This window comes from Ambystoma mexicanum, chromosome 3q, assembly GCF_040938575.1.
Source record: "Ambystoma mexicanum isolate Mex_15411 chromosome 3q, UKY_AmexF1_1, whole genome shotgun sequence".
Classification (NCBI taxonomy): domain Eukaryota; kingdom Metazoa; phylum Chordata; class Amphibia; order Caudata; family Ambystomatidae; genus Ambystoma; species Ambystoma mexicanum.
This window is the reverse complement of record NC_090926.1, coordinates 699,467,192-700,620,624: the sequence shown is the minus strand read 5'-3', so window position 1 is coordinate 700,620,624 and position 1,153,433 is coordinate 699,467,192.

Genomic DNA, 1,153,433 nt, shown 5'->3' with positions numbered 1-1,153,433 from the left:
TGTCATCTCCTCGCCCAAATTCCCTAAAAAGGTTAAATGGAACGAGGAGTGCAATCAGGCTTTTGAAAACCTGAAAAAGGCTCTTTGCCAAGCCCCAGTACTCAGAGCTCCTGATTACAGCCAACACTTCATTGTGCAGACAGATGCTTCAAATGTAGGAATAGGTGCCGTACTCAGTCAACTGGATGGCAAAGGTAGGGAGCAGCCCGTTTGCTTCATCAGCCGCAAGCTGAAGGATCCTGAAACAAGGTGGGCAACAATCGAAAGAGAGTGCTTTGCTATTGTGTGGGCTCTGAAGAAGTTTAGGCCGTACTTGTATGGTTCTACTTTCGTCATTCAGACTGACCACCAACCCTTGAGATGGTTAATGCAATCGAAAGGGGAAAACCCAAAACTATTGAGATGGTCGATCTGCCTGCAAGGGTTTGATTTCACCATTGATCACAGGTCAGGATGTCACCACCAAAATGCTGATTGTCTCTCTAGGATGTATGTCATCGACTAGAGGTATGAGATTCATCCAGGAGTGGATTAAATCCTCCTGTCCCTTAGTCTGGGGGGGCGAGTGTTAGGGAGAATTCTCTGTTTAGGCTGAATTTCCTAACCTAGTGAGTCCCCCAGCAGCTTTGCTGGATTTCTGGAGTTTGTTTTTTTTCCATCCTGCCAAGAGTGAGACTCTTTTTCTCCCACTCTTGGACATGTATGTGTGTGTAATTCCTTTGAATGTCAATGTGTTCTATGGGCTATGGGGTCTTTTACTCCATAGGGTCTCATATGTTTTTCTATGTGTGTTACACCGCACCCTACGTGCCGTTACACTGGGGCGTCCTAGCGGACCTCCACCATAGACTCCATACCCGGGGACTGACTACTATCTCCCCGGGCATGTAAAGTCACCATTGGCTTTACTAGGCCTAAATTTACTAACAGGACTAGTACAAACCATCTTATTGTGGACGTACTAGTAGGGGTAATTCGATTACTCCTGGACCTGTTACTCGAGGGGGCACTGTCCCGTCCCCCCTCGTCGAGTTTTGGCTGGTGGCAGTGGAAACTACTTGTTATGTTCGACCCCGAACATAACCCTATAGGATTCGTCCCATTGTTGGAGATTGATACTTTTTCTCGTTAATCTCTAATGTACCACCGATCTACTTATCTTAAATAGGTTTATCGGATGGTATTTTCTGCCAGAACTCGGTTTGTAAAATGGCGTCTGTGTTCGTCTCTGTGACTCCTAAACCAAAGGTTGAGCCCTTTGTTCCACTTTTGGCGGGCTCTAACAGAGACCCTCCAAAGTGGTGCCATTCTGTCTGGGTTACCACAGGGGTGTGCGAGGGGGTTTAGGCACCCTGGACCGAGTTGCCTTGCCAACTCAGGTCGCACTCTGGAGTGATTGGCCCAAGTGGTGAGCCTTCCCGCTCACCACATAGCATGTGTTGATTGACAGCTAGGCTGAATGAATGGGGGTTTTCTGCATAAAAGCAGGGCTTTTGGGACTGGATCTTCAGAAGTCGCCACAGGACCTAAGAATCCGACGAGGGTAACGCTGAGCCGACCTGCACGACGACATCTCCGGCGGAGCCCTGCGGAACCAACTCACCACTTCCCGACGACAGAGGAGATCTCCCTGCCGGAGAGTCTCTTCCCCTGGCTGGTGGGAACAACCAGCCCCCTTTGCTTTTTATTCGCCTCAGGACGCAGTGGTCGAATTGCCCGTGCAGAGCACCTCGGCAACCGGATAGCCACCACCCCTGTACCGCGACCAAAATGTGATGCCTTGTGACGGAGCACTCCGCGGCTGGTCTCTTCCCTGGTGGTGCACCGGACTTCCTTTTTCTTCGACGACGAGAACCTCTCTACTCTTGGCAAAGACCCGACGTGCATCCACCACCAGGAACATCTGTCCCCGCCGGAGCTGCCCTCCACAATAAGGTACCGTGTCTGCCTGGCTTCCCTTTCGATCGGATTGAGCGAGGTGTCGTTGGGTGGCCTCCAAGCTTTTCTCATTTATAGTTCTGAACTGGTTCAACCTGCCGATAACAATTTGCTACAAAGACTTGAATGCATCTCCACTAGAGACTTTTTGGGACATCGCGCCTTGCCTCTCTCCGAGTGGGCCTGGCCTCTGAACTTCATGATCTATTGTGATTCTTGCCTTCCTGCCTTGCATTTTATTCGCGAAGGATTGAACTGTGTTGATTTCATGACCTGCCTATCTTTTTCTCTCCCGTCCTAACTAATGTTCGAGTGTCATCTAGGTGGAGGTATACACCTCTGTCTGAAAATAAGTGATACCGGTAGAACCTAGAGTTGTCGAAATATTGCTAGGGGGATTGATCGTTTTCTTCTTCGTAGAGTAATTGTGTTTGATTTGTTTGCCGTGATAGTGCCATAGTGTTTTTCATAGATGTTCTGTTATAAATAAATACCTTAATATCTTTACACTAAGCCTCGTTGCGTTTTTGCTTGTCTTGCTGTGAAGAATTGCCCTATTTTGTATACTCCACATACTGCTCAACTTTTCTTGAGAGAAGTCTGACTGCTCAGCCACAGCTACCAAGTGAATCTGTGTGGTGCAGACTGCTACAAAGTGGGTTCACCGCCAAACGCCTGTAGTCCTAAATCTTTTGCAGTGGTCCCAGAGGGAACTGCACAGGTTTCCGCCTAACAACAAGCATCAGGGTACTGTACAATAGTCCCCTAGACAGGAAGCAATAGCACATGAGTGGCACTGTCAAACGTCACTTCCATCATGTCCCTCCACAACACATGGGTCAGTGCAGGCAACACACATGCGGAAACAGGCATGGGGCATGCAATCAACATTTGCATCCATGTCCAAGGAACTGTTGAAACATACAATGGTGGGTTGAAACTCACATGCATCATGCTTCATACTGATCACATGCATGCACATCGCCGTAGTTTCATGCATCTGGCCTCGTACAACCCAGACACAGTGGATACAAGGATGACTAGGCTGCATCAGTGAATCAACACATCGTCACAGACATGTGTCATGCATCCATGGCATTTACAAGTCACACACATGCTACTCAGACACACAGACATGTACACTATACATGTCCATGACAGCAGCACCCATCTCTCACACCCCAAATATGTCCAAGGACAGAGACAGGCATGCATTCAGGTTTGCATTCCAAAGGGGTGGGAGTTTAGGTGAAAAATGTGGCCATAAGCTGGGTCCGGGCTGCCTCGCCACTTGCCCTTTCCCATCCCATGGGCAGCGCCTGTGCCTGAGGTTGGGGATGTGGGGGCACCACCATGTCCACCGATACGCCATGCCGTATTGCAACATTGTGCAGGACACATGCTGCCACAATGATCCTGCACACTACTGGGGGTGCATATAGTAGCTGGCCGCCAAGGGAGCGGAAGCGTGACTTAAGCACTCCGAATGTGCGCTCCACTATGGCCCTGGTTGCAATATGGGCAGCGTTGGATCTTACCTGGGGTGGTGTGATGGGGTTCCGGATTGGCGTCATCATGTGGTTGCTCAGAGGGTAGGCAATGTCCCCTGGGGAGGTCGTAATGGTTGTGATTAGTTGGGTTTGTGTATTTGTCTGTGTGTGACATGCATGCATGTGCACAGGAATTTGTACTCACCTAGGAGCAAGGTGTCACCATGCTTCCCAGCTTCCAGGGCCCAGCTCAGAGCGGACATTCTGTATATGAAACTGTCATGGGTTGAGCCAGGGTAGTTTGCATAGACAGAGGTGATGATTCCCTTTGCATCGCATACAACCTTAACGTTGATGGAATGCCAGTGCTTGCGGGTTCGATAGATGTGCTCAGTGGCCCTAGGTGGACGTAGGGCCACATGGGTGCAATCTATGTCACCGAGCACTTTGGGGAAGTGTGCTACCCTGTAGAGGTCCTGGACCAGGGCCTGCCTTTCTGCGGGTGTTCTGGGCATGTATATGTGCCTGCGGATTGAGGGGCGCACAGTCATGATTTCCAACACCTGGTGTAGGCAGTGTGACTCCGTAGCCTGTGAGACCCCACCACTATGGCAGTTGTCTGCGTCGTGTACAGCGTTCGGGATGTTGGAATGACGTGTGCGCCCGTGGGCGCCACGCAAGGATTTGACGCACATCCTGCAGTAAACACGCGCAGGCACTTCCATGAATCACACGCACGCGCTTGCTTTTTCACGCTTGCGCCAAGATTTTCGGCGCACATTTTTTCCATGAATCGTCCCCTTAGTTACACTCCACTGCATTTTCGTGTTTTTAGATTGTGAAGGGGTGCATGGAACTGGTATTAGGTTTCCTCTTCCCTGTTTCTCCTCGCCTACAATACCCACTTCTCTTTAAGTCATCCTAGCATTTACATACAGGTGCAAAATCAATGCATTCCAATGGAATCTGACGTTTTCATACATCAGAAAAAATCTGGCAGATTCCACAGATATCCATTTTAAAAGACGCCTGACAATGTGCGCTGTGTATTGCAAAACGGAGTTTAGTCAATTCGCCAGGATTTTACACCCCTCTTTTGCGCTCAGCATCCTAAATGACAAAAGTGCTTAGAATGAACATGTTTGCACATAAGTGCAAATATAACTGGTCTCCTCTCGGCAATGTACGTCCAGAAGCAACATGAGCACCATTTAATTTTCATGCGAGAAGATATGATTAAAACAGCATGGAATTGCAACAGACTTTGTAGATGCAAAAACTGGGCAGAATCCATTGGAATTCATGTAAATGTTGTCTGTCATGAATAGACCTGGAAAAAACCCATTCAATGCGTGTGGTGCATAATTTTTACCAATTTACAGAACAATCAAAGCAGCATGGCGATTATTACTTACTTGTAAGCGTTAGCATAAGCAGTATTATGCCGTCCTATGCATACCATTGTGCACATTTTTTAAACTTAACATTTAGTTAAATTAACCGCCCTCCCACCTCCAAATGCATCTAAAATGTTTACCAATAAGTATACAATAGTCCTACAATCTGGCTACTAAGACCTAAATGTACAATTGTAACCTGTTTTACTGAGATTGGAGCATGTAGACTGCACTAGAAATATCCCCAACAAGTACATATATTCACCAACTTGAGCCCTGCAGGTCACACACCAATCTCGGTGATAAGTACATTACCCCCTATGATGTTTTTGTAGTATGTGCTTCACACAGAAAGGGTAATTGTCATCATCTGTTGAATCCATTCCGTTCTTGCATATTGGCATTAGATGTGCTTCAATTGGCTTACCCCCAAACAAATAGCTTAAATATAAGCCCTCTCCCTCTTCCCGCTCTTGTATTCAAAACAATGGATTAGGTGACCGAAGGAATCAGTATTACAAATAATATTATCATGGTGTCTGCCCCAGGTTAATAGGTAATAGGTTCAACATATGTGCCACACATGTTTTAAAATGATGCAATCCTTTTGCTTAATAATTGGTGCTCATCCATGTGTGCCCACATACTGTCTGGTTAATACACCGACAATTTGTATTCCTTTTTTAAATGCAGCAAGTGAGAAATATGTACTCAAATGAACTCTAAACTAAATGCACATTTTAAACTCAAAAACAAATTACAGAAACTGCAAAATTATTCTTGCTGGAATAATAATCACTAATATGTATGCTTTCGGCTGCTGATACCCTTAATTGGTGACTAGACAAACCCACCCATAAAATGTTATTGTGCTAAAGAGAACAGTCTTTCAAGCAGGATTCTTCCTGATATTAAATGCTGGAATGACATGTGTTGCTATTACCTAATTGAATGGCATTTTCATTATGGATCTCAGAAGGATTAAGGCCTCTGTGGGTCCTGGTGCAGAATTCAAACTCGTGAGGTCTAGGCTGGTCTCATATCTGAGGATGCCACTTAACTCGTGAGTTATTTACCTGGACTATGGAAGCTGGTCATTGGGCATTCTACTTCAGTATTCCCTTGATATTGCAGATGTAATGCAACCATACATAAACATGAAGTTGTGAACACCGTGATTTACAATATGCTTGTAACTATATATGCTAACAGGGTGAACCTTAACCCTACTACTCATCAGGGGGCAATTCTGTAGCACACCAATTATATGTAAACTTTGAAATACACAGATTGTCTGAATGCAGCACTGTCTTGATACCATGATAACCATAACTTTACAACCCTCTGAAGAATCCTAAACAGAGACTGCCTAGGACAGAGGTTATCCTTGAAGGATGGAAGCCACCTTGGGAACATGCTATCCCTCTGTTGACAATAAAAGAGTGTGGCAAGATAAAAAAAAGTAAACATTGATAGTTGAGTTGGAATGTTCTTCAAATTGTTGCCAATCCTTAGAAGTTGGAATTTACCATCACTATTTAAAAATCCATCCATGTCAAGGGCTAGCCCTCTGTGTTGCCCAAGTCATAGATAACCAGGTCCTGGCTCCACCCCTATACTCGTGGAAGCAGTAAAGTAGTTTGATTTTGATTTAATTTGATTTAAATTGCTTTGAACTGCGCTAGAGACCAGAATACAATATAAAACAATAGTCTACGTTGAATGGACGCAGGCAACAGGCTGCAGTTTAAAAGAGAAATTTATTTTTTTCTTCTGAAGCAGTAATAATTCTCAATATGTCGTATGCCCGCAGGTAACAAGTTCCTATGTTTTGCCATACGAACGTTGAAATAATAATTGCCCCATGCATTTTGTCTTCAATGGAAGGGCCCTGGCCAGCCAATTCAAATGATAGCACTGCAAATAATAATAATAATACGAAGAAGAAGAATTATTACTATTATTATTATTATTATTATTATTATTATTATTATTATTATTATTATTATTATTATTATTATTACAGTATTTACTGAGCACAAACCTAGCTTTAGGAAGCAACAAGCGTTTTCCAATCAAATATAATAATATAGCAATAATCACCTGTTCTGGGGGCTTCACCAGGTGGTAACGGCCGTTGGTTCCAAGGTATAGGTGCGAGTGAAGTGAGGGTCTTAACGCCGGACACTCATGACATTACTAGCCAGAGAAGCCACCAGAACGGATGCTCATTGCTCTCAGCAACTCAGGTTGTCAATTATGAAACCCAGAGAGCTAACAGCAATGTATTTTGTTTGAATTAACGGGTTGCCTCGCGGCTTCCCATACTTTCAAACAAAATACTTACCCAAGATGGCCAATGTGGAGCTGGAAGACAGTGCACCATAGGAATCCCTTACTAAATTCCCTTGGTGACCAGTGAAGACAAGGAGCAGTGGTGACTGCTGGGCAACACCACTGAAGGAATCAAGTAAGAGTGTCAGGGGGTGGGAAGGGATCTAAAAAACTAAGGGGAAGTGGGGCAGAATGGGGGAAGATGGCAGGGTGGGGGAGCAGCCATCAGATTTCTCATAACACGGGCTGAGATCATGGGATTGAACCTGATATTCAAGCAACCTAATTGGTTGGCTCCCCCAACCTGTATGCTAATGAAAAGTACATGCTAGTATGCAAAAAGGAAAATAGTAGGGATGATGCAGGGTAAAATGTTAACGGGGTTACTTATGTTTGATTTTTAAATGCAAAATGCATTATGTTTGGTAAAGGTAGTGTTAAGGGAAAGCATAATATTCACACTAATATTAGCTAAATTCCTAATAAATGCAGGCTGAAATCATTCTTCTTCTTCTTCTTCTTCTTCTTCTTCTTCTTCTTCTTCTTCTTCTTCTTATTATTATTATTATTATTTCAAACACAAACCCATCATGCGTGACCTATAATTGAAGAACACTGTCGATTCATTAGCAACAAACACAGATAGGACACCTGTCTAACTCCTTACATGTATCCCCAGACCCAAGACACCACACAAGGCCAAATATAAAGAGATTGCCCTGGCTAATGGCCTAGAAATGAGGGATGGTATCTTCTTTAATTGAAAGGAAAGCAGTCCATGGACCTCTATCCACCTACTCCTGATGGGTTTATGTCTTGATGACCTGTCTGTTGTGCAAAGTTGGTAATAAGCCAACCAATACAAATCTCCAATGTTGTGCCACCCACGAAGCAAGGTGCCAGCCAATTACATATTGTAGAGATTATGGGCCTCATTACACGGATGGCGGTAAGGATTTACCGGTACCGGTATTTTACCGGTACCGGTAAATCCTTACCGCCTTACTACGAGGTTCCTTTGCGGGTTGGGGAATTTAACGTCTGCTTTTTGCAGGCATTAAAAACCAACCCGCAAAGGGAACCAGGGAGCTAATTACGGTACTGCAATTTGCGGTACCGTAATTAGCGCCTTCTCCATTCCCATTATGCCCTATGGGGCAAAAATGGGAATGGGGAAGGGCAATGGTTGAAGGGGGAATTACCGCCCCGCCGACCTTGGAATGGGGCGGTAATTCCCCTTTCCACCAAGGCGGTGCCGGTATTTTACCGGCATGAACCATAGCGCTAATAGCGCCATGGTTCTCCGCCATCCGTGTAATGAGGCCCTATGTCTTTTTACTGTTATGAATTTAGAGGTGGTCTCAGGAAGAGCCATCAGACAAATGTTACCCAATCAAAACGTTAATCCCTATAGAATCTATATGTAGTCACCACTATTAGACACCATGTAGGTTTTCGTAACTAAGATTACAGATTGATGTCATTTATGAAATATGTTGAATATATAAACCATTGTTTTTGATATGAATGTTGAGGGCTTGAAGAATGATGTACTTGTATTTATTTATTTTAATTATTTATTTATTTAGCAATTTATATATCATGCTGAACCTGGGGCCATCTAGACACTGAGCTTTCCATATGATGACAGTACATGAATCTCGAGGCAGTGTAACAAATATACCATATACAGCGAATATAGAGGGTATGATATATACATTACATTTATGGGATACATCAACATTGATGGTAGAGGCAAACCTAGAGGGTGGAAGGCAGGTTGCTGAGTAAGTTAGGCGTGGTAAGTCACATCAGTATAGTGAATGCGAGCATGGGGCATACTTTAATTACTGGATGCTGTAAGAAGAGGTATGTTTTCAGTTGTTTTCTGAAGGTCCAGAATCAGTGTTCAGACCTTAGTCTAGCTAGTAGTGTATTCCAGTGTTTTGCAGCTATTGTGGGAAAGCTACTGCCTTCTGCTTTCTGAAGCTTGAATCTAGGTGTGACTATCACGTGTCTGTGTGCGGTGCGTGTGGGCCTGATCGCTTGGGATCTGATGATTTTGACAGCCAGATAGGAAGATGCTTGGTTATTTAGACATTTGTGTGTCAGTGTGAGAGTTTTTAATGAGATATTGTGCTCTTGGACAGGGAGCCAATGGGCATTTATTCTTATCTTGGAGATGTGAGATGTTTTTGGTATATTCATGGCTGCTCTGAGGGCATTGTTTTATAGGACCTGAAATGTTTTGATGTTTTGATTCTTTGTACCCGCATATAGTGCATTCCAATAGTCCAATCTGGACAGAATGAGAGCTCTAGCCAGTGTGGGGCAGCTGTCAGGTGATAGGAAGGGTCTGCATGCTTTAATCAGCTTACAGGTGTGGGCTGATGCTGAGGAAGTTGCATTAAGTTGTTTGGATAGTGACAAGGAAGCATCTAGGTAAAAACCCAAGGTTTTTACTTCTTTCGAGACCTTTATGATGTTGCCATCTATGTTAAAGGCCTTGAAGGAGTCATCAAGTTTTTGTAGGAGGAGTTGAGATTGTAGGAGGAGGAGTTCAGTCTTATCATCATTTAAGCCCAGACCGTGGTGTGCCATTCAAGTTTGGATAGTTTGATAGATGATGTTGAAGTTGGCTGAGTCAAGGTCATGAGAGCCAGTGATGGGAATGAGGATTTTGGTGTTGTCTGCATAATTAGTGTAATTGACACCCAAGTCTTCAAGGCAGTCGAATAGAGGTTTGGTAAAAATGTTGTAGAGCACTGGGGAGACACAGGAGTCTTGTGGCATGCCACAAGTGACAGGACTGGGTTGGGCTACTGCTCTCGGGGAAAAGACTCTCGTAGCTCTGTCGGAGAGGAATGATTGAATCCAATGAATAGCTTTAGATGAGAAATGCACGGCTGATTCCAAATTACTACATAGTATTTTATTATTGACCAAGTCAAAAGTTGCACATAGGTCGAGTAGGAGGAGTAAGGCTAGTTTGCCTTTGTCAATGCACTCATCCATCTGCATTTTCAGATCCAGGAGTGCAGTTTCCGTCCGTTGTCTTGGGCGGAAACCCGATTGGTGAAGGCCGAGGAGTTTGTTATCTTCCAGATAGTTTTGGATCTGGAGATAAGCTACTCCATCCAGTATTTTGAGTAGGAAGGGCAGTGTGGTGATATGCTGATAGTTGGTTGGTATATTGGGGTCAAGTGATGGCTTTTTTAATAGCGTGAGTACCCACCCACTTTTTTAGATCAGTGGGAACAGTGCTGCTCTCAAATGAGGCATTGATACGGCTAGTAATGGAGGGAGTAAATTTTGAGGCACAGTCCTGATGGCCATTGCCGTGCAGGGGTCACCTTGGCAGTTTGAAGGTGTGAGGTTGGTGATGATTTTTTAGTACTTCTGATGCCGAGACAGGGGAGAATTCCAATTGTTGCATGGTATTGCTGCCCAGGGGAGTCGGGATTTGATGTGGTGGTTGGTCAGGTTGGTTATTGTTTTTTTTTAGATTCGATTTTGGCTTGCAGTAGTGTGATTTTATCAGAGAGATCTTTCTTAATCTTGGTGCACCAGCTTGTGTCTTTAATGCAGACATCTACTGGAGGTACCGGGGACTCTATTTCTTTCAGGATGGCAAAGCGTTCTTTGGTGCCTGATTGGTTATTTGCATTGGTTATTCTATCATTGAAGGAGCAACTTTTTGTTTGGAGGATAGCCTGTTTGTAATGGTGAGCTGCATTGACAAATTTAGTTTTGTTGTGTTTGCTAGGGTATTTTTTCCAGATGGCCTTGGCTGTTCTCTTAGCACTGTGCAGTGCTTTGAGTGTTGGCGTGAACCATGAATTGATGTGCGCTGCTGGTTTGGCTTTGCCCAGGGAGAGAGGGGCTATTTTGTCAATTGCAGCAACCACAGTTTTATTGTAGAGTTCAGCCATCGTGGAGGGGTCATTGGTTCTTGAATCTAGGTCTGTCAGGATAGTGTGCAACAGGTGTAGTATATTATTTACCATGATGTTTCTTTTATTTCTGGAGAGGGCTGCTGGTGCAACCAGCGGGGGGTTGTAGGGCTCAGCGCTCTTGGTGATGTTGAAGGTGATGGTGGGACCATGGAAACTGGGTGTTGGAGGTGATTTCGGTGTTAGGGTTCAGGCCGGCTAGCCAGTCGAGGATCCGTCCTTTGGTGTGTGTGGGGTTCTGTATGCGGTGTGAGAAGCCAGAGGGTGAGATGGTGTTGGCCAGGGAGAGCGCATTTTTGTCCAGCGGATCATTGAGACCTAGGTTGAAGTTGCCCAGAAGTAGGGTTTGGGAACTGGTTTTGATGTTGAATGAGAGGAGTTGTGACATATCCTCCTCGAAAGATAGTATGTTGCTGGGTGGTCTGTAAATACAGTGGATGGAAAGAGTGGTGGTGGGGGAGATGGCCAGTTTCACTAAGAGTGGTTCGCCAGATGGTAGGGTAATGTTTGGAGTCTCTCTAATGCTAAAGGAGATTTTTTCGATGATAGATACTCCTCCTCCTTTTGCTGTAGGTCTGTTGGTCCTGAGGATCATGTAGTTTTCTGGGACTGCAAGCGAATGCTCAGGGCCTGACGCTGCATGGAGCCAGGTTTCCGTAATCGTCATGAAGTCAAGGTTATGTGTAGAGATGATGTCAGCAATGTCGAGGGCATGGGCATGGAGTAATCTTGCATTGATTAGGGCTCCTTTGGTCTGATTTTGCTTGCTGATAGTGTTAGGTGCAGGGGCTTTGGTAGAGTGTAATGAGGACTTATGTTTGAAGGCGGTACACATGTTAGGTTCTGTGGTCAGGCTGATGCAGTCTGAAGTTTGTGGGGTCCAGTTCTTGGTGGCGCTATTGTACTTTGTGGTCCTGGCAAGGCTGTAAGCAGTTCTGTAGGTGAGGAGTGCATTCCTTCTAGTGGTCAGTGGGGTGGATGACTGGAGGGAGTCCCTATTGCTCTTGGCTCTTATGGCTAGTCTCTGGTATCTGGCCATAGTTAGACATGGGAGGCTAGCTTTGGTGGCCTGATACACGTGGGTAGATGATCTCTAACCAAATTTTCACAGTGCACTCCTGATGATAATTGAAATTTACCAAATATATAGAATTAGTAGTGGGGTGCCGGGGAGAAAATCAACCATGACACTGGGTTGTATATAATATGAAATAAACAACGGATAACCACAAACTTGTGGATTTCTCCCGTCCCCTGCCCACTTGTTGGCTGGATAGGTTGGGGTGCACCTTAGCTGTGATAGAGCGGGGTGGTGAGTGTAGCTAGGTGGGAGGAAGTGAGTAGGTGGGAGGGTACTGGAGTCAGTGAGGTGGCTGGGTGTGGAGAGCATTATATAGCGCATGGTCAAGGTGGAGTGTAGTTTTGGTGACACAGATCTTAGTGTGGAGTGTCAGGTGAGAGTTCTAATGCCAGAAACTGGTGAGGTCAGGTGGGTCTGACACAAACTAAGGCTTGCCCAATAGAACTTAGGTATATCAGCTGGTCAGTAAGGTGTTGTGCAAGGATGATAACAAAAGTCTGCGGGTGTGGCAAGGTTGTAATAGTGAGATGCTTCTGAGTCGGAGAAGGTAAAAAGGGTGCATGCACACTTGTTCAGGAAGGGCAAGTCACAACTAGGTGGCAGCGCAGTAGCTTACTGAGGGATTCCTGGATGCCGGTTGTAGCATTCGGTCTGGTCGCTTCGCCAGGCTCGGACAGGCTCGGACAGGAGCCTTTGTGGTCATGCCTTAGTGGAGAGAGTTAGGGATTATCTAATACAGGTGTTGCTGCCCAATCAGCTGGAGTGGGGCAGAGCCAATGAAGATAGTAGATTGAGGCAAGTCGAATCTTATGTTGTCCCTGCTTTATTTGGAAGATAATAAAGCTGGCTTTTGCCTTGAAATGTGCCTATTTCCGTTATTAAGTCCAGTTTGAACTGGCTCCAGAACACTGTGCAGTTTGGGACTTTTCAGGCTGTTTTAACACTAGCAATTCTACTTTTTATTTATTTGATATTCTTCGAAAGTGCAACCCAGGCACACATGCATCAGAGTGGTTTACATATTCAAAACATATATAACAAATTCATAAAAACACAGGACACACAACAATTAAAAATTTACAAAATGTCATACAATGTACAATTAAAAGAGATTAATTAATAGAACCAATAAAAAAACAGATTGCCATAACCAGGCTTTCAATGTTTTCCGATCCTAATTTCTAGAGGAAACTAGGATCGGCATAATGTGGTGCAATTTCTGCGCTCCCACCATCAATCGAACTACTGAATTGAAGGCAGCAATTAGAGGAGTTAGTAAAGAATGTGGAATACCACTGAGAATAGAATTCCCATAGTCAATGCACAATAATGCTAAAGATGCACTAAAGAGCGCAAATGACATGGTGAAATGAAAAGTTTCACTGACCAAAGTGCATCAAGGTGAAAGTTAGCAGATCTCACTGCAGCATTATTATGTGGAATTAAAGAGAATCGAAAAACTAGCATAAACTCAGTGACTAGACCAACTGGGAAAATCCTGATTGTGTGCCTTGAATTTTTGCATTTAAAAAACAATTAACAAAAAAAAACAGATTATGAGAACATGACACTGAAAGAAATTCAGTCTAAGACTGATATAGTTTTAAAAAGTGATCTGACATCCAAGGTTCAATCTTGACAAACCAGATTGAAAGGGTGCCAAGAGGTATCCACTCGTTCAATTGGTCTGACACTGTTCTGTAATGAAGACTCAAGTCTGTAATTGGCCATGTCCTCCACATCTAGATTGATTTTTTTTAACAATGATAACATGCACAATTTTTAAATAATCAAAAAAACAACCAAACTCAAATGAAAGGTGAACTAATTGCTTAACGTTTGAAAGAAAGATCGAGAGGTTGTCTTGTATCTCAAATGTTGGTCAAGAATCATGCAGGAAAAATGTGGCTTTAGCTTTCATCAATAATGCATTTAGAATAAAGTCCTGCCAGCAACTGCTGGTTTTACAACTAAAACACAAAAGTTTCACGGAAGATTGATGAATGTCTTTCTGAATTGATAATATATTTTCTGAAAAAAATGAAGCATAGTGTTGACATTTATCGTTTGAAGTGTTCACTTGTTCACTTGTAAGCGTGTTCTTCATTATGTTCAGCAGGGAAACCAAGGCTGTTGGATGATTTACCACCATTTCAAAGGCCAAAATTATAATAAAGACGTTTGGGATCAACTATCATCGTTGCATAATCGAGGAACCCTTGTCTTAAAGCACTTACATGTTCTGCTGATGGAGGAGAATGCCAATAACATTCATAACGATGAACCAGTTGCATTTTTTTAATTTAACACATCAGAAAACCAAGTGGCTGATGGTTTAGGTCTTAAAGTGTTCGCCTGAATAGGAACAATACCTCCCATACATTCTTCAGATCATCACTAAACTTTCTAACTAAATCATCATTTTTAAAAGACCATCTCGTCACTTTTTCAGGAATCAATGAAATGTGAGGGAGGTCTGATTGCCTAATTTAAGATCACGTTTTGAATAATTGTTTTGTTCTCTTGTCCTGAGAGAGAACTTCAGTTATGTCCGAAGGAAAAAACATTAAAAGGTGGTTTGTCCATTTTACTTTAACATACTCAAAGTCTAACTTACTCACCAATCCAAAATATTTCCTTAACATGTGTGGGAGAACAACAGTTCTGGTGGAAACCACAATGTGTTCCCCAATGAACATTAAAATCCCCCATGAAAAAACATTGTTGAGAAAGAAAGCGAGCATTTGTAACATACATTCTGATGTAAACAGCACATAGCTGATTTGGCCCTCAGTTTAAAACTGCACAGATATGAAAGTGCTTGCAAGGTTTATCTTTAAAAAGCATGCTTATTTCGGCTGTTCTAGAAGACGTGGAAACATTGGCTGAGGATTGCGAAGAGCCCACTGGTAGGCAGCCCATAACTTCCACCCAATATAATCAGACAACAAGAAGGAGTAGTAGCTCAGCTACATTCCAAATGTTCGAAAGTACTCCACATCAGATGCAACTAATCGAAGAAACTGTACAGGCTAACAAAACCTTTTGGGACAAGCTAATCATTTCCACAGATGATGACACTATGCTTGTGTCAATGGAGCACTCTATAAAGTAAACTGTTGAAGGCAGAGCCCCTAAAACGCACACACTGGAGTAACTACAACCCACTAGGGAAAGAAGCCAAGAGATAGCTTTGCAAAAAATACAAATATCAGCAATGGACTCTGCTGCTCAAGAGAGCTCTGGTCTTACATCAAAAAACTTGGGGTTATAAGCACAAAACACGTCATCGCTATATGAGACATTGTGGTGCTCCTGATTGGAGGCACCCTACACATGAGGATGTCAAGCACTAATTGGCTGGTTCTTCTCCGTCGATCTGGCTCCACGTGAGTTAGCTGGGCTCACCCTTGCGCTGAAGGTCAGCGCACGAATTAAATACACTGTTTCCTATCTAAACTAAACAACTAAGACCTTCTATTCATTCATTTTGGCAGGCTCATGGGCAGCAGAGGAAAGCAGTACCAGGGAGATGGGAGGATAAGATATGGTTATGCGGTTATGCTGACCCATACATTGAGGGCTCCATTGATCCAACAGTCCCTGCACCTAATATCTCCCCTCTGGGGATTGATCTTTGATTTACCCTTCTCTGCTTCCCATGTTGCTTAGACGTGTGTTGCTGCTAGGGAGAAATACAATCCTGTGGGCTTTGGATCTTTGGTGGGCGTTTTATGGAGGTTAGGACCTTGGGGTGGAATGCTTATCAGATATCCAGGGGAGTGGCGGTTGAGGTAGTGATGTGCGACCAGCTCTGGACTGGCTGGGTGGGGGTTGTTGGCAGTTTAGTTGAGAAGAATAGTCACATCCTGGGGCCTGGTGCTGTCTCACCTCTGTGTTGGGCACATTCCTGAAGGCGATACTGATTATTCGCAACACTGCAGAGGGAAATGGACTTCTGTGGGAACGAGGCTCAAGCGGAGCCAGCATGCTATGTGTAAATTGGGCACTATAAATGTGGAACATGAGCAGCATGGGTCTGCGGCCTGTCTCATTTAGGGCCTATTAAAAAATGGCATTGCAGAGTGTGGGCATTTCTAGTGTTAGCATTCACTTCTATGTGCTACAAGGTTTCTGTATGGTGCCAGCGAGTGTAGGCTGTTCCCCCTTGTATTTTAGATTGCTTCGTATGGATTTCACCTTATGTGGAAGCGCCTAGGTGGGTGGGATAGGCTCTTTTCCATCCCAACAATCCCCCCTATTGTTAATTCTACAGTAATGAATTCACCCCCCCATATTTTTTTTCATTTGCCCCTCTTCTGGCTTTGTCCCATGCGGGTATTGCTTGTTTGGGCATCCATGCTCTACAAACATGTCTTAGGCTCTCTACACCCTGCGCATATTGTTCAGCTACGCAGGTCATATAGATATATCCCCATCCCCTGCTAAGCTCATCCAGACTTCCTTATAATTTTCGGGGTCTAGTGGGGGTGCAATAGTAGTGTGATATAGGGTGTCCACCTGTTCCCCGTGTTCCTGATAAACAGCAACCATACTATATTTAGGGTCATTGTTTTCTTCCGTTTGGATTTTTACTCCTTGAGTACCATGAGCGGATTTGTAATCTTTCCCAAATGTCACCATCATCCTTGCACCATTAGGTACAGCTTTGGCACTACAATGGAGACCCAATTGGCACGTGCAGATAATCACCAAAATATACACAGGGATAGGGACCAAAATCTTCATTGTTGTCCCAAGCCAGGATGGTAACTAGCCGAATGCCATGTTCTTCTTAGATCCCTGCTTCTTTCTTCATCCCTACCCCAAGTTCATGTACTGCTGCAATGACATGTGATAGTATACCATTTTTGGTGTCAGCAGATGGTACGAACGTGCAACATGAACTCCTGATCTTTTTGCAGACCCCCACACTCCATGGGTTATTAGGAGGTTGAGGATGTAGTGGTTTTGCATTGTCATTAGTTTGAGTGCTCTTAGTTCATCCAACCATTTAGCAGTGGCTCAAGTCTGTTTGCTAGGCACAAGGGATGCAAACAATGTCTCTGCGGAAATGTACAGTCTGTATACGTTGGGTATTTGTGCAGGTAGGTCTGATGATTCTTGAGACAAATAGAGGATCGCTTCTTTCTTCGCAAGCGGACATGGCGTTCCTTTTCTGGTAGAACACGGAAATTGGGAGGTGTATTGGTGGGGCTATTGCTGTGGTTTCGGGCGCCCCTTGATCTTCATCTGGGAAGGTTCCCCCTTTAGGTGTTTGAACTGGATAACTCAGCCCTTTAAGACAAGTAGCAATTACCCTGGAGATGGACGGGGATGCAGATGTTTATTCATACATCAATAATCAAGATGACTTCGGTAGTTGGCAAAAGGAAGACTGTTTTAATATCAATTATTTAACACAAGGAGCATAACGAACATCAACAGATTTGCTTGATCCTCTTACTCAATGCATTCTAGAAAAAACTGAGATCTTATACACAAAACTCTTCATCAATGAAGTTAACCTACGTGTTTACTAATGTCATCCTACATTGCAAACTACAAAAACCTATGAGTATGGGTGATTGGCTCTGAGTGAACGTCTAAGTATACAATCCATTCTAGTCTAAAAAAGTGTGAATATGTGATTGGTTACTTAAAATCAGGTGGGGCAACTAAGCCCTCGCCTAAAAATGACCGCTATGAAAATCACTAAATACACAACGTCCCATTAGTTTACAGAACCATAGGACCCTTAATTAAGCAGTCCTCTACAATTGGTTGGCACTCTAGCCTCTGTCAGTACTTTTCCATCTATGTCTAGCTGGATGCAGGCTGGCCATCCAGGTGCTGGTGAGCTCGCTTTAACCATTGCTTCCCACCAATTAGCATATTAATCCATCATCATCTCCGTGGTCTACTGTCAATTAGGCTTTGAAGCTCGGCCTTGAGAGTCTTCTTAGCTCTGAGAAATTCAAGGAGTGAAAGCACGCTCTGTCCTCATGCGTAGGTGTGACCATCTCGTTTGTCCAACTTCATCCTTCCATCAGTTTGATAAGACCTTGACTTCTTTGGCTTATCCAGCCTTGTCTGGATAAGCCAAATTGTAATTCAATTTGCTTCTTAACTGTGTCACTCTGGAAATGAGGCTTTATCTGCTGTTTTTGCTAAAGTCCAGCACTGCTATAATGCGTAGTGGAAACATCCATCCTTTACTTGTCCATATGTATAAATATATTCAGTAAAAAACATTGTTAAAGGGACGTTATGGTTAAATTGTGCTACTAAAAACCTATGAAATTCAGTAAAAAAGCTTTGGGAAGTTATGGGGCAAAGTAAATCCAAAAAAACCCTGAAATTAGCCAGTTATGGTCATCTAAGCAACCATAACTCGAACCACCACCGTGCATTGCTAAAACTAACACCCAGGACATCAAAGATGACATCAAAAATGTCATTGATGGCATCACTGATGACATCACATGTGCATTTACTTTTCATGAAAAGTCTGTACAAGGGATTCTTATTATAATGTTGACAAAAAAGTGTTAAAGATCATTGCAATAGATGTCATGAGCTAATTAGTGTATTAAGCAATGCATTGATACAAATAGCATTCTATTATGAAGTTCTATCAAGTATACTAAGCTACTCATGTAGAAACATAGGCATTGTGAGCACCATACATGATGGATGTGCAATATTGTGTGTACTGTGAAACATGTAATAAGTAGCTAATAAAACCCACTTACTACATAATTTCATTATTACAGTAAACACACAGAGACAACAACACATAAAAATATGAGTATATACAAGGAAATTGAAGTAAGCAAAAAAGCAGCCGTTGTAGCAGGCGTGTTCATAAACTAATTGATTATCCTTATGCAGAGAAATGATTTCTCTCTTTCAAAGCTGCTACTTACCCTATGTATATGTATCACATGATGTGACTGGACCCTAAGCAAAGTAGTGTGAGTACAATGTATACAAATATGAGCATATACAGGAAAAGTACAGTAATAAAAAAAACAACAGAACTATTAGAAAGTGCTGATAACCCTACTGTTTATCTTCATTCACTGAAAGGATTGCTGTCTTTTAAGCCTGTGTCTTCCCCTATGTATATGTTTCATATGATGTGACTGGACCCTAAGGGAATTACTGTAAGAATATACTTGAAGGATAATTCTACAAATATAGTACCTTTTCAATTTTTAGTTCCTGACTGTTCCTGAAGAAAACCATGTGGCATAGATATGTCAGTAAAGGAAAAAAGGGGGAGCCAGACATGGGATGTCATCAGTGATGACATCAATGGCATTTGTGATGTCATCTTTGATGTCCTGGGTGTTAGTTTTAGCAGTGCACGGTGGTGGCTCAAGTTATGGTTGCTTAGCTGACCGTAACGGGCGAATTTCAGGGGGTTTTCGGTTTTTCTTTGACCCATAACATCCCTTTAACAAAGTTTTTTTTACTGAATTTCATAGGTTTTTAGTAGCGCAACGTAACCATAACGTCCCTTTAACAAAGTTTTTTTTTTTTACTGAATATACATGTTCATAGTGTGAATTTGATATATGTTTACTAGGATTCCCTTACTTTATATACATATAACATAGAACATACTGAACCCCCTGCCAATGATTTTGATGTCCGCGGACTGTGCGTATGTCCGCGAACGGTCGGGGACGACATCAACACTACCCAAACACTCAGGGGGTATCTTAAATTGTTCTATCATACCATATAAACACTGTGCAAGTTAAAAAGCAACAAATAAACACATTATATGTAATAATAAATAACCAGTGGAACCTATATATCCAACACATCAACCATCCATTTAAATACCATATGCACTACAATGGAATATACCAAAACAAAAAAGATGTGCCTCCAACATAATTACCTCACAGAAACTGCAGAGCTAGAAGCAACAGTAGACCTACACAACACTACGAATACAACTTGCCAGAAACTAGTAAGTAAACTTCATTTTTCTTATATATTTCTAAACGTTTTGTATTTTTGTATTAGGTACACTACAATTAATATATTTTTGTTTTTCACACAGAAATGTGAAGTACTTTGGAATAGCTTGAGGATAATTTTCCACGTGAGTAAATGTCTGAAGACAGTGATAATAATGTTAGACTCTTCTCTATTTAAGCACATTAATAATCATTACTTTATGTGTACTTAACATATATATATGTATATATACACACAATGGAAAAGACTCTGCAATGCATGAAACAGAAAATGGACATGTTCAAGGAAAATTTCAATGTTTTGAAACAGTTTGTGGAGGACCACATAAAAGAAAAAAATAAATACCATTGTCCCACATGTACCTGTTCCCCCATTCCATGTCCCAGTTAACTATCCCCAAACCCTCAACACCAAGAAAAACGTTTTGATGAGACTTCCATCCCTTCCTCTCCTCCCATCCATCCTCTCCAAACCCCTCATTCCCTTGTATTTGTATCAGTTTCTGCTTTCCCCTCTCTTTCATAAATTGTGTATATGTATATAATAAAAAAAATATTATGTTTCTTTTAATAAATTCTTTGTGTCTTATTTTTTTTTAAAAAAGCAGTTAAAATGTCCGTGGACAGCACGCCTGTCTGGGCTGTCCGTAATTAACAAAATGGGGATATCCTAAGGACACTATACCTGTACGTACCATTTGCAGTAAAGATGGAACTGTTCTTAGAACACACCCGGTGTCTGGGATGTCCATAAATGAACAAAATGGGGGTGTCCTAAGGACACTATACATATCCGTACCATTCGCAACCAAGATGGAATTTTTCTTAGAACACACCCGGTGTCCGGGATGTCCATAACTGAACAAAATGGAGGAATCCTAAGGACACTATACCTGTCGGTACCGTCTGGACCCAAGTTGAAACTGCCCTAAGAACATGCGCGGTGTCTGGGATGTCCGTAGTCAAACAAAATGGAGGTGTTCAAAGGGGTTGCCAGACATTTGGTCGAAAAAAATTGGTCGACCAGACAAATGGTCGAACCAATTTGGTCGAAAACCGAATGGTCGAATTTTTTATTTTTTTTATTTTAACCCTTTTTTAAATTTTTTTGGGGGGGTCCAAGTCCAGCCACTTAATTCCATGCCAGTGCACATCCACATGAGGGAATCCAAGATCTGCAGCTACTCCACAGCGTTCTGCATGCACCTCCAACCAATGTATCCATGAGTCTCCCAAAATCCAGATAATCTATTTTCGGAAACACACAGCCATGGCTATCTGTTCTTCTCTCAGGAAAAAGACGTTCTGACAAAATCTCTCCTTACACAACACACCCAGTAAACGTTACGGACCAATACCTTGCTCTGCTCATTCTCATTTGCATGCCTCTCCACTCCAGAATCCCTGCATGTAATATCCGCTGTCCACGGACTACCGCCATGTCTGCGGACATATCGAAAATCTGAGCATGCTGAATGTAAATTTAAATAGTGTGCCCCATTTCCCCTTTGAGGTTGGCTCTGAAAAGAGACTTTTTTTTTTTTTTTTGCAGATGCCTGACAGACACCTGTTATTTTGTATTTTTGGGGGTTTTCTTCTTCTTACTTTACTACTAAAATCTTCACATACCCTTCTCCAAAGCAACCCTTACATTCCAAAACAGCATGGCATTTCCCAAAAAAGATAAGGAAATGCCATCTTCTTCAAAATAAACAGCATTACTCGAATCAATATTCTCATTATTACAGAAAAACATACCAGCTCTAAGCATGAAAGCACACATCCCTCGGTTGATTGCACACCTAGCAATGTTTTGCTGAGGACAAAAAACAGAACTATTGTCCCATATTGCCCTAGGTAGTAATCCAGAAAAAAGTACTTTCGCATTTGGAAGGAAGTTCAGTACTGCTTGAACCAACTATTCCTAATCTGCCAACAAAGTAGGGGCACTGACGTAGCCCAAATGAAAGCAACATAGTGCAAAACTACCAGATGGTGACTGTTCATCCTGCGCATATCTCCACAAACATGTAGAATTCCCTCTACATTCCAATCAGGCACAGCGCTCCACACCACTGCCACTCTTTTAACATCGAAATTGTTCGCAACATGTCTGCATTGAGCCTACAGCTGCAATCTATGCACAAACATATCTCCGAGCACCAACACCCTGACTTTATCCACCTCTGCCATCTTCACTACACACACTCTCTTTCTACACAAATCTACAACGTCAACATCTGATTGGCTGATCCCTACAGTCCCCTTTCCTTACTGGATTTGCTGGAAAACCCCAGATGTGGCACACCCTATCCACGGACAGCCGCGGTGTCCGCGCAGCACGTAACTCTTAGCCAGGCCTTCTACGATTTCCACCTCACTCTCGGTGCCATTCCCTCATTGGATACAGCTAAGCAGTCACACAACCATCCACCAATCACATCCAAGACCTCTGCATGTAACTCCATCATCAGAGTTGCGCACTTCAAATGTACTGTTGATCACTCTGAGTACAAGTCTCATATCATTGGAAAGCACCTACAACAAAAACTACTCTATAAGTCTCCAAGACTTCTACTTACAACTGCATTCATATCCACATGCATGAATACAAACTACAGGTATGCATATTTTATTCACAGTACATGTACAAATCTTATGAATCCATATAAACAGAGTAATGCGACTAAACCTGCATAGCCTATACATACATGCCAACCCTCCCGATTTAGGTGCGACACTCCCGATTTTTCATTGAAAAATCGCACTATTTTTTACTGTCTCCCACCTAAATTAATGCTAATCCCAATGCATTCCTATAGGAAAAATAAATGTTCCCGATTGCGGTCGTGAAATCTCCCTCTCAGAGGCTCCCGATTGTTGGCATGTCTAGCTATAAAGTGAACTTATTGACATTTTTCCCATCTACTATAATCAACTGTCACTTCCAAACCTGTCTGTTATCTACAACACAGATTTAAAAACCAACTGAAATTCATGCACTTAAAATTCTACTCATTTGCAAACCATGTTGAACTAACATATTGTAAATAAAATATAAAGGCTGCACGTAGACAAATGAAATGTATGCATACACTATGTCCAGATATCAAACAAGAATACTACCACAAAAACATAAACATCAACGTCTACATTAACATCAGTGCTATAAACACACAAAATTACTATCTTATTTCTTTTACAATTGCAGTGAAGACCACTCTCCTGAAAATCAGCAGCATCTGAACTACAAACAACATATCCAAAGAAACCTGCTCATTCCGCAAAAAAAGAGTACGTACAATACTACCTTAATATTCTTACTGTTCCTCAAACACACTGTGTGGTTCATTCATGTAATTTGCGCACCACAATAAACAGCAATTTCTGAACCATTCTGCCCACAAATCCCTATTTATTAAACAGGGATTAGCAGGCATAATGGCACACAAATCCCCGTTTTTTTGGAACACAAATAACATACTCAACCCTTAGAATGTTAGTACTATAAAACAAAGAACTGTTTTAATTTGATACCATTAGGTTTACTATGAATGCTTCTCCTCACCACTAGCTCACTTACTACTCCCATCTTAACTACAGTTTATTAACACACAAATAGAAGAATAGCCTTCCCAACTAATTGTAGCTGCCCAATGCACAATCACACACCACCACATACATCTTTCCCATCATACTCAGACACTCATGCACACAGCACACATACATTGCAGAACAACCCAACCCATACCTTCTTTTTTTCAACAGACCCCAAAGAATGCTTACCAAAAAGCAAGTACGTAGAAAGCAACGCAGAAATAGTGCAAATGACAATAAAAGTGTCCAAAATAAGCATCCATCTCTACCAGAGTTTGTACAAAAAGTTCAAACTGAACAGCTAATACAGTGATTTAGTGAAACAAAACAAGCTTCCAGTACACAAATTTTGCCTCCTCTATCAAAATGTAAAACGAAACAGAAAATGATTAACAAGAATTTGGCTACCACTACTGCTTAAACTGCTCTTATAAATCTTGATATACTAGCAAGTAACCAAACAGGAGACAAAACATGCACAACCCTTCAAACCTACCATAGAAAATTAATCTTAGAAGCTTTGATAGACAGTGCAATCCTTTTCAAAAGAAAGTTATTCATTTTAGTGTTAAACAGAATGAAAGCACTAACAAAACTAACTACTAAATTACTAAATAAGCTTAATATAAATGGAATATCAACAAAAATAACTTCTTAAATATCTGTGGAGGTGAATGGAGTCACACCATGAGCACACAACCATATTTTAATGAAGAAGCAAAATCAAACAAACACAACTGACATCCATAGCAGTGGACGAGGTTATGAAAATATTAATAATACCATAATGGACCAAGAAATACTGCTTACAAATATATCCCCAGAAAACTCTGAATTACCTCTCCATTCGACTGAACCAGAACATCCAGTATACAAATGGCCATGCACGTCAATGTGTAACATTCCCAAAAAATCTTTCAAATCTTTACACCAGTTCCCCAATCAGTATGTGAAAGGCAAAGACAAAATCAAAATGAAAGTGCTGCAAAATATGGATACCTGTCCAGTGCGCAAATACACAGGACTACAAGGACATTCATTAGCCTGCATTTTAGGACCTATTTGCAAAAGTACCTTCCATCATATCAAAATGATAGCAATACATCATTCAACTATAAGAAATCTAGTCTATAAACTGTACTATGCTAAAAGTCCTGCTTTAGCACTCGCCAATTTAAATAACACTCTTCTACATGGTACACCCAAAGACCTACTCAAAGAAATCGGCCATATCCAGAGAAAATATTTTGGAAGTGAAAGACACTTACAAAATGCAATAGCTTTACAACAGACTAGGAACAATTGTACAAATGGCAATCTTCTACTACACACATACCAAAAAGAAATACTAAAATTTAAAAGTACATCCGCTGAAGTACCAAACCATGTGTGTGTATGTTGCACCAGAACTTTTTATAAAAGTAGCACAAAAACTGTAGACATAACTTACAAAATAAAAGACAATGAAGATTACAAATGGTTTTACTTAGCTCTCTACCTTATAGCAGACAATAAATATGAAATAACTGACCCCATAATACTTTGCAGTTACTTCAATGCAAAACTTGACAACAACCAAACTCCTTCACGCGCTTATACAAATAACTTGGAATTATTCCCACTACCAAAACCCCTGCAACAACTCAATTTATATGAGAGCATCATAATTCAAACAGTGCACCCATTTCAAGCAATAATACGCCTTCAACCAAAAACAGCAAAATTACCTCCCTCTGAATTGGTGAAAGGCATTTGTGGCAAAGTAGTTTATTTACCATTAGATCTATAAGAAAATGTGCACACTCTGGGAGTACATGGTCCAATATAGCAATCTTTAATTGTCTTAGTAAATGGTGTACCTACAAAAGACAAAAAAATTGGCAACAACTCGTAGACTTACATAAAGTTAGACAAGCCTTGCAATATCTAAAAGACAATAATGAATACTACAAAGAAATACATATTGAAGAAAACGTAAGGAAAACAACTGAAATAATTCAAAAGTCACCAGAAACTGGTCAATTTGAACTTCTAGATCCTGCTACAGTATCCAAAATTTTAGACCATTATACAATTCATCCATTACACTTTAATCACACAATAGATGATGCACTAGAAACGTACCAAATGCGACAAACCAAAGGATCACCAATCAGCATATGGGAAAAAAGTATAGAAGGACGTACGTTTCCTCTACTCCTTCCTAATGGCAAAGGAGGAAGGTACGATGATAGAGACTCTCAGATCAGAATACTGCTCGTTACCAATGTATTCTGAAGATCCCAGATTTAGACAAAATGTGGAATACATATTCCACCTACTCTTTGAAAGTGAACTAGCAACTCTATGTTACGGAGTTGCACACATATTGAAATCAGGAACCCACTTTCAAAATATGTCAGCTACGCAATTAGTACAAAAAGTGCAAGAAAAAGATGAGGTTTTACTATCAAGCATTACAAATCTGTTAGCAAACATGCGTGGTACGAAAGAGTACTGGTTCCGACGTCACAGAGATGTACGTTGTATGATAAGAAACCTTGGCCTACCCACTTGGTTTGTTACATTAAGTTGTGCAGAATATGCATGGGAAGATTTACATGATTTCCTATGCATATCAAACAAAAACAAAACAAATCTAGATATACCAACACCTGGAGAACTTTGCTCTCTAGATCCTGTTAATGTTTCAAGTTATTTCCATCATCGTTTCATTGCTATGCTACACTTTATTTGTAAAAAAACTGTTCCTCTCCTCCGAGAAGTGCAACACTTCTTTTGGAGAGAAGAATACCAAGCCAGAGGAGCACCACATATCCACCTGCTTTTATGGATTAAAGATGTTCCTAAATTTGGTCAAGACAGTGATGCCACTGTTTTACAGTTTATTGAAAAATATGTCACTTGTGAAATTCCATCAAAAGCAATAAAAAGTGATCTTCATGCACAAATTGTACAATTTCAAAGACACAAATGTGGCAAACATTGTCATTGCAAATACAAAGGGAAATACTACACCAAATGCCACTTTGGTTTCCCTAGACCAGTTACAGAAACAGGTGAAGTGAACAACTTCATGTCTTCAGGTAGACATAGTGTTAAAGATAAATCACCTAAGAACACGTATTACATAAAAAGAACAGAAGAATCAAAATATATCAATGATTACAATGCAATCATTGCCCTCTTATGGAATGCAAACATAGATATGCAGTACATTGCAGACAATTCCACTGCAGTTGCACACTATGTTACAGCCTACTTAACAAAAGCAGAAAAAACATAGCTTCAAGACCTCTGGAATGACCTATCATCGGACAAAACACTATCTCAGAAATTGTACAGTTTAGGCATAAAACTGCTCTCTCATAGAGAATGTGGCTCCTATGAAGCTGCAGATCATTTAACCGGTACTGCTTTGTATGGACAATCTGAAAGTATAGTATGGCTAAGTCTTGCTTCTGCTAAATCTAGAAAAAGAGTTCTCAAAGCATACGACGAAATAGAAACAATAGCCAAAAATGATCCCAACATCCAAGACATTTTGAAAAACGATTTACTAGACACATACTACCTGAACAGGAGTACCACTTTGGAAACCATGTGTCTATACCACATAGCCCAAAAGTTCACATACAAAAATAATATAAAACCTGATGAACAAAAGGTAGATATAGAGTGACAGATTGTGAAGGCAGCTTAGTGAAACTTAGCAAACAAAGCTTAATGAAGCATATCAAATTGTCATTAAAAACTCCTCAACATAAAGAACTATATTACATGTCCCTTCTACAACTTTCTAAACCCTGGAGAAAAGAAGAAGAGATACTAGCAAACTATGACTCCTATGAAGACCCTTTCAAAGCAAATGATCAATCACCGATATAAACTTTACACAGTACAAAACAATGTTGCACAATGAACAGCAACACGAAGAAGAACTCCAGGCCCAACTAGATAAGGACTCTCCCGTCAGTAGTCAACCTTCTGTAACAGGAAGTCAAGAACCACTGGGACAGCCACTAATAGCATATGAGGCAGAATTAGCTGTGACAGAAGTAGAGAACACCATGTGTCACTATGAAGAAGATACAGAAGACTTAACTGTACTACAATCAAAACTGAACAAAAAGCAGCGTACCATTTTTCAAGAAGTAACAAAAGAAATTGCACATGTACCTGCCAAAATTACAATCCTATACTACTATACATCAGTGGTGAAGCTGGTTCAGATAAAACATTCTTAATCAAAATCATCAGCAAGTTCCTTCAACAACGGACAAACAACAAACTGTCAGCTTTTGTAACTGCCCCCACAGGTTTAGCTGCCTACAACATTGGCAGTGTCACTTTACACTGATTACTACTCCTTCCAGTAGAACACCAAAACAAATTAGAATATTACAAACTTTCTACATGGAACTACGCAGAGTGTTAAAACAAATGAAAATGTTACTAATAGAGGAAGTGAGCATGGTCCCCAACCCAATGTTGGCTTTGATTCACCTCAGATTGCAAGAAGTACTTTAAACAAACTACGAAGAGCTCTTTGGAGGAAAACACATTATTGTTTAAGGAGATCTTCTTCACTTGACACCAGTGAAAGGTGAACCAATTTTTAAAATCTTAGGACACAAACTCTGCCGGAAAACTGTTGGCAGCATAGGAAATGTCTACCTTTGGCAACATTTCCAATACAGAGAATTAACAGAAAACATGCATACCTCACTTACACCAACATTTTAAAAAGTATTAGATTTGGTGTACTATCTCAAGAAGCACAAGCAATATTAACAATCTAGCACATCCATGCACGTTATGGCCATAACTCATGTGCTACTGATGTTATGGAACAATTAGTACACAAAAATGTCAATTGTATGTCCTTAATGCCAACTCTTGCAAGCTGTTCCAAATTCAATAAAACAATGTTGAAAAAAGAAATGCAACCAATAATTGAAATTTGCTTCACAGACAAACTGGATGTACATGGTATGGCACTACCCATGTGTCAACAAGCCACAACAAGACTATGGGGGTAATTTATAGAATTCAGCGCACAAGTGGCGCACGCGGCTGGCGCACAGTGTGCGCGTGCGAATCCCTGCGCCAGCCACGTGCGCTGAAATCCATTTCCGCGCACAGCGTATTCATGGATTCCAGCCACCAAAACCAGCCGTGGCGCACAGTGGCGCAGCGACCCTGCAGCAGCGCCAGTTATGCCCCCAAGAACGCCTCCCGCGCAGCGAAAAGCAATCAACATACCCAATCCAGCGCAAAGGGCTGCGCTAACCCTGTACCAGCACAGCAAGCGGGCTACGTGTATCACTGGGGTGCACGGGAATGACCTCACGCGATTGGCCCCGTGCGAGCAGGGTACGCGTATTTCAGGGGTGCGCGGGAAGTTCCACACGCGATTCCATCAGGGTACGTGTATTTTGGGGTGCGCGTGAAGTTCCACACGCGAAATCAGCAGGGTACGTGTATTTCAGGGTGCGCGTGAAGTTCCACACGCGATATCAGCAGGGTACGTGTATTTCAGGGGTGCGCGGGAAGTTCCACACGCGATTGGCCTGGGCGCGTGTATTTCAGGGGTGCGCGGGAAGTTCCACATGCGAATAGCATGGGCGCGTGTATTTCAGGGGTGCACGGGAAGTTCCACACGCGATTGGCCTGGGCGCGTGTATTTCAGGATGCGCGTGAAGTTCCACACGCGATTGGCCTGTGCGCGTGTATTTCAGGGGTGCGCGGGAAGTTCCACACGTGATTGGCCTGGGCACGTGTATTTCAGGGTCTCGCGGGTGGTTTCACACGCGATCGGCCCTGGGGGAGCGTGTGCGTGTATTTCAGGGGTGCGTGAGAAGTTCCACACGCGATTGGCCTGGGCGCGTGTATTTCAGGGGTGCGCGGGAAGTTCCACACACGATTGGCCTGGGCGCGTGTATTTCAGGGGTGCGTGGGAAGTTCCACACGCGATTGGCCTCGGCGCGTGTATTTCAGGGGTGCGCGGGAAGTTCCACACGCGATTGGGCTGCGTTTGGGTATTAGGGGTGCGCGCAAAGTTTTACACGCGATTGGGCTGCGTGCGGGTATTACAGGGGTGCACGCACATTTTCACACGCGATTGGGCTGCGTGCGGGTATGAAAGGGGTGTGCGCTAAGTTTTACACGCGATTGGGCTGCGTGCGGGTATTACAGGGGTGCGCACAAAGTTTTACACGCGATTTCAGCAGGGCACGTGTATTTCAGGGGTGCCGGGGAGTCCTACATGTGATTTGCCAGTGTGGGTCCTCCCAGGTGTTCCCTGTACACCCTCCACGGCCCCTGCAGGCAGCCCACACCACAGGGGACTACCCTGCATCCCTGGTCATGTCTCGCAGGCAGCCCACCCAACATGGGCATGCCCCCCAGCAAAGGCACATGTCTCCTTGCACCAATGATCACCAACTCATGTCCCCTTGCACCCCCACCCCCAGCATTGCGGGGCACCTGCCAGCAGGCCCCCACCCATGTCTCCCAGCACCCCCACCCCCCCCAGTCACCAGGGGCAGCCTCCACCAGGCCCCCACCCATGACTCCCAGCACCCCCACCCCCCCAGTCACCAGGGGCAGCCTCCACCAGGCCCCCACCCATGTCTCCCACCACCCCCACCCCCCCAGTCACCAGGGGCAGCCTCCACCAGGCCCCCACCCATGTCTCCCACCACCCCCACCCCCCCAGTCACCAGGGGCAGCCTCCACCAGGCCCCCACCCATGTCTCCCACCACCCCCACCCCCCCAGTCACCAGGGGCAGCCTCCACCAGGCCACCACCCATGTCTCCCAGCAACCCCACCCCCCCAGTCACCAAGGGCAGCCTCCACCAGGCCCCCACCCATGTCTCCCAGCACCCCCACCCCCAGCAGTGCAGGGGCACCCATCACCAGGCCCCCACCCATGTCTCCTACCACCCCCACCCGCCCAGCAGTGCAGGGGCACCCACCACCAGGCCCCCACCCATGTCTCCCACCACCCCCACCCCCCCAGTCACCAGGGGCAGCCTCCACCAGGCCCCCACCCATGTCTCCCAGCACCCCCAACCCCCCGTCACCAGGGGCAGCCTCCACCAGGCCCCCACCCATGTCTCCCAGCACCCCCACCCCCCAGCAGTGCAGGGGCACCCACCACCAGGCCCCCACCCATGTCTCCCACCACCCCCACCCCCCGGCAGTGCAGGGGCACCCACCACCAGGCCCCCACCCATGTCTCCCACCACCCCCACCCCCCAGCAGTGCAGGGGGACCCACCACCAGGCCCCCACCCATGTCTCCCAGCACCCCCACCCCCCCAGTCACCAGGGGCAGCCTCCACCAGGCCCCCACCCATGTCCAACTCATGTCTCCTACCACCCCCACCCCCCAGCAGTGTGGGGCACCTGCCAGCAGGCCCCCACCCATGTCCAACTCATGTTCCCCACCACCCCCACCCCCTAGCACTGTGGGGCACCTGCCAGCAGGCCCCGACCCATTTCCAACTCATGTTCCCCACCACCCCCACCCCCCAGCACTGTGGGGCACCTGCCAGCAGGCCCCCACTCATGTCCCACTCATGTCCCCTTGCACCCCCACCCCCCAGCACTGTGGGGCACCTGCCAGCAGGCCCCCAACCATGTCCCCCTGCCCCCAGGTCCTGACGATACACAATCCTGGCAGTAATGGGCAGCATACCCAGCACAAACACCCAGCCAAGGATTGCATCCACCAACATAGCAAATGCGATTACATGATACAACCCCAATGGCAAGTATGTAAATGAACACATGTCCGTCACACGCACATACACAATGGGTGCAAGTGAATGTCAAAACCCATATCATGACATGCATGAACCCAATGAGAAAATACCACAAAAGAAAGTTATAAAAACATGTATTCTCGAAGAAAATGAAGTAAACTAATCAAACATACAACAATGGGGATAACAAAATAAATTGTCCATGTCCGATAAGTAATGTAAAAATCCAAAAAACAAAGGAATCCAAAAACTAATGTTGTCCAAAGCAAAATCATGGTGAAAAAAAATAAGGAAAAACCATTGCCTCATGGTGAACACAAATATAAATAAAAAAAAAGTATTTTAAAAAATCCAACTATACACAAGAATATTCCAGGGTCCATGAGCCCAACACTATAAATGAAACCTACTACTACCTAATAAAAAAACTATATACAGAAAAGTGGCCATTGTCCGAGCGGTCCAAAAAAATCTCAAAAAATAAAGGAAACCTAACACTAACTAACTAAAGAACTATATACAATGGCAGCGGGCAAGTCCTGTGGCTCACTCTGTGATGTTGCCGGCCAGGGCATCATCGAACTCCATGTCGATGTCCTGGAGGCGGGACTCTGTCCTGGCCCCGAGGTCTCGCAGGGATAACCCCATGTTCACCTCAAACTCCCTGCGAGCTTCCTCGAGGCACTCAGCCCGCCTCAACGCCCGACGCATGGAGAACTCCGCCCTGACCATGGTGAGGCGCTCCTCTTCCGCCCGCTGCCGCTCCGCACCTATCCGCTAGACCAACTGCTCCCACACGGAAGACACTACCATCCCAGGGTTCTCCTGCCCTCCGGCCGATGCCTGCCCCTCTGATCTTGATGGCCCCGAGCCATGATGCCTCCCACGTCGAGCCTGCTGCTGCCTCCGACGCCACTGCCTCTGCCAGCACGACGGCATCCAGGATGATGGAAACCACCGACGCCGTCGTGCACGTGCCCTGCCCGATGATGCCGTCACATCCTCCATCTGCTGGGGTCCAGTTGCTGTGTTGTCCACCCCTGCTGGACCTCTGACTCCCGACTGTGGCAGGGATGGGATCCCCACCGAGCTGGCTGCATTGGTCAGGGCAGGTCCACAGGGGGCCCTGGTGGCATCTGGGCCGGAAGACGGCAAGGAGAACGACTGGCGTATAGTCTCCACAGAGGAGGAGAGGGCCGCCAGATTGGCCGACACATGCAGGAAACCCCCGAACATGGCCGATCCCAATTGGGCCACGTCGGCACGGTGCTCTTCGTGATGACGTGCGTGCTCCTCCTGGGAAGCACGCACGGCATCACGAATCACAGCCGTGCGCATCGCGACCCCAATCAGGACCTTCTCCACACGGCCAGGGGTCCCCTCGTCCGCAGGTGGAGGAGAGTCAGATGACATGGACATCCCCTCTACCTGCGGACGGGCCTGGGACGGGGCATCCCTGCTGGTGCAAGGTGGTGCACCCACAGGTTCAGGGACAGCGACATGCACAGGCCCCTCCACGGTGACCTGTGCTGCCTCCTGCCCCTGCCCCTGGACTGCACCACTTGCACCAGCAGGGATGCCCCCACCAGGCCCCGTGTGCGCCTCAGTGGCGGCCTCCTCCTCCTCTGTGGAAACCACCAACCTGGATGGCTCCTCGCCGTCTACCGCCGTAGCAGGCCCCTGTGGGGGCTCACCCACCCCTTCCGCTGCAGCCGTGGGGGCATCCCCGCCGCCTTGCTCCACAGCGCCGTCTCCGCCCTCTCCTTCACTAGCCGCTGCGTAGAGGGAGACATAGAACACAAGCATCAGGGTACTGTACAATGGTCCCCTAGACAGGAAGCAATAGCAGATGAGTGCCACTGTCAAAGTACACTTCCATCATGTCACACCACAACACATGTGTCAGTCCAGGCAAAACACACACAGTGACAGTCATGGTGCGTGCCATGGACATTTGAATGCATGTCCAATGGACTCTCGAATCATACAATGTAATGGGACTCACGTGCATCATGGGTCATGCCTATCACATGCACACACTTCACCTCAGTCACATCCATCTGGCCCCGTACACCCCAATCACAGTGCATACAAGGATGACTAGGCTGCATCAGTGAATCTGTACATTGTCACAGACATGTGTAATGCATCCATGGCACTCACAAGTCACAGACACGCAGGTCAGGCACACAGACATGGATACCACATATGTATCTGGCATCAGCACCCATCCCTCACCCCCACCCATGTCCAGGAACAGAGACTGCCATGCTCTCATGTGTGCAATCTGCACAGGGCTCCCCATGTCGCATTCAAACACATGCAACAACCGTGCGGTTCACACATTACAGGTCGCACATGCATTCCCATGATGTCCCTGCACACATACATGCGTACATGGCCTATGTCACACATGCAGGCAAGTATCAGACAACCAGCACACTGCAACATGCCCTGTCTCACACAGCAATGCTTGGCCACTTACCGCTCAACTCCAGACGGGTTTCCCTCTCAAGGACCTGGGCGTGAAGCGCTGGGTGTGCGCGTTCCAGGACCCTCAACTGGATGGAACTCATGCGGCCCCGGCCCCCCTCCACGAGGCGCCCGGCCTTCATGAGGGTCCTGGACCTCAAGTCTTCCCAGCGCTTCTTGACCTTCTGGATGGTGCGGGTTGCCACCCCCTCCGCGTTGATGGCAACCACACAGTCGGCCCAGATCCTCTCCCGTCCTTCCTTGTTGGCGCGGGACGATACGAAGAGGGCATCATACTGCCCCAGGACTTGCTCCACCAGGACACCAACTTCGGTGGCAGTGAAGCTGGTGCCCCTCTGCCCCTCTGGCCGGGGGTTGCCACTGGTGCCAGATGTTGATGTGCCCGACATGGCAACCCCAGGGGCAGGAGTGGGTGGGCAACTGGGTCCTGGGGCTGGGCTGTGGAGCGATGTTATCCGAGTCGGGAGTCTTCTGTTCCAGCAGGGGTGGACACAGCAACTGGACACCTGCAGATGGCTGATGTGCAGGCACCAAATGGCAGGGCACGGTGGCAGCAGGCAGGCAGGCAGGCAGGCAGCAGCAGATGGCACGTGGGAGGCTGCTCGGGGCACTGGGGGGCAGTAATTCGGCCTTCTGGGCAGGAGCGTGGTGTTCCGTGTGTTTTCGTGTGGCCAGCTTGATACGGAGTGATTTGGCACGTGAAAATCCTGCACGTCAGCGTGAAAATCGAGGAAAGGCCCTTAGCGCGTAAGCGCGTCAGCACGCGTACGCGATTTCATTGGACCAAAGGCCCTTACAGCATAAGCGCGTCTGTGACGTTTTGCGCACGGGCGTTGCCCTGGCAGGGCTTGGTGATCCCGCGTGCCTTTATGTTCTGTACGTGCTTTTCGTGCGGTGCGTGTGTTTTCCATCCGTTGGGGTTCACACGCTGTTACTTCACAGCGGGTGTTGGCAACGCGTTCTTCTACACGCAAGGCAGACGGTGAGTGGTACCCCGCTCCCCCAGGCCCGATCGCGTGAAAAACTTCACGCGAACCCCTGTAATACACGTAGCCCGCTCCCCCAGGCCCGATCGCGTGAAAAACTTCACGCGAACCCCTGAAATACACGTAGCACGCTCCCCCAGGCCCGATCGCGTGAAAAACTTCACGCGAACCCCTGTAATACACGTAGCCCGCTCCCCCAGGCCCGATCGCGTGAAAAACTTCACGCGAACCCCTGAAATACACGTAGCCCGCTCCCCCAGGCCCGATCGCGTGAGAAAGTTGTAGCCCGCTCCCCCAGGCCCGATCGCGTGAAAAACTTCACGCGAACCCCTGAAATACACGTAGCACGCTCCCCCAGGCCCGATCGCGTGAAAAACTTCACGCGAACCCCTGTAATACACGTAGCCCGCTCCCCCAGGCCCGATCGCGTGAAAAACTTCACGCGAACCCCTGAAATACACGTAGCCCGCTCCCCCAGGCCCGATCGCGTGAGAAAATTCACGCGAACCCCTGTAATACACGTAGCCCGCTCCCACAGGCCCGATCGCGTGAAAAACTTCACGCGAACCCCTGTAATACACGTAGCCCGCTCCCCCAGGCCCGATCGCGTGAAAAACTTCACGCGAACCCCTGTAATACACGTAGCCCGCTCCCCCAGGCCCGATCGCGTGAGAAACTTCACGCAAACCCCTGAAATACACGTAGCCCGCTCCCCCAGGCCCGATCGCGTGAGAAAGTTCACGCGAACCCCTGAAATACATGTAGCCCGCTCCCCCAGGCCAGATCGCGTGTGTGACTTCCCGCGAACCGCTGGAATACACGTACCCCGCTCAATTGCGTGTGTAACTTCCCGCGCAACCCCGAAATACACGTGCCCCGCTCGCACAATTGCTGTATGTTGCCACTTTTGTAATGCGCAGGGACGCTACCGCCTGCCTTCGTGTGGCGGACGTGTATCGGCTTGTGCGTGTCTTTCGCTGTGCGTGGCTTTGCCCTATTCGATTCCATGAATACGTGTGGTTCGGGAGCGTGTGGGCGTTCCGTCTGCTTCCCTGCAGTACATCCCCAGTTACGCCCTTGTTTTCGCGAGTTGTTCCCCATTCCGCGCGTTACGCCCCGTGTTCCGCCCACTTTCTGGTGTATGCGCCGAGGTTGTGCGCTTTCACTCTGCGCGTCGCGCACGTCTTTTGGGATGTTGCAGTGACGTGTGCGCCATGCACAGGTTTGGCGCACATCCCGAGGTAAACACGCGCAGGGACTTCCATGAATCGCCTGTTTTTTTCCGCTTGCGCCTGCTTGCGCCTGCTTGCGCGGAGATTTTCGGTGCACGTTTGTTCCATGAATCGGCCCCTATATACCTTAGAAAATTCTATCTCCAACACAGCTGGTTTGGAGAAAATATTAAAATTATCCTTAAACTGTAGAGTAATGCTTAAATGTAACCTTGACGTGGAGCAAGGACTAGTTAATGGAGCACTGGGTACAGTTGTTGGCTTTCAAACATACCCACGTGACAACAACATTCAGTTTGTCATTATTCTCTTTGACAAACTTTCAGAAGTAAACAGGATAGGGTGCTCAACAGCTCGATTCCTTCTCTTCAAAGACATGTATGTACGCAGAGAACACTTTTCTCTAACTCTATTGCATACGCAATCACCATTCACAAATCACAAGGTCTTACCCTAGACAAAGCATTGATAGATATTGGTAACACAGTCTTTAAAGAAGGCATGATCTACGTAACACTATCACGCTTACGTACACTTGACAGTCTATTTCTAATCAACTTTGATGCAAGTAACGTAAACGTTGATATTCCTTGCATTTTAGAATACAATAGACTACGTTCACTATACATCCCGCATCGAAATACATATCCTGTTCCACAAAAAGGAAAACATTGTAAAATAAAACTAATTCAAACAGAAATGCAACAGGATCTCACTGCAAATCCTCCAAAGAGAGTAAAAGAAGCTAATACTTAATCAATTACCACAACCAAATAAGAACCTATTATTCAAAGTAACTCAGGTACTTCTTCACAGAAGCAACACCCACTCGGAGAAAATGACTTGGGCACAGAACTATCTGGTCCATTCAAATTTTTCAAATATAACTGGTGTAAGTTGCTACGCAAATGTAGCAATGAATATTCTATTTCAATTACCACCAATTGTTGACAACATTTAGTTACACAGTACAGACCAATTGTGTTTGCAAATGTTAGTTCTTAAAAGAAACGCAACAAACAATCCTGATAACACGTATACAGGCCGATTCATGGAATTAATGTGCGCTGAAAAAACGGCGCACGCGTGCGAAAACGTGCGATTCGCAGAGAAATAGCGAAAATCGCAGTGCAAGTGTGATTATCGCACAGAAAACATCGCACATCAATTCATGGAAGTCCGTGCATGCGCGAAATGTGGGATGTGCGCTGAGAAAGTGTGCGGCGCACGCTGGAGCACAGGTCATCGAACGCCGTGCGATAAGGCCACAGCGAATTCGCACATAGCGCGGCGCACATAACAAAAGTAGGCGTAACACGGGGCGTCACACGCAGAATGGGGAACAACTCGTGAAAATGTGGGCGTCACGGGGGAAGTACAGGAGGCAAGTGCGCAGAACGCCCACACATTCTCCTACAACACGTATTCATGGAATCGAATAGGGAAAAACACCGCACGGCCAAAGACGCGCACAGGCCCATACATGTCCGCCACACGAAAGCAGGCGGTAGCGTCCCGGCGCATGAAAAAAATGTGCGCCAAAGTCCTACACACGCGAGAAGGCCCACACGCGATCGGGCCTGGGGGAGCATGTGAGTGTATTTCAGGGGTGCGCGAGAAGTGTCTCACACGCGATTGGGCTGCGTGCGGGCATTTCAGGGGTGCGCGTGGAGTTTCACACGCTATTGGGCTGCGTGCGGGTATTTCAGGGGTGCAAGCAAAGTTTTACACGCGATCTGGCCTGGGGGAGCGTGTGCGTGTATTACAGGGGTGCGCGTGAAGTTCCACACACGATTGGCCTGGGCGCGTGTATTTCAGGGGCTCGCGGGTGTTTTCACACGCTATCGGGCCTGGGGGGGTGGGGTACGTGTATTTCAGGGGCTCGCGAGTGTTTACACACGCGATCGGGCCTGGGGGAGCGTGCTACGTGTATTCCAGGGGTTCGTGTGAAGTTTTTCACGCGATCGGGCCTAGGGGGGAGCGGGGTACCACTCAACGTCTGCCTTGCGTGTAGAAGAACGCGTAGCCAACACCCGCTGTGAAGTAATAGCGTGTGAACCCCAACGGATGGAAAACACACGCACCGCACGAAAAGCATGTACAGAGCAGTGTAAAGGCACGTGGGATCTCCAAGCCCTGCCAGGGCAACGCCCGTGCGCGAAACACCACAGACGCCCTTACGCTGTAAGGGCCTTTGGTCCAATGAAATCGCGTACGCGTGCTGACGCGCTTATGCGCTAAGGCCCTTTCCTCGAATTTCACGCTGACGTGCAGTATTTTCACGTGCCAAATCACTCCGCATCAAGCTGGCCACGCGAAAACACACGGAAGACCACGCTCCTGTCCAGAAGGCCGAATTACTGCCCCCCAGTGCCCCGAGCAGCCTCCCACGTGCCATCTGCTGCTGCCTGCCTGCCTGCCTGCTGCCACCGTGCCCTGCCATTTGGTGCCTGCACATCAGCCATCTGCAGGGGTCCAGTTGCTGTGTCCACCCCTGCTGGAACAGAAGACCCCCGACTTGGATAACATCGCTCCACAGCCCAGCCCCAGGACCCAGTTGCCCACCCACTCCTGCCCCTGGGGTTGCCATGTTGGGCACATCAACATCTGGCACCAATGGTAACCCCTGGCCAGAGGGGCACCAGCTTCACTGCCACCGAAGTTGGTGTCCTGGTGGAGCAAGTCCTGGGGCAGTATGATGCCCTCTTCGGATTGTCCCGCGCCAACAAGGAAGGACGGGAGAGGATCTGGGCCGACTGTGTGGTTGCCATCAACGTGGAGGGGGTGGCAACCCGCACCATCCAGAAGGTCAAGAAGCGCTGGGAGGACTTGAGGTCCAGGACCCTCATAAAGGCCTGGCGCCTCGTGGAGGGGGGCCGGGGCCGCATGAGTTCCATCCAGATCTGGGTCCTGGAACGCGTACACCCAGCACTCCACGCCCAGGTCCTTGAGAGGGAGACCCGTCTGGAGTTGAGCGGTAAGTGGCCAAGCATTGCTGTGTGAGACAGGGCATGTTGCAGTGTGCTGGTTGTCTGATACTTGCCTGTATGTGTGACATAGGCCATGTACGCATGTATGTGTGCAGGGACATCATGGTAATGCATGTGCGACCAGTAATGTGTGAACCGCACGGTTGTTGCATGTGTTTAAATGCGCCATGGGGAGCCCATGCAGATTGCACACATGAGAGCGTGGCAGTCTCTGTTCCTGGACATGGGTGGGGGTGAGGGATGGGTGCTGATGCCAGGTACATATATGGTATCCATATGTGTGTGCCTGACCTGTGTGTCTGTGACTTGTGAATGCCATGGATGCATGACACATGTCTGTGACAATTTACAGATTTACTGATGCAGCCTAGTCATCCTTGTATCCACTGTGATTGGGGTGTACGGGGCCAGATGGATGTGACTGAGGTGAAGTGTGTGCATGTGATAGGCATGACCCATGATGCATGTGAGTACCGTTACATTGTATGTTTCGAGAGTCCATTGGACATGTATGGAAATGTCCATGGCATGCACCATGACTGTCACTGTGTGTGTATTGCCAGCGGGGATGCCCCCACGGCTGCAGCAGAATGGGTGGGTGAGCCCCCACAGGGGCCTGCTACGGCGGAAGACGGTGAGGAGCCATCCAGGTTGGTGGTTTCCACAGAGGAGGAGGAGGCCGCCACTGAGGCGCACATGGGGCCTGGTGGGGGCATCCCTGCTGTTGCAAGTAGTGCAGTCCAGGGGCAGGAGGCAGCACAGGTCACCGTGGAAGGGCCTGTGCATGTCGCTGTCCCTGACCCTGTGGGTGCACCACCATGCACCAGCAGGGATGCCCCGTCCCAGGCCCGTCCGCAGGTAGAGGGGATGTCCATGTCATCTGACTCCCCTCCACCTGCGGACGAGGGGACCCCTGGCCGTATGGAGAAGGTCCTGATTGGGGTCGCGATGCGCACGGCTGTGATTCGTGATGCTGTGCGTGCTTCCCAGGAGGAGCACGCACGTCATCACGAAGAGCACCGTGCCTACGTGGCCCAATTGGGATCGTCCATGTTCAGGGGTTCCTGCATGTGTCGGCCAATCTGGCGGCCCTCTCCTCCTCTGTGGAGACTATACGCCAGTCGTTCTCCTTGCCGTCTTCCAGCCCAGATGCCACCAGGGCCCCCTGTGGACCTGCCCTGACCAATGCAGCCAGCTCGGTGGGGATCCCATCCCTGCCACAGTCGGGAGTCAGAGGTCCAGCAGGGGTGGACACCACAGCAACTGTACCCCAGCAGATGGAGGATGTGCCGGCATCATCAGGCAGGGCACGTGCACTACGGCGTCGGTGGATTCCATCAGCCTGGATGCTGTCATGCTGGCAGAGGCAGTGGCGTCGGAGGCAGCAGCGGAGTCAACGTGGGAGGCATCATGGCTCGGGGCCATCAACATCGGAGGGGCAGGCATCGGCCGGAGGGCAGGAGGACCCAGGACGGGAATTGTCTTCCGTGTGGCAGCGGTTGGGCCAGAATATAGGTGCGGAGCGGCGGCGGGTGGAAGAGGCGTGGCTCACAATGGTCAGGGCGGAGAACTCCATGCGGAGGGCCCTGAGGCGGGCCGAGTGCCTCGAGGCAATCCCGCAGGGGGTTGGAGGAGGAGACGGCGTCGTCCCTGCGGACCCTCGGGGCCATGGAACAGGACCGCCTCCGGGACATCGAACAGGATTTCGATGATGCCCTGTCCCGGAACACCACGGAGTGAGCCGCTGGACTTGCCCTCCGCCTTTGTATATAGGTTTATAGTTAGTGTTAGGTTTCCTTTCATTTTTTTTTATTTGGTTGCGATTGGACAATGCGCCACATTTTTGTATATAGTTCAGTTTTTAGTTAGTTGTCATAGTTAGGTTTCATTTGGTTGGGCTCATGGACCCGGGATTATCTTGTAAATAGTTCTTCAATGGATTCTTTTATTTTTTGGTTTTTCTTCATCGCCATGGAGCAATGGTTTTTGTTTTACATTTACACTTGGATTACTTTTCTGACTGTGACTTTGGACACCATTCATTTTGATTGTGCTGTGTGTTTTTGATTTTTTTCATGGACAGTCACCTTCTTTTGGTTGTTTTGCTTTGCGGTTTTTCTCATTTCATTTCCATTCAAGTTGATTTTCAATACATTTTTATTTTCATCCTTCAATGTGTCGTATCATCTCATTGCTTTCATGCATGTCATGTTGGGTGTTTTAACATTCACTTGCAGCCATTGTGTGTGACAGACATGTGTTCATTTGCATTATTTACATTGGGTGTGTAACATGTAATTGCCTTTGATATGTGGGTGGATGTGATAGTTGGTTGGGCCTTTTGGCAGGGGAGGATGGCCATTACGGACATGATTGGGGATTGTTGGGACCCAGGTGCAGGGGGGCATGGATGGGACATGGGCGAGGGCCTGGTGGAGGGTACCCCTGCACTGCTGGGGGGTGGGGGGGTGGGGAACATGAGTTGGACATGGGTGGGGGCCTGCTGGTAGGTGCCCCGCAGTGCTGGGGGCTCGGGGGGTGGGAGACATGGGTGGGGGCCTGGTGGAGGGTGCCCCTGGTGGCTGGGGGTGCAGGGGGACATGCGTTGGTGGGCAGTAGTGCAAGTTGACATGTGGGTTGGCCGGGGGGCATGGCCATGGTGGATGGGGTGCCTGCAGGACATGTGCAGGCCCCTGTGGTGTGAGCCACCTGCAGGGGCCGTGGAGGGTGTAGAGGGAACACCTGGGAGGACCCACACATGCAATTCACGTGTGGTGCTCCCCGCGCACCCCTGTAATACACGTACCCTGATGAAATCGCGTGTGAAACTTCCCGCACACCCCTGAAATACACGCACACGCTCCCCCAGGCCCGATCGCGTGTGAAACCACTCGCGAGCCCCTGAAATACACGCACGCAGCTCAATCGCGTGTGAAACTTCCCGTGCACCCCTGTAATACATGCGCCCAGGGCAATCACGTGTGAAACTTCCCGCGCACCCCTGAAATACACGCACCCAGCCCAATCGCATGTGAAACTTCCCGCGCACCCCTGTAATACAAGCGCCCACGGCAATCGCGTGTGAAACCACCCGCGAGCCCCTGAAATACATGCATGCAGCCCAATCACGTGTGAAACTTCCCGCGCACCCCGGTAATACACGCGCCCAGGGCAATCACGTGTGAAACTTCCCGCGCACCCCTGTAATACACGCGCCCAGGGCAATCGCGTGTGAAACTTCCCGCGCACCCCTGAAATACACGCACGCAGCCCAATCGCATGTGAAACTTCCCGCGCACCCCTGAAATACACGCACACGCTCCCCCAGGCCCGATCGCGTGTGAAACCACCCGCAAGCCCCTGAAATACACGCGCCCAGGCCAATCGCGTGTGGAACTTCTCGCGCACCCCTGAAATACACGTACACGCTCCCCCAGGCCCGATCAAGTGTGAAACCACCCGCGAGCCCCTGAAATACACGTGCCCAGGCCAATCGCGTGTGGAACTTCTCGCGCACCCCTGAAATACACGCACACGCCCCCCCAGGCCTGATTGCATGTGAAACCACCCGCGAGCCCCTGAAATACACGCGCCCAGGCCAATCGCGTGTGGAACTTCTCGCGCACACCTGAATTACACGCACACGCTCCCCCAGGCCCGATCGCGTGTGAAACCACCCGCGAGCCCCTGAAATACACGCGCCCAGGCCAATCGCGTGTGGAACTTCTCGCGCACCCCTGAAATTCACGCACCCAGGCCATTCGCGTGTAATACTTCTCGCGCACCCCTGAAATACACGCACACGCTCCCCCAGGCCAGGTCGCGTGTGAAACTGATCGCGCACGCGTGTTCCCGACACCCGAAATACGCGTTCCCCGCTTTGCACTTGCTGTTTGCCAGTCCGGTAAACTGGTACAGGGTTGGCGCAGCCCTTTGCGATAGTTTTGCGATCTTGATGGCTTTTTCTTGTGCAAGGGCGTTCTTGGGGGCGTAACTAGCGCTGCTGCAGGGTCGCTGCGCCACTCTGCGCCACGTCTGCTTTTGGAGGTGGGAATCCAGGAATACGCTGTGCGCGGAAATTGATTTTATCGCACGCGGCTGGCGCAGACATTCGCATGGGCACGCTGTGCGCCAGCCGCGTGCGACACTTTTGAGAGGAATTACATGAATCGGCCTAATAGTATTCATGGAATAAGACAAGAATAGGACTACTGTGCTGGAATGATGAAATTCACTATAAACTCACAAGAAAATCCACAAGAATTTCTAATGTACTTACTACAAGTACTGGAAAACATAAACATACCTATAAATGAAATCTTCCAGATTTCATACATGTGGAAACATACATGCACTCTCTGCAACAATGTGGCACAGGAACAAATCCCTAATGAGCGCTTCATGTATGTATCAATACCTAATTGTGAATCCGTTCCATTTCAGCAACTTGTACAAAATGCAAACCATGATAGATTATGTACTACCTGCAATTCAGATAATCGCTCCACCTTACCAATACAAACACATAGTAAATACGTAAAACTAATGCTTCTACGTTACAATGCAGATGGTACAGAAAACAACTGCAAGCTGACTGGATTCACACATGGTCAAGTATCACTTGGTAAGAAAACCTTCACAACACTAGGTATAATCTACCACGCAGGAGCCACAACCAATGCAGGTCACTACACTGCATATATAAAAAAAGAAATGTGGATGGTTCGAATGTAATGATAGTACCATTACTCTAAAGCAGAGATTACGAGCAAACCTTACATAGCACTTATTTAATTTTGTTAAAACCAAAATACAACAACTAACCTGTACTTAAACATTAACAAAACTTCAATTAAAAAACTATAAACTGTTAGAATACGGCAACAGGTATCTAACTGCCCCAAGATTTTGCAACAACCAAACAGATAAATCAATACCACTAAATTATAACAAAAAATAGACAGTTAGAATACGCCAACAGGTATCTAACTTCTCCAAAAATCTGCAACAACCCAACAGATAGAACATTAGCCAGAAACAACAAGTGAACACTGAAAACAAACTAACAAATAGACTGTAGCATAACAAGAAAAGTTTTTTTTTTAATCCGACATGGATTTTATTTCCCACGGACCCAACGATTTGAAAAACAAACACAGCAACTGAGCAAATTGCACAGTACACTGGTTTGTAAACTACTAAATATGAGGGTCGAAAAAAAGCTGAAATGTCTATTATGCAATATAATAAGTTGTTATAAAATACATACACTAACACGCTCTTTTCTTTTATCACAGAAATTGAAAAAGAATATGTGCTCCAGTTACCCAACTCATGAAAGAAATATATCCAATCTCAAAAAATCAAACAGTAAGTATATTCTAATAAAACACATTAATACAGCTGCATAACAGAACCATTGAAGCAAACATCTAACCATACACCACAATACAAAATGTTTACATCCATGCATATGTTATAGTACAGTGCTTGTTACCAAACTCTACAATCTAAATGACATGAAATAGCCAAAACTTCACATACAAACTATACAAATCAAACAGTACACAATCTGTATAGTTGCAAATATTTGATAGATATTCGATTCTATGGGTGTGATCTATGGGTGTAATATGCTGTGTGATGCTTGTGGCCAGGGCCTAGAGTCTTGGGTGTATGGCCTACGGCCTACGGCCTGCGGCCAGGCACCCAAGACTCTAGGCCCTGGCCACAACCACCACAGCATATCACACCCATAGATCACACCCATAGAATCAAACATTTTAATTGTCTATATGGGCCCACCCATATCAGACTTTTTACAAAGTTTACTGACGAGTCATCCAGGGAGAGCAAAGTTATAAACCGACCATGGTGGCTTATAACTTCAGTGCTTATAACTTCGGTCTAGGGTGCATGGCCTTTGGCCATGTACCCAAGACTCTAGGCCCTGGCCACAACCACCGCAGCATATCACACCCATGGTGGCTTATAACTTCAGTGCTTATAACTTTGGCCAAGACTCTAGGCCCTGGCCACAACCACCGCAGCATATCAAACCCATGGTGGCTTATAACTTCAGTGCTTATAACTTTGGTCTTGGGTGCATGGCCTTTGGCCATGCACCCAAGACTCTAGGCCCTTGTCTGCTTGTGTTTCTTTTGCATCTGTACACATGAAAAATATCTTGATATCTTCATCTATTTCTATGGCATAAGTTTCTTCACCTTGATCCCAAGATGTCACTTATCCTTGATACTTTCTTGAAGCCTTATAGAATATCTGCATTCTCTGGTCTCTGCATCTCTTCTAGGTGCGTCAGTTCAACTCTGTGTGACATCACCATTCTTCCTTACCATTTATTTGCTCTGCTTCTTCAGGAATCTTATTTAAACAGCCACCATATTTCCTCATATGCAGATATGGTTTACTCAATGGGAATCTTGCCTCTAGGATTCCCTTTGGCCTGTTTTAACTGCTCCATGTATGTCACATACTCTGGCTTCCAACATACAGGTAATCGGGGTGGAACAGTTGAGGTGGGGGTACTTGGATCCTCCTCTACATGTTCTTCAAGTACTACAAGCAGGGCCGAATGAGGTGTTGCAAGCAACGAATAGCACCTCCATGATGATGGGAGGTTTAAGTACGCTTTCTAGCCATATGCCCTGTATTAGTCCATCAGCACGACTGTACCTTTTTTTTCTGGATATCTGAAATAAGCAGTATTGCATCATTTCTTTGATCCTATTGAGACAGTTCCTTTGGTGTAAAACAAAGCTCATAGCTTTCTTCCTGGTGCACCTTCACCGGTTTTTAAATCGCTGTGACCCAGTCAGTTTTGCAACATGTTCTGTCCATATTTGTGCACATGCTTGCGCAACGAGCAGTGGCGTCGCTAGGAGGGGCTGGGGGGGGCTGGGTCCCCCCCTGTTAAACGCTGTACCCCCCCTAGCCCCCCCCCATCTCAGACAAGCAGTAACCATGTTCTCTCCTTACTTTTGTCTGTGCCCCACTACTTTTGTTTTTTACCCCTCTGTGCCCCTCCTCAATTTGATTCCGGGCGACGCCACTGGCAACGAGGGCTAGTATTTCTCCTGAGTAACTGACAAGTCCTTCTGCTTTGCACATGAACGTTGCTTCTCGGCACTTATCATCCATGTGTTTTGTCCTTTGAATAGAAAGAAACGCTTCTTTGAAACAGTTTGGGTTGGTGGAGCTGGACTTGCATTTTCGGGAATCTGGGTCAAGAAATTGTAAGTGAACACTGCGTGCCTGAAAACTGCCCTTTATCCTAGGTGCAAGATGAATCAGAGAGTGGGCCTGATTACAAGTTTGACGGTAGCCTTGCCGGTAAAACAGGCAGGCTGCCGCCACACTTGCAAATTATTCCAGCACACGCGAACAGGTAATTACCGGGTCATTACAGCCACGCCGGACCTGGTAATTACCCATTCACGGGTGCCGTAATGAAATGCTACCCATTCCCTGTTGAACCCAATACGGATCAATGGGAATGGGGAGGTCAGATGCACCGGCACCAATCTTGAATGGTGCCGGTGCATCTGACATGCTCTTCTCACGTGTGCCGGTATGCCCGCCAGGTCAGACCTTGCAGGCAGGAAGGCACCCGCGAGCTGAACTCGTAGTTTGCTGGTCCGGTAACAACGGTACCGACAAGCTTACCAGTACCGTTGTTACCGGACCGGCAAACTTATAATGAGGCCCATTGTGTTTCATTTAATGGTACCTCTCGTGGTATTAAGACTTTGGGTGCCCCAGATGCATGTGGTATCAGAGAACAGACATAGCAACTCCCATTTATCGTTTGGCTTCCCATCACACACATATCCAAGTACCAAAGGTTTGAATGTTCGGGATGTCGAAGGTCTTTCACTGTGTCTAATCCTAAACCATGATAGGCATCATACTTATATGGGCGCGTTTGACGTTTTCTTCTGTCACTACTCAAGGGAAACTTTTCCCCACCCCCCGCACTGCTCTGTGAGGCGTAAACACTAAATTATTGCATGGTGTGGATTGAGAGTTGCTACATGTGTTATTTATGGTATCATACATTTTATGTATTTTTTGTTGCTCCAACAACTGGTTCAATTCTCATTGCCTGGGTGCTTTCATTGACTCTTTCACTCAGGGTCAAGAAGCGGGAAAGGCATATAACCATATTAGGGGCTGGTATGGACAACATGTTAAATACTGAGGTTGATGATTGGGTGTAAGTGCTAAAGAGGGAATAGACGTGACAATTGTGGCATCTGGTCACCTATCAGTTACATTTTAGTAGACACAATAACACTTGGTGCCTATCTTGTCATATTTCTATGCAACGTTGTAAGGTTTATAGGTAAGTTCTCATTCCAGGTCCACGTATATCCATCCCATGTCCATTTGCCCCCACCCCTCCTTCTTTTATATGGTCCCCCAAGATAAAAGACACTGTGCAGTAAATCCCCAATGCTAGCATTATTATAGTAATCAGAATCGCTACAAAATGCAAACCGCAAGTATAACTGTACATTCCCAAAAAACACATTCTACTCCCACTGCTATCTAAATTTGATGAATCTCGCAGCGGTGTCATTTCCATAATTGTTGCACTTATGGAGAGGGAACGAACGGGGTGGGTTTGAGATAGAGACAGAGAGAGAGAGGGAGAGAGAGAGAGAGAGAGAGAGAGAGAGAGAGAGTTTAATTTGAGGTGGCCCGTGATCTAGCTGCAAGGCATGTTCTTTTTCACATAGGGACAATTTTACGCCGGCATAAACATCGCCGACCCTTACCGCCTGAGTACGAGTTCCCTTAGCGCCATGGCGGATTTAACACCTGCTTTTAGCAGGTGTTAAAATCCATGGCGCTAAGGGACCTTGTTGTTAATTACGCCACCGTAATTTACGGTGGCGTAATTAACGCCTTCCCCACTCCCATTATGCCCTATGGGGCAAAAATGGGAATGGGGAAGGGTAAAATGGGGATTGGGGACTTACCGCCCCACCAAGGTCGGAATGGGGCGGTAAGTCCGCCAACCACCGTGGCGGAATTGCACCCTTAGTGCCATGGACCATGGTGCTAATAGCACCATGGTCCTCCGCCAAGGTCGTAATGAGGGCCAGTGTGTTTTGCAAGGTGCTGTCTGGTGCTTTACGTACATCTGAGAGATGTATTTGGTATTGCAGCCCTTTTACTTTTACTGCAAGTGGGGTGGAAAACACCACCTCATAGGGTCCATAGAATCGGGGTGTGTTCCACTTCCTAACAAAACACCTAACATAAATCCACTCCCCTGGTAACAAGGGTTGGGTCAGGGCAATATCATTCAGAGTAGTTGTAGTTTCTCGCGTTTCTCTGAAGGGGCGCAATTTGTTTTGGAATGTATCTTAATGCAGATGTAAGTTAATGTTTGAATTATTTACCTAGAATGGTGGCAGCTCTATGGGCATCAGATGCTCTCCGTACTGGCGAAAGTGGCATTTGCATGCGTCTATCAGTCACTATTTTGTGAGGGGAAAGCTGGCAGTCCTTACTGGGCTCGGTGCGCAATTGGAACAGTGCCAGGGGCAGGCAGTACACCCAATTTTTCTTGAGGGTGTTGCATAGTTTAGACAGTCTACCTTTGAGGTGGAATTTATTCTACCATCCCATTCTCTCGTGGGTGTTAAATAGAGCACATTTTGTGTTTGATCCCTAATAACGTTGTCACTTTCGTGAACAATTCATTGAAAAGGTGTGTCCCATTGTCTGATTTCAGGATATTACACACCATTGGGGGAAACTTCTCTAACTTCACAGCACACTTTGCAATCTCGGTGGGCACATGGGCCTGCTTCCACCCATCAGGAAAATTGACACACCATCATGATCAAATATCTTGCTCCATTGCATCTTTCTCCCATGTATACATAGTCAATGGGCCTCATTACACGGATGGCGGTGGACCAAGGTGCTATTAGCACCTTGGTCCATGCCGGTAAAATACCGGCACCGACTTGGTGGAAAGGGGAATTACCGCCCTATTCCAAGGTTGGTGGGGTGGTAACTCCCCCTTCCCCCATTGCCCTTCCCCATTCCCATTTTTGTCCCATAGGGCATGATGGGAATGGGGAAGGTGCTAATTACGGCACCGCGAATTTCGGTACCGTAATTAGCTCCCTGGTCCCTTTGCGGGTTGGTTTTTAACGCCTGCAAAAAGCAGGCGTTAAATTCCCCAACCCGCAAAGGGACCTTGTAGTAAGGCGGTAAGGATTTACCGGTACCAGTAAAATACCGGTACCGGCAAAGCCTTACCGCCTACCGTGTAATGAGGCCCAATGTGTAGTTCTCGGAAAGGGCCCACAGGGTGGGGAAATGTAACCTTTAAAGTTCCCAATGTCATCCCTGTGCTGAAAGCTTGACGCATGGTACATTGGACCCCCATTTTTGTCTGGTCCTCCAGTCGATTTGGAATGAGCCAATCTGCCTGGAGATTGGCTGCAATGTGTTGTTTGGAACTGTGGGATGGGAAGTGCAGCTGTTCAAATGCTGTGTAAAGTAATTTGATGGGCATTACAGCCTTTCCTGTTGCTTACTGCCACCAGAGGAGATCCGTGGGTGATTGAACACACCCACATTTGAGCCAGAGTTCCTACTCTTCTTTGGGTGCTCCACACTTTAATTCGATTATCTGTGCTATGGGCAGTGTGATGTACGCATCCATGGTTGGGGGCGCTGCTGCACTTGCTAAGGCACATTCTGCACTCGGGTGTACTGGAAGATATGCTGCTTTTTTGTTGCAGCATCTGCGGCGGTGTTCCCTAAAGATATTTTGTCTGTGTTTTGAGTGTGAGCTAAGCACTTAACCACTGCAACCACTGAGGGCTCTGCAAGGGCAGTCATCAGTGTGTTCAGTAATTCTGCGTGTTGCACTGGGGACCCATATGCCCTCCTGTACCCCCTTCTTCTCCATTGGGACAGACCTGCGTGCACCGTGATAGTGACTTATGCTGAAACCAAATAAATTGGAACACAACGTCCCTTTGATGCACGTAGGGCCTCGATCAGCACTACACGTTCTGCCGCTTGTGCAGACAAATGTCTTGGAGATCTTTTCAGAATGAGCGTTTCGTACTACCCTTCCTCCAATCTCACTACAGCCGCCCCAGCATGTTTTTTATCCTGTCTCTGGATCTATTCGAGGGCACTTTCCTTTGCTTTGGGAATGTCATCCTCTTACCCTTCATATTTTGCTAAATCATGCAGTTGCATTTCTTCAGCGGTCTTCAGCGGTGCAAGGTTCTGTCAGAAATGTGGCTGGGTTTACTGTTCTGCATTGCAATACATGGATATTTGGGTTTGATAAAATTATCTCATAGGCAGATGCTCTTTGTGTGGTTAAAGTGGATTCAGAACATTTCAATATTGCAAACAGTGAGTGGTCAACGTACAGTGTTATTGAGCATCCCATTATGATAGAAACTTTTTTCAATGGCGAAGGCTGCTGCAGCAAGTGATTGTTCGCAGGCAAACTGTCCGTGCATTACAGAATCAAGGTTACTGCTGTAGTAGGCCAAAGGCTTGTGTCCCATGGAGCTTTTCAGTGTCAGTACTGCGGTCATCAGGATCCTGTTAGAGTGTGAAAACAGATAAAACTCTTGGCCATAACTTGGGGTCGCTATAACTGGGGCTGTTAAAATTACATCTTTTAGGTCATTAAAAGCAGTCACCATTTCTGCTGTTCATTGTATAATCGTCCCTTCTTTTTGTGCCTCCTTGAGGCCTTGCAGTAGTGGTCACGTGTATGCTGCATAGTCCAAAATCCATGCTTGACAATAACTGTTGTTGGTTTGGGAGTTGCACGTACTGTGGCAGCCCTGTCAGGTATTATTCTCTTACCATCTGCACTTTGGATAAACGGTACTGGAGTTTGTTTGTATCTACCTTATGTCCTTTCCGAGCTAACAAATGGAGTAAGGCAATGGAGTCCCTGTGACAGCTGTGCTTGCTGTTGCTGCAGACCAGTAGGTCGTCTACATATTGAATAATGGTGCTGGGCACCTGATTGTTGCCAAGGTCTTCGTGGAGTATTCTGTTGAAGATGATGGGGATTTCACAGTAGTCCTGGTGCAAGCAATGGTGTTCATATTGCTTCCCTCTCAGGGTAAACGCTGTAAGGTACTGTGATTCTGGGGCGAGTTCCCCTGAGAAACATTCTGTGAAATGGGTGGCCTGCTTTGGGATGCTACACAGGATAGAGGACAGGGTAGGAACAAGAGGAAACTCCTTCTGTACAATATCATTTAGGGGGTGGAGGATCATACTCCAACTGCCCCTGTGGCTTTTTTGATCAGATAGATAGCGGTGTTGCATGGTGGCGTGGAGGGCCCTATTATTGGCTGTTGTAGCATAGAATGAGGGAGGACCAATAACATTTGCCATAAGGGGACTCTGTACCTTTCTGTATTGTACCATGATGTCACATGGAATACAAATCTACAGTATTATCTCTCCATCCTTGTGGCCAGCCTCAATCAGCTCCTCAACTGTTAGTTTTCTCAAGGGTATATTGGGGTCAATACATAACACTATATGCCATTGGCACCCATGAATGTCAGTTCCCAGTACTGCAATTCTGTGTGCAGACACCTCTAACCCCTCTAAGTCTAGGGACAAGATAGTACAAGCTACTACTTCAGGCACTGCTACAGGTCGGAAAACAAAATCAGCAGGTACCCTCCACTATTTTCAGGTATTCTGGGGTACTGCTCGGGCAAGCACTCTAATGACTTAAATGAACATATCTGGCTTCACAGGTATCCCTCTCACTACCATATCATTGGCCACTGCGTGTATCACTAACATCGCCCAGAGGGAGCACATGCCCGGTGTTGTGCAGACAATTCCTCTATATGTGCACGATATTGTCATGTTTAATTTGGTGAGCAAATCTCGACCCAGTAAGTTGACAGGGGAGCTGTGGTAGTAAAGGAGTGGTGCCCTGACAAATTCTACATCAATGTTGACATCTAAATCTTCAGTATAAGGAACCATTACTACAGCGCCAGAGAATCCCTGCATGTCAAGAGTCTTTCCTGATAACGGGAAGTCACCTTTGTTTATGCATGACTTTTCCATACCTGAGTCCACCATGAAAATGAATTGCGTATGTCCTATCTCTGCCCTCACCAGTGGTTCCTCTTCTGGATGTAAGGTCATTGATAGTACTGGACACATAAGTTCTCCCTGTGGGCTATCCTAGTCAGGATAGGTGTCTGTACCAGGAAATGAGAATGGATGCCCTCCCACAAGTGTTATTCCTTGGTAGATGGCTGCAGCACTGTTGGGTGCAGTGGCAAAAGGGTGCCAGCTTCCCTCTGCCTCTGCATTGGGGCAGCACTGGTGGTGTTGCATGGCTTGTGGTTGTTGTAGAAGATGGCAAAATGGGCCAGGGATCTGGGGAGGTAATTGAGTGTATGCCTGGTGTATTTCATATTTCCTAGTAGTAATGGCCCCATGTTGGCTCCCGCTGTGAGGGCCCCCATAGGGTGGTTGATTATAGCTCTAGTTCCCTCCCTGTCTACTACAGCATTCTCTAGCAAAGTGACCCCACCTTCCGCGTGACCAGCACTGTCCCTGGCCACCCCCTCGCTGTCCTTGTCCCCTGAAAACTCCTTCTCTTTGCCCCCAGAACCCACCTCGTCCTCTGGATTGCAATGGGGGTCCCGCGTATTGTGGATTTCCTCCCCACTGTCTTTGCCCATTGTCTGCCCACACCGCTCCCATCTTTGTCTGTGTGGCGACTGTGGTACACCCCTCCCCTCCCATCTGTTCTGGGGGCGGTGCTATTGACACCACGGCTACTTTTACTAGTTTATTCTGAACCAGTTTTGCTTCTTCTGCCTGTCGTCTTTGAATAGTTTCTTTTTCATGTTCGTTGATCCTCCTACAATGATGCACTATGATGCTTTGAATCTCAGGCCAGCCCTTTGCTTCCACGCCCGCTATCTTATCCAGGGCATTCTGCACTTCCTTTGGGATCCCCTGCTTCCCAATAAATTAAAACAAAGACGTTGATTGGTCCAAGACGCTGCCCGTCCTTGCCCTCCACATCTCCTGAACCCAAAGAGTGTACTGTGCAGCATCTTACTCATCCTCCACAGTGCATTGTATTATTGATTGCAAGTCAGGGGTACTGGGGAAGGCCCTTCGCAGTGCAACCCAGACATGCGCCCTAATATTGTTAAATGATGCCCCATCATGCCCACCTTCACTCACACTCATTCTGCCTGGTCTCCCACTGCTGATACCAACAGGCTTTTGATGTCTCCTATTGCAAGGGGCACCACTGCAGTATGTCTTTTGAATGTATATATCCATTTCCCTGTGCCCGCCATGAGTGGGGGGAAGGACATAAAAAGGTTGTTTTTATGGATCTGTGCCCAAGGGACATAATGTGGGCGGCCTGTGCCTTTGTGAATCAGGGGCATTTGCCATCCTCCAAAACTGTGCTCTTAACCTCCCATCCCACAAACTTTCCACTCTTTGTGTTGTCAGAGGTACCTGTTCTACTCCTCCCACTGCCCCTTATTCGGTATCCTCAAAATCACTCCAGTATTCCTCATCCCCTCTTCTTGATGCTTCATTCGCATTCCCCAGGCTATCCGTCTTCCCTTCCCTTTCCACATGCACAGTCCGTATGGGTGTACTATCAATTCTGAACAAGAAATCCCCAGATTTCCATTCATTCCCAGGTGGTAAGGGTGGCATGCCTGGGGGCAGTAATTGTGCTGCCATTACACTGGTTGTCTCAAATGCTGCCCATCGCCTTACTAATTCAGTATGTGTGGTGGATAATGCCACCTCAAGCTCTCTATCGCTTGCCCCTGTATGAGTGGATACGGTGGAGGGGTGCAACATAAGGCGGGGGCAGGGCTGTACCGGTGATGGCTACCATCGTTCCCACAGGGTCATAGGTTGGGTTTCTGCATCGCTCCGCTGGTCTAGTCAGTAATGGATAGAGCTTCTTTGGCGGTTCTCCCCCTTCTCACTCTCCCCCGTGTCCATCTCCTTCTCCTTGTTTGGTGTCACCCCTCCCACCTCTGGGGTTTTTGTTTCCTCAAACATCCTCCACAAATCCAATATCGCCTGTCGTTTCTGTAATGGTCTCCATTTGTATTTGGCAGTCAAGTGCGTTGACCTATGGTCTAACACACATTTATCGAACGACCCATCCTCTGGCCCGGAGTGGGGCATTCCTTCCCTTTTAGTTTCTGTCACCCATTAGCTGTGGGATTTTTTGATTTTGTCACTATATAGTGTTAAGGCTTTTCATATGTGAGTTGGGCGTGTGTCTGTCCCCATGGGCATTGTCTGTCTAAAGTGCATGTCACCACTATGTTTGCACTGTGTTCTCTCCTTCAGCCCACACCTTTAAGTCATGTAGTGTCAATCAATACCCCTTGTTACATGCATATTACAATTATCTCTGTACTGTCAACTAATATTGTCACAATTGTATTTATATCAAAGAACGTATACGTTAAAAACATTTAACTTTTTCTTCCCCTTTAGAGCATCCCCATTGTCTCTCTACTCACTTCTCATTCACACCATAAACGCCCCCAGAAACGTCCCCCCTGGGCCTACTCCAGACATATGAAAAAGTACACTAAAACAACAAACTAAAATAAGCTAAAACAACAAATGCTACTTTTTCCCGAGCCCTCTGCTTATACGGGGCTCCTAAATTTCTCCTTATTCTTGTTTTCCTGCACTGGTCAGGGCAGTGCACTCTGGCCGCCATCTTCTCTCCTCAGATGGAGCGGTCCCTTTCCTCCCAGTTGTATAGTTTCTGTATAGCTCAAAAACTAAAGAAAATGAATGAAAAGGGTCATAAAAACTTCAACAATCACAAAACTCAATCTACTCATTGACTTTCATTCATCGCGTGTTCCCCTCTATTATACTGCTCAATACCCAAACCCAGAAATTGTTATCCCTTGCAACCTTAACTCACGTGTCCATGTTCTTCCAAAACCCTCAGTTTGCAGGTAATCCACAACAGGTCTGGGCCTCTCCTTGGGGTGTCAACCGGCTCCAAGGAGCAGGCAGGACATCTACAAAGATAGTGCCAACAAGGACCATTTCGGCTGCATATGGGTTTTGGGGACTGGTCACCTTAGGTGTGCACGGCCCACCCGGAGAGGCTACCTGGATATCGCCACAAGTACGGGGGCTGAGGAACCCACTAGGGAAAGAAGCCAAGAGATAGCTTTGCAAGGATCACAAGGTTTACTCATACAATATACAAATTTCATTAAAGGACTCTGCTACTCAAGAGTGCTCTACTCTTACATCAAAGAAACACGGGGTTATAAGCACAACACGTGTCATCGCTATATGAGACATTTTGGTGTTCCCGATTGGAGGCACACTACACATGGGCTTGCTCCATAGGGGATGCCAAGCACTAATTGGCTGGTTCTTCTCCGTCGACCTGGCTCCACGTGGGTCAGCTGGGCTCATCCTCCATGTGAATGTCAGGGCATGCATGAAATACACTGTTTTCTATCTAAACTAAACAACTAAGACATGCTATTCATTCATTATGGCAGGGTCCTGGGTGGTACAGGCAAGGGGTGCCAGGGATAGGGGAAGGATAAGATATGGTCATGCTGACCAATACATTCAGGAGTCCATTACGCCCACAGTCCCTGTACCTAATGTCTCCCCTCTGGGGATTGATCTTTGATTTACCCATCTTTACTTCTCATGTTGCTTGGACGTGTGTTGCTGCTAGGGAGAAATACAGTCAAGTGGGCTTTGGATATTTGGTGGGCACTTTATGGAGGTTAGGACCTGGGAATCGAATGCTTATCAGAGAGAAAGGGGAGCGGCGGTTGAAATAGTGATGTGTGACCAAAACCAGACTGGCTGGGTGGGGTTCGGAGCTCGATGGCAGTTTAGTGGAGATGAATCAACATATCCCGGGGTGTGGTATTGTCTCACGCTCTGTGTCGGGCACATTCCAGAAGGCGATACTGATTATTCGCAACACTGCAGGGAAAAGAGAGAAATGGACTTGTGGGAACAAGGCTCAAGCAGAGCCAGCATTCTATGTAGAAATTGGGCTAGGTGAACGTGGAACGCGAGCAGCATGGGTCAGCAGCCTGTTTCGTTTAGGACCTTTTAAAAAAAGGCGTCACGGAGTGTGGACATTTCTACTCTTAGCATTTGCTTCTTTGCACTATGAGGTTTCTGTATGGTGCCCTGGAGCGTAGGCTGTTCCCCCCTTGTATGTTAGATTGATTTGTATGGGTTTCCCCTTATGTGGAAGCGGCTAGGGGGTGGGATAGGCTCATTTCCATCCCAACACTGTTGACAGTGTACTCAGGAGACCCCCGACCAGCCCATATAGCCGAGGTTTGCTCCGACAGTACTTTAAGACGAGATAGCTGCACCTTGAGATGGATGGGGTGCAGATTTATTACTCCAACACCAATCAATAAGGACAACTCAATGGTTTGGCAAAGGGAGACTGTTTAATGACAAGTACAAAAAACGGGGAGTCATGGCAATCAGCAGTGATGTGATAGTCTGTCTCGCTTCAACTCCAATGAACTTCATAAAAAACACATCATGTATACTGAAAATGTGTCATAAGTGACAAATAATACTCAAAAGTTAATAAGAATTTCTATTGGTTTGGAAAAGGTAACTTTAAAATAAGTGCTATATCTGTATATGGTAACAGAGTCAGAGGATTGGGTAAACACTGTCAGGTGGGCATCTAAGCCATTCCTTCAAAATGACTACTGTAGATGTCACTAAAAGTACAACATCCCATTGGTTCTATTAATTATAGGACCCTAGATTATTTGGTCCATTGTGATTGGGTTGGCAACAACCCCATGCATAAATTTCCACTTTACTTAACAGCAGGCAAAATGGTCAGCCAGGTGCAGGGTGCCCCCCTCAGCTACCTGGCCTTCCTCCAATTAGGTTACAATCAATCATCACTTCAACAACAATGTGTCAATTATGTTACTGTGGCTGGCCTCGAAACTGCATCTTCTGCTTGGGAAAGTTCTGCTATCTTCTCCTGGGTGGATGCCACACGTAGGTATGAACTCATGCTTCTCCTCCCTCGGATGGTCTCGGATGCAGACACCGTGAATTTGCCTAGTTACTCTCGATTTGTGCATTTAATTTTTATTCGGTTTGCCACCTGCCTACACTTCCTGATCTTGACCTTTCAGAGACAGGATATTCTGTTCTTAAGTTTCAATTAGATGTAGCTACTGTTCGTTCCTTCTATTGGTATGAACTTGGCTCTCTTGGCATGTGTTGCATCTGCTGAGTTTCAATTCAGCTGTCTCTTCTCATGTTGCTAGAATGTGAATCTTGTCTTGTTTGGCCTTTAGTAACCTGAGTTGATTCTGCTTTTCGCGTAAAGTTTAATCGCACTTATAATACTGTACTTCGTTTTGAGGTAGATTATGTACAATGGCGCTTGCCGCGCTATTCTTCTACTTAGCGTAGCAAGCCGTACGGCTTTCTTAGCCTTTTTGCAGTTTCAAGCATATGTACAGGTGTAAACTGATCGAATGTAGTCATTTTGCTTACAGCTTAACTTTCTTACATTTTGATCGCTTTCTATGGGTTTAAGCTCATGATTTCTTTTTTCATGGCGTTGCGTCTACTTGTGTCATTCTTGGTTCATCATTTGTTATATCTGTGAGTCAGTTCGGGCTCTTGTGACGTCACCATTCATCTTCCAGTAAGACCTTTTTAGTTTCTTCCGGGACAGTACTTAGGCAATCTTCATTTCGTCTCATTTGTTGGTATGGTTTTCTCAATGGATCCCTTACTGCCCATGGTTGTCTGGTTATTGGTACTTAAATAGGTGTTGCTCTTCTGATGGGTACTGGCAGAGCCCAACTGCGGCTCTCTGCTGGTTTATTTGCTCATCATACATCACATATTTTGGTGTGAATGTTCCTGGTACTTCAAAATAGGCGATGGGAGTGCAGGCTTTATTTGGGACCTCCTCTACAACAGCTATCTCAGTGAAGATGTCTCACCATTTGACACTGATTTATTAACGTACCGGAGAGTAAAGAAGCAGCCCTAGCCCAGCCTTTCCATATGAGCCTGTAAGATGGCCAGTTGCCAGCCAACCAGTATTTACTGTGATTGTGAAGTCAGTTGGAAATATAGGGCCTCATTACATGGTAGGCGGTAAGGGTTAATTGTCACCGGTAAGGGTACCGGTGACCGTTAACCCTTACCGCCTTATTACGAGGTCCCTTTGCGGGTTGGTACTTTTGCTTTTAGCAGGCGTTTAAAAACGAACCCGCAAAGGGACCTTGGTGCTAATTACGGTACCGCAATTTGTGGTACCGTAATTAGCGCCTTCCCCATTCCCATTATGCCCTATGTGGGCAAAAATGGGAATGGGGAAGGGCCTTGGTGAATGGGGAATTACCGCCCCCGCTCACCTTGGAGTAGGGTGGTAATTCCGCATCCACCAAGGCGGACACGATAAAATACCGGCGGCAACCATGGCGCTAATAGCGCCATGGTTACCGCCTACCGTGTAATGAGGCCCATAGTGTCTGAAATATGTACAAAGCTGAGTGCTGAAACTATTGAATAATTTTCTTTTATGAAAAGCAATCTAAAGTCTACCCCCAGCCTTATAGGAAATTAATTTGACAAATATGCAGATTTGGGCAACACGGCCTTAAATGTATTTTAGGCCAGCTATTCTAAAACAAGGACAATTTTTTAGCCTGTGGCATGTGATCAAGGGAGAGCCAGAACAATGTATCCAAATGCAGCCTTTTCTGTGAGGCAGAACTATAATACACACGTGTAATTCCACTCAAAACAGTCATTGCAATTTCCTTCCATAAAGAGAAACAACTTAGACACATATTTTTCTCACTCCAGCCAGTCAAATGTACTTTATGAACACCTGGAATAATTTCACTTCACTTACATGTATTATTCAGCAAGATAGAGATTGCATATAACAGCAAACTTGCCAGCAGAATGTTGGGAAAATTCAGACCAACTGGGGCCACAAGATTTCTTGGATCTACTTTTGAATGTAACGGATGACCATGAACCATTTTTCAAAACATAACTTTTGTACAAGGGATGACCCATAACAATGTTAAAGTTGTTTCTTTCATACAAGGTATACCATTTAGAATTAATGCAAGGTGTCCCTTTTTTACAAGGGATAACCATTAATTTTTCAAGGTGAGTTTTTCATTCAAGGGATGACACAAAAGAGATAATTCATAGAATTCAGCGCACAAGTGGCACACGCGCCTGCCGCACAGTGTGCGTGTGCGGCAGTCTGCGCCAGCCGCGTGCGCCAAAACCCATTTCAGCGCACAGCGTATTCATGGATTTTAACATCCAAAACCAGCCATGGCGCAGAGTGGTGCAGCAACCCTGCAGCCGTGCCAGTTGCGCCCCCAACCCTGCCCGTGCACCATGAGCAGTGCACACATCCAGTACATGGCGCAAAGGCCAGTAGATCAGCATACAGCCCCCCAAACACGAAAACATGTGGCAAACTCCCCGCGCACCCCTCAGAATACACACACCCCTCTCGCGCTAGCGTAATCACGTGTAAAACTCCCCGGGCACTCCTCAGAATACACGTACCCCTCTTGCATTAGAGAAATCGCATGTAAAACTCCACCCTGTGTTGTGGGCAGCCAGTGGGGCATGCACTGGGGTGATGGCCTGCCTGTGGGGAATGTTGAGGGTGGATGGGCTGCATGCGTGTATTCCTGGGGTGCGCGGGGAGTTTCACATGCGATTTTGCTGGGCGAGCAGGGTACGTTTATTTCTGGGGGTGCGCGGGGAGTTTCACATGCGATTTCGCTGGGCGAGTGGGGTACGTGTATTTCTGGGGGTGCGCGGGGAGTTTCACACACGATTGCACTGGGCGAGCGCGATACGTGTATTTCTGGGGATGCACGGGGAGTTTCACATGCGTTTTCGCTGGGCGAGTGGGGTATGTGTATTTCTAGGGATGCGTGGGGAGTTTCACACGCGATTTTGCTGGGCGAGTGGGTTACGTATTTTTCTGGGGGTGCACAGGGAGTTTCACACGTGATTTCGCTGGGCGAGCGGGATCCGTGTATTCTGAGGGGTGCGCGCAGATTTTCACACATGATTTCGCTGGGCGAGCGCGGTATGTGTATTTCTGGGGGTGCGCATGGAGTTTCACACGCGATTTCTGTGGGCGAGCGGGGTACGTGTATTCTGAGGGGTGCTCGTGGAGTTTCACGTGCAATTTTGCTGGGCGAGCGGGGTACGTGTATTTCTGGGGGTGCGCGGGGAGTTTCACAAGTGGTTTCTCTAGCGCGAGTGGGGTACATGTATTCTGAGGGGTGCACGGGAGTTTCACACTTGAATTGGCAGTGTGGATCCTCCAAGGTGTGCCCTCTCCCCCCTCCCCAGGCCCTGCAGGCAGCCCACACCACAGGGGACTACCCTGCACCCCTGGCCATGCCCCGTAGGCAGCCCATCCACCCTGGCCATGCCCCGCAGGTAGCCCATCCACCCTGGGCATGCCACCAAGCCAGCCCACATGTCACCATGCACTAGTGAGCACCGACTCATGTCCCCCTGAACCCCCACCCACCCAGCAGTGACAGGCACCTGCCAGCAGGCCCCGACTCATGTCCCCCTGCACCCCCACCCACCCAGCAGTGACAGGCACCTGCCAGCAGACCCTGACTCATGTCCCCTGCACCCCCACCCACCCAGCAGTGACGGGCACCTGCCAGCAGGCCTCGACTCATGTCCCCCCCAACCCGTCATCATGATCCACAATCATGGCCATTATGGCCACCCAAATCCCACCGCACGCCACCCCTGCCCAAAGAACCAACCAAGTATTACATCCACCCCACATTGAAATGCCCTTTACATGATACAACCCAAATGGCAAGTATGTACATCAACACATGTCCGTCACACACACACAATGGGTTCCAGTGAATGTGAAAATCCACATCGTGACATGCATGAAAGCAATGAGAGAATACCACACAGTGAAGTATGAAACAAAAATGTATTGAACACAAAATGAAGGGAATTAAATGAAAACACACAACAATGGAAATAAGAAATAAAATGCAGCATGTCCCAAAATGAATAAAATATATGAAATCAGAATCCAAATAAATCCAAATGAAAATATGTCCAAAGTCTCCGTCCAACAAAGCAAATCCAAAGGGAAAGAAATAAGTAAAATCCATTTCTCCATGGTGAAATAAAAATAAAAAAAATGATGATAAATCCACTGTTCAACTATATACAAATAACAAATCCAGGGTCCATGAGCCCAACTACTGAAATGAAACCTACCAAAAAGACTACCTAATAAATAACTATCTACAAGAAGGTGGGGCATAGTCCAAGTGCCCCAAATGAAAGAAAAACATACATGAAACCTAACACTAACTAACTATATACAATGGCGGCGGGCAAGTCCTACGGCTCACTAGTTGATTTCCCGGGCGAGGGCATCATCGAACTCCTGTTCAACGTCCTGGAGGTGGGCCTGTTCCCTGGCTCTGAGGTCTCGCAGGGATAACGCCATGTCCACCTCCAACTCCCTGGGAATTCCTTCTAGGCACTCAGCCCGCCTCAGCACCCTACGCATGGAGTTCTACGCCCTGACCATAGAGAGCCGTGCCTCCTCCGGCCGCCGCCGCTCCGCATCTATCTGCTGGCCCAACTGCTGCCCCACGGAAGACACTCCCATTCCAGGGTCATCCTGCCCTCCCGCCAATGCCTGCTGTCATGATCTCTGCTTCCAAAAGGTCAGGGTTTTCCCAACTCCCTTGGAAGCAGATCCATAACCCAGGTTCCGAGTGCCAACCAGTCCCAATTGGGACCTATTGGACTCAGTCCTGGCGCCAGTGGCACCAGGCTCATAAATATGCCCAGTCCCAGCGCTGGAAGCGCCGGGCTCATAATGCTTGGGTGGACTTACCTTCAGCAGACCATGCTGCTTACTTGCCTGCCAGTTGAGCCTCTGATCCTCTTCTGTTTGGAACTACTTTTCCTTTTGGGTGGGGCTGGAGCCACTCCCTAGATTCAGAACACTGGAACTCTTCTGGAAGGCAGGAACTCTTTTCTTACCAGGAACTCTTTTCTTACTTAGGCGTGGCTGTGGAAGGAGACACCTAAGCACTACAGGAGGCTATTTAAACCACACCCGGTGGATGAATCTTGCTTTGCGTTATTCTGCAACCTCTGCAGCAGAACGCTCATCGTGTCTTCTGCATCCGGTCCTGGGCCTAAGGGAAAAGGCTTACCATCCTGAATCCAGTCTTCAGCAACACCTATAAAGACAAGAAAGAACAGGTTAGCATTCCGGCATCTGAAAGGCAAAGGCTTACCATCCTGAATCCAGTCTTCAGCAACACCTATAAAGACAAGAAAGAACAGGTCAGCATTCCGGCATCTGAAAGGCAAAGGCTTACCTACTCTTTGTGCGCTCCGGAGGTCTTCGGCGCTGCATCCCGCATCTGAAAGACAAAACAAGGTGTGTTTAAAGACATTGGGGAACTTTAATACTCACGTGCCATTACTCCTTTCCACATCTAATCCAGTGGGTATTCCGGCACCCTGCAGCCGCTCCGAACTCGTACCTGCAAAATAAAAAGACAGTTAGAGCGCATAGTGAAGCAGGCAACAAGCGCTTACTTACGTGCTTCCAGGCGCTTCTATTCATCACACGGGCTCCATCTTCAACTCACTTCAGCCCGTCATCCGCCATCGCCGGAACCCTGCAAAACAAGAGACATCATTACTAAAGACTTTAAAGACATTTGAATGACTCGAAACTTACCGTTCGTGCAGTAAACGACGGACAGCAGTCCTCTGAAGTCAAGAGGCCTGCGCTACCTATCCAGTGAAGAAACTGGTTACAGCACCCTGCCCCGAGGCAGATGGAGAGCTCGGCATTCACTTACCTAAGGTGAGAGCGTTAACCTTTGGGGGTCTACAGGAGAGGAGAAGAGGAAAGAGATAGGGACACCCCAATAACCCCAGTTCATTAACCCCATATTTTCTATCTGCAGACATCTTACTCTACACGTCAGGCATACAGTGCACAGAGGTCCAGCCCAAAGAGCCAACCGGGTGCTACACATCACCTTTGAAGATACGGTAGTCGCCCAGTCAAGACCGGCGCCTCTGCGAGAATCAGGTGAGCGTTACACCTGCCCTCTGATGTTGATGGCCCCGAGCCATGATGCCTCCCACGTTGAGCCTGCCGCTGCCTCTGACGCAACTGTCTCTGCCAGCGCAACGGCATCCAGGCTGATGGAATCCACCGGCGAAGTCATGCACGTGCCCTGCCCGATGCTGCCGGCACATCCTTCAACTGCTGGGGTCCAGTTGCTGGGGTGTCCACCCCTGCTGGACCTCTGACTCCCGACTGTGGCAGGGATGGGATCTCCACCGAGCTGGCTGCGTTGGTCAGGGCAGGTCCACAGGAGGCCCTGGTGGCATCTGGGCCAGAAGACAGCATGGAGAATGACTGGCGCATAGTCTCCACAGAGGAGGAGAGGGCCGCCAGAGTGCTCGACACATGTACATAACCCCCGACCAAGGGCCCTCCCAACTGGGCCACGTTGGCACGCAGCTCTTCGTGATGACTTGTGTGCTCCCCCCAGGAAGCACGCACGTCATCACAAATGTCACGCGTGTGCAATGCAACACCAATCAGGACGGTCTCCATACAGTCACGGGTCCCCTCGTCCGCAGGTAGAGGAGTGTCAGATGACGTGGACCTCTCCCCTACCTGCGGATGGGCCTGGGATGGGGTATCCCTGCTGGTGCATGGTGGAGCAGTCACAGTGTCGGGGACAGTGACATGCACAGGCCCTTCCACGGCGTATGCAAAGAGCATTTGCATTCATGTCCAAAGAACTGTTGAAACATACGATGGTGGTTCATAACTAACATGCATCATGGCTCATACTTATCACATGCACACACATCACAGTAGTTTCATCCACAGTAGGCCTCATACACCCCAGAAACAGCGGAGACAAGGATGACTAGGCTGCCTCAGTGAATCGCAACATAGTCATGGACATTTGTCATGCATTCATGGCATTTACAAGTCACACCCATGCTACTCAGACACATAGACATATACACCATACATGTCCTTGACAGCAGCACCCATCTCTCACACCCCATCCATGTCCAACTACAGAGACAGGCATGCATTCATGTGTGCATTCCGCATGTTGCCCCGCATGTAGCATTGTAACACATGCACCATCCATGTGGTGCACCCATGACTGGTCTCATGTGTAGCACCATGATGTCCCTGCACACACACATCCATACATGGCCAATGTCACACATACAGGCAAGTAGCTGACTACCAGCACACTTCAACATGCCCTGTTTCACACAGCAATGCATGGCCACTTACCGCTCGACTCCAGACGGGCCTGCATCCTGAGGATCTGGTGGCGAAGCACTGGGCGAATGCACTCCAGGACCCTCATCTGCTGGTTGGTAAACTGGCACCTGGGCCCCACTGCATCCTCTGCCTCTAAGAGGCACCAGGTCTTCTTGAGGTTCCTGGACTTGTAGTCCTCCCAGCGCTTCTGGACGTGTTTCAGGTTGCAGGGTACCACCCCCTCTGCGTTGATGGCACCCACTATGTCTGTCCAGATCCTCCTCTGTCCATCCTTGTCAGCGCGCGATGGTGTGAAGAGGGCATCATACTGCCCCAGGACTCACTCTACCAGGATGCCAACTTCTTTGGAAGTGAAGCTTGCAGCCCTCTGCCTCTCTGGCTGGAGGTTGCCACTGGTGCCGGAAGGTGTTCTGTCGGACAAGGCAACCTCCGAGGCAGGTGTGGGTGGGCAACTGGGTCCTGGGGCTGGGCTGTGCAGTGATGGAACACCAGTCGGGAGTCTTCTGTTCCTGCAGGAGTGGTCACTGCAACTGGACCCCTGCAGATGTCAGATGTGCAGGCACCAAATGGCAGGGTACGGTGGCAGCAGGCAGGCAGGCAGCAGCAGATGGCTCGTGGGAGGCTGCTCGGGGATCTGGGGGGCAGGAAAATGGCCTTCTGGGCAGGAGCATGGTCGTCCGTGTGTTGTCGCGTGGCCAGCTTGATACGGAGTATTTGGCAGGTGAAAAAACTTCATGGCAGTGTGTAATTCGAGGAAAGACCCTTAGCGCGTAAGAGCGTCTGTGACGTTACGTGCGCCAGCATTACCCTCGTGACAGGTGCGTAGTGAATCAGCACGTGAAAAAAAGACACGTCCACGTGTGAATGAGTGTGATCCATGGAAAGGGCCTAAGCGCGTAAGAGAAGTGATGCGCGTGCGTGTCCCTCAGCACGAGTTAAAGGTGAGCGTGTCTCGTCAGTTCGCTGTACGTGCCTTTCGTGGAGAAGGATGTGTGTGTTGCTACTTCGCGTTGTTTCACACGCCATCACAACTTCACAGCGGAATAAGGACGTATCTATTCTTTTGGCGGGGGTATTGTCAACGCATGTTTTTCATTATCACGCTAGTCTGACGGTGAGTCACGTGCGTATTTTTCCCACTGCGGGTGCCCCTGTGTATCGTGTACCCGTTTTCGAGGTCATAGTAGCCTGCGTGTCCCACGCGTATGTGTTTTACGTGTCCCTGGGTGCCACTGCGTACTGCAGGAGGTTAATTCCACACACATGGGCTACTGGGGGTTGCGTGCACGGTTTTACAGCAGTTTTGGGGTGCCTGAGCGTTGCGTGACCCGTCACTTCATCACCGGGGTCACAAACAGCCTTGCAGGTGCAGGGGTGCTGTTAACATCTTGTATCCAACCCCTTCACCCAAATTGCCCAGGACAATTGTCGTGTACACCTCCCATTGGCACTACTCCATCTGTGCCGGCACTACTCCATCTGTGCCATGGTAGGGAGGCCACGTAAAGTGAGGGGAATGTCAGCTGGGCGTATTCCACGTGGTGGGCATGGTCAGAGACGGTGTGACCAGGGAGTAGGGGGACTCCAGGGTGGCTGCAGCGGGGGAAGAGGCAGGTGTGCGGCAGCTCGGCATGATGTTGTACCACATGTTGGTGCAGTCATGCCACCAACCCCTGCGACTCCAGGAGATGCAGTTCTTGCATCTGACACTGGTGCCCAAGCTTAAAGGTTGATATGTTGCTTCTAGTCACTAGTACAGCGTAAGGGCATGTGGGCCCTTGGCGATCGCCCCATAATATGGTGATCGTGCTCCAGTTGTTGACACGAAGCTGCAGGTGTCTGCTGAAGAATCCATCCCCCGGTGTCTCAAACAGATGGCAGTGGCAAAAAGGGATCAAATACCTGTTATGAAAACAAAAAAATGATAATTAGTCTCGCTAGCCGAACTTCATTAATATTACTCATTTTATTTATTACGGCCGATCAGAAACTATTTGCTTGCAAGGATTGTTCAATGGAGTATGTTTGTCTCTAAAATCAATGCGAAAAGTAACGAGATAAATCGAGGCCAACACACAATGATAAACGACAGTTAGTCTACATCCGTGAGGAATGATATGATATATGATATGGCATTTGTAACGCGCCTATACTAGTGTTTCTAGGCGTGACGAAGCAGGTGGGGAACAAGGGCAGACAGACAACGATCCTACTAGGCCAGGTGTCTTTCTGATCGCGCATGGGGAAGGGCTGTACATGGTTAGTTGAATACAAATTAAATAATAGGGCCAGCTGGTGGCAAGTGCAAGGAAAATGCCTGGAGAAGGGGCTGAAGGATACAGAGACAGTCCCGTAATGCAGGGAAAAGTGGCTGGGCCAAGGACCGAGTTCGGTGAGACCAGTGGACCTGCATGCCCATGTGCCCACTACGAACAGTTTTACTTGCTTTTCCTAGCTCTTCATTCATTAATTTATTCATGCATCCATTCATTAAATCTTCATTCCGGTATAAAAGTGTGTAAAGATTTACTTACATTATATTTGAAATGTCCATTGTGTCTCTTCGTAATGCAGTCTGTAAAACGGACCGTGCTCTTGACAATGATTTTTCGTATACTGACTGCCTTATCGTCTCTTACGTTATTGCGCACTCCCTTCAAATGTAGTTCTTTCTGCATGGTCCCTGTATCAAGGTCAAAAAACAATAGACCCTTATACTTCCAGTGCGACTTGTGGGCCTCATCTGGGCGCTGTCCTTCTCATTCTTTATTTGCAACATCACGTAGTATAGGCATCTGTGAGAACTTGAAGTTTAGAATCCGTCTATGTAGTGCGCCTCAATGTGCAAATGCGAACTGGCTTCTCTCCCAAATGCCACGGCCCGCTTGGCTGGCGCGTTCTAAGTGCCCCAATTTTGTCCCTGTTGTCTGCGAGCTTTGCAGCCCAAATTGAGACATTTAATTTTTGGCGGAAGGTCAGGGAAAGTATAAAGTACCACAGGAGTTGAGTTAAAAGTGAGATTTATTGTTTGTTTGTTTTATTATTTGCAATACGCAAGCCTCCCCTCCGTTAACAGTGCACAGCATTTACATTTACATGAGATGAGACATGAGAAAAATATATACATACACATATGTGAGGTGAATAGAGAGAATTCAAAGATGACACCCAGCTTGTTCGCCACCCATGATGGCGAAGGTAGGGGTTAGGTTTACAGGTACACTGTACAATAACATTTATTTACAAAAAGACAATCGTATTGCAATTATTTAAACCGGGATCTGTACTTCACAATCAGCTGTGCTTCGGGTGGGCATGGCACAGTCGCAATGTTCGGTGGCAATGGATCACTGCTCTGCACAGAAACGTCCAAAATTCCATATCTGTGCTTCTCTAACACAGCAACAATAAGGCCTTTCACAAAGTCGAACTGCATTTCATCATAGACTGGTTTGATCATCCATTGCTTACTTCGTTTTGAAAACACCTTAGTGTAGGGAGGCATCCTTACTTTACCCCTAGTCCTAGATTGTTCACGTCCGACATTGCTGTTATGGGCCAAGACCGCTAGTAGAGTGCGATGTTTCATGCCCCGAAAGCTAAAATGCAAGCGCTTTGGCCTGTACTTTAGGCACATATTGTAGAACACCTCCAAATCTCCTGTGTGACAGAATTCTGTCAGTCCTCTCAAATCTCTTGATAGAGTTTTGTCGAAAACAATCATCTCAATGGCTTTGTGTGTCGGTGAAGATGGAATCAACCACTTCTTCTTCCGTGTCTCCTCTGGGGACAAAGGGCCATGTTCACATTGATGGAAATGTTCATTTGCTGTCCAGCGGTGAACGTTGGTACAGTGGTGCATCAGTGACCGCCATTTTTCAAGTAGTATTTCCACTGACCCCTCAAAAGTTTTTGAGCTCCACCAAAGATGGTTGGTGATAGAATGGGACCACTGCAAAATACTTTCAAAACCTTTTTTTTTCCCTGCAGCTGAGATTTTCTTATTGATTGATTTAGCAAGATGCCATACGTCAAATTGATGTTTAATATGTGGGAACTGCTCTCTCATTGTCTTGGCAATTGAAACGTGTCTATCCGTGGCTATGAGGTCGATGTGCATTCCCCTTGATTGTAGATATTCCACTGATTTTATAAAACCTAGTTTCTCCATGGCCACTGAGGATGTACATTGTGTTACCTGCACGACCACCGAACTCACAATTTTCTTACTATCCATGTCCTGAAAGTGGTAGGTGCAGTACTTGACGGAAAATCCAGGGCTGTCGCACTGTCCATCGCCGGCTAGCCTGAATCGTTTGCCTTTGAATGTACTTGCTAGAGACAATTGTTCAATTTTCCGAGCATCACTAATGGCCGGAAACAGATAATCACGTTGGTATATGTAGTACAGCGCTTTAGAAATGAAATGGAGTCCCACAAACTGAAAGAAAGCCTCTAACTTTCTAAAACTGGAGCCACTAAAAAGTGATGCAGCTGCACACAGTAGATTGCCTGCTGGCAGTTTCCCCAGCATCGGTTGTGCAGACCATGAGAACCTATGATTTAATCTACAGGCGGCATTTATTTTGACGTTACTGCCTTTTATTTGACGAGTCACATTAATCAATGGCTTCCCACATACTTTCCCTCTAATGGAATGCACACATTTCAGCATACTTATAATTTCCATCAAACAACTGTCGAATACAATGTATTTGCTCTCTTTCATTAGACTGTGTAAGGATATTTGGCATGGTACAGCACAGAGTACAGCACTACTGCACAAGTAGCACATTTTTTTTTGCAGCACCACCACAAGGGTGCGGTGCATTGCTATATGGGTTACCAGATTAACAAGGAAAGACAGGCTATTCAGTCAAAAACGATTTTAACATATAAGATGCAAATCTATTTTTACAGTTAAAAGCACACGTGCTCATTTAAAAATGCACACTATTTTTCACATGAAATGCCTATGGTGCGAGAGACACATTTGAAAATTAACAGCTAACCTATTAACCATTAACCTGACTAATAAAAGCTTATTTAACGTAACCCACTAATGAAATGTGTTCTCCACTGCAGAATTAGGCTTACTCTGAAAACCATTTAAATGTGTGTGCAGATTTTTTTTTCTTCTCTTCTTTGTCTGCTTCTCCGTGTTTTTGTGCACAGTAACTGCAGGAAGAAGGAAGTCAGATTTGCAACAATTGCAAATGTATAAGCGAAGCTATTGTTGAGAGTAGGAGGATGAGAGATGATGGATTTCATTGGGACACGTCATACAGAGGGCTGAGATGAAAGTTTTAGTGGGCAGTATCGGGGGAAAAAGACGGGCAGACATTTTTCTGCACTACTGGGGAGAAGACCTGGCTGTGGGACTCCTGACTGAATGCAGATCCCTGAGTCCTGCTACAGTCAAGATTGTGCAGTCGAGATTGGGGAGAGCTGAAAGAAGGACCTTTCCACTGGCTGAGGCATTCCTATCTGCAAAAGCTGAGAATTCCAGGCAATGACCCCGGTTTGAGAAGGCAAGCGTTCCTTTTTGCTGGAGTTAATCCAAGGGAGCCACATTCACAAAGAGAACAGCCAAAGAGAACAACTAAAAAGATAAGGTAATGAGAAGTGTGGGAGCTGAGTGTGTACGGTAATATGCAGTCAGTGTAGGATTCCTGTGCATGCCTTAATCAAATGCTAATGTTGCAATTTGAGTTCTGTTCTCCGCCACGCTCTTCGCAGTGTGTCATAGACAATGCTTTTACTGTACCATTTTATTTATTTCTGTAAAGAATGAGATTGTGTTTAAATGCAACTTTTATAATACAGAAAAATATTTGAAAACAGACGGGTGGTGTATTTAATATTTACCATTACAATGCCGATGATGTGGGGAGATTTTTAAACAGTGCAATGGTCATTTTAAGACAGATGTGTGCATGTCAGAATCAGTATGAACAGTTGTGAGTGACCGTAGCATAGCTTGTTGGAGGTACATGAGCCAACGGGAAGAGAGACTCTCTGAACATAGCTCCCTACCGTATATAAGGTAGTGGAAATTACCACAAGACTACCATATATAGCTCTCTGTCGTAAATAAGTCAGTGAGTTCGCCCATGGTGGCACACCATCACTATTACTGAAAAATGTGGTCTTCCTAAAATGTAGGTCTGAGGTCTCTCTAGTGATCACACGAAAAATCTAAGCAAAGATAAGGGATTTTGGACATTGGGGCCACAAATAAAACAAGGGAATTATGCTCACCAAAATGCCACCAACCGCGCCTACCAACCACGTATACCAAATATGCAGGTCTGGGTGCTGAAATAATGCATGTCCATTGTATTATTGTTGCACATGGCCAAATCTGAATACAAAGAGTGATTATTGCTAAGTTATTTTTCGGCGGTAATAAAATACCGTCAGGCCCCAAATCTCCACAAAATACCCTACAACTGTCATCCTGCGTCAACATTGTTTCGGCCTGTGACGTTGTGGAGATTTCAACACATTGGAAAGTAATATCGCTGATATCAAGTTCTGATGCGTATATGGATGCTGCGGCTGGTTCATTCTCTGTCATTTCGACATCTATTACTTCAACATTGATGGGAGAACACAACAATATCGACAGGTTTTTTGGTGGCAAATTTTTGGCGGTGTAGATTGTGTAATTTGATATGCAACTACTTCAGAGCTATCTTCAATACATTCAATAACATCTTCTTGTGGTGGTGCGGTCGCACTGTAGCTATGGTCCAATGCAACTTTGCTGTAGTCTCCAAACACAGTTAATTCATGTTCTGGCTTTTGGACATGAGCATCTCGAGCCTGAACACGCCTCGCCTCAATTAATAGTTCCTCCATAGTGTACATGGTCTGGCAAGCCACATCTCTCATTCGCTTCACTGTCTGTGTGTGTATAGTTCTGACACCCACGGGTAACTGGAGGAGAGATTGGAAAAGGGATGTTCAGTTTAAACACAAGATGGAGTGTGGTAGAATTGACTGGAAAATAACATAAAATAGTCCCCAGCACAAACATTTTTTTTAAAGTTATGAACTGTTTGTAACTAACCTTTTTTTTGTTTTTTTTTCTTTGCAACTTTTTTGACTCGACCTTCAACATCTGCACGCTGTAGCTTCGATTCGTTTCCGCATGTCCTCCCTTCCTCTTGCGCTGCAACAACTATATTTTCTGTATCCGCATAGACAGCACGGAATGAGGCTCCATCGTCTCCCTGAAACATAGTACTTTCATTACTATGTATCAAAATATTGTTAGCATAAAACACATGTGAGGACGTCCACACAGGTACATCTCAATAGCCAAACACGATTTAAACATTGTGTGCAACAATCAAACGACAAGTATTCGACCAGTGATGATCTATTTCTATGGAACTGTCAGTATCCATACCTCTGGCTCTGCATGGACTGCCATGAATGGTAGTATTGGAGAGGAGGCATCCGCATCTCCCTGAAACACAGTACTTGCATTAGTATGCTTTTCAATATTGGAAACACAACACACACTTGGGGTCGAACGCACAGGTACATATAAAGAGATAACCGCAAATGATGCATTGTCCAAAAGAATCAAGGAAAATCTAAATATGATCACATTTCATCGACTTATTTCTCCAATGTATTTACATCTGCATCATCTAAATTGGATGTTGTGATTGTAGTGGAAGCTTCGTCGTCTCCCTGAAACACAACACTTGCGTTAATGGGGAAGAAAGTATAGCAAATGGAATCACGTTATATGATCACGCATGATGGAGCTGTCATTATCCATACCTCGTGCTGCTGAAGAATATCTATGGATGTTGCAAATGTAGAGCGCACTTCCGAAAGCTGTTGCGCCGATTCGTATACGCATGGTCCCGCTTCCACTTTCCCTGGAATTACTTGAATGTCAGGCTCTGCACCAAGTGCAGGGGTTGACGCTCCATCAACTGCCTGAAACATAGTACTTGCATTCGTGAGGATTACAATAGTGAAAACATAACACACACCTGGGGTCGACAGCACAGGTACATATCAACGGCTAACCACAAATGAAACATTGTGTAGAACAATCAAACGACAAGAATTCCAGCTCTGATGATGACGCTCGATGGAGCTGTCAGTATCCATACCTCCTGCTGTTGAAGAACATCTAGAAATGTTGTAGATGTGGCGGACGCTTCAGCATCTCCCTGAAAGACAGTACTTGCATTAGTATGGATAACACTAATTCTAACCGAAAACAAACACCAGTGGACGATAACTAAGGTGTATATCAATTGGAAAGCACTAACCAAACATTCGGTAAAATGATTACACGATAAAATAAAAATATTACTTGACATGCATAAAACAGGTCTGTAGCGGATTAGCCTAGTAAGATTACCTGATACGCGCTAGAAGTGGTTGATAACTGCGACCACGTCAAGGATGTAGAATGTTCTTGCTTCAGATTCAAGGGATAGTCAAGAAGTTGTAAAGGTAAATTAATGATTGATAATGAAATGCCAATATTAAAAATAGCCATGTAAGGCGACAGAATACTTGTAAAATGCTCAATACAGCACAGTTCCCTGTTCCCATATATATACATTGCGTTTGTGGGTTATGAAATCGAAAAAGAATATATTGGTAAATGTCATTATTCAAAAAACTATACAATCATATCAATATCGAAATTATTACAAGGGATAGAACACCTACAATATCAATTAATCCGTTCGGATACCTACACACTACCGCAAGGCCTAAAGCTAAATCCGGACACTTGACTCACCGGTGGCGGAATGTGGACGAATAGAGTGTTTTCTAGCAATTTCTGTGTCGTTCGCCGTTTATTCTTCTTTGTTACCCAAGATGTTGTGTACATGTCCAAGGAAAAGTGCCGGCTGCAGATGCGGTATCGATCACCACTCTTGTCCTGTAAGACTTGTTGGACTCTACTTTCCAGCTCATCCAGTGGATATCCGCAATGTCTGACCCATTCTCTTATTCGATCAACAGTTTTCGGGAATACATGCATTGTAGTACCTTCAGATTTAGCATGGGTCTTCGAAGGGCAACCGCTAATCGAACAGGCAGGCATTGTTGATAAATCTGAAAAGTAAATATCGACATTATTATACAATCTTCAAGAATAAAGATTTGATACAAAAGTAAATGAATCATACAATGATCAATGCAAGGTTTGTTTTGGTCGCAGGAACTATACCAGTTCATTATGTGCGGCTTGGTATTTGCACAAATTGCAGAAATGTATAAATGATGTGACTAAAAACTGAACATGTGACTCATCCCTTGGATGTTCTGTATTGCACGAGAAGGAAACATGCTTACATCATAGACTGGACCCCCGAAGGATGCAATTCGATGACAATTGACACAGATGAAAATAAATAGATCTATTGATAGCATAGCAATGGAAATTCAAGTCAATAGCAATGAGACCAATGAACAGAGCACTATTGGGTACTCTACTCGCAAATAGATCAAAATTTAAAAATCTGCGAAATATGACCAGGACACATGGCCTTACCTTGACCAACAAACAGTTGGATTCAGCAAGCAGAGCAGTATGTTGCGGGAGAATAGGTGGATGGCCACAGGTAGCGCACTGATGGGTATGCTCGAAGCGGTCACAGAAGTTCACGAATAGCACGACGACGAGCAGATTAGCATAGATCTCAGTGGTTCCCAGGTAGCACGTTCAGGAGTTGACTTGCAAAGCACAAAGATGTTCTCATGAGACATATCAAGTGGTTTTTAAAGTATTAGAAACTGAGGTGTGTTTGTGAATGAATGACGTATGTATGTCGTGGTTTTAGGGGGGCGGCCTGCTTGAAGGGGAGGCCTGCATGGAGACACGGGGTCTGAGGAGGCCATGTGACCGATGGCCCCTTGGCGTGGGACACCTTTTGAAGTGTACATGTAGTTTGGCACCTTGGCCGTTTGCACCCGTCACAGCCCCCCATGCCAGCGCGCATCCACCGGCGCGAACCGCCTTTGATAAAGGGGGGTGGGATGGATGGCCCTGGGGCGTGCAGATAAGGCACAGGAAGACTGCTGAATGGAGACACACTTATGTGGATTGCAGGGGGGGCGGCCTGCTTCAAGGGGAGGCCTGGCTGGAGACACGGGGTCTGAGGAGGCCATGTGACCGATGGCCCCTTGGCGTGGGACACCTTTTGAAGTGTACATGTAGTTTGGCACCTTGGCCTTTCGCGCCCCTGACAGCCCCCCATGCCAGCGCTCATCCACTGGCGCGAACCGCCTTTATATCAATATATAGTATATCGCCTTTATATCAATGATAGTATATAGTTGCTTATCAATAACAAATGCCACATACCGGAGATTCTTGTGAGCACAGACCCACACTTCAACCGGTGTATTATAGTGGTCAAGACCCTAAGGCCTATATAATCCAATGGTAATTGTTAGTATAGATATATGTGTGACTTTTATAGAGACATAACCTACTGAAAGACTTTGAACAAGTGTTATTTAGTGCATGCATTATCGAGAATATGTTATGTTAGCTTAGATAGATAGTGACCACCCTGCTTCACAGCGACCAGACCTTCACCCATTCGGAGCACAGATGTCTGACGTCCATCCTTGAATGGAGACACACTTGATTCATTTAAAAAATCAAAACAAACGTTGTTAAAATATATGTGGTGTTTTATTTTGTATCTTATTTTCATGACATAAAAATACAAGACTTTAAAGATTATACAGGTCAGGTTGCAGCACAGCGAGAGAAAATCCCCTGTACTGACCGCTGTCACTCGGGAACGTTTCTCTAATGGCACGAACAGCACAGGCAGGTATCACTCTTCGAACGCGGTGTCCAAGCCTCCCGTGGAGCCACCATGTAAAGGAACGATAGGCCACCAGCCTGTACCACCTGTGAAAAGTAATGAAACAAACTGTTTTTAAATGACCAAGATAAGATTAATAAACGTGTGTTGTCAATGACAATTCTTGTAACTAATGGCATTCTGCACGGACAAATGCTATCTAGACAATACACACTATTGAACGACTTACATGCGTTACAATGATATGTAGATGTAATTTTGGATATAGTAGAAGAACATGAAATAGGAGTGGCATGACAAGCAGAGTATACTTACTCGTTACTCGGATTACGAGGACGAACAGTTGCGCGAAGTTTGTGCATAAGCACCATCATTATTCTCAACACGGCCCGTGTGAGGCAGGCTGCCCTGAAGTCTGGCAGCTCGGTGATGCATTGCGGTCGTGGCTAGCCTTCCGAAATGTAGGCCAGGCATCCTGAGTTTTCTCGGCAGCAGCAGTTCTCGTCCTCAGTTGGCATTAGCTTGCACCGATTGCATGTGCACCAGGTGGAGACGCCGTCCATTCGACTAAGCCCAGGCTCTTCATCTGTTGATTCGTCCTGCCAACTGCCGTCCGAATCCCCATCGTTTTCACGTGCTTCCCTTTCCAGTAGTTCCTCCTCGGTATACTCGGGCTCGTACATGTAGGGCATTATTGTAGCCATTGTGTGTTAAACAAACTAAAATAATTTATAGCGGTGGTACTGGTATCTGTTCACACGGGCTACAAGCGGCAAAGGTAGCTGACCAGAGCACTGAAACGAGTCACAGAATACTCAAAGTAACACAGAGAGAGGAATGAAATCGAAAATCTGCTGCTGTGTTTTGTGAAACGGTCTGTTTATACTTATTGAGGAAAGAGGCGTCCTGCCATTTCCATGGCGACACGTCATTAGCTGAAGCGCAGCGAATGTTGACACGAGACGTGCTTTGGCGTTGGGAAATGGGCAGTACGAGTCTGCTGATGACAGGCTCAGGGGCGGGGGAATTGATTTAGTGCCGCAAAAGCAGGTCAGCCAGGGCGATCGGGGAAAAGATAGGATTATCAGAAAATGGTGGCTCCCTGGTGCTTGTTTTCGCGTGCGTTTAATGGACGAAAACTCGGGTAAGGTCCATAGGAAAGTTTACTAAAATCGAGCCACTTAGGCTTAAAAAAACATGGCCGACCCGTAGGGACAATACAATGTTTTACTAGACCATGCCTTTAAGAGCCCCCTTCAAAATTCTCACTGCAGCTCCTTACCTGCATCCTGTGATTGTTCTGCAACTTCAGTGAGATTTATAATGGGACTGCTTTTTTATTCCCCATTTATATATGTTTTCTGTTGGACTAATTCCAGATCAATTTGTGAATTTAAGCACCTTCCTAAGCAAAGGGCACACTGAGCTAAGAGTATGAGTTAATTTCTTTCTCTATATCACTCGTGTTAGCTCAGTCGGCTACACAACAACCACCCACCTGCCACACATAAGCCTCGCCTGTAGCCATAGATATCAAACATAGTGGAGACACAGCCTTAGCACAACTCATACCACACCCTCTTCTCCTCCTCATACATCTCTCCATATTCAACCTATCATGATTTTGTGAATCCTTGGATGCATCACCTTAAACGGTGCAACAAGGCACTTTAGGAACTGGAATGATCTGGAAGTGTGACACTATTTTAAAATATGTGCTGTTTAAGGAAACGACTCCCCTGTTTCTTTCCTCTATCTTTTCACTTCTCTACGGTGTCACTCAGGGTTCCGTCCTTGTCTCCTATTCTCTTCAATAGTTACATCTAGCCTCTTGTGTGTCTCATTCGCTCCTTCAGCGTCAGATGTTACTCGTACACCAACGACACTCAGATCCTGATCCGTTTAGATCTTGATCAGGCTGAGATGTCGTCATGCCTACGGGGATGTCTGGTAGCCGTGGGAGATTGGATGAACCGCAATTGGCTGAAGTTGAATGGGGAAAAGACTGATGTGCTGGTGGTAGGATCCCCTCCTGACTCCACACTTTGGGTTTCTTCTTTCTTGCCTTCTTCTTTGGGTCCCCTTCCTATGTCAATATGGTGAGGAATTTGAGGGTAATTATCTCAGCCTCTCTTTCTATGGAGTTCCAGGTTAACGCGGTTTGTAAAGCAGGGCATGTTCATCTAAGAATTCTCAGGAAGGTCCTTCCACTAATTCCTTCTCATCTCCATCCTCCTGTTGTGGCTTCCCTTGTGCTTAGGCATTTAGACTATTGCAATACCCTTTACTTGTCCCAACCAAAGGGACTCATTCAGCAGCTTCAACGGTTACAGAACATGGCTGCTCAGGTCACCATTGGTTCTCCTTATGGTGCTCACATATCCCTGTTGCTGCTTTCCTTGCACTGGTTACCAGTTACCCAGCGCATTGCTTTTAAACCTTTATGTCTGGTTCATCGTGCTCTGCATGCCCAAGGGGCTGAATATTTGTGAGCTAAATTTACGCGCTGCCTCTCGACACGGTCTCTGCGTCAGGCAACAGCTTGTTTACTTGTCGTTCCTGTGTGTCAGCGTTCGCGCAGTGGTGGGCCTGCTTTTTCTGTTGCCGCACTCCGGCTTTGGAATGGCCGGCCGCTGTATTGGAAACATTTGGAAAACCACCTTGCCTTTAGGGATGGGGGTCCCCATTAAAAAAAAGAATTAAAAAATGCATTTTTTTGATGCATTTTGTTTTTAAACTGTCCTGTTCGAACCCTTGGCATTCTAAACAATCACTAGGAACCTTAAAAACGTATCTGTTCTAGGATTATGGTTGTCAGGTACATTGACCTCTCTCCCTTTCAGTGCCATGATCTATATGGGGCATGTGTGCTTAACAAGTATGCCTAACATAACATAACATAACATAACATAACATAACATGACAATTGTTTTACTGGCAGTAGGTTTTCCTGCACTCCATCTTAAAAAAGTGTGCTAGCTCTGTATGGAAAACCACATTTATACTTCAAAGTATCAACCCCTCACAATGCCATAACCTCAAAAACTGTCTCTACACCATCACCACCTAGATGGCTACCAAAGTCCTCAAATTATATACTGCCAAGATGGAATACCTCCTTATTTTCCCTGCCAGACAAAAACCCAACCTCTCCCTTAGGTTCCAAAATCTCACCCCAAACAACCCACACATATCCCTCTCCACACCCGTCAAATCCCTAGGTATCACCATAGGCCTGCATCTAACCTTGACACACCACTTAGCTGCTGTCACCAAAACATGCAAACTACAATTTCACCTTCTATGGAAGAAAAGGCCTATCTCTTCCCCTGATGACGTCAGCACTAGTACTGTCCAAGCTGCACTACGGAAACACTTTCTTGACAGCACATCCTGCACCTACCCAAATACTCACTCATCACCCCGTCTGCCACCCGGCTCCACTACCTCACTGTACTCCAGAGGTTTGCTTTTAAAGGATTCTGCATTGTATATGAAGTCATCTATCTCAAAAGTAATCAGAAATTGATTCCCATTAAAATGCGTAACTATAACAACAAGTATTACAGTGCTTAGTGGTGGGAGCAATTCAGCAAAAAGTGACGTATAAACCGGGATTGTTTTCATTTTTAACTTGATTTTTGAATGTTCTGTTTATTTTTTAAGAGGAGAAAGAAACCTGTGGAATGTAAAGTAAAAAACAAAAGGAAATTACTGAGACAGCCCAGATGGGTCTGCCATGCGGCAGCCTGGAATTGCTTATTGTGCATCAGCTGTCTCTCACGGTTATTAGTATTATTATCGGGGTATTTATTAAGTGTGGATCTAGCTTTGGGAAGTAACGGCATGCTTTATAATAATAGAGGGAAGAGCCCAAAATGGGCAGCAGAGATTCAAAGAAACAGGGAGTTAACAACAAGAGAGGGGTAGGTCGGGCAATTATTATTTTATTAAAATGTTTTCAGTACACATAGTACTTTTTACATTAAAGGATAGTTCCGGGACTTTTTTTTTATTGTCCCTACGGGTCGGCCATGTGTTTGTAAGCATAAATCGGTAGATCGTAGGAAACTTTCCTATGGACCTTACCCGACTTTTCGCCCATTATCGCACTCGAAATCAGCCTCCATTTTGTGATAATCCTATCATTCCGCCGCATCGACCTGGCTCACCTGCCTTTGCGGCACTAAATCAAATCCCCCGCCCCTGAAACAGACTTTATCAAAACATTCATATTCCCCGCCTCTATCCGTGACGTGACTGAGCTGCGTAGGCAAACGCGCCCAGGCGTCTTCTACGCGACTCCACACAGACCCCGGAAATCAACACAGATCAGCTCACAATACAGCGCACCACAATTCGGAATATGAAACTGTACTTTGAAATCAAACCGCAAGATTGTAAATGTGGTAAAGTACATTTATTTGACATCAAATGTTTAGAGAATATTCAGCGATTTGCATTTTTATTTGCTCATGTTCCAAAAAGTTCGTATTGAGGAACGCGATGGTCCTTTGCTGTACACAGGGTCTTAGAGCATCTCACAATACAGCACCACAATTCGGAATGTGAAACCGTGGTTTAAAAGCAAACGGCAAGATTGTACATTTGGCAAAGTACGTTTATTGGACATCAAATGTTTAGAGAATATTCAGCGATTTGCATTTTTCTTTGCTCTCGATCCAAATTAGTTCGTCTTGAGGGAAGCGATGTTCGTGTGCAGTACACAGGGTGTTGGTTTACGATAAAAATAAGCTCTTCTGTCGCACTGATAATCGCATGGCTGTTCCAACAACGAGGCACTAGGCCACCACAACGGTAGGTATGTTGCATCTAACCGTTAGTACCGCGTAAGGGCATACTTGTACTTGGCGATCGTCCCATAAAATGGTCAGGGTGGTAACGTTGTTCACGCGGAGAAGCAACTGGCGGCTGTAGAAGCCGTCCGCCGGTGTCTGGTACTCGTGACACAGACAGTAGTGAATGATGTACCTAAAAACATAAAAAATGAAATTAGTCTCACCATCAGATCCTTATTAAAATTATTAATTTCATAGCGAGGACAGCGCTACTGGGTGTACACAAGTGTTTAAAGGCGTGGCGAGGCATGGAGGGGGGGGGAGTGGAGTACAAGGTAAGTAGCATAAAATAATAAATAAATAGGGCCAGCTGGTGGCAAGTGCAAGGTAAGTGCAGAACAAGTGCTGGGAAGGGGGGGCTGTAGGATACTGAGACAGTCCCCCAGTGCAGGGGTTGACAGGGAGGCAGTGCAGGTGGAGAGTGGAAGGGCCCAGGACCGAGGTCGCAGACAGTGGACCAGTTGTAGCAGGGGAGAGGGAGAGAGAAAGCAGAAGCAAAGAGGAAGGTTTTGAGGTGCTTCAGTAAAAGCAGATGTTTCTCCTCCAGATAGTGCGCGGTAGAAAACACTATGCCACATAGAACGAACAAGTACAACTGAACCCGTCTTTAAAGCCACTGTATAGTAATGAAATTGCGGTATAAACTCATCAAAAGTTACTTACATTATATTTGCATTTTCCATTGTGTCTCTGTGTAGGGCAGACCCGAAACACCACTCCTTCTTTGCCGACGTTACTTCTTCTAATGAACGTGGCTCATCGTTTCGTTGCTGAAATTTTATTCATTATCTTTTCTTAGTCTTTCAGGATGGTCCCGGCCTGTCAAGGTCAAATCACAATAGAACCTTATATTGGGTCGTGGGCCGTTCCGCCACCCGAGCAAAACATCAAAGCAGCTGACCTTCACTTTGAGCGAGCACACATTTCTAGTTAGCTCCAGTTAGTGTAAGGGCATCTTGTCTGCGTGCCTTTTTTTTTATTGTCCCTATGGGTCGGCCATGTGTTTGTAATACGGAAACATTCTATAATTTTTGTAAAAATGATTTATATTACTGTTTGGTTTAATTGCAATGGGCCTGCAACATGAGGAGACTCGAGAGAACAGACAATCGAATTACAATCATTTAAACCGTGATGTGTATTTCTCAATGAGCTCTGCTTTAGGTGGACATGGAACAGAGGCAATGTTGGGTGGCAATGCAGTTGTCCCCTGCATAGGTTCGTTCACCACTCCATGTATGTGCCTATCGAGGACATCTACGATAAGTCTCTCAATAAACTCATATTGCATATCCTCAAACACTGGTTTGATCACCCATTGTTTACTTCTTTTAGTGAAGGCCTTATTGTAGCGAAGCGTCCCTAAAGTTCCGGTCGTCCTACTTTGTTGACGGCCAACATTATGGTTATGTGCCAAGACCGCTAGAAGAGTCCGATTTATCATGCCTTCCATGCCAAAATGCAATCTTTTGGGCCTGTACTTTAGGCACATATTGTGGAACACCTCCAAATCTCCTGTGTGGCAGAATTCCGTGAGTCCCCTCAAATCTCTTGTTATAGTTTTATCAAATACAATCTTTTCAATGGCCTTGTGAGTGGGTGATGAAGGAATCAACCACTTCTTCTTCCGTGCCTCCTCTGTGGACAAATGGCCATGTTCACATTTGTGGAAATGCTCATTTGTCGACCATCGATGTACGTTGCTACAGTGCAACATTACTGACCGCCATTTTTCCAGTAGAATTTCCAACGACCCTTCACATGTTTTTGAGCTCCACCAAAGATGGTTGCTGATTGACTTGGACCACTGTGAAATACCTTGCATATCTTTTTTTTTTCCTGCAGCCGACAATTTTTTATTGATTGATTTTGCAAGATGCCAAACGTCAAATTGGTGATTTATATTTTTGTACTGTTCTCTCATTGTCTTGGCAATTGAAACGTGTCTGTCCGTGGCTATCAGGTCGATCACCATTCCCCGCGATTGTAGTTCTTGCAATGATGCTACAAAGCCAACTTTCTCCATGGCCACTGAGGATGTACTTTGTGACACCTGCACGACCACCGAACTCACAATTTTCTTACTTTCCATGTCCTGAAAGTGGTAGGTGCAGTACTTGGCTGAAAATCCTGGACTGTCGCATTGTCCATCACCGGCTAGCCTGAAGCGTTTGCCCGCGAATGTACTTTCCATTGACATTTTTTCCATTCTCCAAGCTTCGCTGATGGCTGGAAATAGATAATCGGTTTGGTATTTGTAGAACTGACTTTTCGCAATGAAATGGATTCCCACAAACTGAAAGAAATACTGTAACTTTTTAAAACTTGAACCACTAAAAAGTGCGGCCGCTGCACAAAGTAGATTGCCTGCTGGCAGTTGCCCCAGCATGGGTTGTGCAGACCATGCGAACGGATGATATTGTGTACAGGTGGCATGTATTTTAAGGTTAGTGCCTCGAATTGCACGAGTCACATTAATCAATGGCTCCCCACATACTTCCCCACCAACCCAATGCCCACATTTCATCATCATAATAATATCCATCAAACAGCTATCGAATACAATGAATTTGGCCTCTTTCCTTATACTGTCACTCTGCATCCCAGCTGGTTCGGCCTGTAACGTTGAGGACATGTCACTCGCATGAAAGGTACAATCTCTGATATCGTCTTCCGCTATGCTGAGTGATATTGATGGTGTTTCATTGTCGTCCACTTCATTCTCTTCCATTGCAACATCTGTTCCTTGTCCGGAGATGGGAGAAAAAAACAATGTCTTCAACTTTCGGGTGCTCTTATTTTTTGCGGGTGTGGATTCTGTGAATTGATCTACGACTGCATCCAAACTACCAGGAGGACATTCACTATCAATGGCTGGTGGTGGTATAGCTCCGTTGTCAATCACTTCATATTCTTCCCATTGGCACGATGCATCTCCAGTCTCAAGTCCCTGCCAAAAGGTTTGACAAGCAACATCTCTCGTTCGCTTCACTGTCTGTGTAGATCTAGTTCTTACACCCACTCGCAACTAGAGGACAGATTAGAAAAGGGATGTTCAGTTTAAACACAACTTACAGTATTGAACTATTGACAGTGAAAGACAACATAATATAGTGAACAGGACACTAACCTTCTTTTGCTTTCTTTTCTTTGAAACTTTCTTTCCTCGAACTTCAACATCTGGACGCTGTTGCTCCGACTCGTGTGTGCATGTCTCCACTTCCTCTCGCGCTGCAACGACTATACTTTCATGATAAGCACATCCATCACTCACTGAGGCTCGATCGACTCGCTGAAACATAGAACTTTCATTAGTATGTATAATAATATTGAAAACACAAAATGTACTTGGGGACCAATACCCATACGTACATCTCAATAGCAAAACACGAATGAACGCATTGTGTAGAACATTCAAACGACAATAGTTCACGCATTGTTGATCTAGTTAGATTGAACTGTCAAGATCCATACCTCGGGCTCCGCATAGACTTCCATTGATGATATTATTGAAGATGACGCTTCAGCAACTCCCTGAAACACAGTAATTGCATTAGTATGGTTTTCTATTTTGTTTAAAAGAACATAAACTTTCTGCAGGCGTCAACGGCTCATCTAAATAGACCTGCACAAATGATCAGTTGTCTAAAATAAATAATGGATATCTAAATATGATTCGATTTGCTCCATCGTTGGAAGTGTCACCACCCAGAGATCTGCATCAACTACTAGGGGTGATGTTCTTGTTGAAGAAGCTCCGTCAGCTCCCTGAAACATAGTACTTGCGTTAATAAAGAAGGAAGTATAGCGGATGTAATCACGTCATTTGATCTCGCATGATTGATCTGTCAGTATCCATACCTCGAAATGCATAAGAACATCAAGGGACGCTGTAACTGCGGTGCACACTTCTGCAAGCTGTTGCGCCGACCCGTAACTGCATGCTCCCCCTTCCTCTTGGACTAATGCTCCATCGACTCCCTGAAACATAGGACTTTCATTAGTAATGAACACAATATTGAAAAAAGAAGACACATAGGAGGGCGACGACAGAAGGACATACCAATGGCTAAAAACGAAAGAAACATTGTGTGTAACAATCACGCTACAAGAATGCAAGATCTGATGATCTCCATCGATGGAACTGTCCGGAAACGTACCTCGAGCATCTGAGTGACATCTACGGTTGTCGTCAATGCGTTGGACTCCTCAGCATCTCCCTGAAAGACAGTACTTGCATTATTTTGGATAACAATAATTATAACTGAAAACAAAGACTAGAGGACGAGTACTGTGGTGTACCATTAGGTAAAATAATTACACGATCAATTAAAACTATTGATTTACATGCCTAAAACAAGTCAGTGTCAGAATAGCTAAGTAAGATTACCCGATAGGCGCTTGAAGTGGCTGATGACTGCAATAACGACACGGATGGAGAATCTTCAGCCTTCATATTGAGTGGATACATAAATGGGGAAATTATTGTTAGCTAATGCTACACACTACCGCAATGCCGAGAGATAAATACGTAAACTTGACTCACCAGTGGAGGGATGTGGACGAATAGAGTGGGAATAGCGGTTGAGAGCAATTTTCGCCTCGCTCGCGGTGTTTTCGTCCTTATTAGCAATGATGTGGAGTACATGTCTGGGCTAAAGTGCCTGCTGCAGATGCGGTATCGATCACCCCTCTTGTCCGCAAAGACTTCTAGGACTCTACTTTCTATCTCAGAGGCTGGATATCCGCAATATCGGACCCATTCTCTTATCTGATCTATTGTCTTAGGGAAAACATGCATTATAGTACCTTCAGATTTGTTATGGGTCTTCGAAGGGCAACCGCCAATGGAACAGGCAGGCATTATGGAAAGTTCTGAAAAGTAAAGATCAACAATTCTCTATGAATACCAATGTGTTAAAACATTAAATGACACATAAAAGGTTCAATGCAAGGTCCGTTTTGGTTCTTGGAACTATACACGTTATTCACATGCGGATAAGTATTTCAATAACTTTCAAAAAATAGAAAAAGTAATTTGACTAAACTCAGAACATGTGACTAGTTCCTTGCATGTACTGTCGTGAACGAAAAGAAAACATGGATGCAATTTGATGACTACTAGCAAATAGATATAAATTAAAAAATTGGACTCAAAATGATTATGGTACATGGACTTACCTTGACGAACAAACAGTTAGATGCAGGGATCAGAGTAGTTTCTTGTCGTAGAACAGGGAGCAGTTCACAGGTTGCAAACTGACGAGTTTGCTCAAAGTGGTCACGGAAGTTCACAGAGACGAAGAGCAGATAACCAGCACCTTCACGGGTTGACTAGCAAAGCGCAAAGAAGTTCTCATTAGAAATATGAAGTGGGTTATAAAGAATTCGAAACAGGGGTGTGTTTGTGAATGAATGACGTGTATATGTCGTGGCATTATGCGGTCTGCAGGGGGCCGTCCAGCGTGAGCGGGGATGCTTGGCAGGAGACACGGGGTCTGGAGGTAGACTTAGGAACAACAACCCATGCTCTATAGACCACTTTGAAGTGTACATGGTCTTTGGCACCTCTTGGCCTTTATCGCTCCCTGTCAGCTCCACTTGCCAGCACAAGTACCCCGGTGCGAACTGCCTTTGATAGGGCGGGGGGTGGATCGGGGCGGTGGTCGTGCAGACAAGACACAGGAAGACTCGTGAATGGAGACACACTTATGTGGATTGCAGGGGGCCGTCCAGCGTGAGGGGGGATGCTTGGCAGGAGACACGGGGTCATGAGGTAGACATGGGAACAACAACCCATGCTCTATAGACCACTTTGAAGTGTACATGGTCTTTGGCACCTCTTGGCCTTTATCGCTCCCTGACAGCTCCACTTGCCAGCACAAGTACCCCGGTGCGAACTGCCTTTGATAGGGCGGGGGGTGGATCGGGGCGGTGGTCGTGCAGACAAGACACAGGAAGACTCGTGAATGCAGACACACTTATGTGGATTGCAGGGGGCCGTCCAGCGTGAGGGGGGATGCTTGGCAGGAGACACGGGGTCTGGAGGTAGACATGGGAACAACAACCCATGCTCTATAGACCACTTTGAAGTGTACATGGTCTTTGGCACCTCTTGGCCTTTATCGCTCCCTGACAGCTCCACTTGCCAGCACAAGTACCCCGGTGCGAACTGCCTTTGATAGGGCGGGGGGTGGATCGGGGCGGTGGTCGTGCAGACAAGACCCGTTTGCCGCAGGGCCTCACCAAGGAGAGGCCATCTAACTGAATGTAAGAGGATGGCTGCAGGATCTACTACATGGAATGCAGGGGGGTGAGTTTATAAATACCTCACCCTCCCAGGAGAATATACACTAGATTCATTTAAAAAATCAAAACAACCATTGTTAAAATATATGTTGGGCTTTATTTTAGATTTTAATTAAACATAAATAATAAACATTACACATTGTAAAGTTGAGGTTGCAGCACATCGAGGGAAAATCCGCGGTATTGTCCACTGTCACTGGGGAAATGTTGTCTAATGGCAAGTACCGCACAGGCAGGTATTACTCTCCGAACGCGGTGTCCGAGCCTCCCGTGAAGCCACCAAGTGAAGCAACGATAGGCCACCAGCCTGTACCACCTGTGAAAAAAAAAGATGCAAACTGTATTAAACTGACCAAACTTTCTTATCAATGTCGATTCAGGTAACACATGTCATTTTTCTTAGAAAAAAATTATATCTAGAAAATGCACTATATGGAACAAATTTACATGCGTTCGAATGATATGTAAATGTAATTTTATATGTGGGAGACGACCATGAAATAGTGGTGGCATCACTGACATCACAAACAGAGTATACTTACTCGTTACTCGGATTACGCGGACGAACAGTGCCGCGAAGTTCGTGCATAAGCACCATCATCATCCTCAACACGGTCCGTGAGAGGCAGGCTTCCCTGAACTCTGGCAGCTCGGTGATGCATTGCGGACTTTGCTCGCCTTCCTGCAGACTTTGCTCGCTTTCCGAAATGTAGGCCAAGCACCCGGAATTTTCACGGCAGCAGCAGTTCTCCTCCTCAGTTGGCATTAGCTCGCACCGATTGCACGTGCACCAGGTGGAGACGCCGTCCATGCGACATGGTCCAGGCTCTTCATCCGTTGACTGGTCCTCCCAACTGCCGTCCGAATCCCCATCGTTTTCGCGTGCTTGACTTTCCAGTAGTTCTTCCTCGGTGTACTCGGGCTCGTACATATACGGCATTATTGTGGCCATTGTGCGGTAAAGATAGTAAAATAATTTACAGAGATGGTACAGGTGTTCACACGGGCTACAAGCGGCGAAGGTAGCTGACCAGAGCACTGAAACGAGTCACAGAATACTCAAAGTAACACAGAGAGAGGAATGGAATCGAAAATCTGCTGCTGTGTGTTGTGAAACGGTCTGTTTATACTTATTGGGGAAAGAGGCGTCCTGCCATTTCCATGGCAACACGTCAATAGCTGAGGCGCAGCGATTGTTGACACGAGACGTGCTTGAAATGGGCAGTACGCGTCTGCTGATGTCAGGCTCAGGGGCGGGGGATTTGATTTAGTGCCGCAAAGGCAGGTGAGCCAGGTCGATGCGGCGGAATGATAGGATTATCACAAAATGGAGGCTGATTTCGAGTGCGATAATGGGCGAAAAGTCGGGTAAGGTCCATAGGAAAGTTTCCTACGATCTACCGATTTATGCTTACAAACACATGGCCGACCCGTAGGGACAATAAAAAAAAAGTCCCGGAACTATCCTTTAAATTACATGTCATTACAAATTGTTCCAGTAGAATAACATTAAGTACATACAATAAATAAAAAGAAAATACAATTTACCTCAATCAACACCCCTGCGTTAGCCAATTCATTAATCATTTTCATAAGGAACACAAAATGCCCTACTACCAATCATTTTGTAAAACCATATCATTTTGCAGGGTAAGATTTAGATTAGACCCACCCTCAGTTTCTCCACCTCTGCTACCATCATTACCTCATCAATTCCCTCAAAAATAGCAATACAAATTTTTACCAAGGCGAACGTGAGCGAGAGCTGTGGAATCTGAACCACAGATCCACTGATATGATACCTGCTGTTGAATTTACTAAAGGACCCAAGAAAATAAGCCTTTTGCCCATTAGCTTATGACAATCCATTACTTGGTGTTTTAGTGACTCTAATTCCAACCCGCACAATCTACAAGCTCTCAACACCAGGGGGATTCCCCACTTGGGAAGCATTAGCCTAAACTAGGTACCAATTTTGCAATTTAGCTGAGAGATACTTTTTCACAAATAATCGAGGTCCCCTCGATGGTAGGAACACTGCCTCATATCCCTTATACCTTTTTAGTTTGCTTGTGGATACTTTTTCCATCAGTGCATTTATATAGTAGTCTATCTGCAGATATTCTGATTTTTTGAAGTTGAAGTATATTGTAAGACACTGCTTCATCAATTGCACCCACCAAGACAACGGCCTCAGCTGGAGTCTAATCAGGTTAACTGGGACTGAGGTTGACAGCCCAAGAGCCCTATTCAGGATCCTCCTTCCATAATGTCATAGAATTTTCGATTCCTGCGGTGGATAACTCACACCCATATAGTGCCACTGCAGAGATCTATGCCTAATGGAACTCTATGAAAGGAAGTAGCGAGAATTCACATAGAGTACTCTTGACTCTCTTGACCATGGATAAGCATGCCCCAACCCTTCCTTCCATCTTGCTTTCCTCAATTTTCCTACTATTCTTAAAGCAGATGGAGAATCTAAAGTATTGAAAGCACTCTACCTTCCTGATCGGTGAATCCTTAATTCTCCATATAAGCTGGTTTGATTCTTCTTATGGCTGTATGTCATTACCATGGATTTGGCCGGATTCACCTTGAGGTGGTTGTTCTGCAAATATACTCCAGCCCAGTCACACAGTGCTGCAGCCCCACTGGAGTATAGTCCAGCAAGACCAAATCACCAGCATAGGCTTTACAGCCCACCCCAAAACCCCCAATTTTAGAGCATAGCCCTCCCAGGACAGAGCTTCCTTCCAAAGGTAAGCCATATACAAGTTGAAGAGGGTTGGTGCCACAATACAACCTTGACAAACACCTTTAGTGACATTGATGTCTCTGGAGAGATCACCCCTGCGATTGAGCCTAACTTTAGTCTTACTGCCAATGTAAAACATCTGGATCATTGCCAGTAGACCTGATCGAAGCCCCAGTCTGATCATTTCTTCCACATACGTTTAAGGTCAACTTTATCAAAGGCTGCTGAGAGGGCGACACTAGCTACCTGCAGGTTTGTGTGCAAACCATCACCAACCTCTGAGAGGCGAGGGAAGGTACTGACCTCACAGACTGCGCTCTACCTCCCTGTCATGTTCATTTAACCATTTGTATGATTCATGGAATATTAGTAGCTCAAAATGAAAATGAAAAATGCACTTGAGTCAGGATAAGTATAGGTATTTGTGTATTATTATTATTCATACAGATTAACATTTCCTACTTTCTGTATTATCATTCATACAGGTTGGCATTATATTCCAAAAAGATTTCATGTTCTTTGTTTTTTTGCCCTTCAGCTTGAGCTTAGCAGAGTGCCTAGACTTCACGCCTGTAAGTTTGCTGCCTGCCCTGCTGCTTGGCCTGTAGACTCGGAGTTCAGAGCGATTGACACCAACGGAACTTGGTGGTTATCACCAGAATGTGCCAACAGCTTGGTACACTTCTTAACATGACAGGACTGGCAGCAAACTCCCTCCCCAAGATGCATATTAATCAGTGTCAGGGTAGTAGAGTTGGCTTTGACTTCCATAGCTATTATGTTGTAGAGTCTAATAAAAGCCTGTAGAACAATGTTAAAAGCTGCCAGTGAACTCATCCTTTCCTCCAAAGAGTCTAAGGCCCCCGCCCCATTGGCCCCTCCAGCTGACTATACTTGATTCTTGGTGCCTGTAGGAGAGGTCGTCCTGACCTGATTGTAAGCCAGGGGAACTTAATGTGCCCACCACTTCGACCTCTGGAGTTTTAAATATTCCTAGTGACATACTGAAGTTCTTCGACTAGCCATCCGCCATTCTGATTTCTTTTTTAAGACTGAGACACACATCCATCAAGGGCAAGCTCGCCTCCAGTTCTACTTGGCAGATGTTACGCTCACCTGGTATCCACGGGGATGCTACCCAGCCAGTTGGTCGTTGGTGCCCTGCTCAATGATTCCCTGGTGTGGTTCTCGGTGTCGATGGGATTCCTCCTGGAAATGAAGACTATATTAGGACTGGGCGATCAAGGCAAGTTTTCCCCCACCTCCCTTGTGTTTCCAGCCCCTCCAGGTTCTCTTCTCGCCTGGTTGTCGGAATCGGTGGGCTCTCCGTCCTGCTCTCTGGGCAGGGGCACGTTGTCTTTTGTGGGCGCGGGCGGTCCAGTTACTTCACTGACTGCGGCCCTTGTAGTGTCTTTCAGGTAGGTCTTATTGCGATTGATGGCGTTGTTATTCTTGCATGCCTTTTCTCTGTTCTAAATGTCTCTTTTATCTCCCTAGGAGCGCGGAGTGTCCGCTTGGAGAACTGGGTAGGCTGGTTCTCACCGGTAGATGATGGCGCGCCATAGCGCTATGATGCAGTAACGAGGCGCTTTGCGTAGCGCAGTGATGTCTTGTCCTCACTGACCTGTGCTTTTCTCTTTTTCGTAGGTTGCAGTGAGTTCCCAGCACAGATGGAGTTCCGGAGCTATGCCGACCGAAAAGCAACCAACCAGGTAAGTCTTTAAGCGTTTTGTGATTGTAATGTCTCCACTACCTCCTTTAATTATGTCTTTCTCCTTTTCTCAGGTCCTTCGATCCGGGCGGTGAACTCCTCCAACAGAGCTGCCCAGGAGCTGCGAGCAGGGAAGGATGATGAATGCAGGTAAGATTCTGCTGCTAACGATGTTCTTGGTTTTTCTGCAGGTCCGGAATTCGCCAGGCTCGTGAGAAAGCTGGACACGGTGAGCGTCACGTTGCTAGAAGCAAAGTAACGCGAAGCGTGTTGTCTTGTTCGGGTGTGGTTTAAATAGCCACTGTAAAGGAGTCCAGGTAAAGTAGCCCCTAGGCCACCACACCCAAAACACTAGACCACATAGCTTGGTTCTAGGAATCAAGCTATGTGGATGCCTCCATGATGGCTGAAAGCCTAAATAAAGTAGTTCCTCAAGCAGATGTCTTTCCTTACTTATGAGCCTGGTGCCAAAGGCGCCAGGACTGGCGCCAATAGAGGGCCTGAGGAGTGGATGACAGGCCTTATTAGCGAACCAAGCTCTGATTCCACCTGGCCAATGGGCTTGCCAGTGGGGATCAGGACTGAGGGTCGTGACAGCACTCCCCCACAAGGCCCCTCCCAAGGTGTGTCTCCTGCCTGGTCCAGGTTTAGTTGGGAAGTTCTGATGAAACTTCTTGATCAGATGTGGTGCATGGATGTTCTCACTGGGTTCCCAGGATCTATCTTGAGGCCCAAATCCCTTCCAGTCGACGAGATAGTACAACTTGGCTCTAGAGTACTTACAGTCCAGGATGCCCTTGACTTCGAATTCTGGTTCTCCATCTATTAGTATAGGTTGAGGTGGTGTCTTAATTCGTGTACCGGGTTGCATTGGTTTTAAGAGGGACACATGGAATACCGGATGGATTTGTAGATTAGGTGGTAAGTCCAATTTAACGGCTGCTGGGTTGATAATTGCCTTGATGGTATAGGGTCCCAAATATCGAGGACGGAAGGTCCGGGTCCCTTTGATGGGTACGTATTTGGCGGCTAACCAAACCTGGTCTCCTACTTGATAGTCAGGGGCCTTTTTCCGATGCTGGTCGGCGAAGTGCTTTTGTTTTTCTTTAGCATGAATAAGATGTTCCTTTGCCTTTCTGAACGCCTGAGTGATGGTTGTATGAAGAGTCTTTACTGCAGGCATTTCCAAGCTGGCAGGAAGGTTCAAGTTCTGATGTACGTGGATGTCTGCCATACAAGGTGTAAAAAGGGTTTGGCCCGTGCTAGAATGTACAGAGTTGTTATATGCGTACTCGGCTATCTATTGTAAGTCCTTCCAATCTCTCAATTCATGGTGCAGCATACACCGTAAATACTGCTCGAGGGTTGGGTTGGTCCTCTCAGTTTGGCTGTCTGTCTGGGGGTGGTGACTAGTGCATAGCCAGATGTCAATCTGTGCCATTGTGCAACATTTTCCCCAAAAGTTGGATACAAATTGGCTGCCTCGATCGGAGACCAGAACTGATGAAAAGCCATGCAGCTTTACAATGTTTTCCAGAAATACTTCTGCTAGGGTGGATGCTTCCGGGAGGCCCTTGAGAGGAATAAAATGTGCCATCTTTGAGAACAAATCCACGACTACAAGAATGGTGTTAAAGCCTTGACTCGGTGGCAGATCAGTGATAAAGTCGAGGGAAAGAGTGTGCCATGGAGGCATGTCCAGTGGTTGTAGGAGACCCGATGGTTTCTGTTTCTGTGATTTATTTTGTGCACAGACGCCGCAGCACTGAACATAATGGACAATGGCCCTCATTACGACCCTGGCGGAAATCGAAAAACGATGGCGGAAATGCAATACCGCCATCGAATAGCGCTCGGTGCGACTATGACCCGTCACCGCAAAGTACGAAGCCATTAGCGACACCGTAGTGAACGCCAACGCTAACTGCACCAAGCACGCGCGCGCGCGCCATGCCAAACCGCAAACACCACCATGGTGCAACGGTACGCCAATTCCGACCCTAGCGGACATGTACCTAACGCCATCAGGCATGGCGGAATGTACCATTCCGCCATGGCGAGAAGTACGGCATCGCGAATCAACCGTAAACGGCCCCACTGAGTGCCTGTACACCGCTCCCTGCCCACAAAGTACAACTCCCCGTAGGTGCAATGAAGCCACAATGCAACCATTGAAATGTACAAGTCACCCATGCATGCCAACGAACAAAAGAAACACAACAGGGGCCAATGGGAGCTGCAGGGCACAGATGGCACGAATACAGAAGCCATCCCAATGGACATGACCACAGTCCCCCACCAAGAAACGCACGCAAACACAGGCACCTGTGACCAGCAATATACCGAAAACCACATCATTCAACCAGTCCACCTGGCTGACCGGCATCTGTTACACAAAACCCAATCCCCCGCCCCTGAGCATGACAACATTCAAACTGGCATATTGGCAGCCCCCATCCCTGACCTCACTGGGCTTCGTAGGCAAACGCGCACAGCACAGTACCACGCAACGAAACCCCGAAGCTGGAACCCAATGCAGATCTCCTCACAATACATCGCCCCCCAAATAGGCATATGCCACATCACTTGCAAAGAAAAACGCTACACGGGCCAAATCAGAATAGATATTTATGCACATCAAAATCACCAAGCACATACAGCCATCAGGCCATGAAATCCAAAACACCAATCACCATTGTGGGCTGCTTCCGCAAGAAATGACCAGCCACTACCTGTGTGTCGCCCTGTTCCCCCATGGTACACAGAGCCACATCCACGTCCGAAAAGGCAACATGGAAGCGCACAGAACCGCAGGGCCGTCCCAATGGGGAGGCACTAGTCCAGCTGAAAGGCCGAAATGTTGCTCCGAGCCACCAGTACTGCGTAAGGGCATGTGGGCCATTGGCGATCGTCCCATAAGATCGTAATGCTGCTCCACTGATTAACACGAAGCAGCAGGTGTCGGGAGTAAAATCCATCTGCAGGAGTGGCATACAGATGGCAGTGGCAAAAGGGGAGGAGATACCTGTCAACCAAAAGAAAAGAAAAAGAACAGAATGGCCATCAGAACTACATACCAACAACTCACTTCAATGATCACACGAAATCCACAGCCATATGCATGCTAGCCCACTCCAAAGGAACATCACCACCCCAAAACCACTTGCGACTCATAACCATCTATATCGAGGTGCAAACACCATCGCAAACGAGTGTCTGAGGGCGCCTCGAGACAGGGAGGGCTCAACAAGGCCAGATGGACGATGGTCCCACTATGGCAGCCCTGCATCACATAGCGTAGGGGAGGCGGATAGATCCCAAGAAGCCCTGTACATGGCAAACTCTGTATCAAATCACCTGCCCATGCATCCATCCATCATTCCCTCATCCCGGGATCAAAATGCCTGAATAATTACTCACATGACATTAGAAACATCCATTGAGTCTGTGCGTTATGCAGCCTGCTAAATCCACAGTGCCCCAGCCCGTAATTCCAGTGTTGTGAAGTAACATGTATTTGGGAACGGACGGCCTCATCGCCCACGTAGCAATTGCGCATCCCAAACTATTCATATCAATCATTGCTCCCTCGCCATGGGCCCTGTCTCAAGGACATAGAACAATAGAACGTTACATTTGCAGTCAGACCTGTGGGCATCTCCTCGCCGCTAGCTGGAAACCGAAAGCGCCGCCCTTCGAATTCCTCATTTGCAACATCACGTCGAAAAGGCATCTGTGGCCGTTTGAAATCACTAATCATCCCATCGAGTGCGGCTGTGTGTGAAAATGGCAACTGCCTTCACCCACGAATGGGACGCCCCGCCCGTCGTTGCAACTCGGTACAGTGATGCATGAGGGCCCACCGTTACTCGAGTACTACGTCCCACTGACCCCTCACAAATCTGTTCGCGACTGCACAGATAGTATGTGAAACAATGGGACCACAGCAGAATGAACATTTCAACCAATCTTACACGGCCATCGGGTACTAATACATGATTGCAATAGCAAGATACAATTCCCCTAATTGCAGCGTTGTGCGCGGGACGTGCTCGGCCAAAGGGGAGAGCAGTTTGCACAGGTGGAATCAATCACCACAGGTGGAGGCCATACAGCCTGAAAACACATAAATTGCACAGCCAGTCTCCTCCCACAACCACACCGAAATGCTACCGGCAGGACTCGCGATGTTGGCCCTGGGGGACCTGATAGCACTGCAAGTGCTCCGACTCCAAGAAGTAGACGAACACCAACTAGAACCAGCCGCACGGAGGAGACGCAGGAGGAGGAGGAGGCCAAGGCAGGGCCAGCAAGGCCCACCAGCACAGCCACTACCACCACGCAGGCAGCCCGCAATTCAACGCCTCCGAGCACATCCGTTCAACCTCACTGATGAGCAGATCCACACCCTCTACCGTCTGGACCGGGACACCATAGCCGCCATTGTGGACATGACACAGGCTGACCTTGTCAGCATGATAGATAGCCCAACCGCCATCCCACCCCTACTGAAGGTGGTGTCTGTACTCCACTTCCTGGCCACAGGCACCTACCAGCACACAGTCGGACAGTTGCATGGCATTTCTCAGCCACTGTTCTCACGGACACTATTGCAAGTGCTCGATGCCCTCCTGAAGCACGCAGACGACTACATCTCTCTACCACGCTCGGAGCAGGAAATTACCAACACAAAAGTGGGATTCCATGCACTTGCCGGCATACCGGGTTGCATTGGTGCCATCGACTGCACCCATGTTGAATTGGTCGTCCCACATGCCATGGAGGCCCAGTACCGCAACCGAAAACAATTTCATTCCCTGAATGTACAGATGGTGTGTGACTCCAACAGGATCATTACACATTGTTGTGCCCGATTCCCTGGATCAACCCATGATTCTATGGTCTTGAGGAACTCTACAATACCACGCTACATGGAACGACACGCAGGGAACAGATCCTGGCTACTCGGTGAGTCTCATTACATGCATGATGATGTGGGGTATGTGAATTGTCAATGACCTGCCAGGAAGGGGGGGGGGTGGTGTGCGTACGTATCAATGGCATTCCACATCATACGTTTCTCGTCCACATACAGGTGATGCTGGATATCCACTGAAGAGATGGCTCCTCACACCAGTCCGGAACCCACGGGACCAGCATGAGGAGGACTACAACCATGCCCACTCACGTACCCGTGTAGTCATAGAACAGGCATTCGGCCTACTGAAGACCCGTTTCCGCTGCCTCAGCAGGTCTGGCGGGGCACTCCTGTACCGCCATGAGAAGGTTGCAAAGATGGTCATGGCATGTGTCATGCTCCACAACATGTGCGTACGTAGAAATGTGCCCATGCCCCCTGACGCAGAACTACAAGCACCTGATGATGGTCATGATGAGGGTGGGGATGTGGCAGCACCTCATGGAGTCTGCGAGGCACCGGAGGGCCGTGACATTCGTCAGCATCTCATTGATGTATGCTTCTAGCACTCACGCCTGGTGGCTGATGCATGGACACGGGACTCGTGGCACTGCGTGTGTCTGGGACATGCACAATATGGACTGTACGCCTATGATGGCCTAGTACACAAAGATCAATGTCCACACTTCTCATTGGTTGATCGTGCACTTTTTATGGCATATGTGATATCATGTTGAACACCCTATCGACCCGCCACCCAAGTGAGCCCAACACACCCCCTCCACCCTCCTACCTCCCACCCGAACACCAGTGTCCAAAGATGCTCATTGTCAGTGGGCTGTCGCTATTGCATGCCCCCTCTGCGGGTATCAGGGGCACCCCTGCCTGTGGAGCGCAGGTTCCTTCCAGATCTACGTTGGGGGCTGCCCTGGACAGAACTTGCAACGGATGATGTGTCTGCCTGCTCACGTCCATGCATGTCCCTAAGGGTTTGCGAGAGCTCAGTGAGCACACGGCGCACTGCGGCAAGTTCGGCACATACGTCTTTGGACGTCGCATGCAGTTCCCCCCTCAGGCTATCGGTGCTACTCTCCATTTGGACTCTCAGGCTCTCGGTGCTACTCTCAATTTGTGCCCTTAGCGTCTCTGTACCTCTCTCCATTTCTGCCCTAAGTGTCTCTGTTGATGTTTCTATGTCTGCCTTGGTGCCCCCACATTCATCGGCATGGCCCTTGAGGAGTGTGGCCATTTGCTGCTGTTGGACGATTAACTTGTCGAGGGACTGTTGCCTCTGCTGGGCCATGGCCATTTGCGGTGGTGTCACAGAGGGGCTGTTGTCCTCATGTTGCCTTGCCACAGGGCTTGTGGGGGATGGCCAGTCGTCGTCTTGTGGCTGCACCTGCGTGGTATCCTCATGTTGTACGGGAGGGGACAGACAGGGGGATTGGGACAGGTCATGGATGGATCTGACCTCGACATCCCCGTCTTCTGTGTCCGAGCATGCTGCCATCAATGGGGTGTCACCTATGGTGCTGCTGCCACCAGAGGCAGTGCCTTCTGTGGCATCCATTGGGGGGACCTGTGGTGGTGGTGTTGTGGCCATGCTGGCTGCTGGGGTGCCTGTTGATGTTCCCTCCTCTGTGCTGCCACCTGATTTGTGCTGCTGCCGTGTCTTGATGCGTGCAGCTGAGGTGGAGGGTCTCTGGCCGTTGGTCTTGGCCCTCTTTGCAGGTGTGCTGGTAGGGGTGTCCTGTAGCTCGTCGTTTGGATCGGACCCTGTGGTGGAGTAAAGGAGGGCGAGGGTTATTGATGGGTCAGTGGGAATTGGAATGGCATTGTATCACATGCATTGGGGTGGTACCTGAGGGTGATTTGGGTCGGGGTCTTGGAGGTGCTTTGATTTGTGTGTGGAGTGAGGGTGCAGTTGTTTGGCAGCCTGCAGTTAGGGTGTGCCTGCTGCACGTGTAGTGCGTGTATTAGGGGTTTTTAATTATTTATGTATTTATTGTGGGTTTTGACGTGCGCTTTCAGGCCGATGTGTGTGGACGTTCTCCTGGACATGTGTTTCTGTTGCACTATGTGGACGCATGGTACTTCACATGGTTGGACTTTGTGGATTTGGCATTGTTTTATCTGGCCCACCTACCTGAATCTTCGGATGTCTGCACTCCTTTCTCCATCCCTCCGACTCCCTCTATGCTCTCCATTCCGATGGTGGAGGCACAGATTTCTTCCCAGGGGGTCAACTTGATGGGTGATTCAGGACCTCCCCCGGTGGCTGTGGCAATGTTGCGGTTGGCAGAGAGTATGCTGCGGACGCGTATCCGCAGGTCGTCCCATCGCTTGCGGCATTGCTGTGGGGTGCGGGGTGCGGTCCCCACCGCACTTACCCGCTGTGCCACCAGAGCCCATATGGCCTTCTTGTTTGCAAGTGCCGTCCTGGTCATTTGCGTGGAGAAGACGACGGCTGCATTCTCCTGGAGGGTCTCTGTTAGCACGGTGAGTTCCTCACGGGAGAAGTGGACCTGCCGCTTGCGGTCGCACGCTTTCTTCGCTACTTTTCCCATTTTTCGTGGTTTCGCTAGGGTGGTTGACGGGTTGGGGTGTGTTTCAGGGTAGTGATTTTAGTGGTTGTGTGGTTTTGGTGTTTTTATAGGTGTACGCCGGGATGTTTCCCGTTCCGGGCCCATGTTTTAACTTCCGTTTCCGTATATTTCCGGCCACCGTACTTTCCGGTAGGCGCACACTGCGGTGACCGCTAAGTGGGGTGGCGGTATTGCACCTAGGGCGCCGTACGGCGGCGGTGTGGGCCGTTTTGGGGTCATTTCCGCCATCGCGGACTTTGCACTTCCGCCGTGGCGTGGTGCTCGTGCCCGATGGGTCGGAATGGGCCGCACTTTGCTCCTTCGTACAATGGCGGAAACGCTATTTACGCTGTGGCGCTCCGGTCAGTCGCTTTCCGCCAGGGTCGTAATGAGGGCCAATGTCCTTACGCCAGATAGGCCACCAAAAGTTCTTTTTCACCTTGGCTAATGTTTTAGCAATTCCAGGGTGTCCTTCGATCAGAGAGTCATGATAACCTGAAATGATATGCTGTTGTAACTCCTTCTCGGGTACATATAGCCGGCCCCTAAAATAAGATAACTAATCCTTGATGTAATATTGTTCTCCTTGAGTTTGCCATGTGAGAAAAGCATCCGGGTTCATTGACTGTCGAATTTTGTTTCGTAATTCGGCTTGTGATAAAGTTGTTGTGATACCCAAGAGTTTGTCTTCAGGTATAATGGGTACCGGGTCTGGAGTTGTATACACCGTTTCATCGATGCCTATTCGAGATAAGGCATCAGCTTTCCCATTCTTGACCCCTGGTCGAAAGGTGATCACATAGTCATATTCGGCGAAGAAGAGGGCCCACCGTAACTGGCGTGAAGACTGGGCTTTATCTGTTTTGAGATATTGCAGGTTCCGGTGATCTGTGATCACTGCAATGGTGTGTCTAGCTCCCAGAAGATAGTGTCACCACCACTTGAAAGCGGACTTGATGGCTAGGAGTCTTTGTCCGTAATAGAGTAATTAATTTCTGCGGGTGAGCATTTTTTTGACCAGAAGGCCACACGATGCATCTGGCCAGTTTCTGGGTCCCTCTGTGAAAGGACCGCTCCCATCCCCATACTGGAAGCATCAGTTTCTACGACATAAGGGAGGTCTGGATGAGGGTGCCGCAGGATTGGAGCGGAGGCGAACCTTTGTTTCAGTTCCTGAAAGGCTCTTTCTCCTTCCTCAGTCCAAGCAAACTTTGTATTGCTTTTTCATAGCAGTACTGTGATCGGGTGCACAACCTGAGAGAAGTCTGGGATAAACCGGCGGTAAAAGTTCGCAAAGCCTAGCATGCTCTGTATCCCCTTCAGAGATGTTGGTGATGGCAATTTTAGAATAGCTTCAACCTTATGTACGTCCATTCTGATGCCTTTCGGCGAAAGGATGAAGCCAAGGAATTCTACTTCGGTGACGTGAAAAAAACATTTCTCCAGCTTTGCATACAAACGATGTTGGCGGAGCTTGGTGAGGACTGAACGAACATGCCTGATATGATCTTGTTTTGAGGCTGAGTAGACCAAGATGTCATCAATGTACACTAAGACGCAAACGTCAATCAGTTCTCTCAAGACATCATTCATGAAATATTGAAACGCTGCGGGAGCGTTACATAAGCCAAAAGGCATGACTTGATATTCAAACAAGCCATATTTGGTACGGAAAGCTGTTTTCCACTCATCTCTGCTTCTGACCCAGACCAGGTGGTATGCTCCCCGAAGGTCTAATTTGGTATAGATCTGGGCATCTTTGACTTGGTCTAGCATTTCCGGGATAAGACGCAAGGTGTAGCGGTTCTTCACGGTTATCTGGTATATTGCACGGTAATCAATACAGGTCCTCAAGTCCCCTTCCTTTTTCGGTACGAAGAACAAAGGACTGGCTGCTGGGGACTTAGATGGGCGGATAAATCTGTTTGCAAGGTACTGGTCCATATAGGATTTCAGGTGAAGGTTTTCTGGCTCGGTGAGAGCGTAGATCCTGCCGCAAGGGATTTGTGCCGCAGGAATAAAGTCAATTTGACAATCATAAGGCCTATGCAGCGGCAATGTGTTAGCCTGGTCTTTTTGGAACACGTCCTGAAAGTCACGATATTCATCTGGCAACGTATTAGTTACCCCCAGGATAGAGGCTCTAGTATTGGAAGTCTCAGAGACACAGGAGTCGGGTTCCGGGTCAGGAGAGTAGCAAGCCAGGGAGAAGTTGCTGGAGAAGGTTAATTTCCGTGCCCGCCAGTCTATCAAAGGGTTGTGAGCAACCAACCATGGCATCCCTAGTATCAACCGGAGCTGAGGTGCCTTAATAAGATCGAACGAAATACACGCCCGATGTCCATCCTGGCACAGTAAGGTTACTGCAGCTGTGCATTGGGTTACTGGTCCGGAGGCGATTTCTGTCCCATTCACTGTAGTCACCTTGTCCCTGGTAGACTTAGAACACAAAGGGAGCCCCATCTCTGCTGCCAACTCTTGATCTATATATTTCCCAACTGCTCCACTGTCGATGTAGGCTTCTACGGCGTGCATCTTTGACGATTGTTGGTGACTTATTAAGATCACGGGTATCACAAAGTGTGAGGTCAGTGGCTCTTTTTCATCACTCAACAAACCGACCTCTACAGTTGCCGAGCTTGGTAGGTTTCCGATTCCTTCATTTCATGCTTTTCTGTGGCCCCGACTGTCCCCCTTGGGGGTTTTATTGGGCAGTCTTTCAGAAAATGTCCTGGTTTTCCACAATACAAACAAATTGCTGTTGTCTTTTTTTATTCCGCTCTTGTTTTGTTAATGGAGGTCGTATCCCTCCGATCTGCATGGGTTCTACGGCGTTGTCTGGCACCCATGGTGCATTGTCTCTAGGCCAAACATAAACTACTCAAGAGTCTGCTTTGGACCGGTCTGCTTTTCGGTCCTGCAACCGATGGTCTAGCTGCATGACCAGATTTATGAATTTGGTACAGTCTCTGGGGGGATCAACTACCTGGGCCAAGACATCCTTTAATTAGCCTCATAAGCCTAAAGGAATAATGTGGGTCTTTTGTTTTCTGGCCACCTGGCTTCAGCAACCAGTCTATTGAAAGTTGCAATGTATGTTAACAAGTCTTGGTTCCCCTGCCGGAGGAGGGATAAGAGTTCGTTATCCGCTGCTTGTTCCTGGGTATGGCGAGCAAACAGTTTTTTCCATTTCTCTCTGGAACCCCCCATATTCCTGTAACAATGGATCATTATGGGTCACCAACGGCACCGACCAAACCGCTGCACTTCGACTCAAGTATGATAGGATGAAAGCTACCCGAGCTTGGTCATTTGGAAATGCCCCAGGGCAACAAAGGAAATGAAGGCGACACTGATTTATGAATGCTGCATACTTCCGTGGGTCACCCGAAAACCTTTCTGGTGATGCCAGGGGAACTGTTCCAGGCAGCGTGATCTGTACTGGTGTGGGGGTATAAGATGGTGAGATAGGATTTTGCATCGGTGGATTTCCTCCAGGCAGAGGAGTCTGACCTGCCTGCGATTGCAAAAATTGTCTGCCGATTTCGTCAGTGCGCTCCTTGGTCACTTTTAGGCCTCTCCGGAGTGCATTAGTCTCTTGTTGGGCTGAATGAACCTCAGCACGAAGGTCCCCCAACAATTGGGCCAATTGGTCGATTTATGATGTTTCCATGGCGCCCAGGTGGATTATTTATATGAGGCTTTGCGTTCTGTTACGCTCACCTGGTATCCATGGGGACGGCACCCAGCCAGTTGGTCGTTGGTGTCCTTATCAATGATTCCCTGGTGTGGTTCTCGGTGTCGATGGGATTCCGCCTGGAAATGAAGACTATATTAGGACTGGGCGACCAAGGTAAGTTTTCCCCCACCTCCCTTATGTTTCCAGCCCCTCCAGGTTCTCTTTTCACCTGGTTGTCGGAATCGGTGGGCTCTCCATCCTGCTCTCTGGGCAGGGGCGCGTTGTCTTTTGTGGGCGCAGGCGGTCCAGTTACTTCACTGACTGCGGCCCTTGTAGTGTCTTTCAGGTACGTCTTATTGCGATTGATGGCGTTTTTATTCTTGCATGCCTTTTCTCTGTTCTAAATGTCTCTTTTTTATCTCCCTAGGAGCGCGGAGTGTCCGCTTGGAGAACTGGGTATGCTGGTTCTCACCGGTAGATGATGGCGTGCTATAGCGCTATGATGCGGTAAGGAGGCGCTTTGCGTAGTGCAGCGATGTCTTGTCCTCACTGACCTGTGCTTTTCTCTTTTTCGTTGGTGGCGGTGAGTTCCCAGCACAGATGGAGTTCCGGAGCTATGCCGGCTAAAAAGCAACCAACCAGGTCAGTCTTTAAGCGCTTTGTGGTTGTAATGTCTCCACTACCTCCTTTAATGATGTCTTTCTCCTTTTCTCAGGTCCTTCTATCTGGGCGGTGAACTCCTCCAACAGAGCTGCCCAGGAGCTGCGAGCAGTGAAGGATGATGAATGCAGGTAAGATTCTGCTGCTAACGATGTTCTTGGTTTTTCTGCAGGTCCGGAATTCGCCAGGCTCGTGAGAAAGCTGGACACAGTGAGCGTCACGTTGCTAGAAGCAAAGTAACGCGAAGCGTGTTGTCTTGTTCGGGTGTCGTTTAAATAGCCACTGTAAAGTAGTCAAGGTAAAGTAGTCCCTAGGCCACCCCACCCAAAACACTAGACCGCATAGCTTGTTTCTAGGAATCAAGCTATGTGGATGCCTCCATGTTGGCTGAAAGCCTAAATAAAGTAGTTCCTCAACCAGATGTCTTTCCTTACTTATATGCCTGGCGCCAAAGGTGCCAGGACTGGCCCCAAGAGGGCCTGAGGAGTGGATGCCAGGCCTTATTAGCGATCCGAGCTCTGATTCCACCTGGCCTATGGGCTTGCCAGTGGGGATCAGGGCTGAGGGTCGTGACAGCAGAGCACTGTACCAGAAATATCCCTATCGATCCTCGAGCACTTCAAATCCCTCAGACTGCTCACGGCTATGGGTATAAGTTCAGCAGTGAGAACTTGACTATACATTTCCCACCCCCCCTTTCTGTGGGAAAAATATGTAATTTTCCACTGTGCCATGCTACCCTCTTTTGAGCTATCTCCAGTGACAGCAAAATCAGCGCCCAGTACTAGGAAAATAGTATGTTAGTTGGAGGTCCTAAGATGGTAGCGTTTGGCTGCCGCTTTACACTTTCCGTTCATATTATGATTTCCTTACTAATAGTGCCCTTAGTTACCAGCAGGTCAAAGGGTAACAACCATGCAGTCTCTGCTATCAATCCAAACCAAGAAGCCTCCTCCTAGAAGTCACTGTGAGGTAATGAGCCCTTGAGTGATATACCAGGGACTAGGGGCACATCAATCCACACAATAGTTACACAATGTGAGACATAAAAAAGCAGCCCTGTAGAAGTACTTGTCCATTAGTAAATTGACAGATATAGGATGTTAGACGTACCTTGTCTAGCAGTAATGGCACGCGATGTACAGGTTTCCAGGCGAGCTGGCTACAAAACCATTCCAACTCTGAAACACTCAGCCTCATTCCACCAAGGCTCCGCTGAGCATGGTGGCTTTAAAGTCTGCCTGCCGCCGCAGCAAATAGCTAAACCAGACTCTGCTCTGCAATGTTTGTGCCAGTTACAACAAACACACAGCCTCACTTACTCATGTCGGGCAATTTGGCAGCAAGGGATCTACAAGCAACCATGCGAGGAAACAGTGGGGAACAGTTTAACCAGTCTCTGGTAGGAAGGGGAGTGGAGGCTGTGTGGTTCTTGATGTTAGGAAAGAGCTATTTCTTGAAGACAAGGGATGTGAGATCCTTCCTGAACTGTAGAAGAGAAAGGACCAGTCTGATGTTGACTGGGGGAAGGTTTCCAGAGTCTTGAAGCATAAAATCTGTCTTCTGGTTCTTTCCTTCCTGCCTGGCAGAGTTCAGGTCTGCACATGTCCTTACTTTTGGAGGATCGTAGACCTCCAGAGAGATGCTGAGTTCCTCAGTGAGGTGGCTTGGGAACTTCAGGAAGATAGTCTTGTAGATGGTGCAGCAGGATTTGAAGATAATACAGTGTTGTGGCAGGAGCCAGTGCAGTTCAATCAGGGTCTGGGTGATGTGATCGAATTTGCAGAGTGCTTTGATGAGTCATGCTGCAGCAGGCAGGACACATCACAAGGGTGCCAGAGTAGTCGCCGGAAGGCCTTACAATAGGGTACTACCACCATCCAGGTGGGGATGGACCAAGACTTGAACAGAGATAAGAAGTTGCTTTCTGGGATAAGGGGCTATATTTCCTGCCGAAGACAATGTTGGTACGAAGCAGTGTGTGTCTACCTTGCTTTGTGCTGTTTGATGTACAGGTGTCTGTCAATGTTGAACCCAAGGGAATTGGTGCAGGTGGTCAGCTGGGATCTGAAGCCCTCGTGGTTCATAGTAGACAGACCATTTCGGATGTCAGGGTGTCCAGTGACATTGGTTAGCAGTAGGAATACATTCCTGGAGGGGTTGGGCTTATGGTAAGCACTGTACATTCATGACTGTATCATTGGTAGGCAGCTCCTAAGCCTATGCATGTCTTTCGAGGATATCTTTAGGTAGAGATGCATGGCATCTGCATATTGGTGGATGTGGTGGTGTGTGGAGCAAGAGGATTTCCACATGGCTTCATGGAAAGACTAAAGATCATAGGGGAGAGAATGAATCCTTGCAGGACCCCAGAGGTGATGGGTAGAGTTGGTGACCTGGAGGAATACATTTGCACTAACTGGTGGCAATTAGCAAGGTCCGGTTTGAACCAGCTGAGGAAGATCTTGATGATTCCCCTGAGTGGTTGTCTACTGTATTGAAATTTGCTTAGAGGTCAGAAAGAACCAGGAGGCAAGGATGCCATCATTAAGGATTTTAAGGGCATCATCGTTCAACTAGATAGTAGCCGTTTCTGTGCTGAATCTAGATCTGAAGCCAGATTGGTAGGACTAAAGGAGTTTGTGCACTTCAATGTGCTGGACAAGTTGCCTGGCTACTATGTTCTCAAGGAACTTACCTAGGAAGGTAAGATGGGTAATGGGACAGTAGTTGCTGAGGTCATCAGGGTCCAGTTGTGGCTTCTTGAAAAGTGGGAGGATTTGTCTCATCTTGAGGGTTAAGGGGAAGGGGTCTTGAGTTATGGAGCTTTTGATCATTGTCAGGTACGGGAGGAGTGTTTCAGTCCAAAGCGTCTTGTGTAGAGCAGCAATGAGAATGTTGTCCACATATGATGTGGATTCGAAGGATGCTAGTTTGGCAATGAGGTCCCCCATTTCAAGTGTCTTGAAAGTTGTCCAGGTAGTTGTGGTTTTGCGAGATGGGGTGTGTAGTGCAATGTCACTTTTGGGTTGGAGTCTTTGTGTTAGATCATGTAGATGGTGGATCATGTAGATCTTATTAATGAGGAAAGAGTTAATGTTGGTAAATTTTTCGATTGAGTGCCACACAGGTGGCTTATGAATAGTGTTGATGCAGTGCTTGATGTCTTTGAAAAGGACTCTACTTTTATTGTTGGCCTTATCTATGGGGCTTTGCTTTGGTAGTGGTTGGCCGTGACAGTGGTGATCAGTTGTCAGTATGTAACACTGAGTTCCTTGAGCAGGGCGATGTTGTATGCACTACAGAATATTTGCCAAGTCCTTTCTTGTTTTCTGATGCTTTGTTTATTGAAGTGAGTTCTTGAGTACATCAGGTTGTGGAGCGTGCAGTGTGTCACTAGGGCATGGTGGTTGATATTGTTTGTAAGGGTGGTGTTGAGTTGTTGAAGAAGCAAGTTGCAGTCCTGGGTCATCTGAAGTAGATCAGCCCATGTGAGGTGAAGTTTGGAATACCCTTGTGTGAGAGACTCCACTGGGAAGTTCTTGAATGATCTGAAGGCTTGTTTGCTGGACTTTAAATGGGGTTGCTTAACTGGTGAGGTGTTACTCATGTCAAAGGGGATTACTAGATGGTCTGACACATCAAGTAGGATTGGATAGCTGTGATGGAGGTTGCGAAGGGCAGTGCTGATAAGGTTGAGCACATTACCTTTCCTGTAAGTGGGGCCTTTCATGTGCGGTATGAGGTTGAAAAAGACATCCTTCATTGGCTTGGTTGCCAGGATATTGAAGCCACTGACGAAGATATTGTTGGCATGCGTGAGAGACATGGTGGTGACCAGGTCCATGAAATTTTCTATGAAGGAGGTGTTGGGCTTGGGTGGTCTGTAGATGAAGTGAAACATGACTGTGTCCATTGGGTAGAGCGGGAAGTGGCAGGAAACATTTTCAAATTGGCTAATGTTGGCAGCATGCAGTTGGGTGCGGGCCATGATACCTTGTGAATAATGAGATGGCAAGTCCTCTCCTGCTTTTGTTTGGATGGTCTAATTGTAGAATGCAGTAGCCATTGGAAATGAAGACATCTAGAACATGGGTGGAGGTGGATGTTTTCCCAAGTATCAGTATTGAAGATAGCATCCAAGTCATATGTGGTCATGCGGTCAGCAATGTCTGCTGCATGTTTGTTTGCTGACTAGACATTGGGAAGCATCAGTTTTCATATAGTGGTGGGTGATGGAGTGATGAGTGTTGATGGTGCTATGGTGATCCAGGTGAGGTTGCTGTGATGCGGTGTCCATTATGTTGCTGGTAGCAGCATGGTTAGCGATAAGTGGTGAGGAAAGTTGGGCCTTGGCTGTACAGAGAGCCTCAAGGCTGCCAATATAACCTTGCTTGGCTTCCCATCGTAGCTCATGAAGATACGCATAGCTCTGCCTCTGAAGTTTAAAGTTCCACTCTTGCTTGCCCACTGAAATCCCCCGTCTCCATTTGTTCAAAAATCACAAACAACTAGCTCCTTCTCCATGTATCTGTCTGATCTCTCTCTCTCTCTCTCTCTCTCTCTCTCTGTCCCTCGCTGATCTCTGTCTCTCTCTCACTCCTTCTCTGTCAAGAACTTGCCATAGCTCAAATGAATAGATTCCTATTCCTAAGGCTCAAAAAAGATTATTCAGACTCAAATTAATATGCCTATCCTTTAATGAAAATGTGGTCAATAGATACCTATTGGCTTAAAGTAGATTTAGTCCATTCAAACTGAGTATGAGTCGAATCGGACAACCACAGACTCGCCTTGATTTTACACTTTAGCCATCACTATGGAGGCACGTGTCGCTCGTGTGAGTCAACCCGTCTTTCGCATTGCTCACATCAGCATTCAAGTTGTGCATTTTAAGGCTCACTCATCACTACTTATTATGTAATCACTGAGACAGCTGGGATTCTGGGACTATAGTGAAGGTGACTTAACCTACATTCTGAAAGCCTTGAGTGACTGAGGAGGAATCTCTTGCAGAGGAAAGCGTGAATTCTATTATTCACATTATGTGAACAGCTTATTAAGTTATGTAATCACTGCCAACAACTGTTAGGGAGAATTCTCAGAAATGTGCTAATTCCCTCTACCTTAGATACCCTGAGCAACTTTGCTGGATTTTGAGAACTTGAATTTTTTAACCTGGAGAGAGTGAGACCCTTTTTCCCACTCTCCCGTGTGTTTTAACGTGTTTTTGTACACTGTGTTTCTTTTTGGTTGTGGAGTATGACAAACTCCATAGGCATCATCTTTTACATTGTGTCAGAGAACACCTTCAGTGCAGTGACACAGGGAAGTCTTTCAGATTTCCCAAAGTTTTCAATACCTTCTCTGGGATAAACTATTGTTTCCCAGAGCAGTAAAGTGAAATTGACTTACATTTGTACCTTTCTAGACCCAGCACACACTATCTTACAATAGGGTTTTGGAGGGGTTACTTAGTATCCCCTTTGTCTAGCTTCTAATGTAACATTTTTATGTTACCCTTTCCTCACTTAATGGCTGGTGGCAGTGTTTTACTTTTTACTACCATTATGGGATTTTACCACAGGCTGCGTTCAGAGCCACGACAGAGCACCCATGGGTGCCATTATTGTCAAAATGGCCCCAGTCTTTTTTTTGCCATTTCCTTGTGGAACAGTCCTTCGTGAGATTTACTCAGCGCGCCAAACCAGGTTTGGTCCCTTTTTTCATTTGTCTTTGGAGGGCTTCACAAGTGAAACCCGCCTCTGGCTCCAGGGTGTCTGGCGGGGACAGGAAGCGAGGGAGGTGCCGAAACTCTGTGTGCTTAGTTTCCTAGGAGACAGGAATGCACTCTTAGGTGATTGCCAGCTGGCTGTCCGGCACGGACAACCACCCTGCTGGGTGACTGACAGCTAGGCTGGAATGAATGGGAGCAAGCTGCAGAGAGAGCGAACATTTTACAAGTACATACATTTATATGGTTTCTTCACAGCCCCGGACACATCTTCCAATCCCCCTTCATGAAATGCAAAGCCTAGGGTTCGTGACCTGCCTACAAAACTGATTTATACTTAAACATCATTACTGCATAGTTTGCTGTTTTCCATCAGACAATTTACTGTCTGGGAGTGGGATGGATTTGTATGTGGGGCCGCCATATTATGTTTTTTAGTCCAAGGTATAAGGTAACATTCCTTGTTTTACTCGCTTATGTTATCTACTGTTGTTCTTGGGGTTAAGGTCAGTTAGTTCTAAGAGGAGAGAAAATAAGGATTTCAGTAGAGGAGCACCTTCATTTTTTGTAATTGTTTTTATTTTTTTGGTTGGCTGATAAATCAACCTTTCAAAATTTACAAAATTTACAAAAAAAGAGGCATTTTACACATTACAACATTAATCAACTAATTTTAAATTTTAAATTAGTCAGTACAAGCAACATAAAAAGGAGAAAACACAGATACCAACACGGTTTCCCCTAGTTTCCCAAGTTAGACAAGAACTCCCCTTCATCTCCCCATAATCATCTGATGTTCACTTCAAAAAGCAACCAGTGGGCAGCTCGATTAACTACGAGCGATTGTCCCCTTCAATGCCCCACAATCTTTATCACATCTACAGAGGAGATCAGAAGGCAAAAACCGTGCAACTCAAATTAGCTGAGATGGAATTGTACCAAAGCAATCTGTATAACAGTCTGTGTATTGGTTATTAGGTATGTCCATATTTCCTCGCTAGAGCATAGCGATAGGAACTGACAACACCTATTAAACAATTTATTCCGAATTAATGACAAACCAGGACAGTCAACGACGAAATGGCACAGCGTTTCAGGTTGGAAATGATCCTTACAGTATCTGCAATATGTGTCATCTTTGGGAATGAGGCGTCTCCTGCCTAAGATCTGTCTCGTCAGGCAAAGATTTAGTCGGATCCTTAGCATCTGGGATCTTACAAAAATAGACGGGCATTTAACTAAATAAGGTTCCGGAGTACGTAATCTTTTATGGGAAAGCATTATTGTTCCACCATCCACGTATTCCGAGCATTGAGTACGTGTGTGTATCCAGTCAGCTCGATGAATTTTAAATTTCGCTTTGGTGGGATTCAATAAAAGAAGTTCAAGAGTGATCTCAGCGTTAGTTAATACTTCTAGCACACAATCAGTCAATTTTTTGGGTAAATCAAGACGAGATTTAAGCAAATGTTTTGCAAGAATGCCTAAAACATTTGGAGAAGTTGCGCCCACTAGGCATTTTCTATACAGAGTGCAACATTTCCACATCACTTGGCTGTACATAGAAATGGCTCCTATTTCGTACCGAAGTAATAGTAATGGATTGCATTTGGGAAGGCTTAATACAGCTTTCCAAAAGGAAGTTTCATAGTGGTCCCAAAACGATCTTGGTTTTGGTGGTCTTGTTTCTGCACAATAAATGATAATTGGAACCACTTTCTGTTGATAAAAAGTTATTATGTGTGTTAGCGTAAATCTGCCATATCTGTACAGCAAAATTCTGGCTTGAGATGTTAGTGATCGAATTTTGGTATTCAAAGTTGCTGTGTACATGTGGTCGTTTTGCAACTCTGTAAATGGAAGCCCCAAATATTTATATTGAGGGACTCTGGCTACCACCTGATTTTGTAGAGACCATTGATGGTTTGTTGTGTGCGGTCGGCTGACAGGTTACTATTTGTGTTTTGTCCAGATTTTGAAGTTTGTTCAACAAATTTTGAAGGCCACACGGAGAGCAAGAGAGTAACATGAGGTCATCCGCGTATAGGAGCCAGCTTATTTTTTCCAGGCCTAATTTAGGGGCATCTGAGATGGTCTCTTCAAACTTAATGCCTATATCTAATAGGAAAAGGTTAAAAATAGTTGAAGCTAAAATGCACCCTTGCTTAAGGCCTCTGTTTGTTGGAATGGACGCGGACAGTAAACCATCTAGAGAAAGTCTAACTTGCAGCGAGGAGTTAGAATGCAATATTTTGACTAAAGTAAGAATGGAAACAGGGCAACCATAGTATTCAAGTTTCTTAAATAGCAGCTGTCGATCAATTGAGTTGAAAGCATTGCTGAAATCGACAAAGGCTATGTATAGGTTTTGTTTGAGTTCAGCATACTTACTCTTAATCAAGTTAAGAAGAAGCATGTTAGGTGAAGTGCCCAAACCCCTGACAAAGCCACCCTGAAAAGGATCTCTTTTAGCAATGCGCCTGGTCCAGTCGTTCAGCTCTTGTAATATAATTCGACTGTACAATTTACCAGGGGCATCCAACACGGCAATTGGTCGGTAACTTTGCAGTTTATTACAGTCCTTTTTTGAAGAGTGGAATAATAATTGAATGTTTCCACGATGCTGGGATACTTTGCGTAACGTTAATGTTCTGAAATATTTGAAACAGGATCTCTGTCCAGAGTTCAGGGTTGAGTTTATAGATTTTATTTGATAACCCATCTGGGCTGGGTGCTCTGGATTGACTTATTGTAGAGATGTAATAACGTATATCAGCTCTTAATATATCAAGATGAAACATGGGCAAACACTCCCCTTCCTGTTCTAACACCACTGGTAATGGGGGGGCGTACATTTTGGTAAAATGCTCAATCCAGTCCTGTTCAGAAACATTATGAATCTGTGTCAGCGTTTGAGGTGTATTTGTAGCTTCATTTAGTGTAGCCCATATTTGGGCAGAGTTCTGATTATGCATAAGATTCAACATATGTTTGCCATCTTTTTGCCAAAGTGATGCGCGGTATGTCCGCAACCAGTTTTTATAACCAGTCTTTGCTTTATTAAGGGCAGCTATTTTGAGACCTGCTGGAAGCAAATAGGCTTTACGTCTCAATGAACGATATTCCATTTTTTTGTTTTTCAATTGAATATCAAATGTATGCTTTCTCATCACTATGGGCTTTTTTACATTCCGCATGTTTACTGAATGTCTCTGCATGAGGTCGTAGTAACACACATTAGTACCCGCACCACTGAGTCATGAGTGGGCAAAGGCAGATGTGAGAGAATTTGAAAATTGGGTTAGACTTTCTTCAGTCCACCTTATCCAGTTCCCTTGAGCATTTCCCCGCACACTCCCTGAATACGTGGAAACCGCATTATGTACCATTTTGTGAGGGATGACCCAGGAGCTGGTTAGCATTTGATGGTCACTGTCTACAATCGGCACTATCTGAAAACTTGCTATGTGTGACAATAATGGCTCTGGACTGGCCACTTAGCCATGTATAATTTGGGGGCCTGTCCCCTGCACAGGATCCATTAAGCATAACCAAACCATGTGAGGACATTATGTGGTTCCAGTGGGTTTGTTTAACAATTTGTTGAGCTTTACCAGGTGAAAAGAGATGCAAATTAAGATCCCCGGCTAACACAGAGTGAACAATGTCCAGTAGCATGACGACACAGTCCAACAAACAGGAGAGATCATTAAAAAATGTCTCATCATCAATCCCCTGACAATTCCAATAGATGTTAACTAACGCATACAGAACAGTACGAACTGATATTATAGTTAATTGCATAAATAGGTTTGGTGCATACGAAGAAATCATTTTGATGTCCCCATTGGTTTTAATGCAAGTAATGAGGCCGGCCAAGGGACGCCCTTTACCACCATAAAGTGCAGGCGTGAAATGCATGATGTGATTATTCCAAATTGGCGATGTAATGAGCCAGGTTTCTTGCAACATGATTATATCAAACTGATTTAATGTGAAGTTCCGATTATTGATCAAGTGGGAATGCCCACGCGTGTTCCACAAAACTAATTTTGACAGTTCGTTCACGTGCTGATGCGTTAGTTAGCTTTTAGTCCCACAATTGCAGACACATTTAGATTGCAAAGGTTGTTCCTGAGTGACAAAATTAAATGGAGCTTGCGTTGAGCTTGTTCATTTTGGAGGCTCCTCACCAAAAGATGGCCCCAACAACAATACAAAGCCCATTTCAAATAGATGGTTTTTAGCGGCCCAGATGATATTATGAACCAACCTTGAGCGTAACTTCAGGCAAATAGTGGTTAAAACTTTTTCATTCATGAATTCTACCTGCTCAATGTCAGCGTTCCTATGTCTTCCAATTGTTTAACATCAGAAAAAATTTCAAGTACACTGTGTCTGTTTAGCAGATATTGTGGATGCGGGGCAGGCTGACAGCCAAGGAGTAAAGTGTTGGCATGTGTATTATGATTGGAAGCCTCCGGATGCTTTTTTACTGGTTGGTTGAGAGGTTGTGTGGCAATCACGGAGGGCGACAGAGTTTTTGTTTGAGGTTTAGGAAACAGGGCTTGTAAAAACTTTGCAATCTCAGCCTCCCATCCTTCAAAAACATCTGAAGCAGATGTCAGCAGAGCACTTGAGCCTGTACCAGCAGTCAGATGGCAACTGAGTCGAGCACCATTCGGTACAGCTGCACAGGGGCTCTGCTTCGAGGCTGTTTTCTGCGGACCATTGTCCTTATTTGGACATTCTTTACTCGAATCCTGGCTTATCAACATTTGTCCCTTCTCAAGAGTGGACATATCACTTGACATAATTTGCGGGGCACCAATAATCGGCAGATGGGTAAATCTAGCCATATAGGCATCCATCTCCCTTCTGATTTCTTCCCACCTGTCTCGCGTTACTGAAGGGGTGGTGATGGAAATTGATGCTTTAGGAAATTTGGAATAGCAAAAGATTCAGACTGTCTCTGCAGTGCCTCAACAAGATTGTCCAACAGGGCGTACAGCTCCGTAGTGGGTTTATTTGTGAACCCCTATTTAAGTTTCTTTAATTGATTCAGTTCCACATATTTTTTCACAACTGCCGCAGATGCTACAGTAGAACTTTTTGTTGGGGTTTTCAAAGCTTTAAGAACTTGTTTAGTAGAGCCAGAGGTCATATTTTTCTTAGCTTTTAAATTCTTATATTTTTGCTTTAATGCCTTTACTGGGTTGCCTTTGGCATTATGCAACCCCGTGTTCTTTGTGTTAGAGAGAAAGGGAACCCCTTTTAAAGGTTTAGCAAATATGGTGTAAATTTGCCTTTCCTTTTGAGCAGGCAATTGAGGAAGAGATATAGCCCCTTTGTTGCATAAAGCAAACGGGTCAATAATGATATTTTGAAAGAGTGGTAATCCGGCAGGGACTTCTTCTGAAATTGCGCATGGCCCAATGGCCAGTTTAGCACCGTTCAAAGTTATGGGAGAAGAGGCTCTGTCAGAATCGGACACTCTTAGAGGTGATAAAGCTACAGATTCTCGGCGGCAAATTGGCTTTTTGCCCAGAGGTTTGGGCAAAGCTTGCCATGCCAGGATAGATGCTATCTGAGAGCTCTGAGCATTTATTTTTTCATTTAGTGATTCAAAAAGTTTCACTAGAGTGCTCATGGTCGTATTCATGGCTTCAAGAGCCAATCCCACAACTCTGTTTCCACTAGGTGAGGGTGTAGCACTTTCTCTGGGCACATTTTGCCTTGACATGGGTACTAAAAATGAGGAGGACACAATTGGCCTAGAGGGACTGACATCGGTAAACATGTTTAGAGAAAAGGATAGTTTTTCTGAGGTGATTTGCGCTGAGTAATCAGTATGAATGGAATCAAGATCAATCACTGCAGCATCATCAGAAGCTAGAACAAAACTCTTGCTAACTGTAGAGTCAAAGCTTGTTATCGTGGCCCCTCGCACAACCATACTGTCTGTAAGAGACCAATTACAAGTCAGCTTATGTGTTAACTGGTTTACAGTAACACACTTCACTCCCACTTCCACACTTCCTGCTAGCGCTGAACTCGCTAAACACCCAGTGGGGTAGGGGGGAGTGTCAACCACCCTTTCCAGGTGCACAGGAAAAAGCTGCGTATGTCAGCTATTTGTTGCACCTTCGGAGTTTGTAGCGCAGCATTATTTGCCATTGACAAAGGGCAATTCAAGGTAGAACAGGTTTTAGCTTCAAAGAAACTTTTGTATGAGGTGGTACTTTTCTTTCCGTGCTTCAAGCACGTTTCAGGGACTAATGGCTTAAAAGGCATTCCTGTTCGCAAAGTATAAAAGGGAGGTTTCATGATTGTTTGTGTTGTGAACGTGCAGCACTTACTTAATAAAACAGAATAAGGATTCTGATGTAACTGGCGGCTCGTAGTCCACGGCCACTTTCAGATTCACAGAACAGTCAAGGGGCGAGGTGAAATGATAAGCACCGGTGCCGCACAATGCTGCAGCAAAGCAGCAAAGCGGTGCTTCACCAGTGCTTCCTCCTGGTGCGCGCGCGCTGGTGCGCGCGGTGTCCACCTTTTGTGGAATCAACAAAAAGTGGCGGAGCTTCAATGTTAAAGGAACTGAAAAGAAATATATAAAGTGTATTTTAAATAAAGTGAAAGAATAAAGTAGGAGCACAATGTCCATATAATCCCAAGTTGCAATGTAGTCCAAATACCAGCATAAACGTTTAGCAGCAAAGAAAAAACGAGTGATCCAATGAGCAGGGGTCCGGTGCAAAGCAGTGCTTCACCGGTGCTTCCTCCTGGTGCGCGCACGCTGGTGCGCGCAGCGTCCTCCTTTTGTGGAATCAACAAAAAGGGGAGGAGCTTCAATGTTAAAGGAACAGCATAAACATTTAGTAGCAAAGAAAAAACAAATGATCCAACGAGCAGGTGTCCGTTGCAAAGCGATGCTTCACTATTCATTATTCTATTGTACTGCTTGAACTGCTTGAACAGGGAAGGCACTTTTGGGACAGGATGGCACCTAAATTACTGATTTGCAGAGATCTTGCTTAGCTTCCAGGCCCTTCAGTATAGCATAAACAATCCACTTGAGCAGCTTCAACATTCCCATCTATGTCAGCACCATAAAGCAGCACAAAGTTCATACAGCAGCCTCTTGCCGTGTTAAAGCCGAAAACACAAAATCTGAGCATGGAACAGAAAGCAGGAAGCGACGTAGTCAGCTTATTTCAGGTTCATTCATTGTGATATTACAGTGTGATGTGAATGGCTTAGGCCAACTGTTAGGCAGAAACCTGTGCAGTTCCCTTGGGGAACACTGCAAAAGATTTAAGACTACAGGTATAGCAGTAAACCCACTTGGTAGCAGTCTGCACCACCCAGATTTACCTGGTAGCTGTGGCTGAGCAGTCAGACTTCCCTCAAGAAGAGTTAGGCAGTATGCAAAGTATACACAATATGTACTCAGACACAATAGCACAAGCAAACACTGACCAGAGCTTGGTTTCAAAAGTATATAGTTATTTATTTATAAAACACACATAAGTTGAAATCACTCTAGCGAAATATAGTAAAAACACTTCAAACACAGTTATAATGAAAGCAGTTCCAACCCTTACTCCTATCTAGACAACTCTAAGTTAACACCACATAATTAAAACAGAGGTGAGCACTTAACGTTAGATGACACTCTAGTAGGTTCAAGAAAGGGGTAAAAAGAAACAGGAATGGGTTAAACACACCACTCTAAGGTCCAGCACACTTGCAATAGACTCAAAGAAGCACAAAGTCACAGGTGAGCAAAAGTCACTAGGCAGGGCCCACTCTTAGAGTAGCCGGAGCGAAAATGTGCTCAAGATCACACTGTTGTTAAGGATTCAAAGTCTTGCAAAGAGTTAGAAAGAGTTTAGAGTGGCTTAAAAAGTTTAGCCAGGGTGTCCCAGGCACTCCCAGGTTCGAAAGCCGGGGGCTAAATCTACCCCGTACAGTCGGTGGCAAGGGAAGCCAGGCGGAACACGGTACCTTAAGTGGAAAGGATCCTCCAGCGGTGGCAGTTGTTCCAGGCAGTGGCAGCAAGGCTCGACGTCGGTCAGGGGAGAAGAAGTTCTCGCTGAAGAGCAGAAGAAGGAGGTCGTTGCACTGCCCGGGAAGAAACCAGCCGCGGAGTCCTCCGGTTAAAGGGTTGTACCGACTTTCGTGGTTGGGGTAAAAGGTGGTGGGGTTCTGGTTGCCGGGGTGCTTGGCACTGGCAAGGCGGCCACGAGATACCTCGAGAAGCGAAAAGAAGGCGAAAACTGGTTGTCCCCACCAGTCAAGGGAAGGAGCCACTCCGTTAAGAGTTCTCCTCGGTCGTCGGGAAAAGTGGTGAGACGGTTCAGCAGGGCTCCACCGGGTGGTGTCGTCGAAGCAGGTCGGCTCAGCTCTTCCCTCGTCGGATTCTTGGTCCTGTGGCGACTTCTGAAGTTCCAGTCCCCAAAGCCCTGCTTTTATGCAGCAAACCCCCATTCACCCAGCCTAGCTGTCACTCAAACATGCTAAGTGGTGAGCCGGCCGGCTCACCACTTGGGCCAATCAGGACGGAGTGCGACTTGAGTTACCAAGGTAACTCAGTCCAGGGTGCCTAAACCCCCCTCCACCCCTCCTAAGTACCCCAGACAGAGTGGCACCACTTTGGAGGGCTTCTGTGGAGAAGCCCGCCAAAAGTGGAACAAAGGGCTCCACTTTGGGTCAGAGTTACAGAGGCGAACGCCAACGCCATTTTAGAATCAAGTTTTGGCAAAAAGTCCCAACCGGAGTTATAATAATAAATATATAAACCGGCGGTATGTTTAAGGCTACCGTAAATAAATAATTAAATGTTTTAGCCTAAAACAATGGGAAATCCCATAGGGAAATATTCGCGGTCGAATATAAAAAGTAGTTTCCACTGCCACCAGCCAAAACTCGATCAGGGGGGACGGAGACGTGCCCCCTCGACTAACAGACCCTGGGGCAATCGAATTGCCCCAGCCAGTACGTCCACAATATGATGGTTTGTACTGGTTCTGTTCAGGATTCAAGACTAGCAAAGTCTTTGGTGACTTTACATGCCCTGGGAGACAGTAGTCAGTCCCAGGGTATGGAGTCTATGTTGGGGAGTCCCTAGGACACCCCTGGGTCACGGCACAGAGGGTGCTGTGTAACCCACATCACAAAAATACATGAGGCCCTATGGAGTAAAAGACCCCATAGCCCATTCAACACAAGGTTTAACCAAGAAAACACACGTCAATATGTCCAAGAGTGAGGGTAAAAGAGTCTCACTCTTGGCAGGAGAAAAAAGAAACCCCAGAAATCCAGCAAAGCTGCTGGGGGACTCACTAGGTAGGGAAATTCAGCCCAAACAGAGAATTCTCCCTAACACTCGCCCCCCCCAGACTAAGGGACAGGAGGATTTAATCCACTCCTGGATGAACCTCATACCTCTAGTCGATGATATACATCCTAGAGAGTCCATCAGCATTTTGATGGTGACACCTTGACCTATGTTCAATGGAGAACTCAAAGGTTTTCTTCTGCAAGCTAACGGACCTACAGACCCTTTGAGGAACATCAGTCTTTTTGTTATAGGGGATCTGGTTGACCAGTCCCTCAGAAGTTGGTACAACTTCTGAACCTAGGTTAGGCTTTTTGAAGGGGTCCTTATAAAGGATTCCCTTAGATCTAGAGGGGCCTCCAAGGTTCCTCACCACCTCTCTTGTGGGAGCAGGTTGGGTCTTAGGCCTCTTGGTTGGAGGGGTTGGGGTTAGGCAATGTACCTGCTTCCCCTTCCTCTTAGATCTACCCTTACCTATTTTAGGAGTTTCCCCCCTAATATTAGGATTTGAGTTGGGGTCTTCAGTAGAAGGTCCAACAGTCTGAAGGTTTTTGGCCTTAGACTTTTCTTTTCTGGTTTTCCACCAGCACTGAGAATTACCAGTTCTCTCAGGTCCAGATAGGGGCCTAGTTGGTCTATCCACCTCTTCCTCAGAAGCAGGGGGAGTCAGAGACTCTGAGACTAGGGGAACAATGATGGAGCTTGGTTGGGGCTCCCATGTTCCTAGCATACTATCCTGAAAGGTGCCTGGGTCAGAGGTCAACTTACTAAACCCAAGGCTTGTAGTGGGGTTCTCAGTAGAGGGTCCCACAGGCTTAGAAGGGTCCTTCAAGGTAGCCTTTCTAGCCAATTTGGTTAAGTTCTGCTTCTCCATACTGGGAGGCCTGGGGGTATGTGACACTACTCCTAGAGTTCTTAGGTCATTCCCCAACAGGACCTTCCCAGGTACCTCAGTCTGAACACTGACAGGGATCCTCACTGTCATGTTGTTACACTGAATGAGGGCTGGTAGAATAGGAACCATTTGGACAGGGCCTCCAGACATCTTAGTGAGACCTTTGGGTGCTTTGGCCACATCCTCAGGTTGAAAGAAGCTTTCATCCACTACTGTTCTGCTGGCCCCAGTGTCTCTCCTGGCAGGAGTATCCTGGCCATTGACAAGAACACTGTCCACATAATACACCTTAGAGTTAACAGGTAGGGAGTTATACACAACCCTATTCTGGGGACTAACCAGACCCATAGGCTCTAAGTTTACAGTTGCTTGAAGACCCAAGGGTTCTTCAGCAAAGAGTTCAAAGTGGGCACTAGCCATCTGTACTTCATCCTCAGGAGTGAAGGCTAAGGAGACTGTGCTGATCCCTGCAGGTTTACCCCTGCACTTGGGATCTCCTTTGATATGGTCAGTACCCTGACAGACATAGCATTGTCCAAATGCTCTCTGGAAGGGTGGCTTGTTCTGACCTCCTTCTGGCTTGTGGCCAGAAGGTACAGTAGCCTGAATAGGTTTCCCATGTGGCCTACCCTGGTTATTTTGTGGTTTGGGGCCCTCTTTGGGATAGGAATTATTAGAATTCGCTTTGGAGTCTGTTTTGGGCTGTTTCTCCCCATCCTTCTTCTGAGTGACCCCAGAATCCTTGTGAGTGGCCCTGTTGGCAACCCACAAGTCAGCAGCCTTAGCTAGTTTCCGGGAATCTAATTCCCTGGAATCAGCCAAGTGTTGTCTGAGCTCAGGAGAGCAGGCATCATAAATAGTCTCCAACATAAACAAATTCTTCATACCTTCATAAGTGTTCACCTTGTAACCCTTAATCCATCCCTCTAAGTTTTTCAAACATTCACTCACCCAGGTAGCCCAAGGGGTACCATCATGCTTTTTGAGGCTCCTAAACCTCTTAAGATACTGGGAAGGGGTCTTCCCAAACCTAGCTATCAAAGCTAGTTTCACACATTCATAGTCCTTCCTATCCTCCTCCCCCATCTCCATTACCACATCAGTTGCAACAGGGGGAAGCCTAGAGAACAACCAGGTGAGTAAGTCATTTCCTGTGATGTTCTGGAGCCCATGATTATATTCAAACAGAGACAACCAATCCAACACATCCAATTTAGGCTCATACATACCAACCAATTCTTTAGGCATCCGGGGTCTTTTAGGACTGGAACTTCTAGAGGAGCCAGAGAGAGAAGCATTCTCAACAGATAATTTCTTCATTTCTAAGTCATACTTGAGCTCCATTTCCCTTAGCCTTAGTTCTTTGTCAGTTTGAGCATTAAGTTTCTTATACTCCAATTCTAGTTTCATTTTCTCCAGTTCAAAGTATTGAGGACTAAATGGGGGACCTGGTAAAGGTCCAGTAGGTACAGCAGGTAGAGCAGGCAGAGGCCTAGGGGGGACAGTCACAACAGCCTCACCCTCCTCTTCTGACTCTTCCTCAGAATCATCAACATTTTGCTCCATGTTAATTTCAGTACTGTCATCTACAGTTACTGGAGTGGTAGGTTCCTCTGAACCATCACCCAGACTTTGGTTAGCTAACAATCTTTCAATCAGCTCCATTTTCTTGCCCTTAGTCAGGAGATCCTTATGTTTACAGAGCACTCTTAAACAATCAGCAGTTTTGGCTGCAAGGGACTCTTGACTATAGCTTTCTATAACTGACATGTTAGAGGATTACTTTTACAGTGCTAAGCTTTGTGGTTAGTTGCACTAAGGTATCTAAAGCACAATAAAATGTATACTCAATACAAATCCCACCGCTGTACACCAGTGTTAGGCAGAAACCTGTGCAGTTCCCTTGGGGAACACTGCAAAAGATTTAAGACTACAGGTATAGCAGTAAACCCACTTGGTAGCAGTCTGCACCACCCAGATTTACCTGGTAGCTGTGGCTGAGCAGTCAGACTTCCCTCAAGAAGAGTTAGGCAGTATGCAAAGTATACACAATATGTACTCAGACACAATAGCACAAGCAAACACTGACCAGAGCTTGGTTTCAAAAGTATATAGTTATTTATTTATAAAACACACATAAGTTGAAATCACTCTAGCGAAATATAGTAAAAACACTTCAAACACAGTTATAATGAAAGCAGTTCCAACCCTTACTCCTATCTAGACAACTCTAAGTTAACACCACATAATTAAAACAGAGGTGAGCACTTAACGTTAGATGACACTCTAGTAGGTTCAAGAAAGGGGTAAAAAGAAACAGGAATGGGTTAAACACACCACTCTAAGGTCCAGCACACTTGCAATAGACTCAAAGAAGCACAAAGTCACAGGTGAGCAAAAGTCACTAGGCAGGGCCCACTCTTAGAGTAGCCGGAGCGAAAATGTGCTCAAGATCACACTGTTGTTAAGGATTCAAAGTCTTGCAAAGAGTTAGAAAGAGTTTAGAGTGGCTTAAAAAGTTTAGCCAGGGTGTCCCAGGCACTCCCAGGTTCGAAAGCCGGGGGCTAAATCTACCCCGTACAGTCGGTGGCAAGGGAAGCCAGGCGGAACACGGTACCTTAAGTGGAAAGGATCCTCCAGCGGTGGCAGTTGTTCCAGGCAGTGGCAGCAAGGCTCGACGTCGGTCAGGGGAGAAGAAGTTCTCGCTGAAGAGCAGAAGAAGGAGGTCGTTGCACTGCCCGGGAAGAAACCAGCCGCGGAGTCCTCCGGTTAAAGGGTTGTACCGACTTTCGTGGTTGGGGTAAAAGGTGGTGGGGTTCCGGTTGCCGGGGTGCTTGGCACTGGCAAGGCGGCCACGAGATACCTCGAGAAGCGAAAAGAAGGCGAAAACTGGTTGTCCCCACCAGTCAAGGGAAGGAGCCACTCCGTTAAGAGTTCTCCTCGGTCGTCGGGAAAAGTGGTGAGACGGTTCAGCAGGGCTCCACCGGGTGGTGTCGTCGAAGCAGGTCGGCTCAGCTCTTCCCTCGTCGGATTCTTGGTCCTGTGGCGACTTCTGAAGTTCCAGTCCCCAAAGCCCTGCTTTTATGCAGCAAACCCCCATTCACCCAGCCTAGCTGTCACTCAAACATGCTAAGTGGTGAGCCGGCCGGCTCACCACTTGGGCCAATCAGGACGGAGTGCGACTTGAGTTACCAAGGTAACTCAGTCCAGGGTGCCTAAACCCCCCTCCACCCCTCCTAAGTACCCCAGACAGAGTGGCACCACTTTGGAGGGCTTCTGTGGAGAAGCCCGCCAAAAGTGGAACAAAGGGCTCCACTTTGGGTCAGAGTTACAGAGGCGAACGCCAACGCCATTTTAGAATCAAGTTTTGGCAAAAAGTCCCAACCGGAGTTATAATAATAAATATATAAACCGGCGGTATGTTTAAGGCTACCGTAAATAAATAATTAAATGTTTTAGCCTAAAACAATGGGAAATCCCATAGGGAAATATTCGCGGTCGAATATAAAAAGTAGTTTCCACTGCCACCAGCCAAAACTCGATCAGGGGGGACGGAGACGTGCCCCCTCGACTAACAGACCCTGGGGCAATCGAATTGCCCCAGCCAGTACGTCCACAATATGATGGTTTGTACTGGTTCTGTTCAGGATTCAAGACTAGCAAAGTCTTTGGTGACTTTACATGCCCTGGGAGACAGTAGTCAGTCCCAGGGTATGGAGTCTATGTTGGGGAGTCCCTAGGACACCCCTGGGTCACGGCACAGAGGGTGCTGTGTAACCCACATCACAAAAATACATGAGGCCCTATGGAGTAAAAGACCCCATAGCCCATTCAACACAAGGTTTAACCAAGAAAACACACGTCAATATGTCCAAGAGTGAGGGTAAAAGAGTCTCACTCTTGGCAGGAGAAAAAAGAAACCCCAGAAATCCAGCAAAGCTGCTGGGGGACTCACTAGGTAGGGAAATTCAGCCCAAACAGAGAATTCTCCCTAACACCAACATTTATTATGAGGCGGTATTAGGGCAAATATGTTTTCACAGGTGGGGCCAATCAACTCCAAAGTAAGCCAAATGGACTTATTCTTAAAGCTGGTCGAGTATCCACTGCAGTCGCTGCTGGAACCGGATAGTCAGGGAGAGGAACACCGGTTTGTATTTGTTGTTTTTAAGCTGACCAAGAGCTCCAGGAAGATCCTCTGAACTCAGAGGAAGCAGTACTGACCCAGCCTGAGCCCCCTCAACAAAGTGTGGGACCTCAAATGCAAGGAAAGCCCATCTTGACTACCAGGAACTGCAGTGTTGCTATTTTGGTAGACGCAAGGAGCTGAAACACCGAACAGCCACTTGTTTAAAGTTTGCCGGTTGCGAATGGTGACTGTCCCATTGCAGTGCAGGAGTCCCAAGAAGTCCTCCCTCTTGTCCCCACGGCCCAGGACCAGCGAGATGTGCATTACTGCACAGGAACAGAAGTCATCTGCTGCACTTTTTCTTCAACCAAAAGGTACTGTAAAGTCTAAGAGAACTTACCTCTTGTTGTGTAGCCACTTGTCCTCGTTCGAGACTTGCTTGGTTGCATGTGTAGAGTTGCTGTCAGCTTCTTTACTTCACAAGCCTAATCAGCTTGTGGCCCTACTTTGATCTTCCTCTATTCTACCAAGACTTTTTAAACATTGGAAAAGACTTTCTACGTACCTGCAAGAAGTGCTTCAGTGTACCTTGACTTTTGCTAAAGTAACATTGGCTGGCCTAGGCTCCCTGAATGACTATTCTCTCTGCTACTTATGTGTTTTTTCCTTCCTTCCAGGAAAGGGTTAACTGACTTTGCATTGGGGTGTTGTATTGAAAGTACTTAAGATAGTACTTAAGAATAACTGTATGAATACTTGTTTTATTCTGAATTTTCTTCTCTTTAAAGCTACTCCTAAGCATATTCCAAATGCAACAGTGATATATTAATGTCCACAGCACCCTAGCTATTGAAGTCACCTGAGGGTGTAGGTAGTGCCTGTGTGTCATCCCAAATGGGTATTTTCTGATTTAGATAACTAAGAGTGTGTATTTTTGATGTATACTTGTGTGGTGTTTTATATTGCTCCATTCTGAAGAAGGCTTATTCTAACTGACTGATAAATAAATTAAGAAGTGTTTTATCAAGAAACCTTGCGTCTAAGAGTTTATTTGAATTTGTGTCACTGTGAATCTCTGTGTAACTCCCCTACAGATCACATTGATGCCTCTTGAGATAAGCCTGGCTGTTCCTCACTCTACCAACCTATGCAGTGCAGACTTATACCAAAGGTTGGGATTCTATTTCCAGGAGGTCAGGGTTGTTGTTGTGCACCCAAAGGGTACTGCATACAATCTTGCCTAACACCAATGAAACATTATGATGTCATTACGTGTATGTGCTCCGGCGATGAATGCCACTACACTCTAATGCCATTTTGATAACCAGAAGATAATATGCTACTTTTACCTCTGTAAAAATGATGAAATACTGCTTAACCAATATGTTAGTCTCATTAATTGGGAACATTTTCAGGCATACTAAGACTCGACTTATTTTTAAATATTATTCCTTTAAATTGATATATAACTTATACAATGTTTTGTATTGTGCATATGGTTAATCAAACCTTAAGCACATAAAACAAGCAAAATAAAGGCACATACACATAGTTACAAACATTACACAGACAAATAGGAACATAGAATCAGTGCCTCGCTCCAGACATAGAAGGCCTCAGATGCTATGACTAGAGACTGCTCTGTATATCTCACTCCAGAATATTTCACTCTCTATGAATTATTCGTGCTAAACCCAGCCACAATATCCCATCAAATATTTTGATTTTAACCTGGTACACGTAGTGAGAACATGACGGCTAGTTCAATTGAGCCATGGCAAAGTCGACATAAACGTTCCTCATGGATTTTTTTAGTCCAATGGATTTTCAGTAAATTCAAAAGCGGAGAGCATGTTAAATCCCAAATAAATAATGAACCTTCTCAGGTTCCCTTCACATAGTTTTGACATGTAGGTGCAGGATGAAATCAATTGAAAGACTTGCAAACAATATTCTCAGAATCTCTTTTTCCCATGTAGTTTAGACAAGTTACCCGCCCTGTCCCAATCTCGAGTCCTCTTGTTTAATAGAGACAGAGCATTAGGTAGGGAAATCATCTGTTCCACGGGTAGAACTATGGTATCTAAGTGAGAAAATGTAAAGTGTTGGTGTTCCCCTCTTGCGAGCTGGAAACAATCTGCTCCAGTAGAGTACTTGTATCATCTTTTGGGGTCAGGAGTTCACAACATTGCGCAAGCCACAATGATCTAATGGAGGCGACCCCCAGTTCACACCTAAGTGCTTCGACTGGCACTGTGCTAGGAACACCCAAAATAGACTGCAGCATTTTCGCCTCAGCTCTTTCCAGTCAACTCACAAGTGAGTCAGATAAAACCTCCATACTATAGATAATTCCCGGTATGATACTGGTGTGATAAATGATCAACAGTTCTTCCACATTATTACCGCCCTTTGTGGCAACAAACCTTTAATGACCAGCCATTTCTTATTGCTTTAGAAGTATTATAATCGCTATAAAAGGTTTGCGCCGGATACAATTTAATTGGAGAGCCCAAATATATACATATATATCAATCAAAAATACTTTGTTACAAGTACGTTATGGTTAAGTTGCACTAATAAAAACCAATTAAATTCAATGCCAAAACATTTTAAAGGGACGTTATGGTTACATGTAAAACCGAAAAACCTCAGAAATTCACTAGTTATGGTAAGCTAAGCAACCATAACTCATGCCATTACCGTGCACTGCTAGGACTAACACCCAGGACATCAAAGATGATATCACAAATTTCATTGATGACATCAACGACATCAACTACCTGGACATTACTCCTATGGGACCACCTCCATGTGCTGTCACACCAAATCCAACTACTGCAATGCTCTCAGAAAGATTGTTCCTTTCTTATTCAGTAGTAGGCCATCTTCCTCCACATCATCTTCCTCAACCAATGCTGTAACCACACAGCCTACTTCTGTGGGACACAAAATCCTACCAGCTACCTTGCAAGCAATAAAAGATCCATATATTTGGTAGACAACAGTCCTCTGTATATACTGCAACACACCACTCTGCAGGGTGAAGCAATTTTGACGTAGTTTGAAGCTGTAATCAAGGAGCATGAGAAACACTGTCCACTATCTTAGAAGTAACACCTGTGCAACATCTTCCCCTGTCCACCTGCCCCTCCATATTAGTGCTTGGTGCCTCTTCCCTAATTTCCCTCATTTCCCTCCTCACCTTACGTGCTAACCTCCCCTGCACATTCTTTTTTTAAAAACAACAAAAAAAAGGTTCCTTTAGGAACTACCTTTCACATTAAAAAATAGAACTAAAAAAAATCTTAAGGGGGTAAAGCCATTAGCACCCCTGATTCCCAAAGCAGGAACACAGGGTGCTAAAAACTAGATGTTTCTTCCTGCTGTAGTAAATAAAATCCTTTTCCAAGATGGCCACCATGGAAGAGAAGGCAGGGCTCTGTACATAGCCCCTCTTCCTTTTCCATGGTAGCCTGAAGAAGGCGAAGTCAGAACCCTATAACCATATTACCACAAGCACATTTGTTTTCTCTTTCAAACATATCCTACTTTCGAATAACTTTACAACATAGCCGGTCCCAGCTAGACATGGCCACTATAGCACAATTTCTCATCCCTTGCAGTCATGGCAAGTAGCCAGATTGTCCAGGTTATGACCTTATTCCATGACCTGGACAATCTGGCCACTGGCTATCCTTCAGTCACCAAAGGTATATCACTATGTTTTGTACCTACATTATGACACTTGTAAAAAAATAAAACACTGGCACATTTGCAAAACCATGCTTTAAGGTCCTTGCCTATGCTCCTTACACGAGTTTGCTTGATATCCGCCCATGTTTTATTTTTTCCAAAATGTATGTACATACAATAGTCATATAACTCAGCCCCCACTTGACAAAATAAATCCATTCAGTCTTTACACAAACATTGACGGTTGAGTCTATAAACTTTCTGAAAACCTTTGTCCACATTTGTCAAACGGCAACAAAGTTACAAGCCATCTAAAAATGTTGACACCCCCCTCTAATTTAGCCCCCTCTTGAGAAAATCCCACCAAACTTTACAAAAACATTTATATCTAGATTTAAAATTGATTTGCAAACTTTTGTGCAGAATCCTCAAATGGCACCACATTTATAAGCCTTTAAAATATTTTGGGGCCCACCTCTAAATTTGTTCCCTCTTGACAAAACATCTCCACACTTTCCAAAAACCATTCTGAATCAAGTCTAGAATAAAATTCCAAAATGTCATGCAGTTTCATTGATTGGCGCCAAAGTTGTAAGCCATCCAAGAACTGATTTTCACCAACCCTGTAATGCAGAAATAGGCATAGATGTCCCCGAACATCTGAAGTGTTCGTGAACATCACAGGACTGTCCCCAAACATCCGGACTTTCGTGGACCTCAGGGGTGAAAAACACCAGTTTTTGGCTTCTTATGGCCATATCCCATCCAATCCTCATCACCACTCAGCAGCGGATGTCCGCAAATCCACCATGACGGGCATTTCCAAAAATATGACGCACTTCACGCTTTTCACCATCCAATCAGTGGGCACGTCCGAAGTCTGCAGACATCACAGCACCCTCTGGTCCAATCGGATACCTGTCATTGGACTAAACAGGGACATGGGTGGGCAAGGTGGAGCCAGATATTACTAATTTTTGTTGTACCTACTTTTTGGTCGTTTTAAAAGAAACTACTCGACAGATTTACACCAAATTTACAAAAGCATGCTTTCGGACCAAGCCGCTGCTGCTAGCTTAAATTTGGTGAAAATCCATTCAGCAGTTTGGGCTGCAGGCAAAGTTTGGTAAGGATTCGTCCAGGGGGAGCAAAAGTATATGCCGCCCAAAACATGCTCTTCCTATGAGTTGAGCAAGTTAACCATAACTAAACGGACACTACCACAGGCCGTGTAATTGAAGGAACAAACTTTAGTTGCAGGGACATTAAGGTGAGAACTTAAAGCAACAAAACCCCTGAAATTCAGCTAAAGCCACCATAACTTCGTGCCCCTTATTGCACAGACTATAACCACAATGATGACATCAAAATTCTCATTATTGATGACTTCACAAATTATATGCTGTATGAGAACACTGATGAAATTACACATCACATCACTGATGCCAACACTGTTGACAAAAATAATTACATTTAATATAACGGATTACATTAATAATGGAATTAGACATAACATCATTTATAAGTTAGCTCATTAAACGTTTGACTATCTTAATAACAATTTAGGCTGTGGACATGGCCATGACAAAGGCTGGGGTCAATGGCCAGTACCAAAGGCCATAGCTAGTGGTTGGTTACTGTTTCAAAATACAAATGTGCATGGTTAAAAGCCATACCTAGTAGTCCATCTCTGTTTTAAAATATACAGTGGGCAACATTGAAAGCTGTAGTCAGTGGCTATGGCTAAAGGCCATAGCTAGTGCCCATTAATATGTTTGAATATACAGTCGGCACAGCCAAAGGCCATGGCCACTGGCTAGTTGTCACAGCTTCAGTCTTCAGGCTCAGGAGTGGCACGAACCAATTATCCCCTCCGCAGTGTGGGCGATTGCAAGGCGAATCTTACACAAGCCACCGAGACCCCAGCGGGGAAAGAGGGTTAGGGACTCGATGGTTGGATGGGTTCAGGCAGTAGGATAACCGGTAAGAGGTTTAGGAAAGGGGAAGGGACAGGGAAGGGGACAGAGGATAATACAACAGAACATAAACATTACACCATACATTCTACTATAAGCTTGAGATTTAGAAAGAGACATCTCTGGGGTGAGTGCTGGCCTCCTGCCTGCGCACTGTCAGGTACGGTATCTGGAGTGTATTACCACTGTAAAGAGAGTATGAGTTACTAGTCTATGTGTTTCTTCACACACACAGGGTTTAACAACTGCTAAGCATGCAAATGGGTAATTTCACCCCTCTGCATGCCCCTAAGCAGTGCAGAACACCCCAGGTTAGTGTGCTTGCTATTGTCTGAGGCTGAACCAAGCACATGCAGAATTAAGCCACACGTGGCTCTGCACTTTGTCTGCTATGTTTGCAGGGTCGGGGGCCCTTGAGCGATCTTGCTCCTTCGGAGCATTAATTTGTGCCGTCTGTCACACGTGACGAGTTGCGGCGTAGCCACACTGTACTGAATGCAAGCCTCTACACGTGGCTAATTAGTCATGCAAAATACATGTACTGCTCTCGCGCTCATGCCAAGCGGGGTTATGCACGCTGTTTGCCCTGGCGGGTGCTTGGGTGCCGGGTTATTATCAGATTGACTTAGCTTCCTTGGAGCAGGGGGACGGTAGAACTTGGCGGAGCCCCCCTGCGTGTGCCCCAGGCTGCCTTCAATGGTTGCTCTGGTCTTCTCTCACTGCATTGCAGCCTTGCACACTCTCCCCCATGCTGCTTGTATTCCCCCAATGCGATCGTTACTTATCTGTTTCAGACAAGGTGGAAGATTTCTGGGGCATGGCCCCTCGTGCTGATCCCTGTGCACGGAGCTCCCCGGAACACATCCTCTCCAGTCGAGCGTCCAAACACAAGCCCTGTGCTGTGGATGTTCTTGAGCACATGCACGTGCGAGCCCTGCCCCATATGGGCTTATCTAAGTAGTTCTTGGCCCAGGGAAGTCTGGGTAGTGTAGTCCTCAAGACTGCCTTCCTGCAAGTAGGGCACAGAAGTCTCCTGTAAGGGTGGATTCTGACTATTTTGTCTTTTGTTTGTTTGCCCATTGTTGCTATCAGGCCCGGGCCCCTAACTGGGTCCATTACAGAGAGCCCTGAGTCTTGCCCCATGATTTGCCCCATGACACTAGTATTGTGTTGAAGACCATGGCTAGTGGCTGATTAGTTTATGTAATATACAGTGGGCATGGCCAAAGGCCATTGGTTGTTGCATTTTTTTTATTTTAAAATATACAGTGGACATGGCCAAAAGAGGTGCAAACTGCTCAAGATCAAAGGCCATGGCTAGTGTGCCATTTATATGTTAGAATATATAGTGGGCACAGCCATGACTAGTGCCTAATCAGTGTATATAATATACAGCGGACACGGTTGGAAGCTGTATCCACTGGTAAAGGCCAGCATCTATGGTTGGCAGCCTGTTAGTCTTTTAAAATATTCAGTGCACATGATTGAAGGTTGTGACCACTGTCCGTAACTGAAAGAACATGACTATTACCGATTAATGAATTAAAATAATTTAGCCATGCACATTGACCATGGCTGAAGGTCATGTTTAGTGCTGGATACAGTTGTAATGTAATTAGTGATGTTATCAGTTATGTGATCTGTGATGTTGTCATTTTGGTCATAGGCTGCACAACAGGGGCATGAAGCTTTTATATCTGGTCTATTCACGGCTATGGAAAGCTTTGTGCTGAAGGTCCCTAGACCCACTTCAACTCCAGAATTTCACTTGGTGCCCTCTATCCTACCCCTTTCGTATTTTTGTAACAAATCTTTATGAAACTTTGCAGTCTGAGGGGGCCAACAGACTTTTAATCACTTTCGAAATGTCGGTCAAATCTGTTACTCGAATCTAATATTATTAATCTGTCACTGACTCATCTTGCTTAAAGGGCGGCTATCGCTTTCATATGTTGTCTATTCACGGCTATGGAAATATTTGTGCTGAAGGTCCCTAGACCCCCTTCAACTCCAGATTTTCAATTGGTGACCTCCATCCTACCCCTTTCATATTTTTGTAACAAATCTTTACTAAACATTGCAGTCTGAGGGGGCCAACAGACTTTTAGGCGCTGACTCATGGAATTATTTGCACTGAAAAACGGGAATTTGTGCGCCATTCTGCCTGCAAATCCCTGTTTAATAAATGGGGATTTGCGGGCAGAATGGCGCACAAATCCCAGTTTTTCGGCGCAAATAATTCCATGAATCAGCCCCAATATCACATTCGAAATGTCGGTCAAATATGTTACTCAAATCAAATATTATTAATCTGTCTCTGACTCGCCTTTCTTATAGGGCCGCTATTGCCACCCTATAATATCTATCCATCATTTCCAGAATTGTGTGGGCTAATTTCCGAATTAAGTGGGGGTTTTTAAAGGTCTTTTTCCAATCACCAGTATTTTAGATTTAGAGGTGTTGATCTCCATGTGATTGGTGGCTGCAATTGCAGACACATCATTGATAGATCTTTGGAGTCCAAAAGGGGTATAACCAATGAGCTGAGTCTTGTAGGCATAGCAAAGTCAAGAAGTTGGTTCAAATATGAGAAGGTACATTTCGTACAGCTTTCATTGCATCGTCAAGATCAGAGACATATCGATTGAATGAAAGGGGTTCAAGCACACACCCTTGTTTAAGTCCCGGATTTATGACGATGTGACGAGTAACAGTCCATTTCTGATTAAGGCGAACAACTACAGTGGTGTCACTATATAAAGATTGTAAATTATATAGGAGGGACGGGTCCACACCCAATAGCTTGAGCTTACTCCACACTAGCGGGTGCGATACTGAGTTAAAAGCCTTGATTTAATCAAAAAAGCAAAAGTAAATATTTCTGCTTGCGCATTTGTAGGCTTTTGACATTAGGTAATGAAGAGAACATATATTGTGAGACGTATTGTGTGGCTTCCTAAATCCTGTGTGGAATTTCCTTAAAAGTCCCTTCTCCTCCGCCAATCTGTTGAGTCTTTTCAACATCAACGAAGCAAATGTTTTTGAGCTCGAGTCTGTCATGGCCAGTAGTCTATAGTTTGAAGGGTCCATCCTGCTACCCTGTGTATATACATGGACCAGGATGGACTCCCTCCAAATAGCAGGAATCGCACTACTGTCCATGACCGCTGATCTAGTTTGGGCAAGAGGTCAGCCCAAAAGGTGGGGTTTGCCTTATAGACAATATTAGCGATTGCATTGGGACCGGGGGCCCTAGTACCCTTCCACTTCTTGATGATCTCCAAAATATCAGCTGCCTCAAAACCTGGGACCTTTCCGGCTCCCGCCATAGATGTCTCACACTTAAGGTTTGCAAGTTTGTCATCACAGTAGAGTGAATTCAAATGTCCCAACCATTGCTCCTCCAATATGGGATTATATTTTGAGCCAAATTACCCGCAAGGAAATTATTTATTTATAATTTTTGTAACCTGCTAAATGGCCCATGGTTCTCAAAGCGCACATAAAATATGTAGAGGACAAAGGAAATAAAGAGCAGGAACAGCAGTGGGGAGAGGCAGATCTAGGGTTTAAACAGGTAATTAAAGAGAAAGGTCTTAACACGCTTTTTGAAGAAGTCGAGTGAGTTGTGTTGCCTGAGATGGAGGGGTAACTTGTTCCAGGCTGCTGGTGCTTGTACATCAAATGTTGTACCATCAAATCTTGTAAGCTTGAGTCTTGGTTCTGTACATTTTGTGGTATCAAATGAACGTATGGGACGGCTCAACATAAGAAGAGTCAGCCGATCGCATACATATTTCGCCGAGTTCTTGTTACAACATATATGGGTCAATGGTAGAATATTGTGCATTACTCTGTGTTTAACCGGAAGCCAATGAAGATCCTGTCTCACCTCCGTTACATGATCTTTTTGGAAGAGACAAGAATGGCTTTAAAAGGCACGATTCTGGACAACTTGAAGAACATTGAAGTTGGCTTTAAAGGTTCCTGCCAGAAGACTATTACCATAGTCGAGACGGGAATTTATCAGAGCTGTGGCTGAAAGGGCCCTGATTTTTAGGGAAATGCATGGAAAAATACAATTGAGCAGTTTAATGGTGTATCCACAGGCTGCTCGAACTTGGGCCACTTGTGGCTTCATGGATAATTCGGCATCAAAGATGACACCTAAGGTCTTGACTGACTGGGACATTTTAATAATGTTGCCGGCGATGGTGACATTTTCATATTCTTTATCTTTTTTTCCAGATGCTATTATTAGGAGTTCAGTCTTGTCAGAATTTAATGCTAGGGAATGCTAGGGAATTGGTCACCATCCACAATTATATGGCATGATATATGAAGTTAACACGTACGGTATCTCCAGCGTAGCAGCCTGATAGCTCGATAATGACATGAGTGTCATCAACATAATTTGTATACCAGAAACCCAGGTCATCAAGGAGTGTAGACGGGGCATGTTATAAATGTTAAATAAGGTTGGCTAGAAACAAGACCCCTGGGGCACTCCACATGTGAGTAGTATGGGGTTTGAGCTGGCATCTTTTACAGCCACTCTTGCATTTCTAGGCCCTAAGAAGGAAGAGATCCAGGCTGATGCAGACTTAGAGCATTGCACCTGTTATGCCAGTCGGGTGACAAGCCGTGCATGATCCACCAAGTCAAACGCGGCAGATAGATCAAGTAACATCAGAAGTGCCGCTATCTACCGTCTGGCGATGTTAGATATAAGATCCAGGAGCACAGTCTCAGTCCCGCATTTAGACCTGAAACCAGATTGTCTGTGGTTCAGAAGATTGTTGCTTTCAAGAAAGCCCTGCAGTTGGCCATATGCAATCTGGGCTAAGATCTTCAGCAAGATTGGAACATTTGTAATTGGGCGAAGGTTTTTAGCTATATTGGGATCCAAAGAGTTCTTCTTGAGGGGAAGGGGTGTAATCCATGCCTCCTTCAGGAATGAAGGTACGGTTGCCTCAGAAAATGATAAATTAACAATGTGTTACCCATGGTACTAGGGTACTCATACATTCTTTAATCATATTGGACGGACAACTATCCCCTAAACAGGATGTTGGTTTCATACTTGCCACTGTTTTGTTGATGTGTTCCTCTGAACATGGTTTAAATTGAAAAGCGATTTGCTCATGTTCATTGTTAAGGACGTGGTTATGCAGTTCCGGGTATTGGTTGTAATCGGACGTGGGGGCTGAGCATGGTTTGTTGTAATGCTCTAGATTCTAGAAGTCCTGAGATTTTCTGCCTGAATTTTTTGTGTATTATTTGGCATCATGATGAGTCCTTTTTCAATGTAATTGCATCAAGAGTTTTTCCTTTGAATTCCTTAAGGATTGCAAATCATTCTTGAAAATTTGATTTTGCAGTAGAGATCATGTCATTAAAGCTTTGGGATTTAGCATCAATGATTGCATTCTTTAAGTTAGAAACAGATTGTTTATATGAGGAATGAGAGAGAGGAAAATGCTATTAATGATTGATCGCTTAAGGCTATGTTTAGTTTTGTTAATTGACTACAATGAACCCCCAATTTAGACATAGTCAATGATAGAAGAGGCCTTACTGTTGGACCAAGTACATTCCAGAGATTTTCGACCTCTGGACTTCTTATCAGACACACAAGATAAAATGTATTCAGAAACTGGCCACACCCATTGTGACCTCTTTTCAGGACGGGTTTGGTGTAAGATAATTCTACCTCTAAATCACCATCAGGATTGAGCATTTGCTCAGGGGAGAATATATGTGCATTTTAGTCACTGGCCACAGTAATCCTCCCTGCAGGGTAAAGGTCACACCAGCGGCAGAGGATCTTTTCTGCATTATCCTGAAACGCTTTAGAGGCCACTGCACCTGCTGGAGCATATACATTTACATTCAAAAGCCTGTGCAAAGGGTGAGAAGGGTCATTCGAGTAGCCCACAATACATGGGGAAACGTGGGGCCTGCCCTAAACAACTTCAAATGGAGTTGGGATTCTGATTCTATAGTCAACCCCCCATTCAGTGGTTTCGCTGAATTTGCCTTGCCTGTCAATAGACAGTATTAAAGCTATCAATACAGAACATTTCCCTTAGCCAAATCTCCTGAAGTAAAAGAAATATAATTTGCAAAAAAAACAGAAAAGTCTAAAGGATTATTTAAGAAGGAGCAATGGCCTTGAGTGTTCCAAGATAACTACTTATAGAGCTTCCCAACTTTATGGCTTCAATACTTGTTGGCATTGAATGAGTCCGTTTTTCTACCTCCCTCAAGTAGGTGGGTTTAGGAATGGGTCTAGCACCAGAGGCCAATGAATAGACTATTTAAGTACTGTGTATGTTCAAGTCCATAGGCAATCCTGCACACTACTGAGCCAGAGGTACTTCACTGGCATCTGATATGGTGACCGTGTGCTTTCGGCAAACTGTTAAGTGAAAGCCCCGTTTTTTTAATTCCTCATGGGTAGAGCCCAGCAAGGCTACCACCGCCGGCGAGAATTCAATAATGGACAGTTTGTGGAGCTGTCAATGTCGGCTACATCCACATGGATTAGATCTTCAGTGCCAATATTTTTCAATGGTGGAATTCAGTGCCATAAATCCAAATGAAATCCATAATTCATAAAGGGGCTAGTGAACATTGATTGCAATTCTTCCAACTTTGCCCATTTCCCAAGTGGCCGGCACTTATTTGGAATTAACTGGGGTCGGACTGCTCTGACACTCTTCCCATGGGAGGCTTTGTTGTCCTGAAAATATCAATAGTCTGCGTCCCCGTAGCATGCAGTATTCTGCTGTCCCATGCTCTTTGGCTGGGGCCATAAGACCCTTTGTATCAACCACAATGAAAAGCAGGGCATATTGTCTCCAGAAGGCCATTGTAGTAATGGGATTTCTACAATCTCCGGTAATTCACTGAAGGTCACAGGGGCCACTATAGGCGCTGTACATGTCGTGCTCTTTGGGCCAGCTTGCACCCATTTATCTAGTGATCCTTGCAATTGCACCTGAAGTACCATGCCATCTTCTGATGTTCTAGTGATGGTCAGTAGGTCGACAGTTGCAAGCGACCACAGGATTGATCTTACAAGATGATTCTTTATCAGTCTGTTTAGTCAGGTTAGATGTCTTTATAATGTTGGGCAGCCGTCTCCCATTCAGTCTTCTTTTCTGTGTCACCTTGATAAACTGTGGTGTATCAGGGGTCACAGACCTAGATTTACTTATGGGCGTAGGGGGTGCAGCCTGCTGATGTGCGCCTCTAGGGATTATCGCATATTCATGTGGCTTTCGATGCATATTAAGTTTAGCACTTTCCTCAGCAAAAACAACGGGCACATGGTTGACACTTAGATGCGACACATTTAAACGATTATTACACAATTCCTATTTATATTAACGCATATCCCTCTGCAGCTATCAAGTATAGCATCTACTACTCAAATGAGTTTCAGATCTTGATGCTCGTTAGCAATGTTGGCAAAAAGGGCATCAAACGAGGAGGCCACTGCATTTCACGTAAACGATGAAGGTTCCTCTTCTGGAACAAGGATTGCATATTTTGTAGAGCAATATTATCTGCCTCACTTTCGCTGACCGAGGAGCTGGAAGAGGAACAAATGAGATGCTCCAAGTTGGGTGTGACAAAAAGTTGAGTTCCAATCACATTGTTGTAATTGTCCAAAGGGTTCATGATTAGGCCCGCAACACCCAAAGTATCTTTTTGTAAACCCAGAAAGAGATGAAGTAGAGAGCTGTTGTTGTCTATGGGGGGCGATGATACAGCGCCACTCTCACTTGGCATATCCTTGCCCCAGCAGCATCTGGGCGGGCCACCCCAAAATATCTGGTAATCTTAGCTTGCACATAAGTATTACCATCAATGTTATCCTTTTCTGAAAGGGGGCGCCATTTGGATGTATACTGGAAACAGGCTGCATGCTTTCTTCCCCCCATGCACACTCTCCCTACGCAAACCATATTTTCGGATTTGGCAGTCTTCATTGCAAAAATACACACACAACACTGTATTTGATACTCTGTGCACTCACCGCAAATCAGGAGACTTCTTACACTTGCAAAGAACCTGATGTAGTCAGGAGATCTTAAATATCCTAGGTGAGTCCTTAGCTTTACTTTAATAATTTGAAATGCGGAGGCCATGGACCCGTGGGCTTAAGGGCGCAACAAACATAGAGCAGACAAGAACAAAAGGCAGGAGAGCAAAAAATCAGATTGTGGATAAAAAGCTGTAAGTCTGCTCCACAGTCTAGATGGTTTTGGCGGTCTTTTGCGCACAATGGTAGACCACTTAGTAACCATTTGTCACTGGCGCAGTGATGGGTACTAGACAGGCGTTTAAATAAACTGCAGGCAAAATGTGTTGAGCTGCTCCTCTGTTGACAGCAACTGCAAACAAGCTGTGGGACCAAGGCAGACCACTTAGTAACTACTTGTCATGCATGTGGTGACCCGCACTAGACAGGGGTTTAAATACAATGCACGCAAAGTTTGTTGAGCTCCTCCTCTGTTAACAGCAACTGCAAACAGACTGTGGGACCAAGTCAGACCACTTAGTAACCACTTGTCTAAAATACAAAATGTAGAACAATTAGTACGCACAAATGTGTCTTTATTTCCTATAGAGGTTTTCCTCACACTGTTAATTAATCATCACATTGAATAGGACGTTGATAAAACAATGATATACCTCTGACGTTTTCCATTTGAACAATCATTGATTTGGATTGTTACTCTTTCTAACATGTATGGGTTGTTTTCTTCTCTTTCTTGAAGTCACGGTTATGTCTGTGTACCGAAATACGTTGACATGCTGTAACAAGCAGCTATAATGTTCTGCTTTTGTTTTATATGCCTAAACCAACATGTACATTATACATCATGATTAATCATTACCTTTTCCAACCATGTACAAAATTGGATGACTTAAAGTATATACTTTTTTTTATTGCAGCAAATAATCTTTAAGACATCTTCTATGCTCAATCTCAAATATTGATGATATTGTTGAGTGCTTTTTGTGTGAATTAGGCCCATTTAGCACAGTGCAAAGAGTACCCGGCCTGGTGGAAACTGTTGTCAGTGCAAAGTCACCTTACTCCTCTCTAAACGTTCCATGAATTAGGCCCTTAATGTGTGATTTCTCCAGATCTTTTTTTTGTTTTTTTTCTTTAATATCCTCAATGGAGATATATTTGAATGCGTCATTTGAATGTGTCATCCTTCTGTGTCATCCCAAACCAGCAGGATATGCAATCAAATCATGTCAAATGAAGTATATAAACATACCTTGTTCTTGATGTCACTTAAGACACCCAGGGACATGGTTGATGCAATTTATAGATGAAGGAGAATAACTGTTCAGGCCTGTGAACCGTCTGTGCCATGAGGTGCATGCATTTCACGGCAGCATATGAGGGGGTTGGATGCTATAGGAATGAGTATTGCTGACAGTACACCCAGCTCAGCTCTATTCTGCAGTGAAAAAGGAGAGCAGGGACAAATGGGAGATTGTGGTGCAACGGCAGAATGACATGAAGATGCAATTTCCCTAACTATGCTGCAAGATTCGAGTTAGAAAGTAAAGGGATCTGTCCCACAGTAACAGATAACACACTCACACAATCGCTCCTTCTCTATATGTTCACGAGAATGGCGAAAATATGAAAGGCAAAAGAAATAAAAACTGCATGAATGAAAACAGGGAATTGGCTAAGGGCAGTGAGATCGAAGAGGAAGTTCTCTCATGTGCTGTTGGGTACGTTTATGATTGAGGAACAACTACATGTGCATACATTAAAAGACCAATACGTGAGAGAGTACTGAGCCATTAATACCTGTCATCCCTCCTGCCCTCTAAAATCCTGACTCTAGATGTGGAATACTTTGAGTATTAACCTTTTGTTTTTTTTAATGCTCTACTTAGCAAAGTGCTCTTGAGATGCAAACATACAGGATACAGAGACCCTTCCACATTATTCAAGCAAACCACATGCTCTGCGTGCACTTTCCACACTGTGTTTGAGCTGTCGATGCTCCATTTGTACATGGCACGCTCTAATTGCCCATGCTGAACTATGCTTGTACATATGCTGAACTTTTAATATCTTGTTCAGTGTTTGCATGTGACACATTATGGTTTCTCTTCCAATTTAGACTATCATGTATTCATATATTGGCTCACTGACCATTTCATTGGTGGTGGTAAAGTTCTAAGACCCAATTCATCGAAAAAGCGCGAAGACCCTGCAAAGTATTGTGCACGTAAAATAACTTTTGCACCTATTTGCACACAAAAATAACTTTGCACATGCAGCATATTCAGACAAAAATAACAGCATAGCAAACTGGGGCACAAGTAGCACGTGGAACGCCCCCACGCAAACCAAAACCAGAGACATATACCAACCTTTGCGCTGTGGTAGCTAAGATCGAGCCCTTTCCCAAGAGCCCGCTCGGTTTCCCAGCAGCTTGCTGCAAATAAGGAGATGGGACGCAAACACTGACTGATGGGTAAACCAAGTTTCTTGTACTGGATACAAAATACACAGTATACAGAGTTATCAGCTGATAAGCAGGAAAATACAGAAGGGCAAGGGTCCAGGCAGTCAGCACACAGAGCTATCTCAGAACAGCCCTTTGAGCGCAGGATATATAGAATACCCTATGCAATCAATAATATATTATAGCATTTGCACAATGGGGCTGTTACTTGACATGACATTTGCAGACATGTGGCAATAACTGTCAGCATCTTACTTGTGACCATGTGACCTTGTGATGACGCGCTGTGGGTACATAGTGTTGTAATATGAATAAGGGGTATTCACAGAAATCCTAGTGTTATCTACCATTTATGGTGCTGATGCTACATTTGTAGAGAGCAAACAGAATAGAAGGTTTAACGTGTCCCGTTGCCTTGTTACAGTTCTAATCTGCTCCATGCAGGGTGTGGGCATGTCAGAGGAGTTGGGTGCAGAGAGAGGATATGAGGCCTACATGTACTAATGTAGCATACCATAGCTTAACATAGCATAGCACAACATAGCATCACATAGCATAGCCTCACATCGAATAGCCTAACATAACATAGCATCACATCTTGCCACATCAACCCCCCGTTTGGTCATCCCCGAGACACGGCGTAGACTATAGAGAGCAGGATTGGGGCATAGCATCAATCAAAGATACCCAGGTACACAGTTGACCTAGGGATAGAGCGAATAGGCACAGGGATTGTCGCAAAAGAGATGCTGTTTTAGAGACATTGATTGTCGGCCTCCAAGGTCCCAATTCAAAAATTCATACCATTCGGCATCTGACATTTGTCCCAACACATTTATCATTTCCTGTACATTGGGTGCACCTTTGGAGACGTCCTCCTTAAGTAGCAGTGTCTCTATCTCGAGCGGCAGCAAACTGGCCTCGGCTGGCAAGTGAGACACCTGTTTAGATCAGCATGATAGAAGGCAGAGAATAAGAAAAACGATCATTACAAAGGTGGCAATTATGACAACAATGATTAAAATACCATGTAGAATGGGAGGGACCAGTGAACCAAAAGGGTTTTGAATGCAAGTTAACAGTGATCCGGCATAACCTTTGTTTATACCGTGTAATGTGGTACCAACCCCTTGGAGGTGTTTTATGACGTCCTCACCCTGGGAGGAGTTATGTGGTACGCATTTGCAGCAATCTTGACCTATAACTTTACATGTTCCCCCGTGAACACCTTGTAAATGATCAAGCGCCATTCTATTCTGGAGGACCACAGTTCTGAATGGAACTTGTTTGCTTTTAAGGATCTGTATTCCTTTGGCAGTGTTGTTGGCTACCTATTTAAGGAGGAGTGATAGGGCATGAAAATCAGCCATCTGGTTGTTGTGCTAATGCTCAGGATGAGGAACCCTATGAGGCCTTTGGACCATGTCCGGGCATCGCATTTGGGTCTTCTGGGTGTGTAGTAAGCTTTTGGAAAAAGGGACAAATGGTGGATCGCTGGGTGAATGGACCCAATGGTGCACTGACCAGTCCAGTTAGCTGGTAGCCTTTGGTAGGCGCTAGTCCAACAAAGGAAATATAACCATCTGTGGGTATGGAGTGTTATGGCAGTGCTACTACTATGAAATGTTCCTATCTTACTTACAGCTGTGTTGTTATTTTCTTTTATTTAATATGTTTGGTTTATCTCAAACCTTTCATAGCTAGCTAATCATTACCTTTCATAAAATCCATAAACATTCTTTCCTAACGAACTTCACATTATAAATGTTATCTCTACGAAATCAATAAAATGAGATGAAAATAGGCATAAATATCTGAATCTACCCAAGATTGAGTCAATTTCAGCTAGAACATCGGGAATCACAACAGGATTTGTTCTAGAAATGTCATCATTGCAAAAATCATCGCAAAATGTTCCCCCACTATAAACATAATCACCATTCTTCCGCCGATAAACATTAAACGTTTTTACCAATGGTATCTAGATGACGGGATGTTAAGGATGTTAAGCCTTTACATTCTACCACCAGATGTTTCGCAGATTCAGTCAGTTCCCGCTTACTACAAAAACTAAAGTAGGAGTCTGTCCTATCTATTTGCCTCCGCACATATAGCACCTGTCTGGTAGGCAGGAGATTTAGGTGGATGTTCATGAACAAATCCTGAAAATGGGGACAGGGAAACCTGGTTAGATATAGAGGCAGTTGCTTTATTACTCATCTTTCCTCTATTAAGTCTACAGAAAGTCTATATGTGTGTCTTTTGTCCTGCATGTTTATCCAGTCCTGTCTCAGTATATTTTTCTTTATGTTCTCAGCATTGGTTATTAGTAATTCATCAGAGGAGTTTAAGCTTGCTAATTTTCCGAGTGTCTATGAACCGTTCACTTTTATCGTTATTCCAATGTCTTAGAATTTCGAATGGGGGAGACTATCTTTCATAATACATTTATGGAACAGGGTAAATGTTTGCAAACCAAGGTCATACCCAATAGCTAGCATTGGTAGACTGTTAGGAAGGCAGAGTACTCTTCCCCATAAACCCCCCTCAAGAATTTCCCAAATTTGCCAAGACATGTTCAAGACTACCTGTGCTTCATAAACCAACATGGGGATCCCCTTTTGTCTGGAGAATACTACCACTGGACTCATAGTAAATTTTCGATATTTATTGTGTAACACCAAGCCTTTTGCTGCCAGGTTCTTGCATTTGGATCTTAGTATCAGTACCCATTCTTTCTTGTTTAGGCTACAATTGATGGAGATGGCCAAATAGGTGATTGAATCTGGCTGATCTAGTTTCTCTTCACCCACATACCAATTGATTTTGGGTCTGTGTTTCCCCTGCAGCGTACTTAAAATCAGTACTTTTGTTTTTTATCGTTGATTCTAAGATCATTCTTTTTGATATACAGATCGAGTTGGTTAAGCCTTTGCTGCAATCCTATAGGCGTTTGGTCAATCATGACCACATCATCAGCATATAGGATCCACGGCAGGGAACAACCATACATTTTAGAGGAAAAGGCAGTCACCCCCCTCTGGCTATCCCCTAAGTCTGACAAGTACAGATTAAATAATGCCGGAGCCACAGCGGGGAAACCCTGCTTCAGACATCTAACTGTTTTCATCTTTTCAAAAATACCCCATCCTTCGATAGTCTCACTTGGATGGAAGTTAGAGTGTACCAAACCAAATCCACAGTTCACTTCCAGGTTAACAGTTTACCCCAGAGCATTTCCCTGCTGACCCTTCCAAAAGCCTGCTCCAGATCTATAAATGCCAGATGGATTACGAAGGTCGCCCATAGCCCTATGGGAGTATATCAGTAATAATGGCTTGACCATTAATTTAGAGAAAACTAAAGTGTTAAGATATACTCATAAAAAAGTATCCCGGGTCAACCTGGTGGTGGGTAACACTACCATCCTCTATGCACCGTTTTATTGCTATTTAGGGGTAGAATTGGAACCCCATGGGGATTACAAATCTTGTAGACAAATACGTACTATCAGAGCTGCCCAAATTACGGCTTTAATGGCCAATTTCACTCGTAAACAGGGTGGATTTACGATATGGGCAACACGTCAACTGTACATCAAAGTATTTATCCCTACGATTACCTATGGACTGGAGGCGTTGTTAACTTTTGATTTAAACTGGCTACAAATCATCGAAGGCAAATTCTGGAGACGGATCTTGGGGCTGCCCCCTGGAGTGCCTATGGCCATTATAAAACTGGAACTAGGGCTCACCTCCCTAAAAGCTGTGGTGTTAAAAAAGAGAGCGGTGTTCTTTTTAAAAATGATGAATACTACCTCCAATACCCTTGTATCTGCTGTGCACCAGGAATTAAATAAATAATACAGTAGGGATAGATTATATGCACCCATGATGAAATATCTAGCGGAGATAGGCTGGAATCATACAGGAGCTAGCATTACAAAACCTGTTATTAATGCATTGAGTAAGAAAGTTGATTTGTGGGACTGGCTCGAGAATTTTGCTCACTTAAGCACATTGAAAAACTATCATTTTGTCCAAAACAGAATGTATACTTTTATGCAACCACAGAACTATTTGAACCTCTGCCCAGCTAAAAAACTTAGAAGATTTATCATCCTACTGAGAATGGAACAATTACCAACCATGATGAATCTTGGGAGTAGATCTAAGATGCCTATCCAAGATCGTACTTGCCGGCTCTGCAAACAAATGGACAAACTAGAGACAGCCAGACATCTATTAACGGATTGTCATGAAATGAACAATACGATCCATTTGTTGTTGGGTAAATATGTGCATAACCTGGAATCTCTGAACGAGCTATCTTTCTGGTGCTATTGTATTAACTCAGGGAATATGTGCCTACTAATTGCCATTTATAATGTATGGCTTAAGGCTGAAACCAAGATTGAATTGGGTAAGAGAGATTTTGGCAAGCAGGAGCTGAACCTGAATAGAGCCGAAGATGAGAGTCGACTGAGTGATAAAGCTTGAGCGGTGATGGGAATTATGATTGGAGGTAGGATGTGTATTTAAGTGATAAGCTAGTAGAGTTCGGACTTCTTGTTTTGTTTGTTGGCTTTATTACTCCTCATTTTAAGCTGTATGTCTTCTTAAAGTGATTTATTGTAATTGTAATTATGCAATTACTGCTATATATATTGTATAATTGTGTGAGTTATTTTATATATATTTATATCTTTATAATATTTGTAAAGTTTGAGTTTTCTCTGACTAAATCACATTAAATAAATAAAATAAAATAAATGCCAGATACATTTTCGTTTTGGTCTTAATCGCTCTTAATTTCAGCAGATTCAGGTGTAAAAGGTTGAGATTTGTGCCAACACCTTTGGCAAAACCACCCTGTCTAATATCCAGACGCATTGTTTAATTTGTCCAGGTCATCAAGTGGCGAAGCATGATTGCTGCAAAGATCTTCCCCAGTATGTCCAAAAGGACAATTGGGTAATTGTTTTTTGGATCTTCCCTATCACCCTTCTTAAATATAGGGATGATTAAGGCGCTCTTCCATGAAAAAGGCACATCCCTGGCTAAAGGAACTTGGTCAAACAATAGCACACAAAACTCAGCCAATTAGCTGGATTTTGTTTAAGCATGGAGTTAGTGAGTCCATCAGGTGCCGGGACTCACAAGGAGGTTAGTTTTTGTATAAGATCCCCGATGTTGTTCTTTGCAAAGCCATTCCTGTTATGCTCACCTGGTTCCCACGGGGGTGTCGACCGGAACTGGGCCGCTGTTATTTCCACCAGCGTGACGTGTAGCCCCGAGATGACTGACTGGACTGGCCCGCTCAGCCTAGTTTGTCTGGCTCGCAAGAATATTCTTCTGCAAAGGAGAAGAGGAATTAACCACCCGTGGAATTGAGTGTCAACCCACCTTCCCCACTCCCGTTGTCTTCCCACTGATCACTCTTGATATCCCCTCCTTAGTCTCACCTGATGGTTTGGAAGGATGAGCTCTCTATCCTGCGTCGACCGCAGGGGCGCGTTGATGACCAGTTACTTCACTGGCGTAGAGGAATTGGTGAGTTCCAGTATTGACTCTAAAGTCCAATTGTTCATAAGAGTTCAAATGTCTGCTCTTCACTCTGTCCGATTCCTTGCAGGTTGCCGATTAATCCACTCGAAGATTTCCAAATGGCGCTCGGTAAGATTCAGGTAAGGCTGTTGTGTTTTTCCCCTTAGGGGCCGGGGTACGGCGATGAAGCAGAGTTGACTGTGCCGACCCGAGATGAGGTGAGACCCCCGTGGTAAATCAGGGAAGTTTTGTGGGGGGTAACTGGTATTGTCCTTGCTTTCTCCCCTTAGGGGCCGGGGTACGGCGATGAAGCAGAGTTGACTGCGCCGACCTGAAATGAGGTGAGTACCTCCCGTGGTAAATCAGGTAAGTCCTTGGGGGTAGCTTGTATGGCCTTAGAGAGTCCCCTTGCTCACCTTGCTGTCTTTGTCTCCTTAGGTGTCGGAGGGCGGCCGCGAGATGGAGAGAGCGTGATGGAATGCTGAAGTACCACCAAGCAGGTGAGTTCAGCGCGGCGCCGTAGGAATGCGAAGTGATGCTTCAAAGACTTCTGTCTTTCAGTTGCGTGGAGAAATGGATCAGGATTCAGGTAAGGATTAAAGTTAAAACTCCTGTTCTAACCTTTATCCTTTTTGTCTTCTTGTTTCAGGAGTCCCAGGACTGAAGTGGGCGTGGCTGAAGACTGGAGCTGCTGAAAACACGGTGAGCGTTATGCTGCAGCAAGCAGAATAATGCGAAGCACGTGTAGCTGTCTGGACGTGGTTTAAATAGCCTTGGAAGAAGATCCAGGTAAGTATTCTTCCACAGCCCCACCCAAATAACAAAATAGTCCCTTCAGTAAAATAGTCCCTCCTAAGCCTCATTTGGCTTGAGCTTTCATGCAGCATGGTCTGCCTCAGGTGAGTATGCAGCATGGTCTGCTTCAGGTAAGTTATCAATAATGAGCCTGGCGCCCATGGCGCCAGGACTGACTTTATCTTTATGAACCTGGCGCCATAGGCGCCAGGACTGTACCCAAACAGCCCCTAACTGGGGCTTTCGGGCATGCTCCAAGTGGCATGATGCCTGCTTCCGGGGCTGCTGGGCCTGGTCTGGTCTTCAGGGGGCAGGCATCATGACAGCACTCCCCCTCAAGGCCCCTCCTAAAGTCGTTCTCCCCCTTGGCCGTGGTTTGTCTGGAAATTCCCGATGGAACCTCTTCACTAAACGAGGTGCATGCACGTGGTCACTAGGTTCCCAAGACCTTTCCTGTGGACCATAACCTTTCCAGTCAATTAGGTAAAAGAGTTTTGATCTCACTCTTTTTGAATCCAAAATATTCTTGACTTCGAACTCGTGCTCCCCGTCTATGAGGATAGGTTCAGGTGGAGTGGTTAGCCTTGTTCCTGGTTGCACTGACTTCAAAAGAGACACGTGGAAAACGGGATGGATTTGTATATGCGCAAGTAGGTCCAACTTGACGGCCACTGGGTTAATAATTGCCTTGACGGAAAAAGGTCCCAAATACCTGGGGTTAAAGGTCTGAGTCCCCTTGAGTGGTAAGTGCTTAGTGGCTAACCATACTTGGTCCCCTATTTGGTATTGAGGAGCTTCACTTCTGTGCTGATCCGCATCCTTTTTGTATTTTTCCTTAGCCTTTTGCAAATGGATGGTTGCTTCTTTAAAGGCTTGTGTAATAACAGCGTGGAGATGGTCCACTGCGGGCATCTCTAAATGCTGGGGAGAGTCCAAATCCGAGGTTCGAGGATGGTGCCCATAATTGGTAAAAAAAGGACTTTGTCCTGTTCCTGAGTGCACGGAATTATTGTACGCATACTCTGCGATCTACAGAATGTCTTTCCAATTCCCCTCAGACTGATGTAGCATACAACGGAGGTACTGTTCAAGAGTCTGGTTGGTCCTCTCCGTTTGACCGTCGGTCTGAGGGTGGTGACTGGTCGAAAGCCTAACATCAATTTGTGCCAGTTGGCAGCATTTCCTCCAAAAATGTGAAATGAATTGACTGCCCCGATCTGAAATTAACACTGAAGGAAAGCCATGCAGGCGGACAACATTTTCAAGGAATTCCTTGGCAAGGATTGAAGCTGAAGGTATCCCTTTTAAAGGAATGAAGTGGGCCATTTTAGAAAAAAGATCTACAATAACTAGAATGGTATTGTAACCTTGGTACGGAGGTAAATCCGTGATGAAGTCTAATGATAAGGTATGCCAAGGGGTAGGTGGTATGTGTCATGATGCCTACCCCCGGAGCACCAGGCCAGGCCCAGCACCCCCGGAAGCAGGCATCATGCCCTCGGGTAAAAGCCCAGCGGCCCCTTATAGGGGCTCTTTGGACTCAGTCCTGGCGCCTTTGGCGCCAGGCTCATGTTGGACATCAGTCCTGGCGCCATAGGCGCCAGGCTCATAAAGGGAGGTGTTTTGTGCACTTACCTGATGCAGACCATGCTGCACGCTTCAGGCCTCCCTGAGACCTGAAAGGGACTATTTTTTCATAGGGACTATTTTTTCACTCGGGCGTGGCCAGAGAAGGATACATACTTAGTTGGGGAAGGATACATACCTGGGACTTCTTTGGAGGCTATTTAAGCCACGCCCAGACAGCAGCTCATGCTTCGCGTTGTTCTGCTTCCTGCAGCTTAACGCTCACCGTGTCTGCTCCTGCTCCTGGACTCCAGCCACGCCCGCCTCGAACCTGAAGACCTGCAAGGAAGGAAGAGAAGAGAAAGGTGAAAACCAAGGACTATTTTAAACTTCTTACCTGCATCCGGAATCTTCTCGCCAGCATCCCTGAAGAAAGACTTCCATTTAAAAGCATCGCGTTGCTCGCTGCAGTGCCACGCTTCACTCACCTGTCCTCGAGACATCTCCCGGCTCCATCGCGGCTGTCAGCATCGGACGCCACATCTCTGCACCTAGGAGAGAGAGGAAGAAACAAAAGGTGAGCAGAAGGAACACAGAAGGAAAGCCTGATTAACAGCCATAATACTTACCGGCTTTTCTTCCACATTTCGGGTCGGCGCCGCCCCGTTGGCAGGTACCGTACCCCGGCCCCTATGGGGAAAGGACAAGAGACATTTCTGGGGAATGATAAGGACATTTATAGGGATCGCCCTCATCACTACTCACCTCAGCAGTTTAACCCCTCGACGCATCACCTTCATTCTGCACCTGAAATAAAGGACAGATCACAGGTTAGAAAGACAACATAAAGGGGGCCTCACTTGAACTTTGAACTTTCATACTTATGGTGCATCGCTCAGGAAAGTCAAGTGGATTTTGCCAGTGCCATTCTGAAAACCAGTGAAGTAACTGGACGAACACGCGCCCCTGCACCAGAAGCAAGATGGAGAGTTCATCCTTCCAAACCATAAGGTGAGCTTAAACCGGGGTTTGGAGGAAGTTAGAGAGGAACGAAGGGGGAAGGAGGAAAGGGGGGAGCTAGCACACTATTCTGCAGACTGTTCAAAGCCTTCCTACAAATTCCCACCCAGGCGCTATGGAAACTTCCGAAACTGACCAATTGGCCCAATTACTGGGGGAATTACAGGCCGAAGTACACGCCGCTCATCAAGAGACTAGTGCCCTCAGGAGGGAAGTGATTGTAATAAAGGATAGAGCTGATGACCTGGCTAGATAGCTTTTGCAAGGTCAAGCTGGACAAACTCCTTTACCTGGTTCCGGGGGGAACCCCGCTCCTGTGGTTTCCAGTAACCCGGTGCAGATTAATCTACCTGGAAACATGCCGCTGGCCCCACCTGAACGCTTTGCTGGGGACCCCAAACGATTTGCCGTATTCATGAATCAGTGTCGTTTGCACTTCCTATGCAGACCTGGAGCCTTCCCTAATGATCAGCCCAAGGTAGCCTTTGTGTTGTCATATCTCAGCGGCTGTGCTGCCGATTGGTCAGTCCCACTGGTAACTCAAGATGACCCAATTCTTCGTGATTTTCAAGGATTTCAAACAAGCATGGAAAGGTTATTTGCTCAACACTCCCAGGGACAGGCTCTGGATGACGAACTTCTATCCCTGCGACAGGGCAATCAAGACCTTCTATCCTACATTGCAATCTTCAATAGACTAATTGTGGAAACTGGTTGGCCAGAGGATAAAAGAATCATGTTATTCTATCGAGGTCTACGCGGAGAACTTAAAGATGTCCTGGCACAAGTTGTAAATCCGCCCCAAGAATGCACTGAATATATACACTTAGTGGTCCAATTGGATCACAGGCTGCAAAACAGAAAAGCAGATCGGTCCAAGTTTGAAACCCGGGTGTTGGCCAAGACCCACGCTAACACCAAGGGGGCTGATGCCTCGGAGCCTATGCAAATCGGAGGTGTTAAAGGACCCCTAACTCAAAAAGAACGGGAAAGAAGACGACAGATGCAATTATGCCTTTATTGTGGGTCCTCTGGACACTTTCTATGAGATTGCCCGGTTAAGCCGCCCAAGAAGGTGGTAGGAGCCGCTGATAAAATCCATGGAAACTCTGTATCAGGAAACGACCACGCCCGGCAAGCGTAGGGGTCCGCTTGCCGAGCTTGAAAACTAACTCTCAGACCTCACATTTCATTGTGCCAATGGTCCTCGTAGATCCGGAACAGCCTAAACGATTGCATGCTATAAAGGCATACATCGATAGCGGGGCTATAGGAAACTATGTGGATCGAGAATTGGTCTCTAGGATAAACCTCCCTCTGCGTCCTAAAACCAACAAAGAAGTCATCACCACAGTAGATGGAACCGAAATTGCCTCTGGACCGGTAACACATTCCACAGCTGAGGTGACACTTGTAGGTCCGGATGGCCATCGGGAGGCAGTTGTGTTTGATGTAATCAAGGCTCCACAGTTTCAGCTTATTCTCGGAATCCCTTGGTTAGAGACACATAATCGTCGAATTGATTGGCGAGTGAAGAGAATAACCTTCCCGGATTGTGCACAAACCTGCTACCCAGAAAATCCAAAGATTAATCTAGCATCAGTAACCTCTGACCCTGTGCAACTACCTCCAGAGTACCAAGACTTTCAGGACGTCTTCCAAAAGGAACAGGCCAACACGTTACCTCCCCACAGATCGTACGATTGCCAAATCAATCTGGTGCCCTGTGCACAACCCCCTTGTAGCAGGATTTCGCCCTTACTGAACCAGAGAATCTGCATTTGAGACAATATTTAGATCAATACCTCGCCAATGGTTTCATTCGCCCGTCAAAGTCCCCGGCATCCTCAGCTTTGTTCTTCGTGCCTAAAAAAGAAGGCGACCTTAGAACTTGTATCGATTACCACGCATTGAACCAGATAACTGTTAAAAATCGTTACCCTCTGCCTCTGATCCCTGAACTCCTTGACCAGGTGAAGGACGCTTGCGTATACACCAAGTTAGATCTCCGGGGGGCTTATCATCTGGTACGAGTAAAAGAAGGCGACGAATGGAAAACGGCCTTCCGTACAAAATATGGACTATTCGAATACCAGGTGATGCCTTTCGGGTTGTGCAACGCACCTGCAGCCTTCCAATTCTTCATGAACGATGTCCTTCGGGAACTCATCGATGTCTGTGTTGTCGTGTATATCGATGACATTCTTGTGTACTCCTCTTCGGAATCTGATCACAGAAAGCATGTCAGGGCCGTCCTAGAGAAACTGCGCCAGCACAAACTGTTTGCCAAGCTGGAAAAATGTGTTTTCCATACCACCGAGGTTGAGTTTCTCGGATTCATCCTGACACCTAAAGGGGTCCGAATGGATTCACGGAAAGTGGATGCCATCCTCAAATGGCCATCACCTAGTTCGGTGAAAGGTGTCCAAAGCATGCTTGGTTTTGCCAACTTTTATCGCAGGTTTATCCCGGAGTTTTCACGTGTGGTGCAACCCATCACTGCACTCTTGCGAAAAAATATACGTTTTGAATGGACCGAGGAAGCTGAACAGGCCTTTCAGGAGTTGAAAGCTAAGTTCACGTCCGCACCTGTTTTGAAGCACCCGCGTCCCGATCTCCCATATATAGTCGAAACCGACGCGTCCAGCTTAGCCATGGGAGCTGTCCTGTCTCAGAGAGACCCTGAAACCAACCAGCTGCACCCCGTAGCATTTTGGTCCAGAAAGTTCTCGCCGCCGGAGATAAATTATGCGATCACCGATAAGGAACTATAAGCCATTAAGTCCGCCTTTAAGGCTTGGCGGCATTATCTCCTCGGCGCCCGGCATACCATCACCGTGATCACTGATCACCGAAATTTACAATATTTAAAAACTGCCAAGGCTCAATCGTCTCGACAGCTCCGATGGGCTTTGTTCTTTGCTGAGTTTGATTTTGTAATCACCTACCGCCCCGGCTATAAGAATGGTAAGGTGGACGCTCTATCCCGAATTGGAATGGAAGAAATAGACACAAACTCAGAACCTGTGCCGATAATTCCCAAACAAAGAATTTTGGGGATAACCACTTTACAAACCCTTGAAGACATTCAAGCACAAGTGAAACAATTCCTGGACTTTTCAGCCTTGCAGGATTGGATCAAAAGGGGGTCTAACTTTTCAGTCAAGGATGGCTTACCTTACTTCCAAGGACGCTTATTTTTGCCAGAAAAGGAATTGCAAGAACTGGTTATTTCCCGTCATCATGATACCCTGATGGAAGGACATCCTGGCATTGCCAAAACAGAGGAAAAGGTTAAACGACAATTCTGGTGGCCTTCCTGGCGAAAGGATATTAAATCTTTTGTGATGTCCTGTGGAGTTTGTGCCCAAAACAAAGGTCAAAAGACAAGACCCGCCGGTCTTCTTCAGCCCTTAGACATTCCACCAGCAACTTGGCACACCCTGTCACTAGATTTTATCACGGACCTGCCCTCTTGTAATGGTTACAATACTATTCTGGTCGTGGTGGATTTATTTTCCAAAATGGCCCACTTTATTCCGTTGAAAGGATTACCTTTAGCCTTTGTTCTTGCCAAAGAATTCCTCGAAAATATCATCCGTTTGCATGGATTCCCGTCCATACTAGTCTCCGATCGGGGAAGCCAGTTTATTTCTCATTTTTGGAAAAAGTGTTGTCAACTGGCACAAATCGACGTAAGACTCTCGACCAGCCACCACCCGCAGACCGATGGTCAGATGGAGAGAACGAACAGACCCTTGAACAATATCTACGATGTATGTTGCACCAATCGGAGGGTAATTGGAAGGACATTTTATGGGTGGCAGAATATGCATACAATAACTCGATAAACTCTGCAACTGGTCAGAGCCCCTTTTATACCCTATATGGACATCACCCTCGTACTTCAGACTTGGACTCACCTCTAAGCCTTGAAATGCCCGCAGTGGACCATTTGCATTCTATGATTACTCAAGCCTTCAAGGACGCAACTGCACATTTGCAACATGCGAAAGGGAAATACAAAAAGAATGGGGATCTGCATCGAAGAGAGGCGCCGCCATACCAAATAGGGGATCAAGTATGGTTGGCTACCAAACACCTATCACTCAAGGGGCCTCAAACTTTTAATCCAAGGTATTTAGGCCCTTACTCAATCAAAACTATAATCAACCCAGTGACAGTCAAGCTCGATCTACCAGCTAACATGTGGATTCACCCCGTTTTTCATGTGTCACTTTTGAAACCAGTGCACCCAGGAACCAGATTAACAAAGCCACCAGAACCGATTCAGATAGATGGGGAGCCTGAATTCGAGGTGAAGAACATTTTGGATTCTAAGATCTAAAAATCAAAACTTTTCTATCTAATTGATTGGAAAGGGTACGGGCCTCAGGAAAGGTCTTGGGAACCCAGTGATCATGTACATGCACCTCGGCTGGTAAAAAGGTTGCATCGGAATTTCCCAAACAAACCGAAACCTCCAGAAGGAACGACCTTGGGAGGGGCCTTGGAGGGGAGTGCTGTCATGATGACTACCCCCGGAGCACCAGGCCAGGCCCAGCACCCCTGGAAGCAGGCATCATGCCCTCGGGTAAAAGCCCAGCGGCCCCTTATAGGGGCTCTTTGGACTCAGTCCTGGCGCCTTTGGCGCCAGGCTCATGTTGGACATCAGTCCTGGCGCCATAGGCGCCAGGCTCATTTTTTGGGAGGTGTTTTGTGCACTTACCTGATGCAGACCATGCTGCACGCTTCAGGCCTCCCTGAGACCTGAAAGGGACTATTTTTTCATAGGGACTATTTTTTCACTCGGGCATGGCCAGGGAAGGATACATACTTAGTTGGGGAAGGATACATACCTGGGACTTCTTTGGAGGCTATTTAAGCCACGCCCAGACAGCAGCTCATGCTTCGCGTTGTTCTGCTTCCTGCAGCTTAACGCTCACCGTGTCTGCTCCTGCTCCTGGACTCCAGCCACGCCCTCCTCGAACTTGAAGACCTGCAAGGAAAGAAGAGAAGAGAAAGGTGAAAACCAAGGACTATTTTAAACTTCTTACCTGCATCCGGAATCTTCTCGCCAGCATCCCTGAAGAAAGACTTCCATTTAAAAGCATCGCGTTGCTCGCTGCAGCGCCATGCTTCACTCACCTGTCCTCGAGACATCTCCCGGCTCCATCGTGGCTGTCAGCATCGGACGCCACATCTCTGCACCTAGGGGAGAGAGGAAGAAACAAAAGGTGAGCAGAAGGAACACAGAAGGAAAGCCTGATTAACAGCCATAATACTTACCGGCTTTTCTTCCACTTTTCGGGTCGGCGCCGCCCCGTTGGCAGGTACCGTACCCCGGCCCCTATGGGGAAAGGACAAGAGACATTTCTGGGGAATGATAAGGACATTTAGAGGGATCGCCCTCATCACTACTCACCTCAGCAGTTTAACCCCTCGACGCATCGCCTTCATTCTACACCTAAAATAAAGGACAGATCACAGGTTAGAAAGACAACATAAAGGGGGCCTCACTTCAACTTTGAACTTTCATACTTATGGCGCATCGCTCAGGAAAGTCAAGTGGATTTTGCCAGTGCCATTCTGAAAACCAGTGAAGTAACTGGACGAACACGCGCCCCTGCACCAGAAGCAGGATGGAGAGTTCATCCTTCCAAACCATAAGGTGAGCTTAAACCGGGGTTTGGAGGAAGTAAGAGAGGAACGAAGGGGGGAGGGGGAGAGGGGGGAGCTAGCACACTATTCTGCAGACTGTTAATCCCCTTTCTCATCTGCAGAAGGATGGCACGATTTGGAGGTCCTTTCCAATCAGTGTTCCGGGTCCTGCGCATCACGCTAGAAGAGGCCACAGCAATCCAGACTAGACCAGCGCCCCCGTGGGAACCAGGTGAGCGTTACAGTATGTCTAATGGTTGAAATAATCCAGCAGGTTTTTTCTTTTGCCCTTTATTTTGTGCGCAAATGCCACAAGACATGACAAATGACTTGACATCCTTTCGCCAGGTAGGCCACCAAAATTGCTTCCTAATTTTAGCTTCGGTTTTTGCAATACCCGGATGCCCTTCTATTAAGGTGTCATGGTAATGGGAAATGACAAGTTCCTGTAGTTCCTTTTGCGGTAAAAATAGCTGGCCTTGGTAATAAGGTAAATCATCGATGACAGAGTACTCTGGACCATTCTTTGCCCAGTCCTGTAGGGCAACGGAATCAAAGAGTTGGTGGATCTTGTTTTGAATGTTCTCCAGTGTCTGTATGGAAGTCAGGCCAAGGATTCTCAGTTCCGGAATTATGGGTACGGGTTCTAAAGTTATTTCTGCTTCTCCCATTCCAATCCGGGACAAGGCGTCTGCTTTACAATTCTTACAACCTGGTCGATAGGTTATTACAAAATCAAACTCTGCGAAGAACAATGCCCAACGGAGTTGGCGCGAAGATTGGGCTTTGGCTGTCTTTAGGTATTGTAAGTTGTGGTGATCGGTGATGACCGTGATGGTATGTCTGGCACCCAGTAGATAGTGCCGCCAAGCCTTGAAGGCGGACTTGATGGCCAGCAGCTCCTTGTCGGTTATGGCATAGTTTAATTCAGGGGCTGAACATTTTCTTGCCCAGAACGCCACTGGGTGAAGCTGGTTAGTTTCGGGATCCTTTTGGGAAAGGACTGCTCCCATGGCTGAACTGGATGCATCTGTTTCCACTATTTAGGGAAGCTCGGGGCGCGGGTGTTTTAATATGGGAGCAGATGTGAATTTAGCTTTTAACTCTTGGAAGGCATTCTCGGCTTCCTCTGTCCACACAAAGCGTTTGTTTTTTCGCAATAGTGTTGTGATGGGATGTACAATGTGCGAGAAGTCCGGGATAAACCTACGGTAGAAATTGGCAAAGCCAAGCATGCTTTGAACTCTTTTGATTGAACTTGGCGAAGTCCAATTAAGAATGGCATCCACTTTTCGTGTATCCATCTGGATTCCTCTCGGGGTCAGAATAAATCCAAGGGATTCCACTTCCGTAGTGTGGAAGATGCATTTTTCCAGTTTAGCATATAATTTATGCTGGCGTAACTTCTCTAGGACTGCTCGGACGTGTTTTACATGCTCAGATTCTGATAAAGAGTATACTAAGATGTCGTCGATGTAAACGACCACACAAACGTCGATAAGCTCTCGGAGGACATTGTTCATGAAGAACTGGAAGGCTGCTGGTGCATTGCATAGTCCGAAGGGCATCACCTGGTACTCAAATAGTCCGTACTTGGTGCGAAAAGCAGTCTTCCATTCGTCACCCTCTTTGACACGTACCAGATGATATGCCCCCCGAAGGTCTAGTTTCGTGTATATACAAGCGTCCTTCACCTGGTCTAGTAGTTCTGGGATCAAAGGCAGTGGGTATCGATTCTTGATGGTTATCTGATTCAGTGCGCGGTAGTCTATACATGTTCTAAGGTCGCCTTCCTTTTTCGGTACGAAGAACAAAGCTGAAGATGCAGGGGATTTGGACGGGCGAATGAAGCCATTAGTAAGGTACTGGTCTAGGTACTGGCGCAAATGAAGATTTTCAGGTTCCGTAAGGGCATAGATTCTGCTGCAAGGTGGTTGTGCTCCAGGTAAAAGATCTATTTGACAATCATACGATCTGTGAGGTGGTAAGGTGTTTGCCTTTTCCTTTTGGAAGACATCCTGAAAGTCTTGGTATTCAACAGGTAATTGCATGGCTACTGGAATTACTGGGGCCAGGACTGAGTTTTGAGTTTTCCTTGGGTAGCAGGTGTGAGCACATTCTGGGAAGGTTAGTCTCTTCTCTCGCCAATCAATACAGGGATTATGTTTTTCCAACCAAGGTATCCCCAGTATCAGCTGAAACTGTGGGGCCTTGATTAAGTCAAACATCATAGCCTCTCGATGCCCATCTTGACTCAGCAATGTCATCTCTGCAGTGGAATGAGTTACGGGTCCAGAGGCAATTTCCGTTCCATCTACAGTGGTGACAACATCGGCCGTGGTCTTGCGGGTGAGAGATAGATTCATCCTGGTAGCCAATTCCCAGTCCAAGTAATTTCCTATGGCTCCACTGTCTACGTACGCCTTTACCGTGTGCATGGGTGATGGCTGCTCTGGATCTACAAGGACCATGGGTATGGAGAAATGCGAGGTCAGAGTGTCCTTTTTTAAGCTCGGCAAGCGGACCTCTACGCTTGCCGGGCGTGGTCGTTTCCCGAGTCAGATTTCACATGGTTTTCGTCTGCTGCTCCTATAACTTACTTGGGTGGTTTGACAGGGCAGTTCCGAAGAAAATGACCAGCAGTTCCGCAATATAAACATAATTGCAGTTGCCGTCTTCTATCTCTCTCCTTTTGGGTTAGGGGTCCTTTAACCCCCCCGATTTGCATTGGTTCTGAGACATCTACTCCCTTGGAGCTTACGTGGGTTTTAACCAACACCCTGTTCTCAAACTTGGTTCGGTCAGCCTTCCTGGTTTGAAGTCTGTGATCGAGCTGGACCACTAGATCTATATATTCAGCACAGTCTTGAGGCGGGTTCACGATTTGGGCCAAAACATCTTTGAGTTCTCCTCGAAGTCCTCGATGGAATAATGTGATTCGCTTGGCTTCAGGCCATTCGGTTTCCACTACTAATCTATTGAAAGTTGCAATGTAAGATAGAAGATCCTGGTTACCTTGACGTAGGGATAAAAGTTCGTTGTCCAAAGCCTGTCCTCGGGAGTGTCGGGCGAATAGTCTTTCCATGCTTGTTCGAAAACCCTGGAAATCTCGAAGAATCAGGTCATCCTGGTTAACTAGTGGAATGGACCAATCCGCCGCACTGCCGCTGAGATATGACAGTACAAAGGCTACCTTGGCCTGATCGTTTGGGAAAGCTCCAGGTCTACATAAAAAGTGCAAGCGGCATTGATTCATGAATGTTGCAAACCCTTTTGGGTCTCCGGCAACGCGTTCAGGCGGAGCCAAAGGAACGGCTCCAGGTAAATTTATCTGCACCGGGTTACTCGATGGTACAGGAGCTGGACTTGCCCCAAGTCCTGGTAGAGGTGTTTGTCCAGCCTGGCTCTGTAATAGCTGTCTGGCTAACTCATCAGTTCATTCTTTTGACACTATCAGTTCCCTCCTGAGGGCATTGGTTTCTTGGCAGGCGGAATGCACTTCGGCCCTTAATTCCCCTAATAATTGGGCCAACTGATCAGTTTCCGCGGTCTCCATGACGCCCAGGTGGGTATTTGTTGGTAGTCTTCGTGTTCTGTTACGCTCACCTGGTTCCCACGGGGGCGTCGACCGGAACTGGGCCGCTGTTATTTCCACCAGCGTGACGTGTAGCGGCGAGATGACTGACTGGACTGGCCCGCTCAGCCTAGTTTGTCTGGTTCGCAAGAATATTCTTCTGCAAAGGAGTAGAGGAATTAACCACCCGTGGAATTGAGTGTCAACCCACCTTCCCCACTCCCGTTGTCTTCCCACTGATCACTCTTGATGTCCCCTCCTTAGTCTCACCTGATGGTTTGGAAGGATGAGCTCTCCATCCTGCGTCGACCGCAGGGGCGCGTTGATGACCAGTTACTTCATTGGCGTAGAGGAATTGGTGAGTTCCAGTATTGACTCTAAAGTCCAATTGTTCATAAGAGTTCAAATGTCTGCTCTTCACTCTTTCCGATTCCTTGCAGGTTGCCGATTAATCCACTCGAAGATTTCCAAATGGCACTCGGTAAGATTCAGGTAAGTCTATTGTGTTTTTCCCCTTAGGGGCCGGGGTACGGCGATGAAGTAGAGTTGACTGTGCCGACCCGAGATGAGGTGAGACCCCCGTGGTAAATCAGGTAAGTTTTGTGGGGGGTAACTGGTATTGTCCTTGCTTTCTCACCTTAGGGGCCGGGGTACGGCGATGAAGCAGAGTTGACTGCGCCGACCCGAAATGAGGTGAGTACCTCCCGTGGTAAATCAGGTAAGTCCTTGGGGGTAGCTTGTATGGCCTTCGAGAGTCCCCTTGCTCACCTTGCTGTCTTTGTCTCCTTAGGTGTCAGAGGGCGGCCGCGAGATGGAGAGAGCGTGATGGAATGCTGAAGTACCACCAAGCAGGTGAGTTCAGCGCGGCGCCGTAGGAATGCGAAGCGATGCTTCAAAGACTTCTGTCTTTCAGTTCCGTGGCGAAATGGATCAGGATTCAGCTAAGGATTAAAGTTAAAACTCCTGTTCTAACCTTTATCCTTTTTGTCTTCTTGTTTCAGGAGTCCCAGGACTGAAGCAGGCGTGGCTGAAGACTGGAGCTGCTGAAAACACGGTGAGCGTTACGCTGCAGCAAGCAGAATAACGCGAAGCACGTGTGGCTGTCCGGGCGTGGTTTAAATAGCCTTGGAAGAAGATCCAGGTAAGTATTCTTCTACAGCCCCACCCAAGTAACAAAATAGTCCCTTCAGTCAAATAGTCCCTCCTAAGCCTCATTTGGCTTGAGTTTTCATGCAGCCTGGTCTGCCTCAGGTGAGTATGCAGCATGGTCTGCTTCAGGTAAGTTATCAATAATGAGCCTGGCACCCATGGCGCCAGGACTGACTTTATCTTTATGAGCCTGGCGCCATAGGCGCCAGGAATGTACCCACACCGCCCCTAACTGGTGCTTTTGGGCATGCTCGAAGTGGCATGATGCCTGCTTCCGGGTCTGCTGGGCCTGGTCTGGTCTTCCGGGGGCAGGCATCTTGACAATTCCGCAATTTCTCGCAAGGCTAGCCCTTTATTATAATTCCTCTGAATTCAGGTTCGGCAAATAGTACTGTAAAATAGGCAATCCATCTTTCTTCCAGAACCATTGCTGAGCAATGGCCGTAGGTTGCGCGTGTTATTCTTGCAGCTGATTATCAGCATTTGTTCTGCATCTACTTGCCATCTTTGGGCTTTAGATTACAGCACCCAATTGTTGTATTGTTGTCTTTTTTTTGTCTCATCCCCTTCAATAATTGCTCTAGTTTCTTTAGATCAGTGTGGTAGAATTTCCTGACCACTACTAAATCCTTGTTAAAGGTGTGTAATTGTTTGGATTCCTGCTTCGGACCTTCTCTGGGATTTTCATTGAAGACCAATAATACCCCAGAGTATTCTAGGCCCAGTTACATTAAAGACAGATGTTTTCCATATTTAGATGTGATATGCGTTATGTCACTCGATCTTATTCTTAGTCTGTTCCTCTCCTGGGAGATCTGAAAGATCTTTTCCATTCGCAACACGTGGCAGTTTTGTTTTCATATCCACGTTACAACTAAGAGATGGTGGTCACTGCTTTCCATAGGAGTTCTTCAGAATGACTCAATTTAGTTAATCATGTTCCTGGATATGAAGTAGTATTCTAGATATGCCTTCTGATCACCACGGGTCCAGGTTGTCGCCCTTTGTTTGACCATTTAGAATATTTAATTTCTGTTCTTTTAATTCTCTGAGCCATAAGGATGATTTTTTGTTTGCATATATCATTTGGGAATGATTTCCCTCTGATCATCTAAACCTTTTATGTTGAGGTCCCCACAGATTAAAAAAGTAGTTTGTTTAGTTGAAGGTACGAAGCCACAATTATCGAAGTTAGACTGTCAAAAAAGCACTGTTCCCAGATCTTTGCGTGGCTCCAATACAAATTAAATACTACTGTTGGCTTTACGCCAACCCCGATTCTCTTCTCTCCAGTGAGAACCACCATCTGTACATATTGATTGGAGTTGGTTTCTTCGCTGACCGATAGCCCTCAACCAGTTTTGACCAATGTTAGTAGGCCCGAGTAGATCTACTCATTTGGCCCTTCCTGGCAGGGCTCAGGTGAACCATGAATCCATCAAACAGTGGTTTGGACCACATCCACCTCTCCTGAAAACACAGTAATTTTCCAAGTCCATAATTTCCTTATTGAATGGATGGATAAATCCTTGAGTGTTCCAGGTGCCAATTTGGAAGGAATTGCCTTCCCTTTTCATCTGATTTTTAATTGCCACCAGGTCTCGCCAAAGAACCGGTCAGCCATGACCAGTCTTGGTTTCTGTTCATTGTTTCTCATCTGTTTTTGTAGTTCCACCTCTTTCCTCTCTTGATGATTGACACAATCAAATGTTACCTTTTTCTGGGCTGATAATCTTTCAGAGGTAATTTCCCAACAAGTGCCAGTCATTCTATCCGTGGTGCTTAGGACTTGCTCACGTCCTGACTTCCTTTTATTGTCTTTCATGGGCTGGGGTGCTGCAGCCATTTGCAGTAATTGTTTGGATTCACAGGCAGGATTCTTTAAATATTTTGTGCTCTCTTCGCTTATTTCAAAACAAAGTGGAAGCAGGTCTTCAACTACATCTCGCAGCGCTGATCTCAGCAGCATTGAGTGTAGATGCAGAATGACCCATTCTAGACGACTTTCATTCACATATTTGTATGTCATCTGTTTTAATATACCTAAGTGTGGGGATGAAGTGCAATAGTTTTTAAACATTAGCACAATTCAGAATCAGGCTATCTTTTTGCATGTAATAGCCTACTACCAGTGTGGATATTTGGTGGTTTGCTTTTTGAATATCCACTGATGTTATTTCCTTTGAGACTTTTGTCATCAGCAGAGCTACTTTTGTTGGATTTGGAGCTCACGGGTTTGATTTCTGGATGATTGCCTACCACTTTCCTTCTAAAGTTTGAAAGTTATTGATCCCTGGATCAAGTGGTTTTCCAGTCGCCCCCTGGCTAAATAACCCAAGGTACGATTCCATGTATTTTTCCTGACATTGCTAGACGTTGACTTCAATATCGTGCACAGAAATTTCAGAGAGGTCTACAAATTCCACTTGTTCAAATTCAGGGTAATCTGAGCATGATGATAGATCCACTAAAGCTCCAGAACTAGGTCTTCACCTTTTTCATCTGGTTGGTTGCTTGTTTGGGTTTTGAATGAATTTGCCTGGGGTTCTTTATTTATTTTAGCATTAACAGTTTGCCTTTGTTGCATCTTTTGGTGCAGAGACTGCTCTATGTTTTGCAGTGGATGTGTCTTCAAGTTCTGCAAGAATGCTCTAGATCCATTGGATTTGGGTTTATTGGTCAGCTGCATGTTCATAGTCTTTTTCTGTTGTTTGCCATTTACCTTTGGAAGGGATTGTTTCAATTGGTTTGAGTTCTCAAATATGGAAAAAAGGTTTCTTATTGGGCCATCACTCAACAATTCTTTCTGTTTTACTGCTGACGCCCCCACCCTCTCTTTCTTGGTAGGTTCAATGGAGTTGGCATTCTGTATCGTTAAATCAACCCGCTGTACTTGTTTTTGTAATTTCCCTGTTTCTTTGGCCATTTGGACTGTCTGAACACCACTTAAGATGGCTAGGCCTATGAGCTCTGTCACCTTGTTCAGTTGAGAATGATTGTTCCTTGATTTGGAAGCAATCAACCCATTTGAGACTTTAGAATTTAGGGGGTTTTGAGTTTCGGTCAAGGTCGCTTGGTTGGTCTGACAACTCGATGTTGCTCACGCTGGGTATGTTGGCCTGTGCACCTTTGTCGTGTAGAGTCCTCAACCATTTCATGGCTTGTAGGATAATGTCCAACATGATGTTTCTATCCGCTTCCTCTCCTCCTGCCAAGTCACATAGTCTCCCTTTCCAATTTTGCAGTTAGTTCTGCTTCTCTCTCCAGTCTTGTTTGTACTGATGTCGCAAGTGATTCTTAGCTTTGAATGGATCATGGCCAATAGAGTCGCCTGATCCTTAGTCGCATCATTCATTGATTCATATAACTTTATTAATGGAGCTAGGGCAATCGTTACGGTTGACACCATATTGTTTTGTAGCTGAGCAGCAACTGCAGCAGAAAGGCAGGACTCACAGAGATTTCAATTTGTTTTGAACACCTGTCTATCCTGTGAGGCTTCAGAAGCAGAGGAAGAAGAACTTTGAGTATTTTGCAAACTTCCCTCCAATTGTAGGGAAGGTTCTACTATGGGGTTGTTATGCGAAGAACTTTGGGAAATCCTCGATACTGGTATCAAAAGATTTGCATTGGTCCCCCTCTTAGAGTACTTTTGGGCACAAGCTTAATGCATACCTTAAGGGGAGAATCATCACTCTCCACCATTGCAGGAGTGGAACCTTTGGCGTTGCTTATCCTACTTTGCCATTCCTTTGTGGATTTTATTTCTTCTATATCGCGGGATATCCACGCTGCTGAGATGGAATGGTGCCGTTCCAAGTCTTTAGTACCTGGAACATAATCAAGGATAATTCTCGATTGATTTGAAGTTTGTGCAGGCTTAAATGTTCGTTCAGAGCTGGTGTAATCTAATGAAGCGAACATTCCTTCGATGCCTTCAAGGAAAATGCAAACTTCCTCCAAGTACGGATTTTCAAGTTGTGTCACAATCATTTTCACTTTAAAAGTTCCTAAGGGGTTTCATGCAGGGTACTGTAGAGTCAATACATTGACATTTGTGTGTCATTAGGATTGTTATTGATGTTTCTGCCATGTTAAGCATGGGAGATTTAACTCTATTGGGCCTTGCATGGTCGTCGGAATTGCTGGTGTTAGAGGCTGCTACCCTTCCTTCACATCCTCCCTTCCCTGAGCATGTGAGTCGGCTCCTTTCATCAAAATCAAGTCACTTTGCAAGGGGGGGCAGTGTCTATAGTTACCACACATGAGGTGGAGGAGCCCGGGTTGGAGGGTAGACTCAACTCTAGTAGGTTTGCGGGACCAGGCACTAGAGCTGTCTTGTCCAGGAGTTTCAGCTGCCACCAAGCATGAGGACCACTCAATACCATAGAGGCTGCGGCGGTGTTGGAGATACTTGTCCCAACTCCGTACAAACTCAGACTCAACACCAGCCAACTCACACGCTGGTGCTACGTGCCCAGCTTCTCATTTTATAGCAGGTCACAGATCACAGGTGAAGCGTTGTTAATGGAGCCACAGAGTAGCAGGCTCCCACGCCGATACTCCGACTCAACTCCGGCCAACTCACACATTGGCACTACATGCCCAACGTCTCCTTTTATAGAAGGTCACAGATTACAGGTGAAGTATTGTTAAAGGAGTCACAGAGTAACAGTCTCAAACGTCGATGCTCAGACTCAGCTCCAGCCAACTCACACATTGGCACTACATGCCCAACGTCTCCTTTTATAGAAGGTCACAGATTACAGGTGAAGTATTATTAAAGGAGCCATAGAGTAGCAGGCTCACACGTCGATACTCTGCCTTAACTCGAGCCAACTCACAGGGCCTCATTACCAGTTTGGATGTAGCCATGCCCTTAATAAGGGCATGGTCACCCCCAAACTCGGGTCCGGCTCTGGGTCCAGCGAAAGGGGAATTACCGGGCCATTCCAACCTTTGCGGGCCCAGTAATTTCCCTTTCGCGGGACACAGAACTGGTACGTCCCTATTCTCATTTCAGCATCTGTAGGGCTCAATGGGAATGGGGCGTATGGTAGCAGCGGTACCATTCATAATGTTACCGTTGCTACTATCCTATTCTGCTCGCGGGTGCCGCTCTGCACGCCTGGTGTGACCAGTCGTGCAGATTGGCCCCGCGAGCAGAACTCGTAATGTGGAGGTACAGTGATAACGGCATTGCACCACTACCCGTGCCCTTATCACTGTACCGCCACAGTTAGAATGGGGCCCACTGTGTCATTCTAGGTGGTGGTAGTGGCCCTCCTGTTAAGGACATAGGTTGCTGGTTTGATACCCTTGGAAGCCAGCATGCCTACCATGGTGAAAGAGATCGGAGCGTGTGGAACAAATGTGGTCAGTGTCTTGGGTGGTAAAATATTGGCGTATCTGGGATAGAAGAATCCCTGAGGACCAAAGGGCTGAGGATATCGCTGTTTGCTGCGGCGAGTGTTATTTTCAACCAGGTGGAGAGGAGAGGAAAACTGAGGTGCGTGTGCCTGTACCTTTAATTCACCACCTGACCTGTTCACCTGACCCTGGTCAAACAGGTACTTAAGGCTGCCTCTTCCGCCCTTGTGGCGCTAAGCCCTGGCGACCAAAGGGCTGAGGATATCGCTGTTTGCTGTGGCGAGTGTTATTTTCAACCAGGTGGAGAGGAGAGGAAAACTGAGGTGCGTGTGCCTGTACCTTTAATTCACCAACTGACCTGGTCACCTGACCCTGGTCAAACAGGTACTTAAGGCCTCCTCTTCCGCCCTTGTGGCGCTAAGCCCTGAGGACCAAAGGGCTGAGGATATCGCTGTTTGCTGTTTGGCGAGTGACGCAAAGCGCAAGGCAAATAATCGGACGATATTAGTCTGCAAGAAATGGATCCATCTAATCTCAGAACATCTAATGTGCTGCTAAGAACTAGAGCTCAAGTAAGCTCAAGTAAGACAAACAGCAAACTTAGTACTGCAGGCGAAAAAATTGAAAACCAAAAAAGTAAGTCAATACTTTTCCTGTGGGTCAGCAACTGACAATATTGACTTAGCTGAAGATGCATCTGTAACGCCGCTGGATCTGTAACGCCGCTGGAAGACGTGTTTGAACCCCTGAAAACACTGGATGTTGGCCTATCACCTATTCGTGGCACGTTCATGCCCCTTAGCTTACATGCGCAGGCTATTTCCAGCCTTCCGTCCCCACTGCCCCCTCCCCTTCCTTTGCAAGTAAAACAAGTAGAGGGGGACGGGGCATGGTCTCAACGTTCTCAAACCAAGTGAAGAGGACCAACAAAAAAAACAATATGAAGAACGTAAAGTCAAATGGTATCGAGATTAAAGAGAACAGTAATATCGACCTTGATTCGCGGATTGGCCAGGCCGATATGCTGCTGACGCCGAGTGGAGCGGAGACCGCCGCCTCGACGGGTGTTGTGCCGGTATGTGAGGACGCTACCGAGGAGTGGAGAATGGAGGATGCCACAAAATCCCCTGCCGTGGCGTCCGTTGATAGCGTTGGCGGGCTGGGCCAGGGGGCGTGGCCTGTGGTCGCGGGCGAGCCCGGCGCCGCTGTGGGGATCGTGAGTGAGGCGGGGAACGTGCAGCGCCTGGTGGATTTGGCAGATGCTGCAGTGGGCTCTGCCTCGCTTCCTCCCCCTGAGTGTAATATGAGGCTAACCGCTTCGCCCAGCGGGACAGGTGGCGCGGGCGATGGACACGGAAACACTGTAAGTACAACTACCGATTCTCTCATGTCGCTGAGCAATCCTGTAAATACCTCGCTGTGTGATTCTTTTGCCGCCCTTCAAAACGCTAGGAGCCCCATTTATGCTTCACAGCCCACAGAGACCCCCCTTAAGGATTCTAGCTTGAAGACAACATTGCATAGTGAAAATACACAGATTATTCAAAATGCTACAGGAAATGGTTTACTAAACAATGACAAAGAAACTCGTTAGAGGTAGTCTCTGCAGTCCTACAGAATCTAATAAGTTTAAACAAATCCAGATCTTGTAACCGGTCGGATGTATCTAATCTACCTCATGAGTTATTATCCATAGCCCCACAGAAAAGGACTTGTATGAGTGTCACTAACTCAAATCCAGATATATGGGGAATTGGTTATTATAAAAGAAGTAAACCATGCGTGACAGAGTCTTCTGATAGTTTTGAACCGTCACAAGAGGGAAAGGTGGCTGATTCGCAGAAAAGAGTGCCTATTCCACCCAAGACTGGTCAGTCCAGCAACAAGAGACGTTACATCATTGGAAGTGAAAGCTCAATTTGTGAAGAGACATCTGACGATTCTGATACGTCCGACTCTTCGATTGGTGAACGTCCGTTTCCTAAGATTAGGAGGGAAGGGATATGCTCCAGACGCATTACACATAAGGCAGAGGGGAGAGTGGAATGTGATCGGCCAGCTCCTTGTGTTCATGTGCCCTCCAATGATCTATTACTAGCTCTTACATCGGCAATGTCAATTTCTCTCGCACCCTTCATGAAGTTATATGAAACCTTAAATGATAACGTGAAGGATGTCACAACTTTACTAGCTCTGATGAATTCAAAACTGGTTCACCTAGAATCAATGCAGGGTAGAGATAGACACAAACAAGAAGAGATGACTCATCAAATTATGGCGTGCATCCTAGCAACAAATGAGGCTAAAAAGAATGATATGATTGACAAAAAGCTGTTTGCAGAGGTTGCAAAAGAAGCCTTGTCCTTATTTCATAAATCACACACAGCCATAGTAAAAAAAATAGATGAACTACGGGACGACGGTAACCTGAAAGACTTGGGAAGTAAAGCTTTAGCTGCCAATTCGAATGTCTGCGTAAACTCTTCAAAACTGGCCAAGATGCCTGATCCACATTTACAGCCCGTCCAACCAGACACACAATTTCTCCTGCAAAGTAAGTCACCAGGGAGTTCAATAATAGAAGTGATTGACATCTAGAATGAGGGGCCTAAAGAAAGCGCTGCTCTGTTGGAAATTAAGGTGCGCAAGAAAAAGCTTGTTGATGAATCACATTCCAAAAACGATTGCTTAGGAAAAGCTCTTGATATTTCGTTTAATACAGCTTTTATGCAAGCAAAAAATGCATCTAATCCAGCCTTAGTGGACCCTCAAATGGCCTCCGGTTCATCTCCATTTCAGAAAATTATAGAAGGGGTTTCTGACCCGCAGAATGTGTCGGTGACAACAGAGAAGTCTGCAGGTCTGTTTCCTATTTTTCAAAGTTTAGATCTAGAAGTGCAACCGACTTCAACTGTGGGTTCAAAGAAAAATCATCCTCTAATGAAAAAGCAAAAGAACATGCCTGCTCGAAAAAAATCGCAACAAAAAGGAGCCCGAAAATTCTTACGAAATTTAAATATGTTTCAAATAGTTGACAAGGCTATTTCGACCAGTTTGAAATTAGCGGACACAATAAAGGAGACTCAGATTGTGCACCTTGAAATAGACGATCCAAAGACTAATGAGATGGAGAGTTTGCCCAACAAAGAGGACTTGGCAATACAAGCGGAATTAATGGATCTATCAGTTTATGAAGACAAGATTGAACTCGATGTTGAACCGGTTAAAACTGTTGCGGAAGTACGCATCATTCAAGAAGCTGCATTATCTGCATTGGAAACAAAATCGAGCATCGATAATAAGATTACATCATTCGAGAAACAAAATTGCACCCTGAATGAGTCACAGAAGGGTGAAGCTCCATTAACCTGTCCAAGACGTGTAGTGAAAGACAGACTGTGCGAGATCATTCCGCCAGTTGTAGAGGAGAAGGAAGAGGGTAGAGTGCCAAGGAGTCCTGAATTCATGACACTACAAGCTAAAAGAGAAAGACAAAGGATACAAGGCCAGTTGAAAGCACAACATACTGTCGACTCAAGTCAGTGCAACTTATATGATGGGTACCTTGAGAAAGAATTGGGATCAGACGCGAAAACACCTCTTGATGCCAAAGTAGAAATGTTTCAGAAATCGGACTTATATAAACCCAAAATGTTGGCACAAAATTTGAAAAACAAGAACAGGATGCCTGCCGGACAAACGGCAGAGCCATCGTTGCTGATTAAATTAATGTTAGAGTGACTGGAGGGTTCGGATAAACTTATTCTGAACAGAACTAATATGTTACGGCTACTTCATCATGTACCCCGTCTTCGCTCTTTGGAGTCGAAAGATCTGAAAATGATTGAATTCCCAGAGGAAAGGTGCACCGATAAGGTGATTTTACATCTAAACTCTAATCTAATCGCAAATGTAATTTTGGATGCAAATGAAGAGCTGTTATCAATGGGTTTCGACACTTATAAAGTGATGGACCCGGAACGACGCGAAAAAGAAGAGATGTTAAATCAGCCACGAGAAGCTTGGCCCCCTAATAAGTGTACCTCTAAACCTTTTGAAGTGGCGAGAAAGTTGGATCAAAGTGAGAAAACCTGGCGATCCTCGTTCGACCTGAATGGACTAACTAGCAGTGCGCATTCAGCCGCTTCGCCTCCCCAAAGTTTTGTGGAGGTTGAAGAGGTCATGAGCTTCAGAAGAAGTTCAATGGAAAGAATTAAGATTACTATAGATAACGAGAGACAAACTGAAAAATCATCCTTGATAAAAACAAGCACTCAAAGAGAACATGTCCCCGTAGAAGACTGGAACTGGATGGCCTCGACACTAAATGCAAATTTGAACAGCTAATGCCAGAAGCTTAATGTGGATCAATAATGCTCTTTTGCCTCATGGAATACGCGTGGTTTTTCACATCTTTTAAATAATAACTGGGCACACGAGTTACAATTAATCTGTTTACAAGAAACCTGGATCTGTGAATTACCAGCAATCACAGACTATGAATGTGCAATCAATCCAGCCATAAAGGCAGAAAAGGGCCGCCCAGTAGAAGGTCTCCTGACATTGATTAAAAGGTCATCGGGATACCGGTTGCAGAACTCAACGAACTATACGCCCTACATCCAAGTCTGTGAGTTACGCAAAACTGCCGCTCCCTTCAAACTTTCCGACGTGATCTATATTATCAACTTATATTGGAATCACCAACGGACTGGGTCACTTCCATTTATTGATCAGGTTACCGCAATTCTTGATAACTTGTTGGAATCAAACAGTGGAAGTGCTTTCATAGTTTGTGGTGACTTAAACATTGATTTTTTCAATCCCCAGTGTCCCGCTAAAGGTCATTTGTCAAAATTATGGTTAGAAGAAATGGAAGTACGAGGACTCTCAATGCAAAATGGTTGAATGCAAGGTGACATACCGGGTAAGCCCACGTGGCAGCGGGAAGGTCAAAGTTCCATCATTGATTATATTTTTGTTTCTGACACGCTGCATGGAAAAATTAAGACCATGAAAGTTCGTTCCATGAAGAATAGCGATCATGAAATGCTAGAATTATGATTTCAAGACACACAAAGTCCGCAAATCAAAACGTGGAAAACTAAATTCACAATGGAAACAAATCGTCTTCGCCTAAAATTGGAAGAACACAACGTGGCTAAGATATGTAAACAACTCAAGTCAAAGCCAGACGAGATTGAATATGTGCCAATTTTATCTCAATTTAAAACCAAAAATATTGGTCTGAAAAACTGGTCTTTCGTGAACAAACATAGTTTTGATCTTATGGTAAAACAACGAAAAAGAACGATGCGAGCTGAAAGTCGAAAAAATAATAAAGGCCCAAAGAGTGAAATAGCAATAAAAAACAAAGTAGTCAAACAAACCTATAAAAATTGGATCAAAAGCCATCAATTTATATTACATCAAAACGATGCTGAAGCAATGATGAAGATCCTTACGAATAAAAACAGTGGCGAGTTTTGACGAACTATCAACTGCATGGAAACCTCGCAAGTGGCCCTGCAAGCTTGCCCTATTCCTGAAATAGAGTGGGTAAACCACTTTACAGCTCTATTCTTCAAAGATCTTGCTCCAAATATGTCAACTACCAATCTAACATCATGGAATTTACATTTCACAAAGGACGATATCCGAGATATAATCATGAGAGAAAAAAACACGCGGGCCCCCGGCCCCGATGGGTTGTCTAACTATATGATCAAACAGTTTCCTGATCTATGGACAGACTTGTGTTTTGATCTATTTACGAAAATCAACTTGCAAAAGCAAGTGCCAGCCTCATGGAAGACTGGAATTATCGTGCCAATATTTAAGAAAGGAAAGAGAGCATCACCGGAAAATTATCGTCCAGTGGCCCTGCTCGACGTTCTGGGCAAGATTTTCTCATCCCTGTTGCAAGTAAAACTGATCACTTGGGCTAAATCAGTGAAAAGATAAGATGAAAGACAGGCGGGTTTTGTGAAATTTGTGGGGTGTTCACTAAACCTGCTGGTTCTAAATCTGCTGAAAATGTAAGCTTTGAGAACTAACACGAGAGTGTATCTTGCTTTTGTTGACTTCTCCATGGCCTTTGACATGATTGATCGTGAACTATTGTGGCAAAAGTTGGAACTGTGGGGCTGTCCGGTTGGCTTACTTGCAGCAATACAAGAGCTTCACTCTAATACTTCAATTGCCATTCGGCTGAACACATCGGGGACGTTGTCAGCTCAAATCAAGACATGTAAAGGAGTCAAGCAAGGTTGCCCATTAGCAGCTGTAATCTTCGGCCTGTTTATCTCTGATATTGGGGACGCAATTCAATCGGGGCAATCTTTTCCACCAAAACTCAATTCATCGAAGGTAAGCTGGCTGTTGTATGCTGACGAATTGGTAATTCTAGATTTAACACCGATTGGTCTTCAACGCAAACTCGAAGCTGTTCAAAAATATGTTTGCCAGAATAAATTGAAGATCAACATAACCAAGACAGAAATACTGGTGTTCGAAAATTTAAAAACAAGTCGTAACTCAAGAGACTTAAAATATGTATGGTCTCTAAATCAAATGAAATTGCAGCTCTCAAAAAGAGTAAAATACCTCGGCATGAATCTAAATTCCAGCATTTGTGACGACCCTTGATTGGTCGATTCAAAGCGAAAATGTGGTCAGCTGGCCTGCCAGGGCTCGGTGATACATAGAAAATATGGGCGATTTTCATTGCAACCGCTGCGTAATTTCTATGAACAAAAAGTTGTGCCGATTCTGGCTTACAGCGCGGAAAATGCCTTTGGTTGCCCGGCGACACACTGGAACTCATTAGAACATATGTTCTGGACCAAAACCTTAAACTTACCACCTGGAATTGCATCAGCCTGCATACAATACGAATTAGCTTTAATTTCACTGCACGCTAGGATATGCTGGAACCAACTAGCACTGTTTCGAAAAACTAGAGCAGAGGAAGGAATATTCCAATTCCAGATATTCCACAATGCTCCATCGGGAGGCTCAGATATTCTCTCTCAATGGATAAAAAGATGTGAAGATCTTTTAGCATTTAACAACATTAGCTTGAAAACTCTTCACACAAATCCTACGGCTGCTAAAGTGACCCTATGGTGCGCTGACTGGATAAATACTTGTAACAAGCGTTGAGCCACCAATGCAAAGAAAAATTCTCCTGCTGAATCAAGGGGTTACAACATCCTTCAAAAATATCTGACTCGATTCCCGAATTCGAAAGCCAGAAGACTATACATGCTATTTCGGCTGAATGCAATGAAAACGAAAGAGCGAACCGGCCACTGGGCGTGTAATGTGGGACTAAATTCTATCTGTCGCTTTTGTAATAATGAGTTGGAGTCCCTTAAACACTTAGTCCTCTTTTGCTCAGCGTTGAAAGATGCAAGATCAATTCATCTGGGCAGGTGGTATCACAAAAATCAGTCTGCATGTGCAGACGAGTGGTGGAGGAGAATGTGGAATGGATTAGATATGAAATTAATCTTGCCCTTGACCTCCTTCCTGGCTGTCATAGATGACAAACTAAAAGATCAAACCGGACAATTGTGAGAATGCCATAATGAGTTTAAGTGCTTTCAAGGTTGATCATGGAAAATAAGATCTGGCAATGTGACTTTTCTGTTTGGGCAGCGAGAAGGGAGGAGGTCTAATTGGGCGGGGGGAGATAAAGGTCACTGGACATTGTGGTTTTTACTTCTGTTGATTTTGTTTGTGTAATATTTTAAAGATTTGATTTTAAACCAATAAAATTAAAAAAAAAAAAAGAATCCCTGGGGAAAGGGATGGATCATATTGGGATAAGGAGGTCATAACACCATTCAGCAAGACAGGGATGAAGGGAATCCCCCCACTGGCATACATAGGAGTGTCGGAGCATACATAGCAATCAGTGGCATTCATTAGGTCAGTGTAGGCCCAAGAGAAATTGAGGAAGGCATTGGTGTCTGGCTGTAGGATGGTTGATGTATGGTGAGGAGGAGCAAATACCATGGTAAGGAACACCAACAGGTTGTAAACAATTCAGATTCAATAATGCAATAGCAATGTTATTCTTAGCTTTATCAGTCCAACCCTACGGAGTTCAGGGCCTTATGCCCAAAAGTTCCAAAGAGTGTCAGTCGTTACAGGACCTGGTAGACAGGAGAGACGATGATGCAAAAGTACAAGATCTATGCAAGGATGATGAAGACAGATGCGTAATGCTGGAAGAAATCAGCTGAGGCTTTGAGTGCATTCAGTTGGTATCCAAACCCCCCTTAGGCTGGAGTACTGATGCACCTACACTCCAGGTGAACAGCATTATTGGAGCTACTTGGTGACGAAAACCTTTGAGAGCGATGAGCCACCCATAGGAGACAAGTGTAGCAAATACCATGGCAAGGAACAGCAACATGTTGTAAACAATTCAGATTCAATAATGCAATAGCAGTGTTATTTCTAGCTTTAGTATTTCAACCTTATGGAGATCAAGGCCTTATGCCCAACAACCTTTGAGAACGATGGGTCACCCGTAGGAGACAAGTGGAGCAAATACTCTGGTAAGGAACAGCAACATGTTGTAAACAATTCACATTCAATAATGAAATGGCAGGGCTATTCCTAGCTTTAGCAGTCCAACCATATGGATATTGGGCTAGAGTACTTATGCAACTACACTCCAGGTGCACAGGGTTATTGTAGCTGCTTGGTGTGAGGAATCAGAAGGTGTCTCACCCGCTTGTCCTCAGGGATCTGCCATTCAGGTGGCCAGGATACGGCCATCGCTTTTGGATCCAGTTCCTGGGGGTGTACAAGTGCAGGAAGATTACCTGGGTGAGGGCTCTTTGGGGAGTAGGAGTGGTCACCTGATGGCGAGACGCAGTATACCTCACTTCCCTGCAACACCTTTACCCCATCCTACCCAGTAGGATATATGGAAACTCTAACCCCCTTTTCCTAAGAATTGGTGAGAATTGAAGTACTCCTGCCACGGTTTAGGCAAAACTCCTTTCACACTCGAAAGGTGGATCGAAGGCCCTGAACGAGGGGGATCTGTGATGTGAGCCCAAACGAGGGAGACCAATAGTGAACATTGAGATAAAGGGATCTGAGCCCAAACAAAGGGGATCCGTGGTCCGAGCCCAAATGAGGGAGATCAATTTTGAACCTGTGAAAGTTAAAATCCTGATAAGAAGGGAACTTTGGTGTTTGTTTGTTACGTCAGGCTCTCTGAAATAAGAGACTGTCAATGGAAGAGAGAGTTTGGCAGAAGGTGCTGATACCTGTGCTTTTAACTGTTTCCTCATGGCCAAGAAGCCAGAGTGTGTGGGAATCTCAAACGTGCTGCCTTGTCCCTTGCTGAAAACATGGGAATGGGAAGCCAACTGATCAACTATCCTCTGATATCATTTCTTGAATACTTTTCTTTTGTCTATATTTTTGTCCCACACATTTTGTATTTAGACATAAGGATTGGCAATAGATACTCCAATAGGACTGCGTTATTATTGTTTGATGGTCATTGCTTGCTCTCATCCTTAGAAATAGGATTAGATAGACATTCAACCAACCCATTGAAGTTCAAAAAACACACTTGCACTTTGATCACTTGTGTCTGTCTGCACTGTTTGATACCATGCATTCCTTACATTAGTGATAAAACCTTTGAGAGCGATGTGCCACCCGTAGGAGACAAGTGCAGCAGAAACCTTTGAGAGTGATGGTTCACCCATCGGAGACAAGTGTAGAAAACCTTTGAGGGTGCTATACCACCGGTAGGAGACAAGTGTAGAAAAAATTTGATAGCAATGGGCCACCTGTAGGAGACAAGTGTAGCAAGCTTTTGAGAGCTATGGTTACCTGCTGATGCCAGGTGAGATGGTGGCCCTACTGTGCAAGCTGTACCTCGCGACAGATAGCAGAACCTTGTCGTTGAGGAGTGCTGGATGCAGAGTCACCAAGATTTTAGCTGCTCGGACCCCAGTGGGCAGCTGAATAGGGTCTCTTTCTCCTGCACCTCTGCAGATTGCAGCTTTGCTGTGTCTTTGGTGCTGGGGAACAGTGGGTTGTTTTCATACACTTGCTGTCGTGGACCCAGGAGTCCTGACCTCTACAGGATACTGTGGTGTGGGTTGTCATCAGGACCTGGATTGGAACCATCCAGCGAGGATGGAGGGATGATTTTCACTGATGCACTTTCAGGATCACCCAGTCTCCTGGCAGGAGGCTGTACGCAGCCTTTCAGGTGGTTGAGGCAGAGCTTCTTGGTTTTGTTGGAAGTGAGAACTGACAATGAGCATTTGTCTTTTGAAATATGACAGAAAAAGATGATCATTCAGTTGTAAGTCACAGAGTTCAGGGGAAGGTGGCGGAGTAACTGGTGTTCTCATGGGCCTCCCCATGAGTATCTTGTGGTGGGTGAGGCTGTGTACTCTATTTAAAGAGTTTCTAAGGTCCATGAGGACAAGAGGAAGGGCATCAGGCCACCTTTGCAAGGCAGAGCTTCACGTTGATGATTCAGCGTTCCACTGCCCTTGAGTATCGTTTGTGAAAACTACAATGGAAGTACTGAAGGATCCCCAAGGCAATGCAAATGGTTTGTACAATCTGTCCAGTGAAACGGGTGCCTCTGACCGAGTTTATGGAAACTGGAAGGCCAAAAATTGGGATGAACTCTTTCAGTAGTTTCTTGGGCACTTTAATGGAATCAGCATATTTACAGGGGTGGGCCTCAGTCCATCCAGAAAATGTGTCAATGGTGACCAGGACGTACTCAAAGGAGGCGCACTTCATATGAAGTCTATTTGGATATTCATAAGACACTTTGGGTGCCCCTGGAGTGTTTTTCACTCGCTTTCCAGGGTGAAACATGAGACATGTTGGACAGTGAGCACAGTATTTCTCAGCAATGGAGGAAAAATTAGGCGCAAACCAATATCTCTGGACCTCTGAGGTCATCTTTCCCTTGCTTGAATGGGATGCAGCGTGAGCTACACGTGCGAGATACAGCAATAGAGCTAATTGGGCCACTATTATCACTCCATAGGCGATTGGAGCAACAAACATATTCGTGATTTTATCAACCCTGTTTCTCCGCCTGTGGGGGCCTCCCTCTGGAACTGCCTACCTGCTACCTTGAAACTTGAGGAGAACCATCTACGGTTCCGGAAGCTCCTCAAGACCTTCCTCTTCGCCTCTTCCTGTTATGATGCCTACCCCCGGGGACCCAGACCAAGTCCAGCAACCCCGGAAGCAGGCATCAACTTATCCCAAGCAAGCCCAACAACCCCTGTTAGGGGCTATTTGGGTAGAGTCCTGGCGTCTATGGCACCAGGCTCATATGGAGAGTCAGTCCTGGCGCCATAGGCGCCAGGATCATAGATTAAAACTTACCTGATGCAGACCATGCTGCAAAAGCTCCAAGCCAAAAGAGGCTTGGAAGGGACTACTTTACCTAGAACTATTTTTTTACTCGGGTGGGGCTGGGGAGGAATACTTACCTGGGACTACTTTGGAGGCTATTTAAACCACGCCCGAAGAGCAGCACACGCTTCGTGTTATTCTGCATCCAGCAGCGTAACGCTCACCATGCCTGCAAGTCTGCATCCAGTCTTCTGCCACGCCCGCCTCGAGTCTGGAGCTCCTAGAAAAAGGGAGAAAGAAGGAGAAAAGGTTAGAACAAGAGCAATACCATTGATCCTTACCTGAATTCCCGATCCATCGCGCCTTCGAGCTGGAAGAAAGAAGTTATTTTATGCGCGTCGCCTCGCCTGCTGCAGCGCCGCGCTGATCTCACCGGCCTTCGCAGCATCTTCACATTCCACCGCATCCTCCTGCATGTTCCCGCTGCACTCCGCCACCTAAAGGGAAAACAAGAACAGCAAGGGAATACACAGAGGCAATATTAGTTACCCCCATAGACTTACCTGATTTTACCACCGGGGGTACTATACCTCTTCACGGGTCGGCGCAGCTTCCACAGCATCTTCGCCGAACCCCGGCCCCTAAGGGGAAACAAAAGGACAGCAAGGTGAAAGCAAGGGACAAACAAGGGGAAACCTCCTCACCGCAATACACTTACCTGATTTTACCGCCGGAGGCATTATTCCCCGAGACTTCATACTTTCTCTCAGCGCCTGAATAAGGGAGAAAGCGACAGGTTACATATTGACATTATTTCATCGAACTGAGTTGGATAATGCAAATCCTTACCTGAATATTACCGGTTGCCACGAGGAACTCTTCGCTAGGGTCAAGCTGCAACCTGCAAGGAATCGGACAAGAGTGAAAGTCAGACATTTGAACTCTTACAAACTGCATACTTACAGCGTCTTGCCAGGAATCTCTGAGTCAATATTGTTCTGGAACTCACCAATTCCTTCGAGCCAGTGAAGCAACTGGTTATCTCGCACCCCTGCACTCAATGCAGGATGGAGAGCTCATCTTTCCAAACCATCAGGTAAGACTATAAGAGGGGACGTCAAAGGTGATCAGTGGGGAGAACAGCGGGAGTGGGGGGGGTTGACACTCAACTCCATGGTTGGTTAATTCCCTTTCTCCATTTGGAGAAGAATATTCCTACGGGCCAAGCAAACGAAGCTAGGTGGGCCAGTCCAGTCCGTGATCTCGGCACTACGCGTCACATTGGTGGAGATCGCAGCTGTCCAGTTCAGATCGACGCCCCTGTGGGAGCCAGGTGAGCGTAACACTGCCTTTCCCCCTTTTCTCCCCTGCTGATCTGCTTTCTCTCTCAGCAACGCTACACCTGGCCACCGTCTGCCCTTCGGGCCCAGGTACCTGCTCACCCTGTCACCCTCCTGCACTGCCCCCTGGCCACCCCTTGCACGGGGGCCTGTATCTGTACCCATACAGGCACCACCCCACTCTTTGTCTGCACTGATCAGATACTCCCTATCTGACTAAACTTGCACTTGGCCCGCACAGGCTGCACTACCACTGTTTCTGATCACTGTATTTATTTATTTATTTTACTTATTATTTATCCTGTCCTCTCTTATGCTCTGCACTTTCCAATTTCTCCCCCCTCCCATGCACTTTCCCCCTTTTCCCTTCCCCATGCACTTGCGCGTTCTTAATGTCACTGGGCCTAGTAAGATCGTTGTGTTTGTTCTCTCCACTGTTCCCCTCTCTTTGCCTGGTCGTGCTTTGAAACACCTGTGTATGAGCATGATATAAATAAAATATCATATCATATCATTTTGCAGGTCCACCAGCATGGAGAGAGATGCTAGCGGGTCGTCAAATGAGAGGAGAAACAGCAGTGCATAAGCAGGAGCCTGAGGGCCATGGAAGGCCACATTTCTTGCATGGCCATCAGCCAGCGTGTTACCCTGCGAGGTGCTGTCAGAAAGTCGATTGTGGGCTTTGTATTTCACAATTGCCGACTTGGCGGGTAGCAGAATCACATTATGCAGGGCTTCCACATAGAATAGGAGTACCTTGTCCAGTGAGGTACCCTCCCTGTTTCCAGAGGGTCCAGTAGTCATGTGAGATACCAAAAGCATAACATGAATCAGTGTATATAGTGGCTGTGTGTTGTGTGGTGATCGTGCAAGCCTGTGTGAGGGCAATTACATCAGCAACTTGTGATCATCGTACTGATGGGAGCTGAGCAGCTTCTAATACTTCAAAGGGGGTGCAAATGGCAACACTTGCCCATAGATTACCTGTTGAATCTCTAAGTCAAGACCTGTGAACAAAGAGAATGAGGTTTGCATTGGGGAAGAGGATAGCCTTGAGGTCTGTTCTTGGTGATGATACAACATCAATCACTGCAAGTCAGTCATGCGGGTGACCATCATCAGGTGTGGGTAGGAGGGAGGTTGGGTTGAGTGGGGTGCATCTGATGAGAGTGATGTTGATGGCAGAGAGGAGCAGTTTTTCATATTTGGTGAGACGGGCCTCATTATAATAGGGCCGATCCGCAAACAACAGTGCCGGTAAGCCTACCAGCACTGTTGTTTCCAGACCGGCACACTACAACTCTGCAGGTGGGTGCCGTCCCACCTCCTGCCAGTGTCAGACCTGCTGGGCGGGACAACACCAGCTTGCAGAGTTCTCATGGGAGCACCTGCAGCACTGTTAACGGTGCCAGAGCTCCCGTGTCCCCACTCCCATGGAATCCTATTGGACTCCATGGGAATGGGGACTAACAAAAATTACCGGCACCTGACTTCCCATGCAGTGGACTTGGAATAGCCTGATGGCACCAGGAATTCAGGCACTGGTAATTATTTACAGATCCGTTGGCAACCCGCCAGTATCACCAGCAGGGTTACCACCGGACCTGTAATAAAGTAGAGTGCGTGGTACTGCTATTTTTATGTGGTGTGCTAGGGTGATGTTGTCAGCTTTGGTAAGGAGAAGGGCAGTGGCAGCTACCGCTCTGAGACATTTGTGAAATGCGGAAGCAACAGGGTCTAACTGTGAGCGAAAATAGGCTATGGGGCGTTGTAGGTCTCTGTGATTCTGAGTGATTATACCTAAGGCATACCCCTATTTCTCATCACAGAACAGGGTAAATGATTTAGCATAGTCAGGGAGAGCGAGGGTGGGAGCAATGGAGAGAGCAATCTTGATCTTGGCGAAGGCTGTGGAAGCATCAGGACACCATGCAAGTTTGCGTCAGGATGGGAGTCATGCAGCATCTTTTACGTAGATGCAACCGTGCAGGCATAATCAAGGATCCAGGGGTGACATAAATTGCTAATTCCTAAAAAGGAGCATAGCTGCCTTTTTAGTGGTGGCGTGGGCCATTGTAAGATGCAGTACACTGGAGAGGGGGCAAGGCCCCTAGCACCATGGGAAATGCCATGTCCTAGGCAGCGGACTGTAGGTAGGCAGATCTGCAATTTTGCTTTGTTCACTTTGTGAACTTTTTCCGCTAGGGCAGTGAGGACTTCAGAGTCACCGAGGGAGATCAGTAAAGGAAGGTGATGCTATCAGTAGGTCATCAATGTATTGGATAATAGTGGAGCCCCCTGGGAAGGTGACATCCTGGAGGTCTTCCTGCAGAATCTGTGAGAAGAGAGAAATGGAGTCAATGAAACCCTTTGGGAGGGACATGTAGGTGATCTGATGTCCCTTGTAAGTGAATGCAAAGAGATACTGAGAGTAATGGTGGATGGGGACAGAGAAGAATGCAGAGGCAAGGTCAATGCAACTGAAAAATTGGGCTTGGAGTGGGATACAGGAGAGAAGGGTCGAGGGGTCCAGGATCACCGGATGTGAGGGTATAACTACCTTTTTAAGGGCGCACAAAACATGAGCAAAATGGAGTTTGCCTGTGACCATTTGTTCAATCGGGAGCACCAGAGTATTGCAAGAACTGGTGGTGTGGTAGAAGATGCCCTGATCAATGAGGGACAATATGATAGGCTTGATACTTTCCTCTGCTCAAGGGGATATTTTGTACTGGAGCCCCCGTGGGAGTGGGACTTCTGGATTGAGAATGATGCAGACAGGTTTAGCAGAGAAAATGTGTCCTAGCTCATTGGCATGTGCTGCACAGAGGGCAACTGGCACTGGGTCAATAAGGCGTTGTTGCTGTGTAGCTTGTGTGAGTATGAGGAGTGAAGGAGGCTCTGTGGGAGGCCTTGTGTCAGAGGGTTGCTGTAGCACAAACAAGCATTCAGCTTGACTAGATTGTGGAACCTCTAAATGGATGCCATCAGGAGAACAATCAATGGTACAATGGATTTTGCATAGCAGATCAACACTCAGGAGATTTGCAGGTGAGCACAGACTCAACAGAAAGGCATGATGTTCAGTGATGATACAAATAGAAACAGACAATTCATTTGATACCAGCGGTTGAATAGTGGTGCCATATATCCCGACAGCATTGACCATTTCCTATGAAACATCAACATTTGGAAATTCAGCCACTTGCAGCGTTGAGGGCATGGCACCAGTGTCAACCAAACAATTCACCCTTCTCCCTTGGATGTCACATTTGAGAAAGGGACCAGAATGCTCTAGTGGGAGCAAAGCAGCAGACAGCATGACAGGGTCCCTCTGATAATGTAATTGTAGACCATAGGATGAGGCTGAGGGGGTGGGGGTGTAGGGCAGCAATTAGAACCATTAGGATGAATGAAATAATTCCATGCAGTAAGGGGACCATATTTCTGTGGTCTGGCAGGTTTGGTAGATGAGATGGCCTGTCTGCTTACATTATCTGCAGAAAGGTTGCCTTGGCAGGGGCCGCTGTGCAGGCAAAAATGGGGCTGCAAAAGTCTATTGTGGCTGATGGCCCTGGTGAAAAGGTGGCAGAGGATTCTGTTTGACATAGGGCTGGCATGAGATACCCAGGGGACCCATTCCCCCAGAGGCAGTCTTCTGTTGAGCATGATGTTTCTGCATAGCCATGAGGCTGGTAGCACCATCTTGTTCCTGCCATTTGAGCTTGTCAAAGAAATGTTCCGCAGCTTACAATGATTTCTCAATAGATTCAGCTTGCCAACCAATCTGAACATTTTGAATACTCTTTGAAATTTCAGGAAGGAGACCATTCACAAAATGAGAAACTAATGCTGGTTTAGCTTTTTCTCCCGAGGATGCAATACCAAAGTATTTAATGAAACAGTGGGTCAATCTAGATAGGTAGTCAGAGGGATATTCAGACTGGTTTTGCTTGCTAGTGGAGATATTTGACCAGTGAGATTTGACCGGGTATTTTTCCTTGATGAGCGCAGTAAGAGCAGTAATATTAGCAGTAATAGTCTCACCTTCCGCCAGTGTGTCAGGCCATCGTAGTTTGTCCATAATTTGTTTGTATAGAGTGTCTTTGAGCAGAACTTCTAGCAGTTGTTCAAGGTCCTCAATGGTGGTATTATAACAGGCAATCACTGTGTTCAAATGTTCCATGAAAGCAGTGGGGTTGGCAGGCAGCGTGGGGAACTATTGTGCCATATGGTATAAGTCAGTGGAACTCCAGGGAGTGCACATTTTCATAGGTTCAACCTCTGTATTGGCCTGGGGGGTAGGTGCTCATACCCATAAAGGTGGTAGCAGGAGTGGCGGATGATGAATCATCCATAGTGTGCAGTGCTGTGAGTGTAGACATGGAGGCATGTGACAATTAGAATTCTTATCTAGTCAATTCTTGCAATACTTTGTAGAGAGGTGAGCGAGGGTCCGCTGCCACAAAAGATTCATAGTCAGTGGTTCACCTGTATTCCAGCCTGTTACAGTGGTTATGTTGGTTGGGGGCAATGGGGGTGTAGGAAGCTAGAGGTCTGGCCCTGGCACTAGAATGTAAAACGTGAAGTGGCAATTGTGGCACAGGGGGCGGTGCAGGTGATAGGGCATGGTTTTGGGGGTTGGTGCAGGTGGTTGTAGTGGCATGGCAGCTTGCTGTTGCATGGTGGTCCATTTGATGCAGAATAGGTGGTATGGGGCCCTCAGAAGAGAGGAGTATGGTGCTAGTCTGTCTAGCAGGTCCACAGGTGGTGCTGTAGGTGCTTCTAAAAGGGAGTTTTTAATGGTGTCTGCAGAAACACTTGGGTATAGGCCTGTTTTACAAGTGTGTTTACTGCTTGGCGGGATGCTTGTACTGCTCTAATTATTTCTCTAGCTTGGCCTGATATGTCCTCAGTGATCTAGTCTTACTGTCACACAATCTGTCTGTAGACACTTTGTATCAGGTGAAATAAGCTCACCAATGACCATCAGACACCTTACACTTTCTATGTTTCATAGCCTACGCAAGACAACACGTTGATCTGCACACAATGAGCCCTCAAGTGGCCACTGAAGCTCCTTTTAAACTGGAGTAAAACAAATCCACTTTTCCAAATATTTACAGGTGAATGCCCCATATGTTGAAAAGATGAAGAAGGCATTAATCCCTACTGCAGGTGTGAGTTTGTTGTGGATAAGTCTAGGAAGTTAAAAGAGCAGAGAGACACAAAGGCGAGATGGGGCTGCAGTTAGTGCAGGGATTTGAGGGGGGCACAATGAGAGGCAGATTTGCCAAAGAGGAGAGCTAAACAGTAGAAGGGACGAGAGAAGATAAGGGAAGAAATTAAGAGTTTGGTAGCATGGAAGGTGAGGGAGGATCGGATTTTGCAAATGTTGTAGAGATGGAAGCGGCAGGCACGGGAGGTAAGAGAGATATGGAGAGCAAAGGAGAGGTTAGAGTCAAAGTGGAGGCCGACATTGCAGGCAGAGGCAGAGAAGGGGAGATGAGTAGTGGTGAAGAGGATGGAAGGAGTGGGGGGTGTTGGCGGGAAGGAATAAAACTACTTCAGTTTTGTCATTGTTTAGGGTGAGAAAGTAGGAGGACATCCAGGTTTTGATAGCAGTGAGAAAGGAAGAGAGTTTGAGGTGGATGTCAATAGTGAAGGAAGAGAAGGAAAGGAAGAGCTGGGTTTCATCAGCATAGAAGTGGTGAGAGATGCCAAAGAAAGAGATGGTAGGGTGAGAACCTTATTTTGCTGGCCTTGCGGTAGTGGTAGAAGGAAGCCCCCAGAAAACCTCCTGCACAGTTAGGCCAGAGATCACATCACCATTCTGTGGTAGCCAAAATCAAGCCCCTTTGGCCTCCCAGCAGCTTGCCGCAAATAACAAGATGGGACACAGACACCTACTAATGGGTAAACCAAGCTTCTTGTATTAGATAGAAAATACACAGCATACAGAATTATCAGCTGATAAGCAGGAAAATACATCAGTAAAAGTGTCCAGGCAGCTGGCACGCAGAGCTATCTCGGGACATTCTTTGAGCACAGGTTATATAGCATCTCCTATGCAATCAACAATATATTACAGCATTTGCACAATGGGGGTGTTACTTGACATGACATTTGCAGACATTTGGCAATAAATGTCAACATTGTACTTGTGGCCTTGTTACGAAGCTGTGAGGGTACATTGGGCCTCATTACGACCCAGGCGCTGGACCATGGTGCTATTAGCTATTAGCACCATGGTCCATGCCGGTCTCCGGCATGGTGGATGGCGGAATTACCGCCCCCATCACAAGGTTGGCGGGGGCGGTAATTCCCCATTCACCATTTGCCCTTCCCCATTCCCATTTTGCCCCATAGGGCATAATGGGGATGGGGAAGGTGCTAATTACGGCACCGTAAATTATGGTTGCCGTAATTAGCTCCAAGGTCCCTTAGCGGGTTGGATTTTAACGCCTGCAAAAAGCAGGCGTTAAAGCCTCCAACCCGCTAAGGGACCTTGTAATCAGGCGCTAATGGTTTAACGGCGCCGACGCTCTTTACGGCGCCGTTAAACCATTAGCGCCAGGGTCGTAATGAGGCCCCTTGTGTTGTAATATGCATAAGCAGCATTCCCAGAAATCATACTGTTATCTACCATATATGGTGTTGATGATATTTTTGTAGAGCGCAAATGGAAGAGAAGGTCTTAGATGTCCTGTTGCCTTGTTACAGGGTCTAATATGCTATGGCAGGGTGTGGGCATGTCAGAGGAGTTGGAGGCAGAGGGAGGATCTGAGGCCTACATGTACAACAGGGAGCCTAATATAGAATACTGCAGCGTAGCGTGACATAGCATAGGATTGCATAACATAATATGGCATAGCAATCCGTAGCATAGCCTCACATAACATAGCCTAACATAGCATGGCACCACATCCTCCCACATCAGCGCCTACTTTATGCCCACCATCAAGCACCCCAGCAATACTGCGGCCCATCCCCCCGCAACCAAGGCAGCACCCTGGTGACACTGCACACAAGCCCCTCTAACCCAACACTACATCCTGATAATCTGTGTACCATTTTAGATAAACTCAAGCCAGCGGCCTATGAACTTGTATGCGAGCCCCCGTAATTCAAGACTGCACCCCGCTAATCTGCATAAAATCACACCTAACTTCAAGTAGCACCTCAGCTACGTGCCATCATCCATAAATTACAATGTAAACCTTACCTTTGCGCATTGGCTCCTATGCACACATTTCTCTGTGCCTCCGATCATGTGGCGGTGAGTCCACAATGTTTGCATGTAACTTTTCCCAACGTGAAGTTGCGCGTTGGATTCCTTGAGTTTGGTTAGGGCTGCAACTGGCTGGTCATTTGATTTCACTGCGTGGCCTGTCCCTCAACAAACCCACATTAGTCCTCATTTTACTGTCAGAATGTGGAATATGCCTGTTCCGCCACCTATTTATTTCTATGCGTAGAGCTGTACCTTACTTTGCGTGGAGAGTTGCTTAACACGCTTGGCTGCACGCAAAGATGTGAGGGGCTCACGCAAAGGGCCGGAAATACACACAAAGTCCAATCCATTTCTCAAGAAAAGTCACTTTTCAGTGTACAAACATTCCATGAATAAGGCCCCTAGTTTGTAGTCTGTAACATGTTGGACCAAGGGAACAGGGACTTTCAATAGTACCGGATTCAAGTTCTTAGGTGGATCAACGGGGATGGACCAGGCTCTGAGATGCCATAGATGTGGGGATAACTGGGTTTAGATGAAGCCAGTTGCACAGATTTCAAGTGGCGAGGGATACCAGGATTGTTTTGACGATTGAGCATCATTCAAAACAATTGGTACCAATGGTTTGGGTTTTGAGTGATGCGAATTTCCGGTGGTTCGAGTCAAGCTACGCCTGATGGTTTGATCATTATTACGGTTTTTGAACAAAGGGAACAGTCTTTTTTTTTTTTAAATGCTTTATTGTGTTAATCAATAACATGAAGCTGTGTACCATCAATACATCAGCCTGTATCGTCATGAATTGTTCTGGCACTACCATGTCTGCAAATGGACAATCATATATTTAGGTCTAACTGCGTAAAAGCAGGATACAAAAGTTCAGTGGACACACTTTTCAGTGGTAAGAATAAAGTGATAGAACATATAGAACAGAAGTAACAACTAGTAACAGTTCCCGCTCTCAACTGCTTTTTTGTAAATCCCCCATCACACACTTTGTCATATGGGAGCTAGAAGTGAAGTAACATTTGAATCAGCATCTGTACCTTTAGTCACTGAACCCCTAAACGCATCTTTTCTATAAAAGAACAGGATTTACCGATGCATCTGAGTTGTTAGAATTTTCAGGATATGTTAAAGCTAATTTATTGTCTTTTGCCCTGGATAATTTCAACAGTACCTCCTCCCATTATATCATTTTTTTATAAGTGTAGTTTGGGTGAATCTATCTGTATTTTATCACAGCATTGCCACTTGTGCCCTTGCCCATCATTCCAAAGCAGTTACCTAGTTTTTGCGATTTGGGGGGCGTGTCTACTTCTATTTTCCTAAAGGCCAAGACATTAGCTACATGTATGAATTTAGTCAGTACATGTTTATGTCTCGGTTTTGCTTTCAAACCCAGGAGAGAAGCTCTAGGCTTCATGGGGATCTCATCCACACCAGCCTCACCAAGCACATGTAATGTTGCTTCTTAGAGCTTTGTGATATACAGACAGTGCTAAAACATGTGCACTAAATTGGTGTCTTGTTATGTTATGTTGATTTATTCCGAAAACTGCTGCCATTTACATGGTCTCCAGGTGCCAACTAGGCTCTGTAAGAAAGGGGGTGATATTGGTTGGTGTGGGAAGAGGGATAGGATAGAGGTTATGTTTGCAGAACCAGAAGAAACTTGCATCTGAGTGTGTTAGCTTTCTAAGTGTGATTTGATTGTGTGCACTGGCTTGTAGGGTCTGGACGGGTAAGGCCCAGTGTCTGGGTAGTTTATTGTCTGTAGATGTTTGTTGTGGTGGATGTGTGGTTTGTGGTTTGAGTGTAGTGTTGCTGGCCATTTAGGCTGTGTGTGGTACTAGGGAGGTATGCAGGAGAGAAGCAGGAGCAGGGTGGTTAGTAAGGTGGCAAACCTCAGAGTAGGGTACTATGCTTTCAACACAGAGGCAGGATTCAGAGGGAAGAGTACCCTATACAATCTGGTGTCTACACTCAAAAGAACAGCTGGACTAAGGCAGGGTGGCTATGTGCAAAAGTGCACATAGATTCAATACAGTGGCTACACTCAGAGATTTTGCTAAATGAAATACAGTGGATGCACTCAAAATTCAGCAAATGCAATAAAGTGGATACCCAAAAATGCGAGCTAAATGCAATGCAGATTCTACACTCAAACATTCAGCCAAATGGAATACAGTGTCGCCACTCAAAATTCATCTAGATGCAGTACAGTGGCTATAAAAAAAATTCAGCAAATACATTATAGTGGCTACTGAATGGGCTCAGCCCCCAACACAGATCACACATTCGAAATAAATGGACACACCCCAATAGAGAATGAGACCAGGAGATAGATTGCAAGTTGAACACAGTTTTATTTCAGATAAAAGATGCACGCAGAGAACTCTGCTACCTGAGAGCTCTCTGCCAAACCTTACAGGGACAGCACATTATAAGATTGAAATGCGTCTATGCTGACACTTCGGTATAGGTACATAATACTTCAATGTCATAGACTCAATGTGTGATATAGTATGGACACATACGAGACAGTTGTACCGGATTGGCTCGAGGCTTGGGTGTTCGAAGAGCAGCACGTGGGTCAGCTGGGCTCATCTCTGTCGGGGGAAGGTCAGACACATGCGATGAAACATAGCTAACTAATCTGTTTTAGCAAAACAGAAACTGAAGGCATGCAAAAAATAACAATTGAAAAAAGTGGACGGTTATGGGGATGCTGTGGAGTTCATTTTGGTTGATATCTGATGGATTTTGCTCTTTGAACCTTAAAGACTGTTAAACTCTGATTCCCGGGCCCAGGTGCCCCCCTTAGACGTTTTGCTCTGCTTGATGCCTCATGATATAAGCCAACATGTTTTGTGTTTACCAGTGAAATACAACGGTAGGGGATTAGATCTGGGGTGGGTGGTTGGCCTGTTCATAAAATGGGAGTCAGATGTGTATCTGCATCAAGAGAAGTTTGGGGACTGTGGCTTCTCAAGATGGCGGTCGAGGGACCATAGACAGGATTGTGGAGACGGGTGAGCATGCAGGCAGTGGTTCTGCTCTATTCACACACAGGGCAGTGTGCTCAGAGGAAGAAAAAGAATACTGTATCTGTTTGCAACAATTTGCCTACAGGCTTCCGTGAGAAAAGAGCTTGTGCAATGCAGACAGATAGGATGTATTGGGGGCGGCTGGAGTCTTTATTTGTCATCCTCTGTCATCAGCGGACAGAACGTAGGGATGTCTCTCGCAATTGGAAGAGCGTAAGATTCATTCCATACATAAAGTACAGGGGCGGTCAAATGGACTCTTCTTCCCTTACATTACCCCCTTTCATTACTCCTAAAGTAAAGAATACCCCTTATTATTAGTGTGTTTTAGCTCTTCTGCCTCCGTCACTGCTTAATCCCAAGCTGGAGTACCCTTTATTGGCATCCATGTCCTGCATACAGACCTTAGACTCTGACCCCTTCTCGCATATTCCTGAGGCGTGCAGGTCATGTAGATGCACCCACCTTCCCCAGCGAGGTCAACCCAAACCTCCTTATACCACTCCAACTCATGGGGTTCTTTGATAGTTGTGTGCCACAAGTTATCCACTCTATCCCCTGTGTTGTACACTGCTATCATGCAGTATTTGGGCTCAAGGTTGTCACCTGTTTGTACTTGTGCATCCCTCATGTCATGAGGCATCTTTGCTGGATTGCCCACTGTCACCATCATCATTGCACTACTAGGCATGGATTTTGCATAGCATCGAACCCCTACCTGGAAAACATGCAACATTAGTAGAAAGAAAACGAGAATGGGGACCAGCATCTTAATTGTAGTCCTGAACTATGATGGAACCCAGTCAAAAACTGTATCGAACCAGGCACTAGGCTCGATGAACAACTTGAACTGGTCCGGTATCTGTGCTAAGAGAGTGGAGGAGTCTTTGGAGATATAGTTTGATGCTCTCTTTTTACATGACACTCTGTCTTGCAGCTTGTCCTCCGACAGCATATCATACATGGGGGGTTCTTCGGTTGTTGACTTGGGTGCCAAGAATTGTCTGGTGGGCACCCTCTCCCCCTGGACATGGCTCTCCAGAATTAACATCAGGGCCGAATGCAGCGTAGCCAGGGCACATGTACCTCTGCATGACTACAGGAGGTGCAAGTATGCCTGTTTGCCACATAACCAATAAGTGTCCATCCATACAGCTGTTCCTTTTCTCATGTAGGGGAGGTTGCAGTATTTGTTTGAACCTATGGGCACCCTCCCTTCTCCGTGAAAACAAAGTTTGTATTCCACTTCGCGTTAGATCTTGATTGGCTTCACTGACGCCTCTTGCCATTTGTTTTCTGGAAACATTGTCCTTTTGATGATAAAAATGGGTCCTTGATGGAAATGACTCCCTGACGCTTGCTGTGGCAGATCTTCTCGTCCTGAATTAGTTGTAACGTTACTGTGTGTGCCAGGAGGTATTTCAAATTCTGCAAAGTGCAAGATGAACGAGATACTGGGCATCCGCTGTGTTTTTTTGGTGGTATTAGAACTTTAGGGTTCCCTGATGGATGAGGTATCAGGGAACACACAACGCAACTTTCATTTGTTGCTTGATTACCAATGGTGCTCATGTCAGAGTACCACTTATTTGACCACTTATTTGACTGATCTTCTACTGCATCCCATCCTAGGCTATGGTATGCATCATATATGTTTCTTTTTGTTTCCCTTTAACTTCTGTTAGTCCCCCCTAGGCCATGCCTTGTCTGTACAATTCTTTGATAAAGGATAGGAAAAATATCTGTATTCCATTTTTAATTCTGTTCATAATTTTTTTGCCAATACTGTGTATTTGGAGGAGTATTTGGCGTGGTTGCTTGGGACATGATGTTCATACGCTCAACATTCAAGGTAGGTTCAAAGGTTGTCTGAGAGTGAGTGTGTGGCAGCACTGAAACATTGGACATTAGTTGATATTCACTGTATACATAAATTATATTTTCACTGACATTCATTGTGTGGATCCTAGCTGAGAATCTTTCATTGTGCAGTTTTTATACAAGGAGCTAAGATTTGCAGAGGTGTTATGGGCCCATATCAACTTTAACCCCATCCCAAATTAGCTGTGTTCCTTCTTGCACCAGTTTTCCAGTTTTCCCCCATATCTCCTTCTTTTATATCCCCAATAATAAAAGAAAAGATCCAACACAACCCTAAATATAGTAATATTGTTGAAAATACAATGGCCATAAAATAAAGACCACAATCGTAAGAGTATGCCGTAGTGGTGCTAACATTGTCTCTATTGCTATACAAATCTGTTGTGGTCGCCTGCAGGGCCCTTCTTTCTGCCATAGTTGCACCTACATGGTGGAATACAATGGGTTAAGTGCACTTTCAGTTACATATAAAAAAAGCATATCATTTCACTTTGCCAGTTTACTATTGAAGGCGGAGAGAGAGAAAAAGAGAGAAAGTGAGAGAGATCGAGATATATATATATATATAGAGAGAGAGAGAGAGAGAGAGAGAGAGAGAGAAAGAGAGAGAGAGAGAGAGATTCATAAGTGCTTATATGTCACTCATTTTATTTACTATATATAACTTGTGAACTGCACAGAAAGAATTTAATATGGAGTGCTCCATATGGTGAGTTTGTAAGTTTGAGAGGAAATAATAGCATAATGGAGACTTGTGAGCTGGAGAGCAAAATAACAGCTGCAAGATTCAGAAGACAGATTTACCCGAAAAAAATGATCGAAAGGGCATATATTAAAGCAAGACAATTAGACAGACAAAGCCTCCTTTGAGGATCCCGCAAAAAAGCAAAGTTAGATGCAGAAAAGGACAGTACGCCTCTCATTTTCACGTTTGATAACCAAGCACCACAGATCTGACAGATCTTGCAAAGCTTTGGAAGATTCTACTGGCAGACAAAGACCTTTTTAAGAGTTTGAAGAATAACCCAGAAATAAGTTTTAGAAGAAATCGATCCATTAAGGATACATTAGTTCAAAGTTATATTACCAAATAAGATGACACAAACAAAACAAGCTGGCTCACAAATCAAAAGAAGGGTTTCTTCAAATGCACACAATGCAATATTTGTAAATTGGCCAAAAATTGTGGATTGCTTAAACATCTCATTACAGGCCACACTATTCCAATATTGGAGATAATGAAACAGAGTATGTGTTGTATGTTCTCACATGTTCTTGTCACAAATGGTACATAGACAGTACCAACTGCAAACAAAAGATCTGAATTCAACAACATGTACGAGCCATCCTGCACAGCAGTCTAAACTATCCCATGGCCAAGCATTTCACTCAATGCTATAATAACAATATGGAACGTTTTTTTTTGGGGATCCATAAAATCGAAACCAGGCAAAGGGGAGAAGACAGAGAACGTCTGCTATGACAAAAATAAACTCGATGTATTCTTGATTTTGAAAGTAAACATCCAAATGGTCATAATATTGATGAATAACTTTATACATTCCTGGGACATTGAAATATGTTATTTGCTCTGGTCTATTCATTGTATGCTGTCTAACCTCGGGTCATCCTAGCTCTCCTATCACGGGAAATTTTAAACATGTTTGTCTATACCTTACTGTAAAAAATAATGATTTGCGATGTTCTCTAGTTTTAATGGTTAACCTTTTATACTGTTTCTAATTTGGTGGTTATTTCTCTTGCACCTTGCACAATGATATTAATTTGACAAGTGATAGTGATTGTTGAAGTCCAGGTCTAAGTGGGAAAATTGATGAAATGGTCTATTAATTATTGAATAGATACTTTGGAGAATAGGATGATCAGTCATTTTAAAGGGAAAAATAATTGATTTGTGCATATGAAAAGTATAGATTTGTTGTGGTGATAAATGCATTTGGCACTTTTACTAATAACATGCTGTATATTGAATAATAAAGGGTTTTTTTTTTCTGTTAGAGTATTATACTGCTGATGCAATATGCACTTTATTAGTAGCCGCAGTACATATTGGTTACTGTATTGATTAATATGTTATTGATTGACAGGGATGGTTCGCTGTCAACGTGTAATGCTGCTAAAGCACTATGCACTTTACAATGCAGCTGCACCAGGCATTGTTTATTACATGGACCAATAAGCAGCCTACTATAGTATGTATTCTTGGAGTGAAAAAACTCTCAGGGGGTAATTCATAGAATTCAGCGCACAAGTGGCGCACGCGGCTGGCACACAGTGTGCGCGTGCAAATCCCTGCGCCAGCCGCGTGCGCTAAAATCCATTTCCGCGCACAGCGTATTCATGGATTCCAGCCACCAAAACCAGCCGTGGGGCACAGTGGCGCAGTGACCCTGCAGCAGCGCCAGTTACGCCCCCAAGAACGCCTCTCGCGCAGGGTAAAGCCATCAATATACCCAATCCAGCGCAAAGGGCTGTGCTAACCCTGTACCAGCACGGCAAGCGGGCTACGTGTATCACTGGGGTGCGCGGGACGTACCTCACGCGATTGGCCCCGTGCGAGCAGGGTACGCGTATTTCAGGGGTGCGCGGGAAGTTCCACACACGATTTCCGCAGGGTACGCGTATCTCAGGGGTGCGCGGGAAGTTCCACACGCGATTTCAGCAGGGTACGTGTATTTCAGGGGTGCGTGGGAATTTCCACACGCGATTGGGCCCGTGCGAGCAGGGTACGCGTATCTCAGGGGTGCGCGGGAAGTGCCACACGTGATTTCAGCAGGGTACGTGTATTTCGTGGTGCTGGGGAAGTTTCACACGCGACATCAGCAGGGTACGTGTATTCCAGGGGTGCGCGGGAAGTTCCACGCGCGATTTCCGCAGGGTACGCGTATCTCAGGGGTGCGCGGGAAGTGCCACACGCGATTTCAGCAGGGTACGTGTATTTCAGGGGTGCGTGGGAATTTCCACACGCGATTGGGCCCGTGCGAGCAGGGTACGCGTATCTCAGGGGTACGCGGGAAGTGCCACACGCGATTGCAGCAGGGTACGTTTATTTCAGGGGTGCGCGGGAATTTCCACACGCAATTTCATCATGGTACGTGTATTTTGGGGTGCGGGGGAAGTTTCATACGCAACATCAGCAGGGCACGTGTATTTCAGGGGTGCGCGGGAAGTTCCACACGCGATTTCATCAGGGTACGTGTATTTCGTGGTGCGGGGGAAGTTTCACACGCGACATCAGCAGGGTACGTGTATTCCAGGGGTGCGTGGGAAGTTCCACACGCGATTCCATCAGGGTACGTGTATTTCAGGGGTGCGCGGGAAGTTCCACACGCGATTCCATCAGGGTACATGGATTACAGGGGTGCGCGGGGAGCACCACACGTGAATTGCACGTGTGGGTCCTCCCAGGTGTTCCCTCTACACCCTCCACGGCCCCTGCAGGTGGCTCACACCACAGGGGCCTACCCTGCACATGTCCTGCAGGCACACCATCCACCATGGCCATGACTCCCAGCCAACCCAATGTCAACTTGCACTACTGCCCACCAACGCATGTCCCCCTGCACCCCCAGCCACCAGGGGCACCCTCCACCACGCCCCCACCCATGTCTCCCACCACCCCCACCCCGAAGCAGTGCAGGGGCACCCTCCACCAGGCCCCCACCCATGTCTCCCAACACCCCCACCCCCCAGCAGTGTGGGGCACCTGCCAGCAGGCCCCCACCCATGTCCAACTCATGTCTCCCTCCACCCCCACCCCCCAGCACTGTGGGGCACCTGCCAGCAGGCCCCCACCCATGACTCCCACCGCCCCCACCCCCCAGCAGTGCAGGGGCACCCTCCACCAGGCCCCCACCCATGTCTCCCACCACCCCCACCCCCCAGCACTGTGGGGCACCTGCCAGCAGGCCCCCACCCATGTCTCCCACCACCCCCACCCCCCAGCAGTGCAGGGGCACCCTCCACCAGGCCCCCACCCATGTCTCCCACCACCCCCACCCCCCAGCACTGTGGGGCACCCTCCACCAGGCCCCCACCCATGTCTCCCATCACCCCCACCCCCCCAGCAGTACAGGGGCAGCCTCCACCAGGCCCCCACCCATGTCTCCCACCACCCCCACCCTCCCAGCAGTGCAGGGGCAGCCTCCACCAGGCCCCCACCCTTGTCTCCCACCACCCCCACCCCCCCAGCAGTGCAGGGGCACCCTCCACCAGGCCCCTACCCATGTCTCCCACCACCCCCACCCCCCCAGCAGTGCAGGGGCAGCCTCCACCAGGCCCCCACCCTTGTCTCCCACCACCCCCACCCCCCGCAGTGAAGGGGCACCCTCCACCAGGCCCCTACCCATGTCTCCCACCACCAACAACCCCCCAGCAGTGCAGGGGCACCCACCACCAGGCCCCCACCCATGTCTCTCACCACCCCCACCCTCCCCAGCAGTGCAGGGGCAGCCTTCACCAGGCCCCCACCCATGTCTCCCACCACCCCCACCCCCCAGCACTGTGGGGCCCCTGCCAGCAGGCCCCCACCCATGTCCAACTCATGTTCCCCACCACCCCCACCCCCCAGCACTGTGGGGCACCAGCCAGCAGGCCCCCACCCATGTCCAACTCATGTTCCCCACCACCCCACCCCCCAGCACTGTGGGGCACCTGCCAGCAGGCCCCCATCCATGTCCAATGTTAGGGAGAATTCGCTGTTTAGGCTGAATTTCCTAACCTAGTGAGTCCCCCAGCAGCTTTGCTGGATTTCGGGAGTTTGTTTTTTTTCCATCCTGCCAAGAGTGAGACTCTTTTCCTCCCACTCTTGGACATGAATGTGTGTAATTCCTTTGAATGTCAATGTGTTCTATGGGCTATGGGGTAGTTTACTGCATAGGGTCTCATATGTTTTTCTATGTGTGTTACACCGCACCCTACGTGCCGTAACACTGGGGCATCCTAGCGGACCTCCCCCATAGACTCCATACCCGGGGACTGACTACTGTCTCCCCGGGCATGTAAAGTCACCATTGGCTTTACTAGACCTAAATTTCCTAACAGGACTAGTACCAACCATCTTATTGTGGACGTACTAGTAGGAATAATTCGATTACTCCTGGATCTGTTACTCGAGGGGGCACTGTCCCGTCCCCCCTCATCGAGTTTTGGCTGGTGGCAGTGGAAACTACTTGTTATGTTCGACCCCGGACATAACCCTATGGGATTCGTCCCATTGTTGGAGATTGATACTTTTTCTCGTTAATCTCTAACGTACCACCGGTCTACTTATCATAAATAAGTTTATCGGATGGTATTTTCTGTCAGAACTCGGTTTGTAAAATGGCGTCTGTGTTCGTCTCTGTGACTCCTAAACCAAAGGTCGAGCCCTTTGTTCCACTTTTGGCGGGCTCTGTACAGAGACCCTCCAAAGTGGTGCCATTCTGTCTGGGTTACCACAGGGGTGTGGGAGGGGGTTTAGGCACCCTGGACCGAGTTGCCTTGCCAACTCCGGTCGCACTCTGGAGTGATTGGCCCAGGTGGTGAGCCTTCCCGCTCACCACTTAGCGTGTGTTGATTGACATCTAGGCTGATTGAATGGGGGTTTTCTGCATAAAAGCAGGGCTTTTGGGACTGGATCTTGAGAAGTCGCCACAGGACCTAAGAATCCGACGAGGGTAACGCTGAGCCGACCTGCACGACGACACCTCCAGTGAAACCCTGCGGAACCGACTCACCACTTCCCGACGACAGAGGAGATCTCCCTGCCGGAGAGTCTCTTCCCCTGACTGGTGGGAACAACCAGTCCCCTTTGCTTTTAATTCGCCTCAGGATGCAGTGGTCGAATTGCCCGTGCAGCGCACCCCGGCAACCGGATAGCCACTACCCTTGTACCGCGACCAAAAGGTGGTGCCTTGTGACGGAGTTCTCCGTGGCTGGTCTCTTCCCTGGTGGTGCAACCGACTTCACTTTTCTTCGACAACGAGATCATCTCTATTCTTGGCAAAGACCCGACGTGCATCCACCACCAGGAACAACTGCCCCCGCCGGAGCTGCCCTCCACAACAAGGTACTGTGTCCGCCTGGCTTCCCTTTCTATCGGTTCGAGTGAGGTGTCTTAATCCTCTCCGTTCCGTTGGGTCGCCTCCAAGCTTTTCTCATTCTTTGGTCAGAATCGGTTTAATCTGCCGATAACAATTTGCTATAAAGACTTGAATGCATCTCCACTAGAGACTTTTTGGGACATTGCACCTTGCATTTCTCCGAGTGGGCCTGGCCTCTGAACTTTATGATCTATTGTGATTCTTGCCTTCCTGCCTTGCATTTTATCCGCATAGGATTGAACTGTGTTGATCTCATAACCTGCCTATCTTTTTCTCTCCCGTCCTAACTAATGTTCGAGTGTCATCTAGGTTGAGGTATACACCTCTGTCTGAAAATAAGTGATACCGGTAGAACCTAGAGTTGTCGAAATATTGCTAGGGGGATTGAGCATTTTCTACTTCGTAGAGTAATTGTGTTTGATTTGTTTGCCGTGATTTGCCTTAGTGTTTTTCATAGATGTTCTGTTATAAATAAATGCCTTAATATCTTTACACTAAGCCTCGTTACGTGTTTACTTGTCTTGCCGTGAAGGATTGCCCTATTTTGTATACTCCACATACTGCTCAACTCTTCTTGAGGGAAGCCTGACTGGGCAGCCACAGCTACCAAGTGAATCTGTGTGGTACAGACTGCTACCAAGTGGGTTCACCGCCAAACACCTGTAGTCCTAAATCTTTTGCAGTGGTCCCAGAGGGAACTGCACAGGTTTCCGCCTAACACTGGTGTACAGCGGTGGGATGTGTATCGAGTATACAGTTTAGAGTGCTTTTCGACACTGTAGGATAACTAACCACAAAACTTTGCAAAAAAAAAAGCAACTTTCAAAAAACATGTCTACGATGGAAACTTACAGTCAGGAGTCCTTGTCAGGTGAAAATCATGAGAGTTTGCGAGCTCTCTGTAAGCAAGAGAATCTTCCTGTAAGAGGCAAGAAGTTAGAACTAATCGAGGGATTGCTGGAGAACCAAAGTCTGGGTACTGGTTCAGAGGAGCCAATTTCCCCAGCAAATGTAGATAACAGTAATGGTGTTGATCTAAGTCATAATTCTGATGATAGCGATGAAGAGGCTGACGATAATGGTGAGGCTAACGAAACTGTCTCCCTGCTCCTCTACCCGCCTTACCAGCTGTGCCTACGGTGCCCATACCAGGTCCCACAAGTAACCCTGCTTATTTTGAACTAGAAAAAATGAAGCTTGAATTAGAATATAAATGGTTCTTGGCTCAATCTGAACGAAACCAAGAGCTCGAGTTCAGACGGATGAATGCCCAGGCTGAGCAGAAGCAAGCTGAGTTAAGACTCAGGGAATTAGAACTTAATCACGATTTAGAGATGAAAAAGTTGTCTATGGAAAATGCTTCTCTCTCCTCTGGTTCCTCTATGAGCTCCAGTCCCAAAAGACCCCGGATGCCGAAGGAATTAGTGGGTATGTATGAACCGAGATTGGATGTGTTGGATTGGTTAAAACTGTTTGAGTACAATCATGGGCTCCAGGACATCACCGGGAATGCCTTACTTCCCTGGTTGTTCTCTAGGCTCCCTCCTGTTGCGACTGATGTGGTAATGGAGTTGGGGGAGGTGGATAAGACGGATTACGAAAGTGTGAAACTAGCGTTAATAGCTAGATTCGGGAAGACCCCTTCCCAGTATCTTAAGAGGTTTAGAACCCTCAAAAAGCATGATGGTACCCCTTGGGCTACCTGGGTGAGTGAAGGGTTGAAGAACTTAGAGGGATGGATTAAGGGTTACAAAGTGAACACTTATGAGGGTATGAGGAATCTTTTTATGTTGGAGTCTATTTATGATGCCTGTTCTCCTGAGCTCAGACAGCACTTGGCTGATTCGAAGGAATTGGATTCCCGGGCACTAGCTAAGGCTGCTGACTTGTGGGTTGCCAACAGGGCTACTCACAAGGATTCTGGGGCAACTCAGAGAAAGGATGACGGAAAACAGCCTAAAAAAGACTCAAAAGAGAATTCTAACAACTCACATTCCAAAGAGGGCCCCAAACAAAACCAGAAGGGTAAGTCACAAGGAAAACCACTGCAGAATAGTGTGTCTTCTGGTGCCAAACCGGAAGGAGGTCAGAACAAGCCGCCATTCCAGAAAGCATTCGGTAAATGCTTTGTTTGTGGCTCGACTGATCACGTGAAAGGAGATCCCAGATGTAAGGGTAAACCTTCAGGGGTCCAGCTTGTCTCCTTAGCCTTCGCTCCAGAGGAGGAAGTCCAAATGGCAAGTGGAACCTTTCTACTGCTAGCTGACGAACCCATTGGAGTCTCAGCCAGCGTTTCTTTAGTATCTCTGGGGTTGTGGGAACAACAGAATTTAGATGTCTATAATTCTAACCCTGATAATACTAAAGAGTATTATAAGGACAGTGTCCAGGTGAATGGTCAGGAGATTCCTGCCAATAGGGACACTGGGGCCAGCATAACTGTGGTGGATAAATCGTTTTTTCAGGCTGAGGATGTTGCTAAGACACCCAAACGCCTCACCAAGTTAGCTGGAGGGCCTGTACAGATGCTTCCCCAATTACCAGTTCTCATCCAGTGTAACGACATGACTGTGAAGATACGTGTCAGCATACAGAGTGAGGTACCAGGACGCGTACTGTTAGGTAACGATTTGAAAACTCTCGGAGTTGTATCGCATACTCCCAGACCTCCTAGTAAACGGTTACAGGAGCTAACCAGACCTGCAAGAGAGAGGACCATGCGCGGTACTCTCCAGGAAATGATGAAGAAAGAAATCACTCCTGCTCCAATGGAATTGTCAGCCGCTGTCTCCAAGACATCAGAAGCAAAAGGGAAACCTAAGACTTCTATCCCGAAACCAGCAGCCAGCATTCCAGTGCAGCCAACACAGACTTCCCTGCGGTTGTCCAAAGTTACACCCGTAACTCCCCCTCCAGCCAAGGCTGAGAGGGAGGTACAACCCTGTGTGGTAGAATTAGACTCTGAGGAAGAGCTAATGGAAGGCAGGAACTCATTGGGGATCTGGATCCTGTTGACCATCCTGAGCTGCAGTCTTTACTGGCAGAAGGTGGACCCAGCAGGGCAGACTTCAGTAAGGGACAGAGAGAATGTCCAACTCTGGAAGGTCTTCACCACCAGGCAGAAGCTCAGGCTGAAGGGCAAGAGCATGGGAAATACAGGTTGCACTGGGAAGATGGCCTCTTCTACAGTGAACCGACCGAGTCTGCACCTGGAGACTACAAACGACTTGTAGTGCCCCAAGAGAACAGACCACAGTTCTTGCAGTTAGCCCACGAGATTCCTTTGGCTGGTCACTTGAGTTTCAAGAAGACTAAGGAAAGGCTCTCTCTCTACTTCTATTGGCCGAAGATGGGGGCCAAAGTAGAAAAACACTACAGGAGCTGCCACACCTGCCAGATCTCTGGTAAGGTTGGCTCCAAGAATGTGGCACCTTTAGTGCCTCTCCCAGTTGTGGGAGTCCCATTTGAGAGAGTAGGGATTGACATTGTTGGTCCCCTTGATCATCCAACCTCCTCAGGCAACAGGTTTATACTTGTTGTGGTAGACCATGCTACTAGGTATCCTGAGGCAATTCCTATGATGACTGTTACAGCTCTGGCTGTGGCTAAGGCCCTCCTTGGTATTTTTACTAGGGTCGGGTTTCCTAAGGAAGTAATCTCTGACAGGGGGTCAAACTTTATGTCCAGCTACATGAAAGCCATGTGGAAAACCTGTGGAGTTACTTACAAGTTCTCAACAGCTTACCACCCACAAACCAATGGGCTGGTAGAACGGTTCAACCGAACCATGAAGAGCATGATAGGTGCTTTAGAGGAACCCCTTAAGCGAAAGTGGGACCTTCTACTGCCATGCCTTCTCTTTGCTTATAGAGAAGTCCCTCAGGAGGGAGTAGGTTACTCTCCCTTCAAACTACTCTATGGTCATCCCGTCAGAGGTCCATTGGCCCTGATTAAGGAGGGGTTGGAGAGTGCTCCTTCCCCCAAGCCAGTCAGAGTGACTGACTACGTGATAGGTCTCCGGAGGAGAATGTCACACATGATGACGGAAGCAAGCGATAACTTGAAAGCTGGGCAAGCATTGGTCAAGCACTGGCACGATCAAAAGGCTAACATGGTTGAGTTCGCTCAAGACCAGCTCGTTCTCGTTCTGATCCCAACAAGGCAGAGGGCCTTGCAAGATAAGTGGATGGGACCCTTCCGAGTAGTGGGTAAACTCGGAGAGGTTAACTATCTGGTGAACTTGGGCAATCCCAAGGAGGCTCTGACAGTCTTTCACACAAACCGACTTAAAGCGTATGTCTCGCGATCTGATGTAGGAGCGTTGCTTCTAGCGTCATCCGAGGAAGAACAAGAGAGTGAAGCCCTTCCGGATCTCCTCAGAGGCTTACCTTTAGATGGAAAAATTGAAGGAGTAAATCTCTCCTCCAATCTGACACCCGAGCAACAAGAAGAGTGCAAATCTATGTTGAATCAGTTTGCCCCTCTGTTCTCGCTTTCACCAGGCTTGACCCCTTGGGGCCAGCACGACATACTCACTGGTGACTGTCTGCCAGTCAAAAGCAGAGGATACCGCATGTCAGAAAATGTACGAACCCACATCAAAGGTGAGGTCAGCAAGATGCTTGATCTCGGGGTAATAGAGCCCTCTACTAGTCCATGGTCTAGCCCAGTTGTGTTAGTACCGAAGGCCGGATCTAAAGAACGTAGATTCTGCGTGGATTATAGAACTCTTAATGCAGTCACCAAGACTGATGCCCACCCTTTGCCAAGAACAGATGAGTTGGTGGATAAACTTGGCGCCGCCAAGTTCCTCAGCACATTTGACTTGACGTCAGGCTATTGGCAAATAGCCCTGACAGACCATGCCAAGGAGAAAACTGCATTTTCTACCCCCGTTGGCTTATACCAGTTTAAGGTAATGCCTTTCGGATTGAAGAATGCACCTGCTACGTTTCAACGGATGGTAAACCAGGTTCTGAATGGGATGGAGGACTTCTGCATGGCATACTTGGATGACATCGCAGTGTTCAGCAATTCCTGGGAAGAACATGTAACCCACCTGAGAGATGTTTTGCAGGCTCTTGGACGAGCCAATCTGACCATAAAGGCGAGCAAATGGCAAATTGGACAGAGTAAGGTAGTCTATCTTGGGCATGAGGTAGGCGGTGGAGAAATAAGGCCTTTGCTCAGTAAAATTGAAGCTGTGCAAAATTGGACAACACAGACTACTCAAACTCAGGTGAGAGCCTTCTTAGGCCTCACTGGGTATTACAGGAATTTCTTAGAGAACTATGGGACCATAGCTTCTCCACTGAATGTCATCTCCTCGCCCAAATTTCCTAAGAAGGTTAGATGGAACGAGGAATGCAATCAGGCTTTTGAAAACCTGAAAAAGGCTCTTTGCCAAGCCCCAGTACTCAGAGCTCCTGATTACCGCCAACACTTCATTGTGCAGACAGATGCTTCAAATGTAGGAATAGGTGCCGTACTCAGTCAACTGGATGGGAAAGGTAGGGAGCACCCCGTTTGCTTCATCAGCCGCAAGCTGAAGGATCCTGAAACAAGGTGGGCAACAATCGAAAGAGAGTGATTTGCTATCGTGTGGGCGCTGAAGAAGTTTAGGCCGTACTTGTATGGTTCTACTTTTGTCATTCAGACTGACCACCAACCCTTGAGATGGTTAATGCAAATGAAAGGGGAAAACCCAAAACTATTGAGATGGTCGATCTGCCTGCAAGGGTTGGATTTCACCATTGAGCACAGGTCAGGATGTCACCACCAAAATGCTGACGGTCTCTCTAGGATGTATGTCATCGACTAGAGGTATGAGATTCATCCAGGAGTGGATTAAATCCTCCTGTCCCTTAGTCTGGGGGGGCGAGTGTTAGGGAGCAGCTTTGCTGGATTTCGGGAGTTTGTTTTTTTCCATCCTGCCAAGAGTGAGACTCTTTTCCTCCCACTCTTGGACATGAATGTGTGTAATTCCTTTGAATGTCAATGTGTTCTATGGGCTATGGGGTCTTTTACTCCATAGGGTCTCATATGTTTTTCTATGTGTGTTACACCGCACCCTACGTACCGTAACACTGGGGCGCCCTAGCGGACCTCCCCCATAGACTCCATACCCGGGGACTGACTACTGTCTCCCCGGGCATGTAAAGTCACCATTGGCTTTACTAGACCTAAATTTCCTAACAGGACTAGTACCAACCATCTTATTGTGGACGTACTAGTAGGAATAATTTGATTACTCCTGGATCTGTTACTCGAGGGGGCACTGTCCCGTCCCCCCTCATCGAGTTTTGGCTGGTGGCAGTGGAAACTACTTGTTATGTTCGACCCCGGACATAACCCTATGGGATTCGTCCCATTGTTGGAGATTGATACTTTTTCTCGTTAATCTCTAACGTACCACCGGTCTACTTATCATAAATAAGTTTATAAGATGGTATTTTCTGCCAGAACTCGGTTTGTAAAATGGCGTCTGTGTTCGTCTCTGTGACTCCTAAACCAAAGGTCGAGCCCTTTGTTCCACTTTTGGCGGGCTCTGTACAGAGACCCTCCAAAGTGGTGCCATTCTGTCTGGGTTACCACAGGGGCGTGGGAGGGGGTTTAGGCACCCTGGACCGAGTTGCCTTGCCAACTCCGGTCGCACTCTGGAGTGATTGGCCCAGGTGGTGAATGCATCTCCACCAGAGACTTTTTGGGACATTGCGCCTTGCCTCTCTCCAAGTGGGCCTGGCCTCTGAACTTTATGATCTATTGTGATTCTTGCCTTCCTGCCTTGCATTTTATCCACGTAGGATTGAACTGTGTTGATCTCATAACCTGCCTATCTTTTTCTCTCCCGTCCTAACTAATGTTCGAGTGTCATCTAGGTTGAGGTATACACCTCTGTCTGAAAATAAGTGATACTGGTAGAACCTAGAGTTGTCGAAATATTGCTAGGGGGATTGAGCGTTTTCTACTTCGTAGAGTAATTGTGTTTGATTTGTTTGCCGTGATTTGCCTCAGTGTTTTTCATAGATGTTCTGTTATAAATAAATGCCTTAATATCTTTACACTAAGCCTCGTTACGTGTTTACTTGTCTTGCCGTGAAGGATTGCCCTATTTTGTATTCTCCACATCCTGCTCAACTCTTCTTGAGGGAAGTCTGACTGCTCAGCCACAGCTACCAAGTGAATCTGTGTGGTACAGACTGCTACCAAGTGGGTTCACTGCCAAACACCTGTAGTCCTAAATCTTTTGCAGTGGTCCCAGAGGGAACTGCACAGGTTTCCGCCTAACATCCAACTCATGTCTCCCACCACCCCCACCCCCCCAGCACTGTGGGGCACCTGCCAGCAGTCCCCCACCCATGTCCAACTCATGTTCCCCACCACCCCCACCCCCCAGCACTGTGGGGCACCTGCCAGCAGGCCCCCACCCATGTCTCCCAGCACCCCCACCCCCCAGCCACCAGGGGCAGCCTCCACCAGGCCCCCACCCATGTCTCCCACCACCCCCACCCCCCAGCCACCAGGGGCAGCCTCCACCAGGCCCCCACCCATGTCTCCCACCACCCCCATCCCCCAGCAGTGCAGGGGCAGCCTCCACCAGGCCCCCACCCATCTCTCCCACCACCCCCACCCCCCAGGAACCAGGGGCAGCCTCCACCAGGCCCCCACCCATGTCTCCCACCACCCCCACCCCCCCAGCAGTGCAGGGGCAGCCTCCACCAGGCCCCCACCCATGTCTCACACCACCACCACCCCCCAGCTTTGTGGGGCACCTGCCAGCAGGCCCCCACCCATGTCCAACTCATGTTCCCCACCACCCCCACCCCCCAGCACTGTGGGGCACCTGCCAGCAGGCCCCCACCCATGTCTCCAACTCCCCCACCCCCCAGCAGTGCAGGGGCACCCACCACCAGGCCCCCACCCATGTCTCCCACCCCACCACCCCCCAGCAGTGCAGGGGCACCCTCCACCAGGTCCCCACCCATGTCTCCCACCACCCCCACCCCCCAGCACTGTGGGGCACCCTCCACCAGGCCCCCACCCATGTCTCCCACCACCTCCACCCCCCAGCACTGTGGGGCACCCTCCACCAGGCCCCCACCCATGTCTCCCACCACCCCCACCCCCCAGCCACCAGGGGCAGCCTCCATCAGGCTCCCACCCATGTCTCCCACCACCCCCGCCCCCCAGCAGTGCAGTGGCAGCCTCCACCAGGCCCCCACCCATGTCTCCCACCACCGCCACCCCCCTGCAGTGCAGGGGCAGCCTCCACCAGGCCCCCACCCATGTCTCCCACCACCACCACCCCCCAGCAGTGCAGGGGCACCCTCCACCAGGCCCCCACCCATGTCTCCCACCACCCCCACCCCCCCAGCAGTGCAGGGGCACCCACCACCAGGCCCCCACCCATGTCTCCCACCACCCCCAACCCCCAGCACTGTGGGGCACCTGCCAGCAGGCCCCCACCCATGTCCAACTCATGTTCCCCACCATCCCCACCCCCCAGCACTGTGGGGCACCTGCCAGCAGGCCCCCACCCATGTCCAACTCATGTCTCCCACCACCCCCACCCCCCAGCACTGTGGGGCACCTGCCAGCAGGCCCCCACCCATGTCCAACTCATGTTCCCCACCACCCCCACCCCAAGCACTGTGGGGCACCTGCCAGCAGGCCCCCACCCATGTGCAACTCATGTTCCCCAGCCAACATGTCATCACAATCTAGATCCCTGGTCCCTATGGTCAGCCTCCAAATGAAAAACACCCACCCGAGTATTGCATCCACCCACTCATAATTTGCAATTACATCACAGAACACCAATTGCAAGTTCCGAAACAAACACATTTCCCTCACATACACCCAATGGGTGTCAGTGAATCTCAAAACCCATATCATGAAATGCATGGAACCAATGAGATACCACACATTGAAGTTCACCAAAAAAAATATGTATTAAAGGAAACATAAATAGAATCAAAAATAAAGAAACAGAAATGTGAATGTACAAAAATTAAAAGAAGCATGTCCGTGAAAAAAAGCAAAACCAAAAATAAAATTCCAAAGTAATGGTGTCCAAAGTCAATGTCCACAAAACAAAATCCAATGGGAAATAAAAAAGAAAGCCATTGCTCCATGGTTAAAATGTGCAAAAAAAAATACAATCCAACAGTGAACTATGTACATGGGAACAAGCCAGGGTCCATTATCCCAACAAAATAAAGGAAACCTACTAACTACACTAACTAATAAAATAAACTATATACAAAAATGTGGCCAATGTCCGAAAGGTCCAAATAAAATCAAAACAAAAATGAAACCTAACACTACCTACATAACTATGTACAAGGGCAGCGGGCTAGTTTCACGGCTCACTTGTGGATGTCCCGGGCCAGGGCATCATCGAACTCCTGCTCAATGTCCCGGAGGCGGTCCTCCTCCATGGCCCAGAGGGTCCGCAGAGCTAGTTTCACGGCTCACTTGTGGATGTCCCGGGCCAGGGCATCATCAAACTCCTGCTCAATGTCCCGGAGGCGGTCCTCCTCCATGGCCCCGAGGGTCCGCAGGGCCGTCGACGTGTTCACCTCCAAACCCCTACGGATTGCCTCAAGGCACTCGGCCCGCCTCAGGGCCCTCCGCATGGAGTTCTCCGCTCTGACCATTGTGAGCCGTGCCTCTTCCGCCCGCTGCCGCTCCGCATCTATGGCGTGGCCCAACCGCTGCCACACGGAAGACACTCTCTGTCCTGGGTCCTCCTGCCCTCCGGCCGATGCCTGCCCCTCCGATGTTGAAGGCCCCGAGCCTTCATGGCTCCCACCACGTTGCTGCTGCTGCTGTGCCTCTGCCCGTGAACTGCCTCCTGCTGCCTGCACATCCTCCGCCGGCTGGGGTGCAGTCGTAGATGTGGCCACCCCTGCTGGACGTCCGACTCCCGACTGTGGCAGGGATGCCTCCTCCACCAGCCTGGCCGCACCGTCAGAGGCAGCTCCACAGGGCACCCAGGTGACTGATGGGTGGGAAGATGGCAAGGAGGACGACTGGCGCGTAGGGGGTCCAGTTGAGGAGGGGGTCATAGCAAGCCCCATCAGACGGAGGAATCCGGCCTGGGTGACCTGTCCCAGCAGGCTGACGTGGTCAACGAGCCATTCGAGATGACGTGCAGTCTCCTCATGAAAAGACTGCAGGTCACCTCGCATGGCCCGTTGACACAACGCCACACCAGTCAGGACAGGCTCAACCCGGACCCGGATAGCCACGTCCGCAGGCAGAGAAGGGCCAGTTGACGTGAGCTCATACCCTGCCTGAAAACGGGTCTGGACGTAGGCATCCCTGCTGGTGCAAGATGATGCAGGGACAGGATCAGGGACAGGATTGCACACAGGCACCTCCGCGGTGGCCTGTGCTGCCTCCTGTCCCTGGTCCTGCACTGCACCACTAGCACCAGTGGGATCCCCACCTCCAGACCCCGTCTCTGGTGCTTGCACGGCCTCCTCCTCCACCAAACCCCCCACCAACCTGGATGACTCCGTGGCATCTTCCCCTGTTGGGCCCTGTGGGGTCCCAGCTGCCCCTTCTGCTGCCGAGGAGTCCAACTCCAACCTCCGCCTCTTGGACCTCCCCCCGGCAGCTGCGGCCTGGGACGCGGCACAGGACTCCTCACTCCCCGACGAGATGACAACATGGGAGGGGAGCCGGGCCTTGCGTCTCCGGCTGGCGGTGGGATCCCCGCCGCTGTGCTCCACAGCACCTTCTCCGCCCTCTTCATCAGTTGACGCTGCAGACAGGGAGAAACAAAACAAGGGCATCAGGGCACTGTACAATGGACACATACACACATGACAGTTGTACATGAGTGGCATTGGCAAACCTCAGACATGTCATCAGAATCCCCAACACACATGTCATTTCAACTCGCACACATGAGCCATACCACAGCCATATCGCAACTGCCAGCACCATCCATACACATACAACAGCATGAGCAGGCAAAGGTGAGCCAGACATCACATGCAACACAGGAAGTGCACCACACATGTACACACACCACCACACTTGCATGCATGTGTACAGCCCTGCCAAGTGTCGCAGTGTTCAGACAGGCATCCATGTCACATCTGCCAATCAGGCTTCCACATAGCGCTGTCACATGCATCCATGTTGCATCACTGTTGCACCCTTGTCAAATACACACACATGCACATGTACACAGTGCTGATACATGCAGCCGTAAACAACATACATGCGTGACATCGCGGACATGTCTACTTACATACACATTCACCCAAACATGTGTGCCCACACAACTGCATTTGACATGCAAGCCTACACACACAAGCACCATCCATGTCTCACACATTCCAGCCCTCGCATGTGTTAGCCCCACGGCCCTGTACACCCCCACCCATACTCGACCCCATACAAACAGATGTGCAACCTGCACACTACTGAAAAATCACCACATGCACTGCTCACAATCAGGATGCATGTACACTTACCGCTCGACTCCAGACGGGTCTGCCTCTCAAGGACCTGGACGTGGAGCGCTGGGGATATGCGTTCCAGGACCCTCATCTGTTCTTCCGACAAGTGGCCCCGGCGCCCCTTGGCATCCGCTGCCTTCAAGAGGCGCCGGGCCTTGTTCAGGGTCCTGGACCTGAAGTCCTCCCAGCGCTTCTTGACATGTTGTAAGTCGCGGACTGCCACCCCCTCCGCGTTGATGGCAGTCACGATGTCAGTCCAGGTCCGAGTCCGTCCTTCCTTGTCGGTGCGGGAACTTCCGAAGAGGGCATTATACTGCCCCAGGACTTGCTCCACCAGGACACCAACTTCGGTGGCACTGAAGCTTGTGCCCCTCTGCCTCTCTGGCCGGGGGTTGTCAGTGGTCTCAGATGGTGTTTGCCCCGACATGACAACCCCAGAGGCAGGAGTGGGTGGGCAACTGGGTCCTGGGGCTGGGCTGTGGAGCGATGGAATCCCAGTCGGGAGTCTTCGGTTCCAGCAGGGGTGGTCACAGCAACAGCACCCATGGCTGATGTGCAGGCAGCAAATGGCAGGGCACGTGGGCAGCAGGCAGTCAGGCAGCAGCAGATGGCAGGTGGGAGCGTGCTCGGGGCTCTGGGGGGCAGTAGTTTGGCCTTCTGGGCAGGAGCGTGGTCTTCCGTGTGCTTACGCGTGGTCAACTTGATACGGAGTGATTTGGCACGTGAAAAATCAGCATGTCAGCTTGTAATTCGAGGAAAGGCCCTTAGCGCGTAAGCCCGTCTGCACGCATACGCATTTTCATTGGACAGAAGGCCCCTCAAGCGCAAGCGCCCCTGTGACGTGACGCGTACAGACGTGCATGGGCATTTCAGTGCGCGTGAAAAACTGCACGTCCGCGTGTAATACGAGGAAAGGGCCCATGCGCGTAAGCGCGTGTGAAAAACTGCACGTCCGCGTGCAATTCGAAGAAAGGGCCCATGCGCGTAAGCGCGCATGAAAACCTGCACGTCCGCGTGCAATATGAGGAAAGGGCCCATGCGCGTAAGCGCGCGTGCAAAACTGCACGTCCGCGTGTAATACGAGGAAAGGGCCCTTGCGCGTAAGTGACGTGACGCGCGCGTGCGTTTCCCTCAGCACGGGTTAAAGGTGAGCGGGCCCAGCAGTTCGCTGTACGTGCCTTTCGTGGAGACTGACGTGTGTTGCTGCTTCCTGTTGTTTTGCGCGCCATCACAACTTCACAGCTATCAAGGACGTATCTCTTCTTCTGGCGGGGGTATTGGCTACGCATGATTTTCTGCATCGCGCTAGTCAGACGGTAAGTCGCACACGCTCTTTTTCCCACTGCGGGTGCCCCTGTGTATCGCACCCATTTTCGGTGTCATAGTAGCCTGCGTGTCCCACGCGTACGCGTTATTCGTGTTACTGGGTGCCACCGCGTACTGCGGGAGGTTGAATCCACGCACGTAGGCTGCAGGGTTGCGTGCACGGTTTTACTGCAGTTTTGGGGTACCTGAGCGTTGCGTGACCCGTCACCACATCACCGGGGTCACATACAGCCTTGCAGGTGCACGGGGGCTGTTAACATCTTGCTTCCCACCCCCTTCACCCCAATTGCCCAGGTCAATTGTGGTGTACACCTCCCATTGGCACCACTCCATCTGTGCCAGCACTACTATATCTGTGCCATGGTTGGGAGGGCACCAAAGGTGAGGGGTGCCTCAGCTGGGCGTCCTCCTCGTGGCGGGCGTGGTCGGGGACGTGGCCGTGGTGACCAGGGAGTAGGGGGACTCCAGGGTGTCCAGGGCAGCCACAGAGGGGGAAGAGGCAGGGGTGCGCCACTTGAGCACAATGTTGTGCCATGTGTCGGTGCAGCCATGCCACCACCCCCTGTGGTTCCGGGGGATGCAGCTCCTGCATCTGGCACTGGCACCCGTACAACCCGGCAGTCCGTTCCATCGACTGCCACGGGCCCAAGGGTAGTGGTAGCTGCAGGTGCAGCTGTGGACACGGCCACCTTGGCTCAGGGTCTGCCAGCGCAGGCTGCGTTGGCACTTGAAGAGCCCTTGGTAGATCTCCAACAGGCCAGGGGGGAAACCATAGGGGCAGGCCGGGCTGCTCAGACGAAGACACGTGTTCCTGGGGCAGTCATGTCATCTGCTGCCCCGAACAGCCGGGTGTTGGCAAGTGCAGGGGCAGATGCACCCAACAGCACCCCGGTTGTGAGTCTGCCAACCAGGACCGTTGCGGTCAATGACCCTGCCACAGCTGATGTTGCTGCGCAGGGTCCATTAGTGGGCACCCAGCTGCCACTGACACAGGTCAGGCCTTTGGTCATCCCTCCACCTGCCACTCCCTTGGCTCAATCCACCGAACCCACTGGCCATACTGGTCAGGGCGGCATTAGCCAGCCAGGGTCTGCGCCACAGTCCAAGAGGCGGAAGGTTACACCTGCAGCACAGGCTGGGACCCCACACACAGCCACGACCTCCTGCACGTCGAGGAAGAAGCCTTTCTGTAAGCAGGAACTGGACTTCCTCGTGGACTACGTGCGGGGCCACAGCCGTGACATGCTAGTGGGTGCCAATAGTCAGACTACGGCTGCCCAACGTGACACCCACTGGAAGCATGTTGCGGAACATGTCAGTTCATTCGGCCATGAGGTGCGCACGGCACAGGTGTGCAAAAAGCGTTGGAATGACATCAAGCGCAGCACTAAGGCTAAGCGTGCCTCAAATTACAACTTGACTCTGGTGAGTGGCGGTGGGCCTGCACCAGAGGAGGAAGAACTCACTCCGCATGAGGCTCTCGTTGCGGAGTTCATACCACCTGAATTGGTCGAACGAGTGGGAGAGATGCTGGACTTTGATGCCCAGTCCAGTGAGTGTTGATGCGTGTTTGTTGAGGACGTGTGTGTTTCACTTGTGGGATGTGTTGTGCATGATTGCTGCTACATGTGACGTGTACATGGTTCTGATGTGTAAGTAATGCAATGCTTCCGTCATGCATGTCTCCTCTGCCTGCATGCGGGACTCCATGTGGGCATGCTCCCTTGCCCCTCCTCCGCCACTCTGCACCCCAGTTCCACCTTTGCACTGGTCTGCTTCAATCTTGCCAATGTGTAGTTTCTTGTTCATGTGTCCTTTGTAGATGCTAACTTCCAGCGTAGAAACTGCCAGACATATGCAGTGTGGTACAGCCTTAGTACTCGATGCAGGGTATCTCACTTGTACTGTGCATGGGTCAGATGTCCCGCAGGGACATGAGTGCCCATTCATGCTCCATGTGCATTGCACGCATGCCCCTATGTGTCCTTGACTGGATGATCACTGTAATATGAGTCCTTGGTTACATACATTGCCTGCCATCTCATCGGCCTCCCCATGTCAACTGTGGCACAGTCCTGCATTGCACACATGTTTAGGCTCTGACAATCTGTGTGGCTCACAGGCCTCAGCCTGTTCAATGGCCAATGACTCTGTCCAACTCTTGTTGTGTCTTCTTCACACGTGGGCGGCCTCCGGAGTTTTCATCATGTGTCCTGCCCACCGTCCCAGCATTATTTGCAGTGTTGTAATTTGAATCACATTAAGCTGTTGATGCCAGTCAACACTGCCTGTCAATACACAGGTGTATGGTCATCCTTTTGATACCATGCTAGGCATCCCTGCTTTGGTACTGGGGTGGAGGGGTGCTTGGCTTCTAGACATGGTACACATTGAATGCCCAATGCACGTGATGTGTGAATTTGACATTGCACTGCCTTCACATTTCCTGGCACACACCATGGAGTGCTTGTACATGTAGGGAGTGAGTGGCGTACACATTTTCTGCACTGCATAAACCCACTTCCATGGAAACTGCCACCTTTCAACAGGTCTGATCACAGAAGCTATTCAAAGTAGACCCAGCATGCATGCCAGGTCATATGTTGTGTGTCACATGTCTGTTGGATGCCTTTGCTGTCGGTGTGTGTGTGTGTCGTGTGCTTCTGACATGTGTAGTGACCTTTTTTCTCTCTATTTTTCAGGTGATGACGCAATGGAGGCGGAGGATGGTGTTGTCATGCCAGACACAGGGTTGGTAACACCACATCAACCCGGCACTAGTGGGGGTCGTGGGGTGGTAGGCCACGAAATCCCCCAAGTGCTGCAGTCCATCTTGTCTCTGGCTGCCTATGAGTCCAGCCTTGATGACGACTCTGACGTCCATGTTGAGTTGGATGAGCATCAAGTCCATGTGTCAGGGGTGAGTGATTCTGATGTGGACACTCCTCTGTCTGCGACACCTGCACTGAGGGATCGGACAGTGTTGGTTCCTCCGCCCGTGGTGGATCGGGACGCAGGGTCACCCTCCACACCAGTCACTGATGTGCCTGGGACATCACGTCGACGGGGGCATGTAGTCGTGCAGCCGCAGGCGGTGCCAACACAGTGAGGACCCCCGGTCCTTGGGTCCCGCAGGAGTCAAGCACGGCAATGCGGTCGCCGCATGCAAACGCTGTATACTGAGTGGGAGCAAGACATGACTGCCAATTCAGAACGGCAGGGGGCAGCAATGGAGAACATCGCTGAGAGCATGGAGCGTGTGGCCCGATCTGTGCTCCCCCCTGCTAGCAGGTGCTTCTCCAGCAGCAGGCGGCACGGTCCACGGCTCGCTCGCTCAGGCTGGGCATGGCGGCCTCAGACAGGGCACGCCAGGCTGAAATGTCGTCTCTGCATCAAGCAATTGCTGCTCACGCAGAGGCGCACATGGATGCCCTGAGGGAGGAGTATGCTTCCCTCAGATCCACTCTGGGTGTCCTTATGATGTCCCAGAGGCAGCAGGCAGAGGAGAGGTTGGCACAGCTTGAGCTTACCATCTCGGCTGAGCTACAGGCTTGCCGGGAGGTGCAGTGGTTGTCCAGCCAGGCCTTGCAGGAGGAACTCCGTGTTACATGTGCTACCTTGCAAGAGGAAGCACGTGGCTCACGTGAGGTTCTGCATGCAGACCTATGTCACATCGCCACACAGAACCATGCTCACCCGTCCGGCAGACTTGCAGCTGACGAGGGGCAAGCTGCGGCTAGGCGTGGCCAGGCTACTGTGCCACGTCCTCCTTTCCAGGATGAGCCAGACTCGGACGACCATCTATCTCCCACATAGGTCGGGCTGTGCAGGTGTTGAGCCCATGGAGGTTTTTTTTTTGGCTCAGCATCATCGCATGTGGATGTTGAGCAGCACCCTGTACCTCCCCCCTCCTGGGTGCCTCCCCTCCCACCCGGGTCGTATGTGGACATTTTTGATTTTTCTTTTAGTTTAGTTAGTTAAGTTTCTGTTTGATAGTTAGTTTAAATAGGTAATGTAGGTTTTCCATTGTTAGTGCAATTAGTTAATAGTTGATTTAGTTTAAAATTGCTAGTCTATTGTGCTTTCATGTGACGGTGTGGTACTTTGTGGCTTTTGAAGGCATCCACTGTCTGTTCCAGCTGGGCCCTTCATGGTTGTCTTGTGTATGTGTTTGCTGCTTGGGGTCCTTGACTAACATATGCCACTCCTGCCTCCCTTATCCATGGGCTCGCAAGGATGGTTCGGTGTTACAGAATATTACACAAGGGCCTTGGACTATCATATCTGTGGCATGTCTGGTGCTGTGTGATTTGTGTTGACACCCCTAGTGGGGATGATTTTGGTGTCATTGTCCACTGTTTGGCTTTTGCTAGATGGGGTGTGTTATGAATAATGTGTACATTGATTGCTATGCATTGTGTAGTATGTTTCATATCTTTCCTGTACACGTGCTTGTTGCAATTCATGCTGTAGATAGTGTACCACACTTTGGATGTGAAAGACGGACTGATGGTGTGATTTGTGATGTGACTCTCTGACATGGTCAAGTAATGAGATGCCTGATGAGACACACACAGATGACTTTGAAGCATTAATCATGTGTTTCATGCCCTTTCTGCAGGGGGATGAGCCTCCTGAGCACCTTTGCCAGCAGACATGGCCCATTGGACGACGGAAATCTGGACCCGTTTGTTGGTGCCCACATGCACATGTGTGCACAAGCAGAGGCACAGGGATTTCAGACCCACATCCTAGAACTGCTGACATGTTCCAAGGAACTCCAGGCAAGGTGAGCATCACAGGGGGGCCACGACGCAGCAAAGTTTGCACCAGGCGAGTTGCACATGCAGGCTTAGTCACAGCACTGAGGGTGAGCTTAGACGAATATTGGTGTTGAAGCACACAATGCAGCTCAGATGTGTTTGTGGACTGATGGCTGTTGATAGTAAGGTTGTCTGGGACACATGCAGGGGCAGTGGCACATACTCTCCGGTACACCGAGGTCCATTGAGGCACTTGTATCAACCATGTAGCCTTCCGAGACATGGAAAGGGGCAGCTCACAGGGACATACAGCAAGGGCCATACTTGGGTGCAGTGCATTTCATTTCCATGTACTTTATGATAAATGCACTGCCAACTTTGTTTCGGTCATGGTGGTACTCAACTTGCACTGAAGTCATGGCTTGCTATATGGGTCTGTCTGCTTAACCCGGGAACATTGCATGTTGTGTGAATTGTGACACATTGGTGTTCCATTTGCCACGCACCCACCGGCGGCTGACTTACTGCATTGACTGTGTATGACCCGTCACAGGGGTACTGTTATATATGGGTACGAAGCATCTACACCAGATTATCTGTTTGTAGAGTACTGTGTTGCTATGGGGCATGTTTGGTGGTGTGTTTTTGTGTAATTGGCACGTACTGGTTGTTGACTGTGGCTCTCTTTGCAGCATTGCAGTGCTCCTGTAACCAGACCTGAGAGTGCGCAGGCAGGAGGCCAGCACTCAAAACAAGAGCTAAGTGTCTTGTTGTATTTCTTTCAAACTGCTCTGCATAGGCTTGCTGGGGGGGTGCACTAATGCATGGATGTATGTGTGATTCAATTTGGTATGTTTTTTTCCCCCTAATCACCCGGAATCCTATGCAATTTTGAAACCTGTACCCTCTACCCGGTGTTCCTGCTTCCCGTACCTATCCAAGCAACATTCCCTAACCCTCTTTCCCCGCTGGGGTTGCGGATGCCTGTGTAAGCCCCGAACTTGCATGCGCCAAAACCCCAGAGGGGGTGGTTGGTTCGTACCACTCCTAAGCCTGGACTACAGAAGGCCATAACAATGATGTCCAAGTTCGTTTGGATTGTGTATGTGTTCATGCAGGTAGTACATTTTCGTGCATTCCCTACTTTCATGTGTCATTGCTCCTCCCCTCTCCTGCCACTCATTCCAGTTATCCAGTGTGCCAACACCTGTCCCGACTGCATATGCCTGAACCTCCTTCCCCACTAGGGTCTCAGGGGCCTGTGTGAGTTTGACCTTGCAGGCACCCGGGACACGGTGGGGGTGGTTGTTTCATGACACTCCCGCGCCTGTACACGGGACCTGTGACAAAACACATCCGTTCATGATGCATCATCCTATGTTATGTACCACACATGGTTCAAATCCTGTTGTGACATTGTTTTACTGTGCTACCTTGGTTGTTGCATCATTGTGTTAGTACTTGGCCTTTGTGAGGTACTGCTACGTCAAGTCATCTACTGGAGGGTGTTCGGGTTCGTTTTTATGCCTTGGATTTTGTGATTTTGGAAATGAGTGTGGATTCTGAGGGTTCAGGCATCTTTTTACACACAAGGTGGGAGTTGGTGACGAAGGGTAAAGTTGATCCTGTGGCCAGGTGGAATTGAGGGTTGGAGGCTCCATGACCCAGGTGCAGTTGTTCAGTGGGTCATGGCCATTTGTGAGGGAAGGGGGGGGTTGTTGTTGATAGTTGCCTTGCCCTGCAGTGTGATGGGAACCCTGACATTGTAATGGTGGTATCCTATGTACATGTTGTGTTCTGCTGATCAATGCCTGTTCATGTGTTGTGTTTTCCTTTCAGGTGCGAGGGGATAGTTGTTGTTTGACATGCTGGGGTGTACACATGGTGAATGTTCACATGTGATGTGTAGGGAACACTGATGGTCACGTGAGTGCTCATGCATATGTGGAGTGCATGTCCTTGCAGAACCACACACTTGCACTCTGATGCACTACATGTACTCCCACCCTTGCATATCCACGTGTACACTGTTTGCCTTCTGGTGCCCACTGTGTCCCTGCAGCACATGTTCTGTGACCGATTATGGATCCAGTACATGCCTAATCCAGGGACTATTGCAGTGGATGCCATTTTGCAGCACCATTAGGGTTTTGTCTTATTTCCAAGCCCATTGTAGCCCAATTTGCAACATGGCGTTCGCATTGTACAATTTATGAATGTCTATTAATAAAGAACATTTTTCTGAACATGCTAAATGAATATATGTAAAGTTTCTAGTTACTGATTACCCTTTGTTGTACACAAACCAATTTCCTATTGCATTTCCTTTGTCTGTTATCACTGTTTCATTTGCACATTGTTTTTCATGAAAGAATCACAATGTATCTTTCTGTGGACCCTAAAAATGTCCTGACTAGTTTAAGATGTATATATCAAAAATAGTTTAAAAAATACTTGCAGATAAATAATAAAAGCTGTACCAACACTAATCAGTCACACTGTGTTTTTCTACGTTATGCTAAGGTTCTTACTGATACAAAATATACTTGTGGCTAAGTGTTATACAATAAAATCAATATTTGCATAAAAATTGTTGCAAAGTTCAAAGTATTTATGCCAGAACGCCCCCTTGTTTCAAACCTGCTTCTAGAGATCCTGCCATGCAAGATACCCAAGGGTAAAGTGATTCTGCTGCGCAGCATTTCCATAATAGTGGTAACCTGCCCATATTCTATACCAGGCATAGCTGTGAGTTCTGAAGGTGGTCATTCACCAGAATACAAACCCAAAATCAGAATAAAAGGACACACCCCAGTATGGAATGAGACCAGAAGATAGATTTCAAATTAAGTAAAGGTGTATAAGGTAAACCTTATGCATGCAGAGGACTCTGCTGCTCTGAGAGCACTCTGCCAAATGATACATGAACAGTACAATATAAAGCTGAAATGCCTCATAATATACAGTGAAACATAACCTCGTCCATTGGTGGGCACCTATGGCCCAGTATGTAGCAATATACATCATCAGGCTCTGATTGGTTGTTGTGGCTGGGGTGGCCTGCGGGCACGGAGGTCAGCTGGGCTCATCTCTGAAGGGTGAAGGTCAGGTTGGGTCCACTGTCTAAGCTAAACTACACAATAACCATTGACATGCAAAAGAATAACGTAACACATAGGATTTAAGACTGAGGGGTTGCCTATAAATTGTGGGCAAGTATTCACACATTCTTGACCCAGGCCTATGTGGATGATAGGGGGACGGTGGTCTCTCTCCCCAGGTATTTTATCTAAGGGCTCGATCGAGAATGTATTCAGCCTGCTGCCTCATGGTTCAAACGAATGGATTGATAGGTGTTAGTTTAGGAAGAATATATGATCACATAAGATTAGTTATATGGGGGCATTCTAGAGTGGCCAGTGATGGAGGGTCTCACCAGCTGCTACATGAATGGAGAGCTGAGGGGCAAAAGTTTGCACAGGCAATAATTCCTAAAGGTGGGGGCCAAGGAGCAGGAGCAGGTTTGTGGAGATGGATGAATACACGAGTCAAGATCTGCCCTGGTCACACACGGGGCAGTGAGCTCAGCGAAAGAGAAAGAACACAGTGTCAAATTTGCAACAATTGCCGCCTAGGCTTCTGTGAGAACTGGATGGGCGTGGCGTAGACAGGGGAGAAGTTGGTGGGGGCTGTTGGAACTGGCTGTGCGCATCCCTGGGTGAGGGGAGAGGAGGCCTTTTAGAGATCATTGTGTGGCCTAATACGAAAATGGAGTCTGGGGTGGCACAAAATGGAGTCTTTGTGTATCATCCCATGGCTTCTTGCCACTGTCATCAGTAAAAGACAAGGGGGGACGTCTCATTATGATGGGATGAGCAAACAGATTTATTTCATGCGGAATGTATAGTGGGGGCATACAGACCCTTCCTCCCTTACATTCCCCCCTTTCGTTATTCCTAAACTAACAAATAACCTTGGTTGTTAGTACGCCGACATTCTTCTGCTTCCATTACCGCTTCATCCCAATCTGGTGTTCCCTTTATTGGCATCCATGCCCTGCACGCTGATGTCAGGCTTTCACCCCTCCTTGCATATTCATCAGGGTTACAGGTCATGTAGATGCATGTAGGTGCACCCACCATCCCCAGACAGATCCACCCACAACTCCTTATACCACTCTAGTTCACGGGGCTCTTTAATGGTTGAGTGCCACAAATTATCCACTCTATCCGCAGTATTGTACACTGTTGTCCTGCAGAATCTATGCTCCTGGTTGTCCCCTATTTGTACCTGCACATCTTTCACATCATGATTCCATTTTCACCATCATCATTGCACTACTAGGCATAGTTTTTGCACAGCATCAAACTCCTACCTGGCACACACAAAAAATCAGTAGCAAATATACTATGATGGGTACCAGTAACTTCATTGCAGTGCCGAACCAGGATGGAACCCAATCAAAAATCATGTCGAACCAATCACTTGACTGCACCCCTCCTTTCTTCTTCATCCTATCTCCGAGGTTGTGAACTGTGGTTATCATCTGTGATAGTCTCCCATTGTCAGCATCTGCAGAAGGCATGAATGTGTACTCCCTATTTTTCAGCAAACACAGCCTTCCATAGCTGTAAGAAGGTCTAGCACATATCTGTTCTGCATGGTCATCAACCGCAGGGCTCTGAGTTCCACCTTGATGACCTTGAACCCTTCTTTAGTGTCATTTGTTAGCTGGATCAGCTCTCAGCGCACGATCTGCAACCATTTGGCGTTTGCCTGAATGCTTGGTATGAGCGATGCAAAACAAATTTCTGCCGAATTGAAGAGTCTAAACTGGTCTGGTAACTGTGCCAAAAGTTCAGGAGAGTATTTAGAGATATAGTTTGATGCCCTTCTTTTGCGTGACACTCTTTCTTGCAGCTTATCCTGCGACAGCACATCATATTTGGGGGGTTCTTCGGTTGTTGACTGGGGTGCTAGAAGCATCCTGGCAGGCACCCTCTACCCCTGGACATGACTCTGTCCGGAATCACCATTAGGGATGAATGCAGCGTGGCTAGGGCATAAGTACCTCGCCATGGCGGTGAGAGGTGGAAGTACGCCTGTTTGCTGCATACCCAATAAGTGTCCATTAACGTAGCTTTTCCCTTTTTCATGTCTGGTCGTATAAGTGTTTTGTTGCAATGTTTGTTTGCCCCCATGGGCACCTTCCCTTCTCCATGGAAAAAAAGTTTATATTGTACTTCACGTTGGATCTTGATTGGCTTTTCAAGAGCTGGTACCCACGTTAACTTAGCAATGTGCTGAGACCATACTTCAGTGAATGTTTTCTAAACCCATTGTAATTTTTCTTCTGACAGGCCCCGCAGTGCTTCTGCTTTACACATTGTTGTTCTTCTTGCCATTTGTTTTCCACGAATAGTGTCCATTTTATAACAAAAAATGACTCCTTCACGTACAGCACTCCTTGATGCTTGCTGTGACATGTCTCTTCGTTTTGGATCAGTTGTAGTGCTACGGTGTGTGCCTGGAAGGTACTCTGAATTCTACACAGTGCTAGATGAATAAGACACTTGGCTTCCACTATGGGCGTTTCCTGCGGTATTAGAACTGTGGGTGTTCCTGATGCGTGGGTTATTAGGGAACACACATAGCAACTCTCGTTGGTTGCTTGTTTATCCATGGCGCTCATGTCAGAGTACCACTTGTTTGACTGGTTTGGATGGCGGGGGTCTTCTAAAGCATCCAGCCCAAGACCATGATAAGCATCATATTGTGTCCATTCCATTCCCCTTTTCATTCTGACACTCTCCCCTAGACCATTACATAGCTTGGAAAAATGTCGCCAAGACTGTGTATTGGGGTGTATGCATGGGGTAAGAGTCTGGATCCTAAAGTGTGTGTAATCGTCATTGGAGGTAGGTTCAGTGGTTGTGTGTGTGTGCGTGTGCATCTGATGACATTAATACATCAGAGATGGGATTATCTTCATTGTAAGCGCTTGCTACATTCTCATCATAATACATTGCTTCATACGTAAACAATGGGGCTTTCGCTGTACGATTTTTGTGCATGGAGGTTAGGTTTGAGGAGACATTGTGGAACCAAATTAATTTTAACCCATCCCATATTAAGTGGGCCCCTTCTTGTACCAGTTTTGCCTCCTCTGCCCCTTCATTTATGTCACCTAAAATAAAAGAAATAGAGAAATACAGTCCTAAACACAATAAAATAGTTAAACATACTATGGCCATAAAATAAAGGCCACAGTTGTAGGAGTATGCTCTAGTAGCGCTAACATTTCCCCTATTGCTATCTACATTTGTGGCGTTGTCATTGAGAGCCCTCGTTTCGGCCTTGTTTGCACCTATATAAGGGGCTAAGTGCACTATTTATTATATAAAACATACTCTTCTTTTTACAATGAGAGGTATGGAGATAGGATAGAGGTAGGTGAAGGTTAGTGAAAAACGTAAAGAGAGATAGAGTGAGAGAGAGAGAGAGAGAGAGAGAGAGAGAGAGACCATGGAACCATGGATAATTAAACAATCAAAATTTATATTCTGTTCTTTTCATTAATTCACTCATTTATATACATATTTACACATTTGTAGATTGCTGATTTTATTAAGTTTTCCCTCCTTCACTTAGTTAGACCCTTCAGGTTACAGCCGCCTCTCATTAATTTGGCTGCTCCCCTTCTGGTGCTACAATGTCGTGTGCTTTTCTAACATTAGAGAGGTGTATCCAATATTTCAGGCCCTTAACCTTCACTGCAGAAGGGGTGCAGTAGATTACTTCATAAACGCCATGATATCTTGGAGAGTTCCATCTCCGCATAAAACTTCACATGTACACATGTACAGGACTGTCTGTTGCTGCAGTCGTTGTATCAGTTTCATTTTCTTGTGTAATGGGTGGGGAAATTTGCTTAGCTATACTCCTCACCGCCCGCGTGAGCTGAGTTAGATATTCTTTGAATTCCTCACCCAGAACTGTGGCTGTTGTGTGAGCATCTGATGCTCTCCTTATAGGGTACAGTGAAGTCTGCATGCGCCTTCCTGTTACTATTTTGTGCGGTGACAAGTGGTGGTCCTTGCTAGGTTATGTTCATAATTGAAATAATGCTCGGGGCAGGCAATACACCCAATTCTTTTTGAGGGTGTGGAATAAGGTTGACAACCTGCTTTTAAGGAGGCCGTTGATTTTCTCGACCCGTCCATTTGCTTGCAGGTGGTAAATGGAACATAACTTGTGTTTAATTACTAGCAGGGAAGTTACTTCTTTAAACAGGTCGTTGACGAAATGAGTTCCGTTGTCGGAGTGTCTGACATCACAAATGCCCCAACGTGGAGACACGTCTCTCACCAAAAATGTTGACGCGCATTTCGCATCTGGGTGGGCGCAGGGTCCTGCTTCCATCCAACGTGAAAAGGGGCAGAAAAGGGGCAGAACACCACAATTAAATATCAAGCTCCATTCTACCTTTCTCCCATGTATGTGTAGTCTCTATGCAGTTCATGGTAAGGTCCAATAGGGCGGGGCAGCGTTCCTCGCAATCATCTGAGTGTCATTCCAGAATTCTAAGTTTGATACAGTGTTCTTTGTCGGATTAACTTTGCCTGGGTAGTGCTCATTAGATTTTCTAGATACCGAGTTAGGCATCCTCAATGGACTGCGGGTGTGCTCGTTGGACCATACAAACCTTTAGGTTGGTAAGGGGGATGGAGGGATATTGCTGGCATGGTGGGCACACTCTGTCAGGGCAAATACAGTGGGTCAGAATATATTTCAGCAGGATTAGCTAGCAATGAGTACAACTTTTTAGGTTCTTCTCCCGTGCTCTTTTCTTCCCCTCCCTCCTGGGTTGCGGCAACTACAGGTGGTGACTCTTTTTCTTTGTTATTTATGGGAGGCGTTTCTTCGAACATCCTCAAGAGATCCAATACCTCCCGCCTGTTTTGAAGCTGCTTTCCCTTGTATTTGGCCATTAAATATGTCGCTACTTGGTCGAACACCCTTTTATCAAAGGAACCTCCTTCTGTGGGGTTCTATAAGAAAAATCATGGTGGACTATGGAAAAAAGAGAGTGATTGAAGTTTTTTTTTGGGGGGGTCAACTTCTTCGGCCTCCCAAATAATTAGCATTTGGTATATCATTGTCACGTGTGTAAAAAAGGTTCGGAGGAACCATTACCCCACCTCTGTTGTGCATAGATTTGATGTTTTCACACAAAAACAGCGCCACAAGTTTTCTTATGTTCACTTCCCCCGATGGAGAGCCTTTTTTATGATGGCACATGTTTCTGAAATCAGGGCATATATCTGATTCACTTAATTTATACAACAATGAATGTTTACATATTGTGTAATGTGTAAAGACAGAGAGTAGGGAGGGGAGATGGGTTGGGTAATAAGGTTCACAAAAAAGAAAATAAATCACTAACAATGTCAGTGAAAGTAAGTAAAACAATCTCAATTTTTGATTTTAAGTCACAGATTTGATTAATTATGCATTTCTTATTATCTCTTTAGAAGCTTAAATTAGCTTGATAAACACCAATGAAAGTCCTGATACATTGCACCTGATAATGCCATAACCATGGAACTCCATCTTCTACATAAGTAATGTTAATCAGGTTCATGCCCCTTGGTACTAATTACAGCATTAAGTGATTCAATGTCAATAATATTTGCAAAGTGCAGTGTTGTGTATCTGCCAATCCCATGTTCTCCTATTTCAATGATAGGCACATATATAGCGGTGATTAAAATTCATTGGTTTTATCTTACCAAGTGTGCCTTTAGTATTCTTTCATTGTTAAGTGAAGTCTCGATTCCTACAGGTCCCGGGTTAGAATCCCACCTGTAAAGTATTGTTCATTGTCATGTGTACTGCTCATTCTGTGATTCTTAACCTCTGCACTCTTGCATATGCCATTCATCACACCCCGTTCGTTCGACAATGGTATTGGGTTATTTAGTGCCAATGTCATTAAGAAACTGATAAGCCTATTTCTTCATGAAGTAATGATGGTGATGGCATGCTCCAATATTGCTTGTTTCTAATGACATCCTCAATCTCCACTCGCACCATACTTTGGTTTACTCGCAAGCACTTCTCTAACTGAAAATCACATTATTTTGTTTAAGGCAATAATTCTTGGAGTGATATGGTGTATTCTTTGCCTTGACTTATGTGCCATATTAGTTTTTAAACCTTCAGTTGCCATCATCAACTTGACGGCACATCAGGTATAAGAGTTTCCATTTCCTAATTAATAAGAACACTGGTTTGAAAAAAAACCGAATCTCAAGAACAAATCGCATTCACTTACTTCAGTGTGCATACCTCGTACGATCGTTCATTAGCCTAGTTAATACATATCATATTAAGAAGCACCGTCAATCAAACTGTACTGAGATAAGGGCTTATCTCAAAAATCCCTATCTTCGGTCTCTGCACGTCGGCTTCAGTCTTCTGAACGCTGCGGCGGCTGCCACGTATTATGTTGAATTCAGTTACCATGGTTACGGAGGAAGTCCTTCCTCTCTTACCACTTGTCAAAATAATGGGTGCCATCTCTTGGGCTACCTAAAAGACATACTGTTGTATTGTACCGTTATAATACACCCATAGTGACATTAATTAAGGTTTCTGGATAAGCTTCATAATTGCGCACATGTCACATCCAAGAATTAATTGTTTAAGTATGTGCTGATTAGGAATATCTACTTCCCATCTCATAACGTGCGTTGTCTGTGTCTGTTACTGGCATAATGTAAAGTGTTGCAAACATTAAATCGACTGAATTTCAATTTCAATATCCCAATGTCTTGTGATCTTGAAACCTTGTAGTTACTAGTAAATATCGATTGCTCAGCTGCTCTTCTAAGGGCATTAATGACAATCTTTCATTCATTCTTGTATTACTTATTGATTTTAGTGTACATGTGACCAAATAGTGTACCGGGACACCATATAACCAATTACATGCAAGTTCAACGTCCTCTTATGTGTAACACCACAGACTTAGTGCTTATCTGTCTAATTCCCTTAATAAGTCAGTATAGATTAATATCAATTTCTCATGAGCACCATTCATATTATGCTATGTGTGGTTGACAGCCCTCTCAACAATTCCATAGTTTCCTAATCAGAGATCCCTATCAACACTTCCTGTGGTTTTAGGTTATTTCTCACAGGAAATGCACCATCTTGTTGTCTTTGTTTAGTCCATATTCTATTGTTCTGAATTTACAAATTAATCGTGCTTCCGCTTGTCTCAATAGTGCCTCCTGATTTCCTCTTCTTCTCCCCAGTTTGACCTTCTTTAGTCCTATAAACGTCAGGTCTTGTTTGTTCTCCATTTGCTGGGTTTGCAGCCAATGCTGTTCCAGTGGGAGTGACAAGTGTTGGCTCCCTATTGTTGAAATATGTTCCCAAATTTGTGTTCTTACTTCCTGTATAGTGCTTCCAATGTATATGCACTTGCATATACATATTCTTGCATATACTGTGTACTTGGTTCTGCAATTTATGTTCTCCATGATTTTCATTTTAGTTCCTCTTGTGTCTTGGAATGTCATTGTACTCGCATGTGCATATTCACATATATTATATGTTCCACATTTTCTAAATCCTGAGACCTCTGTTTTTAGCAAGGTCTCCGTTGTTTTCTTTAGTGCTTCAGGGAGTAGTGATGGTCTGAGATTCATTTTGAGATTCCCTGCTTTTCTAAAAATTACCCTGGGTTGTTCCTCAATGAACATTGATAGGTGAGGGTCTAATTTGAGAATGTGCCAATTTTTCCTCAAGATTTTTACCAGCTCAAAGTTATTGGAACAGTATATAGTTATAAATCTTACTTTTTCAGTGTCCTCATCATCTCTGTTGACTTTAAGTTTTAGGGTTTGTTCCCTCCTCACTTTGGTCACTTTTTGGCAGGCTGCATCAATACATTCGAGTACCTCCTTTGTTTAAATCTATTCTGTAATAAGTCACACTTTTTAGAAAATATTACTGAGTGATTGCAATTCCTTCTGCTCTGATAAACTCCCCTGTGGGTACATTCCATTGGACAGATTTATGGTGACAGCTTGTGGCGTGCAATGTTGAATATACTTCTGTCTCCTTTCGATAAGTTTGTGTGGCCAACGTTCCTTCAGTTACATAAATTGTTAAATCAAGGAAATTGATCTTAGACTTACTGTTTTGTCCCAAAAACTCTATGCCCAAATTATTTTGATTCATTCTTGATCTGAAATGTTCCAGTTCCTCTGCAGTGCTGTTCCAAATTAGGAGCACATCTACTATGTAACAAGCCCATAGCACTACCTGTGTCCTGAATGCATCATCTTTGTAGACCTGTTCCTCCTCATACATTCCCATAAACAGATTTGCGAGTGATCGGGCATTTTTAGTGCCCATGGCTACCCCTCTTTTTTGGCAATAACACTTGTTGTCGAAGTTGAATATGTCATGTTCCAGTGTTGCCGTAAGCATCTCCCAACATAATGATAATGGGAAGCAGAGTCTTCTCTAAATACATAATCACTGGTTTGTACTGCTGAATCGTGTTTCATTATAGTATAACGTGAACGAACATCCCAGGTGGCTAGAAGATATGTCGGTTTCCAATGCAGTTTCTGAATGGTCCTTACTGTATCTGTTGTGTCTTTAATGTATAATTTCAATGTAGGCATCCTACGGCATAGGATGTTATCAATGAATTCTGATAGTTTCTCAGTGGACCATCCTACTACCATCAATACTGTGTCATGTAATGCAAAAGGAAAGCTGCACAGCTGTCTCATTAAGGGATTTACTTTAAATTAAAATGGCAGGGTTCTAAAAGAAAAATAACGGTGGACTACAGAAAAAGGAGGATACACACGAGCGGCAGACAACTCTTCAGAAACAATCCATTTTTTCCTGTATTCACAAAAGAAAGACTTTCAAAAAATAAAATAACCTCCCTTTATGATCTTGGTTAACCTGTAATGATTTTAAAAAGTGTTGACATTCCATCTACGGTACAGTGGCAGGAACGTTAACGTGTGTATTAGAATGAAATACGCAGCCCTTTATTGGCATGAGAAGGTCGACAGGCACTGCCAAGTAAACACAGGCCTTTGCAAAGCCAACAGTTTGGGCTTTTGTCTAGGGATGAACATAATGTTTTTGCTCTGAGTCGCCGGTTATCCGTGAGTGCCTGAGTGTAAGCTGATGGTGTCCAGGGGTAAAAAGCATGTGAAACAGAGTGAGGAACACTTGGTCGAAGAAAGCAGTGAAGGTTGCTGTGTTTGTGGTTTGATCCTGCTCACCCTCTCCGGCCTGCTCGTGTTTATAACGCTTCCATTCTCAATATGCTTTTGCATACTGATTGTAAAAGAATATGAACGTTCTGTGGGATTTGTTTTGTCCCTAGCCTCAGGGACACAATCACTCTCAACTGTCCATACTGAATATGATCATGCACACATCTGTCTTAAAATGACAATTGCATTGTTTAAAAATCTCCCCTCATCATCAGCACTGTATTGGTAAATAGAAGACACACCACCCGTCTGCTTTCAAATATTTTTCTGTATTTTAACGTGTGATTAAGGCACCGGAATCTCCTTTCCTACTCTGACTGAACATTCTCGTACACACTCAGCTCCCACACTTATGTAATTACCTTATCTGTTCAGAGTTTTCTTCAGCTGTTCTCTTTCTGAATGTGGCTCCCTTGAAGATTAACCCCAGTGAAAACCAACGCCTGCCGTTCTCAAACCGGGGTTATTATCTGGAATTCTCAGCTTTTGCAGATAGGAATGTCTCAGCCAGGAAAAAGGTCCTTCTCCCAGCTCTGCCAAATCTTGACTGTCCTTCTCTCTCCTCAAACTCCCCCCAGCAAAACTCTGATCACTCCCTCTAGCATGATACTTGCTATGACGCTGCTCCAATCAGAATCAATCATGCCATCTCCTCCTTCTCTACACAATGGCTCATTTTTATAGTAATACTTTGTAACCAACTGATTTCCTGTTCTTTCGAGCTCTTTTGCTTCCTGTAATTATGTGGACAGGGCAGCAGAGAAAAAAAAAATGGATGTGCGTTTAAAAGTTCCCTTTCAGAATAGGCCTAATTCTGCAGTGGAGACACATTTTTATTAGTGGATTATGTTTCATTAGTCAGGTTAGTTATAAGTAATGTTAGTTATTATTTTCAAATGTGTCTCTCGCACCATAGGCATTTCAAGTGAAAAATAGTGTGCATTTTTGAATGTGCAAGTGTGCTTTTAACTGTAAAAATAGATTTGCATTTTATATGTTAAAATCGTTTTTGACTGAATAGCCTGTCTTTCCTTGTTAATCTGGTAACACATATAGCAATGCACCGCACCCTTGTGGTGGTGCTGCAAAAAAAAATTGCTACCTGTGCAGTAGTGCTGTACTCTGTGCTGTTTGCTACCTGTGCAGTAGTGCTGTACTCTGTGCTGTAACACGCCAAATATCCTTACATACCCTCCTTTTGTTTTTAGAATCTGGCTACGATCCAAGCCAATTCCTAAAAACAATTTGTTCTTTTTCTTCTTTTCACAATATAGCAATCCAATAAAATGAATATTCATGTTCATCAATGAAAAAGTTGCAATCAATACAGTATTCATCTGAGTTCATTAGTTTACAAAATGTTCTACATTTGCCTTCTCAGTGGAAGTGGCATTACTCTAAGTTTAGATTTTTCAAGTCAATTAAAACAATGAAATAAAACAACTAACCAAAACAAATAATTAATATAACAAATTAAAATAAATATTTAAAATAATAAATACGTGGAACTCCATATGTCAGCACTCTTGTCTGCCTCTGATATGTCCCGAACAGCGATGTTATTTGGTTCATTCGAGTACACTTTCATCTTGGCAATCTTAGATCCATAGGAGTCATCTTTTTTAGCATTCTGGTTATCTTGTCTTCACCTCCACCTGGAGGCATGCATTTTTTGGTCTTCATCCAGGGGACTCCAGGACTCCATCGTCTCCCGTGGCCTCTGATCCCGGAACCTCCGACCAAATAATGTTAATTTTCTAAATCAAATAGAAAATAAACAAATTAAGTACATAGCACAATACTAACTTCACCCTTTTGCCAAAAATAAAACATGCTTGGTAAAAATATTTCGTTTTTTTTTTTCCTGAAATTAAACACAAGTTAAAAGAAAACAAGCACACATAAACAGCATTCAATATTTAATACATTTTCTCTCTGCACACCAACCATGAGCTTCCGTTATATGTGCATTTATTTATTTATTTATTTATTTATTTATTTATTTATTTATTTATTTATTTTATATTATATATTTTTACATATACTACAGTGTTTATGTGCCATCATAACAATCAACTTTTTAACTTCTTTGTCACTGCCTCCTGGTTACACCCATTTATTATCTCTTTTTGTGTTCAAGGGACTTTATCTGTTTCTACATGCTCAAATCCCTCAAAACCACGCTATTCAACTAACTCCACCTTCCCTTCACCCACCTCAGCTCGCTCACATCTGATACGAAAAGTGTTCGATACGAAATGCTTCCTGTAATGAAAATTGCTTTGTAACCATCTTCCTTCCATTGTAACCAGACTATGTATGTATTCATGTAACAGCGCCACGATGCCCCCGGGCTGATGTGCGCTTTAAATAAATCTGAATAAATAAATAAATAAATAAAGCTGCCTGATGTCATGTCTGGGATGGCATGGTTTGATTTGATTTACATGGACAAATTGCTCTATTGCTGTTTCACCTTCATTTTTCAAAATTTTATACACTACAGGAGAGACCTTATCTATAATTCGAAATGGCCCCTGCCAGGCTGCTAGAAATTTAGAATTTTTCTGTTTACTTTTTCCAAAATGAAACTTGTACACCTGATCCCCTACACTGTATTCCTTTACTGATGTCTTTTTATCATAATACGATTTTGCACTGTCAGCAGCTCTTTCCAGATTTCTCTGCACAAAATCAAATGCATGTTGCAAATGCCTCCTCAGTTCATCAATATATTCATGAACTGTGGATGCACTCACAAGGGTTTGCTCATGTGTTTTGTATAGTAGGTGTTGTGGTAACACCATGTTCCTACCTGTTAAGATCTCATGGGGGCTAACACCTGTTGCTTTGGCAGGAGTCGACCTGATTGCCATCAAAACCAACGCTAAACGTAAATCCCAGCTGGAACCTGCTTCTGCCACAAATTTCTTTAAAATATCCACAACAGACCTATTGCTTCTTTCAACTGTACCTGAAGACGTCGCCCGATATGCGATATGTAGTTTCCTTTTCACACCTAGTATTTGCCATACCTTACTCATTAGAGTACTTGTGAAATGACTTCCTCTGTCTGACTCAATTCTTTGTGGCAACCCAAACCTTGAGAACACATGGTTCACCAGCAATGTGGCTGCTGTTTGCGCACTACAATCTGGTGCAGGAATGCATTCAATCCACTTCGACATCAAACATACCACACTCAAAATATAAAGGTGTCCTCTGCTCGACCTTTTTAAAGACCTACATAGTCTATTTGCAAATCTGACCATGGGAGAGTTAGGCCTCTTTTCATCAATGGTGCTCTATGCATTGGTGAAGCAGGTTTAAATTGGGCGCATACTAGACATCCTCTAGTATATAATTCCACATCTTGGGACATATGTGGCCAGTAAGCATAATCTTTTAGTATTTCTAATGTTTTTTGTGAACCTCTATGGCCTGCAGTTATGGCATCATGTGCATGGTGTAGCATTAGTCCTCTGAATGAAAGGGGTACTACCCACTGTATTTGTCCTGTTATGGACTCTCTAATCATGAGTCCATCCTGTAATCTAATTCGTGTTTTGTTCTTTAATAGCACCCTCAACTCTTCTTTTCCCATACAATCATTTTCTGTTAAAGGATTTTGTTCGGGGTCTATCAAATGATTATAATAGATTCCCAAAATTTGATCATTCTTTTGTGCCTCAATCAAATCTTGGTCTGGCGTGTCATGACTCCACTGCACCACCGGTTAATCTACCTCCTTTGGTGCTTTAGAACGTGTGACTGCATCAATTTGTATTTCACCCATTAAATAATCAATAGGTAGCAATTCTCCCATCACAGCCCCAATCTTAGCCAGGTGGTCTGCCTTATCATTTCCCTCCTTATCCTCTCCTGGTGTTTTTAAATGCCCACGAATTTTTCTCCAATATATTGTTAACTCATTCTCTGACACCACTTTGTCTATGGCTTGTATCATTTTTCCATGCTTAAGTGGCTTTTTGTTATATGTAACCATGCCTCTTGCTTTCCAACCAGGCAAATACTCCACACAGCTATTCCGTGCATAGTCAGAATCAGTCACCAGGACAATTTCACTGAACTTTTTATCAACTGCAGTAGCAATTGCTTTATAAATGGCTGCCAATTCCGCCACCTGACTGCTCCTATCTCCAATCCTCATCCCTATACTGGGGACACCTTCACATTTCAACCAGACATTTCCTATTCCTGCCACTAACTGTTTATTACTGTCGTTTTCAATGTGAAAAGCACAACCATCCACATATACAGTTGGCAAATCCTTGCATGTTTTTTCATCAAAAGCTTTGTGTGGTGATTGTTCAAATTCCTGCAAACTAGTTTCTGCTTCCATTTCATTTGGTATTTGTTCATCTGCACAGTCATGTAAGTCAGCTAACCCTTGAGCAATTGGGTTATTTTTATTTTGTCCATATCTCACTTCTACGGGAAAACCTTGTAATGCCAGAGTCCATGAAGTGATTCTGGATTGCGCTAGATTACCTGATCTAATTCTTTTACTCTCTAAAAATTGCAAAGGTTGATGATTTGTTTCAATAATTACCTTTTCTCCCTGAACAATGGGGCGGAAATGTTGTAGCGCCCACACAGTGGTTAATAAGGCCTTTTCACATTCATTAAATTTCATTTCAACTTGGGAAAATGCCTTACTTGCATATGCAATGGTTTTTTGATTCAAATCGTGTTTTTGTGATAACACTGCTGACATACAATGTTCAGAAAAACCTATTTCTATAAAGAAATCCCTGTCCTTTATGGGGTATGCTAAACATGGTGCCTTTACAAGACATTCCTTTAATTTAGCCACTGCATCAGACTGCCCTTTTTCCCATTTCCAGGGAGTATTCAGTTTAAGCAGTTTAGTCAATGGTTGAGTGATTTCTGCATAATTTTATATGAACTTTCTGTTATAGCCTGTCATCCCTAATAAACTTTTTACTCCTTTCACATTTTTAGGATCTTTTAATCTTTGTATGGCCTCTATTTTCTTCTTTTGTGGATTTAGCCCATGTTCAGTCACTTCATGCCCTAGAAAGTTCACTTTTTTCTTGCACCATTGTGCTTTTTGCAAAGATACTTTGGCGCCTGCTTTCTGCAATTGGCCAAGTACATGTCTTATTTCATCAAAATGGCTTTTCAGGCTTTCATTTTTTATCAGGACATCGTCCACATAAACTATTGTTCCTCTTTCCGCTGCATCCGGCATGGCCTTTCTCAAAAATATGCCAAATTCACTCCCACTATTGATGTACCCGAACGGAGCTCTAAGCCAGGCATATTGAGTCCTGTCAAATGTAAAGGAAAATAAATGTTGTATCTCCTCTGCCAATGGCACGCACCAATATCCAGAGGTGAGATCTAATGTGGTAAATACATTTGAACCATGTACCTGAGCTAGGCCCTGATCAATGAATGGCAGTGGCCATCTAGATATTGGTACTCTTTTATTTAACTCTCTCAAGTCTGCACACAGCCGCCATTGACCATTTGGCTTCAATACACCTAAAATAGGTGTATTGGATGTGCTATGAATGGGCCTGATGATTCCCTGTGATTCCAAATTTTTAATAATCTCTGCCAATGATTCTAAACATGCCAGCGGTAGTCTATACTGGCGCACAAACACTGGATTTCTGCTACACCCTTCTGGTAGTGTGGCCACATGTAAATCAGTTAAACCACAATCATAACCATCTTTTGCAAATACATCCTTAAACTCCATAAATATCTCCCTCAAATTGTCCCTTTCTTCATTGCTTTCACATGCATCCGCTAAGGAGATCTGCTCTTCTACCATTTTGGAAAATTCTGGAAAATCTTCTGGTAAGGGCATCTCGGCGCTTTCTTCTAACTGTGTGGCTGTGTCTTTTTGTAAAGCTGCCACTTTTAAATATTTTGGCATATCAGCTTCCACTTCAATGGGCTGATTTTCTGTTTCATTTTCATTTAAGTTAAATATTATGCAATCCTCTTGATGGCAGCACACTGTCTCATTTGAATCATAAGGATACACAGAATGAATTTTAAATATTCCTTTGGGCTGAGAGTCCAGGTGTTCTGGCAACTCGCCCTTGGCATCTACATATTTTTCAGGAATATTCCCAATCACCATGTTATTTAAATCTGCCATATAATGTGATTTTTGTATGGCCATTCCTAATGGGGAGTTTTCCTCTAAATGAATATCCTGACAACCTTTATTATTTACCATGATTTTTACAGATCCCTCACCAATGTCTACCAATGGAATGTATTCATAATCCAGGCCTTGCTGTTTTATGGATTCATTCAGGCATACAAATGCATCAGAACCTTTCATCTGCTGTCCATGTTTGCATTTCAGTGTTATTGCAAACTGTTTTGTAAATGCAGGAATAATAGTATTTTTCCTCATTTGTAATTCGATTGCATAAGGAACCAGTTGTGCACAATGATAAGCCCTTCTTTTGTCTTCAAACTCAGGTGCAGGACCACCTAGGCGTGACCATATTTTTTGATTAAGGAAATCTAACACCATACACATTCTGTGCATGATGTCATTTCCCATGTAAAATTCATTTTGTGCTCCACTCACTATCCATACATTATGGTAAATTGTTTTCTGCCCAATGCTAATTTTAAGCATGCATCTGCCTGCAATTCGGTTTTCAGAGTCTGGACTGTCCAAGCCAGAAACATATTGGTTTTTAATCCTAAATCTCGGGATTTCTTCCCTTTCCATTATTTTTTGCAACAATTTCTCATGAATGAAACTCCTTTCATGTTCAAGCGCTAAAGTGGCTTTTATTGTTTTAAAATAATCATTTATACCAACATGAACCCATGGTTGCTCATCTTCCATGTGTATTTCTGCCAGAGTGGTAATGTGTTTTTCTGAATCTGTTTTAGGAGCAATATTCTGTTTGCACGTTTTCTCTTTTAGATAAAAACATGTGTGCTCATCTATGGCAGTCTGCCAATTTTTCCTTGGGTCCAAGTATATTTGTACAGGTAGTTTTTCATTGTCGCTCTGCATTTCATCTTGACACATTAATATGACAGTGACACTAGGTATGCAGCTTTTCTGGAGATATACCTCCACAGCATCATTTGTTTTGGCAACGGTGTGACATTCATTTATATTGCTTTTTTGTGATTTTAGTTTCTTAGACCTCAATGGTTTTTTGGTTAAGGACCACAGCACTCCATTCACCCCATCTATGAGAGGAGACAATCTTTTCAGGCAATCTGTCCCCATCAGAAATGGAATTTCACAAATAGATGTGATCAATACCTCTTGTTTCATTCTGTGCTTTCCTATTTTTATGTCAACCTCAGTTACACCTATGATGGGCACCTCCTCCCCATTAAAGTTATGCACTGGGCCTTGATTTTCCTTCACTGTAATCTGACTCTGTGGGGGTCTCCCTTCATTGATACTCTTTACCAGCTCCTTGGACATAATTGTGGCCTGTGCGCCAGTGTCAATCATAGCAAAGGTGTGGCATTTTTCTTCTACAGTGAGGGGTGCATAATATCTGTCCTCAACTTCCTCTAATACACATAAGAAATGTGAATTCTTACTGATTTCAGGGCTCACCTTTCTCAGGTCTTTTTCACTTTTGGATAAGCACATTGGTAAATGGAAAGACATTTTTCCCTCCTTTTTACCCATTTCTGCGCGAGATTTTTTATTCATTTCTCCATGATCAGAGGTTTTTTGGAGTGTGGCCACTGTTCGCCCATCCATCTGGGTAACATCAGAGACCACATTACAATCCTCCAACTGAACATGTGTAACAACATCATTCAGCAATTTGTCATTTTTTAATTCTGTGCATTTGTGATCATTTAGTGTAATACCAGCCCTTTCAGCCTCTTAAAAAATATGTGGCTCAAAGAATTCTTCAGGTGATTGACTTGTACCCTCCTTGTGAGTATTTCCTTTTTCTGTCTGTGTTTGGTCATTGTTTTGCTTGCCCAGGGAAGGAGCTATAGCATCCCCCCTTACTCCCTGTTCACTGGTATTCCCCATGCATGAGTCATTTTTCTTAAATCTGTTCCTTTGTTCTTTTGGAATTCCTAATGTTTCTTTTTCAATTGTGCAAATATTTACTGTTTTATTTAGCTCTAAGTTAAACCGTACCTCTTTTTTAGAAGTATTTGCACTTTCTGTCACAATTTCATTTACTGGTACTTTCATTTTTAATCCATTAGGCATCTCAGAGTCGTTATGCAAAATTATATCAGAGCAATCTGTCATTTTGGCACTGCAGTTATCATGAGTACTTAGTCACTTTTCGGAAGCCCCCCGGTCATTGCTATGGCCATCAGCCCCCTCTTTGGAAGGTTATTTTTGCGCTGTATAGAGCTTTCCTATTTGCTCAGCTAACATTTTCACTTGGGCCTCAAGGCACTGGAACCTTTCCATCTCTCTAGGATCCTCTTTCTGTGGCCTAGGTCGATATTGGTTGTTTTCCCCCTGTTTGGATCTATTCTGATACCTCTCAGGTGATTGATGTCGGTTGGGATGGTTTCTGAACTCTTGATTCATTTGTGGAGGGGAGCGGGTTGCACCCATCCTTTGATTATAGTCCCCTGGTGGGGAATCATTGTACTGGCGTGGACTGTAGTTCACATTTTGCCTCATGTCCTGTCTCTCAGATTGTGGGTACTGGCCCCTAGGTTGATTTCCATTATCAGTAAATCGATCCACATATCGGGGCCTATCCTGATTACCATATATCATGGTGCTGGGATCAAATCTGCTCTGTGTCCCCAATGACTGGTAGGGACCCTCATTTCTTTGATCTTGATTTTGTCTCTGGTTATTGTTCATACCTGCCATATCAGGCCGGTATCCTACCCGGGGTCTGTCCCCTAAATACCTAGGGCTGATGTAGCTCTCTCTATTACTAGGATCATGTGATTGGAACATTGGTACAGGAAATGGCGATCTTTGTTGATTACCCCTTTGTTCAGGTGTCACATTATTTTTACCTTGGCTTTGAGCAGACTCAAGGGACATTTTGGCTGACCTGATTTCCATTACTGTGGCTGACGGTTCTTTAGATTTAGGTCTAGTATCTTTCATTTTATCACTTTCTCTACCCTGACAATAGAGTACCTCATATAGTTTTGTGCTTTGATGTACAATCCATTCAAGGGACTTGTCACGGTCAAATTCACGGACCAATTGGGATATGATGTCTTTCTGTAGCCCATAGAAGTATGCAGTTTTAAACTCATTGGAATTTGAGTCAAAAGATACATCAAAGCGAGAAAATGCTCTTGTTAAGTCTTGTAAAAATTGGCGAGGAGATGTATTAGGTCCAGCAGTAATTGTGTACGCGACTTTCTTTGCCTCCTGCAATGACTAAAAAGGAGAAAAATGACGCCTAATTTCTTTTTCAAACTCCAGCCATGTCATATTCTGCTGTTCATTTAATCCCCTTATGATGCTGGCCGTCGGGGCAACTAAAGTTAAATGAAAATATTGTCTATACTGTTCCTTAGGTATCTGGAGTGCTTTAAAAATGTCATGCACCGCTTCTAAGTGATCCTCAATGCAGCATTCACCTCCCCTTTTAAATGGTTTGATCAGGGCTTTAATGGATTTCATTATTTTTATGGGGCTACTTGTTGCAATGCATGGAATTGCACTATTTTGTGATTCACTCCTGTTTTCAGGTGTATGAGATTGGTGGCTGCCCCCAATGGGAGTATCAAATCCCCCAAGGGCGCTGCAACCAAGTTCAGTCACCGGCCCAGTCACTGGAGCACTAGCTCTTTGGGCAGAGCTAGAATTCACCTCCACTCCATTGAATGTGGTACCCTGCCGCCTCTCCTGGGACCTGGGAATGCACATTTGCTGTTCTAAGTCCTTACACTTTTTAAGGAGTCTGTTGGCTTCATCTTGCAAATAGTTGTTTTCAACATTCATTTTATTAATCACCTCCTGCATGTCGCACATTTGCATTTGGCATTCATTGAACTCTTTATTTCTCTTGTCTCTTTCTTGAATCATTTTAATCATTTCTTGTTCTGCACTCTGGAGATCACCTTCTTTTTCACAATGTTCTTTTTGTAAAATCTGCTGTTCTGAAACAACCTCATCTTTATCCTGCCTAATGTGATCCACTAAGGCTTTTAAGTGTGCCAATTCTTGCTCACTATCTTCAAATTGTTTCTTGCTTTTGGATAACTGAGTATCAAAGTCTCTGCATTTTAATTGCATGTCTTTTTGGCATACATCCAATTCTGCTCTCAACATTTCCTGATTTTTACTTGCCCCCTCTAATTCAGTCTTTAACCTGTTAATTAGCTGAGTATCATTCTCTTGCATTCGCAGGGACTTGTTTAAAATAAACCATATTTTGCCGCATAGCCGTATTAAACAGTCTTTCTCTGCACTTTTATCGGCTGCATTCAATAATCTTGTAAGGCAGACCTGACTTATGCTGCCTTCTGCAAAAATATTGTCTAGTTTTTCTTTCTGCACCTCACCCTGAATGCGGTTACTCCATTCTAACGTGCTATTTGACGACCAATTCCCATGTGCAAACAACTTCGCCTCTAAATATTGCACTAGATCTGAGAATGTGGTTTCCCTTTGTGACATTCTGAAATTCGTTTTTAGTGGCACACTGCTATTATAAAATGGGTTCCCTTTGATGTGCAAATGGCAGTGTGAGACACACTTGCCACGCCCAGTAGGTACTCTATGATCACTTTCCCGGCCTGCAACGCACCATAAATATGTAGGGTATTTTGTGGAGATTTGGGGCCTGACGGTATTTTATTACCGCCAAAAAATAATTTAGCAACAATCACTCCTTGTATTCAGATTTGGCCATGTGCAACAATAATACAGTGGACATGCATTATTTCAGCACCCAGACATGCATATTTGGTATGCGTGGTTGGTATGCGTGGTTGGTATATTTTGGTGAGCATAATTCCCTTGTTTTATTTGTGGCCCCAATGTCCAGAATCCCTTATCTTTGCTTAGATTTTTCGTGTAATCACTAGAGAGACCTCAGACCTACATTTTAGGAATACCACATTTTCAGTGTTAGTGTTAGTGTGCCACCATGGGCGATCTCACTGACTTATTTACGACAGAGAGCTATATGTGGTAATTTTGTGGTAATTTCCACTACCTTATATACGGTAGGGAACTATGTTCAGAGAGTCCCTCTTCCCGTTGGCTCATGTACCTCCAACGAGCTATGCTACAAACAATCACTCTCAACTGTCCATACTGAATATGATCATGCACACATCTGTCTTAAAATGACAATTGCATTGTTTAAAAATCTCCCCTCATCATCAGCACTGTATTGGTAAATAGAAGACACACCACCCATCTGCTTTCAAATATTTTTCTGTATTATAAAAGTTGCATTTAAACACGATCTCACTCTTTACAGAAATAAATAAAACAGCACATTAACAGCATTGTCTGTAATACACTGAAAAAAAAATGGCGGAGAACAGAACACAATTTGCAACATTAACGTGTGATTAAGGCACCGGAATCTCCTTTCCTACTCTGACTGAACATTCTCGTACACACTCAGCTCCCACACTTATGTAATTACCTTATCTGTTCAGAGTTTTCTTCAGCTGTTCTCTTTCTGAATGTGGCTCCCTTGAAGATTAACCCCAGTGAAAACCAACGCCTGCCGTTCTCAAACCGGGGTTATTATCTGGAATTCTCAGCTTTTGCAGATAGGAATGTCTCAGCCAGGAAAATGGTCCTTCTCCCAGCTCTGCCAAATCTTGACTGTCCTTCTCTCTCCTCAAACTCCCCCCAGCAAAACTCTGATCACTCCCTCTAGCATGATACTTGCTATGACGCTGCTCCAATCAGAATCAATCATGCCATCTCCTCCTTCTCTACACAATGGCTCATTTTTATAGTAATACTTTGTAACCAACTGATTTCCTGTTCTTTCGAGCTCTTTTGCTTCCTGTAATTATGTGGACAGGGCAGCAGAGAAAAAAAAATGGATGTGCGTTTAAAAGTTCACTTTCAGAATAGGCCTAATTCTGCAGTGGAGACACATTTTTATTAGTGGATTATGTTTCATTAGTCAGGTTAGTTATAAGTAATGTTAGTTATTATTTTCAAATGTGTCTCTTGCACCATAGGCATTTCAAGTGAAAAATAGTGTGCATTTTTGAATGTGCACGTGTGCTTTTAACTGTAAAAATAGATTTGCATCTTATATGTTAAAATCGTTTTTGACTGAATAGCCTGTCTTTCCTTGTTAATCTGGTAACATATATAGCAATGCACCACACCCTTGTGGTGGTGCTGCAAAAAAAAATTGCTACCTGTGCAGTAGTGCTGTACTCTGTGCTGTTTGCTACTTGTGCAGTAGTGCTGTACTCTGTGCTGTAACACGCCAAATATCCTTACATACCCTCCTTTTGTTTTTAGACTCTGGCTAAGATCCAAGCCAATTCCTAAAAACAATTTGTTCTTTTTCTTCTTTTCACAATATAGCAATCCAATAAAATGAATATTCATGTTCATCAATGAAAAAGTTGCAATCAATACAGTATTCATCTGAGTTCATTAGTTTACAAAATGTTCTACATTTGCCTTCTCAGTGGAAGTGGCATTACTCTAAGTTTAGATTTTTCAAGTCAATTAAAACAATGAAATAAAACAACTAACCAAAACAAATAATTAATATAACAAATTAAAATAAATAATTAAAATAATAAATACGTGGAACTCCATATGTCAGCACTCTTGTCTGCCTCTGAAATGTCCCGACGAGCAATGTTATTTGGTTCATTCGAGTACACTTTCATCTTGGCAATCTTAGATCCATAGGAGTCATCTTTTTTAGCATTCTGGTTATCTTGTCTTCACCTCCACCTGGAGGCATGCATTTTTTGGTCTTCATCCAGGGGACTCCAGGACTCCATCGTCTCACGTGGCCTCTGATCCCGGAACCTCCGACCAAATAATGTTAATTTTCTAAATCAAATAGAAGATAAACAAATTAAGTACATAGCACAATACTAACTTCACCCTTTTGCCAAAAATAAAACATGCTTGGTAAAAATATTGCGTTTTTTTTTTTCTGAAATTAAACACAAGTTAAAAGAAAACAAGCACACATAAACAGCATTCAATATTTAATACATTTTCTCTCTGCACACCAACCATGAGCTTCCATTATATGTGCATTTATTTATTTATTTATTTATTTATTTTATATTATATATTTTTACATATACTACAGTGTTTATGTTCCATCATAACAATCAACTTTTTAACTTCTTTGTCACTGCCTCCTGATTACACCCATTTATTTTATTTTTTTGTGTTCAAGGGACTTTATCTGTTTCTACATGCTCAAATCCCTCAAAACCACGCTATTCAACTAACTCCACCTTCCCTTCACCCACCTCAGCTCGCTCACATCTGATACGAAAAGTGTTCGATACAAAATGCTTCCTGTAATGAAAATTGCTTTGTAACCATCTTCCTTCCATTGTAACCAGACTATGTATGTATTCATGTAACAGCGCCACGATGCCCCCGGGCTGATGTGCGCTTTAAATAAATCTGAATAAATAATTAAATAAATAAATAAAGCTGCCTGATGTCATGTCTGGGATGGCATGGTTTGATTTGATTTACATGATCAAACTGCTCTATTGCTGTTTCACCTTCATTTTTCAAAATTTTATACACTACAGGAGAGACCGTATCTATAATTCGAAATGGCCCCTGCCAGGCTGCTAGAAATTTAGAATGTTTCTGTTTACTTTTTCCAAAATGAAACTTGTACACCTGATCCCCTACACTGTATTCCTTTACTGATGTCTTTTTATCATAATACGATTTTGCACTGTCAGCAGCTCTTTCCAGATTTCTCTGCACAAAAGCAAATGCATGTTGCAAATGCCTCCTCAGTTCATCAATATATTCATGAACTGTGGATGCACTCACAAGGGTTTGCTCATGTGTTTTGTATAGTAGGTGTTGTGGTAACACCATGTTCCTACCTGTTAAGACCTCATGGGGGCTAACACCTGTTGCTTTGGCAGGAGTCGACCTGATTGCCATTAAAACCAACGGTAAACGTAAATCCCAGCTGGAACCTGCTTCTGCCACAAATTTCTTTAAAATATCCACAACAGACCTATTGCTTCTTTCAACTGTACCTGAAGACGCCGCCCGATATGCGATATGTAGTTTCCTTTTCACACCTAGTATTTGCAATACCTTACTCATTAGAGTACTTGTGAAATGACTTCCTCTGTCTGACTCAATTCTTTGTGGCAACCCAAACCTTGAGAACACATGGTTCACCAGCAATGTGGCTGCTGTTTGCTTACTACAATCTGGTGCAGGAATGCATTCAATCCACTTCGACATCAAACATACCACACTCAAAATATAACGGTGTCCTCTGCTCGACCTTTTTAAAGGACCTACATAGTCTATTTGCAAATCTGACCATGGGAGAGTTAGGCCTCTTTTCATCAATGGTGCTCTATGCATTGGTGAAGCAGGTTTAAATTGGGCGCATACTAGACATCCTCTAGTATATAATTCCACATCTTGGGACATATGTGGCCAGTAAGCATAATCTTTTAGTATTTCTAATGTTTTTTGTGAACCTCTATGGCCTGCAGTTATGGCATCATGTGCATGGTGTAGCATTAGTCCTCTGAATGAAAGGGGTACTACCCACTGTATTTGTCCTGTTATGGACTCTCTAATCATGAGTCCATCCTGTAATCTAATTCGTGTTTTGTTCTTTAATAGCACCCTCAACTCTTCTTTTCCCATACAATCATTTTCTGTTAAAGGATTTTGTTCGGGGTCTATCAAATGATTATAATAGATTCCCAAAATTTGATCATTCTTTTGTGCCTCAATCAAATCTTGGTCTGGCGTGTCATGACTCCACTGCACCACCGGTTAATCTACCTCCTTTGGTGCTTTAGAACGTGTGACTGCATCAATTTGTATTTCACCCATTAAATAATCAATAGGTAGCAATTCTCCCATCACAGCCCCAATCTTAGCCAGGTGGTCTGCCTTATCATTTCCCTCCTTATCCTCTCCTGGTGTTTTTAAATGCCCACGAATTTTTCTCCAATATATTGTTAACTCATTCTCTGACACCACTTTGTCTATGGCTTGTATCATTTTTCCATGCTTAAGTGGCTTTTTGTTATATGTAACCATGCCTCTTGCTTTCCAACCAGGCAAATACTCCACACAGCTATTCCGTGCATAGTCAGAATCAGTCACCAGGACAATTTCACTGAACTTTTTATCAACTGCAGTAGCAATTGCTTTATAAATGGCTGCCAATTCCGCCACCTGACTGCTCCTATCTCCAATCCTCATCCCTATACTGGGGACACCTTCACATTTCAACCAGACATTTCCTATTCCTGCCACTAACTGTTTATTACTGTCGTTTTCAATGTGAAAAGCACAACCATCCACATATACAGTTGGCAAATCCTTGCATGTTTTTTCATCAAAAGCTTTGTGTGGTGATTGTTCAAATTCCTGCAAACTAGTTTCTGCTTCCATTTCATTTGGTATTTGTTCATCTGCACAGTCATGTAAGTCAGCTAACCCTTGAGCAATTGGGTTATTTTTATTTTGTCCATATCTCACTTCTACGGGAAAACCTTGTAATGCCAGCGTCCATGAAGTGATTCTGGATTGCGCTAGATTACCTGATCTAATTCTTTTACTCTCTAAAAATTGCAAAGGTTGATGATTTGTTTCAATAATTACCTTTTCTCCCTGAACAATGGGGCGGAAATGTTGTAGCGCCCACACAGTGGTTAATAAGGCCTTTTCACATTCATTAAATTTCATTTCAACTTGGGAAAATGCCTTACTTGCATATGCAATGGTTTTTTGATTCAAATCGTGTTTTTGCGATAATACTGCTGACATACAATGTTCAGAAAAACCTATTTCTATAAAGAAATCCCTGTCCTTTATGGGGTATGCTAAACATGGTGCCTTTACAAGACATTCCTTTAATTTAGCCACTGCATCAGACTGCCCTTTTTCCCATTTCCAGGGAGTATTCAGTTTAAGCAGTTTAGTCAATGGTTGAGTGATTTCTGCATAATTTTATATGAACTTTCTGTTATAGCCTGTCATCCCTAATAAACGTTTTACTCCTTTCACATTTTTAGGATCTTTTAATCTTTGTATGGCCTCTATTTTCTTCTTTTGTGGATTTAGCCCATGTTCAGTCACTTCATGCCCTAGAAAGTTCACTTTTTTCTTGCACCATTGTACTTTTTGCAAAGATACTTTGGCGCCTGCTTTCTGCAATTGGCCAAGTACATGTCTTATTTCATCAAAATGGCTTTTCAGGCTTTCATTTTTTATCAGGACATCGTCCACATAAACTATTGTTCCTCTTTCCGCTGCATCCGGCATGGCCTTTCTCAAAAATATGCCAAATTCACTCCCACTATTGATGTACCCGAACGGAGCTCTAAGCCAGGCATATTGAGTCCTGTCAAATGTAAAGGAAAATAAATGTTGTATCTCCTCTGCCAATGGCACGCACCAATATCCAGAGGTGAGATCTAATGTGGTAAATACATTTGAACCATGTACCTGAGCTAGGCCCTGATCAATGAATGGCAGTGGCCATCTAGATATTGGTACTCTTTTATTTAACTCTCTCAAGTCTGCACACAGCCGCCATTGACCATTTGGCTTCAATACACCTAAAATAGGTGTATTGGATGTGCTATGAATGGGCCTGATGATTCCCTGTGATTCCAAATTTTTAATAATCTCTGCCAATGATTCTAAACATGCCAGCGGTAGTCTATACTGGCGCACAAACACTGGATTTCTGCTACACCCTTCTGGTAGTGTGGCCACATGTAAATCAGTTAAACCACAATCATAACCATCTTTTGCAAATACATCCTTAAACTCCATAAATATCTCCCTCAAATTGTCCCTTTCTTCATTGCTTTCACATGCATCCGCTAAGGAGATCTGCTCTTCTACCATTTTGGAAAATTCTGGAAAATCTTCTGGTAAGGGCATCTCGGCGCTTTCTTCTAACTGTGTGGCTGTGTCTTTTTGTAAAGCTGCCACTTTTAAATATTTTGGCATATCAGCTTCCACTTCAATGGGCTGATTTTCTGTTTCATTTTCATTTAAGTTAAATATTATGCAATCCTCTTGATGGCAGCACACTGTCTCATTTGAATCATAAGGATACACAGAATGAATTTTAAATATTCCTTTGGGCTGAGAGTCCAGGTGTTCTGGCAACTCGCCCTTGGCATCTACATATTTTTCAGGAATATTCCCAATCACCATGTTATTTAAATCTGCCATATAATGTGATTTTTGTATGGCCATTCCTAATGGGGAGTTTTCCTCTAAATGAATATCCTGACAACCTTTATTATTTACCATGATTTTTACAGATCCCTCACCAATGTCTACCAATGGAATGTATTCATAATCCAGGCCTTGCTGTTTTATGGATTCATTCAGGCATACAAATGCATCAGAACCTTTCATCTGCTGTCCATTTTTGCATTTCAGTGTTATTGCAAACTGTTTTGTAAATGCAGGAATAATAGTATTTTTCCTCATTTGTAATTCGATTGCATAAGGAACCAGTTGTGCACAATGATAAGCCCTTCTTTTGTCTTCAAACTCAGGTGCCGGACCACCTAGGCGTGACCATATTTTTTGATTAAGGAAATCTAACACCATACACATTCTGTGCATGATGTCATTTCCCATGTAAAATTCATTTTGTGCTCCACTCACTATCCATACATTATGGTAAATTGTTTTCTGCCCAATGCTAATTTTAAGCATGCATCTGCCTGCAATTCGGTTTTCAGAGTCTGGACTGTCCAAGCCAGAAACATATTGGTTTTTAATCCTAAATCTCGGGATTTCTTCCCTTTCCATTATTTTTTGCAACAATTTCTCATGAATGAAACTCCTTTCATGTTCAAGCGCTAAAGTGGCTTTTATTGTTTTAAAATAATCATTTATACCAACATGAACCCATGGTTGCTCATCTTCCATGTGTATTTCTGCCAGAGTGGTAATGTGTTTTTCTGAATCTGTTTTAGGAGCAATATTCTGTTTGCACGTTTTCTCTTTTAGATAAAAACATGTGTGCTCATCTATGGCAGTCTGCCAATTTTTCCTTGGGTCCAAGTATATTTGTACAGGTAGTTTTTCATTGTCGCTCTGCATTTCATCTTGACACATTAATATGACAGTGACACTAGGTATGCAGCTTTTCTGGAGATATACCTCCACAGCATCATTTGTTTTGGCAACGGTGTGACATTCATTTATATTGCTTTTTTGTGATTTTAGTTTCTTAGACCTCAATGGTTTTTTGGTTAAGGACCACAGCACTCCATTCACCCCATCTATGAGAGGAGACAATCTTTTCAGGCAATCTGTCCCCATCAGAAATGGAATTTCACAAATAGATGTGATCAATACCTCTTGTTTCATTCTGTGCTTTCCTATTTTTATGTCAACCTCAGTTACACCTATGATGGGCACCTCCTCCCCATTAAAGTTATGCACTGGGCCTTGATTTTCCTTCACTGTAATCTGACTCTGTGGGGGTCTCCCTTCATTGATACTCTTTACCAGCTCCTTGGACATAATTGTGGCCTGTGCGCCAGTGTCAATCATAGCAAAGGTGTGGCATTTTTCTTCTACAGTGAGGGGTGCATAATATCTGTCCTCAACTTCCTCTAATACACATAAGAAATGTGAATTCTTACTGATTTCAGGGCTCACCTTTCTCAGGTCTTTTTCACTTTTGGATAAGCACATTGGTAAATGGAAAGACATTTTTCCCTCCTTTTTACCCATTTCTGCGCGAGATTTTTTATTCATTTCTCCATGATCAGAGGTTTTTTGGAGTGTGGCCACTGTTCGCCCATCCATCTGGGTAACATCAGAGACCACATTACAATCCTCCAACTGAACATGTGTAACAACATCATTCAGCAATTTGTCATTTTTTAATTCTGTGCATTTGTGATCATTTAGTGTAATACCAGCCCTTTCAGCCTCTTAAAAAATATGTGGCTCAAAGAATTCTTCAGGTGATTGACTTGTACCCTCCTTGTGAGTATTTCCTTTTTCTGTCTGTGTTTGGTCATTGTTTTGCTTGCCCAGGGAAGGAGCTATAGCATCCCCCCTTACTCCCTGTTCACTGGTATTCCCCATGCATGAGTCATTTTTCTTAAATCTGTTCCTTTGTTCTTTTGGAATTCCTAATGTTTCTTTTTCAATTGTGCAAATATTTACTGTTTTATTTAGCTCTAAGTTAAACCGTACCTCTTTTTTAGAAGTATTTGCACTTTCTGTCACAATTTCATTTACTGGTACTTTCATTTTTAATCCATTAGGCATCTCAGAGTCGTTATGCAAAATTATATCAGAGCAATCTGTCATTTTGGCACTGCAGTTATCATGAGTACTTAGTCACTTTTCGGAAGCCCCCCGGTCATTGCTATGGCCATCAGCCCCCTCTTTGGAAGGTTATTTTTGCGCTGTATAGAGCTTTCCTATTTGCTCAGCTAACATTTTCACTTGGGCCTCAAGGCACTGGAACCTTTCCATCTCTCTAGGATCCTCTTTCTGTGGCCTAGGTCGATATTGGTTGTTTTCCCCCTGATTGGATCTATTCTGATACCTCTCAGGTGATTGATGTCGGTTGGGATGGTTTCTGAACTCTTGATTCATTTGTGGAGGGGAGCGGGTTGCACCCATCCTTTGATTATAGTCCCCTGGTGGGGAATCATTGTACTGGCGTGGACTGTAGTTCACATTTTGCCTCATGTCCTGTCTCTCAGATTGTGGGTACTGGCCCCTAGGTTGATTTCCATTATCAGTAAATCGATCCACATATCGGGGCCTATCCTGATTACCATATATCATGGTGCTGGGATCAAATCTGCTCTGTGTCCCCAATGACTGGTAGGGACCCTCATTTCTTTGATCTTGATTTTGTCTCTAGTTATTGTTCATACCTGCCATATCAGGCCGGTATCCTACCCGGGGTCTGTCCCCTAAATACCTAGGGCTGATGTAGCTCTCTCTATTACTAGGATCATGTGATTGGAACATTGGTACAGGAAATGGCGATCTTTGTTGATTACCCCTTTGTTCAGGTGTCACATTATTTTTACCTTGGCTTTGAGCAGACTCAAGGGACATTTTGGCTGACCTGATTTCCATTACTGTGGCTGACGGTTCTTTAGATTTAGGTCTAGTATCTTTCATTTTATCACTTTCTCTACCCTGACAATAGAGTACCTCATATAGTTTTGTGCTTTGATGTACAATCCATTCAAGGGACTTGTCACGGTCAAATTCACGGACCAATTGGGATATGATGTCTTTCTGTAGCCCATAGAAGTATGCAGTTTTAAACTCATTGGAATTTGAGTCAAAAGATACATCAAAGCGAGAAAATGCTCTTGTTAAGTCTTGTAAAAATTGGCGAGGAGATGTATTAGGTCCAGCAGTAATTGTGTACGCGACTTTCTTTGCCTCCTGCAATGACTGCAAAGGAGAAAAATGACGCCTAATTTCTTTTTCAAACTCCAGCCATGTCATATTCTGCTGTTCATTTAATCCCCTTATGATGCTGGCCGTCGGGGCATCTAAAGTTAAATGAAAATATTGTCTATACTGTTCCTTAGGTATCTGGAGTGCTTTAAAAATGTCATGCACCGCTTCTAAGTGATCCTCAATGCAGCATTCACCTCCCCTTTTAAATGGTTTGATCAGGGCTTTAATGGATTTCATTATTTTTATGGGGCTACTTGTTGCAATGCATGGAATTGCACTATTTTGTGATTCACTCCTGTTTTCAGGTGTATGAGATTGGTGGCTGCCCCCAATGGGAGTATCAAATCCCCCAAGGGCGCTGCAACCAAGTTCAGTCACCGGCCCAGTCACTGGAGCACTAGCTCTTTGGGCAGAGCTAGAATTCACCTCCACTCCATTGAATGTGGTACCCTGCCGCCTATCCTGGGACCTGGGAATGCACATTTGCTGTTCTAAGTCCTTACACTTTTTAAGGAGTCTGTTGGCTTCATCTTGCAAATAGTTGTTTTCAACATTCATTTTATTAATCACCTCCTGCATGTCGCACATTTGCATTTGGCATTCATTGAACTCTTTATTTCTCTTGTCTCTTTCTTGAATCATTTTAATCATTTCTTGTTCTGCACTCTGGAGATCACCTTCTTTTTCACAATGTTCTTTTTGTAAAATCTGCTGTTCTGAAACAACCTCATCTTTATCCTGCCTAATGTGATCCACTAAGGCTTTTAAGTGTGCCAATTCTTGCTCACTATCTTCAAATTGTTTCTTGCTTTTGGATAACTGAGTATCAAAGTCTCTGCATTTTAATTGCATGTCTTTTTGGCATACATCCAATTCTGCTCTCAACATTTCCTGATTTTTACTTGCCCCCTCTAATTCAGTCTTTAACCTGTTAATTAGCTGAGTATCATTCTCTTGCATTCGCAGGGACTTGTTTAAAATAAACCATATTTTGCCGCATAGCCGTATTAAACAGTCTTTCTCTGCACTTTTATCGGCTGCATTCAATAATCTTGTAAGGCAGACCTGACTTATGCTGCCTTCTGCAAAAATATTGTCTAGTTTTTCTTTCTGCACCTCACCCTGAATGCGGTTACTCCATTCTAACGTGCTATTTGACGACCAATTCCCATGTGCAAACAACTTCGCCTCTAAATATTGCACTAGATCTGAGAATGTGGTTTCCCTTTGTGACATTCTGAAATTCGTTTTTAGTGGCACACTGCTATTATAAAATGGGTTCCCTTTGATGTGCAAATGGCAGTGTGAGACACACTTGCCACGCCCAGTAGGTACTCTATGATCACTTTCCCGGCCTGCAACGCACCATAAATATGTAGGGTATTTTGTGGAGATTTGGGGCCTGACGGTATTTTATTACCGCCAAAAAATAATTTAGCAACAATCACTCCTTGTATTCAGATTTGGCTTTGTGCAACAATAATACAGTGGACATGCATTATTTCAGCACCCAGACATGCATATTTGGTATGCGTGGTTGGTATGCGTGGTTGGTATATTTTGGTGAGCATAATTCCCTTGTTTTATTTGTGGCCCCAATGTCCAGAATCCCTTATCTTTGCTTAGATTTTTCGTGTAATCACTAGAGAGACCTCAGACCTACATTTTAGGAATACCACATTTTCAGTGTTAGTGTTAGTGTGCCACCATGGGCGATCTCACTGACTTATTTACGACAGAGAGCTATATGTGGTAATTTTGTGGTAATTTCCACTACCTTATATACGGTAGGGAACTATGTTCAGAGAGTCCCTCTTCCCGTTGGCTCATGTACCTCCAACGAGCTATGCTACAAACAATCACTCTCAACTGTCCATACTGAATATGATCATGCACACATCTGTCTTAAAATGACAATTGCATTGTTTAAAAATCTCCCCTCATCATCAGCACTGTATTGGTAAATAGAAGACACACCACCCGTCTGCTTTCAAATATTTTTCTGTATTATAAAAGTTGCATTTAAACACGATCTCACTCTTTACAGAAATAAATAAAACAGCACATTAACAGCATTGTCTGTAATACACTGAAAAAAAAATGGCGGAGAACAGAACACAATTTGCAACATTAACGTGTGATTAAGGCACCGGAATCTCCTTTCCTACTCTGACTGAACATTCTCGTACACACTCAGCTCCCACACTTATGTAATTACCTTATCTGTTCAGAGTTTTCTTCAGCTGTTCTCTTTCTGAATGTGGCTCCCTTGAAGATTAACCCCAGTGAAAACCAACGCCTGCCGTTCTCAAACCGGGGTTATTATCTGGAATTCTCAGCTTTTGCAGATAGGAATGTCTCAGCCAGGAAAATGGTCCTTCTCCCAGCTCTGCCAAATCTTGACTGTCCTTCTCTCTCCTCAAACTCCCCCCAGCAAAACTCTGATCACTCCCTCTAGCATGATACTTGCTATGACGCTGCTCCAATCAGAATCAATCATGCCATCTCCTCCTTCTCTACACAATGGCTCATTTTTATAGTAATACTTTGTAACCAACTGATTTCCTGTTCTTTCGAGCTCTTTTGCTTCCTGTAATTATGTGGACAGGACAACAGAGATAAAAAAATGGATGTGCGTTTAAAAGTTCACTTTCAGAATAGGCCTAATTCTGCAGTGGAGACACATTTTTATTAGTGGATTATGTTTCATTAGTCAGGTTAGTTATAAGTAATGTTAGTTATTATTTTCAAATGTGTCTCTTGCACCATAGGCATTTCAAGTGAAAAATAGTGTGCATTTTTGAATGTGCACGTGTGCTTTTAACTGTAAAAATAGATTTGCATCTTATATGTTAAAATCGTTTTTGACTGAATAGCCTGTCTTTCCTTGTTAATCTGGTAACATATATAGCAATGCACCACACCCTTGTGGTGGTGCTGCAAAAAAAAATTGCTACCTGTGCAGTAGTGCTGTACTCTGTGCTGTTTGCTACTTGTGCAGTAGTGCTGTACTCTGTGCTGTAACACGCCAAATATCCTTACATACCCTCCTTTTGTTTTTAGACTCTGGCTACGATCCAAGCCAATTCCTAAAAACAATTTGTTCTTTTTCTTCTTTTCACAATATAGCAATCCAATAAAATGAATATTCATGTTCATCAATGAAAAAGTTGCAATCAATACAGTATTCATCTGAGTTCATTAGTTTACAAAATGTTCTACATTTGCCTTCTCAGTGGAAGTGGCATTACTCTAAGTTTAGATTTTCCAAGTCAATTAAAACAATGAAATAAAACAACTAACCAAAACAAATAATTAATATAACAAATTAAAATAAATAATTAAAATAATAAATACGTGGAACTCCATATGTCAGCACTCTTGTCTGCCTCTAATATGTCCCGACCAGCGATGTTATTTGGTTCATTCGAGTACACTTTCATCTTGGCAATCTTAGATCCATAGGAGTCATCTTTTTTAGCATTCTGGTTATCTTGTCTTCACCTCCACCTGGAGGCATGCATTTTTTGGTCTTCATCCAGGGGACTCCAGGACTCCATCGTCTCCCGTGGCCTCTGATCCCGGAACCTCCGACCAAATAATGTTAATTTTCTAAATCAAATAGAAAATAAACAAATTAAGTACATAGCACAATACTAACTTCACCCTTTTGCCAAAAATAAAACATGCTTGGTAAAAATATTGCGTTTTTTTTTCTGAAATTAAACACAAGTTAAAAGAAAACAAGCACACATAAACAGCATTCAATATTTAATACATTTTCTCTCTGCACACCAACCATGAGCTTCCGTTATATGTGCATTTATTTATTTATTTATTTATTTATTTTATATTATATATTTTTACATATACTACAGTGTTTATGTTCCATCATAACAATCAACTTTTTAACTTCTTTGTCACTGCCTCCTGATTACACCCATTTATTTTATTTTTTTGTGTTCAAGGGACTTTATCTGTTTCTACATGCTCAAATCCCTCAAAACCACGCTATTCAACTAACTCCACCTTCCCTTCACCCACCTCAGCTCGCTCACATCTGATACGAAAAGTGTTCGATACAAAATGCTTCCTGTAATGAAAATTGCTTTGTAACCATCTTCCTTCCATTGTAACCAGACTATGTATGTATTCATGTAACAGCGCCACGATGCCCCCGGGCTGATGTGCGCTTTAAATAAATCTGAATAAATAAATAAATAAATAAATAAAGCTGCCTGATGTCATGTCTGGGATGGCATGGTTTGATTTGATTTACATGATCAAACTGCTCTATTGCTGTTTCACCTTCATTTTTCAAAATTTTATACACTACAGGAGAGACCGTATCTATAATTCGAAATGGCCCCTGCCAGGCTGCTAGAAATTTAGAATTTTTCTGTTTACTTTTTCCAAAATGAAACTTGTACACCTGATCCCCTACACTGTATTCCTTTACTGATGTCTTTTTATCATAATACGATTTTGCACTGTCAGCAGCTCTTTCCAGATTTCTCTGCACAAAAGCAAATGCATGTTGCAAATGCCTCCTCAGTTCATCAATATATTCATGAACTGTGGATGCACTCACAAGGGTTTGCTCATGTGTTTTGTATAGTAGGTGTTGTGGTAACACCATGTTCCTACCTGTTAAGACCTCATGGGGGCTAACACCTGTTGCTTTGGCAGGAGTCGACCTGATTGCCATTAAAACCAACGGTAAACGTAAATCCCAGCTGGAACCTGCTTCTGCCACAAATTTCTTTAAAATATCCACAACAGACCTATTGCTTCTTTCAACTGTACCTGAAGACGCCGCCCGATATGCGATATGTAGTTTCCTTTTCACACCTAGTATTTGCAATACCTTACTCATTAGAGTACTTGTGAAATGACTTCCTCTGTCTGACTCAATTCTTTGTGGCAACCCAAACCTTGAGAACACATGGTTCACCAGCAATGTGGCTGCTGTTTGCTTACTACAATCTGGTGCAGGAATGCATTCAATCCACTTCGACATCAAACATACCACACTCAAAATATAACGGTGTCCTCTGCTCGACCTTTTTAAAGGACCTACATAGTCTATTTGCAAATCTGACCATGGGAGAGTTAGGCCTCTTTTCATCAATGGTGCTCTATGCATTGGTGAAGCAGGTTTAAATTGGGCGCATACTAGACATCCTCTAGTATATAATTCCACATCTTGGGACATATGTGGCCAGTAAGCATAATCTTTTAGTATTTCTAATGTTTTTTGTGAACCTCTATGGCCTGCAGTTATGGCATCATGTGCATGGTGTAGCATTAGTCCCCTGAATGAAAGGGGTACTACCCACTGTATTTGTCCTGTTATGGACTCTCTAATCATGAGTCCATCCTGTAATCTAATTCGTGTTTTGTTCTTTAATAGCACCCTCAACTCTTCTTTTCCCATACAATCATTTTCTGTTAAAGGATTTTGTTCGGGGTCTATCAAATGATTATAATAGATTCCCAAAATTTGATCATTCTTTTGTGCCTCAATCAAATCTTGGTCTGGCGTGTCATGACTCCACTGCACCACCGGTTAATCTACCTCCTTTGGTGCTTTAGAACGTGTGACTGCATCAATTTGTATTTCACCCATTAAATAATCAATAGGTAGCAATTCTCCCATCACAGCCCCAATCTTAGCCAGGTGGTCTGCCTTATCATTTCCCTCCTTATCCTCTCCTGGTGTTTTTAAATGCCCACGAATTTTTCTCCAATATATTGTTAACTCATTCTCTGACACCACTTTGTCTATGGCTTGTATCATTTTTCCATGCTTAAGTGGCTTTTTGTTATATGTAACCATGCCTCTTGCTTTCCAACCAGGCAAATACTCCACACAGCTATTCCGTGCATAGTCAGAATCAGTCACCAGGACAATTTCACTGAACTTTTTATCAACTGCAGTAGCAATTGCTTTATAAATGGCTGCCAATTCCGCCACCTGACTGCTCCTATCTCCAATCCTCATCCCTATACTGGGGACACCTTCACATTTCAACCAGACATTTCCTATTCCTGCCACTAACTGTTTATTACTGTCGTTTTCAATGTGAAAAGCACAACCATCCACATATACAGTTGGCAAATCCTTGCATGTTTTTTCATCAAAAGCTTTGTGTGGTGATTGTTCAAATTCCTGCAAACTAGTTTCTGCTTCCATTTCATTTGGTATTTGTTCATCTGCACAGTCATGTAAGTCAGCTAACCCTTGAGCAATTGGGTTATTTTTATTTTGTCCATATCTCACTTCTACGGGAAAACCTTGTAATGCCAGCGTCCATGAAGTGATTCTGGATTGCGCTAGATTACCTGATCTAATTCTTTTACTCTCTAAAAATTGCAAAGGTTGATGATTTGTTTCAATAATTACCTTTTCTCCCTGAACAATGGGGCGGAAATGTTGTAGCGCCCACACAGTGGTTAATAAGGCCTTTTCACATTCATTAAATTTCATTTCAACTTGGGAAAATGCCTTACTTGCATATGCAATGGTTTTTTGATTCAAATCGTGTTTTTGTGATAACACTGCTGACATACAATGTTCAGAAAAACCTATTTCTATAAAGAAATCCCTGTCCTTTATGGGGTATGCTAAACATGGTGCCTTTACAAGACATTCCTTTAATTTAGCCACTGCATCAGACTGCCCTTTTTCCCATTTCCAGGGAGTATTCAGTTTAAGCAGTTTAGTCAATGGTTGAGTGATTTCTGCATAATTTTATATGAACTTTCTGTTATAGCCTGTCATCCCTAATAAACTTTTTACTCCTTTCACATTTTTAGGATCTTTTAATCTTTGTATGGCCTCTATTTTCTTCTTTTGTGGATTTAGCCCATGTTCAGTCACTTCATGCCCTAGAAAGTTCACTTTTTTCTTGCACCATTGTGCTTTTTGCAAAGATACTTTGGCGCCTGCTTTCTGCAATTGGCCAAGTACATGTCTTATTTCATCAAAATGGCTTTTCAGGCTTTCATTTTTTATCAGGACATCGTCCACATAAACTATTGTTCCTCTTTCCGTGCATCCGGCATGGCCTTTCTCAAAAATATGCCAAATTCACTCCCACTATTGATGTACCCGAACGGAGCTCTAAGCCAGGCATATTGAGTCCTGTCAAATGTAAAGGAAAATAAATGTTGTATCTCCTCTGCCAATGGCACGCACCAATATCCAGAGGTGAGATCTAATGTAGTAAATACATTTGAACCATTTACCTGAGCTAGGCCCTGATCAATGAATGGCAGTGGCCATCTAGATACTGGTACTCTTTTATTTAACTCTCTCAAGTCTGCACACAGCCGCCATTGACCATTTGGCTTCAATACACCTAAAATAGGTGTATTGGATGTGCTATGAATGGGCCTGATGATTCCCCGTGATTCCAAATTTTTAATAATCTCTGCCAATGATTCTAAACATGCCAGCAGTAGTCTATACTGGCGCACAAACACTGGATTTCTGCTACACCCTTCTGGTAGTGTGGCCACATGTAAATCAGTTAAACCACAATCATAAGTATCTTTTGCAAATACATCCTTAAACTCCATAAATATCTCCCTCAAATTGTCCCTTTCTTCATTGCTTTCACATGCATCCGCTAAGGAGATCTGCTCTTCTGCCATTTTGGAAAATTCTGGAAAATCTTCTGGTAAGGGAATCTCGGCGCTTTCTTCTAACTGTGTGGCTGTGTCTTTTTGTAAAGCTGCCACTTTTAAATATTTTGGCATATCAGCTTCCACTTCAATGGGCTGATTTTCTGTTTCATTTTCATTTAAATTAAATATTATGCAATCCTCTTGATGGCAGCACACTGTCTTATTTGAATCATAAGGATACACAGAATGAATTTTAAATATTCCTTTGGGCTGAGAGTCCAGGTGTTCTGGCAACTCGCCCTTGGCATCTACATATTTTTCAGGAATATTCCCAATCACCATGTTATTTAAATCTGCCTAATAATGTGATTTTTGTATGGCCATTCCTAATGGGGAGTTTTCCTCTAAATGAATATCCTGACAACCTTTATTATTTACCATGATTTTTACAGATCCCTCACCAATGTCTACCAATGGAATGTATTCATAATCCAGGCCTTGCTGTTTTATGGATTCATTCAGGCATACAAATGCATCAGAGCCTTTCATCTGCTGTCCATTTTTGCATTTCAGTGTTATTGCAAACTGTTTTGTAAATGCAGGAATAATAGTATTTTCCTCATTTGTAATTCGATTGCATAAGGAACCAGTTGTGCACAATGATAAGCCCTTCTTTTGTCTTCAAACTCAGGTGCCGGACCACCTAGGCGTGACCATATTTTTTGATTAAGGAAATCTAACACCATACACATTCTGTGCATGATGTCATTTCCCATGTAAAATTCATGTTGTGCTCCACTCACTATCCATACATTATGGTAAATTGTTTTCTGCCCAATGCTAATTTTAAGCATGCATCTGCCTGCAATTCGGTTTTCAGAGTCTGGACTGTCCAAGCCAGAAACATATTGGTTTTTAATCCTAAATCTCGGGATTTCTTCCCTTTCCATTATTTTTTGCAACAATTTCTCATTAATGAAACTCCTTTCATGTTCAAGCGCTAAAGTGGCTTTTATTGTTTTAAAATAATCATTTATACCAACATGAACCCATGGTTTCTCATCTTCCATGTGTATTTCTGCCAGAGTGGTAATGTGTTTTTCTGAATCTGTTTTAGGAGCAATATTCTGTTTGCACGTTTTCTCTTTTAGATAAAAACATAATGTGTGCTCATCTATGGCAGTCTGCCAATTTTTCCTTGGGTCCAAGTATATTTGTACAGGTAGTTTTTCATTGTCGCTCTGCATTTCATCTTGACACATTAATATGACAGTGACACTAGGTATGCAGCTATTCTGGAGATATACCTCCACAGCATCATTTGTTTTGGCAACGGTGTGACATTCATTTATATTGCTTTTTTGTGATTTTAGTTTCTTAGACCTCAATGGTTTTTTGGTTAAGGACCACAGCACTCCATTCACCCCATCTATGAGAGGAGACAATCTTTTCAGGCAATCTGTCCCCATCAGAAATGGAATTTCACAAATAGATGTGATCAATACCTCTTGTTTCATTCTGTGCTTTCCTATTTTTATGTCAACCTCAGTTACACCTATGATGGGCACCTCCTCCCCATTAAAGTTATGCACTGGGACTTGATTTTCCTTCACTGTAATCTGACTCTGTGGGGGTCTCCCTTCATTGCTACTCTTTACCAGCTCCTTGGACATAATTGTGGCCTGTGCGCCAGTGTCAATCATAGCAAAGGTGTGGCATTTTTCTTCTACAGTGATGGGTGCATAATATCTGTCCTCAACTTCCTCTAATACACATAAGAAATGTGAATTCTTACTGATTTCAGGGCTCCCCTTTCTCAGGTCTTTTTCACTTTTGGCTAAGCACATTGGTAAATGGAAAGACATTTTTCCCTCCTTTTTACCCATTTCTGCGCGAGATTTTTTATTAATTTCTCCATGATCAGAGGTTTTTTGGAGTGTGGCCACTGTTCGCCCATCCATCTGGGTAACATCAGAGACCACATTACAATCCTCCAACTGAACATGTGTAACAACATCATTCAGCAATTTGTCATTTTTTAATTCTGTGCATTTGTGATCATTTAGTGTAATACCAGCCCTTTCAGCCTCTTCAAAAATATGTGGCTCAAAGAATTCTTCAGGTGATTGACTTGTACCCTCCTTGTGAGTATTTCCTTTTTCTGTCTGTGTTTGGTCATTGTTTTGCTTGCCCAGGGAAGGAGCTATAGCATCCCCCCTTACTCCCTGTTCACTGGTATTCCCCATGCATGAGTCATTTTTCTTAAATCTGTTCCTTTGTTCTTTTGGAATTCCTAATGTTTCTTTTTCATTTGTGCAAATATTTTTAGAAGTATTTGCACTTTCTGTCACAATTTCATTTACTGGTACTTTCATTTTTAATCCATTAGGCATCTCAGAGTCGTTATGCAAAATTATATCAGAGCAATCTGTCATTTTGGCACTGCAGTTATCATGAGTACTTAGTCACTTTTCGGAAGCCCCCCGGTCATTGCTATGGCCATCAGCCCCCTCTTTGGAAGGTTGTTTTTGCGCTGTATAGAGCTTTCCTATTTGCTCAGCTAACATTTTCACTTGGGCCTCAAGGCACTGGAACCTTTCCATCTCTCTAGGATCCTCTTTCTGTGGCCTAGGTCGATATTGGTTGTTTTCCCCCTGATTGGATCTATTCTGATACCTCTCAGGTGATTGATGTCGGTTGGGATGGTTTCTGAACTCTTGATTCATTTGTGGAGGGGAGCGGGTTGCACCCATCCTTTGATTATAGTCCCCTGGTGGGGAATCATTGTACTGGCGTGGACTGTAGTTCACGTTTTGCCTCATGTCCTGTCTCTCAGATTGTGGGTCCTGGCCCCTAGGTTGATTTCCATTATCAGTAAATCGATCCACATATCGGGGCCTATCCTGATTACCATATATCATGGTGCTGGGATCAAATCTGCTCTGTGTCCCCAATGACTGGTAGGGACCCTCATTTCTTTGATCTTGATTTTGTCTCTGGTTATTGTTCATACCTGCCATATCAGGCCGGTATCCTACCCGGGGTCTGTCCCCTAAATACCTAGGGCTGATGTAGCTCTCTCTATTACTAGGATCATGTGATTGGAACATTGGTACAGGAAATGGCGATCTTTGTTGATTACCCCTTTGTTCAGGTGTCACATTATTTTTACATTGGCTTTGAGCAGACTCAAGGGACATTTTGGCTGACCTGATTTCCATTACTGTGGCTGACGGTTCCTTAGATTTAGGTCTAGTATCTTTCATTTTATCACTTTCTCTACCCTGACAATAGAGTACCGCATATAGTTTTGTGCTTTGATGTACAATCCATTCAAGGGACTTGTCACGGTCAAATTCACGGACCAATTGGGATATGATGTCTTTCTGTAGCCCATAGAAGTATGCAGTTTTAAACTCATTGGAATTTGAGTCAAAAGATACATCAAAGCGAGAAAATGCTCTTTTTAAGTCTTGTAAAAATTGGCGAGGAGATGTATTAGGTCCAGCAGTAATTGTGTACGCAACTTTCTTTGCCTCCTGCAATGACTGAAAAGGAGAAAAATGACGCCTAATTTCTTTTTCAAACTCCAGCCATGTCATATTCTGCTGTTCATTTAATCCCCTTATGATGCTGGCCGTCGGGGCAACTAAAGTTAAATGAAAATATTGTCTATACTGTTCCTTAGGTATCTGGAGTGCTTTAAAAATGTCATGCACCGCTTCTAAGTGATCCTCAATGCAGCATTCACCTCCCCTTTTAAATGGTTTGATCAGGGCTTTAATGGATTTCATTATTTTTATGGGGCTACTTGTTGCAATGCATGGAATTGCACTATTTTGTGATTCACTCCTGTTTTCAGGTGTATGAGATTGGCGGCTGCCCCCAATGGGAGTATCAAATTACCCAAGGGCGCTGCAACCAAGTTCAGTCACTGGCCCAGTCACTGGAGCACTAGCTCTTTGGGCAGAGCTAGAATTCATCTCCACTCCATTGAATGTGGTACCCTGCCGCCTCTCCTGGGACCTGGGAATGCACATTTGCTGTTCTAAGTCCTTACACTTTTTAAGGAGTCTGTTGGCTTCATCTTGCAAATAGTTGTTTTCACCATTCATTTTATTAATCACCTCCTGCATGTCGCACATTTGCATTTGGCATTCATTTATTTCTCTTGTCTCTTTCTTGAATCATTTTAATCATTTCTTGTTCTGCACTCTGGAGATCACCTTCTTTTTCACAATGTTCTTTTTGTAAAATCTGCTGTTCTGAAACAACCTCATCTTTATCCTGCCTAATGTGATCCACTAAGGCTTTTAAGTGTGCCAATTCTTGCTCACTATCTTCAAATTGTTTCTTGCTTTTGGATAACTGAGTATCAAAGTCTCTGCATTTTAATTGCATGTCTTTTTGGCATACATCCAATTCTGCTCTCAACATTTCCTGATTTTTACTTGCCCCCTCTAATTCAGTCTTTAACCTGTTAATTAGCTGAGTATCATTCTCTTGCATTCGCAGGGACTTGTTTAAAATAAACCATATTTTGCCGCATAGCCGTATTAAACAGTCTTTCTCTGCACTTTTATCGGCTGCATTTAATAATCTTGTAAGGCAGACCTGACTTATGCTGCCTTCTGCAAAAATATTGTCTAGTTTTTCTTTCTGCACCTCACCCTGAATGCGGTTACTCCATTCTAACGTGCTATTTGACGACCAATTCCCATGTGCAAACAACTTTGCCTCTAAATATTGCACTAGATCTGAGAATGTGGTTTCCCTTTGTGACATTCTGAAATTCGTTTTTAGTGGCACACTGCTATTATAAAATGGGTTCCCTTTGATGTGCAAATGGCAGTGTGAGACACACTTGCCACGCCCAGTAGGTACTCTATGATCACTTTCCCGGCCTGCAACGCACCATAAATATGTAGGGTATTTTGTGGAGATTTGGGGCCTGACGGTATTTTATTACCGCCAAAAAATAATTTAGCAATAATCACTCCTTGTATTCAGATTTGGCCATGTGCAACAATAATACAGTGGACATGCATTATTTCAGCACCCAGACATGCATATTTGGTATGCGTGGTTGGTATGCGTGGTTGGTATATTTTGGTCAGCATAATTCCCTTGTTTTATTTGTGGCCCCAATGTCCAGAATCCCTTATCTTTGCTTAGATTTTTCGTGTAATCACTAGAGAGACCTCAGACCTACATTTTAGGAATACCACATTTTCAGTGTTAGTGTTAGTGTGCCACCATGGGCGATCTCACTGACTTATTTACGACAGAGAGCTATATGTGGTAATTTTGTGGTAATTTCCACTACCTTATATACAGTAGGGAACTATGTTCAGAGAGTCCCTCTTCCCGTTGGCTCATGTACCTCCAACGAGCTATGCTACAAACAATCACTCTCAACTGTCCATACTGAATATGATCATGCACACATCTGTCTTAAAATGACAATTGCATTGTTTAAAAATCTCCCCTCATCATAAGCACTGTATTGGTAAATAGAAGACACACCACCCGTCTGCTTTCAAATATTTTTCTATATTATAAAAGTTGCATTTAAACACGATCTCACTCTTTACAGAAATAAATAAAACAGCACATTAACAGCATTGTCTGTAATACACTGAAAAAAAAAATGGCGGAGAACAGAACACAATTTGCAACATTAACGTGTGATTAAGGCACCGGAATCTCCTTTCCTACTCTGACTGAACATTCTCGTACACACTCAGCTCCCACACTTATGTAATTACCTTATCTGTTCAGAGTTTTCTTCAGCTGTTCTCTTTCTGAATGTGGCTCCCTTGAAGATTAACCCCAGTGAAAACCAACGCCTGCCGTTCTCAAACCGGGGTTATTATCTGGAATTCTCAGCTTTTGCAGATAGGAATGTCTCAGCCAGGAAAAAGGTCCTTCTCCCAGCTCTGCCAAATCTTGACTGTCCTTCTCTCTCCTCAAACTCCCCCCAGCAAAACTCTGATCACTCCCTCTAGCATGATACTTGCTATGACGCTGCTCCAATCAGAATCAATCATGCCATCTCCTCCTTCTCTACACAATGGCTCATTTTTATAGTAATACTTTGTAACCAACTGATTTCCTGTTCTTTCGAGCTCTTTTGCTTCCTGTAATTATGTGGACAGGGCAGCAGAGAAAAAAAAATGGATGTGCGTTTAAAAGTTCACTTTCAGAATAGGCCTAATTCTGCAGTGGAGACACATTTTTATTAGTGGATTATGTTTCATTAGTCAGGTTAGTTATAAGTAATGTTAGTTATTATTTTCAAATGTGTCTCTCGCACCATAGGCATTTCAGGTGAAAAATAGTGTGCATTTTTGAATGTGCACATGTGCTTTTAACTGTAAAAATAGATTTGCATCTTATATGTTAAAATCGTTTTTGACTGAATAGCCTGTCTTTCCTTGTTAATCTGGTAACACATATAGCAATGCACCGCACCCTTGTGGTGGTGCATCAAAAAAAAATTGCTACCTGTGCAGTAGTGCTGTACTCTGTGCTGTTTGCTACCTGTGCAGTAGTGCTGTACTCTGTGCTGTAACACGCCAAATATCCTTACAGATCCTTAGCCGCCTCCACTTTTCCATGTTCTTCCTTTATCCTAATCTTCCTCTCTTCTATTATCTCCTCTGTGCGGTGGGGTTCCTGTTTTCTCCCGCCTGCCAGGGATGTACAGTGTGTTCTTTGCACCTGCCAACCCGTTTTCTTTAAAATCCAACATTCTGGACTTACTTTATTTGGCCCAAAGAGGGTGGCCCGCAGCCATGCCTCTGTAGTCATGACTGCTTCTTGTTGTGGCGGACTGCCATTGTATCCTGCAGTGTATCCTGCAGTGGAGTCTTTCTGTCTGCCACAGCAGACTTCTTCCATCCCCCGGATGGATGTGGTTGACTGCCGTCTTCTGTCGGAACGGGTACACTGTAAGCAGCGTTTGTTTCCCCTTCGTTGCCAGTTGTTGTGTCCCTAGCCCCAGGCACACAGAGGAATATGGCAGGGGATTAAATAAACACCAGGAGCCACACGTACAGTAAACCTTTTCTTTATTTCCTCTCCAGCCTTCTGATACCCGGGCTCAAGTAGCGCCCCTCGTCCTCCTTCACCCTCGTGCTCCCGGTCCCTGCCTCAGTCCTAAGGCCGTTCTTCTTAAGGGTGTCCGTACATGTTTATGACCGCACCAGTATTTCAACTTGGCCGTATAGTTTCCGGAAAATACAGGCGACCATGGCTGGTCTTCATTCTACTGTGCACAAATACATTTGTGAAGCTGGATCTCAGGACAATTTCCTATGCCACTCCTGCAAAAGAGGCTGTGTAAGAGGCACCTCCACAACTTCACCGAGGACAGGAGATATGACTCCTACAAGAACTGAATGTGTGTGTGTTTGGTCCTGAGGAAGGTGACAGACTTTGAGTCACCAAAACCGGTGGACCTGTACCACGGATATCCTTTTTACTGTGCTTTGGGGATGCCAGATTAAGTGCTTGTATTTATGGACATTGTTGCTTGTGGTTTAAGTCAATCGGGTGATTAAATTGAGGACAAATCACATACATGCACACTTGAGGGTGTGTACAATAAAGTACAAAATCTCCCTTAAAATGTTTGGAGGACTGGTCTGTCAGCAAATAACCCTTGTCTTTTCATTTGGGGTATTAATCTCAATTGTTGTGCCCATTGTTTTTTCTCGCTGGGTAGATTGACCATGGTGTTACTCACTGTTAGTCTGGGTGATAGTGCTAGTTTAGTTGGTTCAGATTGAATAATGTGTTTCCCACCCATTGATAATATTCAGCTATAAGGTGCCAACAGCAGGAACATTATGTGAGTACATGTACATATAATGTCAGAGTCTGGTAAATGCCTATGCAATACCTATATGTAAGCAGAAATGTTGACTTTACCAATGTGTGATTTTAACAGGACTTTGGAGCAAGGAACTGATACAAAAATGATTATAATTCACGTGGCTGAAGGCAGACTTGGTTAAAAAAAGATATTGGGCCAACAACTATAGTAGCAAGTATACTATGAACTTTCATCAGACTGCCCAGAAATAAATAACACTGGATGATGTATACAATACAAAGTGTATGTTACTTCATGATAGGCAACTCAAAGAAATCCCAGGAGATGTGTTTTGACTAAGGAGAGGCACATAGTAGGTGGGAATGGTCATATGGATTAGCAGGACTGTAGGCAGTAAATAGGTGGATAAATAAAAAATAAAAAAACAGTACCACCCACAAGCTTTGTATCCCTCCTCGCATTCTCTCACATTCCCCCCTAGTTGTACTCCAGTACATTCATTTAGGCTAATAGGTGGCACGGTGGCATCACCCAATAGGGAAAACGAAAGAAATACAATTAGAAAACATCATGCAGAGATGTGGGGTTGCAAGGAATGAAAGGCCACAAGTATTTCATTTGGCCTGAAATCATCACTTTCAATAGCCCCGTAGTCAGAATCAAAGTGGTCGCAGAATTATAAGCAACAATATACTTTGCTGAATGATTGTTAATCTCTCCTTTTCAAATATATGTATAGTTTAACCCGTATACCACACCATTGTCAGTTTATCTCTTGATTGATTTGCACAGACTTGCTAGCTTTCAATATCACTAGCAGTTCAAAAAAGGCGCAGCTGGCAAATTACACCAGGCCTATTCGACATATCAAGGTCGGTTTCCAGTAAATCACTTTACTGGCTTCCAGTATATCCACCTAATTTCTAGTTTACACATGGCCGCTTTGCTCAAAAATGCCCATTTCCGTTATGGCCCAATAGCGAAACATGGTTGGGTTAGGTTATGTTCAACGGCCCCTCTCCCGGCAAGTTTTATTCCATGCTGTATAAAGAACCTACAGTGCCCCATGGCTTGCAGGTGGAATGCGCTGTTGGTATGCAGACTGGTTGGGTGGGCTGAGTCATCAAGCCCCAACCTCCCCAGCCATTAAACAATCCAGTTTATGATGATCTCAGTGCCGAAGCAGGGACCTGAATTGCACTCACCGTACTTCTGGAGAAATTCGGAGATTTGGCTTGTTTTCACACTTGCCCAATATCCTGATTTATATGGGTGGCATCCGCTGCACAATGGCCACGTGTACACTAGTGTCAACACTGTAACTAGAAGCCGCACAGTTCAGGAAATTGTGCAATTGGTATTATGTCACGTCACTGATAAAACACTGATAAGACAGCGTACATGGCGTCATTGCACCAGCTTTGGAAGCTGTAGTCCTAGCACAAGGGCTGGTTTTAGGCTCCCTGTATGTCTGCACTGGATGTTATATATTGATGATATAGCTACAAGCTATATCATCTGGGGGATTGTGCACAACAATGATATAATACAATGTTTGTACTCCTGCAATGTTAACATGGGTAGAAGCATTAGAAAGTGCAGACACCTATAGTCATCTATATGCGAGATGTTGCCAACTCTCTTTTAATCAATTGAAATGTATTGTATAATTCATTTGTTTGACACTGTACTGTACATTTTTTCTGTAATATGGAATGCTGAAATAAATTTTGGATTTGTATTTGTTTATTTATAACGCGTACACCATCAGGCCTGGGGGCATCAGGGCGCAATTTATACAAGTTTGCAAGAAAAAAACATATAGGCAAGGAGATTACATTACAAAATTAAACAATACCAACATAATAACAATCTACTAATTACATAAATTACATAGGTTACAGTGCAGCTAGGATTAACAGAGGATGTATCCTAGGGTGAACTAAAATGGTTAGCATATGTAGCAGGCCGGAAATGGTGTCAGGGGATAAGCGGGCAGAGTAAGTAGGACAGAGATGTCGGGCATGTCTTAGTGCTGGTCAAAGAGCCAAGATTTGGTTTTAGTCTTGAAGGTGTGGAAGGAGTCTTCAGCTCAGATGATAGCAGGGAGGGTGTTCCAAAGTTGATAAATTGATTGAGAAGTGTTAGCACTGTACCAAATACAAGCATACGTACGATCATATGTCACTTAATCGTCCAAATTCTTTTATTATCCCTACTAGAATAAGGGCAAATCCGATCATTTTGATGATGCTAAATAGAGCATTGAATGCCTGACAGAAAATACTCCTAGACGTAAACTTCAGACAACACGAAGTTTGCAGAGTTCCATCATGCTCCAACTTTGACATTCCCACTTTACACAATCCACAGTAATCCCATTTTGACAAGTATAGTTCTTGTTTTGACCACCTTATTGAACTCCCAGTTTGACAATCCAATCTTATTTGTAGTTTGGCAATCTCATGTACTTTCAGAATACCAGTGTAATCTCAGGTTGAACATCCCAATATATTCCCAGTGGTTTGAGCCCTATTTTGTGACTGGTTCTCTTAGTTTGACAACCCTATAAAATTCCCAGATTTCCTTAAACTAATATATTGCAATTTTCACAATGCTTGTACTTTTCAGGTTCGCACAATTGAAGCACACTACCAATTAGGCAACTTTTTTGCTAATAAGTGTTATTGTTACCAAAATTGGGGTGGTACTACAGGTATAAACCTCGGACATCTAAAGGGTGAAGTTATCACAGCTGGATTCGGACCTACGGCCTGCAGCATGAGCATGGATGTCCTGTGTGAGCAGTTAAATGGCTGAGCTAGCCTATCTGCTCAGTGTGATTATTGCTGTTATAGACTTGCCTAGAGATTCAATAGATGAGGCAGAGGATATTTCAAAGCAAGCCTTGCTTTTGTTCAGAAAGCCCATAGATAGCGCGTTGTTTGAGATCCGCTAAACCGTGTTATGCCATATGCGCCACTTTGCTGCTTAATTCTGTGCAGTATGGCTTCAAGCAGAAGGGTTCATCATACTGTCACCTATTTGCTTCCGAAATTATGGGCTATATCCCCTTTTAAATACATCCCTATTTTGCACTACATCCTAAAGTCGTGCCTCTGAACATTTTCAAGCGTCTCTCAGCATTGGCTCATTTCCTCTTCTGGTGAATGTATTTTTCTTTGATCATTTGGTATCCCTGCAGAAAGCAAGATGAGGTTCTGTACGTGTGTGTGTGAATGTCTTCCACAAATTTCCTCGGAGGCACATTTGTATATTTTCATCGTTTCACTCCCTTTCTCAAATCTTACAGCAATATTATGAAAGTCACACAGAACCGTTTCTTAGCCCTTACACTCTAATCACTCATGTCCTTTCTACTCACAGTACTCCAACCTCCTCACATATTGCCGAGTCGAGCTGAAGTTCCAGTGGCAACAGTGAGTCACATTCCATCCACACATCCCACGCCCTCCTATGTTGCAAAGCAGTCAGCACAAGGCACAGATGTCTCGGACTTGCTTATCAATTTGTGTTCTAATGTTTCTGGTGAAGCCACATTCAATTGGTATGTAAATGAGTCCCCACGCTTTATTTTTTAGGACAATGACATTGTGATGTCGTCTTTGATGTCCTGGGTGTTAGTCTTAGCAGTTCACGGTGGTTGTGCAAGTTATGGTTGCTTAGCTTACCATATCTAGGGAATTTCTAGGGTTTTTCAATTTTACCTGTAACCATAATATTCTGTCAACACACTTTCTCCACTAGTTTTGATAGGCATTTATTAGTGCAAAGTAACCATAAAGTCCCTTTAACAAAGTTTTTTCACTGAATTTCATCGTTTTTTTATTAGTGCAACATAACCCTAACATCCCTTTAACACATTTCTTTCATTGAATTTCATAGGTTTTTATTAGTGCAACTTAACCATAACGTCCCCTTAACACAGTTTTTCAGTGAATTTTAAAACTTCCCGTTAACAAGGTTTTTTCATAGATTCTTATTAGTGCAACTTAACCAAGAAGTCCCTTTAACAACGTTGTTTTACAGAGAATTCCATGGGTTTTTACCAGTGCATGCTATTTTCCTACAACTTACTAATATCATACTTATCCCAATCTATCAACGTTTTTGTCCAATTTATGTTTCATCTTAAAACTGCCATTTGCCAACTCCTAGCATCATTTTTAACACTTTTATACTTTGCCCACTGTTTTTGCTTCAGTCGACATCAGCGAACATCTGACGTCACTGTAGACCTTCCGGACAGTGCCACGTGACCATATGCTTGCGCGCGATATGATATGATATGATATGATATGGTATTTGTAACGCGCCTATACACAAGTGTTTCAAGGCGCGACGAGGCGGGGGGGGGGAAACAAGGGAAAGACAGACAAACGATCCTACTAGGCCAGGTGTCATTCAGATCGCGCAAGTGCCGAGGTAAGGGGAAAAAGGAGAAAGTGCAAGGGGAGGAGGTGGGGGGGAAAGTGCAGTACAAGGTAAGTAGCGTAAAATAAATAATGAATAAAAAGGGCCAGCTGGTGGCAAGTGCGAGGTAAGTGCAGAGCAAGTGCTGGGAAGGGGGCTGTAGGGATACAGTGACAGTCCCACGGTGCAGGGGGGGCCAAGGGAGGCAGTGCAAGTGGAGAGTGGATGGGCCCTGGACCGAGGTCGCTGAGAGTGGCCCAGATGCAGGTTAAGTGCAGAATTCAGTGGGGAGTTAAGCAGGTTTAGCAGGGGAGAGGGAGAGAGAAGGCAGAAGCGAAGAGGAAGGTTTTGAGGTGCTTCCGGAACCGGAGATGGTTCTCCTCAAGTTTCAGGGAGGCAGGAAGGCTGTTCCAGAGGGAGGCCCCTGCTGCGGAGAGAGATCTACCCCCAGCTCGATGCTTCGAGAAGCGGCTGACCATGAGGGAGTTGGAGACGGATGAGCGAAGGGCTCGTGAAGGAAGATATTTAGGAAGAGAGAGTTGAAGGTATTTAGGCCCCAGGCCCCAGAAGGCCTTGTGGACAATGCAGAGGGTTTTGAACTTAATCCTCGCAGCCACTGGGAGCCAGTGAAGAGATTTCAGTCCTGGAGAGATACGGTCCCTGGGCTTGAGGCCAAGGACAAGTCTCGCAGTTCTGTTCTGGATAAGTTGCAGAGGGCGGAGAGTGGAGGCAGGCAGATTTAGATAGAGGCTGTTACAGTAGTCCAGCCTTGAGAGAACCAGGGCTCGGGAGACAGTGAGCTTCTGGGGGATATGATGACATGTCCATGAACACGTTTGCACTGCGCATTCTGGTCCTTGCTTTGAGGACAGTTCGGAAATGCATTTTCTACTGATCTAGGAACTTTCAAGCTCAAAATGTACCTGTTGCACAGCTCCTACACCTTTTCTTACTCATTATCCCTTAACAATCTAGTACAAAGCACATACTAGAAAGAATATTAGCAAAACTGCTATTTATCTTAAACATTGCATCAGCTATTGCCATCCCTCCTCCACAAGAGCCACCACCATCACGAGCTGGAGGACCCACACAACAAAAAAAGCTCTTTGTATGACATTTCACCTGTACCCTCTGCTGTTCCATCTGTTCTGATCGAAAGTGCCTATGTTACTATCACTCTTACCTGTATGTATCTCTGCATTTGTAACTAGTAACCTGCACTAAGTTTATTTGATGTTGTGCTGCATTCCATGTAACCCTGAATTAAGCCTTCTTAGGCTCCTTGACAGCGCCTCGATGCATGTGGGCTGTAATGCACTCTACAAATCCAAAAAATAAATAAAATAGAAAATACAGTATTTCGAAAGACAATGAAGAGAACCAAGATAATGAGGTAAATGAAGTGCCTACCTCTAGCACCCAGAGAGAATCAAGGGTGAGCAGTTCTTTACCACTGTTGGGAATGTACCAAAGGCTAAAGCTACAAAAGTGAAATGCTCTGAGTTCAACTTTGTACTCAGTTGCGGACTACCTGGTCATTACACCTACGAGACCACCTCCATGGGCCGCCACACCAAATCCAACTACCGCAATGCTCTCAGAAAGATTGTTCCTTTCTTAGCAATTAGTGAGCTGCCTTCCTCCACATCATCTTCCTCAACCAATACTGTAACCACACAGCCTACTTTGTGATACAAAATCCCAACAGCTACCTTGCAAGCAATCAAAGAGGCTTTTGATCCACATCTTTGGAAGACAACAGTCCTCTGTATATACTTGAACACAAAACCCGGCAGGAAGCAGCAATTCCGACATGCATTTGAAGCTGTAATCAAGGAGCATGAGAAACACTGCCCACTACCTTAGAAGTAGCACACGCAAAACATCTTCCCCTGTCCACCTGCCCCTCCATATTAGTGCTTGGTGCCTCTTCCCTCATTTCCGTCCTCACCTTACGTTCTAACCTCTCCTGCAATCATTTTTATTTTTAAAACAACAAAAGAAAGGTTCCTTTAGGTACTACATTTCACAGTTAAAAACTAGAACTAAAAGAAAATTTTATAGAGTCCATCTACTTTACATTTCTCAGTAAAGTACATAGACTCTATACGTTTTTCCAACATTTCAATTAGCATTTTTTGTTATGCTAATGTGAATAATGTGACATTCATCCCCCATTCCATGGACTGGAACAGTGGATAACGGCCTTGCAGCCCAAGTGATCGGCCAAAGCGAAGTGTGTCTGTGTGTGCCATGATGCCTGGAGGCTTTGGTGTTGTAATAAATAAATACGTAATGAGGGCTCCGGATCATTATCCTCCATTGCAGGCCCTGCATTGGGGGATAAAGGCAATTAGCACCCCTGGTTCCCAAAGCGGGAACCCGGGGTGCTAAAAAATAGATCTTTCGTCCTACAGCGGGATGCCACAGGCTTCCCGCTGTAGGAAGGAAAATCCTTTTCCAAGATGGCCACCATGGAAACAGAAGGCAGGGCTCCGTACAGAGTCCCTCTGCCCTTTCCACGGCAGCCTGCAGCACCCTATGACCATATTACCACGAGCACATTTTGTTTCCCTTTCAAACATATCCTGCTTTTGAATAACTTTACTACATAGCAGGTACCAGGTGGACATGTCCACTTTAACACCATTTTTCATCCCTCGCAGTCATGGCCAGTAGCCAGATTGTCTGGGTCATGACCGTATACCATGATCCAGACAATCTGGCCACTGCCCATGGCCACAGGCTATACCTCAGTCACCAAAGTTATATCACAATTTTTTGTACCTAGAAGGTCCTTGGCAATGTTCCTTACACAAGTTAGCTTGAAAAACACACATGTAGTATTTTTTCAAAAGTGTCAAAATGTATGTACATAAAATAGTCATATAACTTAGCCCCCACTTGAAAAAATCCATTCAGTCTTTACACGGACATTGACGTTTGGGTCTATAATCTTTCTCAAAACGTTTGTCTACATTCGTCGAACAGCAACAAAGTTGTGACCCCCCTCTAATTTCGCACCTCTTGAGAAAATCCCACCAAACTTTAGAGAAACACGTATATCTCGTTATAAAATCTTTTTTGCAAACGTGTGTGTAGATTTAGCAAATAGCACCACATTTATAAGCCTTTACATTATTTTGGGACCCTCCCCCCTGTTGACAGAATCCTACCAAACTTTGCAAAACCATTCATATCTAGATCCATAATCGTCTTCTTTAATTTTGCCCTCTCTTGAGAGAATCCCAACAAACTTTGCAAAACTATTCAGAATTAGGTCTAGAATAAAATTCCAGAATTACAGGCTGTTTCCTTGAGTGGCGCCAAAGTCATGAGGCATCCAAAAACTACTTTTCACCAAACCTGTAATGCAGAAATAGGCAAAGTGTCTGTGGACACTACAGGACTGCCCCAGGACATCTGGAGTGTTGGCGGACTCTCAGGGATGGGAGACACCCATTTTTGGGCTTCCTATGGCCATATCCCATCCCATTCTCATCACCCACACTGCCCCAGAGATTGTCCCTTGAGTTTGACAAATGTAATGTTGCGTTTTTATATTTATCTCTACTGCGGTGTCTGCGGAAAACAGCAAAAGTCAGCAAATCCAACATGACAGGCATTTCAAGAAAACAGACGTATTTCACGCTTTTCCCCATCCAATCGGTGGGCGCGCCCGATATCCGAACACAGAAATGGGTTTGCGGACTAAAACCAGATATCACAAATTGTTTTGACTTACGTTTAGCCTGTTTCAAAGAAAACTACTGGACGGATTTGCACCAAAGTTACAAAAGCACGCTTTCGGGACCAAGCTGCCACTAATTGCAACAAATTTGGTCAAAACCTGTCCAGCGGTTTGGGCTGTAGGCGTGAGCAACGTTTTTTCCATTATGTCTATGAAAAAAAAAATATTGGGACTGTCTATAACTTTGCCCCCCCCTTGACAAAACCTCACCAAACTTACCACAAAAATTCAGAGTGGGCCATAAACTTTTTTTTGCAAAGTTTGTTGAGGAGTCGTCCAGGGGGAGCAATGTCATAAGCTGTCCAAAAAGTGCTCTTCCTATGGGTTCAGCAACTTAACCATAACTACTGGGCCTCTACCGTAGGCCCTGTAATATGTTGTTATGATAAAATACAGAGTTGTCATATTTCAAAATGTGATTAATCAAGCCAGAGACATCAGTGATGCCATGCATGATGTAATTAGTGGCACCATCAGTGATGTCATGTATATAATAATTGGTGACGTTACCAGTGAGGTCATGAGTGATGTCACCAGTGATGATATCCGTTATGTCATTATTGCGGTCATACCCTACACAACTGGGGGTGCATAGTTTGGACATACTGGAAATGCGATTGCTGAATTTCAGGGGTTTTGTTGAGTTAAATATTATCACCTAAACTTTCTCTTAACCAAGGTTTTATTTACTGAATTTCAAAATGTTTGCTGCTCTGTATTTTTCACGTTAAATCTGATCACTTTAACCCTCTTCTAAATTAAGGCATTTCACTGAATTTCACAGGTTTTGTTATACTATAGTTTCTTCGGGGGCCCACTAGCCATAGCCTTCGGAAGTGGCCACTGTACATGTTGCACCAATAGGTTTCTTCCACACTCACTAGTCTTGGCCAAAGGCCACAGGTTTCACCCATGGCCAATGGCCACAGCCTTTGACCATGGTCACTGTACATGTTGCACCAATAGGCTTCTTTGGGGCTCAATAGCCAATGCCTTCAGCCATGTCCAGTCCTGTGTACGTTATACCAATGGGTTTCTTCTGAGCCATGGCCTTTGGCCATATCACTGGCCAAGATACACCAATAGGTTTCTTGGGGACCTGTAGCGATGGCTTTTGTCCTTGACACCAGTACATGTTGCACTAATAGGTTTCACAGGGTCCTACTAGCCATAGCCTATGGCCATGGCCTCTGTGAATGTTGAATAGATAGGTTTCTTTGGGGCTCACCAGACATGACCTTCGACAGAGAGACCCATTACCGCTTACCTAGGAAATGTGATCACTGCAGATATAGAATACATTTTTGTATGACTCTTTACCAATTCGCCCAATATTCCCACGATAATGGGAACAAATTAGACATAAATCAGCATTTAACTACCCATGTCAGCAGGATTCACCCGGTATTCCCCTGATAATGTTTGAAAATCCCAGATTTTTCCCAGTCCTCACAGGCATTCAACAAGTGCACCCTTTCCTCTTTCCATGGTGCCTCCCACTCCCCACAATTGTTTTTCCTCCCTGCCCCTCTCCTGGCCATTACCACATGTTAGGCAGAATCATATGCAGTACCCTTTGGGAACACTACAAACAATTAAGACTACAAGTGTAAGTACAATTTCACCTTTGGTACTACACAGTAAAGTGGTAGCAATGGCTGAGCAGCCAAACTTATCTCAAGAGTAAAGTGAGCAGTACAAGAAGTTACACAAAGGACAGCATATGCTATAGTTCAAACAAACTCTGATTCAAGGATTCTGAGTAAAAAGAATATACATTTATTTACACCATCATTTATAAAATAGTTCACTATTATAAAGCAGCAGAAAATCTCACTCTTAATATACTGCAATAACACCCAATAAATTCTGGACAAGTTAAGATCAAAATGAAGTGTGAGAAAAATGGCAATCCACCAACTTAAAAAAGAGAAAGGACAAGGTTATTCAAAATCAACAACACCAACAAGTTATAGGCAGGGCAATCCAGAAAAGGCTACTACAAGTAGGATTCAAGTCAATAGGCCTGGGCCAATATTAATTGTTCAGAGTCTTTGCAGAGGATCACACAGTTCAGAGTAGTTTGCAGTTAAGTCTTTGCCAAGAGTTCAAAACGAAGTTGGTCGGAGGAAAAGTTATTTAAAGGAGAAGAGAAAGACAAGCTTCGGAGAGGCGAAAGATTTCAAGCACTTTCACCGCGGTCTGACGGAAAGAATGACCAGATTTGCACAGTATGGTAAAAGAAGAATGCTGTAGCTGAGGCAGTTGTTCCTGGCTGTTCCTGCAGGCTTGCAGTTCCTGAAGCTTCAGTCGTGGTGACAAGAAAGAGGACAACTGGAGGGCCCTACACTGCGCAGGGAAGAAGCCAGCAGCGGAGGAAAACATTGAATAAAAGGTGTGCTCCGTAAACCCAAACTGGTTCTCTTCCCACTGGCTATCCAATCTACTGCAGCGATGTACAGTAAATTCGACCAGGATGAGGACCGGTGTCTGGCATTTGGCGTGCTGGTTGTTCCCACCAAGCTCAAGGGAAGAAGATTCCTTGCAGATCTCCTCTGTGGTCGAAGTTTCAGGCAATTCGGACCTGCAGCAGGGCTTCACCGGGTGTCCAGTAGTTGCAGCAGTCGTCTTCCTTCAGCTCCTCGTTGGTTTTCTCATTCCAGTGGCAACTCTGCCTTCCAGTCTTAGAGACTGGCTTTTTATGCACCAAATCCCCCATTCACACAGCATGGCTGTCAATCAGACAGCCACCTAGCCAATCAAACTAGAGTGCATCTTGGGTCTACAAGGAGACTCTGTGTAGGGGGCCTCAAACCCCTCCCTCACATCATGTCCACCCAGACACTCAGGCACCTAAGGAGGGCTTCTGTGCATAAGCCTGCCAAAGGATGGCGAACAAAGGAACCAAACCTGGTTTGGCGCGCAGAGTAAAGCATGAGAAAGACCTTTCCAAAAAGAAATGGCGATTAAACCAGACCGGAACCAAATAAAATAAAAGGGGTCCAGCGGGTTAGAGTTTGAGGCTACCACCATAGCCTCTATCGGTACTGAGTCTATTTTCATAGCCCGGGGTAGAATAAAAATGGTAGATACCACTGCACCAGCCAAATCTTAGAGAATGGGGAACATAAAAATGTCCCATGAGAATTAGACAAAAAGGGATAACTATTAACCCTTCCAGTACTCTATTGGAAGATAGGGTGTACTGCGTCTGTAGATTTAAAAAGACTAGTAAAGTCAATGGCAACTTTACATGTTCTGGGCGACAGTAGTCAGTACCAGAAAATCAAGTTTAAAGTGGGATGTCTAAAAAGACAACCCTGTGTCACTGCACTAAACATGCTGTGTGACACACAGTAAAAATATGATGCCTATGGAGTGGGTGAGACTCCATAGTCCATGAGCATACAAATTTACAACACACACAGCAAAACACATGTAAGAGTGGGAACAAAAGGCTCACACTATTACCAGGTAGAAAAATTAAACCCTATGTTACGCTCACCTGGTCTCCACGGGGGCGTCCCACGAAGCTGAACAATGAATGTCTGCGCGTGTCTCTTCTTGTCTCACTACTTCTCTCACACTTGGGCATTCCCCCTAGAATGATAAACGGAGATGTTAACTTGCTGCACAAGGTGGGTAAGACTCTCACCTCCCTTAAACCTCCAACCGCTTCCCTCTGTGCTTATGTCTCAACTTAAGTATTTTAACAATGGCCTCTCCGTCCTGCGTCTGAATGCAGGGGCGCTTTAATGTTCTTAGGCACTTTCACTGGATCTAGTTCTGTCACTGATCCTCTGGCCTGTAGAGGAATCCAGACCAGCTGGGAATCCAGACCAGCTGTGACTCCGTAGGTAAGTCCTTGTACCAATTGGTTCTTGGTAACAAATTTTGTTTAATGTGTTATTATGTTGCCAAAGTTTCACTATTGTGCTTATTCTTTTGCAGGAGCGGTTTTGGAGATGCCAGATGAAGGAATGAACTCCTCACTGCGACGCTGAGCAGTATTTATGCCGGTGAGTGTTAGTGCGAATGTGCAGCGTCGAGATGTATTTTAAAATGGATATTTCTATTGCGCGGCTAACATGGTGTTTCTTTTCCCTTCCTCTGCAGGTGCGGTAAGGCTCCGGAGCTGCAAACACGTGAACCACTTTGATGGAATCCTGAGATGACTGTCACCTCCGGGTAAGTATTCGTTCTCCCTTCTTTGGTTATTTCTGCAGGTGCAGCGGTTCCCACCAGCGGCGGTAGAGAAAGCCATTCGGATGGAGCTGGAAGACTGCTTCTCTCAGATAAGAACTCAACCGCTGTTCTTCTTCTTGTTTTCTCTTTCCTTTCTCCGACAGGTGCTGATGATCCTTGGTTCCCAAGGCGTGGCTGAAGCGCAGGTAAGCAAGAGCTGAGCAGGCACGATGAGCATTACGCTGCAGGAGTGCAGAATAACGTGAAGCGTGTTCTGTTCCTTGGTGTGGTTTATATAGCCCTGGTCAAATAGTCCCAGGTAGTCTCAAGCCCAGACACTCCCTGGAAACTAGACTGCATAGCTCAGTTCCTTAGGACTGGGCTATGTGTGCCTCCATGTTCACTGAATCCTCATCCACATGATCAAATAATATGAGTCTGGCAGCAAAGGCGCCAGAACTGGCTCCAGGAAGGCCTCTGAAAAGGTTTTGTGGCCTTAAAGGTCCCAATGGAAGCCTGCAACTGGGGAAGGCTGGTCTGGCCCTGAAGACTGGAGGCATGCATCAAGACACCCTAGAAATCCAGCAAAGCTGCTGAGGGACTCAACAGGTAAGGGAAATGAGCCATTCTGAAGAATTCTCCCTAACGCCTCCTATAATTGTTTGCTTCGTGTGATGCATTTTCTTCTCAAAGGTGGACTTGCTCGAAATGCTATTGCTGAATTTCATGGGTGTGTTGCATTAAATCCTATCACCTTAACTCTCTCTTAACAAAGATTTTCAAAGGTTTTGTTGCTCTGTACTTTGCACACTAAATCTGATCAACTTAATTCTCACTTGAATAAGTGTCTTCACTGGATTTCAGCAATAGTGTCTTCAGGGCCGACTAAGCCATGACATTCGAAAGTGGCGACTGTACATGTTGAAAAAATAGGTTTTCTTGGGGCCCTCTGGCCATGGCTTTCAGGCATGGCCATTGTCCATGAACTTCAGAATTGGCCACTGTACATGGTACACCTATATGTTTCTTTGGGGCTCACTAGCTATGGCCAAAGGCCATGGGTTTCAGCCATGGCAAGTGACCATGGTCTTCGACCATGAACACTGTACATGTTGCAGCGATGGGTTTCTTTGGGCCCACTAGCCATGGCATTTGTTCGTGGCCACAGTACATGTTGCACCAATAGATTTCCTTGGGGGCCATTAGCCATGGCCTTCAGCCATGGCCAGTGGCCACAGCTGTGTATGTTACACCAATAGGTTTCTTCTGAGCCCACTAGCCATGGCCTTTGACCGCAGCCACTGGCCAAGATTCACCAATAGGTTTCTTGGGGAGCTCTAGCCTTTGGCCATGGCCTCTATACATGTTGAACCAATAGGTTTCTTAGGGGACAACCAATCATGACCTTCCACACAGTAGCCTGTTACTCACTGCCTAGGAAATGTGATCACTGCAGATGTAGGATCACTTTTTCTTTGACTCTCTACCCATTCCCCCATTATTCCCACGATAATGGGAACAAACTACACATAAATTGGCATCGGACTGCCCATGTCTGCAGGATTTCCCTGGTATTCCCCTGATAATGCTTGAAAATCCCAAACTCTTCTCAGTCCTCACAGGCACTCAACAATTGCCCCTCTCCTCTTTCTATGGTGCCTCCCGTTCCCCACAATTGTTTTATCTCCCTGGCCCTCTCCTGGCCATTACCTTATGTATGTGTTTGGTTTGGTTGATACATTTTCTTCTCAAAGGTGGACTTGCTCGAAATTGCGATTGCTGAATTACAGGGGCATTGTTGCGTTAAATCTTATCACCTTAACTCTCTCTTAAACAAGGTTTTCAAATGTTTTGTTGCTCTGTACTTTGCATGCTAACTCTGATCACCTTAACTCTCTCTTAAATAAATCACTGGATTTCAAGGGTTTTGTTTTACTATAGTGTCTTTGGAGCCCACTATCCATGGCCTGCGAAAGTGGCCACTGTATATGTTGAACTAATAGGTTTCTTTGGGGCCCACTAGCCAATGGCTTTCAGGCGTGGCCATTGTCCATGGCCTTGAGAAGGGGCCACTGCACATGTTGAGGCAATAGGTTTCTTTTGGGCCCACTAACCATGTCTTCAGGCGTGACCATTGTCCGTGGCCTTCAGAAGTGGCCACTGTACATATTGCACCAAAAGGTTTATTAGGGGAGCACTAGCCATGGCCTTTGGCAGCTGTACATGTTTTAGCAATAGGTTTCTTTGGGACCACTCGTCCGTGGCCACTGTACATGCTACAATAAAATGTTTCCTTGGGGCCCATTAGTCATGGCCTTCAGCCATGTCCAGTGCCAACAGATGTGCATGTTACACCAATAGGTTTCTTCTGAACTCAATAGCCATGACCTTTAGCTATGGTATCTGGAACCTATGCACCAATAGGTTTATTTGGGAACTTCTAGCCATGGCCTTTGTTATGTCCACTGTACATAGTGCACCAATAGGTTTCATTGAACCATGTCCTTTGACTGTTGCCTCTGAATATGTTGAACCAATAGGTTTCTTTGGGGCCCGCTATCAATGACCGTCAACACAGAGACCCATAACCCCACTGCAGGTGTAAATTTGCTTTGTATTCACTTTCTACTAATTTCTGTGGGATTCCCATGATTTTCCCACAATAATTGCTACAGACTACGCATACAGCGGCATTGAACTACTCATGCGCGTGAGATTCCTCCAGTATTTCCCTGATAACTGTGCCCCCTTCCTCTTTCCATGGTTCCACACACTCCTCTCAATTGTGTTTCCCTCCTTGGCCCTCTCCTTGCCATTACCCAGTATCATTGTTTGGTTCGTGTGATGAATTTTCTTCTACGAGGTGGAAATGCAAGTGCTGAATTTCAGGGGGTTTGTTGCATTAAATTTGATCACCTTAAGTCTCTCTTAACAAATGGGTTATCACTAAAAGCTAGACCATAGTTTCCTCAGGACCCAATAGCCATGACCTTCTGGCATGGGCAATGTACATGTTTACCAATAGTTTTATTTTGGGCCCACTATCTATGGCCTTTAGCCATGGGCAGTGGCCATGGCTGAACATGTTGCATAATGTCTTGAGGTCTCATTAGCCTTTGGCACAGCCTTTGGCTGTGGCCTCTGTACATGTTGCAACAATATCTTTCTTTTGGGCCCCCTAACCATGGCCACTGGCCATGTCACACCATTAATTTATTACCAAACACGCCCCGTACCCAATAGATATAGGCACCAGAGATGTTAGACCTTTTTTCTAACTCCTTATGCCCGCAATAGTTTCACAGTAATCATTTCTAATAACAGAACTTCTTGCGGTAAAATGGTGGTTTGCCGATTCCCGTGATAACCAGGAAAAATCCTCTGAATTCAAAAGTCTTCCACATCCTCACTGGCACTCAACATGTGTCCTTCTTTTTTCCAGGTCCCCACACTCCACTAAATTGCATTTTCCCTCCCTACCCCTCTACCATTACCCCTATCACTCATTGCTTCATGTGATGCAAATTCTTTTCTAAACATATCTTGTGTCGTTTCAGCTGTAATCTCGTGAGATTCACACAGTCTTCCCTTGATAAACCAAATAATTTCTGCCTGTAACTGTCTACCCAACCCACCTCCAAATTCTCAACTTCATACAGTGTTTTATTTCCCACTGCTGTCCTCTAGCCTGATGTGATTACCTTTACTATTGGCATTGATATTGATATTGGTATTGGTATTGGTATTGGTATTGGTATTGGCATTGGTATTGGTATTGGTATTGGGATTGGTACTGGTATTGGTATTGCTATTTTTATAGCACCCACGGCCAGGTCATCAAAGTTATTAGACATTGTACAAAGGTTTTCATGCTATGGCCATTCAGAAACGTTTTCTCTACAGGAAAATGAATGGGAGTGGGCTGAAAAATACATTTTATTTTTATTAAATAACTTTTTCATTTTTTAAAGAAATGTCCAGTTTGTGTGGGTCCTTTACAAACAATTTGTTTAAAAAATGGCATCCAAATTCATATAGCAAGTCAAAAGTTATTAGCCTCTCTCATCCTGTCTGCTGCAAAGCACCAAGAGCGGGGGGAACCCTGTACTTTGTGGAATATTTTAAAAACGAGTTGATGGATTTACCCCGCACCAGTCAAGGAAATTAATTCAATGCTTTTTGCCAAAATTGTTTGTCATTTTGTCCAAATCATCCAAACAGTTTTCAGTCTACGGTCGTTCAAAAACTGCTTTTTTTCTCTATGGTGAAATGCTTGGGAGTTAGCTGAAATCTGTACTTTTATGTTTTCTTAATAACGTTTTCATTATCAACAAATTGTTACAGAGAATTCCAGTTTGATGGGGCTCCCTTGTCAACCATTTTGTTTGGAAAATGTCATCCAAATCCAGCCAGCAAGTCAAAGGTTATTATCCTCACTCAGCCTATCTGCTGCAAAGCACCAAGGCCGATATAAGTAATAGGGTGGGATACCTTTCATCAAGTTTTTCAGTTGACCGGTGGCCCATCCCTTTTCCATATCCCTGAACCCCAATAATTTTGATTGCACCCCAAAAAATGTAATTGAACCCCAACATGCTGTATACAATTAATAAGGACCCTGCTGTAGTGTATAAATAGAAGTATATCCACAACCCTATATATTTAATTGCACCTCAGACATTTTTTATATAAATTTTATATACATTTCATATAGATTGTAAATAAGAGTGATAAGAATTCCAATAAATCTGGTACAGATGTCCAAAACCCTATACATTTAATGGAACCCCAACATTCTTAATATGATTTTAATATAAATTTCATAAGAACTTTAATGGATCGGATATACATAGGTATTTTTCTATGTGAGGCGTTGAAGTTACTATGGGTGTGGTCTCACAACACAGATATACAGCTGTTATTGAAGGCATTGAAAGAATGTGCCCTCTTCAGACTTTTAGGGGATAGCCAGTTTGGTGACAAGGAAACTGTAATTATGAACAGCTACAGTTACGACAAGGAGAAAACAGCCCCCGGCAGCTGCAGCAAATCCAATGATAGTTATGACCTTACTATCATATTAGCGGATACGCAGTCTTGATGCAATGGAGGACTCTCAGGACTGGCAGGCCGTGAAGATGGAACCTCTGCAAGAACATGTCTACACATTCTGTCAGCAGTCAACCACCACCTCTCATCTCCACTGTCATCAAGCAGTCTCTTGGCAAAATTGCTACAGAGGGGGTCTTGACGTTTTAAGGGAAAATGTGAAACTTTCACCTCAGTTGGCGATGTACGACATGCAACATAATTTCTTAGTCGTTAAAGGATATTGGCTTTTTGATGGGGAACTTTATGAATTTCTACCCCCCCCCCATCATACTAAGGAGGTTTGCGTATCGATGCAGCAAATGGCAGTGTGTTTATCAAGTAGTTGCGCATAGTACAGAATTTGTTGCCTGATTGATAACTGTACAGCAGCTGACGACCACAGCTATTCAAATAGAATACAATTCTGTTAGTAAAAATCTGATGGTGTGAATATTAATAAAAATCTGTTCGGTGGAAAATGTAGTTTTATCTATATGTCCAGCAGCTAACAAAGCACTCTCACAATTTCTAAAACCACAAAGCTTTAAATAAAATATCACAAACTGCTCTCCTGAATGCCTGTAAAGATTTGCTCTCTAACCATGACACTAACTCCCCTTCTGTCCTCCTTCTCCTTGACCCCTCCTCTGCTTTTGACATGGTGAAACACAACATTCTGATCACCCATCTCTTAGATACCATGGGCATCACAGATCATGCTCTGGCATTTCTATCCTCTTTCCTCTTGGACCGACCTTCACCAGGTTGAACTTTGTCCCTTCCTCTCCTCCACCACACATGTGGTGTTCCCCAGGTCTTTATCCTCTCCGCCAGATTTTTCAATATCTATCTGGCCCCATTGACCCTCCTTATTTCTACATTTTCCTCTAACTTTCAGTGTTATGCAGATGACACACAACTCTCTTTCCGGATACCCTCGGCGTCGCACTTGTCCTCGCACATCCCTGTCAGTCTACTATTCAGGCATGGTGCGCCTTTAATAATCTCTGCCTTAATGCCAGCAAGATGAAGATCCTTCTCATTAGGGATCCTTGCTCCCGCTTCTCCTCTCTCACTCTGGCCAGCCTCCCTTGGCCCTGTGCCCTCACCCTCTTGTTAGGCAAAAAAAACTAGGGGTCATCATCTTCTCTACTCTCTCCTTTTCTCAACACATCAAGGACATTAACAAAAAGTCAGATTGCCAACTTCAGCTCCTCCGAGGTATTCTTCCTTTTCTCACCTTCCCCCAGAAGCTCACTATCTCCAGAGCCCTGGACCTCTCTAGGCTCGTCTACTGCAACAGCCTCTTTCTCAATCTACCCAACTCTACCCCCCACACTCCTCAACTCATCCAGAACAGGACCGCCAGACCTATCCTTGGCCTCAAACCCAGGGACTGCAAATCCCTCCACAGGTTCCCATTGGCTGCAAGGGTCAAGTTCAAGACCCTCTGCATCATCCACAAGGCTTTCTGGGGCCAAGGCTAAGTGTAGCTTGTAGTGTAGCTCTCCAACTCTCTCTCCCCAAGTACCTCCCTACCAGAGTCCTCTGCTCGTCTTTTTCTGATTCTCTGCAGGTGAGTTGCCTCTCCAAACAGAGACTATGTGTTAGATCTCTTTTCTCTCCAGGTGCCTCCCTCTGGAATGCCCTCCCTGCCTCTCTCCACCTTGAGCTGGATCTCCTTAAGTTCTGTAAACTCCTCAAGACCTTCCTTTTCTCCTCTTCCATCACTCTGTCTGTCCTTTGCTAACCTTTCCCCTTCTCCTTTCTCTTGTCCTCTCCTCTGCTAACCTACCCCTCCTCCTTCATAGTTATGCTGACTGGCTGGCTGGTGCTTCTCTGATTCATACAGGACACCAGGTCCTCTCCCATCCAGTCAACACAGGGCTTGATTACTCCTGTGCAAAGCCAGTCAACAAATTTGCAGTGCTGTTAGAGACACTAAAAGTCTAATGTGCATCAAACTCAGGGCAGCACGAAGTATTAAGCTCCCAGAAATGGAGATATTCTAAAGAGTGAATCAGATTAAAAGGGACTGTAAGTGCTGTCTTAAATTTTGAAAACGCTCTCTACAAAACACACACTGGCAAAGTTTGTTTACGGTGCTATCTAGTGGTAACTCCAAGAATATATGTGTGGCGCTAACAAAGGCTAGGGCAGATTCCAGTGCAAAGATACGTAACCCAATACAGGAAGACAGGTGGATTGATTTTCTAAAGGAAAGAGGAGTTATGCATCTCTGCCCATTTTTATGTTGAAGGGTTGGCAATTGAAAATTGTGGAGAACGATATTGAAAGTGTCATATGAAAACTTAAGAATTCTAGGGCCAATGGGGCAAACAGCCTTGCTAATGTCGTTTTAAAGCACCCTGGTAAGTGTGCTGGAATCCTTAAGATTATATACGATGGAGTATGCAGATAGCAGTAGATTCCAACTTCATTGGACTGGTTCCGTTGTATAAGAAAGGGGACCGGACCATGCCAGATAACTACAAGCTGCTGTCACTCCTGGATATTTCTGGAAAAATATTCTCCATATTTGTACTGAAGGCTCGACAGAGTTGGGTGGCAAGTACACAGCTACTGCACATTACTCAAGCAGGGTTCCACCCTGGATGTTATACTGTACATAACCTGAGGATCATGTGTGTGTTGTTTCTTGAAGCTTCTGCCCCTGGGGGGACTACCCTATATGTCATTTATGTGGACTTTAGGGTGGCCTTTGACAGTGTGAACCAAGGGAAGTTGTGGGCAAAAATGGAAAAATGGGGTGTCCTACATGGTTATTGAATGTACTTAAGGTATTCCACCTAAGCACCCAAGCCAGAGTTTTCTTGGAAGACCAGGGTGCTATGGTACATTTGGTGTAGACCTTTGGGGAGTTAAACAGGGCTGCACCCTGGCCTCTTTCCTGTACATCTTTTATATGGACGACCTCCCCAGGTGCCTTAAGCCAGGGGATGGAAGTTTCCCTAGAATTGGTAATTGCCCTATCCCAACGCATGATATATGCAGATGATTTGGTCATGTTTAATCATAGATTCTCGTTTGCCTGAGCCATGTTTGATACCGTAGTTAGTTATGCAAATGAGAATGAGCTAACAATCAACATGGGGAAGATGAAAGTAATGATAATCTCTAAGAGAGTTCAGCACCCGAGTTCTGGTACTAGCCTAGGGACCCTTGAATATGTGAACTTGTACCCTTAGCTTGCTTTGGAGATGAGTGCCAATAGGGTCTATACAGAAATTAAAGAGGCTAAGATTATGAAGGCTTGGTACTTGACCTCAATAGTAGAAACATTTGCCATTATAACATTAGAAGGAATAATCACCCTTTACACACAGTGCTTCTGCCTGATGGCACTATATGGGGTGGAGGCCCTGAGCATGGGTGATTTCAAGTGGCTGGACCATATAGAGGGATACTTTTGGCAGCACATTTTAAAACTGAGCCTTTCTACTCCCATAAAGTATCGCTGATTGGAATTGGGGCTGAACTCTTTAAAGGGACAATTGATGGTGAGACAAGGTTTATTGTATATAATAGGTTACTCCCACACTCGCTGTCAAATATATGACCACATTAAGGGATACAGATGGACCTCGCTCTAGGCAAAGTGAAGAAGAATATGGTGAATTATGTCCAGGATGTATGAGGGATTGGCTGGTATCCTGATTTTAAACACGCACTCAGATCCATATACTAAACCAATTGTTTAAAAATGAACTGAGGAATTGGGATTGGATTAATAATTGCTCCCACTTGTCTACCCTACATAGCTATAAGTATACAGCCAATGTGACACACACGTACCTACAAACACAAAGATACTTGAGACAATGTCCATGTCCTACAATGCTGTCCTTTCTATTGAGACTGCGGACAAACCAACTGCCTCTGTTAATATTTCTCAGCGCTAGGCTGAGATACCAGAGGCAGACAGGACATTTCACATATGTATGGTACTTGGGGTCTTGGACACGTCTAAGCATGTTTTTACTGAGTGTAAACTATTTGGCCTGGTGTATATGACAATAATGGGCGGTCTTGTGTATGATTATAAGGCAATCAAACAAGATGATTTCTGGAACTACTCTATCAATACTGAATCGGAAAGAGTCAAGATAGCCTTGTATCGCCTGTGGTGTTATATTACAGAAATATGACCTGATGTAAATGCAAAAAGGACTGCTGAAGAACCTCTGCTGCCAGGCACAATGTTAAACTGAGTTATTTTGCATAGGTAATCTGCAATTGAACGGCTAGTAGTTAACTCTTAATTACAGTGCTACAATAAGTTCTTCAATATTGAGTATATACTGCTTGGCTGCTTGAACTATTTTTTGTAATATTTATAGAGTGTCGACTTAAATGAATCCTTGCTGATTTTAATTGTAAACCTGTCATGACCCTTGCCCCTGACCCTCACTGGCAAGTCAGCTTCCCAGCTAGGGACAGGTTCCGGGCCTCTATTGTGGGCTCAAGGCCCTTAGCACCTCATCCAAGACTCTCTTGGAGTCAGTCCTGGCGCCTTTGGCGCCAGGCTCATAATCAATACGTAGATCAACATTAGGATGGGACTATTTACATGGGACTACTTTATTTGGAGACTTCAGCTAACATGGAGGCACTCGCATAGCTCAGGAACAAAGAACTGAGCTATGCGGTATAGTGTTAAGGGTGTGGCTGGGCCTGGGACTACTTTACCTGGACTACTTTACCTGAGACTATTTAAACCGCACCCAAACAGCAGAACACACTTTGCTTTATTCTGCTGGTTGCAGCGTAACGCTCACCGTGTCCAGAATGAGTTTTCAGTGTTCCCTGATGCCGCTTCACCTGACTCCACGAACCTGAAGAGAAAGAGAACATTGTTAACTCAACCTTACCTGTGACCAGCATCCTGTCTTCAACTCATCGCCGGCAGCAGATTTCGCTTACCTGAAGATACTCGAGTCAGTGAACTCCACCGTCCCGGCGCCGTATGCCTTCTGGAATACAACAACCTGGAAAGAAGAGAGAGAAAAACAGCATTAGTCAGCGCTTACTCACGTTTTCTCCCGAACGATGAAAGCCACAAGATTCTTACCTGGTTAGTCGTCTTTTGGTCAGCATTGTTTCTGGACATTACGGCGCTCGGCGAAGTACACAGCGGCCTGCGAAGAAAGGGAAAAGACGCAGGTTAGCAAAATAAAAGGACAAAACAGCACTGTGCACCGCGCATTCACTTACCGGCTCGTGCTCATCACCAATCTGCACGACAATGCCAAAATATCTTTCCATACCTAAAGGGAAAAAGAAAGACATTTTTATTTAAATGAAGAACTGAATACCAAGACTGTAAAGCAGCAAGCCTACCTTGTCAAAACGGAGTGGCAGCAGGCCTGGACTCCAGCAGGGCTCTCACCAGTGAAGTAAATTGGTTGCTGCACACCCCGCATCAATGCGCCCATGCCACGAGGAGCAGGACAGAGAACGCACCTCATAAAGAATTAAGGCCTCACTTCCATCTGAGAAATTACCCAGGGATCGAGGAGAGGGCACGAGGTGCAAGCCATCCAACCAGGGCAGAGTGGCGTCCCCGTAGATACCAGGTGAGCATAACAAAACCATTTGATTTACTAATTTTAAGTTGGGTTTATCAAATTTTAAAGATATTAAACAGGTAGGCAAGTAGTATGGTAAACATATTGGTCTTAAGGCACTGTGAGATGTTGAACTGTGTTGAAATGTGGAACTTGTTATGTAACTAAACTGTGTCTGCACTCGTAATTTTGATTGTAATTGTGGTTTTTGTATATATGTGCATGTTTATTTCTTATTATAAATCAATGTGTTTTGTAAAAGTTCTTTGAACTGTATACAAATAATAAATACAAAATAAATAAATGTATTTATATGTCAGGATGGTGTAATGCCTAACTTCCTTATGCTAAGGTGAGAATTCCCTACCTGAAGAAAACTAAGGATAATCATTGTAAATAAGTTCAAATGAAAAGTCTGTCTGTGTCCTAAACCTATGCTTGCCCACAGAACTAATTCTATACAATGTTTAGGTATGTCAACAACATAAATAGAGTTCAAAAGTAAAATTCCAGAGATTTGGCTTTTTTCTTGGCTTCCCCAAGATCAAAATAGTTCCACAAATAATTTGGGTTTCCATTCCCCAGGAGTTCAGCACAGTTCAACAATTCCTCAAAGCAAAGACCTTAGGATTCTCTTTCCCAAGAGTTCAATACAGTTCAACTCCTTGTTCAATCCCAATGGGCCACTCAGTCTAGGCGCAGCCATCACAGGTCACACAACCGATAGCTGTGCTTTTCTTGGCTCTTGTCAAGTAGGGGTTACTCGCTCTAGGCGCAGTTGTTGGACCACAAGGTCCACCCATCACTGGTCACACAACCGATAACCCTATGCACGCTGCTGTACTTCTGTATTTTTCAGGTTTTTGGCGAGCACAGGTTTCTTCCTCTGTCAACGTGTAGTACTATGGACTGTTGTACTTTGAATCAACATTTAGTGCACCTTTTTTTGGCAGTCTTTTGGCATAGCCACCATTTGTATTTCATACAGTTTATTATGTAGGGGTGTAATCCTTCTCATCACCTTGCTTTCACTTCACTCAGAAATGCTCATAATGTTTTCATCACTGTCTTTGTTTTGTTTTTACATAATTCATAAATGTTAATATGATTAATATCTGGCTTTTCTTTGCCGTCAATTCATTCGAAACATACTCCTATGTGAACTGTTAGTTAGTTCAGTATTCAATAAAGCACTTTGCATCTTTCAAAAGTACTTCATTGGCATTGTAAACAAAATAATTGTTTTTTCAGTTAGTTCGGTATTCAATAATTCTCTTTGCATCTTTCAAACGTACTTCATTAACTTTGCAACTTGTTTGCTATTCACAGTCATCTCATTTGACCTTCCGTAGCATGTGCAATAAGATTCAGTTTGTTCGCTATTCAAGTACCTCTGTTTCCCAGCCCTGAGCTCCCCTGTGTGAGTGTTTTCTTTCTGCACCCACTGGTAAGCGTTCACTCTTACAGGCTTCTCGCTTCCATTCTCTATGTTCCCTCTTCCTGTGGAATGCCTAGTGAGCTGCGTGTGCTGTACTAGGCAATTTTCAGCCCCGTCCTGCTGCCTCGGGTGCTGCTGAGAGCTCTTCTTGCTCTCGTAGCAGCCAGCAGCACCTTGGAGGCTTCGTTACCCCACAGCCTCTGCCCTCGGCAGCGGGGATGAGGGACTGCAGGAGTCTGGACTCTTGCATGACCAGTTGTGGCTCAAGCATCTCCCTCATGCTCCTGCTCAACCCTGCCTTGCTCCAGCCAGTTCCTCTACAGACCGCTCCTGCTTCACAAGTGGCGTCCTTCGCCAGCTCCTTCTCCTCATAATGTCTCAGCTTCCCACTGTTTACACCTGGGGCCCCTTAACAGGCTGCAGTTGTAAGTCCTCTACATTTAGTGTTTGACCTTGGTGAAACTTCTTAGTGGAACATGCCTGTCTATTGTAGTTGAACTCCTCCACAGCCCTCTTCCTCATCCCAGTACCAAAGAGTTGTGAAGGCAGGGAAGTGTGCATAAGTCCTAGTTGTTTGTTCCTCATCCCAGTCTTATGGAAAAAGGACTGTGGGGCATTTTGGTCAGAATAAATAGTCAAAGGCTGACAATAGCCTACAAAGGCAGGGGGAATGTGGGATTCACTCTGGCTAGGGGAAGGGGATACAATGTTTCAACAAAAGACACCCTCTCACCACTCGCCAAGTTCCCTCTACCCAGGTGTTCCTCCCTCTCATATCCAACCCCAGTCAGGATCCAAGAGCGATGGCATTTCCCTGGCCACCTGAAAGGAGTAGGGGAGTAGAAGTGAGGATGCCCTCAGGTTCCTCACAGTATACTCCCCTGCCTGAACAGGATACAGCGTTGCTACAACCTATGACCTGGTGTACTCCCTTGCCAGGCCAGGAAATAATGAACAAGTGCTTCTGTGATTCAGATCAGATTACAACAACTTTGTAATGTCTCTTGCTTCACAAAACCACAAATTTATTCAGGGAAGACAAGATTAATTTATTGCACTTCTGTGATTTTCAAAACCTCTGCATGTTATGCTCCACTCCACTCCTACTGAATTTCTTTTACCAGAAGAGCAGCCTTTCTTGACACGCTTGTTTCCCCATTTCTTCAATAATCAAATACTGATAATAATGTTCGATATCCAAAATTACCTTCTTCCGTGGTTTTCCATCTATGCATTTGCTTTCTGTTGTTAAAGTACCTGTTCTGAGCATGCAAGCGGTTATGGAGCGATCCGTTGTCACCATAGCTTAGTGAACTCACCGGGTATGGTGTGCGCGTCTATTTCCCTTGGTGCTCCCAGGTCTTCTGCATCAGCTGCTTCTTGCCATCTGGCAATCTACCACTTCCAGTCAGCCACTTCCCGTGTCAATTGCAGGCGGCACTTCTGCTACAAAGGCTTGCCTGCCACCGGAGGCAGCCTTGTTGTGGGGGAATCTTACCAATCTTTCACTTCTCTCTGTGCAGCCATTGCAATTAAGGTCCCCAGGGGGCAAGCTTCCCTCTCTGATGCTTTCCACTGTGCAACCTATACAATTTGGGCTTCCAGAGGCGCATACCCTCTCAGGACATGCTACTTACTGCTCAACACTCAGTGGTCCTAGCATCTTCTTTCTCCTCTGCCGTGGAGAGTTCACAACTCCTCACCCTATGACTACTGCTCTGTTCTTTCTTCTTCCTAATGGCCTGCACCTGAGGGGGCCTTTTAAGCCCCCCAGTCTCCCTCAGGTATGGGTCATTCTTATTACCCTCTGCCCTTTCTCCTCTCAGGTGATCCTCCCGCAGAACCCCCCCCCCCTCCCTCTGTCCCCCCAATTCCCATTCAATTTATTTCTCAGGAAGAAAAAGTCAAAATGTCTGCACAGCACAGTGCAAAACCTGCTGGATGGAATTGGTCCAAATAAGAAACAACTTGGTCATGTTGACTCGATTTCAGGAAGGGGACTGAGGTTATTACAGCTAGTAGTTTAAAATGAAATGTTGACTGAGCAAGGGGTAGCTCCTTCTTGCAAAAGGATCCCTTTATCTCCCGTGGTGCATTGCAGCGGAGAGGCTGAGAGTTTTTTTTTTTTTGCAGAAATGGAAAAACAGCATTGGATGGATTACTGGATGGATTTGGATAACATTTTCAGAACCAAAAATGTTTCTGGGAAATGTGGCCAGGGAAACCATCTGCCTTTCCCTGGCCACCTGGGAGCAGACTTAAGGAAGGGTTTTGAGAGGACTTATGCAGGAATAATAGCACTACCCAGCAGCTTTGGCATTACGACTATTCGAAAAATGCACTTTTTCCCTATGGGAAAATGAATGGGCTGAAAACTGTGGTGTTTTATTTTCTTAATAACTTTTTTAATTTCAAGGTATTGTTCGCAAAATGTCCAGTTTGGAAAGGAGGGGGCAGTGGGGCTTTGACACATTTTTTGTTCTGAAAATGTCATCCAAATCCATCCAGCAAATCAAAGGTTATTAGCAATAGAAGATTGGGAGAATTTCTTTTGCTGTTTTTCCATTTCTGTAAAAAAATCCTCTCAGCCTCTCTGCTGCAATGCACCACTGTAGATTAAGAGATCGCAGTATTCTCACGGTAATAATCACGATAATGCTTGATAACGAAAATATCCTCACTGGTGCTCCCCATGTGCCTCCTTCCTTTTCTCTCGGGCCCTCCACCCCAAAAGTTAAGTTTTTACTTCCCTGACCCCCTCCAATTACACCCTTTTGCTCTTTGCTTCATCTGACATATTTGTGTTCCTGAGTGCGTCTTTCGTTATTACTGTGGTAATCTTGCGATATTCCCCTGCTGTTCTTCCGATAATGTGAAACCGTCTGAACTGTTACTGGCTGCCAAGACAACCCCCAACCCCCAAGTTCAAATGATGTCCTCTTTCACCATCCCCACCTCTAGCCTGATGTGATTTCAACCATGTCCCTACTCCAAATAGCTCTTTTTTCACATTCCATTTTCACATTCCACCCATTTTAGTATCGCTTGCATTGACAAAAACAAAAATGGTGTGTTTTCATTTCTGAAAAACATCGCTGCTTCAAAGCACCATGGGAGATATATCTAAATGTTTGGGTGAAGAGGGACCCACATTCCCCTTCAAATAGTAAAAATAAATACTGGACAGAATAACCCATAGCCTGTCCCAGAAATTAAGTCCCCTCTTCATTATTAGTTATTTCTTTTTTGCTCCAATTCCTTCCAGCGGTTTTTGCACTTTGGCTTGATAACATTTTTACTTTTTCTCTATAGGAAAATGAATGGGACTATGCTGGACATTATTTTGCTTTCTTAATTTCTTTTTTTTCATTTTTTAATGTATCTTTTCCATGATTTCCAGTCTGGGTAGGCCCCATGACAATTTATTTTTTTTGAAAATGTCAGCAAAATCTGTCATGCAATTCAAATGTAATTAGCAATATAATTTCCTATGATCATGCTACACAACTTAACTATTTTGTGGCAACTGCCACACTCAGGTTAAGTTGAGAATTGAGATAACTAGGAAACCCGAACAATAAATTGCTAATAGCCTTTGACTCGCATGATGGATTTTTCTGAAATGTGGCATACCAAAATGTGTCACGCACCCAGAAACTGGCATTTTTGGGAAATGTTCCATTAAAAAATAAAAACCTTATTAAGAAAGTAAAAAAAAAACTATTTTGGCCTAGTCCCTATTCATTTTCCCATAGAGAAAAAGGCAGAGTTTTGCTCCAGCGCGCAGTCAAAATCACTGGATGGTATTGGACCAGGTACAAAACAACTTGGGCACCTAGCGTTAAATCGATTTCTGGTCGGCGAATGGAGTTATTTTGTACAGTAGTTGTTAAAATATTTGACAGAGAAAGGGGTGCCCCATTCTCTCACTCACAATTATAGCTCTATCTCTGCCGGTAATTTTCAGAAGAGTGCCTTTTTAGAAATGAAAAATCCGCAAATTTTCATTCACAAACATATATGTTCAGGAATTTTCTAAAACGCAACATTTAAAACATGCCTTTTGGAGGAGGGAAAGGGGGAAATTGTGTTAATTTTGCATATTTGTGGTAATGATAGAAAACGGGATCAGGAATTAAAGTGCATCACACGTATAATAACCGCAAATATTTTAGAAATATTCAGGGTTATTTGTAGGCCATTGCTAATATAACCGTAGATATGGGAATTATTATTTTTATAAAAGAGAGAGTTAAAAAAATGAGATGAATGCATACAAAGTGGAATTTTACAGCTATAGTGAGGTGTGTGGTAACCTATTGGGGCAACAGTTTAAGGGGTACAATATGGCCCTGGCCAGTGAGCATGAAGGGCATGCTCACTGGCCAGGGCCAATGTTCCTGGCTAGTCGGCCCTTAAGACATACATAGTGGCCATGGCCAAAGCACGTGACCACCTAGTGGGTGCAAAAGAAACATATTGGGGAAACGTGCACATTGGACACGGACAAAGGCTGTGGTCACAGGCCATGGACAATGGCCATGTCTAATGGCTCAGTGGTGGCCAGTGGTTCCGAAAGTCATGATCATGCACTTGCACAATCTGAATGACACAGGGCCTAGTAAGATCATTTGTCTTTTACTCCATATGTCTCTCTCCCTTGTCCTGTCACGCCTAGGAACACTTGTGTGCAGGCACGTTATAAATGACATATATCATATCATACATCATATCATGTATAGTGGCCATGGCCAAAGGCTTTGTCACCTAGCGGTTCCAAAAGAATCGTATTGGGGAAAACATGTACAGTGGACATTGCCGAAGACCCGGTAGTGTTATCAATTATACAGAGGACCCGGTGGAAGTCTGTGCTCAATAACCAGGTCTGAAACCTCTATCTAGTGTGCCTAAAAGATATGTACAGTGGCCACATCCGTAGGCCGTGGCCACATAGTGGGTCCAAGAGAAACCTATCGGGGGAAAATGTACATTGGACACGGCCAAATGCAATGGTGACTGGAGACTGACGCGGTATGTTTGAAAATATACAGTATGCAAGGCAGAAGGCTATGCTCACTGGCCAGGGCCCAGGGCCCTGGCTAGTGGCCCCAAAAGACATGTAAAGTGGCTATGTAATGTGTCTAAACTAAACATATTGGGCATCATGTACAGTGGACACGGCCGAAGGCCATCACTAGTGTTCAGTAAAAAAAAAAAATGGTATAACAAAACCCTTGAAATTCACTGAACAAACCTTAGTTAAGGTGCAGTTAAATTGCATTGATTAAAGGATTAAAGACAACAAAACCTGTGAAATTCAGTGGATCTGGGAAGTCATGACCAGCTTAACTCAACACATTCCTGTTGCAAAGCCCATGCGCATATACATATTATAAGGGAAGGGATTTACAATGACATATAAAATGGCATTATGGTGGACATGGAATTATGGGGGACATCAACGGGAACACGCCGAGTTAAGCTGGTCATGACTTCCCACATCTGCTGAATTTCAAGGGTTTTGTTGAGTCAAATCTGCACAAATTAACTGCACCTTAACCAAGTATTTTCATTGAATATATATAAACATATATATGCAGTCAAGTAGAAACTGGACCGCCAATGGTTGCCATTTCAAGAGGCCTTAGTGGCTCAGTCTTACTAAGGAAGGCAATTGCAGCTAGGATAGTATAAATTAGAATTTCTTTCATAATTAGGCGTAGGTCCAATTCCTCAAATAGGATATATTCTTGGGGGGATTTTGGAGTATAAAATTTATGGCTGGGTGTTGATTTGACTACTGGCTGGTGGGGCAATTAAACATACATGCATTAAATAGGTGGGGGTAAGGGTCGACGTAGTGAAAACCCCTTTGTACTTAGTAGGAATAGGAGAAGTCCAAAGCATTGAGAACACCATGTGCATTTTGTAGGTAGAGATAGCTATGAACATTTAGTAGGCTAAGAAGCAGGCAAAAGCAGTGAGAAGCCCACAAGCATGTGTTATGTAATGGAGAAGGCCAGAGTACTGGGAACTCAATGCACATTTTGAGAATCCCTGTGCATCTAGTAGGGGTAGGAGGAGACCAAATCACTCCGAACCTCACATACATTTATTGGGCGTAGTAAGAGGGCAAAGGGCTTATTGAGTAGCTTTGGTGTATTAAATTAACACTAGTTGTACCCAGCATACCATACACAGATCTAAAGCTGGTATATAATGTACAGGTGGAAAGGCACCCCTACCCACAGGTATATTTGTGCAGCCTTTAGGGCCTTAAAAAATAAAGCAAAGAAAAATAAAACAGGAAAAAAGTGAAAACACTCAGAACAGGAGTATTTTCTTAGATTATGCGTATATAGTGAATATTTTCAAAAAGGTAATTCCGAAGTTTGGATACAATGACCATGTTGATCTGTCAAAAAGCTTAAAGAGTCTTTGACAATTAGTGGACATAGTATACTGAAGACCAGATCTTTTTGGTCGAGAAGAGAGGTGCTATTAGAAGCAACGTTTCATATAGGATGGAGCATGGTCATAAAGGGCTGTGTGAGCTAGCGTAAGCAAGTTTAATGAAACCCTACTCGGTTCTGAAAGCCAACAACATTTTTCACAGAACTGGTGAGATAATGATATGTCAATGGTGTTGGGGAAATCACTCCCCCATGGTGTTCGGCAGCACTTGCAGCTGATCGGTAAGTAATTCAGGTGCCCAGGCATGAAGTCAAATACAATAATCCAGTTTCAAGCTAGGAATGCCTCTGGCAATAGTGGCACGGTGGAGCTCAGGGTTTAGATACCTAATTTTCTTGAGTTACATTAGATTATAATTGGTGTTTTTCATCACTTGATTCATCTGAGGGGTCATAGTTAGAGTACAATCCAGGATCGTGGCCAGCCTTTGTAGCTTCATCTGAACTTTAATAGAATGTATTGCAAGACCATTGTTAGGGTATGTTTTTAAGGTCTTAGTGATCGAATACGGAGTGGCTATCAGCAGGATTTCCATATTGCTCGGATTGAGTCCCAACCAGTAGTCTGCCATCCATTGTTTCACAGGGCTGATGATAAATTGAACGCAAGTAAAATAATCAGATTATCACCAGCAAAAAAAAAAAAATAACTTGCCTGCAGTTTTTGATAAATGCTCAGAGGCCCTCTAAAAGCTCATGTAGCAGGTTGATATAAACATTAAAAAGAATAGGGAAAATATAGGAGCCTTGAAGGACTCCACAATCTGATGACTCAATTTTTGAGACATACACATTCATTTGTGAACCTTATGGAGCTGATGGCTTTCAAGGTGGGCCTACATTTGAGTAGTTGATATGCAGTCAAATAATCAAGTTTTTTAAACAACAAGGTACACATGAGATAAAAAAGATATATGATAACTCAAATTTTCCCATCAACAGTTACATCCCAGATCTTCTTCAACACCCCTGATACAGAGTTCCCAAAATCTCCAGCCTTCCCCATCTGCCACCCAATAGAACCTCCCACACTTAGTTTCCTGCAGACCAACTCTATTTCCCTTGTAGAGGAGGAGTCAAGTACCCCCACCAGAAGGCTTGAAACACTGTGATTGTAAAGGGTTTTTCAGTGTGGCACAGTTGGAAAATAACTAAAGGCGATGGAGAAATACAAGACCGGCTTGGCTGGCCAAGCACCTAGAAGTCGATGCCAGTGTGAGCCTGCTTGTCCATCCAGTAGTTACATGAACGTGAGAAAGAAACAAACTTCTGTTTGAGGTGAAATGGAAAAACACTGAAGGTGTCAAGAGTTCATCATTTAATAATATTACATGCTGCAAAGAGCTTGAAAATGTGGTCTCCAAGTCACATGGTCAGATCAAAATACACATTGGGTTGAGCTGCACTGAAACCAAGAAGATACTCCCTTCTATTTCCAGGCACAGAGAGGGTCGGCAAGGCCACGTTCAAAATACTTAATTGACTGGCAGACTGCAAGAGTGATGATAGATGTTGGGCTAATTGGGTAAGGAGGCAGGATCACAGCGACCCGCCCTGCACCTGGTATGGTAGCCTGCATGCTGCTAGCGTGTGAAATATTCCAGAAGGGTACAAGAGTGCCAACCCAATTGAAGAGGGCCACATATCAAAGAGCCCTATAGTTTGTATCACCAATGAAGTGTTGAGTATTAGAGTGATGCGGAAGATGACTTGCACTTGGGATAGGGTTAGTTGCCCACCTGATAGTAGAAACCCAATTACAACCCCTGTGAGTATGGAATGTATACTTAGATGTCACCTGCAAGCCTATCACATCCCCAAGTAGGATTTTGTAGTTTGCCACATAGTGTGATGTCACTTATGACAGGTTTTTACAATAAAAGTTGTGTTTTTTATAATATGCGCTGAGAGAAATCAAGCGAACGTCCCTTGATGTCCGTTGTAACTCACTGTTTTAGACAATTGCAAATAAAACAGACCAAGTTTTGCCAACTTCCCGAGTCGCTTTGGATTATTGATGTTTGAGTAAATTCTGCATCCCCATCTATCTCTAAGTATTGCTACTTCGTCTTAAAGGACCTTAGGGCTATGGGTTCACCCTCCTTCCACCCAGCCCTCAACAAGCCTCCTGCCATTTGTCCCATATTGTATGATGTAACTGGCAACAGCCCGTTTCTCTGTACATCCTTAATTCGAGCTCACAGAAGTGGCCCATTCCCTCTTGCCATATTGCTATGCTTGGGCTTGCCTGGCCTACCCAACCTGCTGCCAAATCTCTTTTTGCTAACATCAATGCTGTTTTGAGAAGGCATTTTTCATTGAGGGGAAAATCTGAATCCCCCAGATATGGAGGAGTCCCATTTTGGGGCAGTCCGGCACTGGGTCCCCCATAATCCCACACATGGCACCCCTTATGGATCACCAATAGGGCTGTATACTGGGGGACTCCGATATGGTATGTAAGAACGTGCCCGCCATACTCCAACACCTCACACAGTTTGGGTCTGCAGCCGGCTCCATGCCTAGTGTAGGATTTCACATGCAGTATTTTGAATTGAATGAGTCACAGCCTACTGTATATGCTGGCCTCCCTAGGGAACCCCAAAAACTCCAGCCAGTCTTCTTCCTCTATAGGTCCCAGGTCCCTTTCACACTTGTAACATAACGTTTTCAGCTGTGATGTTGAGAAGGTACTTATCACCTGATACAGTGTAGTGATCCCTTTCTCCACAATTCTCTCCTCCATCTGGTTGGCTTCTAAGGGGGAGCTCACTGGGATATCCCCCTCATCTGTACCCTTGTGTCTCAATGCATGGTACAGATGCATGTACGTAAAACAATCACTCTCCTGAAAACCATAGGGGTCCAGCAGATTTTGGAAATAGGCAAATTGCTTGTCAACATTAATGTGGTTCAAGTTTCGACCTCCCATTGTTACCCATTTGGCTTGTTACCCCATGGCTCCAACCTCATGGAGATCCTGATTACTCCATATAGGTGTTTCCATCATCACCCACCCATCCCATCTTCCTGAGTGCTTCACACTATGCTTCTGTCATGCGAAGACCGGTCGGCGGCAATTCCATCCTGCAGGGGCTTCCGTAAAATGCTCAGGTAGGGGGGAATCTCCTATCATGAGTTTCTACAACCTGATGTGTGATGCCTGTTTGTCATCAAATATCCATTCATTAACTCCCACCAAATGAAATGGGCAGGCACACTTCCTGACATCCCTGACTCCTAGTCCCCCCTCCCGCACCAACCTAGTCACTGCAGAGAGTGCAATTTGTGAGCGGTTCTCCCCCTATATCCTGTCCCTTTGCAGTCTCTCTAGAACATGGAGCACCCTCTGGGGTACCTTAACTGGGAGGTTCTGAAGAACATAGAGTAAACCACTGAGAGTCATCATCTTACATAGGCTGGCCCTTCATCGCAATAAAATTGTCAAGGTGGCCCGGTGTATGACATCCTCATTGGCTCCTGAGAGAAGGAAGCTGTGTTCCACAATCCCAATTTGTTTCCCCAAGTATTTAACCACCCCTCTAGCCACAGTGAGAGGACAGTCTTCCGGAATTGCTACCAACCCCCCTGCACCAGTAACAGCTTCAATTTGTCCCAGTTGATACACAGCCCACTTTGGTCCCAAAATTCACCAGTCACCTCATTGCCCTTGGTCAGGAGTTCCTCAGATCCCCCAGATATATCAGGATATGGTCTGCATAGACAGCCATGGTGGACAAATCCCATAATTTGAGGGTCCGATCATATCCTTGTGGCCAAAGTCTCAACAACAGGAGTGAAAATGGACACCACTGCCTTATCCCTCTCTGCAGGGAGAACTCTCTGGATTTCACCCAATTAACCTCACTCTCGGATTGGTATAAAGCAACTTCATCCAGCTCTGAAACTTGGGGCCAAAACCCATCCTTCTCAAGACAGCCCAAAGGTACCCTCACCACACGGAATCGAAGGCCTTCTCCAAGTCTCGAGAAACAAGAGCGTGTGGACCCGCTAATCCAGACAGCATCCCATGGACATTATGCACCCTTGCGAGTTTCATTTTGCTGACCCGACCCGGAAGGAACCCGCACTGACTGCTATGAATTACCCTATCTATGACTTTGAGCAGTCTGTTAGCTAACACTTTTCCTAAAATGTTGGCTCCACGGTTCAATAAAGAGATGGGCTTATATGCGCTACAGGTTTCTGGGGGGCTTCCTTTTTTTGTTGATAACCACTATTGTAGTCTGTGTAGGGTAACTCGACAGCAACCAGGCACAGAAAAAACAACCCGCTATGGAAAAAGGATAGGTACACCCTTTTTTGAGGAGTACAAGAGCTTTATTTTGTATATAAAAAAGGAAAAGCCGAAAGGGTATTATGAGTCCTCTGCTGCAGAGCACTCTCTCTAGTCATCAAAATGGTCTTCATCTTATAAACATGAAGATTGTCATTCATGCTGCATTCAATATATACAGTATTAATCTGCCACCCTCATTGGCTGCCTCCTATTCACATGCTAATAGTTACATATAGCCCCTCCACCATCTAACGTTTACATTTTTGAGACATACTCATTTATTTGTGAACCCTAAGGAAATGATGGCTTTCGAGGTGGGCCTGAATTTGATTAGTCGATATGCAGTCAAATAATGTTCAGTAAAAACGTGGTATTTGTGATAGGACGATAAAAGTCGCAGTCTTTAGTGTCAAGGTCGGGCTTTATGTTTTAATACACTATTTATCTTTGTGTTTTTAACAAAAAGGTACTCGAGATAACAAAGATACATGAAAACTCAGATGTTCGTATCAACAGTTACTTCCGAGATCATCTTCAACACTGCTGACACAGAGCCCCCAAAATCTCGAACCCTCCCCATGATATGATATGATATGATACCGCATTTGTAATGTGCCTATAGACAAGTGTTTCAAGACGCGACGAGGCAAGGAAGGGGGAACAGTGAGAGGACAAAGAAAACGATCTTACTTGGCCAAGTGACATTTAGATCATGCAAGTGCAGGAGAGGGGAAAAGTGCAAGGGAAAGGGGAGGGGCAGTGCTGTGCTGCGGATCAAAACAATAACAAGAAGTGTGGCCAGCAGGTGGCAGGTGCAAGGGTAAATGCAGACAGCTGGTCTCCAAAAGGGTTGTATACCAATTGACCTTTTCACAATTTACCTTGGGAGAATTGACCTAATTTAGAAGGTCAATTAGGACATATATGCGGGGGAAACCCCCTGCAACCCCCCACCCAATCCAAAACCCCCCGCAACCCTCCACCCAATCCCCTTATATTATTTATAATCCAAAACTAACCCAATACATATATACAATAACTAAAATAATATAAAGGTCAATTGTGCAGAAGGTCAATTAAGACCATTATAAATAGGTTAATTGTGCAAACGGTCAATTGTAAAAGGTCAATTTGGGTAATACCGTCCAAAAGTGCAGGTAGGAGGACTGTAGGGTTACAGATAGAGACCCAAGTGCAAGGGTTGCCGCAAGGCAGTGCATGTGTGCAACTGGGTGGGCAGGTACCTGGGCCCGAAATCAAAGAGTAACCAGGTGACCAGTGCAGAATCAGACAGGAAATCAGCAGGGGAGAGGAAGAGAGAAGGCAGAAGGAAAGATGAAGATCTTGAGGTACTTCTGGAATTAGAGATGGTTCTCCTCAAATTTCAGAGAAGCAGGGAGGCTGTTCCAGAGGGTGGCCACAGCCGAAGAAAGAGATCTACCACCCACTTGTTGCTTGTAGAAGTGACTGACCCTGAGGGCGTTGGAGGTGGAGGAGCGAAGAGCTCATGTAGGAAGGTATTTACGACGAGTTGGTGGTATTGAGGACCCAGGCCCCAAAAGGCATTGTAGATAATGAAGAGGGTCTTGACCTTAATCCTTGCAGCCACCTGGAGCCAATGCAGAGATTTCAGTGCTGGAGAGATACGATCCCTGGGCTTGAGGCCAAGGACAAGTCTTGCAGTCCTGTTCTTGATGAGCTGCAGGGGCCGGAGAGTAGAAGCAGGCAGATTTAGAAAGAGGCTGTTGCAGTAGTCCAGCCTAGAGAGAACCAGATCTCTAGAGACATTGAGTTTCTGGGGGAAGGAAAGGAAAGGCAGAATACCTCTGAGGAGGTGCAGTTGGTAGTTTGACTTCTTACAGACATCAGGGATGTGAGGAGAAAAGAAGAGTGTGGAGCCGAAGATGAACCAAAGGTTCTTAGCCTCACAGGTGGGAGAAGGTAGAGGTCCAAGGAAGGCCGCCCGAGAGTGACAGGAATGGAAGGTGCAGGCGTGCCAATGAGGAGATTATCCGTCTTAATGGCATTTAGGCATAGAGTGTTGGCGGCACAAAACTCCTGGATAGCAGACAGACAGTCAGAGATGCAAGAAGGAGAAGAGGTGGCAGAGTGGAGCCTGAAAATGAGCTGAATGTCATCCTCATAGCACTGAAAGTTCGAGCAGAGAGCAGCAATGCGGTGGGCGAGAGGTGCCAGGTATTGGTTGAACAGCCAGGGAGAGAGGTTAGACCACTGGGGAACACAACAGGTAGAGAGTGAGATAGAAAGGAAAGACCCAAGTGGACCTGGGAGGGTCGATAAGCGAGGAGCAGTCAGCCAGGCCAGGGCCTGATCAGTCAAACCCAGTTTATCACGGAGACGATTGAGCAGGATGGCATGGTTGACCGTGTCAAAGGCAGAAGAGGGATTGAGTAAAATGAGGACAGATGGGAGATTAGAATCAAGGTTAGAGAGCAGGTCTTCACAGATGTTCAGGAGAGCATCTTCCATGCTTCTGGCTCCTGTGAAGCCAGACTGATGGTCATAGAGGCAACCAACAGATTCAGTGTTAAGATTAATTTTTATTAATTTAATAATGTGAGACAGTTTAAATATAAACTTTACACATATATAAAATAAAACAAGAAAAGGTTATAAAATAAAAATTAAGAAATCATAAATTAAAATTAAGTAAGATCAGGCAGAATTTGGGAAAACAAAGACCTCATTTGCAACTAATTAATAGCTAGCATCAATAGCTCTATTCAATGCATACTGCATGTATATATTTCATTTCGTTTTTCCAGGTCTGTGATTTCCTTTCACCCATCCAGTAAAGTTTAAAGAGAAAGGAAGGAAGGAAGGAAACCCTGTTAGGCAAATTTCACATAGAACAAAAAGGCTAGATGGTAATGCCGAATTGTTTTTCAATATTCAGCCATATACTATATATAGCTATGTGAGTTTTTATAGAGGTCGAATTTAGGCTGCGGTACCAGAACCATGGTTCCTCTATGTGCTCCATATTATGCACCATTTTCCCATAGCACAGTTCATAGGTTTTAAACAAGGTAGGACAGGCTGTTAAAAGATGTAAAGCAGTTTCGTTAGTAGCAGTGTGTTCACACATTGGACAATGCCTTTCTTGCAATGGCATATGGTTATCAATCCATTTGTTGGATAATACTGGTAAACAGTCAAGACGCAGCAAAAGAAGGAAGCGTCTGAGGTTACTAGAGGGACTCAAATTGTGGTACAGCTGAGGTTTCAGGTAAGTATATAATCTGTACCGCACAAACTGATACTTTGTGAGTTTGCTCAAGTGATCGTAGTTCTCGAGCCAGTCCCATAAATCTACTCGTTTGGACAAAGCCTTCTTCATTGCGTCATTAGTGCTCCTCAGCGCAGGAATCCAGCCAATCTCCTTACACAAATTTTCCATATGAGCTTTCAGATGGTAAAATGTCACCTCCCTAGTGACTTCTTGATGTAAAGATCTTAAGAGGGGGTTCGATGGTGTGAAGATTAAGCTGAACGATGTCCAGCTTTTCCAGGAGTTTACCCAGGAAAGGAGTGATGGAGATCGGGTGATAGTTAGCCCTGGAGGAGGGGTTGGCTGAAGGTCTCTTGAGAAGAGGGTGCACAAGAAAGTGCTTCAGGGGTGCAGGGAAGGCTCCAGTGGCAAATGTGTAGTTGCAGAAGTCAGCCAGGGCAGGAGCGAGGGTGTCTATGTAGTCCTTGATGGCTGTGGAAGAACAGGGAAGAACCTGTTTTGACGAGACATTCATAGATAGGACTTGTCTAGAAACCTCATCAGGGAGAACAGAGGAAAGGAAGAGAAAGAGGGAGTAGAGATGTCCATGGGAGGCCACAGGTGGAGTAGAGAGTAGAGGGAGGAGGAGGAAAGGACGAGAGTGTAGATAGGTCATCCTGAATTTTAGAGATTAAATGAGAAGCCAGGGCTGTGCAGAGGGGCTGGGAGGGGACAGGAGAGTTAGAGACTGCAACAGGATTTGGCAGATTTTAAAGAGTTCAGCCGAGTTGTTAGATGGTGCAGAGACATGGGCTTGGATGTGGGCTCTCTTCTTAGTGTGGACAGATAGCCGGTATTGCCTTTGGAGCAGGCTACAGGCCAGTTTGTCAGAGGATGCGCAAGAAGATAGCCATTTCCTCTCAGCCACCCTGCACTTGCGTTTAAAGGTAACGAGGTCAGAGTCATACCACGAGTTGCACTCGGTTTTGGGCTTCAAGCGGATCCTCATGACAGGGGAACAAACATCAGGAGTAACAGAGATACAAGAGTGGAGCATGGAAAGGGCTGTGGCAGGATGTGATTCAGCCAGAGGAGGAGGGGGAGAGAAAGTGGCAGGGAAAGCCTCAAAAGACACAGGCTTCATCAGTCTGATGACTGAGAAGGTAGGTGGCAGTGGTGGATTTGGCTTTGCCTGAGGGGTAACAGGGAGAGATGGAAGTAAATGAGAAAGTGATAACTCCAGGAGAGAGTAGTGGTGAGGGAATATAGAGGGATAGATCTTAGGAGATCACAACATCCAGAGTGTGTCCTGCAGAGTGAGTCAGGCCAGAGGAGGGAATAGAAGGAGAAACAGAGCCACAGCAGAGGTTATAAAAGAGTCCAGAGATTGGACAGGAAGCATCCAGGTGGACGTTAAAGTCTCCAAGAAGGAGGAGTTGAGTGGTCGAGGCCAGGAGGGAGGAGGAGAGTTCCGCCCACTGAGAGAGGAAGGAGCTGATCTGACCACGTGGCTGATAGATAATAGCCACTGTAAGAGAGTGGCCAGGGGAGAGGGAGAGCCTGCAGACAAGGCATTCGAAAGAGGAGTAGGCCTGCATAGGAATGACAGAGGCAGGAATCCACTCCGGGAAGATCAGGGTTACACCTCCTCCGGAATGGTTGGATCTTGTAGTGGAGAGGATCTTGTAGCCATCAGGGATAGAGCTGGCTTTGAACCATGTCTTGGTGAAACCAAGGACATCGAGATCAAGTTCATCTAGGAGGTGGCATATGTCGGATGAGTGTTTGACAGCTGAGCGCGAGTTGAGAGTGCCAATATGGAGAAGGTTGCCAAACTAGAAAGACTTCTGGAGAGAGGTACAAATCAGAGGAACACTGTGGGGAGGTGTAGAAGGAGCCCGGGGGGGGGGCAGAAGAGGAAATAAGAGAGGGCAAGGTAGCCAAGGAGGAGCGGGAGAGGAAAGGAAATTGATAAGGTGCTGGAAACGTCTATCAAAGAGGAGAAGGTTGGCCTGAAGGCCTTGGACCAAGACAGTGCCATTCAAGTAAACATTAATTATTACCTTAGAGGAGTGGAAGGGGGCCAGGCAGGCATCCCACCGGGTGCCACCATTAATGGGAGAAGAAGAGAAAGGAGAGAGCACAGAGACCATATGAAGAGTGTATAGGTCTGGCAAGTGAACAACAAAGAGGATGCCGGTGAGGGTCTGTCTGGAGGAAGCATTACTATAGGTGTCAGCTATAGGGAGGCCTGGGTTGGAGACCAGGATATACTTTTTGAACTTCTTCCTACCAGACTTAGTGAGGAGAGCAGGATAGTCGATAGAGAAGCAGTTTGAAAAGATAGGAGAAACAGAGAGCACCATAGAGTAGGTGAGAGAATAGGAGAGAGAGGAAGATGGGTGGTGGGGAAAGGTGGGGGAGAGACACTAGGGGTGGACCCAAGGAAGGGTGCAAGCAGATGAGACAGAAAGGGACAAGACAATGGTGGACAATTGACTAAGTAGACAAGAGCTCAGATGGAAGAGCAGGCAGAAAAAAAGGCAGTCTGAAAAGCAAATCAGGTTACCAGGGCATCAGGAACAGAGCAGTCATTACAAAGAGAACATACAGAACACTAAAAATATGCAAAAGAACAAAGCAGTCAACACATGTAAACTTAGAAGATGGAAGAATGCAGCAGCAGAATACAAAGCAATACAATGCAACAAAGGGCAGTCAGTGAGGAAAAAACACAAAACAATATACAAAGAGCAGAGCAGTCGACAAATGATAACCTAGACGAGGGAAGAATACAACAGAACAGAGAGCAATACAATGCAAAACAGAGCAGTCCATGAGGAAGCGCAAAGGGAATATGTGGGTGCAGGAGGCTGGAGAAGGGGGGGGGCACGAGGCACACGCAATAGGGAGTTGCGAGGGACCATGCGGTCAGGGATGCGCCGCTGTGAGCAAACCCAGGGTGGAAGTGCTAGGACCATACGATCAGGGATTGCGTGGGTCCACATAGGTCGGACCGAGCGGGAGACAGGTAAGGAGAGGGTGTGGAGGCCCATGTGATCAAAGATTGCGAGGGACCACGCAAGTCAGGGAGGCTAAATGCAAGTGATACAAGGATGGAGGTGGTGAGGGCACGCACGTAGCAAGCAGGGATAGAGGGGCACGGATGGGTACACAATCAATGAATGCGAGGGGCAATGCAAGGAGAGGCAAATCCTCTGGTCCTTGGCCGAGGGGGCTGTCATGGCAGGGGTTACTTGGTTGGTCGATTTAAAGGGCCTGTAACCAAAGGGAGCACAGAGGGATGGATTAGGGGGGAGCGGGAAAACACACACTGCAGCATGAGAATAAAACATTTACAAATGCACAATTTACTGTGCCACGGAGCATCTGTCCTCACCCCAGCATCGGAGAATTTGACGTTGGCATTACCTGATGATGGTGGGGATGGCCTGTGGGGAAAGAGGGAGTAAACTCATATTTGTGCATGCTTACCTGGTGTGTGGGCAGGAGATCGGGTCCTGGGTCCTCCTGGTCCGAACAGGTCCAAACAGGATTTGCCCTTCTCTTCATCTGCCCTTCACTCCAGGCACCCAGACGAAAGACGCCCTTGATCTAAGAGTTAAGAACAGAAAGGAAGAGGCAGGGTTAAGAAGGTGGGCAGGGCTTCGGCCAGGTGACGTAGATCCACATGCACCGGCTCCCCATCTGCAAATGAAAAGAGGCTGGAGGGCTCCTTAAGTGGGGGAAAAAGAGCGGCAAACAGGAAGGCACTAGGTGGGTGGGGCTTATACCAGGTGACCTAGATTCACTTGCACCTGCTCCCCATCTGCAAAGGTAAAGAAGCTGGAGGGCCAACTGCCACCCGATAGAACCTCCCCCACATAGTTTCCCTGATTCTGTCCCTGCCCGGTCGACCAACCATATTCCCCTCCTTCCAACCAGCTGTTAGGCAGAATCAAATGCAGTACTCTTTGGGAACACCACACACAATTAAGACTACAAGTGACAGTACAAATTCACCTTTGATACAGCCTTTACTGCACAGTAAAGTGATAGCAATCGCCGAACAGCCAGACTTATCTCAAGAGTAAAGTGAGCAGTATCAATAGTTACACAAAGGACAGCAATTACTATGGTTCAAACAAACACTGACTCAAGGTTTCTGAGTAAAAGAATATACATTTATTTACAGATCAGTTATAAAACATTTTACTATCATCAAGCAGTTGTAAAATCACAATCACAATCATAATACACTACACCACACCCAATCGATTCTGGACAAGTTAAGCTCAAAATGAAGTGTGAGCAAAATGGCACTCCAGTAATTCAAAAGGAAGGTAAAGACAAAAGTTGAGCAGAACCAACAAGTAAGTAAGCAGGGCAATCTAGAAAAGGTAACTAAAGTGAGGAAATCAAATCAAGAGGCCTGGGCCAAAGTCAATGGAACAAAGTCTTTGCAGAGGATCACACAGTTCAGAGTAGTTCGCGGTTAAGTCTTTGCCAAGAGTTCGGAACGAAGTTTGTCGGACGAAAAGTTACTTTAAAGAATAGAGAAGGACAAGTCCTCGGATTCGCAAAAGATTTCAAGCACTTTTACCGCGGTCGGAAGGAACGAACGGCCGGATTTGAACAGTACCTTAATTGGAGAAGAAGGCTGTAGCTGAGGCGGACGTTCCTTGCAGGTCCTGCAGGCTCACGGTTCCTGAAGTGACTGTCAGACTGACACGAAGTAGGAAGACTGGAGGGCCCTGCACTGCCCAGGGAAGAAACAAGCAGCAGAGCAAAGCAACGAATAAAAGGTGCACTCCTTAAAACCCAAGCAGGGTCCAGTCCTCCTAGCTATCCGGTTCACAGTTGCTGTGCACAGCAAATTCGACCAGAGGAGGGAGGCCTGGCTTGCAGTTTGGCGAACTGGTTGTTCCCACCAGCTTAAGGGGAGAAGATTCCTTGCAGATCTTCCGTGTCATCGAAGTTTGGAGATTCGGACCGACTGCAGGGCTTCACCGGGAAATTCAGTCATGGTAGAGGTCCTCCTCTGTCACCTTCTCTTCGGTTCTCTCGATCCAGTGGTGACTCTTCCTTCTCAGTCCCAGAGACCTGCTTTTTATGCAGTATTCCCCCATTCACACAGCCTAGCTGTCAATCACACAGCAGGGTGGCGGTCCCGGCAGGACAGTCACCACAGCCAATCACGCATAGTGCGACATGGGTCTCCAAGGAGACCCTGTGCAGGGAGTCTCAAACCCCTTCTCACATCCTGTCCCCCTCAGACATTCAGGCGCCTGAGGAGGGCTTCTGTGCAGAAGCTTTCCAAAGGATTGCGAAAAAAGGAACCAAACCTGGTTTTGCGCACAGAGTAAACACGAGAAAGACTTTTACAAAAAGAAATGGCGAATAAACCCAGCCAGAATCAAATAAAAGTAATTGTGGTCCAGCGGGTTTAAGTTCGAGGCTACTAGGATAGCCTAAAACAATACCAAGGCTATTTAAAATGACTGCGGTAGGAAAATAGTGTAAATACCACTGCCACCAGTCAAATCTTAATGAAAAGGGAACAAAATAATGTTCCATGAGAAACAGTCAAAAGGGGATAACTATTAACCCTTTCCAGAACTCTATGTAAGATAATTTGTACTGGGTCTGTGGATTTAAAAAGACTGATAAAGTCAATGGCAACTTCCCATGTTCTGCGAGACAGTAGTCAGTCCCAGCAAATGGAGTTTAAAGTGGTAAGTCTGAAAAAGACAACCCTGTGTCACTGCACTGAAGGTGCTGTGTAACACACAGTAAAACGATGATGCCTATGGAGTAGGTGAGGCTCCACAGTCATGAACACAAAAATGTTAAACACACACAGCAAAACACATGTAAGAGTGGGAAAAAAGGCTCACACTCTTACCAGGTGAAAAAAATAAATCCTAGAAATCCAGCAAAGCTGCTGAGGGATTCAGTAGGTACGGGAAATTAGCCATTCTGGAGAATTCACCCTAACACCAGCCTCAACCAGCCTCCTGCCATTTGTGCCATAGTTCATGATGTATCTGGCAACAGCCACTTTCTCTGTCTATCCTAAATTCGAGCTTGCAGCAGTGGTCCATTCCCTCTTTCCATATTGATATGCTTGGGCTGGCCTGGCCTACTCTCAGTGCTGCCAAGTCCCTTTTTTCCACCATCAATGCTGTTTTGAGAAGGCATTTTTCATTGAGGGTAAAATCTGAATCCCCCCAGATATGGAGGAGTCCCAGTTTGGGGCAGCCCGGCACTGAGGACTCCATAATCCCAGACACGGCAACCCTTACAAATATCCAGTTAGGCTGTATCCTGGGGACTCCCAGATGGTATGTAAGAATGGGTTAAACAGTGTGGGTCTGCGGTCCTCTTCCTGACATGCAAACTATCTCTCTATAGGATGTCCTATGGAGTATTTTGTAATGAATGAGTCACAGCCTACTGGGTGTGCTGGCCTCCCTAGCGGCCCCCAAAGACTCCAAAGACTTCTTCTTCCATAGGTCCCAGGTCCTTTCCTACTTGTCACGTAACCTTTGCAGCAGTAATGTTGAGAACGTACTTAGCACCTGATACAGTGTAGTGATCCCTTTCTCCACAATCCTCTCCTCCATCTGGTTGTCTTCTGAGGGGGGGGTGAACTGGGATATCCTCCTCATCCCATCCCTCATGTCTCAATGCATGGTGCAGGTGCATGTACATAACACAATCACACTGCTGTAAACCGTGGGTGACCAGCAGATGTTGGAAATATGTAAATTGCTTGTCAACAATAATGTGTTTCATGTTCCAGATGCACATTGTTACCCATTTGACTTAGTACCCCATCTTCCAACCTCATGGAGATCCCCATAACTCCAAATAGAGGCTTCCATCATCACACGACCATCTCATCTTCCTGAGAGCTGCACACTATGCTTTTGTCGTGCGAAGACCGGTTGGCGGCAACTCCATCCTGCAGGGGTTTCCGTAAAATGCTTGGGCAGGGGGAAATCTCCCATCATGAGTTTCTCCAACCTAATGTGTGATGCCTGTCTTTCATCAAATATCTATTCATTTACTGCCACCAAATGAGATAGCCAGTCACATTTCCTTACATCCTGGACTCCTAGGTCCCCCTCCCACACCAACCTAGTTACTGCAGGGAATGCAATTCTTAGCAATGCTCAGGTGTTTTTCCACCCATATCACGTCCCTTTGCAATTTCTCTAGAAGCCAGAACACCTTCTGAGGTACCTTAACTAGCAAGTTCTGATGAACATAGAGTGTCCTTGGGAGAGTCATCATCTTTCATAGGCTGGCCCTACATAGCAATGAAATCGCCAAGGTGGCCTGGTGTATGACATCCTCATTGACTCCTGAGAGTGAAGGGTCAAGGTTTTGTTCAAGGAATCTGTAGTCCGCCATCCCTATTTGTTTCCCCAAGTATTCAACCACCCTCTAGCCACAGCGAGAGGACAGTCTTCTGGAATGGCTTCCAACCCCCATGCACCAGAAACAACTCCAATTTGTCCCAGTTTATGTACAGTCCACAGTGGTCCTCAAATTCACCTATAGCCTCCATCGCCCTCAGTCAGGATATCCTCGGATCCCCCAGATATATCAGGATATCATCTGCGTAGACAGCAGGGGGATGTGTGGCCATCCCCCATGGCCACACACATCCCATAATTTCAGGGTCTGATTGTATCCTTGTGGCCAAAGTCTAAATGGCCAACAGAAACAACACGAGGGAAAGTGGACACCACTGCCTCATCCCTCTCTGCAGGGAAAACTCTCTGGATTGCACCAAATTACCCTCACTCTCACTCTTGGATTGATATAAAGCAACTTCATCCAGGTCTGAAACTTGGGGCCGAAAGCCATCCTTCTCAAGACAGCCCAAAGATACCCCACCACAGGGAATCAAAGGCCTTCTCTGAGTCTTGAGAAACAAGAGTGTGTGGGCCCGCTAATCCAGACACCATCCCTACGGCTTTATGCACCCTTGTGAGATCCATTTGGGTGACCCTGCCCCGGAATGATCCTGCACTGATCACTATGAATTAACCTATCTATGAACGTTCAATAAATAGATGGGCTTATATGCGCTACATGTTTCTGGGGCTTCCTTTTTTTGTGGATAACCACTATTGTAGTCTGTGTAGGGTAACTCGACAGCAACCAGAAACAGAATAAAAACAAGCTGCTATGGAAAAAGGCTAGGTGCACCCTTTTTTGAGAAGGACAAGAGCTTTATTTTATATACAAAAAGGAAATAGTGACAGGGGATTATAAAACCACTGCTGCAGAACACTCTCTCTAGTCATCAAAATGGTCTTCAACTTATAAACATAAAGATCATCATTCATGATGCATTCGATATACAGTATTCATCCCCCACCTTCATTGGCTTCTGCCTTTTTACATGCTAATAGTTACATACAGCCCCCCTTCCAATTGGTTGCGTTGTCTCCTCTTCCATCTTCACCACATGTGGGTAACGGTCTCTCCTGCTTGAAGTGTTACAAAGTAATTGGTTAGCCCCCTTAAGTGCCAGGCTATTGTGCAAGTCTATGCAAAAAGGGCGAGCATACTCATCCCTTAAAGTCACCACCCTTTCTTTACTCCTAACCATGTGATGTGCACCTGGTCATCAATATGAACTCGGCAGATAACTTCAAGGTCAGCTTGGTCCTTACAAACAAAGCAACTCTTTTCTCATCCCAGACATGGGATGAGAAATCATCCTATCATGTCTCCCCGCTGCAATCTTTTAAGTATTGGCATCACCTTTTGCTCCCCCGGAACAAATCACATACCTTGTTGTTCTCTGCTCCCCCCAGTATCAGTTACCCCTCCCAAGAAGTAGGCCTGGTGTCCCACTAATCCATCCAATTTGTGAATGATTTAGGAGTATTGTTCCTGTGTATCTGGTAGTACAAATACAATTACAATTATTCTGGGGGGGTCCAAAATCTCAGTTCATGTTTTGGCAACTCAAGACCTCTGCCCTGGCTCCCATGAGTATGGCCTTTGTACTGGGCTGCATCCCTTCACCCATTTATCTGCTCACATTCCTCCCTAATTGTTCAAAGGTCTGGCTTGATATACATATATGTGGGTGTATGTGTGTGCTCCCTTCCATGCCTGGGAAATGGAATGTGATAATCAAGCAAGAGATGAGGACATGTTGTTCTGTGTCTCCAACACGGCCTGTGAGGATGCAATGTATTCTTTGTGACAGTAGCACCAAGCAAATGTTAAATTTTCCCCTGTATACACTTCTAAAATACATGTGTCTCCCATCCATTGCTTCCACCCATAAGGTTCGCCCCTACCCCTACACCAACCTCTACGCATTTTCCATGAGTTCATATATTTTCTGCAATCTAAATCGTTTGGGAGGATTGGTGATTTGAAAATGAATCCCAATATCCCCCCTTCAGTTAATCCTCCATTAACTAACTTCTCAGTTTCTCTCCTTCCATCTATTTCGTCCTTAGGGACTCATGCCCTACACACATGACGCAAACTACCCCCGTCTTGTGCATATTTCTCTGGGTGCACATAAGATATATACTATCCCTATCACCCGCTAAATCCACCCAGTGCTCAGTGTAGTTTTCTGGATCTGGCAGGGGTGATGTTAATGTCCCTGGGGGGGGGGGTGGTATATAGGCCTTTCAATCCTAACCATACAAGGCTTATTTGGGTCCTCAGTTTGAGCCTGCCCATCCTTTGTACCTGGGAGAGGCATTCCTGCCCGATAGTAACTATCATCATTGATTAGTTCGGAATAGTCTTGGCACAACATCGAAGCATCATCTAGCATGTGATGAACACACCAGCAGGAGCACCACGATCGGAACTAGTATCTTCACCACTTCCCCAAGCCAGGATGGTGTCCACGAGAACAATGTGTCGAACCAATCTTCGGCCTTTACACCTGATTCATCACATCTGATTCACTTTCCATACCTGTCTTTAACTTCTGCAAGGCCCCTAATATGTGTTTTAGGAATCCATTCTCTGTCTCAGTTGGGTGTGTGTACGTTCAGCAAGATAACCCTATCTTCTTGCTTACACCCCCTTCCATCGACGCCAGGAGATCCAGGACATACTGGTTTTGGATGGTCCTTAAACGGATTGCCCTTCGCTCACTTTTGATAGCATTTAAGCCTTGTTCAGTTTAATTCACCAACTGGATCACTTCCCACCGAACAATCGGCAACCACTTTGCTCTTGCTGCAGCCTGGATCCATGGCATTAAGAGAGATACGAAGAACACCTCTATCTTGGTGTACAGCTGGTATTTGTCTGGAATTACTTTGAGCAACATAAGTGAATCTTCTGACAGATAATTTGATCTTTTCCTTCTGAACTTCTCTAACCGCTTCTTCTTCCTCATCCCTGGGGGTTGTATAGAGGCTGGAATGGTTTGCTTCCCTCATGCTTAGATGACACTGTTGCTGCTAGCGCACATGTGCCTTATCAGGAAGAAGGAAGATGCAGATATGCTTGTTGACCGCATACCCAGTACAGGTCCATCAGAGCCAATATTTGTTTTGCAAGATCTCAAATGAACATTGTCTTATTGCACTTAGTATTAGTACCTACAGGAACAGCCACATGAAATTGAAAACAAAACTGATATTCATTTGCTTATTGAACTTTTAATGGAGTTTCATATGCTTCAATCCATGTTAGTTTTTGTATCTATGCAGTATATATTGTGAAACAGTTCTTGCTAATGTTTCATATAACTTCTTCTCCAAACCCTGTCAATGCTCCTGCATCATTGCTCACCACTGCCTTCTTCCATCTGTTTCACACAAACAGTACTCCATCTAGTTTTAACTTGGGCCGTGGTTTGCTTTGGTGAGCACTGTCCTATTTGGCACACTTCTCTCCATCGTTGTCCATTAGTACAACTTGTACCTGGAACCGACTAGTACATTGTGCCCCTGGAACAGACTGTGGACCCGACACAGCACTAAATGCACCAAACACGGGGATCCCAAGGACATTATTTCCTCAGCTACTAACAGTTTGGGTGCCCCAGATGCATGGTGATGAGGGAGCAAACATAACAACTCCAATTATATCTCTTTTTCCCTACAGAGTTTATATGACTGTACCACATGTTACTGAATTCTGGGTGATGCATATGAGACATTGTATCAAATACCGCACATTTGTAATGATTGTAATCATTTTCTTCATCTATACCCATTTTAACTTGCATCTTTAAGTTCCATATTATTGTATTGTGTATTCTCATTCATTTGAAATCATTTGAAATCTACTACCGTGGTCATATAATCATCATTTGTTGTTTTAGCATAAAACATTTATTGTTTTCACATTCCCTTTTAATACACACCAACTCCCTTCATATGACCTAACCATATAAGTAGATAGATATAAAACCAAACCAAAGAAGAATCTGTAAATTATTTTTTTATTTTATTTTTTGTCTAGCCAGAGGCAAACAGCAAATGCGCACAACAGAGCAAACATTACATTCAAAGTACACATGGAGTAGGACAGTAATTGCAAAAGCAACATTATTACTGATGAGGGAGGAAACAATCGTGATTTACTACAACATATAGTCCCTTCAATGGGGAACCAGGGAGGAGCCACTTTCGAATGTGTTCTCATCTTGGATGTTGAGGTAACTGTTAAATGCAGTCCACATGTTCTTGGGGCGGGAGTGAGTGGGAAGCATATTGTGGTATTCTTCCTCGCAGTTTCGGGACCAGGTAAATAGGTTTAACCACTTCTGATATGTTGATGGGGAGGGACTCTTCCAGTTTTGTAGAATGCATTTCTTGGCCACCATGCAGCTTACATTTGGCCATGCGCTTAGCATCATCAACCTCCCACACCACAAAGAGCACACCCAGAGCGTCAAGGTTAATAACTGCATCAATGATCTCTGATAACGTCCCTAGGATCCTCTCCCAGAATTCCCCCAGTCCGCAGCATGTCCAGAACATGTGCAAATGGTCTGCATCCTCAGTCCTACAATGGGGGCAGGAGGGCGGGCCAGTACGTGCAAATTTAGATGTCCTGAGAGGGGTGTAATACAGCCTAGGTAACAGTTTATATTGCATGGCACGGTAGCAGAAATTGAGGGAGACTCTGTTGGTGTGCAAGCACATTTTCCCCCACAAGTGGTCCGAGACCTCGGGGCCCATATCGTCTGCCCACTCAATGCGCGATCTAGCTGGCTGGGTAGGGGCACTAGCCAATAGGAGTTTGTATAGCGAAGAGACAACGCTGCAGGCGCCCCCTGAATTAGCTATGTATGTGTTCCCCGGGGAGTCAGGGGGCTGGTTAGGGAAGTCAGGCCATGCGGCACAGAAGGCGGCACGGAGCCTATTATATTACAGGTATTCAAGCGCTGACCCAGAGTGACCCGGCTTCCATGTCTGTAGGTTTATGAACAGCCCATCAGGGTAAAAGTCTGTTAGTGCCTGGTAGCCCAAGGCACTCCAGTTTTGCGCCAGAGCCGTGTCGTGTGTAGGCTCCAGCCAAGGGAATCCCCACATGGGAAGCCACTTATAATAGGGCTGCTGTTCCGCTGTTGCATTGAAGAATCGGCACCAGGCATGCATGGCGGTTCCAACAGGGTCAATGGGCGAGTCTGGCATGTACTGCCGGTGTAATATGAGTGACATTACATTAACATTGGCGGCTGCCATGGTCTCCAATTTGACCTGCGACGGGAGGGGGAGCCTGGATATCAGTAGGAGGCGTATTGAGTCTGCGCTGCTAACCAATGCAGTATCAGGTCAGGGGCGGTGAATCCCCCTCTGTCATATGGGAGTGTCATGTCTACCCATTTCTGGCGTACCGCGCCGGAGTGCCAAAGAAACTGCACGCATAGTAAAGTACTTCCCCGCCAGGCCAGATGGGTATGTTGCTGAATGTGTACAGTAACTTGAGGAGTAATACCATCTTGATGAGTGAAAGTTTCCCAGCGAATGATAATGGGAGAGAGCGCCAACGCGCCATTTTAGATTGCTATGGCCAGGTAGTTGTCCACTAGGAGGGTGTCTTTGGTGAGGGACACCTGGATCCCCAGGTACCTGAATCCCGCCGGGGGACCAGCGGAGTGGGTATTCAATGGATGGTTGCTGGATGGAGCTAGTAAGTGGGAAGATCTCAGATTTGGTGAAATTGATTGTAAATCCCGAGTGAGTGGCTATGCGAGTGATATCTCGTATTATTGGATCAAGATGGGTGGCAGGGTCCCTGATATACAGTAGTAGGTTTTCTGCGTAGAGAGATATAATTTCTGGATCATCTTTCAGCTGTATTCCGCTGTTGGAATGGCACGCTGTAATGTGGTCTGCCATTGGCTCTATCGCCAGTGCAAATAGGATCTGGGAGAATCTGCAGCCCTGCCGGGTGCCTCTGAAAAGAGGGATCAGAGTGGACGTCAAGGAGTTGACACGTACCTTGCCTACTGGAGAGGTATATAATAATTTGATGTATCTGATCACATTGGGGCCAATGCCCATCGTCTCCAGCACCAGCCATAAATATTTCCAGGACACCATGTCAACTGCTTTTTGAGCGCCGAGTGTGACTGCAACTGCTCTCGAGCCCTGATCGATATGTGCCATAACATTGAGAAGCCGCCTAATGTTGTGGGAAGTGGATCTCCCTGCTACGAAGCCCGCTTGATCCTCATGAATCATATATGTCATAACCGGGAGGAAGCGGTTCGCAATTACCTTGGTGAAAATCTTGGTATCCAGGTTCATAAGTGAGAGGGGCCTATATGAGCCACACTCGTCGCTAGGTTTGTCAGGTTTATGCAGCACCGTTATTACAGCCTCGCGCAAGGTAGGGGGGAGGGTCGATATACTGAGAGATTCATCCCATATCTCCAATAGCTTGGGGGCCAATATAGCAATGTGTTCTTGATAAAATTCGGCTGTGAGTCCGTCAGGGCCCGGTGCTTTGCCTTTAAGGAGGTCTGAAATAGCGTTGATAGATTGTCCAATAGGATCGGGGTGTCTAATTGGTCCCTAGTAGCGGATGTAATACATGTCGTGGGTATCTGATCGAGGAGATCCCTCATGTGCCGTTCACTCTGCTCAGGTGGCTGGGAATAGAGGTTTGTGTAAAAATCAGTGAAGGTATCCAGGATCTGCTGGTCCGACCATCGTTTGACGCCCTGTGTGTCTTTGATGCCAGCAATCTGGGCCTGGCCACACTCGCTCCTCATTAAGGTTGCCAATGTTTTACCGGGTCTGTCGCCCTCCCCATACTTCCACGCTGCCAGTGGGCGACTAAAGTATTGGACTTCCCCGGTGGCATGTGCGTTAAACAACAGTAGTTCCTTGCTGATTAGGGCGAGAGTTGCAGGGTCGGCCGACGTCCAACACTCCTGTCCCAGTTCTTGAAGTCTGGACTTGGAATGATCGATGTCTGCCCTTATTGTTTTCAGCACCCCAGCTTCCCTAGAGATGGACATTCCTCTGATATAGGCTTTGAACGCACCCCAAACGGTTACCAATAGTGGTGGCATGAGGGGTATTGTGTTCAAAATAGGACTCCATGTCCGCTAGGATGTCAGCCCTGAACAGAATGTCCTGGAGTGCAGCAGATTTGAATCGCCATCTGCTGAACGTGGGGGTGGGAACCCCCAACTCCACAGACAGGGTGATGGGGGCATGGTCAGAAAGGGTACGGGGCAGTATTTGCGCTCCCGCCACCCTCACCATCACCTCGCCCGACACTAGGAACAGATCAATTCTGAAGGAGCTATCGTGGACAGAAGAGTAATGGGTATATTCACGTAGGTGTGGGTGTAGTATCCTCCAGGCGTCTTGAATGTTAAGTGTCACGGTATGTGCCTGTAGTCTGCGCGCCACGCCAGATAGTGGTCTGGGAGCAGTCCCAGTTCGGTACAACCTAGTGTCAAGGATCAGGTTCATGCCTCTCCCCAGATGATCTGGACTCCCACATAGCCCAGCAATATAATCACCACGGTGTCCACAAAGTCAGGGGTATCCACGTTGGGACCATATGTGTTTACAAGAAGGTATTGTTTATTTGCGATAGAGCAGTGTAATACGATGTATCTACCATTGGGATCGATATAACTCTTGTGTATTGTGGGTTTAATGGATTTATGAATCATTGTCAGCACCGCTCTGGCCCAGGTGGAATAGATGGTAGAATATCTGTAAGGCCCCCAGGATGGGGCCATACTCATCGCTAGTGGACATTTAGAGTGTGTTTCTTGCATGAGTAATATCTTAAAGCCATGTCTGTGGGCATAAACATAATTTTACGAGCCTTGGTGTGATTACTCAGACCTCGGACATTCCAGGACATTATGGTAGTGGGCATTTTAGTTGTCTAGGGTACATCCCAGCTCCATTTTTGTAGTCTGTGTTTGCAGTTAGTGCTGTCATTCTGGGGCCGCCCCCCTGTAGTGCGAGGTGCCGAACTGCCTCCGCCATTTCTAATACAGTCTCCCCCGCCTGCTCCCTCTGCCCTCACCACCTTACATGGCTGGTAGTGGTCCCACCCACCCCCCTCCATGATAACAATTACCGCTGTCAAACAGTCGATAGTGGGCCAGCCAAAACAGTGACCGGCCTTACCGTGGGCCCAACGGGGGCCAAAACCTATGAATTCCACTTCAGTGGCAACAATCAAGGAACCCTCTGATTTAACTGTTGCAACTCCAATGGGGTGCGCTGTTGGCGTGCATTCGACTAAGTAGGAGTATCTAAGTACCAGAGATGGTACATGAATCAGCAGTGTGCATTACCTTTACCCCGTACCCACCCCCACATGGAGACAGACATGGGGTGCAGTTTCAAAACATGACTTAAAATGATGTGATGACATAGATTGCTGTACATATCTGAGGCCATGACCCCAAAGGAGAAACATCTGCGTATTATGCTTAGTGTCAGAATGAGGCATTCTTAGGGGGTGGTGGAGTGTAGTTACAATCGTAGGGTATGTTACACTTGACCAACATGCACATGTTTGTAGCGGAGCCTCAGTATGACAACAATACCATTGGCCCAACAACAAGCAAAGCTTAATAATCAGAACACTGGTTGTACTAAAGGCAGTTCGGCAATAGCTCAGTCACTATTGATGTGGTCCTCAGCAGGCTGGTGGAGTGGTATCTGCACCTCAATGAATTTCACTGCCTCTTCAGGGAAGGTGAAGAAGTAAAGCTTTTCCCTGAAGGTGAGTTTGAGCCGCGCCGGGAACAGCATCACATATGGAATGTTTCGCTCCCTGAGTAATTTTTTCACTCCGAGGAATTGTCGCCTCTCCTGTTGCACACCAACTGAGAAATCAGAGAAAATCCTTATTATTTGCAAGTCTAGGCGGAGCTCACCCTTCTCGTGGGCCAACCGAAGGAGTTGCGAAGCCAGTGCATGATGAGCACGCTCAACCGTGAAGAAGGGGGACAGGTCAGGGTTGTCCAGTAGGACTCTGAGTAGGTTTTCGACTGCAAGTTCCATACGGCCCTTTAGTGCATTTTTTGAACCCTGATGATCCGTATGTTATTCCGGCGTGACCTGGATTCCAAGTCTTCACATTTGGCTTTTACGGACTTCATGTCACGGGTGAGGGAGGCAACATTGTCTTGAAGGGCCTGTAGGCTGTCCTCATTAGCGCCAACCCCGTTTCCACCTCAGTGATCCTACTCCTGGCCTGGTCAATCTGGGACTCAAGCGATGCTACATTGGCATTTATGTCATCTAATTTTTCGTGGAATGAGGCATCATCGTGGTGAGGTCTGGGACCGGCGTGTTGGTGTGGGAATCTGAGTCATCCTGAGCGGATGTCATGATGCCTACCCCCGGAGGACCAGGCCAGGCCCAGCACCCCCGGAAGCAGGCATCATGCCCTCGGGTAAAAGCCCAGCGGCCCCTTATAGGGGCTCTTTGGCCTCAGTCCTGGCGCCTTTGGCGCCAGGCTCATGTTGGACATCAGCCCTGGCGCCATAGGCGCCAGGCTCATAAAGGGAGGTGTTTTGTGCACTTACCTGATGCAGACCATGCTGCACGCTTCAGGCCTTCCTGAGACCTGAAAGGGACTATTTTTTCATAGGGACTATTTTTTCACTCGGGCGTGGCCAGGAAAAGATACATACCTAGTTGGGGAAGGATACATACCTGGGACTTCTTTGGAGGCTATTTAAGCCACGTCCAGACAGCAGCTCATGCTTCGCGTTGTTCTGCTTCCAGCAGTTTAACGCTCACTGTGTCTGCTCCTGCTCCTGGACTCCAGCCACGCCCGCCTCGAACCTGGAAGACCTGCAAGGAAGGAAGAGAAGAGAAAGGTGAAAACCAAGGACTATTTCAAACTTCTTACCTGCATCCGGAATCTTCTCGCCAGCATCCCTGAAGAAAGACTTCCATTTAAAAGCATTGCGTTGCTCGCTGCAGCGCCACGCTTCACTCACCTGTCCTCGAGACATCTCCCGGCTCCATCGCGGCTGTCAGCATCGGACGCCACATCTCTGCACCTAGGGGAGAGAGGAAGAAACAAAAGGTGAGCAGAAGGAACACAGAAGGAAAGCCTGATTAACAGTCATAATACTTACCGGCTTTTCTTCCACATTTCAGGTCGGCGCTGCCCCGTTGGCAGGTACCGTACCCCGGCCCCTATGGGGAACGTACAAGAGACATTTCTGGGGAATGATAAGGACATTTAGAGGGATCGCCCTCATCACTACTCACCTCGGCAGTTTAACCCCTTGACGCATCGCCTTCATTCTGCACCTGAAATAAAGGACAGATCACAGGTTAGAAAGACAACATAAAGGGGGCCTCACTTGAACTTTGAACTTTCATACTTACGGCGCATCGCTCAGGAAAGTCAAGTGGATTTTGCCAGCGCCATTCTGAAAACCAGTGAAGTAACTGGACGAACACGCGCCCCTGCACCAGAAGCAGGATGGAGAGTTCATCCTTCCAAACCATAAGGTGAGCTTAAACCGGGGTTTGGAGGAAGTTAGAGAGGAACGAAGGGGGAAGGGGGAAAAGGGGGGGCTAGCACACTATTCTGCAGACTGTTAATCCCCTTTCTCATCTGCAGAAGGATATTCCTACGGGACAGGCAAGCATGATTTGGAGGTCCTGTCCAATCGGTGTTCCGGGTCCTGCGCATCACGCTAGAAGAGGCCACAGCAATCCAGACTAGACCAGCGCCCCCGTGGGAACCAGGTGAGCGTTACAGAACGCGAAGCATTCCTACAAATTCCCACCCAGGCGCTATGGAAACTTCCGAAACTGACCAGTTGGCCCAATTACTGGGGGAATTACGGACCGAAGTACACCCCGCTCATCAAGAGACTAGTGCCCTCAGGAGGGAAGTGATTGTAATAAAGGATAGAGCTGATGACCTGGCTAGACAGCTTTTGCAAGGTCAAGCTGGGCAAACTCCTTTACCCGGTTCCGTGGGGAAAACCGCTCCTATGGTTTCCAGTAACCAGGTGCAGATTAATCTAAATGGAAACATGGCGCTGCCCCCACCTGAACGCTTTGCTGAGAACCCCAGACGATTCACTGTATTCATGAATCAGTGTTGTTTGCACTTCCTATGCAGACCTGGGGCCTTCCCTAATGATCAGACCAAGGTAGCCTTTGTGTTGTCATATCTCAGCGGCTGTGCTGCCGATTGGTCAGTCCCACTGGTAACTCAAGATGACCCGATTCTTCGTGATTTTCAAGGATTTCAAACAAGCATGGAAAGGTTATTTGCTCAACACTCCCAGGGACAGGCTCTGGATGACGAACTTCTATCTCTGCGACAGGGCAATCAAGACCTTCTATCCTACATTGCAACCTTCAATAGACTAATTGTGGAAACTGGTTGGCCAGAGGATAAAAGAATCACGTTATTCTATCGAGGTCTATGCGGAGAACTTAAAGATGTCCTGGCACAAGTTGTAAATCCGCCCCAAGAATGCACTGAATAGATAGACTTAGTGGTCCAATTGGATCACAGGCTGCAAAACAGAAAAGCAGATCGGTCCAAGTTTGAAACCCGGGTGTTGGCCAAGACCCACGCTAACCCCAAGGGGGCTGATGCCTCGGAGCCTATGCAAATCGGAGGTGTTAAAGGACCCCTAACTCAAAAAGAACAGGAAAGAAGACGACAGATGCAATTATGCCTTTATTGTGGGTCCTCTGGACACTTTCTACGAGATTGCCCGGTTAAGCCGCCCAAGAAGGTGGTAGGAGCCGCTGATAAAATCGATGGAAACTCTGTATCGGGAAACTACCACGCCCGGCAAGCGTAGGGCTCTGCTCGCCGAGCTTGAAAACTAACTCTCAGACCTCGCATTTCATTGTACCAATGGTCCTCGTAGATCCGGAACAGCCTAAACAGTTGCATGCTATAAAGGCATACATCGATAGCGGGGCTATAGGAAACTATGTGGATCGAGAATTGGTCTCTAGGATAAACCTCCCTCTGCGTCCTAAAACCAACAAAGATGTCATCACCACAGTAGATGGAACTGAAATTGCCTCTGGACCGGTAACAGATTCCACAACTGAGGTGACACTTGTAGGTCCGGATGGCCATCGGGAGGCAGTTGTGTTTGATGTAATCAAGGCTCCACAGTTTCAGCTTATTCTCGGAATCCCTTGGTTAGAGACACATAATCCTCGAATTGATTGGCGAGCGAAGAGAATAACCTTCCCGGATTGTGCACAAACCTGCTACCCCGAAAATCCAAAGATTAATCTAGCATCAGTAACCTCTGTCCCCGTGCAACTACCTCCAGAGTACCAAGACTTTCAGGACGTCTTCCAAAAGGAACAGGCCAACACGTTACCTCCCCACAGATAGTACGATTGCCAAATCGATCTGGTGCCCGGTGCACAACCCCCTTGTAGCAGGATTTACGCCCTTACTGAACCAGAGAATCTGCATTTGAGACAATATTTAGATCAATACCTCGCCAATGGTTTCATTCGCCCGTCAAAGTCCCCGGCATCCTCAACTTTGTTCTTCGTGCCTAAAAAAGACGGCGACCTTAGAACTTGTATCGATTACCGCGCATTGAACCAGATAACTGTTAAAAATCCTTACCCTCTGTCTCTGATCCCTGAACTCCTTGACCAGGTGAAGGACGCTTGCGTATACACCAAGTTAGATCTCCGGGGGGCTTATCATCTGGTACGAGTAAAAGAAGGCGACGAATGGAAAACGGCCTTCCGTACAAAATATGGACTATTCGAATACCAGGTGATGCCTTTCAGGTTGTGCAACGCGCCTGCAGCTTTCCAATTCTTCATGAAAGATGTCCTTCGGGAACTCATCGATGTCTGTGTTGTCGTGTATATCGATGACATTCTTGTGTACTCCTCTTCGGAATCTGATCACAGAAAGCATGTCAGGGCCGTCCTAGAGAAACCGCGCCAGCACAAACTGTTTGCCAAGCTGGAAAAATGTGTTTTCCATACCACCGAGGTTGAGTTTCTTGGATTCATCCTGACACCTAAAGGGGTCCGAATGGATTCACGGAAAGTGGATGCCATCCTCAAATGGCCATCACCTAGTTCGGTGAAAGGTGTCCAAAGCATGATTGGTTTTGCCAACTTTTATCGCAGGTTTATCCCGGAGTTTTCACGTGTGGTGCAACCCATCACTGCACTCTTGCGAAAAAATAAACGTTTTCAATGGACCGAGGAAGCCGAACAGGCCTTTCAGGAGTTGAAAGCTAAGTTCACGTCCGCACCTATTTTGAAGCACCCGCGTCCCGATCTCCCATATATAGTCGAAACCGACGCGTCCAGCTTAGCCATGGGAGCTGTCCTGTCTCAGAGAGACCCTGAAACCAACCAACTGCACCCCGTAGCATTTTGGTCCAGAAAGTTCTCGCCGCCGGAGATAAATTATGCGATCACCATTAAGGAACTATTATCCATTAAGTCCGCCTTCAAGGCTTGGCGGCATTATCTCCTTGGCGCCCGGCATACCATCACCGTGATCACTGATCACCGAAATTTACAATATTTAAAAACTGCCAAGGCTCAATCATCTCGACAGCTCCAATGGGCTTTGTTCTTTGTTGAGTTCGATTTTGTAATCACCTACCGCCCCGGCTATAAGAATGGTAAGGCGGACGCTCTATCCCAAATTGGAATGGAAGAAAAAGACACAAACTCAGAACCTGTGCCGATAATTCCCGAACAAAGAATTTTGGGGATAACCACTTTACAAACCCTTGAAGGCATTCAAGCACAAGTGAAACAATTCCTGGACTCTTCAGCCTTGCAGGATTGGATCAAAAGGGGGTCTAACTTTTCAGTCAAGGATGGCTTGCCTTACTTCCAAGGACGCTTATTTTTGCCAGAAAAGGAATTGCAAGAACTGGTTATTTCCCGTCATCATGATACCCTGATGGAAGGACATCCTGGCATTGCCAAAACAGAGGAAAAGGTTAAACGACAATTCTGGTGGCCTTCCTGGTGAAAGGATATTAAATCTTTTGTGATGTCCTGTGGAGTTTGTGCCCAAAACAAAGGTCAAAAGACAAGACGCGATGGTCTTCTTCAGCCCATAGACATTCCACCAGCACCTTGGCACAGCCTGTCACTAGATTTTATCACGGTCCTGCCCTCCTGTAATGGTTACAATACTATTCTGGTCGTGGTGGATTTATTTTCCAAAATGGCCCACTTTATTCCGTTGAAAGGATTACCTTCAGCCTTTGTTCTTGCCAAAGAATTCCTCGAAAATATCATCCGTTTGCATGGATTCCCGTCCATACTAGTCTCCGATCGGGGAAGCCAGTTTATTTCTCATTTTTGGAAAAAGTGTTGTCAACTGGCACAAATCGACGTAAGACTCTCGACCAGCCACCACCCACAGACCGATGGTCAGACGAAGAGAACGAACCAGACCGTTGAACAATATCTACGATGTATGTTGCACCAATCGGAGGGTAATTGGAAGGACATTTTATGGGTGGCAGAATATGCATACAATAACTCGATACACTCTGGAACTGGTCAGAGCCCCTTTTATACCCTATATGGACATCACCCTCGTACTTCAGACTTGGACTCATCTCTGAGCCTTGAAATGCCCGCAGTGGACCATTTGCATTCTACGATTACTCAAGCCTTCAAGGATGCAACTGCACATTTGCAACATGCGAAAGGGAAATACAAAAAGAATGCGGATCTGCATCGAAGAGAGGCACCTCCATACCAAATAGGGGATCAAGTATGGTTGGCTACCAAACACCTATCACTCAAGGGGCCTCGAACTTTTATTCCAAGGTATTTAGGCCCTTACTCGATCAAAGCTATAATCAACCCAGTGGCAGTCAAGCTCGATCTACCAGCTAACATGCGGATTCACCCCGTTTTTCATGTGTCACTTTTGAAACCAGTGCACCCTGGAAACAGATTAACAAAGCCACCAGAACCGATTCAGATAGATGGGGAGCCTGAATTCAAGGTGAAGAACATTTTGGATTCTAAGATCTCAAAATCAAAACTTTTCTATCTAATTGATTGGAAAGGGTACGGGCCTCAGGAAAGGTCTTGGGAACCCAGTGATCACGTACATGCACCTCGGCTGGTAAAAAGGTTCCATCGGAATTTCCCAAACAAACCGAAACCTCCAGAAGGAACGACCTTGGGGGGGAGTGCTGTCATGATGCCTACCCCCGGAGCACCAGGCCAGGCCCAGCACCCCCGGAAGCAGGCATCATGCCCTCGGGTAAAAGCCCAGCGGCCCCTTATAGGGGCTCTTTGGACTCAGTCCTGGCGCCATAGGCGCCAGGCTCATAAAGGGAGGTGTTTTGTGCACTTACCTGATGCAGACCATGCTGCATGCTTCAGGCCTCCCTGAGACCTGAAAGGGACTATTTTTTCACAGGGACTATTTTTTCACTCGGGCGTGGCCAGGGAAGGATACATACCTAGTTGGGGAAGGATACATACCTGGGACTTCTTTGGAGGCTATTTAAGCCACGCCCAGACAGCAGCTCATGCTTCGCGTTGTTCTGCTTCCTGCAGCTTAACGCTCACCATGTCTGCTCCTGCTCCTGGACTCCAGCCACGCCCACCTCAAACCTGGAAGACCTGCAAGGAAGGAAGAGAAGAGAAAGGTGAAAACCAAGGACTATTTCAAACTTCTTACCTGCATCTGGAATCTTCTCGCCAGCATCCCTGAAGAAAGACTTCCATTTAAAAGCATTGCGTTGCTCGCTGCAGTGCCACGCTTCACTCACCTGTCCTCGAGACATCTCCCGGCTCCATCGCGGCTGTCAGCATCGGACGCCACATCTCTGCACCTAGGGGAGAGAGGAAGAAACAAAAGGTGAGCAGAAGGAACACAGAAGGAAAGCCTGATTAACAGCCATAATACTTACCGGCTTTTCTTCCACATTTCGGGTCGGCGCCGCCCCGTTGGCAGGTACCGTACCCCGGCCCCTATGGGGAAAGGACGAGAGACATTTCTGGGGAATGATAAGGACATTTAGAGGGATCGCCCTCATCACTACTCACCTCGGCAGTTTAACCCCTCGACACATCGCCTTCATTCTGCACCTGAAATAAAGGACAGATCACAGGTTAGAAAGACAACATAAAGGGGGCCTCACTTGAACTTTGAACTTTCATACTTACGGCGCATCACTCAGGAAAGTCAAGTGGATTTTGCCAGCGCCATTCTGAAAACCAGTGAAGTAACTGGACGAACACGCGCCCCTGCACCAGAAGCAGGATGGAGAGTTCATGTTTCCAAACCATAAGGTGAGCTTAAACCGTGGTTTGGAGGAAGTTAGAGAGGAACGAATGGGGAAGGGGGAAAGGGGAAAGCTAGCACACTATTTTGCAGACTGTTAATCCCCTTTCTCATCTGCAGAAGGATATTCCTACGGGCCAGGCAAGCACAATTTGGAGGTCCTGTCCAATCAGTGTTCCGGGTCCTGCGCATCATGCTAGAAGAGGCCACAGCAATCCAGACTAGACCAGCGCCCCCGTGGGAACCAGGTGAGCGTTACAGCGGAGGACGTGTGGCCTGGGTCTAGTCCTGGTGCTGCCTTGGTGAACTTGTTTATGGCTCCCACTTTGTTGGTGTTCCGAGACTTGTTTGGCATTATTGTTCCTATAGGTGTGTGGGGATCCTCAGGTGAGCGCAGAGTGAAGCAAGCAGAGGGTGCAAGTGTTTGGACCAAGGGGAGACACATGTTATAATAGCAGAATGGAGTGTAACGCCACTGGATCCAGCTCGGGATACCAGGGCAAAGGTAGCACCACGAGAGATTTGCAGGGTGACCCTCAGTTACCAGATAATGTGGACGTGGAGCAGGCTGTGCTTTTATAGGCAGGTCGGATGATGATGATGGGTTGATCTTTGACAAGCAGTCTTCTACCCACAGCGCACAATCTTTAGAAGTCTCAACAGGTAAGTTGCAGGACAAATCTGTTAGCCAGCGCCGGGAGCAGGGGGGGGACCGGCCACACTGTCTGGGCACTGCAAATTTAGATCCAGTGGTATGCAGGGTTGAAAGGCCTCCAGGTTGTGGGAACAGTCCACTCTAGAGGATATGACCTCAGCTGTATAAGCAACGGAGAGGGGGGCAGTGAGAGGGACCACTGCGATCGCTCCAGGTGCTGCAGTTGAGTGGCGGGGCCTCCCCCAGGCGAAGAGCACACTGAGGCGTGTTGTGGGCCACCAGTGGGGCGACCCCAGTTGGCGTGGGCCGGCCCTTCAAGGGCGTAGAACCACCAGGGGTGCCCCCCCATACCTCCTCCTCACCTGTGGCAACAGCAGTAGTGTCACTTCTGGGGTTCTGGGAGACCCCCGGGGCCCACGGCGTAACAAGAAAAGTGGGGGTCCAGGCATGGTGTTGAGCCGTGGGACCCAGGTCCAAAGTAAGGCCTCTGAGGGCCGTGCGGGCACGTTGAGGAGGAAGACAAGGGGTCACAGCCGCTGGCATGCAGCGCAGAGCTGTGGCAGTGTGGCCATTGCAGCTGCGGTGCGAGTCAGGCAAGGTCAACAGCCACGTCCAGTGCAGGGTAAAATGGCCGCTTGCAGAGATATCCACACAATCAGGTGCCAGGCAGCTGTATCAGGCCTCCGAGAGTCCGATTTTGCCCAGGGCTAGGAAAGATTGTAGCCCAGGGTGTCAGGAGTATGCCAAGGTGTTTGAAATAAGTGAGATCTGGAGCAATCCGCCAATGTATACGGATATGTGTCTGCAAAGCATGGAGCTAGATAGCTAGGCCGCCATTTCCCAGGCTGCTCAAGAGCGCCCCCCCAGAAAAATAATGAGTGGACAAAATATCCTTCTACAAAAATTCTTAAACCATATAATATGAATACCATCAACAAATGCAGAAACACATAAATACACAGTAGAAAATATAATTTCAAAAATCACACACACCACATGTCAATACAGCAATCAATGCTTCTTCAAAATCAATACTGCAAATCGTATTTCCACATAAGAAAGAATTGTCAAATCAAAAACACTCTGAAAAAATAATTGCTTTTGGAAGCAATTTATGTGGTGCCTTCCTAACATCAGACAAATTCAACCAATACCATAATTCATTCACTTTGACCGCAAGCAGCGTAGCATATACCATGATGTAAGGTCCATTGAACCAAGGCTCACTCCACTTGCAGGCACCTTTCTTAACATATACCCGACCACCAGGGAACGATGTAATGGTGGCAAGCTTGCAGATTCTGGTGTAGCAATGTTTTCACCTTCTACCGTTTTGACGTGAAGCAACATGTTGAGACGTATCCCACAAAACTGACAGAGCCCTATGATCATCAGATGCAATAGGCACAGGAGATAATAGTGTTTTCATACGTCTCCCCATCACCATTTCATGCAGGGAGAGGTGATGGTCCTTATATGGCTGGATCCTCAAACTGAACGGAGCCGAAAGAGGGCAATGCGTGCAGTTGTTTTTTAGTGTAGCACAGAGTTTAGACAACTTAGTTTTCAGTAAATCATTCATCCTCTCCACAACACCGTTGGCCTGGGGTGATAAATGGAACACATCTTGAGTATAATTCCTAAAAGAGCTGCAATTTCCTTCAACAGCTCATTAAAGAAGTGGGTGGCATCATCTCTTTTAAGTGTCTTGCACACCCCCCAATGTGGGAACCGTTATTTCACCAAAAACCTGGTGGCTGAATTGGGATCAGGATGAGCACAATGTAACGCTCACCTGATTCCCGCAGAGGCGCCGGTCTTGACTGGGTGAATGCCGTATCTTCAAAGGTGATGTGTAACACACTGTTGGCTCTTTGGGCTGGACCTCTGTGCACTGTATGTCTGACTCGAAGAGTAAGATGTCTTAGGTAAGTGAACGCCGAGCTCTCCATCTGCCTCGGGGCAGGGTGCCGTAACCAGTTTCTTCACTGGATAAGGGTGCAGGCCTCTTGACTTCAGAGGACTGCTGTCCGTCGTTAACTGCACGAACGGTAAGTTCTGGGCACTTCAAATGTCTTAAAAGTCTTTTGTAATGATATCTCTTGTTTTGCAGGGTTCTGGTGATGGCGGATGGCGGGCTGATGAGAGTTGAGGATCGAACCCGAGTGAGGAATAGAAGCGCCTGGAAGCACGTAAGTAAGCGCTTGTAGCCTGCTTCACGATGCGCACTAACTGTCCCTTTTATCTTGCAGGTACAAGTTCGGAGCTTTAGAGAAGCTGAAGGGTGCTGGAATACCCACTGGATTCGGTGTGGGAAGGAGTAATGGCACGTGAGTAATAAAGTTGCCCAATGTCTTTAAACGCACCTTCTTTTGTCTTTCAGATGCGGGATGCAGCGCCGAAGGCCTCCGGAGCGTGCGAAGAGCTGGTAAGCTTTTGTCTTTCAGATGCCGAAATGCAGTGCGAAGACCTCCGGAGCATGCGAAGAGTAGGTAAGCCTTTGTCTTTCAGATGCCGGAATGCAGCGCGAGGCGTTGGTGACAGCCGATGGACCAGGTAAGAGATGCGCTGCCACTGAAGACAGTAGTGCTAACCTGTTCTTTCTTTGTCTTTACAGGTGCTGCTGAAGACTGGATTCCAGGATGGTAAGCCTTTGTTCCCTTAGGCCCAGGATCAGAAGCAGAAGACACGATGAGCGTTCTGCTGCAGAGAATGCAGAATAACACAAAGCAAGATTCATCCATCGGGTGTGGTTTAAATAGCCTCCTGTAGTGCTTAGGTGTCTCCTTCCACAGCCACGCCTAGGTAAGAAAAGAGTTCCTGCTTTCCAGAAGAGTTCCAGTGTTCTGAACCTAGGGAGTGGCTCCTGCCCCAACCTACAGGAAAAGTAGTCCCAAACAGAAGAGGATCAGGGGTTCAACTGGCAGGTAAGTAAGCAGCATGGTCTGCTGCAGGTAAGTCCACCCAAGCATTATGAGCCCGGCGCTTCCAGCGCTGGGACTGGGCATCTTTATGAGCCTGGTGCCACTGGCGCCAGGACAGGGTCCAAAAGGTCCCAATTGGGACTGGCTGGCACTCGGAACCGGGGTTATGGGTCTGCTTCCAAGGGAGTCGGGCAAGTCCTGATCTTTTGGAAGCAGAGATCATGACAGCACCCCCCCTCAAGGCCCCTCCCAAACCGGGCTTCTCCGGGGGTTTGGGCTTGTTAGGAAATGTTCGATGAAATCTTTTAATTAGATGAGGCGCGTGGACATATTCTGCAGGTTCCCAGGATCTTTCTTGGGGACCGTAGCCTTTCCAGCCAATCAGGTAAAATAGTTTAGATTTGGAGATCTTGGAATCCAGGATGCTTTTGACTTCAAACTCGAGTTCTCCATCAACTAGAATAGGTTTTGGAGATGTAGTTAGTCGGGTTTGAGGTTGCACAGGTTTTAATAGAGAGACGTGGAAGACCGGATGTATCTTCATGTGAGGGGGCAAGTCCAACTTGACCGTTACTGGATTTACTATGGTAGTGATGGAATAGGGACCAAGGTATCTTGGGTTGAAGGTGCGTGGTCCTTAAAGAGGTAGATATTTGGTGGATAACCAGACTTGATCTCCTACTTGATATTGGGGGCTTCCTTCCGATGTTGGTCTGCTCCTTTCCTGTATTGTTCTTTAGCCCTTTGAAGGTGAGAAACGGCTTCCTTAAAGGCTTGGGTGATTGTAGAATGCAGGTGGTCTACTGCTGGTGTTCCAAGATCTTGGAGTGGATCCAACTCCGAGGTTCGAGGGTGACTACCGTATAAAAGAAAAAACGAGGTCTTCCCAGTTCCCGAGTGGACAGAGTTATTGTAGGCATATTCGGCTATCCAAAGGATATCTTTCCAAGTTGTTTCAGTTTGTTGTAGCATGCAGCGCAAATACTGTTCCAGAGTTTGATTGGTCCTCTCGGTTTGTCCGTTGGTTTGAGGGTGGTGGCTGGTCGAAAGTCTCACATCAATTTGAGCCGACCGACAGCAACTTCGCCAAAAATGAGAAATAAATTGACTACCTCGATCCGAAATTAGAACTGAAGGCAAACCGTGCAGTCGGACGATGTTTTCGAGAAATTCTCGGGCCAGAGTTGCTGCTGTTGGTAAGCCTTTGAGTGGAATGAAATGTGCCATCTTGGAGAATAGGTCCACGATTACTAGGATCGTATTGTATCCGGAGCATGGAGGTAGATCGGTGATGAAGTCCATAGAAAGCGTATGCCAAGGGCGAGGCGGGATGTCAATAGGGCATAAGAGGCCGGCTGGTTTTTCCTTTTGACTCTTGTTCTGGGCGCATACTCCACAGGACATTATAAAGTCTCTGATATCTTTTTTCCAAGACGGCCACCAGAAGTAGCGCTTGATCTTTTCCGAGGTCTTGGTCATACCGGGATGTCCTTCCATTAAAGAATCGTGATAACAAGAGATTATCTTTTTCTGTAAATCTGTGCTGGGCAGGTATAACCGTTCTTGGAAATATAATAGATTGTCCTTCACTGTAAAGTCCTTTCCCTGCAGATGCCAATTCTGTATGTCTGCTGGAGTTACCAGTAGCCTGGCTTTATCCCTAACTTCCTCTATGGATTGTGTGGCGATTACACCTAGAATTCTTTGTTCGGGAATGATAGGTACAGGTTTAGGATTGATCAAATGTTCTTCCACTCCCATCCGAGAAAGGGCATCAGCTTAACCGTTTTTTGTACCAGGTCGATAGGTAATTATGAAGTCAAACTCGGCAAAGAATAGTGCCCAAAGGAGTTGCCTAGAGGATTGAGCTTTTGCGGTTTTCAAATATTGCAGGTTTCGGTGATCTGTAATCACAGTAACGGTGTGTCGGGCCCCCAGAAGATAATGCAGCCAAGCCTTAAAGGCAGACTTGATAGCTAGAAGTTCCTTATCAGTAATAGTGTAATTGATTTCAGGAGGCGAGAATTTGCGGGACCAAAATGCCACGGGATGCAACTGATTGGTTACTGGGTCGTTTTGTGATAGAACTGCCCCCATGGCAAGGCTCGAAGCATCAGTTTCAACGATGTAGGGGAGTTCTGGGCGAGGATGTTTTAAGATCGGTGCAGAGATAAATCTAGTCTTCAAATTCTTGAACGCTTGTTCCGCCTCGGTAGACCATTCAAAACGTTTGTTTTTCTTTAACAAGGCGGTGATGGGCTGGACTATTCGAGAGAATTCGGGGATAAACCTGCGGTAAAAGTTAGCAAAGCCTAACATGCTTTGAACACCTTTTACGGAGGATGGCGATGGCCATTTGAGAATTGCATCGACCTTCTTTGAATCCATACGCACTCCGCTAGGTGATAATATGAATCCCAAGAATTCAACTTCAGTCACGTTGAAAACACATTTTTCCAACTTAGCGAAAGGTTTGTGTTGATGCAATCTCTCGAGGACCATTTTCACGTGTTTCCGTAGTTCAGTTTCCGATGAAGAATAAAAGAGGATGTCGTCAATGTAAACAACAACACACACATCTATGAGCTCTCTGAGGACATCGTTCATAAAATATTGAAAGGCGGCCGGGGCATTGCAAAGTCCGAAGGGCATGACCTGATATTCAAATAGCCCATACTTGGTGCGGAAGGCCGTCTTCCATTCATCGCCCTCTTTTACTCGTACCAAGTGGTAGGCTCCTCTAAGATCCAGCTTTGTATATATGCATGCTTTTCTGACTTGGTCCAGGAGTTCAGGGATCAAAGGTAACGGATATCTATTCTTAACGGTGATCTGGTTCAGGGCGCGATAATCTATGCAAGTTCTAAGGTCCCCTTCTTTTTTTGGAACGAAGAACAAAGCTGAGGAAGCAGGGGACTTGGAAGGACGAATAAACCCATTCGCTAGGTATTGATCCAGGTATTGTCGGCGGTGAAGATTCTCAGGCTCGGTGAGGGCATAAATTCTACTACAAGGAGGAGTAGATCCAGGTATCAGGTCTATCTGGCAGTCATAAGACCTATGAGGAGGTAGAGAGTTAGCCTGATCCTTCCGGAAAACATCTTGGAATTCTAGGTATTCAGGAGGTAACTGGGGAGCCTCCGAGGAAATTACTGCCAGTGCAACACCAGGTCGAGGGTGACAAGTAGAGACACATTCTGGAAACTGAACCGTTCTTGCTCGACAATCAATCTGAGGATTGTGCTTCTCTAACCAAGGAATTCCTAGAATAATCTGGAACTGAGGGGCCTTGATCACATCGAACACGATCTTCTCATGGTGTCAATCTTGACTTACTAGTGTCACTTCTTGGGTGGTATGCATTACTGGTCCGGAGGCTATCTCCGTACCATCCACCGTAGTAATGACGTCCTTTACAGCCTTTGGACAAAGAGTCAGATTCATCCTCAAAACCATTTCATGATCCACATAATTGCCGATGGCACCGCTGTCGACGTAAGCTTCAATCGCATGTAATCGATCCAGATGTTCAGGGCTAATGAGGACCATAGGTATCACGAAATGCGAGGTCACTGAACTGGTTTTAACGCTCGGCAAGAGGACCTCTATTCTTGTCGGGCAAGGTCGTTTCCCTGCTCAGAGTTTGTGACCCTGGTAACTGCAGCTCCTACTGCCTTCTTGGCTGGTTTCACCGGACAGTCTCGAAGAAAGTGCCCTGAGTTTCCGCAATAGAGGCATAATTGCAGCTGTTTTCTCCTTTCCCGCTCCTTTTGTGTTAGTGGTCCTTTCAGGACCCCTATTTGCATGGGTTCCCCGGAGTCTACTCCTTTGGTAGGAGTTGGTGGTTTGGAAAATACTCGAGCATCAAACTTGGAACGATCGGCCTTCCTGTTCTTCAGTCTGTGGTCAATTTGAACGACTAAGTCAATATAGTCCGAACAGTCTTGCAGGGGATTCACTACTTGGGCTAACACATCATTGAGCTCTCCACGTAGACCTCTATAAAACAGCGTAATCCTTTTGTCCTCAGGCCATCGAGTTTCCACTATCAGTCTGTTGAAAGACGCAATATAAGCCAAAAGGTCTCGATTACCCTGTCGCAATGAAAGGAGCTCATTGTCCAAGGCCTGCCCCTGTGAATGTCTTGCAAACAGTTTTTCCATACTGAGCTGAAAAGCTTGAAAATCATGGAGAACCGGATCATTTTGATTAACTAGAGGGATCGACCAGTCTGCCGCATTGCCACTAAGGTACGAAAGCACGAAAGCTACCTTAGCTTGATCAGTTGGAAAGGCTGCTGGCCGGCATAAGAAGTGCAACCGGCACTGATTAATAAATACTGCAAACCTCTTTGGGTCACCAGAAAATCGTTCGGGCGGAGCCAGAGGTACATTCCCAGGTAGGTTGATCTGCTTTGGGTTCGTAGAGGATGTTGAAGGAAGATTTGCCCCTGATGCAGGTAACGGAGTTTGTCCGGCTTGTGACTGTAGCAATTGTCTAGCGAGATCGTCTGTTCGCTCCTTGGAAATAATCAGTTCCCTTCTTAGAGCATTCGTTTCCTGACGGGCTGCATGCACTTCTGCTCTTAGTTTCCCAAGTAACTGGGCTAGCTGGTCGGTATCCGAGGTTTCCATAGCGCCTGGGTGGGAGTTTTGCGGTAGGCTTTGTGTTCTGTAACGCTCACCTGATTCCCGCAGAGGCGCCGGTCTTGACTGGGTGAATGCCGTATCTTCAAAGGTGATGTGTAACACACGGTTGGCTCTTTGGGCTGGACCTCTGTGCACTGTATGTCTGACTTGAAGAGTAAGATGTCTTAGGTAAGTGAACGCCGAGCTCTCCATCTGCCTCGGGGCAGGGTGCCGTAACCAGTTTCTTCACTGGGTAAGGGTGCAGGCCTCTTGACCTCAGAGGACTGATGTCCGTCGTTAACTGCACGAACGGTAAGTTCTGGGCACTTAAAATGTCTTAAAATTCTTTTGTAATGATATCTCTTGTTTTGCAGGGTTCTGGCGATGGCGGATGGCGGGCTGATGAGAGTTGAGGATCGAACCCGAGTGAGGAATAGAAGCGCCTGGAAGCACGTAAGTAAGCGCTTGTAGCCTGCTTCACGATGCGCACTAACTGTCCCTTTTATCTTGCAGGTACAAGTTCGGAGCTTTAGAGAAGCTGAAGGGTGCTGGAATACCCACTGGATTCCGCGTGGGAAGGAGTAATGGCACGTGAGTAATAAAGTTGCCCAATGTCTTTAAACGCACCTTCTTTTGTCTTTCAGATGCGGGATGCAGCGCCGAAGGCCTCCGGAGCGTGAGAAGAGCTGGTAAGCTATTGTCTTTCAGATGCCGGAATGCAGTGCGAAGACCTCCGGAGCATGCGAAGAGTAGGTAAGCCTTTGTCTTTCAGATGCCGGAATGCAGCGCGAGGCGTTGGTGACAGCCGATGGACCAGGTAAGAGATGCGCTGCCACTGAAGACCGTAGTGCTAACCTGTTCTTTCTTTGTCTTTACAGGTGCTGCTGAAGACTGGATTCCAGGATGGCAAGCCTTTGTTCCCTTTGGCCCAGGATCAGAAGCAGAAGACACGATGAGCGTTCTGCTGCAGAGAATGCAGAATAACACAAAGCAAGATTCATCCATTGGGTGTGGTTTAAATAGCCTCCTGTAGTGCTTAGGTGTCTCGTTCCACAGCCACGCCTAGGTAAGAAAAGAGTTCCTGCTTTCCAGAAGAGTTCCAGTGTTCTGAACCTAGGGAGTGGCTACTGCCCCAACCAACAGGAAAAGTAGTCCCAAACAGAAGAGGATCAGGGGTTCAACTGGCAGGTAAGTAAGCAGCATGGTCTGCTGCAGGTAAGTCCACCCAAGCATTATGAGCCCGGCGCTTCCAGCGCTGGGACTGGGCATCTTTATGAGCCTGGTGCCACTGGCGCCAGGACAGGGTCCAAAAGGTCCCAATTGGGACTGGCTGGCACTCGGAACCGGGGTTATGGGTCTGCTTCCAAGGGAGTCGGGCAAGTCCTGATCTTTTGGAAGCAGAGATCATGACACACAAGGACCAGCCTTAATCCAACGGGAGGAAGGACATTCTACAACTATGAGGTAACAGAAGGTATTGCATGTTTCACCCATATCTGCAAAATATATTTGGAGATCTCAAAAGGGGTCAATTGTGTGAGGTAGTGTTCCTCTCAGAGTTTTTAATGTCTGTTCAGTACTATATGTCTGACAGACAACACAATTGGAGGTAAAAAAAAGACAATTCCTGAATATTGGGCACTTACCAATCTTCTTGTATGTCTGCGGCAATATGCTGTTTAGGCACGTTGGCAGGGTATTGAAGTTGATCAAAGTCCACTAAGGCCAAATCTTGGGGCATCACCACCGTTCCTGTACTAGTCTTCCTCCACACTAGATCAGTTGGGGATGGCGCACACTCCCTATTTTGCAACAACACCTATTCACTTTTCAGCGCCTGTTAGGGAGAATTCCGCAGCAGCTTTGCTGGATTTCTAGGATTTTTTTTTCTTTCACCTGGTAAGAGTGTGAGCCTTTTTTCCCAATCTTACATGTGTTTTGCTGTGTGTTTAACATTTTTCTGTTCATAGACTGTGCAACCTAACCTACTCCATAGGCATAATCTTTTTACTGTGTTTCACACAGCACCTTTAGTGCAGTGACACAGGGTTGTCTTTTTCAGACTTCACACTTTAAACTCCATTTTCTGGGACTGACTAATGTCAAGTAAAGTTGCCATTGACTGTATTAGTCTTTTTAAATTCACAGACCCAGTACAAACTATCTTCCATAGAGTACTGGAAAGGGCTAATAGTTATCCCTTTTTGTCTGTCTCTCATGGAACATTGTTTTGGTCCCCTTTCTTTAAGATTTGGCTGGTGGCACTGGTATCTAACATATTTTTCCTACCGCGGTCTATGAAAATAGCCTTGGTACTTTTTTAGTCTATGTTAGTAGCTTCGAACTTTAATCCGCTGGACCCCATTTACTTTTATTTGGTTCCGGCTGGGTTTATTCACCATTTCCTTTTGTAAAGGTCTTTCTCGTGTTTTACTCTGTGCGCCAAACCAGGTTTGGTTCCTTTGTTTGCCGTCCTTTGGTGGGCTTCTGCACAGAAGCCCTCCTTAGGCGCCTGGGAGTCTGGGAGGACAGGATGTGAGGGAGGGGTTTTAGGCCCCCTGCACAGGGTTCCCTTAGAAGCCCAAGTCACACTTTGGTTTGATTGGCTAGGTGACTGTCCTGCCTTGAAAAGCCACCCTGCTATGTTATTGACAGCCAGGCTGTTTGAATGGGAAAAAAGCAGGTCTCTGGGACTAGGAAGACACAGTCACCACTGGATCGAGAGAACCAAAGAGAAGCTGAAAGAAGAGGACCACTACCACGACTGAACCTCCTGGTGAAGCCTTGCTGCGGGTCCGAATCTCCAAATTTCGATGACAGAGAAGATCTGCAAGGAATCTTCTTCCCTTGAGCTGGTTGGACCAACCAGTTCACCAAACACCAAGCAAGGCCTCCCTCTGGTTGAATTTGCTGTGCATCGCTGCAGTGAACCAGATAGCCAGGAGGCTCGGACCCTGTTTTGGTTTTAAGGAGTGCACCTTTTATTTGTTGCTGTGATCTGCTGCTGGTTTCTTCCCTGGGCAGTGCAGGACCCTCCAGTCTTTCTACTTCATGTCAGTCTGACAGTCGCTTCAGGAAACGTGAGCCTGCAGGACCTGCCAGGAACTTCTGCCTCAGCTACAGCCTTCTTCTCCATTTAAAGTACTGTTCTAACACGGTTGTTCGTTCCGTCCGACTGCGGTGAAAGTGTTTGAAATCTTTTGCCAATCTGAGGGCTTGTCCTTCTCTACTCTTTTAAATAACTTTTCCTTCGACCAACTTTGTTTCAAACTCTTGGCAAAGACTTAACCACAAACTACTCTGAACTTTGTGATCCTCTGCAAAGACTCTGTACCATTTACCTTGGCCCAGGCCTATTGATTTAAATCCTCATTGTAGCAAGCCTTTTCTAGATTGCCCTGCATACTTACTTGTTGGTGCTGCTTAATGTTGTATAACCTTGTCTTTCTCTCCCTTTTAACTTGCTGGAGTGCCATTTTGCTCACACTTCATTTTGAGCTTAACTTGTCCAGAATTCATTGGGTGTTGTGTAGTATAGTAAGAGTGTGATGTGTATGCTGCTTTACTTAGTGAATTGTTTTACAACTGATTTGTAAATAAATGTATATTATTTTACTCAGAAACATTGAGTCAGTGTTTGTTTGAACCATAGTAATTGCTGTCCTTTGTGTAACTTCTGACACTGCTCACTTGACTCTTGAGATAAGTCTGGCTGTTCAGCCATCACTACCACTTTACTGTGTAGTACAGGCTTGTACCAAAGGTGAATTTGTACTTGCATTTGTAATCTTAATTGTATGTGGTGTTCCCAAAGGGTACTGCATATGATATGATATGATATGATATGGTATTTATAACGCACCTATAGACAAGTGTTTCAATATGATTCTGCCTAACAGCGCCTGGCCTTGTATCTATATTATTTCAGTAACAGGAAGTGCAGTATATGGAACCTGCAAATGCTGGATGCTCAGTGATATCTGATACTGGCAAATACGCCGCTAGTTTTTCTGCCGTGTATGCTGCTTCGTTGCAGTGAGAGACGAAGTCTGTGCCACTATTGTGGGTGGAACACTTGATGACTGCGGCAAGTGTGGGCTATGAATGGGCATGCTGCACTGGATACCCATTCACAATCCGAACTTCACTTCTCATCCATCTCAACAACCCTGAATGAACAGTTGTAGTAACATAGGCCAGGTCAGAATAAATTGTAACTTGGCACCCTTACGCTGCCTAAAATGCTTCAATTAGAACAATCAATTCCACTGCCTGTGCTGAATAATGACCTGGTAACATGTGCTGCACAAAAACCTTGTACTCCCTGTCAACTAGTCACATCACTGCTGCCTCAGCATGTCACTGGTCTGTCTCCTTTTCAATGGTTGAGGACCCATCAACAAAGAATGCCTCTCTGTCATCTAAAGCATTGTCACATGCTTTTGGAATATCATCCTCATGGCCCTAATATGTAGCATAGTCATGCACCTCATCATCATCAGTGATGGGTTCAGTCAGTAAGGTAGCCGGATTCACTATTTTACAGCAAACAATGTGAATAGATGGGCTCAAGAGAATCACTTCATATGATGAAGCCCTTTGGATAGTCAATGTGGATTTGGACCTCTACAGTATTCAAATACAGCATGTTCAACGTACAGCATCAATGAACACCCCATAACAATGGTAGCAGACTTCTCAATGGCAAAATCAGCAGCAGCCAATGCTTGTTAGCACAGAAGCAGTCCTTGCATGACAGAGTCCAGCATGTCACTATAATATGCTACGATTTTGTGACCCATAATGCTGTGTTGCATCAGAACTGCGGTCATTGTCTGGCGTTAGAATGTAAACAAGGATAAAACTCTTTAGTGTAGTCAGGAGTTGCCAGTAAAGGAGCAGCAGAGATAATACTTTTCAGTTTTGAGGGACTGGTAACCATCTCATCAGTCCAAATATTAGTGTTTTTCATACGTTGTGCTTTTTTGAGGGCCTGGAGCAATGGTCGCGTTTATGACATGTAATCAAAGATCCATGCTTTAGAGTAATTACACAGACCAAGGAATCTTTCCATGTCCTTAACCGTTACTGGCTGGGGTTAGCGTGCACTGCTGCTGTACATTCTGGAGTCACTCTTTTGCTGTTCACTGAAATCAACTGATACAAATATAGCACCTCATGCTGGCAGTATAGCAAGTTTTCTCTGTCCACCTATGATCTATTGTCAGGCAACAATTGTAACAAAGCAATAGAGTCCTCCTTGCCATGTTGTTTAGTAGTACTGCTCACCAACAAATCATCCACATATTGAATAATGGCACTGTGGACATTCATATTTCCTAAATCCTCATGTAAGATCCTGTTAAAAATACTCTGAGACTCACAGTACGCTTTAGGAACCCTAGTGTGTTGGAATCAGCTCCTGGCAAACATAAACACCATGAGGTATTGTGAGTCTGTATGCAAGGGTACTGATAAAAAAGTATTCTTCAAAATAACCACAGTAAAGTGGGTCACCTCAACAGGTTTATTACACAGTATTTTAGCAGGGCTTGGAACCACTGGGAACTCAATACTACACCAGTGAGATGGTGCAAATACTGAATTATCTTCCAACTCACCCCCTTTGATTTCTTCATGGGGTAAAAGCTGTGTTACACAGTGAATTAGATGGTACTATAATACCCTGATGCAGAAGGGCCATTATGGTGTCATGAATTCCTTCTACCGCTGCCTTTAGTAAGGGATACTGTTTAACTCTAGGCAACACAGCTCCATGTTTCAATGTGATACGTACTGGCGAAATGCTCCGTAAAAACCTTAGGTCAGGTGGATTACAACACCTGGCGCAAACATTCTGACTAGAAGGAGGGGGCATTTCCTACAAATAACATTGACAGGCTACAATCCTATATTGCATCAATATCTCTCAAGGAACTTATACTTCCAAGATGATCTCCCCCTCATTTTCTTTGTTCTCAAAAAGGTACTCATCTGAAACTTCTTTCATTGATATGGTAGGATCAATGCACAAAACTGTGCGCCACTCCCCGTTATCAGAATCTACTGCTATCACCAAAATCCTGTCCATCGACACTAGAACTTCTTCTGTGGCATGCATGATAATTGTTCCTGCAACTACTTCTTGAGGTTGGGCAGTCCTAAACAAAAATTCAGAAGGTACTCACCAATATTTATTAGCCACCTTTGGCACTGCGCTCAATAGTATTGTGATACGGTATATGAACAAATAGGGGGCCACAGTATTCCTCTCACTGCAGATTCAATGTCCAATGCATGTAAGGCCACCATTACCTTCATGGTACAGATACTGAGAGTTGAACATACCACACCACTTTCAGTGAATGAGATGGTCATGTTGAGCTTACTCAGAACGTCCTTTCCCAACAAATTGATTGGTGTTGCAGTGGAGTACAACAGGGGGCCCACACTTCTCTGCCCCCTACCTTAATGTGTATTTTCTTTAATAGAAGGAACCAATTGAATTGCCCCAGAGAAACCCTGCATTTCCATTCCCTCGTCTGACAAAGGGAGCCCTCCCTCGCTAAGGAATGATTTGGTTGCACCTGTGCCCACCATGAAATGAATGGTTTATCACACACATAGAGGATGTCCCTAGGAAGAACACCCTGTCCCTGTCTATGGACTCTTTCCCTAGGCTTGCATTAAAAAACAATAAGTTAGGTCTTGATCATATAGTTTCTCTATACCAGCGTGTGTACCACTGCTGTCTATGTCTTAGTGGTACTGGGCCGTCCTCTCATCTAGGATTTCAATCTGTGTTTTATTCACCATTCAATGGAGGCAGGTCCCTCCACTATAGATACAGTATATGAACAAATAGGGGGCACAGTATTCCTCTCACTGCAGATTCAATGCCCAATGCATGTAAGGCCACCATTACCTTCATGGTACATATACTGAGAGTTGAACATACCACACCACTTTCAGTGAATGAGATGGTCATGTTGAGCTTACTCAGAACGTCCTTTCCCAACAAATTGATTGGTGTTGCAGTGGAGTACAACAGGGGGGCCCACACTTCTCTGCCCCCTACCTTAATGTGTATTTTCTTTAATAGAAGGAACCAATTGAATTGCCCCAGAGAAACCCTGCATTTCCATTCCCTCGTCTGACAAAGGGAGCCCTCCCTCGCTAAGGAATGATTTTGTTACACCTGTGCCCACCATGAAATGAATGGTTTATTACCTATAAAGATACAACGGTGTCCGAAGATTATCTGAATTACAGGTCACACATCCATGTCAATATCTCTAGGAGATCACACACATAGAGGCTGTCCCTAGGAAGAACACCCTGTCCCTGTCTATGGACTCTTTCCCTAGGCTTGCATTAAAAAACAATAAGTTAGGTCTTGATCATATAGTTTCTCTATACCAGCGTGTGTACCACTGCTGTCTATGTCTTAGTGGTACTGGGCTGTCCTCTCATCTAGGATTTCAATCTATGTTTTATTCACCATTCAATGGAGGCAGTTCCCTCCACTATAGACCTAAGTATTGTTAGAGGCTAAAAAAGTACTCTCAACAGAGAGCTAAAAGCAACTAGAGGCTATCTAGTAACAGACAACTCATTTAGTGGACATGTCCAAACACATTTTTGATAAACATTGTCTTCTGCATGAGCTTCCTCATGCTCTTCAGGGTCGACCGGTTTCGATGATAATATTGGTTGTAATCATCTTCTTCAGAACCTATATTTAGATAAGGAAATCTTTCTTCTTCAGATCACAGGGATGATCTGTGTCAGCACTTCCACTACCTGAATTGTAAAAATGAGACAGAGAGCCAGGGATGAGAATCATCCCTAGAAATACGCGAAAGTAACTTTACTACGGGTACATTTATGTGTCATTGATTGCCAAATTGCATCTCACTGTAGAGATAGCTACAAGCTACAGACAGAACAGGAGGACTCAATTGACTCCATATCCGTGCCTACTTATGAGAACATGCAGGGGAAGGGAAAAGGAAGGAACTAGGGTGTTTTGTGTATCTATCTAGGTATGTAAACCTGCTTCTGAATTCACTTGAAAAATGACCCATTCACCCGCCTGTCCAACACTGACCTGCTCCTCCTCCCCAAAGCCCCATTGCTTCAAAACCTGAACCCCCCTCTAACCTGCTGACAACCCCCCTGGAAATCCTCCTTGATACTGTCGATGATATCCACCAGCCCAATCATTTTCACATCCCCGCATAGGTGCGGCTCACACGTCAGCCTGAACTGTCCTGAGCTCTGCCGATCCTTCTGTCTGTATGGTCACGATGGCCCCCACCAACGCAACCTTAACTAACTTCTTTTGAACCAGTTTCTCTTTCTCCGCTTGTGCTCGCTGCACTGCTTCCTTCTCCTTTTTTTCAAACGTTTACAGTGCTGTATAGTATTAGATCAAATTTCCACCCAGCCCTTTGCCTCAATTCCCACTATCATAGTGAGCACTTTCTGTACTTCCATCGGAAGTCCCCTTTTTACAACAACATAAAAGAATGGAATTGCTTGATCCCGTATCTACACTCCACATCTCCTGCAAGTGCACTGTATACTGAGCAGGTTCGTCATCATCTCGCATCATCCTCTGCATGATCAATTAGAGAACAGGCGTATCCAGGTATGTGCACTGTAGCACTGGCCACATTTGGGGCTAATGGCATTGAAATGCACCCCATTGTGACTATTATCACCGATAATCACACCCCTGTACCGAGTTTTAACCCATATGTCATCAGCCTGATCTTCTAATATCAAAACTAGCAGGATTTTCAAATCCCCTCCAGCCATAGTTGTACCGGCTGTTTGCTTCTCAAAAGCATATATACATTTGCCCGCCCCAGCGGTGTGAGACACAAGTTTCTTTATGAGGTTATGTGGGCCCATGGTATATACTGCCCTCTCTTGCTTCCTTGTGTAATAATGGCAACTTTGCCCCTACTGGCTTCGCCATTTTCTTTTTTCCCGTCACCGACCACTTAGCCACTGCCATATGCCCATATATGTTTCGTAAACTAGATCCCAACAAACTTTCTACTCCTGGAGAGATCAGAGGTGGCTGCTCCTCTTCTTGCAACTCATTTACAGTGCCCCACTCCTGTTCATCCCCTCGCGCATGGTCATATTTGTCATCCGACCATACTGTATCATAATCTATACTCTCCTCTTGCCTTCTCATCTCCTCTCTCTCCTTCTCTATGTGCACAGCATTAATAGGTATGCTGTCTATTTGGAACATAATATCCCCCTCTGTCCATTAATCTGTTGCTACAGGTGCACAATGTACATACCTCTTCTCTAATTTTAATTGGGCCAGTTCGCCTTCCACTTTCCTCAGTGCATCTGCCAACTCCTTCTGTGGCTTTGTATTGGTTCCCTCTGGTACCTTGCCCCTCACAGCAGCAGACATTGTGGGGTTAGGGAGATTGTGGTATTGGGTCTGTGTGGGTGGCAGAGGAGCTGTGGTGGGCAAAGGAGCATATGTGGGGTTGATATATCCTGATGCAGCATGCATAGGATAACATCCTAACAGGGAACACTGAACTCCCTCAGTGGGGTTCTCAGGGCACTCGGGACAATACCAGTAGTGGTTGTCGGGTGCAAGGGGTGACCAACTTGTTTATCCTCTTAAGGAACTCTATAGAACCACAGTCCAAATCCTCCACCATTTTTGATAGTTGTAATACCTCCTTTCTATTTTTCAATTTTTCCCCTTATATTTAGACGCCAAAAATGTATTTTATTAATTAATTAATGTAGTTATTTATTGAGCATTTGTATGGTGCCTATAGAGCAGGAAGTGTTTCCAGGCACCACAAGACAAAAAAGGGTGTTGGGGGGACAGGGAAGAAAACAACAATAACAGCCCTACTAGGCCTTGTGACATTCGGATTGTACAAGTGCAGTAACATGAAGTGCAGAGAGAGGGGGAAGGTCAGGGGAAGGGACGGGAGAGGAAAGGGGTTAAGGTTCGAGGCCCCAGGGGATGGGCAAGTACAAGGGGGAAGCTCAAAGGGCAAGTGCCAGGGGAGGAAGGGGTAGGTGTGAATAGTGTGAGGATGCGAATGGACCAGGCACATTGGCTAATAAGAGAAGGGAACACAAGGTCAAGTGCTCATAAAAGGGATGCAGGGGAGGACTGGTCGAAGGAAGTCCAGGCCCTTGTAAAACTGACCATACTTCTCTGTTATTTGAACCCTGTTCTGGCTACACCTTATACATTCATCCTTTTGTTTCAGCTAGCCATTCCTTATGATAAAAAGGAAGGGCCTTGCACATATATTCCAACCACCCCTGTATCACTGTTTTACAATGTTATAGACAACCTCAACCCACCCCAATGCCTCTTACCCTCTTTATCACACTCCCACCGTCAACGTTTACCTCTCCTCTCAATACTCGCTGCCTTTTACACTTCCCTCACACATCGACTCACTCCACACAAATCACCTATTACAGAACACAAAAGGCCCTCCCTCGGCCTCTGCTACTCACAATAAAAAACACAATAACATCTACTTTTTGTTCCAACACCCCCTCTATATTGGGTGCGGAGATCCTAGACCCACAAGGGCCTCTAAGACAACAACTTTTCTTTCTCATGCCCCACTTATACTAGGCTGATAGATTCCAGACCCACTAATTATACAGGGCATTTATCCATGTCTTATTTTTTCTGTTCCAGAGCCCTGTCTTCTTCTCTAATACCATAGGGAAGGGTCCCATTACACCACAATTATTTCTATATATACAAAATCAACTGAACGTATACACACCACATGGTTTTCCAACCTATCAATACAATCATCCCATACCGCATACATATACACACCCTTCATCACACTCTCAACACACTCCAATCCCATTCCCCACTTGTTTTTCTCCAAAGAAGGTGCACTTACATCTACCTGTTCACCTGAAGTCCTCCATCACGGGGTCCGATTAGCGGCCTGCACAATCTGGGGACAGCGCCCTGCTACAATGAACAGATAGGGATTCTGATAACACGGCTCCTGTAAACTTCTCAAAGATGCACACAAAGGGGACTCCTCACTGACTGCAGGAAGGCATGGCACCTGCGGATGTGCTGCTAGGAATCCTCCATCTTCGTGTGGAGTGTGGGATCACATGATGTAGGGTAACTCCACAACAATCAGACACAGAAAAGACAACCCGCTAGGGAAAAAGGCTAGGTGCGCTGTGAGGAATCTGAGGGTGTCCTCACTTCTTTCCCCAAAATATCCTCTGAGGTAGCCAGGGCAAGGCTGTCACTCTGAGATCCAGGCCATGAGAGTGGATATGCATAGGAGGATCACCTGGGTGAAGGAGACTTGGGGAGTGGGGATGAGGCAACCTTGCCTGAGAGAGAGTATCCCCCATTTCCACTTTATTAGGAGTCAAATATTCCCCAGGCTTTTGTAAGGTATTACCAATCCCTTCCCTATTTTTCCAGAAAAACCTCTCTCAATACACACCAGTCAGGTACTGAAATGAGGAAGAGACAACCGAGAGCCATACATCCACTCTTTATTAACTCAGACCATACACAAACAACACTTTGGTACTGGAACAAGGAAGAGGGATGCTGAGTACCGAGACTGTTCTGGAGTGAATAAAAATTGCCTGCACCTGAGTTCCAGTGGACGGTATCCAATTTTCCAACGTTTTCACATTTTCCAAACTGGAGCTTCAACAAGCTCTGAACTTTTATTTGAACACTTCTCATTTTGATGCTGGCATCCCTACACATTATATACAAACAGATGTGAGGGCAAGTATAGGTTATAGACACAGACAGACATTTGCTTTGGACTTTCTGACACAAACTATCATTAGTTTTATTTAAGTTGGGAAATCCCACCTAGGCATAGGGCAAGTTAGGCCTTTTTCCAATCTTCTTTTTATTTTAATAAAAGTTTGTAATACAAGCTTTACTCAGTTGTCTGTGTTTACTTCCTGATGCCTTCACAGCACCCATTTTCGAGAAGAACAAGAGGTTTATTTTGTATACAAAAAGCAAATGTCAACAGAGTATTAAACGACCACTGTCATCAAAATGGTGGCCACCCTCTTAAAAAAGAGTGCAGTTTGCATCCACCCGTGTGTTCCCTCGGCTTGAGCACAAAAGGCGGGATAATGTGAACATGGGAAGTTTCTCTGCTGCTCCCCTTCACCTGTTTGTCCATAATGGATATATGCTAGCACTTCACTTTACTTATGGGACCCCATGTTGCGTTTATTGAGTTACAAACATATTATTAAAATGGAAGGACATATTTGAACCCCGAACAGTGAGGTACTTGCTGCTGTCACTATACACGCAATGGGTATTTTATGTCTTCGAATTGAGCAGGGGAAACGGAATTTCAATTATCGAAGAGTACTGCACACGGTTAACCTTTGTGTTCTGAAATGGTCCGTACCGTGCTCCGCTTTAATCTGCACTCCGACAGCTCATCTTTGAAGCACGTCACTAGCAGTCGCCTTTTCTCGCATAGCTTCTGGGGCCATTCCCTGTTCTCAGTCATGCACATTTCATTTCCTTTTCCCTTTGATATTCAGACATTCAGCAGAGCATAAGAGGAGTGGGCGAATATGTTTGTCCCTAGCCTGTCCCCCAGAGAAAAATATGTATATTTCCAACCCTTTCCGTCCGTCCTCAAATGCCACAGCATAATTAGGATATTCACAGCTCAGGGAAATACTTGCCCTCAGCCTTTTCATCATCCGCCTCCGCTAAGTTTTCACTCCTCCTCGCTGTTTTGCAGAGCAGAGTTAGCCATGCATGTCCCACTTCTCACAAACTGCATCATAGTGTAGGTGGTAATGTCACAGATGGCTCTCATACTTTTGCAAGGTGTAGATCAAATTGCAGTAATGCAGTTTGGTAGCCACCCTGCATGTCCAATAAAAGCTGGGTTGATTCATAAAAAAGTGCACTTTTAGCCTTTTAGCAAAGAGTGACGTGCACACATTTGCACCTGTGACAAATGTCCACATTATTATTGATTCATATATTTGTCATAGTCATCGTGCCCGGGCTGTGCATAGAAATGCTTCTGACTGTGCGTTCTTTAATGTGCAACTTTCTCATTGGAAAGATGCCATGAGTCAGCTTAGCCTGGTACCCTTTGAGCAAGTTGCTGATTGTCAAAATTCCAATGGGTTGTAGGTGGAGGAATTACTGATCTGCATTATTTTCTGGTGGTCCTCTTTAAAAAGACATCCGTGGCTTTCAAAAGGCATGATAAATTATATGGTTCATTTATAATGTGGCTGCGCACAAATGTTTCTAGGCGCAACAAGACAAGAGAGGGAGGACAGAGGGAGGACAAAACAAATGATCTTACAGGCCTTGCGTCATTCAGATTGTGTATGTGCGAAATGCAGAGTACAGGTGCGGAGGAGTGCCAGCGAGACGGGGAGAAGTGCTCTGAATAAGTACAACCAGGCCAGTGTGGCTCTGGGTAAGTGCAAAGGAGGCCGGGGACTGTAGAGTTACAGATATAGCCCGTAAGTGCAAGGTCGGCTGCTTCCAGGACTTCAGGTGGTTCAGCTCAAATTTGAGAGGGGAAGGGAGGCCCTTCCAGAGGGAGACACCTGTAGAGGAGAACACTCTACTCCCCAAGATCTGCCTGGAGAAACATCTGACGCTCAGAGAGTTAGAGGTGGCTGAGCGAAGGGCTCGAGAAAGTAGGTGTTTTTGGAAGAGAGAGTTGGATGTAGTGCAGGACCGAGCCCCAGAATGCCTTGTGGACGATGCAGAGGGTCTTGAACTTGATCCTTGCAACCACTGCAAGCAATTGGAGATATTTCAGGGCTGGAGAGATATGGTCCCTGTGCTTGAGGCCAAAGGGGCTGTTGCAGTAGTCCAGCCTAGAGAGAACCAGGGCTCTGGAAACAGTGAGCTGCTGGGGGAAAGTTAGCCAAGGAAGAATACAAATGAGGAGGTGCAGCTGGTAGTGGGCCTTCTTGGCAAGGTCAATGATGTGAGGAGAGAAGGAGAGAGTGCAGGTTTAGGAGACACCAAGTTTTTAACCTCACAGGAAGGCGAAGGAAGAGGGCCCAAGAAGGGAGGCCAGAGTGAGAGAGGGTGAGCGGGAGCAGGGGTCCCAATGAGAAGGATCTCAGTCTTACTGGCATTAAGGCAGAGATGATTGGATGTGTACCAATCCTGAATTGCGGATAGACAGTGAAGAATGGGCGAGTGAGGAGAGGATGCTGAGGAGAGCCTGAAAGATAGCTGAGTTCAATCTGCATAACACTGAAAGTTAGAGGAGAAGGAAGAGATAAGGTGGGCCAAAGAGACCAAGTAGACATTGAAGAGCCATGGAGAGAGGCATGAGGACTGGGGAACACCACATGTGGAGAGAGGTGGTGGAGAGAAAGGACCCAAGTTGCACAAACACTCAAGGCCTGATCCGTGATACTTAGGTTCTCACAAGTCAATTGATCAGGATGGCGTGATTTATCGTGTCAAAAACTGAGGAAAGGTCAAGCAGGATGAGGACAGAGGTAGGCTTCAATTGAGATTAGTGACTAGATATTTACAGGTGTTCAGGAGACCAGTCTCTGTGCCTCTTGCTGCTCTGAAGCCAGACTGATGGTCATGGAGACAACCACCGGATTCAGTGTGGAGAGTAAGCTGGGAGATGGTCAGCTTTTCCAGTAGTTTGCCCAGGAAAGGAATGATAGAGATTGGATGATAGTTTGCTGGACAGGTAGGAATGGCAGAAGGCTTTTTTAGCAAGAGGTGCACAAGGGAGTTCCTGAGGGGAGAGGGGAAAGTTCCAGTGGCAAAATAGTGACTGCAGAAATCGACCAAGGCTGGAGCTGGAACAACTAGCATATTTGAGCCAAGTACTTTTTGCAGTTTGTTGCATTGTACCGACTTGGAATAATGGCTGGTTAGAACAGAGAAAAGTGGAGCAAATCATGTACTCTTCGTTTGTGAATTGGTAACATTTCTTTCAATCTGGATTGAGTGCGTTGACCCTGCAGAATGACAAAAAGAGCCACCAAATGGCCTCATGATAAATAGTATTTTGGAAGGCCCTTTCTGGCCTTTATCAAGGCAAATTGGATACAAAATAGTGCAAGATGTTTTGGATAGATAACCAATTTAAAAGAGCAATATTTACAAATGCTACTGTTTATTACTTTGAGTATATACAAGTTTCAAAGAAGATTGAAAAACAGAGCTCACCTCACTTAAATTGTTCAATGATCGTTGAGGAGATTTTCCCGAAGACCTGTGCTCAGAGTCTTCAGTTATATCTTCATCACTGCTAGTTATACCCTCCAGCTCACAGGCTCTTCAAGTGGTAGTCGTGACAGAGCAGTTGAAGTACTGTGATTAACATGTAAAATACATACTTTACTTTTATACCCAATGAAAGACTCTCCTCACACTTTATATGTTTTGATAAAAATGGGCCTCATTACAAGTTGGGTGGTATTCCGGCAGTAATTCCACCGGAACACCGCCCAATGGAATTACCTTTACCGCCACTTGGTCCGGTGGAATTACTGCAAGATTACAATTCGCAGTGTAGAATAAATCCCCATTTATTCCGAGTCCATTGAACTCTATGGGGCTTTTTCTGCAGAATTACCACTGGCAGAATTACTGCTGCAGTAATTCCACCTATTTTGCCAATTTTTCAGCTGACAGTGGGAAGAATTACCTACAGCATGATGCTGGAGATACATCCCCCACTCCAGGGCCATACTCTCAGTATGGCAGTGCAATATAGGTATCATTACTTCCACTACTGCCATTTTTTCCCACACAACCATACTTGTAATGAGGCCCTTCGGCAAAGCGAAAAATCAGTAACCTTACAAGCAAGGTAACTTTGCAAAACAAAAGATGCCACAATGTATTTGGTTAGTAGAAACAGTTTGAAGAAGAGGTTTTTAGATTGCAGTTACACTTTTTTCATAGGAAATAAAATGTAGTAACTGGTATGCAGTTTGATTATCTGGGCCGGAAGCCTTTATAGAGACAAAGGGAGACTAGTAGTTCGGTTTTGGATAATTCATTGGCAGGAGCGAGTTACCTTTTTTTATGGATTTTTTTATTTGTGATTTTGTTTACATAACACCTCACACAATTCATGACAACATTTCATGATCAAGCAAATACATTGAAGCAATCTTAATTGAAATACATATCAATTGATTTGTTCTCGTACTCAATTTAAAAAAATGATAAAGTTCAATGATTAAAGAAACATTTTCCCCCCACTTAAGCATTGACCAAAACAGATTAATAGCAAATTCAGAATCTGAACATTCCAACTCTTTAAAAACCTTCTTCTGGCCAAAAGACAATAAGGACAACCAGGGACCCAAAGCCATAGAGTTGCTGTGGAGTCCACAAGAGTACAGAATATACATCTAGTAGATAAACCTGTAGCCTTGAAGGACTCCCAGTGTTTTAGCCGTTCTCTGGTGGGGAGTTGAGTCAGTCTAAAACGCATAGAAAGACTATGTACCTTACTACATGAAAATCGTATAAGGTAGAGAGAAGTTGATTTCTTTTACGAGAAAAGCACACATAATCCACACAGGAAGAGTATAAGATGATGAAGTCGATTGTCGACATCCAGTCGTATCTAAATAATTTAGATATTATAGCACTGCGCCGAATGGTCAATTCTTCCTCTGTTGCACCTACTTCACGCAAAATACTCTGCATCTTTCTCTTAAACAGATTAATTGAAGAAGTAGAGTAGTCCTTTGCCAATTTGACAAATCAGAGTACAGTGAGTTTTCTGGGGGAAGAATAAACTTGACATAGTTCATTAAGTGTCTCCAAGAATAACATGCCTTGAAAGATGTTAAGATCATTTCATGGTGGTGGATTGAGTTAAGTATTGAGAGAGATAAGTCCAATATTTCCTTCCATACTTGACCCTGAAGAACATTCAAGTGTCTCACAGGTCAAAAAGAGACATGTCGAGACAATACCACAAGACCGGTTACATTTTCATCAAATTATATCTCAAAACACGAAGGATAAAAAAACCTATGCAATCTATGGAACAAACACTATGGGCCTCATTACGACCCCAGGGTCCGCCATGGTGAATGTCAGAATTACCGCCCCATTCCAAGGTTGGCGGGGCAGTAATTCCCCATTCACCATGGCCCCTTCTCCATTCCCATTTTTGGCCCACAGGGCTCAATGGGAATGGGGAAGGCGCTATTTACGGCACCGTAAATTACGGTGCCGTAATTAGCTCCTAGGTACCTTTGTGGGTTGGTTTTTTAACGCCTGCTAAAAGCAGGCGTTAAAGTGCAACCCGCAAAGGAACCTCATAATCAGGCGTTAAGGGTTTAACGGCGCCAACACCTTTTACGGCGCTGTTAACCCCTTAACGCCTGGGTTGTAATGAAGCCCTATGTGATGTTAGCAGACAATGTTTAACCTTAAGAGTGGCCTTCCACATTGCAATGGAGGAAGTGTTAGATACGTTATAGCCCAAGTATCTTAATGTGGTACCCACTTTAGTCTCTCCGAGGTGCTATGCTACAATAAATACCACTATTTACCACCATAATCAGCTACCACAGGATTAGGCATTACTTATTCAGAAAATATATCTAACATATTTGGTGCGTTTGCCTTTGGGAACTTTAAAGCAGTTACTGAGTGTGGCATTGCGTTAGGCATATAGCCATCGGGTGCAATTAAAAGGGAATTCATTCTGTGAAGTGATAGTGTAGCGCTGAGTGCAGTGTCACCATGTCCCAAGTAAAGCTGATTTTTCTGACCTGGCGAACTACCTTGAGGAAAAAACTTTTGCCCGGCGGGGGGAGCTTCTTCAGAAAATGTGACCTTATGGACAGACAGGATATGTGGAGAAGTGCAAAATGAGTTAGTACAGGGTATTTTGGAGGAAAGGAGCATAACACAGGTATGCCTTATGAGACTGTTTAAAGCTCCAGACCAAAAGAGGGAGAAGAATTGTATAATATGGCTATGCACTACATTATGGTTTCTCCTACACCAATCTTTGAAAATGCAAGGAGAAGATACTGAGGTAATTACTAAATTGCAGTGCAGTTTGGATTATGCAGTTAATCACATTAAGTGCCTAAACATTTAATTTGAGCAGTCTAATAAAAAATTGCATGCTAAATGCAACAATATGGATACTCAGTTGACTCAGAAGGAAAAACTATTTAATGAGAGCGAGCAGGGGGTCTCAGATGCAATAACACAGGACATAGATAATTTCATTTCAGAATTACAAACACTTAGAAAGTATAACATGGAGAAAGACAAGGAATTATGTGCTATAGAACAAGAAATGGTTAAAGTGTTGGAAGAGAATGACAAGAAAGACAGAGCTTTTGACCAGTGCCAAGTGCAAATAAGCAAACTGCAGGCCGTGATCGATAAAATGAGGGATGAGATTTCTAATCTTTGTCAGGAGGCAGAATGGCTTCATGGACAATGCAAGGAACTAGAACAGCAAACATTTTGTGTTAAATCTCAGGAAAAGCAACAAGGTACTACATTTAATGGAGTTGAGATTAATCCCAGCTCTGTCCAAGAGAACAATGTACCAATGGCCAGACCTGATTATAGCCCGCTGGGGGGGTATGGGTCTCCCGCCGGTGGTTACAATCATTCCTATCAACCAGAGAACAAAAATGAGCGACAGAATGATGCAACCCAAAATGCACACCAAAATGCACAATGTAGCCCTATCAAAATCATGAAGTCAATAAAAACTTTGATTAAACCATTAAAAAAAGGAGGCAATTGTTGCATGGAAGACCATTTAAAAACAGTCCACGATATATTCAAAGCCCTCCTGATACCTAGGGCACAATATAGACAGTACTTCCACCTAACGCTTCACTCAGCAGCTGCTAGTGTTATTCGCGGTCTCAATGAACAGGAAAACTTGTCATGGGCGGACTTTGAGAAAGAGGTTAGACATCAATTTTCACCTTATCAGTTGATACAAGAGACAAAAAAAGCAGCGTATACAATGACTGCAAAGCCAGATATGTGCCCTCGCCAGTTCCTCCAAGATTCAAAAAAGAGCATTTTCGTACTTTGATGTGTTCTTTAATCCAAATTCTGTAGAATTTAAGACTGCATACTTTTATGGCCTCAAAAAAGGTATTGTATCATACTTAATTTGTGAATTTGACAGGGAAACATGATTAGAATGGTTAATAGGCCAGGGGACCAAACTATATGAGGTGATCTATTGTCAGAGAGAGGAAGGGTCTAAGAATAAAGATACAAAACCGAAATCTAAAGAATCCGCATTAGAAATAATGGGGATACAATCTTCAAAAATGACACTTAAATCAGCCCAAACTCAGGTAAGAAACAACATGACACCTAGTCAGAGAGGCATGCCACCACATATGACGCCACCCCAAAACCCTGTATTCCAATCTGTTGAACCAAGCAATAGGGAGTCTTATATAAGCCCTAGATATCTGGGCAATTACCCCAGGGTGGGAATTCCCCTTAATATGTCAAGCATGAATAACAATCAAAATCAAATGTACAATAGCCGGTACCAGACACTAGGGGCGCAGAGCAGGTTTGACCCTACAACAATGATATATGGCACCAAGAAAGACCATGGAACGTTGATACATTAATTGAAAATGGAAATCAGTTCCCACCAAATAAAAGACAAAATATGAATTATGTCCCGCGCCATTATAACCAATCACCACCACCAGTTGACCACAGTCAAAGAATAGTCACACTACTTTCCCCCCTCCTGTGGCCCATGAGTTGAGAAGTAACAAAAATAGAAATCAATCTTTTGAGAGGTACGAATAGGCCCAATCATAGTGAGTTTAATCAATGCCGGCCCAGGCCTCAAAGAGAAGAGTACACGGACATGGACAGGTTTCAATGACTAGAGGCCTAAGTTAAAATGTTGTCTGAACAAAAAGAAAAACTCTGTGCAGCTCAAAAACAGCAGCCAATTGAAGGTGCAGAATGCCAATGGAGTGATCTTGTGTGTTCTGACAACAAGTGACTATTTAATAGCCCCTACACTGATAAAAATACAGAAGGCCATGAATCACCTTTGTATAATGGTCCTGAATTGCAAATGAAAGTGAGACAAGGAATGCCCACACACACAAAAAAGGAGCGTGGTTCAATTTAGAGTTGAATCAGACTATTGAAGTGTGTGCCGATGAAGAACAAAAAGGGAAAAATTAACAAGAAAAACCTAAAGATCAGAGAGACAGATTTGAAAAAAGTATACAATATGAAAATAAAACACCACATGAAAAGGTGGGATTGGTTGTTAGAATATCCTCCCTCGATAGAATACTGTAGAGCTCCAGACAGAAAAAATGGTAGCTCAAAACGAGGGTGCCGCTCAGTCAGCTGAGGAGTATTTTGAACCGCAAATATTCTAAAAGACAGAAATGACAAGCACAATTCAAAATAGTGACAAGGGTCATGCGCCAGAAAACGACAGGAGGTCACGTGACACTTGTGAACATTTTCAGTCAAAAAGCTGCAGTGTGAACGCTGGTAGTCCCAAGTCAGAGGGGCAGTCAGTGGCTACACTCCAGATGCATTCTGAGCCCATAAAAATAGATAAAGAAATCCAAAACTAAGTGGGCAAAAACAAGGGAAAAATATAATGTCACATGCACATGTGTTTAGCAAGGAGTGGAAAGGGGCTAATAAAGGTGAGTCCTGAAATCACCAAAAACTCACACATTTTGTGTGTGCTAGAGGAAGTTGAAGACAAGTACTATGCTCTTATCACTGTAGAAGAAAAATGTAATGCATTTGCAATGATTGAAACAGGTGCCCAGGCAATGATAATGTGCAAGGAGTTGGTAAAAATTATCAATAAAGGGAGATCCCCACAAAATCATATAAAGGTGAGACAAAACGAATGCCCTGTGCACAATTTCAATGGTGAGGAAATACCTATCGAAGGTGTCACTGAGGTTCACATAAAGATAGGGAAGCATTGGATGAGACAGGAAGTATTGATCACATCCATCAGTGAAATACCTTTCCTCATAGGGACACATTGGGCCTCATTCCGAGTTTGGAGGTAGCCATGGTGCTATTAGCACCATGGCTGCCTCCAATACTGGTACCAACTACAGCCTGGTTCAATGGAGACTTACCGGTCCATTCCAACCTTGGAGGGACCGGTAAATCCCCAATGAAAAAGGCAATCCCCATTCCCATTTGAGCCCCCATAGGGCTCAATGGGAATGGGGAGGGAGCTAATAACCGTACCACAATTTGCGGTACTGTTATTTGCTCCCTGGGCCTTTTGCGGCTCCCACTAAGGGTGCCTGGTAAAACAAGGCGCCCATAGCAGGACCCGCTAAGGGACCTCGGAATAGGGCGCAAAGGGATTACCGGCACCTTAACGGTCCTTAAAGGTGCCCGGTATTCCTTTGCGCCCACCTCGGAATGAGGCCCTTTGTCTGAAGAGGTTTTCACCCCTCATTGATGGGGTAAATGGGGTCTAATGGTCCCTAGCCAAAAAAACATTGAGTCCAAAGAAAGTGATGTTACAAAACAACAGTATAATAGAATGCCATGCTGTGGCAAAGTCAGAAAGTGCAGAGGAAGTATATCTCCAGAATGGCTGTGTGCCTACTGTCACTGCCATTCTCATGTGTCAGGGTGAAATGCGATGTGAAAACAAAACAAAAAAAAAGTCTCTGGAGAATTATTTGGATCCCAGGAAAAAATGCCAAACAGAAATAGATGAAAACACATTTCGATTTTATTTAAAAGAAGAAACATGCACGTCAAATATCACTCCAGCGATAAACACAGAAAAACACATTTCAATTCTTTCTGAAATACACATGGAAGATGTGCATCCATGGATCCCTATCCATATAAATGTATATTTTGGAATGACGGAGTTTAACACTTGAACTGGAAAGAAGTTTCATTAATGAGAAAATACTCCAGCAGATAATTGACAAGGAGGAGATCCCAACATTCAGAATAAAGAACAAACACATTTTTGGATTGGATGATCCGGAGTCTGGAAATAAGGTTATAGGGAGATACATGTTAAAGATTACTATTGGTCCTAAGAGTATCCATCACAATGTTTGGATCGTAAGTGGGACACAAATTAAATTGTATTTGGGAAATGACACCATGCACAGAAAGTGTATAGTGTTAGACTTCCTTGATCACAAGCTTTGGAACAGGTTGGTTGGGGCTGTGCCTGAATTTGAGGACAAGAGACAATCTTATCATTGCCCGCAGATGGTCCCATATGCAATTGAATTGCAGGTGAGAAAGGGTATTACCTTCCCCACATTCAACAGACAAGTTACAATAGCACAAAATACAGAAAGGGACAACAGTTAAAAGATGCTGATGCATTTGTGTGCCTAAATGAATCCATGAGACAGCAAGGGCTAGAATGCACATATACACCAGTGATAGAGATTGAGGAGGGACCCATCAGCATTCTAGTGGACAATAAAGGATTCCAGGACATTCATTTAGAGGAAAATTCAGTGATAGGAATGGCAATAGAAAAATCTTATACTGCAGATTTCAGTAATGCAGTGATTGGGAACATTTTTTAAAGGTATGTGACTGCGCAGGATGAGTTGCCAGAATCTTTGGACTCTCAACCTAAAGGAATCTTTAAAGTTCAGTCTGTGTATCCTTATGAGTCAAGTGAAACAATGTGCTGCAATCAAGATGATTGCATCAAATTTGAGTTAAATGAGAATAAAACAGAAAAGCAGCATATTGAAATGGAAGTCAATCTTCCAAAATATTTAAATGTGTTGACTCCCCAAAGAGATACAGCCACACGATTAGAGGGGAGTATGGAGGTTCTTCCATGGGAGGACTTCCCAGAATTCTCTAAAATGGTAGAAGAGCAGATTCAGGCTGCAGATGCGTGCACAAATGAATAAAAAAGGACTAATTGAGAAAAAATATTTATGGAATTTAAAGAGGTTTTTGCCAAAGACACATATTATTGTGAGTTAACAGATTTGCATGTTGCCACATTACCAGAAGAACATGGTAGGGAACCAGTATTTGTGCGACAATATCGGTTGCCTCTGGCATGTTTGGAATCACTAGTTGAAATAATTAATCCAGAGGAATTATTAGGCCAATTCATAGTAGGTGTGTTAAATCCTAATGGACAATGGCATTTGTGTGCAAATTTACGAGAATTAAACAAGAGAGTACCTGTTTCAAGGTGGCCACTCCCATTTATTGATCAAGGTCTTGCCCAGGTTCATGGGTCAAAGGTATTTACCACATTAGTTCTTACAGCTGGATACTGGTGAGTACCACTGGCTGTAGATATCCAAAATGTTTTTGCATTTTCTTTTGACAAATCACAATATGCATGGTCCCGGACACCTTTTGGATATGTTAATAGTGGGAGTGAATTTGGGATATTTCTAAGCAAGGCACTCCTAGATGCAGCAGAAAGGGTGACAATAGTCTACGTGGATGATGTGCTAATTAAAAATGAGAATCTGAAAAATCATTTGAATGAGATTAGACATGTGCTTAGCCAGTTACAGACAGTTGGAGGCAAAGTATCTTTATAGAAAGCACAATGGTGTAACAAGAAAGTAAACTTCTTAGGTCATGAGGTGACTGAAAATGGGTTAGACTGGCAAAAGAAGTAGGTGGAGGCAGTACATAAATTGAAAGATCCTACTAATTTGAAGGGGTTAAGAAGTTTATTAGGCATGACAGGTATAACAGGAAATTTATTGAAAATGATGCAGCGATTACAGAACCTTTAACAAGTTTACTAAAGCGGGGTGTACCCTGGAAATGGGAAAAGAGCAATGTGAAGTGGTTGCCATGCTAAAAGAATGCCTCATGAAGGCACCATGTCTAGCGTATCACATAAAAAAATCAGGATTTCTTTGGTTATAGGCATGCATTGATAGGTTTTACTGATCAATACATGTCAGCAATATTATATCAAACGCATGATGTGAATAACAAAACTATTGCATATGCTAGCAAGGCTTTGTCACAGGTTGAAACTAAGTTCAGTGAATATGAAAACACACTCCTAACCACTGACTAGGCAGTATAGCATTTCCGTCCCATAATTCAAGGGGAAAGAGTAATTATTGAAACAAATCACCAGCCCCTGCAGATTCTGTAAATCAAGAGAATTAGGTCAGGGAATTTGGCTCAACCCAGAATTACATCCTGGACATTGGCACTTCAAGGATTTCCTGTTTAAGTAAGATATGGAAAAAATAAGAAGAGCCTGGTTGCACAAGGGCTAGCTGGTTGTCACGATTTTGCAGCAGAATGTGTGTCTGAGGGCACAGAAATAGAATTAAATTGGGATGAGTTTGAACAGTCCCCACACAAAGCATTCAATGAGGAGGTGTGTAAGGATTTACCAACTGTGTATGTAGATGGTTGTGCACACCATGTGGAAAATAACACAGAAAAATATCTGGTTTAAATGTAAGAACACTCCAAGAGTGACCATGAGTATTGGGCATAGAAGTAGTCAGGTAGCTGAGTTAGCAGCTAGTAGAAACCACAAAGTGGTCTCTACTGCAGTCGAAAACAAACTCAAAGAGAGAGTTCTAGTAACTGATTCTGATCATGGACGGAATAATTTTGTAGAATATTTACCCGGCTGGAAGGTAAAAGGCATGCTCACCTATAACTGAGAACCACTCCAACATGGCAAGATGATTTAAGCCATAGACAAACTTGTATCAGAACATTATTTGGTAATTCATTGAAGAAAGATCTGTGGCCATTTGAAAACACCGGGTGAGGACAAAGAGGGGAATGGCAAGGCAGATCAGTTAGCTAGAATTGGAGCTGCGATGGGAGAAGTGTTTCCTATTGAACTCCTATTCGGTGAAACACAGGTAGATGCGATAATAACACAATCCAAAGCTCCAAAAGTAGTTGATCAGCCTGTGGTGCAATGGAGTTTTGATACTCCAGACCAGGACCTGGTCAAAGTGCAAAAGGAGGATATGATTTTAGGCATATTCTATAATAATCTGTTAAATTCATAGCAAAATCCCCTGAATGAAGACAATTGTAAAGGGAAAGGTGTTGAGGGTGTTGTTAAAAAAGAAAAAGATAATTAGGTTACAAGATGTACTGATGATTAGAGAATTTGTGACAGGTCAAATACAATGGGTAGTGCCCTTGCCATTTCGGGTACTGGTGTTACATCATGACCATGATGCTATAACTGTAGGACACAGGGGTGTCTGGAAACTCTGGACATTTTAAAAGATTATGCTTATTGGCCACACATGTCCCAAGATGTTTAACTATATGCAAAAGGGTATCCTGTAGGTGCACAATTCGAACCTGCATCACCTATGCATAGAGCACTGTTAATGAAAAGGGGTTTGACCCTCCCATGGTCTGATTTGCAAATCAACTATGTCGGGCCTGTTAAAGGATCAGCAAGGGGAAACAAAAATATGTTAACTGTAGTTTGTAATGTTTAAATGGGTGGAGTGCATACCAGTGCCAGATTGCAGTGCACAAACGGCAGCCACATTACTTGTGAATCATATTTCTTCAAGATTTGGCTTATCCCAAAGGATAGAGTCCGACCGGGCAAGTCATTTTAATAGTGCATTGATGACAGAAATATGGCAGATTCTGGGTGTGAAAAGAAAACTACACATCTCATATCGGCCTTCCTCTTCAGGTGGAGTGGAACGGTGTAACATGTCAGTGGTGGAGATGTTAAAGAAATGTGTGGCTGAAGCAGGTTCTAGTTGGGACCTTCATCTCCTGTTGGTATTAATAGCCATTAGGTTGACTCCTGCTAAATTGACAAATGTCAGCCCTCATGAAATACTGACAGGAAGAAAAATTATGTTGCCACAGCATTTACTTTGTAAGACACATGAACTAACACTTGTAAATGCCTCCGCAATTCATTAATATTTGTAAGAGTTGAGGAAGCACTTACAACATACATTTGTATTTCTGCAGCAGAATTTGGAAAAGGCTGCTGACAGTTCAAAAACATATTATGATAGGAAGACATCTGCAAAGGAGTATGAGGTAGGAGATCAGGTTTATAAATTTAACTATGGAAAGAGTAAACATAAAAAGTCTACATTTCTTGCAGCGTGGCAAAGGGCCATATAAAATTACAGACAAGTTATCACCCATAGTGTATAGGATAGCTAAAAAGGCAGTTGAGTTGACAGTGGAACAGTTTGTCCATGTAAACCAAATCAAACCTTTCCACCCAAAACATGAGGTGAAGAGGCTTGAGCAAGTTGAGGCAAGTTAAAAATAAAAATAATAATAATAATAATGAGTGCAAAATGGAAGGTTGTCCTAGCCAGGGAGTCAATATAAATATTACTAGTACATGGAAAGTGCTACGGGGCTCTAATGCAAAGGTGCAATGTGTGGGAGGTGTATATTTTTTGAAATTGTTTTGGTTGCATGACCTGCTCTGTATATCTCTGATTTGTATAATAATACATTTATTTTCAGGTGTTCCAGTGTGGCAGACGGGTGCCTATGGTTGTGCTAAATAACAATCCAATTTAATGTCAGATTTTCCAGCAGAGGAGGGATGAAAAATATATTGTGCTGGGTACTTATTGTGTTTCTCTTTTTTTACTCTAGAAAACTAATTCATAACCTCGTCAGCGCCGGATCCTTGGAGAGCTGGACCCCTGGATGATGCCACTGGATCAGAGGCCGCAGGAAAGCCTCCCGGACCAAAGAAGGGAGGTGAAGATAAAGTCTCCAGAAACCATGAAGATAATGACCAGAGATGAAGACTGGCTGTTGTTTGATTATATCAGTTCTGAGTGTATCAGGTGCAAAGGCACAGGTAGTGATGGAGCCAGGACTGCTATCTGGGATTGCAGTAGAAGAAGCACCAGGTTTTATCTTGGGGAATAGAAGGTTTATGTATCAGAACAGGTATATTAGCCTAAATCTTGTCTTCATCATTGAAAGATTTTTTAATGAAACAGAGATTACGTCAGATCAGGTAAAGGAATGTGTGCAACCCCGCAAAGAGGAAGCTCGGAAGACAAACAAAGCGATCATACTGCAGTTATAAGAGACTTTTGTCAGTTTATCCAGTATAAAGAAAAGGAGAGGGAAGTGGATGATGGGTTTACTTGTGGCATACATTGTGATGACTATCATTGCCGCCGTAGTGGCCATGACACTGTCCACCACCAATGCCGTGTCTGTGGATGCTTTAAGTGGTAAGGCGCAGGAATTAACATACGATTAAAAAATGCTGCAACAAACATTAGATGGAATCAGAGGTGGACAACATGAGGTGATTAGATATGTAAAAATGAGACTATCTTGGTACTGAATGAACAAACCAAAATTGTAGAACACAGTACCAATGTCATTGTTAAACATGATAAATTGCTACATGATATTTTAAATGTAGTAAACCCAATTGAGAGATTGATGGAGAAATATTTACGTGAACTTCAAAGTGCAATGGCTCAATTAATTCATCGAAATATACCTTTTGTGTCATCTGATATCATCTGTCAAATGATAGCACAGATCACACAAAGAGAGGTGGAAATGATACAACAAAAGATTGCGTTTGAGATGGGAAGTGCAATGCCATTATACATGACTATGCAGAGGATGCAAATAGGTTTCCTGTTATGCATTCCATACAGTGCTTCAGAGTTGATTCATAAAACCAAGTTGGTACATAATGTAGGTTTTTGGCAGGGTAAGAAATATGTATAGATTAGAAATCTAATGATGATAGTGTTTCACCCCTGGGAACCTGATGTTTCTCGGATTCCAAATTTGGATACTTGAGTGAAATTCAAAGAACAAAATTATATATGTTCGGGCAAGCCATTTATTCCTGCTGCAGCAGATGCTATTTGTGGGCTGAAATCAGATCCTGGGGTATCCATGGGATATTAGGTGGTCATCAGTAATCCCGAGGTTGAGGAATTGACCCATGCTAAGTTAATTAAGGATAAGTGGTTAGTGAGTGCCTCAATGAAAAATGATACTGTTACCAATCTTAACCTTGGATCTTTTATGTAAAACAGGTGAAGCACAGTGTGTTTTACATGTCTGCCCAAAGGATACAGTGGTATCAGTGGGTGGGCTGACTCTCTTTCATGCTGATGATGATTTGTGGGAGGGGAAGGTAGAAAATATTGAGTTTTTTCAGAAAAATACGTTTCCCATTGATCCAGATGTGGAGTTCTTGCTGAAGCATAAAAATGTACATACAATTAGAATTAATCTGAAGAAGGGTAATATTACTGTGAGCAGACTAGGTTTAATAGAGGCGGATAGGTTCAATTGGGGGACATGGGTTGAAAGAGTTTTAGTGATTTTGGCAGTTCCAATAATACTGACTTTCATATGGTTGATCGTTCTCACCATTAAGATGAAAATGTTGACCCTGGTTTTGATGACAATGGAGAGGGAGAAATTTCAATTGGGAGAAGCACATACATTTTAAGCATTTGATTTTGTTTCTCCTGCAGTGATGTCCCGTCGATCCCAGCAGTAGAAAAAGAAGAGAGGGATCTATGTGATCACTGTGACCACACACAATTGCGACGAATGAAAATGCTGACTTTTCTTTTTTTAAATTAAACCCCTTTACAGCACATAGATATGCAGGGGAAGACCTCCCACAGCCCCACCATATTATTATAATATCCCATACCCTCACATATATATATGTGGTGTAAAGGGTGTGTTTAAAAAAAAGTCAGGCATTTCGACCATCACAATTGTGAGGGTGACATTTTGGGCCATTACCGAATGGGAGTATGTAGGAATAAATATTTAGGGATAACTGGGGGGCTCCAAGGTACAGGAGCTCATGCATATATAGTGTTAGGGGGTTCTTGTAGAAATACAAACATCATAAATACAGCCAGTGCGTGCACCAGATCGAAATGCACAGATTCCAGGAACAAAACAAGAAAAGCACATGTTAAAATTACTTCATTTCTGGATAAAATGCCATTTGACTGAATTTGCACCAAATGTAATAACTAATATACATTAACATACTAACTTAACTGGATCCCGTTTAACAAGCTGAATCCCATATCCTTAAATAAGTTTACATGGAAATAAATGTTCTGAATCCAGATTTGAAATGCATGTGGTTTAAACGTGCAGGCAGTTATGCTGTATGGTTTCATTCTCAAACGTGCAACATGGCATGAGCTGCAAAGATGAAATGTGCCCTGTTGAAAAACATAATTGTGTGCAGGAAGCAATTTTTCATTTTTGAGGGGAAGAATTCTGGGCTGAACCAATGAGGTGACATGTGCTAAGGAAGGGGAATGGTTATTCTTGAATGGCAGCAAGATGTTTTAAAAGAAGTGGGAAGAGGCATGAGTTCAGGCAGACATGCAGGAGTGACTTGGAAAGCAGGGATCCTCAGCCAGGAGCTGGGCTGAGCCAGTGCTGGGAACTGCTAGGATCATGACCTTCCTGTTCAGTGGCGAGCCAAGAGAGAGGGGTTTTCCATGGTCAGCAGTGCAAAGAATCCCATCAATTACTAGGTAATTATGATTTTAAGTGAGACGATGCTGGATGTGCCTGTCCGATAGTCAGTCAGGGGGAGGGCTCATTTCATGTGTAATGTTTCAATGACAAAAGCAAATACGGTTCTGAATTTACAAGATTTGGTTTTTATAGTTGGATATTCATAAAGTGTAACTCCTGCCAAGTCTTGTATTTCAAGGTTGGGTTAACAGCGCTGATTACTGTTCATTCTATTCTTGAGATGTGCCTTTTGCAATTGTTTTTTTTTCTCCCACATTCAAACTAAAAAATGTGTTCATTGCATAACTGTCGATGTGTGTAATTGGTAAGTTTATTTGTGACGATAAATACACAGTATAAAAATTACTTTGTGTCCTGATGCATTTTGTAACCTCTGGTTAGTCTGTTTAACCTACACACAGAGACAAGTTGCAATAGTGAATTCTTTTATGGGGATGATTTGATGTGAATTCTATAGCTAGAAAGTGAGTGTGCGGTATTTCATTTTGCATGTTTACAACTTTGCAGATCTGCCATTGGGGCATTTTTACAGCATCATAGATAAGTTGGTGAACTGTAAATGTACTGCCCAACCCAAGTGTGTTAAGTCCAGTATCTGATATTACAAAAGAACAGGGATGACAGAACCTGGATGAAAGAAGACATTCATTAGAGTATATTCTGAGGAGAGTGCCAACATCATAAAAGGGGATTCTCACAAGAGGTGCTATGCTACAACAAATACCACTATTTATAACCATAATAAGCTGCCACAGTACTAGGCAAAACATCTTAAAAATATATCTAACATATTGTAGAGTGGTGAGTTCCAAAGAAATACATGCACATGGAGAGGAAGCTGGGAAACAGCTTACATGGCTCCTAAACTCTGATAAAATGCATAAACCCATTAACTCTATCTGCCGTGTAACGTCAATCGTATGCACCCGACAACAACATGTAAATTATGCTTTCGAGACATATTTCAGGGTGCTCTATGATTGCCCCGGTCCATAAGATAGACGACACTTAAGCTTGATCACTCTATCAACATGCTAACGTTGCAGGAATTACAAGAAAGAAACACTGACCATGTTACTGGCAGGCAGAACACTTGCCCATATGGCCTGCTGGAATAGTTTTATAGGACCTACAAAACTATTTTACTAGGACCATTGCTGAAAATGTACCAATACACCTAAGAAATATGGGAACTGTCTGCCTCTATGAGAGAGGCACTGATAGTTTGTATGTTAAAGCTGTGCAAAAATACCCTGGATCACAACTTCTACAGACTGCTCTTGATGCTGAACACACACAAATATTTTGGGAAGCTTGATAGCCATTATGCTGAAATTAATTCTTCTGGACCCAGTACACCCAGACCAGGCTAGTTTTATACATGGAAGAAATATATCACATAACATACCTAATGTACCCCCCATCATAAAAGATACATCGAATTGGTATAACAACTATGTTATAGTGTTGGTAGATCCAGCTAAAGCATTCAGCACAGTAGTTTGGATATGGATGTTTGTGGTTCTTAGATGCTTTGGTTTTGGGGATGTCATTGTACGATGGATAAAACATTTGTACTGGCCCCCAAGTGCAAGATTTAAAACGGATTGCCTGATGTTGTATGTGGGGCAAGTTAAGCGAGGAACAAGTGAGGTACAGGACATGGATGCTTCCTCTCTCCTATCCTCTTTTGCACTTGTCATGGAGCCATTAGTGTGTCTACTCTAAGAACAATACTTAGGCATCACAATCAAAGAGGTGAGCCATTATAAAATGCTTCAGTGAATCAGGCACCTAGTGTCATTGTATGCAAGCAATATCTTACTATACTTACGAAACATGATTGTTTCTCTCTCTTGCACATTGGAGCTCTTTGAAAATTCCAGGAGGCTCTCCGGCACAGACAGCAACTGAGTCAAGTCCAGTATGTTTTCTCTGTGGGTGAGGTGTGTGTCAACAGCAGCTGTGAGTAGTGAGAGAACCACTTAAATGGTACCAAGAGACATTCCAATATTTAGGAATAGGTATATATCATAACCTCCCGGATACTTTAAAAAATAAAACTATAAACCACTACATCTGCTTGATAAATCCCTAGAATTCTGGAGTACACACCCTCTCTCCCTGATGGGGAAAATAACAATAGCAAAAACAGTGATATTATCCTTTTTTTTATAACTCTGCAAATACAACATAAAATACTAAGGAGTTTCTTCAAGGAACAAGACGCTAAACATTGTATGTTGTTGCAGGCTAATGTTTCTCGCAAAATAGCCTTGTAGACCCATGGCGGGCACACAGTTAAAGGGGCACTAGGCCTCCCAACTTTGAAAAGTAATAGTGGACATTGCAATTACATACATAGCCAGATGAATATCGGTCGAGGAAACATCTGAATCCAGACTGCTGGGTCGCTCAGTTATTCCTTAAACCATGAATGAAATACTATGGGATCCCATGGAAAATTCTAACACCTCTGCACTAATAAGACTTAGTGTCTGAATTTGGCACTGGACATGCAAAAAACTAGAATTGGGAATACCCTACACCCCGAACATCCCGCTAGGGACTGGACTCAAGTTGCCCTGCACCACATACGCACCTAATGGGGGCCGTGGGGTGTGGCTACATGGGAGGACATGTTCCTAGATGGACAACTCCAAACCCTTGCAGACCTGGGACGCACATATGACATTCATTCTAGATCATTTTTGACATACCCGTCACTGGGCAAAATGGCCAGGAGACACTGGAAAGATTTTCCAGAAGAACGCACACAAGACATGTTATTGCGCACCCTTTATGCAAGATAATAACAGCAATATAGAAGGCCATTCTGGACAAAGCGATTCAAACAGAAATCAAGATTAGAATGCAATGGGAACATTATTTTGAAATCCTGATAGACCCGATGCTCCAGGCCAAACTAATTTCACGTAGCCAGCTGTTTAAATTGATACACTAAGGGCCTCATTACACGGAAGGCGGTGATCCAGGGTGCTATTAGCACCCTGGACCATGCCGGTAAATTACCGGCACCGCCTTGGCGGAAAGGGGATTTACCGCCCCATTCCAAGGTTGGTGGGGCGGTAAATCCCCCTTCCGCCATTGCCCTTCCCCATTCCCATTTCTGCCCCATAGGGCTCTATGGGAATGGGGAAGGCGCTAATTACGGCACCGCAATTTTGCGGTGCCGTAATTAGCCCTGAGGTCCCTTAGCGGGTTGGTTTTTAACGCCTGCAAAAAGCAGGCGTTAAAGCACCAACCCGCTAAGGGACCTCGTAGTAAGGCGGTAATGGTTAACGGTCACCGTTACCATTAACGGTGGCCGTTAACCATTGCCGCCTTCTGTGTAATGAGGCCCTAAACCGTATAGCATAGGCTGTACTTAACCCCTGAATGACTGTTTCCTACCACACTGCATTGTTTTCCTAAATGTTACCTACAGTGGACAAAGCAGCTTTTCTCTGATGCTCCCGTGATTAAGACAGTGGCCCTCATTACGACCCTGGCGGAGAGGGGTTTACGCCAGAGTAATGCATGGCGTACCTCTCCGCCAGATTAGGACTTTCCGTAGCGCCATGGTGATTTTTACGCCCGGATTTTCCGGGCGGAAAAATCCATGGCGCTACGGGACCCCTCGTTAATTACGCCACCGTATTCTACGGTGGCGTAATTAACGCCTTCCCCACTCCCATTATACCCTATGGGGCAAAAATGGGAATGGGGAAGGGTAAATGGGGATTGGGGACTTACCGCCCCGCCAAGGTCAGAATGGGGCGGTAAGTCCGCCAACCCCCATGGCGGAGTTGGCAGCTCTGCGCCATGGTCCATGGTGCAAATTGCACCATGGATCTCCGCCAGGGTCGTAATGAGGGCCAGTGTGTGCACTCTTCATCATGCAAGGTGAGGCCTTGTGATCCTCAGGAAGCATTTCCCACTCGATATACGGCCTAGATGTGTTTATTTATTTATGTATTCCCTGTTTTGTTCGGCCTAGATTTATTTATTGTTGCCCTGTTTGGGGCTGTCTGCCTTCTTCTTCGCCGCATTTGCTTCCTGTGGCCTACCCCTCGCTCCACTCCTCTTCCCCCCATTTTCCTCCCAGCTCCCACTGCCCCCCTCCCTGATTGGCTGCCGGTGCTTCATGGAGGCACTCTTAGCTGAAATTCCCAGGTTAGCAATGCCCGGGCAGCCGGCCCACAGCATGCATAGGGCAAGTCCTTTTGGCAGCTCCCTTTGTCTGTTTGCCTGTTTGCCGCGGTCACCATACAAAGTGGTATACTGCTACAACAGGTAAGGTTGTAGGGATTGAGATCATGACCAGCGGTGTGCTTCCTAAATCTTGCCACTACTTCATTACTTTATAACTACCATGTGACTCTTACCACTTTCTTGAATCTCGCTGCCCTCCAAAGCTAGCTAATATATTAGATTTAGATGAATTCTAGGGTAGCCAATGTATTACACTTAGATGAACTGGGTTACCCAATGTATTGCGCTGACATGAATGTTTGAGGCTAGCCAATAGAGGTTAGCCAATGTATTGAGCTTACATGAATTTTGAGGATAGCCAATGTATTGCATTTTGATGAATTTTTGAGGATTGCCGATGTATTGCACTTAGACGAATATATTGAGCTTAGCCAATGTATAGCACTAAGATGAACTTTAGTGTAGACAAAGTATTGAATTCAGCTGAATTTTATGAGTGTAGGCACTGTGTTGCATCTAGCTGAATTTTGAGTGTAGACACTGTATTGCATTCAGCTGAATTTTCTGCCTATAGCCACTCAATTGAATTTGCTGAATTTTGAGTGCAGCCACTATATTGCATTTAGCTGAAATTTGAGTATAGACACTGCATTGCACACAACAGAATGTTTGAATGTAGAAACTGTATATTGCATGTGGCTGCAGTTCGAGTATAGCTGCTGTATTGCATTTAGCTGAATTTTGAGTGCAGTCACCGTATTGCATTCAGCTGAATTTTAGAGTGTAGTGTAAGGGAGGAAGGGTCCTTTTGACTGCCCTGTACTTTCTATATGGAATTAATCTTATTCTCAACCAATCGTGGAAGACGTCCCTACATACTGTGCCCTGACGACAGAGGACAGGAGCCTTTGGATGGCACATAAAGACTCCATTTTATACTACCCCAAACTCCATCTTTTACTAGGCTGCACAATGATTTCTAAAAGCCACCTCTTCCCCTGTCGAGTGCCGCACACAGCCAGCCCAGCCGCCCCCACTACCTCCTCCTCTGTCTGCATCGCACAAGCTATTTTCTCACCGAAGCCCAGGTGCAAATTGTTGCAGATACAGTATTCTTTCTCTTCCTCTGAGCTCACTGCCCTGTGTGTGACCAGAGCAGAACCACCGCCTGCATGCTCATCCTTCTCCACAAACCTGTATATGGTCCCTCGACCCCCACCTTGTGAAGCCACAGTCCCGCAACCTCTCTTGATGCAGATACACATCTGACTTCCATTTTATGAACAGGCCAACCAACCACCCGAGATCTAATTCCCTACTGTTGTATTTCACTGTTAAACCCAAAACATGTTGGCTTATATCATGAAGCATTAAGCAGAGCAAAACGTCAAAGGTGGGCACCTGGGCCCGGGGATCAGAGTTTAACAGTCCTTTATGTTCAAAGAGCAAAATCAATCAGATATCAACCAAAATGAACTCCACAGCATCCCCATGACTGTCCACTTTTTTCCAATTGTTATTTGTTGCATGCCTTCATTTTCCTGATTTGCTAAGATAGATTAGTTAGCTATGTTTCATCACGTGTGTCTGACCACATCACGGAGATGATCCCAGCGGACCCACGTGCTGCTCGACGAACACCCAAGTCTCAAGTCAATCCGGTGCAACTGTTTCCTATGTTTCCACACTGTTTCTGCACGTTGAGCCTATGACATTCAAGTAGTATGTACCTATACCGAAGCGTCAGCAGTGAAGCGTTTCAATCTTATAATGTGCTGCCCGTGTAATGTTCGGCAGAGCACTCTCGGGCAGCAGAGTTCTCTGCGTGCATCTTTTATCTGATATAAAACTTTGTTCAACTTGCAATATATCTCCTGGTCTCTCATTCCCTACTGGGGTGTGTCCATTTATTCCGAATTTGGGATCTATCTTTGGGGTTGAGTCCATTCATTTGGTGATCCCTTTGGCGTGATTTGATTTCTCCAAGGCGTCCCCATATTGCAGCGTGATCCAGGGCACTCCCATCAAGACCACCCACACCTACGATTGACCAGTATTTTAAAAAGCCTACGCTCCTGAACAGGTTCCATTGATCCCGGCTTTGCTAATACCCAACTGCTCGCTGGAGCCGAGCACGGCTTGATTGGGGGAGGCACCCCGATTGTCGGTAGACTGCATATGGAGGCTTTCGGAACAACGTGGACACGTGAGTATTGATTGCAGGAAAAATTAAAGTGGGATGGATATGGAGTAGAATTAATAAGCAGAAACGGGAGAGACGAAACAAGCATGAATGACTACAGTGAATGTTCAAAACAAACAAATTATTTTTCCATGGCCATTAGGTTTTTTATATTGAAGAGTAAAGGTGATGAAATAAGAGGGAATACAGGAATCTAGCTCCGAACAGTGGTGGAAGGTGGCGCCGCGTAGTACTGTCTCGACCAGTGATGGCAATAAGAGGAAGAGGAAAAATAGGAGCCATATATATTTAGTGGGTTCGGGAAAATAGTAGTCTTGACTTCTCTTTTGCATACTATATATCTTTTTGAAGGACGGCCCACAAGGGGCCAGAGCGAGGTGAATGAGTAGTGTGGTTGAAGGGGAAATATAACATTCTGAAACAGGGCTGAGGGTTTGAAGGGTTATCCTAAAATACATGTTTTATGTGTTATGTTGTCAGTATGGTGCATTGGTCTGTCCTGTTAAACTGTCAGTTGGTTATGTGTCAATGTGATTGTTCTTTTAGTTTCTGACTGTTACTGAAGAAAACCATGTGGCCTAGATATGTCAACAAAAGAAAAAAGAGTGAGCCAGAAGAACACTCGTGGTGTCCTGAAATGTTCGTACATAAAGAAAATGCGGGTGTTCTGAGGACGTTGTCCGTATTGTTTTCTGGCAAGTTGCATGTGTTATAAGAACACTTGCGGTGTCCTGAAATGTTCGAAAATGAACAAAATGGGGGTGTTCTGAGGACGTTCTCCGTATTGTGTGACTGCTTAGCTGTATGCAATGAGGGAATGGCACAGAGAGTGAAGTGGAAATGGTAGAAGGGCTATCCAAGAGTAACGCGGTCCACGGACACCGCGGCTGTCCATGGACAGGGCGTGCTACATCCGGGGTTTTCCAGCAAATCCAGCATGGAAAGAAGACTGTAGGGATAAGCCAATCAGATGTTGAGGTTGTGGATTTGTGTTGAAAGAGACTGTGTGTAGTGAAGAGGGCAGAAGTGGAGAAAGTCAGGGTGTTGGTGCTCGTTTACAACAGTATGCCCAATGCAGGCATGTTGCAAAGAATTTTGATGTAAAAGGAGTGGAGGTCGTGTGGAGCACTATGCCTGATTGCAATGTACAGGGAATTGTACAAGTTTGTGAAGATATGGGCAGGATCAACAGTCCCCATGTGGTAGTTTTGCACTATGGTGCTATCCGTTTGGGCTATGTCAGTGCCCCTTCTTTGTTGCCAGATTTGGAACACTTGGTTCAAGCAGTAATGAACATCCTTCCAAATGCCAAAGTAATTTTTTCTGGATTACTACCTAGGGAAATATGGGACAATAGTTCAGTTTTTTGTCCTCAGCAAAACAATGCTAGGTGTGTAATCAACCGAGGCATGTGTGCCTTCATACTTAGAGCTGGTATGTTCTTCTGTAATAATGAGAATATTGATTCCAGTAATCCTGTTTATTTTAAAGAAGATGGCATTTCCTTATCTTTTATGGGAAATGCCATGCTGTTTTGGAATGTAAGAGTTGCTTTGGAGAAGGTTAAGTAAAGATTTTAGGAGTAAAGTAAGAAAAAAAGAAGAAATAAAATACAAAATAACAGGTGTCTGTCAAGCATCTGCCAAAACCCCCCAAAAAACGGCTCTTTTCAGAGCCAACCACAAAGGGGAAATGGGGCACACTATTTAAATTTACATTCACCACGCTCAGATTTTCGATATGTCTGCGGACATGGCGGTAGTCCGCGGACATCGAAATCACTCCAGTATGTTCTATGTTACATGTATTTAAAGTCAGGGATATTATGGATAAGTTGTGCTACTAAAAACCTATGAAATTCAGTAAATAAACTTTGTTAAAGGGACATTATGGTTACGTTTCGCTGCTAAAAACCTACGAAATTCAGTAAAAAAACTTTGTTAAAGGGACCTTATGGTTCAAAGTAAAACCGAAAAAAACCTGAAATTCGGCAGTTATGGTAAAATGAGCAACCATAACTCGCGCCACCGTGCACTGCTAACACTAACACCCAGGACATCAAAGATGACATCACAAATGGCATTGATGACATCACTGATGACATCACATGTCTGGCTCTCCCTTTTTCCCTTTATTGACATATCTAGGCCACATAGTTTTCTTCAGTAACAGTCAGGAAGTAAAAATTGAAAATGTACTATATTTGTAGACTTAGGGTCAAGTCACATCATATGAAACATATACATAGCGGAAGACACAGGCTTGAAAGAGAGCAATCCTTTCTGTACATGAAGATAATCATTAGGGTTATCAGCACTTTCTCATAGTTTTATTTTTATTACTCTACCTTCCCTGTATATGCTCATATTTGTATACATTATACTCACCCTCCTTTCCTTTGGGTGCAGTCACATCATGTGATACACATACATATGGTAAGTAGCAGCTTTGAAATAAAGCAAGAGTGTCTCTGCATAAAGACAATCAGTTAGGTTATGAACTCTTTCTGCTACTACTTCTGCTTTTTTGTTTACTTCACTGTCCCTGTATTTACTCATATTTGTATGCGTTGTTGTCTCTTTGTGTTTTGTTGTAATACTTATGTATTAAGTGGGTTTTACTATCTACTTATTACATGTTTTACAGTACGCAAAACTCTAATAAGAAATCAGTTATCATTTCACTATTCAACATGGCAAGATTATGAATATGGCACCTTCATCATGTATGCTGCACACACTGCCTATGTTTCTGCATGAGTAGCTTAGTATACTGGATAGAACTTCAAAATAGAATGCTATTTATATCAATGCATTGCTTAATGCACTAATTAGCTCATGATATTTATCCCAATGATCCTTGACAGTTTTTGGTCAGCATTATAAGAATCCCTTGTACAGAGTTTTTATGAAAAGTAAATTAATATGTGATGTCATCAGTGATGTCATCAATGACATTTGTGATGTCATCTTTGATGTCCAAGGTGTTAGTGTTAGCAGTGCACGGTGGCACGAGTTATGGTTGCTTATCTTACCATAACTGCTGAATTTCAGGGGTTTTTCGGTTTTACTTTGGACCATAACGTCCCTTTAACTAAGTTTTTTTACTGAATTTGATAAATTTTTAGTAGCGCAACTTAACCATAACGTCCATTTAACAAAGTTTTTTTACTGAATTTCATAGGTTTTTAGTAGCGAAACATAACCATAACGTCCCTTTAACAAAGTTTTTTTACTGAATTTCATAGATTTTTAGTAGCGCAACTTAACCATAACGTCCCTTTAACAAAGTTTTTTTACTGAATTTCATAGGTTTTTAGTAGCGCAACTTATCCATAACGTCCCTTTAACAAAGTTTTTTTTTAATGAATTTCATAGGTTTTTATTAGTGCAACTTAACCATAAAGTCACTTTAACACATTTTTATTTACTGAATTTCATAGTTTTTTATTAGTGCAACGTAACCATAACGTCCTTTTCAATGGAGGAAGACCACTAGCATCCTAGGTTCTCAAAGTGGGAACCCGGGGTGGTAAAAAAAAGATGTTTCTTCCCAAACCGGGACGCCGCAGGCAGGCGTCCTGGTGTAGGAAGGAAAATCTTTTACCAAGATGGACACCATGGAAAGGGAAGGCAGGGTATATAAAGGAAACACAACAGAGCATTGGCGGGGGGTCGGGAAGACCAGGAGAGAATCATGGGGCATGAGAAGAGGGTGGAAAGAAGGGAGACACGGGGCATGAGTGGAAAAGAAGGGAGACACGGGGCATGAGCCGGGGGTGGGGGGGAAAGGAGACACGGGGCATGAGCGGGAAAGAAGGGAGACACAGGGCATGAGTGGGGGGTAGGAAGAAGGGAGACACGGGTCATGAGCGGGGGGTGGGGGTGAACAGGGGAGACACGGGTCATGAGCGGGGGAAAAGGAGGGAGACAGACACGGAGCATGAGTGGGGGTGGGGGTGAACAGGAGAGACACGGGGCATGAGCGGGGGTAGGGCAAGGTGGGGCCCCCACCCCCGCTCATGCCCCATGTCTGCCCTGTTCTAACAGTGCAGACACGGGGCATGAGCGGGGGGTGGGGGGGAAAGAAGGGAGACACGGGCATGAGCGGGGAGTGGGGGGGAAAGGAAGACACGGGGCATGAGCGGGTTGGGTGGAACAAGAGGTCAACAAGGGGCATCATAGGAGGGGGGGACAAGAGGAAGACACAGGGCATGAGCAGGGGGTGGGAGGGAACAGGAGGAAGACGCAGGGTATCAGCGAGGAGTGGGGGGGACAGGAGGAAGACACGGGGCATGAGCGGGGATGGGGGAACAAGACGTCAACAAGGGCATCATAGGAGGGGGGACAAGAGGAAGACACAGGGCATGAGCGGTGGTGGGGGCAACAGGAGAGAGACACGGGGCATGAGCGTGGGGTGGGGGGTACAGGAGACAGACATGTGGCATGAGCGGGGGGCAACAGGAGAGAGACACGGGGCATGAGCGGGGCGTGGGGGGCAACAGGAGGCACACATGGGGCATGAGCGGGGGTGGGGCCAACAGGAGAGAGACACGGGGCATGAGTGGGGGGTGGGGAGAAGAGGAGACAGACACGGGGCATGAGCGGGGGTGGGGGGAACAGGAGACAGATACGGGGCATGAGCGAGGGATGGGGAGAAGAGGATACAGACACGGGGCATGAGCGGGGGGGTCGGGGGCAACAGGAGACAGACACGGGGCATGAGCGGGGGTGGGGGGCAACAGGAGAGAGACACGGGGCATGAGCGGGGGATAGGGGGTACAGGAGACAGACACGGGGCATGGGTGGGGGGCAACAGGAGACAGAAATGGGGCATGAGGGGGGGTGGGTGGAACAGGAGACAGACACTGGGCATTAGCAGGGGGTGGGGGGAACAGAAGACAGACACGGGGCATGAGCGGAGGGGTGGGGGGAAACAGGAGAGACACAGGGCATGAGCGGGGGTGGGGGGGTACAGGAGACAGACACGGGGCATGAGCAGGGGGTGGGGGGGAAACAGGAGAGAGACATGGGGCATGAGCGGGTGGGGTAACAGGAGACAGACATGGGGCATGAGCGGGGGGAGCAACAGGAGAGAGACACGGGGCATGAGCGGGTGGGGGGAACAGGAGACAGACACGGCGCATGAGCGGGGCGTGGGGGGGTATAGGAGACAGACACGGAGCATGAGTGCGGGGTGGGGGGCAACAGGAGAGAGATGCGGGGGTGGGGTGAACAGGAGACAGACACGGGGCATGAGCGGGGGGTGGTGGGAACAACAGAGACAGACACGGGGCATGAGCGGGGGGTGGGGGCACAGGAGACCGACACGGGGCATGAGCGGGGGGTGGGGGGCAACAGGAGAGAGACACGGGGTTGAGCGGGGGGTGGGGGGGTACAGGAAACAGACACGGGGCATGAGCGGGGGGTAGGGGGCACAGGATACAGACACGGGGCAGGGGGTGGGAGGCAACAGGAGACAGACATGGGGCATGAGTGGGGGGTGGGGGGAACAGGAGACAGACACGGGGCATGAGCAGGGGGTGGGGAGAATAGGAGACAGACACAGGGCATGAGCGGGGGGCGGGGACAACAGGAGACAGACACGGGGCATGAGCGGGGGTGGGGAGAAGAGGAGACAGACACGGGGCATAGGCGGGGGGTGGGGGGAACAGGAGACAGATACGGGGCATGAGCCGGGGGGTGGGGCCAACAGGAGAGAGACACTGGGCATGAGTGGGGGGTGGGGAGAACAGGAGACAGACACGGGGCATGAGCGGGGGGTGGGGAGAACAGGAGACAGGCACGGGGCATAGGCAGGGGGTGGGGGGAACAGGAAACAGATACGGGGCATGAACGAGGGGTGGGGGAACAGGATACAGACATGGGCATGAGCGGGGGTTGGGGGACAACAGGAGACAGACACGGGGCATGAGGGGGGGGTGGGGGGCAACAGGAGAGAGACACGGGGCATGACCCGGGGGTGGGGGGTACAGGAGACAGACACGGGCATGGGTGGGGGGCAACAGGAGACAGACATGGGGCATGAGCGGGGGGAGGGTGGAACAGGAGACAGACACGGGGCATGAGCGGGGGGTGTGGGGAACAGAAGACAGACACGGGGCATGAGCGGAGGGGTGGGGGGAAACAGGAGAGACACGGGGCATGAGCGGTGGTGGGGGGGTACAGGAGACAGACACGGGGCATGAGCGGGGGGTGGGGGGTATAGGAGACAGACACGGAGCATGAGCGCGGGGTGGGGGGCAACAGGAGAGAGATGCGGAAGTGGGGTGAACAGGAGACAGACACAGTGCATGAGCGGGGGTGGGGGGAACAACAGAGACAGAGACAGGGCATGAGCGGGGGGTGGGGGCACAGGAGACCGGCACGGGGCATGAGCCGGGGGATGGGGCCAACAGGAGAGAGACACGGGGCATGAGTGGGGGGTGGGGAGAACAGGAGACAGACACGGGGCATGAGCAGGGGGTGGGGAGAACAGGAGACAGACACGGGGCATAGGCAGGGGGTGGGGGAACAGGAGACAGATACGGGGCATGAGCGAGGGGTGGGGAGAACAGGATACAGACACAGGGCATGAGCGGGAGGGTGGGGGGCAACAGGAGACAGACACAGGGCATGAGCCGGGGTGGGGGGCAACAGGAGAGCGACACGGGGCATGAGAGGGGGTGGGGGGTACAGGAGACAGACACGGGCATGGGTGGGGGGCAACAGGAGACAGACATGGGGCATGAGCGGGGAGTGGGTGGAACAGGAGACAGACACGGGGCATGAGTGGGGGGTGGGGGGAACAGAAGACAGACACGGGGCATGAGCGGAGGGGTGGGGGGAAACAGGAGAGACACGGGGCATGAGCAGGGGTGGGGGGTACAGGAGACAGACACGGGGCATGAGCAGGGGGTGGGGGGCAATAGGAGAGAGACAAGGGGCATGAGCGGGTGGGGGGAACAGGAGACAGACACGGGTCATGAGCGGGGGGAGCAACAGGAGAGTGACACGGGGCATGAGCGGGTGGGGGAACAGGAGACAGACACGGCGCATGAGCGGGGGGTAGGTGGGTATAGGAGACAGACACAGAGCATGAGCGCGGGGTGGGGGGCAACAGGAGAGAGATGCGAGGTGGGGTGAACAGGAGACAGACACGGCGCATGAGCGGGGGGTGGGGGGTATAGGAGACAGACACGGAGCATGAGCGCGGGGTGGGGGCAACAGGAGAGAGATGCGGTGGTGGGGTGAACAGGAGACCGACACGGGGCATGAGCGGGGGGTGAGGACACGGGGCGTGAGCAGGGGGGTGGGGGGCAACAGGAGAGAGACACGGGGCATGAGCGGGGGGTGGGGGGGTACAGGAGACAGACATGGGGCATGAGCAGTGGGTGGGAGGCAACAGGAGACAGACATGGGGCATGAGCGGGGGGTGGGGGGAACAGGAGAGAGACACGGGGCATGAGCAGGGGGTGGGAGGCAACAGGAGACAGACATGGGGCATGAGCGGGGGGTGGGGGGAACAGGAGACAGACACGGGGCATGAGCAGGGGGTGGGGAGAAGAGGAGACAGACACAGGGCATGAGCGGGGGGCGGGGGCAACAGGAGACAGACACGGGGCATGAGCGGGGGGGTCGGGGAACAGGAGACAGACACGGGGCATGAGCGGGGGGTGGGGAGAACAGGAGACAGACACGGGGCATAGGCGGGGGGCGGGGGGAACAGGAGACAGATACGGGGCATGAGCAGGGGGGTGGGGCCAACAGGAGAGAGACACGGGGCGTGAGTGGGGGCTGGGGAGAACAGGAGACAGACACGGTGCATGAGCAGGGGGTGGGGAGAACAGGAGACAGACACGGGGCATAGGCGGGGGTGGGGTGAACAGGAGACAGATACGGGGCATGAGCGAGGGGTGGGGAGAACAGGATACAGACACGGGGCATGAGCCGGGGGGTGGGGGGCAACAGGAGACAGACACGGGGCATGAGCGGGGGTGGGGGGCAACAGGAGAGAGATACGGGCATGAGCGGGGGGTGGGGGGTACAGGAGACAGACACGGGGCATGGGTGGGGGAAACAGGAGACAGACATGGGGCATGAATGGGGGGTGGGGGAACAGGAGACAGACATGGGGCATGAGCGGGGGGTGGGGGGAACAGAAGACAGACACGGGGCATGAGCGGAGGGGTGGGGGGAAACAGGAGAGACATGGGGCATGAGCGGGGGTGGAGGGGTACAGGAGACAGACACGGGGCATGAGCAGGGGGTGGGGGGCAACAGGAGAGAGATACGGGGCATTAGCGGGTGGGGGAACAGGAGACAGACACGGGGCATGAGCAGGGGGAGCAACAGGAGAGAGACACGGGGCATGAGCAGGTGGGGGAACAGGAGACAGACACGGCGCATGAGCGGGGGGTGGGGGGTATAGGAGACAGACACGGAGCATGAGCGCGGGCTGGGGGGCAACAGGAGAGAGATGCAGGGGTGGGGTGAACAGGAGACAGACACGGGGCATGAGCGGGGGGTAGGGGGAACAACAGAGACAGACGCGGGGCATGAGCGGGGGGTGAGGACACGGGGCATGAGCGGGGGGTGGGGGCACAGGATACAGACACTGGGCATGAGCAGGGGGTGGGAGGCAACAGGAGACAGACATGGGGCATGAGCAAGGGGTGGGGGGAACAGAAGACAGACACGCGGCATGAGCGGAGGGGTGGGGGGAAACAGGAGAGACACAGGGCATGAGTGGGGTTGGGGGGGTACAGGAGACAGACACGGGGCATGAGCAGGGGGTGGGGGGGCAACAGGAGAGAGACACGGGGCATGAGCGGGTGGGGGGAACAGGAGACAGACATGGCGCATGAGCGGGGGGTGGGGGGTATAGGAGACAGACACGGAGCATGAGCGCGGGGTGGGGGGGCAACAGGAGAGAGATGCGGGGGTGGGGTGAACAGGAGACAGACACGGGGCATGAGCGGGGGGTGGGGGGAACAACAGAGACAGACACGGGGCATGAGCGGGGGGTGGGGGCACAGGAGACCGACACGGGGCATGAGCGGGGGGTGAGGACACGGGGCATGAGCGGGGGGTGGGGGGCAACAGGAGAGAGACACTGGGTTGAGCAGGGGATAGGGGCAACAGGAGACAGAGATGGGGCATGAGCGGGGGGTGGGGGAACAGGAGACAGACACAGGGCATGAGCAGGGGGTGGGGAGAATAGGAGACAGACACGGGGCATGAGCGGCGGCGGGGACAACAGGAGACAGACACGGGGCATGAGCGGGGGTGGGGAGCAGAGGAGACAGACACGGAGCATAGGCGGGGGCTGGGGGGAACAGGAGACAGATAATGGGGCATGAGCGAGGGGTGGGGAGAACAGGATACAGACACAGGGCATGAGCGGGGGGGTTGGGGACAACAGGAGACAGACACGGGGCATGAGCGGGGGGGTGGGGCCAACAGGAGAGAGACACGGGGCATGAGCGGGGGTGGGGGGTACAGGAGACAGACACGGGGCATGGGTGGGGGGCAACAGGAGACAGACATGGGGCATGAGCGGGGGGTGTGTGGAACAGGAGACAGACACGGGGCATGAGCGGGGGGTGGGGGGAACAGAAGACAGACACGGGGCATGAGCAGAGGGGTGGGGGGAAACAGGAGAGACATGGGGCATGAGCGGGTGGGGGGAACAGGAGACAGACACGGGGCATGAGCGGGGGGGAGCAAGAGGAGAGAGACACGGGGCATGAGCAGGTGGGGGGAACAGGAGACAGACACGGCACATGAGCGGAGGGTGGGGGGGTATAGGAGACAGACACGGAGCATGAGCGCGGGGTGGGGGGCAACAGGAGAGAGATGCGGGGGTGGGGTGAACAGGAGACAGACACGGTGCATGAGCGGGGGGTGGGGGGAACAACAGAGACAGACACAGGGCATGAGCGGGGGGTGGGGACACAGGAGACCGACACAGGGCATGAGACGGGGGTGGGGCCAACAGGAGACAGACACGGGGCATAGGCAGGGGGTGGGGGAACAGGAGACAGATACGGGGCATGAGCAAGGGGTGGGGAGAACAGGATACAGACACGGGGCATGAGCGGGGGGCAACAGGAGACTGACACGGGACACGAGCGGGGGGTGGGGGGCAACAGGAGAGAGACACGGGGCATGAGCGGGGGGTGGGGGTTACAGGAGACAGACACGGGCATGGGTGGGGGCAACAGGAGACAGACATGGGGCATGAGCGGGGGGTGGGTGGAACAGGAGACAGACACGGGGCATGCGTGGGGGGTGGGGGGAACAGAAGACAGACACGGGGCATGAGCGGAGGGGTGGGGGGAAACAGGAGAGACACGGGGCATGAGCGGGGGTGGGGGGTACAGGAGACAGACACGGGCATGAGCAGGGGGTGGGGGGGCAACAGGAGAGAGACATGGGGCATGAGCGGTTGGGGGAACAGGAGACAGACACGGGGCATGAGCGGGGGGAGCAACAGGAGAGAGACACGGGGCATGAGCGGGTGGGGGGAACAGGAGACAGACACGGCGCATGAGCGGGGGGTGGGGGGGGTATAGGAGACAGACACGGAGCATGAGCGCGGGGTGGGGGGCAACAGGAGAGAGATGCGGGGAAAACAGGAGACAGACACGGGGCATGAGCGGGGGGTGGGGGGAACAACAGAGACAGACACGGGCATGAGCGGGGGGTGGGGGCACAGGAGACAGACACGGGGCATGAGCGGGGGGTGGGGACACGGGGCATGAGCGGGGGGTGGGGGGCAACAGGAGAGAGACACGGGGCATGAGCGGGGGTGGGGGCACAGGATACAGACACGGGGCATGAGCAGGGGGTGGGGAGAACAGGAGAGAGGCACGGGGCATGAGCGGGGGGCGGAGGCAACAGGAGACAGACACAGGGCATGAGCGGGGGGTCGGGGAACAGGAGACAGACACGGGGCATAGGCGGGGGTGGGGTGAACAGGAGACAGATACGGGGCATGAGCGAGGGGTGGGGAGAACAGGATACAGACACGGGGCATGAGCCGGGGGGTGGGGGGCAACAGGAGACAGACACGGGGCATGAGCGGGGGTGGGGGGCAACAGGAGAGAGATACGGGGCATGAGCGGGGGGTGGGGGGTACAGGAGACAGAAACAGGGCATGGGTGGGGGAAACAGGAGACAGACATGGGGCATGAATGGGGGGTGGGGGGAACAGGAGACAGACATGGGGCATGAGCGGGGGGTGGGGGGAACAGAAGACAGACACGGGGCATGAGCGGAGGGGTGGGGGAAACAGGAGAGACATGGGGCATGAGCGGGGGTGGAGAGGTACAGGAGACAGACACGGGGCATGAGCAGGGGGTGGGGGGCAACAGGAGAGAGATACGGGGCATTAGCGGGTGGGGCACAGGAGACCGACACGGGGCATGAGCGGGGGGTGAGGACACGGGGCATGAGCGGGGGGTGGGGGGCAACAGGAGAGAGACACTGGGTTGAGCAGGGGGTAGGGGCAACAGGAGACAGAGATGGGGCATGAGCGGGGGGTGGGGGAACAGGAGACAGACACAGGGCATGAGCAGGGGGTGGGGAGAATAGGAGACAGACACGGGGCATGAGCGGGGGCGGGGACAACAGGAGACAGACACGGGGCATGAGCGGGGGTGGGGAGCAGAGGAGACAGACACGGAGCATAGGCGGGGGCTGGGGGGAACAGGAGACAGATAATGGGGCATGAGCGAGGGGTGGGGAGAACAGGATACAGACACGGGGCATGAGCGGGGGGGTTGGGGACAACAGGAGACAGACACGGGGCATGAGCGGGGGGTGGGGCCAACAGGAGAGAGACACGGGGCATGAGCGGGGGTGGGGGGTACAGGAGACAGACACGGGGCATGGGTGGGGGGCAACAGGAGACAGACATGGGGCATGAGCGGGGGGTGTGTGGAACAGGAGACAGACACGGGGCATGAGCGGGGGGTGGGGGGAACAGAAGACAGACACGGGGCATGAGCGGAGGGGTGGGGGGAAACAGGAGAGACACGGGGCATGAGCGGGTGGGGGGAACAGGAGACAGACACGGGCATGAGCGGGGGGGAGCAAGAGGAGAGAGACACGGGGCATGAGCAGGTGGGGGAACAGGAGACAGACACGGCACATGAGCGGAGGGTGGGGGGGTATAGGAGACAGACACGGAGCATGAGCGCGGGGTGGGGGGCAACAGGAGAGAGATGCGGGGGTGGGGTGAACAGGAGACAGACACGGTGCATGAGCGGGGGGTGGGGGGAACAACAGAGACAGACACAGGGCATGAGCGGGGGGTGGGGGCACAGGAGACCGACACAGGGCATGAGACGGGGGTGGGGCCAACAGGAGACAGACACGGGGCATAGGCAGGGGGTGGGGGAACAGGAGACAGATACGGGGCATGAGCAAGGGGTGGGGAGAACAGGATACAGACACGGGGCATGAGCGGGGGGCAACAGGAGACTGACACGGGACACGAGCGGGGGGTGGAGGGCAACAGGAGAGAGACACGGGGCATGAGCGGGGGGTGGGGGTTACAGGAGACAGACACGGGCATGGGTGGGGGCAACAAGAGACAGACATGGGGCATGAGCGGGGGGTGGGTGGAACAGGAGACAGACACGGGGCATGCGTGGGGGGTGGGGGGAACAGAAGACAGAACGGGGCATGAGCGGAGGGGTGGGGGGAAACAGGAGAGACACGGGGCATGAGCGGGGGTGGGGGGTACAGGAGACAGACACGGGCATGAGCAGGGGGTGGGGGGGCAACAGGAGAGAGACATGGGGCATGAGCGGTTGGGGGAACAGGAGACAGACACGGGGCATGAGCGGGGGGAGCAACAGGAGAGAGACACGGGGCATGAGTGGGTGGGGGGAACAGGAGACAGACACGGCGCATGAGCGGGGGGTGGGGGGGTATAGGAGACAGACACGGAGCATGAGCGCGGGGTGGGGGGCAACAGGAGAGAGATGCGGGGAAAACAGGAGACAGACACGGGGCATGAGCGGGGGGTGGGGGGAACAACAGAGACAGACACGGGCATGAGCGGGGGGTGGGGGCACAGGAGACAGACACGGGGCGTGAGCGGGGGGTGGGGACACGGGGCATGAGCGGGGGGTGGGGGGCAACAGGAGAGAGACACGGGGCATGAGCGGGGGGTGGGGGCACAGGATACAGACACGGGGCATGAGCAGGGGGTGGGGAGAACAGGAGAGAGGCACGGGGCATGAGCGGGGGGCGGGGGCAACAGGAGACAGACACAGGGCATGAGCGGGGGGGTCGGGGAACAGGAGACAGACACGGGGCATGAGCGGGGGGTGGGGAGAACAGGAGACAGACACGGGGCATAGGCGGGGGGTGGGGGGAACAGGAGACAGATACGGGGCATGAGCGGGGGGGTGGGGCCAACAGGAGAGAGACACGGGGCATGAGTGGGGGGTGGGGAGAACAGGAGACAGACACGGGGCATGAGCGGGGGGTGGGGAGAACAGGAGACAGACACGGGGCATAGGCGGGGGGTGGGGTGAACAGGAGACAGATACGGGGCATGAGCGAGGGGTGGGGAGAACAGGATACAGACACGGGGCATGAGCCTGGGGGTGGGGGGCAACAGGAGACAGACATGGGGCATGAGTGGGGGCTGGGGGGCAACAGGAGAGGGACACGGGGCATGAGTGGGGTTGGGGGGTACAGGAGACAGACACGGGGCATAGGTGGGGGAAACAGAAGACCGACACGGGGCATGAGCGGAGGGGTGGGGGGAAACAGGAGAGACACGGGGCATGAGCCTGGGGGTGGGGGGTACAGGAGACAGACACGGGGCATGAGCAGGGGGTGGGGGGACAACAGGAGAGAGACACGGGGCATGAGCGGGTGGGGGAACAGGAGACAGACACGGGGCATGAGCAGGGGGTGAGGACACGGGGCGTGAGCAGGGGGGTGGGGGGCAACAGGAGAGAGACACGGGGCATGAGCGGGGGGTGGGGGGGTACAGGAGACAGACATGGGGCATGAGCAGGGGGTGGGAGGCAACAGGAGACAGACATGGGGCATGAGCAGGGGGTGGGGGGAACAGGAGAGAAACACGGGGCATGAGCAGGGAGTGGGAGGCAACAGGAGACAGACATGGGGCATGAGCGTGGGGTGGGGGGAACAGGAGACAGACACGGGGCTTGAGCAGGGGGTGGGGAGAACAGGAGACAGACACAGGGCATGAGCGGGGGGCGGGGGCAACAGGAGACAGACACGGGGCATGAGCGGGGGGGTCGGGGAAAAGGAGACAGACACGGGGCATGAGCGGGGGGTGGGAGAACAGGAGACAGACACGGGGCATAGGCGGGGGTGGGGGGAACAGGAGACAGATACGGGGCATGAGCAGGGGGGTTGGGCCAACAGGAGAGAGACACGGGGCATGAGTGGGGGTGGGGAGAACAGGAGACAGATACGGGGCATGAGCGAGGGGTGGGGAGAACAGGATACAGACACGGGGCATGAGCCGGGGGGTGGGGGGCAACAGGAGACAGACACGGGGCATGAGCGGGGGTGGGGGGCAACAGGAGAGAGATACGGGGCATGAGCGGGGGTGGGGGGTACAGGAGACAGACACGGGGCATGGGTGGGGGGAAACAGGAGACAGACATGGGGCATGAATGGGGGGTGGGGGGAACAGGAGACAGACATGGGGCATGAGCGGGGGGTGGGGGAACAGAAGACAGACACGGGGCATGAGCGGAGGGGTGGGGGGAAACAGGAGAGACACGCGGCATGAGCGGGGGTGGGCGGTACAGGAGACAGACACAGGGCATGAGCAGGGGGTGGGGGGGCAACAGGAGAGAGACATGGGGCATGAGCGGTTGGGGGAACAGGAGACAGACACGGGGCATGAGCGGGGGGAGCAACAGGAGAGAGACACGGGGCATGAGCGGGTGGGGGGAACAGGAGACAGACACGGCGCATGAGCGGGGGTGGGGGGTATAGGAGACAGACACGGAGCATGAGCGCGGGGTGGGGGGCAACAGGAGAGAGATGCGGGGGTGGGGTAAACAGGAGACAGACACGGGGCATGAGCAGGGGGTGGGGGGAACAACAGAGACAGACACGGGCATGAGCGGGGGGTGGTAGCACGGGGCATGAGCGGGGGGTGGGGGGCAACAGGAGAGAGACACGGGGCATGAGCGGGGGGTGGGGGCACAGGATACAGACACGGGGCATGAGCAGGGTGTGGGAGGCAACAGGAGACAGACATGGGGCATGAGCGGGGGGTGGGGGGAACAGGAGACAGACATGGGGCATGAGCAGGGGGTGGGGAGAACAGGAGAGAGACACGGGGCATGAGCGGGGGGCGGGGGCAACAGGAGACAGACACAGGGCATGAGCGGGGGGGTCGGGGAACAGGAGACAGACACAGGGCATGAGCGGGGGTGGGGAGAACAGGAGACAGACACGGGGCATAGGCGGGGGGTGGGGGGAACAGGAGACAGATACGGGGCATGAGCGGGGGGGTGGGGCCAACAGGAGACACGGGGCATGAGTGGGGGGTGGGGAGAACAGGAGACAGACACGGGGCATGAGCAGGGGGTGGGGAGAACAGGAGACAGACACGGGGCATAGGCGGGGGGTGGGGTGAACAGGAGACAGATACGGGGCATGAGCGAGGGGTGGGGAGAACAGGATAGAGACACGGGGCATGAGCCTGGGGGTGGGGGGCAACAGGAGACAGACACGGGGCATGAGCGGGGGGTGGGGGGCAACAGGAGAGAGACACGGGGCATGAGCGGGGTTGGGGGTACAGGAGACAGACACGGGGCATGGGTGGGGGAAACAGAAGACAGACACGGGGCATGAGCGGAGGGGTGGGGGGAAACAGGAGAGACACGGGGCATGAGCGGGGGTGGGGGGGTACAGGAGACAGACACGTGGCATGAGCAGGGGGTGGGGGGGCAACAGGAGAGAGACACGGGGCATGAGTGGGTGGGGGAACAGGAGACAGACACGGGGCATGAGCAGGGGGAGCAACAGGAGAGAGACACGGGGCATGAGCAGGTGGGGGAACAGGAGACAGACACGGCGCATGAGCGGGGGGTGGGGGGTTATAGGAGACAGACACGGAGCATGAGCGCGGGGTGGGGGGCAACAGGAGAGAGATGCAGGGGTGGGGTGAACAGGAGACAGACACAGGGCATGAGCGGGGAGTGGGGGGAACAACAGAGACAGACGCGGGGCATGAGCGGGGGGTGGGGGCACAGGAGACCGACACGGGGCATGAGGACACGGGACATGAGGGGGGGTGGCATGAGGGGGCTGAGGGGCAACAGGAGAGAGACACGGGGCATGAGCGGGGATGGGGGGGTACAGGAGACAGACACGGGGCATGAGCGGGGGTGGGGGCACAGGATACAGACACGGGGCATGAGCAGGGGGTGGGAGGCAACAGGAGACAGACATGGGGCATGAGCGGGGGGTGGGGGTAACATGAGACAGACAAGGAGCATGAGCAGGGGTGGGGAGAACAGGAGACAGACACGGGGCATGAGCGGGGGGTGGGGAGAACAGGAGTCAGACACGGGGCATAGGCTGGGGTTGGGGGGACAGGAGACAGATACGGGGCATGAGCGAGGGGTGGGGAGAACAGGATACAGACACGGGGCATGAGCCGGGGGGTGGGGGGCAACAGGAGACAGACATGGGGCATGAGCGGGAGGTGGGGGGCAACAGGAGAGAGACACGGGGCATGAGCGGAGGGTGGGGGGTACAGGAGACAGACACGGGGCATGGGTGGGGGAAACAGGAGACAGACATGGGGCATGAGCAGGGGGTGGGGGGAACAGAAGACAGACACGGGGCATGAGCGGAGGGGTGGGGGGAAACAGGAGAGACACAGGGCATGAGCGGGGGTGGGGGGTACAGGAGACAGACACGGGGCATGAGCAGGGGGTGGGGGGGCAACAGGAGACAGACACGGGGCATGAGCGGGGGGAGAAACAGGAGAGAGACACGGTGCATGAGCGGGTGGGGGGAACAGGAGACAGACATGGTGAATGAGTGGTGGGTGGTGGGCTACAGGAGACAGACACGGGCATGAGCGGGGGGTGGGGGCAACAGGAGACAGACATGGGGCATGAGCGGGGGGTGGGTGGAACAGGAGACAGACACGGGGCATGCGTGGGGGGTGGGGGGAACAGAAGACAGACACGGGGCATGAGCGGAGGGGTGGGGGAAACAGGAGAGACACGGGGCATGAGCGGGGGTGGGGGGTACAGTAGACAGACACGGGGCATGAGCAGGGGGTGGGGGGGCAACAGGAGAGAGACATGGGGCATGAGCGGTTGGGGGAACAGGAGACAGACACGGGGCATGAGCGGGGGGAGCAACAGGAGAGAGACACGGGGCATGAGCGGGTGGGGGGGAACAGGAGACAGACACGGCGCATGAGCGGGGGGTGGGGGGGTATAGGAGACAGACACGGAGCATGAGCGCGGGGTGGGGGGCAACAGGAGAGAGATGCGGGGGTGGGGAAAACAGGAGACAGACACGGGGCATGAGCATGAGCTGGGGGTGGGGGGGAACAACAGAGACAGACACGGGCATGAGCGGGGGGTGGGGGCACAGGAGACAGACACGGGGCATGAGCGGGGGGTGGGGACACGGGGCATGAGCGGGAGGTGGGGGGCAACAGGAGAGAGACACGGGGCATGAGCGGGGGGTGGGGGCACAGGATACAGACACGGGGCATGAGCAGGGGGTGGGGAGAACAGGAGAGAGACACGGGGCATGAGCGGGGGCGGGGGCAACAGGAGACAGACACAGGGCATGAGCGGGGTGGTCGGGGAACAGGAGACAGACACGGGGCATGAGCGGGGGGTGGGGAGAACAGGAGACAGACACGGGGCATAGGCGGGGGGTGGGGGGAACAGGAGACAGATACGGGGCATGAGCGGGGGGTGGGGCCAACATGAGAGAGACACGGGGCATGAGTGGGGGGTGGGGAGAACAGGAGACAGACACGGGGCATGAGCGGGGGGTGGGGAGAACAGGAGACAGACACGGGGCATAGGCGGGGGGTGGGGTGAACAGGAGACAGATACGGGGCATGAGCGAGGGGTGGGGAGAACAGGATACAGACACGGGGCATGAGCCTGGGGGTGGGGGGCAACATGAGACAGACACGGGGCATGAGTGGGGGGTGGGGGGCAACAGGAGAGAGACACGGGGCATGAGCGGGGTTGGGGGGTACAGGAGACAGACACGGGGCATGAGCAGGGGGTGAGGACACGGGGCGTGAGCAGGGGGGTGGGGGGCAACAGGAGAGAGACACGGGGCATGAGCGGGGGGTGGGGGGGTACAGGAGACAGACATGGGGCATGAACAGGGGGTGGGAGGCAACAGGAGACAGACATGGGGCATGAGCGGGGGGTGGGGGGAACAGGAGAGAGACACGGTGCATGAGCAGGGGGTGGGAGGCAACAGGAGACAGACATGGGGCATGAGCGTGGGCGGTGGGGGGAACAGGAGACAGACACGGGGCATGAGCAGGGGGTGGGGAGAACAGGAGACAGACACAGGGCATGAGCGGGGGGCGGGGGCAACAGGAGACAGACATAGGGCATGAGCGGGGGGGTCGGGGAACAGGAGACAGACACGGGGCATGAGCGGGGGGTGGGGAGAACAGGAGACGGACACGGGGCATAGGCGGGGGGTGGGGGGAACAGGAGACAGATACGGGGCATGAGCAGGGGGGTCGGGCCAACAGGAGAGAGACACGGGGCGTGAGCGGGGGCTGGGGAGAACAGGAGACAGACACGGTGCATGAGTGGGGGGTGGGGAGAACAGGAGACAGACACGGGGCATAGGCGGGTGGTGGGGTGAACAGGAGACAGATACGGGGCATGAGCGAGGGGTGGGGAGAACAGGATACAGACACGGGGCATAAGCCGGGGGGTGGGGGGCAACAGGAGACAGACACGGGGCATGAGCGGGGGTGGGGGGCAACAGGAGAGAGATACGGGGCATGAGCGGGGGTGGGGGGTACAGGAGACAGACACGGGGCATGGGTGGGGGGAAACAGGAGACAGACATGGGGCATGAATGATGGTGGGGGGAACAGGAGACAGACATGGGGCATGAGCGGGGGGTGGGGAGAACAGGAGACAGACACGGGGCATAGGCGGGGGGTGGGGGGAACAGGAGACAGATACGGGGCATGAGCAGGGGGGTCGGGCCAACAGGAGAGAGACACGGGGCGTGAGTGGGGGGAAACAGGAGACAGACATGGGGCATGAATGGGGGGTGGGGGGAACAGGAGACAGACATGGGGCATGAGCGGGGGGTGGGGGGAACAGAAGACAGACACGGGGCATGAGCGGAGGGGTGGGGGGAAACAGGAGAGACATGGGGCATGAGCGGGGGTGGAGGGGTACAGGAGACAGACACGGGGCATGAGCAGGGGGTGGGGGGCAACAGGAGAGAGATACGGGGCATGAGCGGGGGTGGGGGGTACAGGAGACAGACACGGGGCATGGGTGGGGGGAAACAGGAGACAGACATGGGGCATGAATGGGGGGTGGGGGGAACAGGAGACAGACATGGGGCATGAGCGGGGGGTGGGGGGAACAGAAGACAGACACGGGGCATGAGCGGAGGGGTGGGGGGAAACAGGAGAGACATGGGGCATGAGCGGGGGTGGAGGGGTACAGGAGACAGACACGGGGCATGAGCAGGGGTTGGGGGGCAACAGGAGAGAGACACGGGGCATGAGCGGGTGGGGGAACAGGAGACAGACACGGGGCATAAGCAGGGGGAGCAACAGGAGAGAGACACGGGGCATGAGCAGGTGGGGGAACAGGAGACAGACACGGCGCATGAGCGGGGGGTGGGGGGGTATAGGAGACAGACACGGAGCATGAGCGCGGGGTGGGGGGCAACAAGAGAGAGATGCGGGGGTGGGGTGAACAGGAGACAGACACGGGGCATGAGCGGGGGGTGGGGGGAACAACAGAGACAGACGCGGGGCATGAGCGGGGGGTGGGGGCACATGAGACCGACACGGGCCATGAGCGGGGGGTGAGGACACGGGGCATGAGCGGGGGGTGGGGGGCAACAGGAGAGAGACATGGGGCATGAGCGGGGGGTGGGGGGGTACAGGAGACAGACATGGGGCATGAGCGGGGGGTGGGGGCACAGGATACAGACACTGGGCATGAGCAGGGGGTGGGAGGCAACAGGAGACAGACATGGGGCATGAGCAAGGGGTGGGGGGAACAGAAGACAGACACGGGGCATGAGCGGAGGGGTGGGGGGAAACAGGAGAGACACAGGGCATGAGTGGGGGTGGGGGGTACAGGAGACAGACACGGGGCATGAGCAGGGGGTGGGGGGGCAACAGGAGAGAGACACGGGGCATGAGCGGGTGGGGGGAACAGGAGACAGACACGGCGCATGAGCGGGGGGTGGGGGGATATAGGAGACAGACACGGAGCATGAGCGCGGGGTGGGGGGAAAAGGAGAGAGATGCGGGGGTGGGGTGAACAGGAGACAGACACGGGGCATGAGCGGGGGGTGGGGGGAAACAACAGAGACAGACACGGGGCATGAGCGGGGGGTGGGGGCACAGGAGACCGACACGGGGCATGAGCGGGGGGTGAGGACACGGGGCATGAGCGGGGGGTGGGGGGCAACAGGAGAGAGACACTGGGTTGAGCAGGGGGTAGGGGCAACAGGAGACAGAGATGGGGCATGAGCGGGGGGTGGGGGGAACAGGAGACAGACACAGGGCATAAGCGGGGGGCGGGGACAACAGGAGACAGACACGGGGCATGAGATGAGCGGGGGTGGGGAGAAGAGGAGACAGACACGGAGCATAGGCGGGGGCTGGGGGGAACAGGAGACAGATACGGGGCATGAGCGAGGGGTGGGGAGAACAGGATACAGACACGGGGCATGAGCGGGGGGGTTGGGGACAACAGGAGACAGACACGGGGCATGAGCGGGGGGTGGGGCCAACAGGAGAGAGACACGGGGCATGAGCGGGGGGTGGGGGGTACAGGAGACAGACACGGGGAATGGGTGGGGGGCAACAGGAGACAGACATGGGGCATGAGGGGGGGGTGTGTGGAACAGGAGATAGACACGGGGCATGAGCGGGGGGTGGGGGGAACAGAAGACAGACACAGGGCATGAGCGGAGGGGTGGGGGGAAACAGGAGAGACACGGGCATGAGCGGGTGGGGGGAACAGGAGACAGACACGGGGCATGAGCGGGGGGAGCAAGAGGAGAGAGACACGGGGCATGAGCAGGTGGGGGGAACAGGAGACAGACACGGCACATGAGCGGAGGGTGGGGGGGTATAGGAGACAGACACGGAGCATGAGCGCGGGGTGGGGGGCAACAGGAGAGAGATGCGGGGGTGGGGTGAACAGGAGACAGACACGGTGCATGAGCGGGGGGTGGGGGGAACAACAGAGAGACACAGGGCATGAGCGGGGGGTGGGGGCACAGGAGACCGACACGGGGCATGAGACGGGGGTGGGGCCAACAGGAGACAGACACGGGGCATAGGCAGGGGGTGGGGGGAACAGGAGACAGATACGGGGCATGAGCGAGGGGTGGGGAGAACAGGATACAGACACGGGGCATGAGCAGGGGGGTTGGGGGCAACAGGAGACTGACACGGGGCACGAGCAGGGGGTGGGGGGCAACAGGAGAGAGACACGGGGCATGAGCAGGGGGTGGGGGTTACAGGAGACAGACACGGGCATGGGTGGGGGCAACAGGAGGCAGACATGGGGCATGAGCGGGGGGTGGGTGGAACAGGAGACAGACACGGGGCATGCATGGGGGGTGGGGGGAACAGAAGACAGACACGGGGCATGAGCGGAGGGGTGGGGGGAAACATGAGAGACACGGGGCATGAGCGGGGTGGGGGGTACAGGAGACAGACACAGGGCATGAGCAGGGGGTGGGGGGGCAACAGGAGAGAGACATGGGGCATGAGCGGTAGGGGGAACAGGAGACAGACACGGGGCATGAGAGGGGGGAGCTACAGGAGAGAGACACGGGGCATGAGCGGGTGGGGGAACAGGAGACAGACACGGCGCATGAGCGGGGGGTGGGGGGGTATAGGAGACAGACACGGAGCATGAGCGCGGGGTGGGGGGCAACAGGAGAGAGATGCGGGGGTGGGGTAAACAGGAGACAGACACGGGGCATGAGCAGGGGGTGGGGGGAACAACAGAGACAGACACGGGCATGAGCGGGGGGTGGTAGCACGGGGCATGAGCGGGGGGTGGGGGGCAACAGGAGAGAGACACGGGGCATGAGCGGGGGGTGGGGGCACAGGATACAGACACGGGGCATGAGCAGGGTGTGGGAGGCAACAGGAGACAGACATGGGGCATGAGCGGGGGGTGGGGGGAACAGGAGACAGACACGGGGCATGAGCAGGGGGTGGGGAGAACAGGAGAGAGACACGGGGCATGAGCGGGGGGCGGGGGCAACAGGAGACAGACATAGGGCATGAGCGGGGGGGTCGGGGAACAGGAGACAGACACGGGGCATGAGCGGGGGTGGGGAGAACAGGAGACAGACACGGGGCATAGGCGGGGGGTGGGGGGAACAGGAGACAGATACGGGGCATGAGCGAGGGGTGGGGAGAACAGGATACAGACACGGGGCATGAGCCTGGGGGTGGGGGGCAACAGGAGACAGACACGGGGCATGAGCTGGGGGTGGGGGGCAACAGGAGAGAGACACGGGGCATGAGCGGGGTTGGGGGTACAGGAGACAGACACGGGGCATGGGTGGGGGAAACAGAAGACAGACACGGGGCATGAGCGGAGGGGTGGGGGGAAACAGGAGAGACACGGGGCATGAGCGGGGGTTGGGGGTACAGGAGACAGACACGGGGCATGAGCAGGGGGTGGGGGGGCAACAGGAGAGAGACACGGGGCATGAGTGGGTGGGGGAACAGGAGACAGACACGGGGCATGAGCAGGGGGAGCAACAGGAGAGAGACACGGGGCATGAGCAGGTGGGGGAACAGGAGACAGACACGGCGCATGAGCGGGGGGTGAGGGGGTTATAGGAGACAGACACGGAGCATGAGCGCGGGGTGGGGGGCAACAGGAGAGAGATGCAGGGGTGGGGTGAACAGGAGACAGACACAGGGCATTAGCGGGGAGTGGGGGGAACAACAGAGACAGACGCGGGGCATGAGCGGGGGGTGGGGGCACAGGAGACCGACACGGGGCATGAGCGGGGGGTGAGGACACGGGGCATGGGGGGGGTGGGGGGCAACAGGAGAGAGACACGGGGCATGAGCGGGGATGGGGGTACAGGAGACAGACACGGGGCATGAGCGGGGGTGGGGGCACAGGATACAGACACGGGGCATGAGCAGGGGGTGGGAGGCAACAGGAGACAGACATGGGGCATGAGCGGGGGGTGGGGGTAACAGGAGACAGACATGGAGCATGAGCAGGGGTGGGGAGAACAGGAGACAGACACGGGGCATGAGCGGGGGGCGGGGGCAACAGGAGACAGACACGGGGCATGAGCGGGGGGGTCGGGGAACAGGAGACAGACACGGGGCATGAGCGGGGGGTGGGGAGAACAGGAGACAGACACGGGGCTTAGGCGGGGGGTGGGGGGAACAGGAGACAGATACGGGGCATGAGCGGGGGGGTGTGGCCAACAGGAGAGAGACATGGGGCATAAGTGGGGGGGTGGGGAGAACAGGAGACAGACACGGGGCATGAGCGGGGGGTGGGGAGAACAGGAGACAGACACGGGGCTTAGGCGGGGGGTGGGGGGAACAGGAGACAGATACGGGGCATGAGCGGGGGGGTGTGGCCAACAGGAGAGAGACATGGGGCATAAGTGGGGGGGTGGGGAGAACAGGAGACAGACACGGGGCATGAGCGGGGGGTGGGGGAGAACAGGAGACAGACACGGGGCATAGGCGGGGGGGTGGGGGGACAGGAGACAGATACGGGGCATGAGCGAGGGGTGGGGAGAACAGGATACAGACACGGGGCATGAGCCGGGGGGTGGGGGGCAACAGGAGACAGACATGGGGCATGAGCGTGGGGTGGGGGGCAACAGGAGAGAGACACGGGGCATGAGCAGGGGGTGGGGGGAACAGAAGACAGACACGGGGCATGAGCGGAGGGGTGGGGGGAAACAGGAGAGACACAGGGCATGAGCGGGGGTGGGGGGTACAGGAGACAGACACGGGGCATGAGCAGGGGGTGGGGGGAACAGAAGACAGACACGGGGCATGAGCGGAGGGGTGGGGGGAAACAGGAGAGACACAGGGCATGAGCGGGGGTGGGGGGTACAGGAGACAGACACGGGGCATGAGCGGAGGGTGGGGGGTACAGGAGACAGACACGGGGCATGGGTGGGGGAAACAGGAGACAGACATGGGGCATGAGCAGGGGGTGGGGGGAACAGGAGACAGACATGGGGCATGAGCAGGGGGTGGGGGGAACAGAAGACAGACACGGGGCATGAGCGGAGGGGTGGGGGGAAACAGGAGAGACACAGGGCATGAGCGGGGGTGGGGGGTACAGGAGACAGACACGGGGCATGAGCAGGGGTGGGGGGGCAACAGGAGACAGACACGGGGCATGAGCGGGGGGAGAAACAGAGAGACACGGTGCATGAGCGGGTGGGGGGAACAGGAGACAGACATGGTGAATGAGCGGTGGGTGGTGGGCTACAGGAGACAGACACGGGGCATGAGCGGGGGGTGGCGGGCAACAGGAGAGAGATGCGGGGGTGGGGTGAACAGGAGACAGACACATGGCATGAGCGGGGGTGGGGGAAACAACAGAGACAGACACGGGGCATGAGCGCGGGGTGGGGGCAACAGGCGAGAGATGCGGGGGTGGGGTGAACAGGAGACAGACACAGGGCATGAGCGGGGGGTGAAGGGAACAACAGAGACAGACACTGGGCATGAGCGGGGGTGGGGGCACAGGAGACAGACATGGGGCATGAGCGGGGGGTGAGGACACGGGGCATGAGAAGGGGGTGGGGGGCAACAGGAGAGAGACACGGGGCATGAGCGGGGGGTGGGGGGTTACAGGAGACAGACACGGGGCATGAGCGGGGGGTGGGGTCACAGGATACAGACATGGGGCATGAGCAGGGGGTAGGAGGCAACAGGAGACAGACATGGCGCATGAGCGGGGGGTGGGGGGAACAGGAGACAGACACAGGGCATGAGCAGGGGGTGGGGAGAACAGGAGGCAGACACGGGGCATGAGCAGGGGGCGGGGGCAACAGGAGACAGGACACGGGGCATGAGCGGGGGGTTGGGGAACAGGAGACAGACACGGGGCATGAGCGGGGCGTGGGGGAACAACAGACACGGGGCATGAGCGGGGGGTGGGGAGAACAGGAGACAGACACGGGGCATGAGCAGGGGGGTGGGGGGCAACAGGAGACAGACACGGGGCATGAGCGGAGGGTCGGAGGAACAGGAGACAGACACAGGGCATGAGCGGGGGGTGGGGAGAACAGGAGACAGACACAGGGCATGAGCAGGGGGGTGGGGGGCAACAAGAGAGAGACACGGGGCATGAGCGGGTGGGGGAACAGGAGACAGACATGGGGCATGAGCGGGTGGGGGGAACAGGAGACAGACACGGGGCATGAGAGGGGGGTGGGGTGAACAGGGGAGACACGGGCCATGAGCGGGGGGAAAAGGAGGGAGACAGACAAGGAGCATGAGCAGGGGTGAACAGGAGAGACACAGGGCATGAGCGGGGGTAGGGCAAGGTGGGGCCCCCACCCCTGCTCATGCCCCGTGTCTCTTCGCTGTTATAACAGTGCAGACACGGGGCATGAGCGGGGGGTGGGGGGGCAAGAAGGGAGACACGGGGCACGAGCGGGGAGTGGGGGGAAAGGAAGACACGGGGCATGAGCGGGGGGTGGGGGACAAAGGGGAGACACGGGGCATGAGCGGGGGGTGGGTGGAACAAGAGGTCAACAAGGGGCATCATAGGATTGGGGGACAAGATGAAGACACGGGCATGAGCAGGGGGTGGGAGGGAACAGGAGGAAGACACAGGGCATCAGCGAGGAGTGGGGGGACAGGAGGAAGACACGGGGCATGAGCGGGGGGTGGGGGAACAAGAGGTCATCAAGGGGCATCATAGGAGGAGGGACAAGAGGAAGACCCGGTGCATGAGCGGTGCTGGGGGGGACAACAGGAGACAAACACGGGGCATGAGCGGGGGTGGGGAGAAGAGGAGACAGACACGGGGCATAGGCGGGGGGTGGCGCCAACAGGAGAGAGACACGGGGCATGAGTGGGGGGTGGGGGGAACAGGATACAGACACGGGGCATGAGCGGGGGGTGGAGAGAACAGGAGACAGGCAAGGGCATATGCGGGGGGTGGGGGGAACAGGAGACAGATACGGGGCATGAGCGAGGGGTGGGGAGAACAGGATACAGACACGGGGCATGAGCGGGGGTGGGTGGGGGACAACAGGAGACAGACACGGGGCATGAGAGGGGGTGAGGGGCAACAGGAGAGAGACACGGGGCATGAGCAGGGGGGTGGGGGGAACAGGAGACAGACACGGGGCATGGGTGGGGGCAACAGGAGACAGACATGGGGCATGAGCGGGGGGTGGGGGGAACAGAAGACAGACACGGGGCATGAGCGGAGGGGTGGGGGGAAACAGGAGGGACACAGGGCATGAGCGGAGGTGGGGGGTACAGGAGACAGACACGGGGCATGAGCAGGGGGTGGGGGGCAACAGGAGACAGACACGGGGCATGAGCGGGGGAGCAACAGGAGAGAGACACGGTGCATGAGCGGGTGAGGGGAACAGGAGACAGACATGGTGAATGAGCGGGGGGTGGTGGGCTACAGGAGACAGACACGGGGCATGAGCGGGGGGTGGGGGGCAACAGGAGAGAGATGCGGGGGTGGGGTGAACAGGAGACAGACACAGGGCATGAGCGGGGGGTGGGGGGAACAACAGAGACAGACACAGGGCATGAGCGCGGGGTGGGGGCAACAGGAGAGAGATGCGGGGGTCGGGTGAACAGGAGACAGACACAGGGCATGAGCGGGGGGTGGGGGGAACAACAGAGACAGACACTGGGCATGAGCGGGGGTGGGGGCACAGGAGACAGACATGGGGCATGAGCGGGGGGTGAGGACACGGGGCATGCAGGGGGTGGGGGGGCAACAGGAGAGAGACACGGGGCATGAGCGGGGGGTGGGGGGTACAGGAGACAGACCACGGGGCATGAGGCGGAGGGTGGTGGGGTCACAGGATACAGACATGGGGCATGAGCGGGGGGTGGGGGAACAGGAGACAGACAAGGGGCATGAGCGGGGGGTGGGGGCAACAGGAGACAGACACGGGGCATGAGCAGGGGGTCGGGGGAACAGGAGACAGACACGGGGCATGAGCGGAGGGTGGGGAGAACAGGAGACAGACACGGGGCATGAGCAGGGGGGTGGGGGGCAACAGGAGACAGACACGGGGCATGAGCGGAGGGTTGGAGGAACAGGAGACAGACACAGGGCATGAGCGGGGGGTGGGGAGAACAGGAGACAGACACGGGGCATGAGCAGGGGAGTGGGGGGCAACAAGAGAGAGACACGGGGCATGAGCGGGTGGGGGAACAGGAGACAGACATGGGGCATGAGCGGGTGGGGGGAACAGGAGACAGACACGGAGCATGAGAGGGGGGTGGGTGTGAACAGGGGAGACACGGGCCATGAGCGGGGGGGAAAAGGAGGGAGACAGACAAGGAGCATGAGCAGGGGTGACCAGGAGAGACACGGGGCATGAGCGGGGGAAGGGCAAGGTGGGGCCCCCACCCCTGCTCATGCCCCGTGTCTCTTCACTGTTATAACAGTGCAGACACGGGGCATGAGCGGGGGGCGGGGGGCAAGAAGGGAGACACGGGGCACGAGCGGGGAGTGGGGGGGAAAGGAAGACACGGGGCATGAATGGGGGGTGGGGGGACGAAGGGAGACACGGGGCATGAGCGGGGGGTGGGTGGAACAAGAGGTCAACAAGGGGCATCATAGGATTGGGGGACAAGAGGAAGACACGGGGCATGAGCAGGGGGTGGGAGGGAACAGGAGGAAGACACAGGGCATCAGCGAGGAGTGGGGACAGGAGGAAGACACGGGGCATGAGCGGTGGGTGGGGGAACAAGAGGTCATCAAGGGGCATCATAGGAGGAGGGACAAGAGGAAGACCCGGTGCATGAGCGGTGCTGGGGGGGACAACAGGAGACAAACACGGTGCATGAGCGGGGGTTGGGAGAAGAGGAGACAGACATGGGGCATAGGCGGGGGGTGGGGCCAACAGGAGAGAGACACGGGGCATGAGTGGGAGGTGGGGGGAACAGGAGACAGACACGGGGCATGAGCGGGGGTGGGGAGAACAGGAGACAGGCACGGGGCATAGGCGGGGGGGGAACAGGAGACAGATACGGGGCATGAGCGAGGGGTGGGGAGAACAGGATACAGACACGGGGCATGAGCAGGGGCTGGGGGACAACAGGAGACAGACACGGGGCATGAGCGGGGGTTGGGGGCAACAGGGGAGAGACAGGGGGCATGAGCGGGGGGTGGGGGGTACAGGAGACAGACACGGGGCATGAGCAGGGGGTGGGGGCACAGGATACAGACACGGGGCATGAGCAGGGGGTGGGAGGCAACATGAGACAGACATGGGCCATGAGCAGGGGGGTGGGGGGAACAGGAGACAGACACGGGGCATGAGCAGGGGGTGGGGAGAACAGGAGACAGACATGGGCATGAGCGGGGGGTGGGGGCAACAGGAGACAGACACGGGGCATGAGCAGGAGGGTCGGGGAACAGGAGACAGACACGGGGCATGAGCGGGGGTGGGGAGAACAGGAGACAGACACGGGGCATAGGCGAGGTGTGGGGGGAACAGGAGACAGATACGGGGCATGAACGGGGGGGTGGGACCAACAGGAGAGAGACACGGGGCATGAGGTGGGGGGTGGGGAGAACAGGAGACAGACAAGGGGCATGAGCAGGGGGTGGGGAGAACAGGAGACAGACACGGGGCATAGGCGGGGGGTGGGGGGAACAGGAGACAGATACGGGGCATGAGCGAGAGGTGGGGAGAACAGGATACAGACACGGGGCATGAGCCGGGGGCTGGGGGGCAACAGGAAACAGACATGGGGCATGAGCGTGGGGTGGGGTGCAACAGGAGAGAGACACGGGGCATGAGCGGGGGGTGGGGCCAACAGGAGACAGACACGGGTCATGGGTGGGGGGAAACAGGAGACAGACATGGGGCATGAGCCGGGGTCGGGGGAACAGGAGAAAGACATGGGGCATGAGCGGGGGGTGGGGGGAACAGAAGACAGACACGGGGCATGAGCGGAGGGGTGGGGGGAAACAGGAGAGACACAGGGCATGAAGGGGGTGGGGGTACAGGAGACAGACACGGGGCATGAGCAGGGGGTGGGGGGCAACAGGAGACAGACACGGGGCATGAGCGGGGGGAGCAACAGGAGAGAGACACGGTGCATGAGAGGGTGGGGGGAACAGGAGACAGACATAGTGTATGTGCGGGGGGTGGTGGGCTACAGGAGACAGACACGGGGCATGAGCGGGGTGGGGGGCAACAGGAGAGAGATGCGGATGTGGGGTGAACAGGAGACAGACACAGGGCATGAGCGGGCGTGGGGGGAACAACAGAGACAGACACGGGGCATGAGCGCAGGGTGGGGGCAACAGGAGAGAGATGCGGGGGTCGGGTGAACAGGAGACAGACACACGGCTTGAGCGGGGGGTGGGGGGAACAACAGAGACAGACACTGGGCATGAGCGGGGGTGGGGGCACAGGAGACAGACACGGGGCATGAGCGGGGGTGGGGATCAACAGGAGAGAGACACGGGGCATGAGCGGGGGGTGGGGAGAACAGGAGACAGACACGGGGCATAGGCGGGGGGTGGGGGGAACAGGAGAAAGATACGGGGCATGAGCGAGGGGTGGGGAGAACAGGATACAGACACGGGGCATGAGCGGGGGGTGGGGGACAACAGGAGACAGACACGGGGCATGAGCGGGGGTGGGGAGAACAGGAGACAGACACGGGGCATGAGCGGGGGGTGGGGAGAACAGGAGACAGACACGGGGCATAGGCGGGGGGAACAGGAGACAGATACGGGGCATGAACGAGGGGTGGGGAGAACAGGACACAGACACGGGGCATGAGCGGGGGGGTGGGGGACAACAGGAGACAGACACTGGGCATGAGCGGGGGGCAACAGGAGAGAGACATGGGGCATGAGCGGGGGGTGGGGGGTACAGGAGACAGACACGGGGCATGGGTGGGGGGCAACAGGAGACAGACATGGGGCATGAGCGGGGGGTGTGTGGAACAGGAGACAGACACGGGGCATGAGCGGGGGGTGGGGGGAACAGAAGACAGACACGGGGCATGAGCGGAGGGTTGGGGGGAAACAGGAGAGACACGGGGAATGAGCGGGGGTGGGGGGTACAGGAGACAGACACGGGGCATGAGCAGAGGGTGGGGGGGCAACAGGAGACAGACACGGGGCATGAGCGGGTGGCGGGGAACAGGAGACAGACACGGGACATGAGCGGGGGAGCAAGAGGAGAGAGACACAGGGCATGAGCGGGTGGGGGGAACAGGAGACAGACACGGTGCATGAACGGGGTGTGAGGGGGTATAGGAGACAGACACGGAGCATGAGTGCTGGGTGGGGGGCAACAGGAGAGAGATGCGGGGGTGGGGTGATCAGGAGACAGACACGGTGCATGAGCGGTGGGTGGGGGGAACAACAGAGACAGACACAGGGCATGAGCGGGGGGTGGCGGCACAGGAGACCGACACGGGGCATGAGCCGGGGGGTGGGGCCAACAGGAGAGAGACACGGGGCATGAGTGGGGGGTGGGGAGAACAGGAGACTGACACGGGGCATAGGCAGGGGGTGGGGGGAACAGGAGACAGATACGGGGCATGAGCGAGGGGTGGGGAGAACAGGATACAGACACGGGGCATGAGCGGGGGGGTGGGGGCAACAGGAGACAGACATGGGGCATCAGTGGGGGGTGCGGGGCAACAGGAGACAGACACTGGGCATGAGCGGGGGGCAACAGGAGACGGACATGGGGCATGAGCGGGGGGTGGGGAGAACAGGAGACAGACACGGGGCATAGGCGGGGGGTGGGGGGAACAGGAGACAGATACGGGGCATGAGCGGGGGGGTGGGGCCAACAGAAAAGAGACACGGGGCATGAGTGGGGGGTGGGGAGAACAGGAGACGGACACGGGGCATGAGCGGGGGGTGGGGAGAACAGGAGACAGACACAGGGCATAGGCGGGGGGTGGGGGGAACAGGAGACAGATACGGGGCATGAGCGAGGGGTGGGGAGAACAGGATACAGACACGGGGCATGAGCCGGGTGGTGGGGGGCAACAGGAGACAGACATGGGGCATGAGCGGGGGATGGGGGGCAACAGGAGAGAGACATGGGGCATGAGCGGGGGTGGGGGGAACAGGAGACAGACATGGGGCATGAGCGGGGGGTGGGGGGAACAGAAGACAGACACGGGGCATGAGCGTTGGGGTGGGGGACAACAGGAGACAGACACTGGGCATGAGCGGGGGGTGGGGGGCAACAGGAGAGAGACATGGGGCATGAGCGGGGGGTGGGGGGTACAGGAGACAGACACGGGGCATGGGTGGGGGGCAACAGGAGACAGACATGGGGCATGAGCGGGGGGTGTGTGGAACAGGAGACAGACACGGGGCATGAGCGGGGGGTGGGGGGAACAGAAGACAGACACGGGGCATGAGCGGAGTGTTGGGGGGAAACAGGAGAGACACGGGGAATGAGCGGGGGTGGGGGGTACAGGAGACAGACACGGGGCATGAGCAGAGGGTGGGGGGGCAACAGGAGACAGACACGGGGCATGAGCGGGTGGCGGGGAACAGGAGACAGACACGGGACATGAGCGGGGGAGCAAGAGTAGAGAGACACGGGGCATGAGCGGGTGGGGGGAACAGGAGACAGACACGGTGCATGAACGGGGTGTGAGGGGGTATAGGAGACAGACACGGAGCATGAGTGCGGGGTGGGGGGCAACAGGAGAGAGATGCGGGGGTGGGGTGATCAGGAGACAGACACGGTGCATGAGCGGGGGGTGGGGGGAACAACAGAGACAGACACAGGGCATGAGCGGGGGGTGTCGGCACAGGAGACCGACACGGGGCATGAGCCGGGGGGTGGGGCCAACAGGAGAGAGACACGGGGCATGAGTGGGGGGTGGGGAGATCAGGAGACTGACACGGGGCATAGGCAGGGGGTGGGGGGAACAGGAGACAGATACGGGGCATGAGCGAGGGGTGGGGAGAACAGGATACAGACACGGGGCATGAGCGGGGGGGTGGGGGCAACAGGAGACAGACATGGGGCATCAGTGGGGGGTGCGGGGCAACAGGAGACAGACACTGGGCATGAGCGGGGGGTGGGGGGTACAGGAGACAGACACAGGCATGGGTGGGGGGCAACAGGAGACAGACATGGGGCATGAGCGGGGGGTGGGGAGAACAGGAGACAGACACGGGGCATAGGCGGGGGGTGGGGGGAACAGGAGACAGATACGGGGCATGAGCGGGGGGGTGGGGCCAACAGAAAAGAGACACAGGGCATGAGTGGGGGGTGGGGAGAACAGGAGACGGACACGGGGCATGAGCGGGGGGTGGGGAGAACAGGAGACAGACACAGGGCATAGGCGGGGGGTGGGGGGAACAGGAGACAGATACGGGGCATGAGCGAGGGGTGGGGAGAACAGGATACAGACACGGGGCATGAGCCGGGTGGTGGGGGGCAACAGGAGACAGACATGGGGCATGAGCGGGGGGTGGGGGGCAACAGGAGAGAGACATGGGGCATGAGCGGGGGGTGGGGGGAACAGGAGACAGACATGGGGCATGAGCGGGGGGTGGGGGGAACAGAAGACAGACACGGGGCATGAGCGTTGGGGTGGGGGGAAACAGGAGAGACACAGGGCATGAGCGGGGGTGGGGGGTACAGGAGACAGACACGGGGCATGATCAGGGGGTGGGGGGGCAACAGGAGACAGACACGGGGCATGAGCGGGGGGAGCAACAGGAGAGAGACACGGTGCATGAGCGGGTGGGGGGAACAGGAGACAGACATGGTGAATGAGCGGGGGGTGGTGGGCTACAGGAGACACACACGGGGCATGAGCAGGGGGTGGGGGGCAACAGGAGAGAGATGCAGGGGTGGGGTGAACAGGAGACAGACACAGGGCATGAGCGGGGGGTGGGGGGAACAACAGAGACAGACACGGGGCATGAGCGGAGGGGTGATGGGAAACAGGAGAGACACGGGGCATGAGCAGGGGTGGGGGGGTACAGGAGACAGACACGGGGCATGAGCAGGGGGTGGGGGGGCAACAGGAGAGAGACACGGGGCATGAGCGGGTGGGGGGAACAGGAGACAGACACGGGGCATGAGCGGGGGGAGCAACAGGAGAGAGACATGGGGCATGAGGGGGTGGGGGGAACAGGAGACAGACACGGCGCATGAGCGGGGGGTGGGGGGTATAGGAGACAGACACGGAGCATGAGCGCGGGTGGGGGGCAACAGGAGAGAGATGCGGGGGTGGGGTGAACAGGAGATAGACACGGGGCATGAGCAGGGGGTGGGGGAACAACAGAGACAGACACGGGGCATGAGGGGGGGGTGGGGGCACTGGAGACAGACAAGGGGCATGAGCAGGGGGTGAGGACACGGGGCATGAGCGGGGGTGGGGGGCAACAGGAGAGAGACACGGGGCATGAGCGGGGGTGGGGGGGTACAGGAGACAGACACGGGGCATGAGCGTTGGGGTGGGGGGAAACAGGAGAGACACATGGCATGAGCGGGGGTGGGGGGTACAGGAGACAGACACGGGGCATGAGCAGGGGGTGGGGGGGCAACAGGAGACAGACACGGGGCATGAGCGGGGGGAGCAACAGGAGAGAGACACGGTACATGAGCGGGTGGGGGGAACAGGAGACAGACATGGTGAATGAGCGGGGGTGGTGGGCTACAGGAGACACACACGGGGCATGAGCAGGGGGTGGGGGGCAACAGGAGAGAGATGCGGGGGTGGGGTGAACAGGAGACAGACACAGGGCATGATTGTGGGGTGGGGGAACAACAGAGACAGACACGGGGCATGAGCGGAGGGGTGGTGGGAAACAGGAGAGACACGGGGCATGAGCAGGGGTGGGCGGGTACAGGAGAAAGACATGGGGCATGAGCAGGGGGTGGGGGGCAACAGGAGAGAGACACGGGGCATGAGCGGGTGGGGGGAACAGGAGACAGACACGGGGCATGAGCGGGGGGAGCAACAGGAGAGAGACATGGGGCATGAGGGGGTGGGGGGAACAGGAGACAGACACGGCGCATGAGCAGGGGGTGGGGGGGTATAGGAGACAGACACGGAGCATTAGCGCGGGTGGGGGGCAACAGGAGAGAGATGCGGGGGTGGGGTGAACAGGAGATAGACACGGGGCATGAGCAGGGGGTGGGGGGAACAACAGAGACAGACACGGGGCATGAGTGGGGGGTGGGGGCACTGGAGACAGACACGGGGCATGAGCAGGGGGTGAGGACACGGGGCATGAGCGGGGGTGGGGGGCAACAGGAGAGAGACACGGGGCATGAGCGGGGGTGGGGGGGCACAGGAGACAGACACGGGGCATGAGCGGGGGGTGGGGGCACAGGATACAGACACGGGGCATGAGCAGGGTGTGGGAGGCAACAGGAGACAGACATGGGGCATGAGTGGGGGGTGGAGGGAACAGGAGACAGACACGGGGCATGAGCAGGGGGTGGGGAGAACAGGAGACAGACACAGGGCATGAGCGGGGGGCGGGGGCAACAGGAGACAGACATGGGGCATGAGCGGGGGGGTCGGGGAACAAGAGACAGACACGGGGCATGAGCGGGGGGTGGGGAGAACAGGAGACAGACACAGGGCATAGGCGGGGGTGGGGGGAACAGGAGACAGATACGGGGCATGAGCGGGGGGTGGGGCCAACAGGAGAGAGACACGGGGCATGAGTGGGGGGTGGGGAGAACAGGAGACAGACACGGGGCATGAGCGGGGGATGGGGAGAACAGGAGACAGACACGGGGCATAGGCGGGGGTTGGGGTGAACAGGAGACAGATACAGGGCATGAGTGAGGGGTGGGGAGAACAGGATACAGACACGGGGCATGAGCCGGGGGGTGGGGGGCAACAGGAGAGAGACACGGGGCATGAGCGAGGGGTGGGGGGTACAGGAGACAGACACGGGGCATGGGTGGGGGGAAACAGGAGATAGACATGGGGCATGAGCGGGGGGTGGGGGAACAGGAGACAGACATGGGGCATGAGTGGGGGGTGGGGGGAACAGAAGACAGACACGGGGCATGAGCAGGGGGTGGGGGGGCAACAGGAGAGAGACATGGGGCATGAGCGGGTGGGGGAACAGGAGACAGACACGGGGCATGAGCGGGGGGAGCAACAGGAGAGAGACACGGGGCATGAGCAGGTGGGGGAACAGGAGACAGACACGGCGCATGAGCGGGGGGGGGTATAGGAGACAGACACGGAGCATGAGCGCGGGGTGGGGGGCAAAAGGAGAGAGATGCGGGGGTGGGGTGAACAGGAGACAGACACAGGGCATGAGCAAGGTGGGGGGAACAACAGAGACAGACGCGGGGCATGAGCGGGGGGTGGGGGCACAGGATACAGACACGGGGCATGAGCAGGGGGTGGGAGGCAACAGGAGACAGACATGGGGCATGAGCGGGGGGTGGGGGGAACAGGAGACAGACGCGGGGCATGAGTAGGGGGTGGGGAGAACAGGAGACAGACACGGGGCATGAGCAGGGGGTGGGAGGCAACAGGAGACAGACATGGGGCATGAGCGGGGGGTGGGGGGAACAGGAGACAGACGCGGGGCATGAGTAGGGGGTGGGGAGAACAGGAGACAGACACAGGGCATGAGCGAGGGGGTGGGGGGAACAGGAGACAGACACGGGGCATGAGCGGGCGGTGGGGAGAACAGGAGACAGACACGGGGCATAGGCGGGGGGTGGGGGGAACAGGAGAAAGATACGGGGCATGAGTGGGGGGTGGGGAGAACAGGAGACAGACACGGGGCATAGGCGGGGGGTGGGGGGAACAGGAGACAGACATGGGGGATGAGCGGGGGGTGGGGGGCAACAGGAGAGAGACACGGGGCATGAGCAGGGGGTGGGGGGTACAGGAGACAGACAAGGGGCATGGGTGGGGGTGAACAGGAGACAGACATGGGGCATGAATGGGGGGTGGGGGGAACAGGAGACAGACATGGGGCATGAGCGGGGGTGGGGGTACAGGAGACAGACACGGGGCATGAGCAGGGGGTGGGGAGGCAACAGGAGACAGACACGGAGCATGAGCGGGGGGAGCAACAGGAGAGAGACACGGTGCATGAGCGGGTGGGGGGAACAGGAGACAGACATGGTGAATGAGCGGGGGGTGGTGGGCTACAGGAGACAGACACGGGGCATGAGCAGGGGGTGGGGGGCAACAGGAGAGAGATGCGGGGGTGGGGTGAACAGGAGACAGACACAGGGCATGAGCAGGGGGTGGGGGGAACAACAGAGACAGACACGGGGCATGAGTGCGGGGTGGGGGCAACAGGAGAGAGATGCGGGGGTCGGGTGAACAGGAGACAGACACAGGGCATGAGCGGGGGATGGGGGAACAACAGAGACAGACACGGGGCATGAGCGGGGGTTGAGGACACGGCGCATGAGCCTGGGGTGGGGGGCAACAGGAGAGAGACGCGGGGCATGAGCGGGGTGTGGGGGGTACAGGAGACAGACACGGGGCATGAGCGGAGGGTGGGGGCACAGGATACAGACATGGGGCATGAGCAGGGGGTAGGAGGCAACAGGAGACAGACACGGGGCATGAGCAGGGGGTGTGGAGAACAGGAGACAGACACGGGGCATGAGCAGGGGGCGGGGGCAACAGGAGACAGACACGGGGGAAGAGCGGGGGGTCGGGGAACAGGAGACAGACACGGGGCATGAGCAGGGGGATGGGGGGCAACAGGAGACAGACACGGGGCATGAGCGGGGGTGGGAGGAACAGGAGACAGACACGGGGCATGAGCGGGGCGTGGGGGGAACAACAGACACGGGGCATGAACGGGGTGGGGAGAACAGGAGACAGACACGGGGCATGAGCAGGGGGGTGGGGGCAACAGGAGACAGACACGGGGCATGAGCGGGGGGTGGGAGGAACAGGAGACAGACACAGGGCATGAGCGGGGGGTGGGGAGAACAGGAGACAGATAAGGGGCATGAGCAGGGGGTGGGGGGCAACAAGAGAGAGACACGGGGCATGAGCGGGTGGGGGGAACAGGAGACAGACATGGGGCATGAGCGTGTGGGGGGAACAGGAGACAGACACGGGGCATGAGAGGGGGGTGGGGGTGAACAGGGGAGACACGGGCCATGAGCGGGGGAAAAGGAGGAATTAGACAGACAAGGAGCATGAGCAGGGGTGAACAGGAGAGACACGGGGCATGAGCGGGGGTAGGACAAGGTGGGGCCCCCACCCCTGCTCATGCCCCTTGTCTCTTCCCTGTTATAACAGTGCTGACACGGGGCATGAGCGGGGGGTGGGGGGGTAAGAAGGGAGACACGGGGCACGAGCGGGGAGTGGGGGGGAAAGGAAGACACAGGGCATTAGCGGGAGGTGGGGGAAGAAGGGAGACACGGGGCATGAGCGGGGGTGGGTGGAACAAGAGGTCAACAAGGGGCATCATAGGAGTGGGGGACAAGAGGAAGACACGGGGCATGAGCAGGGGGTGGGAGGGAACAGGAGGAAGACACAGGGCATCAGCGAGGAGTGGGGGGACAGGAGGAAGACACGGGGCATGAGCAGGGGGTGGGGGAACAAGAGGTCATCAAGGGGCATCATAGGAGGGGGGACAATAGGAAGACCCGGGGCATGAGTGGTGCTGTGGGGGACAACAGGAGACAGACACGGGACATGAGCGGGGGTGGGGAAAAGAGGAGACAGACACGGGGCATAGGCGGGGGGTGGGGCCAACAGGAGAGAGACACGGGGCATGAGTGGGGGGTGGGGAGAACAGGAGACAGACACAGGGCATGAGCGGGGGGTGGGTAGAACAGGAGACAGGCACGGGGCATAGGCGGGGGGTGGGGGGAACAGGAGACAGATACGGGGCATGAGCAGGGGGGTGGGGGACAACAGGAGACAGACACGGGGCATGAGCGGGGGGTGGGGGCAACAGGAGAGAGACACGGGGCATGAGCAGGTGGGGGAACAGGAGACAGACACGGCACATGAGCGGGGGGCAGGGGGGTATAGGAGACAGACACGGAGCATGAGCGCGGGGTGGGGGGCAAATGGAGAGAGATGCGGGGGTGGGGTGAACAGGAGACAGACACAGGGCATGAGCGAGGTGGGGGGAACAACAGAGACAGACGCGGGGCATTAGCGGGGGGTGGGGGCACAGGAGACCGACACGGGGCATGAGCGGGGGGTGAGGACACGGGGCATGAGAGGGGGGTGGGGGGCAACAGGAGAGAGACACGGGGCATGAGCGGGGGGTGGGGGGTACAGGAGACAGACACGGGGCATGAGCGGGAGGTGGGGGCACAGGATACAGACATGGGGCATGAGCAGGGGGTGGGAGGCAACAGGAGACAGACATGGGGCATGAGCGGGGGGTGGGGGGAACAGGAGACAGACACGGGGCATGAGTAGGGGGTGGGGAGAACAGGAGACAGACACGGGGCATGAGCAGGGGGCGGGGGCAACAGGAGACAGACACGGGGCATGAGCGGAGGGGTGGGGGAACAGGAGACAGACACGGGGCATGAGCGGGCGGTGGGGAGAACAGGAGACAGACACGGGGCATAGGCGGGGGGTGGGGGGAACAGGAGAAAGATACGGGGCATGAGCGTTGGGGTGGGGGGAAACAGGAGAGACACAGGGCATGAGCGGGGGTGGGGGGTACAGGAGACAGACACGGGGCATGATCAGGGGGTGGGGGGCAACAGGAGACAGACACGGGGCATGAGCGGGGGGAGCAACAGGAGAGAGACACGGTGCATGAGCGGGTGGGGGGAACAGGAGACAGACATGGTGAATGAGCGGGGGGTGGTGGGCTACAGGAGACAGACACGGGGCATGAGCAGGTGGTGGGGGGCAACAGGAGAGAGATGCGGGGGTGGGGTGAACAGGAGACAGACACAGGGCATGAGCAGGGGGTGGGGGGAACAACAGAGACAGACACGGGGCATGAGTGCGGGGTGGGGGCAACAGGAGAGAGATGCGGGGGTCGGGTGAACAGGAGACAGACACAGGGCATGAGAGGGGGATGGGGGAACAACAGAGACAGACACGGGGCATGAGCGGGGGTTGAGGACACGGCGCATGAGCGTGGGGTGGGGGGCAACAGGAGAGAGACGCGGGGCATGAGCGGGGGGTGGGGGGTACAGGAGACAGACACGGGGCATGAGCGGGGGGTGGGGACACAGGATACAGACATGGGGCATGAGCAGGGGGTAGGAGGCAACAGGAGACAGACATGGGGCATGAGCGGAGGGTGGGGGGAACAGGAGACAGACACGGGGCATGAGCAGGGGGTGTGGAGAACAGGAGACAGACACGGGGCATGAGCAGGGGGCGGGGGCAACAGGAGACAGACACGGGGGAAGAGCGGGGGGTCGGGGAACAGGAGACAGACACGGGGCATGAGCAGGGGGGTGGGGGGCAACAGGAGACATACACGGGGCATGAGCGGGGGTGGGAGGAACAGGAGACAGACACGGGGCATGAGCGGGGCGTGGGGGGAACAACAGACACGGGGCATGAACGGGGGTGGGGAGAACAGGAGACAGACACGGGGCATGAGCAGGGGGTGGGGGCAACAGGAGACAGACACGGGGCATGAGCGGGGGGTGGGAGGAACAGGAGACAGACACAGGGCATGAGCGGGGGGTGGGGAGAACAGGAGACAGATAAGGGGCATGAGCAGGGGGTGGGGGGCAACAAGAGAGAGACACGGGGCATGAGCGGGTGGGGGGAACAGGAGACAGACATGGGGCATGAGCGGGTGGGGGGAACAGGAGACAGACACGGGGCATGAGAGGGGGGTGGGGGTGAACAGGGGAGACACGGGCCATGAGCGGGGGGAAAAGGAGGGAGACAGACAAGGAGCATGAGCAGGGGTGAACAGGAGAGACACGGGGCATGAGCGGGGGTAGGACAAGGTGGGGCCCCCACCCCTGCTCATGCCCCTTGTCTCTTCCCTGTTATAACAGTGCTGACACGGGGCATGAGCGGGGGGTGGGGGGGTAAGAAGGGAGACACGGGGCACGAGCGGGGAGTGGGGGGGAAAGGAAGACACAGGGCATTAGCGGGGGGTGGGGGGAAGAAGGGAGACACGGGGCATGAGCGGGGGTGGGTGGAACAAGAGGTCAACAAGGGGCATCATAGGAGTGGGGGACAAGAGGAAGACACGGGGCATGAGCAGGGGGTGGGAGGGAACAGGAGGAAGACACAGGGCATCAGCGAGGAGTGGGGGGACAGGAGGAAGACACGGGGCATGAGCAGGGGGTGGGGGAACAAGAGGTCATCAAGGGGCATCATAGGAGGGGGGACAATAGGAAGACCCGGGGCATGAGTGGTGCTGTGGGGGACAACAGGAGACAGACACGGTACATGAGCGGGGGTGGGGAAAAGAGGAGACAGACACGGGGCATAGGCGGGGGGTGGGGCCAACAGGAGAGAGACACGGGGCATGAGTGGGGGGTGGGGAGAACAGGAGACAGACACAGGGCATGAGCGGGGGGTGGGGAGAACAGGAGACAGGCACGGGGCATAGGCGGGGGGTGGGGGGAACAGGAGACAGATACGGGGCATGAGCAGGGGGGTGGGGGACAACAGGAGACAGACACGGGGCATGAGCGGGGGGTGGGGGCAACAGGAGAGAGACATGGGGCATGAGCGGGGGGTGGGGGAACAGGAGACAGACATGGGGCATGAGCGGGGGGTGGGGGGAACAGAAGACAGACACGGGGCATGAGCGGAGGGGTGGGGGGAAACAGGAGAGACACAGGGCATGAACGGGGGTGGGGGGTACAGGAGACAGACACGGGGCATGAGCAGGGGGTGGGGGGGCAACAGGAGACAGACACAGGGCATGAGCGTGGGGAGCAACAGGAGAGAGACACGGTGCATGAGCGGGTGGGGGGAACAGGAGACAGACATGGTGAATGAGCGGGGGTGGTGGGCTACAGGAGACAGACACGGGGCATGAGCGGGGGTGGGGGGCAACAGGAGAGAGATGCGGGGGTGGGGTGAACAGGAGACAGACACAGGGCATGAGCGGGCGTGGGGGGAACAACAGAGACAGACACGGGGCATGAGCGCGGGGTGGGGGCAACAGGAGAGAGATGCGGGGGTCGGGTGAACAGGAGACAGACACAGGGCTTGAGCGGGGGGTGGGGGGAACAACAGAGACAGACACTGGGCATGAGCGGGGGTGGGGGCACAGGAGACAGACACGGGGCATGAGCGGGGGGTGGGGATCAAAAGGAGAGAGACACGGGGCATGAGCGGGGGTTGGGGGGTACAGGAGACAGACACGGGGCATGAACGGGGGGTGGGGGCACAGGATACAGACATGGGGCATGAGCAGGGGGTAGGAGGCAACAGGAGACAGACATGGGGCATGAGCGGGGGGTGGGGGCAACAGGAGACAGACATGGGGCATGAGCGGGGGGTGGAGGGCAACAGGAGAGAGACACGGGGCATGAGCGGGGGGTGGGGGGTACAGGAGACAGACACAGGGCATGGGTGGGGGTAAACAGGAGACAGACATGGGGCATGAGCGGGGGGTGCGGGGAACAGGAGACAGACATGGGGCATGAGCAGGGGGTGGGGGGAACAGAAGACAGACACAGGGCATGAGCTGGGGTGGGGGGTACAGGAGACAGACACGGGGCATGAGCAGGGGGTGGGGGGCAACAGGAGACAGACACGGGGCATGAGCGGGGGGAGCAACAGGAGAGAGACACGGTGCATGAGCGGGTGGGGGAACAGGAGACAGACATGGTGAATGAGCGGGGGGTGGTGGGCTACAGGAGACAGACACGGGGCATGAGCAGGGGGTGGGGGGCAACAGGAGAGAGATGCGGGGGTGGGGTGAACAGGAGACAGACACAGGGCATGAGCGGGGGGTGGGGGGAACAACAGAGACAGACACGTGGCATGAGCGCGGGGTGGAGGCTACAGCAGAGAGATGCGGGGGTCGGGTGAACAGGAGACAGACACAGGGCATGAGCGGGGGATGGGGGAACAACAGAGACAGACACGGGGCATGAGCGGGGGTTGAGGACACGGCGCATGAGCGTGGGGTGGGGGGCAACAGGAGAGAGACACGGGGCATGAGCGGGGGTGGGGGGTACAGGAGACAGACACGGGGCATGAGCGGGGGGTGGGGTCACAGGATACAGACATGGGGCATGAGCAGGGGGTGGGGAGAACAGGAGACAGACACGGGGCATGAGCGGGCGGCGGGGGCAACAGGAGACAGACACAGGGCATGAGCGGGGGGTAGGGGAACTGGAGACAGACACGGGGCATGAGCGGGGCGTGGGGGGAACAACAGACACGGGGCATGAACGGGGGGTGGGGATAACAGGAGAAAGACACGGGGCATGAGCAGGGGGGTGGGGGGCAACAGGAGACAGACACGGGGCATGAGCGGGGGGTGGGAGGAACAGGAGACAGACACAGGGCATGAGCGGGGGGTGGGTAGAACAGGAGACAGATAAGGGGCATGAGCAGGGGGACGGGGGGCAACAAGAGAGAGACACAGGGCATGAGCGGGTGGGGGGAACAGGAGACATACATGGGGCATGAGCGGGTGGGGGGAACAGGAGACAGGCACGGGGCATGAGCGGGGAGTGGAGGGGAAAGGAAGACACGGGGCATGAGCGGGGGGTGGAAGAAGAAGGGAGGCACGGGGCATGAGCGGGGAGTGGGTGGAACAAGAGGTCAACAAGGGGCATCATAGGAGTGGGGGACAAGAGGAAGACACGGGGCATGAGCAGGGGGTGGGTGGAACAAGAGGTCAACAAGGGGCATCATAGGATTGTGGGACAAGAGGAAGACACGGGGCATGAGCAGGGGGTGGGAGGGAACAGGAGGAAGACACAGGGCATCAGCGAGGAGTGGGGGACAGGAGGAAGACACGGGGCATGAGCGGGGGGTGGGGGAACAAGAGGTCATCAAGGGGCATCATAGGAGGGGGACAATAGGAAGACCCGGGGCATGAGTGGTGCTGAGGGGGACAACAGGAGACAGACACGGGGCATGAGCGGGGGTGGGGAGAAGAGGAGACAGACACGGGGCATAGGCGGGGGGTGGGGCCAACAGGAGAGAGACACGGGGCATGAGTGGGGGGTGGGGAGAACAGGAGACAGACACAGGGCATGAGCGGGGGGTGGGGAGAACAGGAGACAGGCACGGGGCATAGGCGGGGGGTGGGGGGAACAGGAGACAGATACGGGGCATGAGCGAGGGGTGGGGAGAACAGGATACAGACATGGGGCATGAGCGGGGTGGTGGGGGACAACAGGAGACAGACACGGGGCATGAGCGGGGGGTGGGGGCATCAGGAGAGAGACACGGGGCATGAGCAGGGGGTGGGGGGTACAGGAGACAGACACGGGGCATGAGCGGGGGGTGGGGGCACAGGATACAGACACAGGGCATGAGCAGGGGCTGGGAGGCAACAGGAGACAGACATGGGGCATGAGCGGGGGGTGGAGGGAACAGGAGACAGACACGGGGCATGAGCAGGGGTTGGGGAGAACAGGAGAAAGACACGGGGCATGAGCGGGGGGCGGGGGCAACAGGAGACAGACACGGGGCATGAGCAGGGGGGTCGGGGAACAGGAGACAGACACGGGGCATGAGCGGGGGGTGGGGAGAACAGGAGACAGACACGGTGCATAGGCGGGGTGTGGGGGGAACAGGAGACAGATACGGGGCATGAGCGGGGGGGTGGGACCAACAGGAGAGAGACACGGTGCATGAGTGGGGGGTGTGGAGAACAGGAGACAGACACGGGGCATGAGCGGGGGGTGGGGAGAAGAGGAGACAGACACGGGGCATAGGCGGGGGGTGGGGGGAACAGGAGACAGATACGGGGCATGAGCGAGGGGTGGGGAGAACAGGATACAGACATGGGGCATGAGCCGGGGGGTGGGGGGCAACAGGAAACAGACATGGGGCATGAGCGTGGGGTGGGGGGCAACAGGAGAGAGACACGGGGCATGAGCGGGGGTGGGTGGTACAGGAGACAGACACGGGGCATGGGTGGGGGGAAACAGGAGACAGACATGGGGCATTAGCGGGGGGTGGGGGGAACAGGAGACAGACATGGGGCATGAGCGGGGGGTGGGGGGAACAGAAGACAGACACGGTGCATGAGCGGAGGTGTGGGGGGAAACAGGAGAGACACAGGGCATGAACGGGGGTGAGGGGTACAGGAGACAGACACGGGGCATGAGCAGGGGGTGGGGGGCAACAGGAGACAGACACGGGGCATGAGCGGGGGGAGCAACAGGAGAGAGACACGGTGCATGAGCGGGTGGGGGGAACAGGAGACAGACATGGTGAATGAGCGGGGGGTGGTGGGCTACAGGAGACAGACACGGGGCATGAGCGGGGGGTGGGGGCAACAGGAGAGAGATGCGGGGGTGGGGTGAACAGGAGACAGACACAGGGCATGAGCGGGCATGGGGGGAACAACAGAGACAGACACGGGGCATGAGCGGGAGGTGGGGAGAACAGGAGACAGGCACGGGGCATAGGCGGGGGGTGGGGGGAACAGGAGACAGATACGGGGCATGAGCGAGGGTTGGGGAGAACAGGATACAGACATGGGGCATAAGCGGGGTGGTGGGGGACAACAGGAGACAGACACGGGGCATGAGCGGGGGGTGGGGGCAACAGGAGAGAGACACGGGGCATGAGCGGGGGGTGTGGGGTACAGGAGACAGACACGGGGCATGAGCGGGGGTTGGGGGCACAGGATACAGACACGGGGCATGAGCAGGGGCTGGGAGGCAACAGGCGACAGACATGGGGCATGAGCGGGGGTGGAGGGAACAGGAGACAGACACGGGGCATGAGCAGGGGGTGGGGAGAACAGGAGACAGACACGGGGCATGAGCGGGGGGCGGGGGCAACAGGAGACAGACACGGGGCATGAGCAGGGGGGTCGGGGAACAGGAGACAGACACGGAGCATGAGCAGGGGGTGGGGAGAACAGGAGACAGACACGGGGCATAGGCGGGATGTGGGGGAACAGGAGACAGATACGGGGCATGAGCGGGGGGGTGGGACCAACAGGAGAGAGACACGGGGCATGAGTGGGGGGTGGGGAGAACAGGAGACAGACACGGGGCATGAGCGGGGGGTGGGGAGAACAGGAGACAGACACGGGGCATAGGCGGGGGGTGGGGGGAACAGGAGACAGATACGGGGCATGAGCGAGGGGTGGGGAGAACAGGATACAGACACGGGGCATGAGCCGGGGGGTGGGGGGCAACAGGAAACAGACATGGGGCATGAGCGTGGGGTGGGGGGCAACAAGAGAGAGACACGGGGCATGAGCGGGGGGTGGGTGGTACAGGAGACAGACACGGGGCATGGGTGGGGGGAAACAGGAGACAGACATGGGGCATGAGCGGGGGGTGGGGGGAACAGGAGACAGACATGGGGCATGAGCAGGGGGTGGGGGGAACAGAAGATAGACACGGGGCATGAGCGGAGGGGTGGGGGGAAACAGGAGAGACACAGGGCATGAACAGGGGTGGGGGGTACAGGAGACAGACACGGGGCATGAGCAGGGGGTGGGGGGGCAACAGGAGAGAGACACGGTGCGTGAGCGGGTGGAGGTAACAGGAGACAGACATGGTGAATGAGCGAGGGGTGGTGGGCTACAGGAGACAGACACGGGGCATGAGCGGGGGGTGGGGGCAACAGGAGAGAGATGCGGGGGTGGGGTGAACAGGAGACAGACACAGGGCATGAGCGGGCATGGGGGGAACAACAGAGACAGACACGGGGCATGAGCGCGGGGTGGGGGCAACAGGAGAAAGATGCGGGGGTCGGGTGAACAGGAGACAGACACAGGGCTTGAGCGGGGGGTGGGGGGAACAACAGAGACAGACACTGGGCATGAGCGGGGGTGGGGGCACAGGAGACAGACACGGGGCATGAGCGGGGGGTGGGGATCAACAGGAGAGAGACACGGGGCATGAGCGGGGGATGGGGGGGTACAGGAGACAGACACGGGCATGAGCGGGGGGTGGGGGCACAGGATACAGACATGGGGCATGAGCAGGGGGTAGGAGGCAACAGGAGACAGACATGGGGCATGAGCGGGGGTTGGGGGGAACAGGAGACAGACACGGGGCATGAGCAGGGGGTGGGGAGAACAGGGGACAGACACGGGGCATGAGCGGGGGGCGTAGGCAACAGGAGACAGACACGGGGCATGAGCGCGGGGTCGGGGAACAGGAGACAGACACGGGGCATGAGCGGGGCGTGGGGGGAACAACAGACACGGGGCATGAGCGGGGGGTGGGGAGAACAGGAGACAGACACGGGGCATGAGCGGGGGGTTCGAGGAACAGGAGACAGAATCAGGGCATGAGTGGGGGTGGGGAGAACAGGAGACGGACACGGGGCATGAGCAGGGGGTTGGGGGGCAACAAGAGAGAGACACGGGGCATGAGCGGGTGGGGGGAACAGGAGACAGACATGGGGCATGAGCGGGTGGGGGGACCAGGAGACAGACACGGGGCATGAGAGGGGGTGGGGGTGAACAGGGGAGACACGGGCCATGAGCGGGGGGAAAAGGAGGGAGACAGACAAGGAGCATGAACAGGGGTGAACAGGAGAGACACGGGGCATGAGCGGGGGGAGGGCAAGGTGGGGCCCCCACCCCTGCTCATGCCCCGTGTCTCTTCCCTGTTATAACAGTGCAGACACGGGGCATGAGCGGGGGGTGGGGGGGTAAGAATGGATGGAGACACGGGGCACGAGCGGGGAGTTGGGGGGAAAGGAAGACACAGGGCATGAGCGTGGGGTGGGGGGAAGAAGGGAGACACGGGGCATGAGCGGGGGGTGGGTGGAACAAGAGGTCAACAAGGGGCATCATAGGAGTGGGGGACAAGAGGAAGACAGGGGGCATGAGCAGGGGGTGGGAGGGAACAGGAGGAAGACACAGGGCATCAGCGAGGAGTGGGGGGACAAGAAGAAGACACGGGGCATGAGCGGGGGGGTGAGAGAACAAGAGGTCATCAAGGGGCATCATAGGAGGGGGGACAAGAGGAAGACCCGGGGCATGAGCGGTGCTGGGGGGCAACAGGAGAGAGACACGGGGCATGAGCAGGGGTGGGGGGTACAGGAGTGTTAAGGAGAATTCTCTGTTTAGGCTGAATTTCCTAACCTAGTGAGTCCCCCAGCAGCTTTGCTGGATTTCGGGAGTTTGTTTTTTTCCATCCTGCCAAGAGTGAGACTCTTCTTCTCCCACTCTTGGACATGTATGTGTGTAATTCCTTCAAATGTCAATGTGTTCTATGGGCTATGGGGTCTTTTCCTCCATAGGGTCTCATATGTTTTTCTATGTGTGTTACACTGCACCCTACGTGCCGTAACACTGGGGCGTCCTAGCGGACCTCCGCCATAGACTCCATACCCGGGGACTGACTACTGTCTCCCCGGGCATGTAAAGTCACATTGGCTTTACTAGACCTAAATTCACTAACAGGACTAGTACAAACCATCTTATTGTGGACGTACGGGTAGTACGGGTAATTCGATTACTCCTGGACCTGTTACTCGAGGGGGCACTGTCCCGTCCCCCCTCATCGAGTTTTGGCTGGTGGCAGTGGAAACTACTTGTTATGTTCGACCCCGAACATAACCCTATGGGATTCGTCCCATTGTTGGAGATTGATGCTTTTTCTCGTTAATCTCTAACGTACCACCGGTCTACTTATCTTAAATCAGTTTATCGGATGGTATTTTCTGCCAGAACTCGGTTTGTAAAATGGCGTCTGTGTTCGTCTCTGTGACTCCTAAACCAAAGGTTGAGCCCTTTGTTCCACTTTTGGCGGGCTCTGTACAGAAACCCTCCAAAGTGGTGCCATTCTGTCTGGGTTACCACAGGGGTGTGGGAGGGGGTTTAGGCACCCTGGACCGAGTTGCCTTGCCAACTCTGGTCGCACTCTGGAGTGATTGGCCCAAGTAGTGAGCCTTCCCGCTCACCACTTAGCATGTGTTGATTGACAGCTAGGCTGAATGAATGGGGGTTTTCTGCATAAAAGAAGGGCTTTTGGGACTGGATCTTCAGAAGACGCCACAGGACCTAAGAATCCGACGAGGGTAACGCTGAGCTGACCTGCACGACAACACCTCCGGTGGAGCCCTGCGGAACCGACTTACCACTTCCCGACGACAGAGGAGATCTCCCTGCCGGAGAGTCTCTTCCCCTGACTGGTGGGAACAACCAGTCCCCTTTGCTTTTTATTCGCCTCAGGACGCAGTGGTCGAATTGCCCGTGCAGCGCACCCCGGCAACCGGATAGCCACTACCCCTGAACCGCGACCAAAAGGTGGTGCCGTGTGACGGAGCACTCCGCGGCTGGTCTCTTCCCTGGTGATGCACCGGACTTCACTTTTCTTCGACGACGAGATCAACTCTACTCTTGGCAAAGACCCGACGTGCATCCACCACCAGGAACAACTGCCCCCGCCGGAGCTACCCTCCACAACAAGGTACCGTGTCCGCCTGGCTTCCCTTTCGCTCGGATTGAGTGAGGTGTCTTAATCCTCTCCTTTCCGTTGGGTCGCCTCCAAGCTTTTCTCATTCATTGTTCTGAACTGGTTCAATCTGCCGATAACAATTTGCTACAAAGACTTGAAGGCATCTAAGCAAGAGACGTTTTGGGACATAGCGCCTTGCCTCTCCCCGAGTGGGCCTGGCCTCTGAACTTCATGATCTATTGTGATTCTTGCCTTCCTGCCTTGCATTTTATCCGCGAAATATTGAACTACGTTGACTTCGTAACCTGCCTATCTTTTTCTCTCCCGTCCTAACTAATATTCGAGTGTCATCTAGGTTGAGGTATACACCTCTGTCTGAAAATAAGTGGTGCCGGTAGAACCTAGAGTTGTCGACATATTGCTAGGGGGATTGATCGTTTTCTGCTTCGTAGAGTAATTGTTTTTTGATTTGTTTGCCTTGATAGTGCTACAGTGTTTTTCATAGATATTCCGTTATAAATAAATTCCTTAATATCTTTACACTAAGCCTTGTTGCGTGTTTGCTTGTCTTGCTGTGAAGAATTGCCCTATTTTGTATACTCCACATACTGCTCAACTCTTCTTGAGGGAAGTCTGACTGGTCAGCCACAGCTACCAAGTGAATCTGTGTGGTACAGACGGCTACCAAGTGGGTTCACCGCCAAACACCTGTAGTCCTAAATCTTTTGCAGTGGTCCCAGAGGGAACTGCACAGGTTTCCGCCTAACACTGGTGTACAGCGGTGGGATTTGTATCGAGTATACAGTTTAGAGTGCTTTTTGACACTGTAGGATAACTAACCACAAAATGTTGCACAAAAAGCAACTTTCAAAAAACATGTCTACGATGGAAACTTACAGTCAAGAGTCCTTGTCAGGTGAAAATACTGAGAGTCTGCGAGCTCTCTGTAGGCAAGCGAATCTTTCTGTAAGAGGCAAGAAGTTAGAACTAATCGAGAGATTGCTGGCGAACCAAAGTCTGGGTACTGGTTCAGAGGAACCAAGCTCCCCAGCAAATGTAGATAACAGTAATGGTGTTGATCTAAGTCATAACTCTGATGATAGCGATGAAGAGGCTGACGAGGACGGTGAGTCTAACGAAACTGTCTCCCCGGCTCCTCTACCTGCCTTACCAGCTGTGCCTACGGGGCCCATACCAGGTCCCACAAGTAACCCTGCTTATTTTGAACTTGAAAAAATGAAGCTCGAACTAGAATACAAACGGTTCTTGGCTCAATCCGAACGAAACCAAGAGCTCGAGTTCAGATGGATGAATGCCCAGGCTGAGCAGAAGCAAGCTGAGTTAAGACTCAGAGAAATAGAACTTAATCACGAGTTAGAGATGAAAAAGTTGTCTATGGAAAATGCTTCTCTCTCGTCTGGTTCCTATAGGAGCTCCAGTCCCAAAAGACCCCGGATGCCGAAGGAATTAGTGGGTATGTATGAACCAAGATTGGATGTATTGGATTGGTTGAAACTGTTTGAATACAATCATGGGCTCCATGACATCACCGGGAATGCTTTGCTTCCCTGGTTGTTCTCTAGACTCCCTCCGGTTGCGACTGATGTGGTAATGGAGTTGGGGGAGGCGGATAAGACGGATTACGAAAGTGTGAAACTAGCTTTAATAGCTATATTCGGGAAGACCCCTTCCCAGTATCTTAAGAGGTTTAGAACCCTCAAAAAGCATGATGGTACCCCTTGGGCTACCTGGGTGAGTGAAGGGTTGAAAAACTTAGTGGGATGGATTAAGGGTTACAAAGTGAACACTTATGAGGGTATGAGGAATCTTTTTATGTTGGAGTCTATTTATGATGCCTGTTCTCCTGAGCTCAGACATCAATTGGCTGATTCGAAGGAATTGGATTCCAGGGAGCTAGCTAAGGCTGCTGACTTGTGGGTTGCCAACAGGGCTACTCATAAGGATTCTGTGGCAACTCAGAAAAAGGATGGGGGAAAACAGCCTAAGAAAGACTCAAAAGAGAATTCGAATAACTCACATTCCAAAGAGGGCCCCAAACCAAACCAGAAGGGTAAGCCACCGGGAAAACCACAGCAGAATAGTGTCTCTTCTGGTGCTAAACCAGAAGGAGGTCAGAACAAGCCACCATTCCAGAAAGCATTCGGTAAATGCTTTGTTTGTGGCTCGACTGATCACGTGAAAGGAGATCCCAGATGTAAGGGTAAACCTTCAGGGGTCCAGCTTGTCTCCTTAGCCTTCGCTCCAGAGGAGGAAGTCCAAATGGCAAGTGGAAACTTTCTACTGCTAGCTGACGAACCCATTGGAGTCTCAGCCAGCGTTTCTTTAGTATCTCTGGGGTTGTGGGAACAACAGAATTTAGATGTCTATAATTCTATCCCCGATAATACTAAAGAGTATTATAAGGACAGTGTCCAGGTGAATGGTCAGGAGACTCCTGCCATTAGGGACACTGGGGCCAGTATAACTGTGGTGGATAAATCGTTTTTTCAGGCCGAGGATGTTGCTAAGGCACCCAAACACCTCACCAAGTTAGCTGGAGGGCCTGTGCAGATGCTTCCCCAATTACCAGTTCTCATCCAGTGTAACGACATGACTGTGAAGATACCTGTCAGCATACAGAGTGAGGTACCAGGACGCGTACTGTTGGGTAATGATTTGAAAACTCTCGGAGTTGTATCGCATACTCTCAGACCTCCTAGTAAACGGTTACAGGAGCTAACCAGACCTGCAAGAGAGAGGACCATGCGCGGTACTCTCCAGGAGATGATGAAGAAAGAAATCACTCCTTCTCCACTGGAATTGTCGGCCGCTGTCTACAAGACATCAGAAGCAAAAGGGAAACCTAAGGCTTCTATCCCGAAACCAGCAGCCAGCATTCCAGTGCAGCCAACACGGACTTCCACGCGGTTGTCCAAAGTTACACCCGTAACTCCACCTCCAGCCGAGGCTGAGAGGGAGGTACAACCCTGCGTGGTAGAATTAGACTCTGAGGAAGAGCTAATGGAAGGCCAGGAACTCATTGGAGATCTGGATCCTGTTGACCATCCGGAGCTGCAGTCTTTACTGGCAGAAGGTGGACCCAGCAGGGCAGACTTCAGTAAGGGACAGAGAGAATGTCCAACTCTGGAAGGTCTTCGCCACCAGGCAGAAGCTCAGGCTGAAGGGCAAGAGCCTGGGAAATACAGGTTGCACTGGGAAGATGGCCTCTTCTACAGTGAACCGACCGAATCTGCACCTGGAGACTACAAACGACTTGTAGTACCCCAAGAGAACAGACCACAGTTCTTGCAGTTAGCCCACGAGATTCCTTTGGCTGGTCACTTGAGTTTCAAGAAGACTAAGGAAAGGCTCTCTCTCTACTTCTATTGGCCAAAGATGGGGGCTGAAGTAGAAAAACACTGCAGGAGCTGCCACACGTGCCAGAACTCTGGTAAGGTTGGCTCCAAGAATGTGGCACCTTTAGTGCCTCTCCCAGTTGTGGGAGTCCCATTGAGAGAGTAGGGATTGACATTGTTGGTCCCCTTGATCCTCCAACCTCCTCAGGCAACAGGTTTATCCTTGTTGTAGTAGACCATGCTACTAGGTATCCTGAGGAAATTCCTATGAGGACTGTTACAGCTGTGGCTAAGGCCCTCCTTGGTATTTTTACTAGGGTCGGGTTTCCTAAGGAAGTAATCTCTGACAGGGGGTCAAACATTATGTCCCACTACATGAAAGCCATGTGGAAAACCTGTGGAGTTACTTACAAGTTCTCAACAGCTTACCACCCACAAATCAATGGGTTGGTAGAACTGTTCAACCGAACCATGAAGAGCATGATAGGTGCTTTAGAGGAACCCCTTAAGCGTAAGTGGGACCTTCTACTGCCATGCCTTCTCTTTGCTTATAGAGAAGTCCCTCAGGAAGGCGTAGGTTACTCGCCCTTCCAACTACTCTATGGTCATCCCGTCAGAGGTCCATTGGCCCTGATTAAGGAGGGGTTGGAGAGTGCTCCTTCCCCCAAGCCAGTCAGAGTGACTGACTACCTGATAGGTCTCCGGAGGAGAATGTCACACATGATGACGGAAGCAAGCGATAACTTGAAAGCTGGACAAGCATTGGCACGATCAAAAGGCTAACATGGTTGAGTTCGCTCAAGACAAGCTCGTTCTCGTTATGATCCCAACAAGGCAGAGGGCCTTGCAAGATAAGTGGATGGGACCCTTCCGAGTAGTGGGTAAACTCGGAGAGGTTAACTATCTGGTGGACTTGGGCAATCCCAAGGAGGCTCCGACAGTCTTTCACACCAACCGACTTAAAGCGTATGTCTCGCGACCTGACGTCGGAGCGTTGCTTCAAGCGTCATCCGAGGAAGAAGAAGAGAGTGAAGCTCTACAGGATCTCCTCAAAGGCTTACCTTTAGGTGAAAAAATTGAAGGAGTGAATCTCTCCTCCAATCTGACACCCGAGCAACAAGAAGAGTGCAAATCTATGTTGAATCAGTTTGCCTCTCTGTTCTCGCTTTCACCAGGCTTGACCCCTTGGGGCCACCACGACATACTCACTGGTGACTGTCTGCCAGTCAAAAGCAGAGGATACCGCATGTCAGAAAACGTACGAACCCACATCAAAGGTGAGGTCGGCAAGATGCTTGATCTCGGGGTAATAGAGCCCTCTACTAGTCCATGGTCTAGCCCAGTTGTGTTAGTACCAAAGGCCGGATCTAAAGAACTTAGATTCTGCGTGGATTATAGAGCTCTTAATGCAGTCACCAAGACTGATGCCCACCCTTTGCCAAGAACAGACGAGTTGGTGGATAAACTTGGCGCCACCAAATTCCTCAGCACATTTGACTTGACGTCAGGCTATTGGCAAATAGCCCTGACAGACCATGCCAAGGAGAAAACTGCATTTTCTACCCCCGTTGGCTTATACCAGTTTAAGGTAATGCCTTTCGGATTGAATAATGCACCAGCTACGTTTCAACGGATGGTAAACCAAGTTCTGAATGGGATGGAGGACTTTTGCATGGCATACTTGGATGACATTGCAGTGTTCAGCAATTCCTGGGAAGACCATGTAACCCACCTGAGAGATGTTTTGCAGGCTCTTGGACGAGCCCATCTGGCCATAAAGGCGAGCAAATGCCAAATTGGACAGAGTAAGGTAGTCTATCTTGGGCATGAGGTAGGCGGTGGAGAAATAAGGCCTTTTGTCATGGGCGCTACTCCCGAGGGGCCAGGACTGGCCCAGCGCCCTCGGAAGCAGACCCGTCTTCCACTACTCCGGACCCAGCAGACCCTTACAGGGACCCTTTGGACCGTGTCCTGGCACCTTTTGCGCCAGGCTCATGAAGGGTTTCAGTCCCGGCGCCATAGGCGCCGGGCTCATATTGATAAACAGTGTAATAATGCTTGGGTGGATTTACCTGAGGCAGACCATGCTGCATATTTACCCAGAACAATCCAGTCTGGTTGAAGTCCCCAGCCATCAGGGCTGGGAGGAACTATTCCCTCCATTCAGGAACTCTTTTCTTACCTGGGTGGAACCTGTGGAAGAACACACACTGGAAGCACTTCTCTGCTATTTAAACCACGCCCGATGGAAAACACGTGATTCGCGTTATACTGCAGCAGCAGCAGGACGCTCACTGAGTCGGCTCCTGCATTCCAGGTCCAGAGTCATCTTCAGCTTCCGCGCAGCAACCTGTGGATGAAGAAAGACACAGAACAATACTTACCCGGAATCCAGTCACCGGCAAAACCTGCAAAGAATAAACATAAGGTTAGAAATGTGCAACTCGCTCGCAGCCGCGCCCGCTTACCTGATCCATCCGTGATTGCAACGGAGCTAACCGCGGCCTTCTCTTCGGCAGCTTCTCTGCACCTGAAAGGCAAAGGACATAATTAAAAGGGGTTCGGGTGAAGGCAGTCGCATTCATCTTAACTTACCAGTTTTTGCACGCGCAGTAGCGGCCGCATCAACCTCAGCATCCCGGCACCTGAAAACTAGAAAAAGGACATTATTAGAGGTGCCATTAAAAGCGGCCAACGAACATTATACTTAAGTGCATCGGCACGTGCAGCGGCAACGGAAAACTACGCCCACAGCATCCCGAGGCCTGAAACAAAGGAAAAGGGACATTATTGAGGTGCCCATCTTTTAAAGCCTAAAGACTACAGTATACTTACAGGCATCCGCTCGTGCAGTAAAGGCGGCATCGCTCTTCGGCATCCCAGCACCAGTGCCACAACTAAGGCCGCAAAAAGACTTGAGCCTCAACACTGAACTCATCCAGTGACGTAACTGGAATCCACGCACCCCTGCACCAGACGCAGGATGGAGAGCTCAGCATTTATACGCCTAAGGTGAGAGCTTGCCGAGACAAGTAGAAAGCTAGGCTGTGGGAGAAACTGGCGATTGGTGGGAGAAGGAATCCCATCAAACGGTGATTAACCCTTTTTCTTCCACCTGCAGAAAACTTACCCTGCAAGTCAGACATTAGATAAGAGGAAGCCCAGTCCTGAGAGTCGTCCGAGCTCTACGCTTCTCAATTGAAGAAACGATAGCAGCCCAGCCGGGATCAGCGCCTCCATGGGAATCAGGTGAGCATTACAGAACGCAAAGCCCACCAATAACCTCCTACCCAGGCGCTATGGAAACTTCCGACACAGACCAACTCGCCCAGTTATTAGGGCAATTAAGAGCTGAAGTTCATGCTGCCCGCCAGGAAACAAATGCCCTTAGGAGGGAATTGATAATATCAAAAAAACAAACTGATGATCTCGCCAGACAGTTATTACAGACACAAGCGGAGCAAACCCCGCTACCTAATTCAGGAGGGAGCTATATCCCAGCGGCTTCAGCCAATCCTGTTCAAATCAACCTACCCGGAAATGTGCCATTCGCATCGCCTGAACGCTTCTCTGGTGACCCTAAAAGGTTTGCGGTGTTTATAAATCAATGCTGATTGCACTTTCTTTGTAGACCTGCAGCCTTTCTGACTGACCAGACTAAGGTAGCCTTTGTGCTTTCATATCTTAGCGGCTGTGCCGCTGATTGGTCCATCCCTCTGGTTACACAGGATGACCCGATCCTTCGTGATTTCCCGACCTTCCAGGCAAATATGGAAAGACTTTTTGCAAGGCATTCCCAGGGGCAGGCCCTGGACAACGAACTCCTTTCCCTACGACAGGGCAATCAAGATCTTTTGGCCTACATTGCATCATTCAATAGGCTAATCGTGGAAACCAGATGGCCTGAGGACAAAAGAATCACGCTTTTTCACAGGGGTTTGCGTGTCAAACTCAAAGACGTCCTTGCCCAGGTAGTGAATCCTCCTCAGGATTGTTAAGAGTACATTGATTTGGTGGTCCAATTGGATCACAGACTACAAAACAGAAAGGCGGATCGATCCAGGTTTGAAACACGAGTGTTCCCTAAGCCTCAAAGTCACACCAAAGGGGTTGAAGCCGTCAAACCTATGCAAATTGGGGTTGTAAAGGGTCCCCTAACCCAGAAAGAACGCGACAGGAGACAACAAATGCAACTATGTCTCTATTGTGGAAATTCAGGACATTTTCTTCGAGATTGCCCGGTGAAACCACCTAAGAAGACAGTGGGAGCTTCTGATAACAGTTCTGAAAAGCCTGAGCCGGGAAATGACCTCGCCCGACAAGTGTAGAGGTCCGCTTGCCGAGCGTAAAACCAGTTCTTTGACCTCGCACTTCATAATGCCAATGGTCCTCGTAAACCCAGAGCAACCGGATCGTTTGCATGCAATTAAGGCATATATTGATAGCGGAGCAGTTGGAAATTATGTGGACCGCGAATTGGCTTCCAGGATGAACTTACCTCTTTGTCCAAAGGTGGTTAAAGACGTCATTACCACGGTGGATGGGACGGAAATCGCCTCCGGACCAGTGATCCATACCAATACTGAAGTGACGATACTAGGCCAAGACGGGCATCAGGAGGTAATTTTGTTCGACGTGATCAAGGCTCCTCAATTCCAAGTAATTCTAGGGATTCCTTGGTTGGAGAAACACAATCCTCTGATTGAATGACGAGCAAAGACGATAAAGTTCTCAGAGTGCAAACCAACTTGTTATCCATGACCCAACATTGGCCTAGCGTCAGTAACGGCTGACGGTCCACAATTACCTCTAGAGTATCGAGAGTTCCAAGATGTTTTTCAAAAGGAACAGGCTAACACCTTGCCACCCCACAGATCATACGATTGTCAGATAGATTTGCTACCCGGTGCAACTCCCCCTTGCAGTAGGATTTACGCCCTTACCAAGCCTGAGAACCTTCATCTGCGACAGTATTTAGACCAGTACCTGGCCAATGGCTTTATCCGTCCGTCGAAGTCCCCTGCATCCTCGGCTCTGTTCTTCGTACCAAAAAAAGAAGGTGACCTCAGAACCTGTATAGATTATCGTGCTCTGAACCAGATAACAGTAAAAAAACGGTACCCCTTACCTCTGATCCCGGAACTCCTTGACCAGGTAAAAAACGCCTGTATTTATACTAAGCTTGATCTCCGGGGAGCTTATCACTTGGTACAGGTCAAGGAAGGAGATGAATGGAAGACGGCCTTTCGCACTAAGTATGGGCTATTTGAATACCAAGTGATGCCCTTTGGACTATGCAATGCACCGGCCGCCTTTCAATATTTTATGAATGATGTCCTCAGAGAGCTCATTGATGTCTGCGTTGTCGTCTACATAGATGACATTCTTGTGTACTCATCTTCAGAAGCTGACCATCGAAATCATGTTAGGGCGGTCCTTGAAAAACTTCGCCAACATAAACTTTTTGCCAAGCTCGAAAAATGTGTTTTTCATGTCACTGAGGTCGAATTTTTGGGATTTATTCTGACACCCAAAGGAGTCCACATGGACTCGCGAAAAGTAGACGCTATCCTCAAATGGCCGTCTCCTACTTCCGTGAAAGGCATTCAAAGCATGCTAGGCTTTGCCAATTTTTACCGTAGATTTATTCCAGAGTTTTCACGAGTGGTTCAACCCATCACCGCCCTCTTAAGAAAAAAATAAACGCTTTGAATGGTCCGCAGAAGCAGAACAAGCCTTCCAAGAGCTAAAGGCTAAATTCACCTCGGCACCAATACTGAAACACCCACGCCCGGACCTCCCTTACATCGTTGAAACCGACGCCTCCAGCTTACCAATGGGAGCAATCCTATCACAAAGAGATCCAGAGACTAACCAACTGCATCCTGTGGCATTCTGGCCTCGGAAGTTCTCGGCGCCTGAGATCAACTACACCATCACAGACAAAGACCTTCTAGAGATTAAATCAGCCTTTAAGGCATGGCGGCATTATCTCCTCGGGGCCAGACACACCGTCACAGTGATCACCGGTCATCGAAATCTGCAGTATCTGAAAACAGCCAAGGCTCAATCCTCCAGACAGCTTCGCTGGGCTCTATTCTTTGCTGAATTTGACTTCGTGATCACTTATCGCCCCGGCAACAAGAACGGCAAAGCGGATGCTCTTTCCCGAATTGGAATGGGAGATAACGTTGCCAATCCAGAACCTGTACCAATAATTCCTGAACAAAGGATCATGGGTCTGATTTCTTCACAATCCATTGAGGATATTGAAGAAAAAACTAAACAACTTGTAACCTCACCAGACTTACTGAACTGGTTACAAAAAGGAAAAGATTTCACCGTAAGCAATGACTTGCCTTATTTCCAAGGACGATTGTTCCTACCACACGCCGATTTACAAAGACAGGTAATCTCCTGCTATCATGATTCATTAATTGAGGGTCACCCTGGCATTGCCAAAACCACAGAAAAGGTGAAGAGACACTTCTGGTGGCCTTCGTGGAGAAAAGACATAAAGGAATTTGTGATGTCCTGCGCTGTGTGCGCTCAAAAAAAGGGTCAGAAGAAGAGGCCGGCTGGTCTTCTGCAACCATTAGACATCCCACCGTGTCCCTGGCATACCCTTTCCATGGACTTCATCACAGACTTACCCTCCTGTTACGGGTACAACACCATTCTTGTTATTGTGGACCTGTTTTCTAAAATGGCCCACTTCATTCCGCAAAAAGGCTTACCTTCAGCATCAGTCCTAGCCAAAGTATGTTTTGAAAACATAGTCCGGCTACACGGCTTCCCGTCAGTACTAATCTCAGATAGGGGGAGCCAGTTTATTTCCCACTTTTGGCATAGCTGTTGTCGATTAGCTCAAATCGATGTAAGACTTTCGACCAGCCATCATCCCCAGACCGACGGGCAAACCGAGAGAACAAACCAGACTCTCGAGCAATATTTACGATGCATGCTACAACAGTCGGAGAGTAACTGGAAGGACATCCTTTGGATAGCTGAATATGCTTACAACAATTCAGTTCATTCGGGTACCGGGAAGAGTCCCTTCTACATCTTGTATGGGATTCATCCTCGCACCTCCAACCTTGATCCACCTCAAGATCTTGGAACACCCGCCGCTGATCAATTGCACACCGTTATTACCCAAGCTTTTAAGGAAGCGACTGCACATCTACAACAAGCTAAAGAGAGGTACAAAAAAGGAGCAGATCAACACCGAAGCAATGCCCCTCAATACCAGGTTGGGGATCAAGTCTGGCTGTCCACCAAACATTTATCGCTTAAAGGGCCTCGCACCTTCAACCCCAAATACATGGGACCATATCCAATTACGGCCATAATTAATCCAGTGGCCGTTAAATTAGAATTGCCACCCATATGAGAATACATCCTGTATTTCACGTATCTCTTTTGAAACCCATGCAACCTGGAACCAGATTGACCAATCCTCCAGAGCCCAATCAAGTGAATGGGGAGCCCAAATTTGAAGTAAAAGACATTTTGGACTCTAAAATCATCAGATCGAAGCTATTCTACCTAATCGACTGGAAAGGCTACGGACCTCAGGAAAGGTCATGGGAACCCTATGACCACGTCCATGCTCCTCGTCTAGTCCAGAAATTTCACCGAACCTTTCCCGATAAACCAAAACCCCCGGGGAGAACAAGTTTGGGAGGGGCCTTGAGGGGGGGTGCTGTCATGGGCGCTACTCCCGAGGGGCCAGGACTGGCCCAGCGCCCTCGGAAGCAGACCCGTCTTCCACTACTCCGGACCCAGCAGACCCCTACAGGGGCCCTTTGGACAGTGTCCTGGCGCCTTTGGCGCCAGGCTCATGAAGGGTTTCAGTCCCGGCGCCATAGGCGCCGGGCTCATATTGATAAACAGTGTAATAATGCTTGGGTGGACTTACCTGAGGCAGACCATGCTGCATATTTACCCAGAACAATCCAGTCTGGTTGAAGTCCCCAGCCATCAGGGCTGGGAGGAACTATTCCCTCCATTCAGGAACTCTTTTCTTACCTGGGTGGAACCGGTGGAAGAACACACACTGGAAGCACTTCTCTGCTATTTAAACCACGCCCGATGGAAAACACGTGCTTCGCGTTATTCTGCAGCAGCAGCAGGACGCTCACAGAGTCGGCTCCTGCATTCCAGGTCCAGAGTCATCTTCAGCTTCCGCGCAGCAACCTGTGGATGAAGAAAGACACAGAACAATACTTACCAGATCCCGGAATCCAGTCACCGGCAAAACCTGCAAAGAATAAACATAAGGTTAGAAATGTGCAACTCGCTCGCAGCCGCGCCCGCTTACCTGATCCATCTGTGATTGCAACGGAGCTAACCGCGGCCTTCTCTTCGGCAGCTTCTCTGCACCTGAAAGGCAAAGGACATAATTAAAAGGGGTTTGGGTGAAGGCAGTCGCATTCATCTTAACTTACCAGTTTTTGCACGCACAGTATTGGCCGCATCAACCTCAGCATCCCGGCACCTGAAAAACAGGAAAAAGACATTATTTGAGGTGCCATTAAAAGCGGCCAACGATCATTATACTTACGTGCATCGGCACGTGCAGTGGCAACGGATATAAAGCCCGCAGCATCCCAGCACCTGAAAACTAGAAAAAGGACATTATTAGAGGTGCCATTAAAAGCAGCCAACGAACATTATACTTACGTGCATCGGCACGTGCAGCGGCAACGGAAAACTACGCCCACAGCATCCCGAGGCCTGAAACAAAGGAAAAGGGACATTATTGAGGTGCCCATCTTTTAAAGCCTAAAGACTACAGTATACTTACAGGCATCCGCTCGTGCAGTAACGGCGGCATCGCTCTTCGGAATACCAGCACCAGTGCCACAACTAAGACCGCAAAAAGACTTGAGCCTCAACACTGAACTCATCCAGTGACGTAACTGGAATCCACGCACCCCTGCACCAGACGCAGGATGGAGAGCTCAGCATTTATACGCCTAAGGTGAGAGCTCGCCGAGACAAGTAGAAAGCTAGGCTGTGGGAGAAACTGGCGATTGGTGGGAGAAGGAATCCCATCAAACGGTGATTAACCCTTTTTCTTCCACCTGCAGAAAACGTACCCTGCAAGTCAGACATTCGATAAGAGGAAGCCCAGTCCTGAGAGTCGTCCGAGCTCTACGCTTCTCAATTGAAGAAACGATAGCAGCCCAGTCGGGATCAGCGCCTCCGTGGGAATCAGGTGAGCGTTACACCTTTGCTCAGTAAAATTGAAGCTGTGCAAATTTGGACAACACTGACTACTCAAACCCAGGTGAGAGCCTTCCTAGGCCTCACTGGGTATTACAGGAATTTCATAGAGAACTATGGGACCATAGCTTCTCCACTGAATGTCATCTCCTCGCCCAAATTTCCTAAGAAGGTTAGATGGAACGAGGAGTGCAATCGGGCTTTTGAAAACCTGAAAAAGGCTCTTTGTCAAGCCCCAGTACTCAGAGCTCCTGATTACCGCCAACACTTCATTGTGCAGACAGATGCTTCCAATGTAGGAATAGGTGCCGTACTCAGTCAACTGGATGGGAAAGGTAGGAGCACCCCGTTTGCTTCATCAGCCGCAAACTGAAGGATCCTGAAACAAGGTGGGCAACAATCGAAAGAGAGTGCTTTGCTATCGTGTGGGCTCTGAAGAAGTTTAGGCCGTACTTGTATGGTTCTACTTTCGTCATTCAGACTGACAACCAACCCTTGAGATGGTTAATGCAAATGAAAGGGGAAAACCCAAAACTATTGAGATGGTCGATCTGCCTGCAAGGGTTTGATTTCACCATTGAGCACAGGTCAGGATGTCACCACCAAAATGCTGATGGTCTCTCTAGGATGTATGTCATCGACTAGAGGTATGAGATTCATCCAGGAGTGGATTAAATCCTCCTGTCCCTTAGTCTCGGGGGGGCGAGTGTTAGGGAGAATTCTCTATTTAGGGTGAATTTCCTAACCTAGTGAGTCCCCCAGCAGCTTTGCTGGATTTCGGGAGTTTGTTTTTTTCCATCCTGCCAAGAGTGAGACTCTTCTTCTCCCACTCTTGGACATGTATGTTTGTTATTCCTTCAAATGTCAATGTGTTCTATGGGCTATGGGATCTTTTACTCCATAGGGTCCCATATGTTTTTCTATGTGTGTTACACTGCACCCTACATGCCGTAACACTGGGGCGTCCTAGCGGACCTCCGCCATAGACTCCATACCCGGGGACTGACTACGTGCTAGTAGGGGTAATTCGATTACTCCTGGATCTGTTACTCGAGGGGGCACTGTCCCGTCCCCCCTCGTCGAGTTTTGGCTGGTGGCAGTGGAAACTACTTGTTATGTTCGACCCCGAACATAACCCTACGGGATTCGTCCCATTGTTGGAGATTGATACTTTTTCTCGTTAATCTCTAACGTACCACCGGTCTACTTATCTTAAATCAGTTTATCGGATGGTATTTTCTGCCAGAACTCGGTTTGTAAAATGGCACCTGTGTTCGTCTCTGTGACTCCTAAACCAAACCTTTGTTCCACTTTTGGCGGGCTCTGTACAGAGACCCTCCAAAGTGGTGCCATTCTGTCTGGGTTACCACAGGGGTGTGGGAGGGGGTTTAGGCACCCTGGACCGAGTAGCCTTGCCAACTCCGGTCGCACTCTGGAGTGATTGGCCCAAGTAGTGAGCCTTCCCGCTCACCACTTAGCATGTGTTGATTGACAGCTAGGCTGAATGCATGGGGGTTTCTTCATAAAAGCAGGGCTTTTGGGACTGGATCTTCAGAAGTCGCCACAGGACCTAAGAATCCGACGAGGGTAACGCTGAGCCGACCTGCACAACAACACCTCCGGTGGAGCCCTGCGGAACCGACTCACCACTTCCCGACGACAGAGGAGATCTCCTTGCCGGAGAGTCTCTTCCCCTGACTTCCCCTTTGCTTTTTATTCACCTCAGGACGCAGTGGTCGAATTGACCGTGCAGCGCACCCCGGCAACCGGATAGCCACTACCACTGAACCACGACCAAAAGGTGGTACCTTGTGACGGAGCACTCTGTGGCTGGTCTCTTCCCTGGTGGTGACCGGACTTCACTTTTCTTCGACGACGAGATCATCTCTACTCTTGGCAAAGACCCGACGTGCATCCACCTCCAGGAACAACTGCCCCCGCCGTAGCTGCCCTCCACAACAAGGTATCGTGTCCGCCTGGCTTCCCTTTCGCTCGGATTGAGTGAGGTGTCTTAATCCTCTCCTTTCCGTTGGGTCGCCTCCAAGCTTTTCTCATTCATTGTTCTGAACTGGTTCAATCTGCCTATAACAATTTGCTACAAAGACTTGAAGGCATCTCCACTAGAGTCTTTTTGGGACATAGCTCCTTGCCTCTCCCCGAGTGAGCCTGGCCTCTGAACTTTACGATCTATTGTGATTCTTGCCTTCCTGCCTTGCATTTTATCCGCGAAATATTGAACTACGTTGACTTCGTAACCTGCCTTTCTTTTCCTCTCCCATCCTAACTAATATTCGAGTGTCATCTAGGTTCAGGTAAACACCTCTGTCTGAAAATAAGTGGTGCCGGTAGAACCTAGAGTTGTCGACATATTGCTAGGGGGATTGATCATTTTCTGCTTCGTAGAGTAATTGTGTTTGATTTGTTTGCCGTGATAGTGCTATAGCGTTTTTCATAGATATTCCGTTATAAATAAATACCTTAATATCTTTACACTAAGCCTCGTTGCGTGTTTGCTTGTCTTGCTGTGAAGAATTGCCCTATTTTGTATACTCCACATACTGCTCAACTCTTCTTGAGGGAAGTCTGACTGCTCAGCCACAACTACCAAGTGAATCTGTGTGGTACAGACTGCTACCAAGTGGGTTCACCGCCAAACACCTGTAGTCCTAAATCTTTTGCAGTAGTCCCAGAGGGAACTGCACAGGTTTCCGCCTAACAAGGAGAGAGACATGGGGCATGAGCAGGGGGTGGGGGGCAACAGGAGAGAGACACAGGGCATGAGCGGGTGGGGGGAACAGGAGACAGACACGGGGCATGAGCGGGGGGGCAACAGGAGAGAGACACGGAGCACGAGCGGGTGGGGGGAACAGGAGACAGACACGGGGCATGAGCAGGGGGTGGGGGGTACAGGAGACAGACACGGGGCATGAGCGGGGGTGGGGGGCAACAGGAGAGAGACGCGGGGGTGGGGGGAACAGGAGACAGACACAGGGCATGAGCGGGGGGTGGGGGGAACAACAGAGAAAGACACGGAGCATGAGCGGGGGTGGGGGGCAACAGGAGACAGACACGGGGCATGACTGGGGGTGGGGGGCAACAGGAGACAGACACGGGGCACGAGCAGGGGGTGGGGGGAACAGGAGACAGACACGGGGCATGAGTGTGGGGTGGGGGAACAGGAGACAGACACGGGCATGAGCAGGGCGTGGGGGGAACAACAGACACGGGGCATGAGCAGGGGGTAGGAAGAACAGGAGACAGACACGGGGCATGAGCAGGGGGTGGGGGGAACAGGAGACAGACACGAGGAATGAGTGTGGGGTGGGGGAACAGGAGACAGACACGGGCATGAGCAGGGCGTGGGGAGAACAACAGACACGGGGCATGAGTGGGGGGTGGGGAGAGCAGGAGACAGACACGGGGCATGAGCATGGGGTGGGGAGAACAGGAGACAGACACGGGGCATAGGCGGGGGGTGGGGGGAACAGGAGACAGATACGGGGCATGAGCGAGGGGTGGGGAGAACAGGATACAGACACGGGGCATGAGCCAGGGGGTGGGGGGCAAGAGGAGACAGACACGGGGCATGATGAGCGGGGGGTGGGGGGTACAGGAGACAGACACGGGGCATGAGCGGGGGTGGGGGGCAACAGGAGAGAGACGCGGGGGTGGGGGGAACAGGAGACAGACACAGGGCATGAGCGGGGGGTGGGGGGAACAACAGAAAAAGACACGGAGCATGAGCGGGGGTGGGGGGCAACAGGAGACAGACACGGGGCATGAGTGGGGGTGGGGGGCAACAGGAGACAGACACGGGGCACGAGCAGGGGGTGGGGGGAACAGGAGACAGACACGGGGCATGAGTGTGGGGTGGGGGAACAGGAGACAGACACGGGCATGAGCAGGGCGTGGGGGGAACAACAGACACGGGGCGTGAGCAGGGGGTAGGGAGAACAGGAGACAGACACGGGGCATGAGCAGGGGGTGGGGGGAACAGGAGACAGACACAAGGAATGAGTGTGGGGTGGGGGAACAGGAGACAGCCACAGGCATGAGCAGGGCGTGGGGGGAACAACAGACACGGGCATGAGTGGGGGGTGGGTAGAGCAGGAGACAGACACGGGGCATGAGCAGGGGGTGGGGAGAACAGGAGACAGACACGGGGCATAGGCGGGGGGTGGGGGGAACAGGAGACAGATACGGGGCATGAGCGAGGGGTGGGGAGAACAGGATACAGACACAGGGCATGAGCCAGGGGGTGGGAGGCAAGAGGAGACAGACACGGGGCATGATGAGCGGGGGGTGGGGGGCAACAGGAGAGAGACACGGGGCATGAGCGGGGGGTGGGGGGTACAGGAGACAGACGCGGGGCATGGGTGGGGGGAAACAGGAGACAGACATGGGGCATGAGCGGGGGGTGGGGGGAACAGGAGACAGACATGGGGCATGAGCGGGGGGTGGGGGGAACAGAAGACAGACACGGGGCATTAGCGGAGAGGTGGGGGGAAACAGGAGAGACACAGGGCATGAGCGGGTGTGAGGGGTACAGGAGACAGACACGGGGCATGAGCAGGGGGTGGGGGGGCAACAGGAGACAGACACGGGGCATGAGCGGGGGGAGCAACAGGAGAGAGACACGGTGCATGAGCGGGTGGGGGGAACAGGAGACAGACATGGTGAATGAGCAGGGGGTGGGGGTTACAGGAGACAGACACGGGGCATGAGCAGGGGTTGGGGGGCAACAGGAGAGAGATGCGGGGGTCAGGTGAACAGGAGACAGACACAGGGCATGAGCGGGGGTGGGTGGAACAACAGAGACAGACACGGGGCATGAGCGCGGGGTGGGGGCAACAGGAGAGAGATGCGGGGGTCGGGTGAACAGGAGGCAGACACAGGGCATGAGCGGGGGGTGGGGGGAACAACAGAGACAGACACTGGGCATGAGCGGGGGTGGGGGGCAACAGGAGAGAGACACGGGGCATGAGCGGGGGGTGAGGGGGTACAGGAGACAGACTCGGGGTATGAGGGGGGGTGGGGGCACAGGATACAGACATGGGGCATGAGCAGGGGGTAGGAGGCAACAGGAGACAGACATGGGGCATGAGCGGGGGGTGGGGGGAACAGGAGACAGACACGGGGCATGAGCAGGGGGTGGGGAGAACAGGAGACAGACACAGGGCATGAGCGGGGGGCGGGGGCAACAGGAGACAGACACGGGGGGTCGGGGAACAGGAGACAGACACGGGGCATGAGCGTGGCGTGGGGGGAACAACAGACACGGGGCATGAGCGGGGGATGGGGAGAACAGGAGACAGACACGGGCATGAGCAGGGCGTGGGGGGAACAACAGACACGGGGCGTGAGCAGGGGGTAGGGAGAACAGGAAACAGACACTGGGCACAAGCGGGGTAAGAAGGGAGAGACGGGGCACAAGCGGGGAGTGGGGGGAAAGGAAGACGCGGGGCATGAGCGGGGGGTGGGGGGAAGAAGGGAGACACGGGCCATGAGCAGGGGGTGGGAGGGAACAGGAGGAAGACACAGGGCATCAGCGAGGAGTGGGGGGACAGGAGGAAGACACGGGGCATGAGCGGGGGTTGGGGGAACAAGAGGTCATCAAGGGGCATCATAGGAGGGGGGACAAAAGGAAGAACCAGGGCATGAGCGGTGCTGGGGGGCAACAGGAGAGAGACACGGGGCATGAGCGGGTGGGGGGAACAGGAGACAGACAAGGGGCATGAGCAGGGGCGACAGGAGAGAGAAACGGAGCACGAGCGGGTGGGGGGAACAGGAGACAGACACGGGGCATGAGCGGGGGTGGGGGGCAACAGGAGACAGACACGGGGGGTGGGGGGAACAGGAGACAGACACAGGGCATGAGCGTGGGGTGGGGGGAACAACAGAGACAGACACGCAGCATGAGCGGGGGTGGGGGGCAACAGGAGACAGACACGGGGCATGAGTGGGGGTGGGGGGCAACAGGAGACAGACACGGGGCATGAGCAGGGGGTGGGGAGAACAGGAAACAGACACAGGGCATGAGTGTGGGGTGGGGGAACAGGAGACAGACACGGGCTTGAGCAGGGCGTGGGGGGAACAACAGACACGGGGCGTGAGCAGGGGGTAGGGAGAACAGGAAACAGACATGGGGCATGAGCGGGGGTGGGGGGCAACAGGAGACAGACATGGGGCATGAGCGGGGGGTGGGAGGAACAGGAGTCAGACACGGGCATGAGCAGGGGGTGGGGGGCAACAAGAGAGAGACACGGGGCATGAGCGGGTGGGGGGAACAGGAGACAGACACGGGGCATAAGCGGGTGGGGGAAGAGGAGACAGACATGGGGCATGAGCAGGGGGTGGGGGGCAACATGAGACAGACACGGGGCATGAGCAGGGGGTGGGGAGAACAGGAGACAGACACAGGGCATCAGCAGGGGTGTGGGGGGTAACAGGAGACAGACACGGGGCATGAGTGGGGGGTGGGGGAAGAGGAGACAGATCGGGGCATGAGCGGGGGGTGGGGAGAACAGGAGACAGACACGGGGCATGAGCGGGGGGAACAGAAGACAGACATGGGGCATGAGCGGGGGAACAGAAGACAGACATGGGGCATGAGCGGAGGGTGGGGGGAGACAGACACGGGCCATGAGCGGGGGGTGGGGGGCAACAGGAGACAGACACGGGGCATGAGCGGGTGATGGGGGAGGGAGAGAGACACACGGGCATGAGCGGGGGGTGGGGGAGCGAGAGAGAGACAGGACATGAGCCGGGGGTGGGGGGAGGGGAGAGACACACGGGGCATGAGCGGGGGGTGGGGGGAGATAGAGAGACACACGGGGCATGAGCAGAGGGTGGGGGGAGGGAGAGAGACACACGGGGCATGAGCGGGGTGTGGGGTTAGGGAGAGAGACAAACGGGGCATGAGCGGGGGGTGGGGGAGGGGGAGAGACACAGGGAATGAGCGGGGGCGGGGGGGACTTAGAGAGACACACGCGGCATGAGCGGGGGTGAGGGAGAGACACACGGGGCATGAGCGGGGGGTGGGGTGGAGGGGAGAGACACAGGGCATGAGCGGGGGGTGGGGAGAACAGTAGACAGACATGGGGCATGAGCGGGGAGAACAGAAGACAGAAACGGGGCATGAGCGGGTGGTGGGGGGAGACAGACACTGGGCATGAGTGTGGGGTAGGGGGAAACAGGAGACAGACACGGGCATGAGCGGGGGTGGGGAGAACAGGAGACAGACACGGGGCATGAGCGGGGGTTGGGGGGGCAACAGGAGACAGACACGGGGCATGAGCGGGGGGGCAACAGGAGACACACACAGTGCAAGAGCGGGTGGGTGTGGGGCAACAGGAGCATCACAGGGCATGAATGGGGGTGGGGGAAAAGGAGACAGACATGGGGCATGAGCGGGGGGTGGGGAGAACAGGAGACAGACACGGGGCATGAGAGGGGGGTGTGGGGGAAACAGGAGAGACACGGGGCATGAGCGGGGGGGCAACAGGAGACAGACACAGGCATGAGCAGGGGGGTGGGGGGCAACAAGAGAGAGACACAGGGCATGAGCGTGTGGGGGGAACAGGAGACAGACACAGGGCATAAGCGGGTGGGGGGAAGAGGAGACAGACATGGGGCATGAGCGGGGGGTGTGGGGGGCAACATGAGACAGACAGGGGGCATGAGCTGGGGGTGGGGAGAACAGGACACAGACACAGGGCCTCAGCAGGGGTGTGGGGGGCAACAGGAGACAGACACGGGGCATGAGTGGGGGGTGGGGGGAAGAGGAGACAGATCGGGGCATGAGCGGGGGGTGGGGAGAACAGGAGACAGACACGGGGCATGAACGGGGGGAACAGAAGACAGACATGGGGCATGAGCGGGGGAACAGAAGACAGACACAGAGCATGAGCGGCGGGTGGGGGGAGACAGACAAGGGCCATGAGCGGGGGGTGGGGGGCAACAGGAGACAGACACGGGGCATGAGCGGGGGATGGGGGGAGGGAGAGAGACACATGGGCATGAGCGGGGGGTGGGGGGAGCGAGAGAGAGACGGGACATGAGCCGGGGGTGGGGGGAGGGGAGAGACACACGGGGCATGAGCGGGGGGTGGGGGGAGATAGAGAGACACACGGGGCATGAGCAGAGGGTGGGGGGAGGGAGAGAGACACACGGGGCATGAGCGGGGTGTGGGGTTAGGGAGAGAGACACACGGGGCATGAGCGGGGGGTGGGGGAGTGGGAGAGACACAGGGAATGAGCAGGGGTGGGGGGGACTTAGAGAGACACACGCGGCATTAGCGGGGGTGAGGGAGAGACACACGGGGCATGAGCGGGGGGTGGGGGGGAGGGGAGAGACACAGGGCATGAGCGGGGGGTGGGGGAGGGAGAGAGACACACGGGGCATGAGCAGGGGTGGGGGTGAATAGGGGAGACACGGGCAATGAGGGTGGAAAAGGAGGGAGACAGACACGGAGCATGAGCGGGGGTGGGGGTGAACAGGAGAGACACGGGGCATGAGCAGGGGGTGGGGGGGAAAGAAGGGAGACACGGGGCATGAGCGAGGGTGGGGGGAACAAGAGGTAAACAAGGGGCATCATAGGAGGGGGGACAAGAGGAAGACACGGGCATGAGCAGGGGGTGGGAGGGAACAGGAGAAAGACACAGGGCATCAGAGAGGAGTGGGGGGGACAGGAGGAAGACACGGGGCATGAGCGGGGGTGGGGGGAACAAGAGGTCAACAAGGGGCATCATAGGAGGGGGGACAAGAGAAAGACACGGGGCATGAGCGGTGGTGGGGGCAACAGGAGAGAGACACGTGCATGACTGGGCGGTGGGGGGGTAAAGGAGTCAGACACGGGGCATGAGCAGGGGTGGGGGGCTACAGGAGAGAGACACGTGCATGAGCGGGGGGTGGGGGGAACAGGAGACAGTCACGGGGCATGAGCGGGGGGTGGGGGGACCAGGAGAGATACACTGGGCATGAGCGGGGGGATGGAGGGAAAAACAGAGAGACATGGGGCATGAGCAGAGGGTGGGGGTCAACAGGAGACAGACACGGGGCATGAGTGGGGTGGGGCCAACAGGAGAGAGAGACGGGGCATGAGCGGGGGGGTGGGGAGAACAGGAGACAGACACGGGGCATGGCATGAGCGGGGGGTGGAGAGAACAGGAGACAGACACGGGCATGAGCGGGGGTGGGGGAAGAGGAGACAGATACGGGGCATGAGCGGGGGGTGGGGAGAACAGGAGACAGACACGGGGCATGAGCGGGGGGTTGGGGGCAACAGGAGACAGACACGGGGCATGAGCGGGGGGTGGGTTGTACAGGAGACAGACACGGGGCATGGGTGGGGGTAACAGGAGAGAGACATGGGGCATGAGCAGGGGGTGGGAGAACAGGAGACAGACACGGGTCATGAGCAGGGGGTGGGGGAACAGAAGACAGACACGGGGCATGAGTGGGGGCAACAGAAGAGAGACACGGGCATGAGCGGCGGTTGGGGGGTACAGGAGACAGACACGGGGCATGAGCAGGGCGTGGGGGGCAACAGGAGAGAGACACGGGGCATGAGCTGGGGGTAGGGGGGTACAGGAGACAGACACGGGGCATGAGCGGGGGGTGGGGGCAACAGGAGACAGACACAGGGCATGAGCGGGGCTTGGGGGGTACAGGAGACAGACACGGGTTATGAGCGGGCGGTGGGGGGCAACAGGAGACAGACACGGGGCATGAGCGGGGGGTGTGGGGAACAACAGAGACATACACGGAGCATTAGCGGGGGTTGGGGCAACAGGAGAGAGACACAGGGCATGAGCAGGGGGTGGGGGGTACAGGAGACAGACACGGGGCATGAGCGGGGTTGGGGGGTACAGGAGAGAGACACAGGGCATGAGCGGGTGGGGGGAACAGGAGACAGACACGGGCATGAGCGGGGGTGGGGGGTACAGGAGACAGACACGGGGCATGAGCAGGGGGTGGGGGGCAACAGGAGAGAGACACGGGGCATGAGCGGGGGGTGGGGGGAACAGGAGACAGACACGAGGCATGAGCGTGGGGTGGGGGGAACAATAGAGACAGACACGGGGCATGAGCAGGGAGTGGGGGGCAACAGGAGATAGACACAGGGCATGAGTGGGGGGTGGGGGGAAAAGGAGACAGACACGGGGCATGAGCGGGGGGGTGTGGCGAACAGGAGACAGACACGGGGCATGAGCGGGGGGTGGGGGTCAACAGGAGATACACGGGGCATGAGCGGGGGTGGGGGGAACATGAGACAGACACGGGGCATGAGCGGGGGGAGGGGAAAACAGGAGACAGGCATGGGGCATGAGCAGGGGGGTGGGGGAAACAGGAGACAGATACGGGGCATGAGGGGGGGGTGGGAGGAACATGAGACAGACACGGGGCATGAGCGGGGGGTGGGGGGAACAGGAGACAGACACGAGGCATGAGCGGGGGGTGGGGAGAACAGGAGACAGGCACGGGGCATGAGCAGGGAGGGTGGGTGGCAACAGGAGACAGACACGGGGCATAAGCGGGGGGGTGGGGGGCAACACGAGAGAGACACTGGGCATGAGTGGGTGGGGGAACAGGAGACAGACACAGGGCATGAGCGGGTGGGGGCAACAGGAGACACACACAGTGCAAGAGCGGGTGGGTGTGGGGCAACAGGAGCGTCACAGTGCATGAATGGGGGTGGGGGAAAAGGAGACAGACATGGGGCATGAGCGGGGGGTGGGGAGAACAGGAGACAGACACGGGGCATGAGAGGGGGGTGTGGGGGCAACAGGAGACAGATACGGGACATGAGCGGGGGTGGGGGGAAGAGGAGACAGATACGGGGCATGAGCGGGGGTGGGGAGAACAGTAGACAGACATGGGGCATGAGCAGGGAGAACAGAAGACAGAAATGGGGCATGAGCGGGTGGTGGGGGGAGACAGACACGGGGCATGAGTGGGGGGTAGGGGGAAACAGGAGACAGACACGGGGCATGAGCGGGGGGTGGGGAGAACAGGAGACAGACACGGGGCATGAGCGGGGGTTGGGGGGCAACAGGAGACAGACACGGGGCATGAGCGGGGGAAACAGGAGAGACACGGGGCATGAGCGGGGGGGCAACAGGAGACAGACACAGGGCATGAGCGGGGGAGGGAGAGAGACACACGGTGCATGAGCGGGGGTTGGGGGGGAGCGAGAGAGATGGGGCCTGAGCCGGGGGTTGGGGGGAGGGGAGAGACACACGGGGCATGAGTGTTAGGCAGAAACCTGTGCAGTTCCCTCTGGGACCACTGCAAAAGATTTAGGACTACAGGCGTTGGCGGTGAACCCACTTGGTAGCAGTCTGCACCACACAGATTCACTTGGTAGTTGTGGCTGAGCAGTCAGACTTCTCTCAAGAAAAGTTGAGCAGTATGTGGAGTATACAAAATAGGGCAATTCTTCACAGCAAGACAAGCAACCACGCAACAAAGTTTAGTGTAAAGATATTAAGGTATTTATTTATAACAGAACATCTATGAAAAACACTAAGGCAAATCACAGCAAACAAATCAAACACAATTACTCTACGAAACGATCAATCCCCCTAGCAATATCTCGATAACTCTAGGTTCTACCGGTACCACTTATTTTCAGACAGAGTTGTGTACCTCAACCTAGATGACACTCGAATATTAGTTAGGACGGGAGAGAAAAAGATAGGCAGGTTACGAAATCAACGTGGTTCAATACTTTGCGGTTAAAATGCACGGCAAGAAGGCAAGAATCACAACAGAGCATAATGTTCAGAGGCCAGGCCCACTCGGAGAGAGGCAAGGCACGATGTCCCAAAAAGTCTCTAGCGAAGATGCATTCAAGTCTTTGTAGCAAATTGTTATCGGCAGATTGAACCAGTTCAGAACAATAAATGAGAAAAGCTTGGAGGCGACCCAACGGAAAGGATAGGATTAAGACACCTCACGCAATCCGATCAAAGGGAAGCCAGGCAGACACGGTACCTTGTTGTGGAGGGCAGCTCCGGCGGGGGCAGTTGTTCTTGGTGGTGGATGCACGTCGGGTCTTTGCCAAGAGTCGAGATGATCTCGTCGTCGAAGAAAAGTGAAGTCCGGTGCACCACCAGGGTGTGGAAATCAAAATAATATTGTACCTCCTATCGCATTGTTTGAATGTATGTTGGCCTACGCCAAGTTGTCTAAAAACATCGTGTAGATAGATTCCACGGCAAGGTCTTGACCTTAAATGTATTGTGTAAATCACCATCGTGGATTGACAAAATGGAGGCCGAATGACATTTCGAGTGGGATTCTGGCCGTTGTGACTTCCGCACACATGAATAAGTAATATGCCCATAGGCCACTTGTTGGGGTCGCGAACTGAGACCTTGTCCTATCCCTGACCTATGTGTAAATGAACAACTGTATCAGCGGAACTGATCAAAAATGCATACATTTTGGGATTGACCTGGCAACGAACCCTAGGTCTGGTTCTGAGAATGGTTAACACGCGAGGGGGGTTGGCTAGAGCTGGATAAAAAGGATAAAAACCCGAGTATCCCAATGTTCGCTCTCTCACACTAACACGGCGAACTACCGTTGATGGTTCGTTCTGTTACTCTGAGGGCCGAATAGCTATCCGTATGTCAATTGACTTTTGGTAATTGTTGTATCTTTGAATAAAGCGCTTTGTATGTTCTTTGTAACCTGTGTTGGTGTGTTTCCTTTTGGGCTTCCCGGCCTCATATCAATTTTTCTGTTTCCACAGTTGGCGCCCGAATAGGGACCCTCAAGATTGATGCCGGATCATTGAAGGTTGACGCAGACTATCGAACCGGGATCGGACGGTGTGATTCTGCGGGCCCGACCGATCGAGACGCGATACCTCGGCAGCGCTGCACGATCCGATACTTGGACGATAGTCGTGTGGTCTGACATGGCATCTTGACGAGGGTCCAATTTTGAGGCGGGCAGATTTGCCGAAACCACCAAGCACAAGGTAAAATTTGTTAGGTAAGTTCTTTGTAAACCGTACGGTCCTCCTTAGGTTTGGTCAGGTGCAGTCGTGACCCGGCTCTTAATTTAACCCTGACACTTTTAATTTGGCGTATTGTATCTGCAGACACAATTATTGGACCAGGTAACACCAATTTTTTGTGAAATGCCTGGGAAATTGTCTAGCTGTTTTAGGGCTCTGTTCCGCAGCAATCGACAATCTTTGGAATTTAGCTGTCCGGCACCACAGGAGGGGTCGCCGGCGTGTACTATGTACTGTAAGTATGGCATTGGAAGTATCGTATTTAATGATATTTGGCACAGACAGACCAGACATGCCTCCGAATTTCAGTGGCCAATCAACGGTAGTTTTGAGATCCCCCGTATTGAATACTTAGAATCGATCATGTTAAAGAAAAAGGCTAGACCAGCAGCCTTTGATGTGTTACAAAATTGGAAGAAAGAAGCATTGCAGCAGCTTAAAAATAGGGATAAACATGCACGTCGTCATAAAACAAACGCTGAAAAAGCATTATTATATGATAAAGAAAAGCGGTCAGAATTAGTTAAAAATATGGATAGAGCCTTTTCACTCGGAGTCCAAAAAATTTACCCCTCTAAAGATTTCCATGTTTCTGAAGAATTTATTGAGAAGTTATTAAATGAACGCAGGCCCGATGCCTCAGCGCCACCTCCGTATGCTCCTATTTTGGGCAGCTCTGCCTATTCCTGTTGTCCCGCCTGTTGTTATTCCTGTTCCCCCTGTACAGCCTATTGTTCCTAGTCCTTTGGTTGTTGTTCCTCCGCCTATCGCACCGCCCCTTCCCCCTGCACCGATAGTTGCACCTTTGTTAAATTTACCTATACCTTCGCTCCCGAGTGGCCCCATATTGATTGAAGTTGATCCAGGTGCAGGGTCAAAGGTTGTGACTCGTAGTACTGTTTCTGCAGATAGGAAACAGGAATTGTTTGCATGGGCTAAACATTGCATGAAGAAAGGTGATCAAGTTAATGTTTTTTCTACATTATCTAATTTGAATAGTTTTCCCGAGAAAAATGTTTTTATCGAAGGTTTGGGGACTCATTTGTGTGTGATGTGGGGTAGATTACAAAATTCGGATCTTCCACAAGGGGTGAGAGATCTGAATGCTTTGGCACTTTCGAGGGGCACAGAGCAGAAAGTATATGGACATGTTGAAAGATTGTTTGAGTTTAGGAAAGACTTTGAAAAATCACGAGATGAGGATGATGAAGACGATAGAATATATGTACAGAAACGGTTCCTTCCGTGCCGAAGAGCGGCATCTGAGGAAGTACGAATTTGTACCAAAGATGCGGTTCGATGGATCTCGGATTCATCGATACTGCCAGACGAAGTGTATGACACGTATAGTCAGTATACAGTAGAAATGCAATGAAAGGTAATTCAGGTGATGGTACAGCACCTGCAAGAGGAATATGTAAGGAAGAGGGTTAGTTGCCCCATAGAATTATTGGGGATTTGTAAGAGGGCTTTTTCGCATGACACTTCTACAGCTGCCTTAGCGCTCGACCTGGCTCTATTGCTTAGTAAGCGGCCGGAGGTACCTATATCTCAGTTGCCTATGAGAGAGGTTCCTCCAACCTTTGTCCCAAAAGTTGAGATCCCCGCCAACGCTGGAACTGGTGACCCTGCTGTGGATATCCCTGCACATTATGTATCGCAATTTGTTCACGTCCCGTTTTCACGACAGGAAGTGAACACAATTAGACAATCAGTTCCCGATATTAGGAAAAACCCGATGGGGTTTTAGAAAGAAATAGAGTCCGTTTTACAGTCTTCCGTGTTCACCTTGAGTGACATTGACTTGTTATTCCCTGTACTCCTGCCCGTAGATGTATGGAAACAGGTTCGGACAATAGATGATGTGCCGGGGCTGGGAGATACGTGGGCAAATATGATTAGAATCGATGGAGAAAGACCAGCTGGCGAGAAACCGCCACAGGTAATACTTACTTTACCTGATAGGATTGTCGCTAAACTAAAAACTATAATTCCAGAGAAGAGGATTATTTGGGACAAGCTTACGGCCTGTGTCCAAGGGAAAACTGAAGGCGTCACCACATTTTTTAATAGATTCAAGCAGGTATTTTCTGACTTCAGTGGACAGGATTTAGGTACAGAGTCGGGAAAAAGGTTGTTCGTGGACAAATTTGTATGTGGATTGTTACCTGACATCCAGTCACAAATTATGTCCTCTGAGAGCGCTTGGCAGGCAAAATCTCAATCTGAGGTTTTGCACATGGCTCAGTATTATGAGAACCGTGTTAATAATGAAAAGGAGAAAATTGAAAAGAGAAAGGGAGATTTGAAAACCAAAGTATTATTGCAGCAAATTGTTAGAAACCCCAGAGGAGGTACGACACAGACTAGAGGTCAGTACGTTCCAGAAGGAAATACTCCTCGGAGTACTGTGAATATTAATCAATGTGCTTATTGCCGCCAGGAAGGTCATTGGCGAGCACAGTGCCCCGTCCTTCGCCAGAGGTCAAACAGTGCATTTGGGGGTATGGGTAGACGACCTAGGGGCCGTCCTGGAGCAGGGGGCCCTGACAGAGGTCAGCTTTTACAAGATTCTCAGCAACCTTTTTCACGGGAAAATCAGACCTCGAGTATTGACTCGAGAAACATATTTGATCACCCTTCTGCTTCCTACTTTTCTGAAGAGCTTCCTTCTGACGAGGCTCCATTTTATTAGGATTGCCGAAGCAGGGTTTGGAACCTTTGCCTATTCCCGTTAATCAAAAAGGCCCCTACATTGAATTATTAGTGGGGAATAGGAAACACCAGTTTTTGATTGACACTGGAGCACAGAAGTGCTCCATTGATCATTCTCGGGTTCCAAACATCCCACTGTCAGGGCAAACAAATGTTTCCGTAGGGTTTTCTGGTGTACCAACTGTCTGTCCGGTTTCTGCGCCGGTATCCGTTTCTTTGGGTCCCTTTACGGACCATTGTCCCTTTCTTCTCACTTCGAACTGTGGAAAGAATTTGCTGGGGTAGAATTTGCTAAAGAAATTGAATGCAGTAATTCATTGTTCTTGGGATGGAGTATGGCTAATGATTTCAACACAGCAACTTCCTAATTCTCAGTTCTTGATTCGACCTTTACCTCCCGAGTTTAGCATTGTCCCGGAACGTTTGTGGGCGGTGGACGACAATGATGTCAGAGTGTTACAGATTGAGCCCTTTAAAATAGTCCTGAAACATGGGGTGAAACTGCCACGCATCCCGCAGTATAAAATATCAGTCGAAGGCGAACGTGCTTTGAAATGCATTGTCTCCGATTTTGTACTTCGTGGGGTGATCGGAGAGATTACAGGTAGTTTGTGTAACAGTCCGATCTTACCCGTATATAAGAAAGGCGACAATGCAATTCCATACCGGTTTATAATTGATCTTCGTGCTATTAACCGAGTGGTCGCCCCACAATTTCCAATTGTGCCTCATGTGACGACGATATTAACAATGATCCCTGCTATGGTTACGCACTTCAGCATTGTGGATCTGAAAAACGCCTTCTTTAGTATCCCTATACATGAAGAAAGCAGATACCTGTTTGCGTTCACCTTGGGGGGACGCTCATTTACATTTACAAGGGCACCTCAAGGGTATACTGAAAGTCCCAGTATTTATAGTAGAGCTTTAAAAGAGCAGCTCAACACCCTTGAATTGCCACCTACTTGCACGCTGCTTCAATATGTTGATGATTTTCTTTTGGCTGCAGATTCTGAGAATGCCTGTAAAGAAGGCACTATACTGTTGCTTGTTCATCTAGCTAAAAATGGTCACAAAGCTTCGCTTAAAACATTTTCAATATTGTTGTCAGGAGGTTTCCTATCTAGGCTACCTCCTGTCAAAGGAGGGGAGAAGATTGACACCTGAAAGAATAAAACACATTTCTGGCATGTCTGTTCCAAATACACAGAAGGAAGTCAGAGCCATGATAGGCTGTAGGTTGTGGATCCCGAATTTCGCACTAGTGGTAAAACCGATGTTGACTTTGACGAAGAAGGGCATTTCTCTGCCACTGCCATGGGAATCGGAACATCAACGATCATTTGAGCTTCTCAAAACCGCGCTATGTTCGGCACCGGTTCTGGTTACTCCAAACTATGACAAGGCCTTTGTGTTGTTTGTGCATGAATGTGATGGATGTGCTTTGGCTGTGTTAACACAGGAACACGGAGGGAAGAATAGGCCGTCCGGCTACTACTCCTCTGCCCTTGATCCTGTCGCATGCGCTTTGCCAAGATGTTTGCGCGCTGTCGCTGCTGCTGCCGCGTCTGTAAAACAGAGTGAGGGAATGGTCCTAGGCCATGATTTGATTTTGATGGTACCTCACTCTGTTGATATTCTATTGAATAAAACCCAAACGCAACATCTCACCTCTGCACGGTTAACAAGGTATGAACTAATTCTGTTTGCCCCTCAGATTCAAATTAAGAGGTGTTGTGTTCTTAATCCGGCTGAACTCTTACCTTTCCCGCAAAACACTGTTTGCGGTGATGAAGAATCACATGACTGCCTGTATACCACCGAACAAGAAACGAAGGGCAGGATAGATCTCATAGATACTCCTTTGGATAATGCAGAAGGGGAGCTGTTTTGTGATGGCTCCTGCTTTAAACTTTCGAATCGTACATCTACAGCTGCTTATGCAGTTACTACATTGAGCAAAGTTGTCGAAACTAAGAGAATTTCGCATAACTCCGCGCAGGCCGCAGAGATTATAGCGTTGACCCGAGCATGTGAACTTTCCCAAGGGCGAAGAGTAAATATATATACTGATAGCCAGTACGCATTTGGGGTGGCTCACAACTTCGGAAAGCTTTGGTCGGAAAGAGGGTTCCTGATCTCACATGGGACCAAGATTCAGCATGGCCGCTTGAAAGTGCAATTACTTTCGGCACTCTCACTCCCTAAACGGTTAGCGATCATGAAATGTGCAGCACATCGCAAGCTCATAGATGATGTGGGCAAAGGGAACGCTTTTGCGGATTTGATAGCCAGACAAACGGCCACAGACCTTAGCACGGACATGTATGTCTCGAGGGAAATGAGAGATGTTTGCATAATGGATGAAGGTATTGGGTCTGTGCGATATATTCAGACTGATGCCACGATGGAAGAATCTAGAAAGTGGGCTGAAGGAATGGGGAAACTGGATGACGAAGGGTGTTGGGTGGATATATCCGAAGGGAAATGGTTGCTTCCTGATTCTTATGTATTGGCAATGGTTACGATGGCACACGGTCCTACGCATGTGTGTGCCCAGCAGATCACGAGAATGTTAGAACAGGTCTGGGTGAATGACAAGATTCTGGACACTGCAAAGAGGCATGTCCGGAACTGTATGATCTGCGTACAGCACAATGTGGGTAAGGGGACAGTGACTCCAAGGGGAAGTTTTGGGCCCACTTCTGTCCCCTTTGAGGTTATACATTTTGATTTTATTGAAATGGAGCGATGTAATAATCTAAAATATGTTCTTGTAAATATTTGTGCCTTCAGTGAATGGGTCGAGGCTTTCCCCGTCAAAGATGCTACCGCAATGACCACTGCAAAGATTATGGTAAAAGAATTCTTTCCTCGATTTGGACTCCCAAGGATAATCTGGTCGGACAATGGTCCCCACTTTATCGCAGCAGTAATTTTGCAAATATCTGCAGCCCTAGGTATTGAGAAATGATTTCATTCAGCTAGGCATCCTCAAAGTGCTGGGTTGGTAGAAAGACACAACAGTATTTTAAAGAATAAACTTGCAAAAACATGTGCTGATACCAAACTAAAATGGCCAGATGCTTTGCCTATTGTGTTATTAGCTATGTGTACCACACCTCAGACTAGAACTGGGCTTTCTCCATTTGAAGTAGTAATGGGGAGACCTGCTAACATTTGGGGTCTAAAGCACTGAGGGAGGTGGAAAATGTATTGCTTGTAGACTACTGTAACCAGTTAACTAAAAACCTGTATTTCATCTACCACCAGGTGCATGCTGCTTTATCTGTATGGTTCACGGGCCCAGGACACGATATACAGCCTGGAAGTTGGGTCCTCGTGAAGGCCTACGAGAGGTCTTCCTGTCTCGCGCCTCGCTGGCGGGGACCCCATCAGGTATTTTTGGTCACCAGGACAGCAGTGCGGGTGGCTGGAAAGAAGAACTGGATTCACGCGACGCACGTCAAGAAACTTCCTCACCTGACGCCACACGCTACAGAAGAAGCAGAACCCCTCGCTGATGCTACAGTCTCTGATCCTGGAGTAGCAAACAGCGCTGTGAGTGCGTCGGAGAAGTTCTCTGAGCCTGAGGAGCTTGGAGAACAGTCCATTTCGTCTCTGCACTCTTTTGAAAAATCACTTCCGGAAAACACTGTTTCGAGCTCTGCGACTTCCGTCGCCACCGACACGTCGCTTCCCTCAGGAAGTGACGATACTTTGCTTCCAGACCACACAATTTTGGGCACCATCAGGTACAACCTTCGACCACGGAAATAGAACTACGCCACGAGTGTCTTGCATCTGGAAAAGGAAGTGATTGGAAAATTGTCTTGTTATGAGAAAGTTTTGTTGAGCAAAAAGGGATTCTGCTGGCTAGGGTTGGGAAGGACTAAGAAATCACGAGACGGTAGTGTCGCCAGCAACGAACATTGGGGCCGTCGATCGAGGAACTACGATGCCTGCCACCTTCACCGCTGCTCCCCGCACTGGACTTTTAGATAAAGGGGTGACCAAATCGAACAATGAACAATGTGCCTGTGCCCCGAAAACGTACTGTTGTGTTTTGATAATGATTATTGTTATTTTTGCGACTGCTGCTGTAGGACTTTGGTATTTCAAAGAAATCTATCCTATGAAACCTTTATTACCGACCGAGATCTTACCAACTGTTTTGACTCCCTCTGTACACCTTCATACTCTGTCCCCTAGAGACTCCCAACATAGACAGAAGTATCATAATAACACTCTGATGATAGTAATGAATGCTACTCATGCCATTTTTAATAAGAGTAATTGTTGGATTTGTACTCATTTACCGCAACATGGGAACAAGAGACTGGGATGTTATATACATCCTCTACCTTTAACAACTGCTTGCTATGCCTCTCTTAGAGCACTATTCTTTGGCCGATGGAATGATAGCATCTCAGGGAACTTTGATGGAACTAATTTAAATGATTTTGAGAAACGTGAATTGACTCCCCTGGGATGCTCACTTTTCGCAAATAGAAGTAAACCTAACGTCGCTTCTATTAGGCCGTCTGACAAACTATCTCTTCCTTTTCAAACTCTGATCTCCTTTAAAATGGCTCTGATAGGCAATAAGGACGCTGTACATCCTTCTTATTCTGTAAATCATAGTCCTGACTCAGTTCCCTTCTGTGTACAGAGAAACGGCACTAGGCCAATGGGAGATTTTGAAGCTTGTAAAAACATTGTAAATTTGACTGGGGAAAACAGGCCTCTGTATGTAGGGGGCCTGTTTATTTTGTTTGTGGTAGTTTAGCATTTCCCTGGCTGCCCAAGGATTGGCAGGGAACCTGTTATTTAGGAATATTGTTACCCGGGGTATTTGTAGCAAGTACATTAGAGATTTCTAAGGCTCGCCCGCAGCGAGACGACAACGGAGATACACCTGGGCAAGTATTGGGGGACATAGCGAAATCAGTTGTGCCCTTTTGGGGACAAATAGCAAACTCAGAGAATATTAGGGGATTAGCAAGGGCATTGGAGAGAACGATCAACCGGACCACGGACATACTCTACAATATGACCTTAGAGCAAAAGGCAATACGATTGGTAGCACTTCAAAATCGGATGGCATTAGATGTCATTTTGGCAGAACGAGGTGGAGTATGCAAATTAGTGGGGTCCGCTTGTTGTGTTTTCGTACCAGACTCCTCGCCAACAATTTTTAAAGCAATTCAGAACTTACATACTCTCAGTTCTGAAGTCCATATCCCTGTAGGAGACTGGAACCCTAGTACTTGGTTTTGGGATTCTTTGCGATCTTGGGGTTGGAAGGTGCTTTCCGTTATTTTGGTTATTTTAGGGATCCTGTTATTCCTTTGTTGCTGTTTTCAATGCCTCCCAAGTATGTGTGGAATGATAGGGGGGTGTTGTGCTCAAGCAGTGAGCGCAATAGGGCATAAAATATATACCCAGATACAGCATCTAAAGAATTCATGTTACAAGAGGTTCTTATGAACGACCTTATGGCTATTCACATTACAGCCAATGATGCAGAATCTATGGATGATAATACATGGAGTTATTTTCGAAAGTATTAGGAATGATGTTTAGCACTTGGCATAGGCCAAAAGGAGGGTCTGTGGAAATCAAAATAATATTGTACCTCCTATCGCATTGTTTGAATGTATGTTGGCCTACGCCAAGTTGTCTAAAAACATCGTGTACATAGATTCCGCGGCAAGGTCTTGACCTTAAATGTATTGTGTAAATCGCCATCGTGGATTTAGCCGCCATTTCAGGTTCTCTTGTAGTGTGGAAGTCACCCTGAACAACAAAATGGAGGCCGAATGACATTTCGAGTGGGATTCTGGCCATTGTGACTTCCGCACACATGAATAAGTAATATGCCCATCGGCCACTTGTTGGGGTCGCGAACTGAGACTTTGTCCTATCCCTGACCTAGGTCTGGTTCTGAAATTAACAACTGTATCAGCGAAACTGATCAAAAATGCATACATTATGGGATTGACCTGGCAACGAACCCTAGGTCTGGTTCTGAGAATGATTAACCCGCGAGGAGGGTTGGCCAGAGCTGGATAAAAAGTATAAAAACCCGAGTATCCCAATGTTCACTCTCTCACACTAACACGGCGAAGTACCGTTGATGGTTCGTTCTGTTACTCTGAGGGCCGAATAGCTATCCGTATATCAATTGACTTTTGGTAATTGTTGTATCTTTGAATAAAGCGCTTTGTATGTTCTTTGTAACCTGTGTTGGTGTGTTTCCTTTTGGGCTTCCCGGCCTCATATCAATTTTTCTGTTTCCACAAGGGAAGAAACCAGCCGCGGAGTGCTCCGTCACAAGGCACCACCTTTTGGTCGCGGTACAGGGGTAGTGGCTATCCGGTTGCTGAGGTGCTCTGCACGGGCAATTCGACCACTGCGTCCTGAGGCGAATAAAAAGCAAGGGTGACTGGTTGTTCCCACCAGTCAGGGGAAGAGACTCTCCGGCAGGGAGATCTCCTCTGTCGTCGGGAAGTGGTGAGTCGGTTCCGCAAGGCTCCACCGGAGGTGTCGTCGGGCAGGTCGGCTCAGCGTTACCCTCGTCGGTTTTGTTAGGTCCTGTGGCGACTTCTCAAGATCCAGTCCCAAAAGCCCTGCTTTTATGCAGAAAACCCCATTCATTCAGCCTAGCTGTCAATCAACACTTGCTAAGTGGTAAGGCAACTCGGTCCAGGGTGCCTAAACCCCCTCCCACACCCCTGTGGTAACCCAGACAGAATGGCACCACTTTGGAGGGTCTCTGTCCAGAGGCCCGCCAAAAGTGGAACAAAGGGCTCAACCTTTGGTTTAGGAGTCACAGAGACGAACACAGACGTCATTTTACAAACCGAGTTCTGGCAGAAAATACCACCCGATAAACTTATTTAGGATAAGCAGACCGGTGATATGTTAGAGATTAACGAGAAAAAGTATCAATCTCCAACAATGGGACGAATCCCATAGGGTTATGTTCGGGATCGAACATAACAAGTAGTTTCCACTGCCACCAGCCAAAACTCGACGAGGGGGGACGGGACAGTGCCCCCTCGAGTAACAGATCCAGGAGTAATCGAATTACCCCTACTAGTACGTCCACAATAAGATGGTTTGTACTAGTTCTGTTAGTAAATTGAGGTCTAGTAAAGCCAATGGTGACTTTACATGCCCGGGGAGACAGTAGTCAGTCCCCGGGTATGGAGTCTATGGTGGGGGTCCGCTAGGACGCCCCAGTGTTACGGCTCGTAGGGTGCGGTGTAACACACATAGAAAAACATATGAGACCCTATGGAGTAAAAGACCCCATAACCCATAGAACACATTGACATTTGAAGGAATTACACACATACATGTCCAAGAGTGCGAGAAAAAGAGTCTCACTCTTGGCAGGATGGAAAAAACAAACTCCAGAAATCCAGCAAAGCTGCTGGGGGACTCACTAGGTTAGGAAATTCAGCCTAAACAGAGAATTCTGCCTACCACTCGCCCCCCTCCCCAGACTAAGGGACAGGAGGATTTAATCCACTCCTGGATGAATCTCATACCTCTAGTCGATGACATACATCCTAGAGAGACCATCAGCATTTTGGTGGTGACATCCTGACCTGTGCTCAATGATGAAATCAAACCCTTGCAGGCAGATCAACCATCTCAATAGTTTTGGGTTTTCCCCTTTCATTTGCATTAACCATCTCAAGGGTTGGTGGTCAGTCTGAATGACGAAAGTAGAACCATACAAGTACGGCCTAAACTTCTTCAGTGCCCACACGATAGCAAAGCACTCTCTTTCGATTGTTGCCCACCTTGTTTCAGGATCCTTCAGCTTGCGGCTGATGAAGCAAACGGGGTGCTGCCTACCTTTCCCATCCAGTTGACTGAGTACGGCACCTATTCCTACATTCGAAGCATCTGTCTGCACAATGAAGTGTTGGCGGTAATCAGGAGCTCTGAGTACTGGGGCTTGGCAAAGAGCCTTTTTCAGGTTTTCAAAAGCCTGATTGCACTCCTCATTCCATTTAACCTTTTTAGGAAATTTGGGCGAGGAGATGACATTCAGTGGAGAAGCTATGGTCCCATAGTTCTCTATGAAATTCCTGTAATACCCAGTGAGGCCTAGGAAGGCTCTCACCTGGGTTTGAATAGTCGGTGTTGTCCAATTTTGCACAGCTTCAATTTTACTGAACAAATGCCTTATTTCTCCACCGCCTACCTCATGCCCAAGATAGACTACCTTACTCTGTCCAATTTGGCATTTGCTAGCCTTTATGGTCAGATTGGCTCGTCCAAGAGCCTGCAAAACATCTCTCAGGTGGGTTACATGTTCTTCCCAGGAATTGCTGAACACTGCGATGTCATCCAAGTATGCCATGCAGAAGTCCTCCATCCCATTCAGAACCTGGTTTACCATCCGTTGAAACGTAGCAGGTGCATTTTTCAATCCGAAAGGCATTACCTTAAACTGGTCTAAGCCAACGGGGGTAGAAAATGCAGTTTTCTCCTTGGCATGGTCTGTCAGGGCTATTTGCCAATAGCCTGACGTCAAGTCAAATGTGCTGAGGAACTTGGCGGCGCCAAGTTTATCCACCAACTCATCTGTTCTTGGCAAAGGGTGGGCATCATTCTTGGTGACTGCATTAAGAGCTCTATAATCCACGCAGAATCTAAGTTCTTTAGATTCGGCCTTTGGTACTAACACAACTGGGCTAGACCATGGACTAGTAGAGGGCTCTATTACCCCGAGATCAAGCATCTTGCTGACCTCACCTTTGATGTGGGTTCGTACGTTTTCTGACATGCGGTATCCTCTGCTTTTGACTGGCAGACAGTCACCAGTCAGTATGTCGTGCTGGCCCCAAGGGGTCAAGCCTGGTGAAAGAGAGAACAGAGGGGCAAACTGATTCAACATCGATTTGCACTTGTCTTGTTGCTCGGGTGTCAGATTGGAGGAGAGATTTACTCCTTCAATTTTTTCGTCTAAAGGCAAGCCTCTGAGGAGATCCGGAAGAGCTTCACTCTCTTCTTCTTCCTCGGATGATGCTAGAAGCAACACTCCTATATCAGTTCGTGAGACATACGCTTTAAGCCGGTTGGTGTGAAAGACTGTCGGAGCCTCCTTGGGATTGCCCAAGTCCACCAGATAGTTAACCTCTCCGAGTTTACCCACTACTCGGAAGGGTCCCATCCACTTATCTTGCAAGGCCCTCTGCCTTGTTGGGATCATAACGAGAACGAGCTGGTCTTGAACAAACTCAACAATGTTAGCCTTTTGATCGTGCCAGTGCTTGACCAATGCTTGTCCCGCTTTCAAGTTATCGCTTGCTTCCGTCATCATGTGCGACATTCTCCTCCGGAGACCTATCACGTAGTCAGTCACTCTGACTGGCTTGGGGGAAGGAGCACTCTCCAACCCCCCCTTAATCAGGGCCAATGGACCTCTGACGGGATGACCATAGAGGAGTTTGAAGGGCGAGTAACCTACGCCCTCCTGAGGGACTAAGCAAAGAGAAGGCATGGCAGTAGAAGGTCCCACTTACGCTTAAGGGGTTCCTCCAAAGCACCTATCATGCTCTTTATGGTTCGGTTGAACCGTTCTACCAACCCATTGGTTTGTGGGTGGTACGCCGTTGAGAACTTGTAAGTTACTCCGCAGGTTTTCCACATGGCTTTCATGTAGTGGGACATAAAGTTTGACCCCCTGTCAGAGATTACTTCCTTAGGAAACCCGACCCTAGTGAAAATACCAAGGAGGGCCTTAGCCACAGCCGGAGCTGTAACAGTCCTCATAGGAACTGCCTCAGGATACCTAGTAGCATGGTCTACTACAACAAGTATAAACCTGTTGCCTGAGGAGGTTGGAGGATCAAGGGGACCAACGATGTCAATCCCTACTCTCTCAAATGGGACTCCCACAACAGGGAGAGGCACTAAAGGTGCCACATTCTTGGAGCCAACCTTACCAGAGATCTGGCAGGTGTGGCAGCTCCTGCAGTGTTTTTCTACATCGGCCCCCATCTTTGGCCAATAGAAATAGAGAGAGAGCCTTTCCTTAGTCTTCTTGAAACTCAAGTGACCAGCCAAAGGAATCTCGTGGGCTAACTGCAAGAACTGTGGTCTATTCTCTTGGGATACTACAAGTCGTTTGTAGTCTACAGGTGTAGACTCGGTCGGTTCACTGTAGAAGAGGCCATCTTCCCAGTGCAACCTGTATTTCCCAGGCTCTTGCCCTTCAGCCTGAGCTTCTGCCTGGTGGTGAAGACCTTCCAGAGTTGGACGTTCTCTCTGTCCCTTACTGTAACGCTCACCTGATTCCCGCAGAGGCGCCGGTCTTGACTGGGTGAATGCCGTATCTTCAAAGGTGATGTGTAACACACGGTTGGCTCTTTGGGCTGGACCTCTGTGCACTGTATGTCTGACTTGAAGAGTAAGATGTCTGCAGATAGAAAATATAGGATTAATGAACTGGGGTTATTGGGTGCCTCTCTCCTCTTCCCTTTCTCTTCTCCTGTAGAACCCCAAAGGTTAACGCCCTCACCTTAGGTAAGTGAACGCCGAGCTCTCCATCTGCCTCGGGGCAGGGTGCCGTAACCAGTTTCTTCACTGGATAAGGGTGCTGGCCTCTTAACCTCAGAGGACTGCTGTCCGTCGTTAAATGCACGAACGGTAAGTTCTGGGCACTTCAAATGTCTTAAAAGTCTTTTGTAATGATATCTCTTGTTTTGCAGGGTTCCGGTGATGGCGGATGGTGGGCTGATGAGAGTTGAGGATCGAACCCGCGTGAGGAATAGAAGCGCCTGGAAGCACGTAAGTAAGCGCTTGTAGCCTGCTTCACGATGCGCACCAACTGTCCCTTTTATCTTGCAGGTACAAGTTCGGAGCTTTAGAGAAGCTGAAGGGTGCTGGAATACCCACTGGATTCGGCGTGGGAAGGAGTAATGGCACGTGAGTAATAAAGTTGCCCAATGTCTTTAAACGCACCTTCTTTTGTCTTTCAGATGCGGGATGCAGCGCCGAAGGCCTCCGGAGCGTGCGAAGAGCTGGTAAGCTTTTGTCTTTCAGATGCCGGAATGCAGTGCGAAGACCTCCGGAGCATGCGAAGAGTAGGTAAGCCTTTGTCTTTCAGATGCCGGAATGCAGCGCGAGGCGTTGGTGACAGCCGATGGACCAGGTAAGAGTTGCGCTGCCACTGAAGACCGTAGTGCTAACCTGTTCTTTCTTTGTCTTTACAGGTGCTGCTGAAGACTGGATTCCAGGATGGTAAGCCTTTGTTCCCTTAGGCCCAGGATCAGAAGCAGAAGACACGATGAGCGTTCTGCTGCAGAGAATGCAGAATAACGCAAAGCAAGATTCATCCATCGGGTGTGGTTTAAATAGCCTCCTGTAGTGCTTAGGTGTCTCCTTCCACAGCCTCGCCTAGGTGAGAAAAGAGTTCCTGCTTTCCAGAAGAGTTCCAGTGTTCTGAACCTAAGGATTGACTCCTGCCCCACCCAACAGGAAAAGTAGTCCCAAACAGAAGAGGATCAGGGGCTCAACTGGCAGGTAAGTAAGCAGCATGGTCTGCTGCAGGTAAGTCCACCCAAGAATTATGAGCCTGGCGCTTCCAGCGCTGGGACTGGGCATCTTTATGAGCCTGGTGCCACTGGCGCCAGGACAGGGTCCAAAAGGTCCCAATTGGGACTGGCTGGCACTCGGAACCGGGGTTATGGGTCTGCTTCCAAGGGAGTCGGGCAAGTCCTGATCTTTTGGAAGCAGAGATCATGACACTTACTGAAGTCTGCCCTGCTGGGTCCACCTTCTGCCAGTAAAGACTGCAGCTCAGGATGGTCAACGGGATCCAGGTCTCCAATGAGTTCCTGGCTTCCATTAGCTCTTCCTCAGAGTCTAATTCTACCACACAGGGTCGTACCTCCCTCTCAGCCTCGGCTGGAGGTGGAGTTACGGGTGTAACGTTGGACAACCGCGGGGAAGTCCGTGTTGGCTGCACTGGAATGCGGGCTGCTGGTTTCGGGGTAGAAGCCTTAGGTTTCCCTTTCGCTTCTGATTTCTCGGAGACAGCTGCCGACAATTCCAGTGGAGCAGGAGTGATATCTTTCTTCATCATCTCCTGGAGAGTACCGCGCATGGTCCTCTCTCTTGCAGGTCTGGTTAGCTCCTGTAACCGTTTACTAGGAGGTCTGGGAGTATGCGATATAACTCAGAGAGTTTTAAAATCGTTACCCAACAGTACGCGTCCTGGTACCTCACTTTGCATGCTGACAGGTATCTTCACAGTCATGTCGTTACACTGGATGAGAACTGGTAATTGGGGAAGCATCTGCACAGGCCCTCCAGCTAACTTGGTGAGGCGTTTGGGTGCCTTAGCAACATCCTCAGCCTGAAAAAACGATTTATCCACCACAGTTATGCTGGCCCCAGTGTCCCTAATGGCAGGAGTCTCCTGATCATTCACCTGGACACTGTCCTTATAATACTCTTTAGTATTATCGGGGATAGAATTATAGACATCTAAATTCTGTTGTTCCCATAACCCCTGAGATACTAAAGAAACGCTGGCTGAGACTCCAATGGGTTCGTCAGCTAGCAGTAGAAAGTTTCCACTTGCCATTTGGACTTCCTCCTCTGGAGCGAAGGCTAAGGAGACAAGCTGGACCCCTGAAGGTTTACCCTTACATCTGGGATCTCCTTTCACATGGTCAGTCGAGCCACAAACAAAGCATTTCCCAAATGCTTTCTGGAATGGTGGCTTGTTCTGACCTCCTTCCGGTTTGGCACCAGAAGGCACACTATTCTGCTGTGGTTTTCCCGGTGGCTTACCCTTCTGGTTTTGTTTGGGGCCCTCTTTGGAATGTGAGTTATTTGAATTCTCTTTTGAGTCTTTTTTAGGCTGTTTTCCCTCATCCTTTTTCTGAGTTGCCCCAGAATCCTTATGAGTAGCCCTGTTGGCAACCCACAAGTCAGCAGCCCTAGCTAGCTTCCTGGAATCCAATTCCTTCGAATCAGCCAAGTGCTGTCTGAGCTTAGGAGAACAGGCATCATAAATAGACTCCAACATAAAAAGATTCCTCATACCCTCATAAGTGTTCACTTTGTAACCCTTAATCCATCCCTCTAAGTTTTTCAACCCTTCACTCACCCAGGTAGCCCAAGGGGTACCATCATGCTTTTTGAGGGTTCTAAACCTCTTAAGATACTGGGAAGGGGTCTTCCCGAATCTAGCTATTAAAGCTAGTTTCACACTTTCGTAATCCGTCTTATCCGCCTCTCCCAACTCCATTACCACATCAGTCGCAACAGGAGGGAGCCTAGAGAACAACCAGGGGAGCAAAGCATTCCCGGTGATGTCCTGGAGCCAATGATTGTATTCAAACAGTTTCAACCAATCCAACACATCCAATCTCGGTTCATACATACCCACTAATTAATTCGGCATCCGGGGTCTGTTGGGACTGGAGCTCCTAGAGGAACCAGAGGAGAGAGAAGCATTTTCCATAGACAACTTTTTCATCTCTAACTCGTGATTAAGTTCTATTTCCCTGAGTCTTAACTCAGCTTGCTTCTGCTCAGCCTGGGCATTCATCCGTCTGAACTCGAGCTCTTGGTTTCGTTCAGATTGAGCCAAGAACCGTTTGTATTCTAGTTCGAGCTTCATTTTTTCAAGTTCAAAATAAGCAGGGTTACTTGTGGGACCTGGTATGGGCCCCGTAGGCACAGCTGGTAAGGCGGGTAGAGGAGCGGGGGAGACAGTTTCGTTAGCCTCGCCGTCCTCGTCAGCCTCTTCATCGCTATCATCAGAATTTACGATTCAGATCAACACCATCACTGTTATCTACAGTCGCTGGAGAGATTGGTTCCTCTGAACCAGTACCCAGACTTTGGTTCGCCAGCAATCTCTCGGTTAGTTCTAACTTCTTTCCTCTTACAGAAAGATTCTCTTGCCTACAGAGAGCTCGCAGACTCTCAGTATTTTCACCTGACAAAGACTCTTGGCTGTAAGTTTCCATCGTAGACATGTTTTTTGAAAGTTGCTTTTTGTGCAAGGTTTTGTGATTAGTTATCCTACAGTGTCGAAAAGCACTCTAAACTGTATACTTGAGACAAATCCCACCGCTGTACACCAGGGTTAGGCGGAAACCTGTGCAGTTCCCTCTGGGACCACTGCAAAAGATTTAGGACTACAGGCGTTGGCGGTGAACCCACTTGGTAGCAGTCTGCACCACACAGATTCACTTGGTAGCTGTGGCTGAGCAGTCAGACTTCTCTCAAGAAAAGTTGAGCAGTATGTGGTGTATACAAAATAGGGCAATTCTTCACAGCAAGACAAGCAAACACGCAACGAATCTTAGTGTAAAGATATTAAGGTATTTATTTATAACAGAACATCTATGAAAACCACTAAGGCAAATCACGGCAAACAAATCAAACACAATTACTCTACGAAACGATCAATCCCCCTAGCAATATCTCGAGAACTCTACGTTCTACCGGTACCACTTATTTTCAGACAGAGGTGTATACCTCAACCTAGATGACACTCGAATATTAGTTAGGACGGGAGAGAAAAAGATAGGCAGGTTACAAAATCAACGTGGTTCAATACTTTGCGGTTAAAATGCACGGCAAGAAGGCAAGAATCACAACAGAGCATAACGTTCAGAGGCCAGGCCCACTCGGAGAGAGGCAAGGCACGATGTCCCAAAAAGTCTCTAGCAAAGATGGATTCAAGTCTTTGTAGCAAATTGTTATCGGCAGATTGAACCAGTTCAGAACAATAAATGAGAAAAGCTTGGAGGCGACCCAACGGAAAAGAGAGGATTAAGACACCTGACGCAATCCGATCAAAGGGAAGCCAGGCGGACACGGTTCCTTGTTGTGGAGGGCAGCTCCGGCGGGGGCAGTTGTTCCTGGTGGTGGATGCACGTCGGGTCTTTGACAAGAGTAGAGATGATCTCGTCGTCGAAGAAAAGTGAAGTCCCGTGCACCACCAGGGAAGAGACCAGCCGCGGAGTGCTCTGTCACAAGGCACCACCTTTTGGTCGCGGTACAGGGGTAGTGGCTATCCGGTTGCCGAGGTGCTCTGCATGGGTAATTCGACGACTGCGTCCTGAGACGAATAAAAAGCAAGGGTGACTGGTTGTTCCCACCAGTCAGGGGAAGAGACTCTCCGGCAGGGAGATCTCCTCTGTCGTCGGGAAGTGGTGAGTCGGTTCCCCAAGGCTCCACCGGAAGTGTCGTCGGGCAGGTCGGCTCAGCGTTACCCTTGTCGGATTTGTTAGGTCCTGTGGCGACTTCTCAAGATCCAGTCCCAAAAGCCCTGCTTTTATGCAGAAAACCCCCATTCATTCAGCCTAGCTGTCAAACAACACTTGCTAAGTGGTGAGCGGGAACGCTCACCACCTGGGCCAATCACTCCAGAGTGCGACCGGAGTTGGCAAGGCAACTCGGTCCAGGGTGCCTAAACACCCTCCCACACCCCAGTGTTAACCCAGACAGAATGGCACCACTTTGGAGGGTCTCTGTCCAGATGCCCGCCAAAAGTGGAACAAAGGGCTCAACCTTTGGTTTAGGAGTCACAGAGACGAACACAGACGCCATTTTACAAACCGAGTTCTGGCAGAAAATACCATCCGATAAACTTATTTAGGATAAGTAGACCGGTGGTACGTTAGAGATTAACGAGAAAAAGTATCAATCTCCAACAATGGGACGAATCCCATAGGGTTATGTTCGGGATCGAACATAAGAAGTAGTTTCCACTGCCACCAGACAAAACTCGACGAGGGGGGATGGGACAGTGCCCCCTCGAGTAACAGATCCAGGAGTAATCGAATTACCCCTACTAGTACGTCCACAATAAGATGGTTTGTACTAGTTATGTTAGTAAATTGAGGTCTAGTAAAGCCAATGGTGACTTTACATGCCCGGGGAGACAGTAGTCAGTCCCCGGGTATGGAGTCTATGGTGGGGGTCCGCTAGGACGCCCCAGTGTTACGGCACGTAGGGTGCGGTGTAACACACATAGAAAAACATATGAGACCCTATGGAGTAAAAGACCCCATAGCCCATAGAACACATTGACATTTGAAGGAATTACACACATACATGTCCAAGAGTGGGAGAAAAAGAGTCTCACTCTTGGCAGGATGGAAAAAACAAACTCCAGAAATCCAGCAAAGCTGCTGGGGGACTCACTAGGTTAGGAAATTAAGCCTAAACAGAGAATTCTCCCTAACAATGAGCGGGGGGTACGGGGAGGGAGAGAGACACACGGGGCATGAGCAGGGGGTGGGGGGAGGGAGAGAGACACACGGGTCATGAGTGGGGTGTGGGGTTAGGGAGAGAGACACACGGGGCATGAGCCGGGGGTAGGGCGGAGGGGGAGAGACACACGAGGCATGAGCGGGGGTGGGGGGCAGGGAGAGAGACTTGGTGCATGAGCAGGGGGTGGGAGGGAACAGGAGAAAGACACAGGGCATCAGCGAGGAGTGGGGGGGACAGGAGGAAGACACGGGGCATGAGCGGGGGTGGGGGGAACAAGAGGTCAACAAGGGACATCATAGGAGGGGGGCATGAGCGGTGGGAACAGAAGACAGACACGGGCCATGAGCGGGGGAACAGAAGACAGACACGGGGCATGAGCGGGGGGTGGGGGGAGACAGACACTGGGCATGAGAGGGGGTTGGGGGGCAACAGGAGACAGACACAGGGCATGACCGGAGGATGGGGGAGGGAGAGAGACACACGGGCATGAGCGGGGCTGGGGGAGCGAGAGAGAGACGGGGCATGAGCCGGGGGTGGGGGGGAGGGGAGAGACACACGGGGCATGAGCGGGGGGTAGGGGGAGGGAGAGAGACACACGGGGCATGAGCAGGGGGTGGGGGGAGGGAGAGAGACACACGGGGCATGAGCGGGGTGTGGGGTTAGGGAGAGAGACACACGGGGCATGAGCGGGGGGCAGGGAGGAGGGGGAGAAACACACGAGGCATGAGCTGGGGCGGGGGGGAGGTTCGAGAGACACGGGGCATGAGCGGGGGTGGGGAGGAGGGAGAGAAACACACACGGCATGAGCGGGGGTGGGGGGAGGGACAGAGACTTGGGGCATGAGCAGGGGGTGGGAGGGAACAGGAGAAAGACACAGGGCATCAGCGAGGACTGGGAGGGACAGGAGGAAACACGGGGCATGAGCGGGGGTGGGGGGAACAAGAGGTCAACAAGGGGCATCATAGGAGGGGGCATGAGCGGGGGAACAGAAGACAGACACGGGGCATTAGCGGGGGAACAGAAGACAGACACGGGGCATGAGCGGGGGTGGGGGGAGACAGACACTGGGCATGAGAGGGGGTTGGGGGGCAACAGGAGACAGACATGGGGCATGAGCGGAGGATGGGGGAGGGAGAGAGACACACGGGCATGAGCGGGGGCTGGGGGGAGCAAGAGAGAGACGGGGCATGAGCCGGGGGTGGGGGGGAGGGGAGAGACACACTGGGCATGAGCGGGGGGTAGGGGGAGGGAGAGAGACACAAGGGGCATGAGCAGGGGGTGGGGGGAGGGAGAGAGACACACGGGGCATGAGCAGGGTGTGGGGTTAGGGAGAGAGACACACGGGGCATGAGCGGAGGGTAGGGGGGAGGGGGAGAAACACACGAGGCATGAGCGGGGGTGGGGGGGAGGTTCGAGAGACACGGGGCATGAGCGGGGGTGGGGAGGAGGGAGAGAGACACACGCGGCATGAGCGGGGGGTGGGGGAGAGACACACGGGGCATGAGCGTGGGTGGGCGGGAGGGGAGAGACACGGGGCATGAGCAGGGGGTGGGGGGAGGGAGAGAGACACACGGGTCATGAGTGGGGTGTGGGGTTAGGGAGAGAGACACACGGGGCATGAGCCGGGGGTAGGGGGGAGGGGGAGAGACACACGAGGCATGAGCGGGGGTGGGGGGGAGAGAGACTTGGGGCATGAGCAGGGGGTGGGAGGGAACAGGAGAAAGACACAGGGCATCAGCAAGGAGTGGGGGGGACAGGAGGAAGACACGGGGCATGAGCGGGGGTGGGGGGAACAAGAGGTCAACAAGGGGCATCATAGGAGGGGGGCATGAGCGGGGGGAACAGAAGACAGACACGGGGCATGAGCGGGGGAACAGAAGACAGACACGGGGCATGAGCGGGGGGTAGGGGGAGACAGACACTGGGCATGAGAGGGGGTTGGGGGGCAACAGGAGACAGACACGGGGCATGAGCGGATGATGGGGGAGGTAGAGAGACACACGGGCATGAGTGGGGGCTGGGGGGAGCGAGAGAGAGACGGGGCATGAGCCGGGGGTGGGGGGGAGGGGAGAGACACACGGGACATGAGCGGGGGTAGGGGGAGGGAGAGAGACACACGGGGCATGAGCAGGGGGTGGGGGGAGGGAGAGAGACACACGGGGCATGAGCGGGGTGCGGGGTTAGGGAGAGAGACACAAGGGGCATGAGCGGGGGTAGGGGGGAGGGGGAGAAACACACGAGGCATGAGCGGGGGTGGGGGGAGGTTCGAGAGACACGGGGCATGAGCGGGGGTGGGGAGGAGGGAGAGAGACACACGCGGCATGAGCGGGCTGTGGGGGAGAGACACACGGGGCATGAGCGTGGGTGGGCGGGAGGGGAGAGACACGGGGCATGAGCGGGGGGTGGGGGGAGGGAGAGAGACACACGGGGCATGAGCGGGGGTGGGGGTGAATAGGGGAGACATGGGCAATGAGGGGGGGAAAAGGAGGGAGACAGACACGGAGCATGAGCGGGGGTGGGGGTGAACAGGAGAGACACGGGGCATGAGCGGGGGTAGGGCAAGGTGGGGCCCCCGCTCATGCCCCGTGTCTGCCATGCTCCAACAGAGCAGACACGGGGCATGAGCGGGGGGTGGGGGGGAAGAAGGGAGACACGGGACATGAGCGGGGGGTGGGTGGAACAAGAGGTAAACAAGGGGCATCATAGGAGGGGGGACAAGAGGAAGACACGGGGCATGAGCAGGGGGTGGGAGGCAACAGGAGAAAGACACAGGGCATCAGCGAGGAGTGGGGGGACAGGAGGAAGAAACGGGGCATGAGCGGGGGTGGGGGGAACAAGAGGTCAACAAGGGGCATCATAGGAGGGGGGACAAGAGGAAGACACGGGGCATGATCGGTGGTGGGGGGCAACAGGAGAGAGAAACGGGCATGAGCGTGGGGTGGGGCGGTACAGGAGACAGACACGGGGCATGAGCAGGGGGTGGGGGGCAACAGGAGAGAGACACGGGGCATGAGCGGTGGGTGGGGGGAACAGGAGACAGACACGGGGCATGAGCGGGGGGTGGGGGGAACAGGAGACAGACACGGGGCATGAGCGGGGGGTGGGGGGAACAACAGAGAGACATGGGGCATGAGCTGGGGGTGGGGGGCAACAGGAGACAGACACGGGGCATGGGGGGTGGGGCCAACAGGAGAGAGGTACGGGGCATGAGCGGGGGGTGGGGAGAACAGGAGACAGACATGGGGCATGAGCGGTGGGTGGGGGGAAGAGGAGACAGATACAGGGCCTGAGCGGGGGGTGGGGAGAACAGGAGACAGACACGGTGCATGAGCGGGGGGTTGGGGGGCAACAGGAGACAAACACGGGGCATGAGTGGTGGGTGGGGGGTACAGGAGACAGACATGGGGCATGAGCAGGGAGTGGGGGAAAAGGAGACAGACACCGGGCATGAGCAGGGGGTGGGGGAACAGAAGACAGACACGGGGCATGAGTGGGGGGTTGGGGGGCAACAGACGAGAGACACGGGGCATGAGCGGATGGGGGGTACAGGAGACAAACACGGGGCATGAGCAGGGCGTGGGGGGCAACAGGAGAGAGACACGGGGCATGAGCGGGGGGTGGGGGGCAACAGGAGACAGACACGGGGCATGAGCGGGGGGTGCAGGCAACAGGAGAGAGACACGGGGCATGAGCGGGTGGGGGGAACAGGAGACAGACACGGGGCATGAGCAGGGGTTGGGGGGGTACAGGAGTCAGACACTGGGTATGAGCGGAGGGTGGGGGGGCAACAGGAGAGAGACACGGGGCATGAGCGGGATATGGGGGAACAACAGAGAGAAATGGGGCATGAGCGGGGGGTGGGGGGCAACAGGAGACAGACACGGGGCATGAGGGGGAGTGGGGTCAACAGGAGAGAGACATGGGGCATGAGCGGGAAGTGGGGGTGTGGGGAGAACAGGAGACAGACACGGGGCATGAGCGGGGGGGTGTGGAGAACAGGAGACAGACACGGGGCATGAGCGGGGGTGGGGGGAAGAGGAGACAGATACGGGGCCTGAGCGGGGGGTGGGGAGAACAGGAGACAGACAAGGGGCATGAGTGTTGGGTGGGGTACAGGAGACAGACACGGGGCATGGGTGGGGGGCAACAGGAGACAGACACGGGGCATGAGCAGGGAGTGGGGGAACATGAGACAGACACGGGGCATGAGCACGGGGTGTGGGAACAGAAGACAGACACGGGGCATGAGTGGGGGGGTGGGGGGCAACAGATGAGAGATACGGGGCATGAGCAGGGGGTGGGGGGTACAGGAGACAGACACGGGGCATGAGCAGGGCGTGGGGGGCAACAGGAGAGAGACACGGGGCATGAGCGGGGGGTGGGGGGTACAGGAGACAGACACGGGGCATGAGCGGGGGGCGGGGGGCAACAGGAGAGAGACACGGGGCATGAGCAGGGGGTGGGGTAACAGGAGACAGACACGGGGCATGAGCGGGCGGTGGGTGGAACAACAGAGACATACACGGAGCATGAGCGGGGGTGGGGGGCAACAGGAGAGAGACACAGGGCATGAGCGGGGGTGGGGGGAACAGGAGACAGGCACGGGGCATGAGCGGGGGTGGGGGGTACAGGAGAGAGACACAGGGCATGAGCGGGATGGGGGAACAGGAGACAGACACGGGCATGAGCGGGGGGTGGGGGGTACAGGAGACATACACAGGGCATGAGCGGGGGGTGGGGGGCAACAGGAGAGACACGGGGCTTGAGCGGGGGTGGGGGGAACAGGAGACAGACACGAGGCATGAGCGTGGGGTGGCGGGCAACAGGAGACAGACACAGGGCATGAGCGGGGGGTGGGGGGAAAAGGAGACAGACACGGGGCATGAGCGGGGGGTGGGGAGAACAGGAGACAGACACGGGGCATGAGCGGGGGGCAACAGGAGACAGACACGGAGCATGGGCGGGGGGTGGGTGTCAACAGGAGAGACACTGGCATGAGCGGGGGGTGGGGGGTATAGGAGACAGACACGGGGCATGAGCAGGGAGTGGGGGCAACAGGTAGAGAGACACGGGGCATGAGCGGGGGGTGGGGGGAACAGGAGACCGGCACGGGGCATGAGCGGGGGGTGGGGGGAACAGGAGACAGGCACGGGGCATGAACGGGGGGATGGGGCGAACAACAGAGAGACATGGGGCATGAGCAGAGGGTGGGGGCAACAGAAGACAGACACGGGGCATGAGGGGGGGGTGGGGCCAACAGGAGAGAGACACGGGGCATGAGCGAGGGGTGGGGAGAACAGGAGACAGACACGGGGCATGAGCGGGGGGTGGAGAGAACAAGAGACAGACACGGGGCATGAGCAGGGGGTGGGGGGAAGAGGAGTCAGATACAGGGCCTGAGCGAGGGGTGGGGAGAACAGGAGACAGACACGGGGCATGAGCGGGGGATTGGGGGGCAACAGGAGACAGACACAGGGCATGAGTGGGGGGTGGGGGGTAAAGGAGACAGACATGGGGCATGGGTAGGGGGCAACAGGAGACAGACACGGGGCATGAGCAGGGGGTGGGGGAACAGGAGACAGACACGGGGCATGAGCGGGGGGTGGGGGAGTACAGGAGACAGACACGGGACATAAGCAGGGGCTGGGGCAACAGGAGAGAGACACGGGGCATGAGCGGGTGGGGGGAACAGGAGACAGACACGGGGCATGAGCGGGGGTTGGGGGGTACAGGAGAGAGACACGGGGCATGAGCGGGCGGTGGGGGGAACAGGAGACAGACACGGGGCATGAGCTGGGGGTGGGGGGGTACAGGAGAGAGACACAGGGCATGAGCGGGGAGTGGGGGGTACAGGAGACAGACACGGGGCATGAGCAGGGGGTGGGGGTGTACAGGAGAGAGACACGGGGCAGGAGCGGTTGGGGGAACATGAGACAGACACGGGCATGAGCGGGGGTGGGGGGTACAGGAGACAGACACGGGGCATGAGCGGGGGGCAACAGGAGACAGACACAGGGCATGAGCGGGGGGTGGGGGAAAAGGAGACAGACACGAGGCATGAGCGGGGGTGTGGAGAACAGGAGACAGACAAGGGGCATGAGCAGGGGGCGGGGGGCAACAGGAGACAGACATGGGGCATGAGCGGGGGGGGGTGGGGCTAACATGAGACAGACACGGGGCATGACCGGGGTGTGGGGGGAACAGGACACAGACACAGGGCATGAGTGGGGGGTGGGGAGAACAGGAGACAGACACGGGACATGAGCAGGGGGGTGGTGGCCAACAGGAGACAGACACAGGGCTTGAGCGGGGGGTGGGAGGAACAGGAGACAGACACGGGGCATGAGCAGGGGGTGGGGAGAACAGAAGACAGACACGGGGCATAAGCAGGGGAGTGGGGGGCAACAAGAGAGAGACACTGGGCATGAGTGGGTGGGGGAACATGAGACAGACACGGGGCATGAGTGGGTGGGGGCAACAGGAGACAGACACAGGGCATGAGCGGGTGGGTGGGGGACAACAGGAGAGACACGGGGCATGAGCGGGGGGTGGAGGAAAAGTAGACAGACACGGGGCATGAGCGGGGGTGGGGAGAACAGGAGACAGACACGGGGCATGAGCGGGGGGTGTGGGGGGCAACAGGAGACAGACACGGGGCATGAGCGGGGGTGTGGGGAGAACAACAGAGACAGACACGGGGCATGAGCGGGGGGTGGGGGGCAACAGGAGACAGACACGGGCATGAGTGGGGGGTGGGGGGAGGGAAGAGACACGACACACGGGGCATGCGCGGGGGTGGGGGGGAAGAGACACATGGGGCATGAGCGGGGGTGGGGGGAGGGAAGAGACACATGGGGCATGGGAGGGTGGGGTTGAGGGAAGAGACACAAGGGGCATGAGCGGGGGGTGGGGAGAGGGAAGAAACACACAGGGCATGAGCGGGGGGTGGGGGGAGGGAAGAGACACACAGGGCATGAGCGGGGGGGTAGGGGGTAGGGAAGAGACACACGGGGCATGAGTTGGGGTGGGGGGAGGGAAGAGACACACGGGGGATGAGCGGGGGTGGAGGAGGGAAGAGACACATGGGGCATGAGCGGGGGGTGGGGGGAGGGAGAGAGACACACGGGGCATGAGCGGGGGGTGGAGGGAGGGAAGAGACACAAGAGACACACAGGGCATGAGCGGGGGGTGGGGGGGAGGGAAGAGACACACGGGGCATGAGCGGGGGTTGGAGGGGGAGAGACACACGGGGCATGAGCGTGGGATGGGGGGAGGAGAGAGAAACACCGGGCATGAGCGGGGGGTGGGGCAGAGGGGGAGAGACACACAGGGCATGAGCGGGGGTGGGGGGAAGGAGAGGGACACACAGGGCTTGAGCGGGGGGTGGAGGGGAGGGAAGAGACACACAGGGCATGAGCAGGGTGTGGGGGGGCGGGAGAGAGCCACACGTGGCATGAGCAGGGGGTGGGATGGAGGGAGAGAGACACAGGGGCATGAGTGGGGCTAGGGGGGAGGGAAGAGACACACGGGGCATGCACAGGGGGTGGGGTGGAGGGAAGAGACACAAGGGGTATGAGCGGGGGGTGGGGGGAGGGAGAGAGACACACGGGGCATGAGCGGGGGATGGGGGAGGGAGAGAGACACACGGGGCATGAGGTGGGGGGGTGGGAGGGAGAGAGACACACGGGGAGTGCGCAGGGGGTGAGGGAGGGGAGAGACACACCGGGCATGAGCGGGGGTGGGGGGAGAGAGACACACGTGGCATGAGCGGGGGTGGGGGCGAGGGAGGGAGACACACGGGGCATGAGCGGGGGGTGGGGGTTTGTATGTCAGGAGACAAACAAAAACACGGACATGAGTTTGTGCTGCAGATCCTGCTCCTCGGCCCTCCGCTGGCCACTGTGTGCGATGGCGTGAGCAGGGGGCTGGAGGAACAGGGGGGACACGGAGCATGAGCAGGGGTTAGGGGGGACAGGAAAGACACACGGGGCATGAGCGGGGGTGGGAGGGACAGAAAGGACACACGGGGCATGAGCGGGGGGTGGGGCAGACATGGGGCATGAGCGGAGACAGACACGCTCCTGCTGACCTGACACAGTTCCCTCTGGGACCACTGCAAAAGATTTAGGACTACAGGTGTTTGGCAGTAAACCCACTTGGTAGCAGTCTGTACCACACAGATTCACTTGGTAGCTGTGGCTGAGCAGTCAGACTTCCCTCAAGAAGAGTTAGGCAGTATGTGGAGTATACAAAATAGGGCAATTTACACAGTAGAACAAGCAAACACGGAACAGAGCTTGGGTGTAAAGATATATAGTGATTTATTGATAACAACACATCTATGGAAAACACTCTGGCACTAATACGGCAAACAACTTCAATTACAATTACTATAAGTAAATCAATCCCCCTAACAATAGTTCGACAAGTCTAGGTTCAACGGCACCACTTATTTGCAGACAGAGGTGAATGCTTTAACCTAGATGGCACTCTCATATTCGTTAGGACGGGAGATAAAAGGCAGGGTATGAAATCAACTCGGTACCAACACTTTTACGAACAAATGCAAGGCAAGTAAGGCAGGGTCTAATGTAGATCGCAAAGTTCAGAGGCCCGGCCCACTCGGAGATAGGCAAGGCGATATGTCCCAAAAAGTATCACAGTGGAAATGCACTTCGAGTCTTTGTCGCAAATTGTCACAGAAAGATTGGACCAGTTCAGAACAGAAAGTTAAGAAGGCTTAGAGGCGACCCAATGGAGAGGCGAGGATTAAGACACCTCACGCTAACCGTCACAAGGGAAGCCAGGCGGACATGGTACCTTGTATGTGGAGAGACAGCTCAGGTGGGGGCAGTTGTTCCTGGTGGTGGATGCAAGACGGGGCTTTGCCAAGAGAAGAGATGCTCTCGTCGTCGAAGGAAAGTTGAAGATCGTTGCACCACCAGGGAAGAGACCAGCCGCGGAGTGCTCTGTCACAAGGCACCAACTTTTGGTCGCGGTACGGGTTAGTGGCTATCCGGTTGCCGGGGTGCTCACCACTTTGGCCAATCACACCAGAGTGCGACTTGAGTTGGAAAGGCAACTCAGTCCAGGGTGCCTAAACCCCCTCCTACACCCCCTCTGCTACCCAGACAGAATGGCACCACTTTGGAGGGCCTCTGTGCAGAAGCCCGCCAAAAGTGGAACAAAGGGCTCAGCCTTTGGTTTAGGAGTCACAGAGACAAACACAGATGCCATTTTAAAAACCGAGTTCTGGCAGAAAATACCAACCGATAGATTTATTTAAGATAAATAAACCGGTGGTATGTTAGAGACTAACGAGAAAAAGTATTAACCTCCAACAATGGGAAGAATCTGATAGAGTTATATTCGGGGTCGAATATAACAAGTAGTTTCCACTGCCACCAGCCAAAACTCGACGAGGGGAGACGGGACAGTGCCCCCTCGAAAAACAGACCCAGGGGTAATCGAATTACCCCTACTAGTACGTCCACAATAGGATGGTTTGTACTAGTTCTGATAGTAAATGTAGGTCTAGTAAAGGCAATGGTGACTTTACATGCCCTGGGAGACAGTAGTCAGTACCAGGGTATGGAGTCTATGGTGGGGATCCTCTAGGACGACCCAGTTTTACGGCACGGAGGGTGCTGTGTAACACACATAGTAAAACATATGAGACCCTATGGAGTAAAAGACCCCATAGCCCATAGAACAAATTGACATTCAAAGGAATTAACCACATTCATGTCCAAGAGTGGGAGAAAAAGAGTCTCACTCTTGGCAGGATGGAAAAAACAAACTCCAGAAATCCAGCAAAGCTGCTGGGGGTCTCACTAGGTTAGGAAATTCAGCCTAAACAGAGAATTCTCCCTAACACTCTCATGCGGAAAAGAAAGATGGCGGGCGGCTCTGAAGCCAGACGCACTGCACGCTTTCACCGCATCCAATGAGAGAGCACGTCAGATGTCCGCGGACATCATGCAAGCTGCTTGCCCAATCCCCATCCTGTCCGCGGAGCGAACAGGGAAGTGTGTCCGCGAAGTGAACACAGATATCACTATTTTTTTTACCTACTTTTTGGTTATTTAAAAAAAAACTACTGGACGGATTTTCACCAAATTTGCAAAAGCACACTTTCGGGACCAAGCCGCTGCTCCTGGTCCAAATTTGGTGAAAATTGTTGTTGAGTTATCAGAAGGTTGAAGTGTAAGTACATACACAGAGGCATCATGGGGGCAGATACGCCACTCTTACACATTCGCAAACACCTACCCCTCTATAGCAAAAAAATAAAGAAATACCATGGCCAGTGGTTAACAGAGATTAAAGGGGAGGGGTCGTCTCAGATCTGGCCAGAAGAAGGGTCTTTTGATAAGACTGTGTTGGATCTGGTAGCAACATATTTAATGGCTATATATTAGGGGAAACAGCTTCAAAATAGAAGAGAGGTGCTGGATTTGTGGAGGATGTTCTAAGAAAAACCCCCCATAGCAGGTAAGGAGAAGGGAGTGAACAACATGATTGCAACCGAGGTGGAGGGAGAAGAAAAGTGCAAGGAGGGAGGAGAACCAAAAAGGTTATACCTATTACTGACAAAGCCTGCTGAAGGATACTGTGACCCATTATTTTTGCCCCCGCCAAGTGCACCAACTGCCTCGGCAGTGGCTCTCCTATGATCCCAAGGACCTATTTGGTCTGACAAGCATGCCCCCAACCCCTGTAAGACCCACAACACAGGATTTAGGAGCGCTAGTGACCAGTACTCAAGCAGAATTAACCCGATTAAGGACACTGTGTGAAAATACACTGTCGTCCACAGGGGGAGGGCAGTCACAATTGCTGCCCCATTATGAAACTCCTCTGTGATACCCGAGGATGAATGGTAGTCTGGGGACTACCTTTTCCTTATAGACATTACTCCGATTAGAACAGTAAGGGTGGAAGGAGAGGGTGACCCGGTAAGTACAGGGTATGACAGCGTGGCATCTAATAGAGAAGAAGAATGTTGGAGTGATATTGACGAGTATGAGGAAGGGGCCATAGGAGGGGGCCCACAAGTGAAGTGGCAAACACCACAGGTGGAAGGTGGGGAGGAAGGGTGGCAGGGATGGCTCTGAAATAGGTTGGGAAGAATGGCATTAGCAAAGAAAAATTGAGTGAAGGTAAGTAAAAGAAGGGGGAAGACAAATTTGCAGATGCCCCTCATTCACAAGGAGGCAGAAAGACCTCAATATGTGCCCTGGGTGTTGATGGATAAAAACAATTTGCTGATGGCGTTCCCCCCACTCTCCGGGGGTGCGGGGAAATTGATATATTCCTTTGAGAAAAACATTGTGGGGGTCCCACTGGCCATTGGGGACATCAAAATCCCTCTAGTATCTGCAGTGGGTGACCAAGCTTACTGAGTGTGGGTGAAGGCTGGGTTCCCGCTAGTAATCATCGGAAATGATAGGTATGATGGATCATCCTTTAATAATGTAAGAGCACAGGTGTGGGATGCACTGCAGAGAACCTTCCCCGACACCCCTGATCTACACTCTGTAATGCGATGCACTTTGGGGAATGGGGAATATCCTGCGCAATTCATTCTTTGGGTGCAGGATATGTGGAGGGCGCAGACGGGCACATCCTGGCATCTGTCTACCTCCCTCTTGTAAAGAGCAAGTTAGTGACTTTTGCAGCTATAACAGCTGCACTGCCCTCAGCACGACAAGGAGAAGGAGAGGAGGGGCAGATATCATTACAGGCTGGGATGGCAGTCACATGGACAACAAACGGGCAGGAACAATGGGATGGATAAGAGCAGTATGGAGGGCCCCTGTGGCAAGGAAGGCCTGGAAGAGGAAGAGGTGGGTACCGGGGCAACGAGGAGGGTACAGAAGGCCAGGACCTTGAGGAGGAGGACAAGGAGCATGTTGGTCATGTGGGAGGTGGGGTCATTTTACTAGGGCTATGTCGTATTCGTCCCATGGCTTATTATCAGAACACACAAAGATATGACAATGGGCCGCAATATGGCCATCCCCACCCAGGCCGTCCTTATGGGTTACCCATGGGAGGTTATGGAGAGGAGATGCAACATGACAACAGGTTCACACAAGGGCCCAGAGCGCCACCACAAGGGGTTCAGACACGATTAACATGCCAAAATCCAATGGGAGAAATGCACAGTAACCCTTTTGCCACTACTGCAAATTGTGCGCCTGTGCCATTCTGAGGAGCAGCTCTGGTCGGAGAGAGCATATTCTCCTTCCAGGGGACCAACACACACCCAAACGAGGACAGCCCACAGAGAGCACTTGCGTGTCCAGTCCTATGAACTACCTCACGTCCAGACGAGGAACCACTGGTGGGGGCAGAGATAGGTGACAAATAGTTCATCTTGATGGTGGACTCAGGAGCGGAGAAATCGTGCCTATATGAAGGCGATTTTCTGCTGTCGGGAAACAATTTGGGAACACAGGGATTCTCTGGAGCTGTCGTCACAGTTCACTACACTAAAGATTTGGATGTAAAAGTAGTTGTGGCTTTGGTAAAATGCCAAGCCCATACAAACAACCGTGATGAAATATCACTGGGAAACGCAGCAGCAGATCCGCTGCCAGAAAAGCAGCTTATTTTTCAAAACCATTGCCTACAGAATGCATTTAGAGAGCAAATACAGCGACAGAGAGGGATGAAGGGTACAATACCCTACCAATAACTCAAATAATAGAATTACATAAGAGAGCTCCACCCGCAGAACAAGACCTATGGTTAAAAAGGGGTTGTACACAATCATCAACAGACTTGTTATGGAGACAGGACACTACAGAGAAAGTAATAATGCCTGTAGTTCTGTTACAAATAGCGTTCCAACAATTGCACTTTCCCGCCCACGTGACCAAACAACATATAGCTGCAGACATTCAAGAAGATTAGTTTGTCCCAAACCTCCAGGAGCTTTTAGTGAAATCGAATGTGTCACATGTCGCACATACAATTCAAGGATGACCCTCCAAACTCTACGAGGAACACTGCTCCATCCGATTGGAACTTTCCATGAGCTGCACATTGATTATGCAGACATGGAAGAAAGGTGCAATGGAGCATGCTACTTAATACTGGTGGTCTGCCCGTTTTTGCGGTGGGTGGAAGCAGGACTGTGTGCACACCCAGATGCGAAATGCGCAGCAAAATTCTTAGTGAGAGAAGTGTTCCCACTTTGGGGAATATGTGATGTCATACGCTCCGACAATGGAACACATTTTGATAATGACCTGTTCAAGGAGGTAACGACCCTACTAGGGATTACATACAAAATGTCCTTGATTTACCATTCACAAGCGAACAAGGTTGTTGAAAAGATCAACAGCCTCCTAAAAAGCAGGCTCTCCAAATTATGTCATACTGTGAAGAAAAAGTGGGTTTATTGCCTACCTTTGGCATTGTTTCACTTGTGTACACACCCCAGAAAAAAACACCACTTGTCCCCACATGAGATAGTGACAGGAAGGCACATATAAACTCCCCTGTCACCAACAAGAACAATGTCTGATGCACACAGAACAGCAACAATATTAGGTGAGGAATTCAAAGAGTATCTGACTCAACTCACACGAGCTGTGCGAAGCATAGCAAAACAAATGGCCTCACCCTTCACCAAAGACAATGAAACAGACACCAATACAGTAGCTACCGACAGCCCAGCAAGGCAATTCATGCTTTGCGAGCTGGTGTATGTACGCAGCTTTGTGAGAAAGTGAAACTCTCCAAGATTTCATGGCCCATATGAAGTAATACATTGCTCTCCATCGGCGGTGAAAGTAAAGGGCCTGAAATATTGGATCCACCTCTCTGATGTAAGGAAGGCACATGACAGCATAACACAAGGGGAAGGGGAACAAAATGAGTGAGAAACAGCAGTGCCCTAAAGTTACAGAGAGATACACAAAGTACAGAGAAGATAAAAGAAACAATAACAGTAAAAATAAATAGGAAAACAAAGGCTGCCTGTATATATGTATATAAATATATTTTCTTTTTGGTTTCTGACTTCCATTCAGACAAGGCGAGTTGCACTCTCCATAGTGGATGTAATAAAAATCCGGATACAGGTTTTTTTCCAAAATTAACAATTTCCTTTATTCATATTTCTGAGGAAAAAAATCACAGCAAACAAAAAGTATCTAAAAAACCATGAGAATATGGCACTCCCAAAGTGTAGCAAAATCTGCTTAGGCGTTAACGCATTTCGCGGCAAACTCGCTGCTTGTTCACAACAAAACTCCTCATTCACCAAGTGTTCATTTGAAAAACATCCAGTAGGTAGTGGGATGTGAAGTAGAGATAGGACTTCTTTGCTTGCCTGTACTTTCTGTGTCAAACCCGTCGGCCATCACTGACTGGTTGTTTGTGTGACAATTCATATAATCTCTCCTTTTGGATGCAGCCTGCAAGCAGTGATTTGTACCATGCATATCGCGAAAATAACCGTTGTACAAATTGGGGTAGAATAACATATTTCGTATCAAGCTTGCCCATATAGGTTGCAACATCATTAAGTTTGCACTCCTAGCCCTCGTTTATCTCTCTTTCAATCTCTTTCTTTGTGTTAAGTGAACTGAATAAAAGTGCACAACACATTAGCAGTAAACCAAGAGCATGTTTACTCTCCCTGTGCTGACTGTAGTAAACAGTATATTTAATTTGTTTCATAGGTACATGAGTCCATACCCAATGTATAAAGTGCGTCATGCATTAGCAGCCAGTCACAAGCTAGTCACTTTTACAACAAAAAGATCGAGAGCTCATTCATTCTAAGGGTGCATAGTATGGTAGGCAGCAGGTTTCAACAGTGTAATCAGTGCATAATACAGTCATTTCTAAAGCGCATAGTGTGTTAAAGGCACAATGCATTGGCAACAACCAACTCTGGTGTTCAAAATATAACATAACATATAACAGGCTGTCTTTAAAATTCCTAGTGATTCTCTTTAGATTCCCAGTCCTTGTGTTCAACTGAATAAATGTGCATAATGCATTTAGCACCAACCAAAACCATATTCATTCTATACATGCTGAATGTAATGACCAGCATGTTTTTTCCCTCTCTACCTCATCCAATATCCCGGCCCATACCTGGTATATCTATTTATATAGATCAAAAGAAAAGTGCATAGTGCATTAGCAGCCGGTCCTGACCTGTTCCTTTTTTTTGGGAATGCACAGATTGAGGGGCCGATTCATGGAACAAACGTGCGCCGAAAATCTTTGCGCAAACAATTCATGGAAGTCCCTGCGGGTGTTTACCTCGGGATGTGCGCCAAACCCATGCATGGCACACAAGTCACTTCAGCATCCCGAAAGGCATGCGGACGCGCACAGTGAAAGCGCACAACCTCGGCGCATACACCAGAAAGTGGGCGGGACACGGGGCGTAACGCGCGGAATGGGGAACAACGCACGAAAATAAGGGCGTAACTGGGGATGTACTGCAGGGAAGCAGACGGAACGCCCACACGCACTCGAACCACACGTATTCATGGAATCGAATAGGGCAAAGCCACGCACAGCCAAAGACACGCACAAGCTGAAACACGTCCGCCACACGAAGGCAGGCGGTAGAGTCCCAGCGCATCAGAAAAGTGGCAACATACAGCAATTGGGCATGTGCAAGCAGGGCACGTGCATTGCAGGGGTGCGTGGGAAGTAACACATGCGATCAAGCGGGGTACGTGTATTTCGGGGGTGCGCAGGAAGTTACACACACGATTGAGCGGGGTACGTGTACATCGGGGGTGTGCGGGAAGTTACACATGCGATTGAGCGGGGAACGTGTATTTCGGGGGCACGCGGGAAGTTACACACGCGATTGAGTGGGGTACGTGTATTTCGGGGGTGCGCGGGAAGTTACACACGCGATTGAGTGGGGTACGTGTATTTCTGGGGTGCGCGGGAAGTTACACACGCAATTGAGCGGGATACGTGTATTTCGGGGATGCGCGGGAAGTTACACACGCAATCACATCAGGGTACATGTATTTCAAGGGGTTTGCGGGAAGTTACACACGCAATCTCATCAGGGTACGTGTATTTCAGGGTGCGGGGGAAGTATCACACGCAACATCAGCAGGGTACGTGTATTCCAGGGGTGCTCGGGAAGTTCCACACGCAATTCCATCAGGGTACGTGTATTACAGGGGTGCGCGGGAAGTTCCACACGCGATCTCATCAGGGTACGTGTATTACAGGAGTGCGCGGGGAGCACCACACGTGAATTACACGTGTGGGTCCTCCCAGGTGTTCCCTCTACACCCTCCACGGCCCCTGCAGGTGGCTCACACCACAGGGGCCTACCCTGCACATGTACTGCAGGCACCCCATCCACCATGGCCATGCCCCCCAGCCAACCCACATGTCAACTTGCACTACTGCCAACCAACGCATGTCCCCCTGCACCCCCAGCCACCAGGGGCACCCTCCACCAGGCCCCCACCCATGTCTCCCACCACCCCCAGCAGTGCAGGGGCACCCTCCACCAGGCCCCCACCCATCTCTCCCACCACCCCCACCCCCCAGCAGTGCAGGGGCACCCTCCACCAGGCCCCCACCCATGTCTCCCACCACCCCCACCCCCCAGCAGTGCAGGGGCACCCTCCACCAGGCCCCCACCCATGTCTCCCAGCACCCCCACCCCCCAGCCACTAGGGGCAGCCTCCACCAGGCCCCCACCCATGTCTCCCACCACCCCCACCCCCCAGCACTGTGGGGCACCTGCCAGCAGGCCCACACCCATGTCCAACTCATATTCCCCACCACCCCCACCCCCCAGCAGTGCAGGGGCACCCACCACCAGGCCCCCACCCATGTCTCCCAGCACCCCCACCCCCCAGCCACCAGGGGCAGCCTCCACCAGGCCCCCACCCATGTCTCCCAGCACCCCCACCCCCCAGCAGTGCAGGGGCAGCCTCCACCAGGCCCCCACCCATGTCTCCCACCACCCCCACCCCCCAGCACTGTGGGGCACCTGCCAGCAGCCCCCCACCCATGTCTCCCACCACCCCCACCCCCCAGCACTGTGGGGCACCTGAAGGCAGGGCACCAGGCCCCCACCCATGTCTCCCACCACCCCCACCCGCCCAGCACTGTGGGGCACCTGCTAGCAGGCCCCCACCCATGTCTCCCACCACCCCCACCCCTCAGCACTGTGGGGCACCTGCCAGCAGGCCCCCACCCATGCCCAACTCATGTTCCCCACCACCCCCACCGCCCAGCACTGTGGGGCACCTGCCAGCAGGCCCCCACCCATGTCCAACTCATTTTCCCCACCACCCCCACCCCCCAGCACTGTGGGGCACCTGCCAGCAGGCCCCCACCCATGTCTCCCACCACCCCCACCCCCCAGCAGTGCAGGGGCACCCTCCACCAGGCCCCCACCCATGTCTCCCACCACCCCCACCCCCCAGCACTGTGGGGCACCCTCCACCAGGCCCCCACCCATGTCTACCACCACCCCCACCCCCCAGCATTGCAGGGGAAGCCTCCACCAGGCCCCCACCCATGTCTCCCACCACCCCCACCCCCCCAGCACTGTGGGGCACCTGCCAGCAGGCCCCCACCCATGTCCAACTCATGTTCCCCACCACCCCCACCGCCCAGCACTGTGGGGCACCTGCCAGCAGGCCCCCACCCATGTCCAACTCATTTTCCCCACCACCCCCACCCCCCAGCACTGTGGGGCACCTGCCAGCAGGCCCCCACCCATGTCTCCCACCACCCCCTCCCCCCAGCAGTTCAGGGGCACCCTCCACCAGGCCCCCACCCATGTCTCCGTCCACCCCCACCCCCCAGCACTGTGGGGCACCCTCCACCAGGCCCCCACCCATGTCTCCCACCACCCCCACCCCCCAGCATTGCAGGGGAAGCCTCCACCAGGCCCCCACCCATGTCTCCCACCACCCCCACCCCCCCAGCACTGTGGGGCACCTGCCAGCAGGCCCCCACCCATGTCCAACTCATGTTCCCCACCACCCCCACCCCCCAGCACTGTTGGGCACCTGCAAGCAGGCCCCCACCCATGTCCAACTCATGTTCCCCACCACCCCCACCCCCCAGCACTGTGGGTCACCTGCCAGCAGGCCCCCACCCATGTCCAACTCATGTTCCCCACCACCCCCACCCCCCAGCACTGTTGGGCACCTGCAAGCAGGCCCCCACCCATGTCCAACTCATGTTCCCCACCACCCCCACCCCCCAGCACTGTGGGGCACCTGCCAGCAGGCCCCCACCCATGTCCAACTCATGTTCCTCACCACCCCCACCCCCCAGCACTGTGGGGCACCTGCCAGCAGGCCCCCATCCATGTCCAACTCATGTTCCCCACCACCCCCACACCCCAGCACTGTGGGGCACCTGCCAGCAGGCCCCCAGCCAAGTCTCCCACAACCCCCACCCCCCAGCAGTGCAGGGGCACCCTCCATCAGGCCCCCACCCATGTCTCCCACCACCCCCACCCCCCAGCACTGTGGGGCACCCTCCACCAGGCCCCCACCCATGTCTCCCACCACCCCCACCCCCCAGCAGTGCAGGGGAAGCCTCCACCAGGCCCCCACCCATGTCTCCCAGCACCCCCACCCCCCAGCAGTGCAGGGGCAGCCTCCACCAGGCCCCCACCCATGTCTCCCAGCACCCCCACCCCCCAGCCACCAGGGGCAGCCTCCACCAGGCCCCCACCCATGTCTCCCACCACCCCCACCCCCCAGCCACCAGGGGCAGCCTCCACCAGGCCCCCACCCATGTCTCCCACCACCCCCACCCCCCCAGCACTGTGGGGCACCTGCCAGCAGGCCCCCACCCATGTCCAACTCATGTTCCCCATCACCCCCACCCCCCAGCACTGTGGGGCACCTGCCAGCAGGCCCCCACCCATGTCCAAACCATGTTCCCCACCACCCCCACCCCCCAGCATTGTGGGGCACCTGCCAGCAGGCCCCCACCCATGTCTCCCACCACCCCCACCACCCAGAAGTGCAGGGGCACCTCCACCAGGCCCCCACCCATGTCTCCCACCACCCCCACCCCCCAGCACTGTGGGGCACCCTCCACCAGGCCCCCACCCATGTCTCCCACCACCCCCACCCCCCAGCAGTGCAGGGGCAGCCTCCACCAGGCCCCCACCCATGTCTCCCACCACCCCACCCCCCAGCAGTGCAGGGGCAGCCTCCACCAGGCCCCCACCCATGTCTCCCAGCACCCCCACCCCCCAGCCACCAGGGGCAGCCTCCACCAGGCCCCCACCCATGTCTCTCACCACCCCCACCCCCCCGCCACCAGGGGCAGCCTCCACCAGGCCCCCACCCATGTCTCCCACCACCCCCACCCCCCAGCACTGTGGGGCACCTGCCAGCAGGCCCCCACCCATGTCTCCCACCACCCCCACCCCCCAGCCACCAGGGGCAGCCTCCACCAGGCCCCCACTCATGTCTCCCACCACCCCCTCCCCCCAGCAGTGCAGGGGCAGCCTCCACCAGGCCCCCACCCATGTCTCCCACCACCCCCACCCCCCAGCCACCAGGGGCAGCCTCCACCAGGCCCCCACCCATGTCTCCCACCACCCCCACCCCCCCAGCACAGTGGGGCACCTGCCAGCAGGCCCCCACCCATGTCCAACTCATGTTCCCCACCACACCCACCCCCCAGCACTGTGGGGCACCTGCCAGCAGGCCCCCACCCATGTCCAACTCATGTTCCCCACCACCCCCACTCCCCAGCACTGTGGGGCACCTGCCAGCAGGCCCCCACCCATGTCCAACTCATGTTCCCCACCACCCCCACCCCCCAGCACTGTGGGGCACCTGCCAGCAGGCCCCCACCCATGTCCAACTCATGTTCCCCACCACCCCCACTCCCCAGCACTGTGGGGCACCTGCCAGCAGGCCCCATCCATGTCCAACTCATGTTCCCCACCACCCCCACACCCCAGCACTGTGGGGCACCTGCCAGCAGGCCCCCGCCCATGTCTCCCACCACCCCCACCCCCCAGCAGTGCAGGGGCACCCTCCACCAGGCCCCCAACCATGTCTCGCACCACCCCCACCCCCCAGCAGTGCAGGGGCAGCCTCCACCAGGCCCCCACCCATGTCTCCCAGCGCCCCCACCCCCCAGCAGTGCAGGGGCAGCCTCCACCAGACCCCCACCCATGTCTCCCACCACCCCCACCCCCCAGCACTGTGGGGCACCTGCCAGCAGGCCCCCACCCATGTCCAACTCATGTTCCCCACCACCCCACCCCCCAGCACTGTGGGGCACCTGCCAGCAGGCCCCCACCCATGTCTCCCACCACCCCCACCCGCCAGCAGTGCATGGGCACCCTCCACCAGGCCCCCACCCATGTCTCCCACCACCCCCACCCCCCAGCACTGTGGGGCACCCTCCACCAGGCCCCCACCCATGTCTCCCACCACTCCACCCCCCAGCAGTGCAGGGGCAGCCTCCACCAGGCCCCCACCCATGTCTCCCACCACCCCCACTCCCCAGCAGTGCAGGGGCAGCCTCCACCAGGCCCCCACCCATGTCACCCAGCACCCCCACCCCCCAGCCACCAGGGGCAGCCTCCACCAGGCCTCCACCCATGTCTCCCAACACCCCCCAGCCACCAGGGGCAGCCTCCACCAGGCCCCCACCCATGTCTCCCACCACCCCCACCCCCCAGCACTGTGGGGCACCTGCCAGCAGGCCCCCACCCATGTCTCCCGCCACCACACCCCCCAGCCACCAGGGGCAGCCTCCACCAGGCCCCCACCCATGTCTCCCACCACCCCCACCCCCAGCAGTGCAGGGGCAGCCTCCACCAGGCCCCCACCCATGTCTCCCACCACCCCCACCCCCCAGCCACCAGGGGCAGCCTCCACCAGGCCCCCACCCATGTCTCCCACCACCCCAACCCCCCCAGCACTGTGGGGCACCTGCCAGCAGGCCCCCACCCATGTCTCCCACCACCCCCACCCCTCCAGCCACCAGAGGCAGCCTCCACCAGGCCCCCACCCATGTCTCCCACCACCCCCACCCCCCAGCAGTGCAGGGGCAGCCTCCACCAGGCCCCCACCCATGTCTCCCACCACCCCCACCCCCCAGCACTGTGGGGCACCCTCCACCAGGCCCCCACCCATGTCTCCCACCACCCCCACCCCCCAGCAGTGCAGGGGCAGCCTCCACCAGGCCCCCACCCATGTCTCCCAGCACCCCCACCCCCCAGCAGTGCAGGGGCAGCCTCCACCAGGCCCCCACCTATGTCTCCCAGCACCCCCACCCCCCAGCCACCAGGGGCAGCCTCCACCAGGCCCCCACCCATGTCTCCCACCACCCCCACCCCCCAGCAGTGCAGGGGCAGCCTCCACAGGCCCCCACCCATGTCTCCCACCACCCCCACCCCCCAGCACTGTGGGGCACCCTCCACCAGGCCCCCACCCATGTCTCCCACCACCCCCACCCCCAGCAGTGCAGGGGCAGCCTCCACCAGGCCCCCACCCATGTCTCCCAGCACCCCCACCCCCCAGCAGTGCAGGGGCAGCCTCCACCAGGCCCCCACCTATGTCTCCCAGCACCCCCACCCCCCAGCCACCAGGGGCAGCCTCCACCAGGCCCCCACCCATGTCTCCCACCCCCCTTCACCCCTCCAGCAGTGCAGGGGCAGCCTCCACCAGGCCCCCACCCATGTCTCCCACCACCCCCACCCCCAGCACTGTGGGGCATCTGCCAGCAGGCCCCCACCCATGTCCAACTCATGTACCCCACCACCCCCACCCCCCAGCACTGTGGGGCACCTGCCAGCAGGCCCCCACCCATGTCCAACTCATGTTCCCCACCCCCCCCACCCCCCAGCACTGTGGGGCACCTGCCAGCAGGCCCCCACCCATGTCCAACTCATGTTCCCCACCACCCCCACCCCCCAGCACTGTGGGGCACCTGCCAGCAGGCCCCCACCCATGTGCAACTCATGTTCCCCAGCCAACATGTCATCACAATCTAGATCCCTGGTCCCTATGGTCAGCCTCCAAATGCAAAACACCCACCCGAGTATTGCATCCACCCACTCATAATTTGCAATTACATCACAGAACACCAATTGCAAGTTCTGAAACAAACACATTTCCCTCACATACACCCAATGGGTGTCAGTGAATCTCAAAACCCATATCATGAAATGCATGAAACCAATGAGATACCACACATTGAAGTTCACCAAAAAAAATATGTATTAAAGTAAACATAAATAGAATCAAAAATGAAGAAACAGAAATGTGAATGTCCAAAAATTAAAAGAAGCATGTCCGTGAAAAAAAGCAAAACCAAAAATAAAAATCCAAAGTAATGGTGTCCAAAGTCAATGTCCACAAAACAAAATCCAATGGGAAATAAAAAAGAAAGCCATTGCTCCATGGTTAAAATGTGAAAAAAAAATACAATCCAACAGTGAACTATGTACATGGGAACAAGCCAGGGTCCATTATCCCAACAAAAGAAAGGAAACCTATCTAACTACACTAACTAATAAAATAAACTATATACAAAAATGTGGCCAATGTCCGAAAGGTCCAAATAAAATCAAAACAAAAATGAAACCTAACACTACCTACATAACTATGTACAAGGGCAGCGGGCTAGTTTCACGGCTCACTTGTGGATGTCCCGGGCCAGGGCATCATCGAACTCCTGCTCAATGTCCCGGAGGCGGTCCTCCTCCATGGCCCCGAGGGTCCGCAGGGCCGTCGACATGTCCACCTCCAAACCCCTGCGGATTGCCTCGAGGCACTCGGCCCACCTCAGGGCCCTCCGCATGGAGTTCTCCGCCCTGACCATTGTGAGCCGTGCCTCTTCCGCCCGCTGCCGCTCCGCATCTATGGCGTGGCCCAACCGCTGCCACACGGAAGACACTCTCTGTCCTGGGTCCTCCTGCCCTCCGGCCGATGCCTGCCCCTCCGATATTGAAGGCCCCGAGCCTTCATGGCTCCCACCACGTTGCTGCTGCTGCTGTGCCTCTGCCCGTGCACTGCCTCCTGCGCCTGCACATCCTCCGCCAGCTGGGGTGCAGTCGTAGATGTGGCCACCCCTGCTGGACGTCTGACTCCCGACTGTGGCAGGGATGCCTCCTCCACCAGCCTGGCCGCACCGTCAGAGGCAGCTCCACAGGGCACCCAGGTGACTGATGGGTGGGAAGATGGCACGGAGGACGACTGGTGCGTAGGGGGTCCTGTTGAGGAGGGGGTCGTAGCAAGCCCCATCAGACGGAGGAATCCGGCCTGGGTGACCTGTCCCAGCAGGCTGACGTGGTCAACGAGCCATTCGAGATGACGTGCAGTGTCCTCATGAAAAGACTGCAGGTCACCTCGCATGGCCCGTTGACGCAACGCCACACCAGTCAGGACAGGCTCAACCCAGACCCGGATAGCCACGTCCGCAGGCAGAGGAAGGCCAGTTGACGTGAGCTCATCCCCTGCCTGAAAACGGGTCTGGACGTAGGCATCCCTGCAGGTGCAAGATGATGCAGGGACAGCATCAGGGACAGGATTGCACACAGGCACCTCCGCGGCGGCCTGTGCTGCCTCCTGTCCCTGGTCCTGCACTGCACCACTAGCACCAGTGGGATCCCCACCTCCATACCCCGTCTCTGGTGCTTGCACGGCCTCCTCCTCCACCAAACCCCCCACCAACCTGGATGACTCCGTGGCATCTTCCCCTGTTGGGGCCTGTGGGGTCCCAGCTGGCCCTTCTGCTGCCGAGGAGTCCAACTCCAACCTCCGCCTCTTGGACCTCCCCCCGGCAGCTGCGGCCTGGGACGCGGCACCGGACTCCTCACTCCCCGACGAGATGACAACATGGGAGGGGAGCCGGGCCTTGCGTCTCCGGCTGGCGGTGGGATCCCCGCCGCTGTGCTCCACAGCACCTTCTCCGCCCTCTTCATCAGTTGACGCTGCAGACAGGGAGAAACAAAACACAGGCATCAGGGCACTGTACAATGGACACATACACACATGACAGTTGTACATGAGTGGCATTGGCAAACCTCAGACATGTCATCAGAATCCCCAACACACATGTCATTTCAACTCGCACACATGAGCCATACCACAGCTATATCGCAACTGCCAGCACCATCCATACACATACAACAGCATGAACAGGCAAAGGTGAGCCAGACATCACATACAACACAGGAAGTGAACCACACGTGTACACACACCACCACACTTGCATGCATGTGTACACCCCTGCCAAGTGTCGCAGTTTTCAGACGGGCATCCATGTCACATCTGCCAATCAGGATTCCACATACCGCTGTCACATGCATCCATGTTGCATCACTGTTGCACCCTTGTCAAATACACACACATGCACATGTACACAGTGCTGATACATGCAGCCAAAAACAACATACATGCGTGACATCACGGACATGTCTACCTACATACACATTCATCCAAACATGTGTGCCCACACAACTGCATTTGGCATGCAAGCCTACACACACAAGCACCATCCATGTCTCACACATTCCAGCCCTCGCATGTGTTAGCCCCACGGCCCTGTACACCCCCACCCATACTCGACCCCATACAAACAGATGTGCAACCTGCACACTACTGAAAAATCCCCACACGCACTGCTCACAATCAGGATGCATGTACACTTACCACTCGACTCCAGACGGGTCTGCCTCTCAAGGACCTGGACATGGAGCGCTGGGGATATGCGTTCCAGGACCCTCATCTGTTCTTCTGACAAGTGGCCCCGGCGCCCCTTGGCATCCGCTGCCTTCAAGAGGCGCCGGGCCTTGTTCAGGGTCCTGGACCTGAAGTCCTCCCAGCGCTTCATGACATGCTGTAAGTCGCGGACTGCCACCCCCTCCGTGTTGATGGCAGTCACGATGTCAGTCCAGATCCGAGTCCGTCCTTCCTTGTTGGCGCGGGAACTTCCGAAGAGGGCATCATACTGCCCCAGGACTTGCTCCACCAGGACACCAACTTCGGTGGCACTGAAGCTGGTGCCCCTCTGCCTCTCTGGCCGGGGGTTGTCAGTGGTCTCAGATGGTGTTTGCCCCGACATGACAACCCCAGAGGCAGGAGTGGGTGGGCAACTGGGTCCTGGGGCTGGGCTGTGGAGCGATGGAATCCCAGTCGGGAGTCTTCTGTTCCAGCAGGGGTGGTCACAGCAACAGCACCCCTGGCTGATGTGCAGGCAGCAAATGGCAGGGCACGTGGGCAGCAGGCAGTCAGGCAGCAGCAGATGGCAGGTCGGAGCGTGCTCGGGGCTCTGGGGGGCAGTAGTTCGGCCTTCTGGGCAGGAGCGTGGTCTTCCGTGTGCTTACGCGTGGCCAGCTTGATACGGAGTGAATTGGCACGTGAAAAATCTGCAAGTCAGAGTGTAATTCGAGGAAAGGCCCTTAGCGCGTATGCACGGCAGCATGCATATGCGATTTCATTGGACCAAAGGCCCTTAGCGCGTGAACGCGTCTGTGACGTGACGCGCGCGGGTGTTTCCCTCATTGCACGTGATGACAGAACACACGTGGATTTCCACCAATCGCGTGTGAAAGTTCCCGCGCATCCCGGAACACACGTACCCAGGCTAATCGCGTGTGGAACTTCCCGTTCCCCCCTGAAACACACGTACCCAGGCCAATCGTATGTACGCTCACTCCCCTCCGATCACACGCGATGACACTCGGACGTACAGTCTTACCACATATCCGAATACGGGAAACCTGCGCACGGCAAAAGACGTGCATAGGCGTCAACGCGTCCGCCCACACGAAGGCAAGTGGAAGCGTCCCCGCGCACAGCATAAAAGTGCGCGCAAACAACAAACGCGTATGTACAGCTACGATGAATGCCCCATTTGTCGCTGCACTGATCGTGGGACACCGCAGGAGGAGGAGAATAGCCAGGGCACGCATTTTCGCACCACAGACAAGCCTTTTTGGGATGCCTGACGACCAGGTCTACGGCAGGTATAGGTTTCCACCCCATATCATCCTAGACCTGGTCAGGGAGTGGGAAGATGACCTTACATCCCCCACCCTTTGCTCCCAAGCATTGAGCCCCTTGGAGAAGCTGCTCAATGTCCTACATTTTTTGGCCACTGGGTCATTTCAGCGGACCACTGCCATAGTGGGGGGGTCTCACAGGCCACGCAGTCACGCTGCCTACACCAGGTACTGGCAATCATGACAGCGCGCCACTCAGTCCGCAGGCACATATACATGCCCAGAACACCCGCAGAAAGGCAGGCCATTGTCCTGGATTTTTTCAGGGTGGCACACTTCCACAAAGTGCTCGGTGCCATAGATTGCACCCATGTGGCCCTACGTCCACCTAGGGCCACTGAGCACATCTACCGAAACCGCAAGCACTGGCATTCCATCAAGGTGGTATGTGATGCAAAGGGAATCATCACCTCTGTCTATGCAAACTACCCTGGCTCCACCCATGACAGTTTCATATACAGAATGTCCGCCCTGAGCCGGGCCCTGGAAGCTGGGCAGCATGGCGACACATGGCTCCTAGGTCAGTACAAATGCCCTTGCACATGCATGCAAGTCACACACAGACAAATATCCAAACCCTAATAATCTCAACTATTATCACCTCCCCAGGGGACAGTGCCTACCCTCTGAGCACCCACATGATGACGCCAATCCGGAACCCCACCACACCACCCCAGGTAAGATACAACGCCGCCCATATTGCAACCAGGGGCATAGTGGAGCGCACATTCGGAGTGCTCAAGTCACGTTTCCGTTCCCTTGACCGCTCTGGTGGGCAACTACTCTATGCACCACCAGTAGTGTGCAGGATCATTGTGGCAGCATGTGTCCTGCACAATGTTGCAACACGGCAGGGCGTCCCGGTGGACATGGTGGTGCCCCCACATCCCCAACCACAGGCACAGGCGCTGCCCATGGGAGGGGACAGGGCACGTGGCGAGGAAGCCCGGACCCAGCTGGTGGCCACATTTTTCACCTAAACTACCACCCCTGCAGAGTGCACACAGGCCTGGCACATACCAGGTGACCATCGATGATGACAAAGAGACAGTCAACTGTCACAACCCTACCACCCTGAGATAGTTGCCATGGAAGTGCCACATCGTCTGCATCCCTAGCTACTTAAACACAAGCTATCCTGTGTGACCAAAAGGCACACATGACATATGACATGATATGGCCCATACACAAGTATTTCAAGGCGCGATGAGGCAGGGAGGAGGGAACAAGGGAAGACAGACAACGGTACTACTAGTCCAGGTATCATTGAGATTGTGCAAGTGCAGGGATAGGGGGAAGGGAAAAGTGCAAGGGGAAGGGTGGGGGGGAGTCCAGTACAGGGGAAGTAGCCCAAAAAAATAATACATAGGTTGGCTGGTGGCAACTGCAAAGGTAAGTGCAGACAAGTGCTGGGAAGGGAGGGCTGTAGGGATAGAGAGACAGTTCTGCAGTGCAGGGGTTGCCAGGGAGGCAGTGCAAGTGGAGAGTGGCTGGGCCAGGGACCGAGGTCGGTGAGAGTGGCCCAGTTGCAGCTCCTGTGCAGTTCCAGTGAAGAATTCTGCAAGGAAGAGGCAGAGAGTAAGCAGAAGCAAAGAGGATGGTCTTGAGGTGCTTCCAGAACTGGAGATGGTTCCCCTCAGGTTCAAGTCAGGCAGGAAGTCTGTTCCAGCGGGAGGGCCCTGCCGCGGTGAGAAATCTACCCCCAGCTAGTTGCTCTGAGAAGCGGATGACCCTGACATGCAAGGTGTGCATCACACACACCTGCAAAACAGGCCATGGCCATCACTGTCATGTCACTCAAACCCTCCCAAACCACGACATGACATGGCAAGCAATACCCATACACCAACACAGTAACGATAAGGTACACATTGCCATGTCCTAAATGTACAGTGGCATCAGACAATGATGCCTGACCCGGAATCAGATGAAATGACAGACCAACAAAATCTCCCACCCAAAATAAGTCATTTCCAAATGCATTACAACAGTCGTAGACGTAACATAACAATGAATGCCTGTCTACATGCACATTATGCATTGCAAAATCAACACTGCAGCTCATGTGTGCAGTGTCCTACTCCTGCAACACACTGCTCAGCGCACAGCACAGTGAACAGCCATTGTGTGTGATGCACACCATGAGCATCACATCTAAGTGACAGACCACATCAAACATTGTGTGAGGTGTCACACTCCTAAGTATAGACCTAATAAGCGGTCTAACAATGCAAGCCAGAGGGATGACCTAGTGGTAGGTTGACGTCTAGATTTTGAATCAAGGCTAGTGTTCTTGGTGGGGACTTCAAGGGCACATAAAGTGTGAGGTGCATCATATTTTTTAAAAGGTCCCCATATTGGATCCTCGGTCAGCCGCCAATGTCTGTGGATAGTGCTGTGGGGAAAAAGTCTGGAAAACACATTTGGGGTTACTTGGTGGCTGAAATATTTCCTGGCGAGTCTGCAGTAAATTCTTGCTGTCTGCTGACATCATATGGATGGCAGGGGGTTCTGGGCAAGTAATTGAAGGTGTATTATATGTACTTATTATATGGTTTAATTCTATTGTGGTGGTTGTGGAGAATCTGGCCACTGACCACTGGCCACATACACTATAGTAGGTCATGTAGTGGGAGTATACAGTATTTGTAATATGGTGGAATGATATAATTAAAGTGCATATGCTATTTCTGATTGTTCTACAATTGAGGATGGTGCTTATTGATGTCTCCTCCACCTTTCACACGGTCAACAATTCTATGCTCATTAGCTGGTTACATGATACCATTAGCATCATGGAGCGGGCACTGGACAGGCTGATTGGTTTTCCTCACTAACCACCCTTACCAGCTGCAGCTGGGCTGTTTGTACTCCATCACCTCACTGTGTACCTGCAGAGTAGCTGTGGGTTTTATCCTATGACCGTGGCTCTTTCATATCTATTTCATCCATCTGACGCCCCTGATGTCCTTCTTCTTTTCTCATTTGCAGTGTTATGTTAATGACAGACAGGTTTCCCTAAACTTCCCTGAACTAATTTGTTGTCCTAGTGAACCCGTAGGCCCTTTAAGCGAGGTAAGGATTTGTCAGATGGATGGGGATGCAGAGTTTACACCAAAAATAAGACTGACTCAGGAAGTTGGCAAAACTAGATATTTTATTCGCAATTATCTAAAACAGGGAGTACAACGGACATCAACAGACATCTCACAGTATTTCTTTCAACGTGTTACATGAAAAAACACAGTTATATAGTAAGAATTTGTCATCATTGACGTCACACTATGTAGTAAAATAAGAAAATCTAAGTTGGATTGTGGTTGGTCTACAGGGAACATCTAGGTATACTTTCTATGGGGAATAAGATCGTGATTGGGTCTCTACAGTCAGGTGGACAACTATGCCCAACCCTAGTTTAAGTCATCCTCAGTGTAATAGAATACACAATGTTTCATTGGCTTTTCAATCTATAGGGCTCTTTGCTACTTGCTACTAACAGCACGCAAGCTGGTCCCCCAGGTGCTTGTGGGTGGACCTGACCATGCCTTCCCACCCACTTAGCCTATCATCCGCCATCAATCCTGCTGTCTGCCATTCGAATTATCTTTGAACTCGGCCTTGCAAAGTATCATTGCGCCTGAGAATAAAGGGGAGTGTAGCTTGCCCAAAGTCTATTTTCATTTACACCATGAGACAAGAGACCTTGTTTTAGCTCCTTCTTTGCCTTTAATAATATTAAATGAATAAAACTTGGCACACATATTGTTTTTCCATTGAACCTCAACAGGAGCTTGCATCGCTTCTCACGTTCATTGTATCTTGTTGAATAGATAACCAGTTTCTTGGCTGCCCCAACCCTTGACACTGGGCCAGAAAAGCCTTCTTGAATCTTCCTTCATCGTCAGCCATCTTTCTCTACTGCGCCACACTTTTAGCCCTTTCTGCTCACGGAGTCCTAGTTTGCTAAAATATGACGTGGAACATCCAGATTCTATATACATATATGTAATAGCGGCACCACCTGTAGTCTTTTCACTACATATAGCCAGCCTTCATGGTTACTTAGTCTACTTGCTTTACAACATCTGTACAGTTATAAAGCAATTTGAATTTTTCTTCAGTGCTCTTCACATGTGCAATCTTTATTCCTGCACATGAAATGTTATTCGACTCTTTACTTCGTCATCAGATTGGATAAGGTTTATATACTCTCTTCCTTGCCATCTCTTCTTGGTGCGTAATCCCTACTCATGTGACGTCACCAGTCTCTTGCCTTCACCATTTCAGACTTCTTCAGGAACCTCCTTCATTTGATACATCATATGGGGCGTTCTTAATGGATACCTTGTCTCGAGGATTCTTCCTGGGAAAGGTACCATTATTGGCATTGTGCATGTCGTAATTTCCGGCTTACAACATATAGGAAGAATAAGGGTGGGACTTCCGGTAAAGGCATTTGGCTCCTCCTCTACACTAGTTTTTCTCTAATTGTGTGAGCGCCATTGAGGCATTGTGTGCGGCTAACAATATGTGTCTCAATGCCAGTAAGAAAGAGATCTTTCTTACTGTGACACATGGGCCCTGCTTTTCTCCTATCCTCTGGTGGCTGTCTTTGGGCCCTCTAATCTGACCATCCTGTGAGGCCAAACATATTGGGGTTATCTTTAAGTCCTCTCTCTTCTTTACTCCTTACATTTTGGAGAGTATAATGGAAGCACATGCTTTCAGCTTGACCTCCTTACAGGCATAACTTCCTTGCCTCTCAATCATAACAAAACAAAAACATCAAAAAACACAATAAAAAGGTTCCTTTAGGGACCACCTATTCACAGTTAAAAAATAGAAGAAACATTGAATAAGCTTATAGACTCCATCTACTTTATATTTTTCAGTAAAGTAGATACAATACGATTCTCCAACATTCCCATTAGCATGTTCAACTATGCTAATAGTAACAACAGACAATTGTATACTAGACAAAAAGAAAAAAACACATAAACAATGTTCTGTCCCAAATACTTTTCTCTAGCTTATAATATATAACAAGGACCATAATCCATGGCCTTTCATGATTATCAGTGATCTCTGCAGTCCCCTCTCGAGGCCATGCATTATTAAAAATTCACACCATAGCACAAGATAGCTCTTCTTCCCTGTTGACTGTTATTTTTGTAGCACTCCCTCATTGCCTGCTTTGAAACAGTCACACATTTATCCACCAATCAGTTAAAAAAACTCTACTTATAACCCTATGAACATATTAAACTTCCACCCACAATCTGCCACTTAACAATGTTCCACAAATCCTTTGGATCTACATTTCTCATATGTATACCAAAAAGTGTACATAGTGCTCATAAAAATGTTCATATGCATTGTGCAGTGGCAGCAGTGCATAAGTAAAAGGGACAGTACAGATGTACAAGTGCTCATGGGAGCCCTGGTGGGAAGTGCCAAAGGATCCCAGGGTGGGAGGCCACTAGCTAACTGCTGTTGCAGAGGAGTCCCAGGAATGGGGTACATCTTAACCTTAACGTCTCTTTAACAAAGTTTCTTCTGTCAATTCATTACATTTTTATAAGTGAAAATGTTTCATAATGTTACATCACTGAATATAAATTATGAATAATTCCTATTTTAACATATATGAAACAAGTATAGACCTCCTTTAACAAACATATTTTTGGCAACACATACTTATGTGTGTTGTTATCAGCAGCTCATACCCAAATAGACAAATCACAGTAGACATTTGTCCTTTCCGGAGGCCTGGCACTCTGCCCATGGCAGATAAGTTATATCACTATTTTGTGTACATAAGTTTCGACAATTTCAAAAAGGTATACCACAGGACAGATTTCCAAAAGCATCCTTTAAGGTCATTGCTGATGTTCCTCACCCAACTTTGCTTTAATCCTGTTCAGCACTCCGGGCTGCAACCACATGCAGATTTTGTGTTCCCATTTAAACCTACAGCTTCAGCCATGCCGCAAGCCCACAACTTTGCTGCAATCCCGTCCAGCACTCCGGGCTAATGCCGCAAGCAGGTTTGTTTTCTCCATATAAACTTACAGCTTCGGCCATGCTGCATGCCCCAATAAGTAAATCAAAGAAGGCATGTGTTCTTGCCGGGGCCAGGCCCATTGTCCATGCACCAAACTTATATCACTATTTTTTTTGCCACTGCACACGGCAGAAGAGTTATATCACTATAATTGTACTTGTGTTTCCCCATATTCAAAAAATAAAATGCAGGACAGATTTGCAGAAGCATCCTTTCAGGTCCTCGCTGTTGCTCCTCACACAAGTTTGCTGCAATCCCATCCAGCACTCCAGACTGCAGCAGCAAGCAGAATCTTTTTTCTCATTTCAACCTAGAGCTTCAGCCATGCCACAAGCCCCAATAAGTAACTCAGAGTAGGCAATTGTCCATGTCGAGGGCCAGGCCCATTGTCCATGCACCAAACTTATGTCACAATGTTTTGTGCTTACATTTGGACATTTATAAATAAAACACAAAACAGATTTGCAAAATCATGCTTTCGGTCCTTGCTGATGCCCCTCACCCAGGTTTGTTGTATTTCAGTACAGGCTGTAGCTTCAAGGAAAATGTTTCCTCACATTGAAACCTAGGGTTCAGCCATGCTGCATGATCCAATAATCAAATCAGAGTATAGGATTATCAAGTAATTCCAGGGTGCAGGAATGGGCAGATCACTGTGCTTCATTTAGTATTTTAAACAAATTACCCTGCCACTGGTGATATATATATATTTTTTTTTTTGGTGAAGGTGCCCTTCCTTCTTCAGGTGTTAGGTTTCAAATAGGAGAGTGAACCATGTTCAACTCAGCACTAGGTTATTCAATAAGTAACTGTTGTCATAATAAAGCAGTCTTCAAAACCTTTCTTGATGCTATATATTTATTGCTATAACTCAGACCACATGTAATTTGACTCTCAAGGCATGTGGATTGTGAGCCAGTCATTGCTGCGAGGTTGTGGAAATGATTCCACAATCCAATACCAATATCTTGTCTCACTGTCGTCGCAAATAACGGTGGGCAATGATTTCAAGGGATGGCCTGGTGACCACGTGGGATCCTGGCTCAGCGTGCTTAGTAATTATCTGCTGATTAGCATTGTCTTGGAGTGTATTCAGTGATAGTCACAGCGATCTGTTCATGCAATCCTGTGCAGGACTTCAGGCAGTAGATATAGACACAATTGTAGCCCTGGGCAGAATTTATTTACCCTTTCAAACCTATGCCGATTTTGAAAAAAATCACCACATAGCCATTCCCTGGTGGCCATGCCCAATTTAACCCCATTGCCAGTCCCTTGTGGTCATGGCCAGTAGCCAGTTTATCAGGCCATGGCTTGGACAATCTGGCCACTGTCCATGGCCATAAGCCAAGACTCGTACAATCTGGCCACTGGCCATGGCCACAGGCCAAGACTCATACCATCTGGCCACTGCCCATAGACACTGGCCCTCATTACGACCCTGGCGGAAATCGGAAAACGATGGCGGAGATGCAATACCGCCATCGAATAGCGCTCGGTGCGACTATGACCCGCCACCGCAAAGTACGAAGCCATTAGCGACACCGCAGTGAACGGCAACGCTAACTGCACCAAGTACGCGCGCGCGCGCCATGCCAAACCGTAAATACCACCATGGCGCAAGGGTACGCGAATTCCGACCCTAGCGGACATGTACCTAACGCCATCAAGCATGGCGGAAAGCACCATTCCGCCATGGTGAGAAGTACGGCATCGCGAATCAACCGTAAACGGCCCCACTGAGTGCCTGTACACCGCTCCCTGCCCACAAAGTACAACTCCCCGTAGGTGCAATGAAGTCACAATGCAACCATTGAAATGTACAAGTCACCCATGCATGCCAACGAACAAAAGACTCACAAGAGGGGCCAATGGGAGCTGCAGGGCACAGATGGCACGAATACAGAAGCCATTCCAATGGACATGACCACAGTCCCCCCCCCCGAAACGCACGCAAACACAGGCACCTGTGACCAGCAATATTCCGAAAATCACAACATTCCACCAGTCCACCTGGCTGACCGGCGTCTGTTACACAAAACCCAATCCCCCGCCCCTGAGCATGACAACATTCAAACAGTCATATTGGCAGCCCCCATCCCTGACCTCACTGGGCTCCGTAGGCAAACGCGCCCAGCACAGTACCACGCGACTATACTCCGAAACCGGAACCCAATGCAGATCTCCTCACAATACATCGCACCCCAAATAGGAATATGCCACATCACTCGCAAAGAAGAACGCTATACGGCCCATATCAGAATACAAATTTAATGCACAACTAATTCACCAAGCTCATACAGCCATTAGTCCATGAACTCAAAAACACATATCACCATTGTGGGCTGCATCCGCAAGGAATGACCAGCTACTACTTGTGTGACGCCCTGTTCCATCATGGTACACAGAGCCACATTCACGTACGAAAAGGCAACATGGAAGCGCACTGAACCGCAGGCCCGTCCCAATGGGGAGGCACTAGTCCAACTGAAAGGCCGAAATGTTGCTCCGAGCCACTAGTACTGCGTAAGGGCATGTGGCCCATTGGCGATCGTCCCATAAGATCGTAATGCTGCTCCACTGATTAACACGAAGCAGCAGGTGTCGTGAGTAAACGCCATCTGCAGGAGTGGCATACAGATGGCAGTGGCAAAAGGGGAGGAGATACCTGTCAACCAAAAGAAAAGAAAAAGAACAGAATGGCCATCAGAAGTACATTCGAACAACTCACTCCAATGATCACACTAAATCCACAGCCATATGCATGCTAGCCCACTCCAAAGGATCATCACCACCCCAAAACCACTTGCGACTCATAACCATCTATATCGAGGTGTAAACACCATCACAAACGAGTGTACCTGTGCATGCGACTGTCAAAACAGATTCCATCAGATGGGAATGTTAACGTGCATGGACACAAGTGTCTGAAGGCGCGTCGAGACAGGGAGGGCTCAACAAGGCCAGATAGACGATGGTCCCACTATGGCAGCCCTGCATCACATAGCGCAGGGGAGGCGGATAGATCCCAAGAAGCACTGTACATGGCAAACCCTGTATCAAATCACCTGCCCATGCATCCATTCATCATTCCCTCATCCTGTTATAAAAACGCCTGAAAATTTACTCACAAAACATTCGATTTTTCCATTGAGTCTGTGCGTTATGCAGCCTGCAAAATCCACAGTGCCCCAGCCCGTAATTCCAGTGTTGTGAAGTTACATGTATTTGGGAACGTCCGGCCTCATCGGCCACGTCACGATTGCGCATCCCAAACTATTCATATCAATCATTGCTTCCTCGCCATGGCCTCTGTCTCAAGGACATCGAACAATAGAACGTTATATTTGCAGTCAGACCTGTGGGCATCTCCTCTCCGCTAGCCGAAAACCGAAAGCGCCGGCCTTCGAATTCCTCATTTGCAACATCACGTCGAAAAGGCATCTGTGGCCGTTTGAACTCACAAATTAATCCATCTAGTGCGGCTGTGTGTGAAAATGGTAACTGCCATCACCCACTAATGGGACGCCCCGCCCGTCGTTGCAACTCGGTACAGTGATGCATGAGGGCCCACCGTTACTCGAGTACTACGTTCCACTGACCCATCACAAGTCTGTTCGCGACTGCAAAGATTGTATGTGAAACAATGGGACCATAGCCGAATGTACATAACAACAAATGTTACACGGCCATCGGGTACAAATACATGATTGCAATAGCAAGATGCCATTCCTCGAATAGCAGCGTTGTGTGCGGGACGTGCTCGCCCAAAGGGGAGAGCAGCTTGCACAGGTGGAATGAATCACCACAGGTGGAGGCCATACAGCCTGAAAACACATAAAGTGCACACCCAGTCTCCTCCCACAACCACACCCACTCCGAAATGCTACCGGCAGGACTCGCGATGTTGGCCCTGGGGGACCTGATAGCACTGCAAGTACTCCAACTCCAAGAAGAAGACGAACACCAACTACAACCGGCCGCACGGAGGAGACGCAGGAGGAGGAGGAGGCCAAGGCAGGGCCCGCAAGGGCCGCCAGCACAGCCACTACCACCACGCAGGCAGCCCGCAATCCCACGCCTCCGAGCACATCCGTTCAACCTCACTGATGAGCAGATCCACACCCTCTACCGTTTGGACCGGGACACCATAGCCGCAATAGTGGACATGACACAGGCTGACCTTGTCAGCATGATAGATAGCCCAACCGCCATCCCACCCCTACTGAAGGTGGTGTCTGTACTCCACTTCCTGGCCACAGGCACCTACCAGCACACAGTCGGACAGTTGCATGGCATTTCTCAGCCACTGTTCTCATGGACAGTATTGCAAGTGCTCGATGCCCTCCTGAAGCACGCAGACGACTACATCTCTCTACCACGCTCGGAGCAGGAAATTACCAACACCAAAGTGGGATTCCATGCACTTGCCGGCATACCGGGTTGCATTGGTGCCATCGACTGCACCCATGTGGAATTGGTCGTCCCACATGCCATGGAGGCCCAGTACCGCAACCGAAAACAATTTCATTCCCTGAATGTACAGATGGTGTGTGACTCCAACAGGATCATTACACATTGTTGTGCCAGATTCCCTGGATCAACCCATGATTCTATGGTCTTGAGGAACTCTACTATACCACGCTACATGGAGCGACACGCAGGGAACAGATCCTGGCTACTTGGTGAGTCTCTTTTCATGCATGATGATGTGGGGTATGTGATGCGGCAATGACCTGGCAGGAGGGGGGGGGGTGTGCGTACGTAGCAATGGCATTCCACATCATACGTTTATCGTCCACATACAGGTGATGCTGGGTATCCACTGAAGAGATGGCTCCTCACACCAGTCCGGAACCCACGGGACCAGCAAGAGGAGGACTACAACCATGCCCACTCACGTACCCGTGTGGTCATTGAACAGGCATTCGGCCTACTGAAGACTCGTTTCCGCTGCCTCAGCAGGTCTGGCGGGGCACTCCTGTACCGCCATGAGAAGGTTGCAAAGATGGTCATGGCATGTGTCATGCTCCACAACATGTGCGTACGTAGAAATGTGCCCATGCCCCCTGACGCAGAACTGCAAGCACCTGATGATGGTCATGATGAGGGTGGGGATGTGGCAGCACCTCAAGGAGTCTGTGAGGCACCGGAGGGCCGTGACATTCGTCAGCATCTCATTGATGCATGCTTCTAGCACTCACGCCTGGTGGCTGATACATGGACACGGGACTCGTGGCACTGTGTGTGTCTGGTACCTGCACAATATGGACTGTACGCCTATGATGGCCTAGTACATAATGATCATTGTCGACACATCTCATTGGTTGATCGTGCACTTGTTTATGGCATATGTGATATCATGTTGAACACCCTATCGACCCGCCACCCAAGTGAGCCCAACACACCCCCTCCACCCTCCTACCTCCCCCCCGAACACCAGTGTCCAAAGATGCTCATTGTCAGTGGGCTGTCGCTATTGCAAGCCCCCTCTGCGGGTATCAGGGGCACCCCTGCCTGTGGAGCGCAGGTTCCTCCCAGATCTACGTTGGGGGCTGCCCTGGACGGAACTTGCAACGGATGATGTCTCTGCCTGCTCACGTCCATGCATGTCCCTAAGGGTTTGAGAGAGCTCAGTGAGCACACGGCGCACTGCGGCAAGTTCGGCACATACGACTTTGGACGTCGCATGCAGTTCCCCCCTCAGGCTCTCGGTGCTTCTCTCCATTTGGACTCTCAGGCTCTCGGTGCTACTCTCCATTTGGACTCTCAGGCTCTCGGTGCTACTCTCCATTTGGACTCTCAGGCTCTCGGTGCTACTCTCCATTTGTGCCCTTAGTGTCTCTGTACCTCTCTCCATTTCTGCCCTAAGTGTCTCAGTTGATGTTTCTATGTCTGCCTTAGTGCCCCCACATTCATCGGCATGGTCCTTGAGGAGCGTGGCCAGTTGCTGCTGTTGCACGATTAACTGGTCGAGGGACTGTTGCCTCTGCTGGGCCATGGACATTTGCGGGGGTGTCACAGAGGGGCTGTTGACCTCATGTTGCCTTGCCACAGGGCTTGGGGGGGATGGCCAGTCGTCGTCTTGTGGGTGCCCCTGCGTGGTATCCTCATGTTGTACGGGATGGGACAGACAGGGGGATTGGGACAGGTCATGGATGGATCTGACTTCGACATCCCCGTCTTCTGTGTCGGAGCATGCTGCCATCAATGGGGTGTCACCTATGGTGCTGCTGCCACCAGAGGCAGTGGCTTCTGTGGCATCCGTTGAGGGGACCTGTGGTGGTGGTGTTGTGGGCATGCTGGCTGCTGGGGTGCCTGTTGATGTTCCCTCCTCTGTGCTGCCACCTGATTTGTGCTGCTGCCGTGTCTTGATGCGTGCAGCTGAGGTGGAGGGTCTTTGGCCGTTGGTCTTGGCCCTCTTTGCAGGTGTGCTGGTAGGGGTGTCCTGATGCTCGTCGTTTGGATCGGACCCTGTGGTGGAGTAAAGGAGGGCGAGGGTTAATAATGGGTCTGTGGGTATTGGAATGGCATTGTATCACATGCATTGGGGTGGTACATGAGGGTGATTTGGGTCGGGGCCTTGGAGGTGCTTTCATTTGTGTGTGGGGTGAGGGTGCAGTTGTTTGTCAGCCTGCAGTTAGGGTGTGCCTGCTGGACGTGTGGTGGGTGTTTTAGGGGTTTTTAATTATTTATGTATTTATTGTGGTTTTAAAGTGCGCTATAAGGGCGATGTGTGTGTACGTTCTCCTGGACATGTGTTTCTGTTGCACTATGTGGACACATGGTACTTCACATGATTGGACACTGTGGATTTAGCATTGTTTTATCTGGCCCACCTACCTGATTCTTCTGATGTCTGCACTCCTTTCTCCATCCCTCCGACTCCCTCAATGCTCTCCATTCCGATGGTGGAGGCACAGATTTCTTCCCAGGGGGTCAACTTGATGGGTGATTCAGGACCTCCCCCGGTGGCTGTGGCAATGTTGCGGTTGGCAGAGAGTATGCTGCGGACGCGTATCCGCAGGTCGTCCCACCGCTTTCTGCATTGCTGTGGGTTGCGGGGTGCGGTCCCCACCGCGCTTACCCGCTGTGCCACCAGAGCCCATATGGCCTTCTTGTTCGCAAGTGCCGTCCTGGTCATTTGCGTGGAGAAGACGACGGCAGCATTCTCCTGGAGGGTCTCTGTTAGCACGGTGAGTTCCTCACGGGAGAAGTGGACCTGCCGCTTGCGGTCGCACGCTTTCTTCGCTACTTTTCCCATTTTTCTTGGTTTCGCTAGGGTGGATGACGGGTTGGGGTGTGTCTCGGGGTAGTGTTTTTAGTGGTTGTGTGGTTTTAGTGGTTTTATAGGTGTACGGCGGGATCTTTCCCGTTCCGGGCCCATGTTTTTACTTCCGTTTCCGTATATTTCCGGTCACCGTACTTTCCGGTAGGCGCACTCTGCGGTGTCCGCTGTGATGGGTGGCGGTATGGCACCTAGGGCGACGTACGGCGGCGGTGTGGGCCGTTTTGGGGTCATTTCCGCCATCGCGGACTTTGCACTTCCGCCATGGCGTGGTGCTCGTGCCCGATGGGTCGGAATGGACCGCTCTTTGCTCCTTCGTGCAATGGCGGAAACGCTATTTACGCTGTTGCGGTCCGGTCAGTCACTTTCCGCCAGGGTCGTAATGAGGGCCACTGGCTATACCTGAGTCACCAATGATATCACTATTTTTTGTACCTACATTATGACACTTTTCAAAAAATAAAACATGGACACATTTGCAAAACCATGTTTTCAAGTCCTTGCAATGATCCGTGCACAACTTTGCTTCAAATCCATCCATGTTTGATGTTTTAAAAAGTGTCAAAATGTACGTACATGAAATTGTCTTGTAACTTTGCTCCCAGATGACAAAACCCATTCAGTCATTGCAGAAAAGTCCAAGGTTCGGTCTATAATCTTTCTAAAATCTTTTGTGCACATTCGTCAAACGGCCACAAAGTTATAACACATCTAAAAATATTGAAAACACCCTCTAATTCTGCCTTCTCTTCACAGAATTGCACCAAACTTCACAAAAACATTCAAATCAGGGTCTTGAATGTTTTTCCAAACGTTTGTACAGATTTGTGAAAAAGCGCCAAATGTGCAAGCCTTTCACATATTTTCTGACCCCTTCTTATTTTGTTCCCTCTTGAAAAACCCCACCATACTTTGTAGAACCATTCAAGGTCACGTCCAGAATAATATCTCACATTTTCATATAGTTTCATTGAGTGGCACCAAAGTTATATGCCATCCAAAAACTGCTTTTCACCAACCCTGTAATGCAAAAATATTTATCGATGCGCCTGAACATGAGATGTTTGTGAACATTACAGGGATGTCCCGAACTGTTTGCAATCTTCAAAAGGTCGAAAGCCACCCATTTTTTGGATTTGTGTGGCGATATTCCATCCCATCCTCATCACCACTTACCTCCCCAGAGATAGTTTCATTAGTTTGACAAGTTGCATTTTTTAAGAATGTTTTTACTGCGATGTTCGCAGACAGCAGCCATTGTTTTCTTGTATAGCGGATTTAAAAAGTCATAGGGCCTGATTTTTTAAAGAGTTTTTCAATGGGAAAGTTTCATTCAAGAACACTGTGTAAACCAGACCCAGAATCTCGACTCATTCTCAAAAGCTACACTGTTGTTTTGGTATTGTTTTCTTTCTTTTTTTTCATATTATCACACTTTTAATATGCAATTTTTTAATGGGGTGAAACTAGGATGTACTCTGGCCGCCATACTCTTCAATCTGTATGTGTCTGATGTGGAGGGACTGTGGTAGGGTCCATCCATTGCATCAGCTAGGTTGGGAAACACAAAGCTTGATTGTATGGCTTTCACAGACGATTTTATACTGTTCGATATAACATCTAGAGGCTTGAAATGCAAATTACACCTTTTCTTTGCCCATGCCTTGAAAGGGTCCCCTAGGAGACCCTGACGTCTATGGAAACAAGGTGGGTCACCACACACGATAGAGACGCCAGACACAAGGTTGTATTCCCAAAGCTAGGGTTTTATTGCAAAGCAAAAGTCTCAGTTGGCCAACTCTGTCTCACGCCCCGCAACGTGTATCTCTAGACCTCGAGGGACGCAAGAGAGTGAATTACGTACATCAGTTACATATAAACAAAATGCATATCAAACAATCATCTATGACATGGTTAACACCCCTCTTCATTGGATTCCTTTGAACTTGGTGTGACGATGGACATCTCTGACCACTATGACACCTTCAAACATCTATTCTAGTAACAATTTGCAATTTGTGAGTGCGTAGGCATCTTTTGGTTATTGAATAGAACATGGCGCTTCTGTTCTTGGAAGCGAGCTACATGCAAAGGGGGTTTGCATTCCGGACCTTGCTATCTATCAGGTGCTATTTGCGTCCTGGGAGCCGACATGCTCTAGCGGGCTCCGAAGGGGGGGGGCGTTAGAAAAGCATAATTCAAGCCTTTAGCGGTATTATTCTAACATATTCTACCATATAACGAGACTGGCTGGTAGCTGTGAAATGATTAAATGCCCTGCGGCTCTACTTCAAGGCTACATTAAGGAGGGAGTCGGGCATTCTTCCTGGCGCTGCCTACGCTTGTGTTTCAGCGAAACTCTTGTTATCCTCTCGGCTCTGTGGCCTTGTCCTTTTCATATACAGACAGCAATGTTCCACAGTCGAACAGTGTAAGCGGAAAATATACTGCGAAGCAAGAGGAACAGAAAGCAATGAGCAATGGTTAGAAAACAAAATGGCGATTCTTGTTACATCAAAATGGCTGTTCATTAGAAAACTCGAAAACCTATATTCTGTCGTATCGTGCATGAGACGGTTGGCCCACGGCCACCAAAATACGTTTGCGGTCTCGAATTAGATTTCTAGACTGACAAACCCTCCTTTGGCCGTATGCCAAACGTCTCATCTATTTATTGAAACCTCCTCTAGTGATGATGAATCTGAAGTACTTATGTCTGAGTCTCGCATGCTATCGTGGTCATCATTGCCTTCAGTAATATCTATTGCCAACAACTCTTTCATTACTCTCATCTCATTTGGGTCTGGGCTAGTTCGATCATGAGGTTGTTTTTTCTTTGTTATCATTTGCATGCATCCTTCCGTACATCCCTCAGTTACCTCTGCACAAACTATGGGTAAACAATGTATACAGCAACAACAGGTTAGGAATATTCCGAACACCACTACTAGTATTGAGATCAGCTTCCATCCCCAAGATCGTAGTATTCCCCAAAACCAAGATCCTATTTCCCAGCTCCCTTCTCCCTTCTCCCTTCTGAAGGGAGTTCAGAGCTTAGATCGTGCATTTTCTTTATTGCGTCAAAGATCGTGGGAGAATAGTCATCGACATAAACGCAACATGCTGATCCCACTATTTTGCAAATTCCCCCACGATCAACCAGGGTCACATCGAGAGCCATTCTATTTTGCAGCGTCATTAACCTGATTCCTCTTTCTTCCAACGTCATGTTAAATAATATATCTGTTGTTGTGTTTATTGTATTCTTTAGGATTCTGGACACTTGCCTTATATTATAGGAGTTCACTATCTGTCCTAAGAATGGAATGAATGATTTTGCTACATCAGTTGCTATTAAAACACCTTCGTCAGTCCTCTTGATTCTAGTTCTGGATAATTTGGCCATGGCTGCTGTTTCCAAGAGGAATACTCCTGGGAACAATAGCCTGAGATAACATGTACCTCCCCAGTTTCTGGGCAACCAAGGGTATGCTTTCTCTCCACATATAAAATAAACTGGATCACCTACGTATACTGGTTCTATTTCCCATTTTAGTAACATCGTATTCATACAACCAGTATATGTTCCGACCGAAAAAGATCCTTTCTTTTTCAGGCAAAACGGGACAGTTCTTGGGCTATAATTCACCGTGTAAGATGGGGGAATCGCATCTTTGTTCCTTTCTGTTCTTACACGAAATGTCATTACAGATGTTTTTTCTGGTGGGGACAATCTATCTCCTCTATTTTGTCGTGTTATTTTTCGGGTGCTTTTCCTCGTGGGCTCCGGGGTTATTACTTGTGCTTTATGGAAAATGGAACAACCCACAGGCTTCATTATTATCTCCTCAAACTCATTCATGTTGGTTCTGTCTAATTGACCCGTATTACTCTTATTCCACTTCCCATAGAACATTGCACCTAAAGATGTACTACATGCAGAACTTAATGGTAACGGCTGCACATACCACCCTATTCCTTTCCCAGCATGCTGCGGTAAATGGGCACATACCCAGCAGTTTGTTTTCTTCAGGATTGCATGTGTCATGTTCATTATTAATAATAATGTATTATTCCCAAAACCTTCCCTGTGTTTTTCTTCCATTGGGGGTAGGGTATAAGTGATCACCTGAACCGGGCTTTCAGTAGTGGATATATTAATTATTGGTAAAAACATTTCTAATGGGCGTATTGTTTCTACCCACCATAATATTAGGGCTGTCGATATTGGTGCTACCACGCTCATAAAGCAGATTATTATCGTTAGTGTCAGCATACAATTTGTTTTACCATGCGTTTTTCTTAGAGTTATAGTCTTTATATCTGACTCATTTTCAGCAGTGGTGGTACAGGAGGAGGCTGGAACCGGTCCCGGCATGTTTCTCGTCATCCTTCTTCTTCCTTATCACAGTTCGTTGTGGATATCTCTCTTCATCGCGCTTGCTCTGATGTCTATAAGTTCAATGGAATTCTCCCAGTTCAGTTTTGCCTGTCCTTTTTTTTCTTTAGCCTGGATTCGATTATTCGTTTTTAGGCGAGATCACTTGTCCCTTTTTATACTGCTCAGAGGAACTTTGATCAGTTTTCGCTTCAGTATCATGTGCGCCCAGCTTGTCCGCTCTGGTTCCGGACACATGTACTGTTAATCAATTATCTCACTTGCCATAGTACCATGTGCGCCCAGCTTGTCCACTCTGGTTCCGGACACATGTACTTTTATGATCGCACCGAGGAGCCGCGAGTCTTGAATTGTCCGACTTGCACAATTCTCACGCTTCTCTCCTCTACACCCCTGGTTCCTTCTCCGTCCATGAGCTGAACCAGAGGTTGACATAAACACCAAAAGAAAAAGAATGCGGATCACTTTGTCTTCCGGGGCCGCAGGTTGTATCGCCTTCTGCAGGTGCTGGGGTGCACCGCGCCAATGATGCAGATTTGGTCTTTGGCGTGCTGGCAAGTGCTGGTGGGCGCCAAAGGGGTACACGATTTGGTTTTGCTGGTATCTGCAAGGCAGATTTCACATCGGTCAGCAGTGATGTCGATTCTGCTGGGCAAAGTTGGGGCACTCTTTGCCCTTCCCCCTCTTTGGCAATCATCTCAGGCTTTGTTTCGAGTTTCACTTCACGTTTTGGCAGATCAGGTGGCTGCACACTGGCAACAGTTTCTTTTGTCTCTGCGACCGCTGTCTCTTTCCAGTCATCAGTGTCAGGCAAGATTTTCTGTGCAGTTGGAATCTTCTTGGCATGGGTGGCATGGATCCACGACTTCCTTCCATCCACCCGTATTGCCGTCTGCTTCGCCAAAAGTACTCGATAGGGCCCGCACCACCTGGGTGCTAATGATGACTTTCTTTCGAAGTTTTTTAGCAGCACCCAGTCTCCTGGCTCCAGCGCGTGCCCCGGACCGGTATACCGCACGGGTAATGCCTCCTGCACCTGCTGATGAATCAAACGCAATTTCTGCATTAAAAGGCCACAATAAGTACTAAGCACAGGATGTTCTATCTCAATGAGCCGTTTTGGCTGAGGTGCGCACCATACATTTGCCGGCCTCCCCATTATGATCTCGTACGGGGAGAGCCCAGTTTTAGCCTGTACAGACGTACGCATGCATAATAGTGCTATTGGTAATGAAACCACCCAACTCAACTTGCTTCCCGCACAAATCTTGCTAATCTTTGATTTAAGTATCCCGTTGTGCCTCTCCACAAGACCGGCAGAACTCGGATGCCTTGAACTGTGGAATCTCTTATCAATCTGGAGGCCTGCACATATCTGTAACACCACTGCACCCACAAAATGTGGTCCATTATCGGACCATAGGACACGGGGCAAGCCAAATCTCGAAAAATACTCCTTCAACATGACTTTTGCCGTAGTCATCGCTGTGCAGTCTTTTAAAGGATATGCCTCCACCCACTTAATGAATGCACAGATTACAACCAAGACGTATTTTAAGTTTTGGCACCTTTCAATCTCTATGAAATCAAAATGAACTACCTCAAACGGCATGGAGGGCGGGCCAAAGCTTCCTGTTGGTGTCACTGTTCCCTTTCCTACATTGTGTTGTAAACACGTGATACAGTTCTGCACCAACCTTTCTGCATTCTTTTTTAGGTTTGCATTCTGCCATACTGTAGAAAGGTGCTGTATCATTTTTTTGGCACAGATGTGCGTAGGACTGTGGGCCATTGTGACCATTGCAGTCACATATGAATTTGGCAACATCCAGTTTCTAGTTCCCTTGTCCACCCAACAACCCTCCAAATCCAACTCAGCAGATCACTCTGCCCATCCCTGTATTTCATTGGCCGTAGCCTCGGCCTGCATTTCTTTGACAGTCGCAACTCCATCCTCTATCTGAACCGTCATCATTTTGGTATTCAAATCAGTGGCAGTTTGTTTCGCAATCCTGTCTGCAAACGCGTTTCCCTCTCCTATTTTGCATGTTACTTTTTATGTGCCTCGCATTTCACTATTGATAGGCGCTTTGGAAACGTGAGTGCAGACAGCAATCATCCAATCAAAGGGCCATGTTGAATTCTGGCACCATGAGATGTCAGAAACCCTCTCTCAGCCCAGAGTCGTCCAAAGTTATGAACCACTCCAAACGTGTACTGACTATCAGTATAAATATTCACATTCAAATTTTCAGAAATCTTGCAGGCTCTGGTTACTGCTATTATTTCTGCGGCTTGTTCTGAATTATAGGGGATTCTTTTACTTTCTACAACACTCTCTAGGGTAGTGATAGCGCATGCGGCAGTTGTCGTACCATCTGGTAATTTAAAACAAGAGCCGTCACAAAATAACTCTGCATCCGGCTCTTTCTGTGGAATATCACTTAAATCAACTCTCCCCTTGGTTTCTTCCTCAGTGACCATTAAGCAATTGTGGGGGGGTGATTCATTCTTCCCAATTTCTGTTATGGTTAATGGCATTAATTCTGCAGGATTCAAAGCGCTACACCTCATAATTTCGATATCCGGCGCGAACAAGATAATCTCATATCTTGTCAATCTAGCAGAGGTGAGGTGTTGCGTCTGTGTCCTATTTAATAGAACGTCTATGGCATGTGGCACCATGAGAATTAAAGTGTCCCCTAATACCATCCCTTCCGTTTGTTTCACTGACGCAGCAGCCGCCACGTCAGATCGCAAACATCGTGGTAGTGTGCGCGCTACAGGGTCCAGCGCAGATGAAAAATAGCTGCACGGCCTACTTCTTCCACCTTGTTCCTGTGTCAAAACCGCCAATGCACATGCTTCACTTTCACACACAAATAGTCTGAAAATGTTCTTATAGTTCGGCGTACCCAAAACTGGAGCCGAGCATAATGCAGTTTTCAATCCATCAAATGCTCTCTGACATTCCTCATCATTGCAAAGGCATAACCGCATCTTTTCTAGTTAAATTCACTAATGGTTTCACAATCAATGCAAAATTACCAATCCATTGTCGGCAATATGAAGCCATGCCTATTATGGCTCTGACTCCTTTTTGTGTCTTTGGAATAGGCATACAAGAAATACTTTCTATTCGTTCTGGCGTTAGTCTTCTCCCTCCTTTCTAAAGTAGGTAGCCCAAATAAACTACCTCCTTTCGATTATACTGACATTTCTTCAAACTAGCTTTATGGCCATGTGCCGCTAGGTGTGACTGTAGTAATACAGTGCTTTCTTTACAAATCTCCTCTGTGTCTGCAGTAAATTGTCTATGTATTGCAAAAGTACACAACCCACGGGTAATTCCAGCATGTCTAGCTGCTCTTTTAATGCTCTACTGTAAATACTTGGACTTTCCGTGTAACCTTGTGGAATCCGTGTAAATGTAAATGATCGTCCTCCTAATGTGAACGCGAACAAGTATCTATTGTCCTTGTCGACTGGAATACTAAAGAATGCGTTCTTCAAATCTATTACACTAAAATATTCTGCTGAAACAGGTTTCATTGTCAATATTGTAGTGACGTCTGGCACTAAACGAAATTGCGGATGTACTACCTTAATTAATGCGCGTAGATCAATTATGAAACGGTATGGTACCTCATTACCTCCTTTTTTATAAACCGGAAGGATCGGGCTGTTACATGTACTGCCTGTGATTTCCTCTATTACCCCTAATTTCACCAAATCGGTAAGAATACTCTTCAATCCTTTCTCACCTTCAACCGAAATTTTGTATTGGGGTATTCGCAGTAGGGTAACACATTCTTTTAAAATAATCTTTACTGGCTCTATCTTTAAACATCCCACATCGTTGTCATGCATTGCCCATATACAGGTTGGTACTTTACTTAGTTCCCCTGGTAACGCTTCGGACATGAATTCTGACACAGGGGCATTGTGTGGCCATATCGTTAGAAACACTCCGTCTGCCGTGCAATGTATAACAGAACCTAATTTTTTCAACAAATTCAATCCCAACAAATTTTCTCCACAATTTTCTGTTAGAAGGAAAGGACAATGTTCGGTGAATGGTCCTATGGTAACTGGGACTGGTTTGGACACTGGGTTTATGACTGGTGTACCTGCGAACCCTACAGAAATATTCTTTTGCCCTGACAGTGGTATATTCGGAGCCAAGTGATGGTCTATTGAACACTTCTGTGCTCCTGTATCTACAAGAAAGCAGTGTTCCTCATTCCCGACTCTCATTTATACGTAGGGTCCTCTCTGATTCACGGGAATAGACACTTGTTCCGACCCCTGTCCTGGGCTGTCCTATTGGGGAAATAACACATTGTCCGATGTGTAATCATTACTATTACTGTAATACGTGTTTGGCTGTGTATCGAAAACATTTCCACTCTTCCCTCTATTTCCCCCACTCTGATTTCCATATTGTTGATTTTGCTGTCCCTGACTCTGGTTTGGGGCATTTTGGTTTTAGCCTTGGTTTTGATTACCTCCATTATTATGATGCTGCTGCATACTACTCCTATTTGGTCCATTCGCTCCTGGGTGTCCGCTATGCTGTCTCCTCTGACTAGACCCATTTCTGTTCTGTAAATGCGGGCATTGCGCTCGCCAATGTCCTTCCTCTTTACAACATGCACACTGATTCGGCCCCACTGTTCCCCCATGCATATTTGAACTACTCCTCACTTGTGCGTTCCCTCGCCCTCTATTATGTCCTACTACTTGCTGCATTAATACCCATGTCTTTAGATTTACCATATCCTCTCTTCTTTTTCTTTTCCTGCAGTCACTCTGCGCTTATAATATTGGGCCATATGCAGTACTTCGCCCAACGTGTTTGCTTGCCATGCACTCTCCGATGTCATTATTAGATACTGAATTGGAAGTCTTAACCCCCTCACATATTTGTCAACAAATAACCTCTTCCCTGCTTCTAAACCCACATCCTGCCCACTGAAGTCTGTGACTACTTCTTCAAATCTATTAAAATAATCTGTAGCCAACTCATCTTTGCCTTGTACACATGCAGTTTGTCCCATTGGATTCTTTTCTCTGGAACAATTGTTTTTAACTTCTGTACTATACGTGCTGGTAATGCCACCAGGTTCGGTCCTGGTGTTCCTCCAACCGCTTTATTCCTATCCTCTATCATCAAATCCACCCATGTGGCGCCAAAGGCAGTTGTGTCATCTACCTTCCTTATTTGTTTCCATATATCTGCTGGCGGGATCACCGGGAATATTAGGTCTATATCACCCATGGTAAGCACGGATGACTGTAGGCAGGACTCTACTTCCTTGTAAAACAGGATTCTTTCTTATATCCAGAATTGTCTGGAAAAGAGGACATGCACGTATTGGGCGGTGTAATGGGCTGGTGTTACCTGCGCCGCTACATTGCCCGCTGCGGGAACCTCCACTTTGGGCACAAAGGTAGGTGGAACCTCTCGCATAGGAAATGCCCCACTTACCGTCCCTCCCCCTTCTCTTAGGTGCAACAATATTCCCAGATCCAATGATAGGGCTGTTTCTCCTGTTCCTCGTTCTAATGCTCTCCTATATACTGCCATTATTTCAGGTGGGCTGGCCTTATCGTTTTTTATATCTTTATCTAATAAGTATTCAACCATCGATTGTAGCGCTTTTCTTTTCATAGGCATGGAATATTCATCAAATATCTTGTGTATCTCCATTGTGGGAATACTAGGATCTGACATCCATCTAGACGCTTCTCGCATACATACTTTTAACATTTCTCTCAATATCGTTACTCCTATATCCGGGTGCAGTAAACATTTCGGCATAGTCATTATCTAATTCATCCTTTAACTCAAAATGTCTATACACATGTTCTCTTACTTCTTCATCCCTCTCCCTACATCGTGCTAATGCATTCAAATCTAACAATCGCTGCGGTGGTAATTTCCCAATTAGCTGTTTCCATCTCTCCACCAAATATTCACCCATGCATTCCAACACTACCTGTCTTTCGTTGCTTCTACGAAAGTCATATATCGAAGCCAATGTTGCCGTCCCATCATTCCCGTCAATATACATCTCTGCCTGTTGCTGCAATTCCACCTTCCTTTCCTTGCTGATTGCGCTGCGGGTTACCCTCGTGCACTGCCATTGGTCAGTCCCGCCTCCTGCCCCCGTGGTTTCAACTTCAACCTCGGGAGGAACGGACGGTACCGAGTCTGTGTCTAAGGCGGGAGGTGCGGATGGGACAATGGGAACAGCGAGTGTCTGTTGTGGGCCTGGTTGGCTAGTAGGAAGTGTTACGTGCGTGGTCTGTGGCTGTGGGAGGGCTTGAGCTACCGGAGGGGGAGCTTGAGCTATGGGCGGGGTCTGGGCAATAGTTACTAACGTATCTGGTCTTACTTCTGATCTTGGGCCTTGTTTTGTATGAGTCAATATATTTTCTATCAATTCATCTGTCATGTGTAATTCTCGTTGTGGGTATATCTTTTCTATATTCAACTGATCACGCCACTCCTCCTCTTCTTTTTCTTCCGCTATCTCACCCCTTGATTTATGCCTGCGTGCATGCTTTGCTCTGCTTTTAAATCGGAGCGTTACTTCCTTTCTCCAGTCTTTAATAGTTTCAAAAGCCGCAGGACACACTTTCTTTCTTATCAACACCCTTTCCAAGTTATCTATCCTCGCCATCTCAAAACTACCATTAATTGGCCACTGGTGGACTTGTTGCTTTCTGGTTTGCCTATGCCAAGTCTCACAGAATATTATCGCACCCACTCCATACTTCACATACATCTCATACGCCGGCGTTCCCCCAGATGGTACAATTTGGCCATCTTCCAAAGATTGTCTACCGCAGCGGAAAAACCCTGCTAAGGTGGACAATACCCCAGGCATGTTTCAACCTTCCCCTTGGTTAATCAACCTTACCTAGGGCGTTTGATTTTGCAAATTCAACTCTCAACCAATATCAGGATGCTTTGAATCGGGGAATGACTAACCTGATAAATCAAGTCGTCTGTATACTGACGCACCAAAGGACGTCGTGTCTGCGTTTCTTGGCTTCCGCCTCGTTTTGGGACCCTCACCTCCTTGTTCTCTAGCCAGGCACGTCGATCAGGGCTCAGATATGTGCAGATCTGCAAAGGAGTCTCTCATCACTTTTACAGAACGCCCCGAACACCTCTTGATCCCGGCTCGATCGTCCCGTCCTCGCCGTTCTCTGCATTTCTCAATTACAACGTTACGCAATGGAACAAGTGGGGGAGGGTCCCTATTCGGGCGCCATCTTGAAAGGGGCCCCTAGGGGACCCTGACGTCTATGGAAACAAGGCAGGTCACCACACACGATAGAGATGCCAGACACAAGGTTGTATTCACAAAGCTAGGGTTTTATTGCAAAGCAAAAGTCTCAGTTGGCCAACTCGGTCTCACGCCCCGGGACGTGTATCTCTAGACTTCAAGGGACGCAAGAGAGTGAATTACGTACATCAGTTACATATATACAAAATGCATGTCAAACAATCAGCTATGACATGGTTAACACCCCTCTTCATTGGATTTCTTTGAACTTGGTGTGACGATGGACATCTCCGACCACTATGACACCTTCAAACATCTATTCTAGTAAAAATTTGCAATTTGTGAGTGCGTAGGCATCTTTCGGTTATTGAATAGAACATGGCGCTTCTGTTCTTGGAAGCGAGCTACATGCAGAGGGGGTTGCATTCCGGACTTTGCTATCTATCAGGTGCTATTTGCGTCCTGGGAGCCGACATGCTCTAGCGGGCTCGGAAGGGGGGGCGTTAGAAAAGCATAATTCAAGCCTTTAGCGGTGTTATTCTAACATATTCTACCATATACCGAGACTGGCTGGCAGCTGTGAAATGATTAAATGCCCTGCGGCTCTGCTTCAAGGCTACATTAAGGAGGGAGCCGGGCATTCTTCCTGGTGCTGCCTACGTTTGTGTTTCAGCGAAACTCTTGTTATCCTCTCGGCTCTGTGGCCTTGTCCTTTTCATATACATACAGCAATGTTAAACAGTCGAGCAGTGTAAGTGGAAAATATACTGCGAAGCAATAGGAACAGAAAGCAATGAGCAATGGTTAGAAAACAAAATGGCGATTCTTGTTACATCAAAATGGCTGTTCATTAGAGAACCTGAAAACCTATATTCTGTCGTATCGTGCATGAGACGGTTGGCCCACGGCCACCAAAATACGTTTGTGGTCTCGAATTAGATTTCTAGACTGACAGCCTTCACTAAAGATTGTCAGAATAAAATGAGGATAGTTTATAGCATTAGCCCTGGGAGCACTCATTTTGGCAGAGCATACATATGATTTGCAAGCAATATACAATATATTACACAGCATATGAAGATCACTTTTTGGGTGGCTTATTACTTTGCCCCCCACCCCGGACGAATCCTCACAAAACTTTGCAAAAGAGGTTTATGGCCCCGTCAGATTGACTCGTTGGTCTGGTGAGGTTTCGGGCAGTGGGTGTAAAGTTATAGGGGGGGTCCCAAAATGTGTTTTTTTTCCCATAGACGCAAAGGAGAAAAATAATGGCTCACGTCTACAGGCTAAACCGCTGGACGGATTTTCTCCAAATTTGTGGCAGGAGCTGCAGTTTGGGCCCGAAAGCGTGTTTTTGTAAATTTGGTGTTAATCCATCCAGTAGTTTTTTATAAAACAACCAAAAAGTAGCCCAAAACAAATATGTGATGTCTGGGTTCGAACCGCAGACTCACTTTGCTGTTCGGTCTGCAAACGGGCATCAAATTGGCCTAGGGGGAGACTTGAGGTCCACGGTCATTGCATGTGCTCACTGATTGGATGGTGAAGAACATGAGGTGTGCCAGATTTTTGGGAAACGCCAGCCATGTTGGGTACGTGGATGGTCGCAGCTGACTGCAGACAGTGCAGCGGGGAAAAAGTCTGGAAACCATATTTTGTGTCTTTTTGGAGGGGCTGGGAAGGGTGCGGAGTGGAAAAAATATGATATGGGTGCCATAGTTGTCCATGGACATTTGTGGTTAGTTGAGGTTTGGAAGAGGGCATGGAAATGGTAGGGATGTGGAATGAAGGCAATGTAGAGCTGTTTTTAAAAGGGTTTGGAAATGCTACCAGGCCCGTGGTCAATGTAGGTGTCCACAGACATTATTTCGATTGCAGCGGGGTGGGGGTGAGTTTTATTGGTTGACCTTGCATGACACATTCTTGTTATAGTTAATTGTGTTGTGGTCAGCTTCCAGATTCAGGGGGGCATGGCCACAGGACATTCCCACCAGAATATGTGCACTGGGTAAAATAACAACAGTAGTAATATGTGTATTGTATTTATAGGTAATGTAATAGGTGTATGGCCAGAATAACCATAGTAGGAATATGTGTAGAGTAATTGTACATAATGTAGTGGGAGCACAAAGTGTTTGTAACATGGAGGAATGTTGTAATTGAATTGTATATGGTACTTATGATTGTAGTACAGTTGAGGATAGTGCTCACATAATATGCAGTTTACTAAGATTGCTGTAGAAGGTGGTCATTCCCCAAAATGCAAATATAGACAAATAATTTAGGACACACCCCAGTAAGGAATGAGACCAGGAGAAAGGTTGTGAGGAAAGTAACGTTTTTTAAAGATAAATGCATGCAGAGGACTCTGCTGCCTCGAGAGCGCTCTGACCAACAATACAGAATAAAGTACATTATATGCTTTAGAATCGTCACTAGTGACAATTCCCTGTGGGTACATTAAATTGCATTAGGATTGGTGGAAGATGTAGATACACTATGGCAGTATGGCAGTATATGGGCCGGCTCCACACGATAGGCTGGTGCAGGGCTGTTACTTCGAGCAACACGTGGTCAGCTGGGCTCATCTGGGTGGTGTGAAGGTCAGGTCGGTTCCACAAGAAGAGGACATTCTGTCTAAGCTAAGCTACATACAATATCCTGACATGCAATGAATAATACAAAATATAAACTATGCACTAAAATGTGGGGATACCTATAAATTGTCGAAACTTATTTACACACTCCCACCTCAGGCCTCTGTAGAGAAGGGTATGGGGGTCTTGCCCTCCACGTGCTTTATCAGTGGGCTTGATTTAAGATTTATTTGCCATGGCTCCCCCAGTGCTTGAGTGAGTGAATTGATAGGTGTTGGTTTTAGCCGGGATATATGATGACATGAGCCCAGTTATATTGGGGGCACTCTAGGGTGGTCAGTGGGGAAGTTTAACACTTCTGCTACATCAAAGAAACCATGGAGGGGCAAAAGGTTGAACCTTCAATAACTTCTAAAGGTGGGGGGAGAGGAGCAGGAACAGGTTTGTGAGGACGGTTGGGTCACAAATGAAATTCACCCCCATTCACACACAGGACAATGAGCTCAGAGGAAGGATAAAAGAATGAACGAAATTTCTGTTTGCAACAATTCACACTAGAACATCCGTGAGAAAGGAGCCTGGATGGCACAGACACAGGAGAAGGAGGTGCGGGCCATCAGTGTGGGCAGTGCGCAGTGCTGCAAAGGGGAGAGAAGGCTCTCAGGACTCAGGATGCGGCCTAGTCCAAAAATGGAGATTTAGATGAGCACAAAATTGAGTCCTAATGTGTCTTGCAGTAGCCCCACTTCCGCTGTAGCCAGGGAAGGGCAAGGAGGACGTCTCCCCACTATTGCATAATTATTAAGTCTCTTTTGTGCTGAATGTACATGGGGGCCAAATCGACCCTTCCTCCCTTACATTCCCCCCTTTTGTTACATCTAAAGTAACAATTTACCTTTATTATTTATTATTATTGGTGCTCCCGCCGTGTTCCGCCTCCTTCACCTCCTCGTCCCAAGCGGGGTTTCCTTTTATAGGCATCCAAGCTCTGGCATATTCATCAGGAGCAAAAACAAAGAGGTGATGGCCGGAAGGTTTAGAATGAATCTTAACCACTGGCAATACTCTGGGCAACCCTCCAGACCACCATTCTTCACCTGCCAAGCCATTACAGAAGGGGAAAGACCATATGCAAATCAGGCTTGGCCCCACCCCAAAAGGTGCAGTCCAGCCCGAACTGCTAGGCCACATCCCTTCTGCACGAGACCACAAGGATCCCCAAACATGTTTCGCCCTTGTTGGGGCTCATCAGTGAGGAGTAGCTTGGGTCTCTAGGCCAGGGGAATACAGATGCTCACTATTCTTAGAGAGGCACAGCTACACCCTACTGATGAGGTTCAACCAGACCAAAACACGTGTCTGTGATTGCTGTTGGTACTCTTGTTCAGAGGAGAATTGCCTAGCATTTCAGTGCTGGACTGCCCCAGGGCAGGACAAAGACTGATATGTTTGGGATATTTCTTCTCTGTGAAAGATAGTGAGCTAAAGACTCTGGGTATGGCTCTTGTAACCAGGACTCATGTCTGGCTGAGAATCTCCCAGGACCCCCCTTGTTATCTGCATATTTCAAGTAACTTTGGGTCTCACCCTAAGTTACTAGGGGAATCCAGACATGGACCCCTTGCTCACTATTCTTAGAGAGGCACAGCTATACCCTACTGATGAGATTCAACCAAACCAAAACATGTGTCTGGGGTTGCTGTTGGTACTCCTGTTCAGAGGAGAATTGCCTAGCATTTCAGTGCTGGACTGCCACAGGGCAGGACCAAGACTGATATGTTTGGGATATTTCTTCTCTGTGTAAGATAGTGAGCTAAAGACTCTGGGTAAGGCTCTTGTAACCAGGACTCATGTCTGGCAGAGAGTCTTCCAGGACCCCCCTTGTTATCTGCATATTTCAAGTAACTTTGGGTCATACCCTAAATTACTAGGGGAATCCAGACGTGGACCCCTTGCTCACTATTCTTAGAGAGGCACAGCTACACCCTACTGATGAGGTTCAACCAGACCAAAACAAGTGTCTGAGGTTGCTGTTGGTACTCTTGTTCAGAGGAGAATTGCCTAGCATTTCGGTGCTGGACTGCCCCAGGTCAGGACAAAGACTGATATGTTTGGGATATTTCTTCTCTGTGAGCTAAAGACTCTGGGTAAGGCTCTTGTAACTAGGACTCATGTCTGGCCGAGAGTCTCCCAGGACCACTCTTGTTATCTGCATACTCATCAGGAGTACACATCATGTATATACCCCCATCCCCATCCAGCGACACCCACACCTTCCTATACCTGTAATTCCTGGGGGCTTTGATTGTTGTGTGGTACAAACTCTCCACCATATTACCGGTGTTGCGATATACTGCTGTCATGCTAAATTTGGGTTCAGGGTTATCTCCTGTCTGTATTTGCGCATCTTTCATCGTCTACCCATTGTCACCATCATCATTGCACTCCTAGGCATGGATTTTGCACAACATCAAATGCCTACCTGGCACACACCAAAAATCTGCAACAAAAATACTATAGCTGGCACAAGTATTTTCATGGCGGTTCCAAACCAGGAAGTGACCCAGTAAAAAATGGTGTTGAACCAATCACTTGTCTGTATTCCACCTCCTTTCTTCATTCTTTCTCCAAGGTTGTGGACTGCAGTTATTACGTGTGATAGGGTCCCATTGTCAGCATCAGCAGAAGCCACAAATGTGCAACATGGACTCCCGATTTTTCATCAAACACTGCCGTCCATAGCTGTGCGGATGTCCAGGACGTAGCGGTTTTGCATGGTCATCAACCGCAGGGCTACAAGTTCCACCTTGATGACATTCATCCCCTCTTCAGTGTTGTTTGCCAACTGGATCAGCTCCCGCCGGACGATCTGGAGCCACTTGGCGTTTGCTCGTGCCTGGATGCTTGGCCAAAGGGATGCAAAAAATATCTCTGCGGTATTGAAGAGCCTGTACTGGTCCGGAGTTTGTGCTAAAAGTTCTGAGGATTCCCTGGAGATGTAGTTTGATGCTCACTTTTTGGGGGATACTCTTTGTTGTAGGTCATCCTCCAACAGGATAACATATGTGGGGGCGTTCTTCGGTTGATATGACTGAGGTGCAGGAGATGCTCTGGCAGGCACCCTCTCACCATGGACATGGCTCTTATTTACCCCTTGGGCACTTTCCCTTCTCCGTCAAAGCAAAGGTCATATTGTATTTCTCGTTGGATCTTGATAGGTTTTTCAAGAGCTGTTACCCATGTTAGTTTGGCGATTTGCTGAGACCAAGTTGGAGTGCATGTTATTTCGACCTATTGAAATTTTTCCTCCGACAGTCCTCACAGTGCTGCTGCTTTGCACATTACTGTTTCTTCTTGCCACCTGTTTTCAACAAACATTGTCCCATTTATTTGAAAAAATGGCTCCTTCACGCAGAGTATTCCTTGGTCCTTGCTATGACACGTCTTTTCATTTTGCAGCAGCTGTGTGGGTTTGGAAGGTACTTCAAATTCTACAAAGAGTCAGATCAATGAGACATTGGGGACCAACTAAAGGTGCTTCCTGGGGTATGAGGACTTGGGTGTCCCAGAGGTGTGGGGTATCAAAGAGCAGACGTAGCAACTTTCATTTGTTGCCTGTTTAGCCATGATACTCATATCAGAGTACCATTTGTTGGACTGATCAGGGTGGGGGGGTCCTCTACTGTGTCTAATCCCAGGCCACGATAAGCGCTGTACCTTTTACGCTCCAGCCACCTTTTCTGCCTTCTGTTCCCCCCTAGATCATTTTGTAACTTCATCAATCTTTTATACTGTATGGGAACAATACCTGACATCTCATCATTGGAATGGTGTGGCGCCAACGATCTCTGCCTTAAAGCCAGTAAGACTGAGATTTTACTCATGGGCACACCCACTCCCTCCTTCCCTGCAGCACTCTGGCCAGCCTCTCTTGGCCCTCCTCCCACTCCCACCTGCAAGGCTAACAACCTCGGGGTCATCTTCGACTCTGCAATCTCCTTCTCCCCTCATATCTCGGACGTCTCTAAGAAGTCACACTACCAGCTGCACCTCCTTAGAGGTATTCTTTCTTTCCTCTCCTTCCCCCGAAGCTCACTGTCTCCAGAGCCTGGTCCTCTCCAAGCTGGACTACTGTAACAGCCTCTATCTAAATCTGCCTGCCTCCACTCTCTGCCCTCTGCAACGTATCCAGAACAGGACTGCAAGACTTTTCTTTGGCCTGAGTATCTCTCCAGGTCTGAAATCTCTGCACTGGCTCCCAGTGGCTGTGAGGATTAAGTTCAAAACCCTCTGCATTGTACACAAGGCCTTCCGGTGTCTGGGGCCACAATACCTTCAACTCTCTCTTCCTAAATACCTTCCTTCTCGAGCTCTTCGCTCATCTGCCTCCTACTCCCTTAGGGCCAGTCGCTTCTCCAAGCAACGAGTTGGTGGCAGATCACTCTCTTCGGCAGGGGCCTCTCTCTGTAACAGCCTTCCTGCCTCTCTGAAACTCGAGGAGAACCATCTCCGGTTCCAAAAACACCTCAAAACCTTCCTCTTTGCTTCTGCTTTCTCTCCTCCCCTCCCTTGCTGAACTCCGGACTGAAATTGCACTGGTTACCTGGCCACCCTTTCTGATCTCTGGCCCAGGCCACGTCAATTACCCACCTGCACTGCCTCCCTGACAACCCCTGCACTTGGGGAACTTTTTTTCTATATCCCTCCAGTCCCCCTATCAGCACTTAGGTCTGCACTTCCTTGCACTTGTCACTAGCTGGATGTTTTATGTGCCTTATTTATTCCACTTCCCATGTACTGCACTTTCACCTCTCCCTTCCCCCTGCGCACTCCCCCCCTTCCCATGCACTTGCACGTTCTGAATGACACCTGGCCTAGTAGGATCGCTGTCTGTCCTCCCTTTGTCCCCCCTTGCCTTGTCGCGCCTTGAAACACTTGTGTAGAGGCGCTTTATAAATGCCATATCATATCATATCATTACGTAAATAGTGCTCTGCCAGGGTTGTGGGATAGAATACATTTGTGGGGTTGGGGTTTGGGGCATAAAGTGTGTGTGCTCACCATTCGAGATAGGTTTGTTGGTTCTTTGTACATACAGCGGGACCAATGAATCAAACATTGAATTGTCAGCATTATAATCATTCAAATCATTCTTGTCAGAATTCATTGCAGAATAGGTAACCACTGGGGCTCTAACGGTGTGATTCTTGTACAAGGAGGTGAGATTAAGATTTGTGGAGGCATTATGGGCCCAGATTACTTTAAACCCATTCCAAATGATAACGTTTCCCTCTTGTACCAGTTTAACCCCATCCTCCCTCCTCTTTTATTCACTCAAGAATAAAAGTCAGGCTCCAGTACAAACCTAAACAAAATAACATTATAGAAAACACTATTGCAACAAAATACAACCCGCAATCGTAGCTATAAGCTCTAGTAGTGCTAACATTCCCCTATTGCTATCTATGTCTGTGGCGCTGTCATTGAGGGCTGTGGTTTCCGCCATATTTGAACCTGAAGAGGGTAATACAATGGGTTAAGTACACATACAGGTTTAACAACTTTATACTTTTCTCTTTATGCAATATAGTTACAAAAAATAAGGAGCAAAAAGGACACGAAAGTGAGAAGGAGAGAGAAGGAGAGAGATAGAGAATACATTTTACCTCTATTACTGATTGTCACTTTTAAACTTATTCTGTTAGCATGTCCTCATTAAGGTACATCCCTTTCTTGTTCTTGTGGCTGTACGTATTCAGGCATTTTTATTTGTTGCCGCCAGAGGAGATCCGTTGGTGATTGTTTACAACCTCTTTTTATCCATATGTCTTGCTCATCATTTGGTGCATATTTTTGTAGCTCAATTATCTGTGAAATGTGCTCTGAATTATACCCCTCTTCCTTGTTGTCCTGCGTGTTATTTTTAAGTATACATTCAACTACCTGGGGTTTGTGAAAGTATGCTGCCTCTCTTGCAGTGTCGTCGGCTGCCGCTTTTCCCAAAGAGATGACGTCATTGTTACTGGTATGGGCCTGACATTTTACCAAAGCTATCACTGAGGGTTCAGCTAATGCTTCTATCATGTTATTTAACAACTGCGCGTGTTGTACTGGGGACCCGTCTGCCCTCATGAAACCCCTCCACCGCCACTGTGACAACCCGCTGAATCAGAGTAGATTGTTACCGTGCATCCTTTTGCTTTGTGTAAAGCTACAATTAGCGCTATCAATTCTGCTGCTTGTGCTGAATAGTGTGAGGGGAGCCACTTTTGCACTATGAGCTCATATTCATCTCCCAGCATCCTCACTACTGCTGTGCCAACATGTTTCTCATCTGTTTCTGGGTCAATCGATGCTGACCCGTTCACAAAGTATACAAAGTATACACCTCTCCTTCCCCTAGAGCGTTTTCACTTGCCTTGGGAATTTCGTCACCCTCTCCCTCGTATGTGGCACAATCATGTTATTGCATGTCTTCTACTGTGCATGGCTCGGTGATGAACGTGGCTGGGTTCATGGTTTTACAGCACTCCGCTGTTTGGTGAGTGTGGATTTCAATCGCTCGAGTATTGCAAAAAAGGAGTGTTCAACAAATATTGTCACTGAGCACCCCATCACTATTGTGGCGCTTTTCTCAATTCCAAAGGCAGCAACTGTGAGAGCTTTTTCGCATGCGAAATGCCCCTGCATCATAGAATCGAGTGTACCGCTCTAGGAAGGCCAATGGCTTGTGACCTAATGATGTTTTTTGTGTGAGTACTGCTGTCATGAGTGTGCCATTACAATGTGAAAATAGGTAGAATTCTTAATCGGGGTCGCTAAAATGAGTGCTCTTGAAATTAGATCTTTCAATTGGAAATGTGATCATCTTTGGTGTCCATTTTATTACTGTGCTCTCCTTTTGTGCCTCTTTGAAGGTCTGCAGTAGGCGTCGCGTGTATGTGGCATACTCAAGTATCCAGGCTCGGCAATAGTTACATATGCCAAGAAACGTTTGCATGTCTTTTACTGTTTTGGGCAGTATTGTTGCACGTATTGCTGCCGCTCTGCCTGGGATTATTCGTTTTCCATCTTTAGATATTAGCTGTCCTAGATACAATACTTTGGCTAGACAGTACTGCAACTTCCCTTTGTCCGCTTTGTACCATTTCTGTGCTAACAGGTTCAGCAATGCTATGGAGTCTGCTCTGCACTGTTCTTCACTTTCACTGCAAACTAGTAGGTCATCTACGTATTGAATTATTGCGCTTTTAACATCAATGTTGCCAAGATCTTCATGCAATATTCTGTGGAAAATACTCAGGCTCTCACAATAGCCCTGGGGCAGTCTGCAATGTTCATATATTTTCCCCCATAGGGTGAATGCTGTCAGATATTGGGAACTGGGGTCAAGTGGTACAGAGAAAAACACATGTTTCAAGTCTTCCACTGTGAAACAAGTAGCCTCTTTTGGAATACTGCACAAGATGGATGCAGGGTTCGGCACAAGGGGGAACTCTTTCTGTATGACATTAAGTGGGCATAAATCCTGTTTCATCCTCCAAGCCCCGCCCCTTGCCTTGCACTCAGGGCAGCACTGCACCTGCTTTATGTTTTATTTGTACTGGTGTTACTTCCTGCAAGAACCCTACATCGTGGGGGCCTGTGGTCCATAATCTTACGGGCACCTGTTGCATACCTTCATCAAATACTGATGGTGGTGCGCTGACAATTGCCATGAGGGGTTAGTCACTTGTCTGTTTTGAAACATTATGTCACAAAGCATGCAAATTTCCATTAGAGTCTCCCCGTCATTGACATCCTCAGTGAACATTTCCTCATCAGTTAAATCGGGCAGTGCAATGTTTGGGCCTATGCATAAAACGAATCTCCATTCACATCCATGCGTGTCCAGTCCTATTGCCACAATACGTTTGGCTGATACTTGCACCCCCTGTAGATCTAAAGAGAGGACGGTACCGGGCACAACCTCTGGGGTCCCTACTGGGTGGAAAATAAAATCAGAAGGTACTCTCCATTCTTTTCACGTTATTTCTGGCACCACTCTTGCTAAAACCTGTATCCCATAGATAAACATGTCTTCATTCGAAAGGCATCCCCCTCACCGCTGTTTCGTTTGTTAACGTGTGAATCATAAGCATTGCCCTGAGTGGCCATACCTCTGGAGTGGAGCATATCACTCCTCTTTCGGTAAAAGAAATGGTCACATTGAGCTTACTGAGAAGGTCTCTCCCTAGCAAGTTTATTGGCGAGTCTTCGTGGTATAGTAGGGGTGCTTGCATTGTTTTCCCTCCTACCGTTACATCCAAATCTTTAGTATAGGGAACCTTGAAAAGTGTCCCAGAGAATCCCTGCATTTCCAAAATTTTGACCGTCCTTCCATGAGGCACGATTTTTCTGCCCCTGAGTCCATCATGAAGATGAACTGTTTGCTTCCTATTTCTGCCCCCACCAGTGGTTCCTCGTCTTGACATAGGATAGTTGATAGGCCTGGACACGCAAGTGCTCTCTGTGGGCTGTCCTAATCTGGATGGGTGCTTGTGCCTGGGTGAGAGAAAATGATTTCTCAAACCACCACTGTTCTGTGATAGGATGCTGGTGCGCCATTTGCTGAAGTGACAAAAGTATTGGTATGTGTGTTCCCCATTATGTTTTGACGTGTTAGTTTCTGTTGTATTCCTGGTTGTGATGCTTGGGGTCATTGCTGTGATTGTTGAGGCCCTGCATGGTAATTGCAGTCATATTCTTCCTGTTGTCTGTGTCCTCCCATTGGCAAACCATACGGACTGCCTGGGTGGGGGTGGCCGAACTGCTGTTCATTGCAAAAGTGGTGTGTGTTTTGATAGTACACGATTGGGTCGAGTACGACATTCCCTTGAAAAGTGGAGCCACCTCCCACAGATCCAACATACGCCTTGTCCCCCTCCACAAGACCCCTGCACTCCATTCCCTTCTTGCTGTCCCCTGTGCCCACCTCTTCCTCTTCCAGGCCATCCCTGCCATTGGGGACCCTCATACTGTTCCTCTCTGGCCCATTGCTCCGGCCCATTTGCTGCCCACATTGCTGCCATCCTTGCATGTAATGCTACCGATCCCTCCTCCTCTTCCCCCTGTCTCCCAGATGGTAGGGCAGCTGTTAGCGCTGCAACCTTCACCAACTTATTTTATACAAGCTTTCCTTCATCCGCCAACTGTCTCGGTGCAATTACTTTTTCCCTCTCTTTGATCCTCTGGCAGTGGTGTACTATGATACTCTGTATTTCGGGCCAGCCCTTGGCATCTATCCCGGCAATTTTATCTAAGGCCTTCTGTACCTCCTTCAGGAGGCTTCTTTCGATAATGAAGTAAAAGTGGGAGGTTGACTGGTCCCAAGCGGTGCCCGTCTCCACCCTCCACATGTCCTGCACCCGAAGAATCTACTGCGCAGCATCTTCCTCGTCCCCCATTGTGCATTGCATCACAAAGTGTCAATCCGGAGGGTCAGGGAATGTTTTCTGCAGTGCATCCCACACCTGGGCCCTTACGTTATTAAAGGATGACCCATCATGGTGGTCACAATCTATTTTTAATCCCGGGAACCCCGGCATCACCCACACCACGTCTGCTTGATCAACCACTGCAGACACTAACAAGCTTTTAACATCGCCTACAGCCATGCAGTGTTTTGCTAGAAGGCATGTATCCACTTCCCTGCCCCTTCCAACAGCAGAAGCACTGCTTTTAGGAAATTAGCTTTGTCCATGAACACCCAAGGTACAAAGTGTGGCCTTACCGCTCCTTTGTGAATGAGGGGCATCTGTAACTTTGTTTTCCCATTTGTCTTACTCACCTTTACTCCTTTCTTTTTTGTCAGTACCATGTTCTCTACCATACTCCTGAGCCTCCCCTGCCATCTCTCCCATAGCGGCGCCCCCTCCTCCTGCTCCCTTCGCTGTGGAAGTGGCAGGTCTGCTGCAGTCACTCATTCCTCATATTCATCTACACTGCCTTATTGATCACTTGCTTGGTCGTTCCCTTGCTATACATGTAGTACCTTTATTGGGGTATTGTTAAGGTGGAAGAAAAACTCTCCTGACTTCCACTCATCTTTTAAAGTGGGGGGATTCTTTGATGGAGCTGGCGATGGTGTTTCCCCGCCCCCTGGCAACATTTGGCTCCTACCACACAGGGTTCTCGACCTGGTCAATTCTGTTTGGGTGGTGGTTAGTTGTGCTTCTAAATCTCTAGTTAGGCATGCAATGTTTACTAGTGGGGCCCATGTGGGACCATGCAAACCTCTAGGATGATAAGGGGGCGGGGTTCTGCCACGGGCATTGAGGGCGCGCTTTGCTGGGACAGATACGTTGGGTCACTATACCCTTCAGCAGGCCTTGTTAGCAGTGGGTATGATATTTTGGGCTCCCATCCCTCACTTTCTCCTCCCTCTATTGTAGGGCCAGATACTGCCTCAGGTGGTGCTTCCTTTTCCGTGTTATTTGCCAGAGGCGTTTCTTCAAACATCCTCCACAGATCTAGGGCCTCCCTTCTATTTTGAAGTATTTTCCCTTTGTATTTGGATTACAAATACCTTGTCGCGAGATCTAGTACCCTTTTGTTAAACAACCCACCTTCTGGCCACACTTGGGACAACCCCCCCTTAAACTCAGTGAGCCACTGGTCATGGTACTTTTTTTTCTTTTTACTGTACAGAGGGAGGTGTTGACAAATAGGCATCAAAGGTGTATTTGCTCTGATGATTTTGCCTTGCTCACTGCTTGTGTCTGTGTGTAGTAGTAACACTAAAAGTGTGTCAACAGACTTTAGATTTCTTTTAACATTCAGTCAAAGAACTTATAAAATCACAGTTTTAAAACTTTTCACTTACACCTTGCTCGATTTGGAACACTTCATGGACATATTCAAAACAAATGAAACATAAAACCATTTGACGGACATACCTAACCAAACTGACATACCTTACTAAAAACAACAAACTTGAAACAGATATCTACAACAATTTGTTTTAGCCCTTCTATTTTATGGATCTGTTGAATTCTTTCCCCTCATTCGCCCTTCCCTTCTCCTCTCCCTGGGACCCTTCTGGGCCGACCTCTAAAAAGATTATTAACACAAGAAAAAGAGTCTGCTAATATCTTCTGAGTCTACTCAATATACAAGACTCCTACGTATTTCATTTTACTTCCACTTTTATCCCTGTACTGGACAAGCCAGTACCACGCGGCGCCGCCTACCACCCCCTTTCAGAGCTAGGTTCCCGTATTTTCCTCTTTATTCCATTACCTCTATAAAAGGAAAGAAGAAGAAAAACACACTAGTCAACACTCGTACAATCCCATGCACACTTAATCTGACTACCAGACTGGTCCCTCGCCTTTATCTCTTGATTTTTACCCCCTTTAATGTCCCTTCCTTTAATTTATCTCACAACTAATATTCACATGTCCGAGGTGATCCGAGAGCCACCGTTCATGGTCTATCCACAATCAGGGAGTCACCCCCCCAACTAAGCCGTGGCCGGCTCCACTGAGCAGTCGGGTATTTACAAAAGCCGGGAGCCTTGGGACCTCTCTGGTGCGTACAATCTACTGGTCAGCCGTGGTTGGCGGTCGTCTTGATGGGGGCGTCCCGGATCTCGGCGCATGGCACGGGGGTCTCATTAGGGCACTCACAATCATGTAGCCTGGGTCACCAAGTGAAGGTGGTCTTTCCCCAAAATGCAATTATAGACAAATAATAAAGGACATACCCCAGTAGGTAATGAGAATAGGAGAAAGGTTGTAAGGAAAGTAAAGTTTTATAAAGATAAATGCATGCAGAGGACTCTTCTGCCTCGAAAGCGCTCTGACCAACAATACAGAATACTGTACATTATATCCTTTAGAATCAACGTAATGATTCCCTGTAGGTACATCAAGTTGCATTAGGATTGGTGGAAGAAGTTGGTACAGTATGGCAGTATATTGACCGGCTCCACACAATAGGCCGGTGCAGGGCTGTTACTTGGAGCGGCACATGGTCGGTGGTGTGAAGGTCAGGTTGGTTAGCTAAACTACACAATATCTCCTGACATGCAATGAATAATACAGAATATAAACTATGCACTAAAATGTGGGGATACCTATTAATTGTAGACACTTATTTACACACTCCCGCCTCAAGCCCTTGTAGTGAAGGGTATGGAGGTCTTGCCCTGCAGGTGCTTTATCAGTGGGCTTGATCTAAAATGTATTTGCTATATCTCCCCCAGTTCTTGAGTGAGTGGATTGATAGGTATTGGTTTTAGCCGGGATATATGATGACATAAGCCCAATTATATTGGGGGCACTCTAGGGTGGTCAGTGGGGAAGGGTCACACTTCTGCTACATCAAAGAAAACATGGAGAGGCAAAAGGGTGAACTGGCAATAACTTCCAAATGTGTGGGGGGGGAGCAGATTTGTGAGGACGCTTGGGCCACAAACGAAATTCATCCCTGGTCACACACAGGGCAATGAGCTCAGAGGAAGGATAAAAGAAAACAGTTTCTGTTTGCAACAATTCACGCCAGAGCATCCATGAAAAAAGAGCCTGGACTGCACAGACACAGAAGGAGGAGGTGGGGGCCATAGGTGTGCATGGTGTGGGGCGCTGCACATGGGAGAAAAAGCTTTTCAGGGCTCAAGATGCGGCCTAGTCTAGAAATGGATTCTTAGATGTGCACAAAATGGAGTCCTAATGTGTCTTGGAGTAGCCCTGCTTCTGTGTAGCCGGGGAAGGGCAAGGATGGCGTCTCCCCACTATTGCATGAGTATTGAGTCTCTTTTGTGCCGAATGTACAGATGGGACTAAATCTACACTTCCTACTTGCACTGTTGCTACTTAGTGTTGTAGCGTCATGCAGCTGCCTTCTGTGGTTTGTTTTCTGTGAGAGAAAAAAAGTACAATTGGTTAAGCATGATAGTTTAAAAGCTGCTCTGGTATACAATTATTTATATACATTTTCTTTTTTAGACCCTCATAACCAGTACATTTTAAGTACTATGTTTGCTACAACATTAGTGTATGACACACTGCTGTTGTTTTTACTTTATTAATCATTGGGAGAAACAAAATCTGTACTGGATTAACAACAAAAAAGATTACAGTTCTGTGAGTGTAAGGGTCATAGTATGTGTGTTTCAAATATGTTGTAATGGAGGGAATGCGTCAAATATTTACATACCTGTTGGCATATTCTAACTACATTAGAGGTTAGAAGATGTTTTGTTAAATAGCAATCCAGATAGCGTATTTGAAGTGATTTGCAATGAAGAGTGTTTAGAAGTAGTTAGATATCTGTTGGCGTATTCATACTAGATTGAGTTTGAAAAGTGTTCTTGCAGTATTATGGATGTAGTTAGATACCTGCTGGCATGTTCTAAGTGTTAATTGTGGTATAGTTAAATGACTACATTTTGGTTGAAGTACTATTAAGTAGGCATTTGTTAAATGTGTTGGTAACCTCTTTTTCACATATGCAGTGTAGTGCCCTGAAGTAGTTGTGGCACCGGCGTGGTATATTATACCTGCTTTTGTCAAGGTTTTCTTTCCAAGAGATACTTGGCTGTGTTTGAAACCTGTAAGCTTACAGTTCTTTTTGGTACCATTGGCATTGTACCTTAGAAGCATTAGTATGACATATTGACTATGTGAGTTTATTTGTATGGTGGAACGATCGTCTGAATTACAAACAGGGCATAATATGCCATGATATGCATTTTGAGAAAGCTGGTGAAATGGAGTGGATTCCCAGTTTGGTATGGATACATATAGAAATTGTTCATTAGGGATGTAGTCTTGTGAAACATGGTTGCATAGAGTGCATGTATGTTCCTACGTGTATGAAATCTGGAATAATTCATTTAAATGGATGCTTTTTGTTTCCAGTACCTAATGTAAGTACATTGGGAATTCTTTTCGATCTTGTGTGTTTATGGTCAATTTTACCATTCCTGCACAGTAGTCCAATTTTCGCCTTATACCTGAAACACTGTAGGGGTAATTCATAGAATTCGGCGCACAAGTGGCGCATGCAGCTTGCACACAGTGTGCACGTGCGACTTTCTGCGCCAGCCGCGTGCACTAAAATCCATTTCCGCGCACAGCGTATTCATGGATTTTAACATCCAAAGCCAGCCGTGGTGCAGAGTGGCGCAGCGACCCTGCAGCAGCACCAGTTATGTCCCCAGCCCCTCCCTGTGCGCCATGAACAGTGCACAAATCCCGTACATGGCGCACAGGCCCACAACCACGAAAATGCCTGTAAAACTCCCCACGCACCCCTCCGAATACATGTACCCCGCTGCGCGGGTAGTCTCACACGCGATTGGGCCTGTGCGAGCGGGGTACGTGGATAACTGGGGTGCGCGTGAAGTTTAACACGCGATTGCCCCAGTGCGAGTGTGGTACGTGTATTACTGGGGTGCGCGGAAAGTTTCACAAGGGATTGTCCCTGTGCGGGGTACGTGGATTTGGGGGGTGCACGTGACGTTTCACACATGGCAGGCCCTGTGCGTGCGGGCTACGTGGATTACTGGGATGCGCAGGAAGTTTCACACACGATTGGGCCTGTGCGAGCGGGGTACTTGGATTACTGGGTTGCGTGGGAAGTTACACACGCCATTGGCCCTGTGCGTGCGGGGTACGTGGATTTGGGGGGTGCGCTGGAAGTTTCACACGCGGCAGGCCCTGTGGGTGCGGGCTACGTAGATTACTGGGGTGCGCTGGAAGTTTCACACGCGATTGGACCTGTGCGAGCGGGGTATGTGGATTACTGGGGTGCATGGGAAGTTTCACACGCGATTGGCCCTGTGCGTGCAGAGTACGTGGATTTGGGGGGTTCACAGGAAGTTTCACATGTGGCAGGCTCTGTGCGTGCGGGATACATGGATTACTGGGGTGCGCGGGAAGTTTCACACGCGAATGGGCCTGTGCGAGCGGGGTATGTGGATTACTGGGGTGCGCAGGAAGTTTCACATGCCATTGGGCCTATGCGAGGGGGGTATGTGTATAACGCGGTACAGGGGACGTTCTTACGTGTATCCAGGGGGGTGCGCGGGGAGTCCCACATGTCAATTGGCAGTGTGGGTTCTCACAGGTGTGACCTCTATCCCCTCCACAGACCCTGCAGGCAACCCACACCACAGGGGACTACCCAGCACCCCTGGTCATGTCCCGCAGGCAGTCCATCCACCATGGGAATGCCCCCAGCCAGGCCACATGTCACCTTGCACTAGTGATCACCAACTCATGTCCCCCAGCACCCTCACCCCCCATCAGTGAGGGGCACCTGCCAGCAGGCCCCCACTCATGTGCCACTCATGTCCCCAAGCACCCCCACCCCCAGCAGTGAGGGGCACCTGCCAGCAGGCCTCCACTCATGTCCCACTCATGTCCCCCAGCACCCCCACCCCCCAGCAGTGAGGGGCACCTGCCAGCAGGCCCCCACTCATGTCCCCAAGCACCCCCACCCTCCAGCAGTGAGGGGCACCTGCCAGCAGGCGCCCATTCATGTCCCACTCATGTCCCCCAGCACCCCCACCCCCCAGCAGTGTGGGCATCTGCCAGCAGGCCCCCACTCATGTCCCACTCATGTACCTCAGCACCCCCCCCAGCAGTGAGGGGCACCTGCCAGCAGGCCCACACTCATGTCCCCCAGCACCCCCACCCCCCAGCAGTGAGGGGCACCTGCCAGCAGGCCCCCACTCATGTCTCCCAGCACCCCCACCCCCATCAGTGAGGGGCACCTGCCAGCAGGCCCCCACTCATGTCCCACTCATGTCCCCCAGCACCCCCACCGCCCAGCAGTGAGGGGCACCTGCCAGCATGCCCCCACTCATGTCCCCCGGCACCCCCACCCCCCAACAGTGAGGGGCACCTGCCAGCAGGCCCCAACTCATGTCCCACTCTTTTCCCCCAGCACCCCCACCCCCCAGCAATGAGGGGCACATGCCAGCAGGCCCCCACTCCTGTCCCCCAGCAACCCCACCCCCCAGCAGTGAGGGGCACCTGCCAGCAGGCCCCCACTCATGTCCCACTCATGTCCCCCAGCAACCCCACCCCCCAGCAGTGAGGGGCACCGGCCAGCAGGCCCCCACTCATGTCCCCCAGCACACCCACCCCTCAGCAGTGAGGGCCCCTTCCAGCAGGCCCCCACTCATGTCCCCCAGCACCCCCAACCCCCAGCAGTGAGGGGCACCTGCCGGCAGGCCCCCACTCATGTCCCACTCATGTCCCCCAGCACCCCCACCCCCCAGCAGTGAGGGGCACCTACCAGCAGGCCCCCACTCATGTCCCCAAGCATCCCCACCCCACAGCAGTGAGGGGCACCTGCCAGCAGGCCCCCACTCATGTCCCACTCATGTCCCCCAGCACCCCCACCCCCCAGCAGTGAGGGGCACCTGCCAGCAGGCCCCCACTCATGTCTCACTCATGTCCCCCAGCACCCCCACCCCCCAGCAGTGAGGGGCACCTGCTAGCATGCCCCCACCCATGTCCCCCAGCACCCCCACTCCCCAGCAGTGAGGGGCACCTGCCAGCAGGCCCCCACTCATGTCCCCCAGAACCCCCACCTCCCAGCAGTGAGGGACACCTGCCAGAAGGCCCCCACTCATGTCTCACTCATGTCCCCCTGCACCCCCACCCCCCAGCAGTGAGGGGCACCGGCCAGCAGGCCTCAACTCATGTCCCGCAGCACCCCCAGCCCCCAGGAGTGAGGGGCACCTGCCAGCAGGCCCCCACTCATGTCCCACTCATGTCCCCCAGCACCCCCACACCCCAGCAGTGAGGGGCAATTAAAGCATAAAATAATGGCAAACATGAAATGAAATGCATGTCCAAATAAAAAATAAAAAAATCCTCAAAAAATCCCAAGTAATCCAAAAGAAATATGGCCAAATCTGTATCGCTGACCTGACTCCCACGGAGGCGCTGGCCTGGTTCGCGCTGCTGTGACCTCTTCTAAGGTGATGCGCAGAGTTCGGAAGACGGACTGGACCGGGCCCCCAAATCTGGCTTGTCTGGCTCGCAGAAGTATCCTTCTGTAGGCGAAAATAGGGGATTAACTGTCTGCGGGGTAATGCAATCGGCCTCCCACTTTCCCCTCTGACCCTCCTCGAAACCCTCCTGTGATTCCTCGTAGCGTCTCACCTTAGGGTCTGGAAGGACGAGCTCTCCATCCTGCTTCTGATGCAGGGGCGCGTTGGTATCCAGTTACTTCACTGGATTTTCGGATTGGTGATAACCAAACTTGCTTGGCTTCCAGGTAAGTTTTTTGATAAGAGGTTCCCCTTGTGTCCATGCATTAATGTACTAATGCTAGTGTCTTTTTCCCCATAGGGGCCGGGGTACGGAATGCCGGGGAACAGGCAACGACCCGAGATGAGAGGTGAAATCCTTGTAGAAATCAGGTAAGTCTTTAATGAGCGCTTTTTTTTGGTAATGTGTTTTCATTCGCTCATTAACGCTGATGTCTCTTTTTCCCCTTAGGGGCCGGGGTCCGGAAATGCCAGGATGCGGCGCGGACCCGAATTGAAGAGGGAATGAATCAACAGGTAAGTCTTAACATAAAGATTTAGCTTTCCTTATTCCCTTCTCTCTCTCACCTTTTGTTCTGGTCTTTTTCTCCCTAGGCGCTGGGCGTGACTGCGAATCCGGATGATCGCTGATGAACATGGAGGCGCCCTGTAAAGGTGAGTGGAATGCGACGCTGAAGCGATCGACGCGATGAGCTTTTAAATAAAAGGGCCCCTATATGGGGTTGCTGGGTCCTTCCTTGGGGACTAAATGTCCGCTTTCGGGGACGCAGGGCTTGAACCGGCTACCCGGGAGCGGGCATCATGACAGCACTCCCCCCCAAGGCCCCGCCCAAGGTTTTTCCCTCCGGGGGTTTTGGTTTGTCTGGGAAGAGTCGGTGGAATTTCCTGACTAATCGAGGTGCATGCACATGGTCGCTGGGTTCCCACGACCTCTCCTGAGGTCCGTACCCCTTCCAATCAATTAGGTAGAACAGTTTTGATCTATACATTTTTGAGTCTAAAATGTTCTTCACTTCGAATTCGGGCTCCCAATCTATTAGAATAGGTTCTGGAGGTTTGAGTAGTCAGGTTCCGGGTACCACTGGTTTCAGAAGTGACACATGAAAAACAGGGTGAATTTGCATACTAGCTGGTAAATCAAGTTTAACAGCCACTGGGTTAATTATTGCCGTAATAGAATAAGGTCCCAGATATTTTGGGTTAAAAGTTCGAGGCCCTTTGAGTGGTAAATGTCTGGTAGCTAACCACACTTGATCCCCAATCTGATACGGAGGCGCTTCACTCCGATGTAGATCAGCATTCTCCTTGTATTTTCTCTTGGCTTGTTCTAAAAGCGTAGTTGCCTCTTTGAAGGCTTGGGTAATTGTAGAATGCAGATGTTCTACTGCAGGCGTTCCGAGGTTCTGAGGTGAGTCAAGGTTTGAGGTTCAAGGGTGATGCCCAAACAAAATATAAAAAGGACTGTGGCCAGTTCCAGAGTGTACCAAATTATTATATGCGTATTCGGCTATCCAAAGAATGTCTTTCCAGTTGCATTCAGATTGCTGTAACATACACCGTAAGTACTGCTCAAGGGTCTGATTTGTCCTCTCGGTCTGACCATCGGTCTGAGGGTGGTGACTGGTCGATAATCTTACGTCGATCTGCGCCATTTGACAACATTTGCGCCAGAAGTGGGAAATGAATTGGCTTCCCAGGTCAGAGATTAGTATAAATGGGAATCCATGTAGCCGAACAATATTTTCGAGGAATTCTTTGGCTAGGACAGAAGCTGAAGATAAACCTTTCAAAGGAATAAAGTGGGCCATTTTGGAAAACAAATCCACAATTACCAGAATAGTATTGTACCCCGAACAAGGAGGTAGGTCCGTAATAAAATCCATTGATAGGGTGTGCCAGGGTGCTGGCGGTATGTCTAGAGGTTGAAGGAGACCGGCTGGTCTTTTCTTTTAACTTTTATTTTGGGCGCAAACACCACAGGACATCACAAAAGATTTAACATCTTTTCGCCAAGAGGGGCACCAAAATTGTCGTTTCACCTTTTCCTCTGTCTTGGCAATACCGGGGTGTCCCTCTATTAATGTATCATGATAACTGGAAATAACTAGTTCGTGTAATTCCTTATGTGGCAGGAATAAGCATCCTTGGAAATAAGGTAAACCATTATCTATGGTAAAGTCTGATCCCTTTTGTATCCAATCCTGTAAGGCTGTAGGGTCCAGGAGTTGTTTCACTCTGGCTTGAATGTCTTCAAGCGTCTGTAACGAAGTCATGCCTAGAATCCTTTGTTCGGGAATTATTGGTACTGGTTCTGAGTTTGTATCAGATTCTCCCATTCCAATTCGGGATAAGGCGTCTGCTTTGCCATTCTTGCAGCCAGGTCGCTGAAATCAAATTCAGCGAAAAACAAAGCCCATCGGAGCTGCCGTGATGACTGAGCCTTGGCGGTTTTCAAATGCTGTAAATTCCAGTGATCAGTGATCACTGTGATGGTATGTCGAGCGCCAAGCAGATAATACCGCCAGGCTTTAAAAGCAGACTTAATGGCTAACAGTTCTTTGTCCGTGATTGCAAAATTAACCCCGGGTGCCGAGAATTTTCTGGACCAAAATGCTACGGGATGCAGTTGGTTGGTTTCGGGATCTCTTTGAGACAGGACAGCTCCCATGGCTAGGCTGGATGCGTCAGTCTCGACGACATAAGGGAGATCTGGACGCGGGTGTTTCAATATAGGTGCGGAGGTAAACTTAGCTTTTAAATCCTGAAAGGCCTGCTCGGCTTCTTCAGACCATTCAAAACGTTTGTTTTTCCTCAAGAGTGCAGTAATGGGTTGTACCACGCGTGAAAATTCCGGGATAAATCTGCGATAGAAATTGGCAAAGCCGAGCATGCTTTGAACCCCTTTTACAGAGCTAGGTGATGGCCATTTGAGGATGGCATCCACTTTTCTTATGTCCATTCGGACTCCTTTGGGTGTCAGAATGAAACCTAGAAACTCGACTTCTGTGGTATGGAAAACACATTTCTCCAATTTAGCAAATAGTTTGTGTTGGCGCAGTTTTTCAAGTACTGCCCTGACGTGTTTCTGTGATCAGATTCCGAAGAGGAGTACACCAGAATGTCATTGATATATACGACAACACAAACATCGATGAGTTCCCGAAGGACATCATTCATGAAGTATTGGAAGGCAGCCGGCGCGTTACACAATCCGAAAGGCATCACCTTGTACTCGAATAATCCGTATTTAGTACGGAAGGCAGTTTTCCATTCGTCGCCTTCTTTAACTCTTACCAGATGATAAGCCCCCCGGAGATCTAACTTGGTGTATATGCAAGCGTCCTTCACCTGGTCAAGGAGTTCAGGGATCAGAGGCAGAGGATAACGGTTTTTAATCAATGCACGGTAATCGATACAAGTTCTAAGGTCGCCTTCTTTTTTGGGCACGAAGAACAAAGCCGAAGATGCCAGGGACTTTGACGGGCGAATAAAACCATTATCTAGGTATTGATCCAAATATTTTCTCAAATGCAGGTTCTCAGGTTCGGTAAGGGCATAAATCCTGCTACAAGGGGGTTGTGCACCGGGCACCAGATCGATTTGGCAATCGTACGATCTGTGAGGAGGTAACGTGTTGGCTTGTTCCTTTTGGAAGACGTCCTGAAAGTCTTGGTATTCCAGAGGTAGTTGCATGGAGGCAGAGGTTACAGATGCTAGATTAATCTTCAGGTTTTCTGGGTAGCAGGTTTGTGTACAATCCGGGAAGGTTATTCTCTTAGCTCGCCAATCAATACGAGGATTATGTGTCTCTAACCAATGGATTCCAAGAATAACCTGAAACTGTGGAGCCTTGATTACATCAAACACAACACCCTCCCGATGGCCGTCGGGACCAATAAGAGTCACCTCAGTAGTGGAATGTGTTACCGGTCCAGAGGCAATTTCAGTTCCATCGACTATGGTGATGACATCTTTGCTGGTTTTTGGGACGGAGAGGGAGGTTAATCCTAGAGACCAATTCACGATCCACATAGTTTCCAATAGCCCCACTATCGATGTATGCCTTTATTGCATGCAACCCCTTAGGCTGTTCTGGATCTACATAAACCATTGGCACAATGAAATGCAAAGTCTGAGAGTTAGTTTTCAAGCTCGGCAAGCGGACCCCTACACTTGTCGGGCGGAGTCGTTTCCCGAAACAGAGTCTTCATGGTTTTTATCAGCGGCTCCTACCACCTTTCGGGGCGGTTTTGCCGGGCAATCTCGTAGAATGTGTCCAGAATTCCCACAATAAAGACATAATTTTAACTGTCGCCTCCTTTCACGTTCCTTTTGAGTTAAGGGTCCTTTAACCCCTCCAATTTGCATAGGCTCAGAGACATCAACTCCCTTGGGATTAGCATGGGTCTTGACCAACACCCGGGTCTCAAACCCGGACCGATCTGCTTTTCTGTTTTGAAGTCTGTGATCCAATTGGACCACTAAATCTATATACTCTGTGCATTCTTGGGGCAGATTTACAACTTGGGCCAAGACATCTTTAAGTTCTCCGCGTAGGCCTCGAAAAAACAACGTGACTCTTTTATCCTCTGGCCATCCCGTTTCCACAATTAGTCTATTAAAGGTTGCAATATAGGATAGGAGGTCCTGATTGCCCTGTCACAGGGATAGAAGTTCGTCATCCAGAGCCTGCCCCTGAGAGTGTCGAGCAAATAACCTTTCCATGCTTGCTTGAAACCTTTGAAAATCACGGAGGATCGGGTCATCTTGAGTAACCAGTGGAACTGACCAATCGGCAGCGCAGCCGCTGAGATATGACAATGCAAAGGCTACCTTGGTCTGATCATTAGGAAAGGCCCCAGGTCTGCATAGGAAGTGCAAACGACACTGATTCATGAATACGGCGAATCGTTTGGGGTCCCCAGCAAAGCGTTCGGGTGGGGCCAGCGGCATGTTTCCAGGTAAATTAATCTGCACAGAGTTACTGGAAACCACAGGAGCGGGGTTCCCTCCGGAACCGGGTAGAGGAGTTTGCCCAGCTTGACCTTGCAAAAGCTGTGTGGCCAGGTCATCAGTTCTTTCCTTTGATATTATTAATTCCCTCCTGAGGGCATTAGTCTCTTAACGAGCGGCATGTACTTCGGCTCGTAATTCCCCCAGTAATTGGGCCAACTGATCAGTCTCAGAACTTTCCATAGCGCCTGGGTGGGAATTTGTAGGAAGGCTTTGCATTCTGTAACGCTCACCTGACTCCCACAGAGGCGCTGGCCTGGTTCGCACTGCTGTGACCTCTTCTGAGATGATGCGCAGGGTTCGGAATACGGACTGGACCGGGCCCCCAAATCTGGCTTGTCTGGCTCGCAGAAGTATCCTTCTGTAGGCGAAAATAGGGGATTAACTGTCTGCGGGGTAATGCATTCGGCCTCCCACTTTCCCCTCTCACCCTCCTCGAAACCCTTCTGTGATTCCTCATAGCGTCTCACCTTAGGGTCTGGAAGGACGAGCTCTCCATCCTGCTTCTGATGCAGGGGCGCGTTGGTATCCAGTTACTTCACTGGATTTTCGGATTGGTGAGAACCAAACTTGCTTGGCATCCAGGTAAGTTTTTTGATAAGAGGTTCCCCTTGTGTCCATGCATTAATGTACTAATGCTAGTGTCTTTTTCCCCATAGGGGCCGGGATACGGAATGCCAGGGAACAGGCACCGACCCAAGATGAGAGGTGAAATCCTTGTAGAAATCAGGTAAGTCTTTAATGAACGTTTTTTGGTAATGTCTTTTCATTCGCTCATTAACGCTGATGTCTCTTTTTCCCCTTAGGGGCCGGGGTCCGGAAATGCCAGGATGCGGCACAGACCCAAAATGAAGAGGGAATGAATCAACAGTTAAGTCTTAACATGGAGATTTAGCTTTCCTTATTCCCTTCTCTCTCTCACCTTTTGTTCTGGTCTTTTTCTCCCTAGGCGCTGGGGCGTGACTGCGAATCCGGATGATCGCTGCTGAACATGGAGGCGCCCTGTAAAGGTGAGTGGAATGCGGCGCTGCAGCAATCGACGCGATGAGCTTTTAAATAAAAGTCTTCCTTTTCAGGATTGTCGGCGAGATGTCTCCGGGATGCGGATTTAGCAGGTAAGGACTTTTCCTTCTTCTGTTCTCTTCTTCTCTTCCTTTGCCGGTGATCCAGGATGCTGGCAGGCGTGGCAGAAGTCAGGATGCAGGAGCAAACACAGTGAGCGTCCAGCTGCTAGATGCAGAACAACGCAAAGCACATGTGGCTGTTCGGGTGGGATTTAAATAGCCTTGGAAGAAGTTCCAGGTATGTATCCTTCCTCCAATCAGGTATGTATCCTTCCCTGACCACGCCCGGATGGTAAATTAGTCCCACAGGTAAAGTAGTTCCTTTCAGGCCTCAAGGAGGCCGGGATCCTGCAGCATGGTCTGCATCAGGTAAGTGCACCCAAGCACTCCCATAATGAGCCTGGCGCCTATGGCGCCAGGACTGATGTCTTTTATGAGCCTGGCACCATAGGCGCCAGGACACTGTCCAAAGGGCCCCTATATGGGGTGTCTGGGTCCTTCCTTGGGGACTGGATGTCCGCTTTCGGGGACGCAGGGCTTGAACCGGCTCCCCGGGAGTGGGCATCATGACAAAAAGTCTCTGTCCACCAAACCAAATCCAAATGAAACGCAAAAAGGTAAATTCCAAATAAATTCAACGTCCATCTATGTACAATCCAATTTTCAAGGGTCCGTGAGCCCAACAAAATAAATGAAACCTATCTAATAACCTACCTAACAAAAAAAAACTATATACAAAAGTGTGGGGCATAGTCCAAAAGCCCCAAAATAAAAAAAAAATAAAAGGAAACCTAACACTATAAACTAGTTACAATGGCGGTGGGCAAGTCCTGCGGCTCACTCAGTGATGTTTTCGGCCAGTGCATCATCGAACTCCATGTCTATTTGCTGGAGGCGGGCCTCTGTCTTGGCCCTGAGGTCTCACAGGGAGGCACTCATGGCCTGTTCCAACTGCCTTCGCGTCGCCTCGCAGCACTCTGCCTGCCTCAACGCCCAACGCATGGAGAACTCCGTCCTGACCATGGTGAGCGCGCCTCTTCCGCCCGCCGCCGCTCCGCACCTATATGCCGGCCCAACCACAGCCACACAGAAGACACACCCATTCCAGGTTCCTCCTGCCCTCTGGCCGATGCCTGCCCCCTGATGTCGATGGCCCCGAGCCATCATTGCTTCCACCTAGAGCCTGCCCCTGCTGCTGCTGTCCATGTGCTCTGTCCGATGATGCCTGCACATCCTCCATTAGGTGGTGTCCACCCCTGCTGGACCGCCGACTCCCAACTGTGGCAGGGATGGGATCTCCACCAAGCTGGCTGTGTTGGTCAGGCCAGGTCCAGAGGGGGCCCTGGTGGAATCTGGGCCGGAAGGCGGCAGGGAGAACGACTGGCGGATAGTCTCCACAAAGGAGGAGAGGTCCGCCAGAGTGCACGTCACATGTAGGAACCCACCGACCAGGGACCCTCCCAACAGTGCCACAGCACGACACTGCTGTTCGTGATGGCGTGTGTTCTCCGCCCAGGAAGAATGCACGTCATCACGAATGTCACGCGTGCGCAACGCAACACCAATCAGGACGGAGCCCATACGTTCATGGAACCCCTCGTCCGCAGGTAGTGGAGAGGCAGATGACATGGCACTCTCCCCTACCTGCAGACGGGCCTGGGATGGAGCATCCCTGCTGGTCCCTCCGCGGTGACCTGTCCTGCCTCCTGACCCTGGCCCTGGACTGCGCCACTTGCACCAATGGTACTACCCCCACCAGGCCCCATGTGCGGCTCAGTAGCGGGCTCCTCCTCCTGTGTGGAGACCACCAACCTGGATGTCTCCACACCGTCTTCTGTCATTGCAAGCCCCTGTGGGGGCTTCCCACCACAGCTGTAGTGACAGACACGGCACCAGCCCCATCGCTCCCGGATGATGGCAAGTCCTGGGAGGGTGGCAGGGCCTAGCGTCGCCGCCCGGTGGAGGCATCCCCGTCGCTTGGCTCCACAGTGCCATCTCCGCCCTCTTCTTCACTTGACGCTGTGTAAGGGAGACATAGAACACAAGCATCAAGGTACAGTACAATATTCCCCTAGACAGGAAGCAATAACACATGAGTGGCAGTGTCAAATGTCACTTCCATCCTGTGTCTCCACAACACATGGGTGAATGCACGCAACCACATGCAGAAACAGGCACGGTGCCTGCAATCAACATCTGCATCCATGTACAAGGGCCTCTATTAACCAAAATGTTGCTTTCAAACTCACATGCATCATGGCTCACACTGATCCCATGCACACACATCACTGGAGGGTCATGCATCATGGCTTGTACACCACAGACACAGTGGATAGACACAGTGCATACAACGGTGACCGCACTGCATGAGTGAATGTACATATCATCACGGACATGTGTCATGCATCCATGGCGTTTCAAAGTCACACACACACTTCTCAGACACACACACATGTGCACCATACATGTACATGACAGCAGCACCCATTCCTCACACCCCCTCCATGTCCAAGAACAGAGACTGGCATGCTTTCATGTGTGCATTTGGCATACAGCTCCCCATGTTGCATTGGAACACATGCACCAATCATGTGGTTCACACATTACTGGTCTCACATGCATGACCATAATGTCCCTGCACACACACATCCATATATGGCCTATGTCACACATACAGGCAAGTATCAGACTACCAGCACACTGCAACATGCCCTGTCTCACACACCAATGCTTGGCCACTTACCGCTCAACTCCACACGGGTCTTCCTCCGAAGGATCTGGGCGTGGAGCGCTGGGCATACGCGTTCCAGGACCCTCATCTGGATGTCACTCATGCTGACCCGGCCCCCCTCCGCGAGGCGCCGGGCCTTGTAGAGGGTCCTGGTCCTGAAGTCCTCCCAGCGCTTCTTGACGTGCTTGATGCCACGGGGTGCCACCCCCTCCGCGTTGATGGCAACCACTACGTCGTCCCAGATCCTCTCCCGTCCTTCCTTGTTGGCGCGTGATGTTCTGAAGAGGGCATCAAAATGCCCCAGGACATGCTCCACCAGGACACCAACTTCCTTCACACTGAAGCTGGTGGACCTCTGCCTCTCTGGCTGGGGGTCGCCAGTGGTCTCAGATGGTGTTTGCCCCGACATGGCGACCCCTGAGGCATGCGTGGGTGGGCAACTGGGTCCTAGGGCTGGGCTGTGGAGCGATGGTATCCCAGTCGGGAGTCATCTGTTCCAGCAGGGGTGGACACAGCAACTGGAACCCTGGCTGACATGCAGGCACCAAATAGCAGGGCACGTGGACAGCAGGCAGGCAGGCAGCAGCAGATGGCAGGTGGGAGCGTGCTCAGGGCTCTGGGGGGCAGTAATTCGGCTTTCTGGGCAGGAGCGTGGTCTTCCGTGTGTTGTTGCATGGCCAGCTTGATACAGAGTGATTTGGCACGTGAAAATCCTGCACGTCTGCGTGTAATTCGAGTAAAGGCCCTTAGCGCGTCAGCGCGTCTGTGAAAAAAACTGCACATCCGTGTGTGAATGTGTGTAATCCGAGGAAAGGGCCTACGCGCGTCTGTGACGTTACGCGCATGGGCGGTTCCCTCATGACGTGGGCATAGTGAATCAGCATGTGAATACACCGCACGTACGCAAATTAATTGGACCAAAGGCCCTTTAGCGCATAAGCGCGTCTGTGACGTGATGCGTGTTAAGATGGATTTCTGAACTCTGTCCTGGAGGGGCAGAGGTTCAGAAGGCCAGCCTAGTTTCTTGGAATAGGGTAACCTCTGGACAAGCCAGACCAATCAGGGTAGCGATGGCGGCGGTCAAGACTAGGTCTCAAGAGGGGTGAGGGTGACTGAAAGCCCGCAATGAGCACACAAAGCAAGGACGCTTACAAATTACTCCAGACAGGTGTTATATTAAAAATATAGACACATTTATTACAAGGCCTTTGTAACATCGACCATAGTAAAGAATCACGGTAAAACTCCAATAAACCGACACATCACAAGCCATACAATATATATACAAGACCAAGGGGTCTAAACAGTTAGAAGCACGAAATATGCAGACCACCTAGATGGGGAGGAAAACAGGCAGTGCAAGTAATCGTTAGACCCAGTTCGACATCAGAGGCCACCTAACTAGAAGGAAGTCCGAGCCCTATGAGAGGGGGAGCCTTGTGCTCAAAAGTACCTGCACACGCGGGTGCCAACGGACAAAGGAGAGTCTCTTCAGGGAGATCAGGCAGTTCAGAGAGGTGAACAGTTCCCCACTACTCAAGCACGGCCTCAACTTGTGGGCAGAAGCAGGGCGCGAGTGCGGAAAAGGGTTGCTGTTTACAACAGTGGTGGAGAGCTGCGGGAGGGCGACTGGTTAGGGTATTGACTACTCACCGGTCCCCGATGCAGGCAGAACCAGGCTTCTCCGGTTCCGTTTCGGTACTGGCAGGTTCAGATGCGATCAGCAGGATGTCTCGGCGCTGTGTAGATTCCGCGACAGCAGGAGTCAGGGTCGAGGGTGTCCCAAATGCAGCAAACACACTGAGGTTTGTTACCACAGCAGGGCAACTCGGCAACCGCAGGTATTCCAGTCCCAAAGCACACGTCTCACTTCAGACCTGGGAATACCAAGTGTACGAATTGTGTGAGAGTGCCGAGGACACGGGATTAGCAGTAAGCCAGACGGCGGTGCCAGAGCATGGTTCCTGCGTGGGCTGGTCAGTCCACTGGATGGCCCAGGGACGCTTCCGAAGGCTTACGTACAGGATTTGGTGAAGATACCGAGAATAGTTGTTCCCACTATTCTAAATGGTCAAAGCACCAGTACAGGCCTTCTCGTTCAATCAGAGGCAGAGGGGTCTCACAGGATGACAGCAGTGCAGGGTGCCAACCCTTCAGCGGGTCACCAGCGATTCCTCAAATCAGCTTCTTAGTTGCAGGATACTTGGCTCCTTATCCTTTGTTCGTGAGATCTCAGGAGATCGACATGGTAGTGGTGTTTCCAGCCTCCTCTTATCCAGAGTTCCCTTCGCGCCAAAACGGAGAGGACCCAATGGGAGATCTGCTCACAAAACACTCACACCATACGTGGACCTATCACGGACCACGGTGGTCCCAGGCATTCAAGACACACTAGACTCTCTGGCACCCAGGATGTGTATTGGGACCAGACATCCCAGCCCACATCCTGGAGGCACACACAAGACATGCTGAAGCCAGCAAAAGTGTTGTGTTTCGCAGGAAAGTGCATGACCAAATAAGGACTGCCCCGGGTCGGCTCGACCTGGGGAAAGGTGAAGGGGCAAGACGGTCAGCGGACAGGACAAAGAACCTCGTAGCATGGCCATTTTGGAGGCCAGGCCACCCATTTGGGCTAGACGCGGGAAGCGCGGTTAACATGGCAAAAAGGGGTTCAAAACACAAAGAAACGATAGCTGCCACCAGTCCCGTCCGTGACACACTTGCATATTTCATGATAAGTCCAGCGAGAGTTTCTAGGGCCATTGGAATGACTAGAGACCCAAGAGCGCGGTAATGTAAGTTACGGTGCACTCTTGTTTCATGTTGCTCAAAAGCTGCAACATGAGGAAAGGACTAAGGGAAACAAAGTCTCCCAGTACTGACTGTCTTAAGGGCATGTCAGTTTCCCCAGAAGAATTGAGCGAAAGCCCAGAGGAGTGCGGGGGAAGGCTGCGCTTCTCTGGCAAAGTCTAGATCAGGGTGTAAAACAACAGCAAAAAGTTTGGGGGGGGCCACATGGAAGGAAAAATTACCTACTATTATGAAATCTTTCCTAACAACGCACAAGGGCGTTTCCCTCAACACGGGTGCATGTTCATCATACACGTGCAAAAACTGCACATTTTCTTGTACGTGCTTTTCGTGGAGAGCGAGTGGGTGAATTTTGTACTTCTTGTCGGTTCGCACGCGATTACTTCACAGCGTTTCAAGTTCGTACACCCTGTTACCTCTGACAGAGTTCAATTTTTTGGTTGGCCCTGTTTCCTCAAACAGTGTTCACTTCTTCTTTTGTCCTGTTTCCTCAGACACCGTACAATTCTTCTGTTGGCGGGGGTGTTGCCAAGGCGCACACACGCATCTTTTTCACGTTCTTTTTCCAGGCATACAGTGAGTCGCGCATGTATTTGCCAACTGTGCTTGCCCCGTGTGTCGCGTACCCCTTCAGAGGTCATTGTAGGCTGCGTGTATTACGCGTATGCTTATTTTTGTGTTTCTGGGTGCCACAGCGTAGTGAAGGTTCATTTTTCCACGCACGTGGTCTATGAGGGGTTGCGTGCTCGTTCATTTTTGTTTTCGCGGTGCCTGTGCATTGCGTGACCCATCATCTTCCCCCAGGGATCACAGACAGCCTTGCTGGAGCACCAAGGTACACATTCTATCTAGTACCCTACCCCTTTCACCCCCAATTGCCCAGGACAATAGTTTACTGCTACTTCCATACGCACAACAACATCAGTGCCATGGTTGGGAGGTGACCAAGTGGTAAGGGAGGCAAAGGTGGCTGAACTTCAAAAGGTGGCCGTGGTGGGTGCGGTAGGGGACGTGGTCAGGATTTGCAGGGTGCCCCTAGATCCCCATGTGTGGAGGACCAATCAGGGACACCCATGCCCCACCCCCCCATGGTTGTGGGAAACGTAGCTGACACCATCCCAGCTCAGCCCTTGTTGGACCGGCCCATTGTGGCACCTGGACCGGCACAGGAAGACTCCCAGACTGACTTCCAGGTCAGCAAGTCTAAGCCACGTGTGGCAGTGCAAGTTGTTGTCATCAGGCCACGTGGATCTGGGGCAGCAATGTCATCTGCTGCCCCAAGTAGGCAGGGTGGGGAGGCTGCAGGGGGAGCTGCAGCTCTATCCACCCCGGCTCTGAGTCTCCCAGCCGGGACAGTGTCAGTCCAGGTCCATCAGACCGGCGTTGCCCCTGCTAACATCACCCTGCAGCCAATGCCTGCACCAAGACCTATGGTCATTTTGCCTTTGCACACTCCCAGTACACAGTCCACCGGCGCTTCTGCCCCTACTGACCAGAGCGGCGTAAGCCACTCAGGATCCACACCACCTTTGAAAAAGAAGATGGGTGCTCTGGCACTACAGGCTGAGACCCCAGACATGGCTACACACTCCGGCATGTCGAGGAAGCCTAGCTTTAATGATGCAGAACTTGATGCACTTGTGGCCTATGTGTCGGAACATAGCCGCAAAATGGTGGTGACTGCAGGGTGCAAGACCACACCTGGTCAATATAGGGCACACTGGCAGACCATCGCGGACCACATTAGTGCCCTTGGATTTGTGAGGCGCACAGCTGATGATTGATACAAGCGGTGGAATGACCTGAAACGCAGAGCAAAGAACAAGCTGGCCTCCAATCATGCCTCTACTCTGGTGACTGGCGGTGGGTCTCCACCAGAGGACAACCAACTCACTGAACATGAGTCTGTTGCTGGAACCTTCGTCACAGAGGAACAGATCCAAGGCGTGGGAGACCTGCCTGATTACGACGCATTGTCCGGTGAGTGCCCATGCATGTGTGTGTAATCCATGTGTATGTTGTTTGGGTGACGGGTTCTGATTGAGTGCCAGGTGAGGGTGTGTACTCCAGAGTGGTATGGGTCACGCATGTGCTTACTCCAATACATTCACGTGCCTTGGATTTGGGTATGACAGTATCCCTTCTGCCCACAGTAGCCAATTAGCGCCACATTACTGCAGTTGCCCTTGACCTGGCATCTTGCAACAACATTGTTCAGATTTTTTCAGTGTTCATTCTGGCTGATTGTTTCAATTCTCCAATTTTGCTACACATTTTTCAGCCCTAATGCCACATATGTGACATGCTTCTGTCATTGATCACACCCCACATTGGCCCACATTTGTTGCCTTCTTATGTGAATGATTAGACTATTCAAGCTGATTGAGCATTGGCCTGCTCACATTAAATGTTGGGGCCTGTTTGAATGTGGAACATGATAGTTGTTTGCTGTCATGTTAAAGTGACCAACCATTGATGTGTACATCTGCCTACAATCACTGTATTATTGTACACTGGATGTGTTTCAGTGTGTGGCACATGCATCTTTTGCCACACTATTTAGCATTTTTTATCTCATCATGTCCATCTCACATGGATGGGTGACAGTACTCATTCACTGACATATCGCTGTAGTTGTCTAATGTACCATGACTATGCTACATGCCATCTGTGTGCTGGCATGTGTCATGTATGTGTATTGGACATGCCACTCACAGGCTAATGTGTGGTGCCAGTTCTACCCACCATGCAGCAAGTGTGTTGCTTTTCCATCTTGGTGTCCTCAGTGTCTGCTTTTTCCCTCCCCTTCCAACTCATTGACAGTGCATGCATGCCAGGGTTATAGTCATGTGGGACATGTGTACATCATGTACAGGTTCTCTGTCTTGTCAGGCTTATGTGTGTGCTATGGTGCTCATGCCTGTTTGCATTTGTTGTATTTCATGTTTTTGCAGGTGATGACGCACTTGATGCTGGTGAGGTTGAGGAGATGGTGCAGACCCAGGAGGGATCTCAGCCACGACCGAGCACCAGTGGAGGACATGGTGTGGTGGTGGGTGAAAACCCTTTGTTACTGCAGACCATACTGTCCAGGGGTGCCTCTGGGTGCACCTCCCCAGACCTCTATTCAGGTGCTGAATCGGATGATGAGACGTATGTGCTGTCGCAGTTGAGTGCTTCTGGCAGGGATTCTGTTCTGTCCAACCCAACTGCACCAGGGGTAGAACCCTCTATGGGGATGTCAGTGTTGGTAGGTCCGCCTTTGGCGGTTATGGATGCATGGTCACACTCCACAACATCTGATCCTGTTCCTGGCCAGCAGATCAGAGGGGGAATGCAGTCCTGCAGCCTCAGGCAGTGCCAGCACAGCAAGGTGCAGATCGCCTTGCCCCAAACAGGTGTGGTGCCCGCCGACGCGGTGGCCGTGTGCCACCAGGTAATACTGTATGGGAAAAATCCATGTACGGTATGGCAACTGAACAGGCAGCATAAGTTGAAATGATGGCTCAGGCAATGGAGAGGGTGGCCACTTCCATTAGCCCCCCTGAAAAGCAGATGGAGCAACAACAGCAGGCAACAGACTCCATTTGCCAATCACACAGGGAAGACATGTTGGCGTCCAACAGGGACCGACGGGCGGCACTGGAGACTCTGCGCGAAGCCATATCAATAGAGTCACAGGGCCACAGGGAAGCCCTGAGGGTAGAACTCCATAACATCAGTGAGACTCTGCTTGAACTTGAGGCTTCCCGAAATTTTAGGGAAGAACAGCAGCTGGAGCAGCACACACGTTCGTTCTCAGCTGAGCTGCAGGCAAACCGTGAGGAGATCCGGGCATCACGCGAGGCCATGCATGCAGAAATGCAGGCAACCCGTGAAGTGCTGCATGTGGATCTCCGCACTATCAGCCTCCAGAATCAGACCTTCCAGACCCACATGCTTGCTACCATGGAGGACCATACCAGGGCTTGCGTGGGATGCCTCCCATTGCACCACCACCTCCTGATGCAGCAGCAGAGGATGAAGAGACCGACAGCAGTTCTTCCACAATGGCATAGACGTGCAGGCCATGAGCCCCTGGAGGTATTTTTTTTTCCCAACATCCACGCAGGTGGGTGTTGGTGTGCACCCTGTCCACGAACCTCCTGGGTGGCCTGCCCCCTCCTGGCCCCCACATGGCCATTTTTCTTTTTTTTTTACAGTGCGTTGCCTTGTGTGGCTCCTGTGGGCATCCACTGTGTATTCCGGCTGGGCACATACAGGCTTGTCGTGAGTTTGGGTTAGATGCCTGGGTTTGTGACACACACACCCCTCCTGCTTCCCGTTTCCATGGGCTTGCAAAGGGTGTGACCAAGTGACAGTGACTTACACGGTGACAATGGGCTCCCATGAGCTGTGTGGGCAGTCTGTAGTCAATACTGTGTGGACATCCCTAGTGGGTATTTTTGTTGTGTTGAACACTGTTAGGCGGAAACCTGTGCAGTTCCCTCTGGGACCACTGCAAAAGATTTAGGAGTACAGGCGTTGGCGGTGAACCCACTTGGTAGCAGTCCGCACCACACAGATTCATGTGGTAGCTGTGGCTGAGCAGTCAGACTTCTCTCAAGAAAAGTTGAGCAGTATGTGGAGTATACAAAATAGGACAATTCTTCACAGCAAGACAAGCAAACACGCAACGAGGCTTAGTGTAAAGATATTAAGGCATTTATTTATAACAGAACATCTATGGAAAACACTAAGGCTAATCACGGCAAACAAATCAAACACAATTACTCTACAAAGAGAAGATCAATCCCCCTAGCAATATCGACAACTCTAGGTTCTACCGGTACCACTTATTTTCAGACAGAGGTGTATACCTCAACCCAGATGACACTCGAATATTAATTAGGACGGGAGAGAAAAAGATAGGCAGGTCATGAAATCAACACAGTTCAATCTTAGCGGATAAAATGCAAGGCAGGACGGCAAGAATCACAATAGATCGTAAAGTTCAGAGGCCAGGACCACTCGGAGAGAGGCAAGGCGCAATGTCCCAACAAGTCTCTAGTGGAGATGCATTCAAGTCTGTGTAGCAAATTGTTATTGGCAGGTTGAACCAGTTCAGAACAAAGAAGGAGAAAAGCTTGGAGGCGACCCAACAGAACGGAGAGGATTAAGACACCTCACTTGAACCGATCGAAAAGGGAAGCCAGGCGGACACTGTGCCTTGTTGTGGAGGGCAGCTCCGGCGGGGGCAGTTGTTCCTGGTGGTGGATGCACGTTGCGTCTTTGCCAAGAGTAGAGATGATCTCGTCGTCGAAGGAAATGAAGTCCGGTGCACCACCAGGGAAGAGAGCAGCCGCGGAGAGCTCCATCACAAGGCACCACCTTTTGGTCGCAGTACAGGGGTAGGGGCTATCCGGTTGCCGAGGTGCTCTGCACGGGCAATTCGACCACTGCGTCCTCAGGCGAATAAAAAGCAAAGGGGACTGGTTGTTCCCACCAGCCAGGGGAGGAGACTCTCCGGCAGGGAGATCTCCTCTGTCGTCGGGAAGTGGTGAGTCGGTTCCGCAGGGCTCCACCGGAGGTGTCGTCGTGCAGGTCGGCTCAGCGTTACCCTCATCGGATTCTTAGGTCCTGTGGCGACTTCTCAAGATCCAGTCCCAAAAGCCCTGCTTTTATGCAGAAAACCCCCATTCATTCAGCCTAGCTGTCAATCAATACATGCTAAGTGGTGAGCGGGAACGCTCACCACTTGGGCCAATCACTCCAGAGTGCGACCTGAGTTGGCAAGGCAACTCGGTCCAGGGTGCCTAAACCCCCTCCCACACCCCTGAGGTAACCCAGACAGAATGGCACCACTTTGGAGGGTCTCTGTACAGAGGCCCGCCAAAAGTGGAACAAAGGGCTCAACCTTTGGTTTAGGAGTCACAGAGACGAACACATATGCCATTTTACAAACCGAGTTCTGGCAGAAAATACCATCCGATAAACTTATTTAAGATAAGTAGATCGGTGGTACGTTAGAGATTAACGAGAAAAAGTATCAATCTCCAACAATGGGACGAATCCCATAGGGTTATGCACGGGGTCGAACATAACAAGTAGTTTCCACTGCCACCAGCCAAAACTCGACGAGGGGGGACGGGACAGTGCCCCCTCGAGTAACAGGTCTAGGAGTAATCGAATTACCCCTACTAGTACGTCCACAATAAGATGGTTTGTACTAGTCCTGTTAGTATATTTAGGTCTAGTAAAGCCAATGGTGACTTTACATGCCTGGGAAGACAGTAGTCAGTACTCAGGTATGGAGTCTATGGTGGAGGTCCGCTAGGACGTCCCAGTGTTACGGTACGTAGGGTGCGGTGTAACACACATAGAAAAACATATGAGACCCTATGGAGTAAAAGACCCCATAGCCCATCGAACACATTGACATAAAAGGAATTACACACACATACATGTCCAAGAGTGGGAGAAAAGAGTCTCACTCTTGGCAGGATGGAAAAAAACAAACTCCAGAAATCCAGCAAAGCTGCTGGGGGACTCACTAGGTTAGGAAATTCAGCCTAAACAGAGAATTTTCCCTAACAAACACTGCATGGTGTATTGATATGTGCTTGTGCATCCTGTCTTCCTCAAAATTTGCAGGTACCTTCTTCATGTCTTCACAAGGCCGTCTCCTTTGCAGATGGAGTTCATGTTGTATGCAGTACACTGACACATTTGCGTGGCAGCAACACTCTGCAGTTGGAAGGGGTCGATGTGCTGGTTTATTTAGGTTGTAAGACTACCACTACTTTAACTTTGTACTGTCATATTTTTGCAATGTTTCATGCTGTGTTGATGTATTGTGTTGGTGGTAAGTATTTGGTCATGTCTGCTGTTTGTTATTGATTACTGGGAGCATATTGTCTGTGGGCTGTTTCCATTTGGGACAGTGCACTTTGTGACACTTGTGTCAGGTCTTGTGCATTGCTTTGTTTGCTTTCACATTGCATGACATTCCATGGTGTGTTGGGTGGCGGAGATGGGGAGGGGTTGGGTGACATGGCGCTATTTTCATGTTGTATTTTGCTAGGGGGTAGTCATTCATGCAGCATGAATGTATGTCTTTTAATGACACAGCATTGGTTGTCTTTGGGTAGGTAGGGATGCACACAATGTAACACTTCCAGGTGACCAATCTCAGGCTGGTATGGTTGTGACAGTTGACTGTCCCTTATGTCATCATCGATTGTCAGCTGGTATGTGCAAGAGCTGTGTGCACTCCACAGCGGTGTGATTTTAGGTGAAGTAATTAGCCACCAGCTGCGTACAGGCTGCCTCACCACGTGCCCTTTCCCCTCCCATGCGCAATGGCCGTGCATGTGGTTGGGGATGTGGGGGCACCACCATGTCCACCGGCAGGCCCTGGCGTGTTGCAAAGTTGTGCAGGACACATGCTGCCACTATGATCCTGCACACTACTGGGGGAGCGTATAGCAGCTACCTACCAGAACGGTCAAGGGAGCGAAAGCGTGACTTGAGCACTCCAAATGTGTGCTCCACTATGCCACGTGTTGCAATATGGGCTGTGTTGTATCTTACCTCAGGTGGTGTGGTGGGGTTCCGAACTGGCATCATCATGTGGGTGCTCAGAGGGTAGGCACTGTCCCCTGGGGAGGTGATGATGGGTATCATTAGTGGGGTTGTGACATTACTCAGTATCTGACATGCATGGATGTGCTGTGGCATTTATACTCACCAAGCAGCCATGTATCGCCATGCCGCCCAGCTTCTAGGTCCCGGTTTAGGGTTGACATTCTGTATATGAAACTGTCATGGGTGGACCCTGGATAGTTGGCATATACTGAGATGATGATTCCCTTGGCATCACATACTACCTGCACGTTTATGGAATGGCAGTGCTTGCGGTTTCTATAGATGCGCTCAGATGCCCTGGGAGGACGTAGAGCCACATGGGTGCAATCAATGGCACCTAGCACTTTGGGGAAGTGTGCCACCCCGTAAAAATCCTGGACAACAGCCTACCTTTCTGCAGGTGTTCTGGGCATGTATATGTGCCTGCGGACTGAGGGGCGTGCAGTCATGATGGCCAAGACCTGGTGTAGGCAGCGTGACTGCGTGGCCTGTGACACCCCCCCCACTATGGCACTTGTCTGCTGAAATGACCCAGTAGCGAAGAAGTGCAGTACATTGAGCACCTTTTCCAAGGGGCTCAGTACTTGGGAGCACAGGGTAGGTGATGTGAGTTCATCCTCCCACTCACTCACCAGTTCGAGTATTATGTGAGGTGGAAACCTGTACCTCCCATACACCTGGTCATCAGACATCCCAAAAAGGCTGCTTCTGGGTGTAAAAATTCTGGCCCTGACTATCCTCCTCCTCCTCCTGCTGTATCCCATGACCACTGCTGTGAGGAACGGTATATGCATCGTAGCGTCTGAGCTTGTTTGTTGTTTGTGCGCACTTTTATGCTGCACGGGTCCACGTACGCCTGCTTCCTGCTGGCGTACGTGTTTCCGGATTAGCGTGTCTTTTTTGGCGCACGCGTTAGCCCCGTTCGATTCCATGAATACGTGTAGTAGGCGCGCGTGTTGGCCTTCCGCGCATTTGCCTCCTGTACTTCCCCCGTAACGCCCACATTTTCACGCTTTGTTCCCCATTCCAAGTGTTACGCCCCGTGTTATGCCTACTTTTGTTGTGTGTGCTGCGCTAAGTGCACTTTTGCTGTGCGCGTAGGGCACTTTGTTTGATGACGTGTGCGCCCGTGTGCGCAGCGCAGGATTTTAGCGCACATCCATGGATTTACACGCACACGGACTTCCATAAATCGCTGTGCGCGGGTTTCGCTGCGATTTTCGCACTTGCAGTGCGATTCGCACGCTTTCGCACGCTTGCGCGGAAATTTTCAGCGCACATTAATTCCATGAATAGGCCTGTGTATGTGTCTCACCTTCTAGCAAGATTTTGTCACAGGTAGGCCGACTCTAGTTGTGTAAAAGAACTGATAAAGTTCATGTATCTTACAGTTTTGACTTCCGCTGAATAAAGGGGATCCATTTGATTTTTTTAACTAAAATAATTTCAAGTTTTAACAATAAATACAGTCTGCTCCTTGTACCAGCTTTGTGGGGTGAGAGTGCATACCAGGGGGTGTTATATCATGAATTGGCACCCAGTGAAAACAGCAGCATATCAACAAATATCTCCAGAGGAGAGTGAAGGATATATGGCTCTTGGGTCCACTGGCTCATGTGGGATAGTAGATTCCTATGGGCTCCATCCAATGGCACAGGTGGCCCAGGAACTCTGGCGGCTGGTGGCAGGCCAAGGCTCTAAAAAATTAGTATTGTCCTGTTTCTCATATGAACAGGTGTGTCTATGTCTTTCTTTATTATGGACGCCCTCTCTACAAAAAAGTTGCTTCTGCTTGTTCATTGCCAGACCCAGGTATGATTTCTTCTGCCATTTAATTATGTGATATGCGTGAGCGCACACTTTGTGAGTCATTGAGTCCTTTGTGTGCACAGCTTATGCAATGGCAGAATATATATTTTTGGTGCAGCAAGGGAAAGCTGGCTTTTATTGTGCAGTTTTACCTTGTTCTGCCTACTTTTGTTGTGTGCGCTGCGCTAAGTGCGCTTTCGCTGTGCGCGTAGTGCACGTTGTTTGATGACGTGTGCGCCCGTGTGCGCCGCGCAGGATTTTAGCGCACATCCATGGATTTACACGCTCACGGACTTCCATGAATCGCAGTGCGCGGGTTTCGCTGCGATTTTCGCACTTGCGGTGTGATTCGCACGCTTTCGCACGCTTGTGCGGAAATTTTCAGGGCACATTAATTCCATGAATGGGCCTGTTTATGTGTCTCACCTTCTAGCAAGATTTTGTCACAGGTAGGCCGACTCTAGTTGTGTAAAAGAACTGATAAAGTTCATTTATCTTACAGTTTTGACTTCCGCTGAATAAAGGGGACCCATTTGATTTTTTTAACTAAAATAAATTCAAGTTTTAACAATAAATACAGCCTGTTCCTTGTACCAGCATTGTGGGGTGCGAGTGCATACCAGGGGGTGTTATGTCATGAATTGGCACCCAGTGAAAACAGCAGCATATCAACAAATATCTCCGGAGGAGAGTGAAGGATATATGGCTCTTGGGTCCACTGGCTCATGTGGGATAGTAGATTCCTATGGGCTCCATCCAATGGCACAGGTGGGCATGGAATTCTGGTGGATGGTGGCAGGCCATGGCTATAAAAAATGATTCTTGTCCTGTTTCTCATATGAACAGGTGTGTCTATGTCTTTCTTTATTATGGACACCCTCTCTACAAAAAAGTTGCTTTTGCTTGTTCATTTGCAGACCCAGGTATGATTTCTTCTGCCATTTAATTATGTGATATGCGTGAGCGCACACCTTGTGAGTCATTGAGTCCTTTGTGTGCACAGTTTATGCAATGGCAGAATATATATTTTTGGTGCAGCAAGGGAAAGCTGGCTTTTATTGTGCAGTTTTATCTTTTATGAAGACAGTCATGTATTTTAGCAGTTAACGGGTGGCTGAACTGAAAGTGACCGTCATTATGAAAAGAATGTGATTTTCCCCTGAAGTGGACAGCCAGCTCAATAGTTACTAACAACTAAAGCTGAGAGAGGGGGTTGGTAATGGAGCAGAACTGTCGAATTACAATACCCTGTCATGCTAGCTGCTAAACACACACCTCGGAGCTCAACTGCATTCGCATTCTCTCTTTCTCCCGCCCTCCCTCTGCAATCATAGTCAGTTCAGCTCCATGGAGGTGGACAATGCGCTCGCTCTGCATGGCACCCTAAGAAATTGCTTCTGGCTGGGAAAGCTGAAAATACCTTTCCCGATTCTCATTTTTCGGACACAGCATACGATTGGGGTTTGCAGAAAGAGGCAGCAATGCATCAATAAAAACGTTGAATGTACAAGGAGGTGCGGCGTGAGTTATGTCTCCTGTCAGCAGCAGCCACCATCTGCGAAAGTGCAGCATTTGTGGATGGCAACTTAAACTGATATATTACAGGACCTTGCCAGCCCCAGTTGATGCACGAAAAAATAGCAAATGTACTTACACAGAGAACAGGCATAAACTGGTCCGTTAAGAAAAAGTTCAGATTCCCCTAAAAAGATTGTTTAAGTGATGTTCGTTTAGTATCCTGCATTAAGCCTCCTTTAATGAGTGTTTGATTGAGCGAAACCACTGCAGTAGCAGCCATTTGGCTTATGCGTGCAGTTACGCCTGCATTTCGAATGCAGTGCACGTGCCCTCAGTCACTGCGTCTTGCCTATTTACGGGCTTTGAGTGCCGACATTGCCGATGACGTTAATAACAGCGACATTTAGCTTCCGTGTATTCTGTGCTCCATCCAAACTCCGTACCTCTTTATACTGCCTATCGCCACAGTGGCGATCGGGAATGGGTGTAACATATCTGTGACAACATAATTGTTAAAACTACTTCACAATTTGTTCACATCATTTAAGGTAGTATGGTGGAAGAGATGCTGCTACTCCTCCAGTTCCCTGGTCTCCAATGCCGGATTATGTTTGAAAAATACACCGGTGTCTTCGATGGCAGTGAATTCAGCAAACTAAGGAAGGAACCTGTTTTCCTATGCATTGGGCAGAAAAGGCTGGAGGCTTTTCATGTTGACGGATACTAAAAAGAAAGAGGATGCCTTTTAGCATTCCACATGTATACACCAAAACATTCATCAGGATGGTGAGAAGGTACAACCAAAAAGCCAATATTTTACTTGAAAGGAACACGTTTCCACCGGATCATAATCCTCACAGTATGTGCTTATACGAAACTTTGTCACAGGACTACAAATATTAGCTAAGCTAGCACATTGTATTTGCCCCAACGGCGGGCTTACTTATTTGCAACTAATTACTATTACACTGTAGAGACCCAAAAGTACAAGAGGCCTAGTGGCTCAACAGAGAGCCATCAGTTGATGAAGCCATTGCCATGATGCAGAGCATTGAACAATGGATTGAGTGGAAAATACAAAGCAGATTTATGTGCACTGGTGATCCATCCCAATGCACCTGCAAAACAGAGAAGAAACAGCCCCTCCTCAGGAATACTGCCAAAAGTAAGTGGCTTCCTGCAGAAGTAGGGACAGCCGTTGAGTGTGATTCAGGTGGGGTAGAAAGTCCAATTGAGCAAACAAGAGAGATATCAGCTATTTATGAGAATTGAGCCAATTTAAACTCATTAGAAGTCACTCAACGAATTCATGAACAGATCATGCATGAAAAGTGTCCAAATCCCTTAAAAAACTCCCTTCTCTCAGTAACACAAGGAAGAAGGTGGAGATGACACAGCCAAGCAGCTAACACACATATATAATGGTCATCATATTATAAAACACAACATACACAAGAACAAACCGGGAAGCATACATACTAATTTGGCAGACAAAAGCAAGAACTCCCAGAGACAGGTATTTTTCGAGAGAAAACACTATGGCTTACATAATCCCCATCTTCTAATTCAAGAAACTACATCCATCAATGTACACAATCACAGTAATGACGATCACTCCTTCCAATGCAAACTACTACTAAAACACCATAGCCAAGGCCAACAATGAAGGCAGAGCACTCTTCAAAGTCAGCAAAAATTCCATCAACCTTCTGCACAAGCCACCTCTACCAGACTCCATTGAAAAATCCATCAACAAGATCATCATAACCTACCAGCACATAGACATCAACACCACAACTGACAGATCAATGCACATATCATCTAGCAAAACCACCAATACCTGGACAGCTTTCAAAACACTCACTATGGAAGAATATACTGCCCCCTAGCATCCCTCAAGGCCACATCGTAGAGGTATGATATCAGTAGTCAAGACATTTCTGACTGAAGCACTCCTCCAATCTCTAACAATCATTAACAGCTCACTTACTCAAGGCACTTCCCCTTTGCCCCTAAAGATCAGAGTAATTTACTTCTCAAGCAGCTAACACTGGACACGGGTGACCTCAGTAAGTACAACCCCATCATGCATCTTTGCTTCCGAGGTAAAAGCCTTGAAAAAAATAGCCATGCAACTCCTCCAACACATTTTAGCCAACAACCTACTTTGGACCCACCAATCTGGCTTCATACCCAGATGCAGTACGGAAATGGCTACCATCAAGGTGATCGACAATGCCCTTAACATCCTCTATGATGGCCATCATTGCCTGGTTCTCCTCAACCTCTCAGCATTAGTCGAAACAGTACAGCACCAGACGCTCACCGTCATTTTACATCGCTGCATTGGTATCAGAGAGATCATCCTCAGCTGGTTCGCATTCTATCTTGCTAACCATGAACAATTCCAAATCAATTCCTCCAGATCACCAACTCTACCTATCTCACGCTTTAAAACACTTGTGTTTAGGCACATTATAAATGCCATATCATAGCATATCGTATCGAATGTGGATTCCAGCAAGGATCCATCCTCTCTCCAGCAATCGTCAACCTTTACATAGAACAGCTCTGGACCCTATTGGCTCCACACAACATTCACATCCACCAATATAAAGGAGACACACATCATTATTTCAAGGTTTGCTCCTATGAAGGCATTCATAGGCTAAAGGCCTGCCACTCACAAATCATCCAGTCCTAGATGACCAGTGCTTACATGAAGCTCAACCCATCCAAGAACAAATTCCCACTTCCGACCAACAACACCGAACATCCTGACATCTATACGGGGCTCTCCTCTATAAACCTTGAGGGCATCACACCCCAGATGATTACCTCAGCCAAGTCCCTTAGGCTCAACATTGACAACCACCTCTCCTTGATGCACATTGCTAGGAAGAAACAAACTCTTGGTAAGCGGAAAATCAAGCCCTTCATCCTAGAAAACAACATCAGATTTTGTGTCCAATCCTTGATGCTTTCCCACATGGATCGTGGTAATGCCATTCTGGAAAGCCTTCCGGTAACTACCCTTGCACCTCTGACATGTGCACTACATGCTGCAGCATGACTCATCAAAGCACACTGCAAATATGACCACATCAACCCTTACCTCATCAAACTGCACTTGCTCTCACCACAAGCACAATTCTGCTGAACCAACCCGAAGTCGAAAAGCTACCTCGCTGTGAAACTTACCAAATCTGAAAGGCTATGAGCCATCAGAATATTAAAGGAAAGAACCAGAGGACATGGTGTCTCTCTCTAAGCCGAAAGACTCTGGAACTGACTGCCTTTCAAAACACTCTGCTTGCTTCTTTCATTGAGGACCTTTCCCTTCAATGAAGGGCTTTTCCCCGGACACCTAGGTCCACATACCATTCACTCCTCTTCAAGCCTTATACTGGATGATCTCCTCCCTGTTTCCTACTGGCTGCTTGTAGATGCCTTGGTGCCAAGTTGCCCACCGATCCTCAATGTTAGCTCCCTCTGGCATTCGATTTCTGCTTCCCTCACCATGTCCTTCCCCCATGACATGAAAAGCACTTGGTTGCTTCCCTAAGCCATGTATGTGCTCAATAAATACCCTAATAATAATAACAAGAATAATAATTTAGCGCCCACCTGTCCAGCGGTATTACCGACGGATCACGGGTTGTATCCCCATTCCACATTGGGTGCATTGAACCCTATGGGAAATTTCTGGTGCAATTACCGCTGGCTTTGATTGCACCAAAAATTGGCATTTTTAATGTGTGTTTACCCCCAGCTCTGAGCTGGGGGTAAACAGGCCAGACTCGAGCTTGGGCATAGGGGTAGATGCGGCTGTAACACTGTTACCACCACATTTAAGGGCCACCACCCAACTCTTGATGAGGCCCAGAAATGCAAACATAGAATAGATGCAGCCCTCTGGGCAATGAGACACAAGGACAAAAGGCAATTAAAAGACCACAATTTTCAAAAAGGATATGCCTTGAGCTTGCAAAAAGGGATCTGTCCAGCCTCTAGTGCCCAAAGATGGACCAGTGGGGCAGATACCAATACAACAATACCTTTTTAAAGGTCTTAGAGGTTTGACAGACTCGAACAGGGCTTCTCAGCATCAACCATGTGTTCTCTTTGATTTAAAGATGCAGCAGTCATGGTGGTGCAGTGGCAAACTGGCTTTGAGTCTGTGTTGATAGAAAGGCAGTGGTGTTCTCAAATCGCTTACTCAAACTGTACGGATTGGGAGGTCACCTGGTTTAGTTCAGTGCTCAAGGATTTGCGGCAGCCGACCTGGCAGGAATGCACAGGCGAGTCGATTCAACGCAGGGCACGGAGGTCATGGTTCAGGAGGCACAAGGGTTGGGTCAAACAAATTACAGGAGAAGCATGTACGAGTGTGGTGCTTCGGTAGGCTGGCACACACCTTCAGGGGTCCTGCAACTAAGTGAGGTCCCAAGCAACATGGTGGCTGGCAGAAATGTTGTCATGGACCAGAAGAAGAGGTCACCCCCGATGGTCCCTGGGGATGCTTAGTGGACAGAGCTCACTGCTGCTTTGGAACACATACCTTCACTTCACAACTGAAGGACTCTGGAATCTTCTTCCGTGATTGGAATCCAAATGGTGATTCAAAGGAGTGGTGCGAGACACCTTCTTTTAAAGTCAAAAGTTCACAGGTGATTGGACTAAAGCCAGCCTGCTTTAGGTCTCCAATCCAGCCCTTGAAATGAGTGCCCTTCTGACATCTTACGCAAATTGCTTTTTGCTACAGGAAGTGGAGGGACAGGAAAGAGAAAGAAATGTAGAGATAACAAAGATGGCAGAAGTTTTCCAAACTTGTACAAATCTCCTTCTGGCTACACTAACCACACTCCTTTCACTTCTTAATAGAATCAAAGGCCTTTAAATATACAGCACCCTAGTGTGAGGCTACTCCCATTGAATGGGTGTGCTCTTTGATATCTGGGTGAAGGTCGGCTGCCTGCATTGCAGCTGTCCCTGGTGAAGTGTGTTACCTGACCTTACGAAGAGATCAAAGGAGGCATGGCCATTCAGGGTCCTGGTCATTTGACAGGTTCAATCCGTCTTGTCCGAATACACATCACCTTCCACAGCTGAGTTTGGCTCACAGGAGCTGACATATGTCAAATTGGATGTGGCTACAATGATCATAAGTAGTGCCATGCAATATGTCTTAACTCAGGCATAGGTTTATTATTAGAGTTTATCCTGCCACCATCATCGGCTAATGTATGATTATCATAGTTTTGTTATAGGGGTGCATGTTTTAATTTAGTACCCAGCGAGAGTCAACCAGAATGTAAGAAACCTGCAGATTGGCTCTCGCCGGGGCATTACCCAGCCGGGAATCCCTCGGCCGGGATGTCACACCATTGTTCCCGGCGGGGGCGTGGCAGCCCCTCAGCCAACGAGGTGGCTCGAAGCGGGGCTATCCCCGCTCTGAGCCTCTTCATGGCTGAGAGGCTGCCATCGTCCCCTGCCAGGGATTCAGGTATGTTTTTTTTTTCTTTTCTTTTTTCTTCTGTTCCCAGCGCATCCACTCCCGAAGACCGGCATGGAATGAGAAAATGGACTCTGTTTTCCCTTTCCAGGCGGCCATTTCCTTGGACATTTTTTTTTCTTTTCTGTTCCGGAGCGCCGCAACATTTCAGAACAGAAAAGAATGCTATTAGTACCCCGGTCTTGCAGGCTGGGGTACTACTAGCAATTCCCCCTCATCGCGGGGGCATTACCAAGGCAGGTAATTCCCTGAGGCCTTCGCTTCGCTCAGACCTATAACTATGGGCCCCGGGGCAGTGCCGGGGAATTACCTGACTCGGTAATGCCCCCGCGTCTCGGGACATATTGCTTAATTCAGCCCCTGCGCTGTAGAGATTTGGCAGTCAATGCAGCTGTTAAATTGGTAACTGTGATCTGTGAAGCTGCTCTGTGCCACTGGTAGATTAGATGTTGCAAATCACTGTTACTGATACAGCAGGATGGCTTGGAGTTTATGGACGGGGAATCTGATCAGCAGATTGCCCTTTCAGCTATGGAATTACATGCATAATTTTATTATTTATAAAAAATTAAAATAAAAACATGACTTTCACACCTTTGCCAGATGCCAATTCATTGCATTTGCATAAAGATCAATTGCATCAACAAGATCCATTGACCGAAGTACTGTCTGTCCCTCATCCAAGCCTAAATGTCAAGCCTTGAAGCTCAGCCCGACAAAGGCTGAATTAATTATCCTATTAAATCCCATCAATGATGCCAAAGTTCTGAACTGGCTGACTGACTTGAAGATCGATGGAGTACATCTCAACTCTCACCCAGCTTTCCCATCGATTGTGATCTCATATTCATAACACACATTGCGAAGAAGAACCAAGCAGCATTGTACCATGTTCTGCTCCGCTACCAGGTCAAGCCTTTCATCCCTACCCTGAGTTTCCAAACAGATGTCTATGCTCTAGATATCTTCTACCTAGAAGGTGGAAATTCCCTGCATGCAGAAGTATCAGATTCCACGTTGCCCACTCTGAAATTCATCCAACATGCTGACGCATGACTCTTTAGAGGACTCAGAAAATGCAAGCACAGCACCACTCATAGAGCTGCAATGACTACCCCTTTATCCATGTATTATGTGTAAGAAATCTTTCATCACAAACAAATATTCAAACTAATTGTCCAGAAACTCACCATCTCGGCATGTGAGAGCACTATCATCAGCAATGACATCACCATGCTGGAAACAAAGAACTGCAAGATTCAAAAAGAAAACAGGAAACATGCCTTTACCGGCTATTCTCACTGTCTATGGAACACCTTGCCAACAAAGATAAGACTGGCACCTCCATCCTTCACTTCAGCAAGAAATTGAAGCTCTTCAAAGAATATATTGCCAATAGCAGAATGGTCCACTCAATCCTCATTCTTCCTGTCTGGAAACATTCTCTTCCCCTTCTACTCCTATTATCACCCCTCCACTTCTACACCTACTCTATTAAAGGGACCCCGTAGTGGCGCCCTCTATATATTATTCCCTGTTGCTTCACAGCTAGGTTTGCACTTTGAAATTCCCAACATATTTTCATAGAAGCCAGTCACTTCAGTATAGGTAGTAGCAGAGACATATACAGCATGATTTGTCTTGCAAGAAAAAGACAAACAAAGCCTCTCCACTGCACCGGAGTAAACTGCAACAAACGGACCCATGCTCCACACCTCCACCTTTATAGGTCACTGTCAGGTGATGATTTGGAAGCCTAGAAAATCCTTCAAGAACTGAGAGTCTTAGGCCTGCACAGTAGGAAGAGGTGCATTCACCCCATGGAATTCTTTAAAACTTCAACATAACCATCAATTTTGATCACATGATATATACCTGTATATTGACTGTATATCCTTACAAGTTATGAAGCATTTCAGAAGTGTATATAATCTGGAATTATAGAATTGATATAATAGGTTTTGTGGTATATATACTGGAAAATCTGCTGACTCCTCTGTGTAATGATCAAAAACAGAAGTATTCACAGAGAGAAAAGGACATCTCACTATCAGCAGGTCTAGAAAAATAAGGTAATTGAACTCGGTTCTGGGTTTCATCATACCTTTTCCCACCTTTAAGTTGTCCATTGAAAATAAGAAATTGACACACTTATACATTAATGCAATAGAAACACCACTCAAGGGAGTTTACCATAAATATGTTTTCATTTTGTAAGTGATTCACATGTGGGAATGTTAAGTAGCTTGTTTTGCAATCAAGTTTATTAGAATGCTGTTTGAAATTCTGACATGTTCATTGAGGAGGAGCATGTTTATTTGTAATGAATAATAAGTAGAGGAATTTAGATAGACAGGGATGTTCGTAATGTTTTCTATAAAAAGATAATTGCATCCTGAGCTCTCATACACTGTTCATTGCCTGTTGCATGTGCGCCCCGGATAAATGAAATATACATATGCGGAGGCATGTGCTTTAAAAGTTTACTTTCATGTTAATGCCATTTTGATCATTGAATCTGAAATGTCATAGATGCATCATTTGCTTATGTTTAAATGTATTTAATTATTTCTGTTTTATTTATAAATAGATCTTCTGTGGAACCCTGCATGTTTCTTGTCCTGAAGGAAAAAGGAGGCTGTTGGTAATAAATATTGTTCAATTGGGAGTCCCAGAACTGTATTCAATAAACCAAAATTGCGCATGCCTGGTTTGGGGCTGGTGGAAAATTCCACCAAATTGGATGTCACTCAATTAAAACACTCTACACTGCTTAGAGCTAACAGTAGTTGTATCTGGATGATTAGGACATGATCAGTTGAAATACCATATTTATCATTGAGATTCAATGGTGCTGTTGAGAATTAACAGTATTAGAGTGAGTTTATTTTGAAATTCTTCCTTATGAAGAATGCCCTGTATTTGATAAGGTTATTAATGCGTCTCTCATCATTGATTATAATTAAAGGAGAGGTTGTGAAGAAAACACATGTGCCTAAATTTGATTTAGAAATGCAACACAAAAAAAGGAGTTAAGAGGGCCATTAGATTGTTACAGAAGAGCGGTCACTCTAACTTGATCATGATTAAGACGATAAATCAGCAATATAGGAATTGGGCAAAGGCCCATAGGATGCTAAGGCTGCAACATGATATGGAAAGGATGCATGACACAATTCAGCACACAAATGGCCATAACTTTTGATCCTTAATTAAAAACCCATATGTTCAAGTTTCTTTACAACTCCATCCTATTCCGCAAAATGAATGGGACGATCATTTTGCTAAATGATATGCCTTTAGGGGTGACTATGATGTGGGTATAAATGAGAGTTCTAAGGAGGACTCATTGCAATGGTGCTGCTTAGCTATTGATATGCAATTGGTTTAGTCAACTATTGGAAAGTGTAATACTTCAAATGCTCAAGGCCCTGATGGTCTTTCCAATGCTACCTTTAAATCCTCACCAACTTTATGACCAAATATTGTATGTGATCTTTTTATGAAAGTTATGCACTTTCACGTTATTCCACCAACTTGGAAAGAGGCTACAGTGGTCTTGATTTACAAGAACGGGAAGAAAGCAGACCCAAATAATGATAGACCTATTTCCATGTTGGATTGTTCCTATAACATATTTGCTGGTTTTATCTTACAGAAATTGCAAGCTTGGAAAATATCAGCTAATATTATTGATGTTTGCTAAATCTGGTTTTAAAAAGGGATAAAACGTTGCTAAATTGTTTAATTATTCAATTACTTGCTAAAAGAAATGAAATGGCAAATACCAACAGAACCCTCTATGTTACCTTTCTCGACATCACAAAAGCATTTGATTGTGTAAAATGATCTTTGCTTTGGGAGAAATTTGCTAAGTGGGGGTGTCCGGGGCCCTGCTTAATATTCTTATAACTCCATTCACACACCAGGTTGAGAGTTTGTTTAGATCAGCAGGGCTCCCATACAAACTGGATTACCGTGGGTAGCGATTGCGCCGAGGCTGTGTATTGGCCCCTTTTTCTGTTTGGCATGTATATTTTGGATTTCAAGTCTGTCTTTGCAAACATCAGAGTTAACCCCCTGAAACTTGGTTTGGTTATTTTGCATTATTTGCTATATGCTGATGAAGGTGGACACATTCAAATATTTGGCGGTGACCATAACTGCCAGAAGAGAAAAACAGGTCCGAACACAGTCTTTTGCCTCACTGATTTTTTTCACTATCACGTGTGTTAAATTCTATTCATCACCAGCTTTATTATATTACCAGCAGAAATCTGTTCGAAATTGGGACAGTTAAGAGAAATACATCCTTCCCCATTTTTGGTGATGCAACCCAAAGAGTGAAGTATAACAGTCCAAAATACACTTCCTCGTCTTGTACAAATATTTGCTTTGTTCGCATGTATCTTTGCATTCTTAATTTATGCTAGACAATAGTCACGATAGTCACCTAGTATGCTTACTATCTACGATTTGATGTATACACGTGTATTTCCACAATACCTGCTTTGATGCTCAACTTTTGTAACTTTGAGGGAACTGTTTTAATTATGTTCCGCAACCTCTGTAACTAAGATGATACGTATTCTTATCGCCTGCGCCCTGATACCCTCGGGTCTGGCGCGCACAATAAATAAATAAATAAACAAACAAACAAAGGAAAGTGTTGGGGAGAATTCTCCAGAATGGCTAATTTCCCTTACCTACTGAGTCCCTCAGCAGCTTTGCTGGATTTGTAGGGTTTATTTTTTTCACCTGGTAAGAGTGTGAGCCTTTCTTTCCCACTCTTACATTTGTTTTGCTATGTGTTTAACATGTGTGTGTTCATAGACTGTGGAGCTTCACCTACTCCATAAGCATGATCTTTTTACTGTATGTCACACAGCACCTTTAGTGCAGTGACACAGGGTTGTCTTCTTCAGACTTTCCACTCTAAACTCCATATTATGGGACTGAATACTGTCTCTCAACACATGTAAAATTGCCATTGACTTTATTAGTCTTTTTAAAGTCACAGACCCAGTACAAACTATCTTCCATGGAGTACTGGAAATGGTTAATAGTTATCCCTTTTTGTCTGTCTCTCATGGAACATTATTTTGTTCCCCTTTCTTTAAGATTTGGCTGGGGGCAGTGGTATCAAACATATTTTCCTACCCTGGTCTATGTAAATAGCCTTGGTACTGTTTTATGCTATCTTGGTAGCCTCAAACTTAAATCTGCTGGACCCCATTTACTTTTATTCGGTTCCGGCTGGGTTTTTTTGCCATTTCTTTTTGTAAAGGTCTTTCTCGTGTTTCACTCTGCATGCCAAACCAGGTCTGGTTCCTTTGTTCGCCATCCTTCGGCGGGCTTCTGCACAGAGGCCCTCACTAGGCACCTGGGAGTATGGGTGGATGTGAGGGAGGGGTTTTCGGGGCCCTGCACAGAGTTCCCTTTGAAACCCAAGTCGCTCTCTGGTTTGATTGGCTAGGTGACTGTCCTGCCAGGACAGCCTCACTGCTGTGTGATTGACAGCCAGGCTGTGTGAATGAAGAAAAACTGCAAAAAAGCAGGTCTCTGGGACTAGGAAGGCAGTGTCGCCACTGGATCAAGAGAACCGAAGAGAAGCTGAAAGAAAAGGACCACTAGCATGACTGAACTTCCCGGTAAAGCATTGCTGGGGGTCCGAATCTCCAAACTTCGACGACAGAGAAGATGTACAAAGAATCTTCTTCCCTTGAGCTGGTGGGACCAACCAGTTTGCCAAACACCATTCAATGCCTCCCTCCCCTCGTCAAATTTGCTATGCATCGCTGCAGTGAAGCGCAGAGCCAGGAGGCTCAGACCCTGTTTGGGTTTTAAGGAGCGCACCTTTTATCCGTTGCTTTGCTCTGCTACTGGTTTCTTCCCTGGGCAGTGCAGGACTCTCCAGTCTTCCTACTTCATGTCAGTCCGACAGTCGCTTCAGGAACTGTGAGCCTGCCGGACCGGCCAGGAACTTCTGCCTCAGCTACAGCCTTCTTCTTCATGTAAGGTACTGTTCTAACCCGGCTGTTTGTTCCAACACTATATGGTGAAAGTGTTTGAAATCTTTCGCCAATCCAAGGGCTTGTCCTTCTCTACTCTTTTAAATAACTTTTCCTTCTACCAACTTTGTTTCAAACTCTTGGCAATGACTTAACCACAAACTACTCTGAACTGTGTGATCCTCTGCAAAGTCTCTGAACCATTAACATTGGCCCAGGCCTATTGATTTGAATCCTAGTTGTAGTAAACCTTTTCTAGATTGCCCTTCCTACTCACTTGTTGGTGCTGCTTGATTGTGAATAACCTTGTCTTTCCCTCCTTTTTAATTTCTTGAGTTCCATTTTGCTCACACTTCATTTTGAGCCTAACTTTTCCAGAATTGATTGGGTGTTGTGTAGTATATTACGAGTGTGATTTATCTGCTGCTTTATTTAGTGAATTGTTTTACAACTGATGTGTAAATAAATGTATATTCTTTTACTCAGAAACCTTGAGTTAGTGTTTGTTTGAACCATAGTAATTGCTGTCCTTTGTGAAACGGTTGATACTGCTCACTTTACTCTTGAGATAAGTCTGGCTGCTCAGCCATCGTTACCACTTTACTGTGTAGTACAGGCTTGTACCAAAGGTGAATTTGTACTACTTGCACTTGTATTCTTAATTGTGTGTGGTGTTCCCAAAGGGTACTGCATATGATTCTGCCTAACAGAAAGTCCTATCAAGTTTCAATTAAAAAAAGAAAATATATATATATATTCAGTGAACAAACTTTGTTAAAGGGACGTTATGGTTAAGTTGCGCTACTAAAAACCTATGAAATTCAGTGAAAAAAACATTGTTAAAGGGACGTTATGGTTAAGGTGCGCTACTAAAAACCTATGAAATTCAGTGAAAAAACTTTGTTAAAGGGACGTTATGGTTCCAAGTAAAACCGAAAAACCCTTGAAATTCGCCAGTTATGGTAAGCTAAGCAACCATAACTCGCGCCTCCACCGTGCACTGCTAAGACTAATACCCAGGACATCAAAGATGACATCACAAATGTCATTGATGACATCACTGATGACATCACATGTCTGGCTCACTATTTTTTCTTTTGCTGACATATCTAGGCCACATGGTTTTCTTCAGTAACAGTCAGAAACTAAGAATTTTATTGTATTTGTAGACATATCCTTTTAGTAGGTTCTTACAGTAATTCCCTTAGAGTATAGTCACATCATATGAAACATATACATATGGGAAAACACAAGCTTGAAAGACAGCAATCCTTTTTGTGCATAAAGATAATCACTAGACTTATGAGCACTTTCTGATAGTTCTGTTGTTTTTTTTATGGCTGTACTTTCCCTGTATATAGTCATATTTGTATACATTGTGCTCACACTACTTTCCTTAGGGTCCAATCACATCAAGTGATACATATACATAGGGTAAATAGCAGCTTTGAAACAGAGCAATCATTTATTTGCATGAAACTAATCAGTTAAGTTATGAATTGTTTCTGCTACTACTTGTGCTTTTTTGCTAACTTCACTTTCCCTGTATATACCCATATTGGTATGTGTTCTTGTGTCTTTGGCCCTCATTACGACCCTGGCGGAGGACCATGGTGCAATTTGCACCATGGTCCATGGCGCAGAGCTGCCAACTCCGCCATGGGGGTTGGCGGACTTACCGCCCCATTCCGACCTTGGCGGGGCGGTTAGTCCCCAATCCCCATTTACCCTTCCCCATTCCCATTTTTGCCCCATAGGGTATAATGGGAGTGGGGAAGGCGTTAATTACGCCACCGTAAATTACGGTGGCGTAATTAACAAGAAGTCCCGTAGCGCCATGGATTTTTCCGCCCGGAAAATCCGGGCGTAAAAATCACCATGGCGCTACGGAAAGTCGGAATCTGGCGGAGAGGTACGCCATGCATTACGCTGGCGTAAACCCCTCTCCACCAGGGTCGTAATGAGGGCCTTTGTGTTTTGTGTATAGTAATGCAATTATGTAATACATGGGTTTTATTAGCTACTTATTACATATTTCACAGTACACAAAAATCTATTAAGAAAACAATTATCATTTCATTATTCAACATATTAACATTACGAATATCATACCTTCATCTTGTATGCTGCACACAATGTTATGTTTCTGTATGAGTAGCTTAGTATACTAGATAGAACCCCATAATCGGATGCTATTTATATCAATGCATCGTTCAATGCACTTATTAGGGTATATTTCTTGCAATGATTCTTGACACTTTTTTCGCAACATAATAAGAATCCCTTCTACACATATTTCATGAGAAGTACATACACATGTGATGTCATCAGTGATGTCATCAATGACAGATGTGATGTCATCTTTGATATCCTGGGTGTTAGTCTTAGCAGTGCACGGTGGTGGCGCGAGTTATGGTTGCTTATCTTACCATAACTGGCGAATTTCAAGGGTTTTTCAGTTTTACTTGGAACCATAACGTCCCTTTAACAAAGTTTTTTCACTGAATTTCATAGGTTTTTAGTAGCGCAACTTAACCATAACATCCCTTTAACAAAGTTTTTTCACTGAATTTCATAGTTTTTTAGTAGCATAACTTAACAATAATGACTTTGACTTTATATACATGTCATATGCAACTGACTAGATCTCTTCTTATGAACTTGATGTCCGCGAACTTATTTAATGTTCGCGGACATGTTCGGAGAACAGTACCACTACCTAAAAACTGTGGGGAGGGGGGGGGGGTTGTGGGGTATGTTTGATTGTTATATCATAATATAGGAACATTTAACAAATTCAAAAAGCAGCACACAAAAACATTATATATAGTAATACATAGGAAATGTAACCCATATATGTAACACACTAACCATTCATTTAAATAAAATATGTTCTGAAATGGAATATACCACAAGAAGATAAATTGGCTTCCAACATAATTACCTCACAGACACAACAGAACTGAGAACAAGACCAGACCCACTGAATACATAGGACTTATCATACCAGAAATAGTAAGTGTACTTCATTTTACTCATATATTTATAAACTTTCTGTATTAGATTAAAAAATATATTATCTTTTTTTTTTTTCTCACAGAAATGTCTAGTACTCTGGAATGGCTAGAGGACAATTTCCCACATGAAGAAATGTCACAAGATAGTGAAACTAATGGTAAACACTTTATAATATAAACCATGTATTTATTATTTTTTTTATATACATTTAACATATATATTATTTTTTTGTACAGAGCATACCAGAATAGAAAAAAACTTCAGAAAACCCTGTTATGGATAACAGTCTTCACAATATAGAAGAAAAAATGTATGTTTTGTTGGCTAATTTTAATAATTTAAAAACTTTTGTAGAAAATCATTTCAAACCAAAAACCTCGTACCATTGCCCCACATGTACTTGTCCCTCCTCACCATATCCCAGTCAATTATCCCCCAACCCTCTCCATAATCCAAAACGTTTTGATGAGATTTCCATCCCTTCTTCACCTAACACCAATCATGTTGAAACCCCAAATTCTCCTGATTTTGTTTCTGTTTCTGCCTCACCTTTTCTGTCATAAATTATTAATATATGTTAAATAAAGTTTAATTTTGATATTGTATTGTGAATAGTTTCTGTTTTTTTTTAAAAAACAATAAAAGTGTGCGCAGACAGTGCGAGTGTTCTGAAATGTTCGTACATAAACGAAAAAATGGAGGTGTCCTGAAGAACACCACACCTGTTCGTACTGTTCGCTAGCAAGTTGAAACTGTTCTAAGAACACACGTGGTGTCCTGAAATGTTCGTAAAGAAACAAAAATTAAAGTGTTCTAAAGAACACTATATCTGTCCGTAATGTTCGCTATCAACTTAAAACTGTCCTAAGAACACAATTGGTGTCCTGAAATGTTCGTAAATAAACGAAAATGATGTGTCCTGAACAACAGTACAACTGTTCGTAGTGTTCGCTAGCAACATGAAACTGTACTAAGAACACACCCGGTGTCCTGAATTGTTCGTAAACAAACAAAAATTAAAGTGTCCTAAAGAAAACTATACCTGTCCGGTACTGTTCGCTAGCAAGTTCAAACTGTTCTAAGAACGCTATTGGTGTCCTGAAATGTTTGTACGTAAACGAAAATGGAGGTGTCCTGAAGAACACTATACCTGTTCGTAGTGTTCGCTACCCAATTGAAACTGTTCTAAGAACACAATTGGTGTCCTGAAATGTTCGTACATAAACTAAATTACATGTGCCCTGAAGAACACTATATCTGTCCTTACTGTTCGCTACCAAGTTTAAACTGTTCTAAGAACACACGCGGTGTCCTGAAATGTTCGTTTCACGTGTGACGCACTTTTAATTACTTCAGAACCCGAACAGTGTCCGTAGGACATCAATGAGCATGCGCTAACCAATCTCCGCGCACTTGGTGTCCTGCGGACAGGCGCTTCCTTCGCGGTCTAGTTCGCAAACGGATCATATGACCGCGCCCACGCTCATTGTGTGTCCTGAAATGCAGACACTGTTTTAGTCCCCGAACAATTTAAAAGTACATTTTCAGTTAATCCATAATATTTTTCAATGAAATCTCACCATGGCACAAGTCCCACATAGCAATCTTGAGTTTCCATATACCTTTTGAAACTTTCCGATCCTTTTTTTGTGTTCGATCTGTCCGCGGACAGTGCACATGTCCGCGGACTGCGCACAAGCACCCCTATAAAAGACCACGCCCAAGAGCTTATTCCCATTGTGTTTCTGGCTATTCTTCAGAACACAGTGATTTTTGCTGCCACCTGCAGACTATACCATCATCGAGATGGCATCCTTGGCTGCTGAACTGCCACTTGGTGCTGCACCTGCTTCAGCACCACCCCCGCCCCCTCCACCACCACCACCTCCCCTAGGGCCTGAAGAGGGGAACAGGAGTGAGGATGCGGAGGAGGAAGAAGAGGATGATGAGAATGAGGTAGAGGAAATCCCTACTACCCGCACTAGGCGTGAGTCTTGGGAGTGGCGGTTATTTACCATTCATGGTAATGTTCCTAAGGCTCGTGCGAACCGTGTTACCTGCAATGAGTACAAAATGATACTCAGTCGCGGGAAGCACGGTAAGTACAGCTTTGGGACCACTACTATGAAGCGACACCTGAGGTCATTTCACTCTGGGGCTATTCGCAGGGTTGTACCTTGCGAAGAACGTAGCAGGTTGATTTCCTCTACTTCATCCTCTGTTTCTGATCCTGTCACCACAAGGACCACCTCTGTGGGACAGCGTCTTTCTCAAGCTGCCTCACAGGCCATACAGAATGCTGATGGCCCTTACCTTTCGAGGGTCACAGTTCTATGTATGTACTGTGACACAGTACTCTGCAGGGGGAGCGACTTTGGAGTGCTTTTGAGACTATCGTCTCAGAGCACGAGAAGACCTGCTCACTACCCAAATAAAACCCACTCTACATCTTCCTCTCTCAGCTCGCCCTTTCTTATCCCTGTGGTTGGTGTCCCCCCTTTACCCTCCTTTACCCTCCTCTCCTAGTGTGTTGTGTCTGAAAAACCAAAAAAAATACAAAATTACAAAAATCAAAAAAATAAGGCTCTTTTCAGAGCTGCCTTTCCCAGTTAAAAAATAGAAGTGAAAATAAATGAAGCAGGGCTCTTTGTATTTTTTAGAAGTCCGCGGACAGATCGCGAACATTAAAAAAATTGGGTTGCTACTCCATCACAAACATTGTAATTTTCTCTGGAAAGAAGTGGTGGCTTTGAAAAGAGCCTTTGGGTGGTGTTTGTAAGTCAAAAATTGTAAATGCTTAACATCTACTTCAAAACCGTTGTTGTAATTCCAAAAAAGGTCGCAATGCATTTTGTACATTTCTCAGAAAAATCTGATTGCCAGCATAAGTAAGATGGACTCCATCTCTGCGAAAAATGTATGTACTACAAAACATAACATTTTCATTGTGAAAAGAAGACATACCAAAATGCCACAAACAGCCTTATTAACATTGCGCCTTGCTTTTTCCATTTGTGGACCAAATGAAGAAGAACAAAGCCACATTTGTCTCTGCGCAATCCGTGAAAATATCACTTGAGAATTAGGAAACATGTCCATAACCTTCCTAAGTCCTTCTTTCATAGCAAATTGCAAAAAAATTCCAGTCACATGTCCTAAACTGTTCCCTCCACAATGAATTACAATTATGTCTGGATATTGCTCTGTCTCCAAAGTAGCACAGAGAGGTAGCAAGACCAACCACTTCATTCCACGTACTCCATGCCAGTGTACTTCCACATGTGGGAATCCAAGATCTACAGCTACTCCACAGCTTTCTGCATGCACCTTCAACCAATGTATCCACGAATCTCCTCAAATACAAACAATCTGTTTTCTGAAACACACAGCCATAGCTATCTTTTGTTCTCTCAGCAAAAAGAGTATCTGAGAAAATCTCTCCTGGCACAACACACCCACCAAACTTTCCTGACCAATCCCTTTCAGTGCTTATTCTCATTTGCATGACTTCTGAACCCAAAAATCCCCGGATGTAACTCCCGATGTCTGCGAACTACCGCCATGTCCGCGGACATATCGTAACATGAACAGCCCTTCTACCATTTCCACTACACTCTCTCTGCCATTCCCTCATTGGATGTACCTCAAAAATCACATGACCATGCACCAATCACATTCAAGACCTCTACATCTAACTGCATCATCATAGATCAGCACTGCAAATGTACTCTGAATCTCTCTGAGTACAAGTGTCATACCGTTGGCAAGCAGCATCTACCAGAAATACTGTGCAAGTCTTCAAGATTTCTACTTGCAGCTCCATGCATATCCATATGCATGAACACAAACTTCAGGTATGCATATTTTCTGTATAGTAGATGAACACATTTTCAAACAGACCTTGTAAAATCTGTAAAATGAATTTACTGTACTTTTTTCAATTTCCTAAAATCAACTATCACTTATAAACCTTTTTACTTTTTACTTTCTTTATACACACACACTCAAATCATGTTAAACTAACATTTTTTAAATGAAATATATAGACTACATATATTCAAACAAAATCGCATGCAAACACAATCTATGTTTAAACCTTTATAAAAATACTTATACAATTTCATATTTTTTGTTTTTATTTATTTACTTACTTAATTACTTTAAATTAGACATGACATTGAGGAGCTATTACCTAGAACAGTTTACTTACAGAATTAGTGGTATTCACTAATATATTATAAATTTCACAAGACATAGTAAAGATATTTTTTTTTTGCTACAGTTAGACATTCAATACAATTTGTTCATTAAGAACATATCATATGTACTGAACTGATGCAATGTATCTTATGTAAATAAATTGGTTTATTGGTTTTACAGAAGGCACTGAGAATTTCAATTAAAAAAATCAATATCTAAATTAAAAACCGTGCTATATACAAACAAAGTTACTAATTTGAAGCTTTTACAATTGCAGTGAAGACCAGTTTCCTGAAAAGAAGCAGCCTAATTCGAAGAAGAAAGAAGTTACCTATTAATTAAAAAAAAAGTAAGTAAAATATCACCATAATATTTGTATTATTAATCAAATATACTATAACATTAATACGAGCTATTTCGGTTTCTAAAAATAGAGATTTTGTACCATTTTGTCCAAAAATTTCCATGTCTTAAACAGCGATTTACAGCCAGAATGGCCCGCAAATTTCTATTTTTGGACACACAAATTACCCAACTGAACCACTACAATTTTCATATTATAGAACAAACAACTGTTTTAATTGTATACATTAGATTTACTATTTGTACTTTTCCACACCACTAGCTTACTTTTTTTGTCATCTGAACCCCAGTTTAGTAACACATAAATTCAAGAATACCTATCCCTACTAGTTTTAGTTCCCAATGCACAATCACACACCATTACATACATCTTTATCATCTTACTCAAACACTCATGCACACAGCACACATACATTCCAGAACACCCCAACCCATATCTTCTTTATTTATTTCAACAGACCCTAAAGAATGCCTACCAAAAGTCAAGTCTGTAGAAAGCAAAGCAAAAGTAGAGCAAATGAAAATAAAGGTGTCCAACATAAGCATCCATCTCTAGCAGAATTTGTAAAAAAAAGTTGAAACAAAACAGCTAATACAATCATTTAGTGAAACACAAGAAGTTTCAAGTACAACAACTTTGCTTCCTCTATCAAAATGTAAAACAAACCAAAAAACAATTAACAGAAAATCAGCTATCAGTACAGATAAAACTACTTCTTCAAATTTTAGTATAGTGCAAAGTAAGCATACCAAGAAAAGTATTTTAGCCAAAATATACCGTCACAAAGTCCTTCAAAATCTTATAAAAACAGGAGAGAAATCAGGTTCAAAGCTTAAAACCTATCGTAGGAAATTAAACTTAGAAGCATTGCTGGCCAGTGCAATTCTTCTCAAAAGAAATTTATTTATTTTACTGTTAAACAAAATGAAACCACTAACTAAACTAATAACTAAATTACAAAAAAGACTTCTCAATAAGCGAAATATCAACAGAAAGAACTTCTTAAGTATCAGCAGAGATGAATGGAATCACACTACAAGCACAGAACCATATTTTAATGAAGAAGCGTACAAACAAAAGCAAACTAATACAATTGCCATACATAGCAGTGGTCAAGGTTATGAAACAGTGAATAATACCATAATGGAACAAGACGTACTTCTTACAAAAATATGCCTTGAAAACTTAGAATTACACCTCCATTCAACTGAATCAGAACGTCTAGTGTACGAATGGCCATGCACGTCAATGTGTAACATTCCCAAACAATGTTTCAAATCTTTACGCCAATTCCTCAATAAATATGTAAAAAGCAAAGACAAAATCAAAATTAAATTACTGCAAAATATAGATACCTGTCCAGTGCGCAAGTACACAGGACTACAAGGACATTCATTGGCCTGCATTACAGGACCTACTTGTAAAACCACTTTCCATGATATCAAAAGGATATCAACACATCATTCAACTATAAGAAATCTAGTCTATAAACTGTACTATGCTAAAAGTCCTGCTTTAGCACTAGCAAAGTTAAATAACATCCTTCTACATGGTACAGCAAAAGACCTACTTGAAGAAATTCACTATATCCAGAAAAAACATTTTGGAAGTGAAAGCCATTTACAGAATGAAATAGCTTTAAACCAATTAAGCAACAATTCTACACATGGCAACCTTTTGCTAAGCACATACAAAAAAGAAATACTAAAATTTAAAAGTACATCAGCTGAAGTACCAAAGCATGTATGTGTATGTTGCCGTAGAATTTTTTATAAAAGTAACACAAAACTGTGGACCTATCTTACAAAATAGAAGACAATGAAGATTCTAAATGGTTTGAATTAGCTTTCTACCTTGTAGCAGAAAACAAATATGAAATAACTGAGCCCTTAATACTTTGCAGTTATTGCACTACAAAACTTGACAACAACCAAACTCCTTCACGTTCTATCACAAATAATTTGGAATTATACCCAGTACCAAAACCTCTACAACAACTTAATTTATATGAGAGCATCATAATTGAAACAGTACACCCATTTCAAGCAATAATACGCCTTCAACCAAAAACAGCAAAATTACCTCCCTCTGAATTGGTAAAAGGCATTCGTGGAAAAGTAGTTTATTTACCATTAAATCTAAAAGAAAATGTGCATACTCTAGGAGTGCAATGTCCAATGCAGCAATCTTTAGTTATATTAGTAAATGGAGTACCTACAAAAGACAAAAAAATATGGCAACAGCTGGTAGATTTATATAAAGTTAGACAAGCCTTCCAATATCTTAAAGAGAATAATGAATATTACAAAGAAATTAATATTGAAGAAAACTTGAAAGATACAACTGAAATAATTCAAGAAACACAAGAAGCTGGTCAATTTGAGCTACTAGATCCTGCTACAATATCAAATACTTTAGACCATTATACAATTCATCCTTTGCACTGTAATGACACCGTACAAGATGTACTGGAAACTTACCAAATGCGTCAAACAAAAGGATCGCCAATCAGTATATGGGAAAAAAGTATAGAAGCACGTGCTTTTCCTCTACTCTTTCCTACTGGCAAAGGAGGAAGGTATGATGATAGACCTATTCAAATATCAGCTTCAGAATACCGCTCATTACGGATGTATTCTGAAGATCCCAGATTTAGACAAAATGTGGAATACATATTCCACCTACTCTTTGAAAGTGAACTAGCAACTTTATGTTACAGAGTTGCACACATATTAAAATCAGGATCACACTTTCAAAATATGACAGCTACACAATTATTAGAGAAAGTGCAACAAAAGGATGAGGTTTTACAAATAAATATTACAAATCTATTAGCAAATATGCGTGGTACTAAAGAGTACTGGTTTCGATATCATGGAGATGTACGTTGTATGATCAGAAACCTTGGCCCAGCCACTTGGTTTGTTACATTAAGTTGTGCAGAATATGCATGGGAAGATTTACATGATTTCCTACGCATACCAAATAAAAACAAAACAAACATAGATATTCTAACACCTGGAGAACTTTGTTCTTTGGATCCTGTTAATGTTTCAAGATATTTTCACCATCGCTTCATTGCTATGCTACATTTTATTTGTAATAAAACTGTTCATCCCATTGGAGAAGTGCAAAACTTCTTTTGGAGAAAAGAATACCAAGCCAGAGGAGCACCACATATCCACACGCTTTTATGGATTAAAAATGCTCCTAAATTTGGTCAAGACAGTGATGCCACTGTTTTACAGTTTATTGAAAAATATGTCACTTGTGAAATTCCATCAGAAGCCACAAATAGTGATCTTCGTGCACAAATTTTACAATTTCAAAGACACAAATGTTTTAAATATTGTCGTCGCAAATACAAAAAACAAAGGCAAATACTACACCAAATGCCGATTTGGTTTCCCTAGACCAGTTACAAATACAGGTCAAGTAAACAACCTCATGTCTTCAGTTAGACATAGTGTTAAAGGTAAGTCACCTAAAAATACATATTACATAAAAAGAAAAGAAGAAGAAAAATATATAAATGATTATAATGCAATCATTGCCCACTTATGGAATGCAAACATAGATGTGCAGTACATTGCAGACAATTCTACTGCAGTTGCACGATATGTCACAGCATACTTAACTAAAGCAGAAAAGACAGAGCTCCAAGACCTCTGGAATGACCTGTCATCAGATAAAACAGTATCTCAGAAATTATACAGCTTGGGCATAAAAATGCTCACCCATAGAGAATGTGGATCTTATGAAACAGCTGATCGTTTAACTGGTACTTCATTGTATGGTAAATCTGAAAATATAGTATGGCTAAGTCTTGGTCCAGCTAAATCTAGAAAAAGAGTGCTAAAATCATATGAAGATATAGAAACAATAGCCAAACAAGATCCCAACAGCCAAGACATTTTAAAAAACAATTTATTGTACACATACTACCCAAACAGAAGTAATACTTTGGAAAACATGTGTCTATACCAAATATCCCAAAACTACACATACAAAAATAATATGAAACCTGATGAAAAAAAAGGTAAATATAGAGTGACAGACTGTGAAGGCAGCTTAGTTAAACTCACTAAACCAAATTTAATTAATCATAACAAATTGTCATTGAAGACTCCTCAACATAAAGAAGTATATTACATGTCCCTGCTACAACTCTTCAAACCATGGAGAAAAGAAGAACAATTACTAGATAACTATGACTCATATGAGGATTCTTTCAAAGCAAATGAAAGCACTATAACTGATGTAAACTTTACACAGTACAAAACAATGTTGCACAATGAACAGCAACATGAAGACGAACTCCAAGCCCAACTAGATAAGGATACTCCTGACAGTAGTCAATCTTCTGTAACAGGAAGCCAAGAACCACTGGGAGAACCACTAATAACAAATGAGGCAGAATTAGCTATGATAGAAGTAAAAAACACCATGTGTCAGTATGAAGATAAGGAAGACTGAACTATACTACAATCAAAACTAAACAATGAGCAAAGTATCATTTTTCAAAGTAACAGAACAAATTGCACATGGTGTAAAACATGAAAATAAAGAATGTTCCTGCCATAATTATAAACCTATACTACTGTACGTCAGTGGTGAAGCTGGTTCTGGCAAAACATTCCTAATCAAAATCATTAGTAAGTTCCTTCAACAATTGACAAACAACAAACTGTCAGCTGTTGTCACTGCCCCCACAGGTTTAGCTGCCTACAACATAGGTGGTGTTACATTACACCGATTACTACTATTACCAGTAGAACACCAGAACAAATTAGACTATTACAAACTTTCTGCAGAAGCTGAAATTGAATTACGCAGAGTATTGAAACAAATGAAAATGCTACTAATAGATGAAGTGAGCATGGTCTCCAACCTGATGTTAGCTTTGATTCACCTCAGATTACAAGAAGTACTCAAAACAGACTATGAAGAGCTCTTTGCAGGAAAACACATTATTGTTTTTGGAGATCTGCTTCAATTAACACCAGTAAAAGGTGAACCTATTTTTAAAACATTAGGGCACAAACTCTGCCGTAAAACTGTTGGCAGCATTGGAAATGTCAACCTTTGGCAACATTTCCAATACAGAGAATTAACAGAAAACATGCGCCAATCTGCAGATCTAACTTATGCCAACATTTTAAAAAGTTTGAGAGTTAGTATACTTTCTAAAGAAGCAGAAGCAACATTGAAAACCCGGCACATTAATGCACTTTATGGCGATAATGCATGTGCTACAGATGTTATGGAACAATTAGCCCACAAAAATGTCAATTGTATGGCCTTAATGCCAACTCTTGCAAGCTGTTTCAAATTCAATGAAATAATGTTAAGTAAAGAAATGCAACCAATAATGGAAATTAGCGCCACAGACAAACTAGATGTACATGTTATGACAAACATGTGTGACCAAGCCACAACAAGACTAAATAATTTAGAAAAATCAATCTCAAACACAGCAGGCTTAGAAAAGATGTTAGAATTATCCTTAAATTGCAGAGTAATGCTTAAACGTAAACTTGACGTGGACCAAGGACTAGTTAATGGAGCACTGGGTACAGTTGTTGGCTTTCAAACATACCCACGTGACAACAAAATTCAGTTTGTCAATATACTCTTTGACAAACTTTCAGAAGTAAAACGGATAGGATGCTCAACAGCTAGATTCCTTCTCTTCAAAGATATGTATGTACGCAGAGAACAATTTTCTCTAACTCTTGCATACGCAGTCACGATTCATAAATCACAAGGTCTTACCCTAGACAAAGCATTGATAGATATTGGTAACACAGTCTTTAAAGAAGGCATGAGCTACATAGCACTATCACGCTTACGTACACTTGACGGACTATTTCTAATCAACTTTGATGCAAGTAAAGTAAACGCTGATATTCCTTGCATTTTAGAATATAATAGACTTCGCTCACTATACACTCCCCATCTAAACACATATTCTGTTCCACAAAAACTAAAACGTTGTAAAAGAAAACTAAATCAAACAGAAATGAAACAGGACATCACTGCAAATCCTCCAAAGAGAGTAAAAGTACCACAAACAAAAAAGAATCAATTAGAGAAAGCAAACCAGGTACTTCTTTAAAGAAGGAAGACAAACTCCAAAAAAGCAGTTAGATACAGAACTACCTGGACCATTTAAATTCTCAAATATAGTTGGTGTAAGTTGCTATGCAAATGTAGCAATGAATATTCTATTTCAATTACCACCAATTGTTGACAACATTTACTTACACAGTACAGACCCATTGTGTTTGCAATTGTTAGTACTTCACAGAAATGCAGCAAACAATCCTGACAACACATATAGTGTTTTTGGAATAAGACGACAATTGGACTACTGTGCTGGAATGGTGAAATTCACTATAAACTCACAGGAAGATCCACAAGAATTTCTAATGTACTTACTACAAGTACTGGAAAACAAAAAAATACCTATAAATGAAATCTTTCAGATTTCATACATGTGGAAACATACATGCACTCTCTGCAACAATGTGACACAAGAAGAAATCCCCAATGAACGCTTCATATATATATCAATACCAAATTGTGAATCCATTCCATTTCAGCAACTTGTACAAAATGCAAACCATGGTAGATTATGCTCTACCTGCAATTCAGATAATCGCTCCACGTTAGTAATACAAACACATAGTAAATATGTAATACTAATGCTTCTACGTTACAATGCAGATGGTACCAAAAACAACTGCACGCTGACTGGATTCACACATGGTCAAATATCACTTGGTAAGAAAACCTTCACAACAATAGGTATAATCTACCACGCAGGAGCCACAACCAATTCAGGGCACTACACTGCATATATAAAAAAGAAATGTGGATGGTTTGAATGTAATGATAGTACCATTACTCTAAAGCAGAGATTACCAGCAAATCTTACAAACGCTTATTTGATGTTCTTAAAACCAAAATTTGATAAATAAACTGTATTTAAACCTTTAAGTAAATTTGTGTTAAAAAAATATAAACTGTTAGAATACTCCAAAAGCTATCTAACTGCTCAAAGATTCTACAACAACTAATCAGATAAATGAATACCACTAAATTAGACCAAAAAATACACAGTTAGAATACGCCAATTGGTATCTAACTGTCCCAAAATTATAAATTTGTGTTAAAATAATATAAACTGTTAGAATACTCCAAAAGCTATCTAACAGCTCAAAGATTCTACAACAACTAATCAGATAAATGAATACCACTAAATTAGGCCAATAAATACACAGTTAGAATACGCCAATTGGTATCTAACTGTCCCAAAATTTAACAATATCCAAATAGATAAATCAAAACCACTAAAATATATTAAAAAAATAGACAGTTAGAATACGCCAATTGGTAATCTGTTACTGCTCCAAAAAAAATACAACAAAGCAAAGTATAAAGCATTAGCTAGAAACAACAAGTGAACACTGAAAACAAACAAACAAATAAACTGTAGCATAACAGAAAAAGTTTTTTTTTTTAATCCAACATGGATTTTTTTTTCTCCCACAGACCCAATGATTTTAGCAACAACAACAGAAACTGAGCAAATTGCACAGTACTCTGATTTGTACTCTACTAAATATGAGGGTCGAAAAAAAATAAAAGTATATCGCTTATACAATGTAATAAGTCATTACAAAATACTAATACTAACATGCTATTTTCTTTTATCACAGAAATGAAGAAGAAAAACATGGACTCCCATTACTAGACCAAACAGTAAGTATACAATAATAAGGACAACCATAGCAGCATATCACATCCATAGTATCTAATACCTTTGTTCCTTATACATTTGTTTTTCACCCAAAGTTATAAGCAAATATGAATGTGATATGCTGCGGTGGTTGTTGCCAGGGCATAGAGTCTTGGGTGCATGGCCAAATGGCCATGCACCCAAGACTCTATTCCCTGGCAACAACCACCGCAGCATATCACATCCATAGAGTCAAACATTTCAACTATGATCTATGGGAAACTTTTAATGTCCGCGAACAATGTGAGTGTTCTTAGAACACTTTGAACTTGCCAGCGAACAATACGGACACCGTTTTCAGGACACCCCCTACAAACATTTCAGAACAACGCGATAGTTCTTAGAACACTTTCAATTTAACAATGAACAATACGGAGAGCGTCCTAAGGACACCCCCTACGAACATTTCAGGACACCGGGAGTGTTCTCAAAAACGTCTTCAGAACACCCCCATTTTGTTTATTTGCAAACATTTCCGGACACCGCGGGTGTTCTTAGAACACATTCAACTTGACAGAGAACAATACAGACAGCGTCCTCAGGACACCCCCTACGAACACTCCCCGGACACCGCGAGTGTTCTTAGAAGCGTCTTCAGAACACCCCCATTTTGTTTATTTGCGAACATTTCAGGACACCGCGGGTGTTCTTAGAACACATTCAACTTGACAGAGAACAATACAGACAGCGTCCTCAGGACACCCCCTACGAACATTTCAGGACACCGGGAGTGTTCTCAAAAACGTCTTCAGAACACCCCCATTTTGTTTATTTGCGAACATTTTAGGACACCGCGGGTGTTCTTAGAACACATTCAACTTGATAGAGAACAATATGGACAGCGTCCTCAGGACACCCCCTAGGAACACTCCCCGGACACCGCGAGTGTTCTTAGAACAGTTTCACTTTGCTTGCGAACAAAACGGACACATATTGAGTCCTTAGAACACCCCCTAGTCAGTTTATTTAGAACATTTCAGAACACCCGTGATGTCCTCAAACAAATCGAACACAAAAAGAACATCTAACACATAAAAAACACAACTTTCATCCTATCTCATACACTCCCACCCTCCCTAAACACTCCTACACACCAACACACTCTACAAAATACACATTTTGAACAAAGTTTCACCGCGCTGTCCGCAGACGTCTGCGAATCCAAGATGGCGGGCGCTACCGAAAAATCTGACGCGCTTCACGGTCCACGCCGTCCAATCAGCGAACACGTTGCATGTCCGCGAACATCACGCAAGACGATTGGCCAATCAGGACACTGTCCGCGGAGCGAACAGGGAAGTGTGTTCGCGAACCGAACACATATATCACTAATTTTTTTTTACCTACTTTTTGGTCATTTGAAAAAAAACTACTGGACGGATTTTCACCAAATTTACAAAAGCACGCTTTCGGGACCAAGCCGCTGCTCCTGGTCCAAATTTGGTGGAAATCCGTCCAGCGGTTTGGGCTGTAGGCGCGAGCACATTTTTTTTCCCATTCAGTCTATGGGAAAACAAAAAGTTTTGGAACCCCCCCTATAACTTTGCCCCCCCTGGACAAATCCTCACCAAACTTTGCAGAAAAATTCAGAGTGACCCAAATACTTTTTTTTGCAAAGTTTGGTGAGGATCCATCCAGGGAGAGCGAAGTTATAAGCCACCCAAAAAGTGCTCTTCCTATGGAAACAGCAACTTAACCATAACTACATGGCCACTACCGTGGCCATGTTATATATATATATTTTACCGCAAATTTGCCACAAATTTGGTGTAAATCCGTTGAGCGGTTTGGGCTGTAGGGTCCAGGGGGAGTGAAGTTATAAGCCACCCAAAAAGTGCTCTTCCTATGGAAACAGCAACTTAACCATAACTACATGGCCACTACCGTGGCCATGTAATATATATATATATCCGCTCGACGGATTTACACCAAATTTGCGGCAGGAACAGCGGCTTGGTCCCGAAAGCATGCTTTGCTTTGTTTGGTGTAAATCCATCCAGTAGCTCCCCCCGCTCATGCCCCGTGTCTGTCTTCTGTTCCCCCCACTCATGCCCCGTGTCTGTCTCCTGTTCTCCCCACCCCCCGCTCATGCCCCGTATCTGTCTCCTCTTCCCCCCACCCCCCGCTCATGCCCCGTGTCTGTCTCCTGTTGCCCCCACCCCCCGCTCATGCCCCGTGTCTGTCCTGTACCCCCCCACCCCCCGCTCATGCCCCATGTCTGTCTCTTGTTCCCCCCACCCGCTCATGCCCCGTGTCTCTCTCCTGTTCCCCCCACTCATGCCCCGTGTCTGTCTTCTGTTCTCCCCACCCCCCGCTCATGCCCCGTATCTGTCTCCTCTTCCCCCCACCCCCCGCTCATGCCCCGTGTCTGTCTCCTGTTGCCCCCCACCCCCCGCTCATGCCCCGTGTCTGTCCTGTACCCCCCCACCCCCCGCTCATGCCCCATGTCTGTCTCTTGTTCCCCCCACCCGCTCATGCCCCGTGTCTCTCTCCTGTTGCCCCCCACCACCTGCTCATGCCCCATGTCTGTCTCCTGTACCCCCACCCCCCGCTCATGCCCCGTGTCTGTATGCTGTTGCCTCCCACCCATGCCCCGTGTCTGTCTCCTGTACCCCCACCCCCCGCTCATGCCCCGTGTCTCTCTCCTGTTGCACCCCACCCCCGCTCATGCTCCGTGTCTGTCTACTATTGCCCCCCACCCCACCGCTCATGCCCTGTGTCTGTCTCCTGTTCCCCCCACCCGCTCATGCCCCGCATCTCTCTCCTGTTGCCCCCCACCCCTTGCTCATGCCCCGTGTCTGTCTCCTGCACCCCTCACCCCCGCTCATGCCCTGTGTCTGTCTCCTGTTCCCCCCCACACGCTAATGGCCCGTGCCTCTCTCCTGTTGCCCCCCGCTCATGTCCCGTGTCTGTCTCCTGTTCCCCCACCTGCTCATGCCCTGTGTCTCTCCTGTTGACCCACACCCCCTGCTCATGCCCGTGTCTGTCTACTGTACCCCCCACCCCCCGCTCATGCCCCGTGTCTGTCTCTTGTTCCCCCCACCCGCTCATGCCCCCTGTCTCTCTAGTTGCCCCCCGCTAATGCCCCGTGTCTGTCTCCTGTTCCCCCCACCCGCTCATGCCCCGTGTCTCTCTCCTGTTGCCCCCTACCACCTGCTCATGCCCCATGTCTTTCTCCTGTACCCCCCCGCTCATGCCCCGTGTCTGTCTGCTGTTGCCCCCACCCATGCCCCATGTCTCTCTCCTGTTGCCCCCCACCCCCTGCTCATGCCCCGTGTCTTCCCTGTACCCCCCCGTCCCCCGCTCATGCCCCGTGTCTGTCTCCTGTTCCCCCCAACCGCTCATGCCCCGTGTCTCTCTCCTGTTGCTCCCCCACTCATGCCCCGTGTCTGTCTCCTGTTCCCCCACCCCCCGCTCATGCCTGTGTCTGTCTGCTGTTGCCCCCCACCCATGCCCCGTGTCTGTCTCCTGTACCCCCCACCCCCCGCTCATGCCCCGTGTCTCTCTCCTGTTGCCCCCACCCCCTGCTCATGCCCTGTGTCTATCTCCTATTGCCCCCCACCCCCCCGCTCATGCCCTGTGTCTGTCTCCAGTTCTCCCCACCCCCCGCTCATGCCCCGTATATGTCTCCTGTTCCCCCCGCCCCCACCCCCTGCTCATGCCCCGTGTCTGTCACCTGTTCTCCCCACCCCCCCGCTCATGCCCCGTGTCTCTCTCCTGTTGGCCCCACCCCCCGCTCATGCCCCGTGTCTGTCTCCTGTTGCCCCCCACCCCCCGCTCATGCCCTGTGTCTGTCTCCTGTACCCACCACCCACCGCTCATGCCCCATGTCTCTCTCCTGTTGCCCCCACCACTGCTCATGCCCCGTGTCTTCATCTTGTCCCCCCACTCCTCGCTGATGCCCTGTGTCTTCCTCCTGTTCCCTCCCACCTCCTGCTCATGCCCTGTGTCTTCCTCTTGTCCCCCCCTCCTATGATGCCCCTTGTTGACCTCTTGTTCCACCCACCCCCCGCTCATGCCCCGTGTCTCCCTTCTTCCCCCCACCCCCCGCTCATGCCCCGTGTCTTCATTCCCCCCAACCCCACTCGTGCCCCGTGTCTCCCTTCTTTCCCCCCCCACCCACCGCTCATGCCCTGTGTCTGCACTGTTGGAACAGGGCAGACACGGGGCATGAGCGGGGGTGGGGGCCCCACCTTGCCCTATCCCCGCTCATGCCCTGTGTCTCTCCTGTTCACTCCCGCTCATGCTCCGTGTCTGTCTCCCTCCTTTTCCCCCCGCTCATGGCCCGTGTCTCTCCGGTTCACCCCCACCCCCGCTCATGCCCCGTGTCTGTCACCTGTTCCCCCACCCGCTCATGCCCCGTGTGTGTCTCCTGTTCCCCCCACCCGCTCATGCCCCGTGTCTGTCTCCTGTTGCCCCCACCCCCCGCTCATGCCCCATGTCTCTCTCCTGTTGCCCCCCGCGCATGCCCTGTGTCTGTCTCCTGTACCCCCGACCCCCCGCTCATACCCCATGTCTCTCTCCTGTTGCCCCCCACCACCGCTCATGCCCTGTGTCTTCCTCTTGTCCCCCCCTCCTATGATGCCCCTTGTTGACCTCTTGTTCCCCCCACCCCCGTTCATGCCCTATGTCTTCCTCCTGCCCTCCCCACTCCTCGCTGATGCCCTGTGTGTTCCTCCTGTTCCCTTCCAACCCCTGCTCATGCCCCGTGTCTTCCTTTTCCCCCCCATCCCCCGCTCATGCCCTGTTTCTGCACTGTTGTCGGGGCATGAGCGGGGGTGGGGGCCCCATCTTGCCTTACCCCCGCTCATGCCCCGTGTCTCTCCTGTTCACCCCCACCCCCGCTCATTCTCTGTGTCTGTCTCCCTCCTTTTCCCCCGGCTCATGGCCCGTGTCTCCCCTGTTCACCTCCACCCCCCGCTCATGCCCCGTGTCTCCCTTCTTCTCCCCCACCCCCCACTCATGCTCCGTGTCTGCCTTCTTTCCCGCTTATGCCCTGTGTCTCCCTTCTCCCCCCCCGGCCCCCGCTCATGCCCCGTGTCTCCCTTCTTTCCCGCTCATGCCCCATGTCTCCCTTCTTTCCACCCCCTGCTCATGCCCCGTGTCTCTCTCCTGTTCCCCCACCCGCTCTTGCCCCGTGTCTGTCTCCTGTTCCCCCCACCTGCTCATGCCCCATGTCTCTCTCTTGTTGCCCCCACCCCCCGCTCATGCCCCGTGTCTGTCTCCTGTTCTCCCCACCCCCCGCTCATGCCCCGTGTCTGTCTCCTGTTGCCCCCCATTCCCCGCTCATGCCCCGTGTCTCTCTCCTGTTGCCCCCCACCCCCCGCTCATGCCCCGTGTCTGTCTGTCTCCTGTACCCACCACCCCCCGCTCATGCCCCGAGTCTCTCTCCTGTTGCCCCCCACCACCGCCCATGCCCCGTGTCTTCCTCTTGTCCCCCCTCCTATGATTCCCCTTGTTGATCTCTTGTTCCCCCCACTCCCTGCTCATGCCCTGTGTCTTCCTCCCATCCCCCCACTCCTCGCTGATGCCCTATGTCTTCCTCCTGTTCCCTACCACCCCCTGCTCATGCCCCGTGTCTTCCTCTTGTCCCCCCTCCTATGATGCCCCTGGTTGACCTCTTGTTCCACCCACCCCTAGCTCATGCCCAGTGTCTCCCTTTTTCCCCCCACCCCCCGCTCATGCCCCGTGTCTTCATTCCCCCCCAACCCCGCTCGTGCCCCGTGTCTCCCTTCTCCCCCCCACCCACCGCTCATGCCCCATGTCTGCTCTGTTGGAACAGGGCAGACACGGGGCAGGAGCGGGGGCCCCACCTTGCCCTACCCCCGCTCATGCCCCGTGTCTCTCCTGTTCGACCCCGCTCATGCTCCGTGTCTGTCTCCTCCCTTTTCCCCCCACTCATGGCCCGTGTCTCCCCTGTTCAACCCCACCCCCCGCTCATGCCCCGTGTCTGTCTCCTGTTCCCCCAACCGCTCATGCCCCGTGTCTGTCTCCTGTTCCCCCCACTCGCTCATGCCCCGTGTCTCTCTCTTGTTGCCCCCATGCCCCCGCTCATGCCCCGTGTCTGTCTCCTGTTCTCCCCACCCCCGCTCATGCCCCGTGTCTGTCTCCTGTTCCTCCCACCCCCCGCTCATGCCCCGTGTCTGTCTCCTGTTGCCCCCACCCCCAGCTCATGCCCCGTGTCTGTTGTTTCCCCCCCGCCCCGCTCATGCCCTGTGTCTGTCTCCTGTTGCCCCCACCCCCCGCTTCTCTCTCCTGTTGCCCCCCAACCCCCACTCATGCCCCGTGTCTGTCTCCTGTACCCCTCACCCCCGCTCATGCCCCGTGTCTGTCTCCTGTTCCCACCCACCCGCTCATGCCCCGTGTCTCTCTCCTGTTGCCCCCCCGCTCATGCCCCGTGTCTGTCCCCTGTTCCCCCCACCCGCTCATGCCCCGTGTCTCTCTCCTGTTGCCCTTCACCCCCTGCTCATGCCCCGTGTCTGTCTCCTGTACCCACCCACCCCCCGCTCATGCCCCATGTCTCTCTCCTGTTGCCCCCCACGCATGCCCTGTGTCTGTCTCCTGTACCCCCCACCCCCTGCTCATGCCCCATGTCTCTCTCCTGTTGCCCCCCACCACCGCTCATGCCCCGTGTCTTCTTCTTGTCCCCCCTCCTATGATGCCCCTTGTTGACCTCTTGTACCCCCCACCTCCCGCTCATGCCCCATGTCTTCCTCCTGCCCTCCCCACTCCTCGCTGATGCCCTGTGTCTTCCTCCTGTTCCCTCCCAACCCATGCTCATGCCCCGTGTCTTCCTCTTGTCCCCCTTCCTATGATGCCCCTTGTTGACCTCTTGTTCCACCCAACCCCTGCTCATGCCCCGTGTCTCCCTTCTTCCTCTCCACCCCCCACTCATGCCCAGTGTCTTCCTCTGCCCCCCCACCCCACGCTCATGCCCCGTGTCTGCACTGTTGGAACAGGGCAGACACGGGGCATGAGCGGGGGTGGGGGCCCCACCTTGCCCTACCCCCACTCATGCCCCGTGTCTCTCCTGTTCACCCCCACCCCCGCTCATTCTCCATGTCTGTCTCCCTCCTTTTCCTCCCGCTCATGGCCCGTGTCTCCCCTGTTCACCCCCACCCCCCGCTCATGCCCCGTGTCTCCCTTCTTCCCCCCCACCCCCCACTCATGCCCTGTGTCTCCCTTCTTTCCCGCTCATGCCCCATGTCTCCCTTCTTTCTACCCCCTGCTCATGCCCCGTGTCTCTCTCCTGGTCTTCCCGACCCCCCGCCGATGCCCTGTTGTGTTCTCTTTATACACCCTGCCTTCCCTTTCCCTGGTGTCCATCTTGGTAAAAGATTTTCCTTCCCACACCGGGACGCCTGCCTGCGGCGTCCCGGTTTGGGAAGAAAAACTTTTTTTTACTACCCCGGGTTCCCACTTTGAGAACCTAGGATGCTAGTGGTCTTCCTCCATTGAAAAGGACGTTATGGTTACATTGCACTAATAAAAAACTATGAAATTCAGTAAAAAAAAATGTGTTAAAGTGACTTTATGGTTAAGTTGCACTAATTAAAACCTATGAAATTCAGTAAAAAAACTTTGTTAATGGGACGTTATGGATAAGTTGCGCTACTAAAAACCTTTGAAATTCAGTAAAAAAACTTTGTTAAAGGGACGTTTAAGTACAAATACTTATCTTTACTAGCTGTGTAAATATGCAATGTACAAAAAAGTGGTGTTAAAGTGCTATGTGCAATTAGCAGCCACAAAGTACAACTCACAGTTGATAAAGTGCAACATGCAATTAACAGCCTCACAGTATTATTCCCTATATTGGAATAAATAAAGTGCTTAGTGCATAAATATTCTGTACTTTGAAGATACACATGAATCACTGATTACTGCATGAATTATAAATACTTAACATCAATAAAATCAATTTCCTGTACATCATGAAGCCTTAATTGCAGAAGAGACCACAAATAGTATTGCTGACCTAAAAATTATATCCAACCAAAGATGGAGAGAGACCAAAAGAGGAGTGTGCATGCAACTACATGTTTACCGGTGTTCATTAATGTTTCAACAAAAAATATGTTGCCCACCCTGACAAGAGAAAAAAGTGAAAAAGAATAAAAAGACAAAAGGGAAGAGAAAGGTCTAAGATGCATTCAATTCTCTATACAGAGATAACATATTGAATTAATACAACCTTAATGCTTGTAAAAGACATATTTCCTGAGAACGCTGCAAGCAAACTACCAATTACAACAAAACGCATTTGCAATGACATTGGCACAAGGCTGATAATACAATTTATGATAATGAAAGTCTTAAAAACACATGTTTTTGTAAGGGCAGGAACTAAAAAGGCCATGATGGAATCTGGGATCGTCTTAAAAGTCCATGCATAAAATTGCTTAAGCTGCTTCTTGGATAAGTTAGGTACCTAGGAAGGTGTATAATTCTTCATCTAGGTTATGGCCCTGTGGTTTCTTGGTCTCAAAGTCTAGGATGTATCTAGTTTCCGTTTGTCTAAGAAGGAGTTGTCATGATGCCTACCCCCGGGCATCCAGACCAAGTCCAGCAACCCCGGAAGCAGGCATCATGTTACCCAGAGAAAGCCCAGAAACCCTTGTTAGGGGCTATATGGGTACAGTCCTGGCATCTATAGCGCCAGGCTTATGTGGGGAACAGTCCTGGCCCCATAGACGCCAGGCTCATATGTTAAAACTTACCTGATGCAGACCATGTTGCAGGATATCCAAGCCCATGTGAGGCTTGGAAGGAATTACTTTACCTAGGGACTATTTTGTTACTCGGGTGTGGTTGTGGAGGAATACTTACCTAGGACTACTTTGGAGGCTATTTAAACCACCCCCAAAGGGGAGCACATGCTTCATGTTATTCTGCAGCGTAACTCTCACCGTCCCTGCAGTCAGCATCCATCCTCGTGCCACGCCCGCTTCGAGTCCTGAGCGCCTAGAAAGAAGGGGAAAGAAGAAGAAAGGTTAGAACAAGAACATGGGGTTTCTTACCTGATTCCGGATTCATCGCACCTTTGAACAAGAAAAATACTTTATTTAAACACATTGCATCGCCAGCAGCAGCGCCGCGCCATACTCACCGTTCCTCGCAGCATCTCTACGATCCGGCGCTGCCTCCATCATTATGTTGCCACATTCCAGCACCTAAGGGGGACAAGAAGGTGAGCCGAGGGGAAACAAATAAGGACAATCTCTTGCCACCATATACTTACCTGATTTTACCTCCGGAGGTATTATTCACCAGCACGCCAAATCTTCTTACGCCGCACCTGTAAGGAAGGAGAAAGCAGCAAGTTAAACTTTGGCATCATTTAACGGACAGCACAGACTCTTACCTGAACGCTTTAGCTGCCACAGAACTATCTTCTTTTGGGACTAAGCTGCAAGATAAACAAAGGAATTGGACAAGAGTGATTATTCAGACATTTTTGAACTCTTAAGAACTATATGCTTACGTCCTTCGCTAGGAGTTTTGGAGCCAAGATTTGTCTAGAACTCTTCCAATATCCTCAAGCCAGTGAAGTAACTGGCCATCAACGCGCCCCTGCGTTCCTCGCAGGATGGAGAGCTCATCATTCAAAACTATAAGGTGAGCTTTGTAAACGGGAATATCAGAGGTGATAAATGGGGATGTAGTGAGGGACTATTACTCAGATCCACGGGTGGCTAATTCCCTTTCTCCGCCTTTAGGAGACTACTTCTACGGGTCAAGCAGACGAAGCTAGGTGGGCCAGTCCAGTCAGTCATCTCTGCACTACGCATCACGTTGGTGGAGACCGTGGCTGTCCAGTTCCGCCCGACACCCCTGTGGGAACCAGGTGAGCGTAACAGAATGCAAAGCCTTTCTACAAATCCTCACCCGGGTGTCATGGAGACGTCAGAAACTGACCAATTGGCCCTATTATTAGGGGAACTTAGGGCTGAAGTACATGCAGCTCGCCAAGAAACTAATACCCTCAGGAGAGAAATGATTGTTTCTAAGGAAGGCACTGATGATCTTGCTAGACAATTATTGCAAAACCAAGCTGGGCAAACACCATTACCTGGACTCGGGAGGAATTCAACTCCCGTTTCATCGAGCAATCCTGTGCAAGTGGTTCTACCAGGGAGCATTCCTTTAGCCCCGCTGGAACGTTTTGCTGGGGACCCAAAAAAGTTTGTTGTGTTTATGAACCAATGCCGCTTGCACGTTTTATGCAGACCTGGAGCCTTTCCAAACTATCAAGCCAAAGTAGCCTTTGTATTATCATATCTCAGCGGCAGTGCAGCGGATTGGTCAATTCCACTTGTAAATCAGGATGGCCCTATTCTTCAGGATTTTCAGGGTTTTCAAATGAGCATGGAAAGACTATTTGCCCGGCACTCCCAAGGACAGGGCCTGGATAACAAACGTTTGTCCCTACGACAGGGTAACCAGGACCTTCTAACCTACATCGCAACCTTCAATAGGTTGGTGGTGGAAACTGGATGGCCCGAGGTAAAATGGATTACGTTATTTCATCGAGAACTTCGAGGAGAACTTAAAGATGTTTTGGCTCAAGTTGTGAACCCACCTCAAGACTCTGCTGAATACATAGACTTAGCGGTCTAGTTAGATCACAGACTTCAGAACAGAAAGGCCGACCGAGCCAAGTTCGAGAACCGGTTGTTGGTTAAACCCAATGCTACCCCCAAAGGAGCAGATGCCTCAGAACCCATGCAAATCGGAGGGGTTAAAGGACCCTTTACTCAGAAGGAAAGAGAAAGGAGACCGAAAATGCAATTGTGTCTATACTGTGGAACTTCGGGACATTTTCTACGGGATTGCCATGTAAAACTACCCAAGACAGTGGTAGGAGCTGCTGATAAAAGCCATATGAAGTCTGACTCGGGAAACAACCACGCCTGAGCGTAGAGGTCCGCTTGCCGAGCTTGAAGAAGGATATTCAGACCTCGCACTTCATCATACCAATGGTCCTTATAGATCCAAGGCAACCATCACGTATGCACGCAGTAAGGGCATACATTGATAGAGGGGCCATAGGAAACTATGTGGACCACGAATTGGCTTCTAGGATGAATCTACCTCTCTGCAGAAAGACCACTTTGGATGTCATCACCACAGTCGATGGAACTGAAATTGCCTCTGGGCCTGTAACTCATTCCACCGCAGAGATGATCCAATTGGGTCAGGATGGGCATTGAGAGACTATTGTGTTTGATTTAATCAAAGCCCCGCAGTTTCAAATAACACTGGGGATACCTTGGTTGGAAACACATAATCCTTGTATTGATTGGCGAGAGAAGAGAATAACCTTCCCGGATTGTGCACATACTTGTTAGCCGAAAAAACCCTTGAATGAAGGCCTGGCCGCAGTCGCTACTCCAGTCGTGCAGTTACCTCAGGAATATCAAGAATTCCAGGATGTTTTCCAAAAAGAACAGGCAAACACCTTATCACCTCACAGATCATATGATTGTCAAATCGATCTCATACCCGGTGCACAACCTCCATGTAGTAGGATCTACGCCCTTACTGAACCTGAAAACCTTCACCTACAACAATACTTGGACCAATATCTTGCCAATGGCTTCATTCATTCATCCAAGTCCCCTGCATCTTCAGCTTTGTTCTTCGTGCCAAAAATGGAAGGTGACCTCAGAACGTGCATAGACTACTGCGCATTGAATCAGATCACCGTTAAGAACCGATACCCATTGCCTCTGATCCCCGAATTACTAGACCAAGTAAAGGACGCTTGCATCTACACTAAATTAGATCTCCAAGGGGCATATCATCTGGTACGTGTGAAGAAAGGCGACAAATGGAAGACTGCTTTTCGCACTAAGTATGGGTTATTCAAATACCAGGTAATGCCCTTCGGGTTGTGCAATGCACCAGCAGCCTTCCATTATTTTATGAACGTCTGTGTTGTTGTATACATAGACAATATTCTAGTGTACTCCTCTTCAGAATCAGACCATGTGAAGCACGTTCGTGCAGTCCTAGAGAAACTACGCCAGCACAAGTTATACGCAAAATTGGAAAAATGCGTTTTTCATGCTACGGAAGTTGAATTCCTTGGATTTATCCTGACTCCAAAAGGGGTCCGAATGGACTCTCGAAAGGTGGACGCAATTCTCAAGTTGCCATCACCCAGTTCAGTTAAAGGAGTACAAAGCATGCTCGGATTTGCTAATTTCTACCGCAGATTCATTCTGGATTTCTCACATGTTGTACACCCTATCACAGCACTCTTGCGAAAAAACAAACGCTTCTTGTGGACCGAAGAAGCTGAAAACACCTTCCAAGAGTTGAAAGCGAAATTCACGTCTGCACCTGTATTAAAGCACCCACGCCCTGAACTTCCATACATAGTTGAAACTGATGCATCAAGTTTAGCCATGGGAGCTGTCCTGTCTCAGAAGGATCCTGAAACTGGTCAACTTCACCCAGTAGCATTTTGGTCCAGAAAGTATTCGGCACCCGAGTTAAACTATGTGGTTACTGATAAAGAGTTATTAGCCATCAAATCCACCTTCAAGGCTTGGCGGCACTATCTTCTCGGTGCCAGGCATACCATTACTGTAATCACCGATCACCGGAACTTGCAGTAATTAAAAACAGCCAAGGCCCGATCATCACGCCAACTTCGATGGGCATTGTTCTTTGCCGAGTTCGATTTCGTGATCACTTATCGACCAGGCTGTAAAAATGGCAAGGCAGACGCCTTATCCCGAATACGGATGGGAGAAGCATATGTGAATCCATAACCAGTACCTATAATTTCAGAACAAAGAATTATTGGCATAACTACTCTAAAGACACTAGAGGATATTCAGGTAAAGATCCAACAACTCTTAGATCCAACAGCCCTGCAGGACTGGGTGCTTAGAAAACAGTCCTTTAAACGGGAGTCCAGTTTAAGTGACGCTTGTTTAAGTTTAAAACACGGTAAACCAGTTCAAACAGTGTTGGACCTACTACAATGGTCGAGTGCACTTCCACCCTCCGATGGCAAGGTACCTTCAGCCACGGATGCGGCAAGTCCATCGCCGAGAGCTGGAACTGTTACTTCACAATACTTCCATGAGTCTTGGGCTGTCTGGACAAAAAATCTGCAGCTCCTTTTAAAGAAAAAAAGCGGATGCTGCGCAATGCTGCTAATTAGAAGAGCGGGTGCTCCTTCCAACGTCGTTTTTCTCTCGGCGTGTTTGTATTTGAAAGTCTCTGTACAGAAGTGCAGGGAAAGTGGAGGGCACTCCAGGAAGCAGATTGCGTTCAGTAATCTTAGCAAAACACTGAGGCAGGAAACCGTGGATTGTCAGCCAAAAAATATACTTTAATGAATAAAATGTCCAGGACAGAAAAAATGACACGAAAACGACGCGTTTCACGGTAACAAGCCGCTTGCTCACGTTAAGGGTGAAGAACACAAAGGAAGAACTATTTCTATTTATTTATTTATTTATTTATTTATTTATTTATTCACATTTGTTAAGCGCACAGCAGCCCGTGGGCATTGTGGCGCTGGTTACAGTGGATATTTATATCTTAATTACAGTAGTCACGTAAATACATACAGCATGAGATGGCATTGCAGCTTGTAGCGCATAGGTGCAGATATCATAGTAGTACGCAGGTGTATACAGTGAGCTAGCAGCTAGTTGAAGATTTTTAGATTTTTACGGAAGGCCTGAAGAGAGGTTTCCGCTCTGAGGGCTGTGGGTAAAGTCCTAGACCTCCTGCCTTGGCCCTGTTAATTTGTGGCACTATGAGTTGGTAGGTGTACTCGAGTCTAGTGGGCCTGGTGGATTGTGTTCTGACTAAAGAGTCTGATAAGTAAGAGGGTGCTGTTAGGTTGATGCATTTGTGTGCGGTAGAGAGAATCTTGAAGGAGATTCGGTCTTTAACTGGTAGCCAGTGAGTGTTTTTTCTTGCTTGGGAGATGTGTTCTCTTTTGGGAATACTTAGAGCTGCTCTGAGAGAGTTGTTTTGAGTGGTTTGGAGTCTTGCTAAGTTTTTTTTTAATGTACCCGCTAGGAGGGAATTGCAGTAATCCAATTTAGCTCCTATTGTAGCTCTTGCAATGGAGAGGCAATTGTCTTTTGTTAGAAAAGGCTTTAAGGCATTGATTAGTTTGGTACTCAGAGCGGAGGCTGATACAATGGCGCTAACTTGCTTATCCATGGATAGTGTAGCATCAATGTAGACTCCAAGCGTTTTAACTGACGAAAGGACTGAGATGCTAGAGTTGTCAGCGCAGAAGTTTTGATAGGTTGGACTCAGTTTAGCTAGCGTGGGTTTTTGACCGAGAATGAGGATTTCAGTTTTATCCCCGTTGAGGCATAATCCATTGGTGGCCATCCAGGCTTCAATTGTGCAGTAAATTTGTTGGAGGGTAGAAGCGTCTCTGATATAGTTCCCCGTGAGGGGAAGGAGCACCTGGGTATCATCAGCATAGTTTGTGTATGTGATTCCAAGTGCATCCAGTTTATCAAAGAGAGGCTTTGTAAATAGATTATAAAGTGTTGGGGCAGTACAGGATCCCTGGGGAATACCACAGTGTGGTTCAGCGTTTGCTATATCGGAGAACACTTCCATGGCTCTGCCTTGTAAGAAGGATGTGATCCAAGTTGCTTCATGATTGGAGAAGTGCGCAGCATGTGTGAGGTGGTTGGTGAGGGTGTTATGGTCAACGAGGTCAAACGCTGCTGAGAGGTCTAGGAGCAGGAGTAATGGAGGCTTACCCATGTCAAGGATGGAAGTGATTTGGTTTTTCAGATCTATTAATGCGGTTTCCGTTCCATGTCCTTTGCGGAGCCCTGATTGTCTCTTACCAAGGATAGAGTTGGTTTCGAGGTACAGTTGGATTTGCCTGTGGGCGGCCTTATCTAATATTTTAAGAAGAAAAGGGACGGTAGTAATTGGTTGGGAGGGGTCTAATGTGTAGGTTTTTTAAGAGGGGACGTACCCACGCCTCTTTGAGGCAGTTGGGGACTATACCTGTTTTGAGTGAGGCGTTTATGAAGGCGGTGATTAGTGGAGCGAGCTGCTCCGCGCTTTCTTTGATCATTTTTGGGGGAATACATTGCCCTTGCATAGCGATGGTTTGAGATGTTTTAGGATGTCTAAGACGTCTGTCTCGGATATTTCAGAGAAGGAGAAATTGGGATGGATGATGCCTGAGTGTTTTTGTTGGGTTTGCTTCTGATGCTTCTGTTTAGGTAATGCTTTGTAATGGTCAGAGATTTTGTTCTGGAGGAGGTCTATTTTTTTTTAGCATGGCAGCTTGTATGCTGGAGCACCAGGCTGCATCTTTAACAATTTCGCCCGTGGAAGTGGGAGGTACTGTTAATTCTTTGAAGATGGTAAATAGCTCTTTGGAATGTGAGTTGGCCGAAGAGATTCTGTTGTTGTAGGATTCTGATTTGGCTTTGAAAATATATTCTTTGTATTTTTTAGCGATGGTTTGGAAGATATCTTTAGTGGTGTCACAAGGGTTAGCCTGCCAGGTTTTTAGCACCTGCCGTTTGGAGTTGCTCAGGTTAAGGAGCTCTTCTTTGAACCACAAGTTGGAGTGGAAGGATTTCTTTTCTTTTTTGTTTTCTAGCAGGGCGATTGTGTTGATGGCGTTAGTCAGTGTGTCTCTGAATAGTTCCGCTAGTATGACAGGGTCGGGAGAGAATGGTGGTGCTAGGCATGGGAGGTTGAGATAGGCACTGATGTTCTCTGCAGTGAGTTTTTTAGCCCTTCTGGCTACTGTGGCCGGTGCTGGAGTGGTCGACTTGGCGCATGGCGTTATGGGGATGGTGAATAGCAGGCAGTTATGGTCTTTCCATGGGAGGGCAGTATTGGAAACCATGTTTGTGTCGCAGTTGTGGTCTATAATCCAATCTAAGATGCGACCTTTTGCATGTGTGTGGGAAGTGACTTTCTGAGAGAAGCCAAGGTCACTAAGGTCCTTTGAGAAGGATGTGGCGCTTTTGTCATTGGCGTCGTTGAAACCTAGATTGATGTCGCCTAGGAGTAGCATTTTGGTGGATTTTTTAAAATTGTTTCCTAGGAGGTGGGTAACTTGTCCTATGAAGTCTGACGGGGTTCCTGGAGGGCGGTAAACCACATGTATATTTATGGTACTATTAGGTGATAGTGCTATTTTGGCGGATATGTTGTCTACTTTTCCTTCTCCCTGGTGGGGTATAGGTCTGATAGATATGCTCTCTTTGAATATTAGGGCTACTCTTCCTCCTGTTTTGGCTAGCCTGTCCTGTCTGAGGATAGAGTAACCTTTGGGAAGTGCGATTGTGATGGCTGGGCCGGAGGCTTCGTGGAGCCAGGTTTCCGTGATGGCCAGTATGTCTAAGTCTTGATTAGTGATAAGATCATTAACTTCTAGCGCATGGGCAGTGAGCGAGCGAACATTGAGCAGGGCACATTTGTAGCGAACATTGAGCAGGGCACAGTTAGTTTTGGTAGGTTCTTTGATTTCTGATTTAAGAGATGAGGAGGATTGTTTAGTATTCTTGTAGGAGGGGGTCAGGTGGTGCACTTGGTGCTGTTAGTGCTGGAATTAGTTAGGCAGAGGTGATTGGCGTTAACTTTGCAGGTGGTCCTAGATCCTAGGTGCTTATTTCTGAGTGAGATAGAGGAGGGTAAGGTGGCAAGGTTCATAGGCTGAGTGTGGTTCCTAAGTCTGAATAGTCTGGAGTGCAGTGTAGTGGGGTGCATTGCTGTGAGCGTGGTGTGTTGGGAGGGCCTAGACAGGAAGTCTATGGTGTTGGAATTAGGGCTGCAGTAGTACACGTGGGTGTCTTGACCTGGCCTACGATCGCGTGTAAGCAAGGTGCCTAGCATGCATATGAGTAGCGGCAGAATGTGCATGTTGGATAGGGGTGGCATTCACGACTAGTCAGTCTAACTGGCATTTATTCCTTGATGCAGTAATAGCCTGGAGTGGCTGTTGGCCCTAAGGGTAGTATGCCAATACTAGAGAGTAAGGATAGATACTAGCAGTACATTCAATACTGGCTAAGTAAATAAGTAAATGCAAACAATATTTCAACCAGCGGCAGGGCGCTTCTAGTCATGGCAAATGCAAACAATATTTAAACCAGCGGCAGGGCACTTCTAATCAGGGCAAGATGCAAGCATGGACGTTAGGAAGATGGCATATCAACGGCGCTAGATCAAAACATAGGTTTAGCGGAAGGTGCTGTGGCGCAGAATTAATACTTTGGGCTAATGGTTTGCAAGCAGAGAGTGGAACAAAGTACGGGCAATGCACAAACCTGACTGGAGTAGGACACTCAGTTGTATCAGCGTTAGTATTTGTGGATACGTGTGTGGGGTAAAGTGGCGTCGCCTAGCTGTAGCGTCCCGGGGCGTACAGGGGTGCAACAGGGCCTTTTTCCTCGGCCTTTCCCGCAGAGCCGGCTTCCGCCTGCCGGGAATGCTGATTGCCTAAAGAATAGTCCAGTTGCTTAGCAACTAGTGGCAGCCTCGGTCTCGCGCCGCGATGCGCCCGCCATTTTGGCGTCAGGCTGAAGCATGGGACAAGATGGTGCCGATCAGCTGGCACAGTGTGCGGCTACACTGCAGGCACTTGTAGGGACAACAGAGATGGCAGTAGGGGTGCTGCAGGCATCAGGTGGGCAGGATGCTGGTGGTAGAGCCTTTCCAGATATGTGCAAAAGGCGGGATGCTGCCTTTGTTGAGGTCAGGCAACTCGATCAGGCCTGGGTTGTGGATCCGCGTCGGGCATGTTCGCAGAGGCAGGGGAGGGCTCCAGCCCTCTCACCCTTCTGCAGGATGCTTGTGTGGGCTCACAGGGTGCAACAGGGCCTTTTTCCTTGGCCTTTCCCGCAGAGCCGGCTTTCGCCTGGCGGGGAATGCTGATTGGCTAAAGAATAGTCCAGTTGCTTAGCAACTAGTGGCAGCCTCGGTCTCGCGCCGCGATGCGTCCACTGTTTTGGCGTCAGGCTGAAGCATGGGACAAGATGGTGCCGATCAGCAGGCACAGTGTGCGGCTACACTGCAGGCACTTGTAGGGACAACGGAGATGGCAGTAGGGGTGCTGCAGGCATCAGGTGGGCAGGATGCTGGTGGTAGAGCCTTACCAGATATGTGCAAAAGGTGGGATGCTGCATTTGTTGAGGTCAGGCAACTCGATCAGGCCTGGGTTGTGGATCCGCGTCAGGCGTGCTTGCAGAGGCTCGGGAGGGCTCCAGCCCTCTCACCCTTCTGCAGAATGCTTGTGTGGGATTATACGTCTCTATGGTTGTATTATAGAAAGTCATGCACACTTATTTATGGTCTAGTACTCGGGTCTGGCATCTTTCATTGGGTTTTACAGCTAAGTGGATCGCAATGGCAAAACCAAAATATGCTTGTAAATCAGGCATAGCAGCAAGATGACCTTGAGTCTATTTGCTGTGTTTAAACCATATGTGATAAGTCTTTTTGAAACATATTAGTTTTAATAAACTAAGCCATTAACACATCGCTGATCTATGAATGGTAGGCATTTAAAAATATATTTACATATTACAACGTGAGAATCGCTTCATGTTAGGTATTTGTTAATGTTAGCAAACCAAAGCAGTGCATTAAAATCAGTGCATAGTGCACATAATCTTGTGTTCTAAGATTCATATGTGTTGGGGTTGCCTATTCAAGTACAAATACTTATCTTTACTAGCTGTGCAAACATGCAATGTACAACAAGGTGTTGTTAAAGTGCTATGTGCAATTAGCAGCCACAAACTACAGCTCACAGTTGATAAAGTGCAACATGCAATTAACAGCCTCACAGTATTATTCCCTATATTGGAATAAATAAAGTGCTTAGTGCATAAAAATTCTGTACTTTGAAGATACACATGAATCACTGATTACTGCATGAATTATAAATACTTAACATCAATACAATCAATTTCCTGTACATCATGAAGCCTTAATTGCAGAGAAGACCACAAATAGTATTGCCAACCTAAAAATAATATCCAACCAAAGATGGAGAGAGACCAGGAGTGTGCATGCAACTACATGTTTACCGGTGTTCATTAATGTTTCAACAAAAAATATGTTGCTCAGCCTGACAAGAGAAAAGAGTGAAAAATGATAAAAAGACAAAAGAAAGGTCTAAAATGCATTCAATTCTCTATACAGAGATAACATATTGAATTAATAGACCTTCTAACCTTAATGCTTGGAAAAGACATATTTCCTGAGAACGCTGCAAGCAAACTACCAATTACAACAAAAAGCATTTGCATTGACATTGGCACGAGGCTGATAATACAATTTATGATAATGAAAGTCTTAAAAACACATGTTTTTGAAAGGGCAGGAACTAAAAAGGCCATGCTGGAATCTCGGATCTTCTTAAACGTCCATGCATAAAATTGCTTAAGGTACTTCTTGGACAAGTTAGGTACCTAAGAAGGTGTATAGTTCTTCATCTAGGTTATGGCCCTGTGGTTTCTTGGACTCAAAGTCTAGGATGCATCTAGTTTCCGTTTGTCTAAGAAGGAGTTCCCAATTGCCACCCCTTGCTGTTTTTGGAATGGTATGTATTCCAAAGAACCTAAAGCATTCAGGTTTCCCTCTGTGCTTCTCTTGGAAATGTAGGGCCATGAGGTATGTTGCATCGACATTATTGATAGCTCTTATATGTTGTAAAATCCTGAGTTTCAACTTGCACATCGTACTCCCGACATACCATTTGTCGCACGGGCAGGTAAGGACACACACAACGTAATCTGTTTCACAAGTAATCCTAGATTTTATGATCACATTGTTATTTAATACAGGATGTTGGTAGTTTTTGATGTTTTTTGCAAACTTGCATGCCTTACACTTTGTGCATTTGTGAAAGCCTTCTGGATTTACACTTAGCCAGCTTGGGATCGCTTGATACTAGGCTTTCTTTCAAAGAAGCGGAACGTCTATAGGTAATATTAATATTTGCACCCAAGGTACGCCCCAGATGCTCATCTTGCTTAAGTACATGTCAGTGTTTGTGTATTATGTGGCGAATGTGTTTTGAGGCTTTACTAAATGTCAAGATGAATCGTGTATCTATTTCTTCCATTTCCGTTTCAATTTGAACCTTGGGCATCAGCAAAATTGAGCAATCCTTTTGTCGTGCTTTGAGGTACGCTCTCTCCAACACTTTTTTTGGATAACCTCTTTGTTGAAACCTCAGGGTCATAATTCTCCATTCCTTGTAGGTTTCAAATTGGGAATAATTGCATCTAATGCAGATAAATTCCACATAGGGGATGCTCCACTTTAATGCTGTGGGGCGGCTGCTTTTGGCATGCAGCGGTGTGTTGGAGCTTGTAGGTTTACGGTACAGTTCAGTCACTAGACCGTACTGTGCCACAGTTACAAGTATATCTAAATAGACAATGGTGGTCTTACTGTGGCACACAGTAAACTGAAGATTGTATTAATTTTTGTTTAGTGACTTTACAAACATCCCAAATTACAAATAGATTGTCAATGTAACGCAGCCACAGAACCACTTTGTCCGTTTGGTGACTGTTAGAGGGGACCCACACTGCAAACTTCTCCCAGCATCCCATCGTTAAATTGTGCCCATGGCTGTTCCTTGCAACTGGGTGTCAAAGTTGTTGTCAAATAAAAAACTATTATTTGTTAAGCAGAGGTTGATCATCTCTAAAATCATCTTACCATGCTCCAGGTAATTTAATGATCTGGTTTTCAAGAAATGCTCACAAGACTTCAGTCCATCTATATGTTTGATAGAAGTATATAGAGAGACCACATCTAATGTGGCTAGTCGGTATATATATTATAGGGCGGTGTTTGCCCATTAAACATGAACATAGCTCTGGCTTCCATGTTTCTCATCCACACCAGATCTCTTTCCTTCCATTAATTTGTCTCTAGAACTAATCCCTCATTGTCTACCAGCTTGATATTGAGATCTGCATCAGCAGGTGGAGGAGTCACAGGTGTGACTTTGGACAATCTTGGGGATGTCCTTGTTGGTAGCACAGGGGTGCTGTATGTCTTTTTCCTTGAGGTCTTGGGTTTCCCTTTTGCCTCTTTCTTTCCAGAAAAAGCAGTGAGCAACTCCTGCGGAGTGGCAGTGATAGCTTCCTGTATCTCCTCCTTTGGAGAGCCTTTTAAGGTCGTCTCCCGTGCAGGCCTAGTGAGCTCCTGCCTCCTTTTATTGGGAGGCCTGAGGGTACTGGACACAACTCCAAGCGTTTTCAGGTCATTACCCAACAGGACTCTCCCAGGCACTTCACTCTGCACACTAAAAGGTATTTTGACAGTCATATCATTACAATGGATGAGAGCTGGTAACTGGGGAAGCATTTGCACAGGGATTTCCGCTAACTTGGTGGGACGTTTGGGTGCCTTAGCAACATCATCCACCTTGAAAATGGATTCATCCACCACAGTTATGCTGGCTGCAGTGTCTCTGATGGCAGGAGTCTCCTGGCCATTCGCAAGAACACTATCTTTATAATACTCTTCAGTTTTATCTGGGATGGAATTATAGACATCTAAATTCTGTTGTTCCCACAAGCCCAGGGACACTAAAGAAACATGATCTGAGACTCTCATGGGTTCATCAGCCAGTAGGTGAAAGTTTCCATTTGCCATAGGTACTTCTTCCTCTGGGGAGAAGGCTAAGGAGACAGTGTGGACCCCTGAAGGTTTACCCTTATATCTGGGATCCCGTTTCACATGGTCAGTTGACCCACAAACATAACATTTCCCAAATGGTGCACTAGCCTGATTCAATTTCCCTTATGGTTTACCCTTATGTTGCCTGTTTGTGGCCCTCTTTTGGATTGGAGGTATTTTGATTTGCCTTGTTGTCTTTCTTTGGCTTATTTCCCTCATCCTTTTTCTGAGTTGCCCCAGAATCCTTGTGAGTAGCCCTGTTGGCAACCCACAAGTCAGCAACCTTAGCTAACTTCTTGGGATCTATCTCCTTAGAATCAGCCAAGTGTTGTCTGAGCTCAGGAGAGCAGGCATCAAAAATTGACTCCAACATAACAAGATTTCTCATTCACTCTGTAACCCTTAAACCAACCATCTAAGTTTTTCAAACATTCACATACCCTGGCAGCCCAAGGGGTACAATCATGCTTTTTGAGGGTCCTTAACCTCTTAAGGTACTGGGAAGGGATCTTCCCAAATCTAGCAATTAAAGCTAGCTTCACACACTCATAATCCATCCTATCCACCTACCCCAATTCCATCACAACATCAGAGGCAACAGTGGGTAGCCTAGAGAAGAGCCAAGGAACCAACTGATTCCCTGTAATGTCTTGAATCCCATGGTTATATTCAAACATTGCCAACCAATCCAAAATATCAAGCTTAGCCTCATACATACCCACAATTTCTTTAGGCATACAGGTTCTTTTAGGACTGGAAGATCTAGAAGACTCTGGGAGAGAAGCATTTTCAATAGACAACTTTTTCATTTCTAAGGCACGGTCCATCTCCATTTCTCTGAGCTTAAGTACTTGATGCTTTTGTTCAGTTTGAGCATCTCAACATTTAAATTCCAATTCAACCCTCATCTTTTCTAGAGCAATGAATTCAGGACTGAGTGTAGGAGATGTAGGAGTCCCAGTGGACGAAAGTTGAGGTTGCTGAGCATGTAAAGGAGCAGTGAGACCTACATTGTGGGACACACATGTTTCATCTAACTCATCAGAAATAGACACATTATCATCCTCAACATTTTCCACATTTTCTGAGGGATCAGGTATTTCAGACCCACCCTCCAGACTTTGTTTCTCTAACAATCTTTCAGTCAATTCAGACTTTTTGACTTTAACAGAGAGATTCCTTTCTCTGCATAGATTTTTCAGATAATCCACAGTGTAACTAAGGAGGGTCTCCTGACTGTAGCTTTCCATATCAGACATGATTAATATTACTTTTTAGTGATGTTTAGCCTTGTGGTTAGTTGATCCAAGGTAATAGCAGCACTCTAAATGTAATCACTATACTTGATCCTCACCGATGTACACCATTGTTAGACAGAATTATATGTAGTATCCTTTGGGAACACCACACACAATTAGGACTACACGTTACAGTACAAATTCACCTTTGGTACAAGCATGTACTACACAGTAAAGTGGTAGCGATGGCGACCAGCCAGACTTATGTCAAGAGTAAAGTGAGCATTATTGATAGTTACGCAAAGGAAAGCAATTACTATGATTCAAACAAACACTGACTCAAGGTTTCTGAGTACAAGAATATACATTTATTTACACATCAGTTATTAAACATTTCACTATTATCAAGCAGTTGAAAAATCACGATTCTAATACACTACACCACATCCAATAGATTCTGGACAAGTTAGGCTCAAATGAAGTGTTGGCAAAATGGCACTCCAGTAATTTAAAAGGGAGGGAAAGACAAAGTTAGAGAGAAATTGAGCAGCACCAACAAGAAAGTAAGCAGGGCAATCTAGAAAAAAGAATACAGTGAGGAAATCAAATCAAGAGGCCTGGGCCAAAGTCACTGGACCAAAGTCTTTGCAGACAATCACACAGTTCAGGGTAGTTCGCGGTCAAGTCTTTGCCAAGTGTTCAGAACGAAGTTGGTTGGACGAAATGTTACTTTAAAGAATAAAGAAGGACAATCCCTCGGATTGGCAAAAGATTTCAAACACTTTCACCGTGGCTGGACGAAACGAACAATCGGGTTAGCACAGTACCTTTAGAGCAGATGAATGCTGTAGCTGAGACAGACATTCCTGGCAGGTCCTGCAGGCTCATGGTTCCTGAAGCGACTGTCGAACTGACAAGAAGGAGGAAGACTGGAGGGTCCTGCACTGCCCAGGGAAGAAACCAGCAGCGGAGCAAAGTGATGAATAAAAGCTGCGCTCCTTAAAATGCAAGCAGGGTCCGTTCCTCCTGGCTATCCGGTTCACTGTAGCTCTGTACAGCAGATTCGACCAGAGGAGGGAGGCCTGGCTAGCCTTTTGGTGAACTGGTTGTTCCCACCAGCGCAAGGGGAGACAATTACTTGCAGATCTTCCCTGTCATCGAAGTTTGAAGATTCGGTCCCGCAGCAGGCCTTCACCAGGAGGTTCAGTCGTGGTAGAGGTCCTTTAATGTCAGCCTCTCTTTGGTTCTGTGGATCCGGTGGCGACTCTGAATTCTCAGTCCCAGAGACCTTCTTTTTATGTAGTTTTCCCCCATTCACCCAGCCTGGCTGTCAATCACACACCAGGGTGGCTGTCCGGGACAGTCACCACAGCTAATCATACTAGAGTGTGACATGGGTCTCCAAAGAGACCCTGTGCATGGAGTCTCAAACCCCTCCCTTACATCCTGCCCCACTCAGACATACAGGCACCTAAAGAGGGCTTCTGTGCAGAAGCCTGTGACAGGCCAGTGAAAAAAATCAGGCACCGGTAATACTTTACAGGTCTGGCGGCAACCTTTTGTTTTTATCAGCATGCCTACCACCGAACCCATAATGATTCCCCAAGTGTGTCTCTTGCACTTTTAAATCAAACACTTTTGACTGGAACAGTACAATTTTTCTACAGTGGAAATGATAATGTCATGAATTTAAAAGAATATGTGTATGCAGATGAAACACTTACAGGAAGTGGAAATGATGACCCTATGCTATCAGATATATCAACAGTATAAAAGAAATATTGCAATGTTTGAGTTGTATTCTACTGAGGGACTGGACATTGTTTGCGTATTTGTCGATGCACTTTTTATAAATCTCAAGTGCAAGCAGTATACGTTGTGGACAAAGTTAAACAGTGTAGAGGATGTTTGGAAATAACTTTATCTGTATTTGTTTGTCGAAGAATTTGACACGATAGGCACTTTACGTCTGTAGATATTGTGTAGTGTTTTATAATAAAGACGTATTCCTGCAAGAAGTGTTTTGAATGACATGGTAGTGTGTGATATCCCTTATGTGCTTCAGAAATTGAATTTGTTTGAAGTGATTGCATTGCAAACTGTTCATTCTTTCCAAGTTATTGATAGATTGCAAACAAAATGTCAAATCTGCCTGAAAAATCATTAGTGCAATGTGTGAGAGGCAAAGTTGTGTATGTACCTCTCAATTTGGAACAAATAGTGAACACTCTAGGAGTGAACTGTGATATTGCATATTCTTTGTTTGTTTTAGTAAATAGTGTTGCCACTAAATACTTTTTTAACAGATTATCGATATTGGAAAACTGAAAAACACATTGGCGTTTCTATTGGTGTACAATGATTTATACAAAGGCAGTCTGACTGTACCAGACTTGTCTATGCTTGATGTTGAGTCAACAAAGAAAAGCAGTGAAGGTCAATTCCAATGTCTACCTGTGGCAGAAGGGAATAGTTGTATGAACATTACACTATTTATCCACTACACTCACATGCAGGGATGGGTGACAGTTTAGAATTGTATCAAATGAAAGCAACACAAGGTGCACCAATCAGTGTTTGGGAAACGTCATTGGAATCTTGTTGTTTCCCTATGCTTTTTCCTACTGGTACAGGAGGAAGATTGGATGTTAAAAAGATGCAAATCACTGATTCAGAATATTGTTGTACAAGAATGTATTCTGTAGATTCCCGATTTTGCACCAATGGTGAATATATTTTTTATATATTGTATGAAAGTGAATGTTCAACATTATGTTATGCTGTTGCTCATACACTTCATACCGGAACTAGATTTCAAAATCTTTCTGCATGTGAGATGCTGCAACAGGTAAAAGAAAAAAATGAAGTTTTAGAGGGTAAACATACCAATGTACAATGAGAGCAACCAAGGAATATTGGGACACACATGATCCGAAACTTGGGCCATCAAACTTGGGTTGTAACTTTAGGTTGTGCTGAGTATGGTTGGGATGATCTTGCAGAGTGGATCTGTGAAGGTAATGCACATAAAGGAGTTATAGAACATATGACACCAAGGGAATTGTGTTCCATGGACCCTGTAAGTGTATGGGGTTTTTTCTTCTTTGCCATGTTATACGTTATATGGAATATAGAAAAGTGTCCATAAGCACCATGGACATTTTTTTGGGGAGGAAAGTGTACCAGGCATGCGGGGCTCCACATATGCATATGCATATGCTGTTGTGGATTAAAGATGCTCCTTAGTTTGTTACGGAAGGTGAGATGGCTGTGTAATGGAGTTTATTGAAAAGTATGTTACTTGTTCAATTCCTGCTCTAGAAATGAATGCTGATCTATGGAACAAAGTGGAAAGGTTTCAAAGACACTCATGTGGAAAGTACTGTCAGAGAAAATACAAAAGTAAATACAAGTGCTACACTCAGTGCAGATTTGGCTTTCCAAGTCCTGTAACACAAGTTGGTTGAGTGAATAGTTTATTGTCATCTGTTAGACACCACCTCACAGCTTATGTTTCAATGATGAGAAGACAGAGTACATGTCTTTCAACCTTGACAGGAATACTACCAAGGTCGCAAAGGAGGTCAAGACTCTGGGAGTATATCTGGACTCTACTCTCTCTCTTATGAAACAAGTCAGCGCTCTACCTCAACAACTTCTTATACCAATAAGCTGGTCAATGCCTGCAAATTCTACCTGTCCCCTAAAATCTGCATCATGTTAGCCAGGAATCTATTCTTAGCTAGACTATTGTAACACTTTCTTCTTAGGTTACTCATAATGGAATCTCAATAGACTACAGGTCCTTCAGAATAATGCCTTGAGATCAGTGTTAAACATTCCTAGGTCTAAGCATATATCTAGCCTCAGACAGGATCCCTGCTGGCTCCCAGTGTGTGATAGAATTATGCTCCGCACTCTAGTTATCACGCATAAATGTCTTTCAAACTCCGCCCTCAAATACCTGTCGAACAAATTCTCTAGAAACCAACCAGCTAGACCGACTAGATCTTTCTACTCCCACTGCCTCAATATCCAAAATGTTCAATCTAAAAATGGCAGGAAGAGACAATTTCCCAGTTATGGCTGCCAAATGTTGGAACTCTCTACCTGTCACGATCAGAGCTGAACCCTCCTTCTGGTCCTTCAGAGCCAAATGGAAGAGCCGGCTCTCAGATAAGAAACACTAACAGGCCCCAGGTTTAGCCACATCCCTCCTCTACTGGAATATATGTACCTTAACACATTTCACACTGTAGAAACATTTTTTTTCCTGCACTGTCGACCAAACTTTTACCGCTGGCAATGTTTCCAAGCACTTACCTGTATTAATATGCAAGCCGACTAACCTGTAACCAATGGTTGACAAGCACTGGTGTCCTATGTACTGTATATGTATGCTTCTGTATTTATGTCACAAGTTCAAGTGCCCAGTTAGCTCAGGGTTAGATGCAAGTTACAAATAATAAACTAAACTAAACTAAACCATGTTACTGGTAAGTCACCAAGAAATACCTAACTTTTAAAAGGACGTAAGGAATGTGTAATGAGGATCGAAGCAACACAGTGAGTTAATTAAGTTTATTTCAGCGAGCGCGCACACAGGTTACCAGCTGACTCCCTGCCAACAGCCAACCGCCTCTGCTGTCATGCGACGCCCCACACTCAAAACATCACCAGGCTCGCGTGACAGCACGAGACTGTAATCAATAGCAAATCCCCACATATCTTCCCCCTCAGGAGCAAAAAATAACTTTACAATACAATACAAATTAAATAACACTAAATCTCAACCCTAAACAAGGAAACACAAATAGAAAATTGTGGAATCAATATGATGAGACCCCTCATCCCAAAATAGAATGCAAAATCTCATTCAAAATGTGAAAAAATCAACATGAATAATAAGTCAGTTTGCCTTAGAACATTCCGAATAATTCTTAATACACATAATCAGTCAACCACACAGGTCTTGACCTTGTCCTTTGGGAACTAACCTCCGAATCACCCCCTACTGCACTCTTCCTTGTACTGCCATTTTCCTCCTCCAACAAACCATCCTTTTCCACTTTCTCTCTCGAATCACATGCTCTTGCAATCTTCCCCTTACACCACACTTCTCCTCCTTCCAAAATCACCACACTATTTTTCACCACACATATCTTCTTCAGGCCCAAAAACCTACTCTCTACACACTTATTCACCAACCTAGGATTCTTTACATATACCATCTCCCCAACGTTCCAGTCTCTAACATTTACTCTTTCTCCGGCATCAAACCACTTTCTATTCTTCTCTTGACTCACTGCGATGAGTTTCATAATCTGATCCCTATCAACATGAACAACTCTGGCCATCCCTAGCCACCCAGGACAAAGCCTTGTTCCCGGTTCTCTGCCCTTCATGGAAAACAACAGAGAAACCCCTATCACTGAATGTGACACGGCTGATTCATCCTCATGGCCATTTGCAAACCTCCTTTAAGATACCTATTAACTCTTTCAACAAGGCCATTGGCCCTGGGGTGGTACAACGCATTTCTAATATGTTTTATACCATAACTACTCCGAAACTTCCTCATAGCCTCCAAAACAAATTGTACCCCGTTATCTGACACTAACTCGGTGGGTACTCCTTCCTTAAGAAACATCTTCTCTAGAAATGCAATTCAATCTTTTGCTGTGACTTCCTTAACATCATCCCATTCGATCCATTTCGAATGATAATCTACTATCACAAAAAGAAACCTTAAACCACCTCCTAATCCTGATATGGGACCCATGATGTCCACTGCCAGCTTGGACCATGGCTGGTCTGGTACAACAATTGGAACCAAAGGAGTTTCTCTTACAATTCTACTCTTATCACTACTTTGACAGTCCACACAATCTTTTACCTATCTCTCGGCCATTTTGTCAATACCAGGTCATCAATAGTTCTGCCTTAATTTCCTCTTCATGGCCCCTTCCCCTGGGTGCCCCTGATGCGCAAGCTCCACCAAACTCTGTCTAAGACTCTCCGGAGGAACCACACTCTGTCCCCTCCTTAGTCTGCCCTTAAAAATGTTCAAGTCTTCTTTTATCTCCCACCAAACATCAAACTTCCTATCTAGACTCTTCTTTAGAGACCATCTTCCTATTGTCCACTCTTTAATCATCTTAAGTTCATCATCCGCATCTTCTTGTTTTATCCACCTCTCCTGACCAACTGCATTTACCACCTCTGCTCCACCTCAGCAACCACTGATTCATTCATATCCATATTTGTTAATTCTTCCTTCCCCTCCACAGGAAGCCTGGAAAGGCAGTCCGCTACTACATTTCTTTTTCCCGGAAGATAGCTTACTTCAAATTTGTAACCTTGGAGTCCCAGACCCCACCTACTTATCCTAGGTGATCCCAAGGCCCATCTTCCACTTTCAAATAACTGGACCATAGGTTTATGATAAGGCCTGACAATGAACTGCCTCCCCAACAAAAAGTATTTAAAGTGAATAACGGCCCAATACATTGCTAATGTTTCTCTCTCAATCACTGAGTATTTGCATTCTGCTCCTCTGAACGCCCTTGATGCAAACGCTATCACCCTTTCTGTGTTGTCCTTATCGTATTGCACTAGAGCTGCTCCCAACCCCAACACACTTGCATCCACCACCAACACAGTTTTGTCCTTGGGGTGAAACCTCCCAATCGAAGGTGCTTCACTTACAGCTTCCTTAATGCCCTTAAAGGCTTCAGTACATTCCGGAGTCCACACAAACTTTGACCCCTTTTTGAGTAGCATTCTTAAAGGAGTGGACACCATAGCAAAGTCCTTTACAAATCAATGATAATACTCTGCTATCCCTAAAAAAAGATCTCACTTGGTCTTTGTTTGCCGGTATCAGCGCACTCTTAACTGCTTCCACTAAATATCTCTTTGGCCTCACCCCCATGCTCATCAATCTCATGCCCCAAATACTCTACTCGGTCAACTGCAATTTTACATTTGTTTCTTTTCACTGTTAACCCAGCCTCAGACAATCTGCTCAATAATTGAGTCAAAATATCATCATGTTCATCTTTAGAGCCAGCATATACCAATAGGTCATCCTGGAACATCACTACATTTTTCACTCCCTCCATTATAGTGTCCATCACCCTTTGAAAAACCGCCGCCGCCGCCGAGGCAAGCCCAAACTGCATTCTGCAGTACTTGAAAGTACCAAATATTGTCACAAACGCCGTCAAGTGCTGACTTTCTTCCTTCAGGGGAATCTGGTGATACACTTGAGAAAGATCAATTACTGAAAACCCCTTGGCATCTCTGAGAGTCACTTATCACCAATTATTGGTAGTGGGTGCCTGTTTATCAAAATGTTTCTATTGATGTCCCTCAAGTCAACGCAAAGTCTTATGTCCCCATTCGACTTTGCCGCCACCACCACCGGTGATAACCACTATGAGCTTTCATTCTCCTCTATGATGCCTCTCTGTAAAAGTGTATCAATTTCTCTCTTCAATTTTTCCCTGAGGTCTTCAGGTATTGGCCTCACCTTGTGTATTTTAGGAATAGCCCCTGCTTTCAAGTGTATTTCCTGTTCAAACCCTTTTAACATCCCCAACTCTTCTTGAAACACTTTAGGAAATTCCTTTTCCCATCTGTCCTTGATCTCCGCAATCGTGACAGGCTCTTCGGCACTCAATTGGATTCTAATTTCCAACTTCCTCTGTTCGCCCCATCCTACTAAAGACACACCTTGTTGGGTTACATACACTTCTGACTCACAATCTCTCCCTTTGTAATTTATGGCTGCTGGAAACTTCCCCAAAACCTCAATCCACACGTTACCATAGGCATATGGTTCTATTTTGTGCTCCTGCAGGTCACTCACATCACCCTTCAGGCAGTCTTCATATGTTCTTCTTGACATCAAAATCCATGGTGAGCAACTGTCCACTTTCATTGTTACAACTCTACCTTTGACTAAGAACACATCCGTTGGTGCATTTCCTTTATTAGAAACTTCTGCCACTTCCAGCACATGCTGACTTGAGCACCTTGCATCACCGTCAAATTCTTTTCCTGTTCCAGCATCCTTCCGCTTGACTCAATGTTTTGACCCTGGTTTGATTCACGACATACTCTTGCAAAATGTCCCCTTTTCTTGCATTTGAGACAAGAAACGTTCCTCGCGGGACAGAATGCGCTAGTGGAAATATGTCTGTTGCTGCCACACTTATAGCACTTAACTTCCTTGTTTGTATTTGTTTTTCTAAATCCTCTTACAGCTGCCACTTCTCCTTCTTGTCTGTCACCTTTCATAGTAGACATATATGTGTGGGTCTGTCCATGCCTCTAGCAGTTTTCCACTGCTGCGTCCAGTGATACTTCCTTAGATAACAGCCTTTCCTGTATTTTCAGATTGTTGAAACAATGGGCTAACTGATCTCGTATGAGAGAGTCCATCAATGCGCCAAACTCACATGTGTGGCTGAGAGACCTCAATGCTGCAAGGACATTTTCCACCGGCTCTTGCGCATCCTGCACCCTTTGGAAAAATGTATGTCTTTCAAATGTGATGTTCTTCTTTGCCTCAAAGTGGATCTCTAACTTTTTCTCCGCCACAGTGTAGTGGTCTAAATCTCCTTGACCCTCTTGTGGAGGTTCTGGCAAGCCGTCGTAAACACTATGATCCTCTGTACCTAAATTGTGGAGAAAAATGGCCTCCTTTCTTGCAGGAGCAAGCTTCTCTCCACCTATGGCAATCAAATAGTGTCAAATAACCTTTTCCACCTGTCCTATCTTACAGGTGGAGTACCTGGCCCAGAGAGGAATGGTGGAGGTTGGGACATACTTGCTGCAGCCATGTTTATACTGAAGTAGCTTTGCCTTTAGTATAAAAACAACTCCACCAGTGGCACCCTTGTGACATGCAGGAATTATATACTAGACCACTCTAATATTGCACGCATATTGAGTGGTTGTGCTCTTTTTCCCTTTGTGTCCTTGGTATTTTGCTTCACCTGACAGTCTATTCAGTGTGAAAATGACTTTGCTTTCCCAAATCCAAGTCAAAACTTTCGTCCAGTGAGCTTCCAGGATTCTTTTCTTTGTGGGCTGTGCCTTGGTCACCCAAAGACATCAAAATGAGTGGACTGCCCCCATTGGATGGGCCCTCCTTCACCTCCCCTTCACGCCTCACCTCCGTGAATGTCAGCCAATGGATTGCAGGCAAGGCGGGACTAAATCAGCATTCCCAGGCCGTGGCAGTGCGGCTGCTCCTGGTGCCCAGCCTGGGCTGGGCAGTCTGTCCCCCTGCAGCGCCGCTGCTCTGCGCACTTCAGCGTGTGTGAGAGCAGAGAGATTTGTGAGGCGGAGGGACTCCTGCGGCGCTGCGGCCGCTCCTGCTCCAACAGCTGATCGTGCCCCCTGATCGAGTCCAGGGCAGTATGCGCTTCCCCTCCGTGGCGGGCTCACTGATCCTCGTTGCCACTGTAATGAGGATCGAAGCAACACAGTGAGTTAATTAAGTTTATTTCAGCGAGCCCGCACACAGGTTACCAGCTGACTCCCTGCTGCCAGCCAACCGCCTCTGCTGTCACGCGACGCCGCACACTCAAAACATCACCAGGCTCACGTGACAGCACGAGACCGTAATCAATAGCAAATCCCCAGAGAAGGCCAATTCATTAATGATTACAAGCCTGTCATTGCTCAGCTATGAAATGCAAATACTGATGTACAGTTTATTGCTGATGATACAACAGTTGTTGCTTGTTATGTTACAGTGTACATGACAAAAGCTGAAAAGAGCAATGCAGCTGAATTATGGGCAGATTCATCAGCAGGTAAAACTCTTACTCAGAAATGTTTAAGCTTTGGTCTGAAGATGCTTTCACATAGAGAGTGTGGTACCTACGAAGCCGCAGATCGGCTAACTCGTTTGCCTCTCTTTGGGCGTTGCATCAATGTACTTTGGTTTAGTCTTGGACCTGACACTACTAGAGAATTGGTACTGCAGACTTGGAGTGAAATTGAGCAGTTAGCTGGAGAAGTAATTGGTAGCACAGAGATTCTTAAAACCAATTTGATTGATACATGTTATCCAAATTGATTTGAAGTGTTGAAGGATCTTTATTTATTTGAAGTAGCACAACTCAACTCATATCCAAATATTGGAGCAAACAGTGAGAGAGGATGGTTTAAAGTATATGGATGTACTGGAAGTCTAGTGAGATATGAGAATGCAAGTCTCAGTAACCACATGAAACTGTCTTGCCAAACTGCTGTGAAAAAGGAATAATTTTATTTTTGTCTTTTGTTTTATGCAGTTGTTCTTCACATGGCGTGCAGAGAGTGATTTGCTTGGAAGTTTTAAAACATTTGAAGAATCATGTTTTGCTAAAAAAAGCTTAATTACATATAGAAAATGTGACCAGTACTTGGAGTTACTAGTTAAAGAACTACGTCAGGAAGAACTTTTGGCAGCTGAATTGGCAAAAGAGACTCCTAAGGGAAGTCAAGATTCTGCAGCAAGAAGTCAAAATGTGCCTGGTTAGCCAATTATGCAAACTTATTTTAAGCTTGCCATGGAGCAAGTAGAAAGTGCAATGGAACAAAGTAAAGTTGCAGATCTGAATTTTTATGAAATAGTTACTAAACCTAATGTAGAGCATAAAGTATTTTATAATAAAATAAAAAATAGGTTCTTACATGGTTTACTGCATGACAAGCATGAATTTTCTTGTGTGCAATACAACCCTGTATTGTTGTATGTTAGTGGTCAAGCAGGAGCAGGTAAATATTTTGAAATTCATGCAATAAGAGGTCTGATCCAAAAAATTACTGATTTCTCTTTGTCATGTCAAGAAACATTTGTTTACAGGTGTGTTGTAAATGCCTTATCATATCATATTATATTGTAACTGCTCCATCAGGTTTAGAAGCATTTAATGTAGCATTTTACAGCACCTGTTGCTGATACCAGTGGAGAGTGACAACAAACTAGAGTATCGAAAACTTGTATCAAGTGCAGCGCAAGAAGTAGGAAATGTTCTTAGAAAATTGAATACTTTGATTGTAGATGAAGTAAGTATGTTGTTTAGCTTAGTTTAGTTTAGTTTAGTTTATTATTTATAAAGCGCAACTAACCCTGAGGTATCTGGGTGCTTGGGCACATATGAAATAATTACATTTACAGATAAAATGTAATGACAGCTAACAAATACAATTATAGTTAACAGGTAATAGTAATAACAGTTGCAGATACATTATACATAGTATTGAGTAGTTCTTGGTGCCAGGTTACATGTGGTTAAGGTGATAGCTCAATAATCAGGAAGCATGGGCATATAAGTACATGATACGGTTCTGAATACACAAAGATCGAGGTAGTTAGGTGAGGAGCCAGGCTTTTATTTTGGATCTGAATGCCCAAAAAGAGGTCTGATAGCTGTAGGTATGGTGTTCCAGTATTTGGCTGCCAGCACTGGGAAGCATGAGCCCCCTGCAATTTTCAATTAAAAATGTAAAGAATTTCACAATAGATTTCATTCCGTTTTTTTGTGTCTCTCTCATAGAAACCAGTGAGGGTAATGAGGACCTGGGTGTCATCTGCATAGTTTGTGTAGGTGACACCCAGGCTGTCAATATGGTCAAAGAGGAGCTTGGTGAATATACTATAGAGTGTGGGAGAGACACAGGCGCCTTTGGGGACTCCGCAGTGGATGGCTGCAGGCTCGGCGGCAGCGGTAGGAGCTGCGGTAGGAGCGAAAACTCTGGTTGTTATATTTGTAAGCATGGAGTTGATCCATCTGGCAGCATTCAGTGAGAATGCTGCTGCTGAGGATAGATGTTCGGTCAAGGTTTGGTGGTCCACAAGGTCAAACACTGCTGATAAGTCCAATAAGAGCAGGATAGCCAGTTTGCCATTGTCTTTGGATTCGTCCATTTGGATTTTCAGATCTAAAACGGCTGTTTCTGTTCCGTGCCTGGGTCTAAAGCCTGATTGGCGCAGGCCAAGAAGGTTATTATCTTCCAAATGTTTTTGTATCTGGAGACATGCCACTCTTTCTATGATCTTTAGCAGGAATGGGACCGTTGTTATGGGTCTGTAGTTTGTGGGTATATTTGGATCTAGGTTGTTTTTTTAGGCGAGGCATGACCCACGCCTCTTTGCGGTTTTTGGGAACTACGCAGCTTTTAAAGGATGAGTTGATCAGCGAAGTGACAAAGGAAGCAAATTCATTAGCACACTCCTTGATAACTATAGCAGTGCAGGTGTCACCCTGGCAGTTGGTCAGTTTGAGCCCTGAGATTATCTTTGCCACTTCTTCGCTAGATGTATGTATGTATGTATGTCGGCTTGTATAGCGCTGGAAGCCTGCGGGCATCAGGGCGCTTATGACAAACACACATACTATGCTAAAAGAGTGCGGACACGTGCGTTGTCCTCAATATTACAGCTTGAAGATAGTACCCAATCACCTAAAAAGGTGCATCTTCAAAAGATGATTGTCTTCCAATCTCAACTCAAGCGGGAGATTATTCCATGACTGCGCAGCCAATACTGCAAATTATCTGCCCAAGCCTGTCTTTAACTTATATATTGGCACTGTGTGCAAACCTTTTCCTTTCGAGCGTAGCTGTCTCTGAGGGGTGTGAGCTACAAATTGGTTCTTGATATATGGGGGGGCATCTCCGGACAGGCACTCATGTATAAGTGTCATAGCTTTGAAATTTGCCCTCTCCTCTACTCTCCACCAATGCAGAGATCTTCTTGCCATTGTTATATGGTCTCTACTCTTTCATTTCTTCACAATCCTCACTGCATCATTCTCTATGACTTGGCATCTCTCCAGGTCTTTTTTTCTCCTATTAAAAGGGCATTACTGAAGTCTAATCTAGACAGTACAATTGCCCTCACAATTGTTGCTGTGTTTGCCTCATTTAAGTAAGGTCTAAGAGCCCTTATAATGCGTAGGTAATATGCTGTATTTTTGTGCAAATAGTTCACCTGCGCTACTGAATTGACTGAAGCATTGACCAACATCCCCAGTATTCTGACCTGATTAGAGACTTGGATTTTCGCTTAATTTATAAAGTCTCATATTCTTCTCCTACCTTGGCTATTGTCCGACTAGATCCAAATGTCATGAGCTCTGTTTTCGTGTCATTAAGCCACATCCAATTTTGCTGCATCCATGCTTCAATTTTACGATACACTTTTGCTATGTTATCGCTATCCTTAGGAAACTTTCCCTCCATTTCAATGATAAGCATCATGTTGTCTGCATAATTAGTAAAAAACATGCCAACCTCATCCAATACATCACACAAGCTTCTCATATATATATATATTAAATAGCATAGGTGAGAGACTAGCTCCCTGAGGGACTCCAAATATGATTGAGATAGCCTCCGAAAACAACCCCCCCCAGTGAAGTCTGGCTTGACGCTCAGTTAAAACTGATACTAGCCAATCCAGCGCTGCCCTGGAACATCCCGCTGTGCATTTCAGCACATTTACTAGTACTTGATGATCTACTAGGTCAAAAGCGGCACTGAGATCCAGTAACATTAGCATTCCTGCTTTCCCTTTATCGACTAATTCCAACATATGACATATGACAAGGTCTAACATAGCTGTTTCTGTGCTATGAACAGCCCTAAAACCTGATTGTTGTTGGTGTAGTGATGTCTGTTTTTCTATATGTTTCTGTAGTTGGATGGTTGCAATTGTATCCAATATTTTGAGTATAAAATTAGAATTCATAATTGGGCGAAGTTTGCCTGGGTCCTTTGGATCTAAGCCAGCCTTTTTCATCAGGGGCATATTAGTTACCTTTTTTATTTCTTTTGGCAATACTCCCTCTTTAAAAGAAGCATTGACTATTCTAACCAAAACTGGAGCAAACAGTTCTTTGTTTTGCAGCATAATTTTTGAAGGCAGCAAGTTGTGAATTAAGATATCAAGCAATTCTGCTTCAGTGATAGGGGTGAAATTGAAAATATCTATCCCACCCTGCTTATCACTGTCCTTCCTCAGCGTTGCCTTACCTGAGAGTTCTCTGGCATTAATTATGTTTTGTCTAGCTTTCAATATTTTAGCTGCAAAGGCATTTTGTACTATATCACAATCTTCTTTGGTCGGTGAAAATGGCGGTGTGATAGTTTTGGGCTTCTCAACACTTTTTAAGATTTCAAATATCTTGCTAGTAGTATTAGATGCTGCTTCAATTTCCTTATGGTAAAAGTTAGCTTTAGCTAATTTTATGTTTTCTCTGCACTTTTTATTCGCTGGTTTCCAGGTATCTTTTGTTTTCCTTAGATTGGTTGTGATGCCACTTTCTTTCAAGTGCTCTTTTTTAAGTTTGTTCAGCTCTATGTTGAACCATTTCTGGTGCTTACTATCTTTCCTGACTATTTTAGTTTTCAGAGGCGCTACTTGTTCTACCAAGTCTTGGATTTGTGTTAGATATTTACTTAACATTGTTTCACAACTATCATGATCATGCAATGACCGTAAGATTTTATCTAAGCAGGGTTGAAGTTGTTTGGCATTAAGATTTTAGAAATTTGTACTCAGTACCTTAATGTGAGGATTATGTTGTTGTTTGGGAGTTTCCAACGTTAATTCAAAAGAAACCAAGAAATGGACGCTCCAAATACAAGGTTCTGTGGAGATCAGTTGGGTCTGAAAGTTTTGTGTTAGAACCCAGTCCAGTTGATTTCCTTGCGGTGTCGTGGGCTCATTGTTAATTACAAAAAAATCTAAGTTTTTTAGTATATTTTCGAATGCAATAGCTTCTTTATCCTTTCCATTCCCTCTCCGATACTAACGTAGATGCGTTTGGTGATTTCAAATGTATTAATTGGGAACAAAGCTTGTTTGCGAAATCCGAGACCAATGATGGTGGTTTATAAATTACTACAATATTTAGGCAGTTGTTTGCGGTAAATAGCAATTTCAACTGTAAGGATTCACATCCACTACAGCTGAAATTGACTTTGAACATTTTCATGGAATCTCTGGCTATAATGCCCCCCCCCGCCCACTTTCTCTGTTCATGTTGTATACTGTATAACCCTCTGGGACCGCTAACTCACATGTGGGTCCAATAGGGTCGTCTTTCAGCCAGGTTTCAGTAACACATAATATATCTACTTGCTTCTCCATGATCAGCTCATTTATATTTATTACTTGTTTAACCATAGAACGGGTATTAAGTAACCCCACCTTTAGTACTTGATGCAGCTGTGGTGGCTTAGTGTGTTTCATTTCCTCTTCTCCCTCTAAGATTCCCTTTGCTACCATGCACTCGCTAGCTTTGTGCATCTCCCCTTTACCTCCTTCCTCTAATTACATCATAATCATGTGCAAGACTGTAAAATATAAGTATAGCAATCGTATTATATGAGAAAAAGAGTAGGCAGAGCAGATCACTCACTGGAGCGAAACCGGAGTAAACCGGCCCCTATGCGCCGGCGCTTTGCACCTGACATTGTAATTAGTACCGTCGCGAACTACAATAGATCTGGGAAATGTAGTTTGTGGCGTGTAACTATGCCCATCAGCCACTCCACCTTACAGGAATCGGGCAGTTACTTACTGCTAAAGCTCAATCTAAGTTAAATTCTGACTTCTAACTAATGGTAGCAGAGCCCTGACATACAATGTAAATACACAACTTAATTTCCCCAGACACAGTTCCTGATAAAAAAAGACTGTAAGGATCACTAAAATCACCAAAAGTCGAAACAGCCTAAAATCTTTAAAATAGCAGCATTCACAAGCTATCTATTTCATCAAGATACTGGGGAGAAGTGAAAAGGTGGACATATGGGCTTTATGGAGCAGGTGAGTTGGGTGATTGGTTGAGGCTCTTTTTCTTAGACTCAATTTTGCTTTGCACTATTACCAGTTTATCAGATAAAGCTTTCTCGATGTTCTCACACCAGGCTTTGTCTTTAGTGCAGTCTTCAGTAGGTGGTGTTGAGGACTCTAGTTTTCTTAAGATCGAGAAGAGCTCTTTGGTACCATATTTAGTGTTCTGTATTCTGGTATTTTAGATCTCTCTTTTAGTGTTGGTGATGGCAGATTTGTAGGTGGCTGCTGCAGAAGTAAAGCTTTTCTTGGTAGGGCTAGATGGAGATTTTTTCGCCAATTGGCTTCGGATATTCATTTGATGTTGCGCAATGCTTTTAATTCACCAGTAACCCATTTGTTTAAATGGGCTCTCAGTTTTGCCTTTCTCAATTTCAGGGGTGCAATTTGATTTAGAGCGTGTTCGATGGTGTTGTTGTACAGGTCAACCAAGGAGGAGGGATCCAGATTTGAGTTATGAGGCAGGTTGGTGATGGGTTGAAGCAATGGTAGAAGATTGTCTAGTGTTATGTTCCGTTTGATCCTTAAAAAGGATTGTGGGGCGATGGTGGTTTGGGTGGTAGTGCGAGTATCTCTCAGGATGGAGAATGAGATATAATGATGGTCAGACCATGTAAAAGGGTCATTGTTGAGAATAGTTGTAGAGCAGTTAAGGTCACCTAACCAATCCAATGTTCTACCTTTGGAGTGGGTAGGTTTGTTGATGCGCTGTTTGAATCCCAGTTGTATGATGACGTTGTCTAGTGTGGAGGCATTGTAATCATTGCCATCATAAAGGCCTAAATTAAAGTCTCCTAGGAGAATGATTAGTGAGCTCAATTTGGTGTTTTGGGTGAGGAGGTGGGTGATATCTTCCTCAAAGGAGGAGATAGCACCTTGGGGTCAATAGGTTAGGTGGAGTAAGATGGTGCGGGTGTTTGAGAGCGGATGTTTCACTGAAAGGAGTTCTGCTGATGGTAGGCCTATGTTGGAGAATTCTCTGACGTTCAGATCCGATTTGGCTATAAGGGCTACATCGCCGTCTTAACCGGATCCTCTGTCTGCGGGGAAGATGGTGTAGGTGTCTGGGATGGCCAGAGAAAGAGAGGGACCAGGTGCTGGATAAAGTCAGATTTCTGTCACAGCAAGGAAATCTAGATTGTTAGTTGTGATGAGGTCGGCTTTGTGCAATGCGTGGGCGACCAGAGAACGTGCGTTCACAAGGGCCCCTTTGCGGGATGGGAGGTCAGTGGCTGTGGCACTCCGGATATGACTAGTATGCTCAGTGGTGCTTGCGTTTTTGTGCAGGTGGGTCGGGCGAGGAGTTGTTGAGTGGGAGCTAGTTGCCCTGTTGTCAGGAGAATTTGGTATTTTAGGAGGGAGCTTACTTAAGGGAAGGCATGGAACCAGTGGTGTTGGTGGTGTGGCAAAACAGGTGATCCATTCTATTGGGGAGGTGGATGGTAGGCTGCTTGTAGGAAGGTGGGAGGTTTGGGAGATTGGGCTGTAAGGAGGGCAGGAATCTTGTGGATACTATGGAGTAAAAGAGTGGTAAAAGGGTGGCCATGGTAAGTGTAGTGCCCGTAGGAAAGCCATGAAGGTGAGGAAAATCCTAAGCGGGGGTTTAATGTTTGTTCAGTGCTGTGACACAATTCATCTGGAGATCACTGATGAGCTGGGGGGGTGGCAGTGGTTATTGGTAGGATCAATAGCGTAGAGTAGGGCTAGGTGTGGTCAGCAAAGCGAAAGTAATGGGCTTTGCTCATTGCTAGTCAGAAGAACAGTAGGCAGCAACAGAATTGCGTAGTGGGTTGCACAGTGTGCTGGCAGCACAGTTTAGCAGAGGGCAGTAACACAATTGGGCAATGGGCTACACTGAATGCAGGCAATACAGTTGAGCAGTGGGCCATAACACAATAGGGCAATGGGCTACACAATGTGCAGGCAGCATAGTTTAGCATAGGGCAGTAACAGAATTGTGCAATGGGCTATACAGTGTGCAGGCAATGCAGTTTACCATTGGGCAGTAACACAATTGGGCTTTGATGCTAGTTTTCATTCACTTACAAATGCAAGATATTTTGAAAATTAACTACAACATGTTCTGGTTTTTGGAGACTTGTTACAATTAACTCCTGTGAAAGGTCAACCAGTTTTCAAAATGCTGCAATCTAAAGATATTCAAACAAGTATAGGACATGTTGATAATTTAAACCTTTGCAATTGTTTTGAATGTAAGGAGCATACCATTAATATGAGGCAATATGCAGACTTGGAGTATGCAGAAATGCTTAATGAGATTCATATAAGTGTTCTGGAGGAAGATGCAACAGCAGTCTTAAAGGGAAGGCCGAATTCCAACATGTTGCAAGTAGATTGCAGTCCTTCTGATGTCATGTTGACTAATTTCTTGTGTAGCATTGATGTGCACACTTGCAGAGCATAATACATTTAACTCTACAATGCTACTGTCAGAGAAGCAAAATATTGTGGCGATAAAACAGTGTGATGTTTTACATGATTATGTTATGTCTTTAGAGCTGGATAACAGAGCAAAAGCTTGATTAGGTAAACTAGAGAATTACATTTCTAAAACAGCATGTCTGTAAGGAGGTTTAAAACTGTGCATCAATGCACAAGTAATGTTAAAGTGGAAATTGAAAGTAGGAATTGGTCTAAGTAATGGAATGACGGAAAGGGTGACTGCATGTCATACTTTCCCTCACAGTACAAACATTGAACATGTTGAAGTGAAGTTTGATTGTGTGGAACAAACTCATTTGATTGCTCGGACTTCTGCACGTTTCATGCTTTTTTAGGGATACCTTTGTGAAAAGAACACAGTTTCCTTTTTGCTCTGATTATGCAATAACTATTTATAAATCACAAGGGTTGACTTTAGAAGCAGCACTTATTGACATTGGTCATACAGTATTGAAAGAAGCAATGTCATATATAGCTTTGTCACGTGCAATAAATGTAGAAGGTTTATTTTTAATAAATTTTGATGAGAGAAAAGTGTCTTGCAATGAAGAATATAATAGATCACATGTACTGTATGCTCCTCACATGAACCTTATACATGTACCTGCTAATCACTTTGCTGGGAAACATAAGGGTTCAGTGAAACAACCTTGTAATAAAATCATTCCTCTTAAGCATAAAAAGAAAGGAATCTGCTGGAGTTGGAGAGTTATTCAACTGTGACATACTCTCATTGCATATCTAGTAATGAAACAGGAGTTGAATTCTATTCTAATGCAGCTTTGTGTATGTTGTTTCAAATGACACCATTGATGCAAGAAATAACTTCCACAGCAGAGAAGCAGCTATGTGTGGAATTGGAACTTTCATTTCCTAAAAAATCTGTAGAATGAAAAAACACACAGTAAGCATTTGGCAAAGTCAATTTGAAATGTAGTACATGTTGCAAGTGGAAATTCACAATTTTCTCCAAGTACTCCGGAAGATACTCTAGAATGTATATTGACTGTCTTTGATTTATTAATGCAGGAAACTGTTAGTTTAGGAATTGGTTACAAGTGGAATCATATGTGTCCACTATGTAAGAAACCTGAGTACGCTCCAACGATAAGTATATCTTCCTATCCATGATCATAAAAGTGTACATGTTTCTGATCTTGTAGGTAAAGCATTCCATGACATGCAATGCAGTGACTGTGGTTGTGATTTACAATCAACACTGCAAAATCTACTTTGTAATACATATGAACTGATTATGTTTCAAAGATACAGTGCAGAAGGTAGGAAAATTAACACATCTATAATTAATTTTAAATGTGCTCAAGTTTCAATCAGTAAGAACACTTTTAAAACGTGTGCAATTATTTTTCATAAGTTGGCATTCATTAATTGTGGAGATTTCCCAACATGGGTGCATACGGAAGTAGATTGGCTTATTTCTAATGACTCTATAGTCACACGCCAAGCTAGATTGGCAAAGGGTATAAAGAATGCTTACCTAATGTTAGAACAAATGTTTTCAAATATATTTGTAACATTCTATAAACATGTAAAATACAAGTTTATAATGGAAAAATAGGGTAATATGTGTTTTATGTAGTAGTAGAGGGATTGTTACCAGGAAGTACTGTAAAAATATTATGTAAGACATGTACAGGTAATATTCATAAAATTATATAAATTAGAAGAGAAAACAGCATTCTGCAATTGTCTACTTCTTTTTTATTGTGTAAAACACTGTACATTTTAATATGTGCAAGTGTTCCCTATAAGTGCTAGGTTACGAAAATGGTACCATGTACATTATTTTGAGCGTGAGGGAGTGTAGAAAGGTAATGACTGTTTATATGTAAAATAAGTAAACAGTAGGTTGTGGAAGCAAAAAACAAATATAGTGTAATGTTTGAAAAATAATGTTACTCCTAATTACAGATTTAAGGAAGAATTAAGATATATTGTGTTTATTTATCATGTGTATAGGTGGTGAAGTTAAGTATGTACATAACATTTTCAAAAAAGTACAAGGGCCTCATTACGAGTTTGGTGGTAGCGATGCTGCTATTTGCGGCATGGCTGCCTCCAAACTCAGGTCCGGGTTCCTTGAATGAGGAATTACCGGGCCATTCCAACCTTGGAGGACCAGGTAATTCCTCATTCAATTTACCCATCCCCATTCCCATTTGAGCCCCCATAGGGCTCAATGGGAATGGCGAGGGAGCAAACAATGGGCCTGTTAATAACAGGCCCATTGTAAGCTCCTTCATCCCCTCGCGGGACCCGGAAAGGATGTCTGGTCTGACCAGAAGCCCTTTCCGGGTCCCGTGAGGGAACCTCGTAATAGGGCGGAGTGGGTTTAACAGCACCGGCACCATTACCAGTGCCATTAAACCCATTCCGCCCACCTCGTAATGAGGCCCTTGTAATTGAAATAAGAAACAAAAACATCTTACTGAACGGGTTAGATTGTTAAATGTATAAATATGCTTTAAATGCAGTGTGAAGGTTTAGAAAAGTCATATCATTTTTGTAGTCATTAAACTGAACATGTACCTGTTTTTTCGTTTTGTATGGTAGGTTTAATAAAAATGTCATTATCTTCTTAGTTGAGTAGATGGCCTGAAAAATTATGTAAACCAAATTATGAAAGAATTTATGAAATGACAATGTAGATATATTTGTTATAATTTAGAATTAATGTTGATATAGTAAAACAAGGTTTTCCACACTGCATAAAAGTATCAAGGCTAACAGAAGTTAATATAATAATTTGAAGTTTTGAAATGTTTAAAATGTTTTAAATATGGTGTGTATAATGGATTGATTTCCTGATAAAGATTACATATCTGTAAATGTCTTAACTTATAATATTAAATGATGTTACGTAAATGGTAAAATTATGATTAAATGATTATTTACGTAAATAATATTAGTGATACCCTATACTAGACTGTAGCAGTTATTTACTTTTTGAAAGTGTTATCTTGTAAAGGGTGTTTCATTGATACAATTTGTATTTTACAAAATTATTGATATTTTTATTTTACATGTTATGTTAATATAATTTGTATAGGTATATACAACAATTGGTAAATATTTAAGATAACTAAATAGAGGTTTTTTTCTCTCCAACAAGAAGTTTTCTTTCCTCTATAGTATCATGAATGAATACAACCTGTTAGTGGTTGTGTACAAAATAAACAATCAGTATTCACTTAGTACCATTATGAAAAAAGATAAATCATTTTGTTTTAATTTTGTTGTGAACTATATTTTGTTAGTTTCAGAGTTAATATAATGGAAGAAAGAAGAGAAAATGTATAAAGGTATTTCATAAGTTGTTTAATAAATTCGATATATATGTGTAATGCACATAAAGAGAGTTGTATATTTTTTTAAGGTTATTTTGTATAGCTATGCCTACAGCATTCATTCAATTAATTGCTGGTTTGTGCTTGCACGGCTAAGGCTGGGTTGTTTTTATTTGGGGCTAGGCCATTTCCCCTGTTAAGATTGTAACTGTGGCTACAAACATAGAATTGAGGTGTTTGATAACTGAAACTACATTAAAGAAATGTACAATATGTATTGTAATATATGTTTGTAGTTTATGTTCATTTTTATCTGTTTTTATAACTTAAAAGGTGGCCTTCAATAGGGCCATTTTGGGGGATGGAAAGAGGGGCGTGGAATAGGGGAGGAAAACAAATAAGGAAGAAACATAAACTGAATTAAAATAAAAAGAAACATATGTTTATGTATTTTTTTCAAATAAAATCAGGGAATTGCTATTTAATAAAAAAGAACTAATGATGACAATGTTGTGTGATTAACTTGGGCCATTTATTAAATATGCCACCATCCTTGACTACCCATTCACAGCATTTTGTACACATGACTTGCATCATGGTAAGATCGTGTGTTGGTAACAGAAGAGTCTGTCTCGTGGTGCACTGTGGATGGAGGTTCTGCAGGTGGTTCTGATTGCCTTCTAAGCAAGGAATGGGCCCCATGCATTTTCCTTTCATGATGTTTTCTATATTGACCCTAATGAACTTGCACAGATGGTTAATCATTATTGATGTTCCTAGGCTTTGAGATGGAACATCGGACGGTGTAGAGTCGTGTTACATATTGTGCAGAGTACCGCCCCGCCTCCTTACTTGCACAATGTTCCTTCACTTTGAAGAAGCAGCAACTATCTGCTGTTTTTTTCATTCCGTTTGCTTTTTGTCTAGGCGGTGATGGATTGTCGATCCAAATCATGATATGTCACTACTTGTGATGCCATGTTCAGACTTGTTTGAATGTCTAAGTCGGAAGGAGAAATTAAACCTTTAAAAAAGACAACACACAAAAAGACAATGCTGAAAAAAATGAAAATGTTTGAAAAAAAAGAAAAAGGTATAAAAAAAATACAAAAACTGAACAAATCACAGGACAAAGACTTGCCCACCAGGAAGGACATCAGGAGGGCAGGAACCAGACCACACTTCCTATGAGAGGCGTCATCATCAGACAAGCCCTGATGGAATCCGCATAACCAACGAAGTCTGTGTGCTGCCATCCATTATCTTCTGCACCGGTACTTCTACAACTCCGGTACTTCTGCTGCTCTTGCATTCTCTGAGGAGTCCTACTGCATCCAACTGGCCTTTAAACAGCCGTAATCACAGAACGCTGCGTCTTGAGGCAAGCCTTGCCTCCCAAAATGGCTGAAATTATATTTTTGTTTACAGGTTGCTAAGCAACCACAACAGTTGAGGCCGTGTACAAGCAGAGCCACCGTATGCTCCGATTGGTGTGAGAGCCTTATTTCTCCCATCCTACACTACCGGAAGGCATAAGCCAGGTGGCTCTCCCACCAAAGGCCCAACACAAAAGGCTGGAGTATGTCCGTGCCTGTCGGAGCCGAGGGGCCAAACATGCTGCCTGTCACACCTCTCATCCATATGTAAAGGGTAAGGTTCACCTAATTGTGTCTTACCTTGCTAATGAACCTCTGCAAACTCATCATACTAATGCATATTATTACACTGTGTGTCTTACTGTATGACCACTGATTGTGATTGTGCTGATCTTATCCTCCTGACTAGTGAGGCTGAGACCGTCATTTCTGAATATTGCATTACACAACTGCGTTTACCTGTGATTATTCTCATATGCCTAAAGACTTCCAAGATACTATATTAACATGCAAAGTGTTCTCTATTTCCTAAACAATGAATACGTACATCCCTAGCCCTGAAAGCACCTGCACGTGCATCTTTGCCATAAATAATATCTGAGTGGGTACCCCTGCCTTGAAAAGTATACGCGTTTGCATTGTTGCCCTGAATAGTATCTGCGTGTGTATCTTTACCCTGAATAATATTTGAGTGGGCACCCCTGCCTTGAAAAGAATATGCATGTGCATTGTTGCCTTGAAAAGTATCTGCTTGTGTACCCTTGCCTTGATAAGCATTTACGTATGCATCTCTTGCCAAGTTGAGCATCTGTGCGTGTATCTTTTCCTTGAATAGGATCTGCCTGTGAACCCTCGCCTTGATAAGCATTTGCATATGCATATTTGTCCTGAAGAGCATTTGCGCATGCACCTGTTGCCTTGGAATGTTTCTGCCCTGTGCTGTCCATTGCTATTAAAGTATCTGCTCTGTGCACTCATGCCTTGACAAATAACCCACCACTGCTCGCTCCCCTTGAGCCTCCCTTTCACACCACAGATGACCACTTTGCGGCCCTATGTCCTCTGTGACCACATTAACTACTTCATTGGTTTAATACTACTACCAAAATACTGTGTTACGAATCATTCACTTGGATATTCCATTATATGCACCAACTGTATGTATTACCTAGCATATGTTGTCCTCAAGCCCAATGGTCCAGTGATTGATCTGCACTGCAATGTTTAACCCTATGTGATTCTCTACTGCCCTGTGCCTCATATCAAGCCTACTGTATTGTTAAATGTCATGCCTACCCTACTATAACCTGCTACCATCCTTGTGCCACACATCCAGCCTACTGTGATTTTGAGTGTCATGCTTTTCATATTGCAACCTGCTACTGCCTTTTAGCCCCTCATCAAGCCTACTGTGTTATTGAGAGTCTTGTTCAGCCCTCTATAATATGCTGCCCTTGAGCGGCACATCCTGCCCATCTAGCCTGTGGTGTGATCAAGTAATTTATACTGCATTAATCAACCCACTATGATATTTTCTTTAGTCAGCATTGTGCTAACCCCAGTAAGAATAACGAGACCCCTATACAGCTTGTATACCGATATTGTGATTTTCACTGGCTAACCCAAATGGTATCAGCAATGTATGCCACATCTACCACCATTAGTTTTATAATTCAGCTTAGTCTATTTGCCACTCTCCTCTTAGGTGTCATACCAACGATCCCAACTCCCAGTTCACTTCTGCCAAAATGTCGAATCCTACATGTAGTAGTCGGGACACTAGGCTTACTCTGACAAACGCTCTAAACTGGATCAAGCCTTCCTGGTTCCTACCATCCGTGATCCTCCCGGACCGAATCAAGCTAACCTCATTCCTGCCACCATGGAACCACATTACCCTGAGAACGTCCCCATCTCCATCAGGACCAATCTCAATAAATAACCTCAACCACCCCAACATTAACGATTTAGGCAACCTGCCTAGTAGCCACGAAGACACCCTAATGCCTCAGAACATATCCCCTAGACCAGCACAAAACCACCCCTGCCTTACAGCTACTAGGAACCACAAACTTTGTGCCAGATTATGCAAATTATACACCATTACACGTGACTTACACACCATTAATAGTCAACCACAGGGACACTAGAAAGCCATACTAAAAACCCACAAAGTCCGCACGAAAGCTAGACTGCCTATTGTCACACCTGACATCATTGACCAAAGCAATAGACCCCCCTCTATCAATGATGATTTGATCAATTCAAGATCCCTGGTAGCACATGCAATTGAAATCGCTGACCTAATTATTGAGAAACATTTGGACTTCCTAGCTATAACGGAGACCTGGCTACATGCAGCTTCAGGTCCCTCTCTCCTTATCGCTACCCCAGACAACTATACTGTCCTTAGATCCGATAGAGAGTCACCAAGAGGCGGCGGAACTGCCTTCATCACCAAATCTAAATTAGGTCTTAGAATAGCCTCTCATTCTCATTCTAAGTCTTGTCAATCAATGACAGCTAAACTTCCTCTGAATAACTTGCGAAACATAACGATGCACCTGATTTACAGACCTCCTGGTCCCATTGGCTCCTTCGAGGAAGATATTATCAGTCTTCTCTCAGCCAATACCAAATCTTCCTCTCAAATCCTCATATTAGGCGACTTCAAACTTGGGCTCAATGACCCCAATGACCAATCTGCCATGACCCTAGCAAGCTCCTAGTCTGAACTAGGCCTCACACAAAGAGCCATCTACCCTATGCATGAAAAAGGAGGAACCCTGGACTGGGTAGTGGCCTTTACTGTGAAACCACTATGACCTCCATGAAGCATACTCATTGACTGACACCTCCTTAATCACCTTCACCATACATGACTGCAAACTTCCCAACCAATAAAACCTCATGGCTAAGCCTATTTCAACCAAAAACAAAAGAAATATTACCCTGGACAATGTTATGCCTTTTCTCCAGCCTCTTCTCAATCCCCTGTCTGCATCCTCCGATCCAGCAGAATTAGTAGAATTATACAAGTATACTGTCACCTCATCCCTAGACAAAATTGCACCACTCAAACTGCATAAAAGTAAACCTAAAGCACATTTGAACACTTGGTTTAAACCTAACCTCAATGCCCTTCGAAATGAAAAGAGAAAATGTGAAGTGACCTGGAAAAGTTATCCCACCCCAGCCAACAAAGACAGCCTATGCAAAATCACTGCTAAGTACAAAACAGAAATTCTCTTGGCTAAACGCAACACCTATAATGATAGGATAGACAAAGCTAGCTCAAATACCAGAGAGCACTTCACCATATGAAGATAATGGGAATCTCCCACCCCCCAACAGATAGCTGCATCAAGGACAAAACTTGGTGTTCCAAGATCCAAGATGCAATAGCCAATAAGATCACTCTACTGTAAAATAAATTAGCTGCTAAAAAATGCAATCTCCCATCTCAAGAAAACAGTACTAAATCCCTTCCTATCCTGCACAAACCTCCTCAAAGATGTAAATTTGCTCAAGTATCCACTCATGAAGTGGAAAACATTATAAACGTACATCTTCCAACTGTCAAGGAGACTCAGGCCCCGTATCCACCATTAAAGATGTTGCCCATGACCTTGCACCTTTTATCACCACGCTTATCAATGCGTCCTATGCACGTGTACCGTCCCGAACCAACCTGAAAAACTCATGGGTACTCCAGCTTCTGAAGAAGCCCTCTTTAGACCCAAATATCCCTACTAACTTTAGACCGATCACAACACTCCCCTTACTATTAAAGATCATCGATAAAGCAGACTGCATCCAGATTCAATCATACTTAAAGATCAACAAACTTCTAGGACTCTCAATCTTGCTTCAGACCCCAAAATGGCGCAGAAACGGCCTGGTTTGATCTGAAGACCAGATTGATGACCTGAAAGACACAGGTAAATCTGCCCTTCTGCTTCTTCTGGACTTGTAAGCCGCTTTTGACTTGGTCGATCACAAGGTGCTTTGTGATCACTTGTCATCATCGGCCCATTTCTCGGCTGAAGCAACGACACGGATACAATTGTTCTTAAACAATACATCAATGAGAATATTCTCATCATCTGCAGCTGCTGACCCTATCCACGTAACCTGTGGAGTCCCACAAGGAGCTTGTGCATCGTCCACAATGTATAATGTGTTCACCAAATCATTGTTTGATGACTTGGACCAGCTTGGTGTCACCTACACTAATTATGCAGATGACACCCAGATCCTCATACCACTGACATGCGACTATGATAAGGATCTAGCCTTGATCAATAAAATCTATCTCATCATTCAGGCATGGATGGCCACACATGGCCTGTGTCTAAATGAGGAGAAGACCGAGCTGCTACTCCTTGCCACCCATTCCAATCAGAAGAAATTGAGTAATCAATATCTGTCATTCAATATCGATGGCAATGACATTAAGGTGGCCAAAGAGGTCAAAACACTCGGATTCTTCTTAGACATGTCCCTGAACCTGCAGAAACAAGTTAGTGCAACAGAGTCGGCAATAGCTTACACCTGCAAGCTGATCCACGCCTGCACACCTGTTCTATCCACAGAAAGTTGAATTATGCTGGCGAGAGCTCTAATACTGTCAAAAATGACTACTGCAATGCATATACCTAGGTGCCAGCAAAAACATCATTAACAAACTCCAGATCCTCCAGAACAACGCACTTCGAACAGCGCTAGGCATACCTAAAAGACAACACATCTCTGCGCTCAGACAGGACAACAACTGGCTACCCGTTATGGACAGAATTGATCTTAAAACAGCTTCCCGGACCTATAAATGTCTCAACAACTCAGCCCCTCACTACTTCTTCAAAACATCCATTACGAATAACTGCTCATGACCTACTAGGACCACCAACCATGATAGCTTAAGAGTCCCAAGGTTCAAACTAAAAAATGCTGGTTGCAGTAGCTTTCCGGTCATGGCCGCCCAACTCTGGAACTCAATACTCGCCTCCTTAAGAGCTAAACAATCCTTCCACATAGTCAGGAAAAACACCAAACTTTGGCTCACTTCCAAAGACCCCCCACCTTGTTAGCATCCACAATATGACCATGCTAACATATGCAGTCATTTCCTAATGATGTATTATTTTAATTGTATTATCATCTGTAATCCTCTTGTATTGTATTATTATCTGTAATTCTTTTGTACTCTAACTAAGAAACTGCATATTCTTGGAGCGCCCAGATACCTTTGTGTGAGGAGCGCTTTATAAATAAACAAACAAAGGGAAATAGGATTAAGGGAAAACCAGTAAAAAGCATAAGGAATTTCCAAGGAAAAGTGCAGAAATTCTTGCAGTTACTCAGATCACTTTTCACTAGCAAGTACATAAAGCAAAGATAAATGTAAACACATTTTTTGTGGGTGTGGTTATTATTCGCGACAACATAATTCAGCGGCAGCTGTTTGGACAGTGAAGCACGCGGGGATATAATCATACAGTGTGGGCATAGCTGCACAAATTCATCTGCACGTGCGATTGGACATCTGTGGGCATGGATGACAATGACACATAGGCACGAGGACGTAGCAGGTGATATGATTGGTTAGAGAGTGGGGCACAGGGATGCGTAGCCATGTGATTACATTTTGTCATGCTATTCGGGGTTTTGCACGCATGGATTATGGCAATTGCGTGGGTGTAGTCACATTCACGAAAGCCGGTGTGTCGTTGGTTTGTTTGTTGACAGGGCTATGCAAGTAAGCAGCGGACGATCAGATTGGCTGGTAAAAGAATGCATGAAGGAGTGTAACTGCGTAGCCGCGTGAACACGTTTTTTGAATCAATTGGGCCTTTCATTGACACGACTACACCACTTTTGCTTTTGCTTTTGCTGTTCTTAGTTGCGAATGCACATTTGGTAGGCATGCTATGAAATTAATTTACAAAATAAAGTATACATATATATCAACTTTAGTTGCAGGGACGTAAAGGTGAGCAATACATGTATTGTAATAAAACCTTTGAAATTCAAGGATTTATGTCATAATTGTGGTCACAGGATGCACAACAGGGGGCACAAGGTTAAGGAGGTTTTAGATGAATCTCAGGGGTTATTTTGAGTTAAGTTCTCCACTTAATGTCCCTGCAACTAAAGTTTTTTCCTTGAATTTCAAAGTTTTTTTTTTTTTTACAATTTATTGCTCACCTTAACGTCCCTGCATCTAAAGTTGTTTGCTTGATATATATGACACGGCCTGCGGTCGTGGCTGTGTAATTATGGTTAAGTTGCTAAACCCATAAGAAGAGCACTTTTTGGGCGACTTATAACTTTGCTCCCCCTGGACAAATCCTCTCCAAACTTTGCAAAAAAATATATGGCCACTCTGAATATGTCTGGCAAGTTTGGTGAGCTTTTGTCAAGGGGGAGCAAAGCAATCATAACTCGCACCACCACCGTGCACTCCTAAAACTAACACTCATGACATCAAAGATAACATCACAAATGTAATTGATGACATCACTTGTCTGATGCCCTCTTTTTTGTTCACTTACATATATAGGCCCAGTGCTTTTATTCACCAACAGTGAGCAACTGAAAATTCAAAAAGTACTATATTTGTAGACATTACCCTTCTGGTATATTCTTACACTACTTTCCTTAGGGTTCAGTCGCATCATATGATGCTTATATATAGAGTACATGAAAAAACTTTGCTAAAGGGACATTATGGTTTCAAGTAAAACTGAAAAACCTCAGAAATTTGTGAGTTAGGGTAAGCTAAGCAACCATAACTCACTCCACCACCGTGCACTGTTAAGACTAACACCCAGGACATCAAAAATAACATCACAAATGTCATTGATGACATCACCGAGGATTTTCGGTTTTACATGTAACTATGACGTCCCTTTAACAAAGTTTTTTCATTGAATTTCATAGGATTTTATTAGTGCAACATAACCATAACGTCCTTTTAACTAAGTTTTTTCATTGAATGTCATAGGTTTTTACCAGTGCATGCTATTTTCCTACAACTTACTAATATCATACTTACCCCAATATTGCAACACTTCTGTCCAATTTACAATGTTTCACCTTGAAACTCTGCTATTTCCCAACTTCTAGCATCATTTTTAACTCTTCTATACACTTTTTGCATCTTTCTCCACTGTTTTTACATCTGTCGACGTCCACAAACGTCTGATATCATCACAGACCTTCCGGACAGTGGCACTTGGCCATGCGCTCACACGCAGCATGATAATGTGTCTGCGAAGGCATTGGCACTTCAGAATCGGGGCCATGCTTGGAAGACTGTTTGGAACTGCATCTTTCGACTGATCTATGATCTTTTAAGCTCAAAATGTACCCTTGCACAGTTCCTACAACTATACTTACTTATTATCCATTAACAATCTAGTGCAAAGCACATACTTGGAAGAATATTAGTAAAACTGCTATTTCTCTTAAAAATTGCATCAGATATTTTTTTATTTTTTTATTGTGATCTTTTAGTTTGTACAAACTTTCATCACAGAATCTTTATGCGGTTATTTTCATCATTGAGTGTTAAAGTTTTCCTAAACACATACTTCTTGGGTTCAAGAGTTATCATTTGGATCTTCTATTTTTCTTTCAGAATTGTGTCTAAGAAATTAATTATCGCACAAGTTAGTTTCATGTTGTGACCTGATGTCACACGCGACCACCAGTCTTCACTATTTCCATTTATTGGAAAGCAAAAGTCCAAATGTAGACAGACGCCTTTGACTCGAGATTGCATCGCAATTTATGATCAGATGGTAAAGTGATTCCATATCTTTTTTGCAATGTCTACATAAGTCGTCTTTTTGATCCGGGCTTTTTCTCATCCATCTCATTTCGCTTGTTTGTAGTGCATTTAGCTGCAGTCGCAGAAATTGGTCTCGGTGGTGGCGAGCTAGATGTATCTTGTTTGAGTATTTTGTAAGCTGGTTCTCCAGGATGTTCTCTTATTTTACATAGGAGTGCACAAGCTTTCCAGATTGTTGAGTCATACAAGGAATTTATCCCAAGTTCGTATTGCAGGCTTGTCATCTAGACATATCTGGGTAAACGTAGGGCTTTGCGCCAAAACAACCCTTCTAGAACATCCCATACTTTAAAGTCGAGGTTCCATGCGCATTCAGCCCCAAATGTAATTGCAGGTAGTACTTTATTTAGGTAGAATGTTAGTAGTGGTCGAACATAAAATTTTCCGTATTCATTGTGTAATTTCAGTCCTTGTAGGGCGTATGTTAGCATTCTGTTTCACAGATCTTGGTACCATGGCCATTCTCTGATGGAAGTGCTGTAAATGATTCCGAGGTAGCGTATCACCGTTGTTGTTTCGATTTCCTCGTTTGCCACATACCATTTAAAATGGTTTGATTTCTGACCCATCGTGTTCTTCATTTTTATGATTTTGGTTTTGGCTGTATTGATCTCGAGCATATTCTTTGTGAGATAGCTGTTTAATTTAGTTAGCAGCCGCTGTAATCCTATTGCTGTCTGGTCAGCCAAGACAATATCGTCTGCATGCAAAATACAGTTTAGTTCTTGGTCATTTATTCTCGGTGGGAAGTACCTTACTTCTTTTAGCTCGATAGGTAAGTCGGAAATGAATAATTTGAATAGCAATGCAGCCAGCGGGCATCCTTTTTTGACACCTTTTGACGTCGGGATTGAGTGTGTCAAATCTCCATTCTGATTAGTTCAAATACGAACCGATGTTTCTTCGTATAATGCTCTTATCGGGTTCATTATATGTGGAGGGCATTTCCATTGTGTAAGCTTTGCCATAGGAGGTTTCGGTTTATTTTGTCGAAAGCTTGCCGCATGTCCACAAATGCTAAGAAAAGAGGTTTCAGACCTTTTAGCGAGGCTAGTTTTAGTAGGTTTAGTAGTAGTAGATTTACTTCAGTGCCCACACCTTTAGTGAAACCTGTTTGCCGACAGTCACTGATGTTTTCTTGTTTAGCCCAAGCTGACAGTTTTTTTTGTAAGAATGAAGCGAATAATTTTCCAATTATATCTAGCAAAGCTGTCGGGCAATAGTTTGCCGGGTCAGGCAGGTCTAGGGCCCTTTTTGTGAATTGGCACTACCACGGCTGTTCACCAAGAAGAAGGTATTTCTTGGGTAGTTTCTATTTTATCAAATAGTATTTCAATAAACTGTGCCCACCGCTCTGGTTCTTTTTTAAGCATCATATTTGAGATGTTATCAGGGCCTGGGGCTCTTGAATTCTTTAGCTGCATAATTGCATTCATGATGTCAGTATGAGACTCTGTTACGTTCCATCGTTCAGCTGGTGTTCCATGATTAGTTTCCTCTTTATTGTCACTATCGTTAAATAATTCAAAGAAGTATAATTCCCAAAGCTGGGGAGCTACTTCGTTGATCAGAGCTTGGTTGCTTTTGGTGTTACCTGTGTTCAAAATGGCCCAAATTTCCCTCGAGTTATGTTTTTGAAATAGTTCTAACATTGTTTCTGCTCGTTCCTGATCTCTTTGGGTGGAGAACGATTTGACCCAATTTCGATAACGTTGTCGGCGAAGGTGCAACTGCTCGTCCTGGTTAGGATGGTTTGATTTCTTGATTTTTCTGATGTCTTCCAGAAGTGTTTTTTTTTAGTGTTTTTTTTCTTCACTAGCTGGTTACTGAATTTATGTTGGTGATGATGGCCGGCTATCCCTTTCAAGGTCGTTTTCACCCTAAATTTACTTAACAGTGGCACATAGTTTGCATCTTTTCCAACTGTGATTTGATCAAACATGGCAGTGAGCTGAGAGGTCTGCTGCCCGTTGATCCGGAGACGAGTTCCAGTTACGTTTGACCAAACCTCGTTATCAGATTTGGTCAATAGTAAATGCTCGCTCGTTTGCCAAGTCAGCTTCAATGGGTAGTGGTCACTATTGAGGGCTTGTGTCACCTTTAGTTGTGTAACTTTTTTAAGTAGATTATGAGAAATCCAGATGTAGTCTAATGTTTTCTTTATTTGATTTTGATGCCAGGTTGTATTGGCTGGTAGATCTCCTTGAACCTGTCCATTCAGCAGTATGCAGTTTCGAATCTTCATTGCTGCGTGCCATAATTTGGCCATTGTTGACAAATTTTCAAACGTTTTAAGCCTTTGTTTCGACCTCAGATCATCCTTCTCGAACCAAGTATTATTTAGGTCTCCACATATCATAATTTAGAGCTTGTTTCCAAGTGTTAGGTAAATGTCTATTATTGTTGTTACAGAATTGACAAATTTGGCTTGGGTGATCATTGCAGAATTCCAGTAAGTGTTTATGAGCAGCACCTGAGTTTTTTTGGCAGATGAGTTATTTTGCTGTTCGAGTAATGCTCCTTGCACAAATAAATTTGGATTGAATGTTTCTTTCACTTGCCAATGTGCTGAGTGTTTTATCATCATCAGTAATCCTGAGAAAGGTCTTCCTTTCCTGTTTTTTCCAGCGGGATTTAATAGGATCGTGTACCCGTATTTGGTAGGGGGTTCTCGCAACCATGTTTCTTGTAGACATATGGCAAAGTTTCCATCAAGATTTACTGGGAAGGTGTTTAACAGGTGTACGAATCTGTTATGTTGATGTCTTTTCTATTATATGTTAATGTGTTATCTGATTCCCATTCCTTGTTCTACTGATGGAATCCTAGCTATTGATGACATCAGAGCAATCTTGAGCTTTGTGTTGGAATGTTATTCTTTGAGGAGTCAGTCTATTTGTGCAGATGGTTGGGGCTCTCTACTACCCAGCTTATCCCTACAAGCAATAAACCATTTGTTCAACTTGTTACAAAAAAGGTAGCAGGCGCCCCTCTCTCGAAAGAACAAGGCATGATAACCTGTTCAGTGGTTATTAACCACATTGAGAGTTCACAGCCATTGCTTTTTGCTCACTGTACCTTCACAGATGGGAAATATCCATTTGCATATCAGTCTTTGTCCCGCCCACAAGGGCAGTCCAGCACCGAAATGCTATGGCAATTCCTCTCTGAACAAGAGTAACATCAGCAACCCCATACACGTGTTTCAGCCTTGTTGGGCATCATCAGTGAGGTAAAGCTGAGCCTCTCTAAGCACAGTGAGCAGGGAGTCCACGTCTGGTTGCCCCCAGGTAACCTAGGGTGACCACCCCAAGTTCCTTTCAAAATTACAAAAAAGGTAGCAGGCGCCCCTCTCTCGAAAGAACAAGGCATGATAACCTGTTCAGTGGTTATTAACCACATTGAGAGTTCGCAGCCATTGCTTTTTGCTCACTGTACCTTCACAGATGGGAAATATCCATTTGCATATCAGTCTTTGTCCCGCCTACAAGGGCAGTCCAGCACCGAAATGCTATGGCAATTCCTCTCTGAACAAGAGTACCATCAGCAACCCCATACACGTGTTTCAGCCTTGTTGGGCATCATCAGTGAGGTGAAGCTGAGCCTCTCTAAGCACAGTGAGCAGGGAGTCCACGTCTGGTTGCCCCCAGGTAACCTAGGGTGACCAACCGCAAATTCCTTTCAAAATTACAAAAAGGTAGCAGGCACCCCTCTCTCGAAAGAACAAGGCATGATAACCTGTTCAGTGGTTATTAACCACATTGAGAGTTCGCAGCCATTGCTTTTTGCTCACTGTACCTTCACAGATGGGAAATATCCATTTGCATATCAGTCTTTGTCCCGCCCACAAGGGCAGTCCAGCACCGAAATGCTATGGCAATTCCTCTCTGAACAAGAGTACCATCAGCAACCCCATACACGTGTTTCAGCCTTGTTGGGCATCATCAGTGAGGTGAGGCTGAGCCTCTCTAAGCACAGTGAGCAGGGAGTCCACGTCTGGTTGCCCCCAGGTAACCTAGGGTGACCAACCCCAAGTTCCTTTCAAAATTATAAAAAAGGTAGCAGGCGCCCCTCTCTCGAAAGAACAAGGCATGATAACCTGTTCAGTGGTTATTAACCAAATTGAGAGTTTGCAGCCATTGCTTTTTGCTCACTGTACCTTCACAGATGGGAAATATCCATTTGCATATCAGTCTTTGTCCCGCCCACAAGGGCAGTCCAGTACCGAAATGCTATGGCAATTCCTCTCTGAACAAGAGTACCATCAGCAACCCCATACACGTGTTTCAGCCTTGTTGGGCATCATCAGTTGTTCAACTTGTTGTGCCCAGTTTATTGCTTTACAGAATCCTCTTGTGTTCCAAGAAATTAAGGTCTGGTCCTGGGCATGACGTTCTGTCTCTAGCTAATTCCGGGTAATTGTGTGATATTTTCGCCTTGAATCTTGATATTCTGATTGCATATTCGACTTTTCGTGACTTGACTTGGATAGATGGTGTCTCAGTTGTTCTCTTCTTTGTTCCATTCGAGTCTCTAGGACAGGGTTTCTTTTAGTCGCTTGGTCGACCTTAGTGTAGTCCTGTGGTTCGACGGAAAGATCGAATCCGTATAGTAGGAGATCATCTTGTGCATCTAGTAGCGTTCTCCTTACAACCAGTGAGTTGACATGAAGCAGTACTTGGTCCAAAGTTCTTTCTGTTGCGTATTCAACAATCGATATATCCTCGGAGGTTACTGTGCGCAGCGCGGGAATGCATTTGAATAGTTTCATGATGTTGCTGCGATTTAGGTTCACATCGCCGTCGTCTGGTTGGATATTCTGTAGTCGTAATTTTATTTGTGCGCAGTTTTTTGAAGGCTCTCGCCTATGAGACGAAATTGGTTGTTGAATGAAAACTTTCTGTTGTAGTCGTGTATATTTGGGATTTAGTTTGCAGCTCGAGTTAAGTTTACTTTTGTGCTGCTGTGATGATTGCTGAGCTTTTTCACGTCTGGCGATGGGGTTGATCCTTGAAGAGTGTTTTTTTTTTTTGAAGTTTAATTTTGTCCGCAGTGTCCGCCTTTGTTCTTATGTCTTTTTGAGATGAGTTGTTTTCAATTTCACGCGTGCTTATTACTTCAGTAGTCTGGTCATCTGAGTATGTTGAAAGATCATATAGGTCGATTGACAAGGCTGAGGAGGAAAGGCTTGCTTGACTTTCAGAATCTAATCACCAGCGTTTTTTTTTATTGGTGTTTTTATTTACGGTTACACCGGCAGAGATCTGTCCTGTTACTGCAGATACTTTTTGGGAGGCGGTAAGTTTTTCTTGAGGCTTTGCACGTTCGAACAGCGCTGACTTCTTAGGTGTGGTAAGGTTGCGGATAAAAGATTGGGCTGCTTGACGCAAAGGTTTCCTTGGATTAATTTTGTGCGCGTTCATTGGTGGCTTTTTGTTTGGGATTACTGTCTCACTTGTTAATCCTTTCACATTCCAATATCCTGTTTTTGCAGAGCCTGCAAAGATTCCAAATGAGGTCTTCTTTTCAGAAATAGCAGTCTCGTTGGTTTTAGGTTTTGGTAATTTTGAACTGGCATCTTGTATTCGCCCATCGCTCTCTTCCGTGTGTGTTTTTGAGGGTATTTCTTGTGGTGGAATACTTGGTGGTTTTTGGCAGTTTTGATTGTCCGCTAAAATGATTATATCTGGTGTGTTCACTGTTGTGCCCTGAGAGCAGCCGTTGTATATTTGTTGGTCAGTGTTATTTGAGGGTTTCAATGCTATCGTAACAGTCGGGTATAGTCCAGCTAACGGTCTCTGGAGTGGTTCGGCGTTTTCATTTGGGTCAACACCAGCTTTTGATATTAGGAGTTGTTCTTTACAATCTCTGCTAAAGCTGTAGCATGTAGCTTGGGAATCTTTTCTAATTTCGTTTTGGTGCATCCATTTTATGGATTCAAGTAATGCTGCCATTTGGTCGTCTTTAGAAGATTGGTCTTTTAGCATCTGCTCTTTTTGAATTGCTTGCCACTGTGTTGAATGTTCTGCCTCATTAGCGATTTTGCAGTGTAGAAATTTTGTAAACTCATCAATTGCCGTTATTTTCGAGATCAAGTTTATCATCATGGTCGTTTGTTTGTTCACGGTTTCATGGAGAGTCTGGTAGAGATTGATGAATGGGCATAACGCTAAAGTTGTTGCTTCCAGAACATTATTATGTATTTGAATCGCTGCTGCTGTTGAAAGGTTGGGTTTGGCTCCTGATTCGCGGTTATTTTGACTTTCATCTTCATGCGTTTTGCATCTGTTTTGGCCGTGTTTAATTTCATTATCCTCTTTTACGTAGTGCGATTTGGTGGCTACAGTTGACAAATTTAACGTAGTATCGCAATGTTCTATTGATTTTGGTTCGAAGTTTTTCAAATCATGAGATTTTGTTATTGGGGTACTGGTGGTGGCTTGGTGTCGAGCTTCCGAGTTGTAGATTGATCTTTTCAAATCAGACAACCTTTTGTCATCATTCTTTTTATTTGTTTTGTTTTGAAAGCTCGCTGTCAGTTTGGCTTCGACGGCAAGATAATCTGCTTTTACTTTTTCCGTCAGCTGTTTGTCTCTTGCTTCATGGACAGGCAGCCGCTGCGATTCTGTTTTGTGTAGGCTTTCTCTTTTCTTGACAGAATCAGGGGAAGAGCTTTGCTTTTTAGATTCTATTCTAGGTTGGACTTTGCTGTGCTTCAGTTGATTTGCTCTTTTTATTGAGTCATTTATGTTTCGTATGCTAGTCTCTGATTTGATTTTTGCTAACGTCTCTTCTTTGGGAGGTGTCGAATCTGAGATCGTGGGACTGATCCTGTCTTCGATACACTGGGCCTTAGTGGTCACTGGGGCGTTGTCGATGGTAATATTGGCTCCAGATAGTTTGCTAGTTTGACTGGTTGCGTTTAGAAGTTCAAGGTCAGTTACTTCGAATGGGGATAGGAACAAGGGCGAGTTTATTTCAACTGCATCAATATTGAATGGAGAGAGTTCTGAGTTACAGTAGTCTGACGCTAGGTTCCCAATCTGTGAGGGCAACGTGACTAGTTTGCATACTTGTTTCGGGTTTACTCGACCTGGGCGTTTCACCTTTTCTTCGCATAAGCCATCTGCTTTAACTGCTAGGGTGTAAAGGGAGGGTATCTGTATGATCGGTTGTGGGTTTGTCCTATTCGCTGGAGACTCTTCTGTTTTATGCAGGGTATTTAATGTTTAGTTCTCTGCATGATTAATTTCTCCACTCTTAGGTTGTTGACTTACTTTCGCACTTCTTCCTGCTGGTTTGGCAAGCGTCCAGGGGTTCAAGAGGCGCCTTTGTTGTAAGGTCTTGCCCCTTGTTTGTGGGCCGGCATCGGTTTGTTCCGGAACTTGTGGGCAAGCAAGCGCGGGTATCTTCATTGTGATGCTTTCCGTCACCGACTGACAGCACACAGCGTACAGCTAACAGTTTTCACTCGCACCCTTTACTGACGCGGGCTTATGATGAACAGGGCACAATGTTCGACTTTGTGTCAAGGCCGGGATCAAAGAGGGAACACCTCTGCAGTCTCCCATCCAGTGGTCACGCTGTCAGTGCCAAACAGCCGCACAACAGCCGGTGGGCTTGACTCCGACCTTCCTTCCTCCTCCCCAAGAGCCACCATCACCACCAGCTGGAGGACCTACACAACAGAAAGAGCGCAGTATTTCCAAAAACAATGAAGAGGACCAAGAAGATGAGGTAGAGATCGTGCCTACCTCTTGCACCCATAGAGAATCATGGATGTGGCAGTCTTTACCACGGTTGGGAGTGTACCAAAGGCTTAAGATACCACATTGAAATGCACAAAGCGGGAACCCAGGGTGCAAAAACATTTTTTTCCTACAGTGCGAAGCCTCTGGTATCCTGCTTTAGGAAGGACAATCCTTTTCCAAGATGGCTACCATGGAAAGAGAAGGCGGGGCTCTGTACAGAGCCCCTCATCCCTTTCTATGGCAGCCTGTAGAACCCTATGACCATATTACCATGAGAACATTTTTTTTCCCTTTCAAACCTATCCTACTTTCGAATACCTTTACCACACAGCTGGTCCCAGGTGGACATGGCCACTTTAACACCATTTTACGTCCCTCGCGGTCATGGCCAGTAGCCAGATTGTCCGCATCCAGACCTTATGTCATGACCCAGACAATCTGGCTACTGCCCATGGCCACAGTCACCAAAGGTATATGACTATTTTTTGTACCTACATTATGACACTTGTCAAAAAAAAAACAAGGGCACATTTGCAAAACCATGCTTTAATGTCATTGGCCCTCATTACGACCCTGGCAGAGAACCATGGTGCAATTTGCACCATGGTCCATGGCGCTAAGCTGCCAACTCCGCCATGGTGGTTGGCGGATTTACCGCCCCATTCCGACCTTGGCGGGGCGGTAAGTCCCCAATCCCCATTTACCCTTCCCCATTCCCATTTTTGCCCCATAGGGTATAATGGGAGTGGGGAAGGCGTTAATTACGCCACCGTAAATTACGGTGGCGTAATTAACGACAAGTCCCGTAGCGCCATGGATTTTTCCGCCTGCAAAAAGCAGGCGTAAAAATCACCATGGCGCTACGGGAACTCGTAGTCTGGCGGAAAGGTACGCCATGCATTACGCCGGCGTAAACCCCTTTCCGCCAGGGTCGTAATGAGGGCCATTGTCAATGCTACTCACGAGTTTGCTTGAAATCCGTCCATGTTTTATTTTTTTCAAAAGTGTCAAAATATATGTACATGCAATAGTCATATAACTTAGCCCCCACTTGACAAAATCCATTCAGTCTTTAGACAAACATTGACGGTTGGGTATATAATCTTTCTCAACATTTTTGTCCACATTCGTCAAATTGCAACAAAGTTATAAGCCATATAAAAATGTTGAGACCCTTCTAATTCCCCCTCCTCTTATATATCTAGATCCACAATCATTTTGCCAAATGTTGTGCAGATTCGTCAAATGACACCAAATTTATGTGCCTTTACAATATTTGGGACCCCCTCTGATTTTGCCCCCTCTTGACAGAATCCCACAAAACCTTGCAAAACCATTCGGGATTAGGTCTAGAATAATATTGCAAAATTACATGCAGTTTCATTGAGTGGTGCTAAAGTTATAAGCCATCCAAAAACTGCTTTTCCCCAACCATGTAATGCAGAAATAGGTACAGATGTCCTAGGACATCTGAAGTGTCCGCAAACACCACAGGACTGCCCCAGCACATCTGGAGTGTTCGCAGACCGTCAGGGGTGAAACAACCCATTTTTTGGCTTCTTATGGGCATATTCCATCCCATCCTCATCACGCCCACCTCCCCAGAGATTGTTTGTTGAGTTTGACAAGTGCAATGTTGCTTTCTTTTTCATTTTTTCGCTGCGCTGTCCATGGACACCAAAAAGTCTGCGGATCCAGCATGGCGGGAACTTCGCTGAAACTGACGCATTTCTCATCACCCAATCAGCGGCTGCGTCCCGATGTCCGCAGACCACGCAAAAGTCCACAAATTTTACTGGGTCAATCAGAAGCCAGTCCGCGGACCTAACTGGGAAGTGAGTCCGTGGGCAGGACATAGATATCACTAATTTCTTTGCCTTACGTTTTGGTCATTTTAAAAAAAAATCAACTTGACGGATTTACACCAAATTAACAAAAGCACACTTTCGGGACCAAACCGCCACTCCTGCCACAAATTTGGTGAAAATCTGTCCAGCTGTTTGGGCTGCAGGCGTGAGCAAAGATTTTTTCCATTATGTCTATGGGAAAAAAAGAAATGTGGGGACCCCCCTAGAACTTTGCCCCCCCCCTCTCCCCCCTTGACCATCCAAATTCTGAGTGGGCCATATAATTCTTTTACAAAGTTTGGTGAGGATTCGTCCGGGGCGAGCAAAGTTATAAGCCACCCAAAAAGTGCTCTTCCTATGGGTTTAGCAACTTAACCATAACTATCATTTAGGTTATGAACACTTTCTGGTATTACTGCTGCTTGTTTGCTTACTTTACTTTCCCTGTCTATTTGTATGCGATGTGATCTCTTTATATTTTGTGTGTAGTAGTACAAGTATGTAGTAAGTGAGGCATTATTAGCTACTTATTACATATTTCACAGTAGCAAAACTAATTTATAATTTTACTAACCAACATGGCAAGATTATGAATATTGCACCTCATTGGGGCATGCTGCAGGCAATGCCTATGTGTCATGATGCCCGCTCCCGGGGAGGCGGTTCAAGCCCTGCGTCCCCGAAAGCGGACATCCAGTCCCCAAGGAAGGACCCAGCAACCCCATATAGGGGCCCTTTGGACAGTGTCCTGGCGCCAGGCTCATAAAAGACATCAGTCCTGGCGCCATAGGAGCCAGGCTCATTATGGGAGTGCTTGGGTGCACTTACCTGATGCAGACCATGCTGCAGGATCCCGGCCTCCTTGAGGCCTGAAGGAACGACTTTACCTGTGGGACTAATTTACCATCCGGGCGTGGTCAGGGAAGGATACAGACCTGATTGGAGGAAGGATACATACCTGGAACTTCTTCCAAGGCTATTTAAACCCCACCCGAAGAGCCACACGTGCTTCGCGTTGTTCTGCATCTAGCAGCTGGACGCTCACCATGTCTGCTCCTGCATCCGGACTTCTGCCACGCCTGCCAGCATCCTGGATCACCTGCAAAGGAAGAGAAGAAGAGAACAGAAGAAGGAAAAGTCCTTACCTGCTAAATCCGCATCCCGGAGACATCTCGCCGACAATCCTGAAAAGGAAGACTTTCATTTAAAAGCTCATCGCGTCGATCGCTGCAGCGCCGCATTCCACTCACCTTTACAGGGCGCATCCATGTTCAGGAGCGATCATCCGGATTCGCAGTCACGCCCCAGCGCTAAGGGAGAAAAAGACCAGAACAAAAGGTGAGAGAGAGAAGGGAATAAGGAAAGCTAAATCTCCATGTTAAGACTTACCTGTTGATTCATTCCCTCTTCATTTCCGGTCCGCGCCGCATCCTGGCATTTCCGGACCCCGGCCCCTAAGGGGAAAAAGAGACATCAGCGTTAATGAGCGAATGAAAAGACATTACCAAAAAACGCTCATTAAAGACTTACCTGATTTCTACAAAGATTTCACCTCTCATCTCGGGTCGGTGCCTGTCCCCGGCATTCCATACCCCGGCCCCTATGGGGAAAAAGACACTAGCATTAGTACATTAATGCATGGACACAAGGGGAACCTCTTATCAAAAAAATTACCTGGAAGCCAAGCAAGTTTGGTTCTCACCAATCCGAAAATCCAGTGAAGTAACTGGATACCAACGCGCCCCTGCATCAGAAGCAGGATGGAGAGCTCGTCCTTCCAGACCCTAAGGTGTGACGCTACGAGAAATCACAGAAGGGTTTCGAGGAGGGTGAGAGGGGAAAGTGGGAGGCCGATTGCATTACCCCGCAGACAGTTAATCCCCTATTTTCGCCTACAGAAGGATACTTCTGCGAGCCAGGCAAGCCAGATTTGGGGGCCCGGTCCAGTCCGTCTTCCGAACCCTGCGCATCACCTTAGAAGAGGTCACAGCAGCGCGAACCAGGCCAGCGCCTCTGTGGGAGTCAGGTGAGCGTAACAGAACGCGAAGCTTTCCTACAAATTCCCACCCAGGCGCTATGAAAAGTTCTGAGACTGATCAGTTGGCCCAATTACTGGGGGAATTACGGGCCGAAGTACATGCCGCTTGTCAAGAGACTAATGCCCTCAGGAGGGAATTAATAATATCAAAGGAAAGAAATGATGATCTGGCCAGACAACTTTTGCAAGGTCAAGCTGGGCAAACTCCTCTACCAGGTTCCGGAGGGAACCCCGCTTCCGTGGTTTCCAGTAACCCTGTGCAGATTAATCTATCTGGAAACATGCCGCTCGCCCCACCCGAACGATTTGCTGGGGACCCCAAACGATTTGCCGTATTCATGAATCAGTGTTGTTTGCACTTCCTGTGCAGACCTGGGGCCTTCCCTAATGATCAGACCAAGGTAGCCTTTGTATTGTCATATCTCAGCGGCTGTGCTGCCAATTGGTCAGTTCCACTGGTTACTCAAGATGACCTGATTCTCCGTGATTTTCAAAGGTTTCAAGCAAGCATGGAAAGGTTATTTGCCCGACACTCTCAGGGGCAGGCTCTGGATGACAAACTTCGATCCCGGCGACAGGGCAATCAGGACCTCCTATCCTATATTGCAACCTTTAATAGACTAATTGTGGAAACGGGATGGCCAGAGGATAAAAGAGTCACGTTGTTTTATCGAGGCCTTCGCAGAGAACTTAAAGATGTCTTGGCCCAAGTTGTAAATCCGCCCTAAGAATGCACAGATTATATAGACTTAGTGGTCCAATTGGATCACAGACTTCAAAACAGAAAAGCAGATTGGTCCAGGTTTGAGACCCGGGTGTTGGTCAAGACCCATGCTAATCCCAAGGGAGTTGATGTCTCTGAGCCTATGCAAATTGGAAGGGTTAAAGGACCCTTAACTCAAAAGGAACGTGAAAGGAGGCGGCAGTTAAAATTATGTCTTTATTGTGGGAATTCTGGACACTTTCTACGAGATTGCCTGGCAAAACCGCCCCGAAAGGCGGTAGGAGCCGCTGATAAAAACCATGAAGACTCTGTTTCGGGAAACGACTCCGCCCGACAAGTGTAGGGGTCCGCTTGCCGAGCTTGAAAACTTACTCTCAGACCTCGCATTTCATTGTGCCAATGGTTCTCGTAGATCCAGAACAGCCTAAACGGTTGCATGCAATAAAGGCATACATCGATAGTGGGGATATTGGAAACTATGTGGATTGTGAATTGGTCTCTAGGATTAACCTCCCTCTCCGTCCTAAAACCAGCAAAGGTGTCATCACCACAGTCGATGGAACTGAAATTGCCTCTGGACCGGTAACACATTCCACTACTGAGGTGACTCTTATTGGTCCCGACGGCCATCGGGAGGGTGTTGTGTTTGATGTAATCAAGGCTCCAAAGTTTCTGGTTATTCTTGGAATCCCTTGGTTAGAGACACATAATCCTCAAATTGATTGGCGAGCTAAGAGAATAACCTTCCCGGATTGTACACAAACCTGCTACCCAGAAAATCTGAAGATTAATCTAGCATCTGTAACCTCTGCCTCCATGCAACTACCTCCGGAATACCAAGACTTTCAGGACGTCTTCCAAAAGGAACAGGCCAACACGTTACCTCCTCACAGATCGTACGATTGCCAAATCGATCTGGTGCCCGGTGCATAACCCTCTTGTAGCAGGATTTATGCCATTACCGAACCTGAGAATCTGCATTTGAGACAATATTTGGATCAATACCTAGCTAATGGTTTTATTCGCCGTCAAAGTCCCCGGCATCCTCGGCTTTGTTCTTCGTGCCCAAAAAAGAAGGCGACCTTAGAACTTGTATCGATTACCGCGCATTGAACCAGATAACGGTTAAAAACCGTTATCCTCTGCCTCTGATCCCTGAACTCCTTGACCAGGTGAAGGACGCTTGCTATATACACCAAGTTAGATCTCCGGGGGGCTTATCATCTGGTACGAGTTAAAGAAGGCGACGAATGGAAAACTGCCTTCCGTACTAAATACGGATTATTCGACTACCAGGTGAAGCCTTTTGGATTGTGTAACGCGCTGGCTGCCTTCCAATACTTCATGAATGATGTCCTTCGGGAACTCATCAATGTTTGTGTTGTCGTATATATCAATGACATTCTGGTGTACTCCTCTTCGGAATCTGATCACAGAAAACACGTCAGGGCAGTACTTGAAAAACTGCGCCAACACAAACTAAATGCTAAATTGGAGAAATGTGTTTTCCATACCACAGAAGTCGAGTTTCTAGGTTTCATCCTGACACCCAAAGGAGTCCGAATGGACTCAAGAAAAGTGGATGCCATCCTCAAATGGCCATCACCTAGCTCTGTAAAAGGGGTTCAAAGCATGCTCGGCTTTGCCAATTTCTATCGCAGGTTTATCCCGGAATTTTCACGCGTGGTAGAACCCATTACTGCACTCTTGAGGAAAAATAAACGTTTTGAATGGTCTGAAGAAGCCGAGCAGGCCTTTCAGGATTTAAAAGCTAAGTTTACCTCTGCACCTATATTGAAACACCCGCGTCCAAATCTCCCTTATGTCGTCGAGACTGACGCATCCAGCCTAGCCATGGGAGCTGTCCTGTCCCAAAGAGATCCCGAACCCAACCAACTGCATCCCGTAGCATTTTGGTCCAGAAAATTCTCGGCACCCGAGGTTAATTATGCAATCACGGACAAAGAACTGTTAGCCATTAAGTCTGCTTTTAAAGCCTGGCGGCATTATCTGCTTGGCACTCGACATACCATCACAGTGATCACTGATCACTGGAATTTACAGTATTTGAAAACCGCCAAGGCTCAGTCATCACGGCAGCTCCGATGGGCTTTGTTTTTCGCTGAATTTGATTTCGTGATTACCTATCGACCTGGCTGCAAGAATGGCAAAGCAGACGCCTTATCCCGAATTGGAATGGGAGAATCTGATACAAACTCAGAACCAGTACCAATAATTCCCGAACAGAGGATTCTAGGCATGACTTCGTTACAGACGCTTGAAGACATTCAAGCCAGAGTGAAACAACTCCTGGACCCTACAACCTTACAGGAATGGATACAAAAGGGATCAGACTTTACCATAGATATTGGTTTACCTTATTTCCAAGGACGCTTATTCCTGCCACATAAGGAATTACACGAACTAGTTATTTCCGGTTATCATGATACATTAATAGAGGGTGTGGGATGTTTGTATCCACGCATCCAAGCCCTACCTCAAAACTGTGCAGTACTGACATGGAAAACATCATGATGGCCAGAGCTTCCCAGAAAATGCACAGGGAAATGCATGAAGAATAGGCTGCCACTCATTTTTGCCGATGTTATGGGCACAGAAGGACACTGCCTAAAACCACCAGTGGACTACCCACACAGTAGTCTGAAACCATTGGGAATGGCAATGCTGATTGCCAAAAGCAAACCCATAACTGTTGGGAATTCATTTTCTTAAATCCCAAAAAGGGGTGCAGTACCAGTACTCACCACTATCCAAAAGCCGGCGTTTTAAAACCACCAGATTTTGTTTAAAACTGAATAAATGAACCCAAAACAGGCCAAGGAAAGACTTACTGAGAGGTGGATCCAATGTAAAGTTATATTCTGAAGTGACTTGAAGGTTTATAACAAGACTGGCTGAGCTGTGGATTTCAGCAGTTTAAGTAAATTTGGACTGAAAGACACTACAAATCTAAATGTTTAAAAGAAATGAGTGACCTACTTTTGTGTGTCACATAGGTTTCCATTGTTTAAATGTCATAGTTTTAAACTTAGAATCAGCATCCTAGCTGCATATGTAAAAAAATGTCTTGACTTAGACTGGGGAACTAAAAGTGACATTTTATCTGAAACCTGGCTTAAGGAACTGAATTCTGCCTGGCAACTACCCCCCATCAGGAGTGAAACTTGAGTCACAGCTGTGTTCCTAGGCCTATCTGCCTTTTGCTGGCCACACTAAGGATATGCCATCTCTCTGATAATTGAATTAAGGAGAGCCCCCACAGAATACAGGAGCTCTGAACAAAGCCCTGTCCTGACTCAGGCAAATGTTTTATTGGCGGGAGTCGTAAATGGAGCTTCCTCCTGGAAGGACAGAGGAGGGGCACTGCCTGTGAGAGCAAGCTGGCTTGGCAGAACTGGAAAAACCAGAAATTCAACCTTGTGCTGGGGGAAACCACACCCCTTTGGGGCCAGAACATAACTCTAAAAAGATGAATAACTCATAGTACGGACTTGTGAAAATTATTTAAATGACACCATAATTCTTGTGATTTTTCTGCCCACATTTTAAGACGTGCTAGGACCCGGTGGTATGTTCAGGGGGGTTTTAGCGGAAAAGAGGATATTACTCAAAATGTGTGCATGTGAAAAATCTGACACTTCATCAACTAATGTCCATACTCCTTGCGCACATGTGTATAAATTTGGGTTAATGTCAGAAATTGCAAACCAGTTAAAAAGTGCAAAATATTGCCATTTCTGAATGCAAGCCCCCAGGAAGAGCAGATTTGGACAGGGTATACCTCCTGTGATATGTGAGGGGTGCATATGATTTTAAAACAATATGTACCTCTGCAAATATGTATTTGCTTCAAATCTAGATTTGTGTGTAAGTTGACAGGAGGAGTGGACTTTCTGCAGGCTGTAAAATGACATCACTCTGACACAACTTAGCTCCCCCAATCAGGGGAGAAATGAAAGCTTGGCCAATGATAAGTGGAGAGGGGCTGGCTAGTGATGCTGCTCACACACACCCATTTCAAAAACAGATAAAAGCAGAGAGACAGGACAGATAGTGTCATGATCTCTGCTTCCAAAAGGTCAGGGTTTTCCCAACTCCCTTGGAAGCAGATCCATAACCCAGGTTCCGAGTGCCAACCAGTCCCAATTGGGACCTTTTGGACCCAGTCCTGGCGCCAGTGGCACCAGGCTCATAAATATGCCCAGTCCCAGCGCTGGAAGCGCCGGGCTCATAATGCTTGGGTGGACTTACCTGCAGCAGACCATGCTGCTTACTTGCCTGCCAGTTGAGCCTCTGATCCTCTTCTGTTTGGAACTACTTTTCCTGTTGGGTGGGGCTGGAGCCACTCCCTAGATTCAGAACACTGGAACTCTTCTGGAAGGCAGGAACTCTTTTTTACCAGGAACTCTTTTCTTACTTAGGCGTGGCTGTGGAAGGAGACACCTAAGCACTACAGGAGGCTATTTAAACCACACCCGGTGGATGAATCTTGCTTTGCATTATTCTGCACCCTCTGCAGCAGAACGCTCATCGTGTCTTCTGCATCCGGTCCTGGGCCTAAGGAAAAAGGCTTACCATCCTGAATCCAGTCTTCAGCAACACCTATAAAGACAAGAAAGAACAGGTTAGCATTCCGGCATCTGAAAGGCAAAGGCTTACCTACTCTTCGTGCGCTCCGGAGGTCTTCACACTGCATTCCGGCATCTGAAAGACAAAAGCTTACCAACTCTTCGCACGCTCCGGAGGCCGTCGGCGCTGCATCTCGCATCTGAAAGGCAAAACAAGGTGCGTTTAAAGACATTGGGGAACTTTAATACTCACGTGCCATTACTCCTTTCCACATCTAACCCAGTGGGTATCCCGGCACCCTGCAGCCGCTCCGAACTTGTACCTGCAAAATAAAAAGACAGTTAGAGCGCTTTGTGAAGCTGGCAACAAGCGCTTACTTACGTGCTTCCAGGCGCTTCTATTCATCACACGGGCTCCATCTTCAACTCACTTCAGCCCGTCATCCGCCTTTGCCGGAACCCTGCAAAACAAGAGTCATCATTATTAAAGACTTTAAAGACATTTAAGTTACTCGAAACTACCGTTCGTGCAGTAAACGACGGACAGCAGTCCTCTGAAGTCAAGAGGCCTGCGCTACCTATCCAGTGAAGAACCTGGCTACAGCACCCTGCCCCGAGGCAGATGGAGAGCTCGGCATTCTCTTACCTAAGGTGAGAGCGTTAACCTGTGGGGGTCTACAGGAGAGGAGAAGAGGAAAGAGATAGGGACACCCCAATAACCCCAGTTCATTAACCCCGTATTTTCTATCTGCAGACATCTTACTCTGCACGTCAGGCATACAGGGCACAGAGGTCCAGCCCAAAGAGCCAATCGGGTGCTGCACATCACCTTTGAAGATACGGTAGTCGCCCAGTCAAGACCGGCGCCTCTGTGAGAATCAGGTGAGCGTTACAGAACGCAAAGCCTAGCGCAAAACTCTCGCCCAGGCGCTATGGAAACCTCGGATACTGACCACCTAGCCCGGTTACTTGGAGAACTAAGGGCAGAAGTGCATGCAGCTCGTCAGGAAACAAACGCTCTAAGAAGGGAACTAATTATTTCCAAGGAGAGAACAGATGATCTTGCTAGACAATTGCTACAGTCACAAGCCGGACAGACCCCGCTACCCGCATCAGGGGCAAATCTTCCTTCAACATCCTCTATGAATCCAGTGCAGATCAACCTACCTGGGAATGTACCTCTGGCTCCGCCCGAACGATTTTCTGGTGACCCAAAGAGGTTTGCGGTATTTATCAATCAGTGCCGGTTGCACTTCTTATGCCGGCCAGCAGCCTTTCCAACTGATCAAGCTAAAGTAGCTTTTGTACTTTCGTACCTTAGTGGCAATGCGGCAGACTGGTCGATCCCTCTAGTTAATCAAGATGATCCGGTTCTCCATGATTTTCAAGCCTTTCAGCTTAGTATGGAAAAACTGTTCGCAAGACATGCACAGGGGCAGGCCTTGGACAATGAGCTTCTTTCGTTGCGACAGGGTAATCAAGACCTTTTGGCTTATATTGCATCTTTCAATAGACTAATAGTGGAAACTCAATGGCCTGAGGACAAAAGGATTACGCTGTTTTATAGAGGTCTACGTGGAGAGCTCAAAGACGTTTTAGCCCAAGTAGTGAATCCCCCACAAGACTGTTCGGATTATATAGACTTGGTCGTTCAAATAGATCACAGACTGCAGAACAGGAAGGCCGATCGTTCCAAGTTTGATGCTCGAGTATTTTTCCAAACCGCCAACTCCTTCCAAAGGAGTAGACTCCGGGGAACCCATGCAAATAGGGGGTCTGAAAGGTCCTCTAACACAAAGGGAGCGGGAAAGGAGAAAACAGTTGCAATTATGCCTATATTGCGGAAACTCTGGGCACTTTCTTCGAGACTGTCCGGTGAAACCTGCCAAGAAGGCAGTAGGAGCTGCAGTTACCACAGTTACAAACTCTGAGCAGGGAAACGACCTCGCCCGACAAGAATAGAGGTCCTCTTGCCGAGCGTGAAAACCAGTTCTGTGACCTCGCATTTCGTGATACCTATGGTCCTCATTAGCCCTGATAATCCGGGTCGATTACATGCAATTGAAGCTTACGTCGACAGCGGTGCCATCGGCAATTATGTGGATCATGAAATGGTTTTGAGGATGAATCTAACTCTTTGTCCCAAGGCTGTAAAGGACGTCATTACTACGGTGGATGGTACGGAGATAGCCTCCGGGCCAGTAACGCACACCACTCAAGAGGTGACGCTAGTAAGTCAAGATGGACACCATGAGAAGATCGTGTTCGATGTGATCAAGGCCCCTCAGTTCCAGATTATTCTAGGAATACCTTGGTTAGAGAAACACAATCCTCTGATCGATTGGCGAGCAAGAACGGTCCAGTTTCCAGAATGTGTCTCTACCTGTCACCCTCCACCTGGTGTTGCACTGGCAGCAATTTCTTCAGAGACTCCCCAGTTACCTCCCGAATACCTAGAATACCAAGATGTTTTCCGGAAGGAGCAGGCTAACTCTCTACCTCCTCATAGGTCTTATGACTGCCAGATAGACCTGATACCTGGATCTACTCCTCCTTGTAGTAGAATTTATGCCCTCACCGAGCCTGAGAACCTTCACCTTCGACAATACCTGGATCAATACCTGGCAAATGGGTTTATTCGTCCCTCCAAGTTCCCTGCCTCTTCAGCTTTGTTCTTCGTTCCAAAAAAGGAAGGAGACCTTAGAACTTGTATCGATTATCGCTCCCTGAACCAGATCACCGTTAAGAATAGATATCCGTTACCTTTGATCCCTGAACTCCTGGACCAAGTCAGAAAAGCATGCATATATACAAAGCTGGATCTTAGAGGAGCTTACCACTTGGTACGAGTAAAAGAGGGCGATGAATGGAAGACGGCCTTCCGCACCAAGTATGGGCTATTTGAATATCAGGTCATGCCCTTCGGACTTTGCAATGCCCCGGCCGCCTTTCAATATTTTATGAACGATGTCCTCAGAGAGCTCATAGATGTGTGTGTTGTTGTTTACATCGACGACATTCTTGTTTATTCTTCATCGGAATCTGAACATCGGAAACACGTGAAAATGGTCCTCGAAAGATTGCGTCAACACAAACTTTTCGCTAAATTGGAAAAATGTGTTTTCAACGCGACTGAAGTTGAATTCTTGGGATTCATATTATCACCTGACGGAGTGCGTATGGATTCAAAGAAGGTCGATGCAGTTCTCAAATGGCCATCACCATCCTCCGTAAAAGGTGTGCAAAGCATGTTAGGCTTCGCTAACTTTTACCGCAGGTTTATCCCCGAGTTCTCTCGAATAGTCCAGCCCATCACTGCCTTGTTAAAGAAAAACAAACGTTTTGAATGGTCTACCGAGGCGGAACAAGCTTTCCAGGATTTGAAGACTAAATTTATCTCTGCACCAATCTTAAAACACCCTCGCCCCGAACTCCCCTATATCGTGGAAACTGATGCTTCAAGCCTTGCCATGGGGGCAGTTCTATCACAAAAGGACCCGGTAACCAATCAGTTGCATCCCGTGGCATTTTGGTCCCGCAAATTCTCGCCTCCTGAAGTCAATTACACGATTACTGACAAGGAACTTCTGGCTATCAAGTCTGCCTTTAAGGCTTGGCGGCATTATCTGCTGGGGGCCCGACACACCGTTACTGTGATTACGGATCACCGAAACCTGCAATATTTGAAAACCGCAAAAGCCCAATCCTCTAGACAACTCCGTTGGGCATTATTCTTTGCCGAGTTTGACTTCATAATTACCTATCGACCTGGTACCAAGAACGGTAAAGCCGATGCCCTTTCTCGGATGGGAGTGGAAGAACACTTGATCAACCCTAAACCTGTACCAATCATTCCCGAACAAAGAATTCTGGGTGTAATCACCACAGAATCCATAGAGGAAGTTAAGGATAAAGCCAGGCAACTTGTAACTCCAGCAGACATACAGAATTGGCATCTGCAGGGAAAGGACTTTGCAGTAAAGGACAACTTATTGTATTTCCAAGAACGATTATACCTACCCAGCACAGATTTACAGAAAAAAGTAATCTCTTGTTATCACGACTCTTTAATGGAAGGTCATCCCGGTATAGCCAAGACCTCAGAAAAGATCAAGCGCTACTTCTGGTGGCCGTCTTGGAAAAAAGATATCAGAGACTTTATAATGTCCTGTGGAGTATGCGCCCAAAACAAGAGTCAAAAGGAAAGACCAGCAGGCCTCTTACGCCCTATTGACATCCCACCTCGCCCTTGGCATACGCTTTCTATGGACTTCATCACCGATCTACCTCCATGCTCCGGATACAATACGATTCTAGTAATCGTGGACTTATTCTCCAAGATGGCGCATTTCATTCCGCTCAAAGGCTTGCCAACAGCAGCAACTCTGGCCCGAGAATTTCTCGAAAACATCGTCCGACTGCACGGTTTTCCTTCGGTTCTAATTTCGGATCGAGGTAGTCAATTTATTTCTCATTTTTGGCGAAGTTGCTGTCGGTCGGCTCAAATTGATGTGAGACTATCGACCAGTCACCACCCTCAGACCGACGGACAAACCGAGAGGACCAATCAAACTCTGGAACAGTATTTACGCTGCATGCTGCAACAAACTGAAAAAACTTGGAAAGATATCCTTTGGATAGCCGAGTATGCCTACAATAACTCTGTCCATTCGGGAACTGGGAAAACCCCGTTTTTTCTTTTGTACGGCAGTCACCCTCGAACCTCGGAGTTGGATCCCCTCCAAGATCTTGATACACCAGCAGTAGACTACCTGCATTCTACAATCACCCAAGCCTTTAAGGAAGCTGTTTCTCACCTTCAAAGGGCTAAAGAACAATACAAGAAAGGAGCAGATCAACATCGGAAGGAAGCCCCTCACTATCAAGTAGGGGATCAAGTCTGGTTATCCACCAGATATCTATCTCTAAAAGGGCCACGCACATTCAACCCAAGATACCTTGGTCCCTATTCCATCACTACCATAGTAAACCCAGTAGCGGTCAAGTTGGACTTGCCCCCGCACATGAAGATACATCCGGTCTTCCACGTCTCTCTATTAAAACCCATGCAACCTCAAACCCGACTAACCAAATCTCCAAAACCTATCCTAGTTGATGGAGAACTCGAGTTTGAAGTCAAAAGCATTCTGGACTCCAAGATCTCCAAATCTAAACTATTCTACCTAATTGACTGGAAAGGCTACGGCCCCCAAGAGAGATCCTGGGAACCTGCTGAATATGTCCACGCTCCTCGCCTCATCAAAAGATTTCACCGAACATTTCCTGACAAGCCAAAACCCCCGGAGAAGCCCGGTTTGGGAGGGGCCTTGAGGGGGGGTACTGTCATGATCTCTGCTTCCAAAAGGTCAGGGTTTTCCCAACTCCCTTGGAAGCAGATCCATAACCCAGGTTCCGAGTGCCAACCAGTCCCAATTGGGACCTTTTGGACCCAGTCCTGGCGCCAGTGGCACCAGGCTCATAAATATGCCCAGTCCCAGCGCTGGAAGCGCCGGGCTCATAATGCTTGGGTGGACTTACCTGCAGCAGACCATGCTGCTTACTTGCCTGCCAGTTGAGCCTCTGATCCTCTTCTGTTTGGAACTACTTTTCCTGTTGGGTGGGGCTGGAGCCACTCCCTAGATTCAGAACACTGGAACTCTTCTGGAAGGCAGGAACTCTTTTTTACCAGGAACTCTTTTCTTACTTAGGCGTGGCTGTGGAAGGAGACACCTAAGCACTACAGGAGGCTATTTAAACCACACCCGGTGGATGAATCTTGCTTTGCGTTATTCTGCACCCTCTGCAGCAGAACGCTCATCGTGTCTTCTGCATCCGGTCCTGGGCCTAAGGAAAAAGGCTTACCATCCTGAATCCAGTCTTCAGCAACACCTAGAAAGACAAGAAAGAACAGGTTAGCATTCCGGCATCTGAAAGGCAAAGGCTTACCTACTCTTCGTGCGCTCCGGAGGTCTTCACACTGCATTCCGGCATCTGAAAGACAAAAGCTTACCAACTCTTCGCACGCTCCGGAGGCCGTCGGCGCTGCATCTCGCATCTGAAAGGCAAAACAAGGTGCGTTTAAAGACATTGGGGAACTTTAATACTCACGTGCCATTACTCCTTTCCACATCTAACCCAGTGGGTATCCCGGCACCCTGCAGCCGCTCCGAACTTGTACCTGCAAAATAAAAAGACAGTTAGAGCGCTTTGTGAAGCTGGCAACAAGCGCTTACTTACGTGCTTCCAGGCGCTTCTATTCATCACACGGGCTCCATCTTCAACTCACTTCAGCCCGTCATCCGCCATCGCCGGAACCCTGCAAAACAAGAGTCATCATTATTAAAGACTTTAAAGACATTTGAGTTACTCGAAACTACCGTTCGTGCAGTAAACGACGGACAGCAGTCCTCTGAAGTCAAGAGGCCTGCGCTACCTATCCAGTGAAGAACCTGGCTACAGCACCCTGCCCCGAGGCAGATGGAGAGCTCGGCATTCTCTTACCTAAGGTGAGAGCGTTAACCTGTGGGGGTCTACAGGAGAGGAGAAGAGGAAAGAGATAGGGACACCCCAATAACCCCAGTTCATTAACCCCGTATTTTCTATCTGCAGACATCTTACTCTGCACGTCAGGCATACAGGGCACAGAGGTCCAGCCCAAAGAGCCAATCGGGTGCTGCACATCACCTTTGAAGATACGGTAGTCGCCCAGTCAAGACCGGCGCCTCTGTGAGAATCAGGTGAGCGTTACAGAACGCAAAGCCTAGCGCAAAACTCTCGCCCAGGCGCTATGGAAACCTCGGATACTGACCACCTAGCCCGGTTACTTGGAGAACTAAGGGCAGAAGTGCATGCAGCTCGTCAGGAAACAAACGCTCTAAGAAGGGAACTAATTATTTCCAAGGAGAGAACAGATGATCTTGCTAGACAATTGCTACAGTCACAAGCCGGACAGACCCCGCTACCCGCATCAGGGGCAAATCTTCCTTCAACATCCTCTATGAATCCAGTGCAGATCAACCTACCTGGGAATGTACCTCTGGCTCCGCCCGAACGATTTTCTGGTGACCCAAAGAGGTTTGCGGTATTTATCAATCAGTGCCGGTTGCACTTCTTATGCCGGCCAGCAGCCTTTCCAACTGATCAAGCTAAAGTAGCTTTTGTACTTTCGTACCTTAGTGGCAATGCGGCAGACTGGTCGATCCCTCTAGTTAATCAAGATGATCCGGTTCTCCATGATTTTCAAGCCTTTCAGCTTAGTATGGAAAAACTGTTCGCAAGACATGCACAGGGGCAGGCCTTGGACAATGAGCTTCTTTCGTTGCGACAGGGTAATCAAGACCTTTTGGCTTATATTGCATCTTTCAATAGACTAATAGTGGAAACTCAATGGCCTGAGGACAAAAGGATTACGCTGTTTTATAGAGGTCTACGTGGAGAGCTCAAAGACGTTTTAGCCCAAGTAGTGAATCCCCCACAAGACTGTTAGGATTATATAGACTTGGTCGTTCAAATAGATCACAGACTGCAGAACAGGAAGGCCGATCGTTCCAAGTTTGATGCTCGAGTATTTTTCCAAACCGCCAACTCCTTCCAAAGGAGTAGACTCCGGGGAACCCATGCAAATAGGGGGTCTGAAAGGTCCTCTAACACAAAGGGAGCGGGAAAGGAGAAAACAGTTGCAATTATGCCTATATTGCGGAAACTCAGGGCACTTTCTTCGAGACTGTCCGGTGAAACCTGCCAAGAAGGCAGTAGGAGCTGCAGTTACCACAGTTACAAACTCTGAGCAGGGAAACGACCTCGCCCGACAAGAATAGAGGTCCTCTTGCCGAGCGTGAAAACCAGTTCTGTGACCTCGCATTTCGTGATACCTATGGTCCTCATTAGCCCTGATAATCCGGGTCGATTACATGCAATTGAAGCTTACGTCGACAGCGGTGCCATCGGCAATTATGTGGATCATGAAATGGTTTTGAGGATGAATCTAACTCTTTGTCCCAAGGCTGTAAAGGACGTCATTACTACGGTGGATGGTACGGAGATAGCCTCCGGGCCAGTAACGCACACCACTCAAGAGGTGACGCTAGTAAGTCAAGATGGACACCATGAGAAGATCGTGTTCGATGTGATCAAGGCCCCTCAGTTCCAGATTATTCTAGGAATACCTTGGTTAGAGAAACACAATCCTCTGATCGATTGGCGAGCAAGAACGGTCCAGTTTCCAGAATGTGTCTCTACCTGTCACCCTCCACCTGGTGTTGCACTGGCAGCAATTTCTTCAGAGACTCCCCAGTTACCTCCCGAATACCTAGAATACCAAGATGTTTTCCGGAAGGAGCAGGCTAACTCTCTACCTCCTCATAGGTCTTATGACTGCCAGATAGACCTGATACCTGGATCTACTCCTCCTTGTAGTAGAATTTATGCCCTCACCGAGCCTGAGAACCTTCACCTTCGACAATACCTGGATCAATACCTGGCAAATGGGTTTATTCGTCCCTCCAAGTCCCCTGCCTCTTCAGCTTTGTTCTTCGTTCCAAAAAAGGAAGGAGACCTTAGAACTTGTATCGATTATCGCTCCCTGAACCAGATCACCGTTAAGAATAGATATCCGTTACCTTTGATCCCTGAACTCCTGGACCAAGTCAGAAAAGCATGCATATATACAAAGCTGGATCTTAGAGGAGCTTACCACTTGGTACGAGTAAAAGAGGGCGATGAATGGAAGACGGCCTTCCGCACCAAGTATGGGCTATTTGAATATCAGGTCATGCCCTTCGGACTTTGCAATGCCCCGGCCGCCTTTCAATATTTTATGAACGATGTCCTCAGAGAGCTCATAGATGTGTGTGTTGTTGTTTACATCAACGACATTCTTGTTTATTCTTCATCGGAATCTGAACATCGGAAACACGTGAAAATGGTCCTCGAAAGATTGCGTCAACACAAACTTTTCGCTAAATTGGAAAAATGTGTTTTCAACGCGACTGAAGTTGAATTCTTGGGATTCATATTATCACCTGACGGAGTGCGTATGGATTCAAAGAAGGTCGATGCAGTTCTCAAATGGCCATCACCATCCTCCGTAAAAGGTGTGCAAAGCATGTTAGGCTTCGCTAACTTTTACCGCAGGTTTATCCCCGAGTTCGCTCGAATAGTCCAGCCCATCACTGCCTTGTTAAAGAAAAACAAACGTTTTGAATGGTCTACCGAGGCGGAACAAGCTTTCCAGGATTTGAAGACTAAATTTATCTCTGCACCAATCTTAAAACACCCTCGCCCCGAACTCCCCTATATCGTGGAAACTGATGCTTCAAGCCTTGCCATGGGGGCAGTTCTATCACAAAAGGACCCGGTAACCAATCAGTTGCATCCCGTGGCATTTTGGTCCCGCAAATTCTCGCCTCCTGAAGTCAATTACACGATTACTGACAAGGAACTTCTGGCTATCAAGTCTGCCTTTAAGGCTTGGCGGCATTATCTGCTGGGGGCCCGACACACCGTTACTGTGATTACGGATCACCGAAACCTGCAATATTTGAAAACCGCAAAAGCCCAATCCTCTAGACAACTCCGTTGGGCATTATTCTTTGCCGAGTTTGACTTCATAATTACCTATCGACCTGGTACCAAGAACGGTAAAGCCGATGCCCTTTCTCGGATGGGAGTGGAAGAACACTTGATCAACCCTAAACCTGTACCAATCATTCCCGAACAAAGAATTCTGGGTGTAATCACCACAGAATCCATAGAGGAAGTTAAGGATAAAGCCAGGCAACTTGTAACTCCAGCAGACATACAGAATTGGCATCTGCAGGGAAAGGACTTTGCAGTAAAGGACAACTTATTGTATTTCCAAGAACGATTATACCTACCCAGCACAGATTTACAGAAAAAAGTAATCTCTTGTTATCACGACTCTTTAATGGAAGGTCATCCCGGTATAGCCAAGACCTCAGAAAAGATCAAGCGCTACTTCTGGTGGCCGTCTTGGAAAAAAGATATCAGAGACTTTATAATGTCCTGTGGAGTATGCGCCCAAAACAAGAGTCAAAAGGAAAGACCAGCAGGCCTCTTACACCCTATTGACATCCCACCTCGCCCTTGGCATACGCTTTCTATGGACTTCATCACCGATCTACCTCCATGCTCCGGATACAATCAGATTCTAGTAATCGTGGACTTATTCTCCAAGATGGCGCATTTCATTCCGCTCAAAGGCTTGCCAACAGCAGCAACTCTGGCCCGAGAATTTCTCGAAAACATCGTCCGACTGCACGGTTTTCCTTCGGTTCTAATTTCGGATCGAGGTAGTCAATTTATTTCTCATTTTTGGCGAAGTTGCTGTCGGTCGGCTCAAATTGATGTGAGACTATCGACCAGTCACCACCCTCAGACCGACGGACAAACCGAGAGGACCAATCAAACTCTGGAACAGTATTTACGCTGCATGCTGCAACAAACTGAAAAAACTTGGAAAGATATCCTTTGGATAGCCGAGTATGCCTACAATAACTCTGTCCATTCGGGAACTGGGAAAACCCCGTTTTTTCTTTTGTACGGCAGTCACCCTCGAACCTCGGAGTTGGATCCCCTCCAAGATCTTGATACACCAGCAGTAGACTACCTGCATTCTACAATCACCCAAGCCTTTAAGGAAGCTGTTTCTCACCTTCAAAGGGCTAAAAAACAATACAAGAAAGGAGCAGATCAACATCGGAAGGAAGCCCCTCACTATCAAGTAGGGGATCAAGTCTGGTTATCCACCAGATATCTATCTCTAAAAGGGCCACGCACATTCAACCCAAGATACCTTGGTCCCTATTCCATCACTACCATAGTAAACCCAGTAGCGGTCAAGTTGGACTTGCCCCCGCACATGAAGATACATCCGGTCTTCCACGTCTCTCTATTAAAACCCATGCAACCTCAAACCCGACTAACCAAATCTCCAAAACCTATCCTAGTTGATGGAGAACTCGAGTTTGAAGTCAAAAGCATTCTGGACTCCAAGATCTCCAAATCTAAACTATTCTACCTAATTGACTGGAAAGGCTACGGCCCCCAAGAGAGATCTTGGGAACCTGCTGAATATGTCCACGCTCCTCGCCTCATCAAAAGATTTCACCGAACATTTCCTGACAAGCCAAAACCCCCGGAGAAGCCCGGTTTGGGAGGGGCCTTGAGGGGGGGTACTGTCATGATCTCTGCTTCCAAAAGGTCAGGGTTTTCCCAACTCCCTTGGAAGCAGATCCATAACCCAGGTTCCGAGTGCCAACCAGTCCCAATTGGGACCTTTTGGACCCAGTCCTGGCGCCAGTGGCACCAGGCTCATAAATATGCCCAGTCCCAGCGCTGGAAGCGCCGGGCTCATAATGCTTGGGTGGACTTACCTGCAGCAGACCATGCTGCTTACTTGCCTGCCAGTTGAGCCTCTGATCCTCTTCTGTTTGGAACTACTTTTCCTGTTGGGTGGGGCTGGAGCCACTCCCTAGATTCAGAACACTGGAACTCTTCTGGAAGGCAGGAACTCTTTTTTACCAGGAACTCTTTTCTTACTTAGGCGTGGCTGTGGAAGGAGACACCTAAGCACTACAGGAGGCTATTTAAACCACACCCGGTGGATGAATATTGCTTTGCGTTATTCTGCACCCTCTGCAGCAGAACGCTCATCGTGTCTTCTGCATCCGGTCCTGGGCCTAAGGAAAAAGGCTTACCATCCTGAATCCAGTCTTCAGCAACACCTATAAAGACAAGAAAGAACAGGTTAGCATTCCGGCATCTGAAAGGCAAAGGCTTACCTACTCTTCGTGCGCTCCGGAGGTCTTCACACTGCATTCCGGCATCTGAAAGACAAAAGCTTACCAACTCTTCGCACGCTCCGGAGGCCGTCGGCGCTGCATCTCGCATCTGAAAGGCAAAACAAGGTGCGTTTAAAGACATTGGGGAACTTTAATACTCACGTGCCATTACTCCTTTCCACATCTAACCCAGTGGGTATCCCGGCACCCTGCAGCCGCTCCGAACTTGTACCTGCAAAATAAAAAGACAGTTAGAGCGCTTTGTGAAGCTGGCAACAAGCGCTTACTTACGTGCTTCCAGGCGCTTCTATTCATCACACGGGCTCCATCTTCAACTCACTTCAGCCCGTCATCCGCCATCGCCGGAACCCTGCAAAACAAGAGTCATCATTATTAAAGACTTTAAAGACATTTGAGTTACTCGAAACTACCGTTCGTGCAGTAAACGACGGACAGCAGTCCTCTGAAGTCAAGAGGCCTGCGCTACCTATCCAGTGAAGAACCTAGCTACAGCACCCTGCCCCGAGGCAGATGGAGAGCTCGGCATTCTCTTACCTAAGGTGAGAGCGTTAACCTGTGGGGGTCTACAGGAGAGGAGAAGAGGAAAGAGATAGGGACACCCCAATAACCCCAGTTCATTAACCCCGTATTTTCTATCTGCAGACATCTTACTCTGCACGTCAGGCATACAGGGCACAGAGGTCCAGCCCAAAGAGCCAATCGGGTGCTGCACATCACCTTTGAAGATACGGTAGTCGCCCAGTCAAGACCGGCGCCTCTGTGAGAATCAGGTGAGCGTTACAGATAGGGACCTTCAAATCCATTTGCAGCTGGAAGCTCTGCCGGGAAAATCCATACTTTACCTCCATCAACCTTCAGAGAGCAGACATAGAGACTTCAAATCTATCAAATCTCCAGAATCCAGAGAGAGAGCAGACCCAGACCACTGTTAGCAGGACCAGAGAGAGCTGACCCAGATCACTGTGAAGTGCAGAGACCAGAGTCCAGTCTAAAACCTGACCAGATCCATGGCGAGGCCCATTTAACTCAAGAATATAGTGTGAGTACCTAGAAACTGTGCAGAACCAATCTCTTAGTTAAAATAATATAATTCAATTCTATTTTAATCTAAGTAGAACTGCCTCCTAACTGTCACCTGTCATTTGTAAAGCTGTCACCTGTCATTTTCTAGTTTCAAGCTGCACTTGTCTTTTTGAACTTTAAGATTTCAAATCTGAAAAACGACCTTTATTTAATCGCTCATATCTCTGTGACCGTTTGTCCTAGAGACTTGCAGTAACTTTCCTCTGAAAGCTGGGAATCGTGGCTTTCCTACGAACCTAGAAGCGCATTCCCCCTATAGTTTTGCCGCAATCGCGATTTTTACCGCGATTTGCAAATTTCTTCACGTGTAAAAATCTGCTGCTGCTTGCCTTCCATTTGCCAGAAATTCGTTTAACCTGCTAGTTACACCCTAGATCCTTGCTAGTGTGAGCCTGTACTAATATTAACTTCATTTGTTTTGCTGAAATCCTATCAAGTGATTTTCTGTACTGCATTTCATTCCACATTGCATCCATTTGAAACCATAAAAGTATTGTTGCTATCTTATCCATTTCATGTCAACTCCTTAGTGATTATCAAGAAGTGTGCTAGTGCCAGATTCTCCTTTGTTAATCTTTATCATATCCGATTAAGTGTGCTATTCAATTATTAATTTATTCTAAAGTGTGATATATATACCTATTGTTGAAACTATCAATTAAACCTTTTAACTTGCAAAACAGAACTACTTCTTGGCTCAGTGGGGTCCGGAGGATTCCAAGAGAGGGGTGTTATATAGGGGTAGTCATCCAGAACGCATGAACTGGACATAAAGATATATCAATAAGGGTTTTCATTCAGTATTCTAGACTAGGCGTTGACTTGGCTGTAGTGCTGAATTGAATCCTCTTACAAATTGGGGGCTCGTGCCGGACGTTTGGGTTAGATCTACCATTTGTGCAGATTAATACAGCGTGCCAGCTGACCAGATACACATATCCGGTAGGATCACCACGCTGTGTTACGCTGTAAAGCACTCCTCATAGGAACGCTCTAAGAAAAAGGTCTGTTTTGCAAAAATAAAATACTAATTTCTGTAAGTCAGGACAGAGACCAATCTCTAGAATGACGACCTTAATAGACATGAAAATAGCCAGAGAGCACCTCTTACATAAACTATTTGTGAGAGGTGAATGGACTGAACAGGGCCAGGATGCCTGGTTGCAGGCCATCACGCAACAGGTCACTGAAACAGGGTCAGACCTATGGAGAGATCAGGGTCCATTACATGTGGCCCTGAGTGAACTATATATGGCTCCTAAAGCCAAAGATGAACACAATAAGATTGCCAGGGTAGCGGCATATTTATATTTACATATGGGAGCCATGCAGGACAAATGTGCTGAAGGCCAAGATCTGGCGAGTAGGCAACTGCTGGCATTACAGAAGGCACGATCTGATCTGGCCTCTTCTGAGCAGAGGCTGCAGAGGAGCCAGGAGTCAGAAAATGATAGTAGGCAATATATCATTAAAATAAAAGAGGATATGGGCATCCTACAACAGGAAAAGACAGACCAGGATACCAGATTTCTGGCCCTGCAGAAGGAGCACCAAGACAGTTTGGACTCCTTACTGCAGAACCAGAAAAAGTTGGAGCAACAGATCAATTTCAACAGGGCATGCGCGGAGCAGGTAGTCACCCTGCAAAGCCAGCTAAATAGAGAGAAAGAGGAGAGCAATAAACTGATTCTGAAAGACCTGGATACCCAGGCAGAGTTTGATGAGGAGCGCCAAAAAGCTGGTGCCTTTCAACGACAGAGGGACGACCTGGCAGCACAGATGCAGGCTCTCAGTCAGGAAAGAGACACTTTAGGCCAGGAAGTCTGCCACTTAAAAAAGGAAATTGAAGAAAATCACCTGGCCCTCCAGGGGCTGGGTGACCTCCAAAAAGAAAACCGGAACTTGGTAGAGCACACCAGAAGGGTGGAAGATGCTCTGGCAAGAAAGGAGCAGGCCAGTAGGGATGGGACTCAGGAGGTAAACCTCCTGCAGCAAAGACTGGCCCAGTTCTCCAGGACCAACCAGGAAGCACAGAGGGAAAATGAGGCCTTCTGTCAACACAATGATAGGCTCCAACAACAGGTAGCGATGCAGGAGAGACTGATAGAGTCTAGTAAGGCCTTGACTGAGGAACTGAAAGCACAAATGCAGGCTCTTGCATTGCAACAGGGAGCAGGGGCGGATAGAGATGAGGTCCGCTGGGAAAGAGAGACTCCTGACCATAACCTCAGGAGCCCTAACACCAGGGGCCTTCATCTCTCCCAGTCCCTGGACTCTACCACCCCCATGTCCCCTGGCGCACATGAGCACAGGGCCACAGGGATGGCAGATTACTATCCAGCTAAAAGTATGGGGCTCATAGGCCAGTACCACTCAGGAATGGAGGGGTGGGCATCCGGGTATGGGCGCCCAAGTACAGTACAGTTCAGTGGGGAACCCCAGGAGAGTAGGCCCCTTAAGGGCATCCTGAAAACCTCTGCCCAGTTAGGTCAGTGGGGGGGGTATCCAGAAAATCCTGGCAGCAAGTTGGAATCTGAAGACTCCTCTGAACTGCGCAGGACACAGGAGACCAGGTCCCCACATTCTGCCAGCCATTCCCAGGCTCGCAGAATCCGGGAAAACCTGGAAGAGCAGACAGGAACCTCTGGGAGCAGTGCCTCTGAGTCAGAGGATGAATGGACAAGGGTTACCCGAACCAAAAAGGCCAATAAGGCAAAAAGGGCCTTGCTTAAGGACCCCTTAAAACAGATTAAGGCGATCAGGAGCGTCATCACGCCTTACCATAAGAACGCTAAGTATTCTGTTTGGGAGCACTTAGAGTTGTTTGAGCAAATGATGGAGACTTTCCATTTGAAGGACAGCCAAAGCTGTATTCAATATGTAAAGTGGACCTTCTCCCCGGAATACTCCAGTTTCTTTGCGGGGCTGGAGGACCAAAATCATTTAAGATGGTCCACCTATAAGGCGGCCATCTTGAAACATTTTTCCATTCATAGAAATCCTCAAGAGGCTCGCAAGGCAGCCTACAATTTGCAATGTGGGGAGGATCAGGCCCCACAAGAATTTGTGCAAGAACTGAAACGTGCTTTTGCGCAGACCACCAGAAGGGTGCGCACAGACAGTAGAGAATTCATTAATACATTTTTTCATGCCTTGCCCAAATACATAATGACCCAGCTTGTGAGGGATTTTCACGAGAAAAGATCTTTAGACTGGGTCATTGAACAGGCTACCCGGATCTATGAGGTGCAGAAACCGGTAGATAGCAAAAGTAATGCCCAGAAAAACCCCAAAGCCAACAGCACCCCTGCTGCTGCCAAGGTGGCAGAGGTAAAGGTCACCCCCGTTTTAGAGTTGGAGATGGGGGGGCCTAAAAACCTACCTGCACCTAATAATGCTAGGCCCAGGAGGTCCTCGGGTCAGTCACAGACAGGGAGCCAAGGAGGCAGCCCCACAAATGGGGTCCCTCGCTCTCCTGATTATGTAAGCCCCTGTTACAAGGGAAACAGACCCATCCTGGGTTATGTGTGGACTCCTCCAGCCCAAGGGGAGAGTTTCCAGCCAAGAACCTAACCCAGGGAACTTTCCTCCTAACTTCCCACCGGAGGGCAGAAATTCTCCGAATCCTGGGCAGAACTTTTTCCCCAGGTATCCACCCAATTTCCAACCCCAAAATCATCCATCCTTCTTTCCCCAATTCCCTGAGCCCAGACAACCTAATCCGGGAGAGGGGAGGCCAAGGGTGGAGGGGTACCCAAATCTTCCCAACCAGGGGTACTACCAAAGAAGGGATAGCTACCCTTCCCGGGATCAGCCCAGGGGAGAAAACAGGGCCCCGTATCAGCCTGAGCGGGTTTCCCAGTTAGAGCGCCAGGTTCAAAACATGGCGCGGGATCTGGGTCACATACTGAGGGCGCAGCAGAACCCTCAGAACGGCATGCCGGCGCAGAACGCACCCAACTCTGGACCTGGTGCCCCAGAACAATGACGGGGGCAGCACCCCGATAACTCACCGGTTCCCAGGGAGGAGGCACAAGGGGAAGGGGGGTGTAAAGCCTTGGAGGAAGCTTCCTTCCTCACTTGTAAACAGCCCCTGGAAACCCGGGAACCGGAAACAAAATCTCTTGCCCCTGAAAGTCTGCCTCCTAAGGAGCAGAGGGGGGGTAGGAGAAACAAAAGACCCAAACAGACTCAGTTTGAGGAGGAGGTACAGATCTTCCAATTTGAGGGAGAGGGATCCTCAGAGGATCCTGGGAAAAGGATCTTCTCCTTCAGAGAGGGGGGAACTCCTCCCAAAGAAAAATGGGTCCCTAGGGATGCAAATCCAGACTGGGGAGATGTGGAGACTGAGCTACCGCCGCCCACCATCTCATCCCAGAACCAACAGCAAGAAAATCCCCTGGTTCAAACCCATCCTGGTGACTGCCTCCAAAAAGGGGGGGGCGGCCCAGAACTGGAGCCAGGGGAACCCACAATGGCTCTGATCTCCAGTTGCCAACTTTTTCTTTCAGATTCCCAAGGCTCTTCACAGAATTCTGCCCAAATCTCTTCGCTAGCGATGTCCAAAACCAGAAAGTTAGCCCACCAGTTGTCCAAAAATGTGCATTATCTGTGCCCCCTTGAGGAGAAGGAGGGAAGATACTATGCCCCGGTACAAGTACAGGGGCAGGGTACGATTTCAGCGCTGGTGGACACGGGATCTCAAGCTACCCTTCTGTCCAGAAGGGCCTTTGATGAACTGAATGCAGGAAGGGGAGAGAATTACCGAATTCCTCTCACCTCTCTTCCTGGACAACTGCAGAACTTTGATGGGAAGGAAATTCCCGTTGAGGGGACTGCAGACTTGGACATTAAGATCGGGCGACACAAGTTGAAACACCCAGTAATAGTTGTGACTCCAGAGGGCACCCTTTGTTTACTAGGGAATGACCTCCTGAGAAGGTTGTCACCCCTAATAGATTGCGTAAACAAGGTCCTCTGGACCCAGACTAGCCGACCAATAAAATTAAAACAGAGTGTCAACCATGTTAGTTTAAACGGCACCTGCCACATGGTTGAACAAAAATCTGACCAAGTAGAATTTCACTTCCAGAATAGCCAAATTCCAGACGTGACAGTAATAGCAGTAGGACAACAGACTGGTGATGGGGGGTCCTCTCTATTTCTGAAAATCAACCTTCCTTCCAGTCTAAAGTGGTATTCCACGCTGGAAGGAAACACTCTGAAATTCTATACTAATCCACAATCAGAAACTCCCACTCCTATAGTCCAGAAAGACTTGAAATCAGCTCAAAGCCTGGCTGATATTCAGCAAATTGGAGAGCAGTTGTTCATCCCTGTTCAGTTAAATGATGGGAAGGACTCTGTTCTCGCTCGAGTGTGCGTGAACAATGGTAAGAGCTTCATCAGCGAAGCCATGTTCCGCCAACTCCCAAAAGATCCAGCCATTCCCACATTCAAACTGATAGACAAATGGGAAATGGACCTGGAAGCGCCTAATTCCAAACATCTCCTGCCAAGCAGGTGTATGCTCAAAATCTCCATTGGCAACAAGAGCATAGTCCATAATTGTTGGGTCGTGCGAGACGTCACTGCCGCCTTTTACTTAGGCAGTGACATTCTCAATCGCTTTGCCATTAGTTTGGACCTAATAAACTTCAAAGCTTGGTCCCGATTAGCGGATAATCCCATGGGCTTTGATGATCCAGAAAAAGCATTTATGTCAGCTCAATTGCTACCTTATGCAGTTGAAATTCAGGTTAAAGAGGAAGTCACCATCCCAGAAATGACCCGACAATTCTCCCTGGAAGTGAAAGTTAAAAGAGGACAATATTTGCAAAACCCTGATGCTTACATACATCTAAATGCTCCTCTCCAACAGCAAGGGTTAGGGGTAAACCCAACACCATTAGTCAACATAGAACATGACACCATTCTAATAGAGGTGGATAACAGCGACTTAAAGAGTATTACTCTAGCCGCAGGCACCATTATTGGAATGGCGGTTGATGACCGACATTTTTCCATAGATCTTGGAAATGAACTGTTAGGACCAATCCCCAAGGACTGTTTTGACAGTGACAGGGATGACAACGCAACACCAGACAGGATTTTTACCCGGCATGGGGGGAACTTCCTGGTGTACACTTCCTGCCCCTATGGTAAGGAAGATGTGTCTTGTGACTTCAGGAGGGATGAGGTGATTTTCCAGGTGCATGAGGGCTGCCTTTCCCACCTGAAGCCTCTGGTCCAAATCAGCACTCTGACCAGGGACTTCTCCACCCAGCTGGAGGAGGCCGCGGAGATAGCCAAACCAGAAGTCTTTCCAGGCTTCAGGCAGATGGTGGAAGAGAGAGTCAACCTAGCCGATGCCTGTGTGACTCTGGAACAAAAGCAAAAGTTGAAACAAGTTTTCTTGGATTTCCAAGATCTCTTTGCGGTAGACTCATATGACTGTGGTCGCACTGACATCCACACAACAACAATCCCCACGGACCCTGGCATGACTCCTGTGTTTGTGAAGCCATATCGCTTGCCTCTCGCATCAATGGAGTCCCTTACTGAAATAATTAAGAACCTTGAATCCAGGGGAATAATCCGTCCCATCCACAGCACCTTCAATAATCCGGTGCTGGGAATATTAAAGCCAAACGGCCAGTGGAGACTCTGCGCTGACCTTAGGGAGCTCAACAAACGGGTCCATACTTCCCGATGGCCTCTGCCCTACATTGACCAAGGGCTGGCCCAGATTCAGGGGTCACAGGTATTCACTGCAATAGACCTGACCAATGGATACTGGACCGTGCCTGTCAGCAGGGAGGACCAATACAAACTGGCTTTTACCTTTGGGGGCCAGCAATACACATGGACCCGGACTCCCTTCGGATACCTCAACTCCGGTAATGAGTTCAATATTTTCCTACATAAGGCCATGCCCGACCTGGGTGCAAGGGGTAACCTGGCTTATGTAGATGATGTCCTCATCAAAAGTTCATCTGTGGAGGAACACATAGCGGAGATCCGTTATGTTCTGACCCAGTTGAAAGCCGCCGGAGCAAAACTTTCCTTTCAGAAAGCACAGTGGTGTAGAACCCGTGTTAATTTCTTGGGGCATGAGATTACTCCTCAGGGTCTCTGTCCCCAGGAAAAGAAAGTGGAAGCACTTCAGAAACTGAAAGACCCCACAACTCTGCGAGAACTAAGGAGCCTCCTTGGACTGACTAATTACAGCAGAAAGTTCATTGAGGGCTACGCAGAGATTACCAGACCCCTGATTCATCTCCTGAAGGGGGGGGTCAAGTAGGAATGGGGTCCAGAACAAGCCGAGGCAGTAAGACAACTCAAAAGAAGCCTCTCACAAGCGCCCTGCCTAGCTTACCCTGTCAGAAACAAGGAGTTCTTCCTGGAGGCAGGGTTCTCTAATACGTGCTTGACGGCAGTATTATACCAAAAGCATGACAAGGTCAATAAAGTAATCTCCTATGCGAGCAAAACTTTATCCTCTGTGGAGGAAAAATTCAACGATTGTGAGAAGGCACTCCTGGCAACGGTGTGGGCATTGAAGAATTACCGCCCGTTTATCCAGGGGGAACACATCATAGTGGAGACTCCACACCAGCCTCTGCAATATCTCCAAAGTGACAGAATCCGGGCCGGAAATGTGAGTAATTCCCGAATTACTTCCTGGATTCTATCAATGCAAGGCTTTCCTGTGGAGGTCAGATATGGCCAAAACAAGAAGAGTTTCCTCGCGCAAGGTCTGGCTGACTTGCATGATTGTGCCAGAGAAAACTGTCTCGAGGACGAAAGTCTAAAAATCAAGGACAACATGGAGGCATACCTTAATTCCCCACACAAAGTCTTTGAAGAAGACAAGTGTGAGGGAATGCCCACTGTCTATGTGGATGGATGCTCTTACCATGTTGACAACAACGGGGAGAAAGAACTGGTGGCCGGCGTAGGGAATGCATGGGTGAATGAGTCCCCAGAACCCTCCGCTGGATACAAAATTGGTCCCCGAAGTAGTCAGGTGGCAGAATTGATGGCTGTGCATCAGGCCATCCTCACTGCTGTCCAGCATCAACTCCACAAACTGGTCATAATCACAGATTCGGATTATGTACGGAACGGGTTCGTGGAGCACCTGGTTAATTGGAAAACCAGAGGCATGTTATGTGCTAACAACAAACCCTTGAAACATGGGAAGTTGATCCAAAACATTGATGATCTGGTCACCTCGAATGAGATGACCATCTATTGGAAAAAGATCAAGGGTCATTCCAAAGTAGAGGGACCAGACAAAACTGGAAATGACTTAGCTGATCAGCTGGCCAAAACCGGGGCCATCCAAGGGGATCTAATTGAGATTGAGTCCCTGTTGGGGGAAATCCAGGTCACTGCTATCACTAGGTCCCAGACAAATGCTCACAACGACCTTTCAATTGCACAATGGAGTAAGGAGACCCCTGATGCTGATTTGATTACAGCTCAGAAGGGGGATCCAATAATTGGTAAATTTTACCAGCACCTTGAGGACCCTGAGAACTTTCCCCTGATGGATACCGATTACACTGGGAAAGAGGACCTAAGAGTGTTGATGAAATGTCCAAAAATGTTCCAAATCTAAGACGGGTTGTTGGTAAGGAAATCCAAAGCTGGCCACGATCAGTGGGTGGTTCCTACCTCATTCCGAAGCCTGATGTTAAGTCACGCCCATGATGCGGCCACTGCCGGTCACAGGGGGTTTCACACAACATTGGAAATCTTAAGAGAGGTTGCATACTGGCCACACATGGGGCAGGACCTCGACCAATACTTGAAGGGGTGTCTTGTGTGCGCACAATTTCAGCCATCATCTCTCACGCACCATGCGCCTCTCCAAAAGCGGGGGATGACACTGCCATGGTCAGATTTACAAATCGACTTTGTAGGCCCTGTGATTCGCTCTGCTAGGGGGAATAAGTACATGTTGACTGTGACATGCTTGTTTACCAAGTGGGTGGAATGTCTCCCAGCCCCAAATTGCAAGGCAGAAACTGCAGCTGCCCTGATGATTAACCACATCTTTTCCCGTTTTGGTCTACCTCAAAGGATTGAGTCAGACAGGGGTAGCCACTTCACCAGTGAAGTAATGACAAAGATGTGGGAGATACTGGGGGTCAAAAGGAAGTTGCATATTGCTTACAGGCCAGCTTCTTCTGGGGCAGTAGAGAGATATAACCGAACCTTTGTGAGCATATTAAAAAAGTTTGTGGCAGATTCTGGGCCAAGTTGGGATATCCGATTACCTCTGGTCCTAATGGCCATCAGATCTACCCCTTCATCTGCAACCAAAATGTCACCATTCGAGTTGATGACTGGACGCAAGATGGTGCTTCCGCAGCATTTGCTCTACAGGACCCAAGAGCAGACACTGATAAATGCCTCCACTACTCATGAGTATGTGGAGAATTTAAGGAAACACCTCCAACATGCTTTTGCTTACGCTCAGCGGAATCTAGAAAGATCGGCTGATAGCATGAAGACCCACTATGACCTGAAAACTTCCAGGAAGGAATATCAGGTGGGGGACCGGGTCTATCTATACAATTTCCAAAGAAACCAGGCAAAACAGCGGAAATTCTTGCCTACATGGAAGGGACCCTTTGAGATCATCGACAAGATCTCCCCTGTGGCCTACAAGATCCACATCCCCAAAGGTCCTTTGGCAGCGGGGGAAGACAAGTGGGTCCACATAAACCAGTTGAAATGTTGCCATCCCAGGCACACTCTGCAACAACTGGAGGAATCCTCTGGAATCCTAGAGGGTACTGTCTCAGATTAATGAAGTTCCAACCGTAAAACATACCACATCTAGTCTCTAAAATATTGTGATTGCATGAAACTGTCTCTTAGTTATACTGTTTTTTTTTCAAAATAAGAATGTAATGTTTCGTTATGATGAAATGCATATGCTGCCCCACTATCTCAACAGTGGTGGAAAAAACGTCTATGAATAGATATTGCCGCTCTTCATTTGTCGTCCTAGGAGAAAGAAAACCTTGAGACGGGCCAAGGAGGACGATCCGGAGACCGGGAGCTGAGACGCAACGGGCCCGGGGTACCGCCCAATTTTCCCATTTGGAGGATGAGAACCGATCGATCCGACCGGATGGAGAAAAAGATGCTGAACTGTGCCATCTATTGGAAGAAGATGAGGAAACATCCCAGGTCTTGCGAGTCCCATCAGTGAAACAGAATGGCCATCGCAAGAGGGGGGCTTGTGGGATGTTTTTATCCACGCATCCAAGCCCTACCTCAAAACTGTGCAGTACTGACATCGAAAACATCATGATAGCCAGAGCTTCCCAGAAAATGCACAGGGAAATGCATGAAGAATAGGCTGCCACTCATTTTTGCCGATGTTATGGGCACAGAAGGACACTGCCTAAAACCACCAGTGGACTACCCACACAGTAGTCTGAAACCATTGGGAATGGCAATGCTGATTGCCAAAAGCAAACCCATAACTGTTGGGAATTCATTTTCTTAAATCCCAAAAAGGGGTGCAGTACCAGTACTCACCACTATCCAAAAGCCAGCGTTTTAAAACCACCAGATTTTGCTTAAAACTGAATAAATGAACACAAAACAGGCCAAGGAAAGACTTGCTGAGAGTTGGATCCAATGTAAAGTTATATTCTGAAGTGACTTGAAGGTTTATAACAAGACTGGCTGAGCTGTGGATTTCAGCAGTTTAAGTAAATTTGGACTGAAAGACACTACAAATCTAAATGTTTAAAAGAAATGAGTGACCTACTTTTGTGTGTCACATAGGTTTCAATTGTTTAAATGTCATAGTTTTAAACTTAGAATCAGCATCCTAGCTGCATATGTAAAAAAATGTCTTGACTTAGACTGGGGAACAAAAAGTGACATTTTATCTGAAACCTGGCTTAAGGAACTGAATTCTGCCTGGCAACTACCCCCCATCAGGAGTGAAACTTGAGTCACAGCTGTGTTCCCAGGCCTATCTGCCTTTTGCTGGCCACACTAAGGATATGCCATCTCTCTGATAATTGAATTAAGGGGAGCCCCCACAGAATACAGGAGCTCTGAACAAAGCCCTGTCCTGACTCAGGCAAATGTTTTATTGGCGGGAGTCGTAAATGGAGCTTCCTCCTGGAAGGACAGAGGAGGGGCACTGCCTGTGAGAGCAAGCTGGCTTGGCAGAACTGGAAAAACCAGAAATTCAACCTTGTGCTGGGGGAAACCACACCCCTTTGGGGCCAGAACATAACTCTAAAAAGATGAATAACTCATAGTACGGACTTGTGAAAATTATTTAAATGACACCATAATTCTTGTGATTTTTCTGCCCACATTTTAAGACGTGCTAGGACCCGGTGGTATGTTCAGGGGGGTTTTAGCGGAAAAGAGGATATTACTCAAAATGTGTGCATGTGAAAAATCTGACACTTCATCAACTAATGTCCATACTCCTTGCGCACATGTGTATAAATTTGGGTTAATGTCAGAAATTGCAAACCAGTTAAAAAGTGCAAAATATTGCCATTTCTGAATGCAAGCCCCCAGGAAGAGCAGATTTGGACAGGGTATACCTCCTGTGATATGTGAGGGGTGCATATGATTTTAAAACAATATGTACCTCTGCAAATATGTATTTGCTTCAAATCTAGATTTGTGTGTAAGTTGACAGGAGGAGTGGACTTTCTGCAGGCTGTAAAATGACATCACTCTGACACAACTTAGCTCCCCCAATCAGGGGAGAAATGAAAGCTTGGCCAATGATAAGTGGAGAGGGGCTGGCTAGTGATGCTGCTCACACACACCCATTTCAAAAACAGATAAAAGCAGAGAGACAGGACAGATAGGGACCTTCAAATCCATTTGCAGCTGAAAGCTCTGCCGGGAAAATCCATACTTTACCTCCATCAACCTTCAGAGAGCAGACATAGAGACTTCAAATCTATCAAATCTCCAGAATCCAGAGAGAGAGCAGACCCAGACCACTGTTAGCAGGACCAGAGAGAGCTGACCCAGATCACTGTGAAGTGCAGAGACCAGAGTCCAGTCTAAAACCTGACCAGATCCATGGCGAGGCCCATTTAACTCAAGAATATAGTGTGAGTACCTAGAAACTGTGCAGAACCAATCTCTTAGTTAAAATAATATAATTCAATTCTATTTTAATCTAAGTAGAACTGCCTCCTAACTGTCACCTGTCATTTGTAAAGCTGTCACCTGTCATTTTCTAGTTGCAAGCTGCACTTGTCTTTTTGAACTTTAAGATTTCAAATCTGAAAAACGACCTTTATTTAATCGCTCATATCTCCGTGGCCGTTTGTCTTAGAGATTTGCAGTAACTTTCCTCTGAAAGCTGGGAATCGTGGCTTTCCTAAGAACCTAGGACCGCATTCCTATCTCCTATAGTTTCCAAGCCTTCAAAGAGGCAACTACGCATTTACAACAAGCCAAGAGAAAATACAAGGAGAATGCTGATCTACATCGGAGTGAAGCACCTCCGTATCAGATTGGGGATCAAGTGTGGTTAGCTACCAGACATTTACCACTCAAAAGGCCTCGAACTTTTAACCCAAAATATCTGGGACCTTATTCTATTACGGCAATAATTAACCCAGTGGTTGTTAAACTTGATTTACCAGCTAGTATGCAAATTCACCCTGTTTTTCATGTGTCACTTCTGAAACCAGTGGTACCGGGAACCCGACTACTCAAACCTCCAGAACCTATTCTAATAGATGGGGAGCCCGAATTCGAAGTGAAGAACATTTTAGACTCAAAAATGTTTAGGTCAAAACTATTCTACCTAATTGATTGGAAGGGGTACGGACCTCAGGAGAGGTCGTGGGAACCCAGCGACCATGTGCATGCACCTCGATTAGTCAGGAAATTCCACCGACTCTTCCCAGACAAACTAAAACCCCCGGAGGGAACAACCTTGGGAGGGGCCTTGGGGGGGAGTGCTGTCATGATGCCCGCTCCCGGGGAGCCGGTTCAAGCCCTGCGTCCCCGAAAGCGGACATCCAGTCCCCAAGGAAGGACCCAGCAACCCCATATAGGGGCGCCAGGCTCAAAAAAGACATCAGTCCTGGCGCCATAGGCGCCAGGCTCATTATGGGAGTGCTTGGGTGCATTTACCTGATGCAGACCATGCTGCAGGATCCCGGCCTCCTTGAGGCCTGAAAGGAACTACTTTACCTGTGGTACTAATTTACCATCCGGGCGTGGTCGGTGAAGGATAAATACCTGATTGGAGGAAGGATACATACCTGGAACTTCTTCCAAGGCTATTTAAACCCCACCCAGACAGCCACACGTGCTGGACGCTCACCGTGTCTGCTCCTTCATCCTGACTTCTGCCACGCCTGCCAGCATCCTGGATCACCTGCAAAGGAAGAGAAGAAGAGAGCAGAAGAAGGAAAAGTCCTTACCTGCTAAATCCGCATCCCGGAGACATCTCGCCGACAATCCTGAAAAGGAAGACTTTCATTTAAAAGCTCATCGCGTCGATCACTGCAGCGCCGCATTCCACTCACCTTTACAGGGCGCCTCCATGTTCAGCAGCGATCATCCGGATTCGCAGCCACGCCCCAGCGCCTAGGGAGAAAAAGACCAGAACAAAAGGTGAGAGAGAGAAGGGAATAAGGAAAGCTAAATCTCCATGTTAAGACTTACCTGTTGATCCATTCCCTCTTCATTTCGGGTCCACGCCGCATCCTGGCATTTCCGGACCCCGGCCCCTAAGGGGAAAAAGAGACATCAGCGTTAATGAGCGAATGAAAAGACATTACCAAAAAACGCTCATTAAAGACTTACCTGAATTCTACAAGGATTTCACCTCTCATCTCGGGTCGGTGCATGTCCCCGGCATTCCGTACCCCGGCCCCTATGGGGAAAAAGACACTAGCATTAGTACATTAATGCATGGACACAAGGGGAACCTCTTATTAAAAAACTTACCTCGAAGCCAAGCAAATTTGGTTCTCACCAATCCGAAAATCCAGTGAAGTAACTGGATACCAACGCGCCCCTGCATCAGAAGCAGGATGGAGAGCTCGTCCTTCCAGACCCTAAGGTGAGACGCTGCGAGAAATCACAGAAGGGTTTCGAGGAGGGTGAGAGGGGAAAGTGGGAGGCCGATTGCATTACCCCGCAGACAGTTAATCCCCTATTTTCGCCTACAGAAGGATCCTTCTGCGAGCCCGGCAAGCCAGATTTGGGGGCCCGGTCCAGTCCGTCTTCCGAACCCTGCGCATCACCTTAGAAGAGGTCACAGCAGCGCGAACCAGGCCAGCGTCTCCGTGGGAGTCAGGTGAGCGTAACACTATGCTTCTAGATGAGTAGGTTCCTATACTGGAAAGAACTACGTAATACAATGTTGTTTATATCAATGCATTGCTTAATGAACTACGTAGCTCATCATATTTCTCCCAATAATCCCTGACCGTTTTTTGCCAATATTATAATTACAATCTCTTGCAGAGACTTTTCATGAAAAGGAAATGCACATGTGATGTCATCAGTGATGTCATCAATGAGATTTGTGATGCCATCTTTGGTAAGTCATCTTTTCGATGTTACTTACCATAATATGGATTGGTTTTTATTAGTGCAAAGTAACTATAACGTTCCAAAGTGTTTTCACTGAATATATATATATATATATATATATATATATATATATATATATATATATATATATATATATATAGTCAGTAAAAAACTTTGTTAAAGGGACTTTATGGTTAAGTTGCGCTACTAAAAACCTATGCAATTCAGTGAAAAAAACTTTGTTACAGGGACGTTATGGTTCCAAGTAAAACCGAAAAACCCCTGAAATTCCCCAGTTCTAGTAAACTAAACTACCATAACTCGCACCACCACCGTGCACTGCTAAGACTAACACCCAGGACATCAAAGATGACATCTCAAATGTCATTGATGACATCACTGATGACATCACATGTGCATTTACTTTTCATGAAAAGTCTGTACAAGGGGTTCTCATTGTAATGTTGATAAATTGTCAAAGCTCTGAAGTCCCTTAACGGGCCCTGTCCATAATGCCTGGTGAAACAAGGCGTTAAGGAAGGGACCCGCTAAGGGACCTCGGAATAGGGCTCAAAGGGATTACCGACAACGGTGTCCGGTATCCCTTTGCGCCCACCTTGTAATGAGGCCCTAAGATACTCATGTAGAAACATAGGAAACATGTAACATGGAATATACTGAACACCCTGCCCGTGATTTTGATGTCCGCGGACTGTGCGTATGTCCGCGGACAGACGCGGACAGCATCAACACTTCCCAAAAACTCAGGGGGTATCTTAGATTGTTGTATCATGCCATATAAAGACTGAACAAGTTAAAAAAGCAGCACATGACCACATTATATGTAATAATAAATAAGAAGTGGAACCTATATATGCAAGACATCAACCGTCCATTTAAATACCATATGTACTAGAATGGAATATACCAAAACAAAGAAGATATGCCTCCAACATAATTACCTCACAGAAACTGCACAGCAAGAAGCAACAGCAGACCTACACAACAGTAACAACAAAACTTACCAGAAACTAGTAAGTAAACTTAATTTTTCTTATATATTTCTAAACTTTCTGTATTAGGTACAATAAAAGTAACATATTTTCGTTTTACACAAAAATGTCCAGTACTTTGGAATGGCTTGAAGAACATTTCCCACGTGATGAAATGAGTGAATACAGTGATAATAATGGTAGACATTTCTCTATATAAACCAATTAATAACCATTACTTTATGTGTACTTAATACATTTTTTGTTTTAACAGACCATACAAACAGTGAAAATAATATAACAAAAGAAACATTAGAACATGCTCTGTAGCGAATGGAACAGAAAACGCATAGGCTAATGGAAAATGCCAATCTTTTAAAACATTTTGTGGAGGACCACATAAAAAAAACATTAAATATCATTGTCCCACATGTACCTGTTCCCCCCTCTCCATGTCCTAGTCAACTATCCCCAAATCCTCACCACCAAGAAAAACGTTATGATGAGACTTCCATCCCTTCATCCCCTCCCACCCATCCTCTCCAAATCACTAATTCCCCTGTATTTGTGTCAGTTTCTGCTTCCCCCTCTCTTTCATAAATGTTATATTTGTATATAATAATAAAATATTATGTAATTAACCAAAATGGGGGTGTCTTAAGAGCACTATACCTGTCTGTACTGCCCACAATCAAGATAGAACTGTTCTTAGAACACACTCGATGTCCGGGGTGTTTGCAATTAACCAAAATGGAGGTGTCCTAAGAACACTATACCTGTCCGTACTGTCCGCAATCAAAATGGAACTGTTCTTAGAACACACCCGGTGTCCGGGATGTCCACAATTAACCAAAATGGAGGTGTCCTAGGACCCTATACCTGTCCGCACTGTCCATAATCAAGATGGAACTGTTCTTAGAAAACACTCGATGTCCGGGATGTCCGCAATTAACCAAAATGGAGGTGTCCTAGGACACTATAACTGTCTGTACTGTCCGCAATCAAGATGAAACTGTTCTTAGAACACACTCGATGTCCGCAATTAACCAAAATGGAGGTGTCCTAAGGACACTATGCCTGTCCATACTGTCCGCAATCAAAATGAAACTGTTCTTAGAGCACATTCGATGTCCGGGATGTCTGCAATAAACCAAAATGGAGGTGTCCTAAAGACACTATACCTGTCTGTACTATCCGCAATCAAGATGGAACTGTTCTTAGAACACACTGAATGTCTGCAATGTCCGCAATTAATCAAAATGGAGGTGTCCTAAGAACACTATGCCTGTCAGATATGTCCGCAATCAAAATGGAACTGTTCTTAGAACACACTCCATGTCTGCTATGTCTGCAATTAACCAAAATGCAGGTGTCTTAAGAACACTATGCCTGTCCGTACTGTCCGCAATCAAAATGGAACTGTTCTTAGCACACATTCGATGTCTGGGATGTCCGTAATTAACCAAAATGGAGGTGTCCTAAAGACACAATGGCCCTCATTACGACCCTGGCGGAAAGTGACTGACCGGACCGCCACAGCGTAAATAGCGTTTCCGCCATTGCACGAAGGAGCAAAGTGCGGCCCATTCCGACCCATCGGGCACGAGCACCACAGCATGGCGGAAGTGCAAAGTCCGCGATGGCGGAAATGACCCCAAAACGGCCCACACCGCCGCCGTACGGCGCCCTAGGTGCAATACCGCCACCCATCACAGCGGACACCGCAGTGTGCGCCTACCGGAAAGTACGGTGACCGGAAATATACGGAAACGGAAGTTAAAACATGGGCCCGGAACGGGAAACATCCCGCCGTACACCTATAAAACCACTAAAACCACACAGCCACTAAAAACACTACCCTGAGACACACCCCAACCCGACATCCACCCTAGCGAAACCAAGAAAAATGGGAAAAGTAGCGAAGAAAGCGTGCGACTGCAAGCGGCAGGTCCACTTCTCCCGTGAGGAACTCACCGTGCTTACAGAGACCCTCCAGGAGAATGCTGCCGTCGTCTTCTGCACGCAAATGACCAGGACGGCACTTGCAAACAAGAAGGCCATATGGGCTCTGGTGGCACAGCGGGTAAGTGCGGTGGGGACCGCACCCCGCAACCCACAGCAATGCCGAAAGCGATGGGACGACCTGCGGATACGCGTCCGCAGCATACTCTCTGCCAACCGCAACATTGCCACAGCCACCGGGGGAGGTCCTGAATCACCCATCAAGTTGACCCCCTGGGAAGAAATCTGTGCCTCCACCATCGGAATGGAGAGCATAGAGGGAGTCGGAGGGATGGAGAAAGGAGTGCAGACATCCGAAGAGTCAGGTAGGTGGGCCAAATAAAACAATGCCAAATCCACAAAGTCCATCCATGTGAAGTACCATGTGTCCACATAGTGCAACAGAAACACATGTCCAGGAGAACGTCCACACACATCGGCCTGATAGCACACGTTAAAACCCACAATAAATACATAAATAATTAAAAACCCCTAAAACACGCACTACACGTGCAGCAGGCACACCCTAACTGCAGGCTGCCAAACAACTGCACCCTCACCCCACACACAAATGAAAGCACCTCCAAGGCCCCGACCCAAATCACCCTCAGGTACCACCCCAATGCATGTGATACAATGCCATTCCAATACCCACAGACCCATTAATAACCCTCGCCCTCCTTTACTCCACCACAGGGTCCGATCCAAACGACGAGCATCAGGACACCCCTACCAGCACACCTGCAAAGAGGGCCAAGACCAACGGCCAAAGACCCTCCACCTCAGCTGCACGCATCAAGACACGGCAGCAGCACAAATCAGGTGGCAGCACAGAGGAGGGAACATCAACAGGCACCCCAGCAGCCAGCATGCCCACAACACCACCACCACAGGTCCCCCCAACGGATGCCACAGAAGGCACTGCCTCTGGTGGCAGCAGCACCATAGGTGACACCCCATTGATGGCAGCATGCTCCGACACAGAAGACGGGGATGTCGAAGTCAGATCCATCCATGACCTGTCCCAATCCCCCTGTCTGTCCCATCCCGTACAACATGAGGATACCACGCAGGGGCACCCACAAGACGACGACTGGCCATCCCCCACAAGCCCTGTGGCAAGGCAACATGAGGACAACAGCCCCTCTGTGACACCCCCGCAAATGGCCATGGCCCAGCAGAGGCAACAGTCCCTCGACCAGTTAATCCTGCAACAGCAGCAACTGGCCACGCTCCTCAAGGACCATGCCGATGAATGTGGGGGCACTAAGGCAGACATAGAAACATCAACTGAGACACTTAGGGCAGAAATGGAGAGAGGTACAGAGACACTAAGGGCACAAATGGAGAGTAGCACCGAGAGCCTGAGGGGGGAACTGCATGCGACGTCCAAGGACGTATGTGCCGAACTTGCCGCAGTGCGCCGTGTGCTCACTGAGCTCTCGCAAACCCTTAGGGACATGCATGGACGTGAGCAGGCAGAGACATCATCCGTTGCAAGTTCCGTCCAGGGCAGCCCCCAACGTAGATCTGGGAGGAACCTGCGCTCCACAGGCAGGGGTGCCCCTGATACCCGCAGAGGGGGCTTGCATTAGCGACAGCCCACTGACAATGAGCATCTTTGGACACTGGTGTTCGGGGGGAGGTAGGAGGGTGGAGGGGGTGTGTTGGGCTCACTTGGGTGGCGGGTCGATAGGGTGTACTACATGATATCACATATGCCATAAACAGTGCACGATCAACCAATGAGATGTGTGGACATTGATCTTTGTGTACTAGGCCATCATAGGCGTACAGTCCATATTGTGCATGTCCCAGACACACACAGTGCCACGAGTCTCGTGTCCATGTATCAGCCACCAGGCGTGAGTGCTAGAAGCATACATCAATGAGATGCTGACGAATGTCACGGCCCTCCGGTGCCTCGCAGACTCCTTGAGGTGCTGCCACATCCCCACCCTCATCATGACCATCATCAGGTGCTTGCAGTTCTGCGTCAGGGGGCATGGGCACATTTCTACGTACGCACATGTTGTGGAGCATGACACATGCCATCACCATCTTTGCAACCTTCTCATGGCGGTACAGGAGTGCCCCGCCAGACCTGCTGAGGCAGCGGAAACGACCCTTCAGTAGGCCGAATGCCTGTTCAATGACTACACGGGTACGTGAGTGGGCATGGTTGTAGTCCTCCTCATGCTGGTCCCGTGGGTTCCGGACTGGTGTGAGGAGCCATCTCTTCAGTGGATATCCAGCATCACCTGTATGTGGATGACAAACGTATGATGTGGAATGCCATTGCTACGTACGCACACACCCCCCCCCCTTCCTGCCAGGTCATTGCCGAATCACATACCCCACATTATCATGCATGTAATGAGACTCACCGAGTAGCCAGGATCTGTTCCCTGCGTGTCGCTCCATGTAGCGTGGTATCGTAGAGTTCCTCAAGACCATAGAATCATGGGTTGATCCAGGGAATCGGGCACAACAATGTGTAATGATCCTGTTGGAGTCACACACCATTTGTACATTCAGAGAAAGAAATTGTTTTCGGTTGCGGTACTGGGCCTCCATGGCATGTGGGACGACCAATTCCACATGGGTGCAGTCGATGGCACCAATGCAACCCGGTATGCCGCCAAGTGCATGGAATCCCACTTTTGTGTTCGTGATTTCCTGCTCCGAGCGTGGTAGGGAGATGTAGTCGTCTGCGTGCTGCAGGAGGGCATCGAGCACTTGCAATAGTGTCCGTGAGAACAGTGGCTGAGAAATGCCATGCAACTGTCCGACTGTGTGCTGGTAGGTGCCTGTGGCCAGGAAGTGTAGTACAGACACCACCTTCAGTAGGGGTGGGATGGCGGTTGGGCTATCTATCATGCTGACAAGGTCAGCCTGTGTCATGTCCACAATGGCGGCTATGGTGTCCCGGTCCAGACGGTAGAGGGTGTGGATCTGCTCATCAGTGAGGTCGAACGGATGTGCTCGGAGGCGTGGGATTGCGGGCTGCCTGCGTGGTGGTAGTGGCTGTGCTGGCGGCCCTTGCTAGCTCTGCCTTGCCCTCCTCCTCCTCCTGCGTCTCCTCCGTGCGGCCGGTTGTAGTTGGTGTTCGTCTTCTTCTTGGAGTTGGAGTACTTGCAGTGCTATCATGTCCCCCAGGGCCAACATCGCGAGTCCTGCCGGTAGCATTTCGGTGTGGTTGTGGGAGGAGACTGGCTGTGCAATTTATGTGTTATCAGGCTGTATGGCCTCCACCTGTGGTGATTCATTCCACCTGTGCAAACTGCTCTCCCCTTTGGCCGAGCACGTCCCGCGCACAACGCTGCAATTCGGGGAATGGCATCTTGCTATTGCAATCATGTATTTGTACCCGATGGCCGTGTAACATTGGTTGATATGTTCATTCTGCTGTGGTCCCATTGTTTCACATACTATCTGTGCAGTCGCGAACAGACTTGTGAAGGGTCAGTGGAACGTAGTACTCGAGTAACGGTGGGCCCTCATGCATCACTGTACCGAGTTGCAACGACGGGCGGGGCGTCCCATTTGTGGGTGAAGGCAGTTGCCATTTTCACACACAGCCGCACTCGATGGATTAATTAGTGATTTCAAACGGCCACAGATGCCTCTTCGACGTGATGTTGCAAATGAGGAATTCGAAGGGCGGCGCTTTCGGTTTTCAGCTGGCGGCGAGGAAATGCCCACAGGTCTGACTGCAAATATAACGTACTATTGTTCAATGTCCTTGGGACAGGGGCCATGGCGAGGATGCAATGATTGATATGAATAGTATGGGATGCGCAATAGCGACGTAAGCGATGAGGCCGGACGTTCCCAAATACATGTTAGTTCACTACACTGGAATTACGGGCTGGGGCACTGTGGATTTTGCAGGCTGCATAACGCACAGACTCAATGGATATTTCTAATGTAATGTGAGTAAATATTCAGGCGTTTTGATCCCGGGATGAGGGAATGATGAATGGATGCATGGGCAGGTGATTTGATACAGAGTTTGCCATGTACAGGGCTTCTTGGGATCTATCCGCCTCCCCTACGCTATGTGATGCAGGGCTGCCATAGTGGGACCATCGTCTATCTGGCCTTGTTGAGCCCTCCCTGTCTCGACGCGCCCTCAGACACTTGTGTCCATGCACGTTACCAATCCCATCTGATGGATTCTGTTTTGACAGACGCATGCACAGGTACACTCGTTTGTGATGGTGTTTACACCTCGATATAGATAGTTATGAGTCGCAAGTGGTTTTTGGGTGGTGATGGACCTTTGGAGTGGGCTAGCATGCATATGGCTGTGGATTTAGTGTGATCATTGAAGTGAGTTGTTGGAATGTAGTTCTGATGGCCATTCTGTTCTTTTTCTTTTCTTTTGGTTGACAGGTATCTCCTCCCCTTTTGCCACTGCCATCTGTATGCCACTCCTGCAGATGGGTTTTACTCCCGACACCTGCTGCTTCGTGTTAATCAGTGGAGCAGCATTACGATCTTATGGGACGATCGCCAATGGGCCACATGCCCTTACGCAGTACTGGTGGCTCGGAGCAACATTTCGGCCTTTCAGCTGGACTAGTGCCTCCCCATTGGGACGGCCCTGCGGTTCTGTGCGCTTCCATGTTGCCTTTTCGTACGTGAATGTGGCTCTGTGTACCATGATGGAACAGGGCGTCACACAAGTAGTGGCTGGTCATTTCTTGCGGATGCAGCCCACAATGGTGAAATGTGTTTTGGAGTTCATGGCCTGATGGCTGTATGGGCTTGGTGATTTTGTTGTGCATTAAATTTCTATTCTGATTTGGCCCGTGTAGCGTTCTTCTTTGCAAGTGATGTGGCATATGCCTATTTGGGGAGCGATGTATTGTGAGGAGATCTGCATTGGGTTCCAGCTTCGGAGTTTAGTTGCGTGGTACTGTACTGGGCGCGTTTGCCTACGAAGCCCGTGAGGTCAGGGATGGGGGCTGCCAATATGACTGTTTGAATGTTGTCATGCTCAGGGGCGGGGGATTGGGTTTTGTGTGACAGATGCCGGTCAGCCAGGTGGACTGGTGGAATGATGTGATTTTCGGAATATTGCTGGTCACAGGTGCCTGTGTTTGCGTGCGTTTCTTGGTGGGGGACTGTGGTCATGTCCATTGGGATGGCTTCTGTATTCGTGCCATCTGTGCCCTGCAGCTCCCATTGGCCCCTGTTGTGTTTTTTTGTTCGTTGGCATGCATGGGTGACTTGTACATTTCACTGGTTGCATTGTGGCTTCATTGCACCTACGGGGAGTTGTACTTTGTGGGCAGGGAGCGGTGTACAGGCACTCAGTGGGGCCGTTTACGGTTGATTCGCGATGCCGTACTTCTCACCATGGCGGAATGGTACATTCCGCCATGCTTGATGGCGTTAGGTACATGTCCGCTAGGGTCGGAATTGGCGTACCCTTGCGCCATGGTGGTGTTTACGGTTTGGCATGGCGCGCGCGCGCGTGCTTGGTGCAGTTGGCGTTGGCGTTCACTACGGTGTCGCTAGTGGCTTCGTACTTTGCGGTGACGGGTCATAGTCGCACCGAGCGCTATTCGATGGCGGTATTGCATTTCCGCCATCGTTTTCCGAATTCCGCCAGGGTCGTAATGAGGGCCAATGCCTTTTTGTACTGTGTGTAATTAAAATAGGAGTGTCTGCACTGTCCATAAAACATCTACGCACATGCACACCACACCCATAGGTCCTACGAGCATCGCCCCTGTCTGTAACTGTCCGTCGCATGTGTGTCGCACTTTTAATTAGTTTCAGGACCTGAACACGGTCTGTAGAACACCCGCGTGCATGCGCACAGCCGTCCCTGCACATTTGCTGTCCTGTGGACAGCCATTCCATTTGCGAACGTGTCCGCGACGTCATCATGTGACCTACCCCACGCTGAGCGTGTGTCCTTATTTGCGGGCACTGTTCGGGTCCTCAAACACTTTAAAAGAACTTTTTTGGACAATCCAAAGTATTTCACGGTAAAAGTTCACCATTGCACATGTCCCAGACAATGTCCCTGGCGATCTACATACATTTTGGAACTTTTTGAGCCATTTTTTGGTATTTGATCTGTCCGCGGACAGCCCGGCTGTCTGCAGAGCGAGCACCAGCACCCCTATAAAGGGCCACACCCTACAATTGCTCGTCATTGTGCTTATAGCTACCTGACAGAGCACTGTTTCTTCTTGCATTCAATGCATTGCTGCAGATTCCTGCCTGCTGTCCTCCAGATGGTGGCCATGGCTGCTTCAGCTTCATCTCCACCCCCACCCTCTCCACCACCACCATCTCCCCAAGGGCCTGCAGAGAGGAACAGGCATGAGGATGCAGAGGAGACGGATGAAGAGGATGAAGAGGATGAGGTAGTGGAAGTCGCTACTATCAGCACTCGCCGTGAGTCTTGTGTGTGGTGGTTGTTTACCACTCTTGATGTAGTGCCAAAAGCTTGTGCGAATAAAGTCATCTGCAATCAATGCCACATGGTGCTGAGTCGTGGAAGGCCTGGTTCGTACAGCTTTGGTAAGACATCAATGAAGCGACACCTAAGGCATTCCACGGTGGGTCTATTTGCAAGGTTGTACCTTGTGATAAACATAGTAGGTCGTGTTCCTCTACAGCATCCTCCGTTTACGCTCCTGTGACCACAAGAGACACGCCTGTGGGACAGCGCATCCCTCCAGCTGCCTCACAGGCCATTCATGATTTTGTTGACCCTTACCTTTCGAGGGTCACAATATTGCGTATGTACTGCGACGCAGTACTCTTCAGGGGGGAGAATCTTCAGAGTCCTTTCGAGACTGGGTCAAGGAGCACGAGAAGGTCTGCCCACTACCTGAATAAGGCCCACCCTACATCTTCCTTGCTCCACCTGCCCTTTCTTATCCCCGTGGTTGGTGTCCCTTCCTTACCCTCCTTTGTCCTACTTTCCTTGTGTGTCGTGTTTAAAAAACCAAAAATATAAAACAACAAAAAACAAAAAAAAGGCTATTTTCAGAGCTGCCTTTCACAGTTTAAAAATAGAAGTAACAAATAAATAGTGCAGGGCCCTGTGCATTTTTTAGGAGTCCGCGGTCAGTCCGTGGACATTTATTTTTGGGGGGTGCTGCCCTATCAGAACCATTGCACTTTTCTATGGGAAGAAGTGGTGGCTCTGAAAAGAGCCTTTTGGTGGTGTTTTCTGTGTTTCAAAAACTTCAAATGATTAACACCTACTGCAAAATGTATTAATTTAATTACAAAAAAGGTTGTAATGCATTTTGTATATTTCGCAGAAAAATCTGATTGCTAGCATAAGTAAGATGTACTCCATCTCTGCGAAAAATGCATGTGCTACAAAACATAATATTTCAATTGTGAAAAGAGGACATGCCAACATCTCTTAAAAAGGCACAACCAGCCTTATTGACATTGCGCCTCGCTTTCTCCACTTGTAGACCAAATAAAGAAGAACACAGCCGCATTTGTCTCTGCGCAATACGAGAAAAAATTACTTGGGAATTTGGAAACATGTCCATGATCTCAAAAGTCCTTCTTTCATTGCAAATTGCAAAGAAATTCCAGACAAATGTCCTAAACTGTTCCCTCCACAATGAATAATAATTATTTCTGGATGACGCTGTGTCACCAAAGTAGCACAGAGAGGTACCAAATCCAGCCACTTCATTCCACGCACTCCATGCCAGTGCACTTCCACATGAGGGAATCCAAGATGTGCAGCCACTCCACAGCATTCTGCATGCACCTCCAACCAATGCATCCATGAGTCTCCCAAAATCCAAAAAAACAGCCAGAGCTATCTGTTCTTCTCTCAGGAAAAGACTTTCTGACAAACTCTCTCCTTACACAACACACCCAGTAAACTTTATTGACCAATCCCTTGCTCTGCTCATTCTCATTTGCATGCCTCTTCAACCCAAAATCCCTGTAAGTAATACGCGGTGTCCCCGGACAACCGCCATATCCACGTACATATCGAAAAATCTGTGCATGATGAATTTAAATTTAAATAATTTACAACAATTTCCCTTTGAAGTTGGCTCTGAAAAGAGCTGATTATTTTGTATTTTTTTTGGTTGTGTTTTCTTATTTTACTCCTAAAATCTTCACATAAGCTTGTCCAAAGCAACCCTTATGTTCCAAAACAGCATGGCATTTCCCATACAAGATGAAGAAATGCCATCTTCTTTTAAATAAACAGCATTACCAGAATCAATGTTCTCATTATTACAAAAGAACATACGAGCTCTAAGCATGAAAGCAAACATGCCTTGGTTGATTGCACACCTAGCAATGTTTTGCAGAGGACGAAAAACAGAACTATTGTCCCATATTGCCCTAGGTACTAAACCAGAAAAAATAACTTGGGCATTTGGAAGGACTTTCATTACTGCTTGAACCAAGTGTTCCAAATTTGCCAACAAAGTAGGGGCACTGACAAAGCCCAAATGCAAAGCACCACAGTGCAAAACTACCACATGGGAACTGTTCATCCTACCCATATCTTCACAAACGTGTACAATTCTTTGCACATTGAAATCAGGCACAGTGCTCCAGACCACCTCCACTCCTTTAACATCAAAATTGTTTGCCACATTCTTGCATTTAGCATACTGCTCCAAACCATGCACAAACATATCTCCAACCACCAACACCCTGACTTTCTCTACCTCTGCCATCTTCACTACACACAGCAAATCCACAACCTCAACAGCTGTTTGGCTAATCCCTACAGTCCCCTTAACATGCTGCATTTGCTGAAAAACCCCGGATGTGGCACACCCTGTCTGCGGAGAGCCGAAGTGTCCGCGGAATGCGTAACCCTTAGAGAGCCCTTCTACCCTTTCCATTTCAATCTCTATGCCATTCCCTCATTGGATACAGCTAAGCAGTCACGCATCCATCCACTAATCACATCCAAGAACTCTACATCTAACTCCATCATCATAGTTCAGCAAATCAAATGTATTGTTGATCACTCTGAGTACAAGTCGCATGTCATTGGAAAGCACCTACTACAAAAACTACTATACAAGTGTTAGGCAGAGTCATTTGCAGTGCCCTTAGGGACCACTACACACAATTAAGACTACAGGTGGCAATACAAGTTTTACCTTTGGTACAAGCCTGTACTACTATGTCAGAGTGGTAGCAGTGGCAGAGCAGCCAGGCTTATCTCATGAGTATATGAGCAGTAGCAGAGATTACACACAGGGACCACAATGGCTGTGACTCACGAACACACTGACTCAAGGTTTCAGGTAGAAAAATATAAGTACATTTATTTTTAAACCATTCGTTACAAACACAACACTTCTATTAAACTACACATTAAATATACTACAACTAACCAATTCACTTTGTACAGTAAGTCTCAAGGTAAGTACCCTGTTTTTTAAATGAACTGGTGTTATGAACAAAACACGTTACCGCGAATAAGATTGCAATCACTTTTTGACACTTTTTGACTACTAAATAAACGCGTATCCGTGACATGAAATGCTACCGGGGCAAAAACACACTTAGCACCTGAGATACCCAGAGGGAGTTGGAGGCAGAAATCACAGGCAGTATTTTGGTTAGGCAGGCAGAATCAAGAAATACACAGAGACAGGAGTTCAAAAGTCAAAGGGCCGGAGCCAGGGTCGAAAGACACCGGGTCTGTTGCCGAAGATCACACAGTCAGACAGTTCACAATTCAACGTAGCCAAAAGTACTTTCATATTGTCAATGTTCGGAAGCAAAGGTTATAAGAATGAGGGAAGACAAGGGCAAGCCTTGGAAATGACAAAAAAAGGGATTCACCCAGTTTCCTCAACAGAACACAGTACCTTGTTCCAATGGTGCAGCTAGTGCCCTGGCAGTTGTTTCTGTAGGTTTTCCCACAGACTCATGATTCCTGGAGTTTTGTTGTGACGTCTGCACCACACAGGGATGAAGCCGGCAGCAGCGACAAGGAATAAAAGGTGCGCTCCTTTAAAACAGGAGAGGCTCTTCAGGTGGCTATCCGGACCACTACAGCAGTGTTCAGTGATTTCGACCAAGGAAGAGGATCCTCTGGCTGTAGAAGATGAGCTGGTTATCCCCACCAAGCTCAAGGGAAGAATACTCCGGACTGGATCTTCTCTAAGTCGTTGAAGGGCAGATAGCTCAGGACTGCAGCAGGGCTTCACCGGGACGGGGTAGTTGCAGCAGCTGTCGTTCTCTCCGCTTCTCTTCGGTTCCTTGTAGTTCCAGTGGCGACTCTCTGACTTCTAGCCCAAGAGACCTGCCTTTTATGTGCAAAAACCCATTCACACAGCATGGCTGTCAATCACCCAGCAGGGGGGTTGTCCAGCCCGGACAACTACCCTGGCCAATCACGCAGCAGGGTGGTTGTCCAGCCCGGACAACTACCCTGGCCAATCATGACAAAGTGCGACATGGGTTTCCTAGGATACCCATGGTAGGGGATGACTACACCCCTCCCTCACCTTCAGCCCACCTAGACACCCAGGCACCTTGAGGAGGACTTCTGAGCAGAAGCCCACCAAAAGACAGTGAACAAAGAAGGCGAACCTAGTTTGCCGCGCAAAGTAAAACCCAAGAAGGACTTTAACAAAAAGAAATGGCGAATAAACCCAACCGGAGCCAAAAGAAAGGCGATTTGGTCAAGCGGGTTTATGTTCAAGGCTAATATAATAGCCAAGGACAGTACCGTGTTTATCTGATATAATCACGGTAGAAAAGTTAGGGTAGATACCACTGCCACCAGCCAAGTCTAAATGTTAAAAGAGCGAAACAATGCTCTAGGAGGTACAGATAAAAAGGGATATGAATTAACCCTTTCAAGTACTCCATGGAAGATGGGGTGTACTGGATCTGTGGTAGATTGCCTAAGTAAAGTTAATGGTAACTTTATCCTTTTCTGGGGTAGTAGCCTCAGAAATGGAGTCGAGGGAAGTCTCAAAGACAACCCTGGGCCACGGCACTGAAGGTGCAGTGTGACACACAAAAAAAAGGGGGCTACTGAAGTGGTGCACTTCAGAGTCCACAATCACAAAAACAGATAGAAACACATATCAAAACAAAGGTAAGAGTGGGGGACAAGCTCTCACTCTTACCAACCAAGTGGAAAAAAATAAACTCCAGAAGTCCAGCAAAGCTGCTGGGGGACTCACTAGGTGAGGGAAATTAGCCATAGATGAGAATTCTCCATAACAACTAGTCTCCAAGATGTCTACTTGCTGCTTCATGCATATCCACATGCATGAATACAAACTACAGGTATGCATATTTTCTGCACAGTACATGTACAACTCATATAAATGCATATAAAACAGGGTAACTGCCACTTAATCTGTATAACCTATAAAATGAACTTACTGTCATGTTTCCCATCTACTATAATCAACTGTAACTTCCAAACCTGTGTATCACAGCTATCTAAAAAAGTGTAATTTCATATTAAAAGATGGGAGAAATAACAGTATAAATGTATCAAAACTCTTAGTAGTGCATTATAAAATTACACACAGACAGGATGAGTTCATGCATCTTTATACACTCACACAGATAGACACTATCATTAGAAAAGCTCCCAGCTGAATAACACCACTGCTTCTACATCAAACCCCTCTACTTTATTACGCACACCTTCACAAATGCATACATTCCATGCTTTTCTATACAGTTTCTGCCATTTACCCTATTAAAAAAGCTAAATAAGTATATAATTATTTCTTCTATCTCCTAACACCCAATAACACAGACTTAAGAAACCAAGCGAGTTTCATACGCTTAGTATTACACTCATTTGCAAAGCATGTTCAACTAACAGATTCTAAGTAAAATATACAGGTTGCACATAGGCAAAGGAAACTGCATGCACACACTGTGTTCAGTTTTCAAAAAACACTGCTACTACAAAAACATAAAACCAACGTCTAAATTAACAACAGTGTTATAAACACATATATTCACTAACTTCTTTCTTTTACAATTGCAGTGAAGACCACTCTCCTGAAAAGCAGCAGCATCTGAAGTACAAACAACAACTCAGAAGAAACCTACTTGTTCCGTACAAAAAAGTACGTACAATGCTACCATAAGGTCCTAATTGTTTCTCAAACACAATGTGGGGCTGATTCTTGGAATTTGTGTGCAGAAAAATGGGGCTGTGTGAGCCATTCGGCCCACAAATCCCCATTTATTAAACAGGGATTTTCGGGCAGAATGACACACAAATCCCCGCTTTTTGGCACACAACTTCCATGAATCTGCACCTAGAATGTTAGTATTGCAGAACAAATAATTGTTTTAATACTATACCATTAGATTTAGTATTAGTGCTTCTGCTCACCAATAGCATACTTTGTATTGTTATCTGAACCCCAGTATAGTAATACACAAATACAAGAATACCCTTCCCAACTTGTTGTAGCTGGCCATTGCACAATCACACACCTCCACATACATCCTGACATCATACTCAGACACTCATGCACAAAGCACATATACATTGCACAACAGCCCAACCCATACCTTCTTTTTTTCCAACAGACCCCAAAGAATGCCTACCAAAAAGCAAGTCCGTAGAAAGCAAAGCAGAAGTAGAGCAAATCAAAATAAAAGTGTCCAAAATAAGCATCCATCTCTAGCAGAATTTGTACAAAAAGTTCAAACAAAACAGCTAATACAGTCATTAAGCGAAACAAAACAAGCTTCTATTACAGAAACTTTGCCTCCTCTTTCAAAATGTAAAACGAAACAGAAAGTGATTAACAAGAATTCAGCTACCACTACTAGTAACACTGCCCCTATAAATCTTGACGTAGTGGCAAGTAACCATACCAAAAAAAGATTTTACAAAAAATGTTCCGCACAGAGTCCTTCAGAATCTTATAAAACCGGAGAGAAATCAAGTACAACCCTTAAAACCTAACGTAGAAAATTAATCTTAGAAACTCTCATAGACAGTGCAATCCTTCTCAGAAGGAAGTTATTTATTTTAGTTTTAAACAGAATGAAACCACTAACAAAACTAACTACTAACTTCTCAATAAACGGAATGTCAACAAAAATAACTTCTAGAATATCTGTGAAGGTGAATGCAGTCACACTACGAGCAGAAAAACATATTTTAATGAAGGAGCATACAAACAAAGGCAAACCAACACAATTGCCATACATAGCCGTGGACGTGGGTATGAAAAACTTAATAATACCATAATGGAACAAGAAATGCTGCTTACATGAATATTCCCAGAAACCTCAGTATCACCTCTCCATTCAACTGAACCTAAACGTCCAGTGTACAGATGGCTGTGCACGTCAATGTGTAACATTGCCAAAAAATCATTCAAATCTTTACGCCAGTTCCTCAATCAGTATGTGAAAGGCAAAGACAAATTCAAAATGAAACTACTACAAAATATAGATACCTGACCAGTGCAGAAATACACAGGACTACAAAGACATTCATTAGCCTGTATTTCAGGACCTATTTGCAAAAGCACCTTCCATCATATCAAAATGATATCAACATATCATTCAACTATAAGAAATCTAGACCATAAACTGTACTATGCTAAAAGTCCTGCTTTAGCACTAGCCAATTTAAATAACAATCTTCTACATGCTACAGCCAAAGACCTACTCGAAGAAATATAGCATATCCAGAGAAAATATTTTGGAAGTGAAAGCCACTTACAAAATACAATAGTTTTACAACAGACTAGCAACAATTGTACAAATGGCAAACCTCTATTGCACACATACAAAAAAGAAATATTAAAATTTAAAAGTACATTCGCTGAAGTACCAAGCCATGTGTTTGTGTGTTGCTACAGAACTTTTATAAAAGTAGCACAAAAACTGTAGACATAACATACAAAATAGAAGACAATGAAGATTCCAAATGGTTTGAATTAGCTCTCCACCTTATAGCAGAAAAGAAATACAAAATAACTGACCCCTTAATACTTTGCAGTTACTGCACCGCAAAACTTGACAACAACCAGACTCCTTCACGTGTTATCACAAATAACTTTATTCCAACTACCAAAACCCCTGCAACAACTCAATTTATATGAGAGCATCATAATTCAAACAGTGCACCCATTTCAAGCAATAATACGGCTTCAACCAAACACAGCAAAATTACCTCCCTCTGAATAAGTGAAGGCATTCATGGCAAAGTAGTTTATTTACCATTAGATCTGAAAGAAAATGTACACAATCTGGGAGTGCAACATCCAGTAGATAAATCTTTAATTGCCTTAGTAAATGGTGTACCTGCAAATGACAAAACAATTTGGCAACAACTCATGGACTTACATTAAGATAGACAAGCCTTGCAATATCTTAAAGACAATAATTAATACTACAAAGAAATTAATATTGAAGAAAACCTGAGGGTAACCACTGAAATTATTCAAGAGTCACCAGAAATTAGTCCATTTCAACTTCTACATCCTGCTACAGTATCCAATATTTTAGACCATTATACAATTCATCCATTACACTCTAAAGACTCCATAGATGATGCACTCGAAACATACCAAATACGACAAACCAAAGGATCACCAATCAGCATATGGGAAAAAATATAGAAGCACGTGCTTTTCCTCTACTCTTTCCTTTTGGGAAAGGAGGAAGGTACGATAATAGACCCACTCAGATAACAGCATCAGAATACCACTCTTTACAAATGTATTCTGAAGATCCCAGATTTAGATAAAATGTGGAATACTCTTTGAAAGTGAACTAGCAACTCTATGCTACGGAGTTGCACACACATTGAAATCAGGTACCCATTTTCAAAATATGTCAGCTACACAATTACTACAAAATGTACAAGAAAAAGATGAGGTTCTACAATCAAGCATTACAAATCTGTTAGCAAACATATATGGTAAAAAAAAGAATACTGGTTCCGACGTCACAGAGATGTACAATGTATGATAAGAAACCTTGGCCCACCCACTTGGTTTGTTGCATTAAGTTGTGCAGAATATGCATGGGAAGATTTACATGATTTCCTACGCATATGTCATGATCTCTGCTTCCAAAAGATCAGGACTTGCCCGACTCCCTTGGAAGCAGACCCATAACCCCGGTTCCGAGTGCCAGCCAGTCCCAATTGGGACCTTTTGGACCCTGTCCTGGCGCCAGTCGCACCAGGCTCATAAAGATGCCCAGTCCCAGCGCTGGAAGCGCCGGGCTCATAATGCTTGGGTGGACTTACCTGCAGCAGACCATGCTGCTTACTTACCTGCCAGTTGAACCCCTGATCCTCTTCTGTTTGGGACTACTTTTCCTGTTGGGTGGGGCAGGAGCCACTCCCTAGGTTCAGAACACTGGAACTCTTCTGGAAAGCAGGAACTCTTTTCTTACCTAGGCGTGGCTGTGGAAGGAGACACCTAAGCACTACAGGAGGCTATTTAAACCACACCCGATGGATGAATCTTGCTTTGCATTATTCTGCATTCTCTGCAGCAGAACGCTCATCGTGTCTTCTGCTTCTGATCCTGGGCCTAAGGGAACAAAGGCTTACCATCCTGGAATCCAGTCTTCAGCAGCACCTGTAAAGACAAAGAAAGAACAGGTTAGCACTACGGTCTTCAGTGGCAGCGCATCTCTTACCTGGTCCATCGGCTGTCACCAACGCCTCGCGCTGCATTCCGGCATCTGAAAGACAAAAGCTTACCAGCTCTTCGCACGCTCCGGAGGCCTTCGCCGCTGCATCCTGCATCTGAAAGACAAAAGAAGGTGCGTTTAAAGACATTGGGCAACTTTATTGCTCACGTGCCATTACTCCTTCCCACGCCGAATCCAGTGGGTATTCCAGCACCCTTCAGCTTCTCTAAAGCTCCGAACTTGTACTTGCAAGATAAAAGGGACAGTTAGTGCGCATCGTGAAGCAGGCTACAAGCGCTTACTTACGTGCTTCCAGGCGCTTCTATTCCTCACGCGGGTTCGATCCTCAACTCTCATCAGCCCGCCCTCCGCCATCGCCGGAACCCTGCAAAACAAGAGATATCATTACAAAAGACTTTTAAGACATTTGAAGTGCCCAGAACTTACCGTTCGTGCAGTTAACGACGGACAGCAGTCCTCTGAGGTCAAGAGGCCTGCACCCTTATCCAGTGAAGAAACTGGTTACGGCACCCTGCCCCGAGGCAGATGGAGAGCTCGGCGTTCACTTACCTAAGGTGAGGGCGTTAACCTTTGGGGTTCTACAGGAGAAGAGAAAGGGAAGAGGAGAGAGGCACCCAATAAACCCAGTTAATTAATCCCATATTTTCTATCTGCAGACATCTTACTCTTCGAGTCAGACATACAGTGCACAGAGGTCCAGCCCAAAGAGCCAACCGTGTGTTACACATCATCTTTGAAGATACGGCATTCACCCAGTCAAGACCGGCGCCTCTGCGGGAATCAGGTGAGCGTTACAGAACGCAAAGCCTACCGCAAAACTCCCACCCAGGCGCTATGGAAACCTCGGATACCGACCAGCTAGCCCAGTTACTTGGGGAACTAAGAGCAGAAGTGCATGCAGCCTGTCAGGAAACGAATGCTCTAAGAAGCGAACTGATTATTTCCAAGGAGCGAACAGACGATCTCGCTAAACAATTGCTACAGTCACAAGCTGGACAAACTCCGTTACCCGCATCAGGGGCAAATCTTCCTTCAATACCCTCTACGAACCCAGTGCAGATCAACCTACCTGGGAATGTACCTCTGGCTCCACCCGAACGATTTTCTGGTGACCCAAAGAGGTTTGCAGTATTTATTAATCAGTGCCGGTTGCACTTCTTATGCCGGCCAGCAGCCTTTCCAACTGATCAAGCTAAGGTAGCTTTCGTGCTTTCGTACCTTAGTGGCAATGCGGCAGACTGGTCGATCCCTCAAGTTAATCAAGATGATCCGGTTCTCCATGATTTTCAAGCTTTTCAGCTCAGTATGGAAAAACTGTTTGCAAGACATTCACAGGGGCAGGCCTTGGACAATGAGCTCCTTTCATTGCGACAGGGTAATCAAGACCTTTTGGCTTATATTGCGTCTTTCAACAGACTGATAGTGGAAACTCGATGGCCTGAGGACAAAAGGATTACGCTGTTTTATAGAGGTCTACGTGGAGAGCTCAAAGATGTGTTAGCCCAAGTAGTGAATCCCCCGCAAGACTGTTCGGACTATATTGACTTAGTCGTTCAAATTGACCACAGACTGCAGAACAGGAAGGCCGATCGTTCCAAGTTTGATGCTCGAGTATTTTCCAAACCACCAACTCCTACCAAAGGAGTAGACTCCGGGGAACCCAGGCAAATAGGGGGCCTGAAAGGACCACTAACACAAAAGGAGCGGGAAAGGAGAAAACAGCTGCAATTATGCCTCTATTGCAGAAACTCGGGGCACTTTCTTCGAGACTGTCTGGTGAAACCAGCCAAGAAGGCAGTAGGAGCTGCAGTTACCAGGGTCACAAACTCTGAGCAGGGAAACGACCTCGCCCGACAAGAATAGAGGTCCTCTTGCCGAGCGTTAAAACCAGTTCCGTGACCTCGCATTTCGTGATACCTATGGTCCTCATTAGCCCTGAACATCCGGATCAATTACATGCAATTGAAGCTTACGTCGACAGCGGTGCCATCGGCAATTATGTGGATCATGAAATGGTTTTGAGGATGAATCTGACTCTTTGTCCAAAGGCTGTAAAGGACGTCATTACTACGGTGGATGGTACGGAGATAGCCTCCGGACCAGTAACGCATACCACCCAAGAAATGACGCTAGTAAGTCAAGATGGACACCATGAGAAGATTGTGTTCGATGTGATCAAGGCCCCTCAGTTCCAGATTATTCTAGGAATTCCTTGGTTAGAGAAGCACAATCCTCAGATCGATTGGCGAGCAAGAACGGTTCAGTTCCAGAATGTGTCTCTACTTGTCACCCTCGACCTGGTTTTGCACTGGCAGCAATTTCCTCAGAGGCTCCCCAGTTACCTCCTGAATACCTAGAATTCCAAGATGTTTTCCGGAAGGATCAGGCTAACTCTCTACCTCCTCATAGTTCTTATGACTGCCAGATAGACCTGATACCTGGATCTACTCCTCCTTGTAGTAGAATTTATGCCCTCACCGAGCCTGAGAATCTTCACCTCCGACAATACCTGGATCAATACCTAGCGAATGGGTTTATTCGTCCTTCCAAGTCCCCTGCTTCCTCAGCTTTGTTCTTCGTTCCAAAAAAAGAAGGGGACCTTAGAACTTGTATAGATTATCGTGCCCTGAACCAGATCACCGTTAAGAATAGATATCCATTACCTTTGATCCCTGAACTCCTGGACCAAGTCAGAAAAGCATGCATATATACAAAGCTGGATCTTAGAGGAGCCTACCACTTGGTACGAGTAAAAGAGGGCGATGAATGGAAGACGGCCTTCCACACCAAGTATGGGCTATTTGAATATCAGGTCATGCCCTTCGGACTTTGCAATGCCCCGGCCGCCTTTCAATATTTTATGAACGATGTCCTCAGAGAGCTCATAGATGTGTGTGTTGTTGTTTACATTGACGACATCCTTGTTTATTCTTCATCGGAAACTGAACATCGGAAACACGTGAAAATGGTCCTCGAGAGATTGAGTCAACACAAACTTTTCGCTAAATTGGAAAAATGCGTTTTCAACGTGACTGAAGTTGAATTCTTGGGATTCATATTATCACCTAGCGGAGTGCGTATGGATTCAAAGAAGGTCGATGCAATTCTCAAATGGCCATCGCCATCCTCCGTAAAAGGTGTTCAAAGCATGTTAGGCTTCGCTAACTTTTACCGCAGGTTTATCCCCGAATTCTCTCGAATAGTCCAGCCCATCACCGCATTGTTAAAGAAAAACAAATGTTTTGAATGGTCTACCGAGGCGGAACAAGCTTTCCAGAATTTGAAGACTAGATTTATCTCTGCACCGATCTTAAAACATCCTCGCCCAGAACTCCCCTACATCGTTGAAACTGATGCTTCGAGCCTTGCCATGGGGGCAGTTCTATCACAAAAGGACCCAGTAACCAATCAGTTGCATCCCGTGGCATTTTGGTCCCGCAAATTCTCGCCTCCTGAAATCAATTACACTATTACTGATAAGGAACTTCTAGCTATCAAGTCTGCCTTTAAGGCTTGGCGGCATTATCTTCTGGGGGCCCGACACACCGTTACTGTGATTACAGATCACCGAAACCTGCAATATATGAAAACCGCAAAAGCTCAATCCTCTAGGCAACTCCGTCGGGCACTATTCTTTGCCGAGTTTGACTTCATAATTACCTATCGACCTGCTACAAAAAACGGTAAAGCTGATGCCCTTTCTCGGATGGGAGTGGAAGAACATTTGATCAATCCTAAACCTGTACCTATCATTCCAGAACAAAGAATTCTAGGTGTAATCGCCACACAATCCATAGAAGAAGTTAAGGATAAAGCCAGGCTACTGGTAACTCCAGCAGACATACAGAATTGGCATCTGCAGGGAAAGGACTTTACGGTGAAGGACAACCTATTATATTTCCAAGAACGGTTATACCTGCCCAGCACAGATTTACAGAAAAAGGTAATCTCTTGTTATCACGATTCTTTAATGGAAGGACATCCCGGTATGACCAAGACCTCGGAAAAGATCAAGCGCTACTTCTGGTGGCCGTCTTGGAAAAAAGATATCAGAGACTTTATAATGTCCTGTGGAGTATGCGCCCAAAACAAGAGTCAAAAGGAAAAACCAGCCGGCCTCTTACGCCCTATTGACATCCCGCCTCGCCCTTGGCATACGCTTTCTATGGACTTCATCACCGATCTACCTCCATGCTCCGGATACAATACGATCCTAGTAATCGTGGACCTATACTCCAAGATGGCGTATTTCATTTCATTCCACTCAAAGGCTTAACAACAGCAGCAACTCTGGCCCGAGAATTTCTCGAAAACATCGTCCGACTGCACGGTTTTCCTTCAGTTCTAATTTCGGATCGAGGTAGTCAATTTATTTGTCATTTTTGGCGAAGTTGCTGTCGGTCGGCTCAAATTGATGTGAGACTTTCGACCAGCCACCACCCTCAAACCGACGGACAAACCGAGAGGACTAATCAAACTCTGGAACAGTATTTGCGCTGCATGCTACAACAAACTGAAAAAACTTGGAAAGATATCCTTTGGATAGCCGAATATGCCTACAATAACTCTGTCCACTCGGGAACTGGGAAGACCCCGTTTTTTCTTTTATACGGTAGTCACCCTCGAACCTCGGAGTTGGATCCACTCCAAGATCTTGGAACACCAGCAGTAGATCACCTGCATTCTACAATCACCCAAGCCTTTAAGGAAGCCGTTTCTCACCTTCAAAGGGCTAAAGAACAATACAAGAAAGGAGCAGACCAACATCGGAAGGAAGCCCCCCGATATCAAGTAGGAGATCAAGTCTGGTTATCCACCAAATATCAACCTCTAAAAGGACCATGCACATTCAACCCAAGATACCTTGGTCCCTATTCCATCACTACCATAGTAAATCCAGTAGCGGTCAAGTTGGACTTGCCCCCTCACATGAAGATACATCCGGTCTTCCACGTCTCTCTATTAAAACCCGTGCAACCTCAAACCCGACTAACTACATCTCCAAAACCTATTCTAGTTGATGGAGAACTCGAGTTTGAAGTCAAAAGCATCCTGGATTCTAAGATCTCCAAATCTAAACTATTTTACCTGATTGACTGGAAAGGCTACGGTCCCCAAGAAAGATCCTGGGAACCTGCAGAATATGTCCACGCGCCTCGTCTAATCAAAAGATTTCATCGAACATTTCCTAACAAGCCCAAACCCCCGGAGAAGCCTGGTTTGGGAGGGGCCTTGAGGGGGGGTGCTGTCATGATCTCTGCTTCCAAAAGATCAGGACTTGCCCGACTCCCTTGGAAGCAGACCCATAACCCCGGTTCCGAGTGCCAGCCAGTCCCAATTGGGACCTTTTGGACCCTGTCCTGGCGCAGGTCGCACCAGGCTCATAAAGATGCCCAGTCCCAGCGCTGGAAGCGCCGGGCTCATAATGCTTGGGTGGACTTACCTGCAGCAGACCATGCTGCTTACTTACCTGCCAGTTGAACCCCTGATCCTCTTCTGTTTGGGACTACTTTTCCTGTTGGGTGGGGCAGGAGCCACTCCCTAGGTTCAGAACACTGGAACTCTTCTGGAAAGCAGGAACTCTTTTCTTACCTAGGCGTGGATGTGGAAGGAGACACCTAAGCACTACAGGAGGCTATTTAAACCACACCCAATGGATGAATCTTGCTTTGCGTTATTCTGCATTCTCTGCAGCAGAACGCTCATCGTGTCTTCTGCTTCTGATCCTGGGCCTAAGGGAACAAAGGCTTACCATCCTGGAATCCAGTCTTCAGCAGCACCTGTAAAGACAAAGAAAGAACAGGTTAGCACTACGGTCTTCAGTGGCAGCGCATCTCTTACCTGGTCCATCGGCTGTCACCAACGCCTCGCGCTGCATTCCGGCATCTGAAAGACAAAAGCTTACCAGCTCTTTGCACGCTCCGGAGGCCTTCGGCGCTGCATCCCGCATCTGAAAGACAAAAGAAGGTGCGTTTAAAGACATTGGGCAACTTTATTACTCACGTGCCATTACTCCTTCCCACGCCGAATCCAGTGGGTATTCCAGCACCCTTCAGCTTCTCTAAAGCTCCGAACTTGTACCTGCAAGAGTAAAGGGACAGTTAGTGCGCATCGTGAAGCAGGCTACAAGCGCTTACTTACGTGCTTCCAGGCGCTTCTATTCCTCACGCGGGTTCGATCCTCAACTCTCATCAGCCCGCCATCCGCCATCGCCGGAACCCTGCAAAACAAGAGATATCATTACAAAAGACTTTTAAGACATTTGAAGTGCCCAGAACTTACCGTTCGTGCAGTTAACGACGGACAGCAGTCCTCTGAGGTCAAGAGGCCTGCACCCTTATCCAGTGAAGAAACTGGTTACGGCACCCTGCCCCGAGGCAGATGGAGAGCTCGGCGTTCACTTACCTAAGGTGAGGGCGTTAACCTTTGGGGTTCTACAGGAGAAGAGAAAGGGAAGAGGAGAGAGGCACCCAATAAACCCAGTTAATTAATCCCATATTTTCTATCTGCAGACATCTTACTCTTCGAGTCAGACATACAGTGCACAGAGGTCCAGCCCAAAGAGCCAACCGTGTGTTACACATCATCTTTGAAGATACGGCATTCACCCAGTCAAGACCGGCGCCTCTGCGGGAATCAGGTGAGCGTTACAGCATAGCAAACAAAAACAAAACAAACATAGAAATACTAACACCAGGAGAACTCTCTAGATCCTGTTAATGTTTCAAGATATTTCCATCATCGCTTCATTGCTATGCTACACTTTATTTGTAATAAAACTGTTTCTCCCCTCAGAGAAGTGGAAGACTTCTTTTGGAGAAAAGAATACCAAGCCAGAGGAGCACCACATATCCACATGCTTTTATGGATTAAGGATAGTGAACTTCATGCAAAATGTTTACAATTTCAAAGACACAAAGTGGGAAATATTGTCATTACAAATATAAAAACAAAGGGGAATGATACACCAAATGCTATTTTGGTTTCCCTAGACCAGTTACAGCAATAGGTCAAGTAAACAACTTCATGTCTTCAGTGAGACATAGTGTCAAAGGAAAATCACCTAAGAACACATTTTACATAAAAAGAACAGAAGAAGCAAAATATGTCAATGATTACAATGCAATCATTGCTCTCTTATGGAATGCAAACAGCAAACATAGATGTGCAGTACATTGCAGACAATTCCACTGCAGTTGCACGATATGATACAGCCTGGAATGACCTATCATCTGACAAAACACTGTCACATAAATTGTACAGCTTAGGCATAAAAATGCTCTCTCATAGTGAATGTAGCTGCTATGAATCTGCAGACCGTTTAACCGGTACTGCTTTGTATGGAAAATCTGAAAATATAGTATGGCTAAGTCTTGGTCCTGCTAAATCTAGAAAAAGATTCTCAAATCATATGAGGACATAGAAACAATAGCCAAAAATGATCCCAATAGCCAAGACATTTTGAAAAACAATTTACTAGACACATACTACCCAAACAGGAGTACCACTTTGGAAACCATGTGTCTATACCACATAGCTCAAAACTTCACATATAAAAATAATATAAAATCAGATGAAAACAAAGGTAGATACAGAGTGACAAATTGTGATAGCGGCTTAGTGAAACTTACCAAACTAAGCTTAATTAATCATATCAAATTGTCATTAAAAAGTCCTCAACATAAAGAACTATATTACATGTCCCTGCTACAACTTTTTAAACCATGGAGACAAGAATAAGAGTTACTAGATATCTATGACTCATATGAAGATGCTTTCAAAGCAAATGAAAGCACTATAACAGATGTTAACCTTACACAGTACAAAACAATGTTGCACAATGAACAGCAACACGAAGAAGAACTCCATGCCCAACTAGATGAGGACACTCCCGACAGTAGTCAAACTTTTCTAACAGAAAGCCATGAACTACTGGGACAAACACTAATAGCAAATGGGGCAGAATTAGCTATGACAGAAGTAGAAAACACCATGTGTCACTATGAAGAAAATACAGAAGGCTTCATTCTTGTCACGATGCCTGCTCCCGGAAAGCCAGACCAGGCCCAGCAACCCCGGAAGCATCATGCCACTTGAAGCATGCCCAAAAACCCCAGTTAGGGGCTGCTTGGCTACAGTCCTGGCGCCTATGGCGCCAGGCTCATAAGAATTAAGTCAGTCCTGGCGCCATGGGCACCAGGCTCATTACAGAAAACTTACCTGATGCAGACCATGCTGCATACCTACCTGATGCAGACCTTGCTGCACGAAGCCACAAGCCAAATGAGGCTTAGAGGGACTATTTTACCTCAGGGATTCCTTTCCTCTCGGTTGGGGCTGTGGAAGAATACTTACCTTGGACTTCTTCCAAGGCTATTTAAACCACACCCGGACAGCCACACGTGCTTCGCTTTATTCTGCTTGCTGCAGCGTAATGCTCACCGTGTCTTCAGCAGCTCCAGTCTTCAGCCACGCCCGCTTCAGCCCTGGAACACCTGGAATAAGAAAAGGAGAAGGAGAAGAGGTCAGAACAAAACCCTTACCTGAATCCTTGATCCAGCACATACATCGTCGATCTGGAAGAGAGAAGCCTGCACAGGTGCATTGCCATGCACCTCGCAGCGCCGCGCTGAACTCACCATCCGGGGCTGCATTCCTTTACTCCATTGCGAACCCAGCATCTCCAGGCCATTCTTCAACACCTGGGGGAGACAAGAACAAATAGGTAAGCATGGGCAATACAAACCACCCCCAAAGACTTACCTGATTACCACAGGGGGTACTCACCTCATCTCGGGTCGGCACAGTCGATTCTGCATCACCGCCGCACCCCGGCCCCTAAGGGGAAAACAAGGACAATACAAACCACCCCCAAAGACTTACCTGATTACCACAGGGGGTTACTCACCTCATCTCGGGTCAGCGCAGTCAATTCTGCATCACCGCCGCACCCCGGCTCCTGAGGGGAAAACAAGACAATACAACCTAACTCCAAAGACTTACCTGATTTAACACAGGGGGGTACTCACCTCATTTCGGGTCGGCGCAGTTAATTCAGCATCATCGTTGTACTCCGGCCCCAAAGGGGAGAACCACAATAGACTTACCAGGATCTTACCAATTGCCACTTGGAACTCTTCTGGTGGTTTAAATCTGCAACCTGCAAGGAATCTGGCAGAGTGAAGATCATACTTTTGAACTCTTACGAACAATTGGACTTTAGAGTCAATACTGGAACTCACCAATTCCTCCACTGCTCGACGCAGGATGGAGAGCTCATCTTTCCAAATCTTCAGGTGATATTAAGAGGAGACTTCAGGAGTGCTCAAGGGGAGTGGGAAGGCGGGTTAACGCTCAGATTACGGGAGGTTAATTCCCTTTCTCCATTGCAGAAAGATATTCGTACGAGCCCAACAAACAAAGCTAAGTGGGTCTGTCCAGTCTGTCATCTCGGCTCTACGTGTTACTCTGGTGGAAGCAACAGCGGGCCAGTCCAGATCGACGCCCCCGTGGGAATCAGGTGAGCGTAACAGAGCGCGAAGCCTACCCACAAATACCCACCTGGGCGTCATGGAGACCTCAGAAACCGATCAGTTGGCCCAATTATTAGGGGAACTAAGGGCCGAAGTGCATTCCGCCTGCCAGGAAACCAATGCCCTCAGGAGGGAATTGATAGTATCAAAAGAACAAACTGATGATTTCTCCAGACAGCTATTACAAAGCCAGGCTGGACAAACACCTCTACCTGGACTCGGGGCCAGCCCAGCTCCGGTGCCACCGAGTAACCCGGTGCAGATAAACCTTCCTGGAGCCGTTCCCTTGGCTCCGCACGAACGCTTTGCCGGGGACCCTAAAAGGTTTGCTATATTCATGAATCAATGTCCCTTACACTTTTTATGTAGACCTGTAGCTTTCTCAAACGATCAAACCAAGGTAGCTTTTGTACTGTCATATCTCAGTGGCAGTGCAGCGGACTGGTCCATTCCGCTAGTAAATCAGGATGACCCGATTCTTCGAGATTTCCAAGGTTTTCGAACTAGCATGGAAAGACTGTTCGCCCGACATTCCCAAGGACAGGCTTTGGATAACGAACTTTTATACTTACGGCAAGGTAATCAGCTGTGGAAACCGAATGGCCCGAAGCCAAGCGAATTACATTATTCCATTGAGGGTTTCTGGGAGAACTCAAGGATGTTTTAGCCCAAGTCGTGAACCCGCCTTTAGACTGTCCTGAATATATAGATTTTGTGGTCCAGTTAGATCACAGACTTCAAACCAGAAAGGCTGATTGAACCAAGTTTGAAAACAAGGTCTTGGCTAAAACCTACGTAACCTCTAAGGGGGTAGATGCCTCAGAACCCATGCAAATCGGGGGGGTTAGAGGACCCTTAACCCAGAAGGAAAGGGAAAGAAAACGGCAACAGCTATTATGTCTATATTGCGGAGCTACTGGTCATTTCCTTCGGAACTGCCCTGTAAAACCACCCAAGAAAACTATAGGAGCAGCAGACGAAAACCACTTGAAACCTGACTCAGGAAACGATCACGCCCGGCAAGCGTATAGGTCAGCTTGCCGAGCTTAAAGAAGGACACTCTGACCTCGCATTTCACCATACCCATGGTCCTTATAGATCCAGAGCAGCCATCACGCATGCATGCGGTAAAGGCGTACGTAGATAGTGGAGCCATAGGAAACTATTTGGACTACGGATTGGCTTCCAGGATGAATCTACCTCTCACCCAAAAGACCACTGCCGATGTCGTCACCACTGTTGATGGAACTGAAATTGCCTCTGGGCCCGTAACTCATTCCACTGCAGAGATGACATTGCTGGGTCAGGATGGACACCGAGAGGTTATGGTGTTTGATTTAATCAAGGCTCCACAGTTTCAACTGATACTGGGAATCCCTTGGTTGGAAAAACACAATCCCTGTATTGATTGGCGAGAGAAGAGACTAACCTTCCCAGAATGTGCTAACACCTGTTACCCAAAGAGAACTCTAAATTCAGTACTGGCCCCAATAATCCCAGCTGCCATACAATTACCTGCTGAATACCAAGACTTTCAGGACGTCTTTCAAAAGGAGCAGGCAAACACCTTACCACCTCACAGATCGTATAATTGTCAAATGGATCTCATACCAGGAGCACAACCACCTTGCAGCAGAATCTATGCCCTCACGGAACCTGAAAATCTCCACTTGCGCCAGTACCTAGACCTGTATCTTGCTAATGGCTTCATCCGCCCGTCCAAGTCCCCTGCATCTTCCGCTTTGTTCTTCGTGCCAAAAAAGGAAGGCGACCTTAGAACATGCATTGACTACCGCGCGCTGAATCAGATAACTATCAAGAATCGGTACCCATTGCCTTTGATCCCTGAACTACTAGACCAGGTAAAGAACGCTTGTATATACACAAAACTAGACCTTCGGGGGGCATATCATCTGGTACGCGTCAAAGAGGGTGACGAATGGGAGACTGCTTTTCGCACCAAGTATGGATTATTTGAGTACCAGGTCATGCCTTTCGGACTGTGTAACGCACCAGCAGCCTTCCAGTTCTTCATGAACGATGTCTTCCGAGAGCTCATCGATGTTTGTGTAGTCGTTTACATCGACGATATCTTAGTATACTCCCTATCAGAATCTGATCATGTAAAGCACGTCCGAGCAGTCCTAGAAAAGTTACGCCAGTATAAGTTATACGCTAAACTGGAAAAGTGCATCTTTCACACTACGGAAGTAGAGTTTCTTGGATTTATTCTGACCCCGAAAGGAATCCGGATGGATACACTTAAGGTGGACGCAATTCTTAATTGGCCTTCGCCAAGCTCAGTCAAAGGAGTTCAAAGCATGCTCGGCTTTGCCAATTTCTACCGCAGGTTTATCCCTGACTTCTCACACATTGTACATCCCATTACAACATTATTGCGAAAGAATAAAGGCTTTCCATGGACAGAAGAAGCCGAGAACGCCTTCCAAGAGTTAAAAAAGAAATTCACATCCGCTCCTGTATTACGACACCCGCGCTTCCCTACATAGTGGAAACAGATGCATCCAGTTCAGCTATGGGAGCAGTGCTCTCCCAAAACCAGCTGCACCCAGTGGCGTTTTGGTCAAGAAAGTTTTTGGCTCCCGAATTAAATTATGCTATAACCGACAAGGAACTGTTGGCCATCAAGTCCGCCGTCAAGGCTTGGCGGCACTATCTGCTGCTGGGCGCCAGGCATACCATTACGGTCATCACTGATCACCGCAACTTACAATACCTAAAGGTAGCCAAGACCCAATCTTCACGCCAACTCCGTTGGGCATTGTTCTTCGCCGAGTTTGATTTTGTAATAACCTATCGACCAGGTTGTAAAAATGGAAAAGCTGACGCCCTGTCCCGAATAGGAATGGGAGAAACAGAAAGAGCCTTAGAACCTGTACCCATAATTCCCGAACAGAGGATCCTTGGTCTGACATCCATACACCCTCTGGAGGACATTCAAGAAAAGGTCTATCAACTCTTTGATTCCGATGCCTTACAGGGCTGGGCAAGGAAAGGCCCAGAGTATTCTGTCACCAACAATCTACCTTATTACCAAGGCCGGCTATTTCTGCCACTAGAGGAACTACAGAAACTTGTCATTTCTCATTACCACGACACCTTGATGGAAGGGCATCCTGGGATTGCAAAAACTGAAGCCAAAATCAAGAAACAGTTTTGGTGGCCCACCTGGCGAAAAGATGTCAAGTTGTTTGTCATGTCTTGTGGCATTTGCGCTCAAAATAAAGGTGAAAAGAAAAAACCCGCTGGATTATTACAACCGTTAGACATACCACTTGTAAAGGACCGGTAAGGGGTGGTCTGTACTTCTGCTCTCTATATGGTAGAGGGGAGGCACAGAGGACCCCAGCCTAGATTCTCTATTCGGTAGCTATGGTCGAGCAATCAAGGCCTAGCTTCTCAGGAGGTGATGCAGGCTGGTTCTTAAGTACAGTGTAGTCCCCAAGCCCCCACAAAGGAATGTCCACACACTGTATTGGTTAGAACACAGTCTTTATATAATCAATATTCAAGGTTATGTACACTTATCATAATAACTCACTTTGTACTTAGGAAAATCAACAATGGCAAATATATACAATTCTAAAGTGGTACCACCCTTTTTATTAGATCTCATTAAAGTGCATCAACAATACTGTAACAATGTCACACAGATCAATAGAGTGAAACCAGCAATAGAGAGAGGAGAGAAAATAAGATGGTTGAGCAATAGGCAGAATACTGGCCCCTACCACTAGATACAGTTCTGTGTGGAGAGCCCCCCACCTGGGCAACCTGTAAAATAAAGATATAGCACAAGCCCAGTCCATATATTGTTCTGCAAGTCTTATTCCCTCCTATAATGTTTCCCCCCCCCAATGTACCTGGTGGAGTTGAGTTCTTCGAAGAGGCGTCGACAGATCCTTCTTGAGCGACCCCCTTTCAAGCGGGAATCACGGATCGTCGAGAGGCGTCGAGAAGCGTTGAGGAACTCGGTGTTCGGCATCAGGGAATCAACGGCCCTTCTTGAATGCCTGCCCTTTAAAGCGGGAGACACAGGTCGTCGAACGTCCGACGGAGAACACGGGTGAACGGCGTCGATGAGGCGGCAGTTTCGTCCGAGCGGTGCTCGTCGGCGTTGGAGCGTCGGCTTCCTGCAAGGAAGAGGCGTGCGGGGCACCTCGGTGACAATAGTTCTGGACCGCAAAGATTGTGGAGACGGGGGCCCAGCAAGGGCGTCGAGTCGTTCGAGTCTTTGTGGTCTTTGGGTGGCAGGAAACCCACCGGCAGGTTTCTGCTCGGCGCGTTGGTCGTCCTCGACTTTCTCCGGCAGGATAAAGCGGTCGACGATGCGGGCGAGGAAGTCCTTCGATTCGAATGTTCTTAGGCAAGGAGCGGATGGCTCTGGCCGTCGGCGGCACGGCGTCAAGTGGTTCCCACGGCTGGGCAACACAACTTCGACGGGCCTCCAGCGGTTACACAGACCTGCGAACCCTGGTCGACGGCAATGGACTTCGACGGCGGCGATGTCCGGGTGCTTCACTTCGATCTCCTCGGCGGTCCCATCTCGGGTCGGCAGCCTTTCGAGGGTCTGACTTCCAGGGCGCTTCGGCGAAGATGGAGCGGTGCTCGATGGTCCCTCGGAGCACGGGAAGAGGGCGCCTTACCAGGTCCTCTCTCGGGTCAGTCTTCGACGATTTCTGCAGCCTTCGGATCGGTAGAAGCAAATGCAGCAGCAAGTCTTCTTCTTCCAGCTGGACGTCGAGGATCAGCAGTTCCAGTTACTCTTAGAGTGGAGACTCAGCTCCAGAACGCTTCTGAACAACTACCAGTGGTGAGAGGTCCCCAGATATACTATTCTGTCTCTCATCCACACTGCTGGCACACACTCAGCAGCCAATCATACAGAAGGGCATTCATGCAGTCAGTCAGCCAATCAGGCACACAGTGCATTCAGGCCACACTCCTCCCTTTCAGACACTCACAACAAGGAATGTGGATTGGGACAAGTACCCAGCCATTCAACACTACACACTGCATTCAGGCCAGTTTCGGGCAGGGCTGTCTCAGTCTTTGTCTCTCATGCCAGAAACCAGACAACCACAACAAGGAGTGTATATTGGTCACACACTCCATTCACCCAGGTCCCACCCACAGGAGGTACCCACAACATACAGTCACTGAGAAGGCTCCAGTCAGTCTAGCTGGGCCTTCACAACAACACCATATATGGAACTTCCACCCAACAGCCAGTCAGGGGGAAGGGACAGAGTCAGGGCTTCCCAGGACTTTTGGAAAACAAGGTAACATGCAATAGAAAGCAAGAGGCCACAGGGGCCATCTTGTTTCCTATCAGGAATCAACTGATCCCAATGGCAGGGCCTGGGTATCCCAAAATGGAGGACACCCAGAGCACCTGTCACATTCAGCATAGTGCTGCCACCAGCCTATACCCTGCTCTGTGGGTCACACACAGGTGCCCAAAAACATACACTAGGGGCACAGGGTTGCACCCCCACCCATGGGTGCCATAAGGGTATCCCATGGGTCTGTACACCAAACCAAAACTAGGTAGAGCTGCACTGCTAGGAGTCCCACATGGACTCCTGGGCAGAAAACAACACAGAACACAATATGAAAAAGGACTACAGGACAAGGACAGGGAGGCCCTGTCCCTCCAATGCCTTTCCAGCATCACAGTTGCGCCCCCCAGACTGAGGTGGAGGGTGCCTAATCTCCCACGGGATAGACACCCTCATCCAGACGGTCAACATACCTTCTGGAAAGGCCATCTGCATTATCGTGACTCTTCCCTGGTCTGTGCTCTATGGTGAAGTCTAACCCTTGTAGGCTAATGGACCACCTGAGCAGTTTCGGGTTCTCACCCTTCATTTGCATAAGCCACTTCAGGGGCTTATGATCTGTTTGGACCTTGAAGGTAGACCCCGTAAGGTAGGGCCTAAAACACCTAAGGCTCCAAACTATGCTAAAACACTCCTTTTCAACAGTAGCCCCCCTAAGTTCTCTACCCTTGAGTTGTCTACTGATGAATATGATAGGATGTTCTCTCCCTTTGTCATCTAACTGGGACAAGACAGCTCCAATTCCGGTGTCGCAGACATCCGTCTGGACGATAAAGGGTCGGCTGTAGTCAGGCGCACACAACACAGGTGCCCTACACAGACTTTCTTTCAAGCCATCAAAGGCCCTCTGACAGTCTTTGGTCCAATTAACCTTCGTAGGCTGTTTGGGTGAAGTTAGAGCTGTCAGGGGTGCAGCTATGGTTCCATAGTCTGCCATGAAATTGCGATAGTACCCAGTGTGGCCCAAAAAAGCTCTCACCTGGGTTTGAGTAGTGGGAGTCTCCCAGTTCTGTACATCCTGTACTTTACTGGAGAGAGGTTGGATTTGACCCCCTCCTACCTCATGACCAAGATAGGTAACTTTCCCCTGAGCTATCTGGCACTTGGTGGCCTTGATAGTGAGGTTAGCCCTTTTCAAGGCCTGCAACACCTTATCCAGATGTGTCAAATGCTCTTCTCAGGTGGAACTGTAGACGGCAATGTCGTCTAAGTAAGCCACACAAAAGGCTTCCAGCCCACTGAGCGCATGGTTGACCAATCTCTGGAAGGTGGCAGGGGCATTCTTCAACCCAAAAGGCATGACCCTAAACTGGTAGAGTCCCTCAAGTGTTGAGAAGGCCGTCTTTTCCTTGGCATGGTCCGTCAGAGCTATTTGCCAATAGCCTGAGGTAAGGTCAAAGGTGCTCACAAATTTGGCAGCACCTATGGTGTCCACGAGCTCATCAGCCCTGGGCAATGGGTGCGCGTCAGTTTTGGTGACGGCATTGACTCCTCGGTAGTCCACACAGAACCTCCAATCCTTGGCACCCACTTGGGAACTTGCCTTGGGGACAAGGACCACTGGACTGGAACAGGGACTGGTTGAGGGTTCAATAACACCCAGATCCAACATCTTGGCAACCTCAGCCTGGATGTGGTTCTTGACGGTATCTGACATACGGTAGCACCTGCTTTTGACAGGCACACTGTCACCAGTGTCAATTTCATGCCTACACCACGGTGTAAGGCCTGGCGTCAGTGAAAACAGAGAGGCATACTGTTGGAGCAAAGCCCTGCAGGCCCTCTGTTGCTCTGTTGTCAAATCCGGAGAGAGATGTACTCCCTCCACTGAGCCATCCTGAGGGTTGCTATGCAGCAAATCAGGAAGGGGATCACCCTCATCCTCTTCTTGCCCTGAAGCTAGCAAGAGACATGAGACTTCTGCTCGCCGGTGGAAAGGCTTGAGCCTGTTGACATGGAATACCCGAGGGGCTACCCCAGAGGCTTCCATGTCAACCAGATAATTGACTTCGCCCATCTTGGAGATGATCCTGAAGGGTCCAGTCCACTTGTCTGCCAAAGCTCTAGGCTTGGTAGGCTCCATAACAAGGATTTCCTGTCCCGGAGTCCAATCCACTTGCGAGGCTTTAAGGTCATGCCAGTGCTTATTCAATTCCTGGCTGGCCTTGAGATTTGCTGTTGCCTGACCCATCATCTGTGTCATCCTCCGTCTGATGCCTAACACATAGTCCCCCAATTGCTTGGCGGGACCTGGAGGGGTGGCTTCCAAGCCTTCTCTGATCCAGGCGAGGGGCCCCCTCACGGGATGTCCAAAGAGTAACTGAAAGGGGCTGAAATCAACACCCTCTTGAGGTGCCTCTCTGTAAGCAAACAGCAGGCATGGCAGGAGGAGATCCCATTTCCTCCTTAAGGGTTCTTCCAAAGCCCCTAGCATGCCCTTGAGAGTTTTATTAAATCTCTCAACGAGACCATTGGTCTGGGTGTGGTAAGAGGTGGAGAACTTGTAGGTTACCCCGCACTCTTTCCACATGGTTTTCATGTAACTAGACATGAAGTTGGATCCTCTGTCAGAGACAACCTCCTTGGGGAATCCAACACGGGTGAAAATGCCCAGGAGAGCCCTGGCAACCACCTTGGCAGTAACAGTCCGAAGGGGTATCGCCTCAGGGTACCTGGTGGCATGATCTACCAAGACCAGGATGAACCGATGTCCACCTGAAGTGGGAGGGTCAAGGGGACCGACGATGTCGATGCCCACCCTCTCAAATGGTGTGCCAACCACTGGCAATGGCTGCAGTGGGGCAATGAAACTGCCTCCAGTCTTGCCAGACAACTGACAAGTTGGGCAGGTCCTGCAGTGGGACTCCACCTCTACTCCCATCCATGGCCAGTAGAAATGGGCAGAGAGTCTCTGCTTAGTCTTCTTGGTCCCAAGATGACCAGCCAAGGGCACCTCTGTCAGAATTCTTCCTCACAAACTTGACCACGTAGTGTAGAGGAAGAATTCTTTCTATCAATATACCTCTCTGAATGGATTAAGGAACATCCAGAAAGATCGATTAATCGAAAGACTGGAATCCTTGGAGACCTCGTGGCTGTGAAGAAAGATACATTAATTAATAAGGAAATTTCTATAGCGAACTTCCTAACCGCTATGTTGGATAACAGTATGAACAGGTAAGAATAACCCTTGGGCAGCCAATGTGAGGGAAAGGTCCTATCTACCCGTATGGATTGGTGTGACCCACTTTCCCGAACAAAAGGAAAAGTAAAATAAGAATGAAGCAAGAGTTACCGTACGTGAAGTCAGAATAGATCCTCTAGATCTCTCCCACGGTGCAGCTGAGGCTGAGTTCGGGTCTAGGTCATCAACTAATGTCCAACGAGGAGGTTTAGGATGGAAACACAACACTCCCACGTAGCAGCGGAGGCTGGTAAGATCCCGCGGTGCAGCTGAGGCTGAGAACTCCTAATCCCACGATGCAGCGGAGGCTGGTACTATTCCGCGGTGCAGCAGCGGCTGAACCTCTCCAAACCCGCAAGGAGGCGAGTAGGAGAAAGAAAAGGAAGTCAAAACACGGTAAATCCGAATTCAAAAGGCGTCAAAAACAAGGGGGTCAAGAACAGCAGGCCGAAGTCCAGTCCGAATCAAAACACAAGCGGGCGGTGACAGAACCAGGGAGCAGGCAAGTAGCAAGTCCAGGGAGAAGCGCCGTAAGTCGAAAAAACCAGAAGTTCCAGGTACCAAAACAGACTAGGGAAATCCAAAAAGCAGAATCACAATAATGCACGAATCGAAGCAGTAAATCAAAGAAAGCTCATTCAGAAGCACTGAACTTAGGACAGGGCGGAGTTTAAGAAGAGGAAGTCATGTGACTAGTGCTTTCTTCCTGAATACCGACTCCCTCCCCTTGACAACGGCTTCCACCGTTGCCAAGGCAACTTCCAAGCCCTTCTACGTGAATCGGGTCGGAAATGCAGGATTGTTTTGCTGCCTTTCCGTTTTACAATAGGTTTAGCGAGACGGTTGGTGAATGGCGGTTTATTTGGAAACCGTTTCGAGTCCCGTGGCGTGACAACCTCATGCGCCAACTGCAGTAGGAAGGGCCTGTAAACCTGGGGTACCACCAACCTCTTGAGGGCACCAGGTTCAGGCTTAGTGGGCTCACTAACAAGGAGCTCACCCTCCCAATAAATCTGGAATGTCCTAGGCACTTCTCCTTGTGCCTGGGACAGGGCCTGTTTCCTCAGTCCCTCGAGAGAGTGGCACTCTCTCTGTCCCTTACAGAAGTCTGCCCGGGAGGGTCCCCCTTCAGCTAACAAGCATTGAAGGTCGGGATGATCCTCCGGGTTGAGAACCTCTCCCACAGGAGAGTCTTCTGTCTCTTCTACCACAGGAGTTGAGTTTGGGTTTTCCACTGGACCCAGCCCGTCCAGAGCATGGATCCCAATGGGTGCTGTCGGAACAGCAGGAAGAGAAGGTGTTCCCTCTACAGAGGTGGCCTTCTTGGTCTTCCTTCTTCTTGCCTTAGGCCTCGCCTTTGGCTCGGGTACCTGACTCACAGCCAGATCCGGTGTCACCTGTGACCTAGTGACTGCAGCAGCAGTCATGCGAAGACCATCCGAGATCAACCCCAACTCTACTAGATCATTTCCTAACAGAATGTTAGCAGGGACATTGTCCTGAACCAGGACAGGAAGCTTTGCTGTCTTGTCTCCAATCATGAGTGTGACTAAGGCTACAGGCGATAATTTGGGAGGCCCACCAGCTAACCTGGTGGTTCTCAGAGGAGCACCTACATAGTCCTCTGGCTTGAGCAGGGTCCTGTCCACCACTGTCATGCTTGCCCCAGTGTCTCTCAAACCAGTAGAAGGCTGGCCATTCAAGAGGACACTTCTCAAAAACCTACGGGTGTTCTGTGGGATAGTCGCCAGTACTTCTGCATACTCGTCCCAGGCCCCAAGGGACACTAAGGAAATCTCTACCGGAGCACCAAATGTGATCCCGGTAGAGGAGGGGAGGACAGTGGCCTCCACCTCAGACACGGGGTAAGGGTATGTCAGGCTGACAGACTGTACTCCAAGTGCCTTACCTTTACACCTGGAGTCACCCCTTCTGTGATCCACAGCCCCACAGTCCCAACAAGTGCCAGGAGTGTGGGGTACGGTACTGGAACCACTGGGAGCCTGCTTTGTAGCAGGTGGACCACTACTCTTATTCCCACCCACAGATGACTTATCCCCACTAGATTTTTGGGTCTTGGGAGAGGAAGGTTTAGGTTTACCCGACTGTGACTGCTTGTGGGACTCCTCAGCTTTCTGAGACGCTCCCTTTTCTTTGTCCTTGTCCTTCCCACTGGAGTCTTTAGGGGACACCCGGTGGTAGACCCACTTGTCAGCCAACCTAGCCAGCTTAAAGGGGTCCAAAATGTTCTGGTCAGCCACATACTGACGCAGCTCTGGTGAACAGGCTTCAGAAAAATGCTCAAAAAACAAGAGGTGGGACAATTCAACAAAAGTCTTAACCTTGTATCCATCAATCCACCCCATCATGTTCATGTGCGCAGCACTCACCCAGTCAACCCAAGACACATTCTCTCTTTTCTTAAAATTCCTGAACCTTTTAAGGTATTGGGTAGGTGTCTTGCCAAACTTGGCAATCAAAGCAGACTTCATACACTCATACTGACCCCTTTCTTCCACACTCAGCTTCAGAATACAGTCATATCCAGTTTGAGGCACTCTGCTTAACAAACACTTAGCCCAATCTCTTTTATCAACATCATGAATCGCACAAGCCATTTCAAACGCTTCAATCCATTGGAGGATATCTGAGCCCTCCACAAATACACCAACCAAATCTTTCATAAACTTGGTGGCTGGGGACCTGACACTCTCACTGGTTTTAGCTGAAGTCTCCACTCTATCTTTCTCTAGCTGGATTCTCTAACATTCAGTGTCCTGGCTCTTGAGTTCAAGGTCCTTATTGTTGAGCTCGACTTGTTGAGCCAACTCCTCTCTCTTAAGTTCAGCATCTATTTCCAACTTGCGGTATTCAAAGGCCAATTTCATCCTTAATAACTCAAGCTCCAAGGAATTGCTGGGGTTTGGAACAGAGGCAGCAGGAATGGCGGCATTCCCAGAAACAGATTCAGCAGAAACCCCAGGGGCAGAGTCCTCATTGGTTGCATTCCCCCCCTCATCAAGAGTTTCACCATCAGTCTGGTAGTCCACCAGGGCAGCTATCAGCTCAGCCCTAGACTTATCCACAAAGTCTAACTCCCTGGCTTCACAAGCACTCTGGAGAGCCTCCAAGCTCATCCGAGTCAATTTCCATTTGCAATAGACTCCATTGTTTGTAATGCAGTTATCTTGTACACAACTAAACCTTAATTTAATAAAGTGCAGATATTTTGTAAGTGGCACGGTTATACACTGATTCTTAAAACCATAAGCATCCCACCGCTGCCACCAGCTGTAAAGGACCGGTAGGGGGTGGTCTGTACTTCTGCTCTCTATATGCTAGAGGGGAGGAACAGAGGACCCCAGCCTAGATTCTCTATTCGGTAGCTATGGTCGAGCAATCAAGGCCTAGCTTCTCAGGAGGTGATGCAGGCTGGTTCTTAAGTACAGTGTAGTCCCCAAGCCCCCACAAAGGAATGTCCACACACTGTATTGGTTAGAACACAGTCTTTATATAATCAATATTCAAGGTTATGTACACTTATCATAATAATTCACTTTGTACTTAGGAAAATCAACAATGTCAAATATATACAATTCTAAAGTGGTACCACCCTTTGTATTAGATCTCATTAAAGTGCATCAACAATACTGTAACAATGTCACACAGATCAATAGAGTGAAACCAGCAATAGAGAGAGGAGAGAAAATAAGATGGTTGAGCAATAGGCAGAATACTGGCCCCTACCACTAGACACAGTTCTGTGTGGAGATCCCCCCACCTGAGCAACCTGTAAAATAAAGATATAGCACAAACCCAGTTCATATATTGTTCTGCAAGTCGTATTCCCTCCTATAATGTTTTTACCCCCCCAATGTACCTGGTGGAGTCGAGTTCTTCGAAGAGGCGTCGACAGATCCTTCTTGAGCGACCCCCTTTCAAGCAGGAGTCACGGATCGTCGAGAGGCGTCGAGAAGCGTTGAGGAACTCGGCGTTCGGCGGCGGGGAATCAACGGCCCTTCTTGAATGCCTTCCCTTTCAAGCAGGAGATACGGGGCGTCGAACGTCCGTCGAGGAACGTGGCGTTCGGCATCGGGGAATCGAAGACCCTTCTTGAGTGCCTGCCCTTTAAAGCGGGAGACACAGGTCGTCGAACGTCTGACGGAGAACACAGGTGAACGGCGTCGATGAGGCGGCAGCTTCGTCCGAGCGGTGCTCGTCGGCGTTGGAGCGTCGGCGTCCTGCAAGGAAGAGTCGTGCGGGGCACCTCGGTGACAATAGTTCTGGACCGCAAAGATTGTGGAGACGGGGGCCCAGCAAGGGCGTCGAGTCGTTCGAGTCTTTGTGGTCTTTGGGTGGCGGGAAACCCACCGGCAGGTTTCTCCTCGGCGCGTTGGTCGTCCTCGACTTTCTCCGGCAGGATAAAGCGGTTTACGATGCGGGCGAGGGAGTCCTTCGATTCGAATGTTCTTAGGCAAGGAGCGGACGGCTCCGGCCGTCAGCGGCACGGCGTCAAGTGGTTCCCACGGCTGGGCAACACAACTTCGACGGGCCTCTAGCGGTTACACAGACCTGCGAACCCTGGTTGACGGCAATGGACTTCGACGGCGGCGATGTCCGGGTGCTTCACTTCGATCTCCTCGGCGGTCCCGTCTCGGGTTGGCAGCCTTTCGAGGGTCTGACTTCCAGGGCGCTTCGGCGAAGATGGAGCGTTGCTCGATGGTCCCTCGGAGCACGGGAAGAGGGCGCCTTACCAGGTCCTCTCTCGGGTCAGTCTTCGACGATTCCGGCAGCCTTCCGATCGGTTGAAGCAAATGCAGCAGCAAGTCTTCTTCTTCCAGCTGGATGTCGAGGATCAGCAGTTCCAGTTACTCTTAGAGTGGAGACTCAGCTCCAGAACGCTTCTGAACAACTACCAGTGGTGAGAGGTCCCCAGATATACTATTCTGTCTCTCATCCGCACTGCTGGCACACACTCAGCAGCCAATCATACAGAAGGGCATTCATGCAGTCAGTCAGCCAATCAGGCACACAGTGCATTCAGGCCACACTCCTCCCTTTCAGACACTCACAACAAGGAATGTGGATTGGGACAAGTACCCAGCCATTCAACACTACACACTGCATTCAGGCCAGTTTCGGGCAGGGCTGTCTCAGTCTTTGTCTCTCATGCCAGAAACCAGACAACCACAACAAGGAGTGTATATTGGTCACACACTCCATTCACCCAAGTCCCACCCACAGGAGGTACCCACAACATACAGTCAGTGGGAAGGCTTCAGTCAGTCTAGCTGGGCCTTCACAACAACACCATATATGGAACTTCCACCCAACAGCCAGTCAGGGGGAAGGGACAGAGTCAGGGCTTCCCAGGACTTTGGGAAACCAAGGTAACATGCAATAGAAAGCAAGCGGTCACAGGGGCCATCTTGTTTCCTATCAGGAATCAACTGATCCCAATGGCAGGGCCTGGGTATCCCAAAATGGAGGACCCCCAGAGCACCTGTCACATTCAGCATAGTGCTGCCACCAGCCTATACCCTGCTCTGTGGGTCACACACAGGTGCCCAAGAACATACACTAGGGGCACAGGGTTGCACCCCACCCATGGGTGCCATAAGGGTATCCCATGGGTCTGTACACCAAACCAAAACTAGGTCGAGCTGCACTGCCAGGAGTCCCACATGGACTCCAGGGCAGAAAACAACACAGAACACAATATGAAAAAGGACTACAGGACAAGGACAGGGAGGCCCTGTCCCTCCAATGCCTTTCCAGCATCACACCACCTACTCCTTGGCATACCTTGTCATTAGACTTTATCACGGATTTACCCCCGTGCAATGGTTATAACACCATTCTAGTTATTGTAGATCTTTTTTCTAAAATGGCCCATTTCATTCCTTTAAAAGGAATACCTTTAGCTTCAATCCTGGCCAAGGAGTTCCTTGAAAATGTTGTCCGCCTACATGGCTTTCCTTCCGTGTTAATTTCGGACCGGGGAAGTCAATTTATTTCACATTTTTGGAGGAAGTGCTGCCAGCTGGCACAAATTGATGTTAGGCTTTCAACCAGCCACCATCCCCAGACCGACGGTCAAACAGAGAGAACCAACCAGACTCTTGAGCAATACCTACGTTGTATGCTACATCAATCTGAGGAGGATTGGAAAGACATTCTTTGGATCGCCGAGTATGCATACAATAATTCTGTACACTCAGGAACTAAACAAAGCCCTTTTTTACCATATATGGTCACCATCCTCGAACCTCAGACTTAGATTCTCCCTAGCATTTAGAGATGCCCGCGGTGGACCATCTCCACGCTGTTATCACACAAGCCTTTAACCCTTTAAGTGCCAAGGACGAGGTATCTCGTTCTTGACAGTGCACACGCAGTGCCAAGGACGAGATAGCTCGTCCTTTTCGACACCTTGTTTTGAGCGATCCCTGCAAAGCAGGGATCGCTCAAAACTGTAATCCAACCCCCGGGCTATGTGAGGGGGAGGTCCCCCCTCACTGCCAGGGGGCTGGATTACCTTCAGTTTCACGTCGGCGTGCGTAACGCACGTCGGCGTGAAACTGAAAGTAAATTCCCCGCAGCAGCCATTTTCGGCTGCTGCGGGGAAGAGAGAAGGTAAGAGACCTTCTTTGTCCGCCTCGATCTCCGGCTGTATTCTCCCCTTTCCAACGATACCCATTGTGTGGCATTGCGAGGGATGGAGGGAGGTGGGAGGGGTTTTGGGGCCCTGAGGCCCACTGGACCACCAGTGATGGAACAAAAGTGGTGTCCCTGGAAAGGGGACTTTCTCCCCTTCCCAAGGACACCACATATGAGGCATTGCTGCCCGCGGAACGGGCGCAGGGCGCGCTATCCGCGGGCAGCAATGCCAGTGGTTCAATGAAGATCCATTTGTGACGCAGGGGGAGGGGGGCCGCTTACTAGGTAAGTGGCCCCCCACCCCCAGTGGCCCCAAGGCATGTGGCCACAGCGCCAGTGACCCCTGGGGGCAGATAATCACTGCCCCCAGCGGTGAAAATAAAAAAAAAACAACATAACAAAAAATCGAGGGGAGGTGGGAGGGGGTTTGGGGCCCTGGGGCCCACTGGACCACCAGGGATGGATCAAAAAGTGGTGTCCCTGGAAAGGGGACTTTCTCCCCTTTCCAAGGACACCACATATGAGGCATTGCTGCCCGCGGATCGGGCGCAGGGCGCGCGATCCGCAGGCAGCAATGCCAGTGGATCAATGCAGATCCATTTGTGACGCAGGGGGAGGGGGGGCTGCTTACTAGGTAAGCGACCCCCCTCCCCCAGTGGCCCCAAGGCATGGGGCCACAGCGCCAGAGACCCCTGGGGGCAGATAATCACTGCCCCAGGGGTGAAAATAAAAAAATAAAAACACCAAAATAAAATCGAGAAATGGAGGGCGGTGGGAGGGGTTTTGGGGCCCTGGGGCCCACTGGACCACCAGGGATGGAACAAAAGTGGTGTCCCTGGAAAGGGGACTTTCTCCTCTTTCCAAGGACACCACATATGAGGCATTGCTGCCCGCGGATCGGGCGCAGGGCGCGCGACCCGCGGGCAGCGATGCCAGTGGATCAATGAAGATCCATTTGTGACGCAGGGGGAGGGTGGGCTGCTTACTAGGTAAGCGGCCCCCCTCCCCCTGTTGCCCCAAGGCATGGGGCCACAGCGCTAGAGACCCCTGGGGGCAGATAATCACTGCCTCCAGGGGTGAAAATAATAATAAATAAAAGCAAAAAAAAATCGAGGGGAGGTGGGAGGTGGGAGGGGGTTTGGGGCCCTGGGGCCCACTGGACCACCAGGGATTGATCAAAAAGTGGTGTCCCTGGAAAGGGGACTTTCTCCCCTTTCCAAGGACACCACATATGAGGCATTGCTGGTCACGGATCGGGCGCAGGGCGCGCGATCCTAGGAAGGGGCATCTGACCCCAGGAAGGGATCCAAGAGGTGGGGCCCCCCTATCTGCCGCCAGGAAGGGGGGCCCCCAGGGAGGGTTGCATGAGGTGGGGCCCTCTATTTGGGGTGGGGGGGGTTGAGGGCCACCCCCCATTGCGGTACATCATTCGCTGCCAATTTAGGGTGCCTCTCAGCCCCCCCTAAAAAGCAGCCTGTGATTTTGTATATTTTTTTTTGTTTACCCAACTTCGCTTGGTGCAGATGGCCACATTAGTGTGGCTATCTGCCCCCAGGGTGCCCAAACCCTACTACCCCATCTATTGGGGGTCCTGCCCCACCTTTTGTGGTGGCCCTCTCCCCCCCACCCCAAATGGAGGTGGGGTGTACCTCACGCAGCTGTTTGTAGGAGGCCCGGGGAGGCCTGCATGAGGTGCCCCCACCAGCCATTTGGGGTGAGGGGGGAGAGGGCCCCCAAAAATGGTGGGACAGGCCCCCCCAGTGGGTGGGGCAGTAAGGTTTGGGCACCCTGGCGCCAGATTGGCACACCAATGTGACCCTCTGCACCAAGGGGAGTTGGGTTACCAAAGGAAAAAAATGAAAATGGTGGAACGCTTTTTCGCGGGGGGCGGTGGGGCACCCCAAAGGGTCAGGCAATTTTCTAATGGGATGGGGCGTTGACCGACTCCCCCCCACCCACAATGGAGTGGGTGCCAAGTCATGCAGCCCTTCCTGGGACCAGATATCTGCTCCTAGGAACGGACGCCTGAGCCCAGGGAGGAGTGCAGGACAGCCCCCCCCCCTTATCTGCCCCCGGGGAGGGCTACATTTTGCTGGTGTGACCGTAGGTAACACATGTTCTTTGTTTTGTTTACAGCTTTTTCTACCCGAGCAGCTGCAACGTTATGTGAGTACTGTTTTTTATTATTCTATGGTTAGGGCCCACTGTCAGTGGGGTGGGTGAGACTGGGGCTGGATTGTTGGTGGTGTGGGTGGGAATGGCCCGTCTGGGCAGATCACCTCCAACTGTCCTGGAGTTGCGGCTGGGCTGCATTACAGCTTTTCCCTTCGGGGAGGTATTGGCACACTGCCGAGACTCCTTGGTGGGGAGAAGCTGTAACCAGGGCAGCCAGGCAGAACTCTGTGGATTCCCACGGGTGTCCTCTTTTGGGAAATGCATGGGGTTCCCTGTTTTCCTTGCTGGCTGCCACACCCTAGGCCCAAATCTGTAGGTTGCCCACATGCACAAAATGGGCAGTGGCGAATTGCTTGGGGTTCCCAGTCGGTTACCCTTTTCCTTTTGCGCCCCCGGTAGGTGCACCCACCTACTGGGGGTTGCTTGCATTTTCGGCTTGCCCCTTGCCAGCCAGGTAGTTGCACCCATACATGTGAGGTACCGTTTTCATCGGGACACCTGTGGGAACGCGTGAGCGTAGGCCATGTGTTGTTGGGGGCGTGTTTCGATGGGTGCATTGAGCGAAATGTGCGGAAAAAGCGTTTTTCTCCCCACATTTCGGACTTTGCAGGGGTGTCTGGGTAAACATTTCTGGGGCGATATGCGCAAATCATACCTCTGCAGATTCCCACGGGTGTCCTCTTTTCGGAAATGCATGGGGTTCCCTGTTTTCCTCGGTGGCTTGGACACCCGAGGCCCATATCTGTACATTGTGCCGGTCGGCAGAATGTCTGAGATATCTCTCTGAAAACAGACTTGGGGTTACTTGTGTTTTAGGCTTTCCCCTTGGCGGCCAGGTAGGTGCACCCACACATGTGAGGTACCGTTTTCATCGGGACACCTGTGGGAACGTGTGACGGTAGGCCATGTGTTGTTGGGGGCGTGTTTCGATGGGTGCGTCGAGCGAAATGTGCGGAAAAAGCATTTTTTTCCCCACATTTCGGACTTTGCAGGGCTGTCTGGGTAAAAATTCTGGGGCGATGTGCCCAAACATACCTCTGCGGATTCCCACGGGTGTCCTCTTTTCGAAAATGCATGGGGTTCCCCGTTTTCCTCGGTGGCTTGGACACCCGAGGCCCATATCTGTACGTTGTGCCGGTCGGCAGAATGTCTGAGATTTCCCTCTGAAAACAGACTTGGGGTTACTTGTGTTTTAGGCTTTCCCCTTGGCGGCCAGGTAGGTGCACCCACACATGTGAGGTACCGTTTTCATCGGGACACCTGTGGGAACGCGTGACGGTAAGCCATGTGTTGTTGGGGGCATGTTTCGATGTGTGCGTCAAGCAAAATGTGCATAAAATCTGTTTTTTTCCCCAAATTTCGGACTTTGCAGGGGTGTCTGGGTAATAAAATCTGGGGCGATGTGCGCAAATCATACCTCTGCAGATTCCCACGGGTGTCCTCTTTTCGGAAATGCATGGGGTTCCCTGTTTTCCTCGGTGGCTTGGACACCCAAGGCCCATATCTGTACGGTGTGCCGGTCGGCAGAATGTCTGAGATTTGCCTCTGAAAACAGACTTGGGGTTACTTGTGTTTTAGGCTTTCCCCTTGGCGGCCAGGTAGGTGCACCCACACATGTGAGGTACCGTTTTCATCGGGACACCTGTGGGAACGCGTGACAGTAGCCCATGTGTTGTTGGGGGCGTTTTACGATGGGTGCGTCGAGCGAAATGTGCGGAAAAAGTGTTTTTTTCCCCACATTTCCGACTTTGCGGGGCTGTCTGGGTAAAAAATTCTGGGGCGATGTGCGCAAATCATACCTCTGCGGATTCCCACGGGTGTCCTCTTTTCGAAAATGCATGGGGTTCCCCGTTTTCCTCGGTGGCTTGGACACCCGAGGCCCATATCTGTACGTTGTGCCGGTCGGCAGAATGTCTGAGATTTCCCTCTGAAAACAGACTTGGGGTTACTTGTGTTTTAGGCTTTCCCCTTGGCGGCCAGGTAGGTGCACCCACACATGTGAGGTACCGTTTTCATCGGGACACCTGTGGGAACGCGTGACGGTAAGCCATGTGTTGTTGGGGGCATGTTTCGATGTGTGCGTCAAGCAAAATGTGCATAAAATCTGTTTTTTTCCCCAAATTTCGGACTTTGCAGGGGTGTCTGGGTAATAAAATCTGGGGCGATGTGCGCAAATCATACCTCTGCAGATTCCCACGGGTGTCCTCTTTTCGGAAATGCATGGGGTTCCCTGTTTTCCTCGGTGGCTTGGACACCCAAGGCCCATATCTGTACGGTGTGCCGGTCGGCAGAATGTCTGAGATTTGCCTCTGAAAACAGACTTGGGGTTACTTGTGTTTTAGGCTTTCCCCTTGGCGGCCAGGTAGGTGCACCCACACATGTGAGGTACCGTTTTCATCGGGACACCTGTGGGAACGCGTGACAGTAGCCCATGTGTTGTTGGGGGCGTTTTACGATGGGTGCGTCGAGCGAAATGTGCGGAAAAAGTGTTTTTTTCCCCACATTTCCGACTTTGCGGGGCTGTCTGGGTAAAAAATTCTGGGGCGATGTGCGCAAATCATACCTCTGCGGATTCCCACGGGTGTCCTCTTTTCGAAAATGCATGGGGGTCCCTGTTTTCCTCGGTGGCTTGGACACCCGAGGCCCATATCTGTACGTTGTGCCGGTCGGCAGAATGTCTGAGATTTCCCTCTGAAAACAGACATGGGGTTACTTGTGTTTTAGGCTTTCCCCTTGGCGGCCAGGTAGGTGCACCCACACATGTGAGGTACCGTTTTCATCGGGACACCTGTGGGAACGCGTGACGGTAGGCCATGTGTTGTTGGGGGCGTGTTTCGATGGGTGCGTCGAGCGAAATGTGCGGAAAATGCGTTTTTTTCCCCACATTTCGGACTTTGCAGGTGTGTCTGGGTAAAAAATTCTGGGGAGATGTGCCCAAATCATACCTCTGCGGATTCCCACGGGTGTCCTTTTTTCGAAAATGCATGGGGTTCCCCGTTTTCCTCGGTGGCTTGGACACCCGAGGCCCATATCTGTACGTTGTGCCGGTCGGCAGAATGTCTGAGATTTCCCTCTGAAAACAGACATGGGGTTACTTGTGTTTTAGGCTTTCCTCTTGGCGGCCAGGTAGGTGCACCCACACATGTGAGGTACCGTTTTCATCGGGACACCTGTGGGAACGCGTGCCGGTAGGCCATGTGTTGTTGGGGGCGTGTTTCGATGGGTGCGTCGAGCGAAATGTGCGGAAAATGCTTTTTTTTCCCCAAATTTCGGACTTTGCAGGGGTGTCTGGGTAAACAATTCTGGGGCGATGTGCGCAAATCATACCTCTGCGGATTCCCACGGGTGTTCTCTTTTTGGAAATGCATGGGGTTCCCTGCTTTCCTTGGTGGCTTGGACACCCGAGGCCCATATCTGTATGTTGTGCCGGTCGGCAGAATGGCTGAGATTCCCCTCTGCAAACAGACTGGGGGTTGCTTGCATTTTCGGCTTGCCCCTTGCCAGCCAGGTAGTTGCACCCATACATGTGAGGTACCGTTTTCATCGGGACACCTGTGGGAACGCGTGAGCATAGGCCATGTGTTGTTGGGGGCGTGTTTCGATGGGTGCGTTGAGCGAAATGTGCGGAAAAAGCGTTTTTCTCCCCACATTTCGGACTTTGCAGGGGTGTCTGGGTAAACATTTCTGGGGCGATATGCGCAAATCATACCTCTGCGGATTCCCACGGGTGTCCTCTTTTCGGAAGTGCATGGGGTTCCCTGTTTTCCTCGGTGGCTTGGACACCCGAGGCCCATATCTGTACATTGTGCCGGTCGGCAGAATGTCTGAGATATCTCTCTGAAAACAGACTTGGGGTTACTTGTGTTTTAGGCTTTCCCCTTGGCGGCCAGGTAGGTGCACCCACACATGTGAGGTACCGTTTTCATCGGGACACCTGTGGGAACGTGTGACGGTAGGCCATGTGTTGTTGGGGGCGTGTTTCGATGGGTGCGTCGAGCGAAATGTGCGGAAAAAGCATTTTTTTCCCCACATTTCGGACTTTGCAGGGCTGTCTGGGTAAAAAATTCTGGGGCGATGTGCCCAAACATACCTCTGCGGATTCCCACGGGTGTCCTCTTTTCGAAAATGCATGGGGTTCCCCGTTTTCCTCGGTGGCTTGGACACCCGAGGCCCATATCTGTACGTTGTGCCGGTCGGCAGAATGTCTGAGATTTCCCTCTGAAAACAGACTTGGGGTTACTTGTGTTTTAGGCTTTCCCCTTGGCGGCCAGGTAGGTGCACCCACACATGTGAGGTACCGTTTTCATCGGGACACCTGTGGGAACGCGTGACGGTAAGCCATGTGTTGTTGGGGGCATGTTTCGATGTGTGCGTCGAGCAAAATGTGCATAAAATCTGTTTTTTTCCCCAAATTTCGGACTTTGCAGGGGTGTCTGGGTAATAAAATCTGGGGCGATGTGCGCAAATCATACCTCTGCAGATTCCCACGGGTGTCCTCTTTTCGGAAATGCATGGGGTTCCCTGTTTTCCTCGGTGGCTTGGACACCCGAGGCCCATATCTGTACGGTGTGCCGGTCAGCAGAATGTCTGAGATTTGCCTCTGAAAACAGACTTGGGGTTACTTGTGTTTTAGGCTTTCCCCTTGGCGGCCAGGTAGGTGCACCCACACATGTGAGGTACCGTTTTCATCGGGACACCTGTGGGAACACGTGACAGTAGGCCATGTGTTGTTGGGGGCGTTTTGCGATGGGTGCGTCGAGCGAAATGTGCGGAAAAAGTGTTTTTTTCCCCACATTTCCGACTTTGCGGGGCTGTCTGGGTAAAAAATTCTGGGGCGATGTGCGCAAATCATACCTCTGCGGATTCCCACGGGTGTCCTCTTTTCGAAAATGCATGGGGTTCCCTGTTTTCCTCGGTGGCTTGGACACCCGAGGCCCATATCTGTGCGTTGTGCCGGTCGGCAGAATGTCTGAGATTTCCCTCTGAAAACAGACTTGGGGTTACTTGTGTTTTAAGCTTTCCCCTTGGCGGCCAGGTAGGTGCACCCACACATCTGAGGTACTGTTTTCATCGGGACACCTGTGGCAACGCGTGACGGTAGGCCATGTGTTGTTGGGGGCGTGTTTCGATGGGTGCGTCGAGCAAAATGTGCAGAAAATGCATTTTTTTCCCCAAATTTCAGACTTTGCAGGGGTGTCTGGGTAAAAAATTCTGGGGATATGTGTCCAAATCATACCTCTGCAGATTCCCACGGGTGTCCTTTTTTCGAAAATGCATGGGGTTCCCTGTTTTCCTCGGTGGCTTGGACACCCGAGGCCCATATCTGTACGTTGTGCCGGTCGGCAGAATGTCTGAGATTTCCCTATGAAAACAGACATGGGGTTACTTGTGTTTTAGGCTTTCCCCTTGGCGGCCAGGTAGGTGCACCCACACATGTGAGGTACCGTTTTCATTGGGACACCTGTGGGAACGCGTGACGGTAGGTCATGTGTTGTTGGGGGCGTGTTTCGATGGATGCGTCGAGTGAAATGTGCGGAAAATGCATTTTTTTCCCCAAATTTCGGACTTTGCAGGGGTATCTGGGTAAAAAATTCTGGGGCGATGTGCGCAAATCATACCTCTGCCGATTCCCACGGGTGTCCTCTTTTCAGAAATGCATGGGGTTCCCTGTTTTGCTCGGTGGCTTCGACACCCGAGGCCCATATCTGTACGTTGTGCCGGTCGGCAGAATGTCTGAGATTTCCCTCTGAAAACAGACTTGGGGTTACTTGTGTTTTAGGCTTTCCCCTTGGCGGTCAGGTAGGTGCACCCACACATGTGAGGTACTGTTTTCATCGGGACACCTGTGGGAACGCGTGACGGTAGGCCATGTGTTCTTGGGGGCATGTTTCGATGGGTGCATCGAGCGAAATGTGCGGAAAAAGCGTTTTTTTCCCCACATTTCGGACTTTGCAGGGGTGTCTGGCTAAAAAATTCTGGGGCGATGTGCGCAAATCATACCTCTGCGGATTCCCACGGGTGTCCTCTTTTTGGAAATGCATGGGGTTCCCTGCTTTCCTTGGTGGCTTGGACACCCGAGGCCCATATCTGTATGTTGTGCCGGTCGGCAGAATGGCTGAGATTCCCCTCTGCAAACAGACTGGGGGTTGCTTGCGTTTTCGGCTTGCCCCTTGCCAGCCAGGTAGTTGCACCCATACATGTGAGGTACCGTTTTCATCAGGACACCTGTGGGAACGAGTGACGGTAGGCCATGTGTTGTTGGGGGCGTGTTTCGGTGGGTGCGTCGAGCGAAATGTGCGGAAAATGCGTTTTTTATTCCACATTTCGGACTTTGCAGGGATGTCTGGGTAAAAAATTCTGGGGCGATGTGCGCAAATCATACCTCTGCAGATTCCCACGGGTGTCTGCTTTTCGGAAATGCATGGGGTTCCCTGTTTTCCTCGGTGGCTTGGACACCCGAGGCATATATCTGTACATTGTGCCGGTCGGCAGAATGTCTGAGATTTCACTCTGAAAACAGACTTGGGGTTACTTGTGTTTTAGGCTTTCCCCTTGGCGGCCAGGTAGGTGCACCAACACATGTGAGGTACCGTTTTCATCGGGACACCTGTGGGAACGCGTGACGGTGGGCCATGTGTTGTTGGGGGCGTGTTTCGATGGGTGCGTTGAACGAAATGTGCGGAAAAAGCGTTTTTTTCCCCACTTTTCGGACTTTGCAGGGGTGTCTGGGTAAAAAATTCTGGGGCGATATGCGCAAATCATACCATTGCGGATTCCCACGGGTGTCCTCTTTTCGAAAATGCATGGGGTTCCCTGTTTTCCTCGGTGGCTTGGACACCCGAGGCCCATATCTGTATGTTGTGCCGGTCGGCAGAATGTCTGAGATTTCCCTCTGAAAACAGACTTGGGGTTACTTGTGTTTTAGGCTTTCCCCTTGACGGCCAGGTAGGTGCACCCACACATGTGAGGTACCGTTTTCATCGGGACACCTGTGGGAACACGTGACGGTAGGCCATGTGTTGTTGGGGGCATGTTTTGATGGGTGCGTCGAGCAAAATGTGCAGAAAATGCATTTTCTTCCCCAAATTTCGGACTTTGCAGGGGTGTCTGGGTAATAAAATCTGGGGTGATGTGCGCAAATCATACCTCTGCAGATTCCCACGGGTGTCCTCTTTTCGGAAATGCATGGGGTTCCCTGTTTTCCTCAGTGGCTTGGACACCCGAGGCCCATATCTGTACGTTGTGCCGGTCGGCAGAATGTCTGAGATTTCCCTATGAAAACAGACTTGGGGTTACTTGTGTTTTAGGCTTTCCCCTTGGCGGCCAGGTAGGTGCACCAACACATGTGAGGTACCGTTTTCATCGGGACACCTGTGGGAACGCGTGACGGTGGGCCATGTGTTGTTGGGGGCGTGTTTCGATGGGTGCGTTGAACGAAATGTGCGGAAAAAGCGTTTATTTCCCCACTTTTCGGACTTTGCAGGGGTGTCTGGGTAAAAAATTCTGGGGCGATATGCGCAAATCATACCATTGCGGATTCCCACGGGTGTCCTCTTTTCGAAAATGCATGGGGTTCCCTGTTTTCCTCGGTGGCTTGGACACCCGAGGCCCATATCTGTATGTTGTGCCGGTCGGCAGAATGTCTGAGATTTCCCTCTGAAAACAGACTTGGGGTTACTTGTGTTTTAGGCTTTCCCCTTGACGGCCAGGTAGGTGCACCCACACATGTGAGGTACCGTTTTCATCGGGACACCTGTGGGAACACGTGACGGTAGGCCATGTGTTGTTGGGGGCATGTTTTGATGGGTGCGTCGAGCAAAATGTGCAGAAAATGCATTTTCTTCCCCAAATTTCGGACTTTGCAGGGGTGTCTGGGTAAAAAATTCTGAGGGTATGTGCCCAAATCATACCTCTACGGATTCCCACGGGTGTCCTTTTTTCGAAAATGCATGGGTTGTCCCGTTTTCCTCGGTGGCTTGGACACCCGAGGCTCATATATGTACGTTGCGCCGGTCGGCAGAATGTCTGAGATTTCCCTCTGAAAACAGACATGGGGTTACTTGTGTTTTAGGCTTTCCCCTTGGCGGCCAGGTAGGTGTACCCACACATGTGGGGTACCATTTTCATCGGGACACCTGTGGGAACGCGGGACGGTAGGCCATGTGTTTTTGGGGGCGTGTTTCAATGGGTGCGTCGAGCGAAATGTGCGGAAAAAGTGTTTTTTTCCCCACATTTCGGACTTTGCGGGGCTGTCTGGGTAAAAAATTCTGGGGCGATGTGCGCAAATCATACCTCTGCGGATTCCCACGGGTGTCCTCTTTTTGAAAATGCATTGGGTTCCCCGTTTTCGTCAGTGGCTTGGACACCCGAGGCCCATATCTGTACGTTGTGCCGGTCGGCAGAATGTCTGAGATTTCCCTCTGAAAACAGACTTGGGGTTACTTGTATTTTAAGCTTTCCCCTTGGCGGCCAGGTAGGTGCACCCACACATGTGAGGTACCGTTTTCATCGGGACACCTGTGGGAACGCGTGACGGTAGGCCATGTGTTGTTGGGGGCGTGTTTCGATGGGTGTGTCGAGCAAAATGTGCGGAAAAATTCGTTTTTTTCCCCAAATTTCGGACTTTGCAGGGGTGTCTGGGTAAAAATATCTGGGGAGATGTGCCCAAATCATACCTCTGCGGATTCCCACGGGTGTCCTTTTTTCAAAAATGCATGGGGTTACCCGTTTAACTCGGTGGCTTGGACACCCGAGGCCCATATCTGTACATTGTGCCGGTCGGCAGAATGTCTGAGATTTCCCTCTGAAAACAGACATGGGGTTACTTGTGTTTTAGGCTTTCCCCTTGGCGGCCAGGTAGGTGCACCCACACATGTGAGGTACCGTTTTCATCGGGACACCTGTGGGAACGCGTGACGGTAGGCCATGTGTTGTTGGGGGCGTGTTTCGATGGGTGCGTCGAGCGAAATGTGCGGAAAATGCGTTTTTTCCCCACATTTCGGACTTTGCAGGGGTGTCTGGGTAAAAAATTCTGAGGATATGTGCCCAAATCATACCTCTACGGATTCCCACGGGTGTCCTTTTTTCGAAAATGCATGGGTTGTCCCGTTTTCCTCGGTGGCTTGGACACCCGAGGCTCATATATGTACGTTGTGCCGGTCGGCAGAATGTCTGAGATTTCCCTCTGAAAACAGACATGGGGTTACTTGTGTTTTAGGCTTTCCCCTTGGCGGCCAGGTAGGTGCACCCACACATGTGAGGTACCGTTTTCATCGAGACACCTGTGGGAACGCGTGACGGTAGGCCATGTGTTGTTGGGGCGTGTTTCGATGGGTGCGTCGAGCGAAATGTGCGGAAAATGCGTTTTTTTCCCCAAATTTCAGACTTTGCAGGGGTGTCTGGGTAACAAATTCTGGGGCGATGTGCGCAAATCATACCTCTGCGGATTCCCACGGGTGTCCTCTTTTCGGAAATGCATGGGGTTCCCTGTTTTCCTCGGTGGCTTGGACACCCGAGGCCCATATCTGTACGTTGTGCCGGTCGGCAGAATGTCTGAGATTTCCCTCGGAAAACAGATTTGGGTTTACTTGTGTTTTTGGCTTTTCCCTTGGCGGCCAGGTAGGTGCACCCACACATGTGAGGTACCGTTTTCATCGGGACACCTGTGGGAACGCGTGACGGTAGGCCATGTGTTGTTGGGGGCGTGTTTTGATGGGTGCGTCGAGCGAAATATGCGGAAAAAGCATTTTTTTCCCCACATTTCGGATTTTCCGGGGCTGTCTGGGTAAAAAATTCTGGGGCGATGTGCCCAAACATACCTCTGCAGATTCCCACGGGTGTCCTCTTTTCGAAAATGCATGGGGTTCCCCGTTTTCCTCGGTGGCTTGGACACCCGAGGCCCATATCTGTACGTTGTGCCGGTCGGCAGAATATCTGAGATTTCCCTCTGAAAACAGACTTGGGGTTACTTGTGTTTTAGGCTTTCCCCTTGGCGGCCAGGTAGGTGCACCCACACATGTGAGGTACCGTTTTCATCGGGACACCTGTGGGAACGCGTGACGGTAGGCCATGTGTTGTTGGGGGCATGTTTCGATGGGTGCGTTGAGCAAAATGTGCAGAAAATGCATTTTTTTCCCCAAATTTCGGACTTTGCAGGGGTGTCTGGGTAATAAAATCTGGGGCGATGTGCGCAAATCATACCTCTGCAGATTCCCACGGGTGTCCTCTTTTCGGAAATGCATGGGGTTCCCTGTTTTCCTTGGTGGCTTGGACACCCGAGGCCCATATCTGTACGTTGTGCCGTGTCAAGACCGGTGGGGGGGTCTGTACTTCCGCTCTCTATATGGTAGAGGAGAGGCACAGAAGACCCCAGCCAAGATTCTCGATTACGGTAGCGATGGACGAGCAATCAAGGCCTAGCTTCTCAGGAGGTGATGCAGGCTGGTTCTTAAGTACAGTGTATCCCCAAGCCCCCCACAAAGGAATGTCCACACACTGTATTACTGAAAACACAGTCTTTATATAATTAATATTCAAGGGTTATGTACACTTATCACAACAACGCACTTTGTGCTCAGGAAAACCAATAATGATAAATATCTACAATTCTAAAGTGGTACCACTAATATTAGACCTCATTAAAGTGCATTCACAATACTGTAAAAATGGCACACAGATCAATAAGAAGGAAACCAGCAATAGAGAGAGGAGAGATAAAAGGTGGTTGAAACAATAGGCAGAATACTGGCCCTAGCTACTGGACACAGTTCTGTGTGGAGATCCCCCCACCTGGGCAACCTGTAAAATAAAGGGATATGACACAAGCCCAGTCCATATATTGTTCAACAGTCTTATTCTCTCCTACAATGTTTTTACCCCCCCAATGTACCTGGTGGAGTCGAGTTCTTCGAAGAGGCGTCGACAGATCCTTCTTGAATGACCCCCTTTTAAGCAGGAGTCACGGATCGTCGAGAGGCGTCAAGAAACGTCGAAGACCTCGGGGTTCGGCGACGGGGAATCGACGGCCCTTCTTGAATGCCTTCCCTTTCAAGCGGGAGGCACGGGGCGTCGAACGTCCGTCGACAAACGAGGTAGAACGATGTCGAAGAGGCGGCAGCTTCGTCCGAGCGGTGCTCGTCGGCGTCGGGGCGTCGGCGTCCTGCAAGGCGGAGGTGTGCGGGGCACCTCGATGACAATAGTTCTGGACCGCAAAGATTGTAGAGACGGGAGCCCAGCAAGGGCGTCGAGTCGCTCGAGTCTTTGGGATCGTGAGGTGGCGGGAAACCCACCGGCGGATTCTCCTCGGCGCGTTGGTCGTCCTCGACTTTCTCCGGCAGGGCAAAAGCGGTCGATGGTGCGGACGAGGGAGTCCTTCGAGTCAAATGTTCTTAGGCAAGGAGCGGACGGCTCCGGTCGTCGGCGGCACGGCGTCAAGTGGTTCCCACGGCTGGGCAACACAACTTCGACGGGCCTCCAGCGGTTACACAGACCTGCGAACCCTGGTCGACGGCAATGGACTTCGACAGCGTCGAGGTCCGGGTGCTTCACTTCGATCTCCTCGGCGGTCCCGTCTCGGGTCGGCAGCCTTTCGAGGGTCTGACTTCCAGGGCGCTTCGGCGAAGATTCAGCGGTGCTCGATGGTCCCTCGGAGCACGGGAAGAGGGCGCCTTACCAGGTCCTCTCTCGGGTCAGTCCTCGACGATTTCGACAACCTTCAGTTCCGTCGAAGCAAATGCCACAGCAAGTCTTCTTCTTCCAGCTGGACGTCGAGGATCAGCAAATCCAGTTACTCTTGAGTGGAGACTCAGCTTCTGAATGCTTCTGAACAATTTCCAGTGGTGAGAGGTCCCCAGATATACTATTCTGTCTCTCATCCACACTGCTGGCACACACACAGCAGCCAATCACACAGAAGGGCATTCATGCAGTCAGTCAGCCAATCAGGCACACAGTGCATTCAGGCCACACTCCTCCCTTTCAGACACTCACAACAAGGAATGTGAATTGGGACAAGTACCCAGCCATTCAACACTACACACTGCATTCAGGCCAGTTTCGGGCAGGGCTGTCTCAGTCTTTGTCTCTCATGCCAGAAACCAGACAACCACAACAAGGAGTGTATATTGGTCACACACTCCATTCACCCAGGTCCCACCCACAGGAGGTACCCACAACATACAGTCACTGGGAAGGCTCCAGTCAGTCTAGCTGGGCCTTCACAACAACACCATATATGGAACTTCCACCCAACAGCCAGTCAGGGGGAAGGGACAGAGTCAGGGCTTCCCAGGACTTTGGGAAAAACAAGATAACAGGCAATAGAAAGCAAGAGGCCACAGGGGCCATCTTGTTTCCTATCAGGAATCAACTGATTCCAATGGCAGGGCCTGGGTATCCCAAAATGGAGGACACCCAGAGCACCTGTCAAATTCAGCATGGAGCTGCCACCAGCCCATACCCTGCTCTGTGGGCCACCCACAGGTGCCCAAAAACATACACTAGGGGCACAGGGTTGTACCCCTACCCATGGGTGCCATAAGGGTATCCCATGGGTCTGTTCACCAAACCAAAAGAGAGCTGCACTGCCAGGAGTCCCTCATGGACTCCTGGGCAGAAAACATGACAGAACACACGGTAAAAACAGAAAAAGGACAAGGATTCAGAGGCCCTGTCCCTCAGATGCATTTCCGGCATCACATGCCGGTCGGCAGAATGTCTGAGATTTCCCTCTGAAAACAGACTTGGGGTTACTTGTGTTTTAGGCTTTCCCCTTGGCGGCCAGGTAGGTGCACCCACACATGTGAGGTACCGTTTTCATTGGGACACCTGTGGGAACGCGTGACAGTAGGCCATGTGTTGTTGGGGCATGTTTCGATGGGTGCGTTGAGCGAAATGTGCGGAAAAAGCGTTTTTTTGCCCACATTTCGGACTTTGCAGGGGTGTCTGGGTAAAAAATTCTGGGGCGATATGCGCAAATCATACCTTTGCGGATTCCCACGGGTGTCCTCTTTTCGAAAATGCATGGGGTTCCCTGTTTTCCTCCGTGGCTTGGACACCGAGGCCCATATCTGTACGTTGTGCCGGTCGGCAGAATGTCTGAGATTTCCCTCTGAAAACAGACTTGGGGTTACTTGTGTTTTAGGCTTTCCCCTTGGCGGTCAGGTAGGTGCACCCACACATGTGAGGTACCGTTTTCATCGGGACACCTGTGGGAACGCGTGACGGTAGGCCATGTGTTGTTGGGGGCATGTTTCGATGGGTGCGTCGAGCAAAATGTGCAGAAATTGCGTTTTTTTCCCCAAATTTCGGACTTTGCAGGGGTGTCTGGGTAATAAAATCTGGGGCGATGTGCACAAATCATACCTCTGCAGATTCCCACGGGTGTCCTCTTTTCGGAAATGCATGGGGTTCCCTGTTTTCCTCGGTGGCTTGGACACCCGAGGCCCATATCTGTACGTTGTGCCGGTCGGCAGAATGTCTGAGATTTCCCTCTGAAAACAGACTTGGGGTTACTTGTGTTTTAGGCTTTCCCCTTGGCGGCCAGGTAGTTGCACCCACACATGTGAGGTACCGTTTTCATCGGGACACCTGTGGGAACGCGTGACGGTAGGCCATGTGTTGTTGGGGGCGTGTTTCGATGGGTGCGTCAAGCGAAATGTGCGGAAAAAGTGTTTTTTTCCCCACATTTCGGACTTTGCAGGGCTGTCTGGGTAAAAAATTCTGGGGCGATGTGCGCAAATCATACCTCTGCGGATTCCCACGGGTGTCGTCTTTTTGAAAATGCATGGGGTTCCCCGTTCTCGTCGGTGGCTTGGACACCCGAGGCCCATATCTGTACGTTGTGCCGGTCGGCAGAATGTCTGAGATTTCCCTCTGAAAACAGACTAGGGGTTACTTGTGTTTTAGGCTTTCCCCTTGGCGGCCAGGTAGGTGCACCCACACATGTGAGGTACTTTTTTCATCGGGACACCTGTGGGAACGCGTGACGGTAGGCCATGTGTTGTTGGGGCATGTTTCGATGGGTGCGTTGAGCGAAATGTGCGGTATAAGCGTTTTTTTGCCCACTTTTCGGACTTTGCAGGGGTGTCTGGGTAAAAAATTCTGGGGCGATATGCGCAAATCATACCTTTGCGGATTCCCACGGGTGTCCTCTTTTCGAAAATGCATGGGGTTCCCTGTTTTCCTCGGTGGCTTGGACACCCGAGGCCCATATCTGTACGTTGTGCCGGTCGGCAGAATGTCTGAGATTTCCCTCTGAAAACAGACTTGGGGTTACTTGTGTTTTAGGCTTTCCCCTTGGCGGCCAGGTAGTTGCACCCACACATGTGAGGTACTGTTTTCATCAGGACACCTGTGGGAACGCGTGACGGTAGGCCATGTGTTGTTGGGGCATGTTTCGATGGGTGCGTTGAGCGAAATGTGCGGAAAAAGCGTTTTTTTGCCCACTTTTCGGACTTTGCAGGGGTGTCTGGGTAAAAAATTCTGGGGCGATATGGGCAAATCATACCTTTGCGGATTCGCACGGGTGTCCTCTTTTCGAAAATGCATGGGGTTCCCTGTTTTCCTCGGTGGCTTGGACACCCGAGGCCCATATCTGTACGTTGTGCCAGTCGGCAGAATGTCTGAGATTTCCCTCTGAAAACAGACTTGGGGTTACTTGTGTTTTAGGCTTTCCCCTTGGCGGTCAGGTAGGTGCACCCACACATGTGAGGTACCGTTTTCATCGGGACACCTGTGGGAACGCGTGACGGTAGGCCATGTGTTGTTGGGGGCATGTTTCGATGGGTGCGTCGAGCAAAATGTGCAGAAAATGCGTTTTTTTCCCCAAATTTCGGACTTTGCAGGGGTGTCTGGGTAATAAAATCTGGGGCGATGTGCACAAATCATACCTCTGCAGATTCCCACGGGTGTCCTCTTTTCGGAAATGCATGGGGTTCCCTGTTTTCCTCGGTGGCTTGGACACCCGAGGCCCATATCTGTACGTTGTGCCGGTCGGCAGAATGTCTGAGATTTCCCTCTGAAAACAGACTTGGGGTTACTTGTGTTTTAGGCTTTCCCCTTGGCGGCCAGGTAGTTGCACCCACACATGTGAGGTACCGTTTTCATCGGGACACCTGTGGGAACGCGTGACGGTAGGCCATGTGTTGTTGGGGGCGTGTTTCGATGGGTGCGTCGAGCGAAATGTGCGGAAAAAGCGTTTTTTTCCCCACATTTCGGACTTTGCGGGGCTGTCTGGGTAAAAAATTCTGGGGCGATGTGCGCAAATCATACCTCTGCGGATTCCCACGGGTGTCCTCTTTTTGAAAATGCATGGGGTTCCCCGTTCTCGTCGGTGGCTTGGACACCCGAGGCCCATATCTGTACGTTGTGCCGGTCGGCAGAATGTCTGAGATTTCCCTCTGAAAACAGACTTGGGGTTCCTTGTGTTTTAGGCTTTCCCCTTGGCGGCCAGGTAGGTGTACCCACACATGTGGGGTACCATTTTCATCGGGACACCTGTGGGAACGCGGGACGGTAGGCCATGTGTTGTGTTTGTGTGGTTTTCATAACGTTTTGACCCATTTGCTGGTGCCCTTTGTCTCACAACCCTTTCTTTTCCCAAATGTGACCTACATTTAGTCGCTGCTTTAACCACCACACACTTTTGTAACCTGCACAAGTCACCTACCCTTGAAAAGGTCTGCCTGTGCTCTTTCAAAAAATGTATGGCTGCCGTTCCTCACCACATTGGTTTCCCAATTTACACATGCTAAGTGCGTCTGGTCAGGCCGTGAGCGTAAAACTCCTGTGTACCATGGCTCAGTGTTTGGCTTGTGGTATTGCTTGTTTTGTAAAAACACTACAAAAATGGTATGCTCTCCTAACTGCAAGAGTCGGGGGAATGTAGCGGAGCATTGCTTTTCTCAAAATTCATAGAAGCCATTGCCGTACCAAGCCAACCATGTCCAACACATACCTTTTTTTTCAGTCATTTTCCCGCTTTTCCCCCATTCGATGGCAGTTTCCCCTACCTAGTTGTTGCCTGACCTATGCAAATGACCCCTTCCTAAACTTGGAATTTTGTCTACTTTTCAGAAATATATGCCTTTCTGTCCTCAAATTTGGCTTTCCTGCCCTTTTCTTCCATTCCGTCCATGCATGTCCAATTGGCAAAAATGGCAAAAATCGCCTACCTCTCACAAAACGGTTGATAACCACATCAAAATAATTTGTTTCCATTTCCACTCAACCTGTTCCTGAAAGCCAACACATTGGGGAACTCAGCACAGCAAACCATTTGTTCCTAGCTCTTACAAGGAAAAAACCACAGGCTTCTTTGTACATCATTTTATTGGCATTTTTTGAAAAAACCCAACATTTTCGCACTTTTTCCTTATTTTCTCTCACCCCCCTACAGCAACCTGGGATTCCTGGGTGGAGTTACGACCGCCTACATGTGGGAAAAAAAGGAGCCAAATTTGGCCAAAATATCTCATGTACCAAAAAAGTTACAAGCCATTGAATGGCCACATACCAAAATCACCAAAAAAGGCCCTGGCACTGGGGAGAAATACCCATGGCACTTTAAGGGTTAAAGAGGCAACTGCACATTTACAAAAGGCTAAAGATAAATACAAGAAGGATGCTGACCAACACAGGAGTGAAGTACCGCAATACCAAGTAGGGGACCAAGTATGGTTAGCCACCAAGTACTTACCACTCAAGGGAACACGGACTTTTAACCCCAGGTATTTGGGACCTTATTCTATTAAGGCTATAATTAACCCAGTGGCCGTCAAGTTGGACCTGCCTGGTCATATGCGTGTTCATCCTGTTTTTCACGTGTCTCTTTTGAAGCCTGTGCAACCAGGAACTAGGCTAACCACCCCACCTGAACCTATCCTCATAGACGGGGAACCCGAATTCGAAGTCAAGAATATTTTGGACTCTAAAAGGGTGAAATCAAAACTCTTCTATCTCATCGATTGGAAAGGTTATGGTCCACAAGAAAGATCTTTGGAGCCTAGTGACCATGTGCATGCACCTCAATTAGTGAAAAGGTTCCACCAAGAATTTCCAGACAAACCAAGGCCGAGAGGGAGAACAGCTTTAGGAGGGGCCTTGAGGGGGAGTGCTGTCACGATGCCTGCCCCCGGAAAGGCAGACCTGGCCCAACAACCCCGGAAGCAGGCATCATGCCACTTGAAGCATGCCCAAAACCCCAGTTAGGGGCTGTTTGGCTATGGCGCCATGGAGCCAGGCTCATAAGAATAAAGTCAGTCCTGGCGCCATGGGCGCCAGGCTCATTACAGAAAACTTACCTGATGCAGACCATGCTGCATACCTACCTGATGCAGACCTTGCTGCACGAAGCCACAAGCCAAATGAGGCTTAGAGGGACTATTTTACCACAGGGACTCCTTTCCTCTCGGGTGGGGCTGTGGAAGAATACTTACCTGGGACTTCTTCCAAGGCTATTTAAGCCACACCCGGACAGCCACACGTGCTTCGCGTTATTCTGCTTGCTGCAGCGTAATGCTCACCGTGTCTTCAGCAGCTCCAGTCTTCAGCCACACCTGCTTCAGCCCTGGAACACCTGGAATAAGAAATGGAGAAGGAGAAGAGGTCAGAACAAAACCCTTAACTGAATCCTTGATCCAGCACATCGTCGATCTGGAACAGAGAAGCCTTCACAGGTGCATTGCCATGCACCTCGCAGCGCCGCGCTGAACTCACCATCCGGGGCTGCATTCCTTTACTCCATTGCGAACCCAGCATCTCCAGGCCATTCTTCAACACCTGGGGGAGACAAGAACAAATAGGTGAGCAAGGGCAATACAAACCACCCCCAAAGACTTACCTGATTACCACAGGGGGGTACTCACCTCATCTTGGGTCGGCGCAGTCGATTCTGCATCACTGCCGCACCCCGGCCCCTAAGGGGAAAACAAGGACAATACAACCTAACCCCAAAGACTTACCTGATTTACCACAGGGGAGTACTCACCTCATTTCGGGTCGGCGCAGTTAATTCAGCATCATCGCTGTACCCTGGCCCCAAAGGGGAGAACCACAATAGACTTACCAGGATCTTACCAATTGCCACTTGGAACTCTTCTGGTGGTTTACATCTGCAACCTGCAAGGAATCTGGCAGAGTGAAGATCAGACTTTTGAACTCTTACGAACAATTGGACTTTAGTGTCAATACTGGAACTCACCAATTCCTCCACGCCAGTGAAGTAACTGGTCGTCTACGCGCCCCTGTGCTCGACGCAGGATGGACAGCTCATCTTTCCAAATCTTCAGGTGAGATTAAGAGGGGACTTCAGGAGTGTTCTGTGGGCAGACAAGGGGAGTGGGAAGGCGGGTTAACGCTCAGATTACGGGAGGTTAATTCCCTTTCTCCATTGCAGAAAGATATTCGTAGGAGCCCAACAAACAAAGCTAAGTGGGTCTGTCCAGTCTGTCATCTCGGCTCTACGTGTTACTCTGGTGGAAGCAACAGCGGGCCAGTCCAGATCGACGCCCCCATGGGAATCAGGTGAGCGTAACAATTCTACTGAAATCAAAACTGAACAATGAGCAGCATAGCATTTTCCAAGTACAACATGAAAATAAAAACTGTACCTGCCAAAACTACAAACCTATACTGCTATATGTCAGTAGTCAAGCTGGTTCAGGAAAAACAATCTTAATCAAAATCATCGGCAAATTCCTTCAACAACTGACACACAACAAACTGTCCGCTGTTGTAACTGTCCCCACAACTTTAGCTGCCTACAACATAAGCAGTGACACTTTAGACTGGTTACTACTCCTTCCAATAGAACACCAAAACAAATTAGATTATTACAAACTTTCTACAGAAGCTGCAATGGAACTACGCAGAGTTTTGAAACAAATGAAAATGCTACTAATAGATGAACTGAGAATGGTCTCCAACCTAATGTTGGCTTTGATTCACCTCAAATGACAAGAGGTACTCAAAACAGACTACAAAGAGCTCTTTGGAGGAAAACACATTATTGTTTTTGGAGATCTTCTACAATTGACACCAGTGAAAGGTGAATCTATTTTTTAAACTTTAGGACACAAACTCTGCCATAAAACTGTTGGCAGCATAGGAAATGTCACATTTTGGCAACATTTTCAATACAGAGAATTAACAGAAAACATGTGCCCGTCTGCAGACATCACAAATGGCAACATTTCAAAAAGTATTAGAGATGGTGTATTATCTCAAGAAGCACAATAAATATTAAAAACCCGGCACATCCATGCACTCTATGGTCATAACTCATGTGCTACTGATGTCATGGAAAAATTAGCACACAAACATGTCAATTGTATGCCCTTGATGCCAACTCTTGCAAGCTGTTCAAATTTCAATGAAACCATTTTGAAAAAGAAAATGCAGCCAATAATTGAAACTTTCTCCACAGACAAACTGGACGTGCATGGTATGACACTACCCATGTGTCAACAAGTCAAAACAAGACTAATTACCTTAGAAAACTCTATCTCCAACACAGCTGGTTTGGAAAAAATATTAAAATTATCTTTAACCTCTAGAGTAATGCTTAAACATAACTTTGAAGTGGAGCAAGGACTAGTTAATGGAGCACTTGGTACAGTTGTTGGCTTTCAAACATACCCACCTGACAACAACATTCAGTTTGTCAATATTCTCTTTGACAAACTATCAGAAGTTAAATAGAATGCTCAATAGTCCGATTCCTTCTTTTCAAATACATGTATGTACACAGAGAACAATTTTCTCTAAGTCTACCATACGCAGTCACCATCCACAAATCACAAGGTCTTACCTTGGATAAAGCATTGATAGATATTGGGAACACAGTCTTTAAAGAAGGCATGAGCAACGTAGCACTATCACGCTTACGTACACTTGATGGACTATTTCAAATCAACTTTGATGCAAGTAAAGTAAATGCTGATATTCCTTGCATTGTAGAATACAGTAGACTACGTTCACTATACACCCCCATCTAAAAACCTATCCTGTTCCTCAAAAAGCAAAACGTTGTAAAAGAAAACTACTTCAAACAGAAACACAACAGGATCTCACTGCAAATCCTCCAAAGAGAGTAAAAGAAGCGAATACTTCATCAATTACTACAACCAAAGAAGAATCTACTGCTCAAAGTAACTCAAGTACTTCTTCAAAGAAGCAACAAACACTCTGATAAAATGACTTGGACACAAAACTATCAGCTCCATTCAAATTTTCAAATATAATGGGTGTAAATTGCTAGGCAAATGTAGCAATAAATATTCTATTCCAATTGCCACCAAATATTGACAACATTTACTTAAACAATACAGACCAATTGTGTTTGCAAATGTTAGTCCTTCATAGAAATGCAACCAACAATCCTGACAACACCTACAGTGTTCATGGAATAAGACAAGGGGCCTCATTACGACCCAGGCGCTAATGGGTTAACGGGGCCGTAAAAGGCTGCGGCGCCGTTAACCTATTAGCGCCTAATTACGAGGTCCCTTTGCGGGACCCGACCTTAACGGCTGGTTTTACCAGCCGTTAAAGTATGGACCCGCAAAGGGACCTTGGTGCTAAGTACGGTGCCGCAATTTGCGAAAACGTACTTAGCGCCTTCCCCGTTCCCATTGAGCCCTAAGGGGCAAAAACGGAAATGGGGAAGGGCCATGGAGGAAGGGGGAATTACCGCCCCGCCAACCTTGTAGTAGGGTGGTAATTCCCCCTTTCTCCATGGCGTAGTCGGTAATTTACCGGCATGGACCATGGTGCTAATACCACCATAGTCTTCCGCCAGGGTCGTAATGAGGCCCAAGATATGGACTACTGTGCTGGAATTGTCACATTCACTATAAACTCACAAGAAGATCCACAAGAATTTCTAATGTACTTATTACAAGTACTGGAAAACAAAAACATACCTATAAATGAAATATTTCAGATTTCAAACATGTGGAAACATACATGCACTCTCTGCAACCATGTGGCACAGGAACACATCCCTAATGAACGTTTTGTGCATGTATCAATACCTAACCATGAATCCATTCCATTTCAGCAACTTGTACAAAATGCAAACCATGGCAGATTATGTGCTACCTGCAATTCAGATAATCGCTCCACCTTACAAACACAAACACATAGTAAATATGTAATACTAATGCTTTTACGTTACAATGCAGAAGGTACCAAAAACAACTGCAAGTTGACTGGATTCACACATGGTCAAGTATCACTTGGTAAAAAAACCTTCACAACAATAGGTATAATCTACCACGCATGAGCCACAACCAATACAGGTCACTACACTACATATATAAAAATAATTGTGGAAGGTTTGAACGTAATGATAGTACCATTACTTTAAAACAGAAATGACCAGCAAATCTTATAAATGCTTATTTAATATTCTTAAAACCAAAATGTAAAAATAACTAATCTGTGCATAAACATTAACAAAACTTCAATTAGAAAACTATAAACAGAATACGCCAACAGATATCTAACTGCCCCAAGATTCTGCAACAACCAAACAGATAAATCAATACCACTAAAATATAACAAAAAATAAACAGTTAGAATACGCCAACAGGTGTCTAACTGCCCCAAAAATCTGCAACAACCTAACAGATAGATGGATAACTTGAAAGTATAAATAAAAAAACTATAACCAGTTAGAATACGCCATCAGGTATCTAACTGCCCCAAAAAATCTGCAACAAGCCTACAGATAGATGGTTAACTTGAAAGTATAAATAAAAAATTATAACCAGTTAGAATACGCCATCAGGTGTCTAACTGCCCCAAAAATCTGCAACAACCTAACAGATAGATGGATAACTTGAAAGTATAAATAAAAAACTATAACCAGTTAGAATACGCCATCAGGTATCTAACTGCCCCAAAAAATCTGCAACAAGCCTACAGATAGAAGATTCACCAGAAAAAACAAATAAGCACTGAAAACAAAGAAAGAAATATATTGTACCATAAAACATTTTTTTAAATCCAGCATGGATTTGTTTTCCCACAGACCCAATGATTTAATAAACAAACACAGAAACTGAGCAAATTTCACAGTACACTAGTTTGAAATATAGTACTTCTAAAGTACTAAATATGAGGGTGGAAATAATGCAGAAATGTCTATTATGCAATGCAACAACTCATTATGAACTACCTGCACTAACATGAGATATTTTCTTTTATCAAAGAAATTGAAAAAGAAAATCTGCTCCAGTTACCCAAGTCATGAAAAAAATATATCCACTCACAAAAAGTCAAACAGTAAGTATATAATAATTCAACTCACAAATACTGCTGCATAACACAACCATTCAAGCAAACATCTAACCATACACCACAATCCAAAATGTTTACTTCCATGGATATGTTATACTGCAGTGCTTGTTACCAAACTTCACAATCTTAATTGCATGACTTAAGCAAAACTTCACATACAAACTCTACAAATCAAACAGTACACAAACTTTTGATTTGTAGATAATTGATGGATGTTTGATTCTATGGGTGTGTTATGATGCAGTGGTTGTAGTCTTGGGTGCAAGTCCATGCACCCAAGACTCTAGGCCCTGGCCACAACCACCGCAGCATAACACACCCATAGAATCAAAAATGTAAACTGTGGTATATGGGCTACCTATACGGGATATTAATTACAATCAACACTCTACTAACAACCCAAAACCAATATCATACTAAAGTAAAATAGCCAGTAGTACATTTTTATGTCCGTGCACAGCCATGAAGACCGCGGACATAACAAACACATCAGGGGCACCTGCCACCTGAACAAATACAGCATTTGACCCATCTATTACTTCCCCACCATCCCCAAGCACTCTTATACACCAACACACTCCACGAAATTGTATTTTTTCCCCGTTCGTTGCTGCGCTGTCCGCGGATGTCCACAAATCCAAGATGGCAGACACATCAAAACAATTTAACGCACCTCACGCTTCATCCCAGCCAATCAGCAAACATGTTACATGTCCGCGGACATGACGCAAGCCGATTAGCCAATCGGTGTCCTATCCGCGGAGCGAACAGGGAAATGTGTCCGCGTAACGTACATAGATATTACTAAGTTTTTTGAGACCTACTTTTTGGTTGTTTTAAAAAAAAACTACTGGACGGATTTCCACCAAATTAACAAAAGCATGCTTTCGGGACCAAGTCGCTACTCCTGCTGCAAATTTGGTGCAAATGTGTCCAGCGGTTTGAGCTTTTTGGGACCCCCTTATAACTTTGCCCCGCCTGCACAAACCTCACCAAACTTTGCAAAAAAAAAAATCAGAGATGGCCATATACTTTTTTTGCAAAGTTTGGTGAGGTTTCGTCAAGGGTGAGCAAAGTTATAAGCTGCCCAAAAAGTGTTCTTCCTATGGGATTAGCAACTTAACCATAACTATATATGTTAATCAAACACATCATATGCAATAGCAACAAAATAGAAATCACTACAACCCCCCACCCATGCCCCCTCAGGAAAGAACACAGAATTAACACAGATAACAAGATGCATCAGTGTGAGGAATGAATCAGAGGTGAAATGCAATGCCTAACCACTTTCTAGTGACCCGACAATTGACCAGGAGGGTAGCTAACATTCAATAGTATACCTTTATGCAGTTATTGGTGGTTCAGCAGTGTCAAACCTACATCATAAGGCTACTGCTGTTGTGAAGGGGTGTACCCTTTCATTGGTTTTCCCAGGACTGCTTTCTGTGGAGGGGCTATCTCTCTGGATGAGGGTGTTACTTGCCCTCACAAATGAACCACAATAGGCAATCCCCAAGGTTACAGTCCTGCTAGCAGTAGCAAGGTTTGCCCATCTGGGGGGAATACATATAATCCTTTCACATTTTAGCTGGGCTTCCAGGGTTGACACATGTGCAATATCAAATTAGCTGTAGCTGTAATAATTATTAGAAATATCATATCTCAGGTGTGACTTATATTCAAAGAGGTATCTGCCACCTGGACAGTAAACCCATCATTTTAGTGTGTTGGTACAAGGGTGCATGTCTCAAATGCAGCTCCTGTGTTGCAGAGACTTGGCTGTCACTGCATCTGTCAAATGAGCACTTGTGTCCTCTGAATCTGCTCTGCATTACTGTTAGGGCAGGTCCTGTAGGGTATTTTGTGGAGATTTGGGGCCTGACGGTATTTTATTATCGCCGAAAAATAACTTAGCAATAGTCACTCTTTGTATTCAGATTTGGCCATGTGCAACAATAATACAATGGACATGCATTATTTCAGCACCCAGACCTGCATATTTGGTATACGTGGTTGGTGGTATTTTGGTGAGCATAATTCCCTTGTTTTATTTGTGGCCCCAATGTCCAGAATCCCTTATCTTTGCTTAGATTTTTCGTGTGATCACTAGAGAGACCTCAGACCTGCATTCTAGGAAGACCACATTTTCCTGTGATAGTGTTGGTGTGCCACCATGGGCGAACTCACTGACTTATTTACGACAGAGAGCTATATGTGGTAGTCTTGTGGTAATTTCCACTACCTTATATACGGTAGGGAGCTATGTTCAGAGAGTCTCTCTTCCCGTTGGCTCATGTACCTCCAACAAGCTATGCTACAGTCACTCACAATTATTCATACTGATTTTGACATGCACACATCTGTCTTAAAATGACCATTGCACTGTTTAAAAATCTCCCCACATCATCAGCATTGTAATGGTAAACAATAAACATCACCCGTCTGTTTTCAAATATTTTTCTGTATTATAAAAGTTGTATTTAAAAACGATCTCATTCTTTACAGAAATAAAATGGTACAGTCAAAGCATTGTCTGTGACACTCTGCAAAGAGAGTGGCGGAGAACAGAACTCAAATTGCAACATTAGCACTTGATTAAGACACGCACAGGAATCCTACACTGACTGCATATTACCGTACACACTCAGCTCCCACACTTCTCATTACCTTATCTTTTTAGTTGTTCTCTTTGTGAATGTGGCTCTCTTGGATTAACTCCAGCAAAAAGGAACGCTTGCCTTCTCAAGCCGGGGTCATTGCCTGGAATTCTCAGCTTTTTCAGATAGGAATGCCTCAGCCAGTGGAAAGGTTTTTCTTTCAGCTCTCCCCAATCTCGACTGCAGCAGGACACAGGAATCCCCACAGCCAGGTCTTCTCCCCAGTAGTGCAGAAAGATGTCTGCCTGGAATTTTCCCCGTTACTGCCCACTAAAACTTTCCTCTCAGCCCTCTGTATGACGTGTCCCAATGAAATCCATCATCTCTCATCCTCCTACTCTTCAACAATAGCTTCGCTTATACATTTGCAATTGTTGCAAATCTGACTTCCTTCTTCCTGCAGTTACTGTGCACAAAAACACGGAGAATCAGGCAGAGAAGAGAAGAGAAAAAAAAAATCTGCACACACATTTAAATGGTTTTCAGAGTATGCCTAATTCTGCAGTGGAGAACACATTTTATTAGTGGGTTATGTTAAATAAGGTTTTATTAGTCAGGTTAATTGTTAATAGGTTAGCTGTTAATTTTCAAATGTGTCTCTAGCAATATAGGCATTTCAGGTGAAAAATAGTGTGCATTTTTAAATGAGCACGTGTGCTTTTAACTGTAAAAATAGATTTGCATCTTATATGTTAAAATCGTTTTTGACTGAATAGCCAGTCTTTCCTTGTTAATCTGGCAACCCATATAGCATTGCACCGCACCCTTGTGGTGGTGCTGCAAAAGAAAATGTGCTACTTGTGCAGTATTACTGTACTCTGTACTGTAACACGCCAAATATCCTTACATATACCCTCCTTTTGTTTTTAGAACTTGGCTATAATCCAAGCCAATTCCTAAAAACAACTTGTTCTATTTTTTTTTTACAATATAGCAATCCAACAAAATGAATATTCATGTGCATCAATGAAAATTTGCAATCAACATTTCATCTGAGTCCATCAGTTCATAAAATGTTCCACATTTGCCTTCTCAGTGGAAGTGGCATTACTTTAAGTTTAAATTTTCCAAGTCAATTAAAAACAATGAAATAAAACAACTAACTAAAACAAATAAGTAATATAACAAGTTAAAATAAATAATTAAAATAATAAATACGTGGAACTTCATATGCCGGAACTTTTGTTTTGTCTCTTTTGGTATGTCCCGACCAGCGATGTTATTCGGTTCATTCGAGTACTCTTTCATCTTGGCAATCTTGAATCCACAGTAGTCATCTCTTTTGGCATTCCGGTTATTTTGTCTTCACCTCCACCTGGAGGCAGGCATCTTTTGGTCTTCATCCAGGGGACTCCAGGACTCCATCGTCTCCCGTGGCCTCTGATCCCGGAACCTCCGACCAAATAATGTTAATTGTCTAAATCAAAATAGAAAATAAACAGATTAAGTACATAGCACAATACTAACTTCATCCTTTTGCCAAAAATAAAACATGCTTGGTAAAAATATTTCGTTTTTTTTTTCTTTCTTCTGAAATTAAACACAAGTTAAAAGAAAACAAACACATATAAAACAGCATTCAATATTTAATACACTTTCTCTCTGCACACCAACCATGAGCTTCCATTATATGTGCATTTATTTATTTATTTATTTATTTACTTATATTCATTTTATATTATATTTTACATATACTACAGTGTTTATGTGCCATCATAACAATCAACTTTTTTTAACTTCTTTGTCACTGCCTCCTGATTACACCCATTTATTTTCTCAAGAGACTCTATCCGTTTCCACATGCTCAAGCTGCCTGATCTCATGTCTGGGATGGCATGGTTTGATTTGATTTACATGGACAAACTGCTCTATTGCTGTTTCACCTTCATTTTTCAAAATTTTATACACTACAGGAGAAACCTTATCTATAATTCGAAATGGCCCCTGCCAGGCTGCTAGAAATTTAGAATTTTTCTGTTTACTTTTTCCAAAATGAAACTTGTACACCTGATCCCCTACACTGTATTTCTTTACTGATGTCTTTTTATCATAATATGACTTTGCACTGTCAGCAGCTCTTTCCAGATTTCTCTGCACAAAAGCAAATGCATGTTGCAAATGCCTCCTCAGTTCATCAATATATTCATGAACTGTGGATGCACTCACTAGAGTTTGCTCATGTGTTCTGTATTGTAGGTGTTGTGGTAACACCATTTTCTTACCTGTTAAGACCTCATGGGGGCTAACACCTGTTGCTTTGGCAGGAGTCGACCTGATTGCCATCAAAACCAATGGTAAACGCAAATCCCAGCTGGAACCTGCTTCTGCCACAAATTTCTTTAAAATATCCACAACAGACCTATTGCTTCTTTCAACTGTACCTGAAGACGCCGCCCGATATGCGATATGTAGTTTCCTTTTCACACCTAGTATTTGCCATACCTTACTCATTAGATTACTTGTGAAATGACTTCCTCTGTCTGACTCAATTCTTTGTGGCAACCCAAACCTTGAGAACACATGGTTCACCAGCAATGTGGCTGCTGTTTGCGCACTACAATCTGGTGCAGGAATGCACTCAATCCACTTTGACATCAAACATACCACACTCAAAATATAACGGTGTCCCCTGCTCGACCTTTTTAAAGGACCTACATAGTCTATTTGCAAATCTGACCATGGGAGAGTTAGGCCTCTTTTCATCAATGGTGCTCTATGCATTGGTGAAGCAGGTTTAAATTGGGCGCATACTAGACATCCTCTAGTATATAATTCCACATCTTGGGACATATGAGGCCAGTAAGCATAATCTTTTAGTATTTCTAATGTTTTTTGTGAACCTCTATGGCCTGCAGTTATGGCATCATGTGCATGGTGTAGCATTTGTCCTCTGAATGAAAGGGGTACTACCCACTGTATTTGTCCTGTTATGGACTCACTAATCATGAGCCCATCCTGTAATCTAATTCGTGTTTTGTTCTTTAATAACACCCTCAACTCTTCTTTTCCCATACAATCTTTTTCTGTTACAGGATTTTGTTCAGGATCTATCAAATGATTATAATAGATTCCCAAAATTTGATCATTCTTTTGTGCCTCAATCAAATCTTGGTCTGGCGTGTCATGACTCCACTGCACCACCGGTTGATCTACCTCCTTTGGTGCTTTAGAACGTGTGACTGCATCAATTTGTATTTCACCCATTAAATAATCAATAGGTAGCAATTCTCCCATCACAGCCCCAATCTTAGCCAGATGGTCTGCCTTATCATTTCCCTCCTTATCCTCTCCTGGTGTTTTTAAATGCCCACGAATTTTTCTCCAGTATATTGTTAAATTATTTTCTGACACCAATTTGTCTATGGCTTGTATCATTTTTCCATGTTTAAGTGGCTTTTTGTTGTATGTAACCATGCCTCTTGCTTTCCAACCAGGCAAATACTCCACAAAGCTATTCCGTGCATAGTCAGAATCAGTCACCAGGACAATTTCACTGAACTTTTTATCAACTGCAGTAGCAATTGCTTTATAAATGGCTGCCAATTCCGCCACCTGACTGCTCCTATCTCCAATCCTCATCCCTATACTGGGAACGCCTTCACATTTCAACCAGACATTTCCTATTCCTGCCACTAACTGTTTATTACTGTCATTTTCAATGTGAAAAGCACAACCATCCACATATACAGTTGGCAAATCCTTGCATGTTTTTTCATCAAAAGCTTTGTGTGATGATTGTTCAAATTCCTGTAAACTAGTTTCCAATTCCATTTCATTTGGTATTTGTTCAGCTGCACAGTCATGTAAGTCAGCTAACCCTTGAGCAATTGGGCTCTTTTTATTTTGTCCATATCTCACTTCTACGGGAAAACCTTGTAATGCCAGCGTCCATGAAGTGATTCTGGATTGTGCTAGATTGCCTGATCTAATTCTTTTACTCTCTAAAAATTGCAACGGTTGATGATTTGTTTCAATAATCACCTTTTCTCCCTGAACAATGGGGCGGAAATGTTGTAGCGCCCACACAGTGGTTAATAGGGCCTTCTCACATTCATTAAATTTCATTTCAACTTGGGAAAATGCCTTACTTGCATATGCAATGGTTTTGTGATTCAAATCGTGTTTTTGTGATAACACTGCTGACATACAATGTTCAGAAAAGCCTACTTCTATAAAGAAATCCCTGTCCTTTATGGGGTATGCTAAACATGGTGCCTTTACAAGACATTCCTTCAATCTAGCCACTGCATCAGACTGCTCTCTTTCCCATCTCCAAGGAGTATTTAGTTTAAGCAGTTTAGTCAATGGTTGAGTGATTTCTGCATAATTCTCAATGAACTTTCTGTTATAGCCTGTCATCCCTAATAAACTTTTTACTCCTTTCACATTTTTAGGATCTTTTAATCTTTGTATGGCCTCTATTTTCTTCCTTTGTGGATTTAGCCCATGTTCAGTCACTTCATGCCCTAGAAAGTTCACTTTTTTCTTGCACCATTGTGCTTTTTGCAAAGATACTTTGGCGCCTGCTTTCTGCAATTGGCCAAGCACATGTCTTATTTCATCAAAATGGCTTTTAAGGTTTTCATTTTTTATCAGGACATCATCCACATAAACTATTGTTCCTCTTTCCGCTGCATCCGGCATGGCCTTTCTCAAAAATATGCCAAATTCACTCCCACTATTGATGTACCCGAACGGAGCTCTAAGCCAGGCATATTGAGTCCTGTCAAATGTAAAGGAAAATAAGTGTTGTATCTCCTCTGCCAATGGCACACACCAATATCCAGAGGTGAGATCTAACGTGGTAAATACATTTGAACCATGTATCTGAGCTAGGCCCTGATCAATGAATGGTAGTGGCCATCTAGATACTGGTACTCTTTTATTTAACTCTCTTAAGTCTGCACACAGCCGCCATTGACCATTTGGCTTTAACACACCTAAAATAGGCGTATTGGATGTGCTATGAATGGGCCTAATTATTCCCCGTGATTCCAAATTTTTAATAATCTCTGCCAATGATTCTAAACATGCCAGCGGTAGTCTATACTGGCGTATAAACACTGGATTTCTGCTACAACCTTCTGGTAGTGTGGCCACATGTAAATCAGTTAAACCACAATCATAAGCATCTTTTGCAAATACATCCTTAAACTCCATAAATATTTCCCTCAGGTCGTTTCGATCCCCATCGCTGTCACATGCATCCGCTAAGGAGATCTGCTCTTCTACCATTCTGGAAAATTCTGGAAACTCTTCTGGTAAAGGAATCTCAGCGCTTTCCTCTAACTGTGTGGCTGTGTCTTTTTGTAGAGCTGCCACTTTTAAATATTTTGGCATATCAGCTTCCACTTCAATGGGCTGATTTCCTGTTTCATTTTCATTTAAATTAAATATTATGCAATCCTCTTGATGGCAGCACACTGTCTCATTTGAATCATAAGGATACACAGAATGAATTTTAAATATTCCTTTGGGCTGAGAGTCCAGGTGTTCTGGCAACTCGCCCTTGGCATCTACATATTTTTCAGGAATATTCCCAATCACCATGTTATTTAAATCTGCCGTATAATGTGATTTTTGTATGGCCATTCCTAATGGGGAGTTTTCCTCTAAATGAATATCCTGACAACCTTTATTATTTACCATGATTTTTACAGATCCCTCACCAATGTCTACCAATGGAATGTATTCATAATCCAGGCCTTGCTGTTTTATGGATTCATTCAGGCATACAAATGCATCAGAGCCTTTCATCTGCTGCCCATTTTTGCATTTCAGTGTTATTGCAAACTGTTTTGTAAATGCAGGAATAATAGTATCTTTCCTTATTTGTAATTCGATGGCATAAGGAACCAGTTGTGCACAATGATAAGCCCTTCTTTTGTCTTCAAATTCAGGTGCCGGCCCACCTAGGCGTGACCATATTTTTTGATTAAGGAAATCTAACACCATACACATTCTGTGCATGATGTCATTGCCCATGTAAAATTCATTTTGTGCTCCATTCACTATCCATACATTATGGTAAATTGTTTTCTGCCCAATGCTAATTTTAAGCATGCATCTGCCTGCAATTCGGTTTTCAAAGTCTGGACTGTCCAACCCAGAAACATATTGGTTTTTAATCCTAAATTTCGGGATTTCTTCCCTCTCCATAATTTTTTGCAACAATTTCTCTTATTCATGTTCAAGCGCTAAAGTGGCTTTTATTGTTTTAAGATAATCATTTATACCAACGTGAACCCATGGTTGCTCATCTTCCATGTGTATTTCTGCCAGAGTGGTAATGTGTTTTTCTGAATCTGTTTTAGGAACAATATTCTGTTTGCATGTATTCTCTTTTAAGTAGAAAGGTAATGTGTGCTCATCTATAGCAGTCTGCCAATCTTTCCTTGGGTCCAAGTATATTTGTACAGGTAGTTTTTCATTGTCGCTCTGATCTTTGTCTTGACACATTAATATAACAGTGACACTAGGTATGCAGCTATTCTGGAGATATACCTCCACAGCATCATTTGTTTTGGCAACGGTGTGACATTCATTTATATTGCTGTTTTGTGATTTTAGTTTCTTAGGCCTCAATGGTTTTTTGGTTAAGGACCACAGCACTCCATTCACCCCATCTATGAGAGGAGACAATCTTTTCAGGCAATCTGTCCCCATCAGAAATGGAATTTCACAAATATATGTGATCAATACCTCTTGTTTCATTCTGTGCTTTCCTATTTTTATGTCAACCTCAGTTACACCTATGATGGGCACCTCCTCCCCATTAAAGTTATGCACTGGGCCTTGATTTGCCTTCACTGTGATCTGACTCTGTGGAGGCCTCCCTTCATTGATACTCTTTACCAGCTCCTTGGACATAATTGTGGCCTGTGCGCCAGTGTCAATCATAGCGAAGGTGTGGCATTTTTCTTCTACAGTGATGGGTGCATAATATCTGTCCTCAACTTCCTCTAATACACATAAGAAATGTGAATTCTTACTGATTTCAGGGCTCACCTTTCTCAGGTCTTTTTCACTTTTGGCTAAGCACATTGGTAAATGAAAAGACATTTTTCCCTCCTTTTTACCCATTTCTTTGCGAGATATTTTATTCATTTCTCCATGATCAGAAGTTTTTTGGAGTGTGGCCACTGTTCGCCCATCCATCTGGGTAACATCAGAGACCACATTACAACCTTCCAACTGAACATGTGTAACAACATCATTCAGCAATTTGTCATTTTTTAATTCTGTGCATTTGTGATCATTTAGTGTAATACCAGCCCTTGCAGCCTCTTCAAGAATATGTGGCTCAAAGAATTCTTCAGGTGATTGACTTGTACCCTCCTTGTGAGTATTTCCTTTTTCTGTCTGTGTTTGGTCATTGTTTTGCTTGCCCAGGGAAGGAGCTATGGCATCCCCACTTACTCCCTGTTCACTGGTATTCCCCATGCATGAGTCATTTTTCTTAAATCTGTCCCTTTGTTCTTTTGGAATTCCTAATGTTTCTTTTTCATTTGTGCAAATCTTTACTGTTTTATTTAGCTCTAAGTTAAACCGTACCTCTTTTTTAGAAGTATTTGCACTTTCTATCACAATTTCATTTACTGGTACTTTCATTTTTAATCCATTAGTCACCTCAGAGTTGTCATGCAAAATTATATCAGAGCAATCTGTCATTTTGGCACTGCGATTATCATGAGTACTTAGTCACTTTTCGGAAGCCCCCCGGTCATTGCTATGGCCATCAGCCCCCTCTTTGGAAGGTTGTTTTTGCACTGTATAGAGCTTTCCTATTTGCTCAGCTAACATTTTCACTTGGGCCTCAAGGCACTGGAACCTTTCCATCTCTCTAGGATCCTCTTTCTGTGGCCTAGGTCGATATTGGTTGTTTTCCCCCTGATTGGATCTATTCTGATACCTCTCAGGTGATTGATGTCGGTTGGGATGGTTTCTGAACTCTTGATTCATTTGTGGAGGGGAGCGGGTTGCACCCATCCTTTGATTATAGTCCCCTGGTGGGGAATCATTGTACTGGCGTGGATTGTAGTTCACGTTTTGCCTCATGTCCTGTCTCTCAGATTGTGGGTACTGGCCCCTATGTTGATTTCCATTATCATTAAATCGATCCACATATCGGGGCCTATCCTGATTACCATATATCATGGTGTTGGGATCAAACCTACTCTGTGTCCCCAATGACTGGTAGGGACCATCATTTCTTTGATCTTGATTTTGTCTCTGGTTATTGTTCATACCTGCCATATCAGGCCGATATCTTACCCGGGGTCTATCCCCTAAATATCTAGGGCTGATGTAGCTCTCTCTATTACTAGGATCATGTGTTTGGAACATTGGTACAGGAAATGGCGATCTTTGTTGATTACCCCTTTGTTCAGGTGTCACATTATTTTTACCTTGGCTTTGAGCAGACTCAAGGGACATTTTGGCTGACCTGATTTCCATTACTGTGGCTGAGGGTTCTTTAGATTTAGGCCTAGTATCTTTCATTTTATCACTTTCTCTACCCTGACAATAGAGTACCTCATATAGCTTAGTGCTTTGATGTACAATCCATTCAAGGGACTTGTCACGGTCAAATTCACGGACCAATTGGGATATGATGTCTTTCTGTAGCCCATAGAAGTATGCGGTTTTAAACTCATTGGAATTTGAGTCAAAAGATACATCAAAGCGAGAGAATGCTCTTTTTAAGTCTTGTAAAAATTGGCGAGGGGATGTATTAGGTCCAGCAGTAATAGTGTACGCGACTTTCTTTGCCTCCTGCAATGACTGAAAAGGAGAAAAATGACGCCTAATTTCTTTTTCAAACTCCAGCCATGTCATATTCTGCTGTTCATTTAATCCCCTTATGATGCTGGCCGTCGGGGCATCTAAAGTTAAATGAAAATATTGTCTGTACTGTTCCCTAGGTATCTGGAGTGCTTTAAAAATGTCATGCACCGCTTCTAAGTGATCCTCAATGCAGCATTCACCTCCCTTTTTAAATGGTTTGATCAGGGCTTTAATGGATTTCATTATTTTTATGGGGCTACTTGTTGCAATGCATGTAATTGCACTATTTTGTGAGTCAATCCTGTTTTCAGGTGTATGAGATTGGTGACTGCCCCCAATGGGAGTATCAAATCCCCCAAGGGCGCTGCAACCAAGTTCAGTCACCGGCCCAGTCACTGGGGCACTAGCACTTTGGGCAGAGCTAGAATTCACCTCCACTCCATTGAATGTGGTACCCTGCCGCCTCTCTTGGGACCTGGGAATGCACATTTGCTGTTCTAAGTCCTTACACTTTTTAAGGAGTCTATTGGCTTCATCATGCAAATAATTATTTTCATCACTCATTTTATTAATCACCTCCTGCATTTCGCACATTTGCATTTGGCATTCATTGAACTCTTTATTTCTCTTGTCTCTTTCTTGAATCATTTTAATCATTTCTTGTTCTGCACTCTGGAGATCACCTTCTTTTTCACAATGTTCTTTTTGTAAAATCTGCATTTCTGAAACAACCTCATCTTTATCCTGCCTAATGTGATCCACTAAGGCTTTTAAGTGTGCCAATTCTTGCTCACTATCTTCAAATTGTTTCTTGCTTTTGGATAACTGAGTATCAAAGTCTCTGCATTTTAATTGCATGTCTTTTTGGCATACATCCAATTCTGCTCTCAACATTTCCTGATTTTTACTTGCCCCATCTAATTCAGTCTTTAACCTGTTAATTAACTGAGTATCATTCTCTTGCATTCGCAGGGATTTGTTTAAAATAAACCATATTTTGCCGCATAGCCGTATTAAACAGTCTTTCTCTGCACTTTTATCAGCTGCATTCAATAATCTTGTAAGGCAGACCTGAATTATGCTGCCTTCTGCAAAAATATTGTCTAGTTTTTCTTTCTGCACCTCACCCTGAATGCGGTTACTCCATTCTAACGTGCTATTCGAAGACCAATTCCCATGTGCAAATAACTTTGCCTCTAAATATTGCACTAGATCTGAGAATGTGGTTTCCCTTTGTGACATTCTGAAATTCGTTTTTAGTGGCACACTGCTATTATAAAATGGGCTCCCTTTAATGTGCAAATGGCAGTGTGAGACACGCTTGCCACGCCCAGTAGGTACTCTATGACCACTTTCCCGGCCTGCAACGCACCATAAATATGTAGGGTATTTTGTGGAGATTTGGGGCCTGACGGTATTTTATTATCGCCGAAAAATAACTTAGCAATAGTCACTCTTTGTATTCAGATTTGGCCATGTGCAACAATAATACAATGGACATGCATTATTTCAGCACCCAGACCTGCATATTTGGTATACGTGGTTGGTGGTATTTTGGTGAGCATAATTCCCTTGTTTTATTTGTGGCCCCAATGTCCAGAATCCCTTATCTTTGCTTAGATTTTTCGTGTGATCACTAGAGAGACCTCAGACCTGCATTCTAGGAAGACCACATTTTCCTGTGATAGTGTTGGTGTGCCACCATGGGCGAACTCACTGACTTATTTACGACAGAGAGCTATATGTGGTAGTCTTGTGGTAATTTCCACTACCTTATATACGGTAGGGAGCTATGTTCAGAGAGTCTCTCTTCCCGTTGGCTCATGTACCTCCAACAAGCTATGCTACAGTCACTCACAATTATTCATACTGATTTTGACATGCACACATCTGTCTTAAAATGACCATTGCACTGTTTAAAAATCTCCCCACATCATCAGCATTGTAATGGTAAACAATAAACATCACCCGTCTGTTTTCAAATATTTTTCTGTATTATAAAAGTTGTATTTAAAAACGATCTCATTCTTTACAGAAATAAAATGGTACAGTCAAAGCATTGTCTGTGACACTCTGCAAAGAGAGTGGCGGAGAACAGAACTCAAATTGCAACATTAGCACTTGATTAAGACACGCACAGGAATCCTACACTGACTGCATATTACCGTACACACTCAGCTCCCACACTTCTCATTACCTTATCTTTTTAGTTGTTCTCTTTGTGAATGTGGCTCTCTTGGATTAACTCCAGCAAAAAGGAACGCTTGCCTTCTCAAGCCGGGGTCATTGCCTGGAATTCTCAGCTTTTTCAGATAGGAATGCCTCAGCCAGTGGAAAGGTTTTTCTTTCAGCTCTCCCCAATCTCAACTGCAGCAGGACACAGGAATCTGCATTCAGTCAGGACCCCACAGCCAGGTCTTCTCCCCAGTAGTGCAGAAAGATGTCTGCCTGGAATTTTCCCCGTTACTGCCCACTAAAACTTTCCTCTCAGCCCTCTGTATGACGTGTCCCAATGAAATCCATCATCTCTCATCCTCCTACTCTTCAACAATAGCTTCGCCTATACATTTGCAATTGTTGCAAATCTGACTTCCTTCTTCCTGCAGTTACTGTGCACAAAAACACGGAGAATCAGGCAGAGAAGAGAAGAGAAAAAAAAAATCTGCACACACATTTAAATGGTTTTCAGAGTATGCCTAATTCTGCAGTGGAGAACACATTTTATTAGTGGGTTATGTTAAATAAGGTTTTATTAGTCAGGTTAATTGTTAATAGGTTAGCTGTTAATTTTCAAATGTGTCTCTAGCAATATAGGCATTTCAGGTGAAAAATAGTGTGCATTTTTAAATGAGCACGTGTGCTTTTAACTGTAAAAATAGATTTGCATCTTATATGTTAAAATCGTTTTTGACTGAATAGCCAGTCTTTCCTTGTTAATCTGGCAACCCATATAGCATTGCACCGCACCCTTGTGGTGGTGCTGCAAAAAAAAATTTGCTACTTGTGCAGTATTACTGTAATCTGTACTGTAACACGCCAAATATCCTTACAGTCCTACAGAGCAGGATACTGATGCAGCAGGCCAAAGGTACAAACTATGCTTTTGGCATGGTGCTTACAAAAGTGGATTCTGAACAGCAGATTTCCTTTTCAGACATGGAATTACCTGCATCATTGTATTGCTTAATAAAAATAATAAAAAACACTAGATCTTCTACACCCTTTCTCACACTCAGAGATCTGCAGGGGTGTTATAAATTGGTGTTTTCATAAAATAATTGGCCAGCCTGTCCTTTGCAGATTCAAATATTGTACAGTGCTGACTCAACCCTTCATTATTATGATGGCAAAAAATTGTGTAGCATTAAAATTGGAAATAAGGCTGTGTGCTGTTACATGAGAAATCTGGCATGAAGTGCTCCACGAAAACAGAATTAATTATGACAACTTCATTGACAGATATTGCACTAAATGGCATCAAAACACTGGTGATTTAATTTCCCAAACGGGGAAAAAAATGACACGTTATATTTGCACTTTTGTTTTCAAAGGCCCACTTCATCAATTATCATCAGCAGCACTAAAAAGTGCAATAGGAAGTGGTACAAATAGACAAAATCACCTTCTACTTTTCCCAGGAAGCATTTACATTGGATTCCTGTGGTATATGCCTGCTATTAGAAGGTTTAAAAAGCAGGTAAATTCTTTAGGCATCCAATTCATTAGCGCAAGCATCAAAATCAAATGCGGTCAACAATGCATGTTGATCTGCATGGGGGAGTGGAGGCTGAAAATGTCTGGGGCTGCTTATAGTCTCATGCAGAAGGGATGTGACCTAGCAGGTCAGGCTGGACTGACCCTTTCGGGGTGGGACCAAGCCTGATTTGTATATGATATTTCCCTGTCTGTAATGGATTGGCAGGTGAAGAACAATGGTCTGGAGGGTTGCCCAGAGCAATGCTAGCGGTTATGATGTATAGTAAACCTTCCAGCCATCACCTCTTGTGTTTATCTATAGTCACCCCGAGAGGAACAGGTATGCCCAGACATGGGTCCCTTGCCTACTGTTCTAGTGACCCAAACTACTGCTCACCGATGAGGCCCAATGAAGGTGAAACATGTCTGGGGATGCTTGTAGTCTCGTGCAGAAGGCATATGACCTAGCAGGTCAGGCTGGACTGACCCTTTCGGGGTGGGACCAAGCCTGATTTGTATATGATATTTCCCTGTCTGTAATGGATTGGCAGGTGAAGAACAATGGTCTGGAGGGTTGCCCAGAGCAATACTAGCGGTTATGATGTATAGTAAACCTTCCAGCCATCACCTCTTGTGTTTATCTATAGTCACCCGAGAGGAACAGGTATGCCCAGACATGGGTCCCTTGCCTACTGTTCTAGTGACTCAAACTACTGCTCACCGATGAGGCCCAATGAAGGTGAAACATGTCTGGGGATGCTTGGTGTCTCATGCAGACGGGATGTGACCTAGTAGTTTAGGCTAGGCAGACCCATTTGGGGTAGGACCAACCATGTATTGCATATAGTATTTCTGCCTCTGTAATGTCTTGGCAGGTGAAGAATAATGGTCTGGGCAGTTGCCCAGAGGAATGCCAGAGGTTAAGATTAATTCTAACCATTCCAGCCATCATCTCTTGTATTGTGCTACTATATCAGCCTTCTCATCTTGCTGGATCATTTGTTGATATACTGACAGGTTGGCCAGCCAAATGTAGAATATTCAAAATGAATAATCCTGGGTGATGTACACATTTGGCATTATTGAAACATTAACCCACTTTGCACGAATTATTATCCAATATGGATTCCATACATTTCCCATAACTAGTATTTGGCACTGAAAACACACATACTGTTACACCCTAGCTATCGTAGATTTAGACTGATACAATTATGGCATCACCACACGTCTGTTAATATGGTCATGCCATTTACTTCACTATCCCAGGAGCAAAGGTCCCATTTATTACAAGAATAGACCAGTTGGTAAGATCACATCTACGAAAAATGATAACAATTTGAAATTGATTGAGGGATTGTCTTATTTTGACCTCTCCAATTACAGGAAAAATGGCCTCGTCAAACCTTTAAACATCTGGAGCAGCACAATCACATCTGTATTAATCATGTTCATTTCAGCACACCTATAATAATACCAATTCATTCTCACAAGGATCGCAGTAGGCGTGAGAAAAAGAAAGAAAAAAACAGCTGAAGATAAACTGGCTTCAAGATTATAATCCAATAAGCAAAAAGGGACTACCTTGACACTTCAGACACAATAACATCTTGGTGAAAAATGCAAGCCAGAATACTATTTAAGAGAAATATTAAAGAAATAAATAGTCAAGGCTTTTAGTTGTCCATTCTGGCTCCAGTCAGTTATTGAGGTAATTTTGTTAAAAATGCAAAATTCTTGCAGGTGCCTCTCAACGTTAGCACTTGGTTGTTGCGGGGGCCCCTATATACTTTTTACGAAACAGAGTGGACCATGAAAGAGTCAAGCATGAAGCATTGCCTTTGCTCATTCATTGTATTCTCCAAATTAATTTGTTTTACATTGCCTTTGCTCATTCATTGTATTCTCCAAATTAATTTGTTTTACAACTCCATGGAAATCCCATGCAGGCATAAAAATATAAGGCATTTGAAGGAGAAGGAGGAATCCGTTTAGACATGGGATTATTTGTGCCTCGCCATGATGGGTATATTTCTGATGATCCAAGATGTTACACCTAGCAGAAGGGACGTCATTCACCAAAATGAGAGGGGTAGTGGAAGTGACAGCCCTTCACCTCTGCTGACATCACAGGAAGTGATGTCATTGGACCCCACCCCAAGGGGACATCATGCAAAGCTAAGGAAAACAACCTTTCACCCCTTGACAAAACAGGACATGGAATCACATAGCAGTGTTCCTAATAAGGTAACAATATCACTTTAATATGATTTACATTTCAATCAAGAATGAATCACCATATGTATCGTTCATATCAGTGTGTATAGGCCCATATTGCCAAACTACTGTGAATGCAAGCAGACGTCCAAGGCCAAACGATAATAATGTGTTATTATATAGCACTTACGTTTTAGCGCTTTATATAGAATAAATATAAATACAATATCACCCAACCTGTGTTGGTACTAATTTAACAACTTCAGAAGGATGAAAGGTTGAGTTGGCCTTGCCTGGGATTCAAACCTGCAACCTGCAGAACACACACACATCGCAGCAGCGAGCGCTCAACCCACTGAGCTATTTTACCAGCTATAGATATTTTACCGGCTATAGTAAAATGAGCAATTACATGTCTCAATGTTCTCAAAGTCAGAAAGCAAATTACACTCTGTAGTGGATAACATTAAACTGGTAACTGAGATTGAATAGCAGGCCAGTGCATCTGCAGGTCTGGTGCAAAGTTTGCCACATGTAAAGCCTGCGTGGATCTACTTTTCAGGATCCAGAGGTCGGCAAAATACATACTATTTGGAAGGTGCATAACTGTGTATTAAAGGATTTAGAGTAGCACAAGTAAAGGGGTGCACTCACACAGAATCCTGTACTCTGTTATGATATGACATGGCATTTATAACGCGCCTATACACAAGTGTTTCATACATTCAAACAAACATTTTGAACAGCATGCCATCGAGATAAGAAAGAGAGACACATCTCAACAAAGCATTAATTGTGGCACAGTGAAATCCAGTGCCACTTGCTGTGCTATGGTCAAACATGTCTACACTGTACACATGCTTTTAGGCACAGGGATTTTGTTAAGTGACCGAGGACACTGAGATGAAATGTTTGTGATGATCGTAACAGAGACAAATGCAGAAAAAAACATGCTATAAATACAACTTGCGAAAAGTAAAATAGATATTGTTTTTGTCTGCATTGTGAATTTGCGGTGATTAAGAACAGACTAAATCAGACTTCATCAGTGACTGAACCCCTGAAGTGGGCCTAAAATAAACCTTTAATGAGTCTCGCAATTATTGTATAGAATTCCCTAAAGACTTTGTTATTGCTATTCTTTCATGTTAGGGTCACTGTTAAAATTGTGACAATTGTGGAACCCCTGGTTTTTTGTATTTTTTTTTTAAGAAGCCTGAACAAGAAAGCCAGCCACTGCAGAAACAAACAGCCACATGGCACAGGCCAGAGCCCAGGAGCTTTCATTAAAAATAATAAAAAAACACATTTGTTTTTAGGTGTAGCAAGGGAGCCCAAGGGGTAGCAAGGTTGACCTCTGGGGTCACAGTTGGGTGACTCCCAAATGGCGTCCCTGCCTAGCAGCATATGAGGTTTAAAGTGAGCAGGACATGCACTTCTCAGGAAATTCCCTTTTAGCAGATCCTGAAGAGCACGCTCGCCAGACCATGTTGCCCACATCAGGTAGAAGCAAACTACTCATTGTTTTAAGTCTGTGAGATATATCGTGACATTGGGTGTAAAGAATGAGTTTTTAAAAGGATCTCATTAACAGCAATATCACAGGCCTGCAAGGGGCATCTCAATGGTGCAATGTTGCTTCGCGTGTAATCTGTAGGTTGTGTCTCCTTTGCTTCCCGTAAAGGATATGCGGCCCACACATGGTTGCACATGGAAGAGGAAGACATAAAGGGTGGCCTCCATGTGATCGAGAGACAGCAGGTAAAATGTGCAGGTGGCATAAACCATGCAGACAAAAGCCACAGGACGTGTAGCGGTTATTGTCAATGTTGCTTCACGTGTTGACACAATGCCCCTTGCAAGCATTATTAATCTGTCAAGATCAACATGATAAGTTAAATATTTTATAGATCTTTGATGTCAAAGAATTGGGCATATTGTTTTCTATAAACAGAATATTCTGTTACAGGATTTGTGAGAGCATTCTAGTCCATATATGATGTTCATTGTCTTACTATAACTATAACGTGTTTATGTTCTTAAAGCAAATGATACTGCTTCAGTTTACAGTTGTTGACAGATGTTTCTGTTTGGTTGTTGAAATCATAGCTCTGCTTGCCAGTATATTTTGGTCTATGTCAGTACTTGTTATGTTTGTACAGAATGAAGTTGTCTCACTGACTTAGGGAGTTTCACAGATATAATACATTTTATTTAATTATTGTTCATCCCGAGTTGAAGAGAGAGCTGTTGTACACGTTTCCCAAGCACTGGGTTTACCTGGCACAGTCTCAGACTTCAACAACCAGCCTGTCGACCAGCAACTGCGGGGCTTGAACAAGCCCTTTGAACTGCCTGTATAATTAGAGTCGGGCCGCTGATGTGGCACACCAGCGTCGCAATGGCGATGAGTGCCAATCGCGCTAATCATGTCGCGAGGCGTTCTGTTGGATCGTATGGCTAATAAGGATCCCAACTATGAGAATGTGGTGTCAGATGCTATGGTAGTACCAGACCTTGAGGATGTAGTATTGTTGTGTGCAATGATTAGCCTAGCCGGCGTGGATGAAGGCTTAAAGAATATGGTAAACATTACTAACTTCATTCCTCTTCGTGAGGAGCCTAATTTGTTTGCAGAAATCATGCGAAATGATCTTGCGGCAGAACTTACGACTTTGACTTTGTCTTGCCTAGGATCCAAAAACATAGAAAAGATTGCATACGCATTGCAACCCCTACCAAGACGTTGTGACTTTTTTGGCTGAGAGGACAAACATGCAATTTGCCATGAGTAAAGCATCTTGTCAGGGGAACAATGCGCTTCTTGAGGGGTTCGCTGGGGATGACATTTCAGGTGGTCAGGTACCACTATTACAATTAATCCAATTGATATTCATGAGTTAACACCAAACACACATATACTTATGTTTTCTCCTTTGCTTACCAATGTGAATACTATTACAGCTTGCAGAGGCCCTAATGCTAATGAACATTTTGTGGAGGTTTTACTACCTCTATCGAATAGTTGCATCCCTTATGTTGAAGCGACCTTGTCATGAGGCGTATGTGCTACCATTGAGGTCAACAGAGTGTGATAAGTGTGGTCATCCATGACAAACAAGTACAGGTAATTTGATTGACATACATGATATACCACTGTCAACTACTGTATCTAATTTGTCTCCTCTGCTCTCTAATGAGCATTTAATTGACTCCTTTAACTTTGAGGAAACAGTAGGGGGAAATAATGAGACATTATACAGCAGCAACGTTAGCTGTAATTTGACTGAAATGTTTAGCTTATTGAAGAAATTCCTTATGGTTGTGGCAATCTTGAGAGTAGATTGAATGAGAAAGCTATAGCACTAGACAAGATTGTTGGTATCTGTAGGAACACTGAGAGCAATGAAGCACAGGGGTCACAAATAGACAGTGGTACGGGGTTCATGTAGAAAGAACAGACATCATGAATGGCTGGTGCACATTAAAAACATGCACACGTTCTGGCAGTGAGCAAAGATTTTAAAAATGGTCTACTTCAGGGTAATAGATCATCTGTCCTGTTTGCACTATGTACATAAATAATAACATGAGCTAATCAATGAACAACCCCTTTCCAATAACTTGTAACCTGTCATTAACAAATAAGTGCAAAATGGACTCAGATGGGATGAACTGAAAATTAGTGTTTTTCTGCAATGGAGTTAAAACATGCAAACATATTTTACTGGCTGGGTGATTTCATTCAGCAGGGCACAGTTTGCAAAGATGAAATGTGCCATGAAATACTAAAAAGCCATTGTGTTCGCAGGAAGAAGAAAGTGATATGATACATTTATAGTTTAGTAGGAGTTTGGAAAAGTACTGTGCTGCTCGGGTGAGGTGAATACATCAGGAAGAGTGACAGGGATAGCCTTTAAAAGTAAGAGAGACAGGGGGTGTGGTGGACTGGCAGACCAGAGATTCAGAAACTTCTTGGCAGATGGCAGGCTGAGTTCGAGGAGGCAGGCAATAGACTAGGGAGCAGAGTTCCTGGCATACAAGTCATAGCCTCCTTGTGGGCTGCCTGGGTATGCTGAGGTTGCGATACTTCTTGTTGCTGCCAAGCCAACAAAGAGGGGTTTTCCAGAGATAGCAGCACAGGAATGTCGCCAGCTTCCAAGGTGAATATAAATCAGTCATAGGTGAGGGGGATGACTGAATATATGGATTTTCAAAGTTCGTCATGGCCGGTAGGTTTCTTTCATGTGTAATGTTCTTTGATGTAAAAATTAACAAAATTTGAAAATTGAGAAAAAAGGGTTTGTTTTGCTGTCAATTTTTTCGCTTTTCTTTCTCAGACTGCCTTTGCTGCCAAGTACATTGAAGTACAAGGTTGGTAGCATGATAAAACCTGAGGGTGTCTACTAATGAATCAAAATTGTATCATATGATATTATGTAGATGATCTCCTCTTGTACCCAAGTTTATACCGCATGACATGTTTTCTGAATAGATACAAATAACTGTGTATATAAAAGACGTTTTACAACTAAAACTATTTGGGTTGTGTCTTCTGTGCATAAATATGCTCAGGGAAGAGCCCAATATACTGCAGGAGGTAAGGAATTTTACCACACATGGTAAAACCTGAAGTCAAATTTGGTATTCATAGTAAGTTTAAAAGTGTGTGATGCATGTGTACCTGATGACACGCAATGTGGCGACTAAGGCATAGCTCGGCATCGTAGATAAGTTGCTGAGATAAAACAGTGACACTGTCAAATATCAGTGTAATAAGTCTGGTAACTTTTTGTTTTGGGAGGCCCAGGGATGAAATACAAGTGTTGGGGTATAATCTGAGGGGACCATTGCCACTCTAAATAGGGAAGACACCAATTCGTTATCACAATAAAATATACCACTATTTTACCACAATAACAACATTCCACAAGATTAGGTGTATCTCCTTCATCCTACGCACAATGGATAGCAAAGCTGATGTACATTCACAGCTAATGGTAAATAATTCGATTAACTATGACACCATGATCGATACTCTAAAAAAAAAAACATAAGGGTAAGGACGCTAATTTGGGGGATAATGAGCCTCTGGAAACCATTCCTGTATCCACTAATGAAAATAATAGTGGTATAGACCACACTGAAGAATGGTGCGAGAGGAAGCAAAAAATGGTAACTGGTCAGGCTATTATGTTTGGTGAAAAGAAATGAGGGAAGAACAAGCGGGCAAATGGTGCTTCTGGCCAAAAATGTTAGCAGGTGACTAATGGTATGGTGGATAAAATAAACTGTGATGTGACTATTCTATCTGATTAACCTGAGATAATTCCTCTAAAGATTAAAAAGATAAAGAACAGTGGGACCGTTAACCTGGGTTCTTGTGCTGTAAATACCTCACTCTCAATAGAGCAGGGGAATGGGGATGATTTTGCATTACCCTCAAATAGAAACAAAAGCGATATTCATTCCTACATCACAGTCGTTAAAGATCGAGGTAGCCCACTCCATACTGTTGAGGGGGCCAGTTACCATCTGAGTCGACAACAAGCAAAGCAGAAGAGAGATAAGGAGAGTGATGACTGACATCATTGCCCTATATCTCACATTAATCTAGAAACTAAGTCTATTAATAATGGGAAGCAAAAACTTAAGTTCCTTGAGGTTAGTAGCTTTTTTTGTCTTGGCTAGACATTTTATACCAATACAGCTAGTCTATTGGATTTACTGCACTGCATGATCCCACTCTGCTGCATCAGACGGGATGACATAGGGATTGTGGATATCCATGAAAACACAACATACGCAACTTCATTTAATTTTAATGTGCAGAACACCAGTGACTATATTTTACAGTATGATGCTGCTCTGTTGAAACTTGGCTATAATTGTACAGCTGTGGAGAAAGATAAATGTCATTACATCTACATCAATAGTCACATCCATGTTTCCCCTAGTGATGGTAACGTACATCAAAGAAATGATGGTAGTGGTAGCAACAGAGGCTCCTGAATAACATACAACAGAAAATGTCTACATGTTCCTAGTCAGCATTTTTTTATTCTGTCTTGGAAGACCTTGGGCTATAAACACTTATTTGAAAAGGATGGTCTCTTTGATGTGATAGACAAGCTCTGTATAATTGCGCTACAAGAAACATGGTTCACCTCTCCATTGAGCATAGATGTATGGAACACATTACGTAAATTAGCAATAAAAGGACCTCGAGGGAAGGTCCAAAGGTGCCTTACTTCTTGGTCCTAAAAGGCTGATGTATTTTGCTGGACTGAGTTGTGAGTCTGATTACATCCTGGTCAGTAAATTAGTTTTCCCTTATGACAGTACCCCCAAGGGAGAGGGCCAAGTGTTCATATTAATTAACATATACAATCCACTTTATTGCGGGTTGCACAGTGATATTCATAAAGAGTTCAAAATAATACTGCTTGCTAACATTGGATGTTCTGTCTATTATTTTATGTGGTGATCTTAAAGCAAAGGTGTCTAGAGATAGGTTTTTGGGTAGTCTTGATTCTGAGGTGTGTTCATCACTGTGTGTGGAGAGTATGTTGGATCACACTTGAAAACGAGGCAAGAGTTGGTCAAAGGTAATTGCTTTTTAGATAATCTTCCTCATTATACTTGGATCTCTAACAGTAATGCTAGCATGATCTTTATTTATGTATTTAGTTTATTGTAATATAGCTTCACGGCTTTGTATATATAACATAAAATACATACATAGACAACAAAAATGTAACCACAAAAAAACGTAATATTAATATCATCTCCTTGCATGAATTTCCACCATATCAATGTTACATCACTGGGATCAAATGTGTTATTGAAAGATTTTGGGAAGCTATTACGAATCTTAATTAAACTGTCACAATATACAAATAAATGTTCTAGGGATTCCAACACAAGGCGCCCACATAGGTGGCACATTCTTTCTGAATGAATTATCCTGAGTCTCGCCCCTTGTATCTCAAGTGTTTCACAGTGGCTGAGCTTCAACTTTAGATAACTCCTGAAGATCTGAGGGATCGGATGTGCCATTATACATTTAGGCAAAGATGTACGTGCCATCCTATATTGGCAAAACTGACCACTGTTACTCTTAGTAGCCAAGTCAACAAGATGACACTCCTGGCTGAACACTAGCAATTTATTTTTAGCCAACCTTGAATCTGGTAGTGGCAGCCAGGTAAGGACATATATTCAAACCCTACTGACCTCTTGTTATATAGGTTAATCATTTTACCTATTGTAACCATAGTGTTGTATTGGTCGATCTTCAAATAAGCATGCAAACATGGTACTATAATAGTGTTATTATCTAACAACTTTAGATTTCCAAAACACATAACCATTCTGCATATGGACTCGATCACAATACCTTGGAGTTCAAATTTCAGGTAAATTATTATAACCAATAGATTATGAGGCATTCTTAAAAGCGTTCTAAATATAGATGCTTCAAACCTGTAAAGCGTGTGAGAGAAATTATGTCCCCAAATCTCGATGCCATACAATAACACTGGTAAGATTTTTGCTGCATACAACATCAGGATGGCGTGTGTTGAGAATCCCAGATGTTTCCCAATAAACACACTAATTGCATTCACTGATTTTGTGCATTTGTCGTCAGTTGCTAACCAATGTGCATCACATTTTAACTTTTCATCCACACACACAACCACATATTTATATACTTTGATCTGCTCAAGTCGAATATATTCAAAAGTGCAGACATAATGTTTTGCAACTTTCCCCACAGAAACGACCATGGTTTCACTTTTGTCTATATTTACCCTCAGGCCATTTTTTTAGAGTAATCTGACAATGCATTTAGCATATTTTGCAAGCCTCTTGCGGTGTGGTTCAATAACAACAGGTCATCCGCATAGGCGAGCCAGCTAACAGATGCGGACAAACCTTTACTGGATACGTGGCCAGGTTCATAAATTGCAATTGCATGCCTGCTAAATATAAATTGAACAGGGTTGCTGCCACAATGCAACCCTGTTTTACTCCACCGGAAGTAGGCATAGGGATGGAACGTGTACCCTTTCCATCTAGGTGAATATGAACTGTGGAATCTGTACATGGCAACATAAGCACCTTTAACAGACCTGGTGGAATCTTCCATGTGCTCAATTTCATCCAGAACTTATTTCGAAGGACAGAATCGAAAGCAGCGCTATAATCTATATATGTGCAATATACATTAGACTCACACCTCTTGCAGGAATATTTTGCAGTGGTGGTCAAGATTGGTACATTGTGCATAGTATTAACTTTGGGCCTGAATCCAGTTTGATTAGCTGGAAGAATATTGTTAGAATCAATCAATTGGTTTAACTCCGCCAACAATACCCTAGCAAAGATCTAAGAGGGTATATCTAGCATAGCTAGAATACGTTCGTTAGCAGGGTTATCCCAAGCTCGCTTTATGTACATGGTGAGCAAGTGGCTCATTTGCCACGTGTCTGGCATCTGTATGTCCAATATCTTTGAATAATACGAAAAGGACATGGGCCCACATTGCTGGAGAAAATTTCAGTAGATTATTACACACACCATCGGGCCCAGCTGCTCAAGACTTATTCAGCTGCTCGATAATTACTACAATATTGAGCACAGTCACTTTACAAGACCATGTAGTTACTGGAGGAAGGAACGGGTGTCTTTTTGACTTTTGAACCCAGGGTTACATTAATATGATCTATCCACTGGTCTTCAGAGATACAATTTACTGACAAGTCCCTTTTTTCACCCTAGATTCCAATTTGTGGCAAGGGTGGCTATCGCCTTCCTAACGTTCTACAAGATCCAATATATGTGACCACTGCACTAGAATCTCTACACTCAATTGACAGATAGATCACTAACACTATATTTTGGCGTAGATGTTATTTTGCCTCAGTTATTTTCTTATCACAATAGTGCCTTTTATGCATTACCTTATTAGATCTCTCTAAGGGAGATTTGTAGGATCAAGTTGCACAGGTATGAGTGCCTATCTTAGCCTTCATATTTATGACCGAGCAATAATTTCAACTGCAGAACAATTGCTACTATATTCACATTGAGAAATAAAGTATGGGACTGTATTTACAACTGCACAGTTGGCCACATTTACATTTTTGCTATGCCAATGTATCCGGTTTTGAGCTTCGTTAAGATGGATCTGTCCATTTTGATCGTATAGAGTCGATGCAATATGCGCCTCAAGGGGGGGTTAAAAGGACTCATTAAGGAAAGTGATTGCTCTCGTTATGTGGGACAGTTGCCATTTCTACTATTAGGAGGAGGCCTATATTGTTAGTAAATATATAATCAATGGTCGTAGCCGATCTCCCGTCTACCCGTGTAATGACCATCTCAGCTTCGCCAGGGCAACCACCATTAACTCAAGTGAACCCATATTCATCTTTGATTTTTGCCCAGGGCATCCCTTATCAATTTGATTGGATGGAACTAGCAGGAGCAGAATGAGGTGACCTCGCAATGTTTGAAACAGATAGAGATTCGACAATTTTGGCGTTAAAATATCCTACCATCCATACTGGGTACCGATGGGAGAACTATTAAGAATCTTGGTTACTGTTTTTACATTTTCCATCATGGTCACATGATTAGGTGGGTCATAGATATTAATAAATATGATAACACGCTGTTGATAAGATAACTGCCCGGGTATTATGAGTGGATTCCTTCAATGTTGATGCTAACCAAAGTGATTTAATGGAGGTCAAGAGTGCACACTTTGGCCTCCCTCTTTTACCTTTGGTTGCTAGCTGCTTAATTGTACAACGGCCATTAAAATGTAAAATATTAGCAAGCCAGGTTTCCTGAAGAGCTATGATCGTAAAGATATCATATCGGGTGACTAGCCCTTCCTCACTGAATATGTGTGTGATCTCCCATTTATTCTAGGAATATATGAGGCTAACATCATCGACACACCAATGTATAGTGTTGTTTAAAAGCTACCGGCAACCACTGCCAATAGCCGTCGGTGGAATTGGCAACTGCACTGTTGACTGTTTTCTTATTCACCCTCCATATAGGGGATAGTTTACAGGCCACAGGCTCACTACAACCTTGTTGAGGAGTCTCAGCAGGGCTTTCTTGCATTGTGTTAACACCGATGCTCAGCCCACTTGGACATGGCTGATGGTTATCTTGTGTACACCTGACAGGGTTGACCCGAGACTTTTTCACCGGTATCCACACAGGCTTACAGGTATAGCCTATTCTATATAGTTCTTATTCATAATGAAAAATGTAGTCAAGGGTTTCTACCGATTTAAACCAGACATTGGATACAAATTCAGGAATGTGTTCTACTTGGTCAACAATCCTAATGTCATCTGATGTGATTACTCAGAGAGCAACCATGGTATGAAGTATGCACAGTTGATCCATTATGAGGTGGCATATTAGTAACAGATGAAACTGGCTGAAGTTGCAAGGCCCTAATAAGGCCAACGTCATTAGAACTAACCTATGTAGGCAGAGTGGTGGTAGATTACCAGAATTAATGGACCAAATATCAGTTAACGTTCTTCGTGACTGTGACGTTGTGAGATGTGCAGCCCCACTACTGGAGACAGAACTAACTCCTTTACAGGACATCGAATTTCCTTTTCAGTAGACCGCTCACCACACATAGTACCTTGTACAAGGTTTCCGATCTTTCCCAATCACAGTTATTTCGTGTGTTGGAGGAATGGATTCAGGAGAGGGGGGATCACAGTAAGTAAAGGGACAGATGGCATCATATGGTCTGGCACAATAAATGGACCGACTACATCCATCACCACACACAAGTTATACATAAAAGCATAACAGGTAGGAGTTTTTTTTCGTTTTGCCATAGAGGTTTTCTTGCTTTTAACTTTGCATTTACCAGTACTTACACTCACTTCGGTAGTAGAATTACGTATGGCATGCTCATTTGGCAATGAATTGAAGATAGACACGCCTAACTCTATAGGTTCCATAGTTATACTTTGGCCATGTACTGTCTTCCGACTATGGTTAACGTTTTTATCTAGAAGAATGGACTGGATATCCAATTTCTTCTTTAAAACGCTCACGTTGTGCAACTAAGAGGGTTTAAAGGTTCTCAAAGGCATCACACATTTCACTCTGGGTCATACGATTGGTGCTAACTTCATGCATACTTACATTGTCAATCTCACTGGGATCATTAACAACCCTAGTCATCTCTCTACCACTCACACCAATACCCACCATCATGTTACCCAACAAAGCCTTGCACCGCTAATGGGGCATTGGGCATTGACTCCGATGTTACCAAAACACTGAGGCCTAGCTCTGGTGGATCGATGTGAATAGCCACATCAGTATGCTCATTCATTTGACTAAGTTCAGTCACTCCCCCCACACAAGTTGTATCTGCATTTAAGGGAGATAACATAACTCCTTCAAGTAATTTAGACCTGACAAAACTCAGTGCCTCGATAAGTTCAGCCACAATTTCCTTAGCAGCCAGTTCCTCATTGATTTTCTCTAAAGGCTTTACTTTCGGCGAAACTTTCGGAAATTATGCTGTGAGTTGTTTGGATTTCCCTTCAGAGATCGGTTTTGAGATTGTTTTAGGGGTGCATATCCTCCTTCGAAACAGTTTGTGAGGACTTTCAGTGTTTAATATAGGTGTAGGAATTTCAATTAATGCGCTACAGCCTGCCAGTTAGTTGCAAACATTCATTGTGACAGAAGTTACTCAATTAAGCTGTTAACGAGATTGACTGCAACTAGCCACAAAAAGGCCAATTCAAAGACCGCCAGGCCGATTTAACCCAATAAACTCAATTAACTCAGTTGACTCTGAGGCCACAGTTGCAAACACAGAAAGTAAAAGTAGAGTCGGGCTATAAACCAGTATAAGTCTGTGTTGCCTATATACGCCTTACTTTAAATTTATATTGTTAGCCCAAAGGATTGCAAATACGGAAATTCAAATACTGAACACAATATCAGGAAGGCTGACCGGCGGCACTGCCATGTTCCCAGTTTTCCCAGTTTTTACAGATATGTACAGTTGCTTCACTCAGCAGTTCTGATGTTTGAAATACAAGAAACAGAATTACATAAACAGAAGCTAAGGGCACATAAACGTGTACGACACATGGGTGTATACACACTGTACACACCGCAACACACTCAGCCACTCATCCACTCACTACGCAGCACGCGCACGAACAGCAAACCGCACATCCAGGCACTTCCCAGTGCGCGCACCCCTGTATATATAGTGTTCACTAGGTATGAAGGAGGAGCCACGGGAAAAAGACCTATAATCATAAAAAAAGAGGTATTAGCCTTTATGAGAGTTTAGCAAAAGGTTAGCAAGTATACTAAAGTCCAAAGGCAGAGTCTGTAAATCAGTCCAGAAGCGTACCACGGATCCTTTTCAAAAACAGCTAACAGCAATGTCCAGAGGGACAGGCGATCAGGCGAAGCGAACAGCGTTTCCAGGCACTTCCCAGTGCGCGCACGCCTGTATATATAATGCTCACTAGGTATGTAGGAGGAGCCACGGGAACGTGGCCTATACTCATAAAAAAAGAGGAATTAGTCTCGAGGAGAGTTTGCCAAAAGGTTAGCAAGTTAACTATAGCCTGGGTACAATCCTTCCTAGCCAACCGTACGATGAGAGTGTTCTCCCATGTAGCCTCAGCGGACCCAATACAAATCACCTGTGGCGTCCCACAAGGTTCATGTGTCTCCCCTACTATGTACAATATCTTCACTAAGCCACTCTTCGACAAACTGGACAGACTGGGAGTAACTTATACTAATTACGCGGACGACACGCAGATCCTCATCCCCTATCTGGCAACTTTGTCGAAGACACAGCTCTAGTAAACAAGATTTACCTTCTCATTCAGGCATGGATGGCCGCCCACGGCCTCTGCCTGAATGATGACAAAACAGAGATACTGATCCTGGGTTCCGACTCTAACCTCAAAAAACTTAGCCCTAATCATCGCGCCTTCAACATAGATGGCAATATAATTAAAGTGGCATCTGAGGTAAAAACACTAGGTTTTTACCTTGACTCCACATTATCTCTTAAAAAACAAGTTAATTCCTTAGCTTCTTCCACAGTTTACACCTGTAAATTAATCAGGGCCTGCAGACCTTACCTTTCCAAAACGAATTGCATTACACTAGCTAATGCTTTAGTAATGTCTAAACTGGACTACTTTAATGCCCTCTACGCAGGCGCTAGCAAAACTGTCATAAATAAAATGTAAATACTGCAGAACAATGCTCTTAGAGCAGCTCTGGACATACCCTGCAGAGCCCACATATCCAACATTAGGAAAGGCCATCACTGGTTAAAAATTAGTGACAGAGTCCTCCTCAAGACGCGATCCCTTACCTATAAAGGCCTCAACAATACTGCGCCCCCCTACATCTCGGCCAGACTGACTAGAAAATCCTCTACTCACCATACCAGAGCCGTTAAACACCTCCTACTTGAAATACCCAGATTTAGACTATCCAAAGCGGGTGGAAAAAGCTTCCCTGTTAGAGTTGCCCATGCCTGGAATGCACTCCCCACTGCACTGAGAGCCAACCTACCCTACACTAGCTTTAGATGTAATGTGAAAAGTTGGCTCTGGACTAACAATGACCTACAATCGGTGCCTCTGCGCTAGGCCTGGATCGATTATCACATTTAACTACCTAACACCTCTGAAACATTGCTATAGACTATCTTATGTAAAGGACCCGTTCTTTATATTTTGTATTCACAGCTTGTACTCTCTGTATACCTTTATTGCTAATTCACCAATAATACATGCACTGCATTTTTTGAATATATCCTATGTATGTAACCTAAGCTCAAGTATTCTTGTGACTGCTGCGCCTGGCTACCCCTGGGTTTGGAGCGCATTATCCAAAAAAAAAAAAAGAAAAAAGTATGCTAAGTATACTAAAGTTCAAAGGCAGAGTCTGCAAATCAGTCCAGAAGCGTACCACTGATCCTTTTAAAAAAATGCTGACTGCAAGGTCCAGAGGGACAGGCGATCAGGCGAAGCGAACAGCGCTTCCAGGCACTTCCTGTCTATATAGGGCTCACTAATTATGCAGGAGGAGCCACGGGAACGAGGCCACGGATCCTTTTCACAAACAACTGACTGCAAGGTCCAGAGGGACAAGCGATCAGGCCAAGCGAACAACACTTGCAGGCACTTCCCAGTGCACGTTAGCATTATTGATTATCATTTCATTTGCTTTATTCAAAAATGTTGCCTTTAGCATACACAATTCAAATACATCATTATTCAATACATATGTTACATCCAGGATACCTATTTCATACATTAAGAACAAATACCAGACATGAACACTAAAATAAATTATAAAGATCCATAAAAACCTAATTAAGTTGACCACCAAGAGTTTCTGATGAGGCCTGGCACAATATATAAACCTGGCTACGTAGTTTCTTTCACAGCTTCAGTTGATTGGCATAGTGTAAAAGCTTTCGCTGACTTTTGCTGACTACTACCACACTCTTTCTTAAACGCTGGAAGCAGGCACAGTCTCCTCAGATCATTATTGCTCTCACAAAGCAGCAAGAAATGAGTAATTGACTCTGGACCTAAATCGCACTAAATCACACGTTAGACAGAGTTCCGAATTGTCTGTTTTCCAGCTGCTTTGGGAGAGAGAAGACGGAAAATGAATGATAAAAAACTTGCAGCCCGCAAATGTCAAGAAAAGTAAGGCATCATTTGGCCTTTCTAAATAAAAACCAATGTGCCCCATGCTACACTTTAGGCCTCAGGAGCCAGGCATGATGTATGAATGTGGCCCCTATAGACACTTTTTGGATCATCAGAATTCTTACATGCCTCCAAAGCCCCAGTAACTGTATGAACACCTAAAGATCTTACGAAAGGTTGAAGATATAATACTCTCAGTCCCGGGTTGCAGGAGAAAAAAACAAGAAGTGAGTAACAGTCTCTTCACAAGCATTACAAAAGAGGCAACTACTCCAATGTTCTGGCCCCCCTAGAGTACAGTGAACTTTGTCAACTTCAGTGTGACCAGGCTAAAATGGATATACAATGCATGGGCATGGGGAGAGTTAATCCATTCCAAATATTTTTCAAACCAAAAGTAAAGTTTTACTGCTACTTAATTAAGTACCTGGTTTAAATTCCCACCTGCTGTGACCATTCTCCCCTATAAAATTAATCTGTCAATTTAGCAATTATGCTGTTGCACTTTATTTTGTTTTATCAGTGTAGCTTGGTGCCACGCCTGCTGCTTATTCAGATCACAAAGACCCTTCTTAACGTGTTTAACCCATGTCAGGCTCATGGCTCCTCAAGGCTGATCAAATGTGTCAAGTTCTGGAGGCTGCCATAACCGTAGCCAATACATGAGAGGTTTTGATGCAACAATCATGGCTATAGGGCACAGATCAATTTCAAGATGCAACAGAGTTCTAGGCATACTCTGAGGGTGCCAGGAAAGGTTCTTGTGAAATGTGTTTTCCACCACACCGAAAGATTTCAAATTTGCATACCCCCATAGCTCTGCCACAAAGAGGGCAGCTGCTGTAGACTGTGTTCCTGTAGCGGTCCAATGCTGGGGAAATGGTAGTCTCCCATGCCTGTTGATAACGGCATGTGTCCCACCACTGTACTTTTCAAGCGCTGCCACAGTCTTAGCCAGCTTGCTTGTCCAATGCCCATTATTGTGAAATCATGTTCTGAGGTAGCCATATGACCTCACTTGTTCCAGCGGCATACCCTTCACCCCAAGGTCCAGATTCACGTGTTTACCAAAGTTGGCCCTAAACAACATTGTTTTTGTTTTATCTGTGTTCAGGATCAACTTTAGCTCCTCACACCTTCTAATGAAGGATGACAAGGCCAACTTCTGACCAAGACGTTAGGTGGACAAAAACAAAACATCATCCTTAAAATTGATACCTGGATATCTTCTCTGGCCCAGCTTTGGAAGATCTTTGCCTTCAACGAGCAGCAAACTATGTCCTCTATATGTAACACAGCCACTGTAGTGGCTGTGTAGTTATGGTTAAGTTGCTGTTTCCATAGGAATAGCCCTTTTTGGGTGGCTTATAACTTCGCTCCCACTGGACGAATCCTCACCAAACATTAAAAAAAAATTATAGGGGTCACTCGGAACAGATTTTCACCAAATTTGGACCAGGAGCAGCGGCTTGGTCCCGAAAGTGTGCTTTTGCAAATTCGGTGAAAATCTGTCCAGTATTTCTTTTTAAAATGACCAAAAAGTAGGTCACAAAAAATTAGTGATATCTATGTTCGGTCCACGGACACATTTCCCTGTTCGCTCCGCGGACAGTGTCCTGATTGGTCAACCGGCTTTCGTCATGTCCGCGGACATGCAACGTGTTCACTGATTGGACGGTGAAGAGCGTGAAGCGCGTCTGATTTTCGGGAACCCCCGCCATCTTGGATTCGCGGACGCAATGCATTATCGCCATAAAGTGCATGAATGTGCCGGGTTTTCAATTTTGCTTGTGCTTCTTGAGATAATATAACAAATACATTTTAAGATGTTGGCATAAGTGAGATCTGCATATTACTGCATGTTTTCTGTTAATTCTCTGTATTGGAAATGTTGCCAATGGTTGACATTTCCAATGCTGCCAACAGTTTTACGGCAGAGTTTGTGTACTAAGGTTTCAAAAATAGGCTCACCTTTCACTGGTGTCAATTGAAGAAGATTTCCAAAAACAATAATGTGTTTTCTTCCAAAGAGCTCTTCGTAGTTTGTTTTGAGTACTTCTTGTAATCTGAGGTGAATCAAGGCCAACATTAGGTTGGAGACCATGCTCACTTCACCTATTAGTAGCATTTTCATTTGTTGTAATACTCTGCGTAGTTCCATTGCAGCTTCTGTAGAAAGTTTGTAATAGTCTAATTTGTTTTGGTGTTCTACTGGCAGGAGTAGTAATCGGTGTAAAGTGACACCGCCTATGTTGTAGGCAGCTAAACCTGTGGGGGCAGTGACAACAGCTGACAGTTTGTCAATTGTTGAAGGAATTTACTGATGATTTTGATTAAGAATGTTTTGCCAGAACCAGCTTCACCACTGACGTACAGTAGTATAGGTTTGTAATTTTGGCAGGTGCATTCTTTGTTTTCATGTTGTATACCACGTTCAATTTCTTTTGTTACTTCTTCAAAAATGCTACGTTGCTCATTGTTTAGTTTTGATTGTAGTATAGTGAAGTCTTCTTTATCTTCATACTGACACATGGTGTTGTCTACTTCTGTCATAGCTAATTCTGCCTCATGTGTTATTAGTGGCTCTCCCAGTGGTTCTTGGCTTCATGTTACAGAAGGTTGACTACTGTCAGGAGTGTCCTTATCTAGTTGGGCCTGGAGTTCTTCTTCGTGTTGCTGTTCATTGTGCAACATTGTTTTGTACTGTGTAAAGTTTACATCAGTTATAGTGCTTTCATTTGCTTTGAAAGCGTCTTCATAGGAGTCATAGTTATATAGTATTTCTTCTTCTTTTCTCCATGGTTTAAAGAGTTGTAGCAGGAACATGTAATATAGTTCTTTATGTTGAGGAGTCTTTAATGACAATTTGATATGATTAATTAAATTTGGTTTGGTGAGATTTACTAAGCTGCCTTCACAATTTGTCACTCTATATTTACCTTTTTTTTCATCAGGTTTTATATTATTTTTGTATGTGAAGTTTTGGGCTATGTGGTATAGACACGTGGTTTCCAAAGTGGTACTCCTGTTCTGGTAGTATGTGTCCAGTACATTGTTTTTTAAAATGGCTTGGCTGTTGGGATCATGTTTGGCTATTGTTTCTATATCTTCGTATGATTTTTGAACTCTTTTTCTAGATTTAGCAGGACCAAGACTTAGCCATACTATATTTTCAGATTTTCCATACAAAACAGTACCAGTTAAATGATCTGCTGCTTCATAGGAGCCATATTCTCTACGGGAGAGCATTTGTATGCTCAAGCTGTATAATTTCTGAGACAGTGTTTTGTCTAATGACAGGTCATTCCAGAGGTCTTGGAGCTCTGTTTTTTCTGCTTTGGTTAAGTATGCTGTAACATATCGTGCAACTGCAGTGGAATTGTCTGCAATGTACTGCACATCTATGTTTGCATTCCATAAGTGGGCAATGATTGCATTGTAATCACTGATATATTTTTCTTCTTCTGTTCTTTTTATGTAATATGTATTTTTAGGTGATTTACCTTTAACACTATGTCTAACTGAAGACATGAAGTTGTTCACTTGATCTGTTTTTGTAACGGGTCTAGGGAAACCAAATCAGCATTTGGTGTAGTATTTCCCTTTGTTTTTGTTTTTCCGACGACAATATTTGCCACATTTGTGTCTTTGGAATTGTAAAATTCGTGCATGAAGATCACTATTTGTTGCTTCTGATGGAATTTCACAAGTGACATATTTTTCAATAAACTGTAAAACAGTGGCGTCACTGTCTTGACCAAATTTAGGAGCATCTTTAATCCATAAAAGCATGTGGATATGTGGTGTTCCTCTGGCTTGGTATTCTTTTCTCCAAAAGAAGTGATGCACTTCTCCGAGGGGAGGAGCAGTTTTATTACAAATAAAGTGTAGCATAGCAATGAAGCGATGGAGAAAATATCTTGAAACATTAACAGGATCTAGAGAACAAAGTTCTCCAGGTGTTAGTATATCTATGTTTGTTTTGTTTTTGTTTGATATGCGAAGGAAATCATGTAAATCTTCCCATGCATATTCTGCAGAACTTAATGTAACAAACCAAATGGGTGGGCCAAGGTTTATTATCATACAACGTACATCTCCATGACGTTGAAACCAGTACTCTTTAGTACCACGCATATTTGCTAGTAGATTTGTAATATTTGATTGTAAAACCTCATCTTTTTGTTTCACTTTTTGTAATAATTGTGTAGCTGACACATTTTGAAAGTGGGATCCTGATTTTAACGTGTGTGCAACTCCGTAATATAAAGTTGTTAGTTCACTTTCAAAGAGTAGATGGAATATGTATTGCACATTTTGTCTAAATCTGGGCTCTTCAGAATACATCCCTAATGAGCGGTATTCTGATGCTTTTATTTGAATAGGTCTATCATCGTACCTTCCTCCTTTGTCAGTAGGAAAAAGTAGAGGAAAAGCACGTGCTTCTATACTTTTTTCTCATATGCTGATTGGTGATTCTTTTGTTTGACGCATTTGGTATGTTTCTAGTGCATCTTCTACAGTGTCATTAGATTACAATGGGTGAATTGTATAATGGTCTAAAGTATTGGATATTGTAGCAGGATCTAGGAGCTCAAATTGACCAGCTTCTTGTGTCTCTTGAATTATTTCAGTGGTATCCTTCAAGTTTTTTTCAATATTAATTTCTTTGTAGTATTCATTATTGTCTTTTAGATATTGCAAGGCTTGTCTAACTTTATGTAAATCTACCAGTTGTTTCCAAATTGTTTTGTCTTTTGTAGGTACACCATTTACTAAGATAATTAAAGATTGCTCCATTGGACGTTGCACTCCTAGAGTGTGCACATGTTCTTTTAGATCTAATGGTAAATACACTACTTTTCCCCGAATACCTTTCACTAATTCAGAGGGAGGTAATTTTGCTATTTTTGGTTGAAGGCGTATTATTGCTTGAAATGTGTGCACTGTTTGATTTATGATGCTCTCATATAAATTCAGTTGTTGTAGGGGTTTTGGTAGTGGAAATAATTCCAAATTATTTGTGATAGCATGTGAAGGAGTTTGGTTGTTGTCAAGTTTTGTAGTGCAGTAACTGCAAAGTTTTAAGGGGTCAGTTATTCCGTATTTGTTTTCTGCTATAAGGTAGAGAGCTAATTCAAACCATTTAGAATTTCATTGTCTTCTATTTTGTATGTTAGGTCTACAGTTTTTGTGTTACTTTAATAAAAAGTTCTAGGGCAACATACACACACATGGTTTGGTATTTCAGCAGGTGTACTTTTAAATCTCAGTATTTCTTTTTTGTATGTGTGTAGTAGAAGGTTGTCATGCATAGAAGTGTTGCTAATTTGCTTTAAAGCTATTTCATTCTGTAAGTGGCTTTCACTTGCAAAATATTATTTCTGGATATAGTCGATTTCTTCAAGTAGGACTTTTGCTGTACCATGTAGAAGAATGTTATTTAAATTGGCTAGTGCTAAAGCAGGACCTTTAGCATAGTACAGTTTATAGACTAGATTTCCTATAGTTGAATGATGTGTTGATATCATTTTGATATAATGGAAGGTGGTTTTGCAAGTAGTTCCTGAAATGCAGGCCAATGAATGTCCGTGTAGTCCTGTGTACTTGCGCACTGGACAGGTATCCATATTTTGCAATAGTTTAATTTTGATTTTGTCTTTGCCTTTCACATATTGATTGAGGAATTGGCATAAAGACTTGAAAGATTCTTTGGGAATGTTACACATTGACGTGCATGACCATTTGTATACTAGACGTTCTGATTCAGTTGAATGGAGAGGTAATTCTAAGTTTTCTGGGGATATTTTTGTAAGCAGTATTTCTTGTTCCATTATGGTATTATTAAAGTTTTCATAACCTCGTCCACTGCTATGTATGACAATTGTATTTCTTTGCTTTTGTTTGTATGCTTCTTCATTAAAGTATGGTTCTGTGCTCTTAGTGTGACTCCATTCACCTCCACAGATACTTAAGAAGTTATTTCTGTTGACATTTTGTTTATTGAGAAGTATTTTTTGTAATTTAGTCATTAGTTTTTTTAGTGGTTTCCTTTTGTTTACCACTAAAATAAATAACCTTCTTTTGAGAAGGATTGCGCTGTCTATCAACGCTTCTAAGATTAATTTCCTACGATAGGTTTTAAGGGTTGACCTTGATTTTTCTCTTGTTTTTATAAGTTTTTGAAGGACTCTGTGATGCAACATTTTTGCTAAAATACTTTTTTTGGTATGCTTAGTTTGCACTATATCAAGATTTATAGGAGCAGTTTTATCGGTAGTGGTAGCTGATTTTTTGTTAATTGTTTTGTGATTCGTTTTACATTTTGATAGAGGAGGCACATTTTCTGTACTTGAAGCTTGTTTTGTTTCGCCAAATGACTGTATTAGCTGTTTTGTTTTAACTTTTTTTTACAAATTCTGCTAGAGTTGGATGCTTGTTTTGGACACTTCTATTTTCATTTGCTCTGCTTCTCCCTTGCTTTCTACGGACTTGATTTTTGGTAGGCATTCTTTAGGGTCTGTTGAAAAAAATAAAGAAGGTATGGGTTGGGGTGTTCTTAATGTATGTGTGCTGTGTGCACTAGTGCCTGAGTAAGATGATAAAGATGTATGTAATGGTGTGTGATTGTGCATTGGGCAACTACAACTAGTTGGGATGGGTATTCTTGAATTTATGTGCTACTAAACTGGGGTTCAGATGATATTAGAACGAAAGCTGGTGGTGTGGAGAAGTATATATAGTAAATCTAATGGTATACAATTAAAACAGTTGTTTGTTCTATAATATCAAAATTCTAGGGGTTGAGTTGGGTTATTTGTGTGTCAAAAAATAAGAAAGTGGCGTCATTCTGCCTGTAAATCTCTGTTTATGAAATGGGGATTTGTAGACAGAATGGTGTACAATCTCTATTTTTAGGCACACAAATAGCATGAATTAACCTAACAGCGTGTTTAAATAATAGTACAAATAATATGGTGGTATTCAACTTACTTTTTTTCTGAAATGAGCAGGTTTCTTCTTAGTTCTTTGTACTTCAAATGCAGCTGCTTCTTTTCAGGATAATGGTCTTCACTGCAATTGTAAAGGAAACAAATAAGTAATTTTGTTTGTATATAGCACTGTTTTTAATTTAGACATTGATTTTTTTAATTGACATTGACCCTCAGGGCCTTCCTCAAAATCATGAAAACTATTTTATTCACATAAGATGCGTCGCACCAGTTGAATACATATCATATGTTCTTAATGCATAAACTGTACCAACCAAAATATCATTTTTATGCCTTGTGGAATTCATAATGTACCTCTGAATACCACTATTTATGTAACTAAACTCTTGTAAGTAACAGCGCCTCAATGCCATGGGCTGCTTGCGCAGTATATAAATATATATAAATACATGTTTGTGTTTTTGTACTGCAACAAGTGCAAAATGGTACTTAGTATTGTTGTTTGATTTTCGAACATACTGTGTGCATGCAATTTTGTTTGAGTATGTTAACTCTTCATATTGTACTTTAATTATGTTAGTTCAACATGCTTTGAAAATGTGTGTGTAAAAAGAAATTAAATAGCAGATAGGTTTGGAAGTGACAGTTGATTTTAGGAGATGGAAAAAATGACAGTAAATTCATTTTATAGATTATACAAGCTAAAAGTCAGTTAATCTGTTTATATGAATCTATAAAAATTGTACATATACTATATAGAAAATATACATACCTGTAGTTTGTGTTCATGCATATGGATATGCATGCAGCTTCAAGTAGAAATCGTCAAAACTTGTACAGTATTTCTGGTGGAGGGTTCTTTCCAATTATATGACACTTGTACTCAGAGAGATTAACAGTACATTTAAAGTGCTGATCTATCATGATGCAGTTAGATGTAGAGGTCTTGGATGAGATTGGTTGATGTTCATGTGACTTCTTAGCAATATCCAATGAGGGAATGGCACAGAAAGTGAAAAGGAAATGGTAGAAGGACTGTCCATGTTACGATATGTCCGCGGACATGGCGGTAGTCCGCGGACATCGGGTGTTACATCCAGGGTTTTTTGGGTTGGGGAGCCATGCAAATGAGAATGAACAGATGAAGGGATTGGTCAGGAAAGTTTAGTGGGTGTATTGTGCCAGGAGAGAGTTTCTCAGATATTCTTTTTGCTGAGAGAAGAACAGATAGCTATGGCTATGTGCTTCAGAAAACAGATTGTTTGGATTTTGGGAGACTCGTGGATACATTGGTTGAAGGTGCATGCAGAAAGCTGTGGAGTAGCTGTAAATCTTGTATTCCCACATGTGGAAGTGCACTGGCATGGAGTACGTGGAATGATGGGTTTGGACTTGCTGCCTCTCTGTGCTACTTTGGAGACAGAGCAACATCCAGAAATAATTGTAATTCATTGTGGAGGGAACAGTTTAGGACATGTGCCTGGAATTTATTTGCAATTTGCAATGAGAGAAGGACTTGGGAAGGTCATGGACATGTTTCTAAATTCTCAAGTAATTTTTTCATGGATTGCGCAGAGACAAATGTGGCTTCGTTCTTCTTCATTTGGTCCACAAATCGAGAAAGCAAGGCGCAATGTCAATAAGGCTGTGTGTGCCTTTCTAAGAGATTTTGACATGTCCTCTTTTCACAATGAAAATATTATGTTTCGTAGTACATACATTTTTCGCATAGATGGAGGCCATCTTACTTATGGTGGCAACAGATTTTTTTGAGAAATGTACAAAATGCCTTACAACCTTTTTTGGAATTACAGCATCCATTTTGTAGTAGGTGTTGAGCATTTCAAATTTTTCAAACACAAACAAACACCACCAAAAGGCTCTTTTCAGAGCCACCACTTCCTCCCAGATAAAACTGCAATGGTTATGATAGGGTAGCACCCCAAAATTTGAGATGTCCGTGGACTGTCCATGGACTTCTAAAAAATACACAGGGACCTGCTTCATTTATTTTCACTTCTATTTTTTAACTGTGAAAGGCGGCTCTGAAAAGAGCCTTTTTTTATTTTTGATGTTTTACATTTTTTTTGTTTTTTTATACAAGACACACTAGGAGAGGAGGGGTAAGGACACCAACCATGGGGATAAGAAAGGGCGAGATGAGATAGGAAGATGTAGAGTGGGTTTTTCTTGGGTAGTGAGCAGACCTTCTCGTGCTCTGAGATGATAACCTCAAAAGCACTACGAAGTCTCTCCCCCCTGCACAATAATGCGTCGCAGTACATACACACAACTGTGACCCTCAAAAGGTAGGGGTCATCAGTATTGCATATGGCCTGTGAGGCAGCTTGAGGAATACGCTGTCCCACAGGAGTGTTCCTGTGGTGACAGATTCAGAAACGGAGGATGAAGTAGAGGAAGTCAACCTGCTACGCTCCTCGGAAGGTACAACCTTGCGAATGGCCCCAGAGTGGAATGACTTTATGTGTCGCTTCATGGTAGTTGTCCCAAAGCTGTATGAACCATGCCTCCCGCGACTAAGTACCATTTTGCACTTGTTGCAGGTGACTTGGTTCGCACGTGCCTTAGGACCATTACCACGAATGGTAAATAACCACCACACCCAAGACTCACGCCGAGTGCTGGTAGTAGGGACTACCATTACCTCATTCTCGTTATCCTCTTCATCCTCCTGTGCATCCTCACTCCTGTTACCCTCTTCAGGCCCTTGGGGAGGTGGTGGTGGTGGAGGGGGTGGGGGTGGTGCTGAGGCAGATGCAGCACCAGGTGGCATGAGTGGAGCCATGGAAGCCATCAGCTTGGTGTTGAAAATCTGCAAATTGGCAGCAAAATTTGCTGTGCTCTGTAGGATAGCCAGAAACACAATAAGAATGAGCTCTAGGGTGTGGTCTTTTATAGGGGTGCTTGTGCGCGGTTCGCGGACATGTGCACTGTCCGCGGACAGATCGAACAGAAAAAAGGGTTAGAAAAGTCACAAAAAGTATGTAGAAACTCAGGATTACTATGTGAGGCTTGTTCTATGGTGAGTTTTTATTGGAAAATATTGTAGATTACTTGAAAATGTAGTTTTAAATTGTTCGGGGACACGAACAGTGTTCGCAATCAGAACATACGCTGATCGTGGGTGCGGTCACATGATAGGTTCGCGAACACCAGGTTCGGCAGGACACCAAATGCACTGAAACTGTTTGTGCATGCGCGCTGGTGTTCTACAGACACTGTTTGGGTCCTGAAGTGATTAAAAGTTCATCACAAGTGAAACGAACAGTTACGGACAGGCGTTTGTTCTTAGAACAGTTTCAACTTGCCTGCAAACAATGCGGACAGGCATAGCGTCCTCGGGACACCCCCATTTTGTTTATTTACGAACATCCCGGGACACTTGATGTGTTCTTAGAACAGTTTCAACCTGTCTACGAACAGTAAGGGCAGGTACAGTGTCCTCAGGACTCCCCTATTTCGTTTATTTATGAACATTTCAGGACACAGCTTGTGTTCTTAGAACAGTTTCAGCTTGCCTGCGAACAATGCAGACAGGTATTGTGTCCTCAGGACACTCCCATTTTGTTTCTTTATGAACATTTTAGGACACAGCCTGTGTTCTTAGAACAGTTTCAACTTGCCTGCGAACAATACGGACAGACATTACGTCATCAGGAAACCCCCATTTTGTTTATTTACGAACATCCCGGGACACTTGATGTGTTCTTAGAACAGTTTCAACCTGTCTACGAACAGTAAGGGCAGGTATAGTGTCCTCAGGACACCCCTATTTCGTTTATTTATGAACATTTCAGGACACAGCTTGTGTTCTTAGAACAGTTTCAACTTGCCTGCGAACAATGCAGACAGGCATTGTGTCCTCAGGACACTCCCATTTTGTTTCTTTACGAACATTTTAGGACACAGCCTGTGTTCTTAGAACAGTTTCAACTTGCCTGCGAACCTGTTTTGTGCATGCGCGCTGGTGTTCTACAGACACTGTTTGGGTCCTGAAGTGATTCAAAGTTTGTCACAAGTGAAACGAACAGTTACGGACAGGCGTTTGTTCTTAGAACAGTTTCAACTTGCCTGCAAACAATGCGGACAGGCATAGCGTCCTCGGGACACCCCCATTTTGTTTATTTACGAACATCCCGGGACACTTGATGTGTTCTTAGAACAGTTTCAACCTGTCTACGAACAGTAAGGGCAGGTATAGTGTCCTCAGGACTCCCCTATTTCGTTTATTTATGAACATTTCAGGACACAGCTTGTGTTCTTAGAACAGTTTCAGCTTGCCTGCGAACAATGCAGACAGGTATTGTGTCCTCAGGACACTCCCATTTTGTTTCTTTACGAACATTTTAGGACACCGCGTGTGTTCTTAGAACAGTTTCAACTTGCTAGCGAACAGTACGGACAGATATAGTGTTCTTAGGAAACCTCCATTTTCGTTTCTTCACGGACATTCCGGACACCCGCGCTGTCCGCAGACACCTCAACTGCTTTTAAAAAAAAAAAACAAGAAATGAATTAGGACACAATATAATAATTTTACTTTATTTTACATGTATGTTAAATTTATGACAGAGAAGGTGAGGCAGAAACTGAAACAAAAACAGGAGAATGGGGGGTTTCAATAGGATTTATGTGAGGTGAAGACGGGATGGAAGTCTCATCAAAATGTTTTGGTTCATGGAGAGGGTTTGGGGATAATTGAGTGAGATATGGTGAGGGGGGACAGGTACATGTGGGACAATGGTATGTAGTTGTTTGTTTGAAGTGATCCTCCACAAAGTTTTTTAAATTATAAAAATTTGCCAAGAGTAGGTCCATTTTTTCTTCTATGTGCTGAAGAGTCTTATCCAATACTGCTTTTTCTTTAGTATTTTCAATTTCTGTATGGTCTGTACAAAATAAAATATATATGTTAAATGTATATAAAATAATATTAATTAATTGGTTTATATAGTAAAGTGTCTACCATTAGATTCACTATCTTCTGACATTTCCTCACGTGGGAAATGCTCCTCTGGCCACTCCAGAGTACTAGACATTTCTGTGAGAAAAAAAACATAATATCATTTTTTTGTATCTAATACAAAAAGTTTACAAATATATGCGTAAAATGCAGTACACTTACTATTTCAGGTAAGGTGTGTTCTGAGTGGTCTGTAGATCTGCTGTTGCTCTTAGTTGCAGAGTTGCTGTGAGGTAATCATGTTCGAAGACTATCTTTCTTCTTTTGGTATATTCCATTTTAGAACATATTGTATTTAAATGAATGGTTAGTGTGTTATATATATGGGTTACAATTCTTATTTATTACTACATATAATGTGTATGTGTGCTGGTTTGTGAATTTGTAAAATGTTCATATGTTATGATGTAACAATTAAACATACCCCCCAGACTTTTTGGGTAGTGGTGATGTTGTCCCCACATGTCCACGGACATTAAAAGAGTTCGCTGACATCAAATTCAGTAGAGGGGGTTCAGTATGTTCTATGTTACTTGTACATAAAGTCAGAGTTATTATTGTTAAGTTGCGCTACTAAAAACCTATGAAATTCAGTAAAAAAACTTTGTTAAAGGGACGTTATGGTTAAGTTGCGCTACTAAAAACCTATGAAATTCAGTGAAAACACAATGTTAAAGGGACGTTATGGTTAAGTTGCGCTACTAAAAACGTATCAAATTCAGTGAAAAAACTTTGTTAAAGGGACGTTATGGTTCCAAGTAAAACCGGAAAACCCCTGAAATTCGCCAGTTATGGTAAGCTAAGCAACCATAACTCACGCCACAACCGTGCACTGCTAAGACTAACACCCACGTCATCAAAGATGCATCACAAATGTCATTGATGACATCACTGATGACATCACATGTCTGTCTCCCTCTTCTTCCCTTTACTGACATATCTAGGCCACATGGTTTTCTTCAGTAACAGTCAGGAACTAAAAATTATAAACATACTATATTTGTAGACTTATCCTTCAAGTATGTTCTTACAGTAATTCCCTTAGGGTCCAGTCATATCATATGAAACATAAACATATGGGAAGACAAAAGCTTGAAAAACAGCAATCCTTTCTGTGCATGAAGATAATAAGTAGAGTTATCAGCACTTTCTGATAGTTCTGTTTTTTTTTTTATTACCGTATTTTCTGTGTATATGTTCATATTTGTATACATTGTACTCACACTACTTTCCTTAGGGTCCAGTCACATCATGTGATACATGTACCTAGGGTAAATAGCAGCTTTGAAACAGAGCAATTATTTATTTGCATAAAGATAATCAGTTAGGTTATGAATTGTTTCTCCTACTACTTCTGCTTTTTTGCTTACTTCACTTTCCCTGTATATACCCATATTTGTATGTGTTATTGTGTCTTTGTGTTTTGTCCATTATAATGCAATTATGTTATACGTGGGTTTTATTAGCTACTTATTACGTATTTCACAGTACACAAAACTCTAATAAAAAACAGTTATCATTTCATTATTCAACATATCAACATTATAAATATTACACCTTCATCATGTATGCTGCACACAATGCCTATGTTTCTGCATAAGTATCTTAGTATACTGGATAGAACTTCATAATAGAATGCTATTTATATCAATACATTGCTTAATGCACTAATTAGCTCTTGATATGTATTCCAATGATCTTTGACACTTTTTTCTCAACATTATAATAAGAATCCCTTGAACAGACATTTCATGAAAAGTAAATGCATATGTGATGTTATCAGTGATGTCATCAATGACATTTGTGATGTCATCTTTGATGTCATGGGTGTTAGTCTTAGCAGTGCACGGTAGTGGCGCGAGTTATGGTTGCTTAGCTTACCATAACTGGTGAATTTCAGGGGTTTTTCGGTTTTACTTGGAACCATAACGTCCCCTTAACAAAGTTTTTTCACTGAATTTCATACGTTTTTAGTAGCGCAACTTAACCATAACGTTCCTTTAACAACGTTTTTCACTGAATATATATATATATATATATACAAAATATGTAAAATAAAAAGTACAATATTTATTGAAATATATTCACATTCAATTATTTTGGTGCCACAGCATTAACGTCCAGATACTGCCAGTGGATGTCTGGTTTTGGGTGAACTAAGTTTCTTTGCCACCCAATTCGGTTCACAAAAATTCTAATGTGGATCACAGGTCTCAGGATATTATTTTTTCCTTTAGGTTATTAGTTGCCAGTTTTGATTATTTGTGGTTGCTTTAATACATTTCATTAACAAAGTCTGATTTTTGTATGTTATTTGACACGTATGTTGTTTTTAATTTTTGTAACTAAAATTATTGAATGTGAATATATTGCAATACACTTTGTACTTTTTTGCTTTTTAACCACTCATGACTGCGTAGGTCATGTGGGGTACACTAGGAGTTGATTTCTGGTAAGTGGGCTTTGAGATTGTCGCCTATGTTATGTACCTAGGACAATACATGCTGGTACACATATGTTTATTGGTGTATCTAGGAACATTATGCATTAATTGCACCCATTGTGTACTTTTCCATAAGGTTTTGTGTTTTATAGATTGTTGTTCCTGTGTTTCTGGTTTAACAGGGTACCCAATGTTATTTGAGACGTAGAGGGATAGTATCATCGTCCCGGTTTATAAGAAAGACTGCTGCAGAGATCCACGCAGGTATAAATTAAGAGCAATGCTCGATGCACCAGCAAAATATTTTGGTGTGCTACATGCTCTGCAAGGTGAACTCTTTTGATTGTGCAGAGGCTGATTTCTGTGTGCCTGGCACTGCGAGCAACATTGGGCTCTTGCCGGCGTCGCAACATCGCGCTTCCTGGAGGAGGCGGGGCGAGAGGGACACGTGACCCGGTCACGTGACTACGGGCCGCTTCAAAGGAGGAAGGCTACCACCGTTGCGGCGTTAAGCCCGGTAGGAGTAAAGCCCATGGACTGTTGAGTGACTGTTTGGCGCACTGGGGCCGCACCAAAAAGGTAAACAAATCCAAAAGCTTCTCCACTAATTGTTATAAGCATTTTTTTCTTGTTCGAGACCTGCAATGAGATTACAGAGTTCACCTCTTGAGGAAGAGATGCTGGACAGGATGGGTCATATCTGGAGGCAGGGAGCGAGGCTGGGCAGGGGGTATCTACCACTTCTGACCCTGTTATAGCTCAGCCGGTATGCGCTACCAACTATGCTCTCAGTAATATAGAGAGTAAGCAAACCCCTGAGGGGTTGTTTCCAAACCTCCATATCCAGAAAGGTTGGAAACAAGGGCTGGAGTATACCCTGACGACACGAAAGATTCAGAGCAGAATCAATGACCACTTCTGCAGAAAAAGAAACAAGAGCGCCAACAACCTGGTTGACCTTATCGATTCCATCTGGCAGCCACCCTCCCACGATCATACGAATTTGGAAAATACCCCACCAATAGAGAGTGAAGAAAATAATCAAACGCCCGTAAATACCATTCAAGAGAATAGAGCGAGCTCGCCAATCCACCAAGACCAACTGGAAGATCCAACAGCAATCTTTTCTGAAAGATCTCCCCCACCAGGAGAAGGTACTTTGGCAGCTTTGAGCTTTGTTTTAAACTCTTTGGTCTCAGTATTTGACCTTCTTAAAACAGAGGTACAAACACAAGCGGGTCTCCTCTTGGAGATGTCACGCGAAATCTCGAAGAATGAATCAGCACTGGTTGCCACAAACAACACCATGAACACAATTCTGATCCCAATTGTGAAAGAAACTCAAATTGAGGGAGTCAAACAAGGGTTAGATATTGCCCAAATCCATAATCTACTGAAAGAGGGAGCAAAAAGCAGTGTTACAACTCAATAACTTTTAAAGAAGCTCCCTCTGGAAATACAAAACTCACAAAACCAGAATGAGATCCCAACAGGGGAGGGTGCAAAAGATTGTTTCGACGCCACTCCGCTTTCAGACTCTATTCTGGAAGAATTTCGAAGACTCGCAAATGTCGACATTGACATCATTGAAGACACTGGCGACAGCGCCCAAAAAAATGACGGAGATAATATACAAGACCAACTGACCGTCAGTGGGAGCCAGAGCCTAGAAGAACCCTTGAAAACCAAAAGCAAAAAGTAGCAAAAAAGAAAAAAAAGGGGGCAGGTCTAAAGAGATCATTCTCTATACTTTACATGACAAAAATACGAAGAAATCAAAGAACCAGAGAAATAACGTTCCTAAAAAAAAGGAAAGAACACATTTCTGAAAAATCTGACCACTCCGCCTGGTGAAAAGACAGCAGAAACCAGCATAGCTGCTCTACCTCTTTCCAATTCCTCTCAGACCACAAATTCGCTTACTTTACAAGCCAATAAGCGTGTACTGGGTGAAAAAGGGAAGAAAAAGGCAGGCCTAAATTGCAAGGAAGGTCCCAGTGTCATCGAAATTCAAACTTTAAACTTTGGTATGCAAACGGACCCTATTACATCTCCATCTGCAGCCCTTAACAACAAAAACCAAAAATCAGCCCATACAAACATCAAAATTGCCCCAATATTTCGGAAACAAAAATCTAATAATGGAAAAGCAAATGTGGATAAATTGGAGGGAAAACAAGTTGTTGTAAAATTAGCGCCAATTTTCTTAAAACCGATGGGGAAAACAGGCTCTACCTCCGCTCTCACCAATGCTTCTCCCTTAATAGTTGCCCAAGAAGCAATCCCACCAAGAGCCACAATTAATGAAGTTGATTGTCGGAATGGATTAGGGAAATTCATAAATCTCGCAACTCCTCCTCAGGATGATAGCAGAGAGAAACTTGAAAGAAAACAGTACTGCTCCCCCATAAGAAAACAAGAAGCTGTGAAGCCTAATTTTACCATTCCAAAAGTGTGGCTGAGATTAGAAAAACAAAATAAAGAAAAATCACTTAGCAGATCAGTTCTACTTTCAGAGATTAAAAGGAACTACAATTTGTTTCTCTTTGCCTCAGAAGACATTGAGTACCTTTCATTTCCGATCAGAGAAGATAAATTCTTCGTGGAAATAGCTCTCACTTCTAGAAAGGTGCAACAGGCCCTCACCACTAACAAACACGATCTAGCTAAAGAAGGTCTTCGGGTATTTGAATCAGAGGAGGAAGGAAGGTATGGCAATCGGCCAGGTCCTAAACAGACAGGAGTGGAGGACGCATCCTCTTCTATGGGCACCACCAGAGCGACAAGATAGCCCCAAAGTAAAATGCACCCAGGCCCAAATTAAATGAGAACCTGTTAGCAAAAATCCCAGGAATTATCACACAAATCTTCCTGAAACTAGGCGAGGAGCAAAACAGTCTTTAGACAAAGGGGTCTCGGATTAATTTCCTGGAACACCAGAGGGCCGAGTTTCCTGTGGAAAAAGCAGCTGAAAAATAATCCTTTACAACAGAATGACATCATGCTGCTTCAGGAAACATGGCTGGTTAATCCCATTGAAATAGAAGGCTTTACAATACAAAATCTTAAGGCCGTACAAAAACTTAAAGGGAGACCAGCAGGAGGCCTTTTAATAGCAACCAAAAACTCTACTGTCAAAGAAATCGTTCCACTATGCAACAACATTGTGGGCATTCAAGCCTGCAAAGCAGAGATAGGACCAAATGATTCTCGGCTTACCCTAATCCTGGTTAACGTCTACTAGAACCCTGCTAGGTCAAAACTCCAAGACTTCATAGAATACCTACACTCCCTATTGTCAACGGCTAAGAGCAAATATGAGGGAGCAAAGATGATCATTGCAGGGGACCTGAATACTGATTGTATTAATTCAGGGAATGTGAGTTCTGGCCAAACTAAACAAAGTACTATACGGAAAGGCAAGCAATGGTGGGATTTTTTCCAGTCTTGGGATCTGGACATGATGAATGAAAAAAGTAGGTCTGTGGAAGTGGCTGGTCCAACCTGGCGTCATGGGGCTCTGCAATCAACCTTAGACTACATCTTGATTTCATCATCTCTTACCCTACTTTGTCCCAGTCTTACTCTGGATTGGGAAGGGGGGAGTGATCACGCCAGGCTGGAACTCTTCTTCCCCAAAATTCAGAGAGTCTCCAACTTATATATCACACAGGAATTGGAGGGTCACAAAGGCAAATTGAAAGTGGTCAAATACAGAAATGGGGGAAATAAGTTAAACAAACTTCTGGAGGCAGTTCTTCCTGCTATATGGGCAAATGAAATGCACCCAGAAAAATGTGGGAAATTTGTGTGGTCCACCTGCCAGCCAAGTGAAGGAAAGCCTGCAGGGAAACAGATGAACCTTCACAATTTCGATGAGGAAACATTCAACAAGAAGAGAATCCTGCGCCAAACATTACGCCACAAAAGACAAAATGAAGCAGAAGACCAGTCCAGCTATATACAAAAGCTCAAAAAAGCTAAACAAACATATCGGAATTGGTCAAAGAATCACAAGCATCAAAAACGTCAAGAAGACGGGGAGAGAATGCTTTTCCTCCTCAATGCAAATAATTGCAGGATCTTTTGGGCGGCATTAAACCAACTGGAAACTGGCCAAAATAGCTCACTCTGTAATTTAGTCCCTGAGCACAAGTGGGTGGAATATTTGTCCAAAAACTTTGAAGCAACTGAACTCAGAGATCATCCTCACCCAAACGTAACCTGGTCGCTGACATTCTCTGAGGAAGAAATTGAAGACCTTATTACATCCTCCTCTGTCTCTAAGGCAGCAGGTCTGAATGGCCTCACTTATCAGGTGCTTAAAAACCAACCAAAGTTATGGGCAAAATTACTCTTCCATTTATTTCAAGAAATTCTAAAGAATAAAGCCTTCCCACCATCATGGAAGAGCGCACTTATTATCCCATTTTTCAAGGGGGGTGAAAGGCGAAACCCAGCGTGTTAGCGACCCATCGCCCTTTTGGATATAGACAGCAAAATCTTTATGAGACTAATATTGAAATAACTTACTTCATGGGTGGACTCTAGACACATCCTTCCCCCTCAGCAGGCAGGTTTCAGGAAAGGCCTTTCTACCAGTCTTAATGGACTTATCCTGAACCTGTTGAGCAAAAGCACAAATGAGAAAGAAGGTTCTCCACTATACGGGGCGTGGGTCGATTTATCAAAAGCGTTCGACCTTGTAGACAGATCCCTCCTCTGGCAGAAACTAAATAACTGGGGGATTCCGGCACCCCTTCTTGCAATGCTCATAGAACTCCATAAGAACATTACCATCAGAGTGAGATTGGACGAACCAGGCAATCTATCTGAAACAATCCAAGTCCTGAAGGGAGTACGACAAGGTTGCTTGGGTGCACCATTATTTTTTAATTTGTTCCTTTCAGACATTGGAGACTCCCTAGCCTCTGCATCATTAATCTGCCCGAGAATTAATGGAAGAAAACTCCATTGGTTAGCCTAATCGGATGACTTGGTGCTACTGGATGGCTCAGCGATAGGGCTGCAACAACTCCTATCCAGACTTAACGATTATGCCAAACTGAACGGCCTCATAATTAACCCATCCAAATCTAAGGTCCTCATTTTGAAACATGCAAAAAAAAAGGTGACCTCAAGAAACTGGGTTTTGGACAGCAAAGCAATCCCACAGGTGGACGAGTTAACATACCTGGGATATGAAATCCTTGCTCACCCAACCTCAAACAAGGTGATACACTCCATTCTTGGGAAGAAATCAAAAATTATTGCACAAATGAAAAATCTGAACGGAAGATTCTGCAAATTTTCTATAATTCCGCTCAAGAAGTTCTACATAGGCAAAGTCGTCCCGGTCCTTCTCTACGGCCTTGAGGCAAAGCCTCTTTTGTGGAACTATGACTGGAGCAAAGTAGAGGGCTCTTTGTGGAAATCTTCTCTTCATCCCCCATCGTGCACTCATCTCGCTATTCTGAGATTTGAGTTGGGTCTGACCTCTTTGAGTTGCCGCGCGGAGTGGAAGCTACTGTCCCTCTATCGTAACATAATTACAGCCAGTGTAGCCACCCTTTTCTTCAATGTAAATCAACATCTAAAAAAGTCAAAATCATAAAAACTCCTTGGCTTGGAAGAAAAGATTGGCTCCATTTTACATAGGCTAGAATTAACAATAGAAACTCTCATACAAAACCCTAAGAAAGTCAAAAAAACATTAGAAACGGAGGACTGGATTAAAACGATCGAGGGAATCAGAAGGCTTAACCCCCCAAACCTATTCCTGACAGCAGACAGAAAGCTTGGCACCATCCCGCACTACCTGGAAAAATTCCCGGACCAAAGAATCAGAAACAATTTTCTCAGGCTCAGACTAAATATAGCCCACACGGGTGAAATACTGGACCAAAGAAACCAGGGTGAGAAGGCAATAAGCCTTTGCAAGATCTGTGCCTCTCCGAACTTACAATCCCTCAAGCACCTGCTGCTGGAGTGCGAAGGCACATGGGCGATCAGGGTATCATCACTGGGGAGATTTGTAACTAGAGAGGAGAGCCTAATACAGGATGCATTTTGGGACAGACTGATCTCTGGCCAAGAAGTCATGCTAACTGCTGATATAGTAAACATTTTGGAGAAGCTTACTATCTTAATGAACTACCAACAGACTAGCCATGTCCTTGAACCCTCCAGTCAAGGGGATTAGTCTATTTAGTTAAATCCCTGGTTTCTGAGCCTTTATTTTACTTTGTTATTTTATCTTGTTGCTTTACTCTTTCACTTTCTGTGCTCTTAAATATGCAGGAAATTTGAACTTTTAATATTACTTTCTTGTAAAGGTTTTCTCATAAACCAAAAAAAAAAAAGAAAAATAATAATAATAATATTTTGCTAGGATACTGCTGAGCAAGCTAAACACATGGATCATGGATAAAAACATTATACTACTGAATCAAACTGGTTTAAAAAAAGGTTCTAATACCACTATAAACAGGCTTGCTCGTATTACCATCATAGAGCATGCCTGGGTGATAGGCAAACAGTCATTTGTCATGGCTTAAATTGATTACATAGGCATAGATGGTGGGTTAAACCGAAATACTGGAATATCCCAGAGGGATTACTGAATATGATCATTATCATACATAACAACACTAGAGTTAGAGAATGCATGAACTGACATGGATCTATGACCAACTGGATTGACACACACATGTGACTCAAGCAAGGATGTATTCTCGCTCCCACACTTTATATTTTATTTCTGGCAGATTTGTGTGATAGCATTGCTAATTATGGTTCTATACCCCCTAAATTGGGCAATACTCATCTTCAGTGGCTAGTATATGCAGATGATCTTGCGTTGTTAGATCTTACCCTTATGGGACTGAAGAGTGCATTGGATAAATTACATACCTATGCCCAGCTTAACTCACGAAAGATAAACACTAATAAAACTAAAATCACAGTGTTCTGCCAAAAATATAAGGGAAACCCCGAGTTGGAATTGGATGTTGAACCAATTTCCTGTTAAAGTTGTGCACTTGAATACATATCAGGGGATCGCCCTTGATGCAAAGCTTGACGGTAAACTGCACTTAGATCAGGTGCAGTTACAAATGTGGCAGGTGCCATCAGATCTTTCTCCTATAGAGCGGGGGAATACATTGTTGCTGTGATTGTACGACTGTAACATTCGAAGATCCTCCCAGCCATTTTATATAGAGTAGAAATGTGGGCCCTGGAAAAAATTCCACTCTTTGCTAAACTAGAGCACGGTATATTGATTAGGCTATTGCGATTACCACATATTACTCCTGAAGAGTTTCTCCAATTAGATTGTAATATTAGGTAGAAAACAGCTAGGATTCATGTGCACTGTCTCTCTTCTTATAGGATACTGGTCACTGCTCCTGCTGTTTCCTTGTTAGGCCTCCTTAGGGATGTGCTTCAGTCACAGAAGAATCTCATGAAATCCAGTGCCATTGTTAAGTTACAAGTCATTGCTGAAAACTGGATTAGTCGTGATCCGGAGGACTTATTGGGCTTGCCATAGAGTTGATACATAGACAGTGTATGCAAGATCTTATTTATTCACAGTGCATGGAACAAATGATTGTGTCTACTGAATCCACAGCTGAATTTTTTATCACATAGTTTAACGAACAGGAAGGTGCTCCCAGATATATTAGTAATTTACTTGGTAACCATCATCTCTGGGACTATCTGAAAGTTAAGTTCAATTCAGTTCATACATAGGTAATTACTTGGGATTGGTTTGGTATACCGAGGAATGAGAGATTGTGTTGCTTATGTGGGGAGAACTGTATCGATATGGCCAAGCACCTTTTATTGGCATGGCTCTCTATCGAATTTGAGAAATTATTTTATGGAGGCTGCTGATATGAAAGGGGATTATGACATTGAACATAAATGGAATGTATTAACAAATGGAACCAATGAGGCTTGCTTTTTATATCTCATGACATTCTGGAAACAGAAAATTAGGATTTGTAATATTCCTCACTGATATGGGTCTCTTGTGAGTAACATTGCATTGCTGATTCACTAATAATATGTAATTATTTTGATTTGTATTCGAATTGTGTGTATAAATATGTTTAATGTTGACTCTTAACTGAATAGTACAATTCAAATAATAATTATAATACACTTTGGGTCATACTCTCAGAAAATATATAAGTTATTCTGTGGTTTAAACAATGATTTGCCTGTCGAGGGCCCATTTGCTCAGTTACTAAGTCTTAGAAAATCAGTAGGTTATAGGCTGCTGCAACTTGAAGATGTGCCTCGTTTTTCATTAGCCACTTGTGTCTTTTCATTTGAATAAGACACTATTCCTGATGTTCTGTGATAAAGCTAATTACAGGAATAGAGATGACCATCACACACATTCCTGATTGCCAGGTCAAAGGGCAAACATTAACCAAAGTATACACATTCTGTGTTATGTTGAGATTGGTGTATGGCACGTAATCAACACTGGAGGTTCCAGATTCTGATCTGATACATTAACTCAGACCATCATTTTTCCAGTTCATTCTGCACTACAGTTTCTCTACTGTATTTTAAACAATTTTTTTTTGCAGGGTGTGGTTAGAAACACTTTTTTTCCTCATCCATTTATGGAGGATTGACAATGTTTTGGAATTCTGCAAGGGCATTCAATTAGAGTGTGTGGTTTTTGGAAGTGCTACCTTGCTGGATTGCCATGCGTTGTAGTTTAGCAGCATATGTGTTGGTCATAATTTGATAAACACAATTACCTAACTGAATGTGATGCTTTCTTTGAAATAATGCAAAGGATAGAATGGCTTTCCACTAAAATATTATTCTGATAATTATAAACATAACACAATGGAATTATATCATAAAACAATTAAATTTGCTAATGCAAAAGAGCTTGAATGTTTTTGCAGCCATTTTGTATGATGAATATAGTAAACCTCACACGGGTATTTTAGTGAGTGTAGAAGATAAATAATAATCAAGACTGTTAATTACAAATCGCATGTGAGATTTAGCAAATTTATGAAGAGAACAATTTATTATGTGAGTGTTATTATAATTCAAGTAGGTAAATGGCACATTTCTGTTACATTTCACTCAATATACCGTGTGTAGCTTTTCTGTACTTTGAATCTATGATGTGAATTCTGGTTAACATAAACTGTAGGTTTATGTAAAGTCATCCTTCTTGAAACTAGTAATGCACAAATCCAATCAATCAATAATAGTTTGTTTCGACATATGTCATAAAACATTACATAATACATAACCAATAAAAGCAAACATCTAGATTTTAAGGAGAGCAAACTAAAATCGGTACCTTGAAGTGGTCTGAACCTTCCTCAAATTATTATAACAAGGAGATCGATACCCGCAGCCTTGGCACATACAAACAAGGGAAAAAGAGGAAAGGCATGATTATCCTAGTGGCAGGCCTGATATTTTGTTCTCATCAGCCACAATCTGTGACTGTATCGATCTGTTACAAATATCACAGTGGGTAGAGAGAATAGGTTAAAAACAACATCACCTGGTTAACTCTGAAAATTCCACAGTCTCTAATGACTGGCTTTAAGAACAGAAGTCTCAGCCTCGTTGTCTGTTCACAGAACAGAAAGAAGTGTGACACTATTTCTCCTATGCTACCACACATAGGACAGATCTTTCAAATGGGGCGAGATTTCATCTAAATACTGTTTAAAGCTTAGCTCACCAATGTGGGCAATATAGACACGTCCAAGCTTGCACTTGGTGGCATCCTCGTGAAGGAGCTTAATTGAAATCCGATTAGCAGAGATCTTTGCTTTATTCAAGGCTGAACGGCAACTCCCTTTTGGATCACTCCAGAGTTCTCTGACAGCCATGCTATGTAGCAACTTCTTAATGTGAACAAACCATTTGAGGCTTTTGCCACCGCTCAGAGAAGCCTCCCTACACTTTTCCTACCCCAGTTGAAATCAGACCCTTATCCAAAAGGAGGCAGGATTAAACATAGCCAGGGTGCCCATAAGAATTATATCAAATTCCAAGTGAGTGGGGGCAGAAGGAGCAGTCCTGGGGAGAAGCAATAATTGTTTTAGGAATTTTGTTTTCTTTTATATTCAATCGCCAACCTTTGCATGGCCCAAAGTATTCACTCATACAGCACCGCAGGCTGAGCCTGCTTGCTATATAGGTACAGAGCCCACTTCCAAGGGTGCAGAAATAAGTCCTAACAGTACCACTTAATTTGTCCATGTTGATCGCCCTTTAGCAACCTGGACAACCCAGCCCGCATGCTCCTGGAAACTCACCCCAAGATAGTGAAAACGGTCCACTTGTTCAATCAAACCACCTGCTACTTTCAAATTGATCACCTTATGTTTGGAGGGTTGGGAGCTAAACACTAATCGATTTTGATTTACCCACATTCAATTTCAGGTGAAGCTCAGAACACTTGCCTTGAAAAATAGATGAGGATTTTTCTCGGCCCTTTGGAGTGGTCGAAATTAGGACTGCATCATCCGTGTAGAAAAGCACTGGGTATTTGCAATCAGCTAATTACGGGCAGTCCTGGCACCCACTCAATAGTGCATCAATTATTTCCTGCATGACGATGTTAAAAAACTGTGGGGCCAGAACGCAACATTGTCTTACTTCCCTGGACCATTCAAAGATTTCCATTGGACCCCCTTCCGGCCATAGCGAACACAAGTATTTGTTTTTGTATACAATTGAATGAAAATGTGTATCAAAGGCCCCCGAGATAAGAGAATGTGCCACAGCATTCCCATGGAGAAAGATTCAAAAGCGGTGCTTATGTCAAGAAATACAACATAAAGATTAATTTCCCAAAGGGATGTATACTTGTGGATCAACAGGGATAGAATCAAACACTGGTCGATCGTACCCCTGTTTCTACTAAACCCTGCCTGCAAATCGGTAATTATGTTGATACTATCCACCCAATCTTGGAGGTGCTTCAGAATGATTTTACTGAATTACTTGGCCACACCATCAAGTAAATAATTTGGACAATCATTTGTGAGGATCGCCCTGCCTTCCCTTTTGTAGATCGGAACAATGACTGCTCTATGTCAGGAGTCAGGGGTAACGCCCGTGGTTAAGATGGCATTAGAAACTTGTGAGAGGACCAAGGCCCAGATTTTAACTTCATTTTTAAATACGTCTGAAGGAATTAAGTCTGGACCTGGGGACTTACCCAATTAGACATGACCAGAGATACTTGCACCTCTCCTACTGTAATAGACAATGGAACTGCTACACTCAAACAGGGCACAGAGGCACGCAAGGGCAAGAAAAGCAAAGGATTGCTATATAACATGACATGTGAGATCTACACAGCTCACCGTTGATACAACATGACAGGTACTGATTACATTTAAGGTCTCTATTAGAGAACAATTTCCAAAATAGGGTAATATCCCCTGCTTTGTGAGCATTAGGCAGTGCCCTCCAACGCTCACCTGCAAATTCTTTCTTTTTTGACACTAGCAGCGATTTATTCTTGGCCCTTAGTAAACGTAACATATCCCTATCCACCCATACCTTAGACCCACACATTTTATTATCTCTCTCTTCGCTATGTGGCAGGCATTATCATACCAGCCTACCTTTATGTCCCTCCTTACCACTTTAGTCGGAGCAGTTACGAATGGGTGAATCTTTGCCAATAATTATCTCAAATTCAGCCGAAACTGCATTTTTGTCGGTGTTAGCCACCATAATTGATTCCATGATAGGGGGGATTATACCATAGATTCGAGGTTTTATGTCTTGGGAAATTAGCATAGCCTATTGCAAGGATTTTTGAGCATTACCTTTTGCCCTAATCTGATCGGAGCAGGATGCCACGCAGGAACCAAAACATGGTACTTTAAACATTAGATTAGAAAGTGATAAAAGAGAGTGGTCACTTTCTGTTCTCTGGTGTATCACAAAATGTTTAGCTCTAACCCAGGCTCTAGCTGAAATAAAAATATAGTCAATGGTCGAACAGCCATTGTCACCAGGCTGGTCATTCAGAAACTGCCCATGATAGGCCCTCAGGTTTAAATTAAACATTGTGCTGGAGGACTCAACTCCAAGGCAGTGTCTTCGAGTGGGACCATTACCGTCCCCTGAAAGCATTGGCCTTCAGGGGAGGGATATCCCAGACTAAAACCTGGTCATCCCAAAACCCCGCCAGCTCTCTCACAGGTTCCATCTGGAGGTTATTATCCCCAGCCATGACGATACATTTTTCCTTGGCCACTATCGGTACAAAATGTAGGCTAATGAAATCCTGAAGACTTGCAAGGCTTGACATACCATGGGATAACCATGGCCTGTTATAAACATTAATTAAACAGAACAGATCCTTATCACTATTGCAAATGAGCAGCATTTGGAGGTCTATACAGTTACTTTGTACATCCTCTAGCCTACAATCCAGTGATGCACCATGTTTACTGGAAGAAAGTCATTTTGAGCCGTAGGGAGACCCTCTCACCTTTGAGTAGCCACAGTACCCCTTAGCTGTATTATCCTGCTTTTTTTTCTGCAGCACCTCAGTTGCGACCCTCACTTCCAGGGCCGATGTTACCCTCGAAAAAAATCTGATTCTCGGTACAGGGCTCAGGTTGCACACCATTGGGTAGCCTTTTGCTGTTAGCCCCGCGAGGACAGAATCTTTGGAGCGCAGGGCTCAGGAGCAGAAACAGCCAGCTGTCTGGACATGCAGTAGAGAAATGGACCACAACGCATGATCCTAACGTGTCAAGCCGCACTGCAGTGCGCCCACCAACGTCATCACAACAGCTGGCAGCTGCTTCTGACACAAACTACACTAGACTAGGCCCTCTGCACAGATCCATTATCCATCACTGTGACCAAAGCCTAGAATAGTCTAACCAACACCTCTGGGTTACTTGAAGAACAAATGCCTGTTTACAATAAAAATAAAACAGGTCCAATTGCATTTGAAATGTAGGATGTTGTGGTCCTATTGGTTAGAGTATTGGAAGGTCAACACATTCAGGGCCTGGTGGAAAATCAGCAAAGTTTGTTCTTAATAGCAGTGGCCGGGAACAGACCATGACCCCAAATCCTGGCTGAGCAATTTGTTCCATTAGAGCAACCTATTAAAGGAATACATTTGTTTCACATGATTTTTATCTCGGCAGATGTATTCAGTTGATAACAAAAAGATCAAAACACACACTCACCTTGAGCTCAAGTTAGATTTTACAGTAATGTGCTGCAGAGAGTACATGTATAATGTGTTTTAATATAACAAATTGGGGATATATTATTGGCTCCAGTTTTTATACCCTGTGTCCGATTTGAAATTCATAGAATGATATGGATTCTCTGGAATGGGGAGAGCGATACAAATTATACCTTAAAATGTATGAATAATTATTAAAATATATGCATATTTTAATAACTCTGTTATGAGTAAATTCACAAACACATAAATGATGTCTTCAAGCTGTCTTATTCTTATTCTTATTAATGGTACTGGTCCATACTGGGTTTTATAAGGGACAGACATATTTCAGTACAATTTTACTTATTTTATTTTTTATTGAGTCATAGTCAAATAAATTGGACTTTTCAGAAATCACACAATGACAAACAATAAAATGCATATAAACAAACTTAATCTGTGTCTGCATACAATTTCCAATTTAAAATATAAAACGGTGCATATAGGTTCTTTATCATACTCATCATTCATCTCAATTGGAGTCAGAGCACAAAGCAAACTCCTTCCAAAATACATAAAGAAAGAAGAGAAGTAAACAGTCGTAGGCCCTCTGTCTAAGGTTGGCGGAATGGGTTTACCGGCACCAGTAAAGGTGCCGGTGCCGGTAAACCCGTTCCGCCCTATTACGAGGTCTCCTCGCGGACCCGCAATGGGCGCCTGGAAAAACCAGGCATCCTTACTGGGTCCCGCGAGGGGACCAGCGAGCTAACAACAGGCCCGTCATTAACGGCCCGTTGTTAGCTCCATCCCCATTCCCATTGAGCCCTATGGGTCTCAATGGGAATGGGGATGGACCGGGTCCGGGTTGCTCGGACGGGGAATTACCGAGTCTGCCAAGGTTGCAATGGCCCAGTAATCCTCATTCAAGGAACCCGGGCCCAGATTGCGGTATGGAGGAAACCAAATCAACGGCGTATCCGAAAAAGATTGGTTCATGCATTTCTCCACTCTGTATGATGATCCAGCCTTTGCCAACTTTGAGTATACATCGGCTAGAAATGCTCCCTGGCAGCTTTATTTGTCTGAAGAGCTAATCTTGTCAATCATAACTCAAATTAGTCCATCAAGAGCACAAGGCCCAGATGGATTATCAAATTTTATGTTCAAGACCCATTCAAGAGAATGGGCGCACATTCTCTATCTCATATTCAAAAATACCCTCCTCCTGGAAAACTTCCATCATAATTCCAATTTTCAAGAAGGGAGATCGTTGTCAACCGGCCAATTATCGGCCCATCGCCCTTCTTGACGCGCCTGGGAAGGTTTCTGCAAAAATCATTCTTTCTAAATTCAATGCCTGGACATTTCATGTGAATTTATGCGATCCCCATCAAACGGGATTTGTGGCAGGCATGGGGACCTCTGTAAATCTATTCTCTTTAAATGCTATCAAAAACCAGTGTTTCCAGGAAAAACAGTCTGTTTTTTTTGCATTGATTGATGTCCATGCAGCTTTTGACTCAGTCAGCCGTGTACTTTTAATGGCAAAACTGCAGAGAGATCAATGTCCGGCAACACTTGTGGATATAATATATGGCCTTCATTCTGAGACTTCAATTAAGGTGCGATTAACCTTAGATGGCCTTTTGTCCCAACAAATACCAACTTCAAGAGGACTCAAACAGGGTTGTCTATTGGCATCTGCCATTTTTAAATATTTCATTCAGGACGCAGGACATGATCTACCGAAAGTCGTTTCAGATTCACCAAAGCTGAACGGCTATCCTATACAAACCCTTTTTTACGCAGATGATCTAGTTATAATTTCTGGAACACAAGTGGGTTTACAGCGTCTATTAAATGCATTTTCGATATATGCTGTGACCAACAAATTAAAAGTTAATCTTACCAAAACCCAAATTGTGCTATTCTGTCCTAAAAGATGTGGCACTTCTTATGTATGGTCGATGAACAATCTTCTGATCACTAGAGTACCACATTATGACTATTTGGGCATCATGTTTGAGACTGCTAAACACCCAACAGGTCATCTCCTGCGTATTGAAACAAGATTAACATCATTTACATCTCAGGCCAGCATCTTAATGCATAAATATGGCAAATTTTCGGTACTTCCGGCTTGGCATTTCTGGACAGTAAAAATAGTTCCAGCATTAATATATGGGCTAGAATCTTTTCAAGACATTCCATCTCAGTTGCTATCAAAATGGGAGGGGAGATATTGCCGCCGCATTTTGCAATTGCCAAACTGCGTACCAGCTGCCTGGTTGAAGTATGAGCTCGGACTGATTTCATTACAGGCTGTTCTCAACTGGCGCAAATGCGCTTTTATTAGAAAGTGCTTACTGGCTACTACATCACAAGCTTTCCTGAAACTCATCTCTTCCTACCTATTTTCAAGCAAGCATCTGTTCATCAAATCATGGTTAATGTCCATCTATTATATGCTAATTGAAGCAGAGGTCTCGTTAAACCTTCTACTTCATCATCCAGATAAAGCAAAACTAAAAATATACCAAGCAGACTGGATTGCCACTCGACAGAGATGTCTTACATATTTTGATGCTGATGCACATCGATTTCCCCATAAAAAAATGCGCACATTGCCTGCATACTTAATACGCTGTCCTTCGCCTAAGTACCGGCATTCCATCTTGAAATTGCGCTTTAACCTATGGCGCACCAGAGATTTGTTGTCAAAAAGAAAACTGTTACCCCAGGCAGAACATTTTTGCTGTTTTTGTTCTTTGACGGACACACATGAAACCATGAACCATCTTATTACAGAATGCACTGTCCTTCGTCCATTACGCGAAACACACTTTGTACGACATTGCAACTATTTACAGCTTGCATCCCAAGATCTGTCCTGGTTTCTAATTTTGGGATCAGGCTATCTTCCTTTACAGATTGCTACTGTAATCTTTCTTGAAAGTTTACATCTTGATTAGAAGTGAAAAGTTGTGTGATATCCTTAGTTCATTTTTGATATTCATTGATTAGTTAATTCATATTGGTTTTTCCTTTTATGAATCCTGGTAAAATTTCTTTATTGTTCTTTATTGTTTTGTTTAGTTTGAGTCTAATTGTAGATTATAATATTTTAAATGTGTAAATATTTCTGTATTTGTATTTAAAAATTTGAAAGGTTGATTAATTTCAACTAAAACAAATAAAAAATAAAAAATAAAAAAAATATATTCCCAGTTTCCTCTCTTTGTTTGATGTATTCATTTTCACAAGTAGGCAAGAGGTTCAAGCGAAACCTCAAAAACTCAGACCTAGCAGTCGGATCTGGGAATGTCTTCAAATACTTAGGAAGCCTGTTAGGCAGAATCATATACAGTAACCTTTTGGAACACCACACACAATTAAGACTACAAGTGTAAATACAAATTAACCTTTGGTACAAGCCTGTGCTACAGAGTAAAGTGGTAGCGATGGCTGAACAGTCAGACTTATATCAAGAGTAAAGTGAGCAGTATCAGAAGTTACACAAAAGACAGCAATTGCTATGGTTCAAACAAACACTGACTCAAGGGTTCTGAGTAAAATAATATACATTTATTTACAACTCCAGTTATAAAACAGTTCACTATTATAAAGCAGCAGAAAATCACAAGCTTAATACACTACACAACACCCAATAATTTCTGTACAAGTTAAGCTCAAAATGAAGTGTGAGAAAAATGGCACTCCAGTAATTTAAAATGGAGGGAAAGGACAAAGTTATCAAGGATCAACAACGCCAACAAGTAATAGGCAGGGCAATCTAGAAAAGGCTTCCTACAACTAGGATTTAAATCAATAGGCCTGGGCCAATGTTAATGTTTCAGAGTCTTTGCAGAGGATCACAGAGTTCAGGGTAGTTTGCGGTTAAGTCTTTGCCAAGAGTTCAAAACGAAGTTGGTCAGAGGAAAAGTTATTCAAAGAGTACGGAAGGACAAGCCTTCGGAGTGGAGAGAAAGATTTAAAACACTTTCCCCATGGTAGGACGGAACGAACGACTGGATTTGAACACTACCTTACAAGAAAAAGAATGCTGTAGCTGAGGCAGACGTTCCTGGCAGGTCCTGCAGGCTCACGGTTCCTGAAGCGACTGTCGGACTGACAAGAAGGAGGAAGACTGGAGGGTCCTGTGCTGCCCAGGAAAGAAACCAGCAGCAGAGCAAAGGGACAAACAAAAGGTGTGCTCCTTAAAACACAAGCAGGGTCCGTTCCTCCTGGCTATCCGGTTCACTGTAGCTCTGTACAGCAAATTCGACCAGAGAAGGGAGAAGGGAGCAGTTTGGTGAACTGGTTTTTCCCACCAGCTCAAGGGGAGAAGATTCCTTGCAGATCTTCCCTGTCATCGAGGTTTGAAGATTCTGACCGGCAGCAGGGCTTCACCAGGATGTTCAGTCATGATAGAGGTCCTTTTCTGTCAGCTTCTCATCGGCTCTCTCGAACCAGTCGTGACTCTGCCTTTCTAGACCCAGAGACCTGCTTTTTTATGCAGTTTTCCCCCATTCACACAGCCTGGCTGTCAATCACACAGCAGGGTGGCTGTCCCGCCGGGACAGTCACCTCAGCCAATCATATCAGAGTGTGACATGGGTCTCCAGTCCTAAACCCCTCCTTCACATCCTGTCCCCCTCAGACATAAAGGTGCCTAAGTAGGGCGCAAAAGGACGGCGAACAAGGAATCAAACCTGGTTTGGCACGCAGAGTAAAACACGAGTAAGACTTTTACAAAAACAAATGGTGAATAAACCCAGCCGGAACTGTATAAAAACATAAATGGTCCAGCAGCTACCAAGATAGCCTAAAACAATACCAGGGCTATTGGAGATAAACGCGGTAGGAAAAATAGGGTAGTTACCACTGCCACCAGCCAACTGTTAATGAAAAGGTAACAAAACAATGTTCCAAGAGATACAGACAAAAAGAGATAAGTATTAACCCTTTCCAAAACTCTATGTAAGATAGTTTGTACTGGGTCTGTGAGTTTTAAAAGAGACTAATAAAATCAATGGCAACTTTACATGCTCTGTGAGACAGTAGTCAGTCCCAGAAAATGGAGTCGGAGTTGGGAAGTCTAAAAGACAACCCTGTGTCACCTCACTGAAGGTGCTGTGTAACACACAGTAAAAAGCTGATGCCTGTGGAGTCTATGAACACAAGACAATGTTAAACACACACAGCAAAACCCATGTAAGAAAAAAGGCTCACACTTTTACCAGGTGAAAAAAATAAAATCCTAGAAACCCAGCAAAGCTGCTGGGGGACTCAGTAGGTAAGGGTAATTAGCCATTCTGGAGAATTCTCCTTAACAGGGTTTCTACTGAAAGTGACTAGTGTAAATGCTTCTTAAAATACCCTTTTCAAGAAGGAACTTAGTGCAGAGTCATTTCCCATTTCAGGACCTTTGAAATACCTGGGCCATTGAAAGACAGGCCAGAACTGAATATAATAATCCCAGAGTATTTTCCAATAGGTAATTAAATCCCAGATTCCAATTAAACATATTTTAGATTAAAGTTGTTAATAAGCTATGTCACAGAAAAAAGATGATATAGTACTAGGTGTATGTGATATAAGATTGATAATGAGAATTGAAAACATATCTCGTTTCACATAATAAGGCTTTCTCAAGCAATTTAACATCACTGGAGGCCTTAGACATACAGGTTTGAAAAGATTATTGACATACTTGTGTGGCTGGCGTCTGCCTTAGTCAATAAAGTAATTGAAATCTATTCCTTAACATATTTAACTGGGGTGTTGAGAGGATGGACATCAATCCTAGAGAGTAGTGAGAGAGTTAGACTTTGCTGTCCCAGAATTTCAAAAATAAATACTATTCCTGAATGAAAGACTTCAGAATAATTATGACCAAGTCAATCAATATTTAACTTCAAATTCAGGCTCTCCATCAACTAGAACAGGTTTTGGTGGTGTTAAGACTTGGGTTCCTGGTTGTACAGGTTTTACAAGTGACACATGGAACACTAGATGAATTTACATGCTTGGTGGTAAGGCTAACTTGATGGCCACCGGATTTATCACCGATTTGATGGTATAATGTCCTAGATATCTTGGACGAAAGGTCCGGGTACCTTTTATGGGCACATGTTTTGATGCCAACCAAACTTCGTCTCCAACTTGGTAATCGGGAGCTTCCTTTCGATGCCGGTCTGCGAATTTATTTTGTCTGTCTTTGGCTTGCAGTAAATGTTCATTTGCCCTTTTCAATGCTTGGGTTATGCTTGTGTGTAGAGGCTTTACCGCTGGCATTTCCAAGGTTGTGGGGGAGTCTAGTTCAGAGGTACGTGGATGTCTTCCGTATATTCTGTAGAATGGCCTTTGTCTTGTGCGGGTGTGTATGGAGTTATTGTATGGGTATTCTGCTATCCATAACAAGTCTTTCCAATTCTCTTCCACTTGATGCAGCATGTAACATAGATACTGTTTTAATGTGTGGTTTGTTCCTTCTGTTTGTCCGTCCATTTGGGGGTGATGGCTAGTGGATAATCGAAAATCGATTTGTGCCATTCTACAACATTTCCTCCAGAAGTTGGATACAAATTGGCCTGCACGATCTGAGATTAGGACTGAGGGGAAACCATGCAGTTTTATAATCTGTTCAAGAAATGCTTTTGCCAGACCGGTAGCATTAGGAAGTTCTTTGAATGGAATGGAATGTGCCATTTTAGAGAACAGGTCTACAACCACCAGAATGGTATTAAAACCTTGACAAGGAGGTAAGTCCGTAATAAAATCAAGAGAAAGAGTATGCCAGGGAGCCAGTGGAATATCCAGTGGCTGTAGGAGGACAGCTGGTTTCTGTTTTTGTGATTTATTCTGTGCACATATCTCACAGGATAGAACAAATCGAGCAATGTCCTTACGCCAGGTTGGCCACCAATAATTCCGTTTAATCTTGGCTAGAGTCTTAGCAATTCCAGGATGGCCTTCGATCAGGGAATCGTGATAACCAGACATGACCAATTCTTGCAGATCTTGACTTGGTACATATAGTTGTTCCCTGAAGTAGGGTAATCCATCCAGAACCGTGTGAGGTTCATTTTGGGAATTCGAAATTTCTTCAAGATGTTGGGGTTCATTAAGGTTCGTATCTTGAAGTTTACTCAGAGTCAATGTGGTGGTGAGTCCCAGTAGTTTATCACTTGAGGTGATGGCAACAGGGTCCAGGGTACTGTTTGTTTTCTCTTCAACACCCATACGAGACAAGGCATCGGCCTTCCCATTCCGAACTCCTGGTCAGTATGTTATTACATAATCGTATTCTGCAAAGAATAGAGCCCACCGCAACTGTTGTGATGATTGGGCTTTTGCTGACTTTAGGTATTGAAGGTTTCGGTGATCTGTGATTACTGTGATGGTATGTCTGGCACCTAATAAATACTGCCGCCAGGCTTTAAAGGCTGATTTTATTACCAACAATTATTTGTCTGTAATTGCATAGGTATGTTCTGGTGGTGAGAATTTACGTGACCAAAAGGCCATGGGGTGTAATTGGCCTGTCTCTGGATCTCTTTGAGAGAGAACTGCTCCCATAGCTACGCTGGAAGGATCAGTTTCCACTACATAGGGGAGATCAGGGTGAGGATGTCATAAAATTGGCACAGAGGTGAATATTCTCTTGAGTTCTTGAAAGGCCTGTTACACCTCTTCAGTCCATTTGAAATTTTTGTTTTTTTTCTCAGTAACGATGTGATTGGGTGAACTATCCGTGAAAAATCTGGAATAAATCGGCAATAAAAATGTGCAAAGCCAAGCATGCTTTGGGTTCTTTTAAGTGAAGAAGGTGACGGCCAATTAAGGATTACCTTTGTGTAAATCCATCTTGACTCCCGTTGGCGAAAGAACACAACCGAGGAACTCAACTTCGGTGACATGGAAGGAGCATTGCTCGAGTTTAGGGTACAGTTTGTGCTGACAAAGTTTTGCAAGGATTGAGTGAACATGTTCTACATGATCTCTTTCAGAGGGGGAATACACCAGGATGTCATCAATATGGACCAGGGCACAAACATCGATTAATTTCTGTAATATATCATTCATGAAGTATTGGAATGCTGCGGGAGCGTTGCACAGCCCGAAAGGCATTACCTGATATTCATACAGGCCATACTTGGTGCGAAACGCGGTTTTCCATTCATCCCCTTTCTTAACACGTACAAGGTGTTATGCTCCTCCGAGGTCTAGTTTGGTGTAGATGTGGGCATCCTTGACTTGGTCCAACAGTTCCGGGATAAGGGGCAAAGGGTAGCGGTTGTTTACTGTGATTTGATTAAGTGCAAAGTAATCGATGTAAGTCCTCAAATCTCCTTCCTTCTCGGGTACAAAGAATAAGGGAGAGGCTGCCGGTGACTTTGACGGGCGGATAAACCCATTAGCCAGGTATTGATCCAGACAGGACTTCAAGTGGAGATTTTCAGTTTCCGTAAATCCATAAATTCGACCACAAGGAACATGTACGCCAGGTATCAGGTCAATCTGACAGTCATAGGGCCTATGTGGCGGTAATGTGATAGCCTGTTCCTTCTGGAAAACATCTTGATAATCCTGATATTCTTTTGGTAAGGTATCCATTGGATCCGCAATCCCGATGCTATTCCTTGAACAGATTTCAGGTTTGGCGGTGGTATAGATTTCGGGTAGCAAGCGTGGGTGCATTCGTCGGAAAAGGTCACTCTCTTTGCACGCCAGTCTATGTGGGGATTGTGAGTTACTAACCATGGCATCCCTCAGATCAACCGGAACTCAGGAGCTTTGATGAGGTCAAACGTGATTGCTTCTTGATGTCCATCCTGACACAGAAGGGTTAATTCTATTGTGCATTGGGTTACTGGTCCCGAAGCAATTTCTGTACCGTCAACAGTAGTTACCTTTTCAGTTGTTGGTTTTGTGCATAAGGGAAGTCCCATTTCTGTTGCCAGATCTCGATATATGTAATTACCAACTGCTCCGCTGTCCATATATGCCTCTATGGCATGCATCCGTGACGGTTGTTGGTGATTGATCAAGGTTACTGGTAGGGCGAAATTTGAGGTCTGTGACTCATCCTTCTCGCTCGACAAGCAGACCTCTACGCTTGCCGGGCCTGGTAGTTTTCTGGTTCCTTTCCATCATCTTCTTTCTCTGTAGTGCCTACCACCTTCCTTGGAGGTTTCACTGGGCATTCTTTGCGGTAGTGAACCGATTTACCGCAGTATAGGCATAACTGTAGCTGTCTCCTCTTGCCTCTTTTACCCTTGGTTAAAGGGGGTCGTACTCCTCCAATCTGCATGGGTTCTGTGGGATTTTGTGATGGACATTGAACGTTATCTTTTGAACGTACGTACATGGCACGATTTTCAAGTCTACATCGGTCTGTTCTTCGATCCTGTAATCTGTGTGGCAACTGAATTACTAGGTTGATAAACTCTGCACAGTCTTTAGGTGGGTCTACCACTTGAGCAAGGACATCCTTCAGGTCTCCTTGTAGGCCGCGATGAAACAGCGTGGTTCTTTTATCTTCAAGCCATCCCGCTTCTACAACCAGTCTATTAAAGGTGTCAATATAAGTCAGCAAATCTTGATTCCCTTGGCGGAGGGACAGGAGTTCATTATCACGAGCTTGTCCATGCAAGTGTCGAACAAATAACTTCTCCTGTTGAAAACCCCTGAACTTCTTCAGTAATGAGTAATCCAGGCTCACTAAAGGTACCGACCAGTCTGCAGCACTTCCACTCAAATATGATAACATGAAGGCCACCCTCGCCTGGTCATTTGGGAAAGCTCCAGGCCTACAAAGAAAATGGAGGTGCGACTGGTTCATGAATGTTGCGTACCTTCTGGCGTCTCCATTAAACTGTTCTGGTGGTGCCAGGGGTACTGCTCCTGGCAACTTTATCTGTACTGGATTGACTGATGATGGTCTAGCGACGGATGGGGAGAATCTGGGGAATGAAGCCTGCCTCGCCGGTGTTTGTAGTAGCTGTTTGCTTAGTTCATCAGTACGGTCTTTTGTGACTATTAACTCTCGTCTTAAGGCATTGGTTTCCTGCCGGGCTGCGTGTACCTCGGCACGTAATGGTTCCAAAAGCTGGGCTAACTGTTACGCTCACCTGATATCTGCGGGGGCGTCTGGAAGGCTCTGATCTGGAACCCTGGGTGCGTATTTGCCCAGTGCTGAATAACGAATCTTAGTTGTTTGTAGGGTGAGCTATCCATCCTGCGTTTCTTGTGCAGTGGCGCTTGACCTTTGTTTGCGAGCTGCCCGAGTTGCTTCACTGGTGCAGTATGTTTTCCTTGGGCCCAGGCCTGCTGTGACCCCGAATCTGCTGGTAGGCAGGTAGGTTTGTTAATTGTAAGCCTTTGTTCTGTTTACGGTGGGAATTCGTTAATGTCTTTATCTCCGTCTTTTCAGGAGCAAAGGTCTTGATGCCGGCGTGCCGGATGGAGAGGCACGTTTTCTAGGTAAGAGAAAGTGCGAAGCGCAGCACCTTTATTGTCTTTTAAAGCTAACCTGTGTTTTCTTCTTCTTCTCCTCACAGGCCGCTGTGGTGCTGCGTGTGGATGAGAGCGCAATGAAAAACAGGCCCCCGGAATCCGTTATGGTAAGTACAGCGCTGTGCAGTTGTTTAATATTGAAAGCGAACCTGAATGTGGCTCTTTTCCTTTGCAGATGTTGCTGTGGTGCTCCGGATGGAAGTGCGGCGTAGCGCGATAGAATTCAGGTAAGACTGATGGAATTCAATGTTTTGGAAGTGCGCGTTCTAATATTGTTTTTCCCTTTCTTGTTATTGCAGGTCGCAATGTTCGAACAGCAGCTGTGGTAGCGGTTCGCCCGAAGTCCTTAAGCTAGTACTCACAGGTGAGTGATGTTTCTTCTTCTCTCGGTTTCCACAGATTGCAGCCCAGTTGAGATGCTGAGTGCTGGATGGTGTTTTTCAGGTAAGACAGAATAATCTTGTTCTTGCAGGATTACAGGAAGATGCCGAAGACCAGGAGCTGGACACGGTGAGTGTCACGCTGCGGATTGCAGAATAACACGAAGCGTGTTCTGCAGTCACGGTGTGGTTTATATAGGCCAGGTAAAGTAGTACCAGGGAAAGTAGTTCCAGGCCTGCCACACCCAAAACACTAGACCGCATGGCGTGGTTCTTAGAACTAGACTGTGTGGGTGCTTCCATGTTGGATAAATGGGACCTAGTTTGAATTGAACAGCCCGTCCCTCCTACATATGAGCCTGGTGCCAAAGGCGCCATGACTGACTCCAGGAGCCCCTTTTGCAGTGGTTTTAAGGCTCTGAGGGTTCTGGTGGGAGCCTGCTTGTGGCACAACTTGTGCCCCCTCACAGTGGTCATGACACGGTCCTCGTCCCAACTGCAAGGGTACGTGCTACGAGGAGTCTACCACTGGAGGGCAAATGTAGAGAAGAGACAGGAAGAAGCATTGAGAACATTTTATGTTTGTCAAGTATTCTGAGTTTGGGAGGAATGTGGTGTAGTTGAATTGGGCCCTGTCATGCGGGCACAGGGAGACCCGTGTCATGTGACGAGGACAGATTAAAGGTTCCGCCGGAAGAACGTCATTCCAGGCGTGAGCAGCGAACAAAGTGAGTCGGCTCCTTTCTTTTCTCCATACGAGTGAGAGAGTGCTACACATGAATGACGCCCGACCTCCCCGAACAGCACCTTAGGTCCGGAATCTCAATATCACATCCTTGACCCCACCACTCCCATTGGCCTCTTAACGCTCCTTCTCCATCACGGGCCCATCTCCTTGACCCCACAGCCTCCATAGGTCTCTTAATGATCCTCCTCCATCACGGCCCATCTTCTTGACCCCACCACTCCATTGGCCTCTTAACGCTCCTCCTCCATCACAGGCTCATCTCCTTGATCCCACTGCCTCCATTGGCCTCTTAACGCTCCCCCTCCATCGTTGGCCCTTTCCCTTCCTTGTATTTTGACAATTGATATTTTGCACACATTGGCCTCATTACGACCCAGGCGTTAACCATGGCGCTATTAGCGCCATGGTTGACGCTGGTAATTTACCGATTCCGCCATGGTGAATGGCGTAATTACTGCCCCATTCCAAGGTTGACGGGGCGGTTATTCCCCATTCACCATTGGCCCGTCCCCATTCTCATTTTTGCCCCCATAGGGCTCAATGGGAATGGGGAAGGCGGTAATTACGATACCGCAAATTGCGATACCGTAATTACCTCGAAAGTCCCTTTGCGTGTTCCTTCCTTAACGGCTGGTAAAACAAGCCGTTAAGGTGGGGACCCGCAAAGGGACCTCGTAATTAGGCCATGAGGGGTTAACAGCGCTGCCACCTTTTACAGCGCCGTTAACCCCTTACCGCCGAGTCATAATGAGGCCCATTGCCGTAAAAGGAGACACACACTGAATCTCGCGAACTGCTTTAATGGTTTTTTGAAAATCAGAGCGAGCTAACAAACACGTACGGTTGTGTACAGAAGAAAACCAAACACAGCAGGCAGACGCCCACGGCACACTCAGAAGTGAGCGGCGTTTCCCCAGGCAGCACTCCCGATGCCTTTTATGAGAGCCTTTAATCATGCCATGCGTTTGTACCTGTGGAGTCGCTCTTTCCCCTCGTGTTTTATTAAACGCAGGTAGGCCTGGAAGAACCAGAAACATGTCCCCATGCACTTGTCTTTCAAAACGCGTACATTATTTTCACTTTTCAGACTTCAGAAAGTAAATGGTTTCTCGTTTGAAATACTACGACTATTCTCCATCGTTTGATAATCCCTCGCCTTGATGTACCTATTCTGCGTTACCTCAAGCCGATTTAAAAAAGTTACACACTGCAGGTTTCCGTGTTTCAAAATAATCTCCAAGCTGTTTCCAAGCAAATACATCCATCAGAATTAATTGCGTCCACTGCAATTCTCCTACACTGGCTTCCTTTCGCTTGCGATAGAGTCTAAACATATTGATCTGAGCATGTGATTAAAACTACTCATGAGGTCCTTCATTTATTTACAAAACTACCCTTACATAAGAACACCCGTACGTTGGCTCTCTCAAATAACATTTCAGAGTGCCAATGTACGCATAGTCCAATCGACCTTTTAATACAAATGACTATTTAATTGCTGTAATGTACTTCTTTCTGAAAGGTTTTTGCACCACCTTTTTTGCGTCCCATATCAGGGTGTCTGAAAAGGTCCTGTAATAAAGTGCGCATGTTGGTATTGTCCAGCCAGGAAGTGGAGGGATAGTGCATGCAGGAATGGCGTGTGGATTTCTCCTAACAAGAGAGACACGCGTTAATATAATGTACATGTTGTCCTCGAGCCAGTGGATAAATACGTATTTACCTTATGCCCTTCTTTACAGTTGTTTTGCCTCAGGTTGGGATGAGGAGAGAGTTCAATCGGGTGCATATGATTAGGGAGCTTGCAGGTAGTCTCGAACATGTTCTTAAATACATCATCTAATTGACAAGTTCTGGCGTCAAAGGGGAGAACATTCCAGTGGTGAGGGGCCTTAAAAGAGGGGGCGTGTTAGGCAGAATCCTGTTCAGTGCCCTTAGGGACCACTACACACAATTAGGACTACAGGTGGCAATACAAGTTTTACCTTTGGTACAAGCCTGTACTACTATGTCAGAGTGGTAGCAGTGGCGGAGCAGCCAGGCTTATCTCAAGAGTATATGAGCAGTAGCAGAGATTACACAAAGGGACCACAATTACTGTGACTCAAGCAAACACTGACTCAAGGTTTCAGGTAGAAAAATATAAGTACATTTATTTTTAAACCATATGTTCTAAACACAACACTTCTATTAAACTTAAACAAAAAAACATGTGTTAAATATACTACAACTAACCAATTCACTTTGTACAGTAGGGGCCTCATTACACGGAAGGCGGAGGGGCGGTAAATCCCCCTTCCGCCATTGCCCTTCCCCATTTCCATTTCTGCCCCATAGGGCTCTATGGGAATGGGGAAGGCGCTAATTACGGCACCGCAATATTGCGGTGCCGTAATTAGCTCCGAGGTCCCTTAGCGGGTTGGATTTTAACGCCTGCAAAAAGCAGGCGTTAAATCCCCCAACCCGCAAAGGGACCTCGTAGTAAGGCGGTAGGGATTTACCGGTACCGGTATTTTACCGGTACCGGTAAATTCCTAACGCCATCCGTGTAATGAGGCCCTAAGTGTCAAGGTAAGTACCCTGTGTTTGAATGAACCGGTGTTATGAACAAACGACGTTACCGCAAACACGATTGCAATCACTTTTTGACAGTTCGGTCTACTAGATAAACGCGTATCCGTGACATGAAATACTACCGGGGCAAAAACACACTTAGCACCTGAGATACCCAGGGGGAGTTGGAGGCAAAAATCACAGGCAATATTTTGGTTAGGTAGACAGAATCGAGAAACACTCAGAGACAGGAGTTCAAAAGTCAAAGGGTCGGAGCCAGGGTCAAGTGGCACCGGGGGCCTGTTGCCGAAGATCACACAGTCAGACAGTTCACGATTCAATGTAGCCAAAAATACAAATGACTATTTAATTGCTGTAATGTACTTCTTTCTGAAAGGTTTTTGCACCACCTTTTTTGCGTCCCATATCAGGGTGTCTGAAAAGGTCCTGTAATAAAGTGCGCATGTTGGTATTGTCCAGCCAGGAAGTGGAGGGATAGTGCATGCAGGAATGGCGTGTGGATTTCTCCTAACAAGAGAGACACGCGTTAATATAATGTACATGTTGTCCTCGAGCCAGTGGATAAATACGTATTTACCTTATGCCCTTCTTTACAGTTGTTTTGCCTCAGGTTGGGATGAGGAGAGAGTTCAATCGGGTGCATATGATTAGGGAGCTTGCAGGTAGTCTCGAACATGTTCTTAAATACATCATCTAATTGACAAGTTCTGGCGTCAAAGGGGAGAACATTCCAGTGGTGAGGGGCCTTAAAAGAGGGGGCGTGTTAGGCAGAATCCTGTTCAGTGCCCTTAGGGACCACTACACACAATTAGGACTACAGGTGGCAATACAAGTTTTACCTTTGGTACAAGCCTGTACTACTATGTCAGAGTGGTAGCAGTGGCGGAGCAGCCAGGCTTATCTCAAGAGTATATGAGCAGTAGCAGAGATTACACAAAGGGACCACAATTACTGTGACTCAAGCAAACACTGACTCAAGGTTTCAGGTAGAAAAATATAAGTACATTTATTTTTAAACCATATGTTCTAAACACAACACTTCTATTAAACTTAAACAAAAAAACATGTGTTAAATATACTACAACTAACCAATTCACTTTGTACAGTAGGGGCCTCATTACACGGAAGGCGGAGGGGCGGTAAATCCCCCTTCCGCCATTGCCCTTCCCCATTTCCATTTCTGCCCCATAGGGCTCTATGGGAATGGGGAAGGCGCTAATTACGGCACCGCAATATTGCGGTGCCGTAATTAGCTCCGAGGTCCCTTAGCGGGTTGGATTTTAACGCCTGCAAAAAGCAGGCGTTAAATCCCCCAACCCGCAAAGGGACCTCGTAGTAAGGCGGTAGGGATTTACCGGTACCGGTATTTTACCGGTACCGGTAAATTCCTAACGCCATCCGTGTAATGAGGCCCTAAGTGTCAAGGTAAGTACCCTGTGTTTGAATGAACCGGTGTTATGAACAAACGACGTTACCGCAAACACGATTGCAATCACTTTTTGACAGTTCGGTCTACTAGATAAACGCGTATCCGTGACATGAAATACTACCGGGGCAAAAACACACTTAGCACCTGAGATACCCAGGGGGAGTTGGAGGCAAAAATCACAGGCAATATTTTGGTTAGGTAGACAGAATCGAGAAACACTCAGAGACAGGAGTTCAAAAGTCAAAGGGTCGGAGCCAGGGTCAAGTGGCACCGGGGGCCTGTTGCCGAAGATCACACAGTCAGACAGTTCACGATTCAATGTAGCCAAAAGTACTTCGATATTGTCAATGTTCGGAAGCAAAAGTTATAAGAAGGAGGGAAGACAAGGGCAAGCCTTGAAGATGAAGAAAAGGGGTTCACCCAGTTTCCTCAAGCAGAACACAGTACCTTCTTCCAATGGTGCAGCTGGTGCCCTTGAAGTTGTTCCTGTTGGTTTCCTGCAGACCCATGATTCCTGGAGCTTCGTTGTGAAGGAGGACGTCTGAAGGGTTCTGCACCACACAGGGATGAAGCCGGCAGCAGCGACAAAGAATAAAAGGTGTGCTCCTTAAAAATAGGAGAGGCTCTTCAGGTGGCTATCCGGACCACTACAGCAAGCAGCGTGCAGGGGTTTCGACCACGAAGGCGACCTCTGGCTGAAGAAGATGAGCTGGTTATCCCCACCAGGCTCAAGGGAAGGAGACTCTGGACTGGATCTTCTCTTAGTCGTCGAAGGGTAGATAGCTCAGGACTGCAGCAGGGCTTCACCGGGATGGGGTAGTTGCAGCAGCCGTCGTTCTCTCTGCTTCTCTTTGGTTCCTTGTAGTTCCAGTGGCGACTCTCTGACTTCTAGCCCAAGAGACCTGCCTTTTAAGCGCAAAACCCTCATTCACACAGCCTGGCTATCAATCACCCAGCAGGGGGGTGTCCAGCCTGGAAAACCACCTAGGCCAATCATGGCAAAGTGTGACTTGGGTTTCCTAAAATACCCTGTGCAGGGGGTGACTACACCCCTCCCTCAGATTAAGCCCAGCTAGACACCTAGGTGCCTGGTGGAGGGCTTCTGAGCAGAAGCCTGCCAAAAGACGGTGAACAAAGAAGGCAAACCTAGTTTGCCACGCAAAGTAAAACACAAGAAGGACGTTAACAAAAAGAAATGATGAATAAACCCAACCGGAGCCAAGAGAAAGACAAATTGGTCGAGCGGGTTTATGTTCGAGGCTAATATAATAGCCAAGAACAATACCACGTTTATCTAATATAATCGCGGTAGAAAAGTTAGCGTAGATACCCCTGCCACCCGCCAAGTCTAAATGTTAAAAGAGCTAAACAATGCTCTAGGAGGTACAGATACAAAGGGATAATAATTAACCCTTTCCAGTATTCCATGGAAGATGGGGTGTACTGGATCTGTGGTAGATTAATGGTAACCTTACCCTTTTCCGGGGGACTGTAGTCAACCTCAGAAATGGAGTCGGGGGAAGCCTCAAAGACATCCCTGCGCCACGGCACTGAAGGTGCTGTGTGACACACAAAAAGAAGGGGGCTACTGAAGTGGTGTACTTAGGAGTCCACAATCACAAAAACATAGAAATACACATGGCAAAACACAGGTAACAGTGGGGGAAAAGCTCACACTCTTACCAAGTGGAAAAAAATAAACTCCAGAAGTCCAGCAAAGTTGCTGGGGGACTCACTAAGTGAGGGAAATTAGCCATAAATGAGAATTCTCCCTAACAGGGCGTGATAGGCAGTCCTTGAAGGGCATGGTACAGAGATGTTGTTGAGGATTAGAGAGCAGGGTGCTGAGCCGGTGTGTAAGAGGATTCAATTCAGCACTACAGCCAAGTTAACGCCTAGTCTAGAATACTGAATGAAAACCCTTATTGATATATCTTTAGGTCCAGTTCATGCGTTCTGGATGACTACCCTTGTATAACACCCCTCTCTTGGAATCCCCCTGACCCCACTGAGCCAAGAAGTAATTCTGTTTTGCAAGTTTAAAAGGTTTATTTGATAAATTAAAATATATATCACACTTTTTAATAAATTAATAATTGAATATCACACTTAATCTGATATGGTAAATATTAACAACGGAGAATCTGGCACTAACACGCTTCTCTATAATCAATAAGGAGTTGACAAGAAATGGATAAGGTAGCACACTGGTAAATAGGTACAGAAGTATAATGTGGTAGAGGATGCTTTATGTAAGCTCAGGTGGATGCAATATTCAATGAATGCAGTACAGAAAATACTCAATATGATTTCAACCAAACAATGTAATCACTTTCCTCTGGCTATCCACTCCCCCCCTCTTTACGCAATGCAAGGGAATGGGAGGAAAACACACAGTTCTCAAAAATGCAATCAATGTAATCAGTTCTCAGAAATGCAATCAATGTAATCAGTTCAATCCAGCAAGCTTAGACAACAGAAAACAGATAGGAGTTTTGAAAACACAGGCCCAAATGCTTTTATATGTGTTAGCAATGGATGAGAAATATGCTGGAAATGCTGTTAATTCCCTTTCAGAGGTTCAGGATGAGTGGTATCTAGTTAATATTAGTCCAGGCTCACACTGGCAATGATGCAGGGATAGTTAGCAGGTTAAACGAATTTCTGGCCAATGGAAAGCAAAACTGCTGTCTTTTTACACGTGAAGAAATTTGCAAATCGCGGCAAAATTCGCGGATGCGCCGAGCGCTATTACAAAGGAACCGCAAGGACTATCTCTACCGTTTTGGGGTCCTAGAAAAGCCTGGGATCTCAGCTTCCAAATGAAAGTTATTGCAAGTCTCTAGCCCAAACGGTTGCGGAGATATGAGTAATTTAGTAAAGGTCGTTTTTGGTTTTGTAAATTTTAAACGCACACTTTTTCAAAATGACAAGTGACAAATTTTTGCAGCAAGAATGACAGGTGACAGCTAGGAGGCAGTTCTACTTAGTTAAATAGATTGAATTAGATGAATTTAAACTAAGAGATGTGTTCTGAGTTTTGCTAAGTACTCACAAGAGATTTTGAACCGGAAAGCGGCTTTGTCACGATCTGGTCAACAGTCTGGTCAGGTCTTTCCGGGTTCTGCTCACAGCGCCTGGTCTGGTCTCGGCTAGGCACAGCACTGCTTTCTCTCTAGTCTGGTCTCAGCTGGGCACAGCACTGCTTTCTCTCTGGTCTGGATAGATTGAAGTCTCTAGTTTGGCTTTCTGGAGTTTGATGGAGGTAAGTATGGATTTTTCCGGCAGAGCGTCCCGCTGCAAATGGATTTGGACAACCCCTATCTGTCCTGTCTGTCTGCTTTTATGCGTTTAGAATGTGGGTGTGTTCTAGCATCACTGACCCTACCTCTCTCTCAGCTTCTAATTGGTCAAACTTCCATTCCTCCGCTTGATTGGCAAACTGAACTGTGAGTCAGATTGATGTCATTTTACAGCCTGCAGAAAGTCCACTCCTCCTGTCAACTTACACACAAATCTAGATTTGAAACAAATACATATTTGCAGAGGTACATATTGTTTTAAAATCATATGCACCCATCATGCATTACAGGAGGTATCCCCTGTTCAAACTCTGCTCTTCCTGGGAGCTTGCATTCAGAACTGGCACATATTTCACTTTTTAACTGCTTTTTCAATTTCCGACATGGACCCAACTTTACATACATGTGTGCAGGGGGTAGGGACATTAACTGATGAAGTTTCAGATTTTTAACATGCACACATTTAGAGTAATATCCACTTTTCCGCTAAAACCTCCCCGAACATACCACCGGTTCCTACCACGTCTTAAACTGTGGGCAGAAAAATCACAAGAATTATGGTATCATTTATAAAATTTTCACATGTCCGCTCTATGAGTTATTCATCTTTTTATAAAACCATATCCTTGCTGCAGGGGTGTGTCTTTTCAGGTCACATGGTACAGAAACCAGTCTTTCCAGTTTCTGCCAAGCCAGCTTGCTTCTCACAGGCAGTGCTCCTCCCAGCTCCTGCCAAGAGGAAGCTACAATTTACGACTGCGGTAATAAAAACCTTTGCCTGAGTGAAGAGGGCTTTGTTCACTCTCTTGCAGAGCACAGATAATTCAATTATCAGATAGATGGCATATCCTTAGCCTGGGCAGCAAAAGGAAGGTTGGCCTGGGAACACAGTGGTGACTCAAGTTTCACTCCTGATGGGTAGTTGCTAGGCAAAATCAAGTTCCTTAAGCCAGACCTTCAGCTAACTTTTTGTTGCTTTTAAAATAACTTGTAATTTTACACATGCAGCTAGAATGCTGATTCTAAGTGCAAAACTATGACATTTCAACAGTTACAAAGGCATGTGACACCAAACATAGGTCACTCATTTAATTTAACATTTTCGATTTTAGTGTCTTTAAATCCAGTGCAACTTAAACTGCTGCAATCCACAGCTCAGCCAGTCTTGTTATAAACCTTGTCTTATGATCTTCATTTCCCAGATTCTGTAGGCACACAAAACTCCATTCTGCCAAATGTCTGCTGGTGTTCAGTGAATATTTTGCACATGTTGCAAGGTTTGAAATAGGCATTTTGCTTGCCTTCAGAAAAACACACAGAGTGGTTTTAAAACGCCGGCTTTTGGATAGTGGTGAGTACTGGTACTGCACTCATTTTTGGGATTTAAGAAATGAATTCCCCACACTTCTAGGTTGCATTTGGCAATCAGCATTGCCATTCCCAATGGTTTCAGACTACTGTGCGGGTAGTCCAATGGTGGTTTTAAAGCGCTTTGAAGCTAACCGGCGCTACTGTTTTTCCTTTGGCAACCCATTTCCCTCATGGCAACCCGGCCTTTCATTCTCGCACTGGTGGGTGGCAAGTGAGGCAACCATTTTGGTGGGCGCACAAACTGCGCAGCTTTCCTGGATTTCGGCGCACTTGTGGGTTTTCCGCCATCTTGAATTTCCTAAGCCCACAGCACCAAATGTTGTAGCAGGGTAGCTTAAACGTGGGTCAGGACACCCTACAAGCCCCCCCACGTGACTGCACTTTGAGTTTGGGTCGATGGGGAGTCGCGTGCCCAAGGGTTTTGACCCACGCACCGGTCTGTCCGCATAATCTTCTTCCTCTTCTGTAGATGGCACAGTTCAGCATCTTCTTCTCCATCCGGTCAGATCGATCAGTTCTCCTCGCCGGTCCTGATGGGAAGATTGGGCGGTACCCCGGGCCCGTTGTGTCTTTGCTCCCGGTCTCCGGATCGTCCTTCTTGGTCATCCTTCATGGTTTCATCTCTCCTAGGATGATAAAGGAAGAGCGGCAATATCTACTCATAGACGATTTTTTTTTCCACCACTGTTGAGATAGTGGGGCGGCATATGCATTTCATCATAACGAAACATTACATTCTTATTTTGAAAAAAAAACAGTATCACTAGAGACAGTTTCATGTAAATCCCAGTATGTTAGAGACTAGATGTGGTATGTTTTATGATTGGAACTGAATTAGTCTGATACAGTACCCGCTAGGATTCCAGAGGATTCCTCCAGTTGTTGCAGAGTGTGCCTGGGATGGCAACATTTCAACTGGTTTATGTGGACCCACTTGTCTTCCCCCTCTGCCGAACCACCTTTGGGGATGCGGATCTTGTAGGCCACAGGGGAGATCTTATCGACGATCTCAAAGGGTCCCTTCCATGTAGGCAAAAATTTGCGCTGCTTGGCCTGGTTCCTTTGGAAGTTGTATAGATAGACCCGGTCTCCCACCTGATATTCCTTCCTGGAAGTTTTCAGGTCATAATGGGTCTTCATGCTATCAGCTGATCTTTCTAGATTCCGCTGAGCATAAGCAAAAGCATGTTGAAGGTGTTTCCTTAAATTCTCTACATACTCATGAGTAGTGGAGGCATTTATCAGTGTCTGCTCTTGGGTCCTGTAGAGCAAATGCTGCGGAAGCACCATCTTGCGCCCAGTCATCAACTCAAATGGTGACATTTTGGTTGCAGATGAAGGGGTAGATCTGATGGCCATTAGGACCAGAGGTAATCGGATATCCCAACTTGGCCCAGAATCTGCCACAAACTTCTTTAATATGCTCACAATTGTCCGGTTATATCTCTCTACTGCCCCAGAAGAAGCTGGTCTATAAGCAATATGCAGCTTTCTCTTGACCCCCAGTATCTCCCACATCTTTGTCATTACTTCACTGGTGAAGTGGCTACCTCTGTCTGACTCAATCCTTTGAGGTAGACCAAAACGGGAAAAGATGTGGTTAATCATCAAGGCCGCTGCAGTTTCTGCCTTGCAATTTGGGGCTGGGAGACATTCCACCCACTTGGTAAACAAGCATGTCACGGTCAACATGGACTTATTCCCCCTAGCCGAGCGAATCACAGGGCCTACAAAGTCGATTTGTAAATCTGACCATGGCAGTGTCATTCCCCTCTTTTGTAAAGGCGCCCGGTGTGTGAGGGATGTCGGCTGAAATTGTGCACACACAAGACACCCCTTCAAGTATTGGTCGAGGTCCTGCCCCATGTGTGGCCAGTATGCAACCTCTCTTAAGATTTCCAATGTTGTGTGAAACCCCCTATGACCGGCAGTGGCCGCATCATGGGCGTGACTTAACATCAGGCTTCGGAATGAGGTAGGAACCACCCACTGATCGTGGCCAGCTTTGGATTTCCTTACCAACAAACCGTCTTGGATCCGGAACATTTTGGGACATTTCATCAACACTCTTAGGTCCTCTTTCCCAATGTAATCGGTATCCGTCAGGGGAAAGTTCTCAGGGTCCTCAAGGTGCTGGTAAAATTTACCAATTATTGGATCCCCCTTCTGAGCGGTAATCAAATCAGCATCAGGGGTCTCCTTACTCCATTGTGCAATTGAGAGGTCGTTGTGAGCATTTGTCTGGGACCTAGTGATGGCAGTGACCTGGATTTCCCCCAACAGGGACTCAATCTCAATTAGATCCCCTTGGATGGCCCCGGTTTTGGCCAGCTGATCAGCTAAGTCATTTCCAGTTTTGTCTGGTCCCTCTACTTTGGAATGACCCTTGATCTTCTTCCAATAGATGGTCATCTCGTTCGAGGTGACCAGATCATCAATGTTTTGGATCAACTTCCCATGTTTCAAGGGTTTGTTGTTAGCACATACCATGCCTCTGGTCTTCCAATTAACCAGGTGCTCCACGAACCCGTTCCGTACATAATCCGAATCTGTGATTATGACCAGTTCGTGGAGTTGATGCTGGACAGCAGTGAGGATGGCCTGATGCACAGCCATCAATTCTGCCACCTGACTACTTCGGGGACCAATTTTGTATCCAGCGGAGGGTTCTGGGGACTCATTCACCCATGCATTCCCTACGCCGGCCACCAGTTCTTTCTCCCCGTTGTTGTCGACATGGTAAGAGCATCCATCCACATACACAGTGGGCATTCCCTCACACTTGTCTTCTTCAAAGACTTTGTGGGGGGAATTAAGGTATGCCTCCATGTTGTCCTTTATTTTTAGACTTTCGTCCTCGAGACAGTTTTCTCTGGCACAATCATGCAAGTCAGCCAGACCTTGCGCGAGGGGACTCTTCTTGTTTTGGCCATATCTGACCTCCACAGGAAAGCCTTGCATTGACAGAATCCAGGAAGTAATTCGGGAATTACTCACATTTCCGGCCCGGATTCTGTCACTTTGGAGATATTGCAGAGGCTGGTGTGGAGTCTCCACTATGATGTGTTCCCCCTGGATAAACGGGCGGTAATTCTTCAATGCCCACACCGTTGCCAGGAGTGCCTTCTCACAATCGTTGAATTTTTCCTCCACAGAGGATAAAGTTTTGCTCGCATAGGAGATAACTTTATTGACCTTGTCATGCTTCTGGTATAATACTGCCGTCAAGCACGTATTAGAGAACCCTGTCTCCAGGAAGAACTCCTTGTTTCTGACAGGGTAAGCTAGGCAAGGCGCTTGTGAGAGGCTTCGTTTGAGTTGTTTTACTGCCTCGGTTTGTTCTGGACCCCATTCCCACTTGACCCCCCCCTTCAGGAGATGAATCAGGGGTCTGGTGATCTCTGCGTAGCCCTCAATGAACTTTCTGCTGTAATTAGTCAGTCCAAGGAGGCTCCTTAGTTCCCGCAGAGTTGTGGGGTCTTTCAGTTTCTGAAGTGCTTCCACTTTCTTTTCCTGGGGACAGAGGCCCTGAGGAGTAATCTCATGCCCCAAGAAATTAACACGGGTTCTACACCACTGTGCTTTCTGAAAGGAAAGTTTTGCTCCGGCGGCCCTCAACTGTGTCAGAACATAACGGATCTCCGCTATGTGTTCCTCAACAGTTGAGCTTTTGATGAGGACATCATCTACATAAGCCAGGTTACCCCTTGCACCCAAGTCGGGCATGGCCTTGTGTAGAAAAATGTTGAATTCATTGCCGGAGTTGAGGTATCCGAAGGGAGTCCGGGTCCATGTGTACTGCTGGCCCCCAAAGGTAAAAGCCAGCTTGTATTGGTCCTCCCTACTGACAGGCACAGTCCAGTATCCATTGGTCAGGTCTATTGCAGTGAATACCTGTGACCCCTGGATCTGGGCCAGCCCTTGGTCAATGTAGGGCAGAGGCCATCGGGAAGTATGGACCCGTTTGTTGAGCTCCCTGAGGTCGGCGCAGAGTCTCCACTGGCCGTTTGGCTTCAATATTCCCAGCACCGGATTATTGAAGGTGCTGTGGACTGGACGGATTATTCCCCGGGACTCAAGGTTCTTAATTATTTCAGTAAGGGACTCCATTGATGCGAGAGGCAAGCGATATTGCTTCACAAACACAGGAGTCATGCCAGGGTCCGTGGGGATTGTTGTTGTGTGGATGTCAGTGCGACCACAGTCATATGAGTCTACCGCAAAGAGATCTTGGAAATCCAAGAAAACTTGTTTCAACTTTTGCTTTTGTTCCAGAGTCACACAGGCATCAGCTAGGTTGACTCTCTCTTCCACCATCTGCCTGAAGCCTGGAAAGACTTCTGGTCTGGCTATCTCCGCGGCCTCCTCCAGCTGGGTGGAGAAGTCCCTGGTCAGAGTGCTGATTTGGACCAGAGGCTTCAGGTGGGAAAGGCAGCCCTCATGGACCTGGAAAATCACCTCATCCCTCCTGAAGTCACAAGTCACATCTTCCTTACCATAAGGGCAGGAAGTGTACACCAGGAAGTTCCCCCCATGCCGGGTAAAAATCCTGTCTGGTGTTGCGTTGTCATCACTGTCACTTTCAAAACAGTCCTTGGGGATGGGTCCTAACAGTTCATTTACAAGATCAATGGAGAAATGTCGGTCATCAACCGCCATTCCAATAATGGTGCCTGCGGCTAGAGTAATACTCTTTAAGTCGCTGTTATCCACCTCTATCGGAATGGTGTCATGTTCTATGTTGACTAATGGTGTTGGGTTTACCCCCAACCCTTGCTGTTGGAGAGAAGCATTTAGATGTATGTAAGCATCAGGGTTTTTCAACTCTTGTCCCCTTTTAACTTTCACTTCCAGGGAGAATTGTCGGGTCCTTTCTGGGATGGTGACTTCCTCTTTAACCTGAATTTCGACTGCATAAGGTAGCAATTGAGCTGACCTAAATGCTTTTTCTGGATCATCAAAGCCCATGGGATTATCCGCTAATCGGGACCAAGCTTTGAAGTTTATTAGGTCCAAACTAATGGCAAAGCGATTGAGAATGTCACTGCCTAAGTAAAAGGCGGCAGTGACGTCTCGCACGACCCAACAATTATGGACTATGCTCTTGTTGCCAATGGAGATTTTGAGCATACACCTGCTTGGCAGGAGATGTTTGGAGTCAGGTGCTTCCAGGTCCATTTCCCATTTGTCTATCAGTTTGAAGGTGGGAATGGCTGGATCTTTTGGGAGTTGGCGGAACATGGCTTCGCTGATGAAGCTCTTACCGTTGTTCACACACACTCGAGCGAGAACAGAGTCCTTCCCATCATTTAACTGAACAGGGATGAACAACTGCTCTCCAATTTGCTGAATAGCAGCCAGGCTTTGAGCTGATTTCACATCTTTCTGGACGATAGGAGTGGGAGTTTCAGATTGTGGATTGGTATAGAATTTCAGAGTGTTTCCTTCCAGCGTGGAATACCACCTTAAACTGGAAGGAAGGTTGATTTTCAGAAATAGAGAGGACCCCCCATCACTAGTCTGTTGTCCTACTGCTATTACCGTCAAGTCTGGAATTTGGTTGTTCTGGAAGTGAAATTCTACTTGGTCAGATTTTTGTTCAACCATGTGGCATGTGCCGTTTAAACTAATATGGTTGACACTCTGTTTTAATTTTATGGGTCGGCTAGTCTGAGTCCAGAGGACCTTGTTTACGCAATCTATTAGGGGTGACAACCTTCTCAGGAGGTCATTCCCTAGTAAACAAGGGGTGCCCTCTGGGGTCACAACTATGACCGGGTGTTTCAACTTATGTCGCCCGATCTTAATGTCCAAGTCTGCCGTCCCCTCGACGGGAATTTCCTTCCCGTCAAAGTTCTGCAGTTGTCCAGGAAGAGAGGTGAGAGGAATTTGGTAATTCTCTCCCCTTCCTGCATTCAGTTCGTCAAAGGCCCTTCTGGACAGAAGGGTAGCTTGAGATCCAGTGTCCACCAGTGCTGAGAGTGTACCCTGCCCCTGTACTTGTACCGGGGCATAATATCTTCCCTCCTTCTCCTCAAGGGGGCACAGATAATGTACATTTTTGGACAACTGGTGGGCTAATTTTCTGGTTTTGGACATCGCTAGCGAGGAGATTTGGGCAGAATTCTGTGGAGAGTCTTGGGGATCTGAAAGAAAAAATTTGCAACTGGAGATCAGAGCCATTGTGGGTTCCCCTGGCTCCGTTTCTGGGCCGCCCCCCCCTTTTTGGAGGCAGTCGCCAGGATGGGTTTGAACCAGGGGATTTTCTTGCTGTTGGTTCTGGGATGGGATGGTGGGCGGCGGTAGCTCAGTCTCCACATCTCCCCAGTCTGGATTTGCATCCCTAGGGACCCATTTTTCTTTGGGAGGAGTTCCCCCCTCTCTGAAGGAGAAGATCCTTTTCCCAGGATCCTCTGAGGATCCCTCTCCCTCAAATTGGAAGATCTGTACCTCCTCCTCAAACTGAGTCTGTTTGGGTCTTTTGTTTCTCCTACCCCCCCTCTGCTCCTTAGGAGGCAGACTTTCAGGGGCAAGAGATTTTGTTTCCGGTTCCTGGGTTTCCAGGGGCTGTTTACAAGTGAGGAAGGAAGCTACCTCCAAGGCTTTACACCCCCCTTCCCTTTGTGCCTCCTCCCTGGGAACCGGTGATTTATCGGGGTGCTGCCCCCGTCATTGTTCTGGAGCACCAGGTCCAGAGTTGGGTGCGTTCTGCGCCGGCATGCTGATCTGAGGGTTCTGCTGTGCCCTCAGTATATGACCCATATCCCGCGCCATGTTTTGAACCTGGCGCTCTAACTGGGAAACCCGCTCAGGCTGATACGGGGCCCTGTTTTCTCCCCTGGGCTGATCCCGGGAAGGGTAGCTGTCCCTCCTCTGGTAGTACCCCTGGTTGGGAAGATTTTGGTACCCCTCCACCCTTGGCCTCCCCTCTCCCGGATTCAGTGGTCTGGGCTCAGGGAATTGAGGAAAGAAGGATGGATGATTTTGGGGTTGGAAGTCGGGTGGATATCTGGGGAAAAAGTTCTGCCCAGGGTTTGGTAAATTTCTGCCCTCCTGTGGGAAGTTTGGAGGGAAGTTCCCTGGGTTAGGTGCTTGTCTGGATCCCCCCCCTTGGGCTGGAGGAGTCCACACATAACCCAGGATGGGTCGATTACCTTTGTAGCGAGGACTTACATAGTCAGGAGAGCGAGGGACCCCATTTGTGGGGCTGCCTCCCTGGCTCCCTGTCTGCGACTGGCCCGAGGACCTTCTGGGCCTAGCATTATTAGGTGCAGGTAGGTTTTTAGGCCCCCCCATCTCCAAATCCAAAACGGGGGTGACCTTTACCTCTGCCACCTTGGCAGCAGCAGGGGTGCTGTTGGCTTTGGGGTTTTTCTGGGCATTGCTTTTATTTTCTATGGGCTTCTGCACCTCATAGATGCGGGTAGCCTGTTCAATGACCCAGTCTAAAGATCTTTTCTCGTGAAAATCCCTCACGAGCTGGGTCATGATATATTTGGGCAAGGCATGGAAAAACGTGTTTATAAATTCACGGCTATCCGTGCGCACCCTTCTTGTGGTCTGTGCAAAAGCCCGCTTTAACTCCTGCACAAATTCTTGTGGGGCCTGATCCTCCCCACATTGCAAATTGTAGGCTGCCTTGCGAGCCTCTTGAGGATTTCTGTGAACAGAAAAATGTTTCAGGATGGCCGCCTTATAGGTGGACCATCTTAAATGATTTTGGTCCTCCAGCCCCGCAAAGAAACTGGAGTATTCCGGGGAGAAGGTCCACTTTACATATTGAATGCAGCTTTGGCTGTCCTTCAAATGGAAAGTCTCCATCATTTGTTCAAACAACTCTAAGTGCTCCCAAACAGAATACTTAGCGTTCTTATGGTAAGGCGTGATGACGCTCCTGATCGCCTTAATCTGCTTTAAGGGGTCCTTGAGCAAGGCCCTTTTTGCCTTATTGGCCTTTTTGGTTCGGGTAACCCTTGTCCATTCTTCGTCGGACTCAGAGGCACTGCTCCCAGAGGTTCCCGTCTGTTCTTCCAGGTTTTCCCGGATTCTGCGAGCCTGGGAATGGCTGGCAGAATGTGGGGACCTGGTCTCCTGTGTCCTGCGCAGTTCAGAGGAGTCTTCAGATTCCTCCTTGCTGTCAGGATTTGATGGGTACCCCCTCCACTGACCTAACTGGGCAGAGGTTTTCAGGATGCCCTTAATGGGCCTACTCTCCTGGGGTTCCCCACTGAACTGTATTGTACTTGGGTGCCCATACCCGGATGCCCACCCCTCCATTCCTGGATGGTACTGGCCTATGAGCCCCATACTCTTAGCTGGATAGTAATCTGCCATCCCTGTGGCCCTGTGCTCATGTGCGCCAGGGGACACGGGGGTGGTAGAGTCCAGGGACTGGGGAAGATGAAGGCCCCTGGTGTTAGGGCTCCTGCGGTTATGGTCAGGAATCTCTCTTTCCCAGCGGACCTCATCTCTATCCGCCCCTGCTCCCTGTTGCAATGCAAGAGCCTGCATTTGTGCTTTCAGTTCCTCTGTTAAGGCCTTACTCGACTCTATCAGTTTCTCCTGCATCGCTACCTGTTGCTGGAGCCTATCATTGTGTTGACAGAGGGCCTCATTTTCCCTCTGTGCTTCCTGGTTGGTCCTGGAGAACTGGGCCAGTCTTTGCTGCAGGAGGGTTACCTCCTGAGCTGTGTCCCTATTGGCCTGCTCCTTTCTTGCTAGAGCATCCTCCACCCTTCTGGTGTGCTCTACCAAGTTCTGGTTTTCTTTTTGGAGGTCACCCAGCCCCTGGTGGGCCAGGTGATTTTCTTCCATTTTCCTTTTTAAATGGCAGACTTCCTGGCCTAAGGCGTCTCTTTCCTGACTAAGAGCCTGCATTTGTGCCGCCAGGTCGTCCCTTTGCCGTTGAAGGGCACCAGCTTTTTGGCGCTCCTCATCAAACTCTGCCTGGGTATCCAGGTCTTTCAAGATCAGCTTGTTGCTCTCTACCTTCACTCTATCTAGATGACTTTGCAGGGTGGCTACCTGCTCCGTGCATGCCCTGTTAAAGTCTAATTGTTGCTCCAGCTTTTTCTGGCTCTGCAGTAAGGAGTCCAAACTGTCTTGGTGCTCCTTCTGTAGGGCCAGAAATCTGGTATCCTGTTCTGACTTTTCCTTTTGCAGCACATCCATATCCTCCTTTATTTTAGTGATGTACCGTCTGCTGTCATTTTCTGACTCCTGGCTCCTCTGCAGCCTCTGCTCAGAAGAGTCCAGATCAGATTGGGCCTTCTGTAATGCCATCTGTTGCCTATTTGCCAGATTTTGGCTTTCCGCACATCTATCCTGCATGTCTCCAACGTATAGGTACAGGTATGCTGCTATCCTGGCAATCTTATTGTGTTCCTCTTTGGCTTTAGGAGCCATATATAGTTCACTCAGGGCCACATGTAAGGGACCCTGATCTCTATATATATCTGACCCTGTTTCAGTGACCTGTTGTGTGATGGCCTGCAACCACACATCCTGGCCCTGTTCGGTCCATTCACCTCTCACAAATAGCTTATGCAAGAGGTGCTCTCTGGCTATTTTCATGTCTACTAAGGTCGTCATTCTAGAGATTGGTCTCTGTCCTGACTTACAGAAGTTTGTATTTTATTTTTGCAGAACAGAACTTTTCTTGGAGTGTCCCTTTTGAGGAATGCTTCACAGCGTAATGCAGCGTGGTGATCCGACTGGATGTATGTATCCCGTCAGTTAGCACACTGTATTAATCTGCACAAATGGTAAATCTAACCCAAAATCCCGGACGAGCCCCCACTTTGTAAGAGGATTCAATTCAGCACTACAGCCAAGTTAACGCCTAGTCTAGAATACTGAATGAAAACCCTTATTGATATATCTTTAGGTCCAGTTCATGCGTTCTGGATGACTACCCTTGTATAACACCCCTCTCTTGGAATCCCCCTGACCCCACTGAGCCAAGAAGTAATTCTGTTTTGCAAGTTTAAAAGGTTTATTTGATAAATTAAAATATATATCACACTTTTTAATAAATTAATAATTGAATATCACACTTAATCTGATATGGTAAATATTAACAACGGAGAATCTGGCACTAACACGCTTCTCTATAATCAATAAGGAGTTGACAAGAAATGGATAAGGTAGCACACTGGTAAATAGGTACAGAAGTATAATGTGGTAGAGGATGCTTTATGTAAGCTCAGGTGGATGCAATATTCAATGAATGCAGTACAGAAAATACTCAATATGATTTCAACCAAACAATGTAATCACTTTCCTCTGGCTATCCACTCCCCCCCTCTTTACGCAATGCAAGGGAATGGGAGGAAAACACACAGTTCTCAAAAATGCAATCAATGTAATCAGTTCTCAGAAATGCAATCAATGTAATCAGTTCAATCCAGCAAGCTTAGACAACAGAAAACAGATAGGAGTTTTGAAAACACAGGCCCAAATGCTTTTATATGTGTTAGCAATGGATGAGAAATATGCTGGAAATGCTGTTAATTCCCTTTCAGAGGTTCAGGATGAGTGGTATCTAGTTAATATTAGTCCAGGCTCACACTGGCAATGATGCAGGGATAGTTAGCAGGTTAAACGAATTTCTGGCCAATGGAAAGCAAAACTGCTGTCTTTTTACACGTGAAGAAATTTGCAAATCGCGGCAAAATTCGCGGATGCGCCGAGCGCTATTACAAAGGAACCGCAAGGACTATCTCTACCGTTTTGGGGTCCTAGAAAAGCCTGGGATCTCAGCTTCCAAATGAAAGTTATTGCAAGTCTCTAGCCCAAACGGTTGCGGAGATATGAGTAATTTAGTAAAGGTCGTTTTTGGTTTTGTAAATTTTAAACGCACACTTTTTCAAAATGACAAGTGACAAATTTTTGCAGCAAGAATGACAGGTGACAGCTAGGAGGCAGTTCTACTTAGTTAAATAGATTGAATTAGATGAATTTAAACTAAGAGATGTGTTCTGAGTTTTGCTAAGTACTCACAAGAGATTTTGAACCGGAAAGCGGCTTTGTCACGATCTGGTCAACAGTCTGGTCAGGTCTTTCCGGGTTCTGCTCACAGCGCCTGGTCTGGTCTCGGCTAGGCACAGCACTGCTTTCTCTCTAGTCTGGTCTCAGCTGGGCACAGCACTGCTTTCTCTCTGGTCTGGATAGATTGAAGTCTCTAGTTTGGCTTTCTGGAGTTTGATGGAGGTAAGTATGGATTTTTCCGGCAGAGCGTCCCGCTGCAAATGGATTTGGACAACCCCTATCTGTCCTGTCTGTCTGCTTTTATGCGTTTAGAATGTGGGTGTGTTCTAGCATCACTGACCCTACCTCTCTCTCAGCTTCTAATTGGTCAAACTTCCATTCCTCCGCTTGATTGGCAAACTGAACTGTGAGTCAGATTGATGTCATTTTACAGCCTGCAGAAAGTCCACTCCTCCTGTCAACTTACACACAAATCTAGATTTGAAACAAATACATATTTGCAGAGGTACATATTGTTTTAAAATCATATGCACCCATCATGCATTACAGGAGGTATCCCCTGTTCAAACTCTGCTCTTCCTGGGAGCTTGCATTCAGAACTGGCACATATTTCACTTTTTAACTGCTTTTTCAATTTCCGACATGGACCCAACTTTACATACATGTGTGCAGGGGGTAGGGACATTAACTGATGAAGTTTCAGATTTTTAACATGCACACATTTAGAGTAATATCCACTTTTCCGCTAAAACCTCCCCGAACATACCACCGGTTCCTACCACGTCTTAAACTGTGGGCAGAAAAATCACAAGAATTATGGTATCATTTATAAAATTTTCACATGTCCGCTCTATGAGTTATTCATCTTTTTATAAAACCATATCCTTGCTGCAGGGGTGTGTCTTTTCAGGTCACATGGTACAGAAACCAGTCTTTCCAGTTTCTGCCAAGCCAGCTTGCTTCTCACAGGCAGTGCTCCTCCCAGCTCCTGCCAAGAGGAAGCTACAATTTACGACTGCGGTAATAAAAACCTTTGCCTGAGTGAAGAGGGCTTTGTTCACTCTCTTGCAGAGCACAGATAATTCAATTATCAGATAGATGGCATATCCTTAGCCTGGGCAGCAAAAGGAAGGTTGGCCTGGGAACACAGTGGTGACTCAAGTTTCACTCCTGATGGGTAGTTGCTAGGCAAAATCAAGTTCCTTAAGCCAGACCTTCAGCTAACTTTTTGTTGCTTTTAAAATAACTTGTAATTTTACACATGCAGCTAGAATGCTGATTCTAAGTGCAAAACTATGACATTTCAACAGTTACAAAGGCATGTGACACCAAACATAGGTCACTCATTTAATTTAACATTTTCGATTTTAGTGTCTTTAAATCCAGTGCAACTTAAACTGCTGCAATCCACAGCTCAGCCAGTCTTGTTATAAACCTTGTCTTATGATCTTCATTTCCCAGATTCTGTAGGCACACAAAACTCCATTCTGCCAAATGTCTGCTGGTGTTCAGTGAATATTTTGCACATGTTGCAAGGTTTGAAATAGGCATTTTGCTTGCCTTCAGAAAAACACACAGAGTGGTTTTAAAACGCCGGCTTTTGGATAGTGGTGAGTACTGGTACTGCACTCATTTTTGGGATTTAAGAAATGAATTCCCCACACTTCTAGGTTGCATTTGGCAATCAGCATTGCCATTCCCAATGGTTTCAGACTACTGTGCGGGTAGTCCAATGGTGGTTTTAAAGCGCTTTGAAGCTAACCGGCGCTACTGTTTTTCCTTTGGCAACCCATTTCCCTCATGGCAACCCGGCCTTTCATTCTCGCACTGGTGGGTGGCAAGTGAGGCAACCATTTTGGTGGGCGCACAAACTGCGCAGCTTTCCTGGATTTCGGCGCACTTGTGGGTTTTCCGCCATCTTGAATTTCCTAAGCCCACAGCACCAAATGTTGTAGCAGGGTAGCTTAAACGTGGGTCAGGACACCCTACAGGTGAATACATGGAGATCGCTAAGGCAAGGCAATGGGGGATGAGCCATCACGGATAGATGTAAAGACATTAAGCATACACATTTAAGAGGGATTCATTTTGCTTAAAATTTCACCTTATTGTGGAGGAGCATCTAGGTAATTTGCACATAATGTTTATTATTTCTGGAAAGCAAAAGAGTAGAGGCGGGCTCAAGAGCAGGCTGGCAAATTAGCCACGTTTACGGATTACAAAGGTGGTGATTAGAGTCGGCAGCATACTGGCAGTTTTTCTGGATATTTTGGATTAGATATTGGCTGCAGTGACACTGATGAAGTCATGTTGATTGAATTTGCTGTCATTGATAACAAGCTCAATGTTGTGAGTCTTGAGTGATGGCATTAGGAGGTCAGACAGAAAGGAGATTTAGGATGACATTGGAGACTGCGAAGAAAATGACTTGCATTTTAGAGGAGTTCAGCATTTCCACATTGGACATTTTAGTATCATCCAGTCACAAATAGTGGTGCAGTAATTTGTGAAATACTTAGAGTTATGAGAGATGAAGGAAGAAAAGCAGTAGTAGGTCTGTGTATTGTCTGTAGTGTATCTTGAATAATTATTGCAGGTGGTTGACTCAGACGTGACACATTGATCTTACTCCCCCAATAACACAATCCCATCCCACAATTCAGAGAAAAGAGCGGACAGTGATGTATTCAAAATGGTAATGTATTCAAATAAATTGCAGCAACTCTCCAGCTTTACACTGAAGTCCACTACAGTAGGATATATATATATATGAAACAATGATTATTAAAAAAAATGTTAATGCCCTTATGAGTCTCACTATCATACGTCCACACCTCACCATCCTGGCTGCAGCCACAAGGTAAGAAGTTGCTGGGAGAGATAGCTTGCTACACTCCTCTTAACCCCCCCCAACCCAGTGCCCCTTTCTAACTCTTGCACATTTGTCGTTTTCTTCCCCGGGACCCGTCTTCGCACCCCATGCTCTTGCTATCTCCCCTGCCTACCTGCCCTCCCTCGCATCTTAGAACGCGTGTGCTCCCTCGCATCTTAGGCTGCATGCACTCTCTCGTATTTTAGGCTGTGTGCGCTTGCTCTCAACCTAGACCGCAAGTGCTCCCATGCAATTCTAGGGCACTTGTGCTCCCTTGCAACTCTAGGCCGAGTGTGTCCCCCATTTCTTTAAGCCTTGTGCGCTTCCTCACAACTTAAACTGTTTGCTCTCCCTCCCTATCATCCTAGGCCATGTGCTCTTCCTCATATCTTAGGCCACAAGCTTTCCCTCGTAACTTTTAGGCCGCAGGCACCCCTTCTCAACTTAGGCCCCTTGGACTTCCCGCTCTACTTGGCCGCGCGCACCCTCCTTCTCTTAATCGCTGCGCTCCCTCGCACCTTAGGTCCCTATATTCTGCAGTGTCACTTCCCTCCCCTCTCTTTCTTGAATCCCACTCCTGACCTATTGTGTACTGTTCTTGATGATGTCTTCATGGTTGTTGGCATACATTGAACTGCCTGGATTCCTGCTGTGTTCATTCCTTACTTCTAGGTTCTCTTGTTGATTGTACTGTTCTTGAAGTTTTTGTTCCCTAGGGTTGTTGGCTTATATTGCATTGCCTGCATTCCTGCTGTGTTCATTCTTTACCTCTAGGTTCCAATGGTGATTGATGTTTGTGTGTCCTCCTTTGCTCAGATTTTGCGCTTTTCACTCTACTGCCTGCTTTCTTCAATATAGGTCCCCTGCTGTTCTCTTTCCTCTGTTGTTGGTGCTGTCCTTCATTCCTCCTAGGTCCCTTGCTGCGCCCTGTGCCTTGTTGTTGGTCCGGATTAATTCTTCCCTTCTAGATTTCTGACTGTGCTCTGTGACTTGTTGTTCGGTCCTTACACCTGCATCCTTCTTCTCTAGGTTCCCTATTGTTCACTGTACTTTGCTGTTGTCTATGCATTGGATCTGATTTTTTGTCCGTTGTCCAGTCCACTATGTGCCCCCCTCCTTCTATGCCTCCCCTAGTGTTTCCCCCACCTGCCCGCTCCCCAGCGCTTCCCCCACCCCTCCTGCTTGGGCTCCCCACATTCTCTTCATCACCTCTTCCTCTCTGCACCTGTTGCTCTCTGTCTCACCTATCTTTTCTAACTGCTTTTCTATCGACTACCCTATTGCTCTCACTAAGTCTAGCAGGATGAAACTAAAAAGGGACATCCTGGTCTCCAACTCAGGCCTTGCTATCGCTGATACCTACACCAGTGCTTCCTCCAGACAGACCCTTACCGACATCCTCTTTGTCGTTCCCTCTCCAGGCCTATGGACCCCCCATATAGTCTCAGTTCTCTCTCCGTCTTGGTACAAGGCCCTCAGGCCAACCTCCTCCTTTTTGATAGACGCTTTCTGTGCCTTATCAACTTCCTTTCCTCTCCTGCTATCTGCCGCCTGCATCCTCTGCCACATCTAGGTCTCCCTCTGCTGCTTCTCTGGCCACCCTGTTGTCTCCTTCCTCCGTCACCCCTCTGGCAACCAATTCCTCCTCCTTCTCCTCCTTCCTCCTCTGCCCATCCTCAGGGACCAACAACATGTCGACAAGGCATATCTCTGACCTGTACCCCTCCATGGAAGTTCTTTAAAGTGAGCAACCTCCGACACAATGCTTCTCTTAACTCTCACTCTGCTGTCAAACACTTCTCTTCCATCTGCTGACTCCTTGGAGAATTTCATTTGGATGTACTCCGTCTCACTGAGACTTGGTTCATGCTCAGCTCTGTCACAAGCTTTGACACTCTCCTTCTGGATGGCTACAAGATACTCTCCAAAACCAGAACCAATCGTCCCTGTGGGGGTGTAGCATTGATCTTTCCATAAAGGATCCCTGCATCTATCATTCCAATGCAGGAATACTTCATCCAGAACCATCAAGGACCATATTGAAACCCTTGCTCCAGCCTTGGTTGATTTCTGAAATCACTCCTTTGCCACTGGAACCTTCCTCTACCCCCTTAAGCACTCCCTTGTGACCCCCTTCTTAAGAAGCCCTCTGCCGATCCTTCCTCTCCGGCTAACTATTGCCTGATCTCCATCACTCCTTTCCTCTGCAAACTCTTGGAAAAGCTGGCCATCTCTCAGCTTAATCTTCACACTGAATCTGTTGGTTGACTCCACAACCACCAGTCTGGATTCAGAGCTGCTAGAAGCACAGAAACTGCACTCCTGAGCACCCGTGAAGACTTAATCTCTAACCTTGGTTCTAACCTTTCTTCTGTCTTCATTTGTCTCGATCTTTCTTCTGATTTTTTTATGGTCAATGATGCCATCCAGCTCAGTCGCCTCTGTGATAACCTGTGTATCACTGATCAGGCCTTTCCATGGCTGACCTCCTTTCTCACTGACCAACCCTCTGAGGTCCAACTGGGGTCTTTCCTCTCTTCTTTCTCCCTCTCTACTTGTGGTGTTCCTCAGGACTCTAACCTTTCTCCCTGGCTTTTCACCCACTACCTGGCACCTCTTACCCACCACATTGCTACTTTCTGCTCCAACTTTCAGTGTTATGCGGATGACACCAAGCTCTCTTCCAGGCTCCCCTCAGCTGCTTTTTCTCCTTCTCTCATACCAGACTGCCTGGCTCCAATTCAGGAATGGTGCACTGGCAATGATCTCTGCCTTAATGCCCATAAAAGACTGAGATCTGCCCATTCTGGGCCTTCTTCCTGCTCCTACCTGTGAGGCTAGGAATCATGGGGTCATCTTAAACTCCACCCTCTCCTTCTCTGCTCATACCCATGACGTATCTAAGAAGTCAAACTATCTGCTGCACCTCCTCAGAGGTATTCTTCCTTTCCTGATTTTCCCCCAGAATCTCACTGTCTCTAGAGCATTGGTCCTTTCTAGTCTGGACTACTGCAACAGCCTCTTTCTAAGTCTTCCTGCCTATACTCTCTGACCTCTGCAACTTATCCAGAACAGAACTGCAAGACTTGTACTTGGCCTCAAACCAAGGAATCGTATCTCTCCAGCTCTGAAATCTCTTCACTGGCTCCCTGTGGCAGCAAAGATCAAGTTCAAGACCCTATGAATCATCCACAAGGCTTTCTGGGACCTGGGACCACATTACCTCCAACTCTCCCTTCCTGAATATCTCCCATCTCAAGCTCTCCACTCATCCACCTCCAACTCTCTGAAGCTCAGTCACTTTCACAAGCAGAAAGTTGGGGGCAGATAACTCTCTTCGGCTGGGGCCTCCTTCTGGAACAGCCTTCCTGTCTCACTCAAACTTGAGCAGAACCACCTTCGGTTCCAGAAGCAACTCAAGATCTTACTTTGCACTTCCGCTTTCTCACTTCCTCTCCCCTGCTGATGTCCTGACTGCTCCATGCACTGGTCATCTGGCTACCATCTGAATTTGGGCCCAGACTCTGGCATATCCAGTTGCCCTATGAACTGCCTCCTGGCTCCACCAGCACTTCTGGTCTGTATCGGCAAACCTGCAGTCCCCTCGCTCTGCACTTATAAGCCTCCAGCTGGCTGCACTTATGGAGTTACCTGCACTTAGCCACGCGCTGGCTGCAATTGCGTTACCTGCACTTCTCTGCTCCCCCTGTCAGCACTTCTCCCCTCCCTCTTCCCTGCACTTGTGAGATCTGAATGACACAAGGTCTAGTAAGATTGTTGTGTTGTCCTCCTTCTGTTTCCCCCTCCTTGTCTAGTCGCACCTAGAAACACTTGTGGGTAGGCAGGATGTGAATGAGGGATCTTAGGACCCCTGCCATGGGTTCCCTTGGTAACCCAAGCCACAGTCCTGTTTGATTGGCTGCGTAACTGTCCTTGCTAGGAAAGCGACGCTGCTGTGTGATTGACAGCCAGGTTGTGTGAATGGCGGAAAACTGCATAAAAAGCAGGTCTCTGGGACTGGAGAGGCAGAGTCACCACTGGAACCGACGAGGAGCTGACAGAAGAGGAACCTCTACAACGGCTGAACCGCCCGGTGAAGCCCTGCTGCAGGTCTGAATCCTCAAACTCCAACGACAGAGAAAATCCTCCAGGAATCTTCTTCCTTTGAGCTGGTGGGACCAACCAGTTTGCCCAAACTTCAAGCCAGGACCCCTCCTCTGGTCGAATTTGCTGTATAGAGCTACAGTGGGCCAGATAGTCAGGAAGGTTGGACTCTGCTTGGGTTTTAAGGAGCACACCTTTTATTCGTTGCTTTGCTCTGCTGCTGGTTTCTTCCCTGGGCAGTGCAGGACCCTCCAGTCTTTCTACTTCGTGTCAGTCCGACAGTTGCTTCAGGAACCGTGTGCCTGCTGGAACTGGCAGGAAGGTCCGCTTCAGCTACAGCATCCTCCCTGTTTAAAGGTACTGTGCAAATCCGGTTATTCGTTTCGTTCAGCCACAGGGAAAGTGTGTGAAATCTTTCTCCAATTCGAGGGCTTGTCCTTCTCTTCTCTTTGAACTAACTTTTCTGTGAACCAACCTCGTCCGGAACCCGTGGAACGATCTTCACCACAAACTACCCTGAACCATGTGATCTTGGGCAAAAGACTTTTGACCTAGTGACTTTGGCCTCAAGCCTTTTTACCCTGATTCTATCACTGTAGTTCCTCTTGCTCAATTTCCCTGAGGGCTTACCTGTTGGTGTGGTTCAATTTCTGCCTAACTTTGTCTTTCCCTCCCTTTTGAATTTCTGGAGAGCGATTTTGCTCCCACTTCATTTTGTGACTGGGAGTGGTGTGGTGTATTAAGAGTGTGAATTTTTTAAACTGCTTTACTTTAGTGAAATGTTATATAACTGATGTGTAAATAAATGTATATTCTTTTACTCAGAAACCTTGAGTCAGTGTTTGTTTGAATCATAGTAATTGCTGTCCTTTGTGTAATTATTGATACTGCTCACTTGCTCTTGAGATAAGTCTGGCTGCTCAGCCATTAGTACCACTTTACTGTGTAGCACAGGCTTGTACCAAAGGTGAATTTGTACTGTCACTTGTAGTCTTAATTGTGTCTGGGGTTCCCAAAGGGTACTGCATATAAATCTGCCTAGCACAATCGTTCAACCTATATCATTCAGACTGGTCTTCTCACCAGCCACCCCGCCTTCAAACTCAGTAAAACACAATGGCCCGCTCCACAGGCCCACCACCTTAAATGACCTATGTTATTGTACTGAGGATTTGGTTGCTCCTCCTTCTATTCAACCACGCCCCCTTCATGTGCTATATCTCCTCTGATATTTACATATTAGTTCGGCTCTGGCCCTTCTACGATTTCTACAGCCACAATAAACATAAAACACAACAACTTCCTTTATCACAAAAACTACTACTGTTTCAACAAAACACTGATGCATTTGCCTCTTTTCCTTCTCTCCACAACTTCAATACTCCTTCACCCGTAAATAAAAAGTGACCTAACTATACCAATTTCCTGCACTGCGCGCAACTCTCATCAAAAGGGTCTACCACTTACTCCAAAGCAGATGTGCCACCACCCACTCACTCCCTATCAGGGAAGTGGGTCAAAAATCTATGACTACTGTGGCCAATCGCCAACCACCTCTTGAAGGTGCGTCCTATACACCATAAAAATAATCCCTTCCCTCTGTGCGTTCATGCACAGGTGCACTCACGTATCCTTCTTTGTAAATTCTCGAGTCTTCTTGACCCCAGAGTATTCCGTTAAAGGCCAGACCCCTCTTCCAAGCACAGGGAGGGTTTGGACAAGGCACACCTTTGTGAACTCAGCATCTTTGCGGCCTCCTCAGTGTTGAACTCTAAGGACTGGCCTGCAAATGCTGCCCCGCACTCCTCTGGGAGCACGGCTGAAATTCCCATTTCTGGTCAGGAAAGCTTAGTCCCCGTATTGCCCACCAAAGATGTACTGTGAGTTTCCTTGGAACTCAACAATAAAAAATAGCAAAAGTACCGGGAGGATAGCTTAATGGCAAAGTGCGTGCCTTGGAAGCAAGACAACACAAAGCAACACAGGTTCGATCCCCGGGTCCGCGCTTAGAAACCTCTGGGTGTTTAAGCGTGTTATAAATACGCAACTAAGAAAAAAAAACAATTACGCAACTGAAAAGACAAACAATTCCTGTAACAGTGCCTCGATGCCCGCGGGCTGTGTGAGCGCTTTAAAAATGCGAAATAAAAAAAAAAAATTCAAAAAGGAGTGTACACCAAGCAAGAAGTAACGCAATTTATTCTTGGTCCAGTCGCAGCTGGGAGAGCAAGATTCATACAGAATGAGGAACAGAACTGCATAGAAGTCTCTGTCAAAGATACAGCCCAAAAACAAAAGCTTTTATAATCCTAGGCCCTTTCTGAGCATCTCTGGGCCTGGTAGAGCACAGGAGGGCACCCACCTACTGCCCCTCCACAAACAATGCTGCAGCCTCCTGTGCACGTCTTGTTCCTGCATGAACCTGGACCACAGCACTCCAGGCCCTCCCTTCTGTGCAATCATGAGTGATGGCTGAAATGCCCAATTGCCTCCTCCAGCTATGTCCTTGAACTGTAACTGTGACAATCCTATTCTGTCTTTTCTACCTTGATCATCTAATTTCTTTTATGTCCTCTGTGTTCTGCAAATGGTAAATTCATTCAAGTTGCGCTTCTTTCTTTTCCTTTTCGCCTCCCTGTGTGCACTGCATTGTGATCCGTATTGTTTAAATAGAATGTAGGTGGGTGTGCTTTACATATTTCATAATTTTTGTGTACTGCATTTTGATCCATTTTTAAAATGTAATCTTGGTGTGTGTTTTACATCTTGCATCCATATTTGTGCATTGCATTGTGATTATGTTTAACATCTTGCATCAATTTTGTGCACTGGATTATGATCCTTTTTTTAAATTCGAATGGGTGTGCTTCACGTCTTGCATCCTTTGTGTGCACCGCATTGTGATCCCTTTTTTAAAAAAAATCAAATTTAGGTGGGTTTGCTTTACATCTTGCATCCATTGTGTGCACTGCATTGTGATTGGGTTTAACATCTTGCTTCCATTTTGTACACTGCATTGTGATCCTTTTTTTAAATTGAATCTAGGTAGGTGTGCTTTACATCTTTGATACATTTTTTGCACTGTATTGTGATCCCTTTTTAAAAATCCAATCGAGTGGGTGTGCTTTACATTGTGCATCCAGTTTGTGAACTGCAGTGTGATTATGCTTTACATCTTGCATTCGCTTTGTGCATTGTGATCCTTTCTTACAATTGATTCCTGCACACCACCTATTGATTTTCATTTGTATTTGTGCCCTCCTTAACTACTAGGCCACCTTGGAGTAAGGGACAGGGCTTTGCAGTGTAGCCCCCCTTTCTTTGCCTTCTCTCATCTCCCCTCTGCCACTGAAATGGCACTCACCATCTCTCCTACCTTCTCTAACTGCTACACTAGCACCCATCTTCCCTCTCTCATGAAATCTGGACTCAAAAAGCGCAAAAAAGACATCTTGGGTGCAAATCCTGGCCTTCCAATCGCAGACTTGTATGTCAGTGCATCTTCCAGAGAGATCTTCACTGATATCCAGCTCTCCATTCCCTCTACAAACCTATGGACTTCTCATCTCATGTCTACTCTCTCCCCTTTCACATCCTATCTCATTAATGGTGGAGCCAAGTGCGAAATCCTCTTGACAGGCTTCTTCTCATCACACTGCTTCATTAATGTCTACCACACTGGCACTATCCTGGCTGAGGGTCCTGAAGCCAACCTCATTCTCTTTAATCGGATCCTGCTGTCTTTCATTAACTTTCTTCCTTCTCCTGCCTCTCCCCCTACCACTCTCTCTATCCTTCGCCTCTGACTGGAGTACCACACCTGTGTATTCCACCTCAGAAAACCATCAAAGGCAGAGACTGTCTCCACCTGGTGACTCTTAACACCCGCTCAACCAATGAACACTCTGCTGACATCTGCCTCCTTCTTGAAGACACTGACCGTAACATTTCTTTCTCTTACTGAGACATGGTTTAATGCCAGCTCAGTCACTGATTTTGACTCCCTCCTACCTGATGGCTTTAAAATAATTTCCAAGCCAAAACCTCACTGTGCTGGTGGTGGGGTTGCCTTAATCTTCCCTGCCTGGGTTCCTTCTTCCATCTTACCCACCCAGATCTATTCTTCCTTTGGCAGCCTGGTATGCACCTTGCTCATCTCTCCCTCCTCCACCCTGACCGTTGCTACTATTTACCAGCCTCCAGGTGCTACCTCTCTGTTCCTCTCTGAATGGGCTAATTTCTGTTCCTTTTTACTTTCAACCTCCTTCAACATGCTACTCTTGGGTGACTTTAACATTCAATTGGACACCCCTGGTTCAAAATCCACTAATTTCATTGACCTCTGAACTTCTCTAACCCTCTCCATTCTACCTTTTGGTCCAACCCACTCTGCTGGACATACTCTGGATGCCCTCATCCACTCCGACCTCCATCTCTCATCTCCTCTGGTCACCCCTCTCTCTTGGTCAGTCCACTCTCTTCACTTCTCCCACCTGCTTCCCTATGGCCCTCTGACCACACCTTTAAAAGCCCAGCCAACCTTCTTCACGAACGTCCGCCCGATGAAAAGAGCGTCAGCCACTGCCTTCACTTCCATCTTTATCCCCACTGCCCCATCTCAGACTTTACCACTGATGCTGCTCTCAGCAACTTCCACCTGTCCATCACCAACACCCTTGACGTTCTTGCCCCAGTCATGAGGATCCGCCTGAAACCCACCGCTTAGCACAACACCTGCTACAACTGCAAACTTGCAGCCCTGAAACAAAAGTGCAGAGCAGTGGAACAGAAGTGGCAAACTTCAGGCTCACCCTCTGACTAACTGGTGTGCCGCCTGCTCCAAAGGCAATACAGTCTCTCTATCAGTGCCAATAAAGGGCCCACATTCAGGCACGGGTATCTGGCACATTCAGGCACGGGTATCCGGTGCATTCAGCAACATGGCTGAACTTTTCAAAATTTGGTTGGAACTAGCCAACCCTTTTGCAGTCTGCTCCTCCCCTATTCCTTCTCAGGCACTCTGCAATGGACTGGCCAATCACTTTACCACCAAAACCTAAGAAATCCTGAACAGCTTTGCTACTCACCCTTCCAACCCATCCCTCACCCTTTGCCTCCCTTGGCCACTCACGTTCATCCTTCCTCCTCCGCTTGAAGACATCACTTCCTAACAGGTTTCCCCTTGCTCATCCAGAACCATCAAGGACAACATTGGCTCTCTTGCCCCTGCACTCACTCTTGTGCTACTGGTTATTACCCCTCCTCCCTCAAGCAATTCCTTGTGTGCCCCCTCCTTAAAAAATAATCATCACACCCTTCCTGACCAGCCAAATACCACCCATCTCCATCACCCCCGTCCTGGGGAAACTGTTGGAGAAGTTGGCCTTTCCCCAACTCAACTATCACTGTGAACTTGTTGGTAGTCCCCACGACCATCAATCTGGATTCCGAGCATACAGAGGCACAGAAACTGCCCTTATGAACACCTGTGAAGAACTGATTGCATCCCTGGATTCCAACTCCCCAGCTGTCCTCATCTTTCTTGATCTCTCCTCTGCCTTTGAAACGGTCAACCACACCATCCTCATACAAAGGCTCCACAAGACCTTTGGAATCTCTTATCAGACACTGGACTGGCTAGCCTCCCTACTAACTGATTGTTCCTCCCAAGTCCTCCTGGGCACCTTCTCCTGTCCTACTTCCTTCTCTACCTGTGGTGTTCTCCAGGGCTCTATCATCGGACCTTGGCTCTTTAACATCTACCTTACTCAGCTGGCACTCCTCATCTCCTCCTTCTCCACCAACTTCCAGTGTTATGCAGATGATACACAACTCTTCTTCAAACATCCTGCTGACTCTTGCACACCTTCCATCATCCCTGACTGCCTATCTGCATCCAGGAGTGTGCACTTCCAATGATTCTTGCCTCAATGCCAGCAAAACAGAGATCTATCCCATTGGGCCACGTTCATCCTTCCTCCTCCACCTGAAGACGTCACTTCCTAACAGGTTTCCCCTTGCTCATCCAGAACCATCAAGCACAACATTGGCTCTCTTGCCCCTGCACTCACTCCTGTGCTACTGGTTATTTCCCCTCCTTCCTCAAGCAATTCCTTGTGTGCCCCCTCCTTAAAAAATAATCATCACACCCTTCCTGTCCAGCCAAATACCACCCATCTCCATCACCCCCGTCCTGGGGAAACTGTTGGAGAAGTTGGCCTTGCCCCAACTCAACTCTCACACTGAACTTGTTGGTAGTCCCCACGACCATCAATCTGGATTCAAAGCATACAGAGGCAGAGAAACTGCCCTTATGAACACCTGTGAAGAACTGATTGCATCCATGGATTCCAACTCCCCAGCTGTCCTCATCTTTCTTGATCTCTCCTCTGCCTGTGAAACGGTCAACCACACCATCCTCATACAAAGGCTCCACAAGACCCTTGGAATCTCTTATCAGGCACTGGCCTGGCTAGCCTCCCTACTAACTGATTGCTCCTCCCAAGTCCTCCTGGGCACCTTCTCCTGTCCTACTTCCTTCTCTACCTGTGGTGTCCTCCATGGCTCTATCATCTGACCTTGGCTCTTTAACATCTACCTTACTCAGCTGGCACTCCTCATCTCCTCCTTCTCCACCAACTTCTGGTGTTATGCAGATGATACACAACTCTTCTTCAAACATCCTGCTGACTCTTGCACACCTTCCATCATCCCTGACTGCCTATCTGCATCCAGGACTGTGCACTTCCAATGATTCTTGCCTCAATTCCAGCAAAACAGAGATCTATCCCATTGGGCCACGTTAATCCTTCCTCCTCCGCCTGAGGACGTCACTTCCTAACAGGTTTCCCCTTGCTCATCCAGAACCATCAAGGACAACATTGGTTCTCTTGCCCCTGCACTCACTCCTGTGCTACTGGTTATTTCCCCTCCTCCCTCAAGCAATCCCTTGTGTGCCCCCTCCTTAAAAAATAATCATCACACCCTTCCTGTCCAGCCAAATACCACCCATCTCCATCACCCCCGTCCTGGGGAAACTGTTGGAGAAGTTGGCCTTTCCCCAACTCAACTCTCACACTGAACTTGTTGGTAGTCCCCACGACCATCAATCTGGATTCCGAGCATACAGAGGCACAGAAACTGCCCTTATGAACACCTGTGAAGAACTGATTGCATCCCTGGATTCCAACTCCCCAGCTGTCCTCATCTTTCTTGATCTCTCCTCTGCCTTTGAAATGGTCAACCACACCATTCTCATACAAAGGCCCCACAAGACCCTTGGAATCTCTTATCAGACACTGGAATAGCTAGCCTCCCTACTAACTGATTGCTCCTCCCAAGTCCTCCTGGGCACCTTCTCCTGTCCTACTTCCTTCTCTACCTGTGGTGTCCTCCAGGGCTCTATCATCTGACCGTGGCTCTTTAACATCTACCTTACTCAGCTGGCACTCCTCATCTCCTCCTTCTCCACCAACTTCCAGTGTTATGCAGATGATACACAACTCTTCTTCAAACATCCTGCTGACTCTTGTACACCTTCCATCATCCCTGACTGCCTATCTGCATCCAGGACTGTGCACTTCCAATGAATCTTGCCTCAATGCCAGCAAAACAGAGATCTATCCCATTGGGCCCCCTGCTCCCAACTTCTTCCCTTCATTATGGGCTTCCTCCATGGGCTCTCCCCTTGCTCCTTCTTCTGAAGCCAGAAACCTTGGAGTCATCTTCGACTCCTCTTTCTCCTTCCTCCCTCACACTCAGGACATTGCCAAGAAGGCCCACTTTCACCTCTTCCTTCACAAAGGAATTCTACCTTTTCTTACCTTCCCACAGAAGCTCAATGTTATCCGAGCCCTGGTTCTCTCTAGGCTTGACTATTGCAATAGCCTCCTCCTGAATCTACCGTCTCCCACTCTGCGACCCGTCCAGCTAATCCAGAATAAGTCAGTGAGATTTATCCCGGGCCTCAAACCCAGGGACCGCATCTCTCCTGCCCTAAAAAGTCTTCACTGGCTCCCAGTTCTTCACAGATTAAATTCAAATCCCTCTGTGTCATCCACAAGGCTTGCTGGGGCTGAGGACCACACTATCTGCAAATCTCTATTACTAAATATTCCCCCCCCCCCCTACACCACTCCGGCTCCAATTCTTTGTGTGTAAAGCATTTTGCTAAACTGATAGCAGGAGGTTGATAGCTTTCCTCAGCTGGCTCCCTTCTTTGGAACATCCCTTCCCTCCCTCTTCATCTTGAGCAGGACTTTCTTAATTTCTGGAAGCTCCTCAAGACTTTCCTCTTTACCTCCTCATCCCCCCTTCTCACTAATCTCACAGTTGCTTGTTTGATGTTCATGGCCCTTATGCATCCTTGGGGCCCTGGTCTCCCACACCCAATCACCCCCAGCTTCTGTCTATCCTCAGTACTTGCCTCGGCACACCCTCCATCCTGGAGGTTCACACTTACCATACATTTCCTTGTTGCCCAGTGAAAGCTCTGAAACAGTATTTACATGCTGTATACTCACCTAACAAGTGAACAATAAATAAATAAATAAATACATAGCTTCTTCCAGGCTAAGATATGCAAAGGGGCAATTTGAAACCACTATGGGACTTTTTGAAACCACCAGTAGACCAGTTTCATGAACTAATATGCAGAATTATAAAAGGATTGTGCATTCACTGCCTTTCCCTGGCCCCCATGAGCATTGCTTCCTGACCTCAAAAGTATCAAAGGCTCTTTATATCTTACTGTATGATCATGGGAACGTGTAATTTGCAATGTGCTACCAGCCTCAGCGGATACTGAGCAAGTTGATAAAATGTGAATTTGTTTCTTGTGAAATGCATGCTCTGAGGCATGTTTACAGTGCTTCGTTCGAATGTTAAAGCCTGTATACTTAACTGTAACCCCACTTTATCGCCTATTTCTCATTTACTCGAAACACAATTATTTAGGGCATTCTCCAGCTTATTGCATAGAACTGTGTGGCTATCAACGACCCCCCCTTTTAGTGGGCTTATCATGCAGCTGATAAGTTTGCACCTTTTTACCACAGTGAACTTCCATTTTTACCACCAAAGCATGTAATCAACCCAGGCGATGGTGCTAGCTTTGCACTATGACCCACCATGACTCAACACCAGTTTTGTCCTTTAAAAGTATTTACAAATAATAATTAGCTTTACAATGCCAATCCCACTTTAAAGTGGCAGCCAACATGCTTACAAATTCAGATTTCATTTTTCATTACAATTTCAATGGATAACCTCTCAATTTGTATTTGATATATAAAAAGAACACATTGGGATATTAGCACCCGTGTCCCTAATTTCAAATTGTTCCCCCTTCCATTCGTAGTCCTTTTCCCTTCCCAGATTTTACCTCAATCAAAGTTGGCCAATATTCGAAATGGGTACAGGTTTCTTTTGATTTACTTTTTAAGATGCAACTTCTAATTTTTGGATAACCAGCAGGGACACAGGCAGACATTGTTCCATCACAAAAAACCTCAACACAGTTGGCTAATTTGAAAGACAAATCCCCTGTGCTGAGAGGACATCATTCTATGGGTTGAACTGGCATTTTTCTCTCAAAAGACTGATCTGATGGACTGGTGTGTCATCTGCTAAGAGTACGTTGTCTTGTTCTGCCATCTCCAGTTGGTTTCCTCCTGTCTCTTCTGCGCTTAATATTCTATAATCCATCCTTCTGTCCAATGGGCATTCAATTATGTGTCCCTCCGTCCCACCCTCGTTTGTCACAGAAGAGTGTTTTGATTTCCACATGACCAAAAAGATTGGAGGGAACTTACTCTTTCTGAAGGGAAGCTGTTTGTATGCTCTATTTTCTGACTCTTCTATGCTAACTTAATAAAACATATACTTTAGCTACGTTCTGCACGTCAAGGCGAACATGTTGATGATTTCAAGCGTTTTTAGCAAATTAAGGTAAGTCTTAACATGGTGATATATAATTATGTTTCAATATTCTGATAGAGCTTGTTTTTATCTTCAAACTGTCCAAGTATGGGGTCAATTTGATTTTATGTTGTCATGCAATTAAACATTTCGGTTTTTGCACATTTAAGGCTTTGAATTTGTTCATGTGAATGCATTGGGATTTCTTTGGTGCGTTATTGAAGCAGATGACAGAGACATTACAGTGCCCTTATATTAATTTTCAAAGTCACCACTATTCACAGTACGTTTATGGTTGTGCATTTCTCCAAAACCTTTCACCGTGACCATTCCAAGGCAGCTCGGTAATTCCGTGCCTCTGAGTTCCTGTGATCTGACCTGTTAACCTTTCCACACTAGTTCACTTTTTATGAGTTCATGTGAAATAGATTGTTTGAATCAAGGTCGGGTGTCATTATTGATTGCCTTAAGAAGTGTAATAGTGTTTAAATGTTCTGAAAACCTTTGTGGAATCCAATCAAGAAGCATTGTGGATGGTCTTTAAAATCAACCTAGCCCGACCATAACCCTCGAACATCATTTGGGGATTGGATCTGTGATCCATGGTAATTCCCCTGAGACTTCTGCCACTGCCTGGCCGACCAATGCTGAAGGAAAGCAGAGTCAGGGTTCCTGCGCACAAGAGCAAAAACCAGGAATTTGTCTGTGCTTCCTGTTTTCTGTTTGTGTGCACAGGAGCCGAGAGGAGCTCAAAGCTGGATCCGGACCGGCATCGTCTCAAAGGTAAGTAGAAGGAAAATGTAATTTTGTATGTGTATGTTTGTACGTAATATCACAGGAGGTGTGTCTAAGGTGGGCGGCACATGTCCTGCAGTGGAAATATCTTCTATATAACACTGTGGATAGTTTTCGCCTGGGAGCACATGAAACTTTGGTAAAACCCACAGAGGCCCAAAAAAGCTCTCAACTGGGTTTGAGTAGTAGGAGTCTCCCAGTCACGTACATCCTGTACTTTACCGGGGAGGGGTTGGACTTGACCCCCTCCTACCTCATGACCATGGTAAGTGACTTTCCCTCGTGCTATCCGGCACTTGGTGGCTTTGATAGTGAGGTTAGCCATTTGCAAAGCCTGCAACACCTTATCCAAATGAGTAAAATGCTCATCCCAGGCGGAACTGCAGGTAGCAATGTTGTCTAGGTAGGCCACACAAAAGGTCTCCAGCCCACTGGGTGCATGGTTGACTAATCTTTGGATGGTGACAGGTGCACTGTTCATACCAAAAGGCATGACTCTAAACTGATAGAGCCCCTGAGGTGTTGAGAATGCAGTTTTTTCCTTGTCCTGGTCCGTCAGAACTATTTGCCAATAGCCTGAGGTAAGGACAAAGGTGCTTACAAATTTGCCAGTACCTATCGTGTCCACAAGCTCATCAGGCCTGGCCAATGGGTGTAGATCAGTTTTGGTGACAGCATTATCTCCTCGGTAGTCCAGACAGAACCTCCAATACTTGGTACCTGCCTGGGAACTTGCCTTGGGGACAGGACCACAGGACTGGACCAGGGACTGATTCAGGGTTCAATTACACCCAGATCCCACATCTTGGTGACCTCAGCTTGGATGTGGTTCTTTACAGTATCTGACATCCAACAGCACCTGTTTTTGACAGGTACACTGTCACCAGTGTCAATTTCCTGCCTGCACCACATGGTGAGGCCTGGTGTCAGAGAGAAAAGAGGGGCATACTGCCGGAGCAAAGCCCTCAAGGTCCTCTGCTGCTTTGAAAGTCAAATCTGGAGAGAGAAGCACTACCCCCACTAAGCCATCCTGATGGTTGCTATGCAGCTAATCAGGAAAGGGATACCTCTCATTCTCTGCTTGCTCTGAAGCTAACAGAAGGCATCAGACTTCCTCTCTTCTGTGGAAAGGCTTGAGCCTGTTAACATGGAATACCTGAGGGGCTACCGTAAGGACTCCCATGTCAACCAGATAGTTGACTTCGCTCATCTTGGAAATGTTTCTGAAGAGTCAAGTCCACTTATCTGCCAAAGGTGTAGGCTTGGTAGGCTCCATCACAAGGATCTCCTGTCCTGGATTCCAATCCACTTGTGAGGCTTTAAGGTTGTGCCAGTACTTGTTTAATTCTTGGCTCGCCTTAAGATTCACTGTTACCTGGCCCATCATCTGTGCCAACCTCTGTCTGAGGCCTAACTCATAGTCCCCCACTTGCTTGGCAGTACCTGTAGGGGTGGCTTTCAAACCTTCTCTGATTAAGGCAAGGGGCCCGCTCAGGGGATGTTCAAAGAGAAGCTCAAAGGGGCTGAAATCATCAACCTCTTGAGGCTCTTCTCTATAGGCAAACAACAGACATGGCAGGAGGAAATCCCATTTCCTCCTTAGGGGCTCTTCCAAAGCACCCATTATGCCCTTGAGAGTCTTATTGAAACTCTCAACCAGACCATTGGTAGGAGGTGGAGAATTTATATGTTACTCCGCATTCCTTCCACATCGCTTGCATGTAACTAGAAATGAAGTTGAATCCTCTGTCAGAGACCACCTCATTAGGAAATCCAACTCTGGTAAAAATGCCCAGTAGAGCCCTGGCAACCACCTTGGCAGTAATGGTCTGAAGGGGTATAGCCTCAGGGTAAGTGATGGCGTGATCAACCAGGGTCAGGATGAACCGGTTTCCACCTGATGTGGGAGGGTGTAGGGGACCAACAAAGTCGATGCTCACCCTCTCAAATGGTGTGCCAACCCCTGGCAAAGGCTGCAGTGGGGCAATGACACTGCATCCATTCTTGCCAGACAACTGACAAGTGGGGCAGGTCCTGCACTGGGACTCCCCTTCTACTCCCATCCGGGGCCAGTAGAAATGTCCAGAGAGACTTTGCTTAGTTTTCTTGGTCCCAAGGTGACCAGCTAAGGGTACTTCACATGCCAACTGCAACAGGAAGGGTATGTAAACCTGGGGTACCACCAACCTCTTGAGGGCACCAGGTTCAGGCTTAGTGGGCTCACTACAAAGGAGCTCACCCTCCCAATCCATTTTGAATGCCCTAGGCACTTCACTATGTGCCTGGGCCTGTTTTCTTTAACCCTTAGGAGAGTGGCACTCTCTCTGACCCTTACTGAAGTCTGCCCTAGGGGGCCCCCCTTCAGCCAGCAAGCATTGAAGGTCAGGGAGATCCTCTGGGTTGAGCACCTCTCCCACAAGATGGTCCTCTGGAACTTCTCCTTTAGGAGTTGAGTCTTGGGTTACCATGTGACGCAGCCCGTCCGGAGCCTGAATCCCAGTGGGGGCTGTTGAAACAGCTGGAAGAGAACGAGCCCCCTTCACAGAGGTGCCCTTCCTGCTCTTCTGTCTTGCATTTGGTCTCCCCTTTGGCTTGTGTACCTGTCAAACCCTGTGTGACCTGAGACCTAGTGACTGCAGCAGCAGTCACAGGTAGTCCATCCAAAATCAACCCAAACTCTACTAGCTCATTACCCAACAAGATGTTGGAAGGTACATTTTCCTGAACCAGGACGGGAAGCTTTGCTGTCTTGTCCGAAATCGTGATGGTGACTAGGACAACAGGAGATAATTTGGGAGGCCCAACAGCTAACCTGGTAGTCCTGTCCACCACTGTCATACCTGTCCCAGCATCTCCCAAACCAGTAGAAGGCTGGCCATTCAGGAGGACACGTCTCAAAAATCTGCAGGTGTTTTGTGGGATAGTAGACAGTACTTCTGCATACAGGTCCCAGGCCGCAAGGGACACTCGGGAAATATCTGCAGGAGCACCAAATATGATTCCTGTAGAGGAGGGAAGACATTGGCTTCCACCTCAGGCATGAAGCAAGGGTAGATCAGGGTGACAGCCAGGACTATAAATGCCTTAACTTTACACTTCTGGTCACCCTTCCTGTGGTCCAGAGCCCCACAGTCCCAACAAGTACCAGGAACACGAGGTACGGTACTGGGTCCACTGGGAGCCTGCTTTGCAGCAAGAGAACCAGTACTCTTACTCTCATCCCCATATGACTTATCCCCACTAGTTATTTGGTTCTTAGGAGAGGTAGGTTTAGGTTTACTCGACTGTGATTGCTTTTGGGACTCCTGAGACTTCTGATAAGTCACTTTCTCTTTGTCCTTGTCCTTCTCACTGGGTTCCTCAGGGGACACCCGGTGGGGTCCCACTTATCAGCCAGCCTGGCCAGCTTAAAGGGATCCAACATTTTCTGGTCAGCAACATACTGATGCAGCTCGGCGAACAGGCTTCAGAAAAATGCTCAAAAAAACTAAAGGTGGGACAATTCAACAAAGGTTTTCACCTTGAATCCATCAATCCACCCTATCACGTTCATATGTGCAGCACTCACCCAGTAGGTGCAGTGCAGTGCTAAGACACAGCCTGTCTTTTATTATAGCCCCTGAACCTTTTAATGTATTGGTTAAGTGTAAACTTGGAAATCCAAGCAGATTTCAAACACTCATACTGGCCACTTTCTTCCACACTCAGTTTCAGAATGCACTCATAACCAGTATGAGGCACACTTCTTAACAAACACTTAGCCCAATCTCTTTTATCAACATCATGGATTCCACAAGCCATTTCAAACACTTCAATCCATTGGAGGATATCAGAACTCTCCACATCCACACCAACAAATTTATTTATAAACTTGGTGGCAGGGGAACTGACACTTTCAACTGGTTTGGCTGAAGTCTCCACTCTAGCTTTCTCTAGCTGGATTCTCTGACATGCAGTGTCCTTGTTTCTAAGTTCAAGATACTTATCTTTGAGTATCACTTGCTGTGCCAACTCCTCCTTTAGTTCAGCTTCAGTTACCAAATGTTAATATTCAAAGGCCAATTTCATCCTTAATAATTCAGGTTCCAAAACATTCCATGAAGAAACATGCTGGGTTTCGGAACAGAGGCAGTAGAAGAGGCGGCACTCCCAGAAACAGATCCAATAATAACCCCAAGGGCAGGGTCCTCAATGGTTTCATCCCGTTACCCCTTCATCAAGAGCATCACAATCAGAATGGTAGTCCACCAGGGCAGCGATCAGTTTAGCCTTAGACTTATCTTCAAAGTCCGACTCCCTGGATTCACAAGCACTATGGAGAGCCTCTAAGCTCATCCTAATTAATTTACCATGTGCAATAGACATTGCTTGTAATGTAGTTATTCTAGCACACACCACTAAAACCTAAATTAACGAAGCGTGGATATTTTGTACATGGCAAGGTTACACACTGATACCATTAGCATCCCACCACTGCCATCAGTGTAAACACTGGAGGGGGTTATCTGTACTCCTTACCTCTATATGGCAGAGTAGAAGCACAGAACACCCCAGCCAAGGTTCTCTATGTGGTAGCAATGGACGAGCAACCAAGGCATTGGCTTACAGGAGGTGATGCAGGTTGGTTCTTAAGTACAGAGTAGTCCTCAAACCCCCCACAAACGAATGTCGATACACTATGTTATGTGCTAGCACAGTTCTTTATATAAAAATAAGGTTCAATATATATATATATTGCTTTAAACTATTGGGGTCTTGAGATATCAACATTAGTTGCCCTGCGCCTATAGTGGTGTTGTCTGCCTGTGAAGGTAGGGAGACTACCCCTTGCTCCGTGCTAGTAAATCAATGACAAAAGGAAAAGCCTTCTTCACATATTTGGCAGCGCCACAGTGAATACTCGACAAAAAATATAGGTTTGTATTGACATATATTTAATGCTCTTTATGAGACATGTGTTTCGGCAACTTCCATGCCTTTTTCAATCAGGGCTATTAATGTTTGTTAGATCACAAATTCCAAATACTTGAAAAACAAATGCAAAACCGTTTGTACATTTGTACATTAAATGAAAGTACAAAATAGACAGTTTGCCATTTAGTGTATGCTAATCACAGAGAACGGGTGGGGTGTGGATGTTTAGGAGTTGAAGAAAAAACACAGACATGGAGGGGGGAAGAAAAAACAGATATTCGATATTAGTCATGTCCAAAAAACATTCCCTTTTTATCCTGTTTCACTACGTTGAGAATTGGAAAAAGAAACTGTCTTACCAATTGGCTGTTTGGAATTCGGACAATTTTTATCTCTGATGGTTGCGCAAATAATAACGGGTTGAATCCCACCTAACAAAATGTGTTGGCTATACTGTCAGTTTATACAAAAAGAGTGGTCTTTGCAATGTTAGTTATATTCATTTCTCAGTGTTTGTGATAAAAGTCCCGGAGACCGTTACACCTTGTTCTCTAAGTTTTCTGTTTATTGTGACTTTATTTGAGGCTTGTCCATGAGAAAGCCTAATTTGAGTCTGACATTCCCCCCATTCCAGTTGCGGCGGAATTGCGGCTGGAAAGTAATGATTGCTTAAGATTGTGCATTGATTAATGCGCTTACGTCTGTGCATGAGAAAAGCACATGTGACTATCTCATTCCATTCAGTAAAATAGTCATACTGTGACATTCCGCGGTTCGAGAGGATCCCCGTTGCTGTAATGTACAGCATTCTATTTCAATGGTCTTGCGCGCTCTTTGCTCAAAATGAGACCATTACAATTACTGCAGCTTCGTTATTAGAGACCACCCGCAACATGTTTAGGGCTTACCTCAAAAGTCTCTGTTCGGTCTTCAAGCGTCAGCAATGTGCGGTTGTGGGCGCACTTCAGTTTTATTCACCTTCTTGTGTTGTGAAGGCGTTGCTATTGCAACCTTAGTCCTTCGTTACTTTTGGTTGCCGCGGCTTTCCCAGGTGCCATATTTTGGGACCCAGAAGCCCCAATTCAGTTATCAGTGCCCATACTGACAAGAACTATTCCAATGTGATAACCTGGGCCATTACTGAGGTATACTAGGTATATTCCTAGTAACTGAAATAATAACGGCATGGAGGCAGGTAGAAAGTCACAATTGATTAGATTAATGAAATTGGTTCTCATCCATATATTGACCTGTACCGAGTTAAGGGAGTCTTTCCTCTGATTGTTCGTCTTGTCCCGTGAAGCATGCATAATTATGAACTAATAGTATTTTGTCCAATGACATTATCAAACCGAAAATTTGGTTCTATAACATCCATAAATTCTTGTAATTCAAAAGTCTGTTCTCTATTTCTGTAGGTTTGGAACTGGATTCCCTATCTCATTGGTCTTCCATTAACTGGTTTGGATTCACAATTTCACAATATTTAAGGAGATAATATGAGAATGAAGAGACCCAATTTGATCCTTCTAGGATGCTAAGGAGACAAATGTTAGAAGTAGTTATATTACAAAATAATTCTTGATTTGGGGGATAATATGAGAGAGAAAAAACTATTTTATCTTTTTAAGATGTTACCAGATAACACATATTAATGAATACATTCATGACTTCAAATTTCCAAAATGTTTTTTCAGTTGATACAGATTCCTTGTTTTCGGGGTCACCTTACAGAAAGACCCCATCTCATTGTTGGTGTTGAGTCCAACCACTGTAGATCTGAATCTGCAGATTGTGCGTGCTTCTTCCAGTCTCAGGCATTGTTCTCTATTTCCTCCACATCTGCCAAGATTAGCTTTTTTCAGCCCAATGAATTTGATGTCACGTTTGTCATCCATTTGATGACAGGCTTGCCAATGTACCGCTAATGGCAGTGTTCCATATCGGCTGCCAATTAGGGACACATGTTCGCGTATTCTTGTCCTCAATTCTCGGATAGTACTTCCAATGTAGATTTGGTGACAGATACAAATGATGGCATAGACCACATATTTGGAATTGCAATTTATATTATCTTTAATGGTTGTTGTTGTTCCATACATATCCTTGAATTTATTTGTGGGTGCATGTGAGTACTTGCACATCGTACACATGCTGCACTTCCTAAATCCAGGTACTGTTGCTTGTAACATGGATGGGCTTATGTTCATTTTTAAGGTACAAGCTCTCCGATAGATGACGCTTGATTGGTCATCTATGTATTTACTAATGTGTTCATCCAATTTTAGCAGATACCAGTTCTTGCGTAATATCCGTCATAGTGTTCCGTTATTACAACAATACGTGGTAATAAATTTGACTTTATCATGTTCTCTCCTCACTGGTTGTTTTTTCGGGATCAATGATTGTTCCCTGGTCATTCTGTTTGCCTGTTCACATGCAGTTTGTATGCATTTTGCATTATACCCCCTCTCTCTGAATCTCTTGTGTAGTAACTTACATTCCTGCTTGAAGATGTCCTGATCTCCACAGTTTCTGCGAGCTCTGATGTACTCCCCTTCTGGGATGTTACGTTTAACAGGGTCAAAATGACAGCTGGTTGCAAAAAGGGTCGATTTGACCTGCTTTCTTTACAAAATGTTCTAGTCACTAACTTGTTGTCTACCACATAACTCACCGAGTCCGAAATGTTGATGATGGTCCTACTGCTGACACCTGTGAACAATATTCCAAAATCATTCATGTTTGCTCTTGTCATGAATTGTTCCAGTTCTTCGCATGTCCCCTTCCAGATTAGGAGAACATCGTTTATATAACGTGCCCACATGCTAAAGTTTTTTTGGAAAGCTGTGTCAGTATAAATGTACATATCCTCGTACATCCCCATGAAGAGGTTTGATATCTTTGTTCAGCTGAGCGTAGGAGAGCGGTCGCCGGTAGCCTGTGAGGGAACTGCAGGTCTTTGAAGCCCTGCCTGGCCCATCGGGCCTCCGTGAGTTGATTGTGCCATAAATTGAAGATTTGCATCTGCGCTCTGAGCGCGTTGTTTGTGCCTGCTCTCCCCTCCCACTTCCTGGTCCTCCTCTCCCTCGCTCCCGCCTCCCTGCCCACCCTCACCCCCCCTCCCTTTTCCTCTCCTCCCTCTTCCTATAACCACCCCCTCCTGGGCAGCCCTCTGCCCGGCAGCCCCCTGCGGCGAAGGGCCTCAAGGCCAAGGGCGACTCCTACAGTTGCGGCTCCCTGTGTGTCTGCAGGTGTCCGCAGGGGACACTTGGTGCCAGTACTTTGCTATCTCCACCTTCTTCCGGCCCACCCCACCTACACCTGGCCACTGCATTTGCATGTTGTCTTCACCTCACTGTCACAGTTGTGGTATACCAGGGTTATTTTTCTCCCCTCGCAGGACTCTCAAACTTAGGTGGCTTCACCACTCTGTACCCAACTTGCATACTGTTGTTGTTTGCTCTGAAATGTGGTAAACTAGGGTTTTTTCTCCCCTCGTAAGACTCTCAAACTTAGGTGGCCTCACCACTCTGTACCTAACTCGCATACTGTTGTTGTTTGCTCTGAAATGTGGTAAACTAGGGTTTTTTCTCCCCTCGCAGGACTCTCATACTTAGGTGGCCTCACCACTCTGTACCTAACTCGCATACTGTTGTTGTTTGCTCTGAAATGTGGTAAACTAGGGTTTTTTCTCCCCTCACAGGACTCTCAAACTTAGGTGGCCTCACCACTCTGTACCTAACTCGCATACTGTTGTTTGTTCTAAAATGTGGTAAACCTGTGCTTGCCGCTCTCTTGCTGTCAGCGTTCTCTCGCATCGTCTGTCTTCTCCCCCACCCCCTCCTATTCCATGGTGCTCTCTATCTCGCCTATCTTCTCTAACCGCTTCTCTATTGACTATCCTGCTCTCCTCACTAAATCTGGTAGGAAAAAGTTTAAAAAGGACATCCTGGTCTCCAACCCAGGCCTCCCTATCGCTGACACCTACACTAGTGCCTGCTCTAAGGAAACTCTCACTGACATCCTCTTTTTCGTGCCTTCGCCTGACCTATGGACCCTTCACATGGTCTCTGTGCTCTCTCCTTTTTCCTCTTCTCCCATTAATGGTAGAACCTGTTGGGATGTCCTCTTGGCCCCCTTCCACTCCTCTAAGGCCATCATTAATGACTACGCTAACAGGACCGTCTTGCTCCAAGGCCCTCAGGCCAACCTTCACCTCTTTGATAGACGCTTCCCACGCCTCATCAACTTCCATTCCTCTCCTGCTGTCCCCCCTCCTCTGTCCGCGTCTACCTTGCCTCTACCCGCCCTCCCTGCCCCCTCTCGTGCTCCTTCTTCTACACCTCCGCAGGGTGTACCTCTGATCTGTACCCCTCCCCGGAAGTCCTTCAAGGATGGCAACCTTCTCCACATTGCCACTCTTAACTCTCGCTCTGCTATTAAGCATTTCTCTGATATCTGTCGCCTTCTTGAGGAAATGGACCTTGACCTCCTCGGTCTCACTGAGACATGGTTCACAGCCAGCTCTGTCACCAGCTTTGACACACTCCTACCTGACGGTTACAAGACCCTCTCCGTGCCCAGGCCCAACCATGCAGGGGGGGGTGTTGCCCTTATCTTCCTTGAGTGGATTCCTGCCACTGTCACTCCTACGCAGACCTACTCCTCTTTTGAATGTCTTGTCTGCCGACTCTCTCTCTCTCTCCTAGTCATTCCCTTACCGTGGCTACTATCTATTGGCCACCTGGTCAAACTTCCTCCTTCCTCTCTGAGTAGGCTGACCTCTCCTCCTCACTCCTGTCTGCTACCACTCAACTCCTCTTTCTTGGCGACTTCAACATCCACCTGGATGCCTCCTGTCCCCCCACTGGACTCTTTCGTGACCTCTGCGACTCTCTCTTACTCTCTATTCTCCCGTCTGGGCCTACTCATTCTGCAGGGAACACTCTTGATGCTCTGATCTCTTCTGACCTTCCCCTCTCCGTCCCACTCTCCACTCCTCTCTCCTGGAGTGATCACTTTCTCCTATCCTCCCACCTCACCCTCCCTACCCCTCAGGCAAAGTCACCCTCATCATTGCCACCCACCTTCTCGGTCATCCGACCCATGAAGCACGTGTTAGTTGAGGCTTTCGCTGCCACCTTCTCGCCCCCCTCCCCCTTCTGCTGACTCCCACCCTGACACAGCCCTCTCCATGCTCCACTCTGCTATATCTGATACTCTTGATATCCTTGCCTCTGTCATGAGAATCCGCCTAAAGCCCAAAGCCAAATGTAACTCCTGGTATGACTCGGATCTCGTCACCATAAAACGCAAGTGTAGGGTGGCAGAGAGGAAATGGCGTGCTTCATGTTCATCCTCTGACAAACTGGCCTGCCACCTGCTCCAAAGGCAATACCGTCTCTCCGTACTCACCAAGAAGAGAGCCCTTATCCAAGCCCGCATCTCTGTGGCATCTAACAACTCAGCTGAACTCTTTAAAATCTGCAAGGAGCTTGCCAACCCTGCTGCAGTCTCTACCTCTCCTGTCCCCTCCCAGGCCCTCTGCACTGCACTGGCCTCTCACTTCATCTCTAAAACTCAGGACATCCTGTCCTCACTCTCCTCCTAGCACCTCCCTCCCTCTCTTCCCGGCTCTTCCTCTGGCCCTTCTGCAGCCACCCCTCCTCCCTCCTTCTCTGCCTTTCCCCTTTTTTCTGCTGACGAGGTTTCCAGACAAGTCCGATCTATGAAAGTCTTGTTTAAACAGGTTCACCCCTGTTCCTCCAAAACTATCAAGGACCACATCGACTCCCTGGCTCCTGCCCTGGCTGACTTTTGCAACCACTCCTTCGCCTCAGGAGTCTTCCCATCCCCCTCAAGCATTCCCTTGTGCACCCTCTTCTTAAGAAACCCTCTTCCGACCCCTCCTGCCCGGCTAACTATCTCCCAATCCTGGGCAAGCTCCTGGAGAAACTGGCCATCTCCCAGCTTAACCTCCATGCTGAATCCGTTGGTAGTCTTCATGACCATCAATCTGGCATCAGAGCGGCCAGAAGCATGGAAACTGCTCTCCTGAACATCCGTGATGACCTGCTCTTGAACATCGACTCCAACACTCTGTGTGTTCTCATTCTGCTCGATCTCTCTTCTGCCTTTGACACTGTCAACCATGCCATCCTGCTCAACCGTCTCCGTGATAACCTGGGTATCACTGGTCAGGCTCTGGCGTGGCTGACTTCTTTCCTTTCCAATCGACCCTCCCAGGTCCAACTTGGGTCCTTCCTCTCTGACATCTTCTTCTCCACCTGTGGTGTTCCCCAGGGATCTAATCTCTCTCCTTGGCTGTTCAACCAGTATCTGGCACTCCTTGCACACCTCATCGCTGCCCTCTGCCCCAACTTTCAGTGCTATGCGGACGATACCCAGCTCATTTTCAGGCTACCCTCGGCCTCCTCCTCTCCTTCCCTCATCTCTGACTGTCTGTCTGCTATCCAGGAATGGTGTGCCGCCAATGACCTCTTCCTTAATGCCAGTAAGACTGAGATTCTACTCATCGGCACACCCACTCCCTCCTTCGCTGCAGCTCTCTGGCCGGCCTCTCTTTGCCCTCTTCCTGCTCCTACCTGCAAGGCAAAAAACCTCAGGGTCATCTTCGACTCAACACTCTCCTTCTCTCCTCACATTTCTGACGTCTCTAAGAAGTCACACTACCAGCTGCACCTCCTCAGAGGTATTCTTCCCTTCCTCTCCTTCCCCCAGAAGCTCACTGTCTCCCGAGCCCTGGTTCTCTCGAAGCTGGACTACTGTAACAGCCTCTATCTCAATCTGCCTGCCTCCACTCTCCGCCCTCTGCAACTCATCCAGAACAGAACTGCAAGACTTCTCCTTGGCCTCAAGCCAAGGGACCGTATCTCTCCAGGACTGAAAGCTCTACACTGGCTCCCAGTGGCTGCAAGGATTAAGTTCAAAACCCTCTGCATTGTCCACAAGGCCTTCTGGGGCCTGAGGCCTAAATACCTTCAACTCTCTCTTCCTAAATATCTTCCTTCCCGAGCCCTTCCCTCATCCGTCTCCAACTCCCTCAGGGTCAGCCGCTTCTCGAAGCAACGAGCTGGGGGTAGATCCCTCTCCGCGGCAGGGGCCTCCCTCTGGAACAGCCTGCCCGCCTCCCTGAAACTTGAGGAGAACCATCTCCGGTTCCGGAAGCACCTCAAAACCTTCCTCTTTGCTTCTGCTTTCTCTGTCCCTCTCCCCTGCTAAATTCTTCACTGAAACTGCACTGAATATGCAACTGGGCCACTCTCACCGACCTCGGTCCTGGGCCCAGCCACTCTCCACTTGCACTGCCTCCCTGGCAACCCCTGCACTGCGGGACTGTCTCTGTATCCCTACAGCCCCCCCCTTCCCAGCACTTGTCTGCACTTACCTTGCCACCAGCTGGGCCTATTTATTTATATTTTATTCTACTTACTTTGTACTGAACTTCCCCCCTCCCCTTCCCCTTGCACTTTTCCCTTCCCCCTACCCCTGCACTTGTGCGGTCTGAATGTTACCTGGCCTAGTAGGATCGTTGTCTATCTTCCCCTTGTTCCCCCCTCCCTGCCTCGTCGCGCCTCGAAACACCTGTGTATAGGCGCATTACAAATGCCATATCATATCATATCTTATCATTGCCGGGGCATATTTACCCCCATCAATATCCCTATTTTCTGTTTCTAAAACTTCTCATCAAACATAAAAATGTTGATTTCCAGGGTTGTTGAAAGCATTTCTTTGAACATCTCCACATAGTGATAATGGGATGCTGATTCTTCTTTGAATATATACTTTAAGGTTTGGATTGCTGCATCGTGTTCGATAGACGTATACAATGCCTTCACATCCCCAGTTGCTAATATGAAAATGGGTTGCCATTTGATTTTTTTAATCTGACAATGGTATCTGTTGTATCTTTTAAATATGCCTTTATCTTTGGTACTTTTAGTCTTCGAGCGCAATCTATGTATTCTGGAAATGTTTCGGTTGCCCAGCCAATGCCGCTTACAATCGGTCTTCCTTCTAGTGTGTGTTCATATGTTTTGTGCACTTTTGGTAAGAAATAGATTGTGGGAATTATGGGTTGTGTCACCCACATACATGCTCTTTCATCGTCTTATAATATTCCGTTTCTGTGCCACCTTTGTACTTGTTCTGCCACTTGCACTGTAATTTCTTGTTGTGGGTTATTCGTTAGTTGTTCATAGCATCCTGGTGTGTAAGGTGGTTGTCAGCCATTTTCAGATAATCAGTTCTGTCCATTATCACAATGTTTCCATCTTTTTCAACCTCCTTTATTACTATTTGTTAGTCATTCTTAGGATTTATTAGGGCTTGTTGTTCCAAATGGGTCAGGTTGTTCTTGCTGAATTTGGCTCGATTTTTCTCTAAATTCCTGTAGGCCTCCTTCTGTTTATCGAAGTCTTGGGTTACTGTTTTGTAGAATGCATCTATTGTATTTTCTCGACTTAGCTGTGGTGTGAATCTGGATTTATGTTTAATTTCTTCTCTGACTATACTGATTGTGACTTGCAATTCCTGTAATGTATAATGGATCTGATAGGTTTCTAGTTCTTGTAAAGATCTGATTGTATGTGCATTGTCTAATTCTTCAATTGTAATTTCACTTCTGAGTTGCTTTTTCTTTTTTAGTTTTACTTGAGTCACTTGTTATTCAAACTTTGTTTTAGTTTTAGTTTGCGCACAAATTTAAATAGGTCCATGTGAACCTCTGTCGTGTTATACTTGTAAGTAGGGGCAAAGGATAACCCTTTGTTCAAGAGTGAGATCTCGTCCAGTGTGAGATTCCTAGTCGAGAGATTGAGTAGCAAATTAGTTACTTGTTTCTTCTTGCTGCCTCTATTGTGTTTGTTTGTTTTTTTGTTTATTTTTATTCATATAGCGCTCCAGACCCAGAGTTCTCTATTTGGCTCTGGTTTGTCTTTGTTGATCGTCTGGCATATCGGAGTTTGCTGCACTTGCCCTTCCCCCGCCTTCCTCTTCTCCTGGTGTATATACTTTCTTGTTGGTCGGATTTGAAGCTGAAAACGGACCTGCTTGGTGAAATTTGAATTAAGAGTTTCTTTCTTATATCTGCGTATTTGGTTGAGGAAAACTTGCTTGTTCATGTCCTTTGTTCCTTGCTCCACATCCTTATCTTTCTCAGTTTCTGCGTCAACATCTGAGCTTCCACAGGATGCATTTGGTGTACTGCTTCTTGAAATTGGTTTGTTAAACTGATTGTATTTTTCTTGAAAAGTGTAGACGTATCTCATCTATGAGATACTTTCTGAGTTTCCTAATCTTGATTTCCTCCTGATAGTCTCTTAGTATTTCATACATTTTAAGTTATATATGTTCTTTTGTTGCCTCTAAGGCTTGTCTTTCCATTATTTCCTTCTTTATGGTTTCAATTAGTTTTGTGGCTCTTTTATGTTCCCGGGCAGCGTGTTCCACAAGTAATTCTAACATAGATTTTGAGCTGTGGTTTAAATTACGTTCCCACAGTTCCGCCAGGTCCTTGTCATCATCCTTGGTGAAGCCCGGAAATATTAGTATGCATAGTCCTCTGGGTACTTGAACATTAGTCAGATAATTTTGTAACAAGATCATCTCCCAATATTTGTTAATTTCCTTCTTTGAAGCCCTTTCCAATTTGACAAATTTGGTTCTCAGGTCCTCTTTCTTGGGGGTAATGTTCTTGAATACATGCAAGGTACTGTCACAGGTTTCCCCCCTTCTCACCTGTTTGTGTTGTTTGTTGGAGTTCTTCGATGGAGTCTTCTTTCGCACAGTTCAGGTCTTGTATAACCCTGTGTGTAGGTCCTCGGGTTCCAGCATGCGTTCAGCATTCCGACTCCTGGGAACGTTCAGGTGTCCGGGAAAGTCCAAGGAAATCCAGGAAAACAGCAAAGAGTGCACACGGAAGACGAGTGCACGGAGATCCGGGATGCAATAGAGGAGAAAAAGAGGGGGAATGAAGGAGGAGGAATTTAGGGGAACCAGGAACCAGGAAACAAAGGATAAGCACAAGCAAACTATGGCAGCACACGTCTAGCCACGGCAAGCGGTAGCGTTGAGACGCACAGGGCCGCGGGGGCATATCCACTTTATAGAATGTAATGCGTATGGCGCGGAAACTGGTAAACAGTGTTACCCATTCGGCAGCCATGTTGGGAGTACTGCTGAGTGCAAGCCCCTATGGGTCAGGGACCAGGAAGTCCAGAAAGGACGCGTCCGATGGTTCATGACAGCATGCCTCCTCCGAAGGCCTGTTCTTCCGGGTTTGCCCGGGTGGATGAGGTGGTACCTTTGAAGTAGTCTGGGGGCGTTTAGGTTTGAGACTGGTTCCCAGGTGCATTCACTGGGTGGATAGCCTTTCCACTCCACCAGATACTGTAGCTGACCACGTCTGTACCTGGAGTCACATATTCTGGACACTTCGTATTCTAGCTGGTGATCGACAACCAAAGGGGTAGATCCTGGAGCAGTCCGGTAGGTCTGGACGTATGGTTTCATTAGAGATGTGTAAAACACTGGGTGGATCCTCTTCCAGGAGTCTGGTAATTTGAGTCGCAGAGCCACTGCGTTAATGATTTCCTTTATGGAAAAGGGGCCATAGTACCGAGGAGCCAACTTATTAGGTCGTAAGTGTCGAGGCAGTAGTTTCGAGGATAGCCAGACCTTATCACCCACTGCATAGGAAGGTCCTGGAGTCTTTTGGAGTCTGCATAGTGCTTGATGTTCGTTTGGGACCTTTCGAGGTATTCTTTGGCTTCCTTGTGTACGTTGATAAGGGTTTCAATACAGGAGTCAACTGTAGAAACTGGTGTAGGATGTGGGAGAAGGGATGGTAGAACCGAAGGGTGGAAGCCTTGGCTGCAGAAGAAGGGGCTGGTCTTGACAGCCAAGTGATCTGAATTGTTGTAGGTGAATTCAGCCACAGGTATTAAGAGAGACCAATCGTCCTGGACCTTGGTGGTGAAACAACGAATATACAGCTCCAGGGTTTGGTTCACACGTTCTGTAGCTCCGTTGGTCTGTGGATGATAACCTGAGGAGAGGGCACGTTGTATTCCTAGTATACGGCATAAGTGTTTCCAGAATTGAGATATGTATTGAGGACCTCTATCTGATATGATCTTGGAAGGGAGTCCATGAAGTCGGAATATGTAAACAGTAAACAGGAAGATTCCAGTGAGTTCTGAGGAAGATGGTAGTTTATACAAGGGTGTAAAATGAGCCATGTGAATGAATAAATCAATAGTAACCATGATAGTTGTGTATCCCTGGAAGGTGGTAGTTCCACAATAAAGTCTGTAGCAATAATTTCCCTGGGTCTTGTTGGTAGCCTTGGTTAGAGTAGGAGACCCGCCGGCCTCTTGTTATCATGCTTGTTATGATTGCAGACTGCACAGGCTTGGATGTACTGCTGGACATCAACTTTCATTTTTGGCCACCAAAACTGCCTTTGTATTAAACGGAGAGTGTTGGTAATACCACAATGTCCTGAATGAAGGGTATCATGACAGAGGCTTGTAATCCTTAGTCGCAGACTCTGTGTGGGAACGGACAGGCCATTGTCCTTGACCAAATACCCGTCCTTGGTTTTAAGATTCCATCGAATCCGAATTTCTTCCAGGAGAGTGATTGCTTGGGCTATGAAAATTGTATGGGGAAACATTTATGGGAAGGATGGATCTTCAAGAGTTTAGTCGGGACGTCGGGATAAGGCATCAGCAATTATGCTGTGTGTTCCAGGAACATGATGGATTTGGAACTGGTAATGGGCAAAGAAGAAGGCCCAACAGGGTTGATGACTATTCCTACATTCCAGGGATTGTAGAACTAGGAGATTCCGATGATCCGTACGGACCTGAACAGGATGTTCAGCTCCCAGGAGTAGATGAAACCACTCTGTGAAGGCTTGACGGATGGCCAACAATTTCTTTTCCAGAACAGAATAATGGGTCTCGCTAGGAGTTAGGGTTTGCGAGAGATAAGCGATGGGGTGTTCTAACATGTCCTCGAATTCCTGTTTTAAGACTGCTCCGATGGCATAGTTGGAGGCATAAGTCTCCACTAGGAAAGGTCGATCAATGTCAGGTTGAGCCAAGATGGGGGCTTGTGTAAATTCCGACTACAAACATTGGAACGCCTCGTCTTGGGCTGCGGTCCAGAGGAAGGGAGTATCCTTCTTCAACTATGTAATGATCAGTTGAACTATCTCCGAAAAGGAAGGTATGAATTTCCGGTAGAAGTTGGCAAGCCCCAGGAAGGATTGAATCTGTTTCACAGTAGTTGGAACAGGCCAGGATAGTATGGAATTTACTTTTGAGTGGTCCATTCCAATTCCTTCTGGACTAAGTACAAATCCAAGATAGTGAACAGTAGAGACATGAAAAAGGCATTTCTCGGGTTTAGCCAGGAGTTTATGTTCACATAGCCGTTGTAAGACTGCCTTGACATGCTCTTCATGCTTAAAATGGTCCTTGGAGTATATCAGTATGTCATCCAGGTAAACTATGAAGAAGAGGAACAGCATATCGGAGAACACACGGTCCATAAAACGTTGGAAGACCGCTGGGGCATTGGCGAGTCCGAAGGGCCTAATCAAGTATTCAAAGTGACCAAAGAGTGTTCTAAAGGCTGTTTTCCATTCGTCACCTTCCTTTATACGGATCAGATGCTAGGCACCTGTGAGATCTAATTTCTTGAAGATTACAGCTCCTCTCACAGCTTCCAGGATATCCGAGATTAAGGGCAATGGGTAGCGGTCCTTGAGGGTGCATTGATTAAGACCACGATAATCAAGACAAGGCCTAAACTCCTTAGTATCTTTCTTGGGAACAGAAAACAAAGAAGCTCCCGCCGGGGATTTGGATGGTCGTATGGTGCCATTTTCTAGGTTGGTATCCAAGTATTCTCGGAGGGCCCTTTTCTCTGGTTCTGATAGGATGAACATCCTTCTAAAGGGAATCACTGCTGAGGGTTCAGTATCAATAGCGCAGTCTTCAGGTCTGTGAGGGAGTAGGGCTTGTACTATGGCAGTTGAAAACACATCAGTGTAATCCTGATAGGCCCGGGGACCTGGATAATATTTGAGACCGTGAGTGGGCCTTGCTGGTCTGTCAGCGTACCTTCAGAGGATCTTGACGAGGAATTCAGGGATAGGCAGTGAGACATGCAATGTTCGGAGCAAAGAAACAAGGATCCTGGTGCCCAGTTGATGTATGGGTTGTGCTTCTTTAACCAGGGCATACCCAGTACCATTGGATAATGGGCAGACTTTATGATGTCAAACTTGATCATCTCTTGATGATGGCTTATCGAGAGCTGGATCTCTTTGGTTTGCAGGGTTATTTGTCCTGAAGAGAGAGGTTGTCCATCGATGGCCTCTACAGGTTGCATGATGTCTCGAGTTTCATATGGAATGTGGTGGGTAGTGACCCAATCCTGATCTATAAAAATCCCTATGGCTCCACAATCCGCTAATGCCAGAATGGGGTAAGTTTATTTCTTGGACGGCGATAGAAAGGCCTGCAAGATCATAAGGTTGTTTTGTCCAGGAGAGTTCAAGATGGGATATAAGTGGAGCAACCATTTCTCTCCCGTAGCTGTGCTCCATCTAGGATCGGGAGCTGGCGTTTCCCGAATGCTGTGGAGGGGCCAAAGGACATTCTCTCACAAGATGTTTATCTGAGGCACAGTACATACACAGCCCGGTGTGAATCCATCGCAATCTTTCTTGCGGGCATATGGGTCCGCGGAAGGACCCCAGTTGCATGGGTTCTGGGTCTGTGGTCGGGGCTGGAGTGGACTCGGGTTTAGAGGGAGATTCTATAGAGGTCTTTTGGTAAGGCATCTTTGTTTTCTTCTTTTCCGCCTTCCTTTCCTGGATTCGAAAGTCTATTTGTAAAGAGAGGACCATAAGGGCTTGGAAGGAACCTGGGCGAGCTACCCTGGCTAGCTCGTCTTTTATCTCTTTGTTTAGTCCTCTCTGGAATAGGGTAAAACAGGCCTCCGAGGACCAATCTGCTTCCTTGCCCAGTTGCTTAAAGTGTGTTACATAGGTAAGCATATTCTGGGACACTTGTTGGAAATCCAATAGACATTCTTGGGCACTGTAAACCTGTTCTGGACAGTCAAACATGTTCTTTAGAGCCCGTACAAACCCATCATAATCATCCAGGAGGGCATCTCCAGAATTAACTAAGGGCGTAGCCCAGGTTAATGCATTCCCGGAGAGATGCAAAATCATAAAGCCCACCTTTGCCCTGGGGGTGGAAAAGTAGTAGGGCTTAAAGGTGAAGTGCACTAAACATGAATCAAGAAAGCCACAAAAGTTCTTTGAGGAGCCATCATATTTATACACTACTCTGCCCAGCAATACACTTTCCTTGGTCGCGGAATCTTGTGACAGGACTAGTTGTTTTAATGCAGCATTCTCGGCTTTGAGATTCTGAACTTCTGTGGTTAACTCTTGCATGCCGCGCATGAGGTCTTGAACTGCAGCCTCCATGTCCGTATCTGTATCAGTTTGTTGGCATCTCAATCTGTCACAGGTTTCCCCCCTTCTCACCAGTCTATGTTGTTTGTTGGAGTTCTTCGATGGAGTCTTCTTTCGCAACGTTCGGGTCTTGTATAACCCTGTGTGTAGGTCCTCGGGTTCCAGCGTGCGTTCAGCGTTCCGACTCCTGGGAACGTTCAGATGTCCGGGGAAGTCTGAGGAAATCCAGGAAAACAACAAAGAGTGCACACGGAAGACGAGTGCACGGAGATCCGGGATGCAATAGAGGACAAAAAGAGGGTGAATGAAGGAGGAGGAATTTTGGGGAACCGGGAACCAGGAATCAAAGGATAAGCACACGCGAACTACAGCAGCACACGTCTAGCCACGGCAAGCAGTAGCGTTAAGATGTGCAGGGCCGCGAGGGCCTGTCCGCTTTATAGACCGTAATGCGTACAACGCGTCCGATGGTTCATGACAGGTACTTCAGATTGGTTGCATCTTCTTCGCGGTTCTTAAGATACTCAGCCATATTTAAGAATTGACCATGTGACAGAACAGCAGAGCTGTTGATATACAGTTTGAATACTGCTTTAAACTATTGGGGTCTTGAGATATCAACAATAGTTGCCCTGCGCCTATACTGGTGTTGTCTGCCTGTGAAGATAGGGAGACTACCCCTTGCTCTGTGCTAGTAAATCAATGACAAAAGGAAAAGCCTTCTTCACATATTTGGCAGCTCCACAGTGAATACTTGACAAAAAATATAGGTTTGTATTGACATTTATTTAATGTCCTTTATGAGACACGTGTTTCGGCAACTTCTGTGTCTTTTTCAATCAGGGCTATTAATGTTTGTTACATGAAAAATTCCAAATACATGAAAAATAAATGCATGAAAATGAAAAATAAATAATAAAACCGTTCCACATCAAATGAAAGTACAAAATAGACAGTTTGCCATTTAGTGTATGTTAATCACAGAGAACGGGGAGGGGGGCTTCCAGTTCCAACCCTATATAAATAGAGAACATACTTTTTGATTACAAGCTTAATTTATAGAATTTATAGATTTTATAGAACCTAATTTTCAGTTTGATAATGTCAATAGACAAAATAATATTAGTTCATAATTATCCACACTTCATGGGGCAAGACCAACAATCAGAGAAAAGACTCCCGTAACTCGGAGCAGGTTAATATATGGATGAGAACCAATTTCATTAATATAATCAATCGCAACTTTCTACCAGCCTCCATGCTGCTATTAATGCAGTTACTAGGAATATGCCCAGTATACCTCAGTAAAGGCCCAAGTTATCACATTGGGGTAGTTCTTGTCAGTATGGGCACTGATAACTCCATTAGGGCTTCTGGGTCCCAAAATATAGTGCCCGGGAAAGGCGCGGTAACCAAAAGTAACGAAGGACTAATGTGTTTTTTATATTTGAGTAAAGGTGTTATAACTATATATACAATATAAACAAAAAACACAAACCAAAAAAACATCTTTTCCCCATCCTGCTACATAGGATGTTTAAATTCTCAACTCCCCGCTTTTCCGACACAAGCACTTTAGATGATGGACAAACACCAGAGAGTCTACCTGAGTTGTCCCAACACAAGAGTCAGTTAGAGTCCGGCATTTGACCAGAATCACACACACTTTACTCCCTTACGCCTCTTCACAGGGATAAAAGGTGTAGCACGAGAACACAATACTAGCAAGACAGAACGCACGTCGAGAGAGCTAACTCAGCAAGGCAATTCAAGAGGAGGAGAAATATGGTGCAAACCTAGAAGGTGATAAGGGGAGAAGCAACCTTGCCCTTTCCAACCAAGGCCTGTGAAAAATCTGCGAAATCTTAAAACTGTGAACAATAGACAGTGTGTGTTGCAGTAGATGTCAATGGTACACTAGACTCTCCTCCGCTGATAGCCAAGCCGGGGAGAGACACTTGTCTCAGTCGTACCAACCTTCAATCCAAACAGAAGGAAAGCCAATCGGTACATCACAGCCGGTGAGTCGAGCAGCGAGTCGATATGAAAGCAAACTGTGTTGACTGTGAAGTAGCAAACCGCTAATTGAACTGTCAATGTTACAAAGAACTATTGATATTGCGACGGGGGAAAACCAGCAAACAAGGAATCTGGCACCACGTGGGTGTTCACTCCAGAAACTCTGGCCAATTACCTGATTGTTGGAACTACGATTACCAGAAGGCATTGAGAAAGCCGAGAAAGGGGTCAAAGTGGTCATACAGGGGTCTTTGAGAATCAACAGTTGATTGGGAAGCTAAGGGAAATTTATCCCACATCGTAAGAGTTGAATGAGAAAATGTACGATTGAGAGGAGTGGCAAGAGTGAAGACAAACGAGGGATGCCGATAAAGAGGGGGCAAAGTCTAAATTCCCAAAATACAGTGTGTTGACAAGAGTGAAGCCGGCTGAGGGAAGTCCACAGTGAACTGCATAAAAAGACATTTAAGATTTGTGAATATCACAGACAAAACTGCATAGAAAGCCACAGTGAACGCGATCGAGGGAGGCGAATAGCTGAGTAGGATCTGAGCCGAGATGAGGGAGATCCAGGGGTGAGAAGCCAACATAAACCAACCTCGAAACACCACAAAGAAAAGTCCAAGAGGGAAATCCTGTGAATGCATGCAATGCCAGAGTGAACCCGATATAGAGAAGCTGCTATTCGAGAGGGGTCTTAGTCCGGAAGAGGGGGACCCAGGAGTGAAGAGCTATCACCCAAGTACAACCAGAGAAGAACTCTAGAACTTTCATTGAATCTTTGTTTTGATACTTTAAATCTGTCAGGCCCTCAAATGCAAGAAAACAAAGCTATCCGAGGTCCTGCTATCACTATGGAACTTTCTAGGAATCTGTGCCCGGAAGAGGGGGATCAAAGGGTGAAAGGCAACATGCAAGCAGAATTGAACTTTTGTTCATTATTTTGAAAACATTGGGTCTATGGAGGCAAGAGACTTTTTTTGTAGAAAAGAGACTTAACCACCGAAGGCCCTGATACCTGAAAACAAACTGTTGACTCGTGCTGAGAAAGCCCGAGCATGTGCCGTGCTCCGGGATCCTACCTTGTCCTGTGTTTAAAACATGGGGGAGGGAGACCCCGTCCACCGCATCCTAACTTATTGTTTGTGAACAATACCTTCTTTCGTTTGAACATTATCCCATACTTCTTTTGTTTTTAGCGCAAGGATTGGCAATCGTTTTTTTTTTGTCTAGGCCCTTATTATTTTGACAAGACGCTGCTAGGACTGCCTTATTATTGCTTTATGGTTGTAGGTTGCTCCCATCTTAGACTTAGGTTTAGATTAGGCAAGTTTCCAACCTACCCTTACAGTTTAATAAACATTCTTGAACTGTGGTCACTTGGGCCTGTCTTTTGGTGTTGCCACCATGAGTTTGTTACATTTGTTGTCAGAGTGGGATGTGATTCAACTGTTAACAATTGAAACCCAAGCTAATAATTGTGGTACCTCCAGAAGGGAAAACAGATTTTTTGAACTCCTTGACTCTGACCATGTATCCACACTCAAAGAATCACTGTTCTCCCAATTACGTGTCCTGACAGGTCAGCAATATCTGTTCTTTAAGACTCAGGTATTACCAGACACCCTTCCTCTCTCACACTACAATATACAAACATAGGATCGAATAATATATAGATATAGCACCCTGAACCCTCCTCACTGTGAAGCTTTTTATTTTGGCACTCAGGACTGGAGATTAACCTACCCAATTCCAGTCTTTCAACAGATTCAGATTCAGAAGAATCTGAAGATTGTGAAACTTCATCTGGAGGGACTGAGGCTTGTTTTCTTTCTAATTCTGAACCATCCACGGAAGGGATCCTTAGACCCCCATAAGAAATAGCCGATCTAACTAATGTCTTTGCTCAGCTAGCGGCCCACCAGATGCAAGCTGAGGTTAAACTCTGAGAGAATTTGAAAAAATGAATTGAGTTGCAAGCAAGACCCCTACTGCCACACGGGGTACTTCAACCATATCTGGAAGGCGAAGATCTATACAAAAAATTCCTAAACTTTGAACGTCTAGCAGCACAGCTGGGATGGGAAGAGAATATGAAAAGATGTTATTTGTGACCTCTTTTGAAAGGCAAACTACAAGCCACATATTAATCATTGAATCTTGTCCAAGGGCCACCTTCCTATCCATCAAAGAAAGGCTGCTGAATTGAGTGGGGCAAACCTTTAATGTTTATCGGCAGTAGTTGAGAGAGCTATTAAATTAAATCCAGGTGATGCCCCTTTAGAAATGGGTGAACGGATTAAAAACTCTGTGGTTCTATGGATCAATGGTAAAACTTCAGACAAGCTAACAGAAATGCTCACCCTGGAACAGTTTACTAATTCCTTGCCCCCTTTTCTGCAGAAAACTGTTCTACAGATAAATCAACCTACCCCGGCTACGGCCGTAGAGACTGTGCAAAACCACTCAGATGCAGCTAAACTTTTCCATTCGGACCATCGGTGGGAGGAACGAAAGTATCATAAACCGATCCACCAACCTCAACCCCACAGAATAGAAAGACCAAGGGGATCATATAAAGCCAAAGAGGAAAACACAAAGGAGGAAATAAAAGGAAGCAGACCATCTCCTTCAGTTTTTCCTGTAGAGAAACTGGACATGTGGCTCGACACTGTGCAAAGAATCTAAGGGATGAACCTCTGGAAATAGGTTGCCTAAAGGGTGAAGAGTGGGATGATCTCAAGGAAGAGCTAGAAACCTTTAGTATCTGTTTATGTCAATCATCTACAGAATTTACATACAAGAAGGCTTGGGTAAACGGAAGACAAGTAAGGGCCTTGGTCGACTTGGGTAATAAGCAAACTGCTATCCGAGCGAATTTAGTTTCAACTAAGGACCTAGAAAATGTATCACTAGTTAGAGTCACATGTGTGCATGGGGATAACGAAGTTTACCCCAAGATAACCGTATACATTAATATCCGAGTGAGTCTTGTGAACTATTATCAGCCATAATACCTGGGCACCCCAAAGAAGTTATTCTGGGACGTGACTTCCCTACCTTTTCAAAACACTTGCAGGTAAACCAACCAATCCCATTTGGGGATTTCCTACCACAAAGTAGGTGGCAAACAGACTATTCCTCCAAAAGCTCTCTGATATGGTACTGGGAGATAGCAGAAATCCTGAAAGTAGAGACAACCCTCAAAGCCCAGTTCATAGACTACTGTAGAGAGACCAGTAAAACCTCTAGGACCTCTATGCAAACCAAACAGTGCCAAGCAAAGGGATATGCGAGAGTTCATGGATATCTCTCATCCCTGTTCTCTACCAGATCCTGGACAAAATAAAGACATATCCGTCCCGCATAGGGGAAGGTAATGTGGGAAACCTGAAGATGTCTCCCTGACAAGTCCCTGGGAGTCTTCCAGGTGGCCAGGACGCAGCCATCGCTATTGGATACAGTTTCTGGGGGAGGACCAGTGAGCGAGAATTACCTGGATGGGTAGTCCTTGGGTAGTGGAAGCGAGACAATGATGGATGAGATGTGGTATCCCCCTTCTTATATCACCTTTTCCCCAGCCTACCACGTAGGATGTTCAAACACTTTTGCACACCACGAAAGACAACGGACAAACACCAAGCCGTCTACCTGACTTGTCCCAACACAAGGGTCAGGCAGAGCCAGGCAAGACATCAGACAATTGACCAGAATCACACACACACCTGACGGCCCTTTCCCTTCCCCACAGGGTACCAACCTTGACTCCAAACAGAAGGAAAGCCGAGTCGTTCATCACAGCCGGTGAGTCGAGCAGAGAGTCGATATGAAACCAAACTGTGTTGAACATAAAGTAGCAAATGGCTTATTGAACTGTGAAAGTTACAAAGAACTATTGATATTGCAAAGGAGGAACACGAGCAACAGAGGAATCCGGCACCATGTGGGTGCTCACTCCAGAAACTCTGGGCGATTCCCTGATTGTTGAAACTACAATTACCAGGCAGCATTGAGAAAGCCGAGAAAGGCGTCAAAGTGGTCATACAGGGGTCTTGTAAAATCCTCTGTACAGTTGAACGTCTTTGGCCGACAGATAATTGGGAAACTAAGGGAAGTGAATCCCACATCGTAAGAGCTGAATGAGAAAAAGGTACAGCAGACAAGATTGGCAAGAGTGAACCTGAAAAAGGGATGCTGATAAAGAGGGGGCGTAGTCTAAAATCCTGAAATACAGTGTGTTGACAAGAGTAAACCTGGCTCAGGGAAGTCTTAGACTCTCAATATAAACAAAGATAGTACTCACAGAAATTGTCCCTTCGGAGTTCGTTTCTGTGGTATTGAAGTTTGTGGTATGCCTCCCAGAAGGCGCTGAAGAGACCAGGAAAAATGGGCTCTAAGCGCCTCGTGGGCGACACCCTCGGGAAACCCTCTGGGGAATAAAACCCGATGTGCTTGGATACCAAAATATGTGCAGGTCTGGTGATGAGTCCTTAGAAATGTTGGCTGAATTGTCCAGCTGAAGTAGAAAGGGAATCCGCCTCCGTGAAGCCGAGTCTCGTGAAGGAATGTCCGGAACAGGACAATCTTCTAGTCTTCTTGATGGAATCCGAGAGCAAGGAAAAGTAACAGGACGCTCAACGGGTGTCATGATGCCTACCCCCGGAGCACCAGGCCAGGCCCAGCACCCCCGGGAGCAGGCATCACGCCCCCGGGTAAAAGCCCAGCGGCCCTTTATAGGGGCTCTTTGGACTCTGTCCTGGCGCCATAGGCGCCAGGCTCATAAGAGGAAGTGTTTGGTGCACTTACCTGAAGCAGACCATGCTGCACACTCACCTGATGCAGACCATGCTGCATGAAGAACCAAGCCAAATGAGGCTTAGGAGGGACTAAAGGGGTCCGAATGGACTCACGGAAAGTGGATGCCATCCTCAAATGGCCATCACCTAGTTCGGTAAAAGGTGTCCAAAGCATGCTTGGTTTTGCCAATTTTTATTGCAGGTTTATCCCGGAATTTTCACGGGTGGTGCAACCCATCACTGCACTCTTGTGGAAGAATAAACGTTTTGAATGGACCGAGGAAGCTGAACAGGCCTTTCAGGAATTAAAAGCTAAATTTACCTCCGCACCTATTTTGAAACACCCGCGTCCTGATCTCCCATATATAGTCGAAACCGACGCATCCAGCTTAGCCATGGGAGCTGTCCTGTCTCAGAGAGACCCCGAAACCAACCAACTGCACCCCGTAGCATTTTGGTCCAGAAAGTTCTCGCCGCCGGAGATAAATATGCAATCACCGATAAGGAATTATTAGCCATTAAGTCCGCCTTTAAGGCTTGGTGGCATTATCTTCTTGGCGCCAGGCATACCATCACCGTGATCACTGATCACCGAAATTTACAATATTTAAAAACTGCCAAGGCTCAGTCTTCACGACAGCTCCGATGGGCTTTATTCTTTGCTGAGTTCGATTTTGTAATCACTTACCGTCCCGGCTGTAAGAATGGCAAAGCGGACACGCTATCTCGAATTGGAATGGGAGAAATGGACACAAACTCAGAACCTGTGCCGATAATTCCCGAACAAAGAATCTTGGGGATAACCACTTTACAAACCCTTGAAGACATTCAAGCACGGGTAAAAGTCTTCCTGGACTCTTCAGCCTTGCAGGATTGGATCAAAAGGGGGTCTGCCTTTTCAATCAACGATGGCTTACCTTACTTCCAAGGACGTTTATTTTTGCCAGAAAAGGAATTGCAAGAACTGGTTATTTCCCGTCATCACAATACTCTGATGGAAGGACATCCTGGCATTGCCAAAACAGAGGAAAAAATTAAACGACAATTCTGGTGGCCGTCCTGGCGAAAGGATATTAAATCTTTTGTGATGTCCTGTGGAGTTTGCGCCCAAAACAAAGGTAAAAACAAAACCCGCCAGTCTTCTTCAACCCTTAGACATTCCACCAGCACCTTGGCACACCTTATCACTAGATTTTATCACGGACCTGCCCTCTTGTAATGGATACAATACTATTCTGGTTGTGGTGGATTTATTTTCCAAGATGGCCCATTTTATTCCGTTGAAAGGATTACCTTCAGCTTTTGTTCTTGCCAAGGAATTCCTCGAAAATATCATCCGTCTGCATGGATTCCCGTCCATACTAATCTCCAATCGGGGAAGCCAGTTTATTTCTCATTTTTGGAAAAAGTGTTGTCAACTGGCACAAATCGACGTAAGACTCTCAACCAGCCACCACCTACAGACGGATGGTCAGACAGAGAGAACGAACCAGACCCTTGAACAATATCTATGATGTATGTTGCACCAATCGGAGGGTAATTGGAAGGATATTTTATGGGTGGCTGAATATGCATACAATAACTCGATACACTCTGGAACTGGTCAGAGCCCCTTTTATACCCTATATGGACATCACCCTCGTACTTCAGACTTGGACTCACCTTTGAGCCTCGAAATGCCCGCAGTGGACCATTTGCATTCTACGATTACTCAAGCCTTCAAGGATGCTACTGCACACTTACAACATGCGAAAGGGAAATACAAAAAGAATGCGGATCTGCATCGAAAGGAGGTGCCTCCATACCAAATAGGGGATCAAGTATGGTTGGCTACCAAACACTTATCGCTCAAGGGACCTCGGACTTTTAATCCAAGGTATTTAGGCCCTTACTCGATCAAAGCTATAATTAACCCAGTGGCAGTCAAGCTAGACCTACCAGCTAACATGCGGATTCACCCCGTTTTTCATGTGTCGCTTTTGAAACCAGTGCAACCAGGAACCAGATTAATAAAGCCACCAGAACCAATCCAGATAGATGGGGAGCCTGAATTCGAGATGAAGAACATTTTGGACTCTAAGATCTCAAAATCAAAACTTTTCTACCTAATTGATTGGAAGGGGTAGGGGCCTCAGGAAAGATCTTGGGAAGCCAGCGACCACGTACATGCACCTCGGCTAGTAAAAAGGTTCCATCGGAATTTCCCGAACAAACCGAAACCTCCTGGGGAAACGACCTTGGGAGGGGCCTTAGGGGGAGTGCTGTCATGATGCCTACCCCCAGAACACCAGGCCAGGTCCAGCACCCACGGGAGCAGGCATCACGCCCCCGGGTAAAAGCCCAGCAGCCCTTTATAGGGGCTCTTTGGACTCTGTCCTGGCGCCGTTGGCGCCAGGTTCATGTTGGACATCAGTCCTGGCGCCATAGGCGGCAGGCTCTTAAGGGGAAGTGTTTGGTGCACTTACCTGAAGCAGACCATGCTGCATTCTCACCTGATGCAGACCATGCTGCATGAAGAACCAAGCCAAATGAGGCTTAGGAGGGACTATTTTTCTGAAGGAACTATTTTGTTACTTGGATGGGGCTGTGGAAGAATACTCACCTGGAACTTCTTCCAAGGCTATTTAAGCCACGCCCGGACAGCCACACGTGCTTCGCGTTGTTCTGCATCCCAGCAGCTGAATGCTCACCGTGTCTGCTCCTGCACCTGGACTCCAGCCACGCCCGCCTCGAACCTGGAACACCTGTAAGGGAATAAGAGAACCTTCAACCTTCTTACCTGCATCCGGAATCTTCACGCCAGCATTCCTGAAGGAAGACTTCCATTTAAAAGCACTGTGTTGCTCGCTGCAGCGCCGCGCTTCACTCACCTTTCCCGAGACGCCGCCCGGCTCCATCGCGGCTCTCAGCACCGGTCGCCACATCTCTGCACCTAGGGGAGAGAATAAGAGACAAAAGGTGAGCAAGGGAACACAAGAGGAAAGCCGAATTTTCAGCCATATTACTTACCGGCTTTCTCATCTGCAGAAGGATATTCCTACGGGCCAGACAAGCAAGATTTGGGGGTCCTGTTCAGTCGGTGGTCCGAATTCTGCGCATCACGCTTGAAGAGGCCACAGCAACCCAGACCAGACCAGCGCCTCCGTGGGAGCCAGGTGAGCGTTACAACGGGGCGAGACGACACCCGGAGCAAGGAGAAGGAACAAGGAGGCACAGCAAAGCTGAAGCACAATTGGGAAGGAGAGGAAAGGAAGCGGCAAGGGATACCGCCATGGGAAGGGAAAGGAAGGTGGAATTAGCGAGGAGAAAAGGGGAGGGAAGACCGTAGTCAGAAAGGCAAATGATCGAAAGGTAGGAGCGTGAGCTGCTATAAATCTGCACGGGAGTGGAGCGAGTAGCAACGCACCTAACTGGGTCTCAACGAGACCGATATAGCGTTTGGCTTGAGGAGGTCGCCATCTTGGAATAAGCTAGACCTGCCCGGAGCATTAGAAAAACGGAACCAAATAGCCGCCATCTTGGTTTCTGTTGAAGATAGCGAGGATGATGTAATTTCCATATCTTCCAGTATGAACGCTGGGATTTCCTAACAGGAAGTCCACAGTGAACTGCATACAAGGACATTTAAGATTTGTGAATGTCACAGACAAAACTGCACAGAAATCCATAGTGAACCTGATCGAGGAAGGTGAATAGTCAAGTAGAATTTCAAACCCGGAGAAGCGGATCTAGGGGTGATAAGCCAACACCCACCGACCTCTGAATGCAGCAAAGAAAAGTCCAAGAGGGAAAGCCTTTGAATGCATGCCATGCCAGAGTGAACCCAACAAAGAGAAGTTGATATTTGAGAGGGAAGAGGGGGATCCAGGGGTGAAGAGCTATCACCCAAGTACAACCAGAGAAGAACTCTAGAACTGTTATTGAATCTTTGCCCTTGATACTTTAAACCTGTCAGGCCCTCAAAACCAAGACAACTTAGCTATCAGAGGTCCTGGTAGCACTAAGGAACTTCCTAGGGATCTTCACAGGTATGAGGGAATCCAGGGAGGAAAGAGACCTTTTTGTAGAAAAAAGACTTAACCGCCAGAGGCCCGGATACCTGCAAATGGAACTGTTTGGTCATGCTGGGAAAGCTTGAGTATGTGCTGTCCTGTGCTCTGGAATCCTACCTTGTCCCATGCTTAAGACGTGGGTAAGTGAGACCCTCGACCACCGCATCGTGACTTATTCTTTATGAACACTACCTTCTTTCTTATGAACATTACACCAAACTTCTTTTGTATTTAGCGTAAGGCTTGGCAATCGTTTTTTTAGTATAGGCCCTTTTTATTTTGACAAGACACCACTAGGACTGCCTTATTATTATTATTATTATTATTATTATTATTATTTATATTATTATTATTATTATCGGTTTAGAGTAGGCGTTTTTCAAAGTTACCTTTCTGTCTGTCTTTACTGTTGCCACTATGAGTTTGTTACATAGCTCCCCGCTGCTTTTTTCTCTGCTTCTCTCACTGCGTTCTACCCCTTATGATTGTAAAGTGATCCGTTGCTTCCGGAAGCTATGCCTGCACTCAATAAATATTATAATAATAATAATAATAATAATAATAATAATAATAATAATAATAATAAAATATAATTAAAGACAAATCAACCTTTTTATAGATATCGTAGATATCATAGCCACCTTAAAAACAACTACCTTCCTTACCAGGTCTTGCTAGGTAACCTCACAAATCGTGCTAGGCAGTCTACATAGAATCACCTGCACTTTCAATACATCAATACCTTTCTCAATGTGATATCATTGATGGGTAAACAATCATTCATACTCACTATCTGTAGAGGGTAGAGAGATGAGAGGTGGAGAAGACTGGAGGCCGTGAGCGGTTTGCACATTTCAAGAAAAATGACCAAAAATATCAAAAACTCCTATTAAATCACCATGGGCTTTTTAAAATCAAAATTGCAGGAAAATAAGAAAAACGCTTAAAAAGAGTTTATGTCAACTAAGAGCAACCATGGAACCAGCATCAGCCAGTTAACTCTAAGATCTGTTCATAAGTAGTGAGCTGATTTGCAGTGGGTGGTGTAAGGAAGGCATGGTATCAAACATTAAGACAAACACAACTGATCACAATTTTGGGGTGTTTATTGAACTTCAATTGGGCTTTAAAAAATGCCTAGCTAATCCTAAATCTAAAGATGAAGGCAAGCTACGGCCATCAAATAATAATAACGCACTCCTAGTCTAGTCTGTCAAAATAAAATGGCCTATACTAATAAACGTATTGCCAATCCTTACTTCTAAATACAAATAGTGTGGGAAACAATGTTATGCAAAAGAAAAGTGTTCAAGAAATGATATGTCAGGATATTCAAGCCATTGGGGTCCCTTCCCCATGTTTCCAGCATGGGACAAGGTGGCACACTGGAGCATAGCACACTCTTTGGCTTCTCTAACACATGGGTGAAGTTCTAAACCTCAACATCAGGGCCTTCTGTTCCAAAGTCTCTTTGCCATTCAAAGTCTCTTATTTCAAAGGGCCTGATGCAACGAGACAAATATTAAAGTTCCTTTTTTCTTAGGATTTCACATATACAACTTCTCAGGTGATTTACTGTTCACCCCAGGTCCCACCCCCATCGGGCTCAGATCCACCTTAACACAATGGTCTCCCCCAATTTTAACATACCTAATTTCTTAGGTGATTCACTTTTCACCTTGGGCCCCCCTCTGCCGAGCTCAGACCCACTTTGATATAAAATCTTCAACTGGTCGACCTTCGCCGGGCTTCGACCAAATTGATCTACTTTTGAAAACTTTTTCTATTTCATCAAAATCAAATACTTTCGACTGTGCTCTGGATTTTGCTTGACCCATTGCAAGACCACGTCGATTCACAATTACTCGATCTCTTCTTTATATTACCTTTTTCTCACTTTCAGTTTTGCCACTTTTCAGCTAGATACCTTACAGAGACCTTCGATTGAGCACCCACGTGTTACTGGACCACTCTGTCAAAGGTATGTTGCTTTAAAGTTCAATTTCTCAACAATCCAATTTTACTTTTGTATCTTACCACATGCATTTTAACAATGTTTGTTCCAATGTTGCTGCTTGAAACCTTGGCTTCAACACAGACCGGTCTTGTATCGGTCTCCCCAACTCGCTGGCTGTTTTGATTTTACTGATGCTGCTTCGTTCTTGGGGCCAAGGACGGTATCACAGAGGGTGCTGCTTCTCCCCCCCTTTAATTATTGACATGGGAGGACCCGGGTATCTCTGATACACAATGCAGGATTCTTCAGCCTGGTTTCCTGGTGTTACACTTTCTATTTTCTAGGTTTCTGTAAAGTAACAGTTCCATGTCAAAAGAAAGTCAAGGGAACATCCCTCCTTGCGATCCTCTTCAGTTTTGCCTTCTTTCTTCTCTCGTTTAGCTGCCGTCTTGAAAATGCAGTTTCCTTGTGTGCTTTGCCTCGCTCAGAGTGTGCTCTCGTGCTCCGCCTTTTATCCATGTGGGGAAGCTTAATGGAAGTCAGATGTGTGTGTGTGTGATAGTCAGCAATTGCCAGACCTCGTCTGACCATTATATTGGAATATATCAGGTACACTGCTCAGGTGCTAGTCTTATTTCTCTCATCTCAGGCTGTTTGTGTTGTAAAGTGGGGGGGAGAGTTCCTAAATATCCTACATGCTAGTATGGGGTAAAGGTGTTACAGGGAAGGGGATACCATGTCTCATCATCCAATGTCCAACTCCCACTCCCCAAAGACCCCTCACCGAGTTCATCCTCCCACACTGGTCCACCCCCAGGAACTAGATCCAAAAGTGATGGCTGTGTCCTGGCCACCTGGATGACAAATCCCCGGAGACTACTGGGTGAGACACCTTCTGGTTTCTCCCAGTGGAATTGTACAAATATGCCCCATAGAGCTCAGTGAAAATCAAGAGTTCATCTCAGAAACAAATAGCTAGAATCTTTTAGGGACTCAAATGCCTCCGAAAAGCCAAACATCTATTTAGTGCCTTTAAAAACAAGCAAGTATAAAAAGGACAGACTTCAATCCCTTCCACCTGCATGCAGATTAATCGCCCCAGTGCTTCTCCCTTACAACCCTCCATCTAAATCGATAGCCAACTCCCATGTTGCAAATTTTATTATAAATCTCAGTTAAGGACTTTACGGAAAGTGAAAATGGGCAGAAGAGGAGGAAATTTGGAGCAAAAACTAAGACAGACAGAAGCAAGAATTATTTGTAAATTTAGAGCTATTGATTTTGGATTAAACAAGGACAACCAGATGGTGCATTTTTTATGATAGCAATGTTTATACAATATGCATGTGATTGTGTGGGAGATGTAATGTAAAACATTTTTTCAATTATCCCAATTATAGGTAAAGGAATTATAATGTCCTAATGTAAGGTACAGATGATTATTGTAATGTAATTATGATACAGGCGGAGTCCCACAAATGTGATGGCGAGAGAGATAACCTAGGAACCATGAACATTAAGTGTAAACACCTTGTTGACAAACACTAAAAGGAATCCAATTTGAACTCATTTGTACTATGGTTAAATCGTTTCTTTGCCGTGGCTTAACACCCACTGAGGTTCCAAACAAACAAGAGGTGTAACACAACGTCTTAAATACGTTTACATAATTTAAGTTACACTATAGCAGTATGTTTAGGAATTAAGGAATAATTGACTATTAAACAGAGAAATTATACTAATTGCGCAACATCTTGACAAACGCAGTACTATAAACATATTAACACCAATATTCGAGTTCTTTTACGAAGCCAATATGAGGTTTAAACTCATTTACAAAACCAGACAGGCTATGTAATTAATATACAATATAGTAGGTTTGAAACAAGCAGAAATCGGGCACATATATGGATTAATGCGGGTTGGAAGCACTGTTACAAGATGTCCGCCGTAAACACGGCGCAGGTAACAGCAACAAGGGACTAACTATGGAGGTTGGTATGGCAACAGATAAACACCTCTGTGCGTGGAAGGCACTGTTTTCAAACAGTTCACACGCCGACATGAGGAACACAGGCAGAACGCAGATAACTAAGGTGAGCAATAACTGCAGGACGGTTTTACACGTCCACACTCCACGCCCTGGTATATTAGGTGCCAAAGGAGATATGTTTAAACAGACATATGGGCCTATAGAGAAAGGGATTACGGCCGTATTTTCGATCCCATAAGCAAGTTAAGAAAGGGCAGGGGAACGGGTAACAGAAAGAATCACATGAGTCTAAGTTATCAGGAGCTAAACACATATGTACTTTGCTTTATTTCACAGGGGTTAACCCATGATTTTTGTGAGATGGAATTCCAGTAAGCCACAAATTATATATATATTTTTTGCTAAAAGGTTATCAATTATAATTACAAACTAGGAAATGTAACAGAAGTTGCGCAATCAGGTTATTTAATTATATTTTACATGTGTACATACACGGGGACTGCTTTAGTAAGTCGTTAACTACACAGGACAATCTACCGAATATTGTATGGAATGATGCAGGGAAATGATAGGAATGTGCAGGTGCACGATGGTTTATTTAACGGCAAGGCAGAAAATTAGGATAAATACGCTTTTGGAATTTTGAATATAATGGAATCATGAGGTTGAATCATGTGTACATTTTATCAAAGCTAAGTGTTATTTTATTTTCACAAAAAAATGTTTTCTCTTTTCTCTCTTTTTCCTTTCTTCCTTTCTCTTCTAAAACATTTTTTTCATTGTTTTTGTTTCACAAACTCATATATGGTATTATGTACATCTGTATACATATATTTATTCATGATATGTGTGTTATTTTGATTGTGTCAACTGTGAAATATACAGATAGAAAGTATTATTAAGCAAATAATTTGCCCTTAAATAAGTTTTTGTTTTGAAAAAGGCCCATGAGAGGCTGAAACACGTGTTAACAACAATCAATGGGCAAAGTGAGCAAACCATTAATAAACTTGCTCCAACATCACCAAAGTGAGAGTGACCACATATTTCTTTCAAGGAATAGCAGAGGTGGCACATTCAAAGTGTGTATCAACCTTGTTCAACTCCCATGTGGTCCTCACACAGCTAATCTCCTGCTCTTCATTCCTAAACCAGCCTTTTTTACTTTTCTGTGCACTCCCCTTATTAGCATAATATCTAAGAGAAGCAAGAAGCTTCTTAGACTGTTGTCCCATAAAAGCTGTGCAGCTTACCGCTCAGTACAGTGTTCAACATCTTTTCAGAGAAGCAAAACATTGTGTTATGTTAAAAACAATGCCACGAGGCCGATGCAGTCTGACAATACCTTTCACCTAATTATACAAGACGCTCAGCTTCACAGTTCTTCAATTATATGTATTTTCTGTTTTATTTACTATTACCGAGGCACTTGCAAGGCTTCCCAGAAAGTCAGGAATATATACGCAGTGGGTCTCATTCTGAGTATGGAGGTAACCATGCTGCTTTTTCAGCATGGCTACCCCCCATATCGGGTACCGGATAACGGGCCATTCCGACCTTGGAGGGCCCGGTATTTCCCTATTCAAGGAACCCGGACCCGGTTTATCCCCATTCCCATTTGAGCCCCCAGATGGCTTAATGGGAATGGGGAGGATGCTAACAACGGACCTGTTAATGACGGGCCCGTTGTTAGCATCCTGGTCTGCTCACGGGACCCGCTAAGGACGCCTGGTTTTAGTAGGCAGTAGGGGGTTAACGGCGCCAGCAGCTCTACTGGCGCTATTAACCCCCTTCCGCCAGTGTCGTAATGAGGCCCAGTGACTTGGTTTACGCGTTGTATGTGCAAGAACCATAACACAGATAAGGTCTGGCATTAAGCCAGGAAATCCAAACCCAATATTATTCTCTGCATTTAATTGTGAATCCTACTCTTTGCATGAATGTATCAAATGCATTACATTGGGTGCTCATTTTAATGATTACATGGCTGGGAATTACGCTCAGACAGTATACCCCAAACATAGTGACATCGAAAACTACAGAACATATTAGGAATCGTGGAAATAAGAGTGAAGAGACAAAAGAATGTAAAGAACATCACATACTACTAAGTTGCTGCCCGTTGTTCAGTCAGGATCTTCACTGATTACTAAACATTAAAACATAAACATATAACTTCTTGAGAAGGGCCAGCTGCAGCAGGAGCTGGTCAGTGGACAACTTCCAGTCGGAATCAAGGATGGATAGTTGTTCATTACACAGAAATGTTTCAAACAGTTCTCATCTGTCATTCAGGATACAGAATTGGTGCATTAAACAAGTTTGTTGTTACTTGTCAAGACAACATAAATGATCAGGATAATCCCAGCAGTGAAGATCTTGAACAGAGTTATGATCCCCGAAACTGTGTCTCCGAAGAAGACCAATATACTTTTCAATGGGTTGAAAGAAAAGACTGTTTTCACCAGCCAATTTGTGATGGATCATAGGACGGGGGTTCCCTTTTTTGGATGGGAGCTTTCCAGCATGTCTTGAAACGCCTTTAGCCAATCTGGTGTTCACTCCAGCAGGTTTCTGGCTGCTTGCTGTGCTGTGTTTGATGCTTCCACCAAGGTTTATGTGGTACTAGTGATGTGTACTTTCATATCCAGGATATATGCCAGTATCAATGATAACTTCAGGAACTTCAGAGGTGATAGCTTCACTTAAGGCCAATTTAATATCACCTGTTCAGTCCACACGGAGGGGTGAAGAATAATGTCACAACATTTCACCACTGTCGAGACAGTGATCAGGCTGGTAGCTTCCATAGACACACAACAGCATGACGTATTGAACTGATGTAGGATCCATTCAGTAGTGGTACAGAGTACAGCCTTTCCATTGAAATTGCACTCAATGTACATTTGATGGAGTTTGAATTTTGCTCACACGAACTGATCTTAACAATGTCCTGGCATCTTGCATGAAGCATTCCCACACAACCTCTGAGGGAGTACATTTGTACTGTAGAGTCTTCATATGTAACACAGGCATGGGTATAGGGCACTGTATAAATGGTTTGTATCCATTTATTTTCTATTTTTTTCTGGTGACACACGGCTGCAATTCTTCACACAACAGGCAATGTTCAGGATACCACTCAGTGTCCAGGACATAAGGTCTTTATCCCACACCGATATTCCATAGAATGTCTTTTTGAGAACATTCAGCAGAAATGGGATGTCTCTGAGACTGTCTTGATAGGTTCAGTTCTGTCAATTGCAAGGGCCACAGGATGGTTGTCCAGTCTGGAACACCTTTAGATAGTGTGTCCAAGAAGTCTGTGACTTTCAGATGTTTAACTATTGCTTGTTGTTCATCTTGTAAAGTTTCCAAGTCTTTTTCAATTATATGCAAAATGTCCACTGCCACATCTCTCTGCTTGTATGTTCCCTGTTGCAATACAATGAAGTTCCAGCAGCAAGAAAGCTCTTATCTATTGATCGTCCAGTCATTGTCTGGATTTCCAGGATACCTTATTTGCAGATGTAGAAGATGTCTGTTGTTTTCACCTCAGCTTTGGTCCTAGCCTTTCCTAGTTGACCTATCCTGCCTAGGTTTTCTGACTAATTACGCAACATTACCCATGTATCAATTTAGCTAACAATCTAATTTAAATGTATGTGTTTTGCCATCAATTGGCATTTATTTATTCATTTATTAATTTATATATACATGAGGGACAATGCTCTTTTGATCATAAAAGCATGTACAATAGATGAGAAATCAGATTTGATGGGAAGCAGTGAGCTTCTTACAATGGGATGCGCTTGAGGGACATTCTAACCATGTTGTGAAGGGGAGTAAATGGAACAGTCACCAGGGACAATACATAAGTGGACATACATAAATTAAGGGCCGACAAACAAATTTGAGACAAGGGGAAATTTTAACCGGTTTTGGGGTCCATTCCCCAAAAGCACCTTAACCAATCTATGACTAAAGAACCCCACCGTGTACCGTTGTGTTTACCGACTTTGGACGTGGCGCAGTTCAAACAACAAATAAAGAACTGTGTAGTTTCTCAACACAAAATATTTTATTATTGAAACATACACCTTCATCATAAAAATATGTAAAAACAATCAAACATTACACAGTATAAAACATGACCTATACAATTGAAGTCATTAAGTGCAAATATTCGTAAATTTCCAAAACTTGGTACATTCTAACAAGTTTGGAATATACCTTTTTTGTATAAACTGCGCTCAACAGCTACTAGAAAGCCAATTACCTTAATGGCTAATCTATTGTTACATATATATCAGCTATTTTGTGGATCCTTAAAGAAAAAAGGTCCTAAATCAAATTAATATGCTAATTATACACATTGTTTTAGTTCCAATGTTACCATGGACCTGACATGTTTCGCTCTTTAATCAATCACACATATTCATCAAGAACTTCTTGAGGGGGTCCAGCGTTGTTCCAAGCACAAGCTTCTATTCTTTTCTTTAAAACAAATTATCCACAATTTGCAACTAGAAAATACAATGGAACACACAGTTTCATTAATGCTGTTCAATGTATCAACCCTCAATTATAGGCATATAAATAACCTACAAGAGGCTCACTGTGTCCTCGATTTTACATTAATCATGCACTGTTTTAAGAAAGTGTCTTCATTGTAGATTCAGATCTATAAGGTTGACACAAACAAAGCATGGAGGGTCAGATTAAGCTACTTTCACCCAAAACATTCTGCATCGCTCGGCTTAGTCCTAATAGGGTATCTCCCTCCTCCTATGTCATATTTAAGGCACTACCATGGGCATACTAAAAGTACACTCAATATGAAACAATTCCTACAGCTACTGCATCCTGTTTGCAACTCTTGATAACATCCCTTTATCGTGCCTCAAAGTACCGTGTAGTAAATTAATACCTGAAGGAAGACAGGAGCCAGGCAGGGATTTCACCAGGGCTTTATTTTCCTGATAACACTGGAACTGATCTTGCATAAATGACATCCAGATTTACAAGGGCCAACGTGGCCAACTGGGGCTGGGCTGCATTAAAAGAAAATGTGCAGCTATAACGTTAAATTAGTCCCGCGCTCGGAGGAGCCGGGAGGACGCAGCTGTCCGTGTCCTCAGCTCGTCCCGTAATGCGCGCGTAGCGCGCGGGGGCGGAGCCGAGGGCGCGAGCGAGATCTCGCGAGAGCGGGGCTCACGCGACATCTCTACACACCTCCCTTTTTCCAATGCGGAACGGGTTCACTGTAACACATAGTCATTGTATCTCACCGGTCTTCTGTGCTCCCTTCGGGGCCTCTCACTGGTTGCAGGGCATGGTCTCTGCTGATCCGGTTCTGGACTCACATTGGGTTCTTCCCGTTCTGTTTCGGTTTCGTCTCTTTCTCCATCGCTTCCTTCTGGTTCTCGTTCCTCGTATCTCCGGTCCTCTCTTTCAGTCTCTAAGTGGGGTGTCCCTGGGGTTCTCGCTTCTTCTTGCCTTCGCTGGTATAATGCTACCCTTTCAAAGTTCCACGTGCGCCCATCTTCTGTGCGGACATGATTTGTTCCTTTGTGAGTTACCTTTATGGGCCGACTATACCGGGATCCCGTGGCTTGGTCCTTTCTTGGCAGTTTGATTTTGACCCAGTCCCCTTCTTCTATGTTGGGCGCTTGCTTCGTCCTTCTTCTTTCATCACTCCACGATTTCATGCGTGTCTTGTTTCTCTCCATGTACCATACCACTTCTGTCATGTTAACAGCTTCATCTTCCCTTACTTTCGCCAGCCATGGTGGAATGAGGGTGGATGCCGCACTCCTCCCTCTCAACATTGTGAACGGGGATATTTGAGTAATTCCATTTGGCGTGAGCCTGTGGGCCGCTATTGCTTCTTTGGTGGTTTTGAGGGGATCCATTCCCGACGCTGTTGCGAGTTGGATGGCCCCTTTTATGAACCTGTTCGCCCTCTCCACAAGTCCATTTGCCTGGGGGTGATACAAGGCCGCCTTCTTTTGTTTGATGTGGTTCTTTCTTAAAAATGCTTCCATATCTTTGGAAACTAATTGCACTCCATTGTCTGTGACGGCTTCTTTGGGGAGGCCTTCCCTTTGGAATATTTCAGTGAGCACCTGTATGACTGTCTCTGTGGTTATGTTCGGGACGAACTCGGCTTCCACCCACTTGGATAGATAGTCGACCAGCACTATGCCGTATTTGTGTTCCGTTTCCATCGCCTCCAGGGGCCCTATGAATTCTATGCCCACTTTGGACCATACCGCTTCTGGTATCTCCGTGGGTATGAGAGGTGCTTGTCGAACCTTTAGTCTTTTGTCACTGTTTAGGCATTCATGGCAGCGCTCTATCATGGCGCGTATTTCTTGGTCCATAGACGGCCACCAGTAAGCTTCTCTCACCCTGCGGCGGGTCATCGTGTTCCCGAGGTGTCCCGCATGGGCCCTGCAGAGAATGGTGCGCCTCATTCCTGTGGGGGGGATGATTTGATCCATTTTCATGATTATCCCATACATACCGTAATATTCAGATCATCATACGATGGATTCTGTAACAATAAAGTGGGTCATTTAGTAATGTAAGTATGCTCACTATCTAACGGGCTGTATCCGTTCTCACCATGCAAAACGCATTGATTCTACACATGTATGCAGCCTTGCGTATACCTTATATTGGTCGGTAGAATCCGTCATGAACACGATTCCATGTATCTTCCTTCAATCTAGCATTCAGGACTCAGCGCGTGGAAACTCGCATTACACACATTTTCGTTGACTTGCTGTAATTAAAGTTTGCGTACTTCAAACAAACACAACATTACAAATGCGTATTCACTAGGTTACAGTTTATGTGGTTCCCTTTAAGTGTCAACTACTGTATCTCTGTATCTTACACATGTGTGCCGCCACAAACCTCTTACTTTAAAATCAGCAAACACCTAACCACCGGTCTTGCGATTCGCTCCTGCGCTAGACCTAGAGTTCGCATTACGTTCCTGAAAGGTAACGTATGCGTCTTAAAGGGGCCATTACCCAACATCATCACTCCGTGTCTCAATGCTGCTGTGGATTACTGTTGTAAATTACAGTGACCTTAACCCTTATCTAAGAGCAGGGAAAGTATAGACCACCGTAAAATTCTAAATTTGTAATTAGGGACTATAATTGGAATGGAACTGCTCCTGTTGCTGTCATACAGCCAACTACATTACCCCATCAGATATACACTAATCATGGGGGGGAGGGTGCTGTTGAGCAGCCTGGAAAATGGCTGCCTAGCTTTAGTGCTCCGTGCAGCATCGACACAAATCCTACATCATCAGTGGTTTCTCATCATTCCCCTACTAGACTTACGACTGCGTGCTGCTGACATTCTGAGGCACCTCTGCTCCCGTTCTGGTGGAAAATTGCAGCTCCAGAGCATGGATACGGCCGGCCATTGCTTGATTGTGTGCACGGCCCTGTTGGTTGCCGGATCGGCCTGAGGTGTGTGGGACTGCAGAACATCCACCCAGGGGTCGCGGCTGGTCTGGATTGATGCCCGCGGGCCCCGACGCCCACTGGGTCTACGGGCACCTGCCACATATCCTTACCATCCAGCGCAGGCACAGTGGGGGCCTCCGCCGGCTGCCTCCCCGGCGGGTTGCGCCAGGGGACTGGGCCCTACCCATGCTGCGGCCCATGAGGAGAAGCTACACAGATGTGCAGCGCCTGGCGCCCTGCACCCACTTCCGTCCCGCAACAAACAGGCTGCCATGGACTGCAGGCTCCATTGCTTGTGTGGCCCACTGCACCGTTAACTCTTCCCTTGGAATAGGGCTCTAGTGGGGGAACTTCCACCGTAGAGCCAGACTGAACTAGCTGAACATTTCTCATTATGATCCTATGAAAGTCTGCTTGGGTTACTTGCTATGATCGTAGATGACAGCGGGCTGACTGTAGTGAACTTTGTGCATACACACATTGTCCTTGCCATTGCCACTTGTACCACAGCAGCCTGCCTCATTTCTACCTCTGAATACCTGGTGACTGTTTGTTGACCCGGCCGTACCATTACAGTAATGTTCCTGCCTGTGTATTGACTGGCCCGTTTCATTGGCTGGGTGACACCTGGCCTACCGTGCCTCCACTCCTGGTTCTCTTTGCCCCCTGCTGTGCCCACCGAGTGTAGATTGGCCCTGGCCTGGGATGCTGCTGCTAATACCACTACCAGATGCTGTATGCCTGGGCACAGCCACACTCCCGGCTGCATAGAGATGTCGAACAGATCCCGTGGTGCCAACAAAGTGGGGGCCGTGGATACGTTTGCCAAAGTAACATCTACGCCGGAATCGGGTCATACGTCCTCCATCCAGAAGAACCCGATTCACACCCAGGTACACCGACGCCTGACCTCGCTGCAATGATGGAATCCATGGCTAAAAACATCACCTCATTCCATGAAAAAGTTGAACAATATAAATGCCAATGTTGCATCGCTTAAATCTCAAATCGATCATGCTGGCACCAGGATCACTGAAGCGGAATCCAGAATTGGAGCCAATGAGGATGGACTGCACTCCCTTCAGGACACAGTTACATCCCTTACCTGCGACATGAAGACCGTGAAGGCAAAATGTGACGATTTGGAGTCCAGATCACGTAGGAACAACATACTGTTCATTGGCGTTCCGGAAAATGCTCTCAAGGGTCGTATGGAGTTGGCAGTCGAGAACTTGCTTAAAGAAGTGTTGGACAACCCTGACTTGTCCCCCTACTTCACTGTTGAATGTGCCCATTTTGCCCTATCATCACGACCCAAGCCCGGTGACTTCCTTAGGCCTGTCATCGCCAGGATTTTCAACTATTGGGACAGGGATCTTATCCTCCGTCTGTCACGTTCGAAAGGTGAACTGCGCCTTGGCTCCGAAATAATCAGATTCTTCCCCGACTTCTCTGTGGGAGTGCAGCAGGATAGGCGGCAATTTCTCGGTGTGAAAAAACTCTTGAGGGAGCAAAATATTCCTTACGCAATATTGTTTCCAGCATGACTCAAGTTCACTTTCCAGGAAAAGCTATACTTCTTTACTCTCCTTGATGAAGCGGTGAAGTTTATAGAGGCGCAGATACCACTCCACAATCCACCTGAGGACCTTATGGATAACGACTAAGCCATGGCTTGACTGTCCTAGTACTACCCACATTTCGATAATTGGTATCCGTTAGTTCTTGGGTTGATAGTAGTATCAAACAAACTGCCTCAAAATAACATTGTGTACGGATTGTTGTGTTGTGGTATGCCTCGCCGTCTGTGATCTATTCTATCACCTTCCGAGAACTACAATATCTGGTACTGTTGTGACGCTAGCTGATGCTTACACCTGTGGCTAAACCACATGTTACTAGTGCTGCCCTGGGCTAATGGATCACATACACTAATGCTTTGGTATTCCTCCTTCTTACTGCATGTACTGGTGAGATGAATTTGTATCACAGCGACGTATACCGCCGTATTATGTACCATTCTGGTACTTCATTGCTCCTGTTTGGTTGACTGCACAGCAACAGCGCACCCCACTGCAGTTGCAATGGTCATGTTAGAGGGATTGTTGGGAGCTGGCCCTGGATGGACCTACAGTTCGAGTGGACCATGTTGGGGTAGGTCCGCTGACATCTGGTTGGGGGGATGTGCTGGTATATGTGGAAGGGGGGTGGGTAGGGACACTACCAGCTGTTATTGGATGGGGAGGGTGGATATGTTTGGGGTGATAATACCAAAAATGTCAGGGACTGGGCAGCATTTCATGTCATGAAAGAGCATCATAATGGAAACAATCCTATTTGTAGATACATGCTGAGTCACACTTGCTGGGATGTGCCCTAGACCTATGAATGCCCACGAAGATAATGTCCTGGAATGTTCGGGGCTTGAGTAACTACACCAAGGCTCGCAAAATTACTGCTTATGCCCAGAGGCACGTTGTTAAGATACTCATGCTTCAAGAAACGCATGTTCCAGGTCTCCTGGCAGATTTTACACAACTGATTCTACACAGGCCAGGGGCATGCTGACATTGGTCCATCAATCTATTAAATTCACACTCCTAAGAAGCTATGTAGACCCCGAAGGCAGATATGTCATACTACATTGCACATTGTCCCAGCCTGTGCAGATAGCACTCCCGACTCGCGCCAGCGGAGCAGGAGCCCCTCTGTACACTGCGGAAGCAGTTCGACATCGAGGAGTGAAGCCGGAGCTTCCTCCTAAAAAGAGGTAAGCCAACTGGCTTTCACACCTCGCAGAAGAATTTCGCCCATCTTCGCTATATAAGCGCCTCCATATGCGCTATAATGCTGAATCACCCATATATGCTGAATTTATTGCCATACGCATCTCGTAGCTTTGCTGCACCTTTCCATTTGATTTTACATTGCTGATCTCGCTCCAAGATGGCCGACCAGCTTCGGTAGGTCCCCTGTACCGTTTGCCTGGCCCACCAGGCCAATAGCGCTGTCCTTATTGGTCAGCCTCAGATTCATCTTGGACAACCATCAACCGACAGGCGAGAGCCGACCCATCGCACCAAGGCCCGCACTAAGCCTGAGGTCTTGTCCCAGCCTGTCCCCAAGCCTTCCCCTGCCTCCTGCCAGGACCCCTGCTCGATTCGAGAAATTATCTATAGAAGTCGCTAACAAAGGTACTTTGCATATCTCACGCTGTGGGTGTCCTTATCTCTATCCTGCATGCATGACCTTTTTAACGTAAACACAGCTACACTGCTCTGGACCACGATCCTATGTATGCTAACTCTGCGCACTAGGCTACCATCATGCACCACTGCTTGCAATCTGGCTAATTTTATACAAATCTGAATATTTTACACCACGGCACCGCTAAACAAGCTGCCTATTTATCTACTCCCCATAGGTCTTATTCAATCCCGTTATCAGCTACTCGCATGTGAACTGATGTCTACCTAGCCTACATATTTTGCATGCTGTAGCTATCACTCTTGGCACGTACCCTGCACTAAGTCTATGTATGTTTACTGTACCTATGCCATGTCTATTAACTACACCTGCCTAAATCTGCCTATTGTATTGTGCCTATGACTGCTAACTGCAATAAGTCTGATTTGCCTACTGCATGCAACTTATATTTGATATACGTATTTAGCCCAGCGCAAGTCTCTGCTTGTCTCTACCACCTGTATACTGTACCTCATATTTAATACCATTTGTACTTAGCATAGTCCTGCCTGCCACCGCCTACTTATACTTGATCACTGCACCTAGCACATCTCTGCCCACTACATTTGCCTAGACATGATTATCGCACTTAGTCTAGGACCACCCTACCTTACTTGCTCACGGCATCTAGCCTACATCTACTATTTGTTACCAGCCTTGAACTGCCTACCATATCTAATCTAGATTCCCCCATTGCATCTAACCTATGCTCGACCACTACATCTCGCCTAGATCTGCCCTCCACAACTAACTTATGTTTGACATTTGCATTTAGCCCAGTTTGGCCTCCTATACCTGCCTATTTCATCTAGTTTAGCACTCCCTTCATCACTTGCTTATTGCATCCAGTCTACATCTGCCCATTGAAACCTGTGTAGATTTGACTATTGCACTGGGGCAAGATTTACCTATTGCTTCTAACCTATACCTGCCCAACCATTACACTAATGCACATAAACTACGCTCATACTACCAACTGACTATTGCAGTTAGTACATAGTCAGGTCTCAGTATGCTCACTACAGCCATCAATCACTTCACCTGTATCCCATTTCTCACACTAAGCCTCACACTTTGCCTCGTTATACCCCACACACTAATAGTTGAAGACTCCGCAAGCAGGACATACCCTGCTCTAACTAACGGATCCACAACTAAACGTCCCTTAGCTATGGACAACCTTCAAAGTCCAATCCTCAGTAATCCTTGCACAACGGAATCCAGGAACTTCCACCGTAGAGCCAGACAAGCTAAAATGTATGAGCCTCCTATCAGCTCATTACCTACCTGCACAGGAAAGAGATTCACCAAAATCCAACCTGACGCAACTCCTATGAATACCAAGTTAGCCGCCAACTGCTGCCCAGAAACTAAAAACCCTACTATCCAATGATACAAACATTAAAACTATCCCACATGCCAGCCAGCAACCACAACTCTCACAAGTCCACCTATTAAAGAAGCATTAATAAATGCGAGAACTCTAGTAGCACATGCCACAGAGATTGCAGATGTGATTTTGAATGATAATTTATACTTCCTAGCCATTACTGAGACTTGGCTGCATGCGGCAGCAGGCCCCATACTGATGTTAGCAATTCCTGATGGTTACACTATACTAAGACAAGATAGAATAGGGACCAGAGGCGGAGGCATTGCTATTATCTGTAAGTGTAGTCCCTCCATGAGATTAGCCCCCCCTTCACCTTCATTCTTGTGAAGCCTTCACAGTCAAACTACCTCTGATCAATTCCCAAACTCTTAACATACATCTGATCTCCCGCCCTCTGGGCACAATTGGGACATTTGAGGAAGATATCCACACCCTCCTTTCCAGTAACCTCAAAAGCTCAACACAAGTACTCCTACTTGAGGAACTCAACCTGGGATTTAATGACCCGCTAGACCAATCTGCCTTGGCTACAGACCCTGGCCTGACCGAAAGATGTAAAACCCCTACCCATAACATAGGTCGAATACTAGATTGGGTATCAGATTACAACTGCCATGCCAATATCCTTTCCTCCTCACCATTAGCATGGACCGACCACCACCAGACCCCATACCATACCTGTCCCTAGTGCTCCTCCCACCTTAACGAGAAATTAAAAAAACATCACACTGGATAGGCTTATCCCTGCCATTCTCCCTACCCTCAACTCACTGCCCAACAATACCAACCCTGAAAGTTTAATCAACAAATATGATAAAATGATAGCCTCCAACCTACATCAGATTGCCCCTCTTAAGTTGAGACCAAGTAAGCCAATGAAACACTTGAACAAATGGTTCACCCCTTTCCTAAAAAACTTAAGGCAGGAAAAAAGAAAATGTGAGGTGGCTTGGAAATTACTACCTTCGGAAGCTAATTAATGAAAGTTCACCAAACTGTCAACCCTCTATAAAAAAAAAAATTGCCTTGCCAAACGGGAATCTTATGACCCCCTCATCTCCCAAGCTAATTCTAACATGAAAGAGCTATTTACCATTCTTAAAGAAATAGAGACGCTCATTGCTATACACGACACCTGTACCAAAGATAAAAAATGGTGCACAGACATCCAATATGCACTAGCCAACAAAGTCTCCACCTTACAAAACAAAATATCTCTAAAAAGAGACTCTCTAAACGTCCTCCCTACACTTACATCTCCTGGGCATCCTGTTGAAACTCAGCCCACAGGATTTAATATCTCCAAAGTATCTACTATCGAAGTGGAAAGAATTATTCTATCCCTTAAACCATCCAACTGCCAGGGCGACCTCTGCCCTGCACAACTTATTAAGGACGCAGCCTGAGACCTTTCACCATTCATCACTAAACTTATTAATAGCTCCTTCACCTGTGGTACCTTCCCTAAGAACCTCAAAGAATCGTGGGTACTACCACTGTTAATAAACCCCACCTTAGATCCCTCAACACCCACCAACCATAGGCCAATTACAACTGTCCCTTATCTGCAAAAGATTTAGATAAGATGGCCTATACGCAAATTCAAAAATACCTAGAACAACACCACCTGTTAGGAGCTAGACAGTCAGGTTTCCGTCCACAACATGGCACGGAAACTGCCTTCATTGACCTTAAGTCACAAGTAGATGAGATTAGAGACAGTGGTAAACCAGCTTTGCTTCTTCTCCTGCACCTCTCAGCGGCGTTCGATCTGGTGGATCATTCGATTCTCTGCAACCACCTCGATACAGCAGCACATTTCTCCATAGAGGCTATAAACTGGATTAGAACCTTCTTAAGTGAAAGAACAATGCAGGTCTTCTCCCCTTCAGCGGGGGCTGATCCTATAGCCATCACCTGTGGGGTGCCACAAGGGTCCTGCGTCTCGCCTACACTATACAACATCTTCAATAAGCCCCTTTTCGATGATCTGGATCATCTCGGTATCACCTACACAAACTATGCAGATGATACTCAGAGCCTCCTCCCATTTTCAGGGGATTATGACAAGGATTTGGCCTTGGTGAAGAGAGTGTACATCATCATCCAGGCATGGATGGCTATGCATGGTCTATGCCTGAATGATGATAAAACAGAATTTATCATCCTGGGCACCTCAACCAGCTTAAAAAAAAAATAGGTTCCAGTTACTCCTCCTTCAAAATCGAAGGAAACCTCATAAAGGTGGCACAAGAGGTAAAAACTCTAGGCTTGTACCTCGACTCCACCTTATCCTTCACCTAACAAGTTAACACGCTGGCATCCTCCACGGCGTACAAGTGTAAATTTATCAGGACAGGCAGACCATTTCTCTCGAATAATAGTTGTATCATTCTAGCCAGAGCCCTCGTCCTGCCACAGTTGGACTATTGCAATGCCTTATATATTGGAGCCAATAAATCTAACATTACTAGAATACAAATCCTACAAAATAATGCTCTCAGAGCGGTCCTAGGTATCTATAGAAGAGAGCATATTGCTGAGAGTAGACAACTGAACAATTGGCTCTGGACAAATGACAAAATCCCCCTTAAAACTGCTTCACTCACCCACAAATCTCTCAATAATCTCTCGGAGAGATTACACAAAAGGACATCCCTAAGACCTACTAGAACAGCAAACTGAGATTGTGTGTCCATCCCCAGATTCAAATTATCTATGGTCAGAGGCAACAGCTTCCCCGTCAATGCGGCCAAACTCTGGAACTCCCTACCTTCCACATTGAGAGTCGACCAGTCATATCAACTTTAGGTCAAACACCATCCTTTGGTTAAAATCTACAGACCACCAACTTGCACCCTGTCGGATGCATGCCTATATATGTATAAGCCTGTAAGAATACCCACCTGCTATACTCACCACGGTGACAATCACACGCCTGTATAGACTGTCTACAACGGTTCATAGTCAAAACATCAAAAAAAAAGGTCGGAAAAAAAGTTGCATTTTTTTTATAACGTTTTTTATTCGAAATGGGGGGTTCCTCCCTCAACCCCCCTTTTTTAATTTTTTTTATTTTACCTTTTTTTTTACATACGAGAGCCAAAAAATAACTATAAATAAAAATTAAAAAAAATATTCCACTTTTTTTTTCTCCACTTTTTTTTCAATATTTTGACTGCACACCGTCTACAACATCTGTAAATATGTAAATAGTCCTACTTCCGGACTGCACAATTCTGGTTAGCACTATATATCTGTATACCCCGCTGTTGCAATAAATGTACCTCGTTTTATGACTATATGTAACTAAGCTTCACAAATTCGTGTATCCCTTGGGTCTGGTGCGCTTTATAAATAATAAAACAAACAAACAAACACACGTTAATAAACAGGGAGTACCTTCTGGTGAACACTTATGGCCCCAATGTGGACTCCCCTGATTTCTTCGATACTGTTGCTTCAATCTTTCTGGGTTATGTGGGTGTCCAGATCATCTGGGGTGGTGATATGAACCTAATACTTGACATTGGCTTAGATAGAATGGGATTGGCACCCATGGTATTGTCGCGAGCGGCACGTGGGCTGCACACACAAAGCGCAACACTTGACATCTGTGACATCTGGAGGGCCCTCCACCCCCAGCTGCGTGAATATACTTATTACTCGACCGTACCTGATAACTCATCCAGAATTTACCTCTTCTTGGTGTCAGTGACTTGATAGGGAAGATAGGTGAGGCCCAGATACTAACCCGTACATTATCTGACCATGCACCGATTACTCTGTCGGTGGAGTTTGGATTACCAGTGCCTACATATAGCACATGGCGTTTTAAATCCCCTGCCCTTCTAGATAAAGTATTTAAAGCTGACATACTGGCAGATATTGTGACCTTCTTTGAATGTAACTCCTTACAGTACACCACTGCCGGAGTCCGTTGGGATGCATTCAAAGTGTAGATTCGAGGGATGTCCATCTCGAGGGAGGCAGGAGTATTGAAGATGATAAGAAATGACCTCAGCTGGTCCGAATCTAAACTACGGGAGTTGGAACTGTACTGCACGTCTGCATCCGACCCCGTCATACATGTGCAAATCAGTGAGGAACTTAAGGTCTTCGAGTCGCATACCACTATAGAGATTTGCTACTTCAGTCGCCCACCAGCTGTGAGGAAATATGGGGAGGGTGATAGACCTGGCAGGACATTGGCTAGGCTAACGAGAGGGAAATGGGGTCAAGCCAAGATTATATATGTCAATGATACGCAGGGTGTGCCACAGTGGTTGGACGAGCAAATATTGAGGGTCTTCACCGAGTTTTATACTAATTAATAATATGACCTTGATATTCCATCGGGATTATGTGCCTGATTCTCCACTTGACCCATAGCGGCTACCTTACTTGCCTGGGGCTGACTCCTGAACACAACGACCAAATCATAACCCTACTGTAAATGGCTCCCTGTTTGGGGCTTCCCCGAGCTGGAACTCACGCACGATGCAACCTTGGTACGGCGCTGTGGGTCTTTAGGTTATCAAGCACTTACTGATTTCTTTCCCAATGGGAAGTTCATTGATCCACAGTCATGGAGGCAGGGTCACTCAGGGTGTGCACTTGGGATGTTACAGTACTATAGGCTCTGTGCTGCCTTCCGTGCCAGGTGTTCCACCTTTCCCGATGAACCTCCTGATACCCCTGCGGTCACCTACATAGATAATTCGAGTGGCACCCGTCAGGTTGTCTCCTCTCTATATAAAATGCTGCTGGCACAGACCCCAACCTAACCCTCCAAGCGTGCATTGAATGGGAGGACGAACTGGGCCTCGAGATCTCTGACCATTGATGGAAAAAGATGTGTTTACACACCAATAGAGTATCCCTTAACTTCCGCCAAATTAAACTTCTTAATAGGCTGTATTACACTCTCCGAAAGATCTCCAGATTCACTCATACTGGTACACATATCTGTGCCCGCTGCAAGGTGGAGGGTGCAGACCACCTACACATGTTTTGGACATGTCTCATACTAGGAGATTGATTTTTGGGATGGGATTTTGAAAGCCCTCACTGATATCACTGGCACAGTGATTGATTCTAGTCTGTTGGGAATCTTGTTCGAAGTGTGGGGAACTGATGATACCAGACGGATAGCTACATTTTTAAACATAAGTTGCATGGTTGCCAAGAAATGCTTGCTTCATTGCTGGAAGAGTCCTTCCCCTCCAACCTTTAAGAAATGGCTCAATGCACTCACCTGGTCCCGGACCTGTGAGGAAGAATACCTGACAATGCTCCCAGTGCATTCTCACCCCAAGAATATTTGGTCCGCCTTTAACAGTTATCTTATTAATCAAGCTGAAAGTGCGTCCGACAGTGATTCACCAAGGGTCTGGCAGAGATGTACTTGAATGTCATAGTGTCGTACAATTTACTGTTTTTCCATCCTATTGAGGTGTTACCTTGTACATTGTGCACTAGTAGTGTATCGACTGTATACTATGTTCTGACATGTGTGTTTGCTGTAACCTCTGCCAACAAATAAAAACATAAATTTAAAAAAAGATATAAACTAATCATCACGTTAAACTCACCTCCTCATTACATTTAACTTACATGTATACAGGTGAGATACTTTTATCCCGGTACATCATCATACTGACTGGCTTCTACGACTAACCTTCAGAGATTTTGCCAATACACCATTTCATTAAGGCCTGTAACTGATGTATTACAAAGAAAAATCAGCCACTGTTCTTTCCTATATAATATCTTGCTATTGATTCCCCATCTTGTGAGGGCGCAATCTGCATGACCACACTCCATATAAGTGTATCACTACCATGTCCCATGGCAATGACATGGTTAACCAGTTCTTTAGTCATACATAGATTAAGGACAACCAACATTAGACAGTTTTAAGGGCAGGTAGTTGGTATAGAGAACTGTGCTTGGGACGTAACCAAAATGGGTGAAGTGCTAGAATGGAGGCAGACGAAGTGAAAGACAGAGGTAGGTTAGAGGCGAGGGATACATGTTAGCTAGCAGGCAGATGAGAGGTAGGTTAAGAGGGAATCTCAGAGGCAAGGAGGTAGGCGTTAGTTTGGTTTTGAACAAATCCGTGTGGACTGTTTCTTGGATGTCTGGGGGAAGAAAATTACATGTAAGAGGTGCAAGAAGAGAGAAAGAGCATAGGAAAGAGGAAGAACAGGGTGGACGAGGAGTCACAAGCGTAGTCGAGGAGGCAGAGCAGAGATTACGAGAAGGCTTATTTGGATAGAGGAGGATAGAAACAGTGGTGCCTTATCGTGGATAGATTTGTGAACCAGGAGAAGACATTTAAATCTGGCTCTGTTTTGCATCATCAGCCATCCAGCCTGGTGACAGTACGAGGAAGTAGGTGTGAAGTGAAGGAGTTCAAAGAGAGTCCTCATAGCAAAGTTAATGATCTTGTTTAGAGGACAGAAAGCATAGTTGGGAGACCAAAGAGGATGCTGGCACAGTAGTCCAGTTTAGAGAAGACAAGATTTGTTATGCAATGCTTGGCAGTGTTGGAAGGAAGGAGGAGGTGCCTGCTTTTCCTAATATTTATGAGGCTAAGGTCTGTTGCTGTTCCAGTTTTGGAGATGAAAGTAGAGAGGGTGTGAGAAGGGTCATAGATAATGCTGAGGTTTCTAGCTGAAGAAGAGTAGGGGATTGTGTTAGGTGGGAACTGGATAGGCAGAGGAAAAGATGAGAGAGAGCTTTTGGCAGGGAAGAAGAGTAACATCAGAGAGTGCAAAGCCATCCAATATTTAATGGCAGTGAGACAGTTGGACATTTTGATAGAGAGATCAGATCAGAGTTCAGGAAAAGAGAAGAAGATACATTGCATATGGAATTTGTATAGGTTTGTGAAATGTTTTGAGAAGCCCAAGTTTTGTACAGGCCTACTCCTATACCTTTGTGCCTTTATGACACTCATTGTCTTTTGTAATGTGTTCATATCAGTGTTCTTGCTTTGATTTATTAAGCTGCTTATGTGTCCATCAAAAGCTACCCTCTTTGGCCACCCAATCTGGATAATTGAGTAAATGAACTGAACTATACATGACTGCATAATGTGTGAGGTAATACATCAAATGGGAACTCCTACATGCTAAATCTAGAGGGTCGTTTTGGTGTGCCTATCAATGTTCGTCAACATGACATATTAAGAGGGACTCTTTGTTGCCATGTTTCCTATGTCATGGTGGCATAGAATGTTCTATCATTTATGACAGAATGGGCCTCAATCTGAGTCTGGCAGTAACCCTGCTGGTGCTACCGGTGGGTTGCGGCTGGAAAGAGGAAAGAGGAAGAACAGGGTGGACGAGGAGTCACAAGCGTAGTCGAGGAGGCAGAGCAGAGATTACGAGAAGGCTTATTTGGATAGAGGAGGATAGAAACAGTGGTGCCTTATCGTGGATAGATTTGTGAACCAGGAGAAGACATTTAAATCTGGCTCTGTTTTGCATCATCAGCCATCCAGCCTGGTGACAGTACGAGGAAGTAGGTGTGAAGTGAAGGAGTTCAAAGAGAGTCTTCTTAGCTTCTGTGACAAGTCTGCCTACTGTGGCCGCTGTGCCCGGCAGGTTCAGACCTGTAGTTTGCCGGTCCGGAAAAAAGGGTGCAGGTGAGATTTCCAGCACCCTTGTTTCCAGACTGACAAACTTATAATTAGGTCCAATGTGTAGCTTGCACATACTGGCCATTTTTAGGAGGTGGGGGGAATGTATATCTATTCAATGCTGTATGTCCTCCTTCCACCTGGAGTTTTGCTGCATAAGGGAATTGTGCCCAAAGTCCCGAAGGTGATTTCAATAGTGGAACAGGACAATGCTCCCCTTAGGTTTTGTCTAGCCACCACACTTGTCTTTGCTTGTAGAAAGGAAGTGTGTAAATATATTTTATGGTCTGCTATGTCATTTAACTTTTCTAGGTCATCTTCTGGATCCAACGTTGCAACTACGACTGCTTCTGCAGAGTCACTACTATTCGTTTTGTTGCCTTTCACTTTGCTCTACGTAGTTTCATTTTTAATTATTCAGCAGCTGACACATTCAAATCGTTACAATACTCAAAACAATGTGTTATATACTTCATTCTAAGAGATAAATCCACTTTTACCTGAGGAATTACAAATTATCAGGGTTATGCAATGAACGTTGTATCCAACAGTGCTTCATAGGAAGGCAAAAGTAAGTCAGATGGATTTCCAGCTGTTTCAAAAATAAGAATATCCGCAGTCACCAGCAGGTTAATGAAGCTTATGTCAACTCAAATACTTCATAAAGACGCAAAAAGTTTGTTGAAACAGTTGCCAAATGGTTCAAAGATATACATATCTGCAGTGTAAGGATATTTGGCGTGTTACAGTACACAGTACAGCAATACTGCACAAGTAGCACAATTTTTTTGCAGCACCACCACCACAAGGGTGCGGTGCATTGCTATATGGGTTAGCAGATTAACAAGGAAAGACAGACTATTCAGTAAAAAACGATTTTAACATATAAGATGCAAATCTATTTTTACAGTTAAAAGCACACGTGTTCATTTAAAAATGCACACTATTTTTCACCTGAAATGCCTATATTGCTAGAGACACATTTGAAAATTAACAGCTAACCTATTAACCATTAACCTGACTAATAAAACCTTATTTTAATATAACCCACTAATAAAATGTGTTCTCTACTGCAGAATTAGGCATACTCTGAAAACCATTTAAATGAGTGTGCAGATTTTTTCTCTTCTCTGCCTGATTCTCCGTGTTGTTGTGCACAATAACTGCAGGAAGGAGGAAGTCAGATTTGCAACAATTGCAAATGTATAAGCGAAGCTATTGTTGAAGAGTAGGAGGATGAGAGATGATGGATTTCATTGGGACACGTCATAAAGAGGGCTGAGAGGAAAGTTTTAGTGGGCAGTATCAGGGAAAAAGACAGGCAGACATCTTTCTGCACTACTGGGGAGAAGACCTGGCTGTGGGGTCCTGACTGAATGCAGATTCCTGTGTCCTGCTGCAGTCGACATTGGGGAGAGCTGAAAGAAAAACCTGTCCATTGGCTGAGGCAGTCCTATCTGAAAAAGCTGAGAATTCCAGGCAATGACCCCGGCTTGAGAAGGCAAGCGTTCCTTTTTGCTGGAGTTAATCCAAGAGAGCCACATTCACAGAGAGAAGCCTCTGAACAGATAAGGTAATTACCTAACTGGGGGAGCTGTGTGTGTGCACGAAAATATGCAGTCAGTGTAGAAAAATGAAAGTCCCGTGCGTGTCTTAATCAAGTGCTAATGTTGCAATTTAAGTTCTGTTCTCCGCCACTATAATTGCAGTGTGTCATAGAAAATGCTTTGATTGTGCCATTTTATTGCTGTAAAGAATGAGATCGTGTTAAATACAACTTTTATAATACAGAAAAATATTTGAAAACAGACGGATGGTGTACTTACTATTTATCATTACAATGCTGATGATGTGGGGAGATTTTTAAACAGTGCAATGGTCATTTTAAGACAGATGTGTGCATGTCAGAATCAATATGAATAATTGTGAGTGACTGTAGTATAGCTTGTTGGAGGTATATGAGCCAACGGGAAGAGAGACTCTCTGAACATAGCTCCCTACCGTATATAAGGTAGTGGAAATTACCACAAGACTACCACATATAGCTCTCTGTCGTAAATAAGTCAGTGAGTTTGCCCATGGTGGCGCACCAACACTATCACTGGAAAATGTGGTATCCCTAGAATGCAGGTCTGAGGTCTCTCTAGTGATCACACGAAAAATCTAAGCGAAGATAAGGGATTCTGGACATTGGGGCCACAAATAAAACAAGGGAATTATGCTCACCAAAATACCACCAACCACGTATACCAAATATGCAGGTCTGGGTGCTGAAATAATGCATGTCCATTGTATTATTGTTGCACATGGCCAAATCTGAATACAAAGAGTGATTATTGCTAAGTTATTTTTCGGCGGTAATAAAATACCGTCAGGCCCCAAATCTCCACAAAATACCCTACAGCAGTCACCAGCAGGTTAATGATTCATATATCAGCTCAGATACTTTGCAGAGAAGCTGGAGTATGTCCAACCAATTACCAACAGGTTCAAAGATAAAATTATCTGCAGTCACCAGCAGGTTAAAGTTGCTTAAGACCACTCATCTAAAGTCACAGCATGGAATAATTGGATGTATATTACCGCTCCTTCAGACAAACTGGTGGACGGACAAATTTCCACTGATATATATATATATATATATATATACGAATATCCCACTTCAAGCGTACAGATAACAGGGCGGCGGCAGGTTTTTGCAAAGCCCATCGTTCTCTGCTCTCCTCTGCCCACTCCGAGGCAGCGGCTCAGGCCAGAACTCAGAGCTCAGCGCTCTGCTGCAACCAGCACGTTATTAAGGTTGCTAGCTGCAGGCTAACTACGAATACCTCATTGCGGTCAGAAACCCTCTGAGCCCACGTCAGCTAGCTCAGCAATGGAGCATGGCATATGGCACACCAGCTTTGTGGTCCTTGGTCCTCAGTCCCCTGCATCCAAGCGATGTCCTCTGGCGGTGTCCTCCGGCGAAGCTCCAAAGGGGGATAGAAGAAAGTACCATGTACTGCGAGTCTTGCTGCACTGGAACTGGAACTTTCATGTCTCACATCTCACGTCTCACCAATCCTTATCCTTACCCTGCAGGTAGTCAGCAAGAAAACATTTAAGGACACAGCGGACACATGGCAGAATGAAAAGGGAAAAGAACCCCAGTGGGGCCACGACAAATAAAAATAGATGTATTCACAAAACAAACATAGCAAAAGCAATACCACGTGAACTCTAAAATGCCACAGATGAAGTAGGACCAATGGCATACAGCACACCAAACTGATGTCAAGATTCTGGAAGCAATTACAACGCTCAGGGTGTGATTGGATTTACACATTGATGAAGTAAAAAGCAACATTGTACTTCTCAGACAAGGTGTGTGAAATCAGGCAGGAAGAGTAGGAGAGACTGAAGGAACTGTCCAAAAACACCAAAGACTTACAAGTGATGGTCCGAGACCTGACAACAAAAGTGCAGATGCTACAAGATCGGGCAGAAGACACAGAACGAAGAGCGAGGAGGAGAAATAATTGGATTCTAGGTTTGCCTGAAGTGTTGAGACCCCACCACATACGTCGAAAAAATGTTGCTACAGGAGGATGGCACAGGGACATTGTCGCAGGGCTTTACCATTTACAAGGCCCATACATCACTGTTACAGAACCCCCCCAACGGGGCACCTCCCAGGCCAAATATAGCCAAGCAATGATCCTGACCTTCTCCAATGAAGGAGGGAAAATCAGTTGAGGATTAGCAAAGTTAACTATTTATTCTGACTACACATTGCAGGTCCAGTTCTCTTCAACAAAAGATAGACTTTGGCGACAAGGCATAAAATACATGCTCCTATACCCAACAAAGTTAAATGTGTTTCAGGAGGGGAAGGCCCTGTTCTCTAATGCCCCATAAGAGGCAAACAAATGGATGGACACTAAGCAGATGGTTTCCATGGATGCCGGACGTGAAAACACCTGATACACCGTTGAGGGAGGAATAAAACGATAGACGAGACATGTCGATGCATGGATGTTACAGTTGCTAAATTGGGGGGGTCCTCTAGGAAGCATGTTAGGTGGCAGTCAACCTGTTGGATTTAGACTCAAGGGACCAGTGGTATGACAGTGATGAGTCTACTTGCTTGCCCCTTACCCTTTAAGTAGGGCTCCAGAGTACTTTGCAGTATCCAACTGTCAGAATCTCAAATGGGGGCGGGACAAATGGCAGCAACACCTCTACAGGCTACTTCTGGCGGGTGGTTATTCCAATTTAAACACAGTTTGTTTAGTTTGTTATGGTTAAAGCACAGCTTGGTATTACATAACTGGAGGGACTCGGAAGTCACAGAGGAAAGGGGAGGATGTCCCTGGGTGTCGGTGATGCAGAGAGGGTGGACAGAGAGTTGAGACTGAGTGGAAATGGCTGAGTTGTTAAAAGTGTCTGACTACAATGTTTAGAGGCCTGAATAATTATGTCAAGAGAATCCGAGTAGCCTCTTACCTCAGACGGAGGAGAATTAGGGTTTTAATGTTGCAGGAGACTCATTTTAATGCAGAAAGGCAGGCCGGTGTTCTTATGAAATGGGGAGAAACAGGATTTGGGTCAGCCTTCCCCACTTACGCAAGGCGAGTGCTCATCTGAATAGCCCTGTTGTGCCCTTCGGCACTGGAAGTCTGCTCAGATAGTGAACGGAGGATGGTTCTGGTCCATGGTTTTTTTGACAGGAAGGAGTGCATCTCAAAAACACATATACTCCCAACCATGATGCATCCACCTTCTTCCGCTCGTTGTACACTAAATTGACCCCCTTTCGTGGGATGTCATGGATTTGGGGAAGAGACTTTAATTGTACCTTAGACCCAACCCTGGACCGATTTGATAGTAGTCACGGTACACCATCCCCACATCCCGAGGTACTGAAATATCTATTATTAGAGCTGTGAGAGATTTGGAGGTGGCTGATGGGACCCAAGCAGGAATTCCCATACTACTCTGGATTACATAAAGTTGACACAGATATAGATTACCTTTTTATAGGGATAGAACGGTTTTGGGGATTTTTGTTGAGGGACTTGTATGAAGGGAGGATACTCTTTGATCACCACGGCCCCCCCCTAGTAGTGGAAAGGGTCATAAGCTGTCAGGAATACCCCAATTCCAAGTTGGAGGCTACGAGCAGAGGTTCTTCAAGATGAACCATTTCAGGACAACATGGTGTAGCAGATAGGAAACTACTTTAGAGACAGTGAAGGGAGTGTTAGTAACCCTGGGGCCTTTTGGCATGCCTTCAATGTAGTTATGTGGGGTGCAGCCATAGCAAAAATGGGGGGATTTGGAAGGAGATAGAAAGGACACTGTGTGGAGTGGAGGAAGTAATTAAGCGAGAAGAAGGAGCATATCCCAAGAATAGGGACAGAGAAAGGGAACCTTATAAGACTTAGAAAAGAATGCCTTCGGTGAGGTGAGGGACTTGTATGAAGGGAGGATACTCTTTGATCACCACGCCCCCCCCTAGTAGTGGAAAGGGTCACAAGCTGTCAGCAATACCCCAATTCCAAGTTGGAGGCTACGAGCAGAGGTTCTTCAAGATGAACCATTTCAGGACAACATGGTGTAGCAGATAGGAAACTACTTTAGAGACAGTGAAGGGAGTGTTAGTAACCCTGGGGCCTTTTGGCATGCCTTCAATGTAGTTATGTGGGGTGCAGCCATAGCAAAAATGGGGGGATTTGGAAGGAGATAGAAAGGACACTGTGTGGAGTGGAGGAAGTAATTAAGCGAGAAGAAGGAACATATCCCAAGAATAGGGACAGAGAAAGGGAACCTTATAAGACTTAGAAAAGAATGCCTTTGGTGAGGTGAGGGACTTGTATGAAGGGAGGATACTCTTTGATCACCACGCCCCCCCCTAGTAGTGGAAAGGGTCATAAGCTGTCAGCAATACCCCAATTCCAAGTTGGAGGCTACGAGCAGAGGTTCTTCAAGATGAACCATTTCAGGACAACATGGTGTAGCAGATAGGAAACTACTTTAGAGACAGTGAAGGGAGTGTTAGTAACCCTGGGGCCTTTTGGCATGCCTTCAATGTAGTTATGTGGGGTGCAGCCATAGCAAAAATGGGGGGATTTGGAATGAGATAGAAAGGACACTGTGTGGAGTGGAGGAAGTAATTAAGCGAGAAGAAGGAGCATATCCCAAGAATAGGGACAGAGAAAGGGAACCTTATAAGACTTAGAAAAGAATGCCTTTGGCATTGTGTACAGCTAGGAAGCTATAGCTACGCAAACTACATTGAAAAACTACACAGGCGGGATGATAAATGGGGCAGGTTATTTGGGTGGCTTTGCAGTGAGGGTGGAATTCAAGAAGGGATCACTGAGACAGAGGATGATGTGGGGAACTGTGGAGATCACAGAAAGAGATAAATGAAGCTCTCAGGACATTTTATCAAGACCTATATAGTGCAGAGAAGACAGACAAGGGATCAGAAATCAGTGGCACATTGGCAGACATTCCTTTGAAGGAAAGGCAGGCAGAGAAGCTAGGTGTGACACTGACCATAGAGGACTTGAGGGCAGCAAAACACCAGGGGGGGGAGTCTTACCGGGTGAGTTCTTTAAATAATTTGTAAATGAAATTGGACTGAGGTGGATCCACCAGGGGGCGCCGAGATGTGTTGAAGCATCTCCGCTCGTCTCCCCACCAGGGCGCTGTTCGAGGGACCCGAGCCCCCCCCGACACCCCCGGAGCGAGACACCGACACCCCCCCCCCAGTACGAAGGTGCCGGGCACCCCTGGTCCAAATCTGAGACCCGGGAGTGGAGCAGAGCCGGAGCTGCGAGCCAGCGGATCCTGAGGGCGCGGAACCCCTCCCTCCTGCGGCCCCGCGGCTCCGCGAAAAACAACAGCGAGCCCGGGCCCAGAGAGGCCTCGCAAAGGCCCAGGCGCCCGAGGCCGAGGGATCCTGACGAGAACCGACGGCAGTTCGCGGCAACGGGACGGCCCAGGAGGTGGACCGAGGAGCGGGAGGAGGAGGCGCCGCAACAGGACGAGGAACCCCCCCAGCGGAGTGCCAGCGAGGGAGAGGCTCCCCAGGAGGGCGCAGAGTCTTGCGAAGCCCGCGAGGGGCGAACACGAGTGGCGTGGGAGAGGCCCCCCCCGAGGTAAGGAGACCCACCCCGGGGCTGGGCACCCACAGGGGGCAATAAAACTCACGGCCCCCAACACAAAGGTGGGAAAAAAAAAAAAAAAAAAAATAAAAAATAAAGAAAAACGGAGAGAACCGGTGAAAGTGAATCCACCGCCCACGACAAGTGAACTGCCTGGGGCTCCAGCCCCCCCACAACCTCCTCTCCGCCCCTGGCCGCAGAGCTACCAAGGGCCCCCGCCCCCCCTAGGAGGCAAAGGAGACAAGCAGGCCCCGGTGGCCACAATCATTTGGGGGCAGACACCGGGGAGCAAGAGTGCCCAGGGAAGGCCTATGACCTGGAGGGAAACTCTGCAGAGGTTTCGGCGCCCATCCCTTGAGCCCCAAACAACCCCTGAAATGGCCACCCAAACGCAGCAGGAAGCGGCAGACGCAATCTCGGTCTCCAGGGGAATGGCGGCCCTGTTGGATGAAATTAGAGGATTCCGCGCAGACATCACCCTTAGGCTGGACACCCTAGACAAAAAGGTTGAAAACATAGAAGACAGGGTGCAGTCACTGGAGAACATCACCCCTTCGAGTGACATTCTCGAATCGCATTTTGACATGCGCCTGTCTGAACTAGAGAGAAGAGAAGAAAAATGCTCATTGAAAATGGATGACTTGGAAAACAGAGAAAGGCGCTGCAACCTACGTTTTCTGGGCTTCCCGGAACAGGACGGGGAAACCCAGGCAGACATTGTCAAGGCAGTCAACGCGGTGGTGAGAGTGCTTTTCGACGGATCTAACACCAACGAACCCACCATCGACAGGGCCCACAGAGCAGGGGCAGCCTCCAGAGGCCCCAGATCCGTCTTAGTTCGCTTCCACTACTTCTCTGAGAAAAGCAGGATCCTCGAACTAGCTCGCAAGAAGGGCCCGGTGGAATGTGATGGGGCCCAGATCTCAGTATACCAAGATTTGTCGGCCTTCACTTTGGCGAGACGCCGTCTGTGTTCCCCTCTGACGAAAATGCTCCAAGCCAAGGGAGTCCGATACAGATGGGGGTATCCTTTTTCACTTTCTTTCGAGCTCGAGGGATACAAGTATACCCTGATCACCGAAGACGACATCCAACGAGTGATAGGCGAACTCCTAGATAACTCGGATTTTGAACCGGGAGACCGCGATCGCGAGCGCTCCCCGAAGGGCCCAAAAAAGATCAACGCTCCGAAGGAGAGGCGCAGAGTACGAGGCCAAAGGAAATTCAGGAGAGTGGCACCAGCGTCGCCGGACCCACAGAATAGCTGAAACAAACTACTAGAATCGGATGTAAACTATCTCCACTCGACGTTGCACAGGGGGGATGTTGTTACATTTCAAATCCTTGCACCAAGCCTGAAGGGGCAGGGGGGGCTCGAATGGGTGTTTATAATGAGGTAACGAGCCCGGAGGGGGGAGACATGGTTGGCCGGTTGTGTGACTTTGGGACGATGCCTCAACACAACCAGGCGATCTGGGGGGAGGGGGGCGGGGGGAGTGAAGAGGGGATGTTGGAATGTTGGGGAATTTGTTATAATACGGCAAAGTTTGGGGTCTTGATCGCACCCTGGGGGCAGTTCCTAACCCTCAGCGAGGTGCTGAAACATAGAGGGAGTAACGACGCCTGCATCCTTGAAATTGGAGTTAGGTGCTTCATAACGCATCCTAATGGATGATTCACTCCAATCCTTGTCAGTGGGGTCTCTGAATGTTCGGGGGCTCAACTCACCCACCAAGAGGTCACTACTCATGCGGAAATTTACGAGGACGAAACTACAGTTTCTCTTTGTGCAAGAGACCCACTGGGTTCGGGGGAAGGAACCCAAGCTCAAAGCTAAAAATATAGACCAGGTATTCTCAGCCTCTACCCAGTCCAAGAAGAGGGGAGTAGCTCTGCTGGTGTCCCCCGGGGCTCACTTTGGGTTTAAGGTGGCACAGGCTGACCCCGAGGGTCGGTATCTCATGGTAAAAGGGGATGTGCGGGGACGCCTGTTCACCTTGGTTTGCATATACGCCCCAAACGAATCACAGGACGTTTTCTGGGAAAGCATGAAGGGGACAATAATGTCATTTGCGGAGGGGACCCTCCTGGTGGGAGGGGACTTTAATATGGTACTCTGCCCCGAAAGGGACAGAAAATCTGTGAACCCTTGCCCCAACATCCGCCTCCACAAAAAATTGGCATCAACCTTCCAGGCAGTGAATGGGCAATTGGGGTTGTGTGACACGAGTACACCCAAGAAAGGTCTGAACCCCGACTACACTTTTTACTCTAAGCCTCACGATGCCTTCTCGCGTATAGACTACATTTTGATAGATTCAGCAATGCAGGGTGAGATCACCAGCGCTGGGGTGGAAACCGTCCCCTGGACGGACCATGACATGGTGAAGATTAGGATCGGCCTCCCCCCTACTCCTGTAGCCAGCTCCCGATGGAGTTGTAACGACCTCCTACTACATGACAGGGAGACGCGCCAAACCCTTCTTACAGCCATAGAAGATTATTTCTCCCTGAACGACAACGGGGAGGTAGGCACTATGGGAGTATGGGAGGCTTTTAAGGCAACCATCAGGGGCATCCTAATTGGCATAGGGGCGGGGAAAAAAAGAGAGAGGGACCGGGAAGAGAAAGACCTGAAAACCAAGATAGAGGCCATACAACCGGGTGGTAAACTGAAAACACAGATGTTCCCTGGGCAGTGGGAGGAATTGCAGAAGCTGCGCACTAGATTGGCTCACCTCCAGGTAGGGCAAACGGAAAGGAAGCTCTCGTTTCTGAAACAAAAATATATGGAAAAAGGGGAAAAGGCCGACAAGATACTGGCCTGGAGACTCCGCGAACTTAGGAACAGCAGGAGAGTGAACTCAATCCGCTCTGTGGACGGTAACTCGACCGCAAGGGACTCCAAAATAGCGGAACAATTCAGGCTATACTATGAAAAATTATACTGCTCAGAATACAAGGGGGACGGGATAGAAGTTGATAGGTTCCTGGATTCCCTCCCTGTCCCGGGCCTGCTACCAGACAAGGCCGACACTCTGGAAATCCCCATTTCCCCGGAAGAGGTAATTGACACTATCTCCTCCTTAAAAAGTGGCACGGCCCCGGGGGACGACGGCTTCTCAGTCAAATTTTATAAGACCTATAGATCTACACTCGCCCCCTTCCTGGCCAAGTTATTTAACTGTGCACTAAGCCATGGGTCCCTCCCTCCCACAATGATGTCAGCCTTAATAGTGGTCCTACCGAAAGACGGCAAAGACCCAGCCCTATGCCAGTCATATCGCCCCATATCGCTCCTAAACACTGACGTCAAAATACTGGCGAAACTCCTGGCGAACAGACTGGCAAAATTCCTCCCCACCCTGGTACATGGTGATCAAGTGGGCTTTATCCCGGGGCGCCAGGGGTCAGATAACATTAGAAAAACCCTCGACCTTATGCATGAGGCTACCGAACAGGGAGTGGAGGGGTGCCTCCTTTCACTCGACTCTGAAAAAGCCTTCGACCGGGTCGAATGGCCCTATATGATCAAGGTTCTTAGGAAAATGGGATTGGGAGATAATTTCTGTAGGTGGGTCGCAGCTCTATATAACTCGCCCTCGGCGAGAGTATCAGTTAATGGGGGCACTTCCGAACCCTTTTCCCTTTCCCGAGGCACCCGGCAAGGCTGTCCCCTGTCACCTCTCCTATATGCCCTGGCCATGGAGCCCCTGGCTATAGAGGTTAGGAACGACCCAGAGATTAGGGGTATACGATGTGGGGAGTGCGAGTTTAAGCTCTCTCTGTTCGCTGACGACATACTGGGCTATCTGACCAGCATTCACACTTCCCTACCGAGGCTGTTTGATCTCATAAATCTTTTCGGCTCCTTTTCGGGGCTGAGAATAAACGCATCCAAATCAAGTATTTTGCCAATGAGCCCAGGGGAACAAGATATTGAGAACAAAACTGACATTCAAGGGGTTAGAATCGAGCGAACATCCACAAGGTATCTGGGCATCATCATCCCCAGAGATCTGTCTCATCTATACCAAGGGAATTTCCCTGGATTCCTCGCCCAGGTCAGTAGCGATCTCAAAAGATGGGCCCCCCTCACGCTCTCCTGGCTTGGACGCATGGTCTCGGTTAAGATGAACATCTTACCTCGCCTTCTCTATCTCTTCTCAGCTCTCCCTGTCGTGATACCTGAGGCCTTTTTCGAGGTGCTCCAGTCTCGTGTCCTTCACTTCATTTGGAACGGCAAAACGGCAAAAAACTTCTACTCTGACCCTCTCAAAGTCTCATGGTGGCTTCGGACTCCCCGATTTTAGGCTCTATTATAAAGCAGCTCAGCTCAGGGTGATGTTGGAGCACATGCGGGACGACATGCGTACATTCTGGACGTATGTCGAAGACATCCACGCACATCCGAAGAAGGTCAGGGACTATCTATGGGCCTCTCCCAGGTCACTCCCCCCACAACTCAAGGCACATCCTACCTTAACAGTCCTTTGGTCACTGTGGAAACCCAGCAAAGCTAATAATTTGATATCTACATGGCCTTCGCCTCTGTCATCTCTATGGGGCCCGCCCATCGATCTGGACGTGAGGGGCTTTCGGGACACCCAGGCATGGTCTGACAAGGGACTGGAAAGAGTCTCCCAGCTTACACGAGAAGAGGGCTTCATTGACTACGACAGCTTGGCAGAGGCTCTGGTGGACAGGCCCCCCACGGTTTTTGAATTCCTGCGGCTGAAAGGGATACTTACCCAACCGCGGTGGTCCGACCAGCTTAGTCGCCCCCTCACCCCATTCGAACTAATTCTGGCCAAAAGTAAATCCCGCAAAGGTTCGCTATCTAAGTTTTATAGTGTGCTGATTACAGCCGACCTAGAAGGCAGACAACCCTTCAAGCGCATATGGGAAGAGAGGATGGGGATGCCAATAGAGGACCACACCTGGAGGGCTGTTTTCAAGTGCATTTTCACAGGCTCCCTATACACAGCAGCTATGGAACATAACTTTAAAATCCTCCATTCATGGCATCGCCCCCCGGCGCTATTGTCTAGAATGTTCCGGGATGTTTCCCCCCTTTGCCCCAGGGGATGCCATCAACGGGGAACCTGGTTTCATATGTGGTGGAGTTGCCCGTCCATACAGTTATACTGGACGGAGCTTCTAAGCTGGATCAAAGATATCGAGGGTTACGGCCCATCTTTGCACCCGCTGGAAATCCTACTGGGCTCCCCCATGCCGGATTCGGAGGTGAATGCCTTCCCCAAGGTCATATGCGCCATGTTGCGGGCAGGGAGACTGGCGCTTGCGCAAAAATGGAAAAGTGTCCGGGCCCCCTCTAAAGAGGAATGGCTCTGCAAGCTCAGAGCGATATTCAGCTACGAAAAACTCTCGGCGATAGCAAACAATACTATGTCTGATTTTGTCCAAGAATGGACGGCAGTGCTGCTGCACGATGATTGTATTACTATGCGATTGTAGAGGGGCGATTGAACAAATGTTTAAACCAATGGTTGCTATGCGCTGGTCCCCATGCCCCTCAGAGGGTTGGTCTTGCCCTGGCCTAAGCACCACATGGTCTTACCCCACTGTTTCAAGGATCACATTTCTCTATCGCCGCGCTATGCAAGTGTTCTTCCCTATGCTTAATATAGTTGCATTTTCCCTAAAGTTGTCGTAACAATTGTTTTGGAGGAGGGTTCGGGAGGGGGGAAGGGGGGTTGGGAGTTAACCAGAAAATGTTTCTGACAATGTGTCTTTCTTTTTTTTTTGCATCTATTGCGGGTGGAAAAGGCCAGTAGGCCCACCCTGTCGTGTATGTTGTCAATAAAAATAAATTTAAAAAAAAAAAGAAATTGGACTGAGACTACTGCAGACCTTTGAAAAGGCATATGAGGCAGGTTAATTACCCCCCAGCATTGAAGATTATTCTGATACTGAAGCCTGGGAAAGAAGGGCAATATTGTGAATAAAAAAAGACCTGTATCTTTGATAAACCAAGACAGACAAATTCTTGTGGCAGTGCTGGCAGAGAGGTTAAAGAGAGTGATCGGGATATGGTCCACCCAGACTGGTTATGTCCCGGGAAGGGCGACATCCGAGAACCTAAGAAGACTACATGCAGTCATAGACAGAACACAAGCATGGTCAGAGAGCTGGGCAGTAGTGGCATTAGATGCGGCATTCCGCTCAGTGGGGTGGGAATGGTTGTACGCCTCCTTGGGCGGGTTTGGAATAGGAGACGGTTTTATTAGATGGATTCCGATACTCTACTTGGCGCCATCTGCATGAGTACGGACAAGTAGGTATGTGTCAGAGCGGTTCGGTATTCAAAGAAGAATGAGGCAGGGATGCCCACTCTTCCCCCATGCTGTATATATTGGCCCTGGAGCCACAAGCAGAATATTTGAGGAAAGAATTCAAAGACACAGGATTCCTAGTAGATGGAACGCACCATGTGGTCATGTCATATGCAGACGACATAATATTTTATGTGCGTAGTCCAGAAGACAGCTTAGCACAATACATAGAGCTGCTGGACAACTTTTTTGCACTGTCCAGAATTTCAATTGGTAGAACAAAGTCATGCATCTTTCCACTGGCTGGGTGGACTGGGGTTGAGGATCCACTCTTTCCAGATCTAAGTTTACAATGGAGAGTCCAGACATTCAGATATTTGGGTGTTATTATTCATCACAACTTTCAGCTTACCCAGCAACTGAACGCAGTAAAATCCAAAATGGGACTGGGGGACACTACCCCTGTTGGTGATGGGCAGAGTCGCGCTGATGAAGATGATTGCCCTCCCCACTTGTTGTATCATTTTGTGAATGTCCTGTATTTCATCCCAAAGTGTTTCTTCAGGGAACTACGCTCAGTGATCAGGGGCTTTATATGGGGGTCTGACCCATACACGCGCCACATATCATTAGCGGCTATATGTGGGGAAACACGCAAGATCTTGCCTTGATAAAATCCCAATGGAAGGAGAAAGGGATACTGACGATTGAGAATTACTGAAGGGCTCCGAGAGTTTGGTAAGGTAGAAGAAGATTTTGGAGTGCAGAAAGGGCAATTTCTGACATATACTAGACTGATGCATGAAGCACGACAGAGATGGCAGGACTTCCCAAACCACTTCGTAGAAGATGACACACTTAGACTACTATAAGATGTGTCAGAGGGCGAACACAGGGTGTCTAGATTGTACCAGGGACTACTCGCGCCACTGCCAGGGGACAGAAACACACTCAGACACAAGTGGGAATCAGACGTAGACAGTGAATTCACAGATGCAGAGTGGTACTGTACCCCAAGAAAATCTCAAGAAATGCCAGGTTTAAGTTGACCCAATTTAATATCTTACACAGAGCCTACATGACCCCACATCTCATTGGGCGGTTCCTGGGCTCGACAGACGGTGGGTGGCCAAGGTGTATAGAGAGAGGGGCTGATTTGCTGCACATGTTCTGGCCATGCATAGTGGTCTAGGGGTTCTTTCAAGAGATGAAAGTGAGGTTCAGAAGTGGTGGCTTAACTGGATATTCCTGGTTGCCAGAAGTCTCTTTGCTTGGGGTCTTCCTGTGTTCCAAAAGTGGTAAGCCAGCACACAGACTAGTATATATGGCATGGGTGCTAGCAAAGAGAAGGGTATCTGTGAAGTGGAAATCACAAGAGGGCCCAAGTATAGAAAGGTGGTGGAATGACCTACAGTACTGGTCTGTGGCAGAGACTGTGGTGAGGAATACTGTTATACAAGAGAGAACCAGAGAAAGCTCAGAGAATATAACAGCTTGGAATGGCCTTATTTGTTTCCCTCTCAGGATGACAAACCCCCCTGAACATTGAGCCAACAGCAAGATTGAGAAGAGATGTCAGGGTGGAAAGGGAAGAGATAGGTGGTAGTGTGGATAAGCCTGGAAAAGACAGAAGGGATCAGTTTATTGAGTACCAGTAGTTTACAATCTGTGTGTTGTTTTTTGTTTTGTTACAAGTTAAGGGGGGAGGTCCAAGGAAGGTGTTGAGGGCTGTTTTTTATGGTGATGAATATACATGACAAAGATTCTATATTGTACAATGATAATATTGTATACTATTAAATATTTTCTTTAAAAGAAATAAAAAAATAATAATAAATAAGTGTAATTTGCATGCAGAAAACATGGCTTGCTGACAAGAGCTGTCTATTGAAATATTTTAATGAGTTTCAAGTATTCTCAACTGCTGCAAGGTAATTAGGGCCAGGCTCCCCAAGTGCAGGTCTTGCTACTCTGATTTGTAAGAGTCTCTACTACAAAGCGGAGATAAACACCTCTGATAATAAAGAATGTATTATAAATGTTCGAGATATCAAACCAAGTCTAGGTGAGAAACTCTGTATTATTTAAGAAATATGCCCCGAGCGGCGGGTGCATTACCGAGGCAGGTAATGCCTCCGCCGGAACGGGGCATATTGCTATTAGTACCCCGGCCCAAGACGGGGTACTAAAAGATTTTTTTCTGTTCAAAATGCTGCAGCTGGAGGGGGAGAGTGGGGACAAGGGAGGGAAGGATGGGGGGAAGGAAAATGTATAAAAAAAAATTACCTGAATCCCCAGTGGGGAACCCTGGGTGATTAGGAGTGTTTGCATCCAAATATGCTTTTATGCGCTCATCTATGTATGTAACTGAGCATGCTAATGCCTCTACCATCTTGCGTGCCGTCCGCTGTCTGATCAACAAATACATTGCTTGCACTGTGCACAGAATCTCTTCTGTGTGCTTTTGTGTGCATAACCCAGAGGAGAGGTCTAGCCTTTTTAATGTCCCATATTTTTTGACAATTTTATTTTGACAATATTGTCTTGTCTTAGAATCTCTGAAATCAGACACAATTAGAGTGGACCTACGTGGATCAATTGGTTTCAGTGCCAGGAGGAGGAGGCCTTGTAACTCACCACCCTGAGCTGGTGTAGCCCCAAAATGTTTTGTTTGGGTATCCTGTTGTTCAAACTAATTGTCATGGTTGAATTCCCCTTTTACAGCAGCACAGTTAGCAGAATACGTAGACTGGTTGCCAATTGCTGAAACATCATTTCTATCACAGTATAGTACATTTGCAAACCTCCAAAGTGGGATGTCTGATACTGCTGAACCTGGTTCTGGTTGTAGAGAGCATTCCAATTCATACATTTGTAGTAGTTCTGGTTTATAGTGATATTTTATGTCTTGTGCTGTCTGAGTCATGGCTCATTAAGCACATCTGGAGTGTTGTGCCTTTTGTATTTAAAATACTAGAGCATGTAGTTTGCTTCTAACTGCACTAACTGTGTGTTTTTGTGCATAAAATAATTTTGTTTGCAGCTAAGGTGTGATATGTCCAGACATGTGAATGGTATGCTATGGGCTTTGTCTTCCCATGTGTATATACTGCATATGCAAAATCTTTTGGACCAGGGAATAGTGTCAATTCTAAGTCCTTATCTGTGTTTCTGTCCTGAAGAGCAATACTTTGAGTCATCGGTTCTTAGACATGGTGCTTGATACGTGTGTGCTCATCCTTCCAGACTGTTGGACGGAAGCTGTGCTTCAATAATTGATATAGTGGTTTCACCCATGCTGCCTAATCTGCCACATATGAGCAGCCACAATTTAAAAGGCCAAGCATGGCGAGTAAATTCTTGCAACACTATCCAGCCATCGAGAGGAGTAGAAGCCCCTACAGTGCTGCAGAAGCAGCACCCCCTGCAGCCCTTCAAAAGGTAAGGCCTTGGGCTTTACAGGGAGCTTCTGGCAACATCCCCCACTTGCCACTTTCAACCACCCGCATCCGCAGTTTTGCACATGGACGCCGTGATTGCTACATTACACTGTGTGAATTTGCGAATTCACATCCAGAACGTTTGAATCTGCTTTTTTTTCCATTGGAAACATCTTCACCGACGAGGCTTCATCCCATCTTAAGATGGCCGCCGCCTGCCTCGTTTGATTTTCGACCCTACCTACCTACCCTGCTGCCAGCATCCTGCTGCCGATTGGCTACCATCAGGCTCTAAACCGAACATTGATTCGCCGGCAGGAGAAGCCGGCCTCTCCCACTAAGGCCCCGACCACCAAGGCAATCACCTGTCTGACTCTGTGCCAGACACTATCCAGCCATCGGGAGGAGTAGGAGCCCCTACAGTGCTGCAGGAGCAGCACCCCCTCCAGCCCTTCAAAAGGTAAGGCCTTGGGCTTTACAGGGGGCTTCTGGCAACATCCCCCCACTTGCCACTTTCAACCACCCACATCGGCTGTTTTGCACACGGATGCCACGATTGTTACATTACACCATGTGAATTTGCGAATTTACATCCAGGACGTTTGAATCTTGTTTTTTTTCCATAGGAAACATCTTCACCCACGGGGCTTCAACCCCTCTTAAGATGGCGCCGCCTGCCTCGTTTGATTATCGACCCTACCTACTCTGCTGCCAGCAACCTGCTGCCGATTGGCTACCATCAGACTCTAAGCCCAACAGTGATTCCATGGCAGTGAAGTCGGCCTCTCCCACTAAGGCCCCGACCACCAAGGCAATCACATGTCTGACCCTTTCTAAGCCTGGAGAAGCAAGGACATCTATCCCTCTGTAACTTGTTACTCAGTTTTGCCTTCACGTATCTTTAATTCCGGCTTTACACAGCAGTCACCTTCCCGCTCCACAACACACGCCGAGCTCCCGGACACCTGCTCGCCAGCCCAAGCACCCACAATCAGCTTCGGAAGCACCTCAGGCAATGACTCCAGTTCCTGCACAATTCATGTGCTGCCCTTCCTTTTTCCTCCATATGACTGTGCATGTAACTATGCCGTGCGGGCTGTCTGCTACACTCCACAAGGATTTGGCCCCAGACGCCTCCGAACATTTACCCTGCACACCATAGACCTGCCCTGTAAGATAAGTGTTTAATGCATCGCCGTGCCTTTGTGCCCTAACAATGTGCCGCCACTGCCCTGTACCTGAGTTTGTACTGTTAGCATTCTAAATGTCCTAGCAAGGAGCCACATTATATGTTTACCAATATAATATCGTCTTGCATCTGCCTATCTGTTCTTACCATGTGCTTGCATTAGTTCACTTTGTTTTGGCTTAAGACTGCAACTTGCACGTGTCTGCAACTAGGCATCCTATTACTCCTAGACCTGTCAGCAGCGTTTGATTTGGTTGCCCACGACAAACTATGACAAACACTCTCCACCAATTTCCACTTCTCCCAGAAGGCCACAAACTGGATAAAATCTTTCCTCCCAGACCACACCTCAAGAGTCACCGTAGGAGAATTAGCAGCAGACCCTATCCCTATACCACTAGGGGCACCACAAGGCAACATTCTACTTCAACCGAGCCAATCTCTGCAACTGCCTATTACCAGAAAACTAGTCAATTTTTAATTGCCTTCTACCACTTAGCACGATAGGCTGTACTGCTCTTGTTAATCGGCATGCGAGACTGCATTTGCCTCTTATTTCCGAGCCTATGCTTGTAACATCCAACACTGACCTAGCCCACTCCTACAACTAGCATGTGCACGCCTCTGTTCACCTCATTCCAGCACACACATGACCTAGAAGAGACCTCCAAATAGCCCACTTCCAACCCAGCCTTAGAGCGCATTAGCACTTAGACTACTCCTCCCTAGCCTGTGCCACTACAGACCCCACGGACAATCGAACCCATCAGCCCAATATCAAAGTCACACTCATGTAAAACATACTCTGTTAGCATACACCCTTAACCATTCACTAACCGCTCTCACAGCACCACTAGTGCACCTCTATATCCACACCAGCTTCACCGCCATACCCACTCCAATGCCAACTCACGCTCTACCACACCTAGGAAAACTCCAGTCCCTGGCTCTTAAACTGAGCTACACTGTTTTGGCTCTCCTCAGCCCCCTCATCTACCTCCGTTACAATACCATACCATTCCAAACCATGCCTCTCAACACCACCCCCCCCAATCCTGCCAACAACCCCTTGAGCCTCTATACGAACCACCACTCCGCCAACAAAACCTGCTCTAAAGGAGCATACATACAGCATAAAACAGGCCTGGCTCGAATCTTCTGCCCCAGTCACCATCCTCTGCCTTGCCCCATGCCACAACCCACCCTATACTAGGAAACACACGCCGCATACGCCTCTCCTCCAGAACTGTTCACACCACTACCCCAACCATAATCACTGCTGTCTCCATAAGAAACTCCAGACTCACAGCACACACCCATCTCCAACATCTCCCATCCATATCCAACACCCCCACTGCCCTTCTAACACGACTACGCCACCCATAACCCATGACTACCAAAACAACATAACCACCAGACACCAACAGGCAACCAGCCTCACCACACGCCCCCCTCACAACACCAAAGCCTTCATCAGCCCCACCCATCCCACCCAACGTCCCACCTCTCCAAGCATCAGACAACCCCTCATAGGAGGCCTACTCAACATCAGATCCCTTGGTGCACATGCAATTGAAATACATGACTGCATCCTAGATTTCAAACTTGACTTTCTAGTAATCACCGAAACCTAGCTACATTCTGCCTCAGGCCCACTGATCACTTTGGCCGTCCCCACTGACTATTCCCTCCTCAGAACAGACCGATCTGATGCTACAGGTGGAGGAGTAGCCATTATCCACAAAACATCCTTACCCTTCAGGGAATGTAAAACAGAAACCCTTAGTGGATACAAAACCCACTCCCTCAAATTAGCCATTAACCATCAGGAAACCATCTTCCTAATAGTCTACAGAACGCAAAGCGCCCCTAGCAAACCAGGCATAGACCTACTGCTCCTAATTACATCCATATTTAAACCTAAAACAAAATACACCCTACTGGGGAACCTTAATCTAGGCTACAACAACCCTGCAGACATCAAAGCATCAGCATGCCAAAAAGCATTTCAGGAAATACAATTCTCCCAAATAGTGAACACACCCACCCACACCAAAGGCAGAATCCTCGACTGGATTCTCACCCTCAATACTACAGTAGCCATAACATATGTCCTTAATCTACACTGGACCAACCATTGTCTTATTAACTTCAAAATAAACATAGTCATAGACTACACCACCAAAACCTGGAACCCTCCACCCATCCAGGTCAGAAATGCTTGCAAGCTCACCCCTGAGAACTTAAACCCAGTTCTCAAGAACCTGCTCAACACTAAACCACTAGAAAACCTTAACTCAGACAGAATTGCCATGCATTACCACTAATGCCTAAAATTAGCAGTCGATGAAGTAGCCCTCCTAAAAACTAAAATACGTAAACCCAAACCAAACGCAGTGCCCCCTGGTTCAACACCAAACTCATAGAACTCAGAGAGAAAAAAGAGCATTAGAACACCTAACTAGGAAGCACAATTCCACAGAACCTCTAACCAAACTACGGAAATTATCTAAATCTTACAAACTTAGTGTACTCACCCACAAAGCAGAGTCTCTGAACGATCGAATAGCAGCTGCAGCCTGAAATAAACAATCCAATTGTAAAGGTGACAGCACTCCAGCCAAAGTCTTTAAAAACTGTGCCACAATGCTAGCGCCCACCATCTCCAGCTTAGTAAATGAGTCCTTCAACTCACGCCATATACCAGCATCCATCAAAGTAGCCTGGGTCACACCCCTACTCAAAAAAACCATCACTAGACCCTGCCATCCCACCAATTACAGGCCAATAACAACAGTGCCATTCCTCCTCAAAATCATCGATAAAATAGCCTACACACAAGTACAAGCACACCTCTAACAAAACCACTTACTTGGGGAAAGACAATCAGGCTTCAGCCCCAACCACAGTACTGAAACGGCCCTCCTGGATCTAAAAAAACAGATGGACGCGATCAGAGATTCTGGTAAACTAGGCATCCTTTTACTCCTAGACCTGTCAGCAGCATTTGATTTGGTTGCCCATGACAAACTATGACAAACACTCTCCACCAATTTCCACTTCTCCCAGAAGGCCACAAACTGGACAAAATCTTTCCTCTCAGACCACACCTCAAGAGTCACCGTAGGAGAATTAGCAGCAGACCCTATCCCTATACCACTAGGGGTACCACAAGGCTCCTGCCTTTCCCCCACCCTATACAATGCCTACACCAAATTACTCTTTGCCACACTAGATGCCATGGGAGTAATTTATACAAACTTTGCTTACGACAAACCCCATGCCCATCACGGGCAACCTGGAACAAGACACAACCACCATCAACACTATCTATTCCCATATTCAAAACTGGATGGCAACTAACAGTCTTTGCCTCAATGGAGAAATAACTGAGATCCTCATAATTGGTTCCCCGACCAGACTCAGCAAACTCCACCCAGATTAAACTTCCATCTTGATCGAAGGCACCCCCATCACCATCTCCCACAAAGTGAACACACTAGGAGTACACCTCGACTCCAACCTCACCATGAATTCACACATCAGCGTGCTCACCTCCTCAACAGCCTACACCGCCAAACTCATTACCCTAATTAGGCCCCTCCTCACTACAGGCAACTGCCTAACCCTTGCTAGAACCCTCATCCTAACTAAAATAGTTTACTGCAACATCCTACTACTAGGTACCACAAAAAACAACCTACCAAACTCCAATTCGTACAAAACAAAGCCCTCAGAGCAGCACTGGGCATTAAAAAAGAGAACACATCACACAACACAGAAAAGATGCACATTGGCGCCCAGTACACGCAAGAATCTTCCACAAAACACTTACCACTACCCATAAATGCCTATTTGATGCCACCACCATTTATCTTAATAGCTGCATCACATGCAAAACCTCACCCAGATTACTTCGATCCATTGCCAACACCCAGCTTCTCATCCCACGCTTCACATCCTGAAGAGCAGGCAACACCAGCTTCCTTATTGCACCCCCCGCATCTGGAATTCACTCCCCCTTCCCTGTCCAACAACTTTTCCTTACCCAAGTTCAAAAAGCTACTCAAAACATGGCTATTCAACAAATTCCAATAACTTGTCACCAGTTCCTCAGCGGACTGGGTCTCCCTCTCAGCAACCTAGACTACTCACTGCAAAGAACAATGATAACCAAGTTGTACATACCACTATGTCTACTAAATGCTTGTAATTTTTGAAAGTAGACTGTGGCTACTAAATGTATGTAAAACTGGAAACATTTTGTATGTAACCCCGACATGATAGCGAAGATATATGCAAATTACGCCGTGATACCCGAGGGTTTGGGCATGTAACCAAATGTAATAAATAAAAAATAAAATAAATGTGCATGAGCTTTGCAAGTGTCCACATTTCTCTATGAATTGTGGAGCAAGTCCCCTTGCCTCATCAGATAATTAAATCCCCAGAAATATGATTTCTCTATAGGCTATTTTAGATTTCTTGAAGTTGAAAATGTAGCCTTTAGCTGCTAATGTCCTAATGATTAAGTCCACCTTCTCTAGGTGTTAGTTCAAGTCATCATCTGTTTAGTGTAGAGCATTCACAGATGTCCAGCAAGTATGTATGCCTACTCAGAGGGTTTGTATTCTAATACAGAATAGCCCAGGACTGTTTTGTCACCAAGTGGGAGTCTCGGTAAACAAAGCTGTTTTCCCCTAAATGCTATAGCTGTGTATGCATAGCTCTCAGAATCCAAAGGGTGTGCAAACAATCCATGAACTATGCATATTCTACACAGCCTCTGTGCGTGTATTGGCATTTCAAATCCTAACGTCAATTATCAGCCGATATGAACCATCTGGCGAAGATACTGGAAGTAATGCTGTATTTTAGGGGCTTGCCTGTTGTGTCATAACTCCTTGGTCTAATAGCTGATCCACAAATATTTTCAAATGTGGTATAGCTTGTGCTTTGTCTGGATATTGTCTCTGAGGCTTTGGTGTTGCAAACACTGCCATTTTATGTGGAAGGCAGTCTATGGCATGTCCTACATGATTCTTTTATAACTGTGCTGCATCTGAAACAGCCCATGAGGCTGTATAGGATGTTACTGCATGTTCCTCAACTTCATCTGAAAAGGCTGGTTTATTTACCTCCTCCTCCATAGGCATTTCCCTAACATATAGCCTTGGCCAATCATGTTCTGCTAAAAGTCCATCTTGTGTTAAATGCAAATTAGACCAAAATAGTGACTCTTCAAGTTGAAGTGTAACTTTATACACATTATTGTACTCAATCACTTTTCAGTTGGAAGTAATACCCTCTACTTTTTGAATGGTAGAAAAGTAATCTAATAGTGTTTTTTTACTTTCTTTAAATATGGAGACTTGTGTGCCAGAATCCAACTGTACCACTAGACAATCCCTTGGATCTTTAATCACTGGTGTTATCATGTGAGACTGGTTTAGAGCTTCTGCCATTGTCCACTCTTAAAGCTGCTGTTTGCTTCCTTTCTCCTTGCTTCTCCTCCATCCTGGTGGGCTTCTGCTCTCCCTTGGGTGCCAAGCCCTGTTTCTTCTCTTTCTGGGAAGCAGAAGATGGATAGTCTTCATCTCTGTATCTTTGTGGTTTCCTACGCTGTGACCAATCCCTTAACAGGTAGGTTCTCTTGTCACCACATCTGCCCTTGTAGGATCCCCTACCCCAACCGGAGTCTTGCCTGTGGCTTGCACTTTCTCTTTCTACATATGGTGTCCTGCTACAAAAGGTCTAGCGTTCTTCTTTGACGGGGGACATAATGGAAGCCTGTGTCCTTCCCTTTCAGCCTCTAGCTGATAAGGTATTTCTGCCTGGTTCCTGTCTGATACCAGTGGTACTAGTAGTGGTCCCCTTTTAGAGTTTTTAATCTCACCTTATTCCTTCCTTTGCCATTCCCTGGGGGCTTTACCCAGCTGATCTCTGCCTAGGGTCCTGTGAGTAGCTGTCACAATGGGACCAAACTGGAGTTGCTTTTCTTGGTCACTGGGCAATACTGCTAGGTGTCTATAGACTTCTATTCTCACTGATTGACCCGTTATGAGGTGCAGGGGTACTCCATTTATCATGGAATAATTAGCCCCAGCTATTACCAATCCTAAACGCATTATTGCCTCTGCTCCCTGGAAGTTCAATATCACTCTGAGAATGGTGGGTAGTGCTGCACATTGAAGGAGTCTAAATAAAAAGAAGATATAAGCTGAAATCCAACAATGACAGTAAAGGTTGTTGGCATTATAATTCCTAAAGCCCTCTGCCTCTGCTGAGGAGTGACCTGATGGTAGGCTGCGTCTAACTAGCTCAGATTAGTGGAATACCACCTAGAGATTTCCTCCTGCCTTGTGGGAAAGTTGCCCAATAAGTCTTTGAGGGTCTGGAATGGAAGTGTTCCTTCCTCCCCTGCTATTATGGGTTTGGGTCCTGCCCTTGCTGCTCCCAATACTCTATGTTCTACTGCTTGCACGTAGACAGTGTCAAAATGTCTCACTAGAATGCCATAGTTTTCACTGGGATGAGGGTCATTTGCCTCTCTATTTGGGTGGCACCTAAGGATGTGCTATAAGGTGGCTCCTTCCATAGCAAAAGGCCAATATCTAGTCCTTGCAGTGAGATACATCAAGCCCCCTTGAAAGCAGTTCTGGTGGTCTACATGCTGAAATGATTACTTAGGATACCCATAGGGTGTGCACTGTATTTTGTCTATATCCCCACTAATGGGTAATGTCTCAAACATGTCTCCTGATTTGATACCAGGTGTCTTCATATATGTAAACATGGTTTCCCCAGGCAATCATCTAATCACTGCCACAGTAAAGTTGGTGTTGGCATCTGAAATACTTCCTCCATGTAACCACCTGGTTTTCGCCCAAGTGGCAGTTTACAGGTATAGGAATACTAACAGCCATTCTAATATCTCTAATATAGATAGCTGTTAAGATCACTTGCTTGAAAAGACACCCTACTCTTCACTAGAGTGTGCATCAAGCTATTTATTCCCCCCAGGCTCTTCAATAGGGTGTATATTATTCTTTTATAACACCAGGCTTGCAGCAACCCACTTAACCCCTCTTCAGTAGCTAAGTAGGGACAACATTTTAGGTTCTAGGAAAAGGTTAAACAAAGTCCTGCTGTGGTCACTAACGTGATGTAATTCTTAGCGTCTCTATCTCAAGAGCCTTTACTCTACATTGAGAGGAGTATCCCAGACGCCCTAAAAGGGGCTGTGGTAGAAAAAGAGATAGAGAAAAGCATATACCTGTCACTCTGCATCAGTAAAGAGAGCAGGCAATCAACCCCCTGCACTGGGAGGCTCTTTCTCATGTGATATGATATGATATGGCATTTATAACATGCCTAAACACAAGTGTTTCAAGGTGCGACAAGGTAGGGGAGGGGGAACTGAGGGAAGACAGAGACAACTATCTTACTAGGCCAGGTGACATTGAGATCACGCAAGTGAAGGGGAAGGGGGAAGGGGAAAAATGGAGGAGGAAGGGGGGCAGTGCAGTAGATGGGATCGACAGTAAAAATAATAGAATAAATAAAAGCAATAAATAAAAAGTGTGGCCAGCTGGTGGCAAGTGCAAGGGTAAGTGTAGACATCAGGTGCCAAGTACTGGCAGGGGACTGTAGGGATACAGAAAACAGTCCCCAAGTGCGGGGGTTGTAAGGAAGGCAGTGCAGGTGTGCGACTGGTGGGGGAGGGTTACTGGGCCTGAGATCATAGTGTAGCCAGGTGACCAGTGCAGTTTCAGTTTAAGCCAGGAGTTCAGCATGGAAGAGGAGGAGAGAAAGCAGAAGCAAAGAGGAAGGTTTTGAGGTGTTTCCAGAACCGGAAATGGTTCTTCACAAGTTTCAGGGAGGCAGGGAGGATGTTCCTGAGGGAGGCCCCAGCCGAAGAAAGATCTACCACCAACTTGTTGCTTGGTGAACCGACTGACTCTGAGGGAGTTGGAGGCGGATAAGCAAAGAGCTCGAGAAGGAAGATATTTAGGAAGAGAGAGTTTAAGGTATTGAGGCCCCATGCCCCAGAAGGACTTGTGGACAATGCCGAGGGTTTTGAACGTAATCCTTGCAGCCAATGGGAGCCAGTGCAGAGATTTCAGTCCTGGAGAGATACGATCCATGGGCTTGAGGCCAAGGACAAGTCTTGCAGTCCTGTTCTGGATGAGTTGCAGAGGGCGGAGAGTAGAAGCAGGCAGATTTAGAAAGAGGCTGTTGCAGTAGTCCAGCCTAGAGAGAACCAGGGCTCTGGAGACAGTGAGCTTTAGGGGGAAGGAGAGGAAAGGAAAAATACATCTGAGGAGGTGCAGCTGGTAGTGCGACTTGTTAGAGACAGCAGAGATGTGAGGAGAGAAGGAGAGTGTGGAGTCGAAGATGACCCTGAGGTTTTTAGCCTCACAGGTGGGATCAGGAAGAGGGCCAAGAGAGGCCGGCCAGAGAGTGACAGGAAAGGAGGGAGCAAGTGTGCCGATGAGGAGATTCTCAGTCTTACTGACATTAAGGCAGATATCATTGGCGGCACACTACTCCTGGATAGCAGACAGACAGTCAGAGATGGGAGAAGGAGAAGAAGTGGCAGAAGTAAGCCTGAAAATGAGTTTAGTGTCATCCGCATAGCACTGAAAATTGGGACAGAGAGCGGCAATGTGATGGGCAAGTAGTGCCAGGTATTGGTTGAACAGCCAGGGAGAGAGGTTAAACCCCTGGGGAGCACCACAGGTAGAGATAGAGACAGAGAAGAGGAAATTCCCAAATCGGACCTGGGAAGGTCGATAAGAGAGGAAAGAGGTCAGCCAAGCCAGGGCCTGATCGATGATACCCAGGTTGTCATAGAGATGGTTTAGATGGATGGCGTGGTTGACTATGTCAAAGGCAGAAGAGAGATCAAATAAGATGAAGACACAGGGGGTGTTGGAATCGAGGTTGGAGATCAGGTCTACACGGATGTTCAGGAGAGAGGCTTCCGTCTTCTGGCAGCTCTGAAGCCAGACTGATGGACATGGAGAAAACCAACAGATTCAACATGAATATTGAGCTGGGAGACGGCCAGCTTTTCCAGGAGTTTGCCCAAGAAAGGAGTGATGGAGATTGGGCGATAGTTAGCTGGGCTTGACAGGTCTGCAGAGGGTTTCTTAAGAAGAGGGTAGACAAGGGAGTGCTTCAGGGGGGAAGGGAAGACTCTGGTAGCAAAGTAGTAGTTGCAGAAGTCAGCCAGAGCAGGGGCCAAGGTGTCAATGTGGTCCTTGATGGTTTTGGAGGAACAGAGGTGAACCTGTTTTGATGAGACTTTCATAGATCAGACTTGTCTAGGGTCAACATGGGAAAAGGCAGAGAAGGTGGGAAGAGAGATGGCCAAAGAAGAGCCAGAGGAAGAGCAGGGACTATTGGGGACAGGGTGAGAGCAAGAGAGAGGACAGGATGTCCTGAGTTTTAGAGATGAAATGAGAAGCCAGGGCCATGCAGAGGGCCAGGGAGTGGACAGGAGAGGTAGAGACTGCAGCAGGATTGGCCAGCTCCTTGCAGATTTTAAAGAGTTCGGCAGAGTTGTTAGATGCCACAGAGACATGGACTTGGATGTGGGCTCTCTTCTTGGTGCTGACAGAGAACCAATATTGCCTTTGGAGCAGGCGGCAGGCCGGATGGTCAGAGGATGTACCGGAAGCACAGCATTTACTCTCAGCCACCCTGCGCATGCATTTAAGGGTTACGAGGTCTGAGTTGTACCAGGAGTTGCACTTGGCTTTGGGCTTCAAGCGGATCCTCACGACAGGGGCAAGAACATCAATAGTATCAGAGATTGCAGAGTGGAGCATGGAGAGGGCTGTGTCAGGGTGTAAGTCAGCCAAATGGGGGGGTGAGAAAGCAGCAGCAAAAGCCTCAACTGACACATGCTTCATCCGTCAGATAACTGAGAAGGTAGGTGGCAGTGCTGGAGTTGGCTTGGCCTGAGTGGTGGAAAGGGTGAGTTAGGTGGAAAGGAAAAAGTGATCACTCCAGGAGAGAGGACTGGTGAGGGTGAGAGGGATATAGAGGGGAAGGTATCTAGGGATCAGAACATCTAGAGTGTGCCCTGCAGAGTGAGTCGGGCCAGAGGGGAGGATAGAGAGTGCAAGAGAGTTGCAGAGGTCGCAAAAGAGTCCAGAGGAAGAACAGGAAGCATCCAGGTGGATGTTAAAGTCTCCAAGAAGGAGGAGTTGAGTGGTTGAGATGAGGAGGGAAGAGGAGAGGTCCGGCCACTCCGAGAGGAAGGAGAAGATGTGACCGGGTGGCCAATAGATGGTAGCCACAGTAAGGGAATGGCTAGGAGAGAGAGAGAGCCTGCAGACGAGGCATTCAAAAGAGGAGTAGGCCTGCATAGGAATTACAGAGGCAGGAATCCACTTGGGGAAGATCAGGGCTACACTCCCTCCAGAATGGTTGGATCTTGGTGCACAGAGAATCTTGTAGCAATCAAGGAGGAGAGTGTCAAAGCTTGTGACAGAGCTGGCCATTAACCAAGTCTCAATGAGACCGAGGACATTGAGGTCAAGTTCTTCAAGGAGGCGGCAGATGTCAGAGGAGTGTTTGACAGCTGAGCAAGAGTTTTGAGTGGTAATATGGAGAAGGTTGCCATCCTAGAAAGGCTTCTGGGGAGGGGTTCAAATCAAAGGTACACCCTGTGGAGGGGTAGAAGAAGCTAAGGAGGAGAGAGCAGGGGGAGGCAAGGAAGCTGTGGAGGGAAAAGTGGGGAACGCAGGAGAAGGAAGGAAGTTGATGAGGCACGGGAACCATCTATCAAAGAGGAGAAGATTGGCCTGAGGGCCTTGGAACAAGATGATACTATTCAGGTAAACATTAATGATGACCTTACAGGAGTCGAAGGAGGCCAGGATGGCCTCCCACCTGGTGCCACCATTAATGGGAGAAGAAGAGAAAGGAGAAATCACAGAGGCCATATGAAGAGTCCATAAGTCTGGTGAGGGAATGACAAAGAGGATGTTGGTGAGGGTTTGCCTAGAGGAAGCACTGGTATAGGTGTCAGCGATAGGGAGGCATGGGTTGAAGACCAGGATGTCCTTTTTAAACTTCTTCCTACCAGAGTTAGTGAGGAGAGTAGGATAGTCAATAGAGAAACAGTTAGAAAAGACAGGAGAGACAGAGAGCACTATAGAGTAGGTAGGGAGAGGAGAGAAGAGGAAGCAGGGTTGGACAGGGTGGTAGGGGTGGACAGAACCCTGGCAAGGACGCAGGGAGGGGTGCAAGCAGACGAGACAAGGAGAAATGAGACAATAGCATACTTGCCAACCCTACCGATTTAGGCGGTAGGATACCGCTTTTTAAGCAGTCCTACCGCCTACTGATTTTTTGACACCAAATACCGATTTCTTTTGTAAAATAAAAAAGTATTTATTTATTATTTTTATTTTTTACATTTTTTTTTTTTACCCACACCAGCTCGGGGGAGTCTTTGAAGGGCTCCCCCGAGCTGGCGTAGCGGGAGAAGGCACGGCATGCAGGATTTTAATGTCAAAGACACCCATGGCGGTGGGCTAAAAGCGCCCCTCTGCCGCGGGTGCCTTTGGCAAAAGGTGCCATTAGCCCCCCACCACGCCAGCTCAGGGGAGTCTTTCAAGGACTTCCCTGAGCTGGCGTAGCGGGAGAAGGCGCGGCATGCAGGCTTTTAATGTCAAAGGCATCCACGGCGGTGGGCTAAAAGCACCCCTCCGCCGTGGGTGCCTTTGGCAAAAGGTGCCATTAGCCCCCCACCACGCCAGCTCGAGGGAGTCTTTCAAGGACTTCCCCGAGCTGGCATAGCGGGATAAAGGCACAGCATGCAGGCCTTTGATGTAAAAGGCGCCCACAGCGGTGGGCTAAGGGCGCCCCTCTGCCGCGGGTGCCTTTCACAAAAGGCGCCATTAGCTCCCCACCACGTCAACTCGGGCGAGTCTTTCAAAGGCTCCCCCGAGCTGGCATGATGGCAGAAGGCATGGCAGGCGCCTCATTGGCATTGAATGCACCCGCGGCGGTGGGCTCATTCAATGACAATGGGCTCCTGACGCGCCCTATTCCTATCATTACCTTCTCGCCTGACTATTTTTGAAACTTTAAGATTCCTACAGATTTTTGGTCACAGAATGTTGGCATGTATGCAATAGTAGAAAATTGTACATAACAACAAGGGATGTTAGGTGAACGATTTGCTAAGAAGGCAAAGCAAAAGACAGCACTACTTTCACAATGTAGTTTAACAACAGAGACAGCACACCTAGGTCTAAAGGTTCTGTATAGTGGAAGAAGGGCATAGGTTTCACAATGCAATTTAAATACTTTCACAATGCAATTTAATAAAAACACACCTAGGTCTAAGAGTCCTGTATAGTGGGAGAAAGGTGGTGCTATGTGGCAGGGTTTCAGGGTAGAGTGATGGCTCTATTCCTCGCCCTGGCCTTTCCTACCTTAGTAGTCGCTGATGATTGATGGCTGGCCACTGGCTTCCCCTGCTGACACCTGCAGACACTAGCTGGAGTTGCCTCAGAGGGAGCTGCCATTTCCCTTGGGGCCCTTAGCCGCTGGGCTGCGGGGCAGAGGGGCTACGCTGGGAAGGTCAGTAATGACCAGTGAACCTACCAATCAGCCAGGGGGGTGGGATGGGAGGCGGAAGAAAGTAGGAATGAGTAAGTGGGAGTCGGGAGGGATCGGGAAGCAACGGTGGCCCAATGGGGCTGGACAACTCAAAAAAGGCGCAAGTTAAAAATTTCAAAGACATGCACTATTTATAACATGGCAATGCACAGTATGTCAAATAAATGCCCCACTCTTAAAGTTCATGTATAAATGGTTCTGTCAAAATTCTCAGTAATGAACACTCAATGCATGCTTCTTATACTCTCATAGATAAGGCAAATGATGAGAAATAAGTAATAAATAAACATTGCTACCGTTATACACAACACACTTAAAATGCAAAATGTCATTAATGAATATACAGCAATCATTGTCATTGACTCTACGTCTACTCAAGACTAGGACTAAACTACTTTCACCTAGATATCATAGCCACCTTAAAAACAACTACCTGCCTCACCAGGATTTGTTAGGCAACTTCACAAATCTTGCTAGGCAGTCTTCATAGAAGCACCTGCCCTTTTAATACCTCAATACCTTTTGAATTGTGATATCAATGATGGGTAAAACCTCGCATACTCATGATCTGTAGAAGGTAGGGAGATGAGAGCTGTAGAAGACTGGGGGCCTGCAGCGGTTTGTATATCCAGGAGAAATGCACGAAAATATCAAAAGACACCTATTAAATCATCATGGTCTTTTCATAAAAAAAGGAGGAAAATAGGAAAACATGCTTCAAAATGAGTTAATGTCAATTGAGAGCAACCATGGTGCCAGCATCAGCCGATTAAGAATAAGATATGTTCATGGGTGGTGATTTGATTTGCCTTGGGTGGAAATATAAACATATTCCCCATACATCTCAGTCAAAATCAAATGTTCATCTCAAAAGAATATAGGCATAGTCCTTTGGGGAGGCAAATGCCTCAGAAAAGCCAAAACTAGAACTTAGTGGCTTTAATATCAAGCAAGAAATATAAAGGACAGACTTTGACCCCTCCCTTCTCCAGAGAAGATAATAGCCCGGTGCGTCTCCCTGCCAGCCTTCCGTCTGCCAACTCCTGTCTGGTTTGCACCCATCTAATCTCCTGTGCTGCCTTCTGTGCACTCCCGTCAGTAGCATAATATCTAACAGAAGAAAAAAGGTGTTTAGAGTTTTGGTCGGAAAAAGCGGTTCAGCTTACTAGCTCAGTATCAGAGTTCAGCATCTTGTCAGGGAAGCAAAAAGCTTGTTTCTGTTAAAAGCAAAGCTGTGAGTATGATGCAGTCTGCCGATACCTTTGCACCTAATTGTACAAGCCACTTGGCTAATACAAGCTCTGCAGGAAGTGCTGTAGCTCCTGTAGTTCTTTCAAATATAGGCATTTTCAGTTGTATTTACTATTACAGAGGTACTTGGAAACTTTTCCAGAAAGTCAGGAATATAGTCAGTGACTTGGATTATGCAATGTACCCACAATAACCATCACAAAGATAAGGTCTGGCGTTAAGCCCCCAAATCCACACCCAACATTGCTCTCTGCATTTAATTGTGAATCCTACTCTTTGCCTGAATTTATCAAATGCATTACATTAGGTGCCCATGTTAATGAGAACATGGCTGGGAATTACGCTCACACATTATGCCCAAAACATGGTTAAACCTAAAAGTACATTACAATATGAACATACTGACCCCCATTAACTACAGTGTATCTTGTGTGTTGCCTATACAGCCTAAGCCCAATCACCGGCCCAACAACAAACAACGTAAGACACCCGCTGGAGCCTTAGTCAATCATCCCACAGTGCCACGGTCGACCAGACCCAAAACCCCACATCAGCGTTTCCCACAGATCTATCTTGTAACATCAAAGGCACCTGTATTAATGCCCAATCACTAGGAGCTCACGCCATTGAAATCCATGACCTTATTATCGTACAACAACTTGACCTACTAGTAGTCACAGAAACCTAGATACACCAAGCCTCTGGACCCCTACTAGCTCTGCCCATCCCCCCAAACTACAACAATATCAAGTCTGATAGAACTATTGCACCTGCTGGTAGTGTGGCCATAATTGCCAAATCCCATTTACTGCCCTATCAAAGAAATAGCTGGCTAAAAACTACTCTTAGCCAAACTCTCTACTGACCAGAACACCACTTTCCATTTATTTGACATATACAGATCACCAAATAGCAACACCAACCCAGACCTAGACATAACTCTGATGCTAGCTCCCCACATTAAGCTTAAGACCAAATGTATCATTCTACTAGATATCAACCTAGGCTTTAGTGATAACCAGGACTCTAAAGCATAAGCCCTACACACAGCACTCACAGATATGAACTTTATACAGTTGGTCAAAACCCCCAAACATAACAAAGGACAAACTTTGGATTGGATACTTACGCTTAATACCAAATTATCCATTGAGTCAATTGTACCCCTCGACTGGACTGACCACCATAGCATCAACTTCTCCATGATTAGAAAGGAGATAAGCCATCTCTTGACTAAGGTAACAGATACTTGCAAAACTAGAAATACCTGCAAGCTTACACTAGAGAATTTAGCCCCCATTATAACAGATGCATTATCATCCAGCATGGTTACTAGCAACAACCCTGGTCTCCTAGCATAGGCCTACCATAAATGCCTCACTGCCACTATTCACAAAGTAGCACCTTTAACAACCAAAACACACTGTCCTCATAAACCAAAGAGTTTCTCGTTTAATGAGGAACTGGTCTCGCTGAGACGAACCAAAAGATCGCTAGAGCATATCAATAAAAAATCCCCCACAATAGACACCGCCACAGCCTTCAGAGCTGTCAACAAAATCTACAAAGCTGCAATTACTACCCATTAGGCTAAGGTATACAACACACGTATCAGTAACGCATCCTCTAACTTCAATGAACTTTTCTCCATTCTTACGGAATTGGAAACTCCAATCACAGCTACTTCACCTGTTAACACTAGCAAGGAATGGTGCACGACCATACAAAATGTGTTAGCTTCCAAAATTGTGCTACTCCAAAAGAAAATCCTCACAAAAAGAAAAATCCTAGCTGTTAAAAAAGTACTGAAAACTCACCACAAATAAGTAAAATGTGACCCTCAGCTTCCAATTTACCCCAGTAACACAAGGCACAATGGCAGACACTATTGCTAAACTAAAAGCCTCAAACTCTAAAGGAGATAACTTCCCTGCCCACCTAGTTAAACTTTGCGCCCCTCTCCTCACCCCCATCATCACTAACTTTGTGAATGCTTCTTTCAATACAAATACAGTTCCCTCATGCATAAAAGAACTGTTGGTGACCCCATTACTAAAAAAACGATCTCTTGATGCAACAGTGCCTACCAACTACCGGCCAATAACCACGGTACTGTTTCTCCTCAAGATTATCGACAAAATAGTGTATAATCAAATTCAAGCCCATCTTGATCAGAACCTACTCTTCGGAGACAGACAATCTGGATGCAGGCCTAACCACAGTACAAAACTGCTCTCCTGGACCTGAAAATCCAGATAGATAACATTGGCGACTCAGGTAAACTATGCATATTACTATTAGATCTGTCCACTGCTTTCGATTTGGTAGACCATGACAAACTCAGCACCATGCTAGCCAAGGATTTCTGCTTTTCTAAAAGTGCCACCGTGTGGGTGAAATCCTATCTAGCTGTACATCTAGAGTAAGCATTGGTAAAGAAGCAGCCGATCCCATACCAGTCCACATTGGGGTACCCCGATGGTCTTGTCTCTCGCCCACACTATATAATGCATACACAAAGCTAATCTTCTCAGCGCTGGATGCTATGGGTGTCATCTATACCAATTTTGTAGATGACACCCAGATACTTATCCCGATCTCTGGTGACTATATACCATAACTATCAATAAGATATACTCAATAATCCAAAATTGAATGGCATTGAATATTCTCTGCCTTAACAATGAGAAAACTGAAATTCTCATTGTGGGCTTCCAAAGTAAAATTAGCACACTCCATTCGGCCTACTAAGCTATCAATATTGATGGCTCCCTAATCCCGGTATCGAAACAGGTCAAAACTCTAGGAGTTTACTTTGATGCTAATCTTACTATGACTAGGCAAAAGAGTGCCCTATCAGCGTCCACACCCTATACCTCTAAATTGATTGACTTGAGTCGGCAGTACTTTTCACCTATAAATTGCATCACTCTAGCAAGAGCATTAATTCTATCTAAGTTGGACTACTGTAACGCACTACTAATAGGCACCTCCAATACCAACGTAGGGAAACTACAATTAATGTAAAACAAAGCGTTACGAGCAGCCAGAGGAATCAAGAAGTCAGACCCTATCTCTAACATTAGGAGGGAGACACATTAGTTACCCATCAAAGCAAGAATTATCTTTAAAGCACTGTGTACTACCCACAAATGCCTCGCCGATAAAGCTCCCATTTACCTAAATAACTCTATAAGCAAAAAAGAATCCAAGAGAACACTCAGATCCAACACAAAATTGCAACTTGCTATCCCCCGGTTCAAAAGCTCCAGAGCAGGAGGTAGTAGCTTCTTAGTCATTGCCCCTAAACTATGGAATGATCTTCCAATTAATATCAAAAGTGAAAACTCCCACCAATCTTTAAGAAAATTACTAAAAACCTTGCTCTTTAACCAATACTAGCCTCCCGTCACATCCTATAAAACACCCATCTGCCCAAGTCCAGATTGAGGCCTCAACCGACTCAAAGAATACTAGAATCTGTAAAATATTGAAAGTAACCATGCATTGTATATATCTATGTTAATTATTGTATCAGTATTGTTTGATGTAATGTAACACTATTGATTTGACCCCAAGATATATTTTACCATGCTGTGATACCCTAAAGTCTGGGCATTTAACAAATGCAATAAATAAATAAAAATAAATAAACATGTTTCCATAGAGCATGTGTTATAGGAGCACATGCTGTAGCAGTGCATGTTGTAACAGTGTGTGTTGTAAGACCATGTTTTGTAGAAGTGTGTGACGCAGGAGTGTGTGGTAATAGGGTGAGTTGCAGGAGAACATGTTGTAGTAGCATGTGTCATACAAGCGTTTATCATAGCTGCAAAGGACGAGCTGCACTTAATGGTAGGTATGTTTCTTTCAGGTCACATAAGATTCAGGGATGGATACAATATTTCCTCTCAAAACTAGTTAAGAATTACAAGGTGAAGGGAGGAGCCGAGATGGTGGACTAGCCGGATGCGCCCCTGTGCAGCTCCGACTAGTTAAATGGGAGTCCCTCTAAGAGTATGTGCAATGAACTACAGGCAGTAACATGGCAGAACATGCAAAAATAACAACTGAAAATGATGGTAACTAACCTGGCAGAATGAGATAGGAATTCACACTGCTAGAGTTCATACAACAACCACGCGCAAATGGAACACTATCTCAAATGGCAAGTGATTTCCATGGACGAGAGTCCCCCGAGACTGCTGGAGATCGGGTCGGCAACATGTGAGCTGAAAAGCTGACACTGCAGGAGCGGGGCATGAACTGCTCGTAAACACACTCTGAGAATATCCCTGCGAGGTAGAGCCCTGAGGACCATGAGGATTGCATTGACAACAGGGTGATAAAGATCAAGGACTAAATATGCTGGACAAGGGTGACAGAGTGTGACACATGAACCGTGTGATCTGGTTCTGCTTGAGAAAATCTAAGGGAGCCTTGCATGGAGAAATGTGTGGCAGAAACCGCTGATAATGCCTGCTACTGATATCTGCAACATGCAACATGCAGCATGGCGGTGCAACCATATGTAAGGATAAGTGGGGTTTTATTGCCAACATGCAACATACAGCAGAGAAATACAGTCAGGCCCAGTTTCAAACTGCAGGCATTATTTCAGTAACAGCCAGCAAGCAAAGTTGTCAGAACACATAAAAAACATTTCAGCATGGTGTTCTGCCAGTTAAAATACGGAGGTGCACAATTTTATGTTTCATGTATGGAAACTGCATTAGAATACATAACTGATTAACATTGCACTAACATTACTAAAGTACCAATTTCAACTCTAACATTATAATGCAGTATTCTATGCACAATGAAATACAGTCCATGTTGTGGGTGCACTGTTTGAAATTCATCTTTCATGAGGAAATGCACACTAGTGTTTTTTTTCCATCTTGTAGTGAACAGAAATATGTAAAATGCAGGAAGGAAAATGAAACAGGTGCTTTGAAAATGAAGTCTTCATTGTATTGAAAAACAAAGGCTGGCACAGGGCACATTCTTTTTATTCTGATTGGTAGGGATTGTAGTTGGATAAGCCACATCAATAGAGGGCTGAATCAGAAGTTTTTTAAGGAATGAGGAGAAAGGAGTCGGCAGTTTGTGCTGGGACCAGGAAACGGACGGTGCCATATCTGTTGAACTCCAAGTGGGTTGAGTGCTGACTACGAGCATAATCAGCTGGCAGCTCCCCACACATACGAGGGGGTTTGGCACTGAGTTTGGGTCTGCAAAGATTGCAAGGTCGTGCTAGGACTTTAGATTTCACTGGCCTTGGTAAGATTGGTGCCAAGTGATGAAAATAAAATAGTATGATGTATGTTTGTTGCTAGAATTTATTGGCAGTGCAGGGAGGTTAGACACAATTCCATGTTTTTTTCTCTCTATGTTCAAGGTGTGAGAACATAAATTTGTGTTTGCAAAATACCTTCTTGTTTTTGTTGTTCTTTTATCTTGCAGGTGATGCTGTAAATATCATGTGGTAAGATGTTTTGGCGGTAAGATGTTTTGCTGTTTGTAATTGTCATATAATACAATGTACAGATAAAAGAAATTGAGACTTTGGTGTCATTCATGCATCTGTGAATCATTTATATATGTGAAGCACAAAGGTGATGTTTATATCAGTGCAGTAGTGCATTTACCAATTTACCACTGTAGTTAAAATAGCAAACAAGAGAAAGCCAGTAGTAAATATATGCAAGGTAGGAAGGTGTGTGTGTGTAATGAATGATTCCTTCCTTGCATGCTGAAGGGAAGCAGTGCCTAATCTGGCACTTAGATCACTGGATGTACATAAGCCAGTAATACCAGCCACAAACTATAGGTGACGGTCTGAATAAACTCATTGGGTTCTCTGAAGTGTCCTAAGTCTGGGTCTCTCTACAGATGAGTAGAAGACATTCTAATAGAAAGGAAATGTGTGTTTATGATGGGGTTGTAGTACAAAAAAAATATGCTCACAACTATACCAAATGAATAAGATCATTTTTAAAATACCATAAAACTAGATACCATTAAAATTGCCACCAATACAAGCTAACAATATATAATCACCTAAATACACTAATACCAAACCCACTCTAAATGTAAGGCCAGTTTACCAAGATTTTACGGTAAGAAAAATACCACAAAACTCAAAATTTACCCCGATATGACAAAATCTCTTACATACCAGAGGAGAAAAGATTAGGATGGGTGAAGCAGGAATCATGGGAATCCCTACTGTGATGGGACCCAGGCAGCGCTATGTCACAGTGGTGGAATATAGAAATAAGTAGGAGGATGTTGGATTTGTGAGCTTCATACTGTAGTGCAGTTAACCCTATACACACAGTTCCTAGAGCCACAGGCGAGGCATTAACACAATGCGCTGCAATGCAGGAACGTATAGAAAGTCTGGGTGAGCCACACACACCAACAAGCGATTAGAGCTGAATGGGCTCATACAGGTGTACCCTCTATGAGAAATTTCCTTGCACACAACCGACGCACACCCAATGAGCTCAGAACACCAGAGTCTTGCTTTAAGCGCGACTGCGACTACCACCCCAATGAGCATAAAAACCCCAACAGAGACTGAGTTTGGAGGCACAATTTGACTGCACTGATGAGAAATACTATCAAACCACCACGCAATTATCAGAAGGGCACAATGGAAAGGAAACATTGAGCATGTATCTACCACAGGAAACACGAGAATCCATGCAGGTGCTTGGTACTTCAGTAGCATTCACCAACTAGGACCTAAAAGACTTTCTACAAAGCAACCAGAACAACCTAGTCCTCGAAATGGTGGACCTTAAAGAAGGGTGGTGAAAAGTTTGAGAGGCTGAGAAAAGAAATGGACGTGCTGGGCGACAGGGTGAACGCAGAGGAAAAGGCGGTCAACAACATTTTAATTCAGGCTCCGACTGGTGGACCTTAAAGAAGTGTGGTGAAAAGTTTGAGAGGCTGAGAAAGAAATGGACGTGCTGGGCGACAGGGTGAACGCAGAGGAACAGGCGGTCAACAACATTATAATTCAGGCTCTGACTGACTACTTTAGCCAACAAGGCAGACCTCCACTAAGAAGGTTACTAAAGTGGACAACAAATGTGAAGATCTCAAAAACAGATCGCGATGCGAAAACATACGGCTGTAATTCCTACAAAAAGGAATCCAGAGGTGATGGGCTAGACATACCTTTGTGAAAGCTGTTTTTCCTCCAGCTCCAGGAGGAGTCACCTGACTCACTGAAGATGGAGAGATCTTATAGAGTTAGTCCATTTAATGCTGGAGGTCATAAAGACAGACCGAGAGACAACTTAATTAAGCCCCAATCATATGCTCTCAAAGAAAAAATTCCCTGAGAGGGCAGAAGGAGGGGCTGTATTGTCTTTAGAGGCTCAAAGATCTAACTATTCTAAGACATATCTAATGCTACCTACAAAAAAGCAATACCTTAAGCCCATCATGGACAAAATGTTTCAAGGATGGAGCGGCTACAGGTGGGCATTTACCATTGGGGTACAATTTGAGTGGAAGAAACAGCAACACCTGATTAGCCACCTGGACAAAGGGTGCAGGCTGCTCAAAATTAAGATTCCTGATTAGCGACCAGAGTAGAACACAGGAATGCATCTAAATTGAAGGTGAAAACTTGGTTGATGAAAGGCGCCTGTCTGAATAACAACTGAGAGAAATCACACAACGACACATGAACGGTAGTGGATAAGTCACATATACCTATTGGTTGTCGACAGGGAAGATGTGATTCCGAAGAGTGACAGGAGTGACTATAAACGAGAGCACAACAACTGTGATGAAACAGTTACGAGGATATAAAGAATGCCTGTGCTTTAGTGAAACTGTCAATTTAGCATTTTATATTGTGAACATTGACAATGTCTGAGGGGGCTACTCCATAGATGTTAACTGGGATGGAGGTCAGTGAGAGGTGTGCCGGTGGAGAGAACAAAAGTGAAGAAAGCGTATCTAGGATCTCGTCAACCCAGTTTTGTAATATAGTTGGGAGAAGGGTGCTGGGGAGAGGGAAGGGCACAGGATCTACCAGAAGCAGTTTCCATAGGACAGACATATGGGCAGAGGCAAATGATAAGCAACAATGACTAAGATACTATCCTTAAATATTGGAGACCTGAACTAGCATAATAAAAGAATCAGATCATTCCACTTGTTGGGAGATTTGGCCATCAATATAGCCCTGATACTGGAAACACATTGCCTGAATAAAGACAGAGGCAGATTAAGAAACAGGAACTTTGTAGTTCAGCTACTGGCCAGAGCAGTGAAATAAGTGGAGGGTTGGCAATTCTTTGCAGACAGGACTTGGGCCTGGTAGTGGTTGAGAAACTGTTTGATCGAGAAGGCAGATATCTGAGAGCTAACTCTAAATTGGGTAACAGATTCCTCACACTAGCATTTCTCTACGCATCAAATACAGGAGAAGTAGATTGGATGATAACATTGATTCCAAAGATTGCAAATTTCCCAAAGGAGAAACATAATTATGGGAGGTGACTTGAATATGATCATGAATAAGGCACTGGACCATTCAGAAGGAAACATGGCACAAGGAATACAAGTCACAGATAAGCGTAAACAAGAGGTAACTAACCTCTTAATTTTTCGACAAATGTCAGGATACACACTTAGACATAAGTGATGGCTCTTTCTTTACACATGTGCATAGAACATACACGAGGATAGCCTATATATTCTTGGCCCACACTCTAAAAGGGGACATTCCAGACATACATATGGGGGATATCACCATTTATCGGACCTTGCACTGGTCATAGCACAAATAAATGTGGATGCCCCGGTGGCGATCCAATGCACTATGTACTTCCCACAGCATCTACTTAGAGACCTGACAATTAGAGAGAAAGTAGCAACACAGATAAATATTCTATAGACAACCTGCCTGGTGACACATCCTTTAATGATCATGGGACGCATTTAAGCAGCAGTAAGACACGCACATGTGGGCAAGCTGAGGAGAACTGAAAATTAAAAGCTCTATCAAGAGCTTAAAGAACTAGATGGAAAATATAAAGAGAGAGGCTCCCCTAGAATTCTGAGGAAGAAGACAGTGATGAGGGGCCAAATAAACACCCTGGCAACCAACAGAGCGGAGCACACACTACTAAACTTCAAGTGCACATTCTATGAAAAAGTTAAAAAGACGGGTACATTATTAGCCCAGGCATTGAAAGTCAAATGGTCAAAAGCGTGAACAAGAGCTGTAAAGGAACAAGGGGGATCCCTAATGCATGACAGTGAGGAAATAGCAGGGACGATGTCAGACATAAGGGGAAGAAGCTCAATTATTGAAAATCTCAGAAGAACAGAGAGTGTGCCAGGATAGGTACATCACCATCTAAGAAATTGTTCTGGACATTAAACAGTTAAAACCCTGGCCCTGGCACCTGGCCCTGATGGCCTGACAGGCCAAATTTACAAAACTTTCTGTAGAGAGCTACTAAAGCCATTGGCTGCATTTTTTTAACACCTTCTTGATCTCGGGGTAGATCGCAGATCCAATGAACCATGCAACCATAAGTGTGATACAAAAGATGGCGAAAGATCTCGAATACTGTGGGTCCTATCACCCTATATCATTGTTAAACCTAGAAGAATAATTATTAGACATAATATTGGTAACAGCTAGAAACGGTGCTTCGAGAACTGATCGATCCAGATCAGATGTTTTTTGTAAAGGGCTGGCAAACATTTTACAATGGGCCTCATTTCACGTCCGGTGATAACAGAGCTGAAAAAACTGTCAGGTTGCTGCCAGACTTGGAATGAATTACCGGCTCTGGGATTCCCGGAATTACCGCGGATTACACCCACTGTGGTCCGGTTATTCCGGAGCCGGCATTCTGTTATTCCCTATTCCTGTGGAGTCCTATCGGACTCCACGGAAATGGGGGCCGTGGAAAAACCGGCACCATGCGGTAATGGTGCCGGTGTTTCCACGTCCGTCTGAGGCCGGTGGCGATATGCCCGCCAGGGCAGACTTGGCAGGTGTAACACCACTGGCCGCAGAACTCATAGTTAGCCGGTCCGGAAACGGTGCTGGTACGGTTTTACCAGCACCATTAAATACGGACCGGTTAACTTGTAATGAGGTCCAATGTCAGAAAATGATTCCACTTAACAGAGATTTCAGAAATATAAACCGTTGAGAAGGCCTTTTAGTAGGCCTTTTAGAGGGTCAATGGGACCTTCTTAAAAGACCTGCTCACAGGATCAGGATTGGGGCCTAATCTGGTCAAGTGGATTTCAGTCATCTATGTAGAACCCACAGTCAGAGTTAGAGGGATTGGTATTCTATCAGCCCCACTCAAACGGTAGAGGGGGACCAGAAAAGGCTTCCCTTTTTCACCCTTGATATTTGCAATGGAAATTAAGCCATTTATTAGGAAAATTAGAGACAACCCAGAGGTACAGGGAATTACACTAAATATAAAATAGCATTGTTTACTGATGATGTTATATTTTCATTCCACGACCCCCCTCCCCTGACTGGTGGCAGTGCCTAAGGAACTGGATAGTTGTGGGTTAACCTTGGGCTACTGAGATAATTAAGACAAGTCAGAGATATTGAACTTAACTAAGCTTTTCGGGGTTAAAACACTACAGCCATCATATCAGATACTTGGGAGTGTGGCTTTTCGTGAATATTAACAACTTAAACCATATTATCTACTCGGAATTATTAACACAAATTAAAAATGACTTGGCAAGGTGAGGAAAGCTCACTATCTCATGGTTTGGTACGATAAACGCATTCAAAATGAATATTTTCCTGCACCTTGTATATCTCTTACAAGCCCTTTCAATTGTAGTTCTGAGGCAGGTACTTAAGAACTTGCAAAAAGAGGTCACAACATTTATATGGAGGGGTGAGAAAAAGTCGGATCGCTAGTACAAACCTGATAGCAGAGACAAACAAAGGAGGACTGCAATCCCTAGACTTTCAAACTTACTATGACGCAGCGCAACTGTGGATACTAAGGGAACGGTGCCAGGTTAACTGAACTAAACAGTGATGGGCAATGGATACAGCAGTAGGGGGAATACCTTCATGGTGATCACTATGGTTTCCTAAACCAATTAGACCAACCTGATTATATATTAAACCAGTGAACAGGACGATGCTTGAGAAATGGGATAGGTTAGCGATGAATAGGGGTCTGACCAGCTTCCCCTCCACATTCACCCCAATCATGATACTCCTGATTTCATGCCGAACTTTGTAAAGGGTGCTTTTCAGGGCTGGAGACAGTGATACAAGTTGAGGGTACACGTGGGTGGGCCGCAACCACCAGCTTTTTTCGACGCCCCCAATTTATTTTAGAGACGTGTGTAAAACGAGAAACATTGACTATCTTTTTTGAATGTACAGCGACCTCGGGACCATATAACCTGATGAGAAATATAACACAAGTAATGTTGAAAAATCACATTTCGGGACTGCATGTTCCGGGGAAAACATTGGCATCGATTCTTGGAGTATAAAGCATGCACACCTTTTAACCTTTTCAAAATACTATTAGAAGAAAATATCCTCTCTTTATTTTTTGTCTTTATTTTCTGAAAGGCAAATGCCATTCGTCCTGTGCAGTTTTTCCATATTTAACATTGATATGCTAATGTCTGGTGACATCACACCCCATTGAATAATTTAATGATTCCCCCCACTATTCTTTTAGGACTTTACCCCTGGCCGGAGAGATAACAGAAGCTGGTGCATCTCAGCTATCAAACCCTTTCGGGAATGTAAGCAACAATATTGTCTGAGCGAACAATACTGCTTTCAACACGTCCAAATTAGACATTGACCACAAATCAAATAATTAGGGAGGCAGCGTCACAACAGCTGACATTTACTGCATCCTTCTAAATTCCAAAGGAGAAGCTCAATGGGCCTACATGAGAGGCTGAGAAAAGGACATTGGTTGTCTGATCACCGGGAAAAAGTGGGAGGGCATGTGGCTAAGGGCCAAGAGAGCCTCCACAGTAGTCCAACTGAAGGGGCTTGTATATAAAGTAGTTGCACGTGGCAGAGATTTGGGGATATTCATCCACATGGTGGACATGCCCCCAGACCATACCATTCTGGAAAGCGGTCCTGGGATATATTTCAAAACTACTGGGGCCCACATTCCCCTACAACCCGGAAATGGTTGCTGGGAATACCTATAGAGGGAGCATGCCCCCCCACCCCTGTTAGCCATTGAAGGTGTAGTGATAACTATGCTGCTCTTAGTGGCAAAGATGGTGATCGCTGCTAAATGGATGGACTGTGAGAGACTGCACATACATTTGTGGTGGGCTAAGATATGGTCAGTATTGGCACTGGGAAAATGAATGGCTAACCCAACGGATAGGAGAGAGAGCTTCATCCATAAATGGAAGCAGGTGATGACGTTTCTATCCTCCAAGTTTGTTTACATCACATGCCCCCATAGACTTAGAGTGATTCACTTGTTTGACATGTTTGATCTAAGAAGGGCTATGCTCACAAGTTCAATCTAGAGGTGGCTAGGCAAATAGGGGATAGAGGGATACTGTATTTTTCATGAGTAAAGGATGTGGTCTGTATTATCTGATATGATTCTCTCTCTGTTTTAAACCGCTATGCTAGACTGGATTTTGGAGAGGGTACCAGTTTCTTATTAAGCTGGAGAAAAATGTATAAACCTGGAAGAGACTGCATTGAATGTGATGTCTTATTACTATAACTGATGTAACTCAAAACCAATAAAATGCTTTTAACACAAAAAAAGTAATTACAAGGGATACCTAGCCCTTGCAGACATGCAAGGATTTTAAGTAGACTTTGTTCCACATCAATCAGACAAAATTTTGCAGGAGGATTAATTGCTCACTCATGGGGGCTTGTCTCATATTTTATAAGGTAAGGAATTCTCAGGTGTGTCAGGTGTGTGTGATGACCAATAATTGCCTGAATTCACCTGACCATTGTACTGGGACACGCCAGGTATACTGCTCAAGTGTTAGTCCGTTTTCTCTCCTAGCAGGCTGTCTGTGAGAAAGTGTTCTAGTTTTGAAGGGGTGGGGATTGAGTTCCTAAACATTCTGCCTGGTAGGATGAGGTAAAGGTGTTAGAGGGAAGGGGATACCGCGTCCCACCATCCAGTGTCCCACTCCACAAAGACCCATTATCGAAGTGATCCTCCTGCACTGGTACAGTCCCAGGAACTGGATCAAAAAGCGATGGCCGTGTCCTGGCCCCCTGGATGAAAGCTCCCTGGGGACTACTGGGTGAAACACCTTCTGGTTTTTTATAGTGTCCGCAGCAGCAACAACCCCACCACCCCTATATGTGTCCCCTCTGGACACCTCAGGACATGCCGATGTCAATAAGAGAGATCTAGAGGTAGCACTGACCTCAAGAGCAGAATAAAATAGATTGTGAACAGTGCAAAACAAAGTAAAAGCTGACAGACAGGCAGAGAAGGCACCAGATGGATGGAGAGCAGGATATTTCCTATTCAGGATAGATACAAACTCCCATAGAAAACATGCATGTGGAAAAGAGGGAGAAGGAAGTGAACGGGCGGACAGCCTACGATACGACAATGCTGACAGGTGGAGTACATTCGATAAGTTTGAGAATGACAAGGATGAGGAGGCAGAACAAGCACCTGAACAATCTCCTAGGGTCCACATTTTATGGGATGGGAGGTTAAGCAATAGGCTTGGCCGGATGGTGGTAGCAAGGAAGAAGGGAAGTGGTAAAAAGACTGAGGGGAACAAAGCATGACTGCAAATGCCTCTCATACATAAGGGCAATGGCAGGCGTCATTATGTGCCATGGACAAAAACAACCTAATAAAAGCACTCCTGGTCCCTATGGCGGGTGCAGGGAAATGGATCTATGTATTTGAAAAACAGATGACAGCAGTGCCCCTAGCAGTAGAAGACATCAAAAGCCTACTAGTGGCTAGTATTGGAGATCAGGCTGCCGATGTGTGTGTAAAACCGGGGTGCCCGGGAGTAACTCTGGGAAACAATACACATGAAGGAGCATCCTTTAATAAAATTTGAGCGAAAATATGGGATGTGCTGCAGCAAGCATTCCCTGACACACCCGACTTACAGTCAATCATGAAATGTCCTATCGGTAATGATGAAGACGCTGTTCAATTCCTTCTTTAAGTTCAGGAAATGTGGAGAGCAGAAACGGGTAACACATGGGACCAATGAATACCCTTTTTCTACTTCATTGTCAAACAAGGCCTGAATTGCAGAATGCACTGGACACAATTGTGGGGGTTGAAGCAAAGGGGTGGCTGAAATATGCAGCATAATAGTACACCATTGCAGAAGAATAAGGGTGTGACAAGGAAACAACTCAGAGGCAAAAAGCAGAGAAAGTGAAACTAGTACAAAACAAACTAGCTATGGTTGCTGTGGAGGCATCAGTATCGATGCCAGCACAGACATAAGTGCTAGGATACACCCCTAAATTGTGAATCCTAGAATAGACATAGTGTGGTCAGAAGGAGGACGAGGACAGTGGGGTGGAACACACAGCACCCCGGCCCGCAGTGGCAAGGAGGACAACAGCGAGAAAGAGGTGGGATCTGAGGATCAAGGGAGGGGTGTTTGGGAGAAGGGACCCCGGTGAGGGGGAATGGGCCTTCACGATGTTGGAACTGTGGGAAGTGGGGACATTTTTCAAGAGATCGTAGAAGCAGACAGGGCATGAGGTACAGTTACGGTCAAAAAAATTCTGGTATGCCATCTCAAGGGGCCACACAAGAGCTGACTCCCAGGATGACCTCCATACCCATGAAATACACCAAGCATACATGCAGTTGCCCCCGCAGATACCAGGCCCTCCTCCACAGCAGCAGCCACAGCAAATGGTGCAACAATATGTGCCCCCACAACACTTTCCAGCAGACAGGGAACACAAACCCCTTTAATGGAAAGCCCAATGGTACGGTTGCCTCGTTCCAAGGTGCAACCTTGTTGGGAGGAAACCCCTTCTCATTTCTGGGAACAAATACATACCCTGATTAGGACAGCCTACAGAGAGGTCTTGTGTGTCCGATCCTATCGATGACCCTCAACCCTACAGAGGAACCCTTTGTGGAGCCAGAGATAGGAAACAAATAATTATTTGTTATGATTGATTCAGGTGCAGAGAAATCATGCATCAGTGAAGGGGACTTCCCATTATCTGGCAAAACTCTCGGCATGCAGGGATTCTCTGAGACTATTTTTACGGTTCCATATACTAAAGATTTGGATGTAAAGGTGGGAGGGAAGGTGGTTTGCGCTCCTCTGTTGTACTCTGAGAGTTCTTCTGTCAACCTGCTCAGCGGGGATCTGCTTATCAAGTTGAACATGATACTCTCATTTACTGATCACGGCATTGTTTGCGCCACACCAGGGATGTGCGCAATGAGAGCGATGATCATAACACACACTATGGCACTTAGGGTGGTGGTCCAAGGAATACCTGTAGACCCAGACATGTTTATCTATGGAACTAGTGGAGGCAGTGCCACAAATTGTCAAGGCATGTGGGAGAGTCCCAACCGATTACATTTTTCGCTATGTGATATCCCTAGAATTGGTAGCAGGTGCAATCTTCTCCCTGAACTTGCAAGGGTTGGTGGTATCTGCAAAGAGAGTGGTTGTCCCCAGAACAGACAGGCAAGGGTGTGAGTTGTGTACTGTATTGTACATCAATCACACCATACCTCTAAAAGAAGTAACAGAGGCAGAACATTTTTAAAACAATGAAAATGACGGGAAGGTAAAATTAGAAATGTATATCCCCAGTGAGATCATGGCACAGTACAGGACGGTGCAGTACCCCCTAAAGGCTGTTGTCACTCCACCTCCCTTCATTGAGGCAGACTTGGAGTATGTGTCCACACATTTGTGGACAACCAACACAAAGGACCTAGGCCCAATCGCTGACGATAGAGAGACCCACACTGTTAGCTCCCATAGAAACTTTTCTCTGCTCTATAATTGTTGCCAATACATGTTATCCTGAGAAATAATGTACACTGCAAGGCCGCAAGACAGTACCAGGTGCCTCACAGTGCACGTTCATCACAGCCAGGCCACAGCAAGCTTCTGACCCCCACCCAGCCAACCATGAGTTATGGCAGCCACAACTGTCCCAGCCCAAGACCCCTGAATTCTACGATAGCACATGACCCCAGACCACCAACCATAAAGCTACTGGCCATAAAAGATCTAAAAGAACATAACCGCACCACTTTATTTCATAGTAACAGGATTTGTAATGTTAGATACAGGGTGGAATAAATTAGAGTCCAAAGAGATGGTGGAAGCCTTGGGTGCGGATAGTGCGACACAGAATGAGTGAAAAATGTGTGGGTTGCGTCACCGTAAGCCTCCCCCTGTGCCAGTCCCAGAGGCTCCCAGGTGCATGCCATAATGATAGAGTAGCATTATCTTAGATAGTAACTAATTGCAAAATCGATCTTGGTTCCCTGGAGATGATGAGCCCAGCAGGCCCCACATGATGGAAGACAGATTGACGGGGCTGGGGCCAATAGCCTGGCATCTCCTATGGAGTGGGCTGACCATGTGTAGGGTCTCACCAACCAGTCACGTGAGCTTTTACTGTATATGTTTACGTCACTGATGATGATTTCTTTCCTTATAACATTTTTTCTTGTATCATTTTTCATCAGAACGTTACTGAGCAGCAGAGTTCTTTGCTGGCATACCTATGTTTTGTGTGTTAAAAACATGTTATCCTTGCAAGAATCTCTTGCCCTTTTTACTGTAGCGGGTTGTAATTTTTCTGGCATGAACGTTTGTGGACATGCCTTCACTACTCTAACAGTAGCATAACCCAGTACAATGGACATTCATTTAATTATGGCGCGTACAATAAAAAAAGATGAAGACCCGGAACAATACATGTTACAGTTTCAGGAGATGTGGCAGGCATAGACAGGGGAACCATGGGATACAATTTGTACAAGGTAGCAGGGATAGAGGCAAAGGGTTGGGCAGAGATTCAGGCAATCACAGTACATCATTGCAGACGAATGCAGGAGAAAGAGAAGGAAGTAGTGGACAACGCGCAGAAGGCTGAAGCAAAGTTAGCTCATAATAAATTAGCGAAGTTAAGCATAGAAGGAGCAGTGATTATGGTCCCACCTGTAGTGCAGATAGAACATGGAATGGCACTGGTGAAACAGAGAATGGTACCAGAGTGGGTAGGAGGCTATCAGGACTATCCAGACAGTTGAAATATCAGGGAGGTTACCAGGGAGGTTACCAAAGAGAGAGAGGTGAATTTCAAGGTCGTTAAGGAGGTAGAGGAGGATGATTTGGAGGAATGGGGCCGAGATTTGGGGGACCAGAACTGTGTTGGTCATGTGGGAGAATATGCCATTTTGAGCCAGAGTGTAGGAGCAGACAAACAGCTGCATTTGATCCCCACTCATAACCCAGCGGATCAATGTCCCTGGTCACATATCAACAGCAGTATGGAATGATGCCTCTGTAAGGCACAGTGGCCGCGTAGGTGTCCCAGCAGGGCCAACAGCTCCAGTATCAATATGAGGTACCAGTACCACCACAGATACAACCTCCAGCGCCCAACAGTTATGCCAGTGTTTGTGCAGCAAGAGCCTCCACAGCCAGCACCACAATTATGGGACACAAATACTTTGCCCGCATGGCAGTGACCATGTGTTCTTGGGTAAGTTGTGTGGGTGGTAACTCTTTCGTATTCAAAGGGTTGAATACATACCCAGATAAGGACAGCCCAGAGAGAGCACTGATGTGCCCACCCCTAGTACCTGAAAGAGGAACCCCTGGTAGGTGTGGAAATAGGCAACACATCATTAATTTTCATGGTTGCCACAGTGCAACAAATTCACGTATAAAGGAAGGGTGCATCCTCTTATCAGGAAAGGTAATGGACATGTAAGTGTTCCCTAGGGCAATACATTTGATTCCATTTATAAAAGACTTTCCCATCAAGTTGGGTAACTGCAACACCGGTGAACTTGTTAGGCAGAGAGCTGTTTCACAAGGTCTATATAACAATGTCATTCTCAGAAGAAGGAGTAGTCTGCTCCACACCAGGAATTTGTTATGAAAGCATCCTGGAGATAACATGAGCATTGTACAGTGATGCTGTCACAAGAGGAATACCCTTGCACCCAGATTTGTTATGCATGGGGCAACAGTGTTGCTGAGTTGTGTGCCAGACATCAGAAACAAGCTATGCAGGGTGCGTCAGAGTTTTTGTTTAGGCCACCAGTGCCCCAAGCTCATGCTCTGTGCACCATTATTATGCTAGATTTGAAGGGAGTGTCGATTTCAGATTATAAAATAGTGCTCATAGGGACTGACGCAAATGGAGATGAGTGTTGCGCACAGTTGTGTGTATTGTTATGGTGTTAGATGGACAGCTGTTTGAAGATTCTAACAATCATAGTGAAATGATACTGGAGATGTGTATCCCGTGTCAGATAATGATTCAGATTAGGAATGCACCTTGTCCCATAGTCATTGCCAAGTGCATGCCTGTGTATTTACAGGAAGATTTGTTAACGGCCCCCAGCACTTTATCTATCAAGTTGAAGCAGGGAGCCGTATTACCCAGAGTGCTGCAATATCCATTGTCAAGAGAGGCAGATGAGGGAGTACATGAGACTATTGTTGCGCTATTGTAGGAGGGCATCATAGTACCCTCAGAGTCCCTGTGTAACAGAGCGATATACCCTGTCCAAAAAGCAATAGGGTCAAATTGAAGAAGGATAAAGAACTTAAATTGAATAACATTTGTGGAAGTTGAGTTCACAATTGCACCAAGCGCCCCATGATTCTACCAACTGAAGTCAAATATTTTACGGTTCTTGATTTGAAAAATGCATTCTTTTCCATTCCATTGCTAATTCTCAATATCTCACTGTGTTTACCATTCATGGGGAAAGGTTCCAACACACTAAACATCCCCAGGGGTACTGTGAGTCACCCAGTATTTCTAACAGAGTAATGCACATTGATTTGTGCAATATTCATGTACTGAGTATGGTCATTCAGTATGGAGATGACCTCCTAGTGTGCAGCAAAACAAAACACACATGTAGAGCAGATTTCATTACACTGCTGACACTGCTCACGGACAGAGGATACAAAGTAGACAAGGGCAAAATGCAATACTGTCAGAAAGAGGTGCTGTATCTGAGACAATGTAATATCATCAGCACGGACAGGAGTAACACCATAAAACAGCTGCAGTACAGAACACACCGCAACCCGCTACAGTTAAAGAAATGCAACAGCTGTGGGTACAACTATTGTAGAGCATAGATTTTTTGACTATTCGAGTTTCAGAAAAGCTCACCTGCAGGGACTAAAAGAAGCAAAGAGGAGGACAGGGTTACTGATATGGACATGAGAAATGATAACATGTTTCCAGCAACTCAATAATATCATAAGTAATGCACCAGTACTAGGAAACCAACCCCCTAGCATATTACTGTGGCATATTAGATTCAGTGATGCAGTGTCATTTCCCTTGTAAACAGGCACTGACCGCTGAAGCCCTTTCCATTGAAATGTCCTCAACAATCACTATGGGTTTTCAGTGACATTATATGTAGAGCCTGCAGTGTTCAAAAATCTGGAGCAATCTAAATACTTTAACCTGACAAAGGGCCTCTGCAAATGAAGTAATTCTGTCAAGCCTGTTCATTCACATTGTGAGTTGCCACACAGTGAACCCAGCCATCTTTATTGCAATACCTGTTGAGGAAGCTGAGGAAGTGCATGATTGAAATACTTATGATGGTCCTGAAGATATTTTAATAAGAGCAAGTGAGGAAACACTTAGGGAAGGAGAAGTCCTCTTTGTTTATGTGTCATCACCGATTGATCAGGACACTGGCCAGAGACATACAGGTGCAGCAGTGGTGCACCTCGTAGTTGTGGACTATTAGGATGTAGTTCAAAAAAGGACTGGAAGGCAGAGTCGACCACTGGCATGAAAGAACCGAAGACAAGCTGAAGGAAGACAACTGCTGCAGCTCCTGGACCATTGGTTTGCCTGGTGAAGTGAAGCCCTGCTGCAGGTCCGAATTGCCTGCAACTCTATCGACAGAGAATCTCCTTCAAGGACAACTTTTTCCCTTGAGCTGTTGGGAACAAGCAACTCGTAAACTGCCTGGACACTGTCTCCATACTGGTTGAATTTTCATCAGAGTGCTATTAAAAACCGGATAGCTAGTGAGAAGGATACCAGTTTGTGGGCTTTAAGGCACTCACACCTTAAACTGACGCTTAGTCAAGCTTGTGGCCTCTTCCCTGGGCAGTGCAGGAACCTCCGGACGTCCTCCTTCTTGTCCCCATGACTGAAGCTCAGGAACAGCGATATCTGTAGGAACTGCCAGGAACAACTGCCTGAGCTACAGCTTTTCTTCATACCTAAGGTACTATGCAAACGCGGTGTGGAACTCTTTTCTGCCGCAGTGAAAGATTGTGAAACTTTCCCAACTTTTGGGCCTTGTTCACTCCTAAACCGACATATAACTCTTTTTCTGGCAAACTAATTCCTCGAACATTGCCAAAGACTTAACCATTTATACCAGAACTGTGCTATCCTAGTCAAGACTCAGAACCATTGACTTTGGCCCATTCCCATTGAATTGAATTGCTGGTTTTAGTGAACTGAAACTATGTGCCCTGCCTATGAAAGTAATTGTGCTTTAACTTCTTTTAACCTTGTCTTTCTACCCATTTTGAAAGTAACTGAAGTGCCATGTTGCTCCCACTTCAAGGTAGCTTAACTTGTTCAGAAACATATTGGTTGTGTACTGTAATATATTATTCTTTGATATTGAGCTGCTTTCTTACTAGTGGAATGTTTTCTAACTGACTGTGTAAAAAAATGTATATTCTTTTACCAAGAAACCTTTACTAGTTTTTGTTTTAAATACTGTGAATGCAAGTCCTTTGTGTAACCTCTTGTACTACTCACATTACTCTTGAGATAAGTCTGGCTGCTCAGCCACTGCTACCACATGTACAGGTACAGGCTTGTACCAAAGGTAGAATGGTGCTTCCACTTGTAGTCTTAATTGTGTGTAGTGTTCCCAAAGGGAACTGCATGTAATTCTTTCTAACAGTGCTCACAGTCCCCAACTAATTTCATTTGGAGGTAAAACATTACAGGTAAAGTAGTAATCTCCCTAGACTTGCTTATGGTTGCTTTTGAGCAGCTGCACTACCAAGCACATGTTTCAAAACAGCACTTTGCTGTGGATATCCAGAAGGACTGGTTTATCCCAAACCTACATGAATTCGTCAAAACATGTGTGGCAAATTGCACAACATGTTATTTCTACAGCACTGGTCAGTCTATCAGGATGTTGCACCACATATTGACTTATCCCACTGGGCCTTTCTGGGTACTTCACAATGACTACGTGGATATTCTGAACAGGTGCACTAATTAACATTACATTATTTCCTGTTGGGTTGAGGCTGGTCCTTGCGCACAACCTGATGCAAAATCAGCAGCCACATTTTTTGTAGGCAAGGAATTTCCTCAATCGGGGTTATGTGATGTTAGACTAGAAAATGGAGCGCACTCTCTTAAAAATTGTTTAGGAAAATGTCATCCTTATTGGGGATATGGCACAAACTGTGCACAATACATCATCCTGGTGCCAATGGGGATTTAGAAAGATGAACAGACTTTTGAATAGTAAATTGTCTAAGATATGCACAATGTTAGGGAGGAACTGCTGCACTGCTTCCCTTTGGCTTTGTAAAGATCACCACCTGTCCCCGCACAAGATAGTGACAGGGAGAAGAATATACAAACCTCTCACTCCTATACACGCAGCATCAGATGGTCACAGGGCAGAACAAGTTTTGGGGGAGGAGTTTCAGGGGTATTTGAGGGATCTAACATGTGTATACATGTTTTGTCTTGCCATATTGCTCCTAGAGGAGGAGACACAGTTTGTTCATTGCCTACAGATGAACTGAACTTAACAGCACCACAGTTTGTCTGGGGTACTTACACCATTGCCTATGAGACATGCTTTGAGGTTCATGTGAAGGAGTTGAGGTGGTGGGACAACTTATCTGGTGTTCAGAAAGCACCCGGCACCGCTCCACATTCTCACGTGAATGGTCACATTGCTGAGTGATATTAAAGTATACTTTGCAGCACATCTCCTTATGATACTGCAGTTGGTCAATCCTTATACTATGATGAAGACTTTACATTTATCTGCATGGTTGTCTGTTTTTTCCCCCTCTGCAGGTTCTGCACTAGAAACATTGTGTAATATATATGTTAAGTTGTATATGTTGTTTTTTTTGGAGTAGGCATAGTGTTACTGTGTGGCTATTTGGCTATTTTATATGGTTGGGACATATAAAGGAGGGTGTGTGGAAATGGCACAGATGGATCTTTGAGGATGATACCAAACAGGAGGGAAAGTGAGGCAGGGATAGTATATAATCAATATAAAGGGGTAATCATTCACACTGTGGTGGATGTGCACCACCCCGAATCGGACAACACGTGGTATGCTCTTTGATACCTCATGTGACGGGTGCACCCAAGTTGTTTATACCTCATGAAATAGTGCAGTATTTTGTACACATGGCCCTGTACAAAGTACAAACTATTTTCAAAGGGCACACAGTCCAAGAGGTAATAATGGATAGATATGATGAAGAATGTACCAAGAAGAAAGAACACGTCAGTTGTAAAATAAGAACATTGCTGAATATGTTTTCCGAAAATTGATTGGTGGCAGCAGTAGTGAGCTGTGGAGCGTGGGACTTACTGGGTTTTCGGAAGATGTAGTGGCATGAGTGAATCAGAACTGTGTTAGGAAATGGAGAAATGATGCCTAAATTGACATGGATCGAAACACCAGCAAACATAGAGAGGCCAGCAGAGTATTCCATCTACTTCAGAGGAAATCGTAATATACCTATAGGAATCAACATTTGTTGTAATAAGGCACTCTTCATCCATGATTTGCACAAAGGCACATTAGCTTTCGATAGATGGGTATTACGTGGGTGGACAATACGCGTACCTACTTCTCACGCTATCATGGAGGGGCTTATGTTCACTGACACCCCTACACTCAGCTGTTTTGGTAGTTCCTGATGCCCATCTGATTGTTATAAATGTGCTGCCCCCAGAACCACCTAAACCACCAGCCAATAAGCTTTCCCATTGCTTACTTAACTTTGCCATCAGAATAGATTGAAACATCTCTTTAAAGACTACTCTGATAAACTAAAGGCGGTCCCGGATCAATATAAACTGTATACTAAAATGAAAGGCCTTGTTCCGAGGTCAGCGGTAACATGCCAGTGCCACCAGCGAGTTGCTGCTGACCCGGAAACACAAATCCGCTGCCTGATTTCCTGTAGCCATCATAAGATTACAAGTCCCGGCAATGCGGGAAGTCAGGCGGCAGATTCGGTAACTCCCATTCCTGTGGAGTCCGATAAAACTCTGTGGGAGTGGGGAGACAGAAGCACTGGCACCATTTCTAATGGTGCTGGTGCTTCTGTGAAAAGTCTGCCTGCAGGGGCCATTGCACCAACAGGTCTGACTCTGTCGGGCACAACGGTCCCTGCAGGCAGACTCGTAGTGTGGTGTTCCGAAAATAAGTTTGCCGGTAAGCTTACCGGAGCCCTTTTTTCTGGACCAGCACACTCAGAATGAGGCCCTAAGACTTCTTTCATCTCCCTCCTAGTGGCAGGTTTCCAGATGGCAGCAAACGCCAAGTGGCTGCAGACGACCAACTGGGAAATATTGCAGCTGGCGAACCAGATGGAGCAGGATATTAGTTCAATTAAGGCTGAATTACACGCAATCAGACTTATGGCCCTCCAGAACAGATACATTCTGGATTTGCTCACGTGTATGGAAGAGGGCGTAAGCAAGTAAATTGGTCTTTCTTGCTGCATATATAACCCCCCAAATGATGCGGAAAATGGATCATTGACTCATGCTATAGGGACCCTTCACAATTTGAGGATTTCCATGGAGAAGGAAGCTGGAGTTGAAGCTGATGAATGGCTAGATTCAATGTTTTCATAGGTTGCGCTGTGGTTAGAAATAGCTGTAAAGTTGCTGGTTTCCATTGTGGTTTTGCTGCTAGTGCTTTTTCTGTTCATGTCAGAAGATCCGAACATGCTGCGCAATGATGTTGCCTAAGAGTGCCATGATGATGATGTAAATAACGGTGGGTAGAGTTCCTCCTCTGACAAAACACATGTACACCCAGACTTTTAGATGAGGTGCGGTTACAAGAGCAAGTATGGTAAAAATAGAGTTAAATTAAGGACACGCGTACCTTGACCACACCCCCACCAGACCAAGAGAACTACGTAGAACACTGGGTTGATTTAACTGGATATGGAGGTTGTTACTTTTTGATGGATTCCCCGGAAAAATATGCGTCGGATGTGGGTACCCAAGGATGATGACTGTAGAAGCTAGGAGGCAGCAAGGTTAGTTAATGGAGTGTTAACTAAAGGGGTAATGTCTGAATGCAAGTAAAGCATCCCATCCAGGCAAATGTTCAGGTTGAGAAAAAAATATGACCACGTACCATCATCGAAGCAGACTGAGCTTTGGGCAGCATAAGGCACATATATTGTTTTTAGTTAGGTTGTACACATATTAGATACTCGCATATAGCAACAGAGAAAGAACAACACATATATTAATGTTGTGGTTGATGAGGTTATAAATAGGGGAGTATTATAGGGCATGTGTTCAGATGTTTTATCCAAAGTTATGGTCTGAAGTGACGTGTAAAGGAAGAACTGTAATAGCTGGATGATGAATCCAGAAAGATACTGTGGTAGAAGCGAGATCAGTATGTTAACATTGAAGAATTGTCACCACATTGGATGTTAAGGCCTAGTATACCATGCAGATATAGAACACCGGCCCTGATGTGGAGCTGTGGCTCTGTGTAGCTCAGCTCCGACAAAAAATCCCCTTTCCTGTTCCCACAGAGAGAAGCCGAGAAGCCGAGGTCAGAGGCACCCACGGTGCACAGAAAGAAAACGCTAATTGTATCCAGCTGCAGGACTTCAACGTGGTTGGAACAGAATATTTATTGTAAGGAGAGGAGGAAGGGATGCAGCCTTTGATAGACAAATTCATGTGAATAATGCATAAGGTTTTGTGATGCCAATGGACAAGGAGAAGATTTAGAGCACTACTGACCTCACCCAAGAACGGTCATCCAATTAGAATTACAGGCACACATATAAGTGAAAACTAATAAACCCCTGAAATTCAGACTCAAGTGCAGTGCCCCATTTATGTCACAATTGGGCGACTGCGGGTGAAGGAGATAAGTGGGGCACCGTATCTAGAACATTCAGTGATTTGAGATAGGAGGACCAGAGGTGATTCAAATACATTTAGCACAAGCTCTGGGGTGCAGCTTGTGTGCGCTGTGGTGCCTGGTATAATGATAAGACCTATCGTCTAATTAAAAAAGAGTTGGCCTTGCCAGGTTGCTTTGATCATGTCTGGCTCACCATAAATTAGGTTAAATCTGAAGTAAGCACTGTTGTCATATATGAAGCTAGTCGTAATGTCACTAGTGATGTCACCAGTGAGGTCATCCGGGATATCACCTGTGATGTCATCATTATGGTCACATGCTGCACAACAGGGGGCACCAAAGTTAACATGGCTTTAGCTGAATTTCAGGGGTTTTGTTGCATTACATTTTCAACTTAAAGTCCAAGAAACTGATGTTTTTCCCTGAATTCCAAGAGTTTTGTTATACCATAGTTAAAAACCTTTTCTAGGCTCGGTTGGTTGAAAAAAAAAACTGTTTTACACATGATGGATATATTTACCATTTGTAACATAGGGGAAAATATTTCCTAAGAAACACATCATTCAAATAAAATGTGGTTGACTAGGAACAAAAATGCAGCTCCTTCATTTATAATAATTATTTTTTGTAACCATTATATTATAACCTTGGATATAACAGTAACTATAAAATTAAACAACACAATTGATTGTTTCAAAACTAATATATATCTTCTATTTGTGGTTCTTAAAAGAGCCGTTGTGTCTTTTAATCAAATTATACCCTCAAAAATACTTTAATTGCCTTACAAAATCCATTTGAAGAATCCCAAAAATACATTTAATCTGTCTCTGTGATCTTTCTTTAAATACTTTATTAATTTTCCTTTTCAAAACATAAAATATCCTGTACTCTTAATCAAACATATCTGTCCCCAATTCATACACATATCTACTTTTTTACAAAACTACTTCCACAGTTCTGGTGTGATACCAAAAAACATGCACTTAACCAATGCTTCTCAGTAAGTTTGCCAATTTCTTTTACATCACTGTTTGACGCAATCTCACAAACAATTCCCTCAATCTTTTGAAGAAGCAGATTCATCACCTGACAAATCAGTGAAAGAATTGTCAGCTACGGGTTCACAACTTTGCTCAATTTCTTCACCTTTGACCAAAAACATTATATACTTCAAATGTCCACGAATAATAGTATGTAGGGAACCTTCAACCTCTACATCTGCTAATGACGCAGTTCTTTCTCATTACAATGAAAAAATTAATACCACAATCCAATACCATAACATATTTCAACATGCAGCTTGGAGCACCAATGAAATAATGACTTCAAATTGCTATTGTGATTGTTACAAAATGTTCAACTTAACCTCAAAAGCTGCCGTTATAATAGAATAATGTATGGTGATACTCGCGACTACAAAACAACCGCTATAGTCGTGGCGACAAAAGTCTGCCAAAACACACAACAACCCATTGGCCTATTGATAGCCATGAGTATAAACGTCCCATATGTAGCCATGGTTAAACGTATATTTTTAGACACTCGGAAACATGTGTGCAGAGGTTTAAAAGTTCAAATGTCATCTGGGCTAGAGGGGAGGAGATGGAAAAGGAAAAACATGTCAAATTCAGGGGTCTAACGATCATGAAATAATATGATAATTGCACAGATATTTCTATCGCAATACACATTGCTATCATAAACCTTGTAACCACCGCTACACAATTTAGCTGACTGGGATGTACTCGTGGCTATGGTCTTGAGTGTCTGGTAGCCGGGGCTACCTAACTGTTGCTGTGCCTCTAAAAACTGTATTTTGCAATGCAATACATGTGCAAATAAAAGCAGGTTTGAGGTGGGAAGAAGAAAACATTGTTGTATGTGAAATTTTAGACTCCAGGATATACTGCACAATGATTTTAAAATGAAGAATTACACATGCCCTTGGCTATACTCGCAGCTATATGTCCATTTTCTAGAAGGGAAACATAAGTGCTTCACAAAAAATATGCCGTTCTGACGAGGCTGGGCAGGAGGACATAATAAATAAGAAGGGAAGATTGTTGAGGGTGTGGGTTTGCTACATATTAAAATGAAAATCATAAAAGTACATACACATTAGCAGGGTTCATTTTCTGTGTGCATATATGTGTATAACCGTGGCTATGAAACTCTATGGAATAGGATAACAGAAAATGTACCAGACAATGTACCAAAACCCATGGACCTTCATTGTAGCCACAGTCATAAAAACATATTCCAGATGTGGCAATGTTCTGACACCAACTGTATTAAATGGTTGATATAAACACTTATCCATCCATTCAAGCAGTCTGTGTTGTTTAATGTCTATTTTTAAAATTAAAGAGTAGCTCTTAAAAGGACCGTTTGGGAAAAGGATGGAGGGATGGGGTACTTGGATGAAGAGAACAGTAGGTAAAGAACATGTAACATATGGATGAAAAGAAACATCTTTTTCAATCTATTGTTTATTACCTTTTTTCAAAAAAGAGGGGGAAAAATTGATGCTTAAAAATTAAATCTTGCTATGCTAATTATGCGGGTGTTCCGCAATAGCCATGACCCAAGCAGCTAGAGTGGCACCTCCCATGACAATCCAGTTGTGACACACAGTGCACTTAACCTTGCACATGCTTAGATTGGATGCTGGGAGTATGACATCAGTCTGAGTCCCATATGACATGGCCGTCAAAGCCCCGCTTGAGGAAGATAAACCACGCTCAACTGATGCTCCTGCACATGACATGATATATGAAGTCACAGATGAAGAGTTTGATGCAACGCTTGTGTCAGAACTACATACATTTTTAACTACATGTGCTTGAACCTTGTGCCGCTTATGAGCCTGCTGGTAAGCATCATCAACATCCTTCCAATGAGCATGTACTAAATGTTGTATTAGAACCGATGCCCCTAGGCTCTGTGAAGCTGCAGTAGATGGCACCCAAGGAAAACCTTGAAGAACTTCTGAAACCAAGGCTTTCACCTGCACAGGTGGCCGAGGAAGAAGTTGAGAACCCACAGGAACAGTTTTTTTAATAGGCAGAATATCCCATCGAAAGAACTAACCTCTGTGCCTTTGAAAGAAAGATTAAAAACCCCTGCCTATAATTGAGCACTATTTTACCAGTCCTTTCACAAGCAACACCATTGCCACCCTAGAAACTTTATTAGACCTATTAACAGCCCACTAAATTGAAGCTGAGATCCGATTTTAAAATCGACTAGATCAAATTATTGCCACCCAAACAAGACCCATTCTTCCCTGTGAGGTATTACAACCCTATAAAGATACAGCAGAAGACCAGAGACATTTCTCCTTAATTTTGAAAGATTGGGACAGCAATTTTGTTGGGCGGATAATCTAAAAACTCATAGCAACTCTTAAACCCTCTTGGGAAAGTCCCATTCAACGTGATTAAACAAGGGCTATTATAAATGGTTGGTCAAAAGATAATTTCTATAAATATAAACTAAGGGAGATTAGGTTAAATCATGGGGAAACACATTTAGAACTGGCAGCCAGAGTGCAGAACAATGTGTGACTATGTTTGGGTAAGAATACTCTAACTGAGGTAATAGAAATTTTGACCCTGGAACAATATATTATTTCACTACCACCCTTCCTGCAGAAAGCTGTACTTCAGTCGAATAAGCCAACCATGGAAATGGCAGTCGAAACAGCTCAAAACTACGCTGAGGGTAATATACAATTAATATCAATGCATCGGGGTGACAATGCCAAGAAAGATCTTATACATTTCCTCCATCCTCCACATCACACAGAGGAAAGAAAAAGTACCAGAGATAAAGTTTAGGACCAACTTCATAGATCAAGGATGAAAGACCTTGAAAGTGGAGAAAGGAGGAATATTTCCAGTAAGGACAGAAGGGAAACAAAAGTAGAAGGAGGAAAACTGCACAAGCCACCTATAACCACATGTGTTTTTCCTGTGGCCAATCTGGAAACTTGGCTAAATTCTGGTAGCATACAAACAGCAGTTAGAGCTGACTTGATCTCAAAGGAGACACTAAGAAAAGGGAATCCCATGAGAATCACATGTGTCCATGGTGATGAGGAAGTATACCACTGAACTCAGTAACCATCTGTTTTAAAGTCAAAACAACTCAGATTGATTCTGCTGCTGTCCCATGTCTACCAGTGGAAACTATAATTGGTACCAATTTCCCAAAGTTTAAGACTCTCTTGAAAACTGTTAACTCATCCATTCCCTACTCCCCTTATGATTCTTGGGAAGAAGAAGGGTTTGTACCTGAAAACCCTGTCAGAAAGTGGGAAACTAAAATTGAGGAATAGATTCCTTCCCCCTGAAAAAACCCTGCACAAAATTAAAGAAAAGAGCCTTAGGCGGGAAGTCAGAGCATTAGGGGGAGAGTATGTGATGAATCTCCTGATATCATTACTCCTTTCCCAGAGGTAGCCTCTCCTCATGTGGCCAGGGGACATCAGCCGCTACTTGTTCCTGACCCTAGGGGTGGCTATATGTGGGAGGTTCAAATGAGGTGATGCAACACTCTGGGGTGGACTAAGACTTAATGGGACAAGACTTTGCATGCTCTATTCCATTTAGGGATACACAATCCGTTCCTCATGCCTTAATGGCATATTGTGCTAAGTCCCTTGAAAACCCTGCCATAGTTGATAACAGTACTCATGAACATTTTTAATCTTTTGAAACACCATGTACAGAAACGAGGAAGAGGACTTCAATGAACAACAGTGTGAACCATGACATGCAGTCCAGTGGTTGGAAGAATGTGATAGGTCTAAAACACCTTCCAGTTTGGAGATGGGAGTTTACATCCGCTGCCATACTAAAATGGAAAGGGCTACCTTTTCCAAGCATCGGCTTGGTAGCGGACAGGAGACACAGCGTACAGGGCAGAGCATATGGGGTACCAACATGAATGGCGACCCCTGAGGGCAGGCAAGAGGAGGTCGGGAGAAAGGGAGCCAATCTCAGCACCCTGTGCCAGCCAGGGAAACCAAGGAGCAGGCAGAACTGCGTGCCATTACTGCTGAGCGCTGTCTGCAGTGGGAAAAGAAGTGAAGAGGTGAGCTGCAGACCGGCTGTGTGGTACATTGGCAACAGTCTACTTGAGAAGCAACCTAGGGAGAGAGAAGTCATGGCAGGAATGAGAAGCCAGAGCTGGATTCGTTCCAGCACCAGTAGCGAAAACGCCCTGTACTGACAAGAGGGGAAAGCTGTTCGATGATAACGAATATCGAGGCAGGTACCTGAATGAGTGTGAATGTTCAGAAAGAGTGCAGAAGTTGTTGGAAAACCAGAAGGGAAGAAGGGACCGCTGAGGAGACCCTGAAAGAGTGAATTAATTGCCGAAATGGGGAAAACACATAATCCTCATTGTCACAGTTCTTGGCCATAAAGCAACTAAGGGAGAACCCATACACTTTGTGCTGAATGAGAGAGAAAGAGAGAGAGGGATTGCATTAAAACGTCCTTGCAGGAGAGTATACCAGATGAAGAGTGATTCTCAGTTTCACACCCATGCAGAACTGTCAAAATAACTCAGGGAGGACCCATGCCCCCGTTTTCTGAAGGAGAGACATTGCATTACAAGGTCCTGGTAGAAGGGTATACCAGGTGAAGATCTGATCTGGGATGTGCACCCATAAGAAGTAACAAAAGAGAACCTGGCATGGGAGTACAGCAGGTGATCCGAGAGACTGGGACTCACACTGAGAGCATGCTGATATGAAAGGATGGGAGAATTCTAAGGAATGTTCATACCCTTAAGAGTTGAACTACACTCAATGTAGACTCCTGGGAAAAGGTGTCATTTCCCCTGGACTAAATAACCATACAAGAGGGGAGAAGTATCCTCTTCATCAGAACTTGGTTATTTTGTGAACTTTATTTTTGTGAAAAGATTCCATGGGAAGGGAGTTGTTACCTTTGGAACTGTGAGCATTAATCATTGGAACGTTTTGTTTAAGTTATACCTTTGGATTGACCTTGAATATTTGTGCACGTTCTTTTTGAGCAAAATTCATTATTTTTCACATTAGTTTTAAAATGTGAGGGTTAGGATAGGATTATAGACACAGAATGGTTTTTGCTTTGGACATCTTGGTGCTTGACAGACCCTTGGGTTTGTTTGCGGTAGCGAAATACCTCATAGATTAGGGACAGTGAGGCATTTTCCAACTCATTTCATGTTTCAATATGACCTCTGTGTGTCCGTGTCTCATTCCTGACTCCTCACACTGCTCTGATTGATACCATCATCATGGCATCCTTCAGCAGTGTCTTCACAGAGCTCCTTGTAACGCTCACCTGACTCCCACAGGGGCGGTGGCCTGGTTCGCGCTGCTGTGACCTCGTCTAAGGTGATGCGCAGGGTTCGGAAGACGGACTGGACCGGGCCCCAGATCTGGCTTGTCTGACTCGCAGAAGTATCCTTCTGTAGGTGAGAATAGGGGGTTAACTGTCTGCGGGGTAATGCAATTGGCCTCCCACTTACCCCTCTCACCCTCCTCAAAACCCTTCTGTGCTTCCCCGTAGCGTCTCACCTTAGGGTCTGGAAGGACGAGCTCTCCATCCTGCTTCTGATGCAGGGGCGCGTTGGTATCCAGTTACGTCACTGGATTTTCGGATGGGTGAGAACCAAACTTGCTTGGCTTCCAGGTAAGTTTTTTCTATAAGTGGTTCCCCTTGTGTCCATGCATTGATGTTCTAATGCTAGTGTCTTTTTCTCCATAGGGGCCGGGGTACGGAATGCCGGGGAACAGGCAGCGACCCGAGGTGAGCGGTGAAATCCTTGTGGAAATCAGGTAAGTCTTTAATGAGTGTTTTGGTAATGTCTTTTCATTCACTCATTAACGCTGATGTCTTTTTTCCCTTAGGGGCCTGGGTCCGAAAATGCCTGGATGCGGCGCGGACCCGAAATGAAAAGGGAATGACCCAACAGGTAAGTCTTGACATGGAGTTCTAGCTTCCCTTTTCCCTTCTTTCTCTCACCTTTGTTCTTGTCTTTTTCTCCCTAGGCGCAGGGGCGCGACTGCGAATCCGGATGGTCGCTGCTGAACATGGAGGCGCCCTGTAAAGGTGAGTAGAATGCGGCGCTGCAGCGATCGATGCGATGTGCTTTTAAAAATAAATGTCTTCCTTTTCAGGATTGTCAGCGAAATGTCTCTGGGATGCAGATTTAGCAGGTGAGGCCTTTTCCTTCTTCTGTTCTCTTGTTCCCTTCCTTTGCAGGTGATTCAGGATGCTGGCAGGTGTGTCAGAAGTCAAGATGCAGGAGCAGACACCGCGAGCGTCCAGCTGCTAGATGCAGAACAACGCGAAGCAAGTGTGGCTGATCGGGTGTGGTTTAAATAGCCTTGGAAGAAGTTCCTAGAATGTGTCCTTCCTCCAATCAGGTATGTATCCTTCCCCGACCACGCCCGGGTGGTAAATGAGTCCCACAGGTAAAGTAGTTCCTTTCAGGCCTCAAGGAGGCCGGGGTTCTGCAGCATGGTCTGCATCAGGTAAGTGCACCCAAACACTTTCATAATGAGCCTGGCGCCTATGGCGCCAGGACTGACATTTTCTATGAGCCTGGCGCCATAGGCGCCAGGACGCTGTCCAAAGGGCCCCTATAAGGGGTTGCTGGGACCTTCCCCGGGGACTTGATGTCCGCTTTAGGGGACGCAGGGCCTGAGCCGGCTCCCCGGGAGCGGGCATCGTGACACTCCTCAGGATAATTTGACACAAACATAAAAGCACAAGCAAAAAAAGAACACAATGGGAAACAGCATTTCTACTGCTATTTATAACCACAGTGGTGTCCATGAAAACATATAATCAAACCAGTCCTCAGCGTTCACTCCAGATTTCTTTTCCATGGAGAAACTCAAATTGTGAAGGGCTCCTATCACATGAGACAAAGACCCATTGTCTGCATCATTTGGGGAATACACATGCAGCAGGACAGCTGAATTATCTTGGATATGCCCCCTTACATAGCTGTGAGCAGATCCAGAACATATCAGTTCTGGAAGGTTATAAGCCGGATTGCCCTTAACTCACTCTTTATTGAGTTAAGGCCCTGCTCTGTCTGATTCTTCTTCTGAAGCATCTCCCATCTGGTTATCCGAAGCCATTTTGCATTAGCTGCAGTCTGGATACTTGGCACCAGGAGAAAGGCAAAAAGATCTTGGTTTTGGTAAATAGGCAGTCTTGCTTGGAATTGCCTTTCATTTCTCAGTCTTTTGATAAATAGTTTGATCTCTTCTGACGTTGGATTCTTGGTGAGCAACGGGTATGCCTATCAGGTGGGTACTTAGTTGGTTCTGGGGCCAACACATTCATTAATGACAAATGAGAATCAGGAACTACTAGAACTGCAAAGTGTAGTGTGGTCAGTTAGCATATGCCTCTCCATGATGGTGGGAGGTGTAAATATGAATTTGGTCCACACAATCAGTACACATACATCAATGCTGCTGTACCTTTGCTCATGTATGGGTTAAACAAAGTTTTATTGCACAGGTTGTTTGTTCCTAAGGGTATGGTGCCATTTCTTCAGAAACAAAAGGAATATTCCTCAAGCCTCTGTACTTTGGCTAGTGCTTCACTTAGCTCTGTCCATGTCAACTTTGGCACATGGTTAACCTATGTTCTGCAACAGTTCCGATTCACATTTGCCACCCAATACCGGAAACTCAGAGGCAACATATATGACCAGGGCTATCAGCCCACTTGGATATTCGCCGGGATCATACGCAGCCCTTTCATTACTCCTACACTATGCCCATTTTTCCACATGGCCAACACGGTACTGGTCCACCAAATCTCAGCCCCATTCTGCCAATGCTCCACATCTACCTCCTCTGAATCCTTGAAAGCCTTCTCTTCCTCTTGCATAGCCTCACAGGTACCCTCCCAGATATCCTCCTAACCATTCTGGCACTACCCTCATGTCCACCAGCACCACTCGCTGTTTTCCCTGCCCCGAGATGGACCCCTGATCACTCTCCTTCTATACTCAACATCACTAATACCTTCTGTACTAACTTTGCTTCAATTTTCTGGGAATTATCCACTACTTCTTTTTCCTTCTCTGGTCGTTGTTTGCAATGATGCACTGTAAATGCCTGAATTTCTGCCCATCCCTTAGATTAGATCCCTACTACCTTATCCCAATCTTTCTTCAACTCCTTTAGGAGTCCGTTCTTCAACATGTGATAAAATATTGCAACAGTCTTATCCCATGATTCCCCTGTCTCAACCATCCACATCTCCTGAATCAGTAATATGTAGTGTGCTGGGTCCTCATCACCCTTCATACTATGTGCCATAATTGAACGTTTATTAGGATATGCATTTCTTAAGGAGGCCCACATTCTAGACTGAAAATCATTAAAATGTGCTCCAACAAAATTGCCATCAACCATCTGTACCCCTGGATAGCCTGCCTTTTTCCAATTATCATCTGCTTGATCTCCTCATACTGCAACAAACAAGCTTTTCATGTCTCTTACTGCTAGTGTAATGGTTGCTGTATGTTTCTCAAGTGCATATATCCACTTGCCTGCTCTTGCAGCAAGCAATGGCAGAGCCTTGATCAAATTAGTTCTATCCATATGTGGCCAGGGCACATACTGTGCTCTGCCAGGACCTTTTTGCAGCAACAGAAACTGCATTCCCACCTGCTTCCCTGGTAATTGTATCTCTGCTCACTTTTCTTTTGCCACTGCCATGCCGCTTTACTCCATCATATTAGTGGTGATAAATATAGCCTGGTGGCAGGACGGCTGCTATAGCTGGACCCAAAAAGGTTTTAAATCATGCATAATGCCTATTTACTGCATCACTGTAGGACTATTGTATGCCTGGTCTGCACAACATGATTATGTCCTATTAGTGCACCCAGGACATAGCTGTGATGGCGGAAATACCTTTATAGGGACACAGCCTCCTCGGCCGTGTCCTACCATTCTGTTGGTGTGTTCTGTGTGTTTCTATGCAGAGGGGTCCAGTTTAGATCCCTGTCAGCACAGCTCCTCATCTTTACCTTTTGATGAACAGCACCCATGTGATTCCCTTAGGGCCCCTATGGGTAGGGGTACACCCTGGTACCCCTAGTGGATATTGTGTGGCACATGTGTGTTGCCCACAGAGCAGGGTATGGGCTGGTGGCAACTACATGCTGACTTGGCAGTGTCTCTGTGTATACTCAATTTTTGGAACCCCAACCCTGCCATAGGAATCAATGGATCCCCACACAAATATAAGATGGCCACTGGTGTCCTTTGCCTCTTCCCCTTGTTTCTCAAAGTCCAGAGAAGCCCTGGCGCAGTTCCTTTCCCCTGAATGGCTGTTAGGTAGAAGGACCATATATGGCTCTAGGGCTGCCTCTTGCCAGACTGGCTGGAGACTTCCCAGAGGCCGCCTGTTATGTGTACACTCTTGGTGTGGAGCTTGAATGAATTGAGTGAGAAGTCAATATGCATTCTGTGTTGTCGGTGTCTGGTTTTGGTTGTGTGACTCAATTCCTGAGCCAGCCCTGACTGAAACTGGAATGAATGCAGTGTAGTGCCCTCAAAGGCTGGGAAATAGTCTCCAATCCACATCCTGTGTTGTGGGTGTCTGGTCAATTGCATGCATGCCTGTGAGCCCGATTGAGTTCTGCCTGCATGAATGCACAGTGTGTGATTGACTGGCTGACCGTGGCTCTGCCTGAGTGAATGGGGATTGTTTTGTATAACAGGGGGCCTCACACTCACTTCCTTGTCAGAAGCTGAAACAACAAACCTGAAGCAGAACTGGAGTCATCTTAAGCTGGCATCCTGGAATGCAGCTGGAGAAAGAAGAATGTGGCTACATCTCTTCATCTAATTCGAAAGCTGCCATGCTGATTCAAGGACTGAACCAGAGAGGATAAGAATGGAACATCATGAAATTTCACCCGAATAGTCCCAGGACCAGTCCTGAGTGCCTGTCATCTGGAGAGGGGATATGTGTCCAAAAGAGGAGTGCCTGGACATCTTGAAGTAAAGAAGTCCATCTGTGTTGAGTATCGACCGGAAGAGGGTGTACCCTGGATTAGTGCCGCCTGACAACCAGAGCTGCAAAAGTTCCAAATAACTGAAGAATCCTTCAAGGGGCAGTGATGCTATGACACATAGCCACCTTTCTACACCGGGGAAGATCCAGGGTCGCTGTCTAGAGAGGACAGTCTGACAGTGGGTTTCCCTACACCAAAATCCCAAGAAGATGTTGCAAGGGTCCAGACCTGGTGTGGGTCCACAGTCCAGCCCATTGGCCATGTCCAGGTTGTCAGAAACCATACTGAGGTCCATGCTGCGGCTGTAGCACTGAAGGACCGACAGGCAGTAAACCGCAAAATCCCAAAACCTGACACCTAATTCTTCCACTGCACCTGTCTCCAGTCTCCACTGAAAGTCATTTGCAGCCACCAAGGGTCTTATCTTCTTCAGGAAAGCCTTGTCGATGTCCACAGCAGGTTTGAACTTTGTGGGACATCCACAGCCGGCGTGACAACCCGACATCCCACAGACATGCATTGCTGCCTTTCCGACACTGCTTGGTTCCCTTCTTCTTCTCGACCAAGTGACTCCTTCTTCCAAAGTGGGTCCATCATCGAGCGGTCTCGTCGAGTGAAGCCATCCAAGGCACCCAAGTTACTTTGATGAGGAAGATTATCTTCTATCCTCAGGATTCCTCTAGTGGTCCCAGATTATTCTTGGATCCTGTTCTCTTGTGGCTTCCTATGTACTTTGGGGTAGTGGAATCTGTAGAACGAAAACCACACTATTAATTAATATATAATATATACTGGGCTGTAATATACTACATCAAGTACACCTTAACTTTTCTTACTGATTGCCCATGTGGTTTGTTCCTCACACAGTATTGCATCTGTGTCCTAAAGAAAGCATCCTGCATATGTTCTAAGTATTATCTGCCTTTCTACAGTAATGTTTTATGAGTTAACCCCTGCCTTATAATTTAAATGCATTTTAATAACTGTCAGCAGTTAGCACATTACAATAACATTTAAGGGTAACAATGCTACCACTTAGAACTGTATATATTAAGTTAAGTAGCCTCATTAGCTTTTTAGTACAATATGAGCTTTATTTATGTATATCTAACTGACCTTTTATCCTTTAATAAAAGGACTGTGTTATCACCTAACACAGTGTGTGGAAATTCCATAATGGGGAGCATGGGGATTCACTGTACTTAAGAACCAGCCTACATCACCTCCTTTCAGTCACAGCATTGGTTGCTCGTCCATAGCCACCATTAGACGACCTTGGCAGGGGTGCTCTGTGCCTGCACCCCAGCTATACAGCGGGCAGAAATACAGATAACCTCTCCAGGCGTTGCAATAACATATTAGCCTTTGCTACCACATCATGATCACATTCCATTGTTTCCTATCATGGACAGAATCTGTTAAACTCATCTCGGATTTCATGGCCAGAGTGTCACTGTTTAATTTAGTGACATGTGGCTTGATTCACAATAGCGACAACATGCCCCAATTCTAGTAGTCTCAGTTAGAATGCATGGCCACATTTCTACTATGCACTACTGTCACATTATTGACAGATTCCATTATGGCCAGTTAGCATTTTATGAACACATTCTATCATGCCTAGTTAACACTTGATGTTGTCACTCAAAAAAACAAATGGTTATATTGTGCATTTTTATGGCCAGAATCCATTATTCCAGTTTCTACTTTATCGGCCAGTTTCCATTGTGCCAGTTTGTACAGATTGTTTGATTTATTTTATCAGGACATTTTCTAATCTGCCCTTGAGGACATCAATGTTCCTTCACAGTTACAAAAAAGTCTGGCTTTAGAAGAAAGGTGGTGACACTTATCAGGTGCCATAAATATCTGCTCAGATCTGTTTCATCCTCAGCAATTTGCTGTCATATGGTTTCACTCGAGTGGGAGATGGTCCTTTACGTAATTCTAAAGGGATGAGCCTTTTTTGTGCAGAAATCTACCACCAAAATGTTTATGTGTAGCTGGTGTGTAGCAGTGAATTTTAGGAGAGTGCTCTTACTCATGTTGCCAGCACGTGGTGGGGAAGAGGTTGGTCACATAAATAGGTGCAGACAAGTGGGGAGCGCAATGGACCAGAGATTGTGTAATTGCAAGTTTTTGCCAGCAGCCACTGAAGAGGTTTAAATGCCTTGAACATTTGGTAAAGTAAGTCATCATCATGTTTATTTCGGATATGCGGGAACAATCCATAAACACAGTACACAATATAGGGATATCAAAAAATTAATACACAATAAAACATACATCCATTAAAAAAAACACTGCGAATAATAAAAGTTAAACAGTATTATAAGTACAATTCATTGGATGGTGTGCTTTAACTTATTTCTGGGCACTATACTCAACAAACATTTCCTTTGGTGCAATGCTTTTTTTTAGAAATTAAAGTAGAGACCAACCCACGCTTGGAGAGTCCACCCACAACAAATATATCAATGCAGGTCGAAACTGTAATGACATTAAATGATATTTTATTTATATCACGCTCATACACAAGTATTTCAGAGCACAACCAGGAAAAGGGGAGGGGAACAAGGGAGAACAACAAAAAATAAAACTGCAATCTTACTAGGCCAAGTGACATCTAAAAAAGCGCAAGTGCATTGAAAAGGAAAAGAAAGGAGAAAGTGCATGTATGTGGGAGTGAGGGAGTGGAAAGTGCAGAGCAGATTAGAGAAAATCAGAATATATATTAAATACATACATACATACATACATACATGCATGCATACATACATACATACATACATACATACAGGCAGCCAGCAAGTGGCAGGTGAAAGTTGGTCAGATAAGGTATTTCTGATAAGTGCAGAAGAAAAGTGGGACGGGGACTGTATGAGTACAGATACAGAACCCTAGTGCAGATGGTGGCCTGCAAGCAGTGCAGAAGGGTAGCAGGGTGAGCAGGTACCTGGGCCCGAATGACAGAGGGTGGCCAGGTGCACGATGCCAAGAGAAGAAACAGATCAATAGGGGATAAGGGAGGCAAAGGCATAAGCAAAGAGAAGATCTTGAGATGTTGCCGGAACCAAAGATGGTTTTCTTCAAGTTTCAGGGTCGCCGGGAGGCTGTTCCAAAGGGAGGCACCAGCAGAAGACAGAGATCTACCCCCAGCTCGTTTCATTGCAAAACAACTAACCCTGAGAGAGTTAGAAGTAGAGGAGCGCGAAGGGCTCGAAAGGGGAGTTATTTGCAGAGGGATAGTTGGAGGTATTTTGGACCCATGCCCCAGGAAGACTTGTGGACAATGCAGAGGGTTTTACATGTAATCCTTGCATCCACTGGGAGCCAATGAAGGGATTTCAGGGCTGGAGAGATACGATCCAAGGGCTTGAGGCCAAGGACAAGTCTTCATTGGCTCCCACTGTTCTGGATTAGTTGTAAAAGACAGAGAGTGGAGGCAGGAAGATCTAGGAAGAGGCTGTTACAGTAATCCAGTCTGGAGAGAACCAGAGCTTGGGAGACAGTGAGCTTTTGAGGGAAGGAGAGGAAAGGCAGAGTACCTTTATGGAGGTGCAATAAAAACTTGTGTGTGGAGAAGGAGAGTGTAGAGTCAAAGATAACCTCAAGGTTCTTGGCCTCACAGGTAGGGGTAGGAGGAGGACCAAGGGTGGCCCACCAGAGAGTGAGAGGAAAGGATGGAGATGGTGTAACAATAAGGAGGATCACAGTCATTTTGGCATTTAGACATAGATCATTGGCTGCACACCAAAACCATGTTCCTGCAATAAGGGTTAATGGACAAAGAGGGTACATTCTCCTGCCATTTAAAACATTTGTTCCATTTGATATCATATACAGTTAGCACAGCACGAGTAGATTTCGTTATACTCATAAAGCAATGGACAACTTTCATTACAAGCATTCCTCATTTAATGGACACATACCATTATATTTAACTCGAGCAGAGTATCCACATTCTTTTTTTTGCCAGTTAGAACATTAGGGTCTAGTTTCATTTTATCCATTTAACCAATCACTGTCCAGTGACGTTATACTTTCGTTTTCCCAAGTAAGTACAGCATTCCACAAGTTTGCTGGTCTCACAGGACCCACTTGCTCTCACAGTAGGACAGAGGAAGCAGGAGATACCTGGGCTGTGCAGCGTCACTTAAGCGGGCCATGCCTGAGCTATGTGTGCCCCACCTAACTCCCTATTCCTTGAAAAGTTGGTGGAGCAGGCTGCCAGGTAGGTTAAGGGCAGGATGCCAAGAGGAAACAGGACAACTGTTCCCTTTTGCTGCTGATTTTAGTGGGAGATGGGTATGCTTCCCTGACCCTCTTGACTCGAAGAGCATGACCTTTCCAGCTTTCCCTGCTGTACGCACTTTTTTGCAATACACAATTTTGCATGCAAAAGGTTACCAATAGATCAGCATCTTTGGAATTCGTTACTTAATCCAGTTGACTGCCTCATTCCTCTACTATTAACAAAACCATCCATATACATCAGTGACTCTAACACCATAGGTCAAAATAAACAACAAAATCAACGTTATCTCATTGGCTGTTTACAGAGTCAAGCTTGGGGATTGGAGTATAATTACATTCATCCACCTTACTTCACTGTGGTACCTGATTCAAAATGGCACAAGCAACCCTTTCCTGTTGTAGCAGCAAAAGACTCCAGCAATTACTTGTAGGAAGATAGCACGTTACGTTGGGGGGCGTTCCCCAGCGTGAAGACCTGACCAAACCCACCAGAACAAACATGGACTACAGAGATTGTATTTCTAACTGCGATAGCCACTATAGGCAAATACATGGTACATCTCTTGGGAAGGAGTTCATAACAGGAGCCATCGTTTGCAGGATTTCACATTGTAATTACAAATGCCCTTGAAACTAAGGCATGCTAATTCCATTCTTCGGAGTTCAGGTGCACCAGATTCCCTGATGCCCATGCAGCCCAAACACACATGGACAAGAAAAAATAAAGAGTGCGAGTGACACGCTAATATGAAAGCCAACACGCCTACGCAAGGACCTCGTTCGTTCAGTGTACGGTGTAGGAGTACAGTTGCAGAGGGTCCTAGGCAAATTAGGTCTAATAAAGTAGGAGGGATGAAAGGTGTAGGAATGATAAATATAATTGGCTCACACAACGATTGCTGTGGCTTTGTGTTGCCTTTTGCAGTCAGATGTCGATGAAAAAGGTGATGCTAACTGATGCACTGTAGCACTCACTCTGTCGAAATCAAGTACAGAAATAGCCAAGAAATTGGAAATAAAAAGGAATTATGGTCTGTATTGATTTGTCCTGAACGAAGAGAAAGGGATCGGTGCTCGAGATCGTGGCTGGTGCCCACATTGATTTGTTTCAGCAGGTTTATGACTTAAAAAATGCAGGAATGTGCATTTTTGAAGAATAGTGATGGTTCTATAATTACAACGGCAGGGCCACCGGCCATTTTGGGTAACGGCCTGAAGATTAATCTTCGGGGGGATCGTTTGGCATTCATGGTGGCTCATCAATTACATCCACCGACAGGTCCTGCCGCCTGTGCTGCAAAGATTTGGATCGAGCCCGAATGTGCATGGAATACTTTCAGATAATCTTCAATATACTGAGTTCCCCTCGTCCTTGTGACAGTACTTCCAATAATTCCGGGATAGGGGCAACCATCTTTGCCCTTGAACATTGAACACAATGTCACTCCTCTTGACTTGAAAAAACATCCACATTTCACCCGCACCCTCCTGCTAAGTGTAGCTAATGGTGCCTTATCAGATGAAAACACAGATTGCACAAAAGAGTGCAGGAATGAGAGCCAGAACTGTGGCAAGGAGAGTTTAGGACATTGAGTAAACACGATTGCCCATACATAATCCGATGTTGTCTGCCCCCCTACTTCATAAACCATTGGTATATCTCGATATTTTTTTTGTTTTATTTTTTTATTGTAAACTTTAGTTTTTACAAACTTTTGTTACATCCAATCACTTTATCAAGGGAAGAATAGAATTAGAAAATAGGACATAGAAAACAGCAGAAAAACAAATATAATTAGGAAAAATATAACAAAGAAAAAAAAAAGCAGAGTTTGTTTCCCGCCATCGTCCTCCATTCATTTTTTAGACTGAAGCTTCAAGTATTTTGTCCATGTAATCAGCCACACCACATGTTAATTTAATATTGCTGTCAGATATAGCGTAGGACCACCACTCTTCCATATTTTTGTTCATTGGAGCAAACTTTCCTAGTGCTTTATCGCTATAACAAGGAGTCTCTTGACCATGACAACGCTGTAGACACCCTTGGATTCCCAAGCCACGATTGTACCCCATTGTGCGCCGGGAAATTGTCCACTCAGATTCGAGGGCATGTCATGCCAAATGATTTGGAGCAGTGTAATACACAATGGACTATGTGAACAGGCTGTGAAAGAAAAATCAAAATGCAATTTGTTCCAAAGAGTATAGATATATTTTACCACACACACAACTATATCTCTACCCCAACAGCCAGGAGGGGAATTTGGTGCATAATATGAAATGCTGCCAATTATTTTGCAGGCGGTGCTCTTTGTGTTTGTCTAATGCGCAAATACCTAAAACAGAACTGAACTGTCAAATTAATACAAGCCAGGACAGAATCATGAAGAGATACATGAAATGTTCGAAAATATTTTATCCTGTAAAGATATCCGATGAGACCAGAGCATTGGGCTTAACATTAACGTTCAGCTTATAGTGATTGCTCATGCCCCGCAAGCTTAACTGGTTTCACCAGTGCAAGCTTTAGACTAATTACAAGGACGTGGCCTGAACTGGATCCCCCCCTGACCCTATTCTCTCCCTCCACATGTATTCCTTCCCTTTTCTCCTTTGCCTTTTCAAATTCTTCCACCATTTCCCCTATGCTCATCCTCTGGGATTTCATCTTTTTGCTGCTTTGTCCAGTGCAACTCCCCAGCCTGTGACGCTTCCATATGTAATATGCCAGTGGACGTTGCCCCTTCTCACCTCTACCCTTCCCATTTCCTTCTGCTCGGTGTCATCCTCCCCTCTCCCTGACCGCCATCTGCTCCAACCCCTACCCTTCACCCGTGTGTGTCCCCTTGATCTCCAATGTTCCTTCGGCTGTGCAAATTATACCTATCTGCCTTCAATCCCTGAACCTTCCCCTAAAGCCCTTCCACTCTGTGGGCCATCACCGCCTCTTTTTCCTATGCTTCTCTGTCCTGTTGTGGTTGATGAATGTTTTAAGCATAGGGGAATATATACTTTCCCTGAGTTGACCTGAGCAAGTGAACCATACTCTGCGGTTCACGGGATCCCCACTCAGAACTGGTATACAAGAATTGGTTAAAATTACACATTTTCAGCCAAATATACAGAGTAAATGGGTAAACAAGTCATATGCTTGAGAATTGGCTCTCCAGGAGAGAAAAAGCAAAACTATGCATTGAAAATAAATGCTAGGTAAATACCAGTACATGAGAGCATACTGCAACATATTTTCTTGAGGTTTGTGGTCAAGCAAATCATGAGTCCTCTCACAACAGTATATGACAACAAGGCCCTTTAAAACACAATGGGCCTCATTATGAGGTGGGCGGTAAGGGATTACCGGCACCGGTAAGGGCACCGGTGCCGGTAATCCCTTACCGCCCTACTAAGAGTTCCCTTTGCGGGTCCTTCCTTAACGCCTGGTTTTACCAGGCATTAAAGACGGGACCTGCAAAGGGATGCTGCAGCAGTGCTGCATGTGAGGTAGGCCGTCTAGAGCATTTTCCGGGCATGAACAGTTAAAGTGGAGTCAGGGGTGTGCTAGGGCTGTGTCCTGGCCCCCCTGCTCTTCTCTCTGTATATTCATGGCCTTTACGATCATTGAGATCATCATCCGATGTCCCTAGGCTAGGTGGCCGGCTTCGCCGGTCTTGGTGTATTCGGATATCACTCTTTTAATGGTGCATACCCCGATGGCTCTACAGAGGATCATTTATGACTATGCTTGCTTCATGGACAGTTTGGATCTGGTGGTCAATGCTGCAAAGTCAGCAGTGATGGTGTGCCATAGAGGGAGGCATCCTGTGAAATGTAGGGCAATGTATTGCAAGGGTGCCCTGATCCCAAGGGTCGATCGTTTAGACTATCTGGGGTCAGGTTCTCTCACAATCTTGGCCTGACTTTGCGTGTGAGTAAACAGGCAGCTCATTATAAGCAGGCAATGGGAGGCGTCATCAGTTCAATGAGCATGTTCAGCGCTAAACCAATGGACCTGTTGTACAATGGCAAAGCGCCCTTGGTCACAAGATTTTGGATGGAGTTGTGGGATGAGTCTAATGCTAACTCCAACCAAGTAGTGGAGAACAATTCTTTTCAAAAGCATTCTTTGCCTGCCGTATTCTACTCCGAACTGGATCAGGCTATGAGGCAATGAAAAAGCAGTACTTACCCACTAGTTAATTAATAGTACGATCTCTAAAGATATTGGTGGAAAGCTTCCGTGGTTGAACCACATAATGAAACAAATGACGGAACTCAACATCACACATATTTACCCACCTTCTAATGCTATATCGCAAGGGGAGATAAGATTGCTGATTGGCCATTTCCATGATCACATAGGGTCATTGAGAGAGAGCTTGGAGCTGGAGAAACCTATAAACAGAGGGTGAATGACATTATGTCTTCTGGCACTCAGTAGTCCTTACTGTGTGCTGTGTTACCAGCAGAACGACTCATCATAACAAGGACAAGGTTTGATTGTGTTTTATTACGGGCAATGGTGGCAGCATGGTCTGGGGAGATTGGCAATCGGTCTTGTTCTTTGTGCGATGCCCCATATGAGGATCACAACCCATCTGAAATTGTTCTGTCCGGCCTACGAGAGGGCAAGAGGTTCTCTATTACATCCCTTGCTGCGCAAATTGGGTTTTGTGCACTATCGTTCTGCCTTGACTTTCTTATTATGAGTCGATTCCCCACGTGTTGGATTAACCCTCCTATCTTATCTAAAAACAGCACTTTATATCAGAAAACGTTTGCTTAGGGATACATCATGATATGTGGTTTAATATGGTTGTCATAGATGTTATGATGTGGTGCTTGCCATATTCTTTTCTGTATTTTGATGTATTTTATCCTTGTATTGTTTTTATGGAAATTGTTTTTTTTTTCTGAAATAAAAATGATGATGATGAAACTGGTTATCTATCACAGCAGCACTGGTGTTGCTCACAATGTTGTTGCTTGATGTGTTACTAAGACTAACAGGGCCCCATTACGACCCAGGTGGTAAGGGGTTAGCAGCGCCGTAAACGGTGGCAGCGCCGTTAACCCCTTATCGCCTAATTATGAGGGCCCTTTGCGGGTCCCTTTTACCAGCCATTAAGGAACGGGCCCGCAAAGGGACCTTGGAGGCAATTACAGTACCACAATTTGCAGTACCCTAATTACCGCCTTCCCCATTCCCATTGAGCCCTATGGGAATGAGGAAGGGCCAATGGTGAATGGGGTATTACCGCCCCGCCAACCTTGTGATGGGGGTGGTAATTCCGCCATTCACCATGACGGATTCTGGCATCAACCATGGCGCTAATAGCGCCATGGTTAATGCCTGGGTCGTAATGACCCCCACTGACAGTTAACAAAAACAATTGCCGAAACACAACATCATAATTAAACTGAGTTTCAGACAATAAGTACCGGTGCTTATAAATAAGATCCGGGGCTCAGCCCTGGCAAACACGCCCACAACTTAAGCTCTGCTGTCTGCACATCTCATGACAGTTGTGAACCTATAAACAGGGAAGTGCCAGCACCAACTGCATAGCATGAATATTGCCCCTTAATGGGAGACTACCAGCTCGTTTTAGCAGGGCTGTCAACATTAACAAGAGAGTATTGGCACTTATCAGGAGGGCTGCTGGATTTAGAATTGGGCAGCTTGAAATCTTGTCAACAAGGATTTTGTCGTTTTTTTGGCATAGTACTTCAACATCTCAGCAGTACTGCAGCATGTTTAATTGTTTAATTCAACAGCACCACACATTTCACCAGGTTTGTGCTCTGCTTTTATTAGCACTTTACTGTCAATTGGTGGCTATGATAGCAAAGAAACCATGTATGGGCAAGGAGTTGTGATCTCCCCTTTTAGAGACCTGAGCATATGTGATATACACCACTATGCTGCCCACACTGCACCTTTTACCACCACCAGGTCTATAATAATTATGGCACTGTCCCATCTCTTTCAGCCTTCCAGAATGATCTGGTACTGAGTGGGTGTGGCCATACAAAGTGTAGTGTCACATCATCCTACCTGTCCCATCCAAATTGGCCTTCCAGCAGTATTATGAGTGGGTCTGGCTATGTACATTGCAGAGTAGAAACACATCGCCCATCTCCTCCCTAAATACTCAATATTTCCCAAGAAAGACATGCGGATGGGTATTCTAGCACAAGAAATGCACCCAGGCATGGGAAGCAGTAGTGCGTGTGTGGCACACAAGTAAAAATAATGCTCAGCCTTGGCAGTAACAGTATAGGCTCACACTACACACGGAGCAGGTAGGGTATAGAAAGCATCAGTGCAACCTCACCCACATACACATGTACAGTGTGGACAACAGTAGTACAAACCACCACATGCATAGAATATGTACATCATGGGAAGCAGCAGTGCACGTTTTTGTGACACACACAACAGGTACAACATAGGCAACAATTGTACACGCTCCCCTCACATGCAATGGGAAGTACACAGATACAAATGCAGGTCAGGATTCACTCATGCACAGACAAGGATAACATAATGGAAGCAGCAGTGTCAACATCAACTGCAAACATGTTTGTACACACGGCTATAAAATCTCCCTTCATAAACAAAAAATCCACATGCTGAAGGGGCAGAAACAGCACCAATGTTCCTAGTACACACACTTTGGGTATTGTCTGGGTAGAAGCAGTGCTAGTCTTCTCTTCCCACAGGCACTCTCTAAACAGATGCATCATGTGCAGCACAATGCCAACTACCGTGACACAGAAGAATAAATACAATTTGGGCAGACAAGCGTCCCTTACATATACAGACAATAGGCCAAGCAGAGGCCGAAGCAGTGCAAACTTCACACACACATAACAATACACTATGGGAAGCAGCACTCCAAGCTAAGATTACTGCATGCACAGAACCAGTACATCAAAGTAATCAGCAGTGCAATCTCACGTTAAAACAGACAGGGAGGGCTTTAAGGGGATGGGTTTAGCTATGCATATTTTTTTTTTATGTGGCTACACTGGCCTATATTGGTAGTGGCAGTCTCCATTTCCACATGCATTTTTTTTATTTGGCATCAAGGGTAAAGCAAACATAATAAGTGTCATTATGTGGCTATACTGGCTTACTTTGGTGGCTTGAGAATGAGTATACATTCGTAGCATTTCATCGAAAATTGGGTACTGTGGTACGCTGGCCTTTTTGGTATAGACAGTCTCAATATACTTTCTTTCAGTTGGATGGCATTATTTACTGGGTGAGAACCAGTCAATTGGTGCAGCCAATCCCACTAGCCAGGTCCTTCCCAAGGGTAGCATAATACCCCCAGTAGAAGATTCACTTGGACGACCAGCCTATCGTCTTGGGAGACTTTGGGGTAATCAGACCACAGTGCCAAAAAATATTACAAAGTGTCAATGAAATTAAAAAGGAACCTTACAAACCTGATAAACTGCAAACAGTCACTAGTACGAATTTTAATAAACTCAAACCTGAACAACAGGAATACATCAGCAGATTGATGATTTCCACATCAGATCATGAACCACCTACTATACTACCATCTAAGTATACTCAAAGTAATCGTGAATTACTTGATCAAATTGCACCTCTGAAAGAGAAAAAAGTCAGAGAAAGAGAAAATAACCGACAATTATATACACTGCATCTGGCTTCCTTGAAACATGAGAAGAGGAAAGCTGAACATCTGTGGGTTAAAATTAAATCCCCAGGGAATAAAGAGAAATTGAAGGTTTTAGAGAAAAGCTACCGGACAGAAATCTTCCAGGCTAAAAAGGGCTTCTTTGACTCCCAAATTTCCAATTGTGCTAATGATACGAAGAAATTATTTGAGATTGTCAAATCATTGGAAAACCAAAAGCCCAACTAGAATACTTTATTCCAAATAATGTGTATTGTGAAGCAGCACGAAAAGCTTTTTCAGATAAAGTTTATAAAGCGCAATGCACTATTGCTAATGCAAAAGAGTCCAATAGTAATTGTATTGCTCAGAGTTCCATCTCTCAATATCAGTCTCATGTTAATCCCCCTTTTTCGTTTGAGACTATTACTGTGAACTCTCTCAGTAAAATTCTTAAGGAAATGTGCCCTACTATTGCCCTACTATTTGTCAGATGGATATTTTACCTTCAATAATTGTTTGACAGCATTTAGATATTTTCGTGACTTTCCTGACCCGTTTTACAAATGCCTAATTTTTAGGTAATGATGTGTCAGACCTCCTGAAAAGTGTCACAGTTACTGCTCTACTTAAAAAAGAAAACAATAATAAGGTGGCGGCTATTCAGCTCCAACAGTATTTCGAGAAATCAAGCATTCTGCAGCAGCAACAATCCAGTTTTAGCACTGCACATGGGACGGAGACTGCTATGCTCGATTTACAAACAGAAATGCTAGATATTATGGATGATAATGGATCAAGCCTGCTGATCAATGTGTATAGACACATTATAAATGCCATATCATGTCATATCATATGCTTTTAGATCTTTCAGTTGCCTTTGATCTTGTAGACCACTCCAAACCTGTATCATGCATTCAAGAAATTGGAAATTGTTCTACCAACACGGTTGAATGGCTTAGGACATTTCTAAGTAATAACAAGTCTCAGATTATCTGGGGAAATGCCTCATCTAATTCACAGTCTATTACATGTGGAGTTCCGCAGGGAGCTGGTCTGTCGCATGCCCTTTATAATGTCTTCTGTCGATCATTGTATGATCTATTGGATACTATGGGATTATATTTCACCAATTTTTTCAGATGACACTCAGCTTCTTTTTATGTCAAATTCAGTCTAGCTGCTCACATAATATCACATTGAGACCCCAGACGTGCCTCAACACCTATGCCATTAGTATACAGTGAGAACATTTGGCAAATATGGTCTAGATGGGCATGCATCGAGTCTCCTGCACTAGCGCTCGGTCTTGACCACCGACAGCACCCGCCCTAGTACCTGACCTCTTGGGTTGCTTCCTGGAGGCTAGCATAGCCACCCCCCCTAAATCCTAATCCTGGCAGAATACACACACATATCTTAAAGTCTACTCTTACAACTATTTTCCCATAACTGGACTTCGGTCCCTAAGCCGTTCCAACCACAAAGCACATTGAGGCCATAAAAATGGGAAAATGGCGCCATATAAAGGACGACTACAATGCAACACAATACAGGCTGCATGGAAATGTATGGGCACAGCCAGCAGTAACAATTTCATATACTGGCATATGTTGTGGCCAATGGCATCTTGAAAATGTGAGGGAAAAAGCTCCTTTGTGCTGTTGGCAACTTTCATTTGTGGGTTTTTTCCATGTGCTATTATTGAAAACGGACTGCAAACTGTGTGGATATTTACAAACATTTTCACGAAAAGTGCTGTAAAATGCACTTTTTACAACATTATTTTGAAAATGTTTTTGGTCGAGAACCGGCTAGCAAACCATCTCTGGTTTGGTTTGGGTTCCCTCGCTGCACTCCATTGCTCCTGCGTTGCATATTCCTCACACATATTTACAACACTCCAGTTTCCGAATTCACCAGTATCCTCCTCTTCCATCCTTTTAACCAAAATGATGCAGCGATCATCAAGCCCGCCACCCCCCAGAAGCACTCTTTTTTGGTAAAACACATATGTGTAGTCTGCCTGTAATCTGCCACATATGATTCTGATTATGCTCTTCTCCCGATTAGGTTCAAGGTTCATTCCGCTGCACTCTCCTGAGACCTCAAAAGGAAAAGTTGCAAAGATGCCATGAAACACAAAGATACCAACGACGGCATCACACCAACACCAGTGCTTTGGCCTCCTCTCAATCTCTCCCTTCAATATACACTCTGCATTGTGCAGAGCAAATACCTGGAAATAAAAGAGGGCGTGGGGAGCACATCAGGCAATCCATTTGATTCCATAAGGATTAATGTTTCTGAGAGCTAGTATGGACATAAGCACAAATTCAGCACCCCCTTTTTGCTAGTGATGTTGTCCTGGTGCCATGTCATTTTGGCCCATATCGGCACTGGTTGAAGTGGGTGGGAGCGGGTGGTAGTGGTTTTCCTCTACTTTTTTTTAAATTAAGTTTTACTGTTCCTATACTTTTATGTGAAAGAGGAACCATTCCGGAATGGCTTAGTTTTAAAATAAAAGTGTGCAAAGAAGTTGAAACTTTCACTTCAGTGCATTGCCCTGAACGTTCCCTTAAGTTATAGGCATGTTTGTTTGAGGGTTTGGATTGCACCTGGGAGGGGGCACTGATGGGGATTGTGGGGAGCTGGTGCAGGTCAGCTGGAAACATAAATCCACTACTTCTTTTCATACACTTTGACCACTGCATATGGGTCCTCCACCCAGCAATCCAGACTCAAGACGGTGTGGGGGGGTGGTCTCCTTGGCTGGCTATTGGGCTAAAGCCAGAACCTCTGGACCAGGGGCCCTGAGTTGCCCCACAATCTGGAGCCAACCTCTTCAGGCCCAAGATGTGGCTAGCCAAATCCAGAGGCAGAAGAATGTTGGTCAAACGTTGTTCTCAACTAGTCTCTCATCTCCACAGATACACAAATCTGGCATGTCTGGTTGAAACACATTAAGTATAATTTTGAGAGTCCACATTTTTACAGGGTTGTTTGAAAGACTAAAATAGTGGCTCGGGGGCAAACAATGCACAGCCCTTAAATATAAAGATGTTGTGAGACGTACTTATAATATTATGATCTCATGTAGAGCTTTATGTCGGATTCCTGCCACTTCCAAAGGCTGAAATAAAAGCATTGCCCAGCTGCGAAGAGCTACATTTATCAACGTGAGACTGATGAAGGGCTGACTATGCCCTGCTGGGATTCAGGCTTGCAAAATGCAGGTTGGCCCCACATCTGAGCCAAGCCCTTAGCACGTGCTCTATCCTCCCAGAGCGCTGTACTCTTGATGATTGGTTTTCCTCCTACAGTGTTATAGTACCTGGTTTTCTAAACAGTGTGGCGTGAGGCAGAGTCTTAGCATGAGTGCTAGTCTGGAGGGTATACACAGGTAAGGGTAGCTGACCACCATAATAACATTAAGTCAGTTCAATATGAACTGCTCCCTTCTATACTATATTGCTCTGTCAGGTGATATTCTCAAGTTGAGACGCACACAGTTTCTACCACCTTCTCAACCATAGTTACCAAAGATGACTGGTTCTAACAGAACAGCACTGCAAATTAGAAGGGAAAATTAGAGCATCATGGAAAGACACATTCTATACAGACACTCAGTGAAGTTATGCACCCAATATGAGCAGGTTTTGCCAGAGGCTAGAATAGGGGTCTACAACCTCTGGCTCTCCAGATCTTTGGACCACAACCACCAAGAACCTTCACCATTGACTATGCTGGCTAGGGCTGATGTAATTTGTAGTCCTAAACGTCTTAAGAGAGAAAGGTTATAGACCCATGCAAGACAAAAATAACAGATCCAGAGATTATAGATAGATTACAAAGACGAACTTGTGGTAGTGTTCATTAAGGATGTTCTAGATAATTTTGTGTTTAAAGGGAAGAACTCTGCTTTACTCCTGAGGATGTAGACAGGCTCCGCTTGAATGGCCCAACATTCGGTTAAGCTCTTACTATACACAGTTATTCAGAAAACCTAGAAGTCAATGCCATTGTTATGGTACACAAAGTGTCCCAAATTGGCCATGGGAAGTGGAGGGAGATGTTCAAGGAAAATTAAAATGGTGTCAGCATGGTTAAGAATACTGGAAGGCTCTAAAACTGGAACTCATATTTTAAATACCATGAAGTCTATGGAAGCCTTTGGCTTCCTGGGACCTGTTTTTGGACGTTATTTGGCTTTTACTGGACTTCAAAACATCCAGCAATTGGTTTAACGATGCACCGAATAGCCAGCTTCCCGGTGTAAGTGATGTCAATCCGCCACTCCACCTAAGTCAACGCCTAGCCTTATTTATTTGTTTGTGTCTAAAAGTTATTTTATTCTGAACGATGTACCACTCATATCAGGCCCCGCTCTTGGAACGCCCCTGGTCACACTGAACCAGTAATCAGGCTGGTTTGCAAAGCTAATTTATGTATTCACAATTTTAATCACACTATGTTTATGGGTACACAATAATCACCAATGGGGTGATGTAACACAAAACAATCTCTTTAATCACAAGGAGTAACAGTGAACAAAACAATTCAGCACCGAAATAATACTTTTGTGTGTGTTTAGATCAAATAGCAATGTGGTTAATATTTCCCCCTGCACACCCCTCAACCCCACAACAGGCAATGTAAAGAGATAGGAGGAGAGAGAGCAGGTATTCAGGAATGCAGAACTCAAACAAAATGTCAATCCCAATTTCCCCCCAGCAAACACAAGAGAGAAACTGAATTGATTGGCAAACTGTCAAAATGGTCTTAAAGTTATCTTGGGATGGAATGGGTAAAACACTAAATATGGTTTAAATTGCTGACATTGTTTAAATTCTTACGGTAGCTGCTTTAGATAGTTTCATACAAACACTAGCAATGATTTAATACTAAGAAGCAATGGAAAATCTTCAAACTGAGGTCGGGTGCAATCAAAAGCTGTTTTACACATGTAATATTTATCCAAAACCAAAATTTGTGGCAAACTTTAGTATATGGATTTGGGATGTGGTTTTTGGTTCTATGGAAAGCTGTGGATGTTAGCTACAAGCATTTTGTTTCTAGCATACAAATGAAGAAAGTTATGTACATTTTAGTGGAGGTCGATTTTCTGAGATAGGCGCAAGAATGGTAAACAGGAATGCACTTTTAAAAGACAAATGGGATTTCTTACACTAGATTATGATGATAGTAAAAGAGAATGCCACACATAAATCTCCAAAGTCCTGGCCAGGGACCCTTCACGTGGTGGATACTCACTTTCTTTCTGGGATTCAATTTATTTGTTCACAACACTAGTGATTTATGATTTTATAAAGCAGATGAGAGAATCATAGCGCAAACAGTTCAGAAAATTCAAAAATACTCCGAGCACTACAGGTTCTGAATACAAGAGAGGATGGGTTTAAGACAGGGATTACTATGGACAGTACATACGCTAGTGACACAGTTCTATTCTATACATACTCACTACATATGTTTTTAGCAGAACCGTCAGGAATTCTGATCCGTCAAGATTTCTGGTCAGGGATTCTGGTCAGGGAAGGGAGTCTGGTTCTGGAATAGACAGCTGGGCACACCAGACTGGACTGGGTCTGTTCACAGCACAGCAGAGGACTGGATCGGTTCTGCAATGGCTCTGGTCACAGCTCTCGGGTCAAAGCACGGCTCAACTGGATTGGATCTTTTGGTTCTGATGAAAATTATTTAGCAGGCAACAGTACAGCACGGCCCGGCTATTTGTTTGATGTTCCCCTTTGGTGGTGGGATTCTGGTTCTGGAATTTAAGGCCTAGTTAAAAATGGTTCAACTAATGGAATGGGCCTTTCTGTCTGCCAGGTTTCTGGAGTCTGGAGAAAGGAAGATGGATGGTTCTCTAGCAGGGTGCTCTGCCAGAAAGCGGTTAGTCGGTGAATCTGTGTGTCTCTAAGTCCTGAGCTGTCTCTATTTATGCTTATTATAAAGCAGGGTGTGTGCCGGTTTATCCAGATCGTGCCCCCCTAGGCAGGCGATTGGCTAAAGGCTCATCTCTCCCTTGATTGGAGGAGAAAACAGGGTGTCACCTTGATGGTGTGAGTTTATGAGTCAGAGAATCCCCCCTTGTCCCTTTAACATACAATCTACTTTTAATACAATGCATATTTCCATGTGTGCAATATCTATAGCAATCATATATACACTTTACATATTTTGTGTAGCATCTACTCCTCCAAACCTCGTTGCTGTTAGATCTTGTGTCTGCTTTTTACAGAATGTTGCCCTTTTTGTCTGGAACACAATATCCAGTTTATCAAAAAATGTGTACAAATGTGCGCATTGAATATGGGCGTAAGTGTATGAAGTTTCATGCTTTTGGCATCAATACATTTGGTGTAAAACCATATTTTCCACAGTTACTTCCCAGAACATCTCACAGAGTTCTGGCACCTATTAAAACGTGCCGTCAAAAATTAATTCACAAATCTGTAGTTTACATATTTTTCACAATTTTACACAGTAATTTATCAGTCTTTTAAAAATGTGCTTTTGTCAGGAATGGCACTCTGTCAAGAGTGGCACAGGGTACCCAGGTAGATTTTGGGTGGCTGTGCCGAAGTAAGGTAGCAAATAAGCACACACAGCAGGGAGTTAAACAAGAAAGAAGAGTAGGAAACTGTAGCTGTGAGCCACAAGGGGCAAAAGATACAAAGGTACAAACAAACTGGATTCCCTCTTGGGGTGTATGCTGAAATGGGAAAGAGTGTTCCACGAACCTTAGGACACTCCAGCCTTCTGCACAGATTACTATAACAGAGGCCCACGCTGTATGCTCATGGCTGGGAACAACAGCAGTGGGTGTCTGTAACACTGAAAACGCGACAAGGGAAGGGGCAGAGGTTACCTGCCGGAAACCAACAGGCAAGCTCTGTACAAAGGGATTACATACGACACATGAGAAGACAAGAACAGATATATCCAGCGAAAAGGAAGTCAATGAGCAATCTAGCAGAAGGAAATGAAGGAAAGGCAGTTAGACTGAAGTAGATAACCAAAGGTGGAGTACAGAGGACTCAAGGAAGAGAACAAGGGAGCGGCAGTCAGGAAAACAGAAGGGCTGCAAAGTAGGAAGCAGGTCTGCAGTCAAGAGTGGGACTAGGTGCAGGCAAACTGTAGTGGACTGCAGAGGACTGTAGTAGGCTGCAAGGCAGGGAGTCCAGAAGAAACAGGACAGAGAGAGATTAGTAGGAGGCGATAGACAGGGAGCCCATAAGAATAGGGCTGCGAGGTAGGGAGCCCAGAGGAGCAGGGCTGTAGGCAGCTAAGAGTAAACAGGCTGTACTGCAGAGGAGTGTAGCAAGCCGCAAGGCAGGGAGTCCAGAGGACACGGGCTGTAGGCAGCGGAGGGAGCAGGCTGCAAGGAAGGAGCCCAGAGGACAAGTGCTGTAGGCAGCGAAGAGGTGCAGGCTGCAAGGTAGGGAGCCCAGAGGACAAGGGCTGTAGGCAGCGAAGAGGTGCAGGCTGCAAGGTAGGGAGCCCAGAGGACAAGGGCTTGGAGAAAGCAGAGGGTTGCAGGCTGTAGGGCAGGGAGCCCAGAGGAAAAGGACTGTAGGAAGCGGAGTGAGGCAGGCTGCAGGGCAGGAAGCCTGGAGGACAAGGACTGTAGGCAGCCGGAGTGAGGCAGGCTGCAAGGCAAGGATCCCAGAAGAGCAGGGCAGCAAGGAGTGAGCCCAGAGGAGCAGGGCCGCTGGCTGTAGAGGGCTGCAGAGGACTGTAGTAGGCTGCAAGGCAGGAAGCCCAGAGGACAAGGGCTGTAGGTAGAAGGCAGCGGAGCGTGATCGGCTGCAAGGCAGGGAGCCCGGAAAGGGCACTGGATCAAAACAGGATAAAGCAGCAACAGGAACAGCATACAAAGTAGCGGGTCAAGGCAAACAGGAGCGGGAAGATGCAAGACACTGTGCTCCTGCAGGCAGCTGCTTATATACAGCCCTGCCCTGTTCTGAGGCAGGCTAATTGACAGCACATGGGGCAGCACACCTGATGACAATCTGCCTCCTCCCTCTCTGGTCCTGAGCAGGTGGAAGCAGCACTGGCCACTAGGGCTTCTGGGGATTGTGGTCCCAATAACGATGAATGAGAATATCCAGGAATTGAGGACTGTAGCCAGGTGCATTATGGTAAATGTAGTTAATTGAATAAAATAAGAAAGAACCAAAGTTGAGCAAATGGAAATAAAAGAACAAGGCGTGAAAAGGAGTTGTTCAAGGAGTATTAGGAGGATAAATGAGTACCAAGTAGTCCATGATGGTTGCCAATGCGTGTGCCAGCGGCACGGGCATGACAGCTTTTGGCCTTTGTTAAGCAGCAAATGGTGGTTCGTCCCTGCCTCCTTCTTCTCCTGGCAGCTCTGAAGCAGTCCCCTCCCAGGTCCTTCTGGGCCCGGCCATTTATGACTCTTCAAACTTCGCATTTCCTTTCAGCCAGAGGATGTCCATTGTCTCCTTCCCCTGCAGCCCAGATTCTCGACCCCTAATCTAATCATCACAGAGGTTTGATTTCCTAGTGGAGTGAAGCAGAAGGGAAGGGAGATGCCTGGCCTCCGTAGGGGAAGCTGTTGGACTGGTTTGATTGCTTTTAGGCAGGCTTAAATTCAATGTCATTCTGTTACATCTTTTTCTTGGTTTAAAACAAACTTGTAATTTCAAAACAAGCAGTTAGAACACTTATTCCAGATTCGAAACCATGGGATTAAATAGTTACAACCTAGGTTACTCCCAATAACAGGTAACTTAGTTTTCAGACATTAGATTTCAGTTGTACAAGTTTAAATTCTATGCAGGCTTCTGACAGCTGTCAGACAGGCGGCCGAGGGAAGTGCGCCCAGATTTTGACAGATTTCACAGGCAGGCACATTTTTGAATTTTTTGATGACAAATTCAGCTTTTCAGGACATTGTATGTTCATAATGATTTCTTGAACTAAGTGAATTGTAGCACCCAGCAAGAATATTGGATGTTTGCGGGTGTTTTGTACCGGCGTTCTGCAGTTTCAGCAACCAAGAAAAAGGATTTAAAAGAAATTTATAAGAAAGATTTTGGATTTCTTTCAGCAAAGCACCACTTCTCTAGCAGGGTGTCCATTTTTACTTTTTGGGCAGCCCAGTGACATGTTTCAGGAGTGAGCTCTCTGTTCCACCACTGACAACATGCATGGCAGATTGGGCAGCCATTTTTTTGTGTTGCAAAGTGTGATTTCAATAGGTTTTGGGGTGCATGAGGGTTTTGCAGCCATTTTGATCATTCTGGCACCATCAGAACACAGGGATGCCGCAGGGCAGAGCATAAGTGGGTAAATACATCCCACAAAGCCCCCCCTCACGACTTGGATTTGACAGCCTGTCAAGGGGAAGTCAGGAGATTGGGATGTTCATTCGTTCTTTTTTGGTCCAAGTGGAAAAATGTGTCTGCTTCTCCCATCAGTGCTGGATCAACAGGTTCTCCTCGCCGGTTCCGAATGGGAGTATGGAGCGATACTCCGGGCCCCTTGGGTCTTTCCTCCTGGTCCCCGAGTGGTCCTCCTTGGTGCTTAGAATCCTTGGTTCCAGTGCTAGGATGACAGAACAGAGCAAGGTTACGGACATGTCCCCACCACTATTCATGTAGTGGGGCAGATGCATACATTTGACATACAATTGACCATCTTTCCCGCCTGTAATTAATACTGATTTTAACATGTGGAATGGTTTTACAGTTGTAATTTTCTAGTGATCCGGAATGTCCCCCTCTGTGTTTCCAGATGGCTCCTCTAGTTGCCGCAGATAATACCTAGGATGGCAACACTTCAGCTGGTTGATGTGGACCCATTTATCTTCCCCTTCTGCCAAACTGCCTTTGGGGATATGGATTTTGTAGGCGACTGGTGAGATTCTGTCTACAATTTCAAAAGGACCCCGCCAGCTAGGAAGAAATGTGCGCTGTTTGGCGTGGTTCCTTTGGAAATTGTACAAGTAGCCCGGTCTCCTACTTGGTATTCTTTTCTAGTTGTTTTAAGGTCATAGTGGGTTTAGTGTCTGCAGATCTTTCTAGATTCCGCTCAGCATAGGCAAAAGCATGTTGAAGGTGTTTTCTCAGATTCTCAACATACTCATGAGTTGTGGAGGCATTTATCAAGGTCTGCTCTTGGTTTCTGTAGAGCAGATGCTTGGGAAGCACCATCCTTCGTCCAATCATCAGCTCAAACAGAGACATTTTTGTTGCAGAAGAAGGGGTAGATCTGACGGCCATCAGGACAAGAGGTAATGGAATAGCCCAACTTGGCCCAGAATCTGCCACAAACTTTTTTAATATGCTCAAAATTGTCTTGTTATATCTCTCAACTCCACCACTAGAGGCTGGCTGGTAGGCAATGTGTAGTTTCCTTTTGACCTCAAGTATCTCCCACATCTTTGTCATCACTTCACTAGTGAAGTAGCTTCCTCGGTCTGACTCAATCTTTTGGGGTAGTCCAAAACGCGAGAAGATGTGGTTGATCATCAGGGCAGCTGCTGTTTCTGCCTTGCAATTTGAGTCCGGGAGACATTCCACCCATTTAGTGAACGAGCATGTCATGGTCAACAAGTACTTGTTCCCCCCAGAGGAGCGAATCACAGGCCCAATAAAATCAACTTGTAAATCTGACCAAGGCAGTGTCATCCCCCTCTTTTGAACGAGAGCACGGTGTGTGAGTGATGTTGGCTGAAATTGTGCACACACAAGACACCGTTCAAGTATTGGTCGAGGTCCTGCCCCATGAGTGGCCAGTATGCAACCTCTCGCAAGATTTCTAGTGTCATATGAAACCCCCGATGACCGGCTGTGGCCGCATCATGGGTGTGACTTAGCATCAGGCTTCCGAATGAGGTGGGGATCACCCACTGGCCATGGCCACCTGTGGATCTCCTCACCAACAAACCGTCTTGGATTCGGAACATTTTTGGACATTTCATCAGCACTCTGAGGTCCTCTTTCCCTATGTAATTGGTATCCGTCAGGGGAAAGTTCTGAGGGACCTCAATGTGTTGATAAAACTTACCAATTATTTGATCCCCTTTTTGAGCCGTAATCAAATCAGCATCTGGGGTCTCCTTACTCCATTGTGCAGTTGAGAGTTCATTGTGAGCACTTGTCTGGGACCTAGTAACAGCAGTGACCTGGATTTCCCCCAACAGGGACTCAATCTCAAGTAGATCCCCTTGGCTGGCTCCGGTTTTCACCAGCTTATCCGCTACGTCATTTCCAGTATTGTGTGGTCCCTCTACTTTAGAATGACCCTTGATCTTTTTCCAGTAGATGGTCATCCCATTCGAGGTGACCAGATCATCAATATTTTGGATTGGTTTCCCATGTTTCAATGGTTTGTTATTCGCACATAGCATGCCTCTGGTTTTCCAGTTAACCAGGTGCTCCACAAACCCGTTCCGTACATAATCTGAGTCAGTGATTATGACCAGTTCGTGGAGTTGATGTTGGACAGCAGTGAGAATGGCTTGATGCACAGCCATCAGCTCTGCCACTTGACTACTTCGGGGACCGATTTTGTACCCAGCGGAGGGTTTTGGGGCATCATTCACCCATGCATTCCCTACGCCGGCCACAAGTACCTTTTCCCCATTGCTGTGAACATGGTAGGAGCACCCATCCACATAGAGAGTGGGCATTCCCTCACACTGGTCTTCTTTATAGACTTTGTGTGGGGAATTAAGGTATGCCTCCATGTTGTCCTTGATTTTAAGACTTTCGTCCTCGAGACAGTTTTCTCTGGCAAAATCATGCAAGTCAACCAGACCTTGCGCGAGGGGCCTCTTCTTGTTTTGGCCATATCTGACCTCTACAGGAAAGCGTTGCATTGACAGAATCCAGGAAGTAATTTGGGAATTACTCACATTTCCGGCCCGGATTCTGTCACTTTGGAGATATTGCAGAGGCTGGTGTGGAGTCTCCAGTATGATGTGTTCACCCTGGATAAACGGGCGGTAATTCTTCAATGCCCACACCGTTGCCAGGAGTGCCTTCTCACAATCATTGAATTTTTCCTCCACGGAGGATAAAGTCTTACTCGCATAGGATATTACTTTATTGACCTTGTCATGCTTTTGATATAATACTGCAGTCAAGCATGTATTTGAGAACCCTGTCTCCAAGAACAACTCCTTGTTTTTGACAGGGTAAGCTAGGCAAGGCGCTTGTGAGGGGCTTCTTTTGAGTTGTCTTACTGCCTCGGCTTGTTCTGTACCCCACTCCCACTTGACCCCCCCTTCAAAAGATCGATCAGGGGACTGGTGATCTCCGCGTAGTCCTCAATGAACTTTCTGCTATAATTAGTTAGTCCAAGGAGGCTTCTTAGTTCCCGCAGAGTTGTGGGGTCTTTTCATTTCTGGAGTGCTTCCACTTTCTTTTCCTGGGGACAGAGACACTGAGGAGTTATCTCATGCCCCAAGAAATTGACACATGTTCTGCACCACCGTGCCATTTGAAAGGAGAGTTTTGCTCCGGCAGCCCTCAACTGTGTCAGAACATAACAGATCTCCGCTATGTATTCCTCCACAGTTGAGCTTTTGACTACAACATCATCTACATAGGTCAGGTTACCCCTTTCACCCAAGTCTGGCATGGCCTTGTGTAGAAAAATGTTGAATTAATTGCCAGAGTTGATATATCCGAAGGGAGTCTGGGTCCATGTGTGCTGCTGCCCCCCGAAGGTGAAAGCCAGCTTGTATTGGTCCTCCCTACTGACAGGTACAGTCCAGTACCCATTGGTCAGGTCAATGGCAGCGCATACCTTTGACACCTGGATCTGGGCCAGCCCTTGGTCAATGTAGGGAAGAGGCCATTGGGAAGTATGGACTCCATTGTTGAGCTCCCATAGGTCGGCACAGAGTCTCAAATGGCCATTTGGTTTCAAAATCCCCAACACCGGATTATTGAAGGTGCTGTGGACTGGACAAATTATCCCACTGGACTCAAGGTTCTTAATTATTTCAGTAAGGGACTCCATTAATGTGAGAGGCAAGCGATATTGCTTCACAAACACTGGAGTCATGCCAGGGTCCGTGGGATTTGTTGTTGTGTGGATGTTGGTGCAACCACAGTCATATGAGTCCACCGCAAAGAGATCTTGAAAATCTAAGAAAACTTGTTTCAATCAGCTAGGTTGACTCTCTATTCAACCATCTGCCTGAAGTCTGGAAAGACTTCCAGTTTTGCTATCTCAGCAGCCTCCTCCAGCTGGGTGGAGAAGTCCCTGGTCAAAGTGCCGATGGCTTCAGGTGGGGAAGGCAGTCCTCGTGCACTTGGCGGATCACCTCATCCCTCCTGAAGGCACAGGTCGCATCTTCCTTGCTATCACTGTCAAGCTTTGAAGTTTATTAGGTCCAAACTAATGGTAAAGTGATTGAGAATGTCACTGCCTAAACAAAATGCAGCAGGGACATCTCACACGACCCAACAATTATGGACTTGTTACCTATGAAAATTTGGAGCATACACCTGCTAGGCAGGAGATGTTTGGAATTGGGTGTTTCCAGGTCCATTTCCCATTTGTCTAACAGTTTAAATGTGGGAATGGCTGGATCTTTTGGGAATTTGCGGAACATGGCCTCGCTGATGAAGCTCTTACCATTGTTCACACATACTCGGGCGAGAACAGAGTCCTTCCCTTCATTTAACTAATAGGGATGAACAACTGCTCTCCACTTTTCTGAATATCAGCCAAGCTTTGAGCTGATTTCTCATCTTTCTGGAATATAGGAGTGGGATTTTCTGATTGTGAATTTGTAAAGAATTTCAGAGTGTTTCCTTCAGTGTGGAATGCCACCTTAGACTGGAAGGAAGGTTGATTCCTTTTCAGGAATAGAGAGGACTCCCTATCACCAGTTTGTTGTCCTACTGCAATTACTGTCATGTATGGGATTTGATTATTCTGGAAGTGAAATTCTATTTGGTTAGTTTTTTGTTCAACCATGTGGCACGTGCCGTTTAAACTAACATGGTTGACACTCTGTTTTAATTTTATTGGTCAGCTAGTCTGGGTCCAGAGGACCTTGTTTACGCAATCTATGAGGGGTGACAATCCACGCAGGATGTCATTCCCTAGTAAACCAGGTGTGCCCTAAGGAGTCACAACTATGACCGAGTGCTTCACCTTGTGTCGCCCAATTTTAATGTCCAAATCCGCAGTCCCCTCGATGGGAATTTCTTTCCCGTCGAAGTTCTGAAGTTGTCCAGGAAGAGGGGTGAGAGGAATTTGATATTTCTCCCCCCTTCCCGAATTCAGTTGATCAAAGGCCCTTTTTGACAGAAGGGTAGCTTGGGGTCCAGTGTCCACCAGTGCCAAAATTGTACATTGCCCCTCTATTTGGATCGGGGCATAGAATCTTCCCTCCTTTTCATCAAGGGGGCAGAGATAATGCACATTTTTGGACAACTGGTGGGTTAGTTTCTTTGCTTTGGACACTGACAGAGAAGTGATTTGGGCAGGATTCTGTTTGGGATCTTGGGAATCTGTAAGAAAAAGGTGAGAGCTAGATATGGGGGAAGTTTTGGGTTTCCCTGTTTCTGATGCTGGGCTGCCCCCCGCTTTTTGGAGGCAGTCACCAGGATGGGTTTGAACCAGAGGATTTTCATGCTGGTCATTGTGAGTACTGATGATGGGCGGTTTCAACTCGGTCCCCACATCTACCCAGTCTGGATTTGGATACTTTGGGACCCATTTTTCTTTGGGAGGAGTTCCCACATCACTGAAGGAGAAGATTCTTTTCCCAGGATCCTCTGAGGATCCCTCTCCTTCAAACTGGAAGATTTGTACCTCCTCCTCAAAATGGGTCTTTTTGGGCTCTTTATTTCTCCTACCCACCCTCTGCTCCTTTGGTGGCAGACTTTCGCGGGCAGGAGATTTTGGTTCCGGTTCCTGGGTTTCCATGGGCTTTCTACAAGTGGGGAAGGAAGCTTCCTCCGAAGCCTTTACACCCTGCTTCCCCTTGTGCATCCTCCCTCGGAACCGGTGGGTTGTCGGGGTTCTTCCCCCGTCATTGCTCTGGAGCACCAGATCCTGGATTTGAGGCATTCTGAGCTGCCATGCTCATCTGAGGGTTCTGTTGAGCCCTCACCATGCGACCCAGTACCTGTGCCATGTTCTGTACCTGGTGCTCTAGTTGGGACACCCACTCTGGCTGGTACAGGGTCCTCATGTCTCCCCTGTGTTGATCCTGGGAAGGGTAGCTATCCCTTCTCACAAAATACCCCGGGTTAGAGAAGTTTGGGTACCTCTCCACTTTTGACCTCCCCTCTCCTGGATGGGGCTGTCTGGGCTCAGGAAAGTGGGGAAAGAAGGATGGGTTGTTTTGGGGGTGAAATTTGGAAGGTACCTAGGAAAGAAATTTGGTCCGGCATTTTGGGGATTACTGCCATTCTTTGGAAAGTGAGGAGGAAAATTCCCTGGGTTTCCTGCTGTCTGGTTGGATCCCCCCCTTGGGCTGGAGGAGTCCAAACATAACCCAGGATCGGTCTATTTCCCTTGTAGCGTGGTCTGATGTAGTCAGGGGAGTTAGGGTTTCATTTGTGGGGTTACCTCCCTAACTCCCTGTTTGTGATTGGCCCGAGGGCCTTCTGGGTTTGGGGTTGTTTGGATTCTGTGCAGGGAGGTTTTTAGGCCCCCCATCTCCAGATCTAAAATGGGGGCAACCTTCACCTCTGCCACCTTAGCAGCAGCAGAGGTGTTGGTTGTTTTGGGGCTTTTGCTGCTATTTTTATTTTCCAACGGTTTCTGCACCTCATAGATGCGCGTTGCTTGTTCAATGACCCAGTCTAATAATCTTTTCTCGTGAAAGTCCCTCACTAGCTGGGTCATAATATACTTAGGGAGAGCATGAAAGAAGGTGTTTACAAATTCTTTACTGTCAGTGTGCACCTTTCTAGTGGTCTACGCAAAGGCGTGTTTTAATTCCTGAACAAATTCTTGTGGGACCTAGTCTTCCCCACATAGTAAGTTGTAGGCTGCCTTGCGAGCCTCTTGAGGGTTCCTGTGAATGGAATTTTTTTTCTGGGATGCCACCCTATAGGTGGACCATCTGGAATGATTCTGATCCTCCAGCCCCGCAAAGAAGCTGGAGTACTCATGAGAAAATGTCCACTTTACATATTGATTACAGCTTTGGATGTCCTTCAAATGGAAATATTCCATCATCTGTTCAAATAGCTCAAGGTGCTCCCAAACTGAATATTTAGCATTCTTGTGGTAGGACGCTCCTAATGGCTTTTATTTGTTTCAGGGGATCCTTGAACAAGGCCCTTTTTACTTTGTTGGCTTTTTTAGTTCAGGTCACCCTGGTCCACTCATCCTCTGACTCAGAGGCACTGCTACCAGAGGTGGCTGTCTGGTCTTCTAGGCTCTCCCGGATTCTGCAAGCTTGGGAATGGCTGGCAGAATGTGGGAGCCTAGTTCCTTGGGTCCTGTGGGGCTCAGAAGAGTCTTCTGGCTCTTCCTTGCTCCCAGGATTGGCTGAGTACCCCCCCCCACTGTCCTAGCTGGGAAGAGGTTTTTAACATACTCTTAGTGGGCCTACCCTCATAGAATTCCGCACAAAATGTTACCGTCTGATCTCTGGATAAATGATATTTCTGAGGATCCATTTCTCTGGTTTTCTCCCCATTCGAGTCTCCCTGATCAGAGAAGATGGCTTTAGCACTTGGGAACCCATACATAGATGCTCGCCATCCATTTCTGGGAGGTGCTGACCTATTGGCCCCATATTTCCCCTTGGGTTGAAGTCTACCATCCCCATGGTCCTTGGCTCATGTGAGCCAGTGGACATGGGGGTGGCAGAGTCCATGGAATTGAAGAGATTGAGGTCTCTGGTGCCAGGGTTCCTGAGGTTATGCTTAGGGGTTTCCCTCTCCCATCTGACCTCATCTTTCTCAGCCCCTACTCCCTGTTGCCAAGCAAGAATCTGACCCTTTTGATCTTCTATTGAGGCCTTACTGGTCTCTAGTAATTGTTCCTGCATGGACCCTGCCTATGGAGCCTGTAATTTTTCTCACAGAGAGCCTCATTGTCTCTCTGTGCTTCCTGTCTAATTTTGGAGTATTGGGCCAATTTTTGCTGCATGAGAGTCACCTCGTGAGTCTGATCCTTCCCAGCCTGATCATTCTTTGCTAGAGCATCTTCCACCCTCCTGGTGTGCTCTAACAGTTTTCCGAAGTCTATTTGGAGCTCACCCAGTCCCTGAAGGGCCAGGTGATTTTCTTCCATCTTGGTTTTTAAATAACTGACTTCCTGGCCTAAGATGTCCTTTCCTGAATTAGTGTACCTCTCTGTGCAGCCAGGTTGTCCCTTTGTTGTTTGAGTGCACCAGCTTTCTGGCGCTCTTCATCAAATTCAGTTTGGGATTCAAGGTCTTTGAGAATTAATTTATTATTTTCTTCTTTTATCTCATCAATCTGATTTTCCAGGCTGACTTCCTGGCCTAAGGTGTCCTTTCCTGAATTAGTGTACCTCTCTGTGCAGCCAGGTTGTCCCTTTGTTGTTTGAGTGCACCAGCTTTCTGGCGCTCTTCATCAAATTCAGTTTGGGATTCAAGGTCTTTGAGAATTAATTTATTATTTTCTTCTTTTATATCATCAATCTGATTTTCCAGGGTGACTATCTGCCCTGTGCAGGCCCCATTATAGTTCAATTGCTGCTCCAGCTTTTATTGGCTCTGTAGTAGAGAGTCCAACCTTTCTTGGCACTCTTTTTGCAGTGCCAGTAATTTGGTGTCTTGTTCTACCTTTTCTTGCTGCAGGATATTCAAATCTCCTTTTACTTTTATCAGGTTCTGTTTGGTTTCATTCTTGGCTCTTTTGTAGCCTTTGCTCTGCAGAGTCCAACTCAGTTTTTTTTTTTCTAGTGATTGTACTTGCCTTTTTGCCGGATCTGGGTTTTCGGCATATTTTTCCTGTATTTCTCCAATGTGGAGGTACAGGTATGCCGCTATTTTGGCAATTTTACATTGCTCTTCTTTTGCCCTTGGGGCCATGTACAATTCACTGAGTGCCATCTGTAATGGACCCTGATCCTGCCATCTATCTAATTCTGTGGCAGTGGCTTGTTTTTCGATTTCCTGCAGCCAGACATTCTCATCCTGCTCTGTCCATTCACCCCTGATAAATAAGTTTGCAGTAGGTGTTCTTTTGCCATATTAATTTCTACTGAGGTCGCCATTCCGGAAATATTAATTTCCTTCTGACTTACAGGAGTTATTTTATTTTTGCAAAAACTCCTTAGAGTGTTTCTATTGAAGCGTGTTTTTACAGTGTACCACAGTGTGGTAGCCCAACAGGGTTTATGTACCCCGTCAGTTAGCATGCTGTGCTAGACTGTCACAAGTGGTTTGTTTAATTCAGAAATATTGCGACGAGCCGCCAATCTGTAAATGATTTCAATCCGGCACTCCACCTAAGTCAACGCCTAGCGTGTAATGCACACCTGAAATCTTTATTTATTTGTTTGTGTCTAAAAGTTCTTTTATTCTGAACGATGTACCACTCATATCACTCCCCTCTCTTGGAACCCCCCAGGTCACTCTGAACCAGGAATCAGGCTGGTTTGCAAAGTTAAAATATTTATTTATGTATTCACAATTTTAATCACACTATATTTATGGGTACACAATAATCACCAATGGGGTGATGTAACATAAAACAATCTCTTTAATCAGAGTAACAGTGAGCAAAACAATTCAGCACCAAAATAATACTTTTGTGTGTGTTTAAATCAAATAGCAATGTGGTTTCTATTTCCCCTTGCACACCCCTGAACCCACCAACAGGCAATGTAAAGAGATAGGAGGAGAGAGAGCAGGTATTCAGGAATGCAGAATTCAAACAAAATGTCAATGCCAATTTCCCCCAGCAAACACAAGAGAGAAACAGAATTGGCAAACTGTCAAAATGGTTTTAAAGTTATCTTGGGATGGAATGGGTAAAACACTAAGGGGCTGATTCATGGAATTATGTGCGCTGAAAAACGGGCTTTGTGTGCCATTCAACTCGCAAATGCAACAGGGATTTGCGGGCTGAATGGCCCACAAAGCCTGTTTTTTGGCACACATAAATCCATTAATCAGCCCGTAGATATGGTTTAAATTGCTGAAATTGTTTAAATTCTTATGGGAGCCACTTTAGATAGTTACAGACAAACACTAGCAATGATTTGACACTAGTAAGCAATGTGCAAACTTCAAAATGAGGTCGGGTGCAATCAAAAACTGTTTTACAAATATAGAAATTTCCCAAAACAAAATTTGCAGCAAACTTTTCCACGCACGGTAATTGCGATCGCGGGAGAACTATATGGATTTGGAATGCGGTTTTTGGTTCAATGGAAAGTTATGGACATTTTAGTGGAGGTCGTTTTTGTGAGATAGGTGCAAGAATAGGAAACAGGAATGCACTTTTAAAAGAAAAATGGGATTTCTTACACTAGATTATGATGATAGAAAAAGAGAATGCCACACATGAATCTCCACAGTCCTGGCCAGGGACCCTTCACATGGTGGATACTCACTTTCTTTCTGGGATTCAATTTATTTGTTCACAACACTAGTGATTTATGATTTTAGAAAACAGATGAGAGAAACCTAGAGCAAGAACAGTTCTGACAATTCAAAAATACCCCTAACACTACTGGTTCTGAATACAAGAGAGGATGGTTTAAGACATGGATTACTATGGGCATTACATATGCTAGTGACAAGGTTCTATTCTATAGATATTCACTACATATGTTTTGAGCAGAACCGTCAGAAATTCTGGTCCGTCAAGATTTCTGGTCAGGGACTCTGGTCAGGGAAGGGAGTCTGGTTCTGGGATAGACAGCTGGGCACACCAGACTGGACTGGGTCTGTTCACAGCACGGCATAGGACTGGGTCGGGTCTGCAATGGCTCTGGTCACAGCTCTCTGGTCACAGCACGGCTCAACTGGATTGGATCTTTTGGTTCTGATGACAATTATTTAGCAGGCAGCAGTACAGCACAGCCGGCTGTTTGTTTAATGTTCCCCTTTGGTGGTGGGATTCTGGTTATAGAATTTAAGGCCTAGTTGAAGATGGTTCAACTAATGGAACGAGCCTTTCTGTCTCCAAGTTTCTGGAGTCTGGAGCAAGGAAGATGGATGGTTCTCTAGCAGGGTGCTCCGCCAGCAATCGGTTAGTGGGTGAATCTGTGTGTCTCTAAGTCCTGAGCTGTCTCTATTCATACTTGTCCAACTATTCAAGTACTTAAATCTACTATTCGGTACACCCCTACTGTAAATATAGATTGTTTAATCTGGGCTTGTCATTCTCCGGCACATGTTGGAATGATATGTATCTGTGGGATTACTGAAACACGTTTTCTGGTCGTGTTCAATGTAAAAGACTTTTAGGATGAGATCAGCAAAAATGTCCAAATCATCTCTGGTGAAAGGTTTATGTTGGAGCCATGCTTGCTCTTGCATGTGTAAGTATGCTGTCAATTCCTTTAGAGTGCTTTGCCCTTCAGCCATGGTGTGCCTCACTGGACATCTAAAATAAGAATTCAAACCTAGAAACCTGACTTAAAGACTTAACTTTTTCCGGCAGTCCTGAGAAGACTTTGAAGATGGCCTATCCCCTCCTCCATCCCCAAACAGCAGAAACTGGACACCGTGCTACCGATGAAGGATGAATTCAGACATGAGCAAAACCTTTCCAGAAAAAACCCAGTCACCAGAAAATCTGCTTCCCAGCCATGAGACCCAAGTAAGGTACACAATTATGGGCACTCACATAGTACACCCTATTGCACCCTATTGCACCTGTGCGAAAACACATTGACAACCTCATAATTCACACAATAACGAAACTCTGACTCCCTTTTCTCAGATAAGCTCACATCCCTCTAACCCTTATCCTGCTGCCCCTTTCCAATTACAGAGGCAGAACATATCCTTCTCACACTTCTCTGTTGTGCCATCCATGTCTGATCATATATTGAATGTGCCCACAACATTCACAACCTTATCACTAATGAAAACCTTAATTTTAATTCACAATCTCAAACCCCCCGTTAACAAAAAGCTATCCAGGTAGATGGCAAAATGAGTTTTTTCAAACATTGTATTAGTTGATAAATCAGCTTTTTCAATGAGTTAAATTCTTGCCTCTCATATGGGCCCAGGCTGCATTTTCTAATCCCCTGGCAAGGCTGAGTCACCCATTCACTCTCTGAGGTTTATGCATTGAGTACAATTAAATAGGCTAATAATAACACCTGCTAGAACACGATTTACAAGCTGGAAGCTTCATTCATGAATTGCTCATAAAAGCACACATTATTATAATTGTTGTTATTATTATTATTTTTTTAATTATTATTATTAGTATTATTATATTAGTATTATTATTAGCACTGAAATGCTGTTCACCAATGCCTCTGACCCCTCTTTTGACAGTGCTATTTCCCGCAACTACTCAATCCACCACACAAATAGACCCACAGGCTGTGGCAAAGGGGTTGCAATCACACCCAATCACATGCTGAATATCTTCACATTCTTTCCCCCCAATAATTAATGACAAACTGCTTGACAACAAGAGGTGCCAACATGAAAATATACACTTTTGTCTCCTACTACTGCCCACCTGGCCAATTCAGGACTTTTCACACCCTTTTGTTCCCTTTTGGAACAATTATTTGCCTCCTTCTTTCTTTGTTTTTATTGGAGGGGATTTCTGGCTTCCGGCTAGAGGATGGTACTTTGCCATCATCTATACTTTTATCAACATTTGAAAAAATCTCAATCTGTACATACTTTCAAAATACCATCAAAAATCAAGGGACACTTCCTAGACAAAGTCCTTTAGGCTGACCAACAGTAGATGCATTCTTTAGGTTTCCCCTGTACTTCACCATAACAACTCTGACTGCACTTACGTTTTCTACAATCACTTCGCCAAACATATATGTCTTCATGAATATACTTCTTCATATCTTTACTTTGTCTACATCTTCACATTTTGAAGGCAATGGATGTGGTTAAAGTTAGTTTAAGGTTAGCATGGAGGTCAAGAGGTGACATGAGGAGCATATGGGGGTTACTAGGAACATTATATGTGAATGCTCTGTATAGTTCGATGGATCACTCTTTGGCCATTAAGACAATTGATCATACACATAGAGGTTTTTCTGCATCATACTCTGTTCACATTGAAATGCTCAAATCTTTTCTTAAATGTTTCCCTTGAGAAGAATGTTTTCATTTTTAATGAAATGTATTACAAGCAAATAACAATGATAAAAAAAGTATTATGTGGAAGAGATATATTAATGATATTCTTATTATTTGGAAAGCCACACCTGAGATGTTTAATCAATATGTTGATTATCTTAATAGCAACCGATTTGGCATTACTTTGAGTGGATACTGTGATCCAAGCAATATTGACTTGTTGGATCTGCATACTTACTTGAAAAATGGGAAGATTTAAACAAATGTGTTTTGAAAGCCACTATCGATAATATACCTGGTAGAGAATTCCACAGGGCACAGAGGTTTTGAAGCAAAGATTTGCAATTCACAAAAGAACATGACATCATTACAGAACGAATTAGTAGAAGAGGGTACTCTAAGTAATGTTCAACATTCGCACAGTAAAATTGAGAAATGCAATAGGATGGATTTGATACTAGGCACACATCGGCCTAAAACGGTTATCAACCGGACAGTTGATATAATTACGAAATATTCAAAAGATGCACACAATCTCTATCAAATTGAACAGAAACAATGGCAGTTCCTATAAATGGATACAGATCTTAAATCACATATATCTGACAAACCAAGTTTTGTATACAGTCGGGCTCAGACCATAACATTCTGCTGTGCCCCTCATTTCCTATTGTCTCTGACAGGCAAACACGTGCTGGCAGTGATTGGTTGCAGACACCCAAGGTGTTCCACAAATGTGGTACATGTAGTATGTGTCCATATGCACACACGGACACTGAACTATTTACGTACAAAACAGACATTAGAATCAAAATGTATAATTTCATTAATTGTAAAACCACTCATGTGGTCTACGCCATAATCTGTATTTGTAATAAAATATATGTTGGGAGCACTATCCGACCTTTAAGGATCAGGATTAGGGAACACCTACATAGTCTTAGTAGTCAAGACCTTAGATTTCCCCTTGCACTACATTGGCAAATTTACCATCAGATGGAGAATAAAGGTGACATTAGATTTATAGGACCGTACAGGACCGTACAAAGCCAAATACAACAAACGGGGGGGGTGATCTTATACGTCTGTTAAGATGCTTAGAGTCAAAATGCATCTGCTTAATTGTTTGGAACTAGTTTTCAGTATTTAATGAGTTAAATGTGTGCGGTGGAAGATATCTACGCTGCAAAGGGCAGTCTAAAGTGTGTTGTCCCATCATTCATGGTGAATGTTCTAGTTGACGCTGCACATCTAAACGTAATTATGTTATGGCTACGTTTAGAAATACACTGCTGGAGTAACACAGCGCTTTTCAGATGATTCCTGACTGGACATCTTCATTTTGTATTTTGAACACGTATCAAAATATCATATTCCTTGTCAACATTTGTCTCACGTTGCTAGGAAATACTGCTTGAACATGTACACTTACACCATTATTCATGTTATCCGCAGATGATTCATTCAATACTTTGATACTTATTGATGTGGCAAACTCTTCATTAGTATACATCTTAAAAGAATAATCTGTGGTGCAGATCGAGAGAAATACTTGGTTACAAGTTAAGCGCTAATGGTTTACCTTATTTCCTTCATTTTAGGAATCAGTATGTCGACAACATATTTGTTTCACTATATTGACCCTTTATTTACATGCTTCCACATTTCAGATTAATATTAAATAGTGATTGACAACCCACTGTCCCATTATTTGAATCATTCCGAGCACGGGGTAAGATGTGGCAATCATATATCTTTTCTAATTACTATGACCTACCATATTGGGATACTCTTAGCATTAATACGAGCTTTCAATCAGGACAACTTTCTTGATTTCTTTGAATGTGCTACAGATTCTTATTGGCATCATTTTTAGGTGAGTTTTTCTTTGGTATAGGACCTGTTTTTGTCACATACTAAGTTTGAATCTTTGCACTTGTTATGGGTATTATTCTGAAAGTTATGTTTGTTGCAATGGAGTTTGTACTTACTATGGCCAATCTAAGTCCTTGTATGTACCAGCATTGGGATGCTTTAATATGGGCACTTTCGCCACTTGGCCGTTTTTACTGACTGTGGAGTACAATGACTGTACTAGTATAATTACTCGGTCTGTTCTATTATTTGTAATAATAATGTTGGATTTAACAGTTGTATTTTCATAATTTGGAACTTTTTCTGTTCATATTCTGTCTGTGTTATCCACCGGCATGCCCATATCTCTCTCTGGTATGTACAATTCGTTTATTTATGATGTATGTTCATGTATATTACTGCATAACTCATGTGATTTGTAATTTATTTTTAATTGATCATAGTTTTACTAATGTTCACATTATGATAATGACAGCCTTGATAAAGACGATGTGTCGAAACATGTGTAGGTTGTTTCAAGATTGATATGTCTAACTGACTGTTCAAAGAAACTTCAAGAATTAAGATGAAACAATCAAATAATCATTTTTCATAGCGCTTGTTATTAGTATACATCTGTTGTGCTGTACCATTATGTATAATGACATGCTGTAACCATATGCATATTCTTGAACGTTTCAACTACTCCTGCATCATGCACTTCTGTAACTAAGGCCTAGATGCCTTTGGGCATTGTACGCTCAAATAAATGCAAAAAATAATTTAAATAAATTAGTGTGCTAGAAAATATGTCAGCCTTGACACTTCTTTTCTTACAAATTAAGCACTGTGCCCATCCCAAGACAGGAGTTGTGTGGTGACAATAAACATCATCGAATGAAAGTGTGAGTCCTTTCGGACACTTTAAGGAAAGTAGCATTTTGATATAAATGTGTGTTATATATTAAACATGATTAGTAATCTGCAGTGACGTCATTTAGGGGTCGCCAGGGGTCGCAACTTCGACCCCTGAGGTATCCCTTTCTAGCCCTGTAGTCTCCATTGATACCCTCATGTGCCTCTTTGCTTCTGGAGTGTCTGGCTTTCTTGTTCAGGCCTCTTAAAAAATAAAAAATAAAATAAACAGGGATTCTGCAAGTTTAATACTTTCAGCAGTGGCCCTAAATAAGAAATAATAGGAATACCAAATAATTTGTCTTTCTGGAATTCTATACAATTATTGCTAGACTCATTGAAGGTTTATTTCAGGCACACGTCACATGTTGCAGACGACACTCAGATCTTGATCCGGCTGGATCTTGATGGGGCTGAGATGTTGTCTTGCCTGCGGGGATGTCTGGCGGCTGTGGGAGATTGGATGGACCACAATTGACTCAAACTAAACGGGGACAAAACTGAGGTGATGGTGGTGGGTTGCCCTACTGATTCCTCACTTTGGGTGTCTTCATTCTGGCCTCCCACCCTAGGTCCCCTGCCCACCTCACTCCCTACCAACATCAAAACCAACTATCAGCAGGTTAGCAAACCAAGTTATACTAGGCTACCTCTACAACCCCCTACTCCCAATTCCAATGATTGCCCAATTTATAATAACACACCTAAACCCAAGACACCTAATACATCTACTACTCTATCCTCCCAAGCTACAGAGGTCACTAAGACCCCACCTATCGTAGGAGCACTCCTTAACGCGAGATTGCTTGTCGCCCATGCCCTTGACATTGCTGACCTAATCACGGAAGGCAATTTCGGTTTTCTCTCAATCACTGAGACTTGGCTACATAATGCCGCAGGACCCTCGCTTATGTTAGCCATCCCTGATGGTTACACGATAGTCAGACATGACCGAGAAGGTGCAAGAGGTGATGGCATCGCCATAATTTCCAAAACGAGCCTCTCACTCAGACTAGTACCTACCCAATCGATTCAATCTTGTGAGACCCTATCTGCCAAATTCCATATAAATAACAATCAATCACTTACTATTCACTTATTATATAGACCTCCAGGCCCCCTAGGCACCTTTGAAGAGGATCACCACAACTTACTTACTAATAACTTCAAATCTTGTTCTCAACTAATCCTCCTTGGGGACTTTAACTTAGGATTCCATGACACCACAGATACTAATGCCGCATTGGTAGCTAACATGATTCACGTACTAGGCCTAACTCAAAAAAGTTGACAAGCCTACGCACCTGAAGGGGAGAACGCTGGATTGGATAGCTGACTGCAACTGCTCAGCCACTATTTCTTCCGTAATGCCATTACCCTAGACTGACCATTTATTGGTGTCCTTTAACGTAGCCACTTCCAGACCCATCCCTACGGCCCCTCTACTAGCGCCACCATGCTTAACTAGAAATAAAAAATGTATTACTGCAGAGAAAGTTAGCCCAGCTACATTACCTACCCTCAACGCATTATCTGAAAATCTAAATGCTAGCACCTTAGTGCAAGAATTCAATAACATTATGCTCTCTACTCTAGACAAACTGGCACCTCTCAAACTTAGATCAAGCAAACCTAAAGCTCATCTAAACAAATGATTTACTCCACAGCTAAGAGACCTACGTATCCTGAAAAGAAAAAGCGAAACCAATTAGAGACTCTACCCTTTAGTTGATAACAAAGCTAAATTATCCTCTCTCTCTTCACTATACAAAAAAGAAAGTTGCCAGGCAAAAAGTAACTCGTATGACGATCGTATAGCCAAATCTAATTCTAGCATGAAAGAGCTCTTTTCCATTCTAAAAGAACTCGAGTCTCCTATCGCCACACCGGACACCTGCACCAAGGACAAACCCTGATGTACAGATATCCAGCAAGCCCTAGCAAATAAAGTTATCACACTCCAAAATAAAATTCAGCAAAAAAAGAAACACTCAAAATTCAGGACTCGCCTAAAATGCCTCATACCAACATTTTATTGGGGCACAGTAATTCCTTGCACTTCTCCAAAATGACCACCCTGGAAGTAGAAAAAATCATCCTTTCGCTTAAACCTTCCAGTTGTAAAGGTGACATCTGCCCAGCACAATTAATAAAAGATGCTGCCAGAGAATTATCTCCCTTTATCACTAAATTGATTAACGCCTCCTTTGCCTCAGGCACCATTCCTGCCAACCTCAAACAGTCCTGGGTGCTCCCCCTCCTTAAAAAACAGAACTTAGACCCCCTCATCCCTACTAATTACCGCCCTATCACTACGGTACCGTTTCCTCTCAAGATACTGTACATAACGGCATATAACCAAATTCAAAAGCATCTAGAACTACACAACCTCCGAGGAGAGAGACAATCGGCCTTCCTTCCTTTCCATGGAACAGAAACTGCCCTCATTGATTTGAAACCCAAATTGACGAGTTGAGAGACAAAGGAAGGACAGTACTCCTGCTACTCCTGGACCTCTCAGTGCCTTTGATTTGGTGGATCATAAAGTCCTCTGTAGTCACCTGGATTCCGCCGCCCACTTCTCCCCGGAAGGCATCAGATGGATTGAATCATTCCTGAGTGAAAGAACAATGAGAGTCTTCTCCCCTTCTGCAGCGGCAGATCCCACACCCATCTTATGTGGTGTCCCCCAAGGCTCTTGTGTCTCCCCAACTCTATACAACATCTTCACCAAGCCCTTGTTTGATTATTTGGACCATCTCGGTATCACTTACACTAACTATGCAGATGATACACAGATCCTCCTCCCGCTTTCTGGGGATCATGCGAAAGACACGGAATTGGTGAACAAGTTATATCTTATCATCCAGGCATGGATGGCCACTCATGGCCTCTGTCTGAACGATGATGAGACTGAACTGTTAATCCGGGCACCCATGCTAATATCAAAAAACTAGGCCAGGAATTCTCAATTCTCCTCATTCAATATAGATGGGAATATCATCCAAGTGTCCAAGGATGTAAAAACCCTGGGATTCTATCTTGATTCTACCTTATCACTTGATAAACAGCTAAAATCCCTTGCCTCCTCTACTGCTTACACCTGCAAATTGATAAGAGCCGGTAAACCATTCCTTTCTAATAATAGTTACTTAATCCTGGCTAGAGACTTAATACTCTCCAGAATTGATTATTGTAATGCAATATATTCCGGAGCCAATAAAACAATAATTCAAAGGCTACAAATACTACAAAATAATGCCTTGAGAGCAGCACTAGCATAAATAAAAGATCCCATATCTCCTCCGCCAGTCGCCATCACAAATGGCTGACCACGGACAACAAAATACAACTCAAGATGCTATCTCTGACCCACAAAGCCCTTAATAACTCCGCACCTAGATACCTGATTGTCAAATTCCACAGTAGAATATCTCTCAGACCGACTAGAGCTGTCAATTCTAACTGTTTGACAATACCTAACTTTAGACTCACCACGATCGGAGGAAATAGCTTCCCTGTAAAAGCTGCACTACCACAAGACTTAAGAGTGGACCTGCCCTACCTTCATTTCAGAAAAAAATGTCATCCAATTCCTCACCTCTAATGACCTTAGCTGACCTATGTCACCTACCTCCCACCTTAATCACTCGTGTCAATCTCTAATGTATATTTCTGTAATTCTGATTGACCATACTTGAACATTGTATACTCTGTAATTATCTGTTGATCTAGAGACCTTTATTGTATTGTATACTGCACATCATGCTATGATGTAAGTTTTGCATTTTCTTACCATTGCGCCCTGCTACCCCTGGGTCTGGCACGCATAAAAAGTGAATAAAACAAACAAACAAACAAACAAACCCCGGCAGACAAGGTTAAAAACCTTGGGGTTATACTATCTGCCTCATTGTCTATGGACACGCAAGTAACAGCCATATGTCAAGCTGGTGATTTTCAACTCAAGACACTTAGAACGGTACTCCCTATGATACCTGCACCTCAGCATCCTCCTGTAGTGGCAGTTTTGGTGATCTCACAGCTGGACTATTGTAACTCCCTGTACCTGGGTCAACCCATGTGAGTTATCTGTCGGCTTCAACAGCTTCAAAATCTGGCCCCCCGGGTTGCCACTGGCTCCCCTTATGGAGCCCATATATTTCCAGTACTTCGAGCACTGCATTGGCTTCCAGTAAACCAACGCATCATTTTTAAATCACTATGCATTGTGCACCGGGCCCTACATGGCCAAGGAGCTGAATATCTTCATGAGAAATTCTCGCCATATGTACCTCTTCCGTCCCTCTGCTCTGCCTCGGCTGACCTACTAATGGTGCCTGGTTATAAATGGAGCAGGGTTGGAGGACATGCCGTCTCTGTGGCTGCTGCAGTATTGTGGAATGGCCTTCCGATGACCATAAAGAAAATTAATAGTTACTTAGCATTCAGGAATGCCATAAAAACTTTTCTTTTCTAGGTCTCCGTGGCTTCATTAGGATCCTCTCACCAAAGTGCCATGATACCTTTGGGTGACCACGCACTTTACAAGCTGGATTAACAAAACATAACGTCAGGGGGTGAGTCACTTATTTAGTCTGTTCTTAAACACCTCAACTCAGCCTTTCATCCTTCTGAGGTTGATAAATGAGTACCAACACAGATTGGGTGATATTGTATATATATTTGTTCTATATAAAGCGCTTAAGCGTAAGTGCCATATAATAAAACATCATTATCATTTGGCCATGGATTTCTGCTTGCATTCACAGTAATTTGGTAATATGGGCCTTTACACACTGATCTTAACGATACATATGGCAATCCATTCTTGTATGAAATGTTTATGATATTATAGTGATATCATAACCATATTTCTCATAGTATACTTAGGAACAATGCTATGTGAGGCCACTACCTGTTTTCTCAAGGGGTGAAAGGCCGTGTCTCATCGCTTCCCGTGATATCACTTTAGGGGTGGGGACAAATGGTATCACTTATCATGATGTCATCCTATTTTACTATTAAGCACAATTTAGAAAGAACATACATTTACTTGTTAAAGTGTTGTGGTTTTGATTGCAAGTTGGTTGCACAATGAATATATTGTCGATGTTATGGTGGGTTTAGAAAAAGCAAGGAGAAAGCCTTGTACCTGGAATGTAAAAGTAGAATAGGCTACTTCAGCCAATAAAACACACAAGCCACATATTCACCTAGCAGCTCTTCCTGGATCATGGAGAAGATGGAACATTCAGACAAATGTAATGCAATACAAAATTAAAAAACACATAACTGTAACAGCAGCAGGGAAACCAAACAAGCTGCAAATATCCCCCCCCACTTAAAAAGTTCCATTCAGTACCACAAAATGACTGCAGCTGTAACAGAGCTTTCTCCGGGGTGTGGCAGTCCCTCAGCCAATGAGGATGCTCGAAGCGGGGCCATCCCAGCTCCGAGCCTCTCCAAGTTTGAGAGGCTACCTTCGCCCCCCGCCGGGGACATAGGTAAGGCTTTTTTTTCCCCTTCCCTCCCTCCTCCCACCTTCCTCCCCTCCCCACCCCACCCCAATTACCTTCTATGCCTTGGTCACCGGCGGCAGACGATGAGCAGTGTGACGACTCGATGCCTCCAGCAGTGTGAAGACTCGGAGCAGGGCCATCCCCGCTCCGAGCCCCACACGGCTGGAGACTTCCAGCGTCCCCCGCCGTTGACCCAGGTATGATTTTTTATTCTTCTTTTTTTTTCCCTTTCTCCACCCTTCCGCCCTCAAAACCCTGCTTACCTTCTTTTTTTTCGGTAGCAGACGCGCTGGAAATGCTTCTGTTTCCAGCGCATCCGCTCCCGATGGCCGCCATGGAAAGGGAAAACGGACTCTGTTTTCCCTTTCCATGGCGGCCATTTTCTTTGATGTCTTTTAGTGCCCCGCTCATGCAGTTTTTGCTCGTCGGGCTACTAATTAAGCAATATGCCCCGAGCGGCGGAGCATTACCGACTCTGGTAATGCCCTGGGGCCCATAGTTACATCAAGGTCCCTCTATTGTATGCATCTTTGCTAGATCTTGCAGTTAGCCAAGCTCACTTCTAAAAGACCTATGCAAAGAATCTCTGACCACCTTGCAGGCCACAGCAGCACTATGCCCCTATCGGAGTTCCAGTTTTAAATTTAAAAGATAACATGTCCAACAGCTGGAAGGCTTAATGCAAAGTTGGAAATTAACTTGGCATTATATTGCTAAAGATGGGTCCTTTCGATTATTTCTGTTTGATAGATTTATATGCACTGAATATTTGCAGTTTGGGGCTCCATTTTGAATACCAGGAATTACGAGTCCAGAGCCTTCCTTTGAAGTATTGCTGAAATGCGGGAGGTAAGATGTGCTTCCAATACTTATGTAGTGACCGTGCTATAGTGTGGGAAATGTGCATTTTTTGGCATTTTAGCCCATGGATATACACATCTTGTGTTTATTGTATTGGGCAGATGTAAAATAAATTCATGGAATTGTGGTGAAAGTTTAAGACAGCTTCGACCTTAAGTATGGTGAATTAAAGATGAAGGAAGTTCCAGCTGGTAGATGGCTGTTTTTAGTGCATGGGTTTAAGTACTATGAGTAATAATGTATATCGAGTGAACAGCGGTCACTCTCCAAGGGACATTAATATGTGCCTGTTTTCTTTCTTCTCAATGTGGTATTACAGATGGATGTACAAGTGGAATATTACAGAATTTAATCCATTTGTTTGCTGTCACTGTAGAACACCAAGTGTATGTTGCAGTAGTGGGTAATTGACCTCTTGTCACAATCTATGTACCTTTCTATTCCAAAGGTTTGGTGTTCACAGTCCCTACTGCAGATATCAGATAAACAACAAGACAACACTAACCTGGTCCAGTAGAAATTCGTAGAGAAGAATGGAAAGCTCACCTAACCTCCTCTCCCCGCGCCGGAGAAACCCAGGTCGAGCAGGGGAAGTCAGGGAAACCCTCGTGGGGGAAAAAACCCTGTTGTACCAGGAACTGAAAAGAAGCGATGGGCGAGTCTTGATTCCCAGGAGTGACTTCGGGAGTTGGACTTGCGATCGCGAACTATCCTGAAGTGAGTAACCAGTTGGTGTTTAGAAAAGTGAGAGGTTGCTGCAGTAGGACTCTGGTGAGCGATATACCTTTAAATCTGAATGTCTGTTGAGGGGGTGTAAGACGGCTTGCACGAAAGTTGTATTCTGTTCAGCGCGTGGTAGAAAGTAACTCCCTGTCCTTGCAGAAGAGACTGAAGAATGGAGAAAGATTAGTTTTGGAATTAATGAAAGTATGTTGTATGCTGGGGGGGGGGTACGGAACTATACGTACTGCAGAGTGTAGAACCAATGCCTTCGGTGTAAGTGTATGGAGAGCTGGTAGGGAAGAGGACCACGGGTAGAGGAGTCTAATAGTGAGAAAAGGGAGAGATGGTTGAAAAGATTACAAACAAGCTGAGTATTCGAAGGGTAAAGAGAGCTAGCCTTGAATTACGAACTCACGGAGCGTGGCCTCTGTAAACAGTAGCAACGCGCTGGACCGAAGACGCCGCCGAAGGAAATCCATTCTGCGAGGTTGGGGGCGGAGTCATCCGACACTCTCGGATTCGGAAGGCTGGAGCGCTGCTTTTCCTTGCTACCGCCATGTTGGAGGGGGTAGAGGTGATGCATGAAATTCGTCTCCACCTGTGCCAGAAAGTCCACGTGAGCCGCCCCCTAGAGGGAGCGGACGTGACATTATGCCCCCTCCGAAGGGCGACGAAACCCGGTTTACCAGGATGTAGCCGGTAAAACCTGCTAACCAAACGGGGAGCATGAACCGCTGAGGCGGGTTCCCAAGAACGTTCCGCCTGAGAATATCCCTTCCAGTCTATAAGAAACTGTAGCACCCCTCTTATCAGATCGAGGAGACTTCGTATTCTGGTCCTTCACTTGTCAGGACCGGAGGGGGAGTTTCCTTCTTGGACACATGGAATCGGGATTGTACGTCAGGCTTCAACTGAGAAACATGGAATGTAGGGTGTATGCGTTTCCAAGAAAAAGGGAGACGTAACTTAAAAGCAGCCAGGCCTTTATTTTCAAGAACCAAAAAGGGTCCAAAGTATCTCGGCGATAATTTTGAAGGTTTCAAACTCTTGGGGAGATATTTACTCGACAACCAGACCTTGTCACCAACTTGAATGGAAGGTGTGGGACTCCGATGTTTGTCGGCTTGTATCTTATAGCGTTCATGAGCATCCTTTAGAGCTACCTGTGCCTTTCGATGTCCTTGTTGAATGGAGGTGATTAACCCGTCTAAATCCGGAAAGGAAGTATCCGTGGGAACATTCGATGGGTACACCTCTGGATGAAATCCAAATGTACTAAAGAAAGGTCTAACACGTATGGTGGAATGAACCGCATTATTATAGGCAAATTCTGCTATAGGCAGTAAAGCCTTCCAATTATCTTGTAAAGCTGATATATAACATCTTAGATATGCTTCCAGGGTTGATTAAAACGTTCAGTCTGGCCGTTGGTCTGAGGGTGGTATCCTGTGCCAGAAAGTCCACGTGAGCCGCCCCCTAGAGGGAGCGGACGTGACACCTCTTTATAGTGATACTGGCCGTTTTGTTGTTGTAGTTGTTGGGTGGTCGATAATGGTTTCAATGGGAAGCAAGGGTTTGCATTGTGTGTGCCATAATGGTGATGGGGTAGACGCAATGTTAATGAGATGTTACTATCTGGTATGTATCTAGTGTAGTTAATGAGAATGGGATGAGTGTTAGTATGCTGTGACAGTGTTAACACAATGTAGTTGTGTGGTGTGCAATGTAGTGCCTAAAGATGGTGCACAAAGAGCTTTAAAGGTGCACGTGAGTAAAACGATTTGCGAATGGGGAAACAACTGTGAAGGGATTCTGTAATCTTGAACACATGTGCACGGGTGTAAATTCCAGCTATACAACCTTCCCATGTATTTATGTATTTACCATGAACCCCCTGTACTCCAACTGTCCCAAACACATAAATACATGGGAAGGTTGTATAGCTGGAATTTGTATAGACAGCAGAAACCTGGGTTGGCGAAATAAAATTTTTGTGACCTGGAGCATTGGTTGATCGAGATCAAAGGATGGGAGAAGGTGGCTAAATCTATTGGGTCAGCTGCAATAATATCAAATGGTCAGTTGCAGTAAGGATGAAATGAGGTGCTAGTGGGTCATAGGTTTAGGTTTTGGTGCTGTTTTGGAAAAGAGATGTAATCTTCCTGAGAACATGGGAGTTTGTTATTCAGTGACCAGGGAAGTCCGGCCGCATGGCAGGGTCATCTTGGGGCCGGGTAACAAACCCAGTGCAAGAGGAGCTTAAGGGCAGAGGCATCAAATGGTTTATAGGTTTAAATAAGTATCTCAGGGAAATGTCAAGTGTGTGGTCAGAGGCCATGTGAGCTGAAATGATAAACGAAAAATGCCAGGGATGCCAGCAAGTGTGGGTGGATAAGATGTTTATCACTGATTCAAAGGAAACTTGTTTATATTTCTTGCTCTTCATATTGATGAAGTGTTCTTGTAAAAACCATGAGCATCACATGCTGGGTTAAGAAGTCCATGGCCAGATGGAACTTGTAATACATGAAGATTGTTGTATGTGAATTTGTAATCATGTGATGATGTCCTAACCAGCTATGGGAAAACTCCAAAACGTGGTTGCACTGTAAGTATGAGCCAATGCAAATGTGAGGTAAAGGGGATGGTGGTTAAGTGAATGTATCCAATGAGAGTGTGGAAACTTAAGGGGATTATATGTCCTTGTACAGGGTTAGCCAATTATACATGGGGGATGCCTTTGTAACAAAATATGTGTACGTTTGTTAAATACTGCAACAATTCATATAAAGTGTACTTTTTTGTGGTCGGCTTAGTTTTGTCTCTCGGGAGCCGCCCAGCACCTCCCGAGCGTTGGTTTACAATAAACTTGCTTTTTGGACAAATGTGCTCTTACCTCTTGAGAGGTAGGTCTATTTTGAGTAAGGCAATCAGAGGTCCACTCCTACATTGTTGTGGATTTTTATGGGCACCATTTATGGATATTGTTCACTTGTAATGATGAACACTCTCATGGATGCTTTGTAAGCTTTTTTAAGCTTATAAATAACATTATGACCCCAGCAGTGCCAGCACAACACTACCAAGGCAAACTAAATCAACTGCCATAATTGGAACATCAGCAAAAGTAAACACATCCATCATAAACATATTTAGAATGGTATGATGGGCTGATGACATAATAAGATTCCAGCCATCAGCACTATAATACACAAGCTTACCCAAGGCTCATAAACAGTGGCTTGCTAATAAAACATCCTGAGTTTACACTTTAAGTCACCATTACCGCATTTCACCTTTTTATTGTTCCTATTTTCAGTCACAATTAACACTTCTGATTTCGGTCCAGTATTCTCTTTCCTCAAATGTTTTGCTATGCAAGCCAAAGAGTGTTCCACTCTGTGCGCAATGTTCAATACTTCGTCCAAGATCGGCTCATCTTTAAGCGATAGTTCTTCACGTATCCTATCTGAGCTGTAATGCATCATAAATTGATCTCTCAAGTGATCTCTCAAGTGTTCATCATAAGCACCCTGAAATTTGCAAGACGATGCTAGCTGAAGCAGGGCAGTTACGTATTCTTCTACGGATTCTCCCTGTTCCTGAACCCTCATGCAGAAGTTGTACCTTTCCAAGATGGTACTTGTTCTGGGGTTGAAGTGAGCATCCAACTAAGCAAAAGCAGTTTCTAGTTCATTCAAAGCATCACCTTCACCTTCACTAGGAATCGCTGCAAGAGTCTCAAACATTCTTTGACCCTCATAACCTAGGTGATGCATCAAAAGAGCAAGTTTCCTATCAATTGAAAACGAATTTCCCCCTGCTGCTTTTAGATAATGCAGAAATCCTTTCTTCCACTGTCCCCACTTAATTTTTGTTGCACTAGGGACAGCTAAAAACATTGGGGGCCCACTGATGCTTGACAGTGCCATTTTTCTGCACACTTAGTCAATTCCAAGTTTATTTCTCCTTCCTGATTAGACAGCTTGTTTCTTCTTCCTACTGCACTTTCTGCAGAAGCACTTTACTTTCCACTCAAGACTTGTGTTCACAAATCTAATTTGATGGGAATCATACAGTAGTCTTCTTCTCTTTGCTTGTTCCTCTCACTTGTCACCTTCTTCTCTTGTCTCCTACTCTGTGTATCTCCCCATCACAATTGTTCTTGCACCACAATTTTTCTTGCACCTCGTCTTCTCCTCCTCCTCTCCTTACCCTGCTCTTCACCTCACCCATCTGGTCCTCCCCCTTCTTCACTTCTCTTCCCCTTTTTCTCTTCATTTCTTCCTCTATGGCTTATAAAGGGTGCTTGCTTCAGCTTAAACACAAGATGTGCCACTATACCATGCAGTGTGGTTCCTATTCATTCAAAGTGGGGTGCTACATCATGATGTATGGTAAAATCTGTTTGCTATGGGTGGGGCTGCAACACGGAAGGGAAGCGAGATGCTAGTGCAGCCCGCGTCTGTTCAGATCTGAATGCTGAGTCGTAGAAGGGAGAGAAGGCTTTGGGCGGTGTTGGGCACAGACGCTGCTAAATGTCCCAATCTTGCATATCTCGACCCATAAGCTGCTGCGTGTCGAAATGGATCGGGTTATTGGAATGGGAGGCACGAAGGGCATAACAAGCAGGGGCAGAGCAATGTATTACCTTGATTTATGATGTCCGCTACAATGCTGTTAAGCGGAGCGGATCGCAGGGAGATACTCATGCTGGCCTCTTTTGTTTTGGCTGGTACCACACTGTCGTCATCAACGGATCAGCGGGGCGGCCACAGAATCAGCTTCTCCTTTTTTGCTTATCTGCTGGGGGTCTGCTGCCCAGATCCTCGTCGCCAATTTTAAGTTGTAATGATGAACACTCTCATGAATGCTTTGTAAGCTTGTATTAAGCTTATAAGCAACATTAAGACACCCAACAGTGCCAGCACAACACTACCAAGGCAAACTCTAAATCAACTGACATAAATGTAACATCCCCAAAAGTAAACACATGCATCATAAACATATTGAGAAATGTATGATGGGCTGATGACATAATAAGATTCCAGCCATCAGCACTATTATACACAAGCTTACCCAAGGCTCATAAACAGTGGTTTGCTAATAACACTGGTCAGCAAGCCGCATTATAAAAGATATTGCAACATTTTGTTATTCGTTTTATTTTCACAGAAGTGCATATTGGCCCTCAGGAAGAAAACATATGTCATTAATCGTTAAAATTATTAAGGACCCTGTGGGAGTTGTAGCCCAATGCTGCATTTTGGGGCAGTTGAGTGACCCCATAAGCTTGCAAACTCAATCTTGTGAAATATGAACACTAGTTGGCCTTTTATAATGATGGTGTAATCACCAAGTTGCAGGGTGATATCTCCTCTGATTGCACTTGCACCTTCGATGAGTACACAACACATTTCTTGCACTTATTTTCTTATGATATGTTTAGATATGTGCTGCTATTTTTTAATTATCTGTATTCTTTGCATATACTTTTGCGTTTCATTTTATTTAGGTTATTTACGAGCTCATTCATTTGAGATTTAATAAATGTGCATGTGACACGGCCCGATATATTATGTGTATGAGGAAATTGTCCTTCCCATAACAGAACAATTGTTTTAAAAAATGGTGTTCCATTAATTTACCCATGGAGCATTGTGTTGTAATTATTATTGAAAGGATTAATGCAGGCTTGACCAAACATTTTGAGATCATGAATACTTTTTCACTCTTTGACCGGAAAGTCAAATTCGAAGTCATCGGATGTCGCAGGAACATTGACAATAAACATCCTGGAAAGTGTACTGGGGTACTTTTCACACCAATGACAATTCAGCAAGTGTTGTCACATGGACTTTGACAGCAATTACATTGCAGGAAATTGCATGATTTTACCAACAGGCACCACAGGAATCCTCACTAACGCAGTTGCTGCCTTCATATTCGAATTGCAGATATGAATGCACAACAAATGCCCACTAAGGCCCCATATTCCTGGTATAGGTTGCTTATCAAAGGTACAGCCTTAGAATACGAGACTGTGAGGCTGTGGAATTTTCCACAACCTTGCAGCTAAGTGGAGCTTAAAAGATCACAGACTTTACATTTATTGACAGTAAATGCCTCAAATGTTTGACATAGGGCCTCATTATAAGGCTGGCGCTCCTGTAAAGAAGGGGGCCGCTACGGGATCGGCCCCCTTCATTCCGGGAGCGCCAATTACGAGCTTCCCATCACGGGACCCGGATCGCACGCCTGGTAAAACAAGGCATGCTTTCCGGGTCCCGGGAGGGGAAGAGGGAGGCAATAACAGGCCAGATGTAATCTGCCCGTTATTACCTCCCTCCCCATTCCCATTGAGCCCTATGGGGCTCAAATGGGAATGAGGATGGGTTCCTGCAAAGAGGAATTACTGGGTAGTCCTATGTCGGAGTAACCCGGTAAGTCCCTATTGCAGGAACCTGGTAATGGATTCCGGAACGGAGGCAGCCATGGAGCTAGTAGCTCCATGGCTACCTCCATTATCGTAATGAGGCCCATAGTCTTCATATGTTACATGGAGTCTTAAAAAGCAAAAGGTGTGTTTGCGGAGTGGATGTTCACCCCCCAAGGGGGGCTGTCATCAAAGTACAGGATTAAATTTATTTATTATTTTTTATTATTTTTTATTAAGTGCCTTTGGTTTACAATAACCTTTTACACTATAACACATAAAAAAAAGAAAAGCAATCATAAGTCTTGAAAGTCATAAAAAAGAAAGAGCAGAGCACATTCACAATTTCTTACAATAATGAATACAATTAAGTACATTACATCTCTTTCTCCCTTAAAGGAAAACTTGCACTGGCCCTCATTACGACCCTGGCGGAAAGTGACTGACCTGACCGCCATAGCGTAAATAGCGTTTCCGCCATTGCACGACGGAGCAAAGTGCGGCTAATTCCGACCCATCGGGCACGAGCACTACGCCATGGCGGAAGTGCAAAGTCCGCGATGGCGGAAATGTCCCCAAAACGGCCCTCACCGCCGCCGTACGGCGCCCTAGGTGCAATTCCGCCACCCATCATAGCGGTCACCGCAATGAGCGGCAATCGGAAAGTACGGTGACCGGAAATATACGGAAACGGAAGTAAAAACATGGTCCCGGAACGGGAAACAGCACGCCGTACACCTATAAAAACACAATTTCCACACAACCATTAAAAATACTACCCTGAGACTCATCCCAACCCGTCATCCACCCTAGTGAAACCAATAAAAATAGGAAAAGTAGCGAAAAAAGCGTGCGACCGCAAGCGGCAGGTCCACTTCTCCCGTGAGGAGCTCACCGTGCTCACAGAGACCCTCCAGGAGAATGCTGCCGTCGTCTTCTCGACGCAAATGACCAGGACGGCACTTGCGAACAAGAAGGCCATATGGGCCCTGGTGGCACAGTGGGTAAGTGCGGTGGGGACCGCACCCCGCAACCCACAGCAATGCAGAAAGCGATGGGACGACTTGCGGCTACGCGTACGGAGCATACTATCCGCCAACCGTAACATTGCCACAGCTACCGGGGGAGGATCGGAATCACCCATCAAGTTGACCCCCTGGGAAGAAATCTGTGCCTCCACCATTGGAATGGAGAGTATAGAGGGAGTCGGAGGGATGGAGAAAGGAGTGCAGACATCCGAAGAATCAGGTAGGTGGGCCAAATAAAACAATGCTAAATCCACAATGTCCAATCATGTGAAGTACCATGTGTCCACATAGTGCAACAGAAACACATGTCCAGGAGAACGTCCACATACATTGGCCTGATAGCGCACTTTAAAACTCACATTAAATACATAAATAATTAAAAATCCTAAAAACACCCTCTACACGTGCAGCAGGCACACCCTAACTGCAGGCTGCAAAACAACTGCATCCTCAATCCACACAAAAAAGAAACCACCTCCAAGGCCCCGACCCAAATCACCCTCAGGTACCACCCCAATGCATGTGATACATTGCCATTCCAATTTCCACAGACCCATTAATAACGCTCGCCCTCCTTTACTCCACCACAGGGTCCGATTCAAATGACGAGCTCCAGGACACCCCTACCAGCACACCTGCAAAGAGGGCCAAGACCAACGGCCAAAGACCCTCCACCTCAGCTGCACGGATCAAGACACGGCAGCAGCACAAATCAAGTGGCAGCACACAGGAGGGAACTTCAACAGGCACCCCAGCAGCCAGCATGCCCACAACAGCACCACCACAGGTCCCCCCAATGGATGCCACAGAAGGCACTGCTTCTGGTGGCAGCAGCACCATAGGTGACACTGCATTAATGGCAGCATGCTCCGACACAGAAAACGGGGATGTCGAAGTAAGATCCATCCATGACCTGTCTCAATCCCCCTGTTTGTTCCATCCCGTACACCATGAGGATACCACGCAGGGGCACCCACAAGACGACGACTGGCCATCCCCCACAAGCCCTGTGGCAAGGCAACATGAGGTGACCAGCCCCTCTGTGACACCACCGCCAATGGCCATGGCACAGCAGAGGCAACAGTCCCTCGACCAGGTGATCGTGCAACAGCAGCAACTGGCCACGCTCCTCAAGGACCATGCTGATGAATGTGGGGGTACTAAGGCAGCCATAGAAACATCAACTGAGACACTTAGGGCAGAAATGGAGAGAAGTACAGAGACACTAAGGGCACAAATGGAGAGAAGCACCGAGAGTCTGAGGGTACAAATGGAGAGAAGCACCGAGAGCCTGAGAGTACAAATGGAGAGAAGCTCCAAGCGCCTGAGGGGGGAACTGCATGCGACGTCCAAAGACGTATGTGCTGAACTTGCCGCTGTGCGCCGTGTGCTCACTGAGCTCTCACAAACCCTTAGGGACATGCATGGACGTGAGCAGGCAGAGACATCATCCGTTGCAAGTTCCGTCCAGGGCAGCCCCCAACGTAGATCTGGGAGGAACCTGCGCTCCACAGGCAGGGGTGCCCCTGATATCCGGAGAGGGGGCTTGCAATAGCGACTGCCCACTGACAATGAGCATCTTTGGACACTGGTGTTCGGGGGGGAGGTAGGAGGGTGGAGGGGGTGTGTTGGGCTCACTTGGGTGGCGGGTCGATGGGGTGTGTAACATAATTTCACATATGCCATAAACAATGCACGATCATCCAATGAGATGTGTGGACATTGATCTTTGTGTACGAGGCCATTATAGGCGTACAGTCCATATTGTGCATGTTCCAGACACACACAGTGCCACAAGTCCCCTGTCCATGTATCAGCCACCAGGCGTGAGTGCTAGAAGCATGCATCTATGATATGCTGACGAATGTCACGGCCCTCCTGTGCCTCGCAGACTCCTTGAGGTGCTGCCACATCCCCACCCTCATCATGACCATCTTCAGGTGCTTGCAGTTCTGCGTCAGGGGGCATGGGCACATTTCTACGTACGCACATGTTGTGTAGCATGACACATGCCATGACCATCTTTGCAACCTTCTCATGGCGGTACAGGAGTGCCCCGCCAGACCTGCTGAGGCAGCGGAAACGACCCTTCAGTAGGCCGAATGCCTGTTCTATGACTACACGGGTATGTGAGTGGGCATGGTTGTAGTCCTCCTCATGCTGGTCCTGTGGGTTCCGGAGTGGTGTAAGGAGCCATCTCTTCAGTGGATACCCGGCATCACCTGTATGTGGACAATAAAGGATGTTTGTGGAATGACATTGCTACGTACGCACCCCCCCCTTCCTCCCAGGTCATTGCCGCATCACATACCCCACATTATCATGCTTGAAATGAGACTCACCGAGTAGCCAGGATCTGTTCCCTGCGTGTCGCTCCATGTAGCGTGGTATTGTAGAGTTCCTCAAGACCATAGAATCATGGGTTGATCCAGGAAATCGGGCACAACAATGTGTAATGATCCTGTTGGAGTCACACACCATTTGTACATTCAGAGAATGAAATTGTTTTCGGTTGCGGTACTGGGCCTCCATGGCATGTGGGACGACCAATTCCACATGGGTGCAGTCGATGGCACCAATGCAACCCGGTATGCCGGCAAGTGCATGGAATCCCACTTTTGTGTTCGTAATTTCCTGCTCCGAGCGTGGTAGAGAGATGTAGTCGTCTGCGTGCCTCAGGAGGGCATCGAGCACTTGCAATAGTGTCCGTGAGAACAGTGGCTGTGAAATGCCATGCAACTGTCCGACTGTGTGCTGGTAGGTGCCTGTGGCCAGGAAGTGGAGTACAGACACCACCTTCAGTAGGGGTGGGATGGCGGTTGGGCTATCTATCATGCTGACAAGGTCAGCCTGTGTCATGTCCACAATGGCGGTTATGGTGTCCCGGTCCAAACGGTAGAGGGTGTGGATCTGCTCATCAGTGAGGTTGAACGGATGTGCTCGGAGGCGTGGGATTGCGGGCTGCCTGCGTGGTGGTAGTGGCTGTGCTGGCGGCCCTTGCTGGCCCTGCCTTGCCCTCCTCCTCCTCCTGCGTCTCCTCTGTGCGGCCGGTTGTTGTAGTAGTTGGTGTTCGTCTTCTTCTTGGAGTTGGAGTACTTGCAGTGCTATCAGGTCCCCCAGGGCCAACATCGCTAGTCCTGCCGGTAGCATTTCGGAGTGGGTGTAGTTGTGGGAGGGGGTTGGGTGTGCAATTTATGTGTTTTCAGGCTGTATAGCCTTCACCTGTGGTGATTCATTCCACCTGTGCAAGCTGAAATCCCCTTTGGGCGAGCACGTCCCGCACACAACGCTGCAATTCGACGAATGGCATCTTGCTATTACAATCATGTATTTGTTCCCGATGGCAGTGAAATATTGGTTCATATGTTCATTCTGCTATGGTCCCATTGTTTCACATACTATCTTTGCAGTCGCGAACAAACTTGTGAAGGGTCAGTGGAATGTAGTACTCGATTAACGGTGGACCCTCATGCAGCACTGTACCGAGGTTCACCGACGGGCGGGGCGTCCCATTTGTGAGTGAAGCCAGTTGCCATTTTCACACACTGACGCACTACATGGATGAATTTGTGATTTCAAGCGGTCACAGATGCCTTTTCGACGTGATGTTGCAAATGAGGAATTCGAAGGACAGCGCTTTCGGTTTTCAGCTAGCGGCGAGGAGATGTCCACAGGTCTGACTGCAAATATAACGTTCTATTGTTCAATGTCCTTGGGACAGGGGCCATGGCGAGAATGCAATGATTGATATGAATAGTATGGGATGCGCAATAGCGTAGTGGACGATGAGGCCGGATGTTCCCAAATACATGTTACTTCACAACACTGGAATTACGGGCTGGAGCACAGTGGATTTTGCAGACTGCATTACGCACAGACTCAATGGAAATTTCACATGTTATGTGAGTATGAAATCAGGCGTTTTCATTACGGGATGAGGGAATGATGTATGGATGCATGGACAGATGATTTAATACGGAGTTTGCCATGTACAGGGCTTTTTGGAATCTATCCACCTCCCCTGCGCTATGTGATGCAGAGCTGCCATAGTGGGACCATCGTCTATCTGGCCTTGTTGAACCCTCCCTGTCTCGACGCGCCTTCAGACACTTGTGTCTATGCACGTTACTAATCCCATCTAATGGATTCTGTTTTAACAGACGCATGCACAAAAACACTCGTTTGTAATAGTGTTTTCACCTCGATATATATAGTTATGATTCGCAAGTGGTTTTTGGGTGGAAATAATCCTTTGGAGTGGGCTAGCATGCATATGGCTGTGGATTTAGTGTGATCATTGAAGTGAGTAATTCAAATGAAGTTCTGATGCCCCTACTATTCTTTTTCATTTCATTTGGGTGACAGGTATCTCCTCCCCTTTTGCCACTGCCATCTGTATGCCACTCCTGCAGATGGATTTTACTCCCGACACCTGCTGCTTCGTGTTAATCAGTGGAGCACCATTACGATCTTATGGGACGATCGCCAATGGGCCACATGCCCTTACGCAGTACTAGTGGCTAGGAGCAACATTTTGGCCTTTCAGCTGGACTAGTGCCTACCTAATGGGACGGCCCTGCGGTTCTAGGCGCTTCCATGTTGCCTTTTTGAACGTGAATGTAGCCCCTGTGTACCATGAAGGAACAGGGCGTCACACAAGAAGAAGCTGGTCATTTATTGCGGATGCAGCCCACAATGATGAAATATATTTTGGAGTTCATGACCTAATGGCTGTATGGGCTTGGTGATTTTGTTGTGCATTAAATTTCTATTCTGATATGAACCGTGTAGCGTTCTTCTTTGCAAGTGATGTAGCATATTCCTATTTGTGGAGCGATGTATTGTGAGGAGTATAGTTGCGTGGTACTGTACTGGGCGCGTTTGCCTACGAAGCCCAGTGAGGTCAGGGATAGGGGCTGCCATTATGACTGTTTTAATGATGTCATGCTCAGGGGCGGGGGATTAGCTTTTGTGTAACAGATGCCGGTCAGCCAGGTGGATTGGTGGATGATGTGATTATCAGAATATGGCTGGTCACAGGTGCCTGTGTTTGCGTGCGTTTCTTGGAGGGAGACTGAGGTCATGTCCATTTGAATGGCTTCTGTATTCGTGCCATCTGTGCCCTGCAGCTCCCATTGGCCCCTCTTGAGATGAGCCTGGCTGCTCAGTCACTCTGCCAACTTGTGTGGTGCATGCTTATGCTGATGGTTGGTTTGTTTACTGGCAGGAGTACAGGGCTGGTGCAGTGTCACTCAGGATACTGCTTTGAATGTTGCCTTACACTGGTGTCAGTCGATGGGGGGGCCTGTTTTTGTTTGTCTCATTTTTCTGTTCATGTTGCTGGACTTGACCCTTCACATGCCTGTGCTGCATCAGCAATGGTGCCATGGCAAATATGGATGGCCACTCACAAGGCACTTGGAGCCCCTAGATTCATTTGTTCGTTGGCAGGCATGGATGACTTGTACATTTCAATGGTTGCATTGTGTGACTTCATTGCACCTACGAGGAGTTGTGCAATGTGGCCAGGGAGTGGGGTACAGGCACTCAGTAGGGCCGTTTACGGTTGGTTCGCGATGCCGTACTTCTCACCATGGCGGAATGGTACTTTCCGCCATGCTTGATGGCATTAGGTGCATGTCCGCTAGGGTCAGAATTCGCGTACCGTTGCGCCATGGTGGTGATTACGGTTTGGCATGGCGCGCGTGCGCGTACTTGGTGCAGTTAGCGTTGGCGTTCACTACGGTGTCGCTAATGGCATCGTACTTTACGGTGACGGGTCATGATCGCACCGAGCGCTATTCGATGGCGGTATTGCATTTCCGCCATCGTTTTTCGATTTCCGCCAGGGTCGTAATGAGGGCCACTGTGTGCTATGTCCCTTTAAACCATCACCAGACACCAGTAAGTATCAGTCCCCTGCTTACGATTCTAAGGATAATCTGTTAGACGCCTCTCTCTAAACAAAGAAGGCCGCCCCTGTGATTACTAAAGACTCTGCACCAAAAATTGTGCTCCAAAATTGATCCGAGGAGCCAGGGCTAAACTGGCTACACGCCTTTATGTAGTCAGGATTGAGCTCGACACATTGTGTTAAGATGTGTCCTGGCAGGTTTGGTTTGGAGATGTAAGGGCAGGATAAATCCAATCATTGCCAGCTCCTGCAGCTTTGACAAGAATGTTTTAGGGCAGTCTGCCTCGAAGCCATGTTGTGAATAGGTCTGCTATCTACGAATTCCACTCAAGTGGCTCAATGCTTGAATTATGTCATTGGGCCTCATTACAAGGTTGCTGGTCCGGTACCGTTATGCTTGCCAGTACCGGTGTTACCGGACCGGTAAACTCTGAGTTGTGCTTGCGGACGCCTTTCATTCCGCCAGGAATAAAAGGCACCTGCGAGCACAGCAAGGCTGTAGCACCGGCACTGTTATGAACGGTGCAGGTGCTACAGGCATCTTCATTCCCATTGAGCCCTATGGGGCTGAAATAGGAATGGGGATATACCGGCACCCGCGAAAGGGCAACTACCGAGTCCGGCGGGGCCAAAATACCTGGTAATTGCCCATTCGCAGGTGCTGGATTTTCATGCCTGTATGGAGATAGCCTTGCGGTAAAACCGGCAAGGCTACCTCCAACCTCGTAATGAGGCACAATGTGTCTGGTTTTTGTCTCTAACATTGCTAGATTAAAATCCTGCCAGGGAGCCGGAGTATACCGATTTCAAGAAAGTATCAATTTACTAGGTCCTCTAGGTCACTAAACCATCTACCTTTACTGGCCCTATGTTCTTTTTGGATCAATAGAGATTCTTCTTCCGTACACCCATAATGTATTTTGGCCCAGAATGTACAGGCTGCTATCTTCAAAATGGAAGTTAGACACCAGACTCCCAGTTAAAGTCTTATTGTCTCCACCGGTATCCTACTTGGCAGACCAAGTAGAGATCATAGAATGTTCCCTTCAAACCTAGGGAGCGAGGCATTAGCTCTAGCTGGAAAAACCTCGAAAGCAAATAGAACACAGGGAATTATTGCAGTGCTGTATGCTAGTAACTTTGCCTCCACTGAACCCCCCCATGGGCATCTATTATCCTTTTAATTGCCACCCATTTATACCAGGCTTCGTGCATTATCCCCTCCTACAAGTAAGAATATACAGTGCTTGACCTAATACTCACTCCTAGGTATCTATATTCCTGTACATGTTCCAATGTAACCCCTCCTAAGAACCATATGCCCCCTTCCCACACACCATGATTTTGGTTTATTTGCATTACGAATTAACCTATGTTCCCTGGCAAATAGATGTAAAGCCTCCAGGGATCGCTGTAATCCCATTTGAGTGTGGTCCAGGATCACTGTATCGCATGCATATGTCAGGCACGTTGTCCCTAGACTGACATACAGAAGGGGATGGTTCTTCACAGCCTTCAAGACCCTGGGTAGTTCCCTTGTATAAAGATTGTACAGGAGAGGGGTAATGGGGCAGCCTTGCTTTAGGCCATGATTGGTTTGAAATTCGTCTGCAGCTCCTCCTCCAGGGATAGTGTGACCCTGACCCGGGTGTCACTGTATTGTGCCTTGATGAAATAAAGAAGCAACGGTCAATGACCCATCAAGTCAGCATTCCCGACAGTTTAGTCTAGTCTAATAACACTGTCAAAGGCAGCTGAATAATCAACAAAGCACAAATACAGCATTGTCCCCGGGTATTGTGAGGTATCTGAAATCAGATCAAGTGTGTAGTCCCACAACCCCGTCTAAAAGCTAGTCTGTGATGTGTCCAGTAAACCATTTTCCTCCACCCAGGTCGATAAGAGCTCCCGTAGGAGGTTTGCATATATTTTTGAGATGCAGTTCAGCATCGCTATGAGCCTGTACTTGGAGGCTAGTGTACATGAACCTTTCTTATACACTGGTATCAGGTTAGAACTCTTCCAAGAACATGGGATGGTCCCCGTTTCACAGATCAGGAAATATGGGTAGTGCAACAAGGTAGCCCGTAATTGCTGATCACCCTTTAGTACCATGCTGCACAACCCATTTGGGCCAGTTGGTCTGGATGCCTCAGATCTAGTGATGCAGGCATCCGGATCCACCTCCCGCATGAACAAGCTCACCAATGTATCACTCATCGGCCTAGGTTCTTCTATCACACATTCCTCCTCCTCCCACCAGTATATCTTCTTTATGAACTGACCCTATTGATCCTCTGATATTCCCATGATCTCCTTGGTCAATCCCCCACCCAGTGCGTACGAATGTAATGCCAAAACATTTTTGCATCGTGTGTCTTGATCAACACATTTTTGAATTTCCAGCCTGCATTCTTCTGTGAGTATCTATACCCTTTCAATCTGTTCTTAAATCTTGTCCTCGCTATCGCAACTTTACCCATTTTTTCATGCCCTGACAACAACAAGCTTCTCTTGATTTTCTGAATCTCTTAATTGAGTTCACTTTTCATTTTAGCTATGCCTGCATCATATCTGACACCTGGCTTACCGCAATGGTTACTACTCAATAAATGCCTGATCTCCTTAGCACCCCAATCTGACAGTAACTCCCCACTTCTCCCTTGCATGCTCTCAAAATGTCCTTCTGCATATATCCTCCCCTTCCCAGGCTCATGCTCAATTTTTGTATCATGGACATCATCCACCTTATTCTATTTCCCTATATGTTGATTCCCGGGTTATGATTTAGGAGTGTCCTAACCTTCTCTGGCTGTGCCAAACACTTTAGGATCAGCATGGCCTGGGCATGGGCCGACCTTGCCACTGTTTCCTGCTCTGGCTTATAAATGGCTATTGCGGATCCGTAAGCCAAAATCAATGCAACTGGCATAACGACCATTAGTCCACGTCATCTGGTCTTTCCCCTCTTCCACAGTTTGGGGGGAGAGTTTGAATTCCACCAACGCCCTCCTCCAAGCCATCACCCTGCTCCCCACCTCCCTCCTCCCCACAACCCTCCCCTGTTTTTGTTGAGTTTGCAAACAATCCATGTTGAAATCACTCACCATAAACTGGCATTGACATTGCCATCTAAGAGATTCCACCACTACTTCTATCAGTTCTACAGTCTGGTCACCCCCTGGGGGGGGGGGTTGTAAAGGTTTGCTATTGGCATTGATCCTCCACATACATTCTTATACTAACAGCTAAAAAATTACTGTTTGACCTTTGAGATAGATATTCCACTTTTACCCCAATGCATAGTCCACCCTTGGGCCGTCCCCTCTCTGGCAGGGAAGCATTTTTAAATAACATTGTATAACCATCAAGCTCAAAAGATGTGTTAAGCCATGTTTCCTGTATACAAAAACATTGAGCCATCCTTAAAGCAATTAACAAGGCAGGGTTTTAGCCCCTGCTATTCCAAGACAGCAGACTAAAAGATTCCTGGTTCCCCAGTGAAATCGGTCAACATGGGCTCTGGGATACCCGCTTTCATTGCTCCTCTTGGCGCCTGTTTACCTGTTTAACTTCCTTCATGTATGGGCCCGTATTGCATGATAACAAGTGTGGAGCATTGTTCTGCATAGAACTTTGAGGGCCTGGAGAGAACACATACATTTCAAAGTCTAACTGTAGGAGGGCCTCCATATTGCTGCAGATACGCTCTACCACAATAGGCAAATGAATGTCACCAATGTCCAGTTCACATTACTACCCATGGCACTGAGCTCAAGTTTTTGGATATCATTGGAGATTGTGCATAGGTCAGGAATGAGGTGCAGTAACTCCAATAACCAGAAGCAATTAAAAAAGGGCACATGGCTGTCAGTTCAAATTCCACAAACTTTATATGCAAGAGGTTGTTGAACTAAGCTGACTCAATTTTTTGCCCTCTGGAGTGAAGGGGTTTTGGCCTTAGGATGTCCACTCGTGCATCCAGTCCTCTTTGCAGTTCTGATCGACCTACCATCCTCGAAGAATGTGTTTGTACAGATTGAGGTGGCATTTCCACCCTCATTAGACTTTCGGGCTCCATAGTTACCACTTTTCTGCTTACATCTGGTGAGACCCATAAGGAAGGTACTTTGTCCCTCATTCCTAGGGCTCTGGGGATGGGTAAAAGGGGGGGGGGGTCGGCAATCAGATTATTTCTGTTTTCCATTAAGGGTTGTGGAAGCGCGTGCAAGGGCGGCCTTGTCCGCATCATGACGTGTCCAGTGGAGGCTCTAACATTTGCAGCGATAGCTCTAGTACTTAGGCCTAGCTCTATAGATGCCTCCTTCTCGGCCTGGTGAACCATTGGTTCAAGGGGCTCTGCAAGTGAACCTGCCGCACTTTCCCATCACCCACTACCCTCGTCAACAATTTAGATCTGTCTTTGGCTGTCGTCGCCCGGTGCACCACTTTCTTTGACTGCTTTCTCTTGGTGCAATCTCCTTTCGAAGCTAGTTGTATAGTTTCCTGAGAATGGCAATGTGTATTTTGATTTGAGGGATGCAGACTTGTGTGACTGTTCAGAATAGAGATCAGTGCACACAATGCCTCCAAGGCATCACTCTCTGTCTCTGCCACCACATATGCCACCTCTTGGTGCAGAACTCCCAGTCTCGGCAAAATCATTGTGTGTACTGTGCCCATCTCCCTTCTCCTCTTCAGCATTTTGCCTTCCCAATTACCGGCCCTCTGTGGCTTGCACACCGGCCCTGTTGGCTCAGTTAAATCCACCACTTGATTCCTAAAGCACCGAAAGCACAGTTTACCATTTGGCATCATTCTCCATTTCCTCACTTTCCTCATTTCTTCTTTTAAAGCCAATTGCTCTGCCGCCATATTTGAGCACAACATGAAACATGCATCAACTTTGGCTTCCAGAGCCCTTAGGGCAGCTTCGATAGTGGGCGAATATTTAGAGTTTTCTGGGACACAGGGCGCGTCTACCTCAGAGGGATCTTCTTCAGAGTCACATTAACTTGCTATAGACTCCAACCTCGTTAATCATTTTTCCCGATCCGGCGTACGAGAAATGTTGGAGGAGAGCCGGTTATTAAAGACTTACAGGCCGATTCATGAAATTAATGTGCGCCCAAAATTCCGGCGCAGAGGTGCCAAAACGTGCGAATCGCAGTGCAAGTGCGAAAATCGCAGGGAAACCAGCGCACATCGATTCATGGAAGTCAGTGCGTGAGAAAAATATTGGATGTGCGCTGAAAAAGTGTGCGGCGCATGCCGGCGCACAGGTCATCCAACGGCGTGCGCCACGGCCACAGCGAAATCGCACATAGCGCGGCGCACATAACAAAAGTAGGCGGAACACGGGGCGTAACACTCGGAATGGGGAACAACGCGTGAAAATATGGGCGTCACGGGGGAAGTACAGGAGGCAAGTGCGAGGAACGCCCACACGCTCGCCTACAACTCGTATTTATGGAATCGAATAGGGCAAACCAGCGCACGGGCAAAGACGCGCACAGGGCCAAGTCTGCCACAAGAAAGCAGGCGGTAGCGTCCCTGCGCCTGAAATAAATGTGCGCCAAAATGTGCGCTAACAAAAAGCACCTATGTACAGCTATGATGAATGATCCATACTGTGGCCCTCTAGGACAAATGAGGTGCAAAGGGGTACATGACAAACACGGACACCCGCTGTGTGAAAAATAGCATGTGCGTGTATTTCGTGGGTGCGCAGGAAGTTCAACATGCGATCAGGCCTGGGGGAGCGGGGTACGTGTATTTCAGGGGCTCGTGGGAAGTTTAACACACGATTGGGCCTGGGGGAGCGGCGTACGTGTATTTCAGGGGCTTGCGGGAAGTTTAACACGCGATCGGGCCTGGGGGAGCGGGGTACGTGTATTTCAGGGGCTCGTGGGAAGTTTAACACGCAATCGGGCCTGGGGGAGCGGGGTATGTGTATTTCAGGGGCTCGCGGGAAGTTTAACACGCGATCGGGACTGGGGGAGCGGGGTACGTGTATTTCGGGGCTCGCAGGAAGTTTAACACGATATCGGGCCTGGGGGAGTGGGGTACGTGTGGCCTGGGTACGTGTATTTCGGGGTGCGCGGGAAGTTCCACGCGCGATTGTCCTTGGTACGTGTATTTCGGGGTGCGCGTGAAGTTTCACACGCGATTTCAGCAGGGTACGTGTATTCCAAGGTACGTGGGAAGTTTCATACACAAATTTGCAGGGTACGTGTATTTCGGGGTGCACGTGAAGTTCCACACGCGATTTCAGCAGGGTACGTGTACTCCGGGTGCGCAGGAAGTTCCACATGCGAATCCAGCAGCCTACGTGTATTTCGGGGGTGCCGGGGAGTACTACACGTGAATTGGCCGTGTGGGTCCTCCCAGGTGTTCCCTCTACACCCTCCACGGCCCCTGCAGGCAGCCCACACCACAGGGGACTACCCTGCACCCCTGCACATGTCCCGCAGGCTGCCCATCCACCATGGGCATGCCCCCCAGCCAACCCGCATGTCACCTTGCACTGCTGCCCACTAACGCATGTCTCCCAGCACCCCCACCCCCCATCATCCAGGGGCACCCTCCACCAGGCCCCCACACATGTCTCCCAGCACCCCCACCCCCCAGCATCCAGGGGCACCCTTCACCAGGCCCCCACTCATGTCTCCCTGCACCCCCACCCCCCAGCATCCAGGGGCACCCTCCACCAGGCCCCCACTCATGTCCAACTCATGTCTCCCTGCACCCCCACCCCCCAGCAGTCAGGGGCACCCTCCACCAGGACCCCACTCATGTCTCCCAGCACCCCCACGCCCCAGCATCCAGGGGCACCCTCCACCAGGCCCCCACTCATGTCCAACTCATATCCCCCTGCACCCCCACCCCCGCCAGCACTGTGGGGCACCCTCCACCAGGACCCCACTCATGTCTCCCAGCACCCCCACCCCCCAGCATCCAGGGGCACCCTCCACCAGGCCCCCACTCATGTCTCCCAGCACCCCCACCCCCCAGCACTGTGGGGCACCCTCCACCAGGCCCCCATCCATGTCTCCCTGCACCCCCACCCCCCAGCATCCAGGGGCACCCTCCACCAGGCCCCCACTCATGTCTCCCAGCACCCCCACACCCCAGCATCCAGGGCCACCCTCCAACAGGCCCCCACTCATGTCCAACTCATGTGTCCCTGCACACCCACACCCCAGCAGTCAGGGGCACCCTCCACCAGGCCCCCACTCATGTCTCCCAGGACCCCCACCGCCCAGCACTGTGGGGCACCCTCCACCAGGCCCCCACTCATGTCTCCCAGCACCCCCACCCCCCAGCATCCAGGGGCACCCTCCACCAGGCCCCCACTCATGTCTCCCAGCACCCCCACCCCCCAGCGTCCAGGGGCACCCTCCACCAGGCCCCCACTCATGTCCAACTCATGTCTCCCTGCACACCCACACCCCAGCAGTCAGGGGCAACCTCCACCAGGCCCCCACTCATGTCTCCCAGCACCCCCACCCCCCAGCATCCAGGGGCACCCTCCACCAGGCCCCCACTCATGTCCAACTCATGTCCCCCTGCACCCGCACCCCCCAGCACTGTGGGGCACCATCCACCAGGCCCCCACTCATGTCTCCCACCCCCCACCCCCCAGCAGTCAGGGGCACCCTCCGCCAGGGCCACACTCATGTCGCCCTGCACCCCCACCCCCCAGCATCTAGGGGCACCCTCCACCAGGCCCCCACTCATGTCTCCCAGCACCCCCACCCCCAGCATCCAGGGGCACCCTCCACCAGGCCCCCACTCATGTCGCCCTGCACCCCCACCCCCCAGCACTGTGGGGCACCATCCACCAGGCCCCCACTCACGTCCAACTCATGTCTCCCTGCACCCCCACCCCCCAGCAGTCAGGGGCACCCTCCACCAGGCCCCCACTCATGTCTCCCAGCACCCCCACCCCCCAGCACTGTGGGGCACCCTCCACCAGGCCCCCACTCATGTCCAACTCATGTCTCCCTGCACCCCCACCCTACCCAGCAGTCAGGGGCACCCTCCACCAGGCCCCCACTCATGTCTGCCTGCACCCCCACCCGCCAGCATCCAGGGACACCGTCCACCAGGCCCCCACTCATGTCTCCCTGCACCCCCACCCCCCAGCATCCAGGGGCACCCTCCACCAGGCCCCCACTCATGTCCAACTCATGTCCCCCTGCACCCCCACCCCCCAGCACTGTGGGGCAACCTCCACCAGGCCCCCACTCATGTCTCCAAGCACCCCCAACCCCCAGCACAGTGGGGCACCCTCCACGAGGTCCCCACTCATGTCTCCCAGCACCCCCACCCCCCAGCACTGTGGGGCACCCTCCACCAGGCCCCCACTCATGTCTCCCTGCACCCCCACCCCCCAGCATCCAGGGGCACCCTCCATCAGGCCCCCACTCATGTCCAACTAATTTCTCCCAGCACCCCCACCCCCTAGCAGTGCGATTGGCCTGGGTAGGTGTATTTCAGGGGTGCGCGGGTAGTCCTACACGCGATTTCAGCAGGGTACGTGTATTACGGGTCCGCGTGAACTTCCACATGCGATATCAGCAGGGTACGTGTATTATGGGTCCGCGTGAACTTCCACATGCGATATCAGCAGGGTACGTGTATTACGGGGTTCGCGTGAACTTCCACACGTGACTGGGCCTGGGAGAGTGGGGTACGTGTATTCCTGGGTGTTAGGGAGAATTCTCTGTTTAGGCTGAATTTCCTAACCTAGTGAGTCCCCCAGCAGCTTTGCTGGATTTCTGGAGTTTGTTTTTTTCCATCCTGCCAAGAGTGAGACTCTTTTCTCCCACTCTTGGACATGAATGTGGTTAATTCCTTTGAATGTCAATGTGTTCTTTGGGCTATGGGGTCTTTTACTCCATAGGGTCTCATATGTTTTTCTATGTGTGTTACACCACACCCTCCGTGCCGTAACACTGGGGCGTCCTAGAGGATCCCCACCATAGACTCCATACCCGGGGGCTGACTACTGTCTCCCCGGGCATGTAAAGTCACCATTGGCTTTACTAGACCTAAATTTACTAACAGAACTAGTACAATCATCCTATTGTGGACATACTAGTAGGGGTATTTCGATCACCCCTGGGTCTGTTATTCGAGGGGGCACTGTCCCGTCCCCCCTCGTCGAGTTTTGGCTGGTGGCAGTGGAAACTACTTGTTATATTCGATCCCGAATATAACCCTATGGGATTCTTCCCATTGTTGGAGGTTAATACTTTTTCTCGTTAATCTCTAACATACCACCGGTTTATTTATCTTAAATAAATCGATCGGTTGGTATTTTCTGCCAGAACTCGTTTTTTAAAATGGCGTCTGTGTTCGTCTCTGTGACTCCTAAACCAAAGGTTGAGCCCTTTGTTCCACTTTTGGCGGGCTTCTGCACAGAGGCCCTCCAAAGTGGTGCCATTCTGTCTGGGTACCACAGGAGGTGTGGGAGGGGGTTTAGGCACCCTGGACTGAGTTGCCTTGCCAACTCAAGTCGCACTCTGGTGTCATTGGCCCAAGTGGTGAGCCACCCCGCTCACCACTTAGCGTGTTTTGATTGACAGCTAGGCTGAATGAATGGGGGTTTTCTGCATAAAAGCAGGGCTTTTGGGACTGGATCTTGAGAAGTCGCCACAGGACCTAAGAATCCGACGAGGGTAAAGCTGAGCCGACCTGCAATGACGACACCTCCGGTGGAGCCCTGCTGAGCCGACTCACCACTTCCCGACGACAGAGGAGATCTCCCCGCCGGAGAGTCGCTTCCCCTGACTGGTGGGAACAACCAGTCCCCTTCGCTTTTTCTTCACTCCAGGACGTAGTGGTCGAATTGCCCGTGCAGAGCACCCTGGCAACCGGATAGCCACTACCCACTGTACCGTGACCAAAAGGTGGTGCCTTGTGACGGAGCACTCCACAGCTGGTCTCTTCCCTGGTGGTGCAACGATCTTCAACTTTCCTTCGACGACGAGATCATCTCTTCTCTTGGCAAAGCCCCGACGTGCATCCACCACCAGGACCAACTGCCCCGCCGGAGCTGTCTCTCCACATACAAAGTACCATGTCCGCCTGGCTTCCCTTGTGTCGGTTAGCGTGAGGTGTCTTAATCCTCGCCTACCCATTGGGTCGCCTCCAAGCCGTCTTAACTTTCCGTTCTGAACTGGTCCAATCTTTCTGTAACAATTTGCGACAAAGACTCGAAGTGCATTTCCACTGTGATACTTTTTGGGACATATCGCCTTGCCTCTCTCCGAGTGGGCCTGGCCTCTGAACTTTGCCATCTACGGTAGACCCTGCCTTACTTGCCTGGCATTTGTTCGTAAAAGTGTTGGTACCGAGTTCATTTCATACCCTGCCTTTTCTCTCCCGTCCTAACGAATACTAGAGTGCCATCTAGGTTAAAGCATTCACCTCTGTTTGCAAATAAGAGGTGCCGTTGAACCTAGACTTGTCGAACTATTGTTAGGGGGATTGATTTACTTATAGTAATTGTGATTGAAGTTGTTTGCCGTATTAGTGCCAGAGTGTTTTCCATAGATGTGTTTTTATAAATAAATAACTATATATCTTTACACCGAAGCCTTGTTCCATGTTTGCTTGTTCTACTGTGTAAATTGCCCTATTTTGTATACTCCACATACTGCCTAACTCTTCTTGAGGGAAGTCTGACTGCTCAGCCACAGCTACCAAGTGAATCTGTGTGGTACAGACTGCTACCAAGTGGGTTTACTACCAAACACCTGTAGTCCTAAATCTTTTGCAGTGGTCCCAGAGGTTTCCGCCTAACACTGGGGTGGGCGGGAATATTTACACGCGACTGGGCCTGGAAGAGCGTGTTATGTGTATTCCTGGGGTGGGCAGGAAGATTTACACGGTCGCCTACAACGCGCCAAAAAAAAAGGTCCAATCCGGAAACACGTACGCCAGCATGAAGCAGGCGCACGTCCCGCGCAGCATAAAAGTGTGCGCAAACAACAAAGAAGCTCAGACACCAGGATGAACATACCGTTCCTAGCAGCAGTGGCCGTGGGATACCGCAGGAGGAGGAGGAGGATAGTAAGGGCCAGAATCTTTACACCCAGAACCAGCCTTTTTGGTATGCCTGATGACCAGGTGTATGGGAGGTACAGGTTTCCACCTCACATAATACTCGACCTGGTCAGTGAGTGGGAGGATGGCCTCACATCACCCACCCTGTGCTCCCAAGCACTCAGCCCCCTGGAGAAGGTCCTCGATGTACTGCACTTCTTGGCTACCGGATCATTTCAGCGGACAAGTGCCATAGTGGGGGGGGTGTCACAGGCCACGCAGTCACGGTGCCTACACCAGGTGTTGGCCATCATTACTGCACGCCCATCAGTCCGCAGGCACATATACCTGCCCAGAAAACCTGCAGAAAGGCAGGCTGTCAGCCAGGATTTCTACGGGGTGGCACAATTCCCCAAAGTGCTAGGTGCCATTGATTGCACCCATGTGGCTCTACGTCCCCCCAGGGCATCTGAGCACATCTATAGAAACCGCAAGCACTGGCATTCCATCAACGTCCAGGTAGTATGTGATGCCAAGGGAATCATCACCTCAGTATATGCCAACTATCCAGGGTCCACCCACGACAGCTTCATTTACAGGATGTCAATCCTAAACCGGGAAATGGAAGCTGGGCAGCATGGCGATGCATGGCTGCTTGGTGAGTATAAATGCCACAGCACATGCATGCATGACAGATACAGAGTAATGTCACTACTCCACTAATGATCCTCATCACCACCTCCCCAGGGGACAGTGCCTACCCTCTGAGCACCCACATGATGATGCCAATTCGGAACCCCATCACGCCACCCGAGGTAAGATACAACACAGCCCATATTGCAACCCGGGGCATAGTGGAGCGCACATTCGGAGTGCTAAAGTCACGCTTTGGCTCCCTTGACCGTTCTGGCGGGAGCTGTTATACGCTCCCCCAGTAGTGTGCAGGATCATAGTGGTAGCATGTGTCCTGCACAATGTTGCAACACGCCGGGACATGGCTGTGGACATGGTGGTGCCCCCACATCCCCAACCACATGCACGCCCACTGTGCATGGGAGGGGAAAGGGCACAGGGTGAGGCAGCTCATACGCAGCTAGTGGCTAATTACTTCACATAGAAATCACACCCCTGTGGAGTGCACACAGCCCTGGCACATACCATCTGACAATCAATGATGACTCAATCTGACAATTATGATGAATGAAGGGACAGTCAACTGTCAGAACCATAGCAGCCTGAGATTGTTCACCTGGAAGTGTCACAATGTGTGCATCCCTACCTACACAAACACCACCAATGCAGTGTCATCAAAAGACACACTTCTATGCAGCAAAAATGAAAACCCACTTGCAAAATACAACATGAGAACATTGCCATGTCACCCAACCCCTCCCCGGCACCGCCACACAACACACCATGGCATGTCATGCCATGTGAGAGCAAACAAATTAATCCCCACAACATGACACAAGTGTCACAAGGTACAGTGTCCCTAATGGAAACTGGGCACACATGAAATGCTCACAGTAATGCAGGACCAACAAAACACATTACCAAATATTTAGCAATAATACTAATCACCTACACAACCTCCAACCTACCATAAAAATGACAGTACGGATTTAAAAAAATGGTAGTCTCACTACCTGATAATGCCAGCACTTCGACCACTTCCAACTGTACAGTGTTAGCGCCACGCAAAAGTGTAGGTGCACTGCTTACAACATGGACTCCATTTCCAAAGTAGACCGCCTTGTGAAGGCATGAGGAATGGACCTGCAAATTAGGAGGATGAGATGGATGCAGAGGCACATATCAATACACCATGCAGTGTACAATACAACAACAATATGCACTAGGAATGTATACACAGTATTGACTACAGACTGCCCACACATCAAATGGGAGTCCAACGTCACTGTGTAAGTCAATGTCACTTGGGCACACCCTTTGCAAGCCCATGGAAACGGGAAGCAGGAGGGGTGTGTGTCACACAAACCCAAGCATCTAACCCAAATTCAGGACAAGCCTGCATGTGCCCAGCCACAATACAGCGTATGCCCACGGGAGCCACACAAGGCAACACACTGTAAAAAAAAAATCAAAAATCAAAAATCAAAAATCAAAAATCAAAAATCAAAAATCAAAAATCAAAAATCAAAAATGGCCATGTATGGGCCAGGGGGGTGGGGGAGGCCACCCAGTAGGTCCGAGGACAGGGTGCACACCAAAACCCACCTGTGTGGATTTTGGGAAAAAAAACACCTCCATGGGCTCATGGCCTGCACGGCTACCCTATTGTGAGATAATCGCTGCTGTCGCTCTCCTCACCCTCTTCAGCTGCATCAGGAGGTGGTGGCACTATGGGAGGCAGCCCACACAAAGCCCTAGTCTGGTCCTCCATGGCAGCAAGCATGCGGGTGTGGAAGGTCTGGTTCTGGAGGATAATCGTGCGGAGGTCCCCATGCAACAACTCACGGGATGCCCGGACCTCCTCCCTAGTTGCCTGCATCTCAGCTGAGAGCGTACGTGTGAGCCGCTCCAGCTGCTGTTCTGTCCTCGTGTCAGTTGAAGCCTCAAGCTCAACAAGAGTCACCCTGAGCTGATGGAGTTCCACCCTCAGGGCTTCCCTGTGGCACTGGGACTCAATAGAAATGGCTTCCCGCAGAGTCTCCAGTGCTGCCCGTCTGTCCCTGTTGGACGCCAACATGTCCTCCCTGTGTGACTGGCAAATGGAGTCTGTTGCCTGCTGTAGTTGTTCCATCAGCCTTTCTTGGGGGACAATGGAAGTGGCCACCCTATCCATGGCCTGAGCCATCATCTCAGATGATGCTGCCTGTTGGTTTGCCATACCGTATATGGATTTCTCCCATGCGGTATTGCCAGGTGGCATATGGCCACCGCGTCGGCGGGCACCACACCTGTCTGGGGCAAGGCGAACTGCACCTTGCTGTGCTGGCACTGCCTGAGGCTGCAGGACTGCATTCCCCCTCTGATCTGCTGGCCCAGGAACAGGATCAGATGTTGCAGAGTGTGACTCTGCATCCGTAACCACCAAAGGCGGACCTACCAACACTGACATCCCCGTTGAGGGTTCTACCCCTGGTGCAGGTGGGTTGGACAGTACAGACTCCCTCCTAGAAACACTTACCTGCGACTGCACATAGGTCTCATCATCCGAATCGACACCTGAATAGAGCTCGGGGGAGGTGCACCCAGAGACACCCCTTGAGATAATGGTCTGCAGCAAGTGTGGGTTCTCACCCACCACCACACCACATCCCTCACTGGTGCACGGTCGGGCCTGAGACCCCTCCTGGGTCTGCACCATCTCCACAACCCCAGCAGTATCAAGTGCGTCATCCCCTGCAAAGACATGAAAGAAAAGAAATGGGAACAGGCATTAGCACCATGGCACACAATTAGGGCTGAGAAGCAACAGAACCAGTACTTCATTGACACATGTCCCACATTACTATAACCCTCCCATGCATGCACCGTCACTGCGTATAAAGGGGAGGCAAATGGCACACATTGATGACACCAAGATGGAAGACCAAGACATTTGCTGTATGCTGGCTAGCAGTGCCATCACACATTGGCCTGTGATTGGCATGTCCAATACACATACATGACACGTTCAATCAAGCAGATGGCATGTATCATAGCCATGTCACACATGTGACAATAGGACTGAGAAATGCCTAGTGAAAGTGGTGGAATGCAAACAATCAGCCTGAATGAACACAGAATAATACACAACAATGTTGTGGCAAGATGACACTTCAAGGGCAACAATTGTCTCCTGTTGCCAGAAGGGATACTGCAATACCCAAATCCTGGTGCGCAGAATGTATTGGATGAAGCATATGGGTGATCCAAACCACTCAGGCACACACACCCTCACCTGGCACTCAATCAGAAGCCCTCACACACACACCATGCACATGAATGACACACACATGCATGTGCACTCACCGGACAATGCCTCGTAATCTGGCAGGTCTCCCACGCCTTGGATCTGTCCCTCCGTGACGTAGGTCCAGCAACATACTCATGTGGAGTGAGTTTAATGTCCTCTGCTTGAGACCCACCTCCAGTCACTAGAGTAGCGGCATGACTTGAGGCCAGCTTTTTCTTTGCCCTGCGCTTCAGGTCATTCCAGCGCTTGTAGCAATCATTAGCTGTGCACCTCACAAATCCAAGGGCACTTATGATGTCCGGGATGGTCTGCCAGTGTGCCAGATGTTGTGCAGGTGTGGTCTTGCATCCTGCAGTAATCACCATTTTGCTGTCATGTGCGGACACATACTCCACAAGTGCATCAAGTTCGGCCTGATTGAAGCTGGGCTTCCTTGGCAGGCCGGACTGTGTAGCCGTGTCTGGGGCATCAGCCTGTACTGGACGAGCACTCTTCCTCTTCCGCTTGGAAGGTGGTGGGGATCCTGAGTGTCCTACGCCGCTCTGGACACTAGGGGCAGGATCCCCGGTGGACTGTGGACTAGGAGTGTGGGAATGAACACTGAGCATGGGACTTGGTGCAGGTATTAGTTTAAGTGTGATGTAGTCAGGGGGAACGTCAGCAGGATGGACTGGCACCTACACTGTCCTGGCTGGGAGACTCAGAGCTGTGGTGGATGGAGCCGCAGCTTCCCCTGCAGCCTCCCCACCCTGCCTACTCGGGGGAGCAGATGACATAGCTGCCTGTCATGATGCCCGCTCCCGGGGAGCCGGTTCAAGCCCTGTGTCCCCGAAAGCGGACATCCAGTCCCCAAGGAAGGACCCAGCAACCCCATATAGGGGCCCTTTGGACAGTGTCCTGGCACCTATGGCGCCAGGCTCATAAAAGACATCAGTCCTGGCGCCATAGGCGCCAGGCTCATTATGGGAGTGCATTAGGTGCACTTACCTGATGCAGACCATGCTGCAGGATCCCGGCCTCCTTGAGGCCTGAAAGGAACTACTTTACCTGTGGGACTAATTTACCATCCGTGCCTGGTCGGGGAAGGATACATACCTGATTGGAGGAAGGATACATACCTGGAACTTCTTCCAAGGCTATTTAAACCCCACCCGAACAGCCACACGTGCTTCGCATTGTTCTGCATCTAGCAGATGTACGCTCACCGTGTCTGCTCCTGCATCCTGACTTCTGCCACGCCTGCCAGCATCCTGGATCACCTGCAAAGGAAGAGAAGAAGAGAACAGAAGAAGGAAATGTCCTTACCTGCTAAATCCGCATCCCGGAGACATCTCGCCGACAATCCTGAAAAGGAAGACTTTTATTTAAAAGCTCATCGCGTCGATCGCTGCAGCGCCGCATTCCACTCACCTTTACAGGGCGCCTCCATGTTCAGCAGCGATCATCCGGATTCGCAGTCACGCCCCAGCGCCCAGGGAGAAAAAGACCAGAACAAAAGGTGAGAGAGAGAAGGGAATAAGGAAAGCTAAATCTCCATGTTAAGGCTTACCTGTTGATTCATTCCCTCTTCATTTTGGGTCCGCGCCGCATCCTGGCATTTCCGGACCCCGGCCCCTAAGGGGAAAAAGAGGCATCAGCGATAATGAGCGAATGAAAATACATTTCCAAAAAACGCTCATTAAAGACTTACCTGATTTCTACAAGGATTTCACCTCTCATCTTGGGTCGGTGCCTGTTCCCCGGCATTCCGTACCCCGGCCCCTATGGGGAAAAAGACACTAGCATTAGTACATTAATGCATGGGCACAAGGGGAACCTCTTATCAAAAAACTTACCTGGAAGCCAAGCAAGTTTGGTTCTCACCAATCCGAAAATCCAGTGAAGTAACTGGATACCAATGCACCCCTGCATCAGAAGCTGGATGGAGAGCTCGTCCTTCCAGACCCTAAGGTGAGACGCTACGAGAAATCACAGAAGGGTTTCGAGGAGGGTGAGAGGGGAAAGTGGGAGGCCGATTGCATTACCCCGCAGACAGTTAATCCCCTATTTTCGCCTACAGAAGGATACTTCTGCGAGCCAGACAAGCCAGATTTGGGGGCCCGGTCCAGTCCGTCTTCCGAACCCTGCGCATCACCTTAGAAGAGGTCAAAGCAGCGCGAACCAGGCCAGCGGCTCTGTGGGAGTCAGGTGAGCGTAACACTGCCCCTGATCCACATGGCCTGGTGACACCAATGTGCACCGCCACACGTGGCCTAGACCTGCTGACCTGGAAGTCAGCCATGGAGTCACCCTGTGCCAGGTCTGGTGCCACAATGGGCTGGTCCAACAAGGGCTGAGCAGGGATGGTGTCAGCCACGTTACCCTCAACCGGGGGGGGGGCGCATGGGTGTCCCTGACTGGTCACCCACACATGGGGGCCTAGGGGCACCCTGCAAGTCCCGGCCACGTCCCGTACCGTATCCACCACGGCCACCTCTTGAGGCTCGGCCACCTTTGCCACCCTTACTGCGTGCTCGCCTCCCAACCATGGGACTGATGTTGTTGTGCGTATGGGAGTTGCAGTAAACTATTGTCCAGGGCAATTGGGGGTCAAAGGGGTAGGGTACTAGATGGAATTCGTACCCTAGTGCTCTAGCAAGGCTGTATGTGACCCCTGTGGGAAGATGACGGGTCACGTAATGCACAGGCACCCCAAAAAAGGGAGATAATGTGCACGCAACCCGTCCTAGACCACGTGCGTGGAAAAATAAACCTGCACTACGCTGTGGCACCCAGAAACACAAAAATGGACGTATGCGTGTCACACGCAGCCTAGAATGACCTCTGAAGGGGTACGCGACACACGGGGCAAGTACAGATGTTAAATACATGCGCGATTCACCGTCTGCCTGGAAAAATAGCGTGAAAAAGACGCGCGTGTGCGCGTTGGTAACACTCCCGCCAAAAGAAGAATTGTACGCTGTCTGAGGAGACAGGACAACAGAAGAAGTGAGCGCTGTTTGAGGAAACAGGCCCAGGAAAAAGACAAAAAGAGAAAAAGCTGTCAGAGGTAACAGGGAGTACGAACTTGGAACGCCGTGAAGTAAATCGCGTGTGAACCGACAAGAAGTACAGATTTCACCCACTCGCTCTCCACGAAAAGCACGTACAAGGAAATGGCGTTCTACACGTACCTTTTAAACATGCCCACAAGTCCAGCGTCACTTCCGCGTGTACGCGCTAATGCCCTATCCTCCAATTACACGAGTTGACACTCTGACGTGCAGTCATTGGATGTGTAACATGCACCCATGTACAGGGAAACGCCCACGCATGCACGTCACAGACGCGCATACGCGCTGAGGCCCTTTCCACCAATTACACGCTATGACACTCTGACGTGCTTATTTTTTCTACGCGCCATGGAAAACGCACGTGCGTGTAACCTCATAGACGCACCTACACGCTGGGGCCTTTGGGCCAATGAATTCGCATACGTGTGCTGCGAAGGGCCTTACGCGCTAATGCCCTTTCCTCGAATTACACGCAGACGTGTTGGATTTTCATGTGCCAAATCACTCCGTATCAAAATGGCCACGCGTAAGCACACGGAAGACCACGCTCCTGCCCAGAAGGCCGAATTACTGCCCCCCAGAGCCCCGAGCATGCTCCTGCCTGCCATCTGCTGCTGTCTGATTGCCTACTGCCCACGTGCCCTGCCATTTGCTGCCGGCCCATCAGCCAGGGGTGCTGTTGCTGTGACCAACCCTGCTGGAACCGAAGACGCCCGACTGGGATTCCATCGCTCCACAGACCAGCCCCAGGACCCAGTTGCCCACCCACTCCTGACTCTGGGGTTGTCATTTCGGACACTGCAACATCTGGCACCACTGGCAACCCCCGGCCAGAGAGGCAGAGGGGCACCAGCTTCACTGCCACAGAAGTTGGTGTCCTGGTGGAGCAAGGCCTGGGCAGTATGATGCCCTCTTCGGAAGTTTGCGCGCCGACAAGGAAGGACGGACTCAGATCTGGACGGACATCGTGACTGCCATCAACGCGGAGGGGGTGGCAGTCCGACTATTCCATCATGTCAAGAAGCGCTGGGAGGACTTCAGGTCCAGGACCCTCAACAAGGCCCGGCGCCTCTTGAAGGCAGCGGATGCTAAGGGGCGCCGGGGCCACTTGTCGGACAATCAGATGAGGGTCCTGGAACGCATATCCCCAGCGCTTCACATCCAGGTCCTTGAGAGGCAGACCCGTCTGGAGTCGAGCGGTAAGTGTACATGCATCCTGATTGTAAGCTGTGCGTGTGGTGGTGTGCCAGTAGTGTGAAGGGCCGTGAGGCTAACACATGCGAGGGCTCTCATGTGTGAGACATGGATGGTGCTTGTGTGTGTAGGCTTGCATGCCAAATGCAGATGTGTGGGCACACATGTTTGAATGAATGTGTATGTAAGTAGGCATGTTCGTGATGTCACACATGGATGTTGGTTTCAGCTGCATGTATCTGCACTGTGTACATGTGCATGTGTGTGCATTTGACAAGGGGGCAACAGTGATGCAACATGGATGCATGTGACACCGGGATGTGCAACACTGATTGGCAGATGTGACATGGATGCCAATCTCAACACTGCAACAGTTGGCAGAGGTGTACATATGCATGCAAGTGTGGTGGTGTGTGCGCATGTGTAGTGCACTCCCTGTGTTGCATGTGATGTCTGGCTCACCTTTGCCTGCTCATGCTGTTGTATGTGTATGGATGGTGCTGGCTGTTGCGATATGGCTGTGGTATGGCTCATGTGTGCAAGTTGAAATGACATGTGTGTTGGCGATTGTGATGCCATGTCTGAGGTTTGCCAATGCCACTCATGTACAACTGTCATGTGTGTATGTGTCCATTGTACAGTGCCCTGATGCCTGTGTTTTATTTCTCCCTGTCTGGAGCGTGAACTGATGAAGAGGGCGGAGAAGGTGCTGGGGAGCACAGGGGCAGGGATTGCACCACCAGCCGGAGACGCAAGGCCCGGCTCCCCTCCCAGGTTGTCATCTCGTCGGGGAGTGAGGAGTCCGGTGCCGTGTCCCAGGCCGCAGCTGCCGGGGGGAGGTCCAAGAGGCGGAGGTCAGAGTTGGACTCCTCAGCAGCAGAAGGGGCAGCTGGGACCCCACAGGGCCCAATGGGGGAAGATGGCATGGAGTCATCCAGGTTGGTGGGGGGTTTGGTGGAGGAGGAGGCAGTGCAAGCGACAGAGACGGGGTCTGGAGGTGGGGATTCGACTAGTGCTAGTGGTGCAGTGCAGGACCAGGGACAGGAGGCAGCACTGCCCGCCGCGGAGGTGCCTGTGTGCAATCCTGTCCCTGATCCTGTCACTGCATCATCTTGCACCAGCAGGGATGCCTACGTCCAGACCCGTTTTCAGGCAGGGGATGAGTTTACAACAACTGGCCTTCCTCTGCCTGCAGACGTGGCTATCCAGGTACGGGTTGAGCCTGTCCTGACTGGTGTGGCGTTGCGTCAACGGGCCATGCGAGGTGACCTGCAGTCTTTTCATGGGGAGACTGCACGGCATCTCGAGTGGCTCGTTGACCGCGTCGGCCTACTGGGACAGGTCACCCAGGGCGGATTCCTCCGTTTGCTGGAGCTTGTTCCGACCCCCTCCTCAACTGAACACCCTATGCGCCAGTCGTCCTCCGTGCCATCTTTCCACCCATTCGTCACCTGGGTGCCCTGTGGAGCTGCCTCTGACGGTGTGGCCAGGCTGGTGGAGGACAGATCCCTGCCACAGTCGGGAGTCGGACATCCAGCAGGGGTGGCCACATCAACGACTGCACCCCGGCAGGTGGAGGATGTGCAGGCAGCAAGAGCCAGGGCACGGGCACAGGCACAGCAGCAGCAGCGAGGTGGGAGCCATGATGGCTCGGGGCCTTCGACATCAGAGGGGCAGGCATCGGCCGGAGGGCAGGAGGACCCAGGATGGGAAGTGTCTTCCGTGTGGCAGCGATTGGGCCATGCGGAGAGGCAGCGGGCGGAAGAGGCACGGCTCACGATGGTCAGGGCGGAGAACTCCATGCGGAGGGCCCTGAGGCGGGCCGAGTGCCTCAAGGTAATCCGCAGGGAGTTAGAGGAGAACATGTCGTCATCCCTGCGGACCCTCAGGGCCATGGAAGAGGACCACCTCCGGGACATTGAGCAGGAGTTCGATGATGCCCTGGCCCGGAACATCCAGAAGTGAGCCGTCGGACTAGCCTGCTGCCCTTGTAAATAGTTCTTTAGTGTTAAGTTTCCTTTCGGTTTTGTTTTGTTTTGGGGCACTTGGACAATGCCCCAACTTCTTGTATATAGTTCTTCATTAGGTAGGATTTTATTTTATACGTTTCATTTAAAGGATTGGGCACATGGACCCTGGATGTTCACTTTGTACATAGTTTTACAATGGATTTGGATTGGTGATTTTTTTTCATGGATCAATGTTTTTTTATTATTTTTGCACCTTGGATTTATTTTCTCAGACTGACACTTTGGAGACTGGCTTTCGGATTGCTTTTCATTTGGATTTCATGCGTCTTTTTCATTTATTGGACATGCTGGATTTCATTTATTATTTCCATTTTCTTCTGTTCCGTTTCATTGCCTTGCTTTTCTGTTTAAAACATTATCATTTGGTACTTCAATGTGTGGTATTCCCTCTTCGGTTTCATGCATGTCACAATGTGTGTTTTTTCATTCACATGCTGTCATTGTGTGGGTTTGATGGATAAATGTTGATGTGCAGACTAGCCATTTGGGATGCATCATGTGCTGGTGATTTCTTTGTGGGGTGGATGTCATACCTGGTGGTGTGTTTGGACTGGGGTGGCGTGGGCAGTGTATTGAGGGGGCATGGGGGCCATGATTATGGATCATCATGAGGTGTTGGGGGGACATGTATGGGGGCCTGCTGGCAGCTGTCCTGCGCTGCTGGGGGGTGGTGGTGCAGGGGGACATGTGTGGGGGCCTGGTGGAGGGTGCCCCGCAATGCTGGGGGGTGGGGGTGCAGGTGGACATGAGTTGGGCATGAGTGGGGGCCTGGTGGAGGGTGCCCCTGGATGCTGGGGGGTGGGGGTGCTGGGAGACATGAGTGGGGGCCTGGTGGAGGGTGCCCCGCAATGCTGGGGGGTGGGGGTGCAGGTGGACATGAGTTGGGCATGAGTGGGGGCCTGGTAGAGGGTGCCCCTGGATGCTGGGGGGTGGGGGTGCTGGGAGACATGAGTGGGGGCCTAGTGGAGGGTGCCCCGCAATGCTGGGGGTGGGGGTGCAGGGGGACATGAGTTGGACATGAGTGGGGGCCTGGTGGAGGGTGCCTCTGGATGCTGGGGGGTGGGGATGCTGGGAGACATGAATGGGGGTCTGGTGGAGGGTGCCCCTGGATGCTGGGGGGGGTGGTGCAGGGGGACATGTGTGGGGGCCTGGTGGAGGGTGCCCTGCACTGCTGGGGGGTGGGGGTGCTGGGAGACATGAGTGGGGGCCTGGTGGAGGGTGCCCCTGGATGCTGGGGGGGTGGTGCATAGGGACATGAGTGGGGGCCTGCTGGCAGGTGCCCCACAGTGCTGGGGGTTGGGGGTGCTGGGAGACATGCGTTGTTGTTCAGTAGTGCAAGGTGACATGTGGCTTGGCTGGGGGGCATGCCCATGGTGGATGGGCTGCCTGCGGGACATGAGCCGGGGTGCAGGGTAGTCCCCTGTGGTGTGGGCTGCCTGCAGGGGCCGTGGAGGGTGTAGTGGGAACACCTGGGAGGACCCACATGGCCAATTCATGTGTAGTACTCCCCGGAACCCCTGAAATACACGTAGCCTGCTGAATTCGCGTGTGAAACTTCCCACGCACCCCTAAATGACATGCAAAGGGGTACGCGACAAACACTGACACCCGCTGTGTGAACAATAGCGTGTGCATGTATTTCGTGGGTGAGTGGGAAGTTTAACACGCGATCGGGCCTGGGGGAGCGGGGTACGTGTATTTCAGGGGCTCGCGGGAAGTTTAACACGCAATCGGGCCTGTGGGAGCGGGGTACGTGTATTTCAGGGGCTCGCGGGTAGTTTAACACGTGATCGGGCCTGGGGGAGCAGGGTACCACTCACCGTCTGCCTTGCGTGTAGAAGAACGCGTAGCCAGCACCCACCCGCTGTGAAGTAATAGCGTGTGAACCCCAACGCCAGCAGAACACACGCATCGCACCCCATGAAAAGCACGTACAGAGCAATGGAAATCCACGTGGGATCTTCAAGCCCTGCCAGGGCAACGCCCGTGCGCGATACGTCACAGACGCGCTTACGCGCTAAGGGCGTTTGGTCCAATGGAATCGCGCATGCGTGCTGATGCGCTTACGCGCTATGTGTTACACATTATGGGAGGTGCTCACTATGGGCTTGCAATCAGTTGTGTGGTACCCTGCTCTACGCAACTCCCGAGAATCCTTTTCATGATGGCTCCCGTTCGGAAAGTAGCGTTCTAGACTCTTCACGTTTCTCCCAGACGTTCCGGCATGCTCACGTGATCCTTTATCAAACACGGAAGCCGGCAACTCCTCGCGTCGCTTCTGTTTCAACAGACGCTCCGTGAGTTCGCCTCTAGGGATTTCTTATCTCTGCTCCTTCCATTTTTGACTTTCGATTTACCCTGAACCTTTTTGTCTCTCAAGCTTTCATCCCCAGATTCTTGCTTCCATTCTGGTCTCACCATCTCTCGGGAGTTCTCCTCACGCTCAAATATCCATCGGCGTCACGATTACGCCAACTCTGCTTTCATCCGTGCTGGAACACCCAATAGCTGTAAGTGACACAAACTCAGAACTACTTTCCACCTCTTTCAATTCAGATTCTGACCCAAGGATTGTTTCTTTTAGAGCTCCCAGCGCCCGATCTCTTCTCCTCCGAAGCCCTAAAACATTCATCCTCTCCTTCACTTTGCTGGTGAGAACCTTTAACAGTGCCATTTCATTTCCATTTCCCATTCCTTACTTTACGCTACTACTCTGATCATATTCCTTTCGTTCATCCAGACGAAGCCTTCCTGCCCACAGCCACTCGGAGAAGACATTCATCAACCACCCGGATCCACAACATTTCCAGATTCGACCAGGGTTTTCTTCCCCATCGAGGGTTTCCCTGGCTACCCTGTTCTTTCCCCTGGTTATTTCCACTCCGGGTCGGAGAGGACAGGGCTGTCCTAGGGTAGCTTTCACAGCTGCACTTGATTGTTTCCTGATGGTCTACTCGATCTGTCAAGGTGAGATTATTCTCATTTTAATAATCATTGCGGAAAACAGTTCCGACATCTTGTCTTACGTCCAGTATTAATAGTAAGCGACGCCTTATATTGACAGACGAAGACCATTATGGAACAACAAATGCAGCAACTCATGGCCGCTATGCAGGCCATGTCTTTAGAGGTACAATCACTTAAGCAAGACAATATACAGTTAAGACAACAGGTTGCTAGAGCATTTTCCGATACTCCTCCGTCCACATTACATCTGATAATGTATGATGGCGACCCTTACAAGCTCAAAGAATTCCTTGATAGCTGTACTGTCCAGTTTACACTCAAACCTCGTTTCTTCCCAACGGACAAAGATAAGGTGGGGTTTGTGATTTCTCACTTATCTGGACCCGCATTGGCTTGGGCCACGCCCTTGGTTACCTCAAACAATGTAATCCTTGATTCATATACTGCTTTCTCTAACAGCCTAAGATCCATGTTTGGGAGGAAAGAAATCACGGTATCCTCTCAGGAAAGACTTCTTGACCTAAAACAGAGTGGAAAGGACCTATTAGGGTATATAACCCAATTTAAGCAGTTATCGTCTGAATTAGGATGGCCGGATGAGGGTCTTCTAACTCTTTTTCGTAGGGGATTAACAGACGAGCTGAAAGACGAGATTTCTAAAGTTCCTCGCCCAGCCAATTTAGCAGACATGATTACACTAACCATGCAAATTGAGTACCGGTTGCAGGAACGATCCTATGAACGGAAAAGGAGCAAAAGTACCCGATCCTTTAGTGAATATTATCCGACAGGAAATAAATCACACGTCCAGAATGAAGAGCCCATGCAGATTGGAGCGGTGAGGGGACCATTGTCCGCCTCTGAAAGAGAAAGAAGAAGAACCGGAGGACTGTGTATGTATTGTGGTTCTTCACTACATGTATTGAAGGATTGTCACTTGGTTCCTCCACGACGTACCCCAAATCCTAAATCGGGAAACTTCAAAGCCCTACCCCAAGGGGAAGGACGGTAGTGGCTCCGAATCCTATTTCCCCATATCGAATGGGAATGTCGCTTGACACTGCGACTTGCCAAACCATGGTGGTGGTATCTCTATCTATGATTCTTTCTGAACGAGTGTTGGCGGGCATACCAGCCTTGATTGACTGTGGAGCCGCTGGCAATTTCCTGGACAATGATTGGGCCACTAAGCACAAGATACAACTTGTTTCCAAATCCATCATTACTCCCATCCAAGGAGTGGATGGAAGTCCATTGAGCTCCGGCCCGATCAAAGAACAGACCGAACCGATCACTTGTCTGGTCGCTAATCATAAAGAAACTTTGGTTTTTGACCTCATTAAAGCAGCTCATTTCCTGGTTATTTTGGGTCTCCCATGGTTACGACTCCATAACCCTTATATAAACTGGTCAGCGGGTACTTTATTCCTAGGGTCTGAGTACTGTGTAAACCATTGTTTGTCCCAGGAGTCTGTGGGTGTTCACATTCCAACTGAAGTGTCTAACCTTCCATCCGGGCCCACCATAAACCAACTAGAGATCATCCCACCGTGTCATCGAAAGTTTCAATCGGTTTTCGAGAATCCCTTATTTCCCACTCTACCTCCTCATAGGAGGGATGATTGTCATATTACCCTTCTTCCAGATCAACCCATTCCCTTCGGCAGAATGTATGTTTTGTCCCAAAAGGAAAAGGCAGTCCTAAAAGACTATCTCCAGGCCAATTTACACAATGGTCTAATCTCTGAATCCGTCTCCCCAGCGGGCGCTTCTCTTTTTTTTATTCCCAAAAAAGACTCTCAGGAACTCCGCCCCTGCATTGACTACAGAGGTCTCAACAAGATTACGATTCCTGATAAGTACCCCATGCCTTTAATATCTGACATTATAGAGGCAGTCCAGGGGGCTTCTGTGTACACGAAACTCGACCTCAGAGGAGCCTACCACCTTATCAGAATAGCTCCTGGGGATGAATGGAAAACCGCTTTTCGCACCCCGTTTGGACACTTTGAATATCATGTGATGCTGTTTGGTCTAGTGAATGCACCAGCAGTGTTCCAGCGATTTATGGATCACTTGTTCGCCGACATCTTGTTTCATTTTGTAATCATATACCTGGACGATATTCTTGTTTATTCTTCCAACCCGAAAGACCATGTCAATCATGTGAACACAGTTCTCAGTCGACTCCAATCAAATCATCTCTATTGCAAAGCCTCAAAGTGTGTATTCCATCAAGAACAAGTTACTTACCTAGGTTTCGTATTATCTAGCCTGGGCGTATCTATGGATCCAAAGAAAGTGTCCGCAGTCTTAGATTGGCCCATTCCCTCCTGTGTCAAAGACATCCAGCGATTTCTAGGATTTGCGAATTTCTACAGGAAATGTATCCCCTGTTTCTCTGAAATTATTCTGCCCATCACACAATTACTAAAGAAGAACGTCACATTCTGCTGGAATGAAGCAGCCCAAAGTGCCTTTCAAACTCTGAAAGAAATTTTCACTTCTGCCTCTATTTTGATCACCCCTGATCAGACCAAGCCGTTTATAGTGGAGACTGATGCCTCTCAATACGCTATGGGAGCTGTGCTGTTACAACTCTCTGATCTGGGGGAAGAGAGACCTGTCGCATATCTGTCTAGGACATTTAACGCAGCTGAACTAAATTATTCCGTTCTGGAGAAGGAACTTTTGGCTATTAAACGGGCTTTCGAAGAGTGGAGACATCTGCTGTTGGGTTCTTCTTATCCTGTCAAAGTTCGAACAGATCACCAAAGTCTCAGAGTTCTCCAGAATGCCCAGACCACCAACAGTAGACAAGCCCGCTGGGCCTATTTCTTTCTTCCTTTTCGGATAGAATTCACTTTTCTTCCTGGAAAACATAACTTAAGGGCCGACGCTCTTTCTCGGAAAGATTCTCCCACTTCTAATTTCTGTTCTGAAAGGCTGTTTCCCACAGCACGATTCATAGCAGTCCTAACTAACTTTCTGCAAGAAGTACTAATTGCTACAAATCAAAACAAACTCCTCTGTGAAGATATCGCCGCTAAGCATCAACTCACTGAAGAGAGGGGCTATTATTTTCGAGGAGCCCAGGTTCTGCTTCCCACTTCGTTCCTACAACAAGAAGTTCTACAGATGTGTCACGACTCCCGAGCAGCTGGTCACCGAGGATACGCCTCAACCTTGGAGCTTGTTCAACGACATTTCTGGTGGCCGGAAGTAAAGGCAGACATCCGTGATTATGTTGCAGCCTGCACAATCTGCTCCCAGTCTAAATCTCCTCGGATGTCTCCTCTGGGTTTACTTTCTAGAATGCCTATTCCAGACCGACCTTGGCAGTTTATCTCCACCGATTTTGTTTCGGATCTACCTCCTTCTGAGAATAAAACCACTATTATGGTCACCATCAATTATTTTACCAAACTGGCACATTTTACCCCGTTAATGAAACTTCCTGGAGCAGCGGATATGGCAAAAATATTCCTTTCCGAAATCTTTTCTCGACACGGACTCCCAGACACTATTGTATCAGATCGAGGCCCCCAATATACCTCTCTTTTCTGGCAGAAGGTATGTCACATTCTGGGAATCAAAAGAGCCTTAAGTTCCGGATACCACCCTCAGACTAACGGGCAGACGGAAAGATTAAATCAGACTTTGGAGGGATACCTGAGATGTTTTATCTCAGCAGCCCAGGATAATTGGGTAGAACTGCTCCCTTTTGCGGAGTTCGCCTACAACAACGCCAAGCATTCAGCTCTTCACACCAGTCCTTTTCATTGTTCTTATGGGTATCACCCTTCCTTTGTACCTACCGTTTCTGTTCCTGCTTCCTGTTGCCCTGGTGTGGACAGCCTTCTCTCGGATATTCGAGAGGGACATAAATTAGCCAGACTGTCTCTTCAAGAGGCTCAAGATCGGGCTAAGAGGTACGCAGATAAACATCGTCGGGCAGCCCCTACTATCATCCCGGGTTATTCTGTTTGGCTGGCATCCCGATTCCTTCCTAGGCATCTTGTACCTTCTAATTTGTCTCCTAGATATTTTGGACCTTTTAAAGTCCTATCCTGGGTTGGGCCTGCAGCAATCAAACTCGCCCTACCGACTTCCTGGTCTCGAATTCATCCAGTGTTCCATTTATCTCAAATCAAATTGGTCGTTCCTGACCGTTTTCAGAGATCGGGGAATCCTCCTCCGCCTCCGGTTCTTACTGCTACTGGATCTGAATATGAAGTGGCCAGTATTTGTGACTCTCGTTACAGGAGGGGAAAATTGCAGTTTTTGGTAGATTGGAAGGGCTACTCACCTGCTGAACGATCCTGGGAACCTGCTTCTGGTGTTCATGCTCCTAAGTTGATTCGTCAATTCTTTCTTTTTCACCCGGGTAAACCGGGTTCTCCCCCCAGGAGGAGGGGGTATACTGTTACACATTATGGGAGGTGGTCACTATGGGCTCGCAATCGGTTGTGTGGTACCCTGCTCTACGCAACTCCCGAGAATCCTTTTCATGATGACTCCCGTTCGGAAAGTAGCGGTCTAGACTCTTCACGTTTCTCCCAGACGTTCCGGCATGCTCACGTGATCCTTTATCAAACACGGAAGCCGGCAACTCCTCGCGTCGCTTCTGTTTCAACAGACGCTCCGTGAGTTCGCCTCTAGGGATTTCTTATCTCTGCTCCTTCCATTTTTGACTTTCGATTTACCCTGAATCTTTTTGTCTCTCAAGCTTTCATCCCCAGATTCTTGCTTCCATTCTGGTCTCACCATCTCTCGGGAGTTCTCCTCACGCTCAAATATCCATCGGCGTCACGATTACGCCAACTCTGCTTTCATCCGTGCTGGAACACCCAATAGCTGTAAGTGACACAAACTCAGAACTACTTTCCACCTCTTTCAATTCAGATTCTGACCCAAGGATTGTTTCTTTTAGAGCTCCCAGCTCCCGATCTCTTCTCCTTCGAAGCCCTAAAACATTCATCCTCTCCTTCACTTTGCTGGTGAGAACCTTTAACAGTGCCATTTCATTTCCATTTCCCATTCCTTACTTTACGCTACTACTCTGATCATATTCCTTTCGTTCATCCAGACGAAGCCTTCCTGCCCACAGCCACTCGGAGAAGACATTCATCAACCACCCGGATCCACAACATTTCCAGATTCGACCAGGGTTTTCTTCCCCATTGAGGGTTTCCCTGGCTACCCTGTTCTCTCCCCTGGTTATTTCCACTCCGGGTCGGAGAGGACATGGCTGTCCTAGGATAGCTTTCACAGCTGCACTTGATTGTTTCCTGATGGTCTACTCGATCTGTCAAGGTGAGATTATTCTCATTTTAATAATCATTGCGGAAAACAGTTCCGACATCTTGTCTTACGTCCAGTATTAATACTAAGGGCCTTTCCTCCAATTACACGCTGACGTGCAGAAATTTCACGTGCCAAATCACTCCGTATCAATCTGGCCACGCGTAAGCACACGGAAGACCACGCTCCTGCCCAAAAGGCCGAATTACTGGCCCCCAGAGACCCGAGCAGCCTCCCACGAGCCATCTGCTGCTGCCTGCCTGCTGCCACCGTGCCCAGCCATTTGGTGCCTGCACATCAGCCATCTGCAGGGGTCCAGTTGCTGTGTCCACCCCTGCTGGAACAGAAGACTCCCGACTGGGATACCATCGCTCCACAGCCCAGCCCCAGGACCCAGTTGCCCACCCACGCCTGCCTCGGAGGTCGCCATGTTGGGGCAAACACCATCCGAGACCACTGGCGACCCCCAGCCAGAGAGGCAGTTAGAAGGAAGTTGGTGTCCTGGTGGAGCTTGTCCTGGGGCATTATGATGCCCTCTTTGGATCATCACGCGCCGACAAGGAAGGATGGGACAGGATATGGGACGACTTTGTGGTTGCCATCAACGTGGAGGGGGTGGCAACCCGCAACATCAAGCAAGTCAAGAAGCGCTGGGAGGACTTCAGGTCCAGGACCCTCATGAAGGCCCGGCGCCTCTTGGAGGGGGGCCAGAGCAGCAGGAGTACCATCCAGCTGAGGGTCCTGGAACACATACGCCCAGCGCTCCATGCCCAGATCCTTGAGAGGCAGACCCGTCTGGAGTCGAGCGGTAAGTGGACAAGCATTGCTGTGTGAGACAGGGCATGTTGCAGTGTGCTGGTTGTCTGATACTTGCTTGTATGTGTGATATAGGCCATGTACGCATGTGTGTGTGCAGGGTCATCATGGTCATGCATGTGAGACCAGTAATGTGTGAAGCACACGGTTGGTGTATGTGTTTAAATGCAACATGGGGAGCCCTATGCGGAATGGACACATGAGAGCATGCCAGTCTCTGTTCCTGGATATGGGTGGGGGGGAGGAATGGGTGCTGATGCCATGTACATGTATGGTGTCCATGTCTGTGTGTCTGACCTGCGTGTCTATGACTTGTGAATGCCATGGATGCATGACACATGTCTGTGACAATGTTCAGAATCACTGATGCAGCCTAGTTATCCTTGCATCCACTGTGTCTGGGGTGTACGAGTCCAGATGGATGAAAGTACGGTGAAGTGTGTGCATGTGATAGGCATGACCCATGATGCATGTGAGTTCAAAAACAACATTGTATGTTTGATAATGTCCATAGCATGTGCCATGCCTGTTACTGCATGTGTTTTGCCTGCACTGACCCATGTGTTATGGAGGGACATGATGAAAGTGATCTTTGACAGTGACACTCATCTGCTATTGCTTCCTGTCTAGGGGACCATTGTACAGTACCCTGATGCTTGTGTTCTATGTCTCCCTCCACACAGCGCAAAGTGAAGAAGAGGGCGGAGACGGTGCTGTGGAGCAAAGCGGCGGGGTTGCCCCCATGGCTGCAGCGGAAGGGGTGGGTGAGCCCCCACAGGGGCTTGCAACGGCGTAAGACGGGGTGGAGCCATCCAGGTTGGTGGTTTCCACAGAGGAGGAGGAGGCCGCTATTGAGCCGCACATGGGGCCAGGTGGGGGCATCCCTGCTGTTGCAAGTGGTGCAGTCCAGGGGCAGGAGGCAGCACAGGTCGCCGTACAGGTGCCTGTGCATGTCACTGTCCCTGACACTGTGACTGCACCACCATGCACCAGCAGGGATGCCCCATCCCAGGCGTCCGCAGGTAGGGGGGATGTCCTGTCATCTGACTCCCCTCCACCTGCGGACGATGGGACCCTGGCCGTATGGAGAAGGTCCTGATTGGTGTCGCGTTGCTCACGGGTGTCATTCGTGATGAGGAGCGTGCTTCCTGGCGGGAGCACGCACGTCATCACGAAGAGCACCGTGCCATCGTGGCCCAGTTGGGAGCGGCCATGGTCGGGGGTTTCGTACATGTGTCGGGCACTCTGGCGACCCTCTCCTCCTCTGTGGAGGCTATGCGCCAGTCGTTGTCCATGCGGTCTTCCGGCCCAGATGCCACCAGGGCCCCCTGTGGACCTGCCCCGACCAACACAGCCAACTCGGTGGGGATCCCATCCCTGCCACAGTCGGGAGTCGGAGGTCCAGCAGGGGTGGACACACCAGTAACTGGACCCCAGCAGATGGAGGATGTGACGGCATCATCGAGCAGGGCACGTGCACGACGGCGTCGGTGGATTCCATCAGCCTGGATGCCGTCGTGCTGGCACAGGCAGTTGCGTCGGAGGCAGCGGCAGGCTCGACGTGGGAGGCATCATGGCTCGGGGCCATCAACATCAGGGGGGCAGGCATTGGCCAGAGGGCAGGAGAACCCTGGAATGGGAGTGTCTTCCGTGTGGGAGCGGTTGGGCCAGCAGATAGGTGCGGAGCGGCATGGGCAGAGGAGGAACGGCTCACAATGGTCATGGCGGAGAACTCCATGTGGAGGGCGCTGAGGCGGGCTGAGTGCCTCGAGGGTATTCGCAGGGAGTTGGAGCGGGACACTGCATTATCCCTGCGAGACCTCGGGGCCAAGGAACATGCCTGCCTCCAAGCCATTGAACAAGAGTTTGATGATGCCCTGGACCATGACAACAACCAGTGAGCCGTCGGACTAGCCTGCTGCCCTTGTAAATAGTTATGTAGTTAGTGTTAGGTTTCCTTTGCTTTTTTATTTCTTTTGGACCTTTTGGACAATGGACCACATTTTTGTATATAGTTTTTTTATTAGGTAGTATTATTAGATAGGTTTCATTTCTTCCTTTGGGATCATGGACCCTGGATTGTTTATCTGTATATAGTTGACTGTTGGATTTTATTTTTTTATTTGGAATTTACCCATGGAGCAATGGTTTTCGGTTTTGTTTTTCCATTGGATTTACTTTTTTGAACTGTGACTTTGGACACCTTTCCTTTGGATTATGATTTGTGGTTTTTCATTATTTTATGGACATGCTGCTTTTGGTTTCTAATTCCCATTGTTGTTTGTTTATTTTTGATTCCATTTATGTTGCTTTTAATACATTTTTTTCATCAAACTTCAATGTGTAGTATCATCTCATTGGTTTGATGCATATCATGATATGGGTTTTGACATTCACTGACACCCATTGTGTGTATGTGAGGGACATGTGTTCATTTACATACTTGCCATTGGGGTTGTATCATGTAATTGGCATTTCTAAGTGGGTGGATGCAATACTTGGGTGGGTGTTTGGCATGTGGAGGCAGCCCATAAGGGCCAGGGATCTAGATTGTGATGACGTGTTGGCTGGGGAACATGAGTCAGGGCCTGCTGGCAGGTGCCCCGTAATGCTGGGGGGTGGGAGTGCAGGGAGACATGTGTGGGGGCCTGGTGGAGGGTGCCCTGCACTGCTGGGGGGTGGGGGTGCAGAGGGACATGAGTTGGACATGAGTGGGGGCCTGCTGGCAGGTGCCCCACAGTGCTGGGGGGTGGGGGTGCTGGGAGACATGAGTGGGGGCCTGCTGGAGGGTGCCCTGCACTGCTGGGGGGTGGGGGTGCAGGGAGACATGTGCGGGGGCCTGGTTGAGGGTGCCTCTGACTCCTGGGGGGTAGGGGTGCAGGGGGACATGAGTTGGACATGAGTGGGGGCCTGGTGGAGGGTGCCCCTGGATGCTGGGGGGTGGGGGTGCTGGGAGACATGAGTGGGGGCCTGGTGGAGGGTGCCCCTGGATGCTGGGGGGTGGGGGTGCTGGGAGAGATGTGTGGGGGCCTGGTGGAGGGTGGCCTGCACTGCTGGGGGGGGGTGCTGGGAGACATGTGTGGGGGCCTGGTGGAGGTTGCCCCTGACTGCTGGGGGGTGGGAATGCAGGGGGACATGAGTTGGACATGAGTGGGGGCCTGGTAGAGGGTGCCCCTGGATGCTGGGGGGTGGGGGTGCTGGGAGACATGAGTGGGGGCCTGGTGGAAGGTGCCCCTGACTGCTGGGGGGTGGGGGTGCAGGGGGACATGAGTTGGAGATGAATGGGGGCCTGGTGGAGGGTGCCCCTGGATGCTGGGGGGTGGGGGTGCTGGGAGACATGAGTGGGGGCCTGGTGGAGGGTGCCCCTGGATGCTGGGGGGTGGGGGTGCTGGGAGACATGTGTGGGGGCCTTTTGGAGGGTGCCCCTGGATGATGGGGGGTGGGGGTGCTGGGAGACATGAGTGGGGGCCTGGTGGAGGGTGCCCCTGACTGCTGGGGGGTGGGAATGCAGGGGGACATGAGTTGGACATGAGTGGGGGCCTGGTAGAGGGTGCCCCTGGATGCTGGGGGGTGGGGGTGCTGGGAGACATGAGTGGGGGCCTGGTGGAAGGTGCCCCTGACTGCTGGGGGGTGGGGGTGCAGGGGGACATGAGTTGGAGATGAATGGGGGCCTGGTGGAGGGTGCCCCTGGATGCTGGGGGGTGGGGGTGCTGGGAGACATGTGTGGGGGCCTGGTGGAGGGTGCCCCTGGATGCTGGGGGTGGGGGTGCAGGGGGACATGAGTTGGACATGAGTGGGGGCCTGGTGGAGGGTGCCCCTGACTGCTGGGGTGTGGGGGTGCAGGGGGACATGAGTTGGACATGTGTGGGGGCCTGGTGGAGGGTGCCCTGCATTGCTGGGGGGTGGAGGTGCAGGGAGACATGTGTGGGGGCATGGTGGAGGGTGCCCCTGGATGCTGGGGGGTGGGGGTGCTGGGAGACATGTGTGGGGGCCTGGTGGAGGGTGCCCTGCACTGCTGGGGGGTGGGGATTCTGGGAGACATGAGTGGGGGCCTGGTGGAGGGTGCCCTGCACTGCTGGGTGGTGGGGGTGCTGGGGGACATGAGTTGGACATGAGTGGGGGCCTGGTGGAGGGTGCCCCTGGATGCTGGGGGGTGGGGGTGCTGGGAGACATGTATGGGGGCCTGTGGAGGGTGCTCTGCACTGCTGGGGGGTGGGGGTGCTGGGAGACATGTGTGGGGGCCTGGTGGAGGTTGCCCTGTACTGCTGGGGGTGGGGGTTCTGGGAGACATGTGTGAGGGTCTGGTGGAGGGTGCCCCTGGATGCTGGGGGTGGGGGTGCTGGGAGACATGTGTGGGGGCCTGATGGAGGGTGCCCTGCACTTCTGGGGGGTGGGGGTGCTGGGAGACATGAGTGGGGGCCTGGTGGAGGGTGCCCTGCACTGCTGGGGGATGGGGGTGCAGGGGGACATGAGCTGGACATGAGTGGGGGCCTGGTGGATGGTGTCCCTGGATGCTGGGGGGTGGGGGTGCTGGGAGACATGTGTGGGGGCCTGGTGGAGGGGGCCCTGCACTGCTGGGGGGTGGGAGTGCTGGGAGACATGTGTGGGGGGCTGGTGGAGGGTGCCTCTGATTGCTGGGGGGTGGGGGTCCTGGGAGACATGTGTGGGGGCCTGCTGGCAGGTGCCCCGCAATGCTGGGGGGTGGGGGTGCAGGGGGACATGAGTGGGACATGAGTGGGGGCCTTCTGGCAGGTGCCCCACAATGCTGGGGGGTGGGGGTGCAGGGGGACATGTGTGGGGGCCTGGTGGAGGGTGCCCCTGACTTTTGGGGATCGGGGGTGCTGGGAGACATGTGTGGGGGGCTGGTGGAGGGTGCCATGCACTGCTGGGAGGTGGGGGTGCAGGGATACATGTGTGGGGGCCTGGTTGAGGGTGCCCCTGAATGCTGGGGGGTGGGGGTTCAGGGGACATGAGTTGGACATGAGTGGGGGCCTGCTGGCAGGTGCCCCACAGTGCTGGGGGGTGGGGGTGCTGGGAGACATGCGTTGTTGTTCAGTAGTGCAAGGTGACATGTGGCTTGGCCGGGCGGCATGCCCATGGGGGATGGGCTGCCTGCGGGACATAAGCAGGGGTGCAGGGTAGTCCCCTGTGGTGTGGGCTGCATGCAGGGGCCATGGAGGGTGTAGAGGGAACACCTGGGGTGACCCACACGGCCAATTCACTTGTAGTACTCCCCGGAACCCCTGAAATACACGTACCCTGCTGAATTCGCGTGTGAGACTTCCCGCGCACCCCGAAATACACGTACCCAGGACATTTGCATGTGGAACTTCCTGCGCACCCCTGAAATACACGTACCCTGCTGAATTTGCGTGAGAAACTTCCCGCGCACCCCAAAATACACGTACCCAGGACATTCGCGTGTGGAACTTCCCTCGCACCCCTGAAATACATGTGCCCTGATGGAATCGCGTGTGAAACTTCATGCGCACCCATGAAATACACGTACCCTGATGAATTTGCATGTGAAACTTCCCGCGCACCCCGAAATAAACGTACCCTGCAGGATTTGCGTGTGAAACTTCACGCGCACCCCGAAATACACGTACCTAGGAGAATCGCGTGTGGAACTTCCTGCGCACCCCTGAAATACACGTGCCCTGATGGAATCGCGTGTGAAACTTCACGCGCACCCCTGGAAACACGTACCCAGGACAATCGCATGTGGAACTTCCCGCGCACCCTTGAAATACACGTACCTTGCTGAATTCGCGTGTGAAACTTCCCATGCACCCCGAAATACACGTACTCTGCAGGATTCGCGTGTGAAACTTCACGCGCAGCCAGAAATACACGTACCCAGGACAATCGCGTGTGGAACTTCCCGCGCACCCCTGAAATACACGTGCCCAGGACAATCGCGTGTGAAACTTCCCACAAACCCCTGAAATACACGTTCCCCGCTTTGCGTTTGCTGTTTGGCAGCCCTGTGAACTGGTCCAGGGTTAGCGCATACATTTGCGATGAATTGGGGATTTTGATGGCTTTTCCTTGCGTGAGGGCGTTCTTGGGGGCGTAACTGTCGCTGCTGCAGGGTCGCTGCGCCACTCTGCGCCACGGCTGGTTTTGGAGGCTAAAATCCATGAATACGCTGTGCGATGAAATGGATTTTATCGCACGCGGCTGTTGCAGTGTATCGCACGGGGACACTGTGCGCCAGCCGCATGCGCCACTTTTGTGTGAAATTCTATGAATTACCCTGAAAATCTGCCGGGACCATTGAATTACTTTGTATCCCATGAGCAACAGTTATCAATTGATGTATTCACGGCCAGTTTGAACTCATCTTCATTTTCTCAATGCATATCTGGGTGTGTTGTGCTTTTCGCAAGAGGGTTAAATGTTGCTGTATTTCCAAAGAATATTTTATATTTAGTTGGTGAATGTCTATTCCCAGTATTGGACTGTTTTTAGTTCTTTTACTGCTAGATGTTGCACTTAGTAACCTCCTGGTGCTTTGTATTCTCCGAAAGCGTTTTGGCATGTCTTCACCAGGAAATAAATAAAACGCGTGGCTACACTGCAGGGAGCCAGATGCTATTGCACCCCTTGGATATTTCTGCTGTGTGCGTTTATAACATTGGTGGAGGGTATTTGGCTATGCAGAAAATGTATTAATGTTGCTGCTTTCTCTTGTTGGCGCTTCGGCCTGCAGCGTTCTGTTTAACGCAAAGGACGTATCTGGTCAGACATCAAGCCAGAAGCTACAAATGGGGTGGGGGAAGTAAATGTATTGGTATATGTCAGTTAAGGTCTCATATAGGAGTCATGTATACTGTTCCGCCTCACATGTGGAGATGCTGTAATAACATTCAAAATGCAGTTTAACATGCTTCATTACTCAAGTCACTAGTATGATTCTAATGTGATAAGTGCTACCATTATATTCAAAGTGCAACAATAAATGCATGACTAATGTGATCTTATGCCAGATTAGGCCACATATGCTTGCTAATGTACGGTAGGCCCAGAATCCAATGAGCCAATAAGTTGCTCGAGAAGCAGGAAAAACCTCAGCCACGAACAATTCACAAAACATTCAACAATACATCATTAAACAGTGGTTTATATAGTGAGAAGTGGAGTTGATTTTCACACAATGTTACAAGATGCATGCAAATTCACATTCGCTGATTGGACAGCCTTGGCTGTGCTACACGTGAATCTATATAATACCTAGCCCTATTGGCCTTTCCTATCCCTCGTGACCATGCTAATGACTTTTCTTGACAATTATCTAATAATGGGGTTGTCTAGTTTATCACAGTTTTGATCGGACAATAGACAGTTTTAAGAGTTGCAACATAATAATCAGTTGATCATTGGCTGTTCCATCTCAAGTGTTCATGGGTGGGCTGCTTCCACCACAATTGATCAATCCCTGTGTGAGATGTGAACAGTGTGGCAACAAAGAAGAATACTTCACATCTTTTCTCCTGAGACCCAAAGGTTGGCGCCAACGTATCATTCCTACCCTTGTGCCTGTTCAACTGACAGTTAATATTGCGACTTCTCGTTGGTTGGAAACATGTTGCCCATCTCAACCCTTCTTCTTCCTTCTTCTTCCTTTCCCATGATGTGTCTGCACCACCGCATGGGATGCGCTTCTGGCCTTTTGCTTCAGGACCATGTGCACATCTAATTGGGTATTTATGTGTGGGTGGGCGTGAGTGGTCCTAATACTTATGAACACATATAATTGAATGGGTGTCAGACCGCCTTATGTATTTCTTAATATATTCCTATATTACTTAATTAACTCTTTGCTTCTATAATCATGAATACCTATATCTTCATTTACTTGGTTGAAGTGCTCATGTTGCTCAGTGTTCGCGATCGTACTCCTAGGTGGACGTCTTCCTTCAGGGGGCAGTGTGTGTTGTTCGTCTGATCAACTTTGTCTTGTGCACCCTTCTGATCATTACCTAATTCTCACCGGGCTGTGACCTTTGTCTTGTTAGTTTCTGAAGCCATGGATCGGCACTTTGTTACATGTTTAACTTGTTCCATGCCTGGGTACTTGCTGCACCTCCTACTCCTAGCTACTCCCTGTGCAGCATTTACCTTTTCCCACATGGGGTCTGCTCAAAGTTATAACAACTGACTGAATCACTGCTTCTCGTTCAAACCCTGGGAATATCTGTCCTGAACAGTCACAGCACGGCTTTACACCCTATCTGAGGCCACTGGCATTTTGGCTGTCTCTCTGAGATGATCCAAACTAACTGTATTTTACTGTGTTGAATTATCCATATGTTTCTGAGGTCCACTAATTCTTAATGGATTATGGAGCTGCCTTTTGCCTTGAGTCGTACTCTATATGTTAAACAACTAAGAAATGTCAGAAGTACTTATATTATGTCTTTGTGATTACTACCTTCGGTGTATCTAATGAAAGCTAGCATTACTGCTTGTGGTATGCCCTGTGTTTTTATCCTGCATACTCAAGTGTGTTCAGGCCTAATGATCTATTGCACATTATTCATCTCTGGCATTATTCTATGCAAGTTATATTCTAAGTGTTTCTGTGTGTCTGCATTGCTGTCTACATTTCTTATTGGGAGGTTCTCAGAAATGTATCTATCCCTTAGTTTAAACCCTGTATGTGTGTACGTATAGGCTGGGTGTCAGACCTTCTGTTTGGTTTCTGTCTTTTATTATAGGGACTTCATTAACTTGTATTTTCTCTTGCGTTTGGGACATTGGACATGCATCGCAACAGTATAGTCAATGTAGCCAAAGTACAGCCACACATGATATGATATGATAGGTTATTTATAACGCGCTTAATACCCAGAGGTTTAGCGCGGATCCAGGGATCGAACCTATGGTGTTCAGTGTCGTCTTGCTTCCAAGGTGAGCACGTTGCCCCTGAGCTATCCTACCAAGACACGTGCAAGATGCCACTATAGTATCCCAAGTGCAGCTTCAAATACCTTAGAAATGGCAGGTAATGCCTTGCTATTTACTTGTAAACTTCATTCATTTAAGCCCTGTTCTTCCTCATCCCCTTCTTAGCAATGAGTCCAAAACATATTTTAGAAATGTGAAATTAAATAGTCCTTCTGTGTTTCAGCATAACATTGGCTTTGTTGGCCTAAATTCCTTTAGTTTATTACATTGGATACATTGTTGAGTTTAAACCTGTAATAATTTTTTTAAAGTGTGTGCACAGGTCATGCTAACATTTTCTGGTCTGTGCGTAACATATACACTTTCACATTGGAATGAAATTTTTAAAAAAATGTAATTAGCCTTGCCATGCGATAATCCCGAGCGTGCTGATAATTCTTTGCACACTCATTTTGATACAATTTTTTTCTGAAGGTAGTTAAAGTTCCATCTAGTGTATTATTTTTTTTTTTTTAGGGCTTACTTAATATTCTGTTACATCAGTATTCGGTTTCATTATCCGAATGTATTTATGATGGGCCCTGGTACATCATTGTATTTGAAAAATTTGCAAATTACTAATGGCTTCAACTTTAATATGCGCATAGAAGATAATGCGTGACTTTGACAGGGTCACGATTGAAAACGATTCCTCGAATTCCTTCTCATTTCTACATTTCTTAAAGGGATCGTTTTGAAGTGATTTTAATTGAAAGATTGAATTCTCTGTTGAGAGGGAGCTAATTAAAGCACCACTGCCACATGAGGAGGGCTGATGACTCATACAATTTAAACATTCAGAGCAATCCTCTGTAATTAAAAGAAAGTTTAATGTATTTAGAAACATATGTGTATTTACAAGAAGTGAATGGCACATGGCAGAATTTCTAGATGCTAAAATCCATTCATCTCCATGTCCTTCTTACTTACGCTAAGAGGTGAGTCCTCAGCCTGGAGAGGGTGGGGGGCACATAATCCCTCTAAAAAGAAGCATATCATTCACAAATGCCACAAGGAAATTCCTTGTATTAAAAAGAAACATATTCTCCCGAATGATTCTATTGGGCAGGCCATGTTTCTGAAAAGTGGAAGTTCAGTTTGTGCATCCAAACACTATTGCATCATCCATAGACTGTTCTGCTTAATTACACTGCTTTGCATCAATAGTCTGTTGTCACATTCATAGATTTATTCTGCTACTTTAGGGTTTTGCTGAACTCCTAGAATAATTGCACTCAAACATCCATTTTGTTACTGCCTTTTTAAACATGTAATGATTTCCATCTAGACAGTATTTTTGATTTAATATATTGATTGTTGCACTCATTAAGCCTCATTTCCAAAATGTTTTGCGCTGTGCAAAGTGAAGTACACTTTGCGCAATGCAAATAAACAATTTCTGATTCACAGATCGACTTTGCGCTGGCACTTCTCACTTAGCGCTGTGCAGGATCGGTATGTATGACAACACAGAGTGCAGTATTCAGGAAAGGCCAGCGCAAAGAACTAGATAGGGGGCGGAGCATGCAAAATCCCCATTCATGGCAGACAATGAGGAAGAGCATGGGTGTGGAGAGGGAGGCATCGTTCAAACAACAAACTGGCCCATCAAGCACAAAGGAAACCCTATTTACAGAAGCTATCATGCAATTGTCTGGGGTCCAAAGAAGAATGCACATCTCGCGATCTTACCGCCACATGTAACATGTCGCAAAACACGCTCATGTATAAAAGCTCAATGTAACCCCAATGAACATAGATTGACACAATTCCGGATCCTGCATTGCTAGCACTGATACTATTACATGGAAGGAGGAAGAGAAGGATGAGGAGGAGGCAAAGAATATTCCATCATCAAACATTATTTTTCATGATGCAATACTAGTAGGTGCACAGAAGATACTGCTTCCCTGCGCATGTCATACTAGACCTAGTGAGGGGGTGGGAGAATAACTTTGTATCACCCACTATGGGATCACAGGCTGTGCCATCTCTGGTGAAAATTCTACATTTCCTGGTCACAGGATCATTCCAACACACCACAGCCATTGTGGGGGTATATCACAGCCCATATGATCAAGGTGCCTCCAACAGGTCTTGGCGCTGCATCCTTCCAAATATAAATAGGTGCCTTCACATGCCATGCACACTGCAAGAAAAAAAGAGAGTGTGCAAGGAATTCTATGCATTTGCACACTTTCCCCAAATACTGGGAGCCATCGACTGAGCCCATGTAGCGCTGCAACACCCCAGAGAGACACCAAGCACATATACCGAAATGGGAAGAATTGGCATTCCAACAATGTTCAGTTGATCTGTAATGCCAAGGGACACAACATGCATAGCAATGCCAATTACCCAGGATGCAGGCATGACAGCTACATCTTTCGCTGTTCTCCCATATACCATGCTCTTGAATTGGGATCCTTTGGAAACGCCTGGCTGGTCGGTGAGTATCAGCTATTTATTTATTTATTTATTTATTTATTTATTTATGTATTTATATTTATATTCATATAGCGCGCAAGCAGCCCAGGGGCATAGAGGCACTGTTACGTGCAAGAGCTTAGTTACACAGGTACAGGAATGGTAGCAGTTGTTGACACATTATGAAACATAATACTGTTGTTACAGATATTGCACTTGGTCATTATATTACAGCTTATGCAGTGGGTCGTATGTTAAGTATCCATGCTAATGTGAAGGACGCTATTGTGGAGAGGATGGTTTTCAGCTATCACACACACACAAGCAGTCATATGACACAGAAACACACAAAATGGCAGTACATGTAATTAAAAACTGTTTACTAAATTTCAAGGGACAGTGCCTACCCGTTGTTGACACCCATCAGAAATCCGTCCACCCCTGGTGAGGAGCACTACAACACAGCACAGGTAGCCAATAGGGATATAGTGGAGTGCACATTTGGAGCGCTAAAGTCATGTTTCTGCTGGCATGACCACTCAGGTGGGGTATTGCCATATTCACCTCCTGTAGTATGCAACATCATTGTGGCATGTAGTGTCCTGCATTATATTGCCACATGTTGTGGTCTAGCAATAGAGGTACACGAGGGCTTCCACATTCATCAACAGGTGCAACCCATTCCCTTAGCACGCCAACAGGCACATCGGCAGGACATACGCAACCAGGCAGTACAAACCTACTTCACATGAATACCAACCCCAGTGGAACACACACAGTAAAGCCACATCCATGATGGACTTCAAAGCCACAGTTGTGCGACTGCATCTATACCATAACAACACCGTGAGAAAGTTCCTCTCGGGCTGCCAAAATGTGTGTGCCCCTCAACGCAAAAAGTACAAAGCCACCCCATGGACATCCATTCCATGAAGTACACAAACCATTAGTATAGTCATTTCAAGTGGAATAAAATGTTACCATGTCACAGGCACAAAATGCAAGTCATGGTGAAGCCAGCTCCTGACACAATTTCCCCATACCATGTGCCACCCTGAGTGGCATACATCAAGTACAAAAAAAGCTCACCAGGGTGCCACCTTGACGATGTGTCCCTCTGCACCATTGCTGAAAGTCCTGCCTACTCCCATTGGGCAAAATACAAAACATAGTGCAGCCAGCCTGGGGCACAATGTCCCCATTCCAAGAGCCCCCCTGAGCGGCATGCATCATTTGTAAAAAAAAAAAGGTCTCTCCTGACTGCCACCATGATGATGTTTCCCTCTGCCCCATTGCTGCTGGTCTTGCTCACCTCCACACACCACTGCCTTGTACATGCTCCTGCAATGGGGTAAATCAACAGCTGCCCTCCACCCACTCCACATACATGTCTCAGATATCCTCAACATATCCAACATCCAATCACGAAGATGCTCCGCAGTAATACTAGAAAACAAACAAGCCAACCACAGAATAAACACACAGAAATAAAAAGATAAGGTAACGCACCCCTCTCCATCAACAGCCCTTGAAGATAGCAAAAGGAACACATAAGCAACACTACACATGACACTTGAGAAGGACATTCCAGCACCGATACGTGCACCTCACCACCAATGGACTACATGCTACAAACATCAGAAGGAAAAGTGATTAATAAGCACAGTGCGAAATCTTTTAATATTTCTATTGGTTAGATATAACCGCAATCTCTCAACCGGTTAACTTTCAGCTGCAGATTCATAACATAGACTGCTATTCACAGGAGGTCCCATCCAAACCCAACATTCATAACGTAATCAGTTAAGTATTATGTGCTGAGTCTTGTGTTTTAAAGCAACCATACATTCCTATTGAAAATACCAAGTTGAGTCAAATTTGAAAAAGAAAAATGTCTTCTATTTAAAAAAAAAAAAGACAATCTTGATTTATATTCTGCCTGTGTCTTAACAACACATCGCATCCATAGTATCCCAAATTCAATACAATTTCCTTGTGTCAATGTCACTCTTTTCATTTCTTTGGAGATTTACGTCTTGATCAATTTAAATCACTTCCTTGTGTCGATCCAGAAGGGTTCAAGGGGGGGGGGAGATGAAGGGAAAAATGAGAGCCATATGTTATAATGATATATGTGGTGTATGTTCACAATTTATTTTCTGTATTTATTGATAGATTGTTAGCCAATTATACAGCAAGTACATTCTGTTTCAAAGCGCCCACAGGGCAACAGGTAGGGGACACAGAAATGAGACACATTTAAATACATACACATTTTAAATACAGTGGAGGGAGGAAAAAGTAAAAACCTACTATGTCTTGTGAGTATTGAGAATGTGCAAGTGCAGAAGGGACAGGGCAGTCGGGGTAGGCCCTGGGGGGCATGTGCTCGTGGGTGAGCAGCAGATGAAGTGCAAGGTATGGTAAGTGTGAGACTCCAGGACAGAGGATATGCTGAGGGAAGTGCTGAGTATCGACAGAAGCTGGGAGCGATTCGGTGTGGTAGGTCAGGGCCCCAATGATGCATAAGGGTCCTGGGCCCTCATTACAACCCTGGCGTTAAGGGGTTAATGGCGCCACAAAAGGTGGCGGCGCCGTTAACCCCTTAACGCCTGATTACGAGGTCCCTTTGTGGGTTGGCGATTTTAACGCCTGCTTTTTGCAGGCGTTAAAATCCAACCCGCAAAGGGACCTTGGTGCTAAGTACGGTGCCGCAATTTGCGGCACCGTACTTAGCGCCTTCCCCATTTCCATTGAGCCCTATGGGGCAAAAATGGGAATGGGGAAGGGCAATGGCGGCATGGGGAATTACCGCCCCACCAACCTCAGAATGGGGCGGTGATTCCCCATTCCGCCATGGCGGAGTCGGTAAGTTACCGGCATGGACCATGGTGCTATTAGCACCATGGTCCAACGTCAGGGTTGTAATGAGGGCCCTGGACACCAATCAAGCAATTGTGAGATTAGCAATGGAGAGAAGGGGGAAGGTAAAAAGGAAAGTCTTGAGGAGCTTCTGAAATTTAAGGAAGTGCTGCTCAATACGCAGAGGGAGGGGGAGGCTGTTCCATAGAAGGGAGCCATCTGAGGAAACTGATCAACCTCCTGCCCTCTGTTTTGTGAAACACTTTACACACAAAGGGCCTCATTACGACCCAGGCGGTAAGTTACCGCCTGGGCCGTGACTTTACCACCATGGCGTAAACTACGTTTACGCCATGGTGGTTGGCGGACTTACCGCCCCATTCCGACCTAGGCGGGGCGGTAAGTCCCCAATCCCCATTTACCCTTCCCCATTCCCATTTTTGCCCCATAGGGCATAATGGGAGTGGGGAAGGCGTTAATTACGCCACCGTAAATTACGGTGGCGTAATTAACTCCATGGTCCCTTAGCGCCATGGATTTTAACACCTGCTAAAAGCAGGTGTTAAAAGCACCATGGCGCTAGGGGACCTCGTAATTGGCGGTAAGGGGTCGGCGCAGCTAACGCTGGCGTTAACCCCTTACCGCCAGGGTCGTAATGAGGCCCAAAGAGTTGGTGCCAGATGAACAGAGAGGTCTAGAGGGAGAATATTTAGTCAGAGAGAGTTGCAGATAGTGTGATCCCTGGCCCCAGACAGCTTTGCAGATTATACAGATGAATTTGAATTTAATCTGTGAAGCCACTGGGAGCCAGTGAAGACGTTTAGGACAGGAGCAATGTAGTCCCTGGGATTGAGGCCAAGGATAAGTCTTGCTGACCTATTATGGATTAGCTGTTGGGATCGCAGGTTGGAAGAAGGAAGATTTAGGAGGAGAATTTTGCAATAGTCAAGCCTAGAGAGAACCAGGGTTTCTGTAACATTGAGCTTCTGGGGGAAGGTGAGAAAAGGTAGAATTCCGTTGAGAAGGAAGAACTGGAAGTGGGACTTCTTGGCAATGTCCTGAGTGTGAGGAAGGAAGGAGAGAGAGGAGTTGAAGATGACTCCAAGGTTTCTGGCTTCAGAAGATGGAGCAGGGGGAGAGCCCATGGAGGAAGGTTAGAGTGAAGGGAAGAAGGCAGGAGCAGGGGTCCCAATGGGAAGGATCTCAGTTTTGCTGGTATTGAGGCAGAGATAATTGGAAATGCCCCATGCCTAGATTGCAGTCAGGGATGATGGAAGGTGCAAGAGGGTCAGCAGGACCTTACAAGAGTTGTGTGTTGTCTGCATATCACTGGAAGCTGGGGGAGAATGAGGAGATGAGGAGTGCCAGTTGAGTAAGGTAGTTGTTAAAGAGCCATGGGCAGAAGATATAGCCCTGGGGGACACCACAGGTGGAGAAGGAAGTAGGAGAGGAGAAGGTGCCCAAGATGACTTGGGAAGAGTGGTCAGTTATGAAGAAGCTCAGCCAGTCCAGTGACCGATCTGAGATACCAAGGGTATCAATGAGTCTTTCTATGAGGATGGAGTGGTTTACCATGTCAAAGGCAGAGGAGAGATCAAGTAGGATGAGGACAGCTGGAGAGTTGGAATCTAGGGATGCCAGCAGTTCTTCACAGGTGTTCAGTAGAGCGGTTTCCATGCCTCTGGATGCTCAAAATCCATGTTGACAGTCTTGGAGACCATCAACACGATCAGTGTGAGAGTTGAGTTGGGGCAAGGACAACTTCTTCAGCTGTTTTACCAGGAAGGGGATGATGGAAATAGGGTGGTAGTTGACTGGGCAGGAAGGGTCTGCTGAAGTTTATTTCTGGATTGCTTGAGAGAGGAGGGGAAAGAACCAGTGGCAAATGAGGGATTGCAGAGATCAGTGAGTGAGGGGGCAAGATATCCATTGTTGCCCTTGATGGTTCTGGATGAGCAAGGGGAAAACTGTTTGTAAGATACCTTCACTGAGTGGACAACCTTGGTGACTTCATCAGGTGTGGCAAATGAGTGATTGCAGAGATCAGTGAGTGAGGGGGCAAGAGAGCCAATGTTGTCCTTGATGGTTCTGGATGAGCAAGGGGAAAACTGTTTAGAAGAGACCTTCATTGAGTGGACAACCTTGGTGACTTGATCAGGTGTGACGAGGGCGAAGGAGAAGACGGAGGAAGGAGGAAGGTGAGGGTGCAAGGGTGGCAGGGGATTGTGGGGTGGGTTGGGAGGGTGAGTAACAAGGCTGTCCAGGATGCCCTGACATTTTGTGGTAAAGTGAGTGACCAGTGCGTTGCAGAGGGCCTGGGAAGGAAGAAGGGAGGAGAAGACTGTGGAAGGGTTGGCTAGTTCCCTGCATATTTTAAAAAAGTTCAGCCGTGTTGTTGGATGCACCAGACACCCGTGCCTTAAGGTAGGCTCTTTTCTTTGCACGGATGGAGACTCTGTATTGCCTTTGGAGCAGGCACCAGACCAGTTTGTCAGAGGGTGAGCCTGAAGGTTGCCACTTCTGTTCCGCCGGTCTGCACTTTAGTTTTAGGGTGGCAAGGTTGGATTCATACCAGGTGTTACATTAGAGACAGGTTTCAGGTAGATCCTCATGACTGGAGGAAGAATGTCATGAGTGTTGGTAATGGACAAGTGGAAGTTGTTGAGATCAGTGTCGGTGGTAGAGTCTGAGTTAGGGGGGCAAAGGTGGATAAAGGTGGAAGTGAAGGCAGCAGCTGACACTTGTTTCATTGTGCAGAGTTTCGTTAACGAGGTTGGCAGAGCTTTTAGCGGTGCGGTCAGAGGGCCAAAGAACCCAGGTGGGAGGAGAAAAGAGAGTTGTTTGACCAAGAGAGAGGGGTGACCAGAGGAGATGAGAGAGGGAGGTCAGAGTGGATAAGGGCATCCAGAGTGTGTCCAGCAGAGTGTGTTGTATTCATAATTGTTTATTTGTAAAGCACTTATACACAAGTGAAGTGCTACGAAGCGCTTCAAGGTGTGAAGGGAACAAGGGAATACAGAAGACATTCTTAGGCCTTGTAATTTCTGAATGATCTAACAAAAGTGACTAGCATACTAGGCCTGACTGCATTACTGCTAGTGCAAGTGCAAGGGCAAGGCACGATGGAAGGAGAGAAGGGGGAGGAGATGGATAAGAACGCACAATCCATAAACTACCATACTAGGCCAACAATGTTTCAGATAGTGCAAGTGCATGACAAAGAGTGAGGTGATGGGGGCAGGGGGAAACGAGCAACCTGGCGAACTAGGCCTGGTACATTCAAGTCATGTAAGTGTGCAGACAGGAGTGCAAGGGAGGGGAAGGGGGAGGGGAACACGTGTGCCCAGTCAAGCAGGGTCCTGGGTTAAGTGCAGAGCAGTTGGCTTTCTTATGCAACAAATTCCAAAGTGAAGTAGTGCCAAGCAGAGTGCAGAGGCCCAGAGGCAAGTGTAAACACTGGTGGGGGAGCCTGGGACCCGTGAGACTCTGAAGGTGTACCAGGTGAATAAGTCAGTAAGACTGAGCGAAATTAGAGAAGAGAAGGAGGAAGGAAGTAGATGAGAAGTGAAAGGAGGTTAGCAAGGGAGAGGGAGAGAGAAAGAGGAAGAGACCAGAAAAGAGAATGAAGAGGGATAGAGAGGTGCCAAGGTCAATGAAAATAGTGGATACTGTGCCAGGTGAGTCCAATTGGATGTTGAAAGAGGAACAGATTGGAGGAGGTTGAAAGTAAGGAGAAACAGAAATCAGCCCACTCAGAGAAGAATAGGGAGGTAGTGCCTGGAGGCTGGGAGATAGTAGCAATGGTCAGGGTGGAGGAGGGGTAGATGACCAACTTGCATACCAGACTCTAAAAGGAAGAGTAGAGGTGGGTGGGTAAGATGGAAGAAGGAACCCACTCAGGGAAGATTAAGGCAACCCCACTGCCAACACTGTGAGGTTGTGGCTTGGAAATGATCTTGAAGCTGTCAGGCAGGAAAGAGTCAAAAGCAGTGACTGAGCTGGCATTGAACCATGTCTCGGTAAGAGCGAGAATGCTGAGGTCAGTATCTTCAAGAAGGATGCAGATGTCAGCAGAGTGTTTGTTGGCTGAGTGGGCGTTAAGAGGCACCAGTTGGAGATGGTGTCTGCCTTTGAATGTTTTCTGAGGTGGAGTACAGGGGCATGGCACTCCAGTCAGAGGGGAGTCAGAGAGAGTGGTAGGGGGAGAGGTAGGAGAAGGAATACCGTTAATGAGGGATGGCAGGATCCCTGCTTGGGGAGTTTGGCTTCAGGACGTTGAACCAGGATATTTCCAGTATGGTAGACATTAATAATGCAGCGTGATGAGAAAAAGCCCGCCCAGAGGACTTCCCACTTGTTGCCACATAACTGGGGGAGAATGTGAAAGGGGTTAGAGTATAGATGAGGTGGGAAGTCCATATGTCTGGAGAGGGGACAAAGAAAAGGATATCAGTGAAGATCTCTCTTGAAGATCGCAATAATCTCATATATTAAATGAGTGTGTGATATGTTATTTTACCAATGAGATTAGTAGTCCCTTAAATGTCAAATTGTACCTGCCATTCACTCTTTCCGTTTTTCCTTGTGTAACTATTCCAATGTTCATCTATAAGGTAATGATGAAAGCACTATAATATATCTTGTGATATTATCAAATTAAAAACTCCTTGCTGTTTTTTCCACAATAACCCATAATGGTACAAGTATGGCGGTTTTCTCAAAACAAATGTGTGCTTCTGTATTCTATCTGTTTCTTTTATTTAAAATTCCCCATAGTGGATATTTATCCTCTATAAAAGAAACATTTTTTCAGTTTTTAAAACTATAGCGACCAACATTGTTTGTCAATTGCTTAATATGAAATGGAACTTTCCAAAGGCTAAGTTATATGAGCATAATATCAATTAACAGGATAGTACCAGTTTGTAAGTTATCTGTTTCTACACAATTGATTTACCTTGTGCCTAGACTTGCTGTCATCCATAAAAATTAATTAACTCACTCACAAATACTAATCCATAAAAATGTATTTTCTTACTCATTAATTAATCGTTAAGTATTCTTTATCCCTCAAGATGGAGGCGTTCTGTGTATTCTTTCGAACACTGCCATCTTGAAATTGTATAAATACACTTTGCGCAATTATGTCATGGGAAATCACGTCATGTCGTAATCAGAAAACCAAGCAGGATTTGTTTGGATCGTGATTCGTGTGAGCATTTAATTATCGCAAAAATATTCAAGAATATCTCTATTTCAAGGATATATTGAGCATGTCCTATATTTATGGCAAATGAAGATTAAAAATGTTCTCATAAACTCAACTTTCTATTGACTCAATCAATCACAGTGATTCGTGTGAGTATTTAATTGTAATAGGATTGATCAAGAATGACTGTATTTTGAGAAAATACTCAGTTTATCTAATGTTTGTGGCAAAAAATGGTTAAGCATTTTTCTCATAAAGTCTACTACCTTTTACCTCTATTAATCACAAGGACATATGGCTTACGATCGGTCCTCATATCCAAGGGCTAGCCTGTAGAATCTAATGTTGCATAGAGCATCGGTATAGATTCACCATGTAACATGGGTATACTAATAGTGCTTACATGTACATTGGCCTTAATGTAATTATCAATCGTTATATGACAAATTGAGATCAAACACATTATAATAGTTTCAGAGGGTTACCTTTTTTGAAATATGATCACTTATAAATCGGATTGAATTTTGGACCCATCCTGCCCATCACGCCAGGAAATGCATGTTGCACCACTTAAGTGCCTCAACCTCCGTGCATGAAAGGGAGGGCACGACATATACATCATTTTGCAAGAAGGCACGCGGTGTGTGGCACGTAAAGTACGCACTTAGGTCGTTTATCAGATTGTGTTGTGTGAGAAAGTAAGATGCGCACAACCAAATAGGTTTACGAGCATACGTTTTATTCTGCAGGCCCACCAGCACCGCCCTCATCAATTGACAAAGTATCTGCGTTACATCTCCACAAACTCATTAGATGCAGGAGCCCATGCAGATGGAACGCAGACACTTAACAAAGAAAGTAAACATGTGTACAAAATATAACATGTGTACAAGATATAATAAAGAAAGTACAGCTTAAAAGACTAGATAACAAATCCTTACATGTTGCCTTGAAACACTATTTTGTTGTACAGGTGCCTAACAAATGCTAAACAAATAAAAAAATAAAAAAATAAAAAAATAAATAAATACATTTTCATTGCTGCCTCATGCGTGCACGGGAGACACCTGTTTCATCATGCTATTCTTGCTTTGCACCATATCTTGCCTCCTCCAGCCATATTGTGCCTCCAAGCCACAACATATCCTGCTGCCTGTGAGTGTTTCACTGGCTGCTGACTACTAGCACTGCCTTGGAGTGCTTGGTATTCCCTCATCGCTTGTTTTGTGGTTCACCTGTCAGTCTCTGTGACCACCTAAATCTGCCATATTAGGACTTTCATATCTCGAGGCACCACCAGACCTCCACAGCATGCATCATCAGGGCACAGCCTCACCCCACCAGCCTAAAGGGGAGCCATGTTCGGAAACATCGACAAGAATCCCCAAGGAGCAGCTGAGGGCTGTCAACTTCACTGCTGTAGTAGTTGGCACCCTGTATGAGCAGGTCCTTGCATATTACAATGCCCTCTCCGATCCACAGAATCAGCTGGGGACGTGTGGACCTCAGAAAATCTGGGCAGACATTACGGCTGCCATCATTGAGTAGGAGGTGGCAGTCCATAACATAGACAATGCCAAGAAGCGCTAAGATGCCCTCAGGATCCAGAGACTGGTAAAGGTAAAGGTAAAGGCAAAGGCGTCCCTCGAGGCAGGTGCTTCGGTGGAGGTGATCTACAGGCCACCATTGGCTGTCACCCCTTTACCTATAGGTCCTGGAGAGGATAAACCCAGGCTTCCATGTGCAGGTCCTTGCCCTACAGGTACGGATCCAAGCTGCTGGTGAGTACTCACAGGATGGACTTTTCCACAGAGTTTGTGTTTCCTACCTGCATGGGTATGCATGAATTGAGCAAGTTGGTTATTTTTATGACATGTGTGTTGCACAATTCCTAACTGGTGTGCATCCTCATGCTGACACTGGGAGTATGTAATGGCACACATCTGTGATGTGGACAGGTGAAGGGATGAGCTCTCTCAGATCCTGGTGTCAACGTATACTCATGTGCATGCAAAGTGAGATGCTGACAGCAAGACCACAGATGGGAAAAGTTGCCAGACTGAGATGTTGAGGGCTCATGAGGTATATTTATGCACACCTCCTCTATGGGTTGTTCATTTGTGTATGATGATTGCATCATCACCACCCAGCAGACTGACACATGTGTATGGATGTGTGGTAATGGCAATATTGTGCATTTGCCTATCTGGGACGACATTGAGATGTGTTCACTGAATGTGGGGCTATATATGGTATGTCATCATGGCATTTGTTGGAGTTGGGATCAACTGCATTTCTGCTTGATCGTCAACAAGGGGTGCATATACCTGTTCCCTGCTTTCATGTTGGAATGTCAGGGGTGCATGTTGCTAGATGTGAGTTGAAGATGTAACTACGGTGCTACATACACAGGTGCCTTTTCCAAGACCCTGCATGCAGTATAGTCTTGGATCACTGCATCATTGGAATAGTGATGTGAAATGAGTTGGTGGCATGTGCATGTGACCACATGTTAATGTGTTGGTTCACTTGTGCATGTCTCGTCATTGTGACTTGTCATTTTGCTTTCACTTGTGAGACTGTATTCATTCTGATTTCAGGGCATGGATCTCTGTGTGTGAGGCAGTTGTTTGTTAACTCATGATGACTGCATGCTACTGTTAATATTGAGGAGACTACACATGCATTGCACTGATGATTGATATCTATGTTCTTTGTTTTCTTTTCCACGGTTTCTGTGGCTTGAGAAGGGCATAAAACAGTACTGTGGAGATGCAACCTAGGGAAAAGGCCTGCAGACCCTGGTCATGCCCTGATGTTGTCTCCTCTTATGAGGGTGATGCGGCTGGGGGAGTGTCCCATACATCTGGCAATGCTACTGGGGGAGACCCAAGATTCCATCACTGTAGTGAACACCTCAGCAGCAGTCGGGCCGGGAAGAGGAGACATTGCCACTCAGGAGCCACAAACCATGGATAACTCATTTGAGGTGTCTGGGTTGATGGAGGAGTGGAAGGAAGAGGAGGAGGCCATTGCAGGCCTGCCCATGGTGTCAGGCGGAAATACCAATGGGGATGTGCAGGCTGCACACCTGGCCCTGATACAGGAGGGTGTGCAGTCCCCATGGAGGGGTCAGCACAACCTCCTGACCCAGGGCCATTTGCTTCAGCACTGCCCATCGTCACCAGTGCCTCCGCCCAGATAGAGGCAGCACATCCGGTAGATGTGGGCATCCGGGATGCTGTGCTGCCTCTGTTGATGAAAGCTTGAGGGGGCATGCATCTTTGCATGATGCTGTGCAAGCATCTCATGGGTTGTTTATAGAGCATCATGGACAGATGGGTCACCTCTTGACACAGCTGGAAGCAGCACTGTTTTCCAGTATTCTTGCTGGCAGGCCACTGCAATGGGCCCCTCATCCTAATCTGTACCCCAGGCATCCTCAACTGAAGCCTCCATAGCAGCAACCACCATAGCCTCTGCTGCCCCTGTCGCATTATTGGCCTGTCTGTGTGTGCCTGTGTCCCAGGTGGAGGTGGATTTCCCTTCCATGGCAGATGAGGGGCTCTCTGAGCATGCCCAGGAGCCCACAGGGGAACAGACTGTGGAGGAACACCATGCACTTGAGGGCAGTGCAGGTACGTATGTCTGTGCTGCTCCCCCACCCCCTTTGTTTCTTTGCCCCCTCCCTAGCTTGGTCACAACTGTAACACTTCATGCAATTGCACTAGGAGAAATGCTGTCAGGCCTAGTATGCTAGTTTTTCTTTTTAGATCATTCAGAAACTTCAAGGCATTAGAATGATTACTATATTCCCCTGTTCGCTTACCACCTTGAATTGCTTTAACTCACTCCACCTGTGTATAAGCATTACATAAATAAACAATTACAATTACAATTGAGTGCGGAATTATGGATGACCTTCACGCCCTCCAGGTAACAACAGAGTCACACTTGCAGGAGGAGGAAGTGGAAGGAGAATCTGCCTTAGCTGAGGCATTGTCAGAGATCGGCATAAACTAGATCGCTGACCCCTGTACTTATAGAGTTCAGTAGTTGTAGGTGTCCTTTTTATATATATTTTTTGACTAGGAATATATTTTCTTGTACATAGTTTTTCATAAATACAGTTTACTTTTGTTATTCAACACCACCGTTTGCCGTCTCTTTGTCCATGTGCAGATGTTGTTTGCACATGATCTCCAACCAAGTATGTCCTAAGGCTGTCATTTGGGTTTAGGCCACACTCTCTGGGTCATGTTGGTTCTGACCTATTTGCTGGGGGACATATGTGCATGTTTCATGTGAGTGTGAGGTTTACTATGATGCCTTCATGGTCAATGTACATATGTGGAGAATGGTAGACGAGGAGAGATGACATGTTTGGAGTTGCACGAGTTTGACATCTTTGTCATTCACATTGGTCGCTTGGCCACTTCCGTGCTTTGCAGTACAGGCATGTTGATCATTATTATGCATGGTGTGCGTGGATGTATCTGACATGTATTATTCGGTTGGCATGATACTTCATTTGTGCCGGGTGGAAACGCATGTTTCCATTGGTGTTGGTTCATGTTGGGGGTTGTATAAGATAGGCCTGGTGCCATCGCATTGATTGACTTGCCCATATGGCCATTTGGACATGTGTTTCATGAGTAGGTAAGTAAGCTTAACAAGTTTGGAGGTAGCAACAGATGGTTGCTTGGTGTCTTTATGGTGCAGGGCATTCATGTTTGCTTTCGGTTTATCAGTGTTGGTTGGGTATGTTTTGGATTGTGTGTCTGATGATGTTGATGAGGGCAGACACTTCAAGATGGAAGGTATGTTTCATGATAATGTTTTGGGTCTCTCATTGAGGATGAATACTCATTTGTTTCTGTGTCTGGCCAGATATTCTATGAAGCAGGGATGTCTGAGGTATCTGTTGGCAGCTTATTCACCTCTGCCCATTCACTTCTCAGGATTTCTGTTTCATGGATGGTGTGTTCCTTTTTGCTTCCACAGCAGTTTGGCTGGCCCTTTGTCACCTGCTTGTCCATTTTCTCTCTAGGCTGGACTATTGTAACAGCCTCTTTCTCATTCTGCCTTCCTCTACTCTCTGCCCTCTACAGCTAATCCAGAACAAGACTTCGAGACTTGTCCTTGGCCTCAAGCCCATGGATCGCATCTCTCCAGCTCTGAAATCTCTCCGCTGGCTCTGGGTGGCTGCAAGTATCAAGTTCAAGGCCCTCTGCATCGTTCACAAGGCTTTCTGTGGCCGGGGCTCATATTACATCCTACTCTCTCTTCCTAATCACGTTCCTTCTCGAGCCCTTCGCTCAGTCACCTTCAACTCTCTGAGGGGCAGATGCTTCTCTAGGCAGAGAGTGGATGGTAGATCTCTCTCCTCAGCCAGTGCATCCCTCTGGAATAACCTCCCTGCCCCTCGCAAACTTGAGCCAGACCACCTGAGGTTCCAGAAGCAGCTCAAGACATTCCTTTTTTCTTCTGCTTTCTCTCTCTCCCCCCCTGCTCACCGACCTGTCTGCTGCACTGACCAGATGTCTGGCTACCCTTTAAATCTCAATGGGCACCATGCTCCTCCGCCACCAGTAGCCCCTGTACTGCCTCTGGGTCTTATGTGCACTTGGGGCTGTATCTGTAATCCTACAGTCTCCTGCCTACTTGCACTTACCCAGATCTGTGCTGTCCTGGCTGCACTTATTTAAAGCACTGCTGCCCTGATTGCACTTCCCCCTTCCCTCCGTCTGGCACTTCTCCTCTCGCTCTCCCACCTGCACTTACATGATCTGAATAATACAAGGCCTAGTAAGATTGTTTGTTTGTCCTCCCTCTATCTTCCCTACCTTGTCGTGTCATGCCTTGAAACACTTGTGTACAGCCGCGTTATAAATGACTCATCATATCATATCATATCATGTGGAGGTGCTCACAATGCATGTATGGGTAATGCTTACTGGCATAGGGGATGAGGGGGAGGTATGTGGTTTCATTACGATTCACTGGGCTACACATCCTACATGTGGACTATGTCACCTGACCATTGAGGGACAAATGTGTAGCTGCAATGATGTTTCGGTTGACTGTTTTTGTGAAGCTGAGTGTGATCCAATGGGATATCATTGGCGGGCTGACTGTCCGGGATTCACCAGCACTTCTTCCAAGTGATCATGATGGAGGAGGATGTCGGCCAGGTGCAGTTCATGGAAGACACAGACAAGAGGAGTTGACAAAGGTAACTGTTCCACAATGAACTGGGCCATAGGTTTTCATGATGTATGGCTGCCATGTATTTTTGGTGTTCCTACAAGTATAAGGCTAACACCACCATCGTACTGACCAGGGCCTCAAGCCTGTTAATCACCTTGTAGGGACAGTGTATGGGTGTGGTTATCCATTGGTGTTGGGTATGAGACATTACCCTTTTACCAACAGTATGGGTGTGTGCCACTATACTATTCATCTGTTCATCAGCAAAAAACATTGGTTTATCTGTGGGAGTATGATTGGTGTGTCCTAACTTGCGACGGGCATGGGGGGCTGCATACAGTGAGCTGTTGTCAAGCTAGTGTTGTGGCCAAGTTACATGGGAGTTTAAGTAGTCTACGTAGGTGGTGCAGGGATTCATCCTGGACCTCTGTAAGCAGGATGGTTCAATGTATGTTTTGTCAGACATGGCAAATGTCATCCAACTACTGGTGCCAATACTGTGCACTGTAAGAGTCAATGTCGGTGTTGGGGTGATTTGTGTTTGGGGGTGCTTGATTGTGATATGGCACCTCTTTGCGGCAAGTACTGTGTGCTTGGGGAGTGGGCATAGCGTGATGAGGATTAGGTGAAGCAGTTTAGTGCGGTTACTGGGATGAGGGTGGTCATGTGGGTGTTGCCTTAGTTAGGGGGGGTTTGCACAGATCAGTGGGGGTACTGGGATGATGGCATACTTTTGGGCGCTGCCTTAGGTTAGGGGGTTGTTGCACAGATCAGTGGGGGTACTACGATGATGGCAGAGGTTGGGTGCTGCCCTAGGATAGGGGGTTGGGGAAAAGATCAGTGGGTGTACTGGGACACGGGCAGACCTGTGGGTGCTGCCTTAGTTTAGGGGGTTGGGAAACAGATAGGTGAGGGTACTGGGACAAGAAGGGGGTGGGGCACAGATCAGTGGCGATATTGGGATGAGGGCAGACGTGTAGGTGCTGCCTTAGGTTAAGGGGTTGGGTCACAAATCAGTGAAGGTACTGGGATTTGAAATATCAAAAAGGCGCAAAAGAGGAATTCCTGCAGATGGGTGAACATCCTTAATCCTTATTCCCAGATTACATGGAACACTGTGTTGTACAAATTTTGGATTTTGGGATTAGCAGATGGAGAAACATTCTCTTCAGATAATTCTTAGCCTACTAAAAACCCCAGGAATAACTTTCAGTTGGAGCAATAATTTAGACTGCAAAGTCATAGCGCCTTTAGTGAAGACCTTTAAGGAAAATCTGATGGAAATTAATATACAAATTGAAAGCCACAGGTTGTCCAAACACCATGCTGAAAACCAGCAAAGAAAGGGGATTCTAACAATGAAAGAAACAATTTTGTAACACAATAATGAGACAGCAAAATGTAGTGCTTATGAATACTTTGACAACAAACTCACCACAGATTAAACAAATAATTAAACATTATTGACCCATTATTTAAGTGGTATATATTAAGTGGCAAATGACAATTTACAAAATACATTCACCCATTGTACAGGTGACAAATGGTTACATGTCTTTACACTGAATTCTTTTTACCGAAACATTTTTTCAACAAATATTTTTCATCTAAAACATGTTCATCCAACGTATATTAAAATAACGAGAAGTGTTTATACACCGAAACAGATTCACCGAAAATAATACAGGTTTGATGAAACAATGAAGGGTATGAGGAAAATACCCTATCTGAGTAAATCTTGGAAACTGACAGTTGGAAACGACGGTTCTCTGTCATTCACCAGCTGTCCTGTGAGGTAAATGCTGTGAGTGCCGAAGCCAGTTTTTAGTGCATCATAATGTCAGATCCAGTCGAGTTTGTAATTTTCGAAAAGGTGCAAAAAAACAACCAGTTGTTAAAGGATACATTTACAACCAAACAAGAGAAGTTCAAGAGAAAATATACTGGAAATATTCAGATTACCATAACAGCAAATGCAAAGGATGGGCTCTAACCCATGGAGAAAGTCTAATCTACAATGTGGAACACAACCACCTTCCGGATAGTACTAAAATCTTAATTTTAAAAACCTGTTACAGAAATGAGAGAAATAGTAGAACAAAAAGAGGATGAACCAAGTGGTTCAGTGATTAAAAGAGTATGCTCCAAACTCCCTTTTCACATTGCTGGTCAAATGCCACAGATTAATGTCTTATAAAGGCAATTATGTAAGCATTGGCAGACAAAAAAACACTTTCCAAAGCACCAGAACATTGATACATACAAGTGCCACCCGATATGATAATGAACGACAAAAATGAAGGGTTCTTACTGTTAATTAGAGAAAATAACAACCAAAGATTACACATTTTTGGAACATCAACAAATGTGGATTACGGCAAGTATGTCCAAAACCATTTTCACTATTTTATACAGTACACACAATGATTGCAGAAACACTAATCCCATTAATGTTTGTCCTTATGCCAACCAAATCAGAAGAACAGTACAAGCATATTTTTCGATTAATTTGTGAGAACATATCCCCTAATTCGCCTGAAATCATTGTACTTGATTATGCAATTCAGCAAATTAAAGAGATTATTGACATGTTCTATCATGCACAATCCAAGGATGTTTTTGTAATTTTACACAATCGGTGTGGAGAAAAATACAGCAAAATAGCGTGCAACCAAGATACATAGATGATTTGGAGTTCCAGCATAACAATACATTATTGTTTTCATTAGCCTTTGTACCAGAATCAGAATTTGTTCAAAACAATGAACAATACTTGGAACCACTTCTCGATTATTTCGATAGGACATTAACGAGAAGTGGATTGAGGAGAAGAACAAGATTTGATAAATAGATTCTGAATTGTTATCATGCAGTAGCGAAAGAACATGCAAAAACAAACAATAAAGTAGAGGGGTTAATAGACATTTATTAAACATTTAAAAATGGAACAAGCACACCAAGAAATTCAGATTGCAGAGGTTGTAGCATGGGAAAAGACGCAAATTCAGAGAAAACAATATTGAGACACACAGGGAAGATTTAAAGAATGCGTTTTGGGATTAAAAAACATGAGGACATGAACTATTTAAACACAATTTGCTAACTATTTAAACAGCATAACTTTCAACATAAAGTGTTAAATAATGAAAACATAAATTACCACTGCATTCAGGAAACCACAAATCCATTAAGAAATTCAAAACCAAGTAAAACCACAGCAATAATCCAGGGGAAAAACAATAATAAAACAATTATAAAAACAAAAAAAACAAATTAAAGCAAGGCATCCAACGTGAAATCAGCAGCACGAAATCCATAAAAAATCCACAAAAAAATGGAGATCCATGAAAAATCCACAACGAAGAACCACAAAACCAATAAATCAATGTAAAAAGTGTCAAAAATCCACAAAAAGGTGAGACAAGCTGGACCGAAATCCAGGAGTAATCCCTAGAGAAGTCCACAAATATATGGAAACCAGAAAAAAAAATCCAGTGAAAACGCAGAAAATGATCCATTCCAAAAATCCAGCAACCTCGGAAAAAGAACCATTCCAAAAATCCAGCATGCTCAGAAAATAAACATTTAAAAAATCCAGGAAAAAACCCAAAACAGGAACTCCAAACAACACTTCTGAATGGAAAGTGTAACTTCCAAAATGGCGGAGATGTAACAATGTCAATAGAAATGTATAGAAACAATGGACCACACAGCGACCCCAGGTGGTCAAATAAAATCTCTACAGGAACAGTTGTATTTTAGAAAATAAAGTTAATATATTAGGAAATATAATGTTAATTCATTACTATTATATTATATACTATGTAAAAAAATGATCTGAATACTTTTTTTGATAAAAAAAGCTATTAAAGTTAATACATATTTGCAAATATTAGGAAATATGGTGTTTATACATTGGATGTTAAAAAATTCAAGGAATGCTTTTTTCGATGAAAAAGCCATTCAATTAAAAACGTTAGGTGAAAAAGCACTCGATGTAAATTCTTTCAGTGAAAAGACTGTATACCATGACACTTGACAATTTACAAAGTTCACCTTAAACATATAAAATGGACCTAGCAAAAAGAAAATGCAGTCATAATGAAGTTGTCAGATCGAATATTACACAACCCAAGATTACAGAAACATGGGGCTTACCTCAAATTCTAGGACATTATCCATGCTGTAGATGTATAGTCCGTCGGTTCCCTGTCAGTTTACACCAAATACTACATGGAAATCCACAGGCTTTTTTCAAATGCAGTACAGCAGTCAGGGCCTGTGGCCACTTTACTACCCATTGTAGGCCCATGTGTCTCTAGCCAATGCACGCAGACATTCGAAATTCAGCCATGTCCCAGGCACTGCCAAGCCTCCAGAAGAATCCACTGGTCCTGACCATTCTCCACTTAACCCATATGTTGCAACATTGTGCCAACGGCCTGGTTTATGGACTACTAGTTATAGCCTGCGGCCGTGACCAGTGTCCACTTTCTCTGGGTAGTGTCCTTCTTCCAAGCCTCAGGCAACGCAAGTCATTCAAAGTAACCAATAAGCACATTTAAGGTCCATGGGTCACTGCCCACGACCTGCGGCTATGCCCAGTAGTCATTTCGCAGCTCCATGGGTAATGCTTCGGTCAACAGACCAGGTCTGAGATCCTACTCTTGGTCAGCGAACCCCACTGTTAAATCTGCTCTTTATTTTGCCATTTTGAGGACGGACTGGTTTGTGGTTAATCAGCGTGGGAGAGGGGGGTTTGGGAGAGGGGCAGGATGGCACAATATGCCCATTATAAATAATGTGGCTGTAAATAGTCCACAATATTAATGCTTGTTTTTATTAACACAATATTAATGCTTGTTTCTATTAATTTGAAGAGACACAACCATTGTAAAATGTTTAAAATTACACTGTTTAAATAATTATTCCTATACAATTCGCATGATAACTCGAAGGGAAGAAACGTTTTGAATGTTACGAAAAACTACTTCAAACACAAAAATGACTGTGAAATGTTTTGCCATTTATATTGTAATAAAATAATTTTTATTTCTGTAAAAACATTTCACGAATGTAAAGATATGCACTGAAATCTATAGCTTTTACTTGTACAATTTAGAGGTCGAGTTTGGTGAAATGTTTATTAAGGTTGATTTTAGACCTGTGTTTGATGATTGTTTATGATAACAAAATAATTGCTGAGCTATATAGTGATTACAACTTGTTGTAGGGAACATGTGAGAAATCATTAATCAAGCTGTATTCTTACCATGAGAGTAATAATGTATTCCTGCTGTTTGGTTTGTGTGCTTAATCCCGAGTGTCTTTCCTATGTAACATAGACCCACAGGCAAATCGGGCCCCTCTTGCTTAGGCTAAAATGGGTCAGACTCTTACTGTGTAACCAGATGTCACAGCCTTACTGTAAAAATCAATGGGGGCAAATGTTACTCTATGGAACATGTTAGAGTCCAAAACATGCAACAGGTCAAATGCAGGTATATCTAACAATGTATTTTTGTTACCATATTTTCATTAAAATCCTTATGAGCATAGAACATAATAGCATTTAGAACAATGGCACACACCATGAATACCATCAGCTACTGAATATGGACCGTTCATAACAATCACAGATCTCCACAGTGCTGCTAATTTCTCAGCAGTTCATTTACGAGTTACTACAAACCTACATCTGTCCCCATTCCATAAGGGTATTGTAATACAAAAGGACTAACAGAGTGAGAGAAGGATAAACAGACAGTACAATAGAAGAGAATTCGACAGAAAAGGTAGATCTGAGAAAACAAGAGAGCAAAGTAGAGATAGGACAAGATATTCACACTGCACAAAAAAATGACCTGCATTACATCAGCTATGCTATGCTATCAGATTACGATCTGCGAAAAAGTACTCTGTATTGCTGTGGTGTGCCTCCTACACTTTCTCACAGATATTTTCGGTAACATTTCCACCCCCCATAATTCTGAAATGTATATGTCCCTTTCAGCTACGTCTCATGAGATAAGAGGAACATTATTTTCCCTTTAATCCTCTGAAGTCCATTCATTGATACGAGCATCCCTGTGCTCTACTGTACTATCTGCTGCATTACTTGTACAAAAGCACATAAACATTAACCAGAGGGATATGTACAGGAGCACATCATCATCAACCAGTGTTGGCTGGTCAGTCTACCAGCAAATACCAGTGGCAGTGCTTGGATTTGGGATAGAAGTTCTTCTTTCAGAGATAGCTTTTCACATGGTGCACACATGCCACCTAATCCCACTAAGCTTGCATAGATACATGAGTAAGATCCTTCCAGTTGGATGTGATCACCTTAAAAGCTTTTACAATCAACACACATAATAGGCGCCTTTGGTCGGTGTTGCCTGTTAAATCAGGATTCGTGACTCCACATAAGGCTGTGGATATAGAAAAATGTAGTCAAGTACCAAAAATGAATGCAATTATACGCCATATCGATTTCCAATACCCTGCCGTGAACGTGCATTTGAGCAGAATGTGTTTCAGAGTTCTCGTTTCACGGTTACAGGCCCATCATAAATTCCTACATGTTTTTTGACCAGACCTTTCAAGTTTGGGTGGCACAAAGAAGGCCCTGTTACAATGCATGTGTAAGGGTTGTGTCATGAAGGCAGCAGTCAAAGTACTTCTGATTTATTTTCCAGTGGTTCGTCTATATTGATATGATATGATATGGCATTTGTAACGCGCCTATACACAAGTGTTTCAAGGCGCGACGAGGCAGGGAGGGGGGGACAGGGGGGAAAGACAGACAACGATCCTACTAGGCCAGGTGTCATTCAGATCGCACAAGTGCAGGGGTAGGGGGAAGGGAAAAAGTGCAAGGGGAAGGGGAGAGGGGGAAGTGCTGAACAGGGTAAGTAGAATAAAAAATAAATAAATAAATAGGGCCAGCTGGTGGCAAGTGCAAGGTAAGTGCAGACAAGTGCTGGGTGGGGGGGGACTGTAGGGATGCAGAGACAGTCCCGCAGTGCAGGGGTTGCCAGGGAGGCAGTGCAAGTGGAGAGTGGCTGGGCCAAGGACCGAGGTCGGTGAGAGTGGCCCAGGTGCAGGTTCAGTGCAGTTTCAATGAAGAATTTAGCAGGGGAGAGGGAGAGAGAAAGCAGAAGCAAAGAGGAAGGTTTTGTGGTGCTTCCGGAACCGAAGATGGTTCTCCTCAAGTTTCAGGGAGGCAGGAAGGCTGTTCCAGAGGGAGGCCCCTGCCGCAGAGAGATCTACCCCCAGCTCGTTGCTTTGAGAAGCGGCTGACCCTGAGGGAGTTGGAGACAGATGAGCAAAGGGCTCGGGAAGGAAGATATTTAGGAAGAGAGAGTTGAAGGTATTTAGGCCCCAGGCCCCAGAAGGCCTTGTGGACAATGCAGAGGGTTTTGAACTTAATCCTCGCAGCCACAGGGAGCCAGTGTAGAGATTTCCGTCCTGGAGAGATACGGTCCCTGGGCTTGAGGCCAAGGACAAGTCTCGCAGTCCTGTTCTGGATGAGTTGCAGAGGGCAGAGAGTGGAGGCAGGCAGATTAAGATAGAGGCTGTTACAATAGTCCAGCTTCGAGAGAACCAGGGCTCTGGAGACCGTGAGCTTCTGGGGGAAGGAGAGGAAGGGAAGAATACCTCTGAAGAGGTGCAGCTGGTAGTGTGACTTCTTAGAGATGTCAGATATATGAGGGGAGAAGGAGAGTGTGGAGTCGAAGATGACCCCGAGGTTTTTTGCCTTGCAAGTAGGAGCAGGAAGCGGGCCAAGAGAGGCTGGCCAGAGCGCTGCAGGGAAGGAGGGAGTGGGTGTGCCGATGAGTAGAATCTCGGTCTTACTGGCATTAAGGCACAGGTCATTGGCGGCACACCATTCCTGGATAGCAGACAGACAGTCGGTGATGAGGGAAGGAGAGGAGGAGGCCGAGGGTAGCCTGAAAATGAGCTGGGTATCGTCCGCATAGCACTGAAAGTTGGGGCAGAGAGTGGCAATGCATTGGGCAAGGAGTGCCAGATACTGGTTGAACAGCCAGGGAGAGAGATTAGATCCCTGGGGGACACCACAGGTAGAGAAGAAGATGTCAGAGAGGAAGGACCCCAGTTGGACCTGGGAGGGTCGATTGGAAAGGAAAGAGGTCAGCCATGCCAGAGCCTGACCAGTGATACCCAGGTTATCACGGAGACGGTTGAGCAGGATGGCATGGTTGACAGTGTCAAAGGCAGAAGAGAGATCGAGCAGAATGAGAACACACGGAGTGTTGGAGTCGAGGTTCGAGAGCAGGTCCTCACGGATGTTCAGGAGAGCAGTTTCCGTGCTTCTGGCAGCTCTGAAGCCAGATTGATGGTCATGAAGACTACCAACAGATTCAGCATGGAGGTTTAGCTGGGAGATGGCCAGTTTCTCCAGGAGCTTGCCCAGGAAGGGAGTGATGGAGATTGGGCGATAGTTAGCCGGGCAGGCGGGGTCGGAAGAGGGTTTCTTAAGAAGAGGGTGCACAAGGGAGTGCTTAAGGGGGATGGGAAGACTCCAGAGGTGAAGGAGTAGTTGCAAAAGTCAGCCAGGACAGGAGCCAGGGAGTCGATGTGGTCCTTGATAGTTTTGGAGGAGCAGGGGTAAACCTGTTTAGATGAGACTTTCCTAGATCGGACTTGTCTGGAAACCTCGTCAGCAGAAAAAAGGGGAAAGGCAGAGAAGGAGGGAGGAGGGGTGGCTGCAAATGGGCCAGAGGGAGAGCCAGGAAGAGATGGAGGGAGGTGATAGGAGGAGGGTGTGTGCTCCTGGGATCTCTGATCCGCAGTTGGTTTCAATACATGTTAAATGCTAAATGATGAAGGTATTTGTACCGCGCACTGTCACCAAAGAAGTTGGTCCCCAGGCGCTCTGGCAGATCTACAAGGGAGAAGGCGGATGGGTTAGTAGGGTGAAGAGGGAGTAGGATAGTCAGAGGAGTAGCTTCAACTTGGTATACACCGTGTGCTGAGCTTTGGTGCGAGTATTGGAGAGATCACATCTCGCATGCTGTTGGTGCGGTATATGTGTTGTTGCGATGTGGTGAAGTGAGTGCGGCTTGCGGTGCAAGAGGTGGTTGTGTTAGTTTGTGAGTGAGTTAAGTATGTAGAAAACTGAGCTTTTTGGTTAATGGGTTGTATGTTATGCAGCTGATCATCATAGTGTGGCTGTATGCCTCGATTTCAGGATCCTGCTTGGTGAGAAACAGCTAGGTATGCAAATCCCATTAGTAAGTGCAGTCAGGGACGTCTCTATGGGGGGGCAAATGGGGCAGGTGCCCCGGGCCCCCCATTCTGGTGGCTCTGGAGGGGGCCCCTAGAAGCAAGTTGAGTTGTGTGTGTGTTTTTTTTTTATTTCTTTTTTTTTTGCAGCTTGCCCGTGGTTTCGATTCCCAGATTCATTTTTTTCTGAACAACAACACGCAGGAGAACGACGCAGGACCACGAGCAAGAGTTGTTGACAACAACTCTTGCTTGTGCGATCGTTCCCCTCCCCCACCCCCAGGGAATACGGCACGTGCCAGCCCACTGGGCTGGAGTGCGCAGTGCACTGCTGCGCAGCTTGCAGCCTCCTCCTTCAGAACAAGCCAGCAGCAACAGGCAGCGCATGCGGTAGCATTCCGAGGCTCAGACGACGGTGAGTGAGAATATTGTGCTGAAAGAGAGTCCTTTATTGCACACTAAAATGCTGCTGTTTTTTGTGCTTTGGGTTTGGGGAAAACACTATTCTCCGCTTGCTGTCTCAACCTGGCTGTCCCTCCTGGGTGGTCGCACACGCCGCTTGTGTTATGGACCGGCTGGTGGATTTGCTGGGCGCTCTGAACAGTCACGGGGGTGAGCTGCCATGTGCAAGACCGTCGGCCAGTCCGGGCTTTATAGACAGCAGTGCTTTCCAGGCCCTGGCACATAGCCTATATTTGAACGTGGAGATCGACACTGCAAGCCCCAGAATGCAAAGCGTTGGTGGGCCAAACTGTCACACTTCACCTAAGGGTGAGAGCAAGGGGGAGTGGGGCAGGGTGTTACTTATTTTTCGTGACACCCTCCCGCAGTAGCCAAAGATTTTGTAAATCAAATGCTGTATTTGAAAGTATAGATAGGGCAATTCCGTGCATTTTTTTTATCGGTTTATCAGGTGTAAACCGCTTCACCGTAGATCCAGTTGTGTATTTGCATAGATCGCATCTGTGGGCGCATCTCATAAGAATGTACAGGCTTCTTCTATAGATGTGCCCTAAGATATGTGTTTGACTGATAACAATAGATCGCTTTAATGGGCATGTTTATGAAGTTCTGTGTGTAAGCTGTATAAACGACTTCCTTTGCTTTGCTATGTTGACCAAGTTGTGTATTGCGCATACGGAAGCGCTCCAGTCCCTTATTAGACATATAACAATAGATTGCTTAAATGGTTGTGCTGAGGCTCGATATTTTAAAGTTTATAGAGGGCCATTGTTTTTGTTGTTGCAAGTAGTTTGTGTACGTGAACGTGCACAGGGCCCGTCTGTGGATGATGATGTTCACGTGTTTTGCTAATGAAAGAAAATACCGTGCTTCTATATTGGCCTATTTAAATCCTGGCCTGTAGTTGACGCATAGATCACTCTTATAGGCGAATTTGAAAAATAACATGGCACTTTCCGTACCCTTTGCCTTTAAGAATACAGACTTGTGTTGAAATAGACTTCTGTTCAGAGTGTTTCACAAATAGAGCATTTGAAAGGGGAGAGAGCGCTTTAGTTCTGTTGGTGCATCTCACATTTTCTGCATTTCAAACATGATGGAGAATTTCTGTAACAACAATCTGTATTTCATCGATTATAAAGCGCTTCCATAGACTTGCCACTTTCACCCCTTATTTGATAGATGTCTCCTTACACTCTCTGTTGGATGAATTTAGAGCGGTTCTGTAGATGATGGCTGAATGCTTTACTGAACGATTATAGCTCACTTCTTCGATTCAGTCACAACGGTTTCGATGCTCATTAACAAGTCATTTTTACGGACCAGACCTGATTTACTGAGCATTTTTCAATGAGATGTAATTGAAAACGCGTTTGTATATCGGGCCCATATGTTCCCCCACCCCCTTCAAGACAAGTTGCTTTTGAGAGCTACCCCTCTTGCGTCACATCTTCGCATCGCAATGTGTGTGGACCGTGGGCCGGACTGCTATAAAATGGGCAAAGTCCACACCTGCTGCACTGGGAGGCAAATGCGTCTCTCTCTACCTGCTGCTACGCTCCCCAGTGTCACAGGTGATACCAGCTGCACCACCCACTCATTCCTCCTTGAAAGATTGTCAATTGGCCCCTCTCACAGTTGTTGCCTTTTCAATTCCAGTCTTTTCTTTTCAGATGAGAACACCACGCCGTTTTTGGCGCAACACAAACCCCTTGTGGAATTAGAAGATGACAACTGCTCCTGCTGAGCTATGCTCAGTTGTCCATGCGTTTTCTAGCAAATCTTCAATTCACAACTCTGAAACCCAATGCAAATGGCTCCGCTTTTCCTCCTTTCCGAATTCTGTGAAAAGAGCAGAGATGGAAATAATGAAAGCAGCCACTACCGCCTTGGGCAAGTTTAATTTAAAAATCAGATGACGAAACTTTGCCAGACCCAAGCAGTTTCCGGCAAAACTGCCAACTTGGAAGAGCAATTAAACGTTAGGGGGACAAAAGCGGAAGTTTAGCAGGAGCAGTACCTGCGATCTTCACTGCTTCAAAAATTGTGAATCCAAGACCTTCACTTGTTGTAATCAAGGGTCGTGTAATAGCCAGTGCGATAGCAGAGGGTTGAGCGCTCACTGCTGAGATGTATGTGTGATCCGTGGGTTGCAGGTTCGAATCCCAGCAAGGCCGGCGGCTCAGCTTTTCATCCTTCCGAGGTCAATAAAAGAGGACCACAATCTGTGCGATAAAAAGGACGATACAAATGAATATTCTACGTACAGCGCTTCAGCTGCAATGTAAAGAAGTTATTGTTTTTATTTTCGAATACTGTCGTTTTGTTTCCCATTAAGGATAGCCTGTCTCTTCTTTTTTGTTATAATATTTTCAATGCGTGTTACTGTTATTAGTGTGATTTATTTTAGATGGAAATATCAGTTATTTTGAAAATAATAAGTTCATTTTAACCAGTAATGCTAATATTCCAAGTGAAATCTCGACTCATTGTGAGTGGCTTATTAGGTCTGTGCAAAACGTGACCCTGTGCCCCGCAAGGAGGGGGGGTGGAGAACCATTAAGAAAGAGGTTGAAGCTGCACAGCTATTAATTACATTAACGGCTAATATCACAATCAATAATTATCGTATTACTAATGATTATATAATTCATATTGGGACAATTCAGGCGCTAAATTGTTGTATTGTTATTTTTGATGTGACACAAAACCCGCCTCCCTATAAATAGTTACAATTAAACAATATAATGTGTACATGTAATGTTATGAATAGGTGCCTGAACTTTAGTAAAAGCACACTTGTTTTATCATAGTTGCTTTAATTACACCACTTTTATTTTCTCCCTTGTATGAATGTATGCATGAATGTTTGTATGTATGTATGTATGCATGCATGTATGTATTATTATTATTAATAAAGTTGTCCAATGGATTGGCACCTTTTGTTTTTCTGGATTGGAACTTATTTGGCTTCTCTTGTTTTGCTCTTGCTTTTATTTATGTATTTATTTATTAATTAAGATTTTGTATAAACCGCGCCACATGCCCGGAGGCCTCGGAGTGTACACACCCTTGCGGGTTGTGTGTTGTCATGTTATTTCTGATCCTCGTCACAGTCATGTGCTATTGTTGTGCAGGGAGAGGGAACAGGAAGGGACGTGTGCCTTCTTGTGCTGACTCTGTAGCCTCCCTTGCGTGGTGGCAGGACACCGCTGGCGCTCGGCACCTTCCTCTCCTTAGCGTACCCAATTGGGCCCCCGAGACTGCGGCCTGTACCCCACTACCTACCCCACCTCTCTACCTCTCTTCACTTCCGGCATTGCTGCCGAGTGCAATTAACCACACTCAAATAGGCGCTAATGCCTGCTCTTTTGCCCAAGCACTCACTCCCTGCTGTCCACCTCGCATTATTGAAGCATGCTATCATAACGGTCCTATCGCCCCATAGTGGCCCTTAGGATCACCTGTGAACTAGCAACATGCCCGCTCATCGCAGCTGTCCACACACTCCTCTACCAATATTTCTGTGTAAATCTTACTGCTTGTTGATTTTGCTCCGATCGTTTATCGAATGTTGTATATACAGATCCACACTCTATTGCATGGGCAGTAATTTAAGCCATTAAAGTGATAAGTGGAATGCATTAACATTAAAGTAACATAACATTAGATTTCACATTTCAATACGCTCCTTGGAGTTTCTGGTGAAACTCGGTTTGTGTATAAAAATAGTATTGCTATCAGCACCATTATGCTATTTGTCAGAACAGTTTGTACGTCACATTTGCTAAATACCAAAGATATGCAAATGATCTGCTGATGTTAGAAAATGTCAGAAGGGATGGAGCCTCTGTACCCTCCACCCTCAGCCCAAAATGCCTTCATGAAAGGATGAGTCCAGAGGATCACACTATGCTTATTGCAACTGCCCTGTGCTGTCATTTTGCACGTGCTTAATGGCTTAGTAAAACAAGCATTGGCAATGCCAACAGTTTGTGCTTTTTAGTAGGCATGGGAAAGACACTTGCCAGGCACACTGGAATGGTATTAACTGGTCATTGATGGTAGCAGGTGTAAAATGGTGTGAGTACCTCTGGGGTACTACCTCGGCATCTAATAGCAGTGCCTGGCAAATGCCTAATACTTATACACAAGCCAAAACAGTTGGCTTTGCCAAGGCCTGGTTTTAACAGGACTTTGGTAAAGGACACGGACAGTGCTTGCAAATCGAGCAGCTGAAGGCAGATGTGGTTAAGCCATTTTTATTACACCAGTAGCGGGATTCCAACTCCAATTAAGCCATCAACTTTCAAAACACTGCGACAGTGAGATATGTGAAGTTTGTTTAATTGTTGATCAGAACAGATTATGATGTTATGGTTGGAGGTTGTGATAATACATGTTCTCCATGCAATATGTATGTGCTATTCTGTGACCTGTGCATTGCACATTTTTCAGCTTTGAGCAACTGAAGCAATGGCGACTCGCTGAGGCAGACAGCCAGTAGAGGCAGGACAAATGTTGCCAATTAAGTGGTAAAAACATAATGTTTTAGCTTAGTTTCTCCCCTTTCAGATAATGCCTACAATCCCACCTTAGTAAGAGGATGAACACATGAGTGCCAGTAACAGCATGACAACGTTATATTTTTCCATTATTACTGGAAATCTATATAATGAATTTTATTTTTCTTTATGCATACAAGCTTGTATTTCAGAATAGCTGGTACTATGTTGCATACAACATGGTACCAACTATTCTCAAATAGAAGCTGCTGTAAAATACATCATCACACTTACACACATAAGAATAATGTACCACCATTAGTATGTAAAACCTAATGCTTTTTATATCATATTTCTGTGGGTTTGGTCAGTAAATTGCACATTTTGGAAACCATTTTTCAAAACGTCTCTCACGGGGGAACAGGGCTTTACCCACAAGCTTTACTACGTGGTGGGGGTGACTCTGGTGTTTGTTCCTCTTTGCAGCTGGCACTCGACAGTGCCCCCCCGAAAGATACATTAATGGCAATGGGATGAGTTCATGGATTTGACACATTTCACACCCAATATATCACAGGGCATGATTAATCCCCAATATATTGTCAGATTAAAAGCCCTGGGAATTGCAGAGGGGCCATTTCACAGTGGCACCTAGGACATCTTTGTACTTGGGTGGCTGGCCAGGCCTGTCCACACTTGGGCCTTGGCTAATACCCCACATTGGCCGCACGTCAGCCAATGCACAGGGCTGGTACCTGCTTTGATAACAGATGTCTGCAGATTCTGCCCTCACACCTTTGACCACCTAGCAGTGCACAGAGGCAGGGCTCTGTGCTCTGATGCACTGTCTGCACTGCCTGTGGAGTGGCCCCTCAGTAAAATGCATATACCACCATTTCAAGGTGTTGTAATGCTGGCTGTGCGAATGTACGGCAGTATTGCCATATTCTAATTCATGGCATGTTTTAAACTTCAAAGGTACAGTACTAAAATGATTTCCTTGTACTCTGCCTTTTCAGGTTCATAATCCACGAAAAGAGGATGCCACAAGCCAACGTTTTTCAAGTCTATCTGAATGAAATGCTCTGAATGAAAGGCTCTGCTCCTGCTAAGTTAAGTTTTAGCAAAGAAAAAAAAGCCAATGAATACATGATCTCACAATGAGGCGTTCATATGAAAGTGGAGCTGCCAAAAGGAAAAAAGTAGAAAGAAAAGAGAAGCATGGTAATCAACAAAAACTGTCTTCCTTTTTCTCTGTACAGCCAAAACCAGAGGAGCAACCACAAAGCGAAAGTGCGCACACTGAGGCTCATGCTGAGTCCATAGAAGAGTCCACTGAGGGGTTATTTGCTGCTCCCACTTCATCTTGCAGTGGAAATCTACAAATAGTGGCTGAGCAGCATTCCCCTGCACCAGGAGGAGAAGAAGGTGACAACCAGCCTGCAGAAATATTGGAAACTGCATCAGTGAGCAGTAGTGGTCATCTACAAATAGTGGCTGATCAGCATTCCCCTGCACCAGGAGGAGAAGAAGATGACAACCAGCCTGCAGAAATATTGAAAACTGCATCAGTGAGCTTCACATGTTCTTCCACAGATCCTGCACTATGGGATCCTATCACAAACGAATTGCGGTACTATTGGATTACAAAAGGTTCGACAGCCTGTCAAAACCTCAACAGCAATTTTTCCAAGTCAACCCGTGTTTATGTACTTGGTGACAAAAGAATAAAAAGATGCTTAACACAAGCATTATTTAAGCGAAAAATGCGGAATGGTGAACTTGTAAACCGCGAATGGTTGGTATACTCCCCATCACAAGGTTCAGTTTACTGCTTTGTCTGCCGTTTGTTTTCTAGTACTGATTCCGCATTCAGTACAACTGGTTTTAATGACTGGAAGCATGCATCTTCCCGCATTCATGAACATGAACATGCCCCTGAACATGAAAGGTGCAATGTAATACTTAGGAAACGTCTAAAGGAAACTGGCCGCATTGACTCAGCATTAGCTGAACAGTTAAAACATGGACAAACCTACTGGCAGGATGTGCTTAAAAGAGTTGTAGCAGTTGTAAAGTTCATGTCATCGCGGGGTCTAGCATTCCGAGGAGAAAATCAGATTATAGGATCACAGCACAATGGAAATTATTTAGGGATTTTGGAGCTGATCAGCCAATTTGATCCCTTCCTGGACGAACACATCAAAAAATATGGAAATGCTGGTACGGGAAATCCATCCTATCTGTCAGCAAATATTTGTGAAGAATTCATCACCCTGATGAGCAAAAAGGTTTTCTCTGCTATTATTTCAGAACTGAGAGAAGCAAAGAATTATTCACTTAGCGTCGACTCAACTCCAGATGTGTGTCACATCGACCGGTTGACTTTTACGGTGCGATATGTAAAGGATGATGCTCCAAAGGAGAGATTTCTGGAGTTTCTCCCAATTCATGGCCATGGAGCAGAGTACCTTGCAGATGGTGTCGTCCAGTTCTTGGAAGGGACAGGGATCCCCATATCAGATTGCCGTGGCCAGTCATACGATAATGCATCCAATATGGCAGGACAGTACTCAGGCTTGCAGGCAAGGATAAAAGAGATCAACAAATTTGCTGTTTATGTTCCCTGTGCAGGACATTCCTTGAATCTAGTTGGTGTCAAGGCTACCGAGTGCAACATGCAGGTAGTTTCTTATTTTGACTTTGTTCAACATTTGTACATATTCTTTTCTGCTTCTACTCATCGCTGGAACGTGTCTTCTGTAGGTCCAGCTCACAAGATTGTGAAGCGCTTGTCTGACACTAGATGGTCAGCTCATGCAGATGCAGTTAATGCTCTGTGTGATGGCTATGAAAGAATTCAAGCTGCTCTTGATTCACTGAGTAGTGATAACACACAAAGAAAAGACACCACACACGATGCACTAAGTCTTCTTAAAAAAATGGAGAAGCTGGAAACCATTTTTCTAACCATTGTTTGGAATGACATTCTGTTACGTTTCAATGAAACAAGCAAAACTGTTCAGAAAGAAGATATCAACCTCTCTGTTGCAGTTAATATCGTCCAGTCATTGAAGTTGTATGTACAAGAATTAAGAGACAAATTTAATGAATATGAAGTCAAGGCAAAGGCAAAAGCGCCAGAGGCAGATTACAGTGACCAAGGTAAACGTGTGAAACAGCGAAGCTCTCGTCTAAATGGCTTTGAAGGAGCTGCGAGTGACACAGTCCTTCAAGGACGGCAGAAGTTTCACATAGAAACATACTTGCCAATCATGGACTCAATAATTAATGGGTTAACAAGACGAGGTGACGCATACAAAGATATCAGCAATAGATTTGGATTCCTCGTGAACCTGAGAGACATGGATGGAAAAGAAATGAGTGAACATTGTATAAAGCTGGCCTCTTACTACCACCAAGATCTTGAGAAATCGAACCTAATTTCTGAATGCCAACAATTTAAGCATTATACATTTGAAAAGAAAGACACCATGTCACTTTCATGTATTAACAAGATAATAAACAATGATAAGCTTGGCACTGCATTCCCAAATCTAGAAATTGCATTAAGAATATTCCTCTCTATGATGATGACAAATTGCATTTTCAAAATTGAAGTTGATAAAAAGTGAGCTACGAAATCGTATGCTTCAAGCCAGGCTGAATTCTTTGGCTCTGTTAAGCATTGAATCTGAAATGGTTCAAGAGATAGAATTTTCAGACATAATTAAGGATTTTGCAATACGCAAATCTAGAAGGAAACACATAGTTTAATGTGGGTGGTGTAGAAAGCATATCCTCACTGTCATCTCATTCTTTCTAGGATTACTTGAATTTGTTTGCTGTGCGGGCATGAACTGAAATGCCAAGTGAATTTTGATGTTTTGTTACATGCTTTTGTCATTTCTGTACTGCCTTATTTATTTCATGTTTTTCCAAGTGCTTGTACTTTGGACACATTCATACAGGCAAAAAAGTTCATGTTGAACTGTTAGGTTTTCATTTTGTTTAATAAATGCTTGTTTAAAATCCTTTTCCTTTATTTTTTTACAAAATATATTAATCGAAACAAAAACAAAGTGAAATGTCCTTAATATAGCATCCTATTGGGGAAACAGATCACAGATGTATAATGTTTATATTGTATTAACAGCTAGATAATCCATGTAAAGCAGAGAGGAGTATCTGTTGAATTAGACTTTAGATATGGAGGGGGCATGGGTGTCGTGTTGCGGGTGGCGACATGGGTTTGGAGGGGGGTGGGAGTAGGACATGGGTTTCGGGGGGCAACATCGGTTTTGGGGGGGGGGCCCAAGGCTGTCTGTGCCCCGGGCCCCCAAAACTGTTAAGATGGCCCTGAGTGCAGTCCTAAAGCACAGCTAGATTAGTGGGTCCGTCCTGAATGGGGGAAGGGAGTATGTCTGGGAGGGGTTTGGTGCAACGCACTCGCTGTTCTATTCTAGCGAGCTCTGTATAGTGTTTTAATTCTGATGGAGTAAGTATTGTGAGGTTGGGTGTCTGTTCTCCTCCTTGGATGTTGGAGCAGGTGTTGTGGTCTCCTCTTACAATACTGTCTATCTGAATGTGTCTGCTGGAAGTTTGGGTACGGTAAAGACTGGGAGGCTTTGGATGAGTCGTTTAAGTGCACATTCATGTGCGTCAGTGTTGTAGTTACGCTGTGAAGAGCCAGGATTTGAGGAGTTTCCTGAATACTAGGTGGTTTGCTGGGTTCCGTATATTCTTTGGTAGATCATTCCAGGTTTTCAGTGCCTGGTGAGAGAAAGAGGATCGTCTGCGTTTTCTTCTGTTGTAGGGTTTTGGTTCCAGGTGGATGTCGGTGCTTGATCTCAGTGTCCTTGTTGGCTGGTGTAGGCATAGTTTATCTTTCAGGAATTCTGCACCTTGTTTGTGAACTGCTCTGTGCATGATGAACATTGATTTGAACTTTATTTGCTGTTTTATTGGTAGCCAATGTAGTATTTTTAGCGCAGTTGTGATGTGTACTCTTCTCGGTAGCTTAAGGAGGAGTCTGGCTGCCACAATTTGTATGCGTTGTAGTTTTTTTTAGAAGTCGTTCAGGCATGCCCATGTATAGGCTATTGGCGTAATCTACTCTGTACATGATTAGAGCGATGATGGTAAGTGTTTTGTTGGTGAATGACTGGAACGGTAGGATCCTTTTTGCAGCTCGCAGGAGAAAGAAACATTTCTTGAGTAGAGCATTTACTTGTGGCTCTAGAGTGAGGTTGTTGTCCATCAGGACCCCTAGGTTTTTTACAACTGATGATGGCTCTGGCGTAGTGCTGAGCTCTCTTGGCCAGGGGATGTAGTTGATGTCTCATGGTTTTTTGTAACAATCATTATCTCTGTTTTGCCTGGGTTGATTTTGAGGTGGTTCCTTCTCGGGTATCTTGCATGCTGAAGATTATTTGAGTGTCGTTGTCATAGTTGTAGCATGTGAGGCCATGTCTTTTGATGATTTTGATTAATAGGTATGTGTTGAAAAGAAGGGGGGAGAAAGACGATCCTTGTGGTACTCCGCATGTGGAGTCTCTTGGTTTGGACATAAAAGGTTTCATCCATACGGTTTCGGTTCTGTTTGTTAGGAAGGATTTGTTCCATAGTAGGGTGGTAACTGTTACTCCTAGTCCTTCTAATCTCTTTATGAAGATGTTGTGGTTGACAGTGTCGAATGCTGCGGATAGGTCAAGTAGAATCAGGGCAGTACTGTTGTCCGAGACTGCATTTGTTTTTAGTTCGTCCATATTGAGAGGAGAGCTGATTCTGTTCCTCTCTTTGGTCTGAATCCAACTTGTGTCTGGTCTAGTAGGCAGTGCTCTTCTACGAATTCTTGGGTTATTTTGTAGACGTACGTTTCTAGTAGTTTGGCTATGTAAGGGATGTTGGAAATGGGTCTGTAGTTGGATAAGTCCTTTACGTTTCCTGTTGTGTCTTTGAGTAGCGGCCCGATGTATTCTGATTTGAAGGCCTGTGGTACTTTACCTGTTGAGATTGAGAGGTTGAGGAGATTCCTGTGGTAATCCATGGGGGTTCCGTGCTTGAGAATTGATTTGTATATGTCCGGGGGGCATGAGTCTTCTAGAGAGCCTGATTTGTTGCTTTGATTTACCAGTTTTACGAAAGTCTCCACTGATATTTTGGGGAAGCTTTGTAGTTTGTTCGGATGTTCCTCGTGTGGGTAGATAGGGTCTGAAGTGTGATCACGTGGTCTGCTTTGTATGGTGAGTTGGATGGAAGTAATTTTATTTTTGAAGTGGTCTCCTAGGTCATGGCATAGTTTTATCGATGGGATTGGCGTGTTGTTGCAACCCTGTGGGTTTTTTATTTTTTTCATTTATGATTTTGAAGAGCTCTTTTTGGGTGTTTGGTGCTTTGAAGATTCGGTTGTCGTAGTGTTTCCTCTTTGCTTTTTGTATTTCCTTTTGTATGAGAGGATCTGTTGCAGGAATTTCAATTTGTTTGCAGTGTTGTTGTTGGTCCTCCAATCAGATTATAGTTTTTGTTTTTTTTCTTTTCATGGCGCTGAGTATTGGGGTGAACCATTTTGCTGTTGTATTCTTATGTGAGGGGGTGAAAGGTTTTTCTTTGGCGATGTCATCTAGGGTTGTTACGATACAGGTGTGGAGCAGGTCAACTTTGTTGTCTAGGTCAGCTTCTTCCATAGTTGTTGCTTGTGGTCCAGGAGCTCAGTTAGGTTGGAGTTTTTTTTGGTTCTCCAATTTCTTTTCATTGTGCTCAGTGGGTTTTCTTGTTGCTTCTTTGTTGGAGCAGCTGTTGTAATAATGAATGGAATGATGAGGTGGTTGCTCCAGAGTATTTGAATTGGGGGTGCTGTGGTGATGAGATCCTTGTTGGCGAAGATTCCATCAATTGTATGCCCTGCCCAGTGTGTTGCTCCTTTGACTAGTTGTTGTAGATTCATGTAGTATTCTTTTATTCAAATGTGTTTTATGAGCAGAGGATAGGGCTTTATAATTGGTAGATGCAGATATATAACCCAGCCTACAGTGGCTACTACGTGAGTTGCCACTTTTTTGTTCCCTCAGTTCACTATATTTTAATTGTAGGTATCTCAAAACTTCAACGCCTAGAACATGCTTGTAAAGCTGGGAAGGGGTGTGGGCCTTCAGTAGAGCATATCTGATTCATGTATAGAAGTTCACCTATATTGACCAATATACAGATGTACCATCACGTTTTATGTATTGTTAGCCTTCCATCAGTGCAATTAAATGATTAGTCCTGTGTTGTGTTCTTCTTCTTGCTCTACAGAAGTGGAAACCCTTAATGTCCTGGATGACTACAGACAAGTCCTTTGCTTTCTAGAAAGGACTTCTTTCATTTGTAAGACCGCCACCAACTGTGCTGCTCTTTTCAGTGGAGGGTTGGAGAGCTACCCCCATCACATCCAATCACTGGTTGAGAGCTACCATCACTTCATTCTATTTCTTAGCCCAGCTTCCTCCACTTCAGTGAATACCGGCAGATTTGCTTGGGGGCTGTTGGTGTCCCAGTCCGATGCTCAGAGTGTGTATTTTATTTTATTTATTATATATTTGTAGGGCACCTATACAGCAGAAAGTGTTTCCAGGCACCACAAAACAAAAAGGGGGAAAGGGAATATAGGAGGAAAAAACAACAAGACACGGTCCTACTAGGCCTTGTGATATTCTGACCATGCAAGTGCAGTGAGTAAAGTAAAGTGCAGAGGGATGGAAGAGGCCCCAGGTAGAAGGCCGGGTAAGTGCTAGGTGGGCCCATGGAGGTCAAGTGTGCAAGGAGGCAGGAGTAAGGACAAGAAGGAAGGACAAACAGAGGTGGACCAGACTCTGTAGTCTAGTAAGGGAAAGGAGCTCGAAAGCAAGTGCTGATATTGTGAAGACCGGTGGGAGGAGGGCTTGGCCCCTGAATGACACAAAAGAGTCCAGGGAGCCCGTCATAGCAGCAGGGGAAGGGGCATTATCAGGGAAGGGGGAAAGGAAATGAGGAGGAGAAGAAGAGAGTCTTGAGGAGTTTCGAGAACTTAAGGAGATCTGGCTCAAGTTTTAGAGGTGCAGGGAGGCCATTCCAGAGGGAGGCATTGATCGAGGAAAGAGATCTACCCCCTACTCTCTGGTTGGAGAAAGTTTTACCTACAGAAAGTTAGAACTAGAGGACTGAAAGATTCTATTAGGGAGGTATTTGGGGAGGGAAAGTTGAATATGGTGTCGTCCTAGGCCCCAGAAAGCCTTTCGGGTGATGCAGAGGGTCTTGAATTTGATCCTTGCAGCCACCAGGAGCCAGTGGAGAGATTTTAGGGCTGGAGAGATGCAGTCCCTGGGCTTGAGACCAATGATATGTCTCGCAGTCCTGTTCTGGATTAGTTTGAGAGGGCGGAGGGAGGAAAGAGACACATTGAGGAAGAGGCTGTTGCAGTAGTCCAGCCTGGAGAGAAACAGAGCTGTGGAGACACTGAGTTTCTGGGGCAAGGTGAGGAAAGGGAGAATGTCTCAGAAGAAGTAGAGCTGAAAGTGGGCCTTTTTGGCTAGGTCTGAGTTGTGAGTTAAAAAGGAGAGAGAGGAGTCAAAGATGACTCCCAAGTTTTTTGACTCTCTGGAGGGTCAGGGGAGGGGCCCATGGAGGGCAGCCCGAGATTAGGGGGGAAGGAAGGGGCTGGAGTACTTATGTGAAGGACCTCAGTCTTAATGGCATTAAGACAGAGGTCATTAGTTGCACACCATGCCTGGATAGCAGTCAGACAATCGTGAATAAGAGAGGATGGAGAGGAGGTGGAGGAAGGCAGCTTAAATGAGAGCTGTGTGTCATCTGCATAACACTGGAAATGGGATGAGAAGGTGGAAATAAAGTGGGCAAGAGGGCCAAGGTAAATGTTGAAAAGCCATGGCAAGAGGATAGAGCCCTGAGGCATGCCGCAGGTAGAGAATGAGGTAGAGGAGAGAAAAGGGCCCATTTGGAACTGTGAGCGCCGATTTGAAAGAATAAATGTCAACCAAGCAAGTGCGCGGAGTATCATGGAAACAATTTAAGAGCGTGGCATGATTGACAGTGCGGAAAGCTTAGGACAGATCTAGGAGAATGAGAATAGAAAGAGAGCAGGAGTCGAGATTAGAGTGCTTTTCATCACAGGTGTTCAGGAGAGCAGTTTCCATGCCTCTGGCTACTTAAAGCCAGACTAGTGATCTTGGAGACAGCCAACAGCTTCAGTGTGGATTTTAAGTTGGAAAATGGCCAGCTTCTCCAATAGTTTGCCCAAGAAGAGGTTAGTGGATATAGGATGGTAGTTAGCTGGGCAGGAATGATATGATATGATATGGCATTTATAACGCGCCTATACACCAGTGTTTCAAGGTGCGACAAGGCAAGGGAGGTGGAACAAGGGGAAGACAAAGACAACGATCTTAGTAGGTCAGGTGACTTTGAGATTGCGCAAGTGCAGGGGGCAGGGAGGGAAATTGTGGGGGAGTAAGGAGAGGGGCAGTGCAGTACATAGGATAACAGTAAAATAAATAAAGACAATAAATAAAAAGTGCAGCCAGCTGGTGGCAAGTGCAAGGGTAAGTGCAGACATGAGGTGTCAAGTGCTGTTAGCGGGCTGTAGGGATACATAGACAGTCCCTAAGTGTAAGGGTTGCCAAGGGGACAGTACAGGTATGCAACTGGTGGGGAGGGGTCCCTCTGCCTGAGATCAGAGGGTAGCCAGATAACCAGTGTAGTTTCAGTTTCAGCCAGGGGATCAGCAGGGGAGAGCAGGAGAGATAGCAGAAGCCAAGAGGACGGTCTTGAGGTGCTTCCAGACCTGGAGATGGTTCTCCTCAAGTTTCAGAGAGGCAGGGTGGCTGTTCCAGAGGGAGACCATAGCAAACTAAAGAGATCTAAAGAATGGTCCACAAATGGCTTTATTAAGAGAGGGTGCACAAGGTATTGCTTGATAGGTTGTGGGAAAGCGCCTGTGGAAAAAGAATGGTTGCAGAAGTCAGCCAAAGAAGGAGCAATGGTGGCATTATTGTTCTTTAACGTTCTAGAGGAGCAGGGGGACACCTGTTTGGATGAGACTTTCATAGAGTTTCATCAGTCTTGGTGACCTCAGCTGGTGCAATGGGCAAGAAGGAGGATAGGTGGAGCGGGGAGAGAGAGGGGCCAAAGGAGGCCTCAGAGCAAGTGGAGGAGGGAGTGATGAGGAGAGTGAGGTCAGAATGTCCTGAGTTTTGTTTGAGAAGTGGGAGGCCAAGGCCATACAGAGGGCCTGGGAAGGAAGAAGAGAGTTAGAGACTGCAGTAGGATTGGCAAGTTCTTTACAGATTTTGAAAAGTTCAGCCATGTTGTTGGAGGCCTCCAAGATGTCGGCTTTGATGTGGGCCCACTTATTAGACTGTATGGGGAGTCTGTAATGCCTTTGGAGCAGAGAGAAGGTGAGTTTGTCGGAGGATGTGTGAAAAACCATTTATGTCCCGCAACTCTACACTTGCTTTTCATTGAAGCTAGGTCGGAATCATACCAGCAGTTGTATTTGGAGGCAGGCTTCATGCAGATTCTCATAGTAGGGGCAAGTATGTCAAGGGTGTTGTAGATGGAAAGGTGAAGGTTAGCAAGGGCAGAGTCGGAATGATAATTGAGAGCAGGAGTGAGAGGAGGGATAAAAGAGGCATCAAAGGCAGCTACTGACACTCACTTCATAGGTCAAATGATGAAGAAGGAGGCTGGCAGTGCGGGCGGCTTAGCCGGGGCATCTTGGTGTTCCATGCGAGAGGAGAGGAGAGAGTGGTCAGACCAAGAGAGAGGAGAACTAAGAGGGTTAAAGAGTGAACAGTCAGCTGAAATGAGCTCATCAAGAGTGTGGACCTCTGAGTGTATTGGCCCAGAGGGAAGAATGGTGAGGGAGAAAGAATCAAAGAAGTTGATGAAAGGGGGGGTGCATCATGAGAATTCAGATGAATTTTGAAGTCTCCAAGGAGGACAATCTTAGAGGTAGGAGTAAGGAGAGAGGAAGTGAGGTCGCCCCACTTGGATACGAAGAGGGAGACTGATCCAGGGTGGCCTGTAGATGGTGGTGAGAGAGATAAAGAGGGTAGGAGAGATGCAAAGCTTGCAGACAGGACATTTAAAGGGAGGAATGGGATTGAATGGGAATGATGGAAAGAGAGATCAATTCCGGGAAGGCAAGAGCCATGCCACCTCCAGGCCGGTTAGGTCTGGATTTGGAGAGAATCGTATAGCCTTCAGGAAGAAGTTTGTCAAAAGCAGTGACAGAGCTGGCATTGAACCACGTCTCGGTGAGTGCAAGGACATCAAGGTCAAAGTCTTCAAGGAGCTGACAGATGTCAGAGGAGTGTTTGACAGCAGAGCATGAATTGAGTGTAGCTAAGAGAAGCTGTTTCCGTGGGCGGGGTACCACTGCTGGGGGGGAGATGGAGTGGAGGTGAAAGACAGAGCAGTGGCAGGTGAATGGGAGAAATTGAAGAGAGACGGAAGACACCTGTCAAGGAGGAGGAGGTTGGGTTGAGAACCCTGGGCCATGATAGTGCAGTTCAGATAGGCATTAATGATGCAACTGGATGAGAGAAGTTTGCCAAGAGCAATTCCCATCTGTTTCCACCATTAATGGGTGAGGAAGAGAAAGGGGAGAGGTTAGAGACCATATTGGAAGTCCATAGGTCCGGAGAGGGAAAGACAAAGAGGATGTCAGTAATAGTCTGCCTAGAGGAAGCATTGACAAGGTGTCGGCAATGGGCAGACCAGGGTTAGAGACAAGGAGAGCCTTCTTAAACATTTTCCTTCCATATTTCGAATGAGAGGGAGACTAGGTGATAGAGAAACAGTTAGGATAGACAGGGGGATGGAGAGCATCATAGTGAGAGCAGAAGTTTGGGTAAGGTGCGCAGGGGAGGCAGAGAGACACACAACTGCACAGTGCACAAACCAAATCGCCAGGTGGCCTAGTAGTCACAAAGGAGCAGATACATCTGGTGCTTTAAAGAATCAGGTAAGGACAATAGAGTAAAAAAAAGTGCCAGATATATCTGTTCAAATATACACGAGGAATGCAAGAACAGGGCAGCACGTTTTAACCTATACCCAAATATGGAATTCCAAGAAAACAGGGCAACAGGTATCCTAGGTAGTATAAGACTATTTTATTTAACATTATTATGCAGCGCCACTGCATGGGTTTAATGCATTGCTATAATGTGGTACAACAAGGCATGTGTTGCCAGTCTGACATGGATATGTATAAGAAGACAGGCTATTCAGTCAAAAACAATTTCTACATCTAAAATGCAAACATTTTTTTTTTACATGTAAAATGCACATTTTTTCTTTCCTCATCTGAAATGCCTCTGTTACAGGAGACACATTAGGGAATTAATGAATTAACACCATTAACAGTACTAACATAATTCTAACTTTTAATATTGTAATGTGTTCTCCAGTGCAAAATGAGGCAGGCTGAAACTCACACTAGACTGTGTGCATATATTTTTTTTAATCTCTCTGTGCTCTGTCCACAGTATTTGCAGGATGCAAAATATGTGCCAGGAAATGAGTAGATACAGTTTCTAAACTGTATAAGCCAAGCCATTGTTCAAGAGAAGGAGGGTAGGACATGATAGAATTTTATGGTTGAACTCGTTTTGTAGGCTGTAACAGAGTTTTCCTGAAGAATCTCGGGGGGGGAAAGAAAGTTAGAAGACATTTTGCACAGCTCGGAGAAAGACTTGGCTGGCGGGGCTGGGGAGTTTCCTGATTATGAAAAGGTCCCAGTGCACTGCTGCACAGGCTGGGAAATTCCAGTCAATAAGCCCTGGCTTGAGTGACGGCAGATGCACGTCCTCGCTGGGGTGCTTTAAGAGGGAGCACTGAGCCATTTCCAGAAGGCGACCAGACTGAAAAATTTGCATGCAGAACAAGTTTGGTAATTATCTTGCAGAGTGCGGGGGCGGTGTGTGTGTGTGCGAAACCTATTCAGGCAGAGTAGAAGAGGAAATTCCTGGATTTAATCAACATGTTTAATGTTGCAAATTGAATATTCTCTTGCCACATCTCTTCTCATTTTGTTACAGATAATGCTGTTGCTGTGCAATTTCCATTTATTTCTGTAAAAAGGGTAAGATGGTGTTGAAACGCAATTGTTTATAATACACAAAAATATATGAAATCAGATGTGTAGTGTATTTTTGTTTTTCTCTTTTCTTAGTGCATCTACCATTATAGCACTGGTAATATGGCGAAGAGTTTTAAGCAGTGCAGTTGTCATTTTTCATGTCGATAAAACAACAGAAAGAATAAGGTAGCTAAAAAAAAAGACTTGGCGGTAGCTGTGTGCACGGTTGGTTCCATTCAGTGTATAAGTGTGTGTGTGGCTTCTGAATGGAACATAACAATATAGTCTACTGGAGGTAAATGAGTCAGCAGAAAGAGAGACTTCTGGATATAGTTCACTAATGTAAATAAATTAGTAATATACCACATGTTAGCTCGCTGGTGTAGATAAATCAGTGAGAACAGCCCAAGGTGGCACTCCATATGAAAATGTGGTGTTTCTGAAATGTAGTCCTGAGGTCTCTCTAGTGATCACACAAACAATCTAAACAAAAATAAGGGGTTCTGGATATTGGGGCCACATATAAAACAAAGGCATTATGCTCACCAGAAATACCACTAACAACGCATACCACCAACAAAAGATATACTAACTAAATATATCTGTGTACTGAAATAATGCATATCCACTATATTTCTATAATACCAAACACAATCTGAATGTAATGACTGATTATTACTGAATTATTTTATTTTTGGCCGTAAGAAAATACCGCTAGGCCCCAAATCTACACAAAATACCCAACATATTTATGGTGCGTTGCAGGCCAGGAAAGTGATCACAGAGTACCTACTGGGCATGGCAAGTGTGCCTCACACTGCCATCCATCTGTACATAAAAGGGAATCCATTTCATTATAGCAGTGTGTCACTAAAAACGAATTTCAGAATGTCACATAGGGGAAACCACATTCTCAGACCTAGTACAATATTTAGAGGCAAAGTTATTTGCACATGGGACGTGGTCATCGAATAGTACCTCAGAATGGCATGACCACATTCAGGGTGAGGTGCAGAAAGAAAAACTAGACAATATTTTTGCAGAAATCAGCATAATTCAGGTCTGCCTTACAAGGTTATTGAATGCAGCCGATAAAAATGCAGAGAAAGATTGTCTAATACGGCTATGCGCCAAGATCTGGTTTATTTTGAATAGGTCCCTGCGAATGCAGGAAAATGATACCCAGCTAATTAACAGGTTAAAGACTGATTAGATGGGGCAAGTAAGAAAGAGGAAATGTTAAGAACAGAGTTGGAGGTATGCCAAAAAGACATGCAGTTAAAATGCAGAGATTTCGATGTTCAATTGTCCAAAAGCAAGAAACAGTTTGAGGACAGTGAGCAAGAATTGGTACACTTAAAAGCATTAGTGGACCACATTAGACAAGATAAAGATGAGGTGGTTTCAGAGATGCAAGTTTTACAAAAAGAAAATGTTGAAAAAGAAAGTGACCTCCAAAATATAGAACAACAGGTGATTAAAATGCTTCAAGAAAGAGACAAGCAAAATACGGAATTCAATGAATGCCAAATGCAAATGTGCGACATGCAGGAGGTAATTAATAAAATGAGTGATAAAAACAACTATTTGCAAAACGAAGCAGACAGGCTCCTTAAAAAGTGTAAGGACTTAGAAAAGCAAATGTGCATTCCCAGGTCCCAGGAGAGGCGACAGGGTACTACATTCAATGGAGTGGAGGTGAATTCTATTTCTACCCAAAGAGCTAGTGCTCCAGTGACTGGGCCGGTGACTGAACTTGGTTGCAGCGCCCTTGGGGATTTGATACTCCCATTGGGGGCCGCCACCAATCCCATACACCTGGAACCAGGGTTGAGTCACCAGGTAGTGCAATTCCATGCATTGCAACAAGTAGCCCATAAAGATAATGAAATCTATTAAAGCCCTGATCAAACCATTTAAAAAAGGAGGGGAATGCTGCATTGAGGATCACTTAGAAGCAGTTCATGACATCTTTAAAGCTCTCCAGATCCCTAAGGAACAGTACAGGCAGTATTTTCATTTAACTTTAGATGCTCCGACGGCCAGCATCATAAGGGGATTAAATGAACAGCAGAATATGACATGGGCGGAGTTTGAAAAAGAAATTAGGCGTCATTTTTCTCCTTTCCAGTCATTACAGGAGGTAAAGAAAGTTGCTTACACAATCACTGCTGGGCCTAATACATCCCCTTGCCAGTTTTTACAAGACTTAAAAAGAGTATTTTCTCGCTTTGATGTATCTTTTGACCCCAATTCTAATGAATTTAAAACTGCTTACTTCTATGGGCTACAGAAAGACATCATATCTCAATTGGTCCGTGAATTTGATCGTGGCAAGTCCCTTGAGTGGATTGTGCATCAAAGCACAAAACTATATGAGGTACTCTATTGTCAGGGTAGAGAAAGTGATAAAATGAAAGATACTAGACCTAAATCTAAAGAACCCTCAGCAACAGTGATGGAAATCAGGTCAGCCAAAATGTCCCTTGAGTCTGCTCAAAGTCTAGGTAAAAATAATTCGGCACCTGAACAAAGGATTAATCAACAAAGGTCATCACACTCTGCACCAATGTTTCAATCACATGATCCTAGTAATAGGGAGAGCTACATCAGCCCTAGGTATTTAGGAGATAGGCCCTGGGCAGGCTAACGGCCTTATATGTCCAATATGAACAATAACCAGAGACAAAATCAAGATCAAAGAAATGATGGTCCCTACCAGACATTGGGGACACAGAACAAATTTGATCCCAACACCATGATATATGGTAATCAGGATAGACCCCAATATGTGGATCGATTTGCTGATAATGGGAATCAACATAGCAGCCAGTACCCACAACATGAGAGACAGGATATGAGACAGAACATGAATTACACCCCACGGCAGTACAATTATTCCCCACCAGGGGACTATAATCAAAGGATGGGCGCACCCCGCTCCCCTCCACAAATGAATCAAGAGATCAGAAACCATCCCAATAGAAATCACTCACCTGAGAGGTATCAGAATAGATCCAATCAGGGAGAAAACAACCAATATCAATCTAGGCCACATAGAGAGGATTCTAGAGAGCTGGAAAGATTCCAGTGTCTCGAGGCCCAAGTGAAGATGTTGGCTGAACAAATAGGAAGGCTCTGTACAGTCCAAAAACAGCCATCAAAGGAGGGGGCAGATGGCCATAGCAATGACCGGGAAGCTTCTGAAAAGTGACTAAGTACTCAGGATACCTACAGCGCCGAAAAGACACATTGCTCTGATGTAATTTTGCATAATGACTCTGAGATGTCTAATGATTTAAAAATGAAAATGCCAGTAAGTGAACATGTAACAGAAAGTGCAAATACTTCTGAAAGAGAGGTACGGTTTAACCTAGAGCTAAATCAAACATTGAAGATTTGTACAAATGAAATAAGAAAACCTGAAACTCCAAAAGAACAAAGAGACAGATTTAATAAAAATGACTCATGCATGGAGAATACCAGTAAATAGGGAGTAAGTGGGGATGCTATAATTTCTTCCCTGGACACTCAGAACAATGACCAAACACAGGCAGAAAAAGGAAACACTCAAAAGGAGGGTACAGGTCAATCACCTGAAGAATTATTTGAGCCACATATTTTTGAAGAGGCTGAAAGGGCTGGTACCACACTAAATGATCACACATGCACAGAATTAAACAATGACAGATTGCTGAATGATGTTGTTACACATGTTCAGTTGGAAGGTTGTAGTGTGGCCCCTGATGATACCTGGATGGATAGTCGAACAGTGGCCACACTCCAAAAAATCTCTGAACATGGAGAAATGAATAAAGTGTATCGCGCAGAAATGGACAAAAAGGAGGGAAAAATGTCTTTCTATTTACCAATGTGTTTAGCCAAAAGTGAAAAAGGCCTGAGAAAGGTGAGCCCCGAAATCAGTAAGAATTCACACTTCTTATGTGTGTTAGAGGATGTTGAAGACAGGTATTATGCTCCCATCACTGTAGAAGAAAAATGCCAAACATTTGCAATGATTGACACTGGCGCACAGGACACAATTATGTCTAAGGAGCTGGTAAAGCGTATCAATGAAGGGAGATCCCCACAGAATCAGATCACGGTGAAGGAAAATGAAGGTCCAGTGCATAACTTTAACGGGAGGAGGTGCCCATTATAGGTATAACTGAGGTTGACATAAAAATAGGAAAACACAGAATGAACAAGAGATATTTATCACATCTCTTTGTGAAATTCCATTTCTGATGGGGACAGATTGCCTGAAAAGATTGTCTCCTCTCATAGATGGGGTAAATGGAGTGCTGTGGTCCTTAACCAAAAAATCACTGAGACCTAAGAAACTAAAATCACAAAACAGCAACATAAATGAATGTCACACTGTTGCCAAAACAAATGATGCAGTGGAGGTATATCTCCAGAATAGTTGCATACCTAGTGTCACTGTTATATTAATGTGTCAAGACAAAATGCAGAGCGACAATGAAAAACTACCTGTACAAATATACTTGGACCCAAGGAAAAAATGGCAGACTGCCATAGATGAGCACACCGTACGTTTTTATTTAAAGGAAAAGACATGCAAACAGGATACTGCTCCTAAAGCAGGTTCAGAAAAACACATTACCACTCTTGCTGAAATACACATGGAAGATGAGCAACCATGGGTTCATGTTGGTATAAGTGACTGTTTTAAAACAGTAACAGCCACTTTAGCGCTTGAACAGGAAAGGAGCTTCATTAATGAGAAATTGTTACAAAAAATAATGGAGAGGGAGGAGATCCCGAAATTTAGGATTAAAAACCAGTATGTTTCTGGGTTGGACAGTCCAGACTTTGAAAACCGAATTGCAGGAAGATGCATGCTGAAAATTAGTATTGGCGAAAACTATTTACAATAATGTATGGATAGTGAGTGGAGCACAAAATGGGCAATGACATCATGCACAGAATGTGTATGGTGTTAGATTTTCTTAATCAAAAAATATGGTCACGCCTAGGTGGGCCGGTACCTGAATTTGAAGACAAAAGAAGGGCTTATCACTGTGCACAACTGGTCCCTTATGCAATTGAATTACAAATGAGGAAAGATACTATTATCCCTGCATTTACCAAACAATTTGCAATAACACTGAAATGCAAAAATGGACAGCAGATGAAAGATTCTGATGCATTTGTGTGCCTGAATGAATCCATAAAACAGCAAGGCCTGGATTATGAATACATTCCATTGGTAGATATTGGTCAAGGGTCTGTAAAAATTATGATTAATAATAAAAGTTGCCAAGATATTCATTTAGAGGAAAATTCCCCATAAGGAATGGCCATACAAAAATCACATTATTCTGCAGATCTAAATAACATGGTGATTGGAAATATCCCTGAAAAGTATGTAGATGTCAAGGGTGAGTTGCCAGAATACCTGGACTCTCAGCTCAAAGGAATATTTAAAATTAATTCTGTATACCCTTATGATTCAAGTGAGACAGTGTGCTGTTATCAAGAGAATTGTATAACATTTGACTTAAGTGAAAATGAAATGGAAAATCAGCCCATTGAAATGGAAGCTGACATGCCAAAACATGCAAAAGTGGCAGCTTTACAAAGAGACACAGCCACACAGCTGGAGGAAAGCGCTGAGATTCCCCTACCAGAACATTTTCCAGAATTTTCCAAAATAATAGAGGAGCAGATCTTATTAGCGGATGCGTGTGACAACGATGAGGATAGAAATGAATTGAGGAAGATATTTATGGAATTTAAAGATGTATTTGCAAAAGACGCTTATGATTGCGGGCTAACTAATTTACATGTGGCCACACTTCTGGAAGGGTGTAGCAGAAGTCCAGTATTTGTACGCCAGTATAGACTACCGCTGGCATGTTTAGAATCATTGGCAGAGATTATTAAAAATTTAGAATCGCAGGGAATCATCAGGCCTATCGATAGCACATCCAACACGCCCATTTTAGGTGTGTTAAAGCCAAATGGTCAATGGCGGCTATGTGCAGATTTGAGGGAGTTAAATAAAAGAGTACCAGTGTCCAAATGGCCACTGCCATTCATTGATCAGGGCCTAGTTCAGGTACATGGTTCAAAAGTGTTTACCACATTAGATCTCACCTCTGGATATTAGTGCGTGCCATTGGCAGAGGAGATACAGAATTTATTTTCCTTTACATTAGACAGGTCTCAATACGCATGGGTTAGAACTCCGTTCGGGTACATTAATAGTGGGAGTGAATTTGGAATATTTTTGAGGAAGGCCATGCCCGATGCAGCAGAAAGAGGAACCATAATTTATGTAGATGATGTCCTGATAAAAAATGAAAGCTTGAGAAGCCATTTTGATGAAATAAGACATGTTCTTGGCCAATTGCAGAAAGCAGGCGCCAAAGTATCTTTACAAAAAGCACAATGGTGCAAGAAAAAAGTGAATTTTCTAGGCCATGAAGTAACTGAGCATGGACTAAATCCACAAAAATAGAAAATAGAGGCCATACAGAAACTAAAAGACCCTAAAAATGTATAAGGGGTAAAAAGTTTATTAGGAATGACAGGCTATAACAGAAAGTTCATTGAAAATTATGCTGAAATCACTCAACCATTAACTAAACTACTAAAACTAAATACACCCTGGAAATGGGAAAAAGAGCAGGCTGAGGCAGTAGCCAAACTGAAGGAATGTCTTGTAAAGGCACCATGTTTAGCATACCCCATAAAGGATAGGGATTTCTTTATAGAAATAGGTTTCTCTGAACATTGTATGTCAGCAGTATTATCGCAAAAACATGATTTGAATCACAAAACCATTGCCTATGCAAGTAAGGCATTTTCCCAAGTTGAAATGAAATTTAATGAATGTGAAAAGGCCCTATTAACCACTGTGTGGGCGCTACAGCATTTCCACCCCATTGTTCAGGGAGAAAAGGTGATTATTGAAACAAATCATCAACCTTTGCAATTTTTAGAGAGTAAAAGAATTAGGTCAGGTAATCTAGCGCAGTCCAGAATCACTTCGTGGACGCTGGCATTACAGGGTTTTCCTGTAGAAATGAGATATGGACAAAATAAAAAGAGCCCAATCGCTCAAGGTTTAGCAGATTTACATGACTGTGCAGCTGAACAAGTATCAAACGGACTAGAAGTGGAACCTAATTTACAGGAATTTGAACAATTATCACACAAAGCTTTTGATGAAAAGACATGCAAGGAGTTGCCAACTGTATATGTTGATGGTTATGCTTTTCACATTGAAAATGACATTAATAAACAATTAGTGTCAGGAATAGGAAATGTCTGGTTGAAATGTGAAGGCATCCCCAGCATAGGGATGAGAATTGGAGCTAGGAGCAGTCAAGTAGCGGAATTGGCAGCCATTTATAAAGCAATTGCTACTGCAGTTGATAATAAATTCAGTGAAATTGTCCTAGTGACTGATTCTGACGATGTACGAAATAGTTTTGGGGAATATTTACCTGGCTGGAAAGCGAGAGGCATGATTACATACAACAAAAAGCCACTTAAACATTCTTAAACATAGGAAAATGATACAAACCATAGATAAATTGGTGTCAGAAAATGATTTGACAATATACTGGAGAAAGATTTGTGGGCATTTAAAAACTCCAGGAGAGGATAAGGAGGGAAATGATAAGGCTAAAATTGGGGCTGTGATGGGGAATTACTACCTATTGAACATTTACTGGGTGAAATGCAGATTGATGCAGTAACACGTTCTAAAGCACCAAAGGAGACAGAGCAACCAGTGGTACAACGGAGTTACAATACACCAGACCAAGATTTGATTGAGGCACAAAAGAATGATCGAATTTTGGGAATCTATTATAATCATTTGCTTGATCCTGAACAAAATCCTTTAACAGAAAATGATTGTGTGGGAAAAGAAGAATTGAGGGTGCTATTAAAAAATAAAAAACGAATTAGATTACAGGATGGACCCATGGTTAGAGAGTCCATAACAGGACAGATACAATGGGTAGTACCCCTTTCATTCAGAGGGTTAATGCTACACCATGCACATGATGCTATAACTGCAGGCCACAGAGGTTCACAGAAAACATTGGAAATACTAAAAGATTATGGTTATTGGCCACATATGTCCCAAGATGTAGAATTATATACTAGAGGATGTCTAGTATGCGCCCAATTTAAACCTGCTTCACCAATGCATAGAGCCCCATTAATGAAAAGAGGCCTAACTCTTCCATGGTCAGATTTGCAAATAGACTATGTAGGGCCTGTGAAGAGGTCGAGCAGAGGGAACCGTTACATTTTTAGTGTGGTGTGTTTGATGTCGAAATGGATTGAGTGTATTCCTGCACCAGATTGTAGTGCGCAAACAGCAGCCACATTGCTAGTGAATCATGTGTTTTCAAGGTTCGGGTTGCCACAAAGAATTGAATCAGACAGAGGAAGTCATTTCACTAGTGCTCTAATGAGTAAGGTATGGCAAATACTAGGTGTGAAAAGAAAACTACATATTGCATATCGGGCGGCTTCTTCAGGTGGAGTTGAACGGGGCAATAGGTCTGTTATGGACATATTAAAGAAATTTGTGGCAGAAGCAGGTTCCAGCTGGGATTTACGTTTACCTTTGGTTTTGATGGCAATCAGATCAACTCCTGCCAAAGCAACAGGTATTAGCCCCCATGAGGTCTTGACAGGTAGGAAAATGGTGTTGCCACAACACCTGCTATACAGAACACATGAGCAGACACTGGTGAGTGCATCCACAGTTCATGAATGCATTGATGAACTGAGGAGGCATTTACAACATGCATTTGCTTTTGTACAGAGAAATCTAGAAAGAGCTGCTGACAGTGCCAAATCACATTATGATAAAAAGTCAACAGTAAAGGAATATTCTGTAGGGGATCAGGTGTATAAATTTCATTTTGGAAAAAGTAAACAGAAAAATTCCAAATTCCTAGCAGCCTGGCAGGGGCCATTCCGAATTATAGATAAAATCTCTCCTGTAGTTTATAAAATTTTAAAGACTGAAGGTGAAACAGCAACAGAACAGTTTGTGCATGTGAATCAGATTAAGCCATGCCATGCCAGACATGAAGTTAAACACCTTGGGGCCGATTCATGGAACAAATGTGCGCCGAAAATCTTCGCGCAAGCAGGCGCAAGCAGGCGCAAGCGGAAAAAAACAGGCGTGCGATTCATGGAAGTCCCTGCGCGTGTACACCTCGGGATGTGCGCCAAACCCGTGCATGGCGCACAAGTCACTGCAACATCCCAAAAGGCGTGCGCGACGCGCACAGTGAAAGCGCACAACCTCGGCGCATACACCAGAAAGTGGGCGGGACACGGGGCGTAACGCGTGGAATGGGGAACAACGCGCGAAATAAGGGCGTAACTGGGGATGTACTGCAGGGAAGCAGACGGAACGCCCACACGCACTCGAACCACACGTATTCATGTAATCGAATAGGGCAAAGCCACGCACAGCCAAAGACACGCACAAGCTGAAACACGTCCGCCACACGAAGGCAGGCGGTAGAGTCCCAGCGCATCACAAAAGTGGCAACATACAGCAATTGGGCCTGTGCGAGCGGGGTAGTGTATTTCGGGGGCGCGTGGGAAGTTACACACGCGATTGAGCGGGGTACGTGTATTTCGGGGGTGCGCGGGAAGTCACACACGCGATTGAGCGGGGTATGTGTATTTCGGGGGCGCGCGGGAAGTTACACACGCGATTGAGTGGGGTACGTGTATTCCAGGGGTGCGCGGGAAGTTCTACACGCGATTGAGCAGGGTACGTGTATTCCAGGGGTGCGCGGGAAGTTCCATACGCGATCTCATCAGGGTACGTGTATTACAGGGGTGCGCCGGGAGCAGCACACGTGAATTGCACGTGTGGGTCCTCCCAGGTGTTCCCTCTACACCCTCCACGGCCCCTGCAGGTGGCTCACACCACAGGGGCCTACCCAGCACATGTCCTGCAGGCACCCCATCCACCATGGCCATGCGCACCAGCCAACCCACATGTCAACTTGCACTACTGCCCACCAACGCATGTCCCCCTGCACCCCCAGCCACCAGGGGCACCCACCACCAGGCCCCCACCCATGTCTCCCACCACCCCCACCCCCCCAGCACTGTGGGGCACCCGCCACCAGGCCCCCACCCACGTCTCCCAGCACCCCCACCCCCCAGCAGTGCAGGGGCAGCCTCCACCAGGCCCCCACCCATGTCTCCCAGCACCCCCACCCCCCAACACTGTGGGGCACCTGCCAGCAGGCCCCCACCCATGTCCAATTCATGTTCCCCACCACCCCCACCCCCCAGCACTGTGGGGCACCTGCCAGCAGGCCCCCACCCATGTCCAACTCATGTCTCCCACCACCCCCACCCCCCAGCACTGTGGGGCACCTGCCAGCAGGCCCCCACCCATGTCCAACTCATGTTCCCCACCACCCCCACCCCCCAGCACTGTGGGGCACCTGCCAGCAGGCCCCCACCCATGTCCAACTCATGTTCCCCACCACCCCCACCCCTCAGCACTGTGGGGCACCTGCCAGCAGGCCCCCACCCATGTCCAACTCATGTCTCCCACCATCCCCACCCCCCAGCACTGTGGGGAATCTGCCAGCAGGCCCCCACCCATGTCCAACTCATGTTCCCCACCACCCCCACACCCCAGCAGTGCAGGGGCAGCCTCCACCAGGCCCCCACCCATGTCTCCCACCACCCCCACCCCCCAGCCACCAGGGGCAGCCTCCACCAGGCCCCCACCCATGTCTCCCAGCACCCCGCCCCCCCAGTCACCAGGGGCGCGCGCCCATACGAAGTGGCCTTGGAAGTGGCCTGTTGTGTCTGTTGCTCACGCTGCACGAGTTTACTTGAGGAAGAAAGGAAGCCTGCTGCCGTACTCCTTTGTTTGGGACTTACATGGCCACGCCCCCAACAACTGCTAATCTTTAAAATCAGCTGCGTGCGCGCCCATGCGCGCGCGCCCATGCAAAGTGGCCTTGGAAGTGGCCTGTTGTGTCTGTTGCTCACGCTGCACGAGTTTACGTGAGGAAGAAAGGAAGCCTGCTGCCGTACTCCTTTGTTTGGGACTTACATGGCCACGCCCCCAACAACTGCTAATCTTTAAAATCAGCTGTTTGGGACTTACATGGTGATTATACTCCTTACGGAATACAAACAGCCTGCATACTTATATTATATGCTGGTAATATGTAAAGGATATGTATTCACGTTATCTCCTTATCTTCTTAGGCCACGCCCCCAACAACTGCTAATCTTTAAAATCAGCTGCGTGCACGCCCATGCGCGCGCGCCCATGCGAAGTGGCCTTGGAAGTGGCCTGTTGTGTCTGTTTGGTCTGGTAGGGCTGCGGGGTGGCGGCCTAATTCTTCGCATTTTAGGTAACTTTACATTTACCTGTTCTACTACGGTACCTGCCATAATCTCTTTTTCTTTCTGGTAATATGGTGGTTGGAGCCTCATTATAGATGTAGTATAATGAGCCATGAGCCCGAAAAAAAAAAAAAAAAAATCTGTTAAAGTAGGTGTAAATAAATCTGCTAAAACGAAGTGTCGTCTCACTAGCGTGTCTAAGCCTTATATGGCTACTAGAATGAGTATTGCTCGTGCAATGGCCCTATCTGCCTCTGACCTAACTAATTCTGAAAGGGAGATGGTGGACTGTGCACAATCTTGTTCTATGGAACAAAGACTTACAACTAGCCCTAAAGCATTAATTAATGATGCTCATTTATCGGAAAGTTCGCAATCTTTATTTGCTGAGGAGGGCTCAATTGCTGATATTGATGTAAACAGGGTAATTGAACCTGACAGCAATAAAGATAGATTGAACGAGAGCTTAATTTATGATGATACTCCACCAATCTTTAGCTTAGGAATAACCTCTATGTTGGACGTATCACAACATCTGGTCCAAGATTCAAGCTATGACACCACCACAGTATTGGAAATAAACAATGCAAATTCAGTCATGGCCACTGGATCATGTTGTAAAGAGTATCAAGCAACGGTACTATCTGAATTAAAGAATCATACTAGACTGCTAAATGAGATGGTGTTGGCTCTTACAGCTTTACCTGAAATGTTAACACGATTGATTATAAAATATGGTACTGAGCCCAATTGCATGAAAAAGCACCTAGATAATAGTGGTATTATGGAGATAAAAGAATTGGCCCTAAATGCAATCCCCCTAAAGACCCCGCAGGGATTGTCTCCTGGTATGATTGAGACCAACATTGTAAAAACAGGTTTAAATGATCCCGCGACTGTTATTGAAGGTACAACCATTATTAGTGATGACGATAATGGTGCTTTTATTGAAAAAATTTCAAAAAAAAAGGAGAAAAAAAATAGAAAAAAACAGGCAAAACAAGCGAAGGCTAGCCTTACTACATCTCGTAAATTTATGAGAACTCTTGATATACGTGAGGCTTGGCTAGACAAGAAAAATAACAATAACACCGACAAGGTGGTGGACAATAATAATATATTAGAACCAATTCCACCAGTTTTATCAGCCAAATTGGCTGCCCTACCATTGGTCGCCACACGAAGCCCAGATAAATCAGAGTATACAGAAGGCCCTTCTACGCTGTCGGCGGTACTTAAAAATAAAGTTACTTCTGACAGGATTGATAGTAATCTTCGTGCCTTAGAAAGGGGGGTTCAAGACATTTTTGACATCTTTAAGAACCCGGATGCCTTATCTAGATTAAATACTCCCACATTTATAGATTGTTCCCCCACCGCCTGCTCCCTATCCTCAGTAGCATAAGATAAAGAAAATATAGTGGCTTACCAAATTGACAATGAAAGTAGTGGGGTCAATTTACGTGGCAATTCTAATAAGGGCATGCAGGAGAAAAAGTATCCCGATATCAATGCAAAAGACAAACTTTCTGAGTCTCCCCAGATAAAAAATGTCGAAACTATTACATTAGAAATGGACAAATCTGTGAAACAGAATACAGGCATTATTGCACACCCTAATCTATCTAGGGAAGAAGTTAGTAGCATTATTGAAGATATTCTGAATCACAAACTAGGCGAAGCAAAAACAAATTTTCCAAGCATAGTGGGCCCCTCCGAGGGTAAATATGTTAATTCTATCATGGAAAGTGGCGTAAGCAGAAACAACTGGTTGCCTGATCCAATATCAAGCCAAAACACAGGTATAGGGCTGAATCAAGGTAGACAGGAACGCTATCAAGAGTCTGTCCATATGGTCAATACAATCAAGAGAAATGAGTCTCATAATTTAAGGCGCCCTGTGTATCCAAATGAACCAAGTCTGGTGCTTTATTATGTTTTTGATGATGGGGGACCCTGGTCCTTAAATAGGCAGTATATTCTAAGCTTATTTAATGACATTGATGAACTACGCCTAATAACCTCTTCAGATATTCAACTTGTAGATTTTATCCACGAAGAGAGATATGATTATGTTAGATTAATAATTAATTCTCCCTTGGTCAGAACACTTATATTAAAAGAAGCGGGTGCCCTCCAAAAAAGAGGATTTGATGTGATGGAATATCAGGAGTCATATAAAATTGACGGAAATTTGGCCTCAAATGAAGGATATATGAAGCACCATTCAAATCAAGGTACTTATCCACAAGAGGTTAGGTGCTTAACCAGTAAAGAAGGTGATAAGCCGATAATGACGGAAGTCAAATCCCATCTCTCCGACATACAAGAATGGAGATGGCTAGCCCTATTTCTCAAGGAATCCATAGATAAGCTGAAATCTATGAAGGATCCACTTTAGCGTAGATACAGCTTTTAATCTTGCATCATGGAATACTAGGGGATGTTCACACTTGATTACTAATGCTAAAATTGTTGAAATGTTAAAGTGTTATGACTTTGTCTTGTTGCAAGAGACCTGGGCTACAGGCATTTTATTATGGGATGGCTATGGCATAATTAATATGAAGGCGTCTAAAGGTCTGCAAGGCCGTCCAAGTGGTGGCCTTGTATTGGGTTATCGCTCAGAGACTAATATAAAGATGGTTTCTGAACAGCTGGTTATGGATTGTGCAATTGTTGGTACTTTTAAATTGGCCACAGATAAGGGCAATGTTTCCATAATGCTGTTTAATGTCTACTGGAATACTGCCACTCATACAAACACAGAGCTTTTAAAGCTATTTGCCATGTTTAATCAAATACTACACGATTGGTTGGATTCTAACATAGGTGGTGCTTTGCTGCTTGCAGGAGATCTGAATGCAGACTGCAGCATAGAATATGATGATGCAACCTGGATTATCGCATCTACAGATTTGGAGGCTTCAGGGGCTTGCAATAAAGTGTACAGAGGTAGTATGTGGGTGGTTTTCATGTATAGCTGGGGAATGCAGCCTTTGTTTAATATCACTCCAACTTGGCAAGCACGGGGCCTTAGTTCCATATTGGACTACATCTTTGTAAGCAACAATTTTCAAGATTACTCTTGCTCACTAAAGGTGACTAGTCTGTTGGAAAGTGATCATGCATTGCTATCTACAGTTTTACCCTGGAGGAAGGTAAATTCAGATGTAGTGCAAAATATGGGGAACATCATAGTTAATGCTGCTGGTACTAAGGTAAAATGGACCCCTGAAAATATAACCAAGTTAAATACACTGATGTTACATGATTACTTGTCTTCGTCAATTGAGTGGAAACTTGAAACTTACTCAGGTGACTGTTTTAAAACATATGTAGCACATATGCTGGCAAAAGGCAATATTATAAAATCATCTCCGCAAATACTCAAAAAAAAATGTTTACATGTATTTGATACTGAAGTACAAAATAGGAAGGCTTTGTTAAGGAAAGAACTGCGTATAGCAAAAAAGGAAACATCTAATCAGACAGAATTGATCTGTAAAACAAAACAGATCAAGCAGAAATATAAAAACTGGTTACTGTCTTATAGAGCACATATGGCACAAAAGGATGGGGAAGCAATGATTAATGCCCTAGATCATGGCAACTCTAGGAACATATGGTCTATAATTAATGGAACTGAAGTGTCTCAGCAACAACTGACAACAAATCCAATTGCTGGGCACATTTGGGTAGACCACTTTGAGAAGTTGTACCAACAATCAGACACCCTATTCTTAACCCAACATATTAATGACCAGCTGTGGTCGCTGAACATATCATTAAACAACATCTCCAGGCACATAAACAAAGTTAAGTCTACATGCACCCCCGGTCCTAATAATCTTTCCTACATTACAATGAAAAACAATGTAACACTATGGGCAGGTATATTGAATTGCCTGTTTAGTTCCATTATATATGAGAGGAATATTCCTAAATCTTGGAAGCTGTCATATGTAATACTGATACACAAAAAGGGTAACCGCCTAAGTCCCTTGAATTATCGGCCAATCATGCTAACAGATGTAGAATCTAAGATTTTTGCAGCTATTGTTTTGGATGAGTTGAATCTATGGATAAAAAATATGAACATATTAGATATAAAACAAATAGGTTTTAGAGAAGGGATGGGCACAGACATGGGTGGGTCAATTGTTACAAATTTGTTGAGTATGGCTAGAACAAAAAACAAGCCGCCACTATATTTAGCATCCATGGATTTATCCATGGCTTTCGACATGGTAGACAGGAAAACCCTTTGGACAACCTTACTTGAGCTTGGTATTGAAAAAAATTTGCTAGATGTAATAATAGCTCTGTATTCGAACACTGTGCTTAGGGTGAGACTTAACAATAGTGGCCTATAATCTGATCAAATCTCTACCCATAATGGTCTAAAACAAGGTTGCAGATTGGCAGCAACACTGTTCAATCTTTATGTCTCAAAAGCAGGGAGCTTTTTAGATGACAGTGGTTTAGTTTCACCTAAATTGGGCAAAATAAGATTGAACTGGATTGCATATGCGGATGACTTTTTGTTGTTTGACGGTACTAAGGTGGGTCTGCAAAGGCTGATTGTAGCATTTGAGAAATTCATTTTGAATAGAAAGTTACTGATAAACCCTAATAAAACAATAATATTCTACACAGGTGTGAAAAATATAAAACAAGATTCTTTTTCGATTTTATGTGGTGGTCTAAAATTAAAAAACAAATCAATGCTAAAATATTTGGGTTATATATACACATCACCTTACTCGTTAGGTTTTATAAAAAGTCATCTTCGTATAAAAGCCTCTGCTATTGCCAATCAGATATCAGCAGTGGAGAGAAGATATGGCAGATTCACAATGATGCCCTGTATTCTGTTTTATCGGTTGAAAGCTATTCCACGATTGACATACGGTCTTGAGTTTTACTCTGAAGAACTGGTACTTTATCTGAAAACAGTTGAAGCACAAGTGTGGCGAAAGGTTTTAAGGTATCTACCAAAATGTTTGCTCATGGAACTCCTACGTTATGAGTTAGGTTTGTCCTCCTTAAAGTGTACAGTACATTGGAAAAAATTATCTCTACTTCGTAAGTGTATGATGTCTGAGGATAACACATTGTATTACATCTTGGGAGTTGACACGCTTGGGGATTTCATTTGTGAGTTAAAAAGAGATTGTGTGAAAATTCTAAGTGACTTAGGCCTCACATTAGAAATTCTAAAAAGGAATCCTCTTAAAGTGAAAGAATTATTAAAAGCCTCAGACTGGCTGGAGAACAATGTGGTAATACTAAACTCCTCGCTATATTCACAAGCTATATCATTTTGGAAATGGAAACCTTATCCTGAGAAATACCTAGAAAAATATCCATCCAGAGTATATAGAAATCAATTCATGAGATTTCGTTTTAACGTCTTAAATACTCATGAAATTCAGAATATTAGGTGCAGGAATGTGGTAAAGCAATCCTGCAGACACTGTGCTGGTACCAGGGTTAATGAATCATTAATGCATTTGTTGCTAGTCTGTCCCGCTTTACTGACACAAAGAATAGAATACTTTGCTATGTTTGTCCATGATATATCGAATGTAAATAGATACAACTTGTGGTTCGAAATGCTTCATGGTAATTCGACGGTTTTAAAAATACGTATTAATGAATTTTTGCGAATTAACTGTGAATTATCATGAATTTGATAACGACTGTCTGAGTGTTTAAATACTCAAGAAGCTTTTAAGAAACATCGAGTTGAAGTCTCAGATTACTAATAATGTCTTAGCTACTTGGCACAATTATTATATATACTAAGAAGTACTAGACTCTAAGAGTTTTATTATGTATTGTCTGTTTTTAGCTGTTTATAATGAATTGTTGATTCGGAATTGTATTAGACAAATGTGTTTTAAAAAGTGCTCTTTTTTTCGTTTTTGTATCTTTTTGTAAACTTTTAAAATATTCGATTGTATTATGAAAAGAATTCATTTTGTAAAGGTTTGTATAAACCAAAAACAATAAAGATAATAATAATAATAACACCAGGGGCAGCCTCCACCAGGCCCCCACCCATGTCTCCCAGCACCCCCACCTCCAGCCACCAGGGGCAGCCTCCACCAGGCCCCCATCCATGTCTCCCACCACCCCCACCCCCGCCACAAGGGGCAGCCTCCACCAGGCCCCCACCCATGTCTCCCACCACCCCCACCCCCCCAGTCACCAGGGGCAGCCTCCAACAGGCCCCCACCCATGTCTCCCACCACCCCCACCCCCCAGCAGTGCAGGGGCAGCCTCCACCAGGCCCCCACCCATGTCTCCCAGCACCCCCACCCCCCAGCACTGTGGGGCACCTGCCAGCAGGCCCCCACCCATGTCCAACTCATGTCTCCCAGCACCCCCACCCCCCAGCACTGTGGGGCACCTGCCAGCAGGCCCCCACCCATGTCCAACTCATGTTCCCCACCACCCCCACCCCCCAGCAGTGCAGGGGCACCCACCACCAGGCCCCCACCCATGTCTCCCACCACCCCCACCCCCCAGCAGTGCAGGGGCAGCCTCCACCAGGCCCCCACCCATGTCTCCCACCACCCCCACCCCGCCAGTCACCAGGGGCAGCCTCCACCAGGCCCCCACCCATGTCTCCCACCACCCCCAGCCACCAGGGGCAGCCTCCACCATGTCTCCCAGCACCCCCACCCCCCAGCCACCAGGGGCAGCCTCCACCAGGCCCCCACCCATGTCTCCCAGCACCCCCACCCCCCCCACCAGGGGCAGCCTCCACCAGGCCCCCACCCATGTCTCCCACCGCCCCCACCCCCCAGCACTGTGGGGCACCTGCCAGCAGGCCCCCACCCATGTCCAACTCATGTCTCCCAGCACCCCCACCCCCAGCCACCAGGGGCAGCCTCCACCAGGCCCCCACCCATGTCTCCCAGCACCCCCACCCCCCCAGTCACCAGGGGCAGCCTCCACCAGGCCCCCACCCATGTCTCCCAGCACCCCCACCCCCCAGCCACCAGGGGCAGCCTCCACCAGGCCCCCACCCATGTCTCCCAGCACCCCCACCCCCCCGCCACCAGGGGCAGCCTCCACCAGTCCCCCACCCATGTCTCCCACCACCCCCACCCCCCCAGTCACCAGGGGCAGCCTCCACCAGGCCCCCACCCATGTCTCCCAGCACCCCCACCCCCAGCCACCAGGGGCAGCCTCCACCAGGCCCCCACCCATGTCTCCCAGCACCCCCACCCCCCCAGTCACCAGGGGCAGCCTCCACCAGGCCCCCACCCATGTCTCCAACCACCCCCACCCCCCCAGTCACCAGGGGCAGCCTCCACCAGGCCCCAACCCATGTCTCCCACCACCCCTACCCCCCAGTAGTGCAGGGGCAGCCTCCACCAGGCCCCCACCTTGGTCTCCCACCAGCCCCACCCCCCAGCACTGTGGGGCACCTGCCAGCAGGCCCCCACCCATGTCTCCCACCACCCCCACCCCCCAGCCACCAGGGGCAGCCTCCACAAGGCCCCCACCCATGTCTCCCACCACCCCCACCCCCCCAGTCACCAGGGGCAGCCTCCACCAGGCCCCCACCCATGTCTCCCACCACCCCCACCCCCCAGCAGTGCAGGGGCAGCCTTCACCAGGCCCCCACCCATGTCTCCCACCACCCCCACCCCCCAGCAGTGCAGGGGCAGCCTCCACCAGGCCCCCACCCATGTCTCCCACCGCCCCCACCCCCCAGCACTGTGGGGCACCTGCCAGTAGGCCCCCACCCATGTCCAACTCATGTCTCCCAGCACCCCCACCCCCCCAGCCACCAGGGGCAGCCTCCACCAGGCCCCCACCCATGTCTCTCAGCACCCCCACCCCCCAGCAGTGCAGGGGCAGCCTCCACCAGGCCCCCACCCATGTCTCCCACCGCCCCACCCCCCAGCACTGTGGGGCACCTGCCAGCAGGCCCCCACCCATGTCCAATTCATGTTCCCCACCACCCCCACCCCCCAGCACTGTGGGGCACCTGCCAGCAGTCCCCCACCCATGTCCAACTCATGTCTCCCACCACCCCCACCCCCCAGCACTGTGGGGCACCTGCCAGCAGGCCCCCACCCATGTCCAACTCATGTTCCCCACCACCCCCACCCCCCAGCACTGTGGGGCACCTGCCAGCAGGCCCCCACCCATGTCCAACTCATGTTCCCCACCACCCCACCCCCCAGCACTGTGGGGCACCTGCCAGCAGGCCCCCACCCATGTCCAACTCATGTCTCCCACCATCCCCACCCCCCAGCACTGTGGGGAACCTGCCAGCAGGCCCCCACCCATGTCCAACTCATGTTCCCCACCACCCCCACCCCCCAGCAGTGCAGGGGCAGCCTCCACCAGGCCCCCACCCATGTCTCCCACCACCCCCACCCCCCAGCCACCAGGGGCAGCCTCCACCAGGCCCCCACCCATGTCTCCCAGCACCCCCACCCCCAGTCACCAGGGGCAGCCTCCACCAGGCCCCCACCCATGTCTCCCAGCACCCCCACCCCCAGCCACCAGGGGCAGCCTCCACCAGGCCCCCACCCATGTCTCCCACCACCCCCACCCCCGCCACAAGGGGCAGCCTCCACCAGGTCCCCACCCATGTCTCCCACCACCCCCACCCCCCCAGTCACCAGGGGCAGCCTCCACCAGGCCCCCACCCATGTCTCCCACCACCCCCACCCCCCAGCAGTGCAGGGGCAGCCTCCACCAGGCCCCCACCCATGTCTCCCAGCACCCCCACCCCCCAGCACTGTGGGGCACCTGCCAGCAGGCCCCCACCCATGTCCAACTCATGTCTCCCAGCACCCCCCACCCCCCAGCACTGTGGGGCACCTGCCAGCAGGCCCCCACCCATGTCCAACTCATGTTCCCCACCACCCCCACCCCCCAGCAGTGCAGGGGCACCCACCACCAGGCCCCCACCCATGTCCAACTCATGTTCCCCACCACCCACACCCCCCAGCACTGTGGGGCACCTGCCAGCAGAACCCCACCCATGTCCAACTCATGTTCCCCACCACCCCCACCCCACAGCACTGTGGGGCACCTGCCAGCAGGCCCCCACCCATGTGCAACTCATGTCTCCCAGCACCCCCACCCCCCAGCCACCAGGGGCAGCCTCCACCAGGGCCCCACCCATGTCTCCCAGCACCCCCACCCCCCTAGTCACCAGGGGCAGCCTCCACCAGGCCCCCACCTATGTCTCCCACCACCCCCACCCCCCAGCAGTGCAGGGGCAGCCTCCACCAGGCCTCCACCCATGTCTCCCACCACCCCCACCCCCCAGCCACCAGGGGCAGCCTCCACAAGGCCCCCACCCATGTCTCCCACCACCCCCACCCCCCCAGTCACCAGGGGCAGCCTCCACCAGGCCCCCACCCATGTCTCCCACCACCCCCACCCCCAGCAGTGCAGGGGCAGCCTTCACCAGGCCCCCACCCATGTCTCCCACCACCCCCACCCCCCAGCAGTGCAGGGGCAGCCTCCACCAGGCCCCCACCCATGTCTCCCACCACCCCCACCCCCCAGCACTGTGGGGCACCTGCCAGCAGGCCCCCACCCATGTCCAACTCATGTCTCCCAGCACCCCCACCCCCCAGCCACCAGGGGCAGCCTCCACCAGGCCCCCACCCATGTCTCTCAGCACCTCCACCCCCCAGCAGTGCAGGGGCAGCCTCCACCAGGCACCCACCCATGTCTCCCACCACCCCCACCCCCCAGCACTGTGGGGCACCTGCCAGCAGGCCCCCACCCATGTCCAATTCATGTTCCCCACCACCCCCACCCCCCAGCACTGTGGGGCACCTGCCAGCAGGCCCCCACCCATGTCCAACTCATGTCTCCCACCACCCCCACCCCCCAGCACTGTGGGGCACCTGCCAGCAGGCCCCCACCCATGTCCAACTCATGTTCCCCACCACCACCACCCCCCAGCACTGTGGGGCACCTGCCAGCAGGCCCCCACCCATGTCCAACTCATGTTCCCCACCACCCCCACCCCCCAACACTGTGGGGCACCTGCCAGCAGGCCCCCACCCATGTCCAACTCATGTCTCCCACCATCCCCACCCCCCAGCACTGTGGGGAACCTGCCAGCAGGCCCCCACCCATGTCCAACTCATGTTCCCCACCACCCCCACCCCCCAGCAGTGCAGGGGCAGCCTCCACCAGGCCCCCACCCATGTCTCCCACCACCCCCACCCCCCAGCCACCAGGGGCAGCCTCCACCAGGCCCCCACCCATGTCTCCCAGCACCCCACCCCCCCAGTCACCAGGGGCAGCCTCCACCAGGCCCCCACCCATGTCTCCCAGCACCCCCACCCCCAGCCACCAGGGGCAGCCTCCACCAGGCCCCCACCCATGTCTCCCACCACCCCCACCCCCGCCACAAGGGGCAGCCTCCACCAGGCCCCCACCCATGTCTCCCACCACCCCCACCCCCCCAGTCACCAGGGGCAGCCTCCACCAGGCCCCCACCCATGTCTCCCACCACCCCCACCCCCCAGCAGTGCAGGGGCAGCCTCCACCAGGCCCCCACCCATGTCTCCCAGCACCCCCACCCCCCAGCACTGTGGGGCACCTGCCAGCAGGCCCCCACCCATGTCCAACTCATGTTCCCCACCACCCCCACCCCCCAGCAGTGCAGGGGCACCCACCACCAGGCCCCCACCCATGTCCAACTCATGTTCCCCACCACCCACACCCCCCAGCACTGTGGGGCACCTGCCAGCAGAACCCCACCCATGTCCAACTCATGTTCCCCACCACCCCCACCCCACAGCACTGTGGGGCACCTGCCAGCAGGCCCCCACCCATGTGCAACTCATGTCTCCCAGCACCCCCACCCCCCTGCCACCAGGGGCAGCCTCCACCAGGGCCCCACCCATGTCTCCCAGCACCCCCACCCCCCTAGTCACCAGGGGCAGCCTCCACCAGGCCCCCACCCATGTCTCCCACCACCCCCACCCCCCAGCAGTGCAGGGGCAGCCTCCACCAGGCCCCCACCCATGTCTCCCACCACCCCCACCCCGCCAGTCACCAGGGGCAGCCTCCACCAGGCCCCCACCCATGTCTCCCACCACCCCCAGCCACCAGGGGCAGCCTCCACCAGGCCCCCACCCATGTCTCCCAGCACCCCCACCCCCCAGCCACCAGGGGCAGCCTCCACCAGGCCCCCACCCATGTCTCCCAGCACCCCCACCCCCCCGCCACCAGGGGCAGCCTCCACCAGGCCCCCACCCATGTCTCCCACCGCCCCCACCCCCCAGCACTGTGGGGCACCTGCCATCAGGCCCCCACCCATGTCCAACTCATGTCTCCCAGCACCCCCACCCCCCAGCCACCAGGGGCAGCCTCCACCAGGCCCCCACCCATGTCTCCCAGCACCCCCACCCCCCCAGTCACCAGGGGCAGCCTCCACCAGGCCCCCACCCAAGTCTCCCAGCACCCCCACCCCCCAGCCACCAGGGGCAGCCTCCACCAGGCCCCCACCCATGTCTCCCAGCACCCCCACCCCCCCGCCACCAGGGGCAGCCTCCACCAGGCCCCCACCCATGTCTCCCACCACCCCCACCCCCCCAGTCATCAGGGGCAGCCTCAACCAGGCCCCCACCCATGTCTCCCAGCACCCCCACCCCCAGCCACCAGGGGCAGCCTCCACCAGGCCCCCACCCATGTCTCCCACCACCCCCACCCCCCAGCCACCAGGGGCAGCCTCCACCAGGCCCCCACCCATGTCTCCCACCACCCCCCCAGTCACCAGGGGCAGCCTCCACCAGGCCCCAACCCATGTCTCCCACCACCCCTACCCCCCAGTAGTGCAGGGGCAGCCTCCACCAGGCCCCCACCCATGTCTCCCACCAGCCCCACCCCCCAGCACTGTGGGGCACCTGCCAGCAGGCCCCCACCCATGTCTCCCACCACCCCCACCCCCCAGCCACCGGGGGCAGCCTCCACAAGGCCCCCACCCATGTCTCCCACCACCCCCACCCCCCCAGTCACCAGGGGCAGCCTCCACCAGGCCCCCACCCATGTCTCCCACCACCCCCACCCCCCAGCAGTGCAGGGGCAGCCTTCACCAGCCCCCCACCCATGTCTCCCACCACCCCCACCCCCCAGCAGTGCAGGGGCAGCCTCCACCAGGCCCCCACCCATGTCTCCCACCACCCCCACCCCCCAGCACTGTGGGGCACCTGCCAGCAGGCCCCCACCCATGTCCAACTCATGTCTCCCAGCACCCCCACCCCCCAGCCACCAGGGGCAGCCTCCACCAGGCCACCACCCATGTCTCTCAGCACCCCCACCCCCCAGCAGTGCAGGGCCAGCCTCCACCAGGCCCCCACCCATGTCTCCCACCACCCCCACCCCCCAGCGCTGTGGGGCACCTGCCAGCAGGCCCCCACCCATGTCCAATTCATGTTCCCCACCACCCCCACCCCCCAGCACTGTGGGGCACCTGCCAGCAGGCCCCCACCCATGTCCAACTCATGTCTCCCACCACCCCCACCCCCCAGCACTGTGGGGCACCTGCCAGCAGGCCCCCACCCATGTCCAACTCATGTTCCCCACCACCCGCACCCCCCAGCACTGTGGGGCACCTGCCAGCAGGCCCCCACCCATGTCCAACTCATGTTCCCCACCACCCCACCCCCCAGCACTGTGGGGCACCTGCCAGCAGGCCCCCACCCATGTCCAACTAATGTCTCCCACCATCCCCACCCCCCAGCACTGTGGGGAACCTGCCAGCAGGCCCCCACCCATGTCCAACTCATGTTCCCCACCACCCCCACCCCCAGCAGTGCAGGGGCAGCCTCCACCAGGCCCCCACCCATGTCTCCCATCACCCCCACCCCCCAGCCACCAGGGGCAGCCTCCACCAGGCCCCCACCCATGTCTCCCAGCACCCCCACCCCCCCAGTCACCAGGGGCAGCCTCCACCAGGCCCCCACCCATGTCTCCCAGCACCCCCACCCCCAGCCACCAGGGGCAGCCTCCACCAGGCCCACACCCATGTCTCCCACCACCCCCACCCCCGCCACAAGGGGCAGCCTCCACCAGGCCCCCACCCATGTCTCCCACCACCCCCACCCCCCCAGTCACCAGGGGCAGCCTCCACCAGGCCCCCACCCATGTCTCCCACCACCCCCACCCCCCAGCAGTGCAGGGGCAGCCTCCACCAGGCCCCCACCCATGTCTCCCAGCACCCCCACCCCCCAGCACTGTGGGGCACCTGCCAGCAGGCACCCACCCATGTCCAACTCATGTCTCCCAGCACCCCCACCCCCCAGCACTGTGGGGCACCTGCCAGCAGGCCCCCACCCATGTCCAACTCATGTTCCCCACCACCCCCACCCCCCAGCAGTGCAGGGGCACCCACCACCAGGCCCCCACCCATGTCCAACTCATGTTCCCCACCACCCACACCCCCAGCACTGTGGGGCACCTGCCAGCAGAACCCCACCCATGTCCAACTCATGTTCCCCACCACCCCCACCCCACAGCACTGTGGGGCACCTGCCAGCAGGCCCCCACCCATGTGCAACTCATGTCTCCCAGCACCCCCACCCCCCTGCCACCAGGGGCAGCCTCCACCAGGGCCCCACCCATGTCTCCCAGCACCCCCACCCCCCTAGTCACCAGGGGCAGCCTCCACCAGGCCCCCACCCATGTCTCCCACCACCCCCACCCCCCAGCAGTGCAGGGGCAGCCTCCACCAGGCCCCCACCCATGTCTCCCACCACCCCCACCCCGCCAGTCACCAGGGGCAACCTCCACCAGGCCCCCACCCATGTCTCCCACCACCCCCAGCTACCAGGGGCAGCCTCCACCAGGACCCCACCCATGTCTCCCAGCACCCCCACCCCCCAGCCACCAGGGGCAGCCTCCACCAGGCCCCCACCCATGTCTCCCAGCACCCCCACCCCCCCGCCACCAGGGGCAGCCTCCACCAGGCCCCCACCCATGTCTCCCACCGCCCCCACCCCCCAGCACTGTGGGGCACCTGCCAGCAGGCCCCAACCCATGTCCAACTCATGTCTCCCAGCACACCCACCCCCCAGCCACCAGGGGCAGCCTCCACCAGGCCCCCACCCATGTCTCCCAGCACCCCCACCCCCCAGTCACCAGGGGCAGCCTCCACCAGGCCCCCACCCATGTCTCCCAGCACCCCCACCCCCCAGCTACCAGGGGCAGCCTCCACCAGGCCCCCACCCATGTCTCCCAGCACCCCCACCCCCCCGCCACCAGGGGCAGCCTCCACCAGGCCCCCACCCATGTCTCCCACCACCCCCACCCCCCCAGTCACCAGGGGCAGCCTCCACCAGGCCCCCACCCATGTCTCCCAGCACCCCCACCCCCAGCCACCAGGGGCAGCCTACACCAGGCCCCCACCCATGTCTCCCACCACCCCCACCCCCCAGCCACCAGGGGCAGCCTCCACCAGGCCCCCACCCATGTCTCCCACCACCCCCACCCCCCCAGTCACCAGGTGCAGCCTCCACCAGGCCCCAACCCATGTCTCCCACCACCCCTACCCCCCAGTAGTGCAGGGGCAGCCTCCACCAGGCCCCCACCCATGTCTCCCACCAGCCCCACCCCCCAGCACTGTGGGGCACCTGCCAGCAGGCCCCCACCCATGTCTCCCACCACCCCCAGCCACCAGGGGCAGCCTCCACAAGGCCCCCACCCATGTCTCCCACCACCCCCAGTCACCAGGGGCAGCCTCCACCAGGCCCCCACCCATGTCTCCCACCACCCCCACCCCCCAGCAGTGCAGGGGCAGCCTTCACCAGGCCCCCACCCATGTCTCCCACCACCCCCACCCCCAGCAGTGCAGGGGCAGCCTCCACCAGGCCCCCACCCATGTCTCCCACCACCCCCACCCCCCAGCACTGTGGGGCACCTGCCAGCAGGCCCCCACCCATGTCCAACTCATGTCTCCCAGCACCCCCACCCCCCAGCCACCAGGGGCAGCCTCCACCAGGCCCCCACCCATGTCTCTCAGCACCCCCACCCCCCAGCAGTGCAGGGGCAGCCTCCACCAGGCCCCCACCCATGTCTCCCACCACCCCCACCCCCCAGCACTGTGGGGCACCTGCCAGCAGTCCCCCACCCATGTCCAATTCATGTTCCCCACCACCCCCAACCCCCAGCACTGTGGGGCACCTGCCAGCAGGCCCCCACCCATGTCCAACTCATGTCTCCCACCACCCCCACCCCCCAGCACTGTGGGGCACCTGCCAGCAGGCCCCCACCCATGTCCAACTCATGTTCCCCACCACCCCCACCCCCCAGCACTGTGGGGCACCTGCCAGCAGGCCCCCACCCATGTCCAACTCATGTTCCCCACCACCCCACCCCCCAGCACTGTGGGGCACCTGCCAGCAGGCCCCCACCCATGTCCAACTAATGTCTCCCACCATCCCCACCCCCCAGCACTGGGGGGAACCTGCCAGCAGGCCCCCACCCATGTCCAACTCATGTTCCCCACCACCCCCACCCCCCAGCAGTGCAGGGGCAGCCTCCACCAGGCCCTCACCCATGTCTCCCACCACCCCCACCCCCCAGCCACCAGGGGCAGCCTCCACCAGGCCCCAACCCATGTCTCCCAGCACCCCCACCCCCCCAGTCACCAGGGGCAGCCTCCACCAGGCCCCCACCCATGTCTCCCAGCACCCCCACCCCCAGCCACCAGGGGCAGCCTCCACCAGGCCCCCACCCATGTCTCCCACCACCCCCACCCCCGCCACAAGGGGCAGCCTCCACCAGGCCCCCACCCATGTCTCCCACCACCCCCACCCCCCCAGTCACCAGGGGCAGCCTCCACCAGGCCCCCACCCATGTCTCCCACCAGCCCCACCCCCCAGCAGTGCAGGGGCAGCCTCCACCAGGCCCCCACCCATGTCTCCCAGCACCCCCACCCCCCAGCACTGTGGGGCACCTGCCAGCAGGCCCCCACCCATGTCCAACTCATGTCTCCCAGCACCCCCACCCCCCAGCACTGTGGGGCACCTGCCAGCAGGCCCCCACCCATGTCCAACTCATGTTCCCCACCACCCCCACCCCCCAGCAGTGCAGGGGCACCCACCACCAGGCCCCCACCCATGTCCAACTCATGTTCCCCACCACCCACACCCCCAGCACTGTGGGGCACCTGCCAGCAGAACCCCACCCATGTCCAACTCATGTTCCCCACCACCCCCACCCCACAGCACTGTGGGGCACCTGCCAGCAGGCCCCCACCCATGTGCAACTCATGTCTCCCAGCACCCCCACCCCCCTGCCACCAGGGGCAGCCTCCACCAGGGCCCCACCCATGTCTCCCAGCACCCCCACCCCCCTAGTCACCAGGGGCAGCCTCCACCAGGCCCCCACCCATGTCTCCCACCACCCCCACCCCCCAGCAGTGCAGGGGCAGCCTCCACCAGGCCCCCACCCATGTCTCCCACCACCCCCAGCCACCAGGGGCAGCCTCTACCAGGCCCCCACCCATGTCTCCCAGCACCCCCACCCCCCAGCCACCAGGGGCAGCCTCCACCAGGCCCCCACCCATGTCTCCCAGCACCCCCACCCCCCCCGCCACCAGGGGCAGCCTCCACCAGGCCCCCACCCATGTCTCCCACCGCCCCCACCCCCCAGCACTGTGGGGCACCTGCCAGCAGGCCCCCACCCATGTCCAACTCATGTCTCCCAGCACACCCACCCCCCAGCCACCAGGGGCAGCCTCCACCAGGCCCCCACCCATGTCTCCCAGCACCCCCACCCCCCAGTCACCAGGGGCAGCCTCCACCAGGCCCCCACCCATGTCTCCCAGCACCCCCACCCCCCAGCCACCAGGGGCAGCCTCCACCAGGCCCCCACCCATGTCTCCCAGCACCCCCACCCCCCCGCCACCAGGGGCAGCCTCCACCAGGCCCCCACCCATGTCTCCCACCACCCCCACCCCCCCAGTCACCAGGGGCAGCCTCCACCAGGCCCCCACCCATGTCTCCCAGCACCCCCACCCCCAGCCACCAGGGGCAGCCTCCACCAGGCCCCCACCCATGTCTCCCACCACCCCCACCCCCCAGCCACCAGGGGCAGCCTCCACCAGGCCCCCACCCATGTCTCCCACCACCCCCACCCCCCCAGTCACCAGGGGCAGCCTCCACCAGGCCCCAACCCATGTCTCCCACCACCCCTACCCCCCAGTAGTGCAGGGGCAGCCTCCACCAGGCCCACACCCATGTCTCCCACCAGCCCCACCCCCCAGCCATGTGGGGCACCTGCCAGCAGGCCCCCACCCATGTCTCCCACCACCACCACCCCCCAGCCACCGGGGGCAGCCTCCACAAGGCCCCCACCCATGTCTCCCACCACCCCCACCCCCCAGTCACCAGGGGCAGCCTCCACCAGGCCCCCACCCATGTCTCCCACCACCCCCACCCCCCAGCAGTGCAGGGGCAGCCTTCACCAGGCCCCCACCCATGTCTCCCACCACCCCACCCCCCAGCAGTGCAGGGGCAGCCTCCACCAGGCCCCCACCCATGTCTCCCACCACCCCCACCCCCCAGCACTGTGGGGCACCTGCCAGCAGGCCCCCACCCATGTCCAACTCATGTCTCCCAGCACCCCACCCCCCAGCCACCAGGGGCAGCCTCCACCAGGCCCCCACCCATGTCTCTCAGCACCCCCACACCCCAGTCACCAGGGGAGCCTCCACCAGGCCCCCACCCATGTCTCCCAGCACCCCCACCCACCCCAGCCACCAGGGGCAGCCTCCACCAGGCCCCCACCCATGTCTCCCAGCACCCCCACCCCCCCGCCACCAGGGGCAGCCTCCACCAGGCCCCCACCCATGTCTCCCACCACCCCCACCCCCAGCAGTGCAGGGGCAGCCTCCACCAGGCCCCCACCCATGTCTCCCACCACCCCCACCCCCCAGCAGTGCAGGGGCAGCCTCCTCCAGGCCCCCACCCATGTCTCTCACCACCCCCACCCCCCAGCCAACAGGGGCAGCCTCCACCAGGCCCCCACCCATGTCTCCCACCACCCCCACCCCCCAGCACTGTGGGGCACCTGCCAGCAGGCCCCCACCCATGTCCAACTCATGTCTCCCAGCACCCCCACCCCCCAGCCACCAGGGGCAGCCTCCACCAGGCCCCCACCCATGTCTCCCAGCACCCCCACCCCCCAGTCACCAGGGGCAGCCTCCACCAGGCCCCCACCCATGTCTCCCAGCACCCCCACCCCCCAGCCACCAGGGGCAGCCTCCACCAGGCCCCCACCCATGTCTACCACCACCCCCACCCCCCCAGTCACCAGGGGCAGCCTCCACCAGGCCCCCATCCATGTCTCCCCCCACCCCCACCCCCCAGCCACCAGGGGCAGCCTCCACCAGGCCCCCACCCATGTCTCCCACCACCCCCACCCCCCAGCAGTGCAGGGGCACCCACCACCAGGCCCCCACCCATGTCCAACTCATGTTCCCCACCACCCCCACCCCCCAGCACTGTGGGGCACCTGCCAGCAGGACCCCACCCATGTCCAACTCATGTTCCCCACCCCCCCCACCCCCCAGCACTGTGGGGCACCTGCCAGCAGGCCCCCACCCATGTGCAAATCATGTCTCCCAGCACCCCCACCCCCCAGCCATCAGGGGCAGCCTCCAACAGGCCCCCACCCATGTCTCCCAGCACCCCACCCCCCCAGTCACCAGGGGCAGCCTCCACCAGGCCCCCACCCATGTCTCCCACCACCCCCACCCCCCAGCAGTGCAGGGGCAGCCTCCACCAGGCCCCCACCCATGTCTCCCACCACCCCCACCCCCCCAGTCACCAGGGGAAGCCTCCACCAGGCCCCCACCCATGTCTCCCACCACCCCCACCCCCCAGCAGTGCAGGGGCAGCCTCCACCAGGCCCCCACCCATGTCTCCCACCACCCCCACCCCCCCAGTCACCAGGGGCAGCCTCCACCAGGCCCCCACCCATGTCTCTCACCACCCCCACCCCCCAGCCACCAGGGGCAGCCTCCACCAGGCCCCCACCCATGTCTCCCAGCACCCCCACCCCCCAGCCACCAGGGGCAGCCTCCACCAGGCCCCGACCCATGTCTCCCAGCACCCCCACCCCCCCGCCACCAGGGGCAGCCTCCACCAGGCCCCCACCCATGTCTCCCACCACCCCCACCCCCCAGCAGTGCAGGGGCAGCCTCCACCAGGCCCCCACCCATGTCTCCCACCACCCCCACCCCCCAGCAGTGCAGGGGCAGCCTCCACCAGGCCCCCACCCATGTCTCCCACCACCCCCAGCCCCCAGCCACCAGGGGCAGCCTCCACCAGGCCCCCACCCATGTCTCCCACCACCCCCACCCCCCAGGAGAGCAGGGGCAGCCTCCACCAGGCCCCCACCCATGTCTCCCACCACCCCCACCCCCCAGCAGTGCAGGGGCAGCCTCCACCAGGCCTCCAACCATATCTCCCACCACCCCCACCCCCCAGCACTGTGGGGCACCTGCCAGCAGGCCCCCACCCATGTCCAACTCATGTCTCCCAGCACCCCCACCACACAGCCACCAGGGGCAGCCTCCACCAGGCCCCCACCCATGTCTCCCAGCACCCCCACCCCCCCAGTCACCAGGGGCAGCCTCCACCAGGCCCCCACCCATGTCTCCCAGCACCTCCACCCCCAGCCACCAGGGGCAGCCTCCACAAGGCCCCCACCCATGTCTCCCACTACCCCCACCCCCCGCCACCAGGGGCAGCCTCCACCAGGCCCCCACCCATGTCTCCCACCACCCCCACCCCCCCAGTCACCAGGGGCAGCCTCCATCAGGCCCCCACCCATGTCTCCCAGCACCCCCACCCCCCAGCCACCAGGGGCAGCTTCCACCAGGCCCCCACCCATGTCTCCCACCACCCCCACCCCCCAGTCAAAAGGGGCAGCCTCCACCAGGCCCCCACCCATGTCTCCCACCACCCCCACCCCCCCAGTCACCAGGGGCAGCCTCCACCAGGCCCTAACCCATGTCTCCCACCACCCCCACCCCTCAGCAGTGCAGGGGCAGCCTCCACCAGGCCCCCACCCATGTCTCTCACCACCCCCACCCCCCAGCAGTGCAGGGGCAGCCTCCACCAGGCCCCCACCCATGTCTCCCACCACCCCCACCCCCAGCACTGTGGGGCACCTGCCAGCAGGCCCCCACCCATGTTCAACTCATGTCTCCCAGCACCCCCACCCCCCAGCACTGTGGGGCACCTGCCACCAGGCCCCCACCCATGTCCAACTCATGTCTCCCACCACCCCCACCCCCCAGCACTGTGGGGCACCTGCCAGCAGGCCCCCACCCATGTCCAACTCATGTTCCCCACCACCCCCACGCCCCAGCACTGTGGGGCACCTGCCAGCAGGCCCCCACCCATGTCTCCCAGCACCCCCACCCCCCAGCAGTGCAGGGGCAGCCTCCACCAGGCCCCCACCCATGTCTCCCACCACCCCCATCCCCCAGCAGTGCAGGGGCAGCCTCCACCAGGCCCCCACACATGTCTCCCACCACCCCCACCCCCCCAGCACTGTGGGGCACGTGCCAGCAGGCCCCCACTCATGTCCAACTCATGTCTCCCAGCACCCCCACCCCCCAGCCACCAGGGGCAGCCTCCACCAGGCCCCCACCCATGTCTCCCAGCACCCCCACCCCCCCAGTCACCAGGGGAAGCCTCCACCATGCCCCCACCCATGTCTCCCAGCACCCCCACCCCCCAGCCACCAGGGGCAGCCTCCACCAGGCCCCAACCCATGTCTCCCAGCACCCCCACCCCCCGCCACCAGGGGCAGCCTCCACCAGGCCCCCACCCATGTCTCCCACCACCCCCACCCCCCAGCAGTGCAGGGGCAGCCTCCACCAGGCCCCCACCCATGTCTCCCACCACCCCCACCCCCCAGCAGTGCAGGGGCAGCCTCCACCAGGCCCCCACCCATGTCTCCCACCACCCCCACCCGCCAGCCACCAGGGGCAGCCTCCACCAGGCCCCCACCCATGTCTCTCCCCACCCCCACCCCCCAGCCACCAGGGGCAGCCTCCACCAGGCCCCCACCCATGTCTCCCACCACCCCCACCCCCCAGCAGTGCAGGGGCACCCACCACCAGGCCCCCACCCATGTCCAACTCATGTTCCCCACCACCCCCACCCCCCAGCACTGTGGGGCACCTGCCAGCAGGCCCCCACCCATGTGCAAATCATGTCTCCCAGCACCCCCACCCCCCAGCCACCAGGGGCAGCCTCCACCAGGCCCCCACCCATGTCTCCCAGCACCCCCACGCCCCCCAGTCACCAGGGGCAGCCGCCACCAGGCCCCCACCCATGTCTGCCAGCACCCCCACCCCCAGCCACCAGGGGCAGCCTCCACCAGGCCCCCACCCATGTCTCCCAGCACACCCACCCCCCTGCCACCAGGGGCAGCCTCCACCAGGCCCCCACCCATGTCTCCCACCACCCCCACCCCCAGCAGTGCAGGGGCAGCCTCCACCAGGCCCCCACCCATGTCTCCCACCACCCCCACCCCCAGCAGTGCAGGGGCAGCCTCCACCAGGCCCCCACCCATGTCTCCCACCACCCCCACCCCCCAGCAGTGCAGGGGCAGCCTCCACCAGGCCCCCACCCATGTCTCCCACCACCCCCACCCCCCAGCCAACAGGGGCAGCCTCCACCAGGCCCCAACCCATGTCTCCCACCACCCCCACCCCCCGGCAGTAAAGGGGCAGCCTCCACCAGGCCCCCACCCATGTCTCCCACCACCCCCAGCAGTGCAGGGGCAGCCTCCACCAGGCCCCCACCCATGTCTCCCACCACCCCCACCCCCCAGCTCTGTGGGGCACCTGCCAGCAGGCCCCCACCCATGTCCAACTCATGTCTCCCAGCACCCCCACCCCACAGCCACCAGGGGCAGCCTCCACCAGGCCCCCACCCATGTCTCCCAGCACCCCCACCCCCCCAGTCACCAGGGGCAGCCTCCACCAGGCCCCCACCCATGTCTCCCAGCACCCCCACCCCCCAGCCACCAGGGGCAGCCTCCACAAGGCCCCCACCCATGTCTCCCAGTACCCCCATCCCCCCCGCCACCAGTTGCAGCCTCCACCAGGCCCCCACCCATGTCTCCCACCACCCCCACCCCCCAGTCACCAGGGGCAGCCTCCATCAGGCCCCCGCCCATGTCTCCCAGAACCCCCACCCCCCAGCCACCAGGGGCAGCTTCCACCAGGCCCCCACCCATGTCTCCCACCACCCCCACCCCCCAGCCACCAGGGGCAGCCTCCACCAGGCCCCCACCCATGTCTCCCACCACCCCCACCCCCCCAGTCACCAGGGGCAGCCTCCACCAGGCCCCCACCCATGTCTCCCAGCACACCCACCCCCCTGCCACCAGGGGCAGCCTCCACCAGGCCCCCACCCATGTCTCCCACCACCCCCACCCCCAGCAGTGCAGGGGCAGCCTCCACCAGGCCCCCACCCATGTCTCCCACCACCCCCACCCCCAGCAGTGCAGGGGCAGCCTCCACCAGGCCCCCACCCATGTCTCCCACCACCCCCACCCCCCAGCAGTGCAGGGGCAGCCTCCACCAGGCCCCCACCCATGTCTCCCACCACCCCCACCCCCCAGCCAACAGGGGCAGCCTCCACCAGGCCCCAACCCATGTCTCCCACCACCCCCACCCCCCGGCAGTGCAGGGG